General features: G+C 43.5%; 6 protein-coding genes, 2 long non-coding RNA genes and 1 pseudogene across 12 annotated transcripts; 5 read left to right on the forward strand and 4 right to left on the reverse strand.

Moving 5' to 3' along the window:
* The first annotated feature begins 28,275 nt into the window (after nt 1–28,275).
* On the forward strand, nt 28,276–961,323 carry LOC144688526 (uncharacterized). Its single transcript, XR_013578428.1, has 2 exons — nt 28,276–28,316; nt 958,036–961,323. It is a non-coding gene; the product is annotated as an uncharacterized LOC144688526 (long non-coding RNA).
* On the forward strand, nt 493,410–495,036 carry bhlhe23 (basic helix-loop-helix family, member e23). The gene has a single exon (XM_078556293.1). It carries the CDS (start codon nt 493,528–493,530, stop codon nt 494,275–494,277), a length of 750 nt encoding a protein of 249 aa, XP_078412419.1. The 5' UTR covers nt 493,410–493,527; the 3' UTR covers nt 494,278–495,036.
* On the forward strand, nt 651,286–651,758 carry LOC144689169 (large ribosomal subunit protein eL24 pseudogene; annotated as a pseudogene).
* slc17a9b (solute carrier family 17 member 9b) lies at nt 754,363–819,974 on the reverse strand. Of its 4 annotated transcripts, none has more exons than XM_078555207.1 (14): nt 819,552–819,974; nt 803,515–803,674; nt 798,172–798,311; nt 795,495–795,594; nt 786,840–786,970; nt 786,621–786,717; nt 774,058–774,141; nt 771,480–771,576; nt 769,526–769,613; nt 768,373–768,407; nt 768,153–768,268; nt 763,631–763,686; nt 758,852–758,881; nt 754,363–755,896 (listed from the first exon to the last, which is right to left on the reverse strand). In XM_078555207.1, the coding sequence occupies exons 1-14, from the start codon at nt 819,568–819,570 to the stop codon at nt 755,754–755,756; spliced, it is 1,296 nt and encodes a 431-aa protein (XP_078411333.1). In that variant the 5' UTR covers nt 819,571–819,974; the 3' UTR covers nt 754,363–755,753. The 4 variants fall into 4 exon arrangements, with proteins under 4 accessions (XP_078411333.1, XP_078411331.1, XP_078411330.1 ...); XM_078555205.1 differs by having other exon boundaries at nt 768,391–768,407; nt 803,515–803,712; XM_078555204.1 differs by having other exon boundaries at nt 803,515–803,712; nt 819,552–819,970.
* LOC144688524 (glucose-induced degradation protein 8 homolog) lies at nt 843,382–877,857 on the reverse strand. Of its 2 annotated transcripts, none has more exons than XM_078555210.1 (5): nt 877,746–877,857; nt 869,433–869,560; nt 866,049–866,242; nt 854,097–854,294; nt 843,382–844,805 (listed from the first exon to the last, which is right to left on the reverse strand). In XM_078555210.1, the coding sequence occupies exons 2-5, from the start codon at nt 869,548–869,550 to the stop codon at nt 844,632–844,634; spliced, it is 684 nt and encodes a 227-aa protein (XP_078411336.1). In that variant the 5' UTR covers nt 869,551–869,560; nt 877,746–877,857; the 3' UTR covers nt 843,382–844,631. The 2 variants fall into 2 exon arrangements, with proteins under 2 accessions (XP_078411336.1, XP_078411334.1); XM_078555208.1 differs by having other exon boundaries at nt 843,739–844,805; nt 866,049–866,245.
* On the forward strand, nt 878,132–961,323 carry LOC144688525 (dnaJ homolog subfamily C member 5). The gene is made up of 5 exons (XM_078555211.1): nt 878,132–878,264; nt 924,225–924,341; nt 941,897–942,110; nt 946,423–946,597; nt 953,887–961,323. Exons 2-5 carry the CDS (start codon nt 924,235–924,237, stop codon nt 953,976–953,978), a joined length of 588 nt encoding a protein of 195 aa, XP_078411337.1. The 5' UTR covers nt 878,132–878,264; nt 924,225–924,234; the 3' UTR covers nt 953,979–961,323.
* A 50,084-nt stretch (nt 961,324–1,011,407) lies between these two features.
* LOC144689171 (uncharacterized) lies at nt 1,011,408–1,019,746 on the forward strand. The gene is made up of 4 exons (XM_078556294.1): nt 1,011,408–1,011,712; nt 1,012,100–1,012,405; nt 1,018,065–1,018,180; nt 1,018,709–1,019,746. Exons 1-3 carry the CDS (start codon nt 1,011,434–1,011,436, stop codon nt 1,018,158–1,018,160), a joined length of 681 nt encoding a protein of 226 aa, XP_078412420.1. The 5' UTR covers nt 1,011,408–1,011,433; the 3' UTR covers nt 1,018,161–1,018,180; nt 1,018,709–1,019,746.
* Nucleotides 1,019,747–1,041,005: 21,259 nt separating this feature from the next.
* On the reverse strand, nt 1,041,006–1,041,446 carry LOC144689128 (corticoliberin-like). Its single transcript, XM_078556267.1, has one exon. The coding sequence runs from the start codon at nt 1,041,444–1,041,446 to the stop codon at nt 1,041,006–1,041,008; it is 441 nt and encodes a 146-aa protein (XP_078412393.1).
* A 5,409-nt stretch (nt 1,041,447–1,046,855) lies between these two features.
* Nucleotides 1,046,856–1,076,724, reverse strand: LOC144689172 (uncharacterized). The gene is made up of 4 exons (XR_013578582.1): nt 1,076,579–1,076,724; nt 1,065,096–1,065,218; nt 1,048,224–1,048,364; nt 1,046,856–1,048,058 (listed from the first exon to the last, which is right to left on the reverse strand). It is a non-coding gene; the product is annotated as an uncharacterized LOC144689172 (long non-coding RNA).
* Between the last annotated feature and the right edge of the window lie 42,681 nt (nt 1,076,725–1,119,405).

The raw sequence follows: 1,119,405 nt of genomic DNA on the forward strand, positions 1-1,119,405 counted from the left end.
TAGCCTTGAATGTTATGATGTGCCAAGTGCTCATCCAGGTACTTTTTAAAGGATGTGAGGCAACCTACCTCCACCACCCTCCCAGACAGCGCATTCCAGACCGTCACCACTCTCTGGGTAAAAAAGCTTTTCCTCACATCCTCCCTAAACCTCCTTCCCCTCACCCTGAACTTGTATTCAATCCTCCTCTGTTGACTCTGCTCCTGAGCTCCTGCTGTTGTATAGGCCTGCCCTTTTCTCTACCTCCCACATTGCAGAAGTTCCCTCAAGTCCAGTTCCAATCTCTTCTGTCCCATTCCCTGTACATGGGCTTCTAAGCAATGGCCCATGATTTGCTGTCAAAATAACAGTGAGGCTAATAGCACTCTCCATTATTTATACACAAATGCTACAGCAAATTCAGGTGTGGGCAGATGCGTGGTTAAACATGTAAATCCAAAAGGATTGCTATCCGAGATAAGCTGCTCTGACAATAGCTTTGTAAACATGCTACCTCACTGACTGCCTCACCATTGAAATACCATTAAACAGTGTGAAGCATGAAATTTTCACTGTAGATTTGAACTAAACTTACCATAGAAAATTAAGTTTTGTCTATTTCAGTCTAGGTACCCTTTTAACGATGTGATAGGTGTTAATTGCTACCAATTAACCACTCTGGCACTGACAATTAACTATTACAATGCAGATTTTCATTCCTTTATGTTTTAATTATTGTTGGAGATTTTAAAAAAGTATTGCTTTTTTCAAATTTCCATTTGTGTCTTTTTTATCCCCTCTCTTAAATCTTTCTTTGACCCTTTTTATTTCTCTTTCTGTGTCTGCTTTGACATGAAGTTCACCCATATTTTTTTATCAGTCCTGGCACTATTAGTTTCATTATTCTTCAATTTGATTGGTTAAGAAGGCACACAGTGGCTTGTACTGTTCATTCAGGTCTTGATGCCTTGTTTCTTGTGCTGCAATGTTATCGCCTCACAATTTCAGCAACTTGCCACACAAAGAAATTAAAAACCTAAAAGTATAAAGGTGAGCTTACCTAATGACAGATGCTGTTCAATTCACTTATACAGCAATTTATGGCCCATTAGTTCACCTCCATTCCTGCTTTCTTGCCTACTCTACCCTGGTTGTATCGTTTAGACCTTTGCTTGCATCTATTCTCCTGCCTTTCTTTTCCAACTCTGGCCCACTTCACTCCTGTTCTGACTGCTTTATGTCAGGATCAAATCCATAGGAAATTGGGAGCACAAATGGATTGCTTCTCCCACTGTGACTGGTGTGCCCACATTGGACCACAGTTATAGATTCATCTTGGTAAGTCATAGTCAGCATGATCCAAATTTAAGATGAACGGATACAGTAGTGGGAAATAAAAATCAGACAGGGTGTAAAAAAAAGGCTGCCAATTCACTGTTTTCCATTCTTACACCTTTGCAAAGTCAAACTTACCCCCATCAACTTAATTGTGAGCAAAGTATTTTAGGCAACTTTCTGCAGCCAGATGTTGGCAGTGAAAGTTGTTTAGATAGCATTCATTTTGAACTCAATATTCTATCAGCCATTTCTTTATTTCTTATTTAAGGCTGACAATATACCTCTTCATATCATTTTTAGTACCACAAACTTCATTCTAGTTCTTTGAATTCTAGTATTTAAATTTCATTACATTATTCACCTTAACCCCTATAAACACAATACAAACATATAAAATGCAGGACAAGAAAATGGAATTAGGGTGCTCAAGTCCTCTCCATTAAGTCAAGGATGCAGCCTCACACCCTGTTCATGCATCTCTAACCATCCTTTCCCCTCGAACCCCTGAGGCCAATTCAGTAAAGACTCTGGGGAAGCTTTTGCCTGACTCACCAAGGCAATTGAAGCTGGCTTCAGATGGCTATGGTTGTCCATGACTGATCACAATGACAAGTATTTGGCAAGTGACCCCTGTAACTGGAAATGGCCTCTTCACTCAGGAACTTTAACAGGCTTCCTTTTGAAAGACTTCAGTGAGTTCATGTGTCAAAAATTGCTCTAGAGCCCAGCGTCTTTGCAAAACAAAATATATCTTCTACCTCATTCATCCCACGTACCTGTCCAAGTACGCAATCTTCTGAAAATAACTACTTCTATTAGTGGTTATTCTCAAGATTCTGTGTTTTGTTTCTGACAGGTACCTGCCTCCTTTAGAAGCTCTCTTCCTACAATGCCTTCCATTTCTTATCTCTTTGAAAGTTTCATGTTCATGTACCATTTCTAGTGCATATATTCTGCCTCATGAAATCTTTCTCCCAATGATTATTTATTTTCCCACCTTTTGTACCCACCCATAACACTCAATGGTATTCTACATTTTCTCATTTGTCCATTATGTCATGTTATATTTACAGCTTTCAGCCTTTGCGTCATTCTGCAAGTTAGCTGTATCATGTAGTAAAGTACAAAATTTAGCTGGTTAGGAGTATGGAACAATAAATAATTCTGATCTTAACTATTATTTTAATGGAGCAGACATTTGCCTGAAACAACCTATTTGTTCAGTGCAGACTGTGAAAGCTGAAAGATTTTTCTGCATCATGCATCATCTACTGCAGGAAAATACAAATCAGAAAAAAAAGTTTACAAATAGTCCAGAACTTCTGTTCCCCAGGGAGGGCTGTACCCCAGAAGATGTACTGGGAGGCCCCCGGAGGCCCCATGCAAGGACTGCCCGGGAAGTTCAAACTTCTGATGGGCAATTACCCTGCTCTGGGAACCATCCAATACTTCGACTTAAATTGGAGAATTCAAAGGTTTCTGACTGTCTTAGCAGAATAGTTACTCAGGAAAAAGTTAGAAGGATTAAAACCACTTTTAACTTCTGGGTAACTGATACTGATGCTCCCCCGCCCCAACTATCCTCCCGACTTCAGGACCAACCCCCTAGGCCACATGACTACCCACCCCACCCCCGACGACTATGCCGACCACCAACTACCCTCCTGCCCCCTCTGGCCCCCCAAGCCCGGAGTATCACCCCAACCCTGACTACACCCCCATGGCCTGACTAGCCCCGACTACCTCGACAAACCTCCACCCGACTACCCTCCACCCCCGACTACCCTAGACTCATCTTACCCACCTCGACCCCTCCTATCCTTCATTGTTACTGGGTCAAAATCCTGGAACTTCCTCCCTAACAGCAGTGTGGGTGTACTTACACTACATGGATTGCAATGGTTCAAAAAGGCAGCTTGCCACCACCTTCTCAAGGGTAATTAGGGACGGACAGTAAATGCTGGCCTAGCTAGCGATGCCCACATCCCATAAATGAGTTACAAAAAACCCTCCCCGGACCCATCTTAACCCCCTCTATCCTAACTCTCCGACCCATTCTACACCCACTCCCCTGACCAACCAATCCTATCCCAACTTCTGACCCAACTCACCTACTTAGCTTATACACTTACCTTCTCCCTCATTTCTCAAAGTGGCTGGAGCCTACTCATTGCTTTACAGCAGCTAGTGCTGTAAAAAAGTGAGTGTGGCTTCACTTCCCCCCAACACTGTTGCCTGCACTGAAAAGTCCCAGAAGGTGCTATGCTGCAGACTTGTGAGCAGGCCTGAGTTGGACGGTTGGGCGAGAAGTGTTCAGCTCCCGATATATTTCCAAGTCAGGATGATGAGTGACTTGGGGGCGAATCTCCAGGTGGTGGTGTTCCCATGTGTCTGCTGCCCATGTCTTCTTCGATGGTAGTGGTCATGGGTTTGGAAGGTGCTGTCTTAGGAGGCTTGGTGAGTTCCTGCAGTGCATATTGTAGATGGCACACACTGCTGCTACTGTGTGTCGGTGGTGGAGGGAGTGAATGTTTTTGTATGGGGTGCAAATCAAGTGGGCTGCTTTATCCTGGATGGTGTCAAGCTTCTTGAGTGTTGTTGGAGCTGCACTCATCCAGGCAAGTGGGGAGTATTCCATCACACTCCTGACTTGTGCCTTGTGAATGGTGGACAGACTTTGGGAAGTCAGGAGGCGAGTTACTCGCTGCAGGCTTCCTAGCCTCTGACCTGTTCTCGTAGCCACAGTATTTATATGGCTAGTCCAGTTCAGTTTCTGGTCAATGGTAATCCCCAGAATGTTGAAAGTTGGTGATCCAGTGTTGGTAATCCCATTGAAATTCAAGAGCAATGGTTAGTTTCTCTCTTGTTGGAGATGGTCATTGCCTGGCACTTGTGTGGTGCGAATGTTACTTGCCACTTGTCAGCCCAAGCCTGGATATTGTCCAGGTCTTGCTGAATTTGGACATGGACTGCTTCAGTATCTGAGCAGTCGCGAATGGTGCTAAACATTGTGCAATTATCAGCGAACATCCTCTTCATACTGTCATGGACAGATGCATCTGTGTCAGGCAAATTGGTGAGGATGAGGTAAAGTATGTTTTTCCCTCTTGTTGGTTCCCTCACCACCTATCGCAGACCCAGTTTAGCAGTTATGTCCTTTCGGACTCTGCCAGCTTGGTCAGCAGTGGTGCTACTGAACCATTGAAGTCCCCCACCCAGAGTACATTCCGCGCCCTTGCCACCCTCAGTGCTTCCTCCAAGTGGAGTTCAACATGGAGGAACACTGATTCACCAGCTGAGGGGGCATGGTTTGTGGTAATTAAAAGATTCCTTACCCACATTTGAGCTGATACCATGAGACTTCATGGGGTCCGGAATTGATGTTGAAGATTCCCAGGGCAACTCCCTACCGACTGTATACCACTGTGCCGCTACCTTTCCTGGGTCTTTCCTGCGGGTGGAACAGGATATACCCAGGGATGGTGATGGTGTTGTCTGGGACATTACCTGTGAGGTATGATTCCATGAGTATGACTATGCCAGGCTGTTGCTTGACTAGTCTGTGAGACAGCTCTCCCAATTTTGACACTAGCCCCCAGATGTTAGTAAGGACTTTGCAGGGTTGACAGGACTGAGTTTGCCATTGTTATTTCCGGTGCCAAGAGGTAAGTGAAAAGGAGTGGGGTGGCAATCCAACTGTGATTACCACTCCTTGGAAGTTCTGGCCCTACATTTTGAAGCTACTAATGTTTTTAACATAAACCTGAACTTTGCTCTTTTGAAGTATTGAAGCACTATGCTTCTTTCTCCATTCAATTTTGTTTCAATTCACGTGGGTACATTTGTTTCAGAATCTAACTTCATGCAATATGTTCAGTGCACGTGTGATGTGAAAAGGGACCACAAAATATATGGGTTGCAATGAAGTGAATGTACAAATGTACAACATTTAGCAAGTAGTGTATCAAGGATTTTCACAAAACAGTAATGACATTAGTTCAGGACATTATAATGTGAAACCATTATATTTCTACCATTTATTCTTATGATGTTGGAAAACATCATGACAGATAATTTAGCACTTTTCTTATTTGATGCCATTAGCACTAATCACAAAAATGCTACTTTGAATGTTTAAAAAAAAACTAACATTTTTAATAAAATAATGTTGCAAAATTATGGTCTTGTGTATGGTAGCATAGTAATTAAGTTACTGGGAGAGTAGTTCAGAGGTCTAGATTAATGATCCAGAGACATGAGTTCAAATCCCATCATGGCATCTGCGGAACTTAAATTCAGTTAATTAAATAAGCCTGGAATAAAAGCAAGTGTCAGTAATGGTGGCAATGAAACTACTGGACTGTCATGAAAACCCATTGGGTAGAATGTTCCGGCCCTGCCAGTGGCAGGGCGGGAGCCGAGAATTCGGAGAGAGGCCAAAAATCGGAATCCTAACGGTGGAAAATCAGTTTGGAATTTTCCCCTCACCACTTTCATGGTGGGCTGATGGTGGGTCCATGTTGGGAATTCCATTTGCATACATTACCATGTCATGAATACTCATAAAAACACTGCTCACCAAAATCACAATCCCCCACCCAATTCCGTGCCACACAAGTGGGAAACTAGACTGGTCTAAATCACGATCGGGTATAAATGACATGCAGCTGACAACCCTCACTTTGCTCGTGACATCGAGGTGAGTGCAACATTCAAAGCCTACCTGCAACACCGCTGCTCTGGTTTCGCGGCAATGCCAGTGTGACGCACCTCTAGTGGGGGTGTAGGGCTAATCTGCTATCAGTGGGTGTCTCTGTACCCCAGGAAGACAGCATTCAGTTTGTGCTGCAGGTCTCAGGTAGGGCTTCACTCTGAAACAGAGACCGGCATTGCGCCTGTTGGTGGGGGGTGGGGGGGGGTGGTGGGGGGGAGGTTGGGGGGGTGTTGATGGGTGAAGGATGACAGAGACATGAGTGACAATGGGGCATGGTGGAGCTGTGGGGGCGGACAATGGCAGGCAGACGGGAACCCAGGGTGGGGAAGCTGAGCCCGACATGGAAGACTTCAACACAGACACAGGAGGTGGTGGGCGGTAATTGAGCTGTCTGAATGGTGGGGGATGCATGCAGACTCCGGAATATGAGGGGGCTGTAGTACAAGTGAAATGGGGTGCACAGAGACTCTTGGAGGTGGAAGAGGGGAAAGGCTTGCACATGCGGGAAGGGTTGCACAGAGACTCATGAAGTTGGGGGAAAGGCAGACTGTGTTCTGATCAGTCATGAAGAAATAGGAGAGCTCATTGAAAAACAGCCCTGGTCTGGGGCCAAAAGGTCGAAGTGAGAGATTAAAGGCAGTCCTGTGACTTTGTGGACCTCATAGTCAGGGTGAGAGATTAAAGGTAGTCCTGAGGATTTGCGGGCTATGATACAGGGCTATGCATGACACGCACATCATAGCCCTGCTCGAGAGAGGGGCAAGGCCTGTCTGCTCCATGCTTGGTGTGCAGGGTGTGTTCATTGTCTTACAGTTGGTGGTGATGGGGTTGTCTGTATCTCTACAGGGCTGCAGATGGGATGGTCATGGTTAGGTGAGGCAGCTGCAGCCTGTAAATGGGGAAAGTGCAATAAAGGTGGGGTATTCAAAGCTCTCCTGGGGCAGGGGCACTCTCCTCTGTAAGTCACCATGCACAGCTTCCAGACGGGGAGAGGTGAAGTCCACATGGGGCATGGGGACGTTAACAGTGATGGGTTCAGTGGGGGAGGGCTGTAATGTCCACCACAATGACAATGGGATCCAGGGTTACTGGGAGAGGCTGGAAAATCACTGGAGGGAAGTTACCTGCACATCATGAGGTTCCAGGAAGATTGGAGGGACCCGCACATTGACAGGGGGAGTGCCGAAGCTGGCCTCAAAGTAAAAATGCAGCACCACCATTTTGAAACCCTAAAGTTATTACACAGTTTGAAATTAAAACTGGAAAAGAATCTGCATGGGAGGGGTCTGAGGCAGTATGGGAGGAGCCCATGGACTGGACTAAGGGGCTCTTTCAGGGCGCACCCTCAAATTGCTTAGAGTCACAACATTGAAATAGAGTCAGAGCTGAGAGAAAAGAGGAAGACTTCCTTGAGAAGGTGCAATTGGAACCAATGGCTTTTGTTGTGTTTTAGCAAGAGACTGCAGGAGTCATTGGCTTCACGATACAATTGCTCCATTTGAGCATTAACAGAGAGGTATGTGAGAATGGAAAATGCAGACAACCATTAAGGAAGCACAGCCGCTGCATGTTTGCCAGATAGTTTGCTTTCTCCAATTGGTATGGAGAATGGACCAAGGGGCATCCAGTCATTGCTGAAGTACAAGTTCAGCCTAATCAGCAGACCTGATTATAGATTGTTGGATTGCCTTTGGTAAGGTGGCATATTTCATAAATGCATCCAAACCTCTTCAAACTTCTGTTGGATCGAGATGTCAAGTATCAGGGTCGGCATCTTGGTCACCTAGGTCTGCGAGTGTGTGCCTCAGCTACAAGGCTGTATCAATGAGAAGTGAGTAGTGCAGATGCAGCTCTAGAGCATGACAGTGGCTTTCTGTTTGCTCGTGGGAGGTCTGCTATCTTTACCCAGTATGCATTAATCTGTTGCATCGATCAGTTCACAGGGAGAAGGAGGGTTGAATAGTGGAGCCTGGGCTTAATGCTACCTTTTTGATGTCAGTGATTCAATTGAGGAGGAGAAGGGCCCGGCGCCGCATAGCACAGCTTCGAGAGGAGGCCCATGCTCCAGGGGAGTCCCAGCAGGAACCAGAGGATGAGGAGGTCCAACAGAGATTACTCACATGACCAAGGGTCTACTGAAGAAGATTTTCCTATCTGGAGATGAGCGAAAGAATGTTGCCCAGGTCTGTGCTTGTCAAGAGATGTGATGGACCATATCTGCCACATTCTGTTGGAGGGTCCATTGCCCCATAGACTGGCAGGAAGTCTCCTGCCAGTGCCCCTGAAGGTCACTGCTGGGCTCAATTTTTTTTGCCTGTGGATTGCATAGGGAATCTATGTGGCTTCTCACAGCCCTTAACACAGAGCTGACAGCTGCCCTCTACAGTAAGGCTCATCATTATGTGAAATTCGATAAATACTCGATGAAGCTAGCCAGACTGCTAGATTTCATGGGTTTGCAGCTATCTCTGTCTCCCCTAGAGTTCAGGGTGCGATTTACTGCAGACATGTGGCAATGAGAGCTCCATGGCAGCAGCCCCTGATGTTCATTAACAGGAAAGGGTTCCACTCCCTGAACATTCAACTGGTGCGTGGTCACATCAGAAGCACATCATGCACATTTGTGCCAGGTACGCTGGTAGTTCCCATGACCCAGATATCCTGAGTCACTCACAGGTATCTCACATATTTGAGGGCCTCAGTGATTACAGGGTTGGCTGCTTGGAGATAAGGGGTACCCACTCACACGATGGCTTATGACACCCGTGCATCGTCTTCAGAGTGCCTTGGAGGAGAGATACAATGCAGCGAATAGCTCGACATGATCCATCGCCAAGCAGATCATTGGCATCCTTAAGGTGCACTTCCCATTTTTGGACTGCTAAGGGATAGCTTTGCAGTGCTCTCCTCAGAGGGTGCCCCACATAATAATAGTTTGTTGCGTCCTTCACAACCTGGTGCTTCAAAGGGGGAATCCCTTGCCAAAGGGAGAGATGGAGGAGGCTGGGAGTTCCTCGGACGATGAAGAGCAGGAAAGGCAGGAACCTGCAGAGGGAGATGAGGGTAAGCTTCCATGTGAGGATGCCATTAAAGAAGCATGACTTGGAAGATGTGTGACTGTGCCATGTTGGTAGCCAAAGATTCCAGGATGAGTAAGGTGCAGGCAACCGAACACAGCCACATTTCTCCTGTCCCTTAGTGCCATGCAAGGTGCACTGAAAGGACTTTACAACCAGTCACATTGAGAGCACGTTCAGCATTTGGACTTGCACCTTCAACCCTCATGATTCACCAGGCCCTAATCTTTGGAAAGGTCAACAGCGAACCCTGTATTTGTGCACTCTAGGAAGTGAAAGTTGGCACAACAGTGCACATTCTGCGTCAAAGGACTTGATGCAGTCATCGCCAACTTAATGAGAAACTTTTAGCTGACACTGAGGTACACGCATGGCTGGAGAGACCATCATGGCTGCAGTTCTTGTGCTTTGGCACAAAGAATGAGAACAGCCAATTACAGCTAACAACTAACAATTACAGCAAACCTTCCAAGGCTATTGAGCATGCCTAACTCCATGTTGTCTTGTAAGGAGTAGAAGTTACTAATGTATTTTGCGAACACTTCCAGTAAAGAGTTTGAGACATCTCCCTGACATAACAAGGGTAGAGTAACTATCATGATTCAGCTACGCATCACATGAATGTGAGGCTCGCAAAGGGAGGTGAACACTGAATGGGAGCATAGCTCACCCTCTCAATAAGAGGCCACATGGACGCTTATGGATGACGCTTTCAAATGACAATACCATTCTCATGAACAGCAAATGTATTTACTAAGGTGCATGATATACACAGAGATCGAACACCCGTGACTATTATGATATAGCAGATGGTAATTGCTGGGCTGATCAAATCCCAACGGGAAACTTGGTCAAGCTATCACAAAGGTTTGCAATTTGCATTTATTATGAAAAGGTATATGTACTGAACTCAGAAGTAAAGATTCCACTACCATTTTTGGAGGTTTTAAATATTAAATTAAAACATGTATTAACAAAAGAAAAGGAAACTTAAACACACAAGATTATAATTACACTGTTAAATTTAGTATTATAACATTTCCCAAAAGATTTCTACTTAGCTAGACTCACAAATAAACACCCTTTCCAGGCAATAATCCATTTGGATTCCTAATCTATAACAAATCCAGTAATATTACTGCAAGGCACCCACTGTTGCTATTGGGGAGCTATAGGCTTCTCTCCTTCTCCCTCAACAATGGAAATCCAAGGCTTGTAACAAAACCTTGCTTTCTGGAACGAACACTTCTCTGGAGTGGCTAGGGGCTGCTTACTTCACAGGTTTGCCCCACATGGCCACACACCTCATACAGCTTTCAATCTTTCATAAATATGTTTTTTCTCTTTTATCTTTAAACCCATTGTTCTTAATTTTCTTCAGAAGTTACCATTCCCAGAATATAAAAATCTTTCATGTAATTTTTATGGCCACTACTTTCGGGAAAAACAAACTTAATAACTTTGCTTTATTCATTTATAATCTTTGCCCGTTGTAAAACTTCCTTTTTTCTCTGAAATTCAACAGCTAAAAATTCAACTCCTCATTTATCTCCTAATGTAAATTTTGATTCACGCTGTATCTATTTTTATCCCATTTTAGTTTGTTCATTTCTACTTCAAAATGCCTGCTACTATACCTAACACTTTGATGATTTAAACTTTGCAGTCTGACTCTCTCAGTTTAATTAAATTAGTCACACACACACACACACAAACATATACACAGCCCCCACCAGCCTGCTTCACAGTATCCAACAGTAATATTGGAAAAATTGATATTTTCCTTTACATGACCCAGAAATGATGTCAAAGTTTCTTAATTTTTCTAACCCTACCACTACATCTTGGTATCTGATATCCACAGCAGAAATGGAGGCACCTGTCCATGACAGAGTTGGTAGGAGCCAACTTTTTCCAAACTGAAGGAAAAGCATACAACTGCACAAAGATGAATGGTAGGACAGATGATTGGACAGAATATAAAGAATGGTGGAGAATGACTGAAAGTTTAATCAGGAAAAAGAAATTAGAGTATGAGAGGAAGCTAGCTAGAAATGTAAAAACAGATAGCAAGAATTTCTACAGGTATTTAAAAAGGAAAAGAGTAAGTAAATTGAGTGTTGGTCCTTGAGAGAGTGACAGTGGGGAGTTAATAGTAGATAATAAGGAAATGGTGGAAGAAATGAACAAATATTTTGCTTCTGTGTTCACTATAGGGGATACAAAAAACATTCCAATAATAGCTGCAAATCAGGAGATGAAATGGAGAAAGGAACTTGGTGAAATTGAAATTGCTTGGGAAATGGTATTGAATAAATTAATGGAGTTGTGGGCTGGCAAGTCGGATTCCGACAGACTACATCCTAGGGTCTTAAAAGATGTAGCTAATGAGGTAGTCAATGCGCTGGTGTTAATTTTCCAAAATTCGCTAGATTCTGGAAATTTTCCATCAGATTAGAAAGTAGCAAATATAACCCCTTTATTCAAGAAAGAAGGGAGGCAGAAAACAGGAAACTATAGGCCAGTTAGCTTGATGTCTGTTGTGGGGAAGTTATTAGAATCGACCATTAAGGAGGTTATAGCTGGGCACGTAGAAGAGCTCAAGGCAATCTGGAAGAGTCAGCATAGTTTTGTGAAAGGAAAATCATGTTTAACCAATTTATTGAAGTTTTTTGAAGGAGTAACATGCACAGTGGATAAAGGGGAGCCTGTAGACATACTATACTTGGATTTCCAGAAGGCATTTGATAAGGTGCCACATCAAAGATTATTACAGAAAATAAAAGTGTATGGTAGGGGGTAACATATTAGCATTAAAAGAAGATTGGCTGGCTGCAGAAAGCAGGGAGTATGCATAAATGTTTTTTTTTCTGATTGGCAGGATGTGACGAGTGGAGTCCCACAGTGTTCTGTGCTGGGGCCTCAGCTTTTTACGATTTACATCAATGACTTAGATGAGGGGAGTGAAGACACGGTAGATAAATTTGCAGATGACACAAAGATAGGTAGGAAAGTATGTTGTGATGAGGACATGAGTAGGTTGAAGATTGATAGAGATAGGTTGAGTGAGTGGGCAAAGATCTGGCAAATGGACTTTAATGTGGGAAAATATGAAGTTGTTCACTTTGGTAGGAAGAACAAAAAAGCAGAGTATTACGCAAATGGAGAATGCTGCATAATTCTGAGGTGCAGAGGGATCTAGGTGTTCTAGCACGTGAGTCACAAAAAGTTAGTGTGCAGGTACAGCAAGTAATTAAGAAGGCTAATGGAATGCTATTCTTTATTACCAGAGAGATTAAAGATAAAAGTAAGGATGTTATGCTTCAGTTATACAGGGCATTAGTGAGACCGCACCTCGAATTCCGTGTGCAGTTTTGGCCTCCTTATTTAAGGAAGGATGTAAATGCATTGGAGGTGGCTCAAAGGAGGTTTACTAGATTGATACCTGGAATGAGTGGGTTGTCTTATGAGGAAAGATTGGACAGACTGGGCTTGCTTCCAATGGAGTTTAGAAGAATGAGGGGTGATTTGATTGAAGTATACAAGATTCTAAACAGCCTTGACCAGGCAGATGTTGAAAGGATGTTTCCTCTTGTGGATGAGTCCAGAACTAGTTTTAAAGTTAGCGGATGCCCTTTTGGGACAGGGATGAGGAGAAATTTTTTCTCTCAGAGGGTTGTTTGACTTTGGAATTCTCTGCCTCAGAAGGTGATGGAGGCAGGGTCATTGAATATTTTTAAGGCAGAGGTAGATAGATTCTTGTTAGGCAAGCGAATTAAAGGTTATCGGGGTTAGATGGGAACGTGGAAATCGAAACACAAGAAGATCAGCCATGATCTTATTGAATGGTGGAGCAGGCTCGAGGGGCCGAATAGTCTATTCCTATTCCGATTTTCTTATGTTCTAATGAGCCACCACTGTACAATCCTTGTGGAGACAAAGTTCTTTCTTCCCACTAAGAACACCCTCCATCTTGTGATGTGGCACTACCACCGTGCTGAATGGGACAGATTCAGAACAGATCTAGCAGATCTAGATGCATGGGTATCCATGAGGTGCTGTGGTACATCAGCAGCAGCAGAATTATATTCCACCACAATCTGTAACCTCATATCCCGCACTATATCAATACCATCAAGACAGAACACCAGTCCTGGTTCAATGAGAAGTATAGGAAAACATGCCATAAGTAGCACCAGGTGTACTTAAAAATGAGGTGCCAATGTGGTGAAGCTATAACACAGGGCTACAAACATACTAAACAGTGAAAGCAGCAAGTTAGAGACATCAAAAATGTTCAAACTACTAATGAATTAGATCAAAGCTCTAAAGTACTGTTACATCAAGCCATGAGTAATGGTGAGCAATTCATTAAGGAGGCTTTATGAATATTCCCATCCTTAGTGATGATGCAACCCAAGACAGGAGTACAAAATACAAGGCTGAAATGTTTACAACCATCTTCAGCCAGAAGTGCTGAGCAGATAATCCTTCTTGGCCTACTCCTGAGGTACCCTACGTGATAGAAGCTTATCATCAGTCAATTCGCTTCGTGCCATGTGATATCAAGAAATGGCTGAGTGCGCTGGGTACAGCAAAAGTTATGGGTCCTGACAACATCCCGGCTGTAAAGCTGAGGTTTGTGCTCCAAAACTAGCCATGTCTCCAGACAATCCATTCCGGTACAGCTACAATGATGGCATCCATTTGACAAAGTTGGAAAAGATAGGTCCTATCCACAAAAAACAGGACAAATCCAATTCATCCAATTACCACCCCAGTGGCCTATCCTCAGTCATCAGTAAAGTGATGGAAGGTGTCATTGACAATGCTATCCAGTGGTACTTACTCAGTAATAACCTGCTCACTTTTCAGTTTGAGTTTTGCCAGGACCACTTTGCTCCTGACCTCATTACAGTCTTAGTCCAAACATGGGCAAAAGGGTTGAATTCCAGGGGTGAGGCGAGAGTAGCTGCCCTGGACATCAAGGCAGCATTTGACTAAGTGTGGCATCAGAGAACCCTAGTAAAATTAAAGTCAATGATAATCAGGACAAACTCTCTAATGGCTGGAGTCATACCTAGCACAACGGAAGATGGGTGTAGTTGTTTAGGTCCCATTATCTCATCCCCAGGACATCGCTGCAGGAGTTCCTCAGGGCAGTGACCTAGACTCAACCATTTCTTCATCAATGACCTTCCCACCATCATAATGTCAAAGGGTGATACTTGCTGACTGCACAGTGTTCAGTACCATTGCAACTCCTCAGGTAATGAAGCAGCCCCTTCACACATGGAACAGGATCTGAATGATATTCAGGCTTGGACTTACAAGTGTCAAGTAACATTCATGCCACACAAGTTCCAGGCAACAACCATCTCCAACACAAGTGTCTAACCCCCTCCCCTTGACCTTTAATGGCATTTCCATCATCAAATCCCCATCATCAGCCAAGGCATTTTGTTCTTTCATGGAATCCAGGGATATGGGAAGTAGGTGGGAAGGTGGAGTTGAGGCAGAAGATCAGCCACAATCATATTGAATGGTGGAACAGGCTCAAGTGGCCATATGGCCTGTTATTGTTCCCATTTCTTATGATCATGTTTATTATAATTTCCTTGACAGTTGCCATTGACCAGAAATTCAAGTGGACCATCCACCTAAATCTTATGGCTACAATAGCAAGTCAGAGGCTTGGAATTCTGCAGTGAGTGATTCACCTCCTGACTTCCCAAATCCTTTCTGTCACCAACAAGGCAAAAGTCGAGAGTGTGATGGAATACCCTCCACCTGCCCATCTGATTGCAGCTCCAATAGCACTCAAGAAACTTGAAAGCAACCCACTTGATTGGTGCCCCATCCACAATAGCACACCATGGCTATAGTGTATATACTATCTGCAAGGATCATTGCATCAACTCATCAAGACTTCTTCAACAGTACCTCCCAAGGTCTCCACCTCTGCTGCCTACAAGAGCAAAGGCAGCAGACACATGAAACGTCATCACCTGTGATTTCTACTCCAAGTCATACACCATCCTAACATGAAATTATATCACTTCTCTCATTGTTGCTGGGTTAAAATCCTGAAACACCCTCCCTAACAGCAGTGGTATCTACACCAGAAGGACTGCAACAGTTCAAGAAGGTGATTCACCACCACCTTTTTAAGGGAAGTTAGAGATGGTCGATAAATGCTGACCTTGCCATTCCACCCACATCCTGTGAATGAATTTTAAAAAACACATTTAATTGGGATTGTATTTCTATGAATGTGCAGCATATAAACGTAGTTTTGAAAGGTGTAGAAAATAGGACAAATTGGCATCATGAATTTCAATAGAAACTGAGATGTCACAACCTTGGAATAAGGAGAAACCCACGATGTTGTCCTTTGTATTACTCTATTCTGTTCTTCTCTTGTTCTGAAAATTACTTTACAGCCAGTTCTTTCTCGTCGTACATTATCTTAGGACTGAGAGGCTGAGTTTGCAACCATTTGCTTTGTGTCTCTCAAAGTTGGATTTTGAACTTGTCCTTGGGCATTTTGTAAAAGCAGCATAAATTGACATCCTGTTCAATTTCAGGATCCCGATTAAGGAAGTGTTCCTTTCTGCCCAATGCTTATCTGCTGTTGTCTACTGTGTTCCTTAAACTTTCCAGTGCATATTTTGTTCATACGTTTTGTTTGGATTAAGTAGCTTTAAAGATTAGAAATAGTTCCAAAATATAATGACACACTACAAAACAGCCCTGAGCATTATTGCTTTAAATCCTACTCTATGTATGTCTACTCTGGATGCTAATTAACCCTATACTAAAATTACTCTTCTGCTGTGGATGATTTCTATGGCACATGTTAGCATATTACCCTTTGTATGTGCATGGATTCTTTCAAAAGAATTCCAAATTATTTCACTGCGTTGATCTCTGTTTAATAAGATGTGTTGCTTTCTCCATTCTTGTATTGGATGATAAATTAGCTCAATTAAAATCATGTCTCCCTCCATCATATGCAGAATTGCAGTGGACAAATACATCATACCACTTTTATAGCACGGGGCTGTAACCTCCGAGCTGCCCAGCCTCAGATTTGGGGGTACCCCAAAGATGCGCTGGGGAATCCCTCTCACAAGTTCCCAGGTAAGGGTTTGCACAGTAATTGCCCAGAAGTGCACACTTCCTTTGAACAATTGCCCTGCGCTAGTAACCATCTGGAAATGCAGTTTAAATCACAAACTTCGAATGGTTCCACCAGGGATACACCAATAGTTACTCAGAAAAAATTAGAAGAATTAAAACCTCTTCCCCATGAGAATTTCCCCCATCCCCGACAGCCCCCACCCACGAGACTCCACCCACCCCCCCGACCTACCTAACCCCCAACCCCAGGCTTCCGATCCCCCCACCCCTCCGAACTCCAACGCCCCCGGCCTCCAACACCCCCGGCCTCCAACACCCCTTAACCCCGACCTCCGACAACCCCCGCCTCCCTACCCCTCCCATCCTTCCAACTTCTGACACCCGCACTTCCCTGGACCTTGGATCCCCCCTCACTTCCCATGAATTCCGACCCCCACACCCCTCCCCCGGACCTCCGACCAACCTCCCCCCCGAATGTGGGTTCAACAGCAGAAAGGAACCCCACCAGTACTATTTGAAGACATCATCAACTACTTACTGGTTAACTGCTGAATGATTTCTATAGGTTCCTGCTGTGATTGTGGAAGTATTTGGTGCTTTATACCTATATTTAATGTTGCTGAGGTCTATAGAGACTGGTGTAGCAAATACTTCCGGACTTTGTCTTGACATCAAGGATTTTGCACAACACACCTGATCCCAGAAATGGATTCAGTAATTTCCACCTCCCTTGGACTGCAACATGGCTGGGAGAATGAGCAGAGTTGATGCAGAGCAGGGCAAGCTGCTGAAAGAGGGAGGAGGAGGAGGGCTCACAGCAGGAGGTCAAATCCACCTAGAGGGTTTACAGAGCAAATGTCATACCTGAATCTCAATGGGAGCTAACGTGTCAGATGCCTATGCTTCAGTAAGGAGGTCCTCACTGAAATTTATCACTTGTTGCAGCCAAAACTGCAGCCTCAGACTGCTGGCATTGAGCAACATAACTCCCACTGCTTTTTCAAAGTTTGTCTGGAGGACTTCCTGACACTTTGAGGATAGATGGCCTCCTTCTTCCACTAATGCATTCAGTGCAACATCAGAGAACTTTGAAACATGTTCTCTGCCAGGTTTCTTCTAGCTCATGCTCTCTTCTGCAACCACCTCCAGCATTTGCTTCAGCCAGAATGCACCTCCCCTTTAAGAGGTGCAGGCAGTGAGTGGAGCTAGTCCTGCACAACATGAGCTGCCCCCTGAGACAGGCAGCTGCTTGGCAGTGCTTTTAGTGCTTGCTGCATGCAGCCATCATGCAAATCAGCACGCTGCATGAAGCTCACTTGCAGCTTGCATCGAAGCAATGGGAGCGGGTTCATTATACATTGCAATACCTATGCCTGTTTGGGGGCCCTTTCCAGTTTCACAACCATAGAATTGTATAGTACAGAAGCAGGCCATTCAGCTTATCATGCAGCTCATAGGCAGAATTATCCACAGTCCCATTCTTCCTTACTGTCCCCTTTCAATTTTATCGTTTTTTTTAATTCTTTCATGGGATGTGGGCATCACTGGCAAGGCCAGCATTTTTTGCCCATCCTTAATTGCCCTCAAAGTGAATGGCTTGCTAGACCATTTCAGTAGCAGTTAAGAGTCAACCATTGCTGTGGGTCTAGAGTCACAAGGAGGCCAGACCGGGCAAGGATGGCAGCTTTCCTTCCCTAAAGGACATTAGTGACATTAGTGAACCAGATGGGTTTTTATAACAATCAATGATAGTTTCTGGTCACCATTACTGAGATTAGCTTTCAATTCCAGATTTATGAATTGAATATAAATTCCACCAGCTGCTGCGGCAGAATTTGAACCCCTGTCCCCAGAGCAATAACCTGGGCCTCTGGATTACTAGTCCAGTGACATTACCACTACGCCACCATCCCTCCATTTAATTTTATCTTGAAATGTTCATCTTCAGAATGCATGTTTCATTAAACTGCTGTCTACCAATCTGCATATTTTCAAAGGTCACAAAAACTTTTCCCATGTACAGATACTTTTTCATTAAACTCATCATCTAGTGATGGCATGTAAAGTCTTTTTATCATTAACTTTGAGAACTGTCCTTGCAATTTTCCAAGTTCAGTGGAAGTCACTTAATGGGAACATGTCCATTGTGGTCAAAACAGTCTTTATTAAGTAAGGCCTAAAGCGAAAAGGTTGACATTGGAGCAAATTGCTTCTAACTTACAAATTTTAATCACTAAACTCAACCTTATTTCCTTCTATCTCTTCTCCTCCTCCAAAAAAGAAATATTTGGTCCAATGATTTTTTGAAAATTAATTTGCCCTGTTAAGCCCCTTTTGCACACACATACCTAATCATTCATTTTAATATATCTTGAAGTGTGCTAGTTTGCCTTTTTTTCCCCTCCCCCTAGGTTTGAATTGCTGTTTTGGAAATATAGCTGTGGTCCTCTGGGTCTAATTCCCAACTTCTACCTGGCAAGAAAACCTTAACTGGCTTCCACAGATTAAAGGTTTCTTAACTAAGTACTAGAACCATATGACAAAGAAATGAGTATTTATGAAGTCTTAACTGTATTTTCCAATTTGTCAAATGTTCCTGCTACGAAGTGGGGTGGGAGAGGGCTTCCACCCATTGGTGTGACCACATTGAATTTGGCACCATTAGTTTCATTTATAAAAATGATGTGCTGTCAGCATGATTAACTCACTTCTGGATGGTGGAGAGGGAATGGGGGCGGTGGTGGGGCAAATGCTGGAGGAATCTTGCACTACTACAACATTTAAGTAGCTGTAGCTTAAAGGATTAGGATGCAAATTTAAAACCTGAACACAAAGACTTCGGTTTGTGCTACAAAGAAGATTGCAGCAGAGAACAATGTCAAATTCATAAACTCCCGCATTGAATTTTTGTTACAAATAAAGAGAATGAAAGAAGTATTCCACTTAGTGGAAAGAAGTTGCTTTGATAGTGATGCCAGGTGGTTAAACTCTCCACTGCAATGCAGCGCCAAGTGATCTCATTGGAGGAACCAAAGTATGGCAGCAATCAGACCTTTATACGGGGAGGTGGGGTTGGTGGTGGGTAGCTGGGGACAGTGGGTGGGGTGGAAGGCAGGCTAGCAGTGTCTTGGATACGTCTTAGAGACTGACCAGTGGCAGTGCTCCCCCCGGCCCTGCTACTAAAAAGAAAATCCTGAAACATATTGTGCACAATGCGTACTCTGGCCTTTTACAATCAGGGTCCTGCAACTAGTGTAGGGCCCGGATTTATATATGTAAGCAGCTTTTTGCCTGTTTCAAGCAGCCAATCTGCTTACTCAGCTACAGGCTTGCTAGTCTGTCAAAGTGGAGGAGTGATTTAAATGGCTAAATATTGCCATTAATGCCGTTTCTCCATGATTTCTGCTGATCTGTTGAAGTTATGGCAAGAGACTGGCTCCAGAATAAAGATATTTCATCTTCTCACGTGGTCGCCCCTCACCTGTGATTTAAACAATACCAAATTTTAAAATAGAATCTTGTGCTCTGAAATGCTTAATGCAGTTGTTTCTTGTGTCATATTTTTGATTTCTCAATATGAACAGATTGCAACAGAAGCGCTGTACAATTATCAAGTTTGGAGGAAGATTTTGAACAAAAATTCTAAATTAAAAATATTTTATTGAAAGCTTCTGTTTAAATGTACTAAGCACTGTTACTGAGGCATTTAGCACAGAAGCAAAAGTGTGCAAATAAGAAACGAGGTTTAAAAGAAGTTTGATAAATCTTGTATCATTTGTTACAAAAAGCATTTCTTGAATAGATGGACAGTAAAAGCTGTCGACTAAAATACAAAAGGAACTGAGCGCAATACTTTTACATCACTGCCTTTGGAGAGATTTCCTTCCAAAACTTTTCCAAAACCTTTCATTGAAGATGTCCACCAGGTCAGTGCCTCTGTATGTTTTACCACTTTAAAGATGCTACATAAATCCAAGCTGTTGTGGAAATTTAGGAACATCTGTCAGTCAATAAACTTAGACACTTAAAACAATTGAATTTACAGCATTGGTACATTTCACCTGAATTGATCTAACATTCTGTTCATTATAAACAATATATCATTTAATTTGCTATGGGCAATGTCAGAACAGGACTGCTTGTATATAGAATAGATATCAAAATATTTACAAGCGCTGCAATGAGTCTCTGACAAAGCAACATTTATTCTGTATAGCTTTGCATGGACAGTACAGTGGAAATGCTGCAGCTACAGTTGACTTCTTGGTCTATTTTATATCTCCATATGTACAAATTTATCAGATAATACTGATAATTCAGTATCAGATCTTCAGTGTTATGAAAATAATTTCCATTGGGTTAAGAGTGTAGCTGACAAGGGCAAAGAGCAAAAAAAAATTGCATTTTAAATGTGGTTCCTTCTGCGTGTGTTGTAAGAATTTCAAGAATCCATTTACAATGAAGTTGAAATAGAACCAGTGACCCATGACACAAACACATAGCTTTCAATGGATGGAGAGATGTGTTTTGATTTACTAATGTTAACACAGAGGCAAGAAGTATATTAACATGCACATCACAGTCCAAACACATATAATAGGGGAAATTCAATCTTTAAGGAAAAATTCCAGATGTCCTTTCAAAAATCAAACTGTTACAAAGGTTAACTACACTTTATCACTTTCCTTATTCACCAATCTGCCTCACTCAAAATTCAGTCAATTTTGTAGGTAAATGCTAAGTAGTTTTCTATTCTTAATTTCCCATATTATAAGGATTCACACTGAATTCGTTTTTATTCATTCATGGGATGTGGGCTTCGCTGGCTGGGCACTTTCAAATCATTCTTGCTTCTCAGTGTTATTTATAAATCAATTTTTTTCCTCCATCCATTCAAGGCTCTGCCCATTCAGTGCTACAACTACTTTTTTGCCTCCAAAATGGTATCCGCGGTACGTGTGCCATACTTTATGTGCTAGCCATGCCAGACACCATCTTCGCAAGGTCATCAGCACGTGTGCAGCGAGTTTCTTCACTTGAACACAGAGCAAGCAGATCGTGAGTCAATAAACGTGTAACACTGATTTGACTCTAGCCATGCTATCTTGGAGCTCAATGCTCCAGCTAATGCTCTCTTAACCTCACACAGTTAAATGTGTGTTCAGCACCAGAAGTGCCACCAGCACCATTTAAGGGATATCGACAACTTTCAGGTTTGTTGTTGATTGATTGATTTCTACTGGCTCTTGCTGCAAATGTAGAAGTGTTTGGTGGCTTTCAGAGTTGTTTAAAGTTGCTGAAGTCTCCAGGGAGTGGTATGACATGTCCTGACGGACTGTCCTTCCTGACTTCAAAAATTCTTCACAAACCACTCGCTCCCAGATATGGATGCAATTGTTTGCATTCCCCTTGGACTACATAATGACAGGGAGAATGGCCAGAGTTGCCATAGAGTGGGACAAGCTGCTTGAAGACAGAGAGGGAGGAGGAGAGGGAGAAAGGCTCTCTACAGGAGGATATATTCATCCAGAGTTTTCAGGGAGCAATTGTCCTTTCTGAACTTCAAAAATAACATTGTGTCAGATGTCTACAGTTCACTGAAGAGTCCTCACTGAAATCTGCCACTTGCTACAGTCACAACTGAAACCTCAGAGCAGGGTGAGGACAGCATTGCCAGTGGCTGTGATGGTGACTGTGTTCATGAACTTTTATGCCTTTGGCTCATTCCAGGCTGGAGCAGATGATGTTTGCAACATCTCCAAGCTTGCTATCTACTGTTGCACAAGGGAGGTCACTGAAGCTCTGTATTCTCAGAGAACTGAATACATTTCATTCCCTATTGTCAGAGAGAAGCAGGCGGAATGAGTATTCAGCTTTCTGAGGATTGCAGGCTTCCCCCATGATGCAGATTGGCACTGCAGGTCAACTCTGAGATGTTCTGAACTAGAAGGGATTCGACTCCCTCAACATCCTGTTGGTAGGGAAACATATGCAGCATGTAGAACACAATGCCCCGTGTTCTGACAGCAGTCATGATGTCTTCATTCTGTGGCAGTCTGCCATGCCATTGCCATAACAAGATTGTGGCTACTGGATGTCAAGGATTATCCTTTGGTGATATGACTCATGACTCTGGTGCACAACTTATGCACCTAGGTATACATATAACAAAAGCCTCGCTGTTAATTATGAGGGACAGTATAAATCTTCATTTAGAAAGGCATGAGTTAATCAGGGAACATGAGGTGAGATGAGAGAAATGGTCCTTAACATCAAATTAACATTTCAGTGTGGCATCAAGGAGCCCTGAAAAACTGAAGTCAATAGGAATCAGGGGGAAAATTATCCACTAGTTGGAGTTATAGCACAAAGGAAGATGGTTGAGGTTGTTGGAGGTCAATCATCTCAGTTCCAGGACATCACTGCAGGAGTTCCTCAAGGTAGTGTCCTAGGCCCAACCATCTTCAGCTGCTTCATCAATGACCTTTCTTCCATCATAAGGTCAGAAGTGGGGATGTTCGCTGATCATTGTGCAATGTTCAGCACCATTCACGACTCCTCAGATACTGAAGCTGCCTCTATCCATATGCAGCAAGACTTGGACAAAATCTAGGCTTGGACTGATAAGTGGCAAGTAACATTTGTGCCACACAAGCACCAGGCAATGGCCATTTCCAACAAGAGAGAATCATTACCATCACTGAATTCCCCACTATCAGCATCCTGGGGGTTACCATTGACCAGAAACTGAACTGGACTAGCCATATAAATACTTTGATACAACAGCAGGTCAGAGGCTAGGAATCCTGCTTTGAGTAGCTCACCTCCTGTCTCCCCAAAGTCTGTCCACCATCTATAAGGCACAAGTCAGGAGAGTGATGGAATATTCTCCACTTACCTGGATGAGTGCAGCTCCAACAACACCCTTGAAGCTTGACGTCATCCAGGACAAAGCATCTCGCTTGATTGGCGCTCCATCTACCACCTTAAACATTCACTCCCTCACCACTGACACACAGTGGCAGCAGTGTGCACCATCTACAAGATACACTCCAGCAACTCACCAAGGCTCCTTCCACACCACCTTCCAAACCCGTGACCTCTATCAACTAGGAGGACAAGGGCAGCAGATACATGACAAAAGCAGCACCTGCAAGTTCCCCTCCAAGCCACACACCATCCTGACTTGGAACTATATTGCTGTTCCTTCACTGTAACTGTATCAAAATGCTGGAACTCTCTTCCTAACAGAACCGTGGGTGAACCTACACCACTTGATCAGTAACCGTTCAATGTGGTGGCTCACCATAGCCTTCTCAAGGGCAATTAGGGATGGGTAATAAATGCTGCCCTCGCCAGCAACACCCACATCCCACGAAAGAATTTTTAAAAAGTCAGCATTGACTAGTTCAGGGAAGGTTGTGTCTGACCAATTTGACGGAATTTTTTGAGGTGGTTACAAGAGGGTTAATGCGGGTAGCGCATTTGATGCATTCTACATGGATTTTAGTTAAGTTATTGACAGCGTAACACCTGGAAGACCAGTTAGAAAAGTTGAAGCCCATGGGATTCAGGGTCAAGTGGCAGATTGGATCCAAAATTAGTTCAGTGGAAAGAAGCAAAGCATAACGGTGGATGGGTGTTTTTGTGACTTGAAGACTGCTTCCAGTGGGGTTCCACAGGGCTCAGTACTGCTTTCTGCTTTGGCAATTGGGAACTTGTACCCAATTCTGCTGGTTACAGTTCAAGTTTCTGATAAAACTTGCTGGCATAAACATAAAATCTTCCATGAACATGCACAATTGTTTCTTTTTTCCGTCTCTCCATTTAAAAGTATTCCTTGGATATAAGAGTGGGAGCTTGGTGCAATTTTATTACTGCAGCTGAAAATGGGTTAATCACCAAAAATAACTATTTTTAGTAAGTGCCCAGTTTTCCACCTGTGAATAACCTGATTTTGAAAAAGGTTAAAAATGTTTTGAGAAAACTGAAGCATTTATTAGTTTCATTGTTGTTTACTGGTTGGTTTCTTAGTAAATAAATATTTTTTCAAAATGGAGTTCTTTTAAAAACGTGCCTACTATTGCCCATTTACCTAAGAAAATGAGCACAATTTAAAAAGCCTTCCCTAGCCACACAATTGGTAAAATTTCATCATTTCTAGATGAGGATGTGGGCAGGGCATGACTCAGCAAATTAGTTCTTAACTCAATGTGCAGGATTGTGTTCTGTTAAAAATTCTTCGATCTATTTCTCCAATTGGTTAGGCCAATTTTGCACAGGCTGACCTGATATTACCAGCCTAAATTCGTGGAAAACTTTACCCCATAATGTTGTGATACACAAATCATCACATTTGTTGTGGAACAGGCTGGACATCCCGGAGGGTCTTTGCCTCTCTGTTATCGCGTATACACTGACGTGCCAGCCCACAAGAGCAGGATTTTTAGGTTGCCAGGTGGGCGCGGTGGGCGGGCCTGAGAGCGGCCGGGAAACGGCCCGCCACCCATGAACGGCCTCCAACCGCGATTTCACTCTGGTTGGCCAATTAACGGCTCGATGCTTCCGGGGTGGAGGTGGCAGGAGGGCAGCACTGACGTCAGGGCGGGCACAGGGGAAGCGCACAATGAAAGCTCCCTGAAGGCACAGAGCTGCCTCAGGGAGCTGAAGAATTTGAAACCATCACATAAGGCTGTAAAAATGTGGGAAAAAATGTCTACACGTCGGACTCACTCACTTGAACATAGAGATAATGACTTTTTATAACTTCTGAAATTAATATTGGAAACCTCATCCCGCCCTTGGATGAGGTTTCCTTAAAAATGCAGAGGCCGCCTGGCCAATTCGCCCACCTGCCAACCGTAACACTGGATGAGCAGCGAAAAATCACCGCTAATTGAAACTTTAATGGCCTCAATAGGCCTCTTAATTGTCAGCGGGCGTGCTGCCAACTCTCATGCACACCTGCTGACTGAAATATCACGCGAGTGCGCGATGACATCAGGACGCTCACCCGACGTTGTTGTGCGCTATTTCACGCCCGATTGGGCCAGGCCCTCGCCAGCCCACGAGACGAAAATTTCTGCCCTATGTGTTAAAATTCTGAAATCGAGCTTCAACTCACAACCCTCTGATCCAGAGGTAACAGTGCTATCAACAGAGCTAAGCTGATAGATGTTAGGAGCAGCTGGAGATATATATCTTACATGAATTCCTCTAACGTGAATATAATGACATTATATGTTAAATGGAATTTTTTTTTTAACAGTTTATGCCAAATTAGATTTCAAAATATCAGAGGTAGAATGATATGAAGTTTGGTGACAGAATGTCTCACATTTGGGGGTTGTGCAGGTTCTAACAAAGTGATAGGCAGGTTGAGGGGTCTTTGCTTATTCATTCTTGTTTAGCTTCTTATTTTCTAAATTCACCAGTATCCAAGAGGCAAATTTCAGGAAGATTAATTGGTTCCCAGCAGCAGGAGAGAGTGTTTAATTCTCCCAGAAACCTAGCAACTTTACTGCAAAAGCCGCAAAGGTATCAGTTTGCTCATGGTCATAATCATATCTTCACTTAACACAGCACACAGAAACTAAAAAGATGTGCGAAGCCTCCAAATTAACATAGAATGTGAATGAATGCCTCTGCTCTGCTCCCTCTCTCTTCAAGAAGGTATCTTCAAGTTCTCTTTGGAGCTGTAAAAGGAAGCACTGGGCATTGGGCACCACCTCTTCTCCTGTAAGTACAGTGTATGAAACACCTAGACCTAAATTTTCACACAGATGGAAAGGCTCTCTGTCTCTGCAAAAAGGAGGCCTGAATCCAGAAGTCCTGCTCCCAGACGTGTCCCCCACCATTTTCACAGGGGGCGGGGGGGGAGGGGGATGGTGGGAGGGGGAGCGAATTGAAATTTGCACACCCGTGGTTCATGTTACAGTGCAGCTGCACATATGGGGGAGGCGGTGGCATAGTGGTAGTGTCACTGCACTAATAATCCAGGGACCCAGGGTAATGCTCTGGGGACCCAGGTTTGAATCCCACCACAGCAGATGGTGAAATTTGAATTAAATAAAAATCTGGACTTAAATGTCTAAAGATGACCCATAATGTTCTTTAGAGAACAAAATCTGGCCTACATGTGACTCCAGGCCCACAGCAATGTGGTTGACTCTTAAATGCCCTTTGAAATGACCTAGCAAGCCACTCGGTTGTATCAACCTGCTAGAAAACCAAAAAGGATTGGAATGGGATGGACATCCTGGCATTGACCTTGGCACTGGAAGTAACAATGCTGTCAACACTATAAAGTCCTCCTTACTAACATCTGGGGCTAGTGCCAAAATTGGGAGAGCTGCCTTACAGACTAGTCAAGCAGCAGCCTGACTTTGCCTTTAAGGTATGATACTGTCAGTGGGACTATGTCCCAGACATCAACATCACCATCCCTGGATATGCCTTGTCAGGGCAGAGGTGGTGGCACAGTGGTTTACTGTCATGAGGGAATTGCCCTGGGAGCCCTTAACATCCTAAAGGACATAGCTGCTAGACTTGGTCTGCGGCAAATGGTGAGGGAACCAACAAGATGGAAAAACATACTTATCCTCACTAACCTGCCTGCTGCAGATGCATCTGTCCATGACAGTATCGATAGGAGTGACCACCGTACAGTCCTTGTGGAGATGAAGTCCCGTCTTCACATTGAGGATATCCTCCACCATGTTGTGTGGCACTACCACCATGCTAAATGGGATCAATTTTGAACAGATGTAGCAACTCAAGACTGGGCAACCATGAGGTGCTGTGGGCCATCAGCAGCAGCAGCAGAATTGTACTCAACCACAATTTGTAAACTAATGACCCAGCATATCCCCCACTCTACCATTACCTCCAAGCCAGGGAATCAATCCTGGTTCAATGAAGAGTGCAGGAGGGCATACCTGGAGCAGCACCAGGCATACCCAAAAATGAGGTGTCAACCTGGTGAAGCTAAAATGAAGGACTGATACATGCCAAACAGCAGAAACAGCAAGTGATGGACAGAGCTAAGCGATTCCACAACCAACAGATCAGATTCAAGTTCTGCAATCCTGCCACATCTAGTCGTGAATGGTGGTGGACAATTAAACAACTCACTGGAGGAGGAAATTTCACAAATATCCCCATCATCAATGATGAGGAAGCCCAGCACATCAGTGTAAAAGATAAGGCTGAATCATTTGCAACAGTCTTCAGCCAGAAGTGCCGAGTGGATGATCCATCTCAGCCTCTTCCGGAGGTTCCAAGTATCACAGATGCCAGTCTTCAGCCAATTCAATTCACTCCACATGATATCAAGAAATGGCTGAAGGCACTGGATACTGCAAAAGCTTTGGGCCCTGACAATCTTCTGGCAATAGTACTGAAGACTTGTGCTCCAGAACTTGCCGCACCCCTCGCCAAGCTGTTCTAGTACAGCTACAACACTGGCATCTTCCAACAATGTTGAAAGCTGCCCATGTATTTCCTGTACATAAAAAGCAGGACAAGCAGTAAAGTGATAGAAGGGGTCATCAACAGTGCTATCAAGTGGCACTTGCTTAGAAATAACCTGCTCACTGACGCTTAGTTTGGGTTCTGACAGGGGCATTCAACTCTTGACCTCATTGTAGCCTTGGTTCAAACACGGACAAAAGAGCTGAACTCCAGCGGTGAGGTGAGACTGACTGCTCTTGACATCAAGGCAGCATTTGACTGAGTGTGGCATCAAGGAGCCCCAGAACAGCCTCTGCAGTTCAACGGGAATCGGTGGGAACTCTCCACTGGTGGAGTCATACCTAGCACAAAGGAAGATGGCTGTGAATGTTGGAGGTCAATCATTGCAGTTCCAGAATATCACTGCAGGAGTTCCTCAAGGTAGTGTCCTAGCCCCAACCATCTTCAGCTGCTTCATCAATAGCCTTCCTTCCATTAAAAGGTCAGAATTGGGGATGTTTGTTGATGATTGCACAATGTTCAGCACCATTTGCGGCTCCTCAAATACTGAAGCAGTCCATGTCCAAATGCAGCAAGACCTGGACAATATCCAGGCTTGGGCTGACAAGTGGCGAGTAAAATATTCACGCCACACAAGTGTCAGGCAATGACCATCTCCAACAAGAGAGAACCTAACCACCGCCCCTTGACATCCAATGGCATTATCATTACTGAATCCCCCACTATCAACATCCTGTGGGTTACCATTGAGCAGAAGCTGAACTGGACGAGCTATATAAATACTGTGGCAACAAGAGCAGGTCAGAGGCTAGGAATCCTGCAGTGAGTAATTCACTTTCTGACTCCCTGTCCACCATCTACAAGGCACAAGTTAGGAGTGTGATGGAACACTCTCCATTTGCCTGGATGAGTGCAGCTCCAACAACATTCATGAAGTTTGACACCATCCAGGACAAAGCAGCCCGCTTGATTGGCACCCCAGCCACAAACATTCAGTGCCTCTACCACTGATGCACATTGGCAGCCTACCATCTACCATTACCATCTACAAGATGCACTGCAGCAACTCACCAAGCCTCTTTAGACAGGACCTTTCAAACCCATGACCAGTATCATCATGGGCAGCAGACGCATGGGAACATCACAACCTGGAAGTTACCCCTCCAAGCCACTCACCATCCTGACTTGGAAATATATTGCCGTTCCTTCACTATCACTGGGTCAAAATCCTGGAACTCCTCCCTAACAGCACTGTGGGTGTGCCTACACCAAATGGACTGCAGCAGTTCAAAAAGACAGCTCACCACCATCATTTCAAGGGCAATTAGGGATGTATATAAATGCTGGCCTAGCCAGTGATGCCATATTCCCTGAATGAATAAAAGAAAGTGCAGCTGCCTTCAGTCTGATTTAATTTTCGCATGAAGTGGAAAATATGTGTGCATGTTACAACCAGCAGGAGAACATTTAAACTTATCACATTTCTTTGGAGAAGTAAGTTACCCTTTTTGATATGGCCCCAGGACACCTTTAGGAAAGGAAGGTGCCCTTTGGGAGGGGCCAAGTGCCCTGTGGTAAAAGTGGACATGAATGTGTGTAGAAAGCGGATAAACTCATTGGAACTATCAAAGGGAGCTGTCAAGATATTGAAATCTCCTGCCTTTTAAATATTTCAAAAATCTGTCTGCAGAGTTGAAAAAGTCAGTGCTTGCTATTTTACTCTGTCTGTTGTTATAAGGCTGAGGGTTATCATTACGTGATTAGTGCTGCATGACTGATTTTACACCCTATCATTGTTGCAGAGGGATGTGTGTCAGTTTGGTTTGATTGACAGATCCAAGTGCTTATAAGGTCTTTGAAGCGGGACTATGAATACAAATGCTTGTTCTTATAAGGGATTAAATGAGGTTAGATCTAGTGAATGGGTTTTTATCAATGAGAGTGTTTCTTTTAAATAGTGAATTCATCAGTAGACACTTTATTTGATCTCAGCATGGGTCCTGTAATCTGCCCATGGTGGATACTGGGTGAGTTGGCATGGAGGCTGCAAGGGTGGAGGGCATGGGTTGGTATGTGCTGGCACTAAGGGGCTTTAAAGGGCCATGGGCTGGGTAGAGGGGCATAGGTTGGCATAGGGGCTATAAAGGGCCATGTGGATAGGTGGTGACATATAGGTTGGCACAGAGCATATGAGGGGTCATGGGGGTTGGCTGGGTGCATGAGGTGGCATGGGTTGTCCTGGATCAGGCATGGGGAGTATGTGGGGTGTGAGGGGGAGTGCTGGAGGGCTGTCTTTGTTTTATTCCTTGTTTCACAGTGCTGGAGCACTGAGATGGGCCTTTTAGCCCAGCTTGCCTCCTCACCTAGCAGCACCTGTGCTGCCTCCAAATTATATCCAGGGTGGTGGCCCACCCCTTCCTGGAATGAAAATCCAACCATCCGAGGCACTTTTTCTTGGGTCAGGTTTGTGGAGTTGGGAATTGTCCTGACTATGTGCTCTTAACCTGGTAGAAAAAATTCAGGCCCTAATATTTCAAGAGAAAATCCAAGCCTCCTTTCAAAGATCAGACTCTTAAAAATGATTATCTGGACCTCCCTTCTTCTCCATTCACCAGTCCACAGTACTTCACAGCCATGATTAAGGCAATTTCACAGGTTAAATAATTTTCGCTATTTGTACCAGAGTAAACTCTTCAATTTAGCACATAATATGTCCAATGGGGATTACGATGAAATTACAGATAAAACCTATTTAGACTCCTCATAAATTTAAACTCTAATATATGGCCAAAATCAGCTTGAAATCGGTACTCATTATAATATTGGTGCCTTGCCATTTCTCATAGCAGTGTTACATTTTAATCATTTTTAAGAGTCTGATCTTTGAAAGGAGGCTTGGATTTTCTCTTGAAATATTAGGGCCTGAATTTTTTCTACCAGGTTAAGAGCACATAGTCAGGACAATTCCCAACTCCACAAACCTGACCCAAGAAAAAGTGCCTCGGATGGTTGGATTTTCATTCCAGGAAGGGGTGGGCCACCACCCTGGATATAATTTGGAGGCAGCACAGGTGCTGCTAGGTGAGGAGGCAAGCTGGGCTAAAAGGCCCATCTCAGTGCTCCAGCACTGTGAAACAAGGAATAAAACAAAGACAGCCCTCCAGCACTCCCCCTCACACCCCACATACTCCCCATGCCTGATCCAGGACAACCCATGCCACCTCATGCACCTCATGTACTCTATTTGTAACTGCATATTAACTAAATATCTATACATGCAAATAGTTAAAGCCAAACAATGTATAATAAAACTTGAAATGAATAGATGTATACTTTCTATATCTATGAACATTCACACGCACACAATAGCACAAACATTGGTGCTCTGAGTCTTTTAAAATTCCTTCCACCCAGATAATGATTTGCCACAGCAGCATATTCTATTAATGCCACTCAACAACTGCATTGGAGACCTCCAGTAGCTAAATGTTGCGGACAGTAAATTCCAATCTACAATATAAATTGAAAGCTAATGTCTTGTTGAGAATAATATCAATCTCACACAGTGGGGATTGTAGATCATATTTAAAATGGGGAATTATCCTGGCTCTTTGTCTTATAGAGAAGTCAAACAGTCGATCATTACTGGTAGGGAGTCTGAAGATCACAGCTTTGCAAAATGATATTCTATAGGCAGAAGACAAACTGTTTCTGTAGAAGCAAAGATTATTAGATTGATTATTCTGCAGTATTGCTATGTTTTCCTTCTCGGCAGTGGACCCATTTGAGTAACCGGCAATAGGTGGGCATTTTAGGAAGTAAGTTTTTTGTTGATCATTTGCCTATACATTAAAAAGTTCTGTTGTAAACCAGTCTTTAAAAGAAATCTTGGAAATAAATCTTCATAAGCTTCTCAGCAGCTGCAATCAAGGTAAACAGCTGTTGTGTATAACAATTTAAATCTAAGATGCAAACAAAAAATGCTGGAAGAGCATATGTTTTGGTCAGCATTTGAAATGGAAAAATGGGTTAATGTATTTCCTTTTATTTTTGTGTGTCATGTGTTGAAAACTCCTGTGCCTTTCGCTATTTCCTTTTTTGAAAAAAAAGATTTTTTACTTCTCTCTCCTCCTGTGAAGGTGAAGGCAATGACTCTGCTTGAATAGAGTGAGTACCATCAGAGCCAATAGTGGTCATTCTTCATGTGTGATTGAACACAGGGACTGTGAGCAGCATATAAAGTATGGTGAGCATTGCAGCTAAGCTGAATGCTGTCTTTGCCTTAAGTCTACACACATGCATTTTGGGGGACAAGGGATTGCTAGATGAGAGCCTTGGCTAGTTTTCTCTCCCTTCTCCTAATATTACTTATTTATATGTCCTAAGTACCTTAAACCACTTAAGTAGTAATTTCACAGCCAAATATGTTAATTCAGACCTGGAGAGCAGCAAATGGTAAGAAATGAAGTAAAACAACACTTTCGTTCTAAAGCTCAATTCATTAACATGGCTTTGTCTAGATTTTGAAAAACTAATTTCTAGATCCATTATGGTAAAAAGAAAGTGGCTTTTATCTGTGTAATTTACATGTAAGTATAAAATTTAGACACAGAGATATACTCCAATTCAAAAGAAAAACTTGCATTTATGTAGCATCCTATCACATCACCTAGAAATGTCCCTAAGTGTTTCACATGCAATGAAGTACTTAAGTGTAGTCACTGTTATGCAGGCAAATGTAGCCCCCATTTTGTACACAGGATTGCAGAAGAATGGTTAGTTAATCTGTTTATTTCAGGAAGCATTGTTTGTCAGGATATTATGAGAGCATCTCGCTCTTGTGACCTTTTATATTGACTTGAGTTACCAATCCAGGAGACCTTGGATTAATGAAGGACAATGCAGCACTTGCCCAGTACTCCGACTCAAGAGGTGACAGTGCTTTTGTATTATCTGCTAGGTTAGGTGCTTAGTCTTCTGGCAGAGTCTGCACTCATGACCACCTCTCCCATCAACTGAAACACTTAAATATGTAATGTCACAATTACAGCAATATCTATGTTCAATAGATTTTGCGTCAGTGTTTGACCACTTAAACATATAGTAATAGTTAAAGGGTGTTGTAGTCCATGACACAAGTCATTCCTCCAGCTACCGAAATACATATTTCTGCTTTTCCCAACTTCTAACATTTGATTGATAAGCAGCAGTTAACGACTGAAGTGCTGTATTGCCAGTAATCCTGGTGAGGTGTGACACAGCAAGTAAAGGAATCTATGATGTCAGTACCTTCACTGAATTGTGCACAATTCATGTATATAGTTCACAAACTAATAAAAGATTTAATTTATCATTTGTTAATTACCTACTATGCTTTTACTCACATTATTTTGAGCACCACACATCATTGAAATTCTGCAGTACCTAAAAACTGTAAGACCTATTTCTAAAACCATTAAGTAGACCTCAAGTTTCAGCATTGGGCTGATGAATAGGACTGTGTTTTACATTATCCTTTGAAGAATGAAATATTTATATTCTAGCCAAGGACTAAAGCAACAATGCAAATTGCCATTCTATGTCTCTTCACATTATTGCTTTAGCTCATGCCTCCCCTCTTGAGACTAAAAGACATAACATTGTTTTTGTTGCCCGTCCTCATTTCTGTATTATGTGAGTAGCCTGCAATGCATGGGTTAGCATACATTGCAGGCATTTTTTTCGTCTAGGGAGTGAAAAGATGGTTTCGTAACAAGACGCCAGGGGCAGAGTTCTGAGTGAAGCCAGCTGAGTGTTCCCCTAAGGAAGAATTGACTGAAAAGATGGAGGACACCAATTTATCATAGTCCTTGTTCTGCCCCATATTTAAAAAGGCAACATACCAAAACAGAACATTATTCTTTTAGAAATGAAACATGTTAAAATATTTTTATTAAAATAGATTAAAACCTTTTACAGTAAGGCGGGGCAAAGATTCCCTCTTTGTAACCTTTATTGCCGTGCTCAGCTGCTGTAGACTGGGTCTTGTGCAGCTAGCAGTCAGGTGAAAGTAAAACTGCTGGATTTAGACTGATAGATAAGGAGACCCATTTTTCATTGGGTCATGGTGCTTGCTGACAGCTTAATCCCGTGTGCTAAAAGCACAATTCAAAGGTGCTTTCATGATGCTACTGCAGTCATGATGTCATGACATACCTCATTTTATTTCAAAATATTTAATTTTGCTGCTGAGCACACTGGCAATTTTGTCATAGCTTTTCTGTCCATTCGCAACCAGCCTCTGTGTACCCTGCTACTAGTTCAGGTAAAAGACCAACACCTTGAGTAAATTTGGGAGAGTGACACTCTCAACTCACTGCCCTGAAAGAAAGAATGAATTTACTTTTCACAGCCCCAGGCTGCCCCAAAGTGCTTTAAATAGCCTGTTAAGTACTTTTGGAGCTGGATTACTCACCCGCCACACCGCACACCTCCCCAACAACTTGCGGAAGTAAAGTTGGTCGGCAGATGCCACACTGGAAGGAAGCCTGCCCTGCAGCCATAACACGCAGGGGCGCAGGCTTACCATGGTGAGATTGGGGCTTCCGCCCCTAAGTGGGAGGAAGTGCCACTGTCGAGAGATACCAACTGATTGGCTGGCAGCTCAAACAGTCCCGGCAGCGCCAGATCTCAGTAGAGGGCGCTGCTGGGACTGCAGGGAGGAGAATGGAGGAGAGCAAAAGGTAAGCCCTGGGCTGTTAGGGCAGGGAGGGATCAGAGATCCCAGGGTGAGGGGTGGGGGGGTGTAGGGTTTTGGAGAGCAGGTGGCAAGGAAGGAAGGGGGTGTGACATCTTGGCATTGCCCCCAATGCACACAGGGCACCCCCTGAATGAGGTAATTCCCTTCCGTTCCACCTTTATTCATCTGGGCCATATAAAATGGCCTGCCCACTCCCCCTAAGATACTAACCCCCACTTCCCTCCTTCTTGCCTGCTCTGTAAAACCCATTGCTCCCACCCTCCCTGCAGCCCCCAAACTGACCAAACCCTCCCCACCCAAACCCCATACCTACCATGCCCCAGGACACATGGGTCTTTTTCTGGGGCCTACTTGCAGTCCTGGCACTGCCCACTAATGAGCTCTTGGCATTGCTAGGACTGCTGGAGCTGCCAGCCAATTCGATTGGCTGGCAGCTCCTGAGGGCAGGACTTCATCCTGAGTGAAGGTTGGAAGTCCGAGTGGCAGCCTATTTAGCCCGCCCTCTGCATGTTATGGCTGTGAGGTGGGCTGGCATGGAGTGAGTTAGCTCTTCACCGACTTTGATTCTGGGGGCATGGGAGGTGGGGACAATCCATCTACTTGCAAACAAGCCTAATTTTTTGCAAACATATGAATTAGGAGCAGGAGTAGGCCATTTCGCCCCTCGAGCCTGCTCCACCATTCACTAAGATCATGGCTGATCTGATTGTGGCCTCAACACCACTTTCCTGCCTACCCCCAATACCCTTTGATTCTCTTGGTAGTCAAGAATCTATCTACCTCTGCCTTAAAAGTAGTCAATGATCTTGCGTCCACCACTCCGAGAAAGAGAGTTCCACAGACTCATGACCCTCTAAGAGAAAAATATTCTCCACATCTCCGTCTTAAATGGGATACCCCTTATTTTTTAAACTGTGTCCCCTAGTTCTGGTTTCTCCCACAAGGGCAAACATCCTTTCAGCATCCACTCTGTCAAGTCCCCTCAGGATCTTATATGTTTCAATAAAATCACCTCTCATTCTTCTAAATACCAATGGATCCAGGCCCAACCTTCCAACCCTGCCTCATAAGATAACCTGCTCATCCCGTCAAGACAAGGCAATCAGTCGAGTGAACCTTCCACGAACATATGGGCCTGAATTTTGTGTTCCGAGGTTGGGCGCCGCCCGACTCAGACACACGTCAAATAGCGGGAAATGATGTCAGGCGTGCGTCCTGATGTCATCGCACATGCATGCAATATTGAGGTTGGCAGGCACTCGCGGGAGTCAGAGCCAGGTCCGCTGACAATTAAAGGGCCAATTAAAATCACTAAAAAGCCTACTATCCGTGATATTACATGACCCGTCCACTTTTATGGTTGGCTGACGGGCCAGTTGGCCTGGCGGGCTTCACATTTTTGCTACAACCTTGATCCAGGGCGGGCTGAAATGGCCTGGGTGAAATATAATACAAAAAGGTGTCTGGTGACTGTGAAGTTTTTTGTAGTCCTGCTGTCAGGTGCTTGAATGTGCTGCATAGACAGAGTTTGCTGCATTCTTTTCTCCTTATTTAATCTGACCAGGTCTGTCGCTCCCTGAGGCAGCTCCGCAGCAGCTGTCTGCCTTCAGGGAGCTCGTTAGAAGTGCCCACTCGCACCCTCACTTTTCTTGGCGTCTGCCCTCTTCCCGCACCTCCCCCTCCAATCCCCAACAGCGCTGAGCCTTTCTCAGTGTGCGTTTCAGGCTGGCTGCCTGTTAATTGGCCAGCCAGTGTGAAATTGTGTTTGGGGGCCAATTGAGGCCAATAGCGCATTTCACGTCTGTTTCCGGGCCCGCCGATTGCATGTACCTGACGATCGCAAGATTCAGGTCATGAATTAGGAGCAGGAGTAGGCCATTCAGCCCCTTGAGCCTGCTCCACCATTCAGTAAGATCATGGCTGATCTGATTGTGGCCTCAACTGCACACCCCGCCTTCCCCCAATAACCTTTGACTCCCTTCTTAGTCAAGAATCTAACTATCCCTGCCCTAAAAATACTCATTGACCCTGATCCAACACTGTCTGGGGAAGAAAGTTCCAAAGATTCACGATCCTCTGAGAGAAAAAAAATTCTTCTCATCTCTGCCTTAAATGGGAGACCCATTGTATTTAAACTGTGTCCCTTAGTTCTAGTCTCTCCCACAAGGAGAAACATCCCTTCATTATCCACCCTGTCAAGTCCGCTCAAGATCATGTATATTTCAGTAAGATCACCTCTCAATCTTCAATCTAAACTCCAATGGATACTGGCCTAGCCTGTCCAACCCTTCCTCGTAAGATAACCCTCCCCATCCCAGGTCTCAGTTGAGTCACCCTTCTCTGAACTGCTTCTAATGCATTTATATCCTTTCTTAAATAAGGAGACAAAACTGTACATAGCACTCTAGATGTGGTCTCACTAGTGCCCTGTACAACATAGCAAAACATCCCAACTTGAAAACATCCCAGCTCTGAAGAAGAGTCATAAGGACTCGAAATGTTAACTCTGTTTTTTCTCTCTCCACAGATGCTGTTAGACCTGCTGAGTTTTTCCAGCATTTTCTATTTTTATCCCAACTTTTATATTCCATTCCCCTTGCAATAAACGACAATATTCTATTTGCCTCCCTAATCACTCCCTGTACCTGCATGTTAACTTTTCCTGATTCATGTACCAGACCACTAGGATCCCTCTATACTGCAGAGTTGTGCAATCTCTCTCCATTTAAATAATATGCTGCTTTTCTATCCTTCCTGCCAAAGTGGACAAGTTCACAGTTTCCCACATTATACTCCATCTGCCAAATTTTTGCCCACTCACCTAAGCTATCTATGTCGCTTTGCAGACTCATTGGGCTGAATTTTGCTGTCGGCGAGCAGGGGGCGGGACCCGCTCGCCGATGTGCAAAATGATGCGGGATGACATCGGGGGAAACCCCCGACATCATCCCGCCCCATTTAAATCTTCAGGAAGGCGGGGGTGCAACAAAATCAGCTGTGCGCCCGCCAACCTGTCAATGCCCAATTGAGGCCATTGGCAGGGTCATTGAAACAATTAAAGGACATGCCCATCCAACCTTAAGGTTGGTGGGCAGGCCAGGAGCCCTGGCAACAACTAGAGAACACATGAAACCTCATCCACCGGCGGGATGAGGTTTCGTGTAGGGATTTAAAAAGTTTAATAACGTTTTAGTGTAGATTATGAACACCTCCCATCTCATGTGACATTGTCACATGAGGGGGACATGTTAAGGTTTTTTTTTCTATTTTTAATATTTTTCAACGTGTAAGTGATCTCCCTGAGGCAGCACTTAGCCTCAGGGAGATGTGCGCTCTTTCGTACGCATGCGCAAAAGAGCGCACTCTCGCTTTTGGGGAATACCCCCCCACCCACACAGGAAGCGTATAGCGCTTCCCGCCCACGTAAAATGGCGGCAGGGTCCGCTTCTCCAGTGGGGATCAGCTCCCCACCCGCCGGAGATTGGGTCAGGCCCACCCGCCCGCCCGGAAGGCAGAAAATTCTGCCCCTTATGTCCTCTTCACAACTTACTTTCCTACTCATCTTTGTGTCATCAGCAAATTTAGCAACCATACATGCATTCCCTTCATCCAAGTCATTGATATAAATTGTAAATAGTTGAGGTTCCGACACTGTTCCCTGCGCCACTCCACTCTTCTAATCTCGCCAACCTGAAAATGACCCACTTATGTCTGCTCTCTTTTTTCCTGTTAACTAATCAGTCCTCTATCCATGTTAATATGTTACCCCCTGCACCATGAGCTCTTATTTTGTGTAGTAGCCTTTGACATGGCACCTTGCCGAATGCCCTCTGGAAATCTAAGTACAGCACATCCATGGGTTCCCCTTTATCCATGTTGCTTGTAACTTCCTCAAAGAGCTTCATAAATTAGTCAGACATGATTTCCCTTTCACAAAACCATGTTGACTGTGCTTAATTGCACTGAAGTTTTCTAAGTGTCCTGCTATAACCTCCTTAATAAGAGATTCCAGAAATTTTGCTATGACAGATGTTAAGCTAACTGGCCTGTAGTTTCCTGCTTTCTGACTCCCTCTTTTCTTGAATAGAAGAGTCACATTCACTATTTTCCAACCCGATGGGACTTTTCCAGAATCTAGGGAATTTTGGAAAATGAAAACTAATGCATCTACTATCTCAGCAGCCTCTTCTCCTAGGACCTGGGGACTTGTCAGCTTTTAGTTCTAATAATTTTCTCAGTATCCTTCCCCTTGTTTCAAGTTCCTCCCTCCCTTTTACCTCCTGATTCACAATTATTTCTAGGATGTATTTGTATCCTGTACAGTGAAAACAGTCACAAAATATCTGTTCAGTTCATCTGTCATTTCCTTATTTTCCATTATTAATTCCACATTCTCACACTCTAAAGGACCAACACTCACTGCTTACTCTTTTCCTTCCTAAGTGCCTGTAGAAACTCTTACTGTATGTTTTTTATATTTCTAGCTAGCATTCTCTTGTCATCTAATTTCTCCCTCCTGATTAAACTTTTAGTCATACTTTGCTGTCCTTTATTTTCTGTCCAGTCTTCTGACCTGCCACTGACATTTGCGGAATTATGCCCTTTTTCTTTAGATTTGATACAATCTTTAACCTCTCTAGTTAGCCACAGATGTTGTGTCCTTCCCTTAAAGCCTTTCTTTTTAGTTAAATATGGAGGCTGCCTGATTTGGCACTTGCCCAACTAACGTTCAGTTTGGGGTGGGCTGGAAGGTGGTGGGCTAGTCACCCAACCTATCTTACTCCCCCCACCAAAATCACACCCAGCAAGGAGCTGTAAAATCCAGCCCTTTAAGTATATTGACTGTTGTATTGTAGGAAACAGCCAATTTGCACAAACAGCAATGAGAGACATGACTGGATAATTAGTTTTTAGTGATGTTGGTTGAGGAGACCAGGCTTGTAGTATGAAGGAGTCTGCTGTTGAGTTTTGCATATATTAACATTGCTAAATGTTGTGCTGGGGTTCTATTGCTATCTCAGCATCTAACTACAAGATTTTTGAAAATATTTATAGATGTCAATTATTCCTTTCATTCTGGTCGTTGAATTGCATCAAGTGACAATAATGTAACACTTCTGGAAAGGTGTCTGCTTGTTTTACAGGATAAAGAAAAAGCAAATAATGACAACTGGGCGGAAAATAAAGAAAATAGAGAAAAATACATGGGAGAACCAAGAACTCATGAAATAAAAGTTTTTTTTAGGAGTATTTGGAAAATGGCTTGGTGGCAAGGCAGAGTTAATTAAGGTAACTAGGGAAGAAGTTCCATTGGGTGGGGAATAGTGGCTGAAGAAGTGGCCGATATTTAAGGAGTAGAGTGTATAAGAAAGGACTCGGGCTTGGTAGAGACTGCTGAGGTAGGGTGGAGCAAGGTCAAAGGGCAATAGACAAAATAGTAGAACACCATCAAGAATTGGAATTATGACAAGCTCATTAACTTACAGTCTGGAAGTATTGATGTCGGCATTTAGCAGGAGGAAAGACAAAAAAAATCTCAGAAGGCAATTAATGGATTTTAGCTGGTTAACTTTCCATGTAGAATTCTACATGTACTTCACTGTAAACCTTAAATTTAAATTAATGAAGTTGTATAGAATTAATGAGGATAACTCACTAACTATGGGAACTAGACTAGCTGTGTAACAGGATGTTGAGTAATGAGTACCATTTTCAATCCCCTCAGTTGAAAATGAATTTCATCTTTTTTACTGCCAAGATGAAAGGAAAAGGTAATTATCTTCTGGAATGGTTATTGCTGCACTCTCACTGAAACCCACAGAGTCAGTGCAAGGATGCCCACAATTACCTATTCTCCATTAAAATGAAAGTGAGCGGATTTTAGTGCACTTCAGGTTCAGTGACATTAGGAGATCATATTTTGACAAGTTCAGTCTCTGCCTCTAATTGTCCTTTCCATATTAAAACACTGTGTTCATTTTCTCTAAAACGTCAGTGAAGCACTTGGAATTTTCTATGACAGGTTAACCAGTTGAATCTGTTAATTGCCTTCTGAGATGGTTGCTTACCTTTCCTGAATCCAGCATCTTCTTATGGGCGGAATTTTACGGCAGTGGGATTTTACATCCCCGCCGAAGTTGATGGAGTTTTGAATGGCTCGCCACATTTTATGGTCCTGACCCCACCGCAATGGGGGCTGTAAAATTCCGGCCTATAAATCTCCTGCCATGGCTGCTCATTCACAGATCCTCATGTTCCTGCCGCTCCCCCTCCTCTGCCATTATTTTGTAGGACCAGGATAGGCCCATTGGGGAGACCATTCCAGTTGCAGTTCCTCTGTGGGTGGGGTGTCTGACAAAAAATCACATGCATGAAAGCTGACAGTATTTCAGTGAACATATTGCAAGTCTCAATAAGAATTTTTAAAAATCTTGTAAAGGGAATCACAATCGATTACCTCCAGAAATCTCTGTCACGCTGACATCAGGTGACATCTGGCTGAGCTCTGCCTACATGAAAATCCAGCTAGATAAATTCCTTGCTCATGTGATTTATAAACTGGAAAACAATTCCAACTGCAGATATATTGGGATTTTGCCATTCTTCTTCCATGACTCTGATGGCAGAAATGTGGAGACTTGGTTCTCCTGAGTATCTGGTTTTCAGGAGTTTTCTCAATGTCTTGTGAGGGGAAGAACTTATGTCTGCCCCTTACTAGTAAAGTGACAGCCAGGAGATGGGGGTAGAAACTGCCTAAGCTGGGAGTTGTAAAGGCTTGGGCCTCCACAATGTATATGGGAGCTGCAGCTGTTGGGACGCGCCTGACAAGTGGTACAAACACAGTTTTCATTTAAAAATTTAAAAAATGCATTTTCAGATTGGCTTCCTCAACTTGAGGTATGATTGGCAGGACCATTGCTGCCATAAGGGTTGGTTGGAGGTTCTGGACATGTCTTCCTCCTGGTCAAGCTATGACAGAGTTTCTGTCAGATGTGAGCAAGCAGGTGGCAGATATGCATCTAGAATAATACTTGCAACTGTCTGCTTCATGCAAATGAAACACACTCCCACTGACTCCACAAACTTTCAAGTTAGAGGCAAGCCTTTTATCAGCAACTTGGGCCTACATTGGCTATCAGTTGAATAATGAAGACCTAGGGCCGAATTTTCATCTGGGTTCGGGAAAACTTGACCTGCACACTTTCCCACTTCACAAAATGAACACTCGACCCAAGTGTGACTTTAAGAGGGATTTTTGTCTTTTCACACAGGCATTGGATTTGCAGTGCATTTTGCAAGCTGCGATGGTGCAGAGGCAAGTCAGTTAGAAGCCTCGCCTCAGTTCTCCAATGCAGCAGCCCAGCTCCTAACATTGTTAAAAGGCTCCTAAACCTCGCCCCACTCACCCCCTATGCCACTCCATAACAACTCTATGTCCCCAGTGTATCATCCATAGCCACTCACCCAGTATGCACTATGTACAGTTCTCAGGAGCCATGCAATAGCAAATGGGAATTATTTTAAAATAATTGGAAAATCATAAAACCTCTAACAATCTAAGAAAATACATTAATGATCTAGATGAAGGAACTGAGGGCATTCTGGCTAAGTTTGCAGATGATACAAAGATAGGTGGAGGGACAGGTAGTATTGAGGAGGCGGGGAGGCTGCAGAAGGATTTGGACAGGTTAGGAGAATGGGCAAAGAAGTGGCAGATGGAATACAACGTGGGGAACTGTGAGGTCATGCACTTTGGTAGGAAGAATAGAGGCATAGACTATTTTCTAAATGGGGAGAGAATCCAGAAATCTGGAGTGCAAAGGGACTTGGGAGTCCTAGTCCAGGATTCTCTTAAGGTTAACTTGCAGGTTGACGCGGTAGTTAGGAAGGCAAATGCAATGTTGGCTTTTATTTTGAGAGGACTAGAATATAAAAGCAGGGATGTGCTGCTGAGGCTTTATAAGGCTCTGGTCAGACCACATTTAGAATATTGTGAGCAATTTTGGGCCCCGTATCTCAGGAAGGATGTTCTGGCCCTGGAGAGGGTCCAGAGGAGCTTCACGAGAATGATCCCAGGAATGAAAGGCTTAACATATAAGCAACGTTTGAGGACTCTGGGTCTATACTCGATGGAGTTTAGAAGGATGAGGGGGGATCTGATTGAAACTTACAGAACACTGAAAGGCCTGGATAGAGTGGACGTGGGGAAGATGTTTCCATTAGTAGGAGAGACTAGGACCCGAGGGCACAGCCTCAGAGTAAAGGTAAGACCTTTTAGAACAGAGATGAGGAGAAACCTCTTTAGCCAGAGAGTGGTGAATCTATGGAATTCATTGCCATTGAGTGTATTTAAGACTGAGATAGATAGGTTCTTGATTGGTAAGGGGATCAAAGGTTACGGGGAGAAGGTGGGAGAATGGGGTTGAGAAACTTATCAGCCACGATTGAATGGCGGAGCAGACTCGATGGGCCGAATGGTCTAATTTCTGCTCCTATGTCTTATGGTCTTATGGTATGGCCATTAGACGCTGCATCAAAACCCTGAATTCACACTCACTGTCATTGATGCTGGACTGAAAAAAACAAGGGGAAAAATAGTTGAAATCCTTTAAGCGCCTATTAGGTTTGTAAACAAACAAGAAACCACATTAAAGATGCATTCTGTTATAATAGGCTCATAAAAGTTTCAATAGACCTTGGATCAATAAGACCACCTGCTAAACTAAATCCTTTGAAACCCAGCCAAGCACTTGTAATTAAACATCTATCATAACAAAAGCTTCCAGCTCCACTGACATAAAACATATCCATTTCCATTTCAAATCAGCGTTCTTGTCAATCATTAGAGAGGGAGCAGGTGCAGACCATTTTTTCTACCTTCAGAAGCAGAGGTTTTTTTAAAACAGCCAGATCTGCTGGTCCAATTAAATTAGAGCACAGAAGTATAACAGAAGGTAACTTTTTTTGTATTTTTAATACATTATGGTACTTTCACCATTGGAAAAGTACTGTAATGTATGTGAACATTTACACAATGCTGGTCAATGTAAGGGTCAATTTATCTTTGCAAGACAGATCCCTATGATGAATTACTGCATTAAAAACACATCTACATTATAAAACAGTAAATAATAGTGACATTTGAGGGACATTTTACACTTACCTTTCAGAATGTTCCCAACTCCTCAGCAAGCAAACTTTCAAACTCATAACTTTCAAACCTGGTGTGCTTTTAATGGACTTCCAAAACCCTGCATCACCAGATGAAAATGGTTTGCGGAAGGAAATCCAATTTGCCCCCCATTTAAAATGGGTAACTGGACCTCAGCAGGGATGGGGTGGGGGGTGGGGGAGCAGTGCGTTTTCCATACAAGGCATTTCCAAATCACATAAAGGCCAGAATGGGGTTGGCAATGGGAAGGAACTTCCTTCAAAAAATTCAAAATGTGGCCATTTGTGTACTGAAACTCACATACGTACCCAGAGGAAAATTCACCTCCAGCCTTAATATTATTTGGTGCAATGAACCCAAGAAAGCCAAATTGTAACATAACTAGGAGGAAGAGGTATGTAATTTCTTTGCCAGAGCGCCTAAACTTTTGGCAAATACTGTATATAATTGCACTCAATATTAATTCATCTTATAAAAGGTCTCAATTGTAGATGAACATAACAGCTAAAATAAATGCCCTTGAGAATGCATTTACCTTCCAATGAGCCATGCACTTTGGCTCTTTGCACGACCTTCTAAAGTTTATTAAATGTGCACCAACAGAGATTTAAAACTATCTATTTCAGAATGATTGCTACCTCCAATAATGTATTTCGGACCAGACATTTGGAAACTTCAATCACTGTTCATTCTTTTACTGGCAAGTTATACCCCTGCGCTATTATATATAAGTACTTCCAAACATTCTTTCTTTTGTCAACTGCTTTAAGGCTGAATGTAAGCTTTTTGAGGAACCATGTGTTCACCAGTTATATACGTAACAAGTGTCAAATTTTGCTGGGCTGACCCTAGATCCCATGGGAGACGGGCAAGACAGATGTGAAATGTTTAGAATTCCTTATGGTTCCACCAAGAGAAAACGCAATTGTTAAAAATTGCAATCTTGTCCACCAACTAAAAATGTTTCACCTCCAGTGGGAAACTTAGGACTTATCCAAAGTTTCTGGCTTCCAAAATTTATCATCCATATACCTTAAGTTATATTACAACACAGGTTTACCTCAGGCATATGGGGCAAGACATGGAGTAGGGTTTTATGATAACTAAACTAAAACTAACTAAAAATGGCAAACTAAAATGGTCTCCTCAAAATGTTAAATACTGTCAACCTCACATTGCAGTATATTATTCTTCAGTAAGTATTCTGAATGTGGTCATCTCTTATGATAATTCAAATTAGCACATGTATTTTAGAAGTATAAATTATTAAGAAGTAGAGTGAGAAAGAAAGGTTTGAGTAGGCTGAAGAATAAAGAGCAGTATTCTACAGTCTAGGTTTGAGAGGAAAATGGTAGTAGTGGCTAAAAATCATAAATCCCGCCCCTGAACACAGAAATGTCCATTTTTGCAGGGGTGGGAATAGAGGGGGGGGCAGGGAGTTTTTCGCGCATGCATGCTTTACGGAGGCTGCTGGCCATTTAAATCCTCAGCTACCTTCACTCAACTCAGATTTCGGTAGCCTAGGTGTGTGAAACACAAGGTCTGCAGAGAAGACCTGAAGAGCAGGTCTGAACTGTGAGAATTTAACTATTTAAATAAGGAAGGTGGGAAAAAAAAGGGAATTACAGACCAGGTAGCCTAACGTCAGTGGTAAGGAAAATTATAGTCTATTATAAAGGATGCGATAGCAGGACACTTAGAAATAATGAATGGGATTAGACAAAGTCAATGTGGATTTATGCAAGGGAAATAATTTTTGACAAACCTACTTGAGTTTTTGAGGATGTAACTAACAGAATAGGTAAGGGAGAACCAGTGGATGTGGTGTATTTGGATTTTCAGAAAGCTTTTGATAAAGTCCCACATAAGAGGTTAGTGTGCAAAATTAAAGCAGATGGGATTGGGGGTAATATATTGGGATGGATTGAGAATTGGTTAGCAGACAGGAAATAGAGAATAGGAATAAATGGGTCTTTTTCGGAATGGCAGGCGGTGACGAGTGGAGGACCACAAGGATCAGTGCTTGGACCCCAGCTATTCACAATACATGTCAATAATTTGGATGAAGGAACCAAATCATCAAGTTTGCTGATGACATAAAACTAGGTGGGAATGTGAGTGATGAGCAGCGTGTTAAGAGGCTTCAAGGTGATTTAGACAAGTTGAGCAAGTGGGCAAATACATGGCAGATGCAGTATAATGTGGATAAGTATGAAGTTATCCACTTGGGTAGGAAAAAACAGAATGGCAGAGTATTATTTAAATGGTGATAGATGGGGAAATGTTGATGTACAAAGGGACCTGGGTGTCCTTCTACACCAATCACTGAAAGCAAGCAAGCAGGTGCAGCAAGCAGCTAAGAAGGCAAATGGTATGTTGGCCTTCATTGCAAGAGGGTTTGAATACAGGAACAAGGATGTCTTACTGCAGCTGTACAGGGCCTTGGTGAGACCACACCTGGAGTATTGTGGGTTGTTTTGGTTTCCTTATCTAAGAAAGGATATACATGCCTACAGGGAGTGCAGCAAAGGTTCAACAGACTGATTTCTGGGTTGGCAGGATTGTCGTATGAGGAGAGATTGGGCCAACTAAGCCTGTATTCACTGGAGTTTAAAAGAATGAGAGGGAATCTCATTGAAATGCATAAAATTCTGACAGGACCGGACAGACTGGATGCAGGGATGATGTTTCCTCTGGCTGAGGTGTCTAGAACAAGGGGGTCACAATCTCATGATACAGGATACGCCATTTAGGACCGAGATGAGGAGAAACTTCTTCACTCAGATGGTGATGAACCTATGTAATTCTCTACCACAGAGGGCTGTGGAGGCCAAGTCACTGAATATATTTAAGAAGGAAATAGATAGATTTCTAGACTCTAAAGGCGTAAAGGGGTATGGGGAGAGGGTGGGAGTATGGTGTTGAGATAGAGGATCAGCCATGGTCATATTGAATGGTGGAGCAGGCTTGAAGGGCCGAATGACCTACTCCTGCTCCTATTTTCTGTTTCTATTTGTTTGAATAACCAGGGGGATTGCTTTGGAGAGATAGTGTACCCCTGTGGAATTTACTTTAACATTTTATTCACTGCCCTAGAAGTAGCACAACATCAGTCCCAACTGTCTTCCCTTAACCCAAGGCAGTAGGAGGTATGGGGCTGCTGGTCTCACAGGACAATTTGTTTTAGCCCTTTGGACTTGTGCGCCCATGTACCAGGGAGAACTTTGTGTTTGAGAAGGGCACATAGTGCTTTGTGCAAAGGAATATAGAAAATGGGCATGGCACCCTCACAATAGAGGCCATGGAAAGTAATCAACATGAGCAGCTGGACGGAGGACAGAAGGCCAGGAGGAAGAAGCTGCTGCAGGACGACGATGGCAATGACCACCACTGCCGCCACCACCGCCACCACCACCACCGCCACCACCACCACCACCGCCACCACTGCCGTCACCACCGCTGCCACCACCACCACCACCGCCACCACTGCCACCACCGCCATCACCACCACCGCCGCCAACGCCATTACCGCCACCACCTGTCTCTGAAGTGGGCGTCTCACACAACATTCCTGGCTTCCATATAACTCTGCTTCCCGTACAAAGCACATCCTGTGACACCTGGAACGCAAATGCAGCCAAAGTAGTGGGCATAGCAGACGGCTTGATGATGCACAGCCTCTCAAGCTGCAATGCCTACACCTAGGCCAATGTGTAGCATTGCAGTGATGAATATCTTGCACCCAGCACTCATGCTTAAGACGCACCTCGGGCAGTGAATAAAATTTTAAAGTAAATTCCACAGGGGTACACTCATGGAGTCTGATCATTGAGCTTCCCCTAAAGTCAAGTTTGGATGGATAATGAAAGATACAAGGAGCATCTCAAGAATCCTGTGTTTAAAAGCCCAAGCATTATGTGATACAGCAGAGAAGGAAGAAGCTGTCCAAAGCATCACAAATCAGGTGATAACCTTGATTGTTTTGAAGACATGTCAAGATGGACCTTAGCATGCTACCCTCATTATTACTGGTAAGAAATTCATAATGTTACCCTTCTTTTTGAGGTCTCTGGTGTACAAACACACACCGAGTCATGTACAAGTGTAAGAAAATAAATTCAAGAAGTGCTCAAATGTGCCATATACAACGTGAAAAGTGAAACCACAGTGAACCCATTAGTGTTTAAAGTGAGACTGCGCCCTTCACTCTTCCACAACCCTGAAGTGCCCCCCATGTTGCCTCAGAGGAGGTGGAGGCAGGCTGCTCACTTCTCAGTCTAAATGGCAATGAGGACCGTGGTGGCCTGCCTCATCGTGCAGGCACCCTGCATGCAGTCCTTCAGACTGTGGCCTCTGCATCTCTGCATGGGCCATCGTGGTCACTGGCACATGTGGAGCAGACGAAGGCTCTGATGGAGGGCTGGGGAGCTTGAGGAAGATGAGGGTGCTGAGGAGCTTTTGGTACCTTCACCCTCCTCAGTGACCTGCACAGCCCTGGGTTGGCCTTCAGGTGGGGTTAATGGGGCTGGCTGCTGGTGAGCAGGAGTCATCCATTCCAGCAACAGCTATGTCAACAGTGCAATCTTCCTGCTAAGGGTACGCAACTCCTCATGTATTCCATGAATGTCAGTGCTCATGCACTGAGCAGACTGATTCAGGCTATTGAGGGAGGTTTGCACCCTTTCTTGGCTAAGATGCTGCTCTTGCATTCACTCCAAGTGTTGCTGGCATGTGTCTCTCCATGAGATTGGCCAATCTCTCATGTTCAGAGCTCAGGTGGTTGAGCCCTCGGGACAATATGGAGCTTGTGATGGTGATGGGCTCCTACAATCACAGTCCAAGAGCTCCCAATGCCTCAGGGAACTCCGCCAGATGTCCACACATCTGCTGCTGCTGATTATCTAAATACTGTTCCCCAAAACATGACTCCAAATGAGCCCACTAAGCATCATCGTGACTTTCCTCCCTCTTCCAAGGGGGACTGTTCACAGATGTCTCTACCTCTCTCACCTCCTTCTGCACTCTAGTGCAGTGACTTTCACCATGTGCCACCAACTCTACATGCGTGCTACACCATCCTCCCCCGAAGTCATTGTATCTGAGTTGGCGGAGTGTGGGCTAATGTGATGTGACACTGCATCCTCGGACATTTCTTCCTACTCTTGATGCCCAAGGGCTGATCTGGTCCAATGGGGTGTGGGAGCAGAGCTGGGACCTGTGTGAGACATAAAAGGCATCATTTAGGTATAGCCCTTCTCATAGTGCAAGCACGTTCTGATGCACGCCACTGCCTTTAACCATGTTTGCACTGCCTGTATGATGCAACCCCACCCTTGCACTCTTTCTCATGCCAACGCCTCATTGGGCTCAGCAAAGTGACAGCACTACTCTGCTATTACCACCATGTGCCAAGATGATTTCAACACCGCCTTTCTCAGCTGCTAACAGTGATTCACCATCACTGACAGAGATGTTCAGACACCCTGGCAATCTCCATGGACATTTGTTCAACGGAACATATGCACGTCAAGAAGGCTGGCCCACCCCCAGTCTGGGCCATCTCCATAGCGTTCTTCACTCTTTTGATGTTCAATGGCAACATGAATTTATGTTAGCCTGATATATCATGCATGGAGGGAGATTGCTCTTCACTGAGTTTGTGCATCACATTGCTCATTCACATGTGTCCTGTGGGCACCTACATGAGCTGCTTACACATCCAAGACATATGTGCTAGTTCTCACACCTTAGCTGCAGCATGCAGAGATGACCCTTCGCTTGGAGCTTTGTGTGGATGAGCCTAGCTACTCACCTTGCCGGAACACAGTAGGTCATTGAACCTTTTCCTGCACTGAATCCATGAGCACTGATGGTTTCCTGCTGCACTCACTGCAGGCACAATCTGAATCCAGGCCTTCTTGGTTGCTGCAGGGTCATTACGATGAACAGCAGGTTAGAGGACTGGTCTCCTCTTCTGGATCTCTTACACCAAAGCTTGAAGGTCCTGGCCAGAAAAGCGTGGGGCAGCTGGACCCATCCCTTCCCCTGCGTCTCCTCGGTGTGACATTCTATCAATGAAACTATAGTATGCAAAGGGTTATGAGCCATTCAGATTACAATGCTCTCATTCACTTTTGTGTGCTTACATGCACTATCCATTTTCACCATATCATCAATGATTACTGGTAAGGTTTGGTGGAGAAAATAGCTCTGTGCAAATGCTTGGTGCCATGTATGTTGCAGCTGTGACGCCATGGTAGCATGCTGTGCTCTGTGACCACTGACAGCCCAACTAGTTTACGCCCTCATTTCGGTATGTGTGCAGCTGTGAGGGACCTGGTCGAGGGTCAACAGTGTGGGTTCATCCAGATAGATGGGTGGCAAGAGGGCAAGTGAATGGCGTAACGAGCATGGCACTGTTCATCATCCATCCACCCATTGAGTCTTTGTAACTAACTCCATGACTGCATAATATCTGTGTCAGGTAGTGGTGCAAGATAATGCCATCTCAATGGCTGTCTCTTGAGAATCCATGCTTTCAGTGGTTCAGTACAGCAGAGCACACTTTGAATAGGCAGGAACAATGACAATTCTCCCATAGGGAAAGGCCATGATGGGCCGTCCATTCCAAGGTCAGACACCGTTTACAGCTTTGACACTCACCTGACAAGGCAATGACTTCTCCTCCAGGCTCAGGAAGTTTACCATTGAAACCAACCTCTCAAATGGACCTATCTGAGGGCCTGCATTTTATTTGCACTTGAGTCGTCCAATCCCCGCAGGGCTCAACTTTAACCCCTAACTACTTCCGGGGTCGTCCACCCCGACTCCTAATCTAACCTGTCCCCCCATCAGACTGAAAATTGGAAGTTCAAGCAGCCATTTTGTTGGGTTTGTGGAGCTGGAAATTCTCCCAGCTGTGCGCACCCACTCGCAGACGATAATCCAGGCCGACATTGTGCTTGATCGGTTAGCTGGAAAGCAGGTGAAAAAGAAACACTGAAGAAAAAAGGTTGCATAGTACTGTTTCATATTTAAGGTTTACTATTTAGATTAAAGTCATTCAAGTAATTGCTGAAAGATGCACATTTGCTCCTTGCTGAACTGACTGAGCATCACCGCTGATATGGAGGAATCTTAACTGATACCAACATATATGATGGTTCACATGAAGCAGGTGCTACACCATTACGTTCAGAGAAGGAATGGAAAATTAATCCTTGGTGCCACATTCAAAGTTAACAGGGACAGAACATTATACAGAAAGTTTAATGAGGCTGGAAAACTCATATCCCATTGACCTGCTCCCAATATGATGTTTAGGCACATGGGACAATACTCTCCATTGCTAACTAAAAGAAAACAAAGCTCGACACTCCAAAATCATTTTCTGTGACTCATTACATGGCCTTGGCTTAAAATCAACATGCTTAATTTCTGATGGCAAATATTTCATCTTATTTGCAACAGGAGAACTATCCCAACTCTCTTTTATATAAGCTCGAGACCTGCTCTGAACTCTTTCATTATTCTGCATCAGTGCTTAGTCTTCCTCAAAGCGTTTCACAACAGGATGCCATTATCTTTTTTTTTTAACTGAAATACAGTATATCACATAAACTTTCCTGAAATGTCTCTTTATATTACCACACCAAGTGGAAAATTCCAAAGGACTAATTCCATCCCACATGTTTAAAATACCTGAATGATGTTAATTTGTTCTGTCAGTGTGAATAATTTCTTATAAGTACAAAAGAGTGGAAGATGGAGGGATCTCATCCTTTGAAACTATATGCAATTTCTACACGAATGAAGAGCAATGCATCATTAGATTTTTGCTTGACATAGTGGCTAATGTTTCAATAAGGGTAGGCTATATTTAGGATCACATTATTGATAATCAAGCCTACATTACCCAAGTTCTTCAACAAACTGATTGTTTGATTAGCTAAGCTTATACCTGGCATGGGTTTATTTTTCTGTTTACAATATTTCTAATTACCTAGGTATTAGCAGTTACAAATAAGAGTCTCAGTTTTGTTCTAACTACTGAGGTGTTCACATCAGTGGGAGGGAGAGAGAAATTCACACTTACTTTTTCTTGCTAGTCTTTTCTAGTCTCCTTAGACTCTATTGATCTGTCTCATGTTCTCATTAAAATACTTTTCCTTTCTTAAGGATTGTGTCTCTACCTTTCGTTAACTTTTTTCTAGGCAGGCTCTTGTACCCGTTGCCCTTGATCATCAGAATTGCATGTTACACAGAATGATGCTTCTTGCTGATTTCCTCAGTTTCACCAAATCCTTTGGTGTTAACTTTTAACACAATGGGGACATGGTGGGTGTGCCATTTCTGCTGTTTTTCTGCTAGCCCCCATTTTAGCTCAAGAACACATACAAATTGGGGTCCTTTGATATGAGCAGTTGAATATTATTTTAACCTGGAAGGTGAGGGTGGAGGTGGGTTTGGAATGTAAATTCCATCCAGCCTCCAACAAGTTGAGTGAAAATCTTGTGGAGTTCGCTTCTGACACTGATTGCAAGCACTATTGAAAAGGAAATTTGGCTGCATACACTCCTATCATAAGGATCTGTGTGCTGTTTTGCTTAGTGGATTTCAAGACATTTGTTAGCCTGTAGATTGCTTGTTCCTGTTTATTTTTTGCATTAAGCTCTTGTTGCTGATCATGGCTGCCATTTTGCTTCATTGATTTGGATGGGGGAGCATTTGAAGAAAAAAGTGAAGCAGTCTCAAAGACAAGGATGAGCAGCAGGTGAAGAGATGGGGGCTTACCCAGCCCATAAACACTAGGAGCCATAAGTCACTTTCCTAGGAGGAGCACTACACAAGGAGATTGTGCATCGCCAAGCAGGTTGTTGCTAATCACAGAATCTTTACAGTGCAAAAGGAGGCCATTCAGACCATTGAGTCTGCACTGACTCTCTGAAAGAGCATTCTACCTAGTCCCACTCCCCTTCCTTATCCCCATAACCTTACACATTCTTTTTTTTTCAGATAGCAACCCAATTCGCTTTTGAATACTTCAATCGAACCTGCCTCCGCCAACTCTCTGGAAGTTTGTTCCAGACTCCAACCACTCTCTGGGTGAGAAGATTTTTCTTCGCATCATTATTAGTCCTTTTGCCATTTTGAATCTCTCTAGTTTTTGATGCTGTCTTGAATGGGAACAGTTTCTCACTATTTACCCTGTCCATACCCCTCGGGATCTTGAATGCCTCTATGGCCTCCTCTCAGTCTTCTTTTCTCCAAGGGAAACAGCCCCATCCTCTCCAATCTATCCTCATAACCACAGTTCTTTATCCCGGGAACCATTCCTGTGAATCTCCTCTGTACTCGTTCCAGTGTCTTCACAACCTTCTTCAAGTATGGTGCCCAGAACTGGACACAGTACTCCAGATGAGGCCTAACTAGTGTCTTATACAAATTCAACATGACCTCCTAACTCTTTTACTCAATGCCCCTATTAATAAAGTCTAAGATACCGTATGCTTTATTAGCTGTTCTCTCAACATGCCCTGCCACCTTCAATGACTTATATCTATGTAGTCTTTGGCAACTGGGCCTGCTGGTCCAGGTAGTCACACTTCATCAGTAGCTGTCAAAGCAACCACCACCATTAATTAATTTTGCCTCAGGTTGCTATCGGGCATATTCCAGTTTGCATTGCATATCTGCATTGAGCAGGCCACCCGTGCTGTCTTTGCCAGAGCTGACTAATATATCACCTTTCTGATGGACAGCAACACTGAGAGCACTCTAAGATTTGCAACAGTGGCTCACTTCCCTTGTGTCCAAGGAGTTATAGACTGCACTCACATCACCACCAGGGCTCTAGAGGACCAACCAGAAGTGTTTATCAATGGGAGGGGCTATCACTCACTGTATCAGTGGTCTGTGATCATTGCAGAAGGAATATGCACGCCTGTGCCAGCTTCATAGGCAGCTGTCAAGGTGTTTTCATCCTACGATATTCATCCCACTAGTCTACTATCCAGAATATTACAAGATTGCTGCATGGGAAGAAGTGCTACTCCCTGAATACATGGCTGATGATAGCCAACCACAACCCTGACATGCTCAAGTGCAGTTTTAGTCATGTGGTCTCCAGGAATGTCACTGAGTACACTACTGGACTATTGAAGCAAAGGTTCAGGTGCCTGCGCTGCAGTGTCCTGCATGTTGCTCAACAGGGCAACAACGGGAGGATTGCAGATGGAGGAGGCAGAGCAAAAGGGGGAGTTGTCATCTGACAAGAAAGAATTGAGTGGGGGTGAGGGAGAAAAAGGCCACCACAATTCAGCCAGAGAGATTAGGGATAAGCTGATGGGACAGCACTTCCTGCAACCTGTTCATTTCACTTGCCTGAAAATTTACACAAAAACACTTCTGCATTAATAATCCTTCCTATTCCCTTCTTCACTCCCATAAACCTGCTTTAAAGAAGACTGAATGGCACACTGATAATACAGACTCAGAAACTGCCATGTAAAGGTACTCCAGAACAAAGTGCCAAATGTGATAAAGATGATTATTTTAATGCCAAAGACAATAATTATATCTCTCACCCAAAAGTCAATTGTGCCTTTTTATCAAAGGAATGCTAACTTTACCACTCCTATAAGGAGCTTCCCCAATGGCCTCAGCTGCTGTTGCTCACGTTGGAACCCTTGAGGTGCTCATGGCCAGGAACACCTGGGTGTTCAAGCTGAAAACAGTGTGATTCAGCCTGACGTGTTTGGGGAAAAGGGTTGGAATTGGTGGTGAGGGTATGAGTTTTATGCTGGGATTTGAAGATGACAGCTGAGGTCGCCAATGTTTAATTGGAGGAAATTGTGGCTCATCCAAGACTGGATTCTGATGACTGGCACGTTGTCTGACAACACGGATGCAATGGAAGGTTCAAGAGAGTGGATGGAGGGGTGGAGCAGGCTGTCATCAACATACACATAGAAATAGATCCTATGTCAGTGAGTGTTGTTGCCAAGGGACTGCCTTTAGATGAGGAAGAGTTGGAGGCCAAAGGTAGATACTGAGGTAAAAGCAAAAGACTGTGGATGCTGGCAATCTGAAATGAAAAGAGAAAAGGCTGGAAAAACTCAACACGTCTGGCAGAATCTGTGGGGAGAGAAACAGAATTAAAGTTTCAAGCCCAGTATGACTCTTCTTCAGATCCTTGAGGAGTTTTTTAAGTAATCTTGAAGGGGTGAGAAGAAAAGCTATTGCTAGATGCTCTGGCTTTGATTGCACAGGTAAGAGTTGAACCAGGCAAAGTCACTCACATGGTTCGAATTGACCAATCTGATCCCAACACTGTTTAATGTTAACCATAGACCAATCACATCGTTGAAAGGAAATTTCAACCCATTTATCAGTCATTATCACAGCTTTCTTTACCCGTCCCTCTTTTCACATCATTGCTCCTCCATGTCCATACGCTGAACAATGCTCCTCTCCCAGGTACCACGCTATTTCGTGCTTGGCTAATCTGACAGTATGGACACAAATTCCTGTTGGAATTACATTGCCTGTCCCATTCAGGCATTACGACTCTGATGATTTATGGCCCTCTCTCACAGGCTTACCCCTGTTGGGTCCTTGCTGCCACCCTGCTCAGCCCAGCTTCATTTCAGCCCCATCCTCTACCCGAACCTGGCTCCCTTGCACCTGGTACAAAAGCAAAAATATAGTCAGTTCTGGAAGTATGAAATAAAAACCGAAGAGCTGTATAAATCCTCGGCAGGTCAAGCAGCATCTGTGGAGAGAGAAACAGAGTTAACATTTCAGGTCATTCTGATGAAAGGCCATCAACCTGAAACGCTTACCTTGTTTCTCTCTTCACAGATGCTGCCTGACCTGCTGAGGATTTACAGCTTTTGGGTTTTTATTTTTCTTCTCACCTGGTCCAGGCAGATGAAATGTTTGAGTTTCTAAACACATGAACAAAGCAGCAGGATGGTAAAGGATTTTTGTCAATTATACATTGCTATGCAAACAGCTTTGAATGTTTTTCAATGTTAAGGCGCTCTATAAATGCAAGTTTTTTATTTCTTGTTATTTGCATTGGCGACTAAATTTGAACCCTATAAATTTCAGGACTATCTAACCTGTCTTTAGCTTGCCCTGGACAAAATTTCCAAATGCATCAATAGTTAATACTTCTAGCATCAATTTTTTTAGAAAACTGTTATTCCATAACTGTTTTCATTGTTTATTATTTGAATTCTAAAACCTAATGATAATTATTTTACTTTGCGATAATTAGTTATGCCACTTATTAGCTATAATTATTCTGGGTGTGACCTTATCCTATATGCTCCTCTAACGTTTCGGTCCAAATATGAAAATTATATGCATGTAGCTTGATCATTGCTAATGAATTAAAACAAGGCTACCAAGTGCTTGTAGTGATAATTATGACATTGTTTCAGATGGGGTAATTGAAAACATTGTGAAATGAAATCTCTACTAAAACATTTAGTAGCTCCCAGGAAAAATAAATCCTCAGGCTCCTTTCCCAGAGCTTTCAGATGTTATTTGCTTTCTATTTTACACCATGCAAGGCCATTCGACTGGTTTTGGAAGAGTAGGAGAGGTAACATTTCTTAGGAATAGGATGAACATGACCAAGTTTCCAAGGAAAAAGAAATATTGCTGTGGATGTACTTCCATATTTATTTTGGAATGTAAGGAGTGTCTTTTGGGCATTTTAATGTCAAATTTACTACCTTCTGCTTATGTTTGAGAATATTTTCAGTTAGTAGAACCTAATTAGTTGCTGAAGTTCAGCTTCTCTTTGGTGTGCACATCTGTTGGTATCCCAGAAACACAGGTGGTGGAGTCTCTGTCTCCCAACCAGATGGTAATTAGTTTGAGTCCTGGCCTACCTGTTACTTCAGCTCAGCTGCTGCCACTGAGAGCAACTTTCATCTGTTCCTGTCTCCAGCCCTAAATGGATGCTCCATTAACAAAACTAATTTAGTTATCATGATTAATACAACAAAAACACAGAACCATTATGATAAGATTTGAATTAAAAATCAAAAGCTGAAATGATCTGAATCGAACCAAAATTCCAAGACACCATCTGAAGGTAGAAATAACAAGTTGAGTAAAATTCAAGCCACTTAAGTTTGGATGCCCCTTTAAGAATGGGGCATATTTTCCAGTTTGTCCGCCACCTGCTGTTGGTGGCTATTTTCAAGACTGATTCTGTGTTTGGATGTCGCACTTACCTTCAGTGAAGTTGCTGGACCTTGTGATAGAGGATGATGATTTAGATAGAGAGGTCAGATTGGTGGTAGAAGGTGAGGAGAAGACAGCAGTGGTGTAATGAGACCAGTCGCGTTGAGATCTGCACGTGAAAGCCATGCTACTACACGGCTAGTTTGGCCAGGAATTGTAATGGAATGTGCATCTGGTTGGGGGTGGCCTCAGAAAGGAGAAGTCAGTGTTGGCAACAGAGATGTTGTTCGGTTGCAGGCTGAGATTTTGGATGCTGAGAAACTTGCTTGCAAGAGTCCACGCTCTGATGGATGATTCAAAGTAGATGATTAGTAGGTGATTGTGAAAGTGGTCAGAATGATAAGAGAAGTTAGAGAAGGTTACTTACAGAGAGGTAGTGAATGGGAGGTATCCTACTACAGTGTAATAAGGCAATTGACCCTAATGGTCATGCATAGCCAATTGTGGGCACTGTGGTGGATGTGACAGAGGCCAAAAGCCCATTTACAAGGCACTCAAGCATGGGGCACAGACAGGAAAGGAGGATAATGTAAGTGTTATGGTTGGTGTATTGGGAGTCAGCTCACCATCACCTTCTCAAAGACAATTAGGGATTTTCAATGACCTTGCCTGTGATGCTGATACCCCATGAAAGAATTTAAATAAAAGCCCAGGAGGGACATGATGCCAATTGAAGTGCAAAATGTCAATATTCAGACTCAAAAGAGTAATAAGAGAAGGGGGTGATGCAGGGTAGAAACAGAGACAAATGGGATCCGGATGTGGAGCCACAGAAAGGACTCGCAAGCTATTGAGCATGGAGCAATGGCCTTTAATTTTACGTACAAAGCGTGGGATGTCCATTACAACTACAAACCTATGAAATAACACTTGACAACAGCAATCAGAAGGTTTTGGATTTGACAGGATTTTTATAATTTTGTGCTATCTTTACTAAAATTAATTCATCTTCACAACAGATAGAATCCATTGTTTTTGTTTCTATAAAATTCTTCCTGAAGGCCAACAGTTTACATCTACATCCTGTGAGGAGTCCAAAACTAGGGGCCATAAATTTAGGATGATCACTAATAAACCCAATAAGGAATTCAGGAGAGATTTATTTACTCAGAGAATTGTGAGAATGTGAAACTCACCAACACATGGGGCAGAATTTTGCTGTCGGCGAGCAAGGGGCGGGGCCCACTTGCTGATGTGTAAGATGACGCGGGATGACGTTGGGCGGAACCACCGACGTCATCCCGCCCCATTTAAATTTTCAGGAAGGCGGGGGCACAGCCAAATCAGCTGTGAGCCCGCCGACCTGTCAATGGCCAATTGAGGCCATTGACAGGATCATTTATACAATTAAAGGACCTGCCCGTCCAACCTTAAGGTTGGCGGGCAGGCCAGGAGCCCCGGCGGCAAATAGATAAAACATGAAACCTCATCCACAGGCGGGATGAGGTTTCATGCAGGGTTTTAAAATTTTTAATAAAGTTATTATGTTAATTATGAACATGTCCCATCTATGAGGGGGACATGTTAGGGAATTTTTAAATCTATTTTTAATATTTTTAAAAGTGTAAGCGATCTCCCTGAGGCAGCACTTAGCCTCAGGGAGCTGTGCGTTCTTTCGGGCGCATGTGCAAAAGAGGGCACTCTCGCTTTTGAGGAATCCCCGCCCCCGCCCGCACAGGAAGCGCATAGCGCTTCCCGCCAGACGCCACGCTGGGCGGCCTTAATTGGCCTGCCCAAGTAAAATGGTGGCGTGGCCCGCTTCTCCGGCGGGGATCGTCTCCCCGCCTGCCGGAGATTGGGTCGGGCCCACCCGCCCTACAGGCAGAAAATTCTGCCCATGGTGTGATTGAGATGAGTGTCATTGTTCCACTTGACGGAAAGCCAGAAAACTTCATAATGTGGATAGGAATAGAAGGATATGTTGATAGTAAATAGTGGGCAGCAGAATTAAAGGCAGGAATAGAGAGAGAGAAACTTGCAAAGGGTTGGATGTAAAAAGATACAAAGATGGCAAAAAAAGGAAGTGCTGTGGGAGTGGGAGACAGAAAGAGTGGGAACCCCATGGAAAAGAAGAAAGGATGATGAGGAACTAAAGATTGAGCAACACCACAGAAAAGCAACTATGTTCTGCATGTACACAACACAGCATCTTTACTGTTAACTAGGACAACTCAAGTTGCTTTTGTCTCACTGCCTGAAAATCATGAGCTGTTCAATGTTATCAAAAGAGTTCAGGTTTCACAGCTTCTAGAAATCAATATTACCTGCTTTGTTGGCATCTATGCTATCCATTACATTAGCATGTCATGCATTCTTTCACTGTTGATTTATCTCAGAGAGCGAATTGAGGTACTGTTTCAGGGATCCATGGTAGGAATCCGTGGCACAAGCAGAAACGTTTAAAGTCTGACAAGTAATAAATAGTGACTGTTGTCATACACAAGCCTAGCATTGTTGAGCCACATGCAAGTGGCTTCAGGAGGCCCTTGATTAACGCAAACACTACAGTAAATCTGCAAAGGCAAACAAAAGAACAGATCCGTTTAGTCTTGCCAGTTTACTGGCATTAGGCATGCAAATTTGCCTGTGTGTTTGGATACGACACACACATCTCTAAATAAGACAACAGCTAGCTAGCTGCACGACCCCATTTGTTCAAATCATTAAAGCAAAACTATGATAAATTGCAATTTGTGAATCATTTATAAAATTTACACATTCACTTTATTAAAAACAACCCTTACTAGAACAAAATTGCTTTGTTATCATTGCTATATCAATTACATTAGTACATGTCTGGAATTCCTACAGGAATGCTGTGATGGAAGGTAGTTGTAACATGTGGAACAACAGTGTAAATGGCAAAAAATTAGAGTTAATGACATTTTTCTAGTGTCTCTGCTGATCCTCCACTAAGATTATGGCAGGGGATTGGGGAGAATGCTATAGAAGTTTTCCCCCATGAACTATACAGCTTAAATCAATTAAACTTAACTTTTCAACTGACAAGTAAACAATAGCTGATGTAATAATACAAATAACTCTCTCTGAATTGGTACAGTCCTACTTAAGACCATAAGATGAAGGAGCAGAAGTATGCCATTCATTCAGAGTATGCTCTGCCATTCAATAAGATCATGGCTGATCTGATAATCCTTTTAACTCCACTTTCCTGCCTTTTCCCCATAACCCTTGATTCCCTTACAGATTGCAAATCTGTCTATCTCAGCCTTGAATATACTTAACTACCCAGCTCTACAGCCCTTTGAGGTAAAGAGTTCCACAGATTCACTGCCCTCTGAGAGAAGAAATTCCTCCTCACTTCTGTTTTAAATGGGCGACCCCTTAAACTGAGTTTATGCCCTCTGGTCCTAGGCTCTCCCACAAGGGGAAACATCCTCTTAGCGTCTACCCGGTCAAGCCCCCTAAGAATCTTATATGTTTCAATAATGTTGCCTCACTTTTGGAATGCATTCCATTATTTTGAAAGTAATCTTAATATATATTTACAGACCAATCAAAGTTCTAATTTATAGGGCAGAATTTTGCCCTTATCGGGCAGGCTCGGCGGAGGTGGGTGAGAATGGTCAGGAAGCCGACCCCCGCCCTCGATCGGGGCCAGACCACGGCTTCACGCTGGTGGGCCACTTAAGGCACACCCAGCGTGAAACACACACTACAGCGCACAGCGCTGCCTCTGTTGGGGGGAGAGGAGGGTGAGCGTGCAGGAAAATCTCCCTGGGGCACAGAGCTGCCTCAGGGAGATGAAGATATGAAAAATTAAAAAGGAAGCATTTTAATATGTTAAAAAAAACATGAGAAAGTCACATGAGCAGAGACATGTTGGAAATTAGTATGAAAATTTTAAATCTTTTTTAATGACAAATCGAAACCTCATCCCGCCCGTGGATGAGGTTTTGCAAAAAATGCAAAGGCTGCTTGGCCTTTTTGCCTTTCTGCCAACTCCCGCCAATGGAAATATCACGTGAGTGCACAATGTTGTCGGGATGCTCACCCGACGTCATCACGTGTCATTTTATGCTTGTTTGGGTCAGGCGCATGCCCGCCCGATAAGCAAAAAATCCTACCCATAAAAGCCATTATTTAGGGACAGCCTATATTTGACCTTTCGAGAATTAGCCACTTACCTGCCACCAGAATTTCAGGGAACCAGGTATACCCACCATCAGATTGCCTACAGTTAATGCCCGACAATCTTATTTTCCCCACTTTGCAGGAACAAGGAGGCAGTGGAGTTAAAATCGCATCAAGAGACTTACTGCCCAATTCTTTTGGCTCCCCAATGCTCCACCATTTAAATGTTATTCAGTGCTCAAGGCACCCCCCAGAATCAGGGGAGCCTCATGAATAAATACACATCAGGTTCCTATGATGTAATTGGAACTTCCAATAGGATTTTGACCCATTTTATTCTTTTATGGGATATGAGCATTGCTGGTATGTTACCCGTCGATGGTGGAGGGCGTGAATGTTTGTGGATGGGGTGCTGATCAATCAGGCTGTTTGGTCCTGGATGGTGTCAAGCTTCTTGAGGTTGTGGGAGTTGCACTCATCCAGACAAGTGGAGAGCATTCCATCACACTCCTGACTTGTGCCTTGTACATAGTGGACAGGCTTTGGGGAGTCAGGAGGTGAGTTACTCACTACAGAATTCCTCACCTCTGACCTCTTGTAGCCACAGTATTTATGTGGCTGGTCCAGTTAAGTTTCTGGTCAATGGTAATCCATAGGATTTTTATGGTGGGGATTCAGTGATGGTAATACCAATTGAATGTCAAGGGCAGATGGTTAGATTCTCTCTTGTTGGAGGTGGTCATTGCCTGGCACTTGTAAGGTGTGACTGTTACTTGCCACTTATCAGCCCAATTCTGAATATTGTTCAGGTCATGGTGCATGTGGATACGGACTGCTTCAGTATCTAAGGAGTTGCAAATTATGCTGAACACTCTGCAATCATCAACGAACATCCCCACTTCTCATCTTATAATGGAGGGAAGGTCATTACTGAAAAAACTGAAGATGGTTGACCTAAGACGCTATCCTGAGGAACTCGTGCAACGATGCCCTGGGATTGAAATGATTGGTCACCAGCAACCACAACAATCTTCCTTTGTGCTAGGTATGACTCCAACCCATGGAGTTTCCCCCCTAATTCCCACTGACTTCAATGAAAAGATGGAAGTTCTGAATTACTGAATGAAACCCACATTTTCAAAGGGCCATTGGAAGCTTTGTCCAAACACCAATCATCTGCAAGCACACAACAACAACTTGTCTTTTTAAAGAGTGCCTTTAACATAATAAAACAACCCATGCTGCTTCACGAGAGGCATTATAAACCAAAATATGAGATTGAGCCACATCAGGAGATGTTGAGGCAGATGACTAAAAGCCTTGTCAAAGTGGTAGGTTTTAAGGAGTGTTTTAAAGGAAAAAAGTTGTGGTAGAGAGGCAGAAAGAGAGAGCGAATCCCAGAGCTTAAGGCCTAGCCAGCTGAAGATGCGGCCAACAATGGTGGACTAATTAAAATTGAGGATGCTCAAGAGAATGGAATTAGAGGAGCAACTAAATTGTAGGGTTTTTTTTTTGGATTCCCACAGGAGAGTTTGCCTTACAGATTTCTTTTTCTCAACATTTATTCTTCAGTAAACACACAGTTTATAATGGGTTGCAAATCTGCCACTTTGATTTGTTTTCATGAAGAGGAAGAAAAGGAGCAATAATAGTAACAGCAACAGCAGGCAACCCAGCTATAGGGAGACAACATATGAGCAGGTGGGGTGGGTTGCTCAGTGAAGGCCTTATCCAGCCCGCAGGCCTGGAGTGAGTTTCCTGAATCTTTTTCATTATCAGTTCATGAGGAACCTGAGCCAATTCAGATTGGCTTTGCTGACCACTGCAGGCTCTTGAAATTGGAGCTAATGCGGGCTGGGCCAGATGGCCATGCTTTGCCAATGCCAGTGAAAGTCACCACTGCTCTTAAATTCTTTGCCTCAGGCTCTTTCAAGGTGTTGCAGGGAAGGGATGGAATCTTCCCAGTCTGGTCGAGACAGCTTTGATGGTGGGACAAGGAGGATGATAGAGTTGCAGGTCATCAAGTCGGTGGGCCAATGAGTTCCCGCCATTGGCCAATCTGGCCGGAGGCAGAGGGCAGACTTTTACGGGTGACGTGCGGGTGGCGGACCCCACACATCAGCGCTTAAAATGTCGCGCGCTGACATCGGGCGAGCGTCCTGATGTCAGTGCGCGCCATCACGATATTTAGTTGGGCGGGCGCGCGATGAAGTGCGACGTGCACCCGCCATTAATTAAGGGCCTTGGCAATTGACGCTGATTTTGAGGAGCCCGTGCGATCTTCGGCTCAGTGGATGGGCGCAACGGGCAGGCGGGTAAGTGACTTTTTAACAAAACTCATCCACGGGCGGGATATGTGGGCTCAGAGGGGTTGTTAATGTTTCATGTGAAGTATTTATTGCAGCAAGTGTTTTAAACTTGCCTGTGTGATTGTTAGCAGTTCAGATCGATTTCCAACAGCTTTCTCTGTACTTTGAAGCTTCAGCTCAGCAGTCTGCAGACAGTAATCTTTATCGGGCCTGCAGCTTTCCGGAGGCCTCCATTTAGCCTGGGTATGGGTTCTGACATCTCCAGTGGAGGAAGCTCCTCTGAGGAGGAAGGGAGGGCTAGAATATGGAGGAGGCCAGGAGTGGACAATCAGCCTCCAGGGGAGTCACCTTTGGGAGGCCAGGCGGAGGGCCAAGAGGTTGTCCAAGGTGGAAGGGGCCGCAGAAGACGTCACTATCCTGCTGCCAGGGTATACAGACGGCGAAGCAGCTAGCTCAATATGACTGAGGTGCAGTGCCGAAGGAGGCTCCGACTGTCAAGGGAAACAGTCAACTACATCTGTCAGATGATTGGCCCTGAGATCTCTCCTAACTGTGTGGGTGGACACCCCATACCAGCAGCTATGAAGGTCACAGTTGCCCTCCACTTCTATGCATCTGGCTCCTTCCAGGGCTCGGTGGGTGATCTTTGCAGTGTCTCCCAATCAGCTATCCACACTTGTGTGAAGCAGGTTACAGACGCTCTGTTCAGACATGCATTGACCTTCATCTACTTCTACTGCGACCAGGCAAGTCAGGCACAGCGAGCCAGAGGCTTTGCGGTCATTGCTGGCTTCCCCCGTGTCCAGGGTGCAATAGACTGCACACATGTGGCCATCAAGGCGCCAGCAGGTGAGCCCGGTGCCTTCGTCAACAGGAAGGGCTTCCACTCCATGAACGTGCAGATAGTGTTAGATCACAGGATGCTGAGTCTACAAGTCTGTGCAAGGTTCCCAGGCAGCTCCCACAACGCCTGCATCCTCAGATACTCCCAGGTGCCGGGGCTCTTCAGTGTTCTGGCTCGGCTGGATGGTTGGCTGCTGGGTGACAAGGGCTATCCCCTGCGAAGGTGGCTCATGATGCCTCTCCTCCATCCAAGAACAGAAGCTGAGCATCGGTACAATAGGAGCCACGGCACCACAAGGGCTGTGGTGAAGAGAGCCATCAGTCTTCTCAAGATGCGCTTCCGATGCCTGGAACACTCAGGGGGCGCACTCCAGTACCCCCCAGATTGCGTCTCTGTGACAGCAGGTTACAGACGCTCTGTTCAGACGTGCATTGACCGCCATGTTGCGCTCTGCACAATCTTGCGCTGGAAAGGGGGGATGCAGTTGACGCTGAAGACCTTGACGCAGTGGATGAGGCTGCACATGATGTATCCAGCAGTGGCTCAGAGGATGAGGAAGCACAGGGGAATGATGAGGGGCAGCACGCCGACCCGCTACTACACCAAGGAGGCAGGGACATCCAGGACACTTTAATCCAATGAACCTTCAGCTAACTCCACACAAATGGATCTGCAGGACCAGCATTGCCTGGCACTTCCACACATGGCACTTAGGTGCTAAATCTTCCACCTCATCAGCTGCAACTAAGGGCTTAGTACAGAAACATCAATGTCCACACAAACACTCATGATATGTCTGTGAAACAGACAAATGCAGCACAAAGGAGACACCCTCAGCCATGGTCACAAATGTGGACTTTATTGCCACCAAAAGCATGAAAAAACGTAGCTCTGATGTTCACAAACAAAAATTCCCTAATCTCGGGCCAACAGAAAAGCATCAGTGACAAACCCGTGGAGTGCCTAACGTGCCATATGCTTTCGTTTGCGGGTGCTTCGTCTAGGTGCCGCCCCATCGCTTGGAGTGGCTTGTGAGTCAGCCTGCTGACTCTGCTGTCCTGTTGGCGTCGATGACCTCGGTGGGTGTCCTCTGGCCCGTGGAGCCTGTGCTGGTCCCACCTGGGAGAGAGTGGCCAGTTCCAGAACTGGCACCTCCCTGGTTGTTGCAGCCTCAACGGATGTAACGGTTACTGGCAGAGGGGCGGAGGATCTGCTGCCCTCATCCGGAGCGCCCTGAGAGGAGCTCGCAGTGACGACAGGCAGCTGCTGCGCCGATGTGAGGTCACATTGACCTCCCTGCTCACTGCAGATGGATGGGCACCGAGTGGCGACACTTGGTGCCCAGACCATCTCCCACATTGCGAATGACCACCTGTGGCCATTAGCGCTGTGAGGGCTTGCAGGTCAGAGTATAACCCAGTCAGATGATGATCAATCTGTTGGAAGCCCCTCTCCATGAGACTTGCCAATCTCTCAATGGAGGAAGCCTGGCGCTCTGTCCTGAGGTTCATGCCTTCACTGACACTCTGCCTGGACTCCTCCACCACAGAGACCAACTGAAGCACACCCTCATGCAACCCTGCCAGATGCTCCCGCGCACCCTGCCACTTGTCCTGTAGCTGCTGCATTGGTGACATCTCCAGAGGCACATCATCACTGCCATACTCAGCATGTGCCTGGTCCCTTGCAGTCCTCCAGCTGCTGGCACCATCGGCACTCTTTGTCCATGCCATCTCCTCCAGCAATTGTGAAGTGCCCTCTCCACTGTGCCCCGGGACACTAGCCGACGTTATAATCCCCACTGATGTGGTAGTCGCTGCGCTGGTGCCTGACTCGCTGATATTATGTGATGCAAGTGCCAAGTGATGCCCCTCAGGTGTGGAGGGATGGCTTTGGACATCATCCTGGCAGCCATGCGGTGGTGATGCTGAAATTAACAACAAGGACAGTGGATCAGTTAGCGTTCAGTCAGTAACACAATTCATCCCTTTCCCCCCCAGGCTCATAACGCGCTCAACCTTCAAGAACCTAAGGAGACGAACATTGGTGGGGTGGTAAATAGTCAAGAGGAGGCCCAAGCATTACACTCGCATACAGACAGGCTGGTCAGATGGTCTAAGGAATGCCACATGGAATGTTATGTGGATAAGTGTGAGGTTAAGCACATGGGCAAGACAAGCACGGTACGGGAATACAGGAGAAATGGTAGGACCGTGGAAAGTAAGGACGATTACAGGGATCTTGCTGGGCAGACCCGTTAAGGTAGCAGAACAGGAACATAAGGCGTTTAACAAGGTAAAAGCCAGACCTGCCTTCATTAGATGAGGAATAGACTGTAGGAAAAGGGAGGTCATGTTGCAAGTGCAGAAAATGCTGTCGAGGCCACAGCTACACTTTTGTGTTCAGTTGTGACCTGCGCTTCATTGGAGGGATGGCATTGGAGTGGGGAGAGTGCAGAGGTACCTGACCTGGATGCATGCTGGCCTGGAGAGTTGCAGTGATGAGCAAACATAGCAAACACTTGCGACATTTGCCGTGGAGCACAGGAGATTGACAGGTCATTTTATTGACCTTCATACCATTATGAGGGGCATAGACCGGGTGGACAGAAGGCAACATTTCCCCTTGGCAGAGGGATGACTAACGTGGTGGCATTTATTTAAGTTGAGTGCCATGAGGTTGACAGGTGAGGTGCTGAGGACCTTTTGGACAGAGTAATGTGGGACACACTGGCTGAAAGGGTGGTGGAGGTCCCAACCCTCCTCAGATGCAATAAGTATTTGGATGGGCAGCAGCGATGCCATGGCATGTTAAGCCATGGGGATAGTGGTCACAAATGGGATAAGGCGACTTTGGAAGGTGCTGGAGATGCGCATCCTCAAGGGGCCGAGGGACCTTTGTGTATGACCCACACATCTGACTGTATCAGTCTGTGAATGAGCAGTGTTGCTGCATGAACGATTGCAGCAACCATCAGTGCTTTGGATGGTGGGAAGACAGAGTGGATGGGACTGTGGGCCTCAAATACCTGGCTGCTGCACCCCAGCCTCACCGACACCTGCCAACCTGGCCACTTGGCTTCTTCCCAACTCCATGGCCTGTCCTTCGAAATGGGTGACGGTGTGCAACATGTCCTGGCCACCACCAGTGCGCAAACGCTCTTGGTTGTTGTGTTCGGTTTTTGCCTGCAGAACAGAGAAGCCCATTTATTGGGGCTGATCGCTCATGTACTCTGCACGCGCACGCTGCACCCCAACCAGAGTGGCCCATCTGAGGCCTCCAGCGGCTCCTGTCCACACTACTGGTGATCAGTCACCAGAAGATAGTACGGCTGCTCCCAACCCCCTCCCCCAACGGCCACCTTGGACACATTCGGCGTCCATCACTTTCAATAATACACGGGTCTTAGCGCCCATGGCAAGGAGGCACAACTAGGTGTGGTGCTGAGGCCACCAGATGGCTCTTGGCCATAACACCTTGAGGCTCCCCTTCTACCATCTCATCACCATCAATATGACATGTGTTGGAGTTCTGAGTATGTGTCTAGCTGCCTCCCCTGCAGGTTGCCCCCAGACTACTCAAATGCGACAAACACTGACATATGCTGCGAGGAGAACCCATCTTCTCCTCAACCACTAATGCTGATGTAAGCATGGTCACTATCTGTTTGCTCACCTAGCATGCGCCAAATGCCCAATGCATTAACGACACCAAGACGTGGGGTGGTGGGGTGGGGAGGGGGTGCTCAAAGGCTAAGGCTACCTGCTGGTTAAAATGGTCAAGGCTGACATGGTACTCACCCTTCCAGAGCGCAACAAGTCATTTAAGCGCTTGCGGCACTGGGTCTCTGTGCACCAGACAGCATCTTGGGAGCTGACGACCTCCGCCACCTCCTGCCCAGCCCGCTTCATGACTTGGGGGGCCCTCCTCCTCCCATCCTTGGGAAACAGGACCTCCCGACGTTCTGCCACCTCTTCGAGGGTGGCAGCAAGATAGGCATCAGAGAAGCGAGGGGCACATTGGCCCGCCGCTGGCCTACGCTGCAGCCTGCTCTCCTCCTCTGCTCTGCCCTCCTCCGGAGCCCACCGTGCAGACCCCCCTGTACTGGTCGATGGCCATGGTGATTAGCCTAAAGCCTTTCTTTATACAGACTGCCAGTTCCCCATTGGAACCGGTGGTCTGTGCACGGCCATTGCAAATTTGAAAATCCTGCTCTCCACAGGAGTCTGCAATGCGCTGGGTGGGCCTTAATGGCCCGCCCAAGCAAAATGGCGGCGTGGCCCGCTTCACCGGCGGTGATCGGCTCCATGCCCGCTGACGATTGGGTCGGGCCCACCCGCCCGACAAACATAAAATTCTGCCCAGAGTGGCAGCAGCAAGGGCTAACTTCCCAGCAACGGCTGATAACCAATTTGCATATGTGAGTCCCTAATTGTGGACAGATTGGGGCATTACCAGGGTCTTTGTGTGATGGACAGGCCCCCCCTGCTGAAGCCAAAGTTTGGAAGATGCCCGGAGGCAACCTCCTAAATTTACCCCATCCCCACTCCCCCACTATTGGGATCAGCAGGCCACAAGTGAGGCTATCGGCTACCCTGCAGAGGGTTTCTGCTTCATCGTGGTGGCTCGGCAGATTCAGAGCATGCCTCAAGATGGAGGTGCCCTTGCATTTTCCATCATACGGCGGCAGTGCCCACCTCTGCCAATGGGGCTGTTTTTCTTCCAAGGCTGCAGGTCTCTGAGTAGAACCCACCCACCATATTTAATTGGACAGTGGGTATTGAGGCAGCCAGTTAGAGGGTCTCCTTCCAGAAGATCATGCTGTCAGTTGTGCTGCCAGCAAGTGCAGGGTCAGGACCTGAAAATGGTCCCAACCAATGATTATTTTTAAAGCTGTTAAGATTCTACTCAATATTTCCCACATTTCTCAGTCTGCTGCTCATACATACATCAAGCATCTCACCAATGCCCACTTTGTCGGAGCCAACAGCTACAGTGCCTTCCCAGTGAATGTCAGCAGTCAGAGTAAAAAGACACTAGGATATTCCGCAGTGGCTGGCATCCCGTGTGTGCCCGGGGTCGTAGACTGAACACATGTAACCATCAAGCCACCAGGAAAACAGCCAGGAGCATTCATTAACAGGAGGGGATTTCATTCCATCAATGTGCAGCTGGTCAGTGATCACTGCCACAGAATAATTTAGGTTTCTAGGCAGCTGTTGTCATTCTGTCATTCTGTGCCAGGAAATGCAACTGGATGTGGCCGGACTGCAGAGTTTTGATCTGCTCTATTGGTTGTGGGATCGCTTCCCACTGTCTAGAGCATGCTGCTTCCTTTGTTCTTCATTCATGTAGTTCTGTGTTGTAGCTTCACCGGGTTGGCATTTTCAGATGCACCCAGTGTTGCTGCTGGTATGCTCATCTCTGCACCTCATCGAGCAGAGTCGGTGATGAGGGAGTGAAGAATATGCTGACCCATGAAATTACAGATTGTGCTGGAATACAGTTCTGCAGTTGCTGATTGCCCCATTCATCTCATGGATGTCCAGTTCTGAGCTGCTAGATCTGCTCCTAATCTATTCCGTTTAGGATGGTGATAGTGTCAAGTGACATGATCAAGGTTATCCTTAATGTGAAGACAGGACTAAGGAATGTGCGGTGGTCACTTCTACCAATACTATCATGAACAGATAAATGTGCATAGACTGGTGAGGGTGAGGTCAAGTAGGTTATTCTCTCACGCTGGTTTCCTTACCATCTGCCACAAGCCATGTCTGGCAACCAGCTTCTTTAGCACATGGCCAGTTCTGTCAGCAGTGCTTCTACTGAGCACCAATGTCCAGCATGATGGACATTGAAGTCCTGCACCCAGAGGATATTTTGTTCCCTTTCTAAACTCAGTGGTTCTTCCAAGTGGTGCTAAGTATGATTCATTGCCTGAGAGAGCAATAGGTGTTGATCAACAGCAGCTTTTCTTGGCCATGATTGACTTCATGGAGTCACTGTTGAGGATTCCCTGGGCTGCTCCTAAATGACTATTCCACCAGAGCCTGAACTGGATTAACCATATAAATACTGTGGCTACAAGAGCAGGTCAGAGGCTAGGAATCCTGTGGTGAGTAACTCACTTCCTGACTTCTCAAAGCCTGTCCACCAACTACAAGGCACAAGTCAGGAGTGTAATGGAATACTCTCCACTTGCCTGGATGAGTGCAGCTCCAACAACAGCCAAGAAGCTCAACACCATCTGGGACAAAGCAGCCCACTTGAGTTGCACCCCATCCACAAACATTCACTCCCTCCACCATTGATGAACAGTGGCAGCAGTGTGTACCATCTACTAGATGCACCGCAAGAACTCACCAAAGTTCCTTAGGCAACACCTTCCAAACCCATGACTGCTACCCTCTAGAAGGACAAGGGCAGCAGCTGCATGGGAACACCACCACCTGGAGGTTCCCCTCCAAGCCACACATCAGCTTGACTTGGAAATATATCGCCGTTCCTTCACTGTTGCTGGGTCAAAATCCTGGAACTCCCTCCCTAACAGCACTGTGGGTGTACCTACACCACATGGACTGCAGCAGTTCAAGAAGGCAACTCACCACCACCTTCTCAAGGGCAGTTAGGAATGGGCAAGATGCCCACATCCCATGAATGAATAAAAAAACTACTACTCCAAAAGTTCGTAACACCCGCACTGTGGCTTAAGATCCTTGCCAAAGTGAAAATGGGGTCTGTTTGAACTCAGCACTGGGTTTAAATGACCCTGGAGTTAAAGGTAGTTACAACAACAACAACAACTTATATAATCCCTTTATTGTAATAAAACCTCCCAAGGCGCTCACAAGGAGCATTATAAGTCAAAGTACGACTCCGAGCCACATAAGGAGATACTAGGTTAGATGAATAAAAGCTTGATCAAAAAGGTAGGCTTCAAGGAGTGTTTTAAAATTAGTCAGAGTCAAGGAGGCGTAGGGAGGTAATTCCAGATTGTGGGGCCTTGGCAACCAAAGGCACAGCCACCATTGGTGGAGTAATTATAATTGGGGACACAAAGGCTAGGTTATTTGGACTGGCAAATGGCGTTCTGCCAGAAGTTGTTCTAGGACCACTATTTTTCATCATTTACATAAAGAATTTGGGATTTGGGAATCAGAAATACAATTTCAAAATACACAGATGACATCAAATTTTAGCAGTGAATTTAACAATGAGGAGGACTGTGACAAGTTACAGGAAGGCATTAACAAACTTGCAGAATGGGTGTACATTTGACAGGTAAACTTCAATACAGATAAGTAGGAAATAACACTTCTTGGTAGGACAAATAATGAGGTCACACTCTTCCTGGAAAATTGACATCTAAATTAGCAGGATTTTACATGTTTCCCGCCCTGCTGTTGAAAAAGTCGATGTTAAACTCACCCTCACTCTGATGGGCTGCCCCGCAGCCATGTAATGTTCTCAGAGGTGCTAATTGGCTTGAGGTGGGCCTTCATCCCTCATCTGGGGAGGAAGTCCCCAATCTGATTGGTCAGCAGCTGTCTGGTTCCATCAGTGCTACTGAGATTGGTGGCCACTGCTGGGATTGTATCCAGCCACCGAAGAAGAAGAGCCAGGAGTGTTAAATCATGAACCGGCTTGGGGCAGGTTGCAAGGCAGCAGGAAAGGCGCCCAGGGAATTTTATGGCCCCCTCCCCACAACTGCAAACCTGGTGGCAGGGGGCTGTTAAAATTCTGACGAATGAGTTAAGGAAAAGAGAGATATGGCAGGTACAGGTACAAAAATCACTAAAAGTAGTGCCACAAGCTAATGAAGCCCCCAAAGAGCAAACAAAGCACTGTGGTTCATTTCTAAGGGGATAGAATTGAAAGCAGAGAAGTTATGTTAAGCTTGTATAGAACTTTGATTGAACCACACTCGGAGTGCTATGAATAGTTCCGCTCTCCATACCATTCAAAAAAGGACAGAGGTATTGGAGAAGGTGCTAAAAAGGTTTTTTTTTAGATTGGTACCAGAACTGAGAAGTTAAAAGCTTGAAAAGATTGAACAGGCTGGGGCTCTCTTCTCTAGAAAAGAGAAGGCAGAGCAACAGCCTATAGAGATCTGCAAGATTATGGGCAGAATTTTCCCATTGGCATGCGGGGGCGGGACCCACACGCCGATGCATAAAATGACACGCAGTGATGTTGGGCGAGTGTCCTGATGTCACCACGTGGTATCGCAATATTTCGCTGGGTGGGTGCGTGATGATATCCGATGCGCGCCCGCCACTTAAGGCCCTTGAAGCGCCAATTGACGGCGATTTTTTGGCACCCGTGCAATCTTCAGGTTGGCGGGTAGGATACATTTGTATAAACCTCATCCACGGGCGGGATAAGAGGGGTTACCGGGGTCACGAGTGTGCTCTGTCAAATATTGTTTTTTCAAAGTTACTGATACTTGGCTGTGTGATCTGCAACACTTCAAAATGCATACCAGCTGCTTGGTCTGGACTCACAACATTCAGGTCAGCACCCTGCAGTGAGGAATCTTTTTTGGGCCTGCACGTTTCAGGAAGCCTTCCCTTAGCCTGGGAATGGGAGTTGAACTCTCTACTGGAGGCACCTCCTCTGAGGAGGAAGGGAGGGCTAGAAGGAGGAGGAGACCAGAATGCACATTCAGCCTTCAGGGGAATCATCTTTGGGAAGACAGGCGCAGGCACAAGGGGCACAGGGCCAAGAAGTAGTCCAAGGCGGAAGCGGCCACAGAAGACGCCACTATCCTGCTGCCAGGGTATACAGTCGGCGAAGCAGCTACCTCAATATGACTGAGGTGCAGTGCCGAAGGAGGCTCCACCTATCAAGGGAGACAGTCAACTATATCTGTCAGATGATTGGGCCTGAGATCTCCGCGAACTGTGTGGGTGGACACCTCATGCCAGTGGCTCTAATGGTCACAGCTGCCCTCAACTTCTATGCCTCTGGTTCCTTCCAGGGGTTGGTGGATGATCTTTGTGGTATCTCCCAATCAGCTGCCCACACTTGTGTCAAACAGGTTACCGACGCTCTGTTCAGGCGTGCATTGACTTTTATCCACTACCGTTGGGACCAGACAAGTCAGGCACAGCGAGCCAGAGGCTTCGCGACCATTGCTGGCTTCCCCAGCATCCAGGGTGCAATAGACTGCACACATGTGGCCATCAAGGCACCAGCAGGTGAGCCCAGTGCCTTTGTCAACAGGAAGAGTTTCAACTCCATGAACGTGCAGATAGTGTGTGATCACAGGATGTTGATTCTACAAAGTCTGTGCAAGGTACCCAGGCAGCTCGCACAACACCTACATCCTCAGACACTCCCAGGCTCTTCAGTGCTCCATCACGGCCTGATGGATGGCTGTTGGGAAACAAGGGCTATCCACTCAGAAGGTGGCTCATGATGCCTCTCCACCATCCAAGAACAGAAGCTGAGCAGTGGTACAATAGGAGTCGCACCTCCACAAGGGCTGTGGTGGAGAGAACCATCGGTCTTCTCAAGATGCGCTTCCGATGCCTGGACCGCTCGGGGGCGCACTCCAGTACCCCCCAGATCGTGTGTTGGTGATAGTGGTTGCATGCTGCACTCTCCACAATCTTGCGCTGGAAAGGGGGGACGCAGTGGATGATGAAGACACCAATGCAGTGGCTGCATCTGCACACGATGAGTCCAGCAGTGAGTCCGAGGATGAGCAGGCACAGGGAAATAGTGAGGGGGTAGACGCTGACCCGGGATGCTCCAGGGAGGCAGGGACACCTGGGAGGCTTTAATCCAATGAACCTTCAGGTAGCACACCACATATGGACCTCCAGGACAAGCCTGGGCTGCAAGCTCCATACTTGATATCTGGGTGCAAAATCTGCCTGGATAGGAACATTAACTAAGGGCCTTGTTAATAAAGCTGAATGTCCCACAAAACACTCATTACATTATTGGTGACCATCCACCTGCAGAAGAAAAGAGGCACCCTCAGCCATGGTGACATGTCTGAATTTAATATTATAACAAAAGGAACTTAAGAAAACAAAATGACAAAAGTATTAAACATCACACCAACTCATGACGACCTCATTGCGGGCCACCACAAAAGCACCAGTGATAAACCCGTGGTGTGCCTAAGGTGTCTTATGTTTACGTTTTTGGGTGCTACACCTTGGTGCTGCCCCCTCGCTGGGAGTGGCATTTGAGACAGCCTGCTGACTCTGCTGTCCTGTAGGCCTCAATGACCTTGGCGGGCATCCTCTGGCCTTTGGAGCCTGTGCTGGCTCTGCCTGGGAGGGAGCTGCCAGTTCTACAGCTGGCATCTTCCCAGTCGTCGCAGCCTCATCGGATGCAACGGTCACTGGCAGAGGGACGGAGGAGCTGCCGCCCTCATCCGGAGCGTCCTGAAGAGAGCCCACAGAGACAACAGGCAGCTGCTGCGCTGACATGAGGTTGCTTCGGACCTCCCTGCTCACCATGGATGGACGGGCACCGAGCTGGGAAACTTGGTGCCCAGACCTTCCCCCACACTGGCACTAACCAGCTGAGGTCAATGCCGATGTGAGGGCTTGCTAGTCAGAGCGCATCCCCAGGAAGCCCTGGTTGGTCTCCTGGAGGAGGCTCTCCACGAGAGTTGCCACTCTCTCCATGGAGGACGCATGGTGCTCGGCCATGAGGCTCATTGCATTGGCGATGATCCGCGTAGACTCCTCCACCACAGACACCAAGCCAAGCATAGCCTCATGTATCTCCACCAGATGCTCCCGCACACCCGGCCGCATTTCCTGCGTTTGCTGCATCGCGGACGACTCCAGAGGCACATCGTCAGGCACTGACTGAGCTTGTGCCTGATTCCCTACAGTCCTCCGACTGCTGGCACCATGGACACTCTCTGTCTTTGCCAGCTCCTCCAGCGATTGTGAAGTGCCCTCACCGCTGTGCCCCGGGACACTAGCCAATGTTCTAATTCCCACCGAGGTGCTAATATCTGTGCTGGTGCTTGCCTGGCAGAGATGGTGTGACGCTGGTGAGTCCATGATTGCAGGGCCCTCAGGTGTGAAAGGGGGCCCCTGCTGCTCCTCCACCCGGCCCTGCTCCGATAATGCTGAAAGGAAGAACAAGGACATTGGATCAGTTAACGTGGAGACAATGTCAATGTGCATCCCTGTCCCCCTGATCATTATGCGCTCATCCTTCCAGAAGCAATGGTCAAGCCATGTTGCAAACTTCAATCACTGGACATTCAGCACTGCCATGGCTGTTGGGAGAACAACGGTGACCTTACTGCTGGGCAAACATACCTTTCCGTGGCACCCCAGCCTCACCGACACCGGTGGACCTGGGCGTATGGCTCTCCAAATCTGGGGCCTCCTGCTCGAAGTGGCTGAGAATCGCTAACTGTGTCGGCCCTCCACCAGTCCTCACCCGCTCAGCTGCATTATGTGCATTCTTCTCCTGAAAAGGAGAGAAGAGCATTGATTAGTGCTACCTGTACATGGACTCTCTTCACGGACGGCTCACCCCAACCAGTGTGGGATATATCAGGTCTCCAGTGCCTCCTCACCCCGCTGCTGCCAGCCACTCACATTCAGATGCTAGGCCTGTCCCTGCCACCTCCCCCCCCCTCCCCCTTGGACACATGCTGCCTACTTCACATTTGGCACCATACAGTCTAACCTTCCATAGCAAGGAGACGCAAACACATGGAGCACAGAGGACAGCAGATCAATCGGTGCCACGCCACCTTGAAGCTCCCTTCCCAGCATGTCATCACCCTGACTTTGACATGCCCTGGAGCTCCAGCCTAGGTGCAGCTCCTCCAGGTTGCCCGCAAAATAACAATGTGGGTCTCAGTGCACAACATGTTGCAGGGGCAGAACCTATCTCCTCACCACCTTCTCAGGGTGACCTCGGCATGGGCAATATCTGCTGGCCCACCCAGCGAAGGACACATGCTGTCAATGATTCAATGTAGTCACTACACTCAGACTTGGGGGGTCGGGGGGTGGTGTCAGGGGGGAAAGCCTACCTGCTGGGTTAAGTGACCAATGCCAACATGGCACTCACCGTTCCTGAGCGCAACAGGTCGTTGAAGCGCTTGCGACACTGGATCCAGCTCACAATCTCTGCTACCTCCTCCCAGGCACGTTTGGTCATGTGGGGGAGGGGGGGGGGGGGGGGCCTCCTCCCGTTCTGGGGTTTGAGGACCTCCTGCTGTGCTGCCACCTCCTCGAGGAGGGCAGCAAGGCAATCGTCAGAAAAACGAGGGGCACAGTGCCCCCCTGCCCTATCCTCCTGCCTGGCCTGCTCACCAGCAGCGCTCTGGGGAGCCCTTCCACTGGCCATGATTCGCAGCCTTTGAAAGGCTGCAGGAACTTTTTAAACCAGGCCGCCGGGTCGCCATTGGACCCAGTGGTCATTGCAGTCCCGCTGCCGCCCACCCACTCCCGCTGACCTCGGGAGCTGTGTTTCACTTAATTGGCCCACCCTCGTAAAATGGCAGCGCGGACCCAATGACGGGCGGCGATCAGGTCCGCGCCTGCCCGCGCACAGCCCACACGACAGGCAGAAAATTCTGCCCTATGAAAGGTTTGATAGGGTAAATGTCTAAAAGATGTTTCCATTTGCATGTAAGACGAGAACTAGGGCCATCAGTGTAACATAGTCACCAATAAAATTAATAGGGAATTTAGGAGAAAATTCTCTACCCAGAGCGTGATTAGAATATGGAACTCATGACCATAGAAAATAATTGAGATAAATAGAATAAATACATTCAAGGGGAAGCTGGATAAGCACATGAAAGAGTAAGGAATAGAAGAATATGTTGATGGGGTTGGATAAAGAGGGGTGGGGAGTAGGCTCGTTTTGATCACAAAAACCAGCATAACCTGTTGGGATGAATTCCCTGTTTTCTGTGCTGCTAATGCTTGTAGTGGAGCTGAACCATGAAGTTAGAAATTAGTTATCCCAGAAGTTCATTGATTTAGAATAGCTTTGGTGACAACAGAGTGCTTTTAATGCCTGCTGTGAAGTCTGCAAGCAACAGAGATTTTGTGATTGGAATGAGAAAGAGAGGAAGTATAATGTTGCCTTTTGATATTTGGAGAAGGATGTACTGCAAGGGAAGCAAGTGGTCAGAAGGCTGGGAAAGTGCTATCGCCAGGTATAAAGCAGGGACACGGGCACCTGAAGACCTATATTCATCTTTGCTGCCAGGACATTGAAATTCTCCTTGCATTGAATCCAGGTCACATGGGCGGTGCTGCTAGCATTTACTATTGCTGCCATTTCTCTCCAGGCATGTTAAATATTCTTCTTTGGCATCTTTTTCCCATCTGATGGAAAGAGGATGTCCCTTCATGCCTCATCCCCTCAACTAAGACCTTGTTGGTTGTACCGGAAAACACGGGGACTTGCTTCTAACTCATCTTCCAGATTGGAAGATTTCCAAAAATGCAGAGGCCAATGTCAGTGATATCAGGCCAATCTCACTGTTATAATACTAGCATCTGGCATTAATGTCACTTTGCCCTACTCACCTAAAACCCACTGCCAATTATAATTCCCCCTTGTATATTTGTCACTAATTCACCAGAGAATTGGAATATGTGCCTGATATAAGGTTGCCAAAAAGTGGCAGTATCAAGCAATAGACTACATAGAATCAGGTACATTGGAACATTATGGAAAACAGATGCTTGCTTAAGTCTGCTATTGAGCATATGACAACAAATGGGGGAAATTGTTGAACACTAAACCAACGGTGTAGATCAGTCAATTAGTAAGTTGCCTGTGTTTATCTGTACATGCCCATCTTTTGTTTCTATCTTTGGAGATAATTTTCACTTTAGGATGTGGGCAGAAAATACCTAACTTTCCTTTCGATTGGTTTCAAAGGGAAGGGAAACCGTGAGGGGTGTACAGTGGCAGTCACTCACCAGCTGGCAGTTCTTTGCCTGGGCTCAAAGTGAATATTACCTCAAGTGTATCTACAACTCTTTTTGCTCTGTATATCTGCTGTCTGTGTGTCTATGTGTCTCTTCCTTTCTCTCTTGTCTCTCTGGTTTTCCCTTTGTTTCTGTCGATCTGTATCTGTCTCTTTCCCTGCCTTCTCCTCTGTCTCATTCACTGACTTTCTCATTGCTTCCCTCTCCCTGTGCATGTGTTTGGTTCTCTCTGAAACTTTTGTCTCAGTTTTTATGCAACACCAAACCGACTTCTCTGTCTCGCTCCCTCTCAGTCTCCTACAGATCCATCAAATGCATGATTACTGGTCCTTCTACACATGCTTTCAGAATTTCATCTGTGAACAAGCATATTTTCTATAATATTGACAAAGGAGTTGTGATTTTCTGGTACTCTTGGGGGTCCCCAAAACGTACAGATAAGGAAAGGAAATAGGAATACCAATTATCACATAACTTGTATGCTAATAATGACCTTTTCATGAAATGTTATATTTTGGGACATTTTTTGTTTTTGCTTGCACTGGCATTTAAACAATAATTAGACTATAGACACTGTTACAAACAAATAGCAATTCTATAACAGAGCTCTCTTTACAGGCAAGCACAGATATTGGAAATCTGAAATAAAAAAAGAGCTGGAAGCACTCAACAGGTCAGGCAGCATTTGTGGACTCTGATTAAAGGTCATTGATCTGGAATGTTAACTCTGTTTCCCTCCCCACAGATACCACCTGACCTCCTGAATGTTTCCAAGATTTTCTATTTCTATTTCCTTTTACAAGAAGCTCACTTTAACAAAAACAAAAAAAAACTGGCATTTATATTCTCCTTTCCAGCCAAAGACAATTCGTACTGTTGCCAATCACAAAGACAGGAACTGAGAAAAAAATCATCACACATACACAGAGGGGCACCAACCACTGAACTCTGCCTCTGCCAATGTGTGTGCCAATTTTTACAAGGAAGAGGTGTATCTGAATATATTTGTTTTTGCCAACTTAGATCAACCAAATATCTCTGAACATCTATATTTTGCAGTTCTAACCATAATAGATTTGAACTTCAATTCACTATGTACTACACACTATATTTCAAAGGCTTTTCATTTTCTTTCTTGCGCTTTAAATTGTTGCAGTATTTAAAAGAAACTTCTGATATTTCTGTAACAAAATGTTTAAACCATTGTGTGTGAGATATTTATTACAGAATTTTATGTTCCATTAATTACTCAGTGGATAAGTAAACTGCATTGTTTAATACTGAACTGTATGGACTAAAATGTCCCAGATTTCATCCCTAGTCTGCCTTGAATTAAAAGATCTGAACAAAGTGACAAGAGTTGCAGTATAATTAGCCTCAATGACCTAGACTAAAAAGGTAAAAAAAAAATCAGCCAGAATAAATGCAAGCGGTTTAGAGCAAAGAGCAGAGTAAACAGTTTTTTTCACACAAAGGCTGGGTGAATGCATTATTGAAGTTAGTGACGGAAGCAGATTCCATGCCAATATGTAAGAATAGGTTAGAAAGATGATTGAAGGAAAGGGATGAAGGGTATGGAAAAAGGACAGAAAATGTTGGGCAAAATTTTTAGCTCGGTGGGCGGGCGCATGCCCGACCTGCTCGAGCATAAAATGACACGTGTTGATGTCGGACGAGCACCCCCACCAACAATGAAAAGGCCTGTCAAGGCCATTCAATTACCAATTAAATAGAATTTTTCACTGCCCGTCCACAGTTAGCGGGCACCAGCCTTCACAATTTTTACGAAACCTCATCCACGGGCGGGATGAGGTTTCCTAAAGCAAATAAAAATAAAATAAAAATTTTAAAACTTAATTAATAATACGTCCCGGCTCTTGTGACAGAGTCACATGAGGGGACATGTTTTATTACATTTTTAATGTCATTTTTTTAATATAACTCTTCATCTCCCTGAGGCAGCTCTGTGCCTTAGGGAGATTATCAAGCGCGCACTCACGAAGTTTACGCTCGCCCTCCTCCCCGCGTCCGCACAGGCAGCTCTGAGCGCTGTGGCTCACGTTTCACGCTAGGTGGGCCTTAACTGGCCCGCCAGTGTGAAATCACCTTCCAGCCCTGATTGCGGGCGGCGGGCAGCTTCCCCATCGCCCCTCCGAGCCTGCCCAACAAGGGCAAGATTCTTCCCATTGTACTTAAACAGCTGCGGAGGATGAACAACATGATTGGTTGGGTTGAATGGCCTGCTTATTTGTTTTAATGCCAATGTAACACTGTAGCCCTGTTATTTATGGTGAGGTGGGGAGGGAGCAGGGGGATGTGACAGTTATGGTGGAGGAGGAATCACTGGGGCAACGAGCTCTTGTCAAATTTCATGACAGGACCTCATTATTGTTTTTTTTCTCATTTTCTGCCCAACGTTTGGCCAAATTGTCAGACTGGCCAGGGTAAACAGGATTTAAGCCTGAAAAAATAGTGTGCATTGTTTTAAGAGATCATTTACATTTTTAAAAATGGAATTATGGGCAGGCAGAGGTTTTTAATCATAGTTGTCATTGATGTGATTTTAAAAAATATATAATTTACCTATTACCTAGAAATAAAATAAGATAGCAAGCATACACAATTTAATACGTATGAGTGTATCGTTTCAATATTCGGATTAGGAACATGGGAGCAGCAGTAAATTAATCAATCCCTTGAGCATGTTCCACCATCTACTTGGCTTGGCTTCATATCCTGTTATAGCCTTGCCTAGCAAAATTCTATCACTTTAAAATTATCTCCTGAAAGGCCTGGCTCTGGTTTTAAGGTTATATTGGGAAGGAGCAAAAAATTATGGATTGGGATTGAAGGTTGGAGGTGTCTACAGATTGCATGGTCGGGCAGAGATCATTGGGACGAATGTGGAGGGGGTGCTTGTTGCCGATTGCAACAATGAGGAGAGGCCAGGTTCAGCAGAAGGTTTGTTGAGGAGCTTGGAGGGAGCACTAATCCTCCTTATGACCCACAAGGAATGCTGTAAAAAACACTTAAGTTCTGGAACTGTTTTCATCTCTCTTCTGCTATCGGGAATCCCAGTTGGCAAGTATGAAATGTAAATCAGGCTCCCAATTCCACTGAGAGAGCCTGACTTAAAAGTTTAAGGAAGTGTCCCACCACTCCAAATCAGGACGTTTGCCTGGTTCACACACTTCCTTAAAAATAGCAATGAGTACTTATCCAGCAAGTTGAGAAAGCATTCTCTTTTTTAAATGTTAACACTTACTCGTCCATCATGAGGATGCTGTTGCAATGGTTATTATCAACATTTATATTGTTATGATTCCTGCTGATGTTACTACTGGACAAGCCAGATCCCAGGGTGGAACCCAGCTTGATAGATCCTAACTTTTATTTTTTGTTTAGAAATGTGGAAGGTGGCTACTGAACAGAGTCACAGGGATCAGCTGATGAATTTTTAAAAAAAGAATAAAACATTTATTAAACAAGAACTATGTTACATTACTCCTTCACCCACAGCTACATCTTTAACAGATTCAGACAGATTCGTAAGGGTAACACAAGTTACAAAAGCTCTCTTATATTCTCTTGTTCATGGTAAGTACACAGTCCATGTAAACTAATAGATGACCTGCGATCAGGCGCACCACACTCTGAAACCAAGGGCAGAATTTTGCCCTTGGTGGGGGTGCTTGGTGGGGGTGGGCTGGGGCGGTCGTGAAGCTGACCGCCGCCTGCATTTGGCACCACACTGCGATTTTACGCAGGCGGGCCAATTAAGGCCAGCCCAGCATGGAACGTGAGCAGCAGCGTTCAATGCTGCCTGTGCGGGCAGCAGGAGGAGGGCAAGCAGGCCTAGCGCGAAAGAGCGTTTCAATCTCCCTGAAGCATGGAGCTGCCTCAGGGAGAATGAGTGCTGTTTAAAAAAACTAATGAACAAAATAAAAATGTCATAAAACATGTCCCCTCATGCGACTCTGTCACACGAGCAGGGACATGTTTTTAATTCAAGTGTAAATTTTTTATTTTATCTTTATTTGCTTTAGGAAACCTCATCCCACCCATGGATGAGGTTTCCTAAAAAATGCAAAGTCTCAAAAAACTCAGCACAATTAGGTTAATGGCCTTAATAGACCTTATAATTGTCGGTGGGCGCACTGCCGGCTCCGGCGCATGCCCGCCAACCAAGCTATCACAAGAGTGCGCGTTGATGTCAGCACACTCGGCCAACGTCAACGCACTTTATTTCATGCTCGAGCGTATTGGGCGCGCACCCACACACCAAGTGAAAAATCCTGCACCAAGTAATAGATGCCCCTCCAAACAGATGTTATGGATCTCTCATAAACTATCCCCAGATGCTTGTCACACTGTGAACAACTGGTCTCACTGAACTCCATCTTTTGCACAAGGGTCTCCAATCTCCACTCTCGAGAAACCCACTTTGGAATCTTCTCCCAAATGATGCTTTTTCTTGGACACTTTCCACAAGGGTCTACCTCCAGGGTTTTGATCTCTCCTTCTGATGTTGCTCTCCCCTGGATCGCCACATGCATTCAAGCTTTGTCTTCCATGCACTCTCTCTCAGTTATTCAGCCATGCCAACAGACCACCAGTGCTTCACATGCCCAGAGTAAGGACCTTTAACTGTCTCCCTGGATCTCCTGGCTTCTTGCAAGCCTATTTTGCTTTAAGTCTGCATCCTACAGCTTCCTCCATTTAAGCTTGGCGCCTTCCTCTGCTTCTCACTCTTGACTTCACTTAACAGGACCTTTTCCAGATTCCTGTTCTTCCTTTGACTAGAAGGTCTTCTTGGGACCTTTCTCCTGTTCCACTCCCTGCTTTTGGCTTCTTCTTTAGTTTGGGACTTGCTATCTGTCCCTCTCCTATGCTGCTTCTCAAGACAACTCCTTTCAACTGAACTGAAACTATGGGCAGGATTTTCCATACCCACCCGCCGCCGCAATCCTCCAGTCCCGCCGCAAGTCAATGGACTTCTGGATGGGGCACTCCCTCACCTGCGGTGGGTCCAGCCCACAACGGGGCTGGAATCCCAGCTGTTTTTCTCTGTCTAGGTGTGTCCCTCTCTCTGGAATCCTTTTGCTAGGCAACAGCACAGTTTTTTCTAGCTTGTGTTTGTTTTAACTTCCCTTCAAGAGTCATAAAATCTCAGTAGAATGCAGACATCTTACAAAGCGAAACCAAAACTCAAGTTCCCCCCTTTTTTAATATACCAATACAGAAACACAAATTAAACTAAACTTAAAGCTAAAACTCATTCCTAATGCCTACAAATACAAATATAATTTACTTAAGCTATCTGTAGTTCCTAACAATATATTTGTACAAGGTTAAATATTGCTGCATACTCTATGTCACCCAATTTTAACCTTTGCCATATTGTTGTGCTGTAACTTTTTTTTATCTACTTTCAAATCAAGGACCAGTGATATACTTTTGACAATTCCAAAATATTTGGAAACTTTGAGCTGCGATCATGTTCCAGCTATATTAGTTTTGTGTGTTGTAGGAATTGCATTTCTGGAACAATACATTTTGTAATTTTGTAAATTATTTTTAAAAGACATGTAATGCCAATGCAGAGATGATGGCTCAGATTTTGCGATAGGAATGATGGTGAGGCTTATCGTTATTATGGGATAAATTGGACAGCAACTTCCAGCATCCACACATATGGGGCAGAATTTTCTGCCTGTCAGGCGGGCGGGCCCGACCCAATTGCCGGTGGGCGCGGAGCCGATCGCCGCCAGCGAAGCGGGCCGCACCGCCATTTTACATGGGCGGGCTAATTAAGGCCCACCCAGCATGACGGCCACTAGGAAACGCTATGCACTCCCTATGCGGGCAGAGGGGAATCCCTGAAATCGGGAGTGCGTTCTTTTGCGCATGCGCATGAATTATCGCACATCTCCCTGAGGCTAAAGTGCAGCCTCAGGGAGACAGCTTCGACTTTTAAAACTATTAAAAATAGAGAAAAGAAAAATCCCTTACATGTCCCCTCATATGACAATGTCACATGAGTTGGGACATGTTCATAATTTACAGAACAACTTTATTACAATGTTTAAAACATACATGAAACCTCATCCCGCCGCTGGATGAGGTTTTTTGTTTTCTCTATTTGCCGCCGGGGCTCCTGGCCGACCCGCCAACCTTAAGGAAGTGGCCTTTGACAGGTTGACAGGCCCGCAGCTGATTTTGCTGTGCCCCCGCCTCCTGAAAATTTAAATGGGGCCCGGTGACATCGGGGGTACCGCCTCGACGTCATCCCGTGTCATTTTACGCATCGGCAAGCGGGCCCCGCCCCCTGCTCACCGACAGCAAAATTCTGCCCATGCAGGTAAATGTCAAAATCCAGAAGTTGCAGTCAGAGATATCCCACTCCTCCACTACAACAGTCCTTCCTGACTTACTTTGCATTAAATTCATTGCAATGGTGTGAACTTGGGGTACTTGCCCATTAGTCCCCAGTAAAAATGCCATAAAAAAATAGGGCTAGTTCATTCATGTGTAAGTGAATTTTTAACAGTATGATCAGCGATAGTTACTCACAAACAACTTCTTTGATCCTGAAAAATTAGTTTTACATGTGTGGAGTTCCATTTCTTCAAAAGTTAATTGGTGTTTGAGATTTTAATAAGTTCATGGGCAGGATCTTTCGGTCGGCGAGTGAGGTTGGGGTCCGCTCGCCGATGCGTAAAATGACGCGGGGTGACATCGGGTGGAACTCCCGATGTCACCGTGCGTCACTTCCATTTTCAGGTCGGCGGGGGCACAGCCGAGTCGGATGCGCACCCGCCAATCTGTCAATGGCCTATTAAGGCCATTAGAAAACCAATTCAGCTCATTAATGGACCTGCCCGTCTAACCTTAAGGCTGGCAGGCAGACTGGGAGCCCAGGCGGGCTTGTGAAAAAACATGAAACATGGCGGCATGAGGTTTCATGAGGGTATTTAAATTTTAATGAAAGGTTTAAATAAAAGTTGTGGATATGCCCCAACTCATGTGACAGTGTCACATGAGGGACATGGCAGGGAAAATTTTTAAACTCCTTTATTAAAAGTTGAAAATCTGAGCTGACCTCCCTCAGCCTCAGGGAGATCTGTGCACTATTTTGCGTGCATGAGCAAAAGAGCGCACTCCCGGCTGAGGAAATCCACCCCCCCCACCCCCCCCCGCATCCCGCACAGGGAGCGCATAGTGCTTCCTGGCGGACTTCACACTAGGTGGATTGACCCGCCCAAGTAAAATGAAGACATGCCCCCGACCAGGAAACCGGGAACCCGCCCATTCCCGCTCTGGGGGGAAAATTTTGCCCCATGTTTTCTGTCTGCCTCTTTTCTTTCTCCTTCCCTCTTTTAATTTTGCTTGCTATACAGGATTTAAATTAATTTATAGTTCCTACGTTATACTTCCTGGTTGAGGCCCTTGTGTGTTTGTGAGGATTCTTCAATTTGATTGATTGAAGAGTCATGCTGTTTTCCCTGCTCACAGATGCCACAATCTCCTGTGATGAGTTGGATCAGACACCAAATCAGACCAAGTCCCTACTCAAAAATAAAAAGTTTGTGGACAGCTGCCAATGAAGTGAACGATGAGCATTGTTCCCTCATCGCTAACCAGAAATCTAAGCCATTAGCTCTTGGCTGCATTTGTATGGATTGTAAACCATTTTCGTTTATGTACTACCTGTTTGAAGTTGAAAATGTTATTTGTATACTTAAGTGTTTTGCTTTAAATAGTTAGTGTGGCCAACGATTGTAGCTGAATTTCCTAATTGAGGTGCTGTTTTTCTGCTGGCTGCCGAATTTTTTTGTGTCATCATTTGGTGAATTTTTCCCTCATCAAAACAGTTAAAAATTCAATAAAATTTTCCTTCCACGTGCAGCCCTTGGGTACCGCGATCCATTCCCCTCCTGTGACAGACAATTGCAACAGAAACAAAAGAAGAAACAGCTTCTACAAAAGTGCTTTGTTCAATAGAAGGATAGTCTTAATCATTATTTAGAATATTCCGCTTTTGATCAGCTTAAGTGAAACAAGCCTGACATTTTTGTTATAAGTACAGAAAATGATGAAAATATACTGGAGTCTAGCAGCATCTGAAATCAAAAAAATTACAAAATATTGTTTTAGGCTTATCACACAAAACATGAACTTGTCTTTTCACTTTTCAGATACTTTTGGATCCGCTGTATATGTTCAATGTTGTTTTTGTATTTTTTCATTTCAAATTTTCAGCAGTTGTTTATTCTTCTTCTTTCTGTTTTTTTTGACTTAGCACACTTAAATAACTTAAACTTGAAAATATCATTGCTGAATATTTTTCACTTGCAATGTAAGCCTGGGTGCCACTAAATTGATATTGAAATGTTTCTTCCAATGTATCTCAGATTGTCTTTTTCTTTTAAAAGTTGGTTATAACAAATGTTGGAGACATGAACCAAGCTTCTAAGTCTCTCTGGGAGGTGCTTCTGGAGGAGCTGAGGGTGTAGTTCTGATGGCTTGTGCTCCAGAAGCAGCTGCACCCCCAAGCTGTTACAGTACATCTACAACTCTGGGCACCTACCCGACAATGTGGGTACGTCCTGTCCACAAAAAAACAGAACAAATCCAATCTGGCTAATCACTGTCCATTAGTCTGCTCTCAATCATCAGCAAAATGATAGAGGGTGCGTTGACAGTTCCACCTAACAGCACTTACTCAGTGATAACTTGCTCAATGACATTCAGTTTGGTTTCCACCAGGACCACTCAGCTCCAGACCTGATTACAGCGTTGGTCCAAACATGGATGAAAGAACTAGGTAAGGTGAGGAAGTTCTCATGAAAGGTCACTGAGCTGAAGCATTAACTTTGTTGCTGCCGACACAGATGCTACCAAACCTGCCAGAATATTTTCAAAATTTTCTATTTTCATTTCAGATTTCCAGCATTCCTAGTATTTTGATTTTGTGCTGTGATGTGAGAATGTCTGTACTTGACATCAAGTAGGCATTTAACTGAGTGTGATATCAAGGAGCTGTAGCAAAGTTGAAGTAAATGGGAATCAGGGAAAACTCTCCACCTGCTAGAGTCATACCTAGCACAAAGGAAGATGATTGTGGTTGTTGGAGGTCAGTCACCCCAGCTCCAGGACATCACTGCAGAAGTTCCTCAGGGTAGTGTCCTTGGCCCAACATCTTCAGCTGTTTCATCAATGATTTTCCCTCCATCCCAAGGTCAGAAATGGGGATGCGCACAGATGATTGCACAGTGTTCAGTATCATTTGCAACTCCTCAGGTACAAAAGCAGTTTATGTCCATATGCAGCAAGACCTGGGAAATATTCAGATTTGGATGATAAGTCTTGAGTAATATTCGTGCCACATAAATGCCAAGCAATGACCATCTCCAAAAAAAGAGCAATGAGCCGTCTCCCCTTGACATTCAATGGCATTACCATCACTGAATTCTTCACCATCAACATCCTGCTGGGTTATCATTGACAAGAAACAGAGCTGGACCACCCATTCAAATACTGTGGCTTCAAGAGCAAGACAGAGGCTGGAATCCTGTGGCGAGTAACTCTCCTTCTGACTCCCCAAAGCCTGTCCACCATCTACAGGGGCACAAGTCAGGAATGTGATGGAATACTCCCCACTTGCCTGGATGAGTGTAGCTCCAACAACACTCCAGAAACTTGACATCATCCAGTATAAAGCAACCCACTTGATTGTCACTCCATCCACAAACATTCGCTCCCTCCCGACTGGTGCACAGTGGGAGCAGCATGTACCACCTACCAGCAACTTGCCAAGGCTCCCTTGACAGCACCTTCCAAACCCATGACATCTAACACCTAGAAGTACAAAGGGAGAAGATGCATGGGAACTCTACCGCTTGCAATTTCCCCTCCAAATCACACATCATTCTATTTTGAACTATATCACTGTCCCTTCAGTGTTGCTGGGTCAACATCCTGGAGCTTCCTTCCTAACAAGAACTGTGGATGTACCTGCACCACATGGATGGCAGCTCATTACTACCTTCTCCAGCAGGTCAATTACAGATGGGTGATAAATGCTGGCCGTGCCAGCAATGCCCACATCCCGTGAATGAATAAAAAAAGGTGGAAACTCCTGTTCCGCATCAGTACCGGGAATCAAAAAGGAAGAGGCAGACAGAAGCTTGGATGAAGAGCTTTGAGAAGGTTTTTTTTTAAAAAAAAGTACCACAGAGAAGTAGGTAGAGAGAAACAGAGAAGGAATCCTAGAGATTGGGACCAAGGTGGCTAAAGGAATAAAAACAGAAAATACTGGAAAACCTCAGCAGGTCTTACTCTGAAAAAGAGTCACACGGACTCAAAACAGATGCTGCCAGACCGGCTGAGTTTTTCCAGCATTTTCTGTTTTTATTTCAGGTTTCCAGCATCCGCAGCATTTTGCTTTTATTAATGTGGCTGAAGGCCCTGCCGCCAATCATGAAGTGAAGGAAGGTACAGTAAATGCGCCAATGGTCAAGATCAGAGAAACCGAGTCTTGAGGGGCATGTACAGTTGGTGGAGATTGCAGTGATTGGGTTGAGTGATAAGATGCAGGGATTTAAAAATAAGGATGAGGGTTTTAAATTATTGCATGGAGCTCAGTGATCCAGAGTATGTCAGAGAGGACTGTAATGAAGGGTGAGTGGGACTGATTGCAGATGGGATGTTCATGACAAAAGTTTTGGATAGACAGCAAAATATGTTCCAGAATAAATACAGATGTTTATTTACTCATTTATGTCCTATTTACGCCAGTTGTTGCATTCACACCCCTTTAATTCCTACTCAGGAAAATGGACAAATGGAACAGTTTACACCAACAATGCTCCTGCCTAATTTCCCTATCTTCTCCCATCAGGAATTAACTATTGGGAACAGTAATCCTGAGAATGAGCATTTCCATCAAATTGACAACACTCATTACACTACTAAGCAGGTTGGCATGTAAACCTTTATATGTATTCCAGCCTTGAGTTCCAGTGCCAGAGGCAAATGTCTGACCGTTTTATCACAGGACTGCAAGAAAAGCTGAGTTTTAATATTTATTATGCATTTCCTCTTTAGTTGAATTCAAATTTGCATAATTTTCTGATATTAGAGCAAATCCTAAATACAATTAATATCTAAATAAAAATTGGAGTGATACAACAGAATTAACCATCCCCATTCGTGCTGCGGTCGTCTTCTATGTTAATTGCACTAACCGAAACACACCGCTTGAAATATAGTATTCTTAGTAGTATTTAAGATACTGTGAGGGTGCACACCAGAAGCATTCAGAAGAGCAATGATGTGGATGATTTGCAAATGCCATTAAAAGCTTTTAAACTAAAAAAAAAAGCAACAGGATATAAAAACCATGATCTGGCAACATCTATGTCCATTTTGTAGTTTAATTTGAAGACACAAGCAGTTTCTCTGTGCATGCTGAGGTACAGCATACTAATTAGAGAGCAAATTATGCTGTAAAACAGACGTGTTTTAATGGAAGTTTTTGGACAATCTGCATGCCATAATTATTAGGCCATAAAGAAAGCAAAAATTAAATTCATTTTGATCATGATATATTCTGCCCCTTGGGATTTTCCGAAGAGATTTAACATTTAAATGCTTTATTTATATATGTATGTATATATATTTTATATATATAGAGAATTGAGACTCTTAAATATAAAAACATTTGTGAAACATTGGGCTGAATCTTAACTCCCAAAAACAGGTAGACTGAGGTCATGTCAGAAAATGAGCTGCAAGAAATTTGGAACTTGAACTGAACCTACGCACTTCTGATTTTAACGCAGTTTGATGAGGGCAGGCAGCCAATCTGCTTGCAAGAAGCAGGTTGTTATTTAACTATTGTGAGGAGACCACGTACCTTCATTTTAGCAGTCATCCTATTTTAACTGCAGAAGGCTGGGTTTTCCAGGCCAAGCGAAACTTGACAGCTAAAAGAGGGTGAGGAAGGGCTGAAATCCATTAGGTAAATGCTTCCACAGCACTGCTTCTGGGTCAGAAGGAGCTAGAGTGTTTCCTGCAGCTACAACAAGCTACCCAGTGCCAGCAGTGTGCACAGGAAACACGTGCGATCATGCGGCAGGGGAAGGTTTTCAATGGTGAAATTCGCCGTCAGCTGACAATGCAGCAGGTGCAGCCGTCCATAAAAGAGCCTCCTGGACAAATAGGGAGGCTCTGCATCATGGCCACAACTTTGCTGTCCAACTCCATTGCCATTAACATAAGATTTATTGAGCGCACAAAGGTGGCATGGACGTTTTTCAAATTTAAATTTTACTTGTAAATATTTCACCTTACATTGGTTTCACTTTATTCATGTATGCATCATCATTATCTATAAGGCACTAGTTAGGCCTCATCTAGTGTACTGCGTCCAGTTCTGTGCACCATACTTGGGATGTGAAGGGATTGGAGAGAGTACAGAGGAAATTCACAAGAATGATTCCAGTAATAAAGAGCTGTAGCTATGAGGATAGATTGGAGAGGTTGGGACTGTTTTCCTTGGAGAAAAGAAGACTGAGAGGAGACTTGATAGAGGTATTCAAGATCCTGAGGCGTATGGACAGGGTAAATAGTGAGAAACTGTTTCCACTTAAGAGAACACCAAGAACTAGAGGGAACAAATTCAAAATAATTGGCAAAAAGAGTAGATGTGATGCGAGGAAAAGTTTTTTCACCCAGAGGGTAGTTGGAGTCTGGAACAAACTTCCTGAAAGGGTGGTGGAGGCAGGTTTGATTGAGGTATTCAAAAAGGAATTGGATTACTACCTGAAAAGAGAGAATTTGCAAGTTTACAGGGATAAGGCAGGGGAGTGGGACTAAGTAGAATGCTCTTTCAGAGAGCCAGTGCAGACTTGATGGGCCGAATGGCCTCTTTCTGCACTGTAAAGATACTGTGATACTGTGATATTTGTTGAGACTAGTTTAGTCAGAGAGCTAAATATGCTAGCATGGTTCATGGATGACATTCATTGATTGTTAAGGGGAGTTAGGCACATTTCTTCATTGTGGAAGCAATAATGTTGTGTTTTTTGCATTCACTCTTTGTTGAATGTTCATGTTAGTGTCCAGTGTTATACTTACCATTCTGTGGGACATGGCTGAACTTGCAGGCTCAGCTGGGCTTCCATTCTATGCATTGTAAAGGGCATCCGAGATCACTCTCAGTGGGGATAATTGAAATGCTGTAGGTGAATTCAAATCCCTGTAAGATCTCTGTCAACCAACACCCTGAGGTGTTGTCAGCGCCCTTTAGGCCCTTCATTTTCTTACCTTGACTGATTGTTGCCACGATACCCAGGATGCCAGGCCCTTCCCACTTCATTTCTCCGTGCCTCCAACCCCATTCCACAAAGCTCACCTCACCACTGACTCGTCCTTGCTGACCCTGATCCTCCATGCAAGCTGCCTTTCTCCTGCTTCCCTCCTGTTGTGTTTCCTGCTGTTACAGGCCCCATAAAATCCTCTCCTTAGTGCCTGCATTGAGCACTCTTCAGTCAAGCATGGGTCAGATTGAGATAAACCTTCTTCAATTAGGCATGGCCATTTCCTGCCAAGTAGGTAGGTGTTAAATGGGCAAATTTTCTTAATGTGCATTAAGATAATGAACAGAAAATCATTTGAATATTTACAGTCAGATTTTCCAAGGAGACAGTAACTGTAACACACTCTCACCCACTGACCATTTTGATTAAGAAATCACAGGTGTATTGGCCATCAGAGGCAGTGCATCTGCAATTCCTTGGTATGCACAGCTGATGACCAAGGACCTCTACTAGTACCATATATTCAGAAAATCAGCGTAACACCATTAGAATACACAGGGGAGAATTTTCTCCCCGTTGGAGGAGTTGGACGGGAGCGGGCGTGGGCGGGCGCGTAGCCGATCGCCACCTGTGATTGGCTGCGTGCCGCCATTTTACGTGGGCGGGCCAATTAAGGCCCGCCCAGCGTGAAGCGCACCCGGAAGTGCCGAGCGCTCCCCGTGCAGGCGGAGGGAGTAGGCTGAGCCGGGGCCTACGTTCTTTTGTGCATGCACGCGAAAGAGTGCAGAAATCGCCCTGAGGCATTTGAAAATTTTAATAAAGAAAAAAAAAAATTAATGACGTGCCCCCTCATGTGACAGTGTCACATGAGCTGGGACATGTCAATGAATTTTATTAAACATTTTTTTAAACTTTAAAAACTTTCATGAAACCTCATCCTGCCCGTTGATGAGGTTTCATGATAAATGCTGCTCTTCGCCAGCCTGCCAACCTTAAGGTTGGACGGGCAGCTCAGTTTATTAGTTTAATTGATATTTAAATGGCCTTAATAGGCCTTTGAGAGTTCAGCAGGCGCGCAGCCGACTCCGGTGCGCACTCGCCGAACTCAAGATCTGAATGATGCGCGGCGACATCGGGACGCACGCCTGACTTCACCGCACGTCGTTTTACGCATCGGCGAGCGGGGCCCACCCTCACTCGCCGGCCTGAAGCTTCTGGCCACAATTAAAATACCATTTTCACTTTGGCTCTGAACGATATGATTGTGAAGAGCAGAGGTAAGTTATATATCAAAGGATGTTCATCCATCTGCATATGCATACTGTTGTACACGGGCCTATTTAAAACCAAACAAAAGCAAAATACTGCAGCTTCTGGAAATCTGAAATAAAAACAGAGAATGCTGGAAATACTCAACAGGTCTGACAGTATCTGTGGAGAGAATCGGTTAACATTTCAGATCAAAGTCCTTTCATCTGTACTGCATTGTCAGAAATGCAATAGGTTTTAAGAAATGAAAGGGGGGAGGCTGGGAAAAAAATAAAAGGTAAGGCCTGTGATATGGTGGAAGACAGGAGAGAATAAATAACAAAAGAGTTGGTGGTGCAAGGCAAAGGGAGTGGTAATGGGACAAGCAGGGAAATAAAAGATGTGTCTAGAGGAGGTTCAAGCAGCAGAATGATGAACAGCTGCCGTCCAAAAGCAAAAACAAGAGGAAAATGAGAGTAAAACTGAAACCTGCAAAGAGAAAGGTAACATAATTGGGGCAGAAGTTGCAATCTGAAATTGTTGAGCTCAATGTTGAAAGCTAAACCTAAAGTAGTCTGGTTTATTTCATACCCTGGTAATTTCTGTCAGATTCCTATGGGAAGTGAAACCTGCATAAAGCCTAGTGCGCAATGAACATTCTTGCCTGTGATTTTTGAGGATGGTTCTAATGTATCTCTTACTAGTTTGAAATCAGATTTGCGTCCATAAATTAATACATCATGGAGCAAAACAAGTACAGATCATGATCAAACCTTATACTCCAGTCCGGACTTTCTCTCATTAATGGTGCTGAGCAATATCTAATATGTTGCAACATTGGTTTTAGAATCATAAGAAACTGTACGAAAATAATGGTACAGCTGAAGAAGAACAGAACACTTATATTTAAACTTCTACAACTATAATGAATCCAAATTACTGTAACAATGCAGTCTTGTCTGTTGCTTATAGCAAAAAGTAACTTCAAATAGCAGCTAAGTAATTGGAAGCATAAGTGGGAGTGTCTATTGATTCCACTTAGTGGCTTACACTAGTAAGATCTAATTGGACTGCTGCCTCCTCTTCACTGACTACAGTACACACAGTTGCAATTGCTGTGTGGTTATTTGTCTGGTTGTTAAAACAAGGGAAGTACCAGATATTAACATAATTTCAATCTTATGTGGAATGTGGAATGCTTGGCTTTCTGTAGCAATTAATGTTATAACAATATTCTGAACAGTATTATTTTCTGCTTGTCTTTGATTTAATTATAAATAAATGCTGATTGTTGAATTGCTGTGGTCAGTGCCCTATGGCTTCATCTATCACAGTCTAATGTCAAAGAGCCAACCTGATTAAAGAAAATAGCATATTTTTAGCCGAGCAATTAAGAGAGAGAAAGCAAAGCATATTTAAGTGGAAGCACATTCATCAATCCTAACAATACCTTCCTCAATTAGTAGAAATAAGGTGGTATGGTTGGCGTCACACCAGGGAGATGGTGGTGTAATGGACTAGTAATCCAGAGGACTAGGCTATTGCCCTGGGGGCATGGGTTCAAATCCCACCACGACAGCTGGTGGAATTTAAATTTAATTAATAAATCTGGACTACAAAGTCTCTAGTAATGGTGACTGTGACAGCTATTATCAATTGTTGTAAAAACCCACCTGGGAAAGAAATCTGCTGTCCTTAACTAATCTGGCCTACATGTAGTTCCAGACTCACAACAATGTGGTTGACTCTTAACTGTGCTCTGAAAGGGCAATTAGGGATGGGCAACAAATTTCTTGCCAGCAAAGCCCACAGCCCATGAAAGAATAAGGACAAAAAATAGCTTGGGGGTTTGCAACATAACTTGAATTTATGTAGAGGGTGAAATTCAAGCAAGGTAGTGATGTAAAATGTGAGATAACAAGTCAAGTGTCTATTGTACACCTATCGAGTAAAAGTATACTGGACAGCCAGTTGCTACCATCTGTTTCGTGTGCCTACTGAAGTTTAATTATAGCCCCGTAATATACATAGAAAAATGCCCCACGGCAAAGCAGAGCAAGGTCATCAGACAGAAATGGATGCTGAGCTACAGAAGGTGGTGTTTGGAGAGTGATAGGCAAATTGTTTAAAGAGATAAGTTTTAAGGAGGGGCTTAAAGGAAGAGAGAGATGTGAAGGGGTGGAGGAGGTTAGGGTGGGAATTCATGGAATTGGGCCTAGACAGCTGATTGCAACTGTTAATAATGAGGTGAAGGAAGGAGAGGATGCAAAAGAGGCCAGAGATGGAGGATCAGAGAGTTCTGGGAGTTGTTGGAGGACTGTAAGAGCTTACAGAGATAGGAACAGGCAAGGCAATGAAGGGGTTTAAACATGAGAATGAAAATTTAAAATTGGAGGAATTAGAAGACCAAGGTTAAGCAAGGGTGGGAGTGTTGGGAAAATGGGATAGGATGTGTGATGCTGAGCTATACATGAGCTGACATATAAATGAGTTTACAGTGCATCCAGGATAGAAGACAGGCCAGAAAAATAATTGAATAACTGAGTTTTGAAGTGAAAAAGACTGAGATTTTCAGCAGCAGATGGGCTATAGCAGGGAGGTAATGTTATGGATGTGGAAGTAGGTGGTCTCTGTGATGGGCAGTATATGAGGCCAAGAGCTCAGCTCAGTGTTGAATAGGATTTTGAGTTTATGAACAATATAGAAATATAGAACCATAGAAAAGTTATGGCACAGAAAGAAGTCATTCAGCCTATTGTGTCTGCGCCGGTCAAAAAAAAGAGAAAGAAATAAACTGGCCACTCATTTTTAGTCCAACTTTGCAGCATCTGGTCCGTAGCCTTGTGGGTTACAGCGCTTCAGATACAGATCCAGGTACCTTTTAAATGAGTTGAGCATTTCAGCCTCAACCACCAACTTAGGCAGTGAATTCTAAATGCTTACTACCTTCTGAGTGAAGAAGTTTTTCCTCATGTACTCTCTGATCCTTCTATCAATCACTATGATCTATGTCTCCTGGTAATTGACCCCTCAGCTAGGGAAAACAGGTCTTTCCTCTCTACCCTATCTAGGCCCTTCATAATTTTAAACACCTCAATTAGTTCACCCCCTCAGCCTCCTCTGTTCTAAGGAAAACAACCCTAGCCTCTCCAATCTTTCTTCATAGCTGCAATTTTCCAGCCCTGGCAACATTCTTGTAAATCTCTTCTGTAGTCTCTCCAGAGCAATTATTTCCCTCCTGTAATGTGGTGACCAGGACTGTACACAAAATTCCAACTGAGGCCTAACCAGTGTTTTATACAGCTCCATCAATACATCATTGCTTTTGTATTCAATACCTCGTCCAATAAATGAAAGCATGCTTTCTTTACCACCTTATCCACCTATCCTGCCATATTCAGGGACCTATGAACATGCACTTCAAGGTCTCTCATGGAGTAGATCATTTAGAACAGAGATGAGGAGAAACGTCTTCTCTCAGAGGGTGGTGAACCTGTGGAATTCTCTACCGCTGAAGGCTGTGGAGACCAAGTCACTGAATATGTATAAGAAGGAAATAGATGTTTAAACTCTAAAGCCGTCAAGAGGTATGGGGAGAGAGTGGGAGTAAGGCATTGAGATAGAGGATCAGCCATGATTGTACTGAATGGCGGAGCAGGCTCGAAGAGCCAAATGACCCACTCCTGCTCCAATTTCTATGTTTCTATGTTTTATGTTTCCTCAACCCCTCTCAATATCCTCCTGCTTATTGAGTATTCACTTGCTTTGTTTGCCCTCCCCAAATGCATTACCTCACATTTTTCCAGATTGAATTCCATTTGCCACGTTTCCACTCACTTAACCAAACCATTGATATCTTTCTGGAGAAAACATCAATCCTCTTCACTATCAACTACACAGTCAATTTTTGTTTATGTCTTTGGATGCTGTTACGAAGGGGTAACATGTAGAAGAGAAAGAGGAGAGGGCAAAGGATGAATCCTTGGGAGACTCCAGAGGTGAAGGTGCAAGGATGATAAGCCATTGCTGGAGATGCTCTGGCTACAATCAGTGTGGAATTAAGCAAGGACAGTCACACTGAGATGGGCAGAGACATTGGAGGAGGATGGTGCGGTCAACTGTATTAAAGGCTGCACTGAGGTCAAGGAAAATGAGGAAGGAAACTACACCATGGTCACAATCACACAGGATGCCATTTATGACTTTTATGAAGGTTGTTTTAGTGCCAAGATAGGGGTTTGTTTTTAACAATTTGGTCACAATCCTTTAAAGTAATATCATTACATGTAGTTTAATTAGTGTGATAGAAGCAGCAGTGGCCTTAGCCAGGTTCTCCAGGATGAAGGCAAATTTTATATTGTAATATCTAAACTTCCTCTGGCACAAATTCATTACCATTTAAGTAATTGACCTTCACAACCATTCTGAATAATTTTGTTAAAATCATATTGTGTTTTAATAAAAACCTGAACAGTAAATTGTGTGTGATCTCATTTAAGCTTGATTTGGCGGTTTACTATTGAGGTTACATTAACATTGCCATTTGGATTGGTTTTAAATGATATCAAGGGTGATGCCCCAGTGTTGGGATGTGGCTTCCTTCATATGGCATGTTAATGTGAGGTTCCATCTACCTGTTCTAATGGTTAGGAGCAATGTGAAAGATTCTATGGCACTGTTCAAAGAGAATGTAAGGTCTCCTGGTAATCTGACCAATAGGTTTCCCTGAACAGAAAATGTAGTTCTTTGTGCAAACTGCCTTGAAATGTTTGAACATGACACAAAGTAAGAATGTCATTATTGAATATTAATATTTTTTCTTTCAAAAGATTAACTTGTGTGTATATTATTGTGGTTCTTTGTTTCTCTAATTGTATAGTTGTGATATTTATTTGGACAGCTTGATAGTGTAGTACATTAGAGCACTGATACATTGAGTTAAAAAGTTCACACTTGCAGTTCACCACAGGGTGAATTCTTTACTTCACCTAAACAATGGGGGAGGTGGTAAATGGAGACCAGGTGCATTCACATATGGCAGGGAGGGGAAAGGCAGACTGTGATTCAATCTGGTCCACATTTATACACCTCCTAGCAGCTGACTCAACAGTGACATTGACAGAAGCCTGAGAGAATGTCACTTGCTTGCCTGGGGGAAGCATGCAGTATGGGAGAACTAAAGATGGAGAGAAAATAAATGCTAAAAAGAGCAAACCAAATTGTTTTTACTGATTAAAGACTAATGTTGAAATCACTGGTGGCTTAATGTATTGATATCACATTCTTTTGACATACTTTCAACCACTTTTATGCATTAATAGGAGACAAAGGCAAGTCATGCAATTGTGTTAAGTGTTGGTCTGTTAATAATGCCTACAATAATTTCTAAGCTTGTGTGATTCCTCTATAATGTATGCCATCATTTTTTTCCCTCTGAGAGTGAGGGCAGACAGATTATCCTAGCTACAGGAATATGAAACAGCAGAGAACATGACAGATGGGAAAATGCTGGAGCCCTGAAGTTTAGGAGATGTTAGAAATGCTGTTACTTTAACACAAACTAAAGGTAAACTGGAATAATATATCCTGACAAATTCTCAGCTATCAACTGTAGATTATTTGTCAATAAACCTGCAGTAATAATGTCACAGACTGTTTATCCTCTTCTGTAAATGTCAACCATAAAGGACATGGGTGCATTGGCAGTGAGCAGCAAGACTGACAGCTGCTGCCAGCATCAAAACTAACCAAAGACAAAATGAAACGCACAATATTGAAATCATATATAGAGCGTTTATAAATTAAGTAACAGAAACCAGAAAGTGATTTCAAAACTCAAATCTAATCCTCTGCATTCAGATAACAGTTATAAATCACCTGAGCTCAATCCTGTAGTTTATAATGTTATATGTATCCTTTGACTAAACTACAGCCTTCTGCTCACTCTCAGGTATCCATTATTCTGTACTTACAATTAGAAATTATTTATTACCATGCTAAATTAGAAAGGTATGTTTATTTAATCTATATTTAAATATTTATTACATTACATTGTACACAAAGTTACCATTAATGATCTTCAAACACTAGAAAGAAATATAAAGAGCCATTGGAAAAATATCTTAACAATGTTGACATTTTAGAAGAAGCACAAATAGAACTATTTAGAATATTATCCCTAAATGATCTGACCTCCATTGCCAAGTGAATCTGCACTTTTGTCATTGTCTGAGAATGCAATGAGAAAGGGCTAATTAAAAATCAGTTTAAAGCAGCCTCCAAGGAAGAGTGACCATAATATGAAAGAATTTTACATTAAGTTTGAAAGTGATATAGTTCAATCCGAAACTAGGGTCTTAAATCTAAATAGAGAAAACTACAAAGGTATGAGGGGCAAATTGACTGTGATAGATTGGGAAATTACATTGAAAGGTATAATCGTCGACAGGCAATGGCTAGCATCTAAATAATTTATACATGATTTACCACAAATGTACGTTCCTTTGAGGCACAACAACCCAGCAGGAAAGTTGGTCCAAGTATAGCTAACGAGAGAAGTTAAAGATTGTTTTATAAAGTTGCCAAAAGAATGTAGTAAGCTTGAGGATTGATAGCATTTTAAAATTCAGCAAAGGAGGACCATGAAACTGATAAAAAAAGAGAAAATAGAATATGAAAGTAAACTAGTGGGAAACATAAAAATGGACTGTAAAAGCTGCTATAGGTATGTAAAAGGAAAAGATTAGCAAAGACAAATGTGGGCCCACTACAGAGAGAGAGGAGAATTGATATTGGGAAATAAGGAAATGGCAGAGAAACTAAACAAATACTTTGCATCTCTCTTCAAAGAAAATGATAAAAAAAAAACCTCCCAGGAATACTAGAGAACCAAAGGACTAGCAAGAATGAGGAAAGAAATTAGTATTAGTAAAAAAGCAGTACTAGAGAAATTAATGGGACTGAAAGTTGACAAATCCCTGGACCTGGTGACCTAAATTCCAAAATGTTGAAAGAAGTGGCTGTAGAGATAGTGGATGCGTTAGTAGTCATCATCCAAAATAAATGCCAGAATTTATTGTAAAGGATGTGATAACTGAGCGCTTAGAAAATAATGGCCAGGATATTGAGGTCAGCGAGCGGGGGTTGGGGGGAGCAGGGTGAGGTTTCATGCGGGTTTTAAAAAAATCTAATTAAAGTTTGAATGACAGTGATGGACATGTCCCACATCATGTGACAGTGCCACATGAGGAGACATGTCTGGGAAATTTTAATTTTGTGCATTGACCATTTTTGAATTTGGCGTCGATCTCCCTGAGGCAGCACTTTGCCTCATGGAGATGAGTGCGCCCTTTCGTGCACATACGCGATAGGGCGCACTCCCAGCTGAGGGAATCCATCCCCAACCCCGCCCGCACAGGGAGCACATAGTGCTTCCTGGTGGACGTCATGATGGGCAGGCCTTAATTGGCCCGCCCACATAAAATGGCGGCGCACCCCCGATTGGGGGCGCCGATCGGAGGCATGTCTGCACGTGCCCGCTCCTGCACTTCCCCCCCCACCGACAGGGGGAAATTCTTCCCTATGATAGGATTGGGCAAAGTTAACATGGATTTATGAAAGAGAAATCATGGCTGACAAACATGTTGGAGGTTTTTGAGGATGTTACTAATAGAGTAGGTAAGGGGGAAACCAGTGAATGTGGTGTATTTGGATTTTCAGAAAACTTTCGATAAGACCCCACACAGGAAGTTGGTAAGCAAAATTAGAGCACATGGGATTGGAGCTAATATACTGGCAGTTAACGGGCAGAAAACAGAACATAGGAATAAACGAGTCATTTTCAGGTTGACAGGCTGTGACTAGTGAGGTATCGCATGGATCAGTTCTTGGGCCCCAGATATTCACAATCTATATCAACGATTTTGATGTAGGGACCTAATGTAATATTTCCATGTTTGCTGATGACACAAAACTAGGTGGAAATGTGAGTTGTGGGGAGGGTTCAAAGAGACTTTAAGGGGCTTTAGACAGTCCAAACGAGTGGGCAAGGACATGGCAGATGGGATATCATGTGGAAAAATGTGAGTTATCCACTTTGGTAAGATAAACAGAAGTGCAGAGTATTTCTTAAATGGTGAGAGATTGGGAAGTGGTGATGTCCAAAAGGACCTAGGTGCCCTTGTTCTAAGCCACTGAAAGCTAACTTGCAGGTGCAGCAAGCAATTAGGAGGGCAAATAGATACGTTGGCCTTCATCACAAGGAGATTTATGTACATGATTAAAGAAGTCTTGCTATAATTCTATAGAGCCTTGGTGAGATCATGACTGGAGTAATGTATAGAGTTTTGGTCTCCTTATCTAAGGTAGGATATACTTGCCATACAGGGAGTGCAATGAAGGTTCACCAGACTGATCGCTGAGATGGTGGGATTGCCCTATGAGGAGAGATTGAGGAAACTGGGCTATATTCTCTAGACTTTAGAAGAATGAGAGGTGGTCTCATTGAAGCACACAAAGTTCTTACAGGGCTCAGCAGGGTAGATGCAGGAAGGATGTTTCCCTTGGCTGGGTGTTCCAGATCCAGAGGACACAGACTCAGAATAAGGGATAAGCCATTTAGGACTGAGAAGAGGAGAAATTTCTTCACTCAGACGGTGGTGAATCTTTGGAATTTTCTACCCCAGAGGGCCATGGAGGCTCAGCCATTGAGCATATTCAAGACAGAGATTGATAGATTTCTAGTTATTAAAAGTATCAAGGGATATGGGGATAGTGTGGGAAAGTGGTGTTGAGGCAGATCAGCCATGATCTAGTTCAATGGTGAAGCAGGCTTGAGGGGCCGAATGGCCTACTCCTGCTCCTATGTTCTTCTTTCCTATGAATGACAATATCTGAAAGATCACTTTTCAACTTTTGCAGGATACTTTGAGTCCCAAAATGATGGTACAGATTTAAAAACATTTTCATAGAAACAGTGGCAGAAATGAAAACTTAATGAAGCACCCTTAAAAATGGAAGTTGGATAAATCTTGCTAAATATCTGTTAGGAAGCCTGTGGCTCCTATACCTTTAACGCTGAGTTAAAAATTTACGCCATTTTTGATGATTATTTAGTTGATTTGATTTTTTTTAAAAGCCCCGGATGAAGAAAGGAGAAGCGTAATAGAATTTGTGAAATTCTATTGGAAAATGCATGCAGTTCAGTGGACAACTATGCAAGAAAACTTACAAATGAGTATTGACGTTCACCCTGATCCTGCTCCATTTGGATTTGTAGCGTTTATTCAGATAGATTTTCAAACAGATAAAGGTTGGCTTCAGTATGACTATGTTCAACCATGTGATAATCATTTAATACAATTATATTTCACTAATGAATAGCAAATGGCCTTAAACAGTGACTTTGTAACCAGTAATACGTGCATCAGTGCTGGCTGCAGGAGGGACGTGGGTGCAAGTTTGACATCCTTTCCTGATGCCATGTTCACATTTTTTGAACATTATTTGCCTATTTATCCTATTACACACTACAGCCGGAATTTTCCGCCCCCGTTGGCAGCGGGCATCATGGCAGGATTAGGGTTAGGGTTGGGCCGTAGGGGTGGCGCAGTGGGACACAATATGATGGGGAGGCCGAAAATCAGTTTCACACCATCGTGAAACCACGTTTCCCACCGCCAGATGTCAGGAACTTCATTTTAATACGTTTGCATCTAGTTATAATCCCTACTCGCTAGAATCAACTAGAGTCTGGAGTCTGAAGTGTGACTTCAGAATGACGTGGTTCACAAGAGCATTTAAAAGGTGTGCAACTGGTGAGCTGAACATGGAGGGGAACTCGGAGATGAGTGCATACTAAGGCTGTGCAGTGCTCGCGAGGGTCACCCATTCAACTTCAAGGAAGAGGTGCCACGCATTCAGGCCAGGGCACAGGCAAGTCGCTTTTTCCCAGCTGGCTGACAGTGCGGTGCCAAGGCAAGAGCTGCACTGCAGCTGGGGCAAGGTGGGGTGGGGAGGAGGCAGCATGGTCTGATGGTAGTGCACATGCAGGGGCTGGGGGAAGCAGCCACGCATTAGGGAAACCTTGTATAAAGTGAGCATTCTTCCGCAGTTGAGACAGATTAGGCGCAGCCACATTGATAGGCTTGGAGTTGGGCCTCTAGGCTTACCTGCCCACTCAAACAAGGCAGAGGCATGAAAGTGCCACCAAATGCTCCTGAACTTTTCACCCTTTGGGTGCAGACTGCAAACTAATGAGAATTTTAAGGGGCTGCAGAACAATTGGACGAGTGTGCAAGTTGTACAATCTCCATGCGAAAGTTGGCCATGGAGCAGTCACTGGTGGAGGCGCTCACAGCCCCTTGCAATATCTTCATTCAGGCTTGGACCGGCCTCCCTCATGGTTCAAGTTAACAGTGCAGCCTTTCAGCATGGAGAATGCCTGTGCCTGAGCTGAGAGCACAGCATGCACTCCAGTGGTTGAAGCTGCCGCAAATTGGTCAGGTGGAGTGGAGTGGTGCTGGGTAGGGTTTCGGGCAACCATGCAGTGCACCAAACTCTGGGCATCCAAGTGGTGGCCAACACTCCCTGGGATGCATTAAGAGGCCTTGAGATGGAGCCGGAGCCGCATGCATAACCATTGGAGGTCCCTAGGATACCAATGCTAACCCACGCGCCTCTGTCTTTCATACTGCAGGAGGAGTGCATCAGGAGCATGGAGCCTGGTGACCTGGCTGTACACCTCATGGCCTATAGGGAGTGGAGACAAAGGAGAGGAGAGCAACGGAGGCGCCTGGCATTTCGCCCAAGATCAGGCAAGTCAGGAAGCAAGAGCGCCAGGATTTGCACAGATCTATGGTTTTCCACAGGTGCAGGGTGCCATCGCCTGCACTCATGTGGCGCTCAGATCTCCGTGGCAACAAGCAGTGCAGTATGTGAACCACAAGGGCTTCAACTCGCTGAATGTTCAGCTGGCCTGCGACCACAACAAAAGCATCCTGGAGGTCTGCGCACGATTCCCAAAGAGTGTCGACCACTCCTACATTCTCAGCGGATATCAGATCCCTGACGTCTTCCAGGGCCCACAGAGGCTGCAGGGTTGGTTCCTCGGGGACAAGGGCTACCTGCAGAGGATGTGGCTGATGACACCCATGCGGTGGCCAGGGAGTGCAGCAGAGGGAATGTACCACGAGGCTCATGCTGCGACTTGCACTGTGGTGGAGCAGACCATCGGGATGTTGAAAATGAGGTTCCGGTGCCTGGACCGGTCTGGTGGAGCCCTGCAACACAGCTCACAGAAGGTGTCATGCATTGTTGTCGCCTGCTGAGCCCTATACAACCTGGCGCTGCAACAGGGGCGAGGAGCTGGCTCAGGAGGACATGGAGGAGCTGCGCATCTCCTCCGATGAGGAGGACATGGACAGGGATGAGGGGGATAATGTCCTCAAAGGCGAGGCGATGACGGCGATGAGACCATCGCGTTGTCCAGACAAGGCAGGCGCGCTTGGCAGACCCTCATAGCCGCCAGATTCATGGAGATGATGACGGAATGCATTGAGGACACTCCATAGATCCTCACATTACATCTGTGAACATTTGACTCCTCTCTGGCTAATGGCAGCACAGATGCAGCAGATGCCCATAGTCCATACATCCCAGGAGGATGATGATGACATATAGTGGGGACACTCCATAGATCCTCACATAGCTTACTTGAATGTCTGACTCCTGTCTTTCTGATGGCAGGTCACTTGTGCTCTGTGAACAGGGTCATATCATGGACATGCAGTGGGGAAACTTTAACTTCTCCTTATCCTATGGCATCCTTCATGGGCTGAACCATTCAGAACCACACTGTCACCGCATACAGATGTTGATGAGATGGGGCCCAGCTGCACCTCACAGGTGCTGAGAGCACACAGAGAGAATGATGGAACTCTGTGCTGCCAGCCCAGGACATTCTGGCAGCAATAATAAGCCCCATCAAGGTGCAGGCATGACTGATGTGTCCAGTGACTGTGAAGGCACACCATAAGTGTGCTAGGAAGGTTGCACAAAGAACAGGGAGGAGGCCCTGGACTGAGACACCTGCCTTTATCTTGTGTAGGAACCAAGGTTTCACTTCAGACTGACACAAACACTGCTCATCATAACAAGGTTGACAGGGGCCCTCAGCCATGTCCAACCCATCTCGCACGCCTCTGCCCTCACACTTTCCCCTCCGTCCCAGAATCATGATAGGGTTCCTCTTGTCCTCGCTTTTCACCCCACCAGCCTCCACATTCAAAGGATCATCCTCCGTCATTTCTGCCAACTGCAGCAACACCACCAAACACATCTCCCCCGCACCCCTCCTGTCAGCATTCCGTAGAGACTGTTCCCTCTGGAACACCCTGGTCCACCCCTCCATCACTCCCAATACCTCATCCCCTTCCCACAGCACCTTCCCATGCAACCGCAGAAGGTACAACACCTGCCCCTTTACCTCCTCCCTCCTCACCGTCCAAGGGCCTAAACACTCCTTTCAGGTGAAGCAGCGCTTCACTTACACCTCCTTCAATTTGGTCCACTGCATTCACTGTTCCCAATGTGGTGTCCTCTACATCGGTGAGACCAAATGCAGACTGGGTGATCGCTATGCGGAACACCTCTGGTCTGTCCGCAAGCATGACCCAGGCCTTCTGGTCGCTTGCCATTTCAACACTCCATCCTGCTCTCATGCCCGCATGTCCGTCCTTGGCCTGCTGCAATGTTCCAGTGAAGCCCAACGCAGACTGGAGGAACAGCACCTCATCTTCCGACTAGGCACCTTACAGCTTTCCGGACTTAGTATTGAGTTCAACAACTTCAGACCATGAACTCTCCCCTCCGTCCCCAACCTTTTTAATTGACTTTTTTCTACGTTCATTTTTATTTTTTATCCATTTTAATTTTAATTTTAATTCATTTATCTGTGCTTTTACCCCCCCTTCTATCCCATTTTCTATTATTTTTTCCCCCACCACTGCCCCCTCCCCCCACCCCATCCCCTACAAGGCCATTTGTTACTTGTTCCATGATGTTCTTTCACACAATGCTACCCTTGTTCTGCTATCTTCACATTCTGCTCTCTTATCTTTATGCCACGATCATCACCTTTTTTAGCACTAACTACCACCATTAACACTCCCTTTGTCCTTTAGTTCATGACATCTTTGTCAATCCCTCCTTTGTCCCCACCTATCTCTGGCCTTCTATCCAGCTCTACCTGCTCCACTCCCATTTAACAGTACAAATTTCATCACATTTCCACTTCTCTTCAGTTCTGAAGAAGGGTTATACGGACTCAAAATGTTAACTCTGTTCTCTCTCCACAGATGCTGCTAGCCTTAGACCATAAGACCATAAGACGTAGGATTATAAATTAGGCCATTCGGCCCATCGAGTCTGCTCCGCCATTCAATCATGGCTGATAAGTTTCTCAACCCCATTCTCCCGCCTTCTCCCCGTAACCTTTGATCCCCTTACCAATCAAGAACCTATCTATCTCGGTCTTAAATACACTCAATGACCTGGCCTCCACAGCCTTCTGTGGCAATGAATTCCATAGATTCATCAATCTCTGGCTAAAGAAGTTTCTCCTCATCTCTGTTCTAAAAGGTCTTCCCTTTACTCTGAGGCTGTGCCCTCGGGTCCTAGTCTCTCCTACTAATGGAAACTAAAGGCCTTTCAGTATTCTGTAAGTTTCAATCAGATCCCCCCTCATCCTTCTAAACTCCATCGAGTATAGACCCACAGTCCTCAAACGTTCCTCATATGTTAAGCCTTTCATTCCTGGGATCATTCTTGTGAACCTCCTCTGGACCCTCTCCAGGGCCACCACATCCTTCCTGAGATACGGGGACCAAAATTGCTCACAATATTCTAAATGTGGTCTGACCAGAGCCTTATAAAGCCTCAGCAGCACATCTCTGCTTTTATATTCTAATCCTCTCAAAATAAATGCCAACATTGCATTTGTCTTCCTAACTACCGACTCAACCTGCAAGTTAACCTTAAGAGAATCCTGGACTAGGACTCCCAAGTCCCTTTGCACTCCAGATTTCTGAATTCTCTCCCCATTTAGAAAATAGTCTATGCCTCTATTCTTCCTATCAAAGTGCATGACCTCACAGTTCCCCACGTTGTATTCCATCTGCCACTTCTTTCCCCATTCTCCTAACCTGTCCAAATCCTTCTGCAGCCTCCCCGCCTACTCAATACTACCTGTCCCTCCACCTATCTTTGTATCATCTGCAAACTTAGCCAGGATGCCCTCAGTTCCTTCATCTAGATCATTAATGTATAAAGTGAAAAGTTGATGAGTTTTTCCAACCATTTTCTGTTTTTGATTCAGATTTCCAGCATCTGCAGTATTTTGCTTTTATCTTAGCTCTGTGCATGGCTGCCCTTTAAATATAGTGCCCGGATTACTGAAGGCTTGAGGTGACAGTGGCTGGGCGAATGAAAGACCTCCCCACAAGTGACCCGGCGTGTTTCCCAGGAATGCATTATTAATAACGCTGGGAATGGGACGATGCGGCGCGAAAAGCTGCCATTGTGGCTGGTGGGTAAAATGTCCTTTTTCCTGCCCACTACCGCACTTAGTGCAAATCTGGGATGGTTCGACCCGACAAGTTACTTCTAGTACTGGTACATTGGCACCATAACCTCAGTGTTGGTAGTAAGTAATATCACTTTGTACCAATAGTTTAGTTATAGTGCAAATGCACTCTAAATGACATATTCAGTAATGGTGTCATAGAGTTATTGAGGTCTACAGCATGGAAAAAGGCCCTTCGGCCCATCGAGTCTGCACCGGTCAAACGGGTAACTAACTATTCTAATCCCATTTTTCAGTCCTAGGCCCATAGCCTTGTATGCCATGGCATTGCAAGTGCACATCCAAATACTTCTTAAATATTATGAGGGTTTCTGCCTCTACCAACCTTTCGGGCAGTGAGTTCCAGGTTCCAACCACCATCTGGGTGAAAAAATTCTACCTCACATCCCCTTTAAACCTCCTATACCTTACCTTGAATCTATACCCCCTGGTTATTCATCCCGCTACCAAGGGGAAAAATTCCTTCCTATCTATGCCACTCATAATTTTATACACCTCAATCATGTCCCTTCTCAATCTCCTCTGCTCCAGGGAAAATAACCCCAGTCTATTCAATCTCTCCTCATAACAAAAACTCTCCAGCCCAGGCAATATCCTGGTAAATCTCCTCTGCACTCTTTCTAATGCAATCACATCTTCCTATTATGTGGATTCCAGAGCGGCCCGCAGTACTCTAGCTGTGGGCTAACTAGCCTTTTATACAGTTCCAGCATAACCTCCTTACTCTTATATTCTATACCTCGGCCAATTAAAGGCAAGTATCCCATATGCCGCCTTAACCACCTTATCTACCTGTCCCGTTACCTTAAGGGACCGGTGGACATGCACACCAAGGTCCCTCTGATCCTCGGTACTTCCCAGGGTCCTACCATTCATCGTGTTCACCTACCATGCATCACCTCACACTTATCCGGATTAAATTCCATTTGCCACTGATCAGCCCATCTGACCAGCCCGTCTATATCCTCCTGTAATCTAAGGCTATCCGCCTCACTATTTACCTTCCCACCAATTTTCCTGTCATCCGCAAACTTACTGATCAACCCTCCTACATTCTTGTGAGGATGTGGCCTTGTAACCAGTAGGCACTTAATTAAAGTTGCATTCAATGTAGACTTGAGCATTAAGGTAAATGCAGCAAAGTTCTTGGTTCAGGGCCTGATGTGACCAAGGGAAATTCAAAGTGAGACTTCCTGAAGGTGGATGTCTCGTTTTCACCCCTGAGTCAGGTCAGTTCCAAAGAAGAGTTATACTGGACTCAAAATATTGACTCTGTTTCTCTCTCTACAGATTCTGCCAGAGTTCTGCTGAGTATTTCCAGCATTTTCTGTTTTTATTTTGGGCTTTCGTTGAAGCCACTTTGCATGAAATTTGTCTTTTAAATGCCCTCCAAAAGTTGTGAGGTCAAGCTGATAACTTCTATAAAACAATCTGTTAGCACTAATCTGAAGAAGTATCCATCATTGCTCACATGCAATTTATTAGACCTACTTTTCCAAAACAACTCATCATTTGGTCACAGGATGAGGTGTGTTGGTTTTTCTATGTTGGTTACAGGTAGTATCTGGCCTTAATGAGCCCATTATGCTACATACCTTGTGCAGGGTTGGTGTGAACTTCTATGGTGCAGCAACAAAAAATACATTGTATGAATGTTTTTTTTTTAAAGGCTTTTACATCGAAAAGAAGTGCAGTTGATGGTTCCACTTTTTCTGCTGGTGCTTTTTAACCAATGGAAATTTGCAGGTAGCTGGAGGCTAGGATGCATGTGTTCGAGTGTGCACGTGCAGAACTCTGCTTTTGTTCTTCTCAACAATAGTGTGAGTGGGCCATACAACAGTGGCTCCCTACTCTCCTTGTTGTAGAAAATGCTTCTGGCAGGGCATTGTTTGATGCAGTCTGCCTGCAATTTAAAGTCAGTGGCAAAACCAGTTTATTACGAATGAGATCAAGGTAAAATAAAATCTATTTAAAGGGACAAGACTGTTTTTAACTTGACTTTTTCATCCTTAATTCTTAACTAATATTCTCAACATTTTGTTTATTCATTCTTGGAATATGAGTGTCTCTGGCAAGGCCAGCATTTATTGTCCATCCCTAATTGTCCTTGAGTGGGTGGTGAGCCACTACAACTGAGTGACTTGCTAGGCTGTTCCAGAGGATAGTTAAGGGTCAACAACATTGTTGTGGGTTAGGAGTCACATGTAGGCAAGATCGCATAGTAACAGCAAACTTTCTCCCCTGAAGGACATTAGTGAACAAGGTGGTCTGGATTTTCATCCTCAAGGTGGGTAGGGGGAATCGGAAAATGCCCATACAGAATGAGGTTTGGCTGACAGCCCAGGCAGCTATCACAATATGAGAACATCTGCGCTCCGGAGGAAACATTGTTTGATTGGCAGTTCACGCTCTCTGATCTCTGAGGTCAATTTGGCAATGTTTGTTTACACAAGTTAAATGGTTTCAAGGATTTGTGCTTTGTGGTTTTTGAAACTTCAAAGAGCCTGGATGATTGACGCTTTTATTAGCTTGTAGTCCAAACTTTTCTTTCAAGCATGGAAAAACATTATCAATGGATTACTTTTTTTGAAAGCTCTTTTTTTACATATACCACTATACCCTTTAGTGTTCATTGGCCCTAGAAAGTGTATAGTGGGTCAGTAGGCATGGAAGTGCCAGAGCTTGGCATAGGTGGCATGTGGGGCCTGAGGGTGTGGGTGGAAGGGCAGAGCTTGGCATGGTGGCATGAGGGGACATAAGGGTGGGTGGGGTACATAACTTGGCATAAGGGGCATGAGGGGGGCATTTTGAACCTACCTTTCAATAAGTCCCCTCATGCACACTAAGGTTCATGAATCCTCTAAGGGGCTGTGAACCATGACTCTAGAAACCTGGTCCAACTCTATGAAAATTGCGGAGGAGTAGGACATGCCTATCTCTGCAATGGAGCTGGTAAGGCTGGGAGTGCAAGATGCGGGCTACTGACAGGAACCAGCACCCTTTAAACGCACTCCCAAAAATTAGACAGTCCAGGAATGGGGCTGGGAATCCTGGAATCATGATCGCCTTCTATTTGTTAAGGGTTGATGCTTTTTTTCCCAAACTAACTGTAATTTAGTTTCCTGATCATTATTAGTTCACTTTATTCCAGATTTATTAATTGAATCAAAATTCAGTCAGTGCTGTGGTGGGATTTGAATTTATGTCACTGGAGTATTAATCTGGGCCTCTGGATTACCAGTCTGATAAAATTACCACTTTATCACCATCCCATTACAACAGTAACAGCACTTCAAACACATTTCATTGACTGTAAAGCGCTTTGGGCTATCTTGAAGTTGTGAAAGATGGTGTAAACAAATACAAATACTTTCTTTTTTTCTTTCCCGATCCATTTTACTAAAATATTTGTCAATGGGCTGGAAATGTCAACTGCCTTTGTCTTCAGTTTAGTTGAAATCACAGTTATAGTTCCATAGGGTGAATTTTCATTTGGGTAGTGGGAGTTGGAAAAATTCCTGGCTTTGTGTGCCCACCTGGGAAAAAGTGGCTCTGGAGGTGCAATCTTCATTGTCGTGAGATGAGTGCAGGTTGAAGCCAGGCCAGCTTACCCTGGAAACCTTTGGAGGCAGAGGGAGGACCAATTTTGGAGGTGAGCTTTCCATGACTCAGGCCCTATATAAAGGGCCACCCTGGAAGTCACTCAGTGACAGGAAGGAAGTTGTGAAGGGGTAGTAATGCTGTGGGGGAGGAGACTTTAGTGCATAGTCATGTGAGTAAGAGTATGTTGGCCAACTGGCTACTTTTGCTGTAAAAGATGGCCCATTCAGAGCTCCCCCAAAGGAAACTTTAGATGTTGAAGCCTGCCTATTGCAAATGGCTTCAACATGCAAATGGATTGTCCACACAGCTGACATACACTGTTTGCAAAGATCCACCACACCTAGTAATCTAGATGTCAGCTTCACGACCCTGAGCAGCAAGTGAAATGAGCATGGCACCTCAGGGCCTGGTATCAGCACCCCGCGTGCAGATCCTACCTATCCAGCTACATGCCATTTCATCTGTCACATTTTCAAGTGTGCAAACCCAAAGGTGCCTCGACCATAACCGTGACATCAGCACACTCTCCTCGCAGGCATGTGTGACTCCAAGGGAGTATTCCAGGAGGGTCCTATAAGCTCCATACTACACCATGATATTCTGGGGTGCCTTGCACACAAGCACAGTACACACAGCCCATGCACAGACCCTCTCAACAACATAAGCTTGTGCACTATTCAAGAAGAAAGTTCCAGCAGGTGGTTGCACATGGCTATTGAGCAGCATGGCATAAAGAGAGAATCATTACTCTTCCATATGCTTTATTCATTGTTATGGCAGAATGGCCCAGAGCAGCAATGTGACTGAGTCTCATAGATTAAATGTACCCAGGTTCTGCGCCCAGGGCCTTGAGGTCCTGGCGCAGAAGGTTGAAGGCTGGAGGGATACTTGGTATCCAGGAGGAAGAAGAAATCCTCCTGCAGTTATGAAGAGAGGGTGTGCTGCATCAGTGAGCAGATCAGGCAATTATGTCTGAGGATTCAGTGACACAAGCGGTTCCACGACCTGGTGCACTCAGGCAAAGTGAGCCGTTTGACTGGAGCACATGTTTGCATCTGGTTTGGGTCTCAGATGACTGAAACATTAGATGGGAGACAATTGCTGTGAACGCCACTATCAACAAGGATGACCGAATGGAAATGACATTTTTGTGTGTCCAAGCATAAGTGTGATGGCATCTGAATGTGGGGGTGGTGGGGGGATCTGGGGATGGGTGGCGGGGGGGGGGGGGGGGTGGGGTGGGGTGTGATCTCAAAGTGATTTGTCCAGTGGAGGAGAGGGCAATGCGGATGACCCATGTGCCTTCCCAGGCCAGTGTAGGAAATGGCAAATCGCCCATTGCAGGTGGCAAAGGTGGTGTTAAACGTACCTTCGGTCATGGCTTCACTGCTGGTGGTGATGGTTGTTCAGCATGAGGAAGATGAACCAGGCATAATGGGCATTTAGTGCACAGGAGAGCATGAAGGAAGGGTTCCGGGCCAAGGCTTCTGCTCATATAGTTTTTGATAATGACCTATAACTGCGCGCTTGTTCGCATTGAGCAAGGATTACATGAATTGTCTCATGTTGTGCCTGACACAGATTCCATCACTGCACACCCACTTCCCTAAAGGCATAACTTCCCTTAGGCAGCAGGAGGAGGGGGATGAAGAGATGGCCAAGGAAGCACTGTCCCATTGGACCAGCCCACAATCCACCAACATGGATAATAGCATTGCAGAGGGAAATAGTGTGCATTTAGAGTTGGCTGTACATGGTGAAGGTCACAGCACAAGAGTGCAGGAAGGGGTCAGAGACATCTGTGCACAGTCCCCCACAGAGGAGGAAGGGCAGATGCTCCAGCTGGCATAGAGGTGGGGCCTCAGTAGTCACCTTATGGGGCACAGTACTTGGATCAGCAACAGCAGATGTGTGGACATCTGGCGGAGTTCCCTGAGGCAATGCACACTCATGCACTGCGAGCGGAGGAGTCCATCACAGTGATTAATTCAACCTTGTTTTGAAGACTCAACTGCATGAGCTCAAACCATTAGAGACCAGCCAATCTCATGGAGATTCACATACAGGATCACTCACAAGAGCAGTATGAGTTCCTGCAAAGGAACAAGGCTCACTCAGTAGCTTGGAGCAGTCCATTCAGAGTAAGAATTGCAGGTCCTGCAGTCTCAGGCAGGCCCCCAATGTGTACCTGCACGAAATAGCTGGCCACGACACTTCTCAATGCCTTACAGACAGAGGTGAGGAGGTTTCCTCCTCCACTTCCTTCGAGGCAACATGGGAGGGGGCACCATGTAGGAATGTTTGAGCTCAAAAGGTGCCGCAGCATTTGGATCACTGATGGCTTTGCATGTGGTGTTACATCTCAGATTGTTAAATATACCTTTCTCATTTTCTGTAAATGCACCACATAAATCAAAGGATGGATGTATTGGTCTACATTTGCTCAGTGGCGCATACAATAACCAGGTAAATATACAACTGCATGACCTTACCAGTGTCACTAAAATTTCAGCCAACAGTCCATTGCTCAGTCATTTGTCGTTGTGAAGTATGAAGCCATTCATGTCCATTATAGTCAAGTCAGCCGCTTAGTGAAACATCCACTGCTGGTAGCAGTTAACCATGGGATGTGGGTGTCGCTGGCTAGGCCAGTATTTATTTCCCATCCCTAAATGCCCTTGAGAAGGTGGTGGTGAGATACTACCTTGAACTATTGCCAACCATTGTGTTGTAGGTACACCCACAGTGCTCTTAGGAAGGAAGTTCCAGGATTTTGACCCAGTGACAGTGAAGGAAAGTCGATATAGGTACAAGTCAGGATGGTGTGTGGCTTGGAGGGGAACTTGCAGGTGATGGTGTTCCCATGCGTCTACTGTCCTTGTCCTTCTTGATGGTAGAGATTGTGGGTTTGGAAGAAGCTGTTGAAGGAGTCTTGATGAATTGCTGCTGTGCATCTGCTTTTTCTGATTCACTTGTGAAATGGGGGTGTCACTGGCTAAGCCAGCATTTATTGCCCATCCTTAATTGCCCTTGAGAACTGAATGGCTTGCTAGGCCATTTCAGAGGACATTTAAGAGTCACATTACTGTGGGTCTGGAGTCACACGTAGGGCAGACCAGGTAATGACGGCAGATTTCCTTCCCTAAAGGGCATTAGTGAGCTAAATGGGTTTTTAGAGCAACCAACAATGATTTCATGGTCATCAGTAGACATTTTTTAATTCCCGATTTTATATTGAATTCAACATTCACCATCCGCCGTGGTGGGATTCAAAGCTGGGTCCCAGAACATTACCCTGGATTTCTGGATCACTAGTCCAGTGACAATACCACTACATCACCATCTTCTCCTTTGCACCCTAAACATTCTCTCCTTCCCCCACCGACAGTGTGTCAGTGTTGGAAGGAGAGATTGTTTAGTGTGCAAAATCAAGTGGGCTGCTTTGTGTTGGATGGTGTCGAGCTTCTTGAGCATTTTCAGAGCTGCACTGATCCAGGCAAGTGGGGAGTATTCCATCACACTCCTGACTTGTGCCATGTAGATGGTGGACAACCATTTGCTTCCAAGCTGCACCTATATCTCAACGTGGCTTAGGAGAAGCACCTCTGTATTAGGTCCTCCCTGTTGGCTATGGTGTCATGTGCTGAGCTGGCTCTAGGTGCCTGGGCATGCCTCTCATAATTTTCCCCAATGTCCCTCTCATCCTCATGCTTGTCCTCCTCGGTTAGATCTTCATCTGAGGTGGATAGCTCCACCTTCTCCTCCACCTCTTCCTCCAATGAGTGGCCTACTTCACTGGGCTCTGGATCTTGCATATGCACAACCCTTCACTGTGCCATATTATGCAGCAGGCCACCACTTTCCTTAACACCCTTGCAGGAGAGTATTGCAGTGCTCCTCATGAGCAGTCAAGGCATTGAAAACACATTTTTAAAAAGCCAATGGCCTGTTCAATGGTTGCCCTGGTTAGAAGGTGACTGCTGTTCTGTCACTGCTCTGACACCGTCTCCGCTTGGCACAATGGAATAAGCAGCCACCTCCTCAATGGGTAACCTTTGTCACCCAATAACCAGCCGTGGACCTGAGGTTTAGGCTTGAAAAAGTGCGGCAGGTTTGACTCCTGAAGAATGAAAAAGTCATGGCAGCTTTCAAGGAGTCGTGCACAGACATGGAGGAAAACCTTATTGTGATTGCACACGAGCTGCATGTTGATGGAATGAAAATACTTTCTGTTCATACACCTGTGATGGTGCTTTGATGGTGATGTGTGTGCAAGCTATCACACCTTGCACTTGTGAAAAGCCAGCTATTGACATGCACCCAATTGCTCTTTGGCTGTGAGACTCCACATCTGTTGGAAAATTAATGTGCTCCTTACCCTGGCAAAGAAGGCATCAGTCACTGATGTTAATCACCTGTGGCTGGCTGACTGTGAGATGCTGCGGTAGTCTGCATCAGAGCCCTGGAAGAATCCGGCTGCATAAAAGTTAAGGACCGTGGTAACTTTCACCGTTATTGGCAAGGCTTGGGCACCTGTTGTTCAAGGCGCGAGGTCTGCCTCCAACATAGCGTAGACTTCTCTGACCATTTCCTGAGATATTCTAAGCCTTCTTTCAATCGTTTCAAGGAAACTATACTTGTTCCGGTATACCCTTCTCATCCTCCCCCTGTTCTGACTGGGAGCTCTACCATCTCATTCCCGGGTACCACAGCTCTAGCTGAATGTTTCTGCCACTGCTTTTCCTCTACACGACGCATGTGTAATGAGTAGAAAGCAGAAAGTGGGCATAAACAGAGCCTTTCCATGTTCGCAGGCAGTGAATAGTGGAGTATCGCAAGGATCAATGCTGGAGCCTCAGTTATTTATAATCTATATTAATGATTTAGATAAAGAGACAGAGAGTAATATATCTAAGTTTGCTGATGATACCAAGCTAGGTGGAAAGGTAAGCTGTGGGGATGGCACAGAGGCTGCAAAGAGATATAGACAGGTTAAGTGAGTGAGCAACAAGATGGCAGATGGAGTATAATGTAAGTAAGTGTGAAGTTATTCACTTCGGTTGCAAGAATAAAAAAATCAGAATATTTTTTAAAAGGTGCGAAACTGGTAAGTGTTGATGTTCAAAAAGACTTGGATGTGCTTGTACAAGGAATGCAGAAAGTTAGCATGCAGGTGCAACAAGCAATTAGGAAGGGACATGGCAGGTTGTCCTTTATTGCAAGGGGATTGGAGTACAAAAATAAAGATGTCTTGCTATAGTTGTACAGGATTTTGGTGAGGCCATGTCTGGAGTACTGTGTGCAGTTTTGGTCTCCACATTTAACTAAGGATATACTTGCATTGGAGGCAAAGGTTCACTAGATTGGTCCCTGGGTTGATGGTGTTGACCTATGATGAGAAGCTAAGTAAATTGGGCTTATATTCTCTGGAGTTTAGAATAATACAAGGCAATCTCATTGAAACCTACAAAATAGGATAGGCGCTGAGAGATTGTTTCCGCCGGTTGGGGAATCTAAAACACAGGGGCACATTCTCAGGATAAGTGGCCAATCATTTAGGACCGAGATGGGAGAAAATACTTTATTCAAAAGGTTGTGAATCTTTGGAGTTCTCAATGGATACACTGTTCATTGTTGAATACACTTCAGGCTGGGATAGGCAGATTTTTGGCCTCTTAGGGAGTTAAGGGATATGGAGAGTGGTTGGGAAAATTGAGTTGAAGCTCAAGATCAGCCATTGTATTGAATGACGAAGTATATGATCTTGTGCAATACGGTCTACTCCTGCTCCTATTTCTTGTGTTCTAGTGTGAGCATCCTGTCTGGTTTTCTTCAACCTTCCTTCATGGATAACACTTTGCAAACCCAGCAAGATTGGCAGTCTGAAATGTTGCCCTCTTGGTTTATGAGGCAAGGAATAATGAAGTGGAGCCCAGGCAGATGTGCCTTTGCTCTTTTTCAGCCATTCCACCCTCACTCCACCCCACCCTCTACTTCTCTGGGGTCATACAGCAGCCTCTATCACAGAGGAAAATTTGGCTTTAAATCTGATACCTCACACAGCTCTATATAAGACTTAGAATTACCTACCTCAGGCCTTCAGAGCTGTTCACTTCTCCAATACCAAGTGGTGGAACACCCACAGCGATTTTTGCACCTTTCCACATAGAAAATAACAACTTCCTGTTCTCTCCTGTCTCTTTAAATGGCCTGGCTGATATGTAAATGCGACGTGGGTACTTCACTCCCTGCTGCGTTTCACACATCTTTCAATGTCGGAAATGCCGAGAATGGGGGCGGGACTTCCAGATCTAGGGCCTGCTACTTTGAACCCTGCATGGAGTCTTCCCAACTCCGAAAACCCAGCCCATGGTCTTTTCACTTAATGCAGGATAACATGTGAGAGGGGCCTGACTTGGAAATATATCGTCGTTCCTTCACTGTCGCTGGGTCAAGATCCTGGAACTCCCTTCCTAACAGTACTGTTGGTGTACTGACACCACATGGACTGCAGCAGTTCAAGAAGGCAGCTCGCCACCACTTTCTCAAGAGTAACTAGGGATGGGCAATAAATGCTGGCCCAGCCAGTGAAGCCCGCAGTCCGTGAATGAATAAAAAACACAGAGGACTAGATGCTAATCTATTTAAATTTTGGGACCAATTTTGTAAACTAAATTATAGAACATGATTATATTATAAAAGAATTTGCTCAGCTCCCAGGGGAAAGATGAATAGAATTTTAGAAAGTTGCAAGATCTTTGGAGAGGAAGGAGTTATTGTGAAACTCAGCATAGACATATTGGGAAGAAGGGGTGCAGTGTCGAACAGAAACAAGGCACGCATTTTGGGGAGAAGGGAGGTTATACACAATACAATCTGGATATTAATTCTGGGAATGATGGGATTCAATGCAGTGTAGAACACAGCTCTGACACAGATTCTTGGGATGAAGGGGTGGAATATAGAATAGAATCAGGACACTGATTCTGGGAAGGAAGGAGTGCCACACGGAGCACAATCCAGACATGGATTTCAAATTAATCATATGATAACAGAAAAAAACAGCCATTTTCAGTTCGCTTTGTGGTGAGAAAAAGAGGGCAGCCAAAGTGACCCAGATATATTTTCTCTGCTGACAAATCAGCCTGAAAGACAAACAGTCCATTTCCTTCCATACTCATGCTTGCCCTAAAGGGCAGCCATCAAACAACTTATTCAGTTGCGCTACCAGTCACCCTGCCTCCAGCTTCATAAACCCAGTCATTGACTCACTTACTACTCTGTCTACTGATGTCTTTCCTAAGCCGATAACTTTCAAGAACAAGTAACAGAAGATCACAACTGCCTAAATTTCACCACCTGAACCTGAGAGAGACATTCATGAATAATTGTGATACACTTGTTGGAAATGACCTTAAATGTTTTCTGAGTATTTTAAAAATATATATCACTCATTTTGTTGCAGAGGTAATGATTTATTTTAGTTACATAGATATTGTTGATAGAAAAGCCAAATACAGTAAGATAAAATATCGTGTTTTCCAAACAGTCAAATTTGTCTGTTAATTGATTTTAAATGCATAAATGCTGAGTATAGCTCTACCATTTTTAAAGAAATATATTGCAATGAATCTTGAATATTTTGCAACATGATTGCTTTCCATAATCTATTAGCTGCAGTAATGATATCCCATTAGATTATGGTGCAGTATATTAGAAAAGGCAATGACAGTGAACAATATGACACAAATAACTTTCCTTTTAATATCCGCTGAAAATGTACAAATTACAACCTTCCTTTTTTATGATAAGGGGAAAAAACTATTATCCTTTACTAATACTTTATATTTTTTCAAAAGAAGATTCAAAATACTGACATGTCTACACTGATCATTTCTGATGAATTACTGTAATTTATTCTGCATTTTGTCTAATTCTAACATTAATTATTAGTTTTTGTGAGAAGATATCATAGAAGGAAAAAGAGTATTAATACTATGGTAGGTTGAGAAGGCAAGTGCAGAGATTATACAATTATTTAGTGTGGTGATGAGGATATAGTAGATGTGTTAAGGATTCTTAAAGTTCAAGGTGATATTGTACAGACACAGTCCCTGACAGTGAATAAGTACATCCTCTTCAAGTCTACAGAGAGGATGCTCTTTATTTATTACATACGTGCATCTTTATGAATCAGCAAATTTCAAATGCTTTCACAAGCACTGGGATTTTTTAAATTAAACTAGGACTACCAATTTAAGTAATAGGTGTTTTTTTTAAAAAGAAACATGCAATACAAGATTAATTGTTTATTGTTATTTAATGAGTATCACATTGGCTAATAAATATCAAAGATTTATTACTGTATTCCATTGTAAAATCCTTTGAGTAAAAGTTTATAAGATATTGTTCAAATACTGTAAACGTGATCTGAGCTGCTGAATTACAATTGTATGATGTGGAGATGTGATACTCTTGGCATAAGGTAAGAGAGGACAACAACCCTAGGTACGTACGTATCTTTTATATTAGATGCAATTTCAGCACTACAATGGAAATGATATTAGCATGAATTGTAATTTGGAAGTGTTACAGTAAACTCTATGTATTTTGCACAAGGGAAAATAAAACATTTTAATTTTCTAGCTAAGAGAGTTTTGCTGCTATTTGACTTGACAATGCTAGTTGGTGTAGCACCCTTCATTTTTCTACAAAAAGCCAATATATGTGGTTTGTGCTAATTAAATAATTTTACAGTGTAGGCAATACTTAGCACATCTGATTTATTGTGCTATATTCATTTGGAACAATAAAATGTTAAATATTTTATTTATTGGCTCTGGGATTCTACCCATGTTAATTGTGTGCCTTACTTAAGAAGCACCATAAATTTTCCTAAATACTATCTGGCACTATTCAAACATAAATTTTAATTAATTCTTTCTTCATAAAAAGCAAAAGCTATTTTTATCGTAAATGACTGAATAAATTACCAATAAGTATTATATAATTGATTTTGTCTTTTACCCAGCATTCCACTATTACATTACAGATCATCTGAGGTGGTTAATTTTCACACAACTGATTAATTGTTTTGGATTATTATTTTGCATTCTTGTTCCACTTCTATGCATGGTTTGCATTATATTCATGGAAATGTTGTTAAAATGTGATTATGTGGCTGTTTTTTAAAAATTAACTCTTCTAAGATTATTCTTCATCATTCTTCATATTTTATGAATAAAACAAGATAAGAAATGTTATTAGTTTTTGATTAAAGGAACAGGTTGTTTTACATTTCTAATTTTATCTGGTAGTTAAGCACTGAAAATTCACAGAATTGGTTACAAATATCACATCATTTGAAAAGAAATTCACTGCCCACATTTTAAGTAGTAATCAGATGTACTAGCACATCAAGAAAATAATTGTATGTGGTTGCAATTTCCTTACTAGTTTTTCCTTATTTATTTACCTGATTTGGATATTCAAATATAAGATAAAACATTCCAGTACTAGATGATAATGTTATCATTTCTCTTTTTAGAAGTATTTAAGGAAGTCAAGTATAATTTGAATTAAAAGATTTGAAATAAAATGCCTATAGCACCAACAGCACAAGGTGGCATTGCTTTGCTTGTGCAATGCTGTATTACTTAGAATATATGTTCTTTAATTTCATTCTGTTAAGATTAAATTATTTATCTGTGCTTTTTAGAACAACAATAACCTATTCTAAGGGATTGTAATATGTTTGAGCAACACAATTTTGTGATAAACTATATGTAACTTATTTCATATACAGGTAACCTCTGGGATTAGTCCTAAAATCATTTTATTTAAAGCCAGCTTTAAGTGCTCTATTGCCTGCTGCCGTCATTGGCAATGCAAAAGATCTTTAACACCAGAGTCACATGTACATCTGGCAAATCCACAAATAATTAGCTGAGGAAACAAACAAAGGCCGGAATCTTCCATTCTGGAGTCTAAGTTCAGTGGCGGGTGTGGAAGTGGGATTGATTTCCATTTGAGGGGTGGGAGGTGGCGGGATGGCTGACCACATGCGATCTTGCGCGGTTCAACTAATTAAATCTGCATCCGCTGATTCTTGTGGCGGGGGCGAGCAGGAAGTCACCCTCCCCGTCATTACCTCACGGGGTCGAAGGTCCAGGTGCCATATTTAAAGGGCACCCAGACAGTCTGCAGTATCCCTTATGTCTTTGCCCAGCCACTACTCCACCCTTCCCAACTAATCCTTCTTCCATTCCTTGGTCATCCTCCATGCAGCTTGCACTGCCACCACCCGGCCTCAAGCATTTAGTGACGCTCCTCAATGAGGACAATGCCATGGCAACTGACCTTTAATCGTGGAAGAATCCTACTTTGCCAGGTGCACCCTGCTTATGTGTAGACATGAAAGTGAAGGTTCTAATTTCTTGCTGGCAATTTAGAAGGGGAACTTAACTCCGGCGAGCTGACCTTTTAATGAGCATGCATGAAATGCTAATGGACACAAAAGGGCTTCCCGACACTGTTCATTAATTACAACAATGATAAGAGAGGCCACTCAGCCCATCAAAGATTATCCGCACAGATTTTCCTTCTCCTCATCATGCCTTGACACTGCAATGTCCAGTCCAAAACATTAACGTGATGCTGGTCTAGTAACAGAAGGATAGTTGAGAAGCTGTGAGTCAGGGCTCTAAGGCTGGGGCCTACTGGTTGCTGGTGAACAAAAGATTCTGATTGCTAGTAACCAACGTGAAGGGAGTTAAAAATTTAAGAATAAGCATTCATCTGCCAGCCTTCAACCTGCTCCCAGCTCCCTAAAATGTTAAGGAAGGCATGCTAAAGAAAGCATTTTTTTTTGTACTACTTGTGGATGTGCCATAGAGGTATTTATTATAAAATTGGATGACATAGGAGGACTGATTATTGTTAATGGAGAGTGACAGATGGTGCATACCCACTCTTTTTCTTGGAAGGCAAAAAGCCATTTAGAGCCCAGACCTCATTTGCGTACTTCTCGCGAGCTGTGAGCACCAAATCCGTGCCCCTCTGCAGTGTTTCAGTCCTGGGAGAGTAGGCAATCCGCAAGTTCCCACATTGAGCTGATTATCATGAACATCCGCGTGGAAGGATAGAATAGTTTGCCTGGTGCTATGAAGTAGTATCAGGCCTGTGCAAGAGTGGGCATTAACAGTGAGAGCAGTAGCAGAGTTTGCATGTGGCAGCAGAAGGAAGGCCCCTGAAGGATGTTGCAACCAGATGAGAAGAATAAGAAGTGGTGAGGTCAATATTTTTTTTGATGCTACTACGATAAAGTGGCACAGGACTCTACCAGGAATGAGGGCAAGACTCTGAATCTTACCTTCGTAGCCTAGATCAGGTCATTGAACTCTGTGGTCCAATTTTATATCATAGAGGCTAAACATTTGGCATTGGCAAACTCAGTCAGATCAGAGCATTCCTCTCTTGCAGTGTAGTGATGCATTATATATCCCACCAGGTGGAATTAGGATATGCTTTCTCTTCCAGGTCATTGACAGAAAATCTGGGAATTCTCCCAGCCGACATCTATTGTCTTCAATTAAGACCCACAATGGACACTTCACCTCCTTTTAAGAGGTGCAGGAACTGATACAAAAGTAAAATGCTGCAGATATTGGAAATGTGAAAGAAAAACTGAAAATACTGGAAATACTAACAGATCAGGCAGCACCTGTATTACCATTTCAGGTTCTGATGAAAGGTTATTGACTTGAAATGTTGGGCAGAATTTTCCATCCTGGAGACAGTGTGGTGGCAAGTGGGAAAGTTGGTGTGATTCCTGTTGGGCAGCAGGTCGGATTTATCTACCCAATTTTCTGCTTTTCAGCTCATTGATTCTGTATCAATGAGGAGCTCATTGAATCTTGTGGCTGGGTGGGCAGGGATTTGTCTGCCCCTCAGTTACCTAATAAGGTCGAAGGTCCTGGCGCCATATTTAAATAGCACCTGCACAGCCATTCACTCACTGCAGGTCAGGTGTGGTGTGAACTTCTGTTTCACCATGGCACCCAAACGCGCAAAACCCTCGGCTCCACAGTCCCCTGGGGATTTTCCTCCAGGCAATCCAGGAAAGGTAGGAGGTCCTCTTTCTGAGGGATGGGAGCAGGAGGTCCTCCCTCCTGACCATGCCGTCGTGGGAGGAGATTGGCAGGGAGGTGGCCAGCAGAAAAAGACCGCCCTGCAATGCAGGAAAATAATGACTGACCTGATGTGCTCTGCAAGGGTAAGTGAAATTTCTACTCACTCCAAACTCACTGTCTCATATGTGCATCATGTAGTCTAAGGATTAGAGCCTGCAGGGACACAACCAGCAGATGGGACATCAGCAGTGAATGTCTTCCAGCCACATTAAGCTCAACTTCTTATGTATGATCCTGAACAAATGGCATCTTAATCCCTTACTGGGGATGGTTCAGCACACACAACAGGCACCCAAAGGGAGGAGGAGCCCTAGCCAGACAGCCTGGGGGCATCAACCAAGCACAAGGGAAGGCAAGGATCAAAGATTATCGAGGTTAGGTGGGAATGTGGAAATTGAAACACAAGAAGATCAGCCATAATCTTATTGAATGGTGGAGCAGGCTCAAGGGGCCGAATGGTCTACTCCTGATCCTATTTTTTATGTCTTAGGTCTTATGACATTCCAAGGGTATCCTGCTCCAAGTCCCCCCTGCTTGTGCCCCCATTAACTTCAGTTAGATAGGCTGAGGAGGGCGCACCTGCCTCAGAGCGGGAGACCCTTAGCAAGCCAGAGCCCTCCAGGCCTAAAAACCACCAGAGGACATCTGCCAAAGTCATCTCAGACAACAGGGCACAGCAGCCAGCATGCTGCCTGTACTCCTGCTCCAGATGTCGGGCTGCACCTAGAAGTAGCCGTAGAGTTAGAAAAATAAAGACGTTTTGAATGCACAAAGGTGGCTTGGGTGTTCATTCACTGTACACAATCTGCACTATTGTAAATATATTTCACATTTATCTCTCTTCTAGCCTCATGTATTGAATAGCGAATCGATGTGATGCAAGGTCCTGCATTCATCCAAGGGTACAAAATGATCTTCACAATTATCTCCCATCTGGTTCCTCAGTTCCATTTAGCCTCACTCAATCTCATCACACTGAATGCCTTTAGTTCTGCATCTGCAACATGAACAAAGGCACTTCCTATATGAAAATGATAGCTGAACAATACCCATGTAACCCTTGCATCTCAGACAGACATTATTTGTCCTCATGAGAATTGTTCAAGGTTAGTGATTATCCTGATGCTGCCACACAGAAGTCTGTAGTTTGTGGATGTTACAACTATTTGTCGTGGCCAGTGTTACAGTTTTTCCTCCAAATGCACTTTGCAATGGTGTTTAATTTATAAATGTGAGTTTTAGGGAAAAGCAGTAGTTATCATTGAACACCATAGCCTTTCGTGCCTCACTGCAGTGTGTTTTCATCTCCACATTAAGGCTGAATGTTATTCCTTTCTTAGTTCCTACTCTCCCCATGCATGACGCTGAACAATCAAAGTTGGTTCCATTCGGTGACATTTGAAATGTCTGCTAGACAGGAATGGGTGTCAGAGATTTGTGATCATCCTGATGAAGCTGTCTACTTAACTGGAGGATCATACTTTGCACCTGAATGACTGCCTTGTGGTGCTTTATGGAATCCCTCTGTAAAGTCACAGAATGCAAATTGTTATGGAATTCATTGCAGACCGTGCACTCATTGGCTTAGGTTATATAGAAATGATTGGCCTTTGTGAGCTAGATAATGCTGAGGACTGTAATGTTATGAAAGCGATGCTCCAGCACATCTCCTGAGTGCTCAGCAGGATCTCTGAAGGGAGGAAGTTATCATCGACTGCTGTGTCAATACTAACTGGGCCACGCCTCTCCCAAATGCAAAGGCAATGCCGAATGTAGACTTGGCAGGCTTTCGATAAATGCAGGGTAATGAGTGCTTTTCAATAATCAAACAATGGTCCTGCTGAACCACTGCCTGTGAGGACAATGCTAAAATAACTCACAGTTTTGGGTGCATGCTGTCGAGTTACTGATCCCTATGTCCTGATGTCCTATATCATCTTGGGGCTCATTATCAAGGTGAGGCCTCTGCATTATTCATGCATGAGAACTGTGTTTGGGGAGATGGTGCTGTCTGGATGCTGCTCCCTCTTGAGACGGTCAAGCGCCAAACATTGATGAATGTTTTTCCTGTTAGGGCCGCCTTGCTAAGTTGCTGTCATACTGGCATGAGCGCACCCATGTGTGCAATGGTGTTTCAGCCTCTTGAAAGATGCCATGGCCACTGACATGTTGCTGTCATGGTTGAAAGGACTGTACTGTGTGTAGTTGCTTAAGGAGCTGTGCTAGTGGAGTGCTAAGCACATTCCAGAGTAGCCACATGTTCCCTAGGCTATTGCGCCTTCCAATTATGACCCCATCGTTAGGGTTGAAGGTGACTTATGCTTTCTTTGTGATCGTTATGAGATTGATGACCTTTTGTGATACATTGAAGATGACAATTAAGGTTTTGTTGTGTCCCTGCATCAAAGCATGAAGAGACCTTTGATCATAAAAACTTATCGTCATCTTATTCCTCTTGAAATCTTGTAGCTATGAGGTCATCACAGACACATCTGCCACATTGTGTCTGTGCAATGGCATCTTCTGAATCATCTGAATCCTTGCCCTCTTCAGATTTATCCCCTTCCTCATCCGAGGAGATGTCAAGCTCCTCCATGACTTCCTGTGGCAACACATCTCCTCTTTGCAGTGCTAGTTTGTCCAGCTTGACTTTCTCACAGTCTGCACGTTGCATAACAAGGCCACCCCTTGCAGGCTGATATCATCCTGGAGGATGACATGTGGTTGAGCTTTCCCCTCAAACGTGATTGCTCAATCACAACAAGGATCGTAATTATGGTCAAGACATTCAAGTCCTAGGATCCATGGTCAGCCTTGTGTTGCCCTCCAGTGGATTTGACAATAACTATCGATACCCAACCCTTGCACTTATGTCATGACTGCAAGCATGGTGCCTTGAATGCCATGGCCAGTTCACTGGGAACATTGAGACTTGTAGGGTCTGTGCTGCCTCTGTGCAGCATCATCGCCCTTGATTTTTTTTGACTCTACATCCATTCTGACATGCCTCTGTAAGGATCAGATGCCAGTTAAGACCATATGCGCCACAGCATCTAAACGTAACGGACTCTGGCCTGAATGCGCACCATTAGCAAAGGAGCCGACCTTGTTCATTGTACATTAGACCCTTGAGCCCAGCACTCAGCTGAGCCATGCTCTCCATTGTTTGAGCAGGACAGTTATACGGTGCTCCTTCAATTCACCAAAAATTGCTATACTGATTTCCTACCACATTCACAGAGACCCCTCCCCTAGCGATATTTTTCTAGCTTGTTTTTTGAACTGTGTTGTTGTAAGGTGAGATTGAAATTCTTCTCATCTGGGAGATCAGCTTCCAACCTTCCCCTATCACCCACCACATTCCTCCGATCCTCGTCCATACTCAACACCTCCAAATTCCCCTTCCTCCTATCGCTGTCCAGCCTCCCCCTCTTATCCTTGACCACATCATTACCCATGTGGATATTCCTGTCCTCCCCCAAACCTATTAATGTTGATGTCCTCATGTCATTTGTCGACCTTACCCGTTCTCTTCTCAAGGGCACATGCACCCTTACTTTTTGGGGCTATGCAGAGCCCTCTAACATGGCCTGAACAGGCCCAGGATATTCCCTTCATAATGCCCCCAACTGCATGGTCTCAGCCCCAGGACAGCCTTTGAAATATGCCCCTGACAGTGTGGCCTCAGCCCCAGGACAGTCCCTGACTCACCCTTGGATAATCGTATCACTCTTGCCCCAGAACAGACTTTCACTATTCCACTCTGATCCTTGACCCTCCTCGTGTCCTGCTTTTGTCTCCCCCCTCCGCTCTCGTGTTACTCTTGTCTTGGTCTCCCCACTCCCCACCTGTGCTCTACACTACATGCCATACCCCCTACAGTCCAGCCCTCATCTCTCCCCTCCCTGCTGGTCTTCCCTCCTGTGTCCAGTCTTGGTGCAGCTTGTGATACAGGCACTCAATATCCTGCAGCAATGTTCTTAAAGGTAGGCGAGAGCAGAGTCTACTGACTTTGAAGTCGTGGATGAACTGAAGCTTGTCAGGTGCGCACCACTTATATATAGTCGGGAAATGGACCGTTCTAATCATCTGCTGGCAGGTCACTTAATTTGGAGGGAGAATGTAATTCCAATGAGTTGGCCTTTTAATGAGCATGCATGAGATGTAAATAATTACAAAATGGTTTCTGACATAGCTCAGTGGGAAACGCAGCCTGCCCTTAACCCGCCCTGCCATCAAAGTCAGGAGAACAAACTTCCAAACCAATTTCCCATCAGCAGGAAACTGACACCAAATTTGCTGTCCCCTGCCCGCCATGATTCCCATCACTGGTGGGAGCAGAAAATTCTGTCCGTAATTGCTTCTCTCTCTGTATAGATGCTGCCTGACATGCTGAGTATTTCCACCATTTCCTGTTTTTGTACCAGGAACTGATGTCTGCCACCCCACCCCACAACTACCTTTATGTCAGTATGTCCAATTAGCAGCATAATTCATGATGAGGGCAAATTTAAATGAAGCTTGTGCAGATGGTAAAGAGTAAGTAACATGGTTGTCCCACCTACTGTACACCCATTTTAGGTGCAAGTTGAAAATTTCTCCCTTTATCTCAGTAAGGATTTCGCATTTCTTTGTCAGGATTGCTCCTGAGGCACTGTAACAGACTTTGTTTAGACAGTAACTAGTTGACTTGTGTACACATTGATCATTCCGGGGTTTGTACTATGGAAGTTACCTTCAGCTTACTGTCTGTATTTTTGTGAGTGAAAATGTCACAACACTTCAAGTTGTGTCAGCACCAATACAAAGTGAGGACTTGCCTTTACATACCAACACTAAATGATCAACAAATTCACATATAGATAATGCAGAACATAATAATTAGCCAGGATGGATTAAAGATGTATGCAAATCTAAACTGGCTTTTATTCAACATGCACAGAGCCATCCAGCTTATTCATTATTCTGTATAATGTACCACTGCATGTGCTAATTCCTGTTTTTTACTTCTTTTATTTCTTCACAAAAGTGTAGCCAGCATCCAGGAGGAACTGATTGCATAGGCAAGGAGGATATTGATAATAAAGAAAAACATCTGTGTGGTCGCAGAGATGCAGCAGTGCAGTAGAAATCTGGCCAGGAAGGTATAAAAATAGAAGGAGATATCCTGCATTTTCTGAAGCAGAAGGATGCAAATTACTATGCTTTCATCCTAGGGACACAGTGATAAAGGAATCTGTACATACTATCCTATTTCAGAACTCCATCAGTCACCTTAAAGATGACGAGCAACCACTCTACCATTGAAAATGTATCTAGCTGGAAACCACAAAGCTTCAATTAATGTGAGGGAATCTATTTCAGTTTAATGCAACAGCTTATCAAGATGTGCCCATATGTTACATATAGGACAGATAAAGTCTGGACAATTAGGCCCATCCTTTCCTGGCATGCAGAAAAGCATCCCTTCTTCCCTCCTCCTCCCCCATGCAGTCATCTGGATGAGGCTAAAGAACAGAAAACCTTATGCCAATTTAATAAAAATAAACTGGGAAAATTCCTCTTCAACCACTAAGAGTGGTAGCCAAGCTCTAGAAGATATTTTCTTCTGCATCTATTATGCTAATTTACATTTTTAGTCCTCATTACATATAGTTGAATTTATAAATGTGAGCAAATCAGATATTACAAAGCAATAACTGGTAACTGGTATGAAAATACTTTGGGCAATTCTGAACATAAGAACATAAGAAATAGGAGCCAGAGTAGGCCATCTGGCCCCTTAAGCCTGCTCCATCATTCAATAAATCATGACTCATCTGATTGTGGCCGTAACTGTACTTTCCTGCCTACCCCTCCATAACCCTTCACTCGCGTGTAGATCAAAAATTTGTCTAACTCAGCCATTGAATATATTCAACGACCCAGCCTCCACTGCTCCCTGGAATAGAGAATTCCAAAGATTAACGACCCTCTGAGAAAGGAAATTCCTCCTCATCTCCATCATTAATGGGAGATCCCTTGTTTTTAAACTGTGCCCCCTAGATTTAGATTTTCCCTTGCGGGGAAGCATCCTCTGAGCATCTACCCTGTTAAGCTCCCTCAGAATCTTATATGCTTCATTCAGATCACCTCTCATTCTTTGAAACTCCAATGAGTACAGGCCCAACCTACTTAACCTTTCCTTATCGGACAACCCCTTCATCCCAGGAATCAACCTAGTGAACCTTCTCTGAATTGTCTCCAGTATATTTCATTTAACCAGTATTATTTTGCACTGGGAATATTTTAATCCCAAATTCTGATACTTTTTCAATTTTTGATTCTCAAATATTTTCAGCATATTTATTTTCATATAAGTTCCATTTTAGATGCTGGCCAGCAAGGAACAGAAAAAAAAGATAGGTTTGGAAAGTTAAAATTAAATAGTGTAGAACGAGTGCAACATTGGAGGGCTGAAGTTGCAAAATGTGCATTGGAATATTTGAATCACTGTTTATTGTGGTCATACTTATCTAATAATGATGATGGATCAAAAAAGACATTGTTCCTGCAAGCAAATCAGATTCACCATAAACACTTTGCCCTACTCATTGATCTTAACTTCTCGTTTATACAGATTCAAGCTATTTTGTTACTGGTGGTTCGATGGGCTGCCATGGTGCAGTCAAGCACTGATTGTTGCATTCAGCATGATGGCTGTGTAATTACAACTACAGCTCTCCAAACCCCACTGTAAAGTAGGCCCACCACAGCTTGCCATTGTGTCTAATTATCCTCTATGATACTTGAGATGAATTGTGATGGCCTATTTTTCCTATTTTTTTCACCCTTTGCCTCTCTACTTAAAATGAAATTTTCCATTTGCAAGTGAGCTGGAGGTTAGGACTCAACAGGATGGCCTAACTAAAGACATATTTCAATTGGAGCTAAAGTTATACATTATATTCCTTAGGTTCTCTTCAATTTAGTAATTTCTTGAAAGGGATCACACTTGCATATTATGATGTGGCCTGATTATCTTCTTAATAAAATACGCTTTAAAAAAAAAAATTTGCTCTTGCTTCAGAAGACTACAAGTATTGGGAATTTATGAAACCGACCTGCAACTTGCAGGTTTTTTTTGGAAAGGAGTGTGTGACTTTTACCTTCCATTTGCAGTTAGACAATGTTATAATGTTGTGTTAGAGGAAGCGTTTTAAACCTTCAATCTCCAGGATAAGGAGTAATGCATGATATTAAAAGAAATATTGATTTTCTTTGTAAAAAAAAAAATCACCCAAAATATTAAATATAGTGTTATAGAAATAAGATAGAAGCGATCGATGATATTACACATGGATATGTTATCAAATATATCCTAACTTATTTTCAATTAGAATGGCTTGCCTTTGTTAATAATTTACCATTTCAACCACAGAAGAAAATAGATTTTGCCAAAGGTTCTAGATGTTATGTGCATGAGAGCTTTCATTAGAGTCAGCCATAAAGCCTCTCAGGTGGAAGAAATTTGTGCCTTTAAAAAAAACCTTCAGATCAGCAAGCCCCAGCTGAAATGCATAAATAAGCTAACTACAGCACTTCTGGGCCAGTTGTGTTGCAATGCAGTGTGGTTAAGTCATTGCTGGAAAGTACCGCAGTAGCCTTGATGTAGTGCAGTATGTTTAAACCTGGGACGCGTCCAGTGTTGACATTTTATTTCCCAATTATAAGTCCACATTTTTTTGGAGAGTAAAGCAATGTGATTGTAGATGCTGTGGTAGTAAACATGAAAGGCCCCATCAGCAGGGAGTTAATAATTTATTTGGAGCTTGGCTTTCTGCTGCATTCACTTCAGCATTTGTCCACTGAAATATTAAAGTAGAAAAGTAAGGCAGGTTTCTCTACATATCTTGCAAAAAATGTGGAAAGAAGTTCAAAAGTGCACAAAGTAGCACTGACTGCATCAAAATTTCACTTTAAATGTGTTGGTGTCTAAAATAAAAACTGTGTTAAAACTGTGAAAGAAAATCCAATGGTATTTTGTGATAAATTTTGAAATGTGTTGGCATATCAGCACTGTAGCACAAATAAACAAACTTGTCTGCATCTGAGTGCTATAAATGGAATGTACAATAGTCGGGTGTTGAATTTTAAATCAAATCATATCCTGTCTTTCCAACACGGACCATTCGCAGATTTCTTGTTTGTTTCTGTAGATGGATCACTTATTGAATATTTTTTCACATTAGCTGGCTCCTTTATTGCACATCCTCTGTGTACGTTCTCATCCATGCTTACCAGTATTTTCAGCATTCCTGACATGATTTTAAGGAAAATTGTGCATCGGTACTAAAGCCTTTTTGTTGTGTTTTTCAGTTGTGCAATAAGCTACTGTAAAATAAGGTATCTTTGAAATAGAGTGAGGTGTCCAGTAATTATTTCAAAAATGAATTAGGAAGGCTTTTCTCAAATTGATATAATCTGTTTAATCCACAATGATTTGTTTATTCCTTGGCAATGAATGGTTTAGACTCTAAAAGCATACACAAAGCATTTTTAAAAATTAAATTCAAGCACAACTTGTATGAATGAGAAGGATTTAAATGTGTTTTGTATGGTGTGTGTGTTATATTATGACATGGAGGGGGATTGTATTGCTGATTATGCTTGAACTGCACTGAAGTGACACTCTATGTGGTGTTAAAAGGAAGTGTTATGAGATTAACCCATCCAGGTAGCTGCACATTGTTTCTGCCTTCTGTATATACAGATTTAAATGTTCTGCAGGTTTAAAAATTACTTTTTAAAGATTGCTGCAACTTTATTTTTTAAAAGTGCTTTTAAGATTTATATACTTTCAGTTGGCGGATTTTTTTCTGTAATCAAACGTTTGAGTCCTGACTCCAGATTTACACGATAACTTCAGCATTGCTGTGAACACCATTACATTTTTCACTTCCTTCACAGAGTTGTTTCATTTTATTTATTAATTTATTTTCATTTCCACCTCTAATTTTCACCATTGACATGCATTGGAATGTTCTTCATTTTGTGGCAAAAATGAACATTTTTTGAGCTATGAAACACACTGGCGGTTTAGGGTTAAGAGGAGCCTTTAACAGGATAACTAAGAACTGCTTGGCAGTGAACATGAGCAGCCTAGTGCACAGAGAATAGCAGCTGACATCAGCAAAATTTAAAATAGCAAAATACCACTGAATTCTGATGTTATTGCAGTTTCTCTTTTACTTTGCCTCTGCACGTTCTATATGTTGTTTCATGAAAATCATTGTTGGCCCAAAAAAAATGCATTTTTGTGGGTGGGGAGAGATAAGATGGGGTTTAGCTCCCTGAGGTTTTAATATGCGCCCTGCTCCGCGTGTTTTCTTAAATACATAATACTGAACCACTTTGTTAGTCAATAGGGCTGCATTACATAAATATCAGTTTTTATGCCTATCCTCTTTCATCTAGCTCAGACTTTTAACATAATCTGTGCACAAGTTTATCCAACATTGACTCCACTGAAGAAGATCCATGAACAAGATGAGTTTCCCAGCAATAAAAAATATGGTAGGTATGTGGGAGATGTATATAAATTAGATACAGGGCATTTTCAGGATCAACGTCATTTTCCTTGTAAATGACAAAAATTAAATAGTCAGCTCTGAGAAAACTGCAAATTTATAAAATGTGTTTTCATAATGATTTTTCTAGTTTCACCTTGTTAATATTAGAATGTCACAGTTTGTGGATTTTTTTATAATAGAACTGTAGGTTATTTTGTGATTGGGTAAGTGATTCTAATTGCGGCACTGTTTTCCATGTTAGGAGTTAATGAAATTGAAATGATTTGTACAAAAAATCAGCAAAATGTAGAATGAGACTAGCATCTCTGTGACATTTTTAATCTAAAATGTGTTTCTACAAAGTACATTTCCACAGGAACAGCGGTAGTGTTGTTTTTCCTCAGTATAATGGGAAAGATGTATTACAATTGTGTGAGAGGACCCCAGTAGGCAACAGACTGCCTGCTTATTTTCACAAGCTCAATGTATTTCCTATTTTTTCACGATTATACAGTATGTTCAGCAAAATTCCGTAATTTCCTATTATGTTTACACTGACACACTGTACACATAGCATTGGTCAGCTATCTCCATGCTTTTGTCTATTAAAGCTAATTTCAATATTTTGTGCATGAACATAATGTAAAAAGCTGGTATACTTTTATGAAATATAAACAATTATCGATTTTAAGTGACAGCAAAATCAAATGCAAATTTCCAGCAAACAAAATTTGCAGTTGAAATAGAAGCAGTGGTGCGCTAGTGAGAGATTAATTATTAATACAAGAAGACATTTTACAAGCATTAAAATGGTTGTGAATTGCTGGTGTAGTCACATTTGCAAACATTTCTGCTGGCTGTTGAATGGAGCTGTAATGGCCGACATGCCAGCATATTGCAGCTTTAAGTAGGTTTGAGCTGACAAAAAAGGTCAAAGCAATCAATGTGAGCATTTAAACCAATGTAAGTGATGTACAATGCTCATTTCCCTATGATTATTCTGTCACAAAAAAAACAATTTTTCATAATCCATTTTACAAGTTATAGGTGGAACTATGAGATTTATCATTTTCTAGCCTGCATCAAAATAATGAGGTCACAGTAAAACATCACAATCCTCCTTGTGCTGTTGTGATAAAATAAACCTTACTGATATTTTAAATAGTAGGCAATAAAAAGCATGCTCTTGTTGAACTAGTTTAATGCCAAAACTTTTTTTGTAGCAGATGATAAAATATAAAATTCCAATAATTTGATGCTAAAGAACAAGAGAACAAAAAATATGAATTAGAAGCCATTTGCAATGTATTTCCCTGTTTTAATTTCTATAGTTTTTACAACAATAACAAACTTAGAGGGGGAAAAAAACCTTTGGGAGCCGACATTTCAAGGTTTGTAAGATAGATTATCTTCACTTTGATACCAGATGATTGATGTTGTGTATTGTTAGATGCCCAAGCATTTATTAACTGGTGCTAATGTACTTTATTAAATAAAAAGAAATGATTTTCTAAATACATGTAACAGAAATGATATGCTTATTGGTTGGTTGATTAAGACAGTGCACATATAACAATGGGTTGATGAGTTAGCACTGGCCCTGGTCTATGAGGGGGGGGGGGAATTCTCATCGTTAACTAATTCTACAGGTCTTTGTAATCATGGGGGTCACTGATTGGTTTTGTTGTTTGGTACTTTCAAATGCCTATTGCTAATGATGAACCACTGTATAAATGGTGGCAATTGACCTACACTTTTAAATCATTAAGGAAAGAAGAAATGTAGTCTGCCGATCAAAAGCATGTTGAAATCCACACAGAAATTATTTAGTGATTGAAATATAATATTTGCTTGGTTTTCACAACTACAAAGTGATGTCTAGTTATGTGTATATTTTTAAATAGCTTCATTGCAATTTCCCCCCTTTTTAACTAAATGAAGATCATAATATACATGACAAATCCTGTTTTTATGTCATTATTGTTCATTTACTGACATAATTAAGAATAAACTTGCATTTGTATAGTACCTTATCATGGCCTAAGAATATCCTCAGGTTTTTTGCATCCAGAGGCTTTTTTTTGAAGCGTTGTTAATTGGAAGCCAATTTATGTATCACAAGGTCCAACAAACAGCAATAAGACAAATAACCTGTTAATCTGTTTTTGGGGATATTGCCCAGAACACCAGGGGAACACACTGCTGCTCTTTGAAGAGTGCCATGAAAATTTTTACTTTTACCTGAACATACAGATGAAACTGCAATTTAACTGTTCATCAGAATGACATCCCTTCAAAGATGCCACAATTCCAATTATTCCATTTAGAACCTGTGAGAATTGAATTAGCATCAAAGTTGTAATCTCCTTTAATTAGAAAAAATGATTAGAAATGTTTGCATCTACACACTATATTTAAATGAATTCTTGTATATTTTATCATTGATTTTAATTAAATCTTTTGTGTGGTACTGAGCTTGATTTGGTTCCAAAGGCTTCCAATAAAGCACAAGAGGACATTCCATTTCCTGTCCTTTGTTTTGCTTTATTTTCAATTGCAAATATTCATTAAATGTTTTCAGAATATTGCTTGTATTATTAACCAAACACAAGGTGATTGTGATCAAATGAAATTAGCAGTGAATACTTGTATTTATTTACTTTCATCCATCACAGAGTGAGATGGAACAGATTCAGTGATATTTTTCTTTCTGGCTGGCTCATTTAGAGAATGCAGTAGAAAGCATCCGGGGCAACTATCCCATTAGTAACAAGAAAATCTAAAATTGAATAATTTAAGGGAAGTACAACTTTTGTATTCCACTTAATATATATTAATGATCTAGATCTTGGTGTGCAGGGGACAATTTCAAAGTTTGTGGGCAATTTCAAAGTTTACGAAGCTTGGGAGTGTTGTGAACTGTGAGGAGGACAGTGTGGAACTTCAAGAGGGCATAAAACCATAAGACATAGGAGCAGAAATTAGGCCATTCGGCCCATCGAGTCTGCTCCACAATTCAATCATGGCTGATAAGTTTCTCAACCCCATTCTCCCGCCTTCTCCCCATAACCTTTGATCCCCTTACCAACCAAGAACCTATCTATCTCGGTCTTAAATACACTCAATGACCTGGCCTCCACAGCCTTCTGTGGCAATGAATTCCATAGATTCACCATTCTCTGGCTAAAGAAGTTTCTCCTCATCTCTGTTCAAAAAGGTCTTCCCCTTACTCTGAGGCTGTGCCCTCGGGTCCTAGTCTCTCCTACTAATGGAAACATCTTCCCCACGTCCACTCTATCCAGGCCCTTCAGTATTCTGTAAGTTTCAATCAGATCCCCCTCATCCTTCTAAATTCCATCGAGTATAGACCCAGAGTCCTCAAACGTTCCTCATATGTTAAGCCTTTCATTCCTGGGATCATTCTCGTGAACCTCCTCTGGACCCTCTTCAGGGCCAGCACACCCTTCCTGAGATACAGGGCTCAAAATCGCTCACAATATTCTAAATGTGATCTGACCAGAGCCTTATAAAGCCTCAGCAGCACATCTCTGCTTTTATATTCTAATCCTCCCGAAATAAATGCCAACATTGCATTTGTCTTCCTAACCACCGACTCAACATGCAAGTTAACCTTAAGAGAATCCTGGACTAGGACTCCCAAGTCCCTTTGCACTCCAGATTTATGAATTCTCTTCCCATTTAGAAAATAGTCTATGCCTCTATTCTTCCTACCAAAGTGCATGACCTCACACTTCCCCACATTATATTCCATCTGCCACTTCTTTGCCCATTCTCCTAACCTGTCCAAATCCTTCTGCAGCCTCCCCACCTCCTCAATACTACCTGTTCTTCCACCTATCTTTGTATCATCTGCAAACTTAGCCAGAATGCCCTCAGTTCCTTCATCTAGATCATTAATGTATAAAGTGAAAAGTTGTGGTCCCAACACTGACCCTTGCAGAACTCCACCAGTCACCGGCTGCCATCCTGAGAAGGATCCCCTTATCCCCACTCTCTGCCTCCTGCCAGACAGCCAATCTTCTATCCATGCTAGTACCTTGCCTTTGACGTTGTCATTGACATATTGACATAGACAAGTGGTGGAGTGGGCAGATAGGTGGCAGATGACGTTCAATGTGGAGAAGTGCGAAGTGATGCATTTTGGTGGGAAGAACATGGACAGACAATATAGAATAAGGGGTGAAATTTTAAAGGAGGTGCATGAGCAGAAGGACTTGGGTGTATATGTGCATAGATCATTGGAGGTGGCAGGACAGGTGGAGAGAGAAGTTAATAAAGCATATAGTATCCTGGGCTTTACTAATTAGGGGCATAGAGTACAAGAGCAGGGAGGTTATGCTGAATTTATATCAGACAATTGTTACACCTCAGCTGGAATATTATTTACAGTTCTGGGCACCATATTATAGGAAGGATGTGAACACATTGGAGAGAGTGCGGAAGAAGTTTACAAGAATGGTTCCAGGGATAAGAAACTTCAGCTATGAGGGTAGATTGGAGAAGTTGGGTCTGTCCTCTTTGGAAAGAAGCAGGCTGAGAGGAGGTTTGATAGAGATGTTCAAAGTCATGAGGGGACTGGAGAGAGTAGATAGGGAGAAGCTGTTCCTGCTCATAAAGGGATCAAGAATGAGAGGGCACAGATTTAAAGTAACTTGTAAAAGAAGCAAGTGTGATGTGAGAAAAGACTTTTTCACGCAACGAGTGGTTCGGGCCTGCAATGCACTGCCTGGAAGTATGGTGGAGGAAGGTTCAATGAAGGCATTCATGAGGACATTAGAAGATTATTTGAATAGAAACAACGTGCAAGGGTACGAGGAAAAGGCAGGCAAATGGCACTAGGTCATAATGCTCATTTGGAGAGCCGGTGCAGACATGATGGGCTGAATGGCCTCCTTCTGTGCCGTTAAAATTCTGAGATTCTGTGAACCTGCAACTAACCAGGATTTTTTAGCAGACAGAGTTAAGCTCTGCCTGATTATATTCAGGCTCAGCATACAGCATTAAAGGTTGTATATTTTATAATCTTACTTACATTCTTTTATATTTTACCAATATAGGTTACAGGAAAAGCCTTTTTATGCATAATTAGCCAAATCCATAAACATAAATTAATTTCACCCAACATAATTTTTGAATTTTGGGGAAAATCTATTTTTAAATTAGCCTAATTTGCATATCAAAATCTAACTCCATTAATAGAAATATTTCATCTTATAGACTAATATTTGCACTTTATAAATAGAATGTTCATTCACTTATGTGTGGTCTGCCTGAAGGCAGCTTCTTGGCTCATTGTCTGCTGATGCTTTATCCTGAGCTGTTTTCTTGGTGGTTTTTGTCAGTGGTGGTTTGCCATTGCCTTCCACTCTCAGGGGTAGGGCAAAGAGGCAGGTCCCAAGTCTATCTCATCCGGAACCGCACTGTTGGTGTTATTCTGAACCACATGCTATCCATCCAACTAACTTAGTTAACCAGCCCCAAGTAGAATGCAAACTTTCTAAATTAATGAGGTAAGTTTCTACTCTAGATGCAATTGGTAATCCGGTCACAAAGTAGGCCCAAAATTGCTTCCAGTTTGAGAAGTTCTTTCTTATAAGGTTCTGCTCAAACCCATTTGCATATCACTGAATGTAAAATCTACCATGAACCAGGACAATCAGACAGCATTTCAGAATGTTTTAAAACATTTCTGCTTTACAAGACTGTTAATAAATTCAAAAATGGTAACTTGGTGGAGTTTGATTAACGCTGCTCAAAATGGGTTTATCACATAAAATAAGCATTTTAGTTAGTATCTTGTCCACTAGCTATGAGTAACCCAATTTTAAATAATTAAAATAATACTTTTTTAAAAAAACTATACAGAACCAGTGTTACGATGCGTCAGGACCAAATCCACAAGGGAAACTTGCTATCACAGCAGTTTTGCAAATTGTATTTTTTAGGAGAAGATTTGTGCAATGAATTCAGAAGTAATGAGTCCACTAAAAGTTTAGAAACTCTAAAAATTAAATTAAAGCATTTATTAACAGAAGAAAAAAATTCAAATATGTACATAAGATTACAGTTACCTGATATTATAACAAATCCCAAAATTCCTAATTAACTTGACTCCCAACTACACAATATCTTTAAGGCAACAGTCCAAAATAGATTTTAAATTTAAATAAGCAATCCAGCTAGATTACTACAGCACCTGTTACGATCCCAGTTGGGGTTACCTCTGGACTAGCCTGATCCCAGAGTGGAACCCAGCTTGTTAGATCCTAATTCTTATTTGTTTGTTTAGATATGTGGAGAGTAGCTACTAAACAGAGGCACAGGGGTCAGCTGATGAACTTTTCACAAAAGAATAAAACATTTATTCAACAAGGAAACATGAACAATATTACAATACTCCATCACCCACAACTATACCTTTACAGATATATACAGATTTGTAAGGATAACACAAGTTACGAAAGCTATCTTATGCTCTAAGGTACACAGTAAATGCACAGTCCATGAAAGACTATGGCACCCTGTGGTCAGATACACCACACTCCGAAATCAAGTGACAGATGCCACCTCAAGCAGACACTATGGATCTCTCCTCAACTCCTTCCAGATGCTTGTCATGCCATGACCCAACCAGTCTCACTGAATTCCGTCCTTCACACGAGGATTTCCAATCTCTACTTTCCAAGACCTCGCCTTGGGATCTTCTCCCAAACCGACCCATTCTGCAAGGGGTCACGTCCAGGGGAAAAATTTTCCCCCTGTTTGGGGGGCTGTGCGGGGCAGGTGGGGGCGGACGCGAGCAGGCGGGAACCCAATCAGGGCCGTGCCGCCATTTTACATGGGCAGACCAATTAATGCCCGCCCAGCGTGACACTCGCCCGGAAGTGCTGAGTGCTCCCTGTGCGGGCGAGGGGCAGGGGGAGGGGTTCCCTGAGTTGGGGCCTGCTCTCTTTCACACATGCACGTGAAACAGCGCAGAAATCTTCCTGAGGCACCTCTGTACCTCAGGGAGGTTAGTTTGATATTTAAAAACTGAAATAAAGTAATTAAAAACTTTTAAAATGTGTCCCTGCATGTGACACTGTCACATGAGCTGGGACATGTCAAAGAATTATTTTAAAAATTTTTATTGAATTTTAAAACACTTCATGAAACCTCATCCCGCCCGTGGATGAGGTTTCATGAAAAATATGAAGGCCGCCTGGTCTCTTCGCCTGCCCTGGGCAGCTCATTTAATTGCTTAAATTAGTTTTTAACAGGCTTTTGACAGTTCGGCGGTCGAGCAGCTGAGTCGGGTGCGCGCCCGCCGAACTGGAAATCTAAATGACGCACAGTGATGTTGGGACGCTTGCCCGACGTCATCATGCATTGTTTTACGTGTTGGCGAGAGGCCCCCGCCTCTGCTTGCCGACTGGAGAATTCTGCCTCAGGGTTTCAAACTCTCCTTCTGATGTTCCCCTTCCCTGGGTCATCACATGCATTCAAGCTGTCTACCACACACTTTGTCTCTCTGACTCAGCCGTCAAAAGTACACCATTGCTTCTCGTGCCCTTAGCAGAGTTACAAACCCTCAGTTGCCTCTTTGGACCTTCTAGCCTCTTGCAAGCTGTTCTTGCTTTAAACCTGCTTTCTGCAGCTTTTGTCTCTTTAAATCTGAAGCTTGGAGCCTTTCTCTTTGCCCCTCACCCTTAACTTCACTTAACAGGACCTTTTCCCAGGTTCCTGTCCTTCCTTTGACGAGAAGGTTTTCTTTGCACTTTCCCCTCTTTCACTCCCCTGGATTTTTGGGGCTTTTCTTTAGCTTGGGACTGGCTATCTGTCTCCTTTGCTCTGGTCTCTCCTGGCAGCAACTTTCTGAACCAACTGAACTCAAACAGCTTCCAAAACTACTGCTGTTTCTCTTCATCTGTGTGTGTGTGTGTGTGTGTGGGAGGGACCTGCCTCTCTGGGCCCCTGTTGCTAGGCAACAGTCCAACCCTTCTACCCTTGTATGTTTACCTTCTCTTTAGGAGTCGTAAAACCCCTCATTAGAAATGCAAGCACCTTTTTCAAGTGAAACTAAAACTACATTTGACCTTTCTTAACACACAGATACAGAAATACAAATCACACTTAAACTTTAAAGCTAAAACTCATTCCTAATGCCCAAAAATACAAATATAGCTTATTTAAACTATCTCTGTTTCCTAACAACCCACTCGACAGTGGAATTCCAAAGGCTTTTAACACAACTTTAGTTACTGGACCAGCACTTCTTCAGAGTGGCTAGAGGCTTTTACCAAGTCTGGTTCACATGGTGTATCTTTCCAGATTCTCCACGGCCACACCCCCACATAGCCTTCCATCCTTCTTTATATATGTTTCTCTCTCTTTAATTTGTAAAATCCATTGTTCTACATGTCTTTGGAAATGTATTTTCCCCATAACATAAAAATCTTTCATGTTGTCAATATAACCTTTTCCTTTTGGGAAAATAAATGTATTGCTTTGCCTCACTTATCCTGCCAATTGTAAACATGATACCATCCCTTTGAAAATCAAATAACCCCTTCACTTATCTAAAAATGCAAATTTCCTTCAAAACCTATCTGTGGAACCCTCATCCTAGCTTATCCATCTCCATTTCAAAAGCCTGTTTTACACCAATAATTCTGATCTTGTAGTCTAAGCATCTCTATTCTAATTAAATCAGTCACACAGACAGAACCATTCATACTCATAGCCATAAGCCTCAATAATATTATGAAAAATATGATAGTTTTGTGGCACCAGATAGTTTTGTGCAACATGCTGGTCTGCATCAGCACCATCAGCGGAGGAGACATCTTGGTCCTCCATGTCTCCCTCGGGCAAGGCAGCCCCCCTTTGCAGCGCAAGGTTGTGCAGGGCACAGCAGACAACAATGATCCTGGCCTCTCTCTGTGGTGTGTATCGGAGACCTCCACCTGAGTGGTCCAAACATCTGAATCTCACCTTTAGGAGGCCTATTGTCTGCTCAATCATGGACCTGGCGAAGGCATGTGCACTCTGCAGATGGCGAACCAGCATCATCAGTCAGGTCTAATGGGATATCCCTTGTCCCCAAGGAGCCCACCCTGCAATCTCCAAGGCCCTTCAAATACCTGTGGCAGCTGGGAATGGGTCAGAATGTAGGCATTGTTGAGAGCTCCCTGGGAATCAAGCACAAACACTCAGAATTTGCCTTCTGTGATCACATAGCAGCTGTACGTTCAAAGAGTACCTTTCATATTGATGAATGTGATTGGCTGTTGCCAGCGAGTTCTCAAGGCCACATGTGTAGTCAATAGCCCCTTGCACTTGCAGGAAACCTGAGATTCCAACGTTCTTGCAGCCTGGTTTTCAGGAACTAGTCAGAATTGGACAAGTTGGTGCACTCTCCTGAAGAGAGCATCTGTCACCTCCCGAATGCACTTGTGTGTCGCAGACTGGGAGCTGCCACATAGATCCCCAGTGGAGCCCTGGAAGGAGCAAAGAGGTTTAGCTGTCAAAGTTTAAGGTAGCAGTCACCTTTAACGCCATCGCATGGGATTCCTTCCAAGTCCTTGCAGCCGCAGGTCATCGTGGACAAGCTGGCAGGTGTATGTAACCATACTCTTGGGACATTTTAAGGCACCTCCAGCATGGCCTTTCACTCATTTGGATTACTCCCGGTGCCACACAGTAGTGAGTATAGGAACAGAAGGATAGAGCAGATGAATGTGTGGCTGGAGAGATGGCACAGGAGGGAGGATTTTAGATTCCTTGGGGCACTGGGACTATTTCTGGGGAAGGTGGGATCTGTACAAGTTGGACGGGTTATATCTGAACAGGAACGGGATCAACATCCTCGCGGGGAGGTTTGCTAATGCCGTTGGGGTGGATTTAAACTAAATTGGCAGGGGGATGGGATCCTGAAAAGTATTTTTTTTATTCATTCACGAGATGTGGGCTTCGTTGGCTGCGCCAACATTTATTGCTCATTCCTAATTGCCCTTGAGAAGGTGGTGGTGAGCTGCCTTCTTAAACTGCTGCAGTCCATGTGGTGTAGGTATACCCACAGTGCTGTTAGGAATGTTCCAGGATTTTGACCCAGCGACAGTGAATGAACGGCTATATATTTCCAAGGATGGTATGTGACTTGGAGGGGAACTTCCAGGTGGTGGTGTTCCCATGTGCCTGTGCCCTTGTCCTTCTAGATGGTAGTGGTCTTGGGTTTGGAAGGTGCTATTGAAGGAGCCTTGGTGAATTCCTGCAGCGCATTTTGTAAATGGCACACACTGCTGCTACTGTGCATCAGTGGTGGAGGGAGTGAATGTTTATGGATGTGGTGCTAATCACGCGGGCTACTTTGTGCTGGACGGTATCAGGCTTCTTGAGTGTTATGAGAGCTGCAGTCATCCAGGCAAGTGGGGAGTATTCCATCACACTCCTGACTTGTGCTTTGTAGATGATGACAGGATTTGGGGAGTTAGGAGGTGAGTCACTCATCACATGATTCCTAGCCTCTGACCTGCTCTTGTAGCCACAGTATTTATATGGCTAGTCCAGTTCAGTTTCTGGTCAATGGTAGCCCCCAGGATGTTGATATTGGGGGATCCAGTGATGGTAATGTCATCAAACATTAAGGGGCGATGGTTGGATTCTCTCTTGTTGGAGATAGTCATTGCCTGCCTAACTGGGATGGTTTTAGTGTGCAAGGTAAGGAGGGAGCAAAATTCTTAAGTTGCATCCAGGAGAACTTTTTTAGTCAGTATGTAGAAAGCCCAACAAGGGACTAGGCAGTTCTGGACCTAATATTCGCAAATGAGCCCAGGCAGGTGGAAGGTGCATCAATAGGGGAGCATTTTGGAGATAGTGACCATACCTCAGTTAGATTTTGGATAGTTATGGAAAAGGTCAAGGTTGGGCAGGGAATAATAGTTCTAAACTGGGGAAAGGCTAAGTTTACTAAGTTTACATTTGGCCCAAGTGGACTGGGAGCAGCTGCTTGCATATATAACTGTCAGAACAGTGGGAGGCATTCAAGGAGGAAATAGCGAGAATACAAGGCAAATATGTTCCTGTAAAGACAAAGGGGGGGTGTGGGGGTGCCAAGTCCAGAGAACCCTGGATGTCAAGGGACATAAAAGTTAGGATTAAGAAAAAAATAAAAGCTTATGGCTGATATCAACGGTTCAACATGGCAGAGTCTTTAGAGGAGTATAAAACGTGCAGTGAGGAACTTGAAAAGGAAATTAGGAAACCTAAGAGGGTGCATGAGAAAGCATTGGTGGGTAAAATAAAGGAAAACCCAAAGGGTTTTTTAAAAATATATAAAGAGCAAGAGAATAACTAGGGAAAGAGTAGGGCCAATTAGGGACCATAGAGGTAATGTGTGTGTGGACCTGGAAAACATGGGCGCAGTCCTCAATGAATACTTTGTGTTGGTTTTCACAATGGAAAAGGATGACGCAGGTATAGATATCAGGCTGGAGGACTGTGAAATATTAGATGAAACTAACTTGGAGAGAGGGGAGGTACTAGCGGGTTTAGCGGCCTTAAAAGTGGATAATTCCGCAGGCCTGGATGAGATGTATCCCAGGCTGTTGGGGGAGGCAAGGGAAGAGATGTTAGGGGTCCAGGCAGTAAATTTCAAATCCTTTCTGGCCACAGATGAGGTGCCAGGGGACTGAAGGACTGTGAACATTGTCCCATTATTAAAAAAAGGGAAGAAGGGATAGACCAAGAAATTACAGGCCAGTCAGTCTAACCTCAGTGGTGGGGAAGTTGCTAAAAAGAATTCTGAGGGACAGAATATATCTGTGCTTGGAGAGAAATGAATTAATCAGGAATAGTCAGTATTGATTTGTTAAGGGAAGGTCGTGTTTGACAAATTTGATTGAAGTTTTTGAGGAGGTAACCAGGAGTGTTGATGAGGGTAATGCATTTGATTGGTCTACATGGGCTTTAGCAAGGCTTTTGATAAGGTCCCACATGGCAGACTGGCCAAGAAAATAAGAGCCCATGAGATCCAAGGCAAAGTGGCACATTGGATCCAAAATTGACTGAGAGGCAGGAAGCAGAGGGTGATGGTAGAGGAATGTTTCTGTGACTGGAAGTCTGTTTCCAGTGGGGTTACACAGGGCTTCGTGCTGGGGCCCTTGCTGTTTGTGGTGTACATAAATGATTTGGACTTAAATGTAGAGGGCATGATCAAGAAGTTCACGGATAACACGACAATTGGTAGGGTGGTAAACAGTGAGGAGGATAGCTGTAAACTGCAGGAGGATATCAATGGGCTGTTCAGGTGGGCAAAACAGTGGCAAAAGGAATTCAACCCGGCAAATTGTGAAGTAATGCACTTTGGGAAGGCTAACAAGACAAGGGATTACACTATGAATGGTAGGACCCTGGAAAGTACTGAAGATCAGAGGGACCTTGGTGTTCATATCCACAGATCCCTGAAGGTAGCAGGGCAGGTAGATAAGGTGGTTAAGAAGGCATATGGGATACTTGTCTTTATTAGCTGAGGCATAGAATACAAGAGTAGGGAGGTTATGCTGGAACTGTATAAAATATTGGTTAGGCCACAAATGGACTACTGTTTGCAGTTCTGGTCACCACATGATGTGATTGGACTGGAGAGGGTGCTGAGGAGATTTACCCTGATGCTGCCTGGGCTGGAGGGTCTGAGCTATAAGGAAAGATTGGATAGGCTGGGGTTGTTTTCCTTGGAGCAAGGAAGGTTGAGAGGGGACCTGACGGAGGTGTATAAGATTATGAGGAGCATAGATAGGGTGAATAGGAAGGCACTTTTTCCATTAGTAGAGGGGTCAATAACCAGGGGGCATAGATTTAAGGTAAGAGGTAGAAGATTAAGAGGGGAGTTGAGGAGAAATCTTTTCACCCAGAGGGTGGTGGGAGTCTGGAACTCACTGCCTGAAAGGATGGTTGAGTCTGAAACTCTCGTAGCATTTAAGAGGTATTTAGGTGTTCACTTGCATTGCCATAGCTTCCAAGGCTATGGGCCAAGTGCTGGAAAATGGGATTAGGGTAGTCAGATCTTTGTTGGCTGGTGTGGACACGATGGGCCAAATGGCCTCCTTCTGTGCTGTAAACGCCTATGAGTCTATGAATCTATGGCTCTTGGTCACCAACACCCTGACCTTGAGGTCCTGCTGCCTCTTACTGCTCCAGTCATTGTTCCTCTTGGCCCTGTGACGCTCTGCGCTGGTCCCCCCCTCCTCATCTAGGTGAGAGCCAGTAGGAAGGCAGGGTTACCTGGAGCCTGCATCACCTAGGCCTCAGTGGATCTGTGAATGAATTGTAGTAATCAATCTATAAGGATATTCCATTCAGATTTGCCTCCATCTCAGAGCCAACAAACCAGTGCTAAGCCTTGTGACTGACTCCTGTCTAGACATGGCATCCCCACCTCACCCCTTCCAGACGAAGGACACCCTGGAGGACCAGAGATGGGTGTTCCTCCCATTCACTCATGATTGTGCATTGAGACATTGCTCTTTGACCAGGATGATGACTGCCATATGTGAGAACTCTCTCTCAGGCACTATTCAGTTTGCCTCAATTACCCTCGAGATTCTATAGAGAGATTGTTGCCTTGGCAGCATAGAAATGCTAACCATATGAACCCTTGTTAGCCATGACCATTCAGCCAGGAGGATGGAGATTTGGAGTCATGAGTTGGCTGTCATCCACCAGTCATGCCACTTGGATGCATTTACTTCCCTCTCTCCCTTCATCCCTGCCTCTGACAGCAGCAGAATGCAAATTGCACAGAATGAACGGCAGCTCCCACCTTGCTGGGATCTCATATTAAAAAAATAGGTGGGAGGACATGTTGTGAGGAGGACATAAGGAATCTGCAAGGCTATATAGATAGGTTGTGTGCATGGGCAGAAACTTGGTAGATGAAGTTTAATGTCAGAAAGTGTGAGGTCATGTACTTCGGTAGGAAGAGGCAGACTATTATTTAAATGGAGAGAGACTCCAAAAAAGTGCAGCACAGAGGGATCTGGGTGTTTTTGTGCATGAAACACAAAAGGTTATCATTCAGGTGCAGCAAGTAATTAAGAAGGCAAATGGAATTTTGGCCTGTATTGCTAGGGGGTTAAAAATAGGGAAGTCTTGTTACAACTGTACAGGGTGTTGGTGAGACTACACCTGGAGCACTGTGTACAGTTTTGGTCCCTGTATTTAAGAAAGGGTATACTGGCATTGGAGGCAGTTCAAAAGAGATTCACTAGGCTGATTTCTGGGATGAAGGGGTTGACTTATCAAGAACAGCTGAACAGGTTAGGCCTTTATTCATTAGGCTTTGGAAGAATGAGGGGTGATCTTATGAAATGTACAAGATTCTGAGGGGGCTTGACAGGGTAGATGTTGAGCTATTTCCACTAGTGGGGGAATCTCGAACTATGGGACAGTTACAGAATAAGGGGACACTCATTTAAAACTGAGATGCAAAGGAATTTCTTCTCTGAGGGTAATGAATGTCTGGAATTCTCTACCCCAAAGAGTTGTGGAGGCTAGATCACTGAAAGTATTTAAAGAGGAGGTAGAAATATCAGGGAGGCTATGAGGAGCTGGTATCAAAGAGGAGTTGAGACCTAGGTAGGTCAGTCATGATCTTATTGAGTGGTGGGTCAGGCTTGAGGGGCTGAATGGCCTATCCCTGCTGCTATTTCTTATGTTCTTATGACCCATGATTCAGGGAGCAAACCTGCTGCCATATGGGCTTCACCATAGAGATGGAAACACAACTGAGCATGGTTCTCATCCAGTTGCCTCATGATTATTAGTGTGTCCCTTTAGTTGGCCAATTGCGCTGACCTTGAACTTCACCCATCCGAAAAGACCCTCCTCTCACTTTGAGGAATCGCAATTTCAGAGCGACAGCGTTGCATTGCTGAAAACCCTAAACTGGTACGTGTGAAATTCGAGTCTCACCCCACCAACTTCTACCCTCCCCCTTTCACCAATCAACCCCCCCAATTCCCTTGACCCACCCAATATAACCATTCCTCACTCCACGTAATCCTTGCACCTATAACCATCACCCTCCTTCTCTCCCTTCTGAGCCTACAGCCGTTACTGACCCATGACTACCCTGACCCTTACCCCTCCCATTATCCCAGCCATCTGTCTCGTCCATTTCCATGAACACACCCTGACCCCCCTCCCAACCAAAAAACTTTCAGCTACCTGACTATCACCCCAGACCTGTCACCTTACCGTATCCCACTGCTCACTCTCATTGTGACTGTTCTCTCCACTGCCCAGTGCCCTCAGTTCAAACCCCAGGACCCCACCATAAACAGCACTGACATTGCCCTCTTAGACTGTCTCTCAAAACCCCATCCCCCATCCAACCACAGGGCCCCCAGACACAACAATCAAGGCCCTTCCCTTTATCCCACCCTCGCAGTCCCTCTGCCTCCCTTTCAGCCCTGGACAGTCTGTCTTCCTTCCCCGGATAGAGTCCCTCCATTCCACCCTTAGCTTGCCTCCCGTGTCCAGCCTCTGCTCCACCCTTCCACCCTTAGCCTGCCTCCAGTGTGCAGCCTCCCCTCCACCCTTAGCCTGCCTCCAGTGTGCAGCCTTCATGCAGCTTGTCCTATTGACACCCAATCTGAGGCAAGAGGCTGAGATTTGTGAGCGGGTCCCCAAGAAGGTCAAAGCAGTGTCTACTCACTTCAAAGACCAGAGAGAAGTCAAGCTTGCCAGGTGCAGTCGTAACTGTGAACTTTCTAATTTCTCGCTGGTGGGAAACGTAACTTGGCGAGGGAATGTAATTGCGACAAGGTGGCCTTTTCATGAAAAGGCATGACATACGAATGCGTGCAAAAGGGCTTCCTGACATTGTTTGTCGGGAAGCTCGATTCGCCTTAACCCGCCTTCAAAGTTCCGAGAACTTAATTCCTACAGTTCATCCTGCTGCTGGGAAACTGATTTTTGGCCTCCTGTAAAATTAAGTTCACAGAATCACAGAATCACAGTGCAGAAGAGGCCCTTCAGCCCATCGAGTCTGCACCGACAAGTTCCCCTGCTCGCCAAGCTTACTGCTGCTGGCGGGAGTGGAAGATTCTGCCCTATACTGATCATTTGAAACAGTTGAATCACAAAAGCCAAGGAATATTCAAATATTCTTCATAGCTGAATCAGCTAGATACAGCTAGATAATAAAACTTATGACCATTTGACTTTATTATGCAAATATTCAACGTTATTTTTAGTTTAAATCAGGGCAGTTTTATAAAGAAACGCAATGGGATAGATTTTCAACTTGCAGCCTGCATGTAAAACTGATGTTGTGGCTTAGCCACCTATTTTGGAAACCCTCCACTTTCATTGAATATCTTATAATTTTCATCGTGGCCGATACACAAGATCCATTTCATATCTTAGCAGCAAGTCGGAAATCTACCCCAATGAGTGATAATCATTCACTTAAAGTAACTAAAACATTACAACAAAAAAAATTTAAGGGTGATGTTTGGAATGTTTCACTGTCAGCAGGGAGTGTTGCTAATAGCAAGTGTGTTGTAGATCTGTGTTAACTTCGATTAGCGCTTGTGTCCAAGCCAGTATTGGAATCCCACAACATTTTTATTTATATGGCACTGCTGTGACCAGAGCTTGGTGCCACAAAACAATCGGCTTCCAGCCTGATTCCACACTCAGTGGGTGGCCCGTCAGTCATAACCACACGGCTGTGGAAATGTGCCGAGCAGAGGCCACACATTACCCCATGGTGGGGGCAGGGGGGAAGAAAAAGTCATAGGGCTAGTCATTCCCTGACGGCTCACACATACCTAGCTGCCAGTTTATGAACAGCACACAGTGAAGACTGGTAGCAGGCATCTCAGCTTTAGAATACACTAATCTTCTTCTTCATTTCTCTGTCCAAAGTCAGGTCCCTGGGGATTATTCACCAAACCACAGCAAAGGCTGTGACTTTTTACCATGGGTAGGGTGCGGAGGCAGGTCCCAGTCAGAACAGGGATCAAACCCTATGCTGTTGGTGTTAATTTGATTCACATGCTAGCCGTCTAGCCGACTGAGCTAAGCGGCCCCCAGGAATACACGAGTGTACACTTCAAAAAGAAAGATTAAATAATTTTAATTTATAAAGCATCAAATCAGTTTTCTGAGATGCTCCACTGTGCTTCACAATCAGTAACTTAACCTTGCCATGCAGCCACTGTTGTTATGTAGGCAAACATAGCTGCTGATTCCACATAGCAAGATCCCACAATCAGCAAATGAGATGAATGACCGCTTTGCCTTTTTTTTTTGTTGAGGGAGGAATGCTGGTCAGATTATTTGAACAATGGCTGTTCTCCTTCCAATAAGAATATGGGATCTTCTGCAATCACTTGAACAGAAAGGCAGGGCCTTGGTGTAAGATCTCATCCAGATGTGGCATTTCCAACAATATAGCACTTCCTCTGTACTTCAACAACATCTCGCATTCAGACAGTATCTTTAATGTAGTGGTGGTGGTGTGTTACAGTTCACTCAGGCTGTCCAAGTTGCTGTGGTAACATGCACTTTTACAAATATGTTGTAGTCTGGAGCTATGGATAGTGATGGTAGAGGCTCCAACTTTCTTTCCATCACATAGCTGACCAGGATCTCTCCCGCTCTTACTGCCTGCCATTGACATGTGTTGGAAGGATTTGCAGGAAGCTATTCAACCTGTTTGGCTGTGTTATGAACCCACCTTCCTTAGCTATCAAGTGGGACTCAAACCCAGAGTTTCTGACTTAGAGGCATGGACACTGCCCATTGTGCCACAAGACCTCCATCTTTAAAATAGTAAAATGTCCCAAGGTGCTTCACAGAAGAGTTAGCAAGCAAGGTTTGACACTGAGTTACACAAGGAGATATAAGGGCAGCTGAACAAAAGAGGTAGATTTTGAGAAGCATTTTAAAGGAGGCACACAGGTTTAGGGGCGAGTTCCAAAGCTTAAGTGCCTTGTAGCTGAAGATAGGGCCATCAATTTCACTGAAATACCAGTCTGTGTTATGTGCTGAAGTCCTGGACTGGGGCTTAAAGGCAGACTTAGCTCAAAGATGAGAGTGCTATCAATTTCTCCCCCAATATTGTTTTAATTGGATGCCAACTGTCTGGATCCAGCTTGATGATCCACTGGATTGTCCTCAAGGTGCAAATTTTTTTAAGCTCACACAACAGTGACTTTATATTTTAATTAAGGGTCATTATTTACAATGTCTAACATATATTTTTGTGAGAAGATGTTTCCCTATGACACTTAATGGTCTAAAGTGTCATTGTATTCCACTCATACAATGCAGGTGGATTCACCAGACAGCAAATTGGGAGCCTCCTGGCCCTAACTCAAAAGGTAGGCTTTCATCTTAACTAATAACTTTGATTGGGGATCATTGAGTTTCCGATGAACAGTTTAAATAAAAAATCAGGCATTAAATATCTAATGTTGCTGGAACTTGCAACATTTTGAATATATATTATCATTAAATTTCAAGTAAAATGCGTTTGAATGAATTTCGGGCGTAAGTGGACCATACATTTTTAGTCCTTTTTTTATTTGTTCATGGGATGTGGGTGCCGGAGGCAAAGCCAGCTTTTATTGCCCATCCATAGTTGCCCTTGAGAAGGTGGTGGTGAGCTGCCTCCTTGAACCGCTGCAGGTGTAGGTACACCTACAGTGGTGCTAGGAAAGGAGTTCCAAGATTTTGACCCAGCGACAGGGAATGAACAGCGACAGTTCCAAGTCAGGATGGTGAGTGACTTGGGGGGGATCTTGTGGTGTTCCATGCATCTGCTGTTCTTGCCCTCCTAGGTGGTAGAGGTCGCAGGTTTGGAACATACTGTTGAAGGAATCTTGATGAGTTGCTGCAGTGTGCCTTGTAGATGGTACACACTGCTGTCACTATGCGTCGGTGGTGGAGGAAGTGAATGTTTAAGGTGGTAGGTGGGGTGTCAATCAAATGGGCTGCTTTGCCCTGGATTGTGTTAAGCTTCTTGAGTGTTGTTGGAGCTGTGCTCATCCAGGGAAGTGGAGAGTATTCCATCACATGCTTAATTTATGCCTCCAGTTAGTTGTTTAACTGTCCACCGCCATTCACGATTGGATGTGGCAGGACTGCAGAGCTTAGATCTGATCCTTTAGTTGTGGAATCACTTATGTCTGCATATCATTTGCTCTTTTTTGCTGTTTTACATACAAATAGGCCTATGTTGTACCTTTACCAGGTTGACACCTCATTTTTAGATATGCCTGGTGCTGCTCCTGGCATGCCCTCATTGAACCAGGGTTTCATGGTGATGGTAGAGCTGGGCATGTGCCAGGCCATGAGGTTACAGACTGTGGGTGCACATAATTCTGCTGCTACTGATGGCCCACAGCGCCTCATGGATACCTAGATCATTTAGCATGGTGGTAGTGCTAGACAACACAATGGAGGGTATTCATCACCACATGGAATGTGCGGTGGTCACTCCTATCAATACTGTCATGGACAGATGCATCAGCAACAGGTAGATTGATCAGGACAAGATCAAGTAGGTTTTTCCCTTTTGTTGGCTCCCTCACCACCTGCCGCAGGCCCAACCTAGCAGCTATGTCCTTTAGAACACGCCAGCTCGGTCTGTAGTGGCGCTACTGAGTCAGTCTTGGTGATCAACATTGAATCCCCTCACCCAGAGTACATTCTGTGCCCTTGCCATCTTAGTGTTACCTCAAAGTGGTGTTCAACATGGAAGAGTACTGATTCATCAGCTGAGGGCAGTGGTGCAGTGTAGGCCAGTGGGGGCTTGGTGGTGGTGGTTCGGGATAATGAGGTTTCCTTGCCCATGTTTGGGCTGATGCCATGTGGCTTCAGAGTTGATGTTGAGAACTCCCATGGCAACTCCCTCCTGGCTGTATACCACCGTGCTGCCACCCCTGCTGGGTCTGTCCTGTCAGTGGGACAGGATAAATATCCAGGGATGGTGACAGCAGTGTCATTGTAAGGTATGATTCCCTGAGTTTGCCTATGACAGCCTGTGGGACAGCTCTCCCAATTTTAGCACAAGCCCCAGATGTTAGGAGGACTTTGTAGGGTTGACAGGGCTGGGTTTGCCATTGTCATTTCTCGATGCCAAGTGGTCCATCTGGTTTCATTCCATTTAGATTTCATAGTAGAGTCATTGCTGTGGGTCTGGAGTCATATGGATGGCAGATTTCCTTTCTTTATGGGCATGATTACTATTAGTGAGGCTAGCTTTTAAATTCCATATTTTATTAATTATAATTAAACTCCACCAGTTACCTTGGTGGAGTTTGAAAACATGTCCCCAGAGCATTAGCTGGGCATCTGAATTACTAGTCCAGTGACATTACCACTAAACCACGGCCTCCTCATTTGTGCCAATGATTTTAAACAGATAACTGCTGCCTAACAAGTGCAGGCCAGTTTAGCATGTTTTTTACAAAAAAGACTGCTTGGTACATCATTCCATTTTCTTCCTGTGCTTAATTGCTAATTTATTTAGATTAAAGATGATCAGTGATTAGGCTTAATTATGTCCTGGTCAAATGTGAACTGCTTAAAATTGCCCATTCCTCCAGCATTTGGAACACAGTTAATTGAATGAAATGTGTTGTGGGAAGAAAGATCTAAAGAAATAACAAGCTTGAAGGGTGAGGAGCAAAACCTGAGGAATGTTAATGTTCTTAAATTAATGAATTTTTCACTATACCTGTTGCATTTTATCATGGTTACTTGGTCCTCTGCCAATGTCTTTAGTTTTATTTTCATCTAAAAGTAGCTGCTTCATCCAGACAATAATCTAAGTTGTTGCACATCCTAACTGAAAGAATGCATTGTTTTCCCAAGCTCAGTTAGCCAATTATAAAGAAAGTTCTGAACAGCAACTCCTCTTCCTCTGCTGAGTATACGCAACTCAATTTTGGACAAGATATTTTGTGACAAGTTTTCAATTGTTAATTTACTTCAATCTCTTTCCAAATGACCATCAGTTTTCTTCCTACTTTTTGCTACTTTGAAGTATTCTTGACAAGTCACTGAATAAAGATAAATATCAATCAGTACTGCATTGTTGTTTAATTGCATTGTTTAATTTAGTTGGCTTCAGAAAGTGCTTGCCGCACGTGCTTTGCTGTTGACTGCATTGAATTCCTGTTTATATAGCGCAAAAAAGTAAATGAGGCACATGTGGAATAGCCAAATAGTTCAAGTTGTTGAAATTCAACTCTGAACCAAAAGTTCAAAATAAACTCAGGGTTCCACATCACTCAACCCTTCTTGATGGAAGTAGTTGATTATTTGTTGGCTATGGGCACCTGTGTGTGATTTGGAAGAGAATAAGGAGATGGCAAGAAATCTGAAAATTGAGCTAGCCTCATCGAAGTATTGCATCCTATTGTTTGAACAGCTTTGACTTCAAATATTGGGAGGTTTGTGGGCCTCACAACAGCAGATTGGCCTCCTGGGTGGAGACGGAATGTATAGTGGTGATTCATCTGCTAGGGAACAACTGAATAAAAGACAAAAGAAAAACAGGATCAAAATTTGGACTATAATCTGAAGCGATAGCTTTTGACTTGAAATCTTTCTGCCTAGTGGGAAACCATTCGGCTTTGTTCTACTTATAGTCACAAAACAAAACAAAACAAAACCTAAAGAAGTCTTCCCATTTCTAATTGCGGGTGTGACTAGAAATGGAAACATTTCTTTAGGTTTTGTGGTGTTACTGCAGATGGAACATAGCAATATTACCTCGAGATACAAATTCATATAGTGTTTTAATATAATGCACTTCTCAATTTTTCTATCTGTTAAAAATAAGCCCAATGCACTTCCCAACAACTGCATAAAATGGTTCTTTCTTTCCGTCACACTGCCAATTCAGTAAGATTTCAATTTCGACCTTTCTATTGCTGACACATTCAGGTTAGTGAGCTTGACAGGCAGGGGAAATTTAATATAGCTGAGTGTGAGGTAATACATCTTGGGAGATAAGACAAGAAATGGAAGCACGCCCTTAATTGGAAAGACACTGAAGGGTGTGGATGAACAGATGGACTCGGGGGTTTGCATATATAATTTCCTGAAAATGCAATTGCAGGGGATAAAAAAAGACCAATAGCATCTTGAGCGCCATACACAGGGTCATAGAGTAAAGAAGTAATGATGAATTTTCACAAAACATTGCTGAAACCCCAGTTAAGAGTACTGTGTTCAGTTTTGGAGCATGTCATGTTAAAGGACATTAAAGCCATAGAGAGAATACTGCATAGACTCATCAGGATGATTCTAGGGATGGGAAATTATGGACAGAAATTTTCACTAGGCAGCTGGGCCGTGCCCGTCCCACTCGAGCGCGAAATGACGTGCACTGATGTCGGTCAGGATCCATGGGCGGGATGAGGTTTCCAAAAGCAAATAAAAATAAAATAAAAGTTTAACACTTGAATTAATAACAGAGTCACACGAGGGGACATGTTTCATTACATTTTTATTTTCTTTATTTTCTTTTTTTAACATCGCTTCATTTCCCTGAGGCAGCTCTGTGCCTCAGGGAAGTTATGAAGCGCTCACACGCGCACATGCCTGAAGTTCGTGCTCGGCCCGCTCGCCCTCCTCCCGCCCTCCCCTCCGCACAGGCAGCGCTGAGCCAGCTCGCGTTTCAAGCTGGGCAGCCCTTAATTGGCCCACCAGCATGAAATCGCGGTCCGGTGCTGATCGCAGGCGGCAGCCAGCTTCCCGACTGCCCCCACTGAGCCCACCCGCCAAGGGCAAAATTCTGCCCTGTACTTATCATGTGACAGACCTGAGCTACTGGGTCTGCTCCTACTGGAGCAGAGAAGGTTCAAAGAAATTTTCATATAGGTTTTGTAACATTCATAAAATTTGAGTTTCAATAGAGTGACTGGAGAAACAGGATTTCCTCTTGTTACTGGTTACTCACAAGATCGTCACTAATAAAAAAATAATTTAAAAGAGGGTGAAGAGTGAGGTTAGAAGAAGGTTCTTCACACATGGTTGTTGTTGGGAGTTTCTACAGTCAGTGATTGAAGCAGAGACCATTGCATATTTTATGGGGAACTAAAATATTTAAAGCAGATAAGGTGCAATACTATAAGGAGAGTACAGTGCAATGGGGATTAGTTGTAGATCACTCTAACAAAGAACTGACACAAATAGAAAGGACAAAATGGCCTCTTTTTGTGGTGTAAACTACAATGGCTCTATGATTGAAATATTAGGATGTGTGATATTTTACCTTTCCAAGAAAATGGTCATGAGTATATATGGTTATAGGGAACTATTGTAGAATTCAATGTATTTTTGGTATGTTATATAGCACTTATTCAAACAAATAGCTCTGACAGTGTCACAGAACACAAGAGCAAAGCTTTCCTTGTTTATGACTCTCTGAACTTTGGAATCAAACTCTTTTTAAACTCAGCTCTATATTATCTCTTGTTATGTAGGACTGAATCATTCTAGGTTTGCATTAAGTGTGGTAGCAGGTGGGTGAAATGATATTTTACCCACCAGCCTCAAAGGCAGGTTTTTGCGTCGTATTGTTCCAAACCCGCCATATTATATATGCACCCCCCGGATAGCCCGCCCGCCATCACCATTGCATCACGCCTGGCGCCATACTTAAAGTCCAGCCGCAAGCACACATCTCAGTGCTTCCAGACCACTACTGCTGCACGGAAGACATGGCCTTGTAACTGAAGGAGACTGCAGCCCCCCAGGTTCAGCGAAGGGTTCCTCGAGCGCCTTGTTGTGGAGGCCCGATGGGATGTCCTCTACCCCTACTCTGGCCGCAGGATAGGCAGCAACAGCACTAACCCGGCTTGAGAGATGGTGGCAGTGGTGGTCAGCATCATTGCCCTTCAAAAGAGGACAGCCACCCAATGCTGCAAGAGGATGAATAATCAACTCCGTTCCACCAGGGTAAGTCACTCTTCTCATCACTCTCAACTCTCACACTCACAAACCCATCGCACATACATAGTTCCCTCACTCACTGCTGGTTCAAGGGACACCACCATTCAGTCTCTCACACTCACTGTCATGGTCGTAATCCCGTCCATGGGACCACTCACCACCCACACAGGCCAGGCATACTTATCATCTTTCCTGCTTACACATTCTCCATCTCTATTCATGCAGGACAAGCTGGCACACAACAACAGGGAGGGGTTGCAGACCGGTGGCAGAATGCCCGAAATCAAGGTCCTCACAGACTTTGAAAACAGCCATCCAGCTGGCCGGTGATGACCAGGACCGGTCCCGTGCTGACAGTGAGGTCAGTGCTATTCTACCATGTGAGGGTCCAGCAGTTCAACATCCATCAGACAACCACGCTGTGACTGATCTGTCCTCTTTCACAGGCCACTGTGATGCACTAATTATCTCTCCTTGCTTTTGCAGGCACATCTGCCAAACAGCCGAAAGGGTCCATGACCCAGGGAGTTTGATCAAGCCCTGAAGAAACCTCTGAAGAGGAATCTGGAGGCATCCTCCCTGAAGTCCCATTACAGCATTCACCCACACTCTCCAACAGCACAGAGACACACACCTCGGTGGGACCTAGCTTTAGAGTAGCCCAGGGATCACAATATGATGAGCACATTGCACCATCCGATCCACAGCAGGTGGAGACAGGGACTTCCCAGGCTTCTGGCACTCGGAGGATTGCTAGAGGCCAGAATGTTGCTGAGCTCGAGTCAGATGACAAACCTCTGGACTCAGTCATGTCACAGTTGCTGGAGCTGCAAAGGCAAGCTCGGGAACTTCAGTAAGGGATGTCCGCTGCACTCCTCAATTTGCAAGGCACAATGGAGGAGTCCATCTGCACTCAGTCTGAGGTGATAGCACCGGCATTCCAACAAACTGAGGTCAACACTGGTAGGACGTTCGCCACCATGGAGACCTTGTTCTAGAACTGCGCGGGCTTAACTCCATCACTGATGCCAGGGTTGGCCTCCAACAGTGTGTACGTGAGAGGGGTGCCAGGCAGCTCGATCTCACTCCAGCTACCCCTTCCATTCATAGAGCCAGCCAGGGGCCCTCGGGCACCCATAGGGAGGAGGATCAGCAGGTGCACCCCCCGAGCCATCCGTCCAGGTGACTCCGGGATGTTCAGCCTATCTGAATCCCCTCTTCCTGTGACCCCAGCAGCTCCAGCTTCACACACCTAGGAGGATGCCACTTCCACACAGCAGGACCTACAAAGCAGGCCGGGGCCCTCCAAGTCTCAGTGCCCCAGAGGACACCTGCCATAGTCATCACAGACAGAGCGTTGCAGTCAGCAGGCTGCCTCCACCTCCGCTGTGGATGTCTGGGGAGCACCAAGACGTAGCAGCAGGGTTAGGAACGTGAAGGAGAATTAGTTGCACAGCCTGGGCACAGGTGTTAATCACTTGTATATACTATTCACTATTCTCAATGAACTCCCAAGAATATCTTCCTGCCTATGGCTCCTTGTTCTGATGAGCAGTGTTCTTGTCACTCAGATGTGAAACCTTCCCGCACAAGGTGAAGGCAGGTGTCTCAGTCCAGGGCCTCTTCCCTGTGCTCTGTGCAGCCTTTAGAGCAAAGTGATGGTCCAGCCTCACACTCCCTGGACACATTACCGATGCCTGCACCTTGATGGTGCTTGTCATTGCTGCTAGAATGTAATGGGCAAGTGCCACAGAGTTTTCTCATTCTCTTGATGTGCTCTTAGCACCTTTAACGATGGGCTGGCCCCCAGCTCTTCAGCATCTGTGACCACTGATGCTGTGCTCCAGCTCCTGAAGGGCTCAGGTGCTGAAGGTTGACAAAGGATCAGATACTTCTAAAGTTCCATAGCTGCGTCTCTTTGGTATGAGCTACCAGCTCATATTCTACCAGCTTATATTTCACCTAATTTCTCTATTTCCTTAGTTCTGATGAAGAGTCATACGGACTCAAAACATCAACTGTATTCCTCTCCACAGATACTGTCAGACCTGCTGAGTTTTTCCAGGTATTTTTGTTTTTGTCTCTATGGTATGACCCTGATCATGAAGCACAAGCGAACTGCCCTTGGTCAGACAGGAGTCAGACATTCTCAGAGGCTATGTGAAGATTTATGGAGTGTCCTCACTGCATGTCAACATCATCTTCCTGCAATTGAGCAACTATTAGGGCCTCCACTGCACCTCCATGAAAGGAGCATTCTCACAGAGGGTATTCGCGCTGCGATAAGCCAGGCTGGAGTCAAACATTCACAAGTGCGATTTGTGGGGTCACCTCACTGCATGTCGTCATCATCCTCTACAAATCGAGCAGCTATGAGGGCCTCCCAATTGTGCCTGCCTCATCTGGCCAGTGCGAGAGCCTCATCCCCATCAACGTCACCTCCGAGGACCTCCTCACCCTCATCCCCATCAGCATCCTCCTCATCAGAGGAGACCTCCAGCTCCTCCATCCCCTCCTCAGCCAGCTCATCTTCCCGTTGCAGTGCCAGGTTGTAAAAGGCGCAGTAGACGATGACGATGTGTGACACCCCCGGCGGACTGGATTGCAGGGCTCCACCACACCGGTCCAGGCACTGAAACCGCATCTTCAGCAACCCAATGGTCTGCTCCACAAAGTTGCGAGCTGCTGCATGACCCTCATTATACCGTCGCTCTGCTGCAGTCTGAGGCCGCCGCACAGGTGTCATCAGCCACGGCCTCTGCAGGTACCCCTTGTCCCTGAGGAGCCATCCCTGCAACTTCTGTGGACCCTGGAAGACTCCAGGGATCTGTGACCAACTGTCAATGTAGGCATCATGCACAGTCCCTGAAAACCATACACACACCTACAGGATGCGTTTCTGGTGGCCATATACCTGCTGCCCATTCAGTGAATGGAACCCCTTGCGTTTGATGTGTGTGTGCGTTACGACAGAGATCTGAGTGCCATGTGGGTGCAGTTGATGGCACCCTGCACCTGTGGGAGACTCGAGATCTGAGCGAATCCAATTACTCGTGCATCCTGGGCCCGGGCAAAATGCACAAAGTTGTGTGCCATGGAGAAGATGGTTTCCGTCACCTCATGGATGATTTTGTGGGTGGAGGCTTGTGAGATCCTACAGAGGTCACCTGTGGAGCCCTGAAAGGAGCCACCGGCATAGAAAATGAGCTCCGTGGTCACTTTCATAGTCACTGGCAGTGGATGCCCTCCATGTTCCCGTCATGCCAAACCCTGCAGCAGCTGGCAGATGTGACCAACCAGTTCCATAGACATGTGCAGTATTCAGCAACACTGGTTCTTGGTCATCTGCAGGAATGAAAAGAGGTGTCTACAGACCCTGGGTGTAACTAGGTGCCGGCCTGCGACGGCTCACTGTGGCTCTTCAGCGGTGTGAGCGGGAGCCCCAGCTGCCTCTTCTTCCTGAGGTTGCTGCTCCTGCCTCTGCACAGCCAAGATCCTCAGTTGCTGTCTCCTGTGTCATCTTTGCGCTCTGTAGGGCATCAGGCATACAGCTAGTTCACCAGGCTTCATGATCCTGATCTATTCCTCCTGCAGGATGAAAGAGAGCGACACATGGTTAGCATGGGTGTACTAAGAACCTGTCCTGATTAAGTGTGAAGGCCCCTTAACACTTCCCGGAGAGTGCTGGCCACCACTTGGATGACCAGAGATTAGTGCGCTGCATGGCTGCCCAGTAAACATGAACCATGTGGGACACTGGTCCAAATAGGGATGCTGACATTGCAAGGGGCTGTGAGTGTCTCCAGCAGTGACTGAAACATGGCCAGCTTTAGCGAGGAGATTGTACAATCTGTGCAATTGTCCAACTGTTCTGCGGTCCACTAAAATGCTCATTAATATGCAGTGTGTGCCAGGCTGGACGGTGGTCAGGGAAACTCTGGAGCACTTTGTGACACTTTAATGCTTCTGCATTGCTTGAGTGGGCAGATGAGCTAGGAGCCTGACCCCAATCATATCAATATGGCTGCGCCTGAACTGTCTCAGCTGCAGAGGAATGGCCACTTTATACAGGTTTCCCTAATGCATGGCCGCTTCCCCCGCCTCCTAATGCTTGTGCGCTATCTTCAATGGCAGGGCTGCCCTTGCACCCCCCCACCCCGGCCAAGAGTAACCTCAATGGTAAGGCTGCCCTTAACCCTGAACCCCCGATGCCCCTGAAGCTTGAAGTCCAACAGGCGACGCTGGCAAGCGCTGCACAACGGCACTGTGTACTTACCTCTGAGTCCCCTCAAAGTGCAGCCCGCCAAGTGCTAGCTTTTTATGTGCTGTAGTGGAAAACGTCGGCGTACTCTCCTGTCGACGTGGATGGACAATCCAGCAGGGGAGACGGGGGGACAGTTCCGGCAGGCTGGCCTGATGATGTTGTGTTGATGTATTACAATGAGGTTCCCGACGCCCAATGGCGGAAAATGCAGCCCACCATCGGCGTGCTGAGCAGACAGTCACTAACTGGTTTCCTGCCATCATAAAACCGATTGCGCCATATTGTCCGCTCACACCACCAATCACACCTGACACCAGCGGGCATGGAAAATTCTGCCCTTAGTCTCTCATTTTTAAGTGACTTTTAAAAACGTTATTCAGATGGCAGTAGAGAGCATAGTTCTAATTTTGTGAAGCTTATACCCCAATGTGGAAAGAAACAAAATAGGAAGGTGGGCAAGAGATGAGGTTGTATCATTGTAGTGCTATTCAACGACCTGTATTCCTGTCCAGTGAGGCTGTATGCTGGGGCTGGGGCCCCCAAAAAATTATCCCTCCTGTGGCACGATGAAAGGGTATTGCAAACAATAGTGCCGCAGATGCTGAAAGTATCCAGCATCATGAAATTTTTATGCCTTCAGCTTCTTTTTGCAATGTGGCAGGAAAAAAACATTTCTGCACATAATTCTTACTCCATTGGGTTGATTTTTTTCAATATAGGCAACTGTCAGGGAGCCTCACTGGTAACTGCACATATCAAGAAACAACAGGCAGCATACCTGCAGATTCCCAGTAGATGTAGCACACATTCAGATAGCCAATCCTTAATTATTGGGGAATAATTGAAATACAGGAAGTGTTTAAACAGACAATTTATTTTGAATGTTCAGGCAAATATTCTAAACTGGTAAAGAAGGAAGTTTTTTTTTTACTTAGGTACAATAATTCATTAATAGCAGGCAAGACTAAACAGAAATCAAGCCCATTGGGAATTTCATAACTGCCAACTTGACTTTCAGCAATCATATACATTCACAGTCAGGGATTTCAAAGGTTCACTTTGGGACATTTTGATTAAAAAATCTAGTCAGAGCACCATCAGTGTCACAGGGAATGATGGCAGGTTCTCTCCTTCAGGTAAAATCTTCAGGAAATCAACATATTGTCCATGATCCGGAAATGACAAAAAGAATGAAAGTAGCAACATAGATTGAAAAAAGCTTTGGAATTTGTTTTACTGATGACTCAGTCTTGCGCAATCATGGTACACATTTTGTTTAAATTGAAAACTGTGGCAAAAATACATCTCTGAATTTTTGATTATAATTCCTTCCTTCATTTGCCAATGTGTAATTTATTTCAAGTAAACTGTTTAAAAGGTGTATGAGTGTCGATAAGGAGAGACTTACGGTATGACGACTGAGACACCAACGCTGTGAATTAAGCTCTGCGTATTATCAATGAAGATTCTAAAAAAAATAGCGTGACAGCTACAACTAGTAAGCTGAAAAAGTACTCGATGGAGGAGGGAGATATGTATTGCATGTAGTCACATATTACATGTTTTTGGAACAATATCCAGCTTACTGACACAAGGCTCTTATAATTGCAATTTTTATGTATATATTTTCGCCCTGGTGAAAATAGCAGAAATGGCCAAAAATTGGAAGTCCCACCCCTGAACATGGCACTTCCCATTTTTGTGGGGGCTAGAATGGGGGCGGGGCACATTTCACGCAAGTGTAGTTTACAGGGGCAGCTGGCCATTTAAATCATTAGCTGCCTCCACTGAAGTGGGAGTTTGGTAGGCCAGAAGTGTGAAACCCAACTGTAGAAACACAGTCTTGGAGGCTTCTTAGTCAAACAAAACAAACTTTATTTACACAAGAGCTTCCATGGCTGCTTGTATCAAGCCAGCCCCTCATGTAGCCATTTTTTCCTAGGGAACCCCTCCCTAGATTTATTCCCCCGCACTTGCCACGCATTGGTTGAACAAATCGCGTGACCCCCACTCAGTTGAACTGATCTTAAAGTGACAGTCATCACACCGACATGTGCAGATTAGATCATGTAAGAGCTGGTCTGAACTTGGTGGATTCATTTAGGTAGCCAGGCTACCCCTTTGGAGTGGTAAGGTACCCCTTTGGATTTGGTCTCGGGACATCACTGTGGGAGGTCAGGTGTCCTGTTGTGGAGTTCAGGTGCCCTTTCGTGGAAGTCAGGTGCCCTTTGGAGTAGGTCAGGTGCCATTTGGAGTAGGTCATGTGCCCTTTGGAGTGTTAAAATTAGTCATAAGTGTGCGTAAAAAGAGCATGAATTCATTACTGTCAAGCTCGTTGGAACTGTCAGCAGACCTGTCAAAATCAACTGTGGAAACTGTCATAAGCACCTGTCAAAGAGACCTGTCAAAACTGTCAGGAGCACCTGTCAAAGAGACCTGTCAATCGGTCAAGGCATTTAAAAGTCCAGGCCTTTAAAACTTTGCAAAATATGTCTGGAATGTTTAAACAAAAAGATTGCTTGCTATTTTACTTTTCTGATGACATAAGTCGGAAGGCTTTCACTACTGGATTGCTGCTGCATGGCTGATTTCACAACCATCCCTTATCACAGTAGAGTGCCTTCCATTTCATAGGTTGATTGACAGCTACACGTGATTATAGACTCCTTGATGTGGGACTATGAATTCCATGTTTGTTGTTATAAGGGATTGTGGACTTCAATGAAATGTTTGTTGTTATAAGATTTTACTTAGTTGAAGGAATGTAAATGTAGTAAATGGGTTTTTATGAATGAGAGTATTTTTTTTTCGATATAGTGAAGTCTCCAGTAGACACTTAGAACTTTATTTTATAGAGCTCTATTTTATCTTATCTCTGCATGGATCCTGAGATCTGCTCATTCATGGTGGATTCTGGGTGAGTTGGTATGGTAGGTTTAAGAGCAAAGGTTGGTGGATGGGGGCATGGGTTGTCATGAGTTGGCACTAAGTTGGTATAGTTGCTATAAGGGGTCATGGGGTGGTCACAGGGGCATAGATTGGCACGGAGGGTTTGATGGTTTGCATGAATGGGGCATGGGGAGTGAGGGGGGTGATGGGGTGGAGGGATGTTTTATGTTTTAAAGTTTATTTTTTATTCTGGGCACCGTGCCAAGACCCCAGGCAGGCCTTCCACCCAGCCTGCCCCTGTACCCGGCAGCCTATCACTTCTTCCTAGGTCATCCGTCCTGACTCCTATTCTAACCATGCCCCCCCAAGACCAAATATCCAATGCTGTGAATTCCCCCAACTCTGTGCACCCGATCCAGGACCAAATATCTGAGCATTTGTTTTACTTTTTTTTATATCTCAGAGAGATATACCTTTTATGCAACTTTATTTTATCTCAACTCTGCATGGAGTCTGAGGTCTGCCCATGGCAGATTGCTTTCACCTAACATTAGGTGCAAGATTTTCCCAGAATTGATTGCTCTGGCACCATTAAAAATGTATTGGTAATGAAAACAGCATTTTGCCTTGTGGCATGACAGAGCTAAACAAATGCCCTGAGAAGGGAGAGAATACATAGGATGGAGGTCACACAGCACCGCACAGGCATCATATACCCTGTACATTTAAACAAGTATCACGCACTTCTAAACAAAAAGTACACACTATTAAACAGATAGAAACATGATTGAACAGATACAACGTATTACTTAGCGCATACCACACACTACTAAACAGATACCAAGAACTAGTAGCTAGTACCAGAAGACAACCATCCATAAATAGTAGCCAACACAAGAAGCCACTTATCCATATCTAGTAGCCAGCCAGTATAAGTCACCAATCCATAACAAGCAGCCTGGACTAATAGCCAATTCATTCTATGAGCTACTTAATAGAAGCCCAGACATCACAAGCAGCCAGTAATCATCGGGAGGCTGCCAGCAATTGTCAGCAGCTAGAGGCCAGCTGTGGTTTGCGGTTTGGTTTCCACTTTAAATGCTATTTGAATCTCTCTCCGGGTAACTTGTGGCCTGTTCTGGATTGGGAAGGTTTCCCACTACTTATGAATGGCTTAGGCGAAACTCCGCTATGTTTCTTCAAAAACTACTTTATTTATATATCATAGGACATTCTAAGCTTCTAGGTAAGTACATTCCTCTCTTGTACAGGCAATTCCATCTTATCTTCTCAGTCTCTTGCACATGATTGCTGATGTCACTGTTATATCATGGCACACATCACGATCTCATTAGCACAACTATTAACCCATTATTCTACAACCTGTACATCTCCGGAAGCCAGTGACTCTATATTCAGTCTTTAGGTAGCTACCTGGGTGGAGCTGGAAATATTGGGTGGAATCGTCCCAGAATTGCATTAAGTGTAGCCGTGGGCGTGAAAAGAGTCGTTTCACCCGCCGGTTGCAATGGTGGGTTTTTGCACCATATTATCCTCTTCCCGCCTCATAAATTATGCAGCCACAGGAAACACGCCACCTTGCTGGCAGATGGCCTCCGTTTTTCCCACCATGCCATTACCACGCTGCTTCCTCAAGTCAGGCGCCATATTTAAACGACAGCCATGCGCACACTTCTCAATGCTTGCAGCCCAGGACTGCTCCAGTGAAGACATGGCCCCAAAAGCCAGGAAGAGTGCAGCCCCCCCGATTTAATGGTGCATCCCTGGGATGCCTTTTGGTTGCCGTGGAGGCCCACCATGATGACCTCTACCCCCTGCTCTGGCCGCAGGAGGCCTATCTGTCTCACCAGTCCGGCTTGGGAGGCAGTGGCAGAGGTGGTCAGTGCCAATGCTGCAGACAAGAATTTGGCCATCCAAGTGCAGAAAGAAGATGAATAATCTCATCTGTGCCGCCAGGGTAAGGCAACCATCTCATCACTCTAAACTCACATACTCACAAGCCCATCATACATTCTCTGGCATCTTATTCACTGCCTGCTCAAGGGACATCATGACTCACTCTCTCACACAAACTCCCACATCTCCATCTGACCTCATCTCCTCTGGAGACTGCCTCCTCAGCCCTCACCATCTTAAAGCCACTTGCACTGATCAACATGTGCCCCCACACACCTTGGGATACTCCTCTTCCTCAGTACAACCCTCGCCCTGCAGCCTTTCCCTTGCCTGAGTGATGTGGTGCTGACTGCGAAGCCTGGTGCTGATGACTGCAAGTGCTGCCCAAAGCAAGGTAGGCAAACAAACCTCGAAAACCCGAGCGTAGTGTAGCTCACCAGGTGCACGTCGCTTATGTACAGTTGTGAAACACGTTTGCGTGCAATCGTGCCGATGTGCCTGGATGATCCAGCCTGGGGTTTGATTCCAGGGAGCAGAGCTTATAATGAGATGCTGAAGTATTGAAATTAAGTTCCCGACATGAGGTGGTGGGAAACACGGCCCGCCATTGACCGGTGGAGAGGAGGATTACAAACTGGTTTCATGACGGCGGAAATCCGCTTTTTGGCCTTCTCACCATATTTTCCGCTCACGCCTTCCATGATGCCTGCTGCTAATGGGACTGGGCGATTCCGCCCATTGTTGGCATGGAGGACGGAGCAGGAGAAACCTTGAGGAAGAGTTCAAGACCCTGATCTATGGAAGAAATGGAATAAACAATCGCAACAATTACATGCTGTATTTATATATTAGTATTCATGGCATATTTTTATTCTCAAGGTATTTAATTGTCCGCCCGTTACTACCTTTTGGTTTCTCGCATCTTCCAGTATTTTTTGAAAGCAACTAACATATGAAAGTACTCGATGCTGAGGATAGTAAAACTTGCCTTTGATATGTGGCGAGGGCGATGCCATGATGCTGAGTCCAGCCACTGTATTACGAGTTTAACAAAAAGTTGAACTCAAATTATTTCCTTAAGAAGAATTATTCAAAGGCTCAAGTTTAAATAACTAGAGCATTATTCTGATTAAACATGAAAAGCTAATAACTTCATCATTGGTTTCTTCAGCAAAACAAACTTTTGCCAATCAACCTTTCAGAATCTCCCCAGTGAATAACATGGCTGGGATCATAGCCGTAAATATCCTGTGATATAAAAATATTGTAATGATTAATGACTTAATGGAAATAAAAATGAGCATCATGACCAATAAAGAAAAGGCAAAACCAGAAAGAGACCAAAATTATGGACCTTCTTCAGTCGACCTTGTTATCATAGAGAGTGAAATGTAATTAATTGGGAAATTATGACTGGGTGGGAAACCTGAATGGTTGGTTAAATAAAGCAATATGTCATCTGACTACAGATTGATTTTGCAGACATACTTCAAGATCTCAATGCCATTGATTTGAGAGTTTAATAACAAATGCAATATGGCAAAATCCAAAACCCATTGATGTCGTGTGGAATGAATAATGAAATTTATTTAACCAAAAAAAAAACTGTGGTAGTGTTATATTCACGAAGCTGAATCTTTAATGATGCAAAAAAAGCAAACCAATTCATGATACATAATTCATCCAGCCTACAGCACAGAAACAGGTCATTCGGCCCAGCTGGTCTACGTTGGTGGTTATGCTCAACAAAACCTTCCTCTCACCTTTTTTCATCTAAATCTATTAGCATACCCTTCTATTTCTTTCTCCTTCATATACTTCTCCATCTTACCCTTAAATGTATCTATCCTATTTGCCTCAACTACTCCTTGTGGTGTACATTCTTACCAGTCTTTGGGTAAATAACTCTGAAATTCCCTTTTGGATTTATTGGTGGCTACCTTATATTGATGATTTCTAATTTCAATCTCCCCCACAACTGGAAACATTTTTTCCACTCCTAACTTATCAAACCCTTTCATGATCTTAAAGATGTCTATCAGCTCATTGCCTCTACCTTCTCATCTCTGGAGAAAAGAGCCTCAGCTTGTTCATTCTTTCATGACAGTTATAACCTCTCAGATATGGCATCATCCTTGTGAATCTATTTGCACCTTCATCAATGCCTTTATATCTTTCTTAGAATATGAAGTCCAGAACTGTGCACAGTACTCCAAGTGTGGCCTAATCAAGGTTCTCTACAAGTTAATTGACTTCTCTGCTTTTCAATTCTATCCCTCCAGAAATGAACCCTGATACTTGGTATACTTTCTCATGGCCTTATTAAGCTATGCTGCTACTTTGATCTGTGTGTCTCTATCTCTAGAGTGCTGTTCTCCTCTACCTGACTTACACTCTTAGGCCTGGATTTTCGCTAAGTTGGGAAAACTTGGGAACCCTTTGAAAATGGCAGGCGGGACCTGATTCCAGGATTCCCATTTCCAGTTTCCAGTGATTTATGCGGGTGTGGGATAAGGATGCTGGTAGCCTACCTGTACCCAAAACTCTGGCCCTTGCTGGCTCCATTGCAGGGGTGGGAAGTTCATGCCCCCTGCAATCTTTGTGGTGTGGGGCCCCTTCTGTAAGTTTATGCGGCTCACAGTACCTCAGAGGAGTTGTAAACCACAGGGAAACCCCAGTCCCAAGTGGGAGAATAAAAAAAATCACAGCCACTTGCTCCTGGAATTCTATGATTTACAGACTTTGAAATAAAAAATAAACTGTTCCTTCAGTTTCAATAGTTAGATGGTGTATTATAAGTCAGATGGGTTTTTACTGCTGCAATTGATCATAGGGTTCTATCCAGCAAAGGTAAGTCGATAATTACATTGATCAACATTGTGTAAGTGTTGAGATGCATTAAAGTACTTTTCCCACTGGGAAAAGTGCTATTATGCATTCAATACTAAAGAAAACAAAGATTGTAACTCTTAAGTGCAATGATCTGAAGTGATTGCAATGTCTGGAATTTTACACTTCACCCAGGGGCCTGAGTTGCTGTGGAAACATGCACCTTTACGTGCATGTTGTAGCCTGGAGCTATGGATAATGACGGTGGAGGCTCGAACATTCTTTCTATCACATGGATGACCAGGAATCTCTCCTGCTCTTACCGCCTGCCATTGGCATATGGTGGAAGAATTTGCACATTGATATTTAATCTGTTTGGCTGGGTTATGAATGCACCTTCCATGGCCATCAATCATGGAGTAGGACCTAAACCCGGAACTTCTGGCTAAGAGGCAAGGATGCTACGCATTGGGCCACAAGACCCTGATTCAAATGGCTCAAGTGCTTTAAATTTGAGATGGGCCTGACTCTATCCCACCCTTACCTTCCTGAAACAAAAGTATGACAGGCAGGGGCCATTTTAAAGGAAATGGGTCTGCCAAGTTGGGAAGTTTCCCAACTCAACCTTCCCATGTCCTCAATGAAAATCCAGCCTGAATATCCAAGTAGTATGTAGTCTTGTGTTCTTCCCACCACAATGGACCAGTTCAGACTTCACCAAATTAAATTTAAAAATTTTGCTTAAAAAATTCTTCCCCTGTTTGTACCTGATACACTTGAAGAATCAATAGGGTAAGCTTTCCACTTGCATATTGCATGCATGACACAATACCACTGATTCTTGGGTGCATGAAGGCCAAGAAGCGAGAGTCCCTATCTGGAAGGTATTTTACATCTCTTGGTCTTTGCACTATGTGGGGTATAACTTGAAACTAATGTGAAGTGAAATTTAGAAATATTTAGGTGATTTGGACCTCCTGGGTAGTTGTCCAACGTTTATATTGAGCCTTTTATTTATGTGATAAAGTAGACAATTCTTCCTGTGCTTGTTTGACATATAAAAAATGAACTACCATGGGAACAAGCCCTGTACACACCTTCATTATCATGTGATGGTATTACATGCTACACAAGATGCATATTCTGACAAATTGTGTTCAATAGAAAGAAAATTGTACACATTGGGTAGAATCGCCCTAGATTTGCACTAAGTGCGGTAGTGGGCAGGAAAATTAACGTTTTATCCGTCGGCCACAATGGCAACTTTTCATGCTGTATCGTCCCAAACCCGCCTCTTTAATCATGCATTCCTGGGAAATGTTTTGATGGTGGGCGGGATCTCAATTGCCTGCCACATTGTCATCTCGCCACTTTCTTATGCTGGGCGCCATTTTAAAAGTGCAGCCACGTGCACACCTCTCACTGCTTCCAGTTCAGGACTGCTGCACAGAAGACATGGTTCTGAAAGGCAAGAAGACCGCAGCCTTCGATTCAGTGATGCGTACCTGGAATGCCTTTTGGATGCCGTGGAGGCCCACCATGATATCTTCCACCCTCACTCTGGCCTCAGGAGGGGCAGCAACATCTCCAATCCAACTTGGGAGGCGGTGGCAGCGGTGGTCAGTGCTAATGTCCAGCAAAGGAGAACAACCACCCAGTGTCGAAAGAGGATGAATGATCTCCTCCATTCTGCCAGGGTAAGTCACTCTTCTCATCGCTCTCAATTCACACACTCACAAGCCACAGGAATCACACTCACTGCCAGTTCAAGGAACATCACCATTCACTCTCTCACACACACCTCCATTATCCTCATCTTGTTCATGGCACCACTCATCACCCACACATGCCAGGCATACATATCATTTGGCCTGGCAGGCATCCTGCTTACACTTTCTCCATCTCTAGTCATGCAGGGCAAGCTGGCACACAACAAAAGGGAAAAATCACAGGCTGGTGGAGTAATGCCTGAAATCAAGGTCCTCACGGACTTTGAAAATAGAGTTATCCAGCTGGTTGGCGATGATCTGGACCATTCCTGTGCTGACGGTGAGGTTGGTGGTGCTCAACCAAGTGAGGATCCAGCAGTGCAACATCCATCAGACAACCATGCTGTGAGTGATGTGTCCTGTTTCACAGGCCCCTGCTATGCACTAATTACTTGTCTTTACTTTCGCAAACATCTGGGAAACAGTGGAGGGAGTCCATGACCCAAGTCCTCTACTCAAGCACCGAAGGCACCTTGGAAGAGGAATCTGCTGAAACCCCAGTTGAAGTCCCATCACAGTGCTCACCCACACCCTCCACCAGCGCAGAGACACACACACCTCAGTGGGACCTAGCTTCAGAGTAGCCTCAGGGTCACAATCTGGTGTCGCACTGTCTGATCCACAGCAGGCAGCGGCAGGGACTTACCAGGTGTCCAGGACTCGGAGGACGGCTGGAGGCCAGAAACCTGCTGAGTCCGAGTCAGATGATGAGCCTCTGGACTGCAAAGGCAAGCTCGGGAACATCAGGAAGGGATGTCCTCTGCACTCCTTAGACTGCAAGGCACGATGAAGGAGTCAGTCTGCCTTCAGTATGAGGTGATAGCACCAGCATGCTAACGCATTGAGGTCAGCATAGGTAGGATGGCGGCTGCCATGGAGATCTTGGTCAAGGACGTTGGTCTTGCTCTGCTGTGTAGGCTGAATTCCATCACTGACGCCATAGTTGGCCTCCAATAGTATCAACTTGAGAGGGTGTGGGATAGCTCCATCTCACTCCAGCTTCCGCTTTTCCTCAAGGAGTCAGCCAGGGGCCCTCACCCATAGGGAGGAAGATCAGCAGGTGCACACCCCAAGTCCATCCACCAGTGACTCTGGGAGTGTTCAGCACATTCAGATCCCCTCTTCCTGTGACCCCATTATCTCCAGCTTCACAGGCCAAGGAGGATGCCACTGCCATGCAGCAGAACCACAAAAGCAGACTGGGGTCCTCCAGGTCTTGATCCTCCAAAGGACGCCCACCAAGGTCATCACAGACGAGGTGTAGCAGTCAGCAGGCTGCCTCCACCTCCGCTGTGGATGTCGATGGAGCACGAAGACATAGCGGCAGGGTTAGGAAGAAGATGTAGGGTGGAATCACCATGCCCGCTGGCATCGGGCATGTTCGATGACGTGAGCAGAAATATGGCGAGAAGGCCAAAAATCGGTTTCACGACATCATGAAACCAGTTTGTGATCGTCCACTCAGCACATCAATAGCAGGCTGCATTCCCCACAGTCAGACATTGGGAACCTCATTGTAATACACCAGCATATCATTATAAGGCCAGTCCATCAGTCATTCCCCCCACCGTCTCCTGCTGGATCATCCAACCATGCCGGTGGGAAAACACGCTGGTGTAGGACACGTCGTGACAACTGTGACATGCAGAAGTCGACACTGACTCCCAGGGCCTTGCTCACTCACCGACACCCAATCAGCAGAAGACGCTGGGGCCCGACACCAACAGCACACTGGAGGAATGTCCATGGCATGCTGGGTGGATTCTCACAGACATGGCTCTGCTGCAATGTAGCTTACGGGAGTTTGGAAAGTCACCATTGATGCTCACAAGAGATGATGGTCGAGGGGGTGGGAGAGGAAGGACTAGGATCGACTGGGAGAGGAAGTGGTGTCAGAGGTTGAGGTTGGTGGGGGAGGACTGAAGGTGTCAGCGAAGTGGTGATGTTGGGAGGGGGGGAATGAAGGAGTCGTGGGGGAAGGAGTACAGGGGAGGGGGTAATGGGGGAGGAGATGGCAACTGGGGAGGTAGGTGTAAGTGGGGTGTAAGGTGTAAGGGAAGGAGTTTGGAGGGGGGAAGGAGTGCAGACAGGGGAGGGAGTCCAGGGGCAGAACAGAGTGCGGAAAGGGGAGGGAGTAAGGTTGGAGGAAGAAGTTAGGGTGAGGGGAGGAGTCGGGAAGGGGGGTTGGAATAAGGCTGCAAGATGAAGTGAGAATGGAGGCTAAGGTAAGCCTGGAGGAAGGAGTCGAGAAGGGGGAAGGACTAAGGGTGGCGGAAGAAGTAAGGGTGTCTGAGAGAATCAGGACAGGGGAAGGACTAAGTGGGAGGTGTGGGATGACTAAGGTGGGGGGGTGAAGGGGTTCTGGGGGGAAGGGGTTCTGGCAGGGGGGTAGGGGTCCAGAGGGGGGAAGGGGTCTGAATGGGGGAAGGGGTTTCGGGGGGGAAGGGGTCCAGAAGGGGGAATGTCCAGGTGAATGTGCAAGGGGGGCGTCTAATGGGTCCATGACTGCCTCCTGGGAAGCGAACTGAGGGTGGGCATGGTATGATGGAATGGTGAGAATGTCCAAGGGCTGAGTGAGGCGGTAGGGTGGGAGAGTGAAGGTTCGACAGTAGCGGTAGAAGGGCAGTGAGGGTGGTTGGTGGGGACTCGGAGACAGACATGAATGCTGGGGGTGGGCAGGAGGAGGTCGGGGAGGTGGATGTGGATTTTCGGTGGTGGGATTTTCAGGAAGGAAGGGAACGTACACGTTCACCAGGACATCCCGAAGGAAAAGGGTTGTGGCTGGTAGGTCATGGACAGGAGGTGAAAGGTGATGCCGGAGGGGTCAACTGTGATGGGGGAAAGGAAGTGGATGACCAGGGGGAGGGTAAAGGTTGGGGAAGCAAAAGTAAAACCAAATTAGCAGCATGCTGTCCAAATCAAAATTGAAACGACAGTCGTGTTGGGCAAGATCAGGTGCTGCATGGGAGTGTGATCAGTGGTTAGATGGAGATGCAGGTCAGCTCAGATGGACAACTGGAAGTGAACCCCAGCAGGCAGCATTGAAAAAGCTCAGGACATTGAGGTAAGTGTGATACATGAAGTATCGCGTGCGTGGGAGAGTGCTTGCACGAGGCTCTGAAAGGCTATGCCACACATAGCCTTCGCCCTGCAGAATCACTCATAGGCCGGCTGCTCCCTCTGCAGTGACAGAGGTCGAGGTTGAGGGGCTGACTGGCAAAGGGTACTCAGAGGGAGAGGACAGCCTCTGAGATTCCTCAGTAGATGACCCAGGGTTGTCCAGCTGCTGCTCCTCCTCCCTTCAGGTTCTGAGGGCCTCGGCCTGACTCAGTGAAGGGAAGAAGTTCCTGGAGGGATGTCAACGTGCCTGGTTTCCCTCTTGCATTTCCACTGCAAGAACTTAACCATCGCTCCCATGATGCAGTGCAGGTCTGCACATATCTCTACATACTGCTGGACCAGGGCCTCCATGGTGTCCGCCATCCTCCCCATGGAGGCCTCCATACACGCACATGTGGGCACCACTTCATCAGAGAGCAGGCAGACGCAATCCTCTGACTCACAAGCCACTCTTTTGAGGGCTTCCAACAGCTCTGCATGATGTTCCCCGCCTTCTCCTGATTCTCCACAATGAGTTGGAAAGCCTAACCCAGACGTTCATCATCTTACTTGGACCTCACAGATGCCTCTTCCCCAGCAGACCTCCAAGTGCTGGGGAGCTCACACGAACCTGCCTCCTCCTGCTCTAGACATGAGTCCATGTAGCAACCACCAGATTGTGAACCTGAGCCTGCTCTAGATCTAGGTCCCACTGAGGTGTGTGTCTCTGCGCTGGCGGAGGGTGTGAGTAAGTGATGTGATGGGTCTTCCAGGCTGCTTATTTCCGGCTCTTCAATGGAGGTGTTCTCTTGGCTGGAGGCGAGGACATGGATGGAGCTGAGGGACTGGCTGGCTGAGGGTGTTGGTTGCTAGGCAGAGCTCGTTGTGAAGCAAAGTAGAGATAATTAGCGTATGGAAGCAGAGTCAAAAGCAGGAGAAAGAGCACTCACAGTTGCATTGAGGGAGGGATGATGTGGTGAAGGATTCTCAGGTGGGTGTTCACCACCGACCTCACCGTCACCACAGGCAGGGCTCACGGCCTCACCAGTCAGTGCGATGGAACGTTCCTCAAAGTGAGTGAGCGGCCTAATGTGGGCCACTCCACTCCCGGTCTGGGACCTCCCCCTGCTGACAGCAGGTTTCTGCTGCATAGAAACAGGTGGAGAGAGTGTGAGCAGGACACATAGCACTGTGTGGAATGTTTGTGTGGTGAGCAGAGCCATGGACAGGATGAGGACACGAGCTCGAGAGGGTATGAGCCTGATGGAGATGTGAGAGTGTATGTGAGAGTTAGTGGTGTTGTCCCTTGAGGTGTGAGATCCCTGTGGATGTGTGATGGGTTTGTGAGTGTGAGAGTTGAGAGCGATGAGAAGAGTGAGTTACCCTGGCGGAATGAAGGAGACCATTCATCCTGTAGCAGCACTGGGTGGCTGTCCTCTTTTGCAGTGAATTGGCGCTGACCACCGCTGCCATTGCCTCCCAAGCTGGATTAGTGATGCTGCTGCCCCTCCTGAGGCCAGAACTGTGGTAGAGGACATCACGGTGGGCCTCCACGGTGTCCAAAACGCGTTCCAGGGACTCATCAGTAAACCTCGGTGCTGCGGTCTTATTGCCTATCAGGGCCATCCTGTCTCCTGTGCAACAGTTGTGGGCTGGAAGCACTGAGAGGTGTCTGCATGGCTGCACTTTAAATATGGTGCACGGTGTGATGAAGTGGCGAGGTGATGGCTAGGCAGGCGAATGAGAGCCCACCCACAATAGAAACGGTATGTTTCCTGGGAATGCAGCGGTTTTGGGATGATACAGTGTGAAAGCCGCCATTGTGGTTGGTGGGTAATTAACCTCCCCCTACCGCATTTAGTGGGACGATTCTGCCTGTAACTCTTTCGAGTTATCAACAGTCACAGATTGCAACTCTTTCGAGTACATTCACAGTTCTTGGTTTCCGGGAGTGGGACATGAACCCACAACCTTCGGATTCAAAGGCGAGGGTGCTATGAACTGAGCCACAGCTGACACCTCCGATTCTGCCTGTAGTTGCACAGCCTGGGTATGGGCGTTAATCACATGTACATAATGTTCACTATTGTAACTAAACTCCCAAGAATTTCTCCTTGCCTATGGATTCTTGTTATGATGAGCAATGTTCGTGTCACTCAGATGTGAAACCTTGGTTCCTGCACAAGATAAAGGCAGGTGTCTCAGCCCAGGGCCTCTTCCCTGTGCAGTGAGTGATATTTAGACCAAAGTAAAGGCCTGGCTTCACACTCACTGGACGTATTAGTGATGTCTGCACCTCGATCATGCTTGTCATTGATGCAGAATGTCGCGGGCAGGCATCACAGAGTTCCATCATTCTCTCTGTGTGCTCTCAGCACTTTTAAGGTGGGTCTGATCCCCCCCCCATCTCTTCAACACCTGTGACCAGTGATGCTGTGTTCCTGAAGGGGTCAGGTGCTGAAGGCTGACAAAGGATCAGGTGCATTTAAAGTTTCACGGCTGCATCTCCATGATGTGACCCTGATCACAGAGCTGCCCTCAGCCAGACAGGAGTCAAACATTCACAGAAGCTATGTGAATACCTGTGGAGTGTCCTCACTTCATGTCATCATCATCCTCCTGGAATCTAGCAGCTATTAGGGCCTCTGCTGTGTCTCCATGACAGGAGCCTTATCACAGAGGATATGTGCACTGCCATCAGCCAGGCTGGAGTCAAGCATTCACAGATGCAATGTGAGGATCTATGGTTTCTCCTCAGTGCATGTTGTCATCATCCTCCATGAATCTAGCAGCTATGAGGGCCTCCCGAGTGCACCTGCCTCGTCTGGCCAGTGCGATTGCCTCATCGCTGGCACCCTCGCCTTCAAGGATACCACCTCACCCTTATCACTGTCAATGTCCTCCTCACTGGAGTGTCATGAAAATATAATAATTCTCATAATATTATTGTGATTTATTGTAGAAGTGGGTTAATAGTGGGATTTGGATTAGTTACTCTGTGTGGATGTGTCTGAGGGAGGTTTAATTGAATTGGAAGCAGCTGGTCTGGAGCTTTTGAGTTGTCAAAAGGGAAGCTAGGTTTGAAATGCTAAATATGTAAACATGGCTGAAGTTTTAGAATATGAGGTGTGAGGAACATTTACATTTTTAGATAAGTTAGGTTAGTTTGAATTTCAGAGATGGTAAAATGTTATACCTAACCATAAGGAGGTAAGTCAAACAATGTGTTTATATTTCCCAAAGGTTACTGATAAAATTAGTACTATGAAAAGATTTATATTATGAGAAAGTAAAGTTGCAAACACATATTGGAACAATGGAATTTACAGTAAAAGGGTGAAACATGGATAAGGGAGACGAGGTTATATGTTGGGGAAAAGGAATTCTAAGGTCTAACACAAGTGTAAAACGCCTCCAGCCTCTATGCATCAAGTTGCTATTTACAGGAACCGAAGCCATCCAGGGTATTGTGTGCTTTGACTGGGTCTGTTGAAATCTATTTTGTTTTGCTGTTACCTTAATGGAATTGTAACTGGGAGCCAGATTAATTAGAGGAGTTAGGAGTTATTATATTTATAGACCTATGTATGTACTTAAAATCTTTTCTTCTATCAATAAATGTTTAATTTAGCTTTGTAAAAACCTCTAAGTGTCAGTGGATTTATTACTAATAAATTCAAGGCATACATCTCAGGATAAAATACAAATTGCAAAACAATTGTGGCAGCTGTTTCAAGTTTCAATCTGGAATTTGAGCAGCTCAACATTTACCATCCACTGTGCCATAACAGGAGGAGTCCTCCAGTTCCTCCATCTCTTCCTCAGCAAGCCCCTCTCCCTGTTTCAGTGCCAGGTTGTAAAAGGTGCAATAAACGATGATGATGCATGACACCCTCTGTGCAATGTATGGTAGGGCTCCACCAGACGGGTCCAGGCACTGGAACCTTATTTTCAATATTCCCAAGGTGTGAATTACAACATGAGCCTCATTGTACCTTCTCTCTGCTGCAGTCTGAGGCTGCCACACAGGCGTCATCAGCCATGTCCTCTGCAGGTAGCCCTTGTCCCTGAGGAACCAACCCTGCATCCTCTGTGGATCCTGGAAGACGTCAGGGATCTGAGACCTGCTAAGGATGTAGGAGTCATGGACCCTCACTGTGAACCATGTACAGACCTGCAGGATGGGTTTGTGGTGGTCGCACACCAGCTTTTGAACATTCAGCAAGTGGAAGCTCTTGCGGTTGACATAGTTGACTGCTTGTTGCTATGGAGATCTGAGCGCCATGTGAGTGCAGTTGATGGCACCCTGCACCTGTGGGAAACCAGAGATCTGGGCAAATCCCAGCGCTCTTGCTTCCTGGCTTTCCTGGTACCAGGCGAAATGCACAAAGTTGTGTGCCCTTGCGAAGATGGCATCCGTGACCTCATGGATGCATTTGTGGGTGGATGTTGCGATATCCCACAGAGGTCACCTGTGGAGCCCTGAAAGGAGCCACTGGCGTAGAAATTGAATGCCACGGTCACTTTCACAGCCACTGGCAGTGGATGCCCTCCATGTCCCCGTGGCACCAAATCCTGCAGCACATGGCAGATGTAACCGACCAGTTCCCTGGACATGCGCAGTCTTCAGGGGCAGTGGTTCTTGGTCATTTGCAGGAATGAAAGGTGGCATCTATAGATCGTGGGTTTAGTTAGGCGCCGACCAGCGACGGCTTGCTGTGGCTCTTCAGCAGCGTGAACGGGAGCCCCAGCTCTCCCTTTTTCTGAGGGTGCTGCTCCTTCCTCTGCCCAGCCAAGCACCTCCGTCACTCTCATCCTTCGTCTCCACTCTCTGTAAAGCGCGAGCTGTACGGCCAGTATGCCAGGCTTCATGCTCCTGATGTACTCCTCCTGCAGAATGAAAGAGATACAGATGCATGGGTTATCTTGGATGTTCTAAGAACCTCTCTTGGTTAAGCCTGAAGGCCCCTTAACCCATCCCAGAGAGTGCTGGCAACCATTTGGATGGCCAGAGATTAGTGCGCCGCATGGTTGCCCGAAACCCCACCCACCTCCGCCCCAGTCCACCCGACCGATTGGCAGCAGTTTCACCCATTAGACTGCATGCTGTGCTCTCAGCTCAGGCGCAGGAATTCTCCTAACTTGCACTGCAAGACTGCACTGTAAGCTTGAACCATCGGGGAGACTAGGCCAAACCTGAATGATGACATTGCTTCATGGCCAGCTTTCGCAAGGAGATTGTACAACTTGCACACTCGTCCAATTGTTCTGCAGTCCACTAAAATGCTCATTAGTTTGCAGTCTGTGCCAGAGGGTTGGAGAGATCTAGAACATTTGGTGGCATTTTCAGGTCTCTGCATTGTTTGAGTGGACAGATAAGCTAGATGCCCGACTCCAAGCATATCAATGTGGCTGCGTCTGAACTGTCTCAGCTGCAGAGCAATGGTCACTTTATACAAGGTTTTCCTAAAGCATGGCCGCTTTCCTCATGCCCACTGCCTCCGCACATGCATGTGCACTACCATCAACCGCAGTGCAGTCCTTGCCCCCCAAACCCTCCAACTCGCCTCAACCATAGGGCAGCCTTTGGCCTCCACCAGCTCGCCTCAAATGCAGTGCAGCCCTTGCCCCAACACCACACTGTCAACCAGCTGAGAAAAAGTGACTTGCCTGTGCCCTCGCGTGAATGCGCAGTTTGTTAACCTTGAGGTCCAACAGGTGACCCTCATGAGTGCTGCGCAACATTACTGCGCACTCACTTCTGAGTTCCCCTCGAAGTGCAACCCTCCAGCTACACGCCTGTTAAATGCTGTTGTGAAATACGCCAACCAGAGATATTCAGGTTACAATGAGAAAGAAAAGAGAGGCTTTTAGCAGGTACAAGGGAAGCAAGTCAGCAGAGGCATTAGTGGAGTACAGAAAGTGCAGGGTGGAGCTTAAGAAAGAAATTAGGAGAGCAAAGAGGGGATATGAGCAAGCTCTGGCTGGTATAAGTAGGGAAAATCCCAAGATATTCTATAAGTATATCAATGGGAAGAGGATAACCAGGGAAAGAGTAGGACCCATAAGGGACCAAGGGGGCAATCTATGGGTGGAGCCAGAGGACATCGCTAGAGTGTTGAATGAACACTTCACGTCCGTCTTCACCCAAGAGAATGAGGATGAAGGTATCGAACTCGGGGTGAGAGACTGCGAGGTTCTTGAGCAAATTGATATAGGAAGTGACAAGGCATTGGAGGTGTTGGCAGGCTTAAAAGTGGACAAATCTCCAGGTCTGGATGATTTGTGTCCCAGATTGCTGAGGGAGGCAAGGGAGGAGATCACAGGGGCTCTGACTCAAATTTTTAATTCCTCTCCGGCCATGGGGGAGGTGCCAGGGGACTGGAGAACAGCTAATGTGGTTCTGCTATTTAAGAAGGGTTGTAGAGATAAGCCAGGGAACTGCAGGCCAGTGAGTCTCACATCAGTGGTAGGGAAACTATTGGAGAAAATTCTGAAGGAGAGAATCTATCTCCATTTGGAGAGACAAGGTTTGATCAGGGATAGTCAGCATGGCTTTGTCAGAGGGAGGTCATGCCTAACAAATTTGATTGAATTTTTTGAGGAGGTGGCCAGGTGTGCAGTTGAGGGTAGTGCAGTTGATGTAGTTTATATGGATTTCAGCAAAGCCTTTGACAAGGTCCCACATGGGAGACTTATAAAGAAGGCAAATGCAAATGGGATACAGGGTAATTTGATAAGGTGGATTCAAAATTGGCTTAATTGTAGGAGACAGAGGATGATGACAGAAGGCTGCTTTAGTGACTGGAAGCCAGTGTCCAGTGGCGTACCACAGGAATCTGTGCTGGGTCCCCTATTATTCGTCATTTATATAAATGACATAGATGACTATGTGGGGGGTAGGACTAGTAAGCTTGCAGATGACACAAAGATTGGCCGGGTGGTTAACAGTGAGGTTGAGTGGCTTGGGCTACAGGAAGATATAGACGGGACGGTCAAATGGGTAGATAAGCGGCAGATGGAATTTAACCCTGAAAAGTGTGAGGTGATACATTTTGGAAGAAATAATTTGACAAGGAAGTATTCAATGAATGGCATGACACTAGGAAGTTCTGAGGGACAAAGGGACCTTGGCGTGTGTGTCCATAGATCTCTGAAGGCGGAGGGGCATGTTAGTGGGGTGGTGAAAAAGACACATGGGACACTTGCCTTTATCAATCGAGGCATAGATTACAAAAGTAGGGAGGTCATGTTGGAGTTGTATAGAACCTTAATGAGGCAACAGCTGGAGTATTGTGTGCAGTTCTGGTCACCACATTATAGGAAGGATGTGATTGCACTGGAGGGGGTGCAGAGGAGATTCATCAGGATGTTGTCTGGGATGAAACATTTAAGGTATGAAGAGAGGTTGGATAGACTTGGGTTGTTTTCGTTGGAGCGGAGAAGACTGAGGGGTGACCTGATCAAGGCATACAAGATTATGTGGGGTATGGACAGGGTGGATAGGGAGCAGCTGTTCCCCTCAGTTGAAGGGTCAGTCACGAGGAGACATAAGTTCAAGGTGAGGGGCAGGAGGTTTAGGGGGCTGTGAGGAAAAACATTTTTACCCAGAGGGTGGTGACGGTCTGGAATGCACTGCCTGGGAGGGTGGTGGAGGCAGGTTGCCTCACATCCTTTAAAAAGTACCTGGATGAGCACTTGGCACATCATAACATTCAAGGTTATGGGCCAAGTGCTGGTAAATGGGATTAGGTAGGTAGGTCAGGTGTTTCTCATGTGTTGGTGCAGACTCGATGGGCCAAAGGGCCTCTTCTGCACTGTGTGTTTCTGTGATTCTGATCCTGTGACCTGCTCGGATGATCCAGTGTGGGGAGATGATTCCGGCGAGCTGGGCTTATAATGATATGCAGATGTATTATAATGAAGTTCCTGACGTTCAGAGGCTCTGTTTGGCTCTGCCAGGCTTTGCTGGGCTCTGTTTGGCTCTGCCAGGCTCTGTTTGGCTCTGTTTGGGTCTGCCAGAGTCTGCCAAGCTCTGTTTGGCTCTGTTGGGCTCTGTTTGGCTCTGCCAAGCTCTGTTTGGCTTTGTTTGGTTCTGTTTGAATAGATAGATTCTGATAGTGAGCTACATTTTGAGACCTACAGAGGGACTGCAGAGTCATTTCTGACCCTGTATTGACGGATGGAGCAGACGGTCGCAAACGTGTTTCACGGCGGCGTGAAACCAATTTTTGGCCTTCCTGCCATATTGTCCACGAATGCCCGCCATGACACCCGACGCCAACAAGCACGGAAAATTCCGCCCATTATATCCCTTCATATTATACATTCTTTCACTTATAACAAAGAAAATTGGCATCAATAGCACCAGGTAATTCCAAGATGCAACATCATATTGGCTGTGAGACAAGGTCAAAATAATCACTGCATGCTGTTACATTATAATTGATTTTAATGGATTATGCAGTGTGTCAAAACCCAATGATTCTTAGAAACATAAAAAAATAGAGGGCCAGAAACGACTCTGCAGTCCCTCTGTAGGTCTCAAAATGTCACACCCCTCAGTCACCTACTTCCTCAAATGTTAAATTAATTCTATCTTAAATTTTTCCACCCGGCCTCCATTGCCTTCCTCACATGCCATCCATATATTGAACTACTTTACAGAGAGGGCATTCAACCTAAAGGAACTGGGTACCAGCATCCTGCTCCCGAGTTCACGGTAATCTCAAAAATTGCCTCTGGATTTGCTTTATTCCCTAAAGAATCTTGGATAACATCTAGCTTTCTATTCTCCAGGGTAAACAATCTCAGGCTCTTTAACTTCTCCTCAAAGCTGACTTGCTGCAATTCTGCAATAAATTCAAGAAGCATAACTTGCTTTTGTGAAAGTTAGGATTTTTTCAACTATTTTTTATTTTTGAACTATACGCTAGCCGAAAAGGTGAAGAATTTATCCGATTGATGTAAAGTGAATGAAGGTCCACCATTTACTTTGGCCACTGGCCTGATTGGGATGGTGAACTTACATAACTTGTGAAATAACCACTGTTTCATGAATCCTGCTTTTGTTTAACTGGTTTTGGTTGACCTGTTTCATAATTGCTTATAGCAAGAAAGAAGCTGCAAATGGTGGAAAACTGAAAGAAAAAGCATTGTGAGAAATATACAACAGCCCAGATTTACCACCATTATTCCACAGGAAACTGGCGGCACCTGCGCAGAATAATGAGAAGCTTCAGAAGTTAATGTCAGTGATTCCATGCTTTTCTAGAGGGTGTACTGTTTAGGCATCACAACCACCAACCTGTCCCTACCCAAACTGCAATCAATGGGAAATGAATTGATTTGTTCTGTTGAAGGGTCATGTGGACTCGAAACGTCGACTCTTTTCTTCTCCGCCGATGCTGCCAGACCTGCTGAGTTTTTCCAGGTAATTCTGTTTTTGATTTTGCTGTCACACTGTTAGTCTCACTGAAAAGTCATACTTTGTTGAATGAGGTGTGACTGGATTTTTAATGGTACATTAACTTTATAATTACTGTTCAACATCCTCATTGGCCCTGAAAAGCCAATTTTATATTTATGGAATGTCAAATTTCTTCAGAATTATACAAAAAAATCCACATACTTTTCTTTTTAACCTTCACATAATTGCAGAATTGTTACAGTGCAGAAGGAGGCCATTCAGCCCATTGTGTCTGCACTGGCTCTCTGAATGAGCATTTCACCTAGCACCATTCTCCTGCCATCTCCCAACAATCTGCAGATTGTTTATTTTCAAATTATCATCTAATTCCCTCTTGAATGCTTCAGTTGAATCTGCCTCCACCACACTCCCAGGCAGTGCATTCCAGAACCTAACCATTTGCTGAGTGCAAAAGATTTTTGTCATATCACTTTTGCCTCTTTTGCCAATTATTTTAGATCTGTGCCCTTTGGTTCTTGACCCTTCCACGAGTGGGAATAGTTTGCCCTGTCTACTCTGTCCAGAGCCCTCATGATTTTGAATATATCTATCACATCTCCTTTCAGCCTTCTTTTCTCCAAGGATAAAGAGTCCCAATTTCTCCAATCTATCTTTATAAATGAAGTTTCTCATCTCTGGAACCATTCTCCTAAACCTCTCCTGCACTCTCTCCAATGCCTTCACATCCTTGCTAAAATGGGGTGCCCAGAACTGTACACAATCCTCCAGCTGAGGCCTAACTAGTGCCTTATACAAGTTCAACATAACCTCTTTGCTCCTGTGCTCTATGCCCCATTAATAAAACCTAAGATACTATATGTTTTATTAACTGCTCTCCCAACCTGCCCCATCACCTTTAATGACTTTTGCACATTTACACCCAGGACCCCCCTGCTCCTGCACCCCCTTTAGAGTTGTACCCTTTATTTTATACTGCCTCACCATTTTCTTCATACCAAAATGTATAACCTCACATTTCACTGCATTGAATTTCATCTGCCAGCAGTCCACCCACTCCACCAACTTGTCCTTGTGTCCTTTCAAGTTCTTCACTGCGCTCCTCACAGTTTACAATGTTTCTAAGTTTTATACTGTAAAAATGGGACTTGTCCTGTTTTCTCCCTGACTGTACTTGGCTGCATTGGGGCTGTCGGAGAGGCTCTGCTCTCCACATTTCCAGTAAAGCCAGGCTTGCAGGACCTGGCCAGCGAGGTGGAGCAGTATCATGGTGTGGAACGTTCGAGTGGAGCGGCAATCCGACGATTATTGTCACTCCTCAGATGATCCGGGTCATTTATCTTTATTCTAACTTCTATCTTTATCCAATCCTAATCGTTTATTTCAGGACCTGAGAGTTTAAATAGAAACTGAAGAATATTAAATGCTTTTAACCTGCTCGTTTTCAATGTGTGAATACTTCAATGTGATTAGTTGTTTGCCTGCTTGCTGACAACACTGCTGTTACATGCCAAGACATTGCCAGATTTAAACTGACGTCGGGAAAGTAGAAAACCACATCACAGGAATTGTAGATCTTTCTGTGCAGCTTTCTTCAAAGTGAGTGGTAAGCACCCTTGTTATCGCTGACCATTAAATCCAGGCCGACAAGTCTGTCAGCATCTGTAAAGTGAAAAGACGTTCATTTTTGAGTGATGTGTTTTTCCTGTTCTTACTTCAGGGTCTCATTGTAGTATAGGGATCTGCCATAGAAAAGGTTAAGGTGGTACTGGGTACAGTGATGTAAAGGAACACATGACCCAAGTCTAGAGGGCAGTCTTGTACTTTTTTAAAATTCATTTATGGGATGTGGGCTTCTCTGGCTGGGCCAGCATTTATTGCCCATCCCTAATTGCCCTTCAGAAAGTAGAGGTGAGCTGCCTTCTGGACAAAAACCTCTGCAGGAGCAAGCATGGAGACAGCTGCTAGCTTAGACCTTATGCTGTATATATGTATATAGTTACTAGTAGTTGATAGACACTTACTGTTAAATTATACAAGACTCAGAACCTCTTTGTGAGACATACAAAACTACATACAACAGCTTAAACACTCATCATTACATTTTTGAAAAACCTTTAGGGGTAATTTTGGAAGTCACGGTTAGAGGATCACAGCGGGTGGCACACCCAAAACCGGTTTATTGCTGTCGCTAGGCTTGACTCTCTCCCTTGCAATACAAACTCTTAAATTAATCCCCTATTTGTTGTCTCTCAAGCCAATCCAGAAAACCCAATGCAATTATATATATATTATAATATAGTAATCTATTACACTCAAGTAGTTATCTGCTCTAATTATGTAATTCAAAAAGCGTAAAATCTTAGCTCATTTCTATGACAGATTGTTATACAATAATGAGGTCAATTCTTATTTTGTAGGCTGTCATGGAACAGCTAAACAGCAGACCAGTGAGCACATGTTCCCTTCTCATTTTACCTTCACTACTCCAGTTCGACTGACATCTACAACCCCATGGGCTGCATCTTCTGGTCGGTGAGCAGGGGGCGGGGCCCACTCACCGACGCGTAAAATGACACGGTCCCGACATCATCCTGCGTCATTTAGATTTTCAGTTTGGCGGGCGCACAGCCAACTCGGCTGTGCGCCCGCCGAACTGTCAACGGCCACTTAAGGCCTTTAAAAAAGTAATTAAACCAATTAATGGACCTGCCCGTCCAACCTTAAGGTTGGCGGGCAAGCGAAGAGCCCAGGCAGCCTTCAGAAGAAACATGAAACCTCATCCACAGGTGGGATGAGGTTTCATGAGGCATTTAAAATGTGTATAAAATGTTTAAATAAAAGAAATTGACATGTCCCAGCTCATGTGATAGTGTCACATGAGGGGACATGTCAGGAAAATTTTTCCTATCCTTCCAAAAATTTGCATTACTTCCACCGATCTCCCTGAGGTGGCACTTTGCCTCAGGGAGACGAATGCGCTCTTTTGCACGCATGCACGAAAGAGCGCACTCCTGGCTCAGGGAAATCCGCCCCCCCACGCACACAGAGAGCGCACAGCGCTTCCGAGCGGACGTCACGCTGGGTGGGCCTTAATTGGCGGTGTGCCCCCAACTGGGGGCGCCGATGCGGAACCCGCCTGCTCCCTCACATCCCCCCCGACAGGGGGAAAATGCTGCCCCATCATTGATTAGCTACTAGGCTAAACTGACATGACTGGCTTTAGCTGCTGTAACTGGGTCTATTATCAAAAACCTGAAATATTCCTGAAATGATTTAACTTGCACACAAGATCATGTGTTGGGGGAACAGTACTAAACTGTGTAGAAATTTGTGGAAAGTCAGCTGCAGATTTGAGAAGTGTTATGTTCACTTTCGCTACATCAAACTCTACTCTCCATGTTGCTGCAGCTTGCAACAAAATAGTTCATTTCAGCTCCCTAAAATTAAAATATTTCACTAGAATCCAACCAGCCGTCAACTTTAAATTTAAGTTGCACTTTAGGTCTCGATGCCTTCAGATTTCTATACTTTTTCTGGATTTGTCACTAACCAGAACATTACTACTGTTGCTATGTACTAATAAATGCAAAAATAGTACTGCTTTCCTTTGGGAAGTTGACAAACTCTTTCAGAAGTTAGATCAGGGGTACCTAGCATTGTGCCAATACTTGTTGGGGGTCCCTTAGATGTGTCAGCACATGTAGAAGGTATTTGGGAGTGTAGGTAAACTCTCCTGCGGGAATCAGCGAGAGTGTGCCCAACACTTTCAGATTGTTCTCAGGAATCTGCAGGAACTTGCAGGTGGTTCCTGAGGCTGTGTCAGTATTTGCATGGGACCCCTTGAAAATTATCAGCTGTCCCTTCCACCACATTCACATAGCGAAGTCTGAGTACCATTGTTTTAGAGAACTGAGTAACGTTTAACAAAGTTAAAACCTAATTACCAATCGGCTTTAGCAGAAAGAAATAACAAAAATAAAGATATTAAGGTTTAGGGGGGTAAATTATGATATTGTTTGTATTCCTTTGAGTATAAAACATTGGCCAGGATTTTTCATTGGTCGGGCGGGCTCGGCGGGAGTGGGCGGGGGCGGTCATGGAGCTTCGCACCGTGGTTTCACGTGGGCGGGCCAATTAAGGCCCCCTCAAAATGGAACGCGAGCGGTAGCGCTCCATGTGCAGGTGGGGGGAGGAGGGAGCGTTGGGTCCAGCATGCGCGTGAAAGAGCGCTTCAACCTCCCTGAGGCAGCTCTGTGCCTCAGGGAGATTGAAGCGATTGCTAAAAAAAAGAAATAAATACAGTAAAAATTTAATGCAACATGTCCCCTCATGTGACTGTGTCACATGAGATGGGACATGTTTTCATTTTTCAAAGAAAGCTTCTATTCAAGTTGTAATAGGAAACCTCAACCCACTTGTGAATGGCCTTTTCGTCTGCCCGCCAACCGTTAGGTTAAATGGGCAGCATAAATGTGAAATTAATTAGTTCGTTAATGGCCTTAATAGGCCTTTCAATTATCATCGAGTGTGCAGCTAACTCTGGCTGTGTGCCCGCCGAATGAAATATCATGAGACAGCACGATGACATCGGGACGCATGCCTGACATCATCGCACGCCATTTTATGTTCCGGTGTGTCGGGCCTGCTCCCCCGCACGCCGAATGTAAAATTCTGCCCATAGAAGGGTGATCTGATTGCTGTGCTTAAAATGTTAAAAGGGTTTGATAGGATGATTGGAGAGAAGCCATTTCCTCTGACTGGGAAATCAAGAACGAGGGGTAAAAATCTTAAAATTAGAGCTGAACCATTCAGGAGTGAAATAAGGAAGCACATTTTCACACAAACGGTAGTAGAAATATGAAATTCTCACCCTCTTAAGGCTGTGGACATTAGGACAATTGGAGCTTTCAAGAGAGAATAGATTTTTGTTAAGTAAGATTATTGAGGGACATGATCAAAGGAGGATAAGTGGAGTTGAGATACTAATCAGCCATGATCTAATTGAATGACGTAACAGGCTTGAGGGGCAGAATGACCTATCTCTGTTGTAAGGAATTTGGTCTTGAACTTGACAAAATAATCGACAGCGAGCCTAGTCAACCTGTAACAAGTCGGAAAGATTTATGAAGTATAACACTTAATAAAACGAGGCAATAGTTTACAGGGTCAGAGAGGCTTTACTTCACATTTAAGCATGGACAGCATTAGGACTCATCATGTGGTCTTTTCTTGCTTGTAGTTCTTGTCATATGGAAGAAATATAACAGGAGTAGGCCATTCAGCCCACTGAGCCTGCTCCACCATTCAATAAGATCATGTCTGATTCAATTGTGGCCTTTCTTGCCTGTCCGCCACAACCCTTAACTCCCTTGTCAATCAAAATCTGTCTAATTCAGCCTTGAATATATTCAGCCTCCACTGCTCTCTGTAGAAGAGAATTCCAAAGACTAACAACCCTTTGAGAGAAGGAATTCCTCCTCATCTTCGCCTTAAATGGGAGACCTTTTGGGCAGGATTTTTCACACCTGCCCGCAGCCAGGATCTTCCGGTCCCACCGGAAATCAATGGACTTCTGGCTGGGGCGCCGCTCTTTTTATCCAGTTTCTAGTGCCTGGGTCTTCTTGGAGTGATGTGATTCATACTTGATGTGATTAAGTTAGTCCTTCCCCTTCCAGGGGTGATGCAATGTGATTTTTCTTCTTGATGTGATTAGTCTTGGCTATCCAAAGGTTACATTTCAAGCAAAGTCACATAGCAGCTGGATAATATAATTAAGATCAGGAGTTAACAAGGTTTGCAATAATACTTAAGCAATTGTAGTCAGTTACCTGAGTTCATTATATAGACATGAAATGTTTAAAACGCATAAAACTAAACAGTTTAAAACACATAAAACTAATCATCATGAGGACTCTTAGTGGTCTCAGTATTTATAAAATGGAATGTTAACATGATTAAATGTTGACTGTAATTAAACATAATCCCTTTGAATGTTAACACAATTAGGACAATTGAATACCAAGCATGGCACTGTTCCTTAATTCAGAATGGTGCTACTGCAAGTGGGAATAAAACACTAAGTGCAGAATTTTACTCTCGTCGGGCGGGTGTAAAATGACGCGCGATGACATCGGGCGAGCGTCCTGACGTGATCAGGCACTTGCATGATATTTCGGTCGAAGGGTGGGCACGGGAGTCAGAGTCGTGCCCGCCATTAATTAAGCGGCCTGTTAAGGCCCCTAAGAACCTAATTGACTCGAACTTCTCACTGCCCGTCGAACCGTTCGGTTGGCGGGCGGGTGAAAAGGCCGAGTGGCCTTTGCATTTTTGGCGAAACCTCTTCCACAGGCAGGGTGTAATTTTTTTAAAATTAGAAACTTTTGACACTCATATTTAACATGTCACGAGTGGGGACATGTTTTCACTTTTTTAAATATCTTTTAAATTGTTAAAAACATTCAGCTCCCTAAGGCAACACTGTGACTCAGGGAGCTTTTACTGCGCGCACCCCCGCACCGACGCACACTTCTGCACTCGCGTTCCTCCCACCCCTCACCCCAGCAGTGCTGCAGAGCATGTTTCGCACTGGCTGGCTGTCAATTGGCCAGCCAACGTGAAATCCATGTTGGGGCCTGATCGCTAGTGGCGGTCAGCTTCGTGACCTCTCCTGGGCCCGCCCGCTGTGGGCAAAATTCTCCCCTAACTGTTTTTCAGTGGAACTATGGGCTAGATTTTATGGCTGTCAATCAGGTGGCCGCCGCCCCCCTGTGTGAGTGTAAAATAGAGCATGATGATGTCAGGTCAGCAGTACGTCATCATCATGCCAGTCTCAGAAGGTGAGCCGCATTCGAAAGCCTGCCCACCATTTTGAAATGACCAATTAACAAGCTATTGAGCTTGTTTAAGAGGCACTTGTACATAATTTTCCACTGCAGCAGGTGGGAAAATGATTGAGGGTGTTTTACATCAGCTGTGACAAGGCGGCAGAGGGGCAGTATAAAAGGCCTAGCACGAGGACCATGGCTCCAAGTAGCAGCAGATTCTGCTGGTGAAGGCGGCAGCTTCTCTATGGTTTCTGGCTCCATTTATTAGTAAGAATTGTCTCTCTTTTTAAAGCTTGAATCACTGGGCTGGGTTTAACAATTTTCAGTGGGGTGAGGGAGGTGGAATGGTCTACTCACTCTCGCCTCACTCTCTCAGCATGGCGAATCCAGCATAGGATGGCCAGTTGTTGGCCGCCTGGCAGGAAGGTGCCAATTAGTGGTGGGATGGGGGAGTTCTCCACTCCCAGTCGGGAATCTTGGCCGGCACGTCATGCAGCCAGAGGGGTTACGCCATGAACAAGAAGTTGGTTACGGCTACAGACATAAGGCCCCAGCTCTCCGAATCTGTCTATATTTCTTATGCAAGACTCAAAAAAGTCAATGGCCTAGATCTTCAGGTGTCTGAATGGCCTTCCAAAGAGTGGCAATCTCCGTCAGTTTTGTAAGTCTTCATTCACTGACACACTGAAAAGCTTTTGGACAGTTAAATAGTTTTTCAGTGTGTTAGTGAATGAGTGTGAATGGGGTAAGTGGGTAAAGTGGTAGGGTGGTTAGGGTATCAGCTGGGTAGGGTGGCAGGATGGTTGGGTGGCAAGATGGGTAGGGTGCTAGCTGGGTAGGGCGTCCACTGGGCAGGGTGGCAGAGAGGTAGGGTGGCAGGGGGTAGGTAACAGGGTTGGTAGGGTGGAAGGGTGATAGGTGGCAGAGTGGGTAGAGTGGCAGGCAGATGAGGTCGGGTCAGGTCGGGTTGGGGCGGGGAGTCAGAGGGTCGGGTGGGAATCAGACGGTTGGGCTGGGAGTTAGAGGGTCTGGATGTGTCTGAGGGTTGAAGGGAGTCGGAGGGTTGATGGGGGAGTTGGAGGTTTGGGGACACTGGAGGGTAAGGAGAGAGTCAACGGGTGAGGGTGCAGATGGATGGAAGTTGGGGGTGATGGAAGGTAAGGGAGTGTCAGGGTAGCCAGGAACTAGTTAGGTGGGTGGGGTCATGGAGGAGCCGGAGGGCCGGTAGGAGTTGGAGTGTCAAGGAGGGCAGTTGGAGGGTCGGGGTGAGGGTGGGTGGAGTCATAGAGCTGCGGGAGGTAAGTGGGGAGACTCGGGGTGGGTGGTTAGAGGGTCAGGGGGGAGTCGGGAGAGTAGGAGGGTCAAGTCAGTGGGCGGTCAGGAGTCAGTTGTATAGTTATTCAAGTGTTAGGCATGGTTTCTCATCCTAATATTTTCTGGGTAACTACCCAGGAAAGTATGTCAGAACCTTCTGAAGTGCCCGGCTCTAACAGAGTTGAAGATTTTTTTGGAGGATTCCGAAGAGCAGGGGAATTGTCCATCGGAAGTTCAAATGTCCCAAGCAATTCCTGTGGAGTCCTTGAGTTGGGACTTCTGAGAGGTACCATGGCGCATCTTCCGGGTACATCCGGTCTTCAACCATCCAGAGACCTGAAGATCTGGGCCATTGATATTTTTCAACCTTCTACAAGGAATAAAGACAGGTGGGGCTTTTATGTTTGTAGCCGTGATAAACTTCCTGTTCACGGAGTAATGCCCCTGGCTGCATGACGTGCTGGTCAAGGCTCCCGATTGGGCGTGGAGCCTCCCTTCACAACACTAATTGCTGCCTTCCCACCAGGTGGCCACTAATTTTTTTTTTTACTTATTCGTTCATGGGATGTGGGCGTCACTGGCTAGACCACAATTTGTTTCCCATCCCTAAATGCCCTTGTTCAGAGGGCATTTAAGAGTCAACCACATTGCTATGGGCCTGGAGTCACATGTTACCAGACCAGGTAAGGGCGGTAGATTTCCTCACCTGAAGGGCATTAGTGAAACAATGGGTTTTTAACAACAATCGGCAATGGTTGCGTGGTCATCATTAGATATTTAATTTCAGATAGGGGAGGCAATAGCGTTGTGGTATTGTCACTGGACTAGTAATCCAGAGACCCAGGGTAATGCTCTGGGGACCTGGGTTTAAATCCAGCCACGGCAGATGGTGGAATTTGAACTCAGTTAAAAAAAACTTGGAATTAAAAGTCTAATGATGACCTGGAAACCATTGTCGATTGTTGTAAAAAACCATCTGGGTCACTAATGTCCTTTAGGGAAGGAAATCTGCTGTCCTTACCTGGTCTGGCCAACATGTGACTCCAGACCCACAGCAATGTGGTTGTCTCTTAAATGCCCTCTGAGCAAGGGCAATTTGGGATGGGCAATAAATGCTGGCCTAGCCAATGACACCCACATCCCATGAATTTAAAAAAGAAGGTTTTTATTGGATTCAAATTTTATCTGCTATGGTGGGATTTGAACCCAGGTCTCCAAAGTATTACCCTGGGTCTCTTGAATATTAGTCTAGTGACAATACCACTATGCCAGCACCTCCCCATCCTATACTGGATTCAACATGCTGAGACAGCAGAGGCAAGAGTGAACAGACCACTCACTTGCAACTCTGCCTCCCTCATCCCCTGAAAATCGTTCAGTCCAGTCCAATGATTCAAACTTTAAAAAGAGAGACAATTCTTATTAATAAGTGATTTCCAGCAACGTTCCTTGGGTCACAATCCCGGCTGTTATGCCAGGATCATGCCTAGCATTCACCCTGTTTTCATTTGCTGGGTCAGCAAGAGGCATTGTATTTGCATGGTCCAGCCAGCGCAACTTCCATATTGGCAGCATTTGCAAAGCTTGCCTGTCTGTGACTGGTGGTGCCCACCATGGAGGAAGGGGTTTCCTCACACTCCTCTTGGCCATACCCCCTCAATCCTACAAATTTTCCTATTGGTCCCCTGGGCACGAGCAGGTTTTGCTAAGTTCTATGAAAGTTTTGATTCTTCTAGCTCCTTGCCTGGCCTGAACATATACAGACTGGTACACCTCCACTTACTCAGCATGCCGGCTACCAAATAAGCATTGGGCTCCAAATAAACGTCAAGAGCAAGAGCTGTCCAAAAATAGCAATCAGAGTAATATCTAAAACCCCAAATTGCATGTTAAAAGTGGCCACCACCTAAATCATACACTATCTGAGTGTTTCAGCCATCAGTGATAGTCCCTGGGGAGTTAGGGATAGCTATACTATTCATTACGAGCAGGCATTAAAGTCACTCTGCACAATTTTCAGGGCACTACTGTTCCACCTCTATAGAGAGGAAGTTTTCAAAGTTTCCCCCTATGTATCCTAAATATCCATTATGAGAATAGTTTCTCATCCCCGGCATCATCATAGTGTCAGCCACCATCAGTCAGTACCACTCTCTATGGCTGTAGTGACCATTTATCATGAAGTTACCAAAATAGAAACGATCTTTGGTCTTGTGTACATTTATGTTTGCTCTTGTACTTTATTGTAGTGATTGTGAGGAAAACCTTTCATACTGTTTTGGGGATCATGTGACTGTACAGACGAATCAGCCCCAAGCGCAGATAATCTTAGGGGTGGAGCTTTCTAGTTGCGGATATTGTTCAAGCATGTAGCTTCATCAGAAACTCTGTAAGTAAAATTTATTGTTTCTATCAAGAAACCTGTCCAGTACCCCAAGTTTATTACATTTATAAAGCTCAAAATGCTATTGAACATTTTAGTGTTTATCCAAATGTACTACTTTCAGGGGTCTAAGCATTTGAATCGTTAGGAATCCACACCTTCAGCATTTTTCCTTTCTCCCTTTCCTTGTTTTTCCTCCTAATATGTGTTACCTCACACTCCTCAGCAATAAATTGCACATTACACCCACCTACAGATTCTACTAACCTTCCCGTGTACTCCTGAAATCTTTCGCAATTTGTCTTGCTGCTTCTTCCTTTACTAGACTTTGGATTTTAGAAAATATTCTTTGACCTCTCCAGCATTTTCACATGTTAAATTGTGAACCATTGCAAAGTTATTCTGCTTTTCCCAGCTGTGGCCTGACAATCGGAGATGAGGATACAGGCTGGCTGTGTTGCAGCCTCATCTTTGAAGTTCTGGCACTTGTGATCCAATTTCAGCCCAGCAAACTGTTGTGAGATCAAATTATATTGCTGGTGAACATGGACAGATCTGTTACACTGTGCTGTAGAGGAATATGAATAATGCTCACCGCTATAACAATAGGGTCAGTCATGGACACTACTACATTAGAATTTTAATAAGGTTAAAGAGTTGGAAAAAAGAACAATCAGCTTGCATTCATATTGTTAGTATTTTCTGCAAATGGGATGTTATATTTATAAAAATGTGCAACATTAAAAGCTCCTTATTAAACTGGATACCTTATACTGATGTGGAAAAGAAGAAAGGTTCTCGGAATGTAAAACTCAATGACATTGTTGCTATTTTAATTACATTACTTGGCAACAATGTCACAATGCTTACGTTGCAGAAAGATTATTCTATTTCTGCGTGTCCAAACTAAGATCTATAAACTGCCAAGAGCCTATCTTTACTGGCAAATACCTAGCTTTTTCTGCATACTACACAACATTATCTCACACATGTACGAACCCTATCTCCTGGAAAGTGGATTAATAAATGCTGGAGTGAGAGGAGGCCAAAAATTATAAACCAATGATTGACTTATTATACATTAAATACAATACTTAACAGAACATAGCGACATTCAATCTATTTGCAAATGCTGTTTGCCACAGCAAAAATAATAATTTAGGCTAACTTTTATGGGCTTCATTTCACTTTACACATTAGTATTCACTGAGCTGACTGTCACTAAGTTTAGAGAAATAGGGTGTTCTGCCTTTCCGTTCAAAAACCCCAATTTACTGCAGGCAATGTTTCCCAGAGAGATCTGGAGAGATACAGTTAACTTCTGACCTCAGTTCTCCATGCTATTGATTGATTTGCCATGCTGCAAATCAAAACTATAACCTGAAACGAAGGACCACTGTGGTGTCTGCATTTCCTGTTCTATAAGACATCTGCAGTTGGATTTTCCTCTGTTATCTGCCAACATTGAGAAGGGTGGTGGCAGGAAAACTAGGTGGTGAAGCCTACCAGACCTCCTTGTCACAACCTTGATTTGCCTCTGACTCTGGGTTCATTACCAACTGCTCCTTCCTACCTACAACTTGCACCTACTACTTGTAAAATTAATGGGGCGAGCTAGAGGGTGGGGGGTGTGCGGGGCTGGGCGGGTGGTTGGGGATGGGGAGAATGGAGTGGTGAGAAGCCAGACTCCTGTCCTATTATCCTCCTGCACGCGACTTGTTATGACTGCTTCCTTGGAATACCTTATGGAAGGTAACCCCAGTGGTAATGGCCCTAGTGTGCAGAGATGGAGAAAGAACACCTATCACAGGCATCCTCTGCCTCTAATCATGGCCCCTCCTTTATATGCTTGGTCTCTACCAGGACCTATAATTCTACAAGCTCTTTCATTCCTTGGGCTGTTCAGCCCTTTTAACTCTCTAGCCATATCCAGGATCCAGAACTGCTTCAGTTTTTTCTTTAGCCCTTGTAGGTTTCCTGTTGGTGACAAGAATACATCCAGGAACAAGACCAATGATCCACAACCCAAGATAATGGGGTGAGGTTAGAGAAGGGTCAGAGAGGATGGTAGCCCTCTCTGCTGCTAACCCACAGAGGGAAAATTCAGCCATACCTGTGCTCAGCGTTTTTAAAATAATTTTTTGGACTCATTTTCAATAAATAATTGTTGAGCTATGAATGACAGGGGAATGGTAGATATGGTATATTTCCTAGCCATTTATCTCATCTTCTGATTTTTCCGTGTACAAAAGTTAAAGTCAAAGCAGAAAATCCTTTTTTGTTTCCAACCTGTTTTTAATTGTTGCTCAAGTAAAAATTATAAGGAATAATAATTGTGAAATTATTGCTAGAGTCCAGATATTGTTACCCAACCTTTACTTTCTCGAATGAGTGTTTCACTTATGAGTACTAAAATAAAAGCAAAATACTGCAGATGCTGGAAATCTGAAATAAAAAGAGAGTGCTGGAGAAACTCAGCAGATCTGGCAGCATCTGCGGAGGGAGAAACAAAATGTTTCAAGCCGAATATGACTCTTCTTTGGAACTCTTCAGTTTAATGCGCGATTATCCCACTCCTCTTGATTGTGATGCATACAGCCAACTTTGTACTGCCAGCACATTTCAGTATCCAGCCACTGCTAACCGTATTGCTGTGCTGCACTTCTTAAAGAGGAGGTGCACTGTGGCAGCAACAGGAGCAGGCAGTCATTCAGGAAGTGATTCTGACCTGGGGAACATTGAATAATGGCACAGTATAGGAGAGAATGGGCTCCCAGTTCTTTGGACACTGCATTAGAGACCTTCATTGAGAAGATGGATAAGAGGGTCAGGAGGCCTTCAATACACATGCTCAGAAGGAAGTGGGAGCAAATACCTGCTGAGAACATGCCAAGAGTCAAGCTCTGAGGAGTTGGATGTAGCATCATAAAAAATTCAATAACCTCACACAAGTGGTCAAAGTCAGTGAATGCAACTTCAAATGCCATATCCCACCAACCTCAGACACTGCTCAATTCACCACACCTTCAACATTCACCTACAAACAATTTCTATCAATTAGCACTCATACTTTACATTCATATGCTTCACCACACCCTCACACACTTAGCATTGCTGCAAGCCTAACATCCACATCTTACAACTTGCACACACTACCAGACTATTCAACAATGACAATATATCGCCCAAACACATTGCACCACATTCACTGACAACCTTTCACCTCTCTTGTGGGACAAGTTGGTGCACAATGAGAGGCAGCAGAAACTAACCAGAGGGGTATATGATGCCCTAACCCCCAAAGAGCAGATCGTGGTGATCACTATTGCTGAAGCCATGGTCAACTGCAGGGCTGAAAACATCAAAGATGACAGTTTCCTCATAACTAATCCCCCTTGTCATATCCCACCTCCACCTCATCCCACACTCTTTGTTGATTACTCTGCAGATAATGTAAACATAAACCTCCTATTTTCTTCTCCTCTCCACACCACAACCTTATTATTCTTGAGTTCTCTGTGCGAAGATAGGCCCATTGGAAATTATTCACTGAACCACGGCAAAGTGCATGATACTTTACTATGGGTAGGATGAGGCAGCAGGCCTTGAGTCTACATTAGCCAGAATGGGATCAAACTCCGTACTGTTGCTGTTAATCTGATCCACACACTAGTCATCCAGCCAACTGAGCTCACCAACCCCAGCTCCACCACAACCTTTCTCTTGTGCTTTTCTCTTTTCAGATTCCCAAGAAGTGTAACCTGACCTGGCAGTGGAGAAACAGCAAGAAGATAGAGATGATGAAGACGCAGCACTGCCACTCAATTTCACTCTTGTAGGTCAACAGATTAAATACTGATAATGTTCCTCCCTCTCCTCTACTTCATGCACCTGCACCTCCACCTCCCCTTCAAGCTACTCCTCCTAAGCTTGTCACCACGTAGCTGGTGGCAATGGCTGTCCCTTTATGATGGCAATATCGTGTAGCACACTGCAGATGACCATGGATTTTGAAACCTGCTTTGTTGAGTACTTTAGGGCTCTTCCCAAATGGTCCTGGGAGTGGAAGCAGCGTTTAGCATGTCAATGGCCTGCTGTGTCATATTTCATATGTGTCATGTCCCCGTATAATCTGAACTTCAGACTAATTTTTATATTTTAAAAAAATCCAAAAAAGGCTACTAAAAGATAACCACCCAAGGATCAGCTGACTTTTCTTGTGGATTGAAAGCAGTCCCCTGCCTCAAGACGGAGCAAAAGGAAACTTCCAGCTTAATGTTGTATCAATGCCTTTCCTGAAACTAATTCAAAAGGGTGTTATCAATTGAATGGGTCTTTCAACTACAAAGACACTGGCTGTATCACACTCTCAAAATGTGAAATCTACAATGGAGGATGTATAATCATCTAACCACCCACCTTATTTGGAAAAGGACTTTGAGCTTGTGACAGCCATACTTTCGGTTAGCTTTTAAAAAAATCGCCAGAAGCTGTTCTACACAGGAATTCGACCAAAAGCCAGCATTCCAGCTGCAAACCATCCAAAAAGCAGCCAAGGTAATAAACAGCAATACCTTGAAAGTGGGAGAAGGACACCCCCCCCCCCCACAACTGTTCCAACTTCAAGTTCACTTGAGATACAACCTCCTACAAATTCAACTACAAGAAGCTTGTCCTGCTATGCATGGCCTCTGTTTAGTCTCAAAGTCATGCCATATTTCAAAGGGAAAGCCTACTGTACACTCAGTCTGGGAGCAACTAGTTGGAGCAAAGGGCTTAGAATCTGCAAAAAACCCTTTCAGCACCTGCCACACCGCCCCCTGTAGATCTTTTCAACCTAAACCAAAAACACCAAACCCCAAATACTTGTATAATCAAAGCAGCAGCAAGAAGAAATCAACCAGCAACTAACATGTCAGCAGTTGATGAACCCTTTTAAATAGTGCTGGTTGGCTGGTTTTCTGCTGTATGGGGTTAAGAGAGGGCATTAGCTCAGATACTGATCTCCAAATTGGCACACTTGGCAAGAAACCACACTGATTGATGTCAGGAATTTCCCGCTCTGCATACTTGTGGCAGCTGTCTGCTGCACACATGCTAACATCCTCATCAATATTCCATCAGGCATGATTCACCAAACAATATGTGCGCATGCCATGGATGCCATTTTGGCACTATAAAGGCATTTGTAGCACCCAAAAAATGACACAAATAATCCTAATTTCTCATTCACAGTGCCATTGTGTATTTCCATGTTACATTTTTGATAACCTTTTGGCCTCCTTTTATACTCCTTTCATAATATATATATTATAAAAAATATAATATTTTATATAATATTATATATTATATAATATATAATATAATTATATATTATATAATATTATATAAATATATATAAGTATATTATATTATACTTATATAATATATATAATAATATATTATAATAATATAAATATAAATTAATTTATAATATTATGAAATAATACTACAATCTACACAAAATATATAATTTGATGAAAACTTAAGCTAAAATAAACACAATTTCACTGAAGGGTATTAGCCACTCTTAGAGATTACATAATACGTTGTTAATATATGAACCCACAAAAAATTTATTTATAAATATAAACTTAGGTCTATGAAATTTGCATTAAAATGAGATTTTTTTGGCCTCAGACTAATCTCTTGAATATGTCAATAGATATTGAATAATGTAAACTGAAACCAAATTGCTAAATACTAATTAAGTTTTCAAACCACAGCTTGAATTTACAAGTGTTCAATAGAGAAAAAAAGGACAAATCCTAGTGTTTAGAAAGCTTTTGCATGCTTGTGAATTAATCAAAAATGTTTGAAGAAGTAAAACTATATAATCTTCACTTCTATTATGTGCACTCATCCAAGATTTACACTTGACCCTTTTAGGATGGTCTGAAGCTGTACATAAGGGAGGTGCTGAGCACAAGGAGGGAATTGTTTCATTTTGGTTTTTCTTCCCGAAGATTAAAATATGATTCAGAAACTCTTCACAGAAGCCATCTGGACAGATGTGACCGGGAAAATACACAGCAATAAGCATGTCCAGTTGCCTCTGCATCAGTCATCTGTTCAGCAGGGAGGAAGCTCAGGCCCTGCTGACTCCCTCGTCATCATTCCCTTAGCTGTCTGGGGGCATTTAACAAGGGCTGAAAAATGTGACCCTATTTTACAACTGACTTGTCAATATAGCTCAACATAATGTTTGCAGCTGCTGTTTTGCGGTGAATTTGACAAATATTAATATGTCATAAATGAGCTTGCAAATCAATTCTCAAAGAAAAAAAGAACTATATTCCTCTTTGAGACTTTGAAAGAAGAGAAAGGCTTTCAATTATGCAATGCTTTAATAACCCCAGGCTGTCCCTAAGCATTTAAAGCCAATAAAGCACTTCTGATATATGTCACTACTGTAATGTAGGAAACATGGCAGCATTGTGTCTCATGTGACTAGGGTAGTGCATTCATACACAGGTTGATGTGGAACTGAAGGTTGCATCCTGTATGGTGTTCACAGCATTACCCATTTATAAAAATGGGGGTGAGAATTCCGTACTGTGGGGGAACAGAATTCCCCCACAGTCATTCATCAGTGATTTTCCCCTAATTGGCCAATTATGGTGAAAGGGTGGGCTCACCATCTAGTCAAGGATGTCAGGCAGGCGTTCAGAGCTGGAGGACCAATAGGAGGTCCTCCAGCTTGGAAGGAGCAGCAGCCTTCCTTTTCGGGTAAGAGTGAGAGAGAGAGAGCAGCTCCATTCTGAGGTGCCCTCTCAGCAACTTAAAATCTTTTAAATGAAAGAAGGTGCAGCAGCTGGCCCATCATCATGCAGGGGAAATGCCTCCACAGGATGGCCCGCAGCCAACACTGCAGCCAGGCAGGTGGGGAAGACATCAAAGCCTGCCTGGAATACTGTTCCCCTGGTTTGGTACCAGAAAGCTACCTGCGGGCAGGCTGACCTAGTTCCTAACACCACAGGCCAAATGAAAAATTCCAGTCGGCCTCAGATATATTAGCTTTAATAGGCTCACTTTAACAGGTTACCTGCCTTCTGATCCCAATCCTACCTCTGGGAAAATGGCCCAGGGTGAGATGGTGCTGCCAAACTAGGGCATTGGTTGGCAGTGTGAATTTTCATGTCCACCCACCTGCCTCCAAACTCGCCACCTTATGGGCAAAAATTCTGCCCATGGTTTCGATCACTTTCAAAAGGATTATTCAATCAAAAGACAAAAAAACCCAAATAACTACAAATGATATTGTTGAACTGATGAATTACCATTTGTCACCAAAGCTCACATTAAATTTTATATAGGTTAATAACAGTAGAGTTAACTTGACAGATTATGATTAATATTTATAATTGCACACCTTTGACACTACTACTATTATTCTGTGTGTTTGTATTAATATATGGTTCCAAAATTAGATACCATTGCTGAAGAGTTAATGGTCAATATGAGCATCTATAATATATTCTAAGTCTTGTGCCAAATATAACCTTCCTGTTTGTCACCCATTTTCACAACACCTAGGTGGCGTGTCTGGACATTATTTTTATTTGTATGGCATGAATACTTACAATAATAATTATCTGCCTGTCTCATAGAATCACAGAATCTTTACAGTGCAGAAGGAGGCCATTCGGCCCATCGAGCTTGCACTGGCTCTCTGAAAAAGCATTCCCACTCCCCTGCCTTATCCCCATAACCTTGCACATTCTCTCTTTTCAAATAGCAATCCAATTCCCTTTTGAATACCTCGATCTAACCTGCCTCCACCTCTCAGGAAGTTCGTTCCAGACTCCAACCACTCTCTGGGTAAAAAAAATTTTCTTCACATCACTTCTACTCCTTTTGCCCATTATTTTGAATCTGTGCCCTCTAGTTCTTGATGTACTCTTGAGTGGGAACAGTTTCTCACTATTTACCCCATCAATACCCCTCAGGATCTTGAATACCTCTATTAAGTCTCCTCTCAGCTTTCTTTTCTCCAAGGAAAACAGACCCAATCTCTCCAATCTATCCTCATAGCTACAGTTTTTTTATCCCTGGAATCATTGTTGTGAATCTCCTCTGTATTCTCATCAATGCCTTCACATCCTTCCTCAAGAAGGTGCCCAGAACTGGATGCAGTACTCCAGATGAGGCCTAACTAATGTCTTATACAAGTTCAACATGACCTCCTTACTCTTGTACTCAATGCCCCTATTAATAAAATCTAGGATACCGTATGATTTATTAACTACTCTCTCAACATGCCCTTCAATGACTTAGGTACATATACACCTAGGTCCTTTTGTTCCTGCACCTCCTTTAGAGTTTCCCCCTTTATTTTATATTGTTTCTTCTATATATAATATTAGAATACAACTTCTAAGTATAACTCATTCCCAAATTCTTTCTATGGTGAAATGATCAAAACAATCCCGACAATATTGAAGGAAAGAAACAAAAGAGGACACAATGATGAGCTGAAAAAAAGAACTGAAAAGCAAATAAGGAACCAGAAGAGGAAATAGAGGAAAAAAAACTAGCAATATCAAAAGGAAGAATGGTAAAACAGAGCACATGTGCTGTGACTATTGATGATCAATGCCATGTCAGATCCATTTATTTAAAAACAAGTTGCTCTTTTAACATCCTAAAAACTGCCTCTTACTCCTTCACCTCAATCTCAAATTTGTATTGATCTGAAGGATGATTAATTGTTATGTGGAAGCTGATGAATTCTGAATCCTGGAATCTTAGGATAAGCAGTTGTGTGTGTCAGACCTCCTTTGTAGTCTAGTGGAAACCATCTCTTCTATATATATTTATCAACCTTTTCAAAGTTGGGTCCAGATTCAGCACAACTAAATATTGTGTTCTTGGAATCTCAAATCTAAATTCTGAGCATTCAAATGCCAATTCAAATTTTGTGGATTATCTTTTCTCTATGTATTCTTTTTGCTTTGAAATATGTTTTTTTTTACAGTTTAAATGAACATGTGATTTAATAGCCAAGCAAGAAAGATAAAGTTGAACTCTATTTTTATTCATTCATGAGATGTGAGCAGGGTTAGCATTTATTGCCATCTCTAATTGCCCTTGTAAAAGTCGGTAGTGAGTCGCATCCTTGAACCACTGCAGTCCATGTGGTGTGGGTACACCCACAGTGCTGTTGGAAAGGGAGTTCCAAGCTTTTGACCCAGCAACAGTGAAGGAATGCTGATATGGTTCCATGTCAGGATGGTGCGTGACTTGGAGGGAAACTTCCAGTTGGTGGTGTTCCCAGAAATCTGCTGCGCTTGTCCTTCTAGGTGGTAAAGGCCATGGGTTTGGAAGGTGCTGTCAAAGGAGCTTTGGCAAGATGCTGCAATGCGTCTTGTAGATTGTCTGCACTGCTGCAAGTGTGGACAGGTTGCAGAGGGAGTGAATGTTTAAGATGGGTGTTTTGACCTGGATGTTGTTCAGCTTCTTAAGTGTTGTTGGAGCTGCATTCATCCAGGCAAGTGAAGAGTATTCCATCTCACTCCTGACTTGTGCATTGTAGTTCATAGATAGGACTCATTATAGCACAGAAGGAAGCCATTCAGCATATTGAGTCCATTCCAGCTTTATGTAGAGCAATCCAATCAGTCTCTTTCCTTGGATCTATGCCCTCAAGTTCTCATTGAATTCTCTTGTGAAATCATTCATCGTCTCCACATCCATCACCCTTGTAGGCAGTGAGTTCCATGTTATTACCACTTGCTGCGTAAAATGTTCTTCCTCACATGATGGAAAAAAGGTCATTGATGAAGCACCTGAAGATAGGCCTAGGGCACTACTCTGAGGAGCTCTTGCAGAAATTTCCTTTGGCTGAAACGTTTGGCCTCAAACAACCACCATTATCTTTGTGCTGCATATGGCTTCAACCAGTGGAACATTTTCCCTCTGATCTGATTCCCACAGACTTCAGTTTTGCTACGGCTCCTTGATGCCACAGCCAGTCAAATGTTGGCTTGATGTTAAGGGCGGTCACTCTCACCTCACCTTTTTAATTCAGCTCTTTTGTCCTTGTTTGGACCAAGGCTATAATGAGGTCTGGAGCCAAGTGGGCCTGGTGGAGCCCAAACTGGGTGTAAGTGAGTTTTCTGTGTAAGAGCACTTGATAGCACTGTCCACAACAATTTTCATCACTTTGCTGATGATCAAGAGTAGACTGATGAGGCAGTAACTGGACAGATTCGATTTGTCCAGCTTTTTGTGCAATTTTCCACATTTTCAATTTTCCTGCTGGTATTGTAACAATCTTATCACATGGCAGGGCAGGAGAGGGTCAGGGTGGGGGCAGGGGGTTTGGCGTTGGTGGTTGGGGAGGGGGAGGGTGGGAGGAGCTGGGGAGAATGGTTAAATATGTAAACATTATGAAAGCTGACCTCAACCTGAACACTTCGATTTAGAATGCAATGTTTTCGGGCCTTTGAGTAACGTGGTCTGGAGAGGCAGATCTGTAATTTTGACATTTGAATAAGACTCCATACCTCAGATTTTGGGAGCCATTTGAATTTAATGACTGTGGGTCTGGTCTTCCAGTGCTTGTCAACTTGGTGTCTAAAGGAAGGCGGGAATTGCAATATCCAGCCACTTATTCCCAACTCTTCAAGCAAATATTCTGTCACGAGTTGTCCATCCTCATGATTGGTCGACCCACTCTGTTCCCTGAGATCTCTCTCTCTCTCACCATGATTTCACACTCCCTCCCTTATTGTTGCCTTGCTCTGAGCCCCCTCACCATGCCTGTGCTCCGATCTTCCATAATTCCCAAGGACCATCCCCAGTGGTCCCAGCTGTGGCCTTCCATTGCTGGATTTACTGCCTGGCAGTTGGCCAGTCTCTCAATCTAGCTGGAAATGGAGTAAAACAAATGATAATGAGTTCCTGCCATTAAATTTAGCAGGAGCTTCATACTTAGGGCATTTCCAGGTTTCTCTGCTGCAAGCACATGTCCTCAATCCATCTCTGCCTCCCCAGAAATATTGGGCCAATGTCTTCCGCTTTAAAAAGATGCACTAATACGTCACTGAATTTAGGAAAATTATGTAGAAGATGCATTTTAAAGCTTCATCACTGAGCGATCTAACGTCACTGTTACTGTTGAACGAATAGTACATTCTCCTATGGCATTAGCTCTCCAATTCCCAGTTCGAGCATCTCTGAAGCCAACAGATACTGCAAGCTTAACAGTCTGTTCAGTAAGTTCTCAATCAGTTAGCTCTGGTTAGTCTGATTCTGCTGTGAACCCAGAAAGTTTCAAATGGATACCTGGATGTTCCTTTGGGCACAAAGCAAAATGTAGTGAACAGAGCAATTAACAGTCCACTTTCCTATAAAGAACAGCCATGGTGATGGATGGGAAGAGGTCTGCAATTATGCAAGTATCCTGTTTTGGCCAAAGCAAAATTATTTTTCCAGTTTGTTGCTTAGAACTTGCTGTCCATGGTTTAGCAGTCCAAGGACTCTTCCATCAGTGTAGATTGGCTGCCAGTACCCATTGAAGGTCTTGTGGGAGAACTGAGACAACAACATAATCAGCAGACAGAGTTATTATCATTATGCTGATAATTAATTCCTACCTCATTACATTTCCTATGGCTAATTTGTACTGAGTACTGATTTGATTAAACTCATCTTTATGCGAATAAACACATTTTCCTTTTGTTTTATAATTTTTGGTGGATGGAGGCACATTTAACTTTTTGGAACTTAATCTGAGGAGAAAATAGTAGAATCAAGGAATCCTGCACTGGAAGATTTAGCATAAAGCACATAGCTTGTGTATTGTTGGTCAATTTCTGGAATCTAACAAAGGAATAACAAAATATAACAAAGGATTGCTGATATTGGGCTTCACCCTTTAGCTTCGGAGCCACCATTATATTGCCAAGGGCTTTTTCTTTGTTAGAACCTATTGAAAGATGTCAGAAAATAATCCCTACAGTGACAATATGGACATTTTTAGCTCTGACTTCTTAATTTATCTTTCACCAAAGTTTTTCCAAGTGCATAACAATAGATTTGGCTTGGACATTGAAACACAACAACTAAAAGGTCTTTCCATGAATAGACCACACTAAAAAGGCTGAATGGTGACTCATCCATTGTGGGTGTTACTGTTAGATTTGTTCCAGAGTTGCCTCTTGGGATTTTGATGCTACGTGAAATGTTAAAACCAGGTCTTTTGATAATTTAGTAGTGCAAAGGTAAAGGTCCTATTTAGTACAATATTCAGTGAAATCAGTGAATGTCACATCAGTGAAACTATGCTTGAGTGTTGTTATGCATAAATAGAAGTTGAAGCCATCTGGGGAAATGCAAGAGAAATTACTATTGTTTAGAATATTGCTTTTGAACCAAATTAGATTGTTTCCTAAAAATGCATAGCCTCTTGTTTTCAGCGACAAGCATCTTTCAAAGCCCGCTGACATCATCTTGTAATTAAATCTATTACTGTGCATGAACAGCTTGTGAGTTATATAAACAAAAAAAAACTGATGTCACCTGGGTTTTTGTTTGCATGTTAGTCTGAAGAAAATTGGGCACATTGATCGTTCCACGTTGTTATTACAAAAAAAAGTGCTGACATATGTATAGCAGCTTTAATTGTTGTGAGATTCAATCAGCTTTTAATAACTATGAAAGGAGAAGAAATAATTGTTTTAATGGTGTAGCTGAAACGATTTATTGAATACTGTTTATGGAAAGCATGTTCTGCACTGTTGTGTTATTTGTCCGTTTGCATTATGAGCCAGATTCTGTCTATCATAATAGTTCTAATCTAAGGATAAGAAAACCATGTTCTTACAATATTTCAGTCGGGATGGAGGAGCTCTGCTCCACAGCTGAAACATTAAAGCAGTTTTACTGAGATATAAGAAACAACTTGAAACAGTAGGTGAACTCCCATTGTGTGCTTTAGTGCACCTAGTTGCAATACATAACCTTGACAATTTTCATTTGTATTTTAGCTTTACAGGATTGCCATGTTATTCAAAGTCTTAATAAAACAGATCTGCAATTAAAATTATCATGCAATTTTTGCATATCAAGGTTAATACAACTGTAAGTATTAAAACCAAAGAACAATCAAATGCCGCACTGAAATTCAGCTTTCTGAGAAGTCTCGACAGAGGAGTTACTTCCTATGGAATATTCTTGTTTATCTTTACAATGGATAGTTTATATACAGTCACTCTGAGGGAAGAGGGGCAAGGGTGGGTATGTGGGATGTGATGGTTAATCAATACTGCAAAACAAATTATGGTATCACTTTACTTTCAGATGCTGTTTACACAAAAACGATTCTCTTCAGATGATATACCAGTTTCAATGACTAGTTTATCTCGGTAACGTAGCATGATGAAGAAAAAATGAAGGTTTTTTTCCAAATATAAATAAATAATATAAAATCATTAAAAGCAATGGATAAATAGTTCAGTACTGAATTAGGCCATTAATCCTATGGCAGTGTAACTCCCTTGTCTTTAACATTTTTCCTTCTTCTCTTGTTTACTTCCTATTAATTGCCATGATTGACTCAATTTCAATGCGACATACTGAACATGGAACTGAATAATCCTCGTACAACCTATAGCAGGCAGTGCATAAACGGACATTCTTGTTGGGGTTGCTCTGTTCTGTTAAAGCCAAGAATGATGCATGAAGAGCTGCCACAATAAGCAGCAATTGAACTGATAGATGCTCCCTGCCTGGATAGCATGGCATCCATAGGTATGGCAGTTAGATGATGAAAGGTTATCAGTGACACCTATGAATCCATATCCAAGCCCATTATTAACATCAGTATTAATGACTAGTTCTAAGGATAGTCTCTTAGGCCATTGACTATCAAATGCACTTTGTGTCAAAACCAGTAGAGTCATTTAAAAGCAAAAAAAAAATTAAAATTTTAAACCTGCAATTATTACATTTCCCAAAATATATGATTATACTTTCAATTGATTGCCTCTTTGAAATCCTTCAAATTTTATGACTAAAACATATGTTTAGGCTAATTGGGAAATCAGAGCATCTAAAAAGTAATTAATAATAAAAAAATTCCCAACCAAAGATTGGAATAAAATTATAGAAGTTTGTTTTATTTTTAATAACTTATTTAATACTGTATAAGTAGTTTATCCAAGAGAGTATTCCAGCTTTACATTAGTGCTACCAAGTAACGTGATTAATTTAGGGGCACATTTTGGCTACCTTTAGTGTCGCTGGGTGAAATTAGAACTCCTCAGGAGCAAAAATCCCAGCAGACGTCATTTCAGTTTATTGTGCACTGTTACAAGATTGCAAACATATGGGTGCACAGCCTGCTTTTTCCCTGTAGGTTTTTTGTTGGAAAACTTAATTTTAATCAGAACTTTTGCAGGCTCAGATCAAAAGAGTTGTAAGTCATTTTTGTAAGGGAAGTGGTTCTTTGATGGTTGACTTGGCTGGAGGAGAACCTAATGAATTTAAACTACAACACCCTGACATCTACACAACAGGGGAAAAGCTTGATAAAATGAGCAGCAGTGTCAGTCTCCAGGCAAACCTTTTGAGGATTTTGCAAATAACATTTACAATATTTTCAAGCAAGCAATTTTACCAAGGAATAATAACATGTATTCTGCAAGAAAGGCTCCATTTCAGTATACAGCTACTGATTAAACCTGCATTTCCCTTTTCCATAGAACTATAGTCAATGTAAAGTCAGTTTGATATATTTCGTTATTGCTTCTTGATCATCTCCTGTGATGTGGGTGATTTGTGTCTCTCACACGAATCACTTCCATATGGCATATTGTGTCTTCCTGAGCTTTCTGCTGGTGGTTCAAAAATCCTCCTTGACAGTCATTCTGCTGCTTTGCCGGTTACCATCTGGGTCAGTACCCTTCAACCTCCCCTGAATCCTTTTTCAAGTGGTTCTTTTGCAGTCCCTCTGTTCCAGGCATCTGTACCAGTGGAGATGGTTACTTGTGACAGGATGAATATTTTACACCCATTCAATATGTCATGGCTGATCTTCTACCTCAACGCCATACTGTGTGTATTTGAGCCAAAGTGGGAGGATTATAAGTGTTGTAAAATGTAATGTATCATGGAAAACGGAGAAGAGTGGAATAACTCTAAAAACACAAAGATTGGGCTATGTGCAATGGTATCTGGCCCTCTGGAGGTCTCCCACTGTAAGTTTGGTGGGAATCTGCCTATAGTGATTGTAGATATAATCTTTCCTACTGCCTTTAGGGAACCACGTGATTGTACTGACGAATGAGTGCGGGTAATCTTGGAGGCGGAGATTTCTAGTCGTGGTTCAAGCATGTAGCTTCTAAAAGAGCTCTGTAATAAAGTTATCTGTTTCAAGTAAGAAACCTGTCCAGTACATCAAGTTCATTACAGTTGGCGATGAGGATGGGAGAGCACCGATGCTGCACCTTGCCTTGTGAATGTGAGTACATCAGTTCTTAAGGAAAGAAAGAAAAGTATGCTCACCAGTCATGCCACTCCTTGGCAGAATCGACACTTACAGTCCATGGAAGACTGGAGCCAGTACATAGAGCGCTCGGTTTTTATTTTGTAGCGAGTGAAATAACAGCATTGGTGAAGCAGAAAACAATTCTTTTAAATGTCTGTGATAGCAAAACATATAACCTCATCCGCTTTCTGATGGCCCCACACGTGCCCAATTCTAAATTTTTTTTGCGAGCTGGTAGACCTCATGAAGATGCATTTTCAGCCTAAGCCATCAGAAATTATGCAAGGCTTAGTTCTGCATAAGTTTAATTCCAGAGTAAAGGCCCCGGGAGAGCAACTTATATAGCAAAGTTGAGAAAGTTGACTGAGCACTGCGACTTCAGAGATACACTCATTGACATGATGAGGGACCATAGAAACATAAAAACATAGGAGTAGGTCATTCAGCCCTTCGAGTCTGCTCCGCCATTCAGTATGTCATGGCTGATCCTCTATCTCAACGCCATACTCCCGCTCTCTCCCCATACCCCTTGATGCCTTTAGAGTCCAGAAATCTATCAATTTCCTTCTTAAATATATTCAGTGACTTGGCCTCCGCAACCTTCTGTGGCAGAGAATTCCAGAGGTTCACTGCCCTCTGAGTGAAGAAATTTCTCATCTCGGCCCTAAATGGCCTACTCTGTATCCTGAGATTTTGACCCCTTGCTCTAGACCCCTCAGCCAGAAGAAACATCATCCCTGCATCCAGTCTGTCCATCCCTGTCAGAATTTTATATGTTTCAATGAGATCTCCTCTCATTCTTCTAAACTCCAGTGAATACAGGCCTAGTTGGCCCAATCTCTCTTCATATGACAATCCTGCCATCCCAGGAATCAGTCTGGTGAACCTTTGCTGCACTCCCTCTATGGTAAGTATATCCTTTCTTAGGTAAGGAGACCAAAACTGCACACAATACTCCAGATGTGGTCTCACCAAGGCCCTGTACAGCTGTAGCAACATATCCTTGTTCCTGTACTCAAGTCCTCTCGCAATGAAGGCCAACATACCATTACCTTCTTAACTGCTTGCTGCACCTGCATGTTTTCTTTCAGTGATATGTGTAAAAGGACACCTAGGTCCCTTTGTACATCAACATTTCCCAATCTATCACCATTTAAATAATACTCTGCCATTCTGTTTTTCCTACCAAATTGGATAACTTCAAACTTATCCACATTATTCTGCATTTGCCATGTATTTTTCCACTCACTCAACCTGTCTATATCACATTGAAGTCTCTTAACACCCTGCTCATTGCTCACATTCCCACCAAGTTTCATGTTATCAGCAAACTTGGAAATATTACATTTGGTTCCCTCATCCAAGCCATTGCTATATATTATGAATAGCTGGGGCCCAAGCACTGATCCCTGTGGGACTCCACTAGTCATCACCTGCCTTTCTGAAAAAGATCCATTTATTCCTACTCTCAGTTTCCTGTCTGCTAACCAATTCTCAATCCATACCAATATATTACCCCCAAACCCATGTGTTTTAATTTTATACACTAACTTCTTATGTGGTGCTTTATCAAATGCTTTCTGAAAATCCAAATATACCACATCCACTGCTTCTCCCTTATCTATTTTTCTAGTTACCTCAAAAAACTCCGGTAGGTTTGTCAAACATGATTTCCCTTTCATAAATCCATGTTGACTTTATCTAATCCCAGTTGGTTTGTGGTGTTCACAATGATGCCATTCTTTGCCTTTTGTTTACTTGCAGAAGTTAACATTGATTTGAAGCGCACCATGGAAATAGCGCTAGCAATGGAAAGTGCTGGGAGGCACTCGCAAGCTTTACAGAGTGTGCAACATGGCACCATTCTTCATTTAGGTCAGGACCCTACCACTGGGTGTGGCGCGAAAACCAGAGAGACAGCCGCGAAGCGGGAGAGAGTCTCTGCTGCTCAAAAAACGAAAATGCGTAGTTGAAGCATCTCAGCAGTGATTCAGAAGTCAATCTGTTACAGATGTGGGGGTAACCATGTACTGGAAGCCTGCAGGTTTAAGGAGGCAGAATGCCATTACTGCCACAAAAAATGTCATGTAATAAAGCAATGCAGGGCAAAATGATGGTGGTTGTTAGAGGTCAGTCATCTCAGCTCTAGAACATCACTGCAGTTCTTCAGGGTGGTGTTCTTAGCCCAACCATCTTCAGCTGCTTCATCAATGACCTTCCTTCTATCATAAGGACAGAAGTGGGGGTTTCCCTGATGATTATACAATGTTCAGCGCCATTCATGACTCTCCAATACTGAAGACGTCCATGTCCAAATGCAGCAAGACCTGGACAATATCCCGGCTTGGGCTGACAAGTGGCAAGTGACATTTGCGCCACAAAAGTGCCAAGCAATGACCATCTCCAACAAGAAAGAATCCAACCATCACCCCTTGACATTCAATGACATTACCATCACGGAATCCCTCACTGTCAACATCCTGGAGGTTACCATTGACCATAAACTGCCATATAAACACTGTGGCTACAAGAGCAGGTCAGAGGCTAGGAATCCTGCAGCGAGCAACTCAGCTCCTGACTCCCCAAAACCTGTCCACCATCTGCAAGGCACAAATCAGGAGTGTGGTGGAATACTTCCCACTTGCCTGGGTGAATGCAGCTCCTACAATGCTCAAGAAGCTTGACACCATCCAGGGCAAAGCAGCCCGCTTGATTGGCACCATATCCTCAAAGCACCGGCGCACAGGAGCAGTCGTGTGTACCATCTGCAGGAATTCACCAAGGGTCCTTCAACAACACCTTCCAAACCCACGACCACTACCATCTAGAAGGACAAGGGCAGCAGGTAGAAGAGAACACCATCACCTGGAAGTTTCCCTCCAAGTTACTCACCATCCTGACTTGGAAATATATCACCGTTCCTTCACTGTCACTAGGTCAACATTCTGGAACTCCCTTCCTAACAGCACTGTGGGTGTACCTACATCACATGGACTGCAGCGGTTCAAGAAGGTGGCTCACCACCACCTTCTCAAGGGCAACTAGGGATGGGCAATAAATGCTGGCCCAGCATCCCATGAAGGAATAAAAAAAAACCGAGACAACCCATCAGACAGCAGACCAAGATGATTGAAGCATAATGTAACAGAACCAGAAGCTGCCAATACTGATATCTATTCCTTATACACTGTCAAAGCAGTAAAAACTGAACCAATAATTGTCACCCTTCAATTGAGCCTCTAGTCATAGGGGTAGACATGGGAGCCTCAACCACATTGGTGGGAGCGCACAGATTTAAGTACCTAAATGAAGGTACCCAGCCACTGAATCTGGAGCAAACTATGGCTCAACTGGAGACATACATTGGAGAATCAATACAGGTAAAGGGCATCGCCACAGTACCTGTGCCCTATAGGCAACAGACAGCCCAGCTTCTAGTGATCATTGTGACAGGTGAAGGACCTAGTCTTCTGGGCCGCGATTGGCTACAAAAAAGTAAACTCAACTGGTCAGAAATATTTCAAGTGAGAACAGGAAGAGTTCCTGAGTTGATAAGGGAATATGACAGTGTATTTTGGTATGAGTTAGGAGAATCGAAGGCCCTTCACAGGATGCAAGGATCTCTCAGGTCAGAGTTGGTTCCATTGGAAAATCATGAAAAGAAACAAAATGAATATAGTGTTGCTCTGAACAAACCTGAAGAAACAGAAAAGACTCAACAATGTTCCATGTTCCAGGAGGAAGCCAAAAGATACAAGGAGACAGCAGAGTTGAAGAATCAGCTGATTGAAACAAGAGGCATTAGAAGGAAAAGTTGTGGAATTTTCCAAGATTCGGGTGGGTAACAGAGCCATGGGCAGCTCAACCATCGAGCTGAATCTAGCTAAGGTTTCACCAGAGAGAAATTTAACGACCGTGAAATCAAAATGAAAGACGAGACAAAGCTTTGCGGCAAACAGAAGAAGAAAGGACAGAAATCAAATCTGAAAGGCCAATTTCTCCAGAGCCCTTTCTGCAGCCATGAAGAGTTATTCACAACTTGAAAAGGAAGGTTTATCAGTTAAATTTGGAGTGAAGAAATTCCATCAGTATCTGCATGGACGACATTTCACCATAGTGTTGGACCATAAACCACTAATGGGTTTATTTAGTGATGATAAAGCCATTCCGCCAATAGCCTCAGCAAGAGAGGCTTTGATTTTATCGGCATATGAGAACACCTTTATGCACAGTCCTGGTATGCATATTGTAAATGCAGACGCACTCAGTCGTCTTCTGTTACCAGATAACATTGTACAGGTTTCAGTGCAACAAGAAGTTGTACTTGTGTTGAATTTCTTAGATTCTTCGCCGGTCTGTGCAAAGCAGATAAGGAATTGGACAAACAGGGATCCAATTTTGTCAGAAGTCTGAGACCTGGTATTGCAAGAATGGTCAAATTTACCAGTGTCTGACGAGATAAGACCATTCCATGCCCGTAAAACAGAGTTAAGTTGTTGAGATGGAATCTTGTTGTGGGGATCAAGAGTCGTCGTCCCTTCGTAAGGTAGAGAATCGTTCTTGACAGAGCTTCACAGCGCGCATTCAAGCATTTCGAAGATGAAGATGCTTGCGCAAAGCTATGTCTGGTGGTCAAGCATAGACATTGACATTGAAAGTATGGTCAAGCACTGTCTCCAGTATCAGCAACACAGAAGTTGCCTGTTCCAGCTCCACTGCATCCGTGAGAGTGGCCTGGTCGACCCTGGTTTCGACTACGTATAGACTATGTAGCTCCATTTTAGGTACCATGTTTTTATTGATCATCGATGCGCATTCTAAGTGGATGGATGTGTATGAAGTTAGATCACTGACATTGTGTGCAACTTTTGAAAAGCTACGCCAATGTTTTAGTGTACATGGCCCACCAGAAGTCATTGCTTCGGAAAACAGTACTGCTTTCATTAGTCCAGAATTTGAGAGATTCATGAGTTTAAATGGAATTAAGCATATTAAAACAGCACCATATCATCCCTCATCAAATGGGTTAGCTGAAAGAACAGTGCAAACTTTCAAATCAGGAATGAAGAAGTTATCTGAAGGTACTTTATTAACTCGACTTTCACGTTTTCTTCTCAATTATCATATGACTCCTCATGCAACTACAAGTTTAACACCATCTGAATTACAGATGAAATGCCGCCTTTGTACAAGGTTAAATCTGGTGTTTCCAAACTTAGAGGGGAAAGTATAGAAGAATCAGAATGGTCAGAAAGTGAATCATGATACTCGCAGCAAAGCTCGAAGATTTACTGTGGTAGATACAGCTTTCGTGTGGAATTTTGGAAATGGAGCTAGGTGGGTTCCTGGTATTATTGTCTCTGAAACTAGACCCTTGTCATTCCAAGGGGAAGAACATGTGGATCATCTAAGAAGTAGAGAAACATTCCAACAACCAGCTAGTCAGCCTGTAATTGATGTTGAACATTTAATCCCTGAGGTGACAGATTGACCTAGAATAGAAGCAAAAACAGAAAATGCTGAAAAAACTCAGCAGGGTTCTAACAGCATCTGTGGAGAGAAAAACAGAGTTAATGTTTCGAGTCCGTATGACCCTTTTTCAGAGACATACTTGATGTCTGTTGAATTACCTAATCCTGAACTGCCACTGTCTAAGGATATCCCTGAAGCCACAATTCCTAATCATGTTGATCCAGTGGGAGAATCTCAAGTGGTAGAGCTATGCTGCTCTAACTAAATTAGAAAACCACCTCAGAGACGTAATCTTTAATCACATGACCTGCGTATATATGTATATGTTGTGGATTAAAATATTCTTTGTAAATAGGAAATGTAAAAAAACTAAAGGGGGAGAAAATGTAGTGATTGTAGGTTAAACCTTTCCTATTGCCTTTAGGGGTCACGTGATTGTACTGATGAATGAACCCTAAGTGCAGGTAATCTTAGGGGTGGAGCTTTCTAATCATGGACCTGGTTCAAGCATGTAGCTTCTAATAGAGCTCTGTAATAAAGTTATCTGCTTCAAGTAAGAAACCTGTCCAGTACATCAAGTTCATTATCCTGCCAGAACAGTCACAAACTTGACCAGGGCCTGGTGACACCAGACCAACCAAGTGTACTTGGCTATGTGGAAAAGCAGCCCACCTGTGTGTTCAGACATGGGTCAGGACCTAGGCCCCTGAAAATTCAGGAGTTGTGGATGGGCGGGGAGGGATTCTTTTCATGTTCCAAAGGGGTTGCCTTGCAAAGGGCCATTGGTGCACCAGATTGCTCTTCTGGGCCAGCCAATTTACAATGGCATTCACTCAGTCCTCATTAGAGGTCACTGGAGATGAGTCCTCAAGCCATGAAAGACTTTGCTTGCAAAGGCCTCTTCCCCCGATTCCACGGGTTTCGGCAAGATCAGCAATGGAGTTCCGTGCTGTGTAAATGTGTACTACAAGTGCTAGGATTGCAACCTCAAGGATTTCAAAAACCTTAAATGTTTTCTTTTACTGGGTAATGAATGATAGCTAATTAAGAATTCTTAATGCAGTCATTCTTCTATACCACTAGGAGTATTTTACCCCTCGCTACCCAGTGTTTGCCAATTGCACCCACTGACTAGCTGCCATTTTCCAACCAAGCAGGCAGTAAACTGTCAGCAGACAGATGAGTTAAAATGCCTCAAACTAAGGTTAGCGTGTGCATTTTGTACTAACACCTACCCGACCTGCCCAAAATCTGCTCATTGTTAAATATTGATGAAATGAAAGCCATGAACCAGAGGTTAAAAGGTAGTGGCTGCAAAATCCAGTCCATTTTTGGGGGCTCTCCAATGTAGCCCCTAGGACTTTAATCTACTCATCTGCTTTGGGTTGTCTGTCCATATTTTAAATCTAAAATTAGGTATCATTTCATCATTTATCAGATAATCTGTTTGATCACAGACCAGAATCAAATATATTTCAGAACTGGAAAACACCCTATTGAAGCAGACTGCTACAAAATGATTCACAATACTCTTTTCATTTTAGCACTTATAATTACCACAACACAAGACACAGGGAAAGAATGGCAGTAAAACTGAGATCAAGGTCGGAATTTCATGCCACCTGGCAGCGAGTTTGAGGCAGGGGGCATTTAATCAGGCATAAGGATGCACCGCCTATTGGCCTCCACCTGCTTAAGCCCAGGGCATGAAGGCTCATAGATGACCTGCCCGCCTAGACGCTAATTGAGGCCGCTTAACGGCTTCATCCCACCAATGCTCGTATGCAGCCAATGGCGGGCAGGGTAGTTGCCATGCAGGAAGCCCAAAAAGCAAACCCTATCGGTTTTGCTTGCAGGCTCATGGATCAGTCCCTCATTCAAAGGCACTCGGTGCTTAATCAAGGCACCCAGCATTGGGTGTGGGGGGGGAAGGGAGGGAGGTGGGGGAGGTAGGGGAGCCCGCTAAGGGCCAACCTCCTGCTCTTTCCCCTGACTCCCTCTCTTCCATAATCAGTGACCCTCTATCCACGATCCCTATCTGGCCCTCAGTCACCTGTGGCTTAGGCTCCTCCTTGATCCTAGGCCTCTGGTGCTTGGATAACCAGCAGCAGCCAATTCTCCCAGAAATGCTGATGGGTAATGGAAAGCTGCTGGCAGCTCCGATTGGCTGGCAGCACTCGGGGGCGAGATTTTCTCCCCTCAGGTTTTAAACCCTGGGAAAGGCCCAGGCCAGTCAGTTAAGTGCCTGATGGGCACTTAATTCCGGTAGGCCTTCCCCAATGGAGGTGACATGGGGTTCCTGCTGGTTGCAGCCAGCAGGCAAGACTCCTGTCAGCAACATGGGGCAGAATTTTTACCTTGTCTGGCGGGCGTGAACGGTGGGCCTGGGAGCGGCCACGCAATGGACCGCCGCCCGCGATTGGGCCCCTCCCGCGATTGGGCCCCGCCCACGATTTCATGCGGCCAGCCAGCGTGAAATGCACACCGATAACCTCAGCGCTGCCAGGGAGAGGCTGGGGGCAGGAGGACAAGCACGGAAGTCAGCGCATGCGGGCGGATGCGCTCAGTGAAAGCTCCCTGGAGGTACAGGGCTGCCTCAGGGAGCTGAAGGATTTTCACTTTAAAAATAAAGCTTTCAAAAAAAAAGGAAAACATATCCCCTCATCTAACTCTTGACATATGACATGTTGAAAATGAGTTCTAAAAATTTTTATTTTATTTATGATTAACATCAGAAACCTCATCCCGCCCATGGACGAGGTTTCCTCAAAAATCCAAAGGCCGCTTGACCTATTGTGGGGGGCAGGGGAAAATTCTAATCAATTAATTAATTCATTAATTAGTGGGCTTAACAGCCCTCTTAATTGTCAGCGGGCGCGCTGCGGACTCCCGTGTGTGCCTGCCAACCAAAATATCGCTCAAGTGCGTGATGACCTCGGGACACTCGCCCAACATCATTGCGCACTATTTTTCTCCCGTTTGGGTTGTGCGCGCACCGTCCCGACAAGGGTAAAATTCTGCCCATTAAGTTCTGACCTATGGCTCTTAGTCATTCTAGTTGTAAGTCACTTCAATTATATTCAAGTCTAGTCATATGATCCTGTTTCAATGTTACAAACTAATATTGTGAATAAAAATTCATTGAAATTGAATCTGTTATTATAAAGCTTTGAAAGAGCTCATGAATCAGCACTCTAGTTTCAGATGATTAGATTATGCTAAATGGAATATTTGAAATAGTACTAGAAGATCACTTTTGTCAAGTTGATACAAATATGAATCTGAAATTACACAATTTTAAAAATTGCTTCCATAACCTAATGAAGATTGAACCCTTTTATCTGCCTGCTTCCAGTGTTGGGTGTTTGCCGACATGCTTGCATCATTTTATGGGCTGAATTTTACACCCATGGTGGTGTTTTGGCAGGTGGGGGTTGAGGGGTAAGTGGGGTGGTAGAATTGATTTCTTTCCTCTTGCCTCTGACTCCTCTCCGGGAAAGGTGCCGGGAGGCCTGCTCGTCCGTGAGCCAATTGAGGTCCTTAAGCCATCGATTCATGGTCTCCTCCTACTGACACTGGGATTTCACCTACGGTGGTGGAGACCAGTGTCAGTTGTCCAACCGGCCGAGTGAAATGTAACAGACTGGTGCTGGGCAAGAGGGAAGCCTCCTTTTCAGGCTCCCTATGCCAATTGGAGACCACCCCTCAAGGTAAATCCCTCACCACGATTCCCCTTCTGCACTGTCATGTCCACACTGGCCCCCCACAACTCTCGCCAGCATCCCCTGCTCTGTCGCCAAGGTCCACCAGCCTGGTTCCACACCAGCAAGATCTTGGACTTACCTTGATGTCCAGTTCCATTGCAATATGTTTCCCTCTGAGACTTGCTGCAGTCCCAGGAGTGGCCACTGCTCGCAATGGTATTGTTGGGACCAGAGATTTGCAGGCCATTTGATTGGCCAGAAGTTCTCAGAGGCAGGACTTCCTTCCCGATGGGGGTGGAAGCCCTGCCTCAAGCCAACTAATAGACTGATGGCCGTGCCAGCCAAACAAGGTTGGGCTCACCCCTGACCTTTACATCGGGAGGCAAGGCGGGGCGGGGAGGAAGGTGGGGCCCTCATCCCCAGAGTGAAATTCAACCCTCTGTACCACTCATAATAACTTAAGGTAAAAATAGGAAAATGCTGTTTGTGGAATTTTTCTTTATAAATTGTCATTTCAGATTATACAAAACAATGGACGATTAGTTCTAGAATTTAAAAAATAGCTCTTTCATTCGTAGCTTTATATGAAGAATAAATTTACATATTATTGTAAGAAAGTGGCAGCATGTTTATTAAGAATAAAATAAGAATCAAATAAAAGGAAAGACTGGATATATTCATATCTTCCACGGGATTTAAACGGTGCTCTCTACTAATGCCACTGAAGACAACAAGGTATCTGCTACTCAATATCATGAAAGCATGCCAACAACATAAATTCTAATTAGTCATCAGAAAATATGCTGTCTCATCTATTGAATATTATATTCATTCTCCGTCTCCCTTCTATTTTGAAATGTCAATACGCAGCATGCCTAATTATCACTCATGTGTAAAATGCTTATTGTGATCTATAACCCATTGAACAAGGTCTCCTACAAATGTAAGTCCTCTAATGGCTGTGCAATAATTTATTATGGTACAGTGTAGAGTAGCTAAAATTTTAAGGGGACTTGTGTTATCTAAAATAGGATGACAAAAGTCCAGTTGATGTCACTGAATCTTGATCGACACTATATTTACTGGAATTAACATCTGTGTGTACATGGACAAATGCCACTTGAACAATGATCTTTTGCTGTAGTCAAAACCACTTCACAACACCTGCTGTTTGTTTCAGCTAAAGATTAACCAGTCATTGTTCAAATAATAATTTAATCAAAAGATTTTTTAAATAGTAGGGAAATAACCTGATGAAAACATAAACAGCAATGGGCAAATGTGCACTGATTGAACCTGAAAGAATGTTTATTAAGAGCCTTGTGCAGCAGTTATATCCATCAGTGGGACACTATTATTAATTATCAAAATAAAGGCTGGAATCGTCCACTCCCACTGGTAGCGGGCATCATGACGGGCTTGAGCGGACAATATGGCGAGAAGGCCAAAAATCGGTTTTACGCTGTCGTGAAACCAGTTTGCGATCGTCCACTCCACCCATCAATGGCGGGCCACTTTTCCCACCATCCAACATCGGGAACTTAATTTTAATGAATTTGCATCTCATCATTGTGCCTGCATACCGGAATCATCCCCCACGTCAAATTTACCTCCCATGCCGGCGTGACTTCAGAATGGCGTGATTTCCATCTGCCTTTAAAAGGCATGTACCTGGCGAGTTGAAGTTCAAGGGGAACTCGGAGGTGAGCACAGCGCTCGCAAGGATCACCAGTAGGACATTAAGGAAGAGGTGTTTGGTGGGGTGGGGGGGACAGGCAAATAATTTTTTCCCGACTGGGTTCGGAGAATGCCTGCGTCTGAGCTGAGAGCACAACATGCAGTCAAGTGGCCGAAGTTGCCGCCAATTGGTCAAGTGGAGTGGGGCGGAAGTGGGTGAGGTTTTGGACAGCCATAAAGTGCACTACACACTGGCCATCCAAATGATGGCCAGCACTCTCCAGCGTGCATGATGGGGCTTTGAGGCTTAACCAAGAGAGGTTCTTAAGACAAATTTGCTAACCCATGTGTCTCTCCCTTTGATCCTGCAGGAGGAGAACATCAGGATCATGAACTCTGGTGATCCAACTGCATGCCTCATGGTTTACAGGGAGCAGAGATGAAGGAGAAGAGTGTGATGGAGGTGCCTGGCTTGCAAATAGGAGGAGACCATCCCTCAAGATGAAAGGGTGGCAGGGCCTCCTACACACGCAGTTGAAGATCCACAGCGAGCCATTGCTTGGAGGTGCCTCGCTAGACCCAGGGTCTATAGACGGTGCCTGTCATTTCTGCAGATGACTGAAAATCAGTGTCGCTGAAGACTGCGCATGTCTAGGGAACTGGTCAGTCACATTTGCCACCTGCTGCAGGATTTGGTGCCACGGGGCCATGGAGGGCATCCACTACCATTGGCCATGAAAGTGACCGCGGCGCTCAATTTTTATGCCAGTGGCTCCTCTCAGGGCTCGACAAGTGACCTGTGAGGGATCTCACAAGCCTCCACCCACAAGTGCACGCAGGAGGTCATGGACGCTACCTTCGCGAAGGCACAGAACTTTGTGCATTTCGACCAGGATCAGGCAAGCCAGGAAGCAAAAGCACTGGGATTTGTGCAGATCTCTGGTTTTCCACAGGTGCAGGGTGCCATCGCCTGCACTCATGTGGTGCTCAGATCTCCGTGGCAACGAGCAGTCAACTATGTCAAACGCAAGGGCTTCCACTGGCTGAATGTTTAACTGCTCTGGTGACTACCACAAACACATCCTACAGGACTGCGCATGATTCCCAGGAAGCATCAACGACTCCTACATCCTTAGCAGATCTCAGTTCCCTGACATCCCCCAGGGTCCACAGAGGCTGTATGGTCAGCTTATGCCGCAATCTGGACTTCTGTGGAACAAAAGATAGACATATTGAAAATGACGTCCAGCACCTCGACCGGTCCGGTGGAGCACTGCAATCTAGTCCCCAGAGGTGTCACGCATCATCCTCAGTTGCTGCATGCTCCACAACCTGGTGCTGCCATGGGGGTAAGTCCTGGCTGAGGAGGAGATGGAAGAGCTGCATGTATCCTCCGATGAGGAGGACATCGAAGTGGATGAAGGTAATGAGGTCCTCGAAGGTGAGGATGCCGGCAATGAGGCCATCGCACTGGTTAGATGAAGCAGGCACACTCAGGAGGCCCTAATGACTGCAGGTTTGTGGAGGATGATGATGAGATGAAGTGAGGGCAGTTCTGACATCCTCACCTTGCATCTGTGAACGTTTGACTCCATGTGGCTGATGGCAGCGCACATACCCTCAGCGCTCAGGCTCACGTCATGGAGACACAGCGAAGGCCCTAACAGTCACTAGATTCCAGGAGGATGATGATGACATGAAGTGAGGACACTCCATAGATCTTCACATAGCCTCTGAGAATGTCTGACTCCTGTGTGGCTGAGGGCAGCTCTGTGATCAGGGCCATATCATGGAGATGCAGCCGTGAAACTTTAAGTGCACCTGATCCTTTGTTAGCCTTCAGCACCTGACCCCTTCAGGACCACACTGTCACTGGAGTTTGACGAGGTCTGTTGAGAAGCTTTGTGCAGCTGGTACATTTAGTGACCGTCTTGGTGCCCTCGGAGATGGTGTGTTTGGCCTGCAGAGGTGGACGGTGGTTTGGATCTCCCTGGAGGAGATGGTCTGCTGTTTGCTGTAGCAGATCAGCAGGCGATGGGCTTCAAAGATGTCATTGGCGAACAAGTTAATGACACCCATGGCAGAAGAAAAGATGCCTGTGTCTGGTTGGACCTGCTTCAGCACCTTGTAGATGTAGATGCTGTAGCTCTCCTTCCTGTTTCTCTTGCACTTTTTCTCACCTTTGACGCGTTTCTTGGTGGCTGCTTTCTTTGGCCCCTTTTTGGGAGCCATGCCTTTGGCCGCCACTTCAGGCATTGCGAATGAATGTGAACACTCGGGGTCACACCACACCATCACTGGACAGATGCTGAAGAGATGGGGGCCAGCCCCACGTCAAAGGTGCAAAGAGCACACAGAAAGACTGACCAAACTCTGAGATGCCTGCCTATGACATTCAGGCAGCAATACCAGGCACCATCAAGGTGCAGGCATCACTGATGTGCCCAGTGAGTGTGAAGCCGGACCATCACTTTGCTCTGAAGGTTATACAGGGAAGAGGCCCTGGACGCGGACACTAGCCTTTGTCTTGTTCAGGAGCTAAGGTTTTACATCTGAATGATCATAAACTTTGCTCATCATAACAAGGAGCCATAGGCAAGGAGACATTCTTGGGAATGTATTCACAAGAGTGAACATTATGTACAAGTGATTAACGCCTGTGTCCATGCGGTGCAACTATATCTTCATAACCTGCCGCTATGTCTTGGCGCTCTGCCGACATCCACAGTGGAAGTGGAGGCAGCCTGCTGCCTGCTATGCCCTGTTGCTTGTGATGACTTTGGTGGGCGTCCTCTGAAGGGCTGCGATCTGGGGGGCCCCCATCCTGCTTTGGGTATCCTACTGTGGGCCGAGTGCACCCACCTTAGCCAGTGGAGCTGGAGATGATGGGGTCAAAAGAGGAGGGAATTTGGATCGGCCAGACATTCCTGGAGTCACCTGGGTGGATGTCCCCAGGGTGTCGGCTGCTGGCCCTCCTCCCTATGGGGGCCCAATGGCCCCTGGCTGACTCCTTGAGGAGAAGAGGAAGCTGGTGTGAGATCGAGCTGCCCCGCACCTCTCTCACGTTGACACTGTTGGCGGCCAACTATGACATCAGCGATGGAGTTCAGCCTACACAGCAATGCAGGACCGAGGTTTCCATGGCAGCCACTATCCTGCCAGCATTAACCTTGGTGAGGCAGCAGGCCAGCGCTATCACCTCAGGCTGAAGGCAGCAAACTCTTCCATCATCCCTTGCAATCTGAGCAGAGCACCAGACATCCCTTCCTGATGTTCCAGCAGTTGTCTTTGCAGCTCCAATAACCGATTGAGGGCTGAGTCCAGAGGGTCATTATCTGAATCAGACTAGCAGATTCCTTGCCTCCAGCAGTCCTCCAAGTTCCAGCGACCTCAGATGTTCCTGCCTCCACTTTCTGTGGAACAGCTTGTGTGCTGTGCTCATCAGATTGTGATCCCGAGGCTGCTCTACATCCAGGTCCCGCCAAGGTGTGTGTTGCTGCGCTGGTGGAGGGTGTGGATGAGCACCGTGACGGGTCTTCAATGGTGCTGCCCTCAGGGTCCTTATCTGAGGTGCTCTCAGTGCTGGAGTCGGGGTCAAGGTTACCTGAGGTGGACGTGGCAGATGTGCTTAGGGGAGAAAGTGGAAATTATTAATGCTTGGCAGCCACATTACACACAGAACAGTGCACTCAGAGTAGCATTGACAGAGGGATGATGTGGTGCAGGATCCTCATGTGGACGCCTGCTGTTGACCTCACCATCGCCACAGGAATGGCCCACATCCTCTCCAGTTACCTCCAATGCGCGACTCTCGAATGGAGCGAAGACCTTGGTGTCCAGCACTCCACCCTCAGTCTGGGACCTCTCCCATGATTGTGCGTGATCTTGTCCTGCATAAAGGCAGATGCAGAGAGAGTGAGCAAGGCATGTGCCAGGCCAAATGGGAAGGATGCAAGGTGTGCATGTGCTGAGTGGAGTCGTGGCGGGATGAGGAGGCAGCCTCCAGAGGAGATGAGGCCAGATGGAGATGTGATGGTGTGTGTAAGAGAGTGAGTGGTGATGTCCCTTGAGCTGGCAGTGAGTGAGATGCCAGTGAATGTGTGATGGCCTTGTGAGTGCGTGAGCTTAGAGTGATGAGATGGTTGACTTACCCTGAGCAGCATAGATGAAATCATTCATCCTTTTTCTGCACTGGATGGCTGACCTCTTAGCATTGGCACTGATCACCACTGCCACCACCTCCCAAGCTGGAGTGCTGAGGCTGAATGGCCTCTTGCGGCCAGAATGGGGTTTAAGAACATTGTGGCGGGCCTCCAAGGTGTCCAAAAGGCATTCCAGGGATGCGTCACTGAATCAAGGGGGCTTCACTCTTCTTGGCTTTTGGGACCATGTCTTTACCAGAGCAGTCCTAGGCTGCAAGCATTGAGAACTATGAGCGAGGCTGCAGTTTAAATATAGCACCTGGAGTGAGGAAACAGTGAGGTAATGGCATGGCAGGCAAATTGAAGACCGGCAATCCAGTGTGTTTCCGATGACTGCATAATTTATGAGGTAGGAACGAGATGGTACGGCGTGAAAATCCACCATTGAGGCCGACGGTTAAAATGTCTTTTTTCACGTCCACTGCCGCACTTAGTGCAAATCTGGGACCATTTCGCCCAAAGTCTTTATTAAAAAAATCTTGCCTTTTTTTTATTCTTTCACAGAATGTGGGTGTTGCTGACTAGGCCAGCATTTGTTGCCCATCCCCAACTGCCCTTGAAAAACTGGTGGTGAGCCACATTCTTGAACCGCTGCAATCCATGTAGCATAGATAGACCCACAGTACTGTTTGAAATGGAGTTCCAGGATTTTGACCGAGCAACAGTGAAGGGACAGTAATAGAGTTCCAAGTCAGGGTGTAGCTTGGAGAGGAACTTCCAGTTGGTGGTGTTTCCATGCGTCTGCTGCCCTTGTACTTCTAGGTGGTAGAGATCACAGGTTTGGAAGGTACTCTATTTTGCGAAGTAAATTGCCCTGGACATAACCGGGAGGTTGTTTGATAATAAACCATTGAGTAGGTAGGTTTATGAATTTCCAACCTGTTTACTTTAAATATTATAACCCGTTATCGCTGGCAATAATGTTTTGCCCAGTTTTCATCAAGATAGTTATTTAAGTAAAAAAACAAGTGAAAGTAACGTTTTGACTTTTTCCAATTTACCCCTTTGTTCTTGCCCCAACCAGAAATCGCTGACTTGCCCTGGGGTTCAGTTTTTCATGGACGTCAGTAGATTCTGATCCAAGGACACTGAAGTGAATAGTAACCCCTAAACCACTGCTGCATCTAATAGTACATGATTCCCCACAGACCAGGGCCTGAATTTTGCCCTCGTCGGGTGGGTGCAGTGGGCGGGCCCGGGAGTAGCTGCAAAACCGGCTGCCTGCGATTGGGCCCCGATTGCAATTTCATGCTGGCGGGCCAATTAAGGCCCGCCCAGCATGAAACACGGCTCGTAACTAGCCAGGAAGGGCTGAGGGCGGGGGGGGGCGGGGGCCTGTTAGCCTCTGAATACCCACACAGTCGGAGCTGATCTCAGGCCCAGTCATCTAGCAAATGGAGGTGACGGTCTCCCTTGAGAGACAGAGCCTTCTTTGGCATTTCACCTTGGACACATTGAGAAAGCTGCATTTGCATCTGTAAACCCTAGTATCAGGATAGCAGTGTCTTCTGTGGCCCCTTCCGCCTTGGACTACCTGTTGGCCCTGCGCCTCTTGTGCCTGTGCCTCTCCTCCCACAGGTCTCTCCCCTGGAAGCTGCATTGGGATATGTGGCCTTCTCTCCCTTCTGCCCCTCTCTTCCTCCCCAGAGGAGGTGCCCCCAGCTGAGACCACAATCCCCATTACCAGAGTAAGGGAAGGCTGTCTGATACCTGGAAGGGTCCACATGGTCTGAATCCTCCAGGGACCTGGCAGACAGCAATGAGTCCTGAAATGAGGCCTGGAAATGCTAAGAATGAAGCCCCAAACAGAGACGAAGCTGCCAAATATCAATAAGAAACCAGCTGCAAACTATCTCCAAAACCTCTCACTATGCACACTGGCATTGCTGCTGACCCTTTATATCCTGGCCTTGGATGAGGTTTGAGGAAATGTCAGCTTGGCTGCCTGCCCGTTTTGCCCGTGTGATGAGCAGAAAATTACACAGGCAACGAAAAATCTCAGACAATTGCATTGTTAAGGGCTTTAAGTGGCCTGTTAAATAATAGCGGGCACCGCTCAGGTACCCGTGCCTACCCACCGAGCCAAACTCGTTTGGGCCAGGCACGCGCCTGCCCAACGAGGGAAAAATTCTGCCCCAGGAATCAAACCTGGGATCTTCTGACCCGTGCTGCCTAAATTCACTCTATGAGAGGAATTAATAGGTTAGAAGACTTTTTCATGAGAGTGAAGCAGATTAGCTGTGACCCAACTGATATCTTTAAGATCATGGTTTTTTTTATATTTAGAGCAGATAGCGGTCAATTGTTTCCACTCGTCAATGAAGAAAAAAGTAAGCAGGCAGAAATTTAACATATAACAAAAAATGAATGAAGGGGGAGGTATGCAGATATTGGTTAGAATGCAGGGTTATAGAACCATTGTTGGAGCTGTGGTCATACACTCTCTTAAAAAGGGATTATAGAATTGCTTGAAAAAGAGGGACCTTAAAAAAAGTATTGGCACCACAAATTTTTCTGTGGAATGTCCTGCTCACCCAGCATAACTTCAGTAGAAGATCAGCAGAATTTCCAGTGCATCTGCTTGTATCCCACTGACGATTAAGCAGCTGATCAGCAGCATCTGCAGTAAATTTCTGGCGTAAGAATCTACGTGGTCGATTTAGGCCACTGGAGTCATGACAGTTTCATTAAAATAGTTCAAATGCAAAAAGAAAATCCATGAATGAATTGAAATTCTCTGTGCTTCCTGCTTTATTAAGTTGATACAGATTGGTGTCTATTTATCTAGATCAGCAGTGTGTACCATAAAACCACTACCATTAATTGGAATTTAGATCTTCAATTTCAGCTATCAAGCTCTATTTCAGTTGTATAAAATTGGTCAGAGTTCAAACTATTGAAATGATTGGAGGCACTGGAAAATATCAAATACACAGACCTACGTGTTGTAAGTATAGTTGTTCCTCACAATAATATTTGCTCATTGAACAATTGGTGCAAGATTCAGTAGATAATATAAAATATTTTTTAGTGTAGGAATTTTCTTTGTACTTCTTAAAAAATGTATTTTTTTGCGAATGAACCGACCTTTCTCTGCTCACACCAATGGAGAACAGCTTCAGCATCAGTAGGATTGAGGTTCGGGCTGGGACTGAACCTCAAGAAGGTGGAGATGGGCTTTCCTGGTGTAAAGTTAAAGTTCAGTTCGGGCTTGGACAGAATTCATTCTCCTCTGGGTACTGATTATCATAAGGTTTCGTCTAAAACTTTTAAGTTATGTGTTCTTCTAAAGTTATTTTTTTTGCTAACCCCTTGTATTAAAAATGAATTGCTCAAAGTTTATTATCTAGAGCATCTCCATCAGCCACCAACCAATTGTGGGAGTTCTCAGCAGGTGTTATTTACTGCAAAGCTAGGCATTAATTTGCTAAAGAATGGGAAATTACTGGTGCTTCAAGGTGGCTGAGTTGCCTCTCCCTCAGCCAGACCACCTCTACTGTATATACACAACCTTTCACTAACACTGCAGCTCATGGAGAGAGGAAAATATTCTCTTTATCCATTGTCTAGACTGTCAATCTGTTTGCATTTGATTTTGTTTAAGTTAGTAACCTTAGTGGTCTAAATTATATATTTTTTTTATAGCAGCAATTATTGGGCATTGTTTTTATTGCACAGAGCATATTACACCCACAGAAAAAGCAATTCACTTCCATTTAAAAGGAAAGGGTATTTGTATCTCAAGGTAAAATTGACTATTTGGGTGTTATTTTGTTCAGTGAATGATTACCCATTTGCGGTTTAGTCATATTTATTTTTTTTTGTCAGTGTAATCTACATGCTTTATGGATGATGACTGGGCCAGGACTCACATTGTAAGTTGTCTTGGGCATTGAAATTATATGATGAATTTATCTTCAAGGCTCTGGGCTCCAATTATTTTTCAGTATGGTTTGGTAGCAGTTGTTCAGGTGAGATCTAGGCATTTTATTCTTACCTCTGTCTGCCGTCAGCCATGCGGCCAAAGGCACAGGCATACATTATCAATCTATCATTGTCAGCTGCTCAGCACAAAATGGAGTTAGATGAGAAATTAGAAATGTTGCTATTTAAAGGCAGCAAGGGTCTTTATTCCTTTGGAAGAACAAATGTGAATCTTGTGAGCCAATCCTTTAGCTTGTTATTCACAGATTTCAACGTGCACTTTATTTTTGTCCTGAGCAAAGAACATTATCCCAGAAGTATAATTTGTAAAATAAGTTGAATAAGTTTAGAATTCACAAAACAGAATTTCAGAAGAAAGAGGAATTGCTGGAGCCCCAGTCACGGTAACTTTACATTTCAAATGTGTTGAAACCAGGAAATTTCATTTGAAAACCAGAAAGATAGTCACTGCAGTTGATGCTTTTGAAAGGAACTGTCAAGGGGTATTATTCTTTCCTGGAAATTCATTTGAAGAGGCATCTGAACTCCTGACTAAATTTTGGACTTTGTACAGGCTTCAACAGGCTCATGCGCAGGAGGTCAAATTTATAGTTAAACCAAAGTACTACTTGTAAACATTGAAGAGAGAATTTAAACCTTGGCTACAGAGCTCCCACCCCTTTTTCTCCCTCTCAGAACCAAAGTAAGGTTCCTCTTGTCCTCACCTTCCACTCCACCAGCCTCTGCATTCAATGGATCATCATCTGCCAATTCTGCCACATCCAGCAAGATGCGACCAACAAACATATCTCCCCATTCCCTATTAGTGTTCCAAAGGGTCCATTCATTTCGTAACTCCCTGGTTCACTTCTCAATCACCACAACAGTCCCTCCACATCGCATAGCAAGCCCATCAGATGCAGCACCTGCCCTTTTACTTCCCCTCTTTCCATGGCCCAGCGCCCTAAACTCTCCTACCATGTAAAAAAGCGATCTACTTGTACTTCTTTCTATTTAGTTTCCAGTATTCACTACTCACAATGCGATCTCCTTCACATTGAGGAGACCCAAATGCAGATGGACTAATTTCTCTGTAGTACACCTCTGTACAGTCCACAGGTGTGACCCTAAGCTTCCGGTCACATGTCACTGTAATTCTCTGCTCCACTCCCACTCTGACCTTGGTGTCCTTGGCCTCCTGCAATACTGTTCCAATTAAGCCCAAAGTAAGCTTGAGGAGTGACATCTCATCTTTAATGCACGTTACAGCCTCCTGGGCTCAATGTTAAGTTCAGCAACTTCAGATTATGACCTCAGCTTCCATTTTTTTTCAGAGAGTAGCTGTTTAGTAATGATTTTGCTATGACCGTTTTACACTTCCTCTGGACCCATCTTTTGTTTCTTCAAACCTCATCCAAGGGCGAATGAAAAAGGGTCAGCAGCATTGCCAGTGTGAGTAGTGAGGGGTTTTGGAGATTGTTTTCAGCTGGTTGCTTGTTGATATTTGGCAGCTTTGTCTCTGTTCGGGTCCCATTACTACCTCTTTTTGCCTTGTACCATCAATCCTTTTGTTATTTGATCTCCCCTATCTTCCACCCCAGACAGACTTCCCTTTAGCTCTGAAGAAGAGTCATACGGACTCAAAACTTTAACTCTGTCTTTCTCTCCACAGATGCTGTTAGACCTGCTGAGTTTTTCCAGCATTTTTTGTTTTTGTTTCAGATTTCCAGCATCTGCAGTATTTTGCCTTTACCTTAGACTTTCCATTTGCTCTTTCCCACTCTTAATTTTTCTGCCTCTGTACTTGCTTAAAACCTGACAGTTCCTTTCAAAATCATCAACTGCAGTCGCTATCTCTCTGATTTTCAAAATGAAATTTCCATGTTTCACCACATTTGAAATGTAGTTAAATCACTGTGACTGGGGCTACCGGAACTCTTTTCTCTTCTGAAGTTTTGTTTTGTAAATTCTAAAATATAAATTGCACTTTAAGAATTCAACTTATTAAAATCTGCTACATTTGTAACTTATTCCAGCTTTGACAGAAGGACATCAACCTGAAACATTGGGCCGAATTTTCCATCCCAAGTCAGGTGCACAGAATCAGGAAAATTTCCGACTCCGCAAACCCGGCTCGATAGAAACTTCCCCGAATGTTCGGATTTTCGCTCCAGAGGGCGGGTGCTAACTGGAACTTGGTCTGCCGCCCCCAGAAACAGTGCAGAGGCAGCTTTGTTCCAGTTATAATTAAAACAGTAAGTCCCTCTAACCCTCAATCCTCTTGCCCCCCCTCACCCCCCACACATTCCCCATGCCCCATCCATGCCAACTCATGCCCCCACCCAAAGCCTTTAGCCCCTTATAGTCTTCTTTGCAACTTAGTACCAACTCATACCAACCCATGCCCCCCACCAACCACCCTTTTCCCTTACAACCTCCTTGCTAACTCACCCAGTATTGACCATGGACATATCTCTGGAGACATGCTGAAATGAAATACAATAAAGTTTGAAGTTTCTATTACAGAGTTCACTATATTGAAATAAAACACTCTCATCGATAAAAATCCATGTAATACGTTTTAATTCCTTCAAGTACTTAAATCCTTTTGAAAACAAACATTTGTAATCATAATCCCACTTCAAAGACAGCTAATTCCTTTATAACCATTTGGAGCAGACAATCAAATGGTGAACTTACAGCACTCCCACCCCCACTGTGACAATGATATGTTGTGGAAGCAGTCAAGCAGTACTAATCCTATTATGATAACCCTCAGGCTTATGTCAACAAACCTCTATTAAAATTGCAAGCACTTTTTTTTTAGTTTGAGAGTCACAACAGGCTGTTTTTATCTTCAAAATTTAAAGAGCAGGGGATTTAAATGACTTGAAAGCCTGACAGTTCCAAAGACACTATCTACCTTTTACATACGTTAATGTTCAAAATCCCAAAGGGGTACATGGAACTCTCCAGAAGGGTGCATGAGCTCCCCTGAGAACTCTGGTGGGTTTAGACCTTTTGTTCAAACTTCTAAATCCCACAACTCGTGTTTCAGAAACCTGGGTGATAAAAATTGCTTCTGATTGAAGGCAGCTGCAGTTTCTAATGTGCTGCTGTCTCCGTGAGCTGCAGATGTGTGAAATACATCCCGCCCTCGCTTCCCCCCACCTCCCTGGCAAAAATGGTGGGTGCAGGGTTCAGGGGCAGACTTCCAGAATCAGGGCCCTGATGCCACTTTGGCTAAGACATGCAGCAATTCCGACTCAGAAAAAAATTGGGCCATTAACTTTATTTCCCTCGCCAGATGCTGCCTGACCTGCTGAGTATTTACAGCAGTTTCTATTTTTGTTATGTATTATAGAACGAAAATCTTCCTGATTTGCTGTCTGACATTCCTTAATAGCAAATAATAGCACCATTAGTAGGCTGACAATCTTATCTCTAGACTGAGATGATGATGTGTTGCCAGATAATCGAAAGTTAGAAAATAACCCTGAAATTGAGAAGGCTATGAATCCATATACCCAATTGTCCAATCTTCTCTCTTGTTGAGCAAGGTTCCATGTAGTGTCACCAAGTCATTAAATTTTCCCTTTATGTTTTGATTTCAATCCATAGTATTGTGATACAAATGTTGTCAGGTTACATGCTACCATTTACTTTACTGATTAGTTTCCATGATAGCACAAATCTCATTCATGTCAGCAACCAGATAGTTTGCACTGGCATCAATCTATCTTTGGAAAATGAAGCATTCATATGCCTTCCTTCCAACTGGGCAATATAATTCAAATTTCCATTAAATTGCAACAACAGCCATTTTGACACGTGTATGGTGATTTTATTACAAATTATTACTTCATTGAAATGAAGTTTGTTGATGCCAGTCACAGTACAACAAACTAAATGGGAATGAACAATCGCACAGCAAACAGCATTTGACACATCTCTGCCAGTCCTTGTGCACTTCAACCCACATGCAGAAACATATGTCACAACAGATGCATCAGGAAATGCAATTGGAGCTGTACTCTCACAGTATATTGAAGGAAATGAATGACCAATCACTTACACATCACACCCGATGTTGGAAACTGAACACAAATACTCCACTGGAGAGTGGGAAGCACTAGCCTGCATCTTTTTTTTTTAATCCATTCATGGGATGTGGCGTCAGTGGCTGGGCCACATTTATTGCCCATCCCTAATTGCCCTTCAGAACTGGCTTGCTAGACCATTTCAGAAGGCACTTAAGAATCACCCACATTACTGTGGGTTTGGAGTCAAATGTAGGCCAGACCAAATAAGGACAGAAAGGCAGATCTCCTTCCCTAAAGGATATTAGTGAACCAGATGGGTTTTTATGACAAAAACAGGAAATGCTGGAAAAACTCAGTAGGTCTAGCAGCATCTGTGGAGAGAGAAACAGAGTTAACGTTTCGAGTCCGTATGACCCTTCTTCAGACCTCTCTCTCCACAGATGCTGCTAGACCGGCTGAGTTTTTCCAGCATTTTTGGTTTTTGTTTTGGATTTCCAGCATCTGCAGTATTTTGTTTTTATCTTAGGGTTTTTGTGACAATCAACAATGGTTTCATGGTTATCATTTAATTCCAAAATTTTTGTTGAATTCAAATTTCACCATCTGCCATCTGGTGGGATTTGAACTTCTGGTCCCCAGAACATTACCCTGGGTATCTGGAATGGTAGTCTAGTGACAATACCACTATGCCACCACCTCCCCCTGTAAACATTGACACATGTATCTCTATGGTAGAAAGGTCACTCTCGGCACTGATTGTCAAACCCTGACTACATTGTTAGCCATGTCTGGTCATCCATCTCTATGCATCTATGCATAATCATCAATGATGATTAGATCGTCTTCGCCAGTCCAACGTCGAGGTCTCAGGTTCACGCAACCTAGTGGCTGATATGCTTAGTTATACTACTTTTGCAGAAGATATTAGCGATAGCAAAGCAACTTGCGACATTGAAGACTGCATGAGCACAGTTATTTCACATGCAACTACGATTCTTGTTCTGCGAGAGGAGTTGAAGGCAGAATCAGTGACAGAAAACGTATAGCAGAAAGTAAGCCAGTAGCTAAAAGTCCAGTGGCCTTGCAAAATAGGGGAAAAACTGTTCGTGTATTGCAGAGTATGCAATGAGCTCACATTATTTTATGACGCCTATAATCGAATGCGTGGTTATAGAGTGGAGTGGTTATCCCAAAGGCACTACAATGACATCTTGTCTATGAAGGACACTTGGGTGTCATTAAGATGAATCAACAATCCCATGAGCAGTCTGGTGGCCAGCATTAGATCATCACATAGAAGAGTTCATTAGAAACTGCACAGCTTATACACTCAGTGAAAAATCTGATAAACCATGTTCTGCACGTCTACAACTGATGCCTTGGCAAACAAAACCAACAACTCCAAGTAGATATTTTTGGAGAAGTGCAAGCAACCCTCAGGAATTAGCATTTTCTGCTTGTTGTTTGTGATCTACATAGCAAATGGCCAGAAATCACTTCACCAAATTCCATAGCCACCATCTTGACCATTGACATTTTAGACAACTTGTTTACAAAATTGGATTTGCTGGAGACTATGACTAAAGACAATGGACCGCAGTTTGTTTCCAGTCAGTTCATGGAGTTTTTAGCAAGCTACAGAATCCACCACCATCTGACATTGCAATATAACCCACAATCGAATGGGTACTGAATGATTCAACAGAATCTTTAAGGACAGCCTGAGAACTAGTGTGTTGGAGGGAAAACATTTAAACAATTCATTCACATCCTTCTTCACACATTTTGAGCCAAACTTATGATTGGTTGTAACTTTTGCAAGCTGCTGACCATTCTTCAGCTATCATCGCTATCTAACAAGAAGAATAGAGCCAATGCAGAAGAAATCGCAAAACGATAAGGTAAAGCAAATGCATACTTTTCAAGCCAACACGTGCAAGGAAAATATGATTTGAAGTTGGAGATTGGGTTACACAAAATGGCCAAATTGCCACCACAAGCTCACATAATGTCCAACAGGACCAAAGCAGATCAAGTGCATGGTACCAACGTTTACCTGTTGGATGACCAACACAAAGTGGAACGGGAGACACTTAATGGCAAGGAAAGTGATAATGAGGATACATTTCCTTTTCTGATGAGTGACCACGATGTTGAACATCTGCCTCATCGTGGTGATCACATAGAACCACAACCTCAAATCCATAGCTCTCAACACCATCAATCAATGATCTTAAATATCAAAGACTATTTTTGTACTTAGAGAAAATGAAAACTCTGAACACTAAGAAATGACTTGATGTGCATATGTTTGTTGCTTATAATAGTTTAATTTAAAGTAAGGTCTTTTAATTTTACAAAGGGGGAAAAGATGTTGCATTCAATTGTTCAGTGTTTGATTATCTGTGCCTGTTGACTGTTCCGTGTGCTGTGTGCTATTAGTCAAGTCTGTGGGTCTGGTTGCAGAGAAAGAGAAACGGAAAGTAAAAGCTGGTAGCTGCATACATTTGAAAAGCTTTGTAATGAAAGTCCTGTTCGCTGATGGAACCTGTTGTGTGTCATCTCCGCACAACTTTGAGGCACAAAACACAATATCTGTGCTTTGGGCTCTCTTCAAATGTGTTTATCCTTGATTCTTTAAAGATGATGGTACCTGTTTTGTTGCAATAGGGGCAGGAGTTCTGTGGGTGGAATTTTATGGTCCCTCCCGTTGGCGGGATTTTCCGGTCCCACCAACGCCAATGCACTTTTGAATGGCTTGCCACGTTTTATGGCCCCGCCCCTGCTGCGACAGGGCTGTACAATTCCTCCTTTATTTAAAAATGCACATCTGTTTAAAAACAAAGCAGTGTTTCACATACCACTAAAACAATTCAATGTAATAATTACAATCATTTCCCACAATCTGTCATAATTATCCTACACATTATTTAAATGTAAAATAGACTTAAAGAACTACTTGGTCTCTCACGATGTTACAGTTAGTCTGAGTCTGCAGGATGGTTGTGATGTTTGGCTGTGAAGATGAAATTATGTTTAACTTGAGTTTTCCCTTTAAAGCTACTGTTTAGGTACCTCATTGGCAAAAGTCATCTAAAAAGGAGCAATCCTGAGGTCACTTCGAAGCTAATTGCTGTTTTATTTTTGTAAAATATTATGTATGGAGTATAATCTAGGACAAGGTCCTACATTTGTGCTTTGTCATAGAGTCATAGAGGTCTACAACACAGAAAAATGCCCTTTGGCTCATCGAGTCTGTGCCAGTCAAACAAGTACCTAACTGTTCTAATCCCATTTTCCAGCACTAGGCCCATAGCCTTGTATGCCATGGCATCGCAAGTGCACATCCAAATACTTCTTAAATGTTATAAGGGTTTCTGCCTCTACCACCCTTTCAAGCAGTGAGTTCCAGATTCCCACCACCCTCTGGGTGAAAAAATTCTTCCTCACATCGCCTCTAAACCTCCTGCCTTAAATCTATGCCCCCTGGTTATTGATCCCTCCAGCAAGGGGAAAAGTTCCTTCCTGTCTACCCTATCTATGCACCTCATAATTTTATACAACTTAATCATGTCCCCCCTCAACCTCCTCAGCTCCAGGGAAAATAACCCCAGTCTATCCAATCTCTCCTCATAACTAAAACTCTCCAGCCCAGGCAACACCCTGGTAAATCTACTCTACACTTTCTCTAGTGCAATCACATCCTTCCTATAATGCGAATTCCAAAACTGCACAAAATACTCTAGCTGTGGCCTAACCAGCATTTTATACAGTTCCAGCATAACCTCCCTGCTCTTATATTCTATGCCTCGGCTAATAGAGGCAAGTATCCCATATGCCACCTTAACCACCTTATCTACCTGTCCCACTACTTTAAGGGACCAGTGGACATGCACACCAAGGTCCCTCTGATCCTTGGTACTTCCCAGGGTCCTACCATTCATCATGTGTTCCCGTGCTTTGTTTGTCCTGCCCAAGTGCATCACCTCACACTTATCTGGATTAAATTCAATTTGCCACTGATCAGCCCATCTGACCAGCCTGTCTATATCCTCCTGTAATCTAAGGCTATCCTCCTCACTATTTACCACCCCACCAATTTTTATGTCATCCGCGAACTTACTGATCAACCCTCCTACATTCAAGTCTAAATCGTTTATATACCACAAACAGCAAGGGATCTGACATCAATCCCTGTGGAACCCCATTGGACACAGGCATCCAGTCACAAAAACACCCCTCGACCATCACCCTCTGTTTTCTGCCACTCAGCTCATTTTGGATCCAATTTGCCAAATTGCCTTGGATCCCATGGGCTCTTACCTTCGTTATCAGTCTTCCATGCGGGACCTTATCAAAAGTCTTGCTGAAATCCAAGTAGACCATGTCAAATGCTTGACTTTCATCAGGAAAAATATCCCTTGCTGTCTGAATTTCTTTTAAATTTCAAACTAAATGTTTTTATTGATGCACAAATAATCATGCAGTGGCTGGCGTCATGCTTGTGACTTGTGTTATGGGACTGAATTTCACTACCCTTTGGGGACAGGCTGGGAGGTGGGAGGGCCCATTAAATGGCAAGGGAGGCCCTCATATTAGCCGGCAGCTCTGGGGAGGGGTGGGGTGAGGGGTGGTGGATCGCCATCCTTAATAGGGATGGCCATTCCATGGCAAGATACAGCCCTTGGTCCTACAGACCACTGAAACTGGGTTGAACCCTGCTTTCGGGCCTGTCAGTGGGATTCCTGCTGTTTCTGAGGCTGGAACTAATTTTGAAGCACTCCTTTAAAAGGCATGTATGACCATTAAGCATCAGTTTTAAAGGTTCTCATATGGTCATCGATCATGGCATCCTTGCTGACCAATTTCCAACTATTACCAAGTAAAATACAACAATGATTACTTTACCTTAACATTTTGGGAGACTATAACATGGACCATATGTAGCATATCACAAGTAGGGTGGAAGGTGGAATTGAGTTTGAAGATCAAAGACGATTGTATTGAATGAATGAGCTAACAAACTGGCAGTTACTTGGGGCTGCATCCTAATTCCCCCCACCCCCCCAGTGGTTGTGTCTTCGGCAGGGGGACAAGGCTAGCCCACTGCCTTCCTGCCCATCAGTCCCATAATATGGTAGGCAGGTGAGTGCAAAAAAGGGGGCAGCCCATCCACCTTCCATTTTTAAATAAGTATTTAGTGGGCAATTGAGCTTTCTACTTAGTCGATTGATCTGACCGCTACGCTGCCCACACCATAAAATGGTTGGCGTGGACAGGGTGTGGGCATTGGTAGGCCAAATTTTTAAGCAAACTGCTTAAAAGGCAGGAAGGAAGGGGGATATGATCTTTGCAAGGTGCCCTGTGTCCATTGGGGGACCCACCCCCCCAAGATGTTAACCCCCTACTTTGTTACTCCCTGCCTGGTAAAATCCACCCCCTCTCCCCTCCCTAGGCTCGCCAATCCCTCTCTGTCCAACAGCCTCGACTGACCTCACTCTGGGATCCATGTCCTCTTAATCCCGAGGCCTAGTTGCAGTCCCAGGAACATCCACTGCTGAGATCAGATTGGCCAGCAGCTCTCGAGGGCAGGACTTCCTCCCACTGAGTGGCAGAAGTCCCACTCTCACTTTGTTCATGCCGCCAGCAGTGCATTGTTGCTGAGGGGTAATCATGTTGAGCATTGGGGTCGGAGCAGCACCAACTTCCCTTCTGGGGCAGTGAGTAATACGCCCCTTGGTAAAATTAAGCCCCATGGATTTGAAACATGCAACTCCCTAGAATGCAATTTTGTTAGTGACAAAAACACAGCCAATTACAATTCACCTATAATTATGATGCTTTCATTCTTCTTAAATTGCCAGAGAGTCATTTAACATTGTAAATATCGAAATGTTTATTAATCCAACTGCAGACTCCACAATTTTTATAGTGAGTGGTACAATGAAAATTTGAGCAAATCTTGATTTACCCTCTGCTGCCTTTGATACTGAACAATAGTTTGCAATGCAGGAAGGCATTGTTATATTCTGATAGCTAAGAACTATACAAACCCTTGAAATAATAAGATGGCATTATAGCTGAGAAACAGTTTTAAAATTCCCAACCAGGTTTGTGCTGTTCTTCATTTCCCAGGTTTGACTGGCTCTTTTCTTGCCCAAGCTACAGTCTATGCAGTCCTCCCCCTTTATGTCACTAAAATTTCTGCCTTTTCTACACTATTGTTTGACAGAATGCTCCTTGATGTCTGTGCGACTGTGCTTATCATCAGCTTCCAGTCATATATCCACTGTCTCTCAGAACAGGACTTTAATTAATCTTAAATCTGCGGAGAAAATGAGATCAGAAAATTCAACATAATTAAAATGAAATGATGACAAGAATATTTAGCTGAAGGAAGAGAAAATAAAACAAACTCTATTATCAGAGATGAGAGATCCCCATAAGCAACAGAGTTAAATGTATTATTTTCCAACATAATTTACGAGCAAATGGTAACCATTTAGTTGAGTGACAGATTTAAAATAAAGAATATCCAGAATTTTAGCTCAAGTTTATTTTATCTTACACAAATGTGGTAGCATAAGTACAATAAAATTGTAATTTAAAACTTTAAATTATGTTTTTCTAAATTCTTTCAAAGATGTTTGTTGACTTTTCAATGAAGACCTGACACAAGAATTTCTTTAAAGTGAAGCTGTTCTTATCTAAGATTCATCTTTTTATTTAAAAAGAAATAGAAGCACATTATTTATGAGCTCAAATGTTCTCATGGCAATAATTTTATTTGAGAAAAAAACTGCAATATATTTCAAATAGGCCTTAGAGTCTTTTTTCTGTCAATGATGTTCTTCAGCATTTTATATTTTAGAGCATTTGTATTCCCTCAATGTCTGTAGATTTTTTTATAAACAGTAATGATATTTCCTAAGTTGCATGTTTCCATCTTTATTCCTGATAATCAGAATTGAAGGAAGACAAGAGAAGTGGGAGTAATGCCTGATGCTGCATAAATGGTGGAAGAAGCACAGAGGAGCTTGTGCATTGGCTCACAGTGGCCATTATGTGAACAGAGCTCACAGAGTATTTCAAGTGGAGGCACTGGAAAATTGCAGGGGAATGCAAATACCGGGGCAGAATTTTTCATCCTGTGGGCAGGCACGTGCCCGACCCGAACTGGAGTGAAATAGTGCGCGATGATGTCAGGCGAGCATTCTGACATCATTGTGCACTCTTGCGACCTTTTGGCGCGTGAGAGGTTGGCAGCGCGTCCGCTGACAATTAAGAGGCCTATTAAGGCCTTTAAGTAATTAATTAGGCTGCATTTTTCGCTGCCTGCTCAACCCTTCGGTTGGCGGGTGGGTGAATAGGCCAGGCGACCTTTGCATTTTTAACAAAACCTCATCCACGGGCAGGATGAGGTTTCCAATGCTTACTAAAAAATAGCACTAAAAATTTTTTAACATCCCTTTTCACATGTCCCTCTTCATGTGACTGTTTATCTCATATGTTAAAAGTTTATTTTTGTATTTAAAATCCGTCAGCTCCCTGAGGCAGCTCTGTGCCTTCAGGGACCTGTCAGTGCGAGTACCCCCATGGATGCACACACCTCAGTGCTCATGTTCCTCCCACCCCCACCCCAGCAGCACTGAGGCTCCCAGCGTGCGTTTTACGCTGGCTGGCCGTTAATTGGCCAGCCAGCATGAAAGCGTGGTCAGAGCCTGTTCGCGGGCGGCGGGCGGTTTCACGGTCGCTCCTGGGCCCATCTGTTGCCGCTCCTGCCCGACGAGGGGAAATTCTGCCCCAGGGATCATTCAGATATAGCAAAGTGTCCAGGCAGCCATTCTGTTCTGCTGGTGGCAAGTAAGAACATTCCAGGACATGGGCTTCAGCTACCCTGAGTTGGTGACAAGCAGCGATCAGGATCAATATCACCAACAACGAATGCAGCCACTTGGTGCAGAGGGACACAGGTGACATCTTAGGGGCAGGGAGGGCAGAAAGGTGCTACACTCACCATAAGATATATCATCAAAGTATCAGCTTCCTGGATATGTTCAAGCAGCAGCCACTAGAGACCATGACAATCAGGGCAAATGGTTGCTGACTTGTAACCAGACATGAAAGAGGACCTCAGGCTTCCTTGCATGGCACACCCTGAAAGTATTTGTGAAAGTGACAGTGATGCTGAACTCCTTTGCGCCTGGGTCACTTCAAGGGGTGGCCATGGACCTGTGTGACATATCGCAAGTGACTGCCCATGATAGCATAGGCAGGTGGTGGATGCCCAGTATGAGTGGGCATCAGAGTACCACAGAGTTCCAGACTGATGGGACTACTCAGGACCCGAGGGCTGAGGATTTTGCCTTCATGGCAGGATTCCTTCAGGTGCAGGGCATGATCAACTACACTCATGTGGCCATCAAGGCGCCGATGGAGCAGACAGGAAAAAATATCAATAGGAAGAGATTCTAATCCCTCAGGGTCCAGCTGGTTGTGCAAGGTCCCCTGGCTGTTATAATGATGCCTTCATCTTGAGGCAATCATTGTTAATACAGCTCTTTATGCCACCAGAGAGACTTGCCTAGCTGCTCAAGTGCAAGGACTATCTATTGAAGAAATGGCAATGGACACCTATGTGTAACCTTACAATGGAGGCACAGAGGCACTATAAACTCTGCCTCTTTCACGCAAGGACCATAGTACAAGCCTTTGGACTCCCGAAGATGCATTTTTGGTGCCTTGACTGGTTGGAGCACGACCTCCAGTGCACGCCTTCAAGGGTTTCTTGCATGGTGGTGGTGTGCTGCACTCTACACAACATGGTCCTCCAGAGGTGTGTGGACCTTGAGAAGGGCCATGCAGAGGAGTGACACACATCTTCCGAGGAGGAGGAAGATGTGATGGAACAATGTGATCCTGCATTGCAGAGGCCTGGCTGAGGTGCCAAACCATTGATCAGAATGGCAGGAAAGCTCAGGCCACACTAATCCTGGTTCATTTCTCCTGAGAATAGCATATCCTGGATGGCATTTGGCCCAGCATCACACCTCTCCACAAGGAGCTGCTGCATCCAAAATGCCTACCAAGCAATCTGTTGTTTTCCACAATGTCTGGAAGACATATTGCCATCAACCGTACATTGACCCCAACCTTCCATTGTACACCCACCTCATCATGCTAGCACCTTAATGCCTTTAAAACAGTGTGATCACACAATACAGGGTGCAGTCATCAACCATTCACTACATTGAGACTACTGGATGAACAGAGGCATTGCAAAAATCATCCACATGACCCCCAAAGTGAAACTATCCATGCAGCACTGTTTGTACATGGTCACACCTGCAAGGTGCTATCCCTGTGGCCAAGGCACACCTAAAGTTAAGCTGCTCACTTGTGTTAGCACATGGCTGAGATGCCCATGACACCTGTCCATACCATCACAATGCCAGTAGGAGCTAGTGTCAGTCTTGCTCATAAGGGATTGCTGTATATGGTGCCCCTGTCAGAGAGGCCAAGGAGGTGGCCAATAATTAAGATGTCCCGTGAGGGGGTCCCCCTACAATATCACCCCTGTCTCACAGCCCTTTCATGGTCCACATGCATGTCAGAGGAAACCAACATCTGGGTGCCTGTCCTTTGTGCCATCAGTGTAACTGATCGGTCGATGCTACAAAATATGACATGTAATCTTTACATGGTAGTGTGCTACTCCTCCAACCACTTAGCTTGATGCTGCATATGGCTGTACATGAGATAGACCATTCTTTCAATGGATCACTTCACGTGGTCATTTGCATGACACATAGCAGAACTCATTTCCTGATCGGCCTCCATTCTCTGGCCAAGATTCCGCTTTGCCTCAGAGAACTCTGACCTTTGAGCAAACATTTCCCGTTGCCGCTCCAGAGAGACCAGCCTTGTATATAATCCCTGACGCTCTACATTGCACCCAGCTGAGCATGCATGGGGCTGCCCACAGCTGCCTCTGTCACCTATTACTGCTCACACATGAAGTGCTGATCACCTTCTATCACATATCCTGAACTTTATTATCATCATTGTGCATCTTAGATGGGGCTGTTCATGATCTGGCCTTACAGATAATGCTGGAGGCAAGACTGTTGGTACACACAACCTTTTTTATTGAATATTATGCTAACTATATACAACACAGATTCGGCATGAGGATCGACATAGAACTATCTCTCTCTATTCTCTGTTGTCATGTCATGAAGACACTGATGTAGACTCCACATTTACATATTTACTATTAATCCTTTATACTATTTACATTATCCTACATCTCCCACCACTGTCTCTGCCTTCATCTCTCGTTCATAGACATTAGCGTCATGGTGATTCCACCAATCTCCCCACACTTTTTTTCATCTCTCTCGGAGGTTGCATTGGATTTAAGGTTTCCATGCCCTCTCTTAAATTCTGTAGAGTAGTGTGTGAAGATGTTCAGGTTGTCTTCCTAATCATGTGGATAGATAATCCATTCCATTGATGGTTTTCTTCTTGTAGAGATAAGTGCGTTTCTAGTTCTTCTCACAATGAGCCTACAGTCTCAACTAGATAAGATCTTGGATTTTGTTTCTTTTCCAGTACTTGGCCCTCTCAATTCTGGTCTCTAATTTAGATAGATTCATTTGGTTGGAGTTCTGGTAACTCATGTGCTGTATGGCGTTGATTGTAGCTTCTGGTCTGATTTTCATGATTTTCATCCTCCTTCCCCTTTTCTCTCTCTATATCAGTTGCTTTTAGACATGGCATGAGTGTATGTGGAAGAAAAGGAAGTTGACTGTGTAGTCTTCTTCCCTTCAGAAGTTCTGACTGAACCAGCCATTCTGAGGTGGTGTGGAACGATAGCTCAACAGAGCTAAGTTGATACTATCATTCTCTTTCAACAAAGCTTTTACCGTTCCTACTCTTCTTTCGGCCTCTCAATTTGCTCTCGGGTGCCTGGGTGAAGTTTAATTTAGGTTAACAGAATACGAGCACCAGGTTTGCAAACTTAATAAGTAAATATCTGTTTGTTGAACAAACTGTTGTTAACCAGTGGCAAAATAAATAAATATAAACTGCTAACTTCTAACTCTATAACCTAAACTCTACCCCTTCTTAAATCCCTACAGACACACATACAAGACACTTAAGACACGCAAAAACATGAATTTTAAGGGTGGGATAAAACAGTTCAATAGCACCAATTCCGGAGTACAGGATTTGATGGGTTGATTTCGATCGATGTCTTTCAAATTCCTTTCAGTCTTTGTTGATGACACGAGGTGGTCTTCCAGCACTTTCAGTATTTAGTTCACCGGTTGAGCACTTGCCTTTCAATGTCTCTAACAGTGATTTTCCCCTTTGCCTCTTGACAGGGGTTTTCAGAGACAGAGCATGTTATAGAGATACGAGAAGAAAAGCCAGCTAGCTATTATTGTGGAATTACTGGAATCTTCCACCTACAGTAGAAAGAGGTTTTAAATCTTGTTCCTTTCAGGCTAGGGGCTATTCCACTGCACTGCTTCTCACACAAAACCTGGTCACCTGATCAGGAGCCAATTAAAACATTGTTGCCAGGCATCTCCCTTCTTCCAAGACTCCTTTCCAGCACCATCGCGTCTTTCATGACACACTCTGTTTCAGGACTGCAACATTGAGTATATCTCTCATCCTGTTCCAGTAGACACGTATTTCAATCTGCAGCCATTGTAATTTTTATCCACAGTCCAACAGAAAATAAAAAGGTATGTTCTGTACAACATTCCAACAGAAATAAAAAGATATGTCCCTTACATGCTTCCGTCCTTAAAAGAGATGAAATGTCATTTCAAAAATGCGTTTCATCACAAGGTATGTGACACATGGACAACAATACACAAGACTTACTTTCATTCATCCTTCCTCTCCCTTATACAATCTTATGCAATCTTCAGCATTTCTTACCCCTTTAACTTATTTTAGTATTTTACACCTGGGACAATGCATCCGTGATCACATTATCTTTGCCGGCATTGTGAAGAATTGTTACATTGAATGGTTGAAACAATAGACTCCATCTGAACAGTCTCGCATTTCAAGTTTTAAACTTTTCAATGAACGTCAGTTTATTATAACAAAAACAAAAAATGCTGGAAAAACTCAGCAGGTCTGACAGCATCTGTGGAGAGAAAGACAGAGTTAACGTTTCGAATCCGTATGACTCTTCTTCAGAGCTAAAGGAAGTAAAAATGTGGTGAAATACACACTGTTTAAGGGAGGTGGAACAGGTGAAGCTGGATAGAAGGCCAACGATAGGTGGAGGCAAAGGAGAGATTACAAAAGATATAAACAAAAGGTCAAAGGGTTATTAATAATCGTGGTACTGGCTAAAGGAATTGCTAGTGGTGACATTAAGAGCGTAAAGCAGAATGTGATAATGGGAGGATCAGGGTAAGCACTCTGGAAAGTGGCAGATGGCCCTAGTGGAGGTGAGGTGGGGGGAGGGGGCAGTGGTGGGAAAAAAGATCGAAAGGGCTAAAAGCTGGGGATAAAATAATGAATAAAAATGGAAATAACTTTAAAAACCAATAATAATGAAAATAAGTGGGAAAAATATATAATTAAATAAATTAAAATAAAAAATAAAAATGAATATAGAAAAAAGGGGAGGATCAAAAAGGGGTGGGGATGGAGGAGAAAGTTCATGGTCTGAAGTTGTTGAACTCAATATTCAGTTCGGAAGGCTGTAAAGTGCCTAATCGGAAGATGAGGTGCTGTTCCTCCAGTTTGCGTTGAGTTTCACTGGAATATTGCAGCAGGCCAAGGACGGACATGTGGGCATGAGAGCAGGATGTGGTGTTGAAATGGCAAGCGACAGGAAGGTCTGGGTCATGCTTGCAGACAGACCGAAGGTGTTCCACAAAGCGGTCACCCAGTCTGCGTTTGGTCTCTCCAATGTAGAGGAGACCGCATTGGGAGCAGCGAATGCTGTAGACCAAATTGAGGGAAGTGCAAGTGAAGCGCTGCTTGGATGGTGGGGAGGAGGGTAGTAAAAGGGCAGGTGTTAACCTTCTGCGATTGCATGGGAAGGTGCCATGGGAGGGGTTTGAGGCATTGGGGCTGATGGAGGAGTGGACCAAGGTGTCCCGGAGGGAACAGTCCCTACAGAATGCCAACGGGGGGGTGAAGGGAAGATGTGTTTGGTGGTGGCATCATGCTGGAGTTGGTGGAAATGGTGGAGGATGACTCTTTGGATGCGGAGGCTGGTGGGTGAAAAGTGAGGACAAGGGTTATTATGGTTCTGGGAGGGAGAGGAAGGTGTGAGGGCAGAGACGCGGGAGATGGGCCAGACCGGTTGAGGGCCCTGCCAACCACCATGGGTGGGAAACCTCGGTTGAGACTGAAGGAAGGCATGTCAGAAGCACTGTTTTGGAAAGTGGCATCATCGGAACAGATGCGACAGAGGCGATGGAACTGAGAGAATGGGATGGGGTCCTTACAGGAAGCGGGGTGTGAGGAGCTGTATTCGAGGTAGCTGTGGGAGTCGGTAGGCTTGTAATGAATGTTGGTGGACAGTCTATCAACAGAAATTGAGGCAGCGAGGTCAAGGAAGAGAAGGGATGTGTCAGAGATGAACATGTGAAAGTGATGGAGAGGTGTAAATTGGAAGCAAAATTGACAAATTTTTCCAGGTCCAGACGAGAGCATGAAGCGGCACCGAAACAGTCATCAATGTACCGAAAAAAGAGTTGTGGGAAGGGGCCTGAGTTGGACTGGAACAAGGAATGTTCTACATACCCCATAAAGAGACAGGCATAACTGGGGCCCGTGTGGGTACCCATAGCCACACCTTTTGTTTGAAGGAAGTGAGACAAGTTTAAGGAGAAATTGTTCAGTGAGAGAACAAGTTCAGCCAGATGGAGGAGAGTAGTGGTGGATGGGAATTGTTCAGGCCTCTGTTCAAGGCAGAAGCGGAAAGCCCTCAGACCATCCTGGTGGGGAATGGAGGTGTAGAGGGATTGGACGTCCATGGTGAAGAGCAGGCGGTTAGGGCCAGGGAACTGGAAATTGTTGATATGATATAGGGCATCAGAGGAACCGTGGATGTAGGTGGGGAGAGACTGGACAAGGGGAGAGAGAACAGAGTTAAGATAGGAAAAAATGAGTTCCATGGGGCAGGAACAGGCTGACAAAATCGGTCTACCGGGACAGTCCTGTTTGTGGATTTTGGGGAGGAGGTAGAAGCGGGCTGTCCGAGGTTGGGAGACTATAAGGTTGGAAACTGTGGAGGGAAGATATCCAGAGGAGATGAGGTCAGTGATAGTCCTGGAAACAATGGCTTGATGTTCAGTGGTGGGGTCATGATCCAGGGGGAGGTAGGAGGAAGTGTCTGAGGGTTGGGGTTCAGCCTCTGCGAGGTAGAGGTCAATACGCCAAACGACAGCAGCACAAACCTTGTCGGCAGCTGATTATGGTCAGTGCAGATTAGTGTTTCTTTGTTATCGTGTTGGACATAAACTTCAAAGTGTTGAAGAGACAACAACAATGCTAGAGTTTCTTTTTCTACTGTAGAGTACTTCCTCTGATATGAGAACACAGTGTCTAACCGTCTCAGTATTGTTGTATTGGCTAGTCAGATTGAAGGTGGTCTGCTTTGGGCACTGTCTATTTCTCCTTCTACCTTGTTCTTACTGTCTCTGTTGTCCTCCACTACTCCTACCACCTGTCACACTTGCTGTCTTATCATCTTCTCTGCGATGATATTGCTTCAATATGTTTATGTGACATAACCGTTTTTTCTTCCTATGTTCAGGAGTATCCATTAGATGCGTCACTTTACTAATTCTCCTTAATCTTGTAAGGGCCACTGAATTTCGCTTTCAGGGGTTTACCCTGCAAAATGAAATAATACCAATACTTCATCTCTTGATTGGAACGTTCTAATTGTAGCATGTTTGTCTGCCCATTCTTTCATTTTGGCTTGGGAAATTTTTAAGTGCTCTCGTGCTACTTTACATGCTGCTGTGAGTCTTTCTAGAAACATCGACATGTAATCCAACATGGGTGATTCGCCTTTCTGCTTTAGGAACTTTTCCTTATTCACTTTTAAAGAACCTCTTATTTCATTTATAGAGATCAATTTTATCAGACTAAATCCAGTAGATTCACTTGGAGAATCTCTGGTAGCAAATAGTAAGAATTCTAATCCTTTGTCCCAATCCTCTGGGTATTCATGGCAATAGGTCTTAATCATGGTTTTGAGAATCTGATGGTATCTCTCTAAAGCTCCCTGTGTCTGTAGGTGGTAGACTTTCATTGTTTGATACCCAAATTGATGATTATGTCCTGGAAAATTTTAGACATGAAGTTAGAACCTTGGTCAGATTGTATTTCAATCTGACCAAGGTTCTAACTTCATGTCTAAAATTTTCCAGGCCATAACGAGTGAAAAACTGAGTTAACTTTTCCACGACCACCTTAGCTGTAATTGCCCTTAAAGGAGTCAATTCTGGAAATGGGTTGTCATATGCATGATTGTAAAGATGTACTGATGTCCTGCTTTTGTTTTGGGTAATGGTCCTACACAATCTACTAATACCTGACTGAATGGTTCTTCAAAAACTGGTACGGGTATTAAGGGTGGTGGTTTGATTGCATGTTGAGGCTTACCTACTACTTGACATGTATGATATGTTTTATAAAATTGGACTACATCCTTGTGAAGTCTTGGCTGGGTAAAATGCCTGTTTATCGATGCTTGGGTTTTCTGTAATCCTACATGCCCTGCCATAGGGATTTCATCTGCTACTCGCAATATTCCCTTGCGTTATTTGGGCGGTACCACTATCTGATGAACAACTGTCCATTCCTCATCCGCAGGTCTGTGAGGGTGTCTTCACTTCCCCCTTAGAACTCCGCTTTTAATGTAATAGCACTCCGGAACTCCTTCAACCTCAGCTTCAGTGTGAGCTGACTGTACTAATTTGTTTAACTCTGGATCTGCTTTCTGAGCCTCAATTAATGAAGACATGCCAAACATTTTCTTTGAATTATCCTCATCCTTATAGAGGGTGCAGGGAGACGCATAGGGGGGTTCAGAGGGATGGGGGAGTTTCATGGGGGGTAGATGGGGGTGGGAGGGGTCCCCTGGTGTGTCAGGGGTGTGGGGGGAGTTCCTGGGGGGTCATTCTGGGTCTGTACAATAGTTACCTATAAGTTAGAAGTGGTTTTAATCTTTCTAACCTTTTCTGAGTTACTATGGATGTAACCAATTTAAATCGCATTTTCAATGCTTTCCAGTGCATGGCAATTGCCTAGGAGAAATTTGCACTTCTGGGCAATTGCTGTGCAAATCTTACCTCGTAACTTCTGAAGGGGATTTCCCAGCACATCTTTGGGGTACCCCCAATCTGATCGTGGGGAACTCAGAAGTTACGGCCCAATGTTTCCTGCACAATGTTGGAGTAGTTGGATTGCGTTGCGGACAGAGATTTTGAAGCAAATGCAATCACTTTGTCTTTTTCTAGTATGCATGCATGCTCCCAGACTTTTCTGTGAGGCATCTATCTCCAGGGTAGTTGTCCCCCTAGGACTGTAAAATTGCAGTGTTGATGCTTCTGAAAATGACTGTTTCAGTGCTTCGAAGAGGTGTTGCTTGTCTTTGTGTCACAGGAAAGGCATATCCTTTCTCAACAATTCCCTTAGCAATGACATTTTTTAAAAGAAATTTGGAATGTATGGATACAAGAAATTAAAGAAACCTAGACATCTCCGAAGATGTCCATAACTTGAGGAGCTAACATGGCCTTAATATCCTCTGGTTTACTTGGTTGAGGACATATGCCAGCACTGGAATAAATAGAACCAAAGAAATTGATCTGCTGCACGTTGATGTCGCATTTCAGACTGTTGAACACCAATCCTTAATTATGTGCCACTTACATCACTAAATGCAGATTATGGCCATGTTCTTGCTTTCTTCTTCCCACAACAGTGATATTATCTACGATACAGATGCATCCTGACACAGTGCATGTTGTTAGAATCATATCTTTTTAATATGGAAAGACATTGCATTACCTAGACATTTGGATGCTGACTTGGAGTCTTTTAAAAAAAAAGTCATAAGTTCATCTTGGAACTGTCAACAATCATGCCTTATCCAGGAAATCACCTGACCAGCATGATATTTGAAGGGAAAGAGATGTTTGTTTTGAACTGCAATCACTTTAATTGATGGGGGAAAAACTGGTAAAGACAAGTGACTTACTGGAAATCACATGGCAGAGACAAACTTTAAGTTTTAAACCTGTTGTTTGTGAACTCAGCCTTTTGGGGAATAAACTAATAAGGAAGGCTACCCTAAGTGGCTCTCCCCTGCCTTGCCTGAAATTTCATGTGTGGTTATCAACCCACAGCTAGAGAATGCTTATTTGCATATAACTTGTCTGCATTTGGACCCGAAAGATTGGGACAAGAAAGATTGATCTGATCCTATTTACATTTATGCCGTTGCTCCTTTGGAAAGAACATCCCAACAACTACGGTGACCAGCAAACAGCCTTCACACAAGGGGGCACCAGATCGACAGAGTCGAAATCCTGCGTACTTTATCCTTTCCGTATAAAGCTTTTCCCAACCTCCCAATTCTGCAGAGACTTCTTGTGTGTCATTTGTTTGTCTGTGTGTGCTGGGAATTTTTAAAAGGTATAGATAGTTATGATAGATCAGATTACAATTGTGTTAACCAGTTCTTGCAACTTGTGAAAAAAGTTTTGTTTTATAATAAATCAATTATTCTGAGTTTATTGAAAGAACCTGGTTAAAGGCCCTTTTATTCTGGGTAACAGTAGCAAAGGTAAATAATTAGTCGTTTTGGTGAGTGAATTAAGCTTTTAAACTTACAGCTTTAAACTAATGGTACGACCTGCAGAGTAGTAGGGTAGAGTAAACTGCAAACTCCTCCCATCTTGGTCGTAGCAATGTAATGCTGTTCATGTGAGCTTCAAAGAAATCCTGGCTAACAGGTTGCCCGAAAGGAAGTAATTGAAAACAGTATCATCTGGCACTTACACACAAGATGTACTGACCAGTAACCGAGCATGGCATCAAGCTTCGAGAAGAATTTTGCACCTACAAATCTTGGATTTTACTCTTTTCATGTGGGTATTTTGTCAGGGCAATGTTTCAAAATTGCATTTAAATGGCATGGATTGAGGCATACTCTCAATTCTTCTTTATGATGCATGGGATTGAGCTGCACCATTCTGTGTGTTCTTGTACTCTTCTAATGATTCTGTCTTCCTCCATTTCATCTAGTTCGACCTTTAATTTGTCTTGAATGTGGATGCTGCACTTAAGTGGTGGATCAATTGATGGACTTGCATTCTCCTGCAGGTGTAATGTTGCTGCTCCCTTGAAACTGCCAATTATGTCAAAACATTATGGATATTTTGATGTTAGGTCATGGACTGAGGTGGCAGGAGTAATTTCTGAAGGTGATCTGTCTTGTGATGTCTGACAGATTTCATGGATTCTTAGACTCATAGAGTCATAGAGGTCCAGAGCACAGAAAAATGCCCTTCAGCCCATCGAGTCTGCACCAGTCAAATGAGTGTGTAACTATTCTAACCCTATTTTCCAGCACAAGGTCCATAGCCTTGTATGCCATGGCATTGCAAGTGCACATCCAAATACTTCTTAAATGTTATAAGGGTTTCTGCCTCTACCACCCTTTCAGGCAGTGAGTTCCAGATTCCCACCACCCTCTGGGTAAAAAAATTCTTCCTCACATCCCCTCTAAACCTCCTGCCCCTTAGCTTAAATCTATGCCCCCTGGTTACTGATCCCTCTACCAAAAGGAGAAGTTCCTTCCTGTCTATCCTATCTATATCCCTCATAATTTTATACACCTAAACCATGTCCCCCCTCAATCTCCGCTGCTCCAGGGAAAATAACCCCAGTCTATCCAATCTCTCCTCATAACTAAAACTCTCCAGCCCAGGCAACACCCTGGTAAATCTCCTCTGCACTCTCTCTAGTGCAATCACATCCTTCCTATAATGTGGATTCCAGAACTGCATGCAATACTCTAGCTGTGACCTAAACAGCATTTTATACAGTTCCAGCATACCTCCCTGCTCTTATATTCTATGCCTCGACTAATAAAGGCAAGTATCCCATATGCCACCTTAACCACCTTATCTACCTGCCCCGCCTTAAGGGGCCGATGGACATGCACACCAAGGTCCCTCTGATCCTTGGTACTTCCCAGGGTCCTACATTCATCGTGTGTTTCCGTGCCTCATTTGTCCTGCCCAAGTGCATCACCTCACACTTATCCGGATTAAATTCCATTTGCCACTGATCAGCCCATCTGACCAGCCCGTCTATATCCTGCTGTAATCTAAGGCTATCCTCCTCACTATTTACCACCCCACCAATTTTCGTGTCATCCGTGAACTTACTGATTAACCCTCCTACATTCAAGTCTAAATCATTTATATATACCACAAACAGCAAGGGACCCAACACTGATCCCTGTGGAACCCCACTGGACACAGACATCCTGTCACAAATACACTACTCAACCATCATCCTCTGCTTCCTGCCACTCAGCCAATTTTGGATCCAAATTGCCAAATTGCCTTGGATCCCATGGGTTCTTACCTTCATTATCAGTCTCCTATGTGGGACCTTATTAAAAGCTTTGCTAAAGTCCATGTAGCCTACATCAAATGCATTGCCCTCATCTACAAACCTGGTCACCGCTTCGAAAAATTCAATCAAATTGGTCAACATGACCTCCCCTTAACAAAACCATACTGACTGTCCTTGATTAATCCCTGCCTCTTCAAATGCAGATTAATCGTGTCCCTCAGAATTGCTTCCAATAATTTCCCCACCACTGAGCTTAGACTGACTGGCCTTTAGTTCCCTGGTTCATCCCTTCCTCCCTTCTTGAATACCGATACCACATTGGCTGTCCTCCAGTCCTCTGGCACCTCTCCTGTGGCCAGAGGGGTATTGAAAATTATTGCCAGCACCTCTGCTATCTCCTCCCTTGCCTCACTCAACACCCTGGGATACATTTCATCCGGGCCTGGACATTTATCTACTTTTAAACCTGCCACATCACTTAGAACCTCCTCCCTTTCTATATTAAGTTATTTAATTAAATCAGAGTCCTTCTACCTGATTCCCATACCCACGTCGTCCCTCTCACTTGTGAACACCGACACAAAGTATTCATTTAGAACCCTAGCTACGTCTTCCAGCTCCACACACAAATTACCACTATGGCGCTTAATGGACCTTACTCTTTCCCTAGTTATCGTCTTACTCTTAATGTACTTGTAAAATAACTTTGGCAGGTAAAATAAAGGAAAATCCAATGTTTTTTCATGTCCCCTTTTTGCCCTCCTAATTTCCTTTTTAAGTTGCCCCCTACACATTCTATACTCCTCTAGGGCTTCTGCTGTTTTGAGCCCTCGGAATCTGTCATAAGCCTCCCTTTTTCTCTTTATCCAATCATGTATATCCCTCGACATCCAGGGATTTGTTAGTCCCACCCTTCATCTTTACTGGAATATGTTGGCCCTGTTTCTCCCTATTCCCTTCTTGAATGAGTTCCACTGCTCTGATGCAGATTTACCTAAAAGTAGCTGCTTTCAGTCCACTCTGGCCAAATCATATCTCATCTTATTAAAATCGGCCTTCTCGAATTTAGAACTCTGATTTCTGGCCCACCCTTGTCCTTTTCCATAACAACCTTGAATCTAACGGAGTTATGATCATTATCTGCAAAATGTTCTCCCCACTGATACCTCTACCACTTGCCCAGCTTCATTCCCTAAAATTAAGTCCAGGACTGCCCCCTCTCTTGTTGGACCTTCTATGTACTGGCTTAAAAAGCTCTCCTGGATGCATTTTAAGAATTCCGCTTCCTCTAAGCCTATCACACTATGACTAACCCAGTTAATGTTGGGGAAGTTGAAATCCCCCGATATTAATACCCTATTATTTTTACACTTCTCTGAAATTTGTCTACATATCTGCTCTTCTATTTCTCTCTGACTGTTTGGGGGCCTATAGTACACTCTCAGCAATGTGATTGCTCCTTTTTTGTTTTTCAGTTCTACCTATATGGCTTCATTTGAGGACCCTCCTAAGATGTCATCCCTCCTTACTGCTGTAATTAATTCCTTGATCAATATTGCAACACCCCCTCCTTTTTACCTCCTTCCCTGTCTTGCCGGAAGATCCTATATCCTGGAATATTGAGCTGCCAATCCTGCCCCTCTCTCAACCATGTCTCTGTGACAGCAATTACATCATACTTCCATGTGTTAATTTGTGCCCTCAACTCATCTGCCTTATTTGTCAGACTCCTTGCATTAAAATAAATACCATCCAACCTTGCCAATCTCCCTTGTGCCTGAACTGGCCTATAATTTCTATGCCTTCCAGACTCACTTGCTCTCTCTTCTAATTTTGGCTGTGCATCTCCCCCTGCTGAAACTCCTCCCAGGATCCCATCCCTCTGGCAAGTTAGTTTAAACCCTCCCCAACAGCACTAGCAAACCTCCCCACAAGGATGTTGGTCCCATTCTGGTTCAGGTGCAACCTGTCCACCTTGTACAGGTCCCACTGCCTCCAGAAATGGTCCCAATGCCCCAGAAATCTAAAGCCCTCCCTCCTGCACCATCTCTCCAGCCACGCATTCATCTGGACTAACCTCCTATTTCTTATAGTGTGAGATCACGACATGCCGGTAGACCTGCAATTGCTGGGCTTTTAGTTTCCACGATGTAGAACACCTGTGGCATCCACGGGGATTGATTGTACTTGCACTCTAGCACTATGGATACTGCACATGAAAATAGTATTGTACACTGAAAGTATTGTACACTGATTGTATAAAAACTATTGTACACTGAAAGTTTCACAGCAGTAGGTTTTGCCATGGCCTTCCAATTGTGTAGATACATGTCTTTCCAAATTCGCAGAGGTCGTATGTTGACACTTGCCCCTGTGTCAATCTTGGTCAATAATGAATAGTTACTTTTTTCCTTAGGACAGATAGTTTGAATCTTGGCAAACACTTCAGATGATATGACAGAATCTACGTTTTCCACGAGATTGCCAGTGCGAAACCTGTGTTCACCATTCTTCATCTCACCATCGTCATTTTCTGGTTTGTCAATCACCTCATGTATATGTTCCTGATGGGATCCCAGATGGTCATTCTCATTGCTTGAAGGCATCCTTTGTGTATGGTCTGTTTGAATCAGTGCATGTCTCTTTGTAGCTGCATCAGTCTTTGCTCTAGTACACTTGCCCTGCCAATGGCCCTTTCTGCCATATGCCTCGCAGAATTGATGAAAAGCTGGGCATTTCCTTGGTGCATGTAGAAGGCCACACCTTCCACATGTCTTGCTCGGTTTGGGTGTTCTGGTGAGTGCATCAACAATTGGGGTTGTTCTTAAGACCTGTAAGTTTTGTCGACCTGCAAGGATCATTGGTACTTAGGTCCATCCTTGAGTAGCACTTTAATGGTATAAATTTTGAGCTTGTCCAGCAGATCCTTCTGGAATGCTCCCATGGGAGTGGATGCGATTACCAACTCAGCAATTCTGTCTGCTAGTCCTGTGTTTGAAAAATCACAGTATGTACCCTTTTCTTTGCATCGGCTGACAAAGTGATCTATGGATTCTGTAGGCTGTTGCCGAAATGACATGAGCTCTAGTCGACGAATATAAAAGTTTAACCTGACTCTGAACCGGCCTTCCAATTTAGTCCATGTCTTTTTGGGATCCTTTAGCTCTCCTCCTGTTAATCCTGAGGTGTTTAACATGTGTAGACCTTCATTCCTAATTGTTAGGTGAATTTTTATGGTTTGCTTGTCTGGTTCAGACACACCTGAATAAAGAAACTATAGCTCTGTATGCTGTTTAAACATTTTGAATTGAGATAGGAGGTCAGCTGCATCCCAATTCAAACTCAGGAATTTTGTGGACATTCTGGCAATATCTCTTTGAACTTCTTTCTACTGTAATGCCTGGGATGAGTTTCGACATAACTGCTTTCTTGTGCTTTCCAAAGCTCCACCCACAAAGATGAGATGGGGCAGAAATGCACCACAGAGTAATGGCGTCTTTGCCTTTTATTAAATTTATTGTGCAACAGCTCCCAAAGCTACTTGTTATAATCGCAGCCTTATCTGGCCTGATTTTTATGACTTTTTGTTTTTTTAAACCTTTTCTTGCTCACTATCGATCTGGCCCATTTCCTTTCCCAACTGAGCTAACTCGCTGTTGGTCCTGTCCCACTCACAGAGCCGACAGTATGTAGTGCAATCTCACACAAAGGATCGGTCTGCTTACCAGCTATTGATTTGAGCACCAGCTCAGGGCTATGTCTCCAATGTTTTTTTTTTTGCAGTCACGACACTGCGTTTTCAACACTCTCTGACACGCTATGGCCAGTATTTTTACCTTGTCGGGTGGGTGCGGTGGGCGGGCTGAGGAGTGGTCACGAAGCCGACCACCGCCCGCAATCGGGCCCCGGCATTGCTTTCATGCTGGCTGGCCAATTAACATGCTGCAGCACTGCGGCACTGCTGGGGTGGGGGGTTAGGAGGGTGAGCACGGAAGTTTGCGCATGCGCACGAGTGCGCACAATGAAAGCTCCCTGAGGCAACTCTGTACCTCTAAAAACACAAAAATGAAAAAATTACCACTGTTAAAAACATGTTCCCTCATGTGACTCTGAATGTGACTTATGAATGTCGCCTGCCTGCCAACTGTAAGGTTGGACAGGCAGCGAAACATTTCAGTCAATTATTACTTTAATGGCCTTAATAGGCCTGTTAATTGTCAGTGGCCATGCTGCCAACTCACCCGCATGCCTGCCGACCGAAATGGCGTGTGAGTGCATGATGATGTCGGAACACTCGCCTGACGTCATTGCGCGTCATTTTACGCTCGAGTGGGTTGGGTGGGCGGGCGCCCACCCACTCAGTGCAAATTTCTGCCCTATGACTTCTTTGCAGTTTGACCAAAATGTCATGCCATGTAGCACAATCTAAGGCTGTTCACCATGTCGTACCTGTACTTAATCTTGCTGCTACCTGTATTAGCATCACTGATCACCATATCATGTTATCATTTATTTACTGTATGAGACACAAGGCACCATTTGCTCATAAGGGGGTGGGTAAACATGTTGTGGGTTCATTTATTAAGATTAGACACATGAGAACAGTTATAGATAGGTATAAATCTTGAAGGCATCAGAGCTTTGTGTGTGTGTGTGTGTCCTGCTCAAAACAAAGCAATACTAAGACTGGATCACATGATACATTTCCCTTTGAGTGATGTCATGCTGATACCCTTAATATTATATTACAACAAGCTCCATTTCTATGGTAAGGTCCTTTCACCCTCTCTCAGATGGACACCTATCTCACCATTGCTAATTTCCTGCCGAGCTGCCACCCTGTCAATTTCAAGGGCCTCCACCTCCAAGGCCATCAGTATAATGAGAAGTGCCATTCCACCACCTAAGCAACCATTTGATCATGTGTTGTGTGCTCTTTATGCTCTTTTCTGCAAAGTCAAGAATGAGGGAGATAAGACGATGCACTGGAACCAGTGGCTCACTCACATGTGATGTCAATGGCTCTAGTCTTGCCTCCTCCACAAGTGCTTGTGATGTGAGCTCTGCTCACAGCACATTTGGTAAATGTTCCTGGGCACTGTGTGTCCTCAGGCTGCCCAGCTCAAGTGTGTGATGGTGACTCCAGAACTAGAGGCCTGTCAACTTGGTGTAGCATTGCTCTCACCTTTCCAGAGATCAGGCAGTCATTGAAGCGCTTCCTGCACTGCACCCAAGTTCTGCTGACCACAATGTAACTGCTCATCTCCTGAGCCATCTCCATCCATGCCTGCTTAGTCTGACTGACTGGCCTTCTCCTGCCACTCTCCAGAAGCAGAATGCTCCTCCAAGTTGCCACCACCTCTAATAGCAGCTCTAGGGAGTTGTCAGCAAACTGTGGGCCACTCTTCCATGGGCACGCACTATGCCATCACTCCACTGGGTGATTGCCTCTGCCATCATCCAGGATTCCGGAATTCACAATCACGGCTGCCTTTCAATCAGGCCCATCATACCTACATCCTGCCTCCTCAATGTGCTCACTGCCTCTAATTAGGCATCGAATGTGCCACTAATTGGCTGCCTCCTTCAAAATAACTTTGGACATCCGGCAGCGAAGTGGTGCAGGATCAGGATCTGGAAGTGGTCCCGACATTAGAGACCTGACCCTGGCATGAAAACTTAGCCCAGAGTTTCCGGTCAATGACCTATCGTCAGAACAGGGAGTCAGAATGATATCAATGAAATGATCAAGTTCCTCTATACTTAGTGGCACAGGTTGAGGAGGAATGTTGAACAGGTGCAATGGGAAAACTCTTGGTTCAATTATAAAGCATGAGGCTGATTTATTGTACAAACAATAAATGAGCAAACAGAATATTATTGATAGTAAATCATACCTTTGGCTTATATTTGTATAACAGATTATGCCACATTGTTTCTGGGGTAAAAGCAGTTTTCTGCCCAGGAAGTTCTCTGAAACTGGTTAGCCCTAAGCTTAATGCAGGCATTCTCACACCCTCAGCCTGGATTCCCTGACAGCTCAAATGGCATCATCCCTGAAAGAAGAACAAAAAAAAGCTGGAAATACTCAGCAGGTCAGGTAGCATCTGTGGAAAGAGAAACAGAGTTAACGTTTCATGAGAGGTCATCGGCTGAAACATCCCTTCTTACAGATGCCACCTGACCTGCTGAGTTTTTCCAGCTTTTTTTGTCCCTATTTCAGATTTCCAGGATCCACAGTATTTTGCTTTTGCCTGGCCCTGATTGTGTCCTTGCTGGTTTGTTTTATTTCTGAGCTGGGCAGGAAGTCAAAAAGTTAAATTTTGATCCGCAATGTGTGGGGATTTTGGCCAACTGAATTGCTACCACCCTCCTAGTTACTGGCGCTGTGGCTGATACCCACATGTTTATCCCAACTGTGCTTAAATGAATGGGCCTATTTCAGCATAATTGATTATTGGAATGTCTTATGAACCAGCACTGGTTCAAATTGAAGTGGTATACTTCAAATTTAACCTGACTGAATTCTTTATGTGTTGTGCTTTAAACCTCATCCCCGAATATTGTGAAGATAGTTCCTGATGAGCTGTTATTAACTTGAACACAACACCCCAATATAATTTTTTCAGAAGTCCTCCTCGGTTAAATAACCAAAAACAGGAAGCGAGGCAGTATGCAAGCAATTGCCCATGAACATATATATACCTGAGCTCTTATAATCTAGTCCATGAAGCTATCAGTTCTATTTGTGGTTTTTTTTTTTATTTGCTGGTTTGTCCAATTTGAATATTGTAGACCCAGAGCTCTGGAATGGGCTGTTTGAGTGCTCATTCCTGGAAAACTCCTAAATCATTACACCAAGATCTGTTGGTACCTACAACTCGAGATATATGCAAATGAATAGGAACATTCATTTAAAGTTAACATGTAGCCTGTAAGACAACATGGCATGCAGAGCCACTCACTAAGACAAGAGCCTGAACAGTCCTGCAGCATGAAGAATTGTTTCATGATTTGTTAGGAACTGAGCCAAAACTCCTAATTGAGGTGATAACATCTCTATAAAGACTCTATGTCATCAAGAATTATTCTGCTAAGATCAGTATATCTAATTTACATTAGCAAACTGGAACTAGAGCAATGCATGATTCAGATTTCCTTTGGCATTAAAAGCAAGATGATTCAAAGTAATATCTGACGTAACTGAAACCAGGTTCTAGATCAGCAACTGTAAATATAATACTATTGTTTCCCCACCAGCAAAAGCTTTGACAGTTCCTCAAGTAAAGCAGGGCATAAAATGTGAATACAGTACTGCCTCCCAAACACCCAGAATCCTCCTCCTGCCTCTCATAGTGTGATTGAAATAGTTCTTAGGGATTTATCAGCACTCCTGCGCTTAATGATTTCAAATGGACCAAGTCAAAAAAAGACAAATGGTTTCTAAAAATTAAACAATTTCAGCTTGCCACAGATGTGCACAAGCAGACTACAGGTATGTTTTTCAAAAACCTTAGTGCTCTCTCATGACACTTCAGTTAGTTTAATGGTATCCTTTATCGGCACAGCTGTGTAATACTATTTGCAATATATTATTCTGCAACTATGGTAGCATGTGCCCATTTAAGGGCAAAAAAGCCTAATTGTTGTTAAGTGAGTGCAGGTTTAGGTCAATAAGAGTTGAATTGTTGTCTACTCAGGGAATATTACACTTCAGAACAATCTGATCAGATTCAATGCATTTGCTATCCCGATCAGATCATTGTTCATTGTGTATCGCACAAACTTACAAATTTGCCAAATGTCACTGCTTTTGGACTTGAAAAGTGCCTGGTCTATCTCAAATAACCTTGGAAAAGCAAAGTATCTCAAAAATTTGAATAATAGTTTAAGGAAGCCATTTCAGACTATCATGCAGTGTCTACGTGGGTGGCATTTTCCATGAACAGGATGCTGCCATCAGTCCAAAAAGACATTCTGCCTATCACACAATTCAGCAATGTTGTGTATGAATTTCGCTGCTGGTGTGATGCCAGATACCTAGGCTGTACTTCCCAGCGATTTGTTGATTGAATCAAACAGCATGTTCCTTTGGTTGTTCAAAATAAGCAGAGCACAGACCATACTCAACCAACCTACGCTTGCAAAACCCAAAGTGTCTACTGTTAGATGTGCTTCCATGATTGGACACCTTGTGCTGAACAATCCTGAGTGCACAAATAACTACACTAAAAACTAGCTGAAGGTAATCAGTCGGACTCGTAACATGGCTCATTTATACTTGTTAGAAATGACATACATTCATATAGAGGGACCCGTTCTCTGCAAACAAAAGGAATATGTCCAAACCTTGCACGTTTTTTTGAATTACCCAGGAACTTGGGGTACCTATAGTTCCCATTGTTTTCTCCATGGCAATGCCTCAGCCAATCAGAGTTGGCTTGCCAACCAATCAGCACCTTTTTCTCCTTTAGTATAAACAGTTGCGATCATTTAAAATTTGGTATTCTTGCATTTGTCCTGATGAGTGCAAGACAAAAAGCTCCGGCAACATGTCTTCTTAGCAATATTTAAGTTGCATTTATATAGCACCTTAACATAATAATGTGTCCCATTCACAGGCATAATCAGTTAATTAAATTGATACTGAGCCCAGGACCGGCGGCTAAATGCTTGCTCAAAGATTTTAGAGTTTTAAGGAGTGTCTGCCAAGCCTTCATGCAACTTTGTAAAATTTTTATTTTGTTTAAAATTATATTTATATTGGGCACAAATTTCAACTATTGAGGAAAAAATAGTACTTGATTAGTCCTATAAAAGAAAATTGAGTGATTCAAGTGATATTCCTGGTTATAAAATTTCCAGGAGGGATGAGAGGGGAACAGGACTGGAGCAGCTGAGCTTGTCAAAATTCTATTGCAGCATCAGAACAAAAGGACATCCTGGTTGGTTGCATTAATTCAGAATTCATATGGAAGAGCTAAGAATTAGGAAGGGAAATGGTCTTCTGGCATCAGGATTGCAAGAGAGAAGACATGCTGACAGCCTGAGAGAGGGCAACATGTACAACTTCTATCACTCCATTGCCACTCTCATGTGGCACATCACTGCCACTGATCTGTGAGAATGTCATCTGTAGGACATGAGTGATGCCATGAAAGCTCTTATCTATTCAGTCCACCAGCCTCTTCCAAGTGGAGCTCAGAGTGTGAAGGCAAAGCTGCTAAGGCTGGTAATGTCGACTCCTTTTGTGAGCTCCCAACTGCGATGCCCCTGTAGGTGGCCCATGATCCAATGTAGAAGGAAAAGTGGTGACGCAGAGAGAGATGACTTTGCACAGACTGCAAATAAATTCTTTGGCAGGTGTTCCAGTACCTGGTATAACTGCTTGCATAAGACAACAAGTTTTCTTTACAAGACTGAACCCTAAGATCCACATCCCGGTCCTCCTCAGCAGAGCTGAGACTGTGGTAAATAGCAGGCTTTACAAATTGGCCGAATTTGAATTTTTCTGTGGTGCATGAAGGGATAAAAGTAAAATTCAGAGACCATGGTCAGATAAGTCCCCCAAGTGTATCAATCTCCAATTCATACATCTCTGGAGTGACCGCTAGCTCCAGAGAATCAGGCTGGATGTTCCTCACGTGGTCTTGCTTCTTTCCTTGCTGTTGCATGCCCTCTTCACCTGTGGAAAGAGAGGTTAAGAATTGGTCTCTAGGAAAAGGAGAGTGCATAGGTGTGGGGCTTCTGCTGGTAGTGCATATGCTGAGAGCGAGAAAAAGTAAGCAGGATGGGGAGGTGTTGAATTATGTTTGGTGTGTGAAGTGAGGAAGGAGTCATGATAGAAGTCCTTGATTCTACAAAGGCTACCAAGTGAGAAGAGAATGTTTTTAGTGGTGGCTTCGAAAGTGGCAAGGAGTAAGTAAGGGTGTGTTTTGGAATGAGAATTTGAGGTGGTTTAGTGTACCCTTGTGATGATTATTGAAGGATGTGACACAGGGTGGCGAATTGTTCAAAGCTGGGTCAGTGGGAAGTTGCTGGGTGTGCAATAGGTGGAGAAATGAACATCCGAACTGATGAACGTATAATAGGTGGAGAAATGAACATCCACACTGATGAACATATAAAAGATAATGGACAGCAAAGGACCAGCTGTCCCATCCACACAGCCCATATGCTCTAAGCATCACGATTTATAACAACCAGCAGCCATATGTGATGAAGAGCTATACTCACTCTAACTATTTGTGAGTTCATTGAACTCTCTCCTGCATTTGATCTGGGTCCTGCAAGTGATATTCTTGGAGACCAGAAACTTAGCCATTAGTCTCTAGGCTTGATGGATGCCTTACTTCTGAAAGTTCTTCCTATTTGGCAGAAAGAAAACTTACATGCTCGCTGTCACACTTCAGCCAGTGCCTTGAGAGAGGCCTCTGAAAGCCTGGGAGCTTGCCTCTGACTCATTTCTCGATTAGTAACCCTCCTTGCTGAAGGGAATGGTACCTCCCTTTAAGAAGTGCACTTCTGCTTTATGTAGGCTTCTGCAGGACTATCGAAAATTGTATCATGAAAGTGGACAAGGTTCCCATTTCTGCCATGATTGGGTGAAAAACCCAGGTCCGATGCCTGAAACCTGGGTCGGATTTTGTTTTCCATTTATTGTTCGAAAGCTATAGAGAGTTAAAATCACCCCTACAATTGACAGAACTGCCAGTATGAAGGTTTGCATGGAAAGAAATAAAGAAAACTTACATTTATATAGCACCTTTAATGACTTCAGGGTGTCCCAAACCACTTTACAGCTAATAAAGCACTTTTGAAGTATTGTAACGTAGGGGAATAGGCACTTTCAGTTATATATGCTACCAAAAATTTTGCCAGCAGGAATTGATGTTTGTGAACAAGAAGTGCTCACAGCTGCAAAATTCTTAAGGAACGCATAGAAAGATTCATCCCCAGGTTTATACTAAAACACGAGAAAACCCAACTAGATCTCTCCGGCCATATTTCTTGGTTCCATGAACAATGTCTACCTGTTGATGAAATCAAGCGAACAGGGCATACTCAGCACCAGATAACAAAATTCCAAATGCACATAGCTACTTTCCAAGCTAGAATATTCCTCAAGGATGGCTGTGTGAGGAAGACACACTGATCTTGATCACTAAAATGTAGACACGATGAATGTTCCTTGTGGTCCAAGATCTACCATGATCATTGATTTGATCACTTCTCAGTGAAACATTTATTATAAACATGATCTGATTCTTGTTATGATGTTTAGCAATGTAAAAATCACCAGAATCTCAATCAGTTCACTACCATTGCGGATTTGAAGTATACCATTATGAGAACAGCATTATTAGCCAAGTAAATTTATAAATAGGAGTTCCTTGCTTGTAGGAAAGAAAATTGCTGGTGACCTGACATTTTCGGGCAGTTCCTTCGGATTTGGGGAAAATTCCTAGCATTTTTCAGACTGTTGCTGCTGCTTGAAAGTCTTAAATAGTGCTGCCTTCTACTGGTGTTACTAATTCATGGCAACACAGCATGTGTTCCCAACAGTTTGGGACAGTGTCAGCTTCACTGAACATCATTCCTATGATTGCTATGGCAACATTAACTTGCTGCTTTTGGGTGTGATATGACTGCAGTGGCTCTGATGAAGAATGCTGCATAGCTTGGAAGGCTGCAGATCTCCAAAGGCTTGGAGCATTTACAAACTGCCCAGGCACCAACCCTTAAGGGTTAAAAAGGAGAGAAAACACAAAGGAGAGACAAATTGAGGCATAATCTGAGTTTCACAGTGACTTTTCCCTCTATTCTGTGCGAATCTGTGCAGTCTCATGCTGAGGCGATGATGCCTAATGACTGAGATTCTGCTCTGATGGCTGCTTAGTATTCTGTTCACGCATAACACTGTGAGGGGAGGTACATATCCGAATATGCACTGGCAAAGACCTTTGCTGCAGCAGTGGCCATCTGCTTTGAAAAACACAAGACCTGACAAGTACATGACGCTCACAGCCATGCAGGGACTACATCAGTAACACATTAAAAGGGGGAAAATGGAAAGCCAAGAACAGCCTAATCCAATCATTAAAATGTAGACATGGTGAAAAAGAGAGCTTAATGACACAGTGAGTTAGAGATGCTACTTCCTTTGTGGACCTGGAAAGGCAGTTTTTTTGAAAGCAAACTACTGAAGTAATTTTCAGTTGATCAGCCTCTCATTCTAATTTGAAGAGGATGACTGTGCTTTGTAATACTGCAGTATTTTGGTGTTGTCTGAAATTTGGTCTGCCATTTTGAGCCACTGAAAAGTACACATGCGATATATTAAAAATCAGAATTTCATTTCCTCCCTTTATGGGAGCACCAGGGATTTTGCTGTTCAATTTTGTTTTGAACATTGGTGGCACTATTATTGGTGGAACTCACCTGACTCACTGGGGCAAATTTTCAAAGCGGAAGACAATAGACACATTTGTCTTTTATGTTCCATTCTGTGGTGTAGATATATGTGCTACAATGATTGACAAGTCTGCTCAGAATGCTGGTGGTGAGGTTTTAGTCTTGTGCTGCAGTAGTTTGAAGGGAGAAGAATATGGCAGCTTGTACTGAAATAAATTTCTCTGCTTTGCAATAAATGCAAACACAATTTAGCATTGCTGAAAAAGTAGAATCAAGCCCCATATTTTGAATTTGATGAACAGATTTCATGAAAGGCAATGTATGTACAAAGCAACTTACTCAGGGATGGGGAAATAGTAGTGAAAACCCATTTCAAGGAGGCTGGCAAATTATCATTTAATGGATAATGGCCCTGAAATGACACCATAGGATACACATAAATACTTATTACGTTAATCTTAAATTCCTCTTTCTCATACTTTAACAGAAATGTTAACTCATAAAATAGCAGAGGGAGCGATTTAGATGAAAGTGTTAAGCATTTTGCAAGTTCATATCACACAGAGTAATTTCAGGATCCAGTTGTGCAAGATTCTGGTTATGATGCAGAACAATGGAATCCAAAATGGCCCACGTTTGTCCAATATTCAAATATACAACAATGGCTTGCAAATATAATCTGCTTCTAACTTAAAAAAAGGCTGGGCAAAGGTGGTTGATATAAAGGAAATACAAATTTGACCCCAAATTTAAACCATTCACATTTGCATAATGCTTATTTCTTTTTATATTTGCTTCACTTTTTACTGTTCATTGATGTCATTGCACATATGAAAATATGGAACAAAAGGCAAAGTAATGTCATTACGCTGACCCAACCTCACCCTGTTCAATAGGTGCTGTCATCTAGTGCTCAACTACTAGCAATTTTAAATCATAAGGAAGGCAAGGGGGTCGCAATTTCCATCCAGATAGTCTCTGTGGGAGGCCCAGTCCATTTTAAAGGCCAGGCCTCATTTGCATCAGGTGCTGTTCTACCGCCTGAGCTGAAGAACCCTGGGGCAGCCTGTCGATTCTGGGCTTTTGCAATATCAAGGAGACATCAGGGCCGAAGAAGGTAAATATACTGAGTGAGGTCCTGATGTTGGAGGGGTGAGGGATGGACTGGAGTGATGGTTGCCCAGGTTGAATTTATGGAACCTAGAAGATCTCTCCTGTTCCTCCTGACCTCACAAAAACAAAGAGGAACTCACCTGCCGGATCCTCTCCACTTCCTCTCCAAATCCACCAGCTGATACTAGCCTGAGCATGAACAATACAACCAGAAACCATGGTTACTCAAGGTGCAGAAGTACTTACAAGATCGCTGCATCAGAAAGAGTTCAGCACAAACAATATGAGCCTGCTTAAAAAGGGGCCAGTTGGGCAGAGAAAACAATAATTAGTGAACTGGTGGTACCACCTGATAAGCAAATAATTTGCCAGTGCTGTCTTTCCTGTGCCCCTCATCCCCAGACAGTCACCCAAGATGTAGCCAAAATGCATGTATTCCCACCATTGACATTTAGATCAAGCAACTCCACCCTGACCCTGAATGCCTGAGTAAGATCAGAAATGGAGGTCAATCCTTGCTCTGTCGATGATGGAGCAGGTACAAATAATTTTGTCTTCAGATTTCCAAGTGCAGATATATCCAAGCCTTATAGAAGATAAATAATTGCTGTCAGTTTTAAACTTTTCATGATCCTTGGAATACTTCCGAGAAGTCCATCTGCCTTCCATATAGTTACCTAACATTGTTTGTAAAGCTTTGCAAACACATACAATATCAATTTTCAGGAATTTCTCCTGTATTTGAGCAACAAGATTGAGTAAAATTCACAAGCCAGCGGTGAATTTTGTTAACTTCTGTCGGATGCTGTGGAATGTTTTACTATATTAAAGGTGCTGTATAAATACAAGTTGTTGTTGTTGTTGGTGATGCTCATTTTTTTTGTGCTGGCCACTAAAGGCTTTCCATTCATTTTCTTTTTATTATGAAAAGAAAGAAAAAGACTTACTTTCATACAGCACCTTTTGCAATTTCAGAATGTCCAAAATGGCTCTAAAGCCAATGAAGTACTTTTGAACCGTAGTCATTGTTGTGCTGTAGCAAGTGCAGCAGCTAATTCGCGCACAGCAATCTCCCAAAAAAGGAAATGTGATATTGCCCAGATAATCTGCTTTTTTTAAAACTGATGTTGGCTGAGGGCTAAATATTGCTCAAGATACCAGGTAGAACTTCCCTGTTCTTCTTCAAAATTACACCATGCAATCTTTTGCCTCCAATTATGAGAGTAAATGGGTCCTTGGTTTCATGTCTCATCTGAAAGACAACAGCTCCAGTAGCGCAGCACTCTCTCAGCATATCACTGGAGTGTTGGCCTAGAGCTTGTGATCAAGTTTTTGGAAAGGACTACTTACGATGAACCTATCCATTTTCGTGATAGTTTATGGGCTGTCATTCTCACACGGAATGATTATGTGAGCAGGGTATGTGGCAGATTTTTTAAAAATTCATTCAAGGGATGTGGGCTTCACTGGCTAGGCTAGCATTTATTGCCCATCCCTAATTGACCTTGAGAATGTGGTGGTGAGCTGCCTTCTTGAACTGCTGCAGTCCATGTGGTGTAGGTACACTCACAGTGCTGTTAGGGAGGGAGTTCCGGGATTTTGACCCAGTGGCAGTGAAGGAACGGCGATATATTTCCAAGTCAGGATGGTGAGTGACTTGAAACTTCCAGGCGGTGGTGTTCCCATGTATCTGCTACCCTTGTCCTTCTAGATAGTAGTGGTTGTGGGTTTGGAAGGTGCTGTCTAAGGAGCCTTGGTGAGTTTCTGCAGTGCATCTTGTAGATGGTACACACTGCTGCCACTGTACATCAGTGGTGGAGGGAGTGAATATTTATGGATGGAGTGCCAATCAAGTGGGCTGCTTTGTCCTGGACGGTGTTGAGCGTCATGAGTGTTTTTGGAGCTGCACTCATCCAGGCAAGTGGGGAGTATTCCATCGCACTCCTCACCTGTGCCTTGTAGATGGTGGACAGGCTTTGGGGAGTCAGGAGGTGAGTTACTCGCTGCAGGATTCCTAGCTCTGAAGAAGTGTCATAGCTCTGAAGGGCTCTGAAGAAGGGTCATATGGACTCGAAACGTCAACTCTGTTTCTCTCTCCACAGATGCTGTTAGACCTGCTGAGTATTTCCCGTTTTTCTTTTAGTGCAGGATTCCTAGCCTCTGACCTGCTCTCGTAGCCAAATTATTTATGTGGCTAATCCAGTTCAGTTTCTGGTCAATGGTAACCCCCAGGATGTTGATAGTGGGGTATTCAGTGATGGTAATGCCATTGAACATCAAGGGGTGATTGTTGGATTCTCTCTTGTTGGAGATGGTCATTGATTGACACTTGTGTGGCACGAATGTTACTTGCCACTTGTCATCCCAAGCCTTGCTGCATTTGGACATGGACTGCTTCAATATCTGAGGAGTTGCGAATGGTGCTGAACATTGCGCTGCACTGCGAAATCCTGGAGCATCTCTACGGCCTTTGTGGCATCAGCTCTGGAAGCAGGTGGGTGAGCAGGCAGATATTCACCAGACTCTTAAGGATCATCAGCCTCCTCAAGCTCCTCGGCTGAAGAATGTACTGCATCTACAATTGCATCATCTGTCAGGTCTGTCATGCAATGTATGTCATCGTCCACCTCCACCTAAGTTTCCATGGTTATTTCTGCAGGAATTTCCATGCTGGCCTCCCAAAGGTGAGTAAAAAGTGCCTCGCCATCGGATTGGTAGACCTCACCCTGCTCCTCCTCATTCTCAATGTCTTATGTAGTGGTATACCTGTTTGAACCTAGTGTGGTGGAGGCAGTTGGCAACTGTGGCTTCCGTCACTATCTTCCATGCCTTCCTCATCATGAACATAGCCTCTAGAACAGTTGGATTGTACTCCTGCTTCTCATCAAGGCCTTGTTAACTTGAGAGATTAGCTGTCATCAGTGGTGAGTTAATCATCCCCTGATCCAGTGGCTGGAGCTTGGCTGTGCTGTTGGAAGGCAAGAATATCAGCATGCTGATCTTCAGGCTAGTGATGTCAGGGCGCGTGGGGAAGTTATCTGTAATGCTGACAACCTTCCTTCCCATGCACTGATATGTTGTGTCCACTCTCCTGATCCTGTTATGACGTGGCAGATGACGTGTGCCAGGTGGATCAAATCCGCAAGGGAAACTTGATCACATGGCCACAATTGTTTTGCAATTTGTATTTTATTTTGAGGTGCATGTCTTGAATTCAGAAATAATGAGGCTGCCGTGACTTCAGAGGTTTTTAGAAAACTAAATTAAACGTTTATTAACAAAAGAAAAGATTTCAAGCACATACATAAGTCTACAAATTACTGTTATAATAACTCCTAAAAGCCCTAATTAATCTGACTCCCAGTTACACATCCATTAAGGTAACAATAAATATAAATAGATTTAAACAGACCCAGGCAAAGCACACAATACCCTGGACAGTTGCATTCAAAATTAGTTTTCTCAGCTTCAGTTCCTGTAGACAGCAACTTGATGCCCAGAGGCTGGAGGCTTTTCACATTTGTGTTAGATCTTAGAATGCCTACTTCTCTTACACATAGCCTCATCTCCATTATACATTTTTCACGCGTTTTAAGCAAATTCCATTGTTCCAATTGCAACTTTACTTTTCTCATACTATAAATCTTTCATTGTACTAATTTTTATCAGTACCCTTTGGGAAAAATAAACACATTTTTTGGCTTAGTTTCTTCTGGCTAGGTGTAACATCTTACCATCTCTTTGTAATTCAAACTAACCTAATTTCTCTAAAAATGCAAATGTTCCTTACACCTCACATTCTAAAATTCAGCCATGTTTACATATTTAGCATTTCAAACCTAGCTTCTTTTTGATAACTCAAAGCCTCCAGACCAGATGTCTCCAATTCAATTAAATCCCACATACACATACACACAGAGAAACTAATACAAACCCCACTATTAACCCACTTTTACATTAAATCACAATAATATTATGAAAATTATTATATTTTCGTGACAATCCATGCCTCAAATTGTTGGAGGCCAGGTTTTGTTAGCCTTCTACTGCATTGATAGTGTCTTGACATTCACAGAGGAACATGGCTTCTTGGACTTTCCTATCACAAGAATCATCCATGTTGTCACAAATCACAGCAGTGGCACTTTCCTTGTTCCGCTTTTCCACCTTTAAACATTTCACCTTTTTCACCTGTTTCACCTTTAAACATTTTGGCAGGGAGAATAAAAGAGAAGCATATTATCTAAATGGTGAAAGATTGCTCTTCTGAGATGCAGAGGAATCTGGGTGTCTTAGTGCATGAATCGCAAAAGGCTAGTATGCAGGTACAGCAAGTAATTAAGAAAACTAAAAGAATGTTGTCATTTATTGCAAGGGGAATTGAATAGAAAAGTAGGGGGTGAGCACAAACTTTGTGGAAAATCTCCCTGAGGCACAGAGCTGCCTCAGGGAGATGAGTATTTTTCAAAATAAAATATGAAGACTTTAAAAATGTTAAAAAAACATGTCCCCTCATGTGACTTTGCCACATGAGCAGGGACATGTTATTAATTAAATTTTAAAATTTTAATTTTATTTTTATTTGCTGTTGGAAACCTCATGCCGCCCGTGGATGATGTTTCCTAAAAAATGCGAAGGCCGCTTGACCTTTTCGCCTGCCCGCCTACAATAAGGTTGGACGGGCAGTGAAAAATTTCTCTCAACTAACTTTTTAATGGCCTCAATAGGCCTTTTAATTGTTGGCGGGCGCGCTGATGACTCCGGAGCGCGCCCACCGACCGAAATATCACGCGAGTGCGTGATGACGTCGGGATGCTCGCCCAACATCATCACGCATCATTTTACGCTCGCTTGGGTCAGGTGTGTGCCTGCCCTCCAAGCTAAAAATTTTCCCCATAATGGGGGACAAACCAAAAGGTGAAATTTCCCGCTCCTTCGTGATCTCAGCTTTCTGCTTCATGCCATAGTTTTCTACTTGCTGTATCAACTTCACTTTCTGTCCGATCGACAACACTTTTAACTTTCCCACATGTTTAGCCACACTCACAGGTTTTGCGATCTCAATGTCAAATGATGGCTTGCCCAGTGCTCTATGATTTTGCGCTCTTGTGTAGTCTAACTCCACTCTGACTGGTCATCGCGATCATGTGGCAAGTTTAGACTAGTTCAGCTAATCCAGAGTTACCAGTTTGGAATTTTGGCTTATCACGGGCATCGTTCTATGGGATTTGCTATTCTGCCGGCAGGAGTGGTTGCCGAAATTGGCATAAGCGGAATTTTGTGTCATCCGAGTTTGACTCATTATGATTTCACTATATTTGTTTACTTTTATAGATTTTGCAGAAAAGAGGGACATGTTGCCAAAGCTTTTCATCTTGCACTCATCAGAACAAATGCAAGAATGCCAAATTTCAAACAGTCACAATAATTTATACTACAGGAGAAAAGGCTGCTGATTGATTGACAATGCGACTCTGACTAGTTGAGGCATTGCCATGGGAAAAGCAACAGGGAACTACAGGCTCCCAAAGCTCCCGGGTAATTCAAAAAAAGGTGCAAGGCATGAAAGTATTCCTTTTGCTTGCAGAGAACAGGACCTTGCTTTCCTTGCTCTCCAAGGCAAAGCCTCGGCCAATCAGAGTTGACTTGCCAGCCAATCAGCATCCTTTTCTCCTGAACTATAAATTGCTCCGATCATTTGAAATTTATCATTCTTGCATTTGTCCTGATGACAGCAAGATGAAAAGTTTCAGCAACATGTCTCTCTTTTCAGCAATATTCAAGCTTTGTACTACCAAGTGACTATCGTTTGGATTTATGAATTAAACAATTCAAATTTCACCGTGCTAAATACAAGGCCTGAGTAATACTTCCTTCCTCTGGTTTATTTAGTGTAAATCACATATCATGTCAGGTCTGCTTTGCCTGCATCTGTCTGTTGATGTTTCATCCTGAGCCTTTTTCTTGGCAGATTTTTTCAGTGGTGATTTGCCATTGCCTCCCACTCTCAGAGGCAGGGTGAGGAGGCAGGTCCCAAGTCTACCTTAGCCAGAACAGGAATTAAACCCGTGCTGTTGACATTATTTTGAACCACACACTAGCAACCTTGAAATAGTGTAACTTGCATTTATACAATGCTACTCCTGCAGGAAGATGTTTCAATGAGGAGGAAGGGAAACTTTTAGATACTAGCCCTGAGGGAAGGAGAGGAATGGAGTTAAGATGGGAAATGAAGGTGTGGAAAAAGAGGAAAACTTTGAAGAGTTTTTAAGGAGGGAACTGGGAGAACTGAGTAGAGGATACCAGAGGACAGGGATGTGCTGGCTATTTAAGTGGCTGCTGTTGGTGGATTGAAAAGATTGAGGAGCAGGAAGAGATCTTGCAAGGATGCAAGACAAGGTGAGATTGATAAATTCTCTTCCACTAGTTATTTAATATTAAATATCAATAATAATGTTTGACATATTTTACAATGTGTAAAGTTGTTTAAAGACAAGTCGAATATGTCCCTATATTTTTATTGCAAAGGTTATTGTTAATGAAAAAATCTTGTAGCTTTGTGTAGATTATTCTCTCTTCACTTATAATATGAAGTTTCTAAAATTAACAAAAGATAGGATTTGTAAATACTAGTTAATGAGAATCATATCTTTGTTTCAGGAATAGACAAAGAAAATTCAGAACTAGTAAGATTAATGTGTAGTTGTTTGAGAAGTAATTTTTGCCTTTTCATTATCAAACTAAAGTTTTTTAAAAATGCACTAAAGGCAGAATTGTTTCCTTCTGAAAGATTGATTCCTTACTGTATTGAGTTGTGGTCCAGTTCAAGTCTTGTATATCAATTAGTCAAAGTGCCATCTGGTCACTAACTTCATCTTAGCCCAGTCAAAAACGAATAATTTTCAACATGCTGCAAATACCATACAGACTTAAAAATGTGTTCCGTTTACAAGGGGCTGCATTTACAATTCTGCTTCATAAGTGCAAATGCTGCATCAGCCAATATATACAGAGCTGATAGAAATCCAATTAGTCAGACAATCTGGCACCAAATGTCTGTTATGTCCTAATTTCCCAATCCACGTGGGATGTGATTGTTCCCTTTTTAGTGAAGCTTTAAATTTCAATAACCTTCTTTTCAACCTTCTGCATTGCTTGTGCACCTGGGGCTTAATGCGAGTTAATGTATAATGAAACGTAATTGTTCCTGAAACCTTTTTAATTAATTAGAATTAGAAGCAAAGAAGAAGACATGTTAGGTATGAACAGTGAAGTAGATAACACCTATTGGTCAGTCAACTGTCAGACATGTTAGGTATGAACAGTGAAGTAGATATCACCTATTGGTCAGTCAACTGTCAGACATGCTGGTTGGCTGCCCAATAGAATGATGGTAGGCACTGGACCAAAATAGTTTTATGGTGCTGCATACCCAGGTTCCAGAAAAATAAACATAGACTAACCTGTGGGATCCTCCTCAGCTGAACTGCCAGCAGATACTTGATGGATTTTGTGCCATACTACACCCAGTACTCTCCTAAATTAGCAATCGGATGACCAAAAGCTTGATCGAAGAAGTAGATTTTAAGGAGCACTTAAAAGAAAAGAGAAATAGAGAGTCAAAGAGATTTAGAGAAGGAATTGCAGAACATAGGGCCCAGACATGGTCATGAGGGCATGACTGCCAATGGTGAAGTGATGATAATCAGGGATGAGTCTAGGCGGGAATTGGAGGAGTGCAAATACCTTGGAGGTTGTAGGGCTGGAAGTGTTTGCAGGGATAGGGAAAGGTGAGGCTGTGAAGGGATTTGAAAACAAGGATAAGAATTTTAAAATTGAGGCTTTGCTGGACCAAAAGCAAGTATAGAGGTGATTGGTGAACAGGGCTTGGTGTGATCGGGGATAAGGACAGGAGAGCTTTTCTTATTCATTCATGGGATGTGGGCATCACTAGTTAGGCCAGCATTTATTGCACATCCCTAATTGCCCCTGTTCAGAGGGCAGTTAAAAGTCAACCACATTGCTGTGGGCCTGGAGTCTTATGTAGGCCAGGCCAGGTAAGGACAGCAGATTTCCTTCCCTAAAGGATATTGGTGAACCAGATGGGCTTTTACAACAATTAGCAATGATTTCATGGTTATCAACTTTTAATTCCAGATTTTTTTATTGAATTTAAATTCCACCATCTGCCATGGCAGGATTCAAACCCAGCTCCCCAGAGCATTACCCTGGGTCTCTGTATTAGTGGTCCAGCGGTGATACCACTACACCATCGTGTGCCCCCAAGTTCAAATTTATGTAACATGGAAGGTGGGAGGCCAGTCAAGAGTGCGCTGGAATAGTGAAGTCTGGAGGTAAGGCATGAATGAGGGTTTCAGCTGCTGTTGAGCTGAGGCAGATGTGGAGTCAGGCAATGTTACACAGCTGGAAGTGTGCGGTCTTGATTCTAGAATAGATTTGTACTCGGATACTCATCTGATGGGCAAATATGACACCAGTTTGCAAATGATTTGGTTCACCCTCAGGGAGAAGAATGCAGCCTGTGCCTAAGGAACAGAATTTGTGGGAGGAACCAAAGACAATGGCTTTTATCTTCCCAATATTTAGTTGGAGGAATTTTCTGCTCATCCAGTACTAGATGTCTAACAAGCAGTGTGACAAATCAGGTGAGAGGTAGTGATGAGGTAGAGCTGGGTGTCATCAGCCTACTTGTGGAAACTAATGCTGTACAGATGGTGTCAAAAAGGAGCATGGCATTTAAAAGCGCTGAGCTTCAAGTTTATCAGCCTCAACGGTATCACCCATGTGAAAACTGCACCGTACCACGCTTGCTCAAATGCACTGGCCGAAAGAGTGGTTCAAACGTTCAAGGCAGGCATGAAAATGATAACTGGCAATTCCTTGGCAGCAAAGCTAGCACACTTTCTTTTTCATTTCAGGACTACCCCTCATACAACAACAGGTGTCACACCTGCGGGGTTATTGTTGAAACACTGTCTCAGGACGAGATTAAGCTTAATAATGCCAAATTTAGAGGGGAAAGTGGAAAGGAGTCAGGGCAGCCAGAAACCTAGGCACGATTGGAATGTAGTAACTAAGGTTTTATTCAGTGTGTAATGTACCTTTAAGAATAATACTTGTTAGGCAAGGTCGCATGATCTGTAGTAACCAATAGGAGAATAGCACGCGTTACCTCTGCAGTCAGTGTGGAGTTGGAGTTGAAAGCACATTTGTGGTTGCTGCTGAGTATGTTGTAAATAAACTTAAAGTTTCCACCCAAGAAATGGCTGCAGACCAACTCTATCACTAATAGTACAACTTGGTCACCCTACAACACATAGGATGTCATTTGTGACTGTGTTAAAGGCCATTTCAGTACTGTGAGAAGGGTAAAAACCTGTTTGGATGGGTTGGGACATAAAGTTGTAGGAAAGATGGGCCCAGATTCAGGAGGCAACAACACATTCAAGGACTTTGGAGAGGAAAGGGAATTGGAGATGGAGTGGTATTTTGCAAGGAAAGAGAAGGAAAGGATGGAAGGTTTTTTGAGGAGATGGCTGATGACTACAGATTTGAAGGAGAGGGGGACAACACACAATGTGAGGGTGCAGTTAACAATATTAGCTAAAATAGGAGGCAGATAGGGAGGTTGGGTGGTCTGCAGTTTGGTGAGCATAGGTTTTAGGGAGCAGGAGGTAAGTCTCATGGACTTATGGTCTCTTGGGCTCGGAGAGGGCATGAGGCTACTTAGGAGAGAAACTAGAGAAAGATGCGAGTTACATACATTTGTACCTCAATAGTTAGCAAGAGCTTAAAATAAAACTGGCACTGCCTTCAAAAGATTACTAATGCAGGAATAAGTAGTTACACAGGCTTTGTAATGTAAGCTGTAGACATACACAGCATAATTTATTGGACCTCATACCTTTCTCCTTTGTGCCAGTATTCATTTCTGATTCTGCCTCTATGAAGTGCTTTGGAGCAATTTTACTCATTAAATAGGTCACATAAATGTTGTTGTAAGTACATAAAAGATAAATGGGAAATCCAAATGTTGATAAGTTACATTGAGATTACTGAGATAGTGAGGACTCAGGAGGCATGCTATCATATAAAATAGTTAAACTTATTTAGAACAGAATTAATAGATTTTTCATATTAAAACATAATAATGAAGTGGCATTTGGATTTTCAATAGGTGAATCATATCATTACCAAAAAATGTACCTGTACCCCAGTCTCCACATTGTCCCAATTCATAAAATGACTTTATCCCTCCCAGGCCCAGTTCACAGTGACATTTCTCCACTCTTTTCACAGTGGCACTGTCTTTTTTCCTACAACCCTTCCCATTCATATTGGCACTTTTTTCTTTCTTCCTTCTTCTTGTCAGTTCACTCTGACACTCTTCTCCCTCTCCAACTACATTAAGTTGGTACTCTTCTTCCTTCCTACCATTCAAGCTCATATTATTTCCCTTTGGGACTCTTCACTACTTCACCCATTCATGATGGGTATTCTTCCTCCATCACATTAGAGCCTTGCAGCCAATTTCTCCCCTTTGCCCTCAAAGCCATATCCTAATTTTTGTTCCCTTTCTCTGCCCGCATTTTCAAAAAATGAATTTCATAGAATTGACCCTTCTATACCAGCTTGAAAGAATAGAAAACTTGAGAAAAGACGATCTCAAATGCTTCTTTATAGAAAGTTAACCTTTGAAGAGTCAAGGGAAAAAAAATGGGATGACTTTGTATTCTGGTAGACCCCATTTATTCTGACAAAAAAGCAGAGTTATGCTAACCTTCTATCACTTGCAAACTGTGGTGGATTGTTTGGGTTTCTACAGAGATACTAAAACCCTCGATGGTCTTGTTTATATTTTGTAGATCTTTCATGAACTTGGAACCTCAAGTAATTTTGGACTCAAGTTAGATCATGGGTAAACAAGCCTGGACATCTTGTTCCCAGCTGCTCATTGGAGTGGAGGAAAGCAGGCACTGGGAGCAGAAAGTGGATGTGAGCCGGAGCCAGTGATCTTGGAACAACTCGCTACAAACAAATGGAAACTTTATTTTAATATTCATTTGGAAATAAGATTGGTCTGCACATTATTCCCCAATGTTCTGGCTGACAGGACATCATGCCCTATGGTATACCCATATGAAATAAGCATCTAGTGGTGCCAGGGAATCAACTGTGACATTAATTGATTTAAATGGCACAGGTATTTTGGTTTTATTGTCTCATATGTACTTTATTATAATATTAATCCAATCAGAACATTTCCTGGTAAACCAGTCATACATTTAGCAGAATTCAAATGCTGTTAACATCACCTGTGATGAAAGAGATAACATGTGACAGTAAAGAACTAATTTGCCTGCTTATTTGTAAAAGGCACCATGCACACTTCATGGAACAGAGCATTCCTGGCTGATTCTGGAGTTGATTTCTTCCCCATCATGATACTCCTTTACAGGACCATACAGTTAGTCATTGGTACAACTGAACAGGACTTCATAGAAGTACACAAGATAGTAAACAACATAGAGCAGGTAGATCTGTGAAATTATAATTAAACTGTACATGTAGGACATACATGTCAAGTATTAGCTTGAGAAGCAGATGAGCAGCTTTCAGCCTTTGTATAAGTTTGACAGCATTTCACAAAGCAAATCAACTTTCTCTTTGAAGGTTGTCAAGCTGAACTAATCAGGTCAGCCAGAAGGTGCAAATGGAAGCCACCAGAACATATCAGATCTTTAAAACTAAAGCCTAATAGAACCAATTTTGGTGTCCCGCTATTGATTGCACAGAAACCTGGACCAGAAAAGTTTTAAAAGCTGGATAGTTTCTGAGAATTTTTGCACAGGTGTTCTAACTTTGTGTTTCTCCCCAAAAGAACTTCTTGTTAAGAAGTAGGTGGTAACTAATTTAAGTTACAATTAATTTAAATGGAGAATCCAATGTTTAGGAATTTACTATACATACTGAAGTGATATATAACACAGCATTGGCTTGCTTGATCATGAGTTGCAAAGCTCAGTTATGTTGTGTTCTCAGTTTGATTATATTCATACAGTTGCAATTCCATTGTTATCATAGAATAACTGAGAAAATACATACAAACCTACGAATTAGGAGCAGAAGTAGGACACTCGGCCCCTCGAGCCTGCTCCGCCATTCAATAAGATCATGCCAAATCTGAATGTAGCCTCAACCCCACATTCCTGTTGTCCCCTGAGAACCTTTCACCCCCTTGTTAATCAAGAATCTATCTAGCTCTGCCTTTGAAATATTCAAAGGCGCTGCTTCCACCACCTTTTGAGGAAGAGAGTTCCAAAGACTCACGACCATCTGAAAGAAAAAATTTCACCTCAGCTCTGTCTTAAATGAGTGACCACTTATTTTTAGGGCTGAATTTTCCACCCGTTGGGCGGGAAGTTGAATGGCGGGCGCAAACTGGCACGCTTTCGATTGGCGTCCCTGATCGGAGGCACGGTGCCATTTTATGTGGGCGGGCCAATTAAGGCCCACCCAGCGTGACGTCCGCACAGAAGCGCTATGCACTCCCTGTGTGGGTGGGTGGGGAATCCCAAAATCCAGAGTGCGCTCTTTCGCGCATGTGCACAAAAGAGCGCACTCATCTCCCTGAGGCTAAGTGCAGCCTCAGGGAGATCGGCTCAAAATATAAAAAACCTAAAAATGGAAAAATAAAATTTCGCTAACATGTCCCCTCATGTGACAATGCCACATGAGTTGGGACATATCCATAAATTTACAAAACCTTTATTAAAATTTTTAAAAACCTGCATGAAACCTCATCCTGCCCATGGATGAGGTTTCATGCTTTTTCTAGTTCGCGACGGGGCTCCTGGCCTGCCCGCCAACCTTAAGGTCAGACGTGCAGGCCTTTCAATTACTTAACTGACTCTGTCAATGGCCTTAATTGGCCATTGACGGGTCGGCAGGCATGCAGCTGATTTTGCTGCACCCTCGCCTTCCTGAAAATTTAAATGGGGCACGGTGACGTCGGGAGTTCCCCCCAACATCACTGCGCATCATTTTATGCATTGGCGAGCGGGGGCGGGGCCCATTCACCGACGGGAAAATCCTGTCCTTAAACAGTGACCCCTAGTTCTAGATTCTCCCACAAGAGGAAACATCCTCTCCACATTCACCCAGTCAAGACCCCTCAGGATCTTAAAGGTTTCAATTAAGTCTCCTCTTACTCTTCTAAATTTCAGTGGATGCAAGCCTAGTCTGTCCAACCTTTTCTCATAAGACAACCGGCCATTCCTGGTATTAGTCTAGTAAACCTTCCCTGAACTGGTTCCATTGCATTTATATCTTTCTTTAAATAAGGGAACCAGTACTATTCACAATATTCTAGATGTGGTCTCACCAATGCCCTGTACAACTGAAGCATAACCTCCCTAATTTTGTAATCAATTCCCCTCATAATAAATGATAACATCCTATTAGCTTTACTAATTACCTGCTGTACCTACATACTAATCTTTTGTGATTCATGCACTAGGATACCCAGATCCCTCTGAATCTCAGAGCTGTGCAATCTCTCATCATTTAGATAATAAGCTTCTTTTTTATTCTTCCTGCCAAAATGAACTATTTCACATTTTCTCACATTATTATCTATTTGCCAAATCTTTGCCCACTCACTTAACCTATCTATGTCACCTTGTAGCCTTGTTATATCCTCTTCACAATTTACTTCCCTATCTATCTTGTCTTCAGCAAATTTAGCAATCATTCCTTTGGTCCCTTCATCCACGTCATTTATATAAATTGTAAAAAATTGATTGAAGCCCCAACACTGATCCTTGTGGCACAGCACTCATCACATCCTGCCAACCAGAAAAAGACCCATTTATGCCAACTCTCTGCTTCCTGTTAGCTAGCCAATCTTCTATCCATGCCAATTTGTTACCATTTATACCACGAGCTTTCATTTTTTGCAATAACCTTTAATGTGGCACTTTATCAAATGCCTTCTGGAAATCTAAGTACAGTACATCCACCGGTTCCCTTTTATCTACAGAGCATGTGACTCCTTCAAAGAACTCCAATAAATTGGTTAAACGTGATTTCCCTTTTACAAAACCATGTTAACTCTGCCTGATTGCCTTGAATTTTTCTAAGTGCCCTGCTATAACATCTTTAATAATAGCTTTTCTTATGACAGATTTTAAGCTAACTGGCCTGTGGTTTCTTTCCTTCTTGTCTCCCTCCCTTTTTGAATAAAGGAGTTACATTTGCTATTTTCCAATCTAATGGAACCTTCCCCGAATCTAGGGAATTTTGGAAAATTAAAACCAATGCATCAATTATCTCACTAGCCACTTCTTTCAAGACCTTAGGGTGAAGTCCATCCAAACCTGGGGATTTGTCAGCCCACAGCCCCAACAATTTACTTAATGAAACTTCCCTGGTGATTGTAATTTTCCTGAGTTCCTCCCTCCCTTCCATTTCCTGATTTACAGCTATTTCCGGGATGTTACTTGTGTCCTCTATAATGAAGACCGAAGCAAAATACCTGTTTAATTCATCCGCCATCTCCCTACTTTCTATTAGCAATTCCCCAGACGCACTTTCTATAGGACCAATTCTCACTTTGTTAACTCTTTTCTTCAAATATCTATAGAAACTCTTGCTATCTGTCTTTATATTACTAGCTATCTTACCTCTCACACTCTAGTTTTTCCCTCCTTATTAATCTTTTTGTCATCCTTTGCTGTTTTTTACATTGTTTCCAATCTTCTGACCTGCTACCTGTCTTTGCATGATTATGTGCCTTTTCTTTTAGTTTGATACTGTCTTTAACTTTTTTAGTTAACCATGGATGTTGGGCCCACCCCTTGGAATTTTTCTTTCTTATTGGATTGTATATATTCTGTATATTCTGAAATATCCCTTTAAATGTCTGCCATTGAACCTCTATTGACCTATCCCTTAACCTCATTTGCCAGTTCACTTTAGCTAGCTCCACTTTCATGCCCTCATAATTGCCCTTATTTAAGTTTAAAATATTAGTTTTGGATGCACTCATTTCTCCTTCAAAATGAATATAAAATTCAATCAGGTTATGAATGCTGCTACCTAGGGGTGCCTTCACGAGGAGGTTATCAATTAATCCTATCTTGTTGCTCAATACCAGGTCTAGTATAGCCTGCTCTCTGGTTGGCTCCAGAATGTGCTGTTCTAAGAAATGATCCAGAAGACATTCTATGAACTCTTTACATACGCTACCTTTGCCCATCTGATTTTTCCAATCTATATGTGGATTAAAATCCCCCATGATTATTGCTGTACCTTTCTGGCAAACTCCCATTATCTCTTCATTTATATTCTGTCTCACTGTGTAGTTATAATTAGGGGGCCTGTACACTACTCCCACAAGTGACTTCTTGCCTTTATCAATCCTCATCTCAACCCAAACCTCTTCTGCATCCTGGTTTCCTGAACTTAGGTCATCCCTCTGTAATGTACTAATACCATCATTATTGAACAGAGCCACCCCACCACTTTTTCCTAACTTCCTGTCCTTCCTAAATGTCATGTACCCTTCAATATTCAGGTCCCAATCTTTGTCATCCTGTAGCCATGGGCAGAACCTTCTGTTCGGTGTGCAGGGGTGGGCCCCGCGCGCTAATGCATAAAATGACACGCGGTGACGTCGGGCGTGCGTCCTGATGTCACTACGCATCATCCCGATCTTTAGTTCGGCAGGCGTGCACCAGAGTCGGCTGCGCGCCTGCCGAACTGTCAAAGGCCTGTTAAGGCCATTAATAAACTCATTAAAGTGATTGTCAGGGCTGTCCGTCCAACCTTAAGGTTGGCGGGCAGGCAAAGAGCCCAGGCGGCTATCGCATTATTCATGAAATCTCATCCACAGACGGGATGAGGTTTTGTGAAGGATTTATTAGTGAGATAAATTTTTTAATCAAAATTCATAAACATGACCCAGCTCATGTGACACTGTCACATGAGGGGACATGTTTGAATAATTTTATTTATTTATTTTTTCATTGTTTCATTATGAAATTAATCTCCCTGAGGCAGCTCCCACTCTTTCGCGCGCTTGCACGAAAGAGCGCAGGCCCCGGCTCTCCCTCCACCCCCCCGCCCGCACAGGTAGCAGTACCGGGCGCATGCCACACTGGGCGGGCCTTAATTGGCTCGCCCACGTAAAATGGCAGCGCGCATCCAATCGCAGGCAGCGATCGGCTCCGCGCCCATCTGCGCTAGCTCCTGACCTGCCCGCCCAACGTGGAGAATATTCTCTCCCATCTCCCCCATGCCTCTGTAATGGCTATCAGGTCATACTTATTTATTTTTATTTGCACTGTCAGTTCATCTGTTTTGTTTCAAATGCTACTTGCGCTTGGATACAGAGCCTTTAATTTTGTCCTTTTATTATTTTTGTAGCGTCTAGCCTTATCTACTGATTCACTCTTAGAATTGTACTCTCTGTCCCTTCCTGCCACAGTCTGTTTATCATTTCCCATATTAATACCTTTCTCTCTTGCCTTGTCTCTATTCTTTGGTTTACCACATCTTCTCAAATTTCATTCCTTGTCCCCACTATTCAGTTTTAATCCTTTCTACTTCCCTAGTTATGTAGCTCGTGAGGACACCAGCCCCAGCACGGTTTGGGTGTAGACCATCCCAATGGTACAGATCACACTTTCCCCAGTACTGGTACCAGTGCCCCACGAACTACAATCCACTTCTCCCACATCAGCCTTTGAGACACACATTCATTTCTCTAATCTTATTTGTTCTATGCCAATTTGTACGTGGCTCAGCTAATAATCCAGAAATTTTACCTTTGAGGTTCTCTTTCTTAACAGCCCACACTACCTATATAAGAGTGGTCAACATCCACTGAGAAATATGATGAATGGCAATAATCAATAATACGAATAGCCACTTCCAGACTGGAGAAACTTAGCCAGGCTGATCAGGGAGCATTAAGTTCATCTCCCAATGCCTGTCCATGGAAACCACATTTTCCTCTCTACCACTGTCTTTTTTTAATGTTTGCAATATTGACTGACATTTATTCTAGAAGAACAAAATACAACTTTAAGAAGCTCAAAAACAAAGAAGGTCAGAAATCATTGTTGATAATAGTGGATGCATGCGTAACGTTCATATGACATTCTTCTATTAATTTAATGGGTAGTGTTAATCAACTTAATTTAACATAATGCGGTAGGTTTAACTTTTAAGTGGTTGACCGGCCATTACAGCCACTTTGAGACCCAGGCCTCATTTCCACGCTGGTTAGGTATACACTGCAGCATTCTGCTGCAACTTGCCCCCATTGAGTTTAACCTTCTCCTTCTCAGGAATAACCTAAATAGCAAGTCATTGGAGGTGAAATTGGTCTTCACTAATATTGTAAAACTGGTTCATAGCAAATCAGCAACCATTTTGTGCTTCTGGTGATGACCACTTTCACCCCCACAAACTCCAAAAGCAACTGGATTCCAGCAGTCAAATTGATTATTTTGTTTTAAACAATTCAGTTTCTAAATTCTTTTAAAAAGGAAATAGATAGTTACTTATAAATGGCCATTATTTAAAGGGTATGGGGAACAATTTTGAAAGGCAGGTTGAAACATGATGATTTGCGTGGAAAATATTTAATAGGGCAATTGGTCTGTTTCTGTGCTGCAACATTCTATGATTCTATATGATGTGTTGTACAGGAATTTCATACTTACATTTGTCAATGTTGCTTCAACAGAATCTCCCAAACCTGTGACCTCTACCACCTGGAAGGACAAGGGCAGCAAGCATCTGGAAGTACCACCACCTGCAAGTTCCCCTTCAAGCCACACACCATCCTGACTTGGAAATATATCGCCATCCCTTCACCGTCCCTGAGTCAAAAACCTGGAACTCCTTCCCTGGCAGCACGATGGGCGTACCTATACCACATGGACTGCAGCAGTTCAAGAATGTGGTTTGTCACCACTTTCTAAAGGGAAAATAGGGATGGACAACAAACGCTGACCTTACCACCAATGCTCACATCCTCATGAATGAATTAAAAGAAAACTGCAATGGAATCTAAACTTTTTCTCTTCATTGAACTGAGAATGTTTTAAGGGTTTAATAATTTGGTGTGAAATATTTATTCACACTTTCCTTTTCCTGTGCCCAGGTGCACCGGATCACTTTGGTGTAGCACATAGGGGAAATGCAGCCTGTTATGATCCTGGACCAGACCCCCAAATTTTTGGTATGATCCAGTTAGGGACCAGTAACTTTTTGTTTAAAGTGGACAAAGTTTGAGATCCAATGTACTTACTAATAGAATAAAACCACAAGATTGCACCATTTTTGAACAAACAACATAAACTTTATCATACAAAGTCAGAAATGTAAAACAATTTATAGTACCTATCTTATGCCCTAGCACTCAGAATCAACATGAGGTACATGTGAATTAACAGGCAAACTGTGGTTGAACACACCACATTGCATAGTAAATGGTGACCATGACAGAGTCCATGGATTTCTCAGCTACCCACCTAGACGTTAGTGTCCACTGAGTTTTTTCTTTACTCTTTCAGAGGATGTGGGCATCCCTAACTGCCCTTGAACTGAGTGGCTTGCCAGCCCAGTAGTTAAGAGTGGGTCTGGAGTAGGTCAGACCAGGTAAGAATGGCAGATTTCCCTCCCTAAAGGACATTAGTCAACTAGATGGGTTTTTATGACAATCAACAATGGTTTCATGGACACCATTACCGAGACTAGTTTTTAAATTCCAGATTATTACTTAAATTCAAATTCCACCAGCTGCCATGGTGGGATATAAAACCATGTCCCGAGAACATTAGCCTGGGTTTCTGGATTATTAGTCCAGTGACATTACCACTACACCACCATCTCCCACAGCGAATTATGTAATCTTGTTAAAACTCTGTCTCCCTCATGAGGGATTTCCAGTCTTCACTTTCAAGATCTAGCCTCTGAATTCCCTCCAAAAGTCTCTCCAACTTGGACTGCCTCCATGAATGCTCACCTCCAGATGGTTTGATATCTTCTCCTGAGACTACATTGTCCTGGCTTCCCAAGGCTGCACTCCAGCACTGATTCATGGGCACAACTCCAGTTCTTCAGCATTGCCGAGCAGAACATCACTGCTTCAAAGGTTTACCTTTGCCCCAACGGCCCACAGCACAGAATCACCAACCTCCCACTGCTCTTTCAGCTCTCCAGGGCTTCTCTTAAACTCTCATTACTTGGAGCCTATCAACAGCAGCAGCTTTGCTACTTAGAGCTTCTTTCTTAGCTCTGCTCCCTAATAGTTTCTCCCTTCCGTGGTTCCTACTGGCGGTCGCCTCCTCCTGGTGGTCTTTGACTGGTGGCTCCTTCCCAAGTGATCTTCCTCCCTGGCCCTATCTCTCTGGGACCTCTCCCTGGGTTGCATCTCTCTGGGTTCCCCCTTTCAGTCCTGGGAGTCTCCGTGTTCTGGCCCCCAAACCTGGGACTCATGATCCTTGTTTTGCGCACCAGGCAGGCGCTCTCCCAATGTCCTGTATGGCTAACCCCTTTAAATAAAACTGGAATGGAGCACGCATAGCCTGTATCTAGCCATGCTCTGCACACGCTTGGAACTCTTGGGCCTGCCGGGGAATGGAGTCCCTGGCCTCTGCCCAGAATAAGGTAAGTTCACGTTTCTTAACAAGCCAGGGAAGACCGTAAAGTTATAACGGACCCTGTCCTATTCCTCATGGATAGGAAATTGGACAGGTTCCCTTTGACATAAATCTTCCCTGTTAGGTTTCCCAGCATGCACTACATCCAAATGCAAAATATTAAAATTGAAGAGTTTGTTTATTGTTGACTCTCTTTATTTTTAAAACCAAAATAATTAATTATTAAGGGCATTAATAATACTATCAATTAAAATGTGCCCCTTGGCTCTTTCTCCATTTCTTCATTAGACTGTTTTTCATTCAAATTTTATGGCAAATTGATTTGACATATGACATGTGAGAGAAAACCTGTATTTTTAAAGTTGTCAAAGATTTTTGATAGATAATTAATAAGAGTAGAGAAAAATAAAAAAAATGCTGCCTTATTACTTAATTGAAATAATTTATCTCATATTACTAAGAAACAGACTGAGTTCTTTATGAGAAATTGTGCATACAGAGCTCATATTCTTAGATGGAAAATTGTTGGCTATGTGTTTGTGTTTGCTGTCTGGCACAAGCTCCACACCGGGGGCTGAATTTTGCGCTTGACAGGCAGGCGGGCCCGACAAACTCTGCGGCGGGTGGGCAGCTGATCGCCGCCACCGAAACGGGCTCGCTGCCATTTTGTGTGGCCCGCCCAGCGGGGTTCCGACTCCTGTGTTCATCGGGAAAATTAAATCGGCGGCGGGTGGTTCAGACTGCCAGTTCCAATGGGGAACCGACAGTCTGTATAAAGAGCGGCCAGGCGGCCTCCTTTAGGCTGTTCAGCATGGCCAGTCACCGGGCAGCACAAGAGGTGAGGGCAGAGGAGGAGGAGGGGTGCAGGCTGCAGGAAAGGACAATGGGGGTCCAACCTGCCCCTCAGTTCTCAGATGCCTGCCTTGCTGTCCTCCTCGAAGAGGTGTCCAACCATCGGGATGTCTTGTTTCCGGAGGATGGGAGGAGGAGGGCCCCCCACATCACCAGGCAGGTGTGGCAGGCGGTGGCGGAGGCTGTTACCTCTCATGATGCTCTGCGGTGCACCGGAACGCAGTGCCGCAAGCGCTTCAATGATTTGCTGGGCTCTGGAAGGGTGAGTACTATGTCAGCCTTGACCTTTTTACCAAGCAGGTAGCCTTAGCCTTTGAGGCCCCCCACCCACCCCCACGTCTTAGTGTCGTTAATGCATTGGGCATTTGGCGCATGCTGGGTGGGCAAACAGATAGTGACCACGCTTACATCAGCCTCAGTGGTTGAGGAGAAGATGGATTCTCCCTGCAGCATATGTTGGTGTTTGTCACATTTGAGTAGTCTGGGGGCAACCTGCAGGGGAGGCAGCTAGACACATACTCAGAACTCCAACATATGTCTTATTGATGGTGATGAGATGGTGGAAGAGGAGCCTCAAGGTGTTGTGGCTAAGAGCCATCTGCTGGCCTTGGTGCCGCACCTAGTTGTGCCTCCTTGCCATGGGCGCTAAGACCCGTGTGTTATTCAAAGTGATGGACGCCGAATGTGTCCAAGGTGGCCGTTGGGGGAGGGGGTTGGGACCAGCCGTACTATCTTCTGGGGACTGATCCATCAGTAGTGTGGACAGGAGCCGCTGGAGGCCTCAGATGGGCCACTGTGGTTGGTGTGCGGCGTGCGCGTGCAGAGTACATGAGCGATCAGCCCCAATAAATCCTCTTCTATGTTCTGCAGGCAAAAACAGAGCACAATATGCGGAAGCGGCAGCGGACTGGTGGTGGGCGCGCCGTGCTGCAGCGCATCACCACGTATGAGGAGCAGGCCATGGAGCTGGGGAGGAGGCAGGCAGCCAGGCCGGCAGGTGTCGGTGAGGCTGGGGTGCAGTGGCCAGGTATTTGAGGGCCACAGTCCCATCCATACTGTCTCCCCACCATCCAAAGCACTGATGGTTGCTGCAATTGTTAATGCAGCAACACTGCTCATTCACAGACTGAGACACTCAGACCTGTGGGTCATACACAAAGGTCCCTCGGCCCCTTGAGGATGCGCGTCTCTAGCACCTTCCAAAGTCGCCTAACATGCCATGGCATCGCTGCTGCACATCCAAAGTCTTATTGCATCTGAGGAGGGTTGGTACCTCCAACAACCTTTCAGCCAGTGTGTCCCACATTACTCTGTCCAAAAGGCCCTCAGCACCTCACCTGTCAACCTCATGGCACTCAAATTAAATAAATGCCACCACGTTAGTCATCCCTGCGCCAAGGGGAAATGTTGCCTTCTGTCCACCCGGTCTATACCCCTCATAACGGTATGAAGGTCAATAATGTGACCTGTCAATCTCCTGTGCTCCACGGCAAATGTCGGAAGTGCTTGCAATGTTTCCTCATAACTCCAACTCTCCAGGCCAGCATGCATCCAGGTCAGGTACCTCTGCACTCTCCCCACTCCAGTGCCATCCCTCCCATGAAGCGCAGGTCACAACTGAACACAGAAGTGTAGCTGTGGCCTCGACAGCATTTTCTGCACTTGCAACATGACCTCCCTTTTCCTACATTCTATTCCTCGGCTAATAAAGGCAGGTCTGGCTTCGACCTTGTTAAACGCCTTATGTTCCTGTTCTGCTACCTTAACGGGTCTGCCCAGCAAGGTCCCTGTAATCGTCGTGAGTTCTCACGGTCCTACCATTACTCATGTATTCCCGTACCTTGCTTGTCTTGCCCAAGTGCTTAACCAAACACTTATCCACATAACATTCCATATGGCATTCCTTAGGCCATCTGACCAGCCTGTCTGTATGCGAGTGTAATGCTTGGGCCTCCTCTTGACTATTTACCACCCCACCAATGTTTGTCTCCTTAGGTTCTTGAAGGTTGAGCGCCTTATGAGGCTGGGGGGGAAAGGGATGAAAGGTGTTACTGACTGAACGCTAACTGATACACTGTCCTTGTTAATTTCAACATCACCACTGCATGGCTACGGCCAACACATCCGGAGCATCCCCTCTACGCCTGAGGGCCAAGAATTGCAACTTGCGTCACATCCTTTCAGCGAGCCAGGCACCAGCACAGCGACAAACACTTGGGTGGGGAATATAACGTCGGCTAGTCTTGGGGCACAGTGGAGAGTGCACTTCACAATCGCTTGAGGAGATGGCACGGAGAGAGAATGCCGATGGCGCCAGCAGCTGGAGGACTGCAGGGGACCAGGCACATGCTGAGTCCGGCAGTGATGATGTGCCTCTGGAGATGTCAGCCATGCAGCAGCTGCAGGACAAGTGGCCGGGTGCACTGGAACATCTGGCAGGGTTGCATGAGGGTGTGCTTCATTTGGTCTCTGTGGTGGAGGAGTCCACGCAGAGTGCCAGTGATGGCATGAACCTCAGGACAGAGCTTCAGGCTTCCTCCATTAAGAGATTGGCGACTCTCATAGAGAGGGGCTTCCAACAGGTTGATCAGCATCTGATTGGGTAACGCTCGGACCTGCAAGCCCTCACAGCGCTAATGGCCACAGGTGGACATTCGCAATGTGGGAGATGTTCTGGGCATCAAGTGTCGCCGCTCGGTGTCCATCCATCTGCGGTGAGCAGGGAGGTCAATGTGACCTCATGTCAGCGCAGCAGCTGCCTGTCATCGCTGCGAGCTCCTCTCAGGGTGCTCCGGATGAGGGCAGCAACTCCTCCGCCCCTCTGCTAGTGACTGTTGCATCCGTTGAGGCTGCGACAACTGGGGAGGTGCCAGTTCTGGAACTGGCCACTCCCTCCCAGGCAGGGACAACACAGGCTCCATGGGCCAGAGGACGCCCGCCAAGGTCATCGAGGCCAACAGGACAGCAGAGTCAGCAGGCTGTCTCACAAGCCACTCTGAGTGATGGGGCAGCACGTAGACGTAGCACCCGCAAACATAAGCATAAGGCACGTTAGGCACTCCGCAGGTTTGTCACTGGTGATTTTGTGTTGGCCCGAGTTTAGGGAAAATATCATTATGTACGTCTGAGCGATGTTTGTGTTTTATTTTGGTGGGAATAAAGTCCACTTTTCTGACCATGGCTGAGGGTGTTTCCTTTGTGCTACATTTGTATGTTTCACAGACATCTCATAAGTGTTTGAGTGGACATTGATATTTCTGTACTAAGCCCTTAGTTGCAGCTGATGAGGTGGAAGATGTAGCACCTAAGTGCCACGTGTGGAAGCGCCAGGCAATGCTGTTCCTGCTGATCCATGTGTGTGGAGCTAGCTGAAGGTTCATTGGATTAAAGTGTCCCAGGTGTCCCTGCCTCCGTGGTGTAGTAGCGGGTCGGCGTGCTGCCCCTCATCATTGCCTTGTACTTCCTCATCCTCTGAGCCACTGCTGGATTCATCATGTGCAGCCTCATCCACTGCGTCAAGGTCTTCATCGTCAACTGCATCCCCTCTTTCCAGCGCAAGATTGTGCAGAGCGCAGCATGCTACCACTATCACAGAGACGCGATCTGGGGGGTACTGGAGTGCGCCCCCTGAGTGGTCCAGGCAACGGAAGTGCATCTTGAGAAGACCGATGGCTCTCTCCACCACAGCCTTTGTGGTGCCGTGGCTCCTATTGTAGCGCTTCTCAGCTTCTGTTCTTGGATGGCGGAGAGACGTCATGAGTTACATTCTGAGGGGATAGCCCTTGTCACCCAGCAGCCATCCATCCAGCCGAGCCAGAGCACTGAAGAGCCCCGGCACCTGGGAGTGTCTGAGGATGTAGGCGTCGTGGGAGCTGCCTGGGTACCTTGCACAGACTTGTAGAATCAGCATCCTGTGATCACACACTATCTGCACGTTCATGGAGTGGAAGCCCTTCCTGTTGATGAAGGCACCGGGCTCACCTGCTGGCGCCTTGATGGCCACATGTGTACAGTCTATAGCACCCTGGACACAGGGGAAGCCAGCAATGGCCACGAAGCCTCTGGCTCGCTGTGCCTGACTTGCCTGGTCACAGCAGAAGTGGATGAAGGTCAATGTCCATCTGAATAGAGTGTCTGTAACCTGCTTGACCCAAGTGTGTACAGCTGATTGGGAGACACCACAAAGATCACCCACCGAGCCCTGAAAGGAGCCAGATGCATAGGAGTGGAGGGCAACTGTGACCTTCAGAGCCACTGGCATGGGGAATCCACCCACACAGTTAGGGGAGATCTCAGGGCCAATCATCTGACAGATATTGTTGACTGTCTCCCTTGACAGATGGAGCCTCCTTCGGCACTGCACCTCAGTCATATTGAGGTAGCTGCTTCACCGCCTGTATACCCCGGCAGCAGGATAGTGTAGTCTTCTGCGGCCCCTTCCACCTTGGACTACTTCTTGGCCCTGCGCTCCTTGTGCCTGCGCCTGGCCTCCCAAAGGTGGCTCCCCTGGAGGCTGATTCTCCACTCCTGGTATTGACTGGATGCATCAGTTGGAGAGTTGGGGGTAATATTGTGGTTGGCTAGAACCACTTAAAGCTGGCATGCACAGTTTAAGGTTAGCTTTCATGTCTTAAAGGGGTAGCGCATTGTGGCTGGGCAGATGCTGGTACTGGTGGGAGGAAGTAACTCTGACCTGGGCAACGTTGAAGGATGGCATGACATGGGAGATGTTGTGATATGATGTGTGTATATACCTTTAAGGGAGTATACCTGAAACTACTATCGATCATTACACACCTTAACAGGATGTGATGTATTAGTCCCATGACTTGTAGGCAGTCTGCAAGCAGCAGGGTAGAGATCAGATATACTATATTTAGCCTCCTGGTGGATCTACATATATAGTCTTATCTTCAAATAAAGAATCCATATTATTGTTTTACCAATCCTTGTGTGTTATTTGGTATGTTTATGTCAAATAGAAGAATGTAGGAGAGGAGTGTGGACTCCAAGATTTTCAGACTGCACTGGAGGCCTTGGTAGAGGAGGTGGAAAGGAGGAGAGCTGTCCTGTATTCACAGGGGACAGGGAGGTCCTCCAAGAACTCAGTAGGCAGAGAGAGTAGATAGACACGAAGGTCGAAGCCAGGTTGTCAAGCCCTGAGGATCTGAATGCAGTGCCATAAGAAATGAAATGACCTCACACAAGTGGTCAAGGTCAGTAAATGCGTCTTCAAATATTATATTCTACCAACTGCATCACTAACCTCAGACACTGCTCAATTGAGAACACTCTCATCATTCAATTGTCAACAATCGCTATTGATCAGGACTTACACCTCACATTTGTATGCTTCCCCATAATTCACACACATAGCACTGCTGCAAACCTCACACATCACATAGCTTGAACACAATGCCAGCTATTCAACCATGAGCCTCTTGCTTTTCCTCAACACAACTTTACCCTTGTGCATTCTTCTTTCAGATACCCGTGAAGTGCAACCTGACCAGGCCCTCAAGAAACAGCAAAGAAACAATAATGATGAAGGTGCAGCATCATTTAATTTCACACTCACAGTTACAAGCTCAGGTACTGTCACTGTGCATAACATGGAGGATAACTTAAAGATGGGGTCTGTATGTCTTGGGACACCAAGTACATGGCCTGTAACCAGCACGGCGGGGCAAGGATTGACACTCACATGAGAGCGCCATTGCACATGCGTTCTGCAGCAGATAACTCAGATGAGCACACAATGAGCTCCAAAATATATCACTGCATCAAATCAGCATTGCGTACTGATTAACGTCACAACCTGCTTCCTCTGCAAACTTCCAGCAGCCATTTATTGTGTGTGTGCTAACACACTCACCAATATGGCATCCAGCACAATTCACCCAAAAAGTACATGCATTGGTTGGGTGCCATTTAGGAGCCTCGAGGGCACTCATATCATCCAAGAACGGGCACAAACAATCCTATTTTCTTGCCATAGTGTTTGAAATGCTATTTCCAAATCTACATCCAACTCTCTAAATTCTGTAATTGTATGAAGCAAAATAAAATAATCTAGATTTGCAAAGGGATTTAGATCATTAATGCAATTTGGCAAACAACTGGCAAATAAGTATTTCACAGATAACGGAAATGGGGGTTACAGAGTAAATTTGGAATGCATACTCCCAGCACGGAGTCTTGAGCTGCAAGCACATATTGTGAATTCACACACACATCAGACTGGTTTATATAAATTCTGGTGCAAAACCCAAGTGATGACAACTCAGCCAACCTACTAGGATTGGTCTCACACTTCTTATTTTAATGTATTCAGAAGTCAGATGGCTGACCTGACTGCTGGATTATATAGTTATGTTCATGCTTATGTGTAGTAAAACTGTTTTGCATTAATGAAAAAGCATGGCAGCCTTAGGAAGGTGTGTAGGATTATGAGCATGCATCTCATTGTCAATGGCAAGACACCCTGGCAAAGCAATGTAATGAACTGTTCATTCATTTAGAAACTAATAGGGTGTTTGGGTTTACAATCAGCTCAATGGAGTATGTACAAAAGCTATGTATAAGTCTTACAATGTACTGGCCAGACCATAATTAGAATATTGGGCTCAGTTTTGCCCACCATGCCAAAGAAAGATTAAAATGAGGTGCACAGAATAGCAATGGGCCTGATTCTAAGCATGAGAGAAGGTGGCTAAGAGGGCATGTCAGTAAGATGGATTTAAAAAAGGTTATATAGATAAGTTAAACTCAAAATATTATTTCAAAGTAAGTGTAAAAAAAGTAGGGTCGGGTGACATAAATGGAAAATGGCAGCAAGTAAATTTAAAACAATATCAGAAAAAAGTGACCTTTTCTCATCACTGATTTCCGCTATTTTCTTTCATCTCCTGAGCTGTAAAGGTCTAGTCAATCCTGTAGGTAAGTCTCCGATGAAGGTCATTTGTTTGAAACCATGATCAAAACTGTACTTACTCTATTGTACTGCATTATCATATTGTACAGAGTTATCAGCAATCCATTAGTGACCTCTGATTTTTGTAATTAGATCATTTGCCAAGCTTTATCAGTTTTAGACAGATCAATATAAACCAACCATGCAGGAACAAAATTGTGTCTTTATTGAGACGAGCCATAATGCTTCCTTTTTATACCTCCAGCCTGCTTAGAAATATCACTTAAGCCTTCAATGCACAGCTGACAATTGCTTCCAGATTTGCAGCTAACTTGATAAATCTCTGCAGTTGTAATAGTATTTGAGTTTATCAACATATCAATCACAACGGAACAGCAGGAGGTGGGGTGGGATGATAACTACCCGTCCCTAACACTCAAGTTGGCAGGTTGTTTTATTCATAAAATGCTGAGTTCCTTCTGGGATGTGAATGAGTTATTTACAGCAAAGTAAGCTCTTCTAAAATATACCTTGGGGAATTTATTTGTGGAATACGAAGAATGTTTATGGTTGCAGTTTCATTTTGTTCCAGCGGGCTGCGTATAGCCAATATTAAAATATAATGGAATTATATTATAATGTTGCAGTGCAGGAGAGTTTTGTCAGTAGTCACAGAATGTTTGAACATCTTAGGCAACATACTGACTGAGACAAAATGAAAATGTTTCAGTTGTAGGTTATCTTAGACTTCCTTAAAATATTCTAAGTCTTAATATAATCCTTTTACAAGTATATACTCATAGTAAAGACAGCAACCCCATAGACTCTGAGGGTAAGTGCTACAATTGTATAAGTTAATTCAAGCAAAAGAATAAAACATGTTGATTTCCAACCAATGATCTAAAAATGCCCTCAGGCTTCATTTATATATAAAAAATCTATCCATCAAATAGAGTCCCTAAAATAAAAATTAACAAGCTACTCTCCTGTGCTGACAAAGTTTATAAGTCTATATAAGCAAAATACTACAAGTAAGGGATCATTTATCCTTTGTTTAAAAATACCTGGAAATCAATGTAGCTCTCTTATTCCAATCTTTTAAGCACATTAGTTAGAACCATTTTCTTCCATTTTAACAATATAAGTACTGTATGGTGCCATCACCTGGAGTTTGCTTCATTGCCTTAAGGATTCTGAGAAGAATTTTCCAATTATTTTTCCCAAGCTGGCCATAGCTTTTACTCCCTTTTTTAGTTTCCCCTAGAAAAGGCATCACTACAGGGTGGAAGAGATGGTCTGTGAAGTCAAATGGTAAAATCTGTTGGGTAAAATGATTGACAGACTGGAACTTTGTTTCTTGCCTTGCCTTTATTTCAATGTTACAGTGAGATAAACCTGACACAGATAATTCTAGGCATAAGCTCTTCAGACAATATCATAGCTTTAATTGAGTTATTGTACATTCAAATCTCCCACTTAGTTTCCTGAAGCCCACGTTTGGTTATAAGTTTGTGCATTACCTTAGATGGCGCATCACCCTCTTTTCTGCCTGCACTACCCTCATCAGTCTCAACTGCTTCCAGTTTCAGCCTGTGTTAAATGAGTTTTCAATTTAATCAATTACTGAGTAGATCAGAGCCTTTATCTTCTGCTAATTTAATCACACACATATTATCATATGTCCCAACTGTCCTTTCTGCTCATTTTCAACTTAACTCCTTCCTTCCCATTTTTTTGTTTTTTGTCTCCTCTCATGATACACTCTCTCCCTTCTTCTGTCCAGCTTGCTTTGCTGCTTTTGTTATTCTTTCCTTCTTCCTCAATCTTTCTACCTCTTTGAACTTTTTCCTTACTGTGCATAGCTGGCATCAGTGTTACTAATACTACTAGCTGAGCAATTACTGTTGGGAGGGTGTTGGTTACAGAATAGTGTGCCTTACAGAAGTCTTCGTAGCCTTCAGTAGGTTAGCTGTAAGGGCAGAATTTTCCATACCCACTGGCATTGGGCATGATCGGTGGGATGAGCGGACAATATGACGCATTCGGTTTTACGACGGTGGGAAACCGTTCGCGATCCTTTGCTTAGCCCGCCAATGGCGGGCTGCATTTCCTGCTATCAGACATCGGGAACCTCATCGTAATACATCAGCATATCATTATCAGGTCAGCCCACCAGAATCGTTCCCCCCACCCCCCCACTGGATCGTCCGTCCACGTCAGCAAGAAAGCACACCAACGTGATTCACAACGGCACATAAAAGTCATGCACTTCGCAGCCTGCACTTTGAGGGGAACTCGGAGGTGAGTACACAGTAACGTTGTACAGCACTTGCTCACCAGGGTCGATTGTTGGACTTCAAGCTAAAGGGGTGTCGGGGTTAAGGGCAGTCCTGCAGTTGAGGCGACTGGTGACAGGGGTAAGGGCAAGGGCAGCATTGAATATAGCGCACAAGCATTCAGGTTGGGGGATAGGGTGGGTGAGGGAAGTGGCCACGCTATAGGGAAAAATGTATAAAGTGACCATTCCTCTGCAACTGAGACAGTTCAGACGCAGTCACGTTGATACGACTGGGGTCGGACTCCTTAGCTTATCTGCCCACCCAAGCAACGCAGTGACATCAAAGTGCCACCAAGTGCTCCAGAGCTTTTCACAATCCACCACAGCCCCACGCGCCTCCTCCCCAGCACAGACTGCAAATTCATGAGGATTCTAATGGACTGCAGAACAGTTGGACGACTGCACACATTGTACAATCTCCTCACTAAAGCTGGCCGTGGAGCAGTCACTGCTGGAGCTCTCACAGCCCCTTGCAATGTCATCATCCTGGTTTGGACCAGTCTCCCTCATGGTTCAAGCTAACAGGGCAACCATGCAGCGTAATAATCTCTGGTCATCCAAGTTTTTTAGTTATTCATTCATGGGATGTGGGCTTCGCTGGCTGGGTCAGCATTTATTGCCCATCTCAAGTTGCCTTTGAGAAGGTGGTGTTGAGCTGCCTTCTTGAACCGCTGCAGTCCATGTGGTGTAGGTATACCCACAGTGCTCTTAGGAAGGGAGTTCCAGGATTTTGATCCAGTGACAGTGAAGGAACGGTGATATATTTCCAAGTCAGGATGGTGAGTGACTTGGAGGGGAACTTGCAGGTGGTGGTGATTGATCTGCTGCCCTTGTCCTTCTGGAAGGTAGTGGTTGTGGGTTTGGAAGGTGCTGTCAAAGGAACCTTGGTGAATCCTGCAGTGCATCTTGTAAATGGTGCACACTACTGCTACTGTGCATCGGTGGTGGAGGGAGTGGATATTTGTGGATGTGGTGCAATCAACCGGGCTGCTTTGTCCTGGTTGGTATCAAGCTTCTTGAGTGTTGTTGGAGCTGCACTCATCCAGGCAAGTGGGGAGTATTCCATCACACTCCTGACTTGTGCCTTGTAGATGGTGGACAGGCTTTGGGGAGTCAGGAGGTGAGTTACTCATCACTGTATTCCTAGCCCCTGACCTGCTTCTGTAGCCACAGTATTTATATGGCTAGTCCAGTTCAGTTTCTGGTCAATAGTAACGCCCAGGATGTTGATAGTGGGGGATTCGGTGATAGTAATGCCATTGAACATCAAGGGGGATGGTTGGATTCTCTATTGTTGGAGATGGTCATTGCCTGACACTTGTGTGGCGTGAATGTTAGTTGTCATTTGTCAGCCCAAGCCTGGATATTGTCCAGGTCTTGCTGAATTTGGACATGGGCTGCTTCAGTATCTGAGGAATCGTGAATGGTGCTGAACATTGTGCAATCATCAGCGAACTTCCCCACTTCTGACCTTATGATGGAAGGAAGGTTGTTGATGACATAGCTGAAGGTGCTTGGGCTGAGGACACTACCCTGAGGAACTCCTGCAGTGATGACTGACCTCCAACAACCGCGACCATCTTTCTTTGTGCTAGGTATGACTCCAACCAGCGGAGTGATTTTCCCCTGATTCCCATTGACTCCAGTTTTGCTCGGGCTCCTTGATGCTGCACTCGGTCAAATGCGGCCTTGATGTCAAAGGCAGTCACTCTCACCTCACCTCGGGAGTTCAGCTCTTTTGTCCATATTTGAACCAAGGCTGTAATGAGGTCAGGATCTGAGTGACCTGGGCGGTACCCAAACTGGGCAACAGTGAGCAGGTTATTGCTAAGCAAGTGCTGCTTGATAGCACTGTTAATGACCCCTTCAATTACTTTACTGATGATGGAGAGTAGACTGATGGGCCTGTAATTGGCCGAGTTGGATTTGTCCTGCTTTTTGTGTACAGGATATACCTGGGCAATTTTCCACATAGCCGGGTAGAATCAAATGTGGTAGCTGTATTGGAACAACTTGGCTAGGGACGCGGCAAGTTCTGGAGCACAAGTCTTCAGTACTATTGCCGGAATATTGTCAGGGCCTATAGCCCTTGCAGTATCCAGTGCTTTCTTGAGTTTCCTGATATCACATGGAATAAATTGAATTGGCTGAGGACTGGCATCTGTGATGCTGGGGACCTCCCGAGGAGGCTGAGATGGATCATCCACTCGGCACTTCTGGCTGAAGATTGTAGTAAGTGCTTCAGCCTTATCTTTTGCACTGATGTGCTGGGCTCCTCTATCATTGAGGATGGGGATATTTGTGGAGCCTCCTCCTCCAGTGAGTTGTTTGATTATCTACCACCATTCAGAACTGGATGTGGCAGGACTGCAGAGCTTAGATTTGATCAGTTGGTTGTGGGCCAGCAATCTCTGGGAAGCAAGGGCTGTCACACTTAATCAGCACAGGTTCTTCGTACACCCATGCCCATAACCACGTGTCTGTCTCTTTCATCCTGCAGGAGTATATCAGGATCATGGATCCTGGTGAACTAGCTGTATGCCTGATGGCCTACAGAGTGCGAAGATGACGGAGGAGAGAGCGACTGAGGATCCTGGCTGTGCAGAGGCAGGAGCAGCAACCTCAGGAAGAAGGGGCAGCAGGGGCTCCCACTCACGCCGCACAAGAGCCACGGAGAACCGTCACAGGCTGGCACCTAGCGACACCAGGGTCTAAAGATGATGCCTTTCATTCCTGCAGATGACCGAGAACCACTGTCGCCAAAGACTGCGCATGTCAGGGAACTGATCGATCACAACTGCCAGCTGCTGCAGGATTTGGTGTCATGGGGACATGGAGGGCATCCACTGAACGTGACCGCGGTACTCAATTTCTATGCCAGTGGCTCTTTTCAGTGCTCCACAGGTGACCTCAGTGGGATCTCACAAACCTCCACCCACAATTGCATCCATGAGGTCACAGATGCCATCTTTGCGAGGGCACACAACTTTGTGCATTTTGCCTAGGACCAGGACAGCCAGGATGCAAGAGCGATTGGATTCGCCCAGATCTTGAGTTTCCCACAGGGTACGATCGACCGCACTCATGTGACGCTCAGATCTCCATCGCAACACATGGTGGACTGTATCAGCTGCAAGGGGCTCCATTCGTTGAATGTGCAGCTGGTTTGCCAGCAACAGAAACACATCCTGCAGGTGTGCGCATGGTTTCCAGGGAGTGTGCACAATGCCTACATCCTCAGTCGGTCACAGGTCCCTGGAATCTTCCAGGGTCCACAGAAGCTACAGGGATGGGGGACAAGGGCTACCCGCAGAGGCTGTGGCTGATGACACCCATGCAGTGGCCTCAGACTGCAGCAGAGTGACGGTATAATGCGGCTCATGCTGCAGCTCACAACTTGGTGAAGCAGACCATCAGGATGCTGAAGATGTGGTTCTGGTGCCTGGACCAGTCTGGCGGTGCCCTGCAATACAGTCCACAGAGGGTGTCACACATCGTCGTCGCCTGCTGTACCCTTTACAACCTGGCACTGCAACAGGGAGACAAGTTGGCTGAGGAGGAGATGGAGGAGCTGCAAGTCTCCTCCGATGAGGAGGACACCGATGGGGATGCGGGTGAGGAGATCTCGAAGGTGATGATGATGGGGATGAGGCTCTCGCACTGGCCAGATGAGGCAGGCACACTCAGGAGGCCCTCATAGCTGATAGATTTGTGGAGGATGATGACTACGTGCAGTGAGGTGACACCATAGACCCTCACATAGCATCTGTGAACGTTTGACTCCAGTCTGGCTTATGGCAGCGTGAATACCCTCTGTGAGAATGCTCCTGTCATGGAGATGCAAAAGAGGCCCTAATAGTCACTCGATTGCAGGATGATGATGATGACATGCAGTGAGGATACTCCATAAATCTTCACATAGCCTCTGAGAATGTCTGACTCCTGTCTGGCCAAGGGCAGCTCGCCTGCACTCTGTGATCAAGGTCATATCATAGAAACACAGCCATGAAACTTTAGAAGCATTTAGAAACTATATCTTTGTCCGCCTTCTGCACCTAAGCCCTTCAGGAACACAGCATCAGCAGTCACAGATGCTGGAGAGATGGGGGCCAGCCCCACCTTAAAGGTGCTGAGAGCACATCGAGAGAGTGAGAGAACTCTTTGGCACCTGATGACTACATTCTGGCAGCAATGACAGTAATGTTTCCAGGGAGTGTGAGGTCGAAGCAACACTTGGTCTGAAGGCTGCAAGAGCACAGTGAAGAAGCCTTGGACTGAGACACCTGCTTTTATCTTAAACTGATAGACATCTACAGCACAGAAAGAGACCATTCAGCCCATCGTGTCCGCACCGGTCAACAAAGATCTGACTACACTAATCCCATTTTCCAGCACTTGGCCCATAGCCCTGGAGGCACTGGCAACACAAGTGAATATCTAAATACTTCTTAAATGTTATGAGAGTTTCTGACTCATTCAACCTTTCAGGCAGTGAGTTCCAGACTCCCACTGCCCTCTGGGTGAAAAAATCTCTCCTCAACTCCCCTCTTAGCCTTCTACCTCTTACTTTAAATCTATACCCCCTGGTTATTGACCCCTCTACTAATGGAAAAAGTGCCTTCCTATCCACCCTATCTATGCCCCTCATAATCTTATAGACCTGTCAGGTCCCCTCTCAATCTTCACTGCTCCAAGGAAGACAGCCCCAGCCTATCCAATCTTTCCTCATAGCTCAGACCCTCCAGCCCAGGCAACATCCTGGTAAATCTCCTCTGCACCCTCTCCAGTGTAATCACATCCTTCCTATAATGTGGTGACCAGAACTGCATACAGTACTCCACTTGTGGCCTAACAAGTGTTTTATACAGTTCCAGCATAATCCCCCTGCTCTTGTATTCTATGCCTTGGCTAATAAAGGCAAGTATCCCATATGCCTTCTTAACCACTTTAGCTACCTGTCCTGCTCCCTTCAGGGATCTGTGGATATGCACACCAAGGTCACTTTGATCTTCAGTACTTTCTAGGGTCCTACCATTCATAGTGAAATCTCATGCCTTGTTAGCCCTCCCCAAGTGCATTACCTCACACTTTTCTGGGTTGAATTCCATTTTCCACTGCTCTGCCCACCTGAACAGCCCATTGATATCCTCCTGCAGTTTACCGTTACCCTCCTCGCTATTTACCACCTTACTAATTTTCGTGTCATCCACAAACTTCTTGATCATACCCCTTTATTTAATTCCAAATCATTTATGTACACCACAAACAGCAAGGGCCCCAGTACCGAGCCCCACTAGAAAGAGACTTCCAGTCACAGAAACATCCCTCTATCATTACCCTCTGCTTCTTGCTTCTCAGCCAATTTTAGATCCAATGTGCACCTTGCCTTGGATCTCATGGGCTCTTACTTTCTTGACCAGCCTGCCAGGAGGGACCTGATCAAAAGCCTTGCTAAAGTCCATATAGACCAATCAAATGCATTACCCTCATTAACCCTCCTAGATACCTCCTCAAAAAATTCGACCAAATTTGTCAAACACGACCTTCCCTTAACAAATCAATGCTGACTATCCCTGATTACTCCATGTCTCTCCAAGTGGGGATATATTCTGTCCCTCAGAATTCTTTCTAGTAGCTCCCCCACCACTGAGGTGGACTGACTGGCCTGTAATTTCCTTGTCTATAACTTCCTCCCATTTTTTATAATAATGGGACAATATTAGCCATCCTCCAGACCCCTGGCACCTCACCTGCGGCCTGGGAGGATTTGAAAATTACTGCCAGGGCTCCTGATATCTCTTCCATTGCCTCCCTCAATAGTCTGGGATACATCTCATCCAGGCCTGCGGATTTATCCACTACTTTTAAGGCCACTAAACTCACTAGTACCTCCTCTCTCTCTATGTTAATCTCCTCTAATATTTCACATTCCACCCTGATGTCTATACCTGCGTCGTCCTTTTCTATTGTGAGGACCGACGCAAAATATTCATTGAGGACAGTACCCACGTCTTCCAGATCCACACACAGATTACCTCTATGGTCCCTAATAGGCCCTACTCTTTCCCTGGTTATTCTCTTGCTCTTTGTATATTTTCAAAACCCTTTTGGGCTTTCCTTTATTCTACATGCCAATGGTTTCTCATGCACTCTCTTAGTTTTCCTAATTTCCTTTTTAAGTTCCCCTCTGCACTTTTTACACTCCTCAAGAGACTCTGCCGCATTGAGCCCTCAGTATCTGCCATAAGCGTCTCTTTCTTTCTTTATCCTAAGCTTTATTTCCCTTGGCATCCAGGGTTCTCCGGACTTGGCCCCTCACTTTGTCTTTACGGGAACATATTTGTCCTGTACTCTCGCTATTTCCAGCTTGAATGCCTCCCACTGCTCTGCCAGTTTTATCTGCAAGTAGTTGCTCCCAGTCCACTTGGGCCAAATCGTACCTCATTTTAGTAAAATTAGCCTTTCCCCAGTTTAGAAGTTTTATTCCCGGCCCAACCTTATCCTTTTCCATAACTTTCCTAAATCTAACTGAGTTATGGTCACTACCTCCTAAATGCTCCCCTATTGATATGCCTTCCACCTGCCTGGGTTCATTTCCAAATATTAGGTCCAGAATTGCCCCCTCCCTTGTTGGGCTGTCTATGTGCTGGCTAAACAAGCTCTCCTGGATGCATCTTAAGAATTTTGCCCCCTCTCTATCTTGCACACTAAAACTATCCCAGTTAATATTTGGGTAGTTAAAATCCCTTACTATTACTGCCTTATTATTCTTACATTTCTCTGAAATTTGATTAGGTATCTGATCCTCTATCCCACCCTGACGTTTGGGGCCTATAGTACACACCCAACTGCGTGTTTGCCCCTTTAGTGTTTTTTACTTCTACCCATATGGCCTAATTTGATGATCCTTCCAAGATATCACCCCTCCTCACCACTATAATTGATTCCTTGATCAATACTGTGACCCCCGCCCCCCCACTTCTCTTCTATCCCCCTCTCTATATCATCTAAATACCCTATAGCCAGGAATGTTGAGCTGCCAATCCTGCCCTTCTTTTAGCCAAGTCTCAGTCATAGCAATGATGTAATGAGGACGTAACTAGTAGAGTTGATGAGAGGGAGCCAGTGGCTGTGGTTTATTTGGACTTTCAGAAGGCTTTCAACAAAGTCCCACATAAGAGATTGGCGTGTAAGATTAAAGCGCAGGGGATTGGGGGTAGTGTATTGAGATGGATAGAAAACTGGTTGGCAGACAGGAAATAAAGAGTAGGAATAAATGGGTCTTTTTCCGAATGGCAGGCAATGACTAGTGGGGTACCACAGGGATCGGTGCTGGGACCCCAGCTATTCACAATATATATTAATGATTTAGATGAGGGAATTAAATGTAATATCTCCAAATTTGCAGATGACACAAAGCTGGGTGGGAGGGTGAGCTGTGAGGAGGATGCAGAGATGCTTCAGTGTGATTTGGACAAGCTGAGTAATGTGGATAAATGTGAGGTTATCCATTTTGGTAGCAAAAACAGGAAGGCAGATTATTATCTGAATGGCTATAAATTGAGAGAGGGGAATGTACAGCAAGACCTGGGTGTCCTTGTACACCAGTCGCTGAAGGTAAGCATGCAGGTGCAGCAGGTGGTAAAGAAGGCAAATGGTATGATGGCCTTCATAGCCAGAGGATTCGAGTACAGGAACAGGGATGTCTTGCTGCAATTGAACAGGGCCTTGGTGAGACCACATCTTGAATATTGTGTGCAATTTTGGTCTCCTTATCTGAGGAAGGATGTACTTGCTATAGAGGGAGTGCAGCGAAGGTTTACCTGACTGATTCCTGGAATGGCAGGACTGACATATGAGGAGACATTGAATCGATTAGGATCACATTCGCTGGAGTTCAGAAGAATGAGGGGGCATCTCATAGAAACCTATAAAATTCTAACAGGACTAGACAGGGTAGATGCAGGAAGGATGTTCCCGATGGTGGGGGAGTCTAGAATCAGTGGTCACAGTCTGAGGATATGGGGTAGACCATTTAGGACTGAGATAAGGAGAAATTTCTTCACCCAGAGAGTGGTGAGCCTGTGGCATTCGTTACCACATAAAGTAGTTGAGACCAAAACATTGTATGCTTTCAAGAAAGAGTTAGATATAGCTCTTGGGGCGAAGGGGATCAAAGGATATGGGGAGAAAGTGGGAGCAGGCTATTGAATTGGATGATCAGCCATGATCATAATGAATGGCGGAGCAGGCTCGAAGGGCCGAATGGCCTACTCCTGCTCCTAGTTTCTATGTTTCTGTTTCTGTATCATACTCCCATGTGCCTATCGGTGCCCTCAGCTCGTCTTATTCATCAGGCTCTTTGCATTAAAATATATTTGATTTAGCTTTGTTAAACTCACTTCTTTCTTATTTAGCTTGTGTTTCCTCTGCCTTCCAGACTCACTCACTAGCATTTTAACTTCTAATTCCATCTCAGCTTCTCTCCCCTCTGAACTACTTTTCAGGATCCCATCCCCCTGCCAATTTAATTTAAATCTGCTCCAACAGCATTAGCAAACCTTCCCATGAGGATGTTTGTCCCATTCCTGTTCAGATGTAGCCCGTCCAAATTGTACAGGTACCATCTCCCTCAGAAATGGTCCCAATGCCCTAGGAATCCAAAGTCCTCCCTCCTGCACCATCTCTCCAGCCACGCATTCATCTGCTTTATCCTTCTGTTCGTATACTCACCACTGCGTGGCACGGGGAGTAATCCGGAGATTACTACCTCTGCAGTCTTGCTTTTCAACTTCCCACCTAACTCCCCAAAGTCTGCTTGCAGGACCTCATTTCTCTTTCTTCCTATGTAATTGGTCCCAACATGGACCACAACCACTACCTGTTCACCCTTCCCCTTCAGAATACAGTGCAGCCTTTCCGTGACATCCTTAACCCTGGCACCCGGAAGGCAACATACCATCTGGATTCACGTCTACGGCCACAGAAGCACCTGTCCACTCCCCTCACTAACGAATCCCCTACCTCTATTGCCTTTCCACACTTCTTCCTCCCCCCTGAACAGCTGGACCACCCACAGTGTCATGGCCTTGGCTCTGGTTGGCCTCCACAGAGGAACCGTCACTCTCACCGTTTTCCAAGGCCAAAAAATGGTTTGCGAGTGAGATGGACTCGGGGGATTTCCTCACTGCCTGTCTGAACCCCCTTCTTCTGTCTGGCGGTCACCCCTTCTCCCTCTGCTTGCACTTCCTTAAGCTGCAGGGTGATCACGTCCTGAAATGTGCTATCCATGAACCTCTCAACCTTGTGAATGCACCGTAATGCCCTCAGCTGCCGCTCAAGCTCCAAACCCCGGAGCTCGAGTTGCTCCAGTCGGAGGCACCTCCTGCACACATGGTCATCCAGACCGCCAGGAGTGCCTAGGATCTCCCACATAGTGCAGGATGTTCAAATCATGGGACTGAGCTCCACAGATATATCTTAGCTAAATAGAATATGGACCCTTGCTTTTATTTTACCCTTGATCCTACTTGAGTATTGGCTGGATTCTAGATCCTCTAGATAGACTAGATTCTCTAGGTGCTGCTGATTGCCTGTCCCAGGGCCCTTCTCTCACACTCTCCTCTAGGTGCTGCTGACTGCCTGTCCCAGGGTCCTCCTCTCACACTCTCCTCTAGGTGCTGCTGACTGCCTGTCCCAGGGCCCTTCTCTCACACTGTCCTCTCCTCTTGTGCAGAAAGTTTTCACATCTGAGTGACAAAAACACTGCTCATCAGAACAAGGAGCCATAGGCAGGGACATATTCTTGGGAGTTTATTGACAATAGTGAACAGCAAGTACAAGTGATTAACACCTGTGCCCAAGCTGTGCAACCACATCTTCTTAACTTTCCTAACCCTGCCTGGTGCTCCCCCGACGTCCACAGTGGAGTTGGAGGCAGCCTGCTGACTGCAACGCCCTGCCTGTGATGTCCTTGGTCGGCGTCCTCTGGAGGGCCGAGACCTGGAGGGTCCCCGTGTGCTTTTGGGGTCCTGCAGTGTGGCAGTGGAACCCTCCTTGGTATGTGGAGCTGGAGCTGCTGAGGTCACAGGAAGAGGGGAATCGAATGGGGCAGACACTCTGGGAGTCACCTGGATGGATGGGCCCGGAGTGTGCACCTGCTGATCCTCCTCCCTATGGGTGCCCGGGGGCCCCAGGCTGACTCCTTGAGGAGCAGGGGTAACTGAAGTGTGATTGAGCTGCCCTGCACCTCTCTCGCGTACACAATGTTGGAGGCAAACTATGGCATCAGCGATGGAGTTCAGCCCATGCTGCAGCGAAGTCCTGGACCAATGTCTCCATGGTAGCCACTATCCTACCAGTGTTGGCCTCGGTGCATTGGCATTCCGGCACTATCAACTCAGCCTGAATGTGACCAGACAACTCCATTGTGCTTTGCAATCTCAGGAGTGCAGCGAACATCCCTTCCTGATGTTCCCGAGCTTACCTTTGCAGCTCCAGCAGCTGAGACATGACCGAGTCCAGAGGCTCATCATCTGACTCAGACTCAGCAAAGTTCTGGCCTCCAGCAGTCCTCCAAGTGCCAGAAACTGGGAAGTCCCTGTCTGCTCCTGCTGTGGATCGGACAGTGCAATGTTCTCACCAGATTGTGATCCTATTCTAAAGATAGGTCCCACCAAGGTGTGTGTCTCTGCACTGGTGGAGGGTGTGGATGGGCGCTGTGATGGGACTTCAGGGAGGGTGCCTTCGGATTCATTTTCAGAGGTATCGTCGGGGCTTGATTTGAGGACCTGGGTCGTCGACTCCGTCGGCTGTTTGGCAGATATGTCTACGGAAGCAAGGAGAGCTAATTAGTGCATTGCAGTGGCCTGTGAAACAGGACACATCACTCACGGCACGGTTGTCTGATGGATGTTGCACTGCTGAATCCTCACTTGGTAGAGCAGCGCCAACCTCACCGTCAGCACATGACCGGTCTAGATCCTAGCTGCCCAGCTGGATGGCTCAGTTTTCAAAGTCCATGAGGAACTTGATTTCGTTCATTCCACCACCGGTCTGCCACCTCTTCCCCCTTGTTATGTGTCAGCTTGTCCTGCATGAAAAGAGATGGAGAAAGTGTTAGCAGGATGCCTGCCAGACCAGACGATAAGTCTGTCTAGCCTTTGTGGGCAGTGAGTGGTCCGATGGAGGGGATGAGGACTATGAAGGTGAGTGTGAGAGAGTGAATTGTGATGTCCTTTGAACCAGCAGCAAGTGAGGGCCCTGTGGATATGTGATGGGTTTGTGAGTGTGTGACTTAAGAGTGATAAGAGGAGTGACTTACCCTGGTGAAATGGAGGAGACCATTCATCCTTGTGCAGCACTGGGTGGCTGCCCTCTTTCGAAGGCCATTGGTGCTGACCACCACTGCCACAACTTCCCAAGCCATGTTAGTGCTGTTGCTGCCCATCCTGCGGCCAGAGCAGGGGGGATAGAGGACATCCCAGCAGGACTCCACGGCATCCAAAAGGCACTCGAGGTACAGGTCACTGAACCTGGGGGCTCCAGTCTTCTTCAGTTTCAGGTCTGTGTCTTCTATGCAGCAGTGGTGATCTGAAAGCACTGAGATGTGTGCTTGTGGCGTGATGCAGCGGCGGGGTGATGGTGGGCGGGTAACTAATGTGGTGGGTTTGGGATGATACAGCGTGAAAACCCACCATTCCAGCCGATGGGTAAAATGTTGTTTTATCCGTCCGCTACCGCACTTAGTGCAAACCTGGGATGATTCCTCCTTAAGTCTTTATTAACTACTAGAACTGTTTACACATGTACAGGAAAGGGTACAGGCTAGAAGCTATCTCCATGCTTAGGCCTTTTCATGCCTCTGCTCAACACCACACTGATCCCTGGGTCTAGGTCATGTGCCTTCTTACACCGCTATGTGGGCGGTACTGTACTCAGCCCCACATTAACCCTGTATGTGTCAGACCCTTAATCTACAACTGCTATTAGCACCATCAGAACGGCTATGCCCAAGCTTGTAGTTGCACACCATTTGTGATTCCCTAACTCCTTAGGCCTTGCTTCAATCTTTTTATTATCTGTTATTGTGAAAATGATATTTCTGAGAGGCTCTAGAACTGTGGGTTATGAATTTCGGACTAAGTGGCAATGTAATTTCTGATGTGCAGGTTGGCCCACGTAGTTTCGTCTTCCAGTGGCATCATTATTTGCGGGTCTGTTGCATTGTGATGGGGGACAGGAACCAGGCTTTTGCCTTCTATTTTTATATTTCTACCCACTAGCCACATGCAAAACTTCATCTGTCTGACAGGGTGTTCAGCTTCTAGCTGGTGTGGTTGCTGCACAATATTTTCCTTTACCTTTGTATGCTCTGTTCATTCTTCCTCTCTCCCATAGTTCTAAATACATCTTGCAGTTCGTTGATTCATCAGCTGAACTGAATCCATAAGCCGGAATATTGTATTGCCTCACTATGTCACATCTGAACATCTAGGCTGTCCCTTTCATGGTACTGTACTCCATGTACTGTTATTCTTTCTCAAATGTCCCAGATATTCACCATAACACTTTAGTAATGGCTAATTTCCAAATCCTCAATTATCCTGATCGATTGTACTTGCTACACCTTCCAGAGTTAACTTTTGTTTTTCTTCAGTACCAATGGGATTACATTATTTTTACCCTCCTTGGCAGGGTGGGGCGTGGTGTTGGGGGATTGGGGGTGGGGTGGAGTGGGGTGGGGAAGGGCAAGGATCCCAGCTCCACTCAATGCAACGTCTCATAATCAAACTCCCTTGTCCCATTGAACCAGGTCCTTAACTGCTCTTCGGTAAACAAAGCAATCTGGTTGCTCTCCCTGTCATTTTGACGTTTTAAGACTCCATTCATCACAAATGCCGTGTAAAGGCTGCACATGATTCCTCTAGGAAAATTTTGTCTTTTATTAATCTCATTATTCACCTGTATTAATGTATTGTGTCTTGGATCCCATCAATTCCTCGGTGGACAATCGAGTGTTCTGGGGATCCCTTGGATTGCCCATTTCTTGTTGATTCATGTTTACCAATAATCCTTTTAATTGTTTCCTCATCACCTCATCATGCTCATACATGCTTTTCATGTCTATCTAATTTACCCCTGGGAGCCTTTCTGTAGCTCCTAACCTTCACCATTCTGCTAGATTGCACTCCCTCCTTTTATTTATCTTCTGCCCCTTTACCTCAGGTCTGGTCTCCACCTCCTCCTTATTTTGCTAGTAGCTCCTTCATTAATTCTCCTGCCATATTATCTATAATCTGTGAATAATTATCCTCCCGAGGTCTACTTAAATGCATATTTTGCACGATGAATTCGAAGGCCAAATCCAGAGGCTCGTCATCTGACTCGGACCTCACAGATGCCTCTTCCCCATCAGTCCTCCGAATGCCAGGGAGCTCAGCTGAACCTGCCTCCTCCTACTGCGGACGCATGTCTGTGCAGTGACTGCCAGATTGTGAACCCGAGCCTGCTCTAGAACTAGGTCCCACTGAGGTGTGTGTCTCTGCACTGGTGGATGATGTGTGTAAGCGCTGTGACAGGTCTTCCAGGCTGCTTATTTCCTTCTCTTCAATGGAGGAGGTGTCCTCTTGGCTGGAGGTGAGGACATGGATGGAGCTGAGGAACTGGCTGGCTGAGGGTGTTGGTTGCTTGGCACAGCTCCCCGTGAACCAAAGTAGAGATAATTAGTGCATGGCAGCAGAGTCAAAAGCAGGAGAGAGAGCACTCACCGTTGTGTTGAGAGAGGGATGATATGGTGCAGGATCCTTACATGGATGTTCACTGCCGACCTCACCGTCACCGCAGGCACAGTCCACGTCTTGACCAGTCAGCATGATGGCACACTCCTCAAAGTGAGTGGGCCTAAAGTGGGCTACTCCACCCTTAGTCTGGGACCTCTCCCTGCTTGCATGGAAACAGATGGAGAGAGTGTGAGCAGGACACATGGCACTGTGTGGAACGTTTGTGTGGTGAGCAGAGCCATGGACACGGTGAGGACGTGAGCTCGAGAGGATATGAGCCTGATGGAGATGTGAGGGTGTGTGTGAGCGTTAGTGGTGTTGTCCCTTGAGGTGTGAGATCCCTCTGGATGTGTGATGGGTTTGTGAGTGAGTGAGTGAGTTGACAGTGATGAGAAGAATGACTTACCCTGGTGGAATGGATGAGACCATTCATCCTCTTTCGGCACTGGGTGGCTGTCCTCTTTTGCAAGGCGTTGGCACTAACACTGCTGCCACCATCTCCCAAGCTGGATTGATGACCTTCGCCCAGAGTGGGGTAAAGGACTTTGCAGCGGGCCTCCACTGCATCCAGTAGGTGCTTGATGAAGGCGTTACTAAATCTGGGGGCAGCATGTTTCACCTGTTTGACAGCCATCAGTTCCCAGCAGCTTCCTATCCCTTGGAGAATGCTAGCTCTTTACAGGGGTGGCCTTTAAATATGGCACCCAATTTACTGAAGGACCGATGTGACGTCAGAGCAGATGAATGAGAGGTCGCCCTGCCAGCAACCCAGTGTGGTTCCCGGGAATGCATGATTAATGAGGCGGGATTGGAGCGATACAGCGTGAAAAGCTGCTATTGCAGCCAACGGGTAAAATGTCCTTTTTCCCTCCCGCTACTGCGCTTAGTGTAAATCTGGGGCAATTCTGCCCGTAGTCTCATTTTCGTTCTTCATGTCTAGCATCATGATAGTGCCCTCTTTTTAATCTCTTCCCATAATTTTGCAGAGTATCCCCATTTTTACACTTCTCCACGTTATGTTGCCAAATCCCTGGCCGGTTCAATGTCTGTACTAAAATGATATCATTAGTGTCCCGTCTGAGGGTTTTCAAATTGTCAATGCGTGGGACTCCAGAATTCCGAGGTTTTTCATTGCCAATTTCTCATCTAGTCTAAACCATTCTAGACTTTTGCCATTGCCAGCTGTATTGCAAGTACAATTTAATTGGACTCCAGCTAAATTTTGGGGGAGACAGTAGTGCAATGGTAATGTCAATAGACTAGTAATCCAGAGGTCCAGGCTAATACTCTGGGGACATGGGTTCAAATCCCACCATGGAATTTAAATTTACTTCATTAAAGCTGAAACTGAAAGCTCATACCAGTAATGGTGACCATGAAACTATCATCAACTGTCACAAAAACCCATCTGGTTCATTAACACCCTTTAGTGGAGGAAATTTGTCATCCTCACCTGGTATGGCCTACATGTGACTCCAGATCCACAGTATCTATGTGATTCACTCTTCAATGCCCTCTGAAATGGCCATTCAGTGCAAGGGCAATGAGGGATGGGCAACAAATGCTGACCTTGCCAATGATGCCCACATCCCATGAAAGAATAATAACAAATCCAAAGCCTTTTTCCACTGTTAGGGTACCCTTAAACACATTCCCATTTCCATTGTATTTTTCCACTTTATGAAGTTTCACCAGAGCACTGGGCTCATGGGAGCTAGTAACATATTCTACCTGTAATATATGAATACCAAATGTTCTATTTGTCCTCGTTCATTTTTCTTTCTCAAGTGCTTTTCGTAGAACTTAATTGGTCACCATGATACTGTAATATTCTACTTTCTTTCCCTGTTTTTGAATTGTCAATTTCAGATTGATTCTCTTAATTTATCCATAATCTCATATAGATCTTCTGCATCCACCTTTCAAGTGCCCCTACCCTTTAAAAAAAATTGAGCATGACTCAGTCACCTATTGAATAGATGACTCATTGGGTTTCTTTGGAGGTATTAAGGTGAACCATGCTCATCTTTTCTGCTGCCCACAGCAATGAAGACTCATGACTGACATAAATTCCGTGGGAATCTGGTCATGCGGCTGATGTGGTGATAGTGATTGGCATTTCCAGTGGGTGAGAGACCTGCATTGGTCTCCTGATCATACGCTCAAATGGGCCACAGTCCATTGAGCTGACAGGTGTAGCTCTTAAAGCCATCAGGACACCTGACAAGGCCATGATTCAGTCCATACTAATCTTGACCAAATCACCCATTCCCTTTATAAATCATTGCAAAGTAGCAACTGAAATTTTGTATCTCCAATTTTCAGCTGGAGGGAACAGTCATCTCAGCTGAGACACTGTCAGCTCCTACCTCCATAAATTGGAAGTGACTCCTACTAGGCAGAATTTTATTATGGTGAGTGATTGAACAGGTGGCTTCTGTGTCCACTAAATTGTTGTCTGGGCAACGGTGTGACTCAGATTGGGACACACGGTCTACCATCGGTCACAGACAGAATGTATGGACTCCCTTATTGCCGGTGATCAGTATGATTTGTATGGAAAGAAGTATGTGTTTTATTACCCTTGAAGTATGTATTCCAAATACATAATTCAGTAGAAAGCTTTTGTGAGTTTAAAAATAAAGAAAATTATTTATTCTCACACGCTTACTCCAAATTAAATGCAAGGTCAGACACATTCATCCTCACACACACACAAAGATTAGAAATAGATAAAGGTCATGCACTTCTACAGATCACAGTATCTCAGTCTCTCCAATCTCTGGTCTCATGCATTTTTGGGAGGGTTTTGATGCTTTCAGATTGAAGAGAGGGTCTTGTAAAACGAAGGCTCACAGCAGGTTGTGAGGTTTCATGTTGTTGAATAGCTAGGAAGTTGGTTCTCAGATGAGCTTTGAACTGGAACAGGTTGTTGGGGAGATCCTCCTTCTTTCAAGGTATTACTACTAATTATCTTGGCTGCTTGACTACTTGCAGCTAGTTCGTAGTCTGGCTTTCTACCATCTGAAGACTGATGACTAACTGAAAACAGCTCCTTAGCTGATTCTTAAAAGGAGTCAAAAATATGGCTGCCCCCATGTGGCTTGTCACAAGTTCAAGTCCTTTTCCAAATAAGGGAGGGTGTCTATGTTGATTTCACACCCTGTGTTGTGGGTTAACACCTCTGAGGGTTTGAAACAGTCATCATGATACAGTGGGGCATTGATAGGGGCCATTCACTTCCATCTGCCACCAATTGAGTTTTGATCTTTCCTTTTCTCCAGTCTGATACATGTAGAGAGGCAATCCGATAACTCCATAGTCTTATGTACTGGAATATTCTTAAACAAAGAGATGTGTGAATTCCATGAATGGCTGTGCATTTTTAATTAGGTTTTCAACTATGATTTGCTACCGTCTGTAGCCCAAATGCCAGACACATGTTCTGTAGCAGCCATCTTAATAGTTTATTTGTGTCCAGTTTTTAAAAGTATTTAACTGAAAGTTCATAATACACTGAGCATGGCATTTCCCTGTCAAAGTTGAGCCAATTCTCCCACAAATGACAACTGATGCGAGACAAATTGTTACATTTAACCCTAAGATTAATATACTTCTGTTAAATAAAGGTATTAAGGGGTATGGGGCAAAGATAGGCATATGGGGCAGAATTTTGTGTTCAGTGGGTAGGCACGTTCGGTGGGCCCGGGAGCAATTAGGAAATGGGCCGCCACCCACAATCGTCCCCTGCCCGCGATTTCATGCTGGTGGGCCAATTGAGGCCTGCCCAGCATGCAATGCGGCTCCCCAATGGTCGGTAAGGGCCTAGTGGGGGGCGGGGGCCTGTCGGCCGCCGGGTCCAATGATGACCCGGCAGCCGGTTTAAAAACAGCCCAGGCAGCCACTGGAAGGCTGCCAGCGAAGAAGACATCTTTGGTGTGGTGTTGTCAACAGGAAATTGTGGCTTCCAGTGCAGCTGCAGGGGTGAGAGGTTCGGATTGTGCAACCATTCTTGATGGAAGCACCAAAACTGGATTCCCCATGGATCATTGAAAGACGATGGCACCATGATGCAGATCTCCATGGTCTCACCAGGGTGCCTGGCATGTACAGTGACAGTGTGATGACTTAAACTAATGACATGTCGTTGTTCTCCCTTAGATTTGCCACCACGCACCCAATCGCATGAACCCGAAGAGCCACCCCTGATGCCAGAGGGCTGGCAGACTCCAGATGCACCTGCATCACACCCGCTCTCTGAATCAGGCACCAGTGCCTATACCAGCCCCTCAGTTAGTGTTAGATCGGTGGCTAGAATGTCGGTGCACATTGGTGAGGGCACTTCACAATCACTTGAGGTGCAGGCGGAGGCAGAGAGTGTTCAGGGTGCCGGCAGTTGGAGAACTGCTGGAGACCAGGATGATGCTGGGTTGTAGGCAGATGATGAGCCTCTGGAGTCATCCATTAGGCAGCAGATGCTGGATGTCCAGCGAGATGCACGGGAGGATCTGGTGCAGATCCATGAGGTTACACGTGCCATGGCCTTCGTTATGGAGGAGTTCATGTGGAGCATCAGCACTGGGTTAACCCTCATGGCCGAGCGCACTGCCTCCTCCATTGAGATAGTGATGACTCTCATGGAGAGGCAACTCCAGGAACAGAATCAGGCAATCCTGAGGTTGCACTTGGACCTGCAAGCCCCCACACAGGCAATGACCTCAGGTGGTCAGTGCCAGTGTGGGAGATGGATGAGGCACCCAGTATCCCAGCTAGGTGCCCACCCATCAATGGTGAACAGGGAGGTCCAGAGTGACCTCACGTTGGCAAACAAGCTGCCTGTCGTCTCTGCGGGCTCCTCTCAGGGTGCTCTGCATGATGCAAGAAGCTCTTCAGTCCCTCTGCCAGTGACTATGGCATCTGATGAGGCTGCGGCGACTGGGATGATGCCGGGCTTGGCACTGGCCACTCCCTGCCAGACGGGGCCAGCACAAGCTCCATTGGCCAAAGGAAGACCGCCAAAGTCATCAAGGTCAACAGGACAGCAGGTTTGCAGGCTGTCTCCAATGCCGCTGCCAGCGGGGGTGCAGGGTGGGGGGCACCAAGACGTAGCACTCGTAAACGTAAGTTTAAGGCACCATGATCACAAGAGGGACAGGTCACAGGTGATCTTCTGTTGTGCAATTTTTTTTTTATTTTAACTGGTCTGGGATTGAAGACCAGGGAAGGTTCTGTTAATTTCTTTGGACTGTCAAAATGAGATAAATTTTCTTTTTTTGTAATGGCCTGAATATGCTTCACCTTTTTTATTTAATGTGGTGCAGGGTACGCCAGTATGGAATGCTGCCTCAAGATCCTCTTCCTCCAGTGGGTCCCACCTTGCCAGTGCCAGATTGTGGAGAGTGCAGCATGCAACCACTATCAGTGACACCCGCTCTAAGCGGTATTGTAGTGCTCCTCCTGAATGGTCCAGGCATCAGAAATGAATCTTCAGAAGAATTATGGTACTCTCTATCACCACCGTTGTGGAGGCATGACTCCTTTTATAATGCTGCTCTGCCTCTGTTCTTGGGTGGCAGTGAGGTGTCATGAGCCACCTTTTGAGAGGATAGCCCTTGTCACCCAGCAGCCATCCATCCAGTCAGGCTGGAGCACTGAAGAGCCTCAGCACCTGGGAGTGTCTCAGGATGTAAGCATCAGAGGAGCTGTCATTACCCACCTGAACAGAGCATCAGTCACCAGCCTAACGCAACTGTGGACAGCTGCTTGGGGTACTCCATAAAGATCACCCACTGACCCCTGGAAAGAGCCGGAGGCATAGAAGTTGAAGGCCACTGTGACCTTCAGAGCCACTGGCATGGGGCATCCACCTGTACAGTTGAAGGTGATCTCAGGCCCAATCATCTGACAAATGGAGGTCACAATCTCCCTGGAGGGGCGGAGCCTCCTTCAGCATTGCACCTTGGATAATTTAAGGTAGCTGCATCGCTGCCTGTAAATTCTGACAGCAGGATAGTAGTGTCTTCCACGGCCCCTTCCGCCTTGGACTACCTGCTGGCCCTGCGCCCCTTGTGCCTACGCCTCTACTCCCACATGTCCCTCCCCTGGAAGCTGGATAGGGACACCTGGCCTCCTCTCTCTTTTGCCTCTCTCTTCCTTCTCGGAGGAGGTGCCTCCAGCGGAGACCACAATCCTCAGTATCAGGGTTACAGAAGGCTGTCTGATACATGGAAGAATCTACACAGTTTGAATCCTCCAGGGTCCTTGGACACACCAATGAGTCCTGAAATGATGCCTGGAAATGCTAAGAATGAAGCCACGAACAGAGATGAAGCTGCCAAGTACCAGTAAGTCACCAGCAGCAAACTATCTACCAAACTCCTCACTACTCACACTGGCAATGCTGCTGACCCTTTTTATCCCGCCCATGGATGAGGTTTTGCAAATTGTCAGCTGCCCGTTTTGCCCATGTGATGAGCACAAAATTGCACGGGCAATGTAAAATAGGTACCAATTGCCTTTTCAATGGCCTTAACAGCCTCTTAATTAATGGCAGGCGAGGCTCTGACTCCTGCTCACGCCTGCCAACCGGAATATCGTGTGAGTGCACGATGATGTCAGGAAACTTACCCGACGTCATCATGCGCTATGCTCGAGCGGGTCGGGTGCGTACCCACCCGCTCAGCGAAAAATTCTGCCGATGGAGTTAGGTTATAGATTAGTCATGATCTCATTGAATAATAGAAAAGGCTTGAGGGGTTAAATGGCCTACTTCTTTTCCTAATCCTATGACTCACCATAGCAATGGAGGCCAAGAACAATCAGCCCTTTGTAAAAGGGTCATGGTTACCAATGTGTGGAGTTTGATGGCAATGATCCCATTTTTTAGGGCTTTGTTATCAATTAGTATAAAAAACTTTGCAGCAGTAACGTCCCTGCACACGCCCCCCCCACCCCCCACCCCCCCACCCCCCCGCCATGCCCAACCCCACCCCCACCCCCACTGCCCTCACCCTCCCAGCACCCCAACAGCCTTTCTCCACCATACACTGGATTATCCTATTAGCGGCAAGGTAAAGTATTTGTTCATCTGGGAGTGGTTGGACTGAGGGTTCATATTTCCATTTCCGCCTGGGCGCCTGTCTGTAATGTCCTTTCCTTTCAGTCAGCACTATCCTTTTACATATTCTGTCTTGTCGCTTTTTCTGGCTTTATTCTTTTGAAACATTTCGCTGTTTTCCACAATAATAACAGACCTTTCCCCAGGCACCATCATTTTCACAATGGCTGCTATTATTTTCTGGGTCATTTAACATTTCAGGTTCCACTGAACTTGTACCATGCCAAGAGAGAGGGCATAATGTCCTCTGCTATCCTTGGTTGGTTGAGTTGCAGTTAATTGCATGCTATACTGGTGGAGCATGTGCTCCTCTGCCAGCTTAATAATGTTTTTATATTAGTTGATCACAAAGCCATAAAAAAAAATGGGATCTTTCACATCGAGTTTCACACATTGGTTCTTTCCTGATTCTGATGGTATGCCCCTAAAAAAAATCCTCATGTAGTGAGTTGGATGCTCACACCATGGTTTATTGCCTAGCATCTTTTCCATAACTGACACTACCCAATATGCAACCACGTCACACACCAGTGTTGTTCCAGGAGCCATGTGCCAGGAAGTCTGGAATGGTGGAGAGGACATCTGCCTATATCACAATTGGGGGTATGTGGCTCAGATCAATTGACAATCACCTTTGTCTATCAGTGTCAGGGTGACTGTACTTTATTTTGCACTTGTGTGGGGTCACTTATTCCACCAAGCTGGGACATCTGTTCTCCAAGCACACACAGCTATATGAAGATCAGATCTGATAAACACCCCACCACAATTGTATTTCTTTCTATCTGGAGTCACCTGGTTGTGACTGGTGTTAGATTTGCACTCCTCTCTTCATCCTGTTTATTCCTAGACCGAATCCCGCTGGTCATGTTGCCTTGTGTGTGAATTGCATTGATGGGGGTGAAGCACCTTCATCCTCCTTACTATCCTTACCACACCTCATTGTGTCCCTGTGCTCTCAGTTCCTACCCAGGGACATTATTATCGTCCTTATCAATGTCTGATTCTACTTCCATTTTTCAATGTGATGGTGCTGCCACTCATACTTGCATTCTTTAAAATTATTTTCTTGCTCACTTTTCTTGGTCCTTCTTTCCTCCTTCCATCTCCTTACTGCTTCCCCATACTTATTTTTTTCTGGGATCCTATAACTCTCAATAGGCTGTTTTAATAGCATCCAATTTTCCCTGCCTTTTAATCAATATTTCAATAGACTTCATAATTAGACCCTTAACTGGGAGACTTAGCAGTGTACTGAGAATTACACCACAACCAATTTAAGATTATCAGTCATGCTCGCAAGTGGCTCACTTGTGCTTGCTCAAAGCTGCATATATTCATTTGCAGGGACCTGTTCTCTGCAGGCAAAAGGAACATTTCCAGGCATTGTACCTTTCTGAATTAAACAAAAGCTTGGGGGACAATAGTTTCCTGCTGCATACTTCATGGTAATGCCTCGACCAATCAGAGTGAACTCGTCAACCAACCAGCACCCCTTTTCTCATGCAGTCTAAATTGTTGCTCCCTTTGAAATTTGGTACTCTTGTGTCTGTCCTGATGAGTGCAAGATGAAAAGCTTTGACAGCTTTTTTCTTTTTTTAGCAATATTCAAATTCTGTACTATCAAGTGATTATTCTCCTCTACCCGTTCTACATTTGTGCAGTCATCCTGATGTTGGTGCGCTTTCCTCTTGGATTTGGCTTATTTGGAGGTGACCGGTCCACTTTTAATTACCCCTTGCAACCAACATCCCTTTCAGTAGTACTTATAAAGTTTGTGGTCTCCATAACTGCTACCATAGTTTCCCAACCCCAGTCACTTTACAGCACTGTACAACTTTCTAAATAATAGCTACTTGCCTACCACTTTTGGATTATACTCACAAATGTATGTTGCTTACTGTTGTACCTTATTAGCCATCTCCATGGGTTTGTTGATGGGTTGGAAAAAGTCTACATCCAGTATCTGCCCCATCTTCAGTCAGGTCCACTGATTCAGGCTCTCCTTCAGACTGTCTTGACCATTCATAGTTTAGTTTCTTTGTCATGACTGTTCAAGTGCAGTTCATGGTTGGCTTGCCAATGAAATCAAATTTGTTGGGTAAACTGATAGGCAAACTTTGCCCTTGTTTCTTGTCTAGCTTTTATTTCAATATTACTGTGTGATAAGCAGGAAACAGAGAAGCCTAGGCATGAACTCTTTAGACAGCTTTGATTGAATCATCCTTTTTTATACATTCAAATCTCCTTTAACTCCATGATTAGTTATTGGTTTAGGCACTTTATAGTCCTTTTATGTTTGTGCTACCCTTAGCAGTCTCAGCCATGCCCAGTTATGGCCCATAGTAAATATATTTTCAGACTGTTAATTTAATTGATTGCTGAAGTGACCAGACCTTTGTCTTCTGCTAATTTAATCATGCACATATTATCATATGACCCAACTGTTTTTTCTGCCATTCCTTCCTTCTCATGTCTCAACAGGCTGCATTCTGCACTGGATATGGGCAGGCATGGTCGGCCGGGAGGTCCTCCTTACCCTTTTTTTGGGACATTCACATTTTAAGTCCTTGGTTTGCAATCATTTTTGTATAATGGATCACACATTCTAATTTCAAAACTGAATTGTTTAAATACAGATTTTTACTATTTATATGATATTTAATATTATTGGTTTACCGAAAAAGGGTAAATAAATATGCTAAAGTTAACTCAGATTTCTTTGAATCAAGTATTTCTTTTTGCAGGAGATGAATATAATATTTCTTATATATTTATATATTCATAATTTCTTGCAGTAAATGATAATTTTGAGGGCAGTTTTATTTTTGCTCATGCATTACTCATGCGAAGATAATTTGAATAGTAAATTTTAAATCTACAATGCTTATATTGCCAACCTTCATTCTGCTGATTGCAGAATTCTCAAAATATTGTCAAAAGAACAGAGTACATTTTCTCCACGATTATCCACATAATTATTGCCAGTTAAACCGTGTGGATGACTCAACTATATTTTTGTTACAAAGTTATACACTAATGCATTACATTACTTGATACTTCCTACTATAACTAACAAATGTTAACAGAGATATCATGGAGAATAAAATGTTGACAATGTAGCCATAAAACATGAAGCCATTGGATATAAACTATTCTTAGCAGCATCGAGCACAGATTTAGCAATTGGAAGAAGCAAAGCCTAATTAACAAAATATCCTTTAACCTTTTATTCACATAAAATGTCCTCCCAGAGGAAATTGTTACATGAAGCAAAGTATGAAATGGCAACGATAAACACTAAAGTTACGCTGAGCAGGCAGAGGTATTTATTTATAACTTCAGATTGAGTATAAATGAGTTGAACATGTAACAAGAGGTCTGCTTTACAACGTGGAGGCAGTCAGAAGCTTGAATCTAACACGGATACAAGGAATGCATTTGTACTGCTCTTTCAGCTGCCCTCAGGCCCTCTGACTTTATAAACTGTGGTGGAAGTGTACTGATTCCCCTGGAATCATTTTAACTCCACTCTAGGTCATTTAAGCCACTAATGAATTTCCATTGCACACTTCACTGCCCATGTTCAGGCTTTATTTTTGGATCACAGCCTCTACTTTGCCACACGCCGAAAATTATCTTTGCTGCATAGGTTACCACGAAACATAATTTTCCTATCTCTGCATGAAAGAACAAAGTCAGGGAAACAACAGAAGTAGTCATGTCTGAAAATAAAGCTGTGTTGTGAATTCCCAATGGCACAAGCATGGAATAGATTACTAATGGAATAGATAAATAATACTCGAAATAAAATTGGAAGTCACATGTGCCTTCCTTCAGGCTCAGGTGATGCCTCAAGCCTGTGTGTATGGAGGAGGCTGGGCTGGGCTGGGTTGAGCTGTCACTGGCTCTGAGCATCTCCCCACCCGCTGCACATTCCCCACTTGGCGCTGTCCATCTGTGAGCTCCTAAATGCACAAAAGTACAGTAATGATTTGTGTAGTTCACGAAATAAAAGATGAAGTTCAAATGTTTAAAACAAGTAATCCAATTATCTTTCTCTGCATAAAGCTTTGACCTAAGATGATTTCTGTACTGAAATGCTGTTGGTAGTCCATCCTTTATTTGTTAGATTTTGAACAACAAAGAAAAAAAAAATTCTATCTGTAATATATTAAAAATCTTAGACATAGAACATATTTTCTGCCACACTCCTTTCCTGTAACTCTTTTTCAGTCATACTTTCACATTGCTTTAAACAGCTATTTCTCCAACTCACCATGAGCAATGCTATAAGTTACACAATTAATCTCTGTTAAATAAGTAAGGTTTCATTATTAGGCAATAACTAAAGTATTTTGACTGGCAACCATAACTGTCAGGAATTCTGATATAATTATCAAATATGTTTTTCGTAATTTGCTAATTATATTTTGGCTGTATTGTGACGGATGATGTGGAGTATTGACTGGGGGAGACAGGGCATAGTGGTAATGTCACTGGGTTAGTAATCCAGGCTAATGCACTAGGGGCCACTGATTCAAATTCCATCACAGCAACTGGTGGAATTTAAATTCAATTAATAAAATCTGAAAATTGACCATGAAAATTGATGACTAATGGTGACCATGAAACTATCATTGATTGTCGTAAAAACCTATCTGGGTCACCAATGTCCTTTATGGAAGGAAATCTGCTGTCCTTACCTGGTCTGGCCTACATGACTCCAGATCCACAGTAATGTGGTTGACTCTTAACTGCCCTCTGAAATGGCCTAGCAAGCCAATGAGTTCAAGGGGAATTAGGAATGGGCATCAATGCTGGCCTTGCCAGCGATGCCCGCATCCATGCAAGAATAAATTTTTAAAAAGCAAGGCAAATCCAAGATGGCCAGTTACCACCCTATTAGCCCACTCTCAATTATCACAACGTTTTTGACAGAGTCATTAATAGTAGCATCAAGCAAAATCCACTGACCAAAAGGTTGCTCATCAATGCGCAGCTTGCCAGAAACATTCAGTTCCAGACACATTGCAACCTTAATCTAAACACAGAGTTGATTCCAGAGGTGGTGAGAGCCCCTGCCTTTGACAACAAGATGACAGAAAACTGAATGTGGTACTAAGGAACCCTAGTAAAACTGAAGTCATTTGGTATCAGGGAAAAATCTCCAGTAGTTGGAATTATACCTAATACAAAGGAAGATGGTTGTGGTTGTTGAAAACCAATCAACACAGTCCCAGGACATTACTGCAGGGCAATATGCTTGCCCCACTTTCTTTAGCTGCTTCATCAATGACTTTCCCTCCATCATAAAGTTAAAAGTGGGGATATTCACTAATGATTACACCATGTTGAGTTTTGTTCACCATTTCTCAGATAATGAATTTGTCCATGACCGTATGCAGCAACACCTAAATAATATGCCTGGGCTGAAACTAGCAAGCAAAATTCTGACCAAACAAATGCCAGGTAATGACATTGTCTAAAAAGAGAGAGTCACTCAATGGCATTACCATTGCTAAAACCCCCAAAACCAACATCCTGAAGCTTGCCTTTGACCAGAAACTCAGTTGGACCAGACACATAAGTGGCATGGCTACAGGATTAGGCCAGAGGCTGGGGATTCTGTGATGACAAATTCTTATCTATGCAATGATCTCCATGATCACCCTCAATTCTAGAATTCTATTCTAGAACAAGGTTGGAGAAAGAGTGCTGAGATCACCACCTGACGGAGCACTGCAAGAATTCACACCAGTTTACTTCTAGTAACACAGTAGAATCCTCCTTGTCAATTGCAACCAGCTTGTAGGGAAAGTTGGAGGGTTTTTAAATTCATTCATGGGATATTGGCATTGCAGTCTAGGCCAGCATTTATTGCCCATCCCTAATTGCCCTTGAGAAGGTGGTGGTGAGCTGCCTTCTTCAGCCTCTGCACACCCACGGTGCTGTTAAGGAGGGAGTTCCAGGATTTTGACCCAGCGACAGTAAAGGAACAGTGATATGTTTCCAAGTCAGAATGGTGAGTGGCTTGGAGGGGAACTTCCAGATGGTGGTGTTCCCATCCATCTGCTGCCTTTGTTCTTCGAGATGGTGGTGATCGTAGATTTAGAAGGTGCTGTCTAAAGAGGCTTGGTGAGTTTCTGCAGTGCATCTTGTAGATGGCACACACTGCTGCTACTGTGTGTCGGTAATTGAGGGACTGAATATTTGTGGATGGGGTGCCAATCAAGTGGGCTGCTTTGCCCTGGATGGTGTCAAGCTTCTTGAGTGTTGTAAGAGCAGCACTCATCCAGGCAAGTGAAGAGTATTCCATCACACTCCTGATTTCTGCCTTTTAGATGGTGGACAGGCTTTGGGGAGTCAGGGGGTGAGTTACTCGCTGCAGGATTCCGAGCCTCTGACATGCTCTTGTAGCCACTGTATTTATATGGCTAGTCCAGTTCAGTTTCTGGTCAATGGTAACCTCCCAGGATCTTGATAGTTGGGGGGAGGGGGGTTCAGTGATGGTAATACTATTGAATGTCAAGGGACGATGGTTTGATTCTAAGTTCCGCATTTTGTTCTGTAACATTAATGGGGTATCACGGCCAGTGTAGTTCTAGAGGGCACTGTCACAATTGGTACTAGATAGTACATGTACAGATAGCATGAGAAATAGTTAAGTCATCCTATATAACACTTTGGTGACCTGTGCTTCATAGGTATTACTAGAATAACAGAGGGGGAACTGTACTGTGTGACTGGGCATTGCTAAAACTGACCGAGGAATACTTTATTCTGTGAATTGGCACTAAGTGGAAACATCCAATTCATCAATATTGCTGCTCCTTGCAAATGCACAAATTATAACTTGGTTGTTCCAGGCTTTATTGCAAAAGTTCTTTGAAGGCATTTTTTAAAAAATGAGCAGAATTCGATCTAGTTAGTACAGTAGTGTATAAATGTTTTAACAATGGTGCTGCTTTTTATCTGTCTGCAGGGTTATCTTTAGCTATCGTCAGCATCACGAATGATTTGAGGTTGTCTCAATTCAGTTCCCAGGGGAACAGAGTCTGCCCAGAGTTATTGCCCTTAAAGCACTTAAATTTCCCCTGCAATTCACAAACGGCATAAAAAAATAATGTGTGATGCAAAAGCTTATGCTTTCCATTCTTTCTGAAACTACTGGTATTCTTCATCCTCCCCTGTCCAACTGCACATTTGACTTTGCTGGAGGTGTTTTGGTATCAGAATTAGTTATACTTACTCTACATTCCTATGGCTCAGCTAATAAACCATATTGTGTATATATCTGATAGACATCTTTCCATTATTTAAACAAGCAACAAAGCAACTTTTCCATTTACAGAATTCATCCACTAATGCTTGCTATAAGATACGCTTCTAACTGTATTATTATTTTCAGGCCATATTGCCACACATTGGAGGTTATCAGATACTATTCACAGAATTACAGAATCACACAGTGCAGAAGAGGCCCTTCGGCCCATCAAGTCTGTACCGACTTGTGATTAACACCTGATTTACCTACCTAATCCCATTTACCAGCATTTGGCCCATCGCCTTGAATGTTATGACGTGCCAAGTGCTCATCCAGGTACTTTTTAAAGGATATGAGGTAACCCGCCTCCACCACCCTCCCAGGCAGCGCATTCCAGACCGTCACCACCCTCTGGGTTAAAATATGTTTCCTCACATCCCCCCCTAAACCTCCTGCCCCTTACCTTGAACTAATGTCCCCTTGTGACTGACCCTTCAATTAAGGGGAACAGCTGCTCCCTATCCACCCTGTCCATGCCCCTCATAACCTTGTACACCTCAATCAGGTCGCCCTTCAGTTTTCTCTGCTCCAACGAAAACAACCCAAGTCTATCCAACCTCTCTTCATAACTTAAATGTTTCATCCCAGATGTTTCATCCCAGACAACATCCTGGTGAATCTCCTCTGCACCCCCTCCAGTGCAATCACATCCTTCCTACAATGTGGTGACCAGAACTGCATACAATACTCCAGCTGTGGCCTCATCAAGGTTCTATACAACTCCAACATGACCTCCCTACTTTTGTAATCTATGCCTGGATTGATAAAGGCAAGTGTCCTATATGCCTTTTTCACCACCCCACTAACATGCCACTCCGCCTTCAGAGATCTATGGACACACACGCCAAGGTCCCTTTGTTCCTCAGAACTTCCTAGTGTCATGCCGTTCATTGAATACTTCCTTGTCAAATTACTTCTTCCAAAATGTATCACCTCACACTTTTCAGGGTTAAATTCCATCTGCCACTTATCTGCCCTTTTGACCATCCCATCTATAACTTCCTGTAGCCCAAGACACTCAACCTCATTGATAAACACCCGGCCAATCTTTGTATCATCCGCAAACTTACTAATCCTACCCCACCCCCCCACATAGTCATCTATGTCGTTTATACAAATGATGAATAATAGGGGACCCAGTACAGATCCCTGTGGTACTCCACTGGACACTGGCTTCCAGTCACTAAAGCATCCTTCTGTCATCACCCTCTATCTCCTACAACTAAGCCAATTTTGAATCCACCTTATCAAATTACATGTATCCCATGTGCATTTGCCTTCTTTATAAGTCTGCCATGTGGGACCTTGTCAAAGGCTTTGCTGAAATCCATATAAACTACATCAACTGCACTACCCTCGTACACATCTGGTCACCTCCTCAAAAAATTCAATCAAATTTGTTAGGCATGACTTCCCTCTGACAAAGCTATGCTGATTATCCCTGATCAAACCTTGCCTCTCCAAGTGGAGATAGGTTGTCTCCTTCAGAATTTTCTCCGATAGTTTCCCTACCACTGACGTGAGACTCACTGGCCTGTAGTTCCCTGGCTTATCTCTACAACCCTTCTTAAATAACCGAACCACATTAGCTGTTCCCCAGTCCTCTGGCATCTACCCCGTGGCCAGAGAGGAATTAAAAATTTGGGTCAGAGCCCCTGCGATCTCACCTCCCTCAGCAGTCTGGGACACAAATCATCCGGACCTGGAGATTTGTCCACTTTTATTCTTTTATTGTAAATATTAAAAAATCTTGGGTCTGGTTTGCACACTTTATACCAATTGCATCACCCTACATGTCACATTTGGGGCAGAATTTAATAAGCATGGGCCTGAGTCTGTCCAGTGGCTAGAGACCCAGTCGCAACCCCACTGGAGCCCCGCTGGAATTAAATTCCCATCAGGTAGTCTCCTGGCTGCCAACATATTCCCAGCTCCTGCAGGGGGAGTTTCCAGCAGCTGTTTCTACTACAAGGTGGATGCCCCACCTCTGACGGCTGCAGTCAATCGGGGGCAGCAAGTCTCCAGTACTGGCAATGCCACCAAGAGCATTGGCCACTGCCAGTACTGTGATAGCCTGAGGCTGAATATCGTCGCTGGAACCCCAGAATGCAGGTAAGCAGAACAGGATTACCAGGCCAGTCAGGGAGCCTTTGGCAAGGTGGTGAGGGGGAATGGTGGTGGGGAGCAGAGTGGGGGGTTCACTGTAATGGGCAGGGTTTTTTTTCCCTCAGGTCCCCCTCTTACCTCTGTAAGGTTCTTCCATTGGGCACAGGATGCCTGAGAAGGAGGGACCTTCCTCACCAGGGTTTACCTGGTGTCTTTCGCACATGGTGTGGCCCCCACCTGCTGTTGCTTGAATAGCAGCGGCGATGGGATGATGCCCTTAAGTTGCTACTTAAGAGCCTCAATTGGCTTCTGGGAATGAAGGCCATTCTCATCTCTTCCCACCCTGGTCTTAATTGGGCAGAGTTAGGAAGGTGATGGGGTCTCCACCCCATACATTCCCACCCCATTATTCAGCGACCCCCCCCACCCGCCCCCCTACACAACCACTGCCTCCCAGCATGCCTCTGGGAGAGCATTAAATTTCACCCTTAAGTCATAAGCTTATTTTGTAAAGACACTGAAATCATTTTTTTTGACATGGAACCTAAAATATAAAACCACTTTGAACTGGCTTCCAGCAGTTTCTAAGTAGGTCTGGTTACCTGAATCTACATATTACTAACCTTAAGTGTATAGGTCAGGTTAGTGACTAAACTCCAGATTTAACACCTTGCTACAGAAGACCCAATGGTATCTCAAAGTCTTGTTCTAGCCCCCATCTGTCACACTTCAGATGATCGAAAGTATAAAACAAGAAAATTATTACTTGCTGATTTTCCTGACCTTGATCTGATCGACCTCTGAGGCAGCAACTGAATTTCCAAGCAGCTCCACATCTGCAGAAACATCTCTCAAAACTTAACCTCCACTTAACCTCAGGCTGTCCCTATGTGGACAACTTGCATGCAGGAAGTACCTGAAAATGGCTCTAAAGGAACAGGCCAGGCTAAACACAGCTCCATCTTAGCAACTAAATAGCAAAACCATTCTTCAGACATATTGCTTGTGAGCTTTTCTCGAAAGGAAATTTTCAATTGTGCAATTTTTAACATTTTAAAAGAAGCAAACTATGATAAAAATTGAGACCAAGCCAATTTCTATCGATATATAAAAGCAAATTTTGAGTAACATCCCATAGCTTTTCAGTAGAGCTTCTTACAGGAAATGGCTGCGGTGGGGAAACCATTCCCTTTTAATTAAATTGTGTCCATGGATCGGCATAAGTTGCTATTTAATCAAACATTTTCTTGAAACATATCATACCTTTAATGAGCAACCTATTAAGTGACAAACTGTACAGAATTTCTATAAGTGTTAAAAAATTACACATGAATGAAGAGAAACTGAAGATTGTGGAGGAGCAAAGGGATTTTGTAGTCGAAGTGCACAAATCATTAAAAGCCGGTATAAATAGCAATCAGAAAGGCTAATAGAATGTTGGCCTTTATCTCAAGGGGGCTGGAAAACACAAAGGCCACAAAATTTAACTCCACAGTGCCGCATAGCGTGACATGCTTCCAAGGGTGTTAGTGTGGGCATACCATGCATGTGCCAGAAGCATGCAGAGTGGGAAAATTGTGATGTCACTCAGTGTCAAGCGCTGATTTGCTGCTTGAGCTGCCACTTTGGAGATTGCAATTCCTGTTAATGTTCTTCTAAACATTGTATGTTGATTGTGACTGGCTAAGGAATGATTACTGAGATGTTGGTATGTCTCAACTATAACTGATTTAATGGATAAACATAACTATATACAAATATACATTACTAGGTGTTACTCAGTCTAAACCCATAAGCATTCTCGACTCTTGGTCATGTGTCTCTTACATCATCATGTGGGTGGTACTATTTCTCCATTCCCACACATTAACCCTTTCAACCATGATCATCCTAACACTACATCTCTCCCCAAGTCTTTGTCCATATATATTTCACATTTATATTTACATTCTACCCATCTCCCCCCCAAGTCTCTGACTTGATAAATTCAATCTGTCAGGAAGCTTCACGATTCTCCCTGATCATGTTCTTGTCAGTCTTGGAAGATCAGTACTCTCTCTTTGAACTTTTTTTTTCTTAACTTGGTTTGGTTTGTTGAGAGTTGCAATATCTGGTGCTTTGTCAGTTTGTGACTCAACATCTGGTTCTTCTAGATGTATGATTGATGGTTGTCTTTCAGGAATGAAGACAAGAGTTCTCCTGTTCCTTCTTATAGTATCTTCTGAAGTATGTACTAAAGAGGATCTCTATTGATTATCATCCCTCTGGATAATGACTCCTTTCTCTGCCTTTGTCTCTTATCTATAATTTGTCTGTTTCCTTCAACCTGGACAGGTTCCTGATATGGCACTTTCGGTTATAGTGGGTAGCCAGTTGTTTTAGGACTGCTGTTGTTCCTGAAATCTTTGATAGTCCTGGACTTTTAGTTCTGGAATTTAAGTTTTTTAGGTAGACTGGGAAGCTGTTGGAAGCTTTCTGCCCATCAGTTCAGACGGTGCCAATCCACATGGCAATGGAGTAGACCTGAACATAAAGAATGCCATTGAAAAATCCTTGTACTTCTTTAGGACGGTTTTGATCGAGCGGACACCCCTTTCTGCCTCACTGTTGAATTAGAGATACCTTGGGGAACTGGTGAGATGTAAGAATCTGTAATTCTTGGCAAAATGGGTGAAGTAGTCATTGGCAAATTGTGGGCTGCTATCAGAAACCACCTGGTCTGGAATGCAAAGACTCCCTTCAAAGCCTGAATAACCAATTCAGTGGTCATAGTGCATAAACATTTAACCTCGATCCACCTGGAGAAGTAGTCGACGAGCATAAGGAAGGATTTCCCATTGTACATAAACAGACCCATCCCCAAATGCTTTCACCGTCTGGTAGGGAATTGAGTGGGGATAAGGTGCTCCCTTTGTTCTGGACTCTACACTGCGCACACCCAACACTGAGAGACCATTTCTTCTATAGCTCTCAAAATTACTGGCCATCACACAGCAGACTGGGTTCGTGCTCTGCACTTTGTAATTCCCATGTGTCGCTGGTGTATTCTTTCTAAAATTCTTGGAGGAGTGAGACTGGAATCACCAGCCTTTGAACGTATACCAGCAAATCATCAATTATGGTATTGCTTCCTTTGCTCAAAATAGGTTTTCATTACCGTTCCACCGGGGCGCTGCTGTGGCCAACCTTGCATGCAATATTGATGGATGTAAATGCAGACTTATTCTGCATCTGCTCTTGGTGGATTTGTTATAAATTTTTTGAGCTCGGTGGTAATTTTGCTGCAACAAAATGAGAATAGGAGTTGATCTTGTTCATTAGGTTGATATCCTGTTGTGCAGGGCGGTCTACGGTGAGTCTGGATAATATGTCCACTGTTGTTTGTAGCTTGCCCTGGACATATACTGTTTCATAGGTGAAGCACATTAATCTCAACCAGAATTTTTGGATTCTTGAGAGCGTTCCAGCAGGTTCCTTTTTGTCAAGTAATGAGGCTAAGGGCTTGTGGTCTGCTCTATGATGACCTTTAGTCCAATGATATAGTCGGAGAATTTCTTGCAAGCCCACATAACTGTGAGTGCCTCTTTCCCTATAACTACATACCTCATTTCTATGTTGGACAATGCCCGAGACATGTAATAGACTGCTTTATGACACCCAATCAGTTGTTATTGAAACAGGACTGCTCCCAGCCCTGTGGATGAGGCATCAGCTGCGATTGTGGTTGATAGAGACAGGTTGTAGTGAGCTAAGATATCTGGGGAGATCAGCATATCCTTATTTTGGTGGAATGCCTGCTTCTGATGTGCATCCCAACACCATGCTTGGGCCTTCTTCAAGGGCTCAGTAACTCGCATTAGGTTCAGCAGGAGTTTTGGCAGCTGATTAACCATACCCAGGAATCGTTGAAGATCTGGGATGGATGTAAGGATTGGAAATTCACTAATGGTCCTTGTTCTTTGTGGGTCTGCCATTACATCTGTACTACTCTCTATGTAGCCTAAAAATTGAATGGACGTTTTGGAGAACTCACACTTTAAGTGTCAGGTATTCTTCCTGCAGACGGTTCAAAACAGCTTTAACCTTCAGGTCGTATTCTTCGGCGGTTGCACTGTGGACTAGGATGTCAGTCATATGACACATTACACCTTAGAGGCTCTTTAAGATGGTAGACATTGTTCGTTGGAAAATTTCAGGGGCTAACTTTATGTCAAACAGTAAATGATTCAAACAAAATCTGCTGAAAGGAGTAATAAAGGTGGTTAATATTTACGATTTTTCATTTAACGACATGTACCGAAAGCCACTATTGGCATCCAGCTTCGTGAGCATTGTGCTCTTGGACTGTTTAGTCAAGCTGTTGTCCACTGAGGACATCAGGTGAATTTGTCTTGCCATGGCCTTTTTAAGTTGAGTCAAATCCACACAAATATGAAGGGAACCGTTTGGTTTAGGACCGGTGCCATTCTGGAGCACAACTCTGTAAGTTTAATGATGGGAGAGATGACTCCCATCCTGGTCATTTCTTCTAGTCGCAGTTGGACCTGTGGTATCTTCCTAGATGTAAAAAGACACATAAGTTTAGCATCTTCCTGCAGTGTGACGCAATATTCAGTCTTAAGAGCAGTAAATAGCTTCAGAAAATGCGTTTTGAATTCAGACCTAGATCCTTGCTGATTGATTTCCTCAATCTTTTTGATGAGATTGAGGTCGACACAGGCTTTTTGACTCAGAAGAGATAATATTTCCAGTATCTGTTGCCTGTAATGTACCCTTGACTCGTAGTTTGATCCCTCCTGGACCATATAACTGGGTTGCTGTTGGTTTTGGGTATTGTGTTAATAACCATGGTGCTTTGTCTGATAAGACCGTTACACTTGCTCCTGTATCCAGTTTGACGCTGGTGATATGTCAATTGATACAAATATTTGCATTCCAGAATGTGCACCTGGGGCCTTTGACCTCACCCAGGAAACATTTTTTGTTTCTCTTCTTGTTGGAATTCCTTGATTTCATTAATGGCCTTGTGTGTGAATACTTATCTCATTAGCATCTAAAAATTTAGGGGTTTTAGTTTGGCACATCTTCCCAAAGTGTCCAAACGTTTTGCAGTGAAACCATTCTGCAGTGTTTTCAGGACACTGTTTACGGTGCCTCAGTGCTGGCATCTTACACTTTCCCTATAATGTTTTCCACCCTGGAGATTTTTTGACATTTCTTAGCTTATTAGGCTGTACTGTGACTGGGGGTTTTCTGAGCCAAGATTTTTCTTCACCTTTCTTCACCTCTCAGTATTGTCCTATTCTGTTTTACAGACCTCTGTTTATCTTGCCAGCTGTATTGCTTTCTCTAGGTTCAGTCTTCCTTGGTCTTAAATAGGTCTTAAAAGATTACATCAGTAATACCGGCTACAATGCAGTCTCATATCAATTCTGTTTTTAGGTCTCTATATTCGCAAACTTCAGCCAGCCTGTAAAGGTCATTAAAGAAACATCTACTGGTTCACCTGGTTTCTGGACACTTTGTTGAATTTGGCCCTTTCTAGAATCTTGTTGCCACTTAAGTTGAAATAATCATCAAAGGCTTTGAAGACTTCTTCAAATTTGTCTGATGTCTCATTAATGCCTCGTCTTGAAATAGCATCATCTGCTATAGTTACAATAGAGTACAGTAATGTATTGACTTGTTCAGCCTCAGGATTATTGTCCAACCCTGAAGCAATTCGGAATCTCAAAAATCTTTTCCTCCAGAGTGCCCAATTCTGAGTTTGATTTAGTCCTCCATATGTCCAAATCTCTCAGGTAATTTGAATGTGGAATCCATGGCTGCTCTAAGCCCGTAGGTGACTTCTCTTAATTTTGAAACTTCTTTTGCAGTAATGCAGTTTTCCTGAGCTGATCAACGTTTCACTGATACCCGCTGCAGTTGCTGACCCTTTTAGGTATTTGCTTCTTAAACTTCTCAGAGTTATTATAACTATTTGCTTGAAGTTACTATTATGCTCTCTTCACTCCTTTCCTCCCATTGGGGAATTGTTAATTTGCAGCCACTTTTTCTTCGTTTGCTGCCTCAAGGTTTCCATTTGTAATGACACCAACCTCAGACCCATACTGCGGGGTGTATCGAAACGCCAACCCCGGACCCTTACTGCAGGGTGTACCGAAACCTGCACTCAATGAGAATGGAATTTGCCCAGTGTTGCCTGCTTAGTGTGCCATTAAATTGAAGTTTTTACCCTTTTTTAAGGGTTGCTCATCAATTCCACAATCATCGCTAAGTTCTTCGACTTTATTGCTGATCGGGATTTCTTCACGGACCACCATGTGCTGTGGTGCAGCCCTTAATGAGTTGAACAGTTGATTTTCTGACTCTTCCTTCCTCCATTTCTTCTGTGGTGCAGCTTTTGGATCTTCAGCTGTCTTACTGAGTTCTGCAATGTTGGCACCCTTTTTCAGGTCAGACTTGCAAACTTCTTCAATGTTAATGTTTGGAGGTTTCGGGGCCCTTCACACCTGCTACCATGTTGTGACTGGCTAAGGAATGATTGCTGAGACATTGGTATGTCTGAACTATAGCTGGTTTATTGGTTAAACATAGCTGTATACAGATTTACATTACTAGGTGTTACTCAGTCTAAGCCAGAAGCATTCTCCCCCTCAGCTCTTGGTCATGTGTCTCTTACATCATCATGTGAATGGTACTGTTTCCCTGTCCCACACGTTAACCCTTTCAATCCTAATCACCCTAATACTACATTAAACACTCCCAGTTGAACATGTGTTCATCTACATGAGGAATCCCCCCCATTAACATTATTTAAAGGGATCAGCACTTTCAGATGAGGTGGTTTTTGCTGTTGAAGATTGGATGGAAGTACTGTGTTGTTGCAGGAGTTCTGAAAAGGCATTGGAATCAGAAGGAAGTGTTGCTGGGTGTTTACAAGGAGTGTAAAGAAATTTGAAGGTCAGTCATCAGAAAAACTGCTCGCACTCAAGGTGGGCTATAATTGCAATCCCTCTTAGGCCGCAGTATGGCAGGGACGTGAAGCACAGGCTGCAGAGAGGGGAAGCTGTGTGCAGAGAGAGGAAGCTTTGTGCAGAGAGAGGAGAAGTCTTAATAGAAACTGTATCCACATGGGAATTCAGGGAGCACTTCTCTCAGCTCCATCTCAGCTGGGGCAGTGGTTTGAGATGGTTACAATTCACCAGTGAGATGGTCACTAGGAAGTCTGCCACCTCCTACACCAGGATCTGCAGCCACAGAACAGGGCAAGGATGGCACTTGCAGCATCTAAAAATCACCAGGGCCTCAATTTCTGTCAGTGGAGCCTTCCATGTGGGAGCCAGTGATATTGCCAACAAATCACAGGTTGCCATGTATCGCTGCATCAGGGAAGTAAAGAGGCCCTGTACAGAAGGAAGAATGGACTCCATCATCTTCTCTCTAACTAGAAAGAAATGGGGGACACTGACATACTGAATGGTACAGGAGGAAATCAATCACATGCAAATGGTGTCACATATTAACAGGGAGATGTAGCGCACATCTTCCCTTATATGTAGTTGATGTACGAGCACGCACAGAACATCGTGTCAGTGAATGTCCACTCTCCTGCCAGCAACCACCGTGCAGACATCCTGTCCCAGTCAGCCATTTCCGCTATACTTGAGTCACCATGACGTATTGTGTACAGTTTTGGTCTGCTGACCTAAGGAAAGATATACTTGCCATAGAGGGAATGCAATGAATGTTCACCAGATTGATCCTTGGGATGGCAGGATTGTCCTATGAGGAGAGATTTGAGGAAACTGGGCCTATGGTCTCTAGAGTTTAAAAGAATAAGAGGTGATCTCATTAAAGCATATAAAATACTTACAAGCCTCAAAAGGGTAGATGCAGGAAGGATATTTCCCCTGGCAGGGGGTATTGTAAGATGCCTTTAAGGGATTATAGCATGGCATCACTAGGAGGAAGTGTGTCATGCGATGCAGTTTAGATTCACTTTTGCTTTGAGCATAGACACAGACACAGCTTTGCTCTGATATTTCTTCAAGCTTTATACCTTTGTAAGTGTGTTCACATGTTCTTAGAATAAAAAAACTGAACCCACAGCATGTCTACTCAATCCCTTATGAGTGATTGGTGCTTTTATATCATTATAAAAACACAAGATGGTTCCCTTCTAAATGACATGGCACTTAGCCTTGCAGCAAGATTTAGTACTGGTGTGACAAAGTGAACAGCCTTTGAATATGACATGACATGACCATTGACATTTTGGTCAGACTGCAACAAAGCCACAGCATCAGAGAGTGTTGAATCGCAGCATGGTGATTGCACGGAAAAGCTTTGGAAACACAGTGCCTAGAGTGCTCACATTAAAAGCTGGTAAGCAGATGGATCCCTTGTGGTGAGACTGCAATGCATAGCCTGTCAGTTCAGTGAAAGACAGAGTTAACGTTTCAAGTCCGTATGGACTTGAAACATTAATTCTGTCTTTCTCTCCACAGTTGCTGCCAGGCCTTCTGAGTTTTCCCAGCACTTTTTGTTTTTGTTTCAGATTTCCAGCCTCCGCAGTATTTTGCCTTTATCTGTCAGTTCGGTGAGTGGGACAATGCACCGAGTGGACCAGCACCAGGTTAGCTCAGTTGGGAAAGGCAAGTGACCAGAGTGTGGACCGGATTGATAGCAAGCAAAGAAGAGTTAATCAAACAAAAGAAAAAGTCCTAAAAATCAGGCCAGAGAAGGCTGCGATTACAATGGGCAAAGCTTCGGAAAAGTGTGCAAAAGCAGCTACAGCAACACCCATCCCAGGTTCTACAGAAGAAGGAAGGTCGAAGGGATATTGTCAAAATGTCCACAAAATTACCCAGTTTGAATTGGGATGCATCTGACCTAACAACCGAATTCAAAATGTTTAAACAGCATACAGAGCTTTGGTTTCTTGATTCATGTATAACTGAACCAGACAAGCAGACCATAAAAATTCATCTAGCAATGGGAATGAAGTTCTACATAAGCTGAACACGTCAGAATTAACAGCAGAAGAGTTAAGGATCCCCAAAAGATATGGACTAAATTGGAAGACTGGTTCAGAGTCAGGCTAAACTTTTGTATTCATCAAATAGAATTCATGTCATTTAGATAACATCCTTCAGAATCCATAGACCAGTTTTTCAGCAGATGCAGAGAAAGGGGTACATACTGTGTTTCTTCAAATGCAGAAAATGGTAGATCACCCTCAGAAACTACTCCTAACAACCTAACATTGAAATATCCAGAATGTTTCAACAAAATTGGCAGTTTCAAGGGAGCTGCAATGTTACGCTCGCAGGAGAATGCAAGTCCATCAATTGATCTGATATGTTTTACACAACGCAAATGTCAGCAGCTACAAGAAAAAGTAGTGGAAGATTTTACAATACAGAAGTTGTGCAAAACCATCATTGAAGGATGGCCTGATTCAATTCAGTGTATCCGTGAACATATAAGACCATTTTGGCCTTACTGTGACTAGTTGGCATCTCCCGGGGAGTAATTTTTAAAGGCAGGTAGGTCATCATACTGGAATCTTTGCGACCTGATATTTTTCAGCAGATGACCAATTTGCATGATAAAAATGCAGGTACAGAATTGCCAAGTTTACAGTTAGGACAACAAATTCGCATCCAGGATCCCACAGAAGATACATAGCAACAAACCGAATTGACAAGGATTTGTTCAGCACAAAGGTCCTATGAAGTCATTACACACAAAGGCATAATCGTGAGGCATAACCAAGGACAAATCAGATCCATTCCAGCTCCTGAACCACCGCACAGTCCTATTGTATCAAAGATAAGATCCCAAATGCAACCAGGAACAACATCCAAAAATGACAACCCCAGAGATCACTGTGAGCAATTAAATAAACCTCCAGATAAGGTAACCATTACAAGACCTGGGCTACCAGTAGATTACATTTAGAGATTCATAGATTCATCAGTTCTATACACTTATCTAATGGTAACTAAACATGAACATATATTTTAGATGGTTATACTTCTTTGGAAGGGGGGAAAGTTTCTTTAAAAAGAAAGGGGGATGTTGTAATGTGCCTTTAAGGGATTACAGCATGACATCACTAGAAGGAAGTGAGTCATGAAATCTAGTTTAGTTTTGCTTTTGCTTCCAGCATGGCACATACACGCAGTTATGCAGCTCACCTGTCTTCAAGCTTTCTATCCATGTAAATCTGTTCACATGTGCCTAGAATTAATAAATGAACCTGTAACGTGTTACCCAATGCCTTTTGAGTGATTGGTGCTTTTATATCATTATAAAAAATATGGCAGGGGGTCTAGAAACGGGGGACACAGTCTCAGACTATGGGGAAGGCCATTTAGGACTGAGATAAGGAGGAATTTCTTAGCTCAGAGGATGGTGAATCTTTGGAATTGTGTACCACAGCGGGGTGTGGAGGCTCAGTCATTGAGTATAGTTCAAGACAGAGATCAATAGATTCTAGGTGTTAAAGATATCAAGGGGTATTATGTGAGAAAATGGCATTAAGGTAGAAGATCAGCCATAATCTAGTTGAGTGATGGAGCAGGCAAGAGGGGCCGAATGGCCTATTCCTGCTGCTGTGATCCTATGTGCCAGAAGTTGGCTGCTTAGTGTCAAAGACTACCACCTCTTGCACATCAGAGAGCAGACATGTCCCTTGTTCCCTGTTAGTTCTCTGCTACCTCCCTCCTGTTATAGGCGACCTTGTCCACCAAGAGAAAGCGAAACGTGTCAGTGAGTGTGCCGCAATATGTTTGTCATAGTTGAGTAGTTGCAAGATTCTGGGAGCTGTGAAATGTGGGTGTGAGGCTACAGCATTGGTAGATGAATGAGGGTGAGGTGGTGCATATCAATGTTGCAGATGAGTCCTGCTTGCTAACGCAGCTGTGGTGCGTTTAGCAGCATGGGGGGTTGATGGCGTGGTGGTATGAGATGTCATTGGAAGATGTAGTCATGGACCTTGACCACTTGGCACTACAGCTAAGTCCTTGGGGCCAGACTCCAGGAATTCACCTCCCTGGGCACCACCTCTCATTTATTTCACATGTTTGCTTTGAGGGCCTCCTGGAAACATAACCTCTTTCCTCCTTTAGACCTCTTGGACTAAGGCCTTCAGCACTGCATCAGAGAAGCTGGGAGCACCCTCCCAGGCCTGTTGCTACATTGGTAATGTTGTTCCTTCCCTCAAAACCTTTCAAAAACAGTTCCACCAGCTGCTGCAGCCTGAATGTACCCCTGCCTTTAAGAGGGGCTGGAGCCTTTAAGAATTGCAGGCTAGCTGTAAAATGTGCTCGCCATGCACCCAGCTGGGAAAACTACTCAGTAAGAAGCCAGTCAGAAGTGAATTTCACGATATGGGTTGCATGCCATAATCATCTTGACTGGGTGCAGTCTAATGGCCCTAAATGAATCTTTAGCTCAAAACAAGGTAGAAATTTGAAACTAAATTTTTGATGGACTCCTCTTTTAAGTCTTCTGGTTTCAGGAATGCAGACCCCACCCCAAATTGTGAGGTTGGGTTTACTTGCATAGTAAGGGCATATGAGTTATGTTCTTTTTAATCCAACAATGTAATTTGAACCCTAAGATAAAAGTTTTTTAAAAATATCTTCAGCTTCTAAAGGAGCCATTTTCTGGCATTAAAAAGGTACTTAATCCCCTCCAGGATCAATTTCCTTTTTCTGGGACATTTCTGGGTCCTTTCCAATGATCTCAATGAAACTCTGACCATCCCCTGGCAACTTAGGGCTGATAAGTGTGTACTCGGTAAAATTTCCCGCTGACCGTAGAAAAGCACTTCCTCAAACTTGTTGGACAGGGTGGGGTGGGTCAGAGACTGTCCTTTTCTCCCATAAAAATGTATCAGACTGGGTGGAGAGAATTCAGTAGCCTGGACAAATTTGAGAGAAGAAGGGAAATAGGAAGTGAAATTGGTCTTGGACCTTTGGAAAAGAAAAACAAGCAGTTGTAGCATAAGGGTATCTGGCATAGCAAGGGTTAATGTGGGACTGGAGAATAGTACCATCCATAATGTGATGTAAAGAGACACATGACCTGAGACCAGGGTCAGTTGTGGACTGGGCAAAGACCTATGTAGAAGCAAGCATGGAGTTAGCTCATAGCTTGGGCTATATCCTGTATATATGTAAATAGTTATGTGTTATCAATAAGCACTTAATGTTCACCCATGCCAAGACTCCTAAGCTCTTTGTACTGAACATGCAACATACAACTGCAGTGTGCAAAATGGGCTGCCCAATTGCTATGGTCCATTTTGTGCTGAAGCCCATAACCAATTTCACCTCCCGGGTGCCTGAAAGCAGTATATAGACAGTGTTAGACATATTAACATTTAGTCCATAGTCACGTTGTAGCAGACTTGTACCCTTATTTACTTCATCATCAAAACTAGCACCAAGTGGAAAATATAGCCCTTGTAAGATTGATTTTTTGTGACAGAGCGCATTATGCTATGGTTGAACTATTTTAATCCTCGGAAAAACAGATGTCTCTTCTGTCTGGGAGAACAGCATGTGAAATAAAACGAAAATCCTGTTGTGCATTTTTGATAACTACAAAAAGCTTAATAAGGTATAATTTTACAGGAACAAAATAACCTAATTGTCTGTACATTGGCACTGTCATAGTGATAATTGATATGGTGTGCTTTAGTCATTTGCTATAAATACATTGCTTTTTAGCACAGAACGCAAATGTGTTAAAGTCATATCAACTAATATTTTCTCCCAAAAGTAATGATGGAGGTGAAATTGGATAGCGTTGCCTGCTGGTGTGAGCTGGGTTCTGGGAATGATTTCTGCACCAGAAGAGGTAGACCAGAGGCTACCTGCTGGATCTTGGATCTCATTAAATTAGACCAGTGATTGTGGGGTGTCTTCAGACAGCTACTGATGAAGCAGGCTTAAATTTTGGGTGGCTGGCAGTGGCCCACAGGTAGGAGAGGAAGATGATTGGGATCTGGGGTGGCAATGGGAGAAGTAATCGGAAGATGAAGGGTAGGGGATAAGGCTGTGAGGAATCTGAACGGGGGCAAGCAACAGTCTTCAGGATTGCTCTAGAAATCCAAGCTCCACATTCAGGTAAGTGTTTTTATTATAACTTGTCTTTTTCTTTAGGCCACATATGGGCTTAGTTACTCTGCAGCATAAAATTCTTTCTGCTACAGTAACATTTATATGTAAAAGAAGTTGCAACACAGGAGGAGGCAATTGAATCTACCTAGTCTGTGTTAGCTCTTCAACCTGAGCTATCAGGGTAGATTTTTAGCTTGTTGCCTTGGTGTAAAACTAGGATAATGGATCAGCCCCCTCGCCCTCCAGTATAGAAGCCACCTGATTGTTATTTCCATTTGTTTCAATGGAAATCATGTAGTAGGCTGCTAAGTCGCCTATGCCCTCTCACATTTGCCTGTAAAATACATAAACTTGCCTTCATGATTTCATCTCTGTTAGAAATGACTAGGTTTTCAGAACAACCATTTACAGGGGGCCAGGCTGATTGTCACACACATGTTGTGGATGTTAGTCTAAATTCCCGGCAATGCTAAGAGTGTTGAAAATATCTTCTGGCAAGATATTCCTCATTTATCAGAATTGATGTATTGATTACTATTTTTACAACATTCAATATCAGAAAATTTTGAGGCTATTTTGGTGGAGAAATGTTCATCTTAAAAGGTGCAAAGGAAATCTGAATCCATGGTTTTTAAATTTCCAGTATCTGTTTTTGTTGACCTTACAGGGGTTCATTTAGGGATGGGTGATAAATGCTGGCCTAGCCAGCGGTGCCCACACCCAGTAAATGAATTTTAAAAAATTAAAAGTTACTGCGTAAAGAATTTGTGTATTATTAGCATTCGCTTGTACAAAGAAATAATGCATTTGCTACACTGAGTACTGATTCAGCTGAAAATAATTAGAAAAGGGGTTATATCACTGGCACAGCTGAGATATCCTGTTAGGATACTAACAGCTGGGGACATCAGTAGATTGGTCTGGATTAAAGTCATGAATAACGGCATCTGTGAAAGAAATACAGTATCTAAAATAGTATGTGATACAGTCCTATCCCAGAACAAAAGTGATGGACAGCTTTAGCTTACAGCTAACTAATGTTATGATTACAGTACTTTTTAATGAATATGCAAATTTGAGATAGTGGACAAGAGTTACCACCTAATTAAATAAATTTATGATAATGAGCATATTAACTTTGACTGCCACTAATTAAGAAAGGACTTGCATTTATATACCTTCATTGTGTTCTTCAGCTTTCCAAAGAACCAACGGATTACTTATGGAGCACAACCACTATTATGTAGGTAAACATTATTGCAATTTACATACATCAAATGAGGTGATGGTGGAGTTAGCTGAGGGAGCAATGTTCACCAGAATGCCAAAACGTTTGTCTCTTTTGTGAATAGTGCCATGGGGTCTTTTACATCTACCTGAACAACAGAAACATACAAACAGGGCTTTTGTTTATCATCTGGCAGATGAATACTATCTCTAACAGTACAGCATTCTTTCCACACAACACTCAAGTTTTAGTCTAGGTTATTTACTCTAGGACTAAGTCAAGCTTGAATCTGCAACTTTTGACTCAAGTAAGAGCACTACTAAATGAACTAAGCTGGCACTGATAAAGCTATACTAATAACTAATAAAAGATACCTTAATGGGCCAGGACTACAAAATTACATGCAGTGGCATTTGGGTAAAACAAGCATAGAATCGGTAGTGTACAAGTAGAAAGGAGTCAGGGAAATCAGAAAACTAGACATGACTGGCATAGTCATGAGAGGAAATTTACTGTGGGAGAAATGGTATATGTGAAGAACTTTGAAGAAGGACCAAAGTAGTTACCGGGTAAAATAAGCGCGGTGACTGGACCTCTATCTTGCCATGTGAAGGTGGAAAGCCGAGTCATAAGGAGACATGTGGATCATCTAAGGAAGAGAGAAGCTATGCACCAAGAAATGATTCCACCAGTGTTCATGTCCGGGCAGCATTTCCTGTTGAGAGAACTCAACCCAGTTCAGATACATCTGTTGTTTCTTCAAGAGTGCAGGATACAGATCTGCAGGAGCCCACCAAAGCACCTGATGTTCAGGCAACTCTGGAAAAGGAGGTTCCTGACAAAGCATCTGAAGTTGTAGAGTTGAGATGCTCTACTGCATAAGGAAACCCCCAAAAAGACTGAATTTGTAAATTACTTATCAGTGTAAATATTTTGCTATTTTGAAAAGATTGTAAATGTAAATATAAAATGTATTTCTGAGTAAAGGGAGAGGGATGTGGCAATCTGATATGTAATATACCTTTAAGAAAAATGTTATAATGGAAGATCATATGATCTTAGTATCCAATAGCAGAGTAGCACGGGCTACCTCTGTAGTTAGTAGTCTGTAGTCTCCGCAAATACGGACGTTCTGGTTGGGTTTAAGGACGGGGATTATGGCCACTGTCCATTCTGAGAACTGCACAGGTTGTATAATGCCCAGTTTTTCTAGTCTGTCCAATTCGGTGTTGACCTTTTCTCTCAATGCAGAAAATACTCGTTTTCATGAATTGGGGGGTGGCCTCTAGATCCACATGAATTTTTGCCTGCAGCCCCTGGATCTTCCCATGTTCGTCCCTGAAGACTATGGCATACTTTTGTAGTAACTCTGATAACCCAACTGGTAACATCAATCGGAAAATTTCAGCTCATTCCAACTTGATCTCTTTAAGCCAGTTTCACCCTAGGAGGCTTGGCCTCTTGTTTGCTAAGTCATTTTTTCTCATTTTCCTGTTTCCCACCTCTCAGTAGAGCATTGCATTTTTGCATCCTTTTTGGCTGGGGCTTCTAGTTTGATGTGGGAGACAGTCCCATTTCGTGCACCCTGTCTGGCTTTCGAATCTCTAACTGCACTTTCCATTGCCAGTACAATCTCTAGCGCCTTAAAATCCAAACTTGTTTCGGATAATAATTGCTTCTGAATCGTGTCCTCATTCACATTGCACACTAGACATTTTGTTTAAGGATGTACCAAACTCATAATGCTCCATTAATTGCTTCAAGCTTACAATGTGGCTTGCAACTGTCTCTGCCAGGTCTTTAAATCTTGAATTAAACTTCAATTTTTGCATCGTTACTGAGGACTTTGGTTGATAATGCCCTTTCACCAGGTCAACTAATTCATCAAAATTTCTCAAATCTGGGGCATTGGGTGCCATCAAACTTCAAATCAAGCCATAAGTCTTATTCCCACATGTACTTAAGAGGATTGCCCAGATCTTCTCTTCCCCGTAATTCCATTTGCTTGGAAAAAGAATGAGAGACTGCTCAATATAGGGGGACCAATCGTCCATTGCTAGATCGAAAGGATCAATTCTTCCAAATTGCAGCATGCTGTGAGGGAGTTACTTAAACGATTTGAACAGAACTCCTACTTACAATTGCTGTGCGAGGTATAGTGCTGATTTTGTTTCTCTTGCTTGCTTTTGTTTAACTTATTTAATCCTCATCGCTCGTTTGTTGGATCCTAGTCACCAGTTTGTTGGATCCTGTTCACACGCTTGTTGTAAAGGGTGGCCAAGTTGGTGTTATTGATAGAGTTGAGTAGCAGACACTTCATAAGTAGAAACTCTGTGCTTATTTACAAAAGTACTCAGCAGCAACTAAACATGTGCTTACACTTTAAACTCCATCTCTACACTGTACTAACTACTAACTACAGAGGTAGCCCGCGCTACTCTGCTATTGGATACTAAGATCATGTGATCTTCCATTATAACTTCTTCTTAAAGATATATTATACATCAGGTTACCACAACAAGGTAACGAGTTAATGCGCCAGAGGTAAAGATGAAACGCACATGCATTGGGCTGTTTTGTTGTTAAATTTGCTCATCAAAATTGTCCATGTACATGCTTACCAAACTTATCTGACTCAAATGCTTTCAGAAATAGGCTGTTGGAAATGTAATTAAATACTCAGTAGGGTCAATAACTGAATTTTGTGGAAATTAAGTTTCGTGTTTTATATACTATATCCTCCTCTTTGCTGCTGTCATATGCCTTTGGGTCATCTATAGAGGGTGTCTATTTGCATAACAGAGCTAATGGAAAGCTGTTCAGCCTTGCTCACCTGAAATCCAAAACAAAGGTGCACAAGTCCTCATTAGAGTGTTTCTTTATGCTGGTGATGCTGCACTAACATTCCATACTAAGGAACATATGCAACGACAAATGGACAGAGTCTCTCACATCTCTAAAGAGTTTGATTTGACCATCCGCATCAGGAAGACAAATGTCATGGTCCAGAATGTTGCCAAACCACCATCAATTAGCATTAACAATGTGACGCGGGAGATTTTTGATAGCTTCACATATCTAGGTTCCACAATCACCAGCAATCTGTCACTTGAAGCTGAAATCAACACACGCATCGCAAAAGTTGAAGCTGTTATGTTAAGCTGAGTAAGAGAGTGTGGAACAACAGCAGCTTGGCTGAGAACACCAAACCGCGAGTCTACCAAGCCTATGTCCTCCTGTACAGTAGTGAGACCTGGTCGACATATGCTAGGCAGGAGAAAAGGCTGAACAGTTTCCACCTTAGCTATCTCAAACTTAAGATGTATCCTTAGCATCTCTTGGCAGGACAAGGTCACCAACTCTGAGGTCGTGGAGCGTGCTAATTTTATCAGCATACACTCATTGCTAAAACAACGGTGTCTGCTCTGGCTAGGTCACATTCATCGGATTGATGACAGCAGTATACCCAAAGACCTTCTATATGGTGAATTGGCTACTGGGTCACAACCTCCTGGACATCTGTATCACTGCTACAAAGACACATACAAGCAAGGTATGAAGAAGACGGACATTGTCACTATCAACTGGGAGACAGTCTCTGACAGCCGTGATCTGGAGGCTGTCTGTTTGGAAGGGTATTGAAAGAGGTAAGCAGAAACAAAAAGCTCAGCTGGCTGAGAAGAGGGCCCAGTGAAAACAGAGGCCAGTGAATCATGCACCTCTCAGCCCACTGTCTTCCTCTGCAGCAAATGCGGTAGGGCCTGCCAAGACAGAGTAGGGCTCCTGAGCTACACCAGGTGATGTTTAACACAGAGTTGAACACCATGGCACAAACCACCATCTTGTGAGATGGAAGGCTGCCACAACCAACTATGTGGGCATATAGTCAAGAATTTTGGCTTTCCATTTGACATATTTTGAGAACTTTTTTGTTGAGTTTGTTACTGGGCTTGCAACCAGATTCTCCGAAAATTCTCAGAGAACTAGACTAGATTTAGATGTGCGGTTTGACTCATCTATTGAACTCCAAATATAATTTGGATCAATAGGTCCTACAGAATTTATTGGGAAGCTTGTGGCTGGAATATGAAACTTAATTTTTAACAACTCCTGCTTTCCATATTCTGAAACAATTTTTATTTGAGGACGAATGGTTTGTTTCATTACTGATAAACAAAGGGAATTTTCCCAAAAGTCTGGAAAATGTTACGTTGTTTTATCTGAAAGCAGGAGTCAGTGGAAGTGACAATGTTATATTCAATTGAGAGGAAAAGCAGGTGTGGCTCATTATGATAATTAGTTGAATGGGGCTGTAATTTAGTCAATGACCTGTAGTTATACAGTAGGCTAAGTGTATAAATAATTCATGTTTTAGAAAGGGCATCGTATGAATAAGTTAATTGGACTGGGTGGTATTGTGCAGTGCTATGTGTTAGCCTGTGCATTGCTTTCTGCAGTTTTATTTATAAATCTCTGGGTTTAAAACAACTCCTCCAAATCTGTCTATTGAACAGTGAAGAACTTGCACAATCCTTAACAAGAATGATGGATTCACCCATCTAACTGCTTTTGCTGTCATGAATCTTTAAAATTGTGAGTGTGAAGCTTCTTCATTCTGTTATCTTAGGAGCTTGTGACAACATGAGCTCTTTTTGTCCTATGGAGCAGGATAAAATATTAGAACGAAGAAGAGGGGTAATAACAATTAAATATTTTCTGATTATAACTCAGAAATAAAAAAACTCCTATCTTTGCAGAACTTGGCAGATGTACTTATTATGCCACTAAGGATAATGTATTTCTCAATTATGCTAATTTTCCTTAAATAATTACATATGCAAATTGGGTGCATCTCAAAATAGATTTCCCCTTTCATCTAAAATATTTGAAGGGTACATTTATTAAGCAAAAAGAGCAAGCACATTGATTAATTTTGCTGAAAATTCAAAAACGATGAACTCATTATTACCCTCCACCCCTGTGATGGGTGGGACAGAGTTATGGGAGGCAGTTAAAAATATTAAAGTGAGGAACAGCCATAAATGTGCCCATTGTTGTTTTTATGCAGGCTGGTTTTGTGTTGTGTGAGTGTCCCGCTCTGGACATTAGCAGTACAACTTGGAGCCTGATTTAAATTTTAACAGTTGCCTTGCAAGTTTCCCAGGATTTCCCCCAAGCCTTGATCCCTCACTTCTCCCCTTGCAGGTACACCCTTTGAAGTGGGTGAAGCAGGCGGAGGTTGATTGTGAGTCCTGTGTAGTGAGCCAAGGGAGCATTCTTCCTGTCCCCACAGATTTGTTTTTGAAAAAAAAATCAAAATCAAGGTTATCGCTCCAGTGCAGTACTGTGGGAGCATTGCACTGTCTTTCGATGGGACATTAAACCAAAGTCCCATCTGTTCTTTTGGATGGATATAAAAGATCCCATGGCACTATTTTGAAAAGAGCAAGGGAGTTATTCCCAATGTCCCGGCCAATATTTAACCTGCAATCGACAACACAAAATAAAACAGATGATCTGGTAGCTGTTTGTGGGATTTTGCTTGTGGGATTTTACTGTGCATTTGCTACATTACAACAGTGACTGTAATTCAAATAATACTTCATTGGCTGTAAAGCGCTTTGAGACATCCGGTGGTCATGAAATGCGCTGTATAAATGGATGCCTTTCTTTCTTTTCCTTGGTTGTTGGCCAAGGGGGTGCAGAAAAACGCTTGCTCAATTTGTCAAAGGGGTCCTTTAATAGGCTTTAGGCTCTTAATTTACCTGTGCAAGGAATCGAATACCTGTTTTAGGTGTCCACCCAGGGCGCAAACAAAAGGCCTCATGAATTTAGCAGTGGGACCAATGTCTGTGCAGACTGGTCATAGCATTCCACTGCTACATTGGTATGCTAGAATAGCCAGTGCAACGCATACGAATCTCTTCCCCAAGTTATTTTTCTTGCTCTGATGTGATAATAATATTAAAAAATCCATTCATTATACAGAGAGAAAAAGTTGCCGTGGCTATCATGTGTAACAAATATGAAGATTTATTTTGGTTGTTGTGTCTCGTGAAATGTAAATGAGTACAAAAGAACCTGTTTATGATTTACTAGACATATCAATCATAGGGCAGAATATTACACTTGGCGTGTGGGCGCACGCCTGACACGCCCGAGTGTAAAATGAAGCGTGCATCCTGACGTCATCGCGCAGCCTCGCGATATTTCATTCAGCACTGGAGTCGGCTGCGCGCCCACCGATAATTAAAAGGTCTATTCAGGTCATTAATAATTTGATTAAATTCAAATTTATGTTGCCCGTCCAACCTAATGGTTGACGGGCAGGTGAAAAGGCCAAGCGGCCTTTACATTTTTTAGGAAACCTCATCCACAAGCGGGATGAGGTTTCCTAAAGCAAATAAATATTAAATAAAAACTTTATTCTGGAATTAAAAACATGTCCCATCTTATGTGACAGAGGGGACATGTTTTATTAAATTTTTACTGTCTGTATTAATTTATTTAAAAAGCGCTCAATCTCCCTGAGACACGGAGCTGCCTCCGGGAGATTGAAGAGCTTTTTTACGTGCATGCGCGAACTGTGCGCTAAGCCCGGCCTTCCCTCCTCCCCCTGCCCGCACAGGCAGTGCCCAGCGTGGCCGCTCGCGATCCACACAGGGTGGGCTTTAATTGGCCCGCCTGCATGAAATCACATTGCGGAACCAATGGTGGGCGGCGGTCGGCTTCCCGGCCACCCCCGCCCGCTCCCACTGAGCACTCCCGCCAAGGGAAAATTCCTGCCCACAGAAATCCTCCACAATCACTTTTATGATGGCAGAATTTTATGTCTCGCAGGTGGGCCACGCCCGACCTGAACGGGCGTGAGGTGACGTCGGGTGTCAGAGCCATGCCTGCCAACAATCAAAGTGCCACTTAAAGCCATTAAAAAGCCAGTTGCACTCGATTTCACGTTGCCTGCACGATTTCGCGTTTGTCGCAGGGGCAAAAGGGCAGCCGGGCAACCCACTTTCCCAAGGGCAGGATAAAAAGGGTCAGTAACATTGCCAGTGTGAATCGTGAGGAGTTTAGAAGACAATTTGCTGCTGGTCGCTTATTTGAACTTGATAGCTTCATCTCTGTTCTGAGCTTTAGTCTAAGCATTTCTAGGCTTCATTTCAGGATGCATTGGTGTCTTCAAGGCCCCTGGAGGATTTTGACCTTGTGGACCCTTCCAGGCACCAGGCAGCCTTCAGTTACCCTGGTAATGGGGGTTGTGGTCTCCACTGGTGGCACCTCCTCTGAGGAGAAAGAGAGGGGCAGAAGGGAGAAGAGGCCAGGTGTCCCAATGCAGCTTCCAGGGGAGTGATCTATGGGGGGAGAGGCACAGGCACAAGGGGGGCAGGGCCAACAGGTTGTCCAAGGTGGAAGGGGCTGCAGAAGATGCCACTATCCTGCTGCCAAGGTTTACAGGCAGAGATGCAGCTACCTCAACATGTCCGAGGTGCAATGCTGAAGGAGGCTCGCCTCTCCAGGGAGACTTTGATCTTCATTTGTCAGATGATTGGGCCTGAGATCAGCTCCAACTGTGTGGGTGGACACGCCATGCCAGTGGCTCTGAAGGTCACAGTGGGCCTCAATTTCTATGCCTCTGGTTCTTTCCAGGGGTCAGTGGGGGATCTGTGTGGAGTGTTCTAATCAGCTGTCCCCGGCCGCATTAGGCTGGTGACAGAAGCTCTGTTCAGGCGGGTAACAATATTCATTCATTTCCGTATGGATGAGGCCAGCCAGGCTGAGCGAGCCAGAGGGATTGCAGCGATTGCTGGATCCCCCACTCCAGGGTGCAATCGACTGCACACATATAGCCATCAAGGCACCAGCGGGTCAGCCCGATGCATTTGTCAACAGGAAGGACTTCCACTCGATGAATGTCCAGATAGTTTGTGCAAGGTGCAGATTCTGCATGTCTGGGCAAGGTACCCTGGCAGCTCCCATGATGCTTACAACCTCAGACACTCCCAGGTGCCAAGGCTGTTCACCACTCCAGCTCGACTGGATGGATGGCTGCTGGATGACAAGGACTATCCCTTGAAAGGGTGGCTTCTGATGCCTCTCCACTACCCAAGAATAGAGGCAGAGCCACGTTGCAGTAGGAATAATGCTGCACAAAGGCGATGGTAAAGAGGACCATAGGTCTTCTGAAGATGCACTTCCAATGCCTGGACTGTTAAGGGGGGAGCACTACAATACCCCACAGAGTGGGTGTCACTGATAGTGGTTGCATGCTATGCTCTCCACGTTCTGGCTCTGGCAACAGGAACCCACTAGAGGAAAAGGATCTTGAGGCAGCTCCACAGGCCACAGAGGATGAATCCAGTGATGAGTCAGAAGAGGAGCCCAGTGAGGAGCACGTTGAGGACATGGAGGCAGACCTCTGGATCCTTCAGGGAGGCAGGGACACCAGGGATGCCTTGATCCAATGCTCCTTCAGCTAGGCTGCCAAAGATCTGCTTCCACCTCATGCCAGGAGTGCACCTCCATCCCGGATGTTTGAAATTACCCTTTCCTTTGAACCCAAAGTCCACTCTGTGCCTGTGCAATAGAGTTTGGAAACACTCATGTGCAGCATTAGATACTGCCGTGCCCTGCACCTACAAAACAAGTGAAGCATACTCAGGCCATTAAGACAAAAGCAAAATTTATATCATGTTGGCACTCACATCAAATGAAAATAACAATGTAGGGTGTTAATGGTCACACCAGTAAACATATTAACAAAACAAGGCAGAACGCCTGTGAACAATCCCTCTTGTGTTCATGGTGCCTTAAACTTATGTTTGTGAATAATACGCCTTGTTGCCCTCCCCTTGATGGCAGCAACATTGGAGGCAGCCTGCTGACTGTGCTGCCCTGCTGGCCTTGATGACCTTGGTGGTCGTCCTCTGGCCAGTGGAGCCTGTGCTGGGAGGGTGCGGCCAATGCCACAGCTGACCTCTCCCCAGTCATCACAGCTTCACCAGATGCCACAGTCACTGTAAGAAGGGCAGAGGAGCAGTTGCTGTCAACCAGAGTGACCTGGGAGGAGCCCGCAGAGACAACAGGCAGCTTATGTGCCAACAGGAGCATTCTGGACCTCCTTGCTCGCCATTGATGGACAGGCACCAAGCTGGGATACTGGGTGCCTCATCCATCTCCCACACTGGCTCTGACCACCTGAGGTCAGTGCCTGTGTGAGGGCTTGCAGGTCTGAGTGCATCCCCAGGGAGCCCTGATTCTGTTCCCGGAGTTGCCTCTCCATGAGAGTCACCACTCTCTCAATGGAGGAGGCAATGCCCTTGGCCATGAGGGTCAACACAGTGCTCATGCTCTGCATGGACAACAGAGACCATGGCATGCATACCATCATGGATCTCCACCAGATCCTCCCGCACATCCCGCTGGACATCCAGCATCTGCCGCCTAATGGATGACTCCAGAGGGTCATCATCTGCCTTTGGTTCAGCATCATCCTGGTCTCCAGCAGTCCTCCGACTGCTCGTGCCCTCTCTGCCTCCATCTGCTCTTAAGCGAGTATGACATGCCCTCACCGCTGTGCACCAACATTCTAGCCAACAATCTAATGCCCACCAAGGTGCTGGTGCCTGGTTCAAAGAGGGGTGTGACACAGGTGCATCCAAAGTCCAGTGGTCCTCTGGCGTCAAAGGTAGTTCTTCAGGGTCCTGTGTTCGAATGCAAGCTGGTGATTCTAGGGGAGAACAAGGACATGTCATTAGTTTAAGTCATCACACTGTCACTGTGCATGCCAGGCACCCTGGTGAGACAATGGAGATCTGCATCATGGTGCCATTGTCTTTCAATGATCAATGGGGACTCCAGGTTTGAGGCTCCCATTAATGATGAGACTACATGAGAATGTTTGTTTGCACAATCTGAAATTGTCACCTTTGTGCACTGCCTCTCCACAACAGGCTGACTGAGGTGGGTGGAGCCCTCCAGCTCCAAGGCATCCATCGCGTATCTCGTCAGAATGAGAAAGTTTGGGGGGCCTCCGCCTGTCCTTGATCTCTCGATGGTGTTATGGCTTCTCTCCTCCTGAAAGGACAGAGGAGCATTGATTAGTCCACTCTCTATCTGTAGCGCCATTGCAGTCTGGCCAGCCTCACCTGAGGAGCACCTGGCAGGGCACATCCGAGTCGTGGCCCTCAACCCGCAAGGCATTCAGTCCAAGCAGCCAGGGCTCACCCCCTTGGCCGACTCCGGTGTCAGACTCTAGCACCCCTGAGCTCCATGGGGGGATGGCCAGCCCTTAACACTTCCCCACACTGATCCATGCCAACACCCTTGCTGAGCGCAGCAGATCATTGAAACTTTTGTGGCACTGCACCCATGTGTGGCACACAACGTCGTGGCCGCTGACCTCGGCTGCCATCTCCTCCCAGGCTTTTTTGGTCAGATGTGGTTGCCTCCTCCTTCCATTCCTGGGTACTAGAGTGTCCCACCTGACACTGACCTCCTCCACAAGGACCGTGAGGCACTCATCTGAGTAATGGGGGTGGGGGGGGCCATGTGCCCACCCGACATGCCCTCCCACCTGACGTTTCCAGCTGCTGATAAGGTGCCCATTGTTCTTGTTCCCTGTCAGATTCCGAAGATTCTTCCCTGCGAGCCGTCAGGAGCTGGTTTTAAAGTGCCCGCCGGGCCGCCATTGGACCCGACACCTGACAGGTTCCTGCCCCCGCCCGGCCTTTCCCGACCATTGTGTTTCATGCTAGGCAGATCTTAATTGGCCATCCAGCGTGAAATCGCGTTTGCAACGCGACCGCAGCTAGGAGCGGATTCCACACCCGCTTCTGCTCCCGCCAACTTGGCGCTCACGCCAAGTGTGAAATTCAGGCCGTTGTGTGTATACACGGTAACCAGAACTCAGAACAAATTATTGCCCTCCCTCTTCAATTACTTGGAATTGCGTCGAAGAGCTGAAGAAACAAAACATTCTGGAAAATGCATAACACATCTGATGAACAGTCCACACCCAAAAATGTTAACATGCACTTTCCCTTTTCAGATCCTGATGGGCCTGCTATGCATTTCCGAAATTATTTCAGGTTTTCAGCATTTGCAGATTTATTTTTTATCTCAAGAAGTGTGCAGATCACTTGCATCGCTTTCAAATCAATAATATTACACTTCTCACTGAATCAGAAACTTCCCATTTAACTTTTTGAATGATTTAATTGAAACTGAATTCACTGTGTTGGGTTACAATCTATTTCCTAAAATAACAACTTCAAGTGTCAACTACTTAACAGCGAAATTTCAATAAGTTGTCATTCTTTCCACTTCGCTTGTCTTAGCCTCTGGTAAAGTAGCTAACCTCCCTACCCGTAACTCATACTCACCCTGTTCTATCAATTTTCCTCATGATTGAAGGAAACTGTCTTTCAGAGAACAGAAAATGGGAGTTTTCTTTCTAGCTCCAAGTAAACATGAGTTAACCTATCTTTATGTCAGCAGCCTCCAATGTTCCCTGTAAGGACCATTGGTTAGGCTGCTGGGACCAAGAATTTCTGAGCTGAGCATGCTCTTCCCAGATAATGACCAAGGTCCTGAAACAGGCAGTAGCACCATGATTAGCATATTCAAGTGGCCTCCCGCCTTTTCCAGGCTTGCACCCGAGATACTTGCTGCACTTTTGGGAGAGATTGAATGCGTGAGATAGCAACTTAACATTGCTCTTTCCAATGCTCATTTTCCATCCTAAAATGGGTACAATGGGGATCAATGTCTTTCCTTTCACACAAGATTTATCAATGGGTGGAATTTTCCATTCTGTAGACCAAGTCCAGTGGCGGGTGGGAAAGTCAGCATGAGTCCTGCTGGGAGGCAGGGCAGCTGAGCAGGCGTGATCTTCTGCTTTAAACCTCATTAATTATGCATCAGCGAGGAGCTCAGCGAATCTCGTGCCGGAGCGGCCAGAGATTCACCCACTCCGCCATTACCTCATGGGGTCAAAGGTCCTGGCACTGTATTTAAACGACACCCCGACAGACATTCACTCGCTGTGAGCCAGGTGTTGTATCGCACACAGAATCCATGGTGCTGACCAGGACCAAACTGTCAGCACTACCTTTCAGTGAAGCCTCCCTGAAAATTCCCCTCCAGGCTGTCCAGGAAGAGCTGGGGGGGGTCCGCTTTCCTCAGGATGGGAGCAGGAGGTCCTGCCACCTGACCACGCTGGCCTGGGAGGAGGTCACTGGGGAGATCAGTGCCCATGGCCAGCAAAAAAGGGCCACCCTGTAGTACCGCAAAAGGGTGAAGGATTTGATGCGCTGCGCCAGGGTAAGTGAAATTTCTACTCACTCCAAACTCACACTCACATAAAGGCATCAGGCAGTTTAAATGTTAGCGTCCACAGGAATGTCACACACGACCAGCAGATGGGACATCAGCACTGAATGTCTGCCAGCCACTTTAAGATCACCATCCCATGTAAGATCCTGCACAAATGCCGTTTTAATCCCTTACTGGGGAGGGCTCAACAGACACAACATGCATGCATGCTTCTGAACTGTTCTTTCATCCATAGGGCTCTCAGTCAATCCATCTGTCTTTATGCAGGACAATATCTCCCATAGCAAGAGGGAGAGAACCAAGAGTGGAGAGGGGACCCCAGAGCTGAGGACACTCTCCCTGTTTGAGGAACAAGCTGTAGAACTGGCTGGAGAGGTTAGGGACTATTCCTGCATGGAATGGGAGATCGGCCTCCCCCAACAAGCCCGTAAGGATGCATCCAGTATAGATCAACAACATGCAGACAATGAGTGTGAGTGATTTTTAATGTATGACCCTGCTTAGTCAATCACTAATTTTCTCTTCTCCATATTCCAGGTACCAGCAAGAAAAGAGGAAGGATGCCCCCCTTCAGATTACTCAGCCCCAGCCCTCAGACCACCTCAGAGCAGGAAGCAGACCTACCATCTGATGAAGAACAGTCGCTGTGTTCACCTGCACTCTCCAACAGCGCAGATACATACACCTCGAGACTTAGATCTCGAGTAGGTTCAAGTTCACAATCTGGTCATCACTTCACTGACATGGGTTCACAGCAGCTGGAGGCAGTGGCAGCTGAAGTCTCTGACACCCGGAGGACTGCTGGAGACCAGAACTGTTGAAGATGCAGAGACAGACAGGGGAATATCAGGCAGAGTTTGTCAGATGCCGTCAGCAGAAGGATGGAGGAGTCCGTCCACGTTCTGTCTGATGTTGTGGCTCTGACATATGAGCTCATCGAAGTCTCCATGGGAAGGGTGGTGGCCACCCAGGTCCAGCAGTTTCTGCCAGATTGGTACTCGGACCTGCACACCATCACTCTAGCCAGGGTGCATTCCAGCAGTAGCTAAACAAGAGGGGGATGGGGCACCTTGATGTCCTTCCAGTGCCCCTTCTCCGCAAGGAGTCAGGGAGGCGTCGTCAGGCATCCAAAGGGAGGAGAAGCGCCAGCCAGGCACCCCTGGGGCATCTACCCAGGACACTCCAAGGATTCTTTTCCGCTCCAGCTCTCCTCTGCCAGTGAGCCCATCAACTCTAGCATCATGCTGAAGAGGGTGCACCTGCCCCAGAGCAGGAGACCCTTACCAGAGGACCCATCAAAGTCATCTCAGACAACCGAGCATAGTCCTGCAGGCTTCCTCCAACTCTGCTGCAGATGTCAGGGCTGCACCTGGACATAGCAGTAGGATAAGAAAAATTAAGAAGTTTTGAATGGACTGGTGGCATGGGTTCATTCATTGATTCATGGATTCATGGCATGGATTCATTCATGGCATGGATTCATTGTATATACTTCTACTGTAAAAATATGTTGCATTAATCCATCTCCAAGCCTCATGGATTCAATGGCTAATCTGTGTGATTTATGGTCCACATTCATTCAAGGGTCAAACATGTACCCCACTCAATGAACTCCCATCTGGATCTTCAGTTGCATTAATTCTCACACAATCTCACCACAGTGAATAACATTTATTTCTGCATCTGCAACATCAGCGAAGGCACATCATATGTGACAATGATGGCTCAACAATACATCTGTCACCCTTAAATCTTAGGCAGACATTATTTGGACTCAGCAGAATTGCTCATCAAGGTTAGTGATTAGCCTACTGCTGTCGCACGGATGTCTGTTGTTTGTGGATGGTAAAAAGTATTTTTTGTGACTAACATTATAATTGTTTCTCCAATGTGTACGTTCCAATAGCGTTTATTTCATGATAGTGAGTTTTTGGGAAAAGTAGTATCAAATATCAACCATAGGCTTTCATGCTTCTCTGCAGCTTGTTCTCGTTTCCGTGTTTAAGGCTGAACGTCATTCCATTCTTAGTTCCCACTCTCACCGTGCATGACGCTGAACTAGCGAAGTGAGGATCAATGGGGAAAATTAAAAATGTCTGCAAGAGAGATATGAGTGTGTGATGTCAGAGCTGCGTGCCCATCTTGATGAAGCAGTTTCATTAGCTATGAGGATCTTACATTGCTCCTGGATGGCTGCTTAGTAGTGCTTTACGTGACCCTTGTATAAAGGTGCAGCACTGGAATTCACTGCATGACAGTGCTCTCATTGACTTAGGGTATATAGAAAGAATTGGCCTTTGTAGCTAGACAATGTCAAGGACTGTCTTGCTCTGAAAGCGATGCTTTTGCAAATCTCCTAAGTCCTCAGCAGCATCTATGAAGGGAAGAAGTTGCCATTGACTGTTGTGTCAACATTGACTGGGCCACATTTTTCCGTAATGCAAAGGTCATCCAGGACAGAAACTTGTCAGCCTCCTAATGATTGCAGGGCCCTGAGTTTTTGTAACTGATCAAACCCCATTGTCCTGGTAAGGCGCACTCTGTGAGGGCAATCCGGATGTCAAGTTACAGGTCATTGCGTCCTGATGTGCGAAGTGTGCCTGGGGGTCTGTAGCAAAATGATGCCTCTGCACTATGCGTTCAATAGAGCTGGCGATTGGAGAGATGGAGTTCTCCGGATCCTGCTCCATCTTGAGACGTCCAAGCACAAACCATTGAAGAGTTTTTTTTTGTTCAGGCCGCCTTGCTAAGCTGGTGTCATACTGACAAGACTACATCCATGTGTGCATTGGCTTTTCAGCTGCTTGAAATCTGCCATGCCCACTGACTTGTTGACACAATAGTTGGAATGACTTAACTATGTTGTGCTGATTAAGGACGTGTGTTAAAGGAGAACTAATCACATACCACAGTGGCCACATGTTGCCAAGATTACTATGCCTTCCAAGGATGACCCATCATTAGGACAGAAGGTGACCAATGCTGCTTCTGTGATCATTGTGAGATTTTTGACCTTTCCTGAGATGTTCATACTGAGAATGAAGGTGTTGTTGTGTGCCCTGTATCGAAGGCTGAAGAGAACTTGATATGTGAAAATTTGTCAGCACCTTACTCCTCCTGAATGAGGTTGTCATTGGCATGACTGCTGTGTCGTGCCCTTGCAATGGCATCTTCATGTGGCTCGTCTGAATCCTTGCCCTCGTCAGAGCCATCTCCTTCAACATCCTCCTTATTCAAGGAGACATCTAACTCCCCAAAGTCTCCCTCTGGCAATACATCCACCCTTAACAGCTCAAGGTTGTGCAGGACGCAGCAAGCAACGATGATGTGTGACACTCTCTGTGGTGAGTATTGGAGAGCCCCTTCTGACCTGTCCAAACAGTGGAAACGCATCTTTAAGAGGCCAATAGTTTGCTCTATTAAGGACCTTGTGGTGGAATATGCTGCATTGTATCTCTCCCCCAATGCACTCTGTGGCTGACAAATGGGAGCCATGTGTTCTGGGGGTACCCTTTGTCACCGAGGAGCCAGTCCTCTAAGCACCAAGATTCCTCAAATATCTGTGGCAGCTGCAAATAACTCAAAATGTAAGAGTTGTGAGAACTCTCTGGCTTCCCTGGAGCTCAAATATGCCACCTTCTCCATGATGAGCTCATGCCGCAAGGACTTGGAGGGTATCCAATGCCAGTTGTTTTGAAGGTGACTGCAATGACTGAACTTCTTTGCCAGTGGATTCTTCTAGGTTTCCACTGGGTACCTTTGTGGAATCTCACAATTGGCGACACACAAATGCATAAGGGAGGTGATAGATGCCCTTTTCAATAAAGCTCACATTACGTGCAGTTCTGCATGGATGATACAAGCCAGGCTGCCAGAGCTGTGGGATTCGCTGCAATGTCAGGTTCCCACAAGTCCAGGGCGCCATTGACAGCACACATGTGGCCTTGAGAGCTCCCTGGCAGCAGCCTGAGAGATTCATTAATAGAAAAGGATTTTGCTCTCTGAATGTTCAGCTAATTAGTGATCACAGAAAGCAGATCCAGTATGTTTGTGCTAGTCATAGCAAACAAGCTTGTGGAGAGGGTGGCATATGTGAGCTACCACCTCCCTAGACAAGCGAATGTGCCTGTGGCACTGTCTTTTGCCCATGTTCATGTATCAGCTGTGCCTTCTGTAGACTCTTGGCTACGCCAAATATCTTTGTGGATTTTTCCCCTCCTCAGGGACATCTCGGACTTCCTGGGGCCCCAATGGCTCTTGTTCTTAAGGGCCATGGTCTTCCAGAAGCTGTGCCAATTGTGGCAGGCCTCTTGTCTCCTCATTCTAATCAATTCTAAATGCTGGCTGCAGGCAGCATTGGATATAATTAAGCAATCAATGGTAGCTCCCCTTGAATGATCTCCATCCTTCTCCAAGGCAGGAATCCAGTCTCAAGCCCTTGACCTCTCCTCAGTCTGTACATGGCATCCCCAGGCCACCTCTTGCAGGATGATAGCATCCTGGAGGTAGAGAGGTGGCTGAGCATCCCCCTCAGACATGAATCTACATTCACAGTGAGGGTCTTCATTAGGATCAAAAGACACATGTGTTAGTTCCAGGAATTGTATGTTGAGGAAGAATGAGTCTGAAGCTGGCCAGTAGCTTAAAACAAGTTTATTTCCAAGACAGCAAAGCAGAGTCAGAGACTCTCCCAGTTCCTCCCAGCCACCCAGAGTGAGCTGGTTTATATACAATTGCAATGATTCCTTAAATCCTTCCCCAACTGGGCACAGCTGTGCTTAATTACCAATTTAAAGCATGCATTTCATTGCAACACAATTTCAACATTAACACCATGTGTTATAACCATCAGTCAAGTTATTGTCAGCTCGCCTCCAGTAGACTGGACAATAACTATCGGTACCCAATACTTGCACGTATGTTATGCCTGTAAACATGGTGCTTTGTATGCCATGACCAGTACACTGGGAACATTGAAGCCTTTAGGGTCCATTAAGTTTCTGTGCAGCAGCCGTGTCCCTTGAATGTTTGACCCTACATCCCTTATTACATGCCTCTGTGAGGATCTGATGGCCATTAAGACCAACTGCACCGCAGCACCTAAACTTAATGACTTCTCGCTTGAATGCACACCGTTAGTAAAGGAGCAAAGCTCATTCATTGTACACTAGACCCTCAAGTTCAGTACTCCGCTGAGTCATGCTTTCCATGCTTTGAGCAAGAAATTAATTGGGTATCCCTTTAGTCGGTCCAAAATTGTTGTGCTGAGCTCCTCCCACATGCCAAGACCTTTCCCCTATCAATTTTTCAAGCTTGATTTTACAACTGCGTCATTCATCGGTGAGTGCGAGAATGATGCTCTTAACTTTTGTAAATGAAACCAGCTTCCAACCTCCTCCTATCACCCACCAAGTTCCTCCCATCCTACTCCATAGTTACCACCTCCTAATTCCCATTCCTTCTGTCACAATCCAGATTCCCCACGTTACCCTTGACCCCATCATTATTCATGTGGATATTCCTGTTCTCTCCCCCACGACCCTTCAATGTTAATGTTCCCAGGTTGTTTCTCGATCTGATTCCTCCCCTTTTTGAGGCATCATGCACCCTTACTTTTAGGAACCTCCCACAATGAGGCTGCCCAATACCACCCCATTACTTTTCAGCTACCAACATACAGGATCCAAATGCTTACTGTGCCCTCTGACTCCCAATACCATGACTTGAACCCCCAGAACTAAATTTCTTAGTTGACTGACGACACCCTACACACCATCCTGTACACAACCATCACTGCCCAGAGAGGCCTTTTCCCGCCCAAGACTGGAACCAAGACATGAGTTCCATGCAGAGCTCTATAACATGGCCCATACAGCCCCAGAGCAGTCACTGAAATAAGCCCAGACAGAGTGGCCTCAGCCCCAGGACAATCTCTTCAATATACCCTCTATAGCATGGCCTCAGCCCAGAACAGTCTTTCAATCTGCCATGAAGAGGCTTTTAATTTTTATAGTTAGGTCGTCTTTTATTCTCCCATGGACAGTCTTTTCACTCTTTCCCCCAGACAGTCTTTTATTCTTCCACTCTGTTCTTTGACCGCCCCCTAGTCCTATCTCCACCTCATCCCTGCTCTCTCATGTTTTCCCCCAGCACCATTTCAGTCTCACCCCTCCCTCTTGTATTTCCCAACACCCAGTCCTGTCAGCATCTCACCCTCCCCTCTTGTCTTCCCCCTCACACCCCCCCCCACCACTCCCCCCACCACCTTCCTGCCTCCGTCTCAACCCTCCCCACTGGTCGTGCCTCCCGTGCCCAGCCTTGGCACACCTACAGGCTACAGGCACCCGATATTCCGCAGTAACGGTGTTAAAGCAAGGCGAAAGCAGTGTCAACTGACCTCCAAGTTGGGGATGAAGTGAAGCTCACCAGGTACGCGCCACTTATATACAATCGTAAATCAGACTGTTCTAATTATCTGCTGGCGGTGCACTTAATTTGGAGGGGTAACGTAATTCCGGCGAGTTGGCCTTTTAATGAAAATTAATGAGATGCAAGTGAATGCAAACGTGCTTCCTGACATAGATCAGCAGGAAACCCGAGCCGACTTTAACCCACCTTCAAAGTCGGGAGAGCAAAATTCCAAACTAATTTCCCACTAGCGGGAAAATTTCATGCCAAATTTGGTATCCCTGCCCACCATGATTCCCACCCCTGGCGGGAGTGGAAAATTCCACCCAATGCCTAAGACATCCCTGCATTCGTATCATTATATACCTAGTTATACACTGTGGCATTCTTCTTGACTTAGCAATTACTGCCTGCAATGTGTCTATGCTTGCTATTTCTGGTGAAATAACATACCCAAGTCTGTTTCCTGCTGCTCCATACTTAATGATCTACCCTTCACTGTGTAATCACACTTTCTATTCTTAGTAGTGATATGCATTACCTTACATTTCTCAGTGATTTCTAATGTATCAATGTCCCTTTGCGAGTACGGTGCCAAAATTAAATGAAAGATTGCATTATCTCCGTATTTTACTGTGCAGAATCTAAGCGCTGTTCGTAATATTATAAAGTTTTTGTTAAGTTGAATTCACCTGCTCTGAACTGCAACATGTAGGCCACTTGGGAAAGTTTACATTTTAGCAGGGAATTAATTAGTTGGAGCAAAAACTGTTATTTTTGTTTTTTATTTTATTTTAATTAGCCTATCAGTTGTGCCAGTCCTAATCGGCTGTTCGTGCATCTTCATTGTACAAAAATCTGCAAATGTTCATCATCTCCTTTAGACCTGGAGTAAGGCTTGTGCAAGGGAGAGCTTTAGGTAATCCACTAGTGACCTCATCCCATTTCAAATAATACCCGTTTATATTTTCCTTCAGTTTCCTGCTTTTCAGTCAATGTTTGATTCATTTATACTTCCCGCACCCAATCACTCCGCCTCCAATCATTTCATGGATGTTTTCCATCTACCAATGGTTTCTTCTGTGTCCTTATATGAAACACCTTTGAAAAAAAGCTGTATAACACCTATTTTTTTTAACCTCATCTACCAACAAAAAGAAAGCACATGCTGAAATTGGGAAGTACACAGCAAGCTTGTCTGTACCTGTTAAAGAGAAATGGCAGGTTGATGTTTTGGGAGCGGACTGTTCTGGTGTTCTGACAAAATTTCTACATGCAACCTGTTAACCTGTGGTTTCTTTTCACAAATGCTGACAGATCTGTTGTGTATTTCCAGCACTTTCTGTTTCTTGGGGGTATCATCTATAAGCGGGCTGCTCTTGCTCCATGAGTTTTCAAGGCAATCTCTTCTTCATTATTCCTACCTGTTTCTGATAAATCATCTTTAGTTGTGTCATTTGAAAGGCCTTTTTTTTGTTGTTGCCATCAGCCTCGCTGCCCCAGATTTTCCTGAGTAATACTGCAGATTCTTTAAAAAAATGCTGCTGTACCCTCACTGCTCAGTTGAGTACTTTTACTTAAAAATGCAAAGTTTTACAGAAAGCAGAGCTCCATTGACCAAATCCTGTAAGAGTTGCCAAACCAACTCAAGGATACACAAGAGCTATAACGTCACAACAGCTGGATCCCCTGTATTCTCAGCGCCAATCCAGTACACCTATAAAATATTAGGAATAAAATACAAGGGTAAAATTGCCACATTATCTGTGGCAGAAATTTAAGCTTTTTTTGAATTACAGAACGGGGTGTGCACAAGTGTAAAAATGCAATGTTACAAAATTAAGGGTTCTTTAGTTTTTGTTCCTCCATTGTATATTGCTGTATGACTTTACAATTATACAATTGTTGTTCATGTAACTAGTGGTTTCACAGCACAGTGGCTAAAATAAAGTCTAAGGGCAGCATCTACCGGTCGGTGGGTGGGGGTGGGCCCGACACGACGACGCGTAGAATGACGCGCAATGACGTCGGGCGTGCGTCAAGACTTCATCACACGTCATCACGATATTTCGTTCGGCGGGTGCGTGCCAGAGACAGCTACGCACCCGCTGAAATGTAAATGGCCTATGAAGACCATTAAAGGGATTAATTAAAGTATGTAAGAACGCTGCCCGTCCAACCTTAAGGTTGGCGAGCAGGCGAAAAGCCCAAGCGGCCTTCCACGGGCAGGATGAGGTTTCCTGAAGCTTTTCCCACCTTTACAAACATGTCCCAACTCATGTGATACTGTCTTATGAGGCGACATGTTTAGATAAATTTTTACACCATTTAACTTTTTATTTAACTTTTTTATTGTCTATCCAATCTCCCTGAGGCAGCTCCGTGCCTCGGGGAGGTTACTGTGCTCTTTTGCGCATGTGTGCGAAAGAGCGCTGGCCCCAACTCTCCTTCCTCCCCCTAACCGCACAGGTAGCGCTGAGCGCTACCGGCCACGCGTTACGCTGCACAGGCCTTAATGGGCCCGCCCATGAAAAATGGCGGTGCGCAGCCGATCGTGGGTGGTGATCGGCTCTACGTCCGCTCCCGCCCGCCATAGGAAAAATCCAGGCCTAAGTTGCTTTAGTTGTGAGTACAGGTCTGGTACTAACTAACACTTGACCCATGCAGCAGAATAATGGCCTTTTTACTATATTTAGAGCTCTAATAGTAGATGTGTGTTATGAACAAGTTATCACTTTTTGTTGTGCATGTGCTGAAGCAGTCCATGCCCAAATGCAGCAAGACCTGGACAATATTCAGGCTTGGGCTGACAAGTGGCAAGTAACATTTGCGCCACACAAGTGTCAGGCAATGACTATCTCCAGCAAGAGAGAATCCAACCATCGCCCCTTGACACTCAATGGCATTACCATCACTGAATCCCCCACTATCAACATCCTGGAGGTTACCATTGCCCAGAAACTGAACTGGACTAGCCATATAAATAATGTGATGACAAGAGCAGGTCAGAGGCTAGGAATCCTGCAGTGAGTACCTCATCTCCTGACTCCCCAAAACCTGTCCACCATCTACAAGGCACAAGTCAGGAGTATGATGGAATACTCCCCACTTGCCTGGATGAGTGCAGCGCCAACAGCACTCAGGAAGCTTGACACCATCCAGGACAAAGCAGCCACTTGATTGGCACCACATCCACAAACATTCACTCCCTCCAACACCAATGCACAGTGACAACAGTGTGTACCAAGATGCACAGCAGGAACTCATCAAGCCTCCTTGGACAGCAGTTTCGAAACCCACAACCGCTACCATCTAGAAGGACAAGGGCAGCAGATAGATGGGAACACCACCATCTGGAAGTAACCCTCCAAGCCACACACCATCCTGATTTGGAAATATACCTCCGTTCCTTCACTATCACTGGGTCAAATCCTAGAACTCCCTCCCTAACAGCACTGTGGGTGTACCTATACCACATGGACTGCAGCTATTCAAGAAGGCAGCTCACCACCACTTTCTGAAGGGCAATTAGGGACGTGCAATAAATGCTGGCCTCATCGCGATGCCCACATCCCATGAATGAATTTTTTAAAATGTCAGTAAGTACAATTCAATCAGGGTGAAGTGGAAAACAAACCAGAATTTACATGCTCTGTTCAACTGAAATTTCTGCCACATGTTGTACAATTTAATTAGCACTTATTTCTGATGAAAAAAATGTTAATAAGGCACAGAGTAGCACAAAAGGAAAGTAAATTGCAGATTTTGAACATGAGACAAATGTCCGCCTTAACACAGTATGAAATTTGTGATTTGTTTGTTGCTAGTAGCTGACATTCACCTCATTTGAGTAAGCCACCTTTGTATCCTAGTTTTTTGAAGCCCTTCTCTCATCTACTTGTAAGTAAGAATCCATTCGATTATAAGCACAACTACAGATCAGCAGTGGGCTGAATACATAGGAAGTCCTGCTTTGTTTAACAGCCCAACAGTCTAACAGAGAATGTGCTGAAGTTGCAAGTTGGTCTACAAAGATTCTCTCCCCACTTGTTGCCGGCATCAGCCATCAGTCCTTAGAAGATGTTTATGCATTAGAATGATGCTGACGATTGTGCTGATTTCATTGTACATTTACTGCCAACATTCAGGTTATATCTGGGGCTATCGCAAGAGTGTTATTAGCCAGAGCTTGGGAGGATAGCCTTGAGGGGAGTTTTAATTCCTGGTGGAAAGCTGACGGGATGCACCAGCCTGTCACCACTGCCCTGCAGTAGAAGATCTGGTCCATTTTAAGAGCCGGGCCTCGTTAACATTTCGCTGACTTACTGCCTGCCCAAAATGTGCACCCAGAGGCAACTCAAGGTTATGAGCTTGTGAAAATCGAATGACCCTGTGGCTATTAAGTGGCCCAAGCTTTCTTTATGGGGAACCAGAAGTGCACTCCTGCTCCTCCTGGCTCCACAAAGATTAGATTTAAACTTACCTGACTGGGCCTCCACTGATGTGTACCAGGTTTTACTAAGCAAAGTGTCTGCAGCAGACGAACCATCATAAAATTATGCTGAGGTCCTAAAGATACCAAAGCACTCTGACTCACATTACTCATGAGGGTCCTGCTTCATTCAGGTGGGGGCCTCAACTGCCCAACAAAGTAGCAACATTAAAGTGGCTGCAGTACATAAACCTGCCCTTTTCTTTAACTAAATGACTGATTTCTTTATGTGATCAACTCAGTGTTGATACTGTTTGTGACATTCTTATTCCAGGAAGAATCTAACAGACCAAAACTGATTTTTAAAGTAGGCAGCTTTCTTAAATTAAAGGGGGGAAGAGCTAACTTATACATTCTTATTTTCCACCCTGCTGCATTCAGTGATTATTCTGAATGCTACATCAGCATTTTCATGTTTTTGTTTGACTTACCAATCATTTCTCTTCAACTTTCAAAGCAGGCACAGACATACATAGCAGAAGCCATAATGCTACAAATAGCCTTGTTGTTCCTCAGGGGATAGGAGAGTGCCTGCACAATGGTACTTTCATTTCTCTAGCTTGGAGCTCCATTTCCTTATCTTGTCTGTCTTCCTGTGCACTTCACATTTGCCTCTGCCTCCTGCATTTGCCATCAGTTGTTAGCTTCCAATATATCCCCCAGCTGCAAAAAAAAAAGAATTTAACATTATCCATGTATATTTGTGTCATTGAGTTTTACTACCACATACTTTTAATGAACAAAAAACTATTTGCATTTATCCAGCAACGTATCAAGCCTTTCATGAAGATCCCATTTCACTTCTCATTCAATGAATTACATCGAAGTGCAGTGACTGTCGCTATGTAGCCAAACACAATACAATGTTGACATTGGGGTATCATGTGAAGGCAGTTCAAGATAACTTTTAGCATGGCAAAAAATTAAAATGTTACAAGTCAATGAAATGCAATGGCCCAGAATCTCCTGGAGATATGTGCAATTTTAAACATCTACACCATAGGGACCCTTGAACCATGTAAGAGAAACAGAAAATTATAGAATAAGTAAATTACACCAGTACATATGTCACATTAATTTCCTGGGACTTTGCACCGCTCTACCTTTACCCTCTGCAAAAATAGTGAGACAGTTAATTATCATAGATTTGCCCCTATTAAAATTAATAGCCCTTCAAATCTCCTGGATAGATGCCAATTCTCATGCCTCTGTCACTTAGACTAAAAACTCTTGAAGCTGGCGATCCAGCAGTACCGTGATCCATGACTGAGGAAAGGGTTCATGTGAAAATACTCTGATTATTTGTAAGTAGGAAAAACTAATTTTGTGTGAAGGTCTTGCCATTCTTCATGAATTCAGAAATAATGGAAACGCAGACTGTCCATGTTAGAAAGGAGCAGATTAATCACCCGTGAACGTTCACTGTTGCATTCGGATTGCTATTGTGCCATCACTTCTTGAAGCAAATTAATGGAAATGGCTTCTGATAATATTGTGTGTATAGTTAGCTAGCGGAATGCTGCACATGAGAAACTACAGTAAATCATTTGAATTCTAAAACACAGATGTGGAAGTTTAAATTTTGCAATTTAAATATTCACTCTTTGAACATTTCTTGCTGAACTTAATGTATTTACACCCTATAGACATCAGCTTACAAGTTTGGTAATGGCAACAGAAAATAAATGAAACAAAACAGGCCAGTCCTTCAATTTTTCCCAATTAAATTGTAATGAGAAACAACAGACTCATCTGATTTAACTTTACCTCTGCTGTTAATAATTTGATTTAGGTTATCTGCACATTGACAACGTCCATAGAACAGATATGATTATCTTTTGTTTTCTTAATCTTTAGGGAGGCAAAAACAGTGGCTGTTCAGCCATGAAACAATTTTGGAAAAACAAATAGGTACAGTGCAACATAGTATAGAATCCAGTTCCAAATTATTATAGACAGACTGGGCAGAAGGATAATTAAAAGCAGCCACAGTTCTAACGTTCTTACACAGACAGACAGCATGGGAAATGATAACCATCCTACTCTGTATATGACCACTGGCATTGAAAATTTTGTAGTAAGTTACCAACTAGTCATTGGACTAGCAATCCAGAGACCCAGGGTAATGCTCTGGGGACCCAGGTTCGAATCCCGCCACGGCAGATGGTGGAATTTGAATTCAATAAAAAATCTGGAATTAAAAGCCTAATGATGACCATGGAACCATTGTCGATTGTTGTAAAAACCCATCTGGTTCACTAATATCCTTTAAGGAAGGAAATCTGTCATCCTTTGCTGGTCTGGCCTACACGTGACTCCAGACCCACAGCAATGCGGTTGACTCTTAACTGCCCTCTGAAATGGCCGAGTAAGCCATTCAGTTGTAACAAAGCGCTACAAAGTCGCAAAAAAGGAATGAAACCGGACGGACCAGCTGACATCGACCTAGGCACCGGAAACGACAATGGCAAACTCAGCCCTGTCGACCCTGCAAAGTCCTCCTTACTAACATCTGGGGGCTAATGCCAAAATTGGGAGAGCTGTCTCACAGACTAGGAAAGCACCAGCCTGACATAGTCATCCTCACGGAATCATATCTTACAGATAATGTTCCAGACACCACCATCACCATCCCTGGGTATGTCCTGTCCCACCGGCAGGACAGACCCAGCAGAGGTGACGGCACAGTGGTATACAGTTGGGACGGAGTTGCCCTTGGAGTCCTCGACATCGACTCTGGACCCCATGAAGTCTCATGGCATCAGGTCAAACATGGGCAAGGAAAACTCCTGCTGATAACACGTACCGCCCTCCCTCAGCAGATGAATCAGTGCTCCTCCATGTTGAACAGCACTTGGAGGAAGCACTGAGGGTGGTAAGGACACAGAATGTACTCTGGGTGGGGGACTTCAATGTCCATCACCAAGAGTGGCTTGGTAGCATCACTAATGACTGAGCTGGCCGAGTCCTAAATGACACAGCTGCTAGCTGCAGGTGGTGAGGGAACCAACCTGCCTGCCGCATATGCATTTGTCCATGACAGTATCGGTAGGAGTGACCACCACACAGTTGTTGTGGAGACGAAGTCCTGTCTTCACATTGTGGATACCCTCCAGTGTGGCACTACCACCGTGCTAAATAGGATAGATTTCGAACAGATGATCCATCTCGACCTCCTCCGGAGGTCCCCGGCATCACAGATGCCAGTCTTCAGCCAATTCGATTCACTCCACATGATATCAAGAAATAGCTGAAGGGACTGAATACTGCAAAGTCTATGGGCCCTGACAATATTCCGTCAATAGTGCTGAAGACTCATGCTCCAGAACTTGCCGCACCCCTAGCCAAGCTGTTCCAGTACAGCTACAACACTAGCATCTACCCGGCTATATGTAAAATTGCCCAGGTATGCCCTGTACACAAAAAGCAGGACAAATCCAACCCGGCCAGTTACCGCCCCATCAGTCTGTTCTCGATCATTAGTAAAGTAATGGAAAGGGTCATCAACAGTGCTATCAAGCGGCACTTGCTTAGCAATAACCTGCTCACTGACGCCCAGTTTGGGTTCTGCCAGGGCCACTCAGCTCCTGACCTCATTACATCCTTGATTCAAACATGGACAAAAGAGCTAAACTTCCGAGGTGAGGTGAGAATGACTGGCCTTGACATCAAGGCAGCACTTGACAGAGTGTGGCATCAAGGAGCCCTAGCAAAACTGGAATCAATAGGAATCAGGGGGAAAACTCTCCACTGGTTGGAGTCATACCTAGCACAAAGGAAGATGGTTGTGGTTGTTGGAGGTCAGTCATCTCAACTCCAGGACATCACTGCAGGAGTCCCTCGGCCCAACCATCTTCAGCTGCTTCATCAATGACCTTCATTCCATCATAAGGTCAGAAGTGGGGATGTTCGTTGATGATTGAACAATATTCAGCAACATTCGCTGAATATTGGAGTAGTCCATGTCCAAATGCAGCAAGACCTGGACAACATCCAGGCTTGGGCTGACAAGTGGCAAGTAACATACGTGCCACACAAGTGCCAGGGAATGACCATCTCCAACGAGAGAGAATCCAACCATCGCCCCTTGACATTCAATGGCATTACCATCACTGAATCCCCCACTATCAACATCTTGGGCGTTACCATTGACCAGAAACTGAACTGGACTAGCCACATAAATACTGTGGCTACAAGACAAAGTCAGAGGCTAGGAATTGTGCAATGAGTAACTCACCTCCTGACTACCTAAAGCCTGTTCACCATCTACAAGGCACAAGTCAGGAGTGTGATGCAATACTCCCCAATTGCCTGGATGAGTGCAGCTCCCAAAACACTGAAGAAGCTGGACATCATCCAGGGCAAAGCAGCCGCTTGATTGGCACCCCATCCACAAACATTCACTCCCTCCACCACTGATGCACAGTAGCAGCAGTGTGTACCATCTACAAGATGCACTGCAGGAATTCACCAAGGCTCCTTTGATAGCACCTTCCAAACCCATGACCACTACCATTTGGAAGGACAAGGGCAGCAGATACATGGGAACATCACCACCTGGAAGTTCCCCTCCAAGTCACTCAACATCCTGACTTGGAAATATTCCTTCATTGTTGCTGGGTCAAAATCCTGGAACTCCCTTCCTAACAGCACTGTGGGTGTACCCACACCACATGGACTGCAGCGATTCAAGAAGGCAGCTCACCGCCACCTTCTCAATGGCAAATAGGGGCGGGCAATAAGTGCTGGTGAATTAAAAAAAACAGAGAACTGTGTACAAAACTCAGAAATTCACAGCATATGTCGCCAATCTTGTCATTGCAGGAAACTTTGGGCCAACATCCTTGTTTCTTGTGATGCAGCTTTTAATTTCAAGACAATTTTGATGCATTCAGTTCAGCATATTGGAAACAAAAATCATTCACCCCTTTAATTTCTGCTCACTAAAATGTTGGTTTCTTCATATATATTCTGCAAAATCTGCTTTAAAATTTTTGTGATGTTTGAATATTTTTAAGTAATGATATTACAAATATAATTAAACCACTTCTGAAACAGGCCACCCAATAGGTTATATTAAAATTATGATGCAGTTTATTGTGCATAGTATATGCAATTAGATATTTTATATATCCCCGATATCAACTGAGTAACAAACTTAAGATTCCTGTCAACCCACGAACTTGAGACAAATTCTAAGGACTGAGAAATAGATGGCATCTTACTAAACAGATCAAGAAGACCTTTGTGCAATCAAGAGGTCAGAGAAATTACTGTGCATAGACATATTACCAGTGATGCAGAAACACGGCAGAATTTTATGTTTCCCCGCCTGCTGGTTTGTAGGCAGGGGGTGGTTATAAATTCCTTTAGATGGCCTTCCCACTGGGCTCTCGTCACCCCAGCCTCTCTGCAATTTTACGGTGGGACAGGCGAGGTCTAGGCTGGCACCCCCACCCTTGTCCCAAGTGTGGCCTTTAAATAGACAATTACTGAACACTTAAGGGTCATTTCCTGCCCAGCCTCAATTTTCAGGCTGGCAGAGGGAGTTCAGGGGCAGGGGGAAGCCCTAAAACTGACGCTGCTCAGGCTATCGGCAGGAGGATTGGCCGGCAACTCTCTGAGGTGGCACTTCCTGCCGAGTGAGGGGTGAAAGTCCTATCTCCAGTTAATTAATGCTCGTTGGAGTGTTAAGTGGTCAAGGGGTAGCCAGTATCGGTGGCAATGTGTTCACCACCAACTTCTCGGATGATGGGAAGGGAAACTCCGCCATCCGAAAAGTACTGGAGAAAAACTGGATAAGGACTGCTTTCGGGCATGTGGCTTGTAATATGTGATCACTCTGCTGCCAGTCCAATTGAAGCAGTCCGCATGCAAACTTCGTGCTGACAACCAATTAAACGATTTCACTGTGTAGCCTAGTGCGGAACATGTTGTTAGCTGGCTCCAGGCTCAATGGTGGCCAGCAGCATGTGTGCCTAGCGCAGTGCCCAGCCAGCTAACACCTCTTTAAGAAGTCTGCTTCTCTTAAAGGGGAGCTGCTATGCAACAGGAACTTTTGCAGACTGTATCTGGTATGCTTAACTGGAAGGAAAAGCACACCAAATAGGCACTGGAGGAGGCTCCCAGGTTTTCCAATGTGGTGCTCGAGGCATTAGTGATGAAGGTGGAAAGGAGGAAAGACAGCATGTTCCCAAAGGAGCTCAAAGGCCCTAAACACACATTCTGAGAAGGGATTAGGAGCAGGTGGACACATAATCCAACTCCATGGGTAGTGTTTAATGGAGGCAATGGGGGTCTTGCCCTCCAGCTGAAAAGCTGGCAAGAAACCTACGTCACCTCTTTTAGGGAAGGCCCACCATATGAAGTGCCACTCAAGTACGCCACACACTGTACCCCAACCAGAGGCTCGTAGCTCCATTGAATGGCAATACCACCGAGAAGACAGTGGCTGCTGCCGTTATAACACTCACCCGGTGCCTAGTGTTGTCGCTGGATCCCAGGCTACAGGTGAGTGATGGCGCGATAGGGGTCACATGCAGGAGGCCACAGGGAAGTGGGGGGAGGGAGGTTGGGAACAAGGACAGCAGGATGGCTCTCAGAATTCCCCCTCTTTCTGGTGCCAGGTCCTTCGATCAGGCACTGAGTGCCTTTGAATGTGGGTACATTCCCCAGCCCTAGAAGCCTGCAAGCAACCTTGCATGGGTTTGCTTGTCATGTTCCCCACATGACATACCTCCCACCCGTCTTTGAGTTAGTAACAATGACTGTGGGATAAGGCCCTTAAGTGGGCATTAATTGCCAACTTAAGGAACTGAATTGGTAGCGGGGCAGAAGGGCCATCCATAGGCCTTCCTGCCACAAAATTAATGGGGATGGAAATTAAAAGACTGCAGAGTCTCCATCTCCACCTTCCTACCTGATTAAATCTACCCCTGGCACCAAATTTGCCACAATGGAGAGGGCATTAAATTCTGCCTCTAAAGTCTGGCTGCGGTGCTGGAAAAGTTCAAAGACCTCATATGAATGGTCACGATCAATTTATCTTCACAAGACATCACCTACACACCACTTCATCACTCACCCATCAGCAATCAGGACTCATGCCTAACATTCATTTATTCCACCTTCCCCTCCCACACTTAATAATGCTGCCAACCTCATACCTTCTTCTTACTGCTTCCACGTGACACCAGTTATTCAGCTATGGCAGGTACATCAGCCAAACAGATTGTAACATGCTCTCTGACATTCTTTCCTCTCTCTTGTAGGACAAGGTGGCACATAACAGGAGTTAGCAACGGAGAACAGACAGAGGACAGGCACAACTGCAGCTACTGAGTCATTCAAAGGAGACAGGGCTTTGTACCATGGGGCTGGCTGATTCTGAACCTTTTTGCATTCGGCGTCACTGAGAACATTGAGGATGACAGCATGTTCCTGCTGTATGACATTTCTCAAATCCCACTTCACTCTCATTCGGTTATCTGGCTTGAAGTGCCAGCTGCTGATGATGTGACCATGGATCTCTTGCTTTTCTCTCACCCACCCCCTCCTTCCCTCATCCCGATTCTCCCCTTCTGCATTTATGCTTTCAGATACCCAGGAACTGCTGCCTGGCCAGCCCAATGCAACCTCAGCATGAAAGAGTAGAGTTACACCAGACATCTAATGAAGAAGCAGTATCAATTCTCCTGACGCTCACAGCCATCAGCTCAGATATCGGCACTGCGTGAACTTTAGAGGGCAGTATAAAGTCAGGATCAGCACATGTGGTGAGTCACCAGCCTTGAGTGTACTGCAGCCGGGCCAGAGAGAAAGGACAGTTTGAGTGCCATTTCATCAGAGTGTGTGGGCACAGACAAGTTCTGCTGCAGAGGACTCAGATGGGGACTTTAATGGGGCAACAAAGGAGAATGCTGGTGAACATCATGCTATGTTGGGTGTAGCAGATTTTTATGGGTTGTCTATAATAATATTTGTGTAATATTCTTCTTAAGAAACTGTAATGTCAAAGTTAAACCGCAAATCACGAGCGTTGGCTTCACTGAAAACTGCCAAGTTACCAATGTTGGAAAATGTACGTGTAAAACAGCACATAGCTCACCCTGAAAAGGGGCAAATTACGGAAGGGGCCCAACATGACTTATACAGTTCAATCAGGGGCTACAATAATATACTTTATACTTGTAAAAGTTAGAACAGCTAAACTGTTATATATTAGGTGCACTAATATATTGAAGTCTGTTTGAGGTAATGCTTGTTTTGTTATGAAATTCTTTTAAAAGGTTACACTCTGTATGTAGTCTAGTCTTAGTCTAGATCTAGTCTTAGAAAGATATGACCTAGGATTTGTTTGCATAAAGTAAAGGATAAGATGAATTTGAAAGTGCAGAATTGCAGAAGTTGAACTATTAACAGAAATGTGACCCTTAGAACATTTTGGAAAAAATAGGAAACACCTGTACGTGCCTCCATATTGGGGCATAGGGAATCCATGGACTTTCAATAACCACAACTTGACTCAATCGTATTGGCCAAGGCAAGCAATGGCCTAATATGGCATGGTAGGGATCTCTCGATGGGGATAAAAGAAAGGAGCTACAAGACATCGTGGGCACACATCTAGGGAAAGAAGACAGACCATGGCAGACAAAAGACAGACTACGGTCAACAGAACACAGCAAGAGAAGAAAAGAAGGCTGTGCCCCAGAGAGCTCGGAAGAAGGAACCGTCAGAGCCTAGTTTCGCTGTATATCTATTGCTGTTGTTAAGTATTGACTTCGTATTTCTTAGTGATACTCAATAAACTCTCTAAATTGATTGAAGGACATGAATCTGCTGCAGAAACAGTTGTCACTGTCCAGGACCATGGAAGAGTTCAGCTTCAACATGGTACAGGTCTTCAGGCACAGCTTGGAGCTCATCCTTTCCAGCATGGAGGTGATGGTCAACTCCATTGTTGATTACTCTCCATCCGAGAGCACTTTCAGACTCTTCGTAATGCAGTGTCTGGTGATTAATGTCTCAGCTTCCACTGAAGTGAAGGCAGAAGCCACCAATGTTTGTGCTACAATGGAAGCTCAGACTGAGGTCATGAGAGCCATACTAGGTACCATGCAGACACAGACACTGTTGTTGTGGTTGTGGGTACCAGTGATCTCAGGGATATGCAGGCTCTCACAGCAGTCCAGCAATATGCCTTCAAATACACTACTAGGATTGCTGATGTGCTTTTCTAGGGGAGCATGAACCTGCTATACAATCTTTCTGGCTGACAACATTTATATTTCCTCTACTGCTACTTTACCAGTGGCCCTGCTATTGGCTGCTAGCACAGATTGTTGCCATCAATGCAGAGATGGTACAGTCTGAAGTTGGGCCTACGGGGCCCAGAGCTGCTTGAGGTCATCCTCCAAGACCATCTGCAGTCTCCCCCAGTGAAAGCCAGCAGCCGTCTCCCAGCCATGCTGCAGTCACTGCAGAAGAGCTCTAAGACAGGCAAAAACATCCACAAGGCAGGTACTAAGGTATTGCACAAGGATGATTTGTTCAATTTTTTGTGTATTATTGGAACTGTTATTCAATAAAGTTGGTATGGGATTTTTTTTTTTGTTGTGGGCTTTTATTTCAAGGTTTTGGTCAAAAGGTTTGAAAGGGATTGAAAGTGTAGTAACTGTGGTGTTGACACATCAGAAAAACTAGACTCTGAGTATTTGCTCATGCAGAGTGTCCAGAGTGAAGGCGTCTCCTCCCTTCCTCCTCCTCCCCTGAGGTGACCTTCACATGCCTAGTGATAAAGGTTGCGCCTTCATAATAGCTGGGTTGTAGAGGATGCAGCAGACCACCACGAACTTGTCTCAGGCTCTGGTGAGTACTGGAAAGTGCCCTTCCACCCCCACAGCCCCACCCAAATGCTCCAGGCAGCAGAACTATTGCTTCAGGGTGCCGATGGTTTTCTGCAAAATGTTGCTTGGTGCTGCATAGCTCTCATTATAGGTAGACTGCCCTCATGTGGTTGAGCGGTAGAAGGCTGTCATTAGCCCGTTATAGGGTGGGTGTCCCTTATCATCCAGCAGGGGGACTAAGGGCGGGATTTTCCGGCCCCACCCGCTGCTGGGATTGTCTGGTCCCGCTGAAAGTCAATGGACTTTTGGCTGGGCAGCCGCATCCCCCGGGGGGGGTGGGTGGGTGGGTGGGATGTGTCCCTCATGCATGTTCACTGCAAGTTCAGATGGAATGGGAGGGCGTTAACAGGACCTGCACAAGTCTAAAATGGCACAGCGTGTGCCACCTGCTATTTGACATCACAATTTGCTCACTCTGCATCTGGCACACACATGGCATACCTGCACTAGTGCCCTTACAGTCGGGGCATGCCACACTGCAAGCATCCTGGCCATCTTTTTATGTGTGTGAGGCTTCTGTAGCATGGCACCAGTGGCATTACAGGGCCAATTTCACAGCCACTGTGTAGGAAGAAAACACACCAAAGGCACCACATTAACAGTCTATAGGAAGATTTTATTAAATTCAAAATAATCCTCAATATGCTGGTAAACTATACCTAAAAATATTTGTTGTGATTTAAAATATAAAACAAAATAGATAAAGACCAGAAGAAAAGTAAGACCGGGTGAATGTTCAATTAATTTTTTTAATATGAATAACAGCCTGGATGGCCTAGATGTTGGGTGCAAGATCAATAGGTAATTCACAAGTAGACTAAGGTAGCTTGTTGATATAGTATTAATTGTAGATACAAAACAGAGATTATATGGATATTTGAGAATGTTAATAAGGCAAATTTGGATATATGGGTTGAGAATCAATGCATAGGGATGGTGTTAATGTTACCACAAATGAAGTAAAGCTCCTAAACACTGACCTCAAAGTGAATAATGTATGATTGCATAACAGCATTAACTTGTTGACTTGGCACTGTTGTAACAATAGATGGTCAAAGCAACAAAGAAATTAAATGGATGATAGCATAGAGCCTTTTAACAGCCTGAAGGAGATTTTGTGCAACCATTAAGTGGAATAAACACAGATCATTTTGTACTGAACATCACTACCAATCTGAAAGTTGAAACTTGAAAGCTGAAGAGATTGCATTTGAATTGTGGTGCCCTAGAAGTAAGTAGAAAATGGGTTGTATGTGAAGTGTGACTAATAAGGGGCTCCTTGAACAGTTATAACATTGATGAGAAAATGACAAACTTTAGGCACTTTATTCAGACCCTGTTTGGAAAAGTTAAAAATAACAGATCAAGAACCGGGCAAAGAACAACATGGCTGTGCGATGTGAGGGAGTGGGCAACTGTCACATCATGGGCTGATCCCATTCTAGGATAAAGGTTCAAAAGCATGGAGTGAAATAATCACTAACCTTTAGAACTGAAAAAGAGAGAAAAAAACAAACAGAAAGAAAACAGGTGGTGTAACTTTTGCTGAGGAAGCAAATTGATCCTAAAATAGAAATTCCAGGGCAGGATTTTCGGGTCATCGGGCAGGTGGGGCGGGCGGGCCCGGGAGCGATTGGGAAACGGGAGCGGCTGGGAAACGGGCCAGGAAAAGCTCAGTGCTCCCGGGGTTGGGGCAGGAAGAGGGCAAGCGCTGAAGTCAGAACGGGCACAGAGGAGCGCGCAGAGAGCTGCCTCAGGGCGCTGAGGAATTTTAAATCCAAAGGTAAACATTTTGAAATTCCGAGAAAAATTTCCACCCATAAGAATCACTCACCTAAACATATTGATGATAAAAATTGTGCCCAAACATTTTTATTTTTAAAAATTAATATTGGAAACCTCATCCCACCCGTGGATGAGCTTTCCTCTCAAAAATCCAAAGGCTGCCTGGTCGATTCGCCTACCCGCCAGCCGCAAGATTGGACGGGCAGCGAAAAATCCAGATTAGTTCATACATTAATAGCCTTAATAGGCCTCTTAATTGTTGGCGGGCGTGCTGCCGACTCACGCACGCGCATGCTGACCGATGTCGGGACGCTTGCCCGATGTCATTGCGCATTATTTTACACCCAAACGGGTCAGGTGCGCACCCGCCTGCTGGAAGTAAAATTCTGCCCCTAGTTACAAAAGTCGGGCCAGGGTTTTCCGGCCCCGTGGGACCCACCGCGGGCGAGGCAGCACCCCAGACAGAAGTCCATTGACTTGCGGAGGGACCGGACGATCCCGGTAGGGGGCGGGTGCCGAAAATCCCACCCTCCGACTTTTTTTCCCATTGTAAGAAACTCTCTGTCCTCTTTGTTCTTGAACGTAAATTCCATATACATTATATTTCTATGCCACAGAAATGTTTTTGCTCTGAGGATATACATATAGCTTATGTTCTTATAATTTCTTCCTTTTCGTTCCTCTGTGCTCCAATTCAAGTCAACTGAGTGATGTAAACTATTAATACAGAGCATTTTGAATTGAAATGTTTAGCCATAACTTACAACCTGTTCTCAAAATAATAAAGCAAATATGGGGTTGGGGGTTATCAATGGTCAATCTGATGCTAAACAGTTGTATGTTTTCTCCTGGATAAAATAATGATTTAAATTACGGTACAATGGTGTTCATGATGCTCTTAATACAGCATCTCAAAATTCATGGACAAACCCCATTAACATGGATAAACCACAGTAAAAAGATTTAAATAGTATTATATTCCAATAAGGCATAATGGTTCTAGGCACTGTGAAAACAATGATACCTGAATAATATCAGGGCAGCTGTGATGTGTGCTGCTGGTGCTAATCTTCTCAGTGTCAGTATTTGTAGACAATTAAATGTAATTCTTTGCTTCACACAGAGACAAACAGCACTTTGAAGTGCTTTAGTCTCTGTTCTTCAGAACACAGTTATATAGGAAAGAATGCTGTACTTAAGGAAAGGGGAACTTTTTAGGAAACTGAAGATGTAAATGAATCATTCTTGTCTTTTAAATTCAAGGTAATTTCTAACTATGATAAACAGTGCAATGTTTGTGGAATATTTAGATGTTAGACTGGCTTGTTAAGCTATTATTACTTGCATTTGCTGTAAACCTTTAATACAAGTATTTTACTGTATTATTTATTTTAATAATAACATTTTCGTAATCGTATGCAAAAATTTCCAGCATAAAATAGCTACATTATTCATATTACTTCTGGGTTTTTAATAGAATGCTCATTATTATGCAAAGCCAAAACTCGTTATCTAATATTTTGTACTATTTCTTGCGTTAGGATAGCAGTAATAGCTGTGCAACTAATTATCATGCAAAGTTTAGCTGCATTAACTAACAACTATGTATTTGTAATCTTACTAGGGTCATGGGAGCGTTGTGGCTAATTACTGTGCAGAAATTCAGCTTCTGAAGTACTGTGCCTCTCCTGCTGTGTTTGCATTGGCTTCCAGTAAATTGCACTGAGTTTCCTACAATGTACATTAACTCCTCTCAGTCCCTGGGGATGACTGCATCTCACTGTAACCTTATCTACATGGTAGAGCACAGAGCACTAGTAGCCTAAAGAATTTCATTATCAGCTAACCCTTGGTACTCGTCTGACTTTTTAACATTGTTGAATATATTTATGAAGCTGTGAATAAAACACAATTTGTTGTATCCTAGTTTGTTTCCTGACTAGATTCTTTGCCTTTTGTGTGTGACTGTGAGGTGAGGCAGTCTAGGAAGAATTATTAATAATCACAAGAATTGAAGCCACTAAGTTGAGGTTTCAATGGAAAAATGAACAAAATCATAGGATATGATCCCCAAAACATTGATTAAAAATCCAGCAATAACTGTAATTGAATGCTACATGAAGGGAATTTGAATTATTCAGTCACTACTATTATTGGACTTAATTAGAAATACTTGGAATCAAACATTACAATGCCCAAATCAAAACCTGGGTTTCCCAAAATGCTGTGGGGTTTTAATTCCGCAGCATATATTTTTTTTTTATTAGATTGCTCCAACCTGCTCCTTGGGTTAGAGATCAGAATGGGGATGAGGGTACAACAGGGTCTAGGGTTTGCAGAGTTTCAGAGATGGGAGCAGAAATGGAGGAACAGGGGTGGGGTGAGTGATTGTGGGGATGGTGTGGTCCAATTTTGGGGTGGAGACTGATCCATTTAAAGATATTCTTTCATTTGAAAAAGTGATAACTGGTTTCAGTTTTATTAATGCTATTGAAAATGGTTTTAAATCCAAAAATAAACATTTTTATTACGTCTATTGTCTTCCGCCTGTGAGTCACCTGGTTTAAAATCACTAAATAACCACAATAAAAACAATACTGAACCATATTACGTTTCATGGTATATACCTAGCCAGTTTCTTGGCAAATTAAATATGTTTTTATATGAAAATCTTTTAAAACATGCCTACTCATGCCTGTGTGCATAAGAGTGCAATTTTGAAGAGATTTCCCCAATTGGCTCAATAGGTGGTATCTCATGACTTTGAGCTGTGGCATGGCTAGTTTTGTGGGTAGACCCTGATCCGCAAGAATTGAACCTTGAACCAACATAAACGATCGCAGATAGCATAAATGCAAGTGGTTTATGTATAACTTACTTATGTGTAAAATTTCCCCGACCTTGTAAACTGGTTTGGCCAATTCCACCTGGATTGCTGTGATATTGCTAGCATAAACATGTTGAAACCCCACCTGGTATTTGATTTGTGCAATCATGATAGTACAGTGCTCTAAGGCAGAATACGGGAAGCCCACTTTTGGTAAGGTACCTTAGCCTTAGTGGCAGCGGATGACTGGGGGACCCCTGAGGAAGGTAATAGTACATGTGCACAGAGAATGAAACAGGCACGTTAAAAATGTTTTGACACATACTGTAGACAATCTCATGAGAGTTATTGTTCAAATGGACTATAAACCTTTGCAACAGAGAATGATGCACGGCATCTAAACCACCCTCCAAGGCCATAAAAGTTCCCCCTCATCAATCCCTAATACACACTGACAGTGAATAGCAGGCTAATACTAGGCAGAAAATGACAGTCACACAAGAGGAGTGACCCAACCCAAACCAGCAATGTTCTTAGAAAAGCTACATAATTCCTAAATATGCAAGTATCCCCATCCATATCTGTTCAATCTTTGAACCAAATGAAACTACTTTACAAATATGCACAGATACCCTTCGCTAAATGCACTTATAAGGAAATATACATCGCCATACGCATGTTACTCGTCCTATGATCTTTTCTGGAAGAATTTTGAAAAATTATGCTCATACTTGGTTAAATGGTTGGCTGTTTTTTCTCCGTTTAGAATTTTCATGATTGTCTTCATGAAGTAAAGTATTATTATAGAAAAATAACCTTTAAAGTATGCTGTTTGGGAAAGAAATAGGAACATTTTCCATTCATTCTGCTTATCCAAATGAGGCATCTAAATAGCTATCACTCTAGCTATCATTAAAGCCTCCAGTGATGCTTTATCACAGGATTGGATTATATCAATGCACTCGTGCATTTGAGATATGACGGTGGTGTGTTGCCATGCTCCACCTGGCATCAATCTGCTGCTTTTTGTCCTGTTTTGTTTTGTGGAACTGATGGACATGAAGATAGTTTTGATGCAGTGCATCATTTGTATTGCTAATCTTGTAGCCAATTCGAAAATATATAAATATGTAATATATATTCATAAACATAATATATAGTTGATTTCCCATAGTGTTACACAAGTCAAGATATGTAATGGTTTAAAAGGTGACATCCAAATGTTAATTTCAATTATGATGACATTTCTCCATTGGTTGGGGAATTGGATCAAATTAATTAAATAAATTCAGCACTGAACATGGAGGGTGAAATTATTTTAATAAACCAAGCACTCAACCAGGGGGTGAAATTAATTAAATAAGCTTGGTTCTGAATGTGGTGTTAAATTAATTAAATAAACTGCACTGAAGCAAAGCAGGGCAGAATTGAGAACAGGGCCAAAGAGCCAGGAGTTAGCCCCAGTGGGACAGCCAGCTACAGGAGCTGTTCTGGCTGCAGGAAGTAATTTTTAGAGCAAGACACACAGGGTATAATCAGCTTTGGGAGTAGGCCACTGCATGGCAGCTGACCGTGGGCAGCCCTCATTGACACTGGGGAGCAGACCACTGGAAGGCAATGAGCTGCGGTGGGCAGAACAAGACAGAAAGAGGGTTAATCCTCCATGATGGGGCTGGAGTAAGCATTAGGATAGCTGAAATGACTGGAAGAGGGGAGAGCGGGAGTGGAGCCAAACATAAGGAAAGGGGGCTTTTTTAATTTAAGAGCTGGGGCAAACAGGAGTGAGATTGGGGCAGAGAGAGAGAGAGAGAGAGGAATTTGACTGGAAAGTAGTCAAACAATTGTGAGTCACGACTGATTGGCTATAAAGGTAAACAGTGTGATGGCTCGAGGGAGCAAGAGCACAGATATAAGTAGAAGGTCGAGAGGTATGAGGCATGCTAATTTCAAATAAGATGAACTTAAAAACAGGTAAAAAAATAAATTAACATATTTAAAGAGAGAATGAATCTTGCCTGCCTATAAACACCACCGATAGGAATGAACTAGGCAGGACAATGCATAGCCTCGACTCTAATGCTGGGCTTGCCAAAATTATTTCTGGCTGCTATGGCTATCCACTTCTTGTTCATATCAAAGGATAATTACAGATAAGGAAGATCATTCAGTCCATCTTCATTGATCCACTGGATAGCTCCTTAATTCCTTCCTTTCAAGCATTCAATTGCTTCTTAAATTAATTCATGGCTTTCACGTCCATTATCCTCTCTGGACAGCCCATCCAAATGTTGTGTGCAGAATTTCTTGCTAAGATTCCAAAAGTTATCTTTTACTGTGTTAAATCTGTGTTGTCTTCTTCTAACCCTGCATTTTAATTTAGTTTAATATTCTGGATTTATGTTTTCCATTGTCTCGACTACCTTATATACCTCTACTGTGGGTACAATTCAACTTCAGCAGGAGCTGAATGGTAGAAGTGGATTGGCCACCACATAATTATTCGAATAAATTTGGAAAGAAAAATCAGGCATTAAGTATAACAGGTGGATGATCTCCCACTGCCGTTTTGTCCCTGGCATGAGTTCCAATGTCCCCTCCCCCACCTCAGTTTCTTGAAATTTCTCCAGTCTTTCCTGATAACCCAGAACCCTGAAACTAAGGATTAGCCTCATAGATTTGCTCTGCATTTCTCAAGCTATGGATGTCTATTTTGTTTCTTGCAGTCTGAACTGGAAACTGGACAAAGTATTCAATATGTGGGTGGAATAATACGGGTTGTGGGGGGGTGGGTGGGGGCAGGCAGCACGCCAACCTGCCCCCACCCCACCAGAAACAAAGTCGGCATAGAGCCGACATGCTATACGACAGTCTGCCCTGTAGCCATAAGGTGCCGTGGGGCAGATTAACGAGGGCCGAGGGGGAATCCGACCCCTCACTGTGGAGGAAGCCCCGCCCTCTGATTAGCTCGCAGCTCCATCAGTCCCGGCAGTGCCAGGAGGGCATCAGTGACCACTACCAGGGCCACAGAAGAAGAAGAAGACCAGGGTCCATGGATCCCCAGGGCAGATAAGTCTGGGGCCGGGAGGTTAAGGAAAAGGGCTGGGGGGGGGAGTGGGTGGGCTTAAGGGAGGGAGTGGGTAGGAGGGAAGGAAGGTTTCAGACTTAGGGGGCCGCCCCATGATCGGCAAAGGGCAGCTCCCGAAGAACGATCCCCTCCCCTTCCTTCTGGCCCTTTAAACATTTAAGTGAAAAAAGTGGGCTGCCTGTTCCTGCTGACTGCTCATGCCAAGCATTTCTTGGCGTGGGCAGTGTATTATCAGGGTCCATTGGTTTGATAATAAGCCTAATTGACCCTTGATTATTCATTTAAATATAGCAGGCTGCCGATTTCAGCGCCTGCCCAACCCCTGTATTATGTGGGTGAGCTCGGGGGTAGGTGGGAAGATGGTGGGGTGGGGGCATTAAAATGCAGCCCATGGTCTGACCAGTACACTGTATAGTTCAATCGCTATTTCCTCTGACTTGTATTATATACTGTTTTGGCTCCGTAGTTCTATATCATTATGCCTTTGTTGATGGCTGCTCTGCATTGGTTGGACATATTTAGCATCTAGCCTACTAAGATTCTTGGCTGCTTGCCATTGAAGGTGGAAAGAATTGCTGGCAACAAAGCATTCTAGTAGACATGGACTGACAGCACAAAACTAGTCCTAACCTCTAGTTTGGCACTAATTGGCAGTGTCACTCAGACAGGCCTAAGGATGATTGGTGCAGAAAATAGAAATAAACACTGGTGCAGTGGAAGGTGCTTTCCTGAAGTTGGAGTTGAAACAAATTGTTAGGGTAAAGTACAATGAGTATGAGAACAAATAAAAGAGAATTAATATGCAGAAAACTAGACACTAGAAAAAAGTAACTAATGTTACTTAACTGGCCCAAACGAACTCCACATTTAATATGAGTATATCCTGGCTTCAAAAATATGCCAGGAATCTCCCTGCTCGATGAATTTTCTGGGTTCCCTAAATTTTCCACCATGCGTGAGGGCCTGGATAGTCTGACAGAACAGTTCGCAACGATAGGATGCTGAGTCCCCTTCCTGCAAGAAACTTCCGCATGCTCCTAGCTGTAAAAGCTACAGGGAACATCCCGATCTTCAGGAGTCCAGCCTTTGATCGTGGCCTGGATCCTCACATTGACTTCAGTTCCACGCTACTGGCGAAGAACGGCATATATTTTTTTTCTGGGTCCCAATAAAGTCCGGAGGGGTGGGGGGGCAGGAACTCTGACATTCAGGGTCCTCAATGCTACCTACACTTATGCTGGGTTGTGAAGAAGCTCCACCCTCAACAGGCCACTCCAGGAATGCTCCACTCCAAAGCCTGGAGCATATCCTGGCTAAGTTTCCAAACATTTAGGCATAGTTCCATTGAAATTATGGTGGGAATAGACAAAAGAGCTGCAGCTTTTTGGGTCTGTAATCTCTAACAGTAAGCTGGCATTAATGTTTATTCACATTATTTTGCGGCTTTCACATATCAACCTCATTACAGTCGATAGTGGCAGGAAACAGTACTGACGTTAAATTCACGCAGTCCCTCTACAAGCACGTCGGCGGGTGGGTGGTGCTCTGAGTGTTGACATTCGAAAAATAATAATTTTGGAAATGATAATGATGCCCATAATTTAAAGGGGCACTAAAATATTCAGATATTTTGTAGAAAATTAGAAGATACCAGGAAAGCCATCTAAATTTGTCTAAATTAAGTAAAATAAGAGTCAGATAATAAAGGGATACAACGTGGGACAAAAAAATCAAAAAAAGTGACAATGCCCAACATGGGGCTGGGGGAGTTATCCCATGTGGACATTTGCAAGTTTCCTTTAGATTTTCTTTTGCTCATTTTTAATATGAAATAGTATCTAATTTTTATGCATAAAGCAGAAAGAACCTAACAAAATGTGTTTGATTTAACAATCTTTAACTTAAAAATAAGAATATTGAATGTAAAATATCAAAGTAACACTGATCATTTACTTCATAACTAAATACACTTAGCATCAGGAGATGAATGAGCATCAGAACTCAGTCAACTTGTGTCAACATGGTTCATTCAGTAGCACTCCTAACTTTGAATTAGACATTTGTGGGTTTGAGCCCTGCTCCAGGGTTTAAGCACCTATTTAGGTATAAATTTCAGTGCAGTGTTGCAAGAGCATGCAATGTTGAAGGTCTTTTGGTGAGACATTGAACTAATGTCTCGACTTGCTACTCAGGTGGGCACAAAGAACTTTGTGGCACTATTCAAAGAAAAGCAGAGTTAACCTTATGTACTTATTTCACTCTCAACTAATGCTACCAAAAGCAGATCAAGAGGTTATTCTGCTCTTTCACTGTTTGTCAGTCCTTGCTATGCAAACTTTGCTGTTTTGTTTGCCTACAGAACACCAGCGACTATCTCAAAAATACAGGATGTTAAGTGTTTAGAGATGTCCTGAGAACTCATATGCTACTAAATGCAAGTTCTTTCATTAAATTCTCTGGTATTATGCAAATGGGAAAGAGAATCTGCACTTCCCTACAAATAAACAGCAGTTCTACATGCGAAACTTGCTTGAAGATTTGTAAATGTACAGGCAGATTTTTACTCAGGTCAGACACCTTGCTGACCAAAAAAATGTTATTATCATTACTTTTTCAGTTTCTACAAAATATTAAACTGACTGTAGTAGATAAGGTACTCTGACTACAAAATCAATTAAAACAGTTATTAGTTAGCAGATATTATCTAAGTAAATCAGGTTAATGCTTTCTTGCTCTTTAGGGAACTCATGATATTGAAGTCAAATTAGAAGAATGGTTTAATATTTTCAGTTGACATACAGTAAAGCTTGCCCTCAGACATTTAAGTTTTCTTTGCATTGTATAATATCAATTGACTATGAATCTTATAGCCACAGTGTCTCCATCATTCACTATGATTCAATCCCAGAATAATTTTGGAAATGATAGTGATGCACTTAATTTGAAGGAGCACTAAAATATTCAGATATTTTGTAGCAAATTAGAAGTGGTCACCACATTACAGGAAGGACGTAATAGCTCTGGAGAGAGTGCAGAGGAGGTTTACAAGAATGTTGCCAGGGTTAGAAAGGTGTAGCTACGAGGAGAGATTGGATAGGTTGGGGTTATTTTCCTTAGAACAAAGAAGGCTGAGAAGTGACTTGATTGAGGTGTACAAAATTATGAGGGGAATAGATAGAGTGGGCAGGATAAAATTGTTTCCCTTGATGGAGAATTCTAGAACCAAGGGACATAGATTCAAGATAAGTGGCAGAAGGTGTAGGGGGGACATGAGGAAGAACTTTTTTACGCAGAAGGTAGTGGGTGTCTGGAATTCGCTGCCCAAGTTGGTGGTAGAGGCAGAAACTTTAAACCCTTTTAAAAAGCACTTGGATCTGCACCTAAAATGCTGTAAGCTGCAGGGCTATGGGCCGGGTGCAGGAAGGTGGGATTAAAAAGGGCACCTGGGTGTCCTCGGGCTGGCATGGACAAGATGGGCTGAATGGCCTCCTTCTGTGCTGTAACTTTTCTACGGTTCTATGATTCTAAGCCACCTATATATGTAAATTAAGTAAAATAAGAGTCAGATAATAAAGGAATACAACGTGGGACAAAATAATCCGAACAGTGACAATGTCTAATTTAGGGTTGGGGGAATTTATCCCACTTGGACATTTGCAAGTTTCCTTCAGATTTTCTTTTGCTGGTTTTCAATATGAAATAGTATCTAATTTATATGAATAAAGCAAAAGAACCTAATGAGATACAGATGAGATACAGTATTTGATTTAACAATTCTTTACTTAAAAATAAAAATATTGAATGTAAACTATCAAATAATATTGATATTTACATCATAACTAAATATACTCAGCATCATTCGATGAATGAACATCAGAACTCAGTCTGCATAAGGAGCCTCAGATGGAAGTGGAACAATGACAACAATAACTGATGCTGTCCTCTCAATCCTGTCAGTTTGGGAAACCAGACAACTCAGAAGAGCTTTGACGCATTACACCCCTGAGCTGCATGAAGCAGTGTGACTGATTATAGATCAGTGTAGTTAACAGATTGGCTATTACGCCAACTGGCTGGATAACCTTGCTATTGTTAGTGGAGGCTCCTTTACATTTGTTATAGAGTAGATTGCGCAATAGGTTGCACATTTTCAGTTCCCCATATCTTCTTGCCATTTCCCATCTCCTGGTGTAAGGAGGTTGCATTGTGGTTTGAAACTCTGATGTGATCTTTTCTCTTTCTCAGCTCATGCCCCAGTTATCTTTTACCTCCATCTGATATGATGCAGTGAAGGTTCCTTCCTGAATATACATCACCTAAGGACCAAATTATTTGTTCCCTACTGCACTGGACTATGAAGCCGTCATCATATTCACATTTATAGACTGCAGACAAAAGAAAACCATGAACTTTATAAGAGTGTCCAAAAATACGATGGAGTGTAATATTGCCATCTGTGTAAATGGTAAATGATTGGGCTAATTGGATATCTCTTTCAAGGAGCTGCCACGAACATGATGGACCAAATAGCCTCCTTCAGTAATGAAAGAGTCTATATAGTAAATATAGAAAAAATATTATTTTTATCAAAATTGAAGAGGTTTGTCTATGGATTTCGTGTCCTGCTGCTTCAACTGAAAGCTTTATTCCCTCAATTTGTTGTGAGTTATTTTAAATTCAGCCATTCCTTGAAGATTGTTAAATCTCTTTTATTCTGTGAATCCCTGATGAATGGTGATTGTTTTATTAACTTTACCTGCTATTTCAGTGCATGCATTATGGGGCATTGGTGATGTGGCTAGTTTTGTTGCAGATGCAGTTATCTGTTAATTCTGTTCCTCTCTTTTGAAAACTACTCAACCAAAATTTTTAATTTGGTGATTTTACATTTGCATCACAGAGGACTCACCAGCAGCAGAAACTAACCCATAATTGTCAATGAAGGTCAAGCTGTTCAATTATGGTTGTTGAGGTGGTAAATTTGCATAATTTCACCACAATTACTGCCAGTGATAAATTGTCAGCTGATACTCCCCCTTATATTCAGAAGCAATGCATAGAAATTGTATATTGAAAGCAGAGCATTCATTTTGGGAGGGATGTACTCTGCCGTTGTTTCAAAATCTAATTGATGCAGAGGGGAACAATTACGATTATTTAGATTTGACCTTTTTGGATCAGTCTGGAGTTTTGATGGTGCATATAGGGCACAACGTGTTTCTATACACAGCCATTGGAGCTGACAAGATCTTAACATTAAACTTTTTGTTTGTGAGGTCCTAATCCAGAGATCAGAGAAATTTGAGCAATAAAGTTTCAAACCTTAACATCCATGTAGATTTGTGGTCACTCAAACCCCTCAGTGCTAAATTTTATGTTGTTTAATCCAATAGTAAATTTCACGTATTAGCATACTACTGCAATACATTTAATCCATTTAATATTTAATCTGTTCTGGGCTTTATGTTGGCCTTGTGAGCCTGGAGGAGCAGGAAGCCATGGGCCTCTCTTGCCCCATATTTCTCCCTCCCTTTCCCACTCAGCAGGTGCCACCCCTCCTCACCTTTTACCATTTACCTGACTGCTGAGGCCATTTCCCCAGATTCTTGATGGCATCTTGTCAACCAAACTTTTGCTCCTGTGAGTAGGCCGAGCAATGATTCTTGGTTTGGTCAGAAATTGGGCCTGGATATATGAATGAGGCCTAGGGAGTTAAAATCCCTCCAGGCCTCACCATAAGGGTTAGTGCTGGCCTGGCTCCATGCATGGAAGGATCCCATCCCAAAATAAAATCAGGATACGTCTGTTGCCAGCCTACAGAAATTGGTGTGTGTGTGAACTTTGGTAACCTGCTCTAAGCCACCAGGCTCCTGGAATCGATTTCAAAAAAAGACCAATATGAAGAGCTGAAACTGAAATTCTGGGTGTGCTTTAACTAAACCACATAAACCACGTAAAGTTTCAGAAACACCGCATGCATCTACAGAGAAGAAAGAGAATATTGTCGTGCCATTGAAATGGTTGATTCGTGAGTGAAATCCTATCGAAACATGTAGTGTACTTGACCTTGTCGTGTTCAGCAGTTTGATGCAGGTATGCAGAATTGGGCAGGCTTGTTTAGAAACTTTTGTGGTGAAGTAAAATCACATTGTAATTTCATGCTGCATTATAAAAATCTGTTTTTTAAAGCACTGTCAGCATGTGATTGTAGGAGCAGTATATTGCAGGCTATCTGGCATGTCTGATAGGCTTCAGGGATGTGCAGTCTCAGCTAATTGTAACCAGATTAAATAAGTGTGAAAATGTTTGATTAATGCAATCTATTTCTATGCATCAAGATGAGCAGTGAGGCAGTGGGACCCCTGCATCATGAACTGTCTGTAGCCTTTGTAGTTCAAAACAACACCAGGAAAAAACTCTAATTTGCTCCAGATAAGAAAAACCATTTCACTTTTCAGCAAAATGTTAAGTTCTCCTTTTTAACAACAGTTCAAATTTGGCAAGAGAAAATGATAATTTCAATTACTGCTTTTATTCACTCACTAAGATAAATTTCCATTTTAATATAAGCATTTTAAAGATAAGCCCAGCAACTACAATTTAACCTCGGTGATGGGGAAGCTTTTAGAAACAATAATTATGGGAAAATTTAATAGTCACTTGGGCAAATATGGGTTAATTAAGGAAAGGCAGCATGAATTTGTTAAGGGCAAATGGAGCTTAACTAACTTGCTTGAGTTTTTTGATGAGGTAACAGAGAGGATTGATGAGGGTAATGCTGTTGATGTGGTGTACATGGACTTCCAAGGAGCAAGATGCCACAAAACAAAGTTGTGAGCAAAGCTAAAGCTCATGGAATAAAAGAGACAGTAGCAACGAAATTGGCTGAGTGACAGGAAACAAAAAGTAGTGGTGAACGGTTGTTTTTCAGACTGGAGGAACGTTTATAGTGGAGTTCTCCAGGAATCAGCGTTAGGACCCCTGCTGCTCTTGATATATGTTAATGACCAAGACCTTGGTGTACAGGGACACAATTTCAAAATTTGCAGATGATAGGAATTGTGAACCATGAGGATAGTGTAGAACTTCAAAAGGACATAGGTTGGTGGAATGGGTGGACAAATGGCAGATGAAATTTAATGCAGAGAAGTGAGATTTTGGTAGGAAGAACGTAGAGAGATGGCAATGGCTTGGACTTTTGCTCCCAGGCCGGGAGAGCAGAGTCAGGACATTTCCTAGCTCTGTAAACCCGACTCAGGAGAAAGTGCCACGGAAGGTCACATTTTTGTTTCGGAGTGTCAGGGTTTTCTGGGAGTCGGGCCCTCCACCCCCAGAATGAGTGTGGAGGCTGCCGGGCTGGAAGGAAGACCTGTCTCTGTGTTCCGCACTGTGTCCCAAGATTTTTTAAAAAGTAATAAAACAAAAAACAGCCTTCATCCCTCGCAACCACACACACACACACCCCATGCCCTATCCATGCCAACCCATGCCCTCTACCCACCCCATGACCCCTTATACCCTCCATGCCAACCTATGCCCCTTCACCCACCCCAATAACCCTTAATGCCCTCATGCCAATCTATGCCCCTGCACCCAACCCATAACCCCTCATGCTCTCCATGCCTACCTCTGTACTCTATCAATCCCCATGGCCCTTTAAAGCTCCTATGCCAACTTAGTACCAACTCAAGCCAACCCACACTCATTCATAAAAAAAAAACATACCTTACAGTTACATTCCTTAAACTGAATCCTTATAAAAACGAACATTGGAATTCATAGCCCCACTTCAAAGAGTCCATAACCACTTGGAGTTGTCAATCAAACTGTGAAATAGAAGGCACCCTACTGTGACAATGGAAGGTTGTGAAATAAGTCAGGTAACACTAATCTAGTAATGGCAGCCTGCAGGCTTATATCAACAGGCAGAGTGAAATAACAAGCAATTACTTTTTTTTAAACACTCCAGACATTTTCTTTTCAAAGACTTAAAGGGTAGGAGATTCAAATGTCTAGACAGTTTGAAAGTTGCTTTTGACATTTCATTTTGACACCTTTGGTGGTTGCTTCTGACAGTTCATTTTTCAACACTTTTGACAGTTCCAATGAGCTTGACAGTTCTAATGAGTTTTTGTACTTTTTGCACACATTCATACTCTACCTACTTTTAACAATCCCGAGGGACACCTTACCTCTTCCAAGGGTACCTGACCTCCCCCAAAGATTTCACGGGACCATATCCAAAGGGATACCCTACCTCTCCAAATGGGTGCCTCACCGCTCCAAAGGACTCCACAAAGTTCATTCCTGCTCCTACCAGGCCTAGTGTGGAATCGTGGAATGGCAAGGGACCTGGGTGCATACGTGCCTAAATCATTGAAGTGGCAGAGCAAGTTGGGAGTGCTACTAATAAAGCATACAGCATTCTCAGCTTCATCAATGGGGTTATAGAGTACAAAAGCAAGGAAGTCATATTCCACTTATATAAATACTTGTTTAGCCTCAACTAGAGTGTTGTGCCCAGTTCTGGGCACCACACTTTAGGAAGCTTGTGAAAGCATTAGAGAGGGGTGCAGGAAAGATTCACAAGAATGGTTTGAGGGATGAGGAACTTCAGTTAAGTAGAAAGATTGGAGAAGTTGGGACTATTTTCCTTGGAAGAGAGTAGGTTGAAAACAGATTTGATAGGGGTATTAAAAATCATGAGTGGTCTAGACAGAGTACATAGGATGAAACTGCTCCCATTTGTGGAAGGATCAAGAACCAGAGGGCACAGATTTAAGGTAATTTGCATAAGGGGCAATGGAGACATGAGGAAAAACCTTTTCATGCAGCGAGTGGTTAGGATTTGGAATGCACTGCCTGAGAGTTTGGTGGAGGCTGTTTCAACTGAAGCTTTCAGAAGGGAATTGGATCATTAGCTGAAAAGGAAATATTTTCAGGGCAACAGGGAAAAGGCACTGGAGTGGCACTCGGTGAATTGCTCCTTCAGGAGGCCAGCACAGACACAACAGGCCTGCGTCTGCACTGCAGCCATTCTATGATTCTATGAATAAACTTCTAATGACTTTCATGTAATGTTTAACCAAAGATTCCTGGTCCAGCTAAATTCATGGTGCTTGAAGAAAAGCTATGTTACTCTATTAATTTCAATTGTTTTGACTTTCCTGAAATGTTGTAATTTATATACAATTTCATGCAGGGAAAAAAATGGAATACTTTTCCATCATATTCCTTTCTGATAGACTAAGATACTGAATATTGCTTTAAGTAGCAATGAGGATACTGCTGGCAAGCCAGATTGTGTTTGTAATGTTACCATCTGTTTACGGAGTTTGAAGCTTATTTCCTCTATACACAAAACTACAAAGAATGCTGTCAAGTTTATATATTTCTTTTATTATGTAACGATACCACCATTCATCAGAAAACTTGTTTCTGTAAACATGTATCTGAAACTGATCTACTTTCTGTTTTTCAGAATATTTCAATATATTTAATACTAAATCAATGACTGCTTGTAAAGGTGTACTATTAGCCCAGAGTTGTTTATGTAGGGTGCATTCCAGTCTGCTGGAATGAACTTGACTTCAGCCTTTAAGATCATAAGAAATAAAATGCAGGGGTAGGCCATTCGGCCCCTGAGCCTGCTTCACTATTCAGTAAGATTATGGCTGACCTGATACTTAACTTCACTTCCTTGCCCGCTCCCCATAATCCTTGACTCCCTTGTTGATCAAAAATCTGTCCAACTCAGCCTTGAATGTATTCAATGACCCAACCTACAGTGCTGCCTGCAGAAGGGAATTCGAAAGACTAACAGCCCTATGAGAAAAATAAATTTCTCTTCATTCAGTCTTTAATGGGGGACCCTTATTTTTAAACTGTTCTCCCCTAGTTCTAGATTCCCCCACAAAGTGAAATATCCTCTCAGCATCCATTCTATCAAGCTCCCTCAGAATCTTAATTCTTTCAGTAAGACCACCTCTCATTCTTCTAAATGCCAATGAGGATAAGCCTAACCTGCTCAACCTTTCCTCATAAGACAGCCCCTCCATCCTAGGAGTCAGTCTAGTGAACCTTCTCCGAACTGCTTCCCATGCAAACATATCCCTCCTTAGGTAAGGAGGCAAAAATGTACAGTACCCTAAGTTGTGCTCTCATCAGTGCTCTGTACAGTTGTAGCAAGACTTCCCTACTTTTATACGCCATCCCCTGGCAAAAAAGGCCAACATTCTATTTGTCCCCCTAATTACTTGCTGTACCTGCATGCTAACTTTTTGTAATTCATTTACAAGGACACCCAAATCCTTCTATACCACAGACTTCTTCAGTCTCTCTCCACTTAAATAATATTCTGTTTTTCTATTCTTCCTGACAAAGTGGACAACCTCACATTTTCCCACATTATACTCCATCTGCCAAATTTCCACAAACTCATTTAATCTATCTACATGTCTTTGCAAGCTCTTTGTATCCTCCTTACAATTTGCTTTTGTACCTATTTTTGCATTGTCAGCAAGTTTAGCTGCAATGCTGTTGATCTCTTCATCCAAGTAATTGATATAGATCATAAATAGTTGAAGCCTCAGCATTGATCCCTGTGGCACTCCACCAGTGACAATTTGCAAGTTGAAAATGATCTATTTATCGCAACCCTTTATTTCCTGTTAGTTAGTCAATCATCTATCCATGTTAATACATTGCCCCCAACACCATGAGCTCTTATTTTGTTTGTAACCTTTGGATGTAACACCTTATCAAATGTCTTTTGCAAATCCAAATACACTGCATCTACTGGGTCCTCTTTATCCACCCTATTTGTTACATCCTCAAGGAACTCTAATAAATGTATCAAACACAATTTCCCTTTCATAAAACCATGCTAGCTATGGCTGATTGTATAATGATTTTCTAAATGTCCTGCTACTACTTCCTTAATAATGGATTCTAGCATTTTCCCAATGACAAATGTTTGTCTCACGGGCCTATAGTTTCCTGCTTTCTGTCTCCCTCCTTTCTTAAATAGAGGTGTTATATCTACAGCTTTCCAATTCACTGGGACCTTTCCACAATCTAGAGAATTTTGTAAGATTACAACCAATGCATCCACATATCTCTGCAGCCACTTCTTCTAAGATCCTAAAATGCAGGCCATCAGGTTCAGGGGACTTCTCAGCCTTTAGTCTCTTCAGTTTTCCCAGTACTTTTTCTCTAGTTATCATGACTGTTTTTAGTGCCCCGCTTGGGATGCTGTTTGTGACTTCTACTGTGAAGACAGGTACAATATACTTGTTCAAAGTCACTGCCGTTACCTTGTTTTTGATTATTAATTCCCCAGTCTTGTCCTCTAAGGGACCAATGCTTGCTTTATTTATTCTTTTCCTTTTTTTATACTTGTAGAAGCCTTTGTTTCTAACATAATATAGTAAGAGCTGTCTGTTTTACATTTCTTGCTAGTTTTCTCTCACACTCTAATTTTTCCCTCTCTGCTTTTATTTAGTCATTCATTGTTGGTTTGTAAAAATTTCCCAATCTTCTGGCCCATCACGAACCTTCACAGCATTATACGCCTTTTATTTCAATTTGATACCATCCTTAACACCCTTAGTTGGCCATGAATAGCGCATCTTTCTCAGTCTTACTTTCTTGATGGAATATATCTTTTTTGAGAGTTATGAAGTATCTCCTTAAAAGCTTGCCACTCTACCATCTTACCTTTTGACCTATATTGCCAGTCCACTTTAGCCAACACTGTCTCCCTACCCTTGTTTATGTAAGTTTGAGACACCAATTTTAGACCCACATTGTTCACCCTCAAACTGAATGTGAAATTATTTCATGTTACCATCACTCTTGTCTAGAGGGTCCTCTATTATGTGGTCATTAATTAATTCTGTTTCATTACACATTACCAGGCCTAATATAGCCTGCTCCCTGGTTGTTTCCAGAATTAATTGTTCTAAGAAACTCCCGAATACACTCTACGAACTTATCCTCCAGAGAACCTTTGCCAATTTGATTCATTCAATCTGCATGAAAATTAAAATCACCCATGATTATTGCAGTACCTTTCTTACAAGTCCCCATTATTTCTTGATTTATACTCTGTCCACACTTCCATCATAGACCATTGGATAGTGATCAGGAATGGTTATCATGGCTAGATTCCTTCTGCTGGCCTAGAGGTCCTGATACCAATTGTAACACTCCACTGCCAGAGTTGGATTAAGAATTTATGTAGCAACAGGCACACCACCACACCCCCACACTCCTCCCCTCACCCCGCCCCCCCCCACCCCCCACATCTCCAATCCTGTGGAAAGTCCTCCCAAAGCCTGAGAACATAAGCTCCTGCTCCAAGAGTTGGGGATTTTAGTCTGGTTCCAAGAGGTGTTTCCATGCAAGAGCTGAGCCTGGAGTTGAAAGGAGATGATGGGGTTGGATGCTGCCCGCTGCAGCATTCAGGCATCCACCTGGGATATGGGATAATCAGCAGGGTCAGAACCTCATCTGACACTTGTCAAATGTATAAATTCCTCAGTCAGCATTAACCCTGTTGCTGCCAGTGCTGCCTCTCCACTTTCAGCCAGCCTGAGCCATGGCCTCTGTATTTAATATGAAATCCTGTGAAGCTTCCATGGACTACCCACTGCACTCTGAGCACCTGAGCACTGTGCCATGCTAGACAATTTTGGCGGGGGCCCCATATTTGGCTGGAAATCCTGGGCATGGGTCTTGTATATTATTCCACCCTTGCCTCTAGCAGAAATCAAGTAATTCAACACAAATCAGTAATAAGGCCAGGGACCTTCCCAATTTGTATAATTATGCTTCACATTTTATCTGTTGAGGGAGCCCCATAAAAATGATCTTGAACAATTTTATAATATTAATGCTACTCAAGTGCATTTAATAATTACTGATAATCAATTTTTGCACTTTCAAAATTATATCAAAAAAGGAACAAAAGCAATTTTTCTATCAGGCTCATAACTCTACAAATGGGTTTCGATGTTAAGTAAAATGATTCTGTCACTATCAAATGGAAAGGTTTTAATTGACTTAGGTAGATCTCATTGCATCGTTATTATGCACAGCTTAGTTAAAGCCAACACCTATGGAAAATAACTCATCACAATAACAGTCGAACAAGAATTTTTAATATGTGCACTGCACTGTGAGAATGTCCAGGAATACAGTGTAAAACGTTTATTCAAGGATGGCGAAATGGACCGCTTGGGAGTTGACATGGACTGAGTTCCGAAATGCACCTGAACTATGTTATACCCCTCCAGGAATGCTTTATATTGTTACTAGGTGCAAAGAGAAAAGAATGTTTCATTTCTGAGCCATGTCATTCATCATTTTGACAAGCATGAAATTCATTCCCCAAAAAATCAATACCTAAATAAATAAAAATAAAAATTACCTTTGCTGAGAAAGGGCATTAGTTGAAGGTCAATCAATTACTCCTAGATATCCAAGCTTTATCCATGGAGAATTGATGGATTCCTCTTCAGACTGAGAGTCTCTGAAGGGTAGTAGGTGATATACTTCTAGGAATCCCATATGCTCATGGAACAAACCAACAGTTTGAGCTCTAATGGACTGCAATATGAAGATTGGGTTATATGAATGTTTAGGGCTTTCCCCCCCCCCCCTTTTATCTCTAGTTGGCCCGATAATGTTCACTGGAACACAATTTAAAGCCTGGAATAAATGAAGGGATTAATATGGTGGATTATATTGCAGTTAGTAGGGCTCTGATGTACTAAGTAAATGAAATCATAGACAATGTGCACAATGCAGCTAGATCTATATATAGAGTTATGTGGGTGAAATTCCTTTCTTAATAGAAAATTTCTATTTTTCTCTGTAACTAATGGCCTGCTAACTAAATTGCATTCTCAGGGATCACACATTTAATTGCTGGAATTTCCTGTGATTTTGTGGGTTGTACTTGTGAATAATAGCACACATTCTACCATTCTGTGTTTCAAAAAAGATTCACCCTATTATTGTTACTGAACTAATTTGCTATGTGATATATTACGTAAAGCTAGCTTTTAGTGGTAACTGTAGTCAGTTTACATGTATTCTAGTTAACACCACAGAGGCATCATATGAAGTGAAATCCAATAATACTAAAGATATACGCATTACCTTCATGATAAAGCAACCAATTTAGCACTATGGGGGTAAAACATTTTTTTGCTAGTAGTGTTATTGATTTGCTAAGGACGCATTTTGTGTTATTGGGGAAGACCAATTTCGCCTCCTATTTTCCTTGTAAAGTTTGCTAGATGTTGGCTCTGTTTGAGGTCAAATGTCAGGGGTCCACCAAGGAAGTGATGTACATTTTAAGTGGAGAATTGACTTTGGCAGTGGGTGATTTGCAAGAATCCTTTGCACTGCCAGAAAATTAATAATCTCATCAGAGCAGCAAAGGTATGATACCTGCTTCCACTGACCCTACACTGACCCTATGTGTAATAGTCCTTCATCCAAAAGGATATGCTCTAGGGCTATATTGTGAAACTCTGAAGGAAGGAAATGCACCTTCCCTTACAATGTGCCTTGTGTGAACAAACCTTCCTAACTGACCACGCCTTCCTTTTCTTGATTTTTGTCCCTCAAGTAACCTAATATGCCAAACTTTTTTAACTACGCTGCCCAGGCTTTACTTCAGTACCCATGTCTTCTCTTTCTTCCACAGGAAAAGGTAACAATAATTTGCCTCTGTATCCCTCACGGTGGTCAGGAACCATGTGGCTGAACATTTGAATGGAGACGTAGGAGGAACAGTGACAGCTGTGGGTTTGTCTACAATATGCAGCTTATCTGTATAATGGTATGTGAACACAAACTCACAAATACGAGACATTATCTTCAAGAGCTACAGAGAAACTGCATGGGAGACACGTAACATTATAATATCACTTAGTTTTCTTTCCTCTGGATAATATAAAGCAAGGTATTGCTTAACAGTAATAGGTCAGTGTTTATCATTCCTGTTCAAACAGCCCCATCCTTATTTACACAACCATCAGCCCTTGTCTCCTAATTGTCAACCGGCAGATATTTTCTCAGGAAAGGGTGTTGGGTGGGGGTTGGGGGAGTTATGGGTGAGCACATAATTCTATTGAATTTTTCAACATAAATTATGAACAATTTATGGTGAATGAGGAATCTAACAATGGGAAGTGAAACTTCAGAAATTAATCTATGACTCCAATGTTTGCAATCTCAAGTCTTGAGCCTTGCTCTAAAGAAAAGGATATTGAAGGGGTGTTACAATTGCATAGAAGCACTTAGTGCCATCTTGGAGCTCCTGAGGTTGATGGCGAGAATCAGAGCAAAGTTCAATACCATTCTCAATGTCCATATCTGAGAAAGATCCTAAACAATGCAGGAAATTGATCCCAGATACTTTGAACATTTGCACAGTTTCCCCAGAAGCACTACCTTTATTTTGAGCAAAAGAGGTGAACAACAGTTCAATGAACAGATGAGCTTTATGTTACTCAATGCAATGCCGCATGAGTAATTCTGCATCAGGAATGATGCAGCAATGGCTGCAGCACTATCAAGTGGAAAGAAGGTAAACTACACCCAAATTTTCTCAGCTTCAAATGAAAATGATTCAATTAAAATTATAATTCTCAATACATTTCTAGACTAAAATAAGAACCAAGCTGGATTTTAAAATTAGTTTGTTTAAGGTTGATAGTTAATATTAATATCCACGTTTTTGTGTTGTTGTAATCAAATAATTTATTTGAATCAAATAAAAGAATTTCTGCTTGGTATGGTAGTTAATGAATTCAGTTAAGGTATTTAGCCAGTGTGATATTTTCTTAAATCTCTGGGAAGCATCTGCTCATATATGTATCAGTTTCAGCTGAAAATGGTTCAAAAAGAAAACCTTTTATTGAGAGGCAGAGCGGAGAGGATTTCATTCGGTCTTTTAAGTGAAAGGATAGCACCACACAGTGGCACAACACACTGCTGCACTGTGCCATGGAACGCCAGCACCTGCATTTCTCCATGCATCATCTTTCCTGTGTAGTCATGTGTTATTTCCTCAAAGGGAGCTCAGGAAAACTGACAAACAAGTATGTCCCTCTTTCATCACTTACTCATCAATTTAAAAACAACTTCAACCAGACGTTTTCACTGCAGAAGGATGCATGAAATGAGAAGATCTAAAAGGGAGGAACAACATATATTCATTAAGGAAACATAGACTGTAAATTGTGGGAAAATGGAAAAACTCAATAAAATCATCACCATAGTGTTTTTGGAAGTTGTAATTCCCCACAGCCTAGTTAGTGGAGGCGATAATAAGAAGATTTACATTTCTCAAAGTGTTTTGTTGAGATGTCAGCAACGTGGCCTTGAAAGATTGGGCCTTTTTCATTCAGTCTTTATAGATTATGGAATGATATGATCAAAGTATTTAAAATTCTGAAAGCATGGGATAGAGTGGATAGAAGCAGAGTGTTACCAATAATTGAGGGACCTAGAATGAGGGTCCATTGATGCACATCATCTGAGTTCTGACTTGGAAAGGTTAATGTGCCTGGCAGTATGAGGGAGATGGATTAATGTACATGGGTTGTTAGTGAGCTCAAAGCACAGTTCATAAACCACTGATCAGCTCAGGCCATTAGGCCAGGAATGCATTGAATTCTGGGGGTTGCAGGAGATGATGGACAGTGGAAGTAAGGATTTTGAGCACTATTTGAGGGGAATAGCTAGCTTTAGAGGCCCGATGTTGACAGAGAAGGTAGGCTGGGTGTCGTAATGCTGTGTCAGTCACCAAGGAGAAAGATTATTTCATTACAAGGGCATTCCATTCAGCACACATTGTTAATGACATATTACGGTTTAGTTCCTAATTTAAATCTTCCTTGTGACTGTATTGAGTCTTGCAAATGGTTTGTGCTTAGGTTCCCATTGTATTACATACCAGTTGACCCATATAACTTGATACCATAATACTTATGGGTTAATTGCTGCTTTTTATGTTGTTAATCTTAACAATGCTTTTAAATTCAGTATTTAAGTTGTGTTAGTATTTCTAATAATGTTGTCAGCATTTGTACTTCATAGAAAAATACCCGATAAGATAAGAGAAATGGATGCAACAAGGTAAAAAGTGTACTAATATTAGTTGTTCTTTGTAACAATTTGAATTTTCTAGAAGAGGCTCTAGTGGTGAGTTTAAGATTTTAGTCTGCCACTCCAAAGCGTTTTATTTGAATAATGCATGTCCCTAGAATAGAGGCTTAGGGCCGGATTTTCCCCTCAGTGTGCTAAGTGCGGTGGTGAGCGTGAAAATCAGCATTTTTCCGGCTGGCTGCAATGGTGGGTTTTTGTGCCTTATCATGCACTTCCTGCCTCATTAAATAGGCATGCACGGGAAACACGCAGGATTGCTGGCGGGCAGCCTCTGATTCGCCTGCCCCACCATGAGCTCACTGCTTCCTCACTCCAGGCAGTGCACAGCATTCTCAATATCTGCAGCCCAGGATTGCTCCACTGAAGACATGGCCCTGAAAGCCAAGAAGATGGCAGCCCCCAGATTTAGTGACGCATCACTGGAACACCTTTTGGACACAGTCGAGGCCCACTGCGAAGTGCTGTGCCCCCACTCTGGCTGCAGGAGGCTCCAGCAATCTCACTAATCCGGCTTGGGAGGTGGCGGCAGTGGTGGATAGTGCCAATACTGCACAGAAGAGATCAGGTACCCATTGCAGAAAGAGGGTGAATGATCTCATGTGTGCCACCAGAGTAAGCTAACCATTGCATCACACTCAACTCACACACTCGCAAGTCCATCACACATTCCCTGACGTCTCACTTAGTGCCAGCTCAAGGGGCATCACCATTCACTCTTACACGCTCCCTCACATCTCCATCTGGGCTCATCTGCTCTGGAGATCGCATCCTCATCCCATCCATGGCTCCCCTCACCACCCACACATGCCAAGCATCCTTATCATCTGCCTTGGCATTCGACTTACTCACACTCTCTCCATCTACCTTCATGCAGGACAAGATCACATAGAATTGCAGGGAGAGGCCCCAGACCAGGGGGTGGAGCGCCAGAACTCGAGGTCCTCTCTGGTCAGCGGCAAAAACCCATGTGAGGGTCCTACATCAGCTCATCCCTCAGACAACCATACCGTGAGTGCATTGCCCTGTTTTAGTGTCGCCAGCCATACGCTAATTACCTCTACTTCCTTTCATAGGAATCTCAGCCAAGCACCCGATGGCCTCAGCCAGCAAAGCCCTTAGCTCGAGCCCCGATGACACCTTGGATGAGGATCGTGAGGAAACCACAGCAGAAGACCCATCACAGCGCTCACCCACACCCTCTAGCATCACAGAGACACACACCCCAGTGGGACCTAGTTCTAGAGCAGGCTTGGGGTAACAATCTGGTGCACAGCACACAATCTGGTGCACAACAGGTGGAGGCTGGGACATTTGAGGTCGCCAGCACTCAGAGGGCTGCTGGAAGCCACGATTCTGCTGAGTCCGAGTGTAATGACAAGCCTCCGGACTTGGTCCTAAATTGGTTGGTGGAGCTGCGGCAACAATCATGGGAATATCAGGAAGGGATGTCAGCTGCATTCCTCAGATTGCAACGGATGATGGGGGAGTCCATTCCCTCTCAGTCTGAGGCGAGAGCCGGCATGCCAACACACCAAGGTCAACACTGGAAGGATGGTGTCTGCCATGGAGACCTTGGTCCAGGACATCAGTCTTGCATTGGTGCAAGATCTGGACTCCATTGCTGTAGCCCTTGGTGGCGTCCATCAGTGGCCCAGCTGAGTGTCCAGTTCCAGGAGTGTCCAGCTGTCCCAATCCCATCTTCCTGTGACCCCATCACTTCCAGCTCCACAGGCTGTGGTTGGTCCACCTGACCCACAGCAGGACACCCAAAGCAGGCTGGGGCCCTCCAGGTCTCAGCCCTCCAGAGGACATCCGCCAAAGTCATCACAGACAACTATGTGTATCAGTCAGCCGGTTGCCTCCACCTCCGCTGTGGATGTCAGGGACGCACCCAGACGTAACGATAGGGTGAGGAAAGTTTGAAAAATTTAGGAGCACCACAGTGGCAAGGGTGTTCACAACATGTAAATAATGTTCATAAATGTAAATAGAATCACATCCATTTCACATCTCCTCTTGTGTATGCATCTTTTTTATGATGAGTTGTGTTGCTGTCAATCAAGTGTGAGGCCATGGTGCCTCCCCAATTTGTCGCAGAGATGTTGCTAACATGGGTCTCTCGGCTATGTAGTCTGCTTCCATTTCACTACAGTGTGCGCCCCTGTTTCAGATCATTCTCAACATTAGTGATGCTTCAACCTTAATGTTAAGTATGCCTCTGGAAGGAACCTCGTTCACATGCTTTGCAGGATCATGTCATTTTCATTCTTGACTGTGTAAGATTGAGGCAGAGGTGTTCTCTTTTCTCATCTGAATTCTTGAAAGGTGAGGATGTAGTGTACGAGGAGAGATGTGTTCACCCTCGGAGAAAGGTCGTATATCATGCAACTCGATGTGCTCTCTGCCTCTCTGCAGGGTTTTAATGCTTTGAGCCCATACTCAGAGCTCGTGTGTGCTCCTGTCCATCAACTGTATTTCCGACTTTCCAAGTGTACTTCTGCTAAGTTCACCAATTAGTGGGAGCTCCTTGCCACCTCAAGGTGCCAAAGTTCTGCCCCTCTCAGCCGCATCATTGCCCTGGTGCTCGAACCTACAAGCTTGAGCATTTCTCAATCTGTATTTGCCTGTATTTCGGCCACAAAGCTCTCATCACAATGTTGGATGCAGCGCTGTGCACCTCATCATCTAAGCACTCGCCGAGACATGTGCTGCTAATTGCAAATGGGTATTTCTGGCGGTCAATAGAGCCTTTGAGTATGCACTGGAAGTGCGCATCATGACTTTAGACAGCGTTGAGGGGATGTGGTAATTATGGTTTCATGTAATGTGTAGTATACCTTTAAGAAGGATGGTATAATGGAAGATCACATGATCTTGTGTAACCAATGGAAGAGTAGCACAGGCGACCTCTGCAGTCAGTAGTCTGTAGTTAGTAGTCAGTAGTATGGAGAGAGATTTTGATGTGAAAGCAGACATGAGTAGCTGCTGAGTACTTTGTAAGTAAACAAAATGTTTTCCACCTAAGAAGTGTCTGCTGATCTACTCTATCTATAGTACCAACTCAACCATCACTCACAACAAGCATGCAACTAGATCCACAAAATCCATTGGGGATCAATGGGATAGGAGTGAGGATGTACAGAAGCTGAAGTTGGCTGTTTATTAGCAATGACTTGTCACCTTGAGGGCCTCATGACATCTGAGAATTTTGGAGTTCACAAGGACCAAGGCTGGCTATGAAGGCACAATGTGTGTCTTAAAGAGGAGGCATTTTAATGTCTGGCATGCAAGTGTTTGAACGTCGCCATCCTCAGGTGCTCCACTTGCATGGTAAGGTGAGAATAAACGCAGGCCAGCATCCCTAACTGAGAGCACCAGATTTAATGTGATAGAGAAGAAGGTGACACAGAGGATTGAGTCATCTCTGGATAGATGCACACCTGTGGAATGTCCTCGGCTGCCTTGGCCCAAGTGTCACCTATCAGTTTCACCATTGAGATTGCACAGAAAGCATTGTCCTGTTGCTGGAGATGGATCTCCTTGAGGAGCTTTGTCACATTGAAGGCATATGGCTACGAGCCCACTGAGGACAATGGAACAGCTCCTGATTCTTGTCGGCTACTGTTGCGACTAGGATGCTGGAGAGACGCTTGAAGAAGCAGTACCTTCTGACGTCTGATGCCGGACTCCCTCCTTCAGTTAGCACCTCATCTCAGCAAGGACACATGTTCCTGAAGCTTCACTATCTTTCAATGGATCAGGACAATGTGAGCCTGATGTGTAACTATTCACTCTCATACTGAAGTGCGTGGTTGAAATGAGAAGAATAGCAATGCTGATGTTAATGTAGGCCCATGATGGAGGGCTCTTGTCCAAGAGGGTACTCAGTACAACTCGTCATCCTCCTCTTGGAATCTGGTGGTTATCAGGGCCTCATATGCATGCTTGCCTCATCTGTCCTGTGCTATGGCCTCTTCCTCTGCAGTATGGGCTTCCTTGAACTCAACACCCTCATCCCCATTGACATACAGCTCCTCCATCTTGTCACCTGACAAGTTCTTCCCCCTTTGCTGCACCAGGTTGTGCAGCATGCAGCAAGGCAAGAGGATCCATGAGACAGTTTGGGGACTGTACTGGAGTGCTCCACCAGATCTGTCCTTGCATCGGAATTGCATCTTCAAGATGCTTATGGTCAGCTCATAAATGTTCAGGTGGTGGCATCAGCATCACTATACATTCCCTCTTCAGGATTCTACGGCCACTGCACGGGCATCATCAGCCATGTCCTTTCTGGGTACCCCTGGTCACCAAGGAGCCAACTCTGGATCATGTTTGATCCCTCGAAGATGTCCAGGATCTGCAATTCACTCGGGATGTATGAGTCGTGGACGCTTCCTGGGTATCTGGCACAAACCTACATGATGAGTTTCTTATGGTCACAGACCAGCTATACATTCAGCAAGTGAAAGCCTTTCCTATTTATGTTTTGGGGTGCCTGTTGCTTTTATAGCCACATGGGTGCAGTCAATGGCACCCTACACCTGTGGGAATCCAGAAATCACTGCAAAGCCCATTGCGTTGACCTCCTGGCTTGCTTGGTCTCTGTCAAAGTTAAAGTAATTGTGGGCCTTGGAATAAAGGGTGTCAGTCACCTCATGTATGCATTTAGAGTGGACGCTTGAGAGATCCCGCAGAGGTCCCCAGTAGAGCCCGAGAAGGAGCCACTCATGTAGAAGTTCAGTGCAGCGGTTACTTTCACAGCCAGTGGCAATGGATGCCCACCCTGGACATGCCTGTACATATGGAGGCATCGGTGACTCTGTCTTTCGCTCATCAGCAGATAAGAAATGGGAGTTCTGTACACCCTTGGTCTTGGGAGCCGTCTACACATGATGTCTCTGTGAGCCTCATCCTCTGTGTCTGGATGGGGGTGCTTTTGCCCCTCGGTCTTGAGGGTTTAGCTCCTCCCTTTGGAGAGCCTGGCACCTCCATTGCGATCTTCTCCTTTTTCTCTCCTGCCTGTATGTGATTATGCAGGCAGCAATAAATCCAGACTCCATCTTTCAGAGGGTCTCCTCTCTGCAGCATCAGTGAGAAACAGGCATGAGTCAGCATCAGCACGCATAGGTCCTCTTTCTGTCAAAGACTCGTCAGTGAATGTGGGTTCAAGGGCTTTGTCCCAGAGTCGGAAAGTACTTGCCCCAAAAATCCAGGCCAGCCCAGCACAGGGTTCATTTCAAGGTGCGCCTCCAACCGACTCCCCCCATGACCCCCCTTTACATGACTGACTGCTGTGAGATTGCTTTGGCCAGGTGCTTGGACGTGTTGCTTTCAGCCCGGGTGCATGGATCCTCATTCATTGCGCTCTAATACCACACTCTTTGGAATACACGTGAGGGAAAATGTTTAGTCAGGAACTGAGATTATTTGAGGAGGGCTTGAGGCTTCTCTTCTGTAAAGCTGCCAGTGCCATGATTGTAACAGGTGTCTGAAACTGCCAGATGCCCAATTGCTCTGGAGTGCAGTTCCACTCTAGGGAATCTCCACGCTGTGAACAAAGGGTTAATACAAGGAGATTGATTAGTGCCACTTTGCAGGATTAGTCTTCAATGAAAGCATATCATGGCTTTACTTTCCTGATTCCCTGCATTGTCATTGAAAAACTCCTTGCATGCCTCAGCTGTGCATCTCTCATCATTTGGGAATGCACAGTTCAGTTGGGTGCCCCTTTAATTGGCCCCTCCCAAGTGTATGCAGCTGTCCTCCAATCAGCCCTCGGCGCCCATACCAGCAGAGTCTCTCCTCATTTTAATTTTGTACTGCGCCTTCGCTGCAGGTTGGAAGATGGTGGTGCTGAGCTCTCACTACCAGACCAGCTTGGACTCTCCCTTTATGAATGTGAAAATCCCTCTCATCATCTCGGAGGAGCTTACCATCCAAATTGAAAGTCAGAAAGAAAATGAAATTCAAAAAGAAATTGAAAGTTTGCCAGTATCACCAAATCCATCAGTAGAGCAAAGTAAGACAGGGTCTTTGATTAAGACAATTCTATCTATGTCCCAACTATTAAGTGGAGTTGGTAGTAAAAGTCAAAGTTCAGGTTTGACACAGTCAGAGATGTTGAGAAAGCAGAGTCAAGCTAATGGAAACGAAAAGAGATACCCAGACAGAAAGAGAAAGAAACCAGATAGGCTAATTGAAAGTATATTGGAAGGAGGATTAAATAAAATTCTTTTCATCATTTCTTGTCAGATGATATTTTTGCTAAACACATACTGGCGTTAAGGGATAAATTGACTAAGTGATAGAAAACAAAGAGTTGTAGTGAATGGCTGTTTTCGGACAAAAGGGACTGGAATTCCCCAGGGTTCAGTACTTCTGTATCTGATATACATTCATAACTTGGACTTAAGGGGGTACAGGGCACAATTTCATAATTTGGAGATGGAATGAAACTTGTAAGTACAGTAAACATTGAGAAATGTAGTAATGCAGGGACAACATAGACGGAGTGATAGAATGGTCAGGCACATGGCAGATAAAACTCAGTGCCGAAAAGTGTGTGATGATCCATTTTTATAGAAAGAATAAGGAGACATAACACATGTTGAAAGAAATAATTTTGCAAGAACATATGGGCCTTAGAATTTTTGTGTACAAATCTTTGAAGGGGGCAGGGCAGAGTAATAAAATAGCCTATAAAGCTTATGGGATTCTGAACCTCTGCAGTCTATGTGGTGTAGGTACACCCACACTGTAGTGAGGGAGTTCCAGGATTTTGACCCAGTAACAATGAAAGAATGGTGATATAATTCCAAGTCAGGATGGTGAGTGACTTGGACAGCAACTTGCAGGATGTGATGTTCCCATGTGCTTCTACTCCTGTTTACTAGATGAAGAGGTCGCAAAGTTTGGAGAGTGCTGTGGGAGAAGCCTTGGCAAGTTGCTGCAGAATATCTTTTGGATAGTATACGCTGTAGCCACAGTGTGCTTGTGATGGAGGGAGTGAATATATAAGGTGGTGGATGGGGTGCCAATCAGGTAGGTTGCTTTGTCCTGGATAGTGTTGAGTTTCTTGAGTGTAACTGGCGCTGCATTAATTCAGGCAAATGGAGAGTATTCAATCACACTCCTGACTTGTGCCTTAAAGATGGTGGAAAGACTTTGATGAGTCAGGAGGTGAGTTACTCACCACAGAAAACCCAACCTCTGAACTGCTCTTATAGCCACAGTATTTATGTGGTTGGTCCAGTTAAGTTTCTTGTCAATGGTGACCTCTGGAAGATTCAGTAAATGCAATCCTGTTGATTTCAGAGGGAGATGGTTTGATTCTCTCTTGTTAGAGATAGTCATTACCTGATAACTGTGTGGCCTGATGTCACTATCCACTTATCAGCCCAAGCCTGAATGTTGTCCAGGTCTTGCTGCAGATGGGAATGGATTACTTCAGTATCTGAGGAGTTGCAGATGGAAATGAACACTGTGGAATCATAGCAAACACCCCACTTCTGATCTTACAGTGGAGGGAAAAGCATTGATATAGCTGCTGAAGATGTTTGGGCCGAGGGCGCTGTCCTGTGGAACTCCTGCAGCAAAGTCCTAGAGCTGAGATGATTGGCTTCCAACAACCACAACCATCATCCTTTGTGCAAGGTATGACTTTATCCAGTGGAGAGTTTTTCACATGAATTTTCAATGACTTCAATTTTTCAAGGATTCCGTGATGTCCCACTCTGCCTAGATGCCAAGAGCAATCACTGTCAGCGAACCTCTTGAATTCAGCTCTTTTGTCCATGTTTGGACTAAGACTAGTGTGGTCTGGAGTCAAGTGATCCTGGTGGAACCCAAACTGAATATTGGTGAGCTGATTATTGCTTAGTAAGTACCACTTGTTAGCAGTGTCAATGACACCTTCCATCATTTTGCTGATGATTGAGGGTAAACTAATAATTGGCTAGGTTGGATTTGTCCTGTTTTTTTGTGGACATTGTCAGGTAGATGTCAGGTTTGTAGAAGTGTTCGAACAAGAAGTGTTGGCTGGAGATGCAGCTAGTTTTGGAGAACACGATAGTTGGGATATTGTTGGAACCTTTAGCCTTTGCTGTATCCTGTGCACTTGATATTATTCTTGATATCATGGAGGGAATTGAGTTGGCTAAAAACTGGCATTTATGATTGTGAGGACTTCAGGAGGAGGCCAAGGTGGATCATCCACTTGGCACTTTTGATTTAAGATGGCTCCCTTTTGCACTCATGCTGGGTTTCACCATCATTGAGGAAGGGGATGTTCAAAGACTCTCCACTTTCCATTAGTTGTTTAATTGTTCAATATCATTCATGACTAGATGTGGCAGGACTGCAGAGCTTTGATCCGATCCATTGGTTGTGGGATTGCCTAGCTCAGTCTATAGCATGCTGCTTCCACTATTTAGAATGCAAATAGTCCTATGTTGTAGCTCCTGTTATGATCCCAGCTGATGTTACTATTGGACAAGCCAGTTCTCAGGGTGGAACCCAGCTTGATAGATCCTAACTTTTTTGTTAGATATGTGGAGAGTGGCTGCTGAACAGAGTCACAGAAGTCAGCTGGTGAACTTTTAACAAAAGAATAAAACATTTATTCAACAAAAAAAGATTAACTATATTGCAATGCTCCTTTACCCATAACTATACCTTTACAGATATATACAGATATGTAAGGATAACACAAGTTACAAAAGTTCTCTTATATTCTAATGTTCACAGTCCATATAAATCAATAGGCGACCTGTGGTTAGGCACACCACACTGTGAAACCAAGTGACAGATGCCACCCGAACCAGATGTTATGGATCTCTCCTCAACTCCCCCCAGGTGCTTGTCACACCGTGAGCCAACCAGACTCACTGAATTCTGTCCTTCACACGAGGATTTCCAATCTCAACTCTTGAAGGACTCGCTCTGGAATCTTCTCCCAAACAATGCTTTCTCTCAGGCCTTCCACAAGGGTCCATCTCCAGGGTTTCGAACTCTCCTTCCGTGTTCCCCTCCTCTGGATTATCATGTGTATTCAAGCTTTCTTCCACGCTGTCTCTCTCATTGACTCAGCCGTGTCAACAGAACACCACTGCTTCACATCCTCATAGTAAAGACCTTCAGCTGTCCCCTTGGATTTTCCTCTCTACTCCTTTCTTTCCCTTCCACAGAACTGGGTCTTTTTCCAGATTCTTGCCCTTGTCCTTTGACTAGGCTACCCTCTTGGGACCTTTCCTGTTCCACTCCCCTGGATTTGAGGACTTTCTTCTTTAGTTCCTTTGGGGAAACCTGCTTCCTCTGCAGTTCCCTTTCCTGTCCAGCCTCTGTAGCAGCTGGCTTCAACTTTAGTTTGGGACTTGCTGCCTGCCCCCCTGCTAAGCTGCTTCCAACTGAACTCCAACTACCCTTCTGTCTCTTTGGGGCCTCCTGTTGCTAGGCAACAGCACTTTTTTTCTACCCTTGTTTTAACTTTCCTAAACCACTACCCCCCCCCACTTGAAAACACATCTCTCCACTTCAAGGATCATAAAACTCATTAGGAATGCAGGTATACAAACAAAGCTTTAGACCTGCTATCGCCACCCAAAAATGAAACTAGGTCCCAGGTTTCACCTTTTGACCCACAAATGGAAAAAATATAAATTTAAAGCTATACCTTATTCCTAACACACCCAAATGCACATATAACGTACTAAAAGTGTCTCTATTTCCTAACACTTTAGCAGTTGGCAACTCATTTTTAGGTACTCCAGTTGCTGCTCCTGGCATGCTCTTTTGCCAGGGTTGGCCCCCTGGTTTGATGGTAATGGTAAAGGGAGGGATATACCAGTCCATGAGGTTACAGATTGAAGTGGAATATATTATAGTCGACACTGATGATACACAGCACTTCATTGATTCGGGTTTTGAGCTGCTAGACCTGTTTTGAATCTATGCATTTAGCATGATGGCATTGCTGTACCACACCATGGAGTGTGTGTTTAGTGTGAAGCCAGGACTTCATCTCCACAAGGGCTGTACAGTGGTTGCTGCTGCCAATACTGTCGTGGGCAGATACGGTCAGCACCCTACCTGTTGAACAGCTGCACGGACATTGTACAATCCATCAGTCGTTGGGATGTGTGACCTACACACCTGGAATCACATCTGCACTGAAATTCAAATACCACATTATTCATTTGTGTGACCATACTCAACCAACACTTGCTTGCAAAACTCAGGACATAGTGTCCAACATTAGATGCAATTCTGCAATTGGACAGCACTTGCTAAACAATCCTAATCATGCTAAAAATTACACTAGCAACCAATTTAAGTTTATCAGTTGGGCTCGCAATTTGGCTTACTAAAGCTTACTAGAAGCTACATATATTCTTATGCAGGACCCTGTCTTCTACAAGCAGGATGGGCATTGTGCCTTTTTGAATTAAATAATAGAATGGGGGCAACTGTTCCCTGGTGATTTCCTCATGGCAACGCCTCGACTAATGAGAATCCAATTGCCAACCAATCAGTACCCTTTTCTCATGCAGTATGAATTGTTGTCCCCTTTGAAATTTTGTAATCTTGCATCTGTCCTGATATTTGCAAGATGAAAAACTTCAACAACATGTCTCTTTTTTCAGCAATACTCAAGTTCTGTACTACCAAGTGATTAATGAATAGTGTTAGGAGCCACTGAGATTCCTTGGAGCTGCCCTCCTGAAGCTGCTAAGTAGGATTCTATTTGATAAATGCATGCCCTAAGTATTCCAGACCGCAGTTGTGGTTTCTATCCACAAGATGGGGCACCCTGCTGAGATCTTGACTATGAAGGCAGTTTGTCAGGTTGTTATGGCATGAATGTCAGACGCTTCGGAACAATCAAACGAAAATAATTTTACTCTAGTAAGAAATGCCTAGGTCAGATTGAGACTTTATATGAGATTTTGGAATGTCATAAGACTGCATGGTAACTCATTTTTAACTGACTTAAATAAGGCTTTTGGCCTATAGTGCCTCATGACCCTGTGGCTCCCTATCCCTATAACTTCCTCCAACCTACAACCCTCTGAGAACTCTGTATTCCTCCAATTCTAAACTCTTGTGCATCCCAGATTTTAATTGCTCCACTTGACAATCTTGCTTTCAACTGTCTGGGCTCTTCTTCTGAAACTGGTCTGCCTCGTTACCACTCTCTCCTTCAGGATGTTTCTAAAAAACCCACCTCTTTGACCCAGCTTTTAATCATCAATCCTAAAATCTTCTTATGCAGCTCAGTGTCAAATTTTGTTTGATAATGAGTTAAGTGCCATGGGACAGTTTTCTATGTTAAGGCACTATATTAATGCAAGTTGTTGTTAAGAAGAAGAAGTTGGAAGCTAAGGGAATTGAAGCTTGGATTTTATCAGCATGTATACTTAAACTCAAAAGATCAGTGTAAGCACAGATAGGACTCACACCGATCCTTAATCTGCATCTCTGTACTCACTTCAGCAGAGTTAAGACATGAGCTGGCCTTCTGGCAAGCCATTATTTTTTATTCTTTGAAGGGATGTCAGTGTTTCTGGCGAGGCTGATATTTGTTGCCTGTCTCTAATTGACCTTGAACTCAGTGGCTTGCTTGACCATTTCAGAGGGTAGTTAAGAGTCAACCACATTGCTGTGGGGCCGGAGTTACATGTAGGCCACATCAGGTAAGGACAAGGAGATTTCCTTCCCTAAAAGGGTATTAGTGAACCAGATTTTTTTTCTAATGACAAACAATGATAGTGTCATGGTTACCATTACTGACTAGCTTTAGATTCTAGAATTTGTTAAATTGTTCATTATATTTAAATTCCGCCTGCCACCAAAGTGAAATTTGAACCCGCACCCCCAGAGAATTAGCCTGGGCCACTGGATTACAAGCCACATTACCACTACTCCACCATTCCCACCTGTGTTTGTTCCTTCTCACTTGTGCTTAGTGAATGGCTCAACATAGGCCCTCTGACTCATTGGGCTAAATCCTCTGATTTCAGGAGTGGTGATGCACTGAACTTAAGCTGCTGATGTGTGTCAGGGAAGTTCTGACGAATTCTTGATGTGTGCACAGGTGCTGTTATTGCCCAGGAAGTTTAAATTTCCAATGGGCTGAATTGTATGACCTGAGATCCCCCAGGAACGACTCTTACACTGATCTCAGTGCCTGAAACAAGAGTGAGATGCATATTACTTACCCGGACTTACCCTAGAATTGTTACGCTGTTTAATCTCTTTTATCCATCAACTCAACTATCTACCCACCACCACCTTCCCCGACCTCACCACCTACCCAAAACCCTGGCCCGACCTATCTACCCACGCCTTCGACCTGACCACCAAACTACCACTGACCCGATTACCCCACCCTTCTGACCCGACTGCACACCCCGCTCCCCAACCTGACCTGACTACCCAGCACCCGACCCTACTCATATACCCACTCCAATCCTCTGACCCAACCTAAACAAACCATTCCCCCCAACCAATTGAAGCCATGTGGCTGCTGTTCCAGAAAATTTCTGTTCACTATCTACCATCTAAAATGTACAACACCCCATTAATGGCTGCTCTGTTGAATTTCCGGTAAATTGATTACAGTGATTAGTGTCAGCAGTTTACTTACTGATTGTACTTAAATTAGGCCCAACTATAAAAATAGCATGAGATCCATGTCCTGAGCAATGCCTTCCCCATCTTCAAAGCTGGGAGCCGAGCCTTTTACCTTGACATTTCGCTTTTCTGGAAAACGCTACTTGGTAGAAATGTTCTGATGTGACCACTCAGGGAGTAGAACTGCTCACCACAATCGGGAAAGTGGTATAATGATATATTTATTTCATAATTAAATCATAATTCCATAATTAAAATATACCAGAGTTTTAACAATGTATTTTAAACGGGTAAAAATCAAAGTGCCATTACGCTTCTTTGTGTGTTCAATTGGCTACCAATTAGTGGTGAAAATATAGAAGGGCAAATTTGCTGGGGAATTAAAGATCGGTACAAAGATTATAGAGTAGTGATAACAGGGAACTTTAGTTTGTTTTTAGCATATACTTCCCCACCCCCCTCCTCCCCCACATACCTTTGGGAAACTGTGAGGAGGTAGTAGGAGGATTTCCTGGCTCATTATAAGCCCATTGAAACATGTCATGAATGCTCCTCCCATGGTTAGCAAGCCCTGGTGGGGAACTTGTACCCAGATCCACTGTGCCATAAGACCTCCAGAGGGGGAAGTTTAGTCATTTTAGTGGGATAGTAAAAGTTGAAAGGGGGAAGAGTTTCTGAAGAGTGTTCAGTATAATTTTCTTGATTGGTATGATTTCAAACCAACAAGAAAGGAGGTAATGCTGGATCTAGTTCTGCAGAATGAGGTGAGTCAAGATGTTCAAGTTTCAGTCATGGAACTTTCAGGGAAAAGTGATCATAAGGATTAGGTTAGCTATGGAAAAGGACAAGCAGCAATCTAGAATAAAATAATTAATGGAAAAGATTTCAATGGGGTAAGAATGGATTGTCCCAGGTAAATTGGAATCAAAGATTGTCAGGCAGAGCTGTAGCAGGACCATGGACTGTCTTTAAAGAGGAAATGGTTCAGGTACAATTGAGCTACATTCCTGCAAGGGAAAAAGATCAGGCAACCAAATCCAGAGCTCCCTGGATGATGAAAGAGATAGAGAGTAAGATGAAGCAGAAAAGGGTGCATAGGATAGGTGTCAGATTGGTGATATAAATGAAGTTCAGAGGGGAAGTGTAAAAGGAAATAAGAACGGGAAAGAGAAAGTATGAGAAGAGACTGGTAGCTAACATAAAAGAGAACCCAGAAGTTTTCTACAGGTTAGTAAAACAGTAGTAAGATGAGGGGTGGGGCTAATTAGGGACCATAAAGGGGATCTACACATGGATTCTGAGATACTAATTGGATACTTTGCATCTGTCTTCACAAAGGAAACAGATACTGCCAAAGTCATAATGAAAGAGGAGATAGATACTGAATGGCTAAAATTTGGTAAAGAGGAAGTATAGGAAAGGTTGGATGTATCTAAAGTTGATAAGTCTGCAGGGCCAGATGGGATGCATCCAAGAATGCAGAGGGAAGCAAGGGTGGAAATTACAGAGGCACTAGCATGATCTTCCAGTCTTCCTTAGATACAGAGGTGATGCTAGAGGACCGGGGAATTGTAAATGTTACACTCTTGCTCAATGAAGGGTATAAGGATAGATCCAGGAGTTACAAACCAGTCAGTTTAACCTTTGTGGTGGGAAAGCTTTTAGAAATGATAACCTGGGACAAAATTAATAGTCACTTGGAAAAGTGTGGATTAATAAAGGAAAGTCAGCATTGATTTGTTAAAGACAGGTTGTGTTTAAATAACTTGACTAAATTTTTTGATGAGGCAACAGAAAGGCTTGATGAGGGTTATGTGGTTGATGTGGTGTACATGGAATTCCAAAAGACACTTGCTAAAATGCCACATAATAGGCTTCCTGCAAAATTGAAGCCATTAAATAAAAAGGACATTGGTAGCATGGATAACAGGTTGGCTGAGTGATAGGAAACAGAGAGTAGTGTTGAACAGTTACTTTTTGAACTTGAGTATTGATTGTAAGTTAATTGTATTTAACTGTATGCAGATGGTGGTTATTAACTGGGGATTCGCTTGAGTCCCTATAAATGGACACATGCCTCGAGCCGCAAGGCCGGGGAGTCGAACTGTGGGGGAAAAGGGCTTTTCTGAGAGCCAATAAACTTGACCAAAAAGGGGCCAGAACAAGTCAGACATTATAAAAAATTGTAACAGACGTGATAAAAGAAAGTTTTGATTTAATAAAGGGATAATTAAGAGAAAAAAATAAATAAATGGACACAGACTGAAACTTGGGTTTTTGGATTAGGAAGTGTACACTTATAATGTATATCTCTGTAAAATAATGTAAAGGTGTGTAAAGATTGGCTGACTAATTAGCCTCCTGGAGTAGAACAGGGAGGGTGGTATACAATGGAATTTCCCAGGGGTTGGTACTAGCCGCACTGATCTTCTTGATATATATTAATGATGTAGACTTGGGTGTATAGGGCACAATGTGAAAATTTGCAGATGACACAAAACTTGGAAACGTTGTGAACTGTGATGAGGATAATGATAGACTTCAAGAGGACATAGACCAGCTAGTGGTATGGTTAGACATGTAGCAGATTAAATTTAATGTATAGAAGTGTGAAGTGATACATTTTGGCAGTGAGAACATGAGAGGCATTATAACATAAAGGACACTGTTCTACAGGGGCTGAAAGAACATGAGACCTGGGAGTATATGTGCACAAATCATTGAAGGTGGCAGGACAGGTTGAGAAAGTGGTTAAAAAGGCAAAGAGGATCTGGGCTTTATAAATAGAGACATAGAGTATAAAAGCAAGATGTTACCAACAACTGGAGCATTGGGTGGAATTTTCTGCTCCAGGGACAAAGGACAGGATTTTCCCTTCATCACACGGGCACGGTAAGTGGGCCAGGGAACGGCCGCAGAGTATACCGCCACCCGCAATTGGACTTTGACCGTGATTTCATGCTGGGGGGTCAATTAAGTTCCGCCCAACGTGAAACACAGCTCCGCACTGGCCTGGAAGGGCTGAGTGGGGCCAGTGGGCCTGTCAGCCATGGGGTCCAATGGTGACCAGGTGGCCAGTTTAAAAGTAGCCCAGGCAGCCCCAGGAAGGCTGCCACAGAGTACGTTCCCTGAACCTTCATGATGAACCTGAGTGCGGCAGGACACGGCAGGTGGGAGGGCAGGTCAGGTGGGCACTCGGCCCCCAGATTTTTTGATGAGTGCCTCGTCGTCTTCCTGGAGGAGGTGGCTGCCCGGAGGGACACCCTCATCCCTAGGGATGGTAGGTGGAGGCCACCGCACCTCACAAAGAGGGCATGGAAGGAGGGGGCAGCCAGGGTGAGCAGCCATGATGTGGTGCGGTGCACATGGGTGCAGTGCCACTGCGCTCAGGAAGGGTGAATACCATGTTGGCATGTGTCAGTGTGCAGAAGTGCTAAGGTCATGGACCTCAGGGGTGCTGGAGTCTGAGTGCCAACTGTCAATCATGCCGGGGCTGGCCAAGGGGGTGAGCCCTGGTTGCTTGGACTGAGTGCCTTGTGGCTCAACGGCTGTGACTTGGAAGTACTCTGCCAGGTGCCCCTCTGCTGGGGTTTGCCAGGCTCCAATGGCGCTGCAGGTACAGAGTGGGCTAATCAAAGCTACTCTGTTGTTTCAGGAGAAGACGGTCTTTAACAAAATAGAAAAGTCACAGACCAGCAGAGGCCCCGTGAACCTTCTAATCCTCACGAGATATGAGCAAGATGCCCTGGAGCTCAAGAGCCAGCACGCACTATGTGCAACTGGACATGGAGAAGCAGGGGTGCCAGGCGAAGGTAAGAGTGCAGTGCACAGAGGTGAGACTTTCAGCTTGGGCAACCATTCTAGTGTAGTCTCTTCATTGATGTGAGCCTCGAACCTGGAGTCCCCATTGATCATTGAAAGACGATGGCACCATGATGCAGATCTCCATGGTCTCACCAGGGTACCTGGCCTGCACAGTGCCAGTGTGATGACTTTAACTAATGACAAATCCTTGTTCTCCCTTTTAGGTTTGCCCGCAGGCGTTCGCTCTCTGAACCCCAAAGGGCCATCCCTGAAACCAGAGGACTACCAGGCATCATTTGCACTTGCTCTCTGAAGCAGGCACCAGCGCAGATACCAGCACCTCGGTGGACATTAGAAAGGCGGCTAATATCTCAGTGCACAGTGATGAGGGCATTTCACAATCACTTGAGGTGCAGACGGAGGCAGAGAGTGCCCAGGACGCCAGCAGTCGGAGGACTGCTGGAGATCAGGAAGATGCTCAGTCGAAGACTGATGATGAGCCTCTGGAGTCATCCATTAGGCAGCAGATGCTGGATGTCCAGCGGGATGTGCGGGAGGATCTGGAAGAGGTCCATGAGGGTTTACGTGCCATGATCTCTGCTGCGGAGGAGTCCATGCGGAGCATGAGCACTGCATTGACCCTCTTGTTCGAGCGCACTGCCTCCTCCATTGAGATATTGGCGACTCTCATGAAGAGGCAGCTCCAGGGACAGAATCAGGGGATCCTGGAGTTGTGCTCGGTCCTGCAAGCTCTCACACAGGCACAGACCTCAAGTGAGCAGTGTCAGTGTGGGAGATGGATGAGGCACCCAGAATCCCAGTTAGGTGTCCATCCATCAATGGTGAGCAGGGAGGCCCAGAGCGACCTCACATTACGCACGAGCTGCCTATCGAATCTGTGAGCTCCTCTCAGGGCACTCTGGATGACGGCAGCAGCTCCTCCGCCCCTCCGCCAGTGACTGTGGCACTTGATGAGGCTGCGGTGACTATGGAGATGCCAGCAATGGCACTGGCCGCATCCGCCTGGGAGGCCAGCACAGGCTCCATTGGCCAGAGGACAACTGCCAAGGTCATCAAGGCCAACAGGACAGCACAGTCAGCAGCCTGCCTCCAATGCCAGTGTCAGCGAGGTGGGGGAGCACCAAGATGTAACACCCGCAAATGTATGTTAAAGGCACCATGAGCACAAGAGGGACAGGTCACGGGTGATTTTATGTTCATTTATGTTTACTTTATCTACACTGGTCTGGGAATGAAGACCAGAGAAATTTATGTAAATAGTTTGGAATTGTCAAAATGAGACAAATTTTGTTTTTGTTGTCATGACCTGAGTATGGTTCATCTTTTTATTTTACTGGCGCAGGGTTCTGTATGTAATGCTGGCCTTAAGTGGCTCTGAACTTCATTGCACAGGCACTGGGTGTTCTTTGTGTCCAAATAAAAGGGTCCTTTCAGACATCAGGGATGGAGGTGGCGGCTCTGCCATGTAGTTGAAGCTGATCTTTGGCAGCCCAGCTGAAGGTGCATTAGATCAAGGCATTCCTGGTGGCCCTGCCTCCCTGGAGGTTACAGAGTTCTGCCTCCACGCCCTCAGCATTTTCCTCGCTGGGCTCCTCATCTAATTCACTACTGGATTCGTCCTCTGTGGCTTGTGCAGCTGTGTCAAGATCCTCTTCCTCCAGTGGGTCGTCAGAGCCAGATTGTGGAAACCGCAGCATGCAACCACTATCAACGACACCCACTCTGGGGGGTATTGTAATGCACCCCTTGAATGGTCGTCAGAAGCACATAGAACCATAGAACCATAGAAAAGTTACAGCACAGAAGGAGGCCATTCAGCCCATCTTGTCCATGCCAGTCGGAGGACACCCAGGTGCCCTTTCTAATCCCACCTTCCTGTACCCGACCCATAGCCTTGCAGCTTACAGCACATTAGGTGCAGATCCAGGTACTTTTTAAAAGAGTTTAAAGTTTCTGCCTCTACCAACAAATTGGGCAGCGAATTCCAGACACCCACTACCCTCTGCGTAAAAAAGTTCTTCCTCATGTCCCCCCTACATCTTCTGCCACTTATCTTGAATCTATGTCCCCTGGTTCTAGAATTCTCCACCAAGGGAAACAATTATATCCTGTCTCATCTTGAGAAGACCTATGGTTCTCTCTACACCTGCCCTTGTGGAGGCATGATTTATAATGTAACACTTCTCTGCCTCTGTTCTTGGGTGGCGGAGAGGCGTCATGAGCCACCTTCCAACGGATAGCCCTTGTCACCCAGCAGCCATCCATCCACTCAAGCTGGAGCACTGAAGAGCCTCGGCACCTGGGAGTGTCTCAGGATGTACGCGTCATGGGAGCTGCCTGGGTACCTTGCACAGACTTGCAGAATCTGCATTCTGTGGTCACACACTATTTGCACGTTTATGTGGTAAAATCCCTTCCTGTTGATGAAAGCACCCGGCTGACCCGCTGGCACCTTGATGGCTCTCTCAGACTGGCTGGCCTTGTCCATATGGTAAAGAATAAAGGTCAGTACCTGCCTGAACACCAGTCACCAGTTTGATGCAACTGTGGACAGCTGATTGGGACACTCCACACAGATCCCCCCATGAGCCCTGGAAAGAGCTGGAGGCATAGAAGTTGAGGGCCACTGTGGCCTTCAGAGCCACTGGCATGGGTATCCATACACATAGTCGGAGCTGATCTCAGACCCAATCATCTGGCAAATGAAGGTCACGCTCTCTCTCGAATGGCAGAGCCTATTTTGGCATTGCACCTCAGACATATTGAGGTAGCTGCATCACTGCCTGTAAACACTGGCAGCAGGATAGTGGCATCTTCTGTGGCCGTTTCCACCTTGGGCTGCCTGCTGGCCCTGGGCCCCTTGTGCCTGCACCTCTCCTGCCAGAGGTCCCTCCCCTGGAAGCTGCACTGGGACATGTGGCCTCTGCTTCCCTTCTGCACCTCTCTTCATCCTCAGAGGAGGTGCCTCCAGCACAGACCACAACCCCATTTACCAGTGTAAGGGAAGGCTGTCTGATACCTGGAAGGGCCCACACGGTCTGAATCCTCCAAGGACCTTGCAGACAGCAATAACTCCTGAAATGAAGCCTAGAAATGCTAGGAATGCAGCCCCGAACAGAGATGAGGCTATCAAGTACCAATAAGCAACCAGCAGCAAACTATCTCCAAAACTCCTCACTACTCACACTGGCAATGCTGCTGACCCTTTATACCCTGACCTTCGATGAGGCTTGTGATAAAGTCGTTTGACTGCCTGCCCTTTTTGCCCATGCGATGAGCTGAAGTCCCACAGGCAAGAAACAATCACAGTTAATTGGACTCTTAAGGGCTTAAATGGCCTCTTAATTAATGGCGGGCGCCACTCCGGTACCACGCGCATCCACTGAGCGAAATATCGCACAAGTGTGCAATGACGTCAGGACGCTCACCCAATGTCATCGCGCACTATTTTACTCCTGATTGGGTCGGGCGCGCGCCCACCCACGAGACATAAATTCTGCCCTAATTGCGGTGGTGGGTGGGATTGGCAGCGAGTGATTGGTGGGTCGGGTTCTGTCACCCAATCTTCTGCTTGAGATCTCATTAATTGTACATAAGCGAGCTGCTCACTGAATCACGTGGCAGGGCCGGCACTGGTTCTTCCACCCACCGTTACCTCATGGGATTGAAGGCACCATATTTAAACACCACCCGAACACACATATTACTCCCTGCAGCCCAGCTGTGGTTGGAATCCCAGGGTTGGCCCCGAGGAACAAGAAGAGTGCACCAAAGTTTAGCCAAGGCTCCCTGGAACCTTTAATTAGAGGTGTTGGCCAGCACCAGAAGGTTCTTCGAATCTAGGAGGTCCACCAACCTCACCTCACTGGACTGGGAGGCAGTCGTGAAGAAGGTCAGCTCCGCGGGCAACCGACAGATAAATGCCATCCAGTGAAGGAAGAGGATGAATGATCTCATCTGCGCAGCCAGGGTAAGTCAACCTTCAGCTCATTCCAAACTCACACTCTCATAATGGCATTATGCACTCAAAGTGTCACAGAGCTCAGGGATCTCTCACAATATTAGCAGGGGAGACATCAGCATTGAAAACTCACCAGCATCTCATCTATCATCCTGCACAAGCAGCATCTTCAGCCCTTACTGGGTGGAGCGGGGACGGAGGGGGTGGTGTTGGTGGTTGTGTTTGCGCTCAGCACACACAGCATGCATGCTTCCCAATCTCTGCTCCATCCCTTTTCATCACATCCCATCCATTTGTCTTCATGTAGGCCAAGCTTGTCCTTAGGAAGTGATCCCAGACCGGAGGAGAGATGGCCAACATCCAGGAGCTCTCCAAATTCGAGGAGGATGCTGCTGAGTTGGCAAGGGCGGACAGTGATCGCTCCTGTGGTGAAGGCAAGATCAGCCTCTCCCAGCAGTGCAATAGGGATGAGCCCTCCATGAGTTGATCACATCCTGACATTCACAGTGAGTAACATGCAATGCTGTATTCAGCCTGCTCATGAACTAAATGTATCTTCTCTCTCATACAGGCAGTAGCAGGTCCAGACAGACCAGCACAGGCAATATAAGCCCCAGGCCACCTCAGGGGAGGATGCTGAGGAGACATTTGAAGAAGACCCGTCACTGCATTCACCTGCACCCTCCACCAGTGCAGACACGCACACCAGCGGGTCATAGTTCTAGATTAGGCTCAGGGGTCACTTTCTGGGGAACACCTCACTGACACACCTCCACAGCAGTTGGAGGAAGTGACAGCCCAGGTCACTGGCACTCGGATGACTGCTGGAGAACAGCCACCCACTGAGTCCGAGTCAGATGACTTTCGCGGCCGTTGCGAACACACTGGAGATGCAAAGACAGGCAGTGGAACATCAGGCAGAGTTGCGGGAGTTCTGTCTGATGTCGTGGCTCCGACATGTGAGCACCTTGAGGTATCCACGGGATGGGCAGCAGCCACCTAGGAGACCTTGGTCCAGCAGCTTCTGCCGGATTTGTGCTCAGATCTGCACTCCATTGCTATAGGCATTGGTGGGATCCATTAGGGGCTAGACGAGAGGAGCTGGGCACCTAGAGGTGCACCTCCAGGTGCCGCTTTTCCTCAAGGAGTCAGGCAGTGGCCCTCAGGAACCCTCAGGGAGGAGTACCTACGGCTGGACAGTCCAGGGTCTTCCACCCAAGTGGCTCTGCGAGTGTTCAGCCGACCCCAGTCCCCTCTGCCCATGACCCCATCATCTCTAGCTGCACAGGCTGAGGAGGGTTCTCCTGCCTCACAGCAGGAGACCCAAAGCAGATCGGGGCCCTGCAGGCCTCAAGCCTCCAGAAGACGCCTGCCAAAGTCATCAAAAACAACAGGGCATAGCAGACAGCAGGCTGCCTCCACCTCTGCTGCAAATGTCGGGGATCCTCCAAGATGTAACGGCAGGGTTAGGAAGATTAAGAAACCTTGATATTACTGTTGGGTCATGGTCGTTCACACTCTATATATCATGCAGCTATGTAAATACATTTACTGTTCGTGACAATGGTCTCATCATTTGAATGCATCAATGTTGCCTCTTATTGCTAGGGTGACGCAAGCTCCCATCCATGATTGCCTCCCTTTATGAGCCTCACATTCATGTGATGTCTAGCTTACTCAAGTTAGTTACTCGCCCTTTGTGTAATTTCAGGGAAATGTGTCAGCCTCTTTATTGAAAGTGACTGCAAATTGCATTAGGAAATGATATTCATGAAAAGACACCGTAGAGTTATTGCGTACTCAATTGCGTTAGAGGATTACCACTCATGTAGTCTCATCATCAATTAGCTGTCTTCTATGTTTGTGCTAAAGCACAAGACCTGCAGCCATGATGGTCTATCCAGCCATGTGCGCATCTCTGTAGCGGCAAGAAGCATCTCATTCCGGAGGCCACGACTGCATCAAGTCCACTTGACACAGGCTTTGAGCTGGCTGCTGCCTTTCACTTCCCAGAGCGGCTACAAGCACCTTAGAGACTTTCATTGATCATCTTGCAGATATCCAGCAGCTGTGCCCCCTCCATGATTGGCTGCATCTTCCATTCTCACATAGAGGTGTCAGCTGTGGCTCAGTTCATAGCACCCTCGCCTTTGAATCAGAGGGTTGTGGGTTCATGTCCCACTCCCGGAAACCAAGACCTGTGATTGTACTCAAAAGAGTTGCAATCTGTGACTGTTGATAACTCGAAAGAGTTTCCATTCTCACATAGAGGTGTCAGCTGTGGCTCAGTTCATAGCACCCTCGCCTTTGAATCAGAGGGTTGTGGGTTCATGTCCCACTCCTGGAAACCAAGAACTGTGATTGTACTCGAAAGAAGTTGCAATCTGTGACTGTTGGTAACTCGAAAGAGTTTCCATTCTCACATAGAGGTGTCAGTTGTGGCTCAGTTCATAGCACCCTCGCCTTTGAATCAGAGGGTTGTGGGTTCATGTCCCACTCCCGGAAACCAAGACCTGTGATTGTACTCAAAAGAGTTGCAATCTGTGACTGTTGATAACTCGAAAGAGTTTCCATTCTCACATTCCTCTCTGTTAATGCCCAAATTGATCAACTTCATTGTGAACCCAATGACCCCTCAGTCTCATGTTAAAGTGTTCCAAATGTCCATGGATCCAACTGCACCTTCTCAATAACCTCTTCCTGAGCTCTAGCAGCTCAGACTCCATTTCCATGTTGTTACTCTAAGCAGTGTGAGTGTGCCTCTGTTAGGGTCCCCGAGTCCAGCCATGGGCTCCTCCCACACTACCTCAGCCCCCGTCCTAGGCAGGTTTTTTTTTCCAATTTCAATTTTAAACTGTGTCATAACTTCGGGGTCGCGAGATTGTGGTGCTGCATTTTTACTTTGAGACCAGCTTCAACCCTCCCCCTGTCAGAGTTCGGGACCCCCCCACCCTGGCCTTCCTGGAGCCTCAGGATGTGCAGGTAGAGCTTCCTCTGGTGATTCTCCAGCCTCCCCCAGTAACCCTGGATCCCATTGTCATTATGGTGGACATTCCTGCCCTTCCCCTGGATCTACCCCTGCTGATGTCCCCATGCCCCATGTGGATCTCACCCCTCCCCATCTTGAGGCTGTATGCATAGTCACATGCAGAGGTGACCCCCCCTCCCCCAGGAGAGTTTCAAGTAACCTCCTTTATTACCTTTTCCCCATTTGCATGCTGCAGATGCCTCCCCTGACCATGATCATCACATCTGCAGTACCGAGCCAGACACCCCCATCACCACCAACAGTGAGACTATGACCATGTGCTGCGTACCAAGCTTTGCCAGATTCACATTGAGCGCACAGGCCTTGTCACTCGCTGGAGCAGGAATACGACAGGCATGCCATGCATAGCCCTGTAGCATGGTTCACGGAACCCTAGGACTTCCTTTAATCTCTCACCTCGACCTCTTGGCATCAGTCCAGGGACTATGACTGTCTTTCACTCAGCTCTCTGAATCCTCAATGAATGACCACATGACTATTTCCCTTCTCCCCCACCCTGAGTCTCTGTGCAATCCTTCCCTCTTGCGCAAGCCTTCCCCCCGCCCACCACCCACTCATGAGTCTCTGTGTAACCCTTCCCTCTTCTGCCACACTAACCACCACCCCCCACCCCCACCACTTTCATACTCTAGAGTCTGCATGCAATACCTCCCCTTCATGCAAATCGAATCCCACCCACCCCCTTCAATATCTGCGTTCTACTGTTCCATGTCAGGCTCCAGCTTTCCCACCCCCAATCTTCCCTCTACCTGCCATTGTTCCCCACTCTCCAAACCTACCAAGCCCCTTTCACCCTCATGTCTCTGTCACCACTCCACCCCGGCCGCCATGCTGCACTTTGTTTTAGAGTGCAGCCCTAACTGAGACTCACAGCACACAATGCTCTCCTGCTGGAGTAGCACAGCAGCCACAGTGAGCAGCCCCACCATGCACCCCACCAGTGTGGGCTAACACTGGTATCGCTGAGGAACACGAACAGCGCTGTTGCAGGTAGGCTTCAAACGTTGCACTCACCTTGAAGTCACGAGTGAAGTGAGGGCAGAGAATTGAACGCCACTTATATTCAGCCATGATTTAGTCCTGTCTGATTTCCTATTGGTGTAACACTTAATTGGGAGGAGGAGCAAGATTCCATCAAGTTACATTTTTAATGAGTATTCGTGACATGCTAATGTATGCAAATGGAATTCCTGACATGGATCGGTGGGAAAGCTGACCAACCATTATCCCGCTATGAAAGTGGTGAGGGGAAAATTCCTACTCATTTTTCTACTGGTGGGAATCCAGCTTTTGACTTCACTCCGAATATTGGTCCCACTCCGAATTTTCTACTTCCACCTGTCAAGAAACCTGCCGCTGGCAGGATCGGAAAATTCCACTCATTGTGTCCAATTCTGGGCATTGCACTTTAGGAAGGATGTGAAGGTTTTAGAGTGTGGTTCCAAGGATGAGGGATATCAGTTATGTGGATAGATTGGAGAAGCTGGAGTAGTTCCCCTTAGAGAAGAGAAGGTTAAGAGGAGATTTTACTGAGGTGCTCAAAATCACGAGGGACCTAGACAGAGTGGGCGGAATTTTGCCCTTGATGGGCGGGTGGGCCCGACTGGCCGGTGCGGCGGCGGGCGGGCAGCCGATCGCCACCATCGAAGCGGGCCCCGCCGCCATTTTGAGTGGGCAGGCTGCCCGACGGGAAGCACTATGTGCTTCCTGTGCGGGTGGGGGAGGGATTCCCCAGCAGTCAAAGTGTGCTCTTTCAGAGACTAAGTGCTGTCTCGGGGAGATCGGTGAAAGCTTTATAAACATCAAAAATAGAAAAATTAAAAAATTATTAAAATGTCCCCCTCATGTGACAATGTCACACGAGATGGGGCATGTTAATAAATATCACATAAACTTTATTAAACTTTTTAAAAACAGATATGAAACCTCATCCCGCCAGTGGATGAGGTTTCATGTATTTTCAGAGGCCCGCTGGGGCTCCTGGCCTGCCCGCCAGCCTTAAGGTTAGAGGGGCAGGGCCTTTAATTGGCTTAATTATCCTCAATTGGCCATTGACAGGTCGGCGGGAAGACAGCTGATTTCGCTGTCTGCCCGCCTTCCTGAATATTTAAATGGGGCAGGATGATGTCAGGGATTCCACCCGACGTCATCCCACGTCATTTTCGCGTCGGCGAGCAAGCCCCACCCCCAACTCGCCGACAGAAAATTCTGGCCAGTAGATAGAGAGAAACTGTTCTCATTGGCAAAAGGGTCGAGAACCAGAGGACACAGGTTTAAAAGAACCAACAGTGACATGAAGAAAAATGTTTCTTTATGCAGTGAGTTATTGGGATCCGGAATGCCTGAGAGCCTGGTGGAGCTATGTTTGCAGCTGCGTGGCCATGGAGAGAGAGCATGTGGTGCCCACTAGCACACGTGAGGCTTTCATGGTGGGCACCATGGGGGCTGGGTGCATCATTGACCTCCAAAACAGCTTTTGATTTAGTTTTGATAATTTTCTTTCCGAGCTTTGTCTTTTGTTAAAGAGCCCCTTTAACAGGCTATCCCCTTAATTTGATTTGTTAACTTGTTAATTTGTTAATTTGACCTCTTTGTTTATTTGATATGCTTAAAAGAGTGCAAAGAAAGATTTCCTGGTGCGGAGGGGAGATGAGGAAGTAGGAGGGCCTATTTGTAGGCTTGTTCCTGGGCTGGGCCAAGGTGGCTATACAGTCTGATCCGACTGTATGCATCTCCTCCGTGGCTATGTTTATGGCCGGGTAGCCCTGAAAAGGGAGCATGTGGAACCCACTGCTATGCTTGAGGCCTTCCACAAGCAGGTGGGCCCTGCAGGGGCTGGAGTGCATCATCAGACCTGGGAATGATATTTTAATTTGATTAGTTAAGTTTCCTTTTAATATTTGATATTTGATATCCCAGTGTGGGGGTGTTGGGTGGGGGTGTGATGAGGAGGGAGGAGTGCCTCCTTGTAGGCCTGCTCCTGGACCTGACCAAGGTGGCCATTAACAGGCCCAGGCAGCAGGCGGTCGAGGGAGTCATCCGGCCTGACTGTCTGCACCTCTTCTACGGCTTTGTTCGCAGCTGGTGTAGTTGGGGAGGGAGCACATGGTGTCTACCAGCATGATTGAGGCCTTCCATGGCCGGTAGGTACCACGAGGGCTGGGGTGCATCATTGACCCTCGGAACCACATTTTAATTGGAGTTTGATAAGTTTCCTTTGAGAGTTTGTATTTAGTTGCAGTGTCCCTTTAAGGGACTATTCCCTTATTTATTTTGTTAATTTATTTTATTTGTTATTTAGTTTGATTTGCTCAAAAGAGGATAAAGAAAGACTTCTGGGACACTGGGCGTTGGTGGATAGGAGGCAGAAATATGTAATGCTGTATTCTGAAAATAGACCAACTAAGAAGAAAAGGATTTGTGCTTGGTTTCATACTTCACCATCTGGCCTGGGATCCACTTAACACTACACTACCACCTACTGTGGCTAAGACTGTTCTTCACGACAGTGTGCTCAGCTTTCAAAAATACATTACACTGGCAGCTATACATATCCTACTGGAAAAGTAATTGGCTCTTTGATAATATTCCTGTTGCTGTTTTTACTCCCAGCAATTTTGTCTTGAGTCATAGACATTTAATTTATAATTTTTTTCTGCCTATCACGATCATGTATATTCCAAACTGTTAGGTTTATGAAAGCATTTGAAATGTCAATTCTTCCCCCAAATCCTGTAAAATTCCTGCTTGCTTTGAGCTATGTGAAAGTTAATTGGTACTAGTTGTATGTCGTAATAAAATCCAAAGAAAGGCCAAACATTATGCAGCATGATTTCTTCAGAGTGAAAAGATTAGAGAAAAAACAAGACAGCAGAGACTAAGTGAATTAAATAATAATCTTATTTTCCATTTGTTCCCACATTCTTCATAATTAAGACTGAATTAAAACCAAAAGCTACGTGTCATGGAGCCCCACCTGTTGAGAGCACAGGCCAAGAAATAACACGTGTGTTGCATCCCTTGCTATTTCATCCACAAGGGAAAACTTATCTCAACATTACATACAACAATGGTTCAGCTTCTGCTAACACAACTCCATCTTCAGCCTGTCTGAAACAACCTGCCTAATGCTGATTGTAGGACCGAAACATGGATAACATTGTTAAGGGAATATCTCCGACGTTTTGCAGCTGATATTGAACATTGATGCTGAAGCATTGTGACATTTAAAAATTTTCATACAATATCCCTGCAGATTATTAAGTATAAAAGGAGAATTATTAGTTGCCTGATACATTGCAGCTTTAATGGAATAACATTTCAGAAAATAATTGAGCAAGCATAAAGCATGTCAAAATTAGCAGGACTGGGAATAAATGGAGTTCTAAGCCTGTGATATTTCAATATTGATAAGCCTTTGAGTATCAAAAAAATATTTCAATGTTTTGATGTACTCTGTACATAGGCTCTGTGCACTACAGGCAAATGATAAATTTTATGTTTTTGGTTATCAGGTTTGCTTTGCCCAGCAAACGCTAGCTGCCCCCTTGATATTAACACATTAGCTGGTGCTTGAAACAATATATGATAAACTGAACAAACAGTGGTGGTTTATTGGAACTAAGAACAGAGCACTAACACCATGTGTGCTTCTTCAATCACCTCCAACTCTAGACTTACAGTTACCCCAGAAGCTCGCGCTGTGTAGCAATTGGTCAATACAGTCACATGGTCAACTAACTACACTCTCTTAAAGGTACATAGCACTCCACTTTGCCACATCCCCCCCCCTTTACTTGAAAGTACCATTGACAAGCATCACAACATCCCAATTATTTGCATGAATAACTATTTACAAGTCAAGTCTCTCAAGAGGCTTCCTCGGACGTGTCAAGTGTCGTAGCTCAACGGCCTCGGTTGGTTTTTCCGAAACCCTCTCCTCAGGGGTTAACTATCCACTAGGTTTTTCGGTGGAAGTGAGCAAGTTTGTGTCTTCAACCCTCTTGGGTCCAACAGGCCCCACTTCCAAATCGTGTGCCATTTCTTCCACGTGCGGTGCAGACTCAAACGCAAATGATGACAGCATTCCTACTTGTGGGACTGTCTCTCTTCTCTGGAGATGATCTACATGTTGTCTAATTATTCGGCTGTTTATCGACACATTATAGGAGAGAGGTCCTGTCACTGCACTCACTTCATCTATCTCCAAAGTTCTTCGCAAGAACTGTGTTTCCCACCGTGAAATTCCTTTCATGGTTATGGCCATCATGTCTAGCCTTCTGGGCCTCTTGGCTTCTCTCCACCCTCCACCCTAAATTTGGCCTGATAAGAGTTAGATGGGTGCGGAGATGTCTCTTCATTAGTAATTTAGCGGGGGCAATACCAGTGGTCGTGTGTGGCATCATCTGGTATGCGAACAGGAACGATGACAACCTGGTGCTGATGGAACCCCCATCCAGCTTTTTCAACCCGGTCTTAAAAGCTTGGACCGCCCACTCAGCCAAACCAGTAGAGGCGGGATGGTAAGGCAAGGTTTTGATATGAGTTATTTCATTGAGGGTTGTAAGTCTGTGGAACTCACCGCTGGTAAATGCAGTCCCAGTGTCTGACACAAGCACCTCTGCTAACACACGCACTGCAAAACTCTGTCACAAATGGTCTATGGTGGCAGCAGACGTGGGTGACCAGACTTTGTCCACTTGGAGTGGGCATCTATTAGAAAAAGGAACATCGTTCCCAAGAAGAGCCCCACATAGTCAACGTGGAGGCGCACCCATAGCCATTCCCAGGGGTGCAATGGAGTTAAGCGGGGTAGCTTTTTTACCTGCTGGTGTTGAAGACAACTTTTGACTAGTCTTTCGATGTCCACATCCATTCTTGGCCACCATAAGTAGCTGCGCATGAGCATTTTCATCCTACTAATGCCAGGGTGAGCACTATGTAATTCAGCCAGTAATGGCCTTCACCCTCACGGGGATGTGATAACCCTTGCTCCCCAGAGCAATATGCCATCCTGCAGGTGAGCTCATATCTGCGATTGAAATATGGCTTCACGACATCAGACTTTGGCTCGCCTGACCATCCATTCAAGAGCTGCTCCTGGACATGAGATAAAGTGGATCTCAGCTTGTCCACTCAAGGATTTGTTTGGCTTGGACAGGGGGAGGAATCCAAAAAATTTAGTACCAAGACAAGTGCTGGGGAATTGGAGCCTTCACTTTGTTGTCTGTCAGGGGGAGGCAGCTCAGCACGTCGGCATGTGTGATCTGGCTTCTTGATCGGTGAATGAAAGTGTATTTGTAAGCAGCCCACCTCTGGATTTAAGCAGATGCGATGGAGGAGGTGGGCGCGGAGGTATCGCCTTATCCTTTCTAAATAATCCCAGCAGAGGGTTGTGGTCGGATATAATGTGAAAATGGCGACCGTGGAAGTATTGATGGGATCTCCGAACACCAAACACAACAGACAAGCCCTCCTTCTCAATTTGGGAATATCGTTGCTCTGCAGCTCTGACCCTGCAAGATGTATAACCAATGGGTCGTTCAGAGCTATCCACCATCTGATGTGAAAGTACAGCCCCTACTCCATAAGGGGATGCGTCGCAAGTTAAAATCAATTCTTTCTTTGGGTCAAAGTGAACCAGTAGGACCGATGATCTTAACAATTGCTTTAACTCCAGAAGCATCTCCTGGTTCGGAGCTTGCCAAATCCATTTAGGGTTTTTCTTAAGCAATGTGTATAATGGAGCCTGTAACCTTGATAGATTTAGGAGAAATCGCCCATAGTTGTTTATCATGCCTAAGAAGGCCTTTATTTCTGCAGTGTTTCTCGGTGCAGGTGCCTCGTGAATAACCTTGACCTTTTTTTCCACAGGCCCTGCGCGTCGACCTTAAGGCCCAAGTAAACTGCCTCTTTTGCTTGAAAAATACATTTTTCTCACTTCAAGCGCAACCCCGTTTGTGAGAAGCGTTTCAGCACCTCCTCCAAATTAGCTAAGTGTTCTTTGTCAGTTCGTCCGGTGACTAAGGCGTCATCCAGATAAACAATGACATGGGGCAGTCCCTCAAGCAGATTTTCCATGGTACGCTGGAAATAGCACACGCCTTTGAGACCCCAAAGGGTAGTTGAGTATATTGATACAATACTCTGTGTATTGATGGTCACAAATTCCCTGGAGCCTTCTTCCAACTCTACCTGCTGGTAGGTGTAGCTCATGTCGAGTTTTGAACATGTGATGCCCCCTGCCAATCTCAAATATGATTCGTCAATCTTTGGTACTGGGTGTCTATCATGTTTGGCCACTCTGTTTACAGTTAATTTATTGTCACTGCATAAGCGAACACTTTGGTCTGGCACCTGTAGTACAGGTACTACAGGTGCCACACACTCAGAAAATTGAACCGGTTGTAAGATACCCAACTTTTCCAGCCTGTTTATCTAGGTCTCGAATTTGTCCTGTACAGCATAAGGGACTGGCCTGCCTCTGATAAATCTGGGGCTTGCATTAGGGTCCACCTGGGTTTTGGCTTGTAGTACACAAATCCTTCCTAGCTCATCACTGAAAATGGAAGCGTACTTTTGTAACAATTCCTGTATGTTTCTCGTTCTGATTTGAAAAATCTCGGCCCATTGCAATTTAATCTTTTTGAGCCAGCTGCAACCAATTAAACTGGGACCCGCCCCAGTTACTACTATAAGGGGTAAATTTGCAGACTGATCCCCATACTGCACCAGGGCTTGACATCTCCCTTTCACTCTTATTTCTTCACCCATATATGTTTTTAATTTAGTGTCCGATTCTTCCAAACTTAAAGGATTGACTCCTTTATTCAAGTGTCTGAATGTATGTTCTCCTATGACAGGCATTGATGCCCCAGTCTCAACCTCCATCTTAATGGGTTGTGCATTGACTCTAATGGCTACCTGGATTAGCTCAGTTCTACCCACTTTCAGGTTGTATAATGAATAGATGTCAGATTCTGCTTCCTCTGGTTCTCCAATGAGACAGATTTCGTGATTTCCATCTTTGTTTTCAAAATGCTGTCTCAGCCTATCTTGACAGTGCCGCAATATGTGACCATTGCGGTGGTAGAAAAAGCATTCAATATTTCTGAACTGTCGATCGCCTGCAGGCTGCCTGGATGCATTTCTCTCATTATGTCATGGGTTTTCACTGCAGTACTGTTGTTCTTCAATGGTCTGTACATAGTGGGAGTTCCCCGCCTTTCTACGGAGTCCGATGTTATCACACCTTTTGCTACCAGTCCTTCCAGGCCTACAAGATGGATGGCACCATTTTGTGTATCTTTTATTGCCTCTGAGTCTCTAACAGCATTCTCCATGGCTGTTGCCAATTCTAATGCCTTACTAGAGTCTAGATTAGTTTCAGATAGCAATCGTTTTTGAATAGCATTGTCCCCATTCCACGTATGAATCAATCTCTCAACATGTCATTAATTGAAGTTCTGAACTCACGATATTCTGTTAATTCCTTTAAAGCAGCTACATAGCCAGCGATTGTCTCTCCTGGAATCCAATTCCTTGAATTGAATTTAAAATGCTGCATAGTGACTGAGGGCTTTGGCTTCAGGTGGTATTTTACAATGCTCACTATCTTGTCGAAAGTCTTCGTATCAGGGGTGTTAGGTGGCGTGAGTCTGTGGATCAGCCCATACGTTTTGCTCCCATATCTGGACAAAAGAATCACCCTCTTCCTGTCCTTCCCCTGTGATGTCATTAGCGATAAAGAAGAACGCTAGGCGTTCAACGTAATGAGACCAGTCATCGGAAACGGGGTCGAATGGTTCAAAATGCCCAAGCCACAGGATACTCGATAATTAAGGAGACTGTGCTTTCAAACAGCTTTCAAGGTAGTGGCGAAGTAATGTAGCTGGTTTAGAGTGACTTTCTTGATTGTCATCGATTGATCCTCGTCACCAGTTTTATGTTTTCGGTTATTAGGTTCGCTTTGTCCGGCGAACACTAACATTAGTTGGTGCTTGAAACAACATAGGCAGAGAGACTGATTAACTGAACAAACACTGGTAGTTCATTGGAACTAAGAACAGAGCACTAACACCATGTGTGCTTCTTCAATCATCTCCAGCTCTAGACTTACAGTTACCCCAGAAGCCCGCGCTGTTTGGCGATTGGTCAGTACAGTCACATGATCAACTAACTACATTCTCTTAAAGGTACGTAGCACTCCACTTTACAACAATAAAAAAGGTTTACTTAATTCAGTTACAGTAGCATAAATTTTAGTAGATAATAATTTATTGATACAGAATAACTGCAGGGTAATGTATGTCAATGACCTAACTAAGCAACTTTCTGGCTTTTGTAGCACATATATCAAGAGATGATTTGTCAGCATTTCAATGTAGAAAGAAGAATAATTTAGCTTGTGATATGAAAAGATTCTATGCGTCATTTAGTTTCAAGAAGCACAAACATTTTGGCACAAGACATTATAAAAATAAATCTTACTTTTCTCATTCTTTTTGCTTGCATTTGCAAGTTTTATCACAAGTTACAAACATGACATGTTTAATCCTGTAACTGTGGTGCTCAGCAGGATTATTTTAGGGATGGAAAACTGCTATCTTGTGATCTGCATGAGGCTTCTCTATCACTGAAGTGTGGCTCCACTTCAGCTTCACTGCCCATAACTTCAAAGTTGCAGAATAATGAAGAACATGACCAACCGAAACAGGCTGTCTTCATTCCAATCAAACCTAACCAGCCTAGAACCAAAAGAAAGTATTACAATTATATAGTATCTCTCATGACCTCATGACCTCCCAATGTTCATTACAACCAATGAAATGCTTTTCGAAGTACAGCAAGCTCACATAAGGAACAATATGATAACGGACAAATTATTTGTTTTAGATTTTGGTTCAGGACATCGAGAGAACTCTCCTGCTCTCCTTCAAATAGTTCTGTGTGTTGTGTTTTTATAATGATATAAAAAGCATCAATTGCTCATAAAGGATTCTGTAAACACACTATGGCTTCATTTATTGAGACTATACACATGGGAACATTTATACAGACGTATAAAGCCTGAAGACATCACAGCTGCAGAGCTGTCTGCTGTAAAAGCAAAAGTGAAGCTTAAACTGGATTGCATGACACACTTCCTTTCTAGTGATGTCATGCTGCAATCCCTTAAATGCATAATGCAATACTGTGGGATCTTTTACATTCACTGAGAGATCAGTGGGACCATGATTTAACATTTCATCCAAAAGGCTGAAATGTTTACCTATATGCTGTTTGTTGATGAATGCACAGCACTTAGTTCTGTCCCAAGCAACGAAGATCAAAATCAGGAACTTTGATTTAGCTTTTCAAAAAAGTGAAGGTTTTCTTCTTTCCATGTTGAACTTTATTTTAAATCCTTTTTAAATAACCCCTTTCCTGCTCAAAGTGTTACTCAATTAATCAGATTTTATTTTACAAAGGAGTTTAATGTGGCCATTATAACATTTGTATCTCTAATATTGGCAAGTTAAACTCATTATAAAATGTGTTAATTAACAAGACTTAATTGACACTATTCAACTTATAGTTATTGAACTTCAATGTTCAGCAAAGTGTTTGGTATTAGGTTTTGATTTTTAAGTTTTAGTCCAGGGCTTAAAACAAGGAGCAATCACATACATTGATTTTGAATAAATCATGGCAGATGCAATAAAGACTTCACATGTGGGGCAGAATCGTCTGCCATGCTGGTGGTGGGCATCATAGTGGGCGGGGGATGATAATATGACCAGAAGGCCAAAAATAGGTTTCATGTTGTTGTGAAACCAGTTAGCCAATGTCTGCTCCGCCCGTCAATGGCGGGCCATCTTTCCAACATTGTATCCTAAATTCAATGTATTTGCATCTTACCATCTTGCCTGACCACCGGAATCATCTCCCCACGTCAAAATTACCTCCCACATTGGCGTGACTTCAGAACGATGTGATTCACAACAGCATTTAGAATGTGTGCACCTGGCGAGCTGACCTTCGAGGGGAACTTGGAGCTGAATGCACACTAATGTTGCGCAGCACTCACGAGAGTCACCCGTGCGCATTCAGGCAAGGGCACAGGCAAGTCACTTTTTCTTGGCTGGCTGACAGTATGGTGCTGGGGCAAGGACTGCAAGGGGTTGCTAGGGGTTGGTCAAGGCAGCACGGTCTGATTGATGGTAGTGCACAAGCATATGCTGGGGGATGGTGGGGTGGAGGGGGGTGGGAAGGGAAGTGGCCATGCATTAGGGAAACCTGTATAAAGTGACCATTTCTCTGCAGCTGAGACAGATCAGGCACAGCCACATTGACATGCTCAGAGTCGGGCTTCTAGCTTATCTGCCCACTCAAGCAACGCAGAGGCATGGAAGTGCCACCAAATGCTCCTGAAAGTATCCCCCCTTGGGTGCAGACTGCAAACTAATGAGAATTTTAAGCGTCTGCAGAACAGTTGGACGACTGGGCAGGTTGCACAATCTCCTTGCCAAAGCTGGCCATGGAGCAGTCACAGCCATGGAGGCATTCACAGCCCCTTGCAATGTCTTCATTCAGGTTAGGACCAGTCTCCACCATGGTTTAAGCTAACAGTGCAGTCTTGCAATGCGAGTTAGGAGAATGCCTGTGCCTGAGCTGAGAGCACAGCATGCACTCCAATGGGCAAACCTCCCACCAATCAGTCAGGTAGAGTGGGGTGGAAGTGGATGGGGTTTCGGGCAGCCATGCAGCGCACTAAACGTTGGCCATCCATTCTTCTGTATGCATTAAGGGGCCTTGAGACAGAGCCCGAGCCGCAAATGTAACCATGAGAGACCAATGCTAACCCACGCATCTCTGTCTTTCATCCTGCAGGAGGAGTACATCAGGAGCATGGAGCCTGTTGACCTAGCTGTATGCCTCATGGCTTATAGGGAGCGGAGACGAAGGAGAGGAGAGCAATGGAGGTGCCTGGCTGCTCAGAGGGAGGAGCAGCATTCTCAAGAAGAAGGGGTGGCTGGGGCTCCTGTGCACGCCTCTGAAGAGCCACAGTGAGCCATCACTGGTTGGCGCCGAGCTAGGCCCAGGGTCAATAGACACCGCCTTTCATTCCTGCAGATGACCGAGAACCAGTGTCGCCGAAGACTGTGCGTGTCCAGGGAGCTGGTCAGTCACATATGCCATATGCTGCAAGATTTGATGCCACGGGGACTTGGAGGTCATCTACTGATAGTGGCTGTGAAAGTGACTGCAATGCTCAATTTTTAGGCCAGTGGCTCCTTTCAGGGTCCCACAGGTGACTTGTGAGGATCTCACAAGCCTCCACACACAAGCGCATCCAGGAGGTCACGGACGCCATATTCGTGAAGGCACAGAACTTCATACATTTTGACTGGGATCAGGCAAGCCAGGATGCGAGTGCACTGGGATTTGCGCAGATCTCTGGTTTTCCACAGGTTCATTGACTGCACTCACGTGGCGTTTAGATCTCCATAGCAACAAGCAGTGCAGTATGTGAACCGCAAGGACTTCCACTCCCTGAATGTTCAGCTGGTCTGCGGCCACAGCAAACACATCTTGCAGGTCTCCACATGATTCCCAAGGAGTGTCCATGACTCCTTTATACTCAATAGGTCTCAGACCCCTGATGTCTTCCATGGTCCACAGTGGCTGCAGGGTTGGCTCCTCGGGGACAAGGGCTACCCACAGAGGATGTGGTTGATGATGCCCCTGCGGAGGGCTCAGACTGCAGCAGAGAGAAGGTACAATGAGGCTCATGCTGCAACTTGCATCTTTGGTGAGCAAACTATTGGGATCTTGAAAATGAGGTTCCACTGCATGCACCAGTTTGGTGAAGTGCTGTAATACAGACCACAGAGGGTGTCACATAATGTTGTCGTCTGCTACACCCTACACAACCTGGCCCTGCACCCTGCAATGGGGAGGGGAGCTCCTGAGGAGGAGATAAAAGAGCTGTACATCTCCTCCAATGAGGTGGACATGAAGAGGGATGAGGGTGATGAGGTCCTTGAACACAAGGGTGATACCAATGAGGTCATCACGTTGTCCAGACAAGGCAGACATGCTGGGAAGGCCCTCATAGTCACGAGATTCATGGAGGATGATGATGACAAGCAGTGATGAGACTCTATAGATCCTCATGTTGGACCTGTGAACATTTGACTCCTGATAGCTGATGGCGGCGCACATACCCTCTGTGATAAGACTCCTGTCATGGAGACAGCAGATGCCCATAGTCCCTACATTCCAGGAGGATGATGACAACATGCATTGGGGACACTCCACAAATCCTCACATAACTTACGTGAATGTTTGACTCCTGTCTGGCTGAAAGCAGGTCACTTGCGCTCTTTGAATAGGCTCATATCATAGAGATGCAGCGGTGAAATTTCAACTTCTACTGACCCTATGGCATCCTTTGTGAGCCGAACCCTTTAGGACCACACTGTCACCGGACACAGATGCTGTTGAGATGGGGGGGTCAGCCGCACCTCTCAGCACCGAGAGCACACAGAGAAAATAACGGAACTCTGTGCCACTGGCCCAGGAAATTCTGGCATAAATGATAAGCCCCATCGAGGTGCAGGCATGACAGATGTGACCAGTGGCACTGAAGGTGCACCAGCAGTGTGCTGGGAAGGTTGCATAAAGCACAGGGAGGAGGTCCTGGACTGAGGCATCTGCCTTTATCTTGTGCAGGAACCAAGCTTTCACTTCAGACTAACACAAACACTGTTCATCATAACAAGGGACCATAGACAGGATGACATCGTTGGGAGTTTATTTACTTCCTAACCCTGCCGCTATGTCTTGGTGTTCCCCCGACATCCACAGCCGAGATGGAGGCAGCCTGCTGACTGTTATGTCCTGTCTGTGATGACCTTGGCAGGTGTCACCTGGAGGGCCAAGATGTGGAGGGCCCAGCCTGCTTTGGGCCTCCTGTTGTGGAACAGTTCACCCTCCTTGGCCTGTGGAGCTTGAGATGTTGGGGCCGCAGGAAGAGGGGAATTGGATTGGCCGAACATCCCTGAAGTCGCCTGGGTGGATGAGTTGCCCGGGGTTTTGAGCTGCTAGTCCTCCTCCCTATAGGTCACCAATGGCCCCTGGCTGAGTCCTTGAGCAGAAGGGGAAGTTGGAGTGAGATCCAGCTGCCCCGCACCCCTCTTGCACTGACACTGTTGGAGGCTAACTGGTGTCAGCGATGGAATTCTGTCCGTGCAGCAGTGCAGGACAGATGTGCTGGACCAAGGTCTCCATAGCAGCTGCCATCTTGCCAATGTTGACCTCATTACATTGACATGATGGCGCAATCACCTCATACTGAAGGCAGATGGACTCCTCCATCGTGCCTTGCAATCTGAGGAGCACAGCTGTCATCCCTTCCCGCTGTTCTCGTGATTGTCGCTGCAGTTCCAACAACTGATTGATGACTGAGTCCAGAGACTCATCATCTGACTTAGACTCAGCAGATCCCTTACCTCCAGCAAGTGCTGGTGGAGGGTGTGGGTGAGCGTTGTGACGGGTCTTCGAGGGTGCTGTTCGCAGGGTCCTCATCGAAGTTGCTGTCGGCGCTCGGGTCAGGGTCAAGGTTGCCTGAGGGTGACATGGCAGATGTGCCTATGAGAGAAAGTGGAGATTATTAGTGCATGGCCGCCGTGGTACACAGAACAGTGGACTCACAGTTGAGTTGCCTGAGGGTTGATCTGGTGCATGATCCTCAATTGGATGCTTGGCACTGACGTCACCTTCACCACAGGAATGGTCTACGTCCCCTCCGGCGAGCTCGAATGCACGGTCTTTGAATGGAGTGAGGGCCTTGATATCCAGCACTCCACACCCAGTCTGAGACTGATGGAGAGATTATGAGCCAGGTGTGTGTGTGTCTGTGTGTATGTGTGTGTGTGTGTATGTGCATGCGTACATGCGCGCACTCGGGCAGTCTCCAGAGGAGATGAGGCCAAATGGAGATGCAAGGGTGTGTGTGAGAGAGTGAGTGGTGATGTCCCTTGAGCTGGCAGTAAGTGAGATGCCAGTGAATGCTTGATGGCCTTGTGAGTGTGTGAGTTTAGAGTGACGAGATAGGTTGACTTACCCTGTTGGCGTGGATGAGATCGTTCATCCTCTTTCTGCACTGTATGGTCACCCTCTTATGGGCAGCATTGGCACTGACCACCGCTGCCATCACCTGCAAAGCCGGATTGGTGATGTTGTTGCCCTCTGCTGCAGCCAGAACGGAGTTACAGGAAATTAGGGCAGCTCTCCATGGTATCCAAAAGGTGTTCCAAGGATGCATCACTGAGTCGGGGTCTGCAGCCTTCTTGCCTTTTGTGGTCATGTCTTCTGTGCAGCAGTCCTGGGCTGGAAGCACTGAGATAGCTTGGAACAGCTTGGCTAGGGCGTGGCAAGTTCTGGAGCACAAGTGTTCAGTACTAGTGCCAGAGGTATGTGCGAAGTTGCACTTTAAATATGGTGCCCAGCGTGAGGAAGCGGCGAGGTGACAGCATGGTGGGAGAATCGTAGGCTGCCCACCAGCGAAACGGGATGCTCCCCATGAGTGAATAATTAATGAGGCGAGGAGGGGTCAATACGCTGCGAAACCCAGCCATTGTGGCCAGTAGGTAAATCGACTTTTTTCCCACCCGCTACCACACTTTGTGCAAATCAGGGACAACTCCGCCAAAATATCTCATTTTGTGACAATCTGGAAGATTTACATTGGCCATTAGTGGCTGCTTGATTTATTTTTATGTTTATTTCATGAAAATTCTATTACTATTGTTTACAGAAAGAACAACTGCGAATGTTATATATTTAATATTATTGCTTCAATATATTAATTCAAGATACTAACTGGCATGCAGATAGAGAGATCAGGTGGCTGAACAGGTGGCTGAACGACTGCTGTAGGAAGACAAGATATCATTTTCAGTCTTCAGCCATTTCGAGTCACTCCACGTGATATCAAGAAATGGCTGATGGCACTGGCTACTGCAAAGGCTATGGGCTCTGACAATATTCTGACAATAGTATTGAACACTTGTGCTCCAGAAGTTGCCAAGCCCCTGGCCACGCTATTCCAGTACAACTACAACACTGGCATCCAACCAGCAATGTGGAAAATTGCCCAGGAATGTCCTGCACACAAAAGGCAGGGCAAATCCAACCCGGCCAATTATCACCCTGTCAGTCTGCTCTTGATCATCAGTACAGTGATGGAAGGGGTCATCAACAGTGCTATCAAGCGACACCTGCTTGGCAATAACCTGCTCATTGCTGCTCAGTTTGGGTTCTGCCAGGGTCACTCAGCTTCTGACCTCATTACAACCTTGGTTCAAACACAGACAAAAGAGCTGAACTCCAGAGGTAAGGTGAGAGTGACTGCCCTTGACATCAAGGCAGCATTTGACTGAGTGTGGCATCAAGGAGCCCTAGCAAAACTGGAGTCAATGGGAATAAGGAGGAAAATTTTCCACTGATGGGAGTCATACCTAGCACAAAGGAAGATGGTTGTTGTTGTTGGAGGTCAATAATATCAGTTCCAAGACATCACTGCAGGGGTTCCTCAGAGTAGTGTCTTAGGCCCAACCTTCTTCAGCTGCTTCATCAATGACCTTCCTTCCATCATAAGGTCAGAAGTGGGGATGTTCGCTGATGCACAATGTTCAACACCATTCGCGACTCCTCAGATACTGAAGCAGTCCATGTCCAAGTGCAGCAAGACCTGGATAATATCCAGGCTTTGGCTGAAAAGTGGCGAGTAACATTCATGCCACACAAGTGCTATAAGAGAGAATCTAACCACCACCTCTTGACATTCAATGGCATTACCATCGCTGAATCCCTCACTGTCAACATCCTGAGGGTTACCATTGACCAGAAACTGAACTGGACTAGCCACATAAATACTATGGCTACAAGGGCAGGTCAGACACTTGGAATCCTGTGGCGAGTAACTCACCTCCTGACTCCCCAAAGTCTGTCCACCATCTACAAGGCACAAGTCAGGAGTGTGATGGAATACTCCCCACTTGCCTGGATGAGTGTGGCTCCAATAACACTCAATAATCTTGATACCAACCAGGACAAAGCAGCCCACTTGATTGGCATCCCTTCCACAAACATTCACTCCCTCCACCACCGACGAACAGTGGCAGCAGTGTGTACCATCTACAAGATGTACTGCAGAAACTCACCAAGGCTCCTTAGACAGCACCTTTCAAATCCACGACCACTACTATCCAGAAGGACAAGGGCAGCAGATAGATGGGAACACCACCATCTGGAAGTTCCCCTCCAAGCCACACACCATCCTGACCTGGAAATATATTCTTTCACTGTTGCTGGGTCAAAATCCTGATACTCCCTCCCTAACAGAACTGTGTGTGTACCCACACCACAGGGACTGCAGCAGTTCAAGAAGGCAGATCACCACCACCACCTTCTCAAGGGCAATTAGGGATGGGCAATAAATGCTGGCTCAGCATTTACATTCCGTAAATGAATATTAAAAAAAATTAATTGGGCACTGGGGCCAGTACTGGCACATGAAGGAGCTGTTCTGCTAAGACAGGCTTCAACTAAGGAGTACTGTTCAGGCGGAAAGGATAAAAAGGGATTTGGATAGGATCTTAAATAAGCAGGACTCACGGAGGGGATCTGGCGAAAGTAACGTAAGTCTGAAGATAAAAATACATAATATGAAAATAAAGGTCAGACCAAAGTAGGGAATGAGGGTAACATAAACAACCAGGGAACAAACATAGTTATAGATTAGAATATGGTGGTAGAGGTTCTGTTTTTGGCACAACTGACAATCCAGGCACACATTTTGTCCAGAAGTGCTCTAGTTGTGAGAAGTGTTTCTTTCCCCAAGTTTTTGGCCAGACTCATTTGCATATTGCTCAATAGCAAATCTGCCAGGAACCAGGAAAATTGGGCAGCATTTCAAAACATTTCTTTTCTAGAATGCTTTCCCTTTAAAAATAGGTGTCCTGGTAGGGGAAGCTGAAAGCAGGACAGGATATATTTAAGAATGGTAACTTGGTGCAGTTTGATTAACATAACTGAAAATGGGTTTATCAAAAAAAGCATTTTTAATCATTATCTAGCGTGAAAATGACTTTGAAAGGACCATTTTCTAGTTTTATTGGTGTATAATTATCAGCTTCTTAGTAAAGAAAATAATTGTATTCAAAAGTTTCTAAAACGTAAATATAAGTAGCCCAACACCCAAAAACTAGTTTAATTTTAAAAGCCTCATTGAAGATCTATAAGCAGGCACAATTAGCAGAAACTCACAATCATGATTAATTTCATGGGGGACATGGCCACTTTTGTTGCCGAGGCCATTTTTAGATCGATGATTTTTGAACTATCACAAAGGATCATGGAAACTCAATTTAATCTGGATATGATTTGTGCTTAAAAATTCTCAAGCTTTCTTAATTTGTGCTTAAATTCTCAATTTCTGCTTTAAAATTCCCAATCGTTCTCAGTTGGTGCTTAAATTCTCAATTTGTGCTTAAAATTCTCAATCTTTCATGCTGGCTTGGTCAATTTTGGACGGGTTTTACTGAAAAAGACAAGTGGAAATTCTAGGTCCATAAGTATAAAATGATTGTTCCCATCACCTTATTTCAAGCACTTAATAATAAAAAATGTAACAGCCTGTACGACAATGTGCATGGCATCAAAATAGAACATAGGAACTGAAGGCAGTTATTTGTACCAAGGAATCAGATGAAGTCAGGATAACTGAAACAAGACTACATAAAGAACAGGGAAAGGAAGAAGAGGGTGAGGTAGCTGTACTAGTTAGAAACCACATAATGACAACTGAAAAAAGGGACATAACTAACCTTAAGAAAGAAACAGCATCTGATTGGATGGAGACAAAGGATAGGAAGGGATTGATCACATTATTAGGGGTATTGTACAGAACACCTAATTGGGGAAGGGAAGCGGAGTAAGAAATATATGGACAAATCTATGAAATGAGTAAAAATATCATGCAAGATTTCAATCACCTGAAAATAAACTGGCAAGAAGAGACAGGGGGAAAAGGGATTAGAATTTTTAACAGTGTGTTCAGTCCTTTCTTGCACAACAGGAGAAGAATCGCTGCTGGATCTAGAAAAGAAAAATGAAACAGGACAGATAACAGAAGAAAATGTTGTGGAGCATGTAAGCATCAGCAATCAGAACACAATAAGGTTCAAAAATAATGGCTAGGATTTTCCGGTCCTGCCTGAGGCAGGAATTGTCGCAGGTGGAGCGTAAAATTTGATGGACCAGCCAAAGGTCCGTTGACTTCAGGTGGGAATTTTCGGTCCTGCGGCAAGCTGGACTGGAAAATCCTGACCATGTTTGAGAAAGACATAAGTAAGGCAAAGACCAAAATAACAGGCTGTAAAAAAAAATACGAGGGCTTGAGAATTGAGCTAATGTAATAACAAAAATATCTGATTTGTGTGACAATCTGGAAGGAATACATGGACTGTCTGGCTGCTTAATTTTTAAAATATTTATATTAATGAAAATACTATTACTATTGTTTATAGAAACAACTAAGAATGTTATATATTTGGAAGGACAAGGGCAGCAGACAGATGGAACACTACCACCTGGAAGTTCCCCTCCAAGCCACTCACCATCCTGACTTGGAAATATATCACCGTTCCTTCACTGTCACTGGGTCAAAATCCTGGAACTCCCTTCCTAACAGCACTGTGGGTGTACCTACACCACATGGACTGCAGCAGTTCAAGAAGGCAGCTCACCACCACTTTCTCAAGGGCAACTAGGGGTAGGCAGTAAGTGCTGGCCCAGCCAGCAAAGCCAACATCCGATGAATGAATTTTTAAAAATTAATTTTATTGTTTCAATATATTAATCCAAAATACTAATTGGCACACAGATAGAGAGATGGGGAAGATAAATAGGAGGCTGAAAGACTGCTATCGGAAGACAAGATACCATTTCACTGGGCACTGGGGCCAGTACTGGCACATGAAGGAGCTGTACTGCTGGGACCTAAGGACCAGTGGTCTGGTGAACATTGCAAGATGGAAAGCTTTGGCAACATGTCTCTCTTTTCATAACATTAAAGTTCTGTACTCCCAAGTGTGAAGATGGATGTTATCTTTTTAAATATTTTTGGGAATATGGTGGTATTCTGTAAAGAAGGCTGTGTGTGTGTGTGTGTGTGTGTGTGTCCATGAACAATTAAACTGGAAGAAGGTTAATAAAGATAGCTTGTCTGTAGGAACTGAGAGCTAGATGTGTGCATTTGTAATGAGAGGCTATGGTGAAGTTGAATGCATGAGTAAATAGGTTGGATTTTAAAATTTGCATTAGGTGAGAGGTAGGGACTTGACTTTTCACCTGTTAAATTTGAAAGTGCAGTAGAGATGAAAAGGGATGTTTACAACTTACAAAGATTTCATAAGTAAATAAGGGAAGATTATTAAATTTTATTTGACCCAAAAATTGAGGCAATAGGAAGACATGAAAGATTTTTATATTTTCGAGTTCAAAGAGGTGCTTAGAAAATTGGAGTCTAGAATTAAAGGGGAAAAAAGATATTTAAGGCAAAGTGTTTAGTTGAGTTGAGTTGGCTGTGTGGTGGAGATGTCCAGAGACCAACTCTGTGCTGAGAAAGTCAGAAAGTGCCAGAAAGTCTTTGGCCAAAATTTTTCAGCCCACACCCACACCCCCCCGCACCCCCCGACACCACCCCCATGTCCCTTGTGGTGGGTTCCTCGAAGAGGGGCCAGCAATCCATTGAAATCTCCATTCACATCAGAGGGACTGAAAGGTCCTGCTGGCATGAGGGGTGGGAAATTCTAGCCTTTGTTTCAGAAAGCAGTCTGTTTCTGAACTTGCTTCAGATTTCCACAGCAGAGTGGAAGAGAGTAAGAAGTCGTGTGGTATACTTTATTAAAGTCGCAGCAGTTTTTGCCTTGGGTAATATTAGTGGACTTTTATGGTTAAAAATCTAAAAAAATTATGATCAGTAAGAAAAGTTTCCCTCTGGGATTTGGCTTGCTCAGTGAATAACATTGGCTGCAGTCAGAACAAATTTGGAGGCTCTTTGCGGGATATAAAAGTCTTTGATTGAAATGGGATTTGTGAATTTAAAGGGTACGAGTACGATGAGAGTACTGAACTCAGGAGTTTTGTGTTAAACAGTTTTAAAGTGGTTGGACTGCTACATGGCTTTGTCAATTGCTAAGACCTTCTGGGAGTGGAAGATGTAACTGTGGAGTGTTTGAAATCTTTGACTAAAACTCAGCTGAGAAAGTTAGCAGATGAAGTGCAGGTAGAAATAAAAGCAGAATTTCATAAGGCTGCTATGACTAAAGTACTTACTCAGCATTTAAAGTTAGCGGAGGAGACACCTGAACTTAGTGTGTCACAGCTGGAGGTAGTAAGGCTTCAGCTGCAGATGAAGGAGCTTGATATAGAAAGAGATAGAGAAAGGCAGAAAATTGAATTAGAAGAAAAAGAGAAATGAGAAAACCTGAATTAGAGAAAAAGAAGAAAGAGAAAGAAAAGTATAGATTAAAAGAAGTAGAAATGAAAAAGCCTCAATGGGAAAAAGAGGAACAGGAAAAGGAAAAGAAGAGATTGTAAGAGGTAGAAAGGCGAAAACTTGACCTTCAACTTCAGAGAGATAAGTTAGCAAGTGAGGAAAGAGAGAATGAAAGAGACAGAGAGCTTCAGAGAGAGAAATGAATCAGATAGTATGAATTGTCTAAAGTGAAACTTAGAATAAAGGAGGAAAGGAGAGATAGTGATTCAGATGGTGACTTTGATTCCTTTGAGGAATTTGATTTAACTAAAAATCTTTGGCTAGTGCCTAAATTTATGGAGGATGGAGTTGAAAGATATTTCACTTCATTTGAAAAGATAGCTATAAAATTGACTTGGCCAAGAGATGCTTAGACAATAATGTTACAGAGTGTTTTGTCAGGTACAGGAATGAATGTGTATGTACTAGCTTGTCAGACGAGCAGTCTGCAGACTACGAGGTAGTAAAAAAGGCAATACTAAATGCTTATGACCTTGTTCCTGAAGTTTATCAGTTGAAGTTTAGGGCTGTAAGAAAGAGACCTAATCAGACATTTGTAGAGCTTGCAAGTGAAAAAGAAACTCCCTGGGATCAATGGTTTAGGGCATTAAAGTTCGACAAGGCTTTTGAAAATGTGACGGAGGTTATGATTATGGAAGCATTTAGAAATGGCATCTCAGTAACTGTCAAGACATATTTAGATGAAAGACAAAATAAAAAGATCGGAGAAGCTGCTGTTTTAGCTGATACTTATGATATTTCACACAGACAATTGAGTGTAGGAAAAGGGTAATATGTAAATCAGCAAGGGAATTGGAGATATAGGAAACCTAGAGATGGTAAAAGTGTTAATAACAAGGAGCCAGTTGAAGGACATTAATGATGGAAAGATAGAAAGCAAAGGTGAAGGAAGAAAAGTAGTATGTTACCACTGTAACAAGGCTGAACATACAAGATCAAATTATTGGAGGACAACAGGAGAGCAGTTGCAGTGATAGGAACTCAGAAGTATTCTGTAAGTGCTGTGAGCTGTGAGACCCAAGTGCAAGACAAACCAGTAGCCTTTGTACAAGTGAAAAAAGAAGAATCAGTATTTGCCAGGGAGTTGGGAATGTGTTCACAACATATCCAAGGAAGTTCGGAAGGGCAAGTTACAGAGATGTTTTAAGATTTTAGACCATAAGACCATAAGACATAGGAGCAGAAATTAGGCCATTCAGCCCATCAAGTCTGCTCCACCATTCAATCATGGTTGATAAGTTTCTCAACCCCATTCTCCTGCCTTCTCCCCGTTACCTGTAAGACCATTTTATACTTGAAGAGAATGTATAAGCATGTATTTCGAGAAGAGCAGGAAAGACTGTTAAGATCTTAAGAGATACAGGGGCTAGCCAGTCATTAATGTTATGTGACAGTGCCATCTGCTGTTCAGAAGGATTATTTTAGGAGAAGGTGTTAGTTAGTGGAGTTAATGGAGGGTTCAGGTTGATTTCATTATATAAAGTAAATTTAAAGAGTGATTTGAAAACAGGAGAGGTGATTGTTGGAGTGATGGAGAAATTGCCTATTGCAGGGGTTCAATTTATGCTAGGGACTGATATAGCTGGATGGCAAATATTGACTATGCCAATGGTAGAAGAGGAACCTGTTGAGATGTAATAAACAGAGGTTTACAGAAAGAGCATTCTGGATTGTTTCTAGATTGTGTGGTGGTGAGGTCGCAGAGATACAAACTTAAACAGGAAGAGGAAGAATCTAAAAGACAGGGACCTTCGTTCACTGGATAAATCTTTGAAAAGATTGCTCAGGGAGAGTAGATTAGAGAGGATGAGGCTGAGGTATTTAGCTCCTTGAAGTTAGTGGAGTTACAGCAGCATGATCCAGTCATACTAAATAACTTATTCCGAAACTGAGGCAGAATACATTCCAGAGCATTATTACCTTAAAGACAATGTGTTAATGAGGAAGTGGAGACCACCTCATGTCCCAGTGGGCAATAGTGCACCAAGTAATGATACCATCTGGGTACCGGAATGAAATTTTGAGAGTGGCTCATGAAATCCCAATGGCTGGACATCTGGGAATTGGGAAAACTCAAGCTAAGATACAAAATCATTTCTATTGGCCTGGACTACGTAAAGATGTGGTTAAATTCTGTCAAACATGCCACACATGTCAAGTTATAAGAAAACCTCAGACAGTTATTAAACCTGCACCTTTCATTCTAATTCCAGCATTTGAGGAACCTTTTAACAGAGTCCTGATTGATTGAGTAGGACCCCTTCTTAAGATTAAAAGTGGGGATTAGCATTTACTGACAATCATGAATGTATCCGTAAGATTTCCAGAAGCAATACCTTTAAGGAAAATCACAGCAAAAGTGATTGTAGAAGAGTTGACCAAATGCTTTACAAGATATGGGTTATGAAAAGAAATACAGTCAGATCAAGGCTCAAATGTCATGTCACAGCCATTTAAAGAGGTAATGAAAAGCCTAGGAATAAAGCAATTTAAGCCATCAGCCTATCACCCTGAATCACAAGGTGCTTTAAAAATGTGGCATCAAACTTTAAAAACTCGGTGTGTGTCCCTGGGAACAGCCCGTAGAGCACAGAGTCCTGTGTCACAGAACTGCTCGGGATGAACCTCGACAGCAACCACTGCATCTCTCTCCAGACTTTCTTTGCAAAGGCACAATCCACAAGGAGGTGAACAACGGTCTCTTCCCCACCACAACCACCTCGAGGGCAACGTGCAGAGGGGGTGAGCCTCCTGGCGTGTAGGAAGGATCTGACGGGGAGGGCCTTTCTCACCACCAGCCAAGCTACGTCTTGGTGCTTGTTGGAAAGTTCTGGCGATGAGGCATTCTGCCAAATGACTTTGACAGTCTGCTCGGGGAACCATCCCACAGGGTCCACCCTCTCCTTTTCCCTCAGGGCCTCTAGGACGTTACGTGCTGACCACTGCCTGATGGACTTGTGGTCAAAGGTGTTTTTCTGCATAAATTTTTCCACCAGGGACAGGTGGTACGGCACGGTCCAACTACTTGGAGCGTTCCGCGGCAGCGTGGCCAGACCCATCCTTCGCAACACCGGGGACAGGTAGAACAACATCAACTGCAGCTGGAGGATCATCAACTCGGTGAAAGAGGCGCTTTGGTCTGCCCGAAACTTGTTGGTCTTCCAGCACAAAGAGTTGTCCCCGACCGATTGTTGCGGACTGGCACAATCCAAAGTCCAGGACTACGTGCTGAGGGACGCACTAAAGCTTGGGGCAGCTGCCGCAAAGGCGCAATGGGGAAGGGTCGCTGTCTAAGACCTTTCTACCACAGCGCACCGAGAGACTGGGAACTGTTTAGAGCCCCTCGGGCTGTACAGATCAAAATGAAAGGCTGTAAATGATTGTAATATTGTTTGTACTGATGCACCTGGTGATACATTTTGTAAAAGTTTAACCTGGATTGTACCCTTGTAATGTTGTTTTTGAAATGGTTTTGAATGCGATTGAAGATATTTTATGAATAAAGTATATTTTTACAAAAAAAAATCAAACTTTAAAAACTATGATTAGAGCATATAGTCAAGACTACCCACAAGAGTGGGATCGAGGGAATTCCCTTCTTGTTGTTTGTTATTGGGGCCGCCCCTAACGAGTTGACAGGGCCCAGTCCTTTTGACTTAATTTATGGTCATAAGTAAGGGGGTCACTCAAACCGATTCAGGCACAATTAGTAAATCAAAGTTCTGAAACAACTCTCCTGGATTATGTGACAAAATTCAGAGAAAGATTGAGTAGGGCATGTGTGATAGCTAGTGAGCATTTAAAGATATATCAGCAAATGATGAAGGCAAATGTGGACAAAAGGGCAAAGGTTCATAGTTTTGTGCCTCGGGAAATGATGTCAGTATTGTTGCCACTGTCAGGCAAAACGTTGAAGGCAAGGTTTACTAGATCAAAAAAAGACTAAGTGAGGTAAACTATGTAGTAAATACCCCAAATAGAAGAAGGAGTCAGCAAGTGTGCCATGTAAACATGCTGAAAAGGTACTTTGACAGAGAGGATAACCAGAAGGAGATAGTGGTAGCAGTAGGTAAGGGGGAAGAACAAAAATTAAAGATTCTGAAATTGACCTTCCTCTGATTAAATTAAACAATGAGGAAGCACTTAAGAATCTAAATGTGATATTAGTTACCTTCCAGAAAACTGTCGAAGTGATTTACAAGAACTGTTGCAGTCACACAAAGCAATTTGTGGAAATAGACCAGGGAAAGCAAATTTGGCTCTGCATGATGTTGATGTGGGAGATTCAGTTTCAATAAGGCAATGCAAATATAGATTAAATCCAGTAAAATTGGCTCAAATGCGGAAAGAAATTGAATTTATGTTTCAAAATGACATCATAGAGCCCAGTCACAGTAATTTGAGTTCACCAATTGTAATGGTGCCAAAACCGGATGGATCACAAAGACTATGTATTGATTACTGCAAAGTAAACACAGTAACAAAGGCGGATTCATATCCTATTCCACAATTGGAGGATTGTATCGAAAAAGTGGGACAGTGAGCGTTTATCACAAAAATTGACTTGCTGCATGGAAATTGGCAGGTACCCTTATTGGAATGGGCAAACGAGTTATCAGCTTTTGTGACGCCAGATGAAAAATACACCAGAAACACTCCAGAGTCTAACAAACAAAGTGATCGAAGGATGAGCAATTGTGCTGTTTATGTTGATGACTTAGTATTCAGTCGAACCTGGGAGGAACATTCACGACAATTAAAAAAATTGTTTGACCGACTACAGGGAGCCAATTTGGTTGTAAATTTGGCTAAAAGGGAATCTGCAAAAGCAAAAATTACATATTTAGGCCCCACTGTTGGACATGGTCCACTGGCCTCAAGAGATGCAAAAGTAAAAGAGTTTCCAGTGTCTACAACAACATGGGGAGTTTTGAGATTTCTGGGCATGATTGGATTTTATCGGAAATTTGTGCCAAATTCCAGCAGTGTAGTTATTCTACTGACCGGATTAGTGAAAAAGAACAGGAGATTCCAATGGACACAGGAGTATCGGATAGCATTTGACAGCTTGAAAGCTGTACTAACCACTACACCTGTTCTAGCAGCTCCTGAGCATACAAATCAGTTCAAAATGGCTGGAGAGGCCAGTGAATATGGGTGTTGGTGCTGTGTTGCTACAGGAAGATGAACTGTGACTTGAGAAGCCAGTGGGGTATTTCTCACAGAAGTTGAATGTGCATCAGAAGAAATGTTCAACTATAGGAAAGAGACTTTGGGCGGAATTTTCTGCCTGCCGGCCGGGCGGGCCCAACCCAATCTCCAGCGGGCAGGGAGCCGAACTCGCCGGACAAGCGGGCCCCGCCGCCAATTAAGGCCCGCCCAGCGTGACACCTGGTGGGAAGTGCTATTCGCTTCCTGTGCGGGCGGTAGGGGGGGGAGATTCCCCAAAAGCGAGAGTGCGCTTTTTCGCACATGCGCACGGAAGAGTGCACATCTCCCTGAGGCTAAGTGCTGCCTCAGGGAAATCGCTGACACTTGTTCAAACATTAAAAATAGAAATATAAAAAAATCCTTAACATGTGCCCCTCATGTGATAATGTCACATGAGATGCGACATGTTAATAAATTTCACTAAAACTTTATTAAAGTTTTTTAAACCCTACATGAAACCTCATCCCGCCAGTGGATGAGGTATCATGTTTTCTCTATTCCCCGCCGGGTCTCCTGACCTTTCATGACCTTTAATTGTTTAAATTATCCTTTCAATGGCCTCAATTGGCCATTGACAGGTCGGCGGGCGCACAGCTGATTTTGCTGCGCCCCCACCTTCCTGAAAATTTAAATGGGGCGGGATGACGTCAGGGGTTCCTCCCGACATCATCCCGCGTCATTTTATGCGTTGGCGAGCGGGCCCCGCCCCCTGCTCGCTGACAGCAAAATCCAGCCCTTTAAGTTTGATTTTAGCTTTGCAGCATTTTGAAGTGTATGTTGCAAACAACTCTTCAGAGGCAGGGCTTGGCTGATAGGAAATTGAGAATGGACCAGAATGACCTTCATTCTTACAGAAGAATTGTATGTATTTTCATGGTTGATGTATGTACACCATAGTGTAATAGTTTTTTTTGATAAGTTTAATAAGTAATACAAAGTAGGTTGAGAAAATTAAAACGTCTTTTTAAAATATGACATTTCATTATTTTCCGTTGGGGGAGGTGCAAAGATAGATGTTTTCTTTTTTAATATTTTGAGGAATATGATGGTATTCTGTAAAGAAGGCTGTGTGTGTGTCCATGGGTAATTAAATTGGGGGAGGGTTGGTAAGGACAGCTTGTCTGTGGGAACTGCAAGGTGAAAAATAAAGGTGGCTAGATGCATGCATTTGTAATGAGAGGCTATGGTGAAGTTGAATGTATGAGTAAATAGGTTGGGTTTTAAAATTTGCATTAGGTGAGAGGTTGGGACTTGACTTTTCAGCTGTTAAATTTGAAAGGGTAGTAGAGATGACAAAGGTCTTTTACAACTTACAAAGAAAGGTTTCATAAGTAAACAGGGGAAGGTTATTAAATTTTATTTGACCCAAAAGTGGAAGCAATAGGAAGACAAGAAAGATTTTTATATCTTGGAAAAGTTGAGTTCAAAGAGGTGCTTAGGACGATGGCATCTAGGATAAAAGGGGAAAAAAGATATTTAAGGAAGGATGGTTAGTTGAGTTGAGCTGGCTGTGTGGGGGAAATGTCCTGAGACCAGCTCTGTGCTGAGAAAAGTTGTGAATTTGAAGCAACCATCCAGTTTCAAGCTAGAACAGTCTTTGTTTTCAGAAAGCAGTCTGTTTCTGAACTTCCTTCGGTTTTCCACAGCAGTGCGGAAGAGAGTGAGAAGTTGTGTAGCATGCTTTATTAAAGTAGCACCAGTTTTTGCCTTGGGTAATATTACTAGATTTTTATGGCTCAAAATCTATAAGGGAGCTGTAGCCAAATCATTTACTTGTGTTTGCTGACCAAATGGATTTTTTTGGGGAATGTTTTGTAAAACAGTTTTAACTGTGTAATTTTAATCTTGTGTGTTTAAGCTTTCTTTTCTTCTTGTTAATAAATCTTATAATTTTAAAATCCTAAAAGTGTTACTGGGATTCTATGCTTCTGGGATCAGTAGTTTTTCTCCTCATTTTCAAAATACAAAACAGAAAAAAGTTATGACTAGTAAGATCAGTTTTCCTCTGGGATTTGGCTTGCTGAAGTCGTAACACAAGTGACTGTTTAAATGTTTTTTCTTACTGTTCTATCATTTTTCCTAACAAATTGTGGGGAAAATTGATAGAAAAGTAAGGGAAAACATTTGAACAGTCACTTGGGGAGTACAGAACTTGAATATTGCTGAAAAGAGAGACATGTTGCCAAAGCTTTCCACCTCGCACTCATCAGGACAAATGCAAACATGCCAAATTTCAAACGATCACAACAACTTACACTGCAGGAAAAAGGGCTGCTGATTGGTTGGCAAGTTGATTCTGATTGGCCAAAGCACTGCCATAAAGAAAGCAATGGGGAACTATAGGCTCCTGGATAATTCAAAAAGGCGCAAGGCTTGAACATATTCCTTTTGTTTGAGCCATAGAAACATCGGCCTGAATTTCATGCTTGGCGTGTATGCGAAGTCGACGGGCCCGAAAGTGGATGTGGAATCTGCTCCTGGGCGAGATTGTGTTCTCAACGGGATTTCACGTTGGGTGGCCAATGAAGGCCCGCCCAGCGTGAAATGCGTCTTCTAGTTGGCCTGACAGTGCAGGTGGGGGTGGGAACGAGTCGGGTGCCGGGTCCAATGGTATCCCCAAGGACTTTGGTAACTTCAAGTAAACGTCCAATGCAAAAACAGATAGATCTTACAACATAGAAATGAATTTGGTATTAATACTGCAGCTTGTCGGCTATGAACTGATCCTGACTAAACCCTTCACTGACTCAGTGTATTTGTTTATAGTAGCTCTGACATATGACTTGAAAATCTACAGGTCATACCCAGCATCAGCCACTGCAGTGAGGAAGCTGTGGGTGGGGGGAGAGGAGGGTAAAGTTGGGGAAGGGGTTCCCTTCATCCATTTACATCAGTGGAGAAAGAAAAAATAATGAATAAGCATTTCGGCAGCACCTTTCATGACCTCAGGACGTCCCAGACTGCCTCCCCGCTTTTTGAAGTTTGGTCACTGCTATAATGTGGAGAATGTGCTGGCCAGCCAATTTGCACACAGCAAGCTCCCACTGACAGCAATATTAGAGCTTTTACATCCATCTGAGAGGGTAGAAGTGGTCTCAGGTTAACATCTCACCTGAACACTGGCACCACAGACAGTGCAGCAGTCTCTCAGGACTGCACTGGGACTGTAAGCCCATGTGCTCAACTCTCTGGAGTGGGACTTGAAACCATTACCTACTGAACTCTGGAGAGCAGAATGCTCCAACGTGGTAGACGCCCATGCCATCAAGGATGCATCTGGTCTACCTGCTATTGCAGCAGCTCTGGACTGCTCGGCTTAGGTGGCGCAGCTAGGGCTAGTGGCCGTGGTGGGGGGGCGGGAAGGGGCAAAGTGAGGGAAGGGGCTGGGGGCTGCAAACGGAACATGGTTGTTCCCTTTTGTAGGGGAATCCTTTTTTTAAAAACTGTTTTTAATTATGCAGGAATCTGGTCATATTCCACATCTACTGCTGCATCAGTTGGGACATGTCAAATGACAAGCCTGCAGTGTCTGTATGTTGGGTCATAATGAAGGCCTGGGTCACGGGGAGTCTGATGTTCAGAGACCCCCTACCCTCAGTTCAACCATTCCCGCTCCCCATATAATTACAGTGGCGATATGCCAAATGGCCATAGATTTTCAAGGCCAGTATCTTTTGTAAATGACAATGTTCCCCATGGTTTGTACAGATTGATCTATTTTGTTAGAGCCTTGGCACAGATTTATAGGCGAACCAGCTTAGAAAGCTAGGGCAATCAAAAGGAAATTTGGCAAAGCTCATGAATATGACAGCAGCTAAATCACAAATAAAATGAAAGTGATTGTGCTCCGGGGCATTTATCTCACCCTTGGAAGACAATTTGATAAAAACCTGCTGCTCGCCTGCCCGTTTTGCCAGTGTGTCGAGCACAAAATCACATGGGCAATGTGAAATTTCAATCAATAGGCTTTTTGATTGCCTTAATTGGCCCATTAATTGTCGGTGTGCGCCCCCAAATCCCGCACACACTCACTGACCTCAATATTACACGTGTACGCGGTGACATCGGGACGCACACCCGTCGTCATTTCGCACAATTTTATGTGCATTCGGGTTGGGCATGTGCCCAACCTCAGAACCTAAAATTCAGGCCACAGAAAAGGTACAGTGTGGAAAGAGGCATTCGGCCCATCGTATCTGCGCTGGCCTGAAAGAGAAAAAAGAACGCAAGGAACGGGTCCCTGCATATGAATATATGTCACTTCTAGCAAGCGTAAATGGGTCATGTTACGAGCTTGACTCATTATCTTATATTGGCTGTTATGTAGTTATTAGCGCACTCAGGATTATTCAGCTGTTAGGGAGATATAATAATTTCATAATGTTATTGGAATTTATTGTAGAGTAATAGTGGGGTCTGTGTCTACGAGTCTGTGTGTGTGTGTGTGTGAGACTTAATTGAATTAAAGGCAGCTGGTCTGAATTTTTTGATGTAACAGAAGATAAGTTAGGTTTGGAAGGTTAAGTAGGTAAACATGGGTGAAGTTTTAGAACGTACGGTGCAAAGGGAATGTTTGCATTCTTAAATAAACCAGACTAGCTTGAATTCAAAAGAGGGGGTGAAATGTTTCACCTAGCCAGGAAAAGTTAAGAAACAGTATGGGGAAAATTTTCTCCCCATCGGGGGGTGTTGGACAGGAGCGGCCGCGGGCGGGCGCATAGCCAATCACCGCCCGCGATCGGCTGTGCACCGCCATTTTATGTGGGCAGACCAAATAAAGCCCGTCTGACATGACACACACCCAGAAGCGCTGTGCGCTCCCTGTGCGGGCGGGCGGGGGGAGTAGGCTGAGTCGGGGCCTGCGCATGAAAGAGCGCAGAAGTCTCCCTGAGCCACAGAGCTGCCCCAGGGAGATTAGTTTGGTTTTTGAAAATTTCAATATATAAAAAAATTTTTTTTAGACATGCCCCCTCATGTGATGGTGTCCCACGGACTGGGACATGTCAATGGATTTTATTAAAAATTTTTATTAAACTTTAAAAACCTTCATGAAACCTCATCCCGCCCATGGATGAGGTTTCATGTTTTTTCAGAAGCCCACCTGGGCTCCCAGCCTGCCCGCCAACATTAAAGCTGGACGGGCAGGTCCATTCATTGATTCAATTACTTTTTTAAAGGCTTTAAGTAGCCGTTGACAGGTCGGTGGACGCGCAGACGACTCGGCTCCGCCCGCGCCGACCTGAAAATGTAAATGACGCGGGGTGACGTCAGGATGCCCGCCCGACATCACCCGTGTCATTTTACGTGTCAGAGAGTGGGCCCCACCCCCTTGCCCCTTGGGCAGAAATTTTCATTCGGCGGGTGGGCGCACACCTGACCCGCTCGAGCGTGAAATGCCGTGCGTTGACGCGGCTGAGTGTGCTGACGTCAACACACAGTTGCATGATAGCTCAGTCAGCAGGCGCCCACCGGAGTCCGCAGCGCACCTGCCGACAATTAAAAGGCCCGTTAAGGCCATTAAATAATCGATTAACCTACATTTTTCACTACCCGTCCAACCTAACGGTTGGCGGGCAGGCAAAAAAGCTAAGTGGCTTTTGCATTTTATTGAAAACCTCATCCACGGGCAGGATGAGGTTTCCAAAAGCAAATAAAAATAAAGTTTTACAATTGAATTGATAGCATGTCCCTGCTCATGTGACAGGGTCACACAAGGGGACATGTGTTATTACATTCTATTCTTATTTTCTTTATTTCCTTTTCTTAACAATGCTTCATCTCCCTGTGCCTCAGGGAGATTATGAAGCGCTCACTCACGCATGTGCGCAAAGTTCACGCTCGGCCCACTTGCCCTCCTTCCCCCCCACCCCCGGCACAGGCAGCACTGAGCGCTACTGCTCGCGTTTCACACTGGGTGGGCCTTAATTGGCCCACCAGTGTGAAATCACGGTGTGGTGCCGATCGCGGACGGTGGTCATCTTCCTGACCGCCCCCGCTGAACCCGCCCACCAAGGGCAAAATTCTGCCCTATGTGTTTTACTATTGCCTTAATGCAGGTGTAACTGGGCTTTAGATTAGTTAGGGGAGCTAGGAGTTATCACAGTAAACCTAGATATGTGCTTAAAATCATTTTTTTTGTTTAATAAAGGTTTAATTTAGTTTTGTAAGAAACCTGTAAGACTTGGTGGTCTTCTTTTTACTGAATTCAAAGCGAAATAAGTACAAATTGCAAATAGTTGTGGCAGCTGCTTCAAGTTTCCCTCTGGGATTTGGGCAGCTTAGCATTTACCATCCGCCCGCCATAACATCAGCAAGTGCTGCCTAATCGTGAAATCACATCTAACTGTAGACACTTATTTTGGGTTTTGCAAGTACAGGCTGGCTGAGTACAGTCTGTACTCTGCCTGACATGAACAACCAAAGGAACATGCTGTTTTATTCAATTTGCCAATCACTTGGACATACGGCCTATGTACCTGGTATCGAACCAGCATTGAAATTCATACACAAAGCTGCTCAGTTGTGTGGTAGGCAGAATGTCCCTTTGGACTGATGGCAGCACCCTGTTAGTGGAAAATACCATTTACAGACCACAAGACAAATCAAGAGGTGCTTGAAATTGTAAGAGCCAAAAAAAAACCTTAAAAAGTGACATCCAGAAAAGAAAATGCCAGTATTTTGGCCGTTTTATCACATTTGAAAAGCTACAGAGATCTCCGCTGGAGGGCAGAAGAAAGAGTTGACCGAGGTGTAGTTGGATGATCAATATCACAGAGTGGTTTCCTATGAGCTACAGTGGATGTGTAAGGAAGCACAAGATATACCATGACAGCAAATCTCCGGGTAGGAGTAGCTACAAGCAGGACAGGGCAAGAGGCAGATTTTCTTTATTGGCATGATTTGGAAAATAGAATTTTTATTGCTCTGTTTTTCATTTCAAACCTTTCTTCCGAGCATTTCTGCTTATAACTATATAATTTGCCCATAAATCTATAATAACTATTGCATTTGTTCATGTCCATATGAACTGTTACTTCACATTGACATTCTTGCCAAGGACATGCTGACAGAATGGGGAAAACTGGCTTTCTTTCTGAGCTTCATAAAAATAATACACACCACGGAGCTGGACTGTTGAGCGTTTTGTCATTTGGATTGGTTGACTAGATTGCTTTAACAATGGTAAAAGATCATTAGCATAGATGCATTGTCATTAGCTGCTTTTCATGTTCCCACTAATGAAATTGCACTCTATAAAATTGCACCTTTACAAACTGCTTCTTTCTGCCATTTTATGATTGGATTGCAATCAAAACAAAATAGAAGATGTATCCCTTTACTGAGTTGACTGCTTTTTGGAACGTCTAATTTGGTGTGAACTTGTGATTCTCAATATTCATGAATTTCAAAGAGGAAATTTTTCACTTCCTGCTGAATATAAATGGGACCCAAAAAAATAATTTGCCCTACGCTGTAATATGATTTGTATGCATTTCTGAAAAGGGTTTCATGTATTAAAGGTGCAAATTATCAGTGATAATTTAATTGTAATTATCCATAGTAGTCATTTTAAATCATTTTAGAGGCACTCTTAGACATGTATTCTTCATATTTTTGGTGGGTGATATTTAGTGTCATCAAGGTGACAGGTGTTAGTTCTGTAAAATGTGACACTTTTTCTACATTTTTGGCATTGAATGGTAGTAATAAGCATTCTCAGTTTAGGTATAAATGGGCCAAATGTAAGGAAAGCCTGTATCGGCTCTGCTTCAGCAATTTGGCTTAATCCCAACCTCAGCAGAGCATTGTTACTGTATCGATGTGGATGTTTGATTTCTCACATTCCCTATGTTTGTGAGTGAGGCGAAGAATTGTGTGCAATTGTCGGAACTGGGCTGAGGCTGCTTGCGTACATCAATTTCTCTCAGGAACCTTAAAGCCATTTGTGAGAGACTCTTAGCCTATCAGCCAGGTTTTTAATGGATAATGTGAAAAGTTCACCATTCTACCCGATATTTGAAAACACTTTAATTTTTATTCCTAATACTATTGCAATGACAAGGAATAATGTTGATATGGCGAAAATTACCTTTAAGCCTTTTCCAATGAATAGAACCTCCCTCTTCAATTTACTTGATGACCTTGTTTTATTTCTGCAATGACAAAATCCAACCAGAACAACTGGAAAGACAATTTGTAACCCATCAGAATTCACCTATACTTGTTTTAATGTCCAGCTTTTACCAATATCACTGGAGCCAATAATGTTGTCCCATAAAGCAGAGCCTCTGCCTGTGCCCAAATTAACATACCTGGTTTAAATTGTGTCTCATCTTCTCGTTTGACGATTTTAATATTGCTCCCAGTGTGTTGCTTGTGCTGTATTGGGATAGTTTTCAGGGAAACATTTTCAGGAAACACCCGTGGATGAGGCTTCATGCTTTTTCTGAAGTCTGCCAGGGCTCCCGGCCTGCCCAACAACCTTAAAGTTGAACGGGCAGGTCCATTAATGATTTTAATTAGTTTCTCAATGGCCTCAATAGACCGTTGACAGGCAGCTGACTTGGCTGCGCCCCCGCTGACCTGAGAATGGAAATGACGCAGGGTGACATCGGGAGTTCCCCCCCGACGTCATCCCGCGCCATTTTACACGTTGATGAGTGGGCCCCGCCCCCGCTCGCCAACCGGAAAACCCTGCCCCAGTATAGATTTTTTTTCAATTCTCACTGACATTCAAAATTGATGAGAAGCACATTTTTATAGATGTGTTTGCAAAAAGAGTGAGGAAAGAAAAAATGTCTCAAACAAAAAGTGGGACAGTTAAACTGATGTAGAAGCCAAACAGCAAAAGTATTCTGTTAATTTGTTGTCAGTTATATGCCAAGTCAGCCTAGAGCTTCTCAGTTCAGTGAATGTGTGGAGCAACTCAGAAAAAGCAATTGATGTTAATTAATTCAAAAGTAGTCAGATAAACATCTGGTTAGGATTGGGAATGAAGGTACCCTTAGAGAAAGAACTTGAGTATATGTAGTGTATTTTACACCTTTATGATTTTCCAAAGAGGTTTACAACCATCTGCTGGTGAAACCCTCATCCATGTCTTGTGTTATTTCTTGACATGACTCTTTCAATGCTTTCCTGGTTGCCACCCACCTCGCACCCTCCATAAACTTTAAGCTCATCCAAACTCTGCTACCCATATCCTAACTCACACCGGTTCACCCATCATCCCTCACTGACCTATGTTGGTTCTGGGCACAGCAATGCCTCAATTTTAAAATTCTCATCAATGTTTTCAAATCCTTCCATGGCCTCATGCCTCCCTATCTCTGTAATCTCCTCCACCCTCCGGGGCCTCTGCGCCTCTCCAATTCAAGCCTCTTGAACATCATTGATCTTAATTGGTACGCCATTGGTAGCTGGGCTTTCTGCAGCCTAGGCCCTAAATTCTGCAATTTCCTGAACATGTTTGGCCCCCTACCTCTCGCTCTTCCTTTAAGATGCTCCTTAAAACCTTTGACTAAACTTTTGATGACCTGTTCCAGCATGTGGCTCAGTGGCAAATTTTGTTTGCTAACACTCCAGTGAAGCACCTTGGATGTTTTACTATGTTGGATGCACTGTATAAATACAAGCTGTTGCTGTTGATTTTTTTTGTGTAATGCAATCACTAACAAACGTGACAGCTATCTTCTGAACAGGCCCACAGAGTGCAAACGAATGAATAACCAGATAATCTGATTAATGATGTTCAAGACACTGGGCAACTCCCAGCATTCATTTAGATAGTGTCATGAGTTACCTCTGAGCAGATAACTGATGCCTCCGATTAATTTCTCATCTGAAAATAGCCACCTCTGAAAGGCAGCGCTTCTCAGTACAGGAGCAGAGGGACCTAGGGGCTAATGTGCAACGACCTTTGAAGGCGGAAAGACATACAAACATACAAATTAGGAGCAGGAGCAGGTCATTTGGCCCCTTGAGCCTGCTCCACCTTTCAATAAGATCATGGCTGATCTGATTGTGGCCCTAACTCCACATTCCTGCCTACCCCGATCTTTGACTCCCCTGTTAGCCAAGAATCTATCTACCCCTGCCTTAAAAATATTCAATGGCCCTCCCTTCAACGGTGTTTGAGGAACAGAGTTCCAAAGGTTCACGACCCTCACAGAGAAAAAAAAAATCTCCTCATCTCTATTTTAAATGGAAGAATCCTTATTTTTAAACTGTGTCCCCTAGTTCTAGTCTCTCCCCAAGAGGAAACATCCTTTCAGCAACCATATTCAGAAAGTGGTTAGCAAAGCTTGGGTCTTGGACTTCATAATTAGAGGCATTAAGTCCAAAAGCAGGGAAGTTGTATGCTGAACCTAAATAGGTTAGGTTGGGACCTAACTTAATGCCTCTGATTATGAAGTTATTTAGTTACAAGTTTAGGTTAGAAAGGCTGGGGTTGTTCTTCATGGAGCAAAGAAGATTTGATAGAGGTGTACAAGCTTATAACAGGCTTGGATAAGTTAGGCAAGGAAAGTTCTTCCCAATAGCTGATTGTACAAAGACTAAGGGACACAGATTTAAGATTTTGGGCAAAAGATATGGGTGGAGCGGGGTGGTGGTGGATTTGAGAAAGAATTTTTTTAATGCAATGATTGGGAATGACCTGGAACTCACTGCCTACGAGGGTGATGAATAATTTCACAATGATGCTAGATGGGAATTTGAGGGCTATGTGGATAGATCCAGGGAAAGAGACTGATTGGATTGCTCTACAGAAAGCAGATGTAGAAACAACCAATAATTTCAAAAGTTAAATGGATGGCACTTGAAGGAAATAAACTTGCTGGACTAAGGGAACCGACTGGGGAAGTGGAACTGACTAGGTTGCCCCATGGGCAGCTGGCATGGACTCAATGGGTTGAATGGCCTCCTCTGTGCTATAAATGACTCTATCATTCCATGACTCTAAAATACTACCAATGATCCAAGCTGGCACTAACTGGGAGTGTTCATATCAAAGAAGCTCAATAGTTAGCAAGCTGCTGAGATCATGGAAATGCCTGATCATGGAAAGCAATCAATCAATTTTGAGAAATGTAGGATTAATTAGTTTAGGTAGCTAGAGTCATGGTTTCGGCAGATAGTCTGAAGGTTTGCCTCATTTCTTGAAGGACAAAGAAGGTTAAGAAGAAAATTTGCAGTTAGCCTTGGGATTTTAAGTCAGGCGCAGCCTATGGCAGCATGTGTAAGGAACAGAATCGATGGGCTCCATTGCCTTTTCATTTAATCTATTCTTACTTTAAATCAAGTAATTAATGCTCAAAATAGAATAGCCTGAATAGAAACAAGAACAAAAATATATAAGTTAAAGAAATAATTTCTGGGTAGTAGCTGTAATTGTATTGATTGTTTTTGTAATAAATGTTTTTAAACAGTTTAAGCTTTGTGCCTGCAGTGTCAAAATATTACTGTATTAAATAAAGTGATTGCTTTTCTATTGAAATAATGAACTTACTTGATGATATAAACAGCAGCCTATGACTTCAATGACCTGACCTTCCGTTAATGTTTGTTGAAATAATACAATGGTCCTCTATTCACATTGTGCTGTGTATTTTTGTCTTGTAAACAAAAATAGTCAGACTGAGTGATACAATATGAAATTTTATCCTACTTTAGGGGATTTATTTAGGATTTTGTCCCAGCCATTTTAGGATTTTGACATCGATATTTTTTAAGCGAAGGGAGAATATACCTATGAACATTCTGTCACGAAGTCAGCAACCCATTTTGTGTAAATGTTCTTTCCTGATGTATGCATGTTCACATCAGACACTTGGGTCCCAATATTGACAGAACAAGGCTGCAGCCAGAAGTGGAGAGCAGGGAAGAAGGGACGAGAAAGCCAGAGGTAAGATAGGAATCTGACACCAGAGTGCAGGGACGAAGACTGGAGGCTGGTGTTGGATGGGAGGAGAGTGATTGAAGGATGTTGTTGAGGGCTGGGGAAGGAATCGAAGGTGGATGTCGGGAATGGAGGTGAGATCAGAAGCACCAGACGAAGATTGAAAGGGTCAGGAGCAGAGATCAGAGGCTGTAGCCAGAGAGTGCAGAGGAGACAATGGGCGGGATTTTCCAGCTGTCCTGCCTCCGGGAACATCCAGTCCCACCAAAAGTCAATGGAATTTTGGTTGGACCACCGAATTTCCCAGGGCGGCTCCCGCCATGACAAGGCCAAAGTGTTATTGGAGCAACCAGGATGGGGTGTACAGATTATAAAGGCCAGAAGGCCAAGTCAGGAGGTGGGGTGGTGAGGGGGTGGAGATTGTGGCTTGGGAAGAGATGATTGGGGGTTGGGGGTTGGGGGTTGCAGGCTGGGGTGGGGGTGTGGGTTGTTTTGATCACAGGAGGGCAGAGTCCATGAGGAAAATGGCCAATTGTGGTGAGGAAACAGGTAAACATTGATGGGCCAAATGGAAGCACTTCTACTCTTCCTGGCTCACAAGCAGTGCTGTCAAGGCATTTACTTCTTCCATGCAGCTGTCTTCATCTCCATTTATCTGCCAGGTACCCAGTGGCTGACAAAACTCACCAGCCAGGGTATGTGCCAAAAATCTTCAGAAAATAGTTTTTTAATTGATTTAATTTTTATCACAACTTGATGATTGTCACAAGTAACCCCTACATACATCAATTAATATCCCACTACCCCTCGCTCTAATTTACTCCGACCTTCATTCCATAATCTCTTTATGTTTTCCTCTCTTTATTTTCAATAGTGTACTGAAGGGGGCGGTGACAGACGGATCATGAGCTATCAGTGTGGAAGACACACTGTAACACTGGACAGGAGCCAACGGTCTTAAGACAAAAATAAATTGTGCCCTGGAAACCTATAAGGGTTATCCACTATTAAAAAGTTGGCAATGCCGAAGTAAACTGTGTCTGTGAAAACATTTTGCCAGAGCAGCCTTTAAAAACCTATTCTTTCCCTCAAGCCCTGTTTCATCCTCTGCTTCGAATATATGTCCACTTTCCTGTTATCTACTTCAATAATCTGCATTATTTCCACACATAACACAAAAACAAGAATGTTCGTATTAGTTCAATTAAAAGAAATAATCTATTCCATATGAATAAAAGCACATTATTCATACTATCCACAAAATGCAGATACTGCACATTGTCTGCTTTACCTCTTCTGAGCAAATGCTGTTTCCCACAGCCGTATAGATGATATTAAAATACTCGAAAATATTTCAGGCTTTAACCAATAGCTCATTCTCATGGTCGCCACCTTGTGGGCTAACAGTGATATCGCAGGACATTTTGTTCCACAAAATGCACAACATCCGATAGGCCTGTGTCATAATTGTTGATCAAATGCTGTTGTAAACTTCCGTCTTATATAAAACTACAACTTGATTAGATTTCCATTGCATTGAGTAAAACAAAATCAGAAATGAGTTTATACTTTTTCACATATAGCTTATAGAGAATATCTTGCCCCAATAACCTTAAACTGAGTACCTAGTAATCACCCTATCAAAAACTTTCCAATTGGTTGTTCATTGGCATATTGCCTAATGGGAGAATGCTAGTATCATGCATAGCTCACACCACTTAAAGGCAGGCAGCAATTCTTAAAGGGAAGATGCCCTTTGGCTGCCGACAACTATAAATGATGATTATGGACAATGGTCGGAACAAGAGAAGATGCCAGGACAATCCCACCCTCAGATTTCAGTTGACGAGAAGGGGGCATTTTCTATCCACTTACTTCAGAAAAGTATCCAGGTGAACTGACCCACAAGAGTGGGCAAAATATGAGAATGATCACTCCAGGACATGGCTGCAATACAGGAAATCATTCAATAATTTGACGTAATCTCTGCTTAGACTTAAACAACTTTGCCCTGATTACAGACACTCTTGTCTAATCGCTGGAGCTCTCTTCACTCTCCATCCTTCTGCTCCTACTGTAGCACCGTGCTCTTCGTTCTCAACTCTCCTCACTGTCACTCCCTTCACCACCGCACTCCTCTGCCATATTTCACACAGCGGTACTACTATTCTACCCTAAAACCTGTATCCTCAAATTGGCCCACTACATAAACACTGACACACTTCCTTTTAATGAGGCTTGACGATAAGTGCCATGGGGTTTTCAACCACTTCCCCCACCTGCCCCTTTCACTTGTCTCTCCCTTATACACCATACATGACAACTTGCTGCCGCTTTCAGAAGTGAACCATCTGCCTCTACCAGCCCACACCACTAAATGCTAATTTTTGTCTCTCCCATTTCAGATCCAACAGTTCCCCACAGCCCTGAAGCAGCAGCAGGAGAAAAAGGAGGAAACTTTAGTAATTGTGGTTTTATTTAGTGTGTAATGTACCTTTATGAATAATACTTGTTAGGTAAGATCACATGACCTGTAGTAACCAATAGGAGTGTAGCACAGGCTACTTCAGCAGTCAGTGCACTGATAGAGTTGGAGTTGAAAGTACATGTGTAGTTGCTGCTGAGTATATTGGGAAAGGTTGTCTAAGACTTTTCTGCCATAGTGCACCGAGAGGCTGGGAATTGTATAGACCCCTCGAGCTGTACGGCTCACAATGAATATATGCATTGAATACTAATTGTATTATAATTGTATTGAAGCACCTCAGAGTGCAACATGGTGTATATTGATAACTCCAAGACCATTGCACTGTATGACTGTCTGTAATGACCATATTGAAATGATTGTAATACTCATTGATTGTATTGAAGCACCTCGTGATCCATGTGTAAAAGTTGAATCTGATTGCACTTTTTGTGATGGTGATTTAGAAATGTTTTGTAATGTTCTTCCAGATATTTTATGAATAAAGTATATTTTTCAAAAAAAATATAAATAAACTTAAAATTTCCACCCAAGAAATGTCTGCTGATCAACTCTATCATTAATAGTACAACTTGGCCGCCCTACAGCAGAAACACTGCAGAACATGAAGCGTCACTTGATCTTACACCTGCAGGCACTAAATCGTGCATAGTTCATAGAGAAAGTTGAAGGGATCTGTATGTGGAGATGCACACAGCACTAATGCACAGAAGCAAGGGCAGAGGATTAGGACTGGCAGAAAACGGCTCATCAAAATGAGAGCTTGCATTCCAGGCCTGCTACTCCTCTAGATTTGAGTAGATGAGAAATAGGAGAAGGCCAAGGATATATACTTGGGAGATTCCAGAGGTAACTGAGAGCAGGAAGGGAAGTGATTGCAGGTGATTCTCTGTCTACAACCGGATAGATAAGAATGGAACGTGGGCGGGTGTTCAAGAACAAGGATTTTAAAAGGCAGGCAAGAGGGGTAGAACAGGTTAAGATGCTCAAAGAAGGAGAAGGTGCCGGAGGATTAGGGGATAGACCAAGGTATGTTAAGAGTCAGACTGGAAAAATGGTATGAAGTATAGCCAGGAGGGGAGCCTCATTAGGGAGGAAGATGTTAAAGTAGGATTCTGTCAAAACCATGATGTTGATGCAATCATCCACAATAAGCTCATTGATGGCAAGGACCTTTTATGCATGTGAATGGACATTCTGGAGGGTAACACAAAGAGAGGCAGTGTTAGCCAATCGGCAGACAGACTCCACATTGTCAGCATCAGGGGTGGGGCAGCACAGGGGCTATAAATGGGATGATTGGAAAGATTAGCTCCCAATGGCCAAACTGGGTGGAAAGGTCAACAAGATAGTAAGATGGGGCATTTGACGCTGTTGTCCCTAAGGAGGCAGTGACGAGTGCCTCCAGCCTTTTGGAGGATACCAGTTGAGGCACAAAGGAAAGTGGTAGGCTTATCTAAGAAGGTGTCAAGCCTGGGATGGCAGCAGGATAATAGAAAGGTTGAGGAGTGCTGAAGGATTGGGGTAGGAATCTGGACGGACAGAGAACCTGAGAGGGAAAGAATAAAAGAAAGAAGTTCTGATGAAAGGTCACAGACCTGAAATGTTGGGCGGAATTTTCCGTGCCTGCTGGTAGCGGGCGTGATAGGTGACGTGCGCGGACAATATGGCGCAATTAGTTTCACGATGGTGGGAAGGCAGGTTGCGATCATCCACTCAGCCTGGCAATGACGGGCCACGTTTCCTACCCATGGTCATCGGGGAGATCATTGTAATACATCAGCATCTCATTATCAGGCCATCCCGCCAGGCTCTTGGACCCCGCCGGATCATCCGTCCATGACGGCGGGAAAGCAAGTCCACGTGTTTCACAACAGCACACAGGCAACATGCACTTGGCGCTCTCCGCTTTGGGTGAACTGGAGCAGCAATGTTCTGCAGAGCTCACCAGGGTTGCCTGTTACTTTGCAGGCTTCAGGGGTGCCGGGGGGGGCGGGTGTGGGGTGAAGTGCCGCCCTGCTACGGAGGCGACTGTTGTGGGTGGGGGCGTCCGGGGGTAACTGCTGCCCAGCCTCAGAGGTGACTGTTGGGCGGGTGCCTGGGGGCAACTGATGCCCAGCCGCAGAGGCGACTGTTGTCAGGGAGGATAACTGTTGACCTGGCATTGGATCCTGTACACAAGTAATCAAGGTGGGGGGTAGGGTAGATGAGGGAAGTGGCCACGCAGTTAGGGGCACCTGTATAAACTGACCATCTCTCTGTAACGGAGACAGTTCAGGCACAGCCACAGTGATATGATTGGGGTCGGGCTCCTAGGCTGCCCACCCACGCAAGCAACATGGAGGCACCAAAGTACCACCAAGCGCTCCAAACTTTAACCCGCACACCCCCCCCACCACCCCACCTCACCATCCCTCCCCCTCCCTCCCCCCGGCACAGACTGCGAGTCCGCCACCATTTTATTGGACTACGGAGCAGTTGGACTGCACACATTGTACAACCTCCTCGTCACTGCTGGAGGTGCTCACAGCCCCTTGCAATCTCAGCGTCCCGGCTTGGACCAGTGTCCCCCATGTCACAGGTTGACAGGGCAGCCATGCAGCGCACTCATCTCTGGCCATCCGAGGGGTGACCAGCACTCTCCGGGAAGCATTAAGGGGCGGTCACACAGGGCCAGGAAAGATGCAAAGTACAGCCATGATAACCATGTCTCTCTCTTTTTCATGCTGCAGGAGGACAACGTCAGGGTCATGGATCCTGGTGACCTAGCTGTATGCCTGATGGCCTACAGAGAGTGGAGAAGACGGAGGAGAGAGTGACTGAGGCACCTGGCTGTGCAAAGGCAGGAGCAGCAACCTCATGAAGAAGGGGCAGCTGGGGCTCCTGCACACTCTGCCCAGGAGTGATAGCGAGCCATGGCTGGTCGGCGCCTGGCGACACCCAGGGTCTAGAGACGCTGCCTGCCTTTCCCACAGATGACTGAGAACCAGTGACACTGACAGCTGCGCATGTCTAAGGACCTGGTTGCTCACATCTGCTACTTACTGCAGGACTTGGTGCCAAGGGATCATGGAGGGCATCCACTGCCAGTGACTGTGAAAGTTGCCACAGTGCTCAATTTCTATGTCAGTGGCTCCCTTCAAGGCTCCCCACAGGTGATCTCTGTGGGATTTCACAATCCGCCACCCACAAATGCATCCATGAGGTCACAGATGCCATCTTCTCCATGGCACACAACTTTGTACATCTCACCTGGGACCGGGACAGCCAGGGTGCAAGGGCCATTGGATTCGCCCTGATCTCGGGATTCCCACAGGTACACAGTGCGATTGACTGCACTCGTGGTGCTCAGGTCTCCATCGCTACACTCAGTGAACTAATCAACTGCAAGGGCTTCCACTCAGTGAATGTGCAGCTGGTGTGTGGCCATATCCTGTAGGTGTGCGCATGGTTTCCAGGGAATGTGCACAACGCCTACATCCTCAGTCGGTCACATATCCCTGGAGTCTTCCAGGGTCCATAGAATCTGCAGGGATGGATCCTCAGGGACAAGGGCTACCTACAGAGGCTGTGGCTGATGACACCCATGTGGCGGCCTCAGACTGCAGCAGAGTGACGGTATAATGAGGCTCATGCTGCAGCTCGCAACTTGGTGAAGCAGACCATCGGGATGCTGAAGATACGGTTCCGGTGCCTGGACCGGTCTGGTGGAGCCCTGCAATACAGTCCACAGACGGTGTCACGCATCATCGTTGACCGCTGCATCCTTTACTACGAGGAGAGGAGCTGGCTGAGGAGGAGATGGAGGAGCTGGTGGTCTCTCCAGATGAGGAGGACAGCAGCGGGGATGAGGGTGAGGAGGTCCTTGGTGGTAACGATGACAGGGATGAGGCTGTCACACTGGCTAGATGAGGCATGCGCGCTCGGGAGGCCCTCATAGCTGCTAGATTTGTGGAGGATGACGACATGCAGTGAGGTCAAACTGGAGTTTGACTGGAGTCAAACGTTCAAAGATGCGATATGAGGACCTATGGGGACACCTCACTGCATGTCATCATCCTCCACAAATCTAGTAGCTATGAGAGCCTCCCGAGCTCACCTGCCTTGTCTAGCCAGTGTGACAGCCTCATCCCTGTCATCGTTACCACCGAGGACCTCCTCACCCTCATCCCCGCTGCCGTCCTCCTCATCTGAAGAGACCACCAGCTCCTCCATCTCCTCCTCAGCCAGCTCGTCTCCTCGTAGTAAAGGATGCAGCAGTCAACAATGATACGTGACACCCTCTGCAGACTGTATTGCAGGGTTCTACCAGACTGGTCCAGGCACAGGAACCGCATCTTCATTATGGCAGCATGAATATCCTCTGTGAGCTTGCTCCTGTCAGGGAGAGGCAGTGGAGGCCCTAATAGTCACCCAATCACAGCAGGATGATGACGACATGCAGTGAGGACTCTCCGTAGATCTTCACATAGCATCTGAGAATGTCTGACTCCTGCCTGGCCGAGGGCAGCTCGCTTGCGCTCCATGATCAGGGCCATCTCAGAGATGCAGCCATGAAACTTTAGACACATCTGATGCTGTGTCCGCCTTCAGCACCTCAGCCCTTCAGGAGCTGGAGCACAGCATCAGTGGTCACAGATGAGGTCACAGGAAGAGGGGAGTTCGATGGGGCAGACACTCTCGGAGTCACCGGGATGAATGGCCCTGGAGTGTACACCTGCTGATTCTCCTCCCTAAGGGTGCCTGGGGGCCCCAGGATGACTCCTGAAGGAACAGGGGTGCTAGAGTGAGGTCGAGCTGCTCGGCATCCCTCTAGCGTACACACTGTTGGAGGCCAACTATGGCATCAGCGATGGAGTTGAGCCCATGCAATAGTACAGGACCGATGTCCTGGACCACTGTCTCCATGGTGGCCGCCATCCTACCAGTGTTGACCTTGGTGCATTGGCATACCGGTGCTGTCACCTCAGATAAAAGGCGAATGGACACCTCTATCGTGCCTTGTAATCTGAGGAGTGCAGCGAACATTCCTTCCTGATGTTCCCGAGCTTACCTTTGCAGCTCCAGCAGCTGAGACATGGTGGAATCCAGGGGCTCGTCATCTGACTCGGACTCAGTAAAGTCCTGGCCTCCAGCAGTCCTCCGAGTGCCGGGTGCCTGGGAAATTGCTGCCACCACCTGCTGTGGATCAGAAGGTGCAATGTACTCACCAGATTGTGATCCTGGGGCTACTCTAAAGCTAGGTCCCACCAAGGTGCGTGTCTCTGTGCAGGTGGAGGTGTGGGTGAGCGCTGTGATGGTACTTCAGGGAGGGTACCTTCAGATTCCTCTCCAGCAATTTTTCTTCGAGGCTTGATTGGAGGCCCTGGGTCATGGACTCAGTCAGCTGTTTGGCAGATGTGCCTGCAAAAGCAAGGAGAGATAATTAGTGCATGGCAGTGGCCTGTGAAACAGGGCACATCACTCACAGCATGGTTGTCTGATGGATGTTGCACTGCTGGACCCTCACTTGGTAGAGCAGCACCGACCTCACCGTCAGCACAGGACCAGTCCAGGTCATGGCCCACCAGCTGGATGGCTCTGTTTTCAAAATCCGTAAGGGCCTTGATTTCAGGAATTCCTCCACCGATCTGCAACCTCTCCCTCTTGTTGTGTGCCAGTTAGTCCTGCACGAATAGAGATGGTGAAAGAGTAAACAAGATGCCTGCCAGGCCAGACGATAAGCATGCCTGGCCTGTGTGGGTGGTGAGTGGTTCCATGAACAGGATGATGATAATGACGGTGTGTGTGAGTGAATGGTGATGTCCCTTGAACTGGCAGTGAGTGAGGGCCCTGTGGATGTGTGATGGGTTTGTGAGTGTGTGAGTTGAGAGTGATGAGAAGAGTGGCTTACTCTGGTGGAACGGAGGAGATCCTCTTGCAGCACTGGGTGGCTGTTCTCTTCAGAAGGGAGTTAGCGCTGACCACCGCTGCCACTGCCTCCCAAGCTGGGCTGGTTGCGTTGCTGCCCATCCTGCGGCCAGAGTGGGGGTACAGGACATCCCGGCAGGCCTCCACGGCATCCAGCAGTCGCTCGAGGGACCTGCCGATGAAGTGGGGAGGGCTGCAGTCTTTTTTCCTTTGCTGGCCATGTCTTCCATTCAGCAGTGGTGAGATGGAAGCAAAGAGTGCTGTGCTTGCAACTGGACTTTAAACATGGTGTCTGATGTGATGCAGCAGTGAGGTGATGGCAGGCGAATGAGAGCCCACCCACCATGGAAACAGTGTGATTCCTGGGAGTGCATAAATAATGAGGTGGGTTTGGGACGATACAACATGAAAACCCGCCGTTGCGGCTGGTAGGTAAAACGTCATTTTACCTGCCCACTACCGCACTTAGTGCAAAGAACAAAGAACAAAGAGCAAAGGAAAGTACAGCACAGGAACAGGCCCTTCGGCCCTCCAAGCCTGCGCCGATCATATTGCCTGTCAACTAAAACATTTCGCACTTCCGGGGTCCGTATCCCTCTATTCCCATCCTATTCATGTATTTGTCAAGCTGCCTCTTAAACACCACTATCATACCTGCTTCCACCACCTCCTCTGGCAGCGAATTCCAGACACCCACTACCCTCTGCATAAAAAACTTGCCCCACACATCTCCTCTATAGTTTTCTCCTCTCACCTTAGATCTATGTCCCCGAGTAATTGACTATTCCACCCTAGGAAAAAGCTTCTGATTATCTACTCTGTCCATGCCACTCATAATTTTGTAAACTTCTATCAAGTCGCCCCTCAATCTCCGTCGCTCTAGTGAGAACAATTTGAGTTTCTCCAACCTCTCCTCATAGCTAATAACCTCCAGACCAGGCAGCATCCTGGTAAACCTCCTCTGCACCCTCTCCAACGCCTCCATATCCTTCTGGTAATGTGGCGACCAGAATTGCACGCAATATTCCAAGTGTGGCCTAACCAAGGTTCTATACAGCTGCAGCATGACTTCCCAGCTTTTATACTCAATACCCCTGCCAATGAAGGCAAGCATGCCATATACCTTCCTGACTACCTTATCCACCTGCGTTTCCACTTTCAGTGACCTGTGGACCTGTACACCCAGATCCCTCTGCCCGTCAATGCACTTAAGGGTTCTGCCATTTACTGTATAACTCCTGCCTGTATTAGATCTTCCAAAATGCATTACCTCGCATTTGTCCGGATTAAACTCCATCTGCCATTTTTCCGCCCAAGTCTCTAACCAATCTATACCCCATTGTATCCTTTGACAATCCTCTTCACTATCTGCAACTCCTCCAACCTTAGTGTTGTCTGCAAATTTACTAATTAGCCCAGTTACATTTTCTTCCAAATCATTTATGTATACTACAAACAGCAAAGGTCCCAGCACTGATCCCTGCGGAACTCCACTAGTCACAGCTCTCCATTCAGAAAAGCTCCCTTCCACTGCTACCCTCTGTCTTCTATGACCAAGCCAATTCTGTATCCATCTTGCCAGCTCACCTCTGATCCCGTGCGACTTTACCTTCTGTACCAGTCTGCCATGAGGGACCTTGTCAAAGGCCTTACTGAAATCCATGTAGATAACATCCACTGCCCTTCCATCGTCGATCATCTTTGTCACTTACTCGAAAAACTCGATCAAGTTAGTGAGACACGACCTCCCCTTCACAAAACCATGCTGCCTCTCACTAATACACCCATTTACTTCCAAATGGTAGTAAATCCTGTCACGAAGAATCTTCTCCAATAATTTCCCTACCACTGATGTAAGGCTCACCAGCCTGTAATTTCCTGGATTATCCCTGCTACCCTTCTTAAACAATGGAACAACATTGGCCATTCTCCAGTCCTCTGGGACCTCACCCGTAGCCAGTGAGGATGCAAAGATTTCTGTCAAGGCCCCAGCAATTTCCTCCCTTGCCTCCCTCAGTACTCTGGGGTAGGTCCCATCTGGCCCAGGGGACTTATTCACCTTAATATTCTTCAAGACGCCTAACACCTCCTCTTTTTTGATCTCAACATGATCCAGGCTATCTACACACTCTTCCCTAGACAAATCGACCGCTAAGTCCTTCTCTTTGGTGAATACTGATGAGAAGTATTCATTTAGTATCTCTCCCATTTCTTCTGGCTCCATACACAGATTCCCACCTCTGTCCCTGAGTGGGCCTACTCTTTCCCTGGCTACCCTCTTGCTTTTTACATATGTATAAAAGGCCTTGGGATTTTCCTTAATCCTGGTTGCCAGTGACTTTTCATGACGCCTTTTAGCCCTCCTGACTCCTTGCTTAAGTTTCTTCCTACTTTCTTTATATTCTCCACTGACTTCATCTGTTCCCAGCCTTCTAGCCCTTATGAATGCTTCCCTTTTCTCCGTGACTAATCTCGCAATATCCTTCGTTATCCAAAGTTCCTGAAACTTGCCACGCTTATCCTTCATCCTAGCAGGAACATGCCGGTCCTGAATTCTTATCAACTGACGTTTGAAAGCCCCCCACATGTCAGTTATTGATTTGCCCTGAAACATCCGCCTCCAGTCTAGATTCCTCAGTTCCTGCCTAATATTGTTATAATTAGCCTTCCCCCAATTAATCACCTTAACCCGAGGACTCCTGTTATCCTTATCCACCAGTACCTTGAAATTTACTGAATTATGGTCACTTTTCCCGAAATGCTCCCCTACTGAAACTTCGACCACCTGGCCGGGTTCATTCCCTAATACCAGGTCCAGTATTGCCCCTTCCCTAGTTGGACTATCTACATATTGTCTCAGGAAGCCCTCCTGGATGCACCTTACAAATTCTGCACCATCCAAACCCCTAGCACTAAGTGATTCCCAGTCAATCTGGGAAAATTCCACCCATTAACTCCGTTTCTCTCTCCACGGATACTGCCAGACCTGCTGAGTATTTCCAGCATTTGCGGTGTATTGCTGTTGAGCAAAAGAAAGCATTGTTTTTCACTCATTCAAGGTGCGTGGGTGTCTCTGACAAGGCCACATTTATTATCCATCCCTAAATGCCTTGGAGAAGATGGTGATGAGCTGCCTCTAGAATCATCAAAGTCCATGGGGCAGAGTTTTTCACTCGGTGGGCAGGCGCGCGCCCGGCTCACCCGAGTGTGAAATAATGCACATTGACATTGGCCAAGCATGCCAACGTCAACACTCACTCTCACGATATTTCGCTAGGCGGGCGCGCGCGGTGGACGGAGGCGCGCCCGCCATTAATTAAAAGGCCAGTTAAGGCCTTTGAAGAACCCAATTGTCGCCAAGTTTACGTCGCCCGTGCGAATTTTTGGCCGTCGCACAGGCAAAATGGGCCGGCGGGCAGGACACAATTTGCAAAAGCTCATCCACGGGCAGGGTAAGAAGGGTCAGCAGCATCGTCAATGTGAGTAATGAGGAGTTTTGGAGATGGCGTGCTGCTGATTGCTTCTGTGAACTGGACAGCTTCACCTCACTCCCAAACTGCATTCTGAGCATTTCTAGGCATTATTTCAGTACTCATTGTTGCCTTCCAGGAGGATTCAGACCATGTGAGCCCTTCCCGGTATCAGACAGCCTTCCATTATCCTGGCAACTGTGGTCTTTGCTGGTGGCATCTCCTCTGAGGAGGCAGAGAGGGGCAGAAGGGAGAGGAGGCCAGGTGTCCCAATGCAGCTTCCAGTGAAGCTCTGTTCAGGTGTGCATTCATGTTCATTACCATACGGACGAGGCCAGCCAGGCACAGCGAGCCAGAGGCTTTGCGGCCATTGTTGGCTTCCCCCGTGTCCAGGGTGCTATAGACTGCACACATGTGGCCATCAAGGCGCCAGCAGGTGAGCCCGGTGCCTTCGTCAACAGGAAGGGCTTCCACTCCATGAACGTTCAGATAGTGAGTGATCACAGGATGCAGATTTTACAAGTCTGTGCAAAGTACCCAGGAAGCTCCCATGACGCTTACATCCTGAGACACTCCCAGGTGCCGAGGGTCTTCAGTGCTCCAGCTCGGCTGAATGGATGGCTGCTGGGTGACAAGGGCTATCCCCTGAAAACGTGGCTCATGACGCCTCTCTGCCAGCCAAGAACAGAGGCCGAGCAACGGTATAGCATAAGCCATGCCTCCACACGGGCGGTGGTGGAGAGAACCATAGGTCTTCTCAAGATGTGCTTCCAATTCCTGGACCATTCAGGGGGTGCACTGCAACCCCCCAGAGCATGTGTCACTGATAGTGGTGCCATGCTGTGCTCTCCACAATCTGGCACTGGCAAGGGGTACCCAGTGGAGGAAGGGGATGTTGACGCAGCTGCACTAGCAAAAGATTATGTGTCCAGTGGTGAGTCTGAGGATGAGCACAGTGAGGAGAATGCTGAGGGCATGGACACAGACTTGGGTAACCTCCAGGGAGGTAGGGACTCCCAGGACGCTTTGATCCAATGCTCCTTCAGCTAGCCTACCAAATAAGAACCACCACCACATGCCAGGGCTGCAGGCTCCATACTCGATCCCAGAGGGGGCCATTTCCTTGGCCAGCAACATACACTCTGTGCCTGTAATGTTTCAGGAGACACACGTCCATCATTACATAATGACCTACCCTGTACCTACAGAATAAATGAAACATACAGAGGCCAATAGCACAAAAATAACATCTCATTTAATTGTGAATGTGAAGCATAGCTGAAATAAACATTAACCGGTATTGTTTATCACACCATGAAAAAAAGTTAAAGTAAAATGGGAGAACAAAATATCACTTGTGATTAGGCTGTCTGGTGCTTAAGGTGCTTTACATTTACATTTGCAGATGCTACGTCTAGGCGCTTCCCCCTCAGTGGCACCGGCATTAGAGACAGCCTCCTCACACTGCTGTCTTGTTGGCCTTGATGACCTTGGCAGTCATCCTCTGGCCTATGGAACCTGTGAAGGCCCCGACTGGGAAGGAGTGGCCAGTGGCATGGCTGGCATCCCCCCAGTCGCTGCAGCCTTGTCAGATGGCATGGTCACTGGCAAAGGGGCGGAGGAGCTGATGGCATCATCTGGAATGCCCTGAGAGGAGCCCGTAGAGATGACAGGTGGCTCGTGCGCCAACGTGAGGTCACTTTGGACCTCCCTGCTCACCAATGATGGATGGGCACCTAATTGGAATACTGGGTGCCCAATCCATCTCGCACATGGACACTGACTACCTGAGGTCATTGCCAGTGTGTGGGCTTGCAGGTCCGAATGCATCCTCAGGGACCCCTGATTGAGTCCCTGGAGCAGCCTCTCCATGTGAGTCGCCACTCTCGCCATGGAGGAGGCATTGCGCTCGGCCATGAGGTCAACGCAGTGCTCATGGTCTGCAGGGACTCCTCCACAATGGAGACCAGGGCATGCATTCCCTCATGTATCTCTGCAAGATTCTCCTGCACAGCCTGCTGGACATCCAGCATCTGCTGCCTAATGGACAACTCCAGAGGCCCATCGTCAGCCATCGACTGAGCATCGCCCTGGTCTCCAGCAGTCCTCCAACTGCCGGCGCCTTGGGCACTCTCTGCCTCCCCCTGCACCTCAAGCAAGTGTGAAATGCCCTCACCAATGTGCATCGAGATACTAGACGGTGATCTTATGCCCACTGAGGTGCTGGTACCTGCACTGGTGCCTGCTTGACAGAGAGGGTGTGATGCAGGTGCATGCTCAGCATGCTGGTCCTCCAGGGTCAGGAGTGGGCCTTCAGGCTCCTCATTGCGACCGCCTGCTGGTGAGCCTAAAAGGGAGAAGAAGGACATGTCATTAATTTAAGTCATGACACTGTCACTGTGTATGCCAGGCGCCCTGGTGAGGCAGAGATCTACATCATGGTTACCTCATCTTTCGATTATCAATGGGGACTCCAGTTCCGAGGCTCCCATCAATATAGAGATTAGACTGCAATGGTTGCAATAACCACCATTCTCACCTCAGTGCGCTGCACTCTTACCTTCATCTGGCACCCCAACCTCACTGCAGCCGATTGACTGAGGTGCGTGGTGCCTCTTTGGCTCCAGTGCCTACTGCTCATAGCGGGTGTGGATTAGGAGATGTGGGGGTCACCTGCCGTCCGTGACCCCTCAATATTGTGATGGGATGTCTTCTACTGAAAGGATAGAGGAGCATTGATTAGTCCACTCTCTACCAGCAGCACCATTGCAGCCTGGCCAACCCCGCCTGAGGAACACCTCGCAGGGCTCAGCCGATTCGTGGCCCTGGAGCCACAATTCACTCAGTCCACACAGCCAGGGCTCACTCCTTTGGTCAGCTCCGGCGTCATTGGCAATTGCCACTCACACTTTAACACCCCTGATGTCCATGGGGGGATGGCCAGCCCTTAACTGTTCTGCACACTGACCCATGCCAACACGATACTCACCTTTCCCGATTGCAGCACTTCTGGCACTGTGCCCATGTGCGCCTCACCACATTGTGGCTGCTCACCCTGGAGGCCACCCCCTCCCAGGGCTTTTTGGTGAGACATGGGGACTTCCTCCTCCTGTCTCTGGGGACAAGGGTTTCCCTCCTGGCTGCCACCTCCTCCAGGAGGGCTGCGAGGCACTCACTGGAGAAACGCGAGGCTGACTGCCCTGCTGACCTGCCCTCCTTCCTGCCATGTCCAACCACAATGGGATCCATCGAGACTTCCACATCCTTCCATGGCAGCCTTCCAGGGGTTTCCTGGGCCGGTTTTGAATCGGCTGTGGGGTCACCATTGGACTCGGCGGTGTCATGCCCCTGCCTGCCCCTTCTTGGAGCTTCCCCAGTTGCCTTTCACAATGGGCGGGCCTTAATTGGCCCGCCTGGTGTGAAATCGTGGTCCGTTCCCAATCACAGGTGCCAGTCACCTTCCCAACCACCCCCGCCCACCCCTGCCGAGCCCCCTGCCAAGGGCAAAATTCTACCCCATGTAATGAAAGTACTTCCACAGTGCTGTTAGATGGGACTTCCAAGTATTTGACCAGCGATGATGAAGGAACAGCAATAGGAAAGAATGGCCTAGGAGGGATAAGAAAAAAAAAGGGACAGTTTTTGCCCTCCAAAAACTCATTCTGCATAAGGATTTAATAGAGAAACACTTCCAAAACAGAGTAAAACTTGTCCCATAGGCATGCTCGTAGCCTAAAATGATTAACCAGTGGCTAATCAGAATGGAGGTGAGGAACCCTTTAATTACACTTCTGGCAGATGATTGTCAATTGTTCTCACCATGATTTGCAGGGTAGATTAAGGAAATGATATTTCAGGCATGCACAGATGCTAATTTAACAAAACAGCCCTGATTTGGGTGCAGGACTCTTGTTAGCATATTTAAATAATCAGTTGTAGGCAGCCATGAGGGTTAGGTACTGAGTACCCAAACAAATGATAATGTCACTTGCACATCTAGTGGACAACATTTCACAGAATTTGACTTTATGGTGCCATTTTAGACTGTCTGTATGTGCAGGTGATGGCGTAGTGGTATTGTCACTGGACTAGTGATCCAGAAACCCAAGGTAATGATCTGGGGATCTGGGTTCGAATTTGAATTCAATAATTTGTATTCAATAAAAATCTGGAATTAAAAGTCTAATGATGACCATGGAACCATTGTCTATTGTTGTAAAAGCCCATCTGGTTCACTTATGCCCCTTTAGGGAAGGAAATCTGCTGTCCTCATTTGGTCTGGACTGGCCTACATGTGACTCCAGACCCACAGCAATGTGGTTGACTCTGAAATGGCCTAGCAAGCTAATCATTTGTAACAAACCGCTACAAAGTCACAAAAAAGAAATGAGATCAGACGGACCGCCGGGCATTGACCTAGGCACTGGAAACGACAACAGCAATCTCAGGCCTGTCGACCCTGCAAAGTCCTCCTTACTAACTTCTGGGGGCTAGTACCAAAATTGGGAGAGCTGTCTCACAAACTAGTCAAGCAACAGCCTGACATAGTCATCCTCACGGAATCATACCTTACCGATAATGTCCCAGACACCACCATCACCATCCCCGGGCATATCCTGTCCCACTGGCAGGGCAGACTGAGCAGAGGTGGCAGCACAGTGGTATACTGTCAGGAGGGAGTTGCCCTGAGAGTCCTCAACATTGACTCCTGGCCCCATGAAGTTTCATGGCATCAGGTCAAACATGGGCAGGGAAACCTCCTGCTGATTACCACGTACAGCCCTCCCTTAGCTGATGAATCAGTGTTCCTCCATGTTGAACACCAATTGGAGGAAGCACTGAGGGTGGCAGAATGTACACTGAGTGGGGTACTTCAATGTCCATCAAGGAGTGGCTCGGTAGCTCTGGCCAAGCTGGCCGAGTCCTAAAGGACATAACTGCTAGACTGGGTCTGTGGCAGGTGGTGAGGGAACCAACAAGAGGGAAAAACATACTTGACGTCATCCTCACCAACCTACCTGTCGCAGATGCATCTGTCCATGACAGTATCAGTAGGAGTGACCACTGCTCAGTTGTGGAGATGAAGTCCCGCCTTCATATTGAGGATACCCTCCATCATGTTTTGTTGCACTACCTCCATGCTAAATGGGATAGATTTTGAACAGGTTTAGCAACTCAAGACGGGGCACCTATGAGGTACTGTTGGCCATCGGCAGCAGCAGAATTGCACTCAAACACAATCTGTAATCTCATAGCCTGGCATATCCCCCACTCTACCATTACCATCAAGCCAGTGGATCAACCCTGGTTCAATGAAGAGTGCAGGAGGGCATGCCAGGAACAGCACCAGACATACCTAAAAATGAGGTGTCATCCTGGTGAAGCTATAACACAGGACTACTTGCATGCCAAACAGCATAAGCAGCAAGTGAAAGACAGGGCTAAGTGATCCCACAACCAATGGATCAGATCTAAGCTCTGCAGTCCTGTCACAATCAGTCATGTATGGTGGTGGACATTTAAACAAATAATTGGAGAAGGAGGCTCCACAAATATCCCCATCCTCAATGATGGAGGAGCCCATATCAGTTCACAAGATAAGGCCGAAGCATTTGCTATAATCTTCAGCCAGAAGTGCCAAATGGATGATCCATCTCAGCCTCCTCCTGAGGTCCCCAGCATCACAGATGGTCTTCAGCCAATTCAATTCACTCCACGTGATATCAAGAAATGGCTGAAGGCACTGGATACTGCAAAGGCTATGGGCCCTGACTATATTCCGGCAATAGTAATGAAGACTTGTGCTCCAGAACTTGCCGTGCCCCTAGCCAAGCTGTTTCAGTACAGCTACAAAACTGGCATCCACCAGGCTATGTGGAGAATTGCCCAGGTATGTCCTGTACACAAAAAGCAGGACAAATCCAACACAGCCAATTACAGTCCCATCAGTCTACACTCCATCACCAGTAAAGTAGTGGAAGGGGTCATCAACAGTGCTATCAAGTGGCACTTGCTTAGCAATAACCTGCTCACTGACGCCCAGTTGGGTTCCACCAGGGCCACTCAGCTCCTGACTTCATTACAGCCTTGGTTCAAACATGGACAAAAGAGTTGGTATCCCGAGGTGAGTTGAGAGTGACAGCACTTGACATCAAGGCAGTATTTGACAGAGTGTGGCATCAAGCAGCCCTAGCAAAATTGGAGTCAATTGGAATCAGGGGAAAAACTCTCTGCTGGTTGGAGTCATACCTAGCACAAAGGAAGATGGTTGTGGTTGTTGGAGGTCAGTCATCTCAGTTCCAGGACATCACTGCAGGAGTTCCTCAGGGTAGTGTTCTCGACCCAACCATCTTCAATTGCTTCATCAATGACCTTCAGTCCATCATAAGGTCAGAAATGGGGGTGCTCGCTGATGATTGCACGATGTTCAGCACCATTCACTATCCCTCAGATACTGAAACAGTCTATGTCCAAATGCAGCAAGACCTAGACAATTTCCAGGCTTGGGCTGACAAGTGGCAAGTAACATTCGCACCATACAAATGTCTCTAACAAGAGAGAATCCAACCATCACACCTTGATGTTCAATGGCATTACCATCACTGAATCCCCCACTATCAACATCCTGGGGGTTACCATTGACCAGGAACTGAACTGGACTAGCCATATAAACACTGTGGCTACAAGAGCAGGTCAGAGGCTAGGAAGAGTGCAACGAGTAACCCACCTCCTGACTCCCCAAAGCCTGTCCACCATCTACAAGGCACAAGTCAGGGGTGTCATAGAATACCCCCCACTTGCCTGGATGAGTGCAGCTCCCACAAAACTCAAGAAGCTTGACACCATACAAGAAAAAGCAGCCCGCTTGATTGGTACAACATCAACAAACATTCACTCCCTCCACACAGTAGCAGCAGTGTGTAACATCTACAAGATGCATCTCAGAAATTCCCCAAGGCTCCTTCGACAGCACCTTCCAAACCCTTAGCCACTACCATCTGGAAAGGCAAGGGCAGCAGATACATGGGAACACCACCACCTAAAAGTTCCCCTCCAAGTCACTCACCATCCTGACTTGGAAATATATCGCCATTCCTTCACTGTGGCTGGGTCAAAATCCTGGAACTCTCTTCCTAACAGCACTGTGGGTGTACCTACACCAGACGACTGCAGCGGATCAAGAAGGCAGCTCACCACCACCTTCTGAAGGGCACCTGGGGATGGGCAATAAATGTTCGCCCAGCCAGCGAAGCCCACATCCCATGAATGAATATAAATAAAGTCTCTATCCCACTTTATTACCTGCAAACATGATGGTTGTGGGTTGATAAATTTTATGAGGGCTGAAGAATGATAAGCCTTCCCATTTCTGCCATCCCAGTGTTATGAACCTGATTTTGAATACACCTTCCATTACTTTGCCCCAGCAATGTGCCATTACCCCTCTAGCTGGGCTTGACTGGCCATATCGAGCAAAGCTTAAAAACATGAGAACTAATGGTAAAGGCAGACTGGGACAAGCACATCAGTGCCTGGCTATTAATCTTACAAATGACTTATGCTTCACCATTTCCTGTGAATGCAGCCAAATTCATCCTTTATCAATTGCTTCATGTCCACTCATCTGCTGGTATTTCAATTATTGGCTCTCTTTGCCCCAAGCTGTTTCCTCTGTGCCTGGCTATATTAGTCTGTATCTGGTATCAGTGAGACCAGGAGCTTGTTTGAAAGCAGCAATCATGCCAAAATTGGAATTACTGCTTCAGGTTAAAAATCAAATTAAATATTGCCATAAGGCTTTTGAAAAATCAGATGGGATGCTCTAGAGACTTGGGGAAAAAAAATGTGTCCCCTCAGCTAGAGACACCAGACCAAACCTGCGAATTACTCAAAGAATATCTAAGGTTTGTGAGTTGCACATCTCACTAAGAATTGGCTTTATAATGAAACAAGAGTGCGCAGTGAACAGTCCCGGTAAAGATGTGTACCAAATGAGTCACAGTGACTTCGCTCAAAGCACAGCTCTGACATGCACACAGTACCTCCTCAATCGCTCTTTTACGGTTATAGTCACTTTGATAGCAGCAAAGGTCAGTTACCCCATCGTGACTTCATTTTAGCCTCACAATGGCAAGTACTATGCCAGACCTCCTAAGGTATGTCTCCAAAGGAGATCAGAATAAGTCAAGCAGATGAAGAAATAGTGTTTTTGATGTAAATGTTTTTAAACAATTTACTGTACATTTAATGTTTAATTTACAATTTGAACCCACATTCTCGCCTGACAATCCAGTGTACCAATGAGGTACATTGTTAGAGATGCCATCTGTTAGATGACACATTAAACAGAACCTTTGTCTGTCTGTTCAGGTAAAATATCCCATTGCGCTATTTGAAGAAGAGCAAGGAATTCTCCTGCTGTCCTCGTCAACATTCCTCAAGCAATACCACAAAAATAGGCTGACTGGTTATGTATCCATTTGCTGTTTGAAGGGTCCTGCTATGCACAGATTAGTTGCCTACGCAACAAAAGTGATTACATTTCAAAAATAGTATTGCTCGTGAAGATTTTTGCCAAGTCCTGAGAATATGATATGGTATTTTATAAATGCAAGTTCTTTCTTTCTTTGCCTTAAACAATACAACCCAGAATCAGATCCTGAAACATAACTCATCTATCCATGTCTAGAAAGATTTCCAATCATTCATTAATCAAACATTTTACGTAACTCTTGAGAAATTAAGCATTGTATAAATTTTACTTAAATATAATGACTGTAACCAAAACCTTTAAGGTTAGCATTTAACTATGACACTCAAATCTAACATGTCATCACAGCTAAGCAACAACAGGAACTTTACACAAATAATGGCTGAAATTTACTCCATTTACTTGGAGAAATTGCATTGTGCAGCAACAAATTTGCTGTTGATGTGTTTGTTGAGGTGCAATGATGACAGAGAATCATTAATTTGATGTTTATCAAGCTATTTTGAAAGCTGGTTGGTAAAATTGGTAGTCCAGATTTTGTCAATAGCTCAGTTTGTTGGTATACCAACTAATGGAACTGAGCCGTGCAGATGATCCCAGATTCAATCCATGGTATGCACTGATCTAAACAATCCTGGGCTTGGGGGGATGGTGAAACTTTTAGTTTCTCATCACCATCCCTGACTCCTGTTGAAAGTACCAGTGTGGGATTTGGATTGAGCTCAGTATTATGCCTCCCACAAACGCAGCCGGCCAACACTCACTGTCTAACGTTACACATGAGGAAGGCGCATTTAACAGATGGCAATCAGCACCCATGAAATTGTGGCATGAGTCAGCATCTTTGTGGGGGCAGTGTAAAAAGAGGAAAAAGGTCTTTGTGTTGATGTGATGTTAATCAATCCCTAAAACTGAAATGATGAAAATAAAAGTTTCTGATATTGACTGTATTGTTCAGAGTGAGCATCCAAAAGATATGTGTCTAGAAATGGTAGTTTGCAATATAAGCTTATGAACTCTTAACATGTCATTCCTCTACCTTAATGCAATTGAATCATTTATTTTTAACATAAGAATGTACCCTTTAAAGTGACAGATAAATGACACACAATTGCAGCAAGTGCTCATTTGTTAAAAAGTAATTTCTGGCCTATGGTTTTAGTTGTCTGTTTAAATTTCTATAGCTGTTTACTTTTTGTCCTTATGTTACCTATTCCCAATTCCTCAGGACAGGGGCCAGGGAAAGGGGAGCAGAGAACCATTACATTAGGTCTCCAGCCTCTTTACATAGCCCCAGGATTTTCCAGGCTACCACAAAGGACAGAGCAAGATCTGCAACTACATCACCTATTTCAATAAGTTAACTGGAGCCAATCACCAAACTCCTTTTGAAATCTACAAAAGCAAAATGCTGCAGATGTTGGAAATCTGAGATAAAAACATAAAATGCTGGAAATAGTCAGCAGGTCTGGCAACATCTGTGGAGAGAGAGAGACAGAGCTGACCTTTCAGGTCGATGTCCTTTCATCAAAATTGGGATAAGTCAGAAGTATAATACATTTTAAGCAAGTGAAAGGTGGTGGGGGATAATGAACAAGAGGGAATGTCTGGGATGGAGGGGGAGAACAGGAGAGACTAAACAACAATAAGGTTCGTAGTGCAAGGCTAAAGGGAGGGAAAATGGAAAATGTAAAGAAACATAAGATGGGACTAGAGGAGGTGTGAACGGCAGAATCATAAACAGCTGCCATCGAAAAGCAAAAATAAGAAAAAAATGGGAGTAAAACCAAAACCTGCAATAAAAGGGAAACAAAACAGGGGCAGAGGTAACAGCCTGAAATCATTGAACTCAAGGAGGGCTATCAAATGCCTAATTGAAAGATGAGGCGCCGTCCTCAAGCTTATGTTGAGCTTCATTGGAACATAACTTCAGGACAAAAGAAATAGGAGCAGGAGTAGACCATAAGACCCATTGACCCTGCTCAACCATTCATTACTTTCATGGCTGATCTTCAGCTCCAGCTTCCTGCCTGCGCCCAGTACCCCTTGATCCCCTGAGAAGCCAAAAATCTGTCTCTTGCAGCCTTAAATATATTCATCGATGAAGCATCCATAACCCTATGGGGTAGAGAATTCCAAAGGTTCACAACCATTTGAGTGAAAAAATTTCTCCTCAGCTCAGTCCTAAATGATTGGCCCCTTATCCTGAGATTGTGCCCCCTTATTCCAGATTCCACAGCCGGCGAAACAACCTCTCAGTATCTATTCTGTCAAATTGCTTCAGTATTTTGTATGTTTCAATAAGATTAGCTCTCATTCTTCTAAACTCCAGAGAATATAGACACAATTCACTCAGCCTATCAGCACAGGACAACCCTCTAGTCCCAGCGACCAAGTTGCTAACTCGAGATAGGAAGAAATATGTTCAGCCGGACAGGTACAGCCAGAAATGATAGGGCTACCGGGATAGTCTGTTTGTGGATCTTGGAACTTGGGAAGGAGGAAGAAGTGGGCTGTCCAGGATCGGGGGACTGTAAGGTTGGCAGCCATGGAGGGAAGACCTCCAGAGGAGATGAAGTCCGTGACAGAGCTGGAGATGATGGCTTGATGCTTGGTGGAGGGATCAAGTTCCTGGGGAGGCAGGAGCAAATGTCAAAGATCAGACATTCGGCCACTGCAAGGTAAGGTCAGTTAGTCAGAAAACAACAGCTCCACCCTTGTCAGCAGGTTTGATGACAATGTTAGGTTTTGTCCTAAGGAAATGGAATGCAGAAAGTTTATTTTGAATAAAAGCAAAATATTGCAAATGCTGGAGATCTGAAATAGAAACAAAAGTTTGGCTGGTTGGATGTTTAGATATTGCTCAAATATTGAGAAATTTAATAACTATGCCACGTTCCGAAATGGCCAATGAAATAGGAGCTATCGCAAATACGCACTTATGTCTTAATTATTGTTTCATAAGCAAAGGTGCATTGATTTTTTTTAATATAAATAGGGCCCATATTTGACCATTTCTCAGAGCAGTAATTTGTACAGTTGTTCAGTTCATCCATTTCAGATAGCTAAGGAATTATTTTGTCTAGATGTGGACCATCACTAGAAAAGAGGGTGGGTTGGAGAAAAGGCCATAACACTAAGGTGTTGATTTTGTGATACCCACTCGCATCTAGTGAGGTTCTACACAGGGAGTGAAGTTGCACAAAATTACACCCTATGTTGAATACAAGCGTAAATGTACCATAACCATGGTTGTTATTAACAAATATTCAGGATCAGATACCAGCTACTTAACTGAAATTCAAGAGGGAAGGAAATTAGACACAATTTAATATACAAAGTTGTTTAGGTTATTTTACAAAACACTAATTAAGTGGCAGCAAATAATTTGAGTTGATAGTCTTAAACTTGGAACTATATCACTGTTTCTTCACTGTTGCTGGATCAAAATCCTGGAATTCCCTTCCTACAGCACTATGGGTGTACCTGCACCAGACGGACTGCAGTGGATCAAGAAGGCAGCTCACCACTGTCTTCTCAAGAGCCGTTGACAATGGGCAACAAATGCTGGCCTTGGCAGCGATACCCCTATCTCATAGAGAATTTTAAAAATCCTAACCAGTAAAGATTAAATTATTTATTGTGTGACAAAATTTCAGAAAGGTATCTTGGGGTTCTGAAGAAGTGTTCATTGGCTCAAATTTAAGACCTCAATGACTAAACAAGCTACGTTAAATCATTTATGGTGAGGTAGAAATCAAAAGAACAGGAATAAATCCCTGAGGGACACCAATCTTCTTAGAGGCTATCTTAATTAGTGTTTCATTAGCAAAGGTACATTGATTTTTTTTATATAAATAGGGACCATAAAAACAGATTATTTGAATATTTCTCAGAGCGGTAATTTGTGGAATTGTTCAGTTCATTCATTTCAGATAGCTAAGGGATCATTTTGCGAGTCTCCACTATACATATGAACCCTCACTAGAAAAGAGGGTGGGTTGGAGAAAAGGATTGTGCGTGACTTGGAGGAGAAATTGTAGGTAGTGGTGTCATGCTACAAGAGCAGGTCAGGGGCTTGGGATCCTGCAGCGACTAACTCTCCTCCTGACTCCCCAAAGCCTGTCCACCATCTACAAGGCACAAGTCAGGAGTGTGATAGAATATTTCCTACTTGCCTTGATGACTGCAGTTCCCAACACTCAAGAAGCTTGACACCATCCAGGACAAAGCAGCCCGCTTGATTGGCATCACATCCGCAAACATTCACTCCCTCCACCACTGACGAACAGTAGCAGCAGAACGTGCCATCTACAAGATGCACTGCAGAAACTCACGAAAGCTCCTTAGACAGCACCTTCCAAATCCCACAACCAATACCATCTAGAAGGACAAGGGCAGCAGACTCATGGGAACACCACCACCTGGAAATTCCCCTCCAAGCCACTCGGCATCCAGACTTGGAAATATATCGCCATTTCTTCACTGTCACTGGGTCAAAATCCTGGAACTCTCTCCCTAACAGCACTGTGGGTGTACTTATACCACATGGACTGCAGTAGTTCAAGAAGGCAGCTCACCACCACACTCTCAAGGGCAGTTAGGGTTGGGCAATGAATGCTGGCCCAGCCAGTGACACCCACATCCCATACATGAATAAAATGATAAATGCATCTGCTGCTCTTGTCTTTCTAGGTGGTAGAGGCAAACAGAACCACATTTAATTAATGTCACATTGAGAGCCAGTTGACAGGCAGTAATTCCTAAAATCGATATAGCAAAATTGCAAACAGAACCCCAAGTGTGATCATAAAATTGAGACCAGTAACATACTTTCCTCTATTTATACTGACTGTAAAATATATTTAAGTCAATTAAATGTTTGTGCAGACATGAAACCTCTACTGATGACGTCACTGTGCTCCCATAATCTTATTAGTGTGCCTCTGTCATAGCCTGGATATGGAGCTCAAGATCATTCAAATATTTCAGATTTCAGTAAAAGTTCTATGATACTTCCTAAATTGCAGAGACAGGACTGCACTCATTAAGGGAACTCAGTGCTATGATGGTAGACCTGGCCCCTCTTCATAGGTCAGCATCTCCTCTAAGCCCACATCATTATATCCTTATCTTTCTGAATGATGGATTTTGGGATGAATATTTATTTAGATATTTGCTGGATCCAGTCTTTTGCTTGCTTATACCAATGTAAATTTGCACCACACAAGTGCCAGGCAATGACCATCTCCAACAGGAGAGAATCTAACCATCATCCCCTTGACATTCAATGGCATTACCATCACTTAATCCCCCACTATCAACATTCTAGGGTTTACCATTGACCAGAAACTGAACTGCAATAAACATATAAATACTGTGGCTACAAGAGCAGGTCAGAGGCTAGGAATCCTGTGGCGAGTAATTAACCTCCTGACTCCCAAAGCCTGTCCATCATCCACAAGGCACAAATCAGGAGTGTGATGGAATACTCCCCACTTGCCTGGATGACTGCAGCTCCCACAACACTCAAGAAGCTTAAGACCATCCAGGACAAAGCAGCCTGCTTGATTGGCACCCCATTCACAAACATTCACTCCCTCCATCACTGATGAACAGTGGCAGCATTGTGTACCATTTACAAGGTACACTGCAGAAACTCACCAAGGCTCCTTATGCAGCACCTTCCAAACCCACAACCACTGCCATCTAGAAGGACAAGGGCAGCAAACACATGGGAACACCACCACCTGGAAGTTCCCCTCCAAGTCAGTCACCATCCTGATTTGGAAATATATCGCCATTCCTTCACTGCACTAGGTTAAAATCCTGGAACTCCTTCCCTAACAGCACTGTGGGTGTACCTGCACCACATGGACTGCAGCAGTTCAGTAAGGCAGCTCACCACCACCTTCTCAAGGGCAATTTGGGATGAGCAATAAATGCTGGCCCAGCCAGCGAAGCCCACATCCCATAAATAAATTTTAAAAACTCAAAAAGTCATCGTTTTTGTATAAAGTGCATTTATACTGTTGTGAAAACTTAGGAGCCTGCATTCATTGGTGCCCAAAGTTGGGCACAATCCATGTGGCATGTCGTAAGAGCATGCAGAATGGAAAGGCCTGGAGACCACATGAAATTGGTTTTGGGTTTGAGCTTCCTAATTGCATTGAGCTGCAGATATCAAAATTGGCACTTCACCGGACTAGGCCCTTTGGATTCCAGCCAGCCTGAGGTGCACAGGTGTATCTGGCAGGGGAGGTGACCGGGAGGTGTTTGGAATGGCGTGCAGGCAGTGGTCACTGTGGAGGCAGGAAAGTGCTCCTGCACTTTCTGGCACCACATTAATATAAGTTTTTAAAAAAAGGTACCTGAAGGCTTCTTCCAGGGTCTCCAATAGTACCTTTTAGGACTGCTGCAGAACATGAAAAAGTTGTCAGAGCTTGCAGCAATCATTCAGTGGGTAAGTGTTGGAGTAGTACCTCAGTGATAGTGGTGGCCCAATTTTCCAATAAGAAAAAGATAGGTTTTTGACTTGCTATCCAGGCATAAGGCTGGCAACAATCAACACAACAACAACACAACAGGCAACTAGATTGGCCGCCCATTGGAGGAACTGCTAGATTTTAATTCCACTAAACTCAATTGAAATGAAACCAGTTTTATGGTTCAGTCCCCAATGCATCTTTGATTATTTAATGTTTGTTGAAATCCCAGGTTCAGGGAGGATTTATTGGGCTGGCTCCTGAAATGGGGTTGTCTTGTAAGGAGGGGTCGAGTGAGTTGGGCCTGTGCTCATTGGCATTTGGAGGAATGGCAGGGGGTGTCTTTTTGGGGCATGTGGAATTCTGGAGGGGCCAGCAGGTGGATGCAAAGAGGATGTTTCCTCTTGCATTGGTGGATGTGGGGGGAGAGGGCCTGGAACTAGCGGGCACAGTTTGGGGAGTATCCCATTTGGGATGAAGTTGGGGAGGAATTTCTTCGCTTGGAGGGCTGTTTCTCCTTGGAGTTTTCTTCCATAGAGAGCAGTGGAGGCTGGATCATTGAATGTATTCGGGACTGAGCAGGACAGATTTTTGATTGACAGGGGTTCCAGGGCTTTTGGAGGGACAGGCCGGCAAGTGTAATTAAGGCCACAATCGGGCCATCATGGTCTTGTTAAACACCAGAGCTGCATGGTCTACTCCTGCTCTGATTTCTTATGGTCTTGTAAGATTGAAAATGTTCCAATATTGAAAAGCTAAATGGGTTATTCTGCAATATTTTTACTTCTGGTCATTCCTAATTTTGTTTTCATTAAGAGGCCCTGATCTTTCAAGTTGTGAAGCTACTAATTATTTCAAGATTGAAGAGCATCCTACTTTACAAAGTGCTGGAGGATGCTTATTTTCCTGAGAAGATTTCTTATTTGCTGAATAGGCACTGATTTCTCCAGGTTTGTTCCTGACATATAATTGTATTTTCCTCAGCTTTATGTTACTAGCATTAGCAAAGCTTAATACTGAAACCCCATTCACGTCATCTACAGATGCAATCAGTATACCAGGTAAATGTGGACATTTTTAAAAATTAGACTTTCCATAAAAACAGGTGGATATAGGAGCCTTCAATGCATTTTGAAATTTAATGTTGTGACCTGTCTAGTATTTCTAATATTAAAGTCACTGGTAGGTCTTGTATGACATTGGTGCTGGTGGTAGAGACCGCTGGTTGGAGGTTTCATACAAATGAAAGTATGACACATGGTATCATTACTTGACACTAACCTAAGCATTACTGGTGGTCCTGGAATCTGGCACTCCTGCGATGGTGTCTTCATGTCTAGCAGTAATTTAAGCTGGGTTCCCAGGATTTTGAGAATGCTGGGCAAGCAAATTCTAAAAACTAGAATTGCTAGGAAAGTGAATCTGGAATCTGGAGATGGTGTGATATTCTTAAGGGCAAGGGACATTAGGACCAGTTACAAAATTAGGGAGCACTGACAGTGTGGTCTAATGGGGGAAATGGGATCTAGGAGTGGTAGGAAGAAGGCTAAGGAGGTAGATTTTGGAGTCCCATAGGGCTTGGGAGGAGTTTTTTTTTTGTTGAATTGGGGGTTCCAGGAGCTGGGTTTGAGTCCAACACCCTTGTGGAGGTGGTGGGCTCAGAATGGGACCCATACTATTGTTTACCTTTATTGGGTCATCGCCAACCATCATTTGGATCCAACTCCCCTTCCACTACATATGTGGAAAGTAAAACAGGCATACAAGTTGTTTGAAATGGATAACTCAAACATGAACTTAAAACTAACCAAACTGCAATAAAGCAACAGCCAGCAAGTGAGCTAAAGGTTCCCCCAATATGTGAAGAAATAAAACAGATGAAGCAAAAGAAGCAAAAGCAAGTGGAAAAATGAAAGATCATGAGCCAAAGCACAGAAGCCCAGCTAAAGGTCTGATGCTAACACACATCATCAGTTCTTTCCAGGTTCTGCTGAGCCAACTGAACACCACCACATACCCAACACTGACACCCCTGCCAGCCAAAGAAATCATCAGAATTACAACTGAAATGTGCCCTTTGGTCTTCACTCCCCATGTGGTATGCCATGGAAGCCTAAATAATAAGCATCAATTTCCATAAACAAGCAAAAAATTATCTCACAGTTCCTTTTTTCTGCATTTCCCGAATTTTCACATTTAAAAAATAGATTATGCCTTAAAAATGATTCAGGAGAGATTTTATAACTGAATATATACAAGCAAAAGTGGTGATTGAATAACATATGATCTCCATAAACAGATTCTGCTTTATTTTCTAAATAAAAACATATAGCCAACAATGATGCCTGTTATTATTCCTTGTGTGTTGCTTCTGTTTTTCTGCAAGATGTTCAAAAAACTCTGTTGTATTTTTATAAATTATTCATAAAATGGTTTGAGAATTTGATCCCTAGTTTCTTTCTAAGCTTTTTTGAAAAAAGCAACAAACTCTCAAATCTCACAGAACGAGGGAACACAGACTTGACCATTAAACTGTTGATATTTCAAATATATACGAGAAATTATGCAAGTTACATGTACTCAGAATGCACAAATATGATGGAAAGCTCCCTCTTAATCATTATAAAGTAAAAATATCTAGTTGTAGCACAGGCTTTTGAAATCAACAAGTGAAGTCTTTAATGAAGGAGGCAAAATATCAATAGATAGATTTAATTATGTTATTGTGGAATATGTATTAATTATTTTATTTACATTTTTATTTTGGACAATAGAATTTTCAGTTACTGAAAAAATGGCACTTCAATTTTTTTTCAGATGAAGATTGATAATGTGCTTGACAGCCACCACATCACCAGAGTACAATCCTGTGGGTCAACACAAACCATCTGTTAATGGGAAACGTGACTGGACCATGTGATAAACAGCTGAGAACCTCTAATGGGAAATGCTATTTAGCATCTACAAACCTCACAATTAATTACAAGTGAAGAGGGTATGAAACAATTAACATTGAAATTCTCATGAGGAATGGCAGGATATATTGATTTGAACAATATGCAGATTACTCCATCTGCTATGGTGTTGGATATGAAGAGTTAAGACCAAATGAAGTCTTCAGGTGAAGTAGAGATAGAGGTCAGATGATAATTAGTGCAGGGGATGCAGATATAATTCAGTTCTCAAATGTGCTCCTAATATCTGTCTAAATAGAAAAATGGTATGGCAATTTAGGGAGCAGTAGAGGTAGTTGACACATGGTTTTTCTTTGAAAGATAGGGTGAGGAATTGGAAACACATGGAAAAAGTTGCCACAAAAAGAGACAAAAACATAGGAACAGAAAGTATTTTTTGTAGACAGAAAGTGAATGTAAATATAGATTTTGAATATATTATTGATAATGTTATGATCTCGGTAGAGATCAGTAACCTTTTTTTAAAGTAGACAAAATTCAAAATCCTAGTTATTTGCTAAAAGAATGAAACCACAAGATCCCACAGTTTAAAATAGAAGAATTTTTACTATACAAGAGCCAATGAAGCAAACACTGAATACTATCTATACTAAATACTATACTCTAACATCCAGAATTACATGAATTTATTATGAATTAAGAGTCAAATTGTGATCAAATATAAACTATAAATTGCACACTAAATGGCAGATGCAACTAAGGCAGATCTTACAAATTGGGTCAGCAGTTCACTCAGATTTTAATGATCACAGTGAGTCGCAAAGTCCTTCAAACCCTGTCTTCCTCATGAAGAATTTCAGTTCCTCCCCTTTTAGGAGTTAGTCTGATCCCCAGCCGACAACAGCGCACAACCAAATTGAGCTTCATTGGTAGAGTCTTCACTACAAATGGTATGCATCTGCAGAACCTGCTTAACTCAGTCTGGGTGGAGTAGACCCACCAATGTTATCTGCCAGAAATGGAAACAGCTGCAGCAACTTATTCTCCGTTTCTGAACCTGGGTTATTCAGTTTTCTGCAGCTTGGTTGTCCAGCATCAGTGGACTCAACAACTGCTGCAGTGGCTTGGACTGATCTGTGTCCTTTTATATCTTTCAACCAGGGTTCAGTTTCAATTTCCCAACCTTTGTTTGTTTTTGGTTTCCTGAGAAATTGGGAAGTTCAGTTTAATTCTCAGATTCACCTTGTCTGTTTGCCTTTCAGTTCAATTTCTGTTCAAAATCAGACAAATTTAAATATAGATTCCCTCACAACAGATAGACAATGTGTTGTTGGTTGTTTGTGGAAATATGATTTCCTTTTCTTTTCCCTGCTTTATGTAACAGGCAGGCTGACACTGTTAGGGACAATCCATTGTAAACAAGGGTGTACCTGAAAGCCTCCAGCATCAGAGGGCTAGTATTCTCAGCTTAGCTGTCAGGTAGGGCCGTGAGCCCGGATTCAGACTGCATTTACCGTATAAATGTATAAACCACTTCACGATCATGTCAAAAATGCATCCCCAACATAAAACAATATCTTAGAAAGTACTAATGTAGCAATTAAATAATAAATTCGAGTCTGACAGTTACGCGTGGCATGATTAATTCAGATCAATGGACGATGCATGGGAGAATATAATAAAAGATTATTATTTTGCAGATGCAAAAAAGGTATAATTCGATGAAGGAACAAACAGACAATTTGCAAAAGATGTATCTTAATTTGAGCAAAACAGCCTAAGGTAATTGTGCACTGTTTTAACAGAAGACGTGGTAATTGTTTTTAAAATAATTATTAGTCTTGCATTTATTTGTTTGTGTGCACGTTAAAGGTGATGGCAACTTCGTCTAAGACTACCGAGAGTTTATTTAAATTCAAGCTTATTCAGAAACATATTTACCTCGAAAAACATTATTAATCGCTATGAATGAAGTAGTAATATCACATCCGTAAGATAAAAGCAAAATACTGCGGATCCTGGAAATCAGAAACAAACAGCAACAAAAATTGCTGGAAAAACTCAGCAGGTCTGACAGCATCCGTGGAGAGAAAGAGCTAACGCTTCGAGTCCAGGTGACTCTCCTTCTGAAGATGCTGTCAGACCTGCTGAGTTTTTCCAGCAGTTTTTGTTGTTGTTTTAATATCACATCCATACCTTGGCAGATCCCTATCTCTTTGAGACATGTGCTCTGGTTTTCCCGTATTTGCGGTAACTTTTCACAAGGGCGGAAACTTCTTCAGCATTCGCGTAAAAGCCGACAAAAAGACATTTGAAAAAAATATGTATCTCTTCCACATGGTGGCGATGGTCATCAGTGCGATCGTTTGAAAGTGGTGTTTTAATCAAATGTTGTATGACTTTTAAAACGTTACAGATCTCCTTCGACCGTCGCTACCTTGTTTTGGAAACATGCTGCTGTGTTTAACTGAATCAGATTATACCAGTTACTTTGTTTTCTGATATGTTTATGCTCTGTGGATTACTATTGTTCTACATCAACGGAATTGTGTGTCTGGGGGTGCGGAAATTAAACATCTTAATTACCCCGCTCCTGTGACAAATGTTAAAACATTTCGTCGAATGGCAACCGTTCTGCTAACTACTGAACGCGTTAAGTACACACGCATCATAGACATTTTATATATATGTTTATTCATTAGAGATTGCGTTTAGACATTGCAGTCTACAGGCTGTGAGAAATTGAAACAGAAAGATAATCATATCGGTGCATGCAGCAAGCACTGTCGTTAGATTCTCATTTGTCTGCCATTCTGTTGTCACCAATGTTGCCTCCCTTAAGGTCACAATGAGATGCAATTAGTGCTGGCTTCCAACATCATGAGCCCTTGACTTGTGTAACGTTCGTCAACTGTGACAGCTTTCAGTAGAATCAGTCACTGCAACCTGAAAATCAGCCACATGCCAAAACCATCTCATTTGGTGAAAATTATTTTGGTCCGACAGTGGGCTTCTTTTTGTTACAAAACGGTTAATTCGATCAACTAATCTTATTCTTAAAGTTCTGTAAGTTTAAGGCTTACTCAAATTGCAAAGATTTTTCCTCATCGTTCTAAAACAAAATGTTCACAGCCTTGATTAACTAGAAAATGTTTGAAACGCATGCAGGGTATTATTTGAGACATTCGGTATTTGTTCTCGCATTTCATTAGTCCTGTGGGGTAATTAGAGCGAAGGTGATTTTAATCTAAACAATGCCATCTTTATATTCTCAAAACGGCAGATGAATGTTTTTACTAATACAGGCGCGAGGGGCCGAATGGCCTCCTTCCGTGCTGTAACATTCAGTAGCCAGGCGAGGTTGTGCTGGAGCTCATTCGGCGCCAATTCGGAAACAAAACTTCTCAAACAAGTTAACCCGGACATCACTGCTAACAGCGAGGTAATTGCTGGCTGTGGATGTTTATCCTTAATTATCACAATTGTTTGATTCGCTATATGCATCCGCATGCAACAACTGGATGAGTCATTTGACCTTTTGTCTTTACCCCAGAACTGTTGGTGAAATTTGTGGCGTTATGTACGGTTGGTAGCCTGCTGAAATTGGTTGCTGAAACCCGCATGCAATGCTTCAGAGCTTTTGTCGGACATTAGTTTTTTTCACATGTTTAGATTAAACCCAACTGACTGTATTGGCAGCTGCCGACCTTTTCTTCAAAACGTTTTAATCCTATTAATTAAAGCGTCCTCCTGATTGGGTAGACGGCATGTCCCAACAGGCGAGTCTCTGTAATAACCTGAAAGTGGGATAGAAAGTGAGTCACATCCCTCCCAGTGCCAGGACGCACACTGGAGAAGGAGTCAAGAGCTGTCACACAGCTTCCGAGGACATTATTTTTCTTTCAAAACGTCGTAGATTTATAATTGAAGAAAGGCGAAGAGGGGTAATCCTTTTGATTCTAGAGACTGATTCTAAAAAATGAACGTTGCGGAAGGAGATCTATTTCACAGCACAGCAAGCATCTCTGTCAAAGGGAGGGATGAGTTAAATTCCATTGTCAATGACACATATATTGATCTGCCCCAACGCTACGGCCAATCTACTTATAGCTACAGTGGCACTAGCCGAGGTGCTGAAACCCGGGAGAGCTGGTCTGGACAAAGCTGCACTCCATACACCATCAACCAGGATCCAAAAGCAACAGAAAGCAGCGAAGAGCAGACAGGGGACGAGGAAGACAGCGACGGTCGATCTGCCGGGAGCACAAGGAATCCGGGCAGTGACAACGAGGGCAAACTAAAAAGTTCAATCGGCAAGAAAGGCAAAGAGCCGCGATCACTGAGGCTGAGTATTAACGCGAGGGAGAGGAGGAGGATGCACGACTTAAACGATGCACTGGACGGTCTTCGATCTGTGATTCCTTATGCCCACAGCCCATCGGTGAGAAAACTGTCCAAAATCGCCACTTTGCTTCTGGCGAAAAACTACATCTTGATGCAGGCTCAGGCTTTGGATGAAATGAGGCGACTGGTAGCGTATTTGAACCAGGGCCAGGCATTGACAGGACCCATTCCATCTGCAGCTGCATTGACCAACACTCTGAGCTCCTTTGGACAGTCTGCTGTTTATCCATTTACAGGCACTTCCATTGCTACTTGTCCGGACAAATGCGCTCTGTATACAGGAACACCCTCCAGTCTTTGCAAACATTGTAACGATAAGCCTTAATCAACATGTCAACCCATTCATCCATCTGTCCATCCATTCACACATCTATTCTGTTGTGAATTTATGTCTTTTTGTTCATTTTTTTTTGTCTGTGTATCAAATGAACCAGTTTCTTGCCCATTTACCTCTGTCTCCAGGTAGTATTCGTTTCCTCGCCACTTGCCAATTTTGGCTAACCCGCCTATTGTGACCCTTGTCTGTAGAATCGATCGATTGATATGAATAGATAGATGGATAAATGGCTCATAAAAGACTTCTGTTCTGGAATTTTTCAGAGTTACCTTTTTCTGTCTTATGTACAACTGCACTCGTTTGGGGTGTTCAACAATTGCTAACTATGCAACATCTCTACACCAAGATCTGAAGATACAAGAGACTGATTTCCCATTTAATGCGGCAACACAAACAAATCTATTTGAGAAGACAAGGCATTTATATTTGTGTTCCAAATAAATAGAGAAGGGTCTCATATTTTATCAAATTAACATTTTACGCATATTTGATATCGATTGAATCCATTCACGATCCCGTTAAGTGATGAATGTGCGAAATCAGCCTTTTAGGGAGAATGATTGTATATTAAATTTGATTAAATATCACTGACCCATGCACTGAATAGGAGATGCTTAGATGAAACAGTGTTTGAGCTGTTGTTCTTCTCTAATTAATTGAAAAGTTTGTTTAAAGAAAAATATATTTCCAAAGTCACGTGAGCTTGTTTTACTCAACCATCAATTGCTTCTTTCATGTATACGTATTTAACCGAATAAAGTCAACAGGAAACATTGATCTTGTGGGTTATATTATTTTCTCGCCTGACCTGCTTAAAATGATTAATATTCTCTATTCAGTAATAATTCTTCTTACTTATTCTAAGAACATGTCGACTTTCTTCACTCTTCTCTATGTTATTAAACGATGCCAATTCAGTGGTTGATATCAAATCTGTTGCTATATAATGTACAAAGTTTATCTTAACTGCTAAAATAGGTTTGCTCGAAAAGCGGGCTGTGTAAATCAAAGTTTCAGTAACAACTGACTCCCCTTACCTGAATCATAATATATATTAATTCATTTAAAAACATATCATTTTGCAAGTAGTGTTTAAATGACTGTCTTTACAATAAATCTTTGCGAAATAATTGAGCATAATTTTGCAAAATGTTTTGAGAATACGACGTGCATCTCACATTAATTATAAATTAGTAATTACTGATGATTTGTTGCATGTACTTCCAACTAAAATTGCAAGCATTTTCCTGCACTCGTCTTTTGCAACTATTCGTCTGTGACTGTTTTATAAAATGTGCCTAATGTTTCATACCAGCACTCTATTTAGTTTTAGAATATTGGTGTTCGGGGAAAAAGCCTGACCGACAGGTTTATGGTTTTATTATATTGAGTCACTTGGATTAAACTAATATTCCAAAGGTTCAAACATCACAGTCATGAAAATGTTGTTTTGGCACGCATGCTAGATTTTGGAACTCTGTCATATCTTGGTCTTCTATGGTCTTAGTCTTACATTAAATGAATGCCTACAGACTTCAATATACCGACTGAGGTGCCCAAGTTTTGGCTTGGAAATATTATCTGTAAGGATCATAAAAATTACTTAAGTTACAGTATGTCTGCATTTCTCTGAAAACAAATGTTGGGAACTTTGGTTTGAAGGTGATCCTAGGATTGCAGTGAGTGTAAGAAGTTTGTACGTGAGCATTGTGCGAATGAAAAAGCACAACTTGAAAATGTAATGGACAACTTGTGTTAAAAATCAATAAACAAAAAGGATAAAATGCCATTTAATATAAACACATAACTGCTGGAAATTTTTTAATGTAACTATAATAAGTTCAAAAAACAACATTATTAAAAATGTGGGTAACAAAATAGAAAATACTGCAATGGAATTATTTAACATATATAAATAAGAACTTTACACTATTCATTTCCAAAATTAACAAAATTATTGGAGCTATTGCACAGCACTGAAAAGTAATTTAATCACAATAGGCAGTCAATATTGGATCCTTAAAAATGAATTAACTGAAATAAATAACAGTTTTTAATACCAAGGCCAAAATCCAAGAAACAGATATAAATTCAACAAGAGAGTCCTTGTAAAAAAAAAGACAAACTAATTTTGGGTTGCTAATTAACAATGGAGACTTTAACTCCCTCCAGAAATGGTGCAGTAGTAGAATTAAAATAGAGCTGATGGACATTGTCCCTATCCCCATCACACTGCCATTTTTCCCGGGGCCTTTCACTTGGTAGCTGCAGCATCCACCTGAATCAGGGAAGAGTCTCATTAATCTATGAGAATTAAGGTTCCATACTCCTCTACATACATAAGTCCACCATGCAATACTTACAATATATTGGATGGGTTATATATTTTTTAATTTGTTCAGAGCATGTGGGTGTCACTGGCTAGGCCAGCATTTATTGCCCATCCCTAATTGCCCTTGTTCAGAAGGCAATTAAAAGTCAACCACATTGCTGTGGGTCTGGAGTCACATGTAGGCCAGACCAGGTAAGGACAGCAGATTTCCTTCCCTAAAGGACATTAGTGAACCAAATGGGTTTTTAATGACAATGGTTTCATGGTCGTCATTAGACTTTTATTTCCAGATTTTTTTTATTGAATTAAAATTTGAACAAACCCTTGTGTCTCTGGATACCAGTCCAGTGACAATACTACTACACCGCTGCATTCCGCTAAATACCATGGATGTTCTGTTCATTGATACCTGGTGGTACAGCAGAAAGTTCAGAAAAAGTAAATGTTGATTTGTTTTTTTTTTGTGGAGCCAGGGTAAAGCAAGAATGCTGAATAAGAAATTCCCCAACCCACACTACGATCTCCTCTGACATATGCTTGCTTGATGATGCACGTCAAAATATGAAAGTGGCAATATAAGCCTATTTAAAATCAATAACCAATAACACACTTAGAGTTTACCAATCTAAGTAGTTTTCTGGTAAGGGTGAAACCTACTGCTGAAGGAGCTGTTGGAAACATGGCTTGAGTTTATTTTTACAATTAGATCCTAACTTGGTAATTTTTTAAGCTGTTCTTATCAAGCTCAGAGATGCTAACACAGAGGAATGGGACACTTTCTATTTTGAGCAATCGATATGAGCATCAAGCTCTCCCTAGTCTGATAGAGATGCACAAAAGTCATTCTCTGCACTGTGCAACAATGATCCTCAACCCCAACTTTAAATGAGCAACTTCCACTATACTTGCATAATAGTTTTGCATTTCCTACCCCAGCCATCCTATGGCCTAATTGTGTCAGATTGGTAAATTGGCACTGAGATTTTGCACTATGACCCCTTACCCACTAGGAGCTGAACTGATGCTACCCAAACTTAATCTATGTAGGACTCTGAGGGTTATTTTGTTGAAAGGGTGAAAACAGGCATGCTGTACTTACAAGACATGCCTATTCGAAACTCCAATTTTAGGACACAGTTTTGCCATGATTTGAACTTGCCAAGGTTCTAAATCAGAGACACCTGCAGAGTTAGCACTCAGGCTCTGATTAGACAAAACTTTCTCAGAGCAGTCTATTTGGTCTCAACTCACCCAGAAGGCTGGAGTGGACTGGCTGTTACACATCAACCCATTTCAAAATGGCTTAGAGATCAAGTGAGAAGATGCACAGGTTCTCAAGCTGGTAGAGGAAAGATTTCCTGTACCTACTGCATAGGGGTACAAATCCAACTTGGCTTCCTGTCCCTTTCTTCTGCAACTGCTAATGCTGTTCTGCCTGGCCTCGTCTCCTCTTATTCCTCCTGCAGGAGGTGACCCCCCCCCCCCCCCCCCAGTAAGATGCGGAAGGCTAAACACTTCCTTTCTCCTGGTGACTTCAAGAAGGTGTCAAATAAGGTAGAGTGGTACAGCATTTGCTCTTTTTATGTGCAGTCCTCAGATCATTTCTGGAATAAATGTTGATAGAGTGTTGGTAAGGTCTTGATAAAGTGTCACAGAAAGTCTACTCTTGGGTTTCGAAAGTCCTCTTGAAACCTCAAGCAGCAAGTGAACAATAAAAGATGATATACCTTTAAGTAACTCTTTTGAGTCAAAACAATAAACTAAATTAACAAAAACAAGGGAGAAAACAAGCACAGATACCTTTAAGTAATATGCATCTTCTGCAATAACTAGTTTATTCCCATCAGCTGGTCACAGTTACGGGATAGTATTAATTCAAGTGCTAAACATCAAAATGCCATGCAGCCTTATTAATGAGTGCCAGCAGGCAATTTAAGTGGCAATCAACTGTTTAATGATCCTTTGGGTGGTTGTTCCTAATGAAAGCTTCAATTTCTTCGCCAAGATGGCATCTTATGCTAAACGCAAGCTTAAACATTCTTTCAACTTATGACACCATCTTGGTCACCTTGGAGACTCTTTAATGCCTAAAGTAGCTGGAAAAAAAAATCACCCTCACATAGTGAAGGACAACCAATTTCATCAGCGTAGGTTGGATTGGAACTCAGTTTCTAAGTGTTAAAAGGACATTGTGCTAACTCAGTGCGCAAACTTCCAATAATTGTTGTTTCATACCAAAATAAATGAAAACCGAGAAATGAAACATCTATATAAAAGGACAAGTAGAGGGATAAAATGAAATTTGAGTTAACCCTAAATATTTTATTGTGTATTCCAATTATTTTCTAACTGTGTAATGTCTAATAAAAACATTATATATTCTCAACCGTAAACTAATGTGACATTGTGGCACTTGGAACCAAAATTTAAAGTTCACTATTGAATGCTCTATTGCTATGTGGTTTATTGCACCCTTAATACGGCAGTTTATACCTTATACTCAGTTGACAATGTGTTTTTCCAATGGTTAGGAGATCTAGGTTGACATCCAGGCTGGCTTGAAGTCCCCATTCTTATTTCGAGATGCCTTTCTATCATTGACATTACTAAGGAAAAGCAGATAAAAAGGGAACTGACATGTTGATTTTCTACTTCGGTGAGTTATTTGACTTCATCTTAAATTAAAGAATATTCTTGTCAATTCATTTTTGAATATACAATACTAAAGTATTTCAAAGAAACTTTAATGAAGTCAGCAAGGCCATCAAATCCGCTCCGCCTGGACATGATGCAACTGAGCATACAGTTGACTTATGCCTTAACTACAGAATCTTTGGGGAGCGACCACAAAGAACAAAACATTGTAGCCAATTCAGGAAAATCTGTTGGAAATTCTTTACCTGTTCCTTAAAGTAATCAAACTAGGCTCCAGAAACATCACTAGCCCATTATTCATCACTATGTCAACTAATTAAAAAAATAATTTTATAACTGGAAATATTTACCTGGAATTTCCTGAAACACCCTAATGGGCAAGTTACATTGAAATTTCCACTGAAATCTATGTCAATTTCCACTCCAGTTAGATATACAAAATTTCCTGAGGATCTTATTAGGTTACACCAGGATGAAAAACTGGAGTAGCATAAGTGGAAATCAGCATAAACATTCAATTCTCAAGGAAAGTGTAAATTTGGCACAAAATTTGTGCCATTGCCCTTCTTTAAGGTGATAACAAAAAATTGAAACCACCAAAGCATCACTTATGCACATTAGGCACAGAACACAAAATTGTGCAAGCTTTTCAAATTTTTAATGCAAATCCTTCTGATGCTTTGACAATGCGGTCAAAGGTGCAGAAAACACATTGTAGGTTTCGGTGAGGAGAATTTTAAAAATGCTTTGAATATTAGCATAAAAGGCAAAAAGAATAACAATCCTTTTTAAGCATAAATTTACAGCCCATTAAGTTCAGGAACTTCGCCTGAGCTGTACTTTTGCATGAGTGGAGCTATGTGAATGCAATGGAGATAGTTTTGGCAGATGGTTTCATGGAATCAGTGTAGATGTCTGATTTCCTTGATCATAGGGAAACAATGAGTGTAAGTGATTTACACCCCAATTAGCCTTGAACTTTGCACTGAAAGTTGTTGTTATACCATGCTCATGCTTTAGTTCAGCTGAAGTTCTTAGGAAATGCCAGGTTGTTATTTTCACTCAAAGTTATTAAGTTTCCTTTTAAAGGATTGCCATGAATCTGATATCTAAGCTAACTCTTTTCCCAAGGAAGTTATATGCATGCCCTTTCCTCTAATCCCAACCAGACTGAACCCAAGCCCCTCATCATTTTACAAACTTTAATCATGACTGCTTAAAGCTCGCATTTCTGCAAAGTAAATAGCCCTGATTATTGAGGCCTAACCTGGTAACTAAGAGACTTAAGACTGGCAGCTCTCTTCTACGCTTTCACCCGAGCCTCAATCCTTTCACCACGTGCAGGCACAACACAGTTCCATACATTAATCTTTCACGGCATAATCTAAGGCTTAAGCATTTTACAGATACTATCAAAACACCACAGAAGCTCTCAGACAATAATCAGGACAAAAGACAAAATATAATTATCTAAACTGATAAAATGTTGTTAAAAGGGGAGGAAAGTACATCAGGATTATGATGTCATGGAGACATTATGGACTTGGTTAATGCAAAAATAAAAAAGAACACCAAAACTATTTCTAAATTTAGAAATAATTTGTTGATATTTAATGCTACTTACATAGGGAATGATATAGGAAGGGTATTTTATATGTAGGAAGAAGTCTCTTGTGACTTTTCAATTGCTAGGTAAATCCGCTTATAAAGATTTATTTCTTTAACTTCCTCCAGTTTCTGCTGCAACCATGAGCTATGTAGGTAGGGGCTGAAATGGAGAGCAAACCATTCAGCCCTCTGCAGTGTGAAGTCCAAAAAAATTTAACTCCTGGGCCTTATCTGCACAGGGCCCGGTCAGAGTTCCACCTGAACCTGACGGGATGCGGCAGATAGGCAGAAGCAGGATTACGGTTGACAGGAAGCTGCCACCAAGGTCCTGAAGCTCCCAGTCCCGGCAAACAGGTAAATGATTGACAGGAGCTTTAGGAGGGCATCGCCATCAGGGGAGAGTAAGGGAAGCACAGGGCAACGATCCTGCTGACTTCTATAATCTTTAGAATGATCGACCTAAACAAAGTTGGTGTATTTGATGACCATTTTGGTGCCTTCAGAGATGGCGTGTTTGGTCAGTTCCACTGGCAGCATGAAGCAGACGGCGCTCTGGGCCTCCCTGGCCAAGATGATGTGGAACTTGTTGTAATGAACGAGGTGCAAAGCCTTGGAGATGATGCGCTCAAAAATGTCAACAATGAAGGAATTCATAACACTCATGGCCTTGGGCAAGACCCCAATAGAAGGGTAGACCCAGGTCAGCACCCTGTACATGTAAGTGGAATAGCTCTGCTTGCAAGATTTCCTCCGCTTCTTGGGGACTTTAGTCAGTGACTGCTTCAAAGCCTTGCGGGATGCACTGCCCTTCACCGCAGCTGCCACCTCAGGCATTCCACTCAACCTGGACCAACTCATGTTTAGCTGGTGCCCTTTTTACCTGTTTTAAAAAGCAAATTAAAATCAAAAGGACAAGGCAGTAGACGAAGTGCAGCCATTTTAACTGCCTGCCCGCCTGATTTGCGTTAAGTGGGTGGGGTAAAAATCAACCCTTATATGTTTATAAAATAAATCAAAAGGCAAAACATTGACTATCTTTAATGGGCTGATGTGGAAAAAAAAGTTCTTGACCACTATGTCAAACTAAATGCTGTTAAATTAAAGGGAAAATTAGGAACATGTTAAATGTGCCCATAATTATGTTAAACCAAAAACAAAGTGCTGTGTTTGAGTGGTCAAATCCATTTATGTTGAATTTAGTTATCATATTATGTTATCAAATTAAAACATGTTGGGTGCATTAAACAATTTAATCAAGAACAGAAGAACAGATTTCACCTGCTACATTCAAGTAAATGAACCACGCTTCATTGTAAATATAATTAACTGTACAAATGTAAGAAAGACTTGCATTTATATAGCACCTTCCACTTCAGGTGGCCTCAAAGCACTTTACAGCCAATGAAGCGTAGCCACTGTTGTAAAGTAGGAAACACAGTAGCCATTGTTTGCACAGCAAGTTCCCACAAACAGCAATGTGATGATGACTAGATAACCTGTTTTTATGATGTTGATTGAGGGATAAATATTGGCTAGGACAAAGAATTGCAGAATTGTTACAGTGCAGAAGGAGACACTTGGCCCATTGTGTCTGCACTGGCTCTCTGAATGAGCATTTCACCTAGTGCTGTTCTCCTGCCTTCTTCCTGTAACCCTGCACATTGTTTCTTTTCAAATAATCATCTAATTCCCTCTTGAATGCCTAGATTGAACCTGCCGCCACCATGCTCCCAGGCAATGCATTTCAGACCCTAATCACTCGCTGTGTGAAAAAGTTTTTTCTCATACCGCTTTTGCTTTTTAAAAAAATCATTCAAGGGACATGGGCTTCATTGGCTGGGCCAGCATTTATTGCCCACCCCTAATTGCCCTTGAGAAGGTGGTGGTGAGCTGCCTTCTTGAACTGCTGCAGTCCATGTGGTGTAAGTACACCCTCTGTGCTGTTAGGAAGGTAGTTCCAGGATTTTGACCCAGTGACAGTGAAGAAAGGGCAATATCTTTCCAAATCAGGATGACGATTGACTTGGAGGGGAATTTCCAGGTGGTGGTGTTCCCATCTATCTGCTGCCTTGTCCTTCTTTTACCAATAACTTTAAATCTGTGTTAATAATCTTTGAAATTGGAGATACTTTCCTGCTCTTCTTCCAAAGAGTGCCATGCAAGCTTTTAGGTCCACCAGAGAGGGCAGGCAGGACTTCCATTTAACATCTTACTTGAAAGACATCACCTCCAACAGTGCAGTGGAGGTGTCAGCTGTGGCTCAGTTCATAGCACCCTCGCCTTTGAATCAGAGGGTTGTGGGTTCATGTCCCACTCCCGGAAACCAAGAACTGTGATTGTACTTGAAAAGAGTTGCAATCTGTGACTGTTGGTAACTCAAAAGAGTTTCCAACAGTGCAGTGCTTCCTGAGTACCTGGAAAGTCATCCTTGATTTTTTTTTCATGTTCAAGTCCTAGAAAGGGACTCAAACCTGCAACCTTGTCACTCAGAGGCAAGAATGCTATCAACTGAGCCATGGTTGACACACTCAAAAGTTTTCTAAAGCTCGACTGGCAAAGTGAACTAGGGTAGCTCAACAGGGAAGGAGCATATGATGTGGAATTGGTTAAGATAATGTTATTATCGGCATGGTGAATAATTTAATAGAAGGAAAACAGGAAGGTCACTCGTTTTACAGTTTTTTCCATGGACTTTTGTGATAATCAGCAAAAAAACCAAAGTTTATTTTTTTCTACCTATCATATTCATTTAAGTTAAATATATAAATATGCCTCCACAAAAACTGAAGGTACCTATCTCTTCCTGGACAGCTGGAAGAAATGAATGCATCATAGCCATTAATGTAGATTGTGCGGGACTCATATATTGGTTAATGCAAAAACTTAGTAGACCAGAAAAAGGATGTTTTCAACTACTATCACCAGATCAAAAGTTCGAAGACTCTCAGTATAAAATAGATATAATGCAAAACTGTCACCTCCCATAACACGGAGATTGGAAACAAGATTAGTGAAATTCAGCTCCAGAAAACCATTCCCAACTGTGTGGTGAATGGTCCACTGAATGGAATGGAATTCTTAACTATCAGGAATGACAACCAGCAAATCAAGGTCAATAGGAAAAATCTACATATATTTGAGTTCTCAGAAAAGCTGGAGTAAAGAATACCCTGGAGTTACTTTCATTATGAGTTTCTTTATTGTCTCTTTCTGTCCTTTTTTCTTAGTCTAATTCTTTTGAATTGAATCCCATTCATTTTAGATTTTTCTGTATTTGTCGTTTTGCAGTTTCTATTATGGGGGGATAAACTTTAAACTTTTTCAGAATGCTTTTCTCAAGAATGCCATGTCTCTGTGACTTATTACTGCACACTTTAAAATATAATGGGGATCCAATGTTGCACAGAAACCATGTTAAGAGAAAAAGGTGCTGGCAGACACAAAATATAGTGGTTATTATGAAACTTACCAACTGCAAGCAAATTCAATAATGGCTGGGAGTTTCAATATGTGTGAAGAATTTGGATTACCAGATAGGATGGATCAGATTGCCAATTCAATCTCATACAGTTGCATTTAAGCACAAGCCCTTATGACAGCTTGAAACTGTGGTAAGGGATTCACTACAAATTAGAGCTCAAAAATAAGATTGTTACATCACTATCCTCATTTCTAAACATTAGAAATGGCTAGCAAGATTTCCATCTTTATTTCCAAGCATGGATTTTAAATAGAGTGAAATGATAAAGCTGAACTGCAACATATTTGCTAATCTAAGATAGCTTTTATCATTTGACAAGTTATCCCCCACTTTAATTTATCTAAAATATTAAAATATTTCAGGCTAGCATTGGCTGCAACAAAATTTTAACCTTGGTCACCATAAGCAGGATGATTGCTCTTTCCTATCTAAAGCCCAAGTTTGTTAGGGACATGATAGCAATGATGGTAGAGTTCCAAGGAGCTTTGGAACAGCACTAACATTCAGTCGTAGACTGGCTATGTACACAGTTCAGTTTCATTTGAAGACAGTGCTGCTATTGCTCAATGGAGAATAGTGATTACCAGTAAAATACACTTTGTGCAAAGAGTTGGTTGGCCCTGGTCAAAAAAAAAGTTATCACTTTTAAGAGTATATAATTGCTTTTCAATCATGTATTGTTATTGTATAAATAACCGGCATTATAATTAGTATCATTCACATAATCTGTCAAATTGTTATTAAGCTTCTGTTGAATTTGGTTGGAGGAGTTGTGGTCATGCTCATTAACCAGCAAGTTCCTCATCGTACACAATGCCATATAATTTATTTAACATGATATCCAATATTTAAATAAAGTTAGGGATTCACAGTGATCTTAACTCTGACCTGAAAAGTTGTGCTTTCTAATTACTAGTACCATTTGTATTGGTCTAAATGGCAGCAGAAATGTTAAGGGGTGGGCAATTTTCATGGGGCCGTGTCAGCTTGTCAATGACTCGTGGTTCACGGCTCCTTAGACGAGTTGTGAACTATAGTCTGGATTTGGAAACCTTATGCAAAGTAAGTTCAAAAGGTCTTATCCATGCTCCCCACTGCACCATCCCTTTGATTTCTCATCTACTCTCCATGTCAACTTAATGCCAACATACACCCCAGCCACTCCCCATGGCCTCTCATATTGTTGATGCAAACTCAATGCCAATTCATGTCCATTCCATGTCCAGTCACCCAGTATGCACTATATATAAAACCAATGTGTCATGCTTTTATTAGTCTGGGCTCGCACCCAAGCATTCATAATGAGACTTTGCTATGAGCCCAGGCCAACAAAAGCATTACTTCAGCAGGTGTCCTTTTTGACAACTGAAGTGAATTGCTGACTTTGCTTGATTGACATCTTTAAGTGGTTATAATAAGTTGTTCTTTTTGTGATCTCTTTTGTCAATATCTCAACATTTATTTGGAAAAGATTGTGAAGTGTTTGATACTTTAATGGCTTGTCTGAATGACACTTCTGAGGGTTGTAGGAACAACACTTTATTTTCAAGAGAAAATTTGTGGATGGGTGATTTTTTAATCTCTTTCAGCAATTCCACAGTTGCCATTGTTATTATATGGTTCATTGATTATGTGCATAGTGCTTTCTAGATGCATGGGCATTGAAGGGGCATGAGTTGGCATGGAGAGCATAAGGGGCCATGAGGATGGGTGTGAGGGGTGAGGACTGGAGGGCCTAACTGCTTTTATTACAACTGGGACAAAGTCCCAGAGAGCTTAGGTGGTACTGTTCTAACCAGCCTGCCTTGGCACTTGCCCACCCCTGTGACCATCTAGGATCTGCTTCCAGGGTCGACCAAATTGATTCTATGCTGCATCCACCACCCCTTGGAGTGAAAATTGTGTGTGACCAGGCACTTTAAGCCAAGGCAGGATTGTTGAGATGGCAAATTTCCTGACTCAAACTACCCATCTTGGTAGCGAATATCGGACCCAATTATCTTCACCGATTTTAAGATGTTGAGGGTGGGGGGGCCAGGGTGTGTTGGTGAAGAGCTATGATAATTAGAAGAGGGAAATTGTGGAGTGGCATAAATGTCACAGATAATTATTGAGTAGTACAAGTAGTGGCAAAAGTTACTTAAGCCATAATTGCCTAGGAATTTTGTACCATGAATTGGACTCAGCAATGCAAGTGCACCACAAGTCTCTATCAAATTCTGAGCCATTACATCCTTCAGGGAGTATCTCAGTGGCCTGAATTTTTTGGATGGCGAGGTCGCACTTTCCACCATCCAAAGAGTCAGTGGGGTGCACATCCACACCGACTCCAAGTGCCCGGCAGCCATTTCACACTCGAAAGGGCATCAAATGGCTGCAGGTGGGACTTCTGCCCCTCACTTGGGAGGAAGTCCCACCTTAGAGAACTGCCAGCCAATCTGATTGGCCATCAGATCTCCAGTCCCTGCAGTGACAAGAGAAGCAGTGGACTGAAGAGGAAGTGCACTAACATGCCTGAGCCTAAGTCCTGGAACTGGAGGACAAAGTAAGTTTAAGGGGTCCCAGGGCGGGGAGGGTAGGGAAGGCCAGGGGGTGTAAACGGGGTGATCGGGGTGTTAGGGGAAAGGCCACGGAGGAGGGAGGTCCAGCCGCCATTGGGCCTTAAGAGGGAGAGGGGCACCCGCAGTCAGAAGGAGGCTTCTGATGGCGGCAGCATTCCCCCATCCCTTGCAGCCCAAGATCTCGGGCTGTTCTTTATCAGGCTTTCCCCACAGGTAAATCCTCCTGCCAGCCTACAAATTGAGGCTAAGTGGGAAAAGGGCCCTTCAGTGGCCAATAATTGGCCATTTAATGGCATCAATTGGGGCAAGGGTGGGATTCCCGTCTGAGGTCTTGCCCACCGCAGTGTAAAATCACTGAGTGGTTGGGATGGGTGGGACCCCAGCAGGAATCCCATTTCTTCAATTTCACACTCCATCCTCCTACCTAAAATCCTGCCAGCAGGGGAGTGTGAAATTCTGGCCATAGTGACTGCACCAGCTAAAAAAGACAATTAACACAAACTAATCAGACAATTGAGTAATTCAGTTGTTTTGAAAACACAGCAGTTTTAAATTTTCTTTATTCATTCACAGTTCTATGTAATGTGCAAGTTGACAGTGTTTCTTGGAGGTGTCAGCTGTGGCTCAGTTCATAGCACCCTCGCCTTTGAATCAGAAGGTTGTGGGTTCATGTCCCACTCCCGGAAACCAAGAACTGTGATTGTACTCAAAAGAGTTGCAATCTGTGACTGTTGATAACTTGAAAGATTTTAGAGGTGTCAGCTGTGGCTCAATTCATAGCGCCCTTGCCTTTGAATTAGAGGGTTGTGGGTTCATGTCCCACTCCCGGAAACCAAGAACTGTGATTGTACTCGAAAGAGTTGCAATCTGTGACTGTTGATAACTCGAAATAGTTTGACAGTGTTTCTTCATGCACATCTCACTTGAGGCTTAGTTCATTGGATGTAGGTGCAGCTTAGAACTCCCTCTAAATGAATAATGTAATTAAAACCTGCAGGAGCATTACCCCAGCAGAATAAAATATGTATGGTGCATCAAGATTCCTTCTCTGAGAAAGAATGCAGGCTGCTGGAATGGGACCTTGTTGTCATGTATAAGGAGGCTCTCCAGCACTCACACATCAGAAGCCCCACCATCAGAAGTAGAAGCTGCTGGTTTAGCTAAGTGAAAGCAAGGGCACCTCAAGACGGAGACAACTTCTGAAGACTTTTGAAAAAAATTTAAAAACAACTAGTGGCCACAGCTGCATGACCACCGTTATGGAAGGGTAGCCTCTCCTTAGGGTGGTGCAGGAATAGGCATCACAAAATGTTAGCTGCGGGGTGGTAGGAGCAGGGAAAGGGCTTTTAAGAGAATACAGCCTAGTCGATGCAGCATTTCCTCAGAATTTAAATCATTTAACCCGGTGAATCTGCACTGCACGTCCTCCAAGGTCCATATATCCTTCCTGTGCACAGTGTTCTGTACTGAATGCAATATGCGATCTAACCAGGACCTTATATAACTGCCGCATAACTTCCAGCCCCTTAAAAGGCAGGGCCAGAGGTGGGAACAGGCATTTTGTTCTCTGATGCCAATTTTTCAGCCCTTCCACCTCCAGATATACCTCCGCCATTCAAACTGCCTATGTGTGTAATAATCAAAACACTTCTAAAAAAGATTTACAGAGAATGAAATAAAGATTGGGACGTACACACACGGTTAGGGTAGAAGATTAAATATCATGAACAAATGTTAAAATATTATTTTAAAATTCTAGTAATTAATTATGATACATATGAACACACATACAAACAAGGAGCAGGAGTAGGCCATTCAGCCCCTCAAGCCTGCTTCACCATTTAATAAGATCATGGCTGATCTGATAGTAACCTGAAATTGGTATCCCACCTACCCCCAATAACCTATCACCCCTTTGCTTACCAAGAATCTATCCACCTCTGCCTAAAAATATTCAAAGTCTCTGCTCCCACCACCTTTTCAGGAAGAGAGTTCCAAAGATTCACTACCTTGGAGTGAAGAGATTTCGCCTCATCTCTGTTTTAAATGGATGACCCCTTATTTTTAAACAGTGACCCTTAGTTCTAGATTCTCCCACAAGAGAAAACATCCTATCCACATCCACCCTGTCAAGACTCTTCAGGATCTTACATATTTCAATCAAGTTGCCCCTTACCCTTCTAAACTCCAGCGGATACAAGCCTAGTTGTCCAACCTTTCCTCATAAGACCCACCCATTCCAGGTATTAGCGTGGTAAACCTTCTCTGAACTGCTTCCAATGCATTTGCATCCTTCCTTAAACAAGGTGACCAATACTGTATGCAGTACTTCAAATGTGTTCTCACTAGTGCCCTGTACAACTGAAGCATAACCTCCCTTGTTTTATAATTAATTCCCTTCGCAATAAATTATAACATTCTATTTGTTTTCCTAATTACTTGTTGTACCTGGATACTAGCCTATTGTGATTCATGGACTAGGACACCCAGATTCCTCTGCGCCTCAGAGTTCTGCAATCTCTCACCATTTGGATAATATGCTTCTCTTTTATTCTTCCTATCAAAATGGACAATTTCACATTTTCCCACATCGTATTCCATTTGCCAGATCTTTGCCCACTCAATTAACCTATCTATATATTTTTGTAGCATCCTTATGTCCTCTTCATAACTTACTTTCCTACCTATCTTTGTGTCATAAGCAAATTTGGCAACCATCCCATCCATCTCTTCATCTTATATATATAATTTGTAAACAGTTGAGTCCCAGCACTCATCCCTGTGGCACACAGCTCATTACAACTTGCCAACCTGAAAAATGCCCATTTATGCCTACTCTCTGCTTCTTGTTAGCCAGCCAATCTTTTATCCATGCCAATATGTTATCCCCTATACCATGAGCTTTTATGATGGAGACATTTATGAATATTCCGCAAATAATAAATTATTTTTCTTGGGCCTGATTGCTTGTTCAGCAGTAGTTATTATTTAGATCGCCATTAAAAACCCAGTTGCACCTCGCTGAACAATACTTAACTTTTTATGGGGTTTCTAACAGCAATATGAGAGTGGAAAATGGAAATTCCTCACCAGATCAATAGATTTCCATGATTACCAGCTCAAGACGTTGAGGTGAGGAGTTGGAGATGGTCCACAGCACAGCCTGTGGTGGATTCGCGAAAGACGGACTCTACCTTCCGGATTTCCACATTAATCTGCACTTGCTGCAAATCCTGATGTTAGTGTTAGTTTTCTGACACTGACAGTTCATCATCAAAAAACCCACAAATTCCTGGCCAATATCAATTCACAACCAACAGTTTCTTGTTCTACTTCTTGGTTTTTAGTCAGACTTTCACATTAAGAAGAGAAGATAACTTATCAGGAGAAAGTCTAAAGTTAGCGGAGTTCTTTAAAGGGGTAGAGTACCCTTTTGGATAGGCCCAGCGCCATCTTTTGGAGAGGTAAGTTGCCCTTTGGGATTGTTAAAATTAGACATGAATGTGCATAAAAAGTGGATAAACTCATTGGAACTGCCAAGCTCATTAGAAATGTCAGGTTGAAAAGGGAGCTGTCAAGGGGACTGTCAAGGGAGATGTCAAAGGAGATGTTAAGCTTTCAAGGGAGCTGTCAAGGGATTTAAACCTCCTGGCATTTAAAATTAAAAAGAAGTCTGTAGATTAAAAAAATCAGTGCTTGCTTTTTCACTCCATCTATCGACATAAAGCTGAGGGCTATCATTATACAATTTCAGCTGCATTCCTGATTTCACAACCTATCATTATCACAGTGGGGTGCCTGTCACTTCGCAATTTGATTGACAACTCCAAGTGGCTATAGAGTCTTTGATGTAGGCCTGTGAATACAAATGCCTGTTTTTATAAGGGTTTAAGTGGTTCAAGGAATTTAAATGTAGTGAGTTTTTTTAAACAATGAGAGTCTTCTTTTTAAATAGTGAATTCATCAATGGACACAGAACTTTATTTTATTTCCAGGTCTAACAGCATCTGTGGAGAGAAAGACAGAGTTCACATTTCAAGTCCGTACGACACTACTTCAGAGCTAAAGTAGCTCTGAAGAAGAGTCATACAGTCTTGAAATGTTAACTCTGTCTTTCTCCCCACAGATGCTGTTAGACTTGCTGAGATTTTCCAGCATTTTTGATTTTGTTTCAGATTTCCAGCATCCGCAGTATTTTGCCTTTATTTTATTTCCTCTCAGCAAGGGACCTGAAGTCTGTCCACGGTGGATACTGCATGAGTTGGCATGGAGGGCATAAGGGCAGAAGTTGATGGCTCAAGGTATAAGATGGCATGAGTTGGCACTGTTGGCATAGGGGCCGTAAAGGCACGTGGGGTGAATGGAGGAGCATAGCTTGGCATGGATGGTATGAAGTATCAAGGGGAGTTGGTAGAGGTGCATATGCTGGCATGGAGGATATGAGTGTAAAAGAGTGGAGTGTGGGGGGCATGAGGTGTCATGGGTTGGCTTGGATGGCACAGGGAGCATGTGGGCTGTGGAGGTTCTGCAGCTTATCTAAAATGACACTGGATACCTGATTTCGGAAGCCCTGCCCCTGAACTCAGCACTCATCATTTTCACTGGTGCAAGGAGTGGGGAATGGAGGCAGTTTATACTTTGCTTATCAGTAGTTCATGGAAGAACTACATGTTAAAGTGCATTTGCCTTCGGTCAGATCCAATTTTCACTAGTGGGATATTCAAAACATGACTTGTGCACTTTAGATCTATTCGGAGAAAGTCTAAGGTTAACAGACTTATTTGGAGAGGTAGGGTGCCCTTTTGGAGAGGTCCAGGGAGACCTTTGGCAGAGGTCAGGTGTCCTTTGGGAGAGGTCAAGTGCCCTTTGGGAGAGGCCAAGTGCTCTTTGGGATTGTTAAAAGTAGACACGAATATGTACAAAAGTGGAAAAGCTAATTGGAGCTGTCAAGGAAACTGTCAAAGTTCATTGGAACTGTCAAGCTGCCAAGAGATTTAAACCTCCTGGCCTTCAAATTTAAAAAATAGTCTGCAGGTTTTAAGAAAAATCAATGCTGGCTATTTCACTCTGTCTCTTGACATAAGCCTGAGGACTATTATTATAGGATTTGTGCTGCATGACTGATTTCACAACCTATCATTATCACAATGAGGTGCTTGTCAGTTCATAGTTTGACTGATAGCTCCAAGTGGTTATAAAGTCTTTGTATGGCTGTGAATACAAATGTTCATTGTTATAAGGGATTAGTGGTTGGAGGATTTTAAATGCAGTGAATGGTTTTTTTTAATCAATTAGTGTGTTTTCTTTGATACAGTGAATACATCAATGGACACTTAGAACTCTATTTTATTTCCTCTCAGCATGGGTCCTGAAATCTTTCCATGCTGGATACTGGGTGAGTTGGCAAGGAGGGTGACAAGGCCAAGGGTGTTGGGTGGGAGGAATGGGTTGGCATGATTTGATGCTAAATTGGTATAGGGGCTATAGAGGGTTATAAGAGCGTGGAGGGGCATAGGTTGGCATGGAGGGTATGGGGCCATGGGGGTGGGTGGGGGTATGATGTGGCATGGGTTGGCATGGAAGGGGAAAAGGGAGTGTATGGGGGTGAGGGTGTGTGAGGGGGTAAGGTTGTGTGTGTGGGGTGGGGGGGGTGGCGGGTGAGAGCTATTGGGCTTTTTTATGTTTTCTTGTTTTGTTACAGCTGGGACTAAGTGCTGGATCAATAAAGCTGGCCTTTCACCCAGCCTGCCTCCACACCCGGCAGCCCCTGAGCTGCGTCTGAACTGGCAGTGGGTCAAACTCTCATCACGACCTGCACCCCCCGGAAAGAAAATCTAGGGCAATTTCTCCCAAACTGGGTTTGCAGAGCTGAGAATTTTCGCGACTCTGTGCTTCCAACCTGGAACAAGAATTCAGGCCTCAGTTTAAAATATATTGGGGGAACAAGCAGGAATGCCTGCACTCTCAATATATTTAAATAAGTTGATGCTGTTATAAAATCTTGCACAGGCCCAATAACCCTCCAGATACCCTGTAATCCTGCTTCAAACTGCACGCCGGGGAAACATCCTCTGCCAACTGACTCTCACATGCTCCCCTCTGAACTCAGGTTCAGATCTGACTCAAGAGTTATACTGCAACTTTAACTCGCCCTAAGAGTTCTATTTAGTACAACAAATGTTGAGCTGTACACTTTTAAAATTTGGCTGTCAAATGATGCAAGGAGGAATAACCCCAAGCAGTTAGTTTCAATTTACTCCTGCCTTTCCTAATTGTTTGCCATCTTTCTGGGCTCTTCTCTGCTCTGGTGGTTTGAGTGCTCTGTTCTCACATATTTACACCTCTGAGGTTGCCATGACAGATTATTTTCCTGCTCAGATTTATTTCCCTTGAGTAAAGGAGCTCAACAATAAGGTTTTTGCAAGTAATTTGTACTAATTAATTCCTTATTCATTTATTACTGACCAAAATATGTGAAACCAGCCCCCATAAAATTCAATTGGCGCAAAAAAGAACTATCAGGCACTCAATAGAAAATGCCGGTAGATTACTGAATGTTATCAATTATTCCTAGACAAATTAATTGGAGATATTGATTGTCTCCCTTGATGCTGAAAAAAGTATTTAACCTCTCTTGGCAGGGCTTTTAGTTTATGCCATTACTAAACCTTAACCTAAGAAATGACACTTTTTTTCTTTTGACTTGCATTTATTTTATTTTAACCCCCTTGCTAGATTTGTGCAAACATCATGATCAGGTATCCAGCTGTGATTCGCTGATGCTCTACTCTCAATCCTCTGCCAATGCCACCGTCAAACCAGCTTCTGACAAATGCACCAAAGTGGCCTTTATAGTCTTATATATCAGGGGCAGCGTTTTGAATTTTGAGTTGAGCCCCCGGCATCTGGGGAAAATGGGAATCCCAACCGCACGCTGTGTGGGAAACAGCTACCCTGCAATGATTTTTTTCTTGAATTGGCCAATTAGTGGCCAAAGTGCACACTTGCTACCCAACTCAGGACAGCAGCCATGTTATCAAAGCTGGAGGGCCAATAGAAGGCACTCCAGCAGTGAAGGAGCTGGAGACTGCCGTTGCTGGTAAGGGAAACATCCCCATTTTGAGGGGCCCTCGCAGCAATTTTAAAAAATAAAAAATAAAAAATGGCTACAGCTGCCGGACCACCATTGCGAAGGGAGAACTCCTCAACAGGGAGGCAGGGAGGAAGCCTCGGAATCAGTCTGCTGCCTGGAGACCATTTGCAGGCAACTAGCCTCGTCCTGATGCCGCGGTGGTCAATTTAGTCAGCCTCTGATAATTGGCCTTAGTTGGCCTTCAGCTCACCTCAATTGGCTACCTGCCATTTGTGGGCAAGAAACCCTTCTACTTCCCAATCCCGCTTCCAAGAAAATGGCTCAGAGGCGGGATGTACTGGCAAACTGCTACACTGGCAGTGCGAAATTGTGGCCTGCCCGCCTTCATTCCCATCCATATATCAGGGCAAAACTCTGTCCCAGGATTCTATTTTGCAGCTCTTTTTGTTGAAGGTGGAGATCTGGAGCTGATGTGAACTCATTTTTACCACTCTTGGCAGTGCACATCCAAATAGTAATTCACCATCCACTGCAGCATTGGGTTTTAAAATCAGATTGAAAAACTGCCTCAAAATCATTACTACTTTTCACAGAATAGCCTCTTCTCAAAATGCTGTAACCATGCCAAGATTGCTCCTTATCATCTGTAGTATTTACTTTCATAATAGACCCTCTGGCAGAGTTATTTAACTTGTCCCCAAAGTAAACAAAATGCAAATGTAGATGAATAAGATCAAAACATCTCACAGCATGTCAACAGTTCATTGCTTCACATACCACTTCTAATGAATTGTTCCTAACATCCATTGAATGTCAAATTCTTCCCTTGGAAATAAAATGAAATAAAATTTTATCAGATTGCACTGGCATACAAAAGAAGCGATAATCACCCCAAGAATGGTTGAGAATTTATTAGAAAACTTTCGACTTAAATGCCCCTGGCTTTGAGCTGCCATGTCAAGAGCCAATAAGTGGACAGTTAACCTATTAATTTGTAATTTTTACAATGCTTTTTGGAATAATATTCTCATGAAATCAAGAGCATACTTTCTTCTCTACTGGAGCATTAGAATCAAATCTTTAGTGAATCTGTTAAAGAAACAACAAGTATAGCAACGGTTTATAGAAAGAATATTTCAGGTCACTATGAGCAACAACTTACCTTCATCAAACTCCACTCCTACACTTTTCTTCCAGTCCCTAACTGAGAAATAGCTATCTTGCAACCTTACTATGGAAAAAAACATATCTGCTGTAATGTCTACCCTGCACAGAAGAAAAACACTCCTCACCACTTTCACAAGGATGGAAGTAGGCCCTGAGTTTAACTCCTTCCTCTCCGTGAGAGAGAAGCTGTGTTACCCAAACCTTTTCCATCTATTGTCGGCCACCCCTTTTTTCCATCCCTGTTCCTCTTCTACCCACAATTATTCAGCCTTTATATTGCCCCCATCTCAGTTTATCCTCTTCTACTATGTTCGTAGGTCACACTACATTGACAACTTCTGTTGCTCCTTCTTGTATGACAGTGCAGGCTCGAAGAACCAAATGACTTAATCCTGCTTCTATTTCTTATGTTCTTATCCACCACTTCCTCCACTTTTCCTTTTCCCTTACTTTTCTCCTACATTTCTCTCCCTCTGCCTCCCTCCATCTCCTTTACTTTCTATCTCTCTCTCTTCTCCCCTTCCTGACCACATCTCCCATCTGCATCCACTTATTCCATCATTTTCTAACATTTGACCTAAATAGTGGGCTTGGTCTTAACTATGTGGTCAATCTTAATATTGGGCAGACTGTGGGTTGGGCTGATCTACCTCAATTACCAATAGATGGTGCAAGTACAGTGCACACTCTGCACTTTGGTACCTCAAAATTGCTTCAGTGTCCATTGTACACCATGACACTCAAACTTATAATGAGCCTCCTACCTGATAAAGGCAGGCACCTGGGCCACCCTAATGTAGACCTCAAACAAAATGGTGGCAAGCAGATTGGGTGCAGAGATGGACTCGTAAGTTCTGTATTGTTATATTTAGTGATGCCTGTTCCCATCCAGTAGGGTCCATGAAAATTGATCTTTATGTGTGAAACTAGGGCCTATGATGATATTGAAATTGGTATGTTCTCTCACTTGTCAATGTTCATTGTAAACTTTCAATGCTTACTTTGTCAGTGTGTCTGATTAGATTTGCAATTTGTGACACCTGCAGATGGAATTCTAATGCTTTCCTCATCTACAGCACAAAGTCCTTTGTCACATTTTTTAGTCACAAAGCATGTGACTACCTAATAAGAAGCTTAGTTTGAATCTGCCTGCAGTTTCACATGCTGGCCAATGGATGACTCTGCAGTAATTCAGTGTTCAATGGGAGTAAAGAGCAGGAGACCAGAGCTCTGAATAAGGAGTTGACACCCAGCTGGGTACTCAAGTCCAATGTGAATGGAGTGTCCTTGTTAATTCTTATGGTAGGGAATTGTGAGTCACGCTAAAAGCTTGTCCACATGAACAGGGACCTTGTTATAGAAACAAGCCAGATTGTTATCTGCTGCATGTGAAGATGTAGAGGAAATGGGTTGCCCTCATTTTTCACTGACTGAGACTGAAAGAAACTACAATTTTGTGTCATAGTTAAGTTAAATCCAAACTCAACTAGATTTTAGAAACAGCTCAACCCTTAAATCTCCCTCACTTACCAAATTCCTGAGTTTAAACACTCAGTCTCACTGCACTTAGTTTCTAGTTGCACTTTCATGCGACTTACTTCTTGTGTGTATTAAGCCTTCTGTAAGCTGCATGAAGGCGTAGCTGGGACTGAGTACAGACTATAGACAATCTCCAAAGGAGATCATTGCTAGAGCTGAACAGCAAGGTAAATGGAAGAGGATTTTGCTGGGGTCAGGCTATCAGGTTCTGGCAAGGGGTAGGGGCAGGGTTTTAGAGGCCTGGGGGGAGAGCAAATGGGGAAGTGTGAACTTGCAGGAGGGTGCCTTTGATCGATATGGGGACCCACAAAGGAGGTCCACCTTCCTGCCCTTTCCTGACACTATCGACATCTTGGGGGTTACCATTGACCAGAAATTGAACTGGACTAGCCATTTAAATACTGTGGCTACAAGAGCAGATCAGAGGCTTGGAATCTTGCAGTGACTAACTCACCTCCTGACTCCCCAAAGCCTGTCCACCATCTACAAGGCACACATCAGGAGTGTGATGGAATACTCCCCACTTGCCTGAATGAGTGCAGCTCCAACAACACTGAAGAAGCTGGAGACTGTCCAGGACAAAGCAGCCCACTTGATTGTCACCGCACCCATAAACATTCACTCCCTCCACCACTGAAACACAGTGGCAGCAGTGTGTACCATCTACAAGATGCACTGCAGGAACTCACCTTGCATCCTAAGACAGCAACTTCCAAACCCATGTCCATGGCCATCTAGAAGGACATGGGCAGCAGATGCATGGGAAAACCGCCACCTGGAAGTTCCCCTCCAAACCACTCACCATCCTAACTCGGAAATATATCGCCGTTCCCTCACTGTTGCTGGAAATCAACTGTTCCCTCAAAATCCAAAATCCTGGAACTCCCTTCCTAACAGCACTGTGGGTGTACCTACACCACATGTACTGCAGCGGTTCAAGAAGGCAGCTCACCACCACCTTCTCAAGGGCAATAAATGCTGGCCTAGCCGGTGACATCCACATCCCATTAATTAATTTTTTTAAAAAACAGCCCGCGCAGCTAAAGCTGTCAGGCTTCTTACATAGCATGGGCCTCCCACTTCCACAGGTAAAATAACGGCAGTGAGGGATGAGGCTCTTAAATAGACATTAAGGGCTTCCACAGGCCCAAGATCTGCCTGATGCCCCAATGACGCCCCACCCATAAAATTTCATCGGGGGCGGGCGGGTAGGCACTGGAAGGCCACATGCTGGATTTTACGAGCCCATCTTTTGGAAGGACAGGAGGAAAGGAAGACAATGTGGAGTGATTTTATTAATCAAGGATGAGATCAGTACAGTAGTGAGAAATGATCTTGGTTCAGAGGAACAAAATGTAGAATCAGTTTGGCTGGAAATATGAAATTATAAAGGAGAGAAGTCACTGGCGGGAGTAATTATATGTCCCCTAACAATAGCTACACTGGAGTTCATGTGTGTTTTCCCCGATGGCAGATCCTTGGCTCACTTTCTGCTAATGCTTAAGTTTGAGCAGCTTCTTGGCAGACTTTGTCAGTAGTTGTTTGCCATGGCCTTCCACTTTCAGGGGCAGGGCGAACAGGCAGGTCCTAAATTTACCTCAGCCAGTAGGGGAATCAAACACAAACTGTTGGTGTTATTCTGAACCACATACCAGCCATCTAGCCAACTAAGTTAACCTGCCCCCCACTGCATTATAGGACAGAGTATAAATCAAGAAATAAGGGAGTTTATAAGAAAGGTATTTAAATAATTGTGGGAGATTGTAATCTTCATGTAGATTGGACAAATCAAATTGGCAGAGGTAGCCTGGAGGATGAGTACACAGTGTATTTGGGACTGTTTCTTAGAGCAGTATGTTCTGGAACCAACCAGGGACAGACTATTTTAGACCTGGTAAACTGTAATGGCATATGATTAATAAGTGATCTCATAAAGGATCCCCAAGGTATGAGTGATCATAGCATGATAGAATTTCACATTCAGTTTGAAGGTGAGAAATTTCTGCCTGAAACTAGTTCTTAAACTTAAATAAAGGCAATTAAAAGGGTAGGAAGACAGAGTTGGCTAACGTGGACTGGGAAAATAGGTTAAAAGGTAAGATCAAAGAGAAGCAGTGGCAGACATTTAAGGAGATATTTCATAATTCTCAACAAAAATATATTCCATTGAGAAAGAAAGTCTGTATGAGAAGGATGCGCCATCCGGAGTTAACTAAGGAAGTTAAGGATGGTATCAAATTGAAAGAAATGTGTATAGTGCTGCAAAGATTAGTGTAGGTCAGAAGAGTGGGAAAACTCCAGAAAAGGAGGACTAAAAATAATAGGGGGAGAAACTAGTCTGTGAGAGAAAACTAGCAAGAAATGTGAAAACAGACAATAAAAGCTTCTACATGTGTATAAAAAGGGAAAAGAGTAGCAGTAATATGCATTTGTTCCTTAGAGGGTGAGACTGGGAAATTGATAATGGGAAACAAGGAAGTGGCAGAGACTTTGAACAAGGATTTTGTATCTGACTACATTGTACAAGAAGCAAAAATCATCCCAAGGATAATCAAAAAGCAGGGGGCAAAATGGAGAGTGGAACTTAAGACAATCACGATCACTACAGAAAAAGTATTAGAAAAACTAATGGGATAAAAGGTTGACAAGTCCCCTGAACCTGATGGCCTGCATCGTAAGGTCTTAAAGAAAGTGGCCACAGAGATAATGGGCAGAATTTTGCCCTTGGTTGGCGGGCGGGCCCCACCGGCTCAGCGGTGGGCGGGCAGCCGAACTCCGCCGCCAAAACCGTGCCTGCCGCCATTTTGAGTGGTCAGGCTGCCCGATGGGAAGCGCTATGCGCTTCCTGTGCGGGGCGGGGGGGAGGGATTCCCCAACGGTCAAAGTGCGTTCATTCGCGCATGTGCACAAAAGAGCGCACTGCTCCCTGAGACTAAGTGCTGTCTCAGAGAGGTTACTGACATTCTAAAAAACTTGAAAAATATAAAAATATAAAAATTATTAACATGTCCCCCTCATGTGACAATGTCACACGAGATGGGACATGTAAATAAGAAGCACATAAACTTTATTAAAGTTTTTAAAAACGGACATGAAACCTCATCCCGCCAGTGGATGAGGTTTCAAGTATTATCAAAAGCCCGCTGGGGCTCCTGGCCTGCCCACCAGCCTTAAGGTTGGATGGGCAGGGCATTTAACAAGCTTAATTATCCTGTCAATGGCCTTAATTGGCCATTGACAGGTCGGCGGGCGGACAGCTGATTTCGCTGTCCGCCCGCCTTCCTGAATATTTAAATGGGGCGGGATGACGTTGGGGGTTCCTCCCAACATCATCCCGTGTCATTTTCCCGTTGGCGAGTGGGCCCCGCCCCCAAATCGCCGACAGGAAAATTCAGGCCAATGGATGCATTCATCATCATCTTCCGAAATTCTCTAGATACCGGAATGATTCCAGTAGATTGAAAATCCACAAATGTAATACCACTATTCAAGAAAGGAAGAGACAGATAGCTGGAAACTATAGGCCAGTTAGCCTAGCATCTGTCATTGGGAAAATGCTAGGATCCATTATTAAGGAAGTAGCAGCGGGACATTTAGAAAGTCTGAATTTTACCCTTTGCAGGCGCATGTTATCGGCACGCCCAGGAGTGGCCGGGAAATGGATCACTGACCGCGATCAGCCCCCTACCACGATTTCATGCTGGCTGGCCAATTAACAGCCAGCCAGCATGAAGCTCGCTCTGAAAAGCTCAGCGCTGCCAGGGTGGAGGCGGGAAGAGGGTGGGCGATGACATCACTGCAAGCGTGGTGAGCACTGCGAGAGAGCTCCCTGAAGGCAGGCAGCTGCAGACCTTCAAATAATGAAATAAAGGTGTAAAAAGCTGCAAAAGAATGTCTGTGCATCACAATCAATCATCTGAAAGCATACCTCACAAAAATGCTATCCACAGATATTTCTTTTCATTTTATTTCGTAATGGAGATTTCATCGCACTCTTGGATGAGGTTTGATGAAAAATGTAAAGGTTTACCAGGCCAATTTGCCTGTCCACCAACCATAAGGTTGGATGGGCCAAGAAAAATTGTAGACAATTGCGCCGTTAATAACACAATCAGGCAGAGTCAGCATGGTTTTGTGAAAGGGAAACTGTGTTTGACAATATTTTTAGTGTTCTTTGAGGGTGTAACAAGCAGGGTGGGTAAAGGGGAATCAGTTGATGCAGTGTATTTGGATTTCCAAAAGGCATTTAATAAGGTGTCAAATCAAAGGTTACTGCAGAAGATAAGGGCTCATGGTGTTAGGGGTGACATATTAGCATGGATAGAATGACTGGCTGAATAACAGGAAAGGAAGAGTCAGGATAAATGGGTCATTTTCAGGTTGGCAAACTGAAACTAGTACTGGCACCTCAACTAGTTACGATCTATGTTAATGACTTGGATGAAGGGACTGACTTTATTGTAGCCAAATTTACTGATGATACTAAGATAGGTAGGAAAGCAGGTTGTGAAGAGGATACAAAGAGTCTGCAAAAAGATACAGATAGGTTAAATGAGTGGGCAAACATTTGGCAGACGGAGTATAGTGTAGGAAAGTGTGAGGTTATCTACTTTGGCAGGAAGAATAGGAAAATAGAACATTATTTAACTGGAGAGAGACTGCAGAATACTGCAGTGCAGAGGATTCTGGGTATCCTTGTGCATGAATCACAAAAGTTAGCATGCAAGTGCAGCAACTAATTCGGAAGGCAAATGGAATGTTGGCCCTTATAGCAAGGGAGATGAAGTATAAAAGTAGCAAAGGCTTGTTACAACTGTAGGGGACATTGATGAGACCGCATCTGGAGCACTCTGTACAGTTTTGGTCTCCTTATTTAAGAAGGGATATACTTGCATTGGAAGCAGTTCAGAGAAAGTTCACTAGGCTGATTCCTGGGATAAAAGGGTTGTTTTATGAGGAAATGTTGAGCAGGTATATTCATTGGAGTTTAGGAGAATGAGAGGTGGTCTTATTGAAACATTAGATTCTGTGGGAGTTTGACAGGGTAGCTGCTGAGAGAATGCTTCCTCTCGTTGGGAGAGCCAGAAATAGGTGACACAGTTTAAAAATAAGTAGTCTCCCATTTAAGACAGAGATGAGGAGAAACTTCTCTCAGAGGGTGGTTAGTCTTTCCCACAGAAAGCAATGGAGGCTGGGTCATTAAATATATTCAAGGCTGAGTTAGACAAATTTTTGATTGGCAAGGGAGTTAATGGTTATGGGGGGCAGGCAGGAAACTGAAGTTAAGGTCACAATCAGATCAACCATGATCTTACTGAATGGTGGAGCAGGCACAATGGGCTGATTGGCCTACTCCTGCTCCTATTTCTTATGATCTTACAGCAATTTCAGGCAGAGATTAAATGCCAAAATCCAAAAGCCGCTGTCTGGGACAAGCCACTCCACTATTAGCTTCACAAATATAACAACTCACTGATTGTTTACCCTTTGTAATACATTGAATACCACGAAGTTCCTGCAATTGCATAGTAGATACAAACTAAACTCTTCACAGTAGGTCTCATAAATTGTGGTGAAAGTACCCTTTTAATGATATGATATGTGCTAATTACTTCCAATCAATCGCTCTGTCACTGAAAATTGACTTTTGTAAGTCTGGAGTCTCATTCCTTCTGGTTTAAATATTGAAGATTGTAAAAACTCTACTTTTCCTTTCTGTCACTTTTCTCACACTAATCTGCTTGTATTTCCCTCACTTTATTTTTCTTTCTGTACCTGTTTTGACATTGAATCCACTGTTGTATTGTAGAATTCCTTCTCAGTCCTCACACTATTAATTTCATAATCCCTCAATCTGATTGGCTAAAGAGATACAGAGTTGGTTGTCCTATTCAATCAGCTCCCAGATGCACTGTTTTCTTCATTATACCCATATCAGCTTGCTCTTTCAGCAACTTGCCAGATAAAAAAATTAAAAGCCTAAGCATGGAAAGGAAATTTAATGGCAGGTGCTGTTAAATGCCCTGCAACAGCAAATTTTGCCCCAAAACAATGACAAAACAGTTCTTTGTTCTAAAATATCAGCATTTTTGAGCACTTTTTAAAAAAAACTGTGTTAGTGATATTATCATTCTCAAAACCCATGACTGTAAACATATCTACACATTATTTGTTGTTTGAGAAGGAGAGAAGGACTATGGTAGAAAGGGGAATGTATTATTATAATGGCATTTTTCAACAGGTAAGAATATAAAGAATTGTGGTTGAAAAAAATAACTGCACAATAGCATAAGTGGCCGAGAAATATGATGTGAAAATTCAATTTAAGTGAATTTCAGTCTGTTACATAAATAGAGGGTCAATGCAAGTTCCAGCGGAGGAGGCTTTCCTGCATTTGTGATTTCTGAATATACATACTTCATGAGTGAGACTCATGACTAGGATTGCACATTTGTAAAATTAGCCCTCATAGTTTCTGTACTAAATTTCAAACAGTGTACTTAATTACAGTTACCAACGATCTTGCTTATTGCGAGCATTTCACAGATAATGAGAAAGTAATGAGTGCTGCTAAGGGATTGCTGAGCATGATCCTTAAGACAGCAAGACCAGGTGGCACTGCAACAGCTGCTCAAAATTTCCTCACCTGCCTGCTCATGATACAATTACCAGACTTGTCACGGACCAAAGGGAGAGTATAAAAAGATTGCACAGTATTCATTCCATTCACTGTTCTTCAGACAATGAAGACATCAATATCTACATGCAGAAAGACAACACTCAGCCTTGGGCTGATAAGTGGCAAGTAATATTCATCTCTCACAATCACCAGGCAATGACTACTACTTGACATTCAAAATACTACCATCGCTGAATCTTCCACCATCAACATCCTTGGGGTCCCCATTGACCTTAAACTTAACTGGAGGAGTCACGTAAATACTGTGGCTACAACAGCAGGTCAGAGGCTGTACATTCTGTGGTGAGTAACTCATCTCCTGATTCCCTTAACCCTTTTCAACAACTACAATGCACAAATCATAAGTGTGATGGAACAGTTTCCACTTGTGCCACTGAGTGCAGCTCCAACAACACGCAAGAAGCTTGACATCATCCAGGCAAAATCAGCCACTTATTGGCACTCTGTTCACTCCCTCCACCATTGACGCACTGTGGCTGCACTGTGCATCATCTACAAGGTACACTGCAATAACTCGCCAAGGTTTCTTTGGCATCACCTCCTAAACCTACAATTACCACCACCTAAAAGGAGCAAGTGCATAGGAGCACCACTACCTCAAAGTTCCATCCCAAGTCACACCATTGTGACTCGGAAATATATCACCTTTCCTTCATCATCATTGAGTCAAAATCCTGAAACTCCCTACCTAACAACACTATGGAAGTACCTTCACCACATGGACTGCAGCAGTTTAAGAAAGTGACTCGTCATCACCACCTTCTCAAGGGTAATTAGGGATGGACAATAAATGTTGGCCTTGCCAGCATTGCCCACATTCTGTGAATGAATGAAAAAGAATTCCCTGGCACCTGGCATGGTGATGGTAATTGCTAAGGGAAACGTGCATACATCACGAACAATGCCATCAGCAGCCTCTGCAACATTAACAGCTGAGTTGCTAACTTGTGATCAATACAGAACCTCCCGGGAGGTAGGTGGTGGCGTGGGTAGCTTCCCTGTCTCTGAGCCAGAAGCTCTGGATTCAATTTCCACCCCAGGGCTTTATGCCCAAGGAAGGTGCATGATGCGGCCAAACAGGTTGAGTATCAACTTGAAAATCCTTCCAACACACGCGAATGGCATGTGGTAAGAGTAGAATGGGTTCCAGGTCAGCCATATGATGGAAAGAATGTTGGAGCCTCTATCATCACGATCCACAGCTCCAGACTACAACATGCGTGGAAAGGTGCATTTTGCTATAGCAACTTGGTCTACATGAGTGAACTGTAATACACCACTACCACAGAGCCTGCCTATTTAAATATGGGGGAGAATTTTATGCATGTCGGGCGGGCCAGTCGGGAGCGGGCGCAGAGCCAATCGCCACCCGCGATCAGCTCCGCACTGCCATTTTATGCGGGCGGGCCAGTTAAGGTCCACCCAGCGTGAATCGCAGCTCCAGAGGACAGCGGGAGGGGGCGGGCAGTGGCGGGACTCCGATGACCACCGGGTCCAATGGTGACCCAGTGGCCTGTTTAAAAATGGCACAGGCAGCCTTCCAAAGGCTGGCAACGTTGGTGGCCAGACGGGTTCCTGAGAGCGCTCTCAGAGAGCAGGCCAGGCAGGAGGGCAGGTCGGCGGGGCACTGTGCCCCTCAATTCTCAGATGAGTGCCTTGCTGCCCTCTCCAAGGAGGTGGCAGTATGGCATGAAATCATCGTGCTGAGGGATGGGAGGAGGGGGCCTCCCCACATGACAAAATGTGCCTGGGAGCAGGTGGCAGAAAGGGTCAGCGCACACGATGTGATGCGACACGCCTGGGTTCAGTGCCACAACCGCTTCAACGACCTCTTGTGATCGGGAAGGGTGAGTACCGTGTTGGCATGGGTCACTTAGCACAACAGTTAGTTTGGGCCCCACTGGCGCCATCCCCCAACTCTGAATATAGTTACTGCAATGAATCATTCATGGCATGTAGCCTTCACTGAGTGGGCCAGCATTTATTGCCCATACCTAGTTGCCCCTGAGAGGGTGGTGCTGAGCTGGCTTCTGTATCCACTGCATGTGGTACACTTACACCCACAGCATTGTTTTGGGGGTGACCTAAAGGATCTGTACCTAGGCCCAGCGCTGGAATGCCGAAATATTTCAAAGTCAGGCTGCTGACTGACTGGGAGGGGAACTCCCAGATGGCGGGGCACCCATCCATCTGCTGCCCTTGGCATTCTAGGTGGTGGTGCCTCCTTGCTTTGGAAGGTGATACAGTGTGAGTGGCAAATGTGATGGAGGCAGCATCTGGGCAAGGGGGTCAGCCCTGGCTGCTTGGAGTGAGTGTATGGCAGCTCCAGGGTCACGATTCACATGAGCCCTGCAGTGTTTCACTCAGGTGGGGGTGGCAGGGCTGCAATGGCAATGCATGTACAGGATGAACTAATCAATGCTCCTCTCTCCTTTTCAGGAGAAGACCGTACACAATAAAACTGAGCGGATGCGGACTGGCAGAGGCCAGGCACAGTTGCTAATTCTCAAGAGTAGGAGGCTTTCAAGCTGGAGAGGCACCATGCTCCCACGTCAACCGGTAGTGGTGAGGTTAGGGTGCCAGTGGGAGGTAAGAGTGCCGTGCACTGAGGTCACAATGTCTATCCTTGCAACCATTCCACTGTTGATTGCTTAGTGAATTTAGCATCCAACATGGGTTCCCCATTGATTACGGAAGGAGGAGCGCATCCTGATCCAGGGGCCAGGCATGCACATTAATAATGTCACAACTTCAACTAACCAAATGTCATTGTTCTTCCTTTCAGCCTCACCGGAGCAGGCCCAGAACGAGGAGGCAGAGGGCCTGCCACTAACACCTGAGGGCCCTGACGAGTTACAAGCACCAGCATCACACCCTTTCAGCCAGGCAGGTACCAGTGCAGATACCAGCACCTCAGTGGGGCTTAGATCGTCGGCTAGTGTCCCGGGGCACAGTGGTGAGGGCACTTCACACACGCTTGAGGTGCAGGTGGAGACGGTGAGTGCCCAGGGCACCGGCAGTTGGAGGACTGCTGGGGACCAGGCACATGCTCAGTCGATGGCTGATGATGTGCCTCTGGAGTCGTCCCTGAGGCAGCAGATGCTGGATGTCCAGCAGGGTGTGCGGGAGGATCTGGCGGAGACACATGAGGGAATGTGTGCCGTGGTCTCCGTGATGGAGGAGTCCATGTGGAGCATGAGCAATGCAATGACCCTCATGGCCGAGCGCAATGCTTCCTCCATGGAGAGAGTGGCGACTCTCATGGAGACGCTCCTCCAGGAGTACAATCAGGACTTCCTGGGGATGTGCTCGGACCTGCAAGCCCTCACAGCGGCATTGAACACAGCTGGTCAGTGTCAGTGCGGGAGATGGATTGGGCACCCAGTATCCCAGCTAGGTGCCCATCCATCAATGGTGAGCAGGGAGGTCCAAAGCGACCTCACCTTGGCGCACAAGCTGCCTGTCGTCTCTGCCGGCTCCTCTCAGGGCGCTCTGGATGCGGGTAGCAGCTCCTCCACCCCTCTGCCAATGACTGTGGGATCCAATGAGTCTGTGGCGACTGGGGAGATGCCAAACGTGCCATTGGCCGCTCCCTCCCAGGCAGGGCCAGAACACGCTCCATGGGCCAGAGGACACCCACCAAGGTCATCAAGGCCGACAAGTCAGCAGAGTCAGCAGGTTGTCTTGAATGACAGTGCCAGTGAGGGGGGAGTAGCTAGACATAGCACCCAAAAACATAAGTGTAAGGCAACTTAGGCACACCATGGGCTTCTCACTGGTGGTTTTCTGTTGCCCCGGTGTTAGTTGAGTATTAGTCGGTGTACAGCTCAACACCTGTGAATGAAGTTTCTTTTCTGTTTGTTTTATGAAAACATTAAATGCTTTAGTTCTGAACAAGGCTCAGGGTGTTTCCTTACTTCTGCAGGTGGACGGGAACCCATGATGTTATGAGTGACTTGTTTGACATTGAGCTTTATTGACAAGGCACATAGTTATGTTCCTAACCAGGCAGATGTTGTTCTCAGGTATTGAGTATGAAGCCTGCAGCCCTGGCGTGTGTTGGAGGCCCATCTGCGATGTGCTAGCTGAAGGTTCATTGGATTAAAGCCTCTCGGGTGTCCCTGCCTCTCTGGAGGTTGCCCAGGTCAGCGTCTATCCCCTCAGCGTCCTCCTGAACGTGCTCGTCCTCGGACTCACTACTGGGCTCATCATATGCAGCCAGAGCATCTGCGTCTACATCTTCTTCCTCCACTGTGACCCCCTTTGCAGCACCAGATTGTGGAGAGCACAGCATGCAATCACTATCAGTGACACATGATCTGGGGTGTATTGCTGTGCGCCCCCTGAACGGCCCAGGCATCGGAAGTGCATCTTGAGCAGACCGATGGTTCTCTCTACCACAGTCCTTGTGGAAGCGTGGCTCCTATTGTACCGCTGCTCAGCCTCTGTTCTTGGATGGCGGAGGGACGTCATGAGCCACCTTTTGAGGGGATAGCCCTTGTCACCCAGCAGCCATCCATCAAGCCGAGCTGGAGCACTGAAGAGCCCCGGCATCTGGGAGTGTCTGAGGATGTATGCGTCATGGGAGCTGCCTGGGTACCTTGCACAGACTTGCAGAACCTGCATCCTGTGATCACACACTATCTGCACGTTCATGGAGTGGAAGCCCTTCCTGTTGACAAAGGCACCCGGCTCACCCACTGGTGCCTTGATGGCCACATGTGTGCAGTCGATGGCACCCTGGACGTGGGGAACCCAGCAATCACTGCAAAGCCACTGGCTCGCTCCGCCTGGCTGGCCCTGTCCCAGCGGTAGTGAATGAAAGTCAATGCACGCCTGAACAGAACGTCTGTCACCTGTTTGACACAAGTGTGGACCGCTGACTGGGAGACACCGCAACGATTACCCACCGACCCCTGGAAAGAGCAGGAGGCATAGAAGTTGAGGGCAGCTGTGACCTTCAACGCCACTGGCATGGTGTGCCCATCCAAACAGTTGGCACTGATCTCAGGGCCTATCATCTGACAGATGGAGGTCACTGTCCCACTTAGAGAGAGGGATTCTCCTTCGGCATTGCACCTCAGTCATATTGAGAAGCTGTTTCGTCGCCTGTAAACCCTGGCAGCGGGATAGTGCCGTCTTCTGCGGCCCCTTCTGCCTTGGACTTCCTGTTGGCCCTGTGCCCCTTGTGCCTGCGCCTGTCCTCCCAAAGACAGCTCCCCTGGAAGTTGAATATGGACTCCTGGCATCCTCCTCATTCTGGCCCTCTCTTCCTCAGAGGAGGAGGTGACTCCAGTGGAGAGCACAACTCCTATTCCCAGGGTAAGGGAAGGCTGCCTGAAACCTGCAAGGCCCCAAGAATTATGCTTCCTCCAGAGTCCTGACCTGAAACCTGTTATTCCTGTAAAAGCAGCCCTGAAGAGATTTGAAGTTCTCCTGTTCACACAAGCAAGTAGCAGTAAGTTTAGAAAGTTAATGTCTAACAAATAGCACTCACGAGCCCACTCACCCCTCTTTTCCCACTCGTGGATGAGGTTTTTAAACATGTGGCCTACCCGCCTGCCCATTGCACCTGTGTGACGCTCTGAAGATTACACGGGACTCTGAAAAATATCAGTCTATTAATGCCTCAAGGCCCTTAAGTGGCCCGTTAATTAATGGCGGGTGCGCATCAGAGCTCATAACGCACCCACCCACCAAAATATCCCAATGGCACGCGGTGACATCGGGATGCACGCCCGACCTCACCTCGTGTCATTTTACACGTAAGCATGTCGGGCCCGCCCCCACATGCCGACGTCAAAATTCTGGCCAGTAGGACCCTTAAACAGAAGGTCTAGCATTGAGTTTAATGTCAGCAGTAACACTAAGGTCATTGCTGCATATTCTGGTGACAGACTCATTGAAGGTGAACTTATACTGTCTTTGGCACTCAACTCTGTAGGTGGAAGTCCATGGTTGGCAGTAGGGGAGCTTTGTTAGTTTACATGACAGCAAATTAAGGTTCCACTGTTGCATGCAACATTGTCCTTCTGAGTTGCTTATTTATATTTATCCGAATGTAATGTTATTTGAGGTGAGATGGTGGTGTGGTAATGCCACTGGGCTAGTAATCCTGAAGCTAATGCCCTGGGGTCATGGGTTCAAATCCCACCATGGCAAATGGTGCAAGTTAAGTTCAATTAATAAATCTAAAATATAAAGCTAATCTCAGTGATGGTGACAATGACAACTATCATTGATTGTTGTGTAAAAACCCATCTGGTTCACTAATGCCCTTTAGTGGAGGAAACCTGTCATCATTACCTGGCCTGGCCTACACGTGACTCCAGACCCACAACAATGTGGTTAACTTTTAACTGCGCTAAGAAGCTACTCAAAGGACAGTTAGGGATCGGCAACAAATGCTGGCCTTGCCACAATGTCCACATCCCATGAAAGAATAAAGACAAAAAATTATGTAAGCTGAATACTGAGTTTAGTGCAATGGACTCTGGAAAAATACAGCAAGATTCCACAAAGATGTGATTTAAAATAACAATTATAAGCAATAAAAGTTGTGTAAGAAGCCTATAATTTAAAACCGCATAAAAGAACAAAGACTCCATACAAAACACAAGAGAGGCTTCAGGCTTTATTTGCAGAGTATTTTGTGTTAAAATAGAAGGGAGAAACAGAAACAAATCTTTAGCTGGCACAAGTTATTATTCTGGTAACTATTTTTGTTCTTGCTGGTCATTTTCACAATATTTATTGTAACATTTTTAGACTTGTTCTCGCTGTGCCATATCCTATTGCTGTCTGACAAGAGTTTCAGGTTGTGCTAGTATGAATGTCTTCTGCTCCACTTACTGCACCAAACTGACTCTTGAGCTAAGATTTGTCAGGGAGCCCAGCATTAACTGCCACCATGCAATATCACAGCAGCCAGCAAGAAGATTCAAATTTGGCCTCAGGACAAATGGCCCGTCCATGGGCATTTATGTTACAAGGCCTCACTGCAACTACTGAGAGCTATTAAACCAATTTCCATGACAATCTCTAATGCTATATTAATTTTGGAACAATCGTACGTAGATTGTATTCGTTCATGGAATAAGCTCCTCATTAGTACAATTAATTGTCAACATAATGATTGATGAATTTCACTGTACTTCAAGAGTGTGAAAAGATATCATTTCCTGTGTTCTGCTAATAATCATGCGCCTGCTGAAAATATACATCCTTTACATCCAACAGCAATACATAACGGAACATTTTTCATCTCACGTGCTATATTTTATATTAAGGGATAAATTCACCAATTGCATGCCTCCATTAGGAAGCAGCACATGGAAGGGTCACTGGTTGGAGAATCAGGGTATATGTTATAACATTATCTCTGACCCATACTCACTTCAAGAGGGCCTATACACTTCAAGGTGTATATTCATTCTCGGGATATTTGCGCATCACTGGCAAATTCAGCAAATTCAGTTATTGCCTATCCTTAATTTCCCTGACTCAGAAGATTGCTAGGCCAAGTTGTGTCACTCCTGCTTCCAATTTGCATTCATATTAATTTAGCAGTTAAATTAATTAAATTCAGTTTTACCCTTCCATACTTCACTTTGGAAGGATGTTATGTCACTAGAGGGTCGATTTTCAGTTGTTTCGCCTAGCGACAACACCTCAAAATGGGGTCATTCACATTGGCATTTTGTCAGAGGCCTACTGCTGAGCACTGAAACATCTGCCTGTTTCAGATGGTAGGCCCATTACCACAGGTTCATTAGCTTTCTGGAGGACAGTGGTCAGTGGGCACACTGTGCTTTCTCCAATCAATTCCACAGGTAATGGAGTCCCACAGAAATAATCTGGTTTGCTGCCACCCTGGAAACCATGTCTGCAGTTGTGACCCCCTTCCCCTGCACTTATACTGATGTTGGCAAGACAGTCTGGCAAATTGTATCAGGATGCCAATTTGGTATCCACAGTTTGCCAGCTCAATTTAAATGAGGCTGGTGCCTCAAAATTGCAGCAACCTCTTCGCTGAGGAAATTGGCCAACACGCTCCATTAGTTAATCATTCAAATGTCACAATGGGCCCTTAGGTAAGAAATAACAAATAGGAGGTAGAAATATAAGGACGGAAAGACAGAAAATATTTACATACGTGCATAGCATATCTATCCTTGGGTAGGATTTTTGGGTTGTTGGCCAAGTGCGGCTTGCAGGCCCATGAGTGACTGGGAAACGGCCCGCTGCCCACGATCGGCCCTTGACCACGATTTCATGCTGGCTGGCCAATTAACGGCCAACCAGTGTGAAAGGCACGCTGAGAAGCTCTGCGCTGCCAGGGTGGGGGCGGGGGGAGGGTAAGTGCAAAAGTCTGCGCATGTGCGTGGGAGCGTACACTAAAAGCTCCCTGAAGGCAGGGGGCTGCCTCAGGCAGTTGAAGAATATTGAAATCAAAATTAAAGGTTTTGAAAATCGGAAAAAAATGTCCCCAAATGAACAGGAACATAATAAAAATTATGTCAAAACATTTTTTTTTAATTAATGTCGGAAACCTCATCCTGCCTGTGGATGAGGATTCCTAAAAATCCAAAATCCACCTGGCTGATTCGCCCACCCGCCAACCGTAACATTGGACAGGCAGCGAAAAATGCATGCCAACTAATTGATTAATGGCCTTAACAGGTCTCTTAATTGTCGGCAGGCAAGCTGCCAACTCTCACGTGCGCCTGCCGACCGAAATAGCATGCGAGTGCGCAATGATTTCGGGATGCTCGTCTGACATCATCGTGCGCTGTTTCACACTCGGGCATGTCGGGCATGCAACTGCACGCTGAGCAGAAAATCCTGCCCCTTGTGGCATGTTGCCTACATTGCAATGAACGCATCATGCTCCCCATGTATGTTTCTGAACCTTATCCAATTTTTCTGTCGATGTGTTTGATCCTGCTTCATTCTGTTGTGATTCAATCTTTACAAGTCAGAATCATCTCGTTGCTTAGTGTGAACATCCTCTAATGCTTTTACAAACAGATGAGGCACTGCAGGCACTTAGAGCTGAATTTTACTGGCCCTGTGGTAGTGGAGGCGGGGGGGTCAGGAAAGCGGGGGAGAACTGTGTTGGGATGGCTCCCTGATGCACTCCCACTGCCCGGGAAGCAGCCTCCCTGCAGTAGGCTGGGTTATCACCAGAGCCAGGAGCTCCATGCCCCAATGACAAGGCCGTGGGCAGGGAAGGCCACACCCACAGCCCACATGATTCAGTCAGAAGGCTTTTTCCTCCACTCTGAGGGGCCCAGTGGCTTTGTCCCTCAGAATCTTTCATTTAAATATACGCCTCCAAGATTGGGGGTGGGGTGGGGGGGAGTGGCTGCATGTTGACACGGCCTCATTGTCTCCTCACTGCCTCAGTCCCAGTGTGGCTGTTGAGTTCCCAGAGCCGCCAGCCCTCTGATAGGACCAACAGCATCTCGAGGCCGCCTGCCATCCTTAATAGGATGGGAAGCACGGAGGCAGCCAATTAGGAGGCCGCCTTTGAGAAGATTGTGACAGGATCTCAGTGCCAGTAAGTCTGGGCTCAGCATCTCCACATGGTCCTGACGTTGTGGTCCCAGAACCCGTAAGAAGATCCAGCCCTATTAGTTTTCTTAAATATAGAGTGTTATATATGTATAGTTAGCTTAAGATTTTCAAAGCCTAGAAATTCCTAAACACACAAATTGGAAATAAATGCTGTGACAAAAGACTTTTGCTGCCTGCAATTGTGTAGCAATTTACTAAGGATATTCAGGATTTGAATACATTATACTTTCTCTCTGAGTTCTCAGCATATGGTGCCTAAGGGAGAGATTGCCTGAAGAACGCAGCTGACAGAAATTTAAAAAGCTTCCCCAATCATTTGAAAACCTGCACTGTCAGCAAGGGAAGGGGTTAAGTTGACAAATCCCTACACCATGAAGGATTCTCACCTATGCACACACAGATTCATTTAAGTTGTGCTGGAACCTATGCTTCAAGGAGTGAGGTAAAGGAGATCTGTTTTTTTATAACACTGAAGGACTTACTCCACTGAAAAACAATCCTGCCATAAGACCATAAGATGTAGGAGCAGAAGTAGGCCATTTGGCCCATTGGGTCTGCTCCGCCATTCAATGAGATCATGGCTGATCTGATAATCCTCAACTCCACTTTCCTGCCTTTTCTCCATAACCCTAGATTCCCTTACTGATTAAAAATCTGTCTATCTCAGCCTTGAATATACTTAAAGTCCCAACCTCTACAGCCCTCTGCAGTAAAGAATTCCACAGTATGACTACCCTCTGAGAGAAGAAATTCCTCTTCATCTCTGTTTTAAATGGGCGCCCCCTTACTCTGAGATTATGCCCTCTGGTCCTAGACTCTCCCACAAGGGGAAACAACCTCTCAGCGTCTACCCTGTCAAGCCCCCTAAGAATCTTATACGTTTCAATAAGGTCGCCTTTCATTCTTCTAAACTCCAATGAGTACAGACCCAATCTACTCAACCTTTCCTCATAAGAAAATCCCTCCATATCCAGGATCAACTAGTGAACCTTCTCTGGACTGCCTCCAATGCCATTATATCTTTCCTTAGATAAGGGGACCAAAACTGTTCACAGTATTCTAGGTGTGGTCTAACTAGTGCCTTGTATAGTTTTAGCAAGACTTCCCTATTTTTATACTCCAGCTAACAGGGTGAACACAGTCCTATTTTGTTTCAACCAATAGAGTCACATTGGTTCCTCGAGTTTAGCAAATTCCTCTCATTGGAGCCTAGGTAAGGTCTTGAATAAGGTCAAGGATACCTCCCTGCTTTTGTATTCTACTGGCTAAATATTGATGTTTCTGTTTTCAGGGCCAGGAGTTATGAATTGCGAGCAGCCTGTGCCTGGTTCTGTTGAGGCAAGCAACAAGCAAACTACATACTGCCTCCTCATTTCCACAGTTGTAGCTTTCTGTTGAGCGTGACCTACACTTTGGGCGAGCGAAACATTCTACAGGAGGCAGGGAGCTTCTGCTGACTGTCTGTGGTGTAAATGCTGCAAGTAGAAGCTAAACATATCAAGTACCAAGGAAGAGAAAGGGTCTGAGGTTCATGAATGCAGTGCTAAAAGCCTCAGTGATGGGTGCCAATAGGGAGAGAGAGGTAATGTTTCTGCTGGGAGCTACGAGGCTCTCAAAGAGCACCCTCAGAAAGGAATGGGCCAAGGAAGTCAATGTTTGGAGTCTGGTCCCACAGGCATGCAGCAATGCTGCAAGAAGTGAAATGACCTCACACAGGTGATCAAGGCCATTGAAGCCATCTTCAAAAGACACCTTATATCCAGCACACCACCAACCTCTTACTCTGCTCAGTGCACCACATCTCATCAATCAGCAGTGCCTTATTGTCAAGCCTAACATTCAGATGCTCCACCTCACCATGACACACCATCCCGTGATTGAAGTGTCACACCCACTTCTTATATCCTTCACATGCATACAGTTATTCAGCTAGGGCAGGCACTTCACCCAAACACAGTGCAGCACAATCAGTGGCATTCTTCCCTCTCCCTTGCAGGACAAGTCCACATGCATTCGCAGAGCAGAGCAGAACCAATGGGGAACAGGTGCCAGCAGCCCCTGAGGCCTGAGAAGACAATGCTCCATATCACGGGGCCAGCTGCACACAGCACATTGTATTTGTTGTCACCAAGAGCATTGAGGATAACATTGTGCTCCTGCTTTATGCCCCTTCTCAACTCCCACTTCATCATCATCCTGCTGTCTGGTGTGAATTATAAGTTGCTGATGGTGTGACCATGAAACACTTACTTTCCACCTCACCAATTCCCTCTTTCCAACACTCCCCTTCTGATTTTCTGCTTTCAGGTGTGTGAGAACTACTGCCTGCCCAGCCACAGCAGCCTCAGAGGAAAGGCAAGAGCAACACCTCACCATTGAGGAAGAAGAACCACCATTTGTACTGACACTCACAGCCACCAGCTCAGTTACTGGCACGGTGCACATTTTAGAGGCTAGAATAGAGTTTAGTTCTGCTGTGGTGAGCTACCAGATATGAAAAGGCTGCAGCCATGCCAGGGGGAAAAGTTAGTTCTTACACCAGCAGACCAGAGGGTGAGGTTGCAGATTAATACTGCTACAGGGGACTCAGATAAGAACTTTGATCAGGAAGCCTACAGGAGAATGCACATGTATACTGAGATGCTTGGAGCATTGGCAGGCCTGCCAGACAGCCTTTTATCACTGTCAAAGAGCATGGGTAAGTCCAGCTGCAATGTTGCACCGGACATCATGCAGGGGTTGATGCGATCCTTTCTAGTGGGGAAATGGTGGCTGTTATGTTACAGAAAGCCAGTTGGTGAAAGATAGAAATGGAGCCAATCTTTACATACAATCTTTACAATCTTTAAGCATTTATCTACAGAGTTGGTTATTGCGAGCATATACCTCTTAACTCAACAACCACAGTTTCAGTCTGTGTCTATTTGTAGGAGCATAAATGAATCACCAGTTAATGCCCACCACTTGCATGCACCAGTTAATGCCCACACGATCAATATACAATTAACAGTGGCCAACTCCATTATGGCATTTGCAGACCTAGCTATGATGCAACGTCTGGCGGCTTCTGTCTCAGCTTCCACTGCAGCACAGCCAGAAGTCACCTGGAGTCTTGGTGCAGCAGTGGAAGCTCAGGCGGAGGTTATGAGATCCATACTTGCTTCCATCCAGACTCATGCTGCTGCTATCATGGCTGCGGATCTCAGTACTCAAAGGGGCTTGTAAGCTCACACAACAGTCCAGTAATATGTCCTATAACATATTCACTGTCCTGGGAGAATGGCAGTGGCTCCAAAGAGCACAAACCTGCTGTCGTCTCTCAGGATGACAACATTCATGCTCTCAGCTAGCCAACAATGAATGCTGCTACCCCCATAATAGCGTGGGACAGTCCGAAGCTGGAACTCAAGGCTCAGAGATGCTCACAGGTATGCTGCAAGGCCATCTGCAGTATCTCCCATTGGGGGTCATCATCAGTCTTTCACCAGCCATGCTGCAGCCAATAAGATAGCATTGAGTAGGAGCGCCAGGTTTAGGCAAAGGCACTCACAAAACAGGAACTAAGAGGGTGCACAAGGGTGAATAGTTCATTTATGTTTATATAATTAGATGTGCTGTTAGATGAAGATGTTATGAAAAGGTTTTTATTAGTGACTGTTATTGCACAATCCTGGTCAAGACACCATGGAGTTATTGCGTGCTCAATTGCATTGGAGGATTACCACTCATATCGTCTCATCATCAATTAGCTATATTCAATGTTTGTGCCAAAGCACAAGATCTGCAGCCATGATGGTCTCTCCAGCCATGTGCGCATCCCTGTGTCAGCAAGAAGTGTCTCATTCCAGAGGCCACGACTGCATCAAGTCCACTTTGAGGACTTTGAGGCTGGCTTTGAGACAGGCTTTGAGCTGGCATACTGCCTTTCACTTCCCAGAGTGGCTACAAACAGCATTGGCTGCTGACCTTTCCAAAGATTAGGGCCTGGTGAAACATGAGTGTTGGAGGTCCAAGGCCCAATGCTGACCTGGCTCTCGATGATAGTGGTTATAAAGGCCCTTCAGATCACCAGCATGCCACTGAGGGACGGGGGAAATCCACTAGGGTACCCTTGCCTGCACTTTGCTCCTCCTGGAACCTTATGGCTATGAGTGTGTCACAACTTCTGAATCTTGAGGCTTCGATTGCAACCTCAAGTGGAAGCTTCCCATCATTGTCCTCTTCAGGTTCCTGCCCTTCCAGGTCTTCATCATCTGAAGTGTTCTCAGCCTCCTCCATGTCTCCTTCTGGCAAGTGATCTCCCCTTTGAAGTGCCAGGTTGTGATGGACACAACAGACCATGATGATGTGGGACACCCTCTCTGGAGAGTACTGCAGAGCCCCATCAGAGCAGCCAGAGCATCATAAGCTCATCTTCAGGATGCCAATGGTCTTCTCAATGATGGATCTTGTCGAGCTATGCGTCACATTGTATCTTTCCTTGGAGGCACTTTGAGGACGATGCACGGGTGTCATGAGCCATCATTTCAGCGGGTACCCCTTACCACCTGTAGCCAGCCCTGTAGGTGCTGTGGCCCTTTGAATATCTGAGGCACCTGGGAATAAATCAGGATGTATCAGTCATGGGAGCTCCCAGGGTACCTGGCACAAACGTACATGTTGTGCCTCTGATTGTCACACACCAGCTGAACATTTAGTGAGTGGAACCCTTTCCTGTTAATGAACATGAGGGGCTGCTGCCATGGAGCTCTCAAAGACACATGTGTGCAATCGATTGCACCCTGTACTCTAGGGAAGCCTGAGATTGCAGTGAAACCCAGGAATCTAACAGCCTGGCTAGCTTCATCCAGTGTGAACTTTACATAGGCCTGAATCTTCTGGCTGGCATGGGGGTGGGGGCAGGGCCCTGCTCGCTGACGCATAAAATGTTGTGTGGTGGTGTCGGGCGTGTGTCCCAACGTCACCCCGCGTCATTCCGATCTTCAGTTCGGTGGGCACATACCGGAGTCGTCTGCGCGCCCGCCGAACTGTCAAAGGCCTATTAAGGCCATTAATAATCTGATTATGCTGGTTGTCTGGGCAGGCGAAGAGCCCAGGCGGCCTTCACATTTATCATGAAACCTCATAAACGGACGGGATGAGGTTTCACAAAGGCTTTATAAATTGAATAAAAATTTTTATTAAAATTTATTGACATGTCCCAGCTCATGTGACACTGTCACATGAGGGGACATGTCTGATTTTTTTTTTCTTTATTTCAATTCATAATAATCAACCTAATCTCCCTGAGGCAGCTCTTTCACGCGCAGGCCCCATCTCAGCCTACTCCCCTGCCCGTACAGGGAGCGCTCAGCGCTTCCAGGTGTGCATTACACTGGGCGGGCCTTAATTGGCCTGCCCACGTAAAATGGCGGCGCACAGCCGATCGCGGGCTGCAATCGGCTGTGCGCCCATCCGTGCCCGCTCCCGCTCAGCCCCCCTGACGAGGAGAAAATGCTCCCCATAATGATGAGCCTTACTGTAGGGAGCATCCGTCACCTCCTTGATACATTCATTTATTGAAGACTGAGAGATGTCACATGGGTCACTTGTGGATCCCTGGAACGACCAGCTGGCAAAAAAATTCAGTATGGTGGTGACCTTCAGGGGGACTGGCAGGGGATGTCCTCCCAGTCCAAGGGGTGTCAGCTTCTCCCACAGAATGTGGCAGTTATGATCCACCATATCTCTTGACAAGCATAGATGTGCACAGCATTGTCCTTCGCACATCTCCATATAGGAATGGAATCTCCAGTAGACCCTTGGTTGTGTGAGTTGTCCTTGTGGAATGGGTCTGACTTCCTCATCCTCCATTTCTTGCTGGGGCTCCCCGGACCATGGTCCTCAGGCCAGGCCTCTTCACAAAGCTGTGCTAGAGGGCGCTGGGCCCTTCTCCTGCTCAATCGGATCACTACCATCAAGAAGCTGCATTGAGCACAGGCTCCATCTGTGCTACTCGCCTTTCCCTGATCCAGCGACCCAGCTGAGGTGCTCACAGATCTAGGTGACAAAGATGCTGCTGCAGCTTGTTAACATCTTAATGCCAGAGAGGTTGGAAGAGGCTTGAGTGCATCCAGGATATGTTCACCCTTACCTAATGCACTCCTACCGTTTCTTATCTGGTATTTGATTATGCCTAACCTGCATTTTTGGAATGACTGGATGCCCTTTGGCCCGTTAGCCATGCCAATTGCAACAAACACCTTAGAGACTTTCATTGATCATCTTGCAGATATCCAGCAGCTGTGCCCCCTCCATGATTGGCTGCATCTTCCATTCTCACATGAGGTGTCAGCTGTGGCTCAGTTCATAGCACCCTCGCCTTTGAATCAGAGGGTTGTGGGTTCATGTCCCACTCCCGGAAAAACCAAGAACTGTGATTGTACTCAAAAGAGTTGCAATCTGTGACTGTTGATAACTCGAAAGAGTTTCCATTCTCACATTCCTCCCTGTTAATGCCCAAATTGATCAACTTCATTGTGAACCCAATGACTCCTGCAGTCTCATGTTAAAGTGTTCCAAATGTCCATGGATCCAACTGCACCTTTTCAATAACCTCTTCCTGAGTTTTATCAGCTCAGACTCCATTTCCATGTTGTTACTCTAAGCAGTGTGAGGGTTCCTCTGTTAGGGTCCCCGAGTCCAGCCATGGGCTCCTCCCACACTGCCTCAGCCCCCCTCCTGGGCAGGTTTTTTTCCAATTTCAATTTTAAACTGTGTCATAACTTCAAGGTCTCAAGATGGTGGTGCTGCATCTTTGAGACCAGCTTCAACCCATCTCCTGTCAGAGTTTGGGACCAGATTTAATCGGAAAGCTATCTGATTCCCACCCATTGATTGAGACTGCGCTACTGATGTTAGTGTAGAGCAGTTGGATCCAATTGCGAATTCCCTCCCCAAACCCCATTTTGGAGAGCACATCCCCCATGTAGGTGTGCGATATTCTGACAAAGGCCTTCTCCTGATCCAGGCTGATGAGGCAGGTATCCACACCCCTGTCCTGTACATAGGCAATCGTATCCCTGAGCAGCGCGAGGCTGTCTGAGATCTTCCTGCCCGGCACAGTGCAGGTCTGGTCAGGGTGAATCACCAATTCCAGAGCGGATTTGACCCGATTGGCGATGACCTTGGACAGAAACTTATAGTCCACATTTAACAGTGAAATGGGTCGCCAATTTCTAATTTCCTCCCTTTCCCCCTTGTGCTTGTAGATGAGGGTGATGATGCCTTTCCTCATGGATTCTGACATACTGCCGGCCAGGAGCATACTCTCGTACACTCCTAGCAGGTCTGGGCCGATCAAGTCCCACAGAGCCGAATACAACTCCGCCGGCAAGCCGTCGCTTCCGGGAGTTTTACTCTTCTCCAAGGACTCAAGGGCCTTAGTCAGTTCATCAGGAGTTAGCGGTTTGTCCAGGCTCTCCCGCGTACTGTCGTCTAAGACCTCCGTGATAGAGGACAGGAAGGACTGGGAGGCCGTGCTGTCCGTGGGCTTCACGTCATACAATCCGGCATAAAAGGATTTGCTGATCCTCAAAATGTCGGACTGTGATGACTTTACTGAGCCGTCTTCTTCCTTCAGGCTGCTGATCACAGAGCTCTCTCTGTGTACCTTTTGGAAGAAGAAACGTGAGCACGTCTCATCCTGCTCCACGGAGCGGACTCTGGAACGGAAGATGATCTTGGATTCCTCCAAGGCAAAGAGCGAGGCTTGCTGGCTCTTCATGTCTTGGAGTTCCTCCTTGACATCAACCCCCATCGACTGCAGCCGGAGCAGATTCTGCATGTTTTTCTGGAGTCGGGACATTTCCCTCTGTTCCTTTCTAGCTTTCTGGGTGCCTTTGAGAATGAAAAACCTCTTGATGTTTCCCTTGATCGCTTCCCATCAGTGTGTCAGGGACTCAAAGAGGGGTTTCACAGTTCTCCAACCTTTGTAGTCCCTCTTGAGCTCCTCAATGTTCTCTGGGGTCAGCAGTTGCACATTTAGCTTCCATGCCCCCCTGCCCACCCTCTGGTCCTTCTCTAAGTGGCAATCAGCCAGTAGGAGGCAGTGGTCAGAGAAAAACACCGGCTTGACGTCGGTGGATCTGACTGCGAACGCTCGGGACACAAACAGGAAGTCTATCCTGGAACGGATGGACCCGTCTGGCCGCGACCAGGTGTATCTACGCTGCACTCCATCTGTAGGGTTGCTGAAGACGTCGTGCAGCTTGGCATTCTTAACTGTTTCCATCAGGGATCTGGACGTAGCGTCCAATCCGCAGTTACCCATCCTTAATTGCCCTTGAACCAAATGGCTTGCTAGGCAATTTCAGAGGGCAGTTAGAGTCAGCCTGATTGCTGTGGATCTGGAGTCACATGCAGGACAGACTAGGCAAGCTCGGCAGATTTCCTTCCCTAAAGGACATTAGTGAACCAGACGGGTTTTTCCAACAATCAGTGGTAGTAGTCACCATTACTGAGACTAGCTTTCAATTCCAGATTTTATTAATTGAATTTAAATTCGACCAACTGCCATGATGGGATTTGGACCAATGACTCCAGAGCATTACCCTGTGGCTCTGGATTACTAGTCCAGTGACATTATCGCTAAACCAGCATCTCCCCTTACTTAAAACTTGACATCTTGCTGAGTAATCTTTTCAGTCAATCACTGGAATTCAGATATCTTTTTAAAAGTTATTGGTCTCAGTGGGGGTTGTATCAGTTAATCTTTTATTACAGTAATACATCAGTGACTGTTGCTTTGTAGCTTAGTTACAAAATCATATGTATGATAGAATTCCATTTCAAAAGTTAATCACTGGTTTTATGCTTGCATAGGCAGCTAAATATGCCACAGCAGGCAATAACTCAGTCCCACGGTGAGATGAAATACGAGGAATGTCCATTGATTTTTGACAGTGATTTTAGAATATAAATCAGAATGTTACTCCTGGCCATCAAAACTGACAATTTCATATGCTGTGAAATTTTACATCATGCAAAGAATCTGCTCATAAGAAAAAGCTCATGTGATACACTCTGAATACAGCATGGAAGTAGGAAGATGGAAGTCTGTAAAAAATTTGAACCAGCTGTACATCATATTTTTAAAATACGATATCAATTTTGACATGTTTACAGTATAGATGTGGCTAGGTATATGTTTCAATTTCAACTTTTAGTTTAGAAAAGTATCTTGTGAACATGCTGCTGACTGAAACTAACAACTTCCAACCACACTTATTTTGAGTATTTAGCATTAATAGAACAATCATTAGAGAGATTATATTCAGAGCCTCTCACTTTTTAGCACTGTGGGTTTCCAAAAGGCTGCACAAAATTGCAGTTGGATATTACAGGATTGACAAAACTATAACTGGCATCATGTAACAATTTAACTTTAAGAGACACTACCACTGTCTCCAAACCAAATACAAATACAATGGAAATGCTTTGGACATGTGCTAAAACTGAATTATAATTTTATGATTAGTATTTTAACATGTATTTAAATTATGGGTTAGGTGGGAACACAGAAACCCTACTTTGGCTCTGATTCTGCTATTATTTTGAGTTTAGCACCAACAAATTTTGGCAGCTCCCTAGTAAGTGCAATATCATCCCCTTAAGATATTGATTTTTTTGCACCACAATCTTTTGCAACAGTTCACTTTTAATTTATTATTTTTAAAAAAATCTTTGCTCCATAATAAGACTAGCTTGATATTGCAATGCTTCCTGCTTTCTTGTGATGAAGGGAGAAAGATACCTAACTGCCTATATGATTGCAATGTTAGCATATTAATCTGGACTCTCTTAGAGGTAGGCAGTTAAAGTAAGAATGTAAAAGTGATGTCTCAAGCCCTTCATTTTCCACAAGCGTATGCAGTAACATCCATTATATCTGCCACAAGTTAGATCCAATTCAGCATTAAAGCCCTGATATGATAATTTGTATATATTGGGATAATTTTAAGATAAACTTAATTGGTAGCAACCTTGGTTCGATCCCAACACTAGGACACAATCTCAATTTCTATTTGACACTCTACTACAGTACAGAGATAGTGTTCAATAGGATTAACTTCCTGTACAACTGTTCTGGTGGCTCAGATGGGTGTTAAAGAGGAAAAGCCACAAATTCTTCTGGCATTCTAACATTCCTCCCTCAACCAACATAACTAAAAAGAGATTAACTGGCCAGCTATCTCAACAGTGTTTTTCAGATTTGTTATACACAAAATAGTGGCTACATTTGTCTTCCAAACAGTAACTATATTTCTAAATAATTCATTGTGGTATACCATGGAATGTTTCTGAGATGTACTGAGATGTTATATAAATATAAACCTGTCAACTTTTGCATAAATATAAATATAAATATTTACATATATGTAAACTACATAGGAATGTGCTGGACCAAAATAAAGTCATTTTGATCAATCAGTCCCAGAATTTACCTGTTGAAATGAGAAGCCTGTATGAAAGCCTAAGGCCCATAGTGCCATATTAAAGAGTAGGTGAGAATAAGGTAACTGTCCCGATACAGAGCAGATTTTTCCCTCATGATTAAAAATGGGTGCAATGCTCAAACAAAGTGAAGGGTGCTATTGGCACACAAGGGTGCTAGTGGTGGAAGTAGAAAGTTGCAGGGTTATATCAGCAATAGGGCTGAGGCTGGGGTGATGTCACATAGGCACATGTAGGCCACCTTTGTGATGAAGAGAATATGGATTGGAAAATCAGCTCTGAGCCAAGAAGTGTACAGAGGTTACAAACAACTTGGTTCAGCCAGAGAGACAGTAGCCAGGGAGGGGGATGCAATCAGTAGTAAGGGTGTGGATTGTGTAGCAGGGATGAAAAATGATGGCTTCAATCTCCACAATGTTTAGTTACAGAAAATTACAGTTTAACCAAAATGCAGTGTTGATTGCTGTGCTGTATTGTAACACTTAATGGTCCAGATTTGGTGGTGGTAATGTCAGTATTCACCATCATTACTTTTCAAAACTGACAGCAACTTCTGGAGTTCACACATGAGCAATTAAATATAGAAATCCAGAAGTTGCTGTCAGTGATCCTATACTTCTCCAGAAGGTGCCCTGTTGAGGTTCCCTCAGAATGCAATCAAGTAGAAATCATTGAATTGACAAGAACTTCCACTCTTAATGTCACTGTAAAAACCTGTGAAAAAGTTACATATTGTTGAATGAGGTGTAGCTAGATTTTTAACAGCTACTAATTTCATAATTATTGCTAAACAGTCTCACTGACCCTGAGAAGTAATTTTATATTTGTTGATTGTCAAATTTCTCCATTGTGATAAAAAATTCCATATATATTTAAAAATCATATATTTTCAAAGTATGTTTATGATATTTTAGCTTCTACCTCAATCCCATGTGTGTGTCGCAATCATTTATTTCAAAGTTAAAAATTAAAAGTGAAGGGATTCAGTGGTTTTTACTTCCTGATTTGCTGTCTATGAGAATACTTTAATATGATTGGTTGCTTACCCTGTTTGATGAAATAACTATTGCTGGATGCCTGGAGATCCCCTTGACTTGGTGCCAAATTAAAAATAATGTTGGAAAGGAAGTATGTGACACAGAGATCATTGTTAGATCTTTGTGGGCAACTTTCTTGGATGTCAGCTGTGAGTGCCATTGCTTCACTGCTGACTGCAAGGCCTAGACAAAATAATTTTAATGTTTTAAGTCATGTTGCCGACTTAATCAATAGATGGGAACTAAGTTGCCATCCAACATTGCCACAATAGGCTCAGGAAATCCTTTACTAGAGTCCTACAGTGATTCACCTTTTTGTAATACACCAGCGAATTTTTTTATTGGTCTTCAGCTCTATGGTAATGAATTCCTCAAAATAAGAATATTAATAAAGCTAACGAATATAGCTGACCCAAACACAAGTATAAATCTCACACAATATTTTGTTTGATGTATGAATCCAAAAACATTACCTTGATCATATAATCATTCAAAGTAAAGGATATGTGAGAAACTTGCCAGGAACAAAATTATGGAGCATAAAGATTGAACTGTTTTGACTGCTGGGCTTTGTCTTTTCACTAGATTGAGACTCAAAGAGCCTAAATTTTTTGGTCCCAAAGTGATCTATATATCAAAACAAACCAGCAACTCTGACAATCAAAAAACAAGTGAATCTGTCAACTAAATACTTAGCTCTCTCAGCCGCTGTGATTTTAAGAACAAGTTTGATGTGACGGACTTGTAGGAATGTTTCAGTCTACAGCAGTACAATGAACACCACAACAATGGAACTGAAGCATGAACTCTATTTTCCAGAACAGAATAGGAAGTCATGTCATAAAGTATATTTAAATGTGCTGTAAAGTGTAAATAAAAATAATAGGTTTGAAGCAGAGAAATCTAAATATATTTCACAATTAAAAGTACTATATATTTTATGACTTGAACATTGATTATAGCATGCACCTCTAGCTAACCAACTGCCAACACAGTTAGTTTAAAAAAACATGCCTTGCAATTCTTATCTAATACCTACTTGGAGTGAATTGTACAAATGCATAGACCTTAAATTAAGTGCTTGTTGAGATAATAGTATAAGAACATAAAGAAAGAATAGTGAATATTCAGTACACTTTTATGTTTTCTCCCTATTAGCCATCAAATTACACTGAAATTATCCAGTTAACATCTTATATTAATGGACAGCAATCAAAGTCAACAGCATCAGGAGAGTTGACATCAGCTAGTACCATCCTCAGGGATAAGTTGGCAGGTCTGACTAGTCTCTTACATATAAAGAGCACTGTAATAGAACTAGCAGCTTCATTATAAAGGACAATTAAAATGAAACATACTTTTTATTGCCACATTTTCGATGATGCTGTACCAATAGCTGTAATAGCAATGTGGTATACAGATTTACCATGAGTATGCATTGTTACACAAAACACAGGATCAAACAAATCAGAGAGCTGAATGTGTACCTTAAAAAGTGAGGTGGGAGGCAGGGTTTCAAATCACGGGGCACTGGCACTGGGAAAAGAGACAGCTGTTCTGATGGGACCAGTTCCATTTAACACAGGCTAGGACCAGTGTCCTGGCAAGTCAAATAATTAGGGCTGTAGATAGGGTTTTGAACTAAAAAGGAAATGGTGGGTGTTCAGGTGAGGGAAAATTTATACATCTAAAGAGAAAAGTCAAGGCCATTAAGAGTGTAGCACTTTAGATAAGATAGGCAGAGTGTGCCAGGAAGGGACAGTTTAATGGTAATAATGCATTAGCAAATAAAGTAAAATTAAGTAAAAATGATAAAAAGTTAAAGATGATTAATCTGAATGCAAGAAACATTTCTAACAAGATAAATTAATTAATGGCACCAATAGAGATAAATGGGGTTGATCTAATAGCCATTACAGAGAGGTTGCATAGTGACCAAGATTGGGAACTAAATATTCAAAGGTGCTTGACATTTCAAAAAGACAAAATAGAAAAGGAGAGTGGCTAGTGATGATTGTAAAGGATGACATAAGGACAGTATTGAGGGAGGATCTTGGCTCAGAAAATCAAAACGTAGAACCAATATCAGTGGAAATAAGAGATAACAAGTGGCAAAAAATTATTTGGAATAGGTTGAAACCCCTGCCTTCCACGTCACTTTTTAAGCTACAGATTCAGCTCTCTGACAGTACCTATGTTGTTGCAAATTATTAATTAAGAAATAGGGGAAAATAAATGGAATAGAGTTTTTCAAAAAAGAGGAAATAAGAGGGAATGCAAGAGTCACGGGGGACTTTACTCTTAAAATAAATTGGATATGTCAAATTGGCAAAAGTAGTTTGGGGGAGGAATTCATGGGATGCAATCAAGATTGTTTTTGAGAACAATAAATTGTAGAACCAACTGAGGAACAGGCTATTTTAGCTCTTGCCTTGTGTAATGAGACAGGATCCATTACGAATATCATTGTAAGGGATCACCTGGGGAAGAGTGATCATGATATGATAGTGACATATTTAATTCCAAAATGAGAGCCTTAAACTTAAGGAAAACTGTTGAAATAGGAATGAGGGCTAAATTGGCTAAGGAAAATGTGGAAATTAGATGACAAGGTATGATGCTAGATAAGCAATTTACATTCCATTTAGAAATATAAACCCAAAGGGAAAAGTGATCCATCCTAACCAAAGAGATTAAAGATAGTTTTAGATTAAAATAAGAAGCTTATAATGTCACCAAGAAGTGTAATAAACCTGGGGATTGGGAATGTTTTTGGGAAACTGATGAGGAAAGACATAATGGAATGAGTGCAAATGAGCAAGAAGTGTAAAATTGGATACTAAAAGCTTCTACAAGCTTGTTAAAAGAGAGAGAAAAGTAAATGTGGGAGCCTTAGGGGGAGAGGAAGGAGAAATTATAATGGGGTTTGGAAATGGAAGAGATGTCAAACAAATATTTAGTATCTATCTTCATAGTAGAAGACACAGAAAACATATTATAAATCATAGGGGACTGAGGATCCAATGAGAGCAAGGAACTTAAAGTAATTAATATTATAAAGAAAAAGTACTGGAGAAATTAATGGCCATAAAAATCAACAACCTGGTGGCCTTCATCCTAGGATTCTAATAAAGGTGGCTGTAGAGATATTGGATACATTAATTGTGATCTCCTACAGATTCTGGAATGATCCCAGTTGATTGGAGGATAGTAAATACAACACTGCTTTTCAAGAAAGCAAATAGAAATCTACAAGCCAGTTAACTTGACATCAATCATTGGGAAAATGCTAGAAATCATTACTAAGGAAGTGGTAACAGAGCACTTAGAAAATCATAATATGATTAGGCAAAGTCTATATGGTTTTATGAAAGGAAAGTCATGTTTGACCAATCTATTAGAGATTTTGAGGATGTAACTATCAGGGTAGATAGAGGGGAGCCAGTAGGTATAGTATATTTGGATTTTCAAACTTTAGAAACTCACTTTAGAAAGTGAGTCTGGAGAATTTATTATGAGAAACAAGGAGATGGCAGATGAATTGAACAGGTATTTTGCATCAGCTTTCACTATAGAGGATACAAGTAACATCCAAGAAGCAGCTATAAACCAGGAAATGGAAAGAAGGGAGGAACTCAGGAAAATTATAATCACCAGAGAAATGGTACTGAATAAATTGTTGGAGCTGTGGGCTGACAAGAGTCCGAGTCCTGATGGACTTCATCCTAGGGTCTTAAAAGAAGTATTTGGTGAGATAGCTGATGCATTGGTTTTAATTTTCCAAAACGCCATAGATTCATGGAAGGTCGCATTAGATTGGAAGATAGCAAATTATTCAAAAATGGAGGGAGACAGAAAGCCGGAAACTACAGACCAGTTAGCTTAACATCTGTCATAGGGAAAATGTTAGAAGTATTATTAAAGAAGTTATAGAAGGGCACTTGGATAAGCTCAAGGTCATCAGGCAGAGTCAACATGGTTTTGTGAAAGGGAAATCGTGTTTAACCAAATTATTGGAGTTCTTTGAGGGAAAGGGGAACTGGTGGATGTACTGTGCTTAGATTTCCAGAAGGCATTTGATTAAGTGCCACATAAAAGGTTATTGCAGAAAATAAAAGCTCATGGTATAGGGAGTAACATATTGGCATGGATAGAAGATTGGCTGGCTAACAGGAAGTAGAGAGTAGGCATAAATGGGCCTTTTTCAGGTTGGCAAGATGTAATGAGTGGTATGCCACATGGATCAGCACTGGGACCTCAGCTGTTTACAATTTAGATAAATAACTTGGATGAAAGGATGGATGGGATGGTTGCCAAATTTGCTGATGACACAAAAATAGGTAGGAAAGTAAGTTGTGAAGAGAACATAAGGAGGCTGCAAAAAGATATAGGTAGGATAAGTGAGTGGGCAAAAATCTAGCAAATGGAGTATAATATGGGAAAATGTGAAACTGCCCATTTTGGCAGGAAGAATAAAAGAGCAGCATATTATCTAAATGGTGAGAAATTGCAGAGCTCTGAGGTGCAGAGGGACCTGGGTGTCCTAGTGTATGAATCACAAAAGGCTAGTAAGCAAGTACAGCAAATAATTAGGAAAGCTAATAGAATGTTATCATTTATTCTGAGGGGAAGTGAATATAAAAGTAGGGAGGTTATGCTTCAGTTATACAGGGCACTAGTGAGACCACATTTGGAATAGTGTGTATAGTATTGGTCACCTTACTTAAGAAAGGATGTAAATGCGTTGGAAGCAGTTCACAGAAGGTTTTCCAGACTAATACCTGGAATGGGTGGGTTCTCTTATGAGGAAAGGTTGGACAGACTAGGCTTGTATCCACTGGAGTTTAGAAAAGTAAGAGGTGACTTGATTGAAACATGTAAGATCCTGAAGGGTCTTGACAGGGTGGATGTGGAGAGGATGTTTCCTTTAGTGGGAGAATCTAGAGCTAAGGGTCACTGTTCAAAAATAAGGGGTCCCTCATTTAAGAGAGAGATGAGGAGAATTTTTTTCTCTCAGAGGGTTGTGAGTCTTTGGAACACTCTTCCTGAAAAGGTGGTGGAAGCAGAGTCTTTGAATATTTTTAAGGCAGAGGTGGGTAGATTCTTGGTAAGCAAGGGGGTGATAGGTTAACAGGGGTAGGTGGGATGCAGATTTCATAGGTAGAGGATTGGTTAAAGGATAGAAAACAGAGAGTCGGAATAAACAGGAAATTTCAGCTTGGTATGTTCTTACTAGTAGGGTACCACTGGGATCGGTGCTGGGGAGTCAGCAACTTACAATTTATTTTACTGACTTAGATGAAAGGACTTAGTGTAATGGATCCAAGTTTGCTGACTATATAAAACTGTATGGGGAAGTAAGCTCTGAGGAGGACACAAAGGGCTGAATCATGTGATGCTGGCTTAATTAATTCTGCGGTCAGCGGCTTCACGACATATCGTGCAGTAGGATGGGCTGGATGATGCACGCCCCACCATCATATCCGGGGGCCATGTTTAAAAAGCACCGGACACCAACTTACCCACATTTGAATGAGGAGATGGCCCGCCAATCACAGGGAACTCAGGACCCCAGGTTCAGTGACATGTCCCTCAAGGTGCTGCTCAATGCAGTGGAGACCTGGAGGGGCGTCCTCTACCCTGAGGATAGAAGGAGGAGACTGAGCCATCAGACCAACCCTGCATAGGAGGAAATCTTCAAGATGGTCAGTGCCCAGGGCCTCCACCAGAGGACTGCCCTGAAATGCCGGAAATGGATAAATGACCTTATCTGTGCCACCAGGGTAAGTGAACCCTCAACTGCTCACACTCACCTTACTGAATAGCAGAGGGGACATTGGCCTTTACGGCAAGGGCACTATCCGTGCGGCCCATGCACAAAGGAGCTACTCAACATGACAAATTGATACCTCGTAGCCCCACTGCAGTCCCTCTAGTCTGCAGGTAGAGACGCCACTGCGGATCCCTGACCCTTCAACACAGGGAAGTCAGAACCTGCCTGGCTGAGGGTGTGGAAGGGGGTTTAGGTGTTGAGGGCACCAGCAAGCACTGCTAATGACATGCCTCTGTGAGCCTTATCCTTCTAACTAAATGGGCTCACTGCTCTGGAGGGTGCTGCCCCAGAACCCTTGTGGACAACCTGCAGTGCATCAATCAAATGGCACACAATCCAATGGGTTATTTGTAAGACCGGAAGTATGAGAAAGATACATGAAACCCAATTGCTCTCAACCCCATCTTCTCTCTTTGCACAGGAAAAGTTGAGGCACAACAGGGGAGAGAGAGGGATGGCGGGGGTTGGAGGGGGGGGTGCGGTGCTGTCCTGACCTCAAGAACCTCACTGAGTTCGAGCAGCTGGCAGCCAAGCTGGCAGGGGAGGAACTGGACAAAGATTCTGCAGATGAAGAGGTTGGCAGGCAGCCTCCATCCAGTAAAGATCCATTCCTAATTCATGCATAATGTAGTCATATCGAAACCTAAGGGTCATGCGTTCCTCCATATTGCAGGCAGCTCATGCAGTCACTCGCTCTCGCGTCTCTCACTTATAGGCTCCAGAAGAAAGATGGCAAGGGAAAAAGAGGAAGCCAGGTCCAGCAGTTCCTCCAGTCCACAGAGAACCAAGGACACTAGGAGGGAGGAAGAAAATGCACCTGTAGAGGCATCACAGCAGTTACCTGCACCTTCCACCAGCATAGAGGCACACATCTCGATGGGTACTAGATGTAGTTCAGGCACGGTCTCTGGTGGTCACCACACAGACACGTGTGTGCAGCAAGAGCAGGCGGGGTCAATCAAGCTCACCGGCACTTGGAGGACTGCTGGGTAAGAGGCATCTACGATGTCCGAGCTAGAAGACAAGCCGTTGGGATGGGCCCTACATAAAATGCTGGGGAAGCTGCAAGAGGCAGGGGGAAATCAGGCAGAGGTGTGGGAGGCCCTCAAGAGACTGGCACGTGGGGCGGAGAAGTCCATCCACCTGCTGGCTGATGAAGTGGTGCTGACATGTGCGCGATCGAGGTCTCCATGGGGAGAGTGATGGGCGCCATGGAGAAGCTGGCCCAGCACAATGCCCAGTTTCTGCTGGCGATGCACGCTGACATGCACTCGATCGCTGTAGCCATGGGTGAGCCTTTGGCTATGTGAAAGGGGGAATGGGGCACCTTGACCTCCCTTCAGGTGACCTTTCTCAAGGAGTGAGGCAGGGGCCCTCGAGCAACCAAAGGGAGGAGGAGCATCTGTTGGACACCCCTGGGAGCTCCACTCAGGACTCTCTGAGGGTGTCTGGTCCTTTAGCTTCATCCTCTATGACTGCAGAGGGAGCAGCTGCCCCACAGCAGGATAGCCAAAGTAAGCCAGGCCCCTCCAGGCCTCGAGTCTCCACAGGATGGCTGCCAAGGTCATCCAAGGCAACAGGGCAATCTGGACAGCAGGCTGTCTCCACCCCCACTACAGATATCTCATAGACTCATAAGACTCATAGACATCTACATCACAGAAGTAGGCCATTCAGCCCATCATGTCCACGCCATTCAATAAAGATCTGACTACATTAATCCCATTTTCCAGCAATTGGCCCATATCCCTGGAAGCTATGGTAACGCACGTGAATGTCTAAATACTTCTTAAATGTTATAAGGGTTTCCAACTCAACCACCCTTTCAGGCAGTGAGTTCCAGACTCCTGCCACCCTCTGGGTGAAAAAACTTCTCCTCAACTCCCCTTCTACCTTTTACCTTAAATCTATGTTCCCTGGTTATTAACCCCTCTAGTAATAGAAAAAGTGCCTTCCAATCTACCCTATCTATGCCACTCATAATCTTATACACCTCTATCAGGTGCCCTCTCAACCTTCATTGCTCCAAGGAAAACAACCCCAGCCTATCTAATCTTTCATCATAGCTCAGACCCTCCAGCCCAGGCAACATCCTGGTAAGTGTCCTCTGTACACTGTCCAGTACAATGACATCCTTCCATAATGTGGTGAATGGAACTGCATGCAGTACTCCAGTTGTGGCCTAACCAGTGTTTTATATAATTCCAGCATGACCTCCCTGCTCTTATATTCTATGCCTCGGCTAATAAAGGCAAAAATCCCATATTCCTTCTTAACCACCTTATCTACCTGCCCTGCTACCTTCAGTGATCTGTGGATATGCACACCAAGGTCCCTCTGATCTTCAGTACTTTCCAGGGTCCTACCATTCATAGAGTAATCCCTTGCCTTGTTGGCCCTCCCCAAGTGCATTACCTCACACTTTTCCAGGTTGAATTCCTTTTGCCACTGCTCTGCCCACCTGATCAGCCCATTGATATCCTCCTGAAGTTTACGACTATCCTCCTCACTATTTACCATCCTACAAATTTTCGTGTCATCCACAAACTTCTTGATCATACTGCGTGCATTTAAGTCCAAATCATTTATGTACACCACAAACAGCAAGGGCCCCAGCACCTAGCGCTGCGGAACCCCACTGGAAACAGACTTCCAGTCACAGAAATATCTCCCTACCATCACTCTCTGCTTCCTGCCTCTCAGTCAATTTTGGATCCAACATGCCACTTTGCCTTGGATCCCATGGGCTCTTACTTTCTTGACCAGTCTGCCATAAGGGACCTTATCAAAAGCCTTGCTAAAGTCCATGTAGACCAATCAAATGCACTACCCTCATTAACCCTCCTAGATACCTCCTCAAAAAATTCAATCAAATTTGTCAAAACATGACCTTCCCTTAACAAATCCATGCTGACTATCCCTGATTAAACCCTGTCTCTCCAAGTGCAGCTATATTCTGTCCCTCAGAATTCTTTCTAGTAACTGTGATATCATACTCCCACATGCCTATCTGTGTCATCAGCTCATCCGTCTTATTCCTCAGGCTCCTTGCATTAAAATATATTCCATTTAGCCTTGCTAAACTCACTTCTTTCTTACCTAGCCTATGTTCCTCTGCCTTCCAGACTCACTTACTAGCGCTTTAACTTTTAATTCAATCTCAGTTTCTCTCTCCTCTGAACTACTCTTCAGGGTCCCATCCCCCTGTCAACTTAATTTAAATCCACCCCAACAGCATTAGCGAACCTCCCCATGAGGATGTTGGCCCCGTTCCTGTTCAAATGTAACCTGTCCAACTTGTACAGGTCCCTCTCCTGCACACATGGTCATCCAGAACGACAGGAGCATCTAGGATTTCCCACATAGTGCAGGATGTGCAAATCATGGGACTGAACTCCCCAGATATATCTTTACTAAATATTTTACCTGTACTCCAACTTGAGTATAGGCTAGATGCTACGTCATCCTCTCGCACTCTCTCCTTGGTGCTGCTGACTGCCTGTCCAGGGTCCTCCTCTCACACTCTCCTCTAGGTGCTGCTGACTGCCTGTCCAGGGCCCTCCTCTCACACTCTCCTCTAGGTGCTGCTGACTGCCTGTCCCAGGGTCCTCCTCTCGCACTCTCTTCTAGGTGCTGCTGACTGCCTGTCCCAGGGTCCTCCTATCGCACTCTCTTCTAGGTGCTGCTGACTGCCTGTCCCAGGGTCCTCCTCCTGCACTCTCTTTTAGGTGCTGCTGACTGCCTGTCCCAGGGTCCTCCTCTTGCACTCTCTTCTAGGTGCTGCTGACTGCCTGTCCCAGTGTCCTCCTCTCACACTCTCTTCTAGGTGCTGCTGACTGCCTTCCCAGGGTCCTCCTCTCGCACTCTCTTCTAGGTGCTGCTGACTGCCTGTCCCAGGGTCCTCCTCTCGCACTCTCCTCTAGGTGCTGCTGACTGCCTGTCCAAGGGTCCTCCTCTCGCACTCTCCTCTAGGTGCTGCTGACTGCCTGTCCCAGGGTACTCCTCTAGCACTCTCTTCTAGGTGTTGCTGGCTGCCTGTCCCAGGGTCGTCGCAGCGAATGCAAGATTAAGAAGTCTTGATTTCACCTGTGTTTATACAGGTGCACTATGATTGTTAATCTTATGACACTTTTGTAAATAGAATACACTTGCACTTTAATGAAACCTGATGTGGTTTATTTGCGATTCGTAGTCCTTAAGCCTGTGCACCGCACCACCCACCCCCCCATCCCACGCAGCCTCCACCATGTTCAGAGGGACATCCCAGGCTGGATCTATGTCCCCCAGAATTAGGCATGTGAAGGGGGGCAAATCAAGAAGTCCCCCGCGCACACTAAGCATTTGCCCTTCACACACTCATCTGTTCCAATGCCCTAGCATTGTAAGTACTAAATGTTGGGGTCCCCCTTCAGTTGTCCAGTCAAGATGACCTGCCTCTCCGCCCACCCCTGCTGACCCAACTTCCATGCAGCATCTCGAGATCTCAACCACAAGGCTCTTTATAGTTGCGAGCAGCCATAGTTCATGTAACCTTCGATGTCCCGTCACCTTTATCCCTCCCCCCATACCCACACCATACCCCTCCATAACTATTGACTCCCCCCAGCAGGTGTAACGTTTGACTTTCCCACAGTCACCCTTCAACCTGTCCCGTGCAGGTGAATGTCCGCGTCGCCTACCTTCCTGGGAAGCCCAGCCCTGTGACAGTAGACCAGCCCCCTGCTCATTCTACCAACCTCCAGGATCCATTTGTCTTTCCGTACCCCTCCAATAACCCTCAGCGCCCCTTCAGCCATCATCGTCGAACCCTCACCTTCCCACCCCACCGGTTCCTTCTGCCCCTTTTAACATTCATCACCCCTTCCTATCAACATGGGACAGGTTGAAGGGTAACTGTGGGAAAGTCAAATATTACACCTAGAAAAAACACAGCGGGCAGAAGTTTATGGCCTAATCATGGCTGGGGCAGGGCTGTAAAATGCGGCGGGCCATTGAAAGGTCCATTGACTTCGGCGGGACCGTAAAATCCTGCTGGCATAAAATTCCAGCCAGTATTTTTTTAAATGGTAAGAAATTATAAAATGTTGGTGTTCAGAAGGGTTTCTGTATTCTTGTGCACAAAATACAAGAAACTAACAGCCAGATGCAGGAAATGATTAGGAAGACAAATAGTTTTTTGGCCTTTAATGCAAGGAGGTTGAAATATAACCGTAAGGAAGCCATGCCACAATTGTACAGGGCTTGAGACCATACCTATTGTGTACAGTTTTGGTGCCAGATTTTAACCCTTCTGTGTAAATTAATGGATTTTGAGTGAGTTAAAATATTGCTTTTGGCTTCTGTACCTGAGGAATGATATACTTGCCTTAGTGGCTATGCAACAAATGTTCACTAGATTGATTCCTGAGATGAGAAGGTTGTCCTATGGGGAAAGATTGAGTAGAATGGGCCTATACTGTCTGGTGTTTGGAACAATGAGAGGTGATCTCATTAAAGCATATGAGATTCAGAGAGGGTTTGACATGGTCAATGCCAAGATGCTGTTTCCCCTTACTGAAGAGTCTAAAACTAGGTGGTAAGGTCTCAGGATAAGGTGTCATCCATTTAGGATTGAGATGAGGAGAAATGAAGTGTTAGAAAATCCTAGAATAGTACAACACAGAAGAAGGCCATTAGATCCATTGAGTCTATTTCGGTCCTTTCAAAGAGCAATCTAGTTAATCTCATTCCCACACTCTTTCTCTGTATCTACGAAACCTTCTCTCTAAGTGTTTATCCAATTCCTTTTTGAAAGCTGGGTACAGATCAATAATCAATAACAGATTATTGAATCTGTTTTCATCACCCTATCAAGCAGTCCCTTTAGAATCTTTAGAGTTCTGTACCCCAGAGGGGTGTGGATGCTCAGTTACTAATTATCTTCAAGACGGAGGTAAATAGATTTTTGCATTCTAAGAGAATCAAAGGATATAGGGATTGGGCAGGAAAGTAGAGTTAAAGTTAAAGACAAGCCATGATCTTATTGAATGACCGAGCAGGCTCAGAGGGTCCAATGACCAACTCTTGCTCCTATTTCTTAGTTCTTATAATGTCCAATCAAGCAGAGAACGTGAAATAAAGCATGGGAAAGAAAGATAGGATTAAGGGAGAGATAAAAGAAACATAAAGAGAAAGTTTGAAAAATAACATTTTGATGTTTTAAAATTCCTGATAATTAAAATCTAAAGGAATGAGACTCAACACTTAAAATAGTTAATTTTCAGTGCCAAAAATGTTTTTTTGGCAGTAACTAAGACTTATCACCACTTATACTAGATTCACATACTAGATTACTGACAAATTTAATAGGTATCAAGTGGGTAAGAAGCACAACATTACGCCCTTCAAGCGTTTGAATGCTGAGTTTCTCATGAGGTACTAGTAAAGTGCAGCTCCAGGAGGAGCTGGGAAACTCAGACAACAACTTCCTGATTTCTGCTTTAATTGTGCATATGACACCAGAAGCTGCTGTCCAATTTACGCTTTGATAACGGTGAACAGATGCTGCGTGTTTGAGTATATTCAAAGTTAAGATTGAAAGATTGTTGCTTTATGAGATGCATCCTCACTTTAAATAGGCCTTTAGAGATACAATGGAAATTGTGCACATCATGCAAGTGGGCTGCCCAATGCCCAATATGTTTGAGGGGGCAGCTTGTTGGTCTTATTAAAGTGAAACCCATGAGTCACAATTTCATGTAAATTTCAGCGCAATTTCTGCATCTGTTATGCAGGAAATTCAAGGAAAATGTTTTCAAACGTTGAGTAATCAGAACATTTATTGAGACAGAGATTATAACAGCAGTTAAAGGGAAATTGTAAATTTATTGAAGGAAGACTGTAAATGTTTGGGTGCCAGTGTTCACAGGATCACTGTTACTATACCTTGAGACCATTGTACCCATTCCTTTCCCATGCCCACAACCCTCTCTTTCTCTTTGTATCTCTGTTCTGCTTGGCCAGTCTCCTCTCCTATCTCTCTGACTTCTCTCTTTCAGCTTCAACCTCCACTTTTCTGTTCCTGCCTTCGCTGATTTTGATGCTTTGTCTTTTTGCTTTTCAACTTCCATTTCCTTGCCCCTGGTCCTATGAAATCTGAGCATTTAATGAAGTACTTTTGGCACTTAAACAAAATTAAATTCTGGCTAATTAATTTGGGTAAGGGAAATGTAACCAGAAGCATTTTTTAAAAATTATCTTTAGCAAAGCTTTCTGTACTGAAGTGTTAGAGAATCCCAGATAGGTACAGCACAGAAGAAGGCTATTAGGCTCATCAAGTCTGTGTCAGATCTTTCGAAAAGCAGTCCAGTTAATTCCACTCCCATGCTTTTTCTCCATATACTTGCAATCTTTCCTCCCTCAAGTATTTATCCAATTCCCTTTTGAAAGCTGTTATTGCATCTGTTTTCATCACCCTATCAGGCAATCCCTACAAAATCTTTCCAATCTTTAGAATTCTGTACTTCAATTGGCCCATGAGCGGGCAAGTCACCTGATGCCACCCCCGCTACTGGTAAAATTGTGGTGCGGGTAGGGGCAAGTGGGTAACACCAGAGGTAACGTTGCAGGAACAAGCAATGAAGCCATTGCAGATGATTCTCTGGTTGCAACTGGATAGATAAGAATGGAGGCTGGCAAGTGCAGCCCCACCCAACTGAATGAACATGGAGAGGGATTGGAGGAGGATTATTTGGTCAACCATATGTAAGACTGCAGACAGGACAATTGGGATAGTTTCCCTTTGTCACAGCCACTTAGGGTATAATTTGTGACATTGACAGGTGCTGTTTCGATACTGTGACAGGGGCAGAAACATAAAGCTCCAGAAAAGAATGGCACAGATTTGGCAGGTGACCATACACTGAAGGACTTTGGAAAGGAAAAGGAGGTTGGAGACGGAGTGGTGGTTTGCGAGGATGGAGTGAGTCAAAGGTTGTGTCTTTTGAAGACAGGGGTGATGACTTCAGATTTGAAGGAGAAGGGGAAGTACCCGAGGAGAGAAAACCGCTAACAAGATCTGCTAATATGGGAATCAATAAGGGAAGTTGGGTGGTAGGCAGTTTAGTGGGAATAAGGTTGAGAGAACAAGAGGTATACCTCATTGACAAGATGAGCTCAGAGAGGGCATGAGGGGCAACAGATGAGAAACTAGAAAAGATGTAAATTCAGGGCTAGTGCAGAGGGAGATCATAGACGATGTTTGACCTCATGGGTTTGTAGGAGCAAGGGAAGTGACAGAGGCAGCTGATCAGATGGTTTCAATCACTGTGACAAAGAAACCCATGAGCTTCTTGCACTTATTGTTGAAGGTGAGGGTAAAGGAAGCAGGGGAGAGGGTTTGCTGCAGAGAAAAAAGCTTTGGGTTATCTTTATGTTTCAGGATGACCCTGAAAGTAGTGAGTCATTTTGGCAGACAGTGTACTCAAATATGAGAGAACATGATGAATTGGGATGGATGAGGATGAGAAATGGTGTTTAGCAGGATTCTATTGGGAACAGGATGCTATCTTTTAAAGTCCTCCTACTGCAATATTACTGGAAAGTGTGGGTTAAAATTTCCTGTTTTGTACAGGCACAAACAATCTTCAAACCAATAAAGAAAGCCAGTCAATGACCTGGATCCTGAAATTTACAAGAAGTACCAACATCTCCTGATTAACCCCAACATATTAAACTACATGGATTTGCGTACTTTAGAGAAATGGCTTTGAAAGGCCCAGGGCAGATAAGGGACAAAACATTAGAATCATACATAAGAATCAACTGTCCATGAGCAATGCCACAGCAAAGCCCCTGATATATTTTTTAAATTAAGTTAATTTTCTTTGTGAAACTAATTTTTTACTAATAAACAATCAGATACTTCTCACTCATGATATACATTCTAGATTTTGCAGTTCAGCATTTCTGTGGATATCTTTGTAATTATGCTTTGCAACATGTAAAGCGTATACTACGAAAGGGGAGCTCGTCGAAATTCTGCATTGAACAATTGCTTATTGGTGCATCAGAAGCTGTTATATTCTGCAAGGTATGTGCTTTATATAAAACCTTTCTGTAATTTACTAATTATCTTCTGATAAACCTGCAGTATTGAGATCACAAAGGATTTTAGTACCCTCTGTGATTGGAAAGATCATGCACTGTGACTGTTCTGCATTTAATTACATGTCAGCATTTTATGTGAATTAGAGACTCATTGTAAAGTACAATTGATACACTATGATTTAATTCTATGTAATTTAATTCTATCACAAATGCCTTTGTATTGTACAATGAATGTTAATTTTTGACCACAGGAGAGCTGCAAATATCTCACAATTCCTTCAGTAACTAACTGTAAACATTATCCTGCCAGTTTGAATATAAGAAAGAAGATAGAAAAGAGCCTTTCATCACCTACTTTACATATAAAATATAGTTATCAACAAAATGTTGTCGTTCATTACTGTTTATTGTGCTGCTTAATTATTGTGTTGTTTTGATTAATGGAAATTTTCTATGAATTAACCCTTGTGACTAAATAAAAATTTAAAAAGGATAACAGAATTATTGGGGTTTTACATTCCTGCACGAATGTAGCTGTGGGCAACTTGGCAGCGCAGTGAATTAAAGCCAGTCCTTTCACCTCCGGGGCCTCTGCTTGAATGCAATCCGGACAAATCAGATGAAGGAGTCTTTTCTTGTATTTAGGCATTTAGTGACTTAAGTAAAATGAATCTATGAATTCTCAAAGCAGTTCCCAGTGGACAGAAGAGTACAACACAAACATACCTGTAATTCAGCATTAATAAGGCAAGCCATAAAAATAGTGTGGGCACAGAAAATCACATTGCCATAGGAGATGTTCTTCAGTAGGTAGCATTGAAGCAGATTATTGGGCCAGTCCACAAATCCTCTGTCTGTGTTATTCCTAGTCTGAGAGTACTTTATGCGGTCACTGGATGCACAGAGGAACATTTTGTATTTGCAAGCTTTGCAGTATTATTCTTGACATTTTGGAGGACAATGTGAAAACTTACATAAAATAATGTAAAGTATCTCACATCTGTGAAATTGATCAGAACACTATTGCTGTAAAAATTATGGTAGATCCCATTATTGCTTTTCCCTCCCCCTTCAGAAAATACATTTTAAACTTCTCTCTACATCTAAATTCAGGATTTTCTATTCCCCATCATTTTTCTTAACATTCAAGGCAGGTTTTTTTGTTTCATTTTTTGGGAGCTAAGTTTTTTTTTCTATTTTACAAATAAAAGAGAAAAAATGTATATGCTTTCCTCTGCCTCTAAATTTAAAGATGCAAACCATGGTTCAATGTGTAACATCACTACAGTTCTTCTAAGCTTGCCATTGTCTAAAGAAATGAAGCTTTAGTCTGTTGGGTCCAAACGGTGTTGTGATTTACTGTGACGTACAGTGAATATGTGCAAATCCATTTGGACTGCATTCGTTATTTTAATGAGACAGAGGCAAATCTAGGTTTTGGCCGCAAACCTTACAAGTATCTGTAAAGCAGCCTGTTTGTCGATTGCCACAAGGCACCTGACACCACAGATTTTAATCGCGAATGCTGTGTGGCGAAACTTTGCCATGCCCGAAAATGGCTGAGCACAGACTTCTCGCTGTAAGCAACGATGTTGACAATGTAAAATGAGCCAAAGCTCTTCAAGCTTCCACCCAAAACGCTTCAATACCATTCCAAATGTCAAAGGGTTATCAAATCTAGCAGCATTCATAAACATGCGGCAAACAAAACAAGAAGCAGCGCAGTTGCCTTGCAAAAAAGGTCACGTTCTATTGGGCGACAGCACCTCTGGAAGCTCACCAGCCACCCTTTTGATGTAGTATCAGAAATGACAATAAGGCAGACATATCTTACACAAATAATAATCATAGTAATGGTGTTCTCAGGAATGTGCTGGTAGTTGGCTTTTGCAGGTATTCGCATTTACAATCCCTGCAGTACCAGCTGAAAGCAGAAGGTGATCTTGTCTTCCAGCAACCAGGATGTTAATCAGTAAATGACAGAAATAATGACCCTGTTCATTAATAACTGAAAAACCTAAAAAAAAAAAATGGACTAGTGGGGAAGGGTGAAGTGCAAATCAAACTTCTTCAGATGGGGAAAATTAAAAACAAAATGTAACTAGCATGAAGAACAGAGGTTTTCCCTGACAGAAAATCTATTCATAAGGAGGGGAAATCAGTGAGGGGCTTGTATAATTATGGGCAGTATTAGATTTGCATATATTTGACTGATCCCATTGAAATCCATGTGATAATTTTGTTATTACTGGTAATAGAAGACAATAAAACAACAAGAAACATTATTTAGCAGATAAAAGACCAATTTCACTATTAGAAATCAAAATGTAATCTGGAATTAGAATGTTCTACTGAGCCTCTTATAAATATGTAGAAATCCTATCAGTTGAAGATTATTCAATTAATGAATGAAATCAAAATCTTCAATGCACAATTTCTTATTTATAGTTGTAAAGGAATATTTCTTGCAATGTAAACCCTTATCTTTTGTTTCCACTTTGTGAATTTCTGTGGTTTGTGTTGTATTATGTGATAAAGGAAGTGGACAGCATGTAATTTGGGTTTTAAACCAGACCTAAAATGTAATTGGAGCAAAAAAAATTATTTAAGAATTTGCTGCCACATTCATCCAGTGACACAAATGAACTTCATTAATGCGGATCTAAATAATTTTGCAATGTAATTATTATTTACTTATTTTGGCTTAAGTTTAAGTAGAATCGAATGTAGTCAATCTTCACCAGCTATAATTTGAACTCTATTCACATCACAATGCAAAAAGCAATTCAGAAGAGTTGGTTCAGCAATTACACCAACCACCACCCCCCTCCACCTCCACCATCCAATGGCCCTGCCTCCATTGCCACCAATATCACTGATGTTTGCATTAGTCATTTTCTGAATAAAGAAAATCTGGGTCACATATCCTGTTTCAGCCAACAAGCGTTATGATTTATTACTGCTCTACCTCAAGTGAACATTTTGAAACATTTGTTAATGATATCAATGATGTTTCCAAAATCTTCAAAATAGAGACTTTTGCAAATACCCATTAATTATACTAATGTATATATTTGTATGTGTGCATATTAGTGGCTCTCCCATGCCACTGCTCATAGTACGCCATACATTACACTGTTATTTCATAACAATAGTGTTACACCATGTAACAGGCAGAACGTTGGCCGGAAAATTACTATGGCAGACCAACAAATGGTGCCCATCTTTAGTTAGACTTGCTCTTTTCTTTTTAATCTCCATGATGTTTTCACCTGCTAGTTGCTGACATGCAAGATGGAAATGGTGCAGTATCATCTACAGGACATTGGGGATCTGAGTGAACAAGGCAAGCAGCTGTGTATCATGTCAGCCAATCAGATTTTTTTTAAATGAACTTAACAGTACAAGGTTTGATTAAGGGAATACAAGTTAGGGTGAATTCAATGTCAAATTAGGTACAGGTGGAGTCTTGAAGAGAGGGAAAGAAATATTAGATTAAGGGAGAAAAAGAGACAAAAAGAAAACCATATTTTTAAAAAATCTCCAACAACAATTAAAACCTGAAGGTAATTTTCAGTGCCAGAAAGGTTGGCTGTCAGTAATTAACACTTATCATGTATTAAAAGGGTACTTAGACTGAAATGGTCAAACTTGTGGCAAATTTACTTCATATCTATTGTGCTGCTCAAGCATTTGAATGTGGAGCCAATGGGTATGATGCCTCTTTCGAAACGTTAATGGCAGAGTGGTGCATTTCTGAAGGCAAATTCTTGATTCTGCATTTAATTGTTTATCTACCAATTAAGACAGCCATAATGCAAACCATATGCATCAAGTATTCCTAACTGCCTTCTCGTGAAGATGCTGTGACATTTGTATTTCAGTAATGGTGAGCGTTATTAGCCTCTCCGTGATTTTGTCAGCAACTTTTGGGCTATTATTTTGCAGCTAACATTATGACTGCCTTTAACCATAAATGTGAAGGTCATTTAGAGGTTTATTGCTGGTGGTAAGAGAAGTTTGCAGTCTGGCAGGTATTTGTGAATTTCCAAATCAAAGACAGAAGAAATCTACATGTACTTGTTACCTCTCTCTTTTAATATACTTTGACACTTTGAAGTGTGAGGAACTCGAAACAAATCCAAAAATTATTGTTGTAAAGCAATGCTAATTATACACATTCTACTATCCCCATACTACTTTTAAGACCTTGGTCTGGCTACAAGCATATGGCCCTATGGAGTAAATGTTAAAATGAGCATTGCCATTGCAGAGTTTCGCACGAAGGAGGTAAATTTTAAGTAATGTGCTAATTCATAAAATCTGCACATATATATTCTAGGAATCATTACAAAGTTATCTAATGCCTTACATTGTTTAAGGGGCTATATAGACAGATATGGTGCAACCACCTATAAATAAACAAGATGAAATCTATGAAAAAAACAGTAAATCTTTGTTTTTTTATTGTAGCCTATGTGGTGTGTTACATTAATTTTGCTTGTAAACCTAAACAGCGTATTTCAATGGATATTAGATATTTTGTTAGTAAACAGCAGTGGTCATGTGGTATTAAAGGTATAGGGGGCAATTTTTTTGGACACAGTGAGCAGTGGAGAAATTCAGCTCCATTAATTATCTTGTTAGAAGTACCATTAGATCTTCAAGTGTCTCAATTTGAAACATGTCGATTCTCACTATTTCAAATGCTAATCGATTAATTATTTATCTACCAATTAAGACAATGCAAACCATATGCATCAAGTATTCTTAAAACGCTCTTTGAACACAACTAGGAAATTTGAATGTCTAAATATATTTTATTTGATGCAACATCAACATTGCATTTATTTTTATAAAGTGTATGTGGTAACTATGGTTTTATCTAATGTGTTGTATACTTTTAAGAAGAATGTTACAATGGAAGATCACATGATCTTGTATAACCAATAGAGGAGTAGCATGGGCTAACTCTGTAGTTATTTAGTAGTTAGTTGGAAGTCGGTAGTCTGCGCGTGAGCAGCAGAAGTATGTAGATAGAGTTTGGTGTAGAAGCACACGTGTAGCTGCTGAGTACCTTGTAAATAAACAGAATGTGTTCCACCTAAAAGTGTCTGCAGAACTTCTCTATGGCCAGAATTTTGACATTGGCGTGCGGGCGTGGGCCCGGCATGCCAACACATAAAATGATGCGAGGTGACGCCGGACGTGCGTCTTGATGTCACTGTGTGTCATTTAGATATTTCATTCAGCGGGCATGCACCGGAGGCGGCTATTTGCCCGCCGAACTGTCAAAGGCCTGTTAAGGCCATTAAAAACCCAATTAAAGCACTTATCAATGCTGCCCATCCAACCTTAAGATTGGTAGGCAGTCAAAGAGCCCAAGTAGCATTTTTCAGGAAACCTCATCCACAGGCGGGATGAGGTTTCCTGAAGGTTTTATTAAATAAATAAATATTTTTTGCACAATTCACTAACATGTCCCAGCTCATGTGACACTTTCACATGAGGGGACATGTCTAAATAATTTTAAACATTATTATTTCTGAACTTTTATTATGTATTTAATCTCTCTGAGGCAGCCCTGTGCCTCAGGGAGACATCTGCGCTCTTTTGCGTGCAGGCACCGACTCAGCCTCCTCCCCCGCCCACACAGGGAGCGCTACCAACTGTGCGTCATGCTGGGCCAGCCTTAATTGCCCCCTCCCGACCGGCCCGCCCAACATACAGAAAACTATCCCCTATCTAAAGTACCAACTCAGTCACCACGCAACAAGCACGCAAGTGTGGAAACAGTAAATCTGGCAACAAAGATAAAATGAGGATAAAGCGGAGACCCAACAAACTTGCGACAAGGACACAACAAATCAGCAACAATGAGAAAGAAGGAAAAAGTGAGGATAGAAGAAAGATACAACTGACTAGCATCGAGAGTAAAATCACGAAGGAAGTCAAAAGAAGTGAAATAAGGCTGTACCTCGCACGGTAATTGTAAGTAATATTCCCAAATCGTCGTAGTAATCCCCTCACAGAATACCGCAATTTGGATGAATCGATCCTTTCGATCCAGCCATGAACAGTTGGTCTCATTATATTGAAATGAAATGACATTACGGGGAAGAGAAGAGGCAGGCGATCCTCTTACCTACATGTGGGAATAAAGCCCACGGCTTAATTCAAAGTTTGATGGCACCCAATGCCCCAGATTCGAAAAATTTTGATGAATTGGTGGACCTCGTGAAGGGTCATTAGCAGCCAAAGCCTTCGTTAACGATGCAACGTTTCAAGTTTAATTCAAGAAATAGAGCCCCGGGGGAGACAGTTTCTTGTTATGTGGCAAGTTTGAAACAGTTAACAGAACATTTGAACGATATGCTGACAGATCGTTTTGTGTGCAATGTGAATGAGGACACGATTCAGAAGAAATTACTGTCCAAAACAAATTTGGTTTTTAAGAAGGCGCTAGAGATAGCACTGGTCATGGAAAGTGCAGTAAGGGATTCAAAAGCCATTCAGAGAGCGCAAAATGGTGCTGTCCTCCACATGGGGAGAAAAGCCCCAGCCTAAAAGGGGGCGAAAATGCAAGGAAAAGGCACAAAGATGAAAGGCTCTGCAGGGAAGCGGAAACAGCCACTGTTAACAGAAAAATAAAAATAATTGACTCAGTATCGAAAAGAGGGAATAATGGCAACAGAGGTGGAAATAAGCAGACTAGTACTGATTGGCAGTTAAAAAAAAATCAAATGTTTTTATTGTCATCAAAATGGACACATAATGAGACAGTGAAAGAAAGGATCAGGCAGACTTTCAGGCAAAAGAGAAAACCCTGTGAGATTTACAGTGTAGAAGAGCCTGAAGCAACAAATTCAAATATTTATTCTTTATTTAATTTGAAGATAGGGGAAACAGAACCAATTTATGCAACAGTAAAAGTGAATGGCAGACCGATTTGTATGGAAGTGGACAAAGGAGCTTCCATTACAGTGATTGGACAGCATACCTTCTGCTATTCAAAGAATGGAGAACATGAACTAAATTTAGAAGAAACTGATGCCAAATTAAGGACATATGCAGCAGAAGACATTCAAGTCAAAGGCATAAGTAGAGTTACTGTCCATTATGGAAGTCAATCAGCAAAGCTACCCTTGATGGTGGTAGCAGGTGAAGGGCCAAGTCTCCTGGGACGAAGCTGGCTAAAGGAGATTAGGATAGAATGGGTTGAAATTTTCCAGCTAAGAGCAAGTGGGTTACCAGACCTACTACAAAAATACGCCTCAGTCTTCAAGGGTGAACTTGGGAAGATCCAGGGGCTGCAAACATGTGAATCCAGAGGCAACCCCGCGATTCATGAAGGCAAGACCATGCACTGTAGGAAAAGGTCAACACCGAACTGGACAGATTAGAGAAACTGGGTGCAGTTCTCTAGAGTGGGCAGCGCCAATAGTCCCTGGACTTAAACCTGAACAAAGCGTCTGAATTTGTGAAGACTACAAATTGACAGTTAACAAAGTTGCTAAACTGGACAGACTTCCCATACCAAAAATTAAAGACCTGTATGCCAAGCAGGTTGAACCGCCTACACAAAGCTTTATATAAGTCATGCTTATCAGCAATTAGAGTTAGAGAAGGCCTCCAATTGTCACAATCAATACCCACAAGGGGTTGTGCCAATGTACTTGATTACTTTTCAGCATCTCCTCAGCTTGCGCCATATTCTAGGGAACAATGGAAAGTTTACTGCAGGGACAGCCCCTTGTTGTAGTTTATTTAGATGATGTTCTGGTGACAGGACTTACCGAAAAGGAGCACTTGGTGAACTTAGAAGAAGTTTTAGAACATTTCCCACAGGCTGGAGTGCGTTTAAAAAAAGAAAAGTGTACATTCCAAGTGAGGGAGGTAATCTATTTGGGTCACCTGGTAGATTCACAGGGCCTCCACCCGGTTGAGGAAAAAGTGAGAGCCATAAGAGAAGCACCTGCACCAAAGAATGCCTCCAAGCTCGAATCATTCTTGGGAATGATCAGTTTTTATGGGCGGTTCTTACCCAATTTGTCTACAGAACTGGCCCCCCTGCATTCTCTACTCAAGAAGAACAACGTTGGTCTTGGGAGGCGCCCCAGAAAGAAGCTTTCACTAAGGTGAAACAATTGTTGCACTCATCCAACCTATTAGTATATTTTGACCAGAGGAAAGAATTGGTATTGACATGTGACACATCCCCCTACGGAGTGGGAGCTGTGCTGTCCCATCGGATGGACGATGGCACGGAACGGCCTATAGGATATCTGTCAAGAACACTCAACACAGCAGATACTCATAGATAGAAAAAGAAAGTCTGTCGATCATCTTTGGTTTCAAGAAATTTCACCAGTACATACACGGCCGTTATTTTACTATTGTTTCTGACCACAAGCCATTGCTAGGATTATTCAGCGAGGGCAAGGCTATACCACCCATAGCCTTAGCAGCATATGAGCATACTTTTGTACATAGGCCTGGAAATTAAATTGCAAATGCCGATGCACTTAGTAATTTGCCTTTACAAGAAAATGATGACGATGTCACAGTTCCACAAGAACTCGTGTTATTGTTAAATTTCTTAGATTCATCACCATTATGTGCTAGACCGATCAGAGACTGGACAAGTCGGGACCCAGTCCTATCTCAAGTATGAGAACAAGTGCTTTAAGGTTGGTCACAAGAACTTATATCTGACAAAATGAAATTGTACTTTAACAGAAGACATGAAATAAACAGCCAGGGTGGTATCTTATTGTGGGGAACATGGGTGATAGTTCCCCCAAAAGAAAGAAAGCCATTGTTAATTGAACTACACAGTGTACATCCAGGGATATCCTGAATGAAGACTATAGCAGGCCACTAGTTGGGGTGGCCTGGAATGGATGTAGAAATAGAGAGCTTAGTGAAGAATTGTGTGCGGTGTCAGTAATTGCAAAAATTACCTTCAACAGCTCTGTTACACTCTTGGGAGTTGCCAGGAAGGGCATGGGTATGATTACACATTGACTATGTGGGACCTTTCTTGGGAACAATGTTTCTGCTCATTGTAGATGCCCACTCAAAATGGATGGACATATATGAGGTGAAGTCACCAACATCTTCTACTACAATTGAGAAGCTATGTTAAAGTTTTGCCATCAATGGACTATCAGAAATGGTCATATCTGATAATGGCACAGCATATACGAGTGCTGAGTTTCAACGGTTTATCAACCTTAATGGTATCACTCGTGAAAACTTCGCTGTACCACCCTTCTTCAAATGGAACTGGCAGAAAGAGCAGTTCAAATGTTCAAGCCTGGCATCAAAAAGTTAACTGGTAGCAACCAAGCTAGCATGCTTTATTTTTCATTATAGGACCACCCCTCACAAAGTAGCATGGGCTAACTCTGTAGTTAGTTAGTAGTCAGTTGGAAATCAGTAGTCTACCAGTGAGCAGTAGGGGTATGTAGATAGAGTTAGGTGTAGAAGCACACGTGTGTAGCTGCTGAGTACCTTGTAAATAAACAGAATGTATTCCACCTAAGAAGTGTCTGCAGAAGTACTCTATCTAAAGTACCAACTCGGTCACCCCGCAACAAGCGTGCAAGTGTGACTCACTGGTCGCAACAGTGTATTTGTCTAATAAATGTGTACGATATTTTAGAAAGTGAATTCCTCACTATGCAAAACTGTATAGTATTCAAAGGAGAGTGATATTTATCTGGTTCACCATATAATTCAAGAGGTTATCAAAGAAGATAGCTAATTATCTTATTCCTCATCCTCCTGCTTTGAAGCTGCTGGCCGGAGAAAGCGACACAATTCCACATTCAGTAACATCATGCAATTCTATCCTGATAACATTGTGAATGAGATTTGATGCTCACGTTTCACTGTCTTTAGTCATGATTTTACTGAAGCAAAATTGTACAATTCACTGAAGGGGAGGGATTCTACACATAATGTCTGTCCCTGGGTAATCTTCAGTCATGAATCAAAGAAACCTATTTTCTGCTCCTAGCTCAGTACAGTCCAGGGCATTTGACATGATGAAGATGATTCATTTCATGGCAAAGATCTCCCTCTTTACAACATCAAAGAGATGTGACCAGGCTGTCAATCTTCTACAAGATTAAGTAACACCTTGTTACAGTTGTCTTTATGCAAACCCTGCATTTATGCAACCTAATGTACACATAAAATCTTTTAGGGTGAATTTTACCAGGGGGTTGTACTGCTCACCCCCAATCCCCGCCGCCTGTTAGAAAAGTCACTCGGTAGTTTAAAAAAGGCTGCCCTGTAGAGATAATACACTAACAAGGTCAGCATGGGACTTCCATCCCTCAGTGGAAGGAAGTCCTGACCTCGAGAGCTGCTGGCCAATCCTGCAATCCCAGCAGTGCCAGAACTCAATAGTGGCCATTACGGGAACTGCAAGCAGTCCCACAAAGAAGTAGCCTGGATACCAGACTCAGGTAAGTCTAAGATTTTGAGGCAGGGAGGGACTGGGCACCCTAGGGAGGGGTGGGAGGAGATGGAGAATGGGTTTTGGAGGCTGGGGGGTGTCGGCCATCTTGGGGTGTTGCCCCCAATGTACAAAGAGCACATCCCTTTCACCAGATCTGGTGAAATAGCAGTTCTCCCACTCTTACCTGCTTTCCACTGCCAACCATACACCATATTATGACAGCCAAGGTGGAATTAGGCCCTTATTTGCCCCTTAATTGGGCAGTTAAGGACTTCAATAAGCCTAAGGGCAGGTGGACTAGCTTTACCGACCCATCGTATTATGAGGAACAGGTCGAGGGCGGGCAGGAAGCCGGTGGGCTTGCCACTTGTCATATTTTACATGATAACCCCTGCCAAAGCCTTGCCCAGTGTTGGGGGAATTGTAGAATTCAGCCCTTTGAGTCTAGCACGTCGGTCATGCCTCAAAGTATGGCACTTTCACATGAAAATATCATGCATGCAGAATATATTTCATATTCCCACCTGCTTGACTTTAAAACAATAATCATCACAAGTAAACAATCATTAGAAGAATGTATTGTAAAAATAAGGGAATAAAAGCTGGTCACTACGTGCTGGTTGCATGGTCTCCAAATAAGGAAAGGAGCTGGGGATTTACTACAGTTAATCTCCAATTGCCCTCAGGATTTACTTATTTAGAGCACTTTGTCTCAGGCAGCAGTTAGCTGTGGCCTTAAAGTGATAGCTCCATCTTACCAGCTGAACATCATGGCTATGGTCCTAATCCAAGACTACCCTTAAGTAATGTATAGACGAGCAAATCGTAGACAAAAGTAGGGCATCCTTTAGCCTACCAGAGAAGTTCTTAAAATATGTTTCAATCTGGTTACTGTTAAACCCACAAAACAAAATAAGCATGTTACCGCAATGTTAAAATTCGAACTAAAAGGTACTCTAAAACTGAATACTGTCATGAACTCTCTGTTATAAACAGGAGATACTAGCATTTGGAGTTTCCTCCGCATCTGCACCCAGGTACACCTGTAAACTGGAGATAAACAAATTACGTATTTTAAAAGATTGCAGAATTTTGATGGTGAGTTATGTACGTATAATACAGGCAAGTCTCAATCTTTTACGTCCGTCCATCAAACTCTCCATTGGAACAAATCTCTGTCCAGAAAACTGACTACACCCCAATTCTCAAATGTGTGTATCCTCCAAATTGTGCTTGAACAGTAGCGGGTGGGGTAGGGTCTCTCAACATTGCAACCAGATTTCCGGGCACAGCAAGAAACAAAGTCATTTCTCTGCTTTTTAAATTACAATATTTTGAGCATTTTTTAAAATTTATCCTCACTGAAACCTGCGCTGTATTTGCTGTTTCTTTTTATGGCAAGAGCATAAGTCACGTTAAAAATTGGAAAGCTTCCCTTATTGCAGATTCTTAAACATGCTGTACCTGAAGTACATGAATGATGGCTAAATGAGTTGAAGATTGAATTTTAAGATTTAAAAAAATGATGTAGATTCAGTGTTTTTTTTTCTAATTTAGGCCTATTTATGCTAGCTTTTCTAATGAGAAAGATTGGATCTTAGCCATTTTATGACATTGGCAAAATGGGCATCGGGCTTTGGGGCTGTTCCCACAAAGGAAACTCCAAGGGTTGGCATTGTTCTAACAGCATATTTTTTGTAATGCATTTATTTTATATATTTAAAAAATACTCTCTTTGCAGTATTATTTATTATTCATTCATAGGATGTGGACATCGCTGGCCAGGCCAGAATTTATTGCCCATCCCTAATTGCCCTTGTTCAGACAGCATTTAAGTACCATCCACATTGCTGTGGGTCTGGAGTATGTAGGCCAGACCAGGTAAGGATGGCAGATCTCTTTCCCAAAAGGACATTGTAGCCATAAAGGGTCCATGGGCCTGATTGCTGCATATAGCAACATAATAAATAAATATACAGAGAATTCCCTTAGCTGGTATTTTGAAGAGGAATCATAAATGTGCTCAATTCCAGAGGACAGCTTAATAATGGCACTATGTGGAGCAACCAGAAGAACCCATTGCCTCTGATGACCTTGGTCATGCTGTCAGAGTTGGATCCTTCCCAGAAGTCGCCTCAGCTACATGGAGTCAACATGAGCAAGGGAAGTGCTTCTACCTGTTCAGGACCTGCCTGTATAAATGGGATCAGACTCGAAAGCTTTATCACTGGAAGGAGCCCAGGGTGGATTTTATTTATGGTCTTCTTCTTATTGTGTCCACGGACAGTCTATACATGGCCCAGCCAGAACTGGACACATTTTTGCGCCTTGTTGTTGAATTCGGCAAGATCTGCAACAGTGCAGGGTTCCTCTAGCGATAGGCATTGCAGGAGATGTTGCATAGTCTGTGGCTCAGTTCCACATTCACAAGTTGTCGGGCTGGTTGTATATCCCCATTTGCTTAGTGACACCTTTGAATGACCTACACCAGTCCTAAGTCTGTTAAGGCACTTCCAGGTTGCCCAGTTGCAATTAGCTCCTGGGGGAAGGCTTTCATCTGGTAGAATTTCCATCGCTGGGGATTGTTTGCGACTGGCGAGTCGGTCTTTCCACAAGGCAATGCGGGCTTCAGATGGGGTTGATTGTAATGGAACAACACTGTTCATGAAGTTCTTCCTTGACTTTAGGCAGCTGGGTGTATGTGTATGACCATGTAGAGGGTGCCTCTCATCTGATGTTTGACGGTAAAGTAGTTCTTTTTAAAAAACATATTCCTTGTTGCGATCATTTTTAGTACTTAATCTTGAGCCTGTTTTAAGGTTTTAGCAACATGCTAACTTCAGTTCTTTTAAATTAAAATTGATTGTTGATGATAGCTTCAAAATGGTTTTGGAGGGAAAACATTCAAAGGGAACCTATTAATGTCAGGAATGGAAAGGGCAATTTCTAAAAGGGAAGTGAATGCGTATGACTAAAGTAGAATTTCTTTCTGATTGGTCTCCTATATCTTAAATGCTTATTTAAAGTTGCAAAAATCCAGATGGATCCCACTCATTTTATTGAAAAGTAAAATAGCTCACTGGAGACAATTTACCTGCCCCACAGTCATTGTCTCCCGTTACCAACATTTGGCCTAGAGATTCTCTTTACTGGGGTGAATTTCTTCTGGACTTCTGCTCAGATCAGAAGACATTATTGCCTTGTGCCCTAAACAGTTAAAATTCTGTTTATTCTATTTCTTCAAAAATTACATTTGAATTAAAGGAATCCAATATATAAATGCTAGTTCTGGTGACTATTTGTTTAGTTCTTCCATTGTCTAATATACATACAGGAGCAAAGAATCTCTGCAAAGCTATAACTCACATATTTCACATGTATGTCTACATCTGAAAGACCCCCTCAAGATTGTATCCTATTTTCCAAAGATAGGAGAAAGCTTATCTACTTCAGTTTAAGAAATAAATCCATTCCAAGGGCGGAATCGTCCTAGATTTTCACTAAGTGCAGTATCGGGCGGGAAAAACAACGTTTTGCCTGCCAGCTGCGATGGCTTTTCACGCAGTATTGTCCCAAGCCTGCTACATTAATTCTGCATTCCTGGGACACTGTTTCGATGGCAGGCAGGCTCTGATTTTCCTGCCATGCCGTCACCTCACCGCCCCATCACGCCAAACATCACATTTAAAGTACAGCTGCAGCTGCACTCAGCACTTCCAGCCCAGGACTGCAGCAAAGAAGACATTGCCTTGAAAGGCAAGAAGACTGCAGCCTTCAAGGGCCTTTTGGATGCCATGGAGACCTGCTGTGATGTCCTCTAGCCCCACTCTGGCCACAGGAGGGGCAGCAACATTACCACTCTGGCTTGGTAGGTGATGGCAGTGCCAAGGCTGCACAGAACAGGGTTGGCCATCCAATGCAGATATGAGGATGAATGATCTCATCTGCGTCGCCAGGGTATAGCAACCATCTCATCACTCTAAACTCACACTCTCAAGCCCATCACACATTAACTAGCATCTCACTCACTGCCAGCTCAAGGGACATACCACCAATTCTCACACACACACCCTCACATGTCCATCTGGCCTCACCTTCTCTGGAGACTGCCTCCTCAGCCCTCACTTGCACAGATCAACATGTGCCCTCACACTCACCCTGGGGTACCCTCCCTCTGCACTACAGCCCTCGCCGTGGAGCCTCTTCCCTTGCCTGAGGCCACTTCTCCCTCTTCCCCAAGCAAGCCCTAGCCCTGCAACCATTGAAAAGCCCCCCACATGTGGCTGATCTGGTAGGCAGAGACCTACCCATGAGCCTCCCTAAAAGTAATGTGGTGCTGTCTGTGAAGCCTGACGTTGATGACTGTGAGTGCTGACCGAAGCAAGGTCGGCAAACAAGCCTTGAAGTCCCGAGCAAAGTCCAGCCTTCCAAGTGCACGCCTTATATACGCTGTTGTGAAACACCTCAGCGTGTTTTCCCGCCGACATGTGTAGACGATCCAACAGGGGGGATGAATCCTGCCCGCTGTCCTTATAATGATGCTGATGTATTACAATGAGGTTTCCAATGTTTGATGGCAGGGACCGCGGCCCTTTGACAAGCTGAGCAGTCGATCGCAAACTGGTTTCATGACTTTGTGAAACCAATTTTTGGCCTTCCGGCCATGTTGTCCGCTCACACCACTGAACATGCCCAACGCCAATGGGCACGGAAAATCCCGACCCAAGAAACTGTATGAAAAACTGTCCAGTATTAAATATGGAAAGCTTAATGCTTGAAAATGGATAATTAACCCTTTGTGTTTCTAACCATTTAAATACTTATTTTGTTTGTGTTTGGATTTTGTAAATCATCTTCTTGTAACTAAGCTCTTAAGTAATTGTAACCTTCAAAAAGTGTTTCATACTTTTCAGATTGGCATGATACATAATGGAACCCTACATAAGTTGCAGTCTACAGTTTTACTGCTGAATAGTGCATTTGTTACACCTGCTCTACCCTAAGTTATTACTTACATTACAGCAGCAACTATACTTCACAGGTACTTCAATTGCTGTAAAGCACTTTGAGATGACTTAAGGTCTTTAAAAGTGCTATATAAATGCAAGTTCTTTCTACTTCCTCTCTTTATGACAGATAGTGAAAAGTGTATTTATTGATATTATTGCATGATTATTTACACAAGTATACAGTCTTGGAATTTTTTAAACTGTAACAATTGCTGTCTCTGGATAAGAAGTATTAGCTCTAAGACAAACATATTTCCATATTTTGACACAATTGGATCCAGCTAAGAATTCTGCTTCCAACACCATGAAGTAGGCTTCCAGTCTGGAGTATGTTAACAGCAAGTTTTTATTAACAACTCAGAACTATGTACTTATTTACAGTAGAATGTGCAGGTGTGGAACCGACCCCATTCTCAGTCCCAATCCAACTGTGCCCATCTCCAGACTGACCCTGGCTCTAGGTCAGGTGCCTTTTTACATCACTGTGTGAGCGGTATGTACTCAGCCCCATATTAACCCATTTATGTACGAGACCCTACTACTACACCTCTCCCCAAGTCTTGGATATAGGGTTACTTTAGCTTGCTTCCAAGTCTTACATTGTCATAAGCCTTGTGCATTAACCTCATTGTTATAACCTTGATGCTGGTCTAACATTATTGTTATTACAGTATTAACAGTAACAACATTTTCACTACCCCCCATCTCCCCCCTCCAAGCCCTTCAAATTAGAGACTCAGGTGGTCTGGAAGCTTTATGACCCTTCCACATCTCGTTCACTGCTCTGGCAGGAGAGTGGTAGGCTCTGGTGTTGCTTGTTCTTGTTGTTAGCTTGGGGGTTGGACTGGTGTTTCAGTATGGTTTCACCTGTTTCTTCCATTGTTTGAGGTTAACCCATGCCTGGCTTTTCTGGCTGGTTTGGCAGTGCGTGGTTGTTGTTACTCTTGACCATTTCCTGTGGGGTGGACAAAAATGGTATTTGTCTAGTTGGCAGTGTTTTTTCTTCTTCCTTCTCCATATAGTCCATCTGGAAGCTTGCTGAGGCTGAGGAAGAGCATTTCTGTGGCAAGAAGATGACTGAGTAGCATGTTCATCTCTGTTTATTGTTGTTGATGGATCACAACTGCTACCAGGTTTCAGCATCCCTTGTGGTTTTAGCATGCCGGCTGGAAGTTGCTGTGTGTGCACAGTGGTGTGTCTACCAACTGTACTGTCATCATAGTGGAGATAGCGGCTCCTCAGACTGTTGATGTGACTCTGGTACCACTTCCGCTGGAGGGGCAATGGTAATCTTGTGTGCGGTAGGTTGGTCTGACCACTGGAAACTTTCCAGGACCTGGAACAATGATGGACAAACCTGCTCCGCAAAAATAAAAGAAAGATCACTTGTGAAATTAGAGTCTGAATACTCTTTAGTGTCTGAGGACTCAGGACCGTGATGTTCTGGCTGACTAATCACTGTGGTAGTCTTGACAGCTTCCACCGTCTGGATAAGATCGAGAGCTACACAGGCATCTCTGCTCAGAAAAAAGAAAGGCTGATTGCGGGTGACGTACATCAACACAAAGATTTGTTTGTCACCATACTTCATTGGTTCAAGGATCATGCTGAGGACCAGGAATCAGACTCCCCTTCTCCATACAGTAGAGTGTCTGTCATTTGAATCCAACACCCTTGGAGCCATGGTTCCTCGTCTGACAGGACTGTCACACTGGCACCTGGATCTAATTTAAAAATTGTTAGATGACCATTTACAAGGGTATCAGCATTCCAAAACAAAGAACCACACTCTGCGATGTCCCCTAAGAAGAATGGGTGTGCGTCTTCTGGGTCTTCAGTCTCAGCTTTGTGAGTGACCTTTGGGATGTCTGTGCAGTGCTGAGTTTTGCCTTGCACAGTTTACCCAAGTGTCCCTGTCTTTTGCAGTGGAAGCATTGGGCAGTGCACGCAGGGCACTGATCCTTCCTGTGAGGCCGCTTCACAGCGCAGCCCTGGCATGGTTGGTCTGCTGGGCGGTTCAGGGGTTGCTTTCCCTGACTTGGGTGGTCCCGGCATTTTTGTGACCTGATATGGTGGATTGAGGGTTGGTTTTGCCCCATGAAGTGTTCTCTTCCCTTAGAATGGTTTCATTTTGTTCACATAGCTCAGATAGTCCAGCTAGCTGGATAGCCTTGTCGTGGGTAAGATCATCTTTCGCTTATAGGAAGTTAGAGAGTGCAACACCCACCGTGATTCTGTCTCAGATGAGCTCAGACTTTAAATCATTACGTTCACAACTATCTGCCATTCTGTATAGACCATTAATGAAGGAATCAACAGGTTCCTCACTCTTATTAAATTTAGCTCTCTCCAGTATTTTATTGGGTCTCAAGTTAAAATAAACATCAAAAGATTTCAAAATCTTTCAAAAAGATTTCAAAACATCATCAACTTTGGCAGATGATTCCTCAACAGCTTGTCATGTACCGATGTCATCTGGCTTTGGTCTAATCGAGTAAAGAAATGTACTAACTTGTTCTGCCTCAGATTTTTTATTGAGGCCTGAAGGAACGCTATATCTTAAAAATCATCTTCTCCTCCAAAGAATCCAATTGTGCGACTGGTCTGGGCCATAGGTCACTCCCAATGAGGCTGGAAGTGTCGAATTGCAGTCCATTTTTGAAGGTTTTAAAAAGCGTGGGTACAGTTTTAAAGGCAGAATTTTACACATCACGGGTGGGCACACGCCCGACATGGTCAGCCATAAAATAGCATGAGAAGGCATTGGGCGAGCGTCCCAACATCATCCCGCACGCATACAATCTTCAAATCGGAACCGCGCCCGCCATCAACTAAAAGGCCACTTAAGGCCATTAAAAAGGCAATTGATCCCGATTTTACCTTGCCCATGGGATTTCACACTCATCACACAGGCAAAACGGACAGGCAGGCAGATCATATTTTGCGAAACCTCATCCAAGGGCGGGATAAAAAGGGTCACCAGCATTGCCAGTGTGAGTAGTGAGGAGTTTAAGAGATAGTTTGCTGCTGGGTGCTTATTTGAACTTGACAGCTTCATCTCTGTTCTGAGCTTCAGTCTTAGCATTTCTAGGCTTCATTTCAGGACTCATTGGTGTCTCCAAGGCCCCCAGAGGATTTTGACCATGTGGACTCTTCCAGGTATCAGACAGCCTTCGGTAACCCTCGTAATGGGGGTTGTGCTCTCTGCTGGTGGCACCTCTTCTGAGGAGGAAGAGTGGGGCAGGAGGGAGAGGAGGCCAAATGTCCCAATGCAGCTTCCAGGGGAGCGATCTGTGGGAGGAGAGGTGCAGGCACAAGAGGCGCAGGGCCAGCAGGTACTACAAGGCAGAAGGGGCCGCAGAAGACATCACTATCCTGCTGTCAGGGGTAACAGGCAGTGATGCAGTTATGTCAGTTTGTCCGAGATGCAATGCCGAAGGAAGCTCGGTCTATCCAGGGGTGCAGTGACCTCCATTTGTTATGTGATAGGGCCTGAGGTCACCTCCAACTCTATAGGTGGAAACCCCGTGTCAGTGGCTCTGAAGGACACAGTTACCTTCAACTTCTATGACTCCAGCTCTTTCCAGGGGTCAGTGGGGGATCTATGTAGATTGACGCAATCAGCTGTCCACAGTTGCGTCAAGCTGGTGATAGAAACTCTCTTCAGGTGGGTAATGACATTTATTCAATTTCGTCCAGGCTGAGTGGGCCAGAGGGTTTACAGCAATTGCTGAGTTCCCCTACATCCAGGGTGCAATTGACTGCACACATGTGGCATCAAGGCGCCAGTGGGTCAGCCGGGTGCCTTCATCAACAGGAAGGGATTCCACTGGATGAACGTCCAGATAGTGTGTGACCACAGGACACAGATTCTGCAAGGTAGCCTGGCAGCTCCTATGACGCCTATGTCCTGAGACACTCCCAGGTGCTGAGGCTATTCAGTGCTCTGGCCTGATTGGATGGATGGTTGCTGGGTGACGAGGGCTATCCGTTGAAAAGGTGCCTTATGACGCCTCTCCACCACCCAAGAACAGAGGCAGAGCAGTGTTATAAGAGGAGTCATGCCTCCACAAGGGCAGTGATAGAGAGGACCATAGGTCTTCTGAAGATGCGCTTCTGATGTCTGGACCATTCAGGGGGTGTCACTGATCATGGTTGCATGCTGCACTCTCCACAATCTGTCACTGGCAAGGGGGGCCCATGGGAGAAAAAGGATCTTGACCCAGCTCCACAGGCCACAGAGGATGAACCCAGTAGTGAGTCAGAAGAGGAGCATGGTGAGGAGATCACTCAGGGTGTAGAGGCAGATCTTTGTATCCTTCAGGGAAGCAGGGACACCAGGGACACCTTGGCCCAACATTCCTTCAGCTAGGCTGCCGAAGATCTGCTTCCACCTCATGCCAGGGCTGCCGCCTCCATCCAGGATGTCTAAAAGGACCCTTTCATTTGAACCCAAAGTCCACTCAGTGCCTGTGCAATAAAGTTTATAGCCACTCGCGTCCAGCATTACACACTGGTGTACCCTCAACCAAAGAAATGAAAAGGTGAAGCATCCTCAGGCCATTATGACAAAAGCAAAATTTATGTCATTTTCACAATCCAAACAAAGAAACATAATCTTCTCTGGACTTCATTCCCAGACCAGTAAACATAAACAAAATATTAGCGAACAGAAGATACCCGTGACAAGTCCCTCTTGTGCTCATGATGCCTTAAAATTATGTTTGCAAGTGCTTTATCTTTGTGCACCACCACCACCCCCCCACTCCCCCCCCCCTCCCCCCCCAACACCACCCCCCAACATCGCTGGCAGCGGCATTGGAGACAGCCTGCTGACTGTGCTGTCCTGTTGGCCTTAATGACCTTGGTGGTTGTCCTCTGGCCCGTGGAGCCTGTGCTGGCCCCGCCTGGGAGGGAGTGGCCAGTGCCATGGCTGGCATCTCCCTATTTATTGCAGCCTCATCAGATGCCACGCATACCCTCTGCCAGATCCTCCCACACATCCTGCTGGACATCCAGCATATGCTGCCTAATGGACGACTCCAGAGGCGCATCATCTGACGATGGTATCTGCACTGGGGCCTGGTTCAGAGAGCGGGTGTGACACAGATGCAGCTGAAGTCTGGCGGTCCTCTGGGGTCAGGGGTGGCTTTTCGGGGTCCTGCGAATGAGTGCATGCTGACAAATCTAAGGGAGAACAATGGCATATCATTAATTTAAGTCATCACACTGTCACTGTGAATGTCAGGCACCCTGGTGAGACCATGGAGACCTGCATAATGGTGCCATCGTCTTTCAATGATCAATGGGGACTCCAATTTTGAGGCTCCCATTAATGATGAGACTACACAAGAATGTTTTCACAATCCGAAACTCTCACCTCTGTGCACTGCACTCCAACTTCGTCTGACACCCCAGCCTCTCTGTGACCAGCTGGCCGAGGTGAGTGGTGCCTCTCCAGCTCCAAGGCCTCTTGCTCAAATCTGATAAGGATTAGGAGGTTTTGGGGGCCTCTGCCTGTCCATGACCTCTCAATGTTGTTATGGCTCGTCTTCTCCTGAAAGGACAGCATTGCACCCTGGCCAACCCCACCCGAGGAACACCTCGCAGGGCACATCAGAGTCATGGCCCTTGAGCCGCAAGGCACCCAGTCCAAGCAGCCAGGGATCATCCCCTGGGCCAGCTCCGTTGTCATTGACAGTTGGCACTCAGACTCTAACACCCCTGAGCTCCACAGGGGGACGGCCAGACCTTTACACTTCACCACATTGATCCATGCCAATATGGCACTCACCCTTCCCGAACGCAGCAGGTCGTTGAACCTTTTGTGGCACCGTACCCATGTGCACCGCACAACGTCATGGCTGCTGACCTCAGCTGCCACCTCCCCCCAAGCTTTCTTCATCATATGCAGTGGCCTCCTTCTTCCATCTCTAGGGACGAGGGCGTTCCTCCTGGCAGCCACCTCCTCCAGGGGCAATCGTCCGAAAATCGGGGGGGGTGGGGTGGTGCTGAGTGCCCACCCGACCTGTCTTCCTGCCTGGTGTCTCCAGCTGCAGTAGAGGGCATAGCTTCAGTCTCATAGCTTTCAAGGAGCTGCCTGTGCCATTTTTAAACAGCCCGTCGGGTCACCATTGGACCTGACGCACGAAAGGTCCCTGCCCCCGCCCCCACCCATCTCTTCCCGAGCATGGAGAAGACGTGTTTCATGCTGGACGGGCCTTAATTGGCCAGCCGACATGAAATTGCGGGCGGAGGCCGATCACGGGTGGGGGTCTGTTTCCTGACCGATCCTGGGCCCATCGATCCCACGCGCCCACCGAGGGTAAAATTCAGCCTAAGAGCTTACAGGCTTCCAAGAACAAAGGATCTTCCTGCACTTTCCGGTTTTTGGAAGGCTTTTCAAAATGGTGCACCGCGCTACTGCCGGAAGAAGAAGGGACCACAAGGGCGGCGGAGGTCGGCTGCCTGCCGACTTTATTAATTCGGCAGTATCGCATTACGGGTAGGGCTCTTCGAAAAGAACTGTGGACTTGCTGTTCCCGAATCTGGACGGCCACGAGGTATCCAGAGCGGACAAAATGAATGATTAGTCATGCCTCTTTTTCCTTGCTAGACTCGAGAGACATGCGCTGGGGCTCGAAGTCTGGAATCGGGTTTAACGACGAGTTGCTTTCAAACGGCAATTCTGTCTGAACGACTGAAAATGGGTTTCTCAGGGCTGACGTGGAATTTTGAAAATTTGATCTCACCCTTGCAGGCTGCGAGCGCTGCTTGCTGAAGGAGAACTTCCAAGGGGGTCGCAATGGAATCTTCTGCTTATAAAAACAAAAAACTACTGCGGATGCTGGAAATCCAAAACAAAAACAGAATTACCTGGAAAATCTCAGCAGGTCTGGCAGCATCGGTGGAGAAGAAAAGAGTTGACGTTTCGAGTCCTCATGACCCTTCAGCAGAACTGAGTATAGTTAGGAGAGGGGTGAAATATAAGCTGGTTTAAGGTTGGGGGTGGGTGGTGGGATGGGGGGAGAGAAGTTGAGGGAGGGGTTGTGGTTGTAGGGACAAACAAGCAGTGATAGGAGCAGATAATCAAAAGATGTCACAGACAAAAGGAACAAAGACATGTTAAAGGTGGTGATATTATCTAAGAGAATGTGCTAATTAAGAATGGATGGCAGGACACTCAAGGTACAGCTCTAGTGCGGGCGGGGTGGAAAGACTGACGAGGTATTACAGTTGTAGATTTAAAAATAATGGAAATAGGTGGGAAAAGAAAAATCTATATAAATTATTGAAAAAAACAAATGGGAGGGGGAAGAATCGGGGTGGGGATGGGGGGAGGGAGTTTAAGATCTAAAGTTGTTGAATTCAATATTCAGCCTGGAAGGCTGTAAAGTGCCTAGTCGGAAGATGAGGTGCTGTTCCTCCAGTTTGCGTTGGGCTTCACTGGAACAATGCAGCAAGCCAAGGACAGACATGTGGGCAAGAGAGCAGGGTGGAGTGTTCAAATGGCAAGCGACAGGGTGGTTTGGGTCTTTCTTGCGGACAAACCGCAGGTGTTCTGCAAAGCGGTCACCCAGTTTGCGTTTGGTCTCTCCAATGTAGAGGAGACCGCATTGGGAGCAACGAATGCAGTAGACTAAGTTAGGGGAATTGCAAATGAAATGCTGCTTCACTTGAAAGGAGTGTTTGGGCCCTTGGACGGTGAGGAGAGAGGAAGTGAAGGGGCAGGTGTTGCATCTTCTGCGTGGGCATGGGGAGGTGTCATAGATGGGGGTTGAGGAGTAGGGGGTGATGGAGGAGTGGACCAGGGTGTCCCGGAGGGAACGATCCCTACGGAATGCCGCCAGGGAGGGTGAAGGGAAGATGTGTTTGGTGGTGGCATCATGCTGGAGTTGGCGGAAATGGCGGAGGATGATCCTTTGAATGCGGAGGCTGGTGGGGTGATAAGTGAGGACAAGGGGGACCCTATCATGTTTCTGGGAGGGAGGAGAAGGCATGAGGGCGGATGCGCGGGAGATGGGCCGGACACGGTTGAGGGCCCTGTCAACGACCGTGGGTGGAAAACCTCGGTTAAGGAAGAAGGAGGACATGTCAGAGGAACTGTTTTTGAAGGTAGCGTCATCAGAACAGATGCAACGGAGGCGAAGGAACTGAGAGAATGGGATGGAGTCCTTACAGGAAGCGGTGTGTGAGGAGCTGTAGTCGAGGTAGCTGTGGGAGTCGGTAGGCTTGTAATGGATATTGGTGGACAGTCTATCATCAGAAATTAGAGAGGTCAAGGAAGGGAAGGGAAGTGTCAAAGATGGACCATGTGAAAATGTTGGAGGGGTGGAGATTGGAAGCAAAATTAATAAATTTTTCCAGGTCCAGACGAGAGCATGAAGCCACACCGAAGTAATCATCGATGTACCGGAGAAAGAGTTGTGGGAGGGGGCCGGAGTAGGACTGGAACAAGGAATGTTCCACATACCCCATAAAGAGACAGGCATAGCTGGGGCCCATGCGGGTACCCATAGCCACACCTTTTATTTGGAGGAAGTGAGAGGAGTTAAAGGAGAAATTGTTCAGTGTGAGAACAAGTTCAGCCAGACGGAGGAGAGTAGTGGTGGATCGGGATTGTTGGGGCCTCTGTTCAAGGAAGAAGCTAAGGGCCCTCAGACTATCCTGGTGGGGGATGGAGGTGTAGAGGGATTGGACGTCTATGGTGAAGAGGAAGCGGTTGGGGCCAGGGAACTGGAAATTGTTGATGTGACCGTTTCTCCCCCCTCCCATTTGTTTTTTTCAATGATTTATATAGATTTTTCTTTTCCCACCTATTTCCATTATTTTTAAATTTACAACTGTAGTACCTTGTCAGTCTTTCCACCCCACCCCCACTAGAGCTGTACCTTGAGTGTCCTGCCATCCATTCTTAATTAGCACATTTTCTTAGATAATATCACCACCTTCAACAGGTGTTGTCTGTGACATCCTTTGATTATCTGCTCCTATCACTGCTTGCTTGTCCCTACAACCTCCCCCACTCAACTTCTCCACCCACCCCCGCCCCCCCCCCACCTTAAACCAGCTTATATTTCACCCCACTCCTAACTACACTCAGTTCTGCTGAAGGGTCATGAGGACTCGAAACGTCAACTCTTTTCTTCTCCGCCGATGCTGCCAGACCTGCTGAGTTTTTCCAGGTAATTCTGTTTTTCTTCTGCTTATGCATTGGCATAAACTTACTGTTCTTGCAAATTACTTCTCCACTTAAGATGGTTGAAAAAGATAGAGCTGGTGCATTTAGGAGTAGGGGAGATGGTCGCGTAGTGGTAATGTCACTAGATTGGTAATCCAGAAGCCTGGGCTAATGCTCTGGGGCTGTGGTTTCAAATCCCACCATAGCAGCTGGCGGAATTTAAATTAAGTTAATAATCTGGAATTAATTAAATTAATAATCTGGAATATGAAGCTTTGAAATACTGTATTCTATTTCAGGTTTGAACTTCTTCATTATTGAAGTCATGCTTTAAATATGATCGATGCAATAATATATGTTATAGAAACTCTTCCAACTAATTTAAATTATAACCACTTATTTTTAAAGATGCTATGATAGCCAAACTATTGAAGTATGGATAAAGCATTGGATTCTTAATTTGGAGAGAGGGAACGAGAGAGAGAGAGAGAGAGAGAGAGAGACTCAATCAAATTCTGCTCTTTGACCTTGGCTTCCCCTATGTTTGAACTTCACCAGATTTCACCCAAGCTTCTTGAAAGAATGACTTTTCATAATTCATAGTGGCAGAATGCTAAGTATCACAGAGACAAATTCATAGGGAAACCACATGTATCATGTGAAGCAAATTGCCTATGTAGTGATACTGACTGCCGCTGATGGATGCTGTAAAGGCAGGTATGGGTTTGGCTGCAGGAGCACAAACATAGGTCACATAGGTTTCTTTAAAAGACAATAAATGTCATAAGTCATAATCCTGATATAGTATTTTCTTTAAATCTATATTTTGTTGATTAATAAGAACATTATATGGTTTTATATAATAACTCATTATTAAAGTATGATTTAAGGAAGTGGCAGTCAAGTTTTGAGGGGAAGTTACTGTAATTATCAAAATCGGAAGAAGAACAAAAAATGCCATGGATTAATACAAACAATGAGAATTTTTAATTCTCATCGGGTAGAAATGAAAATAAAACATTTGGCAGAATCATCCCAGATTTGCACTAAGTGCGGGAGCAGGTGGGAGAAACGACGTTTTACTCGCCAGCCGCAATGGCGTTGTATCGTTGTATCTCAGAGCCCTCCCTTGCACATTCACCTGAACATCCCCCCGTCCGGACTCCTTCCCACCTTGGAACTCCTTCCCCTCTCCGCACTCCTTCCCCCTTTAGAACTCCTCGCGCCTGGAATTCATCATTGTGATTGTTTTGGTTCTTTTCTTTTTAATTTTATAGCCTTTATTGCAACTATTTCCATTTAAGCAATGAATGCCGGCACTATCACTGAAGGAAAGTGGGGTTGCAGAGTCTGACAATATGAGGGTGATTCATTTAATTGCCATGAAATAGTAGATCTGTGATATCTCTACCTGGCTCAGCCTCCTGGACAAACATAGGCTCCTGGCATCACCTGAGCACGAAGGAAGTTGCCTGTGATTAAATTTCACACTTTTATTTTGGGTATTACTAATTTTTAATTATTAATTATTAACTCTATGCTTCATGGCTTATCATCGTTTCAACAATGTGTGTTAATTCTGCTCTCTTGCATCAGGTTAAGTAGTTTTGTTCAGACATTTCACCCAATGGTATCAGCAGCTTCTGCTGTCAAACCAAAGAAAAAATATACAAAAATGTTTAATAGGAATAGGTCAAACATTAAAAGTGCTAAGGTTTTAAAGGGTACTGATGGTGAGACACTGTTTTTAAATATAAACAAACAGCAAGCATTCTCTTATTCGAGACCCCGTCACCCATTTATTTTCATATGTTTGCTTGTTGTGAATGAGAATCTGAAGCAAACACAAGAACATTTCTTTCTTCTCACTCATTCAGGCAAGGTAGTACATGAAACTCCTAACTGAGTTGAATCATTACTAAGTACAGTGATTGGCAGATAGATCCAGATCCAAGCAGGTGTGAAGCTTTGCACTTGTGTGTACTTGTAATTGGATTCTTGCTACTACAGTGCAAGCAAGCACATTTTTCCAGGCAACTTACTGTCCATCCTTGAATTTAATTGTAATAAGTCAGGTGCCTGTACTGTGAGACAGAACCATAAATGCTACATATTTGTAATGTTTTCAGCAGTGAATTGGTTAAGGTGATCATTATTCACTTGTTGTAAATACAGTAGCAACATCCACCTTTTATCTTAGCTTTAATCTGTATTCACTTTAGATTAGTTCCACACAAGCTGTGGCTGAATACATCCTGAAGAAAATTAAATGTCCGAGCTCAAATCTGCTACGACCAAAAAATGATAAGTGCAGCCACCCTGTCATCTGTTCCATGAGGTATTGGATCATTTTGACTGAGCTAAGAAACCTGAGGGATAAGCACTAGTCAACATTATGTGCAAATAGATCTGGTGCAGTTCCAGAAGGGAAAAATAAACATTACCCAAACCCTTTTTATTAGTAACAAATAAAGCAATTTTAAAAATCCATCATTCATTATGCTCAGTGATAAAATGCTAAGGCTGGATTTTGTTGTAAATATAGTGGTGAGGCTAAAAGCAAATTGCACAGCAACTTCAGGTAAGCATACACACTTAAACATGAAAAGCTGGAAGTTGCTGTCTGAGATGCCTTGCTCCTCCTTCTGAAAATGGTGGTATGACTAGGTTAACGGGGGTGAACTGACTCCTCTTGTCCCATTCCTGAGCAGGTTATAACAGAGTTTGAATTTACAAGGGATGTGATATTGCCAATTTAATATCTAGTTAACAGCTTATAGCTTGATGTAGTAAATAAGTCCACCAGCTTCTTTAAGTTAACAAGTAAAGATTTACTCTAATTGCTAAAACTTACTCAGGTAAAAATGCAGAAATGATTAACAAAAGGTCTAACTACCCACTAATGCAAAAACAACACACACACAATTCCACCCCCATCCCCTCCGCCCCCAAGCATTCAGAAAAGAAATAAAGCATCAGATATTAAAAACTTGACCAAGTAACAAATAAAGTCATTTAAAAAGTTATACACGGGTTGTCTGGATGCTTGTTTACAGCTGAAGGGTCCCTTTCCACAGTAACTGCTGGAACTTGGAGTTTCTCACTGGAGACAGTGGGGTTGATTCGGAATTCTCCTTTAAGAACTCTCAGGTTTGCTGCAGTGAGGTCTTCTGGTGTGTTTTTCAAATCGCAAGCAGCTCAGCATTGATGACTGAGGTTTCCAAAGAAAGAGAGATGGGGTAAGGCTATTGCCCCTGTGGCACTCTCTATCTGTACCAAAATCCAGTGCCTTTTTCTACACCCAAGAACTGGATCACATGACCCTTCTCTGAGAACTCCATAGACTGTGTCTCCATAAAAACAGCTTCTGTCCTTTGTAAATGTAACATCGTGGCTGCTGTAAGCCAGTGTCCTTTGCTTAGGAAAAATGTTATTTTCAAAAAGTTCAATACATAGGTATGTCTAGCCAGTGGCATTATAAAGTAATATATGTCCAGGTGATGACATTATAAATTAATATTTTATATAAAACATCTTCATAATCTGTTGAAAGGCATGCAATTGCTGTGCTTACCTCATCGATATGGACTAAACTTGCCAAAACAAGTTAGGATTTGTCATTTCTAGTCTAAGACCCCATTTAACAACAGTTTAATTACAGTGTCCTCTCAGTATGAAAGTTAACTTTTACAAGTATGGAGTCTCATTGTTTCAGCTTTTAATTATTGTTGGAGATTTTTTAAATGGTTTAATTTTTTTACTTCTTTCTGTCTCTTTTATAAAGGAGATAGTTGCATTTATATAGTGCCTTTCATAATCTCACAATGTCCCAAAGCACTTTACAGCCATGGAAGTACTTTTGAAATGTAATCGCTGTTGTAATGTAGGAAACGTGGCAGCCAATTTGCAATTCTCACAAACAGCAATGTGATGATGATCAGATCATTTTTTTTGGTGATGTTGATTGAGCCATAAATATTGGCGAAGATACTGAGGATCACTCCCCTGCTCAGGTCCCAGATGTCCTGTAGAGAATGCTTCATTTTTTGAATGGTTGGCTGGCAGCAACTTGTCATGCAAAAGCCCATAGAAAGTCTACGGCAAATATAAGTGTAACAAATAGCTGATGCTATTCATTCACTGCTCACAGCAAAATCCAGCCCCTTATTTAATTTTATAGATACGAACAATGTTCTTTAGTGTTAGATGAATACTGAGCCATCTATAAACTAAAAACACCATCTTTGCAGAGAAAAGATAGTTTAGTATTTCAAGTATAAAGCTGTCATCAGAAAAGGGAACTGAAAGATAAGCTAGTCCTTTAATAGAATGGAAAAGAAGCAAAGGGGCAGTGGAAAATATACATCAAATGGAAGTTAAGAGTGAGGAATGCTGGCACTAGTATTGCGAGGAGTCTTGAACTTGCTTTTTAGGAGATTGAACCCATGGGGTGAATATTATTATGTAAAATATGTGCCTAATTTTTCTTGTAATTTATATCTTCCTCATTTTCTTTAATTAAGGTCATCTTCAGCCCAATTTTCAGATCAATTGTTCTTATCAGTAAAATTAAGTTTGAGAGCTGAAATAACAGTGAGGTAGTTAGCCAACCCACTGGTGGTGTGGAGTGGATGCCCTATAGGAACTGCCTGATTTTCATTTCCACCGAAATCATCTACAAGCACCAGTTTTACAAACAGGCAGCAAGTTAAAAATCTGTCCCAGTGTCATGGCCTAAGGTGGGTCTGGGAGACCGACTCTTAACAATACCCAGATGTTGTTGGCAGCCTTCAGTCTCGTGAGATGATGGTTCATGCCTTGGTGGTCAACTATGTGTTAAACATTGCCTGGTGTGGCTCAGGAGCCCCACTCTGGCCTGGTAGCCTCTACCGCATTTGATGCAGAGGAAGGCAGTGAACTGAGAAGTTACAGGATTCTCTGGCCCATGTTTACTCTGGGGCCTCATCTCAGTCAACTATTCTTTCCATTTCACATGCCTCTTCCAATACCCTTCCAAACAGTCCACTCCAAAGGCTATAGCTGTTGGGTGACTAACTCCTAGTTGTCTGTCGATGTCCGCCATCGCCATATCTCACTTACAGATGTAATGGAAATATGGATGTCTAATAGGTTGTGACCCAGTAGCCAGTGCACTGTCCAGAAAATCTTTGGGTATACGATCATCATCCATCTGATGACCATGGCCCAGCCAGTGCGTATGTCATTGGCTTAGTAATATGTTGATGGAATTAGTATGCTCCAGGACTTCTGATTTGGTGACCTTGACCTTAACAAACAAAAGCTAAATCACAGCACAAATTTTGATAATTTGTCAGATACATGTAAAAAAAAAATTCTATTCAGTAGTTAGCACAAAAGTATTTTCAAAGCAAAATCAGCAATTATTAAATGTTCTATTTAATGTGTAGTCTAGTTATTTAGTAGATACCTGGTAGCAGAATCATTGTGGAGAAGGGACCACTGACTAAGCAACATCGAAAAGCACACTTCTTTGTACACTGCACGTATTAGGGTCAGAAATGACAAGGCTGTGCTGCTGCCTCACAAAAATTCTGTGCTTTATGCTGGCAGCGGTGTTTCCCAATTTCTGTCTTAGTAGAATTATATCTGTTTGTGTGCACTGTGCGCAGGCTACAGATACGCTGATTTTGGTTGTATTAATTGTATGAGATTCTCATTCAATTGTGCCACCAAATCATTAAACAACTTTTTTTAAAAATCAAAAATAAGTACAGAAGATAGAGGCCATTCAGTCCTCCTAAATAATCCTTACAAAAAATCTACAGTTCACCTAACATAGGGTGGATTCGCCCCAGAATTGCACTAAGTGCAGTAGCGGGTGTGAAAAAAGACGTTTTATCTGCCAGCCACAATGACAGGTTTTCACGCCATATTGTCTGCTTCCCACCTCTTTAATTATGCAGCCACAGGAAACATGCCGTCTCGCTGGCAGACGGTCTCTGAATTGCCCGCCATGCCATTACTTCACCGTTTCCTCACTCCGGGTGCCATATCTAAACTGCAGCCACACACACAGTTCTCAATGCTTGCAGCCCAGGACTGCTCCAGTGAAGACAGGGCCCTGAAAGCCAAGAAGAGTTCAGTGACCCATCAGTGGAATGCCTTTTTGAGGGCCGTTGTTTCGTCCTTCACCCTCTCTCTGGCCACAGGATGTCCAGTAATCTCACCACTCCGGCTTGGGAGGCAATGGCAGTGGTGGTCAGTGCCAATGCTGTGCAGAATAGGTTGGCCATCCAGTGCAGAAATAGGATGAATGATCTCATCCGTGCCACCAGGGTAAGGCAACCATCTCATCACTCTAAACTCACGCATTCACAAGCCCATCACACATTCACTGGCATCTCGCTCACTGCCAGCTCAAGGGACATCACCATCCATTCTCTCACACACACCCTCACATCTCCATTCGGCATCATCACCTCTGGAGACTGCCTCCTCAGCCCTCACCATATTGAGGCCATTTGCACAGATCAACATGTGCCCTTGGGATACACCCCTTCCGTGGAACAGACCTCGCCCTGTAGCCTCTTCCCTTGCCTGAGGCCGCTCCTCCCCTCCCTAAGCAAGCCCTAGCCCTGCAGCCATTGAAAAGCCTTGTGGCTGGTCTGGTAGGTAGAGGCCTGGCCGTGAGCCCACTAAAAGTGATGTGGCGCTGTCTTAGAAGCCTGGCGCTGATGACCACGAGTGCTGCCCGAAGCAAAGTGGGCAAACAGACCTCGAAGAACCGAGCGAACTGTAGCTCAATAGGTGCACATTGCATATGTACAATTGTGAAACACGTCGGCGTGCCTTGATGATCCAGCGTGGGGGCATGATTCTGGCGAGCAGGGCTTATGACGAGATGCTAATGTATTGAGATTAGGTTCCTGATGTGTACAGCAGGAGAACGTGGCCTTCCATTGACAGGTGGTGTGGACAAGCACAAACTAGTTTCACAACAGCGTAAAACCGATTTTTGGCCTTCTCAATATATTGTCCACTCACGGCACCAAACACACCAGTGGCCAGTGTGAGTGGAAAATTCCGCCTATAGTATTGAATAGCCTTTTAAGGAATTACAAACCTTTTACTTCCCTGGTCAAGGTGAAATAGTGTTCCCTGACATCAATCTTGAACTTGCTTTTCATCAATTTAAAACAATGGGATGAAGTGCATTTTTGAAAACTAGAAAAAGATGTGTGCGGTAAATAATTCTGCTATATCACAACTGGATTCCTGTGGTTCATACAACATCAACCCATCTGTGAGCATGTCAGAATTAGTTTAAGCTGCATAGATTTCATAGATCTAGATTAGAAATTGCTACATTATTATTTTATTTGAAGCAGGAACATAAGTAAATGTTTTAAAGTTCAGGTGCTATTTTGGTTTTACAGTAGCTCTAATGAAGGAGTTGTAGTGAGTTGTAATCAGAATATTGAGCATAAAAATACCACTGTTAAAAAAGAGATTTAATTTAGAAATCTGTACAAACAAGAGGTTGGGTATTAATACCTCTGGTAGTTATCATATATAATCACTTACATGTATAAAATTGCAAGTGTACTTTCTGCAATACTTCTGCAAGGGCACCAAACAACACAAAGAGAACATTGGTGGAAGAATGTGTCTCCCCTAAGAAATTATATGCAATGAGAAAGTGAATGAAAGGTAAGATTAATAGCATTTATCACGCCAGTTAGACTTGCAGTTTGCTAATTAAAGATGTTAAGACATGGAGCCAGCTAAAGATCAGTGGATTTTAATGAGCACTTGCAGGTTGATTTAGGTCTAATTTTCTGCTTAATAAGGATGGTTTAAAACTAATTTTTGGGGGATGTGACTATACTAAATCTGATCATTATTACTGATGCAACTTCACTTTACTACTTCAGGAAATGTTATGTTTAATTAGTAGAGCTTTAACAGACAGATAAGATGACAGTTGTAAAATGATGAAGAACTTTCAAGGACATTCACTTCATTAAGTAGCAGTACTACAAAACTAAATAACTAGCAAAATTATCCAGATTGAAAGTTAGAACATAGGAACAGAAGGCCATTCAGTATGTCAAGCCTGCTCCACCATTCAATACAATCATGGCTGACCAACCACTTCAATGCCTTTCACCCACACTATCCCATAACCCTTTACGTTATTGTTAATCAGAAATCCATCAATCTCTACGTTAAACATACTCAATGAATTCCAAAGATTCACAACCCTCTGAGTAAAGAAATTTCTCCTCATCTCGGAATTGATAGTTGGTAGCTTTTGCCTCCTCAATTTTCTCCCCTTTTCTCTTGTTCTCCCCCAAAGGCACTATGATGAAGTAGGAGCCCATGGGTGCAAGATGTCTTTCAGTACTACACCCAAATGGGTAAACACTTAGGGAAGAATTCTCCCCCCGTCAGGGGTGAAGTGTAGGAGTGGGCGCAGGCAGGCGCGCCTCCGATCAGCACCCCCGATCAGGGGCACGCCACCATTTTACGTGGGCGGGCCAATTAAGGCCCATCCAGCGTGACGTCCACCAGGAAGCACTATGTGCTCCCTGTGCGGGTGGGGAGGGGGGCGGATTCCCTCAGCCGAGAGTGTGCTCTTTCGCACATGCACACGAAAGAGCGCACTCATCTCCCTGAGGCTAAGTGCTGCCTTAGGAAGATTGGTTCCAAATATAAAAATGGTAAAGGTGCACAAACAAAATTTCCCTGACATATCCCCTCATGTGACACTGTCACATGAGTTGGGACATGTCCATCACTTTAAATCAAACATTTATTAAATTTTTAAAAACCCTCATGAAACCTCATCACGCTTTTGGATGAGGTTTCATGCTTTTCCTAAGCCTGCCAGGGCTCCCGGCCTGCCCGCCAACCTAAAGGTTGGACGGGGGTTCCATTAATGTGGTTAATGACTTTGTCAATGGCTTCAATTGGCCGTTGACAGGTCGGCGGGCGCAGAGCTGATTCAGCTGTGCCCCCGCCGACCTGAAAATTGAAATGACACGGGGTGACATTGGGAGTTCCGCCCGACGTCATCCCGCGTCATTTTATACGTCAGCGAGCGGGCCCCGCCCCCACGTTCACTGACCTTAAGGTCCTGCCTTAAAACCTGTAAGTCAAGTTCAAAATTAGTGAGTATTTTGCGATGCATAGGATGATCAAGGACAGCCAGCATGGATTTGTTAATTTGTAATTGGGATTTTCTTTGAAGCAGTAACTGATTGTGTAAATGTATGGATTTTTAGGAGTTATATGGTAAGATGTCTACAGCTGACATGCAAGAAAGATTCAGGCATTTTGTATAAAAAGAAATACAGCAGCAGTAGAAAGTTAAGTAGGTAGTGTTTCTCCAATTGAAGAAGAAGAGGAGCTGTCTGAACTCTTCACGCCCACCTTGGGAGGGCAAGTGGGAGTGGATGAGAGTGGTGGAGAGTTAAAGATGAAACAAGTGGCAGTGAAAAAAGAGATGTAGGTAAAAAAAGATTGAATGGATGACTCAAAGAGGAAGAGATTGGGCAAGCACATGAGTAGGTAGAAACAAGAGAATGGATGGTAGACAGGTTAAAGGTTAGGACATGAGAGGGAGCAAGTATGTGGAGGAAAGGAAAAGTGATCTCCAGACAGGAAAGGAACAGAGATGCTAAGGGTCACATTTTACTCATAATAAATAACCCATATGCAGCCTACAGTCTTAGGTGATTCCTTTCTCCATCATAACACACTATATACTACTTATTACCTCACATCCAATTGGGACAAAAGAAAAAAAGACAGAGATAAAGAGATGATGACAGAGAGAAAAGCACAAAGAAGAACCAAGGGAAGAGAAGCAGAAAGTAAGCGAAAGAGTAAAACACATTAAGAAAAGGACTGCAAGAAAGCAACTAATCACATTTTTGATCACCCATTTTTCCTAGTTTTCTTTCCCCAATCAAGCCATGATGTTCTTACTTCCTGTCTTAAAAGTGGTTACAGATTATCTTTACACAGAAGGGTTGATGGCACACTCACTTTGTCTTGCCCTGGAGTCAGATTGTGCCATGATTCCATATTTTGGTGATTTACACTGTAGTCTCATAAGGTATGTCTCCTTGACCAGCATGGAATCTTATTCAAGGAGTGAATATTAGAGAATTAATGGCCAGGCAATCAGTAGCATCACAAACCTGATCTATTGACCTGTATGCCTGATTCTCTGATTATCCTCCCATTGATTGAGATTTGTATTGAACACAGAGTCTCATAATAGTAACCATTATAACTCTAATAAAACAGAAATCTCTGGAATGCACAGCAGTTCAGTCAGCATCTACAGATGAAAAGAACATTGATGTCCCAACTGTGTAACCCTAATGTCAATGGTAAATTAAATGCATCCTTATTAATGAATACTTGAAGGTAAATATATTGTTGAATTGTATCTTTGGGAAAAAAACACTAAGAATGATTAATGTAAGGCTCATCATGGTGAATAATGCAATGGCAGGCAGCATCTCATCATTGGGTAATAGGCCTGAGTCACACACTGTGGCCTATGCTAGTACTAAGGGATCTTGGAGCCTGTGCACAAGCTGTACAATGGTCAATGGGCCTCTACCTTTCATTCAAATTAGATGGCTGCCCCATAGTGAAGATGGACATCCAAATTCAGAAGAGGAAGCTACATAGTAAAGAAAAAGTTCCCTGTCAACCTTGCCTGCTGCATCCCTATGCTGCAAACATGCATAATGATAACCAGCAGTCGATCACTGGCTCCTGGAGCCCAACATTCTGATCCTGGCATTATGAGCGACACGCCTGGAGCACCATAAAATTAATCAAGTGAGTTGACCTTGCTGTATCTGGTTGTGTTATCATTCCTGCAGTGCGTTAGAAAATAACCCTCACAGTTGCCCATTAATTGACATTAACAGGCACTAGGAGGGAGGCTGCTGCCAATTGTTGTCACTGAGCAGAGCTTGTGCCAAAAAGATGCAAGCATTTCCCATTCTTCAAAATAATGTAATTTAAGGCCTTAGTAAAAACTAATACTGAATGCAGCTTTCAGTCTCAGCTTAACACAAGCTTGGTCAGTTCTATAACCCTTACTCCTCCATCCTGCATTTGTATAGCATGGTTCCAAGCAGATTTATTTATTTCTGCAGGACTTATTTATTTCCCTTCATTCCTAGCACACTGCAAAATAGTACTTTGTCCTCTTCCTCCTCTGTGTAAATGGATAAAAAGTACGCTTTTAGTAAGTTTGCCATTTCCTTATTGTTCACTTTAGTCTTGCCAGCATATGTCTAAATGGGTTAATTGTAGATTTTAAAGCATTTTTGCTTTTCTCACTGTTTTTTGTCATTTGTAGAAGAAAAATTATACAATTTATTTTGCATAAATACTGAAGCATGAAGTTCAGTGTGGAGCCTTCTTCTGGAATGTTCCTTTAAAAGTGTGGCAAGCTGGCTGTAAAGAGGTAATTCAAGCATGGCTGTTTAGACTCCTCTCACCTAACTGCTGTAATTTTGACAGTAACAGTGTAACAGATGTGAATAATCATTTGCTTATGGTTAATAATTATTACTGTTTCCTAGTAATTATTCCTGAGTTCATCTGAAGGTCACCTGCATAGGAAACTTCAGAATTTATTGGCCTGTAATGAAACACTGGTGAAAGGGACGTGACATTATGATTGGGGAGTAGAAATATTGATGATGATGTTTTTGAAGAATGCACAGTTGAGTTGGATTACACACTCCCCCTACTCCCACAACCCAACTACAATACAGTGCCACATGTTTCTGCATTCTGATGAGTGATCATTTTTTGTGCCGTTAAAATAAAGTTGAATCCCACAGCAGATAATTCATCAAGAGATTACATCCATCTCCTTAAATCAACGTAAGCTTTGTATGTCACTGGCAGAATTATACATTTCCTGGTGGTAATGAATGACCAAAGATTAATTAACTATTTCCATTCAGGCAGATCAACATCATCTTTGAACTGAAATCACCATCAACTTATAAGTGTGAGATTAAAAGTAAGAATGTTTCGAACATGTGAGGTGAATGCATATATTGCTTGGAATTGGGTGTATATGGAAAAAAAAATTACAGGGCTATGGAGAAAGAGCAGGGGAATGGAAATAATGAGATTGTTCTTGAAAAGAGCCAACACAGACAGGAGGGGCTGAATTACCTCCTTCTGCACAAAATGAACGGAATCGTCCCAGATTTGCACTAAGTGCGGTAGCGGGAGGGTGAAACGGTGTTTTACCCGTGAGCCGCGATTTATGCACTCCCGGGAAACACGCCATTTCCATGGAGGGCGGGCTCTCAGTCGCCCACCCGCTATCACCCCGCCATTACATCACGCGGGCACCATATTTAAAGTCCAGCCAGAAGCACACATCTCAGTGCTTCCAGACCACCACTGCTGCACGGAAGACACAGTCCAAAAACTGAAGAAGACTGCAGCCCCCAGGTTCAGCGATGTGTCCCTTGAGCGCCTTTTGGATGCTGTGGGGGCCCACCAAAATGTCCTCTACCCCCGCTCTGGCCGCAGGATGGACAGCAACAGCACTAACCCGGCTTGGGAGGCGGTGGCAGCGGTGGCCAGCGCCAACACCATTCAAAAGAAGACAGCCACCCAGTGCCATAAGAGGATGAATGATCTCCTTTGTTCCGCCAGGTAAGTTACTCTTCTCATCACTCTCAACTCACGCACTCACAAATCCATCACACATCCACAGGGCCCTCACTCACTGCCAGTTCAAGGGACTTCATCATTCACTCTCACACTCACCTTCATTGTCCTCATCCCGTCCATAGGATCGCTCACCACCCACTCACGCCAGGCATACTTATCATCTGGCCTGGCAAGCATCCTGCTTACACTCTCTCCACCTCTATTCATGTAGGACAAGCTGGCACACAACAACGGGGAGGGGTTGCAGACGATGGAGGAATGCCTGAAATTAACTTTGAAAAATCCAGCTGGTCAGCGACGATCTAGACCGGTCCTGTGCTGACGGTAAGGTCGGCGCTGCTCTACCAAGTGAGGATCCAGCAATGCAATATCCATCAGACAACCATGCTGTGAATAATGTGTCCTATTTCACAGGCCACTGCCATGCACTAATTATACCCCCTTGCTTTCCTAGGCACATCTGGGAAACAGCTGATGGAGTCCATGACCCAGGGCCTCCAGTCAAGCCCCAAAGACACCTCAGAAGAGGAATCTGAAGGCACCGTCCCTGAAGTCCCATCACAGTGCTCACCCACACCCCCCACCAGCGCAGAGACACACACCTCGGTGGGACCTAGCTTTAGACTAGCCTCGGGATCACAATCTGGTGAGCACATCGCACTGTCTGATCCACGGCAGGGAGTTCAGGTATCCGGCACTCGGAGGACTGCTAGAAGCCAGGGATTTGCTGAGTCCAAGTCAGATGATGAACCTCTGGACTTGGTCATGTCGTGGTTGCTGGGGTTGCAAAGGCAAGCTCAGGAACATCAGGAAGGGATGTCCACTGCACTCCTCAGATTGCAAGGTGCAACGGAGGAGTCCATCAGCTTTCAGTCTGAGGTGATAGCGCTGGCATGCCAACGCACTGAGGTCAACACTGGTAGGATGGCAGCTGCCATGGAGACCTTGGTCCAGAACGTTGCTCCTGCACTGCTGCGCGGGCTCAACTCCATCCTGGAGGCCATAGTTGGCCTCCAACAGTATGTACACAAGAGGGTGCCTGGCAGCTCGATCTCACTCCAGCTACCCCTTCTTCCCAAGGGGTCAGCTTGGGACTCTGGAGAACCCTTAGAGAGGAGGATCAGCAGGTGCACACTCCGGGACCATTCACCCAGGTGGCTCTGGGAGTGTCAGGGCCATCCGAATCCCCTCTTCCTGTGACCTCAGCAGCTCCAGTTCCACAGGCTGAGGAGGATGCCACTGCTACACAGTAGGAGTCGGAAAGCAGGACAGGGATCTCCAAGTCTCAGCCCTCCAGAGGACACTCACCAAAGTCGTCACAGTCAGCTGGCTGCCTCCACCTCCGCTGTGGATGTCCGGGAAGCACCAAGACATAGCGGCAGGGTTAGGAAAGTTAAGAAGAATTAATTGCACACCCTGGGCACGGGTGTTAATCACTTGTACGTACTGTTTACTATTGTCAATAAACTCCCAAGAATGTCTCCCTGCCTATGGCTCCTTGTTCTGATGAGTGGTGTTCGTGTCACTCAGATGTGAAACATTTCTGCACAAGATAAAGGCAGGTGTCTCAGTCCAGGACCTCTTCCCTGTGCTCTATGCAGCCTCCAGACCAAAGTGATGGTTCAGCCTCACACCCCCTGGACACATTACTGATGCCTGCACCTCCGCAGTGCTTGTCATTGCTACCAGAACGTAGTGTGCAGGCACCACAGAGTTCCCTAATTCTCTCAGTGTGCTCTCAGCACCTTTAAGGAGCGGCTGGCCCCCATCTCTTCAGCATCTGCGACCATTGATGCTATGCTCCAGTTCCTGAAGGGCTCAGGTGTTGAAGGTGGACAAAGGACAAAGGCTTCTAAAGTTTCATGACTGCGTCTCTATGCTATGACTCTGATCACAAAGCATAAGTGAGCTGCCTCAGCTAGACAGGAGTCAGACTTTCTCAGAGGCTGTGTGAAAAGATTTATGGAGTGTCCTTACTGCATGTCGTCATCATCTTCCTGCAATCGAGCGACTAATAGGGCATCCACTGCATCTCCATGACAGGAGCATTATCACAGAGGGTATTCGTGCTGCCATAAGCCAAATTGGAGTCAAATGTTTACAACTGCGATGTGAGGATCTACAGGGACACCTCACTGCATGTCGTAATCATCCTCCACAAATCTAGCAGCTATGAGGGCCTCCTGAGCACACCTACCTCATCTAGCCAGTGCGAGGGCCTCATCCCCGCCATTGTCGCCTCCAAGGACTTCCTCACCCTTATCCCCGTTGGCATCCTCCTCATCAGAGGAGACATGCAGCTCCTCCATCTCCTCCTCAGCCATCTCATCTCCATGTTGGAGCGCCAGGTAGTAAAGGGTGCAGCAGACAACAATGATGTATGAACCCCTCTGTGGACTATATTGCAGGGCTCCACCAGATTGGTCCAGGCACCGGAACCTCATCTTCAGCATCCCAGTGATCTTCTCCACCAAGTTCCGAGCTGTAGCATGAGCCTCATAGTACCGTCACTCTGCCACAATCTGGGGCTACCGCATGGGTGTCATCAACCACATCCTCTATGGGTAACCCTTGTCCTCGAGCAGCTTCTGTTGACCCTGGAAGACCCCAGGGAACTGTGACCGACTGAGGATGTAGGCATCGTGCATACTTCCTGGAAACCATGCGCACACCTGCTGGATGCATTTCTGGTGGTCACACACCAGCTGCACATTCAGTAAGTGGAACCCTTTGTGGTTGATGTAGTTCACTGTGTTTTGCGTTGGAGATCTAAGCACCACATGAGTGCAGTCGATTGCACTCTAAACCTATGGGAAACCCGAGTCTGGGCAAATCTAATCGCTCATGCACCCTGGCTCTCCTGGTCCCGGGCAAAATGCACAAAGTTGTGTGCCCTCGCAAAGATGTCGTCCATGACCTCATGGATGCACTTGTGGGTGGAGGCTTATGAGATCCCACAGAGGTCACCCAATGACCCCAGAGAGGAGCCACTGGTATAGAAATTGAGCGATGTGGTCACTTTCACAGCCACTGGCAATGGATGCCCTCCATGTCCCCCAGCGCCAAATCCTGTAGCAGCTGGCAGCTGTGACCGACCAGTTCCCTAGACATGCGCATTCTTCAGCAACACTGGTTCTCGTTCATCTGCAGGAATGAAAGGCGGCGTCTATAGACTCCAGGTGTCACTAGGCACTGGCCTGCGATGGCTCGCTGTGGCTCTTTGGCGGCGTGTGTGGGAACCCCAGCCGCCCCTTCCTAAGGTTGCTGCTCCTGCCTCTGCACAGCCAGGAGCCTCAGTCGCTCTCTCCTCTGTCATCTTCATGCTCTGTAGGCCATCAGGCATACAGCTAGTTCACCAGTCTCCATGATCCTGATGTACTCCTCCTGCAGGATGAAAGAGAGAGACACGTGGTTAATATGGGTGTACTAAGAACCTGTCCTGGTCAAGTGTGACAGCCCCTTAACGCTTCCCAGAGAGTGCTGGCCACCACTTGGATGACCAGAGATTAGTGCGCTGCATGGCTGCCCAGTTAGCTTGAACCATGGGGGAGACTGGTCCAAACCAGGGTGCTGAGATTGCAAGGGGCTGTCAGCACCTCCAGCAGTGGCTGCTACATGGCCAGCTTTAGCGAGGAGATTGTACAATGTGTGCAGTCGTCAACTGTTCTGCAGTCCACTAAAATGTTCATTAATTTGTAGTCTGTGCTGGGTGGGGGGTGGGTGGGGGGCAGGGCGGGGGCGGTGGGGAGGTGGGGTGAAAAGCTTTGGAGCTCTTGGTGGCACTTTGATGCCTCTGCCATGCTTGAGTGGGCAGATAAGCTAGAAGCCTGACCTCAATCATATCAACAGCAGAAAATGCTGGAAAAACTCATCAGGCCTAGCAGCATCTGTGGAGAGAGAAACAGAGTTAACGTTTCGAGTCCGTATGACTCATGCAGACTCAAAACATTAACTCTGCTTCTCTCTCCGCAGATGCTGCTAGGCCTGCTGAGTTTTTCCAGCATTTTCTGTTTTTGTTTCAGATTTCCAGCATCTGCAGTATTTTGCTTTTACCCATTCATATCAATGTGGCTGCACCTGAACTGCCTCAGTTGCAGAGGCATGGTCACTTTATACAGGTTTCCCTAATGCGTGACCACTTCCCTCACCTGCCCTACCCCCACCCCAAATGCTTGTGCGCTATATTCAATGGCAAGGCTACCCTTAACCCCAACCCCCCAACCCCCCTGAAGCTTGAAGTCCAACAGGCGACCCTGGCGAGTGCTGCACAACGGCACTGTGTACTCACCTCCGAGTCCCCGTCAAAGTGCAGCCCACCAAGTGCATGCCTTTTATGTGCTGTTGTGAAACACATTGGTGTGCTTTCCCGCTGACGTGGATGGATGATCCAGCGCGGGGGTGGAAATGATTCTGGTGGGCTGACCTGATAATGATATCCTGATGTATTACAATGAGGCTCCCGATGTCCGATGGCAGGAAATGCGGCCTGCTGCCAACGGGTTGAGCGGACGATAGCGAACTAGATTCCGGTCGTCGTAAAAACGATCATGCCATGCTGTCCGCACATGCCACTGATAACACCTGATGCCAGCGGGCACGGAAAATTCCACCCTATGATTCTATGTAGATCGGACTTTCATGTTAGCTAAATCTGCACATGTAAGAAAGAACTTGCTCTTGTATAATGCCTTTAACTGCCTTCAGGATTTTTCAAAGCATTTCACAACCAATGAATTACTTTTCAACTCACTTTTATTATGTAGGTAGTGGTTCTCAAACTACGGTCCATAGAGGCTTTCCAGGGAGAGCACGATGCAGGGCTTTACAGGTAGGCAATGTGGGTGAGCCTCCAAGTTGCCATGGTCAAGAGTGATCAAATGAATTCTGACCAGAGTCAAGCTCTGCAGCCCTCCCCCCACAATTCTCCTGCACTCTCCTGACTCCTGCCCTCTCAGATCAGCTCTTTCCCCACTCCTGCTTTCTCCAGGCTCTTACTCTCCAAACTCTTGTTCTCTCTATTCTCTGCTACCCCTGTGCCCCTACTCTAGCCCTGTTCTCCTAGTGCTCTGCTTCCTCTGAGCTCCTGCTCTCTCTCTGTGCTCCTGCCTTCTCCATGCAGTGAGAAGCAAGTTCACAGGAAAGTAAACATTATTAAAACACTCTTTGCATGCCGCACTTTTATATTATATTATATGGTATGTATTATAATTTAGATGGGATGGGGATCCGTGATTACTAATACATTTAAAACGTGCCCTTCAACTAAAAATGCTTGAGAACCACTGATGGAAGCAAATGTTGCCTGTTGGCCAACACCATCAAAAATAGATTAACTTCTCATTTTTTTTGCTTTGTGGAAAAAGCTTACCACATTTAGTCAGATACCAACAATGATGCACTTCAAAGTAATTCAATGTTTGTGAAACATTTTAGAATGTTTATGAGAGACATGATAAAGTCACATTCTTTGGTTAAGCTTAAAAATGGGTATTTTACAGTAGCTAAATTATACTCTAAATCATACTTAGGTTTTGAATCTGAACAGTTTAATATCTGGATCTGAGGGCGTATCTCAATGAAATGCCACTATTTTGAGCATAATTTATCTGACTGGTTACATTTCAGAAATATGCAAATGCGGAACTTTTTGTGATAAAGGAGACCGGACATAGTAAGTTACCTGAATGTAAATCTTCTACCTGCAATACACATCATATTTAATCAAAACAAAATCTGTTCTTTAATCTGAAAGAGCAAGAGATTCAACATTCATTGCTCCAGCACAATTCTCATTTGTTCTTGTAATATCAATGAACAAGGAGATTTAAGAAATGAAATGAGTGTCCTGATAGGAAGTGAGAAGACAAACAAAGTGAATAGTGATTAGTATATTTAACAGCATCATTTACTGCTGGCACCGGTGATATTTTTGAGTCTGTGCATCGTTTAGAGATCTTTTCATAAAGTTTCTTTACAATGGTTTGCAAGTTGTGCTGAACGTTAGATTTGTCAGGGCTCATCACTGAGCTAACAAGCATTTCGAGACTGCATCAAAACAGAAAATTGGTTGCTTAGCCATGGTGCTCATTTAGCACCCCATTAGCACTGCATATGTTTTTCACATTCCCAAGTTAGCCCAGTGACTTTGCGGGAGAAATCTGTTTGTGCCATTTCTAGTGGTGCTATGTAGACAATGTCAATTCACCAGGAGCAGGCAGCACTGAGGGCTCACCAGCACCTCCACAAGGGCAGTTAGGGATGGACAATAAATTCTGGCCTAGCCAGTGATGCCCACATCCATGAATGAATAAATAAAAAGCTGTGCAGCCTGTGAGGAGTTCCTCATTGACATGGTTAACCAAGGAAGTTAAGGATGGTATCAAATTGAAAGAAAAAAATACAACTTGGCAAAGGTTAGTGGTAAGCCAGAGGATTGGAGAAATTTTAAAAACCAACAAAAGATGACCAAAAAATGATAAAGAAGTAGAAAAGAAACTTTGAGGGTAAGCTAGCAAGTATTATAAAAACAGACAGCAAATGCCTCTTTTAATATATAAAAAGGAAGAGAGGGGCCAAAGTGAACATAGGCCCCTTAGAGAATGAGGCTGGGGAAATAACAAGGTGGAACCTGGAAATGGCAGATGAGTTGAATAAATACTTTGCATCAATCCTCATTGTCGAAGACATTAATAGCATTTCAAAAATACTAAATAATCAAGGGGCAAAAGTGGGGGAGGAAATAAATACAACTATCACCAGACAAAAAGTACTAGGGAAATTAATGGGACTAAAGGCCGATAAATCCCCTGGACCTGATGGGTTGCACCCTCGGCGATTAAAGGAAGTATCTACAGAGATAGTGGATGCACTAGTAGTAATCTTCCAAGAATCCTTAGATTCTGGAAAAGTCCAAGAGGATTGGAAAACTGCCAGTGTAATATCCTTATTCAAAATGGGAAGGAGACAAAAAAATAGGTAACTGTAGCCCAGTCAGCTTAACATCTATCATTGGGAAAATGTTAGAGCCTATTACAAAGGATGTAATAGCAGAGCATTTAGAAATACATGGCCAGGATTTTACGACCCCACCATGGCATGTCTCCCCCTGGCAGATGTGGCGAGCCATTTAAATCTCCATTCAGTTTGGTGGGACAGTAATATCCCGCACAGCGGGAGGGGCTGCAAAACCCTGGCCATAATTTAATCAAACAAGTCAGCATGGCTTCAGGAAGGGGAAATCATGCCTGACAAATTTATTAGAATTCTTTGAGGAGGTAACAAGCAGGATAGATAAAGGGGAACCAGTAGATGCAATATATTTGGATTTCCAAAGGGCATTCAATAAGGTGCTGCACATAAGATAAGAGCCTATGGTATTAGGGGTAGTGTATGGGCATGGATAGAGGATTGGTTAACTAATAGAAGACAGAGAACTGGGATAAGGGGGACATTTGCAGGATGGCAACCTGTAACTAGTGGAGTGCCACAGGGATCAGTGCTGGGGCAACAATTATTTACAATATATATTAACTTGGATGAGGGAAGTGAATGTACTATCGCCAATTTTGCGGATGACACAAAAATAGGTGGGAAAGCAAGTGATCAGGATGACACAAAGAGTCTACAGAGGGATGTAGACAGGTTAAGTGAGTGGGCAAAATCTTGGCAGATGGAATATAATGTGGGAAAATGTGAGGTTATGCACTTTGGCAGGAAGAATAGAGGAGCTTAATATTATTTAAATGGAGAAAGACTGCAGAAAGCTGCATCACAGAGGGATTTGCGGGTCCTCGTGCATGAATCACAAAAAGCTAGAATACAAGTTCAGCAGGTAATAGGAAAGACAAATGGCATGTTGGCCTTTATTTCAAAGAGAATGGAGTATAAAAATAAGGAAGTCTTGCTAAAGCTATACAAGGCACTAGTTAGACCATACCTAGAATACTGTGAACAGTTTTGGTCCCATTATCTAAGGAAGGACATATTGGCATTGGAGGCAGTCCAGAGAAGGTTCACTAGGTTGATCCCAGGCATGGAGGGATTTTCTTATGAGGAGAAGTTGAGTAGGTTGGGCCTGTACTCATTGAAGTTTAGAAGTATGAGAGGCGACCTTATTGAAGAAGATTCTTAGATTCATAAGGCTCTTAGGGGGCTTGACAGGGTAGATGCTGGGGGGTTGTTTAGCATTGCGAGAGAGCCTGGAACCAGAGAGCATAACCTCAGAGTAACGGGTCACCCATTTAAGGCAGAGATGAGGAGGAATTTCTTCTCAGAGGGTAGTGAATCTGTGGAATCCTTTACCGCAGAGGGCTGTAGAGATTAGGTCATTATGTATATTCAAGGCTGAGATAGACAGATCATTAATCAGTAAAGGAATCGAGGGTTATGGAGAAAATGCAGGAAAGTGGAATTGAGGATGCTCAGATCAGCCATGATCTCATTGAATAGCGGAGCAGACTCAATGGGCAAAATGGCCTACTTCTGCTCCTATGTCTTATGTCTTATCTCGTTGAAGAATGCCTGTCCTTGGGAAATCGATGTACTCTGCATAGCCACTAGAAATGGTGCAATGTGAATCTATTTTGCCCCCTTTGTTTCTAGGGAAGGGAGGTTGTGTGGGATGAGGGGATTATGCTTCTATTTAGATCCATTGTCAATGAGGTCCAGAGGGAATCTCAGTGGCCTGGTCTCTATTTTCCTTTCCTTGCCCCACATCCCCATTTAAGTTGAACCTAGTGAGGAAAACAAATTACTGTTTTGTGTGCTATCCATAAGTGAAGCCAGTTAATACAGAAGTAGCAAAGGGCTACTGCAAATCAGTGATCAATAAAGCCAATTGCAATGTTGAACTATTTAGCCAAAACAGTGTATTACAAGGTGAAGGAATTTGTACTTAAGCGGTACAATGCTCTTGTCAGACCACATCTGAAGTATTCCATGTTGTTCTGGTTACTGAGACACTCATACCCTGGAGATATTACAGAAACACTGAAAGACTGGATCTTCTGGCATCTGAGGGGGTATTGCATAAAAGCTTATAAGATAAATCTGGAAGAATGATTTGAATTAAACTGTTATATTAGGTCAATTGGGCAGAGGCTCAAACTTGCAAAAAGGTAAATTTGGGGTTGATATAATAAGCGCTTCACACAATCCATGGTCAATACCTGAATTAGATTTCCAGGAAAGGTAATGGAGGGGGAAAAGATGGATTAATTTTAAAAAGTGCTGGATGCTGAGATGGGAGAGCTGTAGGTTTTTTCTGGATGGGTAAGATCAGATGGGCGACAGGGCAGTAAGTCACAGGGCAATAGTCTGATTTAGGGGATCCAAAAGATTATAAAGCACCCGAGAGATGCTCAAGAAGTTTATTTGCTGAACTTCAAAACTAGAAAATTATCACAGATTGTCAGGAATATTTCATGAAACTATTTAGTTGGTTTTATATTTTATGCCTCTCTATAATTTCAAGAGAAGAGCTAATAGTAATGACAAATAATGAAACCACTTGGTGTTTTTCCACTCATTCACAGGGTATGAGTGTTGCTGGTAAGCGTAGTAATTATTGCTGGGTCAATGGCTTGCTAGGTTATTTTCAGAGGACAGTTAAGGGTCAACCACATTTTTATGGATCTGAGGTCAAACATAGGGGCCAGACTGAATAAGGGTGGTAGGTTTCCTTCCTGAAAGGGCATTAGTGAACCAGTTGGCATTTACAAAAATCCAGTCAATAGAACTGATACTAGCTTCATCTTCCAAATTTTTATTTAATTAACTCAATTCAAATTCTCCTACATCCACGGTGGGATTCAAACACAGGTCTCTGGACTTTTAGTCCAAGCCTTTGGATTACTAGTTGAGTAACATAAATGCTCTGCTACCATACCCACTTTGATCACCTCTTATCAAGGTTGAGTTATTGAGCTCAATAAAATAATGATGCTGAATTGTACAATATGCCTATTCAAGCGCATGGAGTAGTAGGATCAAGGGGAAGTCAAAAATTTACCCAGGCTGAACCAATCTTATTTACCTCCAAGCAACCAATACAAGAGGTCTGAGAGCAAGCTGCCTATCCACTTACTCAGTTGGGGATTTAGAGGTGAAGGTGAAAGGGTGAAAAAACAAGTAATCAAAACTTGGAAGAAAGGAATGTAGACAATGTGAGAATAAGCACAACAGGATTTTAAAACTTTTTTTCTCTTCTTTCACTTTCCAGTTCATTTAATTGCAGTTGTTAACTAATCGAATCTGTCACAAAATTCAGCCTTAGAATACTACTACAAACCAAACAAGGGTAAGGTCACAGAAAAAGACTGGCTCCCACATTTAAACTGCAAATGTTTATTCACTGAACACTAGAAATTTCACCACATGTTACTATCATCCCATGGGCAACACAATGATAGGTGCGTAACTTTGCCTCTGGGATAAATGTAATGCATGGCAGAATTTCTAACAGTTAAATGAGAGTGGACCATCGTCAAATCACCCTGGGATTGTTTTTTTAAATAAAGACTTCTGTTTTAAAATTAGGCCTGTCGTTCATTTTAATAAAAGATAACAACATATAAAAGGAACATCATAATTTAATGACATCAGGGAAACTTAACAAAACAAACACATTTAAAATCTAAGGGCTAATTTTAGTGAAGATGCTGCAAATGTATCTTTCTATATATCAAGGTGAAAGTTTCTTTCATGTAGTTGCATGAAAAGTGCATTGAATTGCACTGAGAATAGAATTCGAACCATTTACTAAGCACAGTAAAATCGTGGAGTGCCAAGTTTAATGAGATATGTCTCCTTTAGGCAGCAGAATACTGATTAGAATCAGCCTCAGAACTGTTAATACAAATTTAATAGTGAACTTAACTGGCATAATAGGAAATTAAACACCATCATCTGGCAACAGTAATTATGCTACAGGGACAAGTGATGTACACCAGAGTGTATTTCATTTAATCATTAAAGTGAGGAGGACAGGAAGTAAACTTGTATTGCTTTTTCTGCATACTAACTGATGCAGTAATTTTATTTACATACCATACATTTTAAAGCTAGTAGGAATTTAGTGGAGTATCATTCGCATTTGGAAAAGTCTTTGCTAGGTTCAATTCAGAAGTGGCCACAATAAACAGCCTGTTCAAATGGTACCTTGATTTCCATCACAAAATGCTGTACCTGCTGCACAATGTTGCTGGGTCAAAATCATGAAACTCCCTCCCTAACATCACTATGTGTGTACCTACACAGCATAGGCTCAAGAAAGCAGCTCATCACCTCCTTTGCAAGGACAATTGGGGATGGGCAATAAATACTGGTCTTTCCAATTGTGCTCACATTCCAAGAATGAATAAGAAAATAAATTATCTGCATTTCTTTTGTTAACCTTTTAAATGAAAAACAAGTATTACTGCTAAGAAATGGAACAGTTCTAATTTAAGATTGTCATAAAAACCCATCTGGTTCACTAATGTCCTTTAGGGAAATCTGCTGTCCTTACCTGGTCTGTCCTATATGTGACTCCAGATCCATAGCAGTTAGTTGACTTGCCTTCTGAAATGGCCTAAAAGCCATTCAGTTCAAGAGCAATTAGGGATGGGCAACAAATGCTGACCTTGTCAGCAACACCCAAACCCAATGAAAGAATTTTTTAAAATAATGCGAAGCTTTGGATCTGTTTGTCTGACCAAATTCATTTTATGCAGGATCCTCAGAGTAGGGGATCCTATCATTCTGGCCTGGATATGAACCTAAAGTTTCAGAGTGAAAGACAGTATCTATTCCACTTCACCAGCCAGAGCCTCAGATGTAATTGATGATGCATGTGGAGATAGCAGAACAGAAGCAGGTGTGTCTTTAATACTCAATAATATCCTCTGCACCCCAATGATTTCTTACATTTTCTACATATAAACACTCTGGAGGAATTGACATTCTGCCACATGTAATTCAGCTGTGCTAGTTTGCCTACACTTCATCTGTAAATGTTTGTGATGACAAAAATGTGCATAATTGCATGTTATTTATTATGTCCAGCTCATATATGTAAAATTAATAAATCTAAATTTAACACCACACCCATGTTAGAATCAGGCTCTGGGAGCACCTGTTTTAAGGATTGTGAAGTATAATTACTGTAATGTTATAGGTCCTGGTCTATTTTAACTGAATTTATCAGTGTAAAAATAAGTTATGTGAGGTGAGGTCTCAACATAGATCTTGTTCTGTAGCCCTGCTTCCAAGATAAATGTAAAGGGCAAGAAGCAAATCTGTCACAATAATAGGGAAGGAAGTTTCTAAAGACAAAGAAAGCCAACAGAAGTCGATTAAGAGCATTTGTGCTGGAGGGAAAGATAAAGGATTAACAGAGATGAAACTTAGAACTGTTGAATTATTTTGCTCACAAACCATTACATGCCTGTGGAAATACAACATAGTGAAGATGAAACTGTGATCACTGAGATGCCTGTGGCAGCTCAATATAGTGACATTAGAACAGAGAGAGGAAAGCAATAAGCATATTACACAGAGACAATCCAGAGCTTTATTACTATTATATCTTGAGAAAGGCCCATTTTAATCCTGTGACTGATCAATCAGATTTTGAAGAATTCAAGAAATGTCCTTGGATTGTTAGGAACTATAGCTCTGTCTCTGGGTAAACAATAATGTGTACTTAGCTTCGCTTCTACTCAAAGTTTAGCGTTCATGGTAGCAAGAGCTACAAAGACCAAGAGGCCAATAGAATTTAGAGGCAACCTCAGAAGGAGTGAATGCAGCAAGTACAGAATTTTACAATATTTTTACTTTAATTCACACTTAAGTTTTTCAAACATCAGAATTATTTAACATGTTTATTTAGTGCCTCTAAACTGGTTTGAGCTGCTAATAAATTTAAAAAATTATAGGTAGATGGAATGATTAGCTGTTCACTGATTGTTTTCTTATTTTCTTGTTTTGCAGTTGTAAAAGTTGAAAGAATATAGTTTGAGCTTATTAACTATTTAAACATTAGCAGATAGTGTTGGCTGACATCACTAGCAATGTACTGAGGCTGTGCTAAATTGTCAGGGATGCCAGCTGCAAAATTCGGCACAGTAGTGCTCGTTTTTTCTTTGCAGCAGGTGCTGTTTTCAAGTGCAAAAGGGCGACTGCACCATATGTTCACACTTTTGGTGTGGGCTGCACCAGACTTCGTTTTGGTGAGAGCGTTAGGGCAGGTGTTTGAAGTTTGCACCAACAGTATGCAGAATTGGCAGATTGTGACATCAATCAGCATCTAACACTGATTTGACTCCAGCGGTGCTATTTTCACCCCAACATTCCAGCGAATCCCTCTCTTAAACATGCACAGCTGAACATGCGATCAGCAGCAGGAAGGACACCCCCCGACCCACCCATGCTTCTCAAAGGAATCATCACCCATTATCAGGTTAGCTGCTGGTTGATTGGCTGTTACTGAGTTACTCACATGAGTGAAGTCTAAAGGGAGCGGTGTTACACACGGTGAAGGTCTTGGTTCTCACTTCAGGGGCTCTGCTCAGACAATTTGCTCCTCACGTGAACTGTAGTTACTTTTCCCTTGGCCTGTAGCATGTCAGAGAGACTGAGCAGAAGTAACACAGAGGACAAATTGCTCACAGAGGGAGGAGGAGGAGGAGGAGATGGGCTCTCAGCAGGAGGTCACACACACCCAGGGTCTTCAGGGAACAATCCTCTTATCTCAACTTCAGTGAGGAACAATATGTGTGACATCTCTGTTTTATGGAGGTTCTCACTAAAATCTGCCATCTGTTGCATGCACTCTTGCAGCCTCAGACCAGGGTGAGCATGTCGTTGCCCATGGCTGTGAAGGTGATCATGTACAAGTTCGTCATGTTGGGATTCTTCCAGGCTGGAGGATGTGACATCTCGCAGTTCACCATCCACTATTATATGAGGGAGATGACTGACGCTCTGTACTCCAGGAGAGGGAAGTACATTGCATTCTGTCTTTCCAAAGAGAGGCAGGCAGTGCTTGCAAGCGGCTTCGCCATGTTAGCAGGCTTTACCATGGTGCAGGGTGCCATTTACTGCACACGTTGCTTTTCAGGTGCCACATCTAAATGCAAAGATGTACTGCAACTGCAAAGTATCCCACTCCCTGAATGTACAGTTGGAATGTGGCTAAGCTAAGCTAAATGCCTGGTATCCTGGTAGTAGCCACATTGTCTTCATTCTGTACTAGTCTGCTGTGCCATCAGGATTTGAGTCAGCACAGCGCCTGTTTGATATGAAAAGGTCTGGTTGCAGTCTGCGTCCAGGATGACCACTAAAGGGTTAGGAGTAGGGGCAAAAGGAATGCATGTTCCAGGAGGTAGTTACCCAAAAGCCCTTGAGACGGTCAATGAGGGATGGGCAATAAAAATGTCCCATGAAATAATTTTTTAAAAATCTCCAAGGCCTCATATTTGATCACTGTGATGGCCATAGAGTTTTCATTGATTGTCTCCTGGTTTGAGTATAAAGGCATTGCACCCGATTCAAGAAGTTCAGAACTGGCCCTAAATTTGAGGGTTTTTTTACCAGACTTATTGAAAATGAAGTTTCATTAAAGGTTCCAACTTTGTGTCAAAGCAAAACATCATTTTAAAGTATGGCTGCTTATTATTGGTTTCAGGCCAATTTTTGTCCTTTGGGCCTCACGGCCAAATATGTCACTGCCTGAAAGTGTTGCTTTTCATCACAGACCAGTGCTTTGTTTATTTTTAAAATACAGCCTGCAGCTTTTTTTCTTTTGGCCTTTGCAAAGCATGCTGATAAGTCTTCTGTACAACTGGCTAAAGCAAAAAGCACTTTGCCTTTTATCTAAACTGTCGTTGTCCCCCACTGGGTCAAATGGTTTTGCAAATTGCAACCACAAATTTCACTTAAAGTCGGATTAATTTATTCAAGAATATTACAGCTATTTACACTAATCTGATGGATATTCTTCCATTTCCCTTCTTTGCTAATTTTCTCTGGTTTTGTGGTAACTACCTCCTGGAATATGCTTTCTGCCCCTACCCCTAACCTTTTAGTGGTCATCCTGGACACAGACTACAACCAGGAGTTTTCATATCAAGCAGGCGCAGTGCATTACAGCTCTCAGCTGTTCTCTCCCCCATCCATTCTAAACTAAACATCTTTCCTTTAAAAGTTAAATAAGATCAAATACATGCATGCATGCAACAGATGGCAAATTTGAGGACTTTTTCCTCAAAGCTAAATTTGACACTCTATTGACCCTTACACTCCAATGGTCTCTTACTACTCAAGAACAAAACCATAAAACCTGTAGCAGCTAATTTCCACACAGCAAGATCCCACAAAAAGTAAATCATTCCATGAGCACAATCTGCTGTTGGCACAATTGGTGGATGGATTAATGCTTACCAGATTAGCATCCTAGCAAAAGTCATGAGCATTGGGAGAGGTGAAATTGGTGATTTATTTAAGCAAGGTGTCTGCCTATTATTTTTAACTCCTTGATTCACCTCAAGAAATTGCACATTCAGCCAGCTTGACTATTTGAAGCCGCATTCTGAAGATTGTCACCTGGGAATGTCAGTGCCATCCTAACTCTTGTCCCTTTTATCTTTCATCTAGGCCCTTTTCAGCACTTAGACCCTGGAGAAGTAGACAGCTTTGAGAAACACAATTCTCCCAATAATGCACTATCACTCACTTCAACCCTCCAAAGCACCAGCACTGAGAATAATGTTCATGTGGGTTTGAATGAAGAGATCTGCATGTGGTGTAATATCCAGGAACATTTATAAGGAAGTACATTTGGGAGAGCAACCTTTCCTCATCATCTTCCAGATGATCTGACCCAGAATGGGATCTGAACCATGTAAGTGAACTTCAGGCCTTGATTGTATTATTTAGTGCACAAGAATATGGATGAATATTACTCTAGCCTACTTCATATAATATGAAGAAAAATTATGGTTTTCTCTATGCTGATGTGGCTCTCAGCAAATCATATCCATGAAGGTTTCACAAGGTTTACTATAATTAATAATCTTAGAGAAGAGGAAAAGTGATTTACAGAGACAATGATATATAAGGAAGTATGTATTTTCTGCTTTCTAACACTCAGGAGAACGATCAACAAAAGGGAAATGCAAGAGCTAATGCATGCTGAGAAAATGAGTAGACAGTGTACAACTTGATTTTTATTAATGCCAATTGTATGTATAGCTCTCATTTTTAAATATTTTCATTTAGTGCCATGACTTTACTTGACACCATTTACCCTCTTGCAGAAACAAGGAGGTTTTCTGGAACTAAGCGAAAATACGTGTTCAACATGAGTATTACAATGGTTCTTAGCCAGTCAGAATCTTGCTTTATCTCTATCCATCATCTAATAAATAGTAATTCCTTTAAAACACTCTCTGAATGGATTTCGTAAATAGTCGGTGTTTGTTTTATGTTGAGTAGTGGATATAGCCATCCTGTGTTTGATGTACCAAATGCAATGCAATGTATACTAGTGCAATTCGCATGGGTGCTTTTAATCTGTGAGCTTTCATATCAACATCAACATCCATTTTTCCAATTTTATATTCAATATAGATAGTGGATTTCATATTCATATTATGATGTAAAATCAGGTTAAAGTCACAGATTAACATCAATAACTGTAATGAGAACAGATGTTTATATCCATTTGTGAAGTAGCTTTAATATGTTCAGTTTATAGATTATCCTGTGCATCTTAATCATCAGATGTTTAGCAGTACCAATCTATTGAAAAATTTGGGATTAAGCAGAGCTTGTAGAGAGGGTATGATTTATATTAAATCTCGCTAAAATGAAAATTGCAAAGATTTATTTGGGATTATTAGAAAGGGAATTTAATCATGACCTCTAGCAACCTGCCCCACGGTCTTCAATTTGATAATTTATATGTCATGTATGGGATTATAAATGGCTTCCTATTAAGCATTATCCTTTCTCATGAGCTTTGACAATCATTCCTCCAAAGAAAACACTGCCTGAAACTGTGTGAAAATCCTGAAAAACAATATGATATTCATAGCACTGCACCAAGCAATTTACAAATCTGAATCAATGAAAACAGTCCTTTGTTATTTATTTTCTCCAGTCCCTCAATCCTTGCCATTCTTATTGAGTTAGAAAATATTATGGATACCTCATCCACATAATGGAGTTGATTTTGAAAGGCCCTGACTTTGTGTTAATGAGGCTACAACAATCTCAAAATGGGGTCCGTGCACCTACTATCCCTTAACACCAGTGATGCGGTTAGCTCCATTCTAAAAGGAATCTTTTACCTGATATCCAAAATGCCTACTGGATTCAGCTGTTGGATCCCTTTTAATATGGAAATTGGCATCCTATAACTTCAGTTTTTTTTTAAGTAGGGAACTATTCATTCCTGATCAGTTTCATGGATGACAGAAGAGGAAAGGAATAAAATGAGGCCGGAATCTGAAAATGAAAGGGGCCTTTTCACTGTCGGAACGCACAGTCAATCCATGGTCAGCCACTGAAATGTCGAGAAAGAGAGGCCTGCATTTGAAGGAGGCAGAGCAGCAGCTTCAATCCTCATCAAAAGGGGAAGACCAGGGGTAGCCACAGAAGAAGAGCTACCTCAATAACTTGCAGTGAGAGATGTGAGGCATCAGCCAATTGCTCAGTGATTCTGCTGACCTGCATTTTCCCTGCCCTGAAAATTTACATTGTACCCCTCTGCTTAATAATCCTTGATATCACTTTTACGCTCCCTTCATCCTGCATTAAAGAATGTTCAGACCATTCAGACAACTTTTATATCATTCACATGTTGCTGTGTAAACTCTGAAGCTGCCATTAAACCACATTGCAGACCAAAGTATGAAATCGGATAAAGGTGATTAATTTAATGGCAACATAGTAATTACCTCTCGCTCATTTCCCACCTAAGTAGGGTTTCTCTTTAAAACGAGTTATTTTCTCTCTACTACACTGATGAGGTGCTCCCTTAGTGGTCTCAGCACAGATGGTGCAAGGTTACCATTGGGACCCTTGTGATTTCTGTGATCAGCGGCTTTTGTGTACCCCAGCCTGTAAGCAGCCAGCGACAAATTACTGGACCTCAGCTGCTGCCAGGGAAACCTGACCCACCAGACTTGAGGGTGTGGTGAAGGAAGGGGACATGCTCACATCCTGGGATAGGACCACATGGATTGCTCCCATGGTGCCCCTGCCATGGACTAGATCTCATCACTTCCACTAATCTGCAGGAGAACAAGTTTGCCGAAGATTCAGATTCCTTGAGAGCCCCTGTCAATTTGTTCTGCTTAGTTGAGGGTGACGATAGTGATGACTCCCTAGTCCTCTAGTGCTGAGCCTCTACCCTGGTATAGTGTATTGATTTGTTCTGCAGAAAGTGAAGGAGAGAATTAGTGAATATCTTTAAAAGGTCACTAAAGATGTGTCAGGTTTGTGTATGTAATGCACAGGCGAGGAGCAGCAAAGAGCTAAGATGGAATGAGAATGTGGAGCTGATGAATGTGAAGTCAAGTGTGTGTCATGTGAAGTAAGAAGTGCTGGGAGGAGTTGGTGATGATTGTACTTGGATGTAAGAAGGATGGCATGAAGAGACCAAAGGAAGAGTTGAGTGTATTTTAAATGAGAAAGAGAAGTGTTGTCGTGCAAACACTCAAACTGATGAGCAGGAAAGACAATTGGATCCAAAAGCCTGCCCCTGTAGAGTGTTGGCCTTGTGATTTTCTGCTGAAGGATGTGATGAAAGAGATGGAATTGTTGAAAGAGCTGAGTAGAGAGTCCATGTTGTGAAGTGCAGTTAGTGGAGAAGAGAAGAGTTATACTCACAATTTCTATTCATTCATTAAACTTCTTCCTGCACCGAAGCCAAGTCCTGTGGGAGAATCTAGTAACTTTAATCTTGTCAGGCACCTCTATCCAAGCCTGCTTTATTATGGCCTTGCAAATGGTCCTGCATCTGTTGGGGAAGAGGATTTCCCTCCTTGTCCTGACTTTGTCCAATGGGACCCCCAGGGAACCATCATAAGATCATGAGGTTCCTGGTGGAAAGATCTTTTCTATCAATGGTGAAGGAAAAGTGAAAGCTGTGACTGCAACTTCACTTTTTAAGTGGAGCATCCTCACTTTAAATAGATCTCTGGAGGTATTGTGAAAATTGCATGTGGCCTGATTCCTGACATGATTGGGAGAGCAACCACCAGTCAAATGCACATGAGGCCTGGGTGTTAAAGTTACCTAGCTTCACATCAACAAAATCATAGTGCCTTCCCACCCACTCTATTTCTCTCTGGTTTATACCAAGTTAAAATAAGGGCTTATGCTTTAGTTTTCATATTGATGTAACTTTTTCAATTATGTTAATTAATTAGAATCTAGCCCTTCTAATCAGTCAACAAGCGGCAAGCTTAAACTCTGTAATCTTTTGCATAGTGACAAAAATTTACAGAGAAAAGATTATATTAATCAGTTAACAATGATCTCCACCATCCTGCTTAAATAATATTGATAAACTGCTGAATCAAAATATATCAATTTTGAAATGTAAAGGGAAGATCAGTTAGAAATATAATTACAAATTAACCTTTACCTAAGAATCTGCAAGAAGAAATTGCAAAATCTTATTTCATAATTCAAGGAATTGCTTCAATTTGAAGTTTCTGTAGCAGCCCAAATTATCTCATGCCTTGTTTCTTTGAGTTGCAACCTGGTAAATTTTCTCTCTAAAGACCTTCACCTACATATCATCCCTGTATCTCATCATCCTTGTGACACTATCACTCTTCCGATTATGTTGGATTAATCTTTTTTGCAATTAGAAAGGAAGTTATGTCAATTATTTCCTATCAGGCAAGTGCATAAATTAGACAAATCCCCTAACACAGAAATTTGAGGACCCTATGGAATATACATTTTGTTGATTTCAAAGTGATGCTTATTATTTCTTTCAAAAAAAATGAAACACCATAGGACACTCCTGGAGCAAATGAATTAATGAACTCATTTCCTTTTGAATCTCCAACATTCATGAGATGATCTAATATCCGCGCCGACCATTCTTCAGGGGCTAGAGTACATTCTATTAATTATTTTAAAATGTGTCAGATGAAGTTTAGTGTTCTGAGTTGCCATTTGAGTACTTTTTCAGGCTATTCTCCCTCTCTTGAATAATAACTTAGTTCATATTTTTTCCTTTTTTTTAAGATTCTCTTAAGGCAGCAGATAATTTATGTTACATTTAAACGGCAGCATTAAGCCCTAAATCTAAAACCAATAGCTGCATTTTAGCATCTGACCACTTAGTACCACATTTAGTGTCTGGCTGCAATTCAGTTCTTTTAAATACATGAAGTTACAGGCATTGACCCAGCTGCTCAACCAGTAGTTAGGATGAAAATGTTTAGGCAGGAGTGTTTGTATGCATTAATTGCAGGTAGGCTCGAAAAGTGCCCAGGTGATCTAAGATTACAACAAATCATTTCCCCTGGCTCTGGATTTAAACTGTGCAATGAATTTCTTCAGAGGTTCAGCCAAACGCCTGCCGCAACTCTGCCTGGAGTCTGGTTGAACTCATCAAAAATTGGCAGAGCTCTACATGCCCTGGAATCTGCTATGGGATTTGCTGGTCAGCCTTAAGAGGGACAGAACCTCCACTTACAAGGCCAATGATGCCAGGGGTGGTTCCGGGTCAAAGTTGGAGCTTCCCACTTGTTGGGCCTAGTCAGGACCTGGCACATTACTGGAGATTCGTACAGCAAGATAGAAGTAGTACATTAATCACCAAATGAATAAGCGGGTGCACTATGGAGTCATGGTGGGAGAAACCTAGATACAAGGCTGGCAAAAGAAGCTAAATAGTGGATTCTCATTGATGTGTTATGCTTAATGCACTGAACATTGAATAAATATTAGTCCGGAGTGGTGTCAGAGGATTGGAGAATCGCAAATGTTACACTCTTGTTCAAAAAGGGTGTAAGGATAAATCCAACATCTACAAGCCAGTCTGTTTAACCTTGGCTTTCAGAAATTAATATATGAACATACAAACAAGGAGCAGAAGTAGGTCATTCAACCCCTCGAGCCTGCTCTGCCATTTAATAAAATAATGGCTGATCTGATAGTAACCTGAAATCTGCATCCCACCTACCCCTGTTAACCTATCACCCCCTTGCTTACCAAGAATCTACCCACCTCTGCCTTAAAAATATTCAAAGACTCTGCTTCACCTTTTCAGGAAGAGAGTTCCAAAGACTCAGGACCCTCTGAGTGAAAAAGTTTCACCTCATCTCTGTTTTAAATGGGTGACTCCTTATTTTTAAACAGTAATCCTTAGTTCTGGATTTTCCACAAGAGGAAACATCCTCTCCACATCCACCCTGTCAAGGTCCTTCGGGATCTTATATGTTTCAATCAAATCGCTTCTTATTCTTCTAAACTCCAGCGGATACAAGTCTAGTCTGTCCAACCTTTCCTCATAAGACAACTCCCCATTCCAGGCATTAGTCTAGTAAACCTTCTCTGAACTGCTTCCAACGCATTTACATCGTTCCTTAAATAAGGTGACCAATACTGTACAAAATACTCCAAATGTGGTCCCACTAGTGCCCTGTACAACTGAAGCATAACCTCCCTACTTTTGTATTCAATTCCCCTCGTAATAAATAATAACATTCTATTAGCTTTCCTATACTTGCTGTATTGCATACAAGCCTTTTTGTGGTTCATGCATTAGGACACCCAGATCCCTCTGCACCTCAAAGCTCTGAAATCTCTCATCATTTAGATAATACGCTTCTCTTTTATTCTTCCTGCCAAAATGGACAATTTCACACTTTCCCACATTATACTCCATTTGCCAGATCTTTGCCCACTCACTTAACCTATCTGTATCTTTTTGTAGCCTCCTTATGTTCTCTTCACAACTTATTTTCCTACCTATCTTTGTGTCATCAGCAAATTTGGCAACTATTCCTTCTTGAATATATGAGACAAACCTAGTAGGCACTTGGAAAAATGTGGATTATTTAAGGAGAGCCAGCATGGATCTTTTGAGGGCAAGTTGTATTTAACTTTTTTTTATTCATTCATGGGATGTGGGCGTCACTGGCTAGGCCAGCATTTATTGCCCATCCCTAAATGCCCTTGTCCAAAGGGCATTTGAGTCAACCACATTGTTGTGGGTCTAGAGTCACATGTAGGCCAGGCCAGTTAAAGACAGCAGATTTCCTTCCCAAAAGGATATTGGCAAAGGAGATGGGTTTTTACAACAATTGACAATGGTTTTGTGGTCATCATAAGACTTTTAATTCTAAATTTTTACTGAATTCAAATTTCACCATCTGCTGTGGTGCGATTTGAACCCTGTTCCCCAGAGCATTACCTGGGTCTCTGGAATATTAGTCTAGTGACAGTACAGTAGGGTTGATGACATTAATGTAGTGGACAATGTGTAAATGGAATTCCAAAAGGCATTTAAAGTTAATGCAACAGCCTTAAATAAGGTGACCAATACTGTACACAATACTCCAAATGTGGTCCCACTAGTGCCCTATACAACTGAAGCATAACTTCCCTACTTTTGTATTCAATTCCCCTCGTAATAAATAATAACATTCTATTAGCTTTCCTATACTTGCTGTAATGCATACAAACCTTTTTATGATTCATGCACTAGGACACCCAGATCCCTCTGCACCTCAGCCTTGTCAGCAAAGTTGAAGCCCATGGAATAAAAGGGCCATTGGCAACATGGATATGAAGTTGGCTGAGTGACAGGAAACAGAGAGTTCTGGTGGACGGTTGTTTTTTTGAACTGGAGGAAGGTATATAGTGGGGTTCTCCAGGGGTCAGTATTAGGACCACATTTTTCTTGATCTGTATTAATGATCCAGCTTCAGGTATACAGAACACAGTTTCAAAATTTGTAGTTGACACGAAACTTGGAAGTATTGTGAACTGTGAGGAAGATAATCATAGACTTCAAGAGGACATGTGAACAAAAGGAATGGACGGACGCACAGCAAATGAATTTAATGCAGAGAAGTAAAAAGTAATATAATTTGGTAGAAAGAATGAGGAAAAGCAACATAAAATAAAGGATACAATTTTAAAGGGGGCGCAGGAGCAGAGGGACCTGGGTGATATGTACACAGATCATCGAACGTAGCAGGGCAGATTGAGAAAGTGTTTAATAAGGCATACGGGATTCTAGACATTATACATAGAGACACAGAGTACAGAGCAAGGAAGTTATAGTGAACCTTTATAAGACACTTGTTCAGTCTCAACTGGAGTATTGTGTAATTCTGGGTACCACACTTTAGGAAATATGTGAAGGAATTGGAGAGGTGGTAGAAAAGATTTACAAGAATTATTCCAGAGCTGAGAATTCAGTTATGCAGATAGATTGGTGAAGCTGGGGCTGCTCCCCTTAGAGAAGAGAAGATTGAAAGGGGATTTGATAGAGATGTTCAAAATCATGAGGATAGAGCAGATTGGGAGAAACCTTTCCCATTGATGGAAGGATTGAGAACCAGAGGGCATTGATTTAGGGTGTTTGGCAAATGAATCAACCACAATTTGAAGAAAAGGTTTTTTTTTAATGTAGTGAGTGGTTAGGATCTAGAATGCAGTGCTTGAGAGTGTGGTGGTGAACAATTCAATTGTGGCTTCCAAAAGAGGGTTGGATAATTATCTGAAGAGAAAACATTTGTAGGGCAACAAGGAAAAGGCAGGCAAGTGGGACAATCTGAGTTACTCTTGCAGAGGGCCAGCTTGGACAGAATGGTCTGAATGGCCTCCTTCTTTGCTGTAACCAATTCTATGATTGTGACTCTAGTCAGTTTTGCTAATTACATAACCAAATTAGGTGGTCCAGAAATATAAAAGTCCTGATTGGCTGTATTGTACTCCTTCGCATTAATAGATTTGGATTGTACCAAAAGCTTGCAAATAAACCCATCCTGCCTCCCAACTTGAATTTGATATGTTAATTTCTATAGTATATGAATAATTTACACTTTATAGTCTTTAATGAGTTAAAGGAGCATGAATTACCTTCAGCAAACATTTCTTTAACTTTCCATAAATACTTCATCTTTAATCAATACAGCACTAAATTGGATATCTATTGCTTTTGTGCCATAATCCAGGATTTAAACCCTTTTCTAGTGTCATTTTGGAGGTGCTGCCCTTTGGACAAGGCATTATAGAATAAGACATTGAATATCTCTTGCAATAAAGGTACAATATGTGCTAAAGATCTCATGGCACTATTCAAAGAAAAGCAGGACCATTCTAGTCAACATTCTCCTTTTAACCAAAACTACTAAAAGCAAATTCAGCTGTCATTCATCATCATAATAATGCTGATTATGAGATCTTACCATGTTCAAAATGGCTGTTGCATTTACATACATATTGCACAGTCATTGCACTTCCAAATAGCTCAATATATAAGAATTACTTTGAGGCAATTTTGAAAACATAGGTAAGTGGTACTTAAATCTACATTTTTTACCTTTTCTTTCTCTCTTGTTTAAAATGTAATTGTCATCTGTTGTTAAAGAAGGAAAGAAAACAGGGAGCACTTTTAATTGGAAATATTCTCCACATTCGTAAATATGAACACTGAGGTTCATTCAAAATAGGCATCCAATTTCTTACTTTTCATGTTGCATGGATGAGCTTGATCATTGAGGGAGCAACTTGTGTCCCAAGTATAAATCCATTTCTTTTTATGTGGCAGTAGCCACAAACTGCTCTGTGAGTTGATCCAGAGCCATCCTGGAAAACAGCACTCCTGACAAAGAATGCATTGCACCTAACCATTAGTCTGTTTAACTTTATTACTTTATTCTAGGGCTTCAACATAATCCACCCAGCAAAGAGGAATACACAAATGTAAATTTCAACCCAGGTACAAATGAACTACTGAGGTTGACTTCTACATTGAAAAGAAATTTCAAGCTGTTTTCGAAAGAACTGAACCATAGGCCATTTAGACTAATGTATCGGCAACACTTTAAAGTCATCAGTTAAATGTCGCAACTAATTAACCAAAAGCAGCGTTAAGCTCCACTGATTCAGTCATGTCCTATTTGATGTGGACAGTTATGGTTGATATTGAAGCGACCATGTTCAGTTAACTTATCATGTAAGGGCCAATTTGCTATACAACTGTGTTTGCTTTTACTTGATTATTTTAAATAATAGATATTAATATTTTAATAGGAAAATGCATTTTACATTTTTCCAAGAGTGGCATTCAATATACCAGTCTAACACTGTGAATTATTAAGTTATCAATTCTTTTAAGTATATTCTTCTTGCTGATAATTTAAGTCCCACGCTCATTCATTCACGAGATAACTATAAATAAGGAATGCTATGCAGCCCACCTTAATGTATCAAGAAACACTTTACATTCACCCAGCGCAGCACCTGTCAATGTCATATCAATTACATTTTTGAGGTTTGTTAATGTCAATTACATTGCTTTAAGGTTAAGAGAAACAGGTGATGGGTATTAATTGTTTTTGAGCACATATAAATAGGGGATAGCTGGGACACTGGGTTGCATGGAGGAGAACTGTGAGACTGAACAAGTCAATAAACTCTCACAAGAAAGAAAATCTCCATGGGCAGGATTTTTAGGTCCGCGTGCGGTGAGTCCAGGAGCAGCTGGGGAATAGACCTCTGTCCGCAATCAGCCCCTGAGGTGCACGCTGAAATGCTCAGCACTGCTGGGGTGGGGGCGGGAGGAGGGCAGGCATTGATGTAAGTGCGGACACGGTTGAGCACTGAATGAAAGCTCCCTGAAGGCAGAGAGCTGCCTCAGGGAGCTGAAGATTTCAAAACATTTAAATAAAAATTTTAAAACCCAGAAAAAAAATGTCCATGCATCACAATCAGTCACCCGAATATATAATGGCGGAGAGTTTTCCCCATGTCGGTCGGACCAGTCAGGAGCAGGCGCGGGTGGGCGTGGACTCGATCGCTGCCCACGATCAGGTCCGCGCCACCATTTTACGCGTGCGGGCCAATTAAGGCCCGCCCACCGTACTTCACGACTCCTGTGCAGAGCAAGACTGGGCGGGCGGTGGTGGGCACGCTCAGCCTGCCGGGTCCAATGGCGGCACAGCGGCCTGTATAAAGGAAGGCCTGGCAGCCTTGGAAAGGCTGCTCGCAATGGCTCTGCAGAGGGACAATGTTGGTGACGCAAGTCCAGAGGGTAGGCCATCAGGGCAGGCCAGGCCGGAGAGTAGGCCATCAGGGCAGGCCAGACCGGAGGGTAGGCCACCGGGGCAGGCCAGGCTGGAGGGTAGGCTACTGGGGCAGGCCAGGCCGGAGGGTAGGCCATCAGGGCAGGCCAAGCTGGAGGGTAGGCCATCGGGGCAGGCCAGGCCGGAGGGTAGGCCATTGGGGCAGGCTAGGCTGGAGGGTAGGCCAGCGGGGCAGTGTGCCCCTCGTTTTTCAGACGAGTACCTAGCTGCCCTCCTGGAGGAGGTGGCAGCGTGGCAGGAGGTCCTTCTTCCAAAGGACAGGAGGCAGACCAACTGCCTGACCAAACGTGCATAGGAGGAGGTGATCAAGAGTGTTAGCTCCCATGATGTGGTGCGGCACACATGGCTCCAGTGCTGCAAAAGGTTCAATGATCTCCTGCGCTCAGGAAGGGTGAGTACCATGTTGCCTCAAGTCACTTAATGCAGCCGCCACCCTTTCCCCCAAAGCCCACCACCCCACACCCCCGCCAACTCTGAGTACAGTAAAGTCATTGAATTCCTCATGGCATGGATCCCTTGCTGGGTGTGACAGTAGAAATTGCCCATGCCCAGTTCACCCTGAGAGGGTTGATCTAGGATGTGTTCTGCATCCGCAGCATGTGTGACACTGTCACCCAGAGTATAGAATGGGGTTGAAAGTCAAGGGCTGCACCTAGGCAGAGTGCTAGAACTGCAAAGCATGTTGAAGTCGGAGTGCTAACATGCTGGGAGGGGAGCTTCCAGTTGGCAGGGCACCAATCCATCTTCTGGTGTTTGTGCTCCACATGCTTGTGCCTCTTTGCTTAGCAAAGTGGCAGCTTGTGGTGCCACATGTGAAGGAGGCAGCATTTAGCCAATTGGGTGGGGGGGGAGGTGGTCAGCCCTGGCTTGTTTGGGTGAGTGTGCGGCAGCTGTGGGGTGACAAAGAACTGGAGCCCTGCAATGTCCCACTCTGGCTGGATTGGCAGGAATGCGATGGGAATTCAGGTGCAGGCTGGACTAATCAATGCTCCTCTCTCCTTTTCAGGATAAGACTGCGCACAATGCGTCGGAACGAATGTGGACTGGCAGAGGGCAGGCCCAGTTAGCCATTCTTACAGCTTTCAAGCAGCAGGCCATGGACCTTGAGAAGTGCCATGCACCCAGGTCCATCTGGGAGATGCCGAGAATCTACGCAGGCATCTAAAATCAAAATTGTTCAGCATCCTCTCTTGATAGTTCTAAGTCACCCATTTTCACAGCCATACAACAAGGTACTGACAATAAAGGCCCCATAAACCAGCACCTTGGTCCTAAGTGTCAGCTTGTTGCTTTTCCATGCAAGGTTCATGGGCAGAAATTTGCGTTGATTGGCACCCGACCCACTGTAGCGAGCGTTCCGATGTCACCACGCACTCGCACGATATTTCGGTCGGCGGGAGCGTTCAGGAGTCAGCAGCACACCTGCCAACAATTAACAGGCCTATTAAGGTCATTAAAGTCATAACTGACTGAAATCTTTCGCTTCCCGTCCAACCTTATGGTTGGCAGGAAGGCAAAAAGGCCAAGTGGCCTTTGGATTTTTTAGGAAACCTCACCCACGGGAGTGTTGAGGTTTCCAACAGCAATTAAATATTAAATAAAATGTTCAAGATTTCATTCATAACATGTCCCTGCTCATGTGACAGAGTCACATGAGGGGACATGTTTTTTTAACAGTGGTAAATTTTTCATTTTGTGTTTTTAAATCTTCAGCTCCCTGAGGCAGTTCCGTGTGCATGCGCGAACTTCCACTCTCACCCTCCTCCCGCCCCCATTAATTGGCCAGCCAGCATGAAATCAATGTCGGGGCCCAATCGTGGGCAGCAGTCGGCTTCGCGGCTGCTCCTGGGCCCACCTGCCGCACCTGCCCGACAACGTAAAAATCCTGGCCTATGAGTTGGCCAAAGATAGTAGCTGTTTTCCCTATGGGCATATCAAGTTCTTCATCTAGAGTCCGATTGTCTGTCACTGTGGACTCAAGGTAGCAGAATTTGCTAACCAACTCCAGCAGAGTGTTGTTTAGTGTAATTGAGGGCAAAGATGTGGCGTCCTGTCCCACAACCAGTTTTTCTTTGCATTTACAGTAAGAGAGAACAAATTACAGGATGGGGGAGAAACCCACGAGTCATTGTAGCTGACTTTCCATGTGGATGGCTAGCATGGCATCATCAGCATAGAGCAGTTCTCTGATCAAGACATGCTCCATTTTTGTTTTTGATTTCAATCTGGATAGATTGTAGAGCTTGCCGTCTGATCTAGTGTTCAGGTAAACTCTTTCCATATCTGCAGGGAGGGCAAAGGTCTGGAGCATGGAGAAGAAAATATCGGACTAAGTGGGGGCCAGGACACAGCCCTGTTTCACTCTATTCTTCATCCTGAAACTGTCAGAAGTGGAGCTGTCAAACTGTGCAGTACAGCACATGCTGTCATAAAGGAGCAGGTGAAATTAAGGCACTTTGGAGGACAACCAATTTTCTCCAAAATCTTGTAGCGTCCTTTTCTGCTGATTGTGTCAAATGCTTTTGTGAAGTCTATAAAAGCAAGGTTAAGGGGTATATCCTGTTCCCAACACTTCTCTTGTAGCTAGTATATGGAGAAGATCGTGTCCACTGTAGTCCTACCAGCACAAATCTGCACTGTGCTTCTGGATATACTCTGCAAGTTAATGGAGTCTTTTCAGCATGACCCTAGCACAAATCTTTCCAGCGAAGCTGAGAAGTGAGATGCCCCTGGAGTTGTTGCAGTCTCCTCTGTTGCCTTTGTTTTTTAATAATGTGCTGATTTTTGGGTCATGCATGTCCTGTAGAAAGGATCTTGCCCTCCAGCAGTGAAGGGGGAGGTTGTGAAGGTGTGGCAGTAGATGGGACTTTCCATGCTTAAGCAGCTCAGGGGGAATTCCATCCTTGCTGGGTGTTTTTCTGCTTGCTAAGGAATCGATGGCCTTTTCAAGCTCAAGTCATGAGGGTCCTGCATCTAACTCAACCATAACAGAGTGCTGTGAGAGAGACTGGGAGATATCCATCTCACGGGAGCATAACTTATAGTAGTGTTCAACCCACCAGGACATCTGTTTGCTTCTGTCAGTGAGTATTTCACCATCCTCCAATTTCAGAGGGGTAATATTGGTAATGGAATGACCACGCATCCTCTTGATCCCACCATGCATAGCACATAGATTTCCATTGTCACAGGTAGTTTGAAGTTCTTGGCAAAGGTTGATCCAGTCTTTATTTGCGCAGTGTCTCCCTGTCTTTCACACAACTACTACTCGGAACTTGGTCACAGCAGAAGACTCCCAGGAGGACAGCAGAAACGCTTTAGAGATATTAGGAGACACTGGTTCTAGACTCAGCAGCCAGGACAAACATCTTACCCACATTGACCCTGTCACACCCTGTAAGAATTTTGTAAGTTTCAATAAGATCACCTCTCATTCTTCAAAACCCTAGGTAACCCAGGCCCAGTTTCCTCAATCTCACAGCAGAAGAAAATCCCACCATCCCGGGAATTAGTCTGGTGAACCTCCCTCTAAGGCAAGTATATCCTTCTTTAGATAAGGGAACTAAAACTGTGCACAATACTCCAGGTGTGATTTCACCAAGACTCTATACAATTGCAGCAAGACATAGAAACATAGAAACATATAAACTAGGAGCAGGAGTAGGCTATTCAGCCCTTCGAGCCTGTTCCACCATTCATTATGATCATGGCTGATCATCCAACTCAATAGCCCGCTCCCGCTTTCTCCCCATACCCTTTGATCCCTTTCGCCCCAAGAGCTATATCTAACTCCTTCTTGAAAACATACAATGTTTTGGCCTCAACTACTTTCTGTGGTAACGAATTCCACAGGCTCACGACTCTCTGGGTGAAGAAATTTCTCCTCATCTCAGTCCTAAATGGTCTACCCCATATCCTCAGACTGTGACCCCTGGTTCTGGACTCCCCCACCATCGGGAACATCCTTCCTGCATCTACCCTGTCCAGTCCTATTAGAATTTTATAGGTTTCTATGAGATGCCCCCTCATTCTTCTGAACTCCAGCGAATATAATCCTAATCGACTCAATCTCTCCTCATATGCCAGTCCCGCCATCCCAAGAATCAGTCGGGTAAACCTTCACTGCACTCCCTCTATAGCAAGTACATCCTTCCTCAGATAAGGAGCCCAAAACTGCACACAACATTCCAGGTGTGGTCTCACCAAGGCCCTGTACAATTGCAGCAAGATATCCCTATTCCTGTACTCAAATCCTCTGGCTATGAAGGCCAACACACCATTTGCCTTCATTACCGCCTCCTGCACCTGCATGTTTACCTTCAGCGACTGGTGTACAAGGACACCCAGGTCTCGTTGCATAGTCCCCTGTTTCAATTTTTAGCCATTCAGATAATAATCTGCCTTCCTGTTTTTGCTACCAAAATGGGTAACTTCACATTTATCCACATTATACTGCATCTGCCATGCATTTGCCCATTCATTCAGCTTGTCCAAATCACGCTGAAGCATCTCTGCATCCTCCTCACAGCTCACCCTCCCACCCAGCTTTGTGTCATCTGCAAATTTGGAGATATTACATTTAGTTCCCTCATCTAAATCATTAATATATATTGTGAATAACTGGGGTCCCAGCACCAATCCCTGCGGTACCCCACTAGTCACTGCCTGACTAGCGGGGTACCGCTAGACATCTTTATTCCTGTACTCAGATCCCCTTGTGATGAAGACCAACATACCATTTGCCTTCATAATTGCTTGCTGCACCTGTATGCTAGCCTTTCATTGACTCATGAACAAGGATACCCAGGTCCTTTTGGACATCAAAAGCTCCTAACCTCTCACCATTTAAGAAATAGTCTGCCTTTTTGTTTTTTCTACCAACGTGGATAACTTCACACTTATTCACATTATATTCCATCTGCCACTTTCTTGCCCATTCACTTAGCTTGTCCAAATTCCCTTGAAACCTCCTTGCATCCTCCTCACAACTCACATATCCACTTAGTTTTGTGTCATCAGCAAATTTGGAAATATTACATTTGGTTTCCACATCCAAATCATTTATATAGATTGTGAACAGCTGTGGCCTAATTACTGATCCTAGTGGTACCCCATTAGTAACATCCTGCTGTCCCAAGAATGACCCATTTATTCCTACTCTCTGCTTTCTGCCTGTTAACTAATTCTCAATCTATAGCAGTACATGACCCCTAATCCCATGTGCTCTAATTTTGTTTATTAACCTCCTGTGTGGGAACCTTATCAAAAGTCATCTGAAAATCCAAATGCACTTGTAGCATTGTCTATGCTACAAGTAACATCCTCAAAAAACTCCAACAGGTATATCAAACATGATTTCCTTTTCATAAATCCAGATTGACTCTAACCAATCATAGCATTATTTTCTCAGTGTCCAGTTATCACATCCTTTATAACAGGTTCTAACATTTTCCCTACTACAGACATCAGTAGTTTGCTCATGAATAGTAGCTTTTGAATACTGGATGATGAGAGGCTGTTTCCCCTCTTCCAAGGGGTTGGCCATTTAGGACTGAGATGAGAAGAAATTTTGGCACTCAGAGGGTGGTGAATCTTTAGAATTCTCTACCCCAGATGGCTATGGATGCTCAGTCAATGAGTATATTCAAGATGTAGATTGATAGATTATTGGGCACAAAGGGAATGGGCATAGGACAGGAAAGTGGAGTTGATGTAGATGTTTAGCCAAGATCTTGCCAAATGTCTCGATGGGCCATATACCTCCTCCCACTCCTATTTCTTTTGTTCTTATCTTTTTATTTTCATCTCCCCAACTGTGGTCAAGGCAGCAGATGGTTAACCTGCTTCCAGCACTCTGCCAGTGATATAATAGACAATGGAGGGAGAATTCAATACTTAGCAGAGAGGGGGAATCAAAGATCTGTACTCTCCAAAGTACAGTTCAGTAATACCACAATAGGCCAATTTTACCTCTAAAAAACCTTGCTTTCTGATTGCTTATTTTAATTATCATAATTCTTGTTGAATCTCAGAATGTGTTCAAAAGCGTAACAATCATGAATACAAACAAAAGTTTGGGAAATTACAATTGCTTAATATGACAAGACAATATTGTCACATTATCACATATGTATTCCAGAATTTTCTAGAAAATGTACCTAATTCCTCACAAATATTTCAGAAAAGTCTCCTGGAATTAGCTGAATAGAATATTGTATCAACCAAATAAATGCGCCAGAAAAGTTTACAATCCAAATGTGCATATTAACATTTGTTAAGACCCAGTCAATCGGTGTAATCACTTGACCAGACAATTTAAACAACACATGCCAACATTCCAAACACCATCTAATGTATTCCATCACAGTAATTGAAATTCTCACTTGCAGCGGCACACATTTTCATTACCTTTTGATTAACAGACCAGAAAATGTTATCCAGATTAACATCAGTCTGGAGTGATGATGTCTCATAATTGTCAGTTTAAAGGTTGATTGTGACCTTCAGGTATGGTACAAGACACAGTCAGAATCCAATGACAGGGCGTTAGTAATAAGTATGACATGGACTGACATGGACTTGCCATAGAGTTTGAATGCATGGAGAAAAAGTGCTTGTCAGTACATATCCAGAAGCATTGCAGCTATTTTTCAACATGTCTTCCAATTAACAAAACCAGCAGCCCACAGCAAACCTCAGGGCAGTGGAAAATCTATTAAAAGGAAGAATACAAGGTCACTGAAATAAAAAAAACCCTTATCTGGAACAGTCAATACTTCATTGTGATTTACTGCATTATGTTCAACTATAAAGCTTGAGTTCAGGTGCTTTTATTGGGTACACATATATAATGATAGTATTACCAGCTCTTCCCTGTATCTTTTTTATTGGTGGTGATTATAAATGCCCTTTCCTCATGAATAAATTGAATTTAACTGCCTTAATGACACAATGCTGGCTCATAGATGTGAAAATTTAAGTTTTAAAAAAAAGTAGGTGTGATAAAATATCTAACAAAGCAAGATTTTTCCCTTAGCCACATAAATGGCCCACAGTTACAGAGGCTAAAGTCTTCAAGTTGTTAAACAGTAAAAATACAGAGACTAGCTTCAGCAGTGCAGTTCACTGACATGTCCTACTGATCACACTTAATTTCTGCTGTTATTAAAGTCACCCCCTGATTTATTGCTATAGCTCTTCATGTTAATTTTCAGCATTGTCAGTAAGTAGTCCTATCTTCAGCTGTAAAGATGTTAGATTATTGACTGAATTTCTTGTGAATCAATTGAGTAGCATTTCTGCGCCAAAATGAAATATAAATTAGAATTATGAATTATTCAAATGAATAAATGCTCTCTACATACACATTGCTATTTTTAATTTATATACTATCAGTTTTACATAGAATAATTTTTGCAGATATGATTGATAAAAATATATATTTTGAAAGATAGTGTGCTAAAAATTCAATAGCCTCCCTAAATGGGCATGGGGACCGTGATGTCTGATTAACCCATGGCCATGCAAACCACTGCAGGCAGCACACAAACTTTATGCTGGCTGCTAATTTAAATGGTAGTGACCTGCAGCCCAGTGCTAAATACGCTGTTGAGTGGCTGCACGCCTCAGCAGTGAACCCAAACTTGTGTGAGGCCTGCACCACTTAGAGCCAAAAGCAAAATACGGCAGATGCTGGAAATCTGAAATAAAAGCAGAAAGTGCTGGAAAAACTCAGGAGGTCTGGCAGCATCTGTAGAGAGAGAAACGGAGTTAATGTTTCGAGTCCATATGACCCTTCTTCAGAACGAAGAAGGGTCATACAGACTTGAAACGTTAAGTCTGTTTCTCTCTCCACAGAATCTACCAGACCTCCTGAGTTTTTCCAGCATTTTGTTTTTATACCACTTAGAGCTAGCCTGGACTATTTAAAGCTAGCCTAAAATTCTTATAGGGAGGATGCAGTCTGTTGGCAGCAAGTTTTGGAGGCAATTGAAAAGGAGTGTCTGACCTATAGGAAGAGTGAAAATGATGAAATATGGCAGTATTGACCTATTTTGGGCTCCCAGATTTTCTGATGTAGCACTCAAAGTCTAGTACAGGAGATGGACAGCAGGGGCAATGGAAAGAGGATGTGCTGCCTGTCTCCTCCATTCCTCCACTTCCTCCACTTCCTCCTCCTCCTGAGGTGCTCATCATATCCCTGGTCACTAGGGTGTGTCCTCATGATGGGCACGTTGTCAACGGCAGAAAACCATGAATTGGAACCCCCCTGGAGGACTTCTCCAGAACTGTCAAGACAGTGGAGCCATTACTTCAGCACGCTAATGGTCTGCTCAATTAGGTTTCTCGTGGCAGCAAGGCTCTCATTGTATGCATACCGGACATGGGTAGTGGGGCTTCAGAGTGGAGTCATGAGCCAGTTGTAAAATGGATAGTCCTTGTCACCTAGCAGCCACAGTTTGGTTTGATGTGATGGCTGAACGATAGATGAAACAGTGTACTGGTACAGAGTGAATGCATCATGACTGCAATAGTGGACATTCACTAGCATGATATGCTGTGCTTGGTTGCACATCAGCTGCACATTTCAGTGAATGGTAATTTTTACGATTGTGGTTTTCCCAGCGTTTAGATGTGCCACACGCAAAGCAACACATGTGCAGTCAATGGCACCCTGCACCATAGGTGTAGTAACTCGATGTATTGTCCCTCCCTCCTGTCAATCACTCATGTGATACGATTACGGGGACTTCGACCAATAAGCTTATTGTGTGGGCAATCCTGTGGCTGGGGCTTCCGACGGAGAGATCACATCTAGTGTGCAATCACGTCTACATGTCTCCTAAAGCTTTTCCTTCACCAAACCTGCTGCTCCATCAAGTTATTACAATGGGGAGCCCTCTATCCTTGCAAAGCTATGTACACACTCTGCCTGCTTTCCTCTGTTCAGTGAGAACAAGATGAGCACTCTTCCCCAGCATAAAGTATCAGTCACCTCTCTGATGCAACAGTGTATGGCGAACTGGGAGATGTTAGATATATTGCTTGCTCCTGGAAGGATCTCAACGCAAAGACTTTCAGGACCACAGTCACCTTCACAGCCTTTGTGGAACATCTAAAGACACTCAACACAGAGTCAGCTGTAGGTGAATCAAGCAGCAATTTATTCTATACAAGTATGCATACAAGAGATAGCGCCCTCCAAATGCTCTAAGAGGCTACTCTAAATTATACCGTTTCTTCCATATATTTATACCATCCTTGCGATACATCACCATTGATTCACATTGTCCTTATCTCACACATCAGGTTCTGTACATCCACAATTACAGATGAAGTCACAAAAAGTCATGGAATGACCTGACCTTTAACACAAACGACGCTGGCTGTTGATTCAAAAACACGAACTTGCCTTATCTAGCCTGATGATTTACTACATTGTCCAGTCATCCACTTATCTTAGTCCCCTGAGGTCAGGCAACAGCCTATCACAGTTTGATCCATCGGTTAGTCATCCACTTATCCTAGCCTGACCCAAAGGTCATATTTCTTAGTACGCCCACTCTAATGATTCTTTTTACAGCAAACACTTTCAAATCTTATACCAGCAATTTGGTCAAGCCTAAGTATCCCAGGGTGCACCGCTTCACAGCCATTGACAGCAATGTCCTTACCATGCTCTGAGGTGCAGGTCTGGTTGTAAAAGGTGGCACAGTTATGTGAGTATCTCCTTCATAAGGTGTCAATGATGCATAGACTGCACCTAGCTTAGGGGGAGGTAAGAGATGTGATCTCGAAGGAACCTAATTGGATAAGGCTTCCCGCTGAGAGTCCTTTTCCCCTACCTTTTGCACCACCTGTGAGCAGCTCAGCCTCTTCATGCTACCTATGCTCAATCTCCCTCTCCCTCTCAGGCTACAGCTCAAAGAGAATTGGAGCTACAGTGTTCATGGAGCAACTGGCATGCCCAGTACCTTTGCAGTCACAACCATGGCCTTCTCCACATGCAGTACCACCCCCCTCAGACTTCACCAACATCAATCAGCACACAGCGCTTCCACACTAAAAGCAGTAGAGAGTAATCAGCAACTAACCTGCAAGCTGTTGATGATCCCTTTATATACTGCTGGTGAATCGAAGCGGAGGGGGAAGGGGGATGGTGATGGAGTTTCTGCTGTTGAACACATGTTCAGCTGTGTGAGGTTAAGACAGGGTGAAAAATGGCAGCACTGCCATCAAATCATGTCGAAATCAGCAGCCCGCCCAGCATATTTAAATAAATAATTAGGGGTCAATTGAGCTTGTTGCTTGACTTCGATAATACACTGCCCATGCCATAACACAACTGGCATGGGCATTCAGGTGGGAGGGAGCAGGCTACTTTAAAAAAAAACTTTTTCAAAGGGCGGGAAGAAGCGGATACTATGTTTAGGGTGGGGGGGAGTTCTTTGCGTATCGGAGGCAGACCCCCCCAAGATAGTACCTCCCATTCTTCCTACCTGCCTGCTTTTCAAAACACACGACCCCCAACACCCCACCCCTCTCCCTAAACTGCCTAAACCCTCCCCACCCAAGACCCTGGACATATCTGGCTCCAGGATCCATGCGCCTTCTCCTTGGGCCTGCTGGCAGTCCTGGCAGTGCCCACTAATGTACTCTTGGCACTGCCAGGACTGATGGAGCTGCCAGCCAATCGGAGCAGTGAGGGATTTCCTACCCAGTGAAGGGTGGAAATCCCATCCTGCCCCAATTCAGCCTACCTGCAGCGCATCCTGGCTGTGGGGCTGGCTGGCATTGATCAGGTCAGCCCCACTCCAACTTTGCTGCCAGGGCTGGGACCGACTGCCACCACCACCCACCACCCACCCCACCCCCCACCCCACCCCCACCCACCCACCACCCCCCTCCCCCGCCCTCTCCACCCACCCCCGTAATATGCTGCCCTTTATCTTTCAGATACTCTCACAAGTAAAATTATCGGAATGTTATTTGACCAAACACTTATAAGATTATTTCAAAGGTACTTCTAATGAGTTGCTTATTATGCTACTCCTCTAACAGAAAATTGACTTCCATAGAATACCAGAGATAATTCTCCCACTAAATATATAAAAGGTTACCAATTGAAAGGTTATTTTTTTCCCATTTTCTTGCTATTTTTTTCTGCCATATTTTCCTGTCTGGTCCTGCTCTCCTCAATACATTGGCCCCCTGCTGAGGTACAGTTCCACAGACAAAGGTTGCCATCTAGCATTTCACCCGTTATACCAATATGAACATTAGGCTAGGAGGAGTGATTTTTAATAGGCACCTGCCTGTTTATTTCAATAGAATGGGCACTAGGACTCTGACAACCTGGTTATAATTTCGCTTGCCTCTTCCATGCTGGAAATGCACCAGACACTATTTTGACTTAGGCCTCCCCTTAGGCATCCAGTGTGTCCTCCTGAAATTGGCACCTATTTTATAAATGCGAATCCAAGTCCTGTACTTGTTTACAAACCCAAGTGACATTTCCAACAGCTCCAGCATTCTATATTCATCAGTTTTACATTGGGCCCCCCCCCAAATAATAGATGGAAACAGTCAGACGGACACCTTTTATCATATAGTTTAAAAGGGGCCATCCGCAGCTCTCGGGTCAATTACTGACTTACACATTTTATCTATTCGTGTGTTGCTTTTGCTATTTTAACTGAGGAGGCTGTTGCAGCTGGTATTAAGCTTTCCAAAAAAATAATCTTGCTCATGCAGCCAACAGTGGAATTACTTCTGGCAAACCTCAACTTGGTGTTGAGGGTTTGGTGATTGGTATGGCATTATGTGACTACACAAGAAGGGGAAGCAGCAGGCAAGAGTCTAGAGAGACATGCAGATGCAGAGAAGAGGCAGTAAGGGGGAAGCTCCCAGAAAGCCTTACCCTGCTAATGTGTATAAGTGAAAAGCTTTGTGCCTGTAGTTCAGTAAAGAATGGTGTATGAGTAGGTGCCGCTTTACCAAAGAGGCCGTCACAGAGTTATGTCAGCTACCACATCACCAACTACAGCCCAGGTTACACATGTCCTTGTCTGTGGCTGACACTGAAATTTTATGTGATGATACACAATGCATTATACAGACCTGCATCCTGGTAGCTGTCTTGAATTCATCTTGCACCAGTCCTCAATTCCCTTCTCTTTTAGCCATACTATTGGATCAGATGGTGACTACTTTGAAACAAGAAGCTGTTCCCTACTCATGGTGCTCATGACAGCTGCCAGGAACCTATGCACAGATACCGAGCAGTGATATAATTAAAGCCACGGCCATAACAACAAATCATCAGCATTTTCAAGCAACATTTCTGTTGTCCGGGTGGGTCTGGAGGTGTCCTGCAGGGCAGTCTCAGAGAATTTCAGGATTGGTATTGTGTGCTGCATGCTCCATAATTTTACCATTCAAAGAGGCCAATCCATCCATCAATCCACAGATGGAGCCAAAAGAACAGAAAGGAACAAGATGACAAGAAAAGCAAGAGACGCCTGGTCTTTGGTTTGGTTTCTATTTTGAATATTAATGGATCTCTCTTCGGGTAACTTGTGGCCTGTTTTAGAGTGGAAAGATTTCCCACTACTTATGAGTGACTTAGGTCTAATTCTGGTAGGTTTCTTCAAAAACTCCTTTATTTACACTACATTACATTCCAGGCTTCTAAGTATTGTCTCTCTTTTACAGGCTATCCCATCTTCTCTTCTCAGTCTCTTGCACATGTCTGCTGATGTCGCAGTTACATCATGATACACATCACATTCTCATTACCACAACTATTAACCCACTATTCTACAATGCCTATCTTGCCTGCTGCATGAGCTGTTTTGACAGCAGAACATCAGCTAAACTATTCCTATCCACCTGCATCAACAGTTCTTTCCAACATCAGTCCCAGTCCTCTCACTATCCTCAGGTTTTCAGTCAACCCAATCATCAGCATGGGTCTTCCAGTTAAACCATATTGCCAGGTCAACATGTAGCCACAAAACAAATTCTGCACACCAAGAATTCCATAAAAGACAGTTATTGATGATGAGCATTAACACATCCAGAGAAAACTGTTAGTGCCTAACATTAGTACTTTCCTTCCTATTCTCATGCTCCAATGAGGTGCGACTCTGGTAACTTCAGCATGGAGGTCACAGGCTGCTGAGCATCTGAGCAGGGCTCTTGAGCTGATGACCTCGAGCATGTTCGACCTAAGAGGACAAAAGCGAAATACTGCAGATGCCGGAAATCTGAAATAAAAACAGCAAGTGCTGGAAGTATTCAGCGGGTCTGGTAGCATCTATGGAGAGAGAAACAGAGTTAAGGTTTCATAACACAAAAGTTCTGATAAAGGATCAGCATATCGACCTGAACGTTAACTCTGCTTCTGTCCACAAATGCTCCCTCACCTGTTGAGTATTTCCAGCATTTTCTGTTTTATTTCTAACCTGAAAGGCCATAGTTGCAAACTGCAACACTTTAGTTATGACCATGGAAGTCTGGCATGAGGATTGGCATTGGGGTTGACAAGGAAGCGGTTGCACAGTCTTCCTGAGAGTGGTCATCAGGAGATTCTTATATGGCATCACTTGCATGAGGTTACAATAGAAATAAAAACTGGGAGAGCTGCAAAATAGGCTGCTGATTCACAATTATTCATTTTACACTATTGGGCAAAGTCAAAGTCTACCCTATTGATGTCTATGGGATTTGCATCACAAGCAAACCCTTGCATTATGAGACAGGAGCACAATCCTAGTTCACAGCAAAGCTTAGTCCAGAGGTAGAAATGGTATTTCTGTTTTCATGGAGTGTCATTAGTTAATTAAATAAAATAGAATTACAGGTATGCATCTTTAACTCTTTCCATCCTGCCAAAAAAAATCTCTGAACACTTCTAAACATCTTTTTTTCAGATCCTGTTCTGCACCAAAAAAAATTATGTTGCTTGCACAAGAGCCTTTAACTGTGGACGTGTTTTCAACAAGGAGGAAAGTTTGGTATTTCTATAGTGTCTTTTGCAACCAGCAGACATCCCAAAGTGCTTTACAGTCTATGAAAAATATTTGCAGTCTAGTCACGGTTGTAATGTAGGGGAAATGAAAGGCCTCAGTACTAACGTTACTGGTCTGCTCCTTTTGCTCTCAGTTTTTCTCTCTGTTTTCGCACAATATAAATTCCCTCATGTATTTGACAAAGTGGTGTAAGAAACAAAAAAGACATCGCCAAGGTATTGAAGCAAAACTTTATGCAAGGCTTCTCTCAGACCTGAAAATCTGCACGCAAAAAGATCATCAATGAGAATATTTTGCTCCAAGGGCTTTTTACTTTGCCTTAGCTGTTGTAAGAGAATGAGAGCCATTAGCTCATCTGGAATTGCTGTACATGTCTCTGAGGTATGTCTGTCAGATATGATTGAATTGTTGAGAAAAGAAAACAATTTTATTCCTTGAACAGCAAAGAGCAACAAAGGCAACAACGAGTTACACTCAGTCTCTGCAGAATTTTGGGAATATTTAGCAACTGCATTCCTGAAATTATGTGAATGTTTAAGCTGCAAGACTGAGTATTGAAATGACAGTTTCTAAATTGCTGTCATTTCTGGACAACGAAGAGGGCAGTTTTATGATTTAGGAAAATGATACAAGTCAGAAACCTGAACAATGCCTAGAACATACAAGTATAGCACATCCCATTGTCATGAGAGGTACCAGACCTGAACAACCAACATTGGGATCCAGCCTTCTAAATATGTTGTCAATAATGACTGATGCTATTTTTGCTCTATTAGATGCAATGGTTCTCAAAGAAGGGCAACACCCAGTCTAACTCCAGGGAAAGGGTATGAATAGCTGTTAGCCTTACAACCTTCCCAGATCTCTATAATCCGCCAATTCTAGCCTCTTGCATATCTCCAATTTTCATCACTCTACCAGTGATGTGATCCGAAAGTCATGAGGAACCTGCAAGTCAGGATTGCCCTGCATGCCATGGAGTTTTACCTCCACAGTGTGCACCTGATGTCACTGATAACTTCCCTGCCCAAAAGCCAGTCAGATTGTCAGGCTTGACTTCCAGTGAGTTAGGGAATAGATCATGAAGGCCCCAGGAAGGTAAGTCTGTTTTCATCTTGGCAGGGAGAGGAATCAGAGATGAGGGAAGGGGCCCAACTGAGATGGGGGTGGGGGGGTTGGTGGTGATAGGGGGGGCAAGGTGTATCAATGGTTGGTCGGGTGGGTTGCCAAGCAGACGAGTGGGGAGGTCAGGGGCCTTGGGGTGAGGGATCGTGGCAAGGAGTTTGGGATCTAGTGGTGGGGGAATTGAACGGAAGCCTGCAGAGGATGTCAATGGCTTAAAGGGGGGGAATGGGAATCCTTGGGATTGGAAGCCTTGGTTGGGGGTGTGGGATCAGAGGACTGGTGAGGAAGGGCATGGAGGCCAAGGTGCCCAGTCATAGGGATTGCTCAGGCAGGCACGCTAATCTCCAGTAGCTTCAACAGAGCTGGAGGCAGGCTCCTCGTTCACCTGCTCTGACAGCTGGGTTGTCCATAACAGACATCCTCTGGGTTTTGAAGCCCATGAGGGCCCCTGTGCAGGGCAGATTCGGTCATCAGGACAGGAGGCAGGATGTGTAGCTCTGTCTGAGAATTGGGGGTGAGTGGGGGAGCAAAGTATGAGAAGTGAGAGTGCTATGAAAAGGGTCCCCACTTCCATTTGTTCTTTTTCCATCTTCCTTCTCATGGTCCACCCATGCTCCCTTGCAAGCCAAAAGCTGGAGAGCACTTTGCTGCATGTCAGTGAGGCATTGAGCAGCCAAGGAGAGATTTTTCTCCAACTTGTTTAAAGTGGCACACTGAGTATGTGGGTTATTGGTGAGGGTCAGCAAGCACTCAGTTGTCTACTGCGCCTGATTCTCCATGCAGGTGGCCATGCTTTCCGTGAAGGTGGACGTTAGGACAAATGCCTGAGCCATCATGGCACTCTTGGTAGAGACGGAATCCTCCAATCTCTCTCCAGCAGTGTGCATTGCCTCTAGAAATGCTGACAAAATCTCACGCATTTCCAGTTTCTGCTCCAGAGGTGCCCCTCTCATAGTTGACCCCTCCAAGGCTTTACATCTATGTACAGCTGAGCAGAGCTTGGAGTGTCCTTCACCCTCCAACAGGGACTCTCCACCACATTCTCTGTCAGCAGCTCCTGTTCCTGCTCACTTGTGATGTGCGCTTCATCTTTGACAACCTAGCTATCCCACCAAGGTGTGTGTTTCAGCAGTGGTGATGTACGTGCATTCTGTGACTGTTCTCTCTCAGCGTGCACATTGTCCTTTGAGAGATCCTCAACTTTCTCCTATTCCAGCTCCTCTGTTGCCCTTGAAGTACCTGCACATGATGAAAGACATGATTTAGATCTGACATGTGGAAAGAGGTAAAAATCTACGCTTTGCAAATTTTGACGTTTCAGCTATTGGTAATAACAACTCAACATGCATGACCATTATGTGCGAAGTGGCAGTGTGACAGCAAATTCTGTCATCAGGTATGTGGGAGACCCCATGCCTCCATCTCCAATTCCCAATGGCTCTGCCATCCAGCCAGGCTCCAAGGTCTCCATCACCAAAGCAAGCAGGTGCTTGTAGGAACACCCCCAATTCTCACCCTCACCCTGAAATTGTGCTCTCTCTTCTCCTGCGAGGGAAGAACTCAGAGTGTAAATGTGAGAAATGAAATGTGTGAAGAGGATGGAATGACAACATTTGTGATGGGCATGAAATTGCACTAAGATGAGGGTGAGTCAGAGTGTTGGCTGTTCAGATGAGGATGTGTGGAGGTCCCTCAAGTGAGATGAATGAGTGGAGCTGCAGGCTGCGTTCTGAGTGGTTTTGTGCAAGAGAATGCTGAGGAAGTCAGAGCGTGGGGTTTGCATCTGCAGGTTAGATGCTAGTCACCTTTCCTGCTCTTATGAGGTGATTTAACCTCTTGCAACGCTGTGTCCATGTTCTAGAGACCAGAATCCTGCTGACGACTGCTTTTGTGTCTTCCAGCCACACCTATTTGTTTTATGCAGCCGGCTTCTTCCTCATGTCTGTGGGAACAGCATTATTCTGTGGGCCCTCACCACCTCCAGAACCAGAGGTGGGATGGCGGTGGGTGGTGCGTGACAGCCTTCCCACGTCTTGCTTCCATTGTTTTCATTACAGGACCATTCAGATCCAGTGCAGGATGCAGTCATTCTGACCTCTATCCAAGTCCCTTTATATGGGGTTCCTTCCATTGATGGGTGCAGGTTGTCATCATGCCCACACTCTGTGATTAGTCAGGAAACCCAAAGGCGGGATGCGATTGCCATGGCTGAACTAAGCAGTCACAGAGCAAAGCCCATGGCTGCAACAATTGTGTTCCTGACCCACTGCTGGTTCCCCCAGCCCTCCCACCTCCCATAACCCTGTTGCAAGCTAGTAGGTTCCGTTAAAATTCCTCCCAAGCAGTCTGGACAACATTATCCATCCAATTGACAAAATCCTGAGGAATGACCATTGAAACAACGAATGTAAGTAAATTCAAGAGCAAAATTGCTAGTTTACTGAATGAGGAGATGATCCAGGGATATATTGAGATGGCCGAACCAGAGAGGTGTGCTTGAATTTAAACAGAACATGCTTATTAAGCCAAATGCCCTTTATGCAGTCTTAGAATGGTCCTTTTTTTGAAGAATATTTCTTGGAATTGTGCTTTAGGGGCAGGACATTTTCATTAAACACCTGGAAGCAAACCAAAATAAACCTTTCAAACAACCTTTTTAAAACTAGCACAAAATATGTGAACAAATTCAACATAGCAACTAGAGAAAACTAAAAATCATTAAATGCACAATTAAATGAATAATGTCAAAGACTATTTTACTGCATTTTCAGTCCTTTAAACATCATGCTGGGTTCAACAGAGAAAGTTCAGTTTAGATGGCAAGCCATGTCTCCGGCATGGATGAACACAGAATCCCCAAGCAAATCTTCTATGGGGAATTGTCTCAGGGCAAAGAACATCAAGGTGGTCAGTACAAACAATAAAAGAACACTCTAAAAAAGAGCCTTACAAACTTCTGCATTGTAAACCACCTCTCTCGGGAAAACTGCAGCAGACTGGCCCACGTGGAGGCAAACTCTGAAATTGGGTTCAGTATCTATCAAGGATCATCTACGCCAAATTGGCAACATCTGAGCTGTCCAGGGGAAGGCCAAAGGTAGTGCAGCTGCAGAAATTCCCCCAAGTACCGACAATGACAATATGAACTGCCAGTTCTGAGAGCGTCCATGCCGATCCCACATTGGATTCGTCAGTTGTGAGAGGGCCCACAGAAGACGATAAAATAATTTACAGCTTGGACACACTGGAACAAAGGGGAGTCTACCATGACAACAATGTTTAATGGCTACAATGCATATCCTAGATATCCACTTAATGAGTTGGATTATATATTACAAGGCCAAAAGCACTGTACAACAACAATAACTTGCATTTATGTTGTGCGTCTAATCTAGGAAAATGTCCCAAAGCACCTCATGGAGAACAAAATTGAATGGCAACGAAAAAAAGAATAAATTAAGAGTGATGATTAACAGCTTGACCATAGAGCTGGTTTTTCAGAAGATTCTTAAAGGAGAAGAGGGGAGATAGGACACAGATGGGTTTGTGGAGGGAATTAGTGGGATAGCTGCAGCTGAAGACATGACCACCAATGGTAGGGCAAAGAACGGGAGAGATGCAGAAGATGCTGGGGAGGCGATGGCGTAGTGATATTGTCATTGGACTAGTAATCCAGAGACCCAGGGTAATGCTCTGTGGCCTTGGGTTCAAATCCTGCCATGGCAAATGGTGGAATTTGAATTCAATAAAAATCTGGAATTAATTGTAAAAAACCATTTGGTTCACTAATTCCCATTAGTAAACCTGCTGTTCTTACATGGTCTGCCTACATATGACTACAGACCAGTGGCCTAGCAAGCCACCCAGTTGTATCAAGCCACTACAAAGTCTCTCAAAAAATTAATGAAGCGTGGAAGACCACCTGGCATCGACCTAGGCACCAGAAATGACAACGGCAAACTCAGCCCTGTCAGCCCCGCAAAGTTCTCCTTGCTAACATCTGGAGGAGGCTTGTGCCAAAATTGGGAGAGCTGTCCCACAGACTAGTCAAGCAACAGCCTGACGTACAGTCATCCTCACAGAATCATATCTGATGCCACCATGACCATCCCTGCCATCCCTGGGTATTTCCTGTCCCATCAGCAAGACAGACCCAGCAGAGGTGGTGACACCTCTTCACCCAGAGAGTGGTGAGCCTGTGGAATTCGCTACCACAGAAAGTAGTTGAGGCCAAAACATTGTATGTTTTCAAGAAGGAGTTAGATATAGCTCTTGGGGCAAAAGGGATCAAAGGATGTGGGGAGAAAGCGGAAGCAGCCTATTGAGTTGGATGATCAGCCATGATCATAATGAATGGCGGAGCAGGCTCGAAGGGCAGAATGGCTACTCCTGCTCCTATTTTCTATGTTTCTATGACACAGTGGTATACAGTCAGGAGGGAGTTTCCCTCCCTCGGAATCTTCAACAGCGACTGCGAATCCCATGAAGTTTCATGGCATCAGGTCAAACATGGGCAAGGAAACCTCCTGCTGATTACCACGTACCGCCCTCCATCAGCTGATGAATCAGTGCTCCTCCATGTTGAACACCACTTGGAAGAAGCACTAAGGGGATGGCAAGAGCGCAGAATGTAGTCTGGGTGGGGGACTTCAATGTCCATCACCAAGAGTGGCTCAGTAGCACCACTACTGACCGCTGGCCGAATCCTAAATGACATAGCTGCTAGACTGGGTGTGCGGCAGATGGTGAGGGAACCAACAAGAGGGAAAAACATACTTGACCTCATCCTCACCAACGTGCCTGCCACAGATGCATCTGTCCATGACAGCATCAGTAGGAGTGACCACCACACAGTCGTTGTGGAAACGAAGTCCCATCTTCACAGTGAGGATGCCCTCGATCATGTTGTGTGGCACTATCAGCGTGCGAATTGGGATAGATTTCGAATAGATCTAGCAACTCAAAACTGGGCATCCATGAGGCACTGTGGGCCATCAGCAGCAGCAGAATTGTACTCGAACACAATCTGTAGCCTCATGGCCCGGCATATCCCCCACTCTACCATTACTATCAAGCCAGGGGATCAAGCTTAACGCAAACTGGAGGAACAGCACCTCATCTTCCGATTAGGCACTTTACAGCCTTCTGGACTTAACATTGAGTTCAACAACTTCAGACCATGAACTCTCTCCTCCATCCCCACCCCTTTCTGATCCCCCCTTTTTTCTTATTCATTTTTTATTTTTAATTTTTATTTATTTATTTTATATTTTTTCCCATTTATTTTCATAATTATTATTTTTAAAATTTATTTCCATTTTATTCATTGTTTTATCCCCAGCTTTTAGCCTTTTCGTTTTTTTCTCCCACCACCATCCCCTCCCCCCCACTTAGAGCCATCTGTCACTTTCCAGAGTGCTTATCCCGGTCCTGCCATTATCACATTCTGCTTTCCACTCCTAATGTTACCATTATTACCTCCTTTAGCCAGCATCACCACTATTAACAACCCTTTGACCTTTTGTTTATGACATCTTTTGCAATCTTTCCTTTGCCTCCGCCTATCGCTGGCCTTCTATCCAGCTTCACCTGTTCTGCCCCCCTTCAACAGTATATATTTCACTACATTTCTTCTTCCCTTTAGCTCTGAAGAAGAGTCATACAGACTCGAAATGATAACTCTGTCTTTCTCTCCACAGATGATATCAGACCTACTGAGTTTTTCCAGCATTTTTTTGTTTTTACTTCAGATTTCCAGCATCCGCAATATTTTGCCTTTAAGCAAGGGGTTCAACCGTGGTTCAATGAAGAGTGCAGGAGGGCATGCCAGGAGCAGCACCAGGTATACCTAAAAATGAGGTGGCAACCTGGTGAAGCTACAACACAGGACTACTTGTGTGCCAAACAGGATAAGCAGCAAGTGATGGACAGAGCTAAGTGATCCCATAGATCAGTGATCCAACGGATCAGATCTATGCTCTGCAGTCCTGCCACATCTAGTTGTGAATGGTGGTGGATAATCAAACAACCCACTGAAGGAGGAGGCTCCACAAATATCCCCACCCTCAATGATGGGGGAGCCCAGCACGTCAGTGAAAAGATAAGGTTGAAGCATTTGTAACAATCTTCAGCCAGAAGTTCTGAGTGGATGATCCATCTCCGCCTCCTCCAAAGGTCCCCAGCATCACAGGTGCCAGTCTTCAGCCAATTCGATTCATTCCATGTGATATCAAGAAAAGGCTGAAGGCACTGGACACTACGGGCCCTGATAATATTCTGGCAACAGTACTGAAGACTTGTGCTCCGGAACTTGCCGCACCCTGGCCAAGCAGTCCCAGTACAGGTACAACATTGACATCTACCCGGCTATGCGGAACATTACCCAGGTATGTCCTGTACACAAAAAGCAGGACAAATCCAACCCAGCCAATTACCGCCTCATCAGACCGATGATCAGTCTACTCTCGATCGTCAGTAAAGTAATAGAAGGGGTCATCAACAGTGCTATTATTGCTTAGCAATAACCTGTTCACTGACACCCAGTTTGGCTCCTGACCTCATTACAGCATTGGTTCAAACATGGACAAAAGAGCTGAATTACCGAGGTGAGGTGAGAGCTACTACCCTTGACATCAAGGCCACATTTGACCAAGTGTGGCATCAAGGAGCCCTAGCAAAACTGGAGTCAATGGGAATCAGGGGGAAAAATCTCCATTGGCTGGAGTCCTACCTAGCACAAAGGAAGATGGTTGTGGTTGTTGGTCAGTCATCTCAGCTCCAGGACATCACTACATGAGTTCCTCAGGGTAGTGTCCTTGGCCCAACCATTTTCAGCTGCCTCATCAATGACCTTCCTTCCATCATAAGATCAGAAGTCGGGATGTTCACTGATGTTTGCACAATGTTCAGCACCATTTGTAACTCCTCAGATACTGAAGCAGTCCATGTCCAAATGCAGCAAGACCTGGACAATATGCAGGCTTGGGCTGAGAAGTGGCAAGTAACATTCGCGACACACAAGTGCCAGGCAATGACCATCTCCGACAAAAGATAATCTAACCATCGCCCCTTGACATTCAGTGGCATTGCCATCATTGAATCTCCCACTATCAACATCCTGGGGGTACCATTGACCAGAAACTGAACTGGACTAGCCATATAAATACAGTGGCTACAAGAGCAGATCAGAGGCAAGGAATACTGTGATGAGTAACTCACCTCCTGACTTCCCAAAGCCTGTCCACCATCTACAAGGCACAAGTCAGGAGTGTGATGGAATACCTCTCACCTGCCTGGATGAGTGCAGCTCCCACAACACTCAAGAAGCTTGACACCATCCTGGTCAAAGCAGCCCGCTTAATTAGCACCCCAGCCACTAACATTCACTCCCTCCACCACCAACGCACAGTAGCAGCAGTGTGTACCACCTACAAGATGCACTGCAGGAATTCACCAAAGCTCCTTAGACAGCACCTTCCAAACCTACGACCACTACCATCTAGAAGGACAAGGGCAGCAGATAGATGGGACACCACCACCTGGAAGTTCCCCTCCAAATCATTCACCATCCTGACTTAGAAACATATCGCCATTCCTTCACTGTTGCTGGGTCAAAATCCTGGAAATCCCTCCCTAATAGCACTGTGGGTGTACCTACACCACATGGACTGCAATGGTTCAAGAAGGCAGCTCACCACCACCTTCTCAAGGACAATTAGGGATAGGCAATAAATGCTGCCCTAGCCAGCGAAGCCATGAATGAATAAAAAATAAAAAAACAAAGATTTCTGTGGCTTGAGGGAGGGTCATAAGTCTGGAGGAAGAAATGGATGGTTAAGGTATTGAAAGGATTTAAACATGGGAATCAGAATTTTAGACTTCATTGTTGTTTGGTCAAAAACACTATGGGTGGAATTGTCCCAGATTTGCACGAAGTGCAGTAGTGGGCAGGAGAAAGCACGTTTTACCCACTGGCCTCAATGGCGGGTTTTCGCGCCATATAATCCCAATCCTGCCTCATTAATTTGGCAGGGGGTGGTATTGTAGTCATATTGTCACTGAGACCCAGGGCAATACTCTGAGTACCTGGATTCCAATCACTCCATGGCAGATAAAGAAATTTGAACTTAATAAAAAATCTGGAATTGCAAGTCAAATGATGACCATTGTCAATTGTTGTAAAAATCCATCTAGTTCACTAATGTCCTGTAGGGAAGGAAATTTGCCGTCCTTTACCTTTCTGGTCTACATGTGACTCCAGACCCACAGTAATGTGATTGACTCTCAAATTCCCTTTGAAATGGCGGAGCAAGCCATTCAGTTCTCAAGGGTAATTAGGCTTGGCAATAAATGCTGGCCTACCCAGTGACGCTCACATCTCATGGATGAATAAAAAAAAATTATGCATTCCCGAGAAACACACGGGTTTGCTGGCAGGGTATCCTCTGATTCGCCCGCCCCGCCATCACCTCAGGCCTTCAGTAAGCCAGGATCCCTATTTAAAGGCCGCCCCTGCAAAGAGCTAGCATTCTTCTAAGGATAGGAAGCTGCTGCAAAGTCATGGCTGCCAAAGGGAGGAAACATGCTGCCCCCAAATTTAGCGACGTCTCCCTCGAGCGTCCACTGGACACAGTGGAGGCCCACCGCAATGCCCTCTACCCCCGCCCTGCGCGATGGCCAGCAAGCCAGGCCACCAATCTTGCACGGGAGGTGGTGGCAGTGGTGGTCAGTGCCAACGCCCTGCAAAAGAGGACAGCCACCCAGTGCCACTACAGGATGAATGATCTCCTCTGTTCTGCCAGGGTAAGTCACTCTTCTCATCACTCTCAACTCACAAACTCACAAACACATCACACATCCGCAGGAATCTCATTCACTTCCTGTTCAAGGTACATCACTATTCACTCTCTCATACACACCTTGATTTGCTCTGCAGATCGTGTCCTCATCCCGTCCATGGCACCACTCACCACCCACACATGCCAGGCATCTTTATCATCTATACAAACTGGCACACAGCAAATGGGAGAAGTCGCAGACTGCTAAAGCAATGTCTGAAATCAACGTCCTCATGGACTTTGAAAATAGAGTCATCCAGCCGGCTAGTGACGACCTGGCCCGCTCTTATGCTGACGGTGAGGCCATCAGTGTTCAACCAAGTGAGGATCCAGCAGTGCAACGTCCATCAGACAACCATGCTGTGAGTCAGTTCCCCTGTTCCGCAGTACCCCGCCGTGCACTAATTATCCATCCTTGCTTTCAAAGACACATCTGAGAAACAGCTGAGGGGGTCCACGACCCAGGTCCGCGACTCAAGCCACGAATAAATGACAGAAGAAGAATCTGATGACACCCTCATTGAAGACCTGTCACAGTGTTCACCCACACCCTCCACCAACGCAGAGACATATACCTCAGTGAGACCTAGCTTTAGAATAACCTTGGTGAGCACATCGCACTGCCTGATCCACAGCAGGCGGTGGCAGGGACTTCCCGGGTTTCCGGCATTTGGAGGACTGCTGGAGGCCAGAAATTTGCTGAGTCAGAGTCAGATGAGGAGCCTCTAGACTCAGTCATACCTCAGTTTCTGGAGCTGCAAAGGCAAGCTCAGGAATATCAGGAAGGGATGTCCGCTGCACTCCTCAGATTGCAAGGCACGATGGAGGAGACTGTCCGCTTTCAGTTTGAGGTGATAGTGCCGGCATGCCAACGCACTGAGGTCAACACTGATGGGATGGCGGCCGCCATGGAGATCTTGCTCCAGAACATCGCTCCTGCACTGCTGCATGGGCTGAACTCCATCGCTGATGTCATAGTTGGCCGCCAATGGTGTCAGCGCGAGAGGGGTGCGGGGCAGCTCGATCTCACTCCAGCTTCCCCTTCTCCTCAGGTAGTCAGCCAGGGTCCCTTGGGTACCCATAGGGAGGAGGATCAGCAGGTGCACACCCTGGGGCCATCCACCTAGGTGACTCCGGGAGTGTCCGATCCATCTGAATCCCCTCTCCCTGTGACCCCAGCAGCTCCAGCTCCACAGGCTGAGGAGGGTGTCACTGCCACACAGCAGGACCCCGAAAGCAGGCCAGGGCCCTCCAAGAGGACGCCCACCAAGGTCACCACATATTAGGCGTGGCAGTAAGCAGGCTGTCTCCAACTCCACTGTGGATGTCCAGAGAGCACCTACATGGTAGTATTAGGAAGGTTAAGAAAGTGTAACTCTTTCGAGTACATTCACAGTTCTTGGTTTCCGGGAGTGGGACATGAACCCACAACCCTCTGATTCAAAGGCGAGGGTGCTATGAACTGAACCACAGTTGACACCTCTAGTTGCACAGCCTGGGCATGGGTGTTAATCACTTGTTCATAATGTTCACTATTGTAAATAAACTACCAAGAGTGTCTCCTTGCCTATAGCTCCTTGTTCTGATGGGCAGCGTTCATGTCACTCAGATGTGACACGAGTACTGCCTTGGTCCCTGTACAAGATAAAGGCAGGTGTCTCAGTCCAGGGCCTCCTCTCTGTGCTTTGTGCAGCCTTCCCAGCACACTGATGGTGTGCCTTCACAGTCACTGGACACATCAGTTATGCCTGCACCTTGATGGGGCTTATCATTGCTGCACAGAGTTCCGTCATTTTCTCTGTGTGCTCTCAGCACCTGTGAGGTGCAGCAGCCCCGACCCCCCCATCTCATCAGTATCTTTGTCCGGTGACAGTGTGGTCCTGAAGGGTTCAGCTCACAAAGGACGCCGTAGGATCAGGAGAAGTTAAAGTGTCCTCGCTCAATCTGCAAGATATGAGCCTGTTCACAGAGTGCAAATGACCTGCGATCAGCCAGATAGGAGTCAAACATTCACATAAGTTATGTGAGGATCTATGGAGTGTCCCCACTGCATGTTGTCATCATTCCCCTGGAATGTAAGGACTATGGACATCCGCTGCGGCTCCGTGACAGGAGTCTTATCACAGTGGCTATGGGCGCTGCCATCAATCAGACAGGAGTCAAACATTCGCAGATGCAATGTGAGGATCTATGGTGTCTCTTCACTGCATGTTGTCATCATCCTCCACAAATCTAGCAACTATGAGGGCCTCTCAAGTGCGCCTGCCTCATCTGGTCAGTGTGTTGGCATCATCGCCTTCATCCTTGCCTTCGAGGACATCCTCACCCTCATCCCCATCGATGTCCTCCTCATCGGAGGAGTCGTGCAGCTCCTCCATCTCCTCCTCAGCCAGCTCCTCCCCCGATTGCAGCACTAGGTTGTGAAGGGCGCAGCAGACAACAACGATGCGTGACACCCTGTGTGGACTGTATTGCAGGGCTCCACCAGACCAGTCCAGGCACCAAAACCTCATTTTCAACATTTCAATGGTTTGCTCCAAAAAAGTGCGATTTGCAGCATGAGCCTCATTGTACCTTCTCTCTGCTACACTCTGGGCTGCTGCATGGGCATCATCAGCCACGTCCTCTGCGGGTGGCCCTTGTCCCTGAGGAGCCAACCCTGCAGCCTCTGTGGACCCTGGAAGATGTCAGGGATTTGAGACCTACTGAGAATGTAGGAGTTGTGGACACTCACTGGGAACCGTGCACAGACCTGCAGGATGCGTTTGTGGTGGTCGCAGACCAGCTGAACATTCAGCGAGTGGAAGCCGTTGCATTGGTATAGTTGACCGCTTGTTACCATGGAGATCTGAGAACGACGTAAGTGCATTCAATGGCACCCTGCATGTGTGGAAAACCAGAGATCTACGCAAATCCCAGCACACTTGCTTCCTGGCTTTCCTGATCCCAGGTGAAATGCACAAAGTGTGCGCCTTCACAAATCTGGCGTCTATGGCCACCTGGATGCATTTGTGAGTGGAGGCTTGCGATATCCCACAGAGGTCACCTGTGGAGCCCTGAAAGGTCTCACTGGCATAAAAATTGAGCACCGCGGTGACTTTTGTGGCCAGTGGCAGTGGATGCCCTCCATGTCCCCGTGGCACCAAATCCTGCAGCAGGTGGCAGACGTGGGTGACCAGTTCCCTGGACATGCGCAGTCTTTGGCGACACTGGTTCTCAGTTAACTGTAGGAATGACAGGCACTGTCTGTAGAGCCTGGTCTAGCTAGGTGCTGATCAGCAAAGGCTCACTTTGGTTGTTCAGTGGCGTGTGCGGAAGCCCCAGCCGCCCCTTCTTCTTGAGAGTGGTGTTCCTCCCTCTGTGCAGCCAGGCACCTCCGCCACCCTCTATTCTTCGTCTCTGCTCACTGTAAGCCATGAAGCATACAGGTAGGTCACCAGATCTTGATGTACTCCTCCTACAGGATGAAAGAGAGAGACCTATGGGTTAGCATGGGTGTACTAAGAACCCGTCTTGGTTAAGTCTGAATGCTCCTTAATGCATCCCGGAGAGTGCTGGCCAGGACTTAGATGACCAGAGTTTAGTGCGCTGCATGGCTGCCTGAAACCCCACCCACCAGCCGCCCCACTCCACCTGACTGATTGGCGGCAGCGTTACCCACTGAACTGTATGCTGCACTCTCTGCTCAGGCGCAGGCATTCTTCAAACCCGCACTGCAAGGCTGCGCTGTTAGTTTGACCCATCGGGAAACTCGTCCAATCCGGAATGATGACATTGCAAGGGGCTGTGAGCACCTCCACCAGTGACTGCTCCACGGGTAGCTTTCACAAGGACGTTGTACAACTTGCCCAGTCATCCAACTGTTCTGCGGTCCACTAAAATGCTCATTAGTTTGCAGTCTGTGGCTGAGGGGTGAAAAGCTCTGGAGCATTTGGTGGCACTTTCATGCCTCTGCATTGCTTGAGTGGGCAGATAAGCTAAAGGCCCGACTCCAAGCATGTCAATGTGGCTGCGCCCGAACTGTCTCAGCTGCGGAGGAATGGTCACTTGATACAAGGTTTCCCTACTGCATGCCAGCTTCCATTCCCACACCCCCCTCACCGCCCCGCATGTGCTTGTACACTACCATCATGAAGGTTGAGCTCTGCAGTTTTAGTGGGTATAAAATATACCTGGGTCACAGGAAGCAGTATGCCAGAATTGATGGGAAGGTTTTCCAATTCCTGAACTCAAAATGTGAGTCAGCCTTCCTCTCCAAGAGAAACCCTTAACAAATCAACTGGGCTGCCTTGTACAGGCACAAGCACAAAAAAGGACAGCTTGAAGAGATTCAGAAAAAGCGCTCCTGTCGTGCAATGAAGTTCCAATGGGCTTTACTGGTGCCTCTCTTGCTGAGATTATGACTAAGAGGAATCAGAAGCCTGAGGTGCATAAAGCTCAACGTGAACAGGCCATCAGGGCTGCCAAGGAGGCTAAGAAAGCCAAAGCTGCAGCAAAGAAAGTCAGCTCAGCTACAGCTAAGGCTATTCAGAAAGCAGCGCCCAAACAGAAATTTGCTGAGCCAATGAAGTCTCAGGCTCCACGTGTTGGTGGAAAACGCTAAATATAATAATCAATTGTTGATGTAAAATAAAACCATCAGACCAGGCTGGCTTGCCCCCCCACAACTCGCCCCAGATGCAATGCAGCCCTTGGCACCCCCCCAACTCACCCGAACCACAGTGCAGTCCTTGCCCTGGCACTGCACTGTCAGCCAACCAGGAAAAAGTAACTTTGTCTGTGCCCTCACCTGAATGCGCAGCGCCTCAATCTTGAAGTCGAAGGGACAACCCTTGCAAGCGCTGCACAACGTTCACGCGCACTCACCTCCGAGTTCCCCTTGAAGTTCAGCTTGCCAGGTGCACGCCTTTTAAATGCTGTTGTGAAACACATTAGTGTTCAATCATGTCGATGTGCCCGGATGATTCAGCGTGGGGGTATGATTCTGGCGAGCTGGGCTTATAATGATATGCAAATGTATTAAAATGACGTCCCCGACATGCGGCAGTGGAAACGTGGCCCGCCATTGACGGGCGGAGCATACCATCGCAAACTGGTTTCACAACGTCGTGAAATCGATTTTTAGCATTCCTGCCATGTCCGCTCATACTCGCCATGACACCCAACGCCAAAAGGGACAGAGAATTCCAGCCTATGGATTAGAATCTGCTTAGCAGTTTGAGGCTGCAACTGAAGTATTCAGTACTTTAAGATCATTTTGTACCTGTAAGCAAGTGATGTCTGGAGTGTGACTCCTGCAATATAGCTGGACTCTAATATCTGGAGTGCGATGAAATGTGCAGAGTCACACCTGTAGTAGGGAGGTCTTGTGGCAGAGTGGGTGGTGACCCTGCCTCAGAGCCAGCAGCTCTGGGTTCAAGTTCAAACCCAGGACTTGATGGCCAAGGAAGCGGCATTCATAATGCAGGCAAGCAGCTTGAGAAGCAATACATACAAACATGCAAATTAGGAGGATTAGACCACTCAGCCCCTCGAGCCTGCTCCACCAGTCAATAAGATCATGGCTGATCTGAATGTAACCTCAACCCCACATTCCTGCTTACCCCCGATAGCCTTTCATCCCCTTGTTAATCAAGAATCTATCTATCTCTACCTTAAAAATATTCAGAGGCTCTGCTTCCACTGCCTTTTGAGGAAGAGAGTTCCAAAGACTCACAACCTTCTGAGAGAAAAGAATTCTCCTCATCTTTGTCTTAAATGACCGATCCTTTATTTTTAAACAGTGACCCCTAGTTCTAGATTCCCCCACAAGAGGAAACATCCCCCCACATCCACCCTGTCAAGACTACTTAGGATCTTAAAGGTTTCAATCAAGTCGCCTCTTGGTCTTCTAAATTCCAGTGGATACAAGCCTAACCTGTCTAACCTTTCCTCATAAGACAACCCGTCCATTCCTGGTATTAGTCTGGTAAACCTTCTCTGAACTGCTTCCAAAGCATTTACATATTTCTTGAAATAAGGAGACCAGTACTGAACACCAGATGTGGTCTCACCAGCGCCCTGTACAACTAAAGCATAACCTCCTTACTTTTGTAATCAATTCCCCTCACAATAAATGATAACATTTTATTAGCTTTCCTAATAACTTGCTGCACCTGCATACTAGCCTTTTGTGATTCATGCACTAGGACACCCAGATCGCTCTGAATCTCAGAGCTCTGCAATCTCTCACCATTTAAATAAGAAGCTTCTTTTTTATTCTTCCTGCCAAATTGAACAATTTCACATTTGCCCACATTTCTCTCCATTTGCCAGATCTTTGCCCCCTCACTTAACCTATGTATGTCACTTTATAGTCTCCTTATGTCTTCTTCACAATTTACTTTCCTACTTACCTTTGTATCATCAGCAAATTTAGCAACCATTACTTCAGTCCCTTCATCCAAGTTGTTTATATAAATTGTAAAAAGCTGAGGCTGCAGCACTGATCCATGTGGCCAACCACTCGTCACATCCTGCCAACCAGAAAAAGAACCATTTATGGCAATTCTCTGCTTCCTGGTAGCTAGCTAATCTTCTATATATGCCAATATGTTACCCCCTACACCATGGGCAGAATTTTCCCCCCATTGGGGGGGAAGTTTAGGAGCGGGTGCATGGAGATGCGCCTCCGATCAGCGCCCCCAATCAGGAGGGTGCTGCCATTTTACGTGGGCGGGCAAATTAAGGCCCGCCTAGCGTGACGTCCGCAAGGAAGTGCTATGCGCTCCCTGTGCGGGTAAGGGGGGGGGAATCCCTAAACCGAGAGTGCACTCTTTCACGCCTGCACACGAAAGAGAGCACTCATCTGCCTGAGGCTAAGTGCTGCCTCAGGGAGATCGGCACCAAATTTAAAAATGTTAACAATAGAAAAAAAATTCCCCTGACATGTCCCCTCATGTGACACTATCACATGAGTTGGGACATGTCCATCACTTTCATTAACACTTTTATTAAAAATTTAAAAACCTACATGAAAGCTCATCCCGCCCGTGGATGAGGATTCATGCTTTTTCTAATGTCCGCTAGGGCTCCTGGCCTGCCCGCCAACCTTAAGGTTGGACGGGCAGGTCCATTAAGCATTTTAATTACTTTGTCAATGTCCTCAATTGGCCATTGACAGGTCGGCGGGCGCACAGCTGATTCTGCTTAGTCCCCGCCCACCTGAAAATTGAAATGAGGTGGGGTGACGTCGGGAGTTCCGCCCGACGTCATCCTGTGTCATTTTACACATCGGCAAGCGGGCCCCACCCCCCACTCGCTGACTGGGAAATCCTAGCCCCTGAGTTTTTATTTACCCCAATAACCTTTGATGTGGCACTTTATCAAATGCCTTCTGAAAATCTAAGTACAGTACATCCACTGGTTCCCCTTTATCCACAGAGCATGTGACTCCTTCAAAGAACTCCAATAAATTGGTTAAAAGTGATTTCCCTTTCACAAAACCATGTTGACACTGTTTGATTACCTTGAATTTTTCTAAGTGCTCTGCTTTAACATCTTCAATAATAGCTTCTAACATTTTCCCTATGACAGATGTTAGGCTAACTGGCCTGTAGTTTCCTGCTTTCTATCTCCCCCCCTTTTTGAATAAAGGAGTTACATTTGCTATTTTCCAATCTAATGGAACCTTCCCCACATCTAGGGAATTTTGGAAAATTAAAACCAATGCATCAATTATCTCACTAGCCACTTCTTTCAAGACCTTAGGGTGAAGTCCATCCAAACCTGGGGATTTGTCAGCCCACAGCCCCAACAATTTGCTTAATGAAATTTCCCTGGTGATTGTAATTTTCCTGGGTTCCTCCCTCCCTTCAATTTCCTGATTTACAGCTATTTCCGGGATGTTACTTGTGTCCTCTATAGTGAAGACCAAAGCAAAATACCTGTTTAATTCATCCACCATCTCCCTACTTCCCATTATCAATTCCCCAGACGCACTTTCTATAGGACCAATGCTCACTTTATTAACTCTTTTCTTATTGAAATATCTATAGAAGCTCTTACTATCCTTATTTATATTACTTAATAGTTTTCTCTCGTATGCTAATTTTTCCCTCCTTATTAATCTTTTTGTCATTCTTTGCTGTTCTTTATATTCTTTCCAATCTTTTGACCCGCCACCCATCTTTGTGTAATTATATGCTTCTTCTTCAAGTTTGATACTGTCTTTAACTCTTTTAGTTAACCACAGATGATGGGCCCTCCCCTTGGAATATTTCTTCCTCATTGGAATGTATCTATTCTGTGTATTCTGAAATAGCCCTTTAAATGTCTGCCACTGAACCTCTATTAACCTAGGCCTTAATCTCATTTGCCAGTTCACTTTAGCCAGCTCTACTTTCATGCCCTCATAATCGCCCTTATTTAAGTTTAAAATACTGGTCTTGGACACACTCGTTTCTCTCTCAAATGAATATAAAATTCAATCATATGTTCAATGCGACCTAGGGGTGCCTTCACTATAAGGTTATCAATTAATCCTATCTGGTTGCTCAATACCAGATCTAGTCTAGCCTGTTCTCTGGTTGGCTCCAGGACGTGCTGTTCTAAGAAACTATCCCGAAAACATTCTATGAAATCTTCATCTACGCTACCTTTGTTCCATCCGATTTCTCCAGTCTATATGTAGATTAAAATCCCTCATGATTATTGCTGTAACTTTCTGACAGGCTCCTATTATCTCTTCTTTTATACTGTGCCCTACCATGTGTTAGGGGGCCTGTACAACACTCCCACAAGTGACTTCTTGCCTTTAATATTTCTCATCTCAACCCAAATCACTTTTGCATCCTGGTTTACTGAACTTAGGTCATCCCTCTCTAATGTTCTAATATCATCAATAATTAACAGAGCCAACCATCCACCTTTTCCTAACTTCCTGTCCTTCTTAAATGTCACATACCCTTCAATATTCAGCTCCCAATCTATTCATCCTGTAGCCACGTCTCTGTAATGGCTATCAAATCATACTTCTTTATTTCTATTTGTGTTATCAGTTAGCTCAGCTGTTTAGTTCCAAATGCAATGTGTGTTTAGATACAGAGCCTTTAGCTTTGTCCTTTTATTAGTTTTGTAGTGTCTAGCATTATCTGCTAATTTACTCTTAGATTTGTACTCTTTGTCCCTTGATGTCATGGTCTGTTTCTCATTTCCCATATATACCTTTCCCATATACCTTTCTCTCTTGCCTTGTCTCTACTCTTTGGTTTACCACATCTTCTCAAATTTGATCCCTTGCCCCCACTATTCAGTTTAAGCCCTTCTCTACTTCCCCAGTTATGCAGCTCGCAAGGACGCCAGGCCCAGCATGGTTCAGGTGTAGACCACCCCAATGGTACAGATCCCACTTTCCCCAATACTAGTCCCAGTGCCCCACAAACTGGAAACCACTTCTCCCAAGACACACATTCATTTCTCTAATATTATTTGTCCTATGCCAATTTGCACGTAGCTCAGGTAATAATCCAGAAGTTATTACCTTTGAGGTTCTGCTTCTTAATTTGGTGCCAAACTCCTCATACTGACTATGCAGAGCCTCCTTCCTCATCCAAGTCATTGGTACCTACATGGACCACAACCATTGGATTGTCCCCCCCACTGCAGGTTCCTCTCCAGCCCTGAGCAGATGTCCCGAACCATGGCACTGGACAGACAACACAGCCGTCTGGACTCTCGCTCTTTGCTACAGAGAACAGTGTCAATCCCCCTCGCTATACTGTCCCCTACTACCACTACGTTCTTTTTTGCTCCCCCCACTTGAATGGCTTCCTGTACCACGGTGACATGGTCAGTTTGCCTATCCACCCTGCAGCTCCCACTCTCATCCAAACAAGCTGAGTGAACCTCAAACCTATTGGACAATTGCAGAGGCTCACACTCCTGCCTTCTGGGTCCCCTTACCTGCCTCACTCGCAGTCACACCCTCCTGTCCCTGATCATTGACCAAATCAGGAGCTCCTATCCTAAGCGGTGTGACTGCCTGCTGGTATAAAGCATCTAGGTTACGTTCCCCCACCCTGATGTGTTGCAGAGCCTGCAGCTCAGCCTCCAGCTCAATGACTCTGAGCCAAAGTTCCTCAAAGCCGCAAACATATACTACAGACGTGTTTGCCCTGGATCACAATGTTATCCAGGAGCTCCTACATGCTATGGCATGAACACATCACCTCCCCTGCCATCATTAATGTGTTTTAAATAATTACTTAATTACATTAATCTTGTATTTATGTTGCTTTATTATATGTTTTATTAACTTTACCACCAATTTATGTCCTATTTTAAACCATAGGGATAGAATAGAACTTAACTACTTACCAGATACTCACCAAACAGCTAGCTCCTTTTCCTGTAGTAGAGCAAGAACCAATTCCTATGGGGTGAGAAAGATAGAAAAAGGAAATGAACCTCCTTCCCCCACTTCACCAAACTCCCCCTCTCACCAAACTCCAAGTCTAGCACAGCTGCACTCCGTCTGCAAATCCTTCCAACACATGCCAGTAGCAGTTGGTAAGAGCGAGTCAGTCATGTGATGGAAAGAACATTGGAGCCTTCACCATTACTATCCAGAGCTCCAGACTACTTGCCACTCCCTGAGTGAACTCTAACACGTCACTACCACACCTGTCGTGTAGCATTTGAAGATGCTGAAATACTTTTTTAATCCATTAGCAGAGATAGATATATACTACAAACATGATCTGTGGTGCGTTGGTCATGATCAGAAGTATAACCATTACTAATGGTGTGGTTCTAACATACCCAAGAAACATAAACAACATGAGGCAGCATGTCTTCTCAATGAAACAATGTATAATACATACATATACTAAACACCAGTGATATGCAAGTAGAAAACTAATCCAAAACCACACGAGATACACTCCTCATAAAAATCTTTCACATATGGTGCAGATTATGAGCTCTAATGTTATGAAGTGGGGTACGTCCATGTACCATTGCTTTTCATAGGTTTCTTGTGCTATGTCACATTTCTGGACAGTAGCTTATCACTCAATTTTAAAGAATTTAAGAAGGTTGGAAAATAATTATTTATACAGAGGGCAGTTAAAATGGAATTCTCTGTCATAAATTGCGGTTGAGCAGAGTCAATAAATTATTTTAAAAGATAATTAGGTAATTGTTTGAAAAAGTCAAATATTAAAAGGCATGGAAGTGAAAAGGTGATTGGGATTGAACTAGGTGGCTCATGTGGAGAAAAAAAAACTGCACAATCTTGATAGGCTGAATGGCCTGTTGTCATATTCTTTGAGCTTCCTTACCCATAAAATACAATGAACACAGCTTTCTGAGTGACTTATTAAATTCACCCAGTGAGTAGCTAAATCATACAGATCAGGAAAATTCCAGGTTCAGTCCCTAGTCTATGTGACACAGCTGATCTCAGCTGGGGTGATGGTAGGAGCTATACAATGAGCCTCAGGGTTAAGGAGGTAAATGTCAGCCAGGGTTCCCATTCATAATTGCAATAGAGTAATCTCTGTTGAGAATGCACATATTTGAGCATTGGATGAGGACAGGATCAGGCTTAGTTGTGATGTTTGAAACGCTCCCTGACACTCACTGTCAGAGCACACACATAAATAACGACAATTTAGTTGAGGCACCAGAGTCATCACTTCCGGAACAGCAGATGAGGTGGGGGGGGGGAGGGGGGGGATTGGCAAAAGAAGCTGGTGAAAAAAGGAAAAAAAAATTAAAATTCAGTGATAGAGCACAGGAAGTTGCGTCACCATGAGCCCTCCAGATATATGATCCAATTTGTTCGTACTAACTGATTAAATGGGTAATGTCCCATGGTGACTCCCTCAGGTCTAATGAAAACAACTATAGTCGTGATTCCTCGAGCCAGAACATTGGCTATCAATTATACTGTCTTGTGCAGGAAAGAAACAATGATATAATGCTGTTCATAAAAGCAGGAGAAGGTGGTGGAAAAACAAATCTTCCAGTTTGTAGTTCACAACACACATACATATATAAACTCTCAACAGTGGAGTCAGATTCATTAATTTGAAAGGTTTATTTATCATATTAAAGATATTTTACAGCTATGCATTAAGGGGGGACCCAGGCTTATTTAAGAATTAATGGTTTCAAATAAACGATAAACGAAAACAAGAAAAATATATAAGCATCAGCTGGTAAATAAATCCTAAATTCAGCCCATGAAGATTTTCACAAATTTATACTTGACATAATCACAATCATACTTTTAACAGCTATAATTAAAGAGAGGTCAATTGTCTTATTTAATAATTGACAATTTTAAATAAATTGTAAACATAAGAAAGAAAAATGTTTAAACATCAGCTGGTAGATAACTCAAGTTCAAACAACTAAGACATTCAGAAGTTTTCAGTTGGCATAATCAAAATTTGGAACACTTACCTAAGCTGTGTGGTTGCACATAGGCTGGTTCACTGACACTGTTCAGTTGTATTTTAGCTTTAAAAAATTAATGCATTTGCCATGTTGTTTTGGGTAAATACAAGGTAACAGATGGCCCATCTGTCTGAAGATATGGTCCGACTGAATGTATGCAAATGTTCATATAAAACAGCCCAGGATGTTCTCTAACAGATACTACAGCCTTAGGACACATTTCCAAATCCTCATTTACTATCAGCCAGTGCTTTTTATCAGCCAACTGCCTTGAGCATTATGTCAGCATGGACATCTGGGTGAATATTTGAACATTTTCATTTGTTAAAATATTTAGTGGGACATGCAGGCATTAAGCAGGGAACAGCAGGTCACTGAACATATGATTAAACAACCCGTTTTTATGCAGCAAACAGACAACTACTGATAAACTCAGATTAAAGTAACTCAGAAATCATGCTTTTTCTTCCTTAAAAAAACAGCCTTATTCATGCTAAAATGCAAAAAAATACCCTGATCCTCTCTTCAGATCAAACAATAGTCTGAAGGAATAAACCACAGCAACCATTATTTTGGACAAAACAGACATGCATTTAAATCAATTATATAAATGGAGTTGTATTCATTTGTAGTGCAGAAAAATAAATACAAATTTTACAATATTAATTTAACTAAATTAATATTTAGTTCTAGTGTCCCTCTTCCAATTCTTTGCAAAAACCAACAAGTATAAGAATCAAGAGTTCACTTGCAGAACCTACTTCCTTGGATGCATGGGCAATTCTAAGGCTATCTTCAGCACAGCCCCCATCAGGTGTAGTACAACCAAGCCTTAGACTTCACTAGCATCTCATCATGGAGAATGATTATTGATGAACTTGCCCAAATGGCGTATGAGATGGGATAGGCTTCCATGATGTCATTGAAGCCATCAGGCCTGTGCAATTTTTCTTTACATTCGTTCTTGGGATGTGAGCATCACAGGCATTTATTGCCCATCAGTAATTGCCCTTGAGAAGGTGGCGATAAGTCACCTGCAGCAGTCCACATGGTTTAGGGACATCTATACTGTTTTCTATATAGTAGTTTGACAGACTGAGTAACTTCCTTCACCATTTCACAGGGTAGTTGAGAGTTAACCACATTTCTTTGGACCTGGAGTCACATATAGGCAAGGCTGGGTAAGAATGGCAGATTTCATCCCCTGAAGGACATTAGTAAAACAGATAGGTTTTCCAGTAGTCACATTATCATTAATAATGACATTAGCATTTTATTCTAGATTAATTAATTAATTGAATTTAAATTCCCTCAGCTGCAGTGGTGGGATTTGAACTCATGGCCGGGGTTTTCAATTCTGGGTTGGGAACCCGGCCACTGCTTCCGTTCCACATCCCGGCCCAAAACGGCATGATCCAGACACACCCACATGGGCTTTTAAAGGGCTAGGCCAATAAATGGCAGATAGAGTGCCTTCAGTCCAATCAGGGATAGCAGGTGGACTCCCAATGCTGGAGGACTAATGGGAGGCCCTCCAAGATTCAGTGAGCTGCAGCCTCACTGACCGAGGTGGGAGCAGCCTATGTGAACATGAGAGGGAGAAGTGAAGGTAAGTTTATCTTTTTTAATTTTTGAAAAGGCCACAGCTGCCTGGCCATCATCCTGGGGCAACCCCTCCAGAGTATGACCAGTGGCCGCAGTTGTGGCCCAGCAATCGTTATGAGTCCACTGGTGGGGTGGATTGGTTCATCGCACCACCCCCATATTCCCATCCTGAGCTCACAACACATTGGCCTGGACCATGTTTAGGATGGGTAGCCTTGCACCTTGAATGCTGCCCTGGAAAAAGTGGGTAACAGGGTAGCACTGTGGTGATAAACAATAGTCAATCACATAAACACATTATTCTATTAAATCACTGTTGAAACTCAATTGCTGTTCTACTTTTTTTTACCGTACTTGCATAGGCTAAACAAATGTGGCTGTGAATACTGAAGATTTGGAAAGACAAGAGGGGTGAAAAGTTAATTGTAAGGATTTTCTTAGTGCGATGGAGCTATTGTATGGATAAAAGAAAGGAGGATTCCTGTCCTTTGCTGGTGAACCAGTTGGTTAAGACTGTGTATTTTTTGCCCATCTTCCAGCCATTAAACCCAATAAAACTGTTAAGAAAAATGCTGGATGTCTGAAATAAAGTAAAAGTTACTGGAAATATACTGCAGATCTATCAGCATCTGCTAAGAGAGGAAAAATAAAATGAAGAGTTTTTACCCAAAACCTTACCTGAATTCTACCTTTACAGAAACTTCTGGACCTGCTATGTACCTCCAGTGTCAACTGTATTTGCTACAGTTTGAGATATGTGATTTGAAAAACATCTTATTTTATCTGAAATATTAAAAGATTAACTTCCAGGTGGCTGTATGGTAGACTGATTTAGCTGCAAACTCTGTGACATCCATACATATATTGATAAGCATCCCAGAGGACTGTCATGCAAACCATTTCCTTCAGACAATATTGCCCCTTTAAGTTTTAACTTAAATGCAACATATTGAAATATGTGACTTTTAATGTTTCATGTGCTGCAGCCCCAGCATCACAAACATTATTTTCAGTTTCCACTGTTTTCAGACAGATGGTAAGTATGTGAAATGGCAGATAGTTCAAGCAACTGAGTGATTGTTTCCCACCCAGAAGGTTCGGCCTGTTCCTCAACCTGTTTGTCTCAGTTGACAGCATTTCATCAATTTTCAGCAGAGCAGTTAGTTGGTACACTACAGAGAGGTAAAATTCTGTAAAGTGAAAATCTGGGAAACGAATGTCAGGTATGGCTCATATAAACAATCTACCCTTATTACTTGTCGTATCTTTGCAAATCCCTGAAGACTTCTCTCAGGTCAGACCTTAACCTGCTCAGCTTCAGCAGAAAATACTTTAACTTATCTCCCTTTATAACAATAGAATCACAGAATAGAGTTGTTATCCTTAAGTTTAAAGAAAGACTTAATATGTTTTTTTGATAGGATAAATAAGAAAAGACTGTTTCCAGTGGCAGGAAGGTAAGTAGCAAAAGGTCACAGACTTAAGATAATTGGAAAAAGAACCTGAGACAAAATCATGAGAATTCTTGTTTACAAGTGAGTTGTTATGGTTTTAAATGCACTGCCTGAAAGGGGAGGGTAAGCAGGTTCAATAAGGATTTTCAAAAGAGAATTGGATAAATACTTGAAGGGGAAAAAAATTGCAGGGCTACGGGGAAAGAACAAGAGGAGTGGGACTAAGTGGATAACCTGCTCAAGAGCTGACTTAGGCATGATGGGCCAAATGGCCTCCTTCTGTTCAGTATCATTCTACAATTCTATGAATCAAAGTTTTTGATTCCGCGTAATTTAAAGACAAATTTAATTTCACCTGCTGACACAAACTGGGTGGTAGCAGCTCAATAATGACATCGAGTCACTTACTGTTTCATTTACATCAACATTCATCTTGGGTAGGCTCCTGAAACAGGCTACCAGAGAATATGTGTTAAACAATTTATTTCTACAGGAGCTGGAAGCAGAGAAAGTAAAAGCAGAAAAAGAAAATTACCCAATAGCAAGACCCTCGATTATAGGAATAGGCAGCAGAAATTTGCAGACATATTGATTCATTCTCTCGCTCACCAACCCAAATGGAGATATCCAGGGTGATATAGATTGTGGAATGGACTTTAGATTCTGTACAATAGACAAGGACAACAGTAAAACGCCATTTCACCATTAAGATACATGTGTTTTATAGTAGCTTAACCATTGGTAGTCTCTCCACAAGGCAGCAATGATGTAGTTTAAGAATTCTGGCCTAAACCCATCATTTTCATGGCTGCACACACTTGTTACACAATCACATCTTTCTCACTTCCAGCAGAATTCATGCTGGAAGATGAATAGGGCATAAAATTTGCATTTTAAAATTATGACCCCTCCCTGGTAGATACATTGAGTTTATGCTTGACCGATCCATTGGAAGTTTGGCCCCAAACTCTCTAAGGCAATTGTCATTACATTGCTCAAAAGGCCCAATTGCATCAAGGTGATAAACGCATTCTTTTAACTCATGCTGTGCTACTTTTTGTACCAGAGTTTATCATAATTAGTTTACTATACTTTTATATATATATTTTATAGTCCCATGTAGCAGAACTAGCCATGCTGCTAGGCAAGCTGTTCCAGTACTGGCATCTATCCGACAATGTGGAAAATTGCCCAGGTATGTCCTGTCCACAAAAAGCAGGACAAATCCAACCTGGCCAATTATCATCCCATCAGTCTATTCTCGATCATCAGCAAAGTAATGGAAGGGGTCATCAACAGTGCTATCAAGCGGCACTTGCTCAGCAATAACCTGCTCACTGATGTTCAGTCTGGGGTTCTACCCAGGCCACTCAGCTCCTGATATCATTACAGCCTTGGTCCAAACATGGGCAAAAGAGTTGAATTCAAGGGGTGAGGTGACTGCCCTTGCAACATTTAACCGAGTGTGTCATAGAAACATGGAAACATAGAAACTAGAAGCAGGAGTAGGCCATTCGGCCCTTTGGGCCTGCTCCGCCTTTCATCATGATCATGGCTGCTCATCCAACTCAATAGCCTGCTCCCGCTTTCTCCCCATATCCTTTGATCCCTTCTGCCCCAAGAGCTATATCTAACTCCTTCTTGAAAACATACAATGTTTTGGCCTCAACTACTTTCTGTGGTAACGAATTCCACAGGCTCACCACACTCAAGGTGAAGAAATTTCTCCTCATCTCAGTCCTAAATGGTCTACCCCGTATCCACAGACTGTGACCCCTGGTTCTGGACTCCCCCACCATCGGGAACATCCTTCCTGCATCTACCCTGTCTAGATCTGTTAGAATTTTATAGGTTTCTATGAGATCCCCCCTCATTCTTCTGAACTCCAGAGAATATAATCCTAGCCGACTCAATCTCTCCTCATATGTCAGTCCCGCCATCCCAGGAATCAGTCGGGAAAACCTTCACTGCACTCCCTCTATAGCAAGTACATTCTTCCTCAGATAAGGAGACCAAAACTGCACACAATACTCCAGGTGTGGTCTCACCAAGGCCCTGTACAATTGCAGCAAGACATCACTGTTCCTGTACTTGAATCCTCTGGCTATGAAGGCTAACACACCATTTGCCTTCATTACCACCTGCTGCACCTGCATGCTTACCTTCAGCGACTGGTGTACGAGGACACCCAGGTCTCGTTACACATTCCCCTCTCTTAATATATAGCCATTCAGATAATAATCTGCCTTCCTGTTTTTGCTTCCAAAGTGGATAACCTCACATTTATCCACATTATACTGCATCTGCCATGCATTTGCCCACTCACTCAGCTTGTCCAAATCACACTGAAGCATCTCTGCATCCTCCTCACAGCTCACCCTCCCACCCAGCTTTGTGTCATCTGCAAATTTGGAGATATTACATTTAGTTCCCTCATCTAAATCATTAATATATATTGTGAATAGCTGGGGTCCCAGCACCGATCCCTGCGGTACCCCACTAGTCACTGCCTGCCATTCAGAAAAAGACCCATTTATTCCTACTCTTTGTTTCCTGTCTGCCAAACAGTTTTCTATCCATCTCAATACACTGCCCCCAATCCCATGCACTTTAATTTTACATGCCAATCTCTTATGTGGGACTTTGTCGAAAGCTTTCTGAAAGTCCAAATAAACCACATTCACTGGCTCCCCCTCATCAACTCTACTAATTACATCCTCGAAAAATTCCAGTAGATTAGTCAAGCATGATTTCCCTTTCATAAATCCATGCTGACTCTGTCCAATTCTGCCACTGTTTTCCATGTGCTCAGCTATTAAATCATTTATAATGGACTTTAGAATTTTCCCCACTACCAACGTCAGGCTGACTGGTCTATAATTGCCTGTTTTCTCTCCCAACTCCCTTTTTAAATAGTGGGGTTACATTAGCTACCCTCCAATCTGTAGGAACTGTTCCAGAGTCCATAGAATCTCAGAAGATGACCACCAATGCATCCACTATTTCTAGGGCCACTTTCTTAAGTACTCTGGGATGTAGATTATCAGGCCCTGGGGATTTATTGGCCTTCAATCCCATCAATTTCCCCAACACCATTTCCCTACTAATACTGATTTCTTTCCTCCCTCTCACTAAACCCTGTGTTCCCCAACATTTCTAGTATGTTATTTGTGTCCTCCTTTGTGAAGACAGGACCAAAGTATTTATTTAGTTGGTCATCAAGGAGCCCTAGCAAAACTGAAGTCAATCAGGATCAGGGGGAAAACTCTCCATTGGAGTTGGAGTCATACACAAAGGAAGATGATTGTGGATGTTGGAGGTCAATCATCTCAATCTCAGGACATTGCTGCAGGAGTTCCTCAGGGTAGCATCCTAGGCCCAACCATCTTCAACTGTTTCATCAATGACTTCCCCTCCATCATAAGGTCAGAAGTAGGGATGTTCATTGGTGATTGCACAATGTTCAGCACTGTTCGCGATGACTCAGACACTGAAGCAGTCCATGTCTATATGCAGCAAGTCAGGCTTAGGCTGATAAGTAGCAAGTAACATTCACACCACACAAGTGCCAGGCAATGACCATCTCCAACAAGGGAGAATCTAACCATCTCCCCTTGACATTCAATCGCATTACCATCACTCAATCCCCTATCAGCATCCTTAGGGTTACCATTGACCAGAAACTGAACTGGACTAGCCATATAAATACTGTGGCTACAAGAGCAGGTCAAAGGCTGAGAATTCAGCGGTGAGTAACTCACCTCCTGACTTCCCAAAGCCTGTCCACCATCTATAAGGCACAAGTCAGAAGTGTGATGGAATATTCTCCACTTGCCTGGATGAGTGCAGCTCCAACAACACAAGAAACTTGACGCCATCCTGGACAAAGCAGCCCTCTTGATTGGGACATCATCAATGAATTTAAACAATCACTGCCTCCACCACCAACGCACCATGGCAGCAGTATGCACCATCTACAAGATGCATTGCAGCAACTCAACAAGGCTCCTTTTACAGCATCTTCCACTACCACCTTGAAGGACAAGGACAACAGATGCATGGGAAAACCACCACCTGCAAATTCCCCTCGAAACGACACATCATCCTGATTTGGAACTATGTCTACGTTCCTTCACTGCTGCTGGGTCAAAACCCTGGAACTCCCAATGAGTACTGTGAGTGTACCTATACCACATGGACTGCAGCGGTTCACACACCACCACTTTCTTAAGGGAAATTAGGGGTGGACAATAAATGCTGGCCTAGCCAGTAATGCCCACATCCTGTGAAAGAATACATTTTTAAAACGTTGTACATTTGACCAGTATGATCTGTCACAGAAAACATGGGGCAGAATCTTCTGGCTGGCGTGCGGGTGGCGGAGGCCGCACGCCAGCGCTTAAAATGTTGCGCGCTGATGTCACACGAGTGTCCCAACGTCAGCGCACAGCATCACTATATTTCAGTCGGCGGGCGCACTATGCAGCAGGATGCATGCCCGCCATTAATTAAAGGCCTTGTTAAGGCCATTAAGTCACCAATCGTCGACGATTTTGAGGGGCCTGTGCAAACTTCGGTTCGGCGCACAGGCCCAACCAGCAGGTGGGTAGGCGATTTTTTTACAAACCTCATCCAGTGGCGGGATGAGGTTTGATAGCGGCTTTAAAGAAGTTTAACAATGTTTTTGTTTATTTCATTAACATGTCCCATCTCGTGTGACATTTTCACATAAGGGGGACATCTTAATGAATTTTTTATTGTTCTATTTTTTATATTTGCCAGCCTTTCAGCGATCTCCCTGAGGCAGCACTTTGCCTCAGGGAGATGTGTGCTCTTTCGCGCGCATGCGTGAAAGAGCGCACTCTGACAGATGGGGAAATCCCCCTCCCCCTCCCCCAGCGCTTCCCGTCAGGCGGCCCGCTGGGTTGCCCTTAATTGGCCCGCCCACTTAAAATGGCGGCGGGGCCCGTTTTGGCAGCGGCGGCGATCGGCTGCCCGCCCGCTGCCAAGCTGGTGGGGCCCGCCCGCCCATCAAGGGCAAAATTCTGCCCCATTTCTTTTTAATTCTGTTTGAAGCTCGTTGAACTGTTCCCTGTATTCTGTCACCTCAACCTCAGTTATAGGTTACTAAACAAACTGATTTCCTAATAACTAAAGTTAAATAAGAGATCTCCTTTCATACTTTCACCCTGCTATGTGACTTGCAAAATAGCTATGAGAAAAGTCATTCAGTACAGACTGAATAATTAACTAATAACTTCCACTCAAACCATAAAGGACCTGAACAGGATAACATGGAAATCCAGAAGCTGCTTTCAGTAAATGGACTCTCCTCCATGGGGTGCAATGTTGAGTATCCCACAAAGTGCAATCTCTCTTGCAATCGTGATTTTGTGAGAATTTCCACTTCTACACTGTTAGTCTCACTGCAAAAACCCTTGAAGTAGTTACACCTTGTTGAATGGAGTGTAACTGGGATTTTAACAGCATAATGACTTTATAAGTACTGCTAAATATACTCACTCGCCCTGAGAAGCTAATATTATATTTTTGGAATGTCAAATTTGTCCACAATGATAAAAAGAAACTTACAAATTTTTAAAAATATTTTAAAATATTTTTTTAAAAAGTCTGCTTATCTTTATTTTAGCTTCAATCTTAATACAGTCATACATTTATTTCATTACCTTAATATTAAGTTGAAAGCAATGGATTTTAAGTGCTTTTAACTTCCTTGTTTGCTGTGTGTGAATACTTCAATTTGATTGGTTGTCTACCTACTTGCTGATATCACTGCTGTTGCACAGCAAGATATCCTCATGAGTTGGTGCCAGATTTACACTGCTGTCAGGAAAGGGGAAATTCCTGCAACAGAGATCACTCAATCTTTGCAGGCAGTTTTCTCCGAGGTCGGTAGCAAACACCCTTTGCTGCTTCACTGTCCACAAAATCCAAGCCTATGTCTGAGAATAGCGATAATGGTAGGTGGAGCTGATATTAGGAAATGGGCAAATTGAAGCTCATTTTAACATATGTTGGTGGACGGAAATGAGCAATAGTGGATCAGCCACCTGTTGTACTCCTGAGCTGATTTCCTTTCCATTAAAGTCAAATGGAGGCTCCGAAAATCCAAATACTTTACTTCCATGTTCTTGCTCCTGATCTGCTAGCGCATCACTCTGAATGATGCCTGCGACTTGTTGGCTGGAAAGCCCACCTGTTTCAGGCAGTAAGTCTTTTTAATGTGCAAATCAAGTTCTATTACATAAACTGGAGCCCAGTTAGTATTTTGCACAGTTGGGTGGAATGTGTGCCTTGCACCCTCTGTCCCTTTTGGCCTGCTGATCTAGCTTAAGAGGACCAGAAAGGTTGAGTTTAAAATGATTTTTGTTAGGCTAGGAGGAAGAGGAGCACTTTATCAGGCTCCACAAGACTAATGTGGCTGACTACAGCCCCAGTTCCTTTCCACTCCCAACCTGCATTGCTTTACCCTGGTTCAGGTCTGGTTGACCTCCAGGTCACTCAATATTCAGCCTGCTCAGTGCCAGTGAGCTGTGCTGGGATGCCCGTTTTGTGCTTGCAGCCCACCAGCAGGAAATCAAATGCAGCTTGGCCTCCAAAATGACCAGACCACACCACCGCCCCCACCCCCCCGCCACACTTCCACCACCAGGAAGCAACTTGGGGCATTTTATTACATTAGAAGTGTTATATAAATGCAAGTTGTTATTGAAGTATTATTTGAACAATTGATCCCTGCTGAACACCAACCTGCTCATTGGGCAGAAAGTTACGCTCTTTAGGAATAATCACGGAGTAAGACCATTTCTGGGTCCAGACTTCACACCTTCCAGCAATACTCCCCCCAGCGTGGTTTTTTTGGGAGGTTAAGGACCTTGAGGCTAGTGTTATATCAAATAAGAGGCTATGAGGCAGAGCTGAACTCCACAATTATCACAGCCTTTGATGCAGTTTTCATCCATCCTGAATCTTCGTCATTTTTACTATCACTAATCTAATATTTAATACAGTCACCAAAATAAGTTCCTCATTATCTCCAACATAACCTTTAGTAAGTATTACAGGAAACAATTAAGAGCAAATGAATTCAAAGAATGACTGTAAGATACAGTCAGGTGGCATTATATAACATTCACAGCAAACTTAATTTTCATTTTTAAAAATTGTAAAGTATTTTAAGAGAGGACAAGGAACAATGGTGTTTCAATAAATAACTGCACTGGAAATTTGACAAAGCACTTTATGAAATTCATGAAATGTAGCTTTGCTTCTACATCAGAAATACAGATCATCACCTTTATTTAAAATGAATCCCTTTGGTCTGTTCATTAATTAACTGCCTCAGTTTTTGAATTTCAAACCTGCATCTGCTGCATTCCTCTAGAGAATGTTATGGTTGCCCAAACTACGTGAAAGATTAGTAGGAGAGCTCAGCTAAAGACCTTGAAACCTCACAGTGATATTTATCAGGCCAGATAAGAAACATTGTACTGTTAGAAGTTTGAAAACATGAATATTCTAAATTCTGATTTAAAACTAATTTGGAATTCTTGCTCCCTCAGGGACTTCAGTTGCTTCCAATTGCCTGAAGCAATGGTTGATTGACAGCAGAACTTTCAGAGTCCAAAAAGAAAATTGGATATTGACAGACTAGTACATTAAGGTAAAATTAGCTCCTGATTGGTAATGACCTATAAGGGAGAAAGTTATTAGCATCTGTTTCCCATATGAATGCAAACACCTGTCAAACAAAATTATTTTCCTTTTGAAATTTCACATTTTTGCCTTTAATTTGTCAAAAGAGTTATGCTGCTGAATGACAATCAGGCATGATGGGTCTCAAGTATTGTCTTTTATACATCTACTAAGGGATACTTGCTTACAAAACCTTTTGTTATTCACTTTTCTACATGTAAGGGGCAGAATCTTCCCGGATCAGCAGAGGCGGGTTTGAAGGCAGGACCAGGGGAAATTTATTTATGTGGGCGCAAGCCAACGGTTCAAAGACTGGCTATCCGCAGGTCAGCTGGGTAGCCAATTTGAATAATTAAGTGCCTGATTATGGGACACCATGGGATCTTCCCACCACGGACAGGCCTCCTGCAATAAGGCCAAATAAAAGCTTGACAGGTGCCTGGAGGCCGCTTGCTGGTGGATGGCCAGAGAGCGAGGGGGTTCTGCAAGGCCTCTTTTAGTTCCCCCCAGCCCATTAATGGGCTGCAGCTAAGACCACCTGCCAACCTATGGAGGAGTTTTCTGTGACTACATTTTAATTTGAAGAAGTAAATATTCTTTCAGAGGGCCCCTCAAGATTGAGGCACCCTCGCGGTCCCTCAGATTGGGCCTGCAGCTTTAATTGGATGGCGGGCACCAATGCAGTAAATTAGGAAGGCACCTCCCAAATAAATTACACTGGTGAGCACCTTGCTGGCAAGTGCAGGGTCAGGACCTAGAAATGGTCCTTGGGCACAAGATTCTGGCCATGGAGAGCAGGTTGCGCTCAGCAGTGATCCATTGTTCAAGCATAACTTCAATAATAACTTGCATTTATATAGCACTTTTAATATAATAAAATGTCTCAAGTCACTTTACAAGCATTACCAAACAAAACACGACACCGAGCCACATAAGGAGATATTAAGCCAGACGACTAAAAGCTTGGTGAAAGTGGTAGGTTTTGGGAGTGTCTTAAAGAAGGAAAGAGTGATAGAGAGACAGAGAGATTTAGGGAGGCAATTCCAGAGTTTTGGACCATGGCAGCTCAAGACAAGCCTCCAATGGTAGAGAAATTAAATTCGGTAATGCTCAAGAGGCTAGAATTGGCAGATAATTGAAATCTCGGGGGTGCTGTGGTACTGTCAGGCTAGAGACGATCAGAGAAATGGGAAGAGTGAGGCCATGAAAGAATTTGATAACAAGGATGAGATTTTTAAAATTGAGGCATTGCTTTACTGGGATTCAATGTAGGTCAGCAGGCATAGGGGAGAAGAGTGAGTGGAACTTGATGCAATTCAGGGCATGGGCAGCAGAGGTTTGAACGACCTCAGGTTTATGGAGGATAGACCTATGGAGAACAGCCAAGAGCGCATTGGAATCATTAAGCCTCGAGGAAACAGAGGCATGGATGCGGGTTACAATAGCAGATAAACTGAGGCATGTGTGGAGTCCAGCAATGTTACAAAGCTGGAAATAAGCAGTCTTAGTGGTGGTGCAGATATGTAACAGGAAGATTGACAGAATAATATTAGCCAGAATATTATTATATTTTAATATATTACCAAGAGAGCTATGATATTTCTTGGGATCAAATATAATACCATGATTATGGACAGTCTGGTTCAGTCTTAGCCAGCTGACTGGAAGAGGGATGGAGAGGGTGGTGGTGGGCCACTCTGATGCCAGGAAACTACCATCACTTTCGGAAAATAACCTCTAAGTCAGGCCTTAATTGTCCTAATTGGCTGCCCGCTCCATGGAGTGGATTGCCAACTTTCTTCCTAGCCCACCCCTGAGAAATACTCCCGTAGACAAGAAGACATTGGCGAACTGTCCTGTCACAGTCTCCCCCTATTTTCCTAGCCACCTCCCAGGAAGTTTCAGCCCTGTGTTTTTGAATGATGTCAGCGAGGGGCAGCATGCAGATGAAATGTTGGGGTGGGGGGGTTCAAGGATAAGCCCTTGAGAGGCACCAGGTCATGTAAGAACAGGAGGAGAAGCCATTGCAAGTGAAAGTCTTGTGAAACTGGGTAAGGAGGAGAAAAAAGACTGACAGGGTAATATTGGCCAAGATATTATTATACTTTAATATTTTGCCATGGAGAGCTACAATATTTTTAACACACTAGAAAAATGATTACCATCTCTATTAGATACCTAATCAGAGTGATGACATTGCTCAATGTGATCCCTGAATGGGACTGAAATTCTCAGGTAACAGTAACATCCATTAAATCACCTTTTAATCTCTTAACTTGCAAAAAGAAAGGAAATTTATAAATATATTTGGAGGAGGTGATTTGAGTAAGTAAATAGCAAAACATCCCAATATGGTAATTAAAAACCCACTGCAGTGTGCAAGTTGCAGAATTTGTATGACAAAATTAATTAAATCAACAAAGGAGAGCCAGAGCAAGTGTCACAAGTATCTTTTGGCTTAGACCAACAAATGTTTAATTCAAACAAAAACGAAAAATGCTGTTGAAACTCAGCAGGTCTGACAGCATCTGTGGAGAGAATGACAGAGGTAACGTTTCGAGTCCGTATGACTCTTCTTTACTCTGAAGAAGAGTTATACGGACCCGAAGCGTTAATTCTGTCTTTCTCTCCACAGATGCTGCCAGACCTGCTGAGTTTTAACAGCATTTTTCGTTTTTGTTTCAGATTTCCAGCATCCGCAGTATTTTGCCTTTATCTTAATGTTTAATTCAAACTGACTTGTTTACAAACAATAAAGTGGATTTGATATGAATCTGTTAAATCTATACATCTGCCAATGCTTTTGATGTTTCATGAGGTACCATCTCCAAAGTCTGGATCAGAATCTGCAGCTACTTGTTTCAAATTATTCCTGGAGTTAACTTAGAGTAAACCAATGCCTTAGTGAGAAATGATTGAATTCAACCCCTTTTGCTGTTGTCACTATCAATTGAAGAACTAATACTTTATAAGTTTGACCACTGTAACAAGAATTGTTGACCAGAATTCCCTGAACAAGCCTGCTTGATATCAAAACAGAAAATGCTAGATGTACTCAGCAGGTTGAAACAACACCTGTGGAGAGAGAAGCAAAGTTCACATTGATTGGCAACTTTTTGTCAGGCTGCGTAGACAACTATAACATCAATCAATAATTATCATGATGTTAATGATATAGAGAGCGAATGGGACTGCCAGGATTGCTCTACAGAGAGATGGCATAGACTTAATGAGTGAAATGGCTTCCTTCAATGCTGTAATAATTCAAAGACTGAAAATGTATAATGAAATGGATTCTCCCATCACATCGATGGATGAGTGTTTACCAAACACTCTTCGATAGATGAGTATGAATCTTTGGAACTCTCTTCCCCAGAGAGTAGTGGAGACATGGTCAATGAACATTTTCAAAGCAGAGATAGATAGATTCTTGACTAATAAGGGAATCGAAAGTTATCTGGAGTAGGTGGAATGTGGAGTTAAGGCCACAATCAGATCAGTCATGATCTTATTGAATGGTGGAACAGACTCATGGGGCTGCATGGCCTACTCCTGCTCCTAATTCATATGTTCATATCTTCGTATGCTACTGCCTACAAGGGTATGATAGTGTGCTAGTTAGAAATTGGGTTTTCAAATCTTATTACAGCAAATTGTAAAATTATACTTCAATAAATCTGGTAACTTATGAGCTGGAACTAGGAAACTGTGACTGCGAGAGCTTCTGAATCGTATGTTAAAGTAAACTAGTTCACTAATATCTTTCAGGGAAATGAAGCTATTACCCCTACCTGGTCTGGCTTTCATGTGATTCCAGAGCCATATCATGTGGTTGGCTCTAATATCCTCAGGTCTACTAAAGATGAGCAATAAATGCTGCCTTGCTAATGGCCCCCAAAGCCCAAGAAGAAAAATGGAACCAAAATAAGTTAGCTTATCCATGCCCATCCCATAGGTCATACCATTTTGCACATCATCAGCCATAGAGGGAAAATAAAAGGGTGAAATTAGTGATAAATGAGAGAGCTAAAATTATGTTATCAGCTGTTTCATCAGTTACAGGATAAATTCTGAATCCAACTGCAGCCTCTAAGGTATTCCCCATGCATTCACAGTGACCTGAAGTCAAATTGAATATTGTATGCTTTGGTCAAGCATGGTTTATTTCCCATGGGAACATTTATATTAATAGAAAATTCTAACTTCTATAATAGATCTCTGTCATACTCTGAGAGGTTATTCAAGTTGTTCATTTAATTAAATCTACTGAATTGTTGAAACCTGATTAGGTCAATGAGATGTGCTACAACATTGACTAGTACTATACAGAGTGTAACATTTCATTATTTTCTTATTGAAAATTATGGCCATTTAAGGACTTTAAAATACTTTGTGCTGAAGTTCTAGTACTTTACTCTTTATAAATAGCCTACCTCAGTGCCACATGCAAACTGTCAGCAAATGCAATTTTGAAAATGACCATAGCAATTTAAGTTGCTTATAAATGAACATAGTCATTTAAGTTGCTTGAGGATGCTGAAAGCTAGCCCATGCCCTAGATTAATTAACAGGAAAACTCATATTGTTGGTATGGAAGCTGGATTTCTGTATGCTCCATGTGTGCATGTTTCAACGTGTAATATAACACAAAATCTATGAATCTGGTCTGTGACAGTTTAAAATCTATGTTTTCCTTTCATTGCACATTACAATGAATTTCAAGGATATTTTAGAAGCATGCTAAATAAATTCAGATGAACTCTCAGTAATTTCTTTATTAATGTTGCATTCATTTTGAATTTCACAGTGGGACTAGGAAAAAATATTTGTTCTATAATGTCTTGATCATATAGGGTACATCATTCAAGCAAAGAACAACCAGCTCCAATGTCTTCTTGCTAGAATGACATTGTTGTCATAGGTTATTCCTCATTTCTGAGCCACCAATCTCATAAATATTAAATTTTTCAATTTGTGTGGTTGATGTAAATTAATTATGACATTTTTTTCTATTTTGACAGTTATTGTAGGGAGAATTCCCTAAAGTTCAAATGTGACTTTTTGTATCTATTAATCCAGCATTTCATCAAATGTTATCCATGAAGATGCAATCTTACAGCTATTATTAGTCTCAGTCACATGCACAGTAGGATGCCATAACAGTGAACAGTTTCAAGCCTCATTAAAAATGATGTGGAGCAATGTAACATGATTGACATCAGTCTTAACACAGTGGTTGCACTCTGCTCTCTGAGGCAGAAATTCATGGGTTCAAACCCCACTCCAAGCACTTGAACACATAATCCAGGTTAACATTCAAGTGCAGCAGTGAGGGAATGCTGCACTATTAGAGATGTATCTTTGAGGTGAAATATTAGACTGAGGCATCTCAGGTGTATACAAAAACTTCTATAGCAGTATTTGAAGAACAGCAAATGTATTCTTTTGGTGTCCTGTTCAATGTTTATCCCTCAACCAATGTTACTAAAAAGGATTATCTGGTCATTAGCTCATTGCTATTTGTGGGACATGCTGCATGTAAGTTGACTACCACCACCACCACCACCTTCTCAAGGGCATTTTGGGATGGGCAGCAAATGTTGGCCTGACCTGCAATACCCACATCCCATGAAAGAATAAACAAAAATTTCTTACATTACAACAGTGAATACACTTTAAAATTGCATTAATGGCTATGAAGTGCTTTGGAAATGTTTTCTCTACTCTTCTCTTCTTGAGAACATTTCTTTATATATTCATTGGATTTTTAAAAAATAATTTTGTAATCATCTTTCTGAGGCAACAAAAACTAATACTGAAACTTTAGTTAGTGTGGGTTTGACAAAAATTACTTCAGTAACTCCCTCCAATACTGCAGATATTTTATGCTATAGCATAGTGTGTTAGCCAGATTACAAAAAGGTCTTGCTCCATACCATATTATGAATAATTTATTGTATTATATTAATACACTGTCTACTCTGAAAATGGTGAGAAAAGGACTTCGAACTACCTCTCACTGGCTTCCCTAACAGCTCAGCTTGTTAAGGGAGTGAATAACTAATTTTTAGAGCTCAGGAAGATCTTAAATTCAATTCCTGGCCTATATTGAGTTAATTACTCTCAACCAGGTCAGCATTAGGAGATGCTATAATTGTTCCCAGTGTCCTGAAGTTTAGGAAGGATTTTCTCTATCCAATGATCCTTACTTAAGGTGGAGAATAGGTAAGGACAGGATTAGGCTCAGTTGTGTTGCCATCAATGGTCAGAGATTCTATCTAGAGTCATGCATAAAGAATTCCCATTTTTCTCAAGTGCTAGAGAGCAACTGAAGCTTGTGCTCAATAGTGGGTTATACCTTGAGTGGGGGAGGAGTACTAAAGAAGATGCCTTGAAGTTGGATTAATTGCACCCAAATTGGGGCATAATTCAGATGCAGCGTAGTGTGGCCAGCAGCAGGACCATGACATGTTGATCCAGCAGCTTCAGTAATATACTAATGACAGTGAGTCTGGTGAGGACCATTGGTTTATTAAATGTAGACTAGGTAATCCTGAACACAACAGGCCCAATGACCAAAACAAATTTCTATTTTCACTACTAAAATAGCCAATAGCCCCACTTAATAACATAGGCAGAGGGCTTAACACCTGTTTTAGGCTGCTATCAGGAACATCTGTACAGTGCCTACACCAATATGACATCTGATATGCTTTCACCCTGTGCTCTGATTGGGTGCAAGAGGTTGGCGCCTAAACTGCACCTCTTTACAAATGGGAAACAGCACAATTAGACCCAATTTATGCCCTTTGATCAGCATATTTTTCCTGCCATGGGCCAATATAATTTCAGGTTCTTGCTGACATCTTAAGCTTCTTTTCTGACATACATTCTATTCTCGTGTAGCCATAAAGCAGCTCTTATCAACATTTTAGCCAAAATCTCACTATGAAAGCCATCAGAGAGAGAAATGTTTCACTCCATCAATTTAGGAAAGGTTTGAACCCAGGCAAGAAGTATGAACACAGTTGGGTAAGTCACTGATCCATCTAGTTCCTTTTGTTATTTCCAACTGTTTTTGCTGCTGTGACATGTATCCTTAATGATGGTTAGAAATTTCCAAATAGGTGGCAAATTACAACCAGCTTTGTGCTGTAGACTCTCATCCATTGGGGACTGGTATGAAATGACCCAAAATCACTTCAAACCTAAACAGCAGGAGACAAAATGTTTAAGCCATCTGTCTGAATTTGATTCTAACTCTGGTCCCAAAGGTGAAAGCATTGTGTTCCAGTCCAATTTAGTCCCCTGCTCTTAGCCATGATAAAGATTGTTCGAAAGGCAGATTGAACCTCTATGCTTTACTTCCACTGACTGAACACTATAGTTAATTAATAAAATCAGAATCATTTTTGGCTTATTCTCAACTGCACTTTTCAACTTTCTCTCCTCCCCTGTCTATGTCCACTTACTAAGTGCTGATCCTTTATTTTGGAGGTCAGCCAAAAAGCCCATAATAGCCATACAATGTTAGATGGCTAAGCTGAAATAGCATAAAATCAGAATAGATTATAAACCAAAGTATCAGTGTTTTCTTTTAACAATACTGCATTGGTTATTATACCACAGGATCTCTACAGCTTATGCCAGCATCAAATCAGCATTAAATCAGCCTCAAATGGCTGAAATTTTAAATCACTTCTGTTTCTCAATGACATGGAAAAGGAACTGCTGATCGCATTTGATTAGACTGTAATATTTCCCTCCACATCACTGTTTTCCCTCATTAATATCCTAGGCCTTCATTCACTGTTTAACTTTCTATTCCTTCTTAAAAGTAATGATTGAGCAAAATTGTCAAAAACTGCCAGCCATTGGTGTGGAGTAACAGTTTTCTTTTTCACTCAAATATACAATTAATTAATGAACTTACATAATATTAGTTATGCATCTCAATATTTTAACGTTAAATCTTATTCGCAGGTACTTAAACTCTGCACCTTCTGAATTCCACTTTCCTCTCCTGTTGATGCCCAACTATCAAAAGATGATAAACACATAGGCACAATCTTACATTGGTTATCGATGTATGTTGATGAACCAGATTTTTCTTATATTAGGTCAGGCAACATCTGTGTATCAAGAAACAGAGTTAACATTGCATGTCAGTGATCTTTCATCAGAACTGGGAAAAGTTAGAGATGTAATAGGTTTTGAGCAAGGGGTGGGTGGGACAAGGACAAAAGGAAAGTCTGTGATAGGCTGAAAGACAGAAGAGATTGAAAGATTGAATGGCCCTGTAATACTTAACTCTTCTGTCATTCAAGCTCTTCTGTTTTCCACTCTATCACACAAAGGTCATCGACCTGAAGTGTTAACTCTTGGCGGAATCGTTGGTCTTGCCCGCCGGCAGGATTTACCAGTGCCACCAAAGTCAATGGGCTTTTGGCTGACTCTCTGCACCTGCCACAGCATCTGGAAAATCCTGGCCTCTGTTGCTCTCTCCACAGATGCTACCTGACCTGCTGAGTATTTCTGGCATTTTCTGTTTTTATTTCAGATTTCCAGCATTTGCAGTATTCTGCTTTCCAGATTTTTCCCATCTTTTGTTTTCCTTATTATCCTTTATTAGCTTTCTCCATCTATTTAAGTGAAGGACTATCATTGACACAGGCACAAAGGGCTTTGCTCTAATTTTTATCATTCACCAACACGATCACACACTTAGTCATCCCCCACCACTTTGAGGAGCATTTGGGAGTCCAAATACACAAATCATTTAAAGCTCACAAACAGGTACAAAAAGCAATCAAAAAGGCTAATGGAATGTTGGCCTTTATCCCAAATGGATTACAAAGGGGAAAAAATTATATTTCAGTTGTACATAGCTTTGCATTGCATTCAGTTTTTGAAACTGCACCTGAGGAAAGATATACTGAACTTGGAGAGGTTGCAATGCAATTTTGATCAGAATGATGCCGTGGCTGACAGAGTTAAATTATGAAGACCGATTACATAGACATGGCTTGAATTCCTTTGAGTAGATTAATGGATTTATCAGATGGAGTTGTTTAAAACGTTAAAAGGATTTGATAGGGTCGACACAGAAGGCAGGATTTTCCGGTCAGGATGGGACAGAAAATTTGACGGACCAGCAAAAGGTCCGTTGACTTCAGATAGGAATTCCTAGTCCCCCGGTGAGAAATAGAGAAACTATTTGCTCTACTGGATGTATCAATAATGAGGGGGCAGACGACCAAAATTAGAAGCAATTTGGCCATTTAGGAGGGAAATCAGGGGATGTATTTTCACAAAAACAAGAACAGAAATTTGGAATTCTCTCCCCCAAAAGGCTGTAGGTGCTGGGACAATTGGAATTTTCAAGACCGGGATTAAGATTTTTGTTAGCTAAGGGTATCACAGGAAATGGACCTACCGCAGGTAAATGGATTTGAGGCTCAGATCAGCCAGAATCTAATTGAATGGCAAAGCATACTGAATGGCCTACCACTGTCCCTTTTTTCCTGGTGGAGATAAACCAATGACCTGCTATAGACAATTGACATTGCTGCTCTGTAATAAATCAGCAGTAGGTATGTACATGCATTACACTGAGTTGTTGCAAAATTTTCCCATCTTCCTGCATTAATCTCATCTCTACAACTTGGCCAACATCAGTAATTTGCTGTGTATGGAATTACACTATCATTGACTATTTTCCCTTACTGCAACATGCTGTTTATTAGTGGTGGTAGAATCCATACCTTTTAAACAGGAAATGAACCATATTTGAAAAGAAAAATGTAAAAGGGGTTTGGAGAAAGGACTGAGAATGGAACTAAATTGAAAGATATTTTACAGACCTAGATCTAATGAACCAAATGGCCACCTTCAGTGCTTTGAATCCTATTAACGGCGCAATTGTCTCCGATTTTTCGTGGCCCATCCAACCTTACAGTTGGTGGACGGATGAAACGGCCAGGCGGCCTTTACATTTTCCATCAAACCTCATCCAGAATGAAATCTCCGTTATGAAATAAAATAAAAATAAATATCTGTGGACAGCATTTTTATGAGGTATATTTTCAGGTGTCTGATTGTGATGCACGGACATTTTTCTTCACCTTTTTAAACCTTTATTTAATCATTTGAAGGTCTGCAGTTACCTGAGGCAGCTGCCTGCCTTCAGGGAGCTCCTTCGCAGAGCTCACCCACGCCTGCGGTGATGTCATCGCCTGCCCTCTTCCTGCTCCCACCCCGGCAGCGTTGAGGTTTTCAGCGCACATTTCACACTGGCTGCCCGTTAATTGGCCAGCCAGCGTGAAATCGCGGTCAGGGGCCGATTGCGGTCAGCAGTCCATTTCCCGGCTGTTGCTCAGCCTGCCGGTCGCGCACACCTGCCAAAGGAAAAATTCAGGCCTATGCTAGACGGTGGAGGGCTGAGTACAGGCCAGCAACAACCCTCTGCAGTGCTGTGCGGTACTCCTGCTTCTCCATGCTGCAGAGAAGGGAAAGTTAAAAAAAAACATTCCCTACCACTTCTTCAATGGACTCCCATGGTCCCTTTAAGGACTGTCATAGAACTGGAGAAACAAGTTGGAGTTTGTGCTTAGTTTTTCATGCATTTTACAGAAGATGCAGGACATTTAAACTGATCCAACACCAGGTACATCTAAAAATAATGAGGACCAAAATGTTTTTACACAACTGGCATTTAATATGCACTTTAGATTGTATTACATTGCACCCATTTTGTGCCCAGAAAGCAGGCAAAATGCATATTAATTTCTACCCCAATGTGCTCAAGGCCAGGATTTTACAGTCAACGTGCGGGGGTGGGCCCGACACGCCGGTGTGTAAAATGACGCCGATGACGTCAGGTGTGCGTCCTGGCGGCACAGCGCACCATCGCGATATTTCAGAAGGATGACGTGCTATGAGTTCAGAGGCGCCCCCACCATTAATTAACGGGCCAGTTAAGGCCCTTGAGGCAGCAATTGATTTCCATTTTGTGCAGCCCGTGCGATTTTCAGTGTGTCGCACGGGCGCAACGGGCAGGCGGGTAGGCCACATTTTCAAAAACCTCATCCACAGGCAGGATATGAGGGGTGAGTGGGCTCACTAACGCGAGTTGTTAGTACTTCAGATTATTACTCACTGCTGCTTGCTTGTGTGAACAGGACAACTTAATTTCGCTTCAGAGCTGCTTTAACAGAAATAACAGGCTTCAGTTCAGAACTCCGGAGGACTCATAAGACTTGGGACCTTCCAACAGACAGCCTTCCCTTACCCTGGGAATGGGGATAGTGGTCTCCACTGGAGGCACCTCCTCTGAGGAGGAAGAGGGGGCCAGAAGGGGGACGAGGCCAGGTGTCCCTATTCAGCCTCCAGGGGAGCCACCTGTGGGAGGATAGACGCAGGAACAAGGGGCGCAGGGCCAACAGGACGTGCAAGTCGGTAGGGGCCATTATCCTGTTGCCAGGGTTTACAGGCAGCGATGCAGCTACCTCAATATGTCTGAGGTGCAATGCCGAAGGAGGCTTCACCTCTCAAGGGAGACAGTGACCTCCATCTGTCAAATGAACGGCCCTGAGATCAGCTCCAACTGTGTGGGTGGACACCCCATGTCAGTGGCTCTGAAGGTCACGGTGACCCTCAACTTCTATGCCTCCGGCTCTTTCCAGGGGTCACTGGAGGATCTTTATGGAGTCTCCCAATCAGCTGCCCAAACTTGTGTCAAGCTGGTGACAGACGCTCTGTTCAGGCGGGCATTGACTTTCATTCACTACCACACGGATGAGGCCAGCCAGGCAGAGCGAGCCAAGGGCTTTGCCACGATTGCTGGGTTTCCCCGTGTCCAGGGTATAATAGACTGTACACATGTGGCCATCAAGGTGCCAGCAGGTGAGCCCGGTGCCTTCATCAACAGGAAGGGCTTCCACTCCATGAACGTGCAGATAGTGTGTGATCACAGGATGCAGATTCTACAAGTCTGCAAGGTACCCAGGCAGCTTCCACAATGCTTACATCCTCAGACACTCCCAGGTGCCGGGCTTTTCATTGCTTCAGCCCAGCTGGATGGATGGCTGCTGGGTGACAAGGGCTATCCCCTCAAAAGGTTGCTCATGACGCCTCTCCGCCATCCAAGAACAGAGGCCGAGTGCGGTACAATAGGAGCCACGCCTCCACAAGAGCGGTGGTAGGGAGAATTATTGGTCTTCTCAAGATGCACTTCCGATGCCTGGGCCGTTCAGGGGGCGCACTGCAATAACCCCCAGATCATGTGTCACTGATAGTGGTTGCATGCTGCGCTCTCCACAATCTGGCACTAGAAAAGCAGGGGGTGGGGGGGTGGTTTGCAGTGGAGGAAGAAGTTGCTGACGCAGCTGCTCTGGCAACAGACGATGAGTCCAGTAGTGAGTCCGAGGATGAACGTGCTCAGGAGAACGCTGAGGGGATAGGCGCTGACCTGGACAACCTCCAGAGAGCCAGGGGCACCCGGGAGGCTTTGATCCAACGCTCCTTCAGCTAGTCTACCAAAGATCAACCATTACCACATGCCAGGGCTGCAGGCTCCATACTTGATACCTGACAGAAGCAGTTGCTTGATGAACAACATGCACTATGTGCCATTTCAATAAAACTCAATGACAAACAAGTCACTCATAACGTCATGGGTTACTCTTCACCTTCAGAACTAACGAAGCACCCAGAGGCTTGTTGAACACAAACACATTTCCTGGTGTGGAGCCTGACATACATAAAACAAATTAAATATCGAGAAGTTCAACATCACACCAACTTAAAAAGAACTTAAAAGCGGGGCAAAAAAAGAACACCAGTGATAAGACCGTGTTGTGCTTAAGGTGATTTATGTTTGCATTTGCGGGTGCTACGTCTAGGTGTTCCCTCCTCGCTGGCACTGGCATTGGAGACAGCCTGCTCACTCTGCTGTCTTGTTGGCCTTGATGATCTTGGCAGGCGTCGTCTGGCCCGTGGAGCCTGTTCTGGCCCCGCCTGGGATGCATGGCTGGCATCTCCCCAGTCTCCGCAGCCTCATCAGATGCCACGGTCACTGACAGAGGAACGGAGGAACTGCTGCCCTCGTCCGGAGCGCCCTGAGAGGAGCCCACAGAGATGGCAGGCAATTTGTGCGCTAACGTCAGGTCGCTTTGGACCTCCCTGCTCGCCATTGATGGACTGGCAGCTAGCTGGGATACTGGGTGCCCAATCCATCACCCACACTGACAGTGACCACCTGAGGTCATTGCCGGTGTGAGGGCTTGCAGGTCCAAGCACATCCCCAGGAATCGCTGATTGAGCTCCTGGAGCAGCCTCTCCATGAGAGTCACCACTCTCTCCATGGAGGAAGCATTGCGCTCAGCCATGAGGGTCATTGCATTGCTCATACTCCACATTGACTCCTCCATCACGGACACCATGGCATGCATTCCCTCATGTATCTCCGCCAGATCCTCCCGCACACCCTGCTGGACTTGCAGCGTCTGCTACCTCAGGGACAACTCCAGAGGAACATCATCAGCCACCGACTGAGCATCTTCCTGGTCCCCAGCAGTCCTCCTCCTGCCGGCACCCTGGGCACTCTCTGCCTCTGCTTGCACCTCAAGCGAGTGTGAAGCGGCTTCACCGCTGTGCACTGAGATACTAGCTGACAATCTTATTCCCACCAAGGTGCTGGGATCTGCACTGGTGCCTGCCTGGCTGAGAGGGTGTGACGATGGTGCGTTTAGATCCTCCATGTCCTCAGGGGTGAGCGGCGGTCCTTCAGGCTCCTGAACATGAGGGTGTTCTGGTGAGCCTGAGAGGAAGAACAAGGACATGTGATTAGTTGAAGTCATTACACTGTTACTGTGCATGCCTGGCACCCGGATCAGGGTACCTTCATCTTTCCATTATGAATGGGAGTTCCATGTTGGAGGCTGAACTCAATATACAGACAACAGTGGAATGGTTGCTATGATAGGCATTCTGACCTAGTGCACTGCACTCTTACCTCTCTGTGGCACCCCAACCTCACCGCGGCCGGTTGACCTAGACGCATGGCGCCTCTCCAGCTCCAGTTCCTCCTGCTCGTATCTGGTCAAGATTAAAAAGTGGGGTAGTCCTCCGCCAGTCCGCAGCCTCTCTGCATTACTGTGGGATGTCTTCTCCTGAAAGGAGAGAGGAACATTGATTAGTCCACCCTGTACCTGCATTGCCATTGCAGCCTGGCCAACCCCACCCGAGGAAACCTTTGCTCAGCCGATTCATGACCCTGGAGCCACAAAACACTCATCCCAAGTGGCCAAGGCTAACCCACTTGACCAGATGCTGCCTCATTGACATTTACCACTCACACTCTAAGAACTGTGAGGTCCGGGGCTGGGGACAGGAGCACCTAACTGCTGTGCTAAGTGACCCCATCCAACACGGTGCTCACCCTTCCCGATCTCAGGAGGTCATTAAACCACTTGCAGCTCGGCACCCATGTGAGCCTCACCACATCATGGGAGCTGACCCTGGTTGTTACCTCCTCCCAGGCATGTTTGGTTAGGTTGGGTGGGGGGGATCCTCCTCCTCCCACCCCTTGGGACAAGGATATCCCGGCGTGCTGCCACCTCCTCCAGGAGGGCAGCGAGTTAGTCGTCTGGAAACCTCGGGGTCGACTGCCCCGCTGACCTGCCCTCCCGCCTGCCCTGTTCTCTAACGACATTCTGCATCCATACTGGTCTGCAAGGTCAATGGCAGCTTTAGCACGGCTGCCCGCGCTGTTTTTGAATAAGCCACCAGGTCACCATTGGACCCGGCTGACGTTGAGTTCCCGCCCCCGCCCGCCTGTCCCTTCCCGCTGATCTCAGAGACGCGCATTACACTGGGCGGGCCTTAATTGGCCCTACCGTGTAAAATGGCTGTGCACACGCGATCGCAGGCAGCAGTCAGGTTCCTGGCCGCCCCTGCCTGATCCTGCCATGCCCGCCCGCCCGACGCAGGAAAAATTCAGGCCCAAATAACTCCTGGCACATGTGGCACACAAGAACAGGGACGCTGGATCAGGCCCTCGTGCATATTGAGTTGTGGTACTGAGCATCTATAAACATTGCAAGCTTTTTTGTTTATTCGTCGCTTTGCTTTAGAGAATCTTTGACTGGCACATTTTTTTAGGCTGCTGAAATCTTCCGTGTTATTGGCTAAATTACATTTGTTTTCCTAACTGGCTAGTTCGAAGTTTCACCTGTTGCTTCAGAGCTTTGCTTCCCATCTCAAGTGTTAGTTCAGGGCTGGCCTAACATTTTTCTGTCAGTCTTTATTCATTTGGCCAGCTTGTGGTCATGACTTATTTGATTGTAATGTATCATACAGTGCCTAATGCTGACTTGACATACAGATTGCCATTTTGGAGGTCCAGTCAACACCCTCACTTAATCACTCCCAGCTGAACATGCATTCATCTGCAGGAGGAACCTCCCCCACCCCCGGAAGTGTTATTTAAAAGGATCGCCCTTCTAGGCGAGGTGCTTTTGAATTTCTTTTGCAGCTGCACAGAGAATGGAAATACCGTGTTGTACGCTATTGGAGGAGTTTGGAAAAGTTTTTGGATTTACAAGGGATGGTGTTGGTGCACAAGGCAGTTGGAAGGCCTGTTGCAAAGCCTGATTTTAATAGTGGGTGCTAGTGTTGCAGTAAAACTTGGTCAGCAACATGACAAGGAACACAGACAGCAGAGGGGGAAAAGCTATGTGCAGAGGACTCTTAATAGGAGGTTGTACCAACTAAGTATCTTCAGAGAGCACTTTTAACCTTCACCTCAGCTAAGAGCAATGTCTGAGGCAGCTACTTTTCACCAAGGAGTTGGTCGCTGAACTGTGCCACCTCCTATAACCTGGTCTACAGCCATACAGCAGGACGAGAGTGATGCTGCCAGTGGACATGAAGATTTCTGTGGTCCTCAATTTCTATGCCAGTGGATTCTTCCAGGCAATGGCAGGTGCTGGTTCCATTATTTCACCATTTGCCATGCGTTGCTGCATCAGGGAAGTGATAAACTCCCGTTACAGGAGGATGGGCGACTTCATTGTCTCCTTTCTCACTGAATGGAAGTAGAAAGAGAGAGCACATGGCTTTTTCAGGCCAACAGAGATTCCCAATGGTACTGAGTATCATCAACTGCACACACCTGTTTCTCCTCACATATTAAACAGGGAGATGTACCATAGCCCCAAGGGCTATCACTCCATGAATATGCAATTGGCGTGTGACTATACCCAGATCATCCTGCTGATGAATGTCCATTCTCCTGGCAACAGTTAGTTGTACCTGTAATTTTTAGGCCACCACATAGAGCCAGGGACTGAATGCTTGGTAACAAAGACTACCTGTTCTACACTTGGCTAATGACTCCCCTTCACCACCTGACCATGGATGGGCAGCACGCCTACAATCAGAGGCATCCTGCCACCCAGCGCAGCAAGGAGCAAGACATCAATGACCTGAAACAACGACTCTGTAGGCTGGAACACTCAGAGGAACCCCCAGTGTACGTTAGAATGCGTCTCCGAATTTGTAGTGAAGCTGCTGCGTGCCTCCACAACCTCACTCTCATGAGGGCACAGCTCGACTACCAGACATTCAGAGGGCACCACAAGAAGAGGAAGAAAAGGAGGAAGGGAGGAGGCATCACTGACCCCTTCGATGCAGATGGGTTGACCGTGGTCGGCTATTCAGACGCTGGCCGGGATTTTCCGGCCTCACCATGATGGGTCCTGCCATGGTGGGTGCAGCTGGCCAGCCAAAAGTCCATTGACTTTCGATGGGGCCGGAAGATCCTGGTGGTGGGTGGGGCTGGAAAATCCTGGCCTCTGTTTCCACTGAAATCGCAACCCCGCATCACTGCTGCTTCACCATTCCTCACCTTTCAAACACTCTGTTGCCAATAACCACAGAGACCCTTTGGCAAAAATCTTTAAATAAAAGCCGCCGCCCAAAGAGAAAATCAACTCCATAGTAACTTTGCTCACTACACTTTCAATTATACACGCACAATTGAACTATTCACCCCTCAGCATTCCCTTAGTGCTCGTCTTACGGGTGCCTTTGCCTGGCCTAGCTCTCCCTACACATTGCTACCCCAATGGCTGCAGTATGGCTGGTGAAAGACTGCTGACTTTCAATGGAGGAGACTACAGATGGCCTTGCAGGACACCTTTAAGTGGTTCTGGGCCTTAAGGGACTGATTCACCTCGGCATGGACAGTTTGGCTGAAAGGCAACAGCAAGGGCACTAAAGGAGTGCCAGTGGTGGGAGCACAAATGCCATTATCCTGAGAGGGCAGTAGGCCATGCACCATGAAGTCACTGTCACCTCCCCCTCCCACCAAAACAAGGCCTCAGCAATCCTAGTAATCTGCTGGAATTGTTTGCAGGACTGCTGTGAAAGCCTGCATGCCCCTTTGAACTCTTGTACCTGCAGCTAGCCTGGCAGCAGTCAGAACTTCCATGGTAACAAGCTGACCTTGCAAGGCAACAAGCATCGATCTCATGATGTCAGGCTGACCTTTCACTGCAGCACAGAAACATTGGGTTCCTGCTACCTTTGCCAGAGGTGAGGAGCATAACAATTGGGTCTGCAACTATTCTCATGGAATTGGCCATCACTTCCATGCTGGAAATGATGGGCTTGAAGTTCTGCTCAAATCCCTGTGCCAAGTTAGAGCTGAATTCCTCCATGCTCTTAACAGTGACAACATGCTCTATAGCAGGCCTAACATCAGTGTTCTCCTGTAGGCCACTCTACTGAAGTTTTCATTGAGTACTCTGCAGCAGAAGTGTCTGCGATCTTGTTCTCCAGTGAGCTAGCACATGAATCATCCTTTCCCCTTGGCCTCAGTGCAGCCTACTGATGCTTGGTGACTCACCACATGCTGATCCCAACTCTATACTGTCCTCTAATGTACACACTGTGCCAGTATCTGAGCTGGTAGCTGCAAGTCTCATATCAATTGACAGTTCTTCTTCATCAGAGGTCTGCAGTTGCTTCATAGTGAAATTACACTGGCTGACCAGGCAGCCAATATTGGATATCTGAAAGCAAAAATGCAGAAGCCGAGAGGGTTAGGGTGAGGGAATGGGGTTGGATGGAAAGCAAGAAGTCCCAATGCTCACACCAACTGCAGCTTGCACTTCATGCCAGATAGCAGGATAAGCATGAGGTGGAATTTGAGAAGGGCCTTGAGGCAAGAACATACCACCATCCTGAATGCACTTAGTGACCCTGGATAGAATGGCCACAGTCACAGCTGATCCCGTGATATGGAGCACTGGCTCCTCCAAGGGGCTCAGGACAAACGTCGGTTCTCTGTTGTTCCCTACAGTTACATGTGATCTTGTCCTGCAAGAGGGAGGAACGAATGTCAGTGATCATGCTAAATGTGTTTGGATGATATGCCTGCCATAATTGAATAGCTAGAAGTCTGTGGAAGCTGTGAGAGGTGCATGTGAAGCTAGCAGCATTGGTAAGTGTGTAAGGGTGAGGTGCAGCATCTGAATTTTAAGCATGAATGCTAACCGTTGATGGGTGAGTCATGGAGAGTGGTGCATTGAGCAGTGTGAGGTTTGTGGAATGCTGGGACATAATTTAAAGATTTTTTTTTTGGCTTGGTGAGTTCCTGCAGTGCATCTTGTAGATGGTACACACTGTTGCCACTGTACGTTGGTGGTGGAGGGAGTGAATGTTTGTGGATGGTTGCTAATTAATTGGGCTGCTTTATCCTGGATAGTGTCAAGCTTCTTGAGTATTGTTGGAGCTGCACTCACCCAGGCAAGTGGAGAGTATTTCATGACACTCCTGACTTGTGCCTTGTAGATGGTGAACAGGCTTCGGGGAGTCAGGAGGTGAGTTACTCACCACAGAATTCCTAGCCTCTGACCTGACCTTGTAGCCACAGTATTTATATGGCTGGTCCAGTTCAGTGTTTGGTCAATGGTAGCCCCCAGGATGTTGGCTAAGATATTTCATGAAGACATCAATGGAAGTGCCCAAAAATAAAAAGGCAACCTGGGTGGTAGGTTTAATTACATTGTTGCAAAATATTAATTACTTAATGAGACTATTATATTAACATCATTCTTGGCAGTTTGTATTTAAATCAGTGAGAGAGAATGATAGTGTCTGAAAGTTTATTTCAAAAATATTTAAGCAATCTGATTAATTTGCCATCATTATTTATAGGAACACTTTGATTTGTAGTTTCTTGATTGGTTTCTTTGAGGTATGCTTAATCGTGTCATTGTGCTTATGCTGCATTCAGTTTTGCAAAGTGTGTTCAATACATGGGAAGCTTGACAATATGATTGGAAACACTTTAATTTTAGAAATTGGAAATCATCATCTGCTTTACTGAAACTTCACATGTGGCTTTGTGACAGTGTAAAAGGCCTTGTATTGTTAGACAATTCCCAAGGAAAGACCATACCTGCTCTGCAGGGATTTATCACAGATTACTCAAACAAGAACTGTTTAGGTCTTGGGTGGAGACAATAATTTCTATTCACTTTACAAAGAAAAGCCTTTATCGTGTTGCAAGCTAAACGAGAACATGTGTGTGTGGCATAGTATATGCTAGATGTTATGCTGTTATTAACTGATTAAGGAAGAAAACAGGGCCTCCTCTTTACCATAAATGGGCACAGAATGTATGGCCAGAATTTCCACGTTGGTGTGCGGAGGCGGGTCCCGCAAGCCAACGCCTAAAATGATGCGCAGTGACGTCGGGCAAGCGTCCCGATGTTATCGCGCGCCATCGTGATATTTCAGCTGGTGGGCACACGATAACCGCCAATGTGCACCCGCCATTAATTTACAGGCCACTTAAGGCCCTTGAGGCACCAGTTGACGGCGATTTTTCGGGACCCGTGCAATCTTCAGGTCGTCGTATGGGCGCAACGGGCAGGCGAGTAGGCCACATTTTTATAAGCCTCATCCATGGGTGGGATAGGAGGAGTGAGTGTGGTCGTGAGTGTTATTGGTCAGACATTTAATGCTTAAACTTACTGCTACTTGCCTGTGTGAGCAGGAATACTTCAAAATTCTTCACAGCTGCTTGGGCAGGAGTAACAGCCTTCAGCTCAGGACTCTGGAGTTAACATCATTTCTGGGGCCTTGCTGGTTTCAGGAAGCCTTCCCTTAGCCTGGGAATGGGAGTTGTGCTCTCCACTGGAGGCACCTCCTCTGAGGAGGAAGGGAGGGCCAGAAGGGGGAGGAGGCCAGGAGTCCACATTCAGCCTCCAGGAGAGCCACCTTTGGGAGGAGAGGCGCAGGCACAAGATGCGCAGGGCCAAGAGGTAGTCCAAGGTAGAAGGGGCCGCAGAAGATGCCCCTATCCTGCTGCCAGGGTATACAGGCAGCGATGTAGCTGCCTCAATATGTCTGAGGTGCAATGCCAAAGGAGGCTCCATCTCTCAAGGGAGACAGTGACCTCCATTTGTCAGATGATAGGCCCTAAGATCTGCGCCAGCTGTGTGGGTGGGCACCCCATTCCAGTGGTGCTGAAGGTCAAGGCTGCCCTCAACTTCTATGCATCTGGCTCTTTCCAGGGGTCGGTGGGTGATCTTTGCGGAGTCTCCCAGTCAGCTGTCCACACTTGTGTCAAGTAGGTGACAGACGCTCTGTTCAGGCATGCATTCACCTTCATCCACAACTGCTGGGATGAGGCCTGCCAGGCAGAATGAGCCAGAGGCTTCACAGTGATTGCTGGCTTCCTCCGAATCCAGGGTGCAATCGACTGCACACATGTGGCCATCAGGGTGCCAGAGGGTGAGGCCGGTGCCTTTGTCAACAGGAAGGGCTTCCACTCCATGAACGTGCAGATAGTGTGTGATCACAAGATGCAAAGTCTGTGCCAGGTACCGAGGCAGCTCCCACGACGCCTACATCCTCAGACACTCCCAGGTGCTGAGGCTTTTAGGTGCTCCAGCACAGCTGGATGGATGGCTGCTGGGTGACAAGGGCTATCCCCTCAAAGGGTGGCTCATGATGCCTCTCTGCCATCCAAGAACAGAAGCTGAGCAGCGGTACAATAGGAGTCACACCTCCACAAGGGCTGTGGTAGAGAGAACCATCGGTCTTCTCAAGAAGCGCTTCCGATGCCTGGGTCGTTCAAGGGGCACACTGCAAAATCCCCCCAGATCGTGTGTCATTGATAGTGGTTGCATATTGCGCTCTCCACAATCTGGCACTGGAAAGGGGGGATGCAGTGGAGGAAGAAGATGTAGACGCAGATGCTCTGGCAACAGATGCATACCCTGCTGGACTTTCAGCATCTGCTTCCTCACAGATGACTCCAGAGACACATCAGCAGCCACCAACCAAACATGTGCCTGGTCTCCAGCAGTCCTCCGACTACTGGCGCCATGGGTATTCTCTGTCTCCGCCCACGCCTCAAGCAAGTGTGAAGTGCCCTCATCGCTGTGCCCTGAGACACTAGCCGATGATCTAATTCCCACCAAGGTGCTAGTATCTGTGCTGGTGCCTGCCTGGCAGAGATGGTGTGATGCAGGTGATTCCATTTGTTCAGGGCCCTCCTCCTCCTGTCCCTGCTCCAGTGAAGCTGAAAGGAAGAACAAGGACATTTGATTAGTTCAAGTGGAGACAATGTCAATGTGCATGCCTGTCCCCTGGATCAGTATGCGCTCATCCTTCCATAATCAATGGTCAACCCATGTTGGAAGTCAACCACTGAACATTCAACAGTGGAATGGCTGCTGGGGCACACATGGTGACCTCAGTGCATGGCAATCTTACCTCCCCGTGGCACCCCAGCCTCACCGCCACCAGTGGACCTGGGTGCATGGCGCGTCTCCAGCGCCATCACCTCCTGCTCGTATCTGGTGATTATTGCCAATTGGGCCTGGCCTCCACCAGTCCACATCTGTTCGGTGGCGTTGTGTGCAGTCTTCTCCTGAAAAGGAGAGAACTTTGATTAGTCCACCCTGTACCTGAATTCCCATCGCATCCCTGCCACTCCCACCTGTGTGGGACATTGCAGGGCTCCAGTGAATCATCACCCCACAGCTGCCGCACACTCACCAAGAAGCCACGGCTGACCCCGCCTTGCCCACATCCTGCCTCCATCACATTTGCCACCACACGGTCTAACCTTGCAAAGCCAGGACGCACAAGCATGTGGAACGCCAAGGGCAGCAGATGGATGGGTGCTCCGCCACTTGGAATCTCCCCTCCCAGCATGTCAGCAGCCTGACTTTGACATGTTTTGCAGTTCCAGCACTGTGCCTGGGTGCAGGTCCTTGAGGTAGCCCCCAAAACCATACTCTGGGTGTCAGTCTACCCCATGCTGTGGGTGCAGAACCCATCTCAGCACTACCCTCTCAGGGTGAACTAGGCATGGGCAATATCTGCCGGCTCACACAGTGAGGGACACATGATTCAAAGCTGTAACTGCACTCAGAGTTGGTGGTGGGGGGTTGGGGGCGGGGTTGTCGGGGAGAAAGCCTACCTGCTGTGTTAAGTGACTTCTGCCAACGTGGTATGCACCTTTCCCAAGTGCTAGAGGTCGTTGAAACACTTGCGGCACTGGGCCCACGTGCATTGCACCACCTCATGGGAGTTGACTATGTCTGCCACCTCCTCCCAGGCAGATGGGGAGCCTCCTCCTCCTGTTCCTAGGAACGAGGACCTCCCACCGTGCTGCCACCTCCTCCAGGAGGGGAACTAGGAACTCATCAGAAAACCGAGGGGCACATTGCCCCACTGCCCTACCCTCCTGCCTGGCCTGCTCTCCAGCAGTACTCTGGGGAGCCCCACTGTTGGCCATCATGAAGCCTTTGCAAGGCTGTCTGCGCACTATTTGAACAAGCTGCCGGGTCACCATTGGACCCGGTGGACATTGCACTCCCGCTGCCGCCCGCCCACTATCGCTATTCTCGGGAGCCACGTTTCACTCTGGGTGGGCTTTAATTGGCCCGCCCACATAAAATGGTGGCGCTGAGCCAATCATGGACAGCGATCGGCTCCACACCCGCCCACACCTGCTCCCAAATGGCCCGCCCAACGGGGAGAAAGTTCTCCCCTATGTTATAATAGAAATCTTATGAAAACAAAATGGGCAAAACAAACGAGAGTTTTATTGCCAACCTTTGAATTAGCATCATAAATCAAAGGACCAAACAGTCTACTCCTGCTCTTAATTTGTATGTTTATAAATAAATATAAAATGATCAAGAAAGATTAAGCACAAAATTCAATATGGAAATGCATCTTTTTGAAAATAATATATTCTTTTTAAAGATCACAAAGACAGACAACTAACTCTGGAGACATGGGGCAGAATTTTGCCCTTGATGGGCGAGCCCCACTGAAATGGGGCCCGCCGCCATTTTGAGTGGGTGGGCCAATTAAGGCCCACCCAGCGGCCTGCCTGACAGGAAGTGCCAAGCACTTCCTGTGCGGGGGGAGGGATTCCCCATCTATCAAGGTGCGCTCTTTCGTGCATGCGCGCAAAAGAGCGTACTGCTGCCTGAGGCAAAGTCCTGTCTCAGGGAGATTCGTGAGAGGTAAGTAAAGTCTAAAAATAGATAAGTATTGAAATTATTAACATGTCCCCCTCATGTGACAATGTCACACGAGATGGGACATGTTAATAATAAACACATAAAATTTATTAAATGTTTAAAAAACTGACATGAAACTTCATCCCATCAGTGGATGAAGTTTCATGAATAATCTGGAGCCCGCTGGTGCTCCTGGCCTGCCCGCCAGCCTTAAGCTTGGACAGGTAGGTCTTTAATTATCTTAATGAGCCAGTCAATGGCCTCAATTGGCCATTGACAGGTCGGCGGGCGGACAGCTGATTTCGCTGTCCACCCGCCTTCCTAAAAATTTAAAGGATTCCTCTCGACATCATCCCGCATCATTTTCCCCTCAGCGAGCGGGCCCCGCCCCCAAATCGCCAAAGGGAAAATCCTGCCCATGGGTTCAAATCCCACCACGGCATCTGGTGGAATTTAAATTCAATTAACTGATAAATCTGGAATAAAAACCTATGAAAGAATGGCGACCATGAAATCACTGGATCGTCATAATAAATCCATCTAGTTCAATAATGTTCTTTAGGAAAGAAATCTGCTGTCTTTACCTGGTCAGGCCTAAGTGTGACTCCAGATCTACAGCAATGTAGTTGACTTTTCCCTGCCATCTGAAATAGCCTTGCTATCAAACCACTACAGAATAGTCAAGAAAGGATAAGTCAGGACAGACCACTTGGCATCAATCCAGGAACTGGAAACACACTGCTCAGTTGACGCTGCAAAGTCCTCCACACTAATATTTGGGAACGTGTGATAAAATTGAGATATCTATCCCACAGACCAGTCACTCAGTTGTATCAAACTGCTACAAAGCCTCAAAAAAAGGAATGAAACCGGACGGACTACCTGGCATCGACCAAGGCACCAGAAACGACAATGGCAAACTCAATCCTGTCGACCCTGCAAAGTCCTCCTTACTGACATCAGGGGGATAGTGCAAAAACTGGGAGAGCTGTCTCACAGAAAAGCATGAGCCTGACATTGTCATCCTCAAGGAATCATATCTTACAGATAACGTCCCAGACACCATCATCACCATCACCATCACTGTGTACGTCCTGTCCCACGAGCAGGACAGACCCAGCATAGGTGGTTGCACAGTGGTATACTATCAGGAGTCCTTAACATTGACTCCAGACCCCATGAAGTCTCACGTCAAACATGGGCAAGGCAACGTCCTGCTGATCACCACATAACCCCTCCCTCAGCTGAGGAATCAGTGCTCCTTCATGTTGAACACCAACTGGAGGAAACACTGAGTGTGGAAAGGTGCAGAATGTACTCTGGGTGGGGGACTTCAATGTCCATCACCAAGAGTGGCTCAGTAATACCACAACTGACAGAGCTGTCTGAGTCCTAAAGGACATAGCTGCTAGACTGGGTCTGTGGCAGGTGATGAGGGAACCAACAAGAGGGAAAAACATACTTGACCTCATTCTCACCAACCTGCCTGCCGCAGGTGCATCTGTCCATAACAGTATCAGTAGGAGTGACCACCACACAATCCTTGTGGAGACAAAGTCCCACCTTCACATTGATGATACCCTCCATTGTGCTGTGTGGCACTACCACTGTGCTAAATGGGATAGATTTCAAACAGAGCTAGCAACTCAATACTGGACATCCATGAGGTACTGTGGGCATCAGCAGCAGCAGAACTGTACTCGAACACAATCTGTAATCTCATGACCTGGCATATCCCCCACTCTACCATTACCATCAAGCCAGGTGATCAATGAAGAATGCAGGAAGGCATGCCAGGTGCAAAACTGGTGAAGCTACAACACAGGATGGCTTGCATGCCAAACAGCATAAGAAGCAAGTGATAGACAGGGCTAAGCAATCCCACAACCAACAGATCAGATCTAAGCTCTGCAGTCCTGCCACATCCAATCGTGAATGGTGGTGGACAATTAAGCAGCTCACTGGAGGAGGAGGGTCCACAAATATCCCCATCCTCAATGAGGGGCAGCCCAGCACATCAGTGCAAAAGATAAAGTTGAAGCATTTGCAACAATCTTCAGCCACAAGTGCCGAGTGGATGATCCATCTCAGCCTCTTCTGGAGGTCCCCAGCATCACAGATGCTTGTCTTCAGTCAATTTGATACACTCCACGTGATATCAAGAAGCGACTGAAGGCACTGGATACTGCACAGGTTATGGGCCCCGACAATATTCCAGCAATAGTACTGAAGACTTGTGCTCCAGAACTTGCTGCGCCCCTAGCCAAGCTGTTCCTGTACTGCTACACCATTGGCATCCACCCGGTTATGTGGAAAATTGCCCAGGTATGACCTGTACACAAAAAGCAAAACAAATCCAACCCAGCCAATTACCGTCTCATCAGACCGATGATCAGTCTACTCTCGATCGTCAGTAAAGTAATGGAAGGGGTCATCAACAGTGCTATTATTGCTTAGCAATAACCTGTTTACTGACACCCAGTTTGGGTTCCACCAGGGCTAATCAGTTCCTGACCTCATTACAGCCTTGGTTCAAACATGGACAAAAGAGCTGAATTCCCGAGGTGAGGTGAGAGCGACTACCCTTGACATCAAGGCAGCATTTGACCATGTGTGGCGTCAAGGAGCCCTAGCAAAACTGGAGTCAATGGGAATCAGGGGGAAAAATCTCCACTGGCTGGAGTCCTACCGAGCACAAAGGAAGATGATTGTGGTTGTTGGTCAGTCATCTCAGCTCCAGGATATCACTACATGAGTTCCTCAGGGTAGTGTCCTTGGCCCAACTATTTTCAGCTGCTTCATCAATGACCTTCCTTCCATCATAAGATCAGAAGTGGGGATGTTCACTGATGATTGCACAATATTCAGCATCATTTGTGACTCTTCAGATACTGAAGCCGTCCATGTCCAAATGCAGCAAGACCTGGACAATATGCAGGCTTGGGCTGAGAAGTGGCAAGTAACATTCGCGACACACAAGTGCCGGGTAATGACCATCTTCGACAAAAGATAATCTAACCATCGCCCCTTGACATTCAGTGGCATTGCCATCATTGAATCCCCCACTATCAACATCCTGGGGGTACCAATGACCAGAAACTGAACTGGACTAGCCATATAAATACAGTGGCTACAAGAGCAGGTCAGAGGCAAGGAATACTGTGATGAGTAACTCACCTCCTGACTTCCCAAAGCCTGTCCACCATCTACAAGGCACAAGTCAGGAGGGTGATGGAATACTCCCCACTTGCCTGGATGAGTGCAGCTCCAACAACACACAAGAAGTTGACACCATCCAGGACAAAGCAGCCCGCTTGATTGGCACCCCATCCACAAACATTTACTCCCTCCACCACTGACGCACAGTAGCAGCAGTGTGTATCATCTACAAGGTGCACTGCAGGAATTCACCAAGGGTCCTTGGACAGCACCTTCCAAACCATGACCATTACCATCTAGAAGGACAAGGGCAGAGTGGATGGGAACACCACCACCTGGAAGTTCCCCTCCAAGCCACTCACCATCCTGATTTGGAAATATATCGCATTCCTTCACTGGGTCAAAATCCTGGATCTCTCTTCCTAACAGCACTGTGGGTGTACCTACACCACATGGACTGCAGCGGTTCAAGAAGGCAGCTCACCACCGCCTTCTCAAGCGCAATTACGGATGGTCAATAAATGCTGGTCTAGCCAGAGACACCCACATCCCATAAATTAATTTTTAAAAAGCTTGAGGCTTACAGCTTTCAGTTTGCTATCAGAGCCAATTCATGAGACAACTACACCTCTCAGCAAGCACCCATGCCTACAATTCCCAGTATTCAGCAATAAAAGCACGTGCACTGTGTAAGCTTATGGCTTGCAATAGGATGATTCCCTCAAGTTAACCTGTGCTATACAATTTGATGGTTGCTGCTCTCAAGCATATATCTGTAAATATGAGTTTGTTATTGTCAAAGACATCAAAGCATAACAAAATATGAACACTGGAACTTAGATAAATTTTGATATGACAATATTTTAACAATTTAGTGTAACATCTGCAGATATGGAGGCAAGAACTCAATCAGCAAATCATTCCATTGGCTCATCACTAATCTGTCACTAACAGTATCTTCTCCTGGATGTGGCAGATGATGTAAAATACAGCTACCTTAAAATTCTCTTTGGCAGCTTTCCATCTCGTGAGACAATGGTTTGCGCTGTGGTGGTCAACTGTGATGAGTATCACCTAGTTTGACTCAGGAGCTCCATCTGGCATGGCAGCCTCTACCATCTTTAGTCTTGATGAAGACAGTGGGCTAAGAAGGTGCACCTTAATATAGAAGTGCACATTCAAATTAACTGCAAATAAAGGGAGTACATTCTATATAAAAACTAAATACCACGGATAAAAACAGAAAGTGCTGAAAAAACTTAGCAGGTCTGGCAGCATCTCTGCAAATAATAACATTTTCAATGTTTCAAGTTCAATATGACTCTTCTTTGGAACTGAAGCAAGGTACTAGAACGTAGGCCTAAACAGTCCTCATCCACCACTATCCTCCTCTCTTTGAATACAGAGACTGTTGGGGTGGAAAGTGAGGACAAGGGGAACCCTGTTGTGGTTCTGAGAGGGAGGGGAAGGGGTGAGGGTAAAAGTGCGGGACGTGGGTCAGACATAGTGGAGGGTCCTGTCAACCATAACGGGGGGGAATCCTCAGTTTAGAAAAAGTCAGACATGCCAGAAGCACTGTGATAGAAGGTAGAATTATCGGAAAAAATGTGACAGAGATGGAGAAACTGGGAGAATGGAATGGAGTCCTTACAGGAAGCAGGGTGTGAGGAAGTGTAGTCAAGGTAGCTGTGGGAGTCGGTGGGCTTGCAATGAATATTAGTAGACGGTCTATCCCCAGAAATGGAGACAGAGAAGTAATGGAAGGGAAGTGTCAGAGATAGACCATGTGAAGGTGAGAGTAGGATGGAAGTTGGAAGCAAAATTGATTAATTTTTCCAGTTCCAGATGAGAGCAGGAAGCGGCAACGATACAGTCATTGATGTACCGGAGAAAGAGTTGAGGGAGGGGGCCTGAGTAGGACTGGAACAAGGAATGTCCCACATACCTTACAAAAAGACAGGCATAACTGGGGCCCATGTGGGTACCTATAGCCACACCCTTTATTTGGAGGAAGTGAGACAAGTTAAAGGAGAAATGATTTAATCAGTCAGATGGAGGAGGGTGGTGGTGAATGGGGACTGTTTAGGCCTCCGTTCTAGGACCTCTCTTCAGTTCCAAAGAAGAGTCATATTGGACTCGAAAAAGAAACTCTGTTTCTCACTCCACAGAAGCTGCCAGATGTGCTGAGTTTTTTCCAGCACTTTCTATTTTTATTTCAGTTCTCCAGCATTCACAGTATTTTGTTTTTAAATATTGTGGATATTGGAAATCTGAACTAAAAATAGGAAATTCTGGAAAATACTCAGCAGGTCTGGTGGCATTGTGGAGGTGGAAACAGAGTTAATGTTTCAGGTCTGTGACCTTTCATCAGAACTGGGAAAATTTAGATATGGAAGATGTTTTGAACAAGTGAAAGGGAAGGGAGGGGAGGGTAGGAAAAAGAACAAAAGGGAAGGCCTGTGACAGTGTGGAGGGCAGAAGAGATTAAATGATTAAAGGTTTCATGGTGCAAAGGGAGTGGTAATGGAACAAGTAAAGAAACAAAAGATATGTCTAGAGGTGGTGTGAATGGCAGAATTATGAACAGTTGCCATCTGAAAGGAAAGGAAAGGGAAAAAGCGAGAAACAAGAGAGGACAAAAACAAGCCAACAAAGATAAAGGCAATAAAAATGGGGGCAGAGGATACAAGCTAAAATTATTGAACTCAATGTTGAGTTCAGAAGGCTGTAAAATCCCTAAGTGCAAAATGAGGCCATGTTCCTCGAGATTACGCTGAGCTTTAAAGGAACACTGCAGGAGGACAAAGACAGAAAAGTCAAAGTGAAAGCGAGCTGAAGAATTAAAATGACAGGTGACAGGAAGCTCAGGGTCATGCTTGCGGTCACCCTGTAGTGGTTCTGAGAGGAAAGGGAAAGAGTCAGAGTAGGAATGGAATAGATACAGTCACAAGCACTGCCAACCACAGTGGGGGTGGGAGGAAAAGACACCAGGAGAAAGGAAGATTTGCAATTAAAAAAATAAACTTTGACAATTTTTTTCTGTTGCACCCATCACTCCAACTAACTTGGGGTACTCCACATGGGATACAATTGCTGCTCACTCCATGGCTGATTTCCTGGGATTTGTATAATTTCAGATGGCTCCCAACAGGGCTGCCATCTCCTTCTGCAAGAGAAATGTCTGGCTGACTCCTTTGATGGAGGTAAAGAAAATGTGTTTTTTTTTTAATTCCAGGCAGAACAAGTGTAATCATTACCTTTGTGCTCAATTACATTCCCTTGGGGAGTTGATTTTAAATCTCTCCTCACCCACCATTGCATTCCTGTAGCTCTGAATAGTGGATAAATTGACATCCTGTATTGTTATTGCAGTAGTGACAAGATAGGCAGTGTGACTTTTGAAAATGTCCCTTAATATTTAAGCATATTCATCTCCTGCAGTCACTTCTAGCAGCAAGTTCTAGAAGTGACAGCAGGCCACAGGAAGTTGGTGAACAGAAAGGACAGTATTTAAAGCTAAAAAAATTGATTCAAGTTAATTCTTTTTAAAGAAATGCTTAGATTTTTATTTCAAAACAACTTCAAACTTTTAGATTGCCAAACGTTTTAAGGCTCTTAATTATAATGTAAGCACATTACAAGATTTTGTACATTCACTAATTATAGCAACAATGTAAATAAAAATGTGAAAAGTTTTCTTATTGGATTCTAAGAAATCCATAAATCTGTTCATGATGTCACCATCCACAACAATCAGAGGAAATCTGTTCCCAAAGAAGGACACAACAAATACTGCCATTGAAATTCTGCACCATTGTTTAAAAAGCTTGGTTTTTTAAATTTGAAGTTCCCCTAAATTAGAAAATATCATTATAAACGGAAAATAGAAGCTACGCAAATATTTTCCAAGTTTTATTAGGCACAAGTACAGGTTGGAATTAGCGATCTAACACAGCCTATGCTGATTACTCAGTCAGTCATTGCACTAAATCATTTGGAATTATCCGATAATATGAATTAAGCAATGCAAATGGCATAAAAAAGGGGAATTTTGTGTTAAAAGTGTTTGACTATTAATTTGATTTATGCAAATTTGAACTTAAACAGCCTCAGAGTTCCACCCCACATTCAATGTAGCTCCATCCTCATGGCAAAACCTTTCAAAATGATGCCTTAGTCTATATTCAAATTATTGCTTTGGTTACTAAAAATTAACCTGCACAACTTTTTAATTACCCTAATGATAGTCTAAGTATATACACACTCTAAGCATCATTTTTTAAACATTATTATTTCATGATCCTTTAGAGTAGGGTTCTATTAATAAAATATCTCCAATATTATTTTGATAAAAATGGATTCCTATAAATCCAGAACTGATAGTTGAAATTGAGGATTATTAAATAGTTACCACATTTTATTCAGCAATAGTTACACCAGTGTAGGGTGTGAGAGTCACTTGCAGAGTCTAACTAAGGTTTGGAGCCATACTTTGAACTTAACCAGAATGAGTGACTCAATACCAAATAATGTGTGAAAGCAACAATTTTTATGAAACAATTATTAAATAATTATTAACAATAGAAAGAAAAGGTTTCTTTATTAGGAAGAAAAAAATCTGTGCATATATAAAAGAAAGGCAGCACCATTGTAGCACAAATAGTAACCCCAAACTAGCCTGTTCAAGATAGTTCCTTAAATTGGTACAATTCCCCTTGGTACATACATCACCAAGTCTCCGAATAACCTTGCATGGGCAGTCAACTGTCGACGTCCCTTCCTCTGTACTCTTCAGTGGTTGACTAGTCCACTCCGGCTGCAGCTCCGAACGTTGGAGGCTGTGCTCCTTTAAATCTAATTTCTGGTGTCATTCCAGCCTTCCAAAGCCTCCACCCAGACTTTCTTAAAATAAGAGTCTGACAACCGTGAGTCCTTATCAAATTCTTCTCACAGGTACTGCAAGGCTTACAGACTGTGCGGTACTCAGCTGTTTACACGTCTCTCCGATGGTGTCTCCCACCTGTCATCAATCAGGTTATACTGTACATCAATCAAACTTCATCTCCTGATTTCACACCATACTTGACCACCCAATATGCAAGGTCCTGGCTTGTAGTTCAAAGGTTATTCAAAGGAATGCAGTAAGAATTAAACAATAGAAAACAACTTTCATTTTAGCACGTTTAGTCAGGAGAGGAAAAACAGTAGTTTAGACAAAACAATAGCTGCGACTTGGGCCTACTTAGGCCAGCATGAAAGCAAAGCGAAGGAGTCCTTAGGGAAAAAAACAAGTCCACAGATAATAATATCACTACTGATTACTATTGATTACATAATTGGTTAATTGCTTAACTTAATCAAAGCGCAATCACACTTAGTTTTAAATCAAGGTCTAGAAAATATATTTTTTTAATTGAATGCAGGCTGAATACAGGTTCTCTTAAAATCAATAGCAAAACAGAAATAAAATGCAAAAATATAAAATTGCAAAAATTAGTAATTGCAGGCCTCAGGCCTACGCCAGTATGAAAGCCACTAATCAGCAGACAATACTAAGCTAATCAAAGCATGGTATAATAATAGGATGAACTAGACTACTTGCAATCTCAGCATCTTATTCAACCCATACTAAGCTTTTGATCACATTTTCTTTCCATCATAAAGACTGCCTATTTCCATTTCCAAAACATTGCCTGTCTCTGCTCCTCCCTCAGTCCATTTGCTGCTGAAACTTCCTCCATTCATTTGTCACACCCAGACTCAACCATTCCCAACCCTCCACCTTTAAGACTCCCCTTAAAACCTACCTCCCTGATCAAGGTTTCAAACACACTTCACATCTCCTTCAACTTGATGTCCATTTTTTCTGATTATGCCTCTCTGAAACAGCTTGGAACATTTATCTACAGTAAAAGTGATATCTTGTTAATTCTAATATTGTAATACACTACATAATAAAATGTTACATTCAGAAGCAACTGTAAGCAATTAATCATGGTAGCAAATTGCTTGAAGTAAAATGTATTTGTTCAGTACAAAATATGAGCCCTCAAATTATGCAATGGCAAACTAGTGGACAACATTTAAATATTTATCTGGATTTCCTCTCTCCAACACTTTAGTGAATGTATTAACCAATTCATTTTTAAAAATTAGGATCCTGCAGAGACTAATCACTTTTAAAAAGAAATTTTAACTTGAATGGCTGAAAGAATCACACGACAAGATATGAAGTTTTAAAACTTTTACTGTAACACACAAACTAAAAGCAACATTGACTAAACACTGCATGTCAGAAGCGCCATTTTGGAAAGTGGCATCATCGGAACAGGTGCAACGGAGGCGAAGCAACTGAGAGAATGGGATGGAGTCCTTACAGGAAGCAGAGTGTAAGGAGCTGTAGTCAAGGTAGCTGTGAGAGTCGGTGGGCTTGTAATAAATATTGGTAGACGGTTTATCACCAGAAATGGAGACAGAGAGGCATGTCAGAAGCACTGTTTTGGAAAGTGGCATCATCAGAACAGATACAATGAGGCGAAGGAACTGGGAGAATGGGATGGGTTGGAACGACTAAACACTATTTCAGTAGGCAACTTATACTCTAAACTGCAAAAAAGATCCCCCATCTAACATTTAAAATGACAAAAATCTCCTTCTACGGTTATACTTTACACTGTCCTTTAAACAGACACTTCATTCTCCAGGAACCAATCCAAAGTGATTCTTAGCTTCTTCTTTCTTTTCCAGCCGGATAACCTCTAGTCCCTGAACTGACTTTCATGGTGTTAGATAGCCTGGAGATCCCTCCCTCTACCCAAAGCTAGGCAAATCTTCCAGCTTTGTTTAATCCCTGGTGACTTTGGCCTCTTCAACCTAAGCACGAGCTCAAACCTACATTTTGCTTGGCGAGACTTGCTGCCCCCATCTCTCGGCTGTCTCTCAGATTCTTGCAGGCTGGTCCTGTCAGATTTTTAGGAAAATCTGCAACTCAATCTAACAATGTCTTCCTGAAACTTCCTCTCTAACACCCATCTCCATAACAATATGAAACAGATGGGCCTTGTATCCAGGTAGAAGTGCTAATTAGCTATTCTGCAGGCCACCACCCTGCCCCTCCCCCCAAAATTCCATTCTATCTTGGAATTAAATAGACAGATTAAAGTATAAGCATTCATAAAATCTGACATTCCTAACACCTCCCTGGGACTTAGAGACTAACAATCTATCCGCCATCAGCACAGCCACTCTGGTCATTGTTTACAGGTGCAAATATCTTGCACCTTCTTCCCAGTAAAACAACCTGGGCCGTCCCTTTAACTTGTCACAACCAAGCCTGTCAGCGGAATTCAGAGCAGGTCATATGACCCCTTCATTCTTCCATCTTGTCCTAAATTAAAGACACAGTCCCACCACATAACAATCTTCTAAAAGATCACATTTGTAACCAAAGATAATGTCTCTTCTAAAACAACATCAAGCGGAATTTCAGACAAAGTGGTGTGTTCATATGTAAATGGCCTACAGTGTAATTCCACAAGAAATTTTGCAAGAAAATAAAGTAAAATAATAACAGCAAATTTTGGATGTGCACAACAGGTAAGTAAGCCCCTTAAAGAGAAAATTGGGTTAATGCTTCTGCATATTAATAGCAACATATTTAAGCAGAGAAACCTTTTGAATGCTTTTTTTTATTATTTTCTAACATTTTTAGTGTACTGCTATGTTTTTGAGTATTTTTGCAAACATTTAGCATCTCTGGCCATTCCTTTGGAGTAACCTTTGTCCCTATGACTCAGCATGCATTTTACTTGCCCAATATCTCAATAAATTATATGAAACGCAGTGATGAAACAAAAAACCCTCATTACTGTACTTTGGCTCATTGGTTCTGTTATGTGCCCTCACATGGTCTTCTTTAATGTAGAAAATTGTGGAATAAACATTTCATTAGACTGCAGCTTAGGCTATAAATTGTCGAGCAGATTTAATTAACGGTAATGGAAAAGTGAACAGAAACAATGACACATTGTGAATTTGTAGTAGTTGCAAATTTCCAGAATATTAACCTTTAGTGGTTGACTGTCCATGTAGTCACTTTGTAATGACTACAGACGGACTATTCAATTGGTACAAGACAGGCTTAGATTTTTTTGTAGTATTTGTTCTCAGAATTGAGTGATGGGGATTTAATGGCATCTTTAGTTTTGCTGAGAAAGCAGTGAGGTGGGTGGGCCCTTCTTGAACTGCCGAAGTGGTATTGGTGCTTTCACAATGTTGTTAGCAGGGAGTTCGATGCAGCATCAATAAAAATAGCGAAATAACATTCAAGCAGTGATGGCAAGTGACTTGGAGCAGCTGCTGTGCCAATGACATTGCTGCTCATGTCTTACTCAGTGGTACAGATCACAGAGGAGGCAGATATCTCCAAAGTGGTGTTGGTGAGGTGCTGCAGTACATCCTGTAGATCAGACATTCTTCAACCACAGTGTGCCACTGGTGGTGCTGTGGGAGCGAGCGGGGAGGAATTTTTAATGACCGGGCCTAAGTGAAATTATGATGTCTCTTAAACTTAACATAAGTTAGCATCAAACATATATGCAAACAAAATCTACAAGACGTTTGTATTTGAAATGAATAATCTGATCCCCTCCCTTATGACATACCATAGACAATATTATTACATCCTGAGGATCAAACCGATTTCTGTAAGTAAAGCTGGTCATTAACCTTTCTGTTAGAATAAGACCAATAGCATAGTGTAGACAAACTGTTTAATTTGTGTTACATTTTTCTAATAGATAATGATAGAGTTAATCTTCCTTTGCTTAGGAAATGCTACAATGGCTAAATATACTTCACACATTTCAGATGATTTCTTTGTTCTAATATTGCTGGAATCATTGTTTTCTCTCATGATGATTTACCCAGGTTTTTGTGTTTGCACAATTATTGTCTTCCAAAAAATGTCGTATTGTATCAGTTTCTAATATTATACATAGATATTCAATATATGGGCAGTGCCAGAAAAGATACCCTGCATGATATTCACTAGAATGTATAACAAGAGCAAATGTTGACTTTCAAAATGCCTTTTCAATGCAAACTCTTGAATTGTGTTTAAAGGAATTAAATGGCAAATGGATAATATGAACTATTTGTTATATATAACTATATGTAAACTACATATTATATATTATATAGTATGGTAGATGATCTAATGTAAAATATGCAGTACAATAGGTACTTTTGAGTAGTTTTGTATTATAATTTAAATAGATAATGTAATCTGATTGATATAGTACTCCAAGTAATGACTGTGAAAAATAGATACATGTTAATGCTAGATTTAAGTGCGTCCTTTGAGGATTTGCTTTATCTGTGTGCTCAGGGTTTCCCAGGATAGTACTTCAATAATACAGATAATTCGTTCATGCATTGCCTCCAGTTTGTAGATGAAACGTATTTCATTTGCAGTTGGGTCTAGTGGTAAATATGCGAATTAAATTTTACGTTAAGTGTTTCAGTTACATAGACCATAAGTGACTTGTTTAAGCCTAGAAGCAGTTAGGTGAATCTGATACATAAACAGAAAAAACTGGAAGTACTCAGTAGATCAGGCGGCATCTGTAGAGAGAGAAACAGGGTTAACTTTTCATCTGTGACCTTCTGTCAGAACTGGAAATGTAACAGATTTTAAGCAACCACAGAGGCAAGGAAGTGGGGAGGGGAGCGAATAACTGAAGGGAAGGTCAATGATATGGTGGAAGGCAGGAGTGATTTCAATGACAAAAGGAATGAGGGTGGTTTTGGACAAGTAAAGAAACAAAAGATGGGTTTAGAGGAGCTGTAAATGGCAACAGCAGAATCATTACTAACACCAGCTGTTCAAAAAAAAATGGGAGCAGTAGTGATTATCTGAAATTGTTAAACTTGATATTGAATCCGGAAGTGCCTAATCAAAAGAGGGTACTAAAGAGGTTTATTAGAATAGCTCCAAAGATAAGGGATTACAGTCACATGCTTAATCAAAACTGTTAAAGTGGCGAAAGGTGTTGGAAGGGTCAGAGATGGAAGAAGTGAACCTGCTCTCTGGGTGCCAGGGGAATGAAGTTAAAAGTTAAATCGTTAAATAGAAAGGAACATGTCAGCTTTTAGTGAGACTTAAGCTATCCATTGTGTTTCAAAGAATTCATAATTTTTAATTTAATTTAAATTAATTTTAATTTAACTGTGGTAACCAAAATAGTTTCAGCTATAGTAAAGATTTGTATCGGTAAAGTTCCAAAACTAGTTAGGGATGCGGTCGGTACCTGATGCCTCTCCCTGAAGTTGTCTAGCTTGTTCACCATGGATGAAATATTTTGATACTTCCAGGTAAAATAAAATCTCTTTTAATTGGTGAAATCCAATTCTCATGATAGCAAAAAATAAGCTGCACTCTCTTCAATACAATGGGGTTTTAAATCATTCAAAGTCACTGTCGGCAATCTTCTGACTGGCAAGTGATAGCTTTCACTGAACTGACATAGATCTTAAATTATTCACCATGGCATTGAAAGGTAGTGGGCTGCTGGCAAATGTGCAGGTGGTCCATAATTACCAAATACCTGCACTTCAAAGCGATCAAACAGTCATTATGAGTAGGGGAATTGAAAGGAAATAAGGGCTCGTTCATACGATGGCAAATCTGCATCTGTTGCAAAACCACAGCTGATGTGCTTCAGGGTAAAGTCAAAGTGATAACCTATCACAGAACACAATCCAACTGCCTGACCCTTAGTGTGTATCTAGATAATGGAGTTAGAAGTTTGCACCAGCCTGTTATAAACAGCTTGATCAGAATTTTCCACTGGATTAGGTTAAGTGCGATTGCGTCTGTCAGGCAGGTAGTCGCCCTATTGAAACAATTCTATGTGGACTCAGGAGAATTATAGGTCCACTGGTATTTTACTTTTGTTTACTGTAAAGTGCGATACAAAGTGCTATTTCTTTAATCTTGATTACATTTGCACCTGTCTGTACTTTATTTTAACATTCTTGGCCTGAGATAGTGGAAGTCAAGCACGAGAAGAATGTCTGTTGATGAATGAACATTTCTTTTCCTGTCCCCAGCTTTAGCTTATTTTATGCGATTACCATTTTTTGTTGTAGTTGGGAAGAAGACAAAGGAGAGGGTTAGCTATTAGGCCTTCAGGAGAACAGCGAGAGAGGTAGCAGTAGACATCTGGGGTGGGGGCAGACAAGGAGAACTGTATCATCCATTTTGGAGTGTAGCTGGGTGATATCAGCTGTAAGCATGTATGATAAATAGGTTCACCGTGACAGGAATAAAGGGACAGGAACATGTTACAAGAATGTAAGTGTTACACTGACAGGAAGTGAGAGTTATATGCAAAACTTAATGGTGATTCCATGATACCCTTCGCCCAGCAGGAAGCTGTGCTTGCACAATGTATGGCCGGGAATTTCCCCTCTGGGCCTAGTCCCATGGCCGGGGGAGGAGGGCAGGAAGTCAGAGGGACACCCGCCACAGAGCCTAGTGGGAATTCATGATGGGCTGATTCATTATGCAGCCAGGGGTCTCCTGAGGAATTGTGTAATGGGGCGAGCAGGAAGTCACGCACCCAACCATCATATCCGGGATCCATATTTAAAAGGCGCCCAGACAGTTACTCATTCATCGCACATTGGAGTTTGGAGTTGGACACGGCTGCCAGGAGTCAACAAGCACTGGCCGCAAGGTTCATCGATGCTTCTCTGGACACGCTTCTTCAAACAGTGGAGGACAGGAGGGATGTCCTTTTTCCGGGGGATGGGAAGAGGAGGCCCACCCATCTCATCACACCTGCATGGGAGGAGGTTTGCAGGGTGGTGAGTGCCAATTCATCTCACAGGAGGACTGCCCTGCAGTGCAGGAAAAGAATGAACGACTTGAATGAATGAATCCACACTGCCAGTGTAAGAGAACCCTCTATGTTCCCCATACTCACCTCACTGAATGGGAACTGGGACACGGTCCTCAATGGCACAGCCACCATCTGTGCTGCCCATTCATAAAAGCCCTTTGCAAGATACTGGGGTGCTACCTTATAGTCCCACTGCAGTCCATGTGGTCTGCTGGTAGGGAGGCAACTGCAGGTGGCTGACCCAGCCACACTGAAGGCACAAAGTCTGGGGGGTGGTGGTGGGATGGGTTCCTGGTTGGCGTAGACGGCAATTGCAGACACTGCTGCGGCTGCCATGTCTCTGTTGTCCTCGTCCTTCTAGCTTTTGGAGCTTGTGGGTCTGGAGGGTGCTGCCAAAGTACCCTTGGAGACTAGCAGCAGCGCATCTTCCATATGGCACACAGTTGCCAATGGGTTGGTGGTGGAGATTGGCAGAATGTCACCCTGCACCAGAAGTGCTCACAAGGCTGTCTTTTTTCCCTACCCAGGAGAAGACAGTGCACAAGGGGCACAGTTGGGAGAAGACAGGAGGGGCCATACCCAATTTCCAACCCCTCACATGGTATGAAGAGCGGGTGCCGAGCTGGCAGGGGAGGACCGCAACCACGCATGTGGCAACGGTGAGATCGACCTCCCCCCGCTATCCAGTGGGGAAGCATGTTTAATCTCTGCAAGTAGAAACCTGAGGATGAGGCTCGGTGCAACATAGGAGGCAGCTCATACAGTTACTCATTCTTCCTTCCATTACAGGTGCCAGCAGGAAGAGGGTGCAGCCAGACCCTGGTCCTGAGCCCAGCCCCAGCCCATGGAGGAATGAGGAGGATGACAACAACGATGAACTCGCACCAGTAGAGCCGTCACAGCAGATACCTGCACCTTCAACCAACCCGGAGACACACACCTCAGTGGGTCATAGATCTAGTTTAGGCTGGGCCTCACATTCTGGTCATCACCTTATGGACACATGTCCGCAGGCAGGAGGAGGCAGTGACAGCCAAGGTATCCAGCACTCAGAGGACAGCTGGAAAGAGGCCTCTGCTAAGTCCATGTCTGATGACCAGACCCTTGGTCCTGGACAAGATGCTGAAGATGCAGTGATAGTGGTTGGGGGGGTGGGGTGCAGGGGGAATCATCAGACAGAGGACTCAGAGGCCCTTTACAGAGTGGCATGTGAGGCGGAGGAGTCCATCCACCTGCCCTCTGATGTAGTGGCACGGACATGTGCACACATAGAGATCTCCATGAGGAGGATGGCGAAAGCCAAGGAGAACTTGGTCGAGCAGAACACCCAGTTTCTGCCAGGGAAGTGCTCAGACCTGCACTCCATCACTGTAGCCATGGGCAAACTTTTGCAGTGGCTATGTGAGAGGGGAACAGGGCACCTCGACCTCCCCCCAGATGCCCTTTCCCCTCAAGGAGTCAGGGAGGAGGAACATTAGATGGACACCCCTGGGGCCCCAGTCAGGACTCTCCAAGGGTGTCCAGGCATTCTGAACCCCCTCTGCCTGTGACCCCAGCAGCTGCAGCCTCTGAGACCGCTGAGGGTGCAGCAGTCCCATAGCAGGAGTTCCAAAGAAGGCCAGGGCCTTCCAGGCCTTGGGCCTCCAGAGGACGCCCACCAAAATTATCAGGGACAAGAGGACATAGTGGTCAGCAGGCTGCATCCACCCCTGCTACGGATGTCGGGGAAGTATCTAGACGCAGTGATAAGAAATTGTAATTTCAATCTGGTAGCATGGGTGTACAAGTATTGTAAATAGTTGTTTCCCAGTTGTAAATATATGTTTAATTGTACCTAATGGAGGTCTGCTGGGTTTTTATTGCTTCTGCTCGTGTTAATGTCTGTGTGCCCCCCGCCCCCATTTCAAGGACCGACCCAGGCTGGGTCTATGTCCCGCTGAGTCATGCCTGCGCGTGGAGGCATCGATCTTTGTCAGGGCCCTTGCTAGCCATATGAGAAAGGGCTCCCACGCACACTGTTCCCTTGCCCTCCATTGCCTAGTCTATAGAAACACCTTTCCCATGTCAGGACAGCATATCAAGGTTCCCCTTCAGTTGTCTAGTTGAGCTGACTTTCAGCTCCACACACCCGATGAACCTCCTCTTGCCCAGCAATTCTGGTCCCCATGCCCAGCCTTATCCCACCCACCCCTAGGACCCACGTTCACCTCTGAGTCCCCTCCAACAAGCCAAACTGGCCCTTCACCCACCACAGACGGACCCTCACCAACCCACCAACCCACCATACCACATCCCACTACCCCCTTTAATTGTTCCTGTTCCCTCCTACACCCAGAACCTCAGTTTTCCCACCCCAGGATTCCACGACTGACACCACCAATCCCTCTCTCTGAGCCCTACCCCTTCACAGTCCCCTGCTGTCCATCTAACCTTATACTCCCCTGCAGTCCCCCAATCCTCACTGTCCCCTGCTGACACCCCACCCTCACTGTCCCCTGCTACCCCCCCTCATCCTCACTGTCCCCTGCTGTCCCCCCACCCTCACTGTCCCCTGCTGCTCCCCCACCCTCACTGTCCCCTGCTGCTCCCCCACCCTCACTGTCCCCTGCTGTCCCCCCACCCTCACTGTCCCCTGCTGCTCCCCCACCCTCACTGTCCCCTGCTGTCCCCCCACCCTCATTGTTCCCTGCTGCTCCCCCACCCTCACTGTCCCCTGCTGTCCCTCCCCCTCGGTCCCTTGTGTCCCTCCCCCTCATGGCCCCATACAGTCTCTCCACCCTCATGGTCCCCTCCTGTTCCCCCACCCTCAGGGTCCCCTGCTGTTTCCCCCTCCTTATGGTCCCCTGCTCTCCCTCCATCCTCACGATCCCCTGCTGTCCACCTCCCCTGCTGTCTCTCCTCTCACACTCGCCTGCTGTCACCCCCTCACAGTCCCCTTCTGTTCCCCCCACTCACTGTCCCCTGCTGTAACCCCCCTTACACTCCCCTGCTGTCCCCCCTCATAGTCCCCTGCACTCCACTGAGGGTGGGGGGTCAGCAGGGGACAGTGAGGGTGGGGGACAGCAGGGGAGTATAAGGTTAGAGGGACAGCAGGGGACCGTGAGGGGGTAGGGCTCAGAGAGAGGGATTGGTGGTGTCAGTCGTGGAATCCTGGGGTGGGAAAACTGAGGTTCTGGGTGTAGGAGGGAACATCAGGGTCCCTTGCTATAAGACCCCCTCCTCACGATCCCCTGCTGTTGCCCACCATCCCCCCCCAAAAGCCCCCTGCTTTACCCCCACTCACAGTCCCTTGCTGTTCCCCACCATCCCTCCCCCCCGCCACCCGCCACCACAGTTCCTTGATATCCCCCCTCACACACTCTCCTGCTCTCCCATGGCCCTTGTAACACTCCACAGTCCATCTCATTAATCAGGCTTGTTTTAAATAAATTTCCTCCATAATGAAGTACATGCATGATAGAGGCCAAGAGGGATGCTGTAACTTCAATTAACATGCATATTAGCACATCAGAAAGACGCTAAACTAATAAAAGACATTTATTGAAGCAAGACGCTTGCTATTGTCCTTCCCTAACCACCCCCCTGCAAGATTGCATGCTTACACACCTCCCCCCGTGCCCTCTGGTACCCACTCGCCCCACCTTATGTCTACCCTCTCCTCCCCTCTCCGTGCTCCATCACCACAACTCCCCCCGCCCCGCCACCACGGTTGCTGCATACTATCCACCTGCTCCAGCCTGCCCTCCTGGTAAGTCTTGACATGTGCACGCCACGCTTTGGTCCAGTTGTGTTTTGGACTGGCATGAACTCTTGCTGACGGGGTGGATGATTGGTGGGCCACGGGGGTGGGGAGGGGGGGTTGGGCGGGGGGTTGGGGACAATTCCAGTCAGGTGGTAATTGAATCCCACTAATGATATGGTAAACAGCCTTTGGCAGGAATGGTGACCTGCCATGACAGCTGGGACCATATAAGTTCCCGCCATTATTTCCTGATGTCGGGAAAATGATTTTTTTCACTCATGCCATATCCTCTGCTCCACCTGCCACTGACTGGCATGGGCAGAAAATTCCAGCCCATGGGTCCGAGAAGGGGGACTGGGAACACCAGATCCTGAAATTGTACTATTAATATGTTGAAGTTACATTACAATAGATGAAATCAAAATTGATGATAGTGACATGAGTAATTTTACAGCTTTCCATATACATTATAAGCCTTGATTGCCAACTGGTATCCATCCATAAATTGAAGTCTATCTTTTCCTACTTATGACACAAATTACATAATCCCTTACCAGTCATTAAAAGGCCATGTTTTCTGTGTGTGTTTAATGGCAAATAAAACCCAATAAAGTGAGCATCAGAGGAATGCAAATTTCATCAAGGTTCCCCTTGAAATCTTTGAAGTTATTTTTGTTCTTTGAAGATTGCCGCATTCGTCAGTAATAACAGCACCAATGGAAAGTATGGATTGACAAAATGAATGGCAAAATAAATGTCTGAAAGCTTTTCCTCTGTTTCTCTTGCTAATCTTCCATATGAATGTACATAATATAGACATCTCATTAATCAGACTTGTTTTAAATAAATTTCCTCCATAATGAAGTACATGCATGATAGTGGCCAAGAGGGATGCTGTAACTTCAATTAACATGCATATTAGCACATCAGAAAGACACAAAACTAATAAAGGACATTTATTGAAGCAAAATACTTGCTATTGTCCTTGCACTGATCGTAATGAGCATAGATTTTGATGAGAGATTTCGCTGGTCAAAACTTCAGTTTGACAGTCTGACTATTGTGATAATTTTCATATTCACAACTAAAATGGATAGAGTGAAAATGCTGCAGTTTCCTCCATTGAAGAACTGGAAATAAGCAGCTGGAAGACCCGTCACAACACTTACCCACACCCACTGGTAGTGCAGAGATACACACCTCAGTGGGACTTAGATCTAGAGCAGGCTTGGGTTCACAATCTGGTGGTCACCGCATGGATACATGTCCACAGCAGGAGGAAGCAGGTTCAGCCAAGCTCCCTGGCACTTGGAGGACTGCTGGGGAAGAGGCATCGCTGAGGTCTGAGTCACATGATAAGGCTCTGGGTTTGCCCTTCCAACTCATCCTGGAGAGTCAGCAGAAGGCAGGGAAACATCATGCAGAGCTGTTGGAAGACCTCAACACAATGGCACACACAAATGAGAAGTGTGTCCGCCTGCTCTCTGATGAAGTGGTGTCCACGTGTGCGAGTATGGAGATCTCCATGGGAAGGATGGCAGATGCCATGGAGATCCTGGTCCAGCAGAACGCAGAGATATGTGCAGACCTGCACTTCATCATGTTAGCCATGGGTGAGTTCCTGCAGTGGCAACGAAAAGGGAAGCAGGGCACCTTGATGTCCCTCCAGGTGCTCCTTCCCCTTAAGGAGTCAAGCCGGGGCCCTCGGGCATCCGATGGTAGGAGGAGCGGCAGCTGGGCACCCCTGGGTCATTCACTCAGGAATATCAGAGGGTGTCCTCTCCCTCTGAGTCCCCTTTGCCTGTAACCTCTTCAACCTCATCCTCTGTCACCACAGAGGGAGTAGCTGGCCCACAGGACAGCCAAAGCTAGCCGGGGTGCTCAAACCTTTGGCTCTCCAGAGGACACACACCGAAGTCATCAGAGGTAACATGGGCAACCATTGCACAGGCTGCCTCCAACCTAGCTGCAGATGTCAGGACAGCATGTAGAAGTGTTCGGCCTAGAAAAGTTAACAATTTCTGATTACAAGTGGCTGCATGGGTGAACACATTTTGTCACTTTATATTCTGAAAATATATTCACTTTCACTGAATAATGTGTAGTGTTGTCTTTCAGCTTCATGGATAGGCTTTGAGAGTCCTCCAACTACATTCCCCACACCAACTAGCAGTTCAGCTTCATGCTTCAGATCCATGTGTGTGTGTGTGGCAGGGCCTTTCGGAGCCTCGTGCAAGCACTCTCCCACATACGCGGATCCTTCCTCCATCACACTCATCTCAATGTCCTGAGCATTTTGAATACTGCCTGTTGGGGTACTCTTTCAGTTGCCTGACCTGCACCTCTGCCCACCCACTGATCACACTCCCATGTAGCGCCTGTTCCCGCCCAACATGAGGCTCCTTCCGCTTTCGATTTTAGAAGCATAGTACTCGTGAAGTTTGTCTTCAGCTTCCCCATCCTTTCCCCACCCCCAGTCACCCATTTCCTTTCCCCTATCACTGTTGACCCCCTTAGCATCACCTTCCGCCTCCCCACCGTCATCTACCAACCTGAGCCTCTTCTTTCAGGGATGTCCAGGTGAACGCACATGCTCCCTACCTTCCCGAGAATCCCAGTCCCCATCCATATTGACCTCCCCGACTTCCTCCTTCCCACCCTCATGGTCCCTTCTACCGTTATCATTGTACCCTCACCCTCCCACTCTACTGGCTCCCTCTGCCCCATCTCATTTTCACCAATCCCTCCTACCACCCCCACCCTCATTTTGCTCCCCAGGAGGCAGTCATTGACTCCACAAACCCATCCCTTGCACGTTCACCAGGACATCAACCGCCTCCCCACTTACTCCTTCCTCCACCCTTACTTCTTCATCCCCATGGACTCCTTCCCCACCTCGAACTCCTTCCTCCCCCGACTCCATCCCCCCTCCGGTCTCCTTCCTTCACCCAACTCTTTCCTCCCCCTGGACTCCTTCCTCCGCCCGGACCTTCCCCTCTCCGAACTCCTTCACTTACAACTTCCTCTCCCCTTACATCTACCTCCCCAGTTGCCGTGTTCTCCCCCGTTAAACCCTCCTCCCCCTCCCGTACTCCCTCCCCCCTCCCAACCTCATCCCCCAGCACCATCACTCCCCCACAGCCTCACAGCTCTTCACACCATCGTTCCCCCCACCACAGCCTCAACACCCCAACGCCATTGTTTCCCCTCCTCCCAACCTCACCATCCCCAACACCATTGCTCCCCCCTCCCCACTTCAGCCCTCCGGTACACCTTCCTCTCCCAATTAAACCTACACCTTCCCCTCCACCCCCTCGATGATCATCCGTAGCAGACCATGGTCAAGACACTGATGTCCCGGATAAGATCCCTGACATCAATGGTGACCTTCCACCTTCCATGAGCTGCTTCGCAATGGAGTCATGTCCATGAGAATCCACCCAGCATGTGATGCACATTCCTCCAGGGTCTGGTTGCTATTGGACTCCAGCATCTTATGCTCCTCAGATGTCCACGATGTGAACAAGGCCCTGAAGGTAAGTTCCGACTTCTGCACGTTACACTTGTCAAGACATGTTCTGGGCCACTGTGTCTTCCCGCCGATGTGGGCAGTAAATTTGACGTGAGGGGAAGATTCTGGCGAGAAGGGCTTATAATGATATGCAGATGTATTAAAATGAAGTTCCCAACATGCGGCAGTGGGAAAGCGGCCTGCCATTGACGGGCGGAGCGGATGATCACAAACTTTTTGGCCTTCCTACCATATTGTCTGTTCATGCCCGCCATGATGCCTGACACCAACGGGTACAGAAAACTCCATCCCATGGGCAGAATTTTCTGCCTGCCGGGTGGGCAGGCCCAACCCAATCTCTGGCAGGCGGGGAGACGATCCCTGCCAGAGAAGAGGGCCCTGCCGCCATTTTATGTGGGCGGGCCAATTAAGGCCCGCCCAGTGTGCCGTCCGGCAGGAAGCGTTGCGCTTCCTGTGCGGGCGGGGAGGGATTCCCCAAAATCCAGAGTGCGTTCTTTCGCGCATGCGCCCGAAAAAGCGCACATCTCCCTGAGGCTAAGTTCTGCCTCAGGAAGGTTGCTTCCATTTTTAAAAAGATTAAAAATAAAAAACAAAATTCCCTAATATGTCCCCCTCATGGGACATGTTCATAAATTACAGTCGAACTCTATTAAACTTTTTAGAACGCAGCATGAAACCTCATCCCGCTGCTGGATGAGGATTCATGTTTTATCTGTTTGTCGCCGGGGCTCCTGGCCGACCCGCCAACCTTAAGGTTGGACGGGCAGGTCCTTTAATTGTTTAAATGATCCTGTCAATGGACTCAATTGGCCATTGACAAGTCGGCGGGCGCACAGCTGATTTTGCTGTGCCCCCGCCTTCCTGAAAATTTAAATGAGGCGGGATGACACCGGGGGTTCCGCCTGACGTCATCCCGCATCGTTTTACGCATCGGCGAGCGGGCCCCACCCCCTGCTCACCGACGGCAAAATTCTGCCCTATGTGTTTGCTGCTATTGGTGGGTAAATGGTATAGCTATTTTAATTGAGGAGTGTATCTGTGGTTAATTGTGAGTATTCAAAAATTGTTTTGCAAGATGCTTTGCAAAAAAGCATCTTGCCCTTAGCCTTGCCCCACCAACCTTTCCCTTTTAAGGAACTTTCTGTATTTGCCTATTAATTGTCCATTAAGCTTGCCACAGAAAGCTAAGTCTTGCTATTATAGGCGCAAGTGACTTTTTAACCATGGGGTAAGACTTAATAACCACCAATCAATCTCTCAGGCACCGAGAATTAACTATTACAAATATGAAGTATAATCCCTTCAGGTTTTGAATTTTTATAGGTGGTTTAAAAATGTCAAGTTTTTAATTTTATATCTTTAATCTAACATTTTCTTTCTGTCTTCTCTCCCCTTTCTCAATACAATCTTTCTTTTCCTCTCTTTAGTTCTCCTTCTGTACCTGATTTGACATTAAATTCATTCCCTTTAATTCACCCTCTTCCACAGTCTTTGCACTGTTTATTTCCCGCTGCTTAAATCTCATTAGTTGTCCTGTTCACTCAGGTCCCAGATGTCCTGTTTCCCTCACTGCGCTGTTATCAACTTACATTTTCAGCAATTTTGTGGGCATATAAACTGTTGCCCATTACAAGAAAGAGAGTTGTAAAGGAAAATGTGAGTCTAAAAAGACAGCTGTAGGCAAGTGAATAATGGGATTGGCAAGTTTGTTAAGTGGGTAATTTGTATCTGTTTTCACGTTGGAGGAAGAGGACAAGATATCATGGTACAAGGAAATCTAAAAATAAGTCAAGAGATAGAACTTAATGGATTTAGCACGAGTATAATAAATGGTAATGGAGAAAATGATGGGACCAAAGCAACTGTCCAGGACCTTTTTCACCATTAAGGCCTTAGATAAAAGAATAGACAGTTGAGTAAAGGTATCCAAGTTCTGCACAGGCAGTTGTGTAGACGGAAGCAGTAAGTTAAAAGAAACAAAGGGCAGAATCGTCCAGTCCCATTAGCGGTGGGTGTCAAGGCAGGCTGGGGGCGGGGGAACAATTCAGTATGAGGGGCAGAAATTGGTTTCACGCCGGCATGAAATTACAGTGGGGTCATCCGATGGTGTCCGCCATGGCGGACCGCGAATCCCACTGGAGGCCAGCGTGAATCTAATTTGTAAAGTAAAGCCTGACCAGAATCGTCCCCCCATGCCCAATTTACCATTACACAGTGGGAAAATACGCCGGCCTAGAACACTTCTAGACAAGTGTGACATGCAGAAGTCAGGTCTTACTGTTAGGGCCTTTCTCAGATCATAGACATCCGAGAAGAAGATGATGCTGGAGCCCTACAGCAACTGGACCCTGGGGGAACACATGTATTGCATGCTGGGTGGATCCAGCCCACCTCTAATGGGACCGGACAATTCCGCCCTATGTCTCTTTGCAACTTAATGCTTCCATCTACACATGAACATGGCTCTTCCGCAAAGCAGCTCATGGAAGGGGGAGGTCTCAGTTGATGCTTCGGGTCTGCTTTGGAACATCATGGTCTTGGCCATGGGTTGCTATAGATGATCGGCGAAGTCATGGGGGAGAGCAAGGTCTAGCTGTATGCCGTTGGGGGAGGTGGTGGTGGGGGGTTGGGGTGGGACTTGGGTGAGGAAGGTCTAGGTGTGAGTGGGAGAGGTGGCTGGGGGGGTGGTGACGGGGGGTTGGGTAAGGTTGGTATTGGAAGGGGGAACAAAGGTGTCAGGGGTGTGAGGTTGGGAAAAGGAGGTGGGAGTGGGGGGTGAGGAGGATGCAATGGAAAAGAATGCTGTAAGTGGGGAGGTAGGTGTAAGGGGGGAGGAAGATATGAGAGAGGGAGTTCAGAGGGGGGAAAGTGTCTGGGGGAGGAGGGAGTTCGGAGGGGGGAAAGTATCCATGGGGGAGGATGGTGTTTGGAGATGGGAAGGTGTCCGAGGGGGGCGGGAATTTGGAAAGGGAAAGGTGTCCAGGGGTATGAGGGGGTTCGGAGAGTGGAAGGAGGGACTTTGGAGAAAAGGTGTCCGGAGGGGGGTGGAGGAAGTAAGGGTGAAGGAGGGAGTAAGTAGGAGGGAGAGGGGGAATGTCCAAGTGAGGGATTGGTGAATGTGAGAGGAGACAGAGGGAGCCGATAGGGTGGGAGGGTGAGGGTACATCGGTAACAGTACAAGGGACGATGAGGGTGACTCGGTGACAGACCCGGACGTTGGCGGTGGGAAGGACAAGGTGGGGGAGGTCAATGTGGGATTCTCAAGAAGATAAGGAATGTGCATGTTCACCTGGGCATCCTGGAATGACACGGGTTCGGGTTGGTAGGTGACAGTGGGGAGGTGGAAGGTGATGCTAGGCGTGTCGATAGTGATGCCGGAAAGGAAATGAGTGATGGAGGGAGGGGAAAGGTCGAACTGACAAGATACTTGACCTTGGCCATGGTTGTCAAAATCAAAAGTGAAAGGAGCCTCGTGTTGAATGGGCACAGGTGCTGCATGGGAGTGTGATCAGTGGGTGGGCGGAGATGCAGCTCAGCTCAGATGGACAACTGAAAGAGAACAGGCAGCATTGAAAATGCTCGGGACAGTGAGATGAGTGTAATGAATGAAGGCATCGCGTGCGTGGGAGAGTGTTTGCATGAGGCTCTGAAAGGTCCTGCCACACACACACACACCCCTCCTTCCAGAATCACTCATCGTTCTGCTGCATGCTATTGGGGGTGGGGGGGGATGCAGTGACAGGACTCATAAAGTCTGTCAATGAAGTTGAAAGACATTACACATTATTCAGTGAAAGTGAATATATTTTCAGATTATTAAGTGACAAAATGTGTTCACCTGTGCAACCAATTGTGATCAGAATTTCTTAAATTTTCTAGGCCTAGCACTTTTAGATAAGCGAGGGGAGTGTTTAATTTTCAAGGGGATGGTGTGATGTTTATAACTAATGAGATAAGTGAGGCAAAGCAATATGTTTATTTTTCTCAAAAGGAAAAGGCCATATTGACAACATGAAAGATTTTTATATTATGGAAAAAGTAAATTTCCAATGGGATGTAGAACAATGGGATTTTACACATTAAAAAGAGAGAAACAAAGATAAAGAAGGATGGAAGGATATGTGGGTATGGCCGTGGAAAATCTGGAAAGGTACACCGTGTGAACTAGACTTAGGAAAAACCTCTAGCCGCGCTTAAGAAGTCCTGCTTCGGTAACTAAAGTTGTGTTAAAAATCCTTTGGAATTCCACTGCCAAGTGGGTGCTGTGGTAACCTTGCTGTATTTCTTATTTAAATTTAAAATCTATTTGGACTGTTGCCTTAAAGTGGGTGTGTAGTTGGGAGTCAGGTTAATTAGGGATTTTGGGATTTGTTATTATATGAAGTAACTGTAATCTTATGTATGTGTTTGAATTATCTTCTTTTGTTAATAAATGTTTTAATTTAATTTTTAAATCTCTAAAATTGTTAGTGAACTCATTAGTTGTGAATTTAGTGCACAAATCTTCTTGTAATAAATACAAATTGCCAAACTGTTGTGACAGCATGGCCAAGTTTCCCTTGTAGATTTGGTCCACCTGGCACATACCCCTGCCACATCATAATAAGGTCTTCTCTTGATTAGAGGTGAAGACCTGGATGGAGCTGAGGGATTGGCTGGCTGAGGGCATCAGTTACTTGGCAGAGCTCCCTGCGAACCAAAGTAGAGATAATTAGTACATGGCAGCAGAGTCAAAAGCAAGAGAGAAAGTGCTCACAGTTACATTGAGAGAGTGATGATGTGGTGCAGGATCCTCAGGTGGGAGTTTTCCGCCAACCTCACTGTCACCGTAGGCATAGTCCACATCCTTGCCAGTCTGTGCAATGGCACACTCCTCAAAGGGAGTGAAGGGCCTAATGTGAGCCACTTCATTCCTGGCCTGGGACCTCTCCTTGCTGATGTGAGCCAGCTTCTCCTGCATGAAAACAGATGGAGACAATGTGAGCAATGCATGGCACTGGATGGAATGTTTGTGTGGTGAGCAGAGCCATGGAAAGGATGAGGACGCAAGCTCCAGATGATATGAGCCTGATGGAGATGTGAGAGTGTATGTGAGAGTTAGTGGCATTGTCCCTTGAGGTGTGAGATCCCTGTGGGTACGTGATGGGTTTGTGAGTGCATGAGTTGAAAGTGATGAGGTGGTTGACTTACCCTGGTGGAACAGATAAGAGCATTCATCCTTTGCCTGCACTGAGTGGTTGACATCCGCTGATCTGCTCCGGTGGTGCTGACCACCGCTGCCACCACCTCCCAGGCCGGAGTGATGACCTCCTGCGGCCAGAACTGGGGTAGAGGACATTGCAGCGGTCTTCCACTGTGTCCAGCAGGCACCCCAGAGACGTGTCACTAAATTTGGGGGCTGCCATCTTCTTTGCTTTCAGGGCCACCTGGAGCAGTCCTAGTCTGTAGGCAAGAAGTAGGCTGTGCTCTGGTGTGCTTTAAATAGGGCGTCTGGAGGGAGGAAGCACTGAGGTCATGGCATGGTGGGCAAATCCGAGCCCACCTGCCAGCCATCTGCAGTGCTTCTCATGGATGCATTATTAATGAGGTGGGACCCACCGGGAAGGGGACAAAATGACACAGAAATCCACCATTGCAGCCGGTGGGTAAAATATCTTTTTTCACACCCACTACTGCACTTAGTGCAAATCTGGGACGATTCCACCTATGTACAAACAAAGTAGACAACTGGACCAGATGGAATTCAACGAGGGCATATGTGGGGTTATCCACTTTGGATCGAAGAAAAACAAACCAGAACATTTTCTTAATGGGTAGAGATTGGAGTCGTGGCTGAACTGGGGATTTAGGTATTTGTGTACACAAATCACTAAAAGCTAGTGCACAGGTACAAAAAATAAACAAAACAGTGGCTTAAATCTCAAAGGGGTTGGAATACAAAAATGAGGAAGTGTTGTTTTAGTTATACAGCTAGAGCCTTACTCAGATCCCATTTGAAGTATTGCATTCAATTTTGGCCACCAAACCTCAGGAAAGAAATATTGTGCTTTGAGGAATACAATGCATATTCAGCAGGATATTAACAAGGTTTAAAGGGATATAATACTTGATTTCTATCTGTTTGAGTTTAGAAGATTGAGGGGTGAGGGATTCAATAGGATAGATAGAGAGGAATGTTGCCTTTGATGGGGAATCCAGGACCGGAGTCAGAACTAGCCCAGTGAAATCAGGAAGCAATTTTTCTCTCACAGGGTAGTGGAAATCTGGAACTTGTGTCTCCTAAAGGCTATGGATGCTCGGTCAGGCAAAATTTCCAAGACTTGAGATTGATAGATTTTTGTTAGGTAATGGTTTTGAGATATGGAACTAAGGGGGATAAATGGAGTTGAGGAACAAAGCAGCCATAATTTGTTGAATGGCAATACAGGCTTGGGGGATTGAATGGTCCAACCTGGTCTCATGTTTCTACCCCATCTAATTGTATTTTAAATTTCAAAATTTACCTTTATCCTTTACCAAGGGAGCTGTAAGTTATCCCTGTATTTTGTGGCTCTGAAGACTGAAAGATTGTTCTACAGACTGAGAGCGAGAGAGAGCATGGCTCACCAGAGAGCCAGTGGATAATGCTGGAACTCTGCAGCACACTTGTTTCCACCAGTTCCCTCTTGGAGTTGCAATTTGCTTTAAGTCGGAGCAGCTGAGGACGCAGTGAAGGAGTACCTGCACCAGTTTATGAAACAAGTTGCAGATCTAAAAAGACTTGGAAATGAAAAGCTGTTGAACTCTACTATTACTCACCCACATTCTTCCTGATGAGATCAAACACTGGCATTATACAGTTATATTCTTTCTCCCAAAAATGCCAGCCTGCCAGAATTTGGAGGACAGCATTAATCCCTGCAGCCCTTCAAGTATGTTGAAGTTCCAAAGACTGGAGTGGGAGATGGAGAGAAGTATCTAGAATGCAACATTCTTTCCACAGTGACATTCTCTTTTAATTATATGCCCCACATGTGATTGATTTATTTTCCTTTCAATACACTGTAAGATTTACAATTCAGTCACACAAGAGAGATAAAAAGAAAACTCTAAATGCTGGAAATATACAGCAGGTCCATCGGTAAACAAAAATTCTAACATTTCAGGTGATAATCCTCAGGAATAATGGTTTAGGTAGAGAACTTTAGTAAAAACTTAGTTTTAATGATCTCCCCAACCTTTCTTTTTTAAATATTGATCATTTTATTGTGTATTTCCATCATTTCTTATTTTTATTCTAAATGTAAAACACAGAGCAGGCTGTCCATTGTATCAAATGTTCATCTGTTAATTTTATTCTTCATTATTTCTTAGGCTTTAATCACTAAGTTTATAATTTCTTTGTAATGTTCTTATGTCTGTTTTTATTGTATGCCTACAACACCATTAACTGTGCATCCTTCTTTTGGGGCATAACTCCCTGGGTGTCAAAGAACCTTTGTCTTCTTGCCTTTAATCCTACCTGCATTATCTCTACCATAGCTTCATTGAATCTTCTGAACATTGATCGTTGTAGATCCTTCAAATGGTGATCTTCCTTTATCGTGGCTTTTCAGCCTTCAGATGCGGCTCCAGTTCTCTCTCTATCTGACCCTTCTAAGTCACCTGGTGTGTGCTTTCTCGGTCATTTCTGGCAGCAGAGAGCTAGCCTGCAACAGGATTCTCACTGAAACTCACAGTTAAACTTTCCTCTGAGCATTATAACAGCAGACAGTGACATCCACCAAAATGCTAGCTGCAATACACAGACCACTTTACTTAAGTGGTCTACCTCCTATGTTACTGCTGAATACTTGTTTTTTGTCCTCTTGCCATCTCACCTTTGCTAATAGTTTCAGCGTTGCTCTTGGTGCTACGAGTCATCAATTTATTTTTTACCCTTTCAGGTCTTCATAATAGGAGAAAATGGTGTTTCTTTTAGAGAAATGCCATTTGCTGTGAGATGTAGAAGGAGAGGAGAATGATGAATAGGTTTAGGGGGATAGACTGATCAGGTTCATTCAGAGGCTTCAGGTACCCTGTTCTATGTGCATATGAAAAATCAATCATATTTCAACCTATCTAATCAGCATTAAGAAAGATGTGCTTCCTTTGTTAGGCCATCTCAGACTAGGAGCCCACCTCTCAGCAACATATTGCCACTACCAGAGGTACCACATTATCACTATAGTCACAATGACACTCTACTTCAATGCCTTTGGCTCCTCAAAGGCTTTAGTGGCCGTCATATGTAACATCAGCTAGTCAGTTGTTCACAGTTGCATCAAGCAAGTGACATTGTTTGCATAAGCTTCTCACCTTTCCTATAAGCCCAGCATTTCAGTATGAGAGGACTGTTACCTTTTATAGGATGACAAGATCTATCAGCTGCAATCAAGAGCACTCACATTACAGTGGGAGAATTGTAATATTTAATGGAAAGATCAGTTAGTTGCACAAAATGGCCTTTGTTGCCTGTACTTATCTTGGAGAGAATACATAATTACAATGTTGGTAGCTGCATTCTAAATTAACAGCATTTACAAAATCTAAGCGTCACCTTTGTCTTAGGTTTGACCATTTGGTCCATTATTGGAATAGTGAATGAAAATGCTTTATTACATATATTCTTATCTTTTTTTCCTATGAATGTGAAATGTAAAAGAGGCTTTTGGTCTTACAGCAGTTTTGAATCCATCCAATTTATACAATATTATAAATGCATGGCAGCATCATGCTGGGTTAAAGGTCAATGTTGAATAAAATGCATAGGCAGTGAGATCAGGTCATGGGCCAAGCAACAGAAACTGGAGAACTAAAAAAAAAGATCATGAATAGTGGAAATAATAAAAATCAGAAAATACTGGAATGTACACAGCAGTGTATCTATCTGTCTATAAGACGGTCCCTTGACACATTAAACTACCTTGGCACTGGGCTTTTGATCTCCCACCAGGTCAGGAACAGAGGTGGCAGGCGTCAAAAATTGCACTGCCAGCCTACAAGCTGCAAGGCATCCCTGGGCCTTTTTCCTTTTCCTGTAGGCAGGATGGGGGTACAGAAGGGTTGCCTGCAGCAGTTAGTTAATTAAGCTTGTTAACCATCACGTAAAGCCAATTAAAGGAGGCTGACTAAGATTTTCCACTTGGTCTCCAAGTTCCTGGAGGTGGCAGGGGCCAAGGTTGCTGCCTGGAGGTGATCTCCCGGTAACAGACCAGGGGGTCAGTGCTCCAGGCAGGCTGAGAGGCCCTCCCTAGCCTGCCTGGCTACAGCAGCAGCCACAGGGTGTCCTATGGAGGGGGTTCCCCACCACTCCATTTCTCCCCAAAGTAGTGGCTCAGTTGCAAAAGCCATTTTTTATTTAAATGGAAATGGTTGGAGGGCACCTCCATTTTGAAGCACCCTCTCCCTCACTTACCTGCTATGGCACCCTGATGTTGCTTTCAAGATGGAAGGCTCTGATTGGCCCTCACGCTTTGAGAGTCTGCCCAACATCCTTAATCGGATGGCAAGCCTGCCCTTTGGCCATTAATTGGTCATTCTGCGGAAAATCACAGTAAGTTGCTGTTTCCCACAAAATACAGGTTTCTGACTCCCATTTGAGTCTGATGGCAGAGCTCAGAAGACTGCAGGTAAATCCTGTCCCTTGTCTCTTTCAAATGCTAATCACGTTTCTGTATTTTCCAAAATTGTTTGACTTTATTTCAGATGAAGTCTGATTTTATGATTACGCTCTATCAATGGTGAACTTTTCCCACTCTCCATGCATATTGGGAAAATCAGGGGCATATGCTACTCATCGGGCAGAATGTAATGGTGACTCCAGGAGTGGTGGGCAGGGTGAGTTGATGATGAAGTAGCCAAAATTTTGGAATTACGACGACAAATGCAGGCTGAAAAATTAAGTCAGTGGCATAGTCGTGGCGGATCAGGCAATCGTGGGTCAGGCAGTGGCAGGTAAGGCCCACACCGTCCCGTGCCGGGTTCCGACTTGTAATACATTTGCATGTCATGAATACTCATTATCTTAAAACTTTTTGAAATTAAATCCTACCATCAAGATTAAGTCAACATGTTATGATCCCAGCTGAATTTACTACTGGACAAGCCAGATCCCAGGGTGGAACCCAGCTGGATAGATCCTAACTTTTATTTTTTGTTTAGGTTTGTGGAGACTGGCTACCGAACAGAGTTACAGGAGTCAGCTGATAAACTTTTAACAAAAGAATAAAACATTTATTGAACAAGAAAAGATGAACTAAGTTACAATACTCCTTCACCCACAGCTATACCTTTACAGATGTATACAGGTTTGTAAAGGTACCACAAGTTACAAAAGCTATCTTATAGTCTAATGTTCACAGTAAGTACATAGTCCATGCAAACCAATAGGCAACCTGTGGTCACACACCCCATACTCTGAAACCAAGTGATAGATGCCACCCCAAACAGATGCTATGGATCTCTCCTCATCTCCCCCCGGACGCTTGTCACACAATGAGCCAACAAGTCTTACTGAACTCTAGCTTTCACATGAGGGTTTCCAATCTCCACTCCCCAAGAACTCGCTTTGGAATCTTCTCCCAAACCAACGCTTTCATTCAGATGCCTACCACGAGGTTCCACCTCCAGGGTTTCCAACTCTCCTTCCAATATTCCTCTCCCTTGGATCACCACATGCATTCAAGCTTCCTTCCACACAAGCACTCTCACTGACTCAGCCGTGTCAACAGAACACCACAGCTTCACATGCTCACAGTAAAGAGTTATGGTCCTTCAGCTGTCTCCATGGACCTTCCAGCTTCTCGCAAGCCTATATTGCTTTAAATCTGCTTCCTGCAGCTTTCTCCCTTTAAGCTTGGAGCCTTCCTCTCTGCTCCTTACTTTCACGTCCACAGAACAGGACCTTTTTCAGTCTCCTGTTCTTCTTTTGACTAGAAGGTCTTCTTGAGATCCCTCCTTTCTGTCTCACTCCTTGGTTTTGGGACCTTTCTGTTCTTTTGGGAGACCACTCCCAAAGCAGGAGGATGGCAGCTTGGATGGAAGGTCGTGACCAACAAGGGCAAGTCAAGGGTGAGGGGGCGAAAGTGGTGAGGGGGCGAGAGTGGAGTGGGCGGGTTCAGGTGGGGGCATGGAGGACTGGGAGAGGGCTTCAAGGGAGAAATGCGGGTAGGGTCGGGGCATGGAAGTAATCAATGGGAAGGGCTTGGTGGGGGGATGGGGACAGTCAGTGAAGAAAACCAAACTGGGGGGGCCTAAAGTGTGGGGTCAGTAGTGGGCCCAACTCAGGGTGCTGACTGGCTGAGGGAACATTCACAGTCACAGGGGGAGTTTGATTCAGTTGGGGGTGGGGGGGCAGGTCCAGTCTGAGGTAGGAATATTCAAAGGTCTTGTCGGGTGGGTGATGGGACTTAACGGAGACTATCAGGATGGTGCGGGGGTGGGGGTGGTGGGAAATTAGGATCAGAGGAGGAATCTCGATGGGGATGGGGATAGGTTCAGGGGAGAGAGATGGTATGTCCAATTCCACAATGGCAGGGTCCAGGGTGATGGGGAAGGTTCAAGGTTTAAAGTGGGAAGGAACACAGTGATGTTGGGAAGATCAAAGGTGATGGGAACAAATTCAAAGGTGACAAGGAGAGGAGGGTCATGGGTTACAATTTAAGGGTCACTTGCACAGTGTTACTGGCCATGTCCAAAAACTTACTTGTATCTGCCAGGAGTGCAGATGCAAGCGGGAGGAGGCCTGTGAGGGGTGCGTAGATTTTTGAGTGTGGACAATGGGAGGAGTGGAAAATCTCACTGCTCAGCAGCTGAAACCCAGGGACACACAGATTCTCATATCACTGTCTGTATTTTTCACACTTCACTTGATGGAATACCATGGGTCGCATGCACCCAATCTTCCTGCAACTTTAGGAGCAAGATGAGGGCATGTAACAAAGGAGGGCTCTCCCCAGTCAACAACTGAGGTCACAAGGCCAGCAGCAGGCAGCACCAGAAGGGAAAGGTGGTCAGGAGGCAGCCATCGAGGTAAGGCATTAGAGAAAAAGGTCACCGGTGTGTTAGCATGGCTTCAAGATGCGGACAAACTACCTCCAGATGTCTGAGAGACGCCCAAGGCTGTCCTGGGAAGCAGTCACTGAAATTTGCCACATCCTGCAAAAGACCTGCAGTCACATGGATTTGGTAACAAAATGACTGTGGCACTCAAATTTGTCGTCACTGACTGCTTCCAGGGCTCCATGTGTGGCATTGACCTCTTCCATCGTGCCAATGAGCTCATCAGGTTCACCACAGGTGATGACAGCCAAACAGCCAGGTAAATGGGCTTCATGGCCATCACTTATTTCCTAAGAGTGCAAGAGGTAATTAATTGCACTCATGTTGCCATTACAGCTCCCTTGGAACAGCCAGCAGCATATGTGAGCTGCAAGGGATTCCACTCTAAACGTCCGGAGCTTGGTCAAGAATCTTGCAGGTCTGTGCTCATTTCCCAGGGAGCTCTCATGACGCATATCTTGCAGAACTTGCAGCTCCCTGAGGTTTTCAAAGCCCTTGCCCAGATTGATGGCTGGATCCTGCGTGACAAGTGCTATCCCCTCCAGACTTGACACCAGTGAGACACCCTACAGCGCAGCAGAAGAGTGCTAAATGCAGTCCATGCCTCCACCAGTGCCATATCAAACAGACCATTGGCATGTTGCAAATGTCTTGACAGGTAGGGAGGGGCTCTGCAGACTGCACCACACTGGGTTTCATGAATAGCCATGGTATGCTGCGCACTGCACAACGTGGCTATGCAAAATGACAAACTCTTCAGCCAGGATGATAGGGAGGAGCAACACTCCTCCTCAGATGAGGATGAATAGGATGAGCCTGAGGAAAATGACATGAATACGCATAAGCCTGTGATGGGTGCCAGTGCCATGGAGAGACATGCCAAGGGAACCTGGGGGTAGGGAGGGAGGGTTACACCTTGGCAGGTGGGCGCTTCGATGTGCCAGGGGACCTTTCCACCACCAACCTGTGCAGGGAAACCTGCTTGGTTGGGTGCTTGGCATGGGCCTCTCCTGTCATCGATGAACTCCCAGCAGAAGTTGGGGTGAGGCCCTTAATGTCATTGTAATTGCTCATGGAAAGGCCTCAACTAGCTCACTGGTGGGCAGGCCTCCCAACGCCATCCCCACCACTGGTAAAGTTACTGTGGGGGCAGGGGCAGGCAGGTAGGAGGTGGGCAAGCCAACTGCTGGATTTTATGTGTCCACCCGTCTTCAAACCTACCAGCTGGAGAGTGTAAAATCCAGCCCGTAGAACAGCAACTCGTGTATGGAGAACAGCTCACTAAGTGCTGAGTCTCAATTTATGGGAAACTCTTTACACCCTCCAATTGGAAAAAAGAGAGAGAATGAATTTTATTTCACCTTCATTTCATTAAAATGTGCCATTTCTGAAGAAGTTTGTCAAACTTCAGCCGAGACCAAAATGACTGCAGTGCACCAGACTTCTTTAACAGCAGTGTTCAGAAAAATTAACTTATTTTTTTATTATTTAGATCTGTTTACACTGTATCCTCACGGCATGTAGAGTGATGAATAGATGAAGAAACAGCGGGGGTGGATGAAGGTAGTGCAGTAAGTATATATTTGGGCTTTTAAAAGACATTTGATAAAGTACCTCATAACAGACTTATTTAGGAAACAGAATCACATGCTATTGAATGAATGGTGGTAACTTACGTAAGAAATTAGCTAAGGGATAGGAGGCAGAGGGTCATGGTGAATGGACATTTTTTATGACTGGAGAGAAGTATGTAGGCAGTATAGTACAAATGGTATTCTTTTGGGAGGGTGAAGAACAGAGGTACCTAATGCACATTCACAAATCTTGAAGTGGCAGGATAAGATGATAAAGGTGGTTAAGAAAGCATGCAAGATCTGTGGCTTTGTAAACAGGGGCATTGAACACAAAAATAAGAAAGCTATGCTAAACCTTTATAAATCTCAGGTTAGACCTCAATTGGAGTATTGTTTACAGTTCTGAGTACCAAACTTTAGGAAGAGTATTAAAGCCCTGAGAGGGTAGAGAGGAGGTTTACCAGGATGATATGAGGAATGGGGTAATTGAGTTTTGAGGAGAGACTGCAGAAGTCGGGATTGGTCTCCTTCAAGCAGGTTGGTAGCAAGGAGGCCTAATAGAGATATTCAACTCTAAGAGGGGTTTACTTCTATTAGGTCAAGCTGGGAGAAACTGTTTTCTCTGGCAAGGGTGTTGGCAACCAGAATTCATAGGGCAGAATCTTGCCCTTGTCGGGTGGGCTTGGCGGGGGCAGGCTGGGGTAGTCAGGAAGCCGACAGCCCCCCCGCGATCGAAGCCGGAAGGTGATTTCACACTGGTGGGCCACTTAGGGCTTGCCCAGCATGAAATGCGAGTGGCAGCAGCAGTGCTGAGTGCTGCCTGTGCAGGTGGTGGTGGTGGTGGGGTGGGGATGGTGGGGAGGGTGGGGCGGGAGTGCGAGTGGAGTGAGCGTGACCTTCGCGCATGTGCGTGACTGCGCGCTTCATAATCTCCCTGAGGCACAGAGCTGCCTCAGAGAGATAAAGCATTTTCAAAAAAAAAAGAAATGAATAATATAATAAAACAAGTCCCTTCATGTGACTCTGTCACATGAGCAGGGACATGTTATTAATTAAGTTTTAAAATTTTAATTTTATTTTTATTTGCTTTAGGAAACCTCACCCTGCCCATGGATGAGGTTTACTAAAAAGTGCTAATGCCACTTGGCCTTTTCGCCTGCCCGCCAACCGTTAGGTTGGATGGGCAGCGAAAAATGTGTCAATTGTCTTTTTAGTGGTCTTAACAGGCCTTTGAATTGTCAGTGGGCACGCTGCTGATTCCTACATGCGCCCACTGGCCAAAATACTGCGTGACTGCGTGTTCATGTCGGGACGCTCGCCCGACATCAACACACGTCATTTTAAGCTCAAGCGGGTCGGGTGCGCGCCTATCTGCTGAGCCAAAATATTTTGCCCATAGAGTTAAAATAATTGGCAGAAGACGTGAGGGCATATGAGGAGAAATTTCTTCACATGGACAGGATTGTCAAGATCTGGAAGGATGGTGATTCAAATTCCAAAGAAACTTTTAATTAAGAATTGGAGATGTACTTGAAGGACAATGGAGAAAAAGCTGGGCTGTGGGACTTATCAGGACAGCTCTTTCAAAGAGTTGGCATAGGCACGATGGACCAAATGGCCCCCTTCTGTGCTATAAGATGATGCTGTGAATTGAACAAAGGGAAGCAGTATTTGCATTTTCTGATTATCTCAAAAGTGATTTAAACACAAAGCCCTGTTTAGTTAATTCTTTTTCAGTTTGTAAACTGTCGCTCTTCCAAATTGCAGCAAGAGAATAAGCGTGCTTTCTTCAATCTCTGCACGCTCTGTGTTCCTGACTGCTCATACGCCTGCCAGCATGTTACACATTAAGGAGACCTTGTTGCCAATATGTCTCAGTAAGACGATGCATTAAACATTTTGGCAAGCTCTATGACATTACTTTTGCAAATTTATATGAAGCGCAAGGTAGTTGGAACAGGTTTAGTCATTGGAGTGAGGGAGGTCTATGCAAAAGGCTTTATTAACATTTGATGGACGCTGTGTCTTTTTAAGAATTTCTGTGCGACAATCAAATTTATATTTGCTGAAGGTGATGTTGATCTTGTCTATAAGGCCAGAGCAACGTTCATGCCATCTGTCACCTTGACTATATGCAGTGTCCTCTGGGAGAGCCCGCTGGCTCCTGACCGCTTACAGATTGTACAGCCTGCATCTCCATAAGGCTCACAAGTACAGAGCCAGATGGCAAATGCATGCACACATTATGGGTCTTTATCTCTGTGCAGGAAATGTAGAAACCATTAGAGTTCTCTGTTGGAAAAATTTAGGGTTCCCTGTTAGATCAGCACTCGGTGGCACTACCTGATTCATTAACCATGGTAGTAGTAGGTGAATAAATAACGCACAGCAAAAAAAGTAATATTATGAAGAAATTATTTGTTTTGTTCAACTAGTTCTGTTTTAAATTTTTCAACAAGCAACTTTGCATATCAGTACTATTTGAATAATCAAGCTTTATAAATTAGGTCAAAACACAGTTTTGACCAGTTTAAAGTCATACCATTTATTCTTATTGAAATGAAAACTATATTAAGAAAAAAATTAAGCCTAATGGCCTTAGTGCCTTTTAAGAAGCGAAAGGAACCTTAGCACAAGATTTTGTGAAGGTTGTCTAAATATATTTGGTTGTAAAATTTACATTGCTGAATAAATTTACTGTTTCAGACAGTAACCACTTTAGCATAAAAAATGTCAACCCAAAAATTATCTATCCTATCATCCACTTCAGGTTTTACGTTAGACTTTTGAATGTTGGCCTTCCAGCACAGGTTTCACAACGTGACCAGATCCTCACATGCAATAGCCTAAATTCCTCACTATTGATTCTGTAAGTTAGAATTAAAGAGTTGCTGTCAGCTCTTCATTATTAGGAATATTGCATTTATTTCTCTTTTTTAAAATTTTATTTACAGTTATGACTTGCTCTAGCGTAAGAGGCAACGTAAATTCAGTGGTGGAGGATTAGGGAGATTTATGTTAAGAGAAACTGCTAAGTTTTTTTTGGAAGAGGCCACCAGAATGAAACAAAATCAGATTGGTTATGGTGCCAGGTGTATTTGTTCTTCCTCAAATCTCAATAGGCACACTGTAACACAGAGGTCAGAAAGTGTCAGGGGCAGTTAAACACTCAGTGTTCACTACGGGATAAGAAGCTTATTTCATCTCTCACTGGAAAGATCTAAAACAATACGTTTGGTGACAGTGCAGCTCTCATTCTTTAGAGCCATTCAGTTGAGAAAGTGTGCAGATTAAGGCTGGAAAAATAATGCTAATTTCAGCTTGGGCCTGAGAAGCCCTGAAATGTAAATGCATCTTTCTAGGTTTGATCAAGAATAGATCTGCTATAAAACAAACTATGCCAATCTTAAATTCAGAGGCACTTTCAAAGCACAAATATCATTATATTACTGCTCTTTTGTATATTTTATATCCTTCAAAAGTATTCAATAGATGCAGCTTTGTTAGTATAATTCACAAATATTTATACATTATTTTGAAAATAATTGCATTTTGTTGCAATGTTCTATATTTGGAAGTTGCGTAGGTACTTAAAGCAAGTTTAAAACAATTATTTAAATGTTCTAAATAGATCATATGTATAAAATATGAAATTGCCCAGTTAAGCAATTATAAAAGCTTTTATAGCAACAGATTAACCTGCAAACAACTCAACATAGTTGATAGCCAGCACATGAATATACAACAACTGTCTGAAAACCAAAAGTTGTCCCTTTATCTAATGTTATTGGGTAAAAGACAATATTAACAATAGCTGAAGAAATTTTTCTCATGATATTGTCCCAGAGGCTGGTGTGGCTATTTCTAAACAGACAGAGGATGTGAAAATTTATGGGCTGTGATTCATGTACATACACCAGAATCATGCCCACCGGTGCCCTCCAGCGTTGAATATAGGACAGGCAGGAGTAAGACCATTTTGGGCACATTTCCTTTTTTAATGATTTAGTTACCAAATATGAAAATTGGATGATGAGTAAAAACTGTTTCATGAAAAATAAAACTATTCCATGTCTTCTGGTTTTTGGGAGACTACAAAAATTGATGATAATTACTTATCTTCTCCAAGTAGGTAACTTCTCTCCCAATCGTAAAACCCTCGTTGTTTTTAGTTATGCCTAATGCTTATAGTTTTCATTCTGGGGTAAATTCAATTTAGTCATTCTCTTAGAAATATCCATCTTCACCGTTCAGATATTTTAGATGAGTTTGAAGGAGTTTGCCCTTCCTCTCACCTTTTAATAAGTTAGCTGATGTAATTGTTTACATTTTAGCCATTTTTAAAGTTTTTAAGCTTCTTCACAAAAACACTTGCACCAGATGTCCCCCACTCACTCTTCCGTGTTCCGATTCATTCCGATGGCAGGATTGGCATGCTCGTGGAAAAATTCATCCCTAAGTCTCCTCTCTCAAGTATCCAGGTTTGTGCATTCCTTGAAACTGCTAAAGAAAACTTTGGGATGTTTATGTTAAGAATGGTTCTTTCTGGTTGTCATCGTTTGATTTTTAATTTAAACTATAATATGTTCCTGAAGCCAGATTCAAAATACTAAGAATCAATTCACATCTTCTCTATTGTTTTGATAGAGGGGGACAGGCTGGACCAATTAGGACAAAGAGAAGATCGATACATTAATGAGCTGTGCTGAAAGTTAATGAGCCCATCACTGAAACTGCTGTCTTTACTGGTCTGGGAGAATAGGTGATCATCACATTATAATACTTGCAGTAGGCATTTACATGGTTTGTTGGGCAGAGCTGAATCCATTGGTAAACAGGATGTGGCAGAGGCCCATTTTCAGGCAAGTAGCCAGTTTAATTTGCAGCTCAGGTGATGTATTACACTGAGAAGGAAAATAGAACAGCAGGGGGCAATGGTGACTTAGGTGTAATGTCACTGGACTAGTAATCCAGAGACTGAGGCTTATGCTCTAGGGACATGAATCCCCCCACCTGCACAGGGAGCACATAGCGCTTCCTGGCGTATGTCACGCTAGGCGGGCCTTAATTGGCCCACCCACGTAAAATGGCGGCACACCCCTGACTGGGGGCACCGATCAGGAAGCCGCCCACGCCCACTCCCGCAAACCCCCCCGACGGGGGGAAAATGTTGCCCATGGGTTTAAATCCCACCACAGCAGCTGGCAGAAATTGAATTCAGTTAATAAATCTGGAATATAAAGCTAGACTCAGCTTTCATTGATTGTTGTAAAAACCCATCTGGTTCACTAATGACCTTTGGAGAAAGAAATCTGCTGTCCTTACCTGGTCTGGCCTACATGTGACTCCAGACCCGCAGCAATGTGAAATGGTCACGCAATTCAAGGGCAATTAGGGATGGGCAACAAATGCTGGCCTTGCCAGTGACGCCCACATTCCATGAAAGAATTTAAAAATTGTAATGGGAATAACTCACCTCCGCGTTTTCTCAGACATCCTGAGAAGAACACAGGTCATTCATCCCAACTGGATCAAAATCTTGAAATTCCCCACTTAAAACCACTGTGACAGCAACACCTGCACAAGAACTGCAGCAGAAGCTTGGCCCAACACCATGGGCAACCAGCAATAGACAATAATTACAGCCTTGCCAGCATCACCTTGTCCCAAGAAGAAGAATCACTTAATACATTCATCTGAAATTAATCTCTGCGCTATATTAAACAGGTTAACATCTCTGCTAAAACAGATTACAGGTGAATGCATTAAGCAATCATGTACATTCATTTAATGGTGCAATTTTAAAGCAAATATTTTAGACGTACATTCAGATTTATTCAGATTCATATAAATAGGAATGTAAAATTGAAAGAGGATTGCGAATTAGCACCTTTAATTATAGTATTTTATCGTAAGACTTAGGTTAGTGATGGAAAAGAAGCATACTAGAGTAAAAATATTTAATTGAAGGGGTGTCAATTTCAGTTGGGTGAGAACATGTACATACCGGGTAAACTGGCATCAAAGATTGGCCGACAGAACTGTAAGGGAACAATGGGCTGCCTTTAAAGAAGAGATGGTTCGATATTGTCAAGCTACAAGAGGGAAATGTAGGGCAACCAAAGCCAGAGCTCCCTGGATCATAAATGAGATAGAGAATAAGATGATGCAGAAAAAGGATGTGTAGGGCATGTATCAGATTGAACCAGGCTGAATATAGAAAGTTCAGAGTGGAAGTGAAAAAAGAAATCAGAGAATTGAAGCAAGTGTATGAGAAGAGACTGGCGCTAATATAACAGGGAAACTAAAGTCTTCTGTAGAGGTATATGTAAACCGGTGGTGAGGAGAGGTGGGTCAATTACGGACCAAAAAGGGAATCTACGCATGGAGGCAGAAGGCATGGCCAAGGTATTAAATTAGTAATTTGCATATATTTTTACTTTCAGAAATGTAAGTTTTCTTTTTATATTTTTGGGGAATATTATGTTATTCTGTGGAAAAGGCTGTGTGTGTGTATGCATGAGTTAATTAAGCTGGGCAGAGATTAATAGGAGACAAATTGTCTGGGGGGTTTAAAACATGAAAAGGATAGAAGTGTTATGTTTGAGGTACAAGTAAATAGGTTAGACCTAACATTTGTATTTTTAGATAAGTTAGGAGTTTGCTTGAATATCAAAGGGGAGTCAGAGGTAACAAGAAACATGTTTCCATGTTGTAGGAGTTCTACAAGTAAATAGATGGGGGGGGGGGGGGGTGGGGGGGAAGGGGGATATTATATTTTATTGGCCCGAAAGCAAAGACAAGATAGAGACATGAAAGAATTTATATTTGGAAGGATTTGCATTTCAAAGAGGTGTGAGAACAATGGAAACTGAGATGAAAGGGAAAAAAGGTATTTTACAGTTACTGTGGAGCTGTGAGATTTAGCTGGGAATAGCTGTTGAGGTAGCAGCTGGAGCTATTTGAGCTGTTGAGTTGGGAGCTGTTAGCTCTGGGCTGGGAGGAGATGTAGTTTGAATCAACCATCCAGTCAAGCCAGGAAGGAAAGTCTTGGGCTACAAAAATCAGTTTTACTCTTAAGTTTGGTTTTCCACAGCAAGGTGGAAGTGAGTTACAAGTCATGTGGTACGCCTTTATTGAAGCTACAGCAGTTTGCCTGGGTAATATTACTGGACTTTGTATAGTTAAATATCTGTAAAGGAGTATTGCCTGGAAGGTGTTTACTTGTGGGTTTGGCCAAGTGGAGTCTTTTTGGGGGGTATGTTTGTAAGACTAACCTTAATTGTTTAACTGTAATCTTGTGTACTTAAGTTTTCTTTCATTCTTATTAATAAAGCTTTTACTTTTAATTTTTAAAATCCCAGAAGTGTTACTGGACCTCTTACTGCTGAGAACGGTCTGTCTTCTTCTCGTTTTCAGAATACAAAAAAAAAGGTATTGCCCATAAGCCAACTTTCCTTCTGGGACTTGATTTGCTCAGCAATTAAGATTGACTGTGGTCATAACATTACCAAGAAAGAATATACCAAAAGAGGAGACAGTTGAAATACTGAATGGGCTAACAATTGATAAAGAGGAGGTATTAGAAAGGCTGGCTTTACTCAAAGTCATTAAGTCACCAGGACCAGATGGGATACATCCAAGAATGCAGATGGAAGAAAAAAAGTGAAAATTGCATTTACCATAGTCTTTTAATCCTCCTCAAAGGGGAATAGACTGGAGACGTTGAGTTGTCTCCTTAAAGAAAAGGTTGAGAGGATATTTGATTGAGGTGTTCAAAATCATGAGGGGTTTAGACAGGGTAGACAAAGAGAAACCTGGTGGAAGGATCGAAAACCAGAGCTCACCATTTAACATGATTGGCAAAAGAATCGATGGAGACATTAGGAAAAATGTTTTTATGCAGCAAGTGGTTAGGATCTGGAATGCACTGCCTGTGTGTGTGGTAGAGGCAGATTCAATCATGATTTTCAAAAGGAAATTGGATAAGCACCTGAACAGAAATATTTGCAGGGCTATGGGGAAAGGACGGGGGAGTGAGACCACCTAAATTGATCTTGTACAGGGCCAGCACATGGTGGATGGGCCGAATGGCTTCCTTCTGTGCTGCAACCATTCAGTGGGCTGGATTTAATGGAGTCCATTGGTGCTCCATAATCGGGGATAGGTTGCACATCCCATTGCTACCAGTGGCAAACTGACCCCCATTAAGTCAGCGGTGGAATGGGCTGACGCATGGAAACAGCCCGCTGACTAATTAGGCTCATTAACCAGCCACTTAAATGTCATTATCCCTGAGCGCACAGGGATTTAGTGGCGGCTCAGGGATCCTCCCTAACTCGCATGTGTTTCCCATGCCTCCACCTGGTGCCTGATTGAGGAACCTGGCGTCAGGAAGGTGGGGTCCGCTGAGAGCCATGCCCCTGTCATTGCCTCCGACACCCATCCTTGGTGACCTGCATTCCACCACTATTTCCCTGTGGCCTGGGTCCCTCATTGATCCCAAGCCTCTAGTGGTTGCATTTCTGGCAATACCTCGCTCCCTGTGGCGTTGATGGTGAATAAAGAGCTGCTGGCCTCTGACTGGCTGGGCACTGCTGGGGTCCTAAATCCCTAGGAAAGGTTTGGCATTGGACACTTAAATGCCTGACAGGCACTTATTCTGTCAGGCCTCCCCCACCAAAGCGATACGGGTCTCCTGCCGATTCTCCAACCATGGGTGCGGGACCTGTATGGGGAACGTTGAATCCAGCTCTATTACTCTAGGCAATGAATTCCACTGTTTTTGGATTAATTTTGCTTCATTTCAGATCAGGACCATAAACAAAATGTTCAGTATTAAGTTCTATTACTTTTGCTACAATGGCAGCTAGAGAAGAAGTATAATTTTGTTTAAAAAACAAATATAATTTTCCATTCAATTTTTTTTACTACAGTTTGCAACTATTTGAGTTTGCTGGAATGATTGTGCCCCAAATCTTGTCAGCCATCTTTGTTCAGATACCATAAGAAGTACTTCAGGTTAATAATAATCAAAATTTAGGTGCTTGAATAAGATTGGTAGCTATGGAACAAATATTATGAAGGCTTAAAAATATGAAATTTTGTATTTAAGATATGATATTTAAATCATTTCTGTAACAATAAAAAATATTGTACCTCAAATATGGTTTGAATTTTAACAGATAAAAGTCTTTAACAAAATATTCCCTGTTTTGTAATAAAATTGCGTAGCAGTGCTTAATAAGTTTGCTTAAAATTTTCCTCATTAGAATGCTAAGTATTTTATGTTGACAATTAATAATCTAGCTCCAAACACTTGAAGGTCAATGTATATGGAATACTTGAAGACCATCTGTAAAATAACAGCAAACAGCAGTCTATATCCCATTTGATATTTGAGGAAGTGATAACTCACATGAACTGTGTTAAATCTCTCTGATATGGACCTGGGTTTTTAGCTGGCAGGAGGGGTCCCGCTGCTGGGTCTGAAAGCAGGGAGCGAAGGGACCGGGGCCCACCAGCCCAAACAGAGGTCTGGTGTTATTATCCCCAGCTGAGGTTACCCCCGGACAAGCCTGATCCCAGGATGGAACCCAGCCTGATAGATCCTTATTTTTATTTGTTTGTTTAAATATGTGGAATGTAGCTGCTGAACAGAGTCACAGGAATCAGCTGATGAACTTTTTATAAAAGGATAAAACATTTATTCAACAAGAAAAGATGAACTATATTACAATACTCCTTCACCCACAACTATACCTTTACAGATGTATACAGATTTGTAAGGATAACACAAATTACAAAAGCTATCTTATACTTTAATGTACACAGTAAGTACCCAGTCCATGCAAACCTATGGCACCCTGTGGTCAGACACACCACACTCTCACCTCAAGTAACAGACGCCATCTCAAACAGATGCTATGGATCTCTCCTCAACTCCCCCCAGACACTTGTCACACCGTGAGCCAACCAGTCTCTCTGAATTCTGTCCTTCACACGAGGGTTTCCAATCTCCACTCTCGAAAACCTCACCTTGGAATCTTCTCCCAAACTGACGTTTTCGCTCAGACACCTTCCACAAGGGTTCACCTCCAGGGTTTCTCCTTCTGATGTTCCTCTTCCATGAGTCACCACATGCATTCAAGCTGTCTTCCATGTACTCCCTCTCTCACCAACTGAGCCTTAACAGTACATCACTGCTTCACATGCCCATAGCAAAGAATTACGGACCTTCAGTTGTCTCTTTGAACCTTCTTGCTTCTTGCAAGCTGTTCTCATTTTAAATCTGAAGCTTGGAACCTTTCTCCCTGCTCCTCACTCTTAAATTCACTTAACAGGACCTTTTCCCAGGTTCCTGTCCTTCCTTTGACTACAAAGTCTACTTTGGACTTTCCCCTCTTCTACTCTGCTGGATTTTTGGGACTTATATCTGTCCCCTTTGCTCCAGCCTCTCCTGGCAGCAACTCCAAAACCATCTGAACTCCATCAGCTTCCAAATCAAGCTGCTGTCTTTCTTCTTCAGTGTATATCTGTGGGAAGAACCTGCCTACCTGCCCTCCCTGTTGCTAGGCAACGGCACTGTTTTTCTACTCGTGTGTTTACCTTTACCTTATAGCAGTCGTAAACTCCCCGTTAGAAATGCAAGCAGCCTTTTAAAGTGAAACTAAAACTCCATTTGATCTTCCTTAACACAGAGATACAGGAATACAAATCAAACTTAAACTTCAAAGCTAGAACTCATTCCTAACACCCACAAATACAAATATAACTTATTTAAACTATCTCTATTTCCTAATATCTGGTAGTTCAACAGCACCACTGGGAGTGGTGGACACTGCTGGGGTGCCACCAGAAGGACAAAAGCACATCAATGGACATGTGCCTTCACAATCAGCTATGTCAGGTTTAGCAGTGTCAGGGCCACTAAGGCAGATGCTAGCGAGAAAGGCGGGAGGTCACTGTGAGGGCAGGCAGTGCCAATGCCCCATGGGTGGCCACTGGTGCCTGGAGTTGGGGGGAGGGGCCTTCCTTTGTGAAAAGGAGAGACCCCCAGCCAAAGCCTACTGGGAGGCTGCAAACAGCGGAAAGCTTCCTGCCAACAAAATGCCAGTAGAGGCAGGAAGAGGTTGTTAATTGGCCACTTAAGTGGTTCTATTGGGCTTATGGTGAGCGGGCTGTCTGCCACCTTTCCCGCTGCTGGCAAAATGACATGGCAGACCATCCAATGCCTTCCTATGCCATTTTGACAGCCTTCTGGCTCCGTGCACATCGGACCCTGCAAATCTGAACCATGCTGTACCTAAAGACTTTGGAAGTCAAGGTAAAGTTCCACAGGAAAGGCTTCAAATAAAACTTGGCTCTGTTGAAGACTTAATTGTTTGTGATATAGTCCTGGCATCTGATGTTCATGATGAATCAAAGACAGCTTTGATGGAAGCCCTTCAGCAGTTGCATTTGTTTTCTTACAGAACCCATGCTTCGGACCCATATAAGAGGGCGATAATGGCAACTGCTCTACATCCTTGAGTTTTGGTAGAGATACTTAGTGAATGGTTTCTCCAGACACACTGAAAGAGGTGGTTAAAGGAGCTATTGGAATTGGACAGCCAATTATCTATGTCCTTGTTGACATTGGCATCATTTGAGATAATGCTACCTGAACTGTTCTGCATGGAGGTTGCTGCTGTCACTGCTGATCTGTGGTGGATTGTAATTTTTTCACAGCCGTTCCAGTTTTCTTTAAGCTAATAGTAAGGCCAAAGGCATTTGCTGCTAGAGAAAGAGTTTACAATCAGCTGCATTACTTCTGCTGTGTGTGCCAGTAGTCTTCGCAGATAGAAGAGACTTCCATCTATTTGAAAGTGAATGTATCTTGCCTCTGTCAAGCTTATCTTTGCCTTTTGAAACATCACAGTGAAGTATTGAAAAGGTTCAGTGCCAGAACACACCCTTTCTTAACACCATTGGAGATAGGGAATCTGTCTGAGAGGGCTCCATTTTGCTCGGCCTGATCTTTCTGGCCGGAGAATGGCGTGGAACACTAGAGGGCACCCCAATCAAGAGAGTATCTTCCAAAGGATGTCCAAGCTGATTGTATTGAAGGCTTGGTGAGATCTACAAAAATAGCATGCAGTCACATGATTTGCTCTCTACACTTCTCCTAGATCTGTCTCAACACATGAATCATGTCTGTAGTTCCCCTATTGGGTCTGAATCTGTACTGACTTTCAGGAAGAATTTCTTCAGCTGTTGTCCGAAGTTTATTTAGGAGCACTCCGGCCAAGATTTTACTTGCAATGGAGAGTAAGGTGATGCTTCTGTCATTTGAATAGTCAGCCTTCTCTCCCTTGTTTTTGTACAGGAAGACAATTAGTGCACCTTGAAGGTCTTGAGGCAATATCCCTTCCTCCCAGCATGCTGTAAACAGATCTGTAAGTCTATCAAGGATCACATCTCCTCACTGTTTATAGACATCAACTGGAATCCTATCTGTTCCAGGGCTCTATGTGACGTTAACTGTGCTGTAGTGGTCTTGATTTCCACTGGGTTGGTAGTTCATCCAGCTCAGATTTCACTTCCCACTGGGAGATCTTTGCGACCGATGAACATCTTCTGCACCATCCGCTGGTCAACAAATAGACTCTCAAAGTCTTCTGACCATCAGTGCAAGATGGACTCAGGGTTGTGCTATGCAAAGAGTTTAGTGGCATCTGTGCCTGCTGGGAAGATCCATATACTGATCCCAAGGCTTTGTAGAAGTATCTTCTGTCTCCCATATCTGCAAACGTTGATAATGGATAACAACACTGACCAAAAGCTAAGAACAATAAGGGTTTATTAGATGAGCTATGTTAGTGTGGGGGTGGTGGAGGGAGTGGTGGTGGTGGGGGAAGTACCAAGTGGTGTCCTTGAGAGTTTAGCATGAGGACCATTACTGTTTCTAATTTACAAAAATGGCCTGGTTTTAAAAAATTGAATGCAAGTGTTCAAATTTTGCAGACAATGCCTAAAATGGGAGGTTCAGAAATTATAAAATTAGTTGGGCAGAATAAGTATAGAGTAATGGCAGATGCAATTTAAAGGAAACAAGTGTAAAATGCAACACAAAGGGATTTTTAAAAAAATACGTGTGTATTTTATCACTGATGTTGAAATGATTAAGGGCAATGCTGAAAGAGACTAGGAATAATAGTAAAAATGATGCTAAATATGTCCAACCAATAGAGGACAGCAACAAACAAAGCCCATTGAGTGTTAATCCACATATCCAAGCCATAGAATATAGGTCAAAGGCTGCAGTGATCAGGCTGGACAATGCTCTGGTCACATCACACCCTGAGTACTATGCCCCAATCTGGTTGCCAAGAAATATAGAGGCATTCATGGGCTGGAGGCAGTGTAGAGAAGTGCCTTGAGGCTGATAACTAGTGTCAGTGGTTTGAGTTATAAGGAAAGACTGGAGAAACTGGTGATTTTCAGCATGGAAAGGAGATGCCTGAGAAGTTATGTTATAAAAATTGCAAGAGATTGTTAAGTCCAGAAAAAATGTTAATTAACTGCAGGAATAAAACAAAATGACCCAGGTTCAAACTAGTGAAAGGTAAGACTGAAAACAAGAAATTCTTCAAAGAGGGAATGTTATGGACAGGAGGGAGGTTAATTTAAATAGTACTGCTTTCTCCTCTCACCACCCATCTGTAAATAGAAAGGTGTTTTGCTTTATTTCCCTCTTTCTAAGAGGTGGCGTATTGCCCAACCCCTCTGTTTCAGTGTGATCTAATTTTCTATTAATAACCCCACTAGAGATAGGATGAACTCAAACGGTTAGCTTATTTGCGCACACTCAAAACGCGAAAGGAGGATCGCAATGTTGCCTCCGCACTCAGACCATAAACAGAGGGATAGAGTGAAGGTTTACAGAGAGAAAAGAAAAATTGATTCATGTCGGTCCCAGTCCAGAATCAAAGTCCAATGAGGTATTCCTTCAGAGGTCGGCAGGCTGGAAGCCTATGCTGTATAATTCACTTTTCTGGTGGTATTGACTTCACATGATGAGATAGTCATGCAGAGATGAATCAATCTTGTAGGTGATGGTACAGAATTTTCAGCAGAAGCAGTGTTGATGGGGCCAAGTATTCAACCTGGGCAGAGCTCCTTTTGTGTTAGGCTGCCAGTTAGATGGTAAACAGCAGACTTAGTGTTTCAGTTCAGCAAGGCAATATTACTGGTTCCACAAGCCAGAGGCCCATGTCACATGACTCCCAGCTCTCTACACTGTCTTTGACAAAGGATCTGTATCCCTCGTCTGGGTCCTGAGATTGTTAAATGGTTCAACCATTAAGAATTGAAAGGAAGGTAGTGGGGCTCTTCATCCCAGCAGACAAACAGACTCCTGTTGGCCAGACTGGGTTAAGAAATGCAGATGGCTTTTGTATAGCTCTTTTTGAACTTGGCCTGTGCAGCCCACAGTGGCTCCCCAGAGATAACGATGTGCGAGTTTCCCCGATGCTGCCAGGTAGCTTTTGTTCAAGGGTCACAGATAGACATAGATTCAGCCATTTTTAAAGGCCTTTGTCCAGTTTTTAAAACTTTAGAAATAACCATGAGGATATCTGTATATATTTTATAAAAATATAGAGTGTGAAATCTTAGTCCCCTCACAGGGGCATTGAGCAGTTTTTGATGGGTGGGCAACAGCTCCAGGGGTGGACGACACCTACTAAATGAAGAAGGTGAGTGCACCTATCTGCTCAATCCAGCATGCATGCCTGGCATCCCCCGAGATCAGGCAGCCTCCTCCCCAAGGCTTTCTCCATGAGGCCTCCTATCTCCTCCAAGCCTCATATCCCACTTTCCAGGCCTCAGATTGCCCTCCCCACAAAAGCCTTTGTTCCCTGCATGACCACCTCTCCCTCTCCCCACCCCCAGCCTCCAAACACCTATCAAAGCCTCCAAATACCACCCCCCAATCTGAATTCTGAGATTAGCAGCTCCTCTCCTCCCCCTCCTGAAGCTGAGAACCTCCTAACACCCCAGGCACCAACCTACCTTGTCTTGGGGCGTCCACCAACCTGTTTCCTTTCCGACTGGAAATCTTATCTCTCAATCAGGCCTGCAAACCAATTGGTGACATCACGTGCACCCTGTAGAATTAAAATTCCATCATGTGCAGTGGAATCCTGGCTTCTAGGTTACTCGTAGGCTTACCAACAACCACCCCTTCACCACCTACCCCCCCCGCCCCCCCCCCCACCGCCCCCCCAACACCCTGTGTGTCAGGTAAGTTAAAGTCCGAGCTGCACAGGGAATTGACTTCCAGGTTGAATAATAGAGGGGAAACCCTGGAATAATTTAAGAAAAACATGTATGCTGCAGGCGCATTAGGATTTCTATGAATGGGTGAATTCAAATGGGCCAAATAGTCCTTCCCATCCATAACTACCTTATGATCTTGTGAATTAACATATTTTTATACGATCATACAAATCCTGACTTTGGGTTCTGAATGAGCTGTGCAAGGTAACTGGAAACTTTCCTCTCTGAGAGCCATTTCAATTAAATAAATCAGTATCCCCATTAAAATAGTGGAGCGAGCATTTTTGTTGTTAAAGCCTTTAGTAGATTGTAGAGATAAACCTGCAAGTTATCTTGAAGACAATTTACAATTTACTTTGCAACCTGGCATAATGGTAATGTCACAGGGACTAGTAATCCAGAGGCCCAGGCTCATGATCTAAGCACACAGATTCAAATCCCACCATGGCAGCTGGTGGAATTTAAATTCAATTAGTAAATCTGGAATTATAAAATAGTCTCAGTAATGGTGACCATGAAACCATTGTTGATCTTTTTAAAAACTCACCTGATTCACTGATGTCCTCGAGGGAAGGAAATCTGCCGTTCTTACCTGGTCTGGACTACATGTGACGCCAAACCCACAACAATGTGATTGACTCTTAACTGCCTGCGGAAATGACTCAGCAAGCTGCTCAGTTGTATCAAAACCGCTACAGAAAATTCAACTAGGAATGAAACCGGACAGTCCACTCAGCATCGACCTAAACACTAGAAATAACAACAGCAGACCCAGTCCTGTCAAGCCTACAGTGCCCTCCTTACTAATATCTGGGGGCTTATACCAAAATACAGAGAGCTGTCCCACAGACTAGTAAAGCAACAGTTTGACATTGTCTGTAAGATATGATTCCATGAGTATGACTATGCCCCAGCCACACCATCGTAATCCTTGGGTATATCCTGTCCCACTGGCAGGACAGATCCATCAGAGGTGGGAGCGAGTTGCCCTGGGAGTACTCAACATTGGCTCCGAATCCCATGAAGTCTCATGGCATCAGTCAAACATGGACAAGGAAGCCTCCTGTTGATTAAGGCCTACCACCTGCCCTACCATGTCACCTCACCCAGCTCAGCTGATGAATCAGTGTTGCTCCATGTTGAAGACCTCTTAGAGGGAACATTGAGGTGGCATAGGCACAGAATGTACTTTGGGTGGGAGACTTCAATGTCCTTGCATGCCAAACAGCATAAACAGCAAGAGATAGTTAGAGCTAAGCTATCCTACACCAATGGATCAGATCTAAGCTTTTCAGTCCTGCCACATCCAGTTGTGTATGGTGATGGACAATTAAACAACTAACCAGAGAAGGCTCCACAAATATTCCCATCCCCAGCACATCAGTGCAAAACACAAAGCTGAAGCATTTGCAACAGAAGTGCAGAGTGGATGGTCCATCTCAGCCTCCTGCTGAGGTCCCCAGCACCACAGATGACAGCCTTCAGCCAATTTGATTCACTCCACGTGATATTGAGAAACAGCTGAAGGCACTGGATACTGAAAAGGCTATGGGCCCTGACAATATTCTAGCAACTATACTGAAGACTTGTGCTCCAGGACTAGCTGCACCCCTAGCCAAGCTGTTCCAGTACAGCTACAACACTGGCATATACCCGGCAATGAGGGAAATTGCCCAGGTATATCCTGTACATAAAAAGCAGGACAAATCCAAACTGACCAATTACCACCCTATCAGTCTACTCTCAATTATCAGCAAAGTGATGGAATGTGTTGTTGACAGTGCTATCAAGCGGCACTTGTTTAACAATAACCTGTTCACTGATGTTCAGCTTGGGTTCTGCCAGGACCACTCAGCTCCTGGCCTCATCACATCCTTGGTTCAAATATGGAGAAAAGAGCTGAACTCCAGAGGTGAGGTGAGAATAACTGCCCCTGACATCAAGGCAGCATTTGACTGAGTGTGGCATCAAGGAGCCCCAGCACAACTGGAGTCAATGGGAATCAGGGAGAAAGCTCTCCACTGGTTGGAGTCATACCTAGCACAAAGGAAGATGGTTGTGGTTGTTGGAGGTCAATCATCTCAGTCCTGGAACATCGCTGCAGGAGTTCCTCAGGGTAGTGTCCTAGGCCCAACTATCTTCAGCTACTTCATCAATGACCTTCCCTCCATCATAAGGTCAGAAGTGGGGATGTTCGCTGATGATTGCACAATGTTCAGCACCATTTGCAACTCCTCAGAAAGTGAAGTAGTCATGTCCATATACAGCAAGACCTGGATAACTTTCAGGCTTGGGCTGATAAATGGCAAGTAACATTCTGGACACACAAGTGTAATCATCATCTTCAAAAAGAGAGAACCTAACCATCTCCCCTTGACAGTCAATAATATGACCATTTCTGAATTCCCCCCCTATCAACATCTTGGGCACTACCATTGACCAGAAATTGAACTGGATCAGCCATATAAATACTGTGGCTACATGAGCAGGTCAGAGGCTAGGAATCCTGCAGCAAGTAACCCACCTCCTGACTCCCCAAAGCCTGTCCACCAAGGCTCAAGTCAGGAGTGTGATGGAATACTCTCCATTTTCCTGGATGAGTGCAGCTCTAACACAAGCAGCTCAACATCATCCAGGACAAAGTAGCCTGCTTGATTGGTGCCCCATCCACCACCTTAAACATTCACTCCCTCCACCTCGAATATACAGTGGCAGCAGTGTGTACTATCTACAAGATGCACTACAGCAACTCACCAAGGTTCCTTCAACAGCAACTTCCAAGCCTGTGACCTCTACCACCTAGAAGGACAAGGCCGGCATGTGCATGGGAACATCACCACCTACAAGTTCCCCTCCAAGCCACACACTACTCTGACTAGGATCTGTATTGCCATTCCCTCACTGTTGCTGGGTCAAAATCCTGGAACTCCTTTCCTAACTGCACTGTGGGTGTATCTACACCACATGGACCGCAGTGGTTCAAGACGACAGCTCACCACCACCCTCTCAAGGGCAATTAGGGATGGGCAATAAATGCTGGCCTAGCCAGCTACGCCCACATCCCGTAAATGAATTTTTAAAAAGCTTCAGGCTTACAGCTTTCAGTTTGCTATCAGAGCCAATTCATAAGACAACAACGCCTCTCAGCAAGCACCCATGCCTATAATTCCCAGTATTCAGCAATAAAAGCACGTGACTGTGCAAGCTTATGGCTTGCAATAGGTTGATTCCCTCAAGTTAATCTGTGCTATACAATTTGAAGGCAGCGGTTCAACAAGGCAGCTCACCACCGCTTTCTCAAGGGCAATTAGGGATGGGCAATGAATGCTGGCCTAATTAGCGACGCCCACATCCCGTGAAAGAATATGTTTAAAAACTGGTCAAAATCTTTTCTGAAAAATAACAGCATGTAAACATCTCACACATTATACTAGAAATTGGCCAGCAAGGCTAGTTGATCAAATGATAAACCATGAGTTACATGACCGCAGAATCTGCTGGTCGATTTACACGGCTCGGTCATTTGCTTCGCACAAATGCTATCTGGCCTTTAGCCTCCCCATTATTTTTAAGAACTTGCTGCATTTGCATAGTTGTTACTCGTTAAAAGAACGGCAGAAAGTTAGAACTCATAATTAATAGCAAAGTACAGATTTAATGATGTGACAATTGTTAATGCAATGCCAACCAATCTGTCCTGGCCCGGAGAGCTCTGCAGAAACTTCACAAGAATGTAGATTCTGCAGCAAGGTTTTACAGAATTTGAAAACACCTGAATCTACGTGGGCTTTTTCAAAATCCTGGATAAAACAGCACTACATTGATGGGTATTGTTTAAAAAGCTCAGTCTGCTCAGCCTCTCAGTCATGTGCTCCTTGACTATTTACAGTAACTATTTCATTAGCTTGCTGCCGCACTTGATTTTCCATTAATTTCAAATGGAAATTAAATCAGTTGGTTTATATAAAGGGCGCTCTGTCGTTAATAAAGTTACCCATAGACTTCCTACGAAACTATCAGATTTAAAAATCTGACATTTATGAATCCCCAAGTATTTCAGACAGTCAACGGCATATGGATTAAGGACAAAACAAAAACAGAATTACCTGGAAAAACTCAGCAGGTCTGGCAGCATCGGCGGAGAAGAAATCAGTTAACGTTTCGAGTCTTCATGACCCTTCGGCAGAACTGAAGCATAGTTAGGAGAAAGGTGAAATATAAGCTGGTTTAAGGTGGGGGGGGCAGGGGGAGAGAGAATTTGAGGGTGGGGTGGTTGTGGAGATAAGCAAGCAGTGATAGGAGCAGATAATCAAAAGATGTCACAGACAAAAGGATCAAAGAGGTGTTGAAGTTGGTGATATTGTCTAAGAAAGGTGCTAATTAAGAATGGAAGACAGGACACTCAAGGTACAGCTCTAGTGGGGGTGGGGTGGAAAGACTAACAAAGTTTTAGTTTTAGATTTAAAAATAATGGAAATAGGTGGGAAAAGAAGAATCTATATAAATTATTGAAAAAAAAAGGGAGGGGGGAGAAACGGGGTGGGGATGGGGGGAGGGGGAGTTTAAGATCTAAAGTTGTTGAATTCAATATTCAACTCCAGCATGATGCCACCACCAAACACATCTTACCTTCACCCCCACTGACGGCATTCCGTAGGGATCGTTCCCTCCGGGACACCCTGGTCCACTCCTCCATCACTCCCTATTCCTCAACCCCCACCTATGGCACCTCCCCATGCCCACGCAGAAGATGCAACACCTGCCCCTTCACTTCCTCTCTCCTCACCGTCCAAGGGCCCAAACACTCCTTTCAAGTGAAGCAGCATTTCACTTGCATTTCCCCTAACTTAGTCTACTGCATTCGTTGCTCCCAATGCGGTCTCCTCTACATTGGAGAGACCAAACGCAAACTGGGCGACCACTTTGCAGAACACCTGCGGTCTGTCCGCAAGAAAGACCCAAACCTCCCTGTCGCTTGCCATTTTAACACTCCACCCTGTTCTCTTGCCCACATGTCTGTCCTTGGCTTGCTGCATTGTTCCAGTGAAGCCCAACGCAAACTGGAGGAACAGCACCTCATCTTCCGACTAGGCACTTTACAGCCTTCCGGGCTGAATATTGAATTCAACAACTTTAGATCTTAAACTCCCTCTCCCCCCATCCCCACCCAGTTTCTCCCCCCTCCCTTTTTTTTTCAATAATTTATATAGATTCTTCTTTTCCCACCTATTTCCATTATTCTTAAATCTAAAACTAAAACTTTGTTAGTCTTTCCACCCCACCCCCACTAGAGCTGTACCTTGAGTGTCCTGTCTTCCATTCTTAATTAGCACCTTTCTTAGACAATATCACCACCTTCAACACCTCTTTGATCCTTTTGTCTGTGACATCTTTTGATTATCTGCTCCTATCACTGCTTGCTTATCTCCACAATCACCACACCCTCAAATTCTCTCTCCCCCTGCCCCCCCCACCTTAAACCAGCTTATATTTCACCTTTCTCCTAACTATGCTTCAGTTCTGCCGAAGGGTCATGAAGACTCGAAACGTTAACTGATTTCTTCTCCGCCGATGCTGCCAGACCTGCTGAGTTTTTCCAGGTAATTCTGTTTTTGTTTTGGATTTCCAGCATCCGCAGTAGCTTTTAGCTTTTTGTTTTTATCTAAGGATTAAGGAATTGCATATCAATGATGCAGAACTTTGGTCTCACCCAACACCATTCAGAATTAGAACAGAGGGCATATTGGAGTAGATCTTCTCTTCTGGATGGCAGAGCTGGCCAGCCTGAGCTCGGAGCTCATTTAAAACTGCCCCAAATGAACTTTCTTTGCAAAACGCTGGCTCTGGGCTGGCGGAATATCGTAACTGCTTTGCCGACCCGTAGGTAGAGGATGAGGCAGCTCTTATGGGCAGTGACACAGTATTTTTACGCAGCCAGGAATACTCCTGGTTCCACAAAAATACAACCTGGAAAATACTTTGCCAGGATTTTGGCACAGCTGAGACGAGCATATGCTCATATGTGTCCCAATTGCAATCGGGTCCTACCACCTGAAAACGGAAGGTTAAGCGAGACACCTTTAAATGAAGGCGAACGCAGCGTCAGCATTAATAGGACGCCAAATCTAACAACTCTGCTTGAAGACTGCTACCGCCCTGTTTACACGGATGTGGTCGGATGAAAATAGACCTGACAGGTTTCAAGATAGTTACAATGTGCAAAATTGTTAAGACAAGGAAAACAAATTTAGTATGTGACATTGCGTAGTGATCGTGATTGTGGAATTTTTGACTCCAAAAACTCTAAACTAATTTTTAAAAAATGTATATTTAACAATATTGCATAAACTAAATACATTATAGGAACCTATAGCTATACTTCGCATGTTGAATCTAATTCTCAATGACTCGTTGTTCATGAGACAAGTTGGCCTACTCACTGGAGGTAAATCACATCCCATGAGTTTTCACATGTATTTCTTTTCCATTCCAAACTAACAATTAGTTGTTTATTGTTCGATATAGTTACTTCAGCAGTTTCAAATATATAGTTGGATTTAAAACTTTATATTTTACGTTTTCATTCGAAAGTATTTCATGACCAATATTGTATGAAAATAAACATGTAAACTTTGCTTAATTTTTTGGCTCATTCTATCTTATCCCTCCCACAGTCTCTGCCTAGCTATAAACACAAATACTAGCTTGAAACTGCAATTAATAGCGAACAGAAAACTAGAAAATGATTAAAATAATATCCATGAAACCCATTGAAAGAATTGACATTTCCCATATAATAAGATTTGATCTTAAGCTGAATATGGCTAGGGGAGCAGTTCAGTCTAATGAATTGATTAGAAGTGAAGCAGTCAAAGCAGATTCCTTCTGGTTAGACTAGTTCTCTGACAGTCAAATGAAAATGATCTAGATTCCCTATGTAGTGCACTTCGTTAATGTATGGCATTATTAAGTTAGAGGGCAAACATGCTTCCCTCTAGTCAACAAAACTGATTTAATGACTTGAGCTAGTTAAGTTATAGGAGGGAAGCACAATTATCTTCTGATACTGCATTCCAGCTGGGAAGTGCAGAGAATTGCAAAATATACATTTTGAAACGGTGGGGGAACGTGGAAGAGAGTAACTAAATTCAGAATGAAGGAAGAGACATCCAAGAGTGTATATACAAAAATATTTTTAAAAGATCAGAAATAAAATCCTAGGTGACTGTGACCATAGCATATTGCTGCCTTGACCCATCAAATAATTCATCCGCTATCCATTTCCATGGCCCTCCTGTCTCTTAATTCATTCACACTTGTCACAATGAAGTAATCACAAACAGTTTCTCTTCATGTCATCCGTGGTTATATCTAGCATGGCAAGCGGTTCCTTCTTGGGCCCCTCTTCATCAATATGCTACCCCTCAGCAATATTGTGCGGGTTAAAGCTCAACATGTATGTGTCAATGCTCAGTTTCACTTCTTTGCCTCCCACAATGATCCCAAGTTGGACTATACAAGTCCCTGTATGACATTAAAACTTGAATGATGTGAAATTCCTCCAGACTAAAACCATCCTCAGACTCTCAGCAGCACCTACATGTCTCTAGCCTTAATTACAATCTCCCTAGTATCAAGATTTGCTTTTATCAAATTAGTGAACATCGCAAACTGTAAGGGAGAATGTAGGTCGGCAGATAGATTAGATACCCAATGTGTGTGTGCAAATTAGTGAAGGGACAGGAAGTCGCAAAGTAATCCATTTTGGGAAAAGTTAATTAAAGGAGATAGCTAAATTCAGAGTGAAGGAATAGAGGTCCTAGAGCATTGATACAAAGATTTTTTAAGATTCAAATTCTGGTACAAAAAATGGTAAATGGATACATGAGCTATTGAATATAAATACAAAAAAGTAATGTGGAATTTATACAAGACATTGATTAACTACAGGTAGTGAATTGAATGCATCCCATTAAAGGCAGGATATTACAGCAATGGCAAAGATATAGCAAAGATTCACTGGCATATTAACAGGAATCAAAGATTGAAGCTTTGAAGAAAGGCCCAAAAAAGGCCTTTTAACTGGAACAGGGAAACATAAGGGGTCTTAGTTTTCAAAAATATCAAAGGTTTTTGGGAGGATAAGAGAAAAAAATGTTTATATACTGTATGATGCAGCTCTCCATTAATGCTAAAACATATTTTGCTTCCAAAAATTTGGGCAGATAACAAAAACCAAGCATTGCCATCAAAATCCATTATATATATGCCAGCACTGTATAGGGCACACCTTTTATTTTAGTGGATTGGGTGATATAACACAATGGTGTAAGAACAGGTGTCTCATGAATTTGTTTCTGGCGGGTTTATCTACACTGAAAAGGATGTCCAAGTATCTTGATTCAACACATGATGATTAACTTTGCATCAGAATTTCAAGAGCCAAAAATACAAGGGACAGATTATTATTAAGTCCAGTCAGGCAGTGATAAGCAGTAATAGTGATCAATGCTAAAAATTAATTACAGCAATCAAAAAAGTGAATGTAGAGATGCATAAAATGGGATTGTGTAAAATCAGCCCACTAGAGGGGCCTATCTTCAGCACAGACAAGACAGGCCAAATTCACCTCCATCCGTGCAAACTTTCTAGGAGGTAAAATTAGCTGATTCTGTTCATTCATTGTTTAACAATGCTTTATACTGAGATATTATGTTGTCTGCCCATTGATTATTCAGATAGCATATTTAATTTAAAAAAAATTAATCTCAGTAATTCTTAAGTATTAATCTGAAGGTATTAAACTGTTGATCACAGTATCCTTACAGTGCAAGAGGCCATTCAGCCCATTGAGTTTGCACTGGCTCTTTGAAAGAGCATTCCACCTAGTCCCACTCCCCTGCCTTATCCCCATAACCTTGCACATTCTCTCTTTTCAGGTAGCAATCCAATTCCCTTTTGAATACACTGATCGAACCAGCCCTTTCAAGAAGTTTGTTCCAGACTCCAACCACTCTCTGGGTGAAACATTTTTTCCTTATAGATTTTCAACCTTTGGAAATCTGAATAAACAGGTTATTGGACAGAGTGTATATCCAGCAACACAGAAAGATAAAATGTTTATATTCAAACTTTATTGCCATCAATACTTTACAAAATAACTGTAGTTTAAATATTTTCAACTCAGCCCAAAGAGAATTTTTTATCCTGCAGTTAATGATTTAGAAATTAAACATTTATTCTTTAAGCATCTTATAATCGCAATGCAATTTAAAGTTAAGTAATTAAGTAATTATATAAAATTTTTAAACATAAAATGTCTGATTCTGAATATACAGGCATTAATGAATACAAGCATTGCAGATTTAAACTAATTCTCTTATGCGGTAATCGAATACTATAACTAAATTTAATTTCAAGCTCGCCAAGGGTGGATTTGCTGCTCCCATTGTAAAAGCCGAAAGAGGAAGCATGCCAAAATAACTTTGGAAATTTCATTTCAGTCATGAAAACAAATGCCCAACATTCCAATCGTACTATGATACAATATACATGTAACACATTGACTGTAAATAAACTGCACCTCACTGAGTTGATAAGCTGATAGTCAGAAAATACCACATGCAGACAACATAAGATTCAAGGTATCTGAATGGAGCCAAGTTTAAACCAGTCATTCTTATGAACAGAACTAATAAAAGGCAATTTGCGTATTGTAATCAACAATGCCCAACATTTAAATGTACAGCAATATGGGAGATCTTTAATATGGAGCTAGAGAACTAGATTTAAGACATTTCAATTTGGAAATTTGGTCTAGTTGTGGAAATAATCAACTAGGATAAAAAGTAAGAGTACCATATAAGAGTAAGAATCCTGCAATGAATTAAAGAGTATGTAGTTATTAGAGAAATTGGAATTTTAAAATTGATACCTGTAAGTTGCAAAGCTTAGAAATAAAGACCATCATTGATCTAATATTTGTACTAATATTAGAATAATATGCTAACTGGAAACAAAAATTCTGTGGGCACCTATGAGCGTGCAGTCAGTGAATGTCCAGCTGATAAAATGAATGGTTCAAAGCGTAGGCCAGCTACATTTTTCCTGAATTTAATCTTGGTTCTCTATCAGCACTCTCCTTTAAGAATACACAATCTCTCTCATCTTTTGATAAATCACAAATAGAATTCATTTGATTTTGTCATAAGTTTATATTTTTACATTCTCATAAATATTCTATTCATGTAAAAATAGTATCTCTCTAACAAATAAAATCACTAAAAATAGCATAAACGTTATGTGCATATTTAAGTACTACTTTTGTTCAAAGCAGGAATTCAGCAGCAACTTGTTTATAAACAAGGTACTATAAGAAGCTTAACAGTTCCTTGGTCCCAGAAAAAACACTGGTTAGAGCCTATATAGTTAAAAAGTATATTCTCTTTTTCTTGAAGTTTATGTTCAGTAACTTCTGGATTCAATTTAGTATGAAATCGTTACTTAAATATCTACCCGCTTTGCTTGGCCAAAGATAACAAAGATAGAAAGGCCAAATACGTTGACTATGCTGATCAAGTTGAAAACTGATGGCCAGGATCCTGAGGTTTCTATGAGGTAACCTGCACAGTACACTAAAATAACGCCTGTAATGAAGAGAAAACAAAATTAACAATGTTGGTATCCGTGGAAGAGAGGAATCATTGTTAGTTCTGCGATTTTTGCATGGGGCATGATTTTCACATGTATTGATACATATTGTGGCACAACTCGGAAGTTACCTGACTCCCACACGTACTAAAGTCAGGAGGTCCGAGTCCATCTCCAGGAGGCGGTTCTAAATCAGATGCAGTACAACTACATACCAGTACAACACTGAGTCCAAAAAGAATTTCCTTCCTTGGAGTGGAGGAAGGTTTATAGTGGAGTTCTCCAGAGGGTCGGTGTTAAGACCCCTTCTCTTCCTGATATATTAATGACCTAGACCTTGGTGTACAGAGCACAATTTCAAAATTTGTGGACAATACAAAACTTGGAAGTGTTGTGAACTGTGAGGTGGGTAGTGTAGAACTTCAAAAGGACATAGACAGGTTAGTAGAATGGGCAGAAAAATGGCAGATGAAATTTAGTGCAGAGAAGTGTGAAGTGATTCATTTTGGTAGAAAGAACACAGACAATATAAAATAAAGGTTACAATCCGAAATGGGGTGCAGGAGCAGAGGGACCTAGATGTGTATGTGAATAAATCATTGAAGGTAGCAGGAAAGTTGATAGACTAATTAATTTAGCATACACCACATCCTAGGCTTTATCAATAGGGGCACAGAGTACAAAATTATAGAAACATAGGAAATAGGAGCAAGAGTAGGCCATTCGGCCCCTCGGGCCTGCTCTGCCATTCAACCAGATCATGGCTGATATTTTGACTCAACACCATTTTCCCACACTATCCCATATGCCTTGATATCTTTAATATTTATTGATTTCTGTCTTGAATATACTCAATGACTGAGCCTCCACAGCCCTCTAGGGTAGAGAATTCCAAAGATTCGCCACCCTCTGAGTGAAGAAATTCCTTTTCATCTCAGTCCTGAATGGCCTACATTATTCTAAGACTTTGTCCCCTGGTTCTAGCCCCTCCCACCCACCCCCCAGCCAGAGGAAACATCCTTTTTGCATCTATCCTGTCGAGCCCTGTAAGAATTTTGTATGCTTCAATACTAAATTCTTCTAAACTCTAGAGAATAGAGAAAGCAAGGAAGTTATGTTAAACTTGTATAAAACACTGGTTTGGTCTCAACTGGAGTATTGAATCTGGTTCTGGGCACTCAACCTTAGGAAGAATGTGAAGGCATTAGAGTGAGTGCAGAAAAGATTCACAAAAATGGTTTTGGGAATGAGGAACTTCAGTTACGTAGGTTGATTGGAGAAGTTAAGACTCGTTTCCTCAGAGAAGGAAGGGTTAAGATGAGAATTAATGGAGGTATTCACAATCATAAGGGGTCTAGACAAAATGAATAAGAAGAAACTGTTCCCATAACTGGAAGGGTTCAGAACCAGAGGATATCGATTCATGTGACTGCAAGGGAATTTTACTAGCATTAGAAAATATTAATTTAACAAGGATCCTACATTCCTATCTGCAATCTACAAACACTGCAATGTGACTGTCAGTGAGTAGAGTTCAGCACTATCAAGTATGTTTACAAGCACTGTGCTTTGCTTGGTAAACTTCAGTATGTGTGCACAGAGCATCTACCCTGATGGTCATAGAACATTGTGCACTCAACAGTAATAACATGGGTCTATCAAGTATGAATGTGAGTATAGTTCTTTACTTGTAGGTCATGCTAAAAAGAATATTGAATTCCAAAGAAACAAAGCCTATTTTGTCTTCTTCCTCCCCATTCCCATTTTTTTTGTACATTTTGCTTAGAAACAGAACAGCTCTATAAAACCACTCTCCAAATATACAAATGCAGGAAGAGTAAGCATTAATTAAGATGCCCTCTAAAACTTAAGACTTATATACAAGGACTTTTATTGAATTTGATCTGGTCATCTATGAAGTTGCAAGTATTTGGGAGTGTGGTTCAAAGCCAATCTATGAATACACCATGTGCGTATCACGCCAGTAAAATTCCAGAATAACATTAAGGAGATATCATTTTGCAAGAACAATACTAATTAATGCAGACTGCAAGTTAGTTTTCTAAAAAGTTGTTCCAAACTTTCTTTTGGTATCTGGACAGCAGACCAGCCAGCTGTCTTTCGGGCATTTGGCAGAGTTTATCATATGACAGAAAGGAAGGAGCATGACACAACCTCTCAGACACTCAAGGCATTACAGCATCACATGTTTGCAGTGGGTTATTTGAGCAGTCATAGTACGTATATACACACACACACACACACAGAAATTGATTTTCTGCAGCTCCCAACATGTTATTACTAGAAACAGATTATTCAGTATAAAATCCAATATAGGCTGGAAAAGAACAAAACTAAGAAGAGGCCAGCTAAGGGTCTTTAAAAATATGAAGGGGTTCAATGGTGTGAACGTGGAGAAACTATCTTTACTTGTGGGCGAGTACAGAACAAAGTTTCATAAATATGATAGCTACTAAAAGATCAACTGAAGGATTTAGGACACATTTCTTTATACAGAAAGCACCAAAAATGTGGAACGTGATGCCACATGGAATGCCTGAAGCAGATAGCAATGACACACTTAACAGTGGGCCAGATGCATACATGAGAGAGAAGGGAACAGAAGGATATAGTAGCAGAGTGGAAGAGGTAATTAGGAGTGGGAGGAAGCTTGTGGAGTATAAACTCTGGCATAGACCAATTGGATCAGCGGGCCTCTTTTGATGTTACAGTATAAAGATTTTGTGTAATTCTTGTAGACAGATAGAAAGGAAGCAGTCATCTGTATGCTTAGAGTTCGAATTCCAAAGCTGTAGAGATTGGTGTATCAGCTCTTATCTGAATATATTACAGCCTATATTTTTGTGAGTTTAAAAGATACATATCGTGTTTAATCCAAGTGTACACAGCACAGTGTAACTCAAATGTAAAAGTAAAAAAAACATACTAACCGACTAAAGCTCCACCAGTGTTCATAACACCTATTGATAAAATATAAAAGTTAAAAGATTCATCTACATTAAATTTACTCTTTAAGAAGCATGATTAACTAATGAAGCTATTATTATGAAAATGTGTTAGATAAAATATTAATTTATAACATCATCAACTGGACATACATATATATTGAACTTTTTGAAAAGAACATTTTTCCTAAGCAAAGGACACTGGCTCACAGCAGCTAACTATGTTACATTTACAAAGGACACAAGCTGCTTTTTAAGGTTCACAGAGTCTATGGAGCTCTCAGAGAAACTTCATGAGACCCCGCTCTTGGGTGAAAAAATAGTGGATTTTATCTACTCAGAGGGACTGCCACAGGAGCAACAGCTTTACCCCATTTCTCTTTCTTCTGAAACCTTTCTCATCAAAGCTGAGCTGTTTGTGATTTGAAAAACCCAGAAGACCTTATTCTTGCAAACAGAGAGGTCTTAAAGGAGAATTCTGAATCAACCACCACAGCTGCAGAACTGACTGCTCCACAGAGAAAAAGGACCCATCAGTTGCAAACAAGCCTCTGGACAATCTTGAATATTTTTTTTTTGACATTACTTGTTACTTGGGCAAGTTTTTAAATTCTGATACTCTTCAGAGTTTTATTTATTTTTTGCATGCCTAAGGGGGGATTGTATGTGTTGTTTTTGCATTAGTGGGTAATTGGTCATATTTGTAGATTTTACATCTTTTGTTAATAATTTCTGCATCATTGCTTGAGTGAGTTTTAGCAATGAAACTAATGCTTCATTTGTTAACTTAAGGAACCTGGCTGGCTTATTTCTTGCACCGAGCGATATACAGTTAAATATATATTGAACTGGCAATATTATCTCCATTTTAAATTCAAACTCTGGTTATAACCAACTCAGAATGTGGACAAAGAGAGGAGTCAGTTCACCCGTTAACCTTGTCGCAACACTATACTAAGATTTAAATCACAGAAGTAACCAACCAGTTTACAGCATCCGTGGAAAGAGTAACAGAGTTAAGGGGCTGATTTATAAACTGAGGGCGGGCTCCCAATAGCCCAGTGTAAACTTTGGGAGTGAGCCCACTTCCACTAGGCCAGTTCGCCCTGGTTTAATTTTTTGGGCAACGGCCCTTTAATTATTATGAAGTGGGACTTCTGTCCATCTCCAGGGCCAGGATTTCCCGGTCGGCGAGCGGCAGGTGGGGCCCACTCGCTGATGCGTAAAATGACGCGGGATGATGTCGGGCGGAACTTCCGACGTCACCCCCGCCTCATTCCAATTTTCAGGCCGGCGGGGGCTCAGTCTAATTAGCTGTGCACCTGCCGACCTGTCTGTGCCCTATTGAAGCCATTGACAAAGTAATTAGCATAATTAGTGGACCTGCCCATCCAACCTTAAGGTTGGCGGGCAGGCCAGGAGCCCTGGCGGGCATTGGAAAAAGCATGAAACCTCATCCACGGGCGGGATGATGTTTCATGTAGGTTTTAAAAATTTAATAAAAGTGTAAGTTAAATTGATGGACATGTCTCAACTCATGTGACAATGCCACATGAGGGGACATGTCAGGGAATTTTCTTTTCTCTGTTTTTAACATTTTTTAATGTGGAGCCGATCTCCCTGAGGCAGCACTTAGCCTCAGGGAGATGAATGCGCTCTTTAGCGTGCATGCGCATGAAAGAGTGCACTCTCAGCTCAGGGAATCCCCCCCACCCGCATAGGGAGCGCACAGCGCTTCCTTGCGGACGTCACGCTGGGCGGGCCTTAATTGGCCCACCAACGTAAAATGGCGGTGTGCCCCCGATTGGGGGCGCCGATCAGAGGCCTTCATGTGCCCCTCATGAACATCCCCCCCGACGGGGAGAAAATTCTGCCCCAGGAGGAAGTCCCGCCTCATAGACATATCAACCAATTGGAGGCCAGCAGCTCTGCATCACACCAAGGTCAGTAGTCACCTGTGAGTATTACAGGAGGCCTGGGTGGAAGAGGAACCATGGATGTCTCAAAAGCTAGGTATGTCCAGGATATCGCCAGGGCCACTTTGGCAGCGCCTGCCGAGAGGGGTGGGGACAGTGCAGTGGGGAGGGTGGACACAGGGAGGCAAAACAATTGGCACAAGGGCCCATTGACCAGCAGCCCGCAGGGATAAACCTGTTGGGCTACAAATGGGCACAGGTCGCTCCCGCTTCCTATTAATTTGGATCAGCGGCACGATGAGACCCTTCATTTGTCATTAATCACCCACTTAAGGTCCTCAATTGGGCCATGGTTGTGTGACACACCCGATGCCATCCCCACCAACTGTAAAACTTTGGCAGGAGCTGGGAGCACGTCGCTGATGGCAAGGCACCATAACTTACAGGTGCATGTGCCTGCGGGTGGCCCATAAATTTCAGCCCAATGACTTTTTATCAGAACAGTGATGGACTGCTTAGATGAAAGATCATTGACCTGAAATGTTGGGTGGTATTTGATGCCTTCCCCTACAGTGGGTTTGGTGGCGAGGGGGGCATTTAATCAGTTGGTGGGTAGAGACCTCGTCGCCTTCCTGCCTCTGCGATGATGAAGTCCCGAATGGGAAGGCTCAATGACAGTATTCACCAGCAGCAGGTGGGGACACTTGCCAAAGAGCAAATCCTATTCAGAGTTATTTGCCTGCTCCAAGGGCAGTCTTTTGTTCAAAGACACTCAATTCCTGATCAAGGGACCCAGCATCAGTAAGGGGAGGCCTGCTGACAGCCACACCCCTGCCCTTACAGCTGATACCCATCAAATCTACCCAGTGTCCCCCATCTCACCATCACTCACCTGTGGCCTGTCTCCTTCCTGAAAAGAGATGACACAGGGCTCTTGCTGGCTCTCGGTTGCCTACATTAAATGCTACCTATTAACTCTGTATCTTTCTCCACAGCTGATGCCAGACTCACTGAGTATTTCCAGCCTTTTCTGTTTTTATTTCAGATTTCTAGCATCTGCAGTAATTTGATTTGCAAATAACCAGTTTAACTATATTACTCACTTGCAGGAATGCATACTTATCAGGAATTCCCAGTTAGATTTTAGTAAAAATTCACTGTCCCATAATTTCTAGTGTATGCTTAATGTCCAGGGGAAAACTGCCATTTTACAATTTCACATTAGTAATTGCTGACATTCGTGCAAATATAAGTTGAATGTGCTGCTGAAGTGTAAACCAGATTATAAAGTGATTCAATCTGGGCTAAAGGTCACTTAAAAGGTATTTTAGAGCTGATTTTGGGCAGTAAACTTGACCAGAGGCAATTGGTACAGGTAGAAAAATATTTAAATCCAGAATTAGCCTACAAAACTCACATTCACTGCATCACTGCAATATCTCTATATTTTATCCTCCCTCCGTTTGTTCATTTTAGCTTTCCTGGTTCTGAAAGCTATTCTGAGTTTAGGAATCTTTGTCGAATTATAGTTTTTAGATATTAGCACAAAAAAACTAATGTTTGATAGATTCCACATTCACTAACAGCAATGAGAAAATCTAATATAGTTATAGGCAGTCACTCTCATGCCTCATTCATTTCTTAGGTTTGGGTCAGTATTAGGACCACGGTTTTTCTTGATATACATCAATGACTTAGATTTTGGCGTACAAGGCAAAATGTCAATATTTGCAGATGACAAAGCTTAAAAGCACAATGGGGACAATAGTGAGAAACAGGCTGGTGGAATGTATCTGTGCTGGCTCTCTGAAGGATCAATTCACATAGTGCCATTCTCCAGCTTTCTCCCCATAGCCCTGCATATTCTTCCTTTCCAGATACTGCAAAGGCTATGGGCCCTGACAATATTCCAGCAATAGTACTGAAGACTTGTCACCCAGAACTAGCCATGCCCCAAGCCAAGCTGTTCCAGTACAGCTACGACACTGGCATCTACTGACAAATATGGAAAATTGCCTATGTATGTCCTATCCACAAAAAACAGGAGAAATCCAACTTTGGTGAGTTGCTGCAGTGCGTAGTGTAGATGGTACACATTGCTGCCACTGTGCGTCTGCTGGAGGGAGTGAATGTTTAAGGTGGTGCACGGAGTGCCAATCAAGCAGGCTGCTTTGTCCTGGATGGTGTCGAGTTTCTTGAGTGTGTTGAAGTTGCACTCATCCAGGCAAGTGGAGGGTATTCCATCACACTCCTGACTTGAGCCTTGTAGATGGTGGACAGGCTTTGGTGAGTCATGAGGTGAGTCACTCACTGGAGGATTCCCAGCCTCTGCCCTGCTCTTGTAGCCGCAGTATTTATATGGCTGGTCCAGTTCAGTTTGTGGTCAATGGAAACCCAAGGATGTTGATAGAGGGGCATTCAGCAATGGCAATGCCACTGAATGTCATAGGGAGATGGTTAGATTCTCTCTTGTTGGAGGTGGTCATTGCCTGGCACTTTTGTGGCATGAATGTTACATGCCACTTATCAGCCCAAGCCTGAATGGTGTCCAGGTCTTGCTGCATATGGACATGAACTGCTTTAGTATCTGAGGAGTTGCAAATGGTGCTGAACATTGTGCAGTCATTAGCGAACATCCCCACTTCTGACCTTGTGATGGAGGGAAGGTCATTGATGAAGCAGCTGAAGTATATTAATCATGAGTTTAGACAACTTGCTCTAACTATAGATAGGCCTGATTGATGACCACTCCCTTTAGTTTTTGCCACCTCTGATATAAATTTGTTAACATGGCAGAGCATATAAGATTTTTGCATCTATGCAAAACTAATTTGTAATTGCTACTTACCAAACAGTGCACCAGCACATGATGGTGCTAAATCTTGAACATTGACAGATACCCCACTAGTAAAATAAAGAAAGAACAGTGAAGTATTTCAACTTTACTTTTTGCACAATACATTGATCTGGAATAAACTGAGGTCTGTGCAGCACTAAGCCTGGATCAGATAAATACAGCTTGCAAGCCTTCAGACAAAAGCTCAATTATTTATTCAAAAATTCAATTTTAAAGTTGGTACTCAACTTTATTTTAAATCACTTGTGAATACAAATTGCCACCATCTGTACAAAAATAATAAGCTTGCATTTGTACACATCTATCACATTCTCAGGTATCGTAAAGTGCTTTACAGCTAATGGAATTTTTCAAGTGCAACAATTTTAAAATGTGACAGCCAATTGCACATTGCAAGATCCCACAAACAACAAACGAAATAAATGATCAGATAATCTGTTTTCACTGGTGTTGTTTGAGGAGGAATTAGTGTCATGAAATCATCCCTATCCACCTTAGGTAGACAGGATCTCAATGCCATACCTTGAGAAAGACTTACACTTACATAGCATTGTTCATGTCCCCCAAATATGTAAAGCACTTCACAGCCAATCAATGATCTTTGAAATGTTGTTTTTTAAGGCAGTCATTTTGCATAAAAAGTCCCAAAAAAACTGCGATGAAATAAATAGCCAGATCACCTAATCGATGGATTAGGATTAAATATGGGATAGGATATCAGTTTAGCACTTCCTTGCCTGGTGCCATGGGATCTTTGATGCCCAGTGAAAGGGCAGAGGGAACCTTGGTATGTCAACTGAAAGGTAGCATCTCTCTCTGAACTGCACTGAAGTGTCAGTCTAGATTACATATTCAAATTCTGGATTACGGCTTGAACCTATAATGCTCTCACTCAGAAGCAAGAGGGCTATCACTGAGGAAAGGCAGGTCACCAGGGTGGGAATGATGGAAAAGCAAGACAGGAATGGGTAACAGACGAGCCAGGGAGAGAAATCATGGGTGCCAGTGCTTCTCCTGTTTCCGGGCCCCTTAATTCCCTCCCCCTTCCCCTTTAACCTTCCCCCTCAATCATGCATATTTTTTTCCCCTTTTAAGATTCACCAAACAATCACAGAAAGGTTCTAGTAAAATAATAACTCGCATTGTTGGCATCTGGTTACAAATATCGTCCAATATATATGCAACATGGGTCATTAATATTAAGAGCAGCAACGATATAATTTGTGTGCACCCAATAGGTGATCCCACCACGGCTATTAAACAAACCAGAGAGTACAAATGTTACTTAACTTTAACAGCACCGTGCAATATTGATAATTTGACAAAAACATTTCCCATTAGTTATTTATAACACTGTACAGGCAATAACATTGATTTCTGTGACTGCCTGAGCCCTCATTAACATGCTCTGCACATTGCATCATATGGACACAGTGACAGTAAATTCATATTTGGGGGAAAGATTCAATACTTGCAACCCAGATAAACTGCACATGATCTTTTCCATTTTGTAAAAGTAGAAGACTTTCTGCTGCCTGGGTGCATAATATTATTCAATATAATTATTTCATACAAGGGGTGTAATGGATTCTATTTTATCAGTAATCTCACAGGGTAGAAAGATCAGATGACTCTTGAACAACAAAGTGAAATGATTGAACAACATTGGTCTTCACTATCAGTGAGAAGCACTGGAGCTCTTGGGTGTCTTTGTGCGGCACAACTTTTAAGAGGCCAGAGAACAAAGACTGAACGGCTCACAATTGTATCGGTGTTTACTTGATGAGCAAGTCTGAAGGCCTCTGTTGATGGCTGCTTCTCACTACAATATATTTTCAATATCTACTATATAACACACCTTTATCATGATGTGTCAATACCTCAAAAATTCATAAAAGCACCAAGATAGAGTGGGATAATAGGTAAGTAGACAAACTTACAAGATTAAAGTCAATGAAAAACTCTTGAGAATCACATGCAGTGTAAAGCAGGTAACGGATTGACTATGAGCCCATTACGTGTTCCTGTCCTGGCAATTTCACCTTACAAAACCTGCTCACAGTTAACCTTCATTAACAACAGAATAGACAAAACACCAGTCAAGATTCCACCCACTGTTTGCAAGATAATTATGGATGACAAAGGTCATCTATCCCAGCTCATCTCGTCCATCTAAATGAAATTTGAACATACGCATTAGGAGCTGGAGTAAGCCATTTGGCCCCTTGAGCCTGCTCTGCCATTTGATCACGTTGCCTACATTATACCAGTGACTACAACTCAAAAGTGCTTAATTAGCTTTAAAACAATTTGGGACATCGTGAAAGCTGCTCTATAAATGTAAGTTTTGTCTTTCATTACACCTGCATGCATTAAGCAGAGTAACTGGAGCAATGGTGAAATTGGAGGCCCAATGCTGATTCTCTAAGGATAATTAATCATAGAGCAATCAACTGATGTTAGGAAAGTGGCCATAAAGAAATCATTACATTTACAAAACAATTCAACTCTGAAGCTAATACAGCCTTACCATTCTGATTTCTCTGGCGCCAACCCACAATATACCATAAATTACATCTGCTCCACTAGCCCCACAATCACACATCTACCATCAGCTCAGGAAAAATCTAGATTGAATTGTTGTTCTGAACTTTTCAGAGAAGAATGAGACACGGTAAATAACCTGTCATACAAATTATATTGTACAATGAATTTACAAATTATCTGGGTGAACCTAGGATGGAGTAGAGATTTGTAGAACCTTTCTTTAAGCAATCTCTTAGTGACAAATAGGGATTTCATTCCCAGACTTTGCAAGAGTAATAAAATGGGAGAAAAGTGAATCAACACCCTGTTTTGCATCAGTCCAGGTTTTTATTTTCTTACATTTATATGTAAGTTCCAAGATTCTCAAGGCTCTTGGACATCAACACAGCATGTAATCAGAATTGTGCCTACTTAGGCCATAATGGACATTTAGTCTGCTATTTATATACTAGTTTAAATTCAAAAGAGAATCTAGAGAAGTGTAAAGTATTCAATTTTGTGGCGCTAAACCTTAAAAGTGACCATCCCACCCCACCCCACTCTAACTCCCAACACCCCACCCACACCCCTCACCCCACCTCTCATCCCTCACCCACCCACCCCTGCCCCCATCACCCATCCACTCCCTCACCCCGCCCCTCCCCACGCCACCCCACACCCCAAAACCCCATCCCAATCGCACACCCTGCCCCCACCCCATCAAAATTTTAGCTCTAAAATGATTAAATGGACTTACCATTTTTCAAGCAGATATTCAACAGAGAGCACCCACCTGACAGTAGCTGCGATTAGGAACTGCTGCTTCTGACCTTAAGGCAGCTTCGTGGTTTTCTGGCAGGCTTTTCACAAAAACAAAACTGACCCACAAAGCTGCCTGAAAGACGAAAGCAGCAGCAGTTCCTAAATGCAGCTACTGTCAATGAAACTGACCTGAAAGACCAGCTTCAGAAAAAAAATCGGAACCGTCAAGTTCCAATTAAAAAAATAAAGGCTGGTCTTTCAGGCCTACTGCTCAGTCTGGACACCATCTACAACACTGAGCCCGCCCCGCTACCCCCAGGCCCTGATGTTTGGCACCATCTGCACCCACCTCTCCTGGGCTCCCCTCTCCCGGCCCTGGTGTTTGCCACCGTCTGCAGCCCCCTCTCCCGGGCCCCCCTCTCCCGGCACTGGGTAGGTGAGCTTTGAATGAGATCAATTTTATGAATGGTGCATGATGGGAGGCTGCCCAGGAGAGCACTGGAAGAATCAAATCTGGAGGTGACAAAAGAATAAAGAAGGGCTTCAGTGACAGATGAACTGAGGAAAGAATATTGGTGCGTGATGTTAGAAGTGGAATGAAGAAATATTGGATTGTAAATCAGTTCAGAGCCAAAAATAGTGCTAAGATTACATAAAGGTCTGGTGCAGCCAAAAAGAGTGACCAGGAAGGTTGTTGAAGCAGGTGGTAAGGGTATGGAGTTTGCACCAAGCGATAAGAATAATGGCTATTATTTAGATACAGGAAAATAAAGAGGCAAGCTGCATTGACATAGTATCTGTCACATCCTCAGAACATGCAATTAAATTTCCTTTTGAAATGTAGATAACTGTGGTCAAGAAATGTGGCAGCTAATTTGCCCATAACAGAGTTCCACAAATAGCATTGATATAAATGACCAGATCATCTGTTTTAGCTGTTGTTTGAAAGAAAACCAGAACATAATGAATAGTCTGTTCATCTTTGAACAATGCAATTGGATCTTTTATGTCCACTTGAGATGGAGCCTCGGTTTAGTGTCTTATCTGAAAGATGGCATCTCTGCCAGTGGAATACTGAAGGAGTACCATAGGGTGAAATTTGAACCTGCAACCTGCTTATGCAAAGGTGAAAGCACTAATGTTGACATGTAAGAATAATTTTATATTATATACTGTAGAACCTAATAGACGGCCTGCAAATTTAACACAACCAATCTTAGCTTACCTGTGACTGAAGGTCTGAAGTCCTAAACTAGCTGATATACATATTAAGGCTTGGTAATAGCTGCCTGAGTAACTCAGTAATTCGATAAAGACACTGGATAATCCCATGGCCATCACCTGTTTTTAAAAATAACACCAGAAACTGGTTTTACTTTTATCCTCTTACATAGCTGAACAATTTTCAAAATATTTAAATAAGCTTTTTTTATTAGTCGTCATACCTGCATTAACTTACGCACCTTAGCGGTGTCAAACCCTGAAAAATACAACAGAGTAAATATCATAAAATACTCAATATCACATTATCAGTGTTGGCAAATAATTGCATTCATTTCTCACCCACATGATTTTTTTTTATCTTTAATTCAACTGAATTCAATAAAATACAATTTTAGCACCCTTTTTGATTTTTACATCAGATTTCTAACATTGGCAGTTTTTCTTCCCCCTTTTTTAACTCAGTGATTTATAGACTTATAAACTTAAAGCATTTATGGCAACAACACCTTACCATAACAGATTCTAACAAATTACAGATGAATCCAATTAAAGAATCCATAAAAGATTTATATACGGTATAATTGATCATCTTTTCAAGCAAGATTGGAAATAGATCTGAGCTGCTTATCAGGTTAATAAATTACTTATTTGTTATTCAAATTTGTTTTGTTTGGATTTCTATTGTTTCAGGATAATTAAAAATATTTACAGTTCATTATTCATCATTTTGGAAAATGGAAAGGGAACCTCCAAGACCTTCATAGTATAATTGCACTTTGTAATCCTTGTTGCGTGTCCAATGTTCCCCTTTGTAAAGTGGCTTGGGTACTTTCAGGAGTAGATAAGTGCAACTGGTTCTACGATACTGACGGCACCAATCCTGAACAAATGTTACTAGGTGACATTTCATGGTATGGTGCATAGTGTGAGGAGGTGAACAAGCTGTGTCTTAAGGGGCCAGTGTGGATTGAGACCAGGGTGGGCGAGGGTATTGGGTTAAGGTTTGGAGCATGTGGGTAGCAGGGCTCCCTATTAGGAAAGTGGGTTGGCTCACAAAAGACAGATAATTAATTTAATAAAAAAAGAGGGGTGGATGCAGGAGCAGCATGGAGGCATAGGTTTGTGTTTCTAATAGCATAGTGCCAATGCTATATGTAAATGAATTACACACCAGAAAGATGCTGATTCGATTCCATTCATTAGGGCTGATCAAATCAATTTATATTGATATATTAAGGTTTGGGGGGGGGGCCATCACATTCCACAATACTGTTATTCCATGAAAACTCTCAGCCTGCAAATACGGGTCTTCTATTTTTTTTCTTTGGGGCTGATTCATGCAGTGTCACGAGTCGGGTTGAGAAAGTTTCTCACCAAGTTTGATCAGGCGATCAGCCAGGATGCCACCCGAAAAGGAGAATGGGACTGCAACAGCCCATGGAATTACATTGAAAACCCAACCCTGAAAGACAAAGATAGAATATAGTCGGTTCTCAATGAGAACGTGCTTCTTCAAATTAAACTCAAAAATCATTTATTCAATCTCAGTATCTGAACGTCCAAGATATTTATAATTGATCAAATAAAAACTCCCATATTGTCAGCTGCTCACCTGTTGACACTAATGTATTCTCTTTTCCAATCACAAAGGAAGCGCAAGAGAGATTATATAAAGTTAATGTACATTTCAGAATCAGAGAAACCCAGACAGAAATGATAACAGTATTATCAATGAGGAGTCTGGTAAATAGTCACAAAACTCCAATGCACCAATGTGAATAGTTCTCCAACCTTGTACCGCTGACAAACAGCCTTGCCTGCTGGTCGGGTATGTGGGAAATTAGGTGTGCACTGCAATTAATGTTCACACTATCATGCATTTTGTGCACTTAATGCTCCATGTTGACAGTGCCAAGAGGAAAGTTACACTCTGGTGCCGGAGGAGTTAAATAACTTTACAAATGCTTTTAAAATTTCAGCTCCATAGTTGTATTTGCACAGTGCTCAAAGGGTTTGAGCTGTAACCCTTTGAGCACTCTGCAGACATCTTCCAAAATGATATACAATCAAACAATAATTTAACAGGGACTATGACAAACGAATGCAGCTTCTTGGAACCTGACAATCAACATGCAGCAAAAATTCTATTTTCTAGGAAATTGCACCAACCTGCTTAGGGAAACAACTTCAAATGCTACAGACTCTGCCTAGCAAAAGGAAAATCAGTGAAAATAAGACAAAACCACTGCCAGGCTGAATGTCACAGGCCTTCCAAATCCTCTCAGTGAAAACAGTGACCTCCAGTTTTTCCAGCCTGTGGCAAAGCTTGAGGAACAAAAAAGTCACTTCTTTTATGTAAAAACAGCTATGTGTTGGAAAGAATATCAATTATTCCCTTTGCTCCATTAACTTTCCTGGTGGCTGGAGAAAAATATACAGGTGAACAATAACAAAAATAACTTCACTATCTGCTTCTATTTAGAATGGTATTGGTATCAACCTCTTGGCATGGTCTCCAGAAAGTCAGAGGTGACTCTACAATATTTAAAAGTACTAATTTGCTAACAATTTTCAGCAGTTATGTTGGGAGACGATCTGCACTGTAAAAAGAATAAGATTTCAGAGTTTCTGAAGAAGTTGAAAAATAGTTAACTGTATGCCCTGTATACATTGTGCCAAGAGGTAGAAGACAGGGATGTTTTGTGCTGTTTAATCTCAGTTTTTCAGTAGAGTCTGTGTGAAGATTCATCACTTCTAACATTAATAATGTATCATACTGAACTATTCTGGACTCGAAAAATGTAGCCAAGTTTAGGGCTTAAAAGTTTAATAATAATGCACAATTGCAGATACCCACCAATTAAAAATGAGTCTGTAAAATTATTAACTTTTTTTAATCTTTCCATTATTCTCAACATACCATACAACATTCTCCAATTGGAACAGTAGGCAAACCTCTGCTATTATAACTTCACTCAACTACTAAAAAGGTGCCCAAGAGCAGCCTTTGACACATATTCAGACTTTTTATCCTTCCTGAGGGAGAAATTCCAAACCTCTAACGATTGCTTCCTTCAGGTGCCATGAACTAGATCAGAGCCTCATCACAATGGTCACTATTACAGTTTACAGAGAACAATGATAGAATGGATAGAATATTTACTGCTTCGAGGCACATTCTTGAAGTTATTGTTTTAGTGAGAAAACAACATCTTGCCACATATAAACACAAAAGTTCTGAAGGTTTTTTGCTAAAATACAGTTTATTCAATTCATTGTTATATCTTATAAAGAACTAGGTATGATTTACAGGCGAGAGACAACGCACCTTAGATTCAGGAAACGAATCATGGAAGAAGGTCGGCATCCATGACAAAAGGCAGAAAAAAGTGCCGCTGATGCAAACATGAGCTACAATGACAGCCCTGTTAAAAAAGCAAACATTATTACAAGAATTTCATGCAATAGACTAAATAATACAAAATAAGTGTAGTTGTGATGAAAATGGCTAAAAATGTGAAGGGAACTGACACCGAGAAATGCAGACATCATAAAAAAAAAACCACAGAATCTCCCATGCAGAGGCGGTCAAAACTGTGCATTTCTACTGAATAGTGTTAGAGGGCAGAAGCTGCTTTGTGATGGAGGAAACAAAGATCAAATGTTGGAGACTTTAGTTCAAATTTAACAGAACTTGTTTTAATTGGAATTGGAGGAAGTGTGAGGTGGGATGAAATAGAAGACTGCTTTGAGCTATAAGCAGAGAACTGCAAGACACAGGTATAATAAGAACAAGCCTCAATCAAGACCATTGATTGAAAAAAGATCATCCTCCCCACATATAATGGATATGTGGAAAACACTGCCAGCGCAAAAGTTGATGCTTAGTTGATTCACTTAAAAAAAAAAGAGGCAGATTAATATTTAGTTGGAAATGGATGGTCTGAAATGATAAAACCTTCCACCAGGCAGAATAGTTGCTAGCTGGCTGCATTATCTGTAGAGGCTAACTAACTAGGGATGAATAGTTTACAAATGCAATGGATAGACATTTTGGAGTTTTGTTGGTCACCTTTGCCAATTGGGGAGTATTTATGCTGACATTTTCTTGAGGAAAATAAATTTGGCTAGGGGTGAGGTTGGTACACAATTCACAAATGTGGATGTACTTGGTCATTGGAAGTGGAGAGCTTGATGGATCAAATGATCTTTCCATTTCTATGCTTTCTTATGCAAACCAACCCAGAGCACTTACAAACAACTTATCAAATGCTTGGGAGAAGGAAGCTACTGTCCTCTCAACTAGATAATGACAAGTGGTAGACAGCAGAGGGGGAATGGGGAAAGGAAGATAGATAGAAAAGTATTCTGCAGCAATTAGGCGTCACTTACTTGCTCAAGAATTCAATGTAGGTTTCACCTTTGACAGCTGATGAACATGTACATTCAATACTTCTGTGAACAGCTACAATTTTTTTTCAGTAAGAATCACCATTGATTGATCATGCTCTCAAATAGCCAGAATCTGTTGCTCTATTTGCCTCAATCGACCTCAGATCTATCCTGAATGGATAGATATGGGGGTTGACTTCAAGTCCTAAATGGGAGCATGGCCTAGCAAGCTTTCAGTGGGGTGAGAAAAGGGAAGATCTGTGATTAACTGGAAGACAGGAGAGATTAAGTAGCAAAAGGAAATGGCTATGGAGCATAAAACAAAAAGATGGGCATAAAGGAGAATAGCAGAATCACCAACACTTGCTGCCCAAAAAGAAAAAAGGGCAGAGGTTAAGATTTGCAATTGTTGAACTCAATGTTGAGTTCGGAAGGCTGTAAAGTGTCTCATCAGAACACGAGCAGCTGCTCCTTGAGCCTACATTGAAGCTTATTAGAATTGAGAAGAATTCTGAGGACAAAGAGGTCAGAGTGGAAGTGGGCCAGAGAATTAAAATGACAAGTGACCACCAGCTCACAGACTCACTTGCAGACAAATGCAAGTGTCCTCCATATGTGGTTACCCAATCTGCATTTGGTTTCCCTGATGCATCATGAACAGTGAGTACAGGATACTAAATTGAAACAAAGTACAAGTACAAGTATATCCCCGTTTCACCTGGAAGGATTGTTTGGGGCTCTAGGAAGTAAAAATGGAGGAGGTAAAAGGGCAGGTTTTGTAACTATTGTGGTTTCCTGGGAAGGTGCCAAGGAGAGTGGATTTTGGGAGTGACAGAGTAGAAGACAGGGTGTACTGAGCGATTGGTCCTTTTGGAATGCTTAAGAGGGGAGGAAAGGGAATAAAGATGTATTTGGTTGTGGCATCATGCTAGTGGTAGCAGAAATGGCAGAGGATTACCTGTTGAATACCAAGGCTGGTGGGTTGGAAGACAAAGGCAAGGGCTACGCTATTGCGGTACTTAAAGAGAGAGGGGAAGAAGCGAGAGAAATGCAGGAAATGGAACGGACATGATTGAGTGCTCTGTCAAATATGGTGGAGGGGAATCCTTGGCTGAGGAAAAAAAAGATACCAATGACCCTCACTTTCCTCTGACCCCACCCCTTCTTCAAATCTCACCTATTGCCACTTGTTCAGTGTCCCCTCTCTGACCCCAAACCATCCATCCTCAGCAAAGGCCTCAGCTGAGTATACTGTACTCACTGTTCATGATGTAGCCCTTTGCATCAGGGAAACCAAATGCAGATTGGGTAACCACTTCACAGGACACTTGCATTTGTCTGCAAGTGAGTCTGTGAGCTGCCGGTCACTTGTCATTTTAATTCTCTGGCCCACTTCCACTCTGACCTCTTTGTCCTCAGAATTCTTCTCAATTCTAATAAATTTCAATGTAGGCTCAAGGAGCAGCAGGTCATGTTCTGATTAGACACTTTACAGCCTTCACTTTCCGACCCACCTCAAAAGAGTTTCAAGCTCAGCTTGAGACTGGGTTCTTCTTCTGCTGTCTTCACTTCTGTGCTCATTTCTTTGGCCAGGAGACCTCCCAAGTGAAACAGAAAAGCATGTACTTCTTTCAATTTAGTATATTCTATTGGGAAAACCAAATGCAGAAAGGGCAACAGCCTGTTAACCTGTTAAGTCCGCAAACATGACCCTGAGCTTCCAGTTGCCTGTCATATTAATTCTCCGTTCCACTCCCACTCAGGCTTCCCTGTCCTCAGCCTTCCACTTGGTTCAATGAGGCTTGATGTAAGCTTGAGGAGCCTCATCTTTCAATCTGGCACTTAACAGCCTTCCAGACTTAACACAGAGTTCCACAATTTCATATCACAACCCTTGCCCTTATTTTTGTTTGCTTTGTGGACAACAGCTGTTGGTGATTCTGCTATTCCCATTCACACCTCCTCTAAACCCATCATTTGTTCTTTACTTGTCCCATTACCATCTCCTTTTACCTTGCCCTTTTGTCACTTTTGGCATTTAATCTATCCTGTATTCCACCCTAACCATTTTTGTTCCCCTCCCTCCTTTCTTTGCCTCTGTATTTGCTTAAAACCTGCTGCATCTCTAGTTTTTTTCTATTCTGTTGAAAGGTCATTAACCTGAAGCATTAACTTTGTTTTTCTCTCCACAGATGCTGCCAGATCTGTAGAGTATTTCCAGCATTTTCTGCTTTTGTTCTTCAGGCCTCACCACTATTTAGGCCTTAGGTTAATTTTGTAATTGGGACCTCACTCCACTATCAAAGCCCGATCTGCATATTAAGGGAAGAACTTGACCGGCTTTGGGCAGGTTTAAAATCGGGACTGGAGCCCAGTGGGCAAATCCCTCATTCCATTTTAACTTCCCCTGCCCAATTTCCACCAGACAGAGAGGAATTTCAAATGTGGAATCTAGAACACCTATGCAACAGAGTAACACATACAGAAACATTAAGGTTAGCTGTTGTTTCACAGTTCATGTTAATGGTTTGTTGCTTATGTTGTTAAAGATACACAAGCGATAGGCATTGTTTGATAAAGGACTGAGATCTCATATAGAGAGTCAGCTGGGACGCTAGGGTAGTAGTTAGGAGGCAGAAATTTGTAACATTGCGTCCTGTGAATAAACCTACTAACAAGGAAATGATCTGTATCTTCTTTTGTACTTCATTATCTGGCTTGGATCCATTTAACATGGTAGCAGAGGACAGTAGCCTAAAAGTAATGATTGGAAACTAAGAAGAATTTTTTTTTTTAGGTTTAAGATTGTAATCGGAGTTACTCTTGAGATGAATGGCTGAAACCAAGTGTAAAGTATCGGGGTTTGATTTCTCACTGATGGTCCCCGAGTCTGAACCTGATCAACAATGGGAAAACGAAGTAAATATGTAGACACGGGTTACATCCTTACCAAAGAAAAGCAAGGTATGGCCTGGCCAATGTCACTTCCTAACAAAAACAGGATCAGATGCAAAGTATTTTCGGAGCTCAAGGCTCAGCAGTTGGGCAGAGAGGAAGGTTTGGATATTCTATTAAAGTTTATGGGTAAAATTTATAAGAAAGATGACCTATTAAATGCATATGAGGCAGGGTCAGACATTGATAAATTTAGAAAGACGGATGATTATTCCATGGGGGAACATATCATGGAATTTAACAGATTATATACACGGTTGCAGAAATTCTCTTTGGAAATTCCTCCTTCAGTGCTTGCTTTCAATTGTTGGATTGTGCTAAAGTGTCACAGATGGATAGACTCTTGGTCTTAACTGGAATTAGGATTCTCAGAAAGGGACATGCTTTTGGATCAGGTGTCTGAGGCTTTAAAAAAATTCCTGGGAATGTAGTCATTTCCAGCTGGTATCATGGCATAAATGGGGTGTTCGGCAGTGGCACAAAAGATAGAGGGTCCAATGCTCATGCCATTTTGAGACCATTCCGACATGGGGCGCAGGTGTCAATAGGTGAAGAATCACAGACAAAAGAAATGAGAATAGAGACATTTTTGGCAGATCTGGCAGACAACAGGAATGGAGTAATAATAGCAGAAGAATGAACCCTGGAAATGCCTGGGGAATTATTCACAAGTTTTTCAAATGTGATTCAAAATATCAATGCGGTAAAATGTACAAAACAGAACAACAGGGTTTTTGAGGTGACACACAGCATGGAAGGTTCAGAAGGGGGAGATGACAATATTGATCAATCTGAGGGAATTGTATTCATCACGAGAAGTTTAAGTCAGGTAATGAGTGCACTAGTTGCAGATTCATTTAATTGTGCCATGTTGGACATTGGCTGCATATCCACAGATAGGACAGATTGGTTGAAACGTTATTTAGATTCACTCAGTATTGAGGATTGAAGTAAGATGGAGGAATATAAAAGTTCTACTTGCTTCAGGTTTGGGAATGACAACACTTTAAGGTCACTGAAAAACGTGGTGATTCCATGCAAAAGAGCTGAGGTAAGCCACTTTATTAGTATAGATGTAGTATCTAGTGAGATACCCTTGCTGCTGAGCAAATCATTCATGAAAAGGCACAAATGAAATTGGACATGGAACATGATAAAACAATTATCTTTGGAAAGTCAGTGAATATGCAATTTATTCAATCAGGATATTATTGCATCCCTTTAACAAAACTTAGCATCTCTAATCAGAATGTTAAAGAAGTGTTAATGGCATCAGGTGATAGGAATTTGAAAGAAAAAAAGCAAATTGTCTTAAAACTACATCGACAATTTGCTCATACCCCTTGTCACAGATTAAAAATCCTACTAAAGGATGCAAGGGTAGTTGATGATGAGTACACAAAGCTTATTGAAGAGATTAGTGAAAAATGTGATATATGTAAAAAAATATTGGAGGACACCATCACAGCCCATTAGCAGGAGACTTTAATGAAGTAGAATCCATGGATTTGAGGGTGTGGGACAAGGATAGAAATATTTTCATTTTATATTTCATAGACATGGAAACAAGATTCAGTCTATCTACAGTAATACATGGAGAAGACAAAACAGTGATTGTGGATAAAGTCATGGAACATGGATTAGGGCCAGACTGGGGGCACTGGCTAAATTCCTGACTGGCAATGGGGGTGGGCGGGGGAAGGGGGAAAATTGCCAATGATGTATTTAGACAAGCGTGAAATTATGAACATTGTAGTGATGAACACTGCAGCTGAAAGTCTTTTCAGTAATGGGCTTTATGAACAAAGTCACACAGTGATTAATCAGATGGTCCATATGATCTTGGCTGACCATCAAAATTGTAAGCTAACATCTGCCCTGGCTTGGGCAGTCAATGCAAAGAGCTCACTTCAAATGGTTGGAGGTTATTGTCATATCAGGTGGTCTACAAGAGAAATCCAAAAATACCTTCCATGGTCTGTGGTCAACCCAGTCTTGGAGGGGACTACAATTAGTTGCACCTTTTTCAAATATCCTACATGCAGGGATAGGGGAATTAATTAAGGCTTAAGTTTCAGAGAAAAATTGGCAAACCTTATGACATTGCATAAGACTGTCAGAGATAACTTTAATCCTGGGAATTTAGTATACTGTAAAAGAGAGTCAGAAAGAGTGGAAGGGTCCGGCTAAAATGATAGGGTGTAATAGGAAGACACTAATTCTCCAATATAGTAATCAATCTATTAGGGTACATTCATCTAGATTAATCAGGGTTGATTATAAACTTGCAGAATCTCAGCAATTTGTAGAAGATGATGAGCCCCTGTACCTCACATTTGATGGTTATGAGGAACAGAATATGGTAGATAAGGGGCTGGATGACACAGACAAAGAGGTAACAATACAAAGGATAGGGCTATTTTACCCAAGGGACAGCTGCTGAAAGTTGATACTAGGTTTACATACATACCAGAAAGGTCCAGTGAAGGAGGGAAGTGACCATTGTAAGGAGAGTAGGGAAAGCCACTGGCAAATTCAAACATTGGTTAATTGTTCAAGATGATGGACAAGAGGTAAGATCTATAGACTGACAAAATAAGGTGACATGTGGAAAGTTAGAAAACACAGTACGAGTTCCCATAGCGGATCTGGAAGTGACTCTTCCCCTAGGAAAAGATCATGTACTGGCAGCAGAACTTCTGATCACAGGAGGGAGCGGTCAGGTAGCAGTAGTCCAGAACAAGGCAGGAGGGCAAGTAGAGGCTATAGTTTGACTAGAACAAGGACTATAGAACAAACTAGGAGTGCCATTAGAAGTAGAAGCCCTTATGATTGGGAAGTTTTGGTGGCTACAGACAAATTATAAGATAAATCGACAAGAGATACAAAACAAAAAGAGTTGAACAGTTGGCAAGAATTGGGTGTCTACTCTGAAATGCCAGATAGGGGTCACGCAGGTGGATCTGTACAAAAAAAGTGCTTCCTGATGGGACATGTATGGCTACTAATGCAAGACTACCGACTTTGAGTTCCAGAGAGACTTGGTGATCAGGATGTTGGAGTAAGCTCCTCTACTACAGGAAGATTTTCTTAGCTCTCATAGCCACATATTCCTAGGAATGTAAGTTGATCGATATAAAAGCCGCATTTTTTTTTTTGCAGGGTGAAAAATTTCAAAAGATGGGTTTTTGAAACCACCAAAAGAAGCAAATAATGTAGAAGGGAAGCTAAGAAAATTAAACGAATGTGTTTATGGATTAAATGATGCGTCAAAGGTATGGTATTTCTGAGTTAGGTCTGTCTTGCCGAAAGTAGTTTGTATTCAGCTGAAAGCAGACACAACAAAGTTTAATTGATATCACAAAGAGAAACTCACAGGCATCTTTATGATGCACATTGGTGATTTTCTATGGGGAGGTTCTGCGGAATTTGAGCAATTTGTTATTGGTAAGATAAAAGGGGAGTTTGTGATTGGAAGTTAGGTTTTGGGGCCTTTAAATATATAGGGTCAGACATTCATCAGGCTAGGTCAGGAGTAACCTTGAATCAACAATCATATCTAGAAAGCGTTAATCGTATCCCGATAAATCAGGCCAGGTCCTCACAGAAAGATGATCTTGCATCCAAGGAAGAAACAGGCTTTGATTGGAGAGTTAAACTGGCTGTGCACTTAAACAAGATCCACTGCCACTTATGATGTATTGGTACTGAGTTCTATGATGAAATACCCTACAGTTGAGGAGATTCTAAGGGCAAATACAGCCTTTTAAATAATTAAATTAGGAGAATCGCGCACTAAAGTTTCCAACTTTGGGTGGCCCAAAAGATATGAAATTTTTCCTTTTTAGTGACTCTTCCCATGCCAATCTTCTGGCTGGATATTTGAGTAAGGCTGGGTTTATCATATTCTTGGTAAGGAGAAATGGAAATTGTTATCCCTTGGTCTGGGAAGCCAAGAAAATAAAAAAGGGTGGTTAAAAGTACCCTAGCAGCAGAAACACTGGCTCGAATAGAAGGGATAGATGTGGGATTGTATTTATATAACATTTTGAAGGAAATCCTATACAAGGGGCATTCGGAGAAAAGTTTTCCCATGGAATGCTATGCGAATAACTGTTCTCTTTGGGATAACGTTCAACAAAGCGTGTCACTGAGAAAAGTTTGAGGATTGACCTTGATAGTATAAAGGAAATGTTGGAAAGAAAAGAGTATTCTAAAATAAAATGGGTCGACACAAGTCACCAATTGTCAGACTGTTTTACAAAGAGAAATGCTTGCTCCAAGAAATTATTAGACGTCCTAGAAGAGGGACATCTTGTGTTATGACATAAGAATAATGAAAATCAATTTTTTTCTTTGATTGCTTTGTATGTTAAGTATGTTTCAATATATTATAAAGCTTTTTGTGTAAGGTAGGGGAATCTGTTAATGGTTTGTTGATTACGGGCAGAATTTTTCGCTCGGCGTGCGGGTGCGCGCCTGACCCGCTCGAGCATGAAATAGCGCATGATGACGTCAGGCGAGTGTCCCGATGTCATCGTGCACACGTGCGATATTTTGGTCGGCGGGCGTGTGCGTGAGACGGAAGCGCGCCCGCAGACAATTGAGAGGCCTATTAAGGGCATTAAAGTTGTAATTAGCTGAGATTTTTTGTTGCCCGTCCAATGTTACGGTTGGCGGGCAGGCGAATCAGCCAGGCGGCCTTTGCATTTTTCAGGAAACCTCATCCACGGGCGGGATGAGGTTTCCATTATTAAATTTAAAAAATGTATGGACAGAATTTTCATCTTGTATATGTCCAGGTGAATGATTCTGATATGTGGGCATTTTTTCTGGAATTTAAAATCTCCTTTTATTGCTTTTAAATTCTTCAGCTCCCTGAGGTAGCTCTCTGCCTTCAGGGTGCTTTCATTCCGCACTCGTCCGCGCCAGTGCGGACTTCAGTGCTCACCCTCTACCCGCCTCCACCCAGGCAGCGCTGAGCCTTTCAGCGTGCGTTTCACGCTGGCTGGCCGTTAATTGGCCAGCCAGCGTGAAATTATGGTCGGGGGCCGATCGCAGTCAGGGGTCTGTTCCCCAGCCACTCCCGGGCCTGCCAATCGCATGAGCCCACCGAACTAAAATCCTGCCCTATGTTGTTAAAGGTACAATTGATGGGCATTGTTTGATTGAGGACTTTGGAAAAGGAGTGCAAGAGGGGCAGGGTGTTGAAAAGGAGCGCGAGAGGAGCCGGGCGTTGAAAAGGAGCGCGAGAGGAGCCGGGCATTGAAAAGGAGCGCGAGAGGAGCCGGGCATTGAAAAGGAGCACAAGAGGGGCCGGGCATTGAAAAGGAGCGCGACAGGAGCCGGACATTGAAAAGGAGCACGACAGGAGCCGGGCGTTTAAAGGAGCTGTGACAGCAGAGGTGACTGAGGGAGTTCAGTGAGGAGTCACTGTGGCGCACCCCCAAGGCTGAGAGCTACGTGGATAGCATGTTCAGAGAGGTGGTCACATCGCAGCTTAAGGGCCCGGAGACAGAGAGAGAATGGGTGACCGCCACGCAGTCCAAGAGAAGTAGGCAGGTAGTGCAGGAGTCACCTGGGTCACGCTCACAAATCAGTTTTCTGTTTTGGAAGCTGGTGAGGGCACTGGTTCCTCAGGGGAGTGCAGTCAGAGCCAAGTTTATGGCACCGCAAGCAGCTCGGCTGTACAGGAGGGGAAGAAGAAGAAAGAAAGAGCTATAATGATAGGGGTTCATTGGTTAGGGGAACAGAAGGGCATTTCTGTGACCGTAGACGTGACTCCAGAATGGTATGTTGCCTCCCTGATGCCAGGCTCAAGGATGTCACAAAGCGACTGTAGGACATTCTTCTGGGGGTGATCAGCCAGAGGTTACAGTCCACACTGGTACCAATGGCTTATGTAGGAAGGGGGATGTGGTCCTGCAATCAGAATTTAGGGAGCTAGGTAGAAAATTAGCAAGACATCAAATGTAGTAATCTCTGGATTGCTTCCAGTGCTACATGCCAGTGAGTACAGAAATAGGAGGATAAGGCAGATGAATGTGTGGCTGGAAAGATGGTGCAGGAGGGAAGGCTTTACATTCCTGGGACACTGGGACTGACTCTGGGGGAGATGGCACCTGTACAAGCTGGACAGGTTGTACCTGCACAGAGCCGGGACTGAGTTCCTTGTTGGGAGGGCTTTAAATTAACTTGACAGGAGTGTGGGAACCAAGAGAAAATATTAGAGAGGAATACCAGGGTGCACAAAATACTGGGAGGGACAGACAGCACTAGTATAGAGAACAATAAGTTAATAGGTAAATTTGGGGTAAGGGAAAAAGTAACAAAATCTAAATCAGGGCTATTATGCACGTATTTGAATGCATGGAGTATATAAGATTGAGGAGTTACAGGCGCAGATTGCCATGTGGAAATATGATGTTGTGGCGATAACAGAGACTTGGCCCAAGGAAGAGCAGAACTGGGTGTTAAATATTCTCCGGGTACAAGGTGTTCAGAAAAGATAGGAAAGGAGGAGGGGTGGCAGTATTGGTTAAGGAGAACATTGCAGTGCTGGAGAAAGAGGATGTCCCAGAGGGTTCAGGGACAGAATCAATTTGGCTAGAGCTAAAGGAACAAAAAGGATGCAATTACATTGCTCAGTGTAGACCATCAAATAGTGAGAAGGACATAGGACAAATCTGCAGGGAAATTACAGGGGGAGGCAGGCATTATAGAGTAGTTATAATGGGGGACTTTAATTACCCAAATGTAGACTGGGACAATGATAGAGTAAAGGGCGGAGAGGGGTAAAAGTTCCTAGATTGTGTTCAGGAGAATTTTCTACAGCAATATGTGTTCAATAAAAGACCTGGTTCTTGGAAATGAGGTGGACCAAGTAGATCAAGTGTCAGTGGGGGAACATTTAGGAGACAGTGATCATCGTATTGTACATTTTAGGATGATGATAGAAAAGGACAATAGGCAATCCAGAGTAAAAAGTAATTAACTGCATGAGGTGAGGGCCGACTTCAATGGGGCAAGAGCAGAGCTGGGCCAGATAGACTGGAACAAAAGATTGGCAGGAAACAATGGGCTACCTTTAAAAAAGAATTGGTTTGGGCACAGTCAAGGTATATTCCATTGAAAGAGAAAGGTAGGGCAAACAAATCCAGAGCTCTCTGGATGAAAAAGGTGATGGAAATTAAGATAAAGAAGAAAAGGTGCGCTTATGACAGGTGTCAGGTGGAAAATACAATTGAGAACCAAGAGGGATACAGAAGGTTCAGAGGGGAGGTGGAAAAACATATTAGAGAAGCAAAGAGAGATTATGAAAAAAGACTGGCAGCCAACATAAATGGGAATCTAGGCATATAAACAGTAAAAGGGTGGTAAAAGGAGTAGGGCCGATTAGGGACCCAAAAGGCAATTTACACATGGACATAGGGGCCATGGCTGAGGTATTAAATGAATACTTTGCATCCGCCTTTACCAAGGAGACAGATGCTACCCAGGCCATGGTGACAGGCGAGGAAGCTCTGTCACTAGAAGGGTTCAAAATTGATAAGGAGGAAGTGTTGAATAGACCGTCGGTACTTAAAGTTGACAAGGCACCGGGACTGGATGCGATGCATCCAAGGATATTGAAGGAAGTGAGAGTAGAAATTGCAGGGGCGCACTGGCCAGAATCTTTCAGTCTTCCCTAGGCTCAGAGGTGGTGCCAGAGTACTGGAGAATTGCAAATGTTACATCTATGTTTTAAAAAGGTTGTAAGGATAAGCCCAGCAATTACAGACCAGTCAGTTTAACTGCAGTGGTGGGCAAGATTCTAGAGATAATTATTCGGGGTAGAATTAGTAATCACATGGAAAAATATGGGTTGATAAGGAAGAGCCAGCATGGATTTCTAAAAGGGAAACCATGTTTAACTAACTTGCTGGAGTTTTTTTGAAGAGGTAGCAGAAAAGGTCGATGAGGGTAATGCTGTTGATGTGGTATACATGGACTTTCAAAAGGCATTTTGCACAGTGCCACACAACAGACTTGTGAGAAAAGTTATTGCTCATGGAATAAAAGGGACAGTAGCAACATGGATACAAAATTGTCTGAAAAATAGGAAGCAGAGAGTAATGGTCAATGGATATTTTTTGGGCTGGAGGAAGGTTTGTAGTGGAGATCCCCAGGAGTCGGTGTTGTGGCCCTTGCTTTTCCTGATATATATTAATTATCTAGATCTTGGTGTGCAGGGGACAATTTCAAAGTTTGCGGATGATACGAAGCTTGGGAGCGTTGTGAACTGCAAGGAGGATGGTGTGGGACCTCAAGAGGACATAGACAAGTTAGTGGAGTGGGCAGATATGAGGCAGATGAAGTTCAATGCAGAGAAGTGTGAGATGATGCATTTTGGAAGAACATGGACAGAAAATATAAAATAAGGGGTGAAATTTTGAAGGGGTGCATGAGCAGAAAGACCTGGGTGTATATGTGCATAGGTCATTGAAGGTGGCAGGACAGTGGATATTTGGTGGCAGGACAGATGGCGAGAGCAATTAATAAAGCATATAGTATCTTGGGCTTTATTAATACTGGCATAGAGTAGAAGAGCAGGGAGGTTATGCTGAATTTATATAAGATACTCGTTAGAACTCAGCTGGAGTATTATGTACAGTTCTGGGCGCCATATTATAGGAAGGATGTGAACACATTGGAGAGAGTGCAGAAGAGGTTTACAAGAATGGTTCCAGCGATGAGAAACTTCAGCCATGAGGATAGATTGGAGAGGTTGGGACTGTTCTTCTTGGAGAGAAGGAGGCTAAGAGTAGATTTGGTAGAGATGTTCAAAATCATGAGGGGGCTGGACAAAGTCGATAGGGAGAAGCTGTTCCTGTTCCTAAAAGGATCAAGAATGAGAGGGCACAGATTTAACATGATTTGCAAAAGAAGCAAATGTGACATGAGAGAAAACTTTTTTACACAACGAGTGATTCGAGTCTGGAATGCACTGCCTGGAAGTGTGGTGGAGGCAGGTTCAATCGAGGCATTCAAGAGGGCAAGAGATGATTATTTGAATAGAAATAATGTGCAGGGGTATAGCGAAAAGGCAGGGCAATGGCACTAGGTCATAATGCTCATTTGGAGAGCCGGTGCAGACACGATGGGACGAATGGCCTCTTTCTGTGCCGTTAAAATTCTGAGATTCTGTGTCTGGGATCACCTACTAAGAGAGTCAGCTGGAACACTGGGGTGGTAGTTGGGAGGTAGAAGTCTGAAATGCTGCATCCTGTGAATAAACCTACTAACAAGGAAAAGGATCTGTGTCTTGTTTCTTATTTCACCATCTGGCTTGGATCCATTTAACAGTCCAAACTGAAATCAGGTCTGTATTCCTCCTTCACCTTTATCTTTTATCTTTGACCAATATATTTCATCAATTTAAAAGAGGCTTAAATGTATTTGGATAGTTTTACAACGTGGAGAAATTATATATCTCAAGTATGTGTATAAAGAGGTCCTTAAATTGTATTTAAAACATTGCATAGCAAAACAATATTTAATCAAAGTCTGACAGATGTGCCACACCCAAGCAACAGTTACAAATTCTGAATCTCAATCTACTCACTTGTGAAACAATTCAAATTAATTGTGAGGCATTTACAGAGGTTTCATTTGAATGTAACTATGTTAATACTAATGTAAATGCTGCCATCTAGAGTCTGGAAACCCCATCCAAAACTAGCTCTGGCAAAGGGAAACCTTGTCTAAGTAACATAGTATGTCAATGATATTCCAAATCTCACCTTTAAAAGAAAAATGTTTTCCACATACAAAACTACACCCAAGTCCTGCATTGTCACTTCTTCTTGACAAAATAAAAATTAAAGCCTGCTGGAATTTCAACATTTTAGGTGACAAATTCAATCTAAGGTCACCGAAGATTATCTTTCATATCCAAGAGGTTTTGATAATGGCTGGAGGAGGCTGGATGTTATGCCTTTGCTAATTGGTCTCCAGAGATATGAACTGTTGCAGCATTATTTCAGTGCCATGATATCTCTGTGCTGAGCTCTGCTATAAAATACTTGTTCAAAAAAAACTACTAGTGACAAATTGACAGATAATCAATACAGCCAAGTCCTTTTTCCTTTTCAGAATCAACAAAATTTGCATTTATATAGCATCTTTTGAAGTAAAAAACGTCTCAAAGCAAGAATTAAAAGAGGTGCTATCATCTTGAAGCTAATGGGTTATCAATATTAACAGATCAGCCCCCATCACACACTCCAATCTTTCCCATAACAATTCGAAACTAAAGAAAATAGAAGAAAAAAAATAAAAACCCTATAAGGTGATGAATCAAAAGGACGCATTTGGATTCACACTACATATGGTACCTAAGCAAATTAGAAAGCCCTAGATCGGAAGCTTTAAAATACAACTTTACAAAGTCAGAGTTTTCACAAACCACAAAATGCCCCCAAAATATAAAGCTAATCAGTCATTTTCTTAAATACCAAGTACAGAATTGATGAGATTAATTTACCTTTATTCCACCATATGTCAAGTTCAGATTTTGATTACAACTAGGTTATTAAAAATAAAGCATCAACCCCCACCTTTGGAGATACAGTGCTTCCCTCCACATTCTGATCACTTTAACATAGGGTAGCTATCATGTCACAGGGTGATATATCCACCAGCTCTACATTTGTTATATACATGCAATTTGTTGCCAGAATGCCACAAAAGTCCCACAGGCAGTGAAAATACCAGTTTTTAAATCATAATAAAACTTCTGTTACAACAAGTCATACTCTTAGGCCTTGTTTGAAAGCCATGAGCTCAAGCCCACTCCAGGACCTGAGCACATAATCCAGGTTGAAACTTCAGTGCAGTAGTGAGGGATTGTTGCACTCTCCGAAGTGCTGGCTTTCAGATGAGATGCTTAATCTCATCAAATATTTTATCTGTCTTTACAGGTGAAAATAAAAGATCACATGGTACTATTTGAAGAAGAGCAGGGGAGATCTCCTAATGTCCTAGGAAATATTTATCCCTCAGGTTGTGAAATAAAATATCCAAAAAACAAATTATTTCTTTCTTTTTTTAACCATCTGGAAAGAACACTACAGTCACTTACCAGACAGGAGCACTTCCAAATAATTTTCTCCACACGACTTTATTGTCCTTTGAATTCACTAGATTGTTGCCCAAATTTTCCAAAGATATAATCTGGTCTATATGACATAAATTGTTACGAATGTCATAACAATGCGAACATAAATGCACAGAGGAATAGCAAATCTCACTGACAAAAAGAATAGACAGGAGTTATATCTAAATAATGATTCATATTTACCTTCTCCTTTAAGAAAATATTTCCACATACAGTAGGCCCACAGAATAGAAGGGAGACCAGAGAAGTAGAACACGCTCTCCCAGCCATACCAGTCCAACAACACTGAACCAACAGCCCCAATTATTAGTGTTCTATAGAAACAAAAAAGGATCATGGTTCATTACCATGCAAATGGCAAGTAATGATCCCCTATAAAAGTCAACATATCCTTTGCCCTAGTACTGCTTAGAGTACACCCCATTAACTGAAACATTAACTGCAGTAACTTCTGTTCAGTGACAACTTTAAAACAAATACCAAAACTGGTTATTTTCACAGAATTATTTTCCAATAGAGGATCAGCAAGTTCAATACAGTACCGACTTTGATACAGTTCATGTAAATGACACTATAAAAAAAGAAATAAACTACAATCTCCATTTACAAAGTGCCTTTAACATAATTGAACATGAACATAATCAGACTATTTTGGGCACCAAGTCAAAACCAGAGATTTAGGACATGTGACGGAAAGTTTGGTGAAACAGGTAAGTTTAAACAGCATCTTACTGGAGGAAAGAGAGGTTTCAGGAGGAATTTCCAGGGCTTAGGGACTTGGTGGCTGAAGGCAGAGCTGCCAATAGTGAAGCGATTAAAATCAGGGATGTCCAAGAGGCCAGAATTGGAAAAGCGCAGATTATCCTGTGGGGTTGTAGAGCCAGAGGAGGTTACAGAGATAGGGAGGGGAAAGGCAAAGGGAAGGGGAAAGCAAGTAAGGGATCTGAAAATAAAAGGATAATAGTTTTTTTCAAAATAAGGCATTGTTCATCTGGGATCCAATGTAGGTCAGCAAGCACAGGGATCTTGGGCCAATGAGATGATAGGAGTTAGGAAATGGGCATCAGAGTTTTGGATGACCTCAAGTTTACAGAAGGTAGCATGTGGGAGGCTGACCAGGAGGATACTGGAATAGTCCAAGTCTGGACGTAAAAAAGGATTGATGAGTGTTTCAGCAGTGGATGAGCTGAGGCAGGTGTGGAGTCAGGCAATGTTACAGAGGTGGAAATAGTCGGCCTTAGTGATGGTATGGATATGTGGTCAGAAGCTCATCTCGGGGACAAAAGTGTCACCAAGGTTGCGAACAGTCGTGTTCAGCCTCCGACAGCTGTTGGGGAGAGAGAAGGTGTCAGTGGCCGGGGAATGGAGTTTAGGGTTGGGATCAAAGACAATGGCTTTGATCTTCCCAATACTTATTCGGAGGAAATTTCTGTTTGTCTAGTATTGTCATCAGGGGCATCCTGTTGAGAAACAGGAAGGGGCCAGGGATAGATCCTTCTTGGGGACTCCAGAGGTATCAGCCATTAGAGCTGATTCTCTCTATGACAGATAAGCAGGGAACCAGTCAAGTGCAGTCCCACCCAGCTGGACCAGGGTAAACAGAGCCTATCATGAGTCCATTGTTTGTTTGGTTCTGTGACTACTTCACAAGAGACGCTGGTGTCTGAGAACTAAACTTTTACCCACTTCCAATCCTGTGCTAGATACTGCACTGATTAGCAATCCAGCAAGATTCCCCAACATTCCACCTCAACAGATTACTGATGTGCACCATTTACATTTTCCACACCAGCACAACTACTGATTGAGCTGGCCAAGTCCTAAAGGACATAGCTGCTAGGCTGGCTCTGTGACAGGTGGTGAGGGAACAAACAAGAGGGAAAAACATATTTGACCTCACCAACAACCTGCCTGCTGCAGATATCTGTCCATGAAAGCATCAGTAGGAGTGCCAATGTACAGTCCTTGTGGAGATGAAGCTCCATCTTCACAATGAGGATACCCTGCATCGTGTTCTGTGGCACTACCACCATGCTAAATGGGATAGACTTCAAGCAGATCTAGCAACTCAAGGCTGGGCATCCATGAGGCATCGTGGGCCATCAGCAACAGCCGAACTGTACGCAACCACAATCTGTACCTCATGGCCCGGCATAATCCCCACTCTATCATTACCACTAAGCCAGGGGATCAAACCTGGTTCAATGAAGAGTGCAGAAGGGCATACCAGGAGCAGCACCAGGCAGACCTAAAAATGAGGTGCCAACCTGGTGAGGCTACAACTCAAGACTACTTCTGTGCCAAACAGCGTAAGCAGCAAGCAATAGACAGAGTGAAGCGATTTCCACAACCAATGGATCAGATCTAAGTTCTGAAGTCCTGTCACATTCAGTTGTGAATGGTGGTGGACAATTAAACAACTCACTGGAGGAGGAGGCTTCACAAATATCCCCATCCTCAATGATGGGGGAGCCCAGCATATCAATGCAAAAGAGAAGGCTGAAGTATTTGCAACAATTTCCAGCCAGAAGTGCAGAGTGGATGATCCATCTCAGCCTCCTCCGCAGGTCCCCAGCATCACAGATGCCAGTCTTCAGTCAACTCGATTCGCTCCACGTGGTATCAAGAAACGGCTGAAGGCACTGGATAATGCAAAGGCCCTGACACTATTCCAGCAATAATACTGAAGACTTGTTCTCCATTACTTGCTGCACCCCTAGCCAAGCTGTTCCAGTACAGCTACAACACTGGTATCTACCCTGCAATCTGGAAAATTGCCCAGGTATATCCTGTACACAAAAAACAGGACAAATTTAACCCAGCCAACCCAGCCCCATCTGTCTACTCTGCATGATCAGTAAAGTGATGGAAGGGGTCATCAACAGTGCTATCAAGCAGTATTTGCTTAGCAAATGAGAAGAGAGTGTGACAGGAGGACTCTGGGTCAGGCATTCAGCAGCACCTAAAGGAGAGTGCAAGAGAAGGACCCTAGGACAGGCAGTCAACAGTATCTAGACAAGAGTGAGAGAGGAGGACCCTGGAACAGGAAGTCAGCAGCACCTAGAGGAGAGTGAGAGAGGGGGACCTTGGGACAGGCACCTAGAGGATCTAGAATCTAGTCTATCCTCAAGTAGGAGTAAGTGAAAAATAAAAACAAGGGTCCATATTCCTCAAGTAGGAGTAAGTGAAAAATAAAAACAAGGGTCCATATTCCATTTAGTTAAGATATGTCTGGGGAGTTCAGTCCTGTGATTTGCACATCCTGCGCTATGTGGGAAATCCTAGACGCTCCTGGCTGTCTGGATGACCATGTGTGCAGGAGGTGCCTCTGACTGGAGCAACTCGAGCTCCGGGGTTTGGAGCTTGAGCAGCAGCTGAGGGCATTACGGTGCATTCACAAGGCTGAGAGGTTCGTGGATAGCACATTTCAGGATGTGATCACCCTGCAGTTTAAGGAGGTGCAAGCAGAGAGGGAATGGGTGACCGCCAGACAGAAGAAGGGGACCAGACAGGTGGTGAGGGAATCCCCCAAGTGCATCTCACTCGCAAACCATTTTTTGGTCTTGGAAAACAGTGAGAGTGACAGTTCCTCTGTAGAGGCCAACCAGAGCCAAGGCCATGGCACTGTGGGTGGTCCAGCTACTCAGTGGGGGAGGAAGAAATGTGGAAGGGCAATAGCGGTAGGGGATTCATTAGTGAGGGGAGTAGACAGGTGTTCTGAGGCCATAGCTGTGACTCCAGGGTGGTTTTTTGCTTCCCAGGTGCCAGGGTCAAGGATGTCATAGAACAGCTGCAGGGCATTTTGAAGGTGGAGAGTGAACAGCCAGAGGTCGTGGTCCATGTTGGGACCAATCTCATAGGTAGAGAGAGAAATGAAGTCCTGCAAACAGACGTTAGGGAGTTAGGTAGGAAATTGAAAAGCAGGACTTCAAAGGTAGTAATCTCCAGATTACTCCCGGAGTCACATAGTAGGGAATATAGGAACAGAAGGTTAGAGCAGATGAATGCATCGCTGGAGAGATAGTGCAGGAGGGAGGGCTTTAGATTCCTGGGGCACTGGGACCATTTCTGGGGAAGGTGGGACCTGTACAAGTTGGGCGGGTTACATCTGAACAGGAACGGGATCAACATCCTCGCGGGGAGGTTTGCTAATGCTGTTGGGGTGGATTTAAGCTAAATTGGCAGGGGGATGGGATCCTGAAAAGTAGTTTAGAGAGGAGAGAAGCTGAGATGGAATTAGAAGTTAAAATGCTAGTAAGTGAGCCTGGAAGACAGAAGAAACATAGGGTGGGTAAGGAAGAAGTGAGTTTAGCAAGGCTAAATGGAATATATTTTAATGCAAGGAGCCTGAGAAATAAGACAGACGAGCTGAGGGCACAGATAGGCTTGTGGGAGTATGATATCATAGCTTTGACCGAGACCTGGCTAGAAGAAGGACAGGATTGGCAGCTCAACATTGCTGGTTATAGCGTATTCAGTCGACATAGAGAGGGGGATAGAAGAGGAGAGGGGGTCTCAATATTGATCAAGGAATCAATTATAGCGCTGAGGAGGGATGATATTTTGGAAGGATCATCAAATGGAAGCCATATGGGTAGAAGTAAAAAGCATAAAAGGGGAAAACACACCTTTGGGTGTGTACTATAGTCCCCCAAACAGTCAGGGAGAGCTAAAGGATCAAATATGCAATCAAATTTCAGAGAAGTGTAAGAATAATAAGGCAGTAATAGTGGGGGATTTTAACTACCCAAATATTAACTGGGATAGTTTTAGTATGCAAGGTAGGGAGGGAGCAAAATTCTTCAGTTGCATCCTGGAGAACAATTTTTAGCCAGTATGTAGAAAGTCCAACAAGGGAGGAGGCAGTTCTGGACCTAATATTCGGAAATGAGCCAGGGCAGGTGGAAGGTGTATTAGTAGGGTGCGTTTTGGAGATAGTGACCATAGCTCAGTTAGATTTAGGATAATTATTGAAAAGGATAAGATAGGGCCGGGAATAAAAGTTATGAACTGGGGAAAGGCTAATTTTACTAAGATGGGATACGATTTGGCCCAAGTGGACTGGGAGCAGCTACTGACAGATAAAACTGTGTCAGAGCAGTGGGAGGCATTCAAGGAGGAAATAGTGAGAGTACAGGGTAAATATGTTCCCGTAAAGACAAAGAGGGGGAACCAAGTCCGAAGAACCCTGGATGTCAAGGGACATAAAAGTTAGGATAAAGAAAGAAAGAGAAGCTTATGGCAGATACCCAGGGATCAATACGGTAGAATTCCTAGAGGGGTATAAAAAGTGCAGGGGGGCACCTAAAAAGGAAATTATGAAAGCTAAGAGAGTACATGAGAAAGCATTGGTGGGTAGAATAAAGGACAACTCAAAAAGGATTTTAAAAAAATAAATAAAGAACAAGAGAGTAACTAGGGAAAGAGTAGGGCCAATTAGGGACCATAAAGGTAATCTGTGTGTGGACCCGGAAGACGTGGGTGCAGTTCTCAATGAATACTTTGCGTTGGTCTTCACAATGGAAAAGGACAATGCAGGTATAGACATCAGGGTCAAGGACTGTGAAATATTAGAGCAATTAACATAGAGAGAGAGGAGGTACTAGCGGATTTAGTGGCCTTAAAAGTGGATAAATCAGCAGGCCCGGATGAGATGTATCCCAAGCTGTTGAGAGATTCAAGGGAAGAGACATCAGGGGCCCTGGCATTAATTTTCAAATCCTCTCTGGCCACAGGTGAGGTGCCAGAGGACTGGAGAGCTGCTAACATTGTCCCATTATTAAAAAAGTGAGGAAGGGATAGACCAGGAAACTACAGGCCAGTCAGTCTAACCTCAGTGTTGAGGAAGCTACTGGAAAGAATTCTAAGGGACAGACTATATCTGCACTTGGAGAGACACGGATGAATCAGGGATAGACAGCATGGATTTGTTATGGGGAAGTCGTGTTTGACAAATTTGATCGAATTTTTTGAGGAGGTAACCAGGAGTATTGATGAGGGTAATGCATTTGATGTGGTCTACATGGACTTTAGCAAGGCTTTTGATAAAGTCTCTCATGGCAGACTGGTCAAGAAAGTAAGAGCCCATGGGAGCCAAGGCAAAGTGACACGTCGGATCCAAAATTGACTGAGAGGCAGGAAGCAGAGGGTGATGGTAGAGGGATGTTTCTGTGACTGGAAGTCAGTTTCCAGTAAGGTTCCACAGCGCTAGGTGCTGGGGCCCTTGCTGTTTGTGGTGTACATAAATGATTTGGACTTAAATGTACGCAGAATGATCAAAAAGTTCATGGATGACACAAAAATTGGTAGGATGGTGAATAATGAGGAAGATAGCTGTAAACTGCTGTAAGCTAGGATATCAATGGACTGGTCAGGTGGGTAGAGCAGTGGCAAATGGAATTCAACCCGAAAAAGTGTGAGGTAATGCACTTGGGGAGGGCTAACAAGGCAAGGATTATACTATGAATGGTAGGACCCTGGAAAGTACTGAAGATCAGAGGGATGTAGATAAGTTGGTTAAGAAGGCATGTGGGATACTTGCCTTTATTAGCCTAGGCATACAATACAAGAGCAGGGAGGTTACGCTGGAACTGTATAAAACGTTGGTTAGGCCAAAACTGGAGTACAGCGTGCAGTTCTGGTCATCACATTCTAGGAAGGCTGTGCTTGCACTGGAGAGGGTGCAGAGGAGATTTACCACGATGCTGCCTGGGCTGGAGGGTCTGAACTATGAGGAAAGATTGGATAGGCTGGTGTTGTTTTCGTTGGAGCAGCGCAGGTTGAGAGGGGACCGGATAGAGGTGTATAAGATTATGAGGGGCATAGATAGGGTGGATAGGAAGGCATTTTTTCCATTAGTAGAGGGGTCAATAACCAGGGGACATAGATTTAAGGTAAGGGTAGAAGATTAAGAGGGGAATTAAGGAGAATTTTTTTCACCCCAGATGGTGGCGGGAGTCTGTAACTCACTGTCTGAGAGGGTGGTTGAGTCAGAAACTCTCATAACATTAAAGAAGTATTTAGATATTCACTTGCATTGCCATAGCCTCCAGGGCTATGGGCCAAGCACTGGAAAATTGGATTAGTGTAGTCAGATCTTTGTTGACCGCATGGACATAATGGGCCGAACGGCCTCTTTCTGTGCTGTAAACATTTTTGATTCTATGAGCCAACAACCTGCTCACTGATGCTCAGTTTGTGTTCCGCCAGGGTCACTTTGCTCCTGACCTCATTACAGCCCTAGTTCAGGCATGGACAAAAGAGCTGAACTCCAGAGGTGAAGTAACAACCCTTGACATTAAGGCAGCATTTGACCGAGTGTGTCATCAAGGAGTCCTAACAAAACTGGAGTCAATGGGGATCAGGGGGAAAACTTTCCACTCGTTGGAATCATACCTAGCACAAAGGAAGATGGTTGTGATTGATGGAGGTCAATCATCTCAGTTCCAGGACATCACTGCAGGAGTTCCTCAGGGTAGTGTCCTCGGCCCAACCATCCTGAGCTCCTCCCCTCTATCATAAGGTCCGAAGTGGGGATGTTCGCTCATGACTGCAAAATTTTCAGCACCATTCATGACTCCTCAGATACAGAAGCAGTACATGTCCAAATGCAACAAGACCTGGAAAATGTCCAGGCTTGGGCTGACAAGTGGCAAGTAACATTCCCGACACACAAGTGCCAAGCAATGACCATCTCCAACAGAAGAAAATCTAACCATCGCCCCTTAACATTCAATGGCATTACCATCACTCAATCCCCACTATCAAATCCTGGGGGTTACCATTGACCAGAAACTGTGGATACAAAACAAGTCAGAGGCTAGGAATCCTGCAGCGAGTAACTCACTTCCTGACTCTCCAAAGCCTGTCCACCATCTACAAGGCACAAGTCAGGAGTATGATGGAATGCTTTCCACTTGCCTGGATGAGTGCAGCTCCAACAACACTCAAGAAGCTTGACACCATCCAGGACAAAGCAGCCCACCTGATTGGCACCCTATCTACAAACATTCATTCTCTCCACCACCAATGAACAATGACAGCAGTGTATATAATCTTCAAGATGCAATGCGGGAACTCACCAAGGCTCCTTAGACAGCACCCTCCAAACCCATGACTGCTAACATTTAGAAGCACAACAGCAGCAGATGCATGGGAACACCACCACTTGGAAGTTCCCCTCCAAACCACTCACCATCCTGATTTGGAAATATATTGCCGTTCCTTCACTGTTGCTGGGTCAAAATCCTGGAACTCCTTCCCTAACAGAACTGTGGCTATACCTACAACACATGGGCTGCAACGGTTCAAGAAGGCAGATCACCACCACCTTCTCAAGGGCAATTAGGGATGGTCAATAAATGCTGGCCTAGCCAGTGAGCTCACATGCCATGAATGAATTAAAAAATGACTTGCCATCCTTATGGCATGCCTGGATGAGGCTGCTAACAAGCATCAAACTGTATGTAGTTATTAGAGACAGGCTCAAGACAATATAAAGCTATGGAGCCTTTTAGCCAGCAGAAAGGAAGAGTCTGGGCATGATTTTAAATCAGGTTGGAGGGATGAACCTCCAGGAAGGGTCAAAAGTGTTAAAAGTGTTTGGAGGAAAAACATGAATACAATAAGCATTTGTCTACCAATAATAGCAACAGTATTTTCTAGCTAATAGTATTTCAAATAAGTTTGCTAGTTATTGTTGGGATGCTAGTGATAAACTTATTATTTCATCACATTTCTGTGTAATACACACAATATTCTCATCTGTTGCTAAGATTGGTCTTTTCTGCCCCAGCCTATGAACTTGTCTTCTTGCAATTAACCTAAAAGATGACTTACCCAACCTGAGAGCCTGCACACACGGCACTGGAGGTAAACGCTCGATCACTTTCCCGCACTTTACTGGAGAATAGACTTGTCAGTGATGGAAAAAAAACACCTAAATTTCCCCAAAAAAAAGACATATAGTATTAGCCCTTGTAATTATTATTTAGCTAAATTAGTTATTAAGTTGAAAGAGTTAGAGGTGCTTTCAGAATTGAAATATTTAGGGCACTTTTACATTTCTTAAACTCCAAATGTCATGGCGGGGTGCTCAACATATGAGGTAATTTGGCAAGACTCTGCTCCTGTCTACTGGGTCTCAATGCTGGGAACAAAGGTTTAAGAAATGGACAATCACACTCAGGGCCAATTTGTGACCTGGCATTCCCTTCTAGCTAGGCTCCAAACCAGAATAGAAATCTTGCAAAATTGTGCCTACATAGTCTGAAGTGTTCCTTTTGTTTTTTGGCCCTATTCAGTGATTTGAGATTTGCTACTTTTGCAACAAACTATGTTTGTGTGGTTAACCGTGCAGCAGCAGTACATACACTGTACTCAAAGTCACTGCCAACATTCCAACACAATCTCATTTTATGAGCTGGACTTTGCTGCAATGAAATCTGATGCATACATACAAAATACATATGAGATTATGCGAGATAAAAGAGACACAAAGTAAAACAAATTTTATTTTATTCAAATTCTCCTACACTAATTATCTACTGAGAGAATAGGACAGTGCACATGTAAAATTAGTTTTCAAGGCCACTTAGGATGTTTGGCAGCAATATGACTTATCCCGCTATTTAAAAGCACACCTTGCTCATGAATGCGTCAGCAAATTTCTCTACCATCTTTAGTGGGGAACTAGTTGGTAAGTAACCCAAGTTTCACGACTGCATTAATTTTATTTCAGTGCAGAGTCTATTGGCAAGTACTTCAACAATCATGAGGAGCTCTGGATTTAATTTCTGGATCTGCATGCTTAGCTGCGTATGTCTTGATGGCAGAAGTTGCTGTGTGATTTACTCCATAATAGCGGTGAGCGCTGTTAGCCTCGCCATTAGTCTTATTACAAAATGGCCCATTAGATTTGTGTTTGTTTTCTGGAAGTTATACAACAGGTGAAAATGTAGCTATATGTTAAATAAGTCGCTAAGTGTAGTGATGTACATTAATAACACTATAAAAAAGCAAACTAAGTGCTAGCTAAACATGTATCGAACCTTGGTTAGACCATGCTTTGAGTACTGCGTACAATTCCCATTGCCATATTATTAAAAAGAAAGGACTGGAGAGGGTGAGGAAAGATTTACAAGGATGGTACCAGAATTGTGAGGTTGTACATACAAAGTGAGGATGAACAGGCTGGGTCTCTTTTCTCTTGAAAGCTAAAGGCTGAAGGGTGACTTAATATAGGTCTTAATTATGAAAGGCTTTGATAGAGTGGAAAGGGAACATTTGCATTTGTGGGGAAAAACAAAACTAGAGGCTATAAGACAGTCATCAAGTAATCAAACAGGAAATTCAGAAGAAAAATCATTATCCGGAGAGGGAGGAGAATTTGGAATTTATTAACACAGGGAGTTGCTGAAGTTAATAGTACAGATCTGGTTAAAGGGAGGATCAAATGGAGCATAAACACAAACCGGTCAGACCAAATTACCTGTTTCTGTGCTTTATGTTCTATGTAAATTCTTTATCTGAAGTTCAGCCAATATAAATACCACAATCCATATCTGAGCTACCAAGCAGTCTTATTTTTTATAAATTTAAAACTCTACCCCTCAATAAACTTTACTTTGAAAGTCACCAAAATAATTAAATAATATTGTACGTTGTAAAATATTGTAAACGGTATTTGTTAGCCCAATTTTTAATTCCAAGCAGTCATTCAAGTTACCATGTGCTGGCTTACATATTTATGATTTGTTATTTCATGATGTAGTATACACCATAACCATAATTTAGTCCAAAGCTCCAGCAACCAACATCCTGTATTTCATTCATCAGTGACTGAGGTTTTCAAGCTCTTCTGTATTAACCTTCTACAATATTTAAAAACTCTTAGATACTCCCTTCTAATGTTGACACACAACCTCCCAGCTAATATATGACGCACTATGAAGGATGCTATCCTCACTTCTGAAAGATAGAATCAGCTGTCCAAAGGAAAATAATGCTATCATAGTTGGAAACACTTTTAATTACTATATACAAATGGCAGATACAAAAAAAATCTGATTGCATCAAAGATATCTTGAATCTCCTCAAGATTTCTTAAGGACTGGTAACCCCAGTTTAAAAATATACGATCAAGAACACAGATCTTCATTATTTGGCCTATACAATGATATTTTTTTTCTTCTCTTCTATCAACGTTGTGGCTTCCATTCTCAATGACCTAAAGGAATATCACTTTTATACACCTTATACATTTAGCTCACAGGAAAGCTAGGTGGAAGAACATTACGCTTATAATAAATCACAACATAACTAGGATGGGTTGATGAAACATGCAACAGAAAATTTTAGTGCTGACTGGTATGGAGTGACTGAAATAGATGAAATAGAGAGAAAAATTGCAGTATTCATCCATTCCACGTTATGTTTAAAAGCATTTCAGAGAAAATCTCTCTTCGCCCCCCCACCCCCCCCCCCCAACAGCTCTCCACCCATTGTTGCTACTCACCCTGCAACAGGCCCATAAGGAATCTGGATAAGGTTAAAAAAATGATTGGTGTAGAGCTCCAATGTACAATAAGTGGAGTAAGGGTGATTACTGATCCCCATGAAGTTGCTGAAAGTAGAAGTATTTTATCGCCACCCAATCTGTGTAAAAAAAAGGTTAGTTTGTTAGTGAACCTTTAGTGAAAAATATTGCATTTTCACTGAGAAAGCATGACTACACATATATTGCATTTTCATTGAGAAAGCATGACTACAAATTGCAACCCATACAATGTAAGAGCATTGCTATGGCATCTTGAAGTATTAAAAGTATTAAATTATAAAACTACAAATTCTTTCCTTTTATAAATACAGTAAAAATACTGTAAATCTGAATTTAAAACACAAAATGGTATAAAGATGGCAGGTTTGATAGCATCTGTAAAGAGAAAAAGCAGGTTAGCGTTTCAGAACTTTAAAAAAAATCTACAGTTGTCCTAAACCTCAAGGTGGCCTGATGCAAAGTAAGCAATATTATAATGGTTCATTTCTTGATGCTAGACGAGAAAGGTTTTGAAGTCCTCCACTCCCACCATTAAACTGACTCCAGCTGTTACATCAGTGATGCATATGTAGCAGAGCTGCATCAATATTGAAAGGGTTCAGTGGGGTAGATTATCATCTTCACCACCTGGGTTGTAACCTGCCAAGGCAGATTGATTTCAATAAAATGAATGGTGTGCAATGGAATGAAAATCAGGCAGGGTCTACGAAGAGTGTCCAAACCAGCTTGCTTAGTTACCATTCAGGCGGCGAAGATGAAAATCTATCTCGTTGTGACGGCTCATAAAATCAAAAGTCACAAATTTAAACTGCATTGCTTTGACTGAAATTTGGAAATGGATCAAAAGTGATAAGCAAAATGTTATAGCCGTTAATCAGTCATAAACAAACAACACAAAAGAATGACAGTAATGAGTACTGCAAGCTCCCTCAAAAAGAAAGTATTTCAGATGTTCAGGATAAGCAGACCGTTTAAATATGAAGTTTAATTCACAATTTGAAATCAAGAGAAAATCTTAATGCAGTAAATGCAAGGCTATGTTCACAGACCTCCCCGACAAAAATTGGCAAATTTTTTCCCGTGGAGTTTTCACTCAATTCCACAAGCTTTTCTACACCCTACCCCCCACCCCACCCCACCGGGCCACCCTCCCACACCCCCACCCCACTACGTCGTCAGCCAAGTTAACTGGAAAAGCTGTCTGAAACACCATCTGCTACTTCATCAGAAAATTTTGGAATTCAGTCCTGCAGTTTCTACACCACCAGTACAGCTTAGCTTCTGCTTGTAAAGCTTATGCGGCCAAAACGAGGAAATAATATTTTGCTGTGGTTCCACAGTAAAGACCGAAGCCTTGGAAACCAACAAAAAAAGAGGAAATCATTAAAGTCAGAAAATACAAATTATTCCAAAAATAAAAGGTGATTTATACTAACTACCCTAAAAGAGAATATACTCTAGCATTGATCAAGGAAAAAGAAACGTGGAAAGCAATAGTGCAATTTATGCATAACACAAGGGAAACATTGTAACACAAGACTAAAAATGAAAGTTAATAATACGTTTTATATCTTTACTGCTTCAAAGAAAATTTCAACCCTGTTTGGTAGCATTTTCACCCAAGTCAGAGCTGGTGGGTTGAAACCGAATTCCAAAAACTTCAACTCAAAATCTAGGCTGACACTTCAGTGCAGTACTGAGGGAGTGCTGCACAGTCAGAAGTATTGACTTTTAATGAGATGTTAAACTGAGTCTCTGTCTGCCTCTCTGGAGGACATTATTGGAAGAAGAAAATAGGAGTTCACCCAGAGCCTTGACCAAATATATTCCTCAACTAACCCCACTGAAATAGGTATTAAAAACGGAACGTGCAGGAAATACTCAGCAGGTCAGGCAACATCTGTGGAGAATGAAACAGACTTAATGGGCAAAATGTAATGTCCCACTGGAGGCAAGTTGCGAGGCAGATGGTGGGTCAGATGGTAGGTTGCTTGATTGGGCAGGAGGATATGGATGGCAACCCCGCTGCCTCCCTGCCTTCCCCCCACCACCCCAATATAGTCCGGGGTGGGAAAGCTTGCAAGCAGTCTTCCCTCTCAGGTGCCAACTGAGACACTTAAGTGGGCAATTAATGCCTTCTTTAAGGCCTCATTCTGTTGCTGCTGGTATTCAACTAGTAGGTGGAGGATATACCATGCAGGGAGATCGACAAGCAAAACTCTCTTGGGTTTGATTGTGGCCTAATTCGGGGGGGGGGGGGGGGGGGGGGGAAAGAGGAGGAAGACCCTCGTTCAAAGACACTCAGAGCCTGATTGAGGGACCCAACATCAGGATGGGAGTGCCCACGAGAGCATCCTCACTGCCCTTTCCTCCAAATCCCCTCCCCACAAACCGGCAAGCCCCACCCCACAACCCTCACCTGGCCATCACAGCTTTCTCCCATGATCCCACAATACACTCTAGTGAGGGCCTCTGTTACCGGCAGCAGCCAGCACTCCCTGGCCACTGCTGCTAATGGAGAGCTGCTGTCCTCTGACTGGCCAGCAGACCTTGGAGTGGGATTTCCACTCTACTGGGGAAGTCCTGCAATTACATGTCCCCCATGGAGCCGGGAGTCCTGGCAGCAGGATTTCCGCTGCCAATTAGGGACTTAATTCCCCCAGAGCCCCCGATGATTGGGTCGGCAGGGCAGCTGCCAATTTTGGTGGCAGACACCGGGCCTTCAACCGTCAACAATAAATTATGGCCAATGTTTTGGATTGATGTCCATTCATCAGGTTATCATTAGTTATTTCCTGTCCACATAATACAGGATAAGTCAAATTCAGTCCGTTAGTCTACTCTCAATCATCAGCAAAGTGATGGAAGCGTTTGTCGACAGTGCCACCAAGCAGCACTTACTCAGCAACAACCTACTCACCAATGCTCAGTTTGGGTTCCGCCAGGGCTGCTCAGCTCCAGTCCTCATTATAACCTTGCTCTAAATATGAACAAAAGACCTGAAATCTAGAGGTGAGGTGTGAGTGACTGCTCTTGACATCAAGGCAGCATTTGACTGAGTGTAGCAATAAGAAGCCCTAGCAAAATTGAAGTCAATCAACTGAATCAGTGTGAAATTCTCTGCTGGTTGGAGTCATTCCTAGCATAAAGGAAAATGATTATGATTGTTGGAGACCAATCACCTCAGCCCCAGGACATCGTTGCAAGAGTTCTGCAGGGTAGTGGCCTAGGCCAATCCATCTTTAGCTGCTTCAATGACCTACCCTCCATCACAAGGTCAGAAATGGAGATGTTCACTAATGAATGCACAATGTTCAACACCATTTGCGGCTCCTCAGATGCTGAAGCAGTATGTGCCTGCAAGCAGCAAGAACTGGATAACATTCAAGTTTGGACTGATAAGTGGCAAGTAATATTTTTGCTACACAGTGCCAGGCAATGACCACTTCCAACAAGAGAGAATCTAACCATCTCCCCTTCACATTAATGGCATTACCATCATTGAATACACCCACCATCAACATTTTGGGTGTTACCATTGATCATAAGCTGAACTGGACCAGCTTATAAATACGGGGAAGGATTTTCCCCCGTCCGGAAGTGCAGGAGCGGGCTTGGGCAGGCGCGCCTCCGATGGGCGTCCCCGATTGGGGGCGTGCCGCCATTTTACGTGGGCGGGACTTAATTGGGGACATGTCCGCATGACATCCGTCAGGAAGTGCTACGCGCTCCCTGTGCGGTCAAGGAGGGGAATCCTCTAGCCGAGGGTGCGCTCGCACAAAAGAGTGCACTGATCTCCCTGAGGCTAGGTGCTGTCTCAGGGAGATCAGCTCCAAATTTAAAAATGTTACAGAGACAAACACAAAATTTCCCTGACATGTCCCCTCATTTGACACTGTCACAGGAGTTGGGACATGTCCATCAGTTTCAGTCAAACCTTTATTAATAATTTAAAAACCCTCATGAAACCTCATCCCGCCCGTGGATGAGGTTTCATGCTTTTTCTTAAGCCATCAGGGCCCCCGGCCTGCCTTAAGGTCAGACGGGCAGGTCCATTAATTACGTTAATTACTTTGTCAATGACCTCAATAGGCCGTTGACAGGTCGGCGAGCGCACAGCTGATTCGGCTGCGCCTCCGGCGACCTGAAAATCGAAATGACGCGGGGTGACATCGGAAGTTCCACACGACATCATCCCATGTCATTTTATGCGTCGTCGAACAGGCCCCGCCCCCCCACTCACAAACCTAAAGATCCTGCCCACTGTAGCTACCAGAACAGGTCGAAGGTTGGGAATTCTGCAGCAAGTAATTCACCTCCTGACTCCCCAAAGCCTGTCCACCATTTACAACGCACAAGTGAGGAGTATGATGGAATACTCCCCATTTGCCTGGATGAGTGCAGCTCCAACACTCAAGAAGCTCAACACCATCCAGGACAAAGCAGCCCGCTTGATTGGCACGCCATTGGTCACCTTAAACAATCATTCCCTCCACCAAAGATGCATGGTGACAGCAATGTGTATCATCTACAACTTGCACTGCAGCAACTTTCCAAGCCTCTTTTGACAGCACCTTTCAAACTTGTGACCTCTACCATCTAGGGCAAGGGCAGCAGACACATGGAAACACCACTCCCTGCAAGCTCCCCTCCAAGTCACACACCATACTGACTGGGAACTATATTGCTGTTCCTTCAATATCATGGGTCAAAATCCTGGAACTCTCTCCAACACCAGTGTTGGTTCACCTACACCACATGAACTGCAGCGATTCAAGAAAGTGGCTCACCAGTAAGCGCTCAAGGGTAATTAGGAAACGGCAATAAATGGTGGCCTTGGAATGCTCACATTCCAAGAATCAATAAAAATGTCAAGTTCCCATGAAGCACGGGACAGGAAAAAGACATTTGGCTGGCCATGCCTGTCTCATTCACAGATCATGTACCAACATGATACAAGGCGGTGAAGCATGTAAAGAGAATTTATTTCTTTGTTAGTCATGGTTTGCTTTTTAAACATTCATTTGTGTGAAGAACAGAGTGTTCAGGCCAAGTAATTCCATTTGCATCTACAAAGAAAAGTCTATTGGTCAATGGGCTCCAAGGTTAGTCAACCATTCAAGATTTGCTCCATAGCTCAAGACCAAAGGCATGGTGATTAGAAGCAGATTGAAATGTTGATCTTTTACTTGATTATGGTACAGGTAACATGTTGATATAGCATTGTTTAAAGACAAGGGAGTTACTGTATGCTGTTTAAAATGTAAAGTTTCCATGACTAATGCAAGTTCTCTTTCTCACCTGTCACTGGTGTGGCCACCTATGATTTGTGTCAAGCAGTATCCCCAAAAAAAGCTTCCAAGTACAATGCCAGACTGCTTCTTGTCCCATGCGAATTGTTCTGCCATGGCAGGTACACAGATAGGCAGAGTTACTCTGACACAGTACACCAGGCATGTGCCTAAAAACAAAAAGGCAATCCATGACTTGGATTCTGACCTGTTGGAATCAAGAAATACAAAATTATTTCACCACTTTGGAGACACCATGAAAATATTGCTGTGGGCACTATAATGCAAGCTGTGATGTGAACCATTTTCCAAAGAACATGAACAGTTAACAGATTTCTAAGTAAATGTTTTATTGTCTGTACACTGAAAATAGAACTAGTATTATTTATAATCAAAGGCAGGAATGCCCCACAGGAAGCACCTTCCATTTTCTTCTCTCCCAGTCACACTACTCTCATTTCTCTTCTCTCTCCTTACATACAGTGAAATGGAACCATTCAGCATCCTTTCCTGAAATTTGCAACCACACAGTGAGCTTCAGTGGATTCTTGGACTAAACAGCATCCCAGTGAAGCCCACTTCGGTCCTTATATAATGTCCACAAGCCTACATTTATTTTTCTGAAGAGGTCATGAATGGGAATCAAGAGTAAGAACACAGACCAATTTTTTTCCCTCCCTGGCTCAAATACTGAAATGCTGTTCAACTGAAATGACCTAATCCAGTCTTGTCCAACGTCCGGCCCGCAAAGCCAGTTTTCAAAATTCAGGTCAAACAGGTGAGTTTCAATGGGAAATTGTGCATGGAGCTGCCCCATCCAATCAGAGACTGCTTCTCTCCCACGTTATCTGCTGAAAGGCTCACCAGGAGTGAGAGAGACTGAGTGTGCGGCGGGGATGAGTGGGGTGTGAGTCTGCCTTGTGCCCAGTCTCAGGTTTCTCACTCACTCTCACCACCACACACGGGCGCACGCACCCACTCACAGTGGGTGAGGGTGAGTGAATGGGCACCCTGAGACTGGGAGTGAGCTGGACACACACACTCTAACCCTCTCACACTCTAGTCATTTTCATTAATTACTCTTTTTTAAATTAACAATTTATTGCTATGACATTTCTGTACTTTTGCTCAGCAATTGTTTTTTTCCCTAAAACCCAACATTTTGTTTTGAAATTTGGTTTATTGTTGTGCCGAACCGTATCAAAATTTGTTTCAGTGAGAAAAATATGCAAATGTGCAACCCCCCACCGCCCACCCCCGAGCGAAAAAGTTAGACAAGCCTGATCTAGCCATTCAACACAGGACAGGAATCAAACAAGTGATCTCTGGTCTGTACAGAATAGCTAATAGTAATTCCTTTAACCATCGAAAGAGATGGGAATGCAGTTTCTACTTATTTAATAATACTCGAAATAAAAGTGGAAAATATAATCAATGCACAGAAATTCACAAGAAAAATATCATTGGGGTTCTGAAATATGTTGAAATATTTGCAAAATTTTTAGCTAGTTTTTAAAACATACATGATGAATGTGATAAACCCATTGTACAGTCCAATCCTGGAGTATTTATTTAAGTTTGGGTTAGTGTAAGTGGTGCAACACAATGATCCAATGCTCAAACACCCTGTGTTAGTATTGATGTTCACCATCCCACAATTCACAATCTGAGCCAGGACACAGAAGGAACATGGGACTTAGGAGCAGAAGTAGGCCATTCAGCCCTTTGAGCCTGCTCCGTCATTCCATAAAATCATGGCTGATCTCAGCGCCACTTTCTTGTCTGCCCCCCATAACTCTTGGCTCCCTTTCCTATCAAAAATCTATTCTAACTCAGCCATGAGTAAATTCAATGACCCAGCCTCCACTGCTTTCTGGGGAAGAAAATTCCACAGATTAACGACCCTACGAGAGAAAAATATTTCAAGAAGATCATCTCTCATTCTTTACCAATGGGTAAAGGCCCAACCCATAAGATAAGTCCTTCATCCCAGGAATGAGTCGAGTGAACATTTTCTGAACTGCTTCAAACTCAATTATATCCTTTTTCAAATAAGGAGACCAAAATTGTACATAGTACTCCAGATATGGTCTCACCTGGGCCCTCTACAGCTGCAGTAAAGCTTCACTACTTTATATTCTGGGGAGATAGAGGTCATGTAACAGGATATAAATAGGTCAAATATTAAACAAAAAGATGTTATCAGGAAGTGAACTCTATAATGTTGATTACTGCCAAATGACACACTACAGGATGAATTGTCAACCCCATATGGGGGCAAGAACAGGAGCAGGTGAGCGTGTACGCAAATTCACAGTTGATTGGCATGCTGGTTTACCAGCACTATCCCACTCCTGGCCATTTTCATCCAGGCCTTTTCAAGGGTGGAAGGGCTACCCATCCGCAAGTAACCAATTAAGTCTCTGGCCAAGTATTAGAGGCCGACTGGAATTTTCCAGTGGTGTCAGGAACAGACCAGCTACTTGGAGGTGGCCTCCAGACAGCAGGCCTGGGGGCCAGCACTCCAGGCAGACTTCGAGTCTCTCCCTGTCTACATGGCCACAGCTATAGCCAATTTTAAATTGTAAAGTTATAAAAGTGGCTGAGTGGGCACCTCAAGATGGAAGTGCACTCTCTCTCTCTCTTATCTGCAACAGCAGGCTGCACTCCTTCCATGCTGGAGGGCCTCCTATTAGGTGGGGGTGAGTGTGCCATTTGGTCACTAATCGGCCAATTCACATAAAGTCACAACCAGGTGACAGTTTCAACACAGGGTGTGAGATCAGGACCCCCATTTGACCCCAAGGAAGATGTTGTGGTTGTTGGAGGTCAGTCATCTCAGCTCCAGGACATCATTGCAGGAGTTCCTCAGGGTAGTGTCCTAGCCCCATCGTCAGCTGCTTCATCAGTGACCTTCCTTCCATCATAAGGTCAGAAGTGGGGATGTTTGCACAATGTTCAGCACCATTCGCGACTCCTCAGATACCGAAGCAGTCCATGTCCAAATGGACAATAACCAGGCTTGGGATGACAAGTGACAAGTAACATTTGCGCCACATAAGTGTCAGGCAATGACCATCTCCAACAAGAGAGAACCCAACCATCAGCCCCTGGATGTTCAATGGCATTACCATCACTGAATCCCCCACTATCAACAACCTGGGAGTTACCAATGACCAGAACTGGACTAGCCACATACATACTGTGGCAACAAGAGCAGGTCAGAGGCTAGGAATCCTGCGACGAGTAACTCACCTCCTGACTCCCCAAAGCCTGTCCACCATCTACACGGCACAAGTCAGGAGTGTGATGGCGAACTCCCCACTTGCCTGGATGAGTGCAGCTCCCACAGCACTGAAGAAGCTGGACACCGTACAGGACAAAGCAGTCCGCTGTATTGGCACCACATCCACAAACATTCACTCACTCCACCACCGACGCACAGTAGCAGCAGTGTGTACCATCTACAAGATGCACTGCAGGAATTCACCAAGGGTCCTCAGACAGCACCTTCCGAACCCACTAGAAGAACAAGGGCAGCAGATAGATGGGAACACTACCACCTGGAAGTTCCCTCCAAGTTACTCACTATCCTGACTTGGAAATATATTTCCATTCCTTCACTGTTGCTGGGTCAAAATCCTGGAACTCCCTTCCTAACAGCACTGTGGGTGTACCTATGCCACATGGACTGCAGTGGTTCAAGAAGGCAGCTCACCACTACCTTCCCAAGGGCAACTAGGGACGGGCAATAAATGCTGGCTCAGCCAGTGAAGCCCACATCCAGAGAATGAATTTAAAAAAAGTCAGGCTCCCAACCCAAAAGGCAAAATCCTGCCCTAGGTTATTGTTTATGCAGAGAGACTAGTTTCCAATTGAGTCACAAACAACTGTACTTAAATGGAAAATTCATTATTGACTGCCCTTGTGCACAACTGAAGGCTTCTCATGCATAAATGTGTTAATATTAATGGGAAATGTGGAGGTAAACAAAATCAACTTCTCGAATCAAACAGTAAAATGCTGACACAAAAAGCAAAATACTGCAGATGCTGTAAATCTGAAATAAAAGCAGAAAAAACAGAAATACTTAGCAGGTCAGGCAGCATCTTGGAGAGAGAAACAGAGCGAGCAGATACTGCCAGACCTGCTGAGTGTTTCCAGCAACTTTTGTTTTTATTAGTGAAGTAGTGAGTTACACTGAATTTCCCAATCGTCAGAAATGTAACAATCCAACGATTTCAGAAACTTCTTGCATTGTAGGGAGTGACTGCTCATTGTACTGGAAAGATAGAGGGAAGATGTCTCTGAGCGAAATAAATTAACAAATGAGAGTGAGTAAATGTGAACATTATTTTACCAAGAACTGGTTAAAGGATACAAGTCCCAGTTATGGTGAATATGGCTGTTTTTCATACAGGGGGGAGATATACAGTGGGTTCTGAGAAAGAAAATATTACAGGATAGGAAATAGAGAGGTAAGAGGAAGTAAGCTAAGAAAATAGCCAGTTGTCCCATAGCCTACCGAAACCCACCACAGACAAGAAGGAGGAAGTCATGAAATGTTAACAATTCTGACTATGTTTAACTTGTACCATATATGCATGTAGATAAATGTTAAAATGAAATTGTAAGCTTTATGTGAAAACCAGAAAAGTATTCTTGAAGCATAGCCAGAATAAAATGAACTTTGTGCATGATTAATTACATAAGTATGGTGGGGCCAACTTGTTTTTTTAACTTCCCTGTTATTTGTATTCTATGCCTCGTAGGCTGTTGATTGTGTTCAAATTTGGTGCAACATGTCTTGTAAACTGTCTGTCTTTGTAAAACTGTCTGTTTTGCATCTGATGTAATTACTTAGTTAACTTACCGATTACCTGACCTATTGTGAGATATAACTGCATGCACTGATAACGGTTGATGTATAACTACCTGATTGTTACATGATTATAACTCAGCTAAAAAGGATCACATAATAAAAACAAAAAACTGCGGATGCTGGAAATCCAAAGCAAAAACAGAATTAACTGGAAAAACTCAGCAGGTCTGGCAGCATCGGCGGAGAAGAAAAAAGTTGACGTTTCGAGTCCTCATGACCCTTCAACAGAACTGAGTAATATTAGGAGAGGGGTGAAATATAAGCTGGTTTAAGGTGGGGGGGTGGTGGGGGGAGAGAAGTGGGGGGGGGCGGTGTGGTTGTAGGGACAAGCAAGCAGTGATAGGAGCAGATAATCAAAAGATGTCACAGATAAAAGAACAAAGAGGTGTTGAAGGTGGTGATATTATCTAAACGAATGTGCTAATTAAGAATGGATGGCAGGACACACAAGGTACAGCTCTAGTGGGGGTGGGGTGCAAAGACTAACAGGGCATAAAAGGTATAGATTTAAAAATAATGGAAATAGGTGGGAAAAGAAAAATCTATATAAATTATTGGAAAAAACAAAAGGAAGGGGGAAGAAACGGAAAGGGGGTGGGGATGCAGGAGAGAGTTCAAGATCTAAAGTTGTTGAATTCAATATTCAGTCTGGAAGGCTGAAAAGTGCCTAGTCGGAAGATGAGGTGCTGTTCCTCCAGTTTGCGTTGGGCTTCACTGGAACAATGCAGCAAGCCAAGGACAGACATGTGGGCAAGAGAGCAGGGTGGAGTGTTAAAATGGCAAGCGACAGGGAGGTTTGGGTCTTTCTTGTCGACAGACCGCAGGTCTGCAAAGCGGTCGCCCAGTTTGCGTTTGGTCTCTCCAATATAGAGGAGACCGCATTGGGAGCAACGAATGCAGTAGACTAAGTTGGGGGAAATGCAAGTGAAAGGCTGCTTCACTTGAAAGGAGTGTTTGGGCCCTTGGACGGTGAGGAGAGAGGAAGTGAAGGGGCAGGTGTTGCATCTTTTGCGTTTGCATGGGGAGGTGCCATAGGTGGGGGTTGAGGAGTAGGGGGTGATGGAGGAGTGGACCAAGGTGTCCCGGAGAGAACAATCCCTACGGAATGCCACCAGGGGGGGTGAAGGGAAGATGTGTTTGGTGGTGGCATCATGCTGGAGTTGGCGGAAATGGCGGAGGATGATCCTTTGAATGCGGAGGATCAGATGTTGTCTCATGGAATGAATAGTACATTGTTTGAAGAGATAAGGGACAATCAAGAAACTGTATGGGTAAACAAAATCAATTAGCTAACCTAATTATAAGAGAATTATAAGTGTGAATATGCTGGAGCCATGTAATTGTACTGTATAAATACTGCTTGTTAAACACTTTAACGGTGAGCAGATCCGTTGTGATCTGCTCCCAATGGCCATTGTACGGTCCAGCGCTTAATAAATTGTACTCTTTCCTGAAGTAACCTGCATTTTCTGTATTTATTCTTTGACAGTTTAGTATGAGGACCACTGCCATTTTTGATATGCATTATTGACTTGGGGTCACAGGTCACAATCTCTAAATCAGCAAATGACATAAAACTTGGAAGTGTATGTTCTTATGTTTCCAATGTAGTAAACAGTGAGGAAGACAGTATTAGGCTTCAAGAGGACATAGGCTAGTGGACTGGGTGGATTCAACGCAGGTGAAATTTAATTCAGAAAAGTGTGAGGTAATTGATTTAAGTAGAATGGGGATAATATAGCTCAATGGTATGATTTTAAAAGGGTTGCAAGATCAGCGACCTGGGGGCATTTATGCACAAGTCTTTGAAGGTGGCAGGACTGGTTAACAAAGCAGTTAATAACGCATGTGGGATCCTTTGGCTTTATATACAGTAGCATAGATTATAAAAGCCAGGGAGTTACGCAAAACGATATAAAACAGCGGCTTAGCTCCAAATGAATATTGCTCAGGGCACCACACTTTAGGAAGGGTGTGAAGGCTTGAGAGGGTACAGAAGAGATTTACTAGAATGGTTCCAGGAATGAGAAATTAGAGTTATGCGGAAATAGTGGAGAAATTAAGATTGTCCTCCTTAGAGCAGTGAAGACTAAAAGGAGATTTGACAGGGGTGTTTAAAATTATGAAGGGTTTAGATGGAGTAAATAAAGAAAAACTGTTTCCAATGGCTAAAAGATCGATAACCAGAGGGAACAGGTTTAAGGTGAATGGCAAAGGAACCAGAGGTGACTTGAGGAAAAACTTATGCCACGTGTGGTTAGGATTTGGAACCTTATTCCAGATAGGGTGACAAGTAAAGAACTCAATAGTAACCCATAAAATAGGGTAAATATTTCAAAGGAGAAGACATTTCAGGGATAAAGGCAAAGAGTAAAGGATTGTTCTTTGATCCAGCACAGGCCTATTATGCTGATAGCCTCCATGCAAAATCCAACCCTTATGTATTTTCATTATCAATTTTAACACTTAAATATTACACTGTAAGTATTCCCTCCTGCCAGTGGGGTTCCTGCAGAAGACATGGACATGGCAGTTATTAATGGAAACAAAAATGAGGGCAGAATGTTTATTTTAGAATGGGAACTGAATGATGTCTGGTTCAATTATTCCTCCCAACTTTATAAATTAAACCTGTCAATTCTTATTCTCTCAATGAGCGAGGGTAAAACACGAATGAAAGGAGCAGTAGACCATACAGCCCATCGAGCCTATTCTGCCATTCTATACAATACTGCCTTACTTTGAATCTCAACTCCACTTTCCCACCTGCTTCCTATATCCCTTGATTCCCCATGAGACCAAAAATCTGTCTATCCCAGCCTTAATATATTCAACAATGGAGCATCTACAACTCTCTGGGGTATAGATTTCCAAAGGTTCACAGCCCTTTGCATGAAGAAATTCCTTCTCATCTCAGTCCTAAATGACTGTTCCCTTAACCTGAGGTTGTGTTTTTTTTTTATTCTTTCAGGGGATGTAGATGTCACTGATTAGGCCAGCATTTTTTACCCATCCCTAATTGCCCTTGAGAAGACCATAAGACATAGGAGCAGAAATTAGGCCATTCAGCCCATCGAGTCTGCTCCGCCATTCAATCATGGCTGATAAGTTTCTCAACCCCATTCTCCCGCCTTTTCCCCATAACCTTTGATCCCCTTACCAATCAAGAACCTATCTATCTTGATCTTAAATACACTCAATTACCTGGCCTCCACAGTCTTCTGTGGCAATGAATTCCATAGATTCACCACTCTCTGGCTAAAGAAGTTTCTCCTCATCTCTGTTCTAAAAGGTCTTCCCTTTACACTGAGGCTGTGCCCTCGGGTCCTAGTCTCTCCTACTAATGGAAACATCTTCCCCACGTCCACTCTATCCAGGCCTTTCAGTATTCTGTAAGTTTCAATCAGATCCCCCCTCATCCTTCTAAACTCCATCGAGTATAGACCCAGAGTCCTCAAACGTTCCTCATATGTTAAGCCTTTCATTCCTGGGATCGTTCTCGTGAACCTCCTTTGGACCCTCTCCAGGGCCAGCACATCCTTCCTGAGATATGGGGCCCAAAATTGCTCACAATATTCTAAATGTGGTCTGACCAGAGCCTTATAAAGCCTCAGCAACACATCCCTGCTTTTATATTCTAGTCCTCTCAAAATAAATGCCAACATCGCATTTGCCTTCCTAACTACTGACTCAACCTGCAAGTTAACCTTAAGAGAATCCTGGACTAGGACTCCCAAGTCCCTTTGCACTCCAGATTTATGAATTCTCTCCCCATTTAGAAAATAGTCTATGCCTCTATTCTTTCTACCAAAGTGCATGACCTCACACTTCCCCACGTTGTATTCCATCTGCCATTTCTTTGCCCATTCTCCTAACCTGTCCAAATCCTTCTGCAGCCTCCCCACCTCATCAATACTACCTGTCCCTCCACCTATCTTTGTATCATCTGCAAACTTAGCCAGAATGCCCTCAGTTCCTTCATCTAGATCATTAATGTATAAAGTGAAAAGTTGTGGTCCCAACACTGAGAAGGTGGTGGTGAGCTGCATTCTTGAACCGCTGCAGTCCATGCGGTCTAGGTACACCCACAGTGCTGTTAAGAAGGCAGTTCCAGGATTTTGACCCAGTGACAGTGAAGGAACGGCGATATATTTTCAAGTCAGGATGGTTTGTGGCTTGGAGGGGAACATTCATGTGGTGGTGTTCTCATGCATCTGTTGCCCTTGTCCTTTTAGGTGGCAGAGGTCACAGGTTTGGAAGGTGCTGTCCAAGGAGCCCCTGTGTTTTAGATTCCCCATCCAGCGGAAACAACCTCTCAGTGTCTATCCTGTCAAGTGCCTTCAAAATCTTCGATGTTTCAATAAGGTCACCTTTCATTTTCCTGAATTCCTGAAAATGTAGGCCCAGTTTACTCAGCCTTTCATCAAGGGACCACCCTCTCATCCCAGAGATCAATCTAGTGAACCTTCAATGCACTGTCTCCAATGAAAGTATATCCTTCCTTAATATAGTGACCAAAATTGGACACAGTGTTACAGGTGTGCTCGCACCAAAGTGTTGCACAATTGTAACAAGACTTCCTTATTTCTGTACTTCAATTTCTTTGCAATAAAGGCCAAATACCATTTGCCTTCCTAATTGCTTGCTGTACCTGCAGGCTCACTTTCTGTGTTTCTTGTATGAGCACACCCAAGTCTCTCTGAACATCAACATTACAAATATCATGCCTTTTAAAAATTATTCTGCTTTTCTATTCTTACAACCAAAGTGAATAACCTTACACTTTCCCGCATTAACTCCACAGGAGCAGGAGTAGATCATTTGGCCCTTCAAGCCAATTCCACCTGGCTGTCCACTCACTAAACCTGTCTATATCTCTTTGTAGCTTCTCTGTGTCCTTCTCACAGCCTACATTTCCACCTAGCTTTGTATCATCAGCAAACTTAGATGTATTACTCTCTGTCTCTTCAAATCTTTAATATAGATCTTAAATAGCTGAGGCCCCAGCACTGATCCATGTGGCGTTACACTAGTCACAGCTTGCCAAATTAAATATGCCCCATATATCGCCTACTTTTTGCTTGCTGATCATTAATCAAAACTTATCCATGCGAATATATTGCCCTCAACTCCATGAGCTCTTAACCTGGCTACTGACATTTTGTGTGGTACCTCACCAAATGCCTTTTGGAAGCCAGGTATACTCCGTTTACTAGTTCCCCTTTATCTACCTTGCTAGTTACACCCTCAAAAAACTTTAATAAATTAGTCAAACATGATTTCCCTTTTGTAAAACCATGTTGACTTTGTCTGATCATTCTGATTTTCTAAGTGCACTGTTAAGAATTCCTTAATAATAGATTCCTGTACTTTCCCAATGACTGGTGTCTGGCTAACTGGTCTTGTCTCACTCTGAAACAGCTACATTTCCCACTGTTTTGAGATTTCAACACCGCTGGTTTTGGCAGCAGGCATGGCTCCCACTGGACTCTGCAGTTCAGGGTCCCATGATGTACACGAGACCATGATGAAACTTTAACTTACTCCTGAGTGGGGCACCGTCCACACTAGGTGAACCTGTCAGGAGTCCAGTAAATTAAAGGTAAGTTAAAACTTTCCTTAGTGAGCCTCTTCCTCCAGAGCCTACAAGTTTAAGGTAATTGTACCCCAGGTTCCCTCCCATCAAGAGCCTTGCAACAAACCCTCCCTTCTCACACTCAGCTTCATGCAAGCAGCCTTTTCTTAATACCCGTGGCGTTTTATAGACCAGCTGCTCTTCGTCCTCTGCCACCAGCCAGTATATTGACAATTCCGGATTGTCCTGGAGTTTTCTGGAATGGAGCATGGATCTCCCCAGACACTAATATTACCCTTTGGGTTTTTTAAAAAGAAGATCCATATGCATGATTTATATGAAAAGTAAAATTGTAAAGAGGAGAAAAAAAATGAAAATGTAGCTTGTCAGCCCCACTTACTTTGGTATGGCTTTTGGCCTCATTTCGCAGAATTACCCACAACATTTTATACATACTTGCCTCCCTGAGCTAAAGGGAAACAAGCATGTGGTATAACTGATGCTGCTCGTAGAAACTTTACGAAGGTTACTCTTTTCCCACAAACTTACTACTGCCACATATACTATTCTTAAATGGTAACTTTTGTCACATGATGAAGTTCCTCACCCAAGGGCTAGGTTTCAATCAATCGTTCTCACTCGGCCCGCTCATCCTCCTCCCCCCATCCCTCGGCACAGGCAGCGCTCAGCACTGCCGCTCACCTTAATTGGCCGCCAGTGCGAAATCGCGGGCCAGTATTGACTGGGGGCAGCAGTCGGCTTCCCGACTGCTCCTGCCTGCCCCTCGCCAAGAGCAAAATTCTGCCCCAAGTGCAGTTTAACCAAGTTTCCCTACAAGTTTAACATAACTTCTAATACAAACACAAGATACTGAGGATGCTGGAAATCTGAAATAAAAACAGAAAATGCTGGAAATACTCAGTCGGTCAGGCAGCATCTGTGAAGAAAAACAGAGTTTTTGGCCGGGATTTTCCATGCCCACCAGCGTTGGGCGGGAGCGGACAATATTGCAAGAAGGCCAAAAGTCGGTTTCACGACATGGTCCCCGGCTGGATCGTTCATCCACATTGGCAGGAAAACACACGGATGTGTTTCACAACAGCATATATAAGGCATGCACTTGGTGGGCTGCACTTCGCTTGGGACTTCAAGGTTTGTTTGCCTACCTTGCTTCGGTCAGCACTCGCAGTCATCAGCACCAGGCTTCACAGATAGCACCTCATCACTTTTAGAAGGGCTCATGGATAGGTCTCTATCTACCAGATCAGCCATATGTGTGTGGCTTTTCAAAGGCTGTAGGGCTCGGTCTTACTTGGGGAAGAGGGAGAGGTGGCCTCAGGCAAGGGAAGAGGCTGCAAGATTACTGGGGAAGGAGGGTATCACAGGCTGCATGTGGGGGCACATGTTGATCTGTGCAATGGCCTCAAGATGGTGAGGGCTGAGGAGGCAGTCTCCAGAGGAGATGAGGCCAGATGGACATGTGAGGGTATGTGTGTCAGAATGGATGGTGATGTCCCTTGAGCTGACAGTGAGATGCCAGTGAATGTGTGATGGGCTTGAGTGTGAGAGTTTAGAGTGATGAGATGATTGCCATACCCTGGTATGGATGAGATCATTCATCCTCTACCTGCATTGGATGGTCAACCTCTTCTGTGTAACATTGGCACTGATCACCACTGCCATCGCTTATCAAGCCGGAGTGTTAATGTAGCCCCTCCTGCGGCTAGAGCGGGGATAGAGAACATTACAGCAGGCCTCCCACAGCGCCCAAAAGGCACTTGAGGGCTGCAGTCTTCTTGCCTTTTGGTGCCATGTCTTCTTTGCTGCAGTCCTGGGCTGGAAGCACTCAGCGCAGCTGTACTTTAAATGTGGTGCCTGGCGTGATGAAGTGACGAGGTGACGGTGTGGCAGGCAAATCGGAGTCCACCCGCCATCGAAATGGAGTGTTTCCAAGGAATGCATAGTTAATGTAGGGTGTCTGGGACAATACGGCGTGAAAAGCCACCATTGCAGCCAGCCAGTAAAATGTTGTTTTACCTGCCCACTACCACATTTAGTGCAAATCTGAGATGATTCTGTGCAATGTTTCAGGTTGATTAAAAGTCTGTTTCTCTCCACAGATGCTGCCTGACCTGCTGAGTATTTCCAGCATTTTCTGTTTTTATTTAATATAACTCCTCTGTTTTTCAATCCTTCCCCTCTAGAAATGGACCCCAGTACTTAGTTTTCTTCCATACTAATGACCGGCCTCATTACTTTTAGTGATTTATGTATCTGTCCCCATATATCCCTTTGTTTCTCCACTCTTGTTCTCTTAGGGTCTGATTTTTAACTCTGTGTAATTGATGGGCTTTGAATTAATTAAAATCAGGGCCAGGCAGCATGTGGTATCTTTATACTTCCTGCCAAAATGGATCAGTTCATTATACTGAACTTTATTTGCCAATTACGCATCAATTCAGTAAAGAAAACAGAGTGCGGAAAAAATTCAGCAGGGCTGGCAGCATCTGTGAAAAGAGAAACAGAGTTAACTGAATGACTCTTCTTTTGATCTGAAGGGAGGTAGAAATGTGATGGGTTTTATGCTGTTGAAAGGCAGAGGAGGAGTTAGAACAAAGGGAAGGTCTGGGATAGAGGGCGGGAGAGATTAAATAACAAAGATGTCATCACAAACAAAAGGCAAAGAGAGTGGTAATGGTTGTAGTAAAGAAACAAAGCATAGGTCCAGAGTGAGTGCTAATGGCAGGATGATGAAGGCCTCTGTCTGAAAACAAAAATATGAAAACACAATGCACACTGGCACTTGACCAAAAAAATCAAAATGGAGGACAGAGTTATGGTCTGAAGTTGAACTCAATGTTGAGTTAGGAGGCTGTAAAGTGCCGAATTGTGAGAGAGGGTGCTGTTCCTCATTCTGCAAGTTTATTAATGTTTATGATCAGACTCTTATGTGCAACCTTATCAAAAGCCTTTTAGACGTTAATACAATAACCGTTATAGATTCTCTGGAGATCTTCCCTCCACAGCTTCCAACCTCATTGTCTCCCATCCCCAGGCAGCCTCCTTCCCAAAATCCACAAACAGGACTGTCCCAGTAGACCAATCGTATCAGCCTGTTCCTGCTCCATGGAACTAATTTCTTCCAATCTTGACTCTGCTCTCCCTCCCATTGTCCAGTATCTTCCCACCTACATCTGGCGATTCCTCTGATGCCCTATGTCATATCAACAATTTACAGTTCCCTGGCCCCAACCACCTCCTCTTCACCATGGACATCCAATCCCCCTACACCTCCATCCCCCACAAGGATGGCCTGAGGGCTTTCCGCTTCTTCCTTGAACAGAGGCCTGAACAATCACCATCCACCACTACTCTCCTCCAACTGGCTGAACTTGTTCTCTCACTGAACAATTTCTCCCTAAACTTGTCTCACTTACTCCAAATAAAAAGTGTGGCTATGGATACCCACATGGGTCCTAGTTATGGCTGTCTCTTTATGGGGTATGTGAATATTCCTTGTTCCAGTCTTACTCAGGCCCCCTCCCACATCTCTTTCTTCGGTACATCGATGACTGCTTCGGTGCCGCTTCATGCTCTCGTTTGGATCTGGAAAACTTTATCAATTTTGCTTCCAATTTCCACCCCTCTATCACCTTCACATGGTCCACCTCCGGCATTTCCCTTCCCTTCCTTGACCTCTTTGTCTCCATTTCTAGTGATAGACTGTCCACCAATATTCATTACAAGCCCACCAACTCCCACAGATACCTCGGCTACAGCTCCTCACACCCCGCTTCCTGTAAAGACTCCATCCCATTCTCTCAGTTCCTTCGCCTCTCTGTTCTGATGATGCCACTTTCCAATACGGCGCTTCTGGCATGTCTTCCTTAACTGATGTCTCCCCACCACTGTGATTGACAGGACCCTCAGCCGTGTCGGACCCATCTACCACGCCTCTGCCCTCACACCTTCCCCTCCCTCCCAGAACCATGATAGGGTCCCCCTTGCCCCCACTTTCACCCCACCAGCCTCTGCATTCAAAGGATCATCTTCTGCCATTTCTGCCAACTCTAGCATGATGCCACCACCAAACACATCTTCCTCCTGCCCATGCCCCCCCCCCCCCCCCCCCCACCCCCCAACCACACCCACATTAGCATTCTGCAGGGACCGCTCCCTCCAGGGCACCCTGATCCACTCCTCCATCACCTCCAACACCCCATCCCCTTCCCACGGCACCTTCCCATGCAATCGCAAAAGCTGCACCACCTGCCCCTTTACCTCCTCTCTCCTCACCATCCAAGGGCCCAAACACTCCTTTCAGGTGAAGAAGCGCTTCACTTGTACCTCCTTCAATTTGGTCCACTGCATTCGCTGCTCCCAATGTGGTGTCCTCTACATCGGTGAGACCAAACGCAGACTGGGCGACCGCTTTGTGGAACACCTCTGGTCTGTCCGCAAGCAAGACCTAGACCTTCCGGTTGCTTGCCATTTCAACATACCATCATGCTCTCATGCCCACATGTCCATCCTTGGCCTGGTGCAATGTTCCAGTGAAGCTCAACGCAAACTGGAGGAACAGCACCTCATCTTCTGACTAGGCATTTTACAGCCTTCTGGACTCAACATTGCATTCAATAACTTCAGACCATGAGCTCTCTCCTCCATCCTCACCCCCTTTTTTATCCCCTTTCTTCTACATTCATTTTTATTTATTATCCACTTGTTATATTTTTATTTATTTATCTGTAGTTTTATCCCCTTTTTATCCCATTTTCTATCCTTTTTTCCCCCCACAACCGCCCCCTCCCCCCACCCCATCCCTTACAGGGCCATCTGTCACTTGTTCCATGATGTTCTTTCACACAATGCTATCCTTGTTCTGCTATAATCACATTCTGCTTTCTTATCTTTATGCCACTATTAGCACATTTTTTAACACTAACCACTACCACTAACAATCCCTTTGTCCTTTGGTTCATGACATCTTTGTCAATACCTCCTTTGTCCCCACCTATCACTGGCCTTCTATCCAGCTCCACCTGCCCCACCCCCTTAAACAGTATAAATTTCATCACATTTCTACTTCTCTTCAGCTCTGAAGAAGGGTCATACGGACTGGAAACATTAACTTTGTTTTTCTCTCTCCACAGATGCTGTCAGACCTGCTGTGTTTTTCCAGCATTTTCTGTTTTTGTTTCAGATTTCCAGCATCTGCAGTATTTTACTTTTATCTTTACAGATACTCCCTTACCTACCACATTAGTTATTCAAAAAACTCAATTAGGCTTGTTGGACTTCATTTATTCTTTATAAATCCATGCAGGCTCTCTTTGAACAATTCATATTTGTCCGAGTGCTGTCCCTGATAACAGTTTATTACTTCCCCACAACAGATGCTTGACTAAATCCGTTTATCATTTCCTGGTTTGCCTCTCCTACCGTTCTTGAAGGATGGAGCTCTCTTGTGATTTTGACTCACCTACAGATCAGCAGGGCAAGTTGTGGTTGTTATTTACCAATCAGGAAATGGACGTTCGAACAGAGTTTTCAATTATGAAAGTCCCTCAGTAATAAATCCCTTACTTACTTTGACCAGAATTTCCCATTGGAGTGAGCCGTGGTGGTTGTTAACGCAGTTTGTAATGCGCCTGAATGCTTGAAGCTGTTGTACTTAGCGCCATCATCATGCACAGCAAAAGCCATCAATTGAACTTTCGGAGCAACACAAGCATCACAGTTTTCCGAAGGAAGCTAACCAGCAATCACTAGCCACGGCGTCACTTCTGCTTGGGTAAAAAGAAAATTCAATTCAATTTAAAGCATTTCTCCACCCATCTGAAACCAAACTCGCTTGCCCTGCTCATCCTCCGATCCGGATCTGCTAGTAATACGTGTCACTTTACATCGAAATCCATTTCAGCACTTCCGGGTACATCTAAGTTAATTTCAGGACTTCCGTGTACAAGATATCGAAGAGTCGTAGCTTCCAGCCACAGTTACCTCTTGCAGCCCTGTCATTCTAATACTAAAGAACTCTCCAGCACCAACAGAATGAATAAAAACAGAAAGGGAGGGGGAGAGAGAACTCAGCAGCACAGGCAGTATCTGTGGAGAGGGAAACAGAGTTAACCTTTTCAATCCAGTAAGACTCTTCGGAACTAAAACATGGAATTCTCTAGAACGGTTGTGTTATGTTAACTTGGTTGTTTTCAAACATACCCCCTTTTCTTTTATATTTGCCTGCAAGAACCGATGAAGTGACTTAAACACCAAGATTACAAATACGCGAGTCACTAAGTAATGATATTCCCAGATTCGGAAATATCCCCTCGATAACAAAAGCTGCTGCCTGAACAGTAGAACTTGTTTTATGATTCATTATACGTTAGCGTTGTTACATTTGAATGCAATGTACGCTTTTGCTAATTAGTGTTTCGCAAACTTGCCTGCAGGAAGAAAGGGTTCATGTCCCATACAAATATTGACACATCCTCGGGAATCTTTTGCAAATATTGATACAGTCCTAGGAACGATGTCATAACTTTTGAAAGACTGTTACAATTATCGAAAGAAAAACAGTGCAATCTTTGTTGCAGCAATATATAGATACATCCCCGCCAATCACCCAAGAACGACCAAGTGCAGTCACAGAGCTGCACATATATAATTCCAATCCCATTTTAAATGCGTTTTCTTTATTGTTTATATAATTTGGTATTATATAATTATTTCTCGTTAAATAGCAAAACTTATTGCAATGGGGGGAGGGGGAAGCAGAGTTTTCTGGAGTACACTTGTTGGGGAGTGTAAAGCTAGAGTCAGTAAGTAGCTGCAGCATGACAAGTTTACATAAATGACTTCTATTATAAATGTGGACAAAGCAATTTATCATGGAAACATTTGAGACATTAACATGGCAACAGGAATTAAGATTTTGTAGATTTTTTTAGTATTCTGGATAGATCTACAGGAATAAAATGCTAATTAATGTCAAATACTAAAATCTGATGATCCTATAGGCATTCTCTCAAGAACCCTTTAGGTTCCAGCAACTAAAGTTTGAAAATGTTGATATAAGTATTGTAAATTTAAGCATTTCAGGTGAAAGATTTGGTCATTTTAGAATGATTGGGGGTAAGTTACTTAAGGTGGATGTCTGTAATGTGGGAAAAAAAGTCAAACTAATACCAGGGCTGTATTACTGAATGCCAGGCCAGAATAAGGAAGAGGCCAAATTGTTCTCCTAAGAAATAGGAAGGGTATATGGGAAACAGGAAAGTTAATCAACCAAATATAAATCAGCAAAGCTCAAATGTTTTAGAATCAAAGTTTAAATCCTTTCCTTAATTCTACTCAAGATCTCCACTGCCTCCTTACCTTTCATTATAATCCTTTATCACTGAAGTGATTACATACTTAATCACCAAGACTATTCGTCCCCCTCTACATGTTCGCGATCTGTCATGTAGAGTTTATAATCTGGAGCATTTAGTTCTCAGCCCTGACGATCTTGCAGCTATCTCTCAGTAATGACTACCATTTGCACCTGCAGTCTATTTAATTTATTCCTTATACTCCATGCATTTATATAAACTCCATGCATTTATTTGGGATGCACGCCTTTACTGTTCCTTCTGCCTGAATGTTTGAGCTACATTTTTAAAATTTCTCTCTCCTGGTTTAAATACATATTTTAGTTTTTCCCTTTACATCTAAATCACAAACACTAAAAGTAGCAATACAGGTTAATAAAAATTAGCTAAGCACTGCAGTTCATTTCTAGAGTGATAGAAGTGGAAAGTAGAAAAGTTAAGTTAAACATGTATGGAAGCTTGATTAGACTGCGTTAACTGTACTACGCACAATTCTGATCTTCATATTATTAAAAAAAGACAGAGGCAGGGGAGAAGATGCAAAAAGATATTCACGAGGGTGATACCTGAACTGAAAGGAAAGGCTGAAGAGACAGGTATTCTTTCTCTAAAATTGAGAAGGTGGACTGGTGGCCATTAAAATTATGAAAAGGTTGGATAAGCTAGATGTAGAGATGTTTCCACTTATTAGGGAGATCAAAATTAAGAGCCATTAATAGAAAATAGTCACCAATAAATCCAATGGGAAATTTTGGAGAAATTTCTTTAGTCAGAGTGGTAAGAATGCAGAACTTGCTCTCACAAGGAGTAGTTGAGGTGAAAAGCTAGGTGTATTTAAGGCAAAACTAGATAAGTACATGAAGGAGCAAGGAATAGAATAATATATTGATAGCGTGGGAGGAGGCCCATGTTCACCCAGGGCATTTGTCCTGGATCTGAATAGACTTATTATTGCTACCCAATGAAATGGGAGAACAATGGAGATGACTTACAGCTACAATACAAAGTAGCTTTCTAATTTCTAAATAAAGCTTTTTCTGAGTTGTTTTTCAGTGTGATCCTTATTTGCCTGCTCTCCCACTTCTTGCAATTCATTAACACCAGGAAGCTGGAACAGAGAGGTGAATGATATAAATTAACTCAGAAACCTGTCTCGCTGGGGTCTTTTTCTATCATATTTCACTTAATGGAGGTCTACAAAATTAATGGTTAATGATTTTTAAATGGTGATAAAAAGGTGGATTCGAGGACATAGGCCATTGCCTCTGCTCATTTCCTGCAACAAATGTCTTGTTTTTTGTTTCAATGACACACACAGGCTGTCTACATTGTAGCTGAGCTAACTTTATTGAAAACACATTTTTCTAACATAAACACATATCTGCAGTGTCTAAACTCTATCAAGACAGACTCGAACATGGGCTATCTGACCTTCAAAGCCCCGGTCAGGTGACCCCCCAATCTAGTACAAAGTACTGTATACTATCTAATACTGGGGTCCACTACCACAATCAACTATTATCATGGCAACAAATATCCACCTTCAACCTATTATGTGTTTCTTCTCCCTTTTACTTTTTTTTCCCTTTATTCTTTCATGGTATGTGGGCATTGCTGGCAAGGCCAGCATTTGTTGCCCATCCCTAATTGTGCTTGAAATACCTTGCTGGGCCATTTCAGAGGGCAGTTGAGAATCAGCCACATTGCTGTGGGTCTGGAGTCACACGTGGGCCAGACCAGGTAGGGACAGGTGATTTCCTTCCTGAAAGGACGTTAGTAAACCATATGGGTTTTTATGACAATGAGAGTTAAGACTAGCTTTCAATTCCAGATTTTATTAATTGAATTTAAATTCAATTTGGGATTTGAACCCATGTTCCCTGGACATTAGCCTGGGCTTCTAGATTCCTAGTCTAGTGACATTACCACTGTACTGCTGTCTCCCCCATTATCATTACCACTCATTTTTCACCATGTCTTCAAGATTTCCATTTTTGTTTCCTTGTTTGTTGAAATTAATTAAATTAAATCAATGATATTACTATGCTATGTTTAATATCATCAATCAATAATGGGACCCAAATGAGGTTTGAGGATAGAAGTGGGTGGGAGGTGAAGAGCAATAATTGGGCTGGACTTAAAGGAGTGGGCCACAATCAAAACCAGAATCAGGACACCACGAATGTAAGGGAAGCTTGCTTCCTACTTGAGGGAGAAAGAAATAAGATATGCTGGTAGGGTAAGACAAAGTAAGGTAGGAAGGGGCTTGTGCAGAGCATAACCACTAGCTTAAATAAAAGCAAAAATCTGCGGATGCTGGAAATCCGAAACAAAAACAAAAATACCTGGAAAAACTCAGCAGGTCTGACAGCATCTGCAGAAAGGAATACAGTTAATGTTTCGAGTCCGTATGACTCTTCACCAGAACTAAGGAAAAATAGAAAAGAGGTGAAATATAAGCTGGTTTAAGGGGGGGGTGGTGGGACAGATAGAGCTGGATAGAGAGCCAGTGATAGGTGGAGATTGCCAAAAGATGTCATAGACATAAGGAGAAAGAGGTGTTGACGGGGGTGATATTAGCTAAGAAATGTGCTAATGGTGACACTAAGGGTAGAGAGCAGGACGAGCAAGGGACAGATAGCCATAGTGGGGGTGGGGTGGGGGGAAGGGATTGAAATAGGCTAAAAGGTACAGATAAAACAATGGATGGAAATACATTTAAAAATAATGGAAATGGATGGGAAAAGAAAAATATATCTAAATTATTGGAAAAAGGGGGATTGGAAAGGGGGTGGGGATGGAGGAGAGAGTTCATGATCTAAAGTTGTTGAACTCAATATTCAGTCCAGAAGGCTGTAAAGTACCTAGTCGGAAGATGAGGTGCTGTTCTTCCAGTTTGCATTGAGCTTCACTGGAACATTGCAGCAGGCCAAGGATGGACAAGTGGGCATGAGAGCAGGGTGGAGTGTTGAAATGGCAAGCGACAGGGAGGTCTGGGTCAGGCTTGCGGACAGACTGAGGGTGTTCCGAAAAGCGGTCACCCAGTCTGCGTTTGGTCTCTCCAATGTAGAGGAAACTGCATTGGGAGCAGCGAATGCAGTAGACTAAATTGAGGGAGGTGCAAGTGAAATGCTGGTTCACTTGAAAGGAGTGTTTGGGCCCTTGGACGGTGAGGAGGGGGGAAGTAAAGGGGCAGGTATTGCACCTTCTGTGGTTGCATGGGAAGGTGCTGTGGGAAGGGGTTGAGGTGTAGGGGGTGATGGAGGAGTGGACCAGGGTGTCCCGGAGGGAACGATCCCTGCGGAATGCCGCCAGGGGGGTTGAAGGGAAGATGTGTTTGGTGGTGACATCATGCTGGAGTTGGCGGAAATGGCGGAGGATGATCCTTTGAATGCGGAGGCCGGTGGGGTGATAAGTGAGGACAAGGGGGACCCTATCATGGTTCTGGGAGGGAGAGGAAGTTGTGAGGGCAGATGCGCAGGAGATGGGCCGGACATGGTTAAGGGCCCTGTCAACCACCGTGTGTGGAAAACCTCGGTTAAGGAAGAAGGAAGACATGTCAGAGGAACTGTTTTTGAAAGTGGCATCATCAGAACAGATGCAACGGAGGCGAAGGATCTGAGAGAATGGGATGGAGTCCTTACAGGAAGCGGGGTGTGAGGAGCTGTAGTCAAGGTAGCTGTGGGAGTCGGTAGTCATGTAATGAATATTAGTGGATAGTCTATCACCAGAAATTGAGACATAGAGGTCAAGGAAGGGAAGGGAAGTGTCAGAGATGAACCATGTGAACATAATGCAGGGGTGGAAATTGAAAGCAAAATTAATAAATTTTTCCAGGTCCAGACGAGAGCAGGAAGCAGCACCGAAGCAATCATTGATGTTCCGGAGAAAGAACAAAACAAAAACAGAATTACCTGGAAAAACTCAGCAGGTCTGGCAGCATCGGCGGAGAAGAACAAAGTTGACGTTTCGAGTCCTCATGACCCTTCAACAGAACTAAGTAAAAATAGGAGAGGGGTGAAATATAAGCTAGTTTAAGGTGGGGGGGGTTGGGGGGAGAGAAGTGGGGGGGGAGGTGGTTTTAGGGACAAGCAAGCAGTCATAGGAGCAGATAATCAAAAGTTGTCACAGACAAAAGAACAAAGAGGTGTTGAAGGTGGTGATATTATCTAAAAGAATGTGCTAATTAAGAATGGACGGCAGGACACGCAAGGTACAGCTCTAGTGGGGGTGGGGTGAAATAAGACTAAAAGGGCATAAAAGGTATAGATTTAAAAATAATGGAAATAGGTGGGAAAAGAAAAATCTATATAAATTATTGGAAAAAACAAAAGGGAGGGGAAAGAAACGAAAAGGGGGTGGGGATGGAGGAGGGAGTTCAAGATCTAAAATTGTTGAACTCAATATTCAGTCCGGAAGGCTGTAAAGTGCCTAGTCGGAAGATGAGGTGCTGTTTCTCCAGTTTGGGTTGAGCTTCACTGGAACAATGCAGCAAGCCAAGGACAGACATGTGGGCAAAAGAGCAGGGTGGAGTGTTAAAATGGCAAGCGACAGGGAGCTCTGGGTCGTTCTTGCGGACAGACCGAAGGTGTTCTGCAAAGCGGTCACCCAGTCTGCATTTGGTCTCTCCAATGTAGAGGAGACCGCATTGGGAGCAACGAATGCAGTAGACTAAGTTGGGGGAAATGCAAGTGAAATGCTGCTTCACTTGAAAGGAGTGTCCAAGGGCCCAAACACTCCTTTCAAGTGAAGCAGCATTTCACTTGCATTTCCTCCAACTTAGTCTACTGCATTCGTTGCTCCCAATACGGCCTCCTCTACATTGGAGAGACCAAACGCAGACTGGGCGACCGCTTTGCAGAACACCTTCGGTCTATCCGCAAGAATGACCCAGACCTCCCTGTCGCTTGCCATTTTAACACTCCACCCTGCTCTCTTGCCCGCAAGTCTGTCCTTGGCTTGCTTAGGCACTTTACAGCCTTCCGGACTGAATATTGGGTTCAACAACTTTAGATCTTGAACTCCCTCCTCCATCCCTACCCCCTTTCTGTTTCTTTCCCCTCCCTTTTGTTTTTTCCAATAATTTATATAGATTTTTCTGTTCCCACCTATTTCCATTATTTTTAAATCTATACCTTTTATACCCTTTTAGTCTTATTTCACCCCACCCCCACTAGAGCTGTACCTTGCGTGTCCTGCCGTCCATTCTTAATTAGTACATTCTTTTAGATAATATCACCACCTTCAACACCTCTTTGTTCTTTTGTCTGTGACATCTTTTGATTATCTGCTCCTATCACTGCTTGCTTGTCCCTACAACCACCGCCCCCCCACCCCCCCCACTTCTCTCTCCCCACCCCCCACCTTAAACCAGCTTATATTTCACCCCTCTCCTATTTTTACTTAGTTCTGCTGAAGGGTCATGAGGACTTGAAATGTCAACTTTTTTCTTCTCCGCCGATGCTGCCAGACCTGCTGAGTTTTTCCAGGTAATTCTGTTTTTGTTTTGGATTTCCAGCAACTGCAGTTTTTTGTTTTTATACCGGAGAAAGAGTTGTGGGAGGGGACCGGAGTAGGACTGGAACAAGGAATGTTCCACATACCCCATAAAGAGACAGGCACAACTGGGCCCATGCGGGTACCCATAGCCACACTTTTTATTTGGAGGAAGTGAGAGGAGTTTAAGGAGAAATTGTTCAGTGAGAGAACAAGTTCAGCCAGATGGAGGAGAGTAGTGATGGATGGGGATTGTTCGGGCCTCTGTTTGAGGAAGAAGTGGAGAGCCCTCAGACCATCCCGGTGGGGGATGGAGATGTAGAGGGATTGGACGTCCATGGTGAAGAGGAGGCGGTTGAGGCCAGGGAACTGGAAATTGTTGGTATAATGTAGGGTGTCAGAGGAGTCACAGATGTAGGTGGGAACAGACTGGACAAGGGGAGAGAGAATGGAGTCAAGATAGCAAGAAATGAGTTCCGTGGGGCAGGAACAGGCTGACACGATCGGTCTGCCGGGACAGTCCTGTTTGTGAATTTTGGGTACGAGGTAGAAGTGGGCCGTCCAAGGTTGGGAGACTATGAGGTTGGAAGCTGTGGAGGGAAGATCTCCAGAGGAGATGAGGTTAGTGACAGTCCTAAAAACAATGGCTTGATGTTCAGTGGTGGGGTCATGGTCCAGGGGGAGGCAGGAGGAAGTGTCTGTGAGTTGACGCTCAGCCTCTATGAAGTAGAGGTCAGTGCGCCAGACAACAACAGCACCACCCTTGTGAGCAGGTTTGATGACAATGTCAGGGTTGGACATGAGAGAATGGAGTGCAGCAAGTTCAGAGAGAGGCAGGTTAGAGTGGGTGAGAGGAGCAGAGAAATTGAGACAACTGATGTCATGCCGACAGTTCTCAATGAAAAGATCAAGAGCAGGTAAGAATCCAGAGGGAGGGGTCCAGGTGGAGGGTGAATATTGGAGGTGGGTAAAAGGATCCGTTGAACGGGGAGAGGACTCCTGCCCAAAGGAGTGAGCACGGAGACGAAGGTGGCGGAAGAAGAGTTCAGCATCGTGCCAAGCCCGAAATTCATTGAGATGAGGGCGTAAGGGTATGAGACTGAGTCCTTTGCTGAGCATTGAACGTTCAGCATCAGAGAGGGGAAGGTCAGGGGGTACGGTGAATACATGGCCGGGGCTCGGATTGGAAGACGGGATGGGGACAGAGGGACATGCAGAGGTGGAGTGTCCTGGATGGGCATTGGTGTCGATGAGTTGTTGGAGCTTGCGTTCCTTTGCACCTGAAAGAAAGAGACAAAGTTTCTTGTTGAGGCGTCGGATGAGACGAAGAATAAAATGAAACTGGGGGCAAGGACAGCTTAGAAATAGGGTGCGTCAGTGCTGCTGGAGGGAGAGGTCGAGTGTGTTCATATGGCGGCGCATGGCACTGAGTGTGGATCTCAGGATGCGACGAGAACAGCAGTTTGAAGAGCGTTGTATGTCCCAGAGATACCTGTAATCCTGGGTGGGTTCGAAACATGAGGGATGGAACTTCAGTTGAAATCCACGTGGGGTAAGTCGGAGACGGAGACAGTCACTGAGGTAGGAAATATGGCTGTGAAAGCAAGTTTTAGTAAACACCTGGTCAAACACCAGGAGAGAAATGGAAAGCAATGAAGGTGAACAGGGCAAGAGAGACAGGCGGAAATCCTGACGGAGAGAAGAGCAATACTTCTTCAAGGTAGGCATTCCTTGAAGAGAAGTGACAGTCAATTAAACACTAAGATAAAAGCAAAAAACTGCGGATGCTGGAAATTCGAAACAAAAACAAAAATACTTGGAAAAGCTCAGCAGGTCTGACAGCATCTGCAGAAAGGAATACAGTTAATGTTTTGAGTCTGTATGACTCTTCACCAGAAATAAGGAAAAAATAGAAAAGAGGTGAAATATAAGCTGGTTTAAGTGGTGGGGGGTTGGTGGGACAGATAGAGCTGGATAGAAGGCCAGTGATAGGTGGAGATTGCCAAAAGATGTCATAGACAAAAGGACAAGAGGTGTTGATGGGGGTGATATTAGCTAAGAAATGTACTAATGGTGACATTAAGGGTAGGAAGCAGGATGAGCAAGGGACATATAGCCATAGTGGGGGAAGGGATTGAAATAGGCTAAAAGGTAGAGATAAAACAATGGATGGAAATACATTTAAAAATAATGGAAATGGATGGGAAAAGAAAAATATATCTAAATTATTGGAAAAAGGGGGATTGGAAAGGGGGTGGGGATGGAGGAGAGAGCTCAGGATCTAAAGTTGTTGAACTCAATATTAAGTCCGGAAGGCTGTAAAGTACCTAGTCGGAAGATGAGGTACTGTTCCTCCAGTTTGCGTTGAGCTTCAATGGAACATTGCAGCAGGCCAAGGATGGACATGTGGGCATGAGAGCTGGGTGGAGTGTTGAAATGGCAAGCGACAGGGAGGTCTGGGTCATGCTTGCGGACAGACCGAGGGTGTTCCAAAAAGCGGTCACCCAGTCTGCGTTTGGTCTCTCCAATGTAGAGGAAACTGCATTGGGAGCAGCGAATGCAGTAGACTAAATTGAGGGAAGTGCAAGTGAAATGCTGGTTCACTTGAAAGGAGTGTTTGGGCCCTTGGACGGTGAGGAGGGGGGAAGTAAAGGGGCAGGTGTTGCACCTTCTGCGGTTGCATGGGAAGGTGCTGTGGGAAGGGGTTGAGGTGTAGGGGGTGATGGAGGAGTGGACCAGGGTGTTCTGGAGGGAACGATCCCTGCGGAATACTGCCAGGGGGGGTGAAGGGAAGATGTGTTTGGTGGTGGCATCATGCTGGAGTTGGCGGAAATGGCGGAGGATGATCCTTTGAATGCGGAGGCTGGTAGAGTGATAAGTGAGGACAATGGGACCGTATCATAGTTCTGGGAGGGAGAGGAAGGTGTGAGGGCGGATGCGCAGGAGGTGGGCTGGACACGGTTGAGGGCCCTCCATCATTTTCACATGTTTCATCTCTGACACTTCCCTTCCCTTCCTTGATCTCTCTGTCTCAATTTCTGGTGATAGACTGTCCACCAATATTCATTACATGCCTACCGACTCCCACAGCTACCTTGACTACAGCTCCTTACACCCCGCTTCCTGCAAGGACTCCACCCATTCTCTCAGTTCCTTCACCTCCCTCGTATCTGTTCTGATGATGCCACTTTCAAAAATAGTTCCTCTGACATGTCTTCCTTCTTCCTTAACTGAGGTTTTCCACCCACGGTGGTTGACAGGGCCCTCAACCGTGTCCGGCCCATCTCCTGCGCTACTGCTCTCACACCTTCCTCTCCGTCCCAGAACCATGATAGGGTCCCCCTTGTTCTCACTTATCACCCCACCAGCCTCTGCATTCAAAGGATCATCTCCCGCCATTTCCGCCAACTCCAGCATGATGCCACCACCAAGCACATCTTCCCTTCACCACCTCCCCCCCCGTTCCCTCCGGGACACCCTGGTCCACCACTCCTCCATCACCCCCGACAACTCAACCCCCTCCCACGGCACCTTCCCAAGCAACCGCAGAAGGTGCAACACCTGCCGCTTTACTTCCACCCTCCTCACCATCCAGGGGCCCAAACACTCCTTTCAAGTGAAGCAGCACTTCACTTGCATGTCGCTCAATTTAGTCTACTGCATTCACAGCTCCCAATGCAGTTTCCTCTACATTGGAGAGACCAAACACAGACTGGGTGACCGCTTTGTGAAACACCTTCGGTCTGTCCGCAAGCATGACCCAGACCTCCCTGTCGCTTGCCATTTCAACACACCACCCTGCTCTCATGCCCGCATGTCCGTCCTTGGCCTGCTGCAATGTTTCAGTGAAGCTCAGCGCAAACTGGAGGAACAGTTCCGCCTAGGCACTTTACAGCCTTCCGGACTGAATATTGAGTTCAACAACTTTAGATCCTGAACTCTCTCCTCCATCCCCACCCCCTTTCCAATCCCCCTTTTTCCAATAATTTAGATATATTTTTCTTTTCCCATCCATTTCCATTATTTTTAAATGTATTTCCATCCATTGTTTTATCTCTACCTTTTAGCCTATTTCGATCCCTTCCCCCCACACCACTCCCACTAGGGCTATCTGTCCCTTGCTCGTCCTGCTTTCTACCCTTAATGTCACCATTAGCACATTTCTTAGCTAATATCACCCCCGTCAACCCTCTTTGTCCCCTTGTCTATGACATCTTTTGGCAATCTCCACCTATCACTGGCCCTCTATCCAGCTCTATCTGTCCCACCCTCCCCCCCACTCCCCCTTAAACCAGCTTATATCTCACCTCTTCTCTATTTTTCCTTAGTTCTGGTGAAGAGTCATACGGACTCGAGACGTTAACTGTATTCCTCTCCGCAGATGCTGTCAGACCTGCTGAGTTTTTACAGTTAATTTGTTTTTATAACCACCAGCTTAACCAGTTGATCTGAATAACCTGTTTCTATGCTGTAAACATTGAGTAACATAAATGAATCATCATCCATGAATAAATAGCAGGAACGGTGGAGCTAAAAGTAGCGATTGGAGTGGAGCCCAAGGCTAGGGTGGGCCTGAAGACAGATGGGCTAGAGATGAGCAGCAAAAATCAGTTTGTACCAACAACATCCAGCAAAGAAACTGGGTTGCAATGAAATCAATGCACTAGAATGTGACAAGACAACAAACTGGGACTCGAGACAGCAGGAAGCTTATCGGCCACCAAGGGAGCGAAGACTGCAGTCTATCAGTAGCTGTAAATAGGCCTTTTGGCTAAGATCAAGTGTTGCAGGGGCGACACCATGGTCCTACCAAGGCAAGGTCGGGATGGAAGGGCTATAACCAATCGCAATCGAAATCCATACCGTGGGTTACCTATCACCGTCCGAGTCACGGTGAACCACAGCGAGGGAGGATCACCTATGGATCGGGGCTTCTTCACCAGGAGGATCCTGTTGAAGGCGTGCGGCTTCCAAGCTACGGAGATCTTCACCCTGCATGACTCCCGCAAAGGTGGTTATTTTGACGTGACGTTCAAGCGGGTGGCAGACTGTGTCCAGCTCCTGAGGGTGTTCGAGGAGAAGAGAGACCTGCCGGAGATGAAGATCCTGACGGCGGAGCCGCACTTTTCTCTGCCGTTGCAACGGGAACGTGTGGTGATGGTGCATGTGTACAACCCCTTCGTCCCTGTCGCCGACGTGGTCACCTTCCTCACCAGGTACTTCGATAAGGTGGGGAGTGGCACCGAGATTCGAGACGACCTGGGGATCTGGACAGGCAAACGCCTGTTTAAGGTCACGCTAAAGACCGATGGTAAGGGAGCCATTTTCCACCCTCCTTCCAGTTTCACTATCGGGGGAAACCGTGGCTACCTGGTCTACGCTGGGCAACCCAAGCATTGTCGCTCATGCGGCAAGGCTGGTCATGTGGTGGCCAACTGCAGCGCCTCCCTCTGCAAGATCTGCAAACAGGAAGGGCACCAGACAAAAGACTGCAAACAGGCCAAGTGCTGCAACCTGTGTGGCGAGGCAGGTCACCTCTACAGGACCTGCCCCAAACGCTGCCGTACTTACGCACAGGCAGCCAAAGCCGACCAGGGGGAAGCAGAAGAAATGTTCCGTGTCACTCCAACCACCAAGGCCCCCAGGGAGCTCAACGGGACAAAGGAGGACACAGAGAGAGACAAGGTGGAGAAAGAGATTGAGGCAACAGAGAGCCAATCAACAGCACTACCCCCTGAACCTCCCAGTCCTCAGGACAGCGAATCAATGGAGGAGGAGGCAGCAGTGGAAAAGCAGCAGGGGGAGTGGCGGACGGTGAAGAACAAGAAAAGTAAGAGGGAGCGAATAAGAAGCAAAGGCGTTTCCCAGAGAAGCGGCAAGAGGCGTCTCCCATCCGACACGGATGACAAGGGCAGCAGCTCTTCGGATGATGAAGTGCCAGAGCGGCACCGACAGAAGAGGCGGCAAAGCTCCAGGGCGTTGGAGGACGAGACACCCGAGCTCCAGAAAATTGGAGACAACAAGGAGACCAGCGCACCCCAACTTTGCCTGCAACCTGAGGAGGCCAGTGCACCACAGCCCCTGGAATCTGGGAGCAGTGAGGCAATCATCGCACCCCAGCTCCAGGAAGCCGGGAACAGCAACACCCCAGAGGGGGTGAGTTTTGGAGAAGCTTCTCCAGCAAAGGTCATCTCAAAACCCACTCTCTACGTGAACCTCCAGATGCCACCGGAGCAGAACACGGCCAAGGAGATCTACCTCAGCCCATCCAAAGTGAAGGAATTTGAGCTCACTACGGGTATGAAGGAGCAGACTAAAGGTCTGGGACTCTCAGAGACAGTGGGTTTGGTAGGAGAATAAATGCTTTAAAATGGGTTTAAAGATTGTATCCATAAATGTGCGTAGCATTAAATCTACTACGCGATGTGTTGCGACCTTGGACTACCTAGCCAAGGTCAAAGCTGACCTGTTGTTTCTGCAGGAGTGTGCGATACCGCACCTCAGCTCCTACAGGCAATGGTCACGATGGTGGTCCCACGGGCCATCGATCTGGTCGGGCGGAAACGACTCTCGTTCCTCCGGCCTGGGTATTCTGCTGCGGGGAGGCAACTTCACCGTCTCCGAGGTCAAGGGGGTGGTGGGCGGGCGACTCCTCGTAGCAGACGTAATGTACAAGAACGCTCCACTCCGGTTAATTAACGTGTATGGCCCGGCACAAGGGGCTGAGCGGCTGGAGGTTTTTCAGCAGCTCCCACTGCTGCTGGCGACCTCCAGGCCGGTCATTCTGGGCAGTGACTTCAACTGCATCATCGATGCGGCTGGACGATCCGGCAGGGCCGGCAGCAGATTGGACGCTACGTCCAGATCCCTGATGGAAACAGTTAAGGATGCCAAGCTGCACGACGTCTTCAGCAACCCTGCAGACGGAGCGCAGCGTAGATACACCTGGTCGCGGCCAGACGGGTCCATTCGTTCCAGGATAGACTTCCTGTTTGTGTCCCGTGCATTCACAGTCAGATCCACCAAAGTCAAGCCGGTGTTCTTCTCTGACCACTGCCTCCTACTGGCGGACTGCCACTTGGAGAAGGACCTGAGGGTGGGCAGGGGGGCATGGAAGCTAAATGTGCAACTGCTGACCCCAGAGAACATTGAGGAGCTCAAGAGGGATTACAAAGGTTGGAGAACCGTGAAACCCCTCTTTGAGTCCCTGACACACTGGTGGGAAGCGATCAAGGGAAGCATCAAGAAGTTTTTCATCCGCAAAGGCACCCAGAAAGCTAGAAAGGAACAGAGGGAAATGTCCCGACTCCAGAAAAAGATGCAGAATCTGCTCCGGCTGCAGTCGATGGGGGTCGATGTCAAGGAGGAGCTCCAAGAGGTGAAGGGCCAGCAAGCCTCGCACTTTGCCTCGGAGGCCTCCAAGATCATCTTCCGTTCCAGAGTCCGCTCCGTGGAGCAGGATGAGACGTGCTCACGTTTCTTCTTCCAAAAGGTACACAGAGAGCGCTCTGTGATCAGCAGCCTGAAGGAAGAAGACGGCTCAGTAAAGTCATCACGGTCCGACATTCTGAGGATCAGCAAATCCTTTTATGCCGGATTGTATGACGTGAAGCCCACGGACAGCACGGCCTCCCAGTCCTTCCTGTCCTCTATCACGGAGGTCTTAGACCACAGTACGCGGGAGAGCCTGGACAAACCGCTAACTCCTGATGAACTGACTAAGGCCCTCGAGTCCTTCGAGAAGAGTAAAACCCCCGGAAGCGACGGCTTGCCGGCGGAGTTGTATTGGGCTCTGTGGGACTTGATCGGCCCAGACCTGCTAGGAGTGTACGAGAGTATGCTCCTGGCCGGTAGTATGTCAGAATCCATGAGGAAGGGCATCATCACCCTCATCTACAAGCACAAGGGGGAAAAGGAGGAAATTAGAAATTGGCGACCCATTTCACTGTTGAATGTGGACTATAAGATTCTGTCCAAGGTCATCGCCAACCGGGTCAAATCCGCTCTGGAATTGGTGATTCACCCTGACCAGACCTGCTCTGTGCCAGGCAGGAAGATCTCTGACAGCCTGGCGCTGCTCAGGGATACGATTGCCTATGTACAGGACAGGGGTGTGGATACCTGCCTCATCAGCTTGGATCAGGAGAAGGCCTTTGACAGAATATCGCACACCTACATGGGGGATGTGCTCTCCAAAATGGGCTTTGGGGAGGGAATTCGAAATTGGATCCAACTGCTCTACACTAACATCAGTAGCGCAGTCTCAATCAATGGGTGGGAAACAGATAGCTTTCCGATTAAATCTGGAGTCAGGCAGGGCTGTCCTCTCTCGCCTGTCCTTTTCGTGTGTTGCATAGAACCCTTTGCCGAGTCCATCAGGAAGGATCCGGGCATAAGAGGAGTGACGATCCCAGGCAGTGGAGGCACTCAGGTAAAAGCCTCCCTGTACATGGACGACGTCGCCGTCTTCTGCTCGGATCCGCTGTCGGTGCGCAGACTGATGCACATCTGCGACCAGTTCGAACTGGCCTCGGGAGCCAAGGTAAATCGTGGGAAGAGCGAGGCCATGTTCTTTGGGAACTGGGCTGACCGATCCTTTGTCCCCTTCACTGTCAGGGCTGACGGCCTGAAGGTGCTGGGGATATGGTTCAGAGGGACCGGGGCATGCGTTAGAAACTGGAAGGAGCGAGTGGCTATGGTGAAAAGGAAACTGGGCATGTGGGAGCGACGCTCCCTCTCCATTGCGGGTAAGAACCTGGTCATCAGGTGTGAGGTACTCTTGCTGTTGCTGTACGTGGCGCAGGTCTGGCCCATTCCAGACTCCTGCGCGACGGCGATCACTCGAGCCATCTTCCGCTTTATCTGGAGGTCGAAAATGGATCGTGTCCGCAGGGACGCGATGTACAAGCCTCTAGATAAAGGGGGAAAAAACGTGCCCAACATCGCCCTCATACTGATGGCCACCTTTGTGTGTGGCTGCATCAAGCGGTGCGTAGACCCTCAGTACGCAAACACCAAGTGTCACTACGTGCTGAGGTTCTACCTGTCCCCGGTGTTGCGAAGGATGGGTCTGGCCACGCTGCCGCGGAACGCTCCAAGTAGTTGGACCGTGCCGTACCACCTGTCCCTGGTGGAAAAATTTATGCAGAAAAACACCTTTGACCACAAGTCCATCAGGCAGTGGTCAGCACGTAACGTCCTAGAGGCCCTGAGGGAAAAGGAGAGGGTGGACCCTGTGGGATGGTTCCCCGAGCAGACTGTCAAAGTCATTTGGCAGAATGCCTCATCGCCAGAACTTTCCAACAAGCACCAAGACGTAGCTTGGCTGGTGGTGAGAAAGGCCCTCCCCGTCAGATCCTTCCTACACGCCAGGAGGCTCACCCCCTCTGCACGTTGCCCTCGAGGTGGCTGTGGTGGGGAAGAGACCGTTGTTCACCTCCTTGTGGATTGTGCCTTTGCAAAGAAAGTCTGGAGAGAGATGCAGTGGTTGCTGTCGAGGTTCATCCCGAGCAGTTCTGTGACACAGGACTCTGTGCTCTACGGGCTGTTCCCAGGGACACACACCGAGACAAACATCAAGTGCAGCTGGAGGATCATCAACTCGGTGAAAGACGCGCTTTGGTCTGCCCGAAACTTGTTGGTCTTCCAGCACAAAGAGTTGTCCCCGACCGATTGTTGCGGACTGGCACAATCCAACTTCCAGGACTACGTGCTGAGGGACGCACTAAAGCTTGGGGCAGCTGCCGCAAAGGCGCAATGGGGAAGGGTCGCTGTCTAAGACCTTTCTACCACAACGCACCGAGAGACTGGGAACTGTTTAGAGCCCCTCGGGCTGTACAGATCAAAATGAAAGGCTGTAAATGATTGTAATATTGTTTGTACTGATGCACCTGGTGATACATTTTGTAAAAGTTTAACCTGGATTGTACCCTAGTAATGTTGTTTTTGAAATGGTTTGGAATGTGATTGAAGATATTTTATGAATAAAGTATATTTTTACAAAAAAAAAGCTGTAAATAGGTTGGAACTACCAGGGCTGCAACCACAGCTGGGAGCGTCCAGGGCCAGATAGAAAAGAGAGAGAGAGAGAGAGAGAAAGGGAGGAGGAGGGGGATATGTGTGTAGAATAATTTTATTTGATATTTAAAATAATATTTTTTAAAAATTACTTACCTGACCAAGATTAAGGTATTTATGTGCTCAGAGAAGGGAGGCTCCCCCTCTCCACCCAGTGGTATAGCTCTACTTGGTGGTGCATGAGAATTGGGGATGCTTTATGGCGCCATCTGGTGATACAGCTAAACCTGCTGGCTAATATTTAACAATATTTTCCTTTAAAGACTTTTAGCTACCTCTCTGTGAAGCTATTAATCAGCTGAAGGCACTCAGAACTAAAACCAAATTCCATGTATGCATCTGTGTTCAATTCTTTCAGCAAAACTGACTGTGTATAGGGACTTACTGTTTATTAGGCCCAACTACCTCTGCTTCTGTGCCTTGATGGAAAATCACTACAATAAGATCATCAATAAAATTAATTTCAGGAGTAATTAAAGTAACTAGAATGTATTTCTTATCAAAACAATAAAATAAAGAAGTAAACCATGGCCTCAATTTTCTCTGAGGAAACTTAGTTTTTAAAAATATTCTTTTTAATTTTACAATTGAAACTTTGTACTTAGAAATGTTGTCATTTGATTTCATTTTTAACACATGATAAATAATAATAGTTGCATTTCAATTCAAATTGCAAGTGTGACAGGTGGAATGGAAAATTAATATAGGTAGAAAATTCTGGAAATACCACTATTCAAGTTTGTCAGGAGGTCCTGAATAAGATGAGTTTAAATGTTATTTAAGCAGAATCGTTTGGTAACATGGGAGTATTGCTGCAGAGATATTTGGTGAAGATGCAAATTGATTTATTTGTGTTTTATTTTTCTTCACTATAACACATATACAGAAAAGGCAGATTCCCAGGATCTAGGAAAGGATCCTAGGAAAGGAGTTGGTTTGTCCCATGAGATGTATGTACTTGCTAATGTAACTGTGGTATGTAAAAGGATTAATTTGTTTATCCACCTGCAGTGGATACATCATATTTGCATTCACCTGTAAGCTATTTATAGATCCCCAGCTCCTCCCACAATCAAGAAAGTGCACAGAATCCTTTATTTAAAGTGCGACAGATGCTTTGGATTTGTAGCATGTGAAATGTGACAAGATTCTTTCTAAAGCCCTTGTATATAGCATCAAATTTGCCATGTCTGCTTCATTCAAGTTTTATTTTATCGATGTGAGTGCATGATTATTCAATGCATGATGTATTATGCTGTTATTCTACTGATCATGTGGAGTTGCATGCCTTTAAGGCCAACAGATCTAATTGTTGTTAAGCAAATAAAGCCTCAGAGGAGTTTGCTTTTTAGTACAGGAACAGATTGGAAAGTCTTTATGCTTTCGAGTCTCCCAGTGAAGGCTGAGCATTCTCTCTTTTATGGATTCCTTCATTTGCAAAACAAAGCGTGACATCCAGGAATAGAAATTGGTTTGCGTTACACCCAATTTCAGCATACCAGTTGGTCTGTGAGCCCAATCTGCAAAACAATGTTCCCCCCGCAAAATTCTTGGGGCCCACATTTTTAAATGTTTTAGGCAGATGTCTAAAACGGACATAAAAACAATGTCCTGGATACTACAGTGATAATGATGGTGAAACTGACCGCATTCACTGTTATTACTCTTCTGAAATTGACAGCAATTTCTGGAGTGTGTGTGCGTGCGCACAGTTACATGTAGAAATCCAGCAGTTGGTGTCAAGTGTTTCTGCACTTCTCCACAGGCTGCGCTGTTGCGGTAACCCAAGAATGCAATCAATTAGAAGTCATTGAACTGACAGGCACATCTGCTACTATATTATTAGCTTCATTTTAAAAACACTTGAAAAAGTTATGCTTTGCTGAATGAGATGCAATGAGTTTTTAAATGGCTTTGTATTTCATGACTACTGCCAACCAACCTCCCAGGTACAAAGGAGTAATTTTCCATGATAAAATTCTATGTATTTTAAATTCTAAGTTTATATTTTAACTTCTACCTTAATATCGTGTGCACGTCCCAATCATTTATTTTGCTATCTGAAAAATCAAAGTGAATGGATTCAGTGGTTTTTGCTTCCTGTGTTAATGCTTCAAGATAATTAGCTGCTTACCCTGCTTGATGACATCGCTGCTGCTGGATGGCTGGAAATCCCTTTAACTTGGCATCAGGTTCAAATTGACGTCAGGAAAGAGGAAATTCGCTCCAAAGATTATTAGGTCTTCTGAGAGGTCAGCTGCGTGTGTCATTGCTTCAGCACTGATCGTGAAATTCAGCCCATTCTTTAAATTAAGGGGCTATTGTCTGTTGAAGGACTCCTATTCAAAATTAGCCAGCAATGAGCAGAGTAAGCATCAAGCCTCCGTCGCTCAGGATTCTTCAGTGGCCCACACAGCCATCAACAAAAGTTAAGTTGTATAGAAACTCTTCAAGTGCAAGGCTTACAATGGCTCCCATTGGTATTGTTTCAGAGGGGATGCCACAACATTGCATTTTGCAGGGGGGCTGATTTTAAACATCATAAAAATGTACAGTACCGAGGGAGGCCATTCAGCACATTGTGCTTATGTCGGCCAAAAGTTTGGCAGTGCAGAACTTGAGTATTGATGAAAAAAGAGACATGTCTAAACTTTTCATCTTGCACTCATCAGGACACACGCAAGAATACGGGGGCGGGGGAATAACAATTTATGCTGTATTTGAGGCCAGTGCTGATTGGTTAGCAAGTAGCATTACCATGGAGAATGTAGCACTGATGGTGACTGACAGTTAAATAGCAAAATTTGTTTGAAATTTAAAGCCGGAAGCTTAACCCTGCTAGGTCAAGGCATTGCCCTGAGGAATGAGTCAGCGAATGGCTGTCACTTATCTTGTTTAGCTGAAACAGGTGCGATGTATGTACATGTTCTTTCTGTCTGCAAAGAACAGGGCCCTGTGTATTAATATATGTAGCTTCCAGTACACGCAAATCCACCACACTAAAAGCCCGACTTAACAACCTTAAATTGGTTATCAGTGTAATTCTTTTAGCATATTTGAGTATTATTTAGCAAATGATGTCCAATTGCAGAATCACATCTAATGTTGGACGCTGTGTTTTGAGTTTTGCAAGCACTGACTGGTTGGGTTATGGTCTGTACCCTGTCTGTTGCGAACAGCAGTAGACATGCTGTTTGATGCAATCCGCCAATCTTTGGGACGTATGGCCTACATACCTAGCTTCACTGAAATTCATATACCACATTACTCATTTGTATTATAGGCAAACGTCTAATTGGCTTGACAGCAGCATCCTGTTTGTGATGAATACCACTCGTGTTGCTACTGCATAGTAGCGGTGTGAAACGGCTAGCTTCACCTGTTGCTCAAATTTTTGATATACCTTGCTCTCCTAGGGTAATTTGAGGTAGACTGTGCTTTTCAGGGCTGAAAGTGGCAGCCTTAGGCCCATTCATGAGTTTGCATGATATACAGCACAAAATGATCTGATCAGGGTGACCATTATCCTGCAGGATGCCTTTGATTGGCCCTATTTCAGCATCAAGCTTGCATGGTGAGCAAATAGCTCGGGCTCTATTTACAAGGCTGCTGATAAGACCAATCTTATAGCTTGTGGAATTGAGAGAATCCCGGCATGTATAATGACCAGTGAAGGTCGGCTTGCAGTTAACTGTCAGTCACCATCAGTGGTGTATTCTCCATGGCAACGCCACTTGCCAGTCAGCACTTTCTTCACACAGTATAAATTGTTGTTTGCCCCTGATATTGGTATTCTTCTAAGTGTCCTGATGAGTGCAAGAGAAAAAGCTCAGACATGTCTCTTTTTTCAGCAATACAAAAGAAAGCTATCGACCTAATTCAGCTCTCGGTCCATAACATTTTAGGTTGTGGCACTTCAGGTGCACGTCCAAGTGCTTCTTAAATGCATTGAGGATTCCTTCTCACCACTCTGAGAGTTCTAGACCCACACTGCCCTCGGTGAAAAACTCTCTCAACTCCCCTCTCATCCTCCCAGAAATTGCTTTAAATCTATGCCCCCTGGTTTATTGACCTCTCTTTCTAGGTCCCTCAATTTTGTACACCTCAATTAAATTTCCCCACAACATCCTCTGTTCCAAAGAAAACAAACTCCAGCTACCTGATCTGTCCTCAGAGCAGTCCTGGCAACATCATACACTCTCTAATTCAATCACATCCTTCCTGTAATGTGGTGATCAGAACTGTATGCAGTACTCTAGCTATGACCTAACTAGCATGTTATACAGTTCTTGTAGAACCTCCCTGCTCTTGCATTCAGCTAATAAAGGAAAATATCCCTTACGCCTTCCTAAATACCTTATCCACCTGACCTGCTACCTTCAGGGATCTGTGGACATGCACTCCAAGGTCCTTTTGTTCCTCTACACTTCTCAGTATTCTTCCATTTATTGTGTATTCCCATCTCTTGTTTGGCCTCATACGTCTCTGGATTGAATTCCATATACCACTCTGCCCAGCTGACCAGTCCATTGATATCTTCCTGCAGTCTACAGCCTTTTTCCTCACAACCACAAGGCCAATATTTCTTAATTTTGCTCTATACATGTAAGCCTAAACCATTGATATAAACCATAAAAATCAAGGGATCTAGTTCTGCTAAAAGCTAAGAAAAGCATTTACACCAAACTGCAAAAGAAGGCAAAAGATTTTAAGAAGTATTTAAGATCACTGGTCAGTCAAACATAAACAAAAGTTTTATTTGTAAATTATTATATCTAAATTGCAAATTATGAAGTCTAAAAGAAAATTAAGTGAATTTTATAATATATTTTATTTATTAATAATTAACTTTATTCATGGACAATTTTGCCACCAAAATAAAGTCAAAATGCCTGTTTTTTGAAGAAACAATATTTTTCAGTTAACTCTAAAGACATGTTTCCAATTGTTCAAGTTGTACGTTAAAAATAATAGTCCACAACGTACAAGGTTTCATAACAGTATCTTTCTCCCCATTCACCAAATTGGTGCAGAGAACAAAGCTCATTCATCCAGATTAAAAAATAACATGTTTCTGCCCCTCACCATCTCCATCACTCCAATGAATCTAAAGCTTCTGCCTCCATTTAATGTATCTCTATTTTTATATGTTGTGCAATGCTAAGAAATCCCCTCTCAAGGTTAAAGAGCCTGTTTCTCCATGAAAATCGGGAACAAGACTAAAAGAAAGAAAGAAAGACTAGAATAGAGAAAGCAGTGATTTTGAAAACAGGAAACGAACGATTGAGAAAGTATGAGAATAAAGATCTGAAGTAAACAGTTGGAAGAAAAGAATATTAGAAGTCACATTTATGAACCAGGTTGTAATGTTTCTCGTGATAAGGTTAATGAATATATGGAAAAGCCACCCAGGAAGACAGCAGAGACAAGTTTCAGAAAATTCAAGAAAAAGCTGGATTTTGTTTTTGGCAGGGGACTGAATGATTTAAATGATACTCATTAACTTAGTGTTTGGGAAGCTAGATCATAATTGTCCTTCTGGCCTTGTGCATTCTTCAGAGTTCTGATATGTAGTCAGACAGAAAAGCTTCCATTCTATACACTGCTTGAGGTGATACATTGTACAGCACCACTTAAAACAAAAGTTGGTTAGAAAACAAGTTTTTGAATCTTTTCATTATTCCATCCAAATAAGTCCTTAGAAAAGGTAATTTACTAATTATAGACTTTCACATGCTTTTTTTGTATTTTAGCATTTACCCAATTTTTAATGCTTTGCGTTTATTTAACTGTAAAGTAGTTGCTTTAATCTGCAAACTATTAGCGGACATCACCCGTTGTGGATTGTTAATTCGTTTAGGTTATGGTGTATTAAGGCTAATACTGTAGTCTCCTGGAGCTTGTTCAATTGCTTTAGGAAGCTAGAAAAAAAATTCCAATAACTTCTGCTGAATTCATCAAAAGGACCTTTAGGTCTATCATATAAGACAGCATTACTACAAAGATAGGAGAAATTTGCACATGGTTGAACCATCTACAAGATGGAGGAGGGCGATTGAGTTGAAGGGCTTTTCTATTCATTTGTAATGTGAGTCTGTGTAAGCAGTACTTACCATTTGGTAGTGTAGTAAGCAAAGTACTGTAGTAGGGTAATTGTAAATCCCTTTGATATGCATTTCAAAGACTGAAATAGGTAAATGGTACAAATTTTAGATTGAAGGGGACAATGTGCTCTTGCAGGGGAAGGTGTTAAAACTGCTCAAAGGGAAGATTTTCCAAAAAGTCATTTTCAACAACTTCCTTTTTGGATCTTAATTTTTACAACAGGATTTATCAATATGTAATGTCCAGAATACAGAGCTTTCTTGCTATTGAGCTAAGCTGATCCTGGTATAAGCCCCTAAAAGTATTACATCTATTGTGAGGAAACCTTGATATCAAGAGGGGATGGGGGGAAAGAAATCATTCACATTTATTTCTGTACAAATGTTCTCTTCATTCAGGACCAGCATTCATTCCATCAATACCCAAGTTATATTTTTAAAGTCAATCTAGGGAATATTTACAAGACAGATGATCACATCTGGAATTTTCCTTCGACTAAACTAAGAATAAAAAGTTCTGGAAAATTAAATAAGTACTGTCAACTATTTTGTTTGAAAAGTACCTGACACACAGAATCTGCATTCCTAAGCTATAAAACTAATTAAAATTGTTGTCAATGGCTTTCCATTGTACACTCCCAAAGTATTCGCTGATATACGCAATGATAAATTAACATCGTAGCATTTCTTTAAACAAAACATATCAATAAGCTCAACACACACGTTATATGCACACACAAAAGAAGTGTTTAAAAGCACATTAGATGAATTTCAAAGTATAAAGCACTTTTGTATTGGGAAATCATTATACTACTTTTTTCTACAAGGAATCGCATTATATACAAACAACTCGTATCTAAGTGAGTCATTGCCACAAAATATACAAAACCTTGAGGTTAAATACTATGACTTACAAGCTTATGGATTTTAGTTTGGTAACAAGACTATTAAATGACAATTAACAAACGTGAAGCTCTTCCTGGACAGTGGAAAATGTTAATGCGGCTGAAAAAAAAGTAAAATGAATAGTTAGCTTCTACTAATTACAATCTCAGTATCCATGTTACATCCACAACTGGCTCCAAATAAATTTAAGATACCAAGTTAACAATAAAGTTACTGAGGATATTCCATAAGAAATAAAGCATCAGTTTAGATCCAGATGTAAGATGGATATTAGCAGAGAACAGACAGACATTTAATAAAGTTGTTTTGAAAATATATAAACATACACTTAAGAACCGTTGGCATATGAAGCAAAGAAACTGAATAGAAACTCCGTACAGCAGCCAAACGTAAATATCAAATACTCGGTATTTTCAGTCCAACGTGCGAAGTTGGTAAAGTTATAAGTTACCATAAAAATGAATTTAGGACTGGGGTGAATCTTGCAATCTCTTGACCCTTCAGCAGCCATTTGATGGCGTTCCGATGTAATGTGTTGGTGATGCTTTGAAGTTCATCCCAGCCTTAAATGTGATTATTCTTAACCATAAAGTCATATTCACATGTTCTGTCATTTATTAGTGAACTTATTATAGTCCTGTCTGATATACTGTAACCAGCAAATGTACAGCAAGACGCTTCATAATCCTGTTCAGTCCCATTATACAGCCTTTACTTGGGTTCCTCGATTGCTCCCTTACTGAGGTCTGTCATCTTGGGATATTTAACTTTCTTGTGGTCCAGCTCATTCTGTGCCCATAATAGAAGTTTTAGCAGTTTGGCTAGCTTAGGTGTTGATTCACGATTCTCATAATCCAAAATTGCCTGATTCACTTCACTCCAAACCTGGCCAAAAAGAAACAACAAATAAGTAAGATTGTAGCCAATTAAATTTGACATTCAAATTCAGCTTCTAGAATCCAACTAAGGTTTCTGTTTTTTATTGAAGTTTTCTATTCAAGATCACATTTTTAATGGCAAAATGAAAAAGCATCAGCTTTCCACAGTGGCATTTTTATATTCTTTCATACCAAACATCTAAGTGAAGGTGCTGGATTTTATGTTAGAAGTCAACAGCAACTGCCTGGTTGAGCCTACGTGGACTCAGTCAACAAGTGGATAATCTTCTTTTCATTCTTTTATACACTAAATGCAACTACTTCTGATTAGTAGTTGGGAACAAAAGGGGAATTTTTAAAAAATGGACAAAAAATTCTGGATTCTTTTCCTCAATAAATGAAAGTCAGAACATGAAAAGCTGAAACATGCAACTTCTAAAGATAAAATTATGTAGGTGATGCATTAAATACAGGAAAATAAATTCTTGTTCTTTGATAAAAGTTGAATTTCATTCCACCAGGACTGTTATGCATCTTATACCCTTCTGTAGCTCATTATTGCCTGGTCAATATTTTGGTGGCTGGGTGTTAACAGTTCACCGAGGCAGTCCAGGTTGCAGTGGCAACATGCACTTTTACAAGCATGTTGTAGTCTGGAGCAATGGGTGGTGATGGTAAAGGTTCCACCTTTCTTTCCGTCACATGGCTGACCAGGAATCTCACCCAACACATGTCAATGGCAGGCAGGAAGAGCAGAAGGATTTGCAGGATGATACTCCACCCGTTTGGCTGCGTTTTTTAAAAAATTCATTCACTGTATGTGTGCTTCACTAGCTGGGCCAGCATTTATTGTCCATCCCTAGTTGCCCTTGAGAAGGTGGTGGCGAGCTGCCTTATTGAACTGCTGCAGTCCATGTGATGTAGGTACACCCATGGTGCTGTTAGGAAGGGAGTTCCAGGATTCTGACCCAATGACAGTGAAGGAATAGCGATATATTTCCAAGTCGTGATAGTGAGTGACTTGCAGGGGAACTTCCAGGAACTTGCATTTATATTGCATTGGTAAGTTAGGAGCATCCGATGATGGTCTCTGTTTCTCCTCCATTAAGCAAGTGGTAATAGAGTTAGGAGAGATGGTCAAAGAGAAAAGTTTTGAGGTTTTAAAGATAGAGATTAAATCCCAAAAAAACAGTGAGATCAGGAATTTTTGCTAGAAAATCAACTATTTTCACAAATGACTCAAAGGACCTTCATAAAAAACAGTAGTACATCACAAAAAAGTGTAGTGAGATAACACTTGTTGCCAAAAAAAACGAAACTTTTCATAATTGATTCAAAAATTGTTAGAACTTCATTAAATCAGCAGAACCACAGAAGAAAGTATGTAACTCAGCGAGATAAACATTTTCTCCAAAAAAGCAAAACTTTTCACAATTGACACAAAAATTGTCGGACCTTTATACAAACCGTAGTACATCACAAAAATCTCAGTGAAACAAGCATTTTTTGCCAGGAAATCAATAGTTTTAACAAATGACAAAAAATTAGTGGACCTTCATAAAACAAGTAGGATTTCACAAAAAATGCATAACTCTGAGGTCAGCTCTTTTTGCCAGAAAATTAAAACTTCTCACAAATGACTCAAAAACTGTTGGACCTTCATTAAAACAGCAGTATAATCGCATAAAAACATGTAACCCACTGAAGTAGCTGAACAGAAGGTCTCGGTCCTAAACAGGATCAAGAAGGCTGTTACCAATGGGAAGCAGAGTGAACATACAGGAGGCTAAAATCAGAAGGCTGAACTGGTCAATTCAGGACAGTATTACGTGGGTATTCAATGAGTAACCAGCATGAAAAATGTTTATTAAAGTCTTATCCTAATTCAATTTGAAGAAAATATACATAGGTGATCTGTTTCTGTTGAATACAATTTAGTTCCCTCCTAATGTCACCGTCAGTTTGTAGAATCTCAGAATGATGCAGCACAAAAGGCCTTTAGACCCATCATGCCTGTGTCAGCTCTTTGAAAGAGCTGGAAATTAGCCCTCTCTTCTGCTCCTTACCCATAGCCCTACAATTTGTTTTTCATTTTTGAATATACATCCTGAACTGGTGTACCCTGGGATCACCCAGGCTTGTCCAAATTGTGGATAAGTTTTAAAAGTGTTTGCAGTTAACAAAAACAACATTAGAGTGAATGTGGTAAAGAATGTGGCCTTTGGGCCAGGCCAGGAAGTAGATGGCTGGGCCAGTCCATGATAGGCTAAGGAATGTGATCTTTGGGTCAGGATAGAATAAGTTGATGAATGATCTATGAGTTATAACGTGATAAAACTATTTGCCTCACCTCAGGGCCAGGCTAAGATATGCAGATGACTGGACACTGCAGCAAAACATCAGGATAGATAAGCAATATTTTTGTTTTGGAACAAACTGTGCACATTGCTTATGCCAAAGGTCAGGTCATTCGTGATTATTTTGTAAACTCATCTGTAATTATGGACGTACCAAACTAGACGTACAAGATAAGAGCATTGAGAGTTAATGATGATGTATCACAAAGATGATATAAATAACTGATGGAAATTGTATATCTTTGAATTGCCTCTTAGAGCATTCTGAGAGAGCATTTCCCTGTATGTATACTTGCATTGAATAAACTGCTGCTTGCTTTACCTACAGCTGACTCTGTGTCAAGTGTCTTTAGATTCTCCACAACAATCCAATTCCCTTTTGAATGTTACTATAGAATCTGCTTCCAACACCTTTTTAGGCAACACTTTTAATACATATTTTAATTCAGGTTAAACCTCTGTGATAGGATAATTTTCTCTCTTTATTGTCATTATTCATTTATATGTAATTTTTCAATGAATCAGCAATGTGCCCAAAATGAATTTCCATATGGACAATAAAGTGAAATTGAATTGAATTGAACCATAACTCACTGAGTTAAAAAAAATTATCTCATTACCCCCTTGATGTTCTTACTATACCTCTTTAAACCAATATTCTATGGCGTCTGCCAATGAAACAGTTTCTCTAGCTGAAAATGGAAAGGGTTTAGTCTTAATGGTTCACTTAGGTATGCATCATGGGGCCTCAGGGAACTACATTTGAAGTTTAAATCAATGTTCTCATTAAGTTGTACATTTCTTAAACTGTGGATACTAACTAATTAGGCAAAATGAACATGTCCAGGTATTGCGCCTTTTTGAATTAAACAGAAGAGTGGGGGACAATAGTTTCCTGGGGCATTTGCCATGGTAACCAATCAGCAGCGTTTTCTCATGCAGTCTACATTGTTGCTCCCTTTGAAATTTGGCATTCTTGCATCTGCCCTGATGAGTGCAAGGCCAAAAGCTTCAACAGCACATCTCTTTTTTCAGCAACATTAATTAATTGTAGTATCTTGATGTAAGATTTATCTATCAATGAGGTTAAGAACTAAGAATAGCCATTAATGCCTATGAAAATTAACGTGTAAGAATTATAAGTGCAAATAAAGCAGGGTCATCTGGGGTTTCTTGGCAAGATTATTGCAAATCATATTAAATTATGCCAACAGCAAAACACATCCTATAAAAGTGTCAAAGATGAAATTATGGAGAAGTTGAAATTTATTATTTCCAGACAATAGAAACACATTCTTTTACAATGTTGTCATTATATTGGCTAAAGTTGCAGCCTACAAAGCGGCTCTTCAGCAAACAAGTTATCCAAAGTTAATGGCAGAAGTAGTTTTACAAGTATAGGGTAGGTGCTGGTGGAGGTGGGGAGGGGGGGGGGGGGGGGGGGCGGTGTTTAAAAGGTACTGTATGCTAGCTAATAATTTTGTCTTTCCTTATAATTGCCACGTTCCATAAATTGCTAATTCTATATTTCTTGCCTTAAAATGGAAAAGTTGCCCAAATTTTTTTTTACAAATAAGCAAAAATTAGGAAAAGCCAAGCCAGACAAGGGGCAGGGTAGACGGAGACTCAGGGCCAGATTTTTGCGGAGTTGGGCTGACTCTGGAGGCCTTTAAAAATGAGGCACCCGATTCTGGGAATCGTGCCTCCATTCCCAGTGTTGACAATTTTCACTGGCGTGAGATGCACTCCCAACTTGACCGGCTCCATTGCAAGGGAGGGGCATCTCACACCTCCTGCAGTTTTTGTGGAGTCAGGCCAGCTTCTTGAAAACACATGGTTCACAGCCCCTCAGAAGATTTGTGAACCATATTCACAAATATATATACTAAAAAGGTCTGACCCATGGTCCTGCCACAGCCCACCTGCATCATCCATGCCCACGGACCCAGTATGCTCCACAGAACTACTTTGCCATTTATGCCAATAATGGCAAATCTTGAAACGCACTTAACACACCCATTCAGAAATCTGCTTTTGAAAAAAACTTATCTTACAACCCTATAAACAAGTGTCAGAGCGCAATTATAGTAACAATAACATAAGCTTTACATCACTTCATACCTCTTAATCTTTTCCGAATAAACATATGGACATTGAACGAACAATTTCAAGGAAATAACTTATTATAACCTCATAAAGATGTCAATGAATCAAAGCAAACGCTCCACTTCCACCTGTGAAAACAGTCCCTGAGCTAATGCATTAGTGAATCTTGGAGTAATAGATGAAGCTAAGCGATCCCACAACCAATGGATCAGTCAAAGCTCTGCAGTCCTGCCACATCCAGTCATGAAAGGTGGTGGACAATTAAGCAATTAACAGGAGGAAGCTCCACAAATATCCTAATCTTCAATGATGAGGAAGCTCAGCACATCGGTAAAAAAGACAAGGCGGAAGCATTTGCAAGCCATCTTCAGCCAGAAGTGCTAAGTAGATGATCCAGCTTGGCCTCCTCCTGAGGTCCCCAACATCACAGATGCCAATATTCCTCCACTTGTTATCAAATATCAAGAAATATTCAACCTTAATTGCCGTTAAGAGTCAATTGCTGTGACATTGAGGCATTGCTGTGGGTCCAGACCAGGTAAGGACAGCAGATTTCCTTCTCTAAAGGACATTAGTGAACCAGGTGGGGTTTTTACAACAATCGACAATGGTTTCATGGTCATCATTAGACTTTTAATTCCTGAGATTTTATTGAATTCAAATTCCACCATCTGCCATGGCAGGGTTCAAACCTGGGTCCCCAGAGCATTATCCTGGATTTTTGGCGACAATGCCACTACATCATCGCCTTTCCCACTGACAATATGGAAAATTGCCGATGCATGTCCTGTCCACAAAAAGCAGGACAAATACAACCCAGCCAATTACTGCCCCGTTAGTCTACTCTCAATCATCAGCAAAGTGATCAAGGTGTCATTGACAGTGCAATCAAGCTGCACTTATGCAGCAATAACCTGTTCACTGGTGCTCAGTTTGGGTTCTGCCAGGGCCACTCTGCTCCTAACCTCACTACAGCCCCTGTGCAGTCATGGACAAAAGAGCTGAACTCAAGAGAGGAAGTGAGGCTGACTGCCCTTGACATCAAAGCAGCACTTATCTGTTTGTGACATCTGGGAGTCCTGGGAAAATTGAAGTCATTGGGAATGATCTCCCACTGGTTGGAGTCAAATTAAGTACAAAAGTGATCGTTGTGCTTATTGGTTAATTGACTCAGTCCCACAACTTTGTTGCAGGAGTTGTTACGGTAGTGTTCTAGGCCCAAACATTTTCAGCTGCTTCATCAATGACCTTCCTTCTATCATAAGGTTAGAAGTGGGGATGCTCACTGTTGATTGCACAATGTTCAGCACCATTTGCAAGTCCACAGATAATGAAGCAGTCCATGCCATTATGCAGCAAGACCTGGACAACATTCAGACTTGGGCTGATGTGTGGCGAGAATATTACTTGCCACTTAAGTGCCAGGTAATGACCATCTCTAACAAGAGTCTCCCTTGACATTCAATAGCATTAGCATCGCCAAATTCCCCACTATCAATATCCTGGCGGTTACCACTGACCAGAAACTGAACTAGCCATATAAATACTGTGGCTACAAGAGCAGGTCAGAGGCTAGGAATTCTGTCCATTATCTACAAGGCACAAGTCAGGAGTATGATGGAATACTCTCCAGTTGCCTGGATGAGCGCAGCTCCAAAAATACTCAAGGGACTCAACACCATCCAAGACAAAGCAGCTCTTGTGATCAGCACCCCAGCCATCACCTTCAAAAATTCTTTCGAGTTATCAACAGTCACAGATTGCAACTCTTTTGAGTACAATCACAGTTCTTGGTTTCCGGGAGTGGGACATGAACCCACAACCTTCTGATTCAAAGGCGAGGGTGCTATGGACTGAGCCACAGCTGACACCTCAAGCCATCACCTTCAACATGCACTCCCTCCACCACTGATGCTCAGTGGCAGCAGTGTGTACTAAATACAACAACAGGAACTAACCAAGGCTCCTTCAACAGCACCTTCCAACCCTGCGACGTCTATCACCTAGAAGGACGAGGCAGCAGACACACAGGAACACCACCACCTGCAAGTTTCACCCCAAGCCACACACCATCTTGACTTAAGAGCTATATCACCAGTCCTTCACTATCACAGGATTAAAATCCTGGAATTCATTTCCCAACAGCACTGTGGGTATAGCTACACCAGATGGACTGCAGCGGTTCAAGGTGGCGGCTAATCACCACCTTCTCAAGGACAAATAGGGACAGGCAACAAATGCTGGCTTCACCAGTGACACCCACATCCCATGAAAAAATACAAAACTCAGCAAAACATTTATAATTTGTCCATCTGTTTCTATTGACACAGTTCACTGATGGCCTCATTATGAATAAAAGCAAAAAACTGCGGATGCTGGAAATCCAAAACAGAAACAAAAATAAAAATACCTGGAAAAACTCAGCAGATCTGACAGCATCTGCAGAGAGGAACACAGTTAACGTTTCGAGTCCGTATGACTCTTCAACAGAACTAAGGAAAAATAGAAAAGAGGTGTAACATAAGCTGGTTTAAGGGGGGGGTGGGACAAGTAGAGCTGGATAGAGGGCCAGTGACAGGTGGAGATTGTCAAAAGATGCCATAGACAAAAGGACAAAGAGGTGTTGACGGTGGTGATATTATCTAAGCAATGTGCTAATAGGTGACATTAAGGGTAGAAAGTTGGACGAGCAAGGGACAGATAGCCCTAGTGGGAGTGGGGTGGGGGGAAGGGATTGAAATAGGCTAAAAGGTAGAGATAAAACAATGGATGGAAATACATTTAAAAATAATGAAAATGAGTGGGAAAAGAAAAATCTACATAAATTATTGGGAAAAAAGGGGTGGGGACGGAGGAGAGAGTTCATGATCTAAAGTTGTTGAACTTAATATTCAGTCCGGAAGGCTGTAAAGTACCTAGTCGGAGGATGAGGTGCTGTTCCTCCAGTTTGCTTTGAACTTCACTGGAACATTGCAGCAGGCCAAGGACGGACATGTGGGCATGAGAGCAGGGTGGAGTGCTGAAATAGTAAGCGACAGGGAGGTCTGGGTCATGCTTGCGGACAGATCGAAGGTGTTCCGCAAAGCGTTCACCCAGTCTGCATTTGGTCTCTCCAATGTAGAGGAGACCACATTGGGAGTAGCGACTGCATTCGTTGCTCTCAATGCGGTTTCCTCTACATTGGAGAGACCAAACGCAGACTGGGTAACCGCTTTGCGGAACACCTTCGGTCTGTCTGCAAGCATGACCCAGACCTCCCTGTCGCTTGCCATTTCAACACTCCACCCTGCTCTCATGCCCACATGTCTGTCGTTGGCCTGCTGCAATGTTCCAGTGACGTTCAATGCAAACTGGAGGAACAGCACCTCATCTTCCGACTAGGCACTTTACAGCCTTCTGGACTGAATATTGAGTTCAACAATTTTCGATCATGAACTCTCTCCTCCATCCCCACCCCCTTTCCGACCCCCCTTTTTTCCAATAACTTATATAGATTTTACTTTTCCCACCTATTTCCATTATTTTTAAACGTATTTCCATCCATTGTTTTATCTCTACCTTTTAGCCTATTTCGATCCCTTCCCCCCATCCCACCCCCACTAGGGCTATCTGTACCTTGCTCGTCCTGCTTTCTACCCTTAATGTCACCTATTAGCACATTCCTTAGATAATATCACTACCATCAATACCTCTTTGTCCTTTTGTCTTTGACATCTTTTGGCAATCTCCACCTATCACGGGCCCTCTATCCAGCTCTACTTGTCCCACCCCCCCTTAAATCAGCTTATATTTCACCTCTTTTCTATTTTTCCTTAGTTCTGTTGAAGAGTCATACGGACTCGAAACGTTAACTGTGTTCCTCTCCGCAGATGCTGTCAGACCTGCTGAGTTTTTCCAGGTATTTTTACTTTTGTTTTTGCCTCATTATGAATGCTTGGTTAAGCTCCAAGACATATTAGTGGATTAGCTCTTATAAGATACTTCTATAGGGTTTTAAGAGCAGCAGTTTTTTTTTCAAAGCAGATTTCTGAATGGGTGCTTTTTAAAGTCTATTTCAAGACTTGCTATTGTTATTAAATGGCTCATTGGTTCTATTGTGCATACTGGATAAGTGGGCATAGAGGATTCAGGCAAGCCATGAAAGCAGCATGGAGGTGGCAAGGGCTAAAGGGCCTAACATTCTTTAAACCAACTGGGATGAAGTCCCAGAAAACAGAAGTAGGCCTTCTAATTAGCCTGCCTTGACACTCATCCCCATCCGTGGCTGCCTCAAACTACCGTAGGCCCAATTCCAACCCATCCCCTGCTTCCCCAAAATCAAAAAAAAAAATATGGTGGGCAAGGGTCCTTTTAAAAGAGATGGGTCTGCCAATTCAAGGCCTTTCCCAACTCAAGCTTCTCACCTCATTAGTGAAAATCCAGCCCTGGAAGTCAATCAAAATATTCAAGAGACATGCTATAATTAATATATATGATTGCACCTTTTAATAAAAGTTTTAAGAAGTGACTCACAATTGTATGCTTACAGCCACTGTTCAAAATTAAACATTTTTATGTCTGTTTGGGGTTTTATTTAATAGATTTTGTCCCAAATATATTTTTCAACTAAATTATAGGTAATTATATGCAAAATCATATAATTGCACGTGTCCAACATGCAACGAGACAATTTTATAGGAAGTTTTATCAGCCATTTTAATTGCGCAGGAGGAAGTAAAATTCAAAATCTTGACATAGTTAACAAACACTTCCTGTAATACATTGTTCCCAAAATAGCCAACATATCTTTCTATTAACAATATTTAATGATTTGATACTGAATTTTAAAAAGTTACCTTTTGCCTCTGCATCATATTAAGCAGATCCCCAAATGGCGATTCTTCTGGATTATCAAAAGCTAGTAGAGCCAGTGTACGTTCCATCTCAGTCAGACACTCTCGACTCTCCTCACCTTGCTCAGCAAGCTGAGTCTGGGCAAACTCCAAAGCTGCTTCTGTCTCACGCTGGCGAATCAACTCAATCAAATGCTGTTGCTGTAGAAAGCACATTTATTAGCATTAGCCTAATCACGCAACAATACAGCTAATAATGCTATTGATACAGTTGTACAGTGGGGACATTTTGGTTCCAGTAGCTTTCCACTTTTTTTTAAACCCTTTTTTGTGTTAGTTTTGTGTTGTTCTTCCAACGTTTAGTTTATACTGGACCAGAGTGTACCACTGTGTCTCCTGCCTATGCAAAATAACCATCTGCGCATACGTGGTTTGCGTGGATGTCACTCTGCTCAGTTGGAAAGCAGTTAATGTCTTGATTACACACAGATGTTCATAATTTAACTGAAATTTGGAAAGGAGCAACGTAACACAAATGCTAATATCCTATATATTGCAGAAAGTGTAAATTTAACGGGATGAATAACAGTGTATTCACAAACAAGCTGCAGGAAATGACCACGAATTAAACATCTATATATATCAACACCACAGGTTTAAACGCTCTAGGTCCCCGCCGCCCCACGCCCACTATCACCCAACTCTCCCTGTCCCCTCACCCACTCCAGGTTGGAAGCATTGTTCTGTGATGAGGTTGAAATGGGGAAAATTCCCATTAATTTCCATACACTGTGTCTCCTGAATTTTTTTCCTCAAATCCAGACCTGCGCTAAAAGAGTAAACGTGATGGGAGAAGCACTAGAACTGCGCATGGCCAACTAGCGTTGGTAGAATTTACTGTCAAAATATTGGAGGGGCTAATGGGGTACACATTATTTCTGAGTAAATGGTAGAGCAATTTTAGGCGAGGAGCAGAAGCAGACGTATATTAATATCCAAAAATTGTTTTCCTAGCTGTGCTCCACCATTAGCTTTGTGTAAATGGAAGTACGCTGCCTGCCTCACTTTTGACATGCATTACATGTCATGAAGTTACAGTATTTGTGTGGTGGATATGAACTAGACATGCTTCAGATATTTACAGCTTCTCTGCATATCAGCCTCTCTAGCACTGAAAATTATTTATTACAAGTGTAGAGTCTCATCTCTTCAGGTTTTGAATTTTAAGAAGATATTTAAAAAATTAAAACTTTCCCCCAACTTTTCCTTTGTCTCTTTTTCCTGTCTCAATCCAATCGTATTGTTCCCTTTTTGTCTATTTCTATATCCGATTTGACATTCAAACCCCTTTTCAATCCTTCTAATATTTATTTTCCAATCCTTAAATCTCATTGGGTAAGGAGACATCCTGTTATCTTCCCTATTCACTCGAGTGCCAGGATCCCCTTTTCTCTCACTGCTCTGTTATCAGCTTGTACTGTCAGCAGCTTTGTCAGCAAAAATCACTTTGAACTGAAGAGGTGCAGGGGCAGGTCTAACTAACAGCACTGTTATATGTCCTTCTACAGCAAAATCTGGCCCAAAAGGTATTACTTCATTTCTAATAATAGTACAATGCCACTTAAAAATGAAACAGAAACCCATTTATTGAGATCATTAATAAACATTAATTCTTAGATGACTGTAGTTATAATATGCTGCAGCTGATTTTTAAACATCAGGTAACAAACTAACAGTTTAAAACCGTGCTTGAAAGATGGCCACTGGGAATACAAATTTCATTCTTATCCAGATTATTTTAATGGAAATGTTTTTTTTACCATAGAAGCAGCTGGACAGCAGCAAATTAAATTGAAAGAATAAAAAACCCATAAAACCACAAATCACACAAACAAAAGGTTTAATATTGTTCTTTATATCAGTGCCAAAATGCTTTATCTGAGGTGTGAATGGGCTCCCATGGTGCTTATGAGATACCTTGAACAACTTTTCCTTCAGCGCTTTACAGAGAGTGTGAATTGTTACACTTCTGGTACTGGCTGTCTGAAAATATACCGTTAAGAGTCAGTTTTCAGCCATAAGCTTCAGCTCCAAAATGGATGGGGAGCAGAAACAAATGTATTTTTTTTTGAAGAAAAGGAGGGAAAAAGCAATTACGCAATATATGTGACTTGAAAAAATGCTATTCCCATTTACACAAACTGAACCAATCTCCTTTGTTAAAGTAACTAAAGATAAGACACAGGGAGAGGTTTTCCAAAAAAAACACAAAAATGATGGAAATACTCAGCAGGTCTGGCAGCATCTGTGGAACAAGAAAGAGAGTTTCTCACTCCCACCCACCCCACCCACCACAGAGCGATAGGGTTCTTCTTATTCTTAAACTCCACCCTATCAGCCTCCACATTCAATGGGTTATCCTCTGCCATTTCCTTCATCTCCAGCATGATGCCACCAGAAACCCATCTTCCTGTTGTCTCCGCTTCAAGCATTCAGAAGGAACTGTTCCCTTCATGATACTTGGCCCACTACTCAATCACCCCAATGCCTCCTCCCCTTCCCACGGCGCCTGCCCATACAAGTGCAGGAGATGCAACAACTGACATGTTACCTCTTCCCTTCTCAGCATTAAAGGTCCCAGAAACTTTTTAGATGAATCAGCAATTCACTTGTACTACTTTCAATTTAGTACTGTGGGTTTGCTTCTCACGGCGTGGTCTCCTTTACACTGGGGAGACCAAACATGGATTGAATGTCTACTTTGCAGCACACCTCCATTCAGTCTGCAAGTGTGATACCCAAGTCTCTGGTTACCTAGCATTTTAATTCTCTACCACAATCCCAATCTGAGCTCTCTGTCCTCAGCCTCCTTACACTGTTCCAATGAAGCTCAATGTGTGATTAAGGAACAACAGTTTATCTTTCGATTGGGCATTTCACAGCTTTCTGGACTCAACATTTCAGCAACTTCAAATTGTAGTGTCTGCTGCAGCACCTCCCCCAACCTTTTCTGTGTTTTTTATTTTTGTATGGGATCTGTTGATTATGATTCTGCCTTTCCCATTTACATTTTTTTGTTTTTTTGATTTTCCCATTATCTACATTTTTTGTTTACCTTGCACCATCAACCCTTTAATCATTTAATCTCTCTTGCCTTTTTCTACTGTATCATATACCTTCCATTTTGTTCTTCCCCCACACCCTCCTCCTTCTTTTCCTGCCTCTATTTGCTTAAAATCTACTACGTTTCTAACCTAAAATGAAAACAGAAAATGCTGGAAAAACTCAGCAGGTCTGGCAGCACCTGTGGAGAGAAAAACAGAGTTAACATTTCATGTCCATACGACTCTTTTCAGAACTAAAGAGAGGTAGAGATGTGATGGTTTAAGATATTTCTAACCTTATCCAGTTCCGAAAAAAGTCATCAATCTGAAACACAAATTGCTTCCCTCTCTATAGATTCTGCCAGGCTTGCCATGTATTTCCAGAATTTTGTTTCATTTCAAATTTCCAGCATCCACTGTATTTTGTATTTTTTTTAAACGTGGCTTGGATGGCTACAAAACAGACAAGGCTTGTCTATGTTATGTCCTATGATAGCCAATATTGTTAACAGTTCTTTCAGGTGTTGTCCCTCTCTCCTCCAAACCTTCCGTCATTACTCCTCTCCTCAAAACACAAATCCTCGACCCCACTGTCCATGCAAACTACCGCTCTAGCTCCAATATCTTTCTTCTCCAAAGTGTTTCTGAATCCCGCTCAAAATGAGGTCTGAAGACATGATGCTTTATTCACTTGAAGACAAAACAGATCATATAAAAAAGGAAAAATCTTGCATTTATAGTGTCTTTTATGACTATAGGATGTTCCAATGCTTTTTCCAGCCAATTAAGTACTTTTTAAAGTGTATCCAATATAGAAGTGTAGGAAATGCAGGAGTCAATTTATGCCAAGTGAGCTCCCATGGACAGCAAAGTGTTAATGACCAGATAATCAGTTTTAGTGATGTTGCTTGGAAGGATAAAGATTGGTCAAGACGCTGGGGATAAGTACACTGCTGTCTTTCGAAACAGTATCAATGGATATTGAGTGAGGTCATGTGGGAGAAGGCTTGAACAGAGTCTAAAGGCCAGCATTGACTAGTTGGGCTGAATGGCACGTTTGTGTGGTAAATATTCGATGTAATTCTAACTTTTTCATCCACCCGAGAGAGCAGTCAGGGCCTTAGTTTAACATCACAACTGAAAGATGTAATCTCGGACGATGCAGCGCCTCCTCAGTACTAGAGAGGCTACAGAGATTTACGAGGATGCTGCCAGGACTAGAGAAGTTTAGCCAGGTGGAAAGCTTGGATAGGCTTGTGTGGAACAGAGGAGGCTAAAGGGGGATCCAACAGAAATGTATAAAATTATGAGTCCTTGAATGTGCTGTCGTCTCCATTCCCATATTTTCCAGAGCTCCATGTTTGTATCTCACCAATCAGGTTTCCTCCCTTGGCACAATAACAAATGACTCTTATCAATGTAACAAATGATATCCAATGCAACACTGACAACAGAAAACTCTCCTCAGGGTTGATAGGTGAATGGTGCAAGTTAAGAGACTGGCAGCAAACTTTTGGATGGCTTCAAGTTTGCAAAGGCTAGAATGTGGGAGACCAGCCAAGAGTACGTTGGAATGGTCAGTCTAGAGATAACAAAGGCATGAATGTGGGTTTCATCAACAGACAAGCTAAGATAGGCGGAAGTCGGCCAATGTTACAGAAGTGGAATTAGGCAGTCTTAGTGGGAATATATGGTTGGAAGCTCATCTTGAGGTTAAATATGACACCAAAATTGCAACAGCTTGGTTTAATCCCAGCCTGTCATCAGTAGCTAGGAAATGGAGTTTTGGAGTCGGGACCAAAAACAATGGCTTCAGCCTTTCCCGTATTTAATTGGAGGAAAATATCTAGTACTAGATATCTGATGAGCAGTCTGATAATTTAACAACAGTGGAGGAGTGGAGAGAGGTAGTGGTGAGGTGGAACTGGGTGTTGTCAATGTATGTGTGAAAGCTAATGCTGTACTTTAAGATAATGCCACCAAGGCTGCAACCATTAACATGGTTGAGCACATCCTCTTTATTCAGCAGCTTGAAACTGTTGTCCAGCTGGTTGGGACTGCTCTCAGCTGGTTCCATTCTGACCTAACTAATCGTAGCCAAAGTATCACGTGCAATAGCCTCTCTTCTCACTCCCACACCTTTTAACTCTGGTGTCCCACAAGGACCAATTCTTGGTGCCCTCCTATCTACATTCTGCCCTTGGTGGCATTATCTTAAAGTACAGCATTAGCTTTCACACATACATTGACAACACCCAGTTCCACCTCACCACTACCTCTCTCCACTCCTCCACTGTTGTTAAATTATCAGACTGCTCATCAGATATCTAGTACTAGATATTTTCCTCCAATTAAATACGGGAAAGGCTGAAGCCATTGTTTTTGGTCCCGACTCCAAAACTCCATTTCCTAGCTACCGATGACAGGCTGGGATTAAACCAAGCTGTTGCAATTTTGGTGTCATATTTAACCTCAAGATGAGCTTCCAACCATATATTCCCACTAAGACTGCCTAATTCCACTTCTGTAACATTGGCCGACTTCTGCCTATCTCAGCTTGTCTGTTGATGAAACCACATTCATGCCTTTGTTATCTCTAGACTGACCATTCCAATGTACTCTTGGCTGGTCTCCCACATTCTAGCCTTTGCAAACTTGAAGCCATCCAAAAGTTTGCAGCCAGTCTCTTAACTTGCACCATTCACCTATCAACCCTGTGCTTGTTGACTGACACTGGTTCCCAGTCAAGCAACATAATACTTTTAAAACTCTCATCCTTGTTTTTATATACCTTCATAGCTTTGACGCTCCCTTCCTCTGTAATCTCCATCAACCCCAAAGCCTTTCAAGATATCTGCACTTATCCAATTCTGGTCTCTGCCGATTTTAACCGCTCCACTACTGATGACTGCACCTTCAGTTGCCTAAGCCCTAAACTCTGAAATTCTCTCCATACATACTGCTCTACCTCACTTTCCTCCTGTAAGACACCCATTAAATCTACCTCTTTGACCAAACTTTTGGTCATCTAACCTAATATCTCCATATGTGGCTTGGTGTTAAACTTTGGTTTATGTTGCTCCTCTGAAACCCCTTGAGGTGTTTTACTATGTTGAAGATATTATATAAATAAACTGTTGTTGTGATGATCTGTTCCCATAAATTCCACTGCAAATTCCACTGCCGTACAAGTACTTGCATTTTTTCATTATGGGATGCACAATCTAAACTACAGGCAGGAGTGCAAATAATCATATTTCAGTAATGCTTCAGTCCATTATCACAACAGTTCAAGTGGCAAAATCGTAAGTCTATAGAGTGGCGAGTTTTAGATAAATCTGAAGTTTGGAATAAAATGCAGCATTGACTGCTACAAGCAGCATTTGACCCAATAAATATGGCATTTAATATTCACATTTATGTATGTAAGTGCTCTAGTAATGTAGTAATTTGTTAATCAGCTATCAATATTTATGAACATGAATCAAATCAGTAAAACAGGTAACTTACATAAACTACAGATCAAACCCCTTCATAGCAACACAAAAAATGTTATAGTCCCAGTGGTGGTGTGTTATAGTTTGTTTAGGGAGTCTGAATTGCTGTGGCAACATGCACTTTTACATGCATGTTGTAGTCTGGATCTATGGAAAGTGATGGGAGAGGCTCCAACATTCTTTTCATCACATGAAATGATTTACAAGTTGATACACAACCTGTTTGACCACAGTATGAATGCACCTTCCTTGGCCATCAAAGTCCAGGGGTGGAACTCGAACCCGAACCTTCTGGCTCAGAGACTGGGACGCTACCCACTGCGCCACAAGATCTTGTAGTCCCTGTAACCTGGTCAAAATGTTTTAATTGCTCATCTTAATTTTTTTGCATCAAGAAACTAGCTGTTTATACCACTGTACAACGGTATGCAGAAATAAATGCATGATGTATCTGTAAAGTTTCCACAAATAATGATGACTCAAAGTTCAAATGTTATGTTGAAAACAAAAATATGGATCAGATGTCTGAATTTCAACATGCAAGCTTCAGTGAAGTGCAATAAATTTTGAAAAAAAGTTTACAGCCATATAAATATTTAATCTAAAACACATGAAAATTCCACTGGAAAAATACTTAAGCTCAAATATGAACAAAAAGTCAGTACAAAATAGATCAAACATTCATGTCAAATTATCATAGGCATAATAAGAGTTCCCTCTTGTTCCCTCCTTCCCTAACGTGTCTAACTCCAACATCAAAACGCTGGCACCTACTTCAACATTCATCTTTACAAGCTTACCAAATCATAAATATTTTTGACTGATGATTCACAAGCACTAAGAAATAGATGAATACTACTCAAACTTGTTTAGAACATGTTCAGTTGCCAGAGAAGGCATGATCCCAGAGATGAAGGGATAATATAATAAACTAGCTTTACTCCTCTGCAAATATTTAAAATTAACGCACCCTTAGATAATTACAGTAATTAAGGAAAATTATTTACTGAACACAAGTCAGGTATGATTGCAATTCATTTTCCTTCATCAGATTTCAATGAAAACAAAACAGAAGTTTGTCAATGCTGCTGCCATCCAGTCAGTAAGGATTTATCCTACCCTCATTCCATGTAATTATTCTTTTTAAACCATGTACTTTATAAAAAAAGCTTTACCTTGCTTTGGCTGAGGCAGACAGATCAAAAATGATTGCTCAGCTTTCTTGATGGAGCTCATTTTTTTGGTGATTGTGGAGCAGGCTCAAGGGGCTGAATAACCTACTCTTGTTCCTATCAGACTAATCTTACCCTAGGTCAATTTCATCTTTACACTCTGATTGAATGAGATCTAGCAATAAACACAGACCACTGCATTATGGAACATTTTTTGCTGAACAAGAGTGCAGCTTTTAGATTCCTATTCTTTAATTTGCCTTGCTACAATTTGGTTCCCACTGAACAAGGTTATTGTATCACTAACCAGCTCTGAAGAAGTCATATGGACTTGAAACGTTAACTCTGTTTTTCTCTCCACAGATGTTGTTAGGCCTGCTGAGTATTTCCAGCATTTTCTGTTTTTCTTACTGTATCACTACTTGCATTTATATAGCACCCCTTAATGTAGCAAAACATTCCAAGATGCTTCACTGAGTCATATAAGGAGATATTATGGCAGATGACCAAAAGCTTGGTCAAAGAGCTCAGTTTCAAGGAGCCTTGGCAGTTAAAGACATGGTCTCAAGTGGTGCAGCAATTAAAATCAGGTACACTCAAGAGGAAAAAGAGTTAGAGGAACTGCTGGAGGTGATCACAGAGGTTGAGAGTGGTGAGGCGATAGAGGGATTTGAATACAAAGATGAGAATTTTAACAATCAAGCCTTGCTAACCAGGAGCCAATGTGGGTCAGTGAACACAGAGGTGATAAGGCAATATTGCACCTAATTTTCTTTGTACTGGGCAGGCTACAAATTCCTATGAGCACTTCTTTTTTAGTTAATAGGCAGCTTACATTTAAAAGTCACCGGAAATTTCACTAAGTTGTGAATAGCCTGTTTATTTCAAGGCACGGTATGTTTTGGGTTGCTTGTAACCTTCAAGGAAATATTGCTTTTTTTACTAGTCCCATTCTGCTCCTCTCCTGTAGCCACCCACCCCAGTCTCCCTCTCCTCCATATACCACCTGTCCAATTCTGCCCCTCTCCTCAGCTCCATTCTGCCCCTCTCCTCAGCTCCCACATGCCCCACTCTCCCTCTCCTCCATATTCCACCTGTCCCATTCTGCCTCTCTCCTCCAGCTCCCACCCATCCCATTCTAATGCTCTCCTCCAGCTCCCACCTGCCCCAGTCTCCACCTCCTCCAGCTCCAGTCTCCATCTCCTCCAGCTCCCACCTGTCCCATTCTGCCCCGTCCTCATTACCCACCCGTCCCAGATTCCATGCCCTCCAGCTGCTACCTGTCCCAGTCTCCATCTCCTCCAGTACCCACCTGCCCCAGCCTACCTTTACTCACCCATGTCTCATTCTAACTCTGATCACTAGTTGCACTCTTCTTCTTTTTGCATATGCCATTAAAACATTTCTCCCATCTGTCCCATTCCTCTTATCCTCATGCATCCCACACCTTTCCTGACACAAGAGTTCACACTTCAAGGGGAGATGATGAAATGCAACAGGAGCAGAGAGGATGAACACAACTTAAAAATCTTGGATTATCATATCATTAGATTCCAATTATCTTAGCAAACAATGAAATGAAACTCACATAATCTGGTCACTCATCCATTCATCTAGACAGGTTTAATTAATCTGCAATTTCCAGGCTGGTATATGTTGCCAAGTCAATGCTTAAGGGAGGTGTCCATTGGCCATGCTCTATATACATGATCAATAACACAATCTTCTTCATAAATATGCACGTCAGAAAGCACAAGCTGCTCATTTAGACTAAATACCTCAACTTCACCCCAGGCTTTGTGTATTTATATGGCCAAGGTGAGCCGTGTCCATGGTGTACAGCTGCTGTGGCCTTTCATTCTGCTCCAGGCTGAATTACGGGCCATTGAATGCTGCTGAATAGGGAGCAACCCTGAGTCTCGCTGGAATCCATTGATGGCCCCATGACTTTCATCAAGGTCAGCAATAGACCAATCAGATACTGGGGAATTTTCCCAAGTCTCTCCCCAACCACAACTGAGCAGTGAATGTGAAGCTCAGTCTCTCCCAAGAATGTGATGTCATGTCCACCTCCTTGTTTATGTCATGTTTAACTAACTTGGAGTTTTCTGAGGAGGTAACAGAGAAGGTTGATAAAAGAAATGCTGTTGATGTGGTATATATGCATTTTCAAAAGGAATTTGATACAGTGCCACACAACAGACTTGTGAGCAAATTTCTAGGTCATGGAATAAAAGGGAAAGTAGGCAAAGTAGGCACTTGGATAAGAAACTGGCTGAGTGACAGGAAACAGAGTAATGATAAATGGTTGTTTTTCAGATTGGAGGCAGGTTTGTAGTAGCATTCCTCAGGGGTCAGTGCTGGGGCCCATACTCTTCCAGGTATATATTAATAATCTAGATTGTGGTGTGCAGGGCATGATTTCAAAAGTTGCAGGTGATACAAAGATTGGAAATGTTGTCAATTGTGACGGGAATACTCTTGAACTTCAAAAGGACATAGACACGTTGGTGGATTGGACAGACAAGTGGCAGATTAAGTTCAATGCAGAGATGTGTGAGGTGATTCGCTTTGGCAGGAAAGGTATGGTGAAACAGTATAAAATAAGGGAGCCTCTAGAGGAGGTGCAGGAACAGATGGACCTCGGTGTATATGTACATAGGTCATTAAAGATGGCAGGGCATGTTGAGAGAGCAGTTAATAAAGCAGATAGTATGTTACGCTTTATTAATAGGGGCACTGAGTACAAGAGTAAGGAGGTCATGTTGAACTTGTATAAGACACTGGTAAGGCCTCATCTGGAGTACTCTGTCCAGGTCTGGGCGTCATACTTGAGGGAGGATGTGAAGGCATTGGAGAGAATACAGAGGAGAGTCACAAGAATGGTTCCTGGGGTGAAGAATTGTAGCTAGGAGGATAGATTGGAGATTCTGGGGTGTTTTCCTTGGAGAAAAGAAGGCTGAGAGGAAACTTGACAGAGCTATTCAAGATCCTGAGGGGTATGGACAGGGTAAATAGTGAGAAACTGTTCCCACACAAGAGAACATCAAGAACTAGAGGGCACAGGTTCAAAATAATTAGCAAAAGAGGTAAATGTGACACAAGGGAAGATTTTTTTCACCCAGAGGATGGTTGGAGTCTGGAACAAACTTCCTGAAAGGGTGGTGGAGGCAGGTTTGATCGAGGTATTCAAAAATGAATTGGAATGCTACCTGAAAAGAGAGAATGTGCAAGGTTGCGGGGAGAAGGCAGGGGAGTAGGACTAGGTGGAATGCTCTTTCAGCGAGCTAGTGCAGACTCAATGATCGAATGGCCTCCTTCTGCACTGTAAAGATACTGTGGTGAGGACCAAAGACAATGGCTTTGGTCTTCCCAATATTAAGTTGGAGGAAATTTCTGCTCATGCAGTACTCAATGTCAGATAAGCAGTCTGACAATTAAGAGGCAATGGATAGATCAAAAGAGATGGAGGCGAGATTCAGCCGAATGTCATAAGAATATTTGTGAAAACCGATTCTGTATTTACAGGTGATGTAATCATTAGGCAGCATGTAGATGCAAAAATGGAGGGGGCAAAGGATAGACCCCTGGGGACCCAAGTAGTAACAATGTAGGATTGGGATAAGAAGCCATTGCAGGTGATTCTCTGATTTGATAGGCAAGAATGCTACCAAGCAAGACAGTTCCACCCAGCTGGATGGCAGAGGAGTAGCATTGGAGGAGAAGGGTGTGGCCGGCAGTGTTGAAGACTGAAGATAGGTCGAGAAGGATGAGGAAGGATAATTGATAATGATCACCATCACTAAGAGCAACATTTGTGACATTGAGGGCTGTTTCAGTCCTGGGTCAGAAATCTGGTTGGAGGAATTCACATATGGAATTGCATGAAAGTAGACAAGGATTTGGCAAGCAACAAAACTTTCAAGGAATTTGGAGGGAAAAGAGGAGTTGGAGACGAGACTGTAGTTTACAAGGAAAAAGGAGTCAAGGAGCCTCATAAAATTTACTTTTTGTATAATTAAGATGTGTATTGTAGTCTGAATTATGCCTGAATATACATGAATCAAATTTATAAATGCATGTTCTAATTAATGCTATTTGTAGTTTTCAAACAAATAGGACCACGATTTCGACACAATCACCAACCTTTGTTTTAATATTTGGATGTAAAGATTTCCCTACCTGTAAGTGGAAGTAAAGATAACGATTTGTGTCCAACAGCTCTGGATGCAGACTATTGATTAGTGCAATGGCCTCTTGAATTTGTCCATTAAGTATCACCTCGCGAATTTTAATACGCTCGTCAAGGGTGTCCAGGTCAACACTAGGTTCTATTCCAGATTCCACTCTAAATTTTTCTGCTGCTTCCTTAAATCCTTCTGAAACAAATTATACATAAATAAATTATAACTATATTAGCAGGTAGATTGTAAATTATCTAGGAAAGTTTTCACAAAATATTACTAGATTTAATTATTCCTAAAGTTTTCACATGAAATTTGATGATTTTTCAGCTCGCATAACTTCCCACAGTATCGGTGACTTTAATTCCATGCATCTCATGCAGCTACACTTTGAAAGAATGCCTAACATGAACTGTGGCCTTTCCGTATCCACCACTCCATTGCATCACCATAACGTAACATAACAAGAGACTCTCTGCTAACTGCGTGGTGCCCAACCATATTTCCCATTTCCTTGGCTAGTGCATCCATAGCCTGTCCCCTTTTTATAATTTGAAACTGTCATATCAAAGCATATATGATACAGCTTCAACTAAACTTGAATGTAGTAATCCCAAGAGTATCTAGATTCAAAATAACATCAGGTTCTTTCCTACTCCATCTCAATCCTTTGTTACTTGTTCTTTCTTCTTGATTAATCTGATTTTTATTTTATGCAGCAGTGATTGATTTTCTACCCATACTGAAAGATTGCTAAAAAAGCATCATAGGCAAGCATCTTTAAATTTTGGTGCACAGCTTACTCTAGTTTGAAATTGTGTTCTCATTCGTTTCTGTGTGATCATTCTATCTCACATAGCACTGACCATATGTTGGCCTGGGCAAGCTTAAACTCAGAACAAACCATCAAGGATGCATAACTGAAATGTAGTACATATTCTAAAAGTTTGATTTTAAAATTTTGATTATTGTTCAATCACAAAAATTAGGTTGAACTCACTGCAGGTGACTTTGGATTAGTGGAAAAGGCAGGTGGTGGTTGTGACCCTTCTACCAAAATAAAATGTAGGACAACACAAGTAACTTCTACTATTCAGGTCTGGCAGCATCTATGGAGAGAGAAATAGAGTTAACATTCCTGGTCGGTGACCTTCCATCAGAACTTTGAGAACTGATGAAGAGACACCTAGCCAAAACGTTAACTAAGTTTCTCTTTCCACAGTTGTTGGCAGATCTGCAAAGTATTTCTCCAGCATTTTCTGTTTTTATTTCAGATTTCCAGCATCCACAGTACTTTGCTCTTGTAGCTTCTTTAGGTTATGTGCGGATTCAAAGGGAAATTAATATAACTATGTAAGGAAGTTCTATCAATATAGCATGCTTCTCCAGCCAAACTAATGGTTATAAACATCTGCAGAACCAAGAGCTATTTTGCCACACTCTGAAGGATAGCAGCAATATTTAATTGACATTGTGTATTTTGTGTTTTTATTTGCTCACATTTCTCAAAGCATTGATAAATCATCAATCAAGCCACAATAGAAAAACAAGTGCAATTGCTGAGCTATGCTCAAGTCTGAAACAAACATTACAGTCACGCCAATTTTTAAGTGCTTACTGATTTCAAAAGAAACCTTGTGAAAATTTTACTATAAATTATCAGCCAAAGCAGGGAAAAAAATTAATTGGATTGACATAGATAATAAAATTGAATTATTTTCTAGAGAATCTTGTTTCATCGATCTTAAATCCAATCATTTACAGAATCTTAAACTGATGTAGCACAGGAGAACTGTGCCTCTTTGAATAGCTATCCAATTAGTCCCATTCCCCTGCTCCTTCCACATTGCCCTGCAAATTTTTTCCATCAAGTATTTATCCAATTCCCTTTTGAAAGTCACTACTGAATCTGCTCCAGGCAGTGCATTCCAACTCAACTTGCTGAGTAAAAAAACTCATCTTTTGCCAATTACCTTAATCTGTGATCTGGTTACAAATCTATCTGCCGCTGGAAACAGTTTCCCTCTATTCACTCCATCAAAACCCTTCAAGATTTTGAACATCTTTATAAAATCTCCTTTTAATCCTTTCTGCTCAAAGCAGAAAGCTTCTCTAGTCTATCCACAGAACAGAGGTCCCATAGCCCTGGTGCCACTCCAGTAAATTGTCTCCAAAACCTCTCCAAAGCCTTAAAATCTTTTCTTCATGGGGCGCCCAGAATTGGGCACAATAGTCTAGCTGGGGCTTAACCAGTGTTTTATAAAGATTTAAACTTTTTTGCTTTTGTTCTCGATACCTCTATTTGTAAAGCTAAGGATTCTGAATGTATCCCTACCATCGAAGACTTGTGTATGTACATCTCTGCTCCTGCGCCTCCTTTACAATGAATCACTTCACACTCCTCTGCGTTAAATCTCATCTGCCTTATAATGGCCCATTTCATCAGTCTATGTCCTTTTTAGGTATGCTATTATCCTTACCATGATTTCCTACATTTCAGAGTTTTATCTGCAAACTTTGAAATTATGCCCTGCCAACCAAAGTCCAGGTCATTAATATATATCAAAAAGAGCACTGGACCAAACACCAACCACTGGGGAATACCATTGTATACCTCCAGTCTGGAAAAAAAAATCCACTTCTACTCTCTACTTTCTGCCCCTTAGCCAATTTTGTAACCATGCATCTATTGCCCATAAATTCTGATAAAGTTTATGTGGTGCTTTATCAAACACCTTTTGAAAGTCTAAGAATATAGTCCTTTGAGGTCTATATTATTTCTGATAATGAAAGCCTATTTAGAAATGTACAGTATAATTCTATTACAGCATCTTATCTCATAAGTAAAATAAGAAAATACTATTTTGCACAGATTCTCTAGATTTCACACACATTCATGAAGGCACACATTCATGAAGGCACACATTCATGAAGGCACACAGTTTTAGAATAAAGCATTCACCATAAGCCATTCCAAACTCAACTAAAAAGCACAGTAACACTTCTAATCATTAATAATGTCACATTATTTAACATTGGCATTCATATCAGAATATAATTTAGAAAAATAAACCAATTGTAATTACACCCAAAACGTTCTCCTGCCTTTTATTTTCACAAATTCTGACAGACTTGTATATTACCAACTTAATCCGTTTTTACTATTTGGAATGGCTTATTTTAAAAGTTATTTTTCTCTCAAAATAAAACCTTTAATTGCCCCAAGTCTCAATACGAAGAAAATTAACTACTTCTTCAGATAAAGAGTCTTATTGGCAAAGCAGGTTTGTTCATAAAATGTTGTCTGCAATATGGCCTTTCTATTGCAAAGCTCTTCCAAAATCATGCGTAAATCCTATATGTTCTTTTGCATTAGTCTTACCGGTAACTAGATAGTTCATTATGAGGCGATTCATGTCAGCTCTTTGGATGTGTAAATTATTGAGTTTTTCCATCCATTCATCTTTAGTAATTTCATCAGGTTTTTCTGTATAACTCATTCTGAAACAGCTGCGGAACAAAAATAAAGCAAAGAAATACCGATGACCAATCAAAACAAGATAAGGTAAATCTTAACTCTTAAAAAAATCTAAATCCTATCTTTAAATTGGCAATTGACGTGATCGAAAATATTAGAAAACAAAGCAAAGAGAAAGGCTTGCATTTATAGAGCACCTTTCACAACCAAAGGATGTCCCAAAGTGCTTCACAGCCATAAAAGCACTTTTTGAAGTGTAGACACCAATGTTTCCTCCAAGGTGCATGGGTGCAAGCCATACAGCACTCATGACTGTGTTGCACAAGAGACCAACAGACTACACGCAGGCTACACGCCTTTTAAAATATGTGCAGGTGCAGCCACACTGCAATGTGTGCAGTGTGAAGGTACATTAGAGGGAACATTGACAGTCATGGTTGTAATGTGGAAAACGTGGCAGCCAATTTGCGCACAGCAAATTCCCACAAACAGCAATGTGATAATGGCCAGAAATCTGTTTTTGTGATATTAATTTCCTCAAAGTAGTACCATGGGATCTTTTATGTCCAGCTGAAAGGGTAGATGCGGCCTCAGTTTAATGTTTCATCCAAAAGACAGCACTGCTGACAGTGTGTTGATTTAGGTACTCAAATCCTGGAGTGGGACTTGAACCACAATATAGAAACGGCCATATAAATTTACTTGCATTCTAGACACTGTCTCAAACATTCACTGGGGTTCATCAAAATGAATGATCATTACTGGAGAATTACTTCAACTTTTATGTAAGTTTACAGTACAGCAATAACAAAAATGCTGTTTCATATTTATAGAAACAAAAATGTTTTGATGACAATTCGAATAGGGCATATACACAGATAGGAGAAAGTGCATCTGTAATTGTTAGATTAGTAAATAAGTATATTGTATATATTTAAATATAAAAATAGATAATTGAATGAAAAATTATAACTTCAGAGCATATCTATGCAGGGGTAGATACAGAGAAAAGTAACCGCAAACACAGCCAATCTGGTTGTTATTTCAGTCAAATGTCTTTGCTGAGAAAACCTTCTTTATACAAGTGCACTAATTCTTGCAGTATCAGTCAAGAAATTTGAATAAATGTTAAAACTATATTACTCCATATTCTTTGACAGAATGAACTTGACAGGCTAAAGTCTTCCTTCTTGTTTCAAAGAAGTTCAAAGTTTATCAGAATATAAGAAAAAGCAAATCAGAGAATGATTAAAAGCATGCAAAAGCAAAATACTGCGTATGCTAAAATCTGAAATAAAAACAGAAAATGCAAAAAACATTCATCAAGCCTGGTAGCATCTGTGAAAGAGAGAAACTGAGTTGACTTTTGAGGTCGGTGACTCTTCATCAGCTCTATCAGAATCATGTTGAAGGATTAACCTGAAATGTTAACTCTGCTTCTTTCTTCCCACAGATGCTGCCAAACATGCTGAGTGTACTTCCAGTGTTTTCTGTTTTTAACAATACATTTACTACCCAAAACCAAATCAGACTGCAGTAAGTAGTAAGAATTTCAGCTGATGGACAAATTTAATAGATTTCGACCAGTGCAACTGAACAGCAATTATCAGACTTCATTTTGCACAGCAAAAGTTAAGTAAAATACAAAACAAATCATAAACCAGCCATTGCAGTTTTAAATGGAAATATTCTATATTCTATGATTTTTAGTCAACTAGCTATACCGCATTGTTCATTCTTTTTTTAAAAGTGATGTAAAAGAAAAACTTCTAAGCCACATCCAAACTTATTTACAGCCTGCCAATATTTTCAAGGTGCATGCTTTCCACCTACTTGGTAGCTACCATTTCTCTCTTGAAATTAACTGTATTTCATCACCAAGTATTTGTAGATCCATTTGGAGGTTTGTGCCTCCTTCAATCTTAAGATCACCTTAATTTTGGAATTCTGGGTTGATGTCTTGAAAGAAGGTCCCCAAAATGGGTATATAAATATGAGCACATATTGATAGGGTAGATTAAGGTGGGGTGGGAGGAGGCATATATGAAGCATAGGCCAGTTGGACTATATGACCTGTTTCTGTGCTGTTGACTCAATATAATTATCTACACAAATAGTAGAGAATCACTGATCATGCTAACTGGTACTTACAACAGAATATGCCGCATAGCATTATTTAGAGCCATATTTAGACAATAACAAATAATAAGATGTACATGTCCTAAGAAATAATTTTGTCAAAAGGTGAATTTTATTTTTGCAACACCAAGGTCTCAAATGCTTACCTTGGAGTTCATTCCTGCATTAGATCACAGAACTTTATCTTATTCCAACTTACAATATTCAAAAAAGTAAATGCATCATTTAAGGCCACTGGGAACAGAAAACACACTAGATCAAAATTCCAAATGAATGCTAGAAGTATTATCATAGCCAATAGCATTACTATGTCAACAGTGTGTTAACAACTGTTCCAAGAGTGGCAATAGTACTCTGACAGTACACATGGGACATTTACTATAATTTGTAGAATGATTTTAATAATAGCTTTGATAAAACTACTCATTTCCTTCAGGAACTTTTGGTTAATTATAGATTGTCAGAACTATTAACCAGATTATCAGAAACCAAAGCAATAACAGAAATCATACAAATAACTGCATTGAACATATCTACCTGAGAAAGTGGTCAAAATTCCCTGTCCAGATTATAAAAGTATTTTTTTTTTAAAATTGGCTTAGGATGTAAGTGTCGTTGGCAAGGCCAGCATTTATTGCCCATCACTATGGGAAGTTGTTGGTGAGCCACCTTCTTGAATCACTGCAGTCCACATGGTGTAGGTATATCCACAGTGCTTTTTTCTGTAGTGGTTCCAATTAAATGAGTGGCTTGCAAGGCCATTTCAGGGGGCATTTAAGAACAAACCTTATTGCTGTAGATCTGAAGTCACGTGTAGGGCAGATCAGGTAAAGGGAACAGATTTCCTCCCCTGAAGGACATAAAACTAAGCCAGATGGGCTTTTATGAAAAAAGCAAAAAACTGCGGATGCTGGAAATCCAAAACAAAAACAAAAATACCTGGAAAAATTCAGCAGGTCTGGCAGCATCTGCGGAGAGGAACACAGTTAACGTTTCGAGTCCATATGACTCTTCAACAGTTCTGACTTCATATGGACTCGAAACATTAACTGTGTTCCTCTCCGCAGATGCTGCCAGACCTGCTGAGTTTTTCCAGGGCTTTTATGAAAATCTATCCATTTCATGGTCATTCTTAATGAGACCAACATTTTATTCCTGATTTATTAATTAATTGAATTTAAATTCCACAGCTGCCATGGTGGGATTTGAACTTGTCTGCGGAACATTAGATTATGCCTCTGCATTACCCATCCAGTAACATTACAACTGTTATCATTCCCTTAACAGTATATTTTCTTAATTGGATTTTGCTGAAATCTAATTCTTAATTTCCATCATTAGTTCTCAATTCTAATCAGTACCCTGCATAATCAAGCTTCATTCAAGATATAGACCTCATATTGGTGAAATTTTCAATGTCTGCCAATATAAACTGGTGTTGAGACTGTACAAGCAACTGATGCAGCCATATCTCAGAATACTATGTGTAAATCCTAGTCACTGTACTACAGCAAGGATAGCAGGCATCGAGATGGTGCAGAAAAGCCTAACTGGATATCTAATTATAGACATCTGAGCTGTGATGAGAGGTTGGAGGTTCTCCGATATCATTCTGGAGAAATCGTGGGGAAGATGCTTTCCAAGTACTCAAGACTCTTAATGGAATTCCAATAATGTTTCAGATGGCCATAAACTCAAGCTTAATTTAAATTTAATTTTAAGTAATTTATTCTCGGGATGTGGGTATGGCTGGCAAGTCAGCATTTGTTGTCCATCCCTATTTGCCTTGGGCGCAACTGAGCTGCTTACCTGGCCTCTTTAAAGAGTCAATACCTTGGTGCGGACTGGAGTTACACACACACCAGATAGGTTAAGGACAGCAGTTTTTCTACCCTAAAGGACATTACTTTTAAAAATAGGTTGCCTGTGTTATTACTCCACAGCTTCCAACCTCATAGTCTCCCAACCTCGGACGGCCTGCTTCTACCTCCTACCCAAAATCCACAAACAGGACTGTCCTGGCAGATCGTGTCAACCTGTTCCTGTCCCACGGAACTCATTTCTTGCTATCTTGACTCCATTCTCTCTCCCCTTGTCCAGTCTCTTCCCACCTACATCTGTGACTCCTCTGACACCATACATCATATCAACAATTTCCAGTTCCCTGGCCCCAATCTCCTTCTCTTCACCATGGACGTCCAATCCCTCTATACCTCCATCCCCCACCTGGATGGTCAGAGGGCTCTCCGCTTCTTCCTCGAACACAGGCCCAAACAATCCCCATCCACCACTACTCTCCTCCGTCTGGCTGAATTTGTTCTCTCACTGAACAATTTCTCCTTAAACTCGTCTCACTTCCTCCAAATAAAAAGGTGTGGCTATGGGTACCCGCATGGTCCCCAGTTATGCCTGTCTCTTAATGGGGTATGTGGAACATTCCTTGTTCCAGTCCTACTCAGGCCCCCTCCCACAACTCTCTCTCCGGTACATCGATGACTGCTTCGGTGCCGCTTCATGCTCTTGTCTGGACCTGGAAATATTTATTAATTTTGCTTCCAATTTCCACCCCTCCATCATTTTCACATGCTCCATCACTGACACTTCCCTTCCCTTCCTTGACCTCTCTTTCTCAATTTCTGGTGATAGACTGTCCACCAATATTCATTACAAGCCTACCGATTCCCACAGCTACCTCAACTACAGCTCCTCACACCCCGCTTCCTGTAAGGACTCCACCCCATTCTCTCAGTTCCTTCGCCTCCGTCGCATCTGTTCTGATGATGCCACTTTCAAAAACAATTCCTCTGACATGTCTTCCTTCTTCCTTAACCGAGGTTTTCCACCCATGGTGGTTGACAGGGCCCTCAACCATGTCCAGCCCATCTCCCATGCATCCACCCTCACACCTTCCTCTCCCTCCCAGAACCATGATAGGGTCTCCCTTGTCCTCACTTATCACCCCACCAGCCTCCGCATTCAAAGGATCATCTTCCGCCATTTCCGCCAACTCCAGCATGATGCTACCACCAAACACATCTTCCCTTCACCCCCCGCCAGCGGCATTCTGAAGAGATCGTTCCCTCCGAGACATCCTGGTCCATTCCTCCATCACCCCCTACACCTCATCCCCCTCCCACAGTACCTTCCCATGCAACTGCAGAAGGTGCAACACCTGCCCCTTTACTTCCACCCTCCTCACCGTCCAAGAGCCCAAACACTGCTTTCAAGTGAAGCAGCACTTCAATTGCACTTCCCTCAATTTAGTCTACTGCATTCGCTGCTCCCAATGCGGTCTCCTCTACATTGGAGACACCAAACGCAGACCGGGTGACCGCTTTGCGGAACACCTTCGGTCTGTCCGCAAGCATGACCCAAACCTCACTGTCGCTTGCCACTTCAACACTCCACCCTGCTCTCATGCCCACATGTCCGTCCTTGGCCTGCTGCAATGTTCCAGTGAAGCTCAACGCAAACTGGAGGAACAGCACCTCATCTTCCGCCTAGGCACTTTACAGCCTTCCGGACTTAATATTGAGTTGAACAACTTCAGATCATGAACTCTCTCCTCCATCCCCACCCCCTTTTCCAATAATTTATAATTTAAAAAAAAGTTTATTTTCCCACCTATTTCCATTATTTTTAAATGTATTCCCATCCATTGTTTTATCTCTACCTTTTAGCCTGTTTCGATCCCTTCCCCCCACCCACCCAGGCTGTCACTTGCTCATCCTGCTTTCTACCCTTAATGTCATCATTAGCACATTCCTCAGCTAATATCACCACTGTCAATGCCTCTTTGTCCTTTTGTCTATGACATCTTTGACAATCTCTTCTTCGCCTCCACCTATCACTGGCCCTTTATCCAGCTCTACCTGTCCCACCCCCTTCTACCAGCTTATATTTCACCTCATTACTATATTTCTTAGTTCTGATGAAGAGTCATATGGACTCGAAATGTTAACTGTATTCCTCTCCGCAGATGCTGTCAGACCGGCTGAGTTTTTCCAGCTATTTGTTTTTGTTTCAGAGTTCCAGCATCCGCAGTATTTTGCTTTTATTATTGCGCATGGTCAGCTGAAACATTTTATTTACATACACAAAAAATTGAAATTGAATTTGTTACTTTTTAAACTATTATTGGATTAATTTTGTCATTTAAGCTTCCCCCTTTTAATTTGATCACTCCTCCAAACATTCAGCATTAAAGTCCAAACAACTCAGTTACATTTGCACTTATATTTTAATTTGCTATTTTGCCGTGTTGTAGACTTAGAAGCATACCTCAATGATTAGAAGGCCAAGTTCTGAGAAATATGCACATTAATAAGAATATAGATTTAAATTTTATATGTAACCTGATTGTGTGCACACCGCTGATTAATCACAGCAGATTAAGTTAAAACACTACAGCACCCCAGCTCCGAGACAACCAAGTCTTTTTCTGTATTCTGAAAAGGGTGGTACAGAAACCTCTTTTTTAAAAATAAAATCACACTCTCTTTAATCTTCTGCCTCAAATTAGCTGCCTGGCAGCAATATCTTAAAGCCATAACCAAACCTCCAGATGAAAAAATTATTCAGATCATCCCACATTATCTGATTGCCAATCTGGGACCAAAAAACACAGAAGATGCAAAACCAATGGCAATAACCCATATAATGCACCTTAGCATGGTCTAAACAAGGTTTGAGCATCTTGAAAGTTTATAAAAGACTATGTTGCCAAAACCAGTTTCTCAGCACCTACAAGTGTCCAGCTTTGACTCCATCAACATCTCAGTTGGAACATCAGGTTAAGTCCAGAAATGCAGCATCTTGGCTGCTGAATTTTTTTTTAACCAAGTCTGCTTTCTTCCATCTTCATATAACCTCTCACTTCTCCCTGGCTAGTATCAAAACTCTAATCCAAATTTTATCATCGCAAAGTATGATTTCTTAAATAGAGATAATCTCCACTCTGCCTAAATTACAATTCATTCAGAGACTGCATCACCATGCGCACAAATACATCCACATACCTAGTCTTGCACTTCAATCATCTATCAGCCTGACAAATTGCTTTTAACACCTTCATCCTCATTCCAACTGTACATCACACGCTCCTTACCGATCACATTATTCCTTATCTGTAGTTCACCAACAGCAGCTTTCCCTTCTGGCATTTTATCAAGTCTTCTCAAACTCCCCTCACCTTGATAGTAGTTTATATCCTTTCTACAAAAACAGCTCTTTGCTTTCATCCCAATTCCCTAGGCCATCTTTTTTAAAACTTGTATTCACTCCCCACACCCCCCTTCCCCATCAAAAGCCTCTTGGCATTCCGCAAAGCATTGAACATTAGCTTTTCTAGCACTGAACGAGGACTAAAAAATGCTAGTAAACATGCTTGTATGTAGGAAATTCTGTTTGCTTACATTTAAATTGTACATACACGCAAATAATCCTTTGAAGGTCAGCATTTTAAGAAATGTGTCCCATAACCAAGACCAAAAATAACATAGCTCCTGTCCAATCAAAACATTATGTTTTTCACAAAATATAAGGAACGAGAAATTTTGAACACCTGACGGCTGACATTCTGCTTTACAATTACTAAAAATAATAAATGTCTTAACTTCGGTACAGGGTCCAACTGTTTGCATTCTTATTTCAACAAATTAAATCAAGTCTTAGAATTCCTTAGCACGTATTGAAAGAAACACAACTACATCATGTTCAGGCTTCTCCAAAACGGTAGATTTCTTTTTTCGTGAGCCCAAAGCCTGCGCTAAAATGACGTTTTAAAGCAAATTGCGATAAAGCAAATTTCATATTCGAATCAAGTTTGTCCAAGCAATGGAAGTGAAAGGGTTGTGCTGCTTGATAGGATCCTTGACTCTAGGGTTTGAGAAGTCACTGCGTCGCCGAGGCCTACGTACAGGGGACAAAAAATACTTGTCCCACGTAAATAACAGCATTATCAACAAATACAAAATCATGGGAACATATAAGAGCTTCGTTTACATTCATTTGCACACGATGGGTTTTAAACAATAGACCTTTTCAGGCAGAAACTGAATTTTAAACTAACGAGCCTACCTCAAGTGCGGGAGATTTTGTTTGTACCCTAAGCCGCAAGCAGGAAAGCTCGCGATCTTTCAATGAAAAGTTTGGTTGAACGTGCCACACAGCTCAACCGAACTTGTCCACGGCTACTGATTGGTGGCTTACCCATGGTCGCCGTCCGGCTACCTCAGCGAGTACGGCCTGCGATTGGTGAACTTCGCTGTCAATCGTCTGTCGTCACCTAGAGGCTGATTTTCCTCCCCGGTTGCCGGGGAGGAGGATTGATGCGCGTGCGCGGGCGTAACTTCTCGCCACCCCCTCCCTCCCTCCCTCCGGCGCAGTCGCTTAACGGTCGGTATTCTGGTTCCCAGGGTTCTGCCGACAGTAAATGGAGCGTGAGGGGCGGGGTAAGGGGGGGGAGAGAGGAAGTGAGCAGCACTGACGTTGTGCAAAAGGTGAAGTGCTGACGGAAATCTCTGATATGGTCCGTGTGTTAAGAGTCTGAGGAAAACTAACTTACCACAGAAAGGGAGAAAAATATATTTGTAAAAGGTAACAGAAGATCCGATCAGTTTTATTCGGTATTGTCTCTGCTACATGGCCTTTGTGCCTGTCTTTTAGCTGCTTGGTCGTTGTCCGCGATCCCAGCAATTGCATGATGGCGCTAGGTCTAATCTGCTGCCGCAGACAGCGCTATAAATCTATGCCGTTCAGTGGATTTGGAGAGGATTTAGTTCGGCTAGACTATTCTACCCTTTTTTTAAAAAAAAACCTCTTTTCCCCCACCCACCTTTCACTATTTGGTAACGGCTTATTAAAATCTGGGAGCGATGGTTCTAACGTTGAGGTGATTTTAGTCGGGAGGGGGTAAATGGGATCAACGATCGACAGTCACGCTTTTGAATGAGAAGCTCCAGGGTTTGGATCAAACGCAACAGCAGCATTGCAGGGTTTTCTCGCACGCGCAGCGCAACGGGAACGAATACAGGCTTCAGAACAGTGCCAGGTTTAATTAGGTTACTGTCGGCAATGGCAAATCCTTCGTGTTATGGTTATTTTCATTTATTGAGGATGAAATCCCTAATGGTCTTTCTGAACAAAAATGCGTCAGAGGGATGAGGTCGGGCACCCCGGATTTCTGCAAATGGTGAACATCGAATTGAGCACTCCCTGCTCATTCCAGTTCGGAGGGGAGGGGAGGGAGGGAGGGAGAGTGGGTGGCAGGAGTTAAGGTTGTTAATCATTTTATTTCACTTATTGTTTTATAAAATGCAGTACAGTGCTCTGTAAAAACTCATGATTTTCAGATGTGCATCGTATTGAAGGATCCTTTATAAATCTCTTAACTCTTTAATGGTGTCATTTTAGTGCCTAGTGCAGATTCAAGATGAAACCTTCATGATGCACGTATATTTTAGGATAGCAACAGAACATGCATGCACTGTTTCTCATGTGACGAGAAATTGCGTGGCTACTTTTAAGTAAAGTGTTAATAATTTTATATTTTCTTTCAACTCAACAATAAAGAGAGAGGTATGCGTAGATACAGAAGTCATGATGTTGCAACTCCTAATGATTTTTTTGGCCTAGATTAGCAGATATCTTAATAGAATTTTATACCATTGAAATGCAGCTATAGAATTTGAGCAACAAGTTTGTTCCTTTGTGTGGTCGTCTGATGTGTAATATACCTTTAAGAATGTTATAATGGATGATCACATGATCTTGATATCCAATAGCAGAGTTGCGTGGGCTATCTTAGTAGTCAGTAGTGAGTAGTCTAGAGTTAGTCTGTAATGTAGAGACATGATTTGAGTTGTAAGCACACAAGTGTAGCTGCTGAGTTCCTTTGTAAATAAATAGAATGTGTTCTACATAAGAACTGTTTGTTGATCCACTCTGTCTATGCTACCAACTCGGTCATCCCGAAACAAGCGTGCAACCCGGATCCACTAGCCCAACTAAACTAGTGACCAGGATCCAACAAACTGGTGACAAGGAACAAGCAAGGAAGGAAGGAAGGATGAAAAAAAGCAAGAGAAGGCAAGGAAAGAAATCCAATGAGTCATACCTCACATGGTAATTGTAAGTAGAATTTCCATCCTAACCATTGAAGCAGCCCCCTCGAAGCATGTCGCAGTTTGGAAGATTTGATCCTTTCGACCCAACCACGGCTGATTGGTCTCATTATGTTGAACGTCTTGCGTTCTTTTTCCAAGCTATCGACATTGCGGGGGAGGAGAAGAGGCGAGCGATCCTCATCCATGTGTGGGAGTAGATCCTATGGATTGGTTTGAAGTTTGACGGCATCCATTACCCCGGATTCTAAAAGTTTTGATGACTTAGTGAACCTTGTGAAGAGTCATTACCAGCCCAAGCCCTCGGTAACGATTCAATGGTTCAAATTTAACTCAAGAAATAGAGCCCCGGGGAGACAGTTGCTTGTTATGTGGGAAGTCTGAAACAGTTAACCGAATATTGCGAGTTTGGTACATCCATAAATGATAAGCTTAGAGATCTTTTGGTGTGCGGTATAAATGAAGATACAATTCAGAAGAGATTACTGTCTGAAACAAATTTAGATTTTCAGAAGGTGCTAGAAATCTCACTGGCCATGGAAAGCGCAGTGAAAGACTCAAAGTCATACAGGGAGCGCAAAATGGTGCCGTACTCCACTTTGGTGGAGAGCCCCAGCCAAGAAGGATGCGAAAATGCACAGCTCTGATGAGAAGCGGGAAGCAGCCACCGTTTGCGGACGAATCAAAAGAAATGACTTAGCGAAAACATGGAATAATGGTAACAGAGATGGAAGCAGACAACCTTGTAATGAATGGAAGTGTAAAAAAATCTAATGTTTTTACCATCATCGAAACGGTCACCTCATGAGACATTGCAAGGATAGAATCAGGCAGATTTTCAATCGAAAGAAAAAACCCTGTGAGATCCATAATGCAGAAGAGCCTGAAGTAACAGATTCAGATAATTATTCATTGTATAATTTAAAGGTAGGAAGAACAGAACCAATCCATGTATCAGTGAGGGTGAATGATAGACCTATCAGAATGGAGTTGGATACAGGCACTTCCACTACCTGAATCATGGGGAATGTAAATTAAATTTGGAAGAAACAGAAGCCAAATTGAAAACTTAATGGGAGAAGATGTCAAAATCAAAGGCATGAGCAGGGTTATTGTACAGTTCAGAAGCTGATCTGTAAAATTGCCCTAAGATAAAAGCAAAATTCTGTGGATGCTGGAAATCTGATACAAAAACAGAAAATGCTGGAAAAACTCAGCAGGTCTAACAGCATCTGTGGAGAGAAAAACAGAGTTAATGCTTCAAGTCCGTATGACTGTTCAGAAGAAGAAAAGTCATGCGGAGTCGAAATGTTAACTCTGTTTTTCTCTCCACAGATGCTGTTAGACCTGCTGAGTTTTTCCAGCATTTTCTGTTTTTGTACGAGTAAAATTAGCCTTGATGGTGGTAGCAGGTAAGGGCCCAAGCCTCCTTGGACGAAACTGGCTGAAAGAAAATAAATTGAATTGGGCTGAGATTCCAGCTGAGAGCCAGTGGGCTCCCTGAACTGCTATAAAAATACGCCTCAGCTTCCCAAGATGAACTCTGAAAGATCCAGGGACTACCTCCCCCTCCCCCCCCCCCCCCCCCCCCCCGCACCGAGTACCTTATGCAATGTGGGGAAAGATAGACATCTGAATTGGATAGATTAGAGAAATTGGTAATTACAACCTGTGCAGTTCTTGAAATGGGCAGCACCAATAGTCCCCCATACTTAAGCCTGGCCAAAGCTTTCGAATTTGTGGAGACTACAAATTGACTTAGTAAAGTGGTTAAGTGGGACAGACACCCTATACCAGAAATTGAAGACCTGTATGCTAAGCTGGCAGGTGGAACCGCCTACACGAAGCTTGATATAAGTCATGCTTATCAACAATTGGAGTTAGAAACGCCTCCCAGAAATTTGTCACAATAAATACACACAAAGGGTTGTACCAATATATCCGTTTGCCTTTTGGTGTATCCTCAGCTTGCGCCATATTCCAGAGAACAATGGAAAGTTTACTGCAGGGATTGCCTCGCGTTATAGTTTATTTAGATGACGCTCTGATGCTAGGACTTGCTGAAAAGGAGCATTGGCAAACTTGGAAGAAGTTTTTAAATGTTTCTCGCAGGTGGGAGTGCGTTTAAGAAAGAAAAGTACAAGTTCCAAGCAGAAGAGGTCATTTATTTAGGTCACGGTAGATTCACAGGGCCTCCACCCCATTGAGAAAAAAGTGAGAGGCATTAGAGAGGAACCAATGCCAAAGGACACCTCCGAGCTCACATCATTCTTGGGGATGATCAATTACTATGGACGCTTCTTGACTAATTTGTCAACAGAATTGCCTCTCCTCTATTACATAAGAAAAACCAACATTGGTCTTGACAAACACCAGAGAAAGAAGCTTTCACAATGATGAAACTGTTACACTCATCTACCCTATTAGTACATTTTGACATGTGACGCATCTCCCTGTGGAGTGGAAGCATTGTTCTCCCATCGAATGGACAATGGCTCAGTTCAGCCTATTGGATATGTGTCAAAAACGGTCAACACAGCGGAAAAGGGATACTCACAGATAGAAAAGAAGGCTTGTCAATCATCTTTAGTGTCAAGAAATTTCGCCAGTATTTACACAGTCATCATTTCACTATCATTTCAGACTACAAGCCATTGCTAGGATTGTTCAGCGAGGACAAAGACTATACCTCAGCCTCAGCAGAATTACAGAGATGGGCGTTGATTCTGGTAGCGTATGAGTATACTTTCATCTATGGGCCTGGAAATCAGATTGTAAACGCTGATGCACTTAGTCGTCTGAAAGAAAATGATGAGGACGCTCTAATTCCTCAAGAACTCGTTTTATTATTGAACTTCTTAGATTCATCACCGGTATGAGCTAGACAGATGACAGATTAGACAAGTCTAGATTCAGTCCTATCCAAAGTACAAGAACAAGTTCTTCATGGTTGGTCGCAACAACAGGAATCTGACTAAATTAAACCATATTTTCACAGAAGGTATGAGATAACCAGCCAGCATGGTATCTTATTGTGGGGAGCTTGAGTGATTGTTCTTCCAAAAGGACGAAAGCCTTTGTTAACTGAACTACATAGTGCACATCCAGGTATTTCCTGAATGAAGACCATAGCGTGCAGCTACCTATGGTAGCCTGGAATGGATGGAGAAATAGAGAAATTAATGAGAAGTTGTGTGCAGTGTCAGCAAGTGCATAAGTTACCTCCAATAGCTTCGGAGAAGGCCATGGGTGCAATTACATTGACTATGTGGGACCTTTTTATGGGAACAATGTTTCTCTTTATTCTTGATGCTTACTCAAAATGGATGGACATATGAGGTAAAGTTACCAACATCATCTACTACAATTGACGAGCTACATCAAAGTTTCGCCATCAACGGACTACCAGAAGTAATTGTATCAGATAATGGCATGGTATTTACGAGTGCGGAGTTTCAACAGTTTTCAGCCTCAACGGTATCACTCATATAAAAACTTCATCGTACCACCCTTCATTGAATGAACTGGCCGAGAGAGCGGTTCAAACATTCAAAACAGGCATGAAGAAATTAACTGGAGACTCCATAGCAACCAAGTTAGCATGTTTTCTTTTCATTATAGGACCACCCCTCACATGACAACAAGTGTCATACCTGCGGAATTATTGATGAAACACCGTCTCAGAATGAGAGTGAGCTTAATAATGCCAAATTTAGAGGGGAAGGTGGAAAGGAGTCAGGGAAGTCAGAAAATTGGACATGACTGGCATAGTTATGACAAAGTTTACTGTAGGAGAGATGGTATATGTGAAAAACTTTGGAGAAGGACCCAAGTGGTTATCAGGTGAAATAAGTGCAATGACTGGACCTCTTTCTTACCACGTGAAAGTGGAAGACCAAGTAATATGGAGACATATAGATCATATAAGGAGGAGAGAAACAGTGTATCAGGAAATGATTCCTCCGGTATTCGCGACTGCGTCAACACCTCCTGTTGAAAGAACTTAACTGAGTACAGATGTGTCTGAAGGATTGACTGTACCTGCAAGAGTTGAGGAAACAGATTTGCAGGTGCCCACCGAAGAACCTGATGTTCGGACAGCACCAGAAAAGGAGGTTCCTGACAAAGCATCTGAAGCTGTAGAGCCGAGATGTCCTACATGTATAAGGAAACACCCAAAAAGACAGAATTTGTAAATTACTTAGCTGTGTAAATAATTTGATATTTTGAAAAAAATTGAACTGTAAAATATGAATAAAGGGCGAGGGATGTGGTAATCTGATGTGTAATATACCTTTAAGAAGAATGTTATAATGGAAAACCACATGATCTTAGTATCCAATAGCAGGATACCTTAGTCAGTAGTGAGTAGTTTAGAGTTAGTCTGTATTCTAGAGATATGGTTTGAGTTGTAAGCACACAAGTGTAGCTGCTGAGTCCTTTGTAAATAAATAGAATGTGTTTTACATAAGAACTGTCTGTTGATCTACCCTGTCTGTGCTACCAACCCGGTCATCCTGAAACAAGCGTGCAACCCCAGATCCATTAGCCCAACTAAACTAGTGACCAGGATCCAACATTTTGTAAGGACTGAAGCTTATTCCAAACTTGAAATTGATGTAGAAGTGTCAAACATAATTAACCAAAAGTGTGGATTTTCAGTTATATAATGCATTATTGGTTTGGCACTGAAATGTATGTGATGCTATATCTGTAATGAAGCTGTAAATGTACAAAATTCTCATTTTTCAGGATTAATATGCAGCAAGTGTAGAATCTAATTTCAATTATTATGGTACAGGAGCCACCATTTGATCCATTGTCGCTAATTCAGCTCTTTGAAAGAGCTATACAATTAGGCTAACTCTCTCATGCACTTTTGTCACAGCCCTGTACATTTTTCCTTTCCAAGTATCTATCCAATATGCTTTTGAAAAGTACTGTTGGATCTGCTTCCACCACCCTTTCAGGTAGTATATTCCATATCACAACTTACTGCATTTAAAAATAATCTCCCTTCTCCCTTTTGTTCCTTTGCTAATTATCTTGAATCTCAGTACGTTAGTTACTGTCCCTCTTGCCAGAGGAAGTAGTTCCTTTCTAATTACTCTATCAAAATACTTAATTTGGATTACTTCAATTAATTCTCCCCTTAACATTCTTTGCTCTAAAGAGAATGTTCCCATCTTATTTAGTCTCTGTACATAACTGAAGTGTTTCATTGCTGCTACTATTACAGTAAACCACCTCTGACATCATTCTTGAAGTGTGGTGTCCACTGGACACACTACTGTGGCTGAGGCTGAACTAGTAATTTATAAAAGTTTAGGATAACTTCCTTGGTTTTGTTCTGTGCTTGATTTATAAAAGCCCAGCTTTTTCTTAAACAACCTTACTGTCATCTGCTGCCTTCAAAGATTTGTGTATGAAAGTCCTCGGGTTCCTAAATTTCATCTGTCTGTCCATTTCACCATTGATTACTAGATTTCCAAGTTTTGTGTCATCGCTAATCTTTGAAGTTCTGCTTCCTATCCCCAAGTTTAGGTCATTTTTGTTTATCCAAAAGACTGGTGGCCCTAATATTGACCTGTGGGGGAAACTACAGCATACGCATCTCCAGTTTGATGAACAACTGTTTACCACTACTACTTGCTTTCTGTCTCATAACCAATTGCCTATCCATTTTGCCACTGCCCCTTTAATCCCATGGGCTTCAGTTTTTAAGTGTATATGTGGCACTTGTCATCTGCCATTTGAAAGTTGTATACATATCACCTGCATTACCATCTTCAACACTGCCTGTTGTTTCATCAAAGAACTCAAATCAGGTTTGTTAGACATGCTTTGCCTTTAACAAATCCACGTTGCCTGACATGTATTAGCCCATGTTCTTCCACGTGTCAATTAATTTTGTCATGGATTATGTGCTGTTGAAGTTTGCCCACCTCCAGTTTTGTCACAGTAACCTGTAGTTCAGTGATGGGCAACCTAGGCTGGTGAGTGGACCGCATGAATGGCCCTCCTTCATCTCAGTGGGCTGCAAGACTGAAATTGGGCATGTGCACTAACCATGAATAAGAATTTGCAGGGTGTGCCGATTGAACCATAGCAGCGCTTTGATTGGATGGAGGGGGAGCGCAGGGCTCTCCCAGTCAATGTGTGCAATCAGCATAATTAAGAGTCAACCGCATTGCTGTAGACCTGAGTCATATAGGCCAGACCAGCTAAGAATGACAGATTTCCTCTCCTAAAGAACATTAGTAAAGCAAGTGGTACTTCTATGGTCACTGGGTTCCAGAATTTTAACTTAGTTTACTTAACTAAATTAGTTAAATTCCCCAACTGCATGATGAGATTTGAACTCCAGGTCATTAATCCAGGCCTCTGGATTAAAAGTCCTGTGACATAAGGTATGCTTCTGTACCCTAAATAGCAAAGGTTTAATGTTGCATAATATTCAGTTGGCACTTATTCCATCCGTCCAGTATGTGTTTTATTTTTAATATGAGTGAGGACAGTTTTGTGCTATAGATCCTTACCTACTAGAAATTGGGTTGAGACTAAACATAAAATTTTACATTAATGCAGTAAAGGGTACTTATATTGCATAAGGTTTTTGCAATCAACAGGGGTAGGTGGGAGTTTCATTTCATCAGCCTGGGCAAGATTTGAGTTCAAAGCTGCAAGGCTAATATCAAACCTGCTCCCACCCATTTTTTTTTTGTGTGAAATCAGGTTTTAAAAAAACACAATCTATTATGATTTTGAGGTTATTTTTCAAACAGCAAATAACTTGAGTTTTTGTTACCCTGAATGTTGCTGATTGTGGAGTTGTCCTGCAATTACTGAATAAATAGTTGGACTTTGTGTTGTGAAAAAGGTACCTTTAACCATTTTTGAGGACAATGTGAGTAATTCTGCAACAAAATAGTAAATCTGCGTCCAGCTTTTTCATTGCTTAGAGAACGCTGTAAATGCTTACTTTTTCAGTTTATTGGCATTCTTTTACAATTCTAATGTAACTTCTAACTGTTGCATGTAGGGTTAAAAAATTTGAAGTGACTGAGCAAAAGGCTAGTAGTGGTGAGAATGCAGCTGGTCCAGTTAACCGATGAAAGTATTCTAAATACGTGCTAACTGCATTTTGCTTTCAACCCACGGGAAGCATCTTATGCAGGATTTTTGCTGCAGGCTTCACCAAAAGCACACAACAGTAAGTATATAATTTTAGTTTCTGTTGTATCAGTGGGCTAGTAACTTTTGTATGCTGAGGGAGTACAGAATTGTCATGAGTTAAACCAAGCCCTTGTCTGCAGGGAGTTTCCCAATGAATTTCCTTATCGGACATCAATTTTCATTGATATGATATGGCGTTGAATATCCTACCAGGGCAGTTCACAGCACCATAAGCAGAAACAAATGAATCAAGGCTTTATCAATTTATCTCTCAGTACTTTTTGAAAATGAGCTATAAGTTCTTCAATGGCCTGGCCACGTTCCCTGAACGAACGGCATCTAAAATAGTTTAACTGGTCAATGATCTCATTACAGTTTGTGGTGCTATACAGGATCTGAAACCTGGTCTCAGAGGTGGAAAGTCTGTGCCCAAATACTTACCTAATGTGCTTTCCCTTTTCAGTGTAAAAAATTTTACAGAATTATTTTTGCTAATGATTTAAAAATCTATTTAATTTGAACTCAGCAAAAGAGTCCTGTAAAGATTAACGTGATTGGATATTGGGACATGATTAGTTCATTAATTTCATCCACAACTAACTCTTAAATTTCATGACTAATGCTGGTGAATCATGCAGTTACATGAAAAATAGCAACTTCTTTAACTGTTAAAACCATGTATTTTTTCATTCATTTAGAGAAGAAACAAACCTGCATATAGTAAATGAGGTTTAGTGTTTTTATAGGCCCCTATGTGATGACTTCTCCTAATTTCATACTACTTCCTACTCAGCCTGAGAGAAAAGAAAACTTGCTTTTAAGTAGTGCTATTCACAACCTCGGGGCATTCCAATGGACTTGTAGCTGCTGGAGCAAGTGCATTTGAAGTGTAGTAACTGTTTTAATGTAGGAAGTCATGAGATGTCTGGATGTGGAAAGGAAATAAATATTGCACTAATGCAGTATGGGGTGTTCTTGTGAAACTCAAATTAATCCACAGTATTGGTAAATAGGTAAAACTTCACACACTGTTTCATGTTGATGGGGGGGGTGGGGTGCTGCCTGAAATAGAAACTGGTCTATTGTCCAGCATTAACGTCCCTCATTCTGAGCAAAATTTAAAGAATACAAATTAGGACATTTTCATGAAGCAAGTGTTCTCTTTGTAATTATGCAATTACAATTTAATCATTCTTATTTTTCTCATTAGCCAGATATTGCATCTGTGGGATAGTAATAAGAGGGACCTGTGTTGGTGACTTATTTTTCCACAGTGCATTTGCTTAAACTAAGGAGGTAACAGTCTGCACTGTTACAGCTTAGACTATCTTTTGAGTATTTTTATACATAATTTGATTTCTTGTTGACGATCCTTCCAATTTGACATCTAATTTCAGGACATCAACCTGTAGTATGGTTGAATCACATTAACTGAGATTACAGCTACCTAACCCAAGAATTGAAAATAAGATGGCCTCTAACCATTTCCTTGATCCTCCTCATCAATCATAAACACCTTAACGTCTGGAACTCTCTCCACCTACCACCACCCCGCCCAAAATTCACTAAATCTCTTTCCAGCTCATCAGCTCAGATTTGTTTCTCCTGTAATTCTTTGCCTGCTGTAGGGCCACTACTGCTGCTCATTTACTTTACTGTTACTTCATCTTTCTCCTTTGCTACCCTTATTCCCTTCCTTAAACTCACTACCTTTTACTCCTTTGTACAGTGCTCATGTTTGCTTGCGCTCGTTTGAACCCACAAACTTGAGCAAAACCAATTCAAAATCAGTCTTATTAAATACCCGTACTTTGTGCTCTCCTCAAGCAAGCAAAATTGATCATGTCCATCTCCATTATTAAATAGCTATCATAACTCTCTCTGCAAAAAAAAATCCACTTTTGGAGACAGCCCATTCTAACCAGCACCCCATCTCTAACTTCCCTCTCCCAAAACTCTTTTATCCAATCGCTTTGGGTCAGGTCAACTTCTGTCCTGCTTGAAACATTGACGCCTGGCCAAAGTCATGAATGATAACCTCTGTGACTACACTATCACTTCTTAACATCTCCATGGTGCTTGACAAGTTTTACCAGACCACCATCCTCCATCACTAAACTCAAAACTTTCTGACTTGGAGGCAAGAGTGCTTCCAAATGAGCCAAGCTGATGTGTTACAGAAAGTACAGTATACCAAGTGTTGAAAGCCATGGAATAAAATCTTGCTTTAATTATTGTTACTGAAGTGGCCATTTTTGTTGGCCAAATTCATAAAATATTTATTAGTCTGAGTGAGTGGGCTGGTTGGTTAGAATGCATATTTTCTCAGCTATGGAAGGGTTGCTTTCAAATCCATATTACAGATGTTCGCTGTCTGCTACAGTGCTGCCAGGACTGCTTGGTAAAACCTGTTCTTGGAACATTCTTTGCTGTGAAGTTGCCATGATCAAACAGATGGTGCCTGCTAATGCGCAAGGGCTCTCTTTTTGCTTCAGGACAATTTCACTTTTTATTTCTGCCCCACCCAACTTCTGATAGTTTTAGTGGCAAAATATGTTGACGTCTCCTAGAGATCTAGAGTAGAGATTTTTTCTGAAATTTGTACAGAATCAATTATGTAAAAACAATCTTGCATATTCTGAGTATGTGATCCACATTAGCTTTCAGGCTTTTAAAGGGCCTTGGCAAGCCAGTTTAACTTGGCACCTGAAGGAATATTATTGCAATTCTGCCAGTTTTTATTTGACACAGTACTCTAAGATCCTACAATTTTTTTTAATGTTTTTAAACCATTGATTGATAATCTCTAAGTGGGAAGCATTTATAATTTTAAAAATGTATTGGTGGTACGCTGTCAGTATTTACAGAATTATTCAATTTAGTTCTTAACTTGTTCAAAAAGTGCCATGAGGTTAGTGATTGATTTAGTTAATGAATTTAGTAATTGAGGATTATTAGTTGAATTAAAAACTGATTTTTTTTTCATTTTTGATTTTTATCTTTCACTAGGACGTACTATTCTGTGCTGAAGAAATGGTGCAGGAGGAAGGACCTCATTTCTGGGGTTTTGGGATCAATCCTGGGTCAAGAGGGATGTGTTCTGTTGCACCTAACAGAGTTGGAACCAATGTTCTTGTGAAAAGGATAACAAGTATTGGGGGCAGGGTGGGTGGGAGGGTTCAATCTTATTTGGCAGGGAGATGTAAACCAGGATGAAACAATAGAGCAGGGACATGAGAAGCGGTCCTGAAACAGGAGAGCTCGGACAGAAGGCAAACAAAAAGCAGTCTAAAACAGAAACAAAAATATCTGGAAAAACTCAGCAGGTCTGGCAGCATCTGCGGAGAGGAGCACAGTTAACGTTTCGAGTCCGAATGGCCCTTCAACAGAACTAAGTAAAAATAGAAAAGAGGTGAAATATAAGCTGATTTAAGGGGTGGGGGGTGGGACAAGTAGAGCTGGATAAAGGGCCAGTGATAGGTGGAGATAACCAAAAGATGTCACAGACAAAAGGACAAAGAGGTGTTGAAGGTGGTGACGTTATCTAAGGAATGTGCTAATTAAGGGTAGTCTAAGCTTTGTTTGATGTACATGTATGTAAACACTTGGAGCATCATCTGTAAGGTTGGTGAGCTGTAAGCACAAGTTGCCACGCTGGACTATGACCAGACTCAGAGGAGGAATATTGGGAACTTAATACCTTTCCTGAATGCCTTGTCAGGAATAAGGGGGGCAAAAGGAGGAAGTTTTGATGGTACATGTATTGATTAAATAAATGATTAGAGCACTAAGCGCAATGATATAGTTAAGGGGCCAAAAACAGAGTTGATTGGATTAGAATTAAGGAGCTATTGTTATAATAGTGTTTACTGTAGGCTACCAAAAAGAGGGAAGGAGATATAGAAACAAATTTAGATGCAAGAACTCCAAAGTAGTGATAATGGAAGAGTTTAATTATCTCAATATAGACTGGGATAATAACAATGTAAAGGCTAAAAAAGGAGAGGGAATCCATAAATGAGTGCTAGAGAACTTTCTTGATCAGTGTGCTTCTAGTCTAACAAGAAAAGAAGCAGTGTGGGACTGAGTTGTGGGGACTGAAGTGGGGCAAATGAAGCATGTTTAATTAGGAGAGCATTTGGGGAACAGTGATCATAATATCACCGGGCTTAGAATTGTTGTGAAAAAAGACATGGAATACTTAACTTGAGGAGGACTAATTAAGTGAGTTGAAAAAAGATCTGGCCTAGGTGAATTGGAGTCAAAAAATGGCACCTAAAACAGCCAGTGAACAATCGGAACCTTTCAAAGAGGAGATGGTTTGGGTAGAGTAGCCACATTTCCATGAGGGGGAGAGGAAAAGCATTCAACGTTAGAGCTCCCCCAATAAAGCCTTAGAGGTTTTAAAATTATACAAAAGGAGGTTTATGATTATTGTAATGTTGTTAATGCAGTTGAAAACCAAGCTGAATATAGAAAGTACAAAGGAGATCTAAAAAGGAATGAGGGGAAGAGAGAGTATGAGAATTAGCAGCTAACATAAAAAAGGTAGCTAGTGAAAGGGTAGTCAAAAGAAGGCTGGGACCAATTAGGGACCAAAAAAGAGATCATCTTGTGGAGATAGGGGGCATGGCTGAAATACTAAAGTACGGAAAGTGCTGGAAAAACTCAGCTGGTCTAGCAGCATCTGTGGAGAGAGAAACAGAGTTAACATTTTGAGTCCAACATGACTCCTTTTCTACAGGATTCTACAGGCTCCGAAGAAAAGTCATATTGGACTCAACATTAACTCTTTCTCTCTCCACAGATGCTGCCAGACCTGATGAACATTTCCAGTACTTTGTTTTTATTTCAGGTCTCCGGTATCTGCAGTATTTTGTTTTTATTATACTAAATAAATACTTTGGATGTGTCTGACAGAGAAAAGTATGCTGCCAAAATAGCAGTAAAGGAGGAGGCAGTGGTGACATGGGCTAGGATAAAGAGGAGGTACTTAAAAGGTCAGTCCTCAAAGTAGAATAGTCAGAGTTGAGATAATGTGTGCTAGGTTACTGAGGGAAGTAATGTTTGAGAAGGTTCTGGCCACCATCTTTCAATCCTCCTTTTCGATATTGGGCTGGTGTCAGAGAACTGCATGTTTGCAAACGTGTCTCACTTTTTAAGAAATAGAGAGGGGAGGGATTAAAGTAGGCAACTAAGAGCTCGTAATATCATAATATCACCAGCTTCAACACCTCTTTGTCCTTTTGTCTATGACATCTTTTGGTTATCTCCACCTATCACTGGCCCTCTATCCAGCTCTACCTGTCCCACCCCCCCGCTTAAAGCAGCTTATATTTCACCTCTTTTCTATCTTTCCTTAGTTCTGTTGAAGAGTCATACGGACTCAAAATGTTAACTGTGTTCCTCTCCACAGATGCTGTCAGACCTCCTGAGTTTTTCCAGGTATTTTTGTTTTTGTAAAAGCTCATCAGCCATCTTCGGTGGTGAGGCAATGCTTAGAGACGTTAATCTGGGACAACGTTAATTAGCATTTTGAAAAGTATGGACTAAAAAATATAAGCCAGTATGGAGGTGTTAAAGGCAGCTTGTCTTTGACTAACTTGTTAGTTATTTCATGAAGTAGCAGAGGGCTGATTGTGTAGCTGGGCTTTCAAAAGGTATTTGACAAAGTACCACAATAGATTGTTGACAAATTTAAAGCCTATGGGATTAAGGGAACAGTGACAGTATGGATTTTTTAAAAAATTAGCTATGGGACAAAGTGGTGAATTGCTGTTTTTTAGACTGGAGGGGAGTAGACAGTGGTGTTCCCTCGGTGTTGGTATTGGGATCATTGCTCTTTTTGATGCATATTAACGACCTGGGCTTGGGTTTACCGGGCAAAATTTCAGGTAATACAGAACTTTGAACTGTAGTAAACAATGGGGAGGATAGTAACAGACTTCAGGAAGACATGGTGATGAAATGGGGAAACATGCGGCAGATTTAATTTTAACAGAAGTGTGAAGTGATACATTTTTTTAGGAGGAAGAATGAGGAGAGACAATGTGTACTAAATGATATAATTCTAAAAAGGGTGCTGGAACAGAGACACATGGGGATATGTGTACACAAATCTTTGAAGGTGGTAGGACAAGTTGAGAAGGTGATTAAAGCAGATAAGATACTAGAAGCATTGAGTGCAAAAGCAAGGAAGTTATGCTAAAGTTGTATGAAACACTGGCTCGGCCTCAGCTAAAGTTGCAACCAATTCTGACACCACACATTTTGGAACAATGTCAAAGCCTTAGAGTGGGTGCAGAAGAGATTGAATAGAATGACAGCCTGAATGATTTCAGTTAGTGGAGAGACTGTTAAGGCCGGAGTTTATCTCTGGGTAGGGCATGTTAAGATATTGGATAACAGGTGTTCATTCATAATCATGAATGGTTTTGACAGAGCAAATAAAGAGAAACTGGTTCTGGTGGCAGAGAGTCGACAAACAGGACACATATTTAAGGTGATTGGCAAAAGAGCTAGCGGTGATATGAGGAAACATTTTTTGAACAACGAGTTATTATCTGGAGTGTACTACCTGGAATGCTCCACTTGCCTGGAATGAGTGCAGCTCTAACAACACTCAAGAAGCTTGACACCATCCAGGGCACAGCAGCCCACTTGATTGGCATCCCATCCACAAACATTCACTCCCTCCACCACCGACACACAGTAACAGCAGTGTGTACCTTCTACTGGATGCACTGCAGGAACTCACGAAGCCTCCTTAGATGGCACCTTCCAAACCCATGACCACTACCATCTAGAAGGACGAGGGCAGCAGACACATGAGAACACCACCACCTGGAAGTCCCCCTCCAAGCCGCTCACCATCCTGATTGGAAATATGTCACCATTCCTTCACTGTCACTGGGTCAAAATCCTGGAACTCTCCCTAACAGCACTGTGGGTGTACCAATACCACATGGACTGCAGCAGTTGAAGAAGGCAGCTCACCACCACCAACTCAGGGGCAATTAAGATTGGGTAATAAATGCTGGCTTAACCAGCGACGCCCACATCCCATGGAATGAATAAAAAAAACCTGAAAAGGTGGCGGAAGCAGATTCAACAGTAACATTCAAAACAGAATTGAATAAATACTTAAACAGAGGGGGAAAAGGGGAAGTAGGGGAGTGGAGTTAATTGGATAACTCTGGAGTTGGCACAGGCATGATGGGATGAATGATTTCCTGTATTGAATCATTTTATGATACATGAAAGACTGAATAGGGGAAGAATTAATTTCCTTAACTGGAGAAAACATAAATAGCTACAAAATGGTGTGTTTCTGCTGAATAAGCTGAGAGAGCTGAAAGATAGTGTTGATGTATGTGGGAATAAACTAATTGTGATGGCGAGAGTATTTTAATCAAATTTTCAACATAAATACCAAATATCTTACTTATTCTGATAATTAGAGGCTGGAGTCTTGCAGACTTTGGATCTGTTCCAGTTCACTGACCCATTTTGTGAGGCAGCCTTTTGTAACTCCGCAAATTTTAATTTATTAATGAGTTCTTCTTTGCAGGAATATATTGGTGGATTGCACATTTTTTTTCCATGCTGAACTAACAACCTGAGATCGAATTATATTAATACATGGTGCAGCATTGAAATGTGCTTTCCTGGCCACCATTAGCTAATTAGACTTCATGGCACCCTGATTATTTGTACAACTTTCTCTATAGCCATTTTATTTCTGTGATCTATGTGAAACTGTGTTATAAAGCGGGAGAGAGGTGAAAACCAGGCATGTTAAAATGCAGCATTAACATGAGCTGTTAATTTTTCTTAATCAAGAAACAAATTAACTTTATTCCAGCTATGCAGATTTAACGCTCAGTTATCTGTTTGGAACATGGTCAAAGGATATATTAATTGGGTTTTTTTCTCAACTGTTAGGCAGTGTTCTCCCACACACCAAATAGTTGGGAAGTGAGAACAGGCTACCTTAATTATTGAACTGAGGACATTTTATATACATAAATTGTGCTCAGGACAGTTAACCCTGTTCATGCTATGCCTTCCTATCATAGGTGCAGGCGCATCGTAGTTTATAGATTCCACCAATGTACATAGTGAATTATGAATTAAAATATTTCTGTTTACAACTAGTGTTTTTAGGGATCCAAAAATTAATCTTTACAAGTTTACATAATGGCAGAACCTAGTTTCCAATTGTCCAGAGATGCAGGGGCAACACATCTATGCCTTCATGCATATTATATCATGGATACATCTGTGGACCCATTTGACATTAAGGAACAAAATGAAGTTTTTTATTTTGAATATTTTAAGGAGAACCAGATCATATTTAAGCGCTGCCGTGAGTACTGGTTTTTTTTATTTTGCAACAAGTGCAAATCTTTCATTCCTAGTTTGGTACAGCAACATAGTCACACCCAATTACAATACTGATAATCTGCCTAAGATCATAACATGTAGGAGCAGAAGTAGGCCATTTGGCCCATCAAGTCTACTCCACCATTCAATGAGATCATGGCTGATCTGATAATCCTCAACTCCACTTTCCTGCCTTTTCCCCATAACCCTTGATTCCGTCACTGACTAAAAATCTGCCTATCTCAGTCTTGAATATACTTAACGCCCCAGCCTCTACAGCCTTCTGCAGTAAAGAATTCCACAGATTGACTACCCTCTGAGAGAAGAAATTCCTCCTCATCTCTGTTTTAAATGGGCACCTTCTTACTCTGAGATTATGCCCTTTGGCCCTAGACTCTCCCACGAGGGGAAACAACCTCTCAGCACCTACCCACGTCAAGCCCACTAAGAACCTTATATGTTTCAATAACGTCGCCTCTCCTAAATTTCAATAAATACTAACCCAACTTACTCAACCTCTCCTCCTAAGAAAATCCCTCCATACCCGGGATCAACCTAGTGAACCTTCTCTGTTCTGCCTCCAATGCCAGTATACCTTTCCTTAGATAAGGGGACCAAAATTGTTCACCGTATTCAAGATGCGGTCTAACTAGTGCCTTGTATAGTTTTAGCAAGACTCCCCTACTTTTATACTCCATTCCTTTTGAAATAAAGGCCAACATTCCATTTGCCTTCTCTATTACCCGTTGAACTTGTATGTTAGCTTTTTGGGATTCACGCACAAGGACACTCTGTGCTGCAGCCTTCTGCAGTCTTTCTCCATTTAAATAATATTCAGCTCCTCTATTCTTCCTGCCAAAGTGCATAACCTCACATTTTCCCACATTATATTCCATCTGCCAAGTTTTTGCCCACTCACATAACTTGTCTATATCGCTCTGTATATTCCTTGTGTCATCTTCACCATTCGCCTTCCCACCTATTTTTGTGTCATCTGCAAACTTGGTGATAGTGCATTGACTTTCCTCGTCTAAGTCATTAATATATATTGTAAATAATTGAGGCCCCAGCACTGATCCCTGTGGCACTCCACTAGTTACAGGTTGCCATCCCGAAAATGCCCCTCTTATCCCAACTCTCTGGGCAGAATTTCCTGGGTGATGTGCAGGGGGCGGGCCCCGCACGTCAGCGCTTAAAATGGTGCGCGGTGACATCTGGCGAGCATCCCAACGTCACCGTGCGCCGTCGCGATATTTAGCTGGGCGGGTGCATGATGAAGTGCGACGCGCGCCCGCCATTAATTAAAGGGCTTGCTAAGGCCCTTAACTCGGCAATCGACGCTGATTTTGAGGTGCCCGTGTGGTCTTCCGCTCAGCGCAACGGGCAGCCGGGTAAGTGATTTTTTAACAAAACTCATCTACAGGTGGGATATGTGGGGTCATTGGGATTGTCAATATTTTATGTGAAGTATTTATTGCAGCAAATGTTTTAAACTTGCCTGTGTGATCTGTAGCAGTTCAGAACGAATTCCAGCAGCTTTCTCTGTACTTTGAAGCTTCAACTCAGCACTCTGCAGTCAGGAATCTTTATCGGGCCTGCAGCTTTCTGGAGGCCTCCATTTACCTGGGTATGGGTTCTGAAATCTCCACTGGAGGCAGCTCCTTTGAGGAGGAAGGGAGGGCTAGAATAAAGAGAAGGCCAGGGGTGGACAATCAGCCTCCAGGGGAGCCACCTTTGGGAGGCCAGGCGCAGGCACAAGGGGGGCAGGGCCAAGAGGTTGTCCAAGGTGGAAAGGGTCACAGAAGACACCACTATCCTGCTGCCAGGGTATACAGGCGGTGAAGCAGCTACCTCAATATGAATGAGGTGCAGTGCTGAAGGAGGCCCCAACTGTCAAGGGAAACAATCAACTATATCTGTCAGATGATTGGCTCTGAGATCTCTCCTAACTGTGTGGGCGGACACCCCATGCCAGCAGCTGTGAAGGTCACAGTTGCCCTCCACTTCTATGCCTCTGGCTCCTTCCAGGGCTTTGCGGTGTCTGCCAATCAGCTGTCCACACTTGTGTGAAGCAGGTTACAGACGCTCTGTTCAGGTGTGCATTGACCTGCATCCGCTTTTGCTGCGACCAGGCAAGTCAAGCACAGCGAGCCAGAGGCTTCGCGGCCATTGCTGGCTTCCTCCGTGTCCAGGGTGCTATAGACTGCGCACATGTGGCCATCAAGGCGCCAGCAGGTGAGCCCGGTGCCTTTGTCATCAGGAAGGGCTTCCACTCCATGAACGTGCAGATAGTGTGTGATCACAGGATGCAGATTCTGCAAGTTTGTGCAAGGTACCCAGGCAACTCCCACAATGCCTACATCCTCAGACACTCCCAGGTGCTGGGGCTCTTCAGTGCTCTGGCTCGGCTGGATGGATGGCTGGTGGGTGACCAGAGCTATCCCCTCAGAAGGTGGCTCATGACTTCTCTCCGCTATCCGAGAACAGAAGCTGAGGATCGCTACAATATGAGCCATGGCTCCACAAGGGCTTTGGTGGAGAGAGCCATTGGTCTTCTCAAGATGTGCTTCCGATGCCTGGACCGCTCAGGGGGCGCACTCCAGTACCCCCCAGATCGTATCTCTGCGATAGTGGTAGCATGCTGCGCTCTGCACAATCTTGCGCTGGAAAGGGGGGAATGCAGTGGATGATGAAGACCTTGACGCAGTGGATGCGGCTGCACACGATGACTCCAGCAGTGGTTCAGAGGATGAGGAAGCACAGGGCAATGATGAGGGGCTGCATGCCGACCTGCAACTACGCCAAAGAGGCAGGGCCATCCGGGAGACTTTAATCCACCGAACCTTCAGCTAGCTCCACACAAATGGATCTGCAGGACCAGCGTTGCCTGGCACATCCATACGCGGCACTTAAGTGCTACATCTTCCACTTCATCAGCTGCAACTAAGGGCTTGGTACATAAACATCAATGTTCCCTCAAACACTCATGATATGCCTGTGAAACATACAAATGCAGCACAAAGGAGACGCCCTCAGCCATGGTCACAAATGTGGACTTTATTTCCATCCATCAGATGGTGCCACAAAAATCAAAACAAAATGTTGCCCCAATGTTGAAAAATATAAATTCCCTAATCTCGGGTCAACAGAAAAGCACCAGTGAGAAACTCGTGGTGTGCCTAACGTGCCTTATGCTTATGTTTGCGGGTGCTTCGTCTTGGTGCTGCCCCATTGCTCGGAGTGGCTTGTGAGACAGCTTGCTGACTCTGCTGTCCTGTTGGCCTCAATGACCTTGGTGGACATCCTCTGGCCCGTGGAGCCCATGCTGGCTTCGCCTGGGAGGGAGTGGCCAGTTCCACAGCTGGCACCTCTCCAGTTGTTGCAGCCTGAATGGATGTAACGGTCACTGGCAGAAGAGCTCCGGGTCGGGCCTTAATTGGCCTGGCGGCGCGGCCCACGATTGGTTCAGCTCCCGCCCTCCCACCAAACAGAAAATTCAGCCCTCTGTCTTCTATTAGTTAGTCAATCCTCCACCCATGCTAATATACTACCCCCAACACCATGGGCTCTTATCTTATTAAGCAGCCTTATCGAACGCCTTTTGGAAATCCAAATATATTATATCTTCTGGTTCCCCTATCTTGCTTGTTACCTCCTCAAAGACTTCTAATAAATTTTGTTAGGCATAATTTCCTCTTCATGAAGCAATGCTGACTCTGCTTGATTAGATTACGTATTTCTAAATGCTCTGCTATTACATCCTTTGTAATAGACTCCAACATTTTCCCAATGGCAAATGTTAAGCTAACTGCCCTTTAGTTGCGTGTTTTTTGTCTCCCTCCCTTTTTGGATTAGGATGTTATATTGGCCGTTCTCCAATCCTCTGGGACTTTTCCAGAATCTAAGGATCCTTGGAAGATCACTACCAGCGCATCCACTATCTCTGTAGCTACTTCCTTTAATATCCTAGGATGCAACCCATCAGGTCCAGGGACTTATCGGCCTTTAGCCCCATTAGTTTCCCTAGTACTTTTTCTCTGGTGATAGTTATTGTATTTCTTTCCTCCCCCACCTTTTGCCCCTTGATTATTTAGTATTTTGGAATGCCATTAGTATCTTCTACCATAAAGACTGAAGCAAAGCATTTATTCCTCTGCCATTTCCCGGTTCCCCATTATTATTTCCCCAGCCTCATTCTCTAAGGAGCCTATGTTCACTTTGGCCTCTCTTCCTTTTTGCATATTTAAAGAAGCCCTTACTGTCCGTTTTTATATTACTTGCTAGTTTACTCTCGAAGTTTATTTTCTCCTTTTTTTGGTCATCTTTTGTTGGTTTTTAAAACTTTCCTAATCCTCTGGCTTACCACTAATCTTTGCCACATACTTCTTTCAATTTGATACTGTCCTTAACTTCCTTGGTTAACCATGGTTGGATTATCCCTTCCTTGAATCCTTCTTTCTCACTGGGATATATCTTTATTGAGAGTCATGAACTATTTTCTTAAACATCTGCCATTGTTCATCAACCATCCTTTCTGCTAAACTGCTTTCCCAGTTCACTCCAGCCAACTCTGCCCTCGTTCCATTGTAATTACCCTTATTTAAGTTTAGCACAGTTGTTTCTGACCCAAGTTTCTCACTCTCAAATTGAATGCTAAATTCTACCATATTATGGTCACTGTTTCCTAGGGGATCCTTTACTTGAGATCATTTATTAAACCTGCCTCATTACACACTCAGATCCAAATAGCCTGATCCCTAGTTGGATTCACAACATATTGTTCTAAGAAACTGTTCCGAATACACTATGAATCCTTGCTCGTGTCTACCTCTGCCAATTTGATCTTCCCAATCTACATGAAGGTTAAAGTTACCCATGATTAATGTACTGCCTTTTTTACATGCCCTCATTATCTCCTGACTTATCCTCTGTCCTACATTATAGCTACTGTCAGAGGGCTTATAGACTATTCTCACCTGTGTCATCATCCCCTGGTTATTTCTTACCTCCACCCATATGGATTCTACATCTTCCAATCTAAGATCCTTTCTTGCTATCATACTTATTCCATCTCGTACTTACAAAGCTACGCCACCACCCTTTCCTTCCTGCCTGTCCTTTTGAAAAGTCAAATACCCCTGAATATTTAGTTCCCAGCCTTGATCTCCTTGCAACCACATCTCTGTAATGGCTATAAGATTATACCCATTAACCTCTATTTGTGTCGTTAATTCATTTATTTTGTTCCGAATGCTACGTGCATTTAAGTAAAGAGCCATGAATTTTTCTTTTTCACCATTTTTTCCCCCTTTGACCCTATTTGCTGCATTTTCTTATGTTTGTACACTCTGTCCCTTCCTGTCACACTCCGGGTAACATTGCCTAAATAGCTGCCCTGCAAGGCTGCCATGTCCTTTTGCTTTGTTAAGCCTACGTATCCCTTTTACAGAACCTTCCCCCCACCCCATCTATTTAATTTTAACTTCTCTCCACAGCCCTAGCTATTCAGTTCGCCAGGACGCTGGCCCGAGCACAGTTCACGTGAAGCCCGGCCCATCGGAATAGCTCTCTTCTACCCCAGTACTGGTGTCAGTACCCCATGAACTGAAACCCATTCCTCCCACACCAATCTCTGAGCCATGCATTTAAAATGTCTTCACAGGACTAATATTAAAGGCTGACTCTGGTCACATGCCAAAAAATCGTTTACCAAAAGCCAGATTGTAACTTGTTGTTGGTGCATAATGGCCAACATTTTCTTTTAAGTCATCCCACCATTATAGTGGCTGGAACTATACAATAAACATAGATACTTTAATGTTACTTTATTTTTCTATAAGCTACCTAGGGTTTAAATGATCGGTCAGTAGCCCGTCCCCAGAAAATTGGTGTCCAAAAGTTGTATATTGTTAATTAGTTTGTTTGTACCTCTTGTAAACATTGCCTACATTACACCAGCAGCTACAATTCAAAACTACTTCATTGGCTGCAAGTGATTTTAAATTTCCTTTCTCGTTTTCATGGGTTCTACTATTGAAAACAAAAACTTTAGTTTTGTACTGATTCCATTTGGGCTCCAATGATTCCCCCTCCACTCCAAACCCCAACCTCTATTTAAGCTGAAGATAAAAACTCCAGCAATAAAACCGGACTTTAATGATCCTTAATTGTGTTCCCTAGTTGGGGCTGCTTATTTGATAGATTCCAATCCAATGGGACCTTGCTGTGTATCCTGTTTGATTGATGACTTTCAAAGTAGGATTCTCAGCTTTTGCTAAGCTCAAAGTTAGACAAGGAAAGGTTATTGTGGTTTGGATTCTAAGGTTTGTTTTCCTGCTAGATATTAGAAGTTAGAAATTTGTAAACCATCAAAAGAGGTAATTTTAACTTCAGCAGGGAGCTGACTGGATTGGCTAGACTGACCACTTTCCACCTGCCCAAATGTACTTTCCATTGAAGTTAACAGAAAATGAAACTGGTAGGGTGCAAGGTGGGCATTTCATCAGATCTGATTTTGTACCTTGCTCGTCCTGCTTTCTATCCTTAATTAGCATATTCTTTTAGATAATATCACCACCTTCAACACCTCTTTGCCCTTTTGTCTGTGACATCTTTTGGTTATCTCCACCTATCACTGGCCCTCTATCCAGCTCTTCTTGTCCCACCCCACCCCCCTTAAACCAACTTATATTTCACCTCATTTCTATTTATACTTAGTTCTGTTGAAGGGTCATTCGGACTCGAAACGTTAACTGTGTTCCTCTCCACAGATGCTGCCAGACCTGCTGAGTTTTTCCAGGTATTTTTGTTTTTGTTCTGATCCTTCAATTTCCTGCCAGATGAATTGTGTTAAAGTTACCCCCTTGTTTTTGAACCAGCGAGTCATTTGGAAACTACTGCAAAGCAGTATAATTCCTCTTCTTACTAGTTTGAAAGTTGTGATGGAGGTAGAAGGGAAGGGGTAAGCGACGTATGCTGTAAACCTGCAGGAACAAAGTTTTATTTATTAGAATGCTGTTTTCATTATTAATAATCTTTTATTTCTGTATATTATTGTATAACATAGGTATCATCACCATACACCAGGTAACTGGACCTTGTGACTCAGGAACAGAATAGGAAAAAGGTACATCTTGGCTGAGCTGTTCAAAAATCAAACAAGAAGGAATGTTTGCAGCACAATAGATTGGTTCACATTATCATCACGTATTTGAGTAGCTTGCATCGCAAATGTATTTGTCTTTTTTACTGCTGTGCTTTTTTAGTATACTTCTTATGTCTAGTCTCTTGAAGCCAAAAGCACTTTGTTGCTCTCCACTTTCTGCTATAAATATATTAATCACAGACTAGATATATGGTATCTCTTTGTAGGGGTGGATACCATGGGGTGCAAATAAAAATGCAGCTTTCTAATTAACCAACTGCTAAAAAGTATGGTTTTAGAAAAAGACAAATACATTTGCGTTTGCAAGCTACTCAAATACGTGATGATAATGTGAACCAATCTATTGTGCTGCAAACATTCCTTCTCGTTTGATTTTTAAACAGCTCAGCCAAGATGTACCTTTTTCCTATTCTGTTCCTTGTTCACAATTAATGTTCTGTTTGTTGTCTAAAAGCATTTTTTTTTAAATGTAAAAGTTTATTGAATGCAAACAGCAAAATCAAAATTCTGTGCTGCAGATGGGCAGTAGTCTTACTGCAGTTAATTTCTCTAAATGTAAAACCAAATTCTTTGTGTAGAAAGGTTGTTCTCATCCTTGCATCGTTCTCTATTTTGTTCTTTGTTTAGTACTTCACTTTTCCGGATATCATTTATGGTTTGGGTCTTGTTCTCCAGAATCATCTCCACATGCTATGTTAGGTTCACTAGTTTTTTTTAACTTTAGATTTTTATTAAGGAGTTCATTAAAATTTTGCTCAAAATCAAAATCACATTGAGTTTTTTAAAAGTGAAATTTAATTAAATTGATTTAGGGGTGAGTTATCTGTATTTACTTTTGATCCCATTGTTTGAACCATTAAGAGTATGTTCAGCACCCAGAGTAACTAGAATGAAGTAAAATTGTACAAATTCTTGTTTTGGTGATCCCAGTTTTGTTGCAACTGCTAAAGGCCCTGCAGTATTTCCATTACTAATTACATAAAAGTCTGAGATGTGAGGAGGTGCATTTAGAGAAAGGAATGAGTGGAGCTGTGCAGTGTGTTGGTCTGAGGAGAGCTGTACAGGAGAATGCTGGGGAAGTCAGAAAGTGGATGTTGCCAACTGGAAGTGGGACACCACTCACCATCCCTGCCCTCACAAGGTCGCTGGCCCTCTTGTGGCATTGTATCCTGCCAGGTCCACGTTTCTATTATTCAAAACAGGATCTATCTGAGAAGGTAGGAGAACGACACTGGGCGCACTGATCATTCGGAGAGCTAGTACAGACATGACAGGCCGAATGACCACCATCTGTTCTGTAATGATTGACGCAGATTACCAAGCCTTTATATTGCAGAATGACCAAAAATTGACAAGCCTAAACAATGGATTTTCTGAGTTTTTCCAGTATTTTCTGTTTTTGTTTTAGATTTCCAGCATCTGCAGTATTTTGCTTTTATCTTAATGGATTTTCCGTGTGCCTTTGGCAGCTAATTTTTAAATATTAGGAGAAAGCAGGTGGTAGTGTCTGCTTTCTAAACAATATTACAAAGATTTATTAATTTTTAAAGTTCACAGGCTGTACATTGAACTGTCTGGCCACTTTTCAACTGTGAAAGCTTGAAGCAACTAAGATTTTGTAATACTTGCAATCGCTATTATTTTTTTTTCTCGTGTTCATGATTGGCTAAATAAAGAAGCCTTCTCAGAAATCCTAATACTTTACACATTGGCTTGTTTTTCATTTTAGCTCTGAGTATTAGATTAGGAGTTGACAGTGGAGTTGCATTGCACTTTAACTCCCACTTTAACTTATGAAGGGCCTAGATAGGGTAGTCAGGAAAGACTTGTTACCCCGAGCCGAGGGGTCAATTACCTGGTGCATAGATTTAAGGTGATTAGTAGAAGGATTAGAGGGGACATGAGGCAAAACCTTTTCATCCAGAAGGTGGTGGGTGTCTGGAATTCACTATCTAAGTTGGTGCTTGAGGCTGAAACACTCAACCCATTTAAAAGGTACCTGGATCTGCATCTGAAGTGCTGTAACCTGCAAAGCTACGGACTAGGTGATGGAAAATAGGATTAAAAGTTGCTTCTTTCTCTTTTTGACCAGTGCAGACACAATGGGCTGAATGGCCTCTGTGCGTTGTAACTTTTTATGGTTCTAACTGTCCAGAAAAGACACTGACATTACTGCAATCAAAATTCATTGCAGGAATAATAAGTTGTACATGAATGTTCTAAGATCCATTCAAGGAGTCTCAGTTTTGCAATTAATCCAGCATGGAAAAAGAGGAGGGTTAAAGGTCCACGAAAACCCTATTCTAATACTATACTAATTTTGGATATGCTCATCCAGGCAAGTGGAGAGTATCAAGCTCAACAGTGGAGGTACCAGAGGATAGCCAACACTACTGTGCAAATCAGAATCTTCTGGAAAGGAAACCGATGGAAGAAAAGTTCTGTCAGAAGTGCTGATGTACTATTTGTGAGATTACAACCATTTAATAAATTCCAATATTACCTGAATGTTAGGAAAAGACTACTGCAAACATTGTTGGGGGTTGGTGGAAAGGAGACATGACATGAGCTAAACCCTTATGAACTGAACAGCATCCACAGTATTTTGCTTTTATAGATGCAAATGTTCAATACCTGCATTTAGCAGCTGATCATCAACTTTTGTGTAAATAGAACCAACTTGTGAAAGAGAGTTGGCAAACTTGGAATGTTTTTTGCACTTTAGTAATCTTAGCCATTAGATTTCATTTTCTGCAAAACAATTTCAAAACCATTCAAAGGAATCCTTCAGCTTAGTTACCTAGGAAGGAGCCTTTGCATTGAAAGGAAATAAACAGAGTGAATTGTTTATTGCAACGTAATCAGACTGTAATGTGGCTGTTGAATTCTGGGCAGTGTCTGGATGTATGGCATACAAACAGTGGACAGGAAAGGACCCCCTAGCCTATCCAGTCTGTCCCCCACATTCCCCACCAATATCTGCTGTATTTTTTTGTGTGCAGTCTAGTCGTTTGAACGCATTATAGCATTAAATGTTCTTGCGTAGCCGTGCGCAAACGGTATCTTAAAAGGGATAATTTTATGAGTGACCTGCAAGGTATCTTCCAGGTTGCTGCGCAGCCACATGCATATGCAACTTTTAGCCCCCACCCCACCCAAAACTGAGTGACTTCCAGGAAGAGGTGGAAAACCAGATTTTAAAAAACCCGGTCAAATTGGGGGAATACATCTGGGAAATTCTTCTCGGACCTTCTAAGTGATTGAAACTAGGTCAGGAGACCATTCTGGCCCTGAATATTATGCAGTGCCTATCTTTTGTAAAAGGTGATCTCTGTTCCAGCCAGAAACAGATGTAACTCTTCCTTGAAGGAATTCAATGAGTTAGTATTCACTGAATGATTGGCAGCGTGTTCCAGAGATCCACTAGAACTACCTCTTGACATCTACCCTAGATCTTACTTTGTAAAGCTTAACATTGTAAAACCTTGATCAAATCAACCCTAAGTCTCTGCACTTTCCCAGAAACCTAGCTCTTTTTGCCTATCTTGATAGTTAATTTACGGTTTGAAGCATTTTAACCTGGTGCTCCTCCTCTGCACCGTTTCCAAAGCTTCCATATCACCAACCATGTCAGACGACCAAAACTGGGCATAATATTCTAACTGAGGTCTGACCAAGGTTTTGCAGTGCCATTGCATTAACTTTTGTCCAGTTGCAGTTTTTCCCTTCTACCTGAATAATCCAGCACTGCCGCTAATTAACCTTTGATAGGATACCCTTCAGTTCTTTTGTAGTGTTTCTTGTAAAGTGCCAAATTCTGCATCTAGTGAACTGATTAAATAATTTCAAGGTTTAACAGTTGCCACTTCAGTTTTTGCAAGTGCTTGTTTTAAACTGCATGTGCTGCTAACGTTACAGAAACATGACTATTATCTTATGAGAAATATATTTTGAGCCAAAAAAAATTTACACTTGACATAAGCACCATGTTTGGGGCGAGGTGGGGGGTGGAAATTAGAAGTGGTAGATGCATATGTAGATGCTACAGCATGGAAACAAGCCAGTCCACCCAAGCAGTGTTTTGTTTATCCTCTACATCAAATAGCTTTTCATCACCCTGTTCAGAGGAAATAAAAATTGTTAGCAATGGAAAACATGCTGCCGATTTGCTATCACCTGCTCTAAATAATCGCACAAAGGCAAAGTTTTCCCTCATTTGGGTTGTCGTACTTCTTCTGGTGTTTGGGCTTGAACCAAGTTTAAGCTGTTGGAAAGTCTTTACTCTACTTGTAGTGCCCTTTACAAGATGGGTTTTGTACTAAATCCAAAAAATCGGAGCCGAAGAGAGCACCAGGATGGCTGGTGGAGAAACAGAAATATTTCAGTACAATAGAGGATGCCACCTCCATTTGGGGTTATGGCACTTTGAGGCAGAGTGAAGGTGCATTGTTGTCATCAGGGCCATGCTCAATCTGAGCAGCATGGTATCAAATTCTGACTGTTGTGTACTTGGGTCTTTTTTGTCTTTTTCTTTTGATTATTTTATCACTGGTACTTGGGTCACTCTTGAGGGTAATTGCTAACTTGCCATACCTTAGCAAGTGTTTACCTTAGGCTCTGAGTGTAGGCAAACCTTTGTTAGTGTGCCTAGGATAATGAAACAAATTTTAATAACTACCTCTAAATATTAAACTTATCCCTTCATAGCCAGCCACGTCTCAGTTGGTAGCTATTATCTCTTGAGTCAGAAGGTTGTGGATTCAAATGCCCTCAAGACTGGAGCGTAAAAATCTAGGCTTACACTCCAGTGTAGTACTAGAATAATAGAAACATAGAAGTTTACAGCTTGGAACATTCAGCCCATGTTGGCTGTCAAGTAGTCATCCAACCTGATCCCATTTTGCAGTTGCTCTGTAGCCTATAGGTTGTGGCATTTCAAGTGCATATCTTTTTAAATAGAGGGTTTCTGCCTCTACCATCCTTTCAGGCAGAGAGTTCTGGGTCCCCACAACCCCATGGCTGAAAAGGATTCACCCTTGAATCCCCTCTAAACCTACCTCTTACCCCTAAATCAATGTCCCTTGACAATGGACTCCTAAACTAAGGGGAATAGGGCCTTCCTAACCATTCTATCTAGACCCCTCATAATTTTATACACTTCAGTTTGGCCTTCCCTCTGCTTCCTCTATTCCAAAGGAAACAACCCTAGCCTATCCAACATCTTAACTTAAAATTCTGCAGTCTTGGCAATGTCCTCATAAATATCCTCTGCATTGTCTTTAGTGTTGCACTGTCAGAGTTTACATCTTTGGCTGTGACATTAAACTGCTCTCAGGTGGATGGAAAAGATGACACTGAATTCAGCCCAACCAGTCCATGCTGGCATTTAGACTCAGTTCAAGCCTCACTCAAGATCCCAGTGGCACTCTTTTGAAGAACAGGGTACTTATCTCGAGTGTCTTGACCAATATTATCCTTCAATTAACATCACTGAAACCATCAGTTCCTACACTTTATATATTGAATACCCTTCAAAAAGTACTTAAGTGGCTGTAAAGTGCTTTGGAACATCGTGTAGTCATGAAAGAGCTGTACAGATGCAAGTCTTTTCCTTTTTATGTGATCTATTGTCTTCAAGTGAATAAAGCATCCATCATGCCTTCAGACCTTATTTAATGTTTGAAACCATTAATCAAATTTGTCCAACAAAAGAATAAAGATCATGTTTACAGTAGGAAGTCATTAATATCTCTCAAGTGGACAAATTAAATAGATATTGCAACCTTGAGAACTAAACTAATTCTTTGCAAATAATGTTCTAATAAACTCATAAGAGAGTTTATCACAGTGGAAGCCTAGAATAATCTCAACTGTTGCTTTCGAGATTCCAAATCCATTTTTTTTCTCCTCCAGAAGTTTCAAAATGATGTGTTCTTTCTTTAAATGAAGCTCCCAAGTTGACTTTTGATTTAAAGCGAATACTTTTTTTTACTGAGATTTACTGGGGCTTTATGGATTTGAATATGTGACCATTCAAATTTTAAAAAGCCTATCTACCTTGATAGCAAAAGATGGGGTCTAATCCAGAAGCACAGTTTCTAATTTAAGGCACCACCTCCAAGAAGACAGGAGTGGTTCCAGAAAGGTAGTGCAGAAGCACAAGTTGCAGTGAGGATCGGGTGAGTTAATGTGCATCCTTGAGTTATCAGGCAATCAGTGCTCATTCTACCCTTGAGACAGTGTGACCTCATGTCTCTTGCACCACCCTCTACCTGCTAGTTAAAATGAAAATGACTTGGCCATTCTGTAAATAGAAGCTATCAAGTAGTTTCCAATGTGGTGTCATACTAGAACCAGATAAAAATAACTGATGATAATGATGCTGGGCTTTTAGCAAAAAAACTGGGTGCTTACCTTGAACGCAAAATATGGAAATAGACTTTATTTACACATGTCTGTGCAGAAAAACGATCAGGCTCGTCTGATCATTGTGTCGGAGCACTGGTTGAGTGGAATGTTTAAGATTCATCATTGCAATTCTCCAGGAGTGTCAGCTTTGCTTAATTGGCAACACTCTCTCCTCCAAGTCACAGGGTTTTGGATGCATATCATCTAAGTGTTTCAATGTAATACTGAGAGAATACTGCATTCTTCAACATAAGTTTGTGGAAGTGATGTAAAAGATTCTACGGCATTACTTTGAGGTGAGTTTAATGCCTTTGCCAACATTTCTCCTTCAATTGGCACTTACAAAGATCAGTTAATCTGAATTTTGAATCAGTTGCTCTTTGCGGAACCTTGTGTATGTACTTATGTAGGCTGCTGTGTTTGCCTATATAAATTGATTACACTTCTTCAAAAAGGAATTAATTGAATGTAAAATGCTGAGCTATCTGAGGACACGTGCTATATCACTGAGTTTATGTCCACACGAAGGCCGTTTTGAGATGTGCAGTGCCAAGAAACTTGAAAGAGCTTGTGTGGGCTTTGTAGCCCCTAGTAGCAGTGCAATTTAGTGGGCATCCGAGGTGTAGAGTAGATAATATAGTTGAGCTTAATAAAACCTCACACTTGGATATTTTTGAATCTGATTTTGATATCTTTTCAGTTTTCTTTTTTAAATTGGTGGACTGCAGGTTTTAAGCTGTGCTTTAATCTTTTATAGTGCACTGCTATTAATTATGACAAAATTGTATTGTTTTCACACTATGTGTAGCGTAAAGTTCTTCCCCTCATACAATCATTGCTAATGGTGTGACCCATTAAGCCATAATCTTATCAGACCAATTACAAAATCTATTTTCTGTGTGTAGTTTAATGTTTCTTTTCTCAATCCTTCTTTCATTCTAATTATTTGTTAAAAAATCATTCAAGGGATGTGGGCTTCGCTGGCTAGGCTAGCATTTATTGCCCATCCCTAATTGCTCTTGAGAAGCTGGTGGTGAGCTGCCGCCTTGAACCACTGCAGTCCATATGGTTTAAAGTACACCCAAGTGGTGTTAGGGAGGGAGTTTCAGGATTTTGACCCAACGACAGTGAAGGAACGGTGATATATTTCCAAGTCAGGATGGTGAGTGGGTTGGAGGGGAACGTCCAAGTGCTGTTGTTCCCATGTATCTGTTGCCCATGTCCTTCTAGGTGGGATTGGTCGTGGGTTTGGAAGGTGCTGCCTAAGGAGCCTTGGTGAGTTTCTGCAGTGCACCTTGTAGATGATGCACACTGCTCTCACTGTGCACTGGTGGTGGAGGGATTGTATGTTTGTGAATGTGCTGCCAGCCAAGTGGGTTGCTTTGTCCTGGATGGTGTTAAGCCTTTGAGTGTTGTTGGAGCTGCACTCATTCAGGCAAGTGGAGATTATTCAATCACACTCCTGACTTGTGCTTTGTAGATCGTGGACAGGCTTTGGGCTGTCAGGAGGTGAGTTACTCGCCACGGGATTCCTAGCCTCTGAGCTGCTCTTGTAGCCAAAGTGTTTATATGGCTAGTTCATTTCTGGTCAATGGTAATCCCCAGGATGTTGATAGTGGGGGATTCAGTGATGGTAATGCCATTGAATGTCAAAGGGGTGATGGTTAGATTCTCTCTTGTTGGAGATGGTCATTGTCTGGCACTTGTGTGGCATAAATGTTACTTGCCACTTGTCAATCTAAGCCTGGATTTGTCTGGGTTTTGCTGCATTTGGACATGGATTGCTTCAGTACCTGAGGAGTCACAAATGTTACTGAACATAGTGCAATCATCAGCAAACATCCCCACTTCTGACCTTATGTTGGAAGGAAGGTCATTGACGCAGCTGAAGATAGTTGGGCCTAAGACACTACCCCGAGGAACTCCTGCAGTCCTGGGGCTGAGATGACTGGCCTTCAACAACCACAACAATCTTCCTTTGTGCTAGGTATGACCCCAACCAGCGGAGAGTTTTCCCCCGATTCCCATTGACTCCAGTTTTGTTAGGGCTCCTTGATGCCGCACTCTGCCAAATGCTGCCTTGATGTGAGAGGCAGTCACTCTTACCTCCCCTTTGGAGTTCAGCTCTTTTGCCTGTGTTTGCACCAAGGCTGTAACAACGTCAGGAGCTGAGTGGCACTGGCAGAACCCAAACTGAGCATCAGTGAGTAGGTTATTGCTAAGCAAGTGCCGCCTGATAGCACTGTTGATGACCCCTTCCTTCACTTTACTGATGATGGAGAGTAGACTGATGGGACAGTAATTCACCGGGTTGGATTTGTCCTGCTTTTTATGTACAGGGCATACCTGGGCAATTTTCCATATTGCTGCGTAGATGCCAGTGTTGTAGTTTTACTGGAACAGCTTGGCTAGGGGCGCGGCAAGTTCTGGAGCATAAATCTTCAGTACTGTTGCTGGAATATTGTCAGGGCCCATAGCATCTCAGTATCCAGTGCCTTCAGCTGTTTCGTGATACCACATGGAGTGAATCTAATTGGCTGGAGACTGGCACTTGTGATGCTGGGGCCCTCTGAAGTAGTCTGAGGTGGATCATCCACTCAGCATTTCTGGCTGAAGATTGTAGCAAGTGCTTTAGCCTCATTTTTGGTATTGATGTACTAGACTCCCCCGTCATTGAGGATGAGGATATTTGTGGAGCCGCCACCTCCAGTGAGTTGTTTAATTGTCCACCACCATTCATGGCTGGATGTGGCAGGACTGCAGAGCTTAGATCTGATCTGTTGGTTGTTGAATTGCTTTGCTCTATCTCTTGCTGCTTCTGCTGTTTGGCATGCAAGTAGTCCTGTGTTGTAGCTTCACCAGGTTGACACCTCTGTTAGGTATACCTGGTGTTACTCCTGGCATGCCCTCCTGCGCTCTTCGTTGAACCAGGGTTGACCTCCTGGCTTGGTGGTAATGGTAGAGTGGGGATTTGCTGGGCCATGAGGTTATAGATTATGGTTGAGTACGATTCTACTGCTGATGATGGCTCACAACACCTCACGGATGCCCTGTCTTGAGTTGCTATATCTGTTCCAAGTCCATCCCATTTAGCATGGTGGTAGTGCCACACAACACGATGGAAAGTATCCTCATTGTGAAGAAGGGACTTTGGTCACTCCTACTGATACTGTCATGGACAGATGCATCTGTGGCAGGTAGGTTGGTGAGGATGAGGTCAAGCATGTTTTTCCCTCTTGTTGGTTCTCTCACCACCTGCCACAGAGCCAGTCTAGCAGTTATGTCCTTTAGGACTTGGCCAGTTCAGTCAGTTGTCGTGCTACCAAGCCACTCTTGGTGATGGACATTGAAGTCCCCTACCCAAGAGTATATTCTGCGCCCTTGCCACCATCGGTGCTTCCTCCAAGTGGTGTTCAACATGGAAGAGTACTGATTCTTCAGCTGAGGGGGAGCATTAGGTAGTAATTAGCATGTTTCACTTGATGCTACGAGACTTTGTGTGGCCCAGAGTCTATGTTAAGGATTCCCAGGGCACTGAATACCACTGTGCCATCACCTCTGCTGTGTCTGTGCTGCCAGTGGAACAGGACATGCCCAAGGATGGTGATGGTGGTGTCTTGGATACTGTAAGTTATGATTCCATGGGTATATGAGGAAGACAGCTCTCCCAATTTTGGCACAAGCCCCCAGATGTTAGTAAGGAGGACTTTGCAGAGCTGACAGGCCGTTTACCGTTGTCGTTTCTGGTGCCTAGGTCGTCCTTCGAGACTTTTTGGCGGTTTCATACAACTGGGTTATGTCAGAGGGCGTTTAAGAGTCAGCCTCATTGCTGTGGGTCTGGAATCACATGTAGGCCAGACCAAGCATGGACGGCAGATTTCCTTCCCTCGAGGGCATTAGTGAACCAGGTGGGTTTTTACGACAGTGGTTTTATGGTCATCATTAGACTTTTAATGTTAGATATTTATTGAATTCAAATTTAACCATTTGTCAGAGCATTCTCTGGCTTACTAGTCAAGCGACAATACCACTACGCTACCACCTTAACTACACACATGCACTTATGTTTAGCTAATTAAGGACTGTCTGAAAAACAGCTTGCAATTATATACTGCTTTTTAATGTGGGAAAAATTCCAAACCAAAGGAGGAGACATGAGGCAGGTAGAGGTGTTTGGTAAGGGAATTCTGGAGCCTAGGTAGCTTAAAGGCGTGGCAACCAATGATGGGCTAAGCCAGCAGTATGCCAGATATACCTGAGTCAACGCAGGTTGAAATTGAGGGAGTAAAGATGGTGGCTGTACCAGGAGAAATGACCAGGGTGGGCTATGGTGAATATTTTCCTGATGGCAATGGAATCAAAGATCAGAGTAAGGGTGCACTTGTAACACTACAAAGGTATCCTGGCCTATAAAGAGCCAAAGGCTGGGCACTTGGTTTGAAAGTGCAATCCTTAACAACTTGAGGGAGAGCTTTTCTCTGGGGTTGAGAAAAGGATTGGAAGGCAGTGTGGGTGGTGAAGAGTAGAAGCAAATGGTGAGAGGTGACATTGTCATCAATTTGAGGTCATGTAAGATGAGGTTAAGAGACCTTGTGCATAATGGTAGGAAAGTTGATAGAGGGAAACCACCATTTAGGGAGGACCTAAGGGAGAAACAGAATGTAAGCAAGGAGAGCTGAAAAGTGATTTAAAGTTACTGATAAATTGCTTAATACAAAGGATGGGGAGTAAAGGAGTGAGGATTTCTTCGGTTGAAAATTGGGTACGGGGGAGAGGGGTTTGTTGGACAAGGGAAATGTTAAGAGTCAGTAGAGTGAGTTACTCAAAAGAAGAGGTGCCATATCATTAAAATGAAATACAATTTGCTGATGAGGACCCTGCAGCCACAGTGAGGTGGCTTCAATAAAAGGCAAAAAGTGTTGTATCCATGAGGCACATTTCAGACAAGGCCAGCATGTTAATATAATCATCCATCCTTACGAACATGCTGTGCGTTAACAGGAGAGGCGCAGCACCCATCCGCCCACACTCCAGCCTTGAATTAAGCAGCACTACGCACTGACCGAAGTCAGCTATCCCAGTCCATGTCCAAATGCAGCAAAGCCTGGACAATATCAGGCTTTGGGTGGCAAGTAACATTTGCATCACAAGTTCCAGGCAATGACCATCCCCAAGACAGAATCTAATTATTGCCCCTGGATGTTCAATGCCATTACCGTTGCTGATTTCCCCTCCATCAACATCCTGGGGTTACCATTGACCAGAAACTGAACTGGCCTAGCCATATAAATACTGTGGCTACAAGAGCAGGTCAGAGGCTAGGAATCCTGCGACGAGTAACTCACCTCCTGATTCCTCAAAGCTTGTCTGCCATCTACAAGGTACAAGTCAGGAGTGTAATGGAATACTCTCCACCTGCCTGGATGAGTGCAGCTCCCACAACACTCACCATCCAGGACAAAGCAGCCCACTTGATTGGCATCCCATCCACAAACATCCACTCCCTTCACCACCAACACACAGTAGCTGCAGTGTACCATGTACAAGATGCACTGCAACAACTCTCCAAGCCCCCTTAGCACCTTCCAAACCCACGACTGCTACTATCTAGAGAGACAAAGGCAGCAGACATATGGGAACACCACCACCTGGAAGTTTCCCTCCAACCCACTCACCATCCTGACTTGGAAATATATCACCATTCCTTCATTGTCAATGGGTCAAAATCCTGGAATTTCCTCCTCTCTAACAGCACTTTGGGTGTACCTACACCTCATGGACTGCAGTGGTTCAAGAAGGCAGCTCACCACCAGCTTCTCAAGGGCAATTAGGGATGGGCAATAAATAAATAAATGCTGGCCTAGCCAGCAATGCCCACATGCCACGAATGAATAATTTTTTAAAATTCTAATAAAGCAAATCTATGACACATTCTGGATATTTTTGGTCTGTATTACATTTGGAAAACTACAAGATGCTTGTTGAAAGGAATATGCTTATAAGATCCAACTTCATTTCAGTATTTATCCTTACTGCATTTCAGTGTGATGTATTCTCCAGTCACTTCGACGGATGAGTGTTCAGCAAAAAAAAATACTAGTTCAGTCTGGATTGATATCATCTCGCGTGGCATTAGGCCAAGTCTTGATTTGCAAAACTGATTACAACTGCTGCATATAAAGTCAGTGGAGAGATGGATGGAGGCATTGGCTTTGTGTTGTGCTTGTTTGTCCCAAAGGACTTGACTTTTTTCTCCTCAAATGTCAAAATCGCTTGATGACAGAGACTTCTACATTTAGGTCTGTCCAAGGTTGTTTTTTCCCGTGTGTTGGGATCCAGTTTGCAAGTCCTGAGGTTAGCTTTCAGATTGCCTTTGGCTAAATTGGGACGTCCTGTGGTGTGGGTTCCTGTGCTCAGCTTGCTGTAGAGTATTGCCTTTGGTATGTGTTTCAGTGTAATTATGACTAATCTGAAGGATCTAGTAGGGTATTTAGTACCTGGTATAGGAGAATCAGTATCAGTGGTGTATTCAGTGAGTGGTATTTTATCAGATTCTGAGTATTTCTCGATTGATGGCTGCTTTACTGCTCTTTGCCTAATCTTAATCAGCAAGATTTAGTGTAGTTCATGTCAACATAATTAAGGCCACACTTCCAAAAGTTTGCAATCATACTCCACCACTGTTATAGATGTAGAGCAAGACTTATAAAGCCAGGCAGTTTTCACATTGGCTGGTGCCTGAGCCACTACTGGTGTTCATTGGTTTTGGTTTGGAGTAGGACCAGAAAAACAGGGTACTGGTGAGTCATTTGGTGGGGCTGGGCAAAGCTAGCAGGTCTAGCTGAAGACTCGAATAGCAAGATCTACTTGTTTTTTTAAGGAAGGCTAATTTCACAGGGACTAGCTCAGCTTTATTTGAGTGAACCTGAAACACTCAGAATTTAAAAAAGTCAGTGTTTTCCAATGTGATGCCATTTTTAACACCTGAAAATTGACATGACCCCAGATGCCAGCAAAAACAAAACAACATTAAAGCAGAGTAGTAACAGTTCACTTATTATAGATCAATATCTAATAATACATATAAATCTGAAAATTTGTTTGAAAGCACTGTTTTTAAAAAAAAATGTTATGAACTCTCAGGTTTCAGCCAAGCTCTCCATATTTCCTGGTTACAGAAGATTCTGTGGTCCCTCTTTCCCACCTCCCCCCTCCCCACCTGGCCACCACACAACCACGCACACACTAGCCCCTCATCTCAAACCCTCTTTTTCTCTGCACACCGCTGCCCCCCAAACACTCCACTCTCTCACCCTGCCTTCTCCCCCCTCCCCTTAAGCTGAGTTGCTATCCTGGCGTAAGGAGCTTGTGTAGCAGGTAGTCAAGAGCAGAACTACAGTAAAGTTTGAAACCGCCACTCACCTTATTGGCTCACCCACATGACTTCCTGTTTTTTCCCTGTACCCAGGCAGCGACCGAATACACTTGCTGGTCTCTGCCTGTGCGAAGTTTGTGCGCAAACATCCTGGGGGTGTTTCAGTGGACCCAGATATCTGCTCTGAAGTTAAAGAGCTCTTGAGGCTCACCATTCATCCCCCTGCTGTTTATTGGAATTGACCTAGTGGGTCCAGGGCTGGACTGTCAGTGCCTGCAGACTGGGTGATCTCCTCTGCACAGTTGCCATTGCTGCTCAGAAGAGGAAAAGCTCATGACCCAAATGTGACCTCTGCAGCCCCATGGCTGGGGGTGGGGGGGTGGGGTGGGGTCATGCAGTTTGGGAACCCCTGCCATAGGATATACATGGCATATATATGTAACAGGCCATTTAGCCCAACCAGTCGATGTGGATTTTTAGACTTCATTTGAGGCCTCCTCCCATTTTCTTTGCTAATCTAACTCCACCATTGAAGCCATCTAATTCTCCCTAAAATGTTCGTCAAGCTGCCCCTAAAATGCATCTATACTGTTCACTTCAGCCACTCCCTCTAGTAGTGAGTTCCACATTCTTATCACCCTCTGGGGGAAGACATTTCTTCTGAATTCTTTATTGGTTTTCTTTGTGACTGTCTTATATTGATGGCTGCTAGTTATGCTCTTCCTGACAAGTGGAAGCATTCTCTCTGTATCCATCAATCAAGACCGAGGCTTAGCCAAGAGAGCCGGGCCAGAGAGCAGTTGGGGTCACAGGATATGGGGGAGGGGTTGGCAACAAGGGCCGGCGTGGTGGCTTTCAGCAGCCTTCAGCAGCTACAATGGAAATTATTTGGTGATAGAATGACTTGAACAGATGTTCCTGCCTTGAAAAGGTCCTGTATACTTAATAATGCTTTGGTCACGTATAAAGACTGGTGTGGGAGAAGTAGGTTCCTGGGGCACTGGCATCAGTACTGGGGAAAGTGGGGGCTCTACCATTAGGACTGTCTACACCTGAACCGTGCTAGAATCAGTGTTCTAGCGAGCCACACAACTAGAGAAATAGACAGGGGGTGAGGGATCAAGCTTGGGTGGATGTAACAATCAAGGGGTAGGAGAGCAAAATAATAATAGCAATAAGGGTCAGAGAATGGCAGGAAGGGACAGAGAGAAAAAAAACCTACGAATACACCAACTGTCAAGACTAGATTTTACAAAGATAACAAAAAGGCAAAACTAAAGGATCTGTATCTGAATGCATGCAACATTCATAACAAAGTAAATTAATTAATAGCGCACATTGAAGTAAATAAATATGACCTGATAGCCAATATGGAGATGTGGCTGCAGGATGATAAGGATTGGGTCCTGAATATTGAAGGGTATATGACATTCAAGAACAATAGGAAGATAGGCAAAGGTGGAGGGGTAGCACTGTTAATCAAGGATGGCATTGGTGCAATAGTTAGAGGTGGCCTTGGTTCAGGAGATCAGGATGTAGAATCGGTTTGGGTGGAGTTGAGTAATAGCAGGGGAAAGAAGTCACTAGAGGGAGTGGTCTAGAGGCTCCCTAACATTAACCACAATAAGACAAAGTATACAAGAAGAAATATTGGGTGCTTGTGATAAAGGGACAGCTATAATCATGGATGATTTTATTCTACATATAAATTGGAAAAATCAGATCGGCAGTCGTAACCTGGATGATGAGTTCATAGAATACTTCTGAGAGAGTTTTTTTAGAGCACCACGTTCTGGAACCAACCAGAGAGCAGGTTATGTTAGACTTGGTATTGTGTAATGTGACAGGATTAATTAATGGCCTCAGAGTGAAGGTACCCGAGGTAGCAGTGACAAAAATATGTTTGAATTTTACACCCAGTTTGAAAGGGAGAAGAGTGGATCTAAGACTCCTATTTTAAGCTTAAATAAGGGCAACTTTGTGGGCATGAAAACTGAGCTAGCTGAAGTGAACTGGGATACTGGGCTAGAGAATAGACCAATTGAGAAGTAGTGGCAGACATTTAAGGGGCTATTTCAGAATACTCAGAATAAGTATATTCCTACTCTGATGAAAAATTCTAAGGGGAGGACCACCATCAGTGGTTAACTAAAGAAGTTAGGGAAAGCATCAAGCTTAAGGAAAAAGCATATAACTGCACAAAGACGAGTGGAACGTCAGATGATTGGTCAGAATTAGGCCACAGCTAGAGTATTGCATGCAGTTCTGGAATCCGCATTATAGGAAGGATGTGATTGCACTAGAGAGAATGCAGAGGAGATTTATCAGGATGCTGCCTGGGCTGGAGAGTTTTAGTTATGAGGAGAGATTGGATAGTCTGGGATTATTTTCCCTGGAGCAAAGGAGATTGAGGGGGGACATGATTGAGGTGGATAAAATTATGAAGGGCATAGATAGGGCAGACAGGAAGGAACTTTTCGCCTTGGTGGAGGGATCAATAACCAGGGGGCATAGATTTAAGGTAAGGGGCAGGAGGTTTAGAGGGGATGTGAGGGAGAATTTTTTCACCCAGAGGGTGGTGGGAATCTGGAACTCACTGCCTGAAAGGGTGGTAGAGGCAGAAACCCTTTTAACCTTTAAGAAGTATTTGGATGTACACTTGCAATGCCATGGCATGCAAGGCCAAGGGCCTAGTGTTGGAAAATGGGATGAGAATAGTTAGGTACTTGTTTGACGGGCGCAGACTCGACGGGCTGAAGGGCCTTTTTCTGTGCTGTAGACCTCTATGACTCTATGAAAACCTTTCTTAATTTTAAGCACCTCTATTAGGTCATCCATCGGCTCTTTTCCAAGAGAAAAGTGGCCCAGCCTGTCAATCCTTTCCTGATATGTATACCCATGCATTTCTGGTATCATTCATGTAAATCTTGTCTCCACCCTCTCCAGTGCCTCTGTATCCTTTCTATAATATGCCAACTAGAAATGCATGTAGTACTCTGTGTGGTATAACCACTATTCAATACAGGTTAAGTATAACTTCCCTACTTTTCAATTTAACCACCCTAGAAGTGACATGTAGCACTTAGTTTGTTTATTTTGTGACACAGTTTTTTAGTGATTGATGTATTTGTGCTCCAAGATCCCTTTGTTTCTCTACTCTACTTGAACGTGTACCTTCCAAGCTCTCTCTTCCTTCTACCAAAACATGTTACCTCACATTATCTGTATTGAGCTTCATTTGTCAATTATTTGCCCATTCTGCGGGTTTATTAATGGCCTCCTGTAACTTGTTGCAGTCCTCCTCAGTGTTGCCCCAATTTGTCAGCCATAAGTTAAAAGAAAATTGTTTTCCATATTCCAAATCATTAATATAAATCGTGAACAGCAGTGTTTCCAGCACTGATCCATGTGGGACACCACTTCCTACCTCTGCCACTCTGAATAATTGCCCTGTACTCCCACTCTCTGCTTTCTGCCTTGAATGAAGCCAGTTAGCAATCCATTCTACCACTTGTCGCCTGACTCCACATCCTCCTTATTCATTAGTTTATTATGGGGTACCTTATCAAAGGCCTTTAGAAAATCCAGGTCATTGTTTATATTACCACCACAAAAAATTCAGTAAGGCTGGTCAAGCGAAGTTTTCCCTTTTTGAAATCACTATTCATTATACTTTTCATTTCACTCTGAATCCCACATTACTAAAATGTACTCATCACTTTTATACTTTATATTGATATCAAAATGTTGAAGCAGTCTGATGGGATCTATACAATTTATATTGTTTCCAGTCTGCATGATAGGTAACTTTCAAATTCTGGCCTTTGCTTTGTCGCTTACTGAAATTCGAGTTTTGCTGGCAGCCAGCAATATGGGCAGAGTATTTTCTGGAAATAGTGACGCATATAAATTCATCAGAAGACTAAGGTGACAAATACTTAAATCAAGATTGTTTTACTCATATGGGAAAGCTATAGTGTAATAGGTTATAAAAACACCTGCCCTCTCTGGTTATTTAATGTGAGCACATTGCTAGTGATGAATAAAATGACGCAATTCATAGATGAATTTGGCAGCATACTCATATGAGCTTTATAATCCTGTACAGCTGTCTTTAATGCATTGACAAGTCACATAACCTCCTTTCTTAAAGCACAGCAGATGAACATGGTGGGAAAAAATGTTGAATATTTAACCACCACAGTGATCTAAGGCATCCAATTATGAATTCAAAATCTGACTGCACTGTGGAAATAGAAAATCTAAAACCTATTGTAAATGTACAACCGAAATCAAGAGTGCCCTGTAAGTAGCAAGACATGCCTAAAACTGAAATTAACCTTTAAAGTGGAAGAAGTTGCTGATGAGAACTACAGCAGTATATTTCAAAATGAATTTTCAAAATTGTTTACAGGCCTAGGGAAGTAGACAGAGTACCATATCACCCTACGAACTGATGCTAAACCAGTTTGTCTCTTTACACTGAGGAAAGTCCTTCTCATGCTCTTTGGGGGCAGGGTCAAGAGTGAAGATGCAGCAGCAAGGGGTTAAGTCACCAGTCACCATCCCAACAAAATTGTGTTCAGAATGGTTCTTGCCCCAAAGCCAAATAGCTTTATAAGAATCTACATAGATTTAACTCGACGAAACAAATCACTGGAACGTGAGATCCACCTGATGGCCTCAGTGGATGAGCGCCTTGCCAAACTAGCCAAGAGTGTTTTATTTATTGGATACAGATAGTGGATTTTGGCAGTTGCCTCTGGACAAAGATTGTTCACCACATTTATAATGCCATTCGGTCTTTACGGTTTCAATAGATTGCCCTTTTGTTTTTTGGAAATTTCTGGAGCGGATGCTGTGCAAATGTCTCGTGCTGTAGAAGGCACGGAAGGAGTAATATGCCATATGGACAACATACATATACATCTCTCCACAAGAGAAGTACATGACAGCAGAGTCACAGCAGTCCTGAGAGTCTTACCGGATGCAGGCCTAACACTGAAAGATGTGAGGTCGCCATACCTACGATCAAGTTTCTAGGTCACACACAGTACAAGCCACTGGAATCACAATTGATTCACAAAAACAAAAGTAATCAGATAATTTCTATACCCTAAGAACTTCAGAGGTTCCTTGGGATGGTCAACCAAGTAAGCAAGTTCTTACCAAATCTGATGGAGGTCAGCAAGCTGTTGAGACAGGGTCAAGGGTGATGCTAGAATGTGGACCAGCAAGGTGCTTTTAAAAGGATTAAATCGCTTTTAATCTCTTCTGAAATCTTGGCACGTTATGACCCAGAAGTGCTGACCATAGCAGCAGATGCATCGTTTACAGATCTGGGGGACAGTTTTAGTTCAAGTGCAGAGAGACGGCAAGTGTAGACCGATCTACCATGTCTCTAGGTCACCAACAGAAACAGAACGACAATACACCATGGTAGAGTCACTGGCAACAGTGAGGGCATGTGAAAAAAAGACTATTATGGGTTGCGTTTCAAAATCGAACAGACCATAAGCCACTAGTCACCCTTCTGAACATGAAAGAAATTGTGAAGATGCTGCCCAGAATCCAGTGTTCAGATCGAAATATGACTCCATCATAGAGTGTTTGCAAGGGAAATATCAAACAACGGCAGACACACTGTTACGAATGCCATCAGAAGGAACTGAACAAGAGGATTTGCGCTTCATTGAGGAGGTTGAATGACAAAGGATATTGTGTGTTGCGACATTTATCTACTACTGCAAAAAAGTTGCAGGAAGTGAAATGAGCCCAGTGATGAGATGAAGGATGTCTCCAAGTCTGAGAATATTGCCTGAGAGGATGGCCAGACTATCCCCACTAATCCAATACTATGGTAGTGTTTTGAACAGCGCAAGCACGTCACCGTCATTGATGACTTACTAGCGCTCAATGAGAGAATAGTCATTCCACGAACACTTCTTGGTATTCTTCATAGATTTCACTGTCATCTAGGAATAGCAAAATGGCTTGCAGAAACACAGTCAGTCTCTGGTGGCTAGACAATATTCGCTCTATAGAAGAAATGATTTCTGACTAACTTGTGCTGTAAATAGCCAAGGACACACACAACAGATATTATCTTCTATTTTTCCATTAAGGCCGTTGAAATGCCTGGGAATGGACTTATTTGAACTTAAGATGAAAGCCTTCTTTATTGTCATTGATTACTACTCATGGTGGATTGAAGTAAGCAGATAGCATTGTAACACAACAGAAGTAGTCATCCAATCCCTCAAATTTATGCAATACATGGCATCCGGACATCATAGTCTCCGACCAATGGGCAGCAATTTGCTAAGGAGCTATTCCACGGTTTTGTAAACCAATATGGATTTATTCATGTAGTTCATTTCCCTATCCTCAGGCACATAAAGAAGCTGAGAGAGGGGTACGAACCATCAAAGATTTATTGAAGAAAAATGAAGACCTTGAGCTTGCTCTTCTGAGTTATTGAACCTCTACTACAAAATGGTGTCTCACCATCAGAGTTACTAATTTACAGCTTTAGGTGTCGTCTTGTGCAAATGTAGCAAAAATGCAATGTATTTGAGCTTTGTTGTAAGTTGGGATATATTAAGAAATTGTGCAACACAATTATACTGTAACATGCAGTCATGTACAGTATAATATCCAGTAAAGAGCAGATGATGTGCACATACCAACTGAATAATTATGATATGCATTGTCTGTAATGTACTGCTGTTAATGAAAATATTTAGTTTCTGTCAACACTTATGTCCAGTAAATTTTAAAGCATTCTGTGCTTTGCATTTCACTGTAAACTCTAAAGATGAGAATATGCACCACACCAATGGAGGTTTTGAGGTTACAACTAACATCCCTGTTGAGCATTATAGGATGCAGGACCTCTACCTAGCAGAGGCCGTACGCCAACTCTCTGACACTTCTCTTACTTCCCCCGGGCCATGATTGCAGTACCAACCATCAAGCTGTTCCATCCAGGACTGTCACTGACCACCACCTTTCACTGCTCCAACTTCATAGTTCCCCAAACCCAGACAGCCCACTTCTGCCTCCTTCCCAAGATCCATAAACAAGGCTGACCCATTGCTTCAGCCTGTTTCTGCCTCACTGAACTTATTTCATACTACCTTGGCTCCATTTTTTTCTCCCTTTGTCCAGTCTCTTCCTACCTACATCTGTGACTCTTCTGATGCCCTACATCGCTTCAGCAATTTCCAGTTTCCTGGCTCTAACTGCTTCCTCTTCATTTGTGGACATCCAATTCCTCTAAACCTCTGTTCCCCACTCTCCTACATCTAGCTGAGTTTGTTTTCTGAACAGCTTCTCTTTGAACTCCACTCATTTCCTGCACATAAGAACTGTTGCTATGGGTACCTGCATGGGTCCCAGTTATACCTGCCTCTTTCTGGGATATGTGGAACATTAATTATTGCAGTCCTACTCAGGCCCCTTCCCTCGTATCTTTTTCCAATACATTGACTGCATCAGTGCTGCCTCCAATCTTGCCATAAACTGGAAAATTTTATTGACTTTGTTTCCAATTTTCAGCCTTCCCTCGCCTTCACCTGGTCCATCTTTTACTCTTTCTATCTATCTTCAGTTCTGAGGAAAGGTCATTGACCTGAAATGTTAACTCTGTTCCTCTCCGCAGATCCTGCCTGACCAGTTGAGTTTTTTTCCAGCATTTTTGTTCTTATTGCAATTTCAATCAGTCAGTGCTCATATCAACTGGAAAAATGAGATCAATTTTCTCAGTTTGTTTTTTGTATCCAGTAATCACATTATTTCTAAAATGCCAACAATGTATTACTGTAATACATTTCCCTGCTGTGTAAAATGTTATTTGAACTAATTATTCATTTGCTGAGAATCAGCCTCTTGGTATCTAATTATCACTTTTTTTTCTCTTATAGTTAGTGCAAAATGGCTGACCAAAGGCAGCGCTCATTGTCCACCTCAGGGGAAACACTATATGTTGTTCTGGGACTTGACAAAAATGCTACACCAGAGGACATTAAGAAATCATACAGGTAAGTGGCTTAATAATGAGGAACAATGAAGATCTTGAACCAACATAATTAACTAAATCTCAAGTCACATATGTATTGACCATGACGCATCTTTCATAACCATAACACCTGAAAGTGTAGCCTCTGATATCACTACTGTCACGTGTCAGGTTATTGCACCTCAAAGGGCAAAAATAAATGAGTGCTAATCATAAATCCAAAATGTGAACAAATCAAGTAATTTGATTCAATTGGTAAAGATCAATAAGAAATGAGTAGAAGCAGAAATGAGAAAAATCAAATTGCTCATTTTTCTTTTGCTTTTTTAAGGCTACCAATCCCAAATCAAAGTTGCTAAAACCAACTAGTTGAATAAACATGTGAACAATGGTTAGGACACATTATTTATTTTTAGCTATCTGTTAACAGGATTTACAACATTGATAATTCATTTAAACAAAGTTCAAAGTGAAATACTGCTTCTCATCAAGGAGTTGCTTGCATAATTCAGAAAATTTCTCAGAGGGCTATTCTTTCTATTGGGAGCCTGAGATTTGGTTTGAAGTGCTTATCTGTGGGGGAATTTTAGAAATGGACTACCTCACTTTTTCGTTCTCTTCTAAACTGCACTGATTATAATAAGCCATTCTCATCTTCATTTTGGCTGCTTATGAAATTCTGCTTAACTGTACCTCCTGTTCTTCATCAGACTGTCCAAAAATTGTCCTCCATGCTCTTTTTCTTTTCGTGCTTCTTGGTTGACCCTGGTGCTCCCTTCAGTGATGTGTTTCTGTCCTGTCAGTACTAGTTGCTAGTCATTCCTGCACTGCAGCTGGTTTTCCTCTAATCATAGGAAGAGGATATGAATGGGGAAAGATAGCTGCAGAAAGAGAGGGGGGGTAAAAGGTGATGGAGAGAATGATGCAAGAAGAGTTTAATTGAGGAAGAAGCAGATTTAGTTACAAAAAGAGAATAGTATCATGACTGGCCAACTGTATTGTAATGCAATAGCAGATCTCCTTTTGTGATGACCACAATAATTTGGATGATGTGATGTTTTATTGCAGAAACATTATACCATGCTAACAGTTTTTTTGCTACAAGTAAGCAGTTTTCCTTCATCAGACATTTAAGGACATATGTAATTGAGGTAAATTTGCAAGTAAATGGCAAGATTCCATTAAGTGATTATTTTAGTTTCACGTGCTTTCAAATTCATAGCAGATGCAAAACCAGCTTGCAATTGCCTGTCTCCATTTTAACATTTTTGATGAATTCAAGTATGATGCATGGTCTGATTGTGTGGTTGGGTTGTGGGGGGATAATGGTTTGTGTGTTAGAAGTCCAACTAGGCACTTCTGCAGCTGTTATAGTTTGTTATGTATTATAAATATTTATAACACCCTGTTACATTTCTCTGTCATGCTGTAGTTACCTACTTAGTCATACCGGCTCCATTTTCCATGATAAGTTGCACTGGCTTCTATAGTATCATCTGAATCAAAGCTGGGGAAGTCTGTTGTCCTTATCAATTATAAAGTCAATACCTGTTCTCTTTACTTCATTTCCCCCAACCAACTTTTCTGTCTGAGTTTTTATTCCTCAATGCCATCCGCTGCCTGCTCCCTCTCCTTCCTTTCATTCTCCGATATTCACACACTCTATGATGCCCATTTTGAATGCCCACAAACCCCTGCCCCTCCAGTGTTACCACGTCAGGGTCTCCTCCATTCCTCTCATACCCAGTGATTTTTTCCAAAATTTGCACATTCCACGGCCACTTCAACACTACCAAAACCACGTTGCCATCTCCTTCAGCATCCACAACCTATCTACGCCTTATCCATCTTCAATCCAGAAAATTTCCCTGTAATATGCCTGTTTCTTGAGCTCTTAACTTTATTGTTTACTTTTGACTATAGACCAATCATAAGCCGCTGACTTATTTTGGCATAAAAGTTAACATAATCATGGTGGGAGGGGGTGTAATGACAGGATGCGACAACTGGGTGTAACAGTAGTTCTTATGAAAGCTCAGATTAGTGACTAGATTCATTTTGCGGAAACTACAGGATAGGAGTGGAGTATGTTACAGTGCCAGGTAAATTAGGAACAAACTGGGGGGCACTCTGGTTGGTGGTGGGGTGGAGGGGCTGGTGGATAGTGGTAGGCCTGAAAGGCTTGGAGCTCAATTCTAGTCTGTAATAAAAGGATTGGGCTTCTATGGCAAATAAACTAGGGAAGGACAAGTGATAATGTAATTGAGTGAGACGTCCAGGTTGGAATTTGATATTACAATAATTTGGTGGGAGGACAGCAAGTCTGAGGTGAACTAATAGTGAGAGGTTGTGTTCAACGCAAAGGTAATCTGGGTTGGGAGGTGGTAGATTGTGAGGTGGGGACGACTAAGTTACAAATTGGCGTACAAAAATTTGAGGTTGGTGGTAGTAAGCTGGAGAGAAAAATCATTTCAAAGTGACTTGCAACAGTGTACATTATTAAGAATGCATGAGATTTGCCATTTTTAATGGACTTGTGTTATAAATGTTCAGCTGTTAAATATTTTTGAGTTGAAAAAGTAGTTGCATATAAACCAATCCACTCCAAGAAATTTACCTTGAATTAGTTGCTTAAATTTGCTGAACTGAATCCTTAAATATGCCAGGACAGGAAATGTCACAAGTACCAGATTAATTATGTATTGTAATGTTAAGAATTGAATAAGAGTTTGGACAGTTTAGAACCAGGTTTTATGAAGAGGCAGGCTAAGAGTATAGCAATTATATCTATGAGACCTGGATCAGTAAAAGTATGTAATGATTTTGCATTGAGTCAGTTGAGTTGCTGTAGCTAAAGGACCACAGTGTATCCTCATGTGCATTCTAGGACCTGAACTACATAAGAGAAATGCAGAGGAGATACAAATTTTAATTTTTGTCTTGGGGGGGGGGGGGGGGAAAAAAGATAGAAAGGTAGCTTGTTTCTGAATCTAACTAAGATTGGTGTTTCAAAGTTTTGGGTTTGACAACAGGGAATTTAGGCTTCTTGAGCGGGATGAAGGTGGCTTAAAAACCTACAGGTTAAAGGGAAATGGGACAGCATCTTCCGGTTGGCGAATGGGGGCAGGGCCCGCTCGCCGATGCATAAAAAGACGCGGGGGTGATGTCAGGCATGCATCCCAACGTCACCCCGCATCATTTAGATCGTCAGTTCAGCTAGTTGGATGCGTGCCTGCAGACCTGTCAACGGCCTATAAAGGCCATTAAAAAAACAATTGAACTCATTAATGGACCTGCCCGCCCAACCTTGTGAAAAAACATGAAACCTCATCCATGGGCGGGATGAGGTTTCATGAGTGATTTTAAAAAATGCAGAATATTTTGCAATAAAAGTTATGGACATGTCCGAACTCATGTGACAGTATCACATGAGGGGACTTGGCAGGGAAATTTTTCTCTAACCTTTATTCAAAGTTTTAAATCAGAGCTGATCTCCCTGAGGCAGCACTTTGCTGCACGGAGATCCATGCTCTCTTTCGCGCACATGCTTGAAAGAGCGCACTCCCGGTTGAGGGAATCCCCCCCCCGCCCGCACAGGGAGCGCATAGCGCTTCCTGGCACAAGTCACGCTGGCAGGCCTTAATTGGCCCACCCACATAAAATGGCGGCGCGCCCCCAACCGGGGGTGTCAATCGGAAGCCTGCCTGCTCCCGCACTTCCCCCCAAATGGGGGAAAATGTTGCTCATGGTTGCTGTTTTGGGCAGAAATTTTCAGTCATTCTTCTAGCAAGTTGGAAGATGTGCATGTGCTTTTTGTTTTTGCTGCTTTTATATAAACTCTTGTTTGTCAGGGGAAATATAACTTGCTTTACTTTTTAAATATGCAATGAAAATGAAAGTTGAATATGTTATGTGCAGCCAGTTTATTTCTCTTAATTCAGAATCACTTAGTTCAGAGTTTCTTCTTAGTAAAGTGGGAAATTTTATACCATGTTCATTTCAAGTTATAGGTACATGGTTTTTTTTTTGGAGTACACAAAACTTACTTAATTATCAGCTGTTTGTAGTTTAACATTTTATCAAGTCCCTCAGTAAGGAGGTTAACATTTAAATGAATTAACTTAAAGGCCCTCAAGGCAGTGTTGAGCATAGTGCCTGTTGTGGAACTGAATCATATACACCATGAAGGCCCAAGAGTTGTTCCATTGTCTATCCCTCGTCAGTTGATCATAACTGTTTTTATTCTTTCATGGGATGTGGGTGTCCCTGGTAGGGCCAGCACTTGTTGCCCATCCCCAGTTGCCTTGAACTGAGTGGCTAGGCCATTTCAGAGGGCAGGAAAGAATTAGCTACATTGCTGTGGCTCTAGAGTCACATGTAGGCCAGACTGGGTAAGGGTGAACCAGATGGGTTGTCTTGCTCACCATTACTGAGGCTAGTTTTATATTCCAGATTTATGGCAGCTGGTAGAATTTAAATTCGATAAATGATGAGATTTGAGCCCATGTACCCAGGGCATCAGCCTGGGCCTCTAGATTACTAGTCCACGCTACTGTCTCCTTGGGAATTGGAAGTAGGAAGTATGACATGTGGCCGCAGTGGTTCTAAAAAAAGGAGAGAAGCTAAAGTCCCAGTAGAAATTGTGTGTGGATTCAACTGAAGCCCCTGTGCTAGATTGTGCTCCTAAAGAATGGCCACTAGGAGAAAGTATGACAGGGCAGCCAGCACCTTTAAAACCACCTTGCAGCACTACAAGAGGAATGGGTTGGATAGGTGACAATTTCACTCCTAACTTCAGAAATGCCCATGATTCTCCCGCCTTAACCAAAAAAAGATGTGATCATCTTCAGTTAGGACATATGGGATTGGGTTTAATATATAGCATGGATTGAGGATTAATTAATGGACAGAAAATAGTGTCGGAATACATGGGGCGTTTTTGGGTTGTTAGGCTGTAACTAATGGGGTACTGCAAGGATCAGTGCTTGGGCCTTAGCTATTTACAATCAATATCAACAACTTAGATGAAGGGACTGAGTGTAATTTATCCAATTTGCTGATAATACAAAGTTAGGTGGGAGAGTAAGCAATAAGGAGGATCAAATAGTTTGTAGAGGGATATAGACAGGTTTGGTGAGTGGGCAGGAGCATGTCATATGGAATAAGTTATGGGAAAGTATGAAGTCCAACATTATATGTAATTCTGTGGTTGGACATCACTCACTGAACAATTCTGAGTGTGCTAAGGATTACACTAATGACCAATTTAAGATCATCAGTTGAGTTCATCATGTGGCTTGTGTTATGACAATGCAGTTGGTAAAGCTGAGTTATTTAAAATTCCGAGAGGGAAACTTTTAACAACTGTCATAACCTATATTTCTAAGTGGATTGTTTGAGATGCGACTCTAAATTCAGGAATCAGACCACCAGTTCTTGAGGCTTTACATTAAACTAAATATAAATGGATAAAATGATTAACAGGTTAAAATATATATACACATGGCTTCAAAATATTACTATCATAAGTTTTAATAAATTCCCAAACAAATCTCCATTAAGGCAACAGCAATCCATAGACTTAACCACACACCAGGCAAAGCATTTTCACCTTACAAATTCAAAATGAGGCTCTTTTCACTTTGGTTCCTGTGGAGACAGTTGGAGGCTTGCAACTGTCTTTTGATCTTACATTGCCTCTGCTCTGGACACCGGAAAACTGCTAAAGTTATATCTACCACGCCCACTGAATATAAATTCTCATTCTATCACCAACCTTTGAACTAAACCTCTCTAACAATAAGACCCCTTTCATAGTACCAATTTTATTAGTAATATAAACATATGGCTTGGCATCTGCTAGATAGGTATAATTTTTCACTCCAATTCTTGAATGCTCTATTCAAAAAATGCAAATACACGCTATCTCTTTTACATGTCAAAACTAGTACACATCAAAGCACCCAGACTAGCTGGCTTTAATCCAATTAAGACACACCCACAGACTATTTTAAAAGAATAATCTTTTCCAATAATATATACATTAATAGCTTCATGACACTTACTAGAAGCTACATACATTCATACACAGGGCCCTATCCTCTACAAAAGAAAAAATGTGTCCAGGCAGTGTGCCTTTTTGAATGAAACAAAAGCTTGGGGGATAACTGTTCCCTGGTACATTCTCCATGGCAATGCCTCGACCAATCAGATCCACTTGGCAGCCATTCAGCACCTTTTCCTTACTCAGTATAATTTATTGTTCCGTTTGAAATTTGGTATTCTTTTGTCTGTCCTAAAAAGTGCAAGATGAAAAGCTTCAATAGCCTGTCTTTTTTTATTGAGTCCTGCTGGGGGGAAAAAGCGCAATATTTTTGAATGGTGAGAAACTGGGGAATTTGCATTCAGAGGGAACTCTGTGTCATTGTACATCAATCACGATGTTAATATGCAGGTGCAGCAAGCAGTTAGGTGTATGAGAGTAAAGATTATAAGGGTATTGATGAGGCCACACCTAGAGCACTGTGTGCAGTTTTGATCTCCTTATCCCAGGAAGCTTATAATTGCCTCAATGGAATGCAGTGATACCGAGACTGATCCCTGGGATGAGGGCATTGTCCTATGAAGAGACATTGGGTAGATGAGGTCTACGTTCTCTGGAGTTTAGGAAAATGAGGTGATCTAATTGAAAACGTACAAAATTCTTAAGGGGCTTGACAGGATAGATGTTAAGAAAATGTTTCCCTGGCTGGAGAATCCAGAACATAGGGTCATAGTCTCAGAGTAAGGGGTCAGCCAATTAGGACTGAGATGAGAAAGTTCATCACTCAAAGGGTTGTGAATCTTTGGAATTCTCTTCTCTCAGGCTGTGCATGGAGGTCAATAAATGTTTGCGTACTAAGGGAATTAAGAGAAAAGAACATAAGAAATAGGAACAGGAGTAGACCAATAGGCCCCTCGAGCCTGCTCTGCTATTCAATAAGATCATGGCTGATCTTTCTTCTTGTCTTTCGATTTCCACATTGCCATCTAACCCTGATAACCATTGATTCCCTTGCCTAACAAGAATCTATCTACCTCTGCCTTAAAAATATTCAATGACCCCGCTTCACCGCCCTCTGAGGCAGTGAGTTCCAAAGTCGCACAACCCTCTGAGAGAAGAATTTTATCCTCACCTCTGTCCTAAAACGGCCACCCCTAAATTTAAAACAGTGCTGCCTAGTTCTGAACTCACCCACAAGAGGAAACATCCTTTTGACGACCACCTTGTAAGGCCATTCAGGATCTTGTATACTTCAATCAAATCACCCCTCACTCTTCTAAACTCCAGTGGAATCAAACCCAGTCTGTCCAACCTTTCCTAATAAGACAACCCACTCGTTCCAGGTATCAATCTAGTAAACCTCCTTTGGATCACCTCCAGTGCATTTACATCTTTCCTTAAATAAGGAGACCAAAACTGCATGCGGTGTTCGAGGTGTGGTCTCACCAATGTCCTGTTTAACTGAAGCATAACATCCTTACTTTTATGTTCAATCCCCCTCGTAATAAAGGATAACATTCCATTAGCCGCCTTAATTGCTTGCTGTACCTTCATACTAACTTTTTGTGACTCATGCACTAAACACCTAGATCTCTCTGCACCTCAGAATTATGCAGCCACTCTCCATTAAAGTTCTTCCTACCGAAGTGAACAACTTCACATTTTCCCACATTAAACCCCATTTGCCACATATTTGCCCACTCACTCAACCTATCAATATCCATCTGCAACCTCCTCATGTCCTCTTCACAACACACCTTCCTATCTATCTTTGTGTTATCTGCAAATTTAGCAACCATGTCTTCACTCCTCTCATCTAAGTCATTGATGTAAATCATAAACGTTTGAGGCAGCAGCACAGACCCCTGTGGGACTCCACTCGTCACATCCTGCCAATCTGAAAAAGACCCATTTATGCACACTCTGCTTTCTGCCAGCCAGCCAATCTTCAATCCATGCTAATATGTTAACCCCTACACCATGCACTTTTATTTTCCATAATAACCTTTGATGTGGTACCTTATCAAATTTCTTCTGGAAATCCTAGTACAGTTTGTCTACAGGCTCCCCTTTATCCACTGCGCATGTTATTCCTTCAAAAAAAAAACTCCAATAAATTGGTTAAACATGATTTTCCTTTCACAAAACCATGCTGACTCTTTCCGATTGCCTTGAGCTCTTCTAAGTGCCCAGCTATAACTTCCTTAATGATCGCTTCTAACAACTACCCCACGATAGTCGTCAAGCTAACTGGCCTATAGTCTCCTGTTTTCTGCCTCCTTCCCTTCTTGAATAGAGGGGTTATATTTGCTTCTTTCCACCCTGCTGGAACCTTTCCAGAATCTAGCGAATTTTGGAAAATTAACACTACCTCGTTAGCCACCTCTTTTAAGACCCTAGGATGTAGTCCAGCAGGACCCGGAGACTTGCCAGCCTTCAGCTCCATCAATTTGCTCAGTACCGTTCCCCTAATGATTTCAATTTCACCAAGTTTCTCTCCCTTTCACCTCCTGATTTGCAGCTATTACTAGAATTTTTTTGTATCCTCTATAGTGAACACAAAAGCAAAATATTTGTTCATCCGCCATTTCTTTATTATCTACTATTAACTCCCCACTGTCACTCTCTAGAGGACCAACACTCACTTTACTTACTCTTTTCCTCCTTAAATAACATTTCTAGCTAGCTTCCTCTCATCCTCTAATTTATTTCTCCTGATTTAACATTTTAGTCATCCTCTGCCGTTCTTTATATTCTGTCCAATCATCTGTCCTGCTGCTCATCTTTGCGGAGTTGTATGCTTTTTCCTTAACTTCTTTAGTTAACCACAGATGGTGGGTCCTCCCCTTAGAATTTTTCTTCATTCAGTATAAGTACATTCATATTATATTCTGAAATATCCCCTTAAATGTTCACCACTGCTTCTCTATTGATCTGTCCTCTAGTTTCCCAGTTCACTTCAGCTAGCCCAGCTTTCATCCCCACTTATTTAAGTTTAAGATCCTAGTCTTAGACCCACTCTTCTCCCTTTCAAACTGGACCTAAGATTCAATCATATTGTGGTCACTGCCACCAAGGCGTGCCTTTACTCTGAGGTCATTAATTAACCCTGTCACGTTACACAATACCAAGTCTAATATAACCTGCTCTCTGGTTGGTTCCAGAACATACTCTCTAAGAAACTATCTCGAAAGCATTCTAAGAACTCCTCATCCAGGCTACTACTGCCAATCTGATTTTTCCAGTTTGTGTAGATTAAAATCACCCATGATTATTGCCGTCCCTTTATCACAAGCACACAATATTTTCTCTTGAATGCATTGTCCTACACTCTGGCTACTGTTAGGGGGTCTGTAGACCGCTCCCACTAATGACTTTTTTCCCCTACCACTCCCCATCTCCACCCAAACCTGATCTCCTGAATCAAGGTCCTCTCTAACTATTGTACCAGTGCCCTCTTTGATTAACAGTGCTACCCCTCCACCTACACCTAGCTTACTATTCTTCTTGAATGTCATGTACACCTCAATACTAAGGACCCAATCTTTGTTGTCCTGTGGTCACGTCTCCATAATTGCGATCAGATCATATTTATTTATTTCAGTGTGGGCCATCAATTCATTTACTTTATGAATGCTACGTGCATTCAGATAGAGAGCCTTCAGTTTTGTCTTTTTGTTACCTTTGTAACATTAGTCTTGACTGTTGATGTATTCTTAGATTTTTTCTCTCTCTCCCTTCCTGCCATTCTCTGACCCTCATTTCTCATATTACTATTTTGCTCACCTGCCTTGACTCTACATCTTGAATTGCTACGTGTACCCAAGATGATCCCTCACCCCTCTTGTTTAGGTTAAAGCCCTCTATATTTCTCTAGTTATGCAAGTTGCGAGAACTCCTTTCCCAGCACGGTAAAACCCCCCACTTTCCCCAGTACTGATGCCAGTGCCGCACAAACCAGAACCCACTTCTCCCACACCAGTCTTTGAGCCACGCATTCGTCTCCCTAATCTTATTTGCCCTATGCCAATTTGCACGTGGCTCAGGTAATAATCGAAAGATTATTACCTTTGAGGTTCTGCTTAATTTGGTACCTAGCTCCTCATACTGACTTTGTAGAACATCTTTCCTAGTTCTGCCTATGTCATTGGTACCTACATGGATCACAACGGAAGATGGCAATGAGTCATAGAGTCATAGAGGTCTACAGCACAGAAAAAAGCCCTTCGGCCCATCAAGTCTACGCTGGTCAAACAACTACCTAACTATTCTAATCCAATTTTCCAGCACTAGGCCCATAGCTTTGTATGCCATGGCATCGCAAGTGCACATCTAAATACTTCTTAAATGTTATGAGGGTTTCTGCCTCTACCACCCTTTCAGGCAGCGAGTTCCTGATTCCCACCACCCTCTGGGTGAAACAATTCTCCCTCACATCCTCTCTAAACCTCCTGCCCCTTACCTTAAATCTATGCCCCCTGGTTATTGATCCCTCCACCAAGGGAAAAAGTTCCTTCCTATCTACCCTATCTATGCCCATAATAATTTTATACACCTCAATCATGTCCCCCCTCAATACCCTCTGCTCCAGGGAAAATAACCCCAGTCTATCCAATCTCTCCTCATAACTAAAACTCTCCAGCCCAGGCAACATCCTGGTAAATCTCTTCTGCACTCTCTCTAGTGCAATCACATCCTTCCTATAAAGCGCAATACCTTAGCTGTGGCCTAACCAGCGTTTTATACACTTCCAGCATAACCTCCTTGCTCTTAAATTCTATGCCTCGGCTAATAAAGGCAAGTATCCCATATGCCTTCTTAACCACCTTATCTACCTGTCCTGCTACCTTAAGGGACCAGTGGAAATGCACACCAAGGTCCCTCTGATCCTCGGTACTTCCCGGGGTCCTACCATTCATCGTGTATTCCTGTGCCTTGTTTGTCCTGTCCAAGTGCATCACCTCACGCTTATCTGAATTAAATTCCATTTGCCACTGATCAGCCCATCTGACCAGCCCGTCTATATTCTCCTGTAATCTAAGGTTATCCTCCTCAATATTTACCATCCTATCAATTTTCATGTCATCCGCGAACTTACTGATCAACCCTCCTGCATTCAAATCTAAATCGCTTATATATACCACAAACAGCAAGGGACCCAACACCGATCTTTGTGGAACCCCACTGGACACAGGCATCCAGTCACAATAACACCCCTCGACCATCACCCTCTGCTTCCTGCCACTCAGCCAATTCTGGATCCAGTTTGCCAAAATGCCGTGGGTCCCATGGGAGGAGATTCACCAGGATGTTGCCTGGGATGAAACATTTAAGTTATGAAGAGAGGTTGGATAGACTTGGGTTGTTTTCGTTGGAGCAGAGAAGACTGAGGGGCGACCTGATCGAGGTGTACAAGATTATGAGAGGCATGGACAGGGTGGATAGGGAGCAGCTGTTCCCTCTAGTTGAAGGGTCAGTCACAAGGGGGCATAAGTTCAAGGTGAGGGGCAGGAGGTTTAGGGGGGATGTGAGGAAAAACCTTTTTACCCAGAGGATGATGACGGTCTGGAATGCACTGCCTGGGAGGGTGGTGGAGGCGGGTTGCCTCATATCCTTTAAAAAGTACCTGGATGAGCACTTGGCACATCATAACATTCAAGGCTATGGGCCAAGTGGTGGTAATTGGGATTAGGTAGGTAGGTCAGGTGTTTCTCATGTGTCAGTGCAGACTCGATGGGCCGAAGGGCCTCTTCTGCACTGTAATTCTGTGATTCTTACCTTCGTTATCAGTCTCCCATGCAGGGCCTTATCAAAAGCCTTGCTGAAGTCCAAGTAGACTGCGTCAAATGCATTGCCCTCATCTACGCACCTGGTCACCTCTTCAAAAATTCAATCAAATTGGTCAGACATTACCTCCCCTTAACAAAACCATGCTGACTGTCCTTGATTAATCCCTGCCTCTCCAAATGTAGATTAATTCAGTCCCTCAGAATTGCTTCCAATAGCTTCCCCACCACTGAGGTTAGACTGGCTGGCCTGAAGTTCCCTGGTTTATCCCTTCCTCCCTTCTTGAATAACGGTACCACACTGGCTGTCCTCCAGTCCCCTAGCACCTCTCCTGTGGCCAGAGAGGTATTGAAATTTATTGCCAGTACCCCTGCTATCTCCTCCCTTGCCTCACTCAACAGCCTGAGATACATTTAATCCGGGCCTGGAGATTAATCTACTTTTAAACCTGCCAGACGACTTAGAACCTCCTCCCTCTCTATGTTAATTTCTTTAATTATATCACAGTCCTTCTGCCTGATTTCTGTACCCACGTCGTCCCTCTCACTTGTGAACACCGACACAAAGTATTAATTTAGAACCCTACCTACATCTTCCAGCTCCACACACAAATTACCATTATGGCCCTTAATGAGCCCTACTCTTTCCCTAGTTATCCTCTTACTCTTAATGCACTTGTAAAATAACTTTGGATTTTCCTTTATTTTACCTGTCAATGTTTTTTCATGCCCCCTTTTTGCTCTCCTAATTTCCTTTTTAAGTTTCCCCTCTACACATTCTATGCTCTTCGAGGGCTTCCGCTGTTTTGAGCCCTCGGTATCTGCCATAAGCCTCCCTTTTTCTCTTTATCCAGTCGTGTACATCCCTTGACATCCAGGGTTCCCTGGGTTTGTTGGTCCCACCCTTTGTCGTTATTGGAATATGTTGGCCCTGTACTCTCCTTATTTCCTTCTGGATGAGTCCCACTGTTCTGGTGCAGATTTACCTAAGTAGCTGCTCCCAGTCCACTCTGGCCAGATCATATCTGATCTTATTAAAATTGGCCTTTCCCCAATTTAGAACCCTGATTTCTGGTCCATCCTTGTCCTTTTCCAAAACAACCTTGAATCTAACGGAGTTATGATCACTATCTGCAAAACGCTCTACCACTTGCCCGGCTTCATTCCCTAAAATTAAGTCCAGGACCGCCCCCTCTCTTGTCGGACCTTCTACGTTCTGGCTTTAAAAGCTCTCCTGGATACGTTTTAAGAATTTTGCTCCCTCTAAACCTATCACACTATGACTAACCCAGTTAATGTTGGGGGAGTTGAAATCCCCCACTATTACTACCCTATTATTTTTACACTTCTCTGAAATTTGCCTACATATCTGCTCTTCTATTTCTCTCTGACTGTTTGAGGGCCTATAGTACACTCCCAGCAATGTGATTGCTCCTTTTTTGTTTTTCAGTTTTACCTGTATGGCTTCATTTGAGGAGCCTAAGATGTCATCCCTCCTTACTGCTATAATTGATTCCTTGATCAATACTGCGATACCCCCTCCTCATTTACCTCCTTCCCTGTCTCGCCTGAAGACCCCATATCCTGCAATATTGAGCTGCCAATCCTGCTCCTCTCTCAACCATGTCTCTGTGACAGCAATGCCATCATCTTGTAGCCACAGTATTTATATGACTGGTCCAGTTCAGTCTCCGGTCAATGGCAACCCCCAGAATATCAACAGTGGGGGATTCAGCAATGGCAATGCCATTGAACGTCAAGGGGCGATGGCTAGACTCTCTCTTTTTGGAGATGGTCATTGCCTGACAACTATGCGGCGCAAATACTAACCACCACCCGTCAACCTAAGCCCGGACATCGTCCGGGTCTCACTGCATTTAGGCATCGATTGCCTCAGTATCTGAGGAGTTGCTAATGGTGCTGAACATTGCGCAATCGTCAGTGAGCATCCCGACCTCCGACCCCACGATGGAAGGAAGGTCATTGATGAAGCAGCTGATGACTGGGCCGAGGACACCGCCCCGAAGAACTCGTAAAGCGACGTCCTGGAACTGAGATGATTGTCCTCCAACAACCACAACCATCTTCCTTGGTGCTAGGTATGACTGCAACCAGCGGAGAGTTTTCCCCGATTCCCATCAACTCCAGCGTTGGGCGCAAGGGCTCCCGGATGCCACACTCTATCAAATGCTGCCTCGATGTCAGGGGCAGTCACCCTCACCTCACTTCCTGAGTTCAGCTCTCCTGCCCATGCTTAAATATCTGGTCACACTGAGCTCACAGCACCATTCTCCCTTAACCAGAACAGTCTAATTCTGCATGATAGCAGGTCATGCAGCAATAGACCAGTTTTGACAATTGGTCTAACGCAGGCTGAAAACCGTTCCCTGCCGAGGCCCCTGTCTATTTGTTACTCTGCAAGTGACCCAAGTTCAGGGCAAGGAGGAGATGTGCAGGGAAGATGCTGATCAATTTGCCAGCACAAGAAACAACAACCAGAATTAAACCACCCAGGGGCTACGGCACTCTTACAGAACTCAGGTGATCAAACACACCACTGTCCAAGAGAAGTTGTTGATTAGCCACAGATAAGGCAATGGCCCGACAGGATGATGCTGGTTTTATGCTCCACAACAAACCACCCTACCCCCTTCATCTCACCCTGTCAACATATCCTTCTATTCCTTTCTCCCTCATGTATTTATCCATCTACTCCATACATGCATCTATACTATTTGCCTCAACCACTCCATGTAATAGCAAGTTCACAATCTCACCTGGTCAAAGAAGCTGCTCCTGAATTCTCCATTGAATTTATTGGTGACCATCTACATTTCTGGCCTGAAGTTCAGCTCCTTTCATAAGTGGAAACATCTTCGCCATGTTTACCCTATCAAACCCTTTCATAATTTTAGAGAGCCACAATCAGGTCATCCCTCGGCCTTCTAGAGAAAAGATTCTCAACCTGCTCAGACTTTTCTGACAGCCTCCATGTTCTGGTTATTATCCTCACAAATCTTTTTTGCATCTTTTCCAATGCCGCTATATTCTTTTTGTAATATAGAAACCAGACCATCTGCTTTTCAATACTATCCCTCTAGAAAGTAACCTCAGTGCTTTGTGGGCTTTTTTATAATGGCCTTATTAACCTGCATTGCCAATTTTAGTGATTTGTGCATCTGTACTCCCAGATTCCTCTGTCCCTTCCCCCCTGTTGGCAGAAGATCAGCTATGAACTTATTAAATGGTGCAGCAGACTCTACTTCAGCTCTTGTTTCTTATATTGTTATGTTAGAAAAGCTGTTTTTTTTTGTTTTGTGTCTCCAATGTAATGGAGAAACCTTTCAATTTTCACTATTTTTGATATGCAACTGTAACTATTAAACTAAACACTAGAGGGTGCAATTTGTTCACAGGAAGATACTAGTAACTTTAACAATACTGTAAATGTACTGGAAGTTCAGTTCCATATGTATTTTCAAGCTGTTTTCATTGAAATCTAGAGCTGCTTTTGGCTGAATATATTGAAAATGAGTCACATTTGCAAAGCTGAGATCAAATGGAGAATGATACGCACGTGCTTAGTTCAAACTTTTTAAATATTCTAAAACGTTTAATGCTGATGGGAAAGTGTGCCAGGTGATGTGCTGTTTTTAACGATTGGGGTGTTATGGTATAACAATCAATATATTATTGCTACAAAGGAGTTGTTCAGTTTGGTTACAGCAAGGAGCAGATCAGCTTAAACATATACAACTTGAGGTAAAATTCAATTTAATTGCTGTTTGAGGGAAGCTTACAACTTGGAAAAAGCTTGTAAGTTTCGGACTATTGGAAATAAAGCAGCATGAAATGGCAGCCCACCTTTTCTTTGTAATACTTTTAGTTCTTTTAAGTTTGATGCCTCAAGTAGATTTGACACAATTTTTATGAAATTGTGTCAAATCTACTTATGAAATATACAATAACAAATTGAGTGCAGTGGAATTTCTTTTGGGAAGATATTATCCTATCCAGTTTTCCTGAGGTGCTAATTCTTACTGAGATGTGTTTCCTTGGGACTGCTAGCCTTCTCACCTGGGCTACTTTCAATTTCACATTCTTCTGCTTCCGCCTTTGTTCAGGGCAAAGTGGGGAGGGAGCCCCCCAGACTTTATAACTGCACACTATTTAACTCCCAACTGCCTAGCCTTTGTCATCCATTTATTAAAATTCATTCTCTTGATGTGGGTATCACTGGCAATTTTGGGCATTTATTGGCCATCTCCATTTGGCGATGAGCATGACCTCTGCATTCTGTCAATCCTGATCTGAGATTTTGACCTCATATCCTCTCCACCACACAGTCCACATGCTCCTATCTCTGTAAAATCACCTTGCTCTGCTGATTTTTCTCAGTCCTCATTTATGCCTTTACCACTTCAAGATTGGATTTTTCCATTATCTCTTCTGGTCATATTCTCATTCTGCATGATCTATCCAATAGCTTACTGGTCTACATTGAATCTCGGTCAAGCTACGCCTTCATTTTAAAATTCCCCTTTTTTGCAAATCCCTTCATAGCCTTGGCCCTTCCTATCAGTGTGATCTTCTCTAGCCCCACAACCCTCCGAGATACCTCTGGTCCTCTAATTCTGGTCTCTTGAGTATCCCTGTTTTTTTTCATTGCTCCACCATTGTTCGGCTGCGCCTTGAGTTGCCCTAAGCTCTGGAATATTCTCTTTACCTCATTTCACTTTCCTCCTTTAAGACATTCCTTAAAGCCTAACTCCTCGTGACCAAGCTTTTTGTCATCTCACCTGATATCTCCTTACGAGGCTCGGTGTCATACTTTGTACTATAATGCTCCTGTGAAGCATCTTGAGACATTTCGTTATGTCAGAAGTGCTATATAAATATTTTGACCCTATGATTCACCATAATGAAATGTCCCAAGATGCTTCATAGGAGCATAAAACAAAGTATGACACCGAACCACGTAAGGAGTTATTAGGTCAGATGATCAAAAGCTTGGTCACAAAGAGGTAGGCTTGTGTCTTAAAAGGAGGTAAATAAGGTAGAGAGGATATTTCAGAGCTTTGGGGCCAAGACAACTCAAGGCACAGCCCCTGTTGATGGAGCAATAGAAAAAAATCAGAGATGCTCAAGAGCCCAGAATTAGAGGACCAGAGATACCTCTGAGGATTGTGGGGCTGGAGGAGAGTAGAAATAGGGAGGGTCATGGCCATGAAGGTGCTTTTAGCTGTCTTGAATCCTATGTTTTAAACTTTCCTCCCTAAACCTCTGCTTAAATTGCCCCTCTTTGATGGTCATCCCTTAAAATTTCTTTGTTTGGTTTACTGTCCATTTTATTTACTTATCTCCGTGCTTCACAACATATTTCTATATTAAAAGCGCCATACAAATGCAAGATCTTTTGTTTATTTTCATTGTCTGTGGCGCAGGACCCTGATTATACTCATGGGTACCACATACCACAGGGACAACATTGTGCTGTGTTGGACAGTAAATATTCTCAGCAAACACCAAGCAATATCTACAGTTCAATGTAAAATTGGACAGCATACTGAAGTTAACAGTTCCAAAAATATTTTTTATCATTAACCATCAACCTATTTTGCAACTTGACCTGGAATTGTTTTTAATTTATGGTAACTAGGCTGGTGCAACTTTCAGAATGTTACATTCAAGTGTTCACAAAAGCGAATCACTGTTCTAACTATTTATATATGTTGCCTTTTTATGCAGAAAACTTGCACTGAAATACCATCCCGACAAGAATCCAGATAATCCTGAAGCTTCAGAGAAATTTAAAGAGATAAACAATGCTCACGCAATTCTGACTGATGCAACAAAACGGAATATCTATGATAAGTATGGCTCATTGGGTCTATACGTGGCAGAGCAGTTTGGTGAGGAGAATGTAAATACATACTTCGTCCTGTCCAGCTGGTGGGCAAAGGTGAGAATTTGTTATTGTACCAAAATGTTCAGCAAAAATATTAACCACTTAAGAGACGTGAAATAATTTGTTGTTGTCAGTAGCGAAAGGACAGCATTTGCTGTTGACCTCTAGGAAAAGCTCCCTACAAAGATTTGGTGGGCTCTAAAGCATCTATTTCCTCCAATCCAACATGACTTTGAAATTGGCAGCATGTGTGACATAGTGCAGCCAGGCTAATCACCAATCAAATTGAAGAATTCTCGCAGACAACAAAGCAGGAAGTAAAAAGGCCTTACAATTCGCATTTCAATATTTTTACAGAAAGCAATATTAAGATGGGGATATACACATGCGATCAAGGCAGAAACTAAAATATCATAAACTTTAAAACAAAATAAAGTGAAAATTAGTTATTATTTTGAAAATAACAATCTTTAGATGTTCTTCTGAGGGAATGAGATTCCAACTTGGTTAAGATTATTTTTTCTGGGCCAGAAAGGTCGTTCACTATTTGTAGCACTAATAGCTCAGGTGCACCACGTTCAACAAGGCTTTGCATTCTATTTCTTTACAGCAAAGATAGAATGTAAAATGTTGAAGTTCACAACAGTTCACTGATTCTGTGTTGTTAGCATCTATAAAGATTGCAGTGATGCACCCTGTGAGGAGCCAGGGTATTACTGACAGCAAATTCCAGAGTTCTACTTTTAACTATGCATGTGCAGGTGCCAGAAGATGCTAGTTTTACCTAGAATGACAGTGAAGCTGCCGATTTCACTGTCCTAAGAACTGCAAATTCCAGGCGTATTGTCATCAGAACAACTGAATGATAACTTTCTCATTGAGAAAACTGGGCACTCTGGAATAATGGCCAGGACATTGAGGTCGGTGAGCGGGGGGCGAGGCCTGCCCCCCGACATGTAAAATGAGGTGGGATGATATCGGGCGGAACTCCTGACGTCACCCCGCATCATTTCAATTTTCAGGTCGGCGGGGGCGCAGCCGAATCAGCTGAGTGGCCGCCGACTTATCAACGGCCTATTGAGGCCATTTAAAAACTAATTCAAGTAATTAATAGACCTGTCCGTCCAACCTTAAGGTTTGGCGGGCAGGCCGGGAGCCCTGGCGGGCTTCAGAAAAATCATGAAACCTCATCCACAGGCGGGATGAGGGTTTTCAAAAAATTTAATAAAAGTTTGATTAAAAGTGATGGACATGTCCCAACTCATGTGACATGTCAGGGAAGTTTTATTTTTGTACATTGATCATTTTTAAATTTGGAGCCGATCTCCCTGAGGCAGCACTTAGCCTCAGGGAGATGAGTGCACTCTTTCGCGCGCATGCACAAAAGAGTGCACTCTTGGCTGAGGGAATCTCTCTCCCCCGCCCACACAGGGAGTGTATAGCGCTTCCTGGTGGACATCACGCTGGGCAGGCCTTAATTGGCCCGCCCACGTAAAATGGCGCGCCTGCATGTGCCCGCTCCTGTGCTCCCCTCGCCGACGGGGGGGAAAATTCTTCCAAATGTCTTGAGCACAAATTCTAGGCTGACATCAGTGGGGTGCTGTCTTTTGGATGAGACATTAAACCAAGGCCCTTTCCGCCCTCTGGTGAATGTAAAAGACCCATGGCACTTTATCAATGAAAAGCAGGAGAGTACTGCTGGCCAATATTTATCCTCAAAAAACACCTAAAAATGGATTACCTGGTCATTATTACGGTGTTGTTTGTAGTAGATACTATATAAATGCAGGACCTTTTATTTTCCTCTTTGCCCTCTCCCTTTTCATGGCCTCACTGTAGTTCCCATAAGCAAAATTTGCATCCCGTTTGAATCAAAAACTGCAGAATCTACTTTCTGCCCTTGAGAGATTTCATGCCCTCAGCACAATTCCCATTTGTCAGTGCCCTCTGCTTTATTTCTCTCCAACACACATTTGTTCTAAACTCTGGTTCCAAAGTAAATAAGCTTGATTGTTAATTACCTGAGCAAGTAAGAGACATAAGGAGAGCCCAGATTTTTGTGGGACAACATAAGTAAATGACCTGATCAGTTTTAAAGCTGCAATCTGCAAACAGCAGCGAATGTAGACCTTATTTACCACTAGTTTATTTGATTCAAATTTTGCATTCTGTGATCAACCAAATAATGCTGTTCACGTGTTCCAATTGGTATTATGATGCATTAATAAAGGAACCTGGAAATCAAAGACAAAGGTCACCTTCCAAAGTTAGGCTAGAGCCAGGCAACCAATTTAAGCCTTCCCTGCTTTAGCTTTAAATTTATTCAGAATACACATTATTCTTACATATTTATGCATTTGCCTGTCCTGCCTATATCGTGCAGAATGATAGGACAATGGAAATTGTCACTAAATGTTTTACAGCTTGAAGAACAAATATATTGTGGATAAAAGCAAAATACTGCGGATGCTGGAAATCTAGAACAAAAACAAAAACACCTGGAAAAACTCAACAAGCCTGACTGTACCTGTGGAGAGGGATACAGTTGACGGCATGATATATACTATATTGTGGAAATGTTTTTTTCCTTGCCCTCTGCTGCACAGCTCCTAACCCTTTTTTACAGTCCAATATGCAATTGGGAAAGATAGACATATCTATTGGGCAAAAAACCCTGACTTCCATTGCATCTTTTGAGGAAATCCAAAATTTCAGGCAAGGATAATGGCTTGAAGTATTTTTTTGCTGACATCTATCAGCCACTGATTAAATATCTTTATCCAAATGCAATGGGTATCCTTTTCCAAATACTTAGTTGGAACTCCCATTCATGACTGAACCCCCATATATTATTTTGTAAAGACTTAACCTTGAGATAGTGTACAAAATACGAGCTTTTAATCTTAGTTGCTTTCTGGAGTTGGGTTATTGAATTTATCTGCACCTGAAGTGCTGTAACCTGCAAGACTATGGACCAGGTACTGGAAAATGGGATTAAAAATGAGCGGCTAATTTCTTTTTGTCCCTTTGACCAGCACAGACACAATGAGCTGAAAGGCATCTTTCTGTGCTGTAACTTTTCTATGGTTTTATTTTTTTTTAAAAATAACTTTCTGCATAACTTTACACCAATTTTTTTATGATTTGCCTACTTCAAAATACTCGCCCTCGCCTGAATACATTTACCCCTGATGGGATACAGTTACGCAGATACATGTAACCATCTGCTACTTCAACCAAATGCTCATGCAAATTAGGGTTTTGGCAACCTACTTAATTAACGGGGGTCTCCAAAGCCAACACTTCTACTCGTGCACTTTCTAGCAAGAGTCACAGATGGCGGTCAGCAACATGTCCTTGCTGATTCGTTTTCTTTTCCTTCCTGTGTCCAGTGGCACTAAAGTTGGTTGTAGTGCCCTTGCTGCTACCTAAGGTGAGAGGAGTTGACGGCACAAACCAAATTTCACGTAGCTCAGTTACATACAGTCTTTACTAATTGAGGCATTAAAGCAGCAGAATTTTACATTTTTGAACTAAATTTTTAAGGTTATTAAAATTGAGAATTAATGCTACAGATAAGCAGTCTATTTTTTATTGAATGCTTCTGTTGGAATCTCTATTGCTTATTGATGCAATGCCTAAATAAGGCAATCAAGTGCACTTTAAAAACTTGAATAAAATTTACTCTAATAGTTGTGCTCTAGTTGGCAACAAAGCCTTTGGGTAGAAATAAATATTTAGATAAATAACATAATTTTCTGTGTTTAAAAAAAAATTGAATCTTATTTTATGTTGCTGTTCAAACTACACAGAAGACCCCCCTACTGAAATCTGGAAATCCTATTAATGTCAATCAGTGTTTTTTTACTCCACCTCAGTTGAGCTATCCATTAGCCAGTTACTTGATGAACAGGAAAGTTTTTTTGATCAATTTTGAAATGTATTGTCCTCATGCTTTCTTTATATTTTCTAAATTTCCTGCCCTCCTATTCATTGAGAGAAATTAGCAACTAAATACAACAGTCTGAAGCATATTGTTCAGATTCTTTGCACTCAGCTCCTTATCCATTCTTTTCTCCCCTCCTTCTATCATACCACCTTCCCCCATAAATCAAAGAAATGCCAATATAGGATCTGAAGCATTGAATTTTAATCATTGTCTATTAGTTTCTGAATTTAGGAATGATTTAGATTTGAAGAACGTTATTGACGGTGCTTTTAAAAAGTGCACATATGTGCACATTTATTTTGTAGAATTTTCTGGAATATTCATTCAGCTTTTTCTGGAACATTTGATTAACTTTTTTTTTTACAGCCCTATAAAATTGGACCATTATCTGTTAGTAACTTTTCTTTGTAACTGCAGGCTCTGTTCGTCTTCTGCGGAGTGATTACTGGCTGTTATTTCTGCTGCTGCCTCTGCTGCTGCTGTAATTGCTGCTGTGGGAAGTGTAAACCGAAGCCTCCCGAGGGCGAGGAACATGACTATTATGTCTCACCAGAGGATCTGGAGGCACAGTTACAGTCAGACTTGGAAAGAGGTAAGTAGCGCAAGTTAGATGCTAGATGTCAGTCTTTCCAATAATGAGAAAAATCTATTTTAAATTTTTTATAAGTGCCACAACTATTACATCTGTCAAAGCACTTAACTAGTTTCATAATTATCTGTAAAGGTATATGGTATTGTAGTCAATTGAGCTTTTGCTTGGGGTAATTAACCAGACCCGGAATAGAAAATATACATTTTTTTATGACCTTTATAACCATCTTAAGTTTATCCTAGTTGTGATAGAAGACCACCATTAATTTTGCAGCTTTTCCGTTATGAATTCCAAAATTGCCCTGAATAGGACCTGAGAATGCACTTTATTTTATGTGAATGCATTATTTAGAGAGGTCTTGTGGTGCAGTGGGCCAGAAGCTCCCGGTTCAAGTCCTACTTCAGGACTTGATCGCCAGGAAAGGTGTAGGCATGATGTGGCCAAACAGATGAATATCAGCCTGTACATCCTTCCAATATGCCTGATGACAAGCAGTAAAGAGTGGGAATGTTTCCTGGTCAGCCATACTGCACAAGTCAATGGCAAATCACTGCAGTATGTTGCCAAGCATAATCATGGACTAATCCAATGGAAGTTCATGGCTGCCAATGCCCTTTTGAGGCATGCTACCTGAAGGAGGAGGAATGTATTATTTAGATTAACGTTGCAAATGTCTTCACATGGTTCATAACACTGCCTCAGATACTACTGAAGTGATCAGAGAAAAGGATTTGTTGCAGCAATTCTTTGAAACAAACTTTAAGAATTACAACAACAATTTGTGTGGCTCCTTTAGTGTAGAAAAACATTATGGGAATAAGAAAGTGAGTAATGAGTTCTCTAGTACCTTGACCATTTTTTCTCTCAGCCAACAAAACCAAGTGGTCTGGGATCTTGCTGTATGCAAAATAGCTGCTAAGTTTACCTGTTTAGCAACAGTGCATGCATTTCAAAGTAATTTTTTAAAAATTCATTCACGGGATGTGGGCTTCGCTGGCTGGGCCAGCATTTATTGCCCATCCCTAGTTGCCCTTGAGAAGGCAGTGGTGAGCTGCCACCTTGAACTGCTGCAGTCCATGTGGTGCTTGAAGCACCTTGGGACATCCTGAGAAATCGGGAAGAAAAAATTGACCCACATCAATCCAGTCAAGGAACGTGGTAAATGATGCCCAACAGAGGCTGTCATGGTATGGAAGCTGGGAAAATAGTTTATACATTCATGAATCACAAAAACAATGACAGCAGAGATGCAAATTGGACACTGAGCAACCTATGTAATGTCCTTTCACTGTTCCTTTCTTCCCCAATTTGTAGACTTAGCTATGTTAGAATCTTACCATCAGAATCCACTTTGAAAACCCAACAATTAGGAAATAATCATTTAACATTTTAGTTATTTTGTTTAATCCATTTATTTTTCGGAAAAAAGAAGCAAGTGTTGAATGTTGTGAAATGCTACTTAGAAGTTATTGGTACCATTTTGAAAGAACTGAACTATCAGTAGAGATACTTGTGTTTCAAACTCAAAGATGAATCCGCATTGTGTGTGTACTTACACAAGTCCATATTAATGTCTGTGTCTTGGTGATCTTTCCAAGATTTTAGTCCCAGCATTGACAGCAGCAGTTGACTCGTAATAAAATGATTTATTTGTTAATCCTGTTCATTTTTTTTTTAAACAGGTGTCTGATGGTTAATCTGACTCTTCTTCAGCTTGTTAAATAACATTTAGCAAGCACTTTTCATTAATTTCCCATAAAGGTGTTGATGCTTTCCTATTCCAAATCCACACAGTATATTTCCCAGAGGTAGTACATTTTAAAATAGCTTGAGCTATAGTTCCACTGAACCATAAAGAGAAAACAGGCAGTTTTTTTACTGTTTACTTTGCCATTTTGAGACTGCGTTTCGACAACTCTAACATTACTGTTGACAGATTATTTTTAAAAACTACAATAAAAAAGGAAACATAATTGTTTATTTACAGTGAAGTAACTGTTCCTCTGAAGTTAACTACCATATTCACTGCTGATATTATGGTGGCTTAATTCACTTTGCGGTTGATCCATGGTTGGCATAAATATGTGTCCAGAAATAAATTTCTCAACATCTTGGATGATTAGAATTTTTATATTCACAATACTAAAAATGGTACCCAAAGACCATACTAGTGTCCTGTCAAATTTTTCAACAATATAGTGCAACTTGAATGCAATAGAACTTAGGACTTGGTAGTGCCTCTTCACAATAGTACTTGTCTAACCTAACCATGTTACAGTGTTCCCACCTTTTAGATTTTAGGAATAATTAGGGAAGAACAGAAATTGCTGTTGATGCTCCGTTTTTGTTAAAAAATGTTTAAATACTGCAATTGAAATTGCAGCTTATCATGCATAAAACATGGAAACTATTCCATTGTTTTTGCCATGTGCTTTTTTTCCCCCAGAACTTGTAATCACAGGAATGCTGACTACTATTTTGAAATGGGCAGACAGACTGAGAACAACTGGATCAGTGCATGTCACAGTATTTTTGCAGCTGCTGTCTCTTGAGCAGTCATTCATGAACATTTGAGTCTGGTAGTTAGTGTCATTCCGCATCTGTTACCTGTATAAACAAAAAATTCACAGTGAAACCTGGTGTATACACCTCATTGGTCATTCATACATCTGGACATGAAACAGCATTCAGAATCCTGATGAATATTGAATGGAAAGTCATAACCATGTGCCTGGTTTGAAGTTTCTTCTTTACAGATGATAAATTTTATAACATGGATCTAATTGCAGGTGCACATTGAAAAGTCAGAAAGAATTCTTTTGATAAATCCGTATCCATGGTGGGGCTTTTTTCCACATACATTTTTGACAATCTGGTTTTTGGGCATTAGTTTTTCAAAATATGAATTCTGCAGGTAGTAATTCTTTGAATACAGACTTAAATGACATTGTCCTTAAATTTATTCAAAAATTGAGGAACTATACAGCAGCAATGATCTTGGTGTTGTAGGAAGTGCAATTTCAGAATTGAAATATTATTACAGTAGCTGAAGCATAAGCGCAATCTTGGTTTCTTTTTTTTCCAAACAGACCATGTTGTACAAACACAGAATTAGTGGAGTACAGAAAGTGCAGGGTGGAGCTTAAGAAAGCAATTAGGAGAGCAAAGAGGGGATATGAGAAAGCTCTGGCTGGTAAAAGTAGGGAAAATACCAAGATATTCTATAAGTATATCAATGGGAAAAGAATAATCAGGGAACCAGTAGGGCCCGTTAGGGACCATGCGGGCAATCTATGGGTGGAGCCAGAGGACATCGGTAGAGTGTTGAACGAATACTTCACATCCGTCTTCACCCAAGAGAATGAGGATGAAGGTATGCAAGTCAGGGAGAGAGACTGTGAGGTTCTTGAGCAAATTGAAATAGGAAGTGACAAGGTATTGGAGGTGTTGGCAGGCTTAAAAGTGGACAAATCTCCAGGTCTGGATGATTTGTGTCCCAGACTGCTGAGGGAGGCAAGGGAGGAGATCACAGGGGCTCTGACCCAAATTTTTAATTCCTCTCTGGCCACGAGGGAGTTGCCAGAGGACTGGAGAACAGCTAATGTGGTTCCGCTATTTAAGAAGGGTTGTAGAGATAAGCCAGGGAACTACAGGCCAGTGAGTCTCACGTTAGCGGTAGGGAAACTATTGGAGAAAATTCTGAAGGAGAGAATCTATCTCTACTTGGAGAGGCAAGGTTTGATCAGTGATAGTCAGCATGGCTTTGTCAGAGGGAGATCATCCCTAACAAATTTGAGTGAATTTTTTGAGGTGACCAGGTGTGTAGATGAGGGTAGTGTAGTTGATGTAGTTTATGTGGATTTCAGCAAAGCCTTTGACAAGGTCACATGGGAGACTTATAAAGTAGGCAAATGCACATGGGATAGAGGGCACTTTGATAAGGTGGATTCAAAATTGGCATAGTTGTAGGAGACAGAGGGTGATGACAGAAGGATGCCTTAGTGACTGGAAGCCAGTGTCCAGTGGCATATCACAGGGATCTGTGCTGGGTCCCCTATTATTCGTCATTTATATAAACGACATAGATGACTATGTGGGGGGTAGGATTAATAAGTTTGCAGATGACACAAAGATTGGCCGGGTGGTTAACAGTGAGGTTGAGTGTCTTGGGCTACAGGAAGATATAGACGGGACGTTCAAATGAGCAGATAAGTGGCAGATAGAATTTAACCCTGAAAAGTGTGAGGTGATACACTTTGGAAGGAGTAATTTGACAAGGAAGTATTCAATGAACGGCATGACACTAGGAAGTTCTGAGGAACAAAGAGACCTTGGCGTGTGTGTCCATGGATCTCTGAAGGCGGAGGGGCATGTTAGTGGGGTGGTGAAAAAAGCATATGGAACACTTGCCTTTATCAGTCGAGGCATAGATTACAAAAGTAGGGAGATCATGTTGGATTTGTATAGAAGCTTGGTGAGGCCACGGCTGGAGTACTGTGTGCAGTTCTGGTCGCCACATTATAGGAAGGATGTGATTGCACTGGAGGGGGTGCAGAGGAGATTCACCAGGCTGTTGCCTGGGATGAAAAATTTAAGTTATGAAGAGAGGTTGGATAGACTTGGGTTGTTTTCGTTGGAGCAGAGAAGACTGAGGGGTTACCTGATCGAGGTGTACGAGATTGAGGGGCATGGACAGGGTGGATAGGGAGCAGATGTTCCCCTTAGTTGAAGGGTCAGTTACGAGGGGACACAAGTTCAAGGTGAGGGACAGGAGGTTTAGGGGGAATGTGAGGGAAAACCTTTTTACCCAGAGGGTGGTGATGGTCTGGAATGCACTGCCTGGGAGGGTGGTGGAGGCAGGTTGCCTCACATCCTTTAAAAAGTACCTGGATGAGCACTTGGCACGTCATAACATTCAAGGCTATGGGTCAAGTGCTGGTAAATGGGATTAGGTAGGTAGGTCAGGTGTTTTTCATGTCAGTGCAGATTCGATGGGCCGAAGGACCTCTTCTGCACTGTGATTCTGTGAATTCATAGCTTTGTTTCCTTGGGGTTATAAAAATATTGCTTACAGTTGCCTTAATTCTGTAATCTTATTGTGGCTATTGGGGCCCATTTTTTCCTGCAATGGGACTGGCAACATTTGCCATAAATTTAGGTATCTAACATGTCCATTTTGCCTTCAATAACTTCCTCCATATTTTCCAGCATTTCTGATTAGAATATGCCATAGTGAGCATGAGGATGAATTGGAAATAAGACACTACTTCCAGCGAATTGCATGTTCTGCTTTTGTTGGTGTAGGGAGATAACATTATTAGTATGGATGGAGGATTGGTTAGCTACAGAAAACCAAGAGTAAGCATGAATGGATCATTTTCAGGTTGGCAAGCTGTGACGAGTGGAGTGACACACAGGTGTCAGTGTTGGGGCCTCAACTATTTACGATTTATGTCAATAACTTGGATGAAGGGACCGAATGTATAGTTGCTAAATTTGCTGGTGACACAAAGGTAGATGGGAAAGTAAGTTGTGAAGAGGACGTAAGGAGTCTGCAAAGGGGCATAAATAGGTTAAGGGAGTGGCAAAAATTTGGCAGATGGAGTATGATGTGGGAAAATGTGAACTTGTCCACATTGGCAGAAAGAGTAGAAAAGCAACATGTTATTTAAATGGAGAAGTATTGCAGAACTGAGGTACAGAGGGATCCGTGTGTCAAAGGTTATTGGGGGTAGGTGGAATGTGGAGTTGAGGCCAGAAACAGATCAGTCATGTTTTTATTGAATGGTGGAGCAGACTCGAGGCCGAATGGCCTACTCCTCCAGATTCGTATCTATGTTGGGCTATTTCCACATAACTGGCACAGTGTCCTAAGCCAGGAAGGGCTCAGTGTATTTGCATATCATTCAGGGAAGCAGGTACATTTGTTATATCCACAGAGCTATACTTTGCCGTTTATGATGATCCCTGTGCAGATCAACAAACCAAACCAAAAGAACTGACTTTACCGAATGACCCCAATGAAAAAACAGCGGACTCACCTTTTTAAAACTTTTACTTTAACAATCAACCAAATCAATATAAATTCAACAGGCAAATTATGGTCACTATACGTTATAAGTTACACATTATCTTTGTTGTATTTGCTGTTTAGATCTCTTAGATTTATCAGGCAGCCCAATCAGCATAAAAGGCACCAATTTCAGCTATAAGGTCCTTCAAGACCCTGATCTTCCTCAGGTAGAAATGCAGCTCTAGCTGAGCACCGACCCCGACTGTGCACCAGTCCAGGACTTGAGCCAATCCTTTCTCGGTCCTTTGTTCTAGATTTTCTTGTCTCTGGCAATTCCACCTTTGCCTACTTTGCCTGGGAAGCCTTCCAGCAACTGGTTAACTTGCGCTCCCATTCAGACTCTACAAACTGTCAATTTCATCACACTTTCTACTGGCAAAATTTGTACTTTATACATGCTCAAATATTGTAGACAGAACTTACTGCCAACTTCACTGCTAGTACCCAGAAAATCTGAGCTAGTAAAAGTGTTCTTCAGTGCAAGGCTCTCGAGCCAGTGGCGGCTCCCATTGACATTAGGTACAGCTCCCCGACTCCTTCCATCAATTTTCAGTAACAGCTTTATCCTCAGAGGGTCACGTGAGCTGGAGCCCAACCCAACATTATGTTTCTATTTATTTTATTTTTAACATTATAAATGTGTACCAAACCTATCAAAAGCCAGCCGCCTTTAAATGGCACATTGACCACATGGTGTGCCAATTGAGTATATCTAAGTATGTGCACTGTATAGTAACAGTTATATTACCATAGCAAACACCATAGAACTATCAGTGTATTCAGCTGTTGGTGTGTATGTGTTTGGCCCAAGTGAATTACTGGAGTAGTAAGCAATGATAATTTAGTAGTTTATGTGGCTCTCACAGTGCAGGTTTTTTGCTAAAGAGGCCCTTGCTTGAAAAATAGTGAAGACATCTGTAATAAAATGTATTTTGACTGAGTTAACAGATCTGATTATATTTAGATATTATCAATAGCTTTGTTCCTTTTGTTTTATTCTTCATTTTGTTTCAGATACATTCAAATAGCTGCTTGAATTGAAAACCTGGGATCCCAAATTAAGCTGCTTTTAAGTGAATGACACTTGCACATGCCCCTGAAGAAAACAACATTATTTTGGTTGAGGATGCATAAAAGATACCGAAGTAATGCCGTCTTTGAAATTAGCTTAAAAATTATTATTTATAGAAGATTTTTTTCTGTTTTCTTTTTACAGAGGGAGATGGCGCAATTGTGGTGCAGCCCACGTCGGCCACAGAAACAACCCAGCTGACTAGTGACAGTCACCCCAGCTATCACACTGAATGATTTCACTAAACCAAGTTTGCTCTTGTAATTAAAAATTATATTTAAAATTCATTTCAACACTGGGATAGTTAAAGCTATAGATAGGGAAAGAATTTTCACAAGATTGTCTGCCAAGATGAGAGCAGCCACCAACATTGAGGAGATCACCATCCCTTTATCCTGCCTTTGCCACTGTATGTTACCTTCATAACAAAATACTGTGATAAGCAGTACTTAAAGACATTTTAACACTTTTTTTATTTGAGTTGAGTATTGTAAGTGCGTATGGGCTGTTGTCTCGATGTCAACTTACAGTAGAACCAGTGCACATAAACAACCAAAATAGATACAGCTAGAAATCCACTGATGCTCATGCTGTCCTTTCCTTCTGTTAGGTTTTGTAGATTGTTGCCAATCATGATTTTTTTTTAACCTTTTTATTTTTTGGGGAGTGGGTAACTATGGCCAATAATTGTCTTTGCCATTATGACATGTTTTGTGCTTAGGATTCAAGGAGTTTTGTTATGCGGTTATAATTTGTTTGCAACAGGAATTGGTATGCCATCTATCTGCCTAAAATGTTTTGAAATTTTTAAAATATTTGATGCAGCTCAATATTGCAGCTCAAAATAATACTGACATCCAGAGTTAATATGATAGTGTGGTATTTTTTGATGGTGTTTAACTGACCGTTTCTGACATTCATGTCATATTTAATTTAGTAACTTTGCTGGAAAGTATGGACTCATTCCGTAGCCCTGCTACAAGCAAACATACACCCAAGAATGAGAATTGTTTTTGAAAGGAAACTTAACATTTCTACTGTACCCCTGAAAAAATATATCAGGTTGTATCAGTGAGCCAGTGTAACCAATTGTGTGCATGTGAGAAGAGCAGATTTGGGACAAAGTTTAAGAATAAATTGTTTACATTTTTTAAAAAGTATAAATCATTTAACGTTTCTGGAAAATGATTCCTACATGCACTTTTTTTCTCTGTGGATTCCTTGTTTCATTGAAGAAGAAAATAGGATGCTAAACAACAACAAATAATGCATACAGCACTACATTTGTACACCTGGCATATTTATAATACTGATGTATAGTATTACAGCATTACCTGTCTGTAAGGCAAATTTGATCTAATTTCCTATTCTGGATGCTAATTTTAAAAAAAGCTTTTTCCATTTTTTTTTGTCTTCACTTTTGGAACACATTTGCTATTGGTTTTAAAAACTTCCTGAAATATACATTTCCAGTTGAATTTTGCTACGTTACAATGGCAATATATATTTAACGGGTGACCTTTGGCAGCAGTAAAATTATTTCTCTACCAATTTACCACTTTTAGGGTATAAAAGTGTTAAATTTTTGATGCAGGTCACAAGGTATTTGTCAGCATTCCATTATGAAGTTCAATGTTTTTTTTTAAAAAGGTCAATTTATTGTATTTTAACAGCAGATAACATATGGTAACAGCTGCAGCAAATTGCTGGGCCGAGTCCAGAACTGATTCTCAATATTTTATTGAACATTAATACTGTTTTCTCCAAGCATTGTTGAGACTTTTCATAATGTTCAAAAGTGCAATCTACTCATTTTCGAGAACAGGGTTTGAATTCTGTCCAGACTAATGAGGAGAAAGCTTGCAATTGTCTGCTGGCCTTGAAAGTCCTAAGTGAAATGAATCTAGCTCTCAGCCCAGTTCCAAGGGGCTTGGTCTCTCAAGACTGCCCAGAATTAAATGTCAGCAGTCACCGATTTGGCAGTATCATTTGGACCACAGGATAGCTGATGTTGAAAATAAATATTTGTCAAATTAATGCTGAAAATGATGCTCTTGTGAAGGGGCTGAGGCTTATTGTCATAACAGTATCGAGAGAGCTGAGTATTTTATGATAATATTGTCTGAAATGGGAAATTACGAATCAACACTAAAGTGAAGGAGTGCTGCATTATAGCTTTTGCATCATCAAGCTTTGATAGTGGCATTGATTGTATCTGTTTATTATCTTCCAATATTGCAAATGGACCAAGTGTGTTTAGCTCTAGACAGGATCTAGAGAAAAGTCGTCTTCTGCACTTCTTTTCTCCCTTGTGCTCAATTTGAAATCCAGCTTTTATTTGCTTGCGTTTCTGTTTCCTTGGAAAATGTGTAGCTGCCAGAAACTTCAGCCTTACTTGCTTGTTGCAGAAATGGTAGATAGTTGTATTCAAGCAGCCAGGTTTAAATTGTGATGGAAAGAAGCTTAAATGGTTTTCTGTAAGGCTATGAACCTGCTGTGTTGTGTTACTTGTCAGTTTTATTACTGCTGAGCTGTTACCTACACACAGTCCTTTACCACCAAATCCTCTGCTGTCGTGTGTGTGACCAATAGACTTTAATTGAACCTTATCTCTACTGTTCTCTGTATAAATTATTATATTTTGCATTATCATTGCATTGAAAAAAAATTTATAAAAGAACTGCAAAATATTTGAAAATTGCTCCTTTACCATTGTAACGTCAAAGTACTTCATGTTAGGAGAGAGAGTGCTGTTGCAACATAAGCAAGTTCCATCACATCCCTAATCGGTAATGCTTCACTCCCTAATTTTGGTTTTGTGAGAAACAAGATAGGAAAGCAAGTGCATTTAATTTTTGACGTTAATGAGCCTCCAGCTGGTAGACCGCAATTTTAACAAAATGTTGGCAATCATTTGTAAAGAGGCAACAATAAATTTAAAAAAACTTGCTTCATTAAAGTAATAAAGTTTTATTTCAAAATTATTTATGAAGGACTTTAGACAAGTGACTACTTCAGTTTGGAAGATGATTCACTCCATTGCTACACTGGACATTTGTTCCTTTGGTTTTTAACCTGTATAGAAAAAAAAATTACTACAGAAAACAATCATATTTTGTGCTAAGATTAACATTCTGTAAACAGTGTTGAATAAAAGTGAGAGATTCTGGCAGAGAAGAGTTTTTATTGTGTTTAAGTTATAGAAGCAGATTCATATTTTTGAAGTCTCTAGACATTCTAAATCTTTTTCCGCCTTGAATTCTTATACCTCATTGCTTAAGTTATAAGAACTATATCGTATTCTTAGTCACTGTGTCACTGCTTATGATCTTGATATCATAACTTTACAGATGGAAAGCAACAATGAATAATATTTAATAGCCATTATATTACTAAAATAATTTTTTCCTTTAAAATTTCCTAATTTTGTTCTTGCGGTTAATAGGGTGCAGTGAATTCCTACATTTTAATTTAAACCTCCATGTATCTAGTTAGTTCTTGATTGTTCCACCTCATATCCAGATTGGCTGATGTTAAACCAGGGCTCCATCTGCCTACTCAAGTGGATGTAAAAGATCCCATGACACTATTTTGAAAAAGAGCAAGGGAATTATTCTTTGTTCTGACCAATATTTATCTCAATAATCATTACAAAAACAGATTATCTGCTCATTATCACATTGCTGTTTGAGAGAGTTTGCTGTGTGCAAATTGGCTGCTGTGTTTCCTACTTTACAACAGTGACTACCCTTGAAAAGTACTTCATTGGCTGTAAAGTGCTTTGAGACATCAATTGGTCATAAAAGGCACTTTATAAATGCAAGTTCTTTCTTTTAACTATGCACAGTGATGCCATTGCTTCCATAAGCTTACAAGAAGTGGTTATTCTAATATTTTAGTACCTTTGTCAGCATACAGACCACAAGAGATGAGGTGAGAGTGATTACCCTTGAGGTCCAGGCCGCATTTGACCGAGTGTGACATCAAGGAGCCCTAGCAAAACTGGAACCAATGAGAATCAGGGGGAAAACACTCTGGTTGGAGTCATACCTAGCACAAAGGAAGATTGTTGTGGTTGTTGGAGGTCAGTCATCTCAGCTCCAGGACATCACTGCAGGAGTTCCTCAGGGTAGTGTCCTTGGCCCAACCATCTTCAGCTGCTTCATCAATGACCTTCCTCAGGTCAGAAGTGGGGATGTTCGCTGATGATTGCACAATGTTCAGTATCGTTCGCAACTCCTCAAATACTGAAACAGTCCATGTCCAAATGCAGCAAGACTGGACAATATCCAGGCTTGGGCTGACAAGTGGCAAGTAACAATAGTGCCACACAAGTGTCAGGCAATGACCATCTCCCAACAAGATAGAATCCAACCATCGCCTTTGATGTTTAATGGCATTACCATCACTGAATCCCCCAGTATCAACATCCTGGGGGGTTACTATTGACCAGAAACTGAACAGGACTAGCCATATAAATACTGTGGCTACAAGAACAGGTCAGAGGCTAGGAATCGTGCGACAAGTAACTCACCACCTGACTCCCCAAAGCCTGTCCACCATCTACATGGCACAAGTCAGGAGTGTGATGGAATACTCTCCATTTGCCTGGATGAGTGCTACTTCCACAACACTCAAGCTTGATATCGTTCAGGTCAACGCAGCCCGCTTGATTGGCATCACATCCACAAACATTCACTCCCTCCACCACCAACACACAGTAGCAGCAGTGTGTACATCTAGAAGATGCACTGCAGGAATTCGCCAAGGCTCCTTCGACAGCACCTTCCAAACCCACGACCTCTACCATCTAGAAGGACAAGGGCAGCAGATAGATGGGAATACCACCACCTGGAATTTCCCCTCCAAGTCACTCACCATACTGACTTGGAAATTATATTGCTGTCCCTCACTATCGCTGGGTCAAAATCCTGGAACTCCCTAATAGCACTGTGGGTGTACCTACACCACATGGAGTGCAGCAGTTCAAGAAGGCAGCTCACCGCCACCTTCACAAGAGCAACTAAGGATGGGCAATAAGTGCTGGCCCAGCCCGTGAAGCCCACATCCCATGAATGAATGAAAAAAAAGAGCTGATGTTTAGATTACAGAAACACATCCCTACGAACATGCTTCCTTGTTTAAAATGCCTAGATTTTTTGCAGGGTTGACACCTTGAATTTTAACTATTGTTAATGCAGTGAAGTTTATTTATTCAATAGAGTATTGAAAACTTGCATATTAATTTATAATCAAGCTGATCTAGCCAACCAAATTGCTTGATAGATGGCAGAAGACATGTCCAACTTAGAATGGTGTATCTGTGTGCATCAAGTCATTTCAATTTAAAAATGGTTAGCAACGGATCAAATGGAATTGGTGTTGATGTTCACATGGCTGATATAATTTAGGAAATTCTTAGCCTAGGTCAACCCTCCTGGAGCCCACAGACTTGAAGATCTGAGTTTTTGAGTACCTGATGCATTCACTCATTTGACTATTTCAAGAGTGTTTATGTGCATGTCGTGTGTCCTAAATCTTTTTCTAAGCCTTTTGTTCTCAATTCCTATTTATTTACCATACCAACTGATAAATATGGAAGCTGCAATCTCTAAGGATCTTGGAATCTGCTGGCTCCAGTAAGGTACAAGATGGTCCCTCTTTTCTGCGTTTCAACGTGCATTGTTGAAATAATTGATGCATGGCAACTGACTAAAGATTCCCAGTATAGTTTCCAGTGTCATGCTCCCAACAATGTGAGCCTTCAAAGCTGTGACCATAGAATTATGAAAGCATTGTCCCCAGGTCACTCTGTTTCCAGTTTAGTGTGCATTCCTCCTAGTTCTGGCATTTGTCAAGATGTAATTAAAACTGGTAATGCTAAATTAAATAATTGGTGTACACTGTTCATCTTTGATTAAAAAGAAATTCAAAGTGAACTACCATTACCAGCATGGTTTGCTTCATTTAGATTAACATGTAATTTAAGTGGCTTCAGTCTAGTCGGCTGTCATTGTAATACGTCTGCTCCAGTAATATGTGGAAATGTAATGCTGTGGAGAATTTAATTGCTTTCTTCTGTACTGATTGTTTCAGATGCACATAGAGTATTGGAGTAATTGATTTTTTAATAGTATATCCTGTAAATTATTTTGAGTTTATATATATATATACATATATATATATATATATATATATGGTTATTTTCATGTCATGCATAGAAGTTTATATTTAGCATTTATAGTGTGAATTAAAAGAATACAAGTTTTGAACAGCTTTAGGTATCACAGTACTGAATGATGGCATACAGTACTTAATTTTTTCATGTTCATCGGTCTGGAAGTTTAAATGATCTACCGTGTCTTGCAATACAGTTAACGCATTCCCAAGGACTAGGTGAACAGTCTCCAAATGAAGAGGACAGGTGCTGAATATAGTTTTGTATTAGTCTTTCATGCAACTTGGATGTTTCTGATAACTGTTAGATACACTCAGTGACTCAAGGTATCTAAATGGCAAGCTGTAGAAAACCACTTAGTTTCCTAAAAGGTCAAGCATTCAGGTGGTCTGCAGGACCATTAAAATAGTTTGCTGTCTGCTTATATTTAATTTATTCATTATTAAATATTACTATATATGAGGCTAATTTTAATCTAGTGACCACTGGTGATTCTACATTACTGAAATTCAGATGAAGTTAGCATAGGGAGTCACCATCTTTTGTAGACAGATAGTTATCAGTCAATGGTGCCAGATAATTACACTATTTATTACACTACTCGGTTATAGTAACATTGAAGAAAAACAAAATTAGCTAGTGAAACAAACATTCTAGTCTGTTTCTATTTATGTTGAAGAATGATACTCTATTGCCTATTATTGTTTCCCCTCACCACTCCGCACCAATTAATTCGATGAAACCTTTGTTCTCCAAATTAAGTTGTAAAAAGTGTGTTGTGACTAAATGTCAGTTTCACAGACCAAGGGTGTAATTTGGTTTGTTGGAGGTAAAATCAAGATAGCTTACATTTTTTTGTATTATACTGCAGTGCTGAGATTTGCAAATACGGAAGAGATGTGTTTTATCATTCAGTAAATGTCTGTTGTCAGTGGTCAAATAAGCTGGTACATTTTTGTAAGCTACCTGAATTAAAATGAATGACGCCATTATTTATTTGATGCACACTGCTCTCGTGTGGTACAGGGATAATAGTGAATTACAAATTGTCCCAGATGTTGTTGGATGTGGCTGCAGATAAAAAGTTAAGTCAGAATGCATTGTGTAAACTGTATTTGAAATTTGACAAATTCCTTAAAATTCAAATTATTGGTGTAAAAATAGAATAAACCATCCTTATGCAACATTTTTGGTTTATTCTTAAAGGACCATAGCTGAAATTGTATGTAAGTAGATGTGGTTATGTTAACTACAGGACTTGATGCTCATGGACTCCTGTACATAAAATAAACTGTAATGCTTGTTTTAGCATGGTTATTTATGTACTGTATTGCTGAAAATCATTGGTAATTTATTTGATTTGCAGTTGTAAAATAAATGTGTTTCCGTTGCTTAAAAACACAGTTCTGTGCACTTGCTTTATTTCCTATACCAAACACATTTCCACCCAAACTCCCCTTTACTTTCAATTGTAAAATATAGCCACTTTGGGTAATAGAAGTCACTATATGGTCACTTGTTAGAGATTGATTACAAAAGAACTATTTCATTGTTAGAATTGTACATGAGGTGCATTTTGTACACTGTCATGTGTGGAACTAAGCAGTGGCAATACATTACAAATGGAGTGTTTATAGCAGAGCTATGTCACGTAAGCCATTTTAACATGCTTCAGGATTGATGCAGACACTGAGTAGAAGTAGTATGTCTGATTAGGGATGCATTCTTTTGGTACAACTAAATATCAATCATTTTGCTCTCATTGGCCAGTTTTCCCTCAGCAGGAGTATCTGAGGCTTTTGAAGAACAATCAGTAGTTTATTTTCCCATTTCATGGCAGAGATGCCTCTGACATATATACTACTGATGCTTCTAGTAAGGCTTTATCATGTGTTACAATCGCAGTACAGACCAAACTAATAACTTAAAGAAACTCAAACTTCATTAATAGCTGAGAAAATGATATGGCAAGATTTCATGTTTCACACTGTAACAAATGACTAAAAGCACTGGTAACGAAACACTATTTTCTTTTTGTAGGCAATTTATACTTTAAACTACAGAGAGGGACATTCTGCCTTTGTACTTGTCACACATCCTGCCTTTGTACTTGTCACACATCATACTCTCCATACAATTACAGTCCACAGTTGCTCTCAGCTTCCAATGAGTTCCCTTATCCCGCTTCACCAAATAGTAACTTGAAATGACTGTCACCAGGCGCTTTTGTCAGGTTTTGGAGAGTTTCTTAAATCCACGCCAGCAGTAAAGCCTGTTCCAACATTTCATCCGCTTGGTCATGCTAGAACAATTCTCTCGGAATCTGTAGAAGGCTGCAGAATACGTCTCTTCGTCTAGAGACTATCTCTTGCACCAGCTGTGGTAGCTTGCAAAGTCATCTGACCGCACAAATCTGTCTGATATTCATTGATAGGTAGGCTTTGATGCGCAAATGAAAACCTTGGTAATGTTAAGGGCACGATATTATTTTTGCAAGTTCATTTCGCAAATCATCCAACAACTTGTGGTGGTTGGCAATTCACAGTATTTCTCCTTATCACAAGTTCCTAGCTAATTTGCACATTAATAAGTGTGTTATTCACATGCTGTTTTTTTTTTCAGCAAAACCTGGTGTCTAATTTTCCACCTCTCAAAATTTATTTTAACTCTCGTACAATTTGTTTTTCATAAATCAGGATCGACTACAAACTATATGGTATGTATGTTGAGTTTAATCAAAGGTTAAGATTGTTATAACACTTGTTATACCACAAAAACATGCAACCATGACAAGTGGTGAGTACCAGTACAGAGCAGGCAGAACAGCCTGCTGTTGTGTGAACAGCTCCTCTTTCTCTTGGCTGAGGGATAGGAAAGAGTTGTGGTTAATGTATGTTTTTCAAACTAGAGGAAGGTTTGTAGTGGAGTTCCCCAGGGGTCAGTGTTCGGACCCTTGCTCATTCTAATATATATTATTAACCTAGACCCTTGTGTACAGGGCACAATTTCAAAATCTGAGGATATGAAATGAAACTGGGAAACATTGTGAACTGAGGAGAGTAGTATAGAACTTAAAGGTTGTGGACAAGTTGGTGGACTGGGCGGACAAGTGGCAGATGAAGTTCAATATGACGAAATGTGAAGCGATTCATTTGGTAGGAAGAACATGCAGAAACAATATAAAATAAAGGGTACAACTCTGCTAAAAGCTACATTATCAGGATTATAAAATCTCGTAATATAGTGTACCAGTTACCAATGCTCAAAAAGCTTTTAAAAACATTCCAACAGATTTTAGAAAATGGACAAGTACCAGCAATGTCACTGTGCGGAGATTTCTGGATGAAAACTTGAAAACTTTTCTGCTTTAAAGAGTGACTGCTTATTCAATTCATTTGTATTAAGGGAATCTTTATTCCTAAAATGCAATGTCCTAATCATATCTGAATTCTACCTAATTATCTATATTCCACCTAATTATATTCCAGCTAATTGTACCTATATTCCTTCACACAACTCTGGGTGCTGTACTTTAGGGAAGATATGAAGTCATTAGAGAGGTGCAGAAAGGATTCATGGGAATGGCTCAAGAGATGAGGAACTTTAGTTGCGTAGATAGATTGGAGAAGTTGGGACTGTTTTTCTTGGAGAAAAGGCTGAGACAAGATTTGATGGAGGTATTCAAAATCTTGAGAGGTCTGGACAGAGTGGATAAAGAGAAACTGTTCCCGCTTGCGTTAGGATCAAGAATGAGAGGGCAGCAATTTAAAGTAATTGGCAAAAGAAGCAAAGGTGATGTGAGGAAAAAACTTTTCCACGCAGCGAGTGGTTAAGGCCTGCACTGCCTTTGTGGTGAAGGCAGATTCAATCAAGGCATTCAAAAGGGAATTAGATTGCTATCTGAATGTGCAGCGTCACAGGGAGAAAGCAGTGGAATGGCACTAGGTGAGTTGTTCATTCAGAGAATTGGCCTAGACATGATGGGCTGAATGGCCACCTTTTTATTCATTGATGGGATGTGGGTGTTGCCAGCTAGGCCAGCATTTTTTGCCTGTCCCTAATTACCTTTGAGAAGGTGGTGGTAAGCTGCCTTCTTGAACCACTGTAGTCCATGTGGTGTAGGTACACCCACAGTGCTGTTAGGAAGTTCCAGGACTTTGACCCAGTGACAGTGAGGGACAGCGATATAATTTCCAAGTCAGGATGGTGAGTGACTTGGAGGGGAATTTCCAGGTAGTGGTGTTCCCATGTATCTGCTGCCTTTGTCCTTCTAGATGGTAGCGGTCGTGGGTTTGGAAGGTGCTGCCTAAGGAGCCATGGTGAGTTTCTGCAGTGCATCTTGTAGATAGGACACACTGCTGCCACTGTTTTAGTGGATGGAGTGAGTGTTTGTGGAAGGGGGCTGCTTTGCCCTGGAAGATATCAAGCTTCTTGAACATTGTTGGAGCTGCACTCATCTAGGCAAGTGGAGAGTATCCCATCATGCTTCTGACTTGTGCTTTGTAGATGGCGGACAGGCTTTGAGGAGTAAGGAGGTGAGTTACTCGCCACAGGATTCCCAGCCTCTGACCTCTTGTGGCCACAGTATTTATATGGCTGGTCCAGTTCAGCTTCTGGTCAATGGTAACCCCCAAGATGTTGATAGTGGGGGATTCAGTAATGGTAATGCTATTGAATATCAAGGGGTGATGGTTAGATTCTCCCTTGTAGGAGATGGTCATTGCCTGGTGCTTGTGTGGTGTAATTGTTACTTGTCACTTATCAGCCCAAGCCTGGATATTGTCCAGGTCTTGCTGCATTTGGACACAGACTACTTCAGTATCTGGGGAGTCGTGAATGGTGCTGAACATTGTACAATCATCAGCGAACATCCCCACTCCTGAAATTATGATGGAAGGAAGGTCATTGAAACAGCTGAGATGGTTGGGCCTAGAACACAGCCCTGAGGGATGCCTGCAGGGATGTCCTGGAACTGGACATCATAATGTCCAGCAACAACAACAACAACCACAACCATCTTTCTTTGCTCTAGATATGACTCCAACCAGCAGAGTTTTCCCCGATTCCCATTGACTCCAGTTTTGTTCGGGCTCCTTGATGCCACACTCTGAAATGCAGCCTTGATGTCAAGGGCAGTCACTCTCACCTCATCTTCTGCAGTGGTGTTATATTGAGGGGACCTCATTGTCCTACAAAAGTCCCTTGATACAAGGTGTCTAATGGTATATCAAGTTCTTTGTTTGAAACATGGAGGGAAAGCCCAACCTTAAGTTACATTCTTTAGCCTGCTCAGGCCTTTGTATAAAACTTCTGCCTTTGATCAACCAAGCCTTTACATCTTCAGAACTGTTTTCCTTATATTTCAAGGGAGTTAATGGGGAAAGGACAGGGAGAGATATCATCTCTAGCCTTCAAATCCACTTTCAGTCAAGGGCCTCTTTTTATTTGCCTGTTATCAGTAATTTATGTGAGAAAAAACTTCCACACAGCGAGTGGTTCAGGTCTGGAATGCACTGCCTGGAAGTGTGGTGGAGGCAGGTTCAACCTAGGCATTCAAAAGAGCATTAGATGATTATTTAAATAAAAACAACGTGCAAGGTTATGGGGGGGAAGGCAGGAGAATGACATGGAGTCATAATGCTCATTCAGAGAGCTGGTGCAGACATGGGCTGAATGGCCTCCTGCACCGTAACAATTCTGTGATTCTGTCTGATCTGTTCTTATATTCTGTTAATAAACTGCTCATACTGGCTATCCAGTCTGTTTTAATTCCTTATCAGACTATTGAACCATAAGCTTATTCACTTAGGGAGTTCCTATTTGCACACATTAATTTACTTCTGCATTCCAGCAAGCAGCCTAATTAAGCAAGGTTAAATGAGAAACCTAACCCGGTTTTGTTCTATGGTTATCTATTCATGCATTTACCCAGCCAGAGCCAACATTTAGGCTATCATAACCTAAGGATAATCATTCTACTAGTTTGTTTCTAGTGAAATTTAATCAATTTCCAGTGAAACCAAACTTACAGCACTAACCTAATCCTCTACCTATTTCAAGCTGATTACGAAATATGTTTATACTAAGCATGTTTCTAATTTCGAACACTGGGCCGAAAATAATTTGCAGCTACCAGGGAGATTTGTGTTTTTCTGTGATCTTGGGCTCTCCAGATAGAGGAATTTCTCAGAGCTGATCAGGCCCTTTTGTGCCACCCAGTATTGGTTTCCAAAATAATACAGGACCTGACAGTGTGTATAAATGGGACATTCTGAATCAAATTCTATCCAGCATCGGAACTGTGATTCGAAACCTATTAATTTTATGTGGTGTGTTTAAGTGTATTAGGCCCCTGTTTGCAAGTGACGGCTCTGGTGGTGTTCCTGTGTATTTTTCTTTGGTTATCTAACTCTTGCTCCCCTGCTGTTTAGACTCTAGGAGATTAATGCAATGTTCAGAGCTATTATGGGAGTTAAGTAAAGGTGGCTCTTGAGGGTTTCACTCTCATTGAAGGTTAGTGTTGCTATCAACTGGGTGATTACACTTGCATTGCAAAATGCATAATTGCATGAGATATTTTTATTAAATTGCAGACTCTCTTGAAATTCACCTCTCAACCCTCCTAATATCTCCTTTGTCTGTGAAGCATCTTGTAATATTTCTACATTAAATGTACTAAATGAATGTAACTTTGTTATAGAGCACATAGCATTGAGCTGTTGTGGAGTATCTAAAGACGTATGACACGGAGTCAGCCATAGGTGAATCAAGCAGCAATTTATACAATACACTTATGCATACATGGAATAGCACCATCAGATTGCTCTAAGAGTTGCCCAAGGTTACATAGTTTCTTCCATATATTTATACCATCCTCAGGATACTTCATCATTGTCTCACACTGTTCTTATTTCACACCTTTAGTTCCATACACCTGCAATTACAGATGAAGACAAAATAATCACAGGACGACCTGACATATAGTACAAACGTTGCCCTCCATTTATCCCAAAAACACAAACTTTGCTTATCTATTCTGACCTTTTACAGCATTACCCAGTCATCTGCATATCTTAGCCTGGCCCTGTTTATCACAGTATAACTCATAGATCATTCATCAACTTATTCTATCCTGACCCAAAGATCACATTCCTTAGCTTATCATGGACTGGCCCATGGGTCAGGCCAGTAATCAACTTCCTGGCCTAAAGGTCACATTCCTTACTACGTTCACTCTAATGGGTTCCTTTTTAACTGCAAACACTTTAAAATCTTATACCAGCAAATTGGTCAAGCCTGAGTATCCCAGGGTGTACCAATTCCAAGCTACAGCTTAAGAACTCTTCTGTTTTTCATGTTGGTTTGCTCATTTCATATTGCTTTTGTAACCTCTCTTACCAGATTCCAGATCTGTTCAGTGGCAGCTGTCTGGAATCTCTGGTACCAGAATTTACATTTGATTAGGAACAAGTTGAGGAGGCTTTTGATAAAATGAGCTCTGGCATAAGCAGTGGAATTTTTTTTGTTGGCAATAGTGCAACAAAACAAGACTAGCATTTATCATGCCATTATTAATTAGTTATGACAAAAATAGATCCAATGCAGAAAAGTGTGGCAAAATCTTTTAATTTAAATATTACAGCCCTTTCCCACTCGTCTCCTCACTAAGGTGATGATTTTATTTCCCTGCTACAGATGCTTTGAACATAGCCATCTACCAGCTGAGAGCTGCTGTGGAATGGATAGGTCAATTCACAAGAAATTACTGATGCTGTTGGTCCGGATTTTACAATCAATAGTGTAACAAGGGCACTCGCTGATGACCTGGCAGAAAGCTGTCCAAAAAGATCTATCTTTGCGGCATAACTTTCTCCTTTCCTGACGGTCATTTGAATCTGATGTCAAGTCAATGAAATGAGCAAGCCAAAGCAGGAGAGTTCTTAAGCTATAGCTCAATACCACTTGCTCTATAACAAAAAGTTACATTCAGTTAGTACATTTAATGTAGAAATATTATCACAGAAGCATGATCAGATAAAGGAAATATTAGGTGAATTTCAAGGAGTCTGCAAATTTTTTTTATGTCCAGCAACATTGATGGCATCAAACAGAGTAAGCAACCAATCACAATGAAGTATTTTCACAGTCATCAAACTAGCAAGTAAAATGCACTGACTTTTTTCAATTTTAATTCTCTTTTAAAGAGGACAAAATAAACGATTGGGAAAGTAGCCGTGGGATCAAGGCAGAAGATTAAATATAAGCAAAAAATGTTAAAATGTGCTTTTTTTTAATCGTAAAGGAAAAAATAGGCATTTTATAAATATCTAGCACAAAGGAATATTGGCTGTGGTTGTTGGAGATCAATCATCTCAGTCCTAGGCCACCATTGCAGGTGTTCCTCAGGGTAGTGCCCTAGGCCCAACCATCTTCAGCTGCTTCATCAATGACGTTCCATCCATCATAAGGTAAGAAGTAGGGATGTTCACTGATAACTGCGCAATGTTCACAATTCACAACACCTCAGATACTGAAGCAGTCCGTGCCTAGGGCAGCAAGACTTGGACAACATTCAGGCATGTACTGATAAGTTGGAAGGAATATTCGTGCCATACCAGTGCCAGGCAATGACCATCTCCAACAAGAGAGAATCTAACCATTTCCCCTTCACATTCAATGGCACTACCATCTCTGAATCCCTCGCTGTCAATGTCCTGGGCATTACCATTGACCAGAAACTGAACTGGACTAGCCACATACATATTGTGGCAACAAGAGCAGGTCAGAGGCTGGGAATTCTGCAGGGAGTAGCTCACCTCCTGACTCCCCAAAGCCTGTTCACCATCTGTAAGGCACAAGCCTGGATGGGTGCCGCTCCAACAACATGCAGGAGGTGTTGACACAAAGCGGCCCACTTGATTGGCACCATCCACCACCTCCAACATCCACTCCCCCCAGCAGTGATGCACAGTCGCAGCAGTGTGTACCATCTACAAAATGCACTGCAGCAATTCACCAAGGCTCCTTTGATATCACCTTCTGAACCAGTGACCTCTACCGCCCAGATGGACAAGGGATATATGAGAACACCATCACCTGCAGGTTCCCCTCTAAGCTACCCATCATCCTGACTTGGAAACGTTCCTTCACTGTGGTTGGAGCAAAATCCTGGAACTCCCTTCTTGTGAGTGTACCCACACCACATGGACTGCAGCAGTTCAAGAAGGTGGTTCACCACAATCTTCACAAGGTCAATTAGGGATGGCAATAAAAATGCTGGCCTAGTCGGCGACGCCCATTCCCATGAAAAAATCTTTAAAAATATGATGTTAGTTTTTCAAGGCCAGAAAGGGTTTTTTAAAAGCAGCAATTATAAATGTAGTACACTTTAAAAAAAATCAATTGCACCCTATTTAACAAGGTGTCATTTTTTTCAGAGATCTTAACAGCAAGGTCTCATCAATTTGGTGAATTCTAATTGTTTCTTATTTATAATTTTTGTGAGTTAACTGTAATACTTTAAGAGAGCTAGGAGAAAGGTGACACTGAATCTGTAATTCTAGCTGGGGAATGGAGGGCAGAGCAGGTGGAACAAGAGTAAAAATTTTACCTAAAATCTTATTCCATAGACAGCCTTAGAACCAAATATTATTCAGTCTATCTGGCAATGTAGATTGTTGCATAATTATAAGAACATTAGCGAAAACAGAAGATGAGTCAGTCTCAAGTTCCAAAATGATTCTCAAATTAATATTTTGCTTATGATGCAATAGTAATGAAAACAGGAATCAATTCTAATGAGGAATAATGAACATTGACTGCTATGCTGGCCCAGATCTTCCAATCATGATTGGAAACCCATTTCCGACCCTGGTCAGACAAAAAAAATGCACACTTGCATTCCCCCAATTTTTCTGAACAATCGTCTGATGGAGGATACTTCACACCTGACCCAGTGCAGCAAACCTCAGAGGGATTAGCACAGAAGCCATCTATTTTTATGGTATTAGCTGCTGTATTCCGATAAGTAAAAAGTTTAAATGGCTCAAAGCTGCTTTGAAAACAGCTGCAGAGAGAAGGTAAGGGGGTAGGATGATAGGTGGGTGAGGTGGGTAGGATGATAGGCTGCTGAGTAGATATGTGGGTCGGGGGTTAGTCAGGTCAGGTCAGGGGGGTGTGCAGGTGATGGAGGCTAGTCAGGTCAGGTTGGAGGATAGTCAATTTGGCTCAGGGAGGGTGGGGGTTAGTGTGAGTGATTGGGGGTTTCAGTTGTATAGTTACCCAGGAGTTGGACTAGGATTTTTCTGTCCAACATTTCCTTGGTAACTATCCAGGTAAGTAAGTGTGAACCGCCTGAAGCCTCTGACTCTAATTCAGAGCTGGGGACTTCTTGGGAGGGTCCAGAAGATCTGGGCCAATATGTTTATATCTAACCAGCTAGTATGTATCTCTTGTCTTTAAATTTTCTTTTCATTATTTACATGAGCTATTTATAGCTGCAATAATAATTTTTGTGTTACAGCCAATCAGAAAGTCAGTCAATAACAGTTTTAAAACGTGTCATTAATGGAGTTTTACTATGAAGCTCAAACATTATAAGTGGCCAAAATATTGTTGTTCCACCTGATGGAACAATTCTTTCTGCTGCTTTTAAACTGGCCTATTAACTGCACAGAAGAATTACAGATTTGCAAGATGGAAATTCACTTGTCAACACTCCTGTAGAAACCTTTTTAAACGTCTAATTGATTGGCATTCTTCTAGTTCTCAAATGCACAAATATCAGTAGACAGGCTGCCAGCCTTCAAGTTACAGCAGCTACTGTAATAGTGGTTCATCTTCAGCAGTCCCCTGGGACTCGAGGGTGATTTGTTTCCACTCCAATTCAATGAGTTCTGAAATGGCTGCTAAGTCCAATGTGCAATGTGCAGACTCTGCCAAATGCGGGGCAGGTGGTGGTTGAATGGTCAGGTAGTAGAGTTGTTTGGAGGTTTGTGCACTTTCTCTGATGCTTCGACTTTGCCTCTGAGTTCCCAACAAAGTCTCTCAATATGTTTGGTGCCTTCTGGAATGAACCTTCTCTATTTTGGTCGGTTATAGGTCAGGGACTCCCATGAGTCAGCAGGAGTGTCATCGATGCTTTGAAGACATCCCTAATGTGTTTCTGCTATCCTTCTGGGAATCTCTTGCCGTGACCAATTTCTGAGTAGAGCAGTTACATCGGGAGTCTGACGTCAGGCACACAAATACCAGGCCTTGGCCAGTGGCGCTGGTTTTGAGTGATTAGCAGCTTAACTGTTGCTGGGCATGTTGACTTGGGAGAGGGTGCCGCTATTGGCCTGCCTTTGTTGCCACCCAATTTGGAGGATCTTGTGAAGGCACCATTGGTGGTACTTCTCTAGTACTTTGAGGTGCTTGCTATAGGTTGTCCAAGTATCTGAAGCAAAGAGGAGCATGGGGGTCACTGCTGCCCGCTAAACCATGACCTTATCCTCAGGTTTTAGATTCTGGTCCTCTAAATGGACCTCCTATGTGAATTGTGCCTTAGGGGTGAGGAAGGTTCCAGATTCAGTCTTTGTTCCATGTTGTTAGTTGATTGTACTGAAGGTAGAAGGTGACCATTACAATTGACCTTATTGCCTCTTGGCTAGATCCAGCAAAATAAAAGGAGTAATTCCAGCTAGAATTTGTGTATGTGTATGAAGAGGATTGGGCTTATTAATGAGGTTCTGCAGAGTTGACTAATTCACTGAGTTTAGGCTCATGTATGAAGAATGGCCACACGGACAAGGAATTGATGAATTCTCAGGCATGCAATTGTACCCCAGCAAGATTCAGCATCTTCAAAGAGGAATTAAAATGGCAATCCCTTTCTTCTTAAAGCTACAATTTTTCAACACACAAGAACAGATTAAACTGACAAGTATAGGTTTTTGAGAACTGGCCAACTGAATGCTTAAGGAACCTTAGAAATAAGATTGGAAGTAAAATCTAAAGGTATATTGTTTTTAAATAAAAATTGACCAAGGAATGGGCATTTAAACTGGGCAATACATTTCTTAATTAATCAACTGAAAATATGTAAATTAATAGCAGACCTACTGCGGAGAGAAATTCAAGTGGTGATCAATTTCAATTCATATAAATACAACATTTTGTAGTGCTGTGCTATAAATAAATGTTGTCTTAAACCAGTAGGCCTATAGAGTCATGAACTTAAAATTGCTGTGCTCCCTTGTGATATGAATGGAAGTAACATGAGCAGAGTGATGGTTCTTAAACAAAATTCTAGACTTTTCATATATGGGCAATGGCATGTCTTCTTGCACAACATGTGATGCCTGCGACTTAAATTTAAACACAATGACAGATCGGTGATGCACAGCAATGCACTATCAATTCTCTCCGCCTCTTGCTAAAAATATTTTCCAGTGGAAAGAATCTGAGAAAACAACGGGAAAATTACATGCTGAACCCTACAATTCAGTCTTGAAATCTTCCTTCAAAATCTGTTTTTGACATGTCTATCCCGATGGAATATAGTTCAATCTACAGAGATTCACAAACTATGGATAACCTGGAGAAACAGCTGATTTGCCCAATATGCTTGGAAATGTTTACCAAGCCTGTTGTGATCCTACCCTGTCAGCATAACCTGTGCAGAAAATGCGCAAATGACGTCTTTCAGGTAAAAGATGTGTTCTAATGTGAAAACTTGTGTACAACTATCAGTTTCCTAGGAGTCAGGTATAGTTCAGTCATAATTAAAACTTCTCTAGATTTATGATGCCAATAGTAAATCACTCCATAAAATGTATACGGACTGATTTGAGGGGGTGGGGTGGGGGCAGTGGGGGGAATCATTGTTCTAACAATAGTTATATTTTATTATAAGCATTTTTGCTCTATTTATCCTCTGGCACAATGAGAATTCAGAATTATTTCAGTTTCACTCTGCTCCACCCTATGTGGTAATTCTGATAGCAATTCAATACTGACAGACCTTAAAAGAATAGACTAAAGCCCTGTTTTTCAGTATTTACATATAGCACTTTTGGAAGGCAATTAATTATTTTAAAGAACAATGTTTTTAAAAAAGTATTTTGAGGTTGCTTCATATTAAATAAGTAAATATGATTCAAAAATACTTTTAATTCCAGTCTACAGAATGTATTTTTATTTTAGAAATAATGAAATGGAAAAGAACTTGTGTGTTTTGTGGTTAAAAGGCATCCAGGGAGCACTTGCTATTTCCAGAATGGCTACCATGTTTAATGAAAAAGCAAGAAAGATAAATCTGGTAACTATAGGACAATCAGCTTAACGGTGGTTGATAAACTTCTGAAACCATAAAATAACGACAGCCAACATGGATTTGTTAACTAATTTGAGTTCTTCAATGAAACAATGAAGAGGGTTGATGCATATATGGATTTTCAAAACTTGTTCGATAAAGTGCCACATTATAAACTTATTAGCAAAGTCAAAGCCCCTTGGGATTCAAAAGGCAGTGGTGGTGTGGATACAAAATTGGCTAAGAAATGGAAAGCAGAGTGCCATGGTGAATGCTTGTTTATCAGATTGGAGAGAAGTTTGCTGTGGTCTCCCAGGGTGGGTATTAGCTCTTTTTGATTATATATTAATGTTTGGGACTTGAGTATAGGAGGAAAATTTTCAAAGTTTGTAGACGACAAATTGGAAATGTAGTTAACAGTGAGGAAGATAGTAGCAGACTACGTACCTAAGATTCTATGTGTAACTAACTTAAAAACCTAGTGAGAACTTTTGTATTTCAATCCATTTCAAGCATTTAACTGCAATATTTTCTAAAGGAAAGCCAGTGGAATTACTTACTGTTTAGATTATTTTTTTTCCTCCCAAAACCGCAGAATTTTGCAAAATAGAAGGTCCTTAAATAATGAAAGAACTGCTGTGGGATACTCTTTTCTTTCTTATTATTATGTTACAGTGGTATTTTTATATAAAATAATTCATTTCAAAGAAAATGTTAGGATTAGGTCAAACTCTTTGTAACATGTAGTGTGCTTATGTTATAAGATCCAATTTTACAATCTTTGATAAAATGCCTTCTGGGACCACAGCCAGAATCTGGCTGGAAGCAAAGTGGACAGCTGGCTTTGCCAGATTTGTAACATCAGCTCCTGTAACTATTTTAATCGGCTCCCTGCATAGGTCCAAGGAGTGTAGAAAGCTTGCTGATTGCTAACGGGATGAAAAGAAATCAAGTCAGGTGGAAGTAGCCCTAGAGATTTTCAACACTGATTCCAGATCCCATGGTCTTAATCTTGGGCTTGGCGAGCGGGGGCGGGGCCCGCTCACCGAGGCGTAAAATGATGCACGGTGATGTCGGGCAGGCGTTACGACATCACCGCACGTCCTTTAGATTTTCAGTTTAGCGGGCGCGCAGCTGAGTCGGCTGTGCACCCACTGAACTGTCAAAGGCCTATTAAGGCCATTTAAATATCAATTAAACTGATAAACTGGAAAAACTCAGCAGGTCTGGCAGCATCGGTGGAGAAGAGCACAGTTGACGTTTCGAGTCCTCATGACCCTTCAACAGAACTAAGTAAAAATAGGAAAGGAGTGAAATATAAGCTGGTTTAAGGAGGGGGGGTTGGGACAAGAAGAGCTAGGTAAAGGGCCAGTGATAGGTGGAGATAACCAAAAGATGTCACAGACAAAAGGACAAAGAGGTGTTGAAGGTGGTGATATTATCTAAAGGAATGTGCTAATTAAGGGTAGAAAGCAGGACAAACAAGGTACAGATAGCTCTAGTGGGGTGGGGTGGGGTGAAGGAATCTAAAAAGGTTAAAAGGTAGAGATAAAACAACGGATGGAAATACATTTAAAAATAATGGAAATAGGTGGGAAAAGAAAAATCTATATAAATTATTGGAAAAAACAAAAAGGAGGGGGAGAAAATGGAAAGGGGGTGGGGATGGAGAAGAGAGTTCATGATCTAAAATTGTTGAACTCAATATTAAGTCCGGAAGGCTGTAAAGTGCCTAGTCGGAAGATGAGGTGCTGTTCCTCCAGTTTGCGTTGAGCTTCACTGGAACAATGCAGCAAGCCAAGGACGGACATGTGGGCATGAGAGCAGGTTGGAGTGTTGAAATGGCAAGTGACAGGGAGGTCTGGGTAATGCTTGCGGACAGACCGAAGGTGTTCTGCAAAGCGGTCACCCAGTCTGCATTTGGTCTCTCCAATGTAGCGGAAACCGCATTGGGAGCAACGAATGCAGTAGACTAAGTTGAGGGAAGTACAAGTGAAATGCTGCTTCACCTCAAATTAGCACATTCCTTTAGATAATATCACCACCTTCAACACCTCTTTGTCCTTTTGTCTGTGACATCTTTTGGTTATCTCCACCTATCACTGGCCCTTTACCTAGCTCTTCTTGTCCCAACCCCCCTCCTTGAACCAGCTTATATTTCACCCCTTTCCTATTTTTACTTAGTTCTGTTGAAGGGTCATGAGGACTCGAAACATCAACTGTGCTCTTCTCCACCGATGCTGCCAGACCTGCTGAGTTTTTCCAGGTATTTTTGTTTTTGTTTTTGTTTTGGATTTCCAGCATCCGCAGTTCTTTGCTTTTAAAACTGATAAACTGAGCTGCCCGTCCAACCTTAAGGTTGGTGGGCAGGCGAAGAGCCCAGGCGGCCTTTGCATTTTTCATGGAACCTCATCCATGGGTGGGATGAGGTTTCATGAAGTGTTTATAAATTGAATTAAAATTTTTATAAAAATTCATTGACAGCTCATGTGAGACTGTCACATGGGGGGGACATGTCTTAAAACTTTTTCATTTCTTTATTAAAATTTTGGGAACGTAAATTAATCTCCCTGAGGCAGCTCTGTGCCTCGGAGATTTCTATGCTTTTCCGTGTGCATGCGAAAGAGCGCAGGTCCTGACTCAGGCACAGCACTTCTGGGCGCACATCACACTGGGCAGGCCTTAATTGGCCCACCCACGTAAAATGGCAGTGCGGACCCAATTGGCACCCCTGATCGGGTCCTCGCTCGCCCCCACACAACCCTCCCCGACATGGGGGAGAATTTTCCCCCATGAGTTCTGATGGCTTCAAGCCAAACAAGATCAAAGAAACTTCTAGTGATCAACATGTATTGCTCCCATACCCACCCCGCTCCCACCATCCTCCATTCTCAAATAACAAATCACTTTAAGGATGCCCAGAGGGAAGCAAGGGCATAGAAAGTTCTTTAAGTAGCATGGTGGGGTTGGTTCTTGCTGCTAAGCGTGTGTCTGAAAATGATACGTCTACCATAAAGAGAAACCGGATGATACCACCACTATTTTTTTTTATTCTTTCATGGGGCGTTCACATCACTGGCAAGGCCAGCATTTGTTGCCCATCCACAATTGCCCTTGAGAAAGTGGTGTTGAGGCGTCTCCTTGAACCCCTACAGCCCATCTGCTCTCCAAGACCATCCTAACTTGGAACTATATCGCCATTCCTTCACTATCACTGGGACAAAATCCTGGAACTTTGCACCCCCACCCCCCACGCCACAACAGCACTATGGGTGTACTTACAACATGTGGACTGCTGCAGTTCAAGAATGTAGCTCACCACACCTTCTCAAGGGCAATTATGGCCAATAAATGCTGATGTTGCAAGTGCCACGAATGAATATAAAAATAAAGTTCATTGTGTGATCTGCCACTACTACTTCGTTAAGTGGGATGGACGAAGAACAGATATTGCAGTCAAAATGGGCATCCGCGTGAAATACTGTGAGCCACCAACAGCAGCAAAATTGTATATATTCCTCCTTCATTACCATCAAGCTGGAAGACCTATCTTGTACAATGGGAGGTGTAGAGGAATTGCAAGGGGAGCAGGCATTATTTAAAATGAGGTATCAATTTAATGGAGTTACAGCACAATTATATGATACTCCACCTGCCAGATCAGAAGTGGTTGAGTGAGCGAACATAGGTTTCCAGATCTGTAGAACAGATAGTGCACTGCTTGCTCCACCTGACACAGTAATGCCTCAGCAATGAAGAAGCATAATAGTCAAATACTATTAGCCTCTTGTCTAAGGCATTTTGATATCTATTATATTTCTGTTATGCTGTAAGGTATTTCAATATCCCTTGTATTTCTGTTTGCAAATAAAATGTAACCCAGTTGTGGTGTGGACTAGCATGTGGAGCTCAACACTGGGTGGTAGGGTCATGGAATGCAGAGGACATCGGGACGAAGGGAGAACAATTCTGACTGAAGACATCATCACTGGGACTCAAATTGAACTTCAAAAAAAATAAAGACAGTATTAACTAAACAGGGAAACACACATGCAGACATGTCAGGATATGCCATTGAGATGGTGGCTCACCACCAGACACACTGTCTACAACCACTCTCACAGACAATACTCTCTAGATATGTGTGAATGGCTTTCTTCCTGCCTTCGAAAGATTCAGATACTACATCCATAGCTAGTATGCACCTGGAGACACCCACTGTTGAGAGCAGGAAATAACCACATGCAGGCGGTCTTGAACAGCCTTGGTGTGGTTGATAAGGCACTGAAACCCAATCGGATGACTGGATTCAAGATACTATCTTGTATGTCAAGGGACCAAGGTCAGAAATGGATATAAAGCCACAACCCACAAGGACATTGTTGCTGCAGCCAGGGAAAGCTGACTTGGTCAGTCATGCGGAAGAATTCGTTCAGTGGACTGACTACCCGAAACGAGCTCCAGCACACAGGCCTTACTAAGCAGCTGGTATTGAGAGTATATACTATTGCTTAGTGGGTTAATAAAAGTTTTCCACATAAAGTGGAAATTGTATCCAAAGTTGCTTTGTGCTATTGATACTTAGTCTCAATGGTCCAGGATCTGGACCTTAGAGGGAAGTGAGACCTTCTGTTTAGGAGTCTTACACTTTGCACTATTAGCCCCTTTTCAATCAGTAAAGCGGTCGAAGGAGTTGTCAAAGTGCAAGCAAGTGAAAGATCCTCACAAATACAAAAGTAAAATACTGCAGATGCTGGAAACCTGAAATATAAACAGAAAACACTGGAAATACTCAGCAAGTCTGGCAGCTTCTTTGGGGAGAGAAACAGAGTTGTTTCCGATCTGTGACCTTTCATCAGAACTGGGAAAAATTAGAAATGCAATAAGATTTGAGCTTAGCAATGCTCATTGTGTTGGAGCCACTTCGCTTGAGACATTATTGCAGAGAAAGGAGCAGAACAGCTGTCCTTAATATCAAGACAGGATTCAAACGACTATGATAACAAGGATCCTTCACAAAACTGAAGTGAACGCAAGCCAAAGGGTTGGAGTCATATTTGACGCAAAGGAAGATAGTTGTAATTGCCGGATATAGTCCTAGGACATAACTGCTTGAGTTCCTCAGGGAAGTCTTTTCAACTAAACCATCTTATGCAGCTTTATGAATCACCTTGCCTGTGAGATAAGATCAGTTGTTCACTAACTATATAGCATTCAGTTCCATTCATAATTATTCCAATAATGATGCAGTCTCATGGCACTCTACAGCAGGGCCTGGGTAGCATGCAAACTTGGGCTGACAAGTGCCAAGTGATATTCATATGATGTAAGTGACAAGTAGTGACCATTTCCACTAAGAAAAAGCCCAACCTTTAATGGCCAAAGTCTTCACCATCACTATCTTGGGGATCACCAGTGACCAGAAGCTCAACTGGTCCAACCACATCAATAGTTATAAGGACAGGGCCTTAGTGCAGCTCATGATCCCTCAAAGTCTTTCCACCAGTTACAATGCTTGAGTCTGGAATGTTATTACATACTCACCTGGATAGATACAGCCACAAAATGCTCAAGGAGATCAACACCACATAGAGCAGAGCAGTTCATTTTATCAGTGTCCTTGCCACTGGACTCTACACCAAGGCTGTCCACCATTAATGCACATGACTTTGGTATGTATATGATATCTTCTTGATGCATGCAGCACTCTCCAACAACCCCTATCACTGAGAAGGATCAGCAGCACTCTCAAAGGAATACTGGTGGTTCCAAGTCCCCTTCCAATTCATACGCCATGCTGACTTGGCTGTATATTGCCATTCCTGCATTGTCATTGAGTCAGTGCCCTACCTAAAACTATTATGGAAGCATCTTGACCACAAGAATCACAGCAGTGCAGGAAGAAGGTCCTCTAGCACCATCTTCTCAAGGTAGCTAGGCATGGGCAAGTAATGAGACATTGTCAAGGCTGCCCATAGCCCAAGATCAAATAGAAGAACAAGAATCCTGCAACTGAAATTATTGGGAAAGGGACCCTGAGGTTTATGAGGAGAATTAGGGATGGATGTTTAGAAGAATTTGGATAAATCTAGAAATAGAAAACATGGGGAATTGAGTTATAGAACTTGTAAGTGGTGAGAGGGCATCCCATAATCATACACTGTGCATCCGGAACGTTGGTGGGGGGAGTGGCGCGAGGTGGTGGTGGCGTCAGTGTGTTGAGGCCCAGTACAGTTTTGGAGTATGGATAAAATAGCCTGGTAATATTGGTGGTTGCTGAGATGTAAGAAGTTATGGGGAATGGCCTTGTAGGGATTCAGGATCCAGGAGAATGGGACTCAGATTACTCTTGGCTCAGTTTGAGCCACCATGAACCAATTCACAAATTTTCCCTTTCTGCCAGCCTTCTTCCTCAGCTATCCACAATAAATTTTTCACCTTCATTTCACCCTCTCCATCATCATTATCACTTTCTCTATCATCAGCCAATTCCAAGTGGGATTTTAACTGGCACCAGATTTCTGGTGAGAACCTATAGATTTCAGTTAGATTCCTGCCTCTGTACAGTAGATCGAGGTTACAGTGATTTTAACCACTAGGCTTCCTTAACATGCTGCTGGCCAACTTTCCACCCATAATGGAAGAAAATCAGTGGGAAGCAGCTATCCACCTGTGGAAATCTGAGGATTCTGTGCCCGCATATTGGCACTCATGAATATTTAAAGCATGACAATGTCAGCTTCAGGTAGGTGCCTTATAGAGCAAGCTAAAATAGAAAGCGACAGAATTCAGGTGAGACATCTGTGGATAAGTTACCTAGCCAATTTTAACTGTCTACCAACCTGGTTTCCCCTGAGCAGGTAGAATTAAAATCAACCCCCTTTTCTTTATGTATTGACCATAGAGCTATTAAGCATAAATGTTCTGCTTCCTAAAATTAATGGACACATACTCATAGATTGACCATGAACAATTTCCTGATATGCACTTTTGACCAGAAAGGGAAGGAGCAGAATTTGTTGTGTGCTGTTTGCCAATGTATAATGCAATTAATAACCATGCAAATAAGCAATCAAATATTATCACGTAAACACCATTTACGCAGATTCCATGTTTATGTATACCTGCAAAGAATAGTTCAGTAGAAGATTTTTTTAACTGATATTTCATCCTCAATAAACAACAACCATTCTCAATAATTAACTTTTTTTGATTGTCAACAAAGAAACTATAATCACAAGAACTGTTAAGCACAAGTAGTGTCTGTTGCTAACATAAAAAAATGACAGATTGTTCAGAAATAAGGGTTTGATAAATCAATGGTCAATTTCTTCCGAAGTCTTTTGACATAAACAAAAAACTCTTAAATCCTCACAAGTTGAGGAAGCACACACCCCTTTGCCCATTAAATCTCCCAGAGATTTTTCTTGCTGGAAAATTGTAGACTATACATGCTGAATGCAAAAATGTGGTTGAAATCTCTTTTCAGCTACAGCTAAAATACCCAGTCAAATCCCAGACTTTTGAAAGAGACTAAGACCTTGAAGTGAAAACATTGATGATGTATTAATAGACATAAAAAATTATTCAATGGATAAATTGAATAATGTTATTATGAATTGTTTATAAACTTATTTTGTGCACAATGAATTTCAATTACTGAGAAAAATGGCAGAAAGTTTTTTGACAAAAGCATTTTGAGTGATTCAAATGCTCATTAACAGTTACAGGCAACTGTTTACATAGGGAATTTCAATTAAATGTGATTGCATAGGGAAATTCAATGTCAAATCATGACAAAAGAGTGACAATGCATACACAAGATTTTTAATATAGATATTTTTAATATTTTCACTTCCATATATTAACTAACTGCAGTGCAAATGAAATTAAAATTATTGCTCAACTGTAATTATTTTTTTCTATAGAGTCACATTCATTTTATGAGAGCTTTTAGTTTCAAAGCCAGTTAAATTGAAATTCAATCCCAATATCACAGACTGCCATGCAAAGTTCCTGTACACCAGAGTCCAAAGGTGCATTTTTCCCTCCTATTCTCCCTCAGACAACAAGTGTCTGTGACTACCCAACTACCAAGGTAGGTTTCCACAGCATCTGCACGCACTGCCACCACTTAATCGCACTCTCTTTGAATAATGGGGCAAAGGCAGATAAATGCAGTTAGGTCACGAATCAGCCAAGATTGAATGGTGGAACCCATTCGAGGGGCTAAATAGCAATTCCTGTTCCCTGTCCTAATATAGACTGGAATACTAATAGTGTGAAGGGTAGAAAGGGGGAAGAGTTTCTGGTGTGTTCAGGAGAATTCTTTTGATTAGTATGTTTCCAGTCAAATAAAGAAGGAAGCAGTGCTGGATCTGTTTCAGGGGAATTAAGTGGGTCAAGTGAATCAAGGATCAGTCAGGGAGCATTTAGGGAATTGTGACCATAGTATCATAAGGTTTAGATTAGCCATGGAAAAGAATATGCAGCAATTGAATATAAAAGTACCAGATTAAAGAGGGCCAATTTCAGTGGGGTGAGAACAGATCTATCCCAGGTAATTTGGAATCAAAGATCAGCAGGCAGAACTGTAGCAGAATACTGGACTTCCTTTAAAGAGGAGTTAATTCGGGTACAGTTTCATGGAGAGTTTTAAAATTCAATAGAAATTTTTTAAATAATTCTTTGACATGTCCCAGCTCATGTGACAGAGGGGACATGTTTTAAAAGTTTTTAATTACTTTATTTTCAGTTTTTAAGTACAGATTGATCTCCCTGAGGCACCCAATCGGGGGCACCGATTGGGTTCACGCCCACCCCCACACAATCCCCGCCCCAATGGGGGAAAAATTTTTCCCAGTGAAAAGGTATCAGGAGGGCTGATTAGGGACCAAAAAGGGAATCTATGCATGGAGGCAGAGAGCATGGTTGAGGTACTAAATGAATAACTTGCAACTGTCTTTACAAAGGAAGAAGATACTGCCCAAGTCAGAGTGAAAGAGGACGCAGTTGAGATACTGAATGGGCTAAAAAAGGATAAAGATGAACTATTAGAAAGATTGGCTGTACTTAAAGTTGATAAGTCATAAGGGTTGGGTGGGACACAGCCAAGAGGCATAGGGAAAGGGTAGGGGATTAGGACTAGCTGCGTTGCTCTTACTGGTATGGACACGATGGGCTGAATTGCCTCCTTCTGTGCTGCAATTATGCTATCGTTCTATGTCCCTATGGCCATAATAAAATATAGATTTCTTTCCCAACTACAGCACAATAGGTCCAGTCAGTATTCCATCACTATATAGATAAGAGCCTACGAGTATTTCCCCCAACTTTACTACAAAGTAGCGGGTGAATGATCACTAGTGAGTCACCAGGCATTACAGACATGCCTTTCTAAGAGACATGACTCTATGAATGAGCATACATGTATGGAATGATCGTCTTAAATGATTACATTCAAGCTACTTGTGGTTCCAATTCCATCTACTGATCATCCTTTGCTATCACTTAACAGTCAGCCTCTACAAGTCATTAATTGATAAGTTTTAAAAGGGAGCCGATATATTGGACTACCATACCATCAACACTACATTATCACATTTCAGTCATCGTATGTCATTTGCACTTGGCATGCAAATGTAAATGCATATTTGTAAAACATTTCATTTAAAGCAGCCCCAGCAATGCTCTATCCTGTTTTTTTATTTTGTGTGTGTAGTTTTTATCAATTTCTGTTTCTGGATGTCAGAGCTGGATGCTCGAATACCAGTCTGTGTAATCTAAATTGATTTTCCTTTGTTGATAGTCTCGTGGCAAAGCTGGAGTTTCAGGGGGTCGTTTCCGATGTCCGTCCTGTCACCATGAGGTTATTCTGGACAGACATGGAGTTTATGGACTGCAAAGAAATTTATTGGTGGAAAATATTATCGACATTTACAAACAAGAATCTTCAAGGTAGGAATTATTTTGTTACGTGTCACCGAAAACAAAAAATTGTACAACTTTGGTACAATTTTATGATCAAGGATTGCAGTAGAAAGTTTTATAGGGAGTAGGAAATTAAGCTATTTGGAATAATGTTCATGGAGGGTTCTATCTTAGTTGTTAGTCAATGGATGAATAATTGATCAAGAGCGTAAAGTTCAAAAGCATATATTTCGAGGTCAAATCTGGCTGTGAAACTGGCTGGCACATGCAAAGATGAACTGCATTCAGGATGTCCTATGTCACATTGAATTGACCCAAAATTTTGCATACCATTAGCTGCTAGGAAATACGATGCTTAATATGGTATTAGAACATATTCAGAAAAATACCTTGGAAAGTTAAGAATGTCAGTGACAAATCTAGTGAGGAACATTGTGTAGTAATTGATCCAGATCAATGGGCATTAATGAAAAATTGTCAAGTGAAATATATATTTTATGTACACTCTATGCACTTAATCTTAGAGAATAAAAAAATTAAAGCTTTAGGTTTCAATGCCTTTTGGTGCATCTCTTTTGCATTTTGTGACAGGCCAGTCAATTTATGCAATAAATAATTCAGCAATTTTCATACAATCAATCCAGGTCTACTGCAAAACCTGAACAACCGACATGTGAAGAGCATGATGAGGAAAAGATTAATATATACTGCACTTCATGTGAGGTACCCACCTGCTCACTATGCAAAGTATTTGGTGCACATAAGGATTGTAAAGTTGCCCCTCTTCTAACTGTCTACACACAACAAAAGGTGGTTATAAATTTTAAGCATTCACTGCTGAGGTAGGGTGACCATCAATCCTGTTTTTAAAGGGACTTAAGGTATTTAAGCCTTATTGCAGGTGTCCCAACTTTCTTAAAAAGTAGCAAATTGTCCCTTAATTTCAACCTCCTGATGTCTATTGTAATTCATAACACCTGATGTCACCAAGTGGCTACTGCTCCTGAAACAAAATCAAGGGTACACATGGGGTAGTGTTATATTGTTAAATCATTCTAAAATGAAGACTGTACAGGAAGGATGCACTATATGTGGCTAAGGAAGTTAAAGATGGTATCAAGTTGAAAGAAAAGGTGTACATATAAGGCTGCCTAGATTAGTGGTACACCAGAAGATTGGGAAAATTTTAGAACCAGCAAAGGATGATTAAGAAAATAAGAAAGAGGGCAAAGTTAGAATATGAGAGTAAACTAACAAAAAATATAAAACCAGGTAGTAAGAGCATCAACAAGTATATAAAAAGGAAGTGAGAAGCTAATGATGAGGGTAATGCATTTGATGTGGTTAACATGGACTTTAGCAAGGCTTTTGATAAGGTCCCTCATGGCAGGCTGGTCAAGAAAGTAAGAGCCCATGGGATCCAAGGCAAAGTGACACATTGAATCCAAAATTGGCTGAGAGGTAGGAAGCAGAGGGTGATGGTAGAAGGATGTTTCCAGTTTCTGTGACTGGAAGTCTGTTTCCAGTGGGGTTCCGCAGGGCTTGGTGCTGGGGCCCTTTCTGTTTGTGGTGTATATAAATGATTTGGACTTAAATGTAGGTGGTATGATCAAGAAGTTTGTGGGTGACACAAAAATTGGTAAGGTGGTAAATAATGAGGAGGATAGCCATAAACTGCAGGAGGATATCAATGGACTGATCAGGTGGGCAAAGCAGTGGTAAATGGAATTCAACCCAGAAAGTGTGAGGTAATGCACTTGAGGAGGGCTAACAAAGCAAGGGATTACACTATGAATGGTAGAACCCTGGAAACTATTGAAGATCAAAGGGACCTTGGTGTGCATACCCATAGATCCCTGAAGGTAGCAGTGCGGCTAGATAAGGTGGTTAAGCAGGCAAATGGGATACTTCCCTTTATTAGCCGAGGCATAGAATACAAGAGCAGGGAGGTTATGCTGGAACTATATAAAACACTGGTTAGACCACAACTGGAGTACTGTGTGCAGTTCTGGTCACCACATTATAGGAATGATGCAATTGCACTGGAGAAGGTGCAGAGGATATTTACCAGGATGCTGCCTGGGCTGGAGGGTCTGAGCTATGAGCAAAGATTGGACAAGCTGGGGTTGTTTTCCTTGGAGCAAGGAAGATTGAGAGGTATAAGATTATGAGGGGTATAGATAGGATGGATAGGAAGGCACTTTTCCCATTAGTAGAGGAGTCAATACCAAGAGGCATAGATTTAAGGTAAAGGGTAAAAGGCTAAGAGGAGAGTTGAGGAGAAATTTTTTCACCCAGAAGGCAATGGGAGTCTGGAACTACTGCCTGAAAGCGTGGTTGTGTCTGAAACTCCCATAACATTTAAGAAGTATTTACATATTCACTTGCATTGCCATAGCCTCCAGGGCTATGGGCTAAGTGCTGGAAAATGGGATTAGTGTAGTCAGATCTTTGTTGACCGGCACAGACACGATGGCCAAATGGCCTCCTTCTGTGCTGTAGACGTCTATGAGCCTAAACTAAATGTCAGCCCCTTAAAGGATAAGACTGGGGAATTAGTAATGGGAAACAAGGAAATAGCAGAGACTTTGAACAAGTATTTTGTATCTGTCTCCATGGTATAAGACACAAAAGGCATCCCAAGGATAGCAGAAATCAACCGGAAAAAGGGAGGGAAGGACCTAAGACAATTACGATCACTTGATTTTAATTTAAATGCTTGTACAGCAAAGTCTTATTGATTACCATCTTGTTTGAATATGAGTCATTTTACCAAATGTCCCATATTTAACATAGGGAAATATGGTCACCCTATGCTGAAGTCATTGAATATTTAATCATATTTTTAAAATGTTGAATTTAAATGTGAAACTTACTTATGTTGCCTTTGTTTCTCAGTGTGAACTTAATGATGAAGTCGGAGCACTTGTTGCAGCCAATGATGCAACTCAAACATTCATTGCTCACCTGGAAGAAACAAGCAAAAATATTGAGGTAATAAATTACTTAGATCCTTTCTAGATCCTACTGCTTTTCTGTCTCTGTTTTACCATCATAAGCCTCCAGATCTGGAAATGAAATTGCAGCCATCTCCGCAGTTCCAACATGGTTGCTTTACTTGTTAATCAGTAAGTAGAACAACTGGACCTCCACGTAGACTGTGAATGAGGCAATACCTGAGACCTGCAGAAAAGTTGCAGGCAAACTGATGTGTTCAATTACTGAAATGTGAGAGTTCAAGCTCTTCAATTACATCATGAGTTGGATCTTGCTGGAAAATAATGGCATGCTAAGGACACCTGTTGCTATTAATTTGCAAATTGGCAAGCAGATTGAGGGCATTAAGAGATGTGCTGAGAGATACAAATCTGAAGAACTTGCTGGACAATTTATGCCACTGCATCATTTGATTTGCACAAAAGGCATCTTGCCATTAACCTCCCCATTATTTTTAAGAACTTGCTAGATTTACCCATTAAATTCACCACAGAAAGCAAGGGCTGGAATTGAACAGCATAAGTATCCTTTTAATGACATGATCATTGCTAATGCAATGCCAATAAACACTCTGTACCATTTAATCTTATTCTTGCATATTGGAAATTGTTGGTAATGATTTTAAAAATGTCAAATGAGAGAGAGAGAGATGGGGTTAGGGGTGATTAGAAGATTGTTGAGAGTTTCAGTGGTAGTTGGCATAGAAATGTCAGTCAGCAGTCTCACAAAATTGGAAGTAGGTGGTCTTGATGATGGACTAGGAGTGAAATTTGAAAGTTAGATCAAGATCCAGCAGAAAATTTATGTAGATGATAAAGAAGACATAAAGTGATCAGAGGTGACTTTGACAGTGATTTGAGAACTTTGAGAATTTGACAACTCAGTTGATGGTAAGGTCAATAGGATTTGTATGAGGGTGGTTGGGAGAATTCTGGTACAGTAATTGAGTAAGCACAGAGAGAGAAAAGAAAGCAAAGAGAGAGCAGGGTGTTTAGCTGTAAGTTGAGGTCATTCAAGGATGGAGAAGCATTCAGTGCAATGGCTGTATGAGGTAAACAGGGGTAATTCTTTGGCAAGAAAATCACTAAAGGTCTTGCAAAGGGAATATGCAAAAGTTACAAAAGAGATGTGATGGTAGGTGAGATGGTAGGTAGGTTTGATAAAAGATAAAGTCATCAGAGGAGTGAGAGATCAGATGGGTTAATGTGAAGATTAGAGCCATGTTACTGCTACAATGGTTTATTTGGAGCATGTGGTGGAATATATAGCTAAGAACAATAGCTTCAGTGAGAGGGTAAGAGTTTTCATGAATGAATTAGGATTTAGGTATACTCCAGATGCTGATCTATTTGTCCAGGATAAGTGTTAGCCTGGGGGAGCCATTTTTGTGAGGAAGTGGATATTTACACGGTATTGTTATGATACTAAACCAGACTCCCAAGTTTTTGGTGAGGTCCAGTTAGGGACAAATAACGTTTTTTTTTAAAGTGGACAAAGTTTGAGATTGAAGGCACTTACTAAGAGAATAATGCCACAGGATTTCATGGATTTTGAACAAACAAAAATAAACTTTAATACAAAAGGTCAAAAAGATTTTTAAAAGTTACAATATCTATCTTTAGTTTAATATTCAGTGTTAATATGAGGTACATTTGAATTAACAGGCAAATTGTGGTTGAGCAAAATAAATAGCAAGTGTGACCAAGGTAGGATTCACAGATTTCTCAAAATCCTGCCCAGATGTCAGTAAACACTGTGAGTCAACCAACTTCTTTGAAACTCTATCTCCCTCGTGATGGATTCCAACCTTTTCAATTTTTAAGATCAAGCCTCTGAATTCCCTCAAAGCCATTCCAACTTGGACTGCCTCAATGACTGCACACATCCTAGCGTTTCAATCTCATCTCCTGAGAATCCGTTCCCCTAGATTTCAGAGTCTGGACTCCAGCCCCTGCTTACTGGTGCAATTTAAGCTCTTTAATAACTGGCTAGCTCCACTGGGCTGGCACTGCCCCTAGATTTTACCAAGCTCCAATCTCCCCAGCAACACCAAGCTATAAATAACTCCCAGGGCTTCTTCTGAACCCTAACCCTTTCCAGCACAGAGCCAATAACTTTCTGCCACCTTCTCAACTCCCCAGGCCTTCTCCTGAGCCTTAACTACATGAAGCTATCCAACGGTTCCTTGCACTTATTCTGAGCTCCAATTACACAGAGCCTGCTAACAATAGCACCCTTTCAGTGTGGCCTTTTCCCATGCTGCAGAGCACTCACTCCCATGGCAAACACATAGATAAATTGAAACACGGGAACTATCTTAATCTCCACTATTCTCCATGATGACATAGCCTCCCAAGGTTCACTTTTAAATTAATTGTAAATTTAACTCCCTAAATCAAATAACTCACTGGGCAGCATTCCTTTCTAAGCAGCATAGACACCTCATCTCCCATTCTCCAGCTAAGTAAGCCCACCTGCTGTTTTATGATCTTACCTTTCTAGCTGTTAGCCCCTTAAGTCATGGCCACAACCTTTTAAGCATAATAGACTCCAAACTGCTTTCGTTGCATTTATCCCATTTTCTACAGTTAAACTTTAATCTTCTCAGAACTAAAAACTACCTCTAAAATATTAACATGAATCATGAATTAGGTATTTATAACAGCATGCAGAGGAGATGGGGTTCAAAAGATTTTCTGAAGGAAGCTATGAACTCAAATGAGTGGTAAGGGAGGTAGGGACAGTGGTGGGTTGAAGAATGGGGCAATTTGTGTCACTGAAATTGGGAATAGAGAATAAATTTGACAGTGAATTGAAGCAGTTTTTCTTTTTATTATTCATTCATGGGAATTCAATATGAAAGACAAAGCCCATGGTTGCCATTGAGAAGATGATAAGGAACTATCTTCCTGAACCACTGCAGTCTTTGGTGCAGGTACACTTGCAGTCCTGCTCGGTAGGGAATTCCAGGATTTTGAACCTGTAATGGTATATTTTGTTATGATCTCCATAGAGACCAATAACTTTAAAAAAAGAGATTCAAACTTCCAGTTAATAGCTTAAAAAAAACATGGCAAAACATCATGTTTTAGTACTTTTACTGTAACAAATGACTAAAACCACTATTGACTAACCATTATTTTCTTTTTGTAGGCAACTTATATTTTAAACCTCAGGGAGGAACATTCCCCTTTTATATTTATCACACATCACACTCCCCATGGAATTACAGTCCTTGTAGCAAACAGTCTATAGTTGCTCCCACCTTCCAATGGGTTCTCATGTCCCTGTTTCACTGAGTAGCAATTCCAGCAGCCATCTCCAGGTGCTTTCCTCAGTTTCCAGAGAGTTTCTTAAATCCACCACCAGCAGCAAAGCCTGTTACACTAATCCTTTTTCCCTCAGCCAATGGCCAAGACAAGTCTCTCAGAACCCTTAGATGGCTGCAGGGAAACCATCTCCCTTCTGTATCCGGCTGTGGTAGGTCACAAAGCCAAGCACCCTTTCTCTTAGCTGACCACACAGAACTTCTATCACTTTGAGACACTCATTGATTTGTAGGGAAGCCTGAAACCTGATCCCAAAAAATGGCTTCCTCTGTCCTCTTTTCCATGGCAACATGAAACACATTAACCTTGAAATCTTGTAAAACTGTTAATTAGCTATTCTTTATCCAACTCTCTTTCATCTTAGAATTAAATGGACAGTTTACAGCACAACTTTTTACAACCCAGTACCTTCAAAACCTTTCTGTGACTTTGGGGGCTCAAAGTCATTGTATACTCAGAGACTGAGTTCTTTCTCAAAATCTACATTGTAGTGATCCATATTTTTATAACTGTGTTCAAAATCTTCGACCACCGATTCTCTAGTTGCCTCTGAAAGTCTAATGAAAGAAGAAACCTTACTAATTAGGTTAAAATTAGTTTCTCCAAGTGATAAATGTTAAACTGTTGTATGTACTTACTTTGCTGTCAGTATCTTTGCATTCTAAAAAAGAAAAATAATTAAATTGAAAACTTTCCGAGCAAAGTTCCTACAAGGAAAACAGAGATGACTAAAACTAAAGGCAGAATCATTGTCTCGAAGCTTAAATATCTTGCACCATCTTCTCAGTAAAACATCTAAGCCTTCCTTTGATCTCTAACTATCAAACAACCCGGCTTACTGCAGAACAGGCCATATTGCTCCCATCATTTACCCTAAATTTAAAGCTACAGTCCTAAGATATAGAAATCTTATAAACTTCTTAACTGTAACAAGTTCCAAGTCAGGATAGTGTGACTTGAAGGGCAACCTCCTGGAAGAAGAGTAAGGATAATGGGTTGGAGGTAGGCAGGGAGTTGCAATGGTAAACAGGAACTGGAAGACACAGTCAGACACACATAAATCAGACACAGTCATATCTGTAACCCATAATTCTACTGGTTCTCCTTTAACCTATTCCTCCTCCATACAACCCACTACCCTCTTACCTCTTTTCTACTTACGCTTTTGGACACATTGCTTCACTTGTACTTTTACTTCCAACTTCTCATGCCATCATTGCCATTTGTTCCAGCTGGTGCTATTAAAACAAAAATGATTATCCTATGTGTAACTAGTATGTAGATGTATAGATAAAAATATGTATATGCCGGTGCATTTTTTAGAAAGTGCAATTATTAGCAAAGCTAGAAATTAACATTCACATTAAATAGACAATTCATGCATTTGAATTCTGAGTCTACACTTATGTCACCTTATCTGAGCACATCAACCCACATTAATAAATCAGGACCAATGAAGTACTATTTCTCTATTTCATTTGGTCAGGTTTTCCACTGAAATGTCTCAGGGAAGGAGTCAACAATGATTTCAAAGCTGCATTTCCCAGCTGGTCTTAAGTTTAGATTATGGCTGTCTTAATGAGACTGAAAAATATGCATTTCTCTCATTCTACAACAATTTGTTCCATTTTGTTTTACAGGACAACTGTAGAGACCAAAAACAAATTATGTGTGAAAAGTTTGATTCCCTGATTGCAATCTTGGAAGCAAAAAAGCAGATGATGATGCAAAAAATCACAAGTGAGCAAAGTGAAAAAATGAACCACTGCAAGTCTTTGATAAAAACATACTCTGAACGTATACAATCCATGTCCAAGCTTGTAGAATCTGCACTTCAATCACTAGAGGAACCACAAATGGCAGTCTTTCTACAGGTATTAATATTTTTCTGCATTTAGTTTTAGTCATCTCTCTGTTTTCCTTGTAGGAACTTTGCTCAGAAAGTTTTCAATTTAATTATTTTTCTTTTATAGAACGCAAAGATACTGACAGCAAAGTAAGTACATACAACAGTTTAACATTTATCACTTAGAGAAACTAATTTGAACCTAATTAGTAAGGTTTCTTCTTTCATTAGACTTTCAGAGGCAACTAGAGCATCGGTGGTCGAAGATTTTGAACACAGTTATGAAAATATGGATCACTACAATGTAGATTTTGAGAAAGAACAAAATCTACTCCAAGCAATTAATTTCCTCAAAGGTAAAGGAATCTTTCTGCATAAACTTATTCTTCTTAGAATTTTCTTAACATCCATTTCTGTTGTTTAACTCAGCTGCCTTTATTGCCCAATTTAAAAAATAGAATGAATTTTATTTAAAATTGTATCAAGTAATGTATTAACACCAGCAGATCCCGTGTTACATTGGGCAGAATTTTCCCCTCCTGCCTGTGGCAGGTTTCGTGGTGGGCAGGAGTGGAAAATCGGGAGAGAGACCAAAAATCGGGTTCCCGTCAGTAGGAAAACTGTTTGGAATTTTCCACCCATGCCTTTCATGGTGAGTTGGATATCCTGCTGATCAGTGTCAGGAATGCAATTTGCATGCATTGCCAGGTCATGAACGCTCATTAAATATGCGACTCGCCGGAATCATGTTCTGCCTTCCAATCTTGCCAGCGGGAATTTAGACCAGCCTGAAACACGTTTGAAAATGAATGGTGTGAATTGGTCAGCCCTCATTTCATTTGTGACTTCAAAGTGAACACTCCCAGGACCTGAACACTGACAGGGGGAGGGTTGAAACTGTTCTTAAAATAAAAATAGTGCACCATCATCTTGAACCCACAAAGTAAATGGTGCAGTTGAAATCGAAACTGGAAAAGAATCTGCATGAGAGGGAGGTCTGAGGCAGTGTGAGAGAAGCGCACAGCTGGACTCAGAGGCCCTTTCAGGGGGCACCCTCTAACTTCCTAGAGAGACAGCATTGAAATAGAGGTAGAGCTGAGAGAAAAGAGGAAGATTTCCTTGAGAAGGCACCATTGGAGCCAATGCATTTTGCTGCGCATTAACGGGACACTGCAGGAGTCATTGGCTTCCAAAATAGTTGTTCCATTTGAGCATTAACAGAGAGGAATGTGATAATGGAGAATGCAGGCACCCATTAAGGAGGCACAGCTGCTGCATTTCTGCCAGATCATCAGTGAAAGCCTCTAATGTGCTTTTTCCAATTGGCATGGATAACAGGCCAAAGGGCATTCAGTCATTGCTCTTGTGCAAGTGAACCTTAATCAGCATTCCAGATCAGAGATTGCAAGAGCGAGTTTGGTAAAGTGGCACATTTCATGAATATATCCGATCCTCTTCTAATCTCTGTGGGATTGGGATGTCAAGTGTCAGAGTTCGCATCTTGGTCACTTGGATCTGTGAATTTGAGCCTCAGTTACAAGGCTGTATCAGCTACAAGCTAGAGCACAGTCACAGCTCTAAGGCATGACAGTGGCTTTCTTATGGCAACTGGGAGCTTTACTATATTTGCCCAGTATTCATTAATCTGTTGCATCCATCAGTCCACAGGGAGAAGGAGGATTGAGTAATGGAGCCTGGGCTCAGTGCTGCCTTCTTGATGGTACTGATCCAAATGGAGGGGGAAAAGAAAGGCCTGGGGCTGCCTAGTGCATCTTTGAGAGGAGGCCCCGCCTGAGGTCCATGGTCCAGGTGAGCCCCAACAACAACCAGAGGATGAGGACGTTAGACCCATCCCACCAAGGTGACTTGCGTGACCAAGGGTCTGACGACGAAGACTTTCCTATCTGGAGATGATTGACAGAAATGCTGTGCCCATCTGCACATGTCAAGAGATGTGGGGGATCATATCTGCCACATTCTGTGGACTGGGAGGACATCCCCTGTCAGTACCCCTGAAGGTCACTACCCCACTCAATTTTTTTGCTTGTGGTTCATTCCAGGGATCCACAGGGGACCTATGTGGCACGTCTTAGTCCTCAACACATAAATGTATCAAAGAGGTGAGAGATGCCCTCTACAGTATCATTATGTGAAGTTCACACTCGATGAAGCTAGCCAGGCTGCTAGATTTCATGGGTTTGCAGCTATCTCTGTCTCCCCTAGAGTTCAGGGCGCAAGCGATTACACACATGTGGCAATGAGAGCTCCATGGCAGCAGCCCCTGATGTTCATTAACAGGAAAGGGTTCCATTCCCTGAACATTCAACTGGTGTGTGGTCATCAGAAGCACATCATGCACATTTGTGCCAGGTACCCTGGAGGTTCCCATGACTCATACATCCTGAGTCACTCTCAGGTGCCTCAATATTCAAAGGCCTTAAGCGCTTACAGGGCTGGCTGCTTGGCGAAAAGGGGTACCTGCTCAAACGATTGCTCATGACACACTTGGGTCATCCTCAGAATGCCTCGGAAGAGAGATACAACGTGGTGCATAGCTCAACACGATCAATCATTGAGCAGATGATTGGCATCCTTAAGATGCACTCCCACAGTTTGGACCACTCAGGCGGGGCTCTGCAGTACTCTCCACAGAAAGTGTTGTCCGGCATAGTGGTGGTTTGTTGTGTCCTTAACAACTTGGTGCTTCTAAGTGGGGATCCCTGCTGCGGAGATGTGTCAGTGCGGTGTTCTCCAGAAAGTGACCCCGAGCCTACTGTACAACTATGGCCCACAGGGTGTGTGTGTCTCTGTGCTGGTAGAGGGTGCAGGTGAAAGCAGTGACTGATCTTCTTCTGATGGCTCCTCATCATCCTCCTCTGAGGTGGGCTGGGACTTACGTTGGTCCTGCTGTGTGCCTAGACCTGCTGGTGCCTGTAAGAGAGAGGGAAGATAGATTTAGTTGATGAATAGGCTGCATGTGACTCTCTGTGAATGTTAGGATGTGATCAACACATGGAAGGTTCAGCTATACTAGGTTGCTGGGAGAGGCTGATCCTGCTTCCCCACAGGAGTGATCTCTGTCCTACCCTGCCAGCTCGGTGTCATCCTCCTCAAAGGGAGTGAGATCCTGGATGTTGGCCATCCCTCCTCCAGTCTGGGATCTCTCCCTTTCATTGTAGGTAAGCTTGGCCTGCATGAAGACAAATGGATGTGATGAGAAGGGATGGAGGAGAGGTTGGGAAGCATGCATGCCTCCTGTGTGTGCTGAACCCTCCCCTGTAAGAGCTGAGGATGGAGTTAGTGCTGCATGATAGATGAGATGCTGGTGATGTGAAAGTGACCGTGAGACAATCAGTGCTGATGTGTCCCCTGCTGATATTGGGTGAGATCCCTGAGCATTGTAACCCTTTGAGTACATGATACCTTGATGAGAGTGTGAGATTGGAGTGCACTGAAGGTTGACTTACTCTGGCGGAGCAGATGAGATCATTAATTCTCTTCCTGCTCTGGATGGCGTTTCTAGGGCAGGTGTCTGATGAGCTGACCTCCCTTGCAACCACCTCCCAGGCTGGTGAGATGAGGTTGGTGGGCTTCCTGGAGCCATCCCTGGGGCAGAGGACATCCCGGCGTTGATGCACTCCTCTTATCAAAGCCCCGAGGGAGTCGTAGCTAAACTTCAGGACAGCTTTCTTGAGACGCCTCCTGAGGACAGCTGGGCTGGAGGAAGTCAATGTGTGTGTTTGGGTGGCATTTAAATATGGTGCCCAGAACTTTGACCTCACTAGGTAATGGCGGGGCTGACAAATCTGTTCCCCACCGGCCATGTGATTCAGAGAGATACTTGCCAATGCTTAGGTAATTAGCTTCCGAGCACAAAATTGGGCATGAATTCCAGGCACTCCAACCAATGGGAAATGCATGTGGGACCCACCCGCCATGGCACTTAGTTTCAAAAATGGAAAATTCCGCCCGTCGTTCACACTGGGATCTGGATGTTTAGCTAGTAAGATGGAACTGTTTTTAACCGGCCCCGTTCCTTCAAGGCTACTTGTTAGTTGCTTTTTGTTGGACTTTTCTCTGGTTTAGCGAATCTAAGCTGGCCAATTACTGCCCCAGAAAGTCTACTTTTAATCATCAGCAAAGTGATGGATGGTGTCGTTGACAGTTCTAAAAAGCAGCACTTTACGCAGCAATAACCTACTAATCAATCCACAGTTTGGGTTCCAGACCTCATTGCAGCCTTGGTCCAAACATGGACAGAAGCAATGAACTCCAGAAGTGAGGTGAGAGTGTCTGCCCTAGACATCAAAGCAGCATTTGACCGAGTGTGGCATAAAAGAGCCCTACTAAAACTGGAGACAATGGGAATCAGGAAAACCTCTCCACTGGTTGGAGTCAAACCTAGCATTGGAAGATAGTTGTGATTGTTGGAAGCTAATCACATCAGTCCCAGGGCATCACTCCAGGAGTTCTTCAATGTCCTAGGCCCATCAATGACCTTTCCTCCAATAAAAAGTCAGAAGTGAGGATGTTCGCTGATGATTGTACAGTGTACTGTACCATTCACAACTGATCAGATACTGAAGCAGCCATCAAGACTTGGACAACATTCAACTGCATTTGCACTGCTGAATCTCCCATTATCAACATCCTAGGGGTTACCACTGACCAGGAGCGTAACTGGACTAGCCATATAAATTCTGTGGCTACAAGAGCAAGTCAGAAGTTGGGAATTCTGCAGTGATTAACTCACCGCCTGATGAGGCACAAGTCAGAAGCTCCTTGGAATACTCTCCATTTCCCTGGATGAGTGCAGCTCCAAACAAAATTTGAGAAGCTTGACACCATCCAGGACAAAGCAAGCTGCTTGATTGGCACCCCATACACCAACTCAAACATTCACCTGCTCTTCCCTGGGTGCAGTGGCTGCAGTGTGTACTATCTGCAAGATGCATTGCAGTAACTCACCGTGCCTCCTTTGACAGCATCTTCCAAATCCATGGCCTCTCCCACCTGGAAGGATAAGGGCAGCAGGCACGTGGGAACACCACCACCAACTGGTTCCCCTCCAAGGAACTCACTATCCTGACATTGAAACTATATTGCCATTCCTTCACAGTTGCTGGGTCCAAATCCTGGAACTCCCTGCCTAACTGCATGGCTACGTGCCAGTGCCAACCCTCTTCAGCATGTTTTTCTTCACCATATTCTCTGATGTATTCCATGATAGTGATTCTGGCATCAAAATCAGATATCAAATGTGGGAAGTAGTTCAATCTGAGATGACTCTGGGCTACATATATTAATACACAGGGCCCTGTTCTTTGCAGGCAGAAAAAACGTGCACACATTGCACCTGTTTCAGCTAAACAAGATAAGTGACAACCATTTGCTGATTCATTCTTCAGGGTAATGCCTTAACCAATCAGGGTCAAGCTGCCTCATTTAAATTTCAAACAATGCATGGTAGTTAACTGTCAGTCACCATCTCTGGTGCATTCTCCATGGCAACTCCTCTACCAATCAGAGTCTACTTGCCAACCAATTAGCACTTTCTTCACACAGTATAAATTGTTGTCTTCTCCCTATATTGGTATTCTTGTGAAGTGCCCTGAAGAGTGCACGGTAAAAAGCTTCTTTTTTCAGCAATACTCAAGTTCTGTACTACCAAACGACTATTAGTTATGTAAATCTAAATAAGCACTGGCAGTTAGTGAATGGGCATTAAATTAATTGGATCTGTACATGGAGTGGAATTAGTAGAAGACAGTTGAACCAATTGGACTCTTTACAAGGAAAGCTTAAGATAAATCAATTGGCTATGTTCATCTTTTCTGAGAACAAGATAGTACAGCAATCAATAAAAAGATTAGAATTAGATTATGATTCTTATTTTTTCCATCCACTGAGATAGACAATTGACTTTCTATTGAAATTAGATAATTGTATTGTATAAATGTTAGATTATTCACTTGTGAATTGTTTCATAAATTTTTAAAAATATTTTAAACTTAAGACTAGCAACAATCAAATGTAGCTGTGTAGCTATAGAAAGAATTGGACAGTTGAATGACAAATTATGTGTTATTTTCAATGTTGAAACCAAACTAATAACAATGAAAAATATTGAAGCTTGTCTTGTTTATATGCCCTAATTCTAAATGTTTCAAAATGGCCTTTAGTTTGAAGCACTCTGCTCCATGAATCTGGGCCACAACATGTGAATATACTAGTTGAGAAAGATGGCAATAATGTAAGAATTCTCAAGGAAGTTAATAATAAATCGTCCCCCCAGCTGACATGGCTGGCAGTTAAACCGGTCCCTGGGCCCCACCAGAGCTTTTCTATAAAAAAGGGAGCATGAGAAAAGCTTGGGGAGTTATTCTAAGAACTTTCAGAAGCAAATTACAACATTGTTTGGGCTCACAAACAAATAGTCTAATTAAATATAAGTGCAAAATTGAGTTTCTTAGCTATGGAAGCCTACCACAAGTTTGTGTGTGTGAGATGTGCTGCTGGACGCTTCTTACACAGCTTACGTGACATTACTAAAATAGAATGGTGCAGCCAGATGTGTCTCCTGTGGGTGCCTGAAGATCTTCAATAAACATTATCATGATGCCAGTCACTAAATGACCTGATGTCATGCCAGTTTGGTCAATGCATGTGCAGGCAGTGTCTTCGTTAATTACTTCCGAAACTCTTGGTAGAAAGCAAGAAGGGCCTTGTTTTGAGGCTAATTAAAGGGGCACTCAACAAGTTGCAGCTGAGTTATTTTTGTGAAGGCAAAGTTTGTGGAAGCACTTCCTTGAGTTACCAGAGTAATTTGAAGAAATCTTGCCGCACATAGTAAGGGAGGAAAGACCAGCGTTTTTCACAAGTTTAGGACTAGTTGTTGCTGCACCACTTGGCCAGCAACATGACTAAGTGGTAAATAGCGGAAGCTCTACAAGGAGAGTGGAGAAATAGGACTCTTCATAGAAGACCGTAGCCACAAAGGGAGTTCTGGCAGCAGCACTGCTACTTAGCTAAAAACAGGAGCTATACCTGAGGAGGCTATAATTCACCAAGGAGGTTGTGCCACGTTCTTTACACCAAACTGGAGCCTCAAAGCCAAGGGAGGATGACCCTCTCAGTAGTCATCAAGGTCACCATTGCTATAACATTCTATGCCAGTGAATGCTTCTGGGTGGGAACAGGTGACCTCAATAATATCTCACAGTTTAACATACGTCAGGGAGATCACAGTGGTACTGTACACGAGGAGAAGGGACCTCATCCTCTTCTCCCCTAGGAGGAAACAGCAGAATGAAAAGGCATATGGATTTGCCTGGATACTGGGCTTCATGCAGAGTGCCATTGACTGCATGCACCTACTTCTAAAGGCCTCCATAAGCCAATCAGGCAGCGGTGAGGCAAGCCATGGGCTTTCCCCTGGAATTAAGACCCTGGGGACAGAAGGCTTGCCTACCAAGAGCTGCTGACCAATTGGAGGATGGCAGTTTTTGTGCTCAGCAGTGCCACTGGTGAGGCCGTGGCTGCTGCCGGAAGGACAGGCTCCTGAAACGCAGGATTGTGGAGCAACCCAGGTCACAGGTAAGTACTGTGGGAGGGGAGGGTGTTCCACGGGAAGGGCATCGCTGAAAGAGGGGTGCAAGGGGATCGGCAGCAAGGACAGGAGGTTGCTGTCAGTATGACACCCCTCCATTTCCTAATGTTTCGTCCCTTGATCAGGCACTGAGTGCCTTTGATTGATGGGCCACCCACCCCGGAGCTGACAAGTGGCCTGCACAGTTTTACCTGTTGTGCATGCTGTATGGCGACAGGCCCGCCTGCTGTTGGGTTAACACAAGCAGTGGCAGAATGAGGCACATAGCCAATTAATGACCACTTAAGGGCCTCAACTGGAGGTGAGGTGGGAAAGTCAAATTTCAAATTTCATGCTCAGAACTGGCAGTATCAGGAAGGAGGCAGGGTTCTGGTATGCCACCATTCTGCCTAAGTAAATGCCTTTCCCACCTCCAAGCTTGCCAGCAGTGTGAGCACAAGATTCCAGCCATAGTGTCTTTCAAAAGCTCATTAATTATACATTCCTGGGAAACATTCCATTTCGATGGCAGGCGGGCTCTCATTCACCCACCATGCCATCATCTCGCCGCTTCATTACTCCAGAACCCATACCGTATTTAAAGTGCAGCCAAGCGCATACCTCTCAGTGCTTCCAGACCAGGACTGCTGCACAGAAGACATGGCCTCGAAAGGCAAGAAGACTGCAGCCCCCCGATTTAATGGCCTGACCCTTGAGCACCATTTGGACATATTAGAGGCCGCCGTGATGTCCTCTACCCCAGCTCTGGCTGCAGGATGGGCAGCAACATCACTAATCCAGCATGGGAGGTGGTGACAGTGGTGGTCAGTGCCAACACGCTACAAAAGAGGACAGCCAGCCAGTGCTGAAAAAGGATGAATGATCTCCTCCATTCTGCCAGGGTAAGTCACTCTTCTCATCACTCTCAACTCACACACTCACAAACCCATCACACATCCACAGAGATCTCACTCATTGTCAGTTCAAGGGGCATCACCTTTCACTTTCTCACACACATCTTCATTGACCTCATCCCGTCCATAGGACCACTCACTCACTTATCACCTGGCCTGACAGGCATCTTGCTTACACTCTCTCTCTCTCTCTCTCCATTCATGCAGGACAAGCTGAACCACAACAAGAGGGAGAGGTCGCTGACCGGTGGAGGAATGCCTGAAATCAAGGTCCTCACAGACTTTGAAACTAGAGCCATCCAGCGACCAGTTAGGACCTGGACCGGTCCTGTGCTGACGATGAGGTTAGTGCTGCTCTACCAAATGAGGATGCAGCAGTGCAAAATCCACCAGACAACCATGCTGTGACTGATGTATCCTGTCCTGCAGTCCCCTGCCATGCACTAATTATCTCTCCTTGCTCTCGCAGACACATCTGGGAAACAGCCAACGGAATCCATGACCCAGGGCCTCCAATCTAACCCAAAGAAACCTCTGAAGAGGAATCTGAAAGCACCTTCCCTGAAATCCTGTCACAGCGCTCACCCACACCCTTCACCAGCGCAGAGACACACACCTCGGTGGGACTTAGCTTTAGAGTGGCCCCGGGAATACAATCTGGTGAGCACATTACACTGTCTGATCCAAAGGAGGTGGTGGAAGGGACTGCCCAGGTTTCTGGCACTCGGAGGAGGACTGCTGGAGGCCAGAAATATGCTGAGTCTGAGTCAGATGATGAGCCTCTGGACTCGGTCATACCTCAGTTTCTGCAGCTGCAAAGGCAAGCTCGGGAACATCAGGAAGGGATGTCCGCTGTACTCCTCAGATTGTAAAGAACGACGGAGGAGTCCGTATGCCTTTAGGCTGAGGTGATAGCACCGGCATTGCAACGCACCGAGGTCAACGCTGGTAGGATGGCAGCTGCCATGCAGGCCTTGATCCAGGACATCGGTCCTGCACTGCTGCGCAGGCTGAACTCCATCGCTGATGCCATAGTTTGCCCCCAACAATGTATATGTGAGAGGGGTGTGGGGCAGCTTGATCTCACTCCAGCTACCTCTTCTCCTCAAGGAATCAGCCAGGATCCCTTGGGCACCCATAGGGGTGAGGATCAGCAGGTGCACACCCTGGGGCCATCCACCCAGTTGCCCCTGGGAGTGTCTTGCTGCACCTTGATGGTCCTTGTCATTGCTTCCAGAATGTCGTGGGCAGGTGTTGTAGGGTGGCCAAGTTGTGCTATAGTGATAGAATTAGCCACAGACACTTCTTGCGTGGAAACATTAAGTTTATTTACAATATACTCAGCAGCAACTACACGTGTGCTTTCAACTCCAACTCCGTCTCTACACTGACGGCTGAGGTAGCCTGCGCTAATCTCCTATTGGTTACTACAGATCATGTGATCTTGTCTAACAAGTATTATTCTTAAAGGTATGTTACACACTAAATAAAACTATAATTACTACATTCCTCCCGCTTTAACTTGGCTATACATATTATATTTACAAGTACATATTTTTCAAGACAACATAATATTTACACTGGGTAAGGAATTTACAAGTTCAGTCTTTCAGGTGGTTTCCTGGTTCTTTGCAGCTCCACAACTTCATATTCTTTCTCAGGAACCTCCTTTTCCGGAGTTCCCTGAACATCAGGTGCTTCGGTGGGCACTTGCAGTTCTATATCCTCAACTCTTACAGGAACATCAGACATGTCAGTCCTGAGTTGAGTATCCTCAACAGGAAACGCAGACCCGGTCATGATCACTGGTGGAACCATAACTTGATGATTTGTCTCTCCCTTCCTTAAATGGTCCACATGTTTACGGATGATCCGGCCTTCCACCTCCACATGGTAACGTAGAGGCCAAGTCACCGCACTTATTTCACCTGGTAACCACTTTGGTCCTTTCCCGAAGTTTTTCACATACACCGGCTCTCCCAGAGTAAATTTCCTTTCGCAACTATGCCAGTTGTGTCCAGTTTTCTGGCGTCCCTGACTCCTTTCCACCTTGCCCTCTAAATTCGGCATTATTAAACTCTATCTCGTCCTGAGACGGCGTTTCAACAATAACTCCGCAGGTGTGACACCTGCTGCTGTATAAGGGGTAGCCCTGTAATAAAAAAGAAAGCGTGATAGTTTGGCTGCCAAGGAATCTCCAGTTAGATTTTTCATGCCTGCCCTGAATGTTTGAACTGCCCTTTTAGCCAGTCCATTTGAGGAAGGATGGTATGGTGCAGTTTTCACATGAGTGATACCATTAAGGCTGATAAACTGTTGAAACTCAGCACTTGCAAATGCCGTGCCATTATCACAAACGACTACTTCTGATTACCAGGGCTTGTCCTGAGCCCTATTCCATCACCATGGCTTCTCTTGAGCCCTCTTTGATTACCAGGGCTTCCCCTGAGCCCTCTTCACATTTCTTCTGCTGTGCTTCCATTCTACTGTTTGAGACGGCCTCCATTTCTTCATGTTGCTGAATGGTTATGCACCCCTTTTGCATTTGATCTTGAAGGACAATCAACTGTTCTTTCAACTGTTTAATTTCTTGTTGCCCTCCCTCTGGGTTCTCCTCTTGCCCCATGTGGAGTTGCCCTCTCTCTGGAGTCTCTTGTTCCCTTCAGCAGAGTAGCCCACTCACTGAGGTCTCTTGTTGCCATCCACAGGGTTACCCTCTCTCTGGGGCCTATTGTTCCCTTCTGCAGAGTCACACTCTCTCTGGTATCTCTTGTTGTCTTCCACAGAGTTGCCCTCTCTCTGGGGCCTATTGTTCCCTTCGCCAGAGTTGCCCTCTCTCTGGGGTCTCTTTTCCCCTTCAGCTGAGTTGCCCTCTCTCTGGGGTCTCTTTTTCCCTTTGGCAGAGATTCCCTTTCTTTGGGGTCTCTTGTTGCCTTCCACAGAGTTGCTCTCTCTCTGTGGTCTCTTCTAATTTTCTGTCCATAACCATTTTTCTTGTATTTACCACTTTAAATGTATTGCTGCTTTAAGAGCAGTCACTGATTTTTTTTTAAAACTCGGGCTGTCTCTGCAGCTGTCAGCTTTTCTGTGCTGTGTTTCCCATGCTTTTTGAGTTTTGGCAGGATCCCCACAATCGTGAGCCTTCTTTTCTTTTAACTTTGTAAAACTTCGTTCATGTTCGGAGAAAACATAACAGTGATTTCTTCTCACTTTTCTGGGCAATTCTGCAGGTTTTTTTTAGATTTAAAACTGCAGCACTACTTTCTGCTCTGATTGCTGCTTTTTTTAAACTTGCAAGCTGTGTGCCAGATTCTCTAACCCACTGAGCCTGCGGGACTGCTGCCTATTTTAAAACAAAAGTACAGATTCTCTTTATTTTTTTTTTTCATTTTGCTCACTTGGCTTGTGGATTCTCACTCAGGGGTCTTGCAATTTTGGTATTATTTTTTAAATGTCGGGAGTGCTCCAGGAGATTTCTCAGCCATTTGGATCAGGGCCCTTTTTTTCTTTAGTTTAAAGCAACAGCATACCTGGTGAGTATATCTTCCTTTCTTTTTAACTTGATTTCTTCTGTTCAATCCTATTTTACCTCATTGCCAGTTTGTTGTAGGGTGGCCGAGTTGTCCTATTAGTGATAGAGTTGATCCACAGACGCTTCTTGGGTGGAAACATTAAGTTTATTTGTAGTAGCACTACACGTGTGCTATCAATTCCAACTCCACCTCCACACACTACTCTCCTATTGGTTACTACAGATCATCTGATCTTACCTAGCAGGTATTATTCTTAAAGGTACATCATACACTCAATGAAACCATAATTACTACAGCAGGCATTACAGAGTTCCGTCATTCTCTCTGTGTGCTCCCAGCACCTTTAAGGTGGGGCTGGCCCCCATCTTGTCAGCATCTGTGACCAGTAATGCTGTGCTCCAGAAGTGGTCAGGTGCTGAAGGCAGACAAAGGATCAGGCACATTTAAAGTTTCGTAGCTGCGTCTCCATGATATGACCCTGATCACAGAGCGCAATCACAGAGGGCATGTGTGCTGCCATAAGCACACTGGAGTCAAACGTTCACAGATGCAATGTGAGGATCTATGGTGTTTCCTTACTGCATGTCATCATCATCCTCCACAAATCTAGTAGCTATGAGAGCCTCCCAAGTGCGCCTGCCTCGTCTGGCTAGTGTGATGTCCTCATTGCTGTCATCGTCGTCTTCGAGGACCTCCTCATCCTCATCCCCATCAACGGCCTCCTCATCGGAGGAGACCTCCTGCTCCTCCATCTCCTCCTCAGCCAGCTTCTCTCCCCGTTGGAGTGCCAGGTTCTGAAGGGCGCAGATGTGTGACACCCATTGTGGACTGTATTGCAGGGCTCCACCAGACCAGCCCAGCTACTGGAACCTCATTTTCAGCGTCCCAATTATTTGCTCCACCAAGGTGCGAGTTGCAGCATGAGCCTCGTTGTACCTTCGCTCTGCTGCAGTAGGAGGCCACCCCACAGGTGTCATTCGCCACATCCTATGCAGATAGCCTTTGTCCCTGAGGACCCATCACTGCAACCTCTGTGCACCATGGAAGACGTCAGGGATCTGTGATTGACTGAGAATATAGGAGTCATGGACACTCCCTAGGGACTGTGCGCAGACCTGCCGGATGCGTTTGTGGTGGTCGCTCACCAGCTGAACATTCAATGAATGGAAGCCTTTGCGGTTGACATAGTTGACCTCTTGTCATTATGGAGATCTGAGCACCATGTGAGTGCAGTCAATGGCACCCTGCACCTGTGAGAAACCTGAGATCTGGCAAATCAAATCGTTTTTGCATCCTGGTTTTGCTGGCCCTGGGTAAAAAGCATAAAGTTGTGTACCCTCACAAAGATGGCATCCATGACCTCATGGATGCATTTGTGGTTGGAGGCTTGTGAGATCCCACAGAGGTCATTTGTGGAACCCTGAATGGAGCCACTGGCATAAGAATTGAGCACCGTGGCCACTTTCAAGGCCACTGGCAGTGGATGCCCTGTGGTGCCAAAATCCTGCATGAGCTGGCAGATGTGACCGATCAGTTCCCTAGACATGTGCAGCAGGTGATGCTGGTTCTTGGTTATCTGCAGGAACGAAAGGCAGCATCTATCGGCCCTGAGTCTAGCTAGGCGCCGACCTGTGACAGCGCTCTGTGGCTCTTCAGTGGTGTGTGCGAGAACCCCAGCCACTCCTTATTCCAGAGGGTCTTGCCCCTCCCTCTGTGGAGCCAGGCACCTCTGTCGCTCTCTTCTCCTTCGTCTCCGCTCTCTGTACACCACGAGGCATACAGCTAGTTCACCAGGCTCCGTGCTCCTGATGTATTCTTCCTGCAGGATGAAAGAGAGAGGCGCGTGGGTTAGATTGGGTGCCCTTGCCACCGCCCCCACCCACTAACTTGCCTCAACCTTGAAGTCCAACAGGCGACCCTCACGAGCGCTGCACAAAATTACTGTACACTCACCTTCGAGTTCCCCTCGAAGTGCAGCCGCCAAGTGCACGCCTTACTGTTGTGAAACATGTTGCTATGCAATAATGCCGATGTGCTCAGATGATCCATCCGGCGGGATGGTCTTACAATGATATGCAGGTGCATTACAATGAGGTTCCCGGCGTCCGACTGTGGGAAACACAGACCACCATTGATGGGCAGAGTGGACGATTGCAAACTGGTTTCACAATGTCATGAAGCCGATTTTTGGCCTTCCCGACCTATTGTCCGCTTATGCCGCCAAACACGCCCGAAGCCAGCAGCCGTGGGAAATCCTGCCCATTGTATTGACAAAGCTTTACAGTAATGACTGAGAATCATTATCTGCAAATTTTTGTTAATCTGACCTTCTACAGGTTGAATTAGCCCTAAAATGGAGTTTCTTTAAGCCCCAGCCTGAAATTAGGTAGATCTTTTGACAAGCAACTGGTCATGTTTTAGAAGATTTCACACCTGTTTCTTAATATTTATGTCTTTTGTTATATTTATTAGACTGATATGCATATTCATTATTGCCCGTAAAAGCAAGTATCAACAGACATTGTTCATGCATATTAATCTCTCATCCACAAATCAATGCAATTTACTCTTGCTAGACCTAAAGCCATATTTTTAAAAACTGCTTCAGAGATTCTAGCTTTTTGGTCCTGGGTTGAGTGCACAGAGCGAGCAAATTCCTGGGTTCACAAACCCAATCTTTAGAAGTGGCTGCCCAGACCTCAGATTTTTGATTAGTGGGGGCGGGTGGTGGGCTAAAGTAGGAGTTGGGCCGGGCAAACTGGAAGAAGTGCAGAGGTGGGCTGGGCAGAAGGCCTGTCTTAGGGTTCCAGCACTATTCCATCCCCTGGCCCATCCTGCCCTCCATGCCAACTTACGCCCATGTACCTAAAGCCATAGCCCTTTATAGCCCCAACACCAACTTAGTGCCAATGCATGCCAGCCCATGTCCTACCCACCACCCTTTGCCCTTACAACTACCATGCAAACTCACCTTGTATCCACCACGGGCAGAGTGAGTTTAAATAAAATTCTAAGGGCGGAATTTTACAGCCCCTCCCGCTGGTGGGATTTTCCATTCCTACTGAAGTCAATGGAGTTTTGAGCAAATTGCCGGGTTTTACGGCCCCACACCTGCCATAACAGGGCTGTAAAATTCTGCCCTAAGTGTCTATTGCAGACTTCACTACATGGAAAAAACATTCTCATTCATAATATCCCATTTGCTACACTTACGTTCCTTCAACTAAATAAAGCCTTATACTAACAAAGATTTCATTGAAGTTTATGATCCCTTACAACTGCAAGCATTGGAATTCAGAAATACATCAAAGAGTCTTTAATCACTTGTAGCTGTCAATAAAACTGTGAAATGGAAGGCACTGCACTGTGATAATGGATGGTTGTGAAATGAGTCATGCAGCAGTAATCCAGTAATGGAAGACCACTGGTCTATGTCAACAGTTAAATAGCAAGAAATTTTTTTAACACCCCAGATTTTTTTCCCAAAGATTTAAAGTGCTGGACTTTTAAATGCCTTGACAGCTCCATTTGATAGGTGCTTCTGACTGTTTTGACAGTTAATTTTGACAGGTTTGTTGACAATTCCAATGAACTTGATACTAATGAGTTTATACATTTTTTATGCATATTTATGCCTACTTTTATGACTTCCAAAGGGCATCTGACCTACCCCAAAGGGCACCTGACCTCCACTAAAAGGCACATTACCTCCTCCAAAGGTGTCCCAGGACCAGATCCAAAGGGGTACCTTACCTCTCCAAAGGGGTACCCTGGCTATCCAAATGAATTCACTAAGTTCAGATCAGCTTCTACCTGGCCTAATTTGCACACTCTGGCTTGAATTTTCAGCTTGGTGGGCGGGTGTGATTGGTGGGCTCTGGAATGGCCGGGAAATGGACCACTGACTGCAATCGGTCCCTGACCGCGATTTCATGCTGGCTGGCCAAATAACGGCCAACCAGCGTGAACTGCACGCTGAAAAACTCAGTGCTGCCGGGGTGGGGGTGGGAGGAGGGCGGGTGATGATGTCAACGCGGGCACAGGCGAGCACTGACAGCTCCCTGAAGGCAGAGAGCTGCCTCAGGGAGCTGAAGGCCCAAAACCAAAGGCCCAGGAAATAAAGTTGTTAAAATCAGGAACAAAATGTCCAAGCATCAGAATCAGGCACCTGAACATATAGATTACAAAAATGCTGTGCACAGATTTCTATTTTTTATTATATTTAATAACAGAAACCTCATCCCTCATGAGGTTTCATGAAAAATGTAAAGGCCGCCTGGCCAATTCGCCCGTCCGCCAACCGTAAGGTTGGACCAGCTATGTAAAATGACAGACAATTGTGCTGCTAATGGGCTTAATTGCCCTCTTAATTGTCGGCGGGCACGGGCAAAAGTCAGAATCATGCCCGCCCACTGAAAACTTGTGCGAGTGCAGGATGACGTTGGGACATTCGCCCGATGTCATCTTTCGCGATTTCATACCCCATTGGGTTGGGCGCGTGGCCACCCGATCAGTGTAAAATTCAGCCCTCTGGGTTTTACACTCCTGGTCTACCAAAACCCCATTTCAATGGAGACAGCTGATGATTTAAATGGCCAGCTGCCTCTGTAAACCATGTACGTGTGAAGCATCCCACCCCGATTCTCACCCCCATGAAAATGTTTGGGAGCAGGACTTCTGATTTTCGGGCATTTCCCCTATTTTGGCCATGATGGAGAGCCTCTCTGTTATGGCAAAAATCTAAATCTTCATATAATCAAATAATGGTAGGTTGACATTGCTTTAAACATTTTAGTAAAACAAATAGAAATGGAAGAAACCAAACCACTTCTATAAATGTAAATGTTCTTTTAATAGTTTAATGGACCAAATAAATTAGATTTATTTATTTCAATCTTTTATTTATTCCAATGATAATGTATAGCATATTGATTTACAGTTGAGGAGGAATCTGAAGAAGGATTTGAAGATGGGGAAGATGCTACAGACAAGGATGAAGACACTGAAGTTGTGACTGGAAATTTAGAAGAATCAAGAACTGAACCTTCAGATGATGTGGTCAAAGCCCTTGCAATGGAGAAATCTAACACTGAGTTTTTAGATTTTGTGGCTGAAGGCCCTTTAAAAGTAGAATCTACCACTGAACCTCTAGAAGCTCCAGATAACTTTTCTTCAACTCAAGAGCCCCACACAGAACTTGCAGGTATTTTAGATGAAGTTTATGAGGAGGAAAAGCCCAATGTTGAGTCTTTAGGGGCTGTCGTTGAAGTTTATGAAGATGACAAGCCCCGTGCTGATTGTTCATGTGCTGTGGCTGAGGTCCCTGCAGGGCAAGGGCCCAGACCTGAGTCTTCAGGTGCTGTGGTTGATGTCCCTGAAAAGGAAGAAGCCAGGTATAAGTGTTCAAGTGCTGTGGCTGAAGTCTTTGGAGAGAAAAAACACAGTTCTGAGTCTTCAGATGCTGTGACTGAAGTCCCTGAAGAGAAAGAGGCCAGTTCTGAGTCTTCAGATGCTGTAGTTGAAGTCCTTGAAAGGGGAGAGTCCAATGATGAGTCTTCAGGTGCTGTGGTTGAAGCCCCTGACGAGAAAGAGGCCAGTTCTGAGTCTTCAGATGCTGTGGTTGAAGTGCTTGAAAGGGAAGAGTCCAACACTGAGTCTTCCAGTGCTGCGGTTGAAGCCCCTGATGAGAAAGAGGCCAGTTCTGAGTCTTCTGATGCTGTGGTTGAAGTCCATGAAAGAGCAGAGTCCAATGCTGAGTCTTCAGATGCTGTGGTTGAAGTCCTTGAAAGGGAAGAATCCAATGCTGAGTCTTCAGATGTTGTGGTTGAAGTCCCTGAAGGGAAAGAGGCCAGTTCTGAATCTTCAGATGCTGTGGTTGAAGTCCTTGAAAGGGAAGAGTCCAATGCTGAGTCTTCAGGTGCTGTGCTTGAAGTCCCTGAAGGGAATGAGGCCAGTTCTGAATCTACAGATGCTGTGGTTGAAGTCGCTGAAGGGAAAGAGGCCAGTTCTGAGTCTTCAGGTACTGTGGTTGAAGTCCTTGAAAGGATAGAGGCCAGTTCTGATTCTTCAGGTGCTGTGGTCGAAGTTCCTGAAGGGAAAGAGGCCAGTTCTGAGTCTTCAGATGCTGTGGTTGAAGTCCTTGAAAGGGAAGAGTCCAATGCTGAGTCTTCAGATGCTGTGGTTGAAGCCCTTGAAAGGGAAGAGTCCAATGCTGAGTCTTCAGATGCTGTTGTTGAAGTCCCTGAAGAGAAGGAGGTCAGTTCTGAGTCTTTAGATGCTGCGGTTGAAGCCCTTGAAAGGGAAAAATCCAATGCTGAGTCTTCAGGTGCTGTGCTTCAAGTCCCTGAGAAGAAAGAATCCAATGCTGAGTCTTCAGATGCTGTGGTTGAAGTCCTTGAAACTGAAGAGTCCAATGCTGAGTCTTCAGGAGCTGTGGTTGAAGTCCCTGAAGAGAAAGAGGCCAGTTCTCAGTCTTCAGGTGCTGTGTTTGATGTCCCTGAAGGGAAAGAGGCCAGTTCTGAGTCTTCATGTGCTGTGGTAGAAGTAATTGAAAAGGAAAAATCCAATGCTGAGTCTTCAGGTGCTGTGGTTGAAGTACCTGAAGGGAAAGAGGCCAGTTCTGAGTCTTCAGATGCTGTGGTTAATGTCCCTGAAGAGAAAGAGTCCAATGCTGAGTCTTCAGATGCTGTGGTTGAAGTCCCTGAAGGGAAAGATGCTAGTTCTGAATCTTCAGATGCTGTGGTTGAAGTCCTTGAAAAGGAAAAGTCCAATGCTGAGTCTTCAGATGCTGTGGTTGAAGTCCTTGAAAGGACAGAGTCCAATGCTGAGTCTTCAGATGCTGTGGTTGAAGTCCCTGAAGAGAAAGAGGCCAGTTCTGAGTCTTCAGATGCTGTGGTTGAAGTCCCTGAAGAGAAAGAGCCCAGGTCTGAGTCTTCAGCTGTTGTGGTTGAAGTCCTTGAAAAGGAAAAGTCCAATGCTGAGTCTTCAGATGCTGTGGTTGAAGTCCCTAAAGAGAAAGAGGCCAGTTCTGAGTCTTTAGATGCTGTGGTTGAAATCCTTGAAAGGGAAAAGTCCAATGCTGAGTCATCGTTTGCTGTGGTCATAGTCCATGAAGAGAAAGAGCCCAGTTCTGAGTCTTCAGCCGTTGTGGTTGAAGTCCTTGAAAAGGATAAGTCCAATGCTGAGTCTTTAGATGCTGTGGTTGAAGTCCCTGAAGAGAAAGAGCCCAGGTCTGAGTCTTCAGCTGTTGTGGTTGAAGTCCTTAAAAAGGAAAAGTCCAATGCTGAGTCTTCAGCTGCTGTCGTTGAAGTGCTTGAAAAGGCAAAGTCCAATGCTGAGTCTTCAGATGCTGTGGTTGAAGTCCCTAAAGAGAAAGAGGCCAGTTCTGAGTCTTCAGATGCTGTGGTTGAAATCCTTGAAAGGGCAGAGTCCAATGCTGAGTCATCATTTGCTCTGGTTGTAGTCCATGAAGAGAAAGAGCCCAGTTCTGAGTCTTCAGCTGTTGTGGTTGAAGTCCTTGAAAAGGAAAAGTCCAATGTTGAGTCTTCAGCTGCTGTGATTGAAGTGCTTGAAAGGGAAGAGTCCAATGCTGAGTCTTCAGATGCTGTGGTTGGAGTCTCTAAAGAGAAAGAGGCCAGTTCTGAGTCTTCAGATGCTGTGGTTCAAGTCCTTGAAAGGGCAGAGTCCAATGCTAAGTCTTCAGATGCTGTGGTTGAAGTCCTTGAAAGGGATGAGTCCAATGCTGAGTCTTCAGATGCTGTGGTTGAAATCCTTGAAAAGGAAGAGTCCAATGCTGCATATTCAGATGCTGTGGTTGAAGCCCCTGAAGAGAAAGAACCCAGTTCTGAGGTTTCAGGTACTTTGGTTGAAGTCCCTGAAGAGAACGGGGCCACTACTGGGCTTCCAGGTGCTGTAGTTGATCTCCCTCTAGGGGCTAAATCTAATGTTGCATCTTGTTTAATTAGGGATGGAGCCCTTGCAACAGAGGAATCAAGTGCTGTAACTCAAGATGTTATGGATACAGTTCCTAAAACAAAAGAATCCAACGAGATGTCTCTAAATGTTCCAAATGAAACCTCTGAAATGGAAGAATGTAATGATTCAAGTCTAGGTACAGGAGTACCAGCAAGAAAGGAACCCATTCCTACAACTCTACTTCCTCCTGATCAAATCTCTGTCATCGAAGAATCCATGGCTAAATCTCCACCTGCTGTAGTGGGCGAATCAGAAGTGGCATCTCTATGCCCTGTAGATGGAATCCCGCCAGGTGGAGTGCCCAAAATTCTATTAATAGATGTTGATGCTAGTGAATCACAACAAGAAGAAGCTGAAGTTGAGGAGTTTGAATCAATTGTACAACAGGTATTTATTTCTGAATTCTCATAGTATTAACTAAGCAAATGTATGACAAATCGTCAACATGATAGAAAACATTACTTTGACTCATCCTGAATGCCAGCTTGAAAATGTTTTTTTTAATATTTCTGTGGATGCTCTCACTTTACATTTTGTCCTTGAGCTAGTCAACATGTTACTAAGTTATCATATGGAATTGTTACTAAAAGCTGCTGTATAGTTGAATGGAATGTTTTTGATTTGTTACTGTTCAAGTTAAACTTAGACAAGTTAACAGAACTAATGCTACTGCTTTGTAAAGCCTTCAGATTTTTACTAGCTGAAAGAAGTATTATAGTACTGTTGTTAACTGCTGACACATTGCCTTTTACTCTTACATTTGTCCTCGCTAAGGGTGATATGTTAAAAGGAAATCATGATGCTGACGATTTTAAAATGCCACAATTGTTGGAAGTGGTTGACGAAGAAACCTTGTTGTACCCAGGCTGGCATAAGTGTGGTTCCTGGCAAGTGATTAATACCACTGCGCCTGCTATAAGTACAAACCAGAATGACACCACTCATGATCATATTGGGCCTTCATTGATGGCAGAGAATAAGATGCAGCCAGAGCCCAACTCTATTGCAATTGTTGCAGAGTCAACAGATGCCATGAAAACATCCAACTGTGAAAACAAAATGCCATCACCTGTGATGCAGGTCAGTGAAGAAAGATTTTAATATCTGTTCTACAGGAGTGGCCATCATACATCGTAAGACTGACGTGGTTTCCTGTAGCATCATAAATTTCATGCTCAAACTCAGGCATTCATCTGTAAATTTATTTTTCATTTGTTCAGTCTGACTGCATTCCTTGCAGCAAAGAGCACGATTTGATTATGGCTCCTTTTTTATGGAACACGAGCAATCACTGAAAAATAAATGCATGGTTCATGAATAATATTTCTGCTGAATTAATTTTTGCAACAAAATTGGATTTATTTTAATGCAAGTTATGATGATCTGGAATGGCAGTGCCTGAAAAGGGTGGTGGAAGCAAATTCAATAATAACTTCCAAAAGGAAAATGGAGGAATACATGAAGGGAAATGATTTGCAGGGCAATGGAGAAAGTGCAAGGGAATGGGACCAATTGATTAGTTCATTCAAATAGCCGACACAGTCAAAATGGGCAGACTGTCCTCCTTCTGTGCTAGTATCATTCTATGCAGTACCGATGAAGTGCTCTGTTAATAGAGGTGCCATCTTTCAGATAGGACATTGAACAAGGTCCTGTCTGCCACCTCAAGTGGATGTAAGAAATGCCATGGTAATGTTTGAAGAGCCAGGAGATTTCCCTGGTGCCCAGGCAAACATTTATCCTTCATCCAATATTACCAATGCAAGTTAATTAGTTATTTATCCCATTGCTGTTTGTACAACCTTGTTATATGTAAATTGGCCATTGTGTTTTCCTGCATTACCACAGTGACACATTTGAAAAGTAATTAATTGGCTGTCTGGCACTTTGGGGCATCCTGAAGTCAGCAAAAAGATGCCTTACAGTTGCACGTTCTTCTTATAAGTCTTCATTGTGTTAAACTGTACATTGTTCATTCATGAATTTTATGTAAATAAATCAGTTACAATCAGACAGTGTCAACATGGTTTTGTGAAAGGGAAATCATGTTTGACAAATTTATTAGTGTTGTTTGAGGAAATAACAAGCAAAGTAGATAAAGGGGAACTGTAGATGTGGTTTACTTGGAATTCCAAAAGGTGTTTTCAATAAGGCGTCACATCAAAGTTCACTTCACAAAATAAGAGCTCATGGTGTAGCCAGTAACATATTAGCATAGATAAAGGACTGGTTAGCTAACAGGAAGCGGAGAGATAAATGGGTCATTTTCAAGTTGGAAAGCTGTAACTAGTGGAGTGCCACAGGGATCAGTGCCGAGGCCTCAACTATTTGTGACCTGTATAAATGACTTGGATGAAGGGACCAAATATATGGGAGCTAACTTTGCTAATGATACAAAGATAGGTAGGAAAGTAAGTCGCCAAGAGGACACAAAGAGTCTACAAAAGATTTAAATAGGTTAAGTGAATGGGCACAAATTTGGCAGAAAGAGTATAATGTGGGAAAATGTGAACTTGGCCACTTTGGCATGAAAAATAAAAAAGCGGTATATTTAACTGAAGAGAGATTGTAGAACTCCACCATGCAGAGGGATCTGGGTGCCCTGGTACATGAATCACAAAAAGTTAGTATACAGGTACAGCAAGTGATTAGGAAGCCAAATGGAATGTTGGTATTTATTGCAAGGGCAGTTGAGTATGAAAGTAGGGAAGTGTTGCCACACCTGTACAGGGCCTTAGTTTTTAAAATGTATTCTTTCAAGGGATGCGGGCGTCACTAGGGCATCATTTATTGCCCATCCCTAATTGGCCTTGAGAAGGTGGTGGTGAACTGCCTTCTTGAAAAGCTGCAGTGACTTTCCTTACATTATAAGGTCAGAAGTGGGGCAGTTTGCTGATGATTGCACAATGTTCAGCACCATTTGCGACTCGTCAGATACTGAAGAAGTCCATGTCCAAATGCATCAAGACCTGAACAATATCCAGGCTTGGGCTGACAAGTGGGCAAGTAACATTTGTGCCACAGGCAATGACCATCTCCAACAAGAGAGAACCTAACCATCGACCCTTGATGTTCAATGGCATTACCATCACTGAATTCCGCCACTATCAACGTCCCGGGGGTTGCCATTAACCAGAAAATGAATTGGACTAGCCATATAAATACTGTGGCTACAAGAGCAGGTCAGAGGCTAGGAATTCTCTTGACTTCCCTAAGCCTGTCCACCACCTACAAGGCATAAGTTAGGAGTATGATGGAATACTCTTCAGTTGCCTGGAAAAGTGCAGCTGACAAAGCGGATGGCCTCACGTTTCCTCACATTGAACTCCATCTGCCATAGTTAGTTAGAGTCACAGGGCAGAATCATCCCAGAATTGCACTAAGTGCAGTAGCGGGTATGAAAAACGACATTTTACCCACCAGCCACAGTGGCAGGTTTTTGCACCGTATCGTCCGCTTCCCGCCTTATTAATTATACAGCCACAGGAAACACGCCATCTTGCTGGCGGGCAGCCTCTGAATTGCTCACCACACCGTTACCTCACTGTTTCCTCACTCCGGGTGTCATATCTAAACTGCAGCCGGGCACACCGTTCTCAATGCTTGTAGCCCAGGACTGTTCCAGTGAAGACAGGGCTCTGAAAGCCAAGAAGAGTTCAGTGACCCATCCCTGGAATGCCATTTGGAGGCCCGCCGTGATGTCCTTTACCCCACTCTGGCTGGAGGAAGTCCAGCAATCTCAATAATCCAGCATAGGAGGCAGTGGCAGTGGTGGTCAGAGCCAATGCTGCACAGATGAGGTTAGCCGTCCAGTGCAGAAAGAGGATGAGTGATCTCATCCATGCCGCCAGGGTAATGCAACCATCTCATTGCTCTAAACTCACACACTCACTTGCCCATCACACATTCATTGGCATCAGACTCACTGCCAGCACTAGGGACATCACCACACTCTCTCATATCTCCATCTGGTCTCACCTCCTCTGGAGACTGCCTCCTCAGCCCTCACCTTCTTGAGGCCACTTGCACAGATCAACATGTGCCCCCACACATGTACTGGGATACCCCCCTTCCCCATACAGCCCTAGCCCTGCAGCCTCTTCCCTTGCCTGAGGCCACTTCTTCCCCTTCCTCAAGCAAGCCCTGGCCCTGCAGCTATTAAAAAACCAACCCTGCCTTACGGCTGATCTGGTAGGTAGAGACCTGCCCATGAGCCCCCCTAACAGTGATGTGGTGCTGTCTGTGAAGCCTGGTGCTGACGACCGCGAGTGCTGCCCAAAGCAAGGTAGGCAAACAAACCTCGATACCCCGAGTGAAGTGTAGCTCGCCAGGTGCACGTCGCTTATGTACAGTTGTGAAACATGTTGGCGCGTCTGGATGATCCAGCATGGGGGGGATGATTCCGGCGAGCAGGACTTATAACGAGATGCTAAAGTATTGAAGTTAGGTTCCCGACATGCGGCCGCAGGAAACATGGCCCACATTGACAGGTGGAGCGGACGATCGCAAACTAGTTTTATGATGGCATGAAACCGATTTTTGGCCTTCTTGCCATATTGTCTGCTCACGTTGCCAAACATGCCCACCACCAACGGAAGTGGAAAATTCCGCCCAGAGAATCATTACAGCACAGGAGGCCATTGAGCCCATGCTAGCTGTCTAGAGCAATCCAGTCAGTTCCACTCCTCCACTCTATTCTCATAGCACTGCAAGTTTATTTCCCTGAAGTGCCTATCCAATTTCCTTTTGAAATCATTGATCGTCTCTGCTCAATCAATCTCATAGACAGTGAGTTCCAACCCATTAGCACTCACTGCATAAAAAGGTCTCCCTCACATCCTTCCTGTATCTCTTGCCCAAAGCTTTAAATCTGTGCTCCCTTGTCCTTGCACCATCAGCTAATGGGAACAATTTTTCTTTGTCTACCTTATCTAAACTTGTTATAATCTTGTGTACCTATCAGATCTCCACTCAACCTCCTTTGTTCCAAAGAGAAAAAATCCAACCTTGTAGCTAAATTCTATGATCCCTGGAACCATTCTGGTAAATCTCTTCTGCATCCTCTCAGGAACACTTACATCCTTCCTAAAGTGTGGTGACCAGAACTGGATGAAATACTCCAGCTGTGATAAGCTTTATAAAGGTTCTACATAACTTCCCTGTTTGAGTGCTCAACATCTTTATTTATGATCCCACCTTTGCTAATTAATTTCGCAATATGTCCTGTAACCTTCTAAAGACTTATGCACATGAGCCCCAAGATCCCTCTGTCCCTGTGTACACACTTTAGAACTGTGTCATTAGGTATATATTTCCTCTCCTTATCCCTTCTGCTGAAATGCATCACCTCCCACTTCTCTGTAATAAATTCCATCTGCCCATTCTGCTAGCCTATCAACTGTCCAATTGCAGTTTGATTGGTAGCATCCTCACTGTTTGCTACACCTCCAGGGTTGGTGTCATCGGCAAATTTTGAAATTTTATTCCAATATCCAAGTCACCTAAGTTATATACATATGGACAAAATTTGTCCTTGGGCCAATCTTTAATCCAAGCTGTCACTGGCTTTCCTATTCCATAAGCCTCAATTTTATCAACCAGGCTTTTATGTGGTATTTGATCAAATGCTTTCTTAAAATGCATATAGACAACATTCACCAGATCCCTTTCATCAATCTTCTCTGTTACTGGTCATCTACTTAGTTTGTCTTTGTACCTTTTTAACTTCCTTTCTTATCGACTCAACATACTGTACCTCTTAACTTAGAGTCATCTGCAAACCTGGATATACACCTCTTTATTCCTCTATTCAAGCCAATATTATATATATTGAAAAGCTGAGGCTTTAGTATAGATCCCTACTGGTAGGGAACACCTACCAGTTACATCTTGTTACATCCTGCCAATCAGAGTACATTCCCTTTATCTTTACCCTGTCTCTCACCTTCCAACCAATTACCAGCCCATGACACACCAAAAGAAAACAGCAAGAAAGTCTTGCCATGACCCAGGATGGATCCTAAAGACCATTTTTACTTTTGATAATCAGGCATACCCAACTGGCCACATTAAGCATTGTTATTTTGAATGGCCATTTTTTTCTAATAGTAAAACTGAATAAGAGTCTCCAACTGAAGAAGGCTTAAAACGTAAACTCTCTCCACAGATACTGCCAAATCTGCTGGGGTTTTCTAGTATTTTCTGTTTTATTTCTGAATATTATTTGTAATAGTTTTAAAATAGTTACATTTCCATTGAGCACCATACAATGCACTATCACACCAATGGCTCATGGTTTAAAGTGCCAAACTCCATACCCTCTGCACATAAATAACAAACTTCTAGTTAAGAAATATGGGGAACTATTTCATACAGTAAACTGCCATGGAAGATGGATGCATTAACACTTCTGGTCTCATTTGTGTTGCAAGTTGAAAGTGTTGAGCAAATCCAGACATTTTGGGAAAGAAATTGGGTGACTTACTCATTAAATATTTTTAAAGGTTGGTTATAGAGCAGCTTCAGCAGAATGTTGAAAGCAGTTTGTCTGTCCACTTTATTATTTTTAGAAAACATAAAATGTGGCAGGCAATATTAATTAATATATGTTTATATAGTAAATTTGTCCAAGATTGCCATACCCATGTCAATTGGTGCTTTTTGATGTAAGGATTAAATGGTCTTTATCCATTTGTCTTCATTCCAAAATATGTAGTATTGGTCTGTTATTCTTCACTAGGCTCTAGGCTTCTGCCTTTCAGTATTGGCACTGATGACCATACTGCATTACCTTTGGGATAAGATTGAATACATGGCTTGTACATGGAAGGGTTGAATGGACTTTTATTGAAGAAGGTAACATAACAATTATTCTAGATTCTTTAAGAAGCAAACAGCAATGTATTCAGTCATTTTGTTTTATTTCCATATTAGACTTCAGAAAAAAAACTCTGTTCATTCTATTTGCCCTGGTTGAAAGCTAATAAATGTTGTTTTATGTTCATATTACTCTTTGGAAAATTGTCCTCTACCATTTGTCCTGTTTGAATATTAATAAATGTTCCATCCATTGATAATTATCCTGAACATCCATTAATCACTGCAAATGTTTAGTTTTGTGCATGGTAAATGTATTGTCATTTGCAACACTTAAAAAGGTAGGATTTTTAAAATTAAAATTTAATATAGATAGAATGGTAACAGGTTTATACATCTTCATTTGTTCATATTTATGTTTAATTTAATGCAATAGTTTAGTTTTGGAAAGTAAATTTAATTGAGCTGCAGTAATTATTTACAGATTTAAAATATGCAATTCTCAAACTTTGCATGAAGCTACTTTACTTATTTCCCCCACCCCCAACCCCCATAACCACCAAACAGATGGAAAGCCCAGGTTCTGCTGCAGAAGCCACAGTGCAACAGACGACAAGTCGTGAACCGAGCACAACTGACTCTCCTCGCCATACATTATCATTTTCATGGTTGAATGCTCTTACGAAGAGAAGCTGAAGGATTTTTTGGTTGTTGCTATTAAGTGGCTTTGGTCATTCAGAAATGCGATTGTTGCTTGAAGTGACAAGTGGCACGATTATTGCAGAGCTACATACAAGAGAACAGCTTGTTAAAACAGAGGTGGTCTATGTCCTGTTTAGTTTATTCCAAAAATAGGGAATGGGTACTATTATGTAACTCCTTTACAAAGCTATAGGAGTCTTTCAGCTTTATTTGTAAAGTTCTCTTTTCCCAATGTGTTCACTTGCTATAAACACATAATCAAAAAGTAAACCACATCACACAGCAGGAAACCTTGCTCTGTTAAACACCACAGTTCTACATTTCTTTTGTAATAAAAAAAATCAGTAGTTATACTTTAGGGTTGTGTGTGTGTATTGATGCACAACATTGTGCAACCTGTGTACTTAAATGAAGAATTATTGAGAACATCAGTGTTATTAAGGAATAATGATATAGAACTCTAAGATGGCAAAAATACTCTCATGCAGCCTGGATAATACTGGGAATTAACAAATCCAGTTCAATTTTTGATGAGAGGACTATGTTTTATTTTAAATGGAATAAGACCGCACACTAAGTACTAAATGGTGATCATAAAACTTATCATTAAAAATGAAATAATGTGCATCTCTTATAAGAATTGTCTTTAAACTAGAGGAAAATAAAATTCATTTGACTTTTATATTAAAGAAGAGATTAACCCAGAATTCAATGTAATTGGAATATTTCAGTTTGAGCTGTTTGGACCAGCAAATTAGTTTCTATTTTGACTAATGTTTGATACTTCAGAATCATTTAATATATTTTACAGCACTTCAAGTGGAAGGGATATGAACAAAAATATTGTATTGCAGTTTAGTTTCTCCATTTGATTCCTTTGTAATAATAAATGTGAGTGAGAAATTGGACTTGCTATTGCCCCTTTTTGGGCGTTATGAGTGCTCTTAGACCTAAAAAAATGGCATGCATACTTATGGATGAATTATTGGTGAGGGCATTAGCGCATGCACAGTGAATGATCATCAGAAAAATGAAGATCATGACGTCAATCAGCATGACGATTTGAAACTGGTGGTGACATTGTGCAGCTTGAGACTTCAGTGAATGCCCTCTTAATTTTGTACAGCTGAACACCCACTCAGCAACAGGAAGGCCCTCCTGACTACCCACCTCTCCCCACTTACTAGTGCTATTTTAAGGGCTCATCAATTATTTATAGGTTAGCTGGTAATTGATTTCTTCTAGCTTTACTATGAGTCCATATCAGTTTAGTGCTTTCTATAGTAGTTTAAAGTTGCAAAACATCTTCAGGGGATGATTTGGCAGATGTTAAATCATTTTTGCTGACTTCAAAGCTTCCCAGAGATGAATAGATTAGAAGGCATTCTGCTAGGAATACAGTGTTGCTCAAAGAATGAACAGAGGTCATGCAGAGTAAGACAAGCTGCTCAAAAATGGAGGGGGAGAAGGCTCTCACCGGGAGGCCTTACCCACTCACAGTGTTCAGGGAACAATTCTCCTATCCTATGTGAATGCTAGCAAGGAAAAATGTGAGAGATGTCTGCTTTTCAGTAAGGACGTCCTCACTGAAACCTGTCACCTGGTGTAGCCACAACTGCAATGTAAAAGCGTGCAAGGGCTACATTTCTTGTGGCTGTGAACCTTATGTGTCTGGCTCCTTCTAGGATGGTGCTGGAGATGTTTGCAACATCTCAGAGTTTATCCTTCACTGTCATGTAAGAGAGGTCACTGGAGCTCTCTATTCAATCAGAGCTAAACTATTTTAGCCTCTGTTGCCAGAACGAAGCAGGGAGAATGAACAGGCAGATTCATGAGGCCTGCAGGCCTCCCTATGGTGCAGGGTTTAATTACCTGCATGCACAGTGCTTTGTGGGCACCAAATCTCAACTCTGATATCTACTGGAACTGAAAAGTGATTCAATTCCCTCAATGTTCACCTGATATGTGAGCATAGGCAGTGAATCATGCAGGTCAATGCCGAATACCCTGGCAGCAGTCATGATGCCTTCATTCTGTGACAGCCCCCTGTACAATGCATGCATTTAAGCTATCATAGAAAACCAAAGGTTGACTACTGAGTGGCAAGTATTATCCACTGGACCACATGGCTGATGGCTCACGTGCACAATCCATGCACAGTCTGCATACAATGAAAGCTATGCTGCCACACAAAATTTGATAGAGCAGACCATTGGCTTTCACTACTTGGACTGCTCTGGAGGAGTCCTGCAACATTCAGCAGAGTGTGTGCAAAGATTTATTGTGGTCTGCTGCATGCTGCACAACCTCACCATCATGTGGGGGCAGTCTTTGCCACCAACTATACAATGAGCAACTGAGGAGTAGGATCATCAGGAGGGAGGGAAGGAAGAGGAAGGGAGGAAGCAACATGGACAACCAATTTCTGGTCAGTCTGCCAGTGAAGAACTCGTGCAACTGTGATTTTAGTAATGCACTCCAATTTCCCATTCACCAACAGTCCCACACTTTACCTTCCCTCTGTCACTGACTGCTTCACCACAATGCAAAAACAAAAACCACCACAAAATAAACAGCAAGGTTACTAGTGCTGGAGCCAGGAGGCAAATGCTGTCTTCCTTCGAGCCAACAGCAGGTTTGTGCTCCATGATGCTATTACCACACCCCCAAGGTGGTGCCTCAACAATCCTGGTAATGTATTGGAGGACAGATTGCTGAACTGCTGTGACACGCTGCAACCCTCTCTCTGCATTCATAATGGCACCAGCCTGAACTTGCATAGCAGCAAGCTGATCTTATATGACAGCAGCTTGATCTTCCATTACAGCCCTCAGTTATTGTGTGGCTACTGCTTATGCTGCAATGCAAGATGAGGTATTAGCCAACAGATGCAACATCATTTTTGGTTCCACAAGCATGCAAACAAAGTTGGCTTGCATTTCTATGCTGGAAAGGATGTGCCAAATCGGTGCTGGACTCCTCCTTGCTGCTTACATTGACTGCACACTTTCTGGCAGATTTCCCAATGCATCAGGCATGTTGTTTTGCATTCCAGTCAGAGTTCTTCGGTAGGCTGCCCCATTGAAGTCCTGATTTGAATTGTTGCAGCAGAACCAGTGTGTGATCTCACCCTCCAACAAACTAGTATTCAGCCCATTCTTTTCCCCTGACCTGGTTGCAGCCCATTCACACCTAGTGTGTCACCATGTGCAGACCCCACCTCTAATCTATCCTCCAAAGTACACACTGTCAATATCTGAGCTGACAACTGTGAGTGTGAAATCAAGTGATGGTGCTGTCTCTGCATCATCATTCTCTTGTTGATGTTTCCCTACCACCTGGCCAGATTGCACCTCTTCCACATTTGAAAGGAAAAAGGCACAGGTATACGTTTGCAGTATGGGGATGTTGTGAAAGCAAGAGGTGCATGCTTACACCATCTACAGTTTGTAACTCATCAGAGCGTGTGGGATGAGGGGGAAGTGAGATGTGAATGGGCAGATTAGGCATAAGGATACTGTCATCTTTGATGACTTCAGCTCTGCTGCTGAGCACGACCTCAATGGCCATCCCAATAACGGCCAGCACACTGGAGGTTAGGACATGCAGGTCAGCATGTTCCCTTCTGGTTAGCTCCCGCTGCTGTAGAGTAAAGGGTTAACATTAGAAACACCTGATACTGATGTAACTATGATACAACATCACATGATTAAGTAACAGAGATTTGAAGAGAAGGCGAAGTCCAACTTTATTTGGAGTTACTGATATGTAAATAGAGTTATAAATAAAGAATGTAGTTTTTTTATAAACTACTTCTTTCTTATATGTAGAAAACTACATAAGTAGCTTTCTCATGGAAATAGACGAGCCCATATAGACACCAAACACACGATGAAACATGGTGGCAGTGGACAGCAAGTAAAAGACCCAGAAAAACCTCTATAGACCTCTAGAGCCTTGGAAGAATGATAAAAAAAACTAAACTGATTGAAGACTTACCTAAGAACTTGGAGCATGACAGGTGCAGCAGGTGCAAGCTGAAACATAGACCCAGAGTCCAGGCAGCAGTGAGCACAGACCAGATTCAGAAAGCTATACAATTGAAGCAGCAGTAGATCCAGAGCTTAAGACAAGTATGGAGTCCACATTGCCATTCCCAGAACCTTTCCAAAGTGCTGAAAACTCGCAACAGCCTTCACACTGGAACAACTGGAGAAAGAGATTTTCCAGATATAGAAAAGCTTCAAGTTTGCACAAAAAGGAGCAAAAGAATCAGGTCACTTTACTCGATGTAGTTAGGGCTATTGCCAACAATGTAATAGCAAGACAGGGAGTTGGCGAGGCTTCAAGGTTTTACAATGAAGTCCTCATATTTCAGTGTTTGAAAAGATTTAATCATTGAATGAGCAAAATTTAATAAGCAAGAACAAAACCAGATGAATGCATGGATTCATTCATTAATGATATATAAAGTTAGCATAAAATTATGACTATAAAATATTGAGAGAGAATTAATTTGTGATCACATAGTAGTTGGGGCTCTAGATGAAGCTCTATCAGATCTCTTGCAAACAAGAGAAGATCTAACTCTCATAAAAAGCAGTACAAATCGCCCAACAGACTGGACTCAGGAAGCAAAATAGAGTGGTTGTTCATGAGGAAAGTGATGTCCCATGGAAACAAACTAGTGAAACCATTTAAAATGTCAGACAGAAGAGAAAAAGTACACTAAATGTGAAATTGGGGCAAAGCGTGCGAACGATCTTGAAATGTTCTTGGTGTGGCGTGAGAAACCTGCACAAACTGAAGAATGCCCAGTGGGGGAGCAGAGTGCCACAACTGTGGAAAATTAAGACATTTTGGGCAGGATTTTCCCCTCGTTGGGCGGGCGGGCCCAGGAGTGGCTGCGAAACAGACCGTCTTCCCCGCGGTCAGGCCCTGACCGTGATTTCATGCTGGTTAGCCAATTAACGGCCAGCCAACATGGAACGCACGCTGAGAGCCTCAGTGCTGCTGGGATGGGAGCACGAGCACTGAAGTGTGCTCATGCACAGGGGAGCACGCCCTGAACGCTCCCTGAAGGCACAGAGCTGCCTCAGGGAGCTGAAGAATTTTACAATGAAAAATAAAGATTTTAAAAATAAGGGAAACATGTCCCCACATGTGACTCAATCACATGAACAGGGACACATGAAAAATTATGTTTAATTTTAAAAAAATTACTGTTGAACACCTCATCCCGCCCGTGAATGAGGCTTCCTAAAAAATGCAAAGGCTGCCTGGTCTATTCACCCTCCCACCAACTGTAAGGTTGGATGGGCAATAAAAAATACAGATTAATTGCTAGTTTAATGGCCTTAATAGGCCTTTTGATTGTCAGCGGGCACACTGCCAACTTTCGCGTGTGCCCCGCCGACCTAAATATCATGCATTATTTTACTCCTGATTGGGTTGGGCGTGTGCCTGCCCATGGGACATAAAATTCTGCCCTTTAAAATTGTCTGCCAATCTAAAACACAGCCTGCAAAATGAAAAGAAAATTAACAAGACCAAACCAGATACAAGAAGTGGAAGAGCCACAGAAAAAGCAAATAACTTTCCTAGGGGAAATGAATGAAACAGTAAATAATTACTGGAGCATTAAACTAGAAGTGGATGACACCCCAAAGAGTTTAAATTAGACACAGAGACAGAAGTTTCAGTCTTTTCTGATGAAGTAAACTGGTTTAAAAACATTGCATGACAGCCATCATTCATCCAGTTACAAGATCCAGGTGGGACTACACTGAAAATAATAGGTCAACATCTGTCAAGTTTAAAATACAAGGATAGAGAAATCATTGAACGTCTGTATGTAATACAGAGCCAAGAATCATCATTATTAAGCAGGAAGGCATGCTTTCAATTGAGGCTGGCCTACAAAGTTGATGAAGTTGTTGATGGGCAGTACAGGAACACATTCAGGAATGAATTTCCAACATTATTTTAGGCTTAGAAAAGCTGAAGACTGAATTCATGTAACCTTAAGGGCTGATGCTAAATCAATTTGCCTCTTCCCGCTGAGGAAGGTTCCTCACCCATTTTTGTATAAGGTCAAGAGTGAAACTGAGGACATGCTACAACAGAGGGATATCTCTCCAGCAACCATACTGACAAAGCAGTGTTCTGGAATGGTCACAGTCCCAAAGCTTAGTAGCTCATTTCGCATCTGCATTGGCCTGGCTCAATTAAAAAAAAATCAGTGGAATGTGAGATTCACCTGATGGCATCAGTGGATGGGAGTCTTGCAAAATTTGCTAAAAGTACTCAATTCAGGAATAATGATAAGGGGAGGCAGTGATGTCATGGTATTGTTGCTTTACTGGTAATCCAGAGACCCAGGCTAAAGCTTTGGGGACCGGGGTTCAAACCCCACCATGTCAGATGGTGAAATTTAAATTCAATTAAAATCTGGAATTAAAATTCCAATAACCATTGTCATTTAGGGAAGGAAATCTGCTGTCCTTACCTGGTCTGCCCTACATATGATTCACAGCAATGTGGTTGACTCTTAAATGCCCTCTGAAATGGCCTAGCAAGCCATTCAGTTGATTCACCAAACAGACCACCTGGCATCAGCCTAGACACCAGAAACAACAATGGCAAACTCAGCCCTGTCGTTCCTTACTAACAGCTGGGAGCTTGTGCCAAAATTGGGAGAGCTGTCTCTTGGACTAGTCAAGCAACAGCCTCACATAGTCATACTAATGGAATCATACCTTACAGGCAATGTCCCAGACCTGGATATGTCCTGTCCCAACGGCAGGACAGACCCAGCAAAGTGGCGGCACAGTGGTATACAGTGAGGAGGGAGTTGCCCTTGCAGTCCTCAACATCAACTCTGGACCCCATGAAGTCTCATGCCATCAGGTCAAACATGAGCAAGGAAACCTCTTGCTGATTACCCCCGGTTGATGAATCAGTGCTTCTCCATGTCGAATACAACTTGAAGGAAGAACTGAGGGTGGCAAGGGTGCAGAATGTACTCTGGGTGGGGGACTTAAATGTCCATTACCAAGAGTGGCTTAATAGCACCACTACTGACCAAGCTGGTTGAATCCGAAAGGACATAGCCGCTAGACTGGGACTGTGGCAGATGGTGAGGGAACCAACAAAAGGGAAAAACATACTTGACCTCATCCTCACCAACCTGCCTGCCGCAGATGCATTTGTCCATGACAGTACTGGTAGGAGTGTTCACCTCACAGTCCTTGTGGAGAAAAAGTCCCATCTTCACATTAAGGATACCCTCCATCATGTTGTGTGGCACTACCACTCTGCTAAATGGGATAGATTTCAAACAGATCTACCAACTCAAGACTGGGCATTCATGAGGCGCTGTGGGCCATCAGCAGCAGCAGAATTGTACTCATCCACAATCTGTAACCTTATGGCCCAGCATATCCCCCGCTCTACCATTACCATCAAGCCAGGGGATCAACTCTGGTTCAATGAAGAGTGCAGGAGGGCATGCCAGGAGCAGCACCAGGCATACCTAACAATGAGGTGTCAACCTGGTGAAGCTACAATACAGGACTATTTGCATGTCAAACAGCATAAGCAGCAAGAGATAGACAGAGCTAAGCGATTTCACAAGCCAACAGATCAGGTCTAAGCTCTGCAGTCCTGCCATATCCAGTCTTGAATGGTGGTGGACAATTAGACAACTCACTAGAGGAAGAGGCTTCACAAATATCCCCATCCTCAATGATGGGGGAGCCCAGCACGTCAGTGCAAAAGATAAGGCTGAAGCATTTGCTGCTATCTTTAGCCAGAAGTGCCGAGTGGATGATCCACCTCGGCCTGCTCCAGAGGTCCCCAGGATCACAAAACCCAGTCTTCGAACAATGCGATTCACTCCACGTGCTATCAAGAAATGGTTGAAGGCACTGTATACTGCAAAGGCTATGGGCCCTGACAATATTCCGGTAATAGTACTGATGAATGGTGCTCCAGAACTTGCTGCGCCCCTAGCCAAGCTGGTCCAGTACAGCTGCAGCACGGGCATCTATCCAGCAATGTGGAAAATTGCCCAGGTATGTCCTGTGCACAAAAAGCAGGACAAATCCAATCCAGCCAATGACCACCCCATCAGTGTACTCTCGATCATCAGTAAAGTGATGGAAGCGGTCATCAACAGTGCTATCGAATGGCACTTGCTTAACAATAACCTGCTCAGTAATGCTCAGTTTGGGTTCCGCCCGGGCCACTCAGCTCCTGACCTCATTACAGCCTTGGTTCAAACATGGGTAAAAGAGCTGAACTCCCAAGGTGAGGTGAGAGTGACCGCCTTTGACATCAAGGCAGCATTTGGCCGAGTGTGGCATCAAGAAGCCCTAGTACATGCTTCCTCAAGGAAAGAACATGACCATAGAGCGAGATCAGTACTCAAAGTTCTACAGGAAGCAGGTTTGACATTGAACGAGAAATGTGAATTTGTAAAGCCTATGATTAAAATCTTTGGACACTGTACAATCTTCAGGGATAACAGCCGATGGGTGCTTAGAGAGTCTCCACAATCCAGCAACATTACAGAGCTGCAAAGATTCTTTGGGATGGTCAACTAAGTAAGCAATTTCCTGCCAATTTTGACAGAAATCAATGAGCCATTCAGACAGCTGTTGAGACAAGGTCAACAGTAGTGTTGGAATGTGGACCAACAAAATTCTTTTGATAAGATCAAAAACCTTCTAATCTCACCTGATATTCTAACGCACTATGATCCAGAACTGCTGACCATAGTAGCAGCAGATGCATCATCTACAGATATGGTTGAAGTTTTCTTCTAAGTACAAAAATGGCTAAAAGAAGACCAATTTATCACACTTCAAGATCACTCACACAGAGAAAAAGTATGCAACAATTGAGAAGGAAACAATGGCAGCAACATGGGCATGAGAGAAGTTCTCAAGTTATATGATGGAACTGAGGTTTAAAATTGAAACTGACCACAAGCCTTTAGTTACTCTTCTTAATCTAAGGGAGATTGTAAAAATGCGGCCTATAATTCAACACTTCAGACTGAGACTAATGAAGTATAATTCAGTGACTGAGGCATGTTCAAAGGAAGTACCAGATGACAGCAGATGCACTATCAAGAATACCAGTGGAAGGCACCAAACTGGAAGATTTGAATTTCATTGAGGAAGTGGACTCATTACCAAACACTTACTGGTCACTGAAAAGAGGCTACAAGAGGTTAAACAAGCACAGCAGCAGGATGGCAAATGTATCCAAGTAAAGGAATACTGCCAGAAAGGATAGCTAGGTTATACCCCTAACAACCCTGTACTATACCAGTACTTTGAACTGAGAAAACACCTCAGAATCATTGACGATATTTTAGTTTTTAATGACAGGCTAGTCATCCCAAGAACCATGACAACTGGAGATTCTCCAAAAATCTTCATCAAGGTCACTTGGGGATAGCAAAATGGCGAGCAAGAGCCCTGCAGTCAGTCTGGTGGCCAGGCATTACTCGTCCTATAGATGAACTAATCTTGAATTGTCTTATGTATGCAGTGGATAGCCAAGAGCAGAGAGAACCACTGTCACCCTCCACTTTTCCATTGAGACCATGGGAGCACCTGGGAACAGATTTATTTTATTTGAGTTTAAAGGCAAAGTACTTATTATCATCATTGATTATTACTCCTGATGGATTGAAGTGAATAAATTGCACAGCATCATGGTGGTGGCAGACATTCACTCACTGAAGAGAACCCTCGCAACACATGGCATCCTGGACATTGTAGTTTCAGACAATGGTCCAGAATTTGTTAATGAATTATTCCAAAACTTGGCGTTTCATGCATGTGACTAGCTCACCTTAGTATCCTCAAGTGAATGGAGAAGCTGAAAGAGGTGCTCGAACCATCCAAGAATTGGTGAAAAAGAATGAAGATATCAACTTTGCCCTTCTTACTTACAGAATCTCTGCTGCAAGATGAGTTCTCACTATCAGGGCTCTTGATGGGAAGACAGCTGAGAACACAACTTCCAGCTCTGCAACAGAAACTGCAACCTCAGATGATCATGAAAGAGTTAAAAAGCATGAGGAGCAACAAAGGCACAAACAGGCTTCTAACTTTAACTTCAGGCACAGAGCATGAGGCTTAACGCTGCAATAACCCAGGGAGAGAGTCTGGGTATGAGACCAATAGAAAGAAGGCATAATAACAGAGAGAATTCCACAGCCAAGATCTTATTGGATTGACTTGGATCAAGGAAATATAAGGAGAAACCACAACACCTTAATATCCTTGGAAAGAAAGCCTGTAGAAACTTGGGCTTACCACTCAGATCCAGATGAAGGTAAGGAACAAGAAACAAGATGTAGCTCTACAACCACCCCAGAGAAGGACATTCATATCGAACAGAGAGAGAGTACAGATTGTCCTTAACCTCAGAAAGAGATCCGAACAAGATCAGGGAGATATGTCAAAGCACCTCAGAGGCTAACCCTGGGAAGTCTGAGACTTTTGGGGGGAGATGTAGAAGGATGTATATATCTGGGATAAAGACTTGGGGGGGTGATGTAGAGTAAAGGGTTAAAATCGGAAGCACAATGATGCTAATGTAACTATGGGCAGAATTTTGCCCTATTCGAGCGGGCTTGGCGGGGGTGGGTGGGAGTGGTCAGGGAGGCAACTGCTGCCTGCGATCGGGGCCAGACTGCGATTTCACGCTGGCGGGTCAATTAAGGCCCGCCTAGTGTGAAACGCACGTAGCAGCGCTCAGCGCTGCCTGTGTGAAGGGGGGGGGGGGTGTGGAGGGTGAACGCACAACAGGTGCACGCTGGAAAAGCTCCCTGAGGCAGCTCTGTGCCTCAGGGAGATGAACAATTTTGAAAATGAAAAATAAAGCATTGTAATATATTTAAAAACATGTCCCCTCATGTGTTTCTGTCACATGAGCAGGAACATGTTAGAAATTAGTATGAAATTTTTAAAAAATTTTTTAATGACGGATAGAAACCTGATCCTGCCCATGGACGAGGTTTCGCAAAAAATGCAAAGGCCGCCTTGCCTTTTCGCTTGCCCGCCAACCGTAAGATTGGATGGCAGCGAAAAATTTAAATCAATTGGATTGTTAAAGGCCTTAATAGGCCTTTTAATTGTCAGCGGGCAAGCTGCCAACTCCTGTGCGTGCCCGCCGACCGAAATGTTGCGCGAGTGCGCGATGAGGTCAGGATGCTCGCCCGATGCCACGGTGCATCATTTTACTTTGGTTCAGGCCAGGTGCACGCCCACCCGATGTGTGAAAAAATCTGCCATACAATGTAATGTCACATGATTAAGTAACAGAGATATGGAGAGAAGGAGAAGCCCAAATTCATGTAGTTAGAGATGTACATAGAGCTGTAAATAAATAATAGTTTTTACAAACTACATTCTTAATTAGCCTTCTTAGGGAAATAGACAAACCCTGAAAAACCCCATCTAGACCCTGAACGCAAGACGAAACAGCTACCTCTGGTTGTCCTGCAAGCAAAGTGGAGTGTGCCAATGAGTTCATGCAATCTGTTTGGCTGATGCAGATGTCATGACTGAACAGCTAGCAATGTGTGCATCTTGAAAAGTGTGGATGTAAGGCTTGCAGCACTGCTAAGTGTATGAGGGTAAAGTAAAGCATCTGAATGTTAGGCACAAGTCCTAACTGATAGATTATTGCTGGATGCATGAGGGGGTGTGGTGATTAGAGCAGTGTCATTTGAGCAGTGTCTGAGGCTAGAGGTGCCGTTGGTAGGATACAGCACCTGAATATGCATTCACTGACCTTGGCCACTTGAACTCCTTGCAGTACTGCACCTAGATCCTCAGGGCTTAACTCCTATTATTGACCTCCACAGTTATCTTCTCCCATTGCCTTTTGAGCTCTCTTCACATAGGTAACATCCACCTGCATCACTAAGGCCTCCAAAGGCCAAAAACATTGGCACACACCCTCTCCCATATGATAGACTCATTGACTCACAGACGTTTACAGCACAGAAGGAGGCCATTCGGCCCATTGTGCCCACACCAGCCAACAAAGATCTGACTACACTAATCCCATTTTCCAGTGCTTGGCCCATAGCCCTGGAGGCTATGGCAACGCAAGCGAATATCTAAATAATTCATAAATGTTACGAGAGTTTCAGACTCAACCATCCTTTCAGGCAGAGAGTTCCAGAATCCCACCACCCTTTGGGGTGAAAAAATTTCTCCTCAACTCCCCTCTTAGCCTTCTACCTCTTACCTTAAATCTATGCTTCCTGCCTCTTGACTCCTCTACTATTGGAAAAAGTGCTTTCCTATCCACTCTATCTATGCTCCTCATAACCTTATACACCTCTATCAGGTCCCCTCTCAACCTTCACTGCTCCAAGGAAGACAACACCAGCCAATCCAATCTTTCCTCATAGCTCAGACCTTCCAGCCCAGGCAGTATCCTGGTAAATCTCCTCTGTACACTCTCCAATGCAATGACATCCTTCCTATAATGTGGTGACCAGAACTGCATGCAGTACTCCAGTTGTGGCCTAACCAGCATTTTACCCAGTTCCAGCATAGTCTCCCCGCTCTTGTATTCAATGTCTTGGCTAATAAAGACAAATATCCCATATGCCTTCTTAACCAACTTATCTACCTGCCCTGCTACCTTCAGGTATCTGTGGAAATGCACACCAAGGTCCCTCTGATCTTCAGTACTTTCCAGGGTCCTACCATTCATAATGTAATCCCTTGCTTTGTTAGCCCTCCCCAAGTGCATTGCCTCACACTTTTCTGGGTTGAATTCCATTTTCCACTGCTCTGCCTGCCTGACCAGTCCATTGATATCCTCCTGCAGTTTATGGCTATCATCCTCACTATTTAGCACCCTACCAATTTTTGTGTCATCCACAAACTTCTTGATCATACCCACTACATTTATGTCCAAATTATTTATGTACACCACAAACAGCAAGGGCCCCAGCACCGAGCCCTGCGGAACCCCACTGGAAACAGACTTCCAGTCACAGAAACATCCCTCTACCATCACTCCTTGTTTCCTGCCTCTCAGCCAATTTTGGATCCTACGTGCCACTTTGCCTTGGATCCCATGGGCTCTTGTTTTCTTGACCAGCCTGCCATGAGAGCCCTTATCAAAAGCCTTGCTAAAGTCCATGTTGACCACATTAAATGCATTGCCCTCATCAATACTATTGGTTACCTCCTCAAAGGATTTGATTAAATTTGTCAAACACGACCTTCCCTTAACAAATCCATGCTGACTATCCCTGATTATTCCATCTCCCTCCAAGTGGAGATATATTCTGCCCCTCAGAATTCTTTCTAGTAACTTCCTCACCACTGAGGTTAGACTTACTGGCCTGTAATTTCCTGGTCTATCCCTTCCCAATGTTAGCAGTTCTCCAGTCCTCTGGCACCTCATCTGTGGCCAGAGAAGATTTGAAAATTACTGCCAGGACACCTGATATCTTTCCTTTGCCTCTCTCAACAGCCTGGGATACATCTCATCTGGGCCTGTGGATTTATCCACTTTTAAGGCTGCTAAACCCATTAGTACCTCCTCTCTCTATGTTAATTACCTCTAATATTTCACAGTCCTTGACCCTGATGTCTATACCTGCGTCCTCCTTTTCCATTGTGAAGACCGAAGCAAATTATTCGTTGAGTACTGTACCCATGTCTTCCAGGTCCACACACAGATTACCTCTAAAGTTCCTAATTGGCCCTACTCTTTCCCTAGTTATTCTCTTGCTCTTTATATATTTTAAAAAACCCTTTGGGTTTTCCTTTATTCTACCCACCAATGCTTTCTCATGCACTCTCTTAACTTTCCTAATTTCCTTTTCAAGTTACCCCCTGCACTTTTTATATTCCTCTAGGGACTCTGCCTTATTGAGCCCTCGGTATCTGCCATAAGCTTCTCTTCTTTCTTAATCCTAGCCTTTATGTCCCTTGACATCCAGGGTTCTCCGGATTTGGTCCCCCCATTTGTCTTTATGGGAACATATTTGCCCTGCACTTTTGCTATTTCCTTCTTGAATGCCTCTCACTGCTCTGACACAGTTTTATCTGCAAGTAGCTGCTCCAAGTCCACTTGGCCCAAATCGTATCTCACCTTATTAAAATTAGCCTTTCTCCAGTTTAGAACTTTTACTCCCTGCCAAACTTATCTTTTTCCATAACTGTCCTATATCTCAATGAGCTATGGTCACTATCTCCAAAATGCTCCCTACTGATATGCCTTCCACCTGCCCAGGCTCATTTCTGAATATTAGGTCCAGAACTGCCCCCTCCCTTGTTGGGTTTTCTACGTATCAGCTAAAAGAGTTCTCCTGGATGCAACTTAAGAATTTTGCTCCCTCCCTACCTTGCACACTAAAACTATCTCAGTTAATATTTCAATAGTTAAAATCCCCTACTATTACTGCCTTATTATTCTGACACTTCTCTGAAATTTGATTACAAATTTAATCCTTTATCTCTCCCTGACTGTTTGGGGGTCTATAGTACACACCCAACAATGTGTTTGACCCTTTTGTGTTTTCTACCTCTACCCATATAGCCTCATTCGATGATCTTTCCAAGATATCATCCCTCCTCACTGCTATAATTGATTCCTTGATCGACATTGTGACCCTCCTTCCTCTTCTATCCCCCTCTCTATCTTGCCTGAATACCCGATAACCAGGAATGTTGAGCAGCAAATCCTGCCCTTCTTTTAGCCAAGCCTTGGTCATAACTATGATATCATACTCCCTCGTGCCTATCTGTCTCCTCAGCTCATCTGTCTTATTCTTCAGGCCCCTTGCATTAAAATATATTCCATTTAACCTTGCTAAACTTGCTTTTTTCTTACCTAGCCTATGTTTCCTCTGTCTTCCAAGCTCGCTTACTCGTGTTTTATCTTCTAATTTCTTCTCAGCTTCTCTCCTCTCTAAACTACTTTTCAGGATCCCGTCCCCCTGCCAATTTAGTTTAAATCCACCCCAACAGCATTAGCAAATCTCCCCGCGAGGATGTTGGTCCCGTTGCTGTTCAGATGTAACCCGCCCAACTTGTACAGGCCCCACCTCCCCCAGAAATGGTCCCAGTGCCCTAGGAATCTAAAGCCCTCCCTCCTGCACCATCTCTCCAGCCACGCATTCATCTGCTTTTGTTCCTACAATCACTACTGCGTGGCACTGGGAGTAATCCAGAGGTTGCGACCTTTGAAGTCCTGTTTTTCAATTTCCTACCTAACTCCCCAAAGTCTGCATGCAGGACCTCATTTCTCTTTCTTCCTCTGTCTTTGGTCCCAACATGGACCATGAACCCTGGCTGTTCACCCTCCCCCTTCAGAATGCCCTGCAGCTGTTCCAGGACATCCTTAACCTTGGCAGCTAGGAGGCAACATACCATCCTGGAGTCACGTCTACAGCCCCAGAAGCACCTGTCCACTCCCCTCAGTAACAAATCCCCTACCACTATTGCCCTTCCACATCTCTTCCTCCTCCACCCTGAGCAGCTGGACCACCCACAGTGCCATGGCCTTGGCTCTGGTTGGCCTCCACAGGGGAACAGAAATTATCAACATTTTCCAGGGATGAAAAACGGTTTGCAATCAAGATGCACTCAGGGGATTCCCTCACTACCTGCCTGGCCTCCTTATTCTGTCTGGCAGTCACCCATTCCCTCTCTGCTTGCACTTCCTTAAGCTGCAGTGTGACCACGCCCTGAGATGTACTATCCATGAACCCTTCAGTCTCGTGAATGCACCGTAATGCCCCCATCTGCCGCTCAAACTCCAAAATCTGGAGCTCAAGTTGCTCCAGTCGGAGGCACCTCTTGCACACATGGTCATCCAGACAGCCAGGAGTGTCTAGGATTTCCCACATAGCGCAGGATGTGTAAATCATGGAACTGAGCTCTCCAAACATATCTTAACTAAATAGAATACGGATCCTTGCTTTTATTTTACCCTTACTCCTACTTGAGTATAGACTAGATGCTAGATCTTCTAGATAGACTAGATCCTCTAGGTATTGCTGACTGCCTGTCCCAGGGACCTCCTCTCACACTCTCCTCTTATATTATGCCATTTTTTATTCTTTCCCAGGTTAAATACAGTTCCTTCATGGTTGCCACCGCCTGCTCCAGCCACAATGCACCTCTTCTTCAAGAGTTACAGGCTAGCTTTGACTAGCTTTAACTGGTGCTAGCTGGTATTGGGCCCCCTGTTGACATTTGCAACCGGTGAATAGTGAGGTTAGCGCTGACCGAATGTAACAATCATGGAAATGAGTAAGCAGCATGAAACATTATATTGAATGGGTTATTCGTGTATCACAATCCCCATGCCCATTTGAACTATCCAATTTAGACCCGTGTGTCTACTGTCTAAGATTCAGAACTGTTCTGTTTAGTGTTAATGTATTTTCTTACTGCAAACTACAAAACAACAACTAAAATATTATGAAGCCAAATACAAATGTTTCCATGCTTTATTCATTTATCATAGAATTTCTTTAGTTCAGGCTAGCAAAAAGCATTTGATTTCCCCAAGGGTTTTGTTTAGAAATACAAAACTATATATATGACACATATGCGGTTATTCATTCTGACGTGTAAATAATACACATCACCACAGGGAACTCAAGATTAAAGGAGGATCTTTTTTCCTAGATGTAATGCACACAGCATATGACCCAATGGCCAAATATACCCCACACAAGTGCTTCACCTAAGTCAAGATACTTTCATTTCCTTGCTTTCATTAAAAAAATGATTTCTCTTTGGAAATAAACATTTGCCAGGCATTAGATTTACAATTAAAATTGGAACTTTTGTTTTGATGCTACAAACTGAGGCGGTATCAGAGTTAATGGTTAGCAATTTGTTTGATGCAGTCATTGTAAGCACCAGACAATACAAATCAGATAAATCAAGAATGTCCAAGTTATTGCTTTTGTGCACCACATATCTTCCAGATTTGGGGAGTGGGGAGCCCCTGTTAATTTGCACATACATGAAAGATCTGAAAATTGCTGCTGGTAATAGACCAGAAAACTCTGATTCAGGATTTATTCATCAATTATTAATAAAAAAAGCCCTATACAAATCACCAGATTCACAAAATTTAAACCAGACCAGAGCAACAACTTGGGGCTGGATTTTACCTTCCCCCCCATCGGTGTCTTTGAAGGCAGGGTGCTCATTAAATGCAGCATTTTGTCTTCCCACCACCTACCTGCCCGCCCCCAACCTGTCTCCCATTTTACAATGGGCAGGGGAAGTATCAGGCAGCCTGCCTACTCTTGGAACTATTGACTCTTAAGTGACCAATTAATGGTCACTTAAGTGCATCATTCCACTTCCACCACTATTTTACCCACAGCAGGAGCAGGCCCACGTCATGTGGGTAGCCCATCAGGTTTTACTGCATGTTCTAGTGTTGAGCAAGAGTGGGGAGAGGGGGATGCCTATGGGTGTCCCCTGTGTCCATCAGAAGCACCCCCCCATCAGGGTCCCCCCTTTAAACCTCCATCCTGGCCTCTGAAACCTGACTTCCCACCCCCCTCACTAGGCCCTGTCAGCCAGCCCCCACCAATAACCTGTATTTATCTTAAAGTCGAGCTTCATAACCTCCTCTTGTTCGAGGACTGCCTGTAGTCCTAGTAAATCAGATTGGCCGGCAGCTCTCTAGCATGGGACTTTCTCTCACGGTTGGGGAGTCTCACCCTCAGCCAATTAACAGTGTTCCCAGTGTAAAATGGCAGCAAGGCAGCCAGCTTTTTGTTGGTGGATCCCCTATCAACTTTTTAGTCGGTGGGGGAAGGGGTGTAAGAAATACAGCCTTGGATTTATATGAAGCCTTTAACATAGGAAAACATCCAAAAAGGCCAGATTTGGGGAATGGAGAGTTCATGGAGGATGGTAGGGTAAGAGAAGGTTACAGCAGTAGGGAAAGGCATAGAGAGAATTTAATATGAAAATTTTCAAATCAAGGCATTAGAGGACTGGGAGGCAATGTGAAGAAAGCACACAGGTGATGCATAAACGGGACTTGTTGGAGGTTAGAATATTGATCAACTCAATATGGAGGATGGAAGATTGGAGGTCTAACAGGAAAACACTGGACTAGTCAGGCCTGGAGGTAACAAAAACATTGGTGAGAATTTTATCAGCAATGTTATGGGGATAATAGTAGGCAGTCCTTGTGATGGACAGGATATAGTGTTGGAAACTCATCCTAGGGTCACATTGGATGCTGAAGATGCCGAAGTCTGGTTCAGTTTGACACCATGACAAGGGAGGGAAATGAAATTGGTGGTGAGGGTACTTAGTTTGTGCCATGACATAGGTCTTCCCAATGTTTAACTGCAGAAAAATTGTGGCTTCTCCAAGAAATAACATATAGATGAGAAGTAGGGTAGGGAGAAGTGGTCAAGGTTAAATCATTGAGATATCCAGGGATAACAATGTGGGGTGGGAACAGAATTCATTGTGGGAGATTCTATGACCGTGACTGGATGGATAAGCCCACTCAGTTGAACAAAGGAGGAGAGGCATTAGAGATGGATAGTTCAGTCAACTGTCTCAAAGACTGCAGAGATGTCAAGAAGAATGAGGTGGTATAGTGAACCGTGGTCACAGTCACATTGGATGTCATGTGTGACTTTGATCAGAGCTGTTTGTGCTGTGGCAGTGATGGAAGTAAATGTTTCAAACTTGGAAGTGCGGGAAATATACGATTGAATTTGGGAGGCAAAAACATGTTCAAGGACTTGAGACGAAAGAGAGGTGGGAGATGGGGCATTTATTCACAAGAACAGAGGGGGATCAGGATTTATTTTTGAAGGCTGGCTGATGACAGCAGATTTGAAAGAGAGTGGACAGGTACCTAAGGAGAGGTAACAACTTACAAGGTCAGCTAGCATGTGTTTAATTTTAAATACTTAATAAAAATCTTAAAACCGACCATATTCTGAACTTTCTACTGTACACACACAGTGTATGTGTATTCCTACATCCCTAAATCTACTTTATAATGACTAACCAAATCAAGCACTATTTTAAATGTTAGCCTCTTGTTTAAAATCAGTGGCTATTGATATGTAATAAATCAACATTGCACTCTGAAATTCTGTACAAGTAAATTTACAAACTTATGGAATATTGGCATGAATAACGATGATGACCTATATTCCCATCCTAATAAACTTGTATCTGTCACTAGTTGGTATTGTAACCAATTTGTCTCTTTTCTGCATATCATATTAGCAGCACTAAAGTAGATAGTACTTTGGGGAAAGAGTTATTATTAATGCAGATTACCAAGCACTGTATGGTTTCAGGGAATCTAGTTCCAACTGTCAGTTAATTGTTAAAACTCTTGGTTCAATTCATAAAAACATTGTTAGTTAGAATAATCTGGTGGGATCTAATTAGCCTGCATTGTTACAATGAGACCTTCTCTAAGCAGCTTTGTGCTTAAAGTGATATTAATCTACAGTTGATGAATAGTTGAAATTTTATCATATAGACCTCACCGAAAGCGTCTTAGAACGGTTTACTACATCAAATGCAAGTTGTTATAGTTTACATTTAGCTTAGACTTCCTGTTTTTAACTTAAGTAAATCTTGTTAGAATGGTATATGAATGTGATATTGTAGAAAATAATGCATTGCTGATTTTAAAAATTCTGAAACAACTGCTTATTTTATTGTACCATGAAATTTTCAAAGGCATAATGTCACATATTGAGTTGTAAAGTGATAAAAAGAGCCATTAGTTATTGTAACAGCTGTACGCATACTTATCATTACCTCTATATTCTAAATGAAACATAGATTTAGAACAATTTCAAGTTCAAAGCTCAAAAATAAAGTTCTAAGAACACCTTCCTGACTATGGCAGTTGGGGCGGGGTGGAGGGGGTGATGGGACGGTGGCAGGAGGGGCATTTCCACTCCTGCCTCCACACAAAAAAAGACTAATTTCCTTAACTTGTCTGAAGCTGTCAGTGGTAGAGGCTGTTGATGAATCCTATGTGGACACCACTGACTATTTTCTTGCTGGCACCCTTCAATGGTTATTCAGCTCCCAATTTACTTATCTAAGAGGTCTAATGTCTCTTTTAGGGTATGCCCATATCATTTAAACAAAGGGCCCCGCAAATTTAACAGTGCGACAAATGCCTGTACAGACTAGGCCATTCCACTTCTAAATTGGAATGCTTTGTGTCTGTTTTATGTGCATAAATCTATTTCACACTTACAAATTTCCACTCCTTAAGTAGCAAATTGACATAGGGGATGATCCCTGTATTTGAAGGTTGCAACACATTCGTCCTCACCAACTTAATGGCAACAACCAACAAGATACAGGAGGACTGAAGAATTCCACTTTGTGCCACTTGTCTCACTGGCCTGGATGGTTGGGGAAGGGCTATTGTCATCCGGATGCCTGAATGACACTTCCATGGGGTCGATTACCTTTTACAAATTTAGGGCCTAATGTTGGTTTCAGGCACCTTTGCTAATATGGATCTGTTTACTGCTGCCCGCAACAGACAAAACGGTGAACTTTAAAGCGACTATGGGACACGGCCACAAAAAAGCATAGGAGCATTTTATGCTTACTTAAATGTGGAGCGAAGGAGAGAAGTTGTCCTCCTCCTGGTTCCACATTAAAACAATGGACTGTTGTCAGCCTGCACTGCCGCTTTCCCCAATAACCTGCTGCCTTTGGCTGATACCTTCACCAACTACCCATAGTAGTCCAATAATATGAAGCTGGCAAATGAATTTCCAATGCTCCTGGCGTCCGCCGCTTTAGACAAGTTCAACAACTGCTACACTCAGATTGAAGACTCACCTGCGTTAAGAATAAGAATGGGAATTTGAACTCAGCTATCTGAATAACCATGGTTGTCAATTCTTTTTTATTTATTCATGGGATGTGGGTGTCGCTGGCTATGCCAGCATTTATTGCCCATCCCTAATTGCCCTTGAGAAGGTAGTGATGAGCCACTTTCTTGAACCATTGTAGTCTATCTGGTGTAGATACACCTACAGTGCTGTTGGGAAGGAAGTTCTAGAATTTTGACCCAGCGACAGTAAAGGAACAGCAATATAGTTCCAAATCTGGATAGCATGTGACTAGGAAGAGAACCTGCAGGCGTTGGTGTTCCCATACATCTGCTGCCCTTGTCCTTCTAGGTGGTAGAGGTCACGGGTTTGGAAGATGCTGTCAAAGGAGCCTTGGTGAATTGCTGCAGTGCACCTTGTAGATGGTACACACTGCTGCCACTGTGCATCGGTGGAGGAGGGAGTCGATGTTGAAGATGGTGCATGTGGTGCCAATCAAATGAACTACTTTGTCCCGGATGGTGTCAAGCTTCATGAGTGTTGGTGGAGCTGCACTCATCCAGGCAAGTGGAGAGTATTCCATCACACTTCTGAGTTTGCCATGTAGATAGTGGACAGGCTTGGGGAGTCAGGAGGTGAGTTACACTCCACAGAATTCCTAGTCTCTGACCTGCTCTTGTAGCTATAGTATTTATATGGCTGGTCCAGCTTAGTTTCTGGTCAATGGAACCCCCAGGATGTTGATAGTGGGGGATTCAGCGATGCTAATGCCATTGTCAGATAACTGATTTCCCTAACAAGGTAATATAGCCTAAATTGCTGTGACAGTTCTCTGTCCCATACCTTGGTACAAGCATTGACCTCTGTGTTGGAATAGCATATGAAAGCACTGAGATTGCACAATTAATTTGGCCAGAAGTAATTTCTCGATATAATGCTGCCCCGGAAAGCTGGGAAAATCTGCACACGAAAATCACAAACAGGAAAATTTATCTGAACCATTTTAGAATACCGATACATGTTTACTATTTTCTTTTGAGTATTGAACTACAAGCACTAATACCAAAGAGCATTGTTGCATGTCACGAAACTTAGCTAATACATTCTTTACATTAAGTTCCGTACTGTGTAATCGTTTCATTACACATTTTGAACAATAATAATATATGTTGTATATTTTGAACACGTTGGATTCAATACAGTGTTAAATAACATGGTATAACACGCGTTACACAAGTATTGAACAACTAATTGTAGTAGACTTATAGTCAATCAAATGCATCATTTTCCTATGCTTTCCATAATCAGTCTGTTACTCTCTGCTTTCTGGGCCATCTTTTCAGCCTTGGCCATTCCCAGGAATTCTCTCAATAGATGAAAGGTGAGGTCGAGAGAGTTGGGTTTTGAATTGTATCTTTTTGATCGATACATGTCGTTGCCTCCTTGAAGTCCTCCGGTAGTTTGGCTATTTGAAATTATATAGCCCAGAGTTACCAGGGATGGCTCTTGTCTTAGCGCCATGGTCTTTGAGTCACCAGGAGGCGCTTGGAGCAGATTCTGGTGAAATGGGAGACGAAGACTGTGATCCCACTGTTCCAGGTCCAGCCCTGGCTCTTCGCTGCTGTAGGAGTCAAATAGGTTGGTGTTTGTTATAGGATGCGACTCTTTCGCAGGAAGAAAGCCGAGCATGAATAGCGATGTTGCCAAAACTAGTTTATTCATCTTGACAGGGTTTCAAGCTAGATCTTGGATTCTAAAAATAAAAAAAACAACAGAATCTTTCATGTATAAAGCAATGGCATTATCACATGCTCACCAAAGCTGGTGACATGACTAGAGAAACATAATTAAAAATAAATGAGCGCCCTTCAGTTCCTTCAATAAAACAATTCTCTTAAATATACTTGTGTCTATGTTTTAGTCTCACTGTCGATTCAGTTCTGACAAGGTAATTATTAACAGAAAACTTTCTTGCAAAATGTTGTGATTGTTACTGCATGTATTATTCCGTTGCAAAGTGTTTAGCCATAATATGTAAGATTATACTCCTGACTAACCAATTTACGTCCAAACCAAATCTCTTACCTGTTACCAAAAGTGCGCTTTTAAAACAATATAATTGTACGATACAAACACGTTTCAGATGACATTCGTAGTTCCGGTTATCTGCCCCCAAGCTGGACAGTAAATGATGCACATTGCAGCTATTGAAATATCTGTAAAACTTGACCATTAACTCAATGCATTAACACAACAAAAACGAATCAGTGACAAACTGTTTCTGACACGGCCATTGGAGGTTTTCGCTATGTCTTGTTGACAGTTTTTAAAACTGCAAATGCAGCATAGGTTTTGTGAAGGAATCGTAGACAGTTCATCATTGATCGTTAAGGTTTATTAAAGCTATCCGTTACATTTTATTTACACTAACATATTGTCAGCAGCTTCCTGTTTTTGCCAACACCACTCAGTCCCATTAAACCGTATTCGTGTATTCATGATGAACTTACAGTGCTGACTTCGAGATTCCTTGCGATTTCCTTGCCTGTTTCCCCCTCAGTCCAAGTTCTGGAAGGATATGATTCCAAATGGAAAGCAGCAGAATTGCGGGACATTTATATAGAAGTAAAATCCAGCAACTTTCAACATGTCACTTAGCATGTGTCCCAAGTGAAAGTAATGCGTGCCAGAGCGTAGAAAGCAAGATATCTCCTAAGTGACTTTTGCCATTTTAAAATGAGTTTACATAACAATGACGCCAATCAAACGGTGGAGTTCGTGGTCCTTGACGTAAGAATACGTTTCCCGGTTGTCGAGCTGCAAACTTCAATGTTCCGAATGTTTTCATTGCAGTCGCCTATGGAGGGGTAAATTCGAAGGAGATTTCTGATCGGACAGCGACGCTCAGATCGAGTGCTGTCCATGGTGCTGAAAGGAGTCGCCCCCGCGATTATGATCAGCTCAAATGCTAGCCTTTGCCTGAATGGTGGGGGGAGAAGGGGGGACATAAAACCTTAAGAACACGCAGAAATAGATCTCAAATATTGTTAAAAATATGCACGATTGAAGAATCATGATTGGATAGAAACACTTTAATAGAGAGCCGGGATGCCAATATCTGACCCAATATGGATGGACTCCGCAGTTGCTAGTTTATGAATCCATGTGTTGGGATTGAAATGTTACGGTTTCCTCCCTGCTATCAAAAAAATCATCCTCCTTTTACTCTCCATATCAGAATCCAGCAGCCCGTACATTGCCCCAGACACAACTGAATTAAACGCACGGGGACCAACAGCTTGGAACAATCAGATTGTAATTATTTTATCGCAATAACCAGACTTTTGGATCTAACATAATTGCTCCGTTACAAGGGTGGAATTCCCAAACATGGAAATGACAGGAAACCTCGGGTTGACTGAGCAGCAGGAGAATGAGTAGAAATACCACCTTAGTCCATAGAAACTCCTTCAAGAAAATTGAGCTGGGAAAAAAAATGAATTCAAAGTTCACTATTCCAAATCTTGACCGATCGCCGCCACCACCCCCACTCCCACTCCGAAAATAAGAGTACTTTTAACTGAGAGTGCGATAGAAATTGTTTTGTAACAGTCTAAGCTGATAAAAATAACCTATCTCCTGCAACATTTTCTCTGAGCTCCCACGAGATACAACGGAGGAGTAAGTACAGATGCAATAATTATTATTTCACTAGCTTTTCTCCAGTGCTGCTGGAGCCGTGCAGTCAGAGTTTGTGTTAGGTATGACTCCAAACACTAGGTAATCCTCTCTGTGGTTCCCATTAACTTTAATTTTGATATGGTTCCTTGATGCCACACTCGGTCAAAATGCTGCCTTGATGTCAGGGGCAGTCACTCTCGCCTGACCTTTTGAATTCAACTCTTCTGTCAAGTTTGGACCAAAGCTATAATGAGGTCAGGAACTGGGTGGCTCTGGCAGAACCCAAGTTGAGCATTGGTGAGTAGCTTATTGCTGTGTAAGTACAATTTGAAGACACCTTCCATTACTTTGTTGGTGATTGAGAGTAGACTCATGGGCAATAATTGTCAGATTGGATGTGTCCTGCTTTTTGAGGACAGGGCATATCCGGGCATTTTTCCACATTGCCAGGTAGCTGCCAGTGTTGTAATTGTACTAGAACAGCTTGGCTCAGGATGCACCTCATTCTAGAGCACAAGCTTTTATCACTACTGTCAGGATGTTGTCAGGATCCATCACCTTTCCTGAATCCAGTATCTTCAACCATTTCTTGATATTATATGGAGTAAATCAAGTTGGCTGAAGAACTTGTTTCTGTTATGTTGGGGACTTTAGGAGTGAGGCAAGGTGGATCATCCACTAGGCACTTTTGACTGAAGATGGCTACAAACACTTCAGCCTTGTCTTGTGCACTAATGTGCTGAGCTCCTCCATCATTGAAGATGGGGATATATGTGGAACCGCCTCCTCCAGTCAGTTTTTTAATTTTCCAACACCGTTCATGACTGGATGTGGCAGAACTGCAGAGCTTTGATCTGCTCTATTAGTTGTGGATCACTTAGCTCTATCTCTCATATGCTGCTTCCTCAGTTTAACATGAATGTGGTCCTGTGTTGCAGCTTCAGGTATGCCTGTCACTGTTCCTGGTACATTCTCTTGCACTCCTCATTGAATCAGGGTAGGTCACCTGGCTTGATTGTAATATTAGAGCAAGGAATGTGCTTGGCCATGAGGTTACAGGTTTTCTTGAATACAATTCTGTTGCTGCTGATGGTTCACAGCACCTTATCAATGCCCAGTTTTGAGTTTCTAGGTCTGTTCTGAACCTATTGAATTTCACCCAGTGGCAATGTCACACAAGATGATGGAGGGTGACCTCAAAATGAAAGTGAGATGTTGTCTCCACAAAGATTGTATGTTGGTCACTCTTACCAATACTGTTATAGACAGATGCATTTGTGAGTGGTAGATTGGTGGGAATGAGATCAAATATGGTTGGTTCTCTTACTGCCTGCGACAGGCCCAGTTTGGTAGATATGTCCTTCAGGCCTTGGTCAGCTCAGTCAGTACTGGTGCTACCAAATTGTTCTTTGTGATGGACATTGAAGTCCCCCACCCTGAGTATATTCTGTGCTCTTAACATCCTTACTGCTTCTTCCAAATGGTGTTCAACATAGAGGATTACTGATTCACCAGCTGACAAAGGGTGGTAGATAGTAATCAGCCACCACCTCTGGTGGGTCTATCCTTCTGGTAGGGCAAAACATACCCAGGAATGGTGGTGGATGAGTCTGAGACATTGGCTGTAAGAAATCATTTGTTGAGTATGACTATGTCAGGCTGTTGCTTGTCTAGTCTATGGATCACTTCTCCCAACTTTGGCATGAGTCCCCAGGTGTTAGTGAGGAGGATATACGAACATATGTACATATAAACATATGAACTAAGATCAGGAGTAGCCACTCGGCTCCTCTAGCCTGCTCCATCATTCAATAAGATCATGGTTGATCTGATAGTAACCTCAACTCCACATTCTCACCCACCCCAGATAACCTTTCACCGCTTTGCTTATCAAGAATCTATCTACATCTATCTTAAAAATATTCAAAGGTTTTGCTTCCACTGACTTTTGAGGAAGAGAGTTTCAAAAACTTATGAACCTCTGCGAGAAAAAACTTGTGCTCATCTCTGTTTTAAATGGGCAGCCCCTTATTTTCAAATAGTGACCCCTAGTTCTAGATTCCCCCACAAGGGGAAACATCCTTTCCACATCCACCCTGCCAAGACTCCTCAGGATCTTACATGTTTCAATCAAGGCGCCTTTTACTCTTCTAATCTCCAGCGAATACAAGCCTACCTGTCTAACATTTTCTCACAAGATAACCCACCCATTCCAGGTATTAGTCTAGTAAGCCTTCTCTGAACTGCTTCCAATGCATTTACACCCTTCCTTAAATAAGGAGACTAATGCTGTACACAGTAAGACTTTGCAGGGTTGACTGGGCTGGGTATTCCTTTGCTGTTTCCAGTGTAAGTCGATGTGCGTGGTCCATCCGGCTTTATTCTTATTTAACTTGTCTGCAGTGGTTTGATATAACTGAGTAGCTTGCTAGGCCATTTCAAAGGGCAGTTGGGAATTAATCACATTGCCATTGGTCTGGAGTCACAGAAGGCCAGATAGGCGAGGACAGAAGATTTTATTCCTTAAAAGATGTTAGTGAACCAGATGGGTTTTTACAACAGTCTGGTAGTTTCATGGTCATCATTACTGAAACTAACTTTTTATTCCAGATTTATTCATTAATTGATTTTCACTATCAAGTACCGGAGTGCCAGTTACACCTAGAGCATTTTTTTATTATTTTAGTGTACAAACAAATGAACCTTGGCAGAGTATTAATTTCAGTGAGGTTTAATAAGTTAAGCATCAAATGTTAGTCACTGGACTATAAGCTAGAGGCCTAGGCTAATGCTCTGGGACATGGGTTCAAATCCCATCATGGCAGCTGGTGGAATTTAAATTCAGTTGATAGTTGTGGAATTAGAAACTAGTCTTAGTAATGGTGACCTTGAAACTGTCATCGATTGTCATTAAAAAACAACATCTGGTTCACTAATGTCCTTTAGTGAAGGAAAGCTGCCATCCTTACTTGGTCTGCCCTACAAGTGACTCCAGGCCTAGAGCAATGTGGTTGACTTTCAACTTCCCTCAAAATGACCTAGCAAGCTACTCAGTTCAAGGTCAGTTAGGGATGGACAACAAATGCTGGCCTTGCCTGCGACACTCACATCCCATGAAAGAATAAAGAATTTAAAAAGGATGATAAGATCAAGGGAAATCTGACTGATAGAAGTTTAGTCAATAATTAGACTCTGCCATACTACTCTATTTAAAGATACTGAGCTCTTTTCAAATTTTTCTGTTACTATATAAGCTTTTTTCAGAAAAAAATCTTCTGTACAGCAAATATTTTAATCAACAGTTGAACTGTCAGTCCTAAAGGTCTCCTCTTACTGTGCTCAAGTGAATGCTTCAGTGAGCTACTGCCCCCACATTGATGGCCATTTGCTTGGAATATCATTCATCAAAAGAGTTACTGAGCAAACAAATCATAAGAAAGACCATTCAGGCAATTTCAACAGATAATTTTATTCATTTTCATGAGTTGCTTTGAAGACTTTGACTAAAACAGGAGAAATGTTTTACAAGGCTGCAGCCTCAACCTCAGTGTATTTTCTTGCAAATATATGCTTCATAGTTTTCTACTAGGACCAATATGTAATGTATTTCCATAGCCTAATTATTATTTTAAAATTGACATTCAATGTATTACAATTCTTGATTTTTCATTACACTTATTTTCTGTTGTCCTCATTTAAAAATTCGCTTGTAAGATTGGTAAGGACTACTTCTAATACTGTTAAACCTACTACTCTTCCTCTCAATGTTGATCATACTATCACATTAGCTTTCTAACTCTAGTTACTTTCTTTTTATGCCTCCTCCCCAGCGTTGACAGCAATTACTACTGCTGATGATTTATAATTATTTTCTTCAGTTTATTTTTCTGCCACCTGACTATGTGGCGCTACCACACAACACCAGCAACTGCACTTTGACACCCACTAACTTTTCCACTTTATTGATGCTGGTTGGGTCTCTTCATCCATCTATAGGCCTTTAATCTGGGCCTTTGAAGTCAACATCTGAGGCCTTTGCAGCAGGACTGGGATACAGACTCAACCTCCAGTGGGCTGATTGAGAGCCATCCATTGCCCGCCCTTTTTCCTGTGCACCTATGCTCAGTGCACCTTCCAGTGTAGACCCCTCTAGCTGAAATTCTAAGCTGTGCATGGTGCCAGTTTCTTATCTGGTAGACACAATCTGTCTTCAGGAGATCTTTACTTCTATTCCTCTTTTGCAAATGAGTCCATTACTTGTGATACTTTCCTGTGTTCAAATCCTTCCTTGGCCATATCCCTCTCTATTTCTGTAACCTCCTCCAGTCCTATGACCCTCTGAGAAGTCAGCATTCCTCCAATACTGACCTCTGGTGTACCACCACTTCCATTGCCCCACTATTGATGGCTACGCTTTCAGTCATCTAGATCCTAAACTCTGAAATGCCCTCCCTGAATCTCTCCATGATTCCACTTCTCTCCTCCTAATATGCTCCCTAAAACATTCCTTTTCATCCAAGCATTTAGTTGCCTCTCTTAATATCTCCTTCTTTGGCCCAATTTTTGTTCGATCACATTTCTGTAAAACACCTTCGGATATTTTACTATGTTAAAAGCATTATATAATGCAAGTTGTCACTGTTGTTCATGGACCTGCAAAGAGAGGAGAGGGACAGGGTTAGCAGAAACAGGTGAGTGACCATTTAAAGCAGAACGACTTGGTCATGCAGAATATTTGAGGAAGGAATTACAGAGAAATGTAAAGGAAGGTAAGGTGCACCGCACTATCAACCTGCAGAGTGTAACCTGTAGCCTCACCAGTTACAACCCTCCAGACACATCCTCTCTTTCTCTCTCCATTGGTTCTAGTACAGCCTCTCTTTATGGGCACAGACCTTGTAGAGCTGGTGTCCATCCTCACGTGCTTGCCAGTTTCCTGTTATTGTGTCTCAACTTTTTCTGTAAGGAAAAAAGGAGCATGTTGGTGTGTGATCTGCCGGAAAGCTGTGAAGCTGTGTGTCTCAGGATAAAATCCTATGGCCTATGGACGGTGTATAAAAGGTGCCACAGATGTGGAAAAATGAGGGAAGTAATTGTGAGCACAGGAGAAAGTTCAGAATGTACAAGCAACAGTAACAGTAGTCCAATAAAATGTGCATCTGTGATTTGAGAAAATTGATGGGAAAAGGAGGAGAGATGCTTGTGAGTGCAGGTGCTACAGATGGTGGAGGATAAAACAGAAAGTAAGAGAAAGGTGAGTATGACTTTACATGCTCTGGTCAGATCATTGAATTTCTTGCTACATTGTAGACAGATACTGGATGCAATGGTCCTTGTATTAACCTGATCTCTCATCTCAGACCATTATTGCTATATTAGTTGCCCTGGCAGTCTTTTCTCATCAACTGCAAAGGGCACCTTTCTCCTTCTGGCTATCCCTTCCTCAAAGGCTTCAACAGGAGTGTCAGAAAATCAGTGTGCCTTTCTAGAACCATTCCTAGCTACCATCTTCAATTTACAACAATAACTGAATGCTATGATTCTAAGTAGCCAAAGTGCATCTCCCCTTTAAGGAGTTCAGGCTGCTTTAAAATTACATAATTATGGCTCAGTTGGGCACCCACCCAGTCGGTGTGCTGACAATCAATAACACAAATAGTGTTGACAGCTCGCCAATTATAATCAAATGAGGCACGAGCTCCAGTTTGGTTCCTGCCTTGCACTAACATTATTGAGCGTGTGTACCAATCACTTTGACTATTTTTCACCCACTTTTGACAAAAGTTATATTCCTTACCCCACTGATTTCACAAGTGCTAAAACCGATTGTACCTTAAAACTGTTCCCAATAATGTTCAGTACTATAGCTTTGGCTATGACTTGGAGAGCCTGCTCTTGATTTTTTCTTTTGTTAAGATCATTTCAGGTAATTTCTAGACTTAAGTGGCATTTTTGTCTTGCAGGAAAAGTTCTTTTTCATCAATGGAATTTTGTTTCATGCTGTGACATTCATGCCTAACGTGACAAGGAAGAGATGTCCACTGACAGTTTAAAAAGTGGCATGTTTGAAATTGTTTCTCCCCAGATAATTTCCTGTACCCCACTAATATGCTGTGATTTCACTGGAGATTGATACCTGGATTTATGTACTGGGAATAATTAGTACATTTCAGGCTGTTAAAACACGTCATGCCTTTCCTCACGAAGAAAAAAAATAAAAGCACACAAATTGAAGGAACAATTGAAGCTGCCAGACTTGTCAGTACTCTGTATTTAGGGACTTCTCTTAAAAATCTAGTTAAGTTGTCTTAGATCTCAGCAGGGACGGGATGCATGGCTCCCCAATGGGTTTGCCACGTTAGTAAAGAATCTGCCCCTGTTAGAAATCATACAATTGAATGTCACATCATAGACAATCTTCTCACAACGCATGTTCCATTTAGTAACATTCCTGTATAGAACTGATGTGGTAAATTCGCTTTCAAGCTCCAAACTATTTTACAAAGTAGTAGCTGATCTTTGGTGGTATCACTCACAATGTGTGTTACTGACTTGACGAAACAATGTGGACGGTTTTGGTCTTCCAGCACGAAATGGGTAGGAATTGAGCAGGGTGAAAGCATTGCTGTCGAGAGGAGTGAGCTTGTGAGTCATGCCAATAATGCTAATAATTAGCATGGTTGAAACACAAAACAGTGGCAGGATGATAATTCAGAAGAGACAAAGAAGTTAATTTCTTAAGGTCCTGCTGTAAATTAAAGGGGAGGTACTTTTATGGTCCAGTTTCTCCTGCAGGAGACCTGGCTCAAATGCTATAGTCAATTAATGATCTGAGCAGGAGTGCCAAGGTAATATTCCCCTTTACATCTCTTACACTACCTTCACAATCTCAGCATTATCAATCCTTATCAAATACCCTTTTGTGTTTCCATTGACTCTCCATACTCACACTACTGTGCTCCCCATTGCCCTCACTTGCTGTTTCTTCCTGTCATCATGCACACTATAATAAACCTTCTCATACATGTTGAAAACCTTTGCCCAGGATACTTATGACCCATGCGCTTTTTTAAAAATTGAGCTTTTGTCTTTAATATTGATCAAGCCTGTAGCATTGTTCTCAACAGAATACTTACCCTTTTAAAAAGGAGCATGTAACAACCTGCAAAACATTTGCCCCAGTTTCACAAGATTATAAAATTTGACCATTTGAAAATTGTCAGTGATTAAAATAGCAGTGGTGATTTTTAACCATGAAGTTTGTGGAGCTTAGTGCTTCTGATGAATGTGAAATATGCTTTACTGGAGTTCATGCAGTGTCAAAGTTAGACAGCACAGCTGCCTTCTTTGGCTTAACTTTTACTTATCACACCCTCTTTGCCCTTACAGCTTTTTACTGGTTATTTGGTGGCTTGGATTCTTATGGTTCAGTTGGCACTTTAAGATAATGCAGTGAATGCCTTTCATTTTCTGTCATCCGGTTAGACTTGTGCTCAATAAAGAATCATTCTGTATATATACTGATGGTTTAGCGCAGCCACCAGGAGTCTTAGAAAGTACTCCACTCATGCTCCAGAGATGGATTTCCATCACATGAGCTCTCCTAAAGAATAAGGAGGAAATCTGTAATGTGCTGGCTCAATGTCCTGAATGCTGAAACTACACAGGAATTCAGCAATAGCTCCCTATCGTTTTGTTGCTGCACTTATGGCAGTATTTGCTGCCATGTTTAATACTTTCCTGCCATAAGTCACCACTGCACTTTTCTTGACCAGTATGCTGTGGAATCAACTCATTCCTGATATCCTTGACTGCAAGGTGCTGGACAGCCTTTCTTCTCCTGCTAGTACCTTGACTTCACTCAAATCTCCCTCCACCCTATCCAATTCTCATTGGATTGTGAGGTTGTGCAACATGCAGCACTATACACAGCATGTGAATTTTGAAGAAAGCTCCCAAACTTATCCAGGCAGCTAAACCATTGCTTCAAGAGCTTAAATGTGCACTCAAATAGCATTCTGGTGCTCCCATGGCTCTGGTAACTTATCTGTACAGACTTCTGGGATACAGAGGAGTGTTAAAAGCCATGTGCAGATGGGATAGCACTTGTCCCCTAGCATCTATTCTCTGGTGTTACTTGATAGGTGGAATAGTGGAGTGATGACTGACTGAGATAAGTTGAAGAGACCCTGACAGTTGCCAAGGTATACTGGCACAGACCTGCGTATTCTGTGGCAGTGATGGGTGACCAACTGTATATTGATGGAATTAAATCCTTTCCTACTCCTAGATGATTTTTTTGGTGCCTTGATAGCTGCATGTGTTCAGTTTATAATCCCCTATATGCAAGAGAAGCAGGCTGTGTTAGCAAATCTTAGAACCTTTTTGTTCTGGTGTTCTTTGGGAAACTCCATATAGTCTATAGGCAGAAGGATGACCTAAATGACGCAGATTGAGAGATGTAGGCAACGTTTCCTGTAGCAGCCTGAAAAAGGGTTGAAGCAAAGAGGTTAAGAGCTGTGTTGCCTTTCACTACCACTGGAAAAGCATGGCCATCTGGGCCAGTAGGTTGTTGCAAGAACATGCTGAGGCTCGTGACAGCCTTTCTGGAGAAGCACAGTCTTCTCACCAACTGCTCCTGAGGCAGATCCAGGAAACTCACACTGAGTCTATGTGCACCTAAGGACACCCTCACCCATTTCCTAGAAAGTGGCCCAACTGCTGTCTCTTTTGGCAAGGCAGACTGTGGCTGTTGCTGCCTCATGCAGAGAAGTTAATTATAAAATATATAAGCCCTGAATTTCTGATGGAATTATTCTGATCTCCCATTTTAACTTCAGCAGGAAATCTATCGAACCTCTGGAGAAACAATGTCAATGATCCTGAATGGTCTGAAGGCTAACAGAAGGTAAGTTAGGTTTGAAATGTTAGGTAAACATAGGGGTAAAGGGAACATTTGCATTTTTAAATAAACCAGACTAGCTTGAATTCAAAGGAGGGGTGAAATGTTTCACCTGGCCATGAGAAGTTAAGAAACAGTGGGCAGAATTTTCTGCCTACCGGGCGGGTGGGCTCGATCCAATCTCCGGCGGGCGGGGAGCTGGTCCCCGCCAGAGAAGCGGGCCCCGCCATAATTTTAAGTGGGCGGGCCTTAATTGGCCCGCCCAGAGTGACGTCCGGCGGGAAGCGCTATGACCTTCCTGTGTGGGCGGAGGGGGATTCCCCAAATGCGAGCGTGCGCTCTTTCGCGCATGCGCACGGAAGAGCGCACATCTCCCTGAGGCTAAGCGCTACGTCAGGGAGATTGCTGAAAGTTGCACAAACTTTAAAAATAGAAAAATAAAAAAATCCTTAACATGTCCCCCTCATGTGACAATGTCACATGAGATGGGACATGTTAATAAATTTCACTAAAATTTTATTAAAGTTTTTTAAACCCTACGTGCAACCTCATCCCACCGGTGGATGAGGTTTCATGTTTTTTCAGAAGCCCGTTGGGGCTCCTGGCCTGTCCGCCAACCTTAATGTTGGATGGGCAGGTCCTTTAATTGCTTTCATTATCCTGTCAATGGCCTCAATTGGCCATTGACAGGTCGGCGGGCACACAGCTAATTTTGCTGTGCCCCCACCTTCCTGAAGATTTAAATGGGGCCGGATGACGTCGGGAGTTTCCCCCGACATCATCCCGCGTCATTTTGCGTGTTAGTGAGTGGGCCCCGCCCCCTTTTCACCAACGGCAAAATTCAGCTGCTGTCTACAAAGAACTGAAGTTAAGAAAACTCACTTTGAATTCAACTGTTTCAGGGTATTGTGTGTTACTTTGCCTGGGTTTTTAAAAAAATCTATGTGCCTTACTGTTGCCTTAATGAAAGCATAACTAGGGGTTTAGATTAATGAGGGGATTTAGAAGTTATCATAGTAGTAATTTGTAGACCTATGTATGTACTTAAAATAGTTTCTTCTATTAATAAAGGCTTAATTTAGTTTTGTAAGAAACCTATAAGACTCGATGGTCTTATTACTACTGAATTCAAGGCATGCATCTCAAAATATATGCAAATTGCAAAACAGTTGTGGCAGTTGTTTCAAGTTTCCCTTTGGGATTTGAGCAGCTCAGCATTTACCATCAGCTGTACCATAACGTAGTAAAGTAAATCTAGAATAAAAAGCTAATATCAGTGATGATGACCATGTAACTACTGAATTATTGTAAAACCCATCCAGTTCACTTTCACTTTCCATTGTGCTTGACTCTTAGTTACTCTCTGAAATGGCTGAGCAAGCCACTTAGTTGTACCAAGCCACTAGGACGAAGTAAAATAAGAAAAATTCTGATGGACCACCCAGCATTGACCAAGGCACAGGATTCAGACACAAAATAGGCACACCTAGCCTAGTCAACCCTGCAAAGCCCTCCTAATTAACATCTGGGGACATGGGCCAATATTTGGAGAGTTATGCCAAAGACTAGTCAAGCAAAAGCCTGACATGGTCGTACTGACAGGATCACCCCTTTCAGCACACCTGCCAGACTCCTCCAGCACGATCCTAGGATATGTCTCAGGGGAGGTAGGTGGAGCGAATGGCCCAGGAGTTCTCAATGATGACTCCTGACCTCATGATGTCTCCAGGCATCAGCTCAAACATGAACAAGGAAACCTGCTGATTACCACTGACCAACCACCTTACCAACCTCCCTAGCTGATGAATCAGTACGCTTCTATGTTGAACACCATTTCAAAGAAGCATTGAAACCATCAAGGCACAGAATGCACTTATTATGGGGAACTCCAATGATCATCACCAAGAATGATCTGGTCAAGACCTGAAGGGTATGGCTGTCAAACTGAGCTTTCAGCAGGTGTTTCGGGAACCAATACAAGGGAAAAACATACTTGATTGCATCCTCACCATTAAACCTGTCACAGATGCAGTTATCCATGACTGTATTGAAACGAGTTACCACCATGCAGTTCTCATCGAGGCAAAGTCACATCTTCACACTGAGGACACCCGCCATTATGTTGTGGGGCACTACTACCATGCTAAATAGGATAGATTAAGGACAGATCTAGCAGCTCAAAACTGGGCATCCATGAGGCGGTGTGGACCATCAGCAGCAGCAGAATTATATTCAGCACAATTGTAATCTCATGACCCAGCATAACCCCCACTCTACCATTACCATCACGCTAGGGGCCAACACTGGTTCAATTAGGAGTGTAAAAGAGTATGCCAGCAGAAGCACCAGGCATGCCTAAAAATGAGGTGCCTACCCGGAGAAGCTACAACATAAGACTATATGCATACTAAACAGTGGAAGCAGCATGCAATAGAAAGAGCTAAGTGATCCAACATCTAACAGTCCTGCCACATCCAGTGGACAATTAAAACAAAATCAGCAGGAGGATGAGTTTCCATGAACACCTCCATGCTCAATAATGGCAGTGACCAGCATGTAAGTGCAAAAGACATGTGGATGATCAATCTTGGCTTACTGCTGAAGTCTCCACCTTAACAGAAACCAGTCTTCAGCCAATACCACTCACTCCATGTGGTATCAAGACACAATTGAACTCACTGAATACAGAAAAGGCTATGGGCTCTGATAACATCCCAGCTGTAGTCTTGAATGCCATCCAAGACAATCCCCTCTTGATGCACTGCATGCTCAGCACCTCAGGGTAACCATCTGTATATGTATTTCTAAAATCAAATCTAGCATAATGATTAGTAAGGCATTTGCATATTATAGTGAAGCCATCAGGAGTCCGTTGGTGTAACTTCCTTTGGAAACCGGAGCTTTCATTAGCAATTTCATTACTCTGTTTAGATGCAGCTGCATAGTCAGACTAACCTGCCAGGCATTGTTTCATAGGCCTTCCTCATCTCAAGAAATCACCTCAGCTTTCCATTGAAAAACACATTGGTGTTAGAAAAGAAATCTAGGGTATATGAAACAATAAGTCATGACAATTAGCACAAAAACTTATCAATTATATTTTAAACAAGCATCATTTGGATTACATTACACCTATAGGTGTTGCTGTGAGGATCAGATCATACGACTAATTTGAGTGAGAGTCCTCCAGTGTTATGTGATCATCAATCAGGTTTTATTAAACTGCTTATTTGAACTTTTGCAATCCTTAACGTTTTCCACCAGGTGGCATTGCACCTAGGCATTTGTTAAAGCGCAGCAGACATCATTGTAAAGCTAGGAATGTTAATTGTTTATTATCATCTCTCCAGCCTTGCTGTCCATCCCATCCACAAAAATAGTTTATATGCACTTTTGACAGTTTTTCTTTTTTGATTGACGGAGCTTAATTATGTCCTTGCTGCATTTCAGTCCTATGGCCCTGCTGAATGGTACAGCCCTGCCAAACTTCATTCCCACAGTCCTGCTGAACTTCCTCCTTTCAGTGCCTACGCAGGAGAGAGTTTCAGACATGGGCTCAGAACCCCTTGATACCACAACAGATGTTGGGGAAGTTGCTCCCTCTGGGAAGCTGCCTAAATATGATGAGAATCAACTTGGGGGTCTAAGGCTGAAAGATGAACATTCCAGCACGACCCACTCATCAGCCTGATCTCTCTCATAAGCAGGGTGACTAACTGTCCTGTATTTTAAGGGATTGTCTGTTTGGCCCGTGCCCCTCAAGAGACACCTTTTGTCCCTTATTTCCAGAACAGCCTGGGGGAGACTGATCCTGGGAGTCTCCAGAGTGAGTTTGAGTGATTCAAGCAGGATTTCAAGTGAGTGGCTCAGCCAGCAGAGAGATGAAATTGTTGTGACTCAACAAGGTAAGCTGTAGGTTTTAGTTGATTTTTAACCCCCTCCCCCGACCTTGTTATTATGGTTTCAGAACCCCACTGCCACACACTCTCACAGTTACCAGCAAACCCCCACCCCAACCCTGCCACACTTGAAGTATCCCTTATTTTCTTTCATAAGAGTTGGTCGCTCTTCTCACAAGCAAATAAATTTGTTGATACAAATGGTAGACATGGGGCAGGATTTTTCAGTTGGCATGCGGGGGCAGGCCCGACACGCTAGCGTGTAAAATTATGGGCAATGACGACGGGCGTGAGTCCTGACATCATCGCGCTATCTCGCGATGTTTTGTTCAGCAGGCGCACGCCGGAGTCGGCTGCACGCCAGCCGATATGTAAACGGCCTATTAAGGCCATTAAAGAGGTAAGTAATGTAATTGTCAATGCTGCCCGTCCAACCTTAATGGCAGGCAGGCAAAAAGGCCAAGCAGCCTTCATGTTTTTTAGGAAACCTCATCCAGTGGGATGAGGTTTCCTAAAGCTTTTATTAAATAAATAAATACATTTTCCTACATGTAAAAACATGTCCCATCTCATGTGACACAAGGGGGCATATTTAAATAGATTTTTAACCCATTTATTCATTAATTACAATAGCGATTCAATCTCCCTGAGGCAGCCCTGTGCCTCAGATAGATTGAAGAACTCTTTCGCACGCATGCACGGAAGAGCACTGGCCCCGACTCTCTCTCCTCCCCCCACCCTCACGGCTCGTGTCTTACATTGGGTGGGCCTTAATTGGCCTGCCCACGTAAAATGGGGCGCGGAGCCGATCGCTGGCGGCGATTGGCACCGCGCCCGCGACCCCCCACTCCCGCCTAGCCTGCTCACCAACTGAAAAATTCTGGCCATGGTGTTAAGAGGTAATTGTAGATAAGATTATTAGAAATGGAGGCACTTTTGTGAATGCTGTTCCCTAAAGCAAGCACAGTTTATGCTCATGGGCTAGAAATTCTGTTAGGGCTGTTTGCGGATCTAAACTGGGAGCTATGGACAGAGCATGAGCATTAACCAGGAGGTCTGACCTGGTCTGAAATTGGGACCTCAGGATCCCCACTATTATTTAGGTAAGCAGCTCACATGTATAAAGTCTCCACGGGCAGCTCTCAGACTCTGGAAGACGGATGTTGGGCTGCTAGCCTAATTGAAATTAGCCAGAAGGTAAGTCTCGGGAGAAGGTGATGGAGAAGCAACAGGAGGGAGTAAGGGATTGAGAGTAATATGGAGTTGGGGAGCACTCTCAAAAACTACTTGCTGACCAGTGACAAATACTGAGCAGCATAGGTCTGCCAGGGATGCCTGAAAAATAACCTGTCCATTATTGACCCAGACATCTTTGAGATGTATTTTGGGTAGGGGACCTTGGTCCCCGAAATAGCTTGTCATTGCTTTTGTTTTATGCCTGTAGAATGGGAACAGCACTGTACAATTTTACTCCACAGATTTCAGAGTTCATATTTTTATACTCTTTCAACTTTTAGGGGCTTGGAAGATAAGAACATAAGAAATAGGAGCAGGAATAGTCCATACGGCCCATTGAGCCTGCTCCGCCTTTCAAATGATCATGGTTGATTATCAGCTTCAACTCCATTTTCACACCCATTCCCCATATCCTTTGATGCCCTGAAAGACCAAAAATCTGTCTAACTTCAGCCTTAGATATATTCAGTCATGGAGCATATGCAGAGAATTCCAAAGATTCATGACCCTTTGAATAAAGAAATTTCTCCTCACCTCAGGCCTAAATCATGGTTCCTTATCCTGAGGCTGTGTCTCTGTGTTCCAGATTCCCCAGCCAGGGGAAACAACCTCTTAGTATGTACCCTGTGAAGCTCTTTTGGAATCTTACATGTTTCAATGAGATCACCTCTCATTCTTCTGAACTACAGAGAGTATAGACCCAATTTACTTAGCCTCTTGCCTTGGCAACCTTCTCATCTCAGGAACCAGTCTAGTTCACCTTCACTCTGCCGTCCCAGTACAAAGTATATCCTTCCTTAAATATAAAGACCAAAATTGTGCACAGTATTCCAGATGTGGGGTCTCACCAAAGCTCTGGACGAATGCAGCAAGATTTTATTATTCTTGTACTCCAGTCTCCTTGCAATAAAGGCCAACCTACCATTTGCCTTCCTAATTGCAAGCTAGTTTTCTGTGCTCCTTGCACAAGTACATCCAAATTTCTTTGAACATCAACATTTACAATAATAAAAGCAAAATACCATGGATGCTGGAAATCTGAACTAAAAGCAGAAAATGCTGGAAAAGCTCAGCAGGTCTGGCAGCATCTGTGGAGAGAGAAGCAAAGTTAATGTTTCGAGTCCGCAGGACTCGTCTTCAGAGTTTTCACAAGTTTCTTACCTTTAAAAAATATTCTGCTTTTCTATTCTTAAGGCCAAAGTGAATAACTGCACACTTCTCCGCATTATACTCTGCTTGCCATCTTGTTGCCCACTCACTTAACCTATCTATATCCCTTTGCAGCCTCATTGTGTCCTCCTCATATCTTGCATTCCCATCTAGCTTTGTGTCATCAGCAAACTTAGATGTTCTCTGTTTTGGTTATTAATATGGATTGTGATTAGCTGAGGCCCCAGCACTGATCCTTGTGGCACTCCACTAGTCACAGTCTGCCAACTTGAAAATGCCCCATTTATCTCTAATCTTTGCTTCTATTTGTTAACCAATTTTTTATACATGCTAGCATATTATCCCCAAATCCACGAGCCCTTATCTTGCATATTAACCTTTTGTGTGGCACTTTATCGGATGCCTTTTTGAAATTCAAATATACTACATCTACTGGTTCCCCTTTATTGACCCTGCTAGCTACATCCTCAAAAAACTAATGAACTTGTCAAACACCGTATTCCTTTCATAAAACCATGTTGACTGATCATACTATGATTTTCTAAGTGCATTGTTAATAGATTCCAACATCTTCCCAACAACTGATGTCAGGCTATCTGGCCTATAGTTTCCTGTATCCTCTCTCCCTCCTTTCTTGACCAGTTGAAATGTAGACTTCTGTTTTATGAAGGAACTTGATGGAAGTCTTTGATTGAGTTTGTGAGTGTGTGTAGGGAACAGGCAGGCGTGAAGCAACTTTATTTGGTGAGTTCATTTTTATTTATTGAAGGCACTGTGCTATTTGTTGTGCTTTCCCCTTTCTGCTTAGTAGTTGGTGTGTCATACATCCTCTACTTCCTGTACACCCTCATCATTCTGTAGGAATAAAGATCCTCCCACTTCCTTTATCATCATTGCCTTCAACTTCTGAAAGCAATAAGCTTTTATCCATTGTGCTTTTATATAATTTACAGCAAACTACAATGGTTCTTGAGAACTTATTGCAATGTTTTGCCAAGATCTGAAACATGATTCGATAATTCCTATACTCAATTATTTGACAATTCTTACAGTGTATAGGCCTAATTACATTAGTTGGTTTATCGAAAGCTAATTGCTTTTGTTCCTATTGGAATTTTCTCCAGATTGGCAACTTATTTGGCTTTTCTTAGAGAGAGATCAGGTTATCTCAAAGCCAAAGAAACTAGAAGGAATTGACAGCTTTAACTTTTCATTTTAAGATTATTTAGCGGTGATTTGCTGGTATTTTATTCAAATTGTGACATCTGAAACGTGATTGTTGCAAGTATTTGAAGCAGCTTCACATCAGTTCCTTTTAGTTAAATTTACCATAAAATCTAAAGACTTCCAAAATTATTGTCTGTATCATTTTATACTTTAAGGTTTCATACTGATATAATGTACTACATGTAAAAATCATTCATTTACAGTTTCCAAAGGATATACAGTCTTTAATAATATGAGTATTTGTAGATGATCCTAAGTTTAGCTAATTTCGATGTTTCAGGTCAATTTGTGTGCATAATTTGGAGACATTCTATTAACAATTGGTGTATAGGACACAACTTCAAAGTTTGCAGATGACACAAAACTTGGAAGTGATGAGGGTAGTGGTGAACTTCAAAAGGACATAGGCAGGCTAGTGGAATGGGTGAGCAATTAAGTGACAGATGCATGAAATTTAATGGGGAGAAGGGTGAAGTAATTCATTTTGATAGGAAGAATGTAGAGAGCCAATATAAAATAAAGGGTACAATTCTGAAGGTGGCACAGGAGCAGAGGGGCCTGGTTATATATGTGCACAAAATCATTGAAGGTGGCAGGACAGGTTGTGAGAATGGTTAATAAAGCATACAGCATCCTGGATTTTATAAATAGAGATATAAAGTACAAAAGCAAGGAAGTTATGTTAAACCTCTGTAAAACACTGGTTTGGCCTCAACTGGAGTATTGTGTCCAGTTCTGAATGCCACAGTTTAGGAAGGATGTGAAGGCATTAAAGAGGATGCTGAAAAGATTCACAAGAATAGTTCTAGAAATGAGGAACTTCAGTTACGTAGATTAGAGAGGCTAGGACTGTTCTCTTTGGAGGAAAAAAGGTTGAGGGGGGTTTGATAGAGGTATTCAAAATCATGAGGAGTTTGGACAGGGCATATAGGGAGAAACTGTTTCCATAGGTGGAAGGATTGAGAATCAGAGGGTACAGACTTAACGTAATTGCCAAAAAAAAGCAATGATGACATGAGGAAAAACTACTTTTTAAAGCAAAGAGTACTTAGGGCCTGGAATGCACTGCCTGGTGGAAACATGATCAATCAAGGCATTCAAAAGAGAATCGGATCATTATCCAAGAAGGAAAAATATGCAGGGCCATGGGGAAAAGGCAGGGGTGTGGCACTAGGTGAATTGCTTTTACAGAGGGCCAGCAAGAACTCGACGGGCTGAATGGTCTTTTTCTGTGCTGTATCAATTCTTTGGGCAGAATTTTACGCCTCGCAGGCGGGCGCACGCCTGATCCGAGCGGATGTGAAATAACGTGAGATGACGTCGATGGCATCCTGTATGCAAGCAATCTTCAGGTCGGCACGTCCACGCTTTAGTCGGAAGCGCGCCCACTGACAAATAAGCGGGCAATGAAGCCCATTAAGGAGGCAATCGAAAGTGATTTTTCATGGCCTGTCCACTTTCACAGTTGGCGGACGGGCCAATCGGCCCGGCAGCCTTTACATTTTTGCTCAAACCTCGATCCAGGATGGGAATGAAATCTCCGTGAGGAAAATAAAGTAAGAAGAGATATCTGGGGATTGTTTTTTAATGAGGTATGCTTTCAGACGCATGATTGTGCTGCATTTTGCAGCACTTTTGTTGTTTTGTTTACTCTGTGGAGGTCTGCAGTTCCCTGAGGCATCTGTCTGCCTTCAGGAAGCTCGCTGGAAGCGCTCACCAGCACCCGCGGTGATGTCGGCACCCGCCCTCTTCCCGCCCCCACTGGAGGTGCTGAGCCTTTCTCAGCGTGCGTTTCACACTGGCTGGCCATTAATTGGTGGACCGACCACGGTTGGGGGCCTGTTTCCCGTCCACTCCTGTGCGCCCGATGAGTGAAAAGTTCAGGCTTACGATGCTAAAATGTCTAACAAATTATGACAAGGGTTCTACATCCAAGATATTGACCTGACTTTTCTTCTTTCAAATGCTACTGGGCCTGCTGTGTATTTCTAGCAGATTCTGTAGCTTTTTTATATTTCTGGTAACTGCTGTTTATTCCTATAGTTCATTGCACCGCTAGTTCATGCCAAGCTGTTCCAGCCAATAAGTTGAAGATGGAGTTCTTTCAGTAGAGGCTGAACTGCTCTGGAAAATCTGAATAAAGTAGACTTTTCATTAAATCTTGGATAACGAAATACCTTGAACAAGCTCAGGATAAAAATTTGGCAAGCTGCTGTACATTGTCTCTTTTTCTGTATTTTAGCTCAATTCATAAGCACATAAGAAAGGTAGTTATTCTAAATAAACATCTCAGGCAGGTTCATGAACTCCTGTAAGGGCTGGAAGCAGAGGCGGGCACTAAAAGTGGCACCATTGGCCAGCATGCTGTTTCCCCGGCTCTATCCCAGCCCCAGCCATGTCCTTGTTTGTGCATATGGGGGTAACAAGGGTACCTGACAACAGGCAGTGGTTAACCGATTAAACTAATTAAGGGCTGATTGAAGGAGGCCGACTGGGATTTCCTAGCCAGCCTCCAGGTTCTCACAGGTGGCAGCAGACATTTTAGTCATCTGGAGGGGGCCTCCCAGTGGCAGACTGGAGGTCCCAGCACTCCAGGCAGGCTTAAAGACCCTTCTTACCTGGCTGAGTGCAGCAGCAGCTGTAGGCTGCCTCATAGAGGGGTTCCAACACCCACGACCCCATAGTGGTGACCTACCTGCAGAGGCAATTTTTTAAATTTAAGCTTTGAAAAAATTGGACAGAGCTGCCTTCATTTTGAAGCACCCTCTCCCTCACTTACCTGCTATGGCATCCTGCTGCTTCTTTCAAACCGGAAGGTCTCTGATTGGCCCTCCATCTTTGAGAGCCCAACCACTGTCCTTAATTGGACAGCAAGCCCGCCCCCTAGTCGTGAATTAGCTGCTCTAGGGAAAATCACATTGTTTCCCACACAGTCAGGCTTCAGAAGACTGCAAGGAAGTTATTACAGTGAATGACTTTGCAGAAGCAGTTTTACAAGCTTGCATGGCGAGCTGAGGGAAAACGTAGACATGGACATGGATGCAGCTTTACAAACATCAGTCTAACAATTATTGTGACACAAACTGTGAATAATGCAAAGGGGTTGCATATAAGCAGAACAGGAAATATATCTGTCAATGGATTCTGTCAATATCTGTCAATCAAAAAGTTGGCACTGTCTTTTTTCCATTCCTCTCTCACTGTCTTTTCTGTCTCATTTTTCTATGTCATCCCCGGTTCTCTCCCTCTTTTTTTCTCCTTCTATCTTTGTTTCTCTCATTCACCAACTTCTTGTTTTAACTAATGGCTCAGGAAGAAATTAGTAAAATTAGCATATTGTGTATGATGTGAGAGAGGAGGTCTTGCGGTGCGGTGGTAGCATCCCTACCCCTGGGCCAGAAGTTCAAGACCCACTTCAGGACTTGATGGCTATAGAAAGTGTGTTCATAATGTGGCCAAACAGGTTGATTATTAGCCTATAAATCCTTCCATACACCTGCTGGCAGGCAGTAAGAGTGGGAGAGTTTCCATGTCAGCTAAATTGCAGACAGCAATGGCAAACCACTGGAATACTTTGCCAAGCATAATCATGGACCAATCCAATGGATGTCGAAGGAAGGTATGATGTGAGAAGTTCATTTCACAACTCAGGAGGAATCATGACATCAAAAGGAATGCTCAACCTAAAATAGCAATTAAAATAATGAACTGAAGGTTTAATCATCATTGCATAGCTACAGCAATCTGAGACTGATTTTAATGGACCTATCAGCTAAGCAGCAATGAGAAACAGAAAAAGAATAAATTGGGCTTTAAGGTTAAGCCTTATCAACATTATTTTCTGATTATCCATTGTTCCACATCTCCTAATTAAATAATACAATTGTTATTCATAAGCCAGCAATAGTTCTCAATCTGATTCCCAGCGATTGATAGAAGAATACTGTTAGTAGGGGCTTGGGAGTAAGGTATGCTCTGTCCTTTTGGCAGGAAATGATGTGTTGCTGGGACAGTTAAACCAGATTTTTTAAAAATCCCTAAAAAATCTGCCGTGGTGAAATTCAACTTCAACAGGGTTGTAAAGCAAGCGATAGCATTTGTCAAAGTTGAATTTCACCTCATATGTTGTAGATGAGGGAGAGGAGTAACAATTCTCAGAGCTTTATGGTACAATCTGCAGCTGTACCTGGACTACTCTGTTCTGCAGGAACCTCATAAGCTCTGTTGCAGAAGCCAAATTATAGATAGCCCAGGGCTAAATCCAGAGCTATAGGAATGTTATACTAGTTCCATGAATTCAGATAGGACTTGAAGGATCCTTTATTATCCTAGACAGCAGAGTGAACAGCACATAGGCTAGCTGAGAATTGATGGCTGAACTGGCTAATTGCAGTAATATTAACTTGGTCAGGTCATCGTCAAGTTAAATTGAGTGTGTAACATAGAAACTGACAATTCAACCCAGCTGGTTTATGCCACTGTTCGTGCTCCACAAGAGCTTCCTCCCATCCTACTTCATCTAATGCCATTAGCAAATCCTTCTATCCTTTCCTCCCTCATGCCCTTATTTAACTTCCCCTTGCATGAATCTACATTTTCTCAACTACTGTGGTAACACTTTCCATATTCTTACCACTCTTTGGATAAACAGGCTCCTCCTGAATGCCCTATTGGATTTAAGAATGACTATCCTATATTTATGACCTCTGGCTTTGGACTCCCCCTCATTTGGGAATATTTACCCTATTAAACTCTTTCTATTACTTTTATCAGATTGTCCCTCAGCCATCTTTTTAGGCAAAACAGCCCCAGCCTATTCGGCCTTTCATTTTAAGTATACCCTCTCAATTCTGTTATAATCCTTGTGAATCTTTCTTGCACCTTCTCCAATTGTTTCTATATTCATTTTATAAAATGGAGACCAGAATTGTGCACAGTACTCCAAGTGTGCAAATGATCAAGGCAAAGAGCTGGTGGAGATGGTAATAATAGTAAGTTTCTTCTATTAAGAATTTTAGATTTGGAATGAATAGATAGAAAATAGAGGACAGAGTGCACATGGAAAGATACAAGTCCCCTTCTGGTGTATGACTAAGTATATTCCAGACATAGAATGGCGCTTTCATATAAAAAGTGTATACAATAATGTGTTTTGCTGGAGATTGAAGCACATCTCATTCTGAATTGACACCTGAATACATGGAAAATAATTAACAATGCAAATATAAGTTACTTTAAAAGCAGGACAAAACTCACAATAGGTCTGAATTGCATGTGGGTACATATCCTCTACCTGCTTCTGCATTCCACAGCTAGCTGTGTATCTCCCACCTGACTGTATATCCAAGGGTTTCTGGTAAATTGAACCCTTATCCTTTCCTGAGAAGAGGGATTTTGAAACTCACTCTCCGATGCAGTTGAATGTTAAGCTGCAGAACTCCACATAATACTAGTACTTGAATTATTAACATTTGGAAGCAAAAGTTAAAGCTAACAAATCATAACGTGAATCAATTTTATTTTGAAATATTGACTTGCCCGTCTGTTCCATTGAATTTAAAGGGGTAAAGTCACAATTCCTATGTTGTGTGGCTCACATTCTGGTTTGATAATCATGACCTAATTGTACTTCTTTTTGAAAGACCAGACCCACATTTATGTATTTAGATTATAAAAAATGTTTTTATAGTAAGCATCACAGTTGAAATATGTAAAATAATCTGTCATGCTTTTCTGATTGGTTTAAACAAACCGATTCACAAACCAATAAAAACACATTAACACTTTACTATCTCTGACAGCATCTCTTACAAAACTCTTCCCAAATCCTAGGTTGTCGTGCCACTGATGATCTCTTTATTTCCATGTATAACATATACCGAGTTTACACCTTATCCTACAATTGACCATAAGCAACTGGAGATCCATTTGTTTATTGTTAAAATTAAATGCAGAATACACGTTTTTAATGTTTTGTTCATATTAGCAGCTGTGTTGGATTGAGTAGATTTTTCTGTGTTGTCTTTTATAATCATTCTATAGCATTCTTCTTAAGAAAATGTAACGTCAAAGCTGGACTGCAAAGCGTGATGGTCAGCTTCACTAAAAACTGTCATTCGTCAATGTTCAAATATGTGTGTGTGTAAAACCACATGTAGCTCACTCTGAAAAAGAGTAAATTATGTAGATGGAAGGGGGCCTCATACACCAACTCAATACGGGTCATTGCAGAGGCTACAGACTATAACATGTTTTATGCTTATGAAAGATAGAACAGTTAAACATAGCACTAATTATATGTTATGTGCACCAATATATTGAAGTCTATTTGAGTTAATGCTTGCCTTATTGAGAAATTGTTTTTTCAAGACTATACTCTGTTAAAACTTTTGTATAAGAGGTAAGATGGAGACCTTAGCAGAAAGACAGGATAAAAAGAATGTGAAACTGTAGAATTGCAGAAGTTGAGCTATTAACATAAATGGGAATCTTAAAACCTTTGGAAAAACAGAAAGCTCCTGTAAGTGTCTATGTGTTAGGGCATAGGGAGTCCATGGACTACCAATGATCTCAACTTGTTCCGATCATATTGGCCAAGACAAACAATGGTCCAATATGGCACGGTAGGTGTCTTTAAATGGGGAGAAAAGAAAGGGGACTACAGGACATCATTGGCACACCTAGAAGAAGACAGACAGACTATGGTCAACATAACACAGTAAGAAAAGAAGACTGTTCCCCAGAAGGCTCGGAAGTTAAATATTAACTTTGTATTTCTTTGTGACACTTAGTAAACTCTGTGACTTGATTAAGGAATGTGAGTCCATACATTGTATGCCAGAATTGGTGAAGAACTCTAAGCGAGACAGGCTGTAGCACATAGATTAACATATTCGGGGTCTTTCCATGATAGCTTACAGTTGTAACTATGGAACCCCCTTTTGTGAAAAATATTCTAGATGCTACTGCAAACAATAATTTTAAAGCATAATTTTTATGTTCCAATCTAGAATATTTAATGGTTCTTTTCAGTTAACATACTGACTAATAATTCCAGCAAAAGTGGATATCTCTTTCCCTTTGAGAAATAAAGCTATCCTTCTGTAAAATCTATGCATAAGTTCCACCATCAGACTGAAATTTTTGGGCCTGTGATTTGGCATTGTGGAGTACACTCTTACTTTATGGCAATTCAAGTAACTTTGCAGCGGTTACACTAAAATCCTTTAAGTGGGCTCAAACTGCAGTCCAGCATCTGACTACATAACCTGTACAGGACACTGCAGTGAGGCTCTGAAGAAATACTGTATTGTAAGAGGTGGCATTTTTTGGATGAGATATTAACCAAGAGCCATAAATTATCCCCCTGTCCTGTCTGACTTTCATCCTTCAGCTAACACCACTAACAATATGTAGGCATATTTTCAGATTTTTTAAAGGTCTCACTATGAATACTGCTTGTGCACTCATCATGGACTGAATATTCATTTTTGAGTCAGGACCTCGATGCAATTTTGAAACAGAAAGGCAGTTAGTAGCCATCCAATCAAGGATGTAAGGTAGGTATCCCCCACATCCCACCCCCCTGCCCCACCATGATTCATCTACCAGGAGGCTGCCTTCCGCCACAGTGGGGAACCTGCATATTGACTGGAAAATTCAGGTGGGTAGCTGTCACCCCTGAACCAGCCCCTTCCAAAATGGCCCAGAGTTGTCAACATTCTGGCAAACTGGCACGCAGCTGTCCGATGTGAAATTGCCCACATACCCATCTCCTCAGCCCAACAAAATTTCAGCCATGTAAGTTGTAAAATAAAACTCTGCTATCAGCTGATAGAATTATGAAATGAAGATCACCATTTTATTGATGTCAAAAATAATGATTTATCTAACATTACATGATTGACCGTTAATAACAATTCCAATATTTCATATAATGGATAGTTTGTAGTGCGCTAATGAGACACAACCTTTTTAAACCAACTTGTATATTTTCCAATAATCTTTCAGATAGGTGTTACATTTAACAAGCATTGCACACATACCGTAAACAGTGTGCAGTTAAAAGGCAGATTAGAACTAATTCTCAAAACTCTATTATACAATTAACATAAATCATGCTTTTTCAAAGGGAGACCCAATATATGTGACAAAAGATAATGAAATTAATGTACATAAGTACATCAGAATAGATTGCAGTAAATGACTATTTTTTTAGAGCAATAGATGTGAAATACATAGACATGCACACTCTGACGTTGATAGACTTGCAAGGAGTTTTGCATTTTTCTTAGCAAACGAGAAGTGTTTCATGGGCTGACGAACCTGAGATTGACCTTTATCTTCACCATTCTCAGGTTAGACAGTCCTTGAGGCACATCTCAACATTGTCTTTCAGCTCTTGTCGTTCAGTGCTCCTTTCATCCTGTATGGTCATTAGAAACTACAAACTTGGACTGTTCAAATGTCAAATCCTCAAAATTGTCAAATAATGGAGAAAGACAAAAAATTCATTGGGGAATAAGATTTTGAAATGAATGAAAATATTTAACAAAATGAGTTGTAAATATAAATGAATCCTTTGTAAATTCCCAACAACTTCAAAATGTTTGGCTCTGCAAGCTACTTATGGAAAGATTTTCAATATCAAACTACTCTAATTTTCCTTTAAAGTGTGCATACTATAAGATTTTCTGGTAATATTTGTATTATATTTTAAATAGGTAGAACCACTTCGCTGATCCTACCAACATGACATGAACATGTAATATTACAATTCCACAGTTTAGTTTTTTCCTTTAGTTAGACGGCCTTGCTTGGCAATATGAGCCACTTTAGCCTAGATATAATGCTTGTAATATTAGTAATATTAATAATATTAGTAATATTATTAGATAAATTCTAAATGTGGTCCAAAATTTTAATGCGGCCATTAACTTTAAAAAAAAAATTAGCACCTGCTAAAATAGTGGACAAGTACAATGGTGGGAAAGATACTGGAATCTATAGGAGTGCTTATGGATATTGGCAACATGGACTTCCAGAAGACATTTGATTCTGCACAAGAGATAATTTGCAAAATAATGTTTGGAATTAGGGTTAAGAAGGTAGGTGACAAAGAGTAAGGATAAAGGATTTGTTTTCTGACTGGCAAGATGTGACAAATGCTGTTACCCAGGGACCAATATGGTGGCTTCAGCTTTTCATATATATGAATCAATTGGATGAAGGAACAGAGAGGTATATATCCAAATTTGTAGATAACACTAAATTGCAAGGCACAGTAATTTGCAGGGAAGGACATAGATTAAGTGAGAGGGTAAACTGCGACAGAAGGGTGAAATGTGAGATTATCTACTTTAGATCTGAAGAAGACAAATTGGAAAATTTTCTTAATGGATAAAGACTAGGAGCTGTAGAGGAACAAGGGGATTTAAGTGTCCATCTACGAAATCGCTAACAGCTAGTGCACAGGGACAAAAAGTTATCAAAAAGGTTAATGGAATGTTGGCCTTTATCTTAAAAGAGTCAGAATTCAAAAGGGAGGAAGTGATGCTTCAGCTCTATAGAGATTTGGTCAGACCCCATCTGGAGTACCATGTACAGTTTTGGATACTAAGTATCAGGAAAGATATATTGGCCTTGGAAGTAGGCACAAGACCGATTTGCCATGATAGTATCAGTGCTTTAAGCTTTAAACTATGAGGACCACTTGTATTTCCTTGTGTTTAGAAGGTCGAGGGGTTGTCGAATTGGGTTGTTTAAAATTATAAAGAAGTTCAATAAGGTAGATATAGAAAAATGCTTTTATCTTATGGGAAAATCTAGAATAAGAAGGTATCATTGTAAAATTGGAGCTAGACCATTTAGGAGTGAAATAAGGAAACCATTTTTTCACACAAATAGCAATGGAAATCTGGAACTTGTTCCCTGAGAGGCTCTGGATTCTGTGCCAATTGAAATTTTTGAGGCTAAGAGCTATAGATTTTAGTTGGTTAAGGACATGATTAACTGAATGGTAGAATATGCGTGAGTCTAACTGAATGGCAGAATAAGGGTGAGGGGCTGAATGGCCTACACTGGTTCCTATGTAAGAAAATGCCTTAGGTGTTAGTTATGGCTCAGGTGGCAACACTCTTAGACAAATTCTTGATAGACATATTTTTGGTCTCTCAGGGAATTAAAGGATATGGGGAGCAGGCAAGAAGGTACAGTTGATGCCCGAGATCACCCATGATTGTACTGAATGGTGGATCAGGCTCGATGGGTCATATGATCTACTCCTGCTCCTATGTCTTGTGTTCTTGTGTTCTCTTGCCCCTGAGTCAGAAAGTTGTGCGTTCAAGTCATACACCAGGACTTGAACACAAAAATCAAATCTGACATTCTAGTGAAGTGCTGAGGGAGTGTTGCAATGTTGGAAGTGCCATCCTTTGGATGAAACGTTAAACTGTGGCCCCATCTGCACTCTCATGTGGGTATATAAGAACCCATGTACTATTTTGAAGAAGAACAGGGGAGTTATGCCAGGTGTCCTGGCCAATAGTTATCTCTCAATCAACATCACACAGATTATCTGGCTATTGTCACATTGCTGCTTGTAGGAGTTTACTGTGCACAAATTGGTTGCCGTGTTTACTATAACACAACAGTAACTACATTTCAAAAGTACTGCTATAGCACTTCATAAAGCGCTTTGAGACATCTGGTGCTTGTGAAAGGCACTGTAACTGCAAGTATGTCCTTAAAAACATTTTCATTGCTTGATGGCTAATCTTACTTGTCCGTAGGCTACTGATTCAAAGCAATATATACTAACATGGAAATTTTGCATATTTGTGCTTCTTGCACTCAACTTAATCTTCTAGCAACGTTTATCAGGAATTAGGGCAAAGAGGTCAGCAGGCCATGCATGAAATTCTAACCATTAAAAGTAATGCTCAGTCAAATCTTGTGGAGCCCACTGATTGCTAAACTGATATGTTCTCTTATTGGACAATGAAATGTTTGTTTGATCTTATAAATACAATATATCAGGATTAATAATTTTTCTATATATATTTTCAAATACTGAAAGCAAACATTCAACAATATAGGTTAGAAATTAATTATACCTACTGAGTTGTCAATACTTAAACCGCGTAGCAGAAATAAAAATTGGCGTTTTCGCTGTTAGCATCCAAGAACCAGTCGGCACTTTAAGGAAGTAAGGGGAAGACAATCATAAAATGTATATATTTGTGTCAATTATTCCTAAATTTATTTTAATGATAGCCCATCTTTCCGTGATTTGTAAAGAATGAATTACTCACAGGCAAATGATCGCGAAGCAAATCATGGGGTGATATCAAAATATCATTTTTTTGTCACTAGTTTAACTGCAATGTATTGGCATTGACAAAGCTATGGCTATGGTGAGGATATACAGTTTGGTTATAAGCATGCACGGCCTATTTATCTGCTGTAGATTTGACGTAGCTCAATGTAGTTTAACGGTAGCAGATACATTGTCCAAGTTAAATTTGCTGCCCTTGATGCAGAGTTCCATTTTTATGGTGCAAGCACATTTCAGAATGGATTGGTTGCAAGTTAAGCAATGTGGACACCTAATGAGAAATACATAGCAAAGTAATGATCAACTGAAGAAAGCGCACTACTCTTTATCTCAATTTCATTGTCTACTTTATTTGTCTTTCCTGTCGTTGGAATTCTATAAGAAATCACAATGAACCATTAATTGATACTTGATAGAATCACCTTCATTGTTAAGAAAAGCACAGAATGCTACTTAGGATAAAAAAAACTTGTAGAAAAACATAAAATGCTGGAATGCTTAGCAAGTCAAGTACATCTTCTATGGAGTGAAGCCACAAATCAAATTTCAAATATTGACCTTTATCAGAAGCAGAAAATATTACACATGAGGAGCTTATAAGAAGGAACCGAGTAAAGGACAGGAGTGGGAAAAACTATACTCAAGAACAGGAAAAGGTGAGCTATAAAATGTTTCAGTGGATTATAGATGATGGATAACTGGCAGGCTGGGCAATAATGTGAGACAAAAGGAAGCATGATATGTGAAATTAGAAAAAATATAAGACATATCTGGGACCAAGGGAATGTATGAATAGTTAAAGCAGCTTAACTAAGTTGCGGAGGGGATCAAAAAGCCTTGGCAAAGCACAGCAGGCCCCAATCGTGCAGGTGGAAGAAAAAGGCAAGCCTGTATGAGTGTGATGATACAATTGTTAACAGAATTTCAAATGGCACCCTGACTGCAACCTGTCTAAACCTGCACATAAATGATGAGAATTACAGATGCCGCTCAAACAACATAACCAGCACATTCTACACAATCCAATAAAGAAATTATGGCCATATTTCATTATTTAGAATAAAATATTCAGATCAATATCTGTGTAAAACAGACCAGAAATGCGCACTATTTGCAAAATGGCAGTTTCGATAACTGTTGTATTCAAAAAAGTTTGTACAATAATTGAGGGTAAACTCTATGCATATTTGAGATCAGACTATTTGCTACACATCCGTCAATCCAACAGGCCACTATGAAGTTTAATGCTAATTTTGTCATTGTATTTAAAATCAAGGCGTAAGATCAGTATCAGTTTGTACATAATGTTTGCATCATTACTATCCCATGGTTTGTTCTGCCATTGTTCCATTATCAATGAAATAGATTTAAACCCATGTGTCAATCTATATTTGACATTACACACCAGGTTGAATATCACTGAAAGAAAGAAAGAACTTGCATTTCTATGGTCACTTAACTGTAGTTAACTAAGGTTGCTCTCTAAGTGCAGTTGCTGCTGTTCTGCAGGAAAAAAAACTTGACTCCATTTTTCACATTAACACTTTTGTTACATAGATTCGCACTGTTGAAACAATATTTAGTAGATATGAATATGTATTTTAACTATGCCCTGGCCAATCTCATTTACTCAATCTCAGTTGTCACAAATGTCAATAGGTGGACAAGAGGATTATGAGAAAAAGTTCATATTTGTTATTCATCATGGACATAAGGATTTAAAAAACATTTTTCAATGAGCGTTCCAGCATTTTAGAGTTGATAAGATCCATTAAGTGAAGATCATTGCAGTAAGTTTGTTATCTAGAAGTGCTTATGCAAATAATACACTGTATGTAATGGATAAATTACTTATCTGCTCATTGACAGCAGCAGCTCAGTGTAAAAGCTACAGACTGCAGAGCCCAACAGCAGGAATTAGACTGAGATTCTCTGACACTCACTTTTTAAATCTATTTTTAATTCTATTTATTTACTATGACTACTGCCTAATTTTCAAAAGTATTAATCTGTGTTATATTCAGTTCCTCAATCAGGTGGAATATCCAATTATAGATAATGAAATACAATAAGACTCTCATAAAATTACCTTGAATGACTACTGTAAATCTGAAATAACCTTCAGTGATTCGATCATAGGTGGATTTTCTTTGGCCCACAGTGGTTCTGACAGAATGGCCCAGTTTTTAGATGATGCCCCTTCTCGTCTTATGGATCTTAATTTTGCAATTTTGAAGGTGAAAGAGACAACAAATATGCCAGGCACTAGATTGGGAAAAATTCAGCTCTATATTTAAATGGTCATAAAGTCACTTCAGATTCAGATACTCACACCTCACAGCATCCAGGCTTCATAATTACATATTTCTGTTTCTCTCCAAATTTTTTCTCTCCTTTCCTGAAATGTTGACTCTTCTTACAATTTTATGTGAACCAGCTACTCCCGGTACCTGATACATGAGTCATTATCCATGTGTCAATCTTAACCTGAGTCCAAATAGGTTGCTCAAATGTGTGGTACGTGCCATTCTTGTTTTCTCCCACCGTTAACATGTGCAAGATTCAGCAGGGGTTACTGGGTAGTGCTCAGAGAAAGGAACCATTGTTAATGTTTCCTCCCTAATCCAGGGTGCTAAGGCCAATTGTAGTACCTGAGGTCAGGTCATTCATTAGAGACCAGGCATCAATATGGGATCTCCATGTGTGACTTACATTCAGTGTGTAGTGCGAAACTTATCATGAGGTGGGGTTGTTCCAACAGTTTTTCGATAGAAATTCACTGGTTGTAGTTGGCTGCTTTGAGAATGGAAGTTTTAAAACATTGTGTTTTGTGACTGAAAAATGAAAACAGAACATATGAATATACGAATGAGGAGCAGGAGTAAGCCACTTGGTCACTTGAGCCTGCTCCGCCATTCAATAATAGCATGGTTTTAGGGAAATTTTAGAACATTTTATGGAAAATTTTCAGAAAGTTTCATATAGGACCTTACACCAGATTTTTATTTCTATATAAAGTAAATAATTCAAATCCACTCTTGGAAACAGCCATACTAGGCCAAGAATAGCTAATGAATTCAATGAACACGAGAAGCAGAACATACACATTTAAAAGTAAAACTCCCAGTCTCCAAAACACTTTTTGTAACCAAAATTAGAAGCAACTTTTTCGAACTTAAATTACAAGGTCACATGTTTCAAGTTGCTGTAAAAATATTGTTCATGTCAGAACGTTCTTTACAGCTTGTCTCTCTATAAATTTCTACAGATGTAGCCTGAGAGAGAGTGTAACCATTTTGAATGATGCAAAAGAAGTTCTATATTTAGCTTGCTTGGAACTAATTTAGTCCACTGTCAGCTATTTCCATTTTAAAAAAGAACGAACTTGTATTTATATAACGCATTTCATGACCTCTGGATGTCTTAAAGTGTTTTACAGTCAATGAAGTTGTTTTGAAAATGCAGTCACTGTTGAACATTATCATTATTTGATAATGCACCTGTGAAGCACCTGGGGATGTTTTACTACCTATAATACAAGTTGTGTTTGTAATGTTAGAAAATGGCGGTCAATTTACACAGAGCCAGGTCTCATAAATAGCATTGTTGCAAACAACTAAGTGGCTGTTTTGCTGTGGTTTTGAGGGATACGTGTTGATCAGAATACTGTAAGAAACCTTTTGCTCTTTGTGGACTGCCATCAAATCTTTAATGTTCACCTGAGAGGATAGATGGGGCCTCATTTTAATGCCTTATCCAACCGACAGCACCTTCAACAGCACCACACTCCCTCAGCACTGCACTGGGGTATCAGCCTAGATTACGTCCTCAAGTCCCAGAGCAGGCCTTGAGTATACAACTTTCTAGCTCATAGGTCAGAGTGCAATCTCTGAGCCATTCTACATATTTTTAGTGACCCTCCTAATTCCTCTAATTCTACACCAGAAGATCCATCTTAAAAAGGCACAAGCATCATTTTTTCTAATATTATTTGAAAAAATAAAATATATCTACAGCATAATAATCTTTCAGAACTCAAAGGAGTAATACGGACTGCATAATACCAATGTTAATAAAGAAATTCCTTTTTTATTATACTAAGAATATTTTATATTAGAACTGCTGCCTACGTGGATGCCGGTGCCTACTTTGACCCAAGATGTTAGCAATTACCATATATTAAACCATTCACTTACGACTCTGACGACTGCTCTTAGCTATTACCAGTGTCCTCACTGCCACATTTAGATAACAAATTTACTGACATTTTTATTAATCGTCACTCTAATATATATGGCTTTACTTTAGCATCACAAGACTGTAAGCTATTTTGGTTCATACTAAGATTCTGAAACCATCAATACTCATTGTGACTCCTAATTCATAACTGCTGTCATTCTAACTGATCATGTTTATAATTACTCTAGTCTGAAAAATCCAACACTTATATAATTTGTTATTCCTAATGCAGCAACTGCAGCAATGTATTTTATCTAGTAGATTGAGTGGGGGTTGAGGGGGTTGTTTATTTACAGTACAATGAATAAAAGTAAGGTTCTGAAAAGCACCCTGTATTTTTAAAAATCAAATTGAGTATCTATCAATACTTATAAATATTCCTCAGTAATCATTGCCAGGAAAGTCCCACAGTGCAATTTTCAAATTATAATTATAATTTTCAAAAATTATCAATTTGACATAGTGTATTATACTTGGAGCCTAAATTTCATTAAAAATCCATCCTAATGGCTCTGAAAAGCTTCTTTCATAAATGTCAAAAACACCTAACCTTCTCAAAACATTTAAAATATTTAATATATATTTGCATCTCATTGTAGTGTACTGATTTAGAACTAAATGCAACAGGACGAATTAAAGATTTAACTATTTTGGTAGGAAATGCATGATCTGCAAGTAGTAAAGTAGAAATGTGTTTATTCTAGCACATAAAAGATATAGGATATATCATCTCCTGTTAACACCAGTCTCAATACTACTCCCTGAGAGGTTAATATTTCTAATCCATTTTTGCCCTCTACAGGGTGAATTGTAAGAGAAATAGTAGTGATATTTGTATTTGAAATACTCTGCTCCAGAATTTATTTTGTCATCATTATTGCCTAGAATATTTTCGAAACTTTGTTTGAATAATTTTTATAAAATTGAGGACATCAATTGGTTTCCTGATGAACAACGGCATTTTTAATCTATGAAATAATATAATAAAATAATGCAGGTTGAAAAGCTAAAATTATGAATCAATATTGAGATGTATTTTGTAGTATATTTGTGTTATAGCATGCATTTTAATTATTCATAAATGCTAAAAGCAATTAAAATCAATGATTAAAATAAACAGAAGCATATTTTGACAGTAGGATTACATATAATAAATACATCTTACCTGTTTACCTGTGACTGTTTGCATTGATACGATTCCTGAAGCACCTAACAATTTCTACCCACGTGTCCCTTTAACTACCTCCCTAAAAGAGTGAAGTAAGTACTACAATAATATATGTACACTACAGTGTCCTTTGCATTATGCCTCCAAAAGGCCCTGCTGCTTTGAACTGGCGACTATATACTATCACACAGCAAACTCACTTCCTGTTTATCAATTATAATATGGTTTGCGGTGAATTTTCCATTACACCCAAGGAGGCTTGTCAACTCATTTTTCACTATTCTTTAATACAATTAATTAAAAGTAGGCATTTAATAATAAAATCAATAAATGTTGATGTACAGTGCAAAATGAATTAGGTGAAACAGAAAAACACTACAATGCTAAAACATTTCTGTGCAATATTGTTACTGTCAGAACACAATCTATATAAGTTAAAAAAAAAACGCTTAGCTCAATTCTCTCATAGAGTCATCTTTTTGCAGCCATTGATTGTAAAATGCCCCAGATGCTCATCACCATCTTCTCAAGGGCAATTAGGGATGGACAATAAATGCTGGCCTAGCCAGCGATGCCCATATCCCATGAAAGAATCAAAACAAAGATTCCCAATTTACATATTTCTTAATGAAAAGATCCCAATTTATCCTCCCCACACTCGTGGACTCACATTGTCTAGCACTACAACCGAAGTTAAAGTTGAATTAAAGACAATCTGTGGCATAGTCACTTCTGACACTAAATTAATAAATTGAAAAATTAAAGACATAAATGTTAGCCACTCCAAATCAATAATTCATGTCAGGTAGGGATTAATGCAAGCATGATGCAAGTATGGAAACTGATCACAGCGATTGTTAGTTTCCATGTTGTGAGCTGAACCACAGCATCCTTCCTGTCTTTACTCTGAATGAAATCTTTACATTTTTCAGCTGAAATATATTGACTATGAAAATATTCAACGATTAATACATTTATAATTAATTCTTAAATATCTTAGTCACTTAAAATTATCTCTCGAGTATAGAATTTATAGTGATAAGCACACCACCTAACATTTTGTGATACTTGAGAATGGAAGGTCTGGTAAAGTGCTGTACTGTTATGACCACTGATCTACTTGAAACATAAAATCTGATGTAAATGGCAATGTTTGAAAAAAGAGTGGCACAAATATATTTCACAATATCTGTTGAGATGGTCAATAAATATAGTTAAATTATTTAGCTCCATTAAGTCATCCAGGTTATTGTATACTTGAGATACCGGGCCCAAAGGATATGGTTTATGGAAAACAGAACCACTTGCGATACTAGCCACATGCTCACCAGCACCACAGGGCTAAGGCAGTTATGCTGGTTGTGGTACCAGCGGTTTTCTTTTCCATCAGCTATTTAAATCTGATGTGTAGTCTATTTATACACACAAACTTAATTAGCAATTTTCAAGAGTACCACCACTACTAAACTCCCATCTGCAGAAGAACTGGCACTCCCTTGGCTGGCATCTCAGCTACCCAAGTAATCTCCTGAAGCACAGATTGCTGGACTGCTGCGAGACCCTGCAAGCGCCTTTGAGCACTGATCATATCCACAGCCCTGATGGCGGCATGGCATCAAACCGGACTTGTATGGCAACCAACAAAGATCTCATCACTTCAATCTGAGCTTCCACTGCAACACTCAGGTATTGGGTGGCTTCTACCTGTGCTGCAATGGAAGCTAAGACATGGGCCACCAGAGGCTGTGTCAGAGGTTGGGTCCACAAGTGTTTTCATGAAGTTGGCCACCACTTTTACAGCGGAAAGGATGGGCCTCATGCTCTGCATGAAGCCCCATACCAAGTTGGAGCTGGACTCTTCCATGCTCCTTGACAGTGCCAAGAGGCTCTCTGGCAGGGCTGCCAATGTACCAAGAATTTGTCTGCCTGCCTAACAGCCTTTTTTTGTCTGCTTCCCCATTGAAGACCTCATCTGAGTCCTCTGTAGCAGAGAACTCATCTGCAACCTCACCGCCCCAATGAGCTGGCACAAGCAGTATTCTTTCCCCTGGCCTGACTGAAGCCCACTCATGTCCAGTGACTCAACAGGTAAGGTGTGTGTAGTGCCAGCATGTGTAAGTGTCAGATCAAGTGATAGTGCTTCTTTCTCAGTGTTCTGCTCTTTTTCTGGGCCTTCATACATTGCAACCACTAGCTGGCCAGGTGGCAGGTCTTACATACCTGAAAACAAATACACAAGGAAAGGGTTGGAGTCAGAGAAGCTGTTGGTGTAGTGTTCCATTGTTCAATTGTTCTGTTTGATGTGTGACTGTTTTCTATTGATGCTCACTGTACTTGGTTAGTTAATCCTGGGAGTGGACTCAGAAAAAAGTTAACACAACACACAGAGAAACAGGTGTCTTTTCTGCATAGCTCTGAGGCATATAAAATATAAAACAAAATAGCAACATAGATGATGGAGAAAAGTTTAAATTTATCAGCTCCAGGACCTTTCCTTTCTTTGCCTGGAAATCCACCCATGCCATGGAATTGATGGATTTTCAATGTTCAAGACCTACTTGCTCACTACAGGGATTGACAGTCTGGATGTAGCAGCGACCCACAAGGAAGTGATACTAATACATTGCCTCAGAGCAGAAGACTAGCGAACATTCGGATGGCTCACAGAAGACACATCTACGTTTGACAAGGTGGTAAGTGTTCTCGAATAATACTTCAGGCCAAGAAAAGTGAGAATTACATTTATTAAAAAGCTACTACTTCAATCAGTAGTGCTGTGTCAATCAAAATAACACAGAGAAACGTCAGTTGTAGTAAAGGGAATGTATACAATTGGGAGAGTTTTGGAAACTGAATGCAAATACTCTACTGGAGAGTGGAAAGCACTAGCCTGCATCTTCACCTGTGAATATTGCCACATGTAACTCTGTTGTGAAAAGTTCATTCTCCACACCAACCACCAAGCGCTAACTGCATTATTAGCCACATCAGAATCTGGTCATTAACCTCTACACATCTATAGGTAGTCAGATTGTCTTCATCAGTACAACTTCAAGGTTGAGCAACTTGCAGGTTCACGCAACCAAGCTGATCTCACAGAACCCACAAGCTCAAGTATGTAGATCTTAGCACAGTCAACAGAGCCCTTTCTATCTCAAAGACTATTTCTGTGCTAAAGAAAATGGATAAGCTGAACTCTAAGAAATAACTCGGTATACATTATGTTTGTTGTTTAGGATGGTTTAATTTAAAATAAGGTCTTTAATTTTACAAGGGAGAAATATGTAGTGTTCAATTGTTCTGTATTTGATTATGTGAGTCTGTTTACTACTGATACTCACTGTACGTGATTAGTTAAGCCTGGGTCTGGACTCTGAGGAAAGTAAACAAAGCTGGAAGATAGCTGCTAGAAGTAGCTAGAATAATGAGGGAGAAAGAGCATACATTTTAAAGCACTGTGAATAAATTCTTCTTACACACATAGGCTGGGATTTTCCAGCCCCATTGTGGTGGGACTCGCCGCGGCAGATTTGACAGCCTGGCCAAAATTCCATTGACTTTCGGTGGTACTGGATGATCCCAGTGGCGGGAGGGGGCAGAAAATCCCGCCTATAGAAACTAGTGTCATCTCTGCATAGCTCTGAGGCATTTAAACATACAACAATGGGGAAGCTGGGTGGAAAAAAAGAGGTGCATGGTTTCTTTAGCTTTGGCTTGTACTTCATACCAGATTGCGAAATGAGAGCCAAGTGGGATTTCAGAATGCAGAAACATAATGCATGACTTCAGCAACACCTCTTATCATGTCAATATGCCCTGCTCTGTCTGCTTCAAGTGGGTGAGAACATGCAGCCATGCCTGTTCCCCATCAGTTCTTTGCTTCTGCCTCCTAATGTGTGCCACCTTGTCCTGCAAGAGAGAGGGAAGAATGTCAGTGAATGTGTTCATTGTGTTTAGGAGGTGTGACTGCCATAGCTGCAAGTCTGTGGAAGCTGTGAGATGTGGGTGTGAGGCTTGCAGCAGCGGTCAGTTGTGAGAGTGAGGTGGAGCATATGAATGTTGGGCATGAGTCCAGATTGCTAGAGGTTGTGCTGCATTGTGCACTGTGTAACATTTTTGGTTATATTTGTACCAGAACTTTACTATTCTGGATTAAACTTCATCAGGAGCCAAAAATCTACCCTTATGTCTCATTCTGTGATGTTAATGCATCAAAGAATAAATTCTGTGTTTGCTGATTGCTGTCATAATCTATCAAACATTTTGATTGATGCTCAGTAGGTTTATGTATTTCCTGTAGGAGTCCTGGTCTATGGCATGTTAACTGATCTCAGCCAAGGTGTTGATGAGGATGTACAATTGTCCTCAGTCTCTGCTGGGCAAAGAAATATTCTGTGTTCTGATTGCTATCCATTGGCTCTTGATTGAACCACATATAGGTGGAAATTGGTTAAGGACATTATAAGCTCAGTCAATTATCAAACCAATGCCTATTGATCAGAGTCCCACATGAGAAATAATTGAACACCTTAAGGCCACCATCACCCCTGGAGTTGTGCTCCAACATGAGTGAACTTCTGCATACTTGGGAAATTAATACGGTAAGTATTAGACTAATTGATACTATTGTAGATAGTGCTATTCAAAGACAATATATGAATGTAGCCATGAATGGCTTTAACAATAAACAGTAACAAGAAGACAGATAAGGTTAAGAGGTTAAAAACTGAATTAGATGCAATAAATTACAGCTGCTTCCCATTCACCACGAGGTGATGCACTCAGAAGAGGTTAAACATCCAGTAGTGGGTAATTCTTTATTTTAAGGTCAAATGCAGAAATCAGCCATCTGAGGATTGTATTATTGGACCCATCCCAGCCATTACCTCATGAACAATTACCAAAATTAAGTGGCAATAGGCCACCTATTTTTCAGCATTTTAGTATATCTTCCCCCATGCAATTCTACAGATTTAATTCAATAAACTTTCTTCAATTACTTAAGTAAATCAATAAAACATCATAACCCACTTCTAAACATAAATGGAAAACAAAACCTACACATTAGCCCGACTTAACCAACTATGGGGTTGAACAACGCCAATTATGCAGCAACTCTTAGGCAACTTTTGATGGTAAATGGGCAGCAAAAAATCCAAACAAGAGGGTCATAGATTTGGGGTTATCAGTAGCAACACAAAAGGAGATTCTGGAGAACTTTTATATGGAAACTATTATTAAGACATGTAAGCTTGGAATTCCAGAGTTTGAGGGACAAAAATCTGCTGTAAGTCCCACCAGTTTGGTCAGCAATGAAGTCCACCTGTATGAAACAAAGAACTTGCATTTATTGACTCCAAATGGAAAATCAATCCAAGAAAAATCAATTGTCATTTGAATACAATTAGATCAATGGTGTAACACCATTTAATTTATCAATTGACAATTTTTAAACTTTGATCAAACCAGCCTGTACCCTCCATCCCCTGTCAGCTGTGGCTCAGTGGGTAGTGTAATATTAAGGCTTAACAGATGGGATATGCTAATGTATGATTTAGATGATGATGTACCACTGACACCAGTCAGCCATCAGTTAGACTCCCGAGAGAGAAGTTGGGATCATGCTTAGGAGCTACATGCCTACTCTGTGACCTGTTTAGATGTAGTACTAATAAACATGTCTTATGCAGATGCCAGACTATGTCTACAGTCTGTCTTAGAACCCAGTCCCATGCTTGGAGTGTAAGAAAGAAGAACAACATGGTGGCAGCCATGGCGACATCGATGTAAAACTGGTAATAAAGAACCATAGAGTGAAGGAACATTTGAAAGCAGTTTGAGAAATTCTGGCTGAAGAGGGAGGTGTGCTGGAGAGAGGAAATGATTACTGTACCTAGTGAGCGGTGCCTGCCCTTGTCCTGCCCATTTGACTGCCTTGAGGTCCTACAGAGAGGTCAGCAGTGGGAGTTATGGGAGCGCCCTTTTTTCCGATACCGAGCAGCATCCGGTCTTTATGATAAGCAGCCAAAGCTTTAAGTTATTTCCTTTCTCTATGCAGTAGGTCCAGTAGCAGATAACGTTCTTCTAAGGCAGGGTGTGTATGAGTCCACCATAGACTTTGATTCCCTTATTAAAACCTTTGATACCCATTGTAGCCTGAAGCAAAATTTAGTAATTGAATGTGTATGTTTTAACCAGTCTTCACGACTAATGCTGAATCGATTGAATTATTCCTAACTGACCTATATCGCATAGTTATTTCTTATGGATAAGGGGTGCTGAAGGACAAACTCATCCGTGATCGCATAGTTGTGGCTGTCCAGGATGAGAAACTCTCTGACTTTCTGCAGACCAAAGATGATCTTACCCTGAATCAAGAGGTCCGGTATGCAAGAGAGGCCGAGCTTTGGGCATTTAATTGGGCTATAGTTCATGGCGACTCCAAGGCTTCACATGACCTTGAGGCACTTGCATGTCGGAGCCACAATGTCAGACAGAACGTAGACAGCCTCCTTCATCTTTTGCTCTAGTCTGCTGACTGCCTCTCGCACCTCTATCTGATTTTCTGCTGCCTTTCATTGCATCTCCAGCATGTTTGACATGGTCATTTCCAGAGGCTCATCATCTGACTTGGACTCAGCAGGTACCTGATTTCCAGCAGTCCTCCAAGTGCCAGAGACCTAGGCTGTCACTGCCTCCAACTGTTGTGGGGATGTGTCTGTGAGGTGTTCCCCAGAAAGTGACCTTGAGCCTACTCTACAGCAGGGCCCTCTGAAGTGTGTGTCTCTGAGCTGGTGGAGGGTGGAGGTGAACACAGTGACGGGTCTTCCTTGAATGGATCCTCAGCTTCCTCGTCTGAGATGGCCTGGGGCCGGGACTTATGTTGGCTCTGCTGGTGTGTTTGGACCTTCTGCTGCCTGTAAGAGAAAGCAAATAGACTTAATTCATGAACAGACTGAATACAACATTGCATGTCATTCACTGAGATTGTCAGGATGTGATGAACACTTGGATGCCTCATCTGTACTGGCTTGCTGGGAGAAGCCAATCTCACCTTTCACACAGAAACAATCCCTCTCCACCTCTGCCAACTCAATGGCATCCTCCTCAAATTTAGTCAGGTCCACTATATTGGCTCTCAGTCCTCCAGTCTGGGACCTCCCTTTTGTTGTGCGCAATCTTGACCTGGAAAAAGACAAGTAGATGGAATGTGATGGGAAGAGATGGAGGAGAGGTTGAGAAGCATGCGTGCCTACTATGTGTGTTAAGCCTTCTTCTGTAAGGGGTGAGGATGGAGTTTGTGCAGCATGATAGATGAGATGGCGGTGATGCTAAAGTGCCTGTGAGACAATCAGAGCCGAAGTATCCCCCACTAATATTGTGTGAGATCCCTAAGCAGTGTAACCTTTTGAGTGCATGATGCCATAATGAGAATGTGAGATTGGAATGAGAAGGTTGACTTACCCTGGCAGAGTGGATGAGATAATTCATCCTTTTTCCTACACCACATTGCGTTTTGAGGGCAGCTGCCTGATGTACTCACCATCCTCGCAATGGCCTCTCAGGCCGGCAAGGTGAGGCTGGTGGGATTCCTGGAGCCATCTTTGAGGTATAGGATATCCCTGTGTTGCCACAAACCATCCATGAGAGCCTCTAGGGTATAAGAGTTATCCCTGGTTTCCCGGCCAATACTTATCTCTCAATCAACATCACTAAAACTGGTCATCGTTGCTTTGCTGTTTGTGTGAGCTTGGTGTCCACAAATTGGCCGCTATATTTCCTAGAACAGTTACTACATTTCAAAAACATTTCATTAGCTGTAAAGTAGCTTGTGACATCCTGTGGTTATGAAAGACACCATATAAATGCAAGTCTTTTTCTCTTTCTGATGAAGTGCTAAGTTCCTGCTCCGAGATTCAGTTGGGTCCATAGTGTGATTACCTGGGTGTCATCCCCTTGCACTTTGAGCAACACTGCAACTGTACTGTGTTACTTAGGCTATTTATCATAAGTGGCTAATTAGGCACAGACTATACCATAATTTAGAAGAGTATTGGGTGTGCATTGAAAAAAACACAAGAAAAGTATAGAGGAATGAGATGAGAGTAGAGATTTCCAGTTGAACAGGTAGCACCAACAAAGGCACAATGGGTCAAATGGCTGCTTTCCCATCACCTGTCCTGTATTTTTTGTTCACAATATGGTTGCTCATACATTTCTTTAATCCCATTGTATAGATGGAATGACTACTTCATCACAAAAACTAAAGAGCTAAGGCCTACTGCCAAAATCTTGTTTGTCCAGTGTTTATGACAATGGTTAGAATTATGGTCAGGAAATGTTTTAATATGAAACAGGTGTAATTATGAGGCCTCCTAGAGCTTTGACAAGTGTATTTTTTTTATAATTCTCCATCAGTCTTTAGAGAATGCAGCTCTGACACTTCAATAATGATATTAATTTCAGCAATTTCGGCAACAATATAGTCTTACTCTAAAGAAGCTTCCTGTCTGTCAAAATCCTCCCTTAATTTTAATGTCAACTTCTATCCTGTATAAAGTATTTTCCATTAAAGCTTCACGTGTACAATTATAATAATTTCGTAGATACTTATCTGTATTTTCCCCTTCTGAAGAAGATTCCATCTTTTGTGCTGTATCCTCTCCCATAACAATGATGGCAGGCTCATGTACTGAGGAGAATTGATGACAAAAGTACCAGCTTAAATGTGTACACTAGGAATAAAATTATTTTCTGCACAACAACCAAGAGCTAGTATGCAACACAACTTTATGTACTTTGAAACAACACATTTTGAAGTCTCTAAAATAGTAATAAGAGCTTTCAAAAACCTTTTGAAGATATTTCTCTATTGTAAGTGCTGACAATAAAGTTGGAAAATTTTAAGTTAAATTGTTGCTGTAAAATGTAGTACATTTTATATAAATTGTTAGACATTTACCTGTATGTTTTAGACGCTTTGCTGGCTCAGCACCACTGTACCAGATTTTTCAAAATGCAAATAAAATACTCTGCCAAATACTACAAAGTCTAATTATTTTGGGGAAATTTATATATTATTGTTATAAATTTGTAGATATTTCTGTGAGAAAGCAGTGTCAGTCATTCCTTTAAGGGTCTGACCATCTAATTTTTATGTAATATTACTCATGATGCCTCATATCTAATTGTGTGATAGTGAGATCCAGGAATGTAATAAGGAATTGTGGGCCTAATTTCCATGACTTACATACATGTATTCCTTCAATCTCTCTGAAAGTGTTTGCACAGGGTTAGTTGAAGTTTGATTTGTACCATTTGTTGCTTCATTACACAGTAGGTAAATCACATAGGATATGATTGATGCAACAGTGCAACTTCTGCCTGAGTACTGTTACAAAAATGAAGAATATGCTAACACTTATTCACGCTGGTGGATCCTCAACTGAACTTAAAATCGCAATCTCCAGTTCCAATATCAAGGGCACTGGTTCACTCCCTTTGCAGCCTCTGCTGCCCCATTGACTCTTCGGGCTAGATATTCGGCCATCATCCTGCTTTTAATAGGGTGGAATAATGGCGAAGAATAAAAAAAGATTTGGGCAGAGAGGACTCCAACTGCTCAGTGTCTGCCCTTGCTGGGACTGCTGTTAGCCTTCCATTCCCCATCGGTTGCATGTGACGTGGGAGAGACTCTGCTCTACTAACCTCTTGATCACAACACCTACTGTGATTTCTTCAGACTTGCCATGGAGAAAGTGGCAGCAGGCCCTGGGAAATGGTAGTAACAATCCTGATGTGCTCCCATGGAAAAAGAAGGACTTGTAGCAATTTCCTCTCCATCTATTCCATTTACACACTGAAAATTCCCATCTTAGTGGGACATCTATTACAGTCTTTGAGGAGCTCCTTCCACTGTGACATAACTCCCACTCTTCCAGCGTGGGCAGCATTGACAGAATTTCCCTCTTCTCCAGTGCAGGCTTCCTTTAAATGGTAAGATTCCTCCTGGAAGCCCTCACTAAATATCAAATGAGCCCCAATCCCAGAAACTGGGTCAAGGTTCCAACAAAGTATTTAAAGGGTCGTTTGGAAGCCCGCCCACCAGAACACCAATATTGGGAGAATTCCAGCCTTCATATTCGTGCTAAAAGTCTCTCTCATGCCCAGATATTTCAAAATTGTCTCCAGCTCAAAGGTGCAGATTGTCCATAACCAGCCATGAGTACTCAATTGCCTATTGTTTGCATTTCTGAGGTAACTTATATCTTACATGGTAGATGTGAGGAGTTGTGAATGGTACTGAACACTCAATAATCAGCAAACGTCCACACTTCTGACCTTGTGGTGGAGGGAAGGCCATTGATGAAGCAGCTGAACGTGACCTGGTTTAGGACAGTACCCTGAGGAACTCCTGCAGTTGATGTCCTGGAGTTGACATGATTGGCCTTGAACATCCACAATTGTCATCCTTTTTACTAGGTATGACTCCAACCAGTGACGAGCTTTGTCCTCTGATTCCCATTGACTTCAATTTTGCTAGGGCTCCTTGATTCCACACCATGCCCATGTGGACCTCACCCCTCCCCATCTTGGGGCTCTGTGCATGGTCTCATACAATGGAGAACCCCCCACCCCCCACCCCACCCCCCCGCCCCCCCCTGCCAGGAGAGCTTCGAATACCTCCCTTTACAATGCTTTCCCCAACTAGAGGCTGCAGATGCCCCCGCTAACCATGTCCATTCCACCTGCAGCCCATTACTGAGCCAGACAATCCCATTGCCACAGACTGTGAATACGCACTGCTCAACAAGCTGTACCTTACCCCAATTGAGCACACAGGCCTTGCCCCTCCATTTATTGGGAGTACAGCATGCGTGCCATGCATAGCCCTGTAGCATGGCCCACAAAACCCCAGGATAGTCTTTAATCTCTCAACCTGACTGTGAGGTCCACATAGCCCCAGGACTGCCTTTAACCTCTCACTCTGACGCAGAACAGGGACTATGACTGTCTTTTAATGGGCTCTCCCATTCCTTCACGACTGATCACAACACAGTCTCCCTTCCCCCACCCCCCCATGAATGTCTGTACACCCCTTTTGTGCCACATTAACACAAACCCACCCCCACCCCTGACCCACCCCCGATTCCAGAGTCTGCATGCATCCCCTTCCATTCGTACATTTCAATTCCCTTCCACCCCCTTCTGTGTCTGCATTCTAGTCTTCCATGTCGGGTTCCGGTAATTCCCGACCCTCGGTCTTCCCTCTGCCTGCCATCATTTCCCTGCCGCTTCCCCACCAACTTCCAGCCCCACCATACCCCAGTGACCCTGATGCCTCTGTCATTTTCCCCTCCTCTCCACCCTGGTCACAATGCTGGTTCCTGTTTCAGAGTGCAGCTCTGCTTGACAGCTGCTGCCCGCACTGAGTGCTGTCCTCCCTGGAGTACAGAGCCACCCACCAGGAGCAGACCAACCCTACACCCCCCACCAATGTAATGCTTCAATGCCATTACTGAGGAACCGGAGCAGCGGTGTTGCAGGTAGGCTTTGAATGTTGCACTCACCTCGAAGTCACAAGTCAAGTGAGGGCCGACAGCTGCTTGCCTCTCATTTCTGAACATGATTTAGACCGGTCTAATTTCCCACTGATGTGCCACAAGATTGGGAAGGGGAACGTAATTCCGACGAGTAGCAATTTAATGAGCATTCATGACATGACAATGCATGCAAATGGCGTTCCCTACATGGATCAGCGGGAAAGCTGACCCACCATCAGACCACCATGAAAGTGGCAAGGGGGTAATTCCGAACTGATTTCCAGCTGGTGGAAATGCCACCTTTGGCCTCTCTCCGAATTTTCCGCTCCCGCTTGCCTTGAAACCCATTCCTGGCAGGACCGGAAAATGCCCCCCTATTTGTCCCAGATTTGCACTGTGTGTGGTAGCGGGATGCCGGGGGGTGGGGGGTAGGTGTGAAAAAGAGCGTTTTACCTGCCGGCCGCATTGGTGGCGTTTCACGCCGTATTGTTCCTATCCCACTTCATTAATCATGCATTCCCGGGAAACATGCCGCTTCGCTGGCGGGTGGCCTCCAATTTGCCCAACCAGCTGTTACCTCGCTGTTTCCTCATGTCAGGCACCATATTTAAAGTGCAGCCGCACACACACCTCTCAGTGCTTCCAGCCCAGGACTGCTGCACAGAAGACATGGCCCCAAAAGGCAAGAAGGCTACAGCCCCCTGATTCAGTGATGTGCACCTGGAATAACTTTTGGACACAGTGGAGGCCCGCTGTAATGTCCTCTATCCCCGCTCTGGCCGCAGGAGGGGCAGCAACATCACCAGTCCGGTTTGGGAGGTGGTGGCAATGGTGGTCAATGCCAACATCCTGCAAAAGAGGACAGCCACCCAGTGCCACAAGAGGATAAATGATCTTCTCCGTTCCACCAGGGTAAGTCACTCTTCTCAGCACTCTCAACTCACACAGTCAGAAACCCATCAAACATTCAAATGGCCCTCACTCACTGCCAGTTCAAGGGACATCACCATTCACTCTGTCACACACACCTTCATTGTCCTCATCCCGTCCATGGGACCACTCACCACTCACACATGCCAGGCATATTTATCACCTGGCCTGGCAGGCATCCTGCTTACACTCTCTCCATCTGTCTTCATGCGGGACAAGCTGTCACACCAGAAAAGGGAGAGGTCATAGACTGCTGGAGGCATGCCTGAAATCAAGGTCCTCACGGACATTGAAAGTAAAGCCATCAAACAGGCCGGCGAGGATCTGGACCGTTCCTGTGCTGACGGTGAGGTCGGCATTGCTCAACCAAGTGAATACCCAGCAATGCAACATTCACCAGACAAACATGCCGTGAGTGATGTGTCCTGTTTCACAGGCCACTGCCATGCACTAATTATCTCTCGCTCCTTTCGCAGGCACATCTGGGAAACATGTGAGGGATTCCATTACCTAGATCCTCGACTTAAGCTACAAAGACACCTCAGAAGAGGAATCTGCTGAAACACTCATTGAAGACCCGTCACAGCGCTCACCCACATCCTCTGCCAGCACAGAGACACAAACCTTGGTGGGACTTAGCTTTAGAGTAGCCTCGGGGTCACAATCTGATGAGCACATCGCACTGTCTGATCCACAGCAGGTGGAGGCAGGGTCTACCCAGGTTTCCGGTACTCGGAGGACTGCTGGAGACCAGAACTCTGCTGAGTCTGAGTCAGATGAGGAACCTCTGGACTCGGGCATACCTCAGTTGCTGGAGCTGCAAAGGCAAGCTCAGGAACATCAAGAAGTGATGCCTGTAGCAAGGCTTGATGGAGGAGTCCGCCCGCCTTCAGCCTGAGGTGATGGCGCTGGCTTGCAACGCGCCAAGGTTAACGCTGGTGGGATGGGGGCTTGCATGGAGACCTTGGTCCAGACATCGGTCCTGCACTGCTGTGTGGGCTGAACTCCATAGATGATGCCATAGTTGGACTCCAACAGTGTCAACGTGAGAAATGTGCAGGAGAGCTTGTTCTCACTCCAGCTTCCTCTTCTCCTCAAGGAGTCAGCCAAGGGCCCTCGGGCACTCATAAGGAGGTGGATCAGCAGGTGCACACCCTGGGAACATCCACCCAGGTGACTCTGGGAGTGTCCGGCCCACCCAACTCCCGTCTTCCTGTAGCCCCAGCAAATCCAGCTCCACAGGCCAAGAAGGGCACCACTACCACACAGCAGGACCCTGAAAGAAGGCCAGTGCTATCCAGGTCTCAGCCCTCCAGATGGTGCCTGTCAAGGTCATCAAAGACATCTTGGTCTGTGGAGTAGTCAGCAGGCTGCCTTCACCTCCGCTGTGGATGTCGGGGGAGCACCGAGGCGTAGCGGCAGTGCTAGGAAGGCGAAGAAGATGCAGTTGCACAGCCTGGGCATGGGGATTAATCACTTGTACATAATGTTCAATTTGTTAATAAAGTTCCAAGAATGTCTCCTTACCTATGGTTCCTTGCTCTGATGAGCAGTGTTCGTGTCAGTCAGATGAGAAACCTTTCTGCACAAAATAAAGGCAGGTGTCTCAGTCCAGGGTCTCTTTCCTGTGCTTTGTGCAACCGTCCCAGCACACTGATGGTGCGCCTTCACAGTCACTGGACACATTGGTCATGCCTGCACCTCGATGGGGCTTATCATTGCTGCCAGAGTGGGCCGGCAGCACAGAGTCCTGTCATTCTCTCTGTGTGCTCCCAGCAGCTTTGGGTGTGGCTGGCCCCCCATCTCAACAGTACCCGCGTCTGGTGATGGAGTGGGCCTGAAGGGTTCAGCCCATGAAGGATGCCATAGGTTCAGAAGTTAAAATTTCCCACTGCATGTCCATGATATGACCCTGTTCACAGAGCACAAGTGAGGTACCATCAGCCGGACAGGAGTCAGGCATTCACAAAAGCTATGTGAGGATCTATGGTGTCTCCTCACTGCACGTCATCATCATCCTCCACAAATCTAGCAGCTATGAGGGCTTCCTGAGTGCGCTTGCCTCGTCTAGCCAGTGCAATGGCCTCATTACTGTCATCATTACCTTTGAGGGCCTCCCCCCCCTCATCCCTGTTGATGTCCTCCTCATCGGAGGAGACGTGCAGCTCCTCCATCTCCTCCTCAGCCAGCACCTCTCCCCATTGCAGTGCCAGGTTGTGAAGGGCACAACAGACGGCGATGATGAGTGACACCCTCTGTGAACTGTATTGCAGGGCTCCATCAGACCGGTTCAGGCACTGGAACCACATCTTCAACATCCCGATGGTCTGCTCCACCAAGGTTTGAACTGCAGGATGAGCCTCATTGTATCTTCTCTCTGCTGCAGACTGAAGCCGCCGCATGAGTGTCATCAGCCACGGCCTCTGCGGGTGGCCCTTGTCCCCGAGGAGCCAACCCTGCAGCTTCTGTGGACCCTGGAAGACATCAGGGATCTGAGACCTACTAAGAACTTAGGAGTTATGGACATTTCCTGTGAACAATGCGCAGACCTGCAGGATGCATTTGTGATGGTCGCACATAAGCTGAACATTCAGTGAGTGAAAGCCCCGGCAGTTGACGTGGCTTATCACTTGTTGTCATGGAGACCTGAGTGCCATGTGAGTGCAGTCACCCTGCACCTCGGGGAAACCTGAGATCTGGGCAAATCCCAGCGTTCTTTCAACCTGGCTTTCCTGACCCCGGGTAAAATGCACAAAGTTGTGTGCCTTCGCAAAGATGGCTTCTGTGACCTCATGGACGCATTTGTGGGTGGAGGCTTACGATATCCCACAGAGGTCACCTGTGGAGCCTTGAAAGGAGCCACTGGCATAAAAATTGAGCACCGCGGTGACTTTCACGGCCACTGGCAGTAGATGCCCTCCATGTCCCTATTGCACCAAATCCAGCAGCAAGTGGCAGATGTGACCAACCAGTTCCCTAGACATGTGCGGTCTTTGGCGACACAGGTTCTCGGTCCTCTGCAGAAATGACAAGCGCCATCTGTAGATGCTGGGTCTAGCTAGGCGCTGACCAATGACAGCTCGTCGTGGCTCTTCAGCAGCATGCCCCAACTGCCCTTTCTTCCTGAGAGTGCTGCTCTCCCTCAGCCCAGCCAAGCACCTCCGTCGCTTTCTTTTCCTGCTTATCCACTCAATGTAAGTCATGAGGCTTACATCTAGGTCACCAGGTTCCATGCTCCTGATGTGCTCCGCCTGCAGGATGAAAGAGAGAGATGCATGGGTTAGCTTGGGTGTATGAAGAACCTCTCTTGCTTAAGTCTGAAGGCCCCTTAACACATCCCAGAGAGTGCCAGCTATCACTTGGATGACCAGAGATTATTGCTCTGCATGGCTGCCTGAAACCCCACCCACCTCTGCCCCACTCCATCTGACCGATTGGCAGCAGCTTTGCCCACTGGACAGCATGCTGTGCTCTCAGCTCAGGCGCAGGCATTCTCCTAACCCACACTGCAAGGCTGCACTGTTAGCTTGAACCATGGGGGAGACTGGTCCAAACCTGAACGATGACATTGCAAGGGGTTGTGAGCGCCTCCACCAGTGACTGCTCTATGGCCAGCTTTCGCATGGAGATTGTACAACGTGCCCAGTCATCCAATTGTTCTGTAGTCCACTGACATGTTCATTAGATTGCAGTCTGTGCCCGAGGGATCAAAAGCTCTGGAGCATTTGGTGGCACTTTCAAGCCTATGCGTTGCCTGAGTGGGCAGATAAGCTAGAGGTCCGACTCCAAGCACGTCAACGCGGCTGCACCTGAACTGTCTCAGCTGCCGAGGGATGGTCACTTCATACAAAGTTTCCCTAACGTGTGGCTGCTCCCCTCCCCTCGCTGCCTGCTGCAGGTGCTTGTGCATACACCATCAACTGCAGGGCAGTCATTGCACCCCCCTCCCAACTCGCCTCAACCGCAGGGCAGCTCTTGTCCCTCCCAACCCGCTTCAACCACAGTGCAGCCCTTGCCCCGGCACCGCACTCTCAGCCAGCCAGAAAAATGCAATTTGCCTGTGTCCTCATCTGAATGCGTGGCACGTCAACCTTGAAGTCCAACAGGTGATGCTCGCGAACCTGCCCAAGGTTACTGTGCACTCACCTCTGAGTTCCCCTCGAAGTGCAGCTCACCAGATGCACGCCTAATAAATACTGTTGTGAAGCACATTAGCGTGCAATCACATCAACGTGCTTGGATGATCCAGTGTGGGGGGATGATTCCAGCGAGCTGGGCTTATAATGATATGCAGATGTATTACAATGAGGTTCCTGACGTGTGGTGGCGGGAAACGTGGCCCACCACTGATGGGCGGAGCAGATGATTGCAAACTGTTGGCGTGAAACCGATTTTTGGTCTTCCCGCCATATTGTCCGCTTACGCCCGCCATGATGCCCAACGCCAGCGAGCATGGAAAATTCCACCCATAGTTTCAAAACACTTCAATTCTATTACATACGGTGAGAAAATCCTCTGTAGTTTATAAAGTAATAAAGCAAAATGCTGTGGCTGCAGGAAATCTGAACTACAAAAAAATGTTAGAAATACTCGGCAGGTCAGGCAGCATCTGTGGAGAGAAAAGCAAAGTTAATGAGGGAGCTTTAACCTAAAAAAAAACACCAAGGAGGAGGGTAAGAATTTTAAATGTGATAATGAGGCTGCAGGTTTTCGACTAACTGCTTGGTTTCCACAGTGTAGGGAAGCCCAGTAGCTTCATGGAGGCGAAGACTTGGTGGATTCATGTCTACTTCCTTGATCCAGATTTCTGTATCCATGATTAGGCACCCTCCCAACAATCTTCTCCTTTAGGCCTGCAATGCCACCATGAGGCCTCCAATATCTTCAAACCCTACCCCCACAAATTCCAGACCTGCAATCCCAAACCCCCCACCCCACCCCATGACCTTCCCCCCACCGGGTTTAGCATCTGACCCAGCTGACCCCCTCATCCTCATCTCCTGATAAACCCTCCCTCCATCCCCCAGATTGACCCCAACTCTGTTTTACACCCGATTCATGCTGATTTTTCATTCTTGACAAACTACCAAACTACAATAGGTTATGGGTAAAGCACAGCTTGATTGAGACATGAGACTAAATCTAGGTGAAGCATTTACAAACAGGAAATTATTTGTTGCTGATTTAGTTTTTGAATACTAAACCTCCTTCAAAGTTTTCAATATATGCAGTTTTTAAAAATATATTTATTCAACCTGCAATAGTTTGAAATTATTGTAATTCTGGGAGTATGGAGTAATTCAATAGAGAAATTGATGTTAAACTTTGAAATATCACAAATGAATTCATTTTCAGTATAATCACACAACCTATATTAAATCAATTTATATTGCTTATTTGAGCTGAGTTTGAATGACGAAGTGTGACTCTTTTTCATTCAACCACTCCCTGTGAGGAGGGCTTTGAGGCCCGTTATAAGATGTGACTAATTCCTTTGGGGAGATAAAGTTTTGTGGGATTGCCTGTTACTCTTCAAAGAAATCTTGTGCTTGGCATGCGTCATCTGCAAGAGACAATGGAAATGTAGCCTCAGGGTTTTGGTGAGGTCAGATGAGATCATCTGCCGCATTCCTTTTGATGGCTGAAAAAGCTGAGAGTCTGCAACAAGTGCCACACATGAAGTTGTCCCTTGCTGGTGGTGCAGGATGATCTCTGCTGATGTCTTGTTTGCAGGACTTGTGTATGCTTTGGAGCTTCTGAAACCACATGTCATCATGGTGGCAAGTTCCTGCCCACAGCTGGTGTTGCAAATTGCATCAATTGTCAGCTACAGTTTCCCATTTGTCATGATTGATGTTGAGGGCTTTTGTGTCTCTTTTGACAGCATTCTTGAATCAGAACTTTGGGTGCTTTGCTGGTCTCTTGGCATGGGCTACCTCCCAGTATAGCATATCCTTGGGGATAAGGCATTCTTCCATTCTGTACATATACCCAAGCCAGCAAAGCTTTCTTTGCTTAATTAGTGGTAGAAATTTGGCATGTCAGCCTTTGAGAGGACTGCTTCATTGATGACTTTGTCTTTCCCTGTGATGCTAAATAGGCACTGTAAACATCGGAGATGGCAGTTATTGAGCCTTTGAAGCCAAAGAAATCTTAAGCACCAAGCAACCAACTTTCCCACTGTCAGTATAAAAACAACATCAATTTCTAGTTAGTTATTGGTGGAGCTCATTTTCTGATGTTGGTGCTGCCACAGAGGAAACTGCAGCATGTCCAATCCAAGGAGATCTTCCAGGATTTTCCCTAGTTATGCATTCATGGCATAGAATATGCACAACACTAAGAACCCACAAAATGCATGGGGAGAAAATAGTTTTCTGTGTTGTTGCAGCGATAAGTGGAAGGATATTTTTATTAAGCTTCCAAAAAGGGGAGGTGGATCAAATTTTGAAGAGATCAAAAATATTGTGGGGTGGATAAAGCTTCAGCTGGGCAAAATCTCTGAATGAAAAATAATGGGACTAGCAAAAAAACAATGGTTGGGAAAAAATGTGCAGGTTTTAAGTGAAGTCTGTGGCAAGTGATGGAGTGACACAAAGCGCAAACCGACTTTGGAGGTTGTGCTGCATGATGTGTGCCCATTGAGAGCTGCCTTCTTTGACTACAGGACACCTTCAGTAAGAAAGCAATGCAGCAATCCTAGCAAGATGTGTTGGTCAGGGATAATGCTGGACTTCAAAACAGTCACAGAGGATAACTAACTTTAGGAGAATTGCTGAGCTGCGGCTATCCAACACCAGATAGATAGCTAAAACATGCACACCATTAGGCGCTGCCTGTTAACCTGTTATATATTTACAACTGGTCCATGTAAGGCCCTCAGCTAACCTTACCACTCCTTCATTGCTTGTCATTCTCAGCAGGGAATGTATTCAAGCTGCAACCTACAATTGAAGCCTATGGCATGCTGGCATCCCAACAGCAAATCATTCCAACTCACTCCAGTTTATTAAACCTTTGTTCATTATTGGCATACAGATGAATTGTGGGTTATCTTTCATTGTATGTGTTCCCTAAACTTTCAACATCTCAGGACTATTTCTTGTTTGCAGACAAGGACGGCACCAAATCTAACAAACTAGACGTGAACAGGAATTATATCTTCTTGACTTCCTTCGAGGAAGTCATCATGGACATCATCACTTAGAGTGTGGCCAAACAGGGAAAGGTGAATCGACAGGCGTCTCTCAAGCTGAGAACTATAACGGCCCTATTCTTGTTTTCTCTTGTCCCCTTTCTCATTCATTCTTACAGACATCATCTCACAGACTTTTTCTGTCAAAATAGGTCTTGTAGAAAATCCTACTGGAAGCCCACAGCAAACCAACACCTTACAGCACCCTGCACTCTTCTTGTTCACACTTGCCAGCACTGGCAGAGCTGCATACACTCCAGAGGGGGCTGTTAATGACATTGAGAATGAAACAATAGATGAGTCACAGTTTATGGGTGCTGGTGGCAGAGCACAAACCTGCCATCTGAATGGATGCCATCAGCCACCCTCTGCATTTTTAAGCAATGCAGCAACGTGGACAGTTATGTCATGCTGCTGTTTTTTATTATTATTAATTCATGGGGTGTCAACATCACTGACAAGGTCAGCCCAACTGCCCTTGAGAAGGTGGTGGTGAGCTGCCTTCTTGAAGTGCTGCAGTCCGTGTGATGTAGGTGCACCCACAGTGCTGTTAGGAAGAGAGCTCCAGGATTTTGACCCAACGACAGTGAAGGAATGGCGATATAGTTCCAAGTCAGGATGGTATGTGAATTGAAGGGGAACTTGCAGTTGGTGGTGTTCCCAATCGTCTGCTGCATTTGTCCTTCTAGGTGCTAGAGAATTTGGAAGGTGCTGTCAGAGAAGCTTTGGCAAGTCGTTACATCTCACACTGCAGCCACTGTCTTCTGGTGAATGTTTAAGGTGGCGGATGTGTGCTAATCAAGGGGGCTGTTTTGCCATGGATGGTGTTGAGCTTCTTGAGTATTGTTAGAACTGACCTTATCCAGGCAAGTGTAAAGGATTCCATCACACTCCTGACTTGTGCCTTGTAGAAGGTGGAGAGGCTTTGGGGAGTCAGGAGGGGAGTTACACATGAGAGAATACCCAGTCTCTGACCTGCTCTTGTCACCACTTTATTTTTGTAGCAAGTGCAATCAAGTTTCTAGTCAGGATATTGATAGTTGTAGGTGGCGCTTGTGTGCTGCCAATGTCAATTGCCACTTGTCAGCCTAAGCTTGAATTCAGTCCAGGTCTTGCTGCATTATATGAGGAGTTGCAAATGGAACTGAACATTGTGCAATCATCAGCGAACATCCTCATTTCTGACATTATGCTAGGAGAAAGATCTTTGATGAAGCAGCTGAAGATAATTGGGCCTAGGACACTGCTCTGAGTCATTCCTGTAACCATAGTCTGGGGCTGAAATGAGTGGCCTCCAACAACTACAGCCATTTTCCTCTGAGCTAGATATGACTCCAAACAGCAGAGAGTTGCCCTTAATTTCCATTGACTTTGATTTTATTATTGTTATTTATGTTACTCATTGCTATTCTATGAGAAATTAAAAAGTGTTGGCAATGCTCAATAATGCATCAATTGTCCATTTGTTGTATCAGTGAGTAGCTGATAGTCAAGGTCACCTTACCCTCTAATTTCTTTTTGGATTGCTCAGGCCCTCTATTTCTTTGTGTGTGACCGCGCACACAAAGTAACTTAAAGGGGCTTTGTGGTGTGCAGCCTGTGGAGTGTAGAAGCAACTTGAATGTAGTTAGTTTCTATACCAGCCTGAAATAGGCCATAAACAGGAAATTTGTATGCTTATAACTTGACTACCACTGTCAGTGTTGTCCATATATTACAATTTAATGCAAGTGTCCTTGTAGTATGTGGCACAACTATACAGCTGCCTGCCTCTGGCTACTGTCATGTGGATCTGTCAAGACCTTCGTATGTGATTCGTGGCATAATGGCTGTGGCAACACAACCTGGTGACAGTAGAACTCTCTTCTTCCATATTGTACTATCTCAAGTATTAGATACTATGATAAAGGGTGTTTTAAAAACAGGACATCATGGTGGAGGGGGATCTCCACCGAAGGAGGCCTATAGATGATGTTGTAACCCTCGCAGCCCAGCGGGTCCATACTGGGCTGCTTTGCGCCTATGGAATCCCTTTGGGCCTGCCGCCAGGAGGATGCCACCATTCCATCTGTGGGCTCCAACTATATCGGGGGAGCCTGTCCAGACAGTGTGTGAACTGAGCCCTTAATTGGCACTTTAATTTGCCTAATTGGCTACCTGCTGGCGGGTAGGTGGCCATCACCTCCCAGAAGTCGCCTCCCTGATAATAGGCTAGAGGTGGGAACACGGCAGCAGACTAGCACACTGATTGGTAGCACTCACATTTTTTGAATGGAGGGGTAAGTGATGTTTTGCAGGTGTACAACTGAGTTAACAAAATTTGCACCATTTCTTGGCCTGCCATTGGGAATGATCTAAACTTGTATCTCCCAAGTGAGAAGTAATAATTCTAGCAATTAAAGGTACAATTTGTTGACATCTGGGAAAGTGAAATGAAATTTATTTTTAAAACAAAAAAGAAATTCATAGGGCAGAATTTTATGGCTGACGCGCGGGTGGCAGAGCCCGCACATCAGCGCTTAAAATGTCACGCGCTGACGTCGCACGAGTGTCCCGACGTCAGCGCGCGGCATCGCGATATTGAGGTGGGCGGGCACGCGCCCACCATTGATTAAAGGCCTTGTTAAGGCCCTTAACTCAGCAATTGAAGCTGATTTTGAGGAGCCCGTGCGATCTTCGGCTCGGCGCACGGGCCCAACGGGCAGGCGGGTAACTGGTTTTTTAACATCCATGGGCGGGATATGTGGGCTCAGAGGGGTTGTTCATGTTTTTTCTGAAGTATTTAATGCAGAAAGTGTTTTAAACTTGCCTGTGTGGTTGTTAGCAGTTCAGATCGATTTCCAATAGCTTTCTCTGTACTTGAAGCTTCAGCTCAGCAGTCTGCAGACAGTAATCTTTATCAGGCCTGCAGCTTTCCAGAGGCCTCCATTTAGCCTGGGTATGGGTTCTGACATCTCCACTGGAGGCAGCTCCTCTGAGGAGGAAGGGAGGGATAGAATAAGGAGGAGGCCAGGAATGGATAATCAGCCTCCAGGGGAGCCACCTTTGGGAGGCCAGGCGCAGGCACAAGGGGCGCAGGGCCAAGAGGTAGTCCAAGGTGGAAGGGGCTGCAGAAGATGCCACTATCCTGCTGCCAGGGTTTACAGGCGGCGAAGCAACTACCTCAATATGATTGAGGTGCAGTGCCGAAGGAGGCTCCATCTGTCAAGGGAAACAGTCAACTATATCTGTCAGATAATTGGCCCTGAGATCTCCCCTAACTGTGTGGGTGGACACCCCATGCCAGCGGTTCTGAAGGTCACAGTTGCCCTCCACTTCTATGCATCTGGCTCCATCCAGGGCTCGGTGGGTGATCTTTGCTGTGTCTCCCAATTAGCTGTCCACACTTGTGTCAAGCAGGTTACAAGCGCTCTGTTCAGACAAGCATTGACCTTCACCCACTTCCGCTGTGACCAGGCATGCCAGGCACAGCGAGCCAGAGGCTTCGCGGCCATTGCTGTCTTCCCCTGCGTCCAGGGTGCTATAGACTGCACACATGTGGCCATCAAGGCACCAGCAGGTGAGCCCGGTGCCTTCATCAACAGGAAGGTCTTCCACTCCATGAATGTGCAGATTGTGTGCGATCACAGGATGCAGATTCTACAAGTTTGTGCAAGGTACCCAGGCAGGTCCCATGACGCCTACATCCTTAGACATTCCCAGGTGCTGGGGCTCTTCAGTGCTCCGGCTTGGCTGGATGGATGGCTAGTGGGTGACAAGGGCTATCCCCTGTGAAGGTGGTTCATGACGCCACTACGCCGTCCAAGAACAGAAGCTGAGGAGCGCTACAATAGGAGCCAGGCCTCCACAAGGGCTGTGGTGGAGAGAGCCATCGGTCTTCTCAAGATGCACTTCCATTGCCTGGACCGCTCAGGGGGCGCACTCCAGTACCCCCCAGATCGTGTCTCTGTGATAGTGGTAGTCTGCTGCGCTCTGCACAATCTTGCGCTGGAAAGGGGGGATGCAGTTGACGATGAAGACCTTGACGCCCTGGATGAGGCTGCACATGATGAATCCAGCAGTGGCTCAGAGGATGAGGAAGCACAGGGCAATGATGAGGGGCAGCACGCCGACCCGCTACTACACCAAGGATGCAGGGACACCCGGGACACTTTAATCCAATGAACCTTCAGCTAGCTCCACACACATGGATCAGCAGGACCAGCATTGCCTGGCGCTTTCACACATGGCACTTAGGTGCTACATCTTCCACCTCATCAGCTGCAACTAAGGGCTTAGTACAGAAACATCAATGTCCACTCAAACACTCATGAGATGTCTGTGAAACATACAAATGCAGCTCAAAGGACACACCTTCAGACATGGTCAGAAAAGTGGACTTTATTTCCACCAAAATAAACCACAAATGTCGCTCAGACATACTTAATGATATATTCCCTAATCTAGGGCCAACACAAAATCACCAGTGACATACCCATGGAGTGCCTAACGTGCCTTATGCTTATGTTTGCGGTTGCTACGTCTAGGTGCTGCCCCATCGCTTGGAGTGGCTTGTGAGACAGCCTGCTGACTCTGCTGTCCTGTTGGCCTCAATGACCTTGGCGGGCGTTCTCTGGCCCATGGAGCCTATGCTGGCACAGCCTGGGAGGGAGTGGCAAGTTCCAGAACTGGCACTTCCCCAGTTGTCGTAGCCTCAATGGATGTGACGGTCACTGGCAGAGGGGCGGAGGAGCTGCTGCCCTCATCTGGAGTGCCCTGAGAGGAGCTCGCAGCAACGACAGGCAGCTGCTGTGCCAACATGAGGTCACATTGACCTCCCTGCTCACCGCAGATGGATGGGCACCGAGCAGCGACACTTGGTGCCCAGAACATCTCCCACATTGCGAATGACCACCTGTGGCCATTAGCGCTGTGAGGGTTTGCAGGTCCGAGCGTAACCCCATCAGAAGAGTTTCAATCCGATCGAAGCCCCTCTCTATGAGAGTCGCCAATCTCTCAGTGGAGGAAGCCTGAAGTTCTGTCCTGAGGTTCATGCCTTCACTGACACTCTGCCTGGACTCCTCCACCACAGAGACCAACTGAAGCACACCATCATGCAACCCTGCCAGATGCTCCCGCGCACCCTGCCACTTGTCCTGTAGCTGCTGCATTGGTGACATCTCCAGAGGCACATCATCACTGCCCATCTCAGCATGTGCCTGGTCCCCTGCAGTCCTCCAGCTGCTGGCGCCATCGGCACTCTCTGTCCATGCCATCTCCTCCAGCGATTGTGAAGTGCCTCCTCCGCTGTGCCCCGGGACACTAGCCAACGTTATAATCCCCACCGAAGCGTTTGTCGCTGAGCTGGTGCCTGACTCGCTGAAAGGATGTGATGCAAGTTGCAAGTCTTGGCCCTGTGGAGGGGGGGCTCCGGACGTGTTGGTGGCGGCCATGCGGTGGTGATGCTGAAATTAACAACAAGGACAGTGCATCAGTTAGCGTTCAGTCAGTAACACAATTCATCCCTTTCCCCCTCAGGCTCATAAGTCACTCATGGTACTCACCCTTCCAGAGCCCAGCAAATCATTGAAGTGCTTGTGGCACTGCATTCCGGTGCACCGCAGAGTATCATGAGAGCTAACAGCCTCCGCCACCTCCTGCCACGCCTGCCTGGTGAGGTGGGGGGCCCTCCTCCTCCCATCCTCCAGAAACAAAACATCCTGATGGTTGGACACCTCTTGGAGGAGGACAGTAAAGCAGGCATCTGAGAACCAAGGTGCACAGTGGCCCCCCGCTGGCCTATCCTGCAGCCTGCCCCCCTCCTTCTCTTCTGCCCTCAAATCAGCATGTCCTTCTCTATGAGTGGCCATGGTGAACTGCCTCAATGAGGCTGCCTGGCCACTCTTTATATAGACTGCCGGTTCCCCATTGGAACCAGCGGTCTGAACACGCCCGCCGCCGATTCGATTTTCCCGTTGTACACGAGAGTCACAAATCCGCTGGGCAGGCCTTAACTGACCCGCCCGCGCAAAATGGCGGCATGGCCTGTTTCGGCGGCGGCGATCAGCTGCCCACCCACCGTCAAGTCGGTCAGGACCACCCGCCCGTCAAGGGCAAAATTCAGCCCATAAATTTCGAACAGGTTGCTCGTAATGTTATGCAATGTAAGTTCGATGGTGCACTGTTTTATAATAACAAGGGTGATGGATCAGTGCACATTCTGCTGAGGTGTAGTGTGTTCAACTTGATTAATTTCATTAAGGCCACAACATCTAATTAACATAAATTGAGTATCCTACGATAAACTAGAGGATAGTTGATGTTGATGAGGGTAGTTTACAAATTGGCAGGTACATTGGCAGGTTCCATTCCTCAGCACGAGAGGCAAGCATGAAATTACTGCCTTTTTATACTTCTGACACTTTGAAGTGTGATGAACCCAAAATTTTTATACAACTAGAAGTTCTCCAATGGTCATACCCCCAGCAATTCAGAGATGAGCTGTTTTTTTTTTACAGCAGGAAGATTATACCAGTACCATTATACCAATTTACCCAAAGAGTGGTGAGAGTGTGGAGCTTGCTACCAGAGGAAGTGGTTGAAGTGAATAGTGTAGACATATTTAAGGAGAAGCTAGGCAAGCATATGAGGGAGAAGGGACTAGAGGATTCGGATGTCAGATTTGGATGAGGAATGATAGGAGGAGGTTTGTGTGGAGCATAGATGCTGGCATGAACTGGTTGGGCTGAATGGCCTGTATCTGTGTTGTATATCTAAGGTAATCCTATTTAACTATATAACATGTAGGATGTGAATTTCCTGGGAGTTTTTCACTTGCCCAGTAGTAACTATGGCAAAAGCATTCTGAGACTAGAGGGGTTGGTAGCAAAACCAAAGCTGTTTAATGGGAGGCTTTATTTTTCATTGATTGAGAAGGGCAGTAGCTCAAGTCGGAAAGGTAGTGAGTTTCTTGAGGACATTCAAGATAATTTTCTGGGGCAATATGCTCTAGGAACAACTAGTGATCAGGCCATATTAGATTTAGTAATGAATAAAGAGCAGACTTAGTTAATCTAACAATCAGGGAACATTTATCTAACAGTGATCATTATTATCAAATTCAATGTTAGGTTTGAAAAAGAGAAACTTAATACTAACATTCTAGGCCTTGGTAAGGTTAATTTTAAGATGATGAGAAAGAGACTGGCAACAACAAATTGGTCAAAACTGATATCAAGTAACACTACAGGTGAACTACAGAAGGTGTTCAAAAAAATAATTTTGCTTAATATAGGAGTAATATATATTCGTCAGCAGAAATTACTCTATTTACCGAATAAAACAATCATGCTCGACAAAAAGGTGAGAGAGGACTTGAAACTAAAGGAATGAGCACATAAAAGTGCAAAGTATAGTGTAATAACAGCGAACTGAGAATGATATAAGGAAGGAAAATAATGTAAAAGAAGAGAAAAAAAGATAGAAACAGCCACAGCAGGGGGATACGAAAGTAAACTTGAAAGGGATATCAAGCCTACAATTAGAGTAGAAGAAAAATGGTAGCCAAGGGTAATATGTGCTTTTTAATATCAAATGGGATAATATTGCAAAAGAAAATAGGCAATGACAGACTTGTTGAATAATTACCTTGTGTCAGTTTTCACAGTAAAGAGGATAACATACTGACATACTAGAACCTAAGGAGATGAACATTGGTGGGGTGGTAAATAGTCAAAAGGAGGCCCAAACATTACACGCACATACAGACAGGCTGGTCAGATGGCCTAAGGAATGCCATGTGGGATGTTATGTGGATAAGTGTTTGGCTAGGCACTTGGGCAAGACAAGCAAGGTACGGGAATACATGAGTAATGGTAGGACCGTGGGAAGTCATGACGATTACATTGACCTTGCTGGGCAGACCCGTTAAGGTAGCAGAACAGGAACATAAGCTGTTTAACAAGGTCGAAGCCAGGCTTGCCTTTATTAGATGAGGAATAGAATGTAGGAAAAGGGAGGTCATGTTGCAAGTGCAGAAAATGCTGTCGAGGCCACAGCTACACTTCTGCGTTCAGTTGTGACCTGCGCTTCATGGGAGGGATGGCATTGGAGTGGGGAGAGTGCAGAGGTACCTGACCAGGATGCATGCTGGCCTGGAGAGTTGGAGTGATGAGGAAACATTGCAAACACTTGCGACATTTGCCGTGGAGCACAGGAGATTGACAGGCCATATTATTGACCTTCATACCGTTATGAGGGGCATAGAACAGGTGGGCAGAAGACAACATTTCCCCTTGGTGCAGGGATGAGTAACGTGGTGGCATTTATTTAAGTTGAGTGCCATGAGGTTGACAGGTGAGGTGTTGAGCACCTTTTGGACAGAGTAATGTGGGATGCACTGGCTGAAAGGGTGGTGGAGGTACAAACCCCCCTAAGATGCAAAACGTCTTTGGCTGTGCAGCAGCGATGCCATGGCATGTTATGCGATGGGGATAGTGGTCACAAATGGGATAAGGCGACTTTGGAAGGTGCTAGAGACGCGCATCCTCAAGGTGCCGAGGGACCTTTGTGTATGATCCACACGTCTGACTGTATCAGTCTGTGAATGAGCAGTGTTGCTGCATTAACGATTGCAGCAACCATCAGTGCTTTGGATGGTGGGAAGACAGAGTGGACGGGACTGTGGCCCTCAAATACCTGGCCGCTGCACCCCAGCCTCACCGCGACCTGCTGCCCTGGCCGCCTGCCTCCTCCCCAGCTCCATGGCCTGCTTCTCGTAGGTAGCGAGGCAATTATAATCTGAAGACTAACATCTTGGAATTTATAGTTAAGAACAGAATGATAGAGCACTTGGAGAAAGTTGAGCTGAATAGAGAACACCAACATCAATTTGTAAAGGGTAGGTCATGTCTAATGCACCGAATTGAATTTTTTGAGGAAGTAAATAAAGTAGTGGACAGAGGAATGCCAGTGGATATAATTTATACGGACAGCACAGACGGAGGCCATTTGATCTGTTGAGCCTGTGCTAACTCTCTGCGAGAGCAGCTTAGCTAGCCCCACACCCCCGCCTATTCGCTAAGGTTCCAAGAGAATGGTAGATAAAATTAAAGCTCATGGAATTGACCTGGTTTAGTGGTAGGCATTAGAAAACCAAGAAGAGGGATAATGGGTGTGTACCTCATGTATTGGAAGGAAGTTATACTGGTGTTCCACAAGGACTGTGCAGGCATCTCAACAATTCAGTATATTTATTATGATTTCGATAACACAATAGAGAACCATATATCCAAGTTTGCGGATGACACAAAGATTGGTGCTATAGTGAATGATTTAGATGGAAGCATAAAATTACAATGAGGCATAGATTAAGTGAGATGGAGGAAATGCGGCAGATGGATTTCAACACGGATGACCAAAAATGGATAGACCCAAGTATTTAAATGGTGAAATATATATACTAATATTAACACTTATTGGGATGAAATAGATAATGGTATATGCTGAATTCATTTGTCTTATGTACAGGACGATTCTTTGAGTTTCTCACACTGGTGAACAGAAACTGTTATTTAAAGGCAATAATAATCTCACAAAAATAGTGTTGTTCCAAATGTATCTGTCAAAAAGTGCTGAAAGGAAAATTATTTGGTTTCCAGCTTGCTATTAACTACTGAACAAGAGATAAATTGTAACAATGTTAGACCAATTAGGATATAAATTACATAATAGATTAGGAAGATAACTAACAAACTGATCTTTTGAGCAGTTTCTTCTTCACCAATTATTTGTGAAGGAAATATGCATTAAGAAGAAGCAGTTGCACTATAGGGTACAGCAGTCAACCAATAATTTCATCGGTGCAATGTTTCTTAACAGAAATGACCTTTATAGTCAAACATAACAATACAGAGCTTACACAGACATTAATTTGCTGACAGGCCAGCAGTGCTATAACAATATGTAAGATTTTCCATATTCTTTGCTATTCTCATTGAAAACTTGTCTATGTCAATCACATATCTAGAGCTGCAAAAGCAGTAGCAGACATACATGCACACCATCACCTTTTCTATTCTCAATTAGTTAGGGCTTAACAAAAGAATTTGTGCTTTGGTAAGAGAAAAAATTCTTGACTGATGTCTCCGGCCGTTCCAAACACAAATTTTACAGCATTATATGTGGAATCTAAATTAAATATAAAAGCTTAAATGTCAGATTGCAAAAACAGTTCAAGCTCACACATCAAAGGATATTAAATTAGCCAGAAATTTGCAGTAGAAATGTGCAGCTAAATACAGAAATCTAGAAATTGCAGTCAGTGATTCTACGCTACCCATTGTTGAAGTCTTCCTCATCTGCAATCAATTAGAAATTACTGAACTGCCAAGGGCTTGCCTTTTTGTACTATTTGTCTCACTGTAAAAACCCTTGAACATAAGAACATAAGAAACAGGAAGAGTGAAACATACGACCCCTCAAGCCCATTCCAGCATTCAGTATGATCATGGCTGATCTGCCTCAACTCCACTTTCTCGTCTGCTCCCCATATTTCTTGATTCCCTGAATGACCTTATCTGCTTATCTCAGCCTCTAAATATATTCAGTGATAGAGCAACCTTCTAGAGTAGACAATTCCTCGGATTCACAATCCTTTGAGTGAAGAAATTTATCCCCATCTCTGAAGTAAACGTTTAGCCCCTTATCCTGAGACAGTGCCCCCATGTTCTAGATTCCCCAGGCTGGAGAAACAGCTTCTCCATGTCCAGCTGTCAAGCCCCTTCATAATGTTGTATGTTTCAATTGCAGCACCTTTTATTCTTCTAAATTTCAGAGGGTATAGATCGAATTTTCCCAGCCTCGCATCATAGGCCAACCATCTCATCCCAGGATCCAATCTAGTTAATATTTGCTGTACCACCTCCAATGCAGGTACATCCTTTCTTAGATGGGGAGACCAGAACTGCGCACAGTACTCTGGGTGTTGTCTATCCAGGGCTTTGTATAGCTGAAGCATAACTTCTATCTCTTTATATTATATCCCTTTAGATATAAGGGCTAGCATTCAATTGGCCATTTTGATTATTTTCTGTACCTGTTCTTGACACTTTAATGATCTGTGTACTTGAAGTTCCTAGTCTTTTCTGACCTTCACTGTTTCTAGCTTTACACCATTTAGAAAGTAGAAACTACACCTGTTAAATGAGGTGTAGCTGAGTTTTTAATAGCACACTAAGTTCATAATTATTGCTAACTAGCCTCACTTTCTCTGAAAAGCTAGTTTTATATTTGAGTATTGCTTGAGAAAAGCTTTGATAGCATGTCTCTTTTTTGGTAATATTCAAGTTTTGTACCACCAATTAACTATTTTATATTTGTGGAATATCAAATTTCCCTATTACAATAATACTTTAGCTTCCAGCTTAATCACGTGTATTGGCCCAATTGATTATTTTGCTCTCTGTAAAATTTAACTGACAATAAAGGATAATCAGAGCACTTTACTTCCTGTCTGTGGACTACAACAACAACAATTTATATAATGCATTGAACATAATAAACCATTCCAAGATGCTTCACAGGAGTATTATAAAACATGTAATATTATGTCAGATGACCAAACGCTTGATCAAAGAAGTGGTTTTTAAGGATTTCCTTAAAGGAAGAAAATGAGGAAGAGAGGGGGGAGAGGTGTAGACAGGGTATTTCAGAGTTTAGGACCTAGCCAACTGAAGGTGTGGCCAGCATGGGTGGAGTGGTTTAAATTGGGGATGCTCAAGAAGTCAGAATTAGAGGAGTACACATATCTTGGAGGGTTATGAGGCTGGAGGAGATTACAGAGATAGGGAGGAGTGAGGCCATGGAGCCTATTGAAGACAATGATGATAATTTTAAAATCAAGACAGTACTTGACCAGGAGCCAATGTAGCTCAGTGAGCACAGGGGTAGATAGACAAATGGGATTTGGTGCGAGTTAAGACACATGCAGTGAAGTTTTGGATGACCTCAAGTTTACGTAGGGTAGGATGTGGGAAACCAGCCAGGATTGCATTGGACTAGTTGAGTCTAGAGGTCAAGGAGGCATAAATGAGGGCTTCAGTAGCAGGTGAGCTGAAATGGGATGAAGGTGGGCAATGTTACAGAGGTGGAAACAGGTGGTCTTAGAGATGGCATAAATATGAGGTCGGAAACTCATCTTCAGATCAAATGTGACACTAAGGGCAGAATTTTCTGCCTGTCGGGTGGGCCATGAGGGAGCAGGTGCTGGTGGGCGCGGACCCGATCGCCACCTGCGATCGGCTCCGTGCCGCCAATTAAGGCCCGGCCAGTGTGAAAAGCGGCTCCCGAGGACAGCGGGAGAGGGCGGGTGGCAGTGGGACTGCAATGAGCGCTGTGTCCAATGGCGACCCGCCGGCCTGTTTAAAGTCCTCCTGCAGCCTTGCAGAAGGGCTCCCCAGAAGGGCTCCCCAGAGCACTGCTGGTGAGCAGGCCGGGCAGGAGGGTAGGGCAGATGATTGCCTTGCTGCCCTCCTTGAGGAGGTGGCAGCACGGCGGGAGGTCCTCATTCCCAGGGACGGGAGGAGGTGGCCCCACCCACACGACCAAACGTGCCTGGGAGGAGGTGGCGGAGATATTGAGCTCCCGCGATGTGGTGCGACGCATCTGGATCCAGTGTCGCAAGCATTTCAACAACCTGTTGCACTCTGGAAGGGGTGAGTACCATGTTGGCATTCGTCACTTAACCCAGCAGGTAGGCTTTCCCCCCTGGTTACTCCCTGCCCCCCGCCCAACCCTGTGTGCAGTTACTGCATTGGATCATTGACCGCATGTGTCCTTCGCTGGGTGGACCAGCAGATATTGCCCATGCCGAGGTCACCCTGAGAGGGTGGTGAAGAGATGGGTTCTGCACCTGCAGCATGTAGAACAGTGACACCCACATTACTGTTTTGGGGGCAAGCTGGGGGATCTGTACCTAGGCGCAGTGCTGCAACTGCGAAACATGTCAAAATCAGGGTGCTGACATGCTGGGAGAGGGGCTTCCAGGTGATGGGGGCACCCATCCATCTGCTGCCCTTTGCGGTCCAAATGCTTGCGTCTCCTTGCTTTGCAAGGTTAGACCATGTGGTGCCAAATGTGATGTAGGCAGCATTTGGTCAAGAGAGGGGTGGGTGGGGACAGGCCTGGCATCTTTGTGTGAGTGTGCACACTCTGTGGGGTGAGGGGGCTGGAGCCCTGCAATGTCCCACTCTGGTTGGGGTGGGACGGCAGTGAAGAGATTCCAGGTACAAGTTGCACTAATCAATGCTCCTCTCTCCTTTTCAAGAGAACAATGCTCATAATGCCGCTGAGCAGTTGAGGACTGGCGGAGGGCCGGCCCAGTAGGCGATCATTATCAAGTTCGAGCAGGGGGTCCTTGATCTGGAGAGGAGCCATGCGTCCAGGTCCACCGGTGTCGGTGAGGCTGGGGTGCCACGGGCAGGTATATTTGCCCAACACTGAGGTCACCATTAGTGTCCCAGCAGCCATGGCAGTGCTGATTGTTCAGTGATTGAAGTTTGAAACATGGCTTGACCATTGCTTATGGAAGAATGAGCGCATCATGATCTGAAGGACAAGGATGCACATTGATATTGTCTCCACGTTAACTAATCAAATGTCCTTGTTCTTCCTTTCAGCATCAGCTGAGCAGGGCCAAGAGTAGAAGGCACAGGGGCCCCCTCTCACACCTGAGGGCCCTGAAGTCTCTGACCCACCGGTGTCAATCCATCTCTGCCAGGCAGGCACCAGCGCAGATACTAACGCCTCGGTGGGAATTAGATCATCGGCTAGTGTCCTGGGGCACAGCAGTGAGGGCACTTCACAGTCGCAGGAGGAGCTGGCTGAGATAGGGAGTGCCCATAGTGCCAGCAGTCAGAGGACAGCTGGGGACCAGGAACATGCTCAGTCGGTGGCCAATGATGTGCCTCTGGAGTCGTCCCTGAGGCAGCAAATGCTGGAAGTCCAGCATGGTGTGCGGGAAGATCTGGCGGAGATACATGAGACTAGGTTTGGCTTGGTCTCCGTGGTGGAGGAGTCTACGCGGACCATCGCTGATGCAATGAGCCACATGTCCGAGCGCCATGCATCCTCCATGGATAGAGTGGCAACTCACTGGAGATGCTCCTCCAGGAGACCAATCAGGGCTTTCTGGGGATGCTCTCGGACCAGCAAGCCCTCAAATTGGTATTGACCTCAGTAGGTCAGTGCCAGCGTGGGAGATGGTCTGGGCACCAAGCTTCCCAGCTCGGTGCACATCCATCTACGGTGAGCAGGGAGGTCTGAAGCGACTTCACGTCGGCACAGCAGCTGCCTGTCGTCTCTACTCAGGCCCCTCTCAGGGCACTCCAGATGAGGGCAACAGCTCCTCCACCCCTCTGCCAGTGACTGTTGTATCCAATGAGGCTGCGACGACTGGGAAGATGCCAGCTGTGGAACTGGCTGCTCCCTCCCAGGCAGGGCCAGCACAGGCTCCACTGGCTAGAGGACAGCTGCCAAGGTCATTGAGGCCAACAGGACAGCACAGTGAGCAGGCTGTCTCAGGTGCCAGTGCCAGTGCCAGCGAGGGGGGGAAGCACGTAGATGTAGCACCCAAAAGCGTAAATTTAAGGCACCTTAGGCAAACCATGGGTTTCTCACTGGTGCTTTTGTGTTGCCCCGCAATGAGGTCGTGATTAGTTGGTGTGCTGTTTAACACCTTTGTCATTTTGTTTCCTTAAATTCATTTTGTGATATCATTAAATTTCGACATGTGACCATGGCTGAGGGTGGCTCTTTTCTTCTGCAGGTGGATGGTTATGAGTGAGTTGTGTCACATTGAGCTTTATTGACAAGGCCCTTAGTTAATGTTCCTATCCAGGCATATGTAGCACTCAGGTATCGAGTATGGAGCCTGCAGCACAGGCTTTTGTTGGAGGTCTGTCTGTGGTGTTCTAGCTGAAAGTTCATTGGATTAAAGCCTCCCAGGTGTCTCTGCCTCCCTGGAGTATGCCTGGGTCAGCGTCTATCCCCTCAGCATTTCCCTGTGCGTGCTCATCCTCGGACTCACTGCTGGATTCATCGTGTGCAGCCGCAGCAACTGCGTCTACATCTTCTTCGTCCACTGCGTCCCCCCCTTTCCAGCGCAAGATTGTGGAGAGCGCAGCATGCAACAACTATGACAGAGACACAATCTGGGGGGTACTGGAGAGCGCACCCTGAACGGTCCAGGCATTGGAAGCGCATTTTGAGAAGACCAATGGTTCTCTCCACCACAGCCCTTGTGGAGGTGTGGCTCCTATTGTACCACTGCTCAGCTTCTGTTCTTGGATGGCGGAGAGACGTCACCCAGCAGCCATCCATCCAGCCGAGCCAGAGTACTGAAGAGCCCCGGCACCTGGGAGTGTCTGAGGATGTTGGTGTCGTGGGAGCTGCCTGGGTACCTTGCACAGACTTGTAGAATCAGCATCCTGTGATCACACACTATCTGCACGTTCATGGAGTGGAAGCCCTTCCTGTTGACGAAGGCACCGGCCTCACCTGCTGGCACCTTGATTGCCACATGTGTGCAGTCTATTGCACCCTGGACGCGGGGGAAGCCAGCAATGGCTGCGAAGCCTCTGGCTCTCTGTGCCTGACTTGCCTGATCCCAACGGTAGTGGATGAAAGTCAATGCACGTCTGAACAGAGCGTCTGTAACCTGCGTGACACAAGTGTGTACAGCTGATTGGGAGACACCACAAAGATCACCCGCCAAGCCCTGGAAAGATCCAGAGTCATATAAGTTGAGGGCAGCTGGGACCTTTAGAGCCACTGGCATGGGGAATCCACCCACACAGTTAGGGGAGATCTCAGGGCCTATCATCTGACAGATAGAGTTGACTGTCCCCTTGAGAGACGGAGCCTCCTTTGGCACTGCACCTCTGACCTTCGCTGCCTGTAAACCCTGGCAGCAGGATAGTGGCGTTTTCTGTGCTCCCTTCCACCTTGGACTTCCTGTTGGCCCTGCGCCCCTTGTGCCTGCGCCTGTCCTCCCAAAGGTGGCTCCCCTGGAGGCTGAATGTGCACTCCTGGCCTCCTCCCCCTTCTGGCCCTCTCTTCCTCCTCAGAGGATGTGCCTCCAGTGGAGAGCACAACTCCCATTCCCAGGCTAAGGGAAGGCTGCCTGAAACCTGCAGGCCCCAAAAAGCGTCTTCACTGTAGTGTGCTGACCTGAAGGTTGTGAGCCCTGTCCAAGCAGCTGGTATGTGTTTTGAAGTATTTCTACTCACATAGGCAAGTATCAGTAACTTTCCAAATTAAATATCTGACTGAGCACATTCACGACCCACTGACCCCCCTTATCCCACCTGTGGATGAGGTTTATACAAATGTGTCCTACCCGCCTGCCCATTGCGCCCATGCGATGACCTGAAGATCGCATGGGCCCCGGAAAATCGCCGTCAATTGGTGCCTCAGGGCCTTAAGTGGCCTGTTAATTAATGGTGGTCGCACATCGGATATCATTGCATGCCTGCCCACCGAAATATCGCGATGGCGTGCCATGACATCGGGACGAATCACCGCACATCGGCATGCAGGGCCCGCCCCCGCACACCAACAGGAAAATTCTGCCCTAAGGTTGGAAACAGACTGGTTTAACCTCAGACTGTTGCCAGAGAGATGGATGGAGTCAGTAGCTAGGGAATGATATTTGGAATGAGGACTGAAAATGATGGCCATCTCAAGTGATTCTCTGGTTAGGACTAGATAGCTAAGAATGGAACCAGGTGAGAGCATTCCCACCCAACTGGTTGACAATGGAAAGCTGTTCGAGGAGGATAGTGTGGTCAACCTTGTCAAAGGCTGTAGGCAGGTCAAGAAGGACAAGAGGGGAAAGTTTATCATCAGCAGCCATGTTGGATGTCAGTTGTGACTTTTTTAAGAGCTGTTTTGGTCTGTGGCAGCGGTGGAAACCTGACTGAAGGGATTCTAACATGGAGTTCCGGGAAAGATGGGAACAGATTTGGGAAATGACATCACATTTAAGAACTTTAGAGAGGAAATGGAGGTTGGAGATGAGACGGTAGTTTGCAAGGATGGTGGGGTCTTTTGAGGAAAGGTGTGATGACAGCAGAGAGGAGAGAGGGACAACACCTGAAAAGAGAGAACCGTTAACAATATGAGCTAATATGGAGACCTGTGTTTCTTTAAGCTGCACGCCTGTGGAATAGCCCACCAAGGGACCCACACTTAATTATTACAGCCGCGCACATCCTGAAGGTTAAATGAGGTTCACTGTCACTCTAGCCCACAAGCAAAGAACTAGTAGACTCTCCCATGACAGGAAATTAATGGACAAGAGCTAAGCCTGATATAATTAAACAGGCGGAATTAACAGCTGAAATTCTCTGTTGTCAGTTCCTGGAGCCTGAAACCATCTCTCAGCCTGAGTAATGCACAGCAGCTGATTTCCTGAAACTAAGCAGCAAGCAGATGCCCCACCCACCCACCCCCCCCAACCCTCCCTAAGTCTATAGCTTTCACTCCCAGCCGATCACAATCTTGGGTTTCTCACTCTCGCCCCATTATCCTGTTCAGCAATGAAAACAGTGCTCACCTTCCATTTCCCTTCCCAACCCTCCCACCTGCCCGCCCACAACCTGTCTTGCTTCCTGCTTACTTTCTCTCACTGTTCCTCTCCTTACTCACAGTGAGGGTTCAGAAGAGGGAAGCGGTGAATGTGAGAGGTGGCAAGCAGGAAGATCGACGAGCGGGAGAGGTGGCGAATGGGAAGGTTGAGAGGGAGGTGGTGAGTGGGAAAGATGGGGGGAGGGATGCAGCGAGAGGGTGGATTGGGGAGTTGGGAGAGGCGGTGAGCTGGAGGTGGGAAGCAGTAACCTGGAGGTATCTTGAAAGTGTTGGTGAATACTTAAGAGTTAGAAGATTTTGGAGCCAGTTAATACCACTGATCTAGACATTCTGCTGAAGCTGATTTGGTAGAATTATTGAAAGAAGATTGATCCCAAAGATATTTGACATATTAAAAATACAAGGGCTTTTCAAGGAAGTATCTGAAGAGTTTTGAATTCCTAGCCCAGATCTCCAAATAATAATTCATAGGTTCTTGTAACTCTTTATTTTGAGCTTGTCAAATTGAAATAAAGGATCCTTGTCTTGAGTCATTGCTACCAATTCCTTCTGTCAAATGACTAAAATACAAGCTACAATATAAAACCTAACAAATGCCCTCCCTGGTGTATGGTAATGTAATGAAAACTGAACTGAACAAGAGAGTGAACTGGACTAGCCATACAAATACCTACAAAAGCAGGTCAGAGGCTATGAATCCTGTGGTGAGTAACTCATCTCCCGACTCCCCAAAGCCTGTCCACCATCTACAAGGCACAAGTCAGGAGTTTAATGGAATATTTCCCACTTGCCTGGATGAGTGCAGCTCCCCAAACACTCAAGAAGCTTGACACCATCCAGGACAAAACAACCCACTTGATTGGCACCCCATCCACAAACATTCACTCCCTCCACCATCGATGGCAGCAGTGTGTACCATCTATAAGGTACACTGCAGGAACTCACCAAGCCTCTTTAGACAGCACCTTCCAAACTCACAACTGCTACCATCTAGAAAGACAAGGGCAGCAGTCACATGGCAACACCAATACCTGGAAGTTTCCCCCCAAGCCACACACCATCCTGACTTGGAAATTTATCGCCGTTCCTTCACTGTCGCTGGGTCAAAATCCTGGAACTCCCTCCCTAACAGCACTGTGGGTGTACCTACACCACATGGACTGCAGCGGTTCAAGAAAGCAGCTCACCATCACCTTCTCAAGGGCAATTAAGGATGGGCAATGAATGCTGGCTTAGCCAGCGACACCCACATTCCATGAAGGAATTTTAAAAATGGTTATGGTACTGAACTTAAAACCTAGAGATTGTGAGTTCATAAGCCACTATGGGAAATTTAAAATTGAATTCAATAAACCTGGTAATTTGTGGACTAGCATGTTGACTTATCAATGGCTGGTATTCTTCCTTCTTCCATAACCATGATAGTTTTAAAAAAAATATAGGTTATATCTAGGTTTTTGTGTTTCTACTGGTGGCACATTACCTTGTAATTGGTGAACATAGCCTGCACACAGATGGAAAAAATTAGGGGGAACATTGTTCTGGACGAGGATGCTTCAGTGTGATTAGCTGCTTACTCTGCTTGTTGACATTACTGTTGCTGGAGACCTGAAGCCTCCTTTGACTTGGTGCCAGATTCAAACTAATGCCAGAAAAGAGGAAATCCCTGCCACAGAGATCTGCAGATCTTTGCTTTCTTCAACATCAGTGGCATGCACTGTTGCTTCGCCACTGACTGTGAAATTGGGCTAATATATTCTATAAGAGCAGTGCAATTAAGTCCTGGCTTGTACATTACAAAGTGCAACCAGATCTTAATTTTCTGATGTGGGTTATACAACCAACAATACAATTTTATCTCTTACAAATATATACACATTCAATTACTGTCATTTGTCAGTTAAACACTCAATAAATATTCCAGAAGTTAAACTGTAGACACGATGCTAATGGCGCTTCCACATATAAAAATATCAACGAACTTTCCACTGCTGAACTGGATAGTCCCTTTGCAGTATGAGACTATGGTTAAAACACACCATGGGCGGAATTTTACAGCCTCACCATAGGGGCGGTGCCATAAAATGTGGTGAGCCATACAAAACTCCGTTGACTTCAGTGGGACCATAAAATCCTGGCGGCATAAAATTTCGTCCCATATATTTTAAACCTATCTTTGCCGTTCAAGGTATGCCTTATGAGGAAATTGCCATGCTTACATTTATGTTTACACCCAGGGATTTTATTAGGGCACCTAGTGTCTGAAGACAGGATTTTTTGGTTTTGAATGATTATGTCCTTTAATGACTGATTAGCATTGAATACAATGGCCTCCATTTAGTAATTATACAACAATTTAACTCTGTTCTTTCAAATTTTGCAGGATGATTTTTCAGCACAAAGAAGGCATCCAAACAATCCCATTGGGAAGACTCCCTGATATTGTCCCACCTCTATGTAAGTTTCCCAAGGACAGGCTACCACAGGAATTGGCATCCTACTCCACAGAGGCGGGGAGCCAATAAAGGCAATGAATGTCCCCTTAAGGACCACAATTCCACACTGATAGAACCTTCCCAGTGTTGGATGGGCCCTCTACTGAGTCCAGAGCCTGGCAACAATATCGGGCAGTCTCCGTGCTCCTATTGTTGTATGTGCCTGCATGCCATTGTAATGTAAAGGTGCTCAGGAGAGAAGGGGTTAACCCTGGGACTGGAGAGTAGTGCTGCTCACAATTTGATACATAGAGTCATGTGGTAATAGACTGAGAGAACAGTCTAGAGAGAACAGTCTAGGAGCAGTCTGCATGGATGTAACAGCTCCATGCATGACAGTAACCTGGGATCTGTAAACATTTAAAGGTTAACAATAAAGGATTCACGTTTAAATATACATGTTTCAAGATATCATCATTAAGACACATAAAAAACCCATATTACAACACCGATGATGGAGCCACAAGACTGAAATGACTACAGCCGTGGCCAAAGCCATTCTTGTTGAGGCCCCTCTGCGCTGATGGCCCTAACAGCTTTGGGCCATCTTTGTATGAGGCCTTCTTCAGCCTTTCGAGGGCGCCTCCCAGAGCTGCTGGCCCAATCAGCAGTGCCATTGTTAGCGCTAGCCGATGCAGAGGATTCAGGACAAGGAAGGGGGAGCATCAACGCCAAGGCATCCTCAAAGCTCAGGTAAGTTTCTTTCAGCAAGGCAGGCAGGGGCTGGCCCTCGGCAGGGTGCAGTGGGGGCCATATTTCAGTGACGGCGCCATTAGGAAATGGCCCTTTATCGGTCTCTTAAGCGTCTCAATTAGCTACCCAGTGGCTGGCTACACTGCTGAGGTTCCCACTGCTGATAATAACGGCAGCAAGATGTCAGACCCAGCTCCTGTTGCCTTTCCCGCCATATTACCAGACCCCCTGCTCATCTCCTGAGGGCTGGGGGAATTCAACACAGCGTTTCAGGTCTTTGATCTTTCATCATAACCTTCGGTAAACCAAAGGCCATCCGAAGCTCTACTGACAGTAAATTAATAATGACAGTAACCTGGGATCTGTAAACAGTTAAAGGTTAACAATAAAGGATTCATGTTTAAATATACAAGTCTCAAGATATCATTATTAAGACACCTAAAAAACCCATATTACAACAGTAAACCAAGTCTTGCTCACCCCTAACCCACATTGGCTCCCAATTAAATAACACCTCGGTTTTAAAAGGCTCATCCTTGTTTTCAAATCCTTCTATGGTCTTGCCCCTCTCTATCTTTGTACTCTTCTCCAGCCTGACAACCCTTGAGAAATCTGCACTCATCTAATGATGGTCTCTTGAGCATCCCTGATTTTACTCGCTCTGCCATTAGCAGCCAAGGTCCTGAGCTCTGGAATTCCTTCTCTAAGCTTCTCTGCTCTTTTCCCCTCCTTTAAGATGCTCTTTAAACCCTATTTATTTGACTAACTTTTCGGTCATCTGACCTGATATTTACATCGATTGGTGTAAAATTTTGTTTGATAACATTCCTTTGAAGTGCCTTGGGATGTTTTACCAAATGAAAGGTGTCAAATAAATACAAGTTGTTGTTGTTAGTATAATAGTATAAGAGATAGTTTAATGATTTAAAATGATAGAATAAACGGGACAGTAGCAATGTGGATACAAAATTGGCTAAGGGATAGGAAACAGAGATGGGATTTTTTTGGGTTGGAGGAAGGTTTGTAGTGGAGTTCCCTACGGGAAGAATTTTCCGGTCGGCGAGCAGGGGCAGGGCCTGCTTGCCAATGCGTAAAATGACGCATGGTGATGTCAGGCGGGCATCCCATCACCGTGCGTCATTTAGATTTTCAGTTTGGCGGGTGCGCAGCCAACTCAGCTGCCTGCCCGCCAAACTGTCAAAGGCCTATTAAGAACTAATTAAAACAGTTAAATGAGCTGCCTGTCCAACCTTAAGGTTGGCGGGAGGTGAAGAGCCCAGGTGGCCTTCACATCTTTCATGAAACCTCATCCCGTTTCATGAAGTGTTTTAAAATTCAATAAAAATTATTTAAAAATTCATTGACATGTCCCAGCTCATGTAACACTGTCACGAGGGGACATGTTTTAAAAGTTTTTTTTTCCTTTATTTAAATTTTAAAACCTTAAACTGATCTCCCTGAGGCACCTCTAGACTCAGACTCAGACCTAAAGCCCCGACTCAGGAAATCCTCCCCCGCCTGCACAGGGAGCGCTCAGCACTTCCGGGCGTGCGTCACGCTGGGCGGGCCTTAATTGGCCCACCCACGTAAAATGGCAGCGCGGACCCAATGGGGGGCACCGATCGGGTTTGCACTTGCTTCCACCCGCCCCTGCACAACCCCCTTCCCCATGATGAGGGGAAAATTCAGCCCTAGGGGTCAGTATTGGGACCCTTCTTTTCCTCATATATATATGTAAATGATCTAGGTCAAATGTTGCGGATGACACAAAGCTTGGGAGAATTGTAAACTGTGAGAAGGACAGTGTAGAACTTCAAAAGGATGTTGACACATTGGTTGAGTGGGCAGATAGGTGGCAGATGAAGTTCAATGTGGAGAAGTGTGAGGTGATACACTTTGGTACAAAGAACATAGACAGACAGTATAAAGTAAAGGGTACTATTCTAAAGGGTGTGCAGGAGCAGAGAAACCTGGATGTATATGTACATAAGCCATTAAAGGTGGTAGAGAGAGCTGTTTCTAAAGCATACAGTATTCTAGGCTGCATTAATAGGGGCATAGAGTACAAAGGCAGGGAGGTTATGATGAACTTATATAAGACAGTGGTTAGACCTCAGCTGGAGTGTTGTGTACAGTTCTGGGCACCACACTATAGGAAGGATGTGATCACATTGGAGAGAATGCAGAAGAGTTTAATGAGAATGGTTCCAGAGATGAGACTCTTGAGCTATGAGGAAAGATTGGAGAAGTCGGGACTGTTTCTCTTGGAGAGGAGAAGGCTAAGAGGAGACTTGATAGAAGTTTTCAAAATTATCAGGGGTCTGGACAGAGTAGATAGGGAGA

The sequence above is a fragment of the Cetorhinus maximus genome, chromosome 13 (assembly GCF_964194155.1).
Source record: "Cetorhinus maximus chromosome 13, sCetMax3.hap1.1, whole genome shotgun sequence".
Classification (NCBI taxonomy): Eukaryota; Metazoa; Chordata; class Chondrichthyes; order Lamniformes; family Cetorhinidae; genus Cetorhinus; species Cetorhinus maximus.

Bases quoted from the DNA above. Each gene is read 5' to 3' on its own strand.
- bhlhe23 (XM_078556293.1), top strand. From the start codon at position 493,528: ATGAACGTTGCGGAAGGAGATCTATTTCACAGCACAGCAAGCATCTCT.
- slc17a9b (XM_078555204.1), bottom strand. From the start codon at position 819,667: ATGGCTTTTGCTGTGCATGATGATGGCGCTAAGTACAACAGCTTCAAG. The intron at 769,614-771,479 runs GTGCGTTGTCTC...TTTGTCTTTCAG, and splicing joins ATTCGTTTCCTGAATCTAAG to GGTTGGGTTTTCAATGTAAT. The intron at 763,687-768,152 runs GTAAGCTAAGAT...TTATTTTACTAG, and splicing joins CTTCAGACCTTCAGTCACAG to TGGGGTATCTGTCAATGTTC.
- LOC144688524 (XM_078555208.1), bottom strand. From the start codon at position 869,550: ATGAGTTATACAGAAAAACCTGATGAAATTACTAAAGATGAATGGATG. The intron at 854,295-866,048 runs GTAGGGAAATCT...TGCTTTCTACAG, and splicing joins ATCTTTACTTCCACTTACAG to CAACAGCATTTGATTGAGTT. The intron at 844,806-854,096 runs GTAACTTTTTAA...CTTTTTGGCCAG, and splicing joins ATATGATGCAGAGGCAAAAG to GTTTGGAGTGAAGTGAATCA.
- LOC144688525 (XM_078555211.1), top strand. From the start codon at position 924,235: ATGGCTGACCAAAGGCAGCGCTCATTGTCCACCTCAGGGGAAACACTA. The intron at 942,111-946,422 runs GTGAGAATTTGT...TTGTAACTGCAG, and splicing joins TGTCCAGCTGGTGGGCAAAG to GCTCTGTTCGTCTTCTGCGG. The intron at 946,598-953,886 runs GTAAGTAGCGCA...TTCTTTTTACAG, and splicing joins ACAGTCAGACTTGGAAAGAG to AGGGAGATGGCGCAATTGTG.
- LOC144689171 (XM_078556294.1), top strand. From the start codon at position 1,011,434: ATGGAAGAATGTAATGATTCAAGTCTAGGTACAGGAGTACCAGCAAGA. The intron at 1,011,713-1,012,099 runs GTATTTATTTCT...GTCCTCGCTAAG, and splicing joins TTGAATCAATTGTACAACAG to GGTGATATGTTAAAAGGAAA. The intron at 1,012,406-1,018,064 runs GTCAGTGAAGAA...ATTCTTCACTAG, and splicing joins TGCCATCACCTGTGATGCAG to GCTCTAGGCTTCTGCCTTTC.
- LOC144689128 (XM_078556267.1), bottom strand. From the start codon at position 1,041,446: ATGAATAAACTAGTTTTGGCAACATCGCTATTCATGCTCGGCTTTCTT.